Source organism: Dendrobates tinctorius, unplaced genomic scaffold, assembly GCF_039654945.1.
Source record: "Dendrobates tinctorius isolate UK_male_01 unplaced genomic scaffold, ASM3965494v1 ptg000008l, whole genome shotgun sequence".
In the NCBI taxonomy this organism is placed as follows: domain Eukaryota; kingdom Metazoa; phylum Chordata; class Amphibia; order Anura; family Dendrobatidae; genus Dendrobates; species Dendrobates tinctorius.
The window spans coordinates 37,672,383-38,825,815 of record NW_027361676.1 but is presented as its reverse complement, the minus strand read 5'-3'; the positions used below and the strand labels follow the sequence as shown (position 1 = coordinate 38,825,815).

The 1,153,433-nt window shown below is 43.1% G+C and overlaps 1 protein-coding gene across 2 annotated transcripts; it reads left to right on the top strand.

Moving 5' to 3' along the window:
* The first annotated feature begins 243,629 nt into the window (after window positions 1-243,629).
* SPOCK3 (SPARC (osteonectin), cwcv and kazal like domains proteoglycan 3) lies at window positions 243,630-828,095 on the top strand. 2 transcript variants are annotated; one of them, XM_073577087.1, is made up of 11 exons: window positions 243,630-243,762; window positions 243,845-244,021; window positions 514,275-514,320; window positions 629,078-629,192; window positions 715,413-715,539; window positions 739,067-739,181; window positions 810,272-810,391; window positions 816,949-817,170; window positions 820,609-820,671; window positions 821,289-821,426; window positions 824,811-828,095. In XM_073577087.1, exons 2-11 carry the CDS (start codon window positions 243,845-243,847, stop codon window positions 824,975-824,977), a joined length of 1,290 nt encoding a protein of 429 aa, XP_073433188.1. In that variant the 5' UTR covers window positions 243,630-243,762; the 3' UTR covers window positions 824,978-828,095. The 2 variants fall into 2 exon arrangements, with proteins under 2 accessions (XP_073433188.1, XP_073433180.1); XM_073577079.1 differs by having other exon boundaries at window positions 243,631-243,762; window positions 243,842-244,021.
* Window positions 828,096-1,153,433: the final 325,338 nt, after the last annotated feature.

Here is a 1,153,433-nt window from a genome sequence, read left to right as displayed (position 1 = left end):
TAAAGGGGCGCTCTTTCGCCCAGGGCACATGAAAACCTGGAGCCAGCCCTCCCCCCCCACAGTTTGTAGCCAAATAACCCCCATTTTTCAGTGCGTAACTTGTATTATGAAGTTAATTAAGGTTGACAAGCTTAAGAAAGAAGAATTGATGCTTTTGGCATTCAAATGGGCACTGTAGGTGTGTTTCCTGTCCTCCTCTCACTGCCGACTTTTATTCCCCATTGACTTACATTGGGTTTCGTGACGACCCCGACTTTTCCCTATAATCGGACGATCTTGCTCGACCCAACTTTTGGAAAAGTCGGGTTTCACGAAACGAAACGCGACCCTAAAAAACCAAAAGTCGCTCAACTCTACTCTGGAGCACTAGGGCAAACCTGCCAGTGCTGCAGGAGACAGAGAGTACAGCATAGTTTATTTTGTTATACCATACTTTACCGCACCTGGGAAAATAGATTACCTGAAAGGGGATAACCCTATTAATGTGTCAAAGAAGCAGGATCAGCTGAGGAGAGCTTACACTCAAGGAGGAATGCCCCTTCAAACTACCCAGCAATAAAAAAGGAGACTGGAAATTTGTGTGCCGCTCAATCAAGTACATGGGAATACCCTTTTAACACTTATTAAAGCAAGTTATTGACTTCTTAAGACCATGGATTGTTTTATTCTAAGACTGGTAGGCTATATTTATAGATAGATAAACAGCTGAATGTCTCATATGTCATTGCTATGAGATGAATGCATTTAATTGTATGTCTATCCTATTATTTTCATGTATAAAGATGGATGTATGTACATCACATCTATTCCTTAATAAACAAATGCAATTGCTGTGCTGAATATTAATATTTGTAATTGAAAGAACAAGTAAAATGCTATGAAAACATACAGAAGTTAAAAATGGTCCTTCAAATGACAATTCAGTACGCAATTTATACAATAAATAGATGTCTTATGAAAATATATTTAAAGTGATTGCTAGAAGCATAAAGGATATTGTAATGTATCAGTCTAAAGATATGATATTACAATTCAAATTGAATTGAAAGCTTGAATGCTGGTAGAAGTAGCAATTTTCTCATACATCACTTTACTTCTTATTGAGCAGAGATACATAATACACTAAGAAAAGACATGTTAATTTATAGCTGTGCTATGCTTTTATAAACTACAGGAAAGGGGAAAATCTATATGTACTGTATTAAACCAGCAAACATTTGAAAGCATATATTGTTGAAATGGTCACTGTCATTTCAACCAACTTTGCATAAATCAATTGTGCAGACAAATATAAGAAACTTTGCAATATACCATATCAGAGAAATAAGCTTCCTTTTCCACTTATAAGCCACTTTTTACCATTTTGCCTGCCTACTGCACTCATCATTCATTCTGAAAAGACAGCTTAAATCCTTCTTTGTCTAAGCAAAATGGACTGCTAACATGGTGAATTGTCGGTATACACAGCCTATTATTCTCTACTGAAAGGGTCAGGCTCAGATTGGCTCAGAGGGTAAGGCCGGGGTCACACTAGAGTGAAATACGGATGAGTGAGAAGCGTTAACACCACGCATTACACACGGACAAATGATTCTCTATGGGGCAGCTCCCATCAGCCATATATTTCTCATCCGTATTCTACGGTCCGTGCCAATCACAGCATGCTGCGATTGTCAGCGTACTACGCCCGTAGTCCGCCAATGCAAGTCTATGGGTGCGCAAAAAATACGCATTACACACGGACCACATGTGTGACTTGCGAGAAATACGCAGGTCTTTTGGCAGGTGACAGGAAATGGGCCAATCCATCATCAGAAAGCTTAAACATGCTAATTAGCTCAAAAAGCGCTCCAAGCACCCAGGAAGTACGCCTCCACGGAGTCCTGCAGCGTCATTGCACCATACTTCCTCAATGTAGAGATGCTGATTGTATTAGTGCAGGAGCGCCCGGAAATCTGGGACCAACGTGATGCCCATTATGCCAACCGGGCAAGAAAGGCGGCATCATGGAGGCACATATGTCGCCAGATGTTCCACAATTTTGGTGATCGGCCACGTGAGGAGCAGCAGCAAATGAGTAAGTACAACCCAAAAAGTGTTTAAAATTACCTCACATCAAAATTTAGAATCAGGGCCTCCCTCCCCTTCCTGTGCTTGGCCTTTTTGCCTCATGAGGCGTGTAGATTTTTATGTGATCCATTGTTTTACACTGACATAATTTGGCCCAGGCCACAAGCTCCTCATCCTCCAAGCCAACCAAGTTATTAAGTGTAGTTACTTGACCCCTGAACTATTGTGACCCTGTGTATCTGGCCTAGATGCCCCAATTATATATGCCACCCTGGGTAGAAAGCACACCCTAGAAGGCCACATGCCTAGGCTACTTGCAGCAAATTTTAGCAAGCAAATATGTGCAATTTAGAATGTTTCCTGTCACATTTCAGTGGAAGATGTGATGAGATGCTGGTGCAGCATCTGCGACCAATACAGGCGGGAACGTCAGCAGCGGGCCAGGAGTGGTGATGCGGGCGACACAAAGCAAAAATATATTTATTATGATCGCCTCTCCTTCCTCGCTCCAATTCTAGATCTGAGAATCCCCGTAAGTAGATACCTCACACCACATTACACAGATACTTTACAGGGACAAAACTAATGTTTAGAATTTTGGCTCTGTTCGATTTCATAACAGAACTCAGTCCAACCTTATGAAGAGAGAAACTGTCTCAGATACAGAGGCCATAATTGATCCTGTGGCTGGAGAAGAGGTGGCTGGCCCATCTTCTACCCCTCCAAGAAGTATGGGTGAAGATTCCACTCCAGAAAACCCAGTGCCTGCACCACAAACCCCACCACCAGGACTACATCCACAAGCAGGACCGTCTGCTGCAGCTCCATCCACCTTACAGGAGGAGCAGGGCAACATCAGCACCAACCCAACTGCCCAGATCCAGGGCTCCCCACAGCCTGCTGGACCATCCCAGTGAGGAAGAAGAAGGCGCCAGATCCCTGCCCAAGATACCCATACCAATGTTGACACAGGGGTACTGAACTATCTGGCTAGAGTCAATAATGATGATGGCAAGGAGGCGTACTGAAGCAGCCTGGCCCGTTATCTTTGGGCCTTTTCCCGTGAGGTGAGGCTACGTATTTGAGGATGTTTTCAGATCCTGCTTGATGCAAGCACACACCCCAATACCCCATATGAGTTATTTGAATATCAGGAGAGGTGGCAGCTTTCTCCATTGAATCTGATGCGCCTTAGACACCCCACACACATGCTTGCTCAAGCAGGCTCTGAGGATCCTCAAATACGTGGGCCTACACCTCACCCCCTTCCTCCCCCTAGCCAACCTTTCCCACAGCAGCCACATATGTCTGCCTCTAGCCAACCTCACCAATATGGCCACTTGTTGCCACCCAGTGTTGGAGGCTGGTCCCAACCTGTTTGGGGACGACATGGATATTTTGCTGGGTATGAGTCATGGGCCTACCAGCCCCAACAAGAGGCCCCTCTACAATTTCAGTCAGCCCAGTAACCACCACAATCCCAGGAGGCAGTACACTACCCACATCATGGGCAACAGTATGCCCCCACACAGGGCGATGGCCAAGTTGGCCAAAGTAGCCAGCAGCAAACACAGGCTGGTCTTCTGCCTTCTCCTCCCCCGACATACCAAAATTTGCAATGTAGCCATTTTGGTCTTGCATAATGGTTTTGTTGTATTTTTGTTTTTCTGAAAATGTTTTGTTTCTAAATTTTCACATCTGCAAATAGGCCACTTTGGGCCATTGCCACATTTATCATATGGCAATAATATGTTTTTCAAAACAAAAAAAAAAATAAGGCAAAAGTAAACATTTGTCTACTACATTTTACGTCTCTGTCTCAATTATAAAAGGTGTTAGCATACTAACATACGCTTACCAAGGCAATTTAACAGTCAGAGAATCATAAGGGGTTTAAATATATATATTTAGACAGATGTAAACAAAAAAATTATAACATAGACACAGCATGCTCTTTCCAAGAAGTTTCCCCCTCAGGTGACATAAAATAATTTGTGAAAATATCACGCACTTTGAGCCCAGAGAGCGGTCTACGTTGAGGATTGATAGGTGGTCTCGCAATACGCACACTGTCCGACCCACGCACAACACCAGCAGAGGAGAAACAATCATGTATCCTGGTGAAGTTATGAAGAACGACACATGCTTTGATAACTTCATTCACATTTTGTTCACTCAGCTGAATGGCAGACTGTAGGACCCGCCATTTGGCTCAAAGAATGCCAAAGGAACACTCCACCAGTCACCGAGCACGTGATAGGCGCAAGTTAAAAATTCTGTGCCGGTGGTCCAGGTTGCGCTGGGGATATGGCCTCATGACATTGCACGTTAACTGAAACGCCTCATCTGCCAAAAGGACATAAGGGACTGATTCTTGAGTGGAGCCTGGTAGCTGGCGTGGTGGGGGTAGATCCAACTGGTTGGTGCGTAGCCGCTGACCCATAATGGAAGTATTGAAGATTCGAGAGTCTCCCGTCCTTCCATAGGCCCCAAATGTCGACAATTATAAACTTGTTTTGAGGGTCGGCCAAAGCCAACAATACAACAGAAATGTATTGTTTATAAATGAAGAATTGGGAGCCAGAGTTATGCACCCGGATATGTTTGCCAGCAAGGGCCCCAATACAATTAGGAAACTGGCATTCCTCCTCAAAGTCCCTTGATATCATCAACCAGTCTTCCATCCTGGGCTCGGGCATGACGAGTTGATGGAGTCTTGACCATATTTGACTACATGTTGACCTGACCATGCCAGAAATGGTAGATCTTCCAATGAGAAACTCATGGTGGAGAGTGGCATAAGCCAGGCCAGTGGATAGGAAGCTGAAGAACAACAGAAATGGATCATTTTACAAGGGAAAAATGATAAGAATACCAGCTACATACATACCAAACTTTTTTTGTTTCATATCTACTAACACACATATATTTTCTAGCATAATGACTACGTGATATTCAGTACATATTACACATAACATTCTGGTATGTAAGTTTAAATATATGTGGAATAAGATGAGGGCAACAAAATTATTCTCTAAACCAAAACAAAACATACATTGGGCAACACATCATGAACATAGAGAATGTGGTTGTGTAGTACTTACCGTAATGTGAGGAGAAGTCGCTTCTCTGCAGATATAGCTTTGTGCATCCTTGTGTCCTGAAAGGTGATCCCAGGGTGCAGTGTCTCCAAGAGTAGATCAAATGTTGCAAGGCTCATGCGACAGTATTGGTAACATTTTTCCGGATGATCCCGCAGAGAAAAATAGAGGCGGTGAAAATGACCTCTTGTGAGACATTGCCTCAAAAGTGGATGGACCCACATGCATCTCCTCCTCCGTGGATCCACTATCACTGGGTATGGGTGACCAAAGCGGCGTGACAAAAGCCAGTTGAAGAGAACCTGCTCAGTTGTGTTGAAACTCAGACTGTCTGCCATGTTGCACATACAACACCAACACACCTAGTCAAGGCAAGGTCACAAATGGACAGAATTGAGGCAGCCACCTGTTCCAGAGCCAATAAATTGGGTGCAGGTTGATGATTTAAATAGTTAGCAGGCTTCAAAACCGTTAAATGTCCATTTTGCAAGCCTGAGAGAAAATCTCGGCATACGGATGGCATACGGATTACATATGGATGCTTACATGCGCAAAATACGCGACCACACCTTGATTACGGATGACATACGGAGCACTATTTAGGGGATATTTCTCCGTATTACGCATGTAAAATACGGACCGTATTTTGCATCGCTTAGTGTGACCCCGGCCTAACAGGTAAATCCCTTGATTGGCCCCTGTGCAGAACTGAGCCGCCAACCCTTTATATAAGCAGTGGTTGGCAAAATACACTTGATTTAATATATGGAGACTGATGTAGAAGGGTTAATATTAGTGATGAGCGAGCTAAAATGGTCGAGTACTCGTTACTCGAGTCAAGCAAATCATAATGCTCAGATGCTCGATCTGAGTAATGAGTATAATGGAAGTCAATGGGAAACTTAAGCATTTCTGGGCGTTTGATGGGGGTCTATAAATTGCTGGATCCCAGGTCAGTATTAAAACAATGTTGTCAGAGTATTACGCCACTTTTACGGACTGACATTAAAACATACAAAACCACACTTAAAATGGATTTGACAGCTAAGAAACATTTTTTCCAAGATAAAGACTTGTATATAATGCAAAATAAGAGGAAAACAATGCTCCTCCACACCTTGGGCTATGTTCACATGCAGTGTTTTTGCTACATTTTTGCTCGTTTGCATTGCTTTCAATCGTGAAAAAACAATCAACAGTACATTTAATTTTAGCATTGTAATACCTTATCTTTCCATAAGGTGTGTGAGACATGATCAGATACATTGAAAGTCACATATTTTTTTCAGGGCCATCACTATTTGTAGAGGGCTATGAGGGGGCCCTTTCTAGTGTTAGAGGGCCAGCAGGCATTTTGTGGACAGATGAGCCCAAGATATAGTTTTTTGTAAAGCACATCATTCTACTATTTACTGTAAATGGAATGGGGCCTACAAATAAAAGAACACAGTGGTTACAGTCAAATATGGTGAAGATTCAAAGATATTTTGGAGCTGTTTTACTGCCTCCGGCCCTTGGTGCCTTGACTGTGTGCAAGGAATCATGAAATGTGAAGATTCCCAAAGGATTTTGGATCACAATGTAGTGCCTGGGTCAGAAAGCTGGGTTTGCATCATAGTAGGTCATGGGTCTTCCAGCAGGACAATGACCCCAAACATACTTAAACTCTTAACTACCAGGGGTATTTTTGGCTTTGCATTTTCATTTTTTGCTCCCTTTCTTTCCAGAGCAATAACTTTTTTATTTTTTGGTCAAAACGGCTGAGAGGGCTTGCTTTTTGCGTTGTACGACATCATTGATTTTACCATGTCGTGTAATAGAAAACGGGAAAAAAATTCCAAGTGCGGTGAAATTGCAAAAAAAATACAATACCTCACCTTTTTTGTTTGGCTTTTTTGCTAGGTTCACTAAGTAATAAAACTGACTGCCATTATGATTCTCCAGGTAATTACGATATCATAGACACCAAACATGTCTAGGTTCTTTTTTATCTAAGTGGTGAAAAAAAATTCCAAAGCTTGTAAAAAAAAAAGTTGCCATTTTCCGAGACCTGTAACGTCTCCATTTTTCGGGATCTGGGGCTGGATGAGAGCTTATTTTTGCATGCCGAGCTGACGTTTTTATTTATACCATTTTGATACAGATATGTTCTTTTGATCGCCCGTTGTTGCATTTTATTGCAATGTTGCAGCGACCAAAAAAACATAATTCTGGTGTTTCGATTCTTTTTCTCACTACGCCGTTTACTAATTTAATGATTTCTTTTTTTTATTGATAGATCTGGCGATATTGAACGTTGTGATACCAAATATGTGTATATTTGTTTTTTTTAATGGTTTTATTTTGAATGGGGTGAAAGGGGGTGATTTGAATTTTTATTTTTTAAATATTTTTAAAAACTTTTTTTTTACTTTTTGCATGCTTCAATAGTCTCCATGGAAGACTAGAAATTGCACTTGTCCGATTGCCTCTGATACATAGAGCAGGGCTGCAGCTCACTTGTATGAGCACTGACCACCAGGCGGCGCTCATAGCGATCCAGCAATGACAACCACAGGAGTCTTCTACTGACCCTGGGTTGTCTTGCCAACCCGTCGGCGACATGTGGTCATGTAACACAGGCGCCGATGAGAGGAATAAAGGATGCGCTTCGTGCTCGTGCATGTTAAATGCCGCTGTCAGAGTTTGACAGCGGCATTTAACATGTTAACAGCCACGGGTGAATCGTGATGTCACCCACGTCCGTTCCGGGCAAATGTCAGCTGATTAGATCAGCTGTCATGCCCTGGAAAATGTGTGGGCTCATCGTCGGAGCCCACACCAAATGGGTGAGGCGTCCATTGATGGACTGAGTCCGTCATTGGATGTTAAGGGGTTACAGAAGCACCCAGAAATAGATGTAAACAAAGCACTGGAGAGTTCAGAAGTGGTAATTCCAACTCCAGTAAAGTCTCCCACCACTACCTTCTACATACAGATGCTTCAGAGAAAGGACACATTAAATCATTTAATTTGCCAGCTGTGATGAATTTCTGAGTATAGAGAACTGTAAAAACATGAATCGGTCAATGAGTGCATGGAAAAAACAGCAGCAAAGCTTACGCTATTTCTACTGCTACACCTCACCATTGATTATAGAATATAGAAGGGATTTGAATCGGCCTAGAATTTGAAATCCTGTATGCAGGGTGATAACTCCCTATGTGACGAACACCTGACAGCCCACAACAAGGCAAAGGATCATATACTAACAGAACCCTTCGGCTCTTTTGGTTTAAAACAAATTCCCTCAACTAGAAGGTAGATCCACAGAAAAGCATTTTTTCACAATACTAAGTAGTGGGTCTCCTACACTGCTAAAGCATATGCACTAAGAGCAAGGGATGTCAAAAATAAGAATTTGTATTCATTTACCTTCTGACTGAGCATGCCACCTGTTAGCTGCAGGCGTTTTTAATCAAACCAGGGCGATTTCCCCTTTTGTGATTCGTTTTTTGCTTCAATGTATATGAGTTGGTGACTCTAGGTTAAGCACCTGTTCACACTATGCTTATGCTTGGATGTGACGGTCAGTTTTTGAAATTTGCATTCAATTACCTTCTGACTGAGCACTCCATCTGTTAGCTGCAGGCGTTTTTAATCAAACCAGAGCCATTTTCCTTCCACAGAGATATAGACTTCAGTCCTAACAGAGGATTTTTCATAGGTTCCCATTCAGATGGAGACTACAGTCTTTGTGAGGATTGGCATAGAATAGGGACCTGGAAAACGAGAAATGCCTTAACGTGGCTTCCAGGTACAAATAACTTGGCCATTTTATGTGCTAAACTTTCTCAATTTTTCATGCTTCTAATGCAGTAATGAAATTCATTATTCATTTTTCATGTTTGCTTGGTTTGGTGCTACAGTGTGCTTCCTTTTTTGCTTGAATGTATAGGAGTTGGTGACTCTAGGTTAAGCACCTGTTCACACTATGCTTATGCTTGGATGTGACGGTCAGTTTTTGGAATTTGTAAAAATAAGAAGGAGGCACTCCAATGCCCCCTTGAAGAGATGTAGTGGAGGGCTCCAGAAAACATTTTTTCCCCATTATTAAGGAGTGGGTATTATAGACTGGTCATGCACTAAGTGCATGGGCTGAAAAACATTTACCCCTATTTATATTATATATTGTGTAAGGCTGGCTCACTTAGCTGCTCCTCAAGGCAGACACAGGCACATGTGGGGTTAAAGTCTCTGGGTGGATTATTGTATCATACACCCAAAATTGTAAAAGAAAAGACAGCCTTTCTGGCTCAAAAGGAAATAAAAATCAGCTTAACCAAAGATTCCTGTAAATGATGAACTGAGAGGGACTGCAAATGATGAATTGAGACTGGGGACCAGGGGACTGCAAATGATAAAATAAGGGTGGGGGATGGGGTACAGCAAGTGAATTGACAGTGGAGGGTGGAGAGAGCAAATGAAGAACAGAAGATGGGAGTTTGGAGAGCAAATGATGAATTGAAGGTAGAGGGTGGGAAGACCAAATGATGACTTGGGCAGCTGGGGTGAGAGCAAATAATGATGACATTTGAGGGTAGGGGAAGTAAATGATGATGTATTGACACTGGGGGATGAGGACAGTAAATGATGATGAATTTAGGATGGTTGACAACAAATGATGAATTAGGGGTGGGTGTTATGAATGGGTCACCGAGGAGAATGGCAGGAACAGGCTAAGCCACCAGAAAGCCAGAGAGGTTGGTAACTAAGCGGATTGCAGACCCCTGATCCTATCAACACAACTAGCAGTAGCCGTGGAGCATTCCTACGATGCCCTAGACGCTTCGTCACACAAGGAGAACTAACTAAGCCTAAAGACAGATAGGTGAAATGTAAACTGCCCTGGAGCAGATCCCCAAAGGAATAGACAGCCCCCAAACATATATTGTCAGTGAGACAAGATGAGACACAAACACAGGCAGAGAACAGACTGAGAAAACGGTGGGGCCCAAGCTGTCTAGACAGGACAGAAATGATAATGTCTGCAATCATGCACAAAACCCTAAAAAAGTCCAACACTTCTGACATACAAAAAACCTGAGGTCACACGACCTCACCCCCGCTAGATCAGCACTCTGGTATAAAATGAAAGCAAAGCAAAAAGATACTAACATAACAGGGGACTGAACAAGCTGTAACATATGAAGCAGGTCCCAGCGCTGCCCCCAGCAGGGAGAACGCTGAACCCTGGCAACAAAGCAGAAAGCAACAAAAAGACACAACCAGATTAGATGCAAAGGATTAGCAAAAGAATCACGTAGCTGAACCATGCAGATTAGGCAGGGGACAAAAGAACTCCAAATGCACAAGGAGGAAATCACCAGCAACCTCCAAGAGCATCCAGCTCAATTAAATGCTCCCTGACAGTAATCCCAGGTTCCCAATCATCATTGTCAGGTGGGAAACTTCCATCCACCTGGCCAGTTCCACTACTCTCAGTAACCACCAGAGGGAGCTTCGGCTCAGAACTCCGAGCAAGGGAATTCACAAAAGCTGGGGCAGCACATAATGATAAATTAAGGGTAGGGGAGAGTAAATGCGGTATTCAATGTGAGGGAGAGGAGTTGATAATGAATTGATGGTAGGGTGTTATGAATGAGTCACCGGAGGAGGAGAAAACAAAAATACAAGCTAAGTCCAGAAAACCGGAGAGGTTGGTAGCTATCGGATTGCAGACCCCTGATCCTATTCACCACAACTAACAGTAGCCGTGGGTGGTTCCTACGGTGCCCTAGACCCCTCGTCACAGCCGGAGAACTACATAAGCCTAAAGAAGGAAAGGGGAAATCTAAACTGCCCCAGAGCAGACCCCAAAGCAATAGACAGCCCCCAACATGTATTGTCGGTGAAAAACAGATGAAAACACAAACACAGACAGAAAGACAGGCTGAGCAAACGATGGGGCCCAACTAACTAGATAGGACAGGACAGAAAAGATGCTGGCTGCAATCTGCAAAAAATCCTACAAAAATGTCCCAACCGTCTGATAGGAAAAAAGGCCCTGAAGTTGCTAGACTTCAAAATCACTATATCAGCACTCAGGTATATTCTGAAAACAGAGCAAAGAGATCAACTGATCAGAGACAAAAATGGAATTCAGCCAGTCCCAACCAGGACTGGCTGAATACAAACACTAAGGAAACCAGACAAAATCTCATGGAATAATAGCAGGGCAAAACTTAGCTTTTAGTAGACAGGAACTAAAACTGGATGCCAGAGCTCAGAGCAGAAAGGATCACCAGCAAACCCTGCAGGGCGTCGGCTGCCCTATATCCACTCAGAAATTCCAGATGTCCAATCACACTCCGCCTGTTCAGATAACAGGTTCTTCCCATCCCAATCAATTTCACTACCTCTCTTCACCAGCAGAGGGAGTTCATCAGACATCAAAGGTGAAGGGGAAAATGAACTCACAACAGTAGGGGTGGGAAAGAGAGAAGTCATGACATAATCAATTGGGATGGATGGTTGTTTAATTATTATGAATTAAGGGAGTGGGAGATACATAGTGGTGGGGCATTGATGATATAGAAGTGTAACTGGTATTGAATTGGGGAAAGCATACAAGTGCTAATTAATTTATGTATTTGTTAGATGGGGAAAGTGGCTATGTATAGTTGGTTGGGACACAGTGTAGGCTTACAATTTATATTTGGAATGGTGGATTGCATAATAGCTAATTATATATTAACGATGGGTGCAGATTTGTATTCAGCTGTGTATTGTAGAAGAAAGGTGAAAAAAGTGGGGAATGTGCTCTGTAAGCAGTACTCTAGGTAATTATGTGTTATTTGTGTTATTTTATACAGAGATGAGACCTGAATGGAAGAAGTGATGGCGGTCTACACTGGATGAAAGAGAAAAGCAAAGCTGAAATACTTCATCCTGTGAGTCAGTGTGCTACCTGCATACTGACACTATATAGTGTATACCAGGTACAGAGCTCCTGTCTATAATGTCACTGGTTATCACTGTATTATCTGTAAACTAACACTATATGCAGAGCTCATGTGCATAATGCCACTGGTGATCACTGTATAACCTGTGCACTGACACTATATACAGAGCTCCTGTGAATAATATCACCAGTGATCCCTGTATTACCTGCAAACTGGCACTCTATGCAGAGCTACTGTGTAAAATGTCACTGGTGATCACTGTATTATCTGTACACTGACAGTATATACAGAGCTCCTGTGTATAATGGTACTTAGTATTGTGCTTTTTTATGAATGATCAGTATTGTAGTATATGGTCACTATGTGATGGTAATATGTGATCTGGTTACGGTGTGGTGGTATTTGCTCCTTGTATGTGGCATTATTCAGTTACTATGTGGTGGTAATGTTATCTGGTCGTGGTGTGGCAGTATTTGTTCCTTTTATGTGGCATTATTCAGTCAATATGTGGTGGTAATATGTGGTTTGGTCATGGTGTGGTGGTATTTGTTCCATATATGTGGTACTATTTGGTCACTTTGTGATGATAATATGTTGTCCGGTCATTTTGTGGTGGTATTTGTGCCTTGTCTGTGGTATTATTCAGTCACTATGTGGTGACAATAAATGGTATGTTCATGGTGTGATGGTATTTGTGTCTTGTATTTGGTTTTATTTGGTCACTATGTGTTGGTAATATATGGTCCCACCATGATGTGATGGTATTTGTCCCTTGTATATGGCATTAGTGTTCATTTTTAAAAAAATGCATGAGACTCATTCTCTTAAAGAAAATTAAATAAAAATATGCCTAAAAGATGTATTGGATATTTTAAGAAATTTTTAATAGGTTAGAGTAGAATAGGACCTGCCAAAAGAGTCTACATTGTGGTGGTGGCTTAAAAAAATCTTTTGGCCAAAACAAAATCTGATGGCTATGCATGTGAACTGGTGTTTGATGGGAACTGTTAATGTGTGATTTGGTGAGGACATGGTGCAGAAGTGGGCAATGGGACTGTGGAATTTTTGAGGGGTGGAGGCGGAGCTGGCTGAAGCCTTGATGGAGTCTCAAGAGGGCCTGAAAATTTTGTCAGTATGGTGCCCTGAAATTCCTGGTGGCAGCCCTGTATGCATGTATAATGTTGCTTACTTATTGTTACGCTCTCCAACTTTGAGTATTCTGTGTCTTACTGTGGTAAAGTACTTTTTGATTATATCTAATTTATTTAAGTAAAGTTATTTTTTACCAAATATGCTGATGCCATGCATTCATCCTTTATAGTTTTTTTTCGATTTTTTTTTGCTCTAATTGGCATACTTATATTGTGCCCCTGACGTTTTTATAAGTTTTTAATCAAAGTAATGGTAAAACTATATTGGCTATAGAACTAAAAATTACACCTCCATATTGCTACTTTAATTAGTAAAATAATCATGACAAGCTCCAAAATTGTTGTCTAATAAAAGAACACATTGAACTCAATGTACATTTAACTCCTTCACCACCTTGGGTTTTTCCTTTTTTTATTTTCCATTTTTTGCTCCTCTTCTTCCCAGAGCCATAACTTTTTTATTTTTTGCCAATATGGTCATATGAGGGCTTGATTTTTTGAAGGTTAAGCTGTACTTTTGAACGAGATGATTGGTTTTACAATTTACTGTACTAGAAAATGGGAAAAAAATTCAAAGTGCGGTGAAATTGCAAAAAAAAGTGCAATTCCACAATTGGTGTTGTTTTTTGTTTTGCTTTTTTACCATGTTCACTAAATGCTAAAACTGCCATTATGATTTTCCAAGTCATTACGAGTTCGCAGATACCAAACATGTTTAGGTTATTTTTTATTTAAGTGGTGAAAAAATCCAAAATTTGTTAAAACAAAAAATGACACCATTTCTCGAGAACCGTAGCATGTCCTTTTTTTGTGATCTGGGGTGAGTGCTTAGTATTTGTATACCGAGCTGAAGTTTTTGTCAATATGATTTTGGGGTATATACAATCTTTTGATTGCCTATTGCGCCAACCAAAAAAACATAATCCAGCATTTTTTATTTCTTTCTCATTACTCCTTTTACCAATCGGGTTCATTCTTTTTATATTTTGAGAGACTGAGCGTTTCTGAACACGGCGATACCAAATACCTTATTTTTCGCTTTATAAGACGCACCTGATTATAAGACGCACCCCCAAGTTTGGTGAAGAAAAAGAGAAAAAAATGATTTTTTTTATGTTAAATGGAGGTGTGTCTTATAATGCCAGTGTCCATCTTACAAATCATATATATGTCCCTCATCCTGATATCTATATAACCCCCATTCTGGCACATGGCCCCCTTGTGCTGCCACATAGCCCCCATCCTATCCTGGATATGGCCCCCCCGGTCACTATATGCCCCCCTGCTGGCACTCACATGGCCCCTCTCTCTCTATATGCCTCCCTGCTGGTACGCACATGGCCCCCCATCCCTATATTCCCCCTGCTGGCACACATTGTCCCCCCGTCCCTATGTTCCCTCCTGCTGGCATTCACACAGCCCCTGTCCCGTTGTTCCCCCCTGCTGTCACACATTGTCCCCCCGGTCCTACAATCCCGCATGCTGGCACACATTGTCCCCCTCCATATATTCCCCCCTGCTGGCACACATTGTCCCCCCTCCATATATCCCCCCCTGCTGGCACACATTGTTCCCCTTCCATATATTCCCCCCTGCTGGCACACAGGCCCCTTCCCAACCTATATTCCCCCCTGCTGGCACACATTGTCCCCCGGTCCTATAATCCCCCCTGCTGGCACACATTGTCGCCCCCTCCCATCCCTATATTCCCCCCTGCTGGCACACATTGTCCCCCCCATATATTCCCCCCTGCTGGCACACATTGCCCCCTCCCATCCCTATATTCCCTCCTGCTGGCACACATGGCCCCTCGTTCATATATTTCCCCCCTGCTGGCACTCATTGTCCCCATCCCTATATTTCCCCCTGCTGTCACACATGGCCCCTGTCCCTATATTTCCCCCCTGCTGGCAAGCACACGCTAAAATAATAAACAGTTAACTCACCTACTGATGATCGCTCCTGCTCCCAGCTCCCCCGTGGCTTACCTGTGTCTGTGCTGAGTCTGCTGTCATCCTCCTCCTGCAGGGCGCACGCAGCTGCTGCTCATTCAGGAAGCTCATTGTAGCTACAGGACCTTCCATGATGTGACCAATAGGAGCTGCTCAGCTGCGGTCATGTGACTCGCAGTGCACACTGGGAGTCATGTGACCGCAGGTCCTATGGTCACATCATGCAAAGTCCTGATGCGATGAGCTGCCTGAATGAGCTGCTGCTGCCACTCGCCCTGCAGGAGGAGGATGACAGCAGACTAGACACAGGAAAGCCATGGGGGAGCTTGGGGCAGGAGCGATCATCAGTAAGTGTCTATAGTGATGGGGCAGAGTGCAGACACATGTAAAATGCACCGCTCCCCTGTCTACCAAATCGGCGCTGTTTCAGCACCAAAGTGATGGACAGCGGGTGCAGTGAATATTACATGAGCCTAATGAGTGGGAGCACATGACCTCCCGCTGTCTCTGCAGCCCCCATCCAGCCCACCCCAGCCCCCTGACTCCACGCCAGAGCCGCCCACCCACTCTATAGCACAGCAGCACACAGATTCACTTTATAAGATGCACCCCCCACTTTCCCCCAAATTTGGGGGAACAAAAGTGCGTCTTATAAAGCGAAAAATACGGTATGTGTATTTATTTATTGTTTTATTTTGAATGGGGCAAATGGGTTTGTGACTTGAACTTTTATATTTTTTTAAATTTTGTAAATATTTTTTAAAAATATTTTGTTTTACATTTTTATTTGCATCAGTAGAAAATTTGAAGCTGCGATCTTCTGATCACTTGTGCTATACATAGCAGGACTTCAGCCTACTATGTGCATCAAAAAATCAATGGTGTAGTTCAAAAGTACAACTCGTCCTGCAAAAAACAATTCCTCACATGCCCGTATTGACAGAAAAATAGAAAAATTCTAGGACGAAGGAGAGCGAAAAAAAGCAAAAAACAGAAAATGGCTCAGGGTAAAGGGGTTAATCTATATATATATATATAAATGAGTGTGTATGTATGTGTGTATCAAGCCATGCCCACTCCACATAGCCCCGCTAACTTTGTGACATCACAATAAAGGGGCGGGGCTAAATGGTAGGGGCGGAGCTATAAGCTAACATTCTACTGTAACATCACAGTAAAGGGGCAGGATTAACCAGAAGGGATGGAGCCATGCAGTGGGTATGGCTATGCAGAATGAACGTGGCTATGCAGAGTGGGTGGGGCAAAATGGAGTGGGCATGGCTATGCGAAGTTGGCTGGGCAATGTGGAGTGGGTGGGGCTATGTGGAGTGGGCTTAGCTTGATCGGGAATGTCGGCACAGAACAATGGGATGGAGGATATGTATGATGGGTTTATGGGCACTGGACTATGGGATGGAGGATAATCATTATAATTTGCTATAACTAACCACAGTTAGTTACTATACCTGGGGAATGCTGGGCTATTCAGCTAGTATACCATGTACAGGGCCAGATGACATGCAGGTGTTATGATTAGGTCACCGAGGAGGATAGCCGGGGAATAAGCTAGGCAACCAGATAACCAGAAATGTTGGTAACTTAGCAGATTGCAGACCCCTAAAACTAACAACACAACTTGAATTAGCCGTGGGACGTACCTACGATGTCCTAGATGCCTCAACACAGCCAAAGAATTAACTAAGCCTAAAGCAAGAAAGGGGAAAACTAAACTGCCTCGGAATAGAACCTCAAAGGAATAGATAGCCCTCTAACATATATTGCCGGTGAGACAAGATGAGGCATAAACACAGGCAGAAAATAGAGTAAGCAAATGATGGGGACCAAAGTGTCTAGATAGAACAGGACAGGAAAGATACTGTCTGCAATCATGCAAAAAGCCCTAAGAAAAATCCAACATGTCTGATATACAAAAATACTGAGGTCACACGACCTCTCCCCCACTAGATCAGAATTCTGATGTGAACTGGAAACAAAACAAAAGATACTGATATAACAGGGGATTAGCAATACTAAACAGACTGACATAAGCTGTGGCATATTGAACGGGGTCCACCACCGGTCCCAGCAGGGAACAATGCTGAACCCACACAGCAAAGCAGAAAGCAGAGAAAGGCAAAAACTGGATCAAATGCAAAAAGATTCCAGCAAACAAATAACTTATCTGAACGATACAGGACCAAGCAGGGGGCAAGCAGACTTCAAAATGCACAGGAAGAAAACCAAATCACCAGCAACAACTGAGGGAGTCGGTTTCTAACCGTTAGTGCAGACACATGCACATTTGTGGCCTGCTGGAGGTCATTTTGCAGGGCTCTGGCAGTGCTCCTCCTGTTCTTCCTTGCACAAATCTGAGGTAGCGGTCCTGCTGCTGGGTTGTTGCCCTCCTACAGCCCCCTCTACATCTCCTGGTGTACTGGCTTGACTCTTGGTAACTTCTCCAGCCTCTGGACACTACGCTGACAGACACAGCAAACCTTGCCACAACTTGCATTGATGTGCCATCCTGGATGAGCTGCACTACCTGAGCCACTTGTGAGGGTTGTAGAGTTCGTCTCATGCTACCACAAGTGTGAAAGCATAACCAACATTCAAAAGTGACCAAACATCAGCTAGAAAGCATTGGTAATGAGATGTGGTCTGTGGTCCCCACCTGGAGAGCCACTCCTTTACTGATGGTGTCTTGATAATTGCCAATAATTTCCATCTGTTGTCTATTCCATTTGCACAGCAGGATGTGGAATTGAATGTCAATCAGTGTTTCTTCCTAAGAGGACAATTTGCTTTCACAGAAGTTTGATCTACTTGGAATTATATGCTGTTGTTTAAGTGTTCCCTTTATTTTTTTGAGCAGTGTATATACTGTAGAATCATAGAATCATAGAATCGTAGAGTTGGAAGGGACCTCCTGGGCCATCTGGTCCAACCCCCTGCTCAAAGCAGGATTCGCTAAATCATCCCAGTCAGATGTTTGTCCAGCCTCTGTTTGAAGACTTCCATTGAAGGAGAACTCACCACTTCTTGTGGCAGCCTGTTCCACTCATTGATCACTCTAACTGTCAAAAAGTTTTTTCTAATATCTAATCTGTGTCTCCTCCCATTCAGTTTCATCCCATTGCTTCAAGTCTTTCCTTGTGCAAATGAGAATAAAGTTGATCCTTCTACAATGTGACAGCCCTTTAGATATTTGTAGACAGCTATTAAGTCTCCTCTCAGTCTTCTCTTTTGCAAACTAAACATTCCCAAATCCTGCAACCTTTCCTCATAAGACAGGGTTTGCAGACCGGTCACCATTCTGGTCACTCTTTTCTGAACTTGCTCCAGTTTGTTGATGTCTTTTTTAAAATGTGGTGCCCAAAACTGGACACAATATTCCAGATGAGGTCTGACCAAAGAGGAGTAGAGGGAAATAATGACTTCACGTGATCTAGACTGTATGCTTCTGTTAATACATCCTAGAATTGCATTTGCCATTTTGCTGCTGCATCACACTGTTGACTCATATTCAGTCTGTGATCTATTAGTATACCCAAGTCCTTTTCACATGTGCTGTCACTTAGCCCTATTCCTCCCATTCTATATATGCTTTTTTCATTTTTATTGCCCAGATGTAGTACTTTGCATTTCTCCCTGATAAAAACCATTCTGTTAGTTGCTGCCCACTTCTCCAGTTTATTTAAATCTTTTTGAATCCTCTCTCTCTTCTCTAGTATTAGCTATCCCTCCAAGCTTTGTGTCATCAGCAAATTTAATCAGTTTACCCTCAATTCCTTCCTCTAAATCGTTGATAAAGATGTTGAACAATACAGGGCCCAGGACAGAGCCCTGTGGTACCCCACTTGAGACATTCTTCCAACTGGATGTGCAGCCATTTACGACCACTCTTTGGGTCCGATCACTAAGCCAGTTATAAATCCACCTAACAGTTGCCTTGTCCATTCCATACTTAGTCATTTTTTCAATAAGGATTGTATGAGAGACTTTGTCAAATGCTTTGCTGAAGTCAAGATATACTATATCTACAGCATTTCCTTGATCCACCCAATCAGTGATACCGTCATAGAAGGAAATTAAGTTAGTCTGACATGACTTATTAGTTACAAACCCATGCTGACTCTGTTTAATCACTTCATTCTTATCCAGCTATTGACATACATGTTGTTTAATACTTTGTTCAAAGATCTTTCCTGGTATAGAAGTCAGACTCACCGGCCTATAGTTGCCTGGGTCCACCTTCTTCCCCTTTTTGAAGATAGGAACAATATTTGCTCTTCTCCAGTCTTCTGGCACTTCTCCTGTTCTCCAAGAATTTTCAAAGATTATGGAGAGGGGTTCAAAAATTTCTTCTGCTATCTCCTTCAGTACTCTGGGGTGTAATTCATCTGGACCTGGAGACTTGAATTCATTTAGGTTAGCTAAGTGTTTCCTCACTATCTTTCTGTTTATAGATATCCTGGATTCTTCTATTCCCTTAATAGGACAGTGAATAACAGTTGATGTTACATTTCCTTTCTGAGAGAAAACAGATGCAAAATAGGAATTTAAAAGTTCAGCCTTCTCAACATCCTGTCTTACCATTTCATCATTTTCATCCTGTAAAAATCCTATAGCATCTTTGACTTTTCTTTTACTTTTGACATATCCCCAAAATCCTTTATTATTGCTTTTGACATCTCTTGCAAGCCTCAATTCATTTTCAGCTTTAGATAATCTGATTTGTGCCCTGCAGGTTCTGCAGACAGCATTATATTCTTCTTTAGATATGCCTCCCTCTTTCCATTTTATAAACATTTTTTTCTTCCTTTTTAGCATGTGCTTAAGTTCTGTGTTCATCCATCCTGGTTTCCTTAAATGCTTCCTATTCTTCCCTCTTTACGGAATTGTTAACAACTGTGCTTTGAGAATTTCATTTTTCAAGATTTCCAATCCTTCCTGGACATTTTTGTCTTTAAGGATATATATATATATATATATATATATATATGTATGTCATTAACATAAATATAGTTATATATATATATTTATTATATATCTTTATATCGCATAGAGATATAGATAGAAGATTAGCCGTTAATTCGTTTGTCAGATTCTGTTAAAACATTACTGAAGCCGACAGGAAAGGAGACATGGTTTACATACAGTAAACCATTGCAGAACAGTTAGATTTATATATGTCAGTGACTAATACTGTTAGTACTATATGTGTGTAAAATATTGGACCTGTATGTATTTAATAAAAGAATGTATTCCAGCTCTAAACCACAGAGGAGTGAATGAGAAGCTGCTGGCGCAGCCTCCCAGCCTCTCACATGGTGAACAGTGTGGGAAAGTGACAGTTTATTTTCCCACGCTGCCGAGTTCATTGCAGGTCAGGCTGGGAGGCTGCACAGTATCAGTGATGTAAGCGCAGCCTCCCAGCCTGACCTGTGGTAAACTCGGCAGCATGGGATGAACTGTCACTTTCCCACACTACAGGGTTCACTGCAGGAGAGGCAGGGAGGCTGCGCAGGCAGCTTCTCATTCTTTCCACAGTGGTTTACAGCCAGGCCGGTTGCATTAGCACCGATCCCGGTTGTAAATTATTTAACCCCTTGAGCTGGATTGCAGCGTGGGACTTGACAGTAAGGGCAGATAGGTATGGGATATTTTTGCTTTTTTAATTTTATTTTTTTTCAGGAGAACGATGTCTTCGATTGGATTGGGAGTTTAATAAAGATGGGAAACCAGTGTGTTTAATTATTTCATTAAAAGACTTTATTCTTAATGTCTCTGTGTGTTTTTTAACCCTTTCATACTATTGGATTAATAATGGATAGGTGTCTTATTTCTTATTAACACCTCTCCATTACTAACTGGGCTTAATGTCACTTTACAATAGCAAGGTGACATTAAACCCTTATTACCCCATATGCCACAACTACAGGGCAGTGGGATAAGAGAGACTAAGTGCCAGATGCTCCTTTTCTGGGGTGGCTGGGGGCAGATGTTTTCTAGCCAGCATGGCCCTATAACTGTGGTCCCTCTCTAGGCTATTAATATCTGCCCTCAGTCATTGGCTTTCCCTCTCTGGTGCAGAAAATTGCATGGGAGCCCATGCATTTTTTTCTGTGATTTAATAATTTAATTTAACACCTACAGCTACAAATTTTTACACACATACACTAATAACATTAGCAGTCAGGGACATATATAAATTGAAATGATATGCAATGGTTTACTGTATGTAAACCAGGTGTCATATCCTGTCGGCTTCTGTAATTATTTTACAATGGCCGACAGTTGAATTATTGGCTATTCTACTATCTATATTTCTATCAAATAAAAAGATATATATATATATATATATATAAATGTGTCACTGACATATATGTATATATATATATATATATATATACAGTTGTGGCCAAAAGTATTGACACCCCTGCAATTCTGTCAGATAATACTCAGTTTCTTCCTGAAAATGATTGCAAACACAAATTCTTTGTTATTATTAGCTTCATTTAATTTGTCTTAAATGAAAAAATACAAAAAGAATTGTCCTAAAGCCAAATTGGATATAATTCCACGCCAAACATAAAAAAGAGGGTGGACAAAAGTATTGGCACTGTTCGAAAAATCATGTGATGCTTCTCTAATTTGTGTAATTAACAGCACCTGTAACTTACCTGTGGCACCTAACAGGTGTTGGCAATAACTAAATCACACTTGTAGTCAGTTGACATGGATTAAAGTTGACTCAACCTCTGTCCCATGTCCTTGTGTGTACCACATTGAGCATGGAGAAAAGAAAGAAGACCAAAGAACTGTCTGAGGACTTGAGAAACCAAATTGTGAGGAAGCATGAGCAATCTCAAGGCTTCAAGTCCATCTCCAAAGACCTGAATGTTCCTGTGTCTACCGTGCGCAGTGTCATCAAGAAGTTTAAAGCCCATGGCACTGTGGCTAACCTCCCTAGATGTACGGATGTTGGATAAAGAACCTCGACTAACATCCAAACAAGTTCAAGCTGCCCTGCAGTCCGAGGGTACAACAGTGTCAACCCGTACTATCCGTCGGCGTCTGAATGAAAAGGGACTGTATGGTAGGAGACCCAGGAAGACCTCACTTCTTGCCCTGAGACATAAAAAAGCCAGGCTGGAGTTTTCCAAAACTTACCTGAAAAACCCTAAAACGTTTTGGAAGAATGTTCTCTGGTCAGATGAGACAAAAGTAGAGCTTTTTGGGCAAAGGCATCAACATAGAGTTTACAGGAGAAAAAAAGAGGCATTCAAAGAAAAGAACACAGTCCCTACAGTCAAACATGGCGGAGGTTCCCTGATGTTTTGGGGTTGCTTTGCTGCCTCTGGCACTGGACTGCTTGACCGTGTGCATGGCATTATGAAGTCTGAAGACTACCAACAAGTTTTGCAGCATAATGTAGGGCCCAGTGTGAGAAAGCTGAGTCTCCCTCAGAGGTCATGGGTCTTCCAGCAGGACAATGACCCAAAACACACTTCAAAAAGCACTAGAAAATGGTTGGAAAGAAACCACTGGAGACTTCTAAGGTGGCCAGCAATGAGTCCAGACCTGAATCCCATAGCACACCTGTGGAGAGATCTAAAAATGGCAGTTTGGAGAAGGCACACTTCAAATATCAGGGACCTGGAGCAGTTTGCCAAAGAAGAATGGTCTAAAATTCCAGCAGAGCATTGTAAGAAACTCATTGATGGTTACCGGAAGCGGTTGGTCGCAGTTATTTTGGCTAAAGGCTGTGCAACCAAGTATTAGGCTGAGGGTGCCAATACTTTTGTCTGGCCCATTTTTGGAGTTTTGTGTGAAATGATCAATATTTTGCTTTTTGCTTCATTCTCTTTTGTGTTTTTTAATTTAAGACAAATTAAATGAAGATAATAATACCAAAGAATTTATGTTTGCAATCATTTTCAGGAAGAAACTGAGTATTATCTGACAGAATTGCAGGGGTGTCAATACTGTTGGCCACAACTGTATATATATATACACACCTATTCTATATGTATACATGTATTCTATATTTTCTATTTTAACCTGTCAGTGAGATTTTACTGTGTAGCCTCATAGGAATTGCCGGCTTTTCAACGGATTTTTTATCGCACCCATTGACTTCTATTGCGGGATGCAATCCAAAGCGATCTGATTTGCGATTACACTCGCAGCATGCTGCGATTTTTTTCCAACCCGATCTTGATCTGATCCAAGCTGGAAAAAAAAACACAGATGAATACACCATCATAGATTAACATTGGTACGAATTCAATCCGATTTTTTATCGGTTTGAATTCTTCTGATTTCATCGCAAGTGAGCATGAGCCCTTATAGTAAACTCTTCTGTTTCATCTGAATTTTTAAAAAATTATACTGTGGATTTTTTTTGTTTAAACACTGTCTGCAGCATGAACAGGAAGTGCATGGAGTGAATCTGCCTTGTGATAGACGGTTCAGATTGTGCCTATTATTTGGTTTGGTGATTCCCTTATCTGTAGGTGCAATTTTAGAACCCAAGGTCAGTGCACATCGTTACACGAACATGGGGCGCATTGGTAATAGATCACCTATGATATTATCTTGCTGCAACATATTTCAGTGTTTCTGTACCTTGTGAACAGGAAGACTACAAGCAGGGTAAGGCCATATGGGTTCCATCTAGCGCTACATCAGCTCATCTGAAATTCATCCATCAGTTCTATTACCGATTCACCCTTTGGGCTTAGGCTTGCGGTTCAAATATCTATGTTTTAGCCCTCCATGATCTTTTTTTGGGGGATTTTCATTGCTTTTTACATGCAGTGGACCATTTGAGCTGCCTCTCCAAATCTAGCTTCATCTATTTAATGTTGCAGTTATTTACTGTGGTTTTGGCATTTATGGGTATTTATTCCTCAAGGAGCAGAACAAGTATAAAACCTATTTAGGTTTTACTTGGCATATTATTAGGGTATGTTTCCACATTTAGTATTTATTGCGGATTGGACGCTGCATACAGCCGCAGCGTCTAATCTGCAGTGGCCAGATGTTACAGCATAGTGGATGGGATTTTATGAAATCCAACATCCACTATGCGCTCAAAGACGCAGGTGGCAGACCTGCGTGTACGCACATGCGGCGCGTTTTTATAGACTGCAGCATGTCTATTTATCTTGCAGAGACACTCAGTCTCCGCAAGATAAATATCATAGTCTATGTATAGGATGCGGTGATTGGTCGCATAGCTTGGCCAAGACCAATACTCACTTTTATTTTGCATTGCAATCACAGCTATGCCTGTGACTGTAATGCACTTCTGCAGCCTCAATAATCTACTGTGCTCATCCTGGGGTACATATAGCGACCCTCGCAAATGACACCAGTCACTGCCTCACTACATATATATATATATATATACTGTATATATATATATATGTAAATTAACTTTTTTATGATATTCTAATTTTGTGAGAAGCACCTGTATACATAAAATCACTTTAGGGGGAAATGGAATACATTTGTTTTACATTTTGCAAATTTTTACTGATGAATAAGGCAAAAATGTTGGAAAAACATAAATCTGCGATATGAATATGGTCCTAGTATTCCATAAAGGTATGTAAGAAAAATTGACAGGAAAAAGAAATTCTGTGTATTATAGTTTAAAACAAACTGATAGTTAAGGAAATACAGAGCCACATGTACTTGAAGCAGAAAATTAGAAATTTGTAATTGGTGTGACATCACCTTAAATCACCTCATGTAAAATAATCAGAAATGATGCAGCAGGACTAATTGAAGCAATTCTAAGCTTACCCATAGACAAGAGAATTATAAAAGATGACATAGATCCTATCATGGATTGATTACTGAGTGATTTCCTACTGATTCCATTTTAATCTGAAGATGGTAAGAACAAATCTGATTAAGGGCTGGACAAAAGCAATTAGCATCACAGACTGCTAACAAAGATCATCTAATACAGTTCAGAGGCATCAACCCATACTTATTTAAAATATGTGAATTTACATAAAAGGAACCTTTCATATAAAAAAATACCATTAACCTGCATATATGGGGTTAATGTGCAGGACAATAGCGTTCTGAAGCTGCCTGTTGCCTGTAATGAGAGCTCTGCTGTCTGTAGGAAATTAACTTTATTCCTCCCGACAGCCTCATGCTTTCAGTTATAGGGATAATATTGAAGAAAGAAAAAGCACTCACCATTGCTTCTTAAAAAAGGTTAATGCCCTTTATTCCATGTGGTGGGACAATCCTTTAACATGCAGAGAGGATAAGGAGGACAACAGCCATTTTGAGCCTATCTCAGCGCTTCTGCGGGTCCATACAAAGCTGTTTGGTCTCTTTGTTTGGACCTGCAGAAGCGCTGGGGTAGGCACAAAACAGGTGTTGTCCTCCTTAACTTCCCCACTCCCCCTGCATGTTAAAGGAATGTCCCACCACATGGAATAAAGGACATTAACCTTTTTTAAGAAGCAATGGTGAGTGTTATTTCTTTTTTCAATATTGAACACACTTAGTCTTCAACACATTTTCGTTCACCACCTAGGTCATCATTATGTGGTATGCTTCATATGACTGTCCAAACCTTATACCCAACGCCCTCCTTTTTCCCCTTGCCGCAAAGAAAACTCATTCTCGATATTTAAATGCCAACTTTATTTGGGAGTAAATCATTATAAACCAAACTCCTCTTTTATAATTAACACCCAAACGTTGGAAGGGTAAGGTCGCAGCTCTCCATGTTAACCAGTTGTAAACTTGTGGGGATATGCCACCGGACTCCCGGCGCATGTTACCCATTCATCTTCTTCCGCCAACGCTGCGACTTTCAACTAACAGTTGTAACCATCACTTCTTTTCGCATCCAATGTAAATACAACCAAAAATTAGGGGGGGGAAGGGTGGGCAGCTTTCGCTTCTTCCACTACAAAGAGGCCAGGCACAGCCCCCACCCCGCAATTTATACCCCTGGAAGGGGAGGAACCACCACCGGAACCACGCTCTCCACCAATAGCAACCTGCACAAGGTAAACACCTCTTCCCTCTTAACCCTTTCCTTGCGCCCATCAATGGAAAAAAGGAGGAGGGGAAGCCAAGACTTAACCCTTTTGTGTTGGCCAGTCATGTTCCCCCAGCACATAATGCCGGGTTCCCTAAGACTGTCCAAACCTTATACCCAACGCCCTCCTTTTTCCCCTTGCCGCAAAGAAAACTCATTCTCGATATTTAATTGCCAACTTTATTTGGGAGTATATCATTGTAAAGCAAACTCCTCTTTTATAATTAACACCCAAACGTTAGAAGGGTAAGGTCGCAGCTCTCCATGTTAACCAGTTGTAAACTTGTGGGGATATGCCACCGGACTCCCGGCGCATGTTACCCATTCATCTTCTTCCGCCATGGAGTAGCGCCCCTTCAGGAAGCTATGACCCCCCACCCAAAGAAAATATTGCTTCTTCAATCCCTTCTTGTAAACCTGAAATGAACATGTCCAAACCCAAATCAGTTAAGTGCACACCATATGGTAGCAAAAACCTTGCATTGTTGCCCTCTAATTGCCTATGCCTTACAATAATGCCCCCTTTAAAGTGTATAAATCGAGAAATACGCTGATTCACTACCCTACGTGCTCTTTCTATCCCTGTCCCATCTCGCGCTCCCCGCCAAACCATTCTAGGAATGATCTCCGACCAAACTATTACCGAACGATAAAATAAAGCCGGGAACTTGTCCAAGTCAGCTCTCATTAATGTAAGAAGTTCGGTCAATTGAAGCGACCCCAAATCATTTCCCCACACATGTAATAATAGGATAACCAGAGGGGCAGCAATTCTGGCTATTTGTACCACCTCCAACAAAACTTGTGCCCACCTCAAACCCCTAATGCCCCTCCAATTCACCTCGAGATTGGAAAATCCCAAAGACCTCCCTCCAGGACGCAACTCAGCCCTCCTTTCTGCATACAAAAAGTACGAATGCCCTAATATCCAGATACTTGGTCTTGCTTGCCCTAAAAGAAAAACAACTGAAATAATTACAAGGTTATTATAAAATTAACAATTCAGGCTTAATATAGCGGAAAAAACAGTCAGAACGCCACCTGCCAATTTTCATAATCTCTTCTTCACTGAGGCCCGCACGGGCTGCTTCCATCGCCGCCCCGATTCTAAAAGAGTGAGAACCGAAATCACCCGGGGACAAACCCAAAAACGATATGATTTTACGCAGCATAGATGAAAACTGAAATTTGGTTAAAAAGCCACCATCCGCATGCGCAAAAAACAATTGACTGCCCGGTCTGATGACCCAGTACCTCAAAACCAAATCAACCGGACAAATTGGGCCCTGAATTGAAAACAAAGAAAACCATAAGCCCTTCCCCATGGTGTCGGTTTTTGACCTACGAATACGAATCCGTATGATCCCGTTACACCAAGACACATCATTACTATGTAAACCCCCCATTGTTCGTCCCGACGGCGCCACCAACTCACTGACTCGCAACGCCCCAAAAAATGCAATCCCACACGCTGCCGAAAAAAGAATGGACTCAAATACGGAATGACAAACTACACTGTGTTCCAAATTATTATGCAAATGATATTTTTCTAGGATTTTCCTAAATAGTCAGTACAAATGACAGTCAGTCTAATAAAAGTCATCACCCGTTAGAGTATACATCAAATTTTATTGAAGAAACCTCCCAATGATAACAGTATAATCTCCAAAATGAATAAAAACTCAAATTGCACTGTTCCAAATTATTAGGCACAGTAGAATTTCTAAACATTTGATCTGTTTTAAAGAACTGAAAATGTTCATTTGTGGAATTTGCAGCATTAGGAGGTCACATTCACTGAACAAAAAAGCTGTTTAACTCCAAAACATCCTAACAGGCCAAGTAACATGCTATCATAGGAACCCTTCTGTGACATCACCTTCACAATTCTTGCATCCATTGAACTTGGGAGTTTTTGGAGAGTTTCTGCTTGGATTTCTTTGCATGAAGTCGGAATAGCCTCCCAGAGTTGTTGTTTTGATGTGAACTGCCTCCCTCATAGATCTTTTGCTTGATGATACTCCAAAGGTTCTCTACAGGGTTGAGGTCAGGGGAAGATGGTGGCCACATCATGAGTTTATCTCCTTTTATGCCTATAGCAGCCAATGACTCAGAGGTATTCTTTGCAGCATGAGATGGTGCATTGTCATGCATGAAGAGGATTTTGCTCCTGAAGGCACATTTCTGCTTTTTATACCATGGAAGACAACTGTCAGTCAGAAACTCTATATACAGTACTTTGCAGAGGTCATTTTCACACCTTCAGGAACCTTAAAGGGCCCCATCAGCTGTTTCCCCATGATTCCGGCCCAAAACATGACTCCTCCTCCTCTTTGCTGAAGTCGCAGCCTTGTTGGGACATAGTGGCCTTCCACCAACCATTCATCTAGACCATCCAGGGTTGCTGGACACTCATCAGTAAAAAAGACTGTATGAAAAATAGTCTTCATGTATGTCTGGACCCACTGCTACAATTTCTGCTTGTGAACACTTTTTAGGGGTGGCCGAATAGTAGGTTTATGCACCACAGCAAGCCTTTGAAGGATCCTACACCATGAGGTTCGAGGGACTCCAGAGGCACCAGCAGCTTTAAATATCTGTTTGCTGGTTTGTAATGGCTTTTTAGCAGCTGCTCTCTTAATTCGATGAACTTGCCTGGCAGAAACCTTCCTCATTCTGCCTTTCTCCGCACAAACATGTCTGTGCTCAGAATCAACCACAAATCTCTTAACAGTACGATGGTCACGTTTAAATTTTTGGGAAATATCTAATGTTTTTATCTCTTGACCAAGGCATTGCACTATTTGATGCTTTTCAGCAGCAGAGAGGTCCTTTTTCTTTCCTAAATTCCATGAAACCTGTGCCCTGCTTAATAATGTGGAACATCATTCTTAAGTAGTATTCCTTTAATTGGGCTCACCTGGTAAACTAATTATCACAGGAATTTGAGATTGATTTCAGTGATCCAAAGAGCCCTGATACACAATACCATCTATGAGTTTATTTGAAAAACAAACAATTACATCTTTATGACACTTAAATCCAATTTGCATAATAATTTGGAACGCAGTGTACTTTAGTGTTTTCAATAATTCTAGCCAAAAGTGAAAACGAAATAGGCCGCCTCAACCTTTCTTGACTTCTTGTTTTGTCCCAGCCTTTCAAAACTTGCCGCAAAAAGAAAGATTTTGTGACATCCTCCCAATCCCTTAATTTAAAATGAAAAGCCACTCCCGATAACCTGTTTCTAGCTAGCGATGATGAAACACCCCTCTCATGCAAGCGTTGGACGTATAAAATAGTTGCATTCAGTCTTGACTGCCCTGAAATACCCACTGGTAAATCTCCCACACACTCCCACCATTCCTTCCACGCCTTACCATATGAGTTCCATGTCGATGGGGCTACTGACGCCCTGACTAACGGCATTAGGCTGTTTCCAGAATTTTCCAAATATGCTCCGGGCAACGCATTCCCTTCTGATCGGTATCTGGCGCCAACTCTCGAAACTTCTGAAAATTAAAACGCGACAGTGAATCAGCCAATTCATTTTCAATGCCCGGAATGTGCTTAGCTCGAAAACAAATGTTCCAACGCAGACATTCCAAAACCATGAAACGGACAAGTTTTATAACTTGAACGGAAGAAGAGGACAAGTGATTAACAACGTTAACCACGCTTTCATTATCCGACCAAAAACAGATGCAAGAATTTTGCAGCTTCTCTCCCCAAATACCCAGCACCACTACCAGTGGAAAAAATTCCAGCAGCGTCAAATTTTTTGTCCATTCATTCTTAACCCAAACGCTCGGCCATCTTTCCGCAAACCAATGATTTCGAAAAACCACTCCAAAACCCACTGACCCTGCTGCATCCGAAAACAGCGACAATTCCTGACATGACTTTTCTGTTCCTTGAAAGCAAGTGCGACCATTGTAATCGAGCAAAAATTTCCTCCATACCCTCAAATCTTCGAGCAAAGGTGAACCCAACCGCACCTTGTGGTGAGGCAACTTCAATCCCCTCGTGGCCAAAGACAAGCGCCGCGAAAAAATTCTACCCATGGGAATAATGCGACATGCAAAAGCAAATAAACCAAGAAGGGATTGCAATTGAACCAATGTTACCTTTTTTACTGATAAAAATCCATCTATTAAACCCAAAAGTTTTTCAATCTTTTCACGTGGCAAATGAAAAACCATCTCCACCGTGTCAATTTCAATACCTAAAAAGGAAAGACAGGTGACTGGACCTACTGTTTTCTCCTCATTCAAAGGAACCCCAAATTGACTCATGAGCACACAAAATTTTTTCAAAATTTCAGCGCAACTATCCGATACTGCTGTGCCTCCAAATAAGAAATCATCCAGATAGTGTGTTAACAATTGCGAACCGGCCTCTAGTCTTATGGCCCATTCCAAAAAACTGCTGAACAATTCAAAATACTTGCATGAAATAGAACAACCCATGGGAAGGCACGTGTCGTAATAGTATTTCCCATTTACACAGCATCCCAATAAATGATGACAATCTGGATGAACCGGCAAAAGGCGAAAAGCTGAAGAAATGTCAGACTTTGCCATCAAAGCCCCATGGCCTGCCTGCCGTACTAAGGCTACTGCTCGATCAAAAGAAGCATAAACCACAGATGACTCTTCAGCACTAATCCCATCATTCACTGATGAGCCCTTGGGGTGTGACAAATGATGAATGAGTCTGAATTCCCCAGGCTCCTTTTTGGGAACAATTCCCAATGGGGACACCCTAAGGTTATGAAAAGGGGGAACATCAAAAGACCCTTCCATGTGGCCCAGAGCCACCTCCTTTCTGATTTTACCCGACACAATTAAAGGAAATTCCCTTGCTGAGTTTAAATTTGAAGCAAACTTAAATGTATTGGAGAACTTGAAAGGAATGAAAAATCAATATCTAAAGCCTACTCTCAGCTGCGCTGCTGCCTTTTCATTGGGGTACTTGTTTAACCATGGTTCCATCTCGTTGATGTTCACCGGCGTCCTTGTTCTCGTGCTGTGCTGCTGTTCTACCACCCCCATCTTTTGTGTTGCTTCGCATACACTTTGTGGCTGCATGCGCGCCTCCACAATTTGAGCATTCATGTTTATTTTTGCACAATCCAAAGAACCTGCAATGTCCGTCATTAAAAAGCCAGCAGGTACCTGGCTTCCTCACTCCCGTAGGCCCCGAGCCTGCCTGTTGGCTGGGGGCCCCGTACTGAAAGGGGTGACTACTCTTTTGAGACATCATGAGCCTTAACCATGAATCTGCAGATTTTACTCCCCAACCCAACTGTGGGTTAATGGCTAGCCTTCGCCTGAAATCTTCATCGTACCTCCACCACGCTGACCCGCCATGTGTCTTGTTTGAGTTGTATATTGTGTCCAAATACAAAAACAATTCCGAACACCGCTCGGGGTGTTTCCTACCCATAACACAACCCAAAACAAAGAATGCTTGCAACCAATTATTAATAGTCTTCGCCACTCTTGGTCGACGTTCAAAGACTCTGTCATTTTGCCTACGCTCCCTATCCACAGTACTTTGATCCGTCGAGATGAGAGTCCAAATGTCCACGTATTCATTCGCCCAAATCTTTTCAATCGTCTCCTGCTCCAGATGCGAACCCAACGGTGAAACCCCACAATAAAAAGCATCCCTGTGAATATCAGATCTAATAACAGACTTTTTAGGGTTGGAACCCTTTAGCTGATCAATCAATTTTGGGTTCAACACCAATTTCTCACCTCCCAAAATTTTTCTCAAATTATCCATTGTAACCAATTTATCTCCTGCCCCACCCCAAGCATCCGAATAATTAAACTCACCACTTGCTGCCGAAACCGAGATTCCTGATGGAGCTTCCACCTCTCTCCTTCGCTCTCCCTGTTGCTCTCTTTGTCTGTCAGTTGAATGATGCGTTGAGGCTCGACTCCTACCTCTCGAACCAGATGAGGATGATGAATGATGCCTGGAAACCCTTGACCTCCGACTGTATCTGGACACAGATCTCCTTCTCCTATGATAACTATGCCTTCTGTCTGAATCCGTTGATGATGACGATTCCCTGCTGCCTCTCCTTCTCCTGACACCTCTGCGACTCGGAGAATCAGCAGAAACCCCCATGGAAGTTGTCATTGCAGGAGCTATGCCCCTTGACGAACTCGGCTGTGCTAAAGTCCATGCTCCCATATTGCTGAGCAACGCTGCATTTACTGTCATATCCACAGCGTTATCACCTGACTGAGCCAAATTCTTTATCGGAGACACCAATGCACCAGCTATCTGTGAGGTGATTCCAGAAGTTGCTGCCGCAGCTGGAGGTACTAATGCTGCAGGGAGTAAGAAGGCCTGAGCATCCCTAGTTAACGGGACCAAGTTTATCTGCCCGCTTAGCGGCATTTGCGTGGGACCAGGTTGTGACAACCCTGTATCCCCACTCATGTGAGGCATAGAAACCGGCTGTAAATTATTTTCTCCATCCTCCCTCCTAACATTACCACCTGCTGCTTGCCCTCTTTCCTGTTGCTGTATAACCCCCAACTGTTCTCCACCCCTTCCCCCATCTCTATCCCCTTCACTGGCTGGTGAGCTGGCACTCTGTGCTCCCCCCATGTTAATCCCTTTGCTTCCCTCCTCCTGTCTTTCTACACTGTCAGCTTCCAACAAGTCTCCTTCCCCTTGCTCTTTATTGACTGCTCCCTTCAGAGTCTCCTTGCTCCGTTTAAACTTTCTCTGCCCAGCCGTGCCACCTCTCTTTACTGCTTTTCTGCCCTTCCTAACACCAACACTGCTGGGGGGCGGGGCCACCAGCCGTCCCTTTTTTACCTCATGAATTTTTCAAATTTGTAAAATCTATTGTGCTTTGCTGCATCTCCTTTCTAGTGCATTAAAAGTGATCTTCAGTGCTGAAGTTATACAGTTCATTAATGTCTAATAAGAACTTGTTCAATGTTTTAGGGCTCTCTGTTCATATCCTTATTGCTGAGCTGTGAGCGCTGATGTACTCTTGCTATCCTAAAATTACTGCTTCTTTCCCTTCCTAGGCTTTTATACTAGCTACGATAGTCTCTACTGATTGGCTATGGTAATAGCTGAAAGACATTCATGCCTGCACAATCACACCTGAGGTCATAGCCGACCTTTCTATGGATAATGCAGTACTCTGAAATTTGCTAAGGAAGTAGTTAATTATTTATTCTACTCTTTTAGAGCACAATTAATTTCCACAACTTTATACAGATATCATCATCGCTGTCCCCATTGGGGCTCACAATCTAAATTCCCTATGAGTATGTCTTTGAAGCATGGGAAAGAAACCAATAAAGATATGGGAGAACATATAAAGTCCGTGAAGATATTTGTCTTGGATTTAAACCCAAGGCCTCAGTGCCACAAGGCTACACTGCTATCTGCACATGAATCAAATTAAAAATCGTTTTAATTTGTCAGGTCCTGTTTATTTTGCAAAATACAACTTAAATAATACATTTGATCTCTATTTTTCATATTGCTACGATTTATTGACATTTTTTTATTTGTTTTAAATGTCATTATTGTTAGGCTATGTGCTCACGTAGCGGTTTATTCCGGACACTAAAAACCGGACTCCTTCCCAGAAATCGTGCGCTTTTTTCCACGCAATTTCACTGCGATTTTACTGCGATTATGTTCGCGATTTTGCCGTGATTTTTGCGTGCGATATTCAAGCACTTTCCAAGCGATTTGAAGCATCGCTTGGAAAGTGATTGACAGGTTGGTCACACTCATCAAACATAGTGTTTGACAAGTGTGAGCAGCTTTTTACTATTGAAGCTGCCTATGCGGCCTCAATAGTAAAAGATATAATATTAAAAATGCTAAAAAAATAAAAAATCGGTGTATATTTACCTTCCGACGTCCCGCGCTGCATTCCCGGGGCCTCAGCGTTCCCAGTAATGCCTTGCGAGACCTGTGATGACGTTGGTCTCTCATTGCTATAGCGATCTCGCGAGACCGCTAGAGTCATGCGAGACTACGTCATCACAGGACCTTGCCGCAAGGCATTACTGGGAACGCTGAGGCCGGGAATGCAGCGCGGGACGTCGGAAGGTAAATATACACCGATTTTTTTTTTTTTTTTTTTACAGGGGTATGGTACCCAGGGCCTGGAGGAAAGTCTCCTCTCCTCCATACCGTGGGTACCAACCGCACATGAGACGCTTAACTTCGCGCATGGTGGGCATAGCCATATGCAGGAAGTAAGTGATTCTCATGCATTCCTTTGCGATTCCGCACAAAAGAATGAGCATGCTGCAATTTTTTCCGCGATGCGATTCCGCCGCGGAAAAAAGCGCAGCATTAGCACAGCATGTGCGGAATGCCATAGGAATGCATGGGGTGAGTTCTGTACACAATTTTTAAATGTTTTCACCGCGTTTTTGCGCCGAAAATCGCGGCAAAAACGCTTAAAAATCGCATCGTGGGCACACAGCCTTAAGAAAATTCTGCTTTCAGAAAACAAAATTAAGGTTTTTTTTAGATTTTTTTTACAAATTGCTAAGATCTTGTAATGTTCTCATTTTTGGGATTTAAAGAACTTTCAAATTTGTTTAATATTTCTCAGTAGAGTTGAGCGAAACGGGTCGAAAAAATTCAAAAGTCGCCGACTTTTGGCAAAGTCGGGTTTCATGAAACGAAACCCGACCCTAGGATGAGGTCGGCCACGAGGTCGGCGACTTACGCGCCAAAGTCGCGTTTCAAAAGTTTGTTTTGCGCTCTTTTTCAGCCAATCAGGATCCACGGACACTGTGGGCAACGTGATGACATAGGCACGGGTCACCACCATCTTTCAGAAGGGCATGCAAGTGATTGGCTTGCTTTGGTGGGCGTCACAGGGGGTATAAAAGGGCGTGCACGCCGACCGCCATCTTACTTCTGCCGATCTCAGTATAGGGAGAGGTTGCTGCTGATTCTGTAGGGAGAGCGTTAGGCAGGAAAGAAGACCAAAAAACTGCTTCTGCTGCTAGCGATTTGGCCTGCACAACACACCAGTCACTGTGTGTCCAGTGCAAGGGGAGGCTATATAGTGGTGTATCAGTGGTGTTGGTTGTTGGGCTGCCTTCTAAAGCTTCCTGACAGGCTGGCATTGCTGTTTACCCACTGCTCCGCAAACTGCTTTTTTAAAAGCAATCCAATCTCCCTTATCCTCTAGTCACTTTGGTCATAGCTGTGCCATCGAGCCTGTCACATAGCGCTCAGATATTCATTGGGCCTCAAACTGCTTTTTTAAAAGCAATCCCAATTTTTTTTTTTTGTCCTGCTGAGAAGAAAAAAAAACTGCTTCTGCTGCTGATAGCAATTTGGCCTGCACAACACACCAGTCACTGTGTGCAGTGCAAGGGGAGGCTATATAGTGGTGTATCAGTGGTGTTGGTTGTTGGGCTGCCTTTTAAGGCTTCCTGACAGGCTGGCATTGCTGTTTACCCACTGCTCCGCAAACTGCTTTTTTAAAAGCAATCCAATCTCCCTTATCCTCTAGTGACTTAGGTCCCAGCTGTGCCATCGAGCTTGTCACATAGCGCTCAGATATTCATTGGGCCTCACACAATCCAAAAGTGTCCAGTGTCCAAAAGTGTGTGCAGAGATTCAAACTCTCACTTATCCTCTAGTCAGTTAGGTCACAGCTGTGCCATCAAGCTTGTCACATAGCGCTCAGATATTCATTGGGCCTCACACAATCCAAAAGTGTCCAGTGTCCAAAAGTGTGTGCAGAGATTCAAAATCTCACTTATTCTCTAGTCACATAGGTCACAGCTGTGCCATTGAGTCTGTCACATAGCGCTCAGATATTCATTGGGCCTCACACAATCCAAAAGTGTCCAGTGTCCAAAAGTGTGTGCAGAGATTCAAAATCTCACTTATTCTCTAGTCACTTAGGTCACAGCTGTGCCATCGAGCTTGTCACATAGCGCTCAGATATTCATTGGGCCTCACACAATCCAAAAGTGTCCAGTGTCCAAAAGTGTGTGCAGAGATTCAAACTCTCACTATCCTCTAGTCACTTAGGTCACAGCTGTGCCATCGAGCTTGTCACATAGTGCTCAGATATTCATTGGGCCTCACACAATCCAAAAGTGTCCAGTGTCCAAAAGTGTGTGCAGAGATTCAAACTCTCACTTATCCTCTAGTCACTTAGGTCACAGCTGTGCCATCGAGCTTGTCACATAGCGCTCAGATATTCATTGGGCCTCACACAATCCAAAAGTGTCCAGTGTCCAAAAGTGTGTGCAGAGATTCAAACTCTCACTTATCCTCTAGTCACTTAGGTCACAGCTGTGCCATCGAGCTTGTCACATAGCGCTCAGATATTCATTGGGCCTCACACAATCCAAAAGTGTCCAGTGTCCAAAAGTGTGTGCAGAGATTCAAAATCTCACTTATTCTCTAGTCACTTAGGTCACAGCTGTGCCATCGAGCTTGTCACATAGCGCTCAGATATTCATTGGGCCTCACACAATCCAAAAGTGTCCAGTGTCCAAAAGTGTGCGTAGAGATTCAAACTCTCACTTATCCTGTAGTCACTTAGGTCACAGCTATGCCATCGAGCTTGTCACATAGTGCTCAGATATTCATTGGGCCTCACACAATCCAAAAGTGTCCAGTGTCCAAAAGTGTGTGCAGAGATTCAAACTCTCACTTATCCTCTAGTCACTTAGGTCACAGCTGTGCCATCGAGCTTGTCACATAGCGCTCAGATATTCATTGGGCCTCACACAATCCAAAAGTGTCCAGTGTCCAAAAGTGTGTGCAGAGATTCAAACTCTCACTTATCCTCTAGTCACTTAGGTCACAGCTGTGCCATCGAGCTTGTCACATAGCGCTCAGATATTCATTGGGCCTCACACAATCCAAAAGTGTCCAGTGTCCAAAAGTGTGTGCAGAGATTCAAAATCTCACTTATTCTCTAGTCACTTAGGTCACAGCTGTGCCATCGAGCCTGTCACATAGCGCTCAGATATCAGTGGGCCTCACACAATCCAAAAGTGTCCAGTGTCCAAAAGTGTGTGCAGAGATTCAAAATCTCACTTATTCTCTAGTCACTTAGGTCACAGCTGTGCCATCGAGCCTGTCACATAGCGCTCAGATATCAGTGGGCCTCACATAATCCAAAAGTGTCCAGTGTCAAAAAGTGTGTGCAGAAATTCAAAATCTCCCCTGTCCTATAGACACCTTGTTTTACATACTATATAGTTTGTTGGATTTTGTCTACATTTCTACCAAAAATGAGGAAGGCTGGTGGAAGAGGCCGTGGAATTGGGCGGGGGTTGGCAGCTGGTAATGATGGTGTTGGTGGTGGATCTGATGGTAGTGGCAAGAGCAAAATAGGACCGAATGCAGGAGGTGTTGAGCCTGCGTCATCGTCTGGCTACATAAGGCCTCGAACGCTTAGTTTTCTAGGAGTTGGCAAACCGCTTTTAAAGCCAGAGCATCAGGAAAAAGTTTTGTCTTACATTGCTGACTCAGCCTCCAGCTCTATCGCCTCCTCTTCTTCAGTTGTAAAAAGTAAAAGCACTGAGTCGTCATTGGAGGCTCATGTTCATGAACCACACCTTTCCTTGTGTCCTTCACCCCAACCAAGATTGAAGGATGACGCAGGCCATACTACTGATTACTCCATGGAGCTGTTTTCACATACCATGCCTGGATTATCAAGTCAAATGGTGAATTACCCAAGCCAAGATGAATCTGACATGGAGTGCACTGATGCACAGCCGCTGATGGATGATTCTGCTGGTACATTCACTCAGAGCACTACATTGTCCTCGCAGTGTACAGAGCCAGATTCTGACCCTGATGAGACTCAGGTGCCCCTTCCCGCACACTATACCACCATACACGGTGACACAGAGGAAGGTGCACATGACATAGAAGAGGAGGTGATGGATGACCCAGTTGTTGACCCAGATTGGCATCCATTGGGGGAAGAGGGTGCTGCTTCCAATAGCTCAGATGAGGAGCATCCACAGCAGACATCGACTTCGCAACAGCTGTTATCTGGCAGGCCCGGAGCACTCCAAAGACAGGTTCCAAACATCAAAAGAGTTGCTGGACAGCTTGTCCAGAGGGTCAAAAGATCACAGCGTGCTAGGCCGCAAAATGTCTGCCAAAGTAGGAAGAGTGCAGTGTGGCACTTTTTTGAACAAAATCCTCATGATCAGGCCAAGGTTATCTGTAAGAAGTGCGCAAAGACCTTTAGCCGAGGGAAAAATCTGAAAAATTTGAATACCAGTTGCATGCTTAGACATTTAACCAGCATGCACTTGCAAGCGTGGACACAACACCAAACCTCAAGTGCCACATGTGCAACTGATCACAACGAAGGTAGTCAGCAACGCTACATTGTTTCCCCCACTGTAAGCCCACCGGTTAGCACAGCAGCAAATGTTGAGGTGTCGTTGCAAGGCCACAGCAGTCAGGGAATCCCACTGTTATATTAACGAAAGACTGATTCTAGGCCATCAGAAAGAACACCAACTCCATCACCATCATCAACCCTCTCTCAGTCCGCCCTGTCCACCGCTACTTCCACCATATGCAGCTCTCAAGTCCAGCTCACCCTCCCAGACACTATGAGTAGGTCAAGAAAGTACTCAGTCTCTCATCCGCGTACACTGGGTTTGAACGCCCACATTGCCAAACTAATCTCGTTTGAGATGATGCCCTTTCGGTTGGTGGAAAGCACAGCTTTCCGTGAACTCATGGCCTATGCAGTACCACGCTATGACCTACCCAGTCGCCACTTCTTCTCTCGCAAAGCCATCCCAGCCCTCCACCATCATGTGAAAGACCGCATTGTCCATGCACTCAAGCAGTCAGTGAGCGGAAAGGTGCACCTCACAACTGATGCATGGTCCAGTCGGCATGGCCAGGGCCGTTACGTGTCCATCACTGCGCACTGGGTTAATGTGGTGGATGCAGGGTCCACAGGGGACAGCGGTGGTGGGACAGTGCTGCCTAGTCCATGGTATAGGAAACAGTTGGCTGTAGGCGTTCGACCCTCCTCCTCCTCCACCTCCTCCAGAAACGAAAGCTCGTCCACAGAGCGCAGTCGTACGAGCACTCCATCTGCAGCTGCCACTGTTGCACACGATGTGTCCCCCTATTGAGCAGCTAGTGGAAAGCGTCAGCAGGCTGTGTTGCAGATGATGTGTTTGGGCGACAGACACACCGCCGAGGTGCTGGCCGAGTACTTGAAGCGACAAACTGAGTCATGGCTGGGCAGTGTACATCTTGAGGCAGGCAAGGTAGTTAGTGATAACGGCCATAATTTTGTGGCAGCCATAGCCCTTTCAAAACTCAGCCACATACCTTGCTTGGCTCACACCTTGAACCTGGTGGTGCAGTGCTTCCTCAAAAATTATCCGGAGTTAACAGCCCTGCTCCAGAAGGTGCGAAGACTGTGCGCGCACATCCGCCGGTCGCCTGTACACTCCGTTCGTATGCAGAAGCTGCAGTGATTGCTCCACCTTCCCAACCACCGCCTCATTATTGACATTGCAACAAGGTGGAACTCCACCCTGCACATGGTGGAGCGGCTGTGCGAGCAGAGGCAGGCCATAATGCATTTGTGGGAGGATACACGGCCAGGCACTTTGAGAGCAGACATGGAGTTGACAGGTGTGCAGTGGTCGAAGCTGAAAGACCTTTGTAAAGTCCTTCAGTGTTTTGAGGAATGCACACGGCTGGTAAGCACAGACGACGCCATCCTAAGCATGAGCATCCCACTTATGCGTCTGCTCATGCAAACTTTGACGCACCGCACCTTAAGGAGCAGGCGTCTGCAGCCAATGTTGATGAGGAGGAAGAGGCGGAGGGAATCCTTGATGACATTCAGCCATTGTCTGCTCAGGGACCTCTCCTGGATGAGGTGGAGGAAGAAGAGGAGGAGGAGGAGGATGATGGGGATGATTACTTAGGGGAGGAGGATGCATCTCATGGGGCAAGTGAAAATGTTGGTGTGGCAAGGTCTGGTACAGGGTTTGTGCGTGACTGGAGGGATGTGGATTTGCCAGAAAGTGCTCCTCCACCCAGCACTCGCAGTGCATCATTGACACCGGGAACATTGGCCCACATGTCAGATTATGCCTTGCAGATCCTAAAAAGGGACCCCCGCATTGCCAAAATGATGAACGATGACGACTACTGGTTGGCCAGCATCCTGGATCCACGCTATAAAGGCAAATTACAAAACATCATGCCACAGGAGAATCTTGACCTAATATTGGCTAATAAACAAGCAACTCTGGTAAATCGGTTGCTTGAGGCATTCCCAGCACACAGCAGCGGTGATGGTTCTCACACGAGCCGTACGGGCCGGGGGCAGCTTGGCAGAGGTGTTCGTGGTGCACACAGCAGAAGTGGCGTTGGAGACAGGGGTTTCATGACAATGTTGTGGACTGATTTTTCAAATACCGCTCACACAACTGGTAATACTGCATCGATGGAAAGTGACAGGAGACAGCAGTTGTCAACTATGGTAACCAACTACTTTTCCTCCCATATCGATGTTCTCCCACACAGGTCATTCCCCTTTGACTATTGGGCCGCTAAACTGGACACCTGGCCTGAATTGGCCCAATATGCCTTACAGGAGCTCGCTTGCCCAGCTGCAAGTGTGCTATCGGAAAGAGTCTTCAGTGCAGCTGGATCAATCCTGACAGAAAAAAGGACCCGTCTGTCAACCCAAAATGTGGGTGATCTAACCTTCATTAAAATGAACCACGCATGGGTTTCCAAGGATTTTGTCCCACCTTCCCCTGATGACACATAGGGTGAGAGAAAAATAGCTTGCTTTGGTCCACCTCTTCCTGGTACTTCACCTATTTCGCCTTTTGCATCAGCTGAATGTCCAACATCAACATATGCCACTTTCTAAAACTCCCTAACTGTGCTGCCTCCCCCCCCATGGCCGGGGTCACCACCTACCGCACGACACCGTGCGAGTGCCGTTGCCCTGGACAGGTGGGTAGGCCGACTCTTGGGCGCGGGCACTGGCACAGGGTCCCTCATAGTGCAATCAAGTGTCTCTGACGGTGGTGGTGCACACCCGCCGTCAGACACACCGCTGTACTATGAGGGGCCCAGTGCCAGTACCGACGCCCACGAGTGGGCCCCCCTTGCTTGGGCAGGGCCCCAGCATTTGCAATCTTTACCTCTCCCTGCTCCTCCGCTGTGTAATCTGGGCCGTCAAATCCATACTGTGCCTGACACCGTCTGAGCCTGCCTCCTGAGACATACTGTATATTTTGAATGTGTACGCTATCCATACATGTTATCCAGGGATACGGTACCCTTTCTAACCTTTGTGCAATCACGTGCAATCCATACTGGGCCTAACACCGTCTGAGCCTGCCTCCTGAGACATATATTTTGAATGTGTACGCTATCCATACTTGTTATCCAGGGATACGGTACCCTTTCTAACCTTTGTGCAATCACGTGCGATCCATACTGGGCCTAACACCGTCTGAGCCTGCCTCCTGAGACATATATTTTGAATGTGTACGCTATCCATACATGTTATCCATGGATACGGTACCCTTTCTAACCTTTGTGCAATCACGTGCAATCCATACTGGGCCTAACACCGTCTGAGCCTGCCTCATGCTGTATAGACATATATTTTGAATGTGTACGCTATCCATACATGTTATCCAGGGATACGGTACCCTTTCTAACCTTTGTGCAATCACGTGCAATCCATACTGGGCCTAACACCGTCTGAGCCTGCCTCATGCTGTATAGACATATATTTTGAATGTGTACGCTATCCATACATGTTATCCGGGGATACGGTACCCTTTCTAACCTTTGTGCAATCACGTGCAATCCATACTGGGCCTAACACCGTCTGAGCCTGCCTCCTGAGACATATATTTTGAATGTGTACGCTATCCATACATGTTATCCAGGGATACGGTACCCTTTCTAACCTTTGTGCAATCACGTGCAATCCATACTGGGCCTAACACCGTCTGAGCCTGCCTCATGCTGTATAGACATATATTTTGAATGTGTACGCTATCCATACATGTTATCCGGGGATACGGTACCCTTTCTAACCTTTGTGCAATCACGTGCAATCCATACTGGGCCTAACACCATCTAAGCCTGCCTCCTGAGACATATATTTTGAATGTGTACGCTATCCATACATGTTATCCAGGGATACGGTACCCTTTCTAACCTTTGTGCAATCACGTGCAATCCATACTGGGCCTAACATCGTCTGAGCCTGCCTCATGCTGTATAGACATATATTTTGAATGTGTACGCTATCCATACATGTTATCTAGGGATACGGTACCCTTTCTAACCTTTGTGCAATCACGTGCAATCCATACTGGGCCTAACACCGTCTGAGCCTGCCTCATGCTGTATAGACATATATTTTGAATGTGTACGCTATCCATACATGTTATCTGGGGATACGGTACCCTTTCTAACCTTTGTGCAATCACGTGCAATCCATACTGGGCCTAACACCGTCTGAGCCTGCCTCATGCTGTATAGACATATATTTTGAATGTGTACGCTATCCATACATGTTATCCGGGGATACGGTACCCTTTCTAACCTTTGTGCAATCACGTGCAATCCATACTGGGCCTAACACCGTCTGAGCCTGCCTCCTGAGACATATATTTTGAATGTGTACGCTATCCATACATGTTATCTGGGGATACGGTACCCTTTCTCACCTTTGTGCAATCACGTGTAATCCATACTGGGCGTGAGAACGGCTGGCGAGCTGTTAAGCAAGCTACAGCACCTGTCCAGACAAGTACAGGGATTCCCTAGCGAGGAGACTTATTTGATTGTTTTCAATGTTGGGACAGCAATTTTTGGGGAGCACTATACTCTGGAGAATGATAGATGGGGCCCACCATACACTGGAACATTCCAAAGGTGGACATCAGACACTGGAGCAGCATTTACAGGGCCCATTATACACTAGAGCATTAGAAATGGGGCCCATTATGTTTGGAGCGTTATTTGGGCCCATAAGACAGTGGAGCTTCATCCATGGGGACCAACATATACTGTAGCATTATGTGGAGCTCATCATATACTGTTTCAAACATTATATGGGACCAATGATTCTGTATGGAGAAATAGATGGGCCTCGTCATGAGATGTAAAAAGTGAGGTATTTTTCATTGTACTATACCGCTATTTCTCTGCCGTATCGGAGCATGATGAGTTGTGGTATGTGTTAAAGGGGCGCTCTTTCGCCCAGGGCACATGAAAACCTGGAGCCAGCCCTCCCCCCCCACAGTTTGTAGCCAAATAACCCCCATTTTTCAGTGCGTAACTTGTATTATGAAGTTAATTAAGGTTGACAAGCTTAAGAAAGAAGAATTGATGCTTTTGGCATTCAAATGGGCACTGTAGGTGTGTTTCCTGTCCTCCTCTCACTGCCGACTTTTATTCCCCATTGACTTACATTGGGTTTCGTGTTTCGGGACGACCCCGACTTTTCCCTATAATCGGACGATCTTGCTCGACCCGACTTTTGGAAAAGTCGGGTTTCACGAAACGAAACGCGACCCTAAAAAACCAAAAGTCGCTCAACTCTACTCTGGAGCACTAGGGCAAACCTGCCAGTGCTGCAGGAGACAGAGAGTACAGCATAGTTTATTTTGTTATACCATACTTTTCTTCAAACATTTCATCAAGTCAATCGAATTGTAAAGGGTTTGTATTAACTTATAAAGTTTTGTTCTAAAGATATTGTGAAGCAGTGACCGGTGTCACAGGTAGGGGGTCACTGTTTGAGCTCCCCAGATGCGCAAGGAGGCGTCTTGAGGTCATGAGGGGGCATTGCAGTCACAGGTGTAGCTATGATTGTAATGGTAAAGCAGTGAACAATGTCACAGGTAGGGGTCACTATGTTCTCCCCAGGATGTGCATGGAGGCATATGAAGGCCATAGGAGTGCATGACTGTCACAGACGTAGCGGTGACTGCAATGCAGACTAGAAAGAATAAAAATAAATGTAGTCTTGGACGTGATAGTGTCCAAGGCAGATATAGGGAAAACCTGCTCTGGAATGTTGTGCTGTGAAACAGACTGCAGGATGGTAGTCGTGTAGTTCATTTCATTCCAGGCTTGGGTTTTCTATGTGGCTGAAGGCCACAGGTTTCTTTGTTAAAATCCCTGCAGGAAAGATTTTCGGCGTGTCAGGTGTAATGTCAGTGTGAGTCTGTTGTTGGGCGAGTGCAGAGTAGGAGGCCCTGCAGAGCGCTAGCTGTGAGTGAAGTGACACAGGCAAGCAGAGCCGAACAACCAAGGCACCAGAAAGGTCTGGCACTCACAGTGTACACAGCAGTTCAGATGCTCATGGCAACCAGTCAAAGGAGGACTGGTGTGTTTAGTGCCTGCAAACAGGAGGATATGGTTCCTGACCGCGATCCGGAGGATATCATGGACTGTGTTATGCTGTGAGACACAGTAGTGCAGTCGCCCATGGCAACTCGTCAAAGAGAAGGCCAGCATGTTTAGTGACTGTAATCTAAAGAATCGTGTGCTATGTGATGCTATGAGTAAGAGTCATTGACCCGGCGGTGCAGTCTCCCATGGTAACGGGTCAAAGGGAGGTCTAGCGTGTTTAGTGACTGTAATCTAAAGGATTCCGTGTAGTGTGTAGTGCTGTGAATGAACACTAATACTATGCACTATGAGATTATATCCACTTGTGTGTGAATTAGACATTTAATGCCGTGAAGTAACTCATTAAAGGAGTTTTGTGTTTGTACTTTGTTGGTCACTGCCTCATCACTGCGTAAGTGTGCTACCGCTGCACTACAATATATGTGTTAACTTTTTGATTGCTATGTGTCAAACTGCTGGAGCAACTACTACTAGCGATCAATAAGTTATCCCAAATCCTCTAATAGGTAAACACTTGTAAAAAAAACACCTTTGATTACATTTTAAAATATTCAATGTGAATAAATCTGGAAAAAAGTACTAGAAAAAATTACTTTGTGAATAGCTGAATGACTAAAATCAATGACATGTAATGCATGTAAACAAGATATGTCATATAACCTATTTTTCGGCAACCTGTTTTAAACATCTGAAAAAAGAAATCACAAACATCAAAACTGATAATTCTTAAATGTACTGACAAGCGTTTCATCTTTTTTAAAAAAACAAACAAAAAAAGGTATGAAAGTAATCCCTCTTAGTCACTTGTGATAACGAAGACCACTCTGTGTGGACCACTCAAACTAACAGTGTTGCTGTTGTAGGTGACATCTTCCTGCTGTTACTGAGATGAGTAATGTATCACTAATACATTTGCTGGAGGCAAAGAAAGAGGGTTGTGGCTTGGGCTGCTTGAAATTCTGGTGCCAGAGATGTTGGTGGTGCTTCTGCTGCTAATGGCTCCCACAGCCTTAGTATGATATATTTTTTTACACTACTCTTGTTCATTGTCATTGCCACTTATTCTTTTACCACACATGACCTTCAAATTTCAGAAAATTTAACTTGAGTTTGTTTTGAATCAAATAGTTTCAGTTCACAGGTCTATAAGAAATATTTTTTTGTAATCGTTGCGGGTGACTTTGCACTTTTCTGAATCATCTTTTTATCCTGATTTAAAAAATGTAGATAGTTTTCCTGTAGCACGTATAGTTTCCATGGAGCAGCATCATTATTAAAAGGTGTAGGAAATATACTGGCAACATTAAGAAAACAGTAATCTACAGATCAGAAAAAATGCTTCACCTTACAAAACAGTTTATTGAAGCAAAATAATTTCACTTGCAAAATAGAAACCAAAATAACAGCAGAAATTAAAACTGCTTGACATGAGACTGTTGTTGATACGATTTTTCAGGGTTGTCCCTATATGACATCCAACAGTAATCTGCCATCATTGAGTCATTCCAAAAACCCTTGTAGCGGTGTTCAATTATTTTGATGTCCTGGTGAAACCGCTTGCCTTGTTCATCACTTACATCCCCAAGATTTTGAGGGAAGAAATCTAAATGTGAATGCAAAAAGTTCAGCTTTTGTCTTGATTACCAAGTGGACACTTAAAATACATCTGGTACATCTTTTTAATATCATGAGCGATTGAACGTACTTGACCTTTAGGTGTAAAAGAATCACACATATTGCAGAATCTGTTCGGATGTTTGATACACTGTAGGGGCATTTTTCCCCTTTAAATCAGATCAAACAGTAGAGTAAGTTCAGTTCAATGGTGGTGACAAACTGAAAAAAAAAATGCGATGAGCCAGAGATGACAGAGGCAGCTTGTATTTAGAACTGATTTTATTGGAGGTAATCTGGTAGATAACTATATACAGTTGTGAGGTAAATGGCTCAGCCTATTCCTTACAGATGAACATTTGCAGACCGGCAGTTTCTCAGTGTGATATTGGCTGCTTTCAGGTTCTCTCTGTGGAGACCCTCACTCAGTTACACCTCAGTGGCTGAGCTGTTTTCTTCCCTCTGAGGCGACTTGCCCTCCCAGAAATGCAGTGAAAATCCTCTTCTATCTCCCTGTGGCAGGGCTCAGGTCCCTGTAGAGGCCTGTCTCCAGTATGAGTCTCACATACCAGTCCTTGCTGCCATCACCATCCTTTTCTGACTGACTCAAGTCTTATCGCCTCATAACAGTTAGCTCCTCCACATAACATGTGACTTTCCAAGAAGCAGTCATTGGTTGACTGCACTCTCAATGCTCTTTCCCATAAAACTCACTAAACCTTTACTCATGTTACCCCTGTAAGAAAATTCACAATTAAGTAAAACAAGCAAAGAAATGGGAATAACATAGGCAAAACCACATGCATTGAAAAAGCAGAAATAATATAACAACAAAAATAATTCTATCTCAGAAACTTTATCTGAAAGAGTAAAACTAAGTATATTTTTTGGAATCAGCACATCAAACTCCATAAAACAGACATATTACCTTTGCTGAAGATTTTTTTTGTGTTGACCAGTGTTATCTCTAATAGCTACTTATTTTGCTTCTGCAGTTTCCTTGAGGGTCAACTCATACTGCTATGGGTCCCATAAATTCGTAAATTCTAGCTAGAGAAATATTCAGAATTGAGAGTCCTCAGTGGTTGACACCTTTTAATGGCTAACTGAAAAGATGGTAACAAATTGCAAGCTTTTGAGACTACTCAGGTCTCTTCATCAGGTAAAGACTAATACAGCATCTAAAGAATCACATTTTTATGTACAAAACAGCACCGAAATAATGCAATAGATAAGACAAGTGACATGAAGCAGAATTGTCATTATAGGAGAGAGATAAACATAAATAATGGAACAGTTCATAGATAAGGAGTCCGGATGTTCTATTGTCCTCTGATTGGGGTCTGGTACTGTGTTGTGATGCCCCTAGAAGGTCTGAAGAACAAATTCCTTAATTGATGTAAAAAGACATAAATCCATGTGACACATTCATTCCTGCACTGGGTGCAGAACCTTGCCTTGCAATCAGAAAAAACGTAAAACTTGTCCTTTTATAATGACCATGGACAAGATAAAGATCCCCAACTCACATCAGGACTAAAAGATCCCAGGTACTTTCAGCTGCATCACATCTAACACTGTGTACTTAATTATTTGTACTAAATGTCAAACTGGGGGTCTGTATATAGGGGAGACAGGGCAAAAACTGAGAACAAGGATGAATTATCATCATCACACAACAAGAGAAAAAAGAATGGATCTACCTGTTGCAAAAACATTTTTTGTATCCCCGGTCATAGCATCATGGACATTAAATTACTTGTTTTAAAAGGTAACTTCAAATCTCAGAGAGACAGGAGGGTCTGGGAGAATAAATTTATGACAACCTTTGACACACTCAGTGCAGGAAAGAATGTGTTGCATGGATTTATGTCTTTTTACATCAATTAAGGAATTTGCTCTTCAGACCTTCTAGGGGCATCACAACACAGTAACAGACCCCAATCAGAGGACAATAAAACATCCAGACTCCTTGTCTATGAACTGTTCCAATATTTATGTTTATCCCTCTCAGGGTGTTCCCATTGAGATCTATTACATATATGCACAGCAGATGCAGGAGCAAAGATATGAGAATAACATATGCAAGATAAAACATAAGAAGGACAGAAAAGAGGGCTAGAATGTGGGACTTCAACTCAATTTCCATCCTGATTTACATTAACTTTATTTGAATGCAACAGAAAAAAGTAAGTCAAAACATTTGATAGGCATCACTCTCCTCACAAATATGAGAGACATCTTTGTGATACCATCTTTATATGGTGACATACATAGTTACATAGGTTGAAAAAAGACTCAGGTTCAAGTTCAACCTTTCTCTACCAATTCTAATTTTTTTGTCACTAAATTATCTATAACCCACAATGTTATGTGTATGGAGGAAATAATCCAGCCCATTTTTACAAGCTGTTATAGTGTCTGCCATTTCTACCTCTCGTGGTAGGGCATTCCACAGTCTGACTGCTCCAACTGTAAAGAACCCTTTCCTATTTAGCTGCCAGAATCGCCTTTCTTCCATCCGTAATGAGCTCCCACTGGTCATTAGTATGGTATTTGGAAGGAATAAGTCATGCACCAGTCATTTTTATTGGCCAAATACTGTATATATTTATACATGTAAATGAGATCCCCTCTGAGATGTCTGTTTTCTAAGCTAAACGAGCCCAACTTTTCCTACTTCTCCAAATACGAAAGGCCTTTCATCCCTTGTAATAATCTATTGAACTGACTTTAAACCCTTATCGACCAGGGGTATTTCAGTTTTTGAATTTCTGTTTTTTGCTCCCCTTCTATCCAGAGCCATAAGGGTTTAATTTTTCTGTCAATATGAGGACTTGTTTTTGGTGGGACAAGTTGTACTTTTGAACTTCACTATTGGTTTTAACATATCGTGTACTGGAAAATGGGAAAAAAAATTCCAAGTGTGTTGAAATTTCAAAAAAAGTGTAATTCCACTTTTTTTTTTTTGTTACCATGTTCACTAAATTCTAAAACTGACCTGTCATTATGATGCTCCAGGTCATTACAAGTTCGCAGACACCAAACATGTGTAGGTTCTTTTTTGTTTAAGTGGTGAAAACAAAAATTACAACATTTGTTTTAAAAAAAGGCGCCATTTTCCGAGACCTGTAGCGTCTCCATTTTTTTGTGATCTGGGGCTGGGTGAGAGCTTACTTTTTGAGGTCAAGCTTCATTTTATCAATACCATTTTGGTGTAGATATGATCTTTTGATCGCCCAATATTGCATTTTATTGCAATGTAGTAGTGACCAAAAAAACGTAATTCTGATGTTTTTAATTTTTTTCTTGTTATGTCATTTAGCGATCGAGTTAATTATTTTTTTACATTGATAGATCAGGTGATTCTGAAAGCGGTGATACCAAATATGTGTATATTTGATGTTTTTATTGTTTTATTTTGAATGGGGCAAAAGGGGGGTGATTTGAACTTTTATATATTTTTTTAATATTTTTAAAAACTTTTTTTTACTTTTTGCATGCTTCAATAGTCTAGAAGCTGCAGTGCTTTGATCGCCTCTGCTACACACAGGCGATGATCAGATTGCCTGTGTGTAGCAGAAATGCTTAAATGCTATGAGGGCTGACCACAGGGTGGCGCTCATAGCAATCTGGCAATGACAAACATAGAGGTCTCTGGTTGTTATGCCGACCCAACGGTAGCATGCGATCATGAGACGGGGTCATTGATGGGCGGGATTACCGATATACTTCTGATAAGCGAGATTGACAGCGGCATTTAACCAGTTAACAGTTGCAAGTGGATTGCGATTCCACCCACGGTTGTTGCGGGCACATGTCAGCTGTACAGATCAGCAGTCCTGTGCCTGGAAAGGTGCGGGCTCCGGCGCTGTGCTGGGGGAGTCTGACGTGGGTGTATTATTATGCCCAATGTCTGAAAGCAGTTAAATTTCCTTTTGAAATGTGAAACCCAAAACTGGATCCCATATCTAGATGTGGCCTTTTCAAGTTTTTTATAAAAGGTAACAATTTGATGGGATCAGAGGTTTCTAAATCTTTTTATACACCCTAAAATCTTGTTTGCTTTTGCAGCTGCTGCTTGACATTGAGTGCTGCTGCTCAACTTACTTGTAGCCAGAAGACCCAAGCCCTTCTCCTGTTCTGTAGTCCCGAGTATACTGTCATTTAATGTATATACAGCAATAGGATTACTGCATCCTAGGTACATTACGCTTCATATGACTACATTAAACATCATTGGCCAAGTGTTTGCCCATTTAGTCTTCTTATTCAGATCGTTTTGCAATATTGTAATTTCAAGGTCAGATTTTAGGATCCTACATAGTTTGGTGTCATCAGCAAAGACTGACATTTTACTCCCACTCTCATCCACAAGGTCATTATTAAAGAGACTAAAAATAATCGGCCCCAGCACAGATCCCTGCAGTTCCCACTGCTGACTATATCCCATTTAGAGAATGTACCATTTATGATAACTCTTTCTTTCCTGTCTTTTAGCCAGTTCCTTACCATCTGCATACAGTGCATCCTAGTCCGTTTTGGACATCAGTGTAAGGCTGTTATGTGGTACAGTATCAAATTACTTTTAACTTATTTTTGCAGGTCATCTCTTATAATGCCTCAAAAAATTTGCAGACTACAGATGTCAGATTTACCGGACGGTAGTTGCCTGTATCCACCTGCAAATTTTACAGCTATAGTAATACGGCAAAGTTTTTTCAATAGTAAAATATTATATGGCATTGTGCATAAAAGCAGACAGCTAGATTTGGTTGGATCTCAATAGCATCGCTATATTGATACTAAAGTGTAACAAGTCCATATGAGGTGGGCAAATTTTCCTGTGCTAGTGTTCCTGCAATTTTTTTCAGCAGACAAATAAATATAGTTATGTATAATAATATACAGTACCATTTAAACTGCACCAGTTTTGCATCAAAATATAAAAGCCAGCGTTGTTTTTTTTTTCAGAAATGGCATCACTCTATCACTCCAGCACAGTAACAAGTCCATGTGAGGTGGGCAAATTTGTGTGTTCTAGTATTCCTGTCAATTTTTTTCAGCAGAAAAATATTATATGCCATTTACAGTCATATGTTAAAGTTTGAGCACCCCTATTAATGTTAACCTTTTTTCTTTATAACAATTTTGTTTTTTGCAACAGCTATTTCAGTTTCATATATCTAATAACTGATGGACTCAGTTATATTTCTGGATTCAAATGAGGTTTATTGTACTAACAGAAAATGTGCAATCTGCATTTAAACAAAATTTGACCGGTGCAAAAGTATGAGCACCCTTATCATTTTCTTGATTTGAACACTGCTAACTACTTTTTACTGACTTCCTGAAGCACTAAATTGGTTTTGCAACCTCATTGAGCTTTGAACTTCATAGCCAGGTGTATCAAATCATGAGAAAAGGTATTTAAAGTGGCCACTTGCAAGTAGTTCTCCTATTTGATTCTCCTATGAAGAGTGGCATCATGGGCTCCTCAAAACAACTCTCAAATGATCTGAAAACAAAGATTATTCAACATAGCTTTTCAGGGGAAGGATACAAAAAGTTGTCTCAGAGATTTAACCTGTCAGTTTCCACTGTGAGGACCATAGTAAGGAAATGGAAGAACACAGGTACAGTTCTTGTTAAGCCCAGAAGTGGCAGGCCAAGAAAAATATCAGAAAGGCAGGGAAGAAGAATGGTGAGAACAGTCAAGGACAATCCACAGACCACCTCCAAAGACCTGCAGCATCATCTTGCTGCAGATGGTGTCACTGTGCATCGGTCAACAATACAGCGCACTTTGCACAAGGAGAAGCTGTATGGGAGAGTGATGCGAAAGAAGCCGTTTCTGCCAGCATGCCACAAACAGAGTCGCCTGAGGTATGCAAAAGCACATTTGGACAAGCCAGTTACATTTTGGAAGAAGGTCCTGTGGACTGATGAAACAAAGATTGAGTTGTTTGGTCATACAAAAAGGCGTTATGCATGGAGGCTAAAAAACACAGCATTCCAAGAAAAACACTTGCTACCCACAGTAAAATTTGGTGGAGGTTCCATCATGCTTTGGGGCTGTGTGGCCAATGCTGGCATCTGGAATCTTGTTAAAGTTGAGGGTCGCATGGATTCAACTCAGTATCAGCAGATTCTTGACAATAATGTGCAAGAATCAGTGACGAAGTTGAAGTTACGCAGGGGATGGATATTTCAGCAAGACAATGATCCCAAACACCGCTCCAAATCTACTCAGGCATTCATGCAGAGGAACAGTTACAATGTTCAGGAATGGCCATCCCAGTCCCCAGACCTGAATATCATTGAACATATGTGGGATGATTTGAAGCGGGCTGTCCATGCTCGGCGACCATCAAACTTAACTGAACTGGAATTGTTTTGTAAACAGGAATGGTCACAAATACCTTCATCCAGGATCCAGGAACTCATTAATAGCTACAGGAAGCGACTAGAGGCTGTTATTTTTGCAAAAGGATGATCTACGAAATATTAATGTCACTTTTATGTTGAGGTGCCCATACTTTTGCACCGGTCAAATTTTGTTTAAATGCAGATTGCACATTTTCTGTTAGTACAATAAACCTCATTTGAATCCAGAAATATAACTGAGTCCATCAGTTATTAGATATATGAAACTGAAATAGCTGTTGCAAAAACCAAAATTGTTATAAAGAAAAAAGGTTAACATTAATAGGGGTGCCCAAACTTTAACATATGACTGTATACTGCACCAGTTGTGCATCAAAATAAAAAAAGAGTTGCTATTTAGAAATGAAATTGCTAGATTGCTCTGGACCAGTAACAAGTCCAAGTGAGGTGTTTCAAATTTGTGTGTTCTAGTATTCCTGCCAATTTTTTTAAACAGACAAATATTATACGCCATATATACTGTGCCAGTTGTGCATCAACATAAAAAAGCCAGCGTTGGTTGGTTAGAAATAGCATCATTATATTGATACTGCAGTGTAACAAGTCCATGTGACGTGGGCAAATTTGCCTGTGCTAGTATTCCTGACAATTTTTTGCAGTAGACAAATATTATACACCATTTACACTGTGCCAGTTGTGCAATAAAATGAAAAGGCTAGATTTGGTTGGCTAGAAATATCATTGCTATTGATGTCTCATTTCATTTACAGTAAATAGTAGAATGATATGCTTTAACAAAAAACTCTGTCTTGGTCTCATCTGTTCACAAGACACCTGCTGGCTCTCTAAAAATAGTGGGGGCCTCCTGCTGGCCCTCTACAAATTGTGAGGGCTGGCTGCTGGCCCTCCAAGTTTCACACTTTACAGCATTACTACGTAAAAGAAAGTTTGCCCACCTCAGATGCATAAAGTATTTTGCAGTATCAATATACATCTGCTGACCCTCCAAAATGCTTAGTAAGGGGAGACTGCTGGCCTTCTAAAATTAGACTGGGGGCCGCCTGATGGCCTTCTGACAATAGTGAGGGCCACCTGCTGACCCTCTAACAATAGTGAGGACCAACTGCTGGCCCTCTAGCAATAGTAAGGGCCGCCTGACAGCCCTCTACAAATAGTGCTGACCACCTCATGGCCCTGAAAAAAAAATTGTGACTTTCAGAGTCCCTCCTTCATAAATTAAACAGGCTGTATCTGATCATGTCTCATACACCATATTGTGAAATAAGGTATTAAAATGATAACGACGGGACAGAACAGAACGACGGACAGGTGAGGGATATTGTTGTTTTTTTATTTTTGCTTTATTACAGGAGATGAGGGATTCAGTGGAATTAGGCGAGTACAACTGTGTTTGTTATTTTTAAATAAACTGTGTTGTGTTTTATTTCTAATAAAGAACATTATTCTGGTTGTGTCTTTATTTACAATACAACTATAGGATTAGTAATGGATAGGTGTATTAACCCCTTAGTGACAGAGACAATTTTTTAAAATCTGACCAGCGTCACTTTATGTAGTAATTACTGTGGAACGCTTCAACAAATACCAGTGATTTTGAGATTGTTTTTTCATGACACATTATACTTTATGATAATGGTAAATTTAGGTTGATATGTTTTGTGTTTATTTCTAAAAAATATCAGAAATTTGAGAAAAATTTTAAAAAATTAGCAATTTTCAAACTTTGAATGATTATCCCTTTAATCCAGATAGTCATACCACACAAAAACATTATTAAATAACATTTCGCACTTGTCTGCTTTACATCAGTACCATTTGTAAAATGTTCTTTTATTTTGTTAGCATTTTAGGAGGTTTAAAAGGAAATTTACAAAATTTATTTTTTAGGGACCTATCCATGTTTGAAGTGCCTTTGGGGTCATATATATTGGGAAACCCCAAAAGTTATATCATTTTAAAAACAGCACACCCTGACATATTGAAAACTGCAGTCAGGTAGTTTATTAACCCTTCAGGTGATTTTCAGGAATTAATGCAAAGAGACATGACAGAAATGAAAACGTATATTTTTACCACCTAAATGCCGCTAACTTCTGAACAGGTTACAACAGCCGTCAGACTCTTAGGCCACTATTTGGTTGTGAATTGCCATGGAAAACATCAGGACTACACAATCATGATCTGAGGGCACCAATTGGGATAAAGAGGAAGCCCCCCACACTCCGTTAACCATTTGTATGATGTAGTCACTATTGACAGCAGCATCCAAGGGGTTAAACAGATATGGACGTTGACAACACTGATCGTGGCTGATGAAGCATGTTGTCAGCTATTGTGTACAGCCAACAGCTTCTAGATTGTCAACTGTATGGGGAGGCCATTCTCTTATATCTCAGATCAGTTAAAAGATGTATTGGCAGTCATTAAGGGGTTAAAGACACCTCTCCATTAATGATCCATAGGGTTGATGTCACCAGAAAATACAAAGGTGACATTAACCCCACAAATACGAAAACCCACTTGCCACTGCAACAGGGCAAGTGGGAAGAGTCTGGAAATGTGCCAGAATTGGCGCATCTGATTGAGGTGCCTTTTCTGGGAAGCTGCAGGCTGCTATTTTTAGGCTGCGTGGGTCAATATCCATGGCCCCTTACCAGCCTGAGAATACCAGTCCCCAGCTGTCTGCTTTGGCAAGGCTGATTGTCAAAATGGGGGAACCCCATGCTTTTTTTCATTATTTTTTTAAATAACCCCTCTATTCTTGATAACCAGCCTTGCTAACACTGACAACTAGGGTTGCAGTCCTCAGCTGTGAGTTTTGCCTGGCTGGTTATAGAAAATACAGGGGAACCCATGCCATTTTTTTCCTTTTATTTATTTATTATAACTCCCATCTTATCATTTATTGATACTCTCTTCAGCCGCTCCTGCTGTCACTGTTATTATCGGCAGCAGATTTAGGCCGATTGGAGTAATGGTCCCAAAAGCCACCACCTGCTGTCATTGCTCTCACTTGAATACAACTTTCATCATTCTCCCCTGCTCATGCTGATCACTGGCAGAGCAGGGGAGATTGATGAGAGTTGTCTTCAGCACCAGGCATCAGGGAACAGGGCTTACCATACCTCTGCTTCCATGGAGCCCACCATGTGGTACTAATGCAACACACAGGTGGCACATGGTTGCCACATGTGTGGCACATGTATTACATACATGGACACTGACATATCCAGTATTGAGCTTAGGTTAGCGCGAGCGCCATGGGAAAATTTCTATCAGTGCTCGCACTGATGTAAGATAGGTGAAGTGAGTTCATTGACTGTGAACTCCCAGGACCTTTCTGATGGCATCAGGAGCTTGATAACTTTCTCATGCTCACAGTGACGTCAGACAGGTCCTGCGAATTCACCCCGAGGCACTAGGCAGAGGTAGCAGACGGTGCTCAGTGTCTCTGCTGGATGACAGGCTGTATGGTCACATCGTGAAACCATGCAGCCTGGCATCTAGATGTATCAGAGCTAGACCCATTGTGGAGCTGATGGATTATCATCTCAGCAGAAAGATGTGGAATATGGCTGTTTGTTATTTTAACAAACATTCCCGGAGACAATTGCGTCTGTAGAATGAGCAATACCATAAGTATGGTTTAATTAAGATTTATTAAAGGAGTCTGTGTCACTCTTTCAATTAAATGACTTTCTTTTTGGGTGTCTGTGTTTTTATATAATATGACTATGGGGTTAATAATGTGGGTGTCTTATTGACGCCTCTCTATTACTAACCTCTGGGCTTGAGGTCACCTGACAATACAAAGGTGACATCAACCCCCCCAACTATCACCTCACTTGCCACTGCTACAGGGCAAGTGGGAAAAGCAAGGCTAAGTGCCAGACTTGACACATCTTTTAGACCCGCACCTATTTACCTAGCCTTGGCTGGTTATTACTTATAGGTATGCTTTTATTTTTTGGGGTCCCCCATTTTAATAGCCAGTAAAGGCTAAGTATACAGCTGTGAGCTGATAATAATAGCCTGGGAAGCTCCATGTTTATTACCTCCCTTCCCAGGCTATAAATGTCTGCCCCAAGCCATCGGCTTACCTTCTTGCTGGTTAAGAAAATTACACGGGAGCCCACGCAATTTTTTTTTGAGAAAAATAAACTTTTAATAATTAAATACATGTACTGTAAGCTGCAAACACACTGCACTAATTGTATGTCACTGACATCTATATATCTTTCTATTCTATGTGTGTATACTGTATGTAATCCATCTATTCTAAGCTGTTGTCTCCTGCTGTAATTTTACAGTACATGGCTTCTGAATTGCTGGCTTTTCTTCTATCAATCTATGTAATGTATATACATATATAAAAGTGTGTATGTAATCTGTCTATTCTATTCTGTCGGCTTCTGCTGTGGTTTTACTGTACACAGCAGATGAATTGCCGACTTTTTATCTATCGCAGTGTGAGTTAGAAAGGCATGCAGTCATCTTCTCCATGCTGTTGCCATTTAGTTTTAGCACTTTCCCATCCGTTTCAGATTTTTTCTCAGGCCTCCAGACCTGTTTGTTGGGTCCAGCAGAAAAATATTCGGCTTTCCCATTGACTTGCATTTTATCCATTATTCGTTACAAATACGAATACAAGGATATTAGAAATTACTTGTGCCAATTTTCCAGAATCCGAATATTTCACTAGTCGCTCATCACTACTCCTTATGTGGTAGGAAGGAACTTCCTCCCTGCCCAATGGTCAGATCATGCAAAAGGAAATCAGAGCAAATTTTCAGCCATGATTTAGCAAATGATTGATCGTTTGTTTGTGGATTGAAAAATTGTGGGGTAAACCATCACTAATTAGAGGTGAGCGAATCATTTCGCAGGCCTCAGATTCATCAGCTAGGTCAGTAATCTGTAACCGCTGAACGGGAAGCCTGCAAATCTCCTTACCACCCAACATTCCAGGCTTTTCTTGTAATTATCCGGCCTGTTAATTAAAAAGCTGGGAATGCCAGGAAGTAAGGAGATTTGCAGGTTTGCTGTCCATGTGGTCACATATTACTGACCTGGCCAATTTTGCGGAGTCTTGCGAATCAATTTTCCCATCTATATTATTGATCTTAAAAAAATAATATAAGAATTCTATGATTCAGAAGTCGAATTGTAAAACTGCTTGAAATAATTGACATATCCTTCCCTGCCTTCAATATTGTAAATAATTTCACATTTTTCTATTATTCAATTAAAGTCTCAAAGGTAATAAAATCGAGTAGACTATGCCAGCGGAGTATCTATGAGGAAAACAAACTGCGCATTCTTAATTCATTATTTTACAAGATTCTATCATTTTGACTGTAGGGAACGTTGTAGCATATCCAAGAGACCCCATTAATAGAACACAAGTAGAGCTCATTTTCATTAAAAATCTGGCATCTGTGCTACTCTCTTCTGGGCATTGCCTCAGTACTACAAACAATCAAATGCAGGCACATTATACATCTGCCATTTTTATCATCTAAACTGCCTTGAGTAAGAACAATACATTTATTTTTTATAATGAATAGAAAGCATCTGAATGTCAACCAGTCAACACAAGATTATTTTTTGATTTGCTGGAGCTCAGTTGTGAGACATAACATTTTTAGCAGACACTACCGGTGAATTATTGAAGTTCTTGTCATTTAGAAAATGGATCACATCACTGGGGTAATTAGCACCCTGCCAGTAGTGCCTATCACAGTTAATGTGTCATGAGACAACACAGCGTTGAACTATTTTTCTCTGAGATTGCTGTCTTTGCTTACAGCCAATTTGGAATGTTTAAATTACACCCCAGTACCAAGAGACAGTAGTCAACAGGTAGAAGGGCAGAAATGCATATATTGAACCGTCTGAAAAAATATTTATACAAAAACTTTGGCTTTCAAATGGAAACCTGTCTGGTGGATCCTAAATTAAGGGTAATGTCCATCCTTTTAATTACAGCTGTTGTTTGAAAATGTTTTTTCCCGTAAGTTACACAAATAGATTGTATCTGAGATAAGTCAGCAGTAGCTGCGATGCTCTGTCTTCCCAGGATTATTAGCAATGAAATTGGAAAGAAAATGAAAACAATTGAATGTTTCATTTAACCATTTTTTTGCAAGATAATAGGATGACAAGCTGAGAAATGTGAGCTGTTTCTGCATCTCACAAGCAGACTCATTGGAATGGCGCCACTTATTGGGATCAAGAAGTACAGATATAGCTATTGATTTTCCGTTCAGGTCCAGGCAGTAGTCATTTTTCTTCATTCTTATCACATTTTAAATACTACTGTGACTGACCACTGCTGCTTGGACTTGTAGTTATCTAATAGCTCTGTTCGTCTAACATTCACTTTTTGATTTCACATAAAAAAAGATAATAAAAATTGATAGTAAAAATGGAATTCTTTACAATGATTCCTCTCCTTTATACTTCCAGCTTACTCATATATGCTTTATGCATTTCTAATTCAAAGAGAATCCAACATCACTACCTAATTCTCTAGAGCGAGGTGACTGTATATAGGATGTTATATGCAGCAGAGAAAATCAATACATATGTACAAAGTAAGGGGTGGACAAGATGTTGTAGCATATATGACGAATAGTAGAAATGGGACATTTTAAAATGTAATGATAAGACAAAAATTGGGAGTTGTAAATGCCTAGACAAGGTGGCTCCTGGAATATGTAACTTTCTCTATGGGACTAAATGTGACAATGAAAAGACCTTGAGCTGAGTTAACATGCACAAGATGTAAAGTAAAACTGCATTAAAAATACTTGTTTTTAAACTTGCCTGGTGCATACACAGAATATACTATTTGCACCAAAATTCATGTGAACATATTCTACATTATTAAGATTGATGCAAATGATGGGAAAATGTATGTACTGCATACATACCACTAATATTTGCAATTGTATGCCATACACCTACAATCTTCAAACATAGCCTTCCATTTAAGAAAAAATATTTACTTTAAAAAAATGAATCAAATAAATATGCAAGGTGCCTACAGTGAACCATGGTGGTGACATTGCCCTTATGTGGGGCTGCATGAGTGCTACTCGCCTCAGTGCCAACTTTCATTGATGGTATCATTCAGTCACAGATGTACTGCTATATATTTAAAGAGAAGATGTCTACAATACTCTGTGCCCTTAGTAGACGTGCACTTTTCAACATGACAATGATCCAAAACATAAATCTGTTGCATTTCAGAAGAACAGGGTGAAAATGATTCAGTGGCCAAATATTTATCCTGATCTCAGCCCAGCTGAAACACTTATGGGGAATTCTTAAGAGACAAGCTGAACATCACTCAATCCAGCTTCCAATTTCTAAAAGGGGTCATTCTTGAAGAATGGACAAAGATGTTGCAATATGTCACCAACTTGTTTATTTCATACCCAGTTGACTTGAAGCTGTCCTTACAAGTCATGGAGGTCATACAAAGTCAAAGAAGCAAAACGTGCATTGGAGCAGCAGGAACAGCATACAAACATCATCTACTCATGTAAGTGCCTTCTGATACTTTCTCTGCCTGATTTGCTGCACTACTGGGAACACTTTATCTCCTGTACTTGTTCTTGCACTATTGGCCCTTCCCTAATCAGGATTTATACACTATTTGTACATGATCACTGTGGCCACATGTGGTATGTTGTCCCTGCTTGGTTAGCAGGAACTTCCTTGCTATTTTTATAATGATTAGATAATAAACTTAAATGTTTTACTGGCAATTTATACTGTTGGTTATCTCTGGTGTTTAAAATACTAGAGGTTAAGTAGTTTTTAATGTGAGATGCATTCATTTTTTGATCAATTATTTAAAAATGTTGTACGAAACTGAAATATTGATTAAATGCAAGTAAATATATATATATATATATATATATATATATATACACACATATAGTTATATACTCCACAACAAATGCCAATTGAACACATTTTTACAGTAGCTTCTGATTGACTCTATGGACATATTTAGGTATTTAGCTTAGGTAGACACTACGTCTTTTCCAGGTGAACAAGCTAAGTTTTTCAAAAGTCAGATTCATTTTTTTTTGTAGTTTGCTGAGATTTTGATATCTTTTTCACATACGTATCTTTTAATGCTTTTCCAGGAAATGTCTTGTATTGTAACACATAGACAGTCTTCAGAGCCTTCAGGGTCTTCAGAGTGGAAAATGCCTAAAGAATGGTCAGTTCTCTTCTTTAAACCAACGACTTAGGAAAAATTAAGCTCAATAGACTTAACATATGAACAGCAAGTAATTTTTACAAAAAAAATCATATGTTCATTCTTTTTCTAGTGAGATTTTGGGAGGACCCACCTGAAAAAGAGGTAATTTGCACTTACCCTAAGACTCTGATTCATCAAATCAATTTTAACAGAATTCTGGAGTAAATTGTTTTGAAAAGTCACAACATTTTGGAGGAACTCATAGTTGCTCCAAAATTTAGCGACGCTTGACGTTTTCACTACATTTTTCCCAGCTTTGCCAGAATAGGCAAAATTGGGTCGAGCAGGGGCATGATTAAGGTTTGGTGGTCGGAGCCTAAGTTTATGCATCAAGATTTTTGCCCAGCACATACAACAATTGCATACATCAAATTTGTATCGGCATATATAGTTCAGAACTGGACTTATTTTTTTTATGCAACTTACAGCTGTCCCAGTTATTAAAAAATATGTAAATTTATAATGATGGCTTAAGGGTACTTAAAATATATCTTTGTTCTGGATCAAGCAACATTCTGCTATTTCTTGCCATTATAAAAGAAGTTCCATAAATAGAATATAATCATTCTGCAAATTACTATATTGGTGTTGTACTCACTGGGATAGCTCCAAAAATATTACATTACATAACTATCACATAAATAGTTTCCCTAAGGACAGATTTTCATGTACTTATTTTAAGTTACAGCAGCTTGGGGTAGATCTGAATATTTTTGGTTTAATGACAGGTAATTTAAACATTTGTTCTTTGCAAATTGCACATATTCAGCCCTTTTGTAAGTAGTTTACTGAAAAATACCTTAAACTGTTTTTTTAAATAAAATGTGTTAGCTAATGGCACTAAATTAATGAGCAGTTGGAAAAGAGGCAAGAGAGTCAGTTTAGTGGTAAACGGTGCCCATTCTCTTAGTTCATTCCCACGCATGGATGTGTCAGAGTGGCACTTAGAACAATCTTAGTAAAAAGGAAATCCATTGCGCAGCTAGGGAAATCGTAGATTGAAAACTTATATATTAATCATCCATCATAATTAAAAGTCCATCAAAATCTTAGACCACACGCAGAAAAATATTGGCAAAGCTATGTGTTTCACCACCATGGCAACAGAAAGGGCAAGGTCACTAATTTATGATGAAATTCCATATCACGTGTTCCTATGTTACAAACAAACTATATTGCACAAATATGCAGCTTAAAATCAGTGTAAAATAAAAAAAATATGAATATTATATTAATAACTATGAAAAAAACACTATTCTTAAAGTATACAGGTAAGATCATGTTTCAATTTGCTTCCTTGGGTAATTTTCTGACCTTTCATTTATACTTGCGTCAAAGGTTGTGTCCCTGCCTTTGATATGCCCTTGCACGCTGTGCCCACATCTTTCCCCACATATAATGACTGATTTAATCAGCCATCATGTGCCTTTAACAGCTGCAGGTAGAGCAGTACCTGTCATTAGGATCCTTCTGTGAACTCCGGCTCTTGTCCAGCATTAATAGGAGATTGTGATTTTAGCTATACATACAAATGTTTCAACACAGGTGCTTGGAAGATCACAGCTTCAAGTGTCCTATGGGGACTATTACATAAAATTGAAGCAAACAGTTTTTAAAAATATGAAAAAAGGAAAAAAACACAAATCAGCCCCCTTTTGCCCCATTAAAAATAAAATAACTTAAAAAATACACATAATTGGTATCGCTGAGTTTATAAAAGTCCAGTCTCTCAAAATATAAAATAAATTAATCCAATCAATAAACGGCATAACAATAAAAAAAAGAAAATTCCAGAATTAAATTTTTTCGCCTGCTGCAATAAAATGCAATAAAAAAAACTATTAAAACATTGTGTCTACCCCAAAATGGTGTCAATAAAAATGTCAGCTTAGGGTGCAAAAAATAAGCCCTCATCCAGCCCTAGATCTTGAAAAATGAAATCAATATGGGTCTTGAAAATGGTGACACAAGTGAAATGTATTTTTCTTACAAATTTTGGATTTTTTTCACCATTTAAATAAAAAGACAACTATACATGTTTGGCATCTGTGTACTCATAATGATCTGGAGAATCAAATTGCAAGGTCAGTTTTACCATTTAGTGAACATGTTAAATAAAAAACCCAAAAAACAATTGTAGAATTGAACTTTTATTGGAATTTCAATGCACTTAGAATTTGTTTTCCGCTTTACGGTGCATCAAATGCTAAAATGTATGATGATATTCAAAAGTACAACTCATCCTCCAAAAAATAAGCCCTCACATGGTTATGGCGACGGAGGAATAAAAATGTTTTAGCTCTTGGAATAAGGGGAGGAAAAAACGAAAGTGCATAACCGGAAAATCGCAAGGTCAAGAAGAGGTTCATGGTGTATAGACGTTCTCGATATTATTAAATCTCAAGGCAGACACATCTCTATTATGTGCCTGTATAAAATATCTGGAAATAGTTAACTGTGGTTAACATCCATCTGATTGAGGGCACAATTCTCTTAACTAGCTTTATCACATATTTAATCAGATGAGCAGTATGCAATCGCCAATATATGCGTGTAACACTTATAGCCAAACTTGCTCCAGCTAACCCTGCTTTTGGAGCTAAGTGGCACAGTGCTCACACCACGGTTGCCATAGGGCAACATACATGCATATGTACTACACCCTAGTGCTATTTATGTTCATTTCTTTGTAGTCAGTTTCCCCTATGTGCTATTCTGGAACCTCACAGAAAAAATGGAAAGTTTATGTTCTATATCCAGGCTACCAGCTGATGAAGAAAAGTCAAGTGCCAGATAATTTAAAATAACTTTTTTTTATTTTTCTACCCATGTAACCCACTTCTTCAGTCCCTCAGGAAACAAAAAAAATACCAACACACGAAAATAAATAAAAGGTTATTTCACATTATCTGGCATTTGACATTTCTTCATCAGCTGGCAGGGTGGAGTAAACCACAAACTTTCCATTTTTTTATGTTTTTTGGGTGACATTACCTGTGGATCTGCAGAAGCTACACTACCTGGGTTTTGTCAGCATATTTTTGTTAACATCTCTGATAATTATTACTGGATAAGACCGTATTTTTGCACTATCTTTTCTCCTCAGCTTTTTACATAATTCGGGAACTTCAATAATTAATTGTTCATCTGGAGCCTGGGGCGGGACCTCCTGCATTCAGTATTTATACCTCCTGCAGTCAGTTCCTTGTTGCCAGTAAAAGTAGCTACTCTGCTGGTTCATTACTAATGACAAAATCACTCAAGAGTCAAGAGGGTCCTTTGGATCCTTAAACCCAGGCATTTCAAAAAATTACCAGTGGAATTTCATGATCAGGCAATTGACCCTAAAGTTCTTGGCAAAAACCTTATCCCATTATCCCAGAACCTTTTCAGTGTACAAGTATTAAGGCCCCTTTACATTTAGCGATGCACCAGCGATCCCGACCACGATACGACCCGGTCAGGATCGCTGGTGCATCGCTAAATGGACGCTAGTGAGCTGCCAAACAGGCAGATCTCACTACCGATGCAGCGACGCAGCAGCGGTCGTTACTTACCTGTCAAATGCGGCGATGCTGACGTCCTCTGCCCGCGTCCACGCGTCGCTCATCGGCGCCAGTAGGAAGCCCAGCAGGAAGCAGCCGGCGAGAAATGGACCTGCACGATCTCGCGCGATCACCGATAACCAGCGGGGGAGCCGGTCGGAGGTAAGTATCACATGTAACGATATCGCTAGCAATATCGCTGCTGCGTCTCAAAATCGGTGACGCTTTAGCGATATTGCTAGCGATAACGCTATGTGTAAAGCCCCCTTTAGGCACCAGGATTCTCCCTCTGCACAGGATGGATCCCAAGCCTTATCTTCTCCTGCGGTCTCCTATTCAGTCTCCACCCCAGTAGATACTGCTCAGCATAGACATCAGGCTCAGTGTCTTGCTCAGAACTCGGGCTGTACACATTATACCACTGCCTCTCCAGGTCCAGCTATGGTAACTAACAGTAGACAGCAGTGAGCAGTCATTCCTGAGACTAAGTCCAGGATTTACTCTATTGATCATGCTCGCGAGGTGGCGACCTTTCATAGGTGGTCGGTCATCAGCTGTTCAGGTCCTGTGCCAGCTTTGGATTGGAGCAAGGTCCTGTCTGATTGGCACAGTCTATAAAAGGATCTTTGGTGTGCCCATTGGTGAGCTAAGATCATGTGTATTTGCTGTGTGTGTTGGTGGGTCAGTTACCACCCAGTATGCACATGTGCCACTAATAGCACTATGAGTGTGTTTTCTAGACAGGCAGTGTAGGGTGGGAACTCCTGCTTGAACTTAGCATCTGCATCGGGAATTATCAGGCTTGAGCTCAAAACCCACCGTGTGTCAGAGCAGGTTTGATCATGAGCGTAGTGGAGGGTGAGTTATAGGGACCACACTAGCATCATTTCCAGTATGCTCCTGTGATATCTAACAGGGCATAGCTTAGAGTGCTCTCAGTTTTTGTTTTGCTCTGTTCACACCAAGTGATGTTTATCTTGGTATGTTTAAGGTGCTTGCTCACAGCTACGCTCTGCCATTGTCCTCTAGCTGGGGTTTTTCCATCACCACACAGTGGACCCCGGATTGCAATCACACCTTCTCATAATTTACATTTGGTGCGATTCGCAAACCCTAACAACGAGATAGTGTCAGGACGTTCTCATAACACAAGAATCCAGGATTTTTTTTACCACATATTCTAGGTTGTCTTCAGTCCTGATAAGTGGGGCAAGATCTCTCACAGAGTGAACATGAGAAAAATATGCCTTAAGCAGGGATTTTATGAAAATGCATTACATACCTTAAATAAAGGAGAAAATTGTAAACGAAAGGCAACAGGGTTAATAACCACATTAATTTCATAAGGACCAATAAGCCTGGCTTAAAACTTAGGGTAGTGAACATTGATCTTTATATTTTTAGCAGACAATCACACCTTGCCCCAATAGAAACCAAGAAACAACTCTCACTGGCTGACCCTCTGTGGTTGCGGATACTGATTAACCCCAATCTACAAAGGTTCCTTAAATGGTGTTGGTATGGTCTGTATTTTAGATAAGGTCACAGAGTTAGTCTGGTCCTCTTGTCTGTGTTTCCACAGGCATCTATCTAGCTATATTGCTAAGGATAAAATTGCATCAAGAGAGTCATGTGCTGGAAACTAAACAAGGGAATCTTTGGTATGGTCCAATAGTCCCATATGGAACTGATGGCGAAGGGCCTGGTCATTTCATTTGTAGTCTGTAGACCAACTCAAGATCTGTACAGTACTTTTCTGTAGCACATCGCCCCTGGCACAGGGCAATCAACTTGCCTTCCATGAATGCTACCCAGTCATAATCACCATACAAAAGACTAAGAGCCCCAAAAAATGAGGAAACAGAGGAAAGTTTGTTCATGTGCCAATATTCAGTCTGTATTCATGTGCTAATAATGAATTGGAATTCTCTGAATTGTGCGTTCATGTGCTAATATTGAATTGGAATTTTCTGAATCCATAAGCCAATATTGAATTATAATTTTCTGCACTGAGTCACTCTATGTGACTGCAGACTTATGAATCTCCCCAGCGCATACACTGTGAGCTGCAGAGATTCACCAATTTCTGAGCCTGGACTAGCAGGTAAATATGCCTTATGCAATTCTAAAGTTGCCCTTTCCCCTCTATTTCTCTACTCTTGGGAAATGGAATTGAATATCACCCTATCCCCACAAGATAAAGTGAAGATTTGCGCCAACTCCCATGGCTTTTCAAGATGCATATTGTTGCAAGAGTCTGCGTACAAAATACTTTCCAGATGGTATTTCACGATGGAAAAACGCTTTCATCTGTGTTTGAGAGATTCTCCAATGTGCTGGTGATGTGGAAATTTGAGAGGCACGCTAACACATATCTTCTGGTCATGCCCAATTTTAAACCCTTTTTGGCAGAAAGTCAATAATATATTAAAGGGGATGGGTGCGGCAAAATCAGACTTGAACTCGCAGGAGGTTCTATTGTCACTCCCTACTGGAAATTATAAACCTAAAAAGCATGACCTGCTCCCACTACTACTGGGGACTGCAAAACACCTAGTTGCCTTAAAGTGGAAACAGAGCACCCCTCCGAGCTCGAGGGAATGGCTCGATAAAATTAAAGAAATCCATCGTCTGGAGGAATTATCTAGTTGGGAGACATATTCCCATGTCGACTTTCTAAAGATTTTGGCCCCCTGGGTTGAGTAGCGTGGATTGTTTTAGGTTTTTCTTGTCTGGTGCTTGTGTGAGGTTCGCGGCGGTCGAGCTCCCCTGGGGGTGGATCTCTCTTGTCCCTGTGGGGGGGATGTCTGCCATGTGATTTCTTATATAACAGTCTCTCTTCTAGGTAGATGAAAGTAGTTTTACTTATTTACCCATTTATTGACTCGTCATCGATTGTTTCATCTTAGTTTTATTGTGCATACCTGCCTTAATGTTTATTCTGGTTTTTCTTTTACACAAAACTGTATTCATACCAGTATACATGCAAATAATGATACACTCTGTTTTTGTGAACCACAAGTTTTCTTACATTATTCATATAAAATTTATAAATAAAGAATTTGAAAAAAATATGCCTTATGCAGACTCCTGGCCAGAGATTGTTTACCTATCTTTGTATTGGGCAAGGCCATGCTCCCGTCTAGTGATGTGGCCATCCCTTGGGCATGACCATCCAATTGGTGTATCCTCGCTCAATACAAATGTATGAAGCAAAGCTGCACGCACTAGGTGGGTTCTACCCGTGACTATACATAACACATATGTACCTGCTGGTTTCAGCTCAGAAGCCGGCGAATGCATGTGCTAGGAGAAAATCATAAGTCTGCAATCACACAGATTGACTGCAGACTTATCAGTTTAGATCAGACAATCCCTTTAATGATAAGCTGGAATTTTCCGCAGTGTGTTTCCATTTGCCAATATTGAATTAGAATTTTCTGCATTGTGTGTCCATGTGTAGATAAGAAACTGGTATTCTTGCAACTCACAAATGGTTAACAGACAATGTTGTTTTTAGCAGTGTGCCTTTCTTCTTATAAATGAAATACCCTATAAACTCGAGTAAAAGCCGACCCAAGCATAAGTCGAGGCACCTAATTTAATGGGTAAGCTTATTGACTCGAGTATAAGCCAGTATGCATTGTCCCCTCATCCCTGTCCTGGTATGCATGGTTACCCTGTCCCTTTTGGTATGCATTGCTCCCCTGTCCCTGTCCTTGTATGCATGGCTCCCCGGTTCCTGTCCTTGTATTCATGGCTCCCCATTGCTATCCTGGTATGCATGGCTTCCCCATCACTGTCCTGGTATACATGGCTCCCACGTTCCTGTCCTTGTATACATGGTTCCTTATCCCCTATCCTTGTATGTATGTTTCCTATTAAAAAAGCAAGCATGCTACTCACCTTCCTGCGCGCCCTTGATGCATCTTGTTCCGACGCCAGAAGCTCTTCCTGCTGAGTGACAATTGGCCCTGCTAATTAAGGTAATGAATATTCAGTCCATGCTTATGGGAGTGGAGAGGCGTGCATATTCATTACCTTAATGAGCGGAGGCACGTGATTGCTTGGCCAGAAATGCTGCTGGCACTGGAACCAACGAGGGCGTGCAGGAAGGTGAGTAGGATGTATTCTGGAAGCCGGCGGCTGTGGGTGTCACTGTGCGCACTGCCAGAGAAATGAATATTAATTTCTCTTTAGCAGCGGGCACAGTTACAGCCACAGCCACCGCCTCCTGCCTCCTGTGACCCGCTGCTTCACCGCTCCCCCTCCCCCGCTGGCTCTCTGGGATGATTGACTCGTGTATAAGCTAAGGGGGGGCATTTTCAGCACGGCTTATACGCAAGTATGTACAGTAGTATATGGTTTCAAACATATCCTGGCATGATTAAGAACTATATTGTTCGAAATGCGTAGGTTTCAATTTTTTGCAAGGTTTTAATACTAAAGGTTAAGACCATTCCAAATAGGGTCACCTTGACATGGTGGGATGGTTTTTATGCTTTTTTTATCAAAATTATGTTAACCCCTTTCTGACATCAGAAGTAATAACAAACCGATATTGGACACCCTCCCTTTGATGTGGGCTCCGGCGGTGAGCCATCCTTCCCAGAACAGCTGACATGTGCCGGGACAGCCGTGGGTATTAGCTCGCTAAATGCCCTTGTCAAACTATGACAACGGCATTTAACATGCGATTCCGGCAATCGCGCCAGAAATCCACCCATCAGTGACCCCGTCACGTGATAGTGGGTCACCGACGCATTGGCATGACAACCAGAGGTCTCCAGCAGACCTCTATGGTTGTCACTGCCAGATTGCTATGAGTGCAGCCCGGTAGTTGGCACTCATAGCAAGTCAGCATTTCTGTTACATACAGGGGATCTGATCATCACCTGTATGTAGCACAGCCCATCGGGTTAAGGCAGCTTCTAGTCTCCCATGGAGACTATTGAAGCTTGCCAAAAGTAAAAAAAAGTTTTTAAAAATATTAAAAAGTAAAAAAAATGAAAGCTCAAAAGGGGGGTCCATTCGCCACATTCAAAATAAAACAATAAAAAAACAAACATGCACATATTTGGTATTGCCGTGTTCAGAATTGCCCAATCTATCAATAAAAAAAGTATTAACCTGATTGCTAAACGACATAGCGAGAAAAAAGTCAAAACAGCACAATTATGTTTTTTTGTTGCCATGACATTGCATTAAAATGCAATAGCAAAAGATCGTATCTGCATCAAAATGGTACATTAGAAACATCGGCGCACAAAAAATAAGCCCTCAAACAAGCTGAGATCATGAAAGGTATCACAAAATGGCACATTTTTTTTTAACAAAGACTGGCATTTTTTTTCACCACATAGATAAAAAAGAACTTATGCATGTTTGGTTTCTATGAACTCATAATGACCTGAAGAATCTTAATGGTAGGTCAGCTTTAGCATTTAGTGAACATAGTAAAAAAGTAAAACAAAAAACAACTGTGGTATTGCACTTTTTTTGCAATTTCACTGTGTTTGGAATTTTTTTCTCGTTTTCCAGTACACTATATGTTAAAACAAATGGTGTCTTCAAAAGAACAACTCGTCCCACAAAAATCAAGCCATCACATGGACATATTGACCAAAAAATAAAAAAGTTATGGCTCTGGGAAAAAGGGGAGCAAAAGATAAAAATACCTCTGGGATTAAGGGTAAGCTAAGTAATGTGTGCTATTTTCATGCACTATTGATATTTATGTACTGCAGGGTATTTGCTTTTTTTGCTTTTATCTTAGATTTTATCTGTCTACTGGCCAATGTGAACATGCTCCTACACAGTGCATGCATACCAACTTATACTCCAGTTCATCTCTTTAGAATTTTATTTCAGGTTTTTGCACTTTGTGCAAATAAGGGCATGGCCTCCCTTTTTTTGAGCTGTACATTACATTTATATTGCTCCCCATGGCTGGGTGTATCCATTAGTCAGGGTCTTGGTCCTACACGACCTTTATTCACATTTATGCAATTTGACTATTAGTAAGGTTTTAATACAAGAGGTTAGGACAACCCTAAATAGGGTAACTTTGATGTGGTGGGATGGATTTTAAGAATTTTTTTAATCAAAATTATGTTAATTGTGTACCCTATGTTATTTTCATGCACTATTGCTATTTATTTACTGCAGGATATTTCCTTATTGTGTTTTTATGCTAACTTTTTTCTGCTTAGTAGCCAGTGTGATCCTGTGCCTACAAGTTGCATGCACACCAACTTATAATCCAGTTTATTGCTTTAGGTTTTTGTTTCAGATTTCAACTTTTGCTGAATATGTCATTATAGTCCATGATTTGTTTTTTTTCTACACTGCTCAAAAAATAAAGGGAACACTTAAACAACAGAATATAACTCCAAGTAAATCAAACTTCTGTGAAATCAAACTGTCCACTTAGCAAGCAACACTGATTGACAATCAATTTCACATGCTGTTGTGCAAAAGGAATAGACAACAGATGAAAATTATTGGCAATTATCAAGTCACGCTCAATAAAGGAGTGGTTCTGCAGGTGGGAACCACAGAACACATCTCAGTACCAATGCTTTCTGGCTGATGTTTTGGTCACATTTGAATGTTGGTTGTGCTTTCACACTCGTGGTAGAATGAGACGGACTCTACAACCCACACAAGTGGCTCAGGTAGTGCAGCCCATCCAGAATGGCACATCAATGCGAGCTGTGGCAAGAAGGTTTGCTGTGTCTGTCAGCGTAGTGTTCAGAGGCTGGAGGCGCTACCAGGAGACAGACCAGTATACCAGGAGACATGGAGCGGGCCGTAGGAGGACAACCACCCAGCAGTAGGACCGCTACCTCAGCCTTTGTGCAAGGAGGAACAGGAGGACCACTGCCAGAGCCCTTTAAAATGACCTCCAGCAGGCCACAAATGTACATGTGTCTACACAAACGGTTAGAAACTGACTCCATGAGGATGGTCTGAGTGCCCGACGTACACAGATGGGGGTTGTGCTCACAGCCCAACATCATGCGGCCCTCCAAAGAAATGCCACCCCATACCATTACTGACCCACTGCCAAACCGGTCATGCTGATGGATGTTGCAGGCAGTAGATCGCTCTACAAGGTGTCTCCAGACTCTTTCACATCTGTCACATGTGCTCAGTGTGAACCTGCTTTCATCTGTGAAAAGCACAGGGCAAATTTGCCAATCCTGGTGTTCGGGACAAACGGTAGATACCGTGTCCAGGAGGACCAGGCCCACGCTTTCTCCCCGATATTCATTAAGATAGAGCCTTATACATTTTGCCTTTGAGCATCTTACTAATACTGGCTGTTTGACACGGGACATTAATAAAGCGCCCTCCATTACTTCAAAAACTACATACAATAACTACCTCTAGCACGTAACTGATGAAGGTCTAATTGACTGAAACATTTGATTTGGTACTACAATAAATTATCTTCACAGCACTAAGTTGAGTGCCAAGTTTTCATTTGCTATATACATGGTTTGGGAACCTACCTCGGCACCCCTTCTGTTGTGCACACGGTGTTTTGTATTACAGTTCTGGAGTATAACACCACTGGAGGATAATAGGTTCCTGGCCACTTCACATTTGATTCTTCTCAAATCTTTAACAATTAATGTGCGTCGTTTTTTCTCAAAATGTTTTCTTGCGACCCTGTTGACTGTTTGCAACAAATCTTTTGATGGTTGTACGACATCACACCCCAATATCTCAGCAATATCAAGAGAACTCAATCCCACTGTTAGACTTTTAACAATTTTTGACTTTTCAGAGTCAGTAAAATATCTTTTTTGGCCCATTTTCCTTAGGAAAATAAGCTGTCTAATAATTCTGCACACCTTCATAAAGAGTGCTGTATCCTTAGGATGCACCCTCCCTCATTACACAAATACACATCACCTGATCTGCTTCATCAAATATGGATTCAAGTTTATACCGCTTGGAAGTTGGAAAATCTGCCTAAAAATGATATGATCAGAGTACTCACTTGGCTGATAACTGTGTATAAGCAAACACCATAACTGTCTTTCCATTTTTTCTATATTCCAAGTTTTGTTAACTTACTTTCAATTTATGTTCTGTTAATTATGCAAAAGCTATATATAGCAGAACTTGTTAAGTATTTTCAAACATGGCAGCATCATTGGTTACCTACTACCTCTGAGTGTCTATGGCTCCTGTGGGATCTACTGCACTTTTACATGATTCTATTCTAAATGTTTGTTTACTTAAAATATATATATATATATATATATTTTTATATATATATATACACACATATACATTAAGTTGTATTGCTACCATTATAAATACAACTTACTAACTATAGTTTTTATTTTCAATCTTTGGTCCCGAGTCCAAGCAGCTCTATATCTGACTATGGTCTTAAACAAAATAGTATTTTTTTAAATGAGGAATTAGTCAGCCACCTTCACACACAAAGAATAATGACATCCAGACACAGAAAGCTCTGTTCTGTGTTAATCACAAGCAGAAAGTGGAGCTGCCAATCTCAGGACTAGAGTTGAGCGACTTTTGGTTTTTTAGGGTCGCGTTTCGTTTCGTGAAACCCGACTTTTCCAAAAGTCGGGTCGAGCAAGATCGTCCGATTATAGGGAAAAGTCGGGGTCGTCCCGAAACACGAAACCCAATGTAAGTCAATGGGGAATAAAAGTCGGCAGTGAGAGGAGGACAGGAAACACACCTACAGTGCCCATTTGAATGCCAAAAGCATCAATTCTTCTTACTTAAGCTTGTCAACCTTAATTAACTTCATAATATAAGTTACGCACTGAAAAATGGGGGTTATTTGGCTAAAGTTGTGGGGGGGGAGGGCTGGCTGCAGGTTTTCATGTGCCCTGGGCGAAAGAGCGCCCCTTTAACACATACCACAACTCATCATGCTCCGATACGGCAGATAAATAGCGGTATAGTACAATGAAAAATACCTCACTTTTTACATCTCATGACGAGGCCCATCTATTTCTCCATACAGAATCATTGGTCCCATATAATGTTTGAAACAGTATATGATGAGCTCCACATAATGCTACAGTATATGTTGGTCCCCATGGATGAAGCTCCACTGTCTTATGGGCCCAAATAATGCTCCAAACATAATGGGCCCCATTTCTAATGCTCTAGTGTATAATGGGCCCTGTAAATGCTGCTCCAGTGTCTGATGTCCACCTTTGGAATGTTCCAGTGTATGGTGGGCCCCATCTATCATTCTCCAGAGTATAGTGCTCCCCAAAAATTGCTGTCCCAACATTGAAAACAATCAAATAAGTCTCCTCGCTAGGGAATCCCTGTACTTGTCTGGACAGGTGCTGTAGCTTGCTTAACAGCTCGCCAGCCGTTCTCACGCCCAGTATGGATTGCAAGTGATTGCACAAAGGTTAGAAAGGGTACCGTATCCCTGGATAACATGTATGGATAGTGTACACATTCAAAATATATGTCTCAGGAGGCAGGCTCAGACGGTGTCAGGCCCAGTATGGATTGCACGTGATTGCACAAAGATTAGAAAGGGTACCGTATCCCTGGATAACATGTATGGATAGCGTACACATTCAAAATATATGTCTCAGGAGGCAGGCTCAGACGGTGTCAGGCCCAGTATGGATTGCACGTGATTGCACAAAGGTTAGAAAGGGTACCGTATCCCCGGATAACATGTATGGAGAGCGTACACATTCAAAATATATGTCTCAGGAGGCAGGCTCAGACGGTGTTAGGCCCAGTATGGATTGCACGTGATTGCACAAAGGTTAGAAAGGGTACCGTATCCCCGGATAACATGTATGGATAGTGTACACATTCAAAATATATGTCTCAGGAGGCAGGCTCAGACGGTGTTAGGCCCAGTATGGATTGCACGTGATTGTACAAAGGTTAGAAAGGGTACCGTATCCCCGGATAACATGTATGGATAGCGTACACATTCAAAATATATGTCTCAGGAGGCAGGCTCAGACGGTGTTAGGCCCAGTATGGATTGCACGTGATTGCACAAAGGTTAGAAAGGGTACCGTATCCCTGGATAGCATGTATGGATAGCGTACACATTCAAAATATATGTCTCAGGAGGCAGGCTCAGACGGTGTTAGGCCCAGTATGGATTGCATGTGATTGCACAAAGGTTAGAAAGGGTACCGTATCCCCGGATAACATGTATGGATAGCGTACACATTCAAAATATATGTCTCAGGAGGCAGGCTCAGATGGTGTTAGGCCCAGTATGGATTGCACGTGATTGCACAAAGGTTAGAAAGGGTACCGTATCCCCGGATAACATGTATGGATAGCGTACACATTCAAAATATATGTCTCAGGAGGCAGGCTCAGACGGTGTTAGGCCCAGTATGGATTGCACGTGATTGCACAAAGGTTAGAAAGGGTACCATATCCCCGGATAACATGTATGGATAGCGTACACATTCAAAATATATGTCTCAGGAGGCAGGCTCAGACGGTGTTAGGCCCAGTATGGATTGCACGTGATTGCACAAAGGTTAGAAAGGGTACCGTATCCCCGGATAACATGTATGGATAGCGTACACATTCAAAATATATGTCTCAGGAGGCAGGCTCAGGCACAGTATGGATTTGACAGCCCAGATTACACAGCGGAGGAGCAGGGAGAGGTAAAGATTGCAAATGCTGGGGCCCTGCCCAAGCAAGGGGGGCCCACTCGTGGGCGTTGGTACTGGCACTGGGCCCCTCATAGTACAGCGGTGTGTCTGACGGCGGGTGTGCACCACCACCGTCAGAGACACTTGATTGCACTATGAGGGACCCTGTGCCAGTGCCCGCGCCCAAGAGTCGGCCTACCCACCTGTCCAGGGCAACGGCACTCGCACGGTGTCGTGCGCTAGGTGGTGACCCCGGCCATGGGGGGGAGGCAGCACAGTTAGGGAGTTTTAGAAAGTGGCATATGTTGATGTTGGACATTCAGCTGATGCAAAAGGCGAAATAGGTGAAGTACCAGGAAGAGGTGGACCAAAGCAAGCCATTTTTCTGTCACCCTATGTGTCATCAGGGGAAGGTGGGACAAAATCCTTGGAAACCCATGCGTGGTTCATTTTAATGAAGGTTAGATCATCCACATTTTGGGTTGACAGACGGGTCCTTTTTTCTGTCAGGATTGATCCAGCTGCACTGAAGACTCTTTCCGATAGCACACTTGCAGCTGGGCAAGCGAGCTCCTGTAAGGCATATTGGGCCAATTCAGGCCAGGTGTCCAGTTTAGCGGCCCAATAGTCAAAGGGGAATGACCTGTGTGGGAGAACATCGATATGGGAGGAAAAGTAGTTTGTAACCATAGTTGACAACTGCTGTCTCCTGTCACTTTCCGTCGATGCAGTATTACCAGTTGTGTGAGCGGTATTTGAAAAATCAGTCCACAACATTGTCATGAAACCCCTGTCTCCAACGCCACTTCTGCTGTGTGCACCACGAACACCTCTGCCAAGCTACCCCCGGCCCGTACGGCTCGTGTGAGAACCATCACCGCTGCTGTGTGCTGGGAATGCCTCAAGCAACCGATTTACCAGAGTTGCTTGTTTATTAGCCAATATTAGGTCAAGGTTCTCCTGTGGCATGATGTTTTGTAATTTGCCTTTATAGCGTGGATCCAGGATGCTGGCCAACCAGTAGTCGTCATCGTTCATCATTTTGGCAATGCGGGGGTCCCTTTTTAGGATCCGCAAGGCATAATCTGACATGTGGGCCAATGTTCCCGGTGTCAATGATGCACTGCGAGTGCTGGGTGGAGGAGCACTTTCTGGCAAATCCACATCCCTCCAGTCACGCACAAACCCTGTACCAGACCTTGCCACGCCAACATTTTCACTTGCCCCACGAGATGCATCCTCCTCCCCTAAGTAATCATCCCCATCATCCTCCTCCTCCTCCTCTTCTTCCTCCACCTCGTCCAGGAGAGGTCCCTGAGCAGACAATGGCTGAATGTCATCAAGGATTCCCTCCGCCTCTTCCTCCTCATCAACATTGGCTGCAGACGCCTGCTCCTTAAGGTGCGTCAAAGTTTGCATGAGCAGACGTATAAGTGGGATGCTCATGCTTAGGATGGCGTCGTCTGCGCTTACCAGCCGTGTGCATTCCTCAAAACACTGAAGGACTTTACAAAGGTCTTTCAGCTTCGACCACTGCACGCCTGTCAACTCCATGTCTGCTCTCAAAGTGCCTGGCCATGTATCCTCCCACAAATGCATTATGGCCTGCCTCTGCTCGCACAGCCGCTCCACCATGTGCAGGGTGGAGTTCCACCTTGTTGCAATGTCGATAATGAGGCGGTGGTTGGGAAGGTGGAGCAATCGCTGCAGCTTCTGCATACGAACGGAGTGTACAGGCGACCGGCGGATGTGCGCGCACAGTCTTCGCACCTTCTGGAGCAGGGCTGTCAACTCCGGATAATTTTTGAGGAAGCACTGCACCACCAGGTTCAAGGTGTGAGCCAAGCAAGGTATGTGGCTGAGTTTTGAAAGGGCTATGGCTGCCACAAAATTACGGCCGTTATCACTAACTACCTTGCCTGCCTCAAGATGTACACTGCCCAGCCATGACTCAGTTTGTCGCTTCAAGTACTCGGCCAGCACCTCGGCGGTGTGTCTGTCGCCCAAACACATCATCTGCAACACAGCCTGCTGACGCTTTCCACTAGCTGCTCGATAGGGGGACACATCGTGTGCAACAGTGGCAGCTGCAGATGGAGTGCTCGTACGACTGCGCTCTGTGGACGAGCTTCCGCTTCTGGAGGAGGAGGAGGAGGAGGAGGGTCGAACGCCTACAGCCAACTGTTTCCTATACCGTGGGCTAGGCAGCACTGTCCCACCACCGCTGTCCCCTGTGGACCCTGCATCCACCACATTAACCCAGTGCGCAGTGATGGACACGTATCGGCCCTGGCCATGCCGACTGGACCATGCATCAGTTGTGAGGTGCACCTTTCCGCTCACTGACTGCTTGAGTGCATGGACAATGCGGTCTTTCACATGATGGTGGAGGGCTGGGATGGCTTTGCGAGAGAAGAAGTGGCGACTGGGTAGGTCATAGCGTGGTACTGCATAGGCCATGAGTTCGCGGAAAGCTGTGCTTTCCACCAACCGAAAGGGCATCATCTCAAACGAGATTAGTTTGGCAATGTGGGCGTTCAAACCCAGTGTACGCGGATGAGAGACTGAGTACTTTCTTGACCTACTCATAGTGTCTGGGAGGGTGAGCTGGACTTCAGAGCTGCATATGGTGGAAGTAGCGGTGGACAGGGTGGACTGAGAGAGGGTTGATGATGGTGATGGAGTTGGTGTTCTTTCTGATGGCCTAGAATCAGTCTTTCGTTGATATAACAGTGGGATTCCCTGACTGCTGTGGCCTTGCAACGACACCTCAACATTTGCTGCTGTGCTAACCGGTGGGCTTACAGTGGGGGAAACAATGTAGCGTTGCTGACTACCTTCGTTGTGATCAGTTGCACATGTGGCACTTGAGGTTTGGTGTTGTGTCCACGCTTGCAAGTGCATGCTGGTTAAATGTCTAAGCATGCAACTGGTATTCAAATTTTTCAGATTTTTCCCTCGGCTAAAGGTCTTTGCGCACTTCTTACAGATAACCTTGGCCTGATCATGAGGATTTTGTTCAAAAAAGTGCCACACTGCACTCTTCCTACTTTGGCAGACATTTTGCGGCCTAGCACGCTGTGATCTTTTGACCCTCTGGACAAGCTGTCCAGCAACTCTTTTGATGTTTGGAACCTGTCTTTGGAGTGCTCCGGGCCTGCCAGATAACAGCTGTTGCGATGTCGATGTCTGCTGTGGATGCTCCTCATCTGAGCTATTGGAAGCAGCACCCTCTTCCCCCAATGGATGCCAATCTGGGTCAACAACTGGGTCATCCATCACCTCCTCTTCTATGTCATGTGTACCTTTCTCTGTGTCACCGTGTATGGTGGTATAGTGTGCGGGAAGGGGCACCTGAGTCTCATCAGGGTCAAAATCTGGCTCTGTACACTGCGAGGACAATGTAGTGCTCTGAGTGAATGTACCAGCAGAATCATCCATCAGCGGCTGTGCATCAGTGCACTCCATGTCAGATTCATCTTGGCCTGGGTAATTCACCATTTGACTTGATAATCCAGGCATGGTATGTGAAAACAGCTCCATGGAGTAATCAGTAGTATGGCCTGCGTCATCCTTCAATCTTGGTTGGGGTGGAGGACACAAGGAAAGGTGTGGTTCATGAACATGAGCCTCCAATGACGACTCAGTGCTTTTACTTTTTACAACTGAAGAAGAGGAGGCGATAGAGCTGGAGGCTGAGTCAGCAATGTAAGACAAAACTTTTTCCTGATGCTCTGCGTTTAAAAGCGGTTTGCCAACTCCTAGAAAACTAAGCGTTCGAGGCCTTATGTAGACAGACGATGACGCAGGGTCAGCACCTCCTGCATTCGGTCCTATTTTGCTCTTGCCACTACCATCAGATCCACCACCAACACCATCATTACCAGCTGCCAACCCCCGACCAATTCCACGGCCTCTTCCACCAGCCTTCCTCATTTTTGGTAGAAATGTAGACAAAATCCAACAAACTATATAGTAATGTAAAACAAGGTACAAGGTGTCTATAGGACAGGGGAGATTTAGAATTTCTGCACACACTTGTGGACAGTGGACACTTGTGGATTGTGTGAGGCCCACTGATATCTGAGCGCTATGTGACACGCTCGATGGCACAGCTGCCTGTGACCAAAGTGACGAGAGGATAATGGAGATTTTGAATCTCTGCGCACACTTTTGGACACTGGACACTTGTGGATTGTGTGAGGCCCACTGATATCTGAGCGCTATGTGACACGCTCGATGGCACAGCTGCCTGTGACCAAAGTGACGAGAGGATAATGGAGATTTTGAATCTCTGCGCACACTTTTGGACACTGGACACTTGTGGATTGTGTGAGGCCCACTGATAACTGAGCGCTATGTGACACGCTCGATGGCACAGCTGCCTGTGACCAAAGTGACGAGAGGATAATGGAGATTTTGAATCTCTGCGCACACTTTTGGACACTGGACACTTGTGGATTGTGTGAGGCCCACTGATATCTGAGCGCTATGTGACAGGCTCGATGGCACAGCTGCCTGTGACCAAAGTGACGAGAGGATAATGGAGATTTTGAATCTCTGCGCACACTTTTGGACACTGGACACTTGTGGATTGTGTGAGGCCCACTGATATCTGAGCGCTATGTGACACGCTCGATGGCACAGCTGTGACAAAAGTGACTAGAGGATAAGGGAGATTGGATTGCTTTTAAAAAAGCAGTTTGCGGAGCAGTGGGTAAACAGCAATGCCAGCGTGTCAGGAAGCCTTAAAAGGCAGCCCAACAACCAACACCACTGATACACCACTATATAGCCTCCCCTTGCACTGCACACACAGTGACTTGTGTGTTGTGCAGGCCAAATCGCTAGCAGCAGACGCAGTTTTTTTGTCTTCTTCCCTGCCTAACGCTCTCCCTACAGAATCAGCAGCAACCTCTCCCTATACTAAGATCGGCAGAAGTAAGATGGCGGTCGGCGTGCATGCCCTTTTATACCCCCTGTGACGCCCACCAAACCAAGCCAATCACTTGCATGCCCTTCTGAAAGATGGTGGTGACCCGTGCCTAGGTCATCACGTTGCCCACAGTGTCCGTGGATCCTGATTGGCTGAAAAAGAGCGCAAAACAAACTTTTGAAACGCGACTTTGGCGCGTAAGTCGCCGACCTCGTGCCGACCTCATCCTAGGGTCGGGTTTCGTTTCATGAAACCCAACTTTGCCAAAAGTCGGTGACTTTAGAATTTTTTCGACCCGTTTCGCTCAACTCTACTCAGGACCAGTTTTTGGGAAATTGACAGACATTTAAAAATAAAAAAAAGCCTATTTGAAAGCTTTGCGTGTGATTTAGAGCAGCAAATTAGCTGAAAATATTTTGACTGGATAACCCTTGAAAAAATTGCAATTAGGCAATTTTAGTTTCATAGTTATGTATATGCTGCATACTCTATATTGTAAATTGCATCAAAAATGTAAGTGCATAAATTGACTTTTACACCTACCTCTGCAGAAAAGTGCAGCAAATTTATTAAAGTTAATACATCAGCAGGCTTTTGCTATGTAATCTGTTACAAGCAGGAGATAGGGGCTGAAACACAGTTTTCAGTGATGTGTCACTTATTAGACTTTGTGCTGCTTGCTTATAGTTAAGGTATTACCAACAGGAGATTATCATTGCCCAGACTGTAGCTCACACCACTGCTAGACTAACCATACCCCCTCCTATAATAAACAGTTCACTGTTAATAGACAATGTACATAGAGAGCCTGGTGTGGGTTGCTTCATGCTACTTCTAAAAACTCTGATTGTGTCGCAAATGCTGCACCAGTAAACTAAGTGATACATTGCTGGAATCGGGGTCTCTTTTCCTACATTATGCTGTCCTCAGATGAGGTAGAAAAAACCTGCTGACAGATTCTCTTTAAACACAAGCAATTTTGCCATATCTTGTAGTCTATCTTACCTTATAATAAAAAGTAAACTTAGTAAAATTCACTTTGCTGACATTTCTTTTATGATATTATATAAGTTCTGTAGTTTGGTTTCATGTACTGTATATTATAACTATGTGATTTGTTTTAATGAACTATAAATGCAATTTTCCTGTTTAGAAAATGTGTATATTGCACAGACACCTGCCATAAAATGTCTAAATGTAATGCTGAGCTCCAGTGTTTTATATCATCACACATAGCACATAATCACAATAGTAAAAGCTGTTCAATTTTATGTAAATACTGTCACGTTTACAAGGGACTGACTTGTAATATGAAGTAAATCTGCTGCTTCTAAGCATTGTTTTAAATCTTTTTAAATGGATATACTGCAAATAGGGTTACAAAATGTTGTGGGAATCTTAATAAGAGAGCTGACAGGGACAGGATGAAAGAGAAGTAGTGTTTACTCGACCAGCCATGTTCTCTGTGTGATTAACTTGGAAATACATCAAAGCATGATTATGTTTTATAGCTCTTTTTGTGAGCAAAGCCAAAGGAACAAAGCATCATCTGCGCCAAACAAAGTATGTCAAACAGCAAAAGATTAATTAACTACACAAGTGTGAAAATCTGTCATAGATGTGCATAATGATCTAGGTGTGTAATATTAATGAAATGCAGGTCAGATGGAAAGATTTTGTATGTGTCACCAATAAATAACAATACTGCCTAGTAATAGCTATGTAAGAGATAATGTATGGTGTTCATATATATGTCTATGTGTGTATATACAGTATATATTTACCTTGTAATGTCTTCACATTCTGTTCTGTCCAAATGTGTCCGGATCCCAGAATTCCAAGTGTCGGAAGTTCACCAACCGCCATATTGGGACACCCAAGTGATGGGTGTTTCAATATGGAAACTACTGGTGGTACTAGCCTCTTGTATGGTACCACCAGCGGAACACTGTCGCACCACACACACACACTGTATATGCCGTACACACCACACACACACTGTATATGCCGTACACACCACACACACACACTCTGTATATGCCATACGCACCACACACACACACACACACACTGTATACACCATATGCAGCCTCTTGCACGGTACCACCAGCGGAACACCATCGCGAACATGCCGTCACCAGGATCAGCCAAATGATTCACTGACCGCAGCCATCTTTGTACAGGAGGAGTGTGAATTCCACACAGGCGCAGTGAATCATTTGGCTGATCCTGGGAGCAGATGCGTGACATATCTACAGGCAGAGGAAGCCGGTCACATTAAAGGGGTTTTCCCACAAATGAATGTTCGTTTTAAAAATTGTCTGTGTCTGACCATGTATGGAGCATACCACATCTCCTGGGCAGGGGAGGAAGCAAAAGAAAATACTGACATTACAGCAGGAGATCACAGAGGATTGATTTTATGAGGTAAAATATTTCACTGACTGTTTTTAAACAATATTTTACCTCACAAAATATATCCTCTGCGATCTCCTGCTGTAATGTCAGTATTGTCTTTTGTTTCCTCTCCTGCCCAGGAGCTGTAGTATGTTCTGTACACAGTCAGACACAGACAATTTTTAAAATGAACTTTCATTCATTTATATGAAAATTAGCGTAAGTATGAGCCCATTAGTGTAAGTATGAGCTCTAAGGGACCGCTATCACCCAGACTGCTCCGCATACGGGTACTACAGCAGTCGCCATACAGCTGCAGGGGACAAGTCCAGGGCCCAATAAAACAGATGCTAGATGCCTGCAATAGTGAATTCAGGCTGTAAGGGACCACTATTACCCAGACTGCTCTGCATACGGGTACTACAGCAGCCGCCATACTGCCTCAGGGGACAAGTCCAGGGCCCAGTAAAACAGATGCTAGACCCCTGCGATAGTGAATATGACTTAAGGAGCCACTTGTACCCACACCGCACTGCCTGCGGATACTGCAGCGGCCGCCATACAGTCACAAGTACCAAGAGTGAAGCCCGCCAACAAGTCTACATCTTTCCTGCCACACGGAAGCCCACCACGCATAGACTCATTTTTCTCCCAGTATATTTAGCAGGACGCAGCTGAGCTCAAAATGTCTCGACACAGCACATCCTCACTCAAAACGAGGTCATGAGCAAGTTCTGGCAGGTCATCAATAGCAGAGCTCACTGCTGTCGCTCGTGCCGAGGCCGAGGCAGCCAAAGCAAGATCCTCCTTCGCCGAATGAGAGATTCATCTACAGCGGAGACAAACAGAGCAAGAGTCAGAAGCCGCACATTTGCAGGCAGAGAAAGAAACACTTGTGGCAGACAAAGAGACAGCAGCTGCAATAGCTAAGGCTGAGTGTTTGGAAGCTATAAAGAATCCTGATTCTGAGAGACGCAGCAGCATTCCCGGACAAGATCTAGAGCAGCAAGATCCAGTGCAGTGCATCGCAGAGTACGTCCGTCAACATTCTGGAGTAGATAACAGCCCTGATGCATCATATCGATCAGCCTGTGCCGATTACCAGCGACCCAAACCCGAGCTTCACTACCATAGGCGAAGAGATGTCCAGCGCAGAGATGTTGACTGCAGCTACCATTCCACTGAGCAGGAGGTACTGCTCCCATCCCGCCTTAAAGAGCCACCTTCTTCACTGGGAAGGTACCGCACAGACTATCCGGAGTCAGAAGCGTCTTACAGGTATGGTGATACACCACACACTAGACATGACTATAACACACCGGCTCTTGCTGGCACTGACTGGGCCACCATGGACTTTGCAACGTTCTTTTCCCGCCGAGAACTGGTTGCAAAAGGACTTGTAAAGTTCACTGACAAACCCGAGAACTATCGATCATGGCGAGCCTCATTCCGGAAAGCCATTCATGGTCTGGACCTTTCTTGTAGTGAGGAGTTAATCTCCTTGTAAAGTGGCTCAGAAGTGAGTCAGTCGAGCATGCCAAAAGACTGAGAGACATTAATGTAAAGTATCCTCGCACATGTCTACGTAAAGTGTGGGAAAGACTTGATGAATGCTATGGGACAGTAGAAGTCATAGAGAATGCTTTATATAAAAGAATTGATGATTTTCCTAACATAGGTTATCTAAAGCTTAGAGATTTGAGTGATTTATTGAATGAGTTACAGGTTGCCCAGGAGGCAGGAGACTTGCCCGGATTGGCATTCTTAGACACCGCTAAGGGTGTCAATCCGATAGTACAGAAACTTCCTTACAACCTACAAGAAATTGGATTAAATGTGGTTCAGAGTATAAACAAAATCATAATGTATCATTCCCTCCTTTCACTGTATTTGTTGATTTTGTCACCAAACAATCTAGGTTCAGAAATTACCCTAGTTTTGACTTTACTCTGTCATATTCCACTGCCCCTTGTGTCAAACCCAGTAAGACACCTGTGGCAGTCCACAAAACTAACATTGTTTCCACAGGCCCTCCTCACAAGGTGAATAAACCCCTTCCAGACAAGAGCAAGCCTCAGGCTGTCAGTATACATTGTCCTCTACACAAGAAACCACATCCTCTACTAAAATGCAGAGCCTTCAGGGAGAAGTGTTTAGAGGACCGCAAAGGTTTCCTCAAGGAGAACAACATCTGCTTCAAATGTTGTGCCACAACCTCTCACTTTGCCAGGAACTGTGAAGCTAGCGTGAAATGTGCAGAATGCAGCAGCATGGATCACAATACAGCCATGCACCCTGGATCAACTCAACGAGTGTTGTCACAAGCAAAGGAGCACGATGAAAAGCAGAAAGACACCGAGGAAGACACCCCTGAGGTCAGAACTAAATGTATGGAAAGCTGTAAGGGACTCACAGGAGGAAGGTTCTGTTCAAAAATCTGCCTTGTCCGAGTCTATCCTGCAGGCCGCAAGGATAAAGCAATCGAGATATACGCAATTCTGGATGACCAAAGTAACAGATCTCTAGCCAGGTCCATCTTCTTTGACAACTTCAGCATTGTAGGCCCTGTGTAATGGTCAACGTGTGACTGGACACACCGGCCTCCAGCAGAGCAAATTTATATGACACATGCAACCCTGAATACACCGCCTCCAGTAGGGCGAATTTAAATAATAAAGGGAAACACCACGGAAACAATTACAATGGTGGGTCCTGCGATAGGGAACGGGGACGTGGAGACCTCCTGCACTCCCCTGAGTCAGTGTCTCTACACTCCTACCGATCCCTAGGCCGGTTCTGCACCGGGCGCCACTCAGGATACCTTTAAACCCTAGCTCTCCCTGCACCTACCCCTTTCTAGTGAAATGGCCGGTGCAGAGACTAATCCCACCACTGCACTGAAACACACAGAAAGGAAAGGCACAAACAGGGAAACACCATTTAGCTTTGCTCTGTTGCTCTTGCTTCCAGCAACAGAGTCCACCACCAGAATGCAGCTTTCCCCCTGAATAGCTGCCACCAAGCTCTGTCAGAGCTGCAAGGAAATCCCCTCTGACTCCTTCCACACCAGGACTCTGACTGTGCTGCAAGGAACTCTCTCCAGCTCCTTTCTCCACCAAGGATGGTTGGAAATGAACACTATCACCAACACCAGTGAGAGCACATAACACACCTTTATAGTTAAGCCAGAGGAATCACACCTGTTAGTGATTCCCGTGTAATAATGCTAATCACCACCGGGGCAAACTAGAACAAAAGACACCACTATGTAATATCCCTAATGACCACCGGGGGCAAAACCAAACTTAAGCACACAGCTTAAGGAAAAAAAAAGGTTACATGTGCTTTTAAGTGTCATCATCCAACCTGGATCATGACACCCTGGTTCTCCCTACACCCTGAGGACGTGTTCAGATACCGTTGAGACGGCGGGAAGAAGAGCAGCCAGATAAAGGTGGAATCCATAGCTGGCCAAACCTGCCTATCACTACCGACCATCCTGGAGTGCAACCAGATTCCTGACAACAGGTCAGAAATACCTTCACGGGAAGTGGCGACACATCACTCCCATCTATAGCGTATAGCCCACCTGATACCTGAGATGGATCCAGGAATCCCAATAGCTCAACTTCTGAGAAGAGATATATTACAAGTCCAAAAGGCTAGAGAATGTATAAAAGGCTCCAGGAATGCTACATACGGCAGAGGCACGACCTTTGATCGGTCATCATAGGAAATGAGCACACAAGCCGGACCTAGTCCACAGCATGCTTACCAATACTCTTGAAAATGGACGTTCATCTCTCTTCCAGCCATGTAAGAGTAGCTTCCTGGTAAAAGAGTTGCCACACAATGCTCCTCTACCTTGTCTGTTAGCTGACCCTTCCTGTGAAGACCACACATGTGACGGCGACCAATATCACATAGGGTGCACAGTTTTCCACAGAACAAGAGAAGACAACAAGGTAGCAATGTCCATAGAAGACAGACTGTTTTTGGATATCATGGATCGAGAGATGGTAAGAGATGAGTCAAAGAGTTGGATGGCCTCTCTACCATTTAAACCCCAGAGGCAATGCTTACCCAACAGAGAACCTGTCTACGGTTGATTTGTCTCCCTCAAATGCAAATTTCAGAAGGCACCTGAAGTTAGAGAGCACTTCTTTGCCTTCATGGAGAAAATACTTCAGAAGGGCCATGCAGAAATTGCACCTGTACTTCAAGATTCTGAGGAATGTTGGTACCTACCCATCTTTGGCGTGTATCATACTAAGAAACCTGGTCAGTGGTCAGATATGAGCAGTATTTGACTCAAGCGCCAGATATGAAGGTGTCTTGCTAAACGATGTCTTTTTGTCTTGCCCAGACCTCAATAACAGACTTCTAGGAGTACTTCTTCATTTCCACAAAGATGCAGTGGCATTCATGGCTGACATACAACAGATGTTTCATTGCTTTCTTGTCAAAAAAGAATATAGAAACTATTTGAGGATTTCTGGTACCGCGATAATGACCCCTGCAAATACATCGTGGAGTATCAGATGAAAGTACACATCTTCGGGAATGGCCCTTCCCCTGCTGTCACCATCTATAGTCTTAGACATTCAGCCAGAGAGGGCAAAGCAAAGAACTGATCGAATGTTAGATTGTTTGTGGAGAAGGATTTCTACGTGGACGACTGCTTGAAATCCACACCTACAGACGAATCAGCAGTCAGTCTCCTAAAGAGGACACAAGAAATGCTTGCTTTGTCCAATTTGAGGCTACACAAAATTGCTTCCAACAGCCAAAAAATGATGGCAGCTTTTGCCTCTCAAGATTACTCAACTGATCTAAAAGACTTGGATTTAGACACAGACTCCCTTCCAATGCAACGGAGCCTTGGTTTGCTCTGGGATTTGAAGAGAGATGCAGTTACCTTTCGGGTCAACAAAAAAGAAAAAAAATTCACACATAGAGGCGTCCTGTCTGTGATAAACAGTCTGTACAATCCTCTAGGATTTGTAACCCCTGTAACTATCCAAGGTAAAATGATGTTGAGAGACTTCACCCAAGAGATGTCTGAATGTGATGATCCGCTTCCCATGGAGAAGACAGATTTGTGGGTAAGATGGAAGAAATCTTTAGAAGCCTTGTCAGATCTTTACGTGGCACGACCATATGCTTCCGTGCCATAAACAGAAGTCAAGACGCAAAGGCTCTGTATCTACTGTGATGCCTCAACCAAAGCGATTGCAGCAGTAGCATATCTGAAAACTACTGACATCAAGGAACAATGCCATGTAAGGCTTGTTATGAGCCAGGCAAAACTAGCGCCAGTCCAGGAGCACACAATACTCAGTCTGGAACTCTGTGTGGCTGTGTTAGCAGTAGAGTTAACTGAACTTAACTTTACAGAAATTGACCTGGAAATCAAGGACGTTCAGTTCTACTCAGACAGCAAGGTAGTGCTTGGGTACATTTGCAACGAAACTCGACGCTTTTCTGTTTATGTCAGCAATCGGGTGCTAAGGATCAGGAGATCCACCTGCCCTAAACAGTGGTGCAATGTGTCCACACACCACAATGCTGAGGACCACGCAACTAGATCTGTTGAATATGGACACCTTAAGGACACCACCTGGTTTATGGGCCCTGCATTCTTATACCGTTCAATGCCTTACAGAGATGAATCAGACACTTTTGAACTGGTGGATCCAGATGCAGATGAAGAAATCCGCCATCAGGTATCCGCTCTAATTATGGTGACTTCCAAAAATCACCTCTAGTCCCACCATTTTAGCAGGTTTTCAACCTGGAACTTGCTTGTTCAGGTCATTGCTTGCTTGTTTAATTCATGTGGCTCAGTCTTACGAGTCAGCATCACCCATCAGTCAGAAGTCTTGTAAAGGTTGGCACCACTGCAAGCACACCTTTACCGCTCCAAACCTGGAAAATGAAGTGGCATTAGTTAATGCCAAGCGGGAAGTGTTCTGCCCTCTGAATAGGGAAAATGTGGTTGTATTATGTGCTGGGTTTAGTTATAGCACCATTTAGTGGTGGGTGAATTTATAGCTGTGTCTTTAATAGCATTTACAGTCTGTGTCTTTAACAGGAGCATTGCACTTGGGATTGAAGCAATGTATTGTGGGAATGAAGCAGTGTATTCTGGGATAAAGAAGATGCCATTTTATTCTTGTATTTCATAAGAAGAAGGGGGGGAAATCCAAAATACAACTATGGGTCAAAGAATTGTATTACTTCATTAAATGGTGAGGCAAGGTACAAAAATAACATGCTATAAAGCCATAAAAACATAAGCAGCCTATAGGAACACAGAGGCCTATGAGGTCACCACTGCACATAATTGTAGTACTAATTACTCAGCAGTAGTATGCGTTTACAATATACAGCCAGAAAAACCTAGTAACAAATAACACCTAGTACACTGCCCATAATGGGTAACCGGGCTGCAAGTCAGTGAATACAGGCAGAGATCAAAAGTACATATATACAACTGTGTGCACAATATATATCATTACCTGGACTCAGTGGCAGATGGTGAACGGAGGGTCCCTGGGTCCATGTAGCATATTACAATGGGTCAATTATTAGTCCCTGGGTGTACATGTGGGTGATATGTCATTGAATACTATACCCATAGAGTTCTATATACCTCTTCCACATGTCACATATACCAGGTTCCGCTACCCTTCCCATTTGTATTTCATAAGGACACACGTGTTTATCTGTCCTCCTGTTAACTCTCCTACTTGAGTTTGTTATCCGGGTAAAGCATATCTGGTAAGATTAATATCTTTCTTGCAATGCAGTTTTGTTTAGAGATGTTATTAACTGTTTGGCTGCCAGAGCTTAGCAGATGTTATTAAACACCTGTGTGTTTCTATGTAAAGTTCGCATCACACTGAATACTTTCTGTAATTGTGTTTGCTGTGTGATCATCTGCCCAATACTTACCCATGTCGTTTGTATTCTTTATAGTTTTACCGCATGTTCTATACTCTTCACCAATAAACAAGTTAGACTACAGAGAACAGTCTGCTTATTTTGGAAGATAGAAGGTGGTTTATGCTGTATGCTGGATTGCACATCGTGTCAATGTGTATGAAGGCAGAACACCATCCTTCCATGACCTTCAAATCTTGGTGGAATCATTCACCTTTCTCATCACTGATTGCACTAAGGGTCCTGTTTTCATAGAAATTATCAAAATGGATATGCAGAAAATGCACCTTGATGCTCATGTTGTAGTCAAATTCTGCTGTTCCACATGCACAGAAAACAAGGATACTTGATGTATCCATGTTGCTGACCAAGAAGTAGGCATAATATTTTAAGGTCAACACAGATGATCCAATTGTTTTTATGATATTGCAATAACTCAACAACTCTTTTTATGTCACCATATTCTTCACAAAGCAAAAAACCAACTAGGACGCACCAAATAAATTGCCATTGTGGAAGAGGACACATTTTAAGCTCCACTTTGGGCTATCAATGAAAAGTTACCCTTCCTTTGAGTTATAGATTAGAATTCACAATTCCTCAATTAAACCATGTATATTATGGCAAAACACAAAGCCACTGTCACTGCTAAAATACTGCAGAAATGTACTTTCTCTGGATCGAAAGTAGGATAACTTTGCTCCTTTTTCAAGCAATTTTTTCTCATGCAGAATTGATGTTTGGCGTTTCAAAGTCATTTTTGATCTCATGCCAAATCATTCAACTCATGTTGGTCAAATCCCCTATGAACTAAGAGATATTCAATTTCCAAATCTTCATCATTGCTGTCTCTTTGTACTTCAACATAATGCTGTTCTTGAAAAGAAGGTAGTTCAAGGAAAACTGGCACTGGAATTTCAGCTGAATGTATAGTGGATAATAGACTAGGATGCTCTATTTTATGTTAATTTATTTTATTATATCCTGAAGTATTCACTTTACACAAGTAACACTGAAGTGATTTCTTTGCTCTTGCTAGTGATGAGCGAATTTGATCGGGTCCCTGCTTATTCGACAAGCGATAGCGCTTACCGAATAAGCTGCAGTGCAATCCCGGTTACATGGAGCACGTCGGCTGATCAGCTGTTCAGCTCCACTGCTGCTTGTGTTGCGGCTGTGTCACAGTCACAGCACATGCATGGAGAGAATGTTTGTTGGACTCTCCATGCATGTGTTGTGACTGTCACACAGCCGGGACCCATGCAGCTGTGGAGCCAAACAGCTGATCAGCCGGTGCGCTCCATGAATCTGGAGCTCTTAGCAAGAGCCAAGAGATAATTTCAGTGTTAGTTGTGTAAAGTTACAATAAAATTCTAATTAAAAGTTTTTTGTAGCAAAAGTTACAATTTTAAAAAAATTAAAATGTAACCTTGCAAGATTGAAGGCTAGAATCTAGAGCTTGATATAATTTATGCTAAGTAGATATAATATTTACATATACATTTTAATATACAGTACCAGTCAAAAGTTTGGACACACCTGTTCATGCTTTGGGTTTTCTTGTTCTTATTAGAATAAGCGCATTGAGGATGTGCTTCTGCAAAATACACCTGATGGTCACAAGAACTTTCTGAAGGCTGGAAATTCCACAGCTGAACTGTTGACAGGTTATACCTGTTCACTGGAAGCCATTTGTGCCTATTGAAGCTGCTTGCTAGAATGCCAAGAGGGTGTAAACTTTTTATCTGAGAAAATGGGGGTACTTTGAGCAATCTATTGTCTAATACATATTAAGGTTTGTTTCATACATTTCTTTACTCCTCGTTTCCATATAACATTCAAATAACAAGGAAAACCATTCTATGAACAGGTATGTTCACCATTTTGACTAGTACTGTATTTGCATATATGATTAAATAATATAATATACAACTTGTATACACTATGTAAGCCATTATAAATGGCCTTGAAGACTGTACATCTAAAATAGAGAATTTATAACATGCCCCAATCTTAAGTACGAGTGTAATAGTTATTTGACATCTAACATGATGCCCATTCTCTGGAAATATAATTATTACATGTTTAAATAATTTCCTTAACAAATTGTTTTAACATCTGTTTTGAAATCATTGTTTTTCCTAGCAAGGTGGCAGATACTTTTCAATCAGCAGGAAATCCTAAGAGCTGAAAGCTTTGCATATAATTGTCAACCCTTGCTGTTCTCTCGCTTTGACTAAATGGTGTAATTTTTCTTTCCTTTTATTTTTCAGTTATGTTCTACTAAATTGTCTACAAAGAAAAAAAGGATCCCTCATGATTTACTCCATCAAGAAGAAGAAGAATTTTTACAAATTTAGATATTGTGTTGTCTGTTATCGCTGACAGATACAATTAAAACTGACATGCAATCATATTTTATTATGTCATCCCGATCCCACAAATAATACATAATTTCACATAGTTCAAATCTAAACAGATAAGTTATTCTAAGAGGAGAACATATTTATTAATTTACAATAAGTTTATTTTTTTCTAAAACAATATATGTAAACCCAGCAAAAAAAGAAAATAGTATTCATCAAATGTTTCCTAAATAACTTCTGGCTATTAGACTTTCTTATAAAATTTTAAAAACATGGGATTTTTTTTCCTCCTGGGTTCGATATTTCTTTTTAGTCTTAATATATCCTTAAAGATAACTTAAAAAATGGTTTTAATCGAAATGATATATGTTCATTAGCACATAAGTAATTCAATTACAGCACCGCACTAAATCAGGTGAAGATACTGTAGTGGGAGAAATAGTTGTAGGACTATATCAGCCTGGATGAATTTGTAAAAGTAATTTTAGAATTTGTGGTAGATTAGTGAACCCAAGAAAAAGTTATCATCTCCAAACTGAGATTAGTCCAGATTGCTCAGTGAAAATAGAATTTTGCACAATTTGCACTAACTGCAGAAACTCCACGGCCATACCTGATGACCCGTCTTCAATGACATAAAACTCCTTAATGACTAAATGACAAAAAGCTCCTAGACCCTGAAGAAAAATAACAGGTAGTATCAAAATCAAAATAGCTTAATTTATAACCTGAAATACTAAGAAGAAAATAAAGCGGTAGCACCAAAAATGTGAAAATATACATTTAACCCCTTCACTACCAAGGGTGGTTTGCACGTTAACTACCGGGCCAATTTTTACAATTCTGACCACTGTACCTTTATGAGGTCATAACTCTGGAACGCTTCTATGGATCCCGGTGATTCTGACATTGTTTTCTCGTGACATATTGTACTTCATGTTAGTGGTAAAATTGCATTCAAATAACTTGCGTTTATTTGTGAAAAAAACGGAAATTTGGCGAAAATTTTGAAAATTTCGCAATTTTCCAACTTTGAATTTTTATGCCCTTAAATCACAGCGATACGGCACACAAAAAACTTAATACATAACATTTCCCACATGTTTACTTTACATCAGCACAGTTTTGGAACCAAAATTTTTTTTTGTTAGGAAGTTATAAGGGTTAAAAATTGACCAGCGATTTCTCATTTTTGCAACACCATTTTATTTTTAGGGACCACTTCACATTTGAAGCCACTTTGAGGGGTCTATATGATAGAAAATACCCAAAAGTGACACCATTCTAAAAACTGCACCCCTTAAGGTGCTTAAAACCACATTCAAGAAGTTTATTAACCCTTTAGGTGCGTCACAGGAATTTTTTGAATATTAAAAAAAAAATGAACATTTAACTTTTTTTCACAAAAAAAATACTTCAGGTTCAATTTTCTTTATTTTACCAAGGGTAACAGGAGAAATTGGACTGCAAGACTTATTGTGCAATTTGTCCTGAGTACGCTGATACCTGATATGTGGGGGGGAACCACTGTTTCGGCGCATGGCAGAGCTCAGAATGGAAGGAGCGCCGTTTGACTTTTTCAATGCAAAATTGGCTGGAATTCAGATCGGACGCCATGTCACGTTTGGCGAGCCCCTGATGTACCTAAACAGTGGAAACCCCCCCAAGTGACCCCATTTTGGAAACTAGACCCCCCAAGGAACTTATCTAGATATGTGGTGAGAACTTTGAACCCACAAGGGCTTCACAGAAGTTTATAACGTACAGCGGTACAATTAAAAAATCATATTTTTTCCACAAAAATGATCTTTTCACCCCCAATTTTTATTTTTCCAAGGGTAACAGGACCCTAAAAGTTATTGTGCAATTTGTCCTGAGTACGCTGATACCCCATATGTGGGTGTAAATGACTATTTGGGCGCATAGCAGAGCTCGGAAGGGAAGCAGCGCCATTTGACGTTTTTGGCTAGAATTGAGATCGGACACCATGTCGCGATTGGAAAACCCCTGATGTACCAAAACAGTGGAAACCCCCCACAAATGACACCATTTTGGAATCTAGACCCCCCAAGGAACTTATCTAGATGTGTGGTGAGAACTTTGAACCCCCAAGGGCTTCACAGAAGTTTATAACGTACAGCAGTACAATTAAAAAATCATATTTTTTCCACAAAAATGATCTTTTCACCCTCAATTCTTATTTTTCCAAAAGTAACAGGACCCTAAAAGATATTGTGCAATTTATCCTGAGTACGCTGATACCCCACATGTGGGGGTAAACCACTATTTGGGCGTATGGCAGAGCTCGGAAGGGAAGCAGCGCCATTTGACGTTTTTGGCTGGAATTGAGATCGGACACCATGTCGCGTTAGGAAAGCCCCTGATGTACCAAAACAGTAGAAACCCCCCACAAATGACACCATTTTGGAAACTAGACCCCCCAAGGAACTTATCTAGATGTGTGGTGAGCACTTTGAACCCCCCAGTGCTTCACAGAAGTTTATAACGACCGGGCGTGAAAATAAAAAAATCGTATTTTTTCAACAAACATCATCTTTTAGTCCCCATTTTTTATTTTCCCAAGGGTAACAGGAGAAATTGGACCCCAAAAGTTGTTGTCCAATTTGTCCTGAGTACGCTGATACCTCATATGTGGGAGAAAACTACTGTATGGGCACACGTCGGGGCTCGGAAGGGAAGTAGTGACGTTTTGGAATGCAGACTTTGATGGAATGGTCTGCGGGTGTCATGTTGCGTTTGGAGAGCCCCTGATGTACCTAAACAGTGGAAACCCCCCACAAGTGACCCCATTTTGGAAACTAGACCCCCTAATGAACTTATCTAGATGTGTGGTGAGCACTTTGAACCCCCCAGTGCTTCACAGAAGTTTATAACGACCGGGCGTGAAAATAAAAATATCGTATTTTTTCAACAAACATCATCTTTTAGTCCCCATTTTTTTTATTTTCCCAAGGGTAACAGGAGAAATTGGACCCCAAAAGTTGTTGTCCAATTTGTCGTGAGTACGCTGATACCTCATATGTGGGAGAAAACTACTGTATGGGCACACGTCGGGGCTCGGAAGGGAAGTAGTGACGTTTTGGAATGCAGACTTTGATGGATTGGTATGCGGGTGTCATATGCGTTTGGAGAGCCCCTAATGTACCTAAACTATTGAAACTCCCCACAAGTGACCCCATTTTGGAAACTAGACCCCCCACCGAGCTTATCTAGATGTGTGGAGAGCACTTTGAACCCCCAAGTGCTTCACAGAAGTTTATAACGCCTGGGCGTGAAAATAAAAAAAACATTTTTTTCCGCAAAATTATATTTTTGCCCCCAATTTTTTATTTTCCTAAGGGTAACAGGAGAAATTGGACCCCAAAAGTTGTTTTGTAATTTGTCCTGAGTAGGCTGATACCCTACATGTGGGGGTAAAACACTGTTTGGGCACATGGCAGAGCTTGGAAGGGAAGGAGCACCATTTGACTTTTTCAACGCAGAATTGGCTGGAATTGAGATCAGACGCCATGTTGCCTTTGGAGAGCACCTGATGTGCCCAAACAGTGGAAACCCCCAATTATAACTCCAACCCGAACCTCAACACACCCCTAACCCTAATCTGAGCCCTAGCCCTAACCCTAGCCCTAACCCTAACCCTAACCCTAGCCCTAACCCTAACCCTAGCCCTAACCCTACCGGGAAAATGGAAATAAATACATTTTCTTTTAGTTTTATTATTTTTCCCTAACTAAGGGGGTGATAACGGGGGGTTTGATTTACGATTTATGGCGGTTTTTATGTTTGGCGGCTGTCGCACGCTAAAAGACGCTTTTTATTGTAAAAATAGTTTTTGCATCACCACATATTGTGAGCTATAATTTTTCCGTATTTTGACCCACCGAGTCATGTGAGGTCTTATTTTTTGCGGGACGAGTTGACGTTTTTATTGGTACCATTTTCGGGCACGTGACATTTTTTGATCGCTTTTTATTCCGATTTTTGGGACGCAGAATGAACAAAAACCAGCGTTTCATGAATTTCTTTTGGGGGGGTGCGTTTACACCGTTCCGCGTGCGGTAAAATTGATAAAGCGGTTTTATTCTTCGGGTCAGTACGGTTACAGCGATACCTCATTTAGGTCTTTTTTTATGTTTTGTCGGTTTTTTGCAATGAAAACTATTTTATATAAAAAATAATTATTTTTGTATCGCTTTATTCTGCGAGCTATAACTTTTTTATTTTTTTGCGGATGATGCTGTATGGTGGATCGTTTTTTGCGGGACAAGATGACGTTTTCAGCGGTACCATGCATATTTATATGCGTCTTTTTGATCGCGCGTTATTGCACTTTTTGTTCGGTGGTATGATAATAAATCATTATTTTTTGCTTCGTTTTTTATTTTTATTTTTTAAGGGGTTCGCTAAAGGGGTTAACTAATGGGACAGTTTTATAGGGCAGGTCATTACGGACGCGGCGATACCAAATATATGTACTTTTATTGTTTTAGTTTTTTTTTATTTTGAAAAAATGGATTTATTGGGGAATATTTTTTTTTTTTTACTGATTTATTTAGCGATTTTTTTTAATTATTTTTAACACTTTTTTTTTTTTTTTTTTTACTTTATTACCTTGTCCCAGGTGGGACATCACTGTCCTGTGACAGATCGCTGATCTGTCACATCACAGATCACTGTGACAGATCAGCGATCTGTCACAGGCACTGCTGCAGACTTCCTCATGCCTGCGCTTTGCAGGCAGTGAGGAAGTCAGCTCCCTGCAGGCCCCCGTCGCCATCTTGGATCCGGGGGCCTGTAGGGAAAGAGCCCCCCGCAGCAGCGCTGCACATTGCGCTGCCGTGGGGGGCTCAGGGAAGCACGGAGGGAGCCCCCTCCCTGCCGATGCTTCCCTTTAACCCCCGGTACACCGCGATCGCGTTTGATCGCGGTGTGCAAGGGGTTAACGTGTCGGGGGCGGTCCGTGACCGCCCCTGACACATTGTGCCGGGTGTCAGCTATGATAATTAGCTGACACTCGGCCGCGATCAGCGGCGCTCACCACGTGGGCGCCGCTGATCGCGATGACGTAATATTCCGTCCATGGTAATTAGGTCCATGGACACATGGACGGAATATTACGTCAATTGTAGGTAAGGGGTTAAAAATGCACAATAAAACAAGTAACCTTATTTAGCTAATTGGTGTAGAATTGCCACAGAAAATCAACATCAAAAACTTAGCAAATACTCATCATGGGAATGTAACCAAGCCTATATTCACACGTTATGTTTTTGCAGCATTTTGATAATGTAAATTTTCAGCTGTGTTTCACAGTACCAGCCAATAAGATTTTAGAAATTTCATGCACATACCTTGTTTTTTTTTCTGACTGTTTTGTCAAAGACCGTCATTCCCATCTGTCCTAAATAGAGAGATTTAGACACTTCACAATATTGAAATCAACATAATCTAATATGGCTAATTACCATAGAGATAAGACGTGAGATAAAACAAATATCTTTATTAAATAATAACATAAAAACATTTAAAAGGCAGGGCAACAGAGCCTCCAATAAAGAGGGGAGAAAGGCAGCAATTGATGGTATAATTCATATAGGCTACCTGATGAAAATGTAGGGTGGCTGAGTTGTTAATCACTGCACCCCTATTACACCATGAGTTGTGGAATCATTACAACGATGCCTTTAAATCATCGACTTCATACATTTTTTTAAAGTTAAAAACATAAAGGAAGAAACAAAAGAGCAACAGCAATAATGATGTAGTCATGTTACACCTGTTTTTTGAATATATTTAGTTGTCTAAAACTGTAATCATTATTCTCTAGGACATACATTAAGAAAATTTGTAATTCACTTCTAAGGATTTTATGAAATAGTTTAAAGAAGCTTGTCTCCTACATATGAATTGTTCGTGAAACATGCCATTTAGTCTGATGTGTACTGTGTTGTATTGGTATTACTGACAGTACAACAACAAACATTAATTAGAAATATTCTAAAATTAATATAAACTGCCTCAACAAGCACCATAAATAAATCATTAGTAAATCTAAGTGAATAGTCACAAATGGAGATCTTCGGGTCCGGCCAAACAGTTACAAAAATTTCAGGTTCGAATACGTGAACAGTACCCGGACCAGAAACCAAACCCGGACCCCATTCAGTTGAATGGGGGGCCCGAACATCCAGTGTTTGCGATGCTGTGATGCACAAACACCGCTACTGATCAGCAGTAAAATCATCACCGCTGGTCAGACAGCTGCGGTTCCCACTGCTCCCATCAAGCATAGCCTGGTGGAGCGAACAACAGTGGTAAATTACTTATTTATAGCGCAGGAGCCAGCTGGCTGGCTTCAAATCCCAACAAGGACATCTGCAAGGAGTGTGTATGTTCTCCCCATGTTAACGTGGGTTTCCTCCGGGTTTTCCAGTTTCCTCCCACACTTCAAAGATATACTGATAGGGAATCTAGATTGTGAGATCCCTTGGGGAAAGTGCCAATAATGTCTGTAATGCGCTGCAGAATAAGATAGCACTATATAAGCAAAAGTATAATAATAATTTAGGTGCCCTGATATCTTGCAGACAAAATGCTCACGTGTCTCCTTCAAAAAATGCTCACGTGTTTCCTTCAAATGACTTTTATTTCTTGGATAGATCTTGGGTTTTTAAAGCGGATTCTGCTCTGGGTACCCCACTGCTACTTACATTTCTATCTTTCATTTTTACTTATCTGCGAGCTTTCCTCTGACATATTCCAATGTAAGCTCATAATATGGGTGCTCATCTAGTGCAGTTACAAGTGTGTCATATTTTTCTGGTAGACCACTTAGCAGTAGTGTAGCAACATGGAAATCCTTTAGATCTTTCCCAATGGCATGTAGACGCTCCACAATTTCTAGAGCATTTCTTCTGTAATACTGTATATCTTGGCTTTTATTTAGCTTACACAAGAGTGCCCTGCAAAATAAACACAGAGGACAGTGGCACAAAAGACAACCTATGTAAAGAAATAGTTCTCCAATCAAAATTTATATAGAAAATAAATAATTTTATTGGAACACATAATTAAAAGATTAAACAATTTAGATGTAAGCACAAAGAACAGGAATGGAAAACAAGCCAACACTGAGCTGGTAAGTAAGTTATGTCCAAAGTTATATATAAACTACATCAACTTAGCAGAAATAGACTCTGAATTAGTATATAAAGACAGGTGTACTCAAATAAAGAGGAATAAAGTGCAAGGTGCAAATGACTAGATTTAAACAAGGAATTAATAAATAACCTGGAGACTACTTGGTTTTGTCTCTGTTAGCTCCTGTAGAGTATTATACAAAGGGTATAATGAGCTAGGTAAAAATATAATAATTCATAGGAGAGTCCAGAGGCAAATGAAGGTTTTTTGCACACCATAGCTCAAAGTAACAGCACATGCATTATATCACATAAAGGCATATATACTCGTAGATCCAGGTTAGAAGGTGTGGATAGTTAGCAGGGTCCAGACAGCTCCAGTGTACCCCTTGACGCATGTTTCGATAATCTCTTCTTCAGAAGGGGTGCAACCCCTGACCATCTAATAGATGCACCTTTTCTGGGTAGCTATGAAATGCTATTTTTAGGCTGGCGGGGCCAATATCCATGGCCCCTTACCAGCCTGAGAATTCCAGTCCCCAGCTGTCTGTTTTAGCTAAGTTTGTTGTCAAAAACGACAAAATGCCATTTCTTTAAATTATTTTTTGAAATAATTAAAAAAAACAGCATGTATTCTTGATAATCAGCCTTGCTAATGCTGACAGCTGAGGATTGCAGCCCCCAGCTGTGAGTTTTGCCTGGATGGTTATCAAAAATACAGGGAAACCCATGCGTTTTTTCTTTTCTTTTTAATTATTTATTTGCAGCGTAGGCGCTAGCTGATGAATACTCCCATCAGTCGCCACCTGCTCTCACTGTTATTAGCAGCAGGCATAGACTGATGGGAGCAGTAATCCCATCAGCCAACACCAGTGTCCGGAGGTAAACTTTATACCTCTGATCACAGCTGCAGGCTCATGCTGTCATTTGACAGTGTGGGAACTGCGGCTGTCTGACCGGCCACAAAGATTTGCCGATCAGAAGCAGTGTTTTCTGTGCTGTCTTGCACAGGAGAGAGCAAGGTCCGAACCAGAACAATAACACTGACTTCCTGGTGAAGTCCATGTTCGGTGTCCATGCCCGAACAGTAGATTCTGGTTCGCCCATCTCTAGTGATGCGAAGAAAGAAGATATTGCTTATAGACACTCTGGGATTCTGAATCAGAGAGGTGACTTCAAGGACAGAGAGCTAACTCTGAGTGTCATAGCAGGTGGTATTGAAAGCCACGGGACTTTATGAGTTTTCCCAGACCAAAGGTATAGATAGAGAAGATATAATGGAGGTATTAGCTGTGAAGGTTCAGGATTGGGAGTTATATCACTAACAGTGAGGAAAAGCAAAGAGAGAGCAAACCAGTGAGCGAAGGATAGTGGCCGGCTTGTTTTTTGTCTTAAAAGGTGAGATCTGTGTTGTAGGAGAAGGTCTGCAGATGAGGTCAGGTGGGAGGTTGGCAAAGGGAAGGAGAAATAAATATTTGATTGGTGTGTTTTGGAATTTGGGGATAGGGAATGACAGTATGGATTAGTGGAGAAAAAACTATAAGGGCCTATGTAAGCATGGTGAAAAGTAATTGTGAGAAAATTAAAAGACAGGTGCAGTTAGTTGGAGCTGTTACCTTCTGTTTACTTCTTGTACTTTTCTGATATATTTCTAATGTGTGCTTAAAAGCTGCATTTGAAGGAGCTGCATGCATAGACCAGCTCAGGACAGCTCTACACTGGCTGATATAATACCTCAAACTAATCTGATAATCTTACTAGGTTTAAAAATGTTTAATACATAAGAAAAAATGTCAGAATTCTAGTAATAATATCTTAGGGAAACCATTTAATTAATTTCAAAAAGCGAGGGAATCCAGCAATGAAAAAGTATAAAACTTCACATTTATTCAAGATATCTAAAACAGAAACTTCATCACAACTACAGACTGATCCACATACAGTAAGGACAACCAATCTACCTGTTTTGGCATATAGCCATAATCATAGCTAATTTTCTGAGCTTTAATTTACAAATACTCACATAACAACAGGTTCTTAAAAATATTACATATCAAACCAATAAACTCAAACTACCAGCATTTGAAGTCAGCATTTGGCATTCAAGATTACTTTTGGGAAGATGAACTGGGGATACCCTGCACAACGTCCATAGCTCCGTGAATGGGAAGTGTAAGTTAAATACAAAATTCTTTTGACTCCTTTTCCAAGGCTTGACCATGACAAAAGCTAAATTGCCCAATTAAAATGGAGCTGTAGGTTGTACAGTCTATCCTCTTGTTATGAAAAACTTCACAACATGGGAGTAATCTTTTAAAAAGGTTGCGCAAGGATACATTTAGTTCCCCTAAGCTTAAATTGGTTAAAAATTACAGAGTTGTTAACTTTTTGGTATGCCTTCTCACAGTGTGAAGACTTTTTTGCCTTTTTGATTGAAAAAAATTCGACTAAGTATTTTATGTTACTGCAGTGTGCCATTGCTTTATGTTTTTATTCCAGGTTATATTTATTACTCACCTTTCCGTGCTCCAGCTCTGGTCTTCGCCTCTACCTTTCTTGTCAGGTGCAGGGGTAGCTTCACAACTACTGTTGCACATGACTACTGCAGTTAACCTTTTGGCTCAGCAGTGATGCTGAGGTTTTCAGGACGAGCCACTAACTCCAGTGATTAACTACATAGTTATCATGTACAACTGTAGTCATAATGTCACTACTGTACTCTATCAACAAAGATCAGCACTGGAACAGATGAAGTTGGTAACAGCTACAGTTTTTTTTAACCATTTGGAGATTATTGGACAAAATATTTATACCTAAAAAATTTCTTTCAGTATCGCACCTTAGTAATTCCTTCTCTACCCTACAATGAAAGTATGCAACCTGCAAGCAAATGAAGCTAACCGCAGAGAGAATTTTTTTTTAAAGTTTTTAAATTTACAACATATACAAATGTATCATATGTTGACACTTAAAGGATTACATGTCCTAGTGCAGCCAACCTTAAATTGGCACTTTACAGAAGACGAGCCATTAAAAGTGTCAGTTTAACGTTTGCTGCGTTATCGCATTGTCAATCTGATGATTGCTACATGTGTATTAAATTATGGCTTTGGTATTTGCTATGCTAAGTGAAGGATTTTCCTTTGCTTTCCAATATGATGTGCCAAGATTTTTAAGTATAACTCATATTGAACAGACACACTAGAGGATATGGAGCAATAGAATAATGCACCATCCTTCAGTGTAAATAGTTGGCATATAATTGTTCAGTATCATTAATATATTAGCGTACCCACTCTATCTGTTACAGAAATCCACATGAGTCATGAAGTAAACATGTATCACTATCATCATACATATCCATTTAGCTGATAGTATTAATGAACTGTATGCATGTCCAGCCGCAGGTAAGCTTTTTGTTATCAAGGTCTACGCTACAATCAGAATACCTTGTAAATCTCAATACTCTATGTGACAAGTGTGTGGCAACAGTGCTGATGAGCTACATTTATTGGCACATGTCTTATTCTCAAAACTGTCTGGTCTAGATGTTGATTAATAATCACTTTTTTTTGTAGCTATGAAGTTAGGTTAAGCCTTGGCTGGGCCAAAAACATGTAGGTCAGAGTCATAGTGATTATGAAACTACTTTTTATGCTACTAAAAGTATTTTTAAAGCAATGACTTACGAAAAAAATATTTCCTATAGTTGAGGTGAGCATTAGATACACACATTTTTCTTTTTTTTGTGAATGACAAGCATTTCATATTTGTAGGATCTATTTTGCTCCCAGTTGCCAGCCATTAAGACCACTGCTCCCACCAATATGGCTGACATCCCTGACAAAGTCAGTGATCACCTGACTCTCATAGGCTACATAGGCCTCTCACAGGCTTCATAAGCCCTTGAGGTGCAAGATAAGCAAAGGATCACTGGGATGTCATACACATGGAACACACTTACAGGGCTGAGCTCTTGCGTAAGGGTAAAACAAATTTACATTATTGTTGGAGATTTGTGATTTAATATATGATCTGGCCAGTAGAGGGCAGGGGCACAAGACCTGAGTTAGATCACAAGGGTTTTGGCAGTTGATGAGCAGTTGGGCTGAGGTGACCGCTATGAGGCTATTTATATGTTCAGATGTAAGATGATACTTGTACTTCCTTAAACTGAAGTAAAAGGTTCCTTGCTGGGAGTCCAACATAATCAGAATCACCATCTTGAAGTTCCTAGGGAATTCTGAGCTCTCTAATGCACGTCCTCCCTAAAGGCCCTGTTACACATAACGATGTCCCAGTGATCCCACCAACGATCCAACATGATGGGATCGCTGGGACATCGTTAGGCTGATCGCTGGTGAGCTGTCACAAGACAGCCCCTCCAGCGATCTGGACCAGCGATGCTGGATGCTGGTTTCTAATGTAAACATCGGGTATCCAGGAGCCGCGGCTGCTGGATACCCGCTGTTTACCATGGAAACCGGCGTACACGCTTGTTTCCAAGGTAAACATCGGGTATCCAGAAGTCACGCGGCTCTTAGATACCCGATGTTTACCTTGGAAACCAGCGTGTACGCCGGTTTCCATGGTAAACAGCGGGTATCCAGGAGCCGCGGCTCCTGGATACCTGATGTTTACATTAGAAACCAGCATCAAGCATCGCTGGTCCAGATCGCTGTAGGGGCTGTCTTGTGACAGCTCACCAGCGATCAGCCTAACGATGTCCCAGCGATCCCATCATGTTGGATCGTTGGTGGGATCACTGGGACATCGTTATGTGTAACAGGGCCTTTAGGGAGGACGTGCATTAGAGAGCTCAGAATTCCCTAGGAACTTCAAGATGGTGATTCTGATTATGTTGGACTCCCAGCAAGGAACCTTTTACTTCAGTTTAAGGAAGTACCAGTATCATCTTACATCTGAACATATAAATAGCCTCATAGCTGTCTAGTTAGTTAGATAAAGAGGCATCTTCTGTAAAAAGACAATTCAATAACTGTTTCAAATAGGCGATTACTAAATGACAGGCACAATACTGTCGTTATACTTATTTATGAATAGAAAGGCTTAATAGCGTTGTATTTTGGTCACATATAACTATTTATTCTGTTTAAGTCTGTCTGCCTATACTCTTAGGGTCCCGTTTCACATAGTGACGCACCAGCGATCCCGACAATGATACGACCTGGTAGGGATCGCTGGTGCGTCACTACATGGTTGCTAGTAAGCTGCCAAGCAGGCAGATATCCTCAATGATGCATCAGCGATCCCAACAATGATATGACCTGGTAAGGATCGCTGGTGCGTTGTCAGACCGCAGCTATTCTGAACGATTCCAGCCTGAGTCCCAGAGTTCTGCGTTGCCAACGAGGTCGCTCGTCGGCGTCAAACACAGCGATGCATGGTGGCAAGCGGGACGCCGACAATGAAAAAATGGCCCAGGACATTCGAGCACGATCAGCGATATCCAGCTGGGGGCCGGTCACTGCTATGTGTCACATGTAGAGAGATCGCTGGCGAGATCGCTGTTGCATCACAAAATTGGTGACACATCAGCGATCTCGCTAGCGATCTCACTATGTGAGATGGGACCTTAAGTCAGTGTTATTGAGAAGAACTGCTGTCATTGTACTTGTTACTTACAGTGGGTACGGAAAGTATTCAGACCCCTTTACATTTTTCATTGTTTGTTTCATTGCAGTCATTTGGTAAATATCAATAGAGTTCATTTTTTTTCTCATAAATGTACACTCTGCACCCCACCTTCATTTAAAAAAAAAGAAATGTAGAAATTTTTGAAAATTTATTTAAAAAACGAAATATCAAATGGTCATAAGTATTCAGACCCTTTGCTCAGACACTCATATTTTAGTCACATTGTCATGGTTAGGACATGGTTAATGTCCTGTTCTCACAGGGCTAACTTTTGCCGGCCTCTCTTTGGATCTGGGAGGGGTATTTATACTCACTCCAAACTAGCATTCTCTGTCAGTTATACTGCTGTTCTGGTGTGTTTGACCCCTGGTGTGCGTGTACTCTGCGTTGTTTGTCTGCTTCCCGTGTATGACCCGGCTTGTTCCTTCACTCTGTACTCCGTCTCTCGTTTTGGTACCATTGTCTTTTCTGGTTCTGACCTCCTGGCTTGGCTATCGTTACTCCGCTACAGTTTACCCCTATTGTACCGTCTAATGCCTGTTCTGGTTTTCTGATCTATTGCTACGTTCTGACTATCAATTCTGTCTAATCCTTTGGTACTGTATTGCTATCTCATGCTTTGACCTCAGCTTGATCTGGTTTCTGTCTCTGTCTATGCCTCTTGGTAACATTGTCCTGTAGTTACCTTTCTAGGAGTTTCCCTGCAGCTCCTAGCTCTGTGGAGCTTAGGCCATGCCCCCAGCAGTCACGTGCTTCAGGTCCTGGAGCATGCATTGTCTCCACTACTGCCCGCCCGCAGGTACCTTTGTGCATAGTCTTTGTACTCAGGACACGCGCTCTGGCTCAGTGAGCAAGTGCAGTGCGGTGTTCCAGACATTATAACTGACCGTTTCAGTTTTTTTTCCTCTGAAGAGAAAAAAAAAAGTGTGTGTTATCCTCATGGATCCCATACAAGCCTTGGCTGATCAGGTCAAGCACCTGACCCAAATGTTCCATAAACTCAATGTGGAACAGCGCATGATGGCCCATACCCAGCAACAATTGGTGGTTACTGTGCAGGGGGCTGTCGATGCAGTGGCTTCTAGTTCTGGGGGTAGGGATGTGTCATTAGCGTCCCCCGAATCTCCGGTCAAATTGCCTGACCCTTTCTAAGGGGATAAAAAGGAGTTCAGGTCTTTCAGAGAAGGATGCAAGCATTTTTTTTTATCTAAGGCCCCGCTCCTCCGGGGATGAGTTCCAGAGGGTGGGGGTCATTATTTCCCTACTTCGGGGGGCTCCGCAAGCATGGGCTTTCTCTCTGTCTTCCTCTGCTCCTGAACGTATGTCAGTGAGCTTGTTCTTTGAGGCTCTGGGGCACATCTATGACGAGCCTGATAGAGTGCATCTGGCTGAGGATATGGTGATGAGTGTGACACAGGGGAGGCACTCTGCTGAATGGTTCTGCTCAGAGTTTAGACGTTGGACCGCCGAAGTATCCTGGAATGATGACGCCCTGAGGGGGTTGTTTCGCAGGGCCCTTTTTGACCGTCTGCAGGACGCTCTGGCATTACATCTGCCTCCTGATACCCTGGAGGACGCCATGATGCAGGCGGTCCGTATGGACCGGAGACTCCATACTAGAGGAATGATGCAACAAGAGTCTCCCTTGTACCCCCAAATTGTGTGACACTGCACCTGTATCTGAGCCCATGAAGGTTGGGTCAGTCTCGGTTAAGGAGAAAGAGAAAAGGCACCGTAGAGACAACCTACTATGCTTTTACTGTGGAGCCTCTGGACATTGGAAAATGAATTGCCCCTCCTGCCCTTCTTCAGAGAAACCATCAGAGAAACGACTGAGTCTGGGCAACAATCGAGGAGGTTATCCTGACTTCCAGGTACATTTTTTCTCACGTACAAAAATGGTGCTCCAGGTTGAATTGGAAATTGCTGGCGTTCCTGTTATGACCACCGCCTTTGTTGACTGTGGTTCCTCCATTAATCTGGTTGATGCCCAAGTTGTGACTCTTAATAAGATAGGGACAGTCAGGTTAAAAGACTCTGTTAAAATTGTGGCTGTGGATTCATCCCCTCTCACCCGGCATGGAATTTGTTTTATGTCTGAAGTTTTTTCTATGAAAGTGGGTTCCACTCATGTGGAAAATTTAAGTTGTTTCATTCTGAATAATCTGCCTGCAGGACTGGTATTGGGAATGCCCTGGTTGCAACGCCACAATCCTCTTATTGATTGGGTGAAGGAGGAGATCACCCGATGGGGATGTAATGATAATGGTCTGTGTTGTAACCCGGTTCCTTTTGTCAATCCGATAAAATCCGTATCTGTGTCAGCTGTCGGTCTGGAGGGTATTTCGGAGTACCTGAGAGACTTTAAAGATGTGTTTTCCGAAAGCGAGGCTGAGGCGCTCCCACCACATAGACCATATGATTGTGCTATCGATTTAGTACCTGGAGCCAAATTACCCAAGGTTTGTTTGTTTAATTTGTCCGGGCCTGAGCGCCAAGCTATGAAAGAGTACATTAAAGAAAGCCTTCGCAAGGGGCATATTCGGCCCTCGGTCTCACCCGTGGCACCGGGGTTTTTCTTTGCAAAAAAAAGATGGTGGGTTGCGACTGTGCCTCGACTTTCGAGAACTAAACAAAATTACTGTTAAGAACACGTACCCTCTCCCGTTGATTCCTGACCTATGCAATCAACTCACGGGGGGGCCAAATGGTTTTCTAAGCTCAATCTATGAGGGGCTTATAACCTTATAAGGATCCGGGAGGGGGACGAATGGAAAACAGCGTTCCTGACATCTGAGGGGCTGTTTAAAAACTTGGTTATGCCCTTTGGCCTCACTAACGCTAATGCGGTTTTTCAGAACTTTATTAATGTTGTTTTTTCTGACTTGATTGGACTTTACATCTTGATTTACTCTGAGGACAGTCAGTCACACTTGCATCATCTGTGTACGGTGCTTATGAGACTCCGGGAGAACCACTTGTATGCTAAGCTGGAGAAGTGCTCATTTTTTATGCAAGAACTGTCTTTTCTGGGTGTAATTGTATCCGGGGAGGGATTCCGCATGGATCCAGGGAAGGTTCAGGCCATTACAGATTGGGTGCAGCCTCATGACCTGAAGGGGTTGCAGTGATTTCTGGGCTTCGCTAATTATTATAGGAAGTTCATTAAAGGGTTCTCGCAGGTGGTAAAACCGTTGACGGACCTGACTCTTAAAGGGGCAGATGTAAAAAATTGGTCTGTGGCCGCAAAAAATTCCTTCCTGGCATTAAAGAAGTGTTTCACTACAGCCCCTGTGTTGATACAACCCAATTCGTCAAGACCTTTTATCGTCGAGGTCGACACTTCGGAGGTGGGGGCAGTATTGTAACAGGGCCCCTCTACCCTGACTAACCTCAAACCCTGTGCCTTTTTCTCTAAGAAGTTCTCTTCGGCCGAGAGAAACTATGATGTCGGTAACAGGGAATTGTTAGCAGTTAAATTGGCCTTCTAAGAATGGAGGCATTTTTTGGAGGGGGCCGCTCATCCCATTACGGTCATCACTGATCATAAAAACCTGGCCTATATTGAGTCTGCTAAGAGATTGACCCCCAGACAGGCTCGGTGGGCACTTTTTTTTACCGATTTCATTTTACCATCACGTTCTGACCAGGGTCTAAAAGTGTAAAGGCAGATGCCTTATCCTGAAGTTTTGATTCTGTGTCCCCTCCAGAACCTCCTTCTTCCATTCTTCAACCGGGAGTGGTTGTAGCCAAAATCTCCTCGGAGTTACAGAGAGAGATTCTGGAAGCACAAGCACCTAGGAATAAACCCCCAGGTAAATTGTTTGTACCCGAACAATTCCGTCCCACACTCCTTCAAGAATTTCATGACTCTGTGTTTAGTGCACACCCTGGTATTGCAGCTACCCGGGGAGCAGTAGCTAAGGGTTTTTGGTGGCCCTCTATGGGTACTGATATAAAAAGGTTTGTGAATACTTGTGGGGTGTGCGCGCGCTCTAAAAGCTCTCAGGTCCGGCCGGCCGGGAAATTGGTGCCTTTGCCAATTCCAGATAAACCATGGACACACTTGTCCATGGACTTTATCACTAACCTTCCACCTTCCAAGGGCAACTCAGTGGTATGGGTAGTGGCTGATAGATTTTCTAAGCAAGCCCACTTTGTGCCATTACCTGCATTACCATCCGCTGAATCCTTGGCCCGCTTGTTTATACAGCACATTGTTCGACTGCATGGAGTGCCTGTGAACGTGGTGTCGGACAGGGGTGTGCAATTTGTGGCCAGGTTTTGGAGAGCGTTTTGTATGAAGTTGGGGGTCACGTTGTCATTCTCCTCTGCCTATCGCCCGGAATCCAACGGACAAACGGAACGCACCAACCAGTCATTGGAGCAGATTCTGAGATGCCTGGGCTCCTCCAGACAGGAAGACTGGTGTGAGGTATTACCCATGGCAGAATTTGCATTCAACTGTCGGATTAATCAGTCTACCGGAAAGTCTCCCATTCTGGTCAATTATGGGTTTGTTCTGCAGTTTGGGGAATTTTCCCGTATGGATTCGGATTGCCCTGGTGCCTAGGGGATGGTGCAACAATTAAAAATCCTCTGGAAGGAGGTACAGGGGAACATCTCCAAAGCCCAGAAGAAGTTCAAACATTTTGCAGACAGGAGGAGGGGGGTGGTTCCTGCATTGACAGTGGGGGAAAATGTCTGGTTGTCCACCCGTAACATCAAACTTAAAATACCCTCTATGAAGTTGGGCCCCACATTTATTGGCCCATACAAGATTGTAGAGGTGATCAACCCAGTGGCATACAGATTACAGTTGCCCACCTCCTTCAAAATCTCTAAAGTCTTCCACAGGTCCCTATTAAAACCTGTGGAGACAGTTAGAGAAGATCCCTCATCTGTGGCTCCACCAGTGTTGGTAGATGGTCAACTGGAGTACGAGGTAGGGTGCATCGTTGATTTGCGGTGGGTGCACCGGAGACTTCAGTACCTTATCCATTGGAAGGGATATTCCGCTGAGGATCGGTCGTGGGTTCTAGCCAGTTCGGTGCTCGCAGATCAACTGGTGCGGGCTTTTCATGCCAGGTACCCTAAGAAACCTGGGGGTCTAGTGGCCCCCCATTAAGAGGGGGGTACTGTCATGGTTAGGACATGGTTAATGTCCTGTTCTCACAGGGCTAACTTTTGCCGGCCTCTCTTTGGATCTGGGAGGGGTATTTATACTCACTCCAAACTAGCATTCTCTGTCAGTTATACTGCTGTTCTGGTGTGTGTGACCCCTGGTGTGCGTGTACTCTGCGTTGTTTGTTTGCTTCTCGTGTATGACCCAGCTTGTTCCTTCACTCTGTACTCCGTCTCTCATTTTGGTACCATTGTCTTTTCTGGTTCTGACCTCCTGGCTTGGCTATCGTTACTCCGTTACAGTTTACCCCTATTGTACCGTCTAATGCCTGTTCTGGTTTTCTGATCTATTGCTACGTCCTGACTATCCATTCTGTCTAATCCTTTGGTACTGTATTGCTATCTCGTGCTTTGACTTCGGCTTGATCTGGTTTCTGTCTCTGTCTATGCCTCTTGGTAACATTGTCCTGTAGTTACCTTTCTAGGAGTTTCCCTGCAGCTCCTAGCTCTGTGGCGCTTAGGCCACGCCTCCAGCAGTCACGTGCTTCAGGTCCTGGAGCATGCATTGTCACCACTGCTGCCTGCTCCGCAGGTATCTTTGTGCACAGTCTTTGTACGCAGGACACGCACACTGGCTCAGTGAGCAAGTGCAGTGCGGTGTTCCTGACACACATGCTGTCCATTTCCTTGTGATCCTCCTTGAGATGATTTTTCTTCTTCATTGGAGTCCAGCTGTGTTTAATTAAACTGATAGGACTTGATTTGTAAAGGCACAGACCTGTCTATATAAGACCTCCCAGCTCACAGTGCATGTCAGACCAAATTAGAATCATGAGGTGAAAGGAACTGACCAAGGAGCTCAGAGACAGAATTGTGGCAAGGCACAGATCTGGCCAAGGGTACAAAAGAATTTCTGCAGTACTCAAGGTTCCTAAGAGAACAATGGCCTCCATAATCCTTAAATGAAAGAAATGTTGGACCACCAGAAGTCTTCCTAGACCTGGTCGTCCAGCCAAGCTGAGCAATAGTGGGAGTAGAGCCTTGGTGAGAGAGGTAAAGAAGAACCCCAAGATCACTGTGACTGAGCTTCAGTTCCACCAGTTGGGCGTTTATGGCAGAGTGGCCTGATGGAAGCCTTTCCTCAGTGGAAGACATGAAGGACTCCCAGACTATGAGAAATAAGATTTTTTGGTCTGATGAGATGAAGATAGAAATTTTTGGTGGTAATTCTAAGCAGTATATGTGGATAAAACCAGGCCCTGCTCATCATCTGCCCAATACAATCCCAACAGTGAAGCATGGTGGTGGCAGCATCATGCTATGGGGGTGTTTTTAAGCTGCAGGTACAGAATGACTGGTTGCAATTGAAGGAAACATGAATGCGGTCAAGTAAAGAGATATCCTGGATGAAAACCTCTTCCAGAGTGCTAAGGACCTCAGACTTGGCCGAAGGTTCACTTTCCAATATGACAATAGCCCTAAGCACACAGCTGAAATAACAAAGGAGTGGCTTCAGAACAACTCTGTGACCATTCTTGTCTGGCCCAGCCAAAGCCCTAAACTAAACCCAATTAAGCATCTCTGGACCTGAAAATGGCTGTCCACCAACGTTCACCATCCACCCTGACTGAACTGGAGAGGATCTGCAAGGAAGAATGGCAGAGGATCCCCAAATCCAGGTGTGAAAAACTTGTTGCATCATTCCCAAGAAGACTCATGGCTGTACTAACTCAAAATGGTGCTTCTACTTAATACTGAGCAAAGGGTACAAAAACTTATGACCATGTGACAATTAATGTTTTTCTTTTTTTAATAAATTTGCAAAAATAAAATTATATAAGATTAACTTGCTCTAAATGTACACAGGTTATATGCAAAACATAAAGCTATAACAAGTCCAATGACCAAATGAGAGGGCAGATTCTCGGGGAGAATTCTGTAACGCGTAGGATTTTCACCTGTTTCTGGCTCTCACAGCGCTCCTTAGCTCTTTTCTGCCTGTCACATGATATATCACGTGACTGTGACATCACGTAAGGTCCTGTAGCATTTTTGGACCTTGCAGGCTTGCCCCTTATGCGGCGCCTGTAAACTGTACAGGTTGGCGCTTTACATCTCCAGCTGCACGCTAGTCTCTGGCCGGGACAGCGGCGTGCAGGGAGATTATACCCTTTTGCATCAGAGCCAACCGTTATCTCAGAGCGATTGATTATCATTGGAAAGGACCTTTTCCTTTAATTCACTCCTGAAGATTCTCTTCTCCGGTATGATTCCTCTCTTGCCAACCAAGGTTTATTTGAGGTAATCCGCCCTCTCATTTGGTCATTGGACTTGTTATAGCTTTATGTTTTGCATATAACCTGTGTACATTTTAGCGCAAGTTAATCTTATATAATTTTATATGTTTTTGGACAAATTGAGTGTTTTTTTAGTCCTATTACTTGCTGCTGTGCACGCTAAGGTTTTGCGCTTAGCGCCGTTGGGTATTTTATATTTATAAATTTGCAAAAATGTCTACATTTATGCTTTTTCAGTCAATATGGGGTACAGAATGTACATTAATGAGAAAAAAAAGAACTTTTCTGAATTTACCAAAAGGCTGCAATGAAACAAAGAGTCAAAAAATTAAAGGGGTGTGAATACTTTCCATACCAACTGTCTAAATTGTTTATTTACCATCCTTTCCTTTGCTTTTTATAAACTGTTTAGTAAATACAGTATTTATATTATATTATCTAATCTTTGTGCGTGTCTGCTGATTGTTGCTATAGCCCTCGTTCTGTCACCGTTCCTTCTCCATGTTTCAATTGGAAGGCTCACCTAAAAGATTGAACATGAAACGGTAATCTGTATTCTAACACACTTTAAATTCCAGATACACTAAAATTTATGGAAGACACAGAAAACAAAGCATAGGTTTTGCAGAACTTGACACTATCAGTTTATTAGTACTTGGATAGTTGATCTGTTAGGTAGCAACCAATTTGGTGCTAACTTTTCTGTATGTAGAACCTAAGAAATCATCTTCTTTCACTCTTAACCCGTCAAAGAGGGTGAAGTCTTTCAAGACCACAGGAAATTCACCAGTTAGCAGCCAGATGCAACAGCAACTACAGGAATGACCTACATGTAACATAGAAATAAGCAAGGAAGAGTACTGAATAGTACAGTATGGCTTGAAGATAGACAGGAACAAATTCTAGAATCAACTACACCAAAACTAAAACTATGAAATTCAATGAAGGGGTCTCTATAAGTTTCCAAAGATGATTTAACATCTCTCACAGATTTTTCTGACCAATGATTTACTGTACTGATATTTTTGCAGTACACAGCTTAATTGATAAAGAGACAGGAAAGTAATGTCTCTCCTAATATCATCAACTTAACTTCAATGTTTAATAATCCATCCAAAACAATTGGCCTTACTACATCACATTTATTAGGTATTCCTTGGACCCTGAATGCCTAGATTAGATACTTTTCTGAGGACCTCCTGAGGTTGGGGCTAGTGATGAGCGAGTGTGCTCGCTACTCGAGTTTTCCGAGCATGCTCGGGTGTTCTCCGAGTATCTTGGGCGGGCTCATAGATTATGTTTGTGTCTCCGCAACTCCATGATTTGCGGCTGCTAGATAGCCGGAATACATGTGGGGATTCCCTAATCAACAGGCAAGCCCTGCACGTATTCAGGTTTTCTAATAGCCGCAAATAATGCAGCAGCAGAGACACAAACATAATCTATGAGCACGCCCAAGATACTTGGTGAACACCTGAGCATGCTCGGAAAACTCGAGCAACGAGCACACTCACTCATCACTAGTTGGGACCAGTTTTTGTCCTCCTTAAATTATCAATCGAATTCCCCTAATAACTTGTTGTTGCTAATGTATGTATAGAAAGAGAAAAAGATATGTAACATTTGGCTTAGATATCCCATTTCAAATTCAAATACATAATTTTAAGCAGGGTCAATTTATCAGTGGCCAGTTGTATACAATTGCAAGATAAAGTGAATTAATCCTTACATAATGAACAGTATAAATGTTTGTGTGTCATTATGTTAAGCCTGTTTAGATGGCCTGATAATTGGGGAAAAAGCAATCGCTATAGGCCCACCGAACATGCAGGCAAGCATCTGACGAATGAGGTTGGTGCTCATTCTCAATTATCAGCTTGTCCAATCAGTCCAGCAATTTAATGCTAAAGAATCATCATTATCAGCATACTGCCCTGTATAATTAGGTGATCCATTTAACAACAACTATGGGTACACAGTGTTGGATCCGATGGATTCCTGTGGATTGTTGCCACACTAGGGTGTGGCCCGTCTTAACTGTCTGTGGCCGAATTGGATCTGTGGCAGAGATTTTACGTGCAAGGAGAAAAGAATACACAAGACAAGACGAGGTGTATCATGTCAAAATGATTCTTCTCTATCTTTAATCCGAGATGTACAGTTTTTATAACAGAAATCGCACTGTCTCATTGTGTTACATCATGGGTGCATTTCCAAATTACTGTTTACCCCAAATAGCAAATTAGTATTGATCTCATGGGATCTCATATGTTCCCATATCGCTACATAATCATTATGTACATAATTATCGTCTTCTAGCCCGATCCACCCTAGTCCACCCAGTCTTGCATGAAGCCTAGGTGGGTTATACAATACAGAAACAATTCTCAGAAAATCAGAAGTATCTTAAAGCTATAAGACTCTAATATTTCAGCAAAGCATCCATATAGTGGTACAGTTTTTGATTCTTGTATATATTCATATGCCATATATTCTCCCCTTAACAACAGAATAGTTATCAGCCTGTCTACATGCTGATTGACTTGCAGTTCATTTGATGGCCATAATCGTGCAGTGTAAACAGACTTAAATGACAACTGTATTTTGTTAGTAATCTATATTAAAATGCAAGTCATCTCAAAGGGTTATCTTATGTATTTTTTTACATTTGTAACATTTGATGTTTACACTCACTGGCCACTTTATTAGGTACACCTGTCCAACTGTGTGTTAAGACTTAATTTCTAATCAGCCAATCACATGGCGGCAACTCAGTGCATTTAGGCATGTAGACATGGTCAAGACAATCTCCTGCAGTTCAAACCGAGCATCAGTATGGGGAAGAAAGGTGATTTGAGTGCCTTTGAACGTGGCATGATTGTTGGTGCCAGAAGGGCTGGTCTGAGTATTTCAGAAACTGCTGATCTACTGGGATTTTCACGCACAACCATCTCTAGGGTTTACAGAGAATGGTCCGAAAAAGAAAAAAAATCCAGTGAGCGGCAGTTCTGTGGCCGGAAATGCCTTGTTGATGCCAGAGGTCAGAGGAGAATGGGCAGACTGGTTCGAGCTGATAGAAAGGCAACAGTGACTCAAATTGCCACCCGTTACAACCAAGGTAGGCAGAAGAGCATCTCTGAACGCACAGTGCGTCGAACTTTGAGGCAGATGGGCTACAGCAGCAGAAGACCACACTGGGTACCACTCCTCTCAGCTAAGAACAGGAAACTGAGGCTACAATTTGCACAAGCTCATCGAAATTGGACAGTAGAAGATTGGAAAAACGTTGCCTGGTCTGATGAGTCTCGATTTCTGCTGCGACATTCGGATGGTAGGGTCAGAATTTGGCGTAAACAACATGAAAGCATGGATCCATCCTGTCTTGTATCAACGGTTCAGGCTGGTGGTGGTGGTGTCATGGTGTGGGGAATTTTTTCTTGGCACTCTTTGGGCCCCTTGGTACCAATTGAGCATCGTTGCAACGCCACAGCCTACCTGAGTATTGTTGCTGACCATGTCCATCCCTTTATGACCACAATGTACCCAACATCTGATGGCTACTTTCAGCAGGATAATGCGCCATGTCATAAAGCTCGAATCATCTCAGATTGGTTTCTTGAACATGACAATGAGTTCACTGTACTCAAATGGCCTCCTCAGTCACCAGATCTCAATCCAATAGAGCATCTTTGGGATGTGGTGGAACGGGAGATTCGCATCAGGGATGTGCAGCCGACAAATCTGCGCCAACTGTGTGATGCCATCATGTCAATATGGTCCAAAATCTCTGAGGAATGCTTCCAGCACCTTGTTGAATCTCTGCCACGAAGAATTGAGGCAGTTCTGAAGGCAAAAGGGGGTCCAACCCGTTACTAGCATGGTGTACCTAATAAAGTGGCCAGTGAGTGTACGTTCTAATACATTGCTCAAAAAATAAAGGGAACACTTAAACAACCGAATATAACTCCAAGTAAATCAAACTTCTGTGAAATCAAACTGTCCACTTAGGAAGCAACACTGATTGACAATCAATTTCACATAGTGTTGTGCAAATGGAATAGACAACAGATGGAAATTATTGGCAATTATCAAGACACCCTCAATAAAGGAGTGGCTCTGCAGGTGGGGACCACAGACCACATCTCAGTACCAATGTTTTCTAGCTGATATTTTGGTCACTTTTGAATGTTGGCTGTGCTTTCACACTCGTGGTAGCATGAGACGGACTCTACAATCCACACAAGTGGCTCAGGTAGTGCAGCTCATCCACGATGGCACACTAATGCGAGCTGTGGCAAGAAGGTTTGCTGTGTCTGTCAGCATAGTGTGCCCTGCAAAATGACCTCCAGCAGGCCAAAAATGTGCATGTGTCTGCACAAACGGTTAGAAACCGACTCCATGAGGATGATCTGCGGGCCCATTGTCCACAGATGGGGGTTGTGCTCACAGCCCAACACATCCAGGAGGCTTGGCATTTGCCACAGAACACCAGAATTGGCAAATTTGCCACTGTTGCCCTGTGCTCTTCACAGATGAAAGCAGGTTCACACTGAGCACATGTGACAGACGTGACAGAGTCTGGAGATGCCGTGAAGAGCGATCTGCTGCTTGCAACATCCTTCAGCATGACCGGTATGGCAGTGGGTCAGTAATGGTGTGGGGTGGCTTTTCTTTGGAGGGCCGTACAGCCATCCATGTGCTTGCCAGAGGTAGCCTGACTGCCTTTAGGTACCGAGATGAGATCCTCAGATCCCTTGTGAGACCATATGCTGGTGTGGTTGGCCCTGGGTTCCTCCTAATGCAGGACAATGCCAGACCTAATGTGGCTGGAGTGTGTCAGCAGTTCCTGCAAGATGAAGGCATTGAAGCTATGGACTGGCCCACTCATTCCCCAGACCTGAATCCGATTGAGCACATCTGGAACATCATGTCTCGCTCCATCCACCAACTTCACATTGCACCACAGACTGTCCAGGAGTTGGCAGATGCTTTAGTCCAAGTCTGGGAGGAGATCCCTCAGGAGACCATCTGCCGCCTCATCAGGAGCATGCCCAGGCGTTGTACAGTAGGGAGGTCATTCAGGCACATGGAGGCCACACACAATACTGAGCCTCATTTTGACTTGACATGTTTTAAGGACATTACATTCCACTTTAATTTTGTGTGTGACTCCAAATCCAGGCCTCCATTGGTTAATAAATTTGATTTCCATTGATGATTTTTGTATGATTTTGTTGTCAGCACATTCAACTTTGTACAGAACAAAGTATTCAATGAGAATATTTCATTCATTCATTCATTCATTCATTCATTCAGATCTAGGATGTGTTATTTGAGTGTTCCCTTTATTTTTTTGAGCAGTGTACATTAGTCTGGATGGAATTTAAAAACTCCATGTGATCAGGTCTTTAAAAAAAATCTAGATTGATGCAGATACTTTTATGACTAAAAATGACAAAAGTATTGTAGGAATGATACCTTTATTGGCTAACCAGAAAAATTATGTTTGCAACCTTTCTGAGCACAGAAGCTCCTTCTTCAGGCTGGATTACAAATGAGTTACTGAGACAAGATCACAACATTTAAGAGATAATAATAATAATAATCTTTATTTATATAGCGCCAACATATTCCGCAGCGCTTTACAGTTTGTTATTACAACATAACATTTGTGCATAGGATGGATGGGGTGATGCTTCCTAAAGATAAACCAAGGAAATCAAATTAAGGTCCAGATCACTAAGCTATTACCACCACCACCTCTACATTTGTTACTAAAGCCTTAATTTGATTTCCTTGGCTTATCTTTAGGAAGCATCACCCCATCCATCCTATGCACAAATGTCATGTTGTAATATCTCTTAAATGTTGTGCTCTTGTCTCAGTAACTCATTTGTAAACCTGCCTGAAGAAGGAACTTCTGTGCTCAGAAACTTGCAAATATAATTCTTCTGATTAGCCAGTAAAGGTATCACTGCTAGAAAACTTTAGTAATTTGTGGCCATAAAAGTATTTGCATCCATTTTTCGGGCTAACACAGTATTACAATACAATTTTAAATTGTACATTTTATATCAAGATTCTATGTTAAACATTTCTTTCAAGAATTTTTGGTGATTTTTTTTTATTTGCCATATCAGTATTGATATTTGAAAAACTCCTGAAACTATGCAATATTTACACTGGCCACTGAGGTCCATATGCCTGTTATGTAAAGATCACTCTTTAATTGTCATCATTGCCAGTGATATAAAGAGGTTGCCAGTTGAATAAAACCTTTATGTCATGTTGCATTGATGAAATATTGATTTTATAACTGATGTGCTTTTATTTTATTAATTTTTACAGCATCAGCAATCTAATTCTATTCATACATTTTATCTCTCCTAACAACTTTATTATTTGCTTCAAGGATTTGATTACCAATATCTCATGTAGTTTCAATCAGCTCAGCCCACGGCTCTGTCACTCATCACCTGCTTCAATCTGTAAAGTGATTATCCCTATTAGCAGAATAAAAACTCCCATCTTTAATCTGTAGATTCCACCTCACAACCTGCTGCCTTAATTCCACTCTTTCTGTCTTCATCTTCAACTCCTGTCTTCTGGAATTTTTCATTCTACATTTAAACAAAATATTACAAATCCCATATGTCAAAACCCTGCATAGATTCCTTGAAGGGGTTGTCTGAAACTAACATTGATTTTAATCCAAAATGTATATTTAATGTAATAATTAGTGATGAGCGAGTATACTCGCTGCTCAGGTTTTCCCGGAGCATGCTCAGGTGTCCTCCGAGTATTTTGGCGTGCTCGGAGATTTAGTTTTTGTCGATGCAGCTGCATGATTTGTGGCTGCTAGACAGCCTGAATACATGTGGGGATTGCCTGTTTGTTAGGGAATCATGCAAATCATGCATCTGCATCAACAAAAACTAAATCTCCGAGTACGCCAAAATACTTGGAGGACACCCAAGCATACCCGGGAAAACCCGAGCAACAAGTATACTCGCTCATCACTAGTAATAATCTAATCATTCTTCTAATAAACATTAACTAAAAAGAAAAGTCCCTACCTAACTGGTTGATATTTTTATTTTTTTACTGCCGGTATGATGACATTTTGTTTGAGAATTTCCAATGCATGTTGGGATACTGAAATAGGATGTCATCAGAGGCAGGTGCGGCGGTCACTGCCACAGCTGCTGTTCCCACCCTAAAAAAAGGTGTCACCAGTGCTATCCATTTCCTGGCTTTGCTTTGCTAGTCCCTGCTCTACTGAGCATGTCTCAGTTGTCAATTCTGAAGCATGCTCAGTATGAGCTCTCTGCACGATATTCCTTTTCAGTACACAGTGATAGTGCTCTCCTTTGCCAGCTCTAATGAGAAGCGACGAGAGGCAAGTGAGTGCACATCATAAAGGAGATAATATGGAGAGCAGAGCAGGGAAAAAAAGAGACCACATATGACCTCAAAACAGATGTCACAGAGACATCAGTGTCAGGGGCAGGGCTTGTCTTGCCTTTCCCTTCTCGCTGCATTCTGGGTGGGGGAATCAGCTGTTGCAGAGACCACATACTCTGCCCCCTGATGACGTCCCATTTGAGTATCCCAGCATGCACTGGGGATTTTCAAAGAAAACATAAAAAAATGGAGGCAAAGGAAAAAAATAAAGCCGATAGAGTAGAAAGGGAACAGTAAGGCCTTTTAATTAAGGTATATTAGAAAAGTGATTAGATTATTACAATAAATAGACAGACATTTAGGATTAAAATCAATGTTAGTTTCGGACTATTCCTTTAACTCTCTTAAACCACCAACCTTATTTTGCTTTTCGCTTAAAAGCTTCTATCTGACCAAGGAACACAAACATGGTACTGCCACAGTGTTATGACATTAATTTCCACATAAACAATTAAAATATAAATTAAATGCATTTTGGAAAAGCAACGCTAAATTCTTGTGTTTTCTTTTAATTAAACAACCTCTAGCATCAATAGTTCAGCTTAAAATACATTCGCCATAGCAGATAATTATTTTTTATAGCAACAGACTGCTATAAAATATTGTTTTATTGCAAAATCCTGCAGCCATGCAAAATAAAGTAGATATCAAGAGCTCAAACACAATTTTTCAAAAGTAGTACTTTATTCAATAATTTGTGCTCAATAATATATATTTAATTTATATATATTTTCTATTTGAGTGGTTAAAAAAATTAGAAATTTGTTAAAAACAAAAATGATGTTGCTTTTGTCTACATTTTCCGAGACCCGTAATGTTTTCAGTATTCTGAATGTGTGGCTGTGTGAAGGGTTTACTTTTTGGGCCCTGAGCTGATGTTTCTACTGATACTATTTTGGGATAGATATGATGTTTTGATTGCCTCTTATTGCACTTTATTGCAGTGTTGCTTCAGCCAAATAAACTTAATTCTGGTGTTTTTATTTTTTTGTTTATGCTATTTACCGATTGGATTAGTTTATTTTATATTTTGATTAGGTCAGACTTTTAGGAATGCAGCGATACCAAATATATGTATTTCTTTTTTTTTAATTGCTTTATTTTTCTAGGGGCAAAAGAGTGTGATTTGAACTTTTATATTTTTTCATTTTTCTCATATTTTTAAAAACTTTTTTTCAGTCTTTACTGTATTTGTTATACCGCTTAGTGGACTTGAACCTGCAATCATCTGATTGGTCTTACTTTGCATAACAGTGAAAATCACAGTGACCTGTGAACACCAGCTACAGAAGTAGCATAATGACGTCACAGTCATGCCGATGGGTGCATAGAATAGCGCCCCCTGCCATTGTTGTTTGAATGCCACTGTCAGAGATTGAAAGCAGTATTTGACAGGATAACAGCCGAGGCAGTTAACATATGACGTAACTGTTTATCATATATTGGGAAGAGGTTAATATTCTCATATTCATTCAAGTGGCTAAAGAACTAGACTATGTGTGCGTCAATAGGACTTGGCGGACCTTTAAGGTATATGACTCTCCTTCCCCTCCTGCATCGTCCTTTTAGCACTTGGGCACCTTTTATGCGGTATTGATTTTTACTAATTGTATGCACCTCTCCTTCCCCTCCTGCATTGTCCTTATAGCACATGTGAACTTTGTGTGCGTTATTGATTTTTTCTCAATGTTTTTCATTTTCCTGTTTTTTTCTGCACTTTGGCACCTTGTGTGCTGCTTTGTATATTATAGTGTGCCTCATCACTTTTTAACTTTATTTGCTCCTACCTGGGGTTGTTCCCCCACACCAATTTTGTGTGGTTATTTTTATATTTATGGTCGTTTGGTCATTGTTTCATTGGAATATATTATTTTCACTTTCATTTTTATTGGTTTTTCCAAATGTCACTGTACCCTTGGGATTTTTTCAAGATACTTGTGTGGACAATTTAAGAGGGTTTTTTATTGCTCTCAATATTTTAGCATCCAACTTTTATTACATTGGGTCTATATATACATCTATATCTTTTTATTTCTTTGCATATTCTGTCCTGGTACGTGCACATGTTTTTTATACAGTACTACTGTTTGCCACCATTATTAAATAAAGGTATTATATTTTTTAACTGAATATTGCTTGTCTGGGCTCTTCAGGGCTATCCATTGTTTTAGGTTTTTAAATGTGTTCCTCTTTTCTTGAGTGGCTTTCATTCTCTTTCCAGAGAACCAGGGCTATTCACTATATATATATATATATATATACACTCACTGGCCACTTTATTAGGTACACCTGTCCAACTGTGTGTTAAGACTTAATTTCTAATCAGCCAATCACATGGCGGCAACTCAGTGCATTTAGGCATGTAGACATGGTCAAGACAATCTCCTGCAGTTCAAACCGAGCATCAGTATGGGGAAGAAAGGTGATTTGAGTGCCTTTGAATGTGGCATGATTGTTGGTGCCAGAAGGGCTGGTCTGAGAATTTCAGAAACTGTTGATCTACTGGGATTTTCACGCACAGCCATCTCTAGGGTTTACAGAGAATGGTCCGAAAAAGAAAAAAAATCCAGTGAGCGGCAGTTCTGTGGCCGGAAATGCCATGTTGATGCCAGAGGACAGAGGAGAATGGGCAGACTGGTTCGAGCTGATAGAAAGGCAACAGTGACTCAAATTGCCACCCGTTACAACCAAGGTAGGCAGAAGAGCATCTCTGAACGCACAGTGCGTCGAACTTTGAGGCAGATGGGCTACAGCAGCAGAAGACCACACTGGGTACCACTCCTCTCAGCTAAGAACAGGAAACTGAGGCTACAATTTGCACAAGCTCATCGAAATTGGACAGTAGAAGATTGGAAAAACGTTGCCTGGTCTGATGAGTCTCGATTTCTGCTGCGACATTGGGATGGTAGGGTCAGAATTTGGCATAAACAACATGAAAGCATGGATCCATCCTGCCTTGTATCAACGGTTCAGGCTGGTGGTGGTGGTGTCATGGTGTGGGGAATTTTTTCTGGGCACTCTTTGGGCCCCTTGGTACCAATTGAGCATCGTTGCAACGCCACAGCCTACCTGAGTATTGTTGCTGACCATGTCCATCCCTTTATGACCACAATGTACCCAACATCTGATGGCTACTTTCAGCAGGATAATGCGCCATGTCATAAAGCTCGAATCATCTCAGATTGGTTTCTTGAACATGACAATGAGTTTACTGTACTCAAATGGCCTCCTCAGTCACCAGATCTCAATCCAATAGAGCATCTTTGGGATGTGGTGGAACGGGAGATTCGCATCAGGGATGTGCAGCCGACAAATCTGCGCCAACTGTGTGATGCCATCATGTCAATATGGTCCAAAATCTCTGAGGAATGCTTCCAGCACCTTGTTGAATCTCTGCCACGAAGAATTGAGGCAGTTCTGAAGGCAAAAGGGGGTCCAACCCCTTACTAGCATGGTGTACCTAATAAAGTGGCCAGTGAGTGTATATATATATATATATTATTTTTTCTTTTAAAAATTGATTTATTATACGTGTTTGGGACCTAAAGGTGTTTCTGTTTGTTGATCTACAAAAAACAAGCCCTCATATAACTATGTTAACAAAAAAATATTTATTATGGCTCCTGGAATGTGATTATGAAAACGAAAAATACTGTATCCTAAAGTCTTCAAGATATTATATATTCTGACAATATTGATGTGAAGGCAGAAAACATTTCCAACACAATGCTACCCCATAAGGACCTATACGTTCCTTATAGGAAACTGTCACAAAAATTCTCAGTGTAGCCCTTGGCAGCTTATTTTTGGTTTTATGTAGGAATCCTCTTCAGGTTGAGAATGAGAGAAATTATTCTCTATATTTTATAATTCAGTATACAATTGTTCCAGATACGGATGTTCTAATTATTCTGTTACTCATAGTAGCAGCGATTAACAGAGAAATAATAAATAAAAGAAGAAAGGTGATATTGAGAGGTTAATAGTTCAAAAGAAAATAGTATTACAGAAGAAACTGTGGTCAAACACGACAAGCAATGACCTGTCCGATATACATCTTGTTGAATTCGCAGTCACATCAGGCAGAGCAACCTTGAAAGAAAATAGGTAACATTTTATTTCAATAAATGCTAAAAAAATCCTCACTTCCACAATTCATGTATTTGTTCTCGTACCAAATTCGTCACAAGACAGATAATGCTTTAAGATAACAAAATGAGCCTTACCGATCTGTTGAAGGCCCTATAGCTCCATTGCCATCTCTCCACTGCTTCATGACCTTGAGTACATATATTTACATGGCTTGTGCACAATACTTGACCTCTGCAGCCAATCACTGGCTTTAAAGGAATGGTCGGAAACTAAAATTTATTTTAATCCTAAATTTTTATCTACTGTATCTTTCGGATTATAAGACACACTTTTGTCCCCCAAAATTGGGGGGGAAATGGGGGGTGTCTAATAATGCGAATATACCTTACCGGCCGCAGTGGAGCAGGGTCCTAGGGTCGCTGCTGGAGGATTCAAGAGTGGAGCATTGCTGCAGGCCACAGGCTGGGATGAGGGGGTGTTCGGATGTGCGATGCTGCGGGTGTTCAGTGGTGTGGGGCTCTGCTGACATTTTGTGAAAGTCCAGAGCCCCCGCACTTCTGTGGATATCTATGCAGTGGACTCCAGGAAAACGGCTGCTGGGGGCGGCGCATGGGCAGATGGAGATCTTAGCACCAAGATCTTGGGAGATGAGATCTCAGTGCCAAGATCTTGGGAGATGAGATCATAGCTCCAAGATTTCCACCTGAGCATGCGCCGCCCTGGCAGCCATTTTCCTGGAGTCCACCGCATAGTAAACCATGGAAGTGTGGGGGCTCCAGTCTTTCACAAAATGCCATTGGAGCCTCTGCAGCACCAAACACCCTCAGCGTCGCACATCCGAACACCCCTTTCTCCCAGTCTGGGGTCTGCAGCATCACCCCACTCCTGCCTCCACCAGCAGTGACTCTGGGACCCCGCTTCACCGCAGCCACCATCCCGGTAAGTAATAAGATGCATCAACTATAAGCACCACCATTTTATTAAAAAAAAGTATTTTTTCCTATTCTCCTCAAAATTTGGGGTGCATCTTATAATTCGGTGCGTCTTATAAACCGCAAAATATGCATATTTTTTTTTCTAATGTATTTTAATAAAAAAAATCTCTTTCCTTCCATCACTACTTCATCTAATGGCTTTATTTTTTTTCTACATTCTGTGTGTTGATGCTTCATTTGAGAAATCCAGTGCATGCTGGGATACTTAAATGACATTTTATCAGGGGGCAGAGGTTGAGGCAGTGGCAGTGACCTGAAATGAAGCATCACCAGTGATGTCCATTTCAGGAGCTAGGCTAGTCTCTGCTGTACTGAGCATTAGAATCTTATAACTGTACAGTATGTGCAGTGACAGTGCACGCTATCCTCGGCTCTGATCAGATGTGACGAGAGCACACTATCAGTGCAGATTGGAAGGATAGAATGAGTAAGTGGAGACCAGTGCTGCCCTGCAAGGGTTGTCACACAGGAAGTCCTAAAAAAAGAAAAAGCAGTTAGAGTAGTGAGGGAATAATAGGGACGTTTTGATTGCGGTATATTAGAAAAAAGATTAGATTATGATACTAAATAGAGATTTAGCATTAAAATAAATTTTAGTCTCGGACCATTCCTCCTAGAATAAAGCCAAGGCAAGCAGTAGTAGGCTATTGGTTTATTTAAAAAAAATTCATATTCTCTTTATTTGCTCTAATTGCTATTCATCTAAGACACGTGAGAGATATTTTGGTGGCAAGGGAGGTGGAAGATCTCTCATTGCTAAAAACTCTCCCTAGACACTTCAGGGTGCATCATGGCTCTGATCCAAGTGGCCTCAAAGTTAGGGGTATTGATAGGATTCATAGGGGCATAAGGGGCGGAAATACTAAACAGATCATAGCCCAAACAGAGACGAGGTGGATTGTGGAACTTGGCACCATGGCCCCCATGGGATTAAATGAAAGACTTAGCTTCGCTCTGTTTCTCAAAATCTCTGCCTATTTTTAACTTCTTTGTCATGTCTTGTTTTTAATTTCTTTTTTCTATTTTTTTCATATTTTAGTACATTTTGAAACCTGTTCTATCTGAATTATGGCTTCATGTGCCCTTCCAGGAATATTTGGAATTTATGGCAATACCCAATACTCAGATCTGCTCATGTCAAGGATCTGCTTCAAGCTTATAGAGTTTATCTGCATATTATTCTTATAACTTTCATTCTGGACCAACTACAATCCACGGTGGACATTTTTGTCATGTTATTACATTATTGGGCCCATGCCTTATGTTATCCCGGTTTGTGATATTTTGTGTAAAAAGGCAAAACAATGTGAATATTACTACAGATAATTCTCAATATTTTTAACTCAATGTAGAGATTTGAATACTGATAAATTTTAAATGATTCTAAACGATTATGTGAAAATAATGTTGAGACTCTCTTCTGTTATAAACATGTTTATATTGTTAGTATATGGGCTGTATGTATCTAAAAAAATTTTTTGCTTTGTAATCTAGGTCAATATTTCTACCATGTGGTTGTAATTGCTATTATTGTGTGGCATATTGTCATTTTTGTGGATTTTTGGCATTGTGGATATGTATACTGACAGTTGAATATGAGTACGCTTTAAAAATTGATCTCTGAATATTAATAATGCCATTAATCCATATATATGCAGCCCTTTTGAATTTTGTGAATTTTGTGAACATTTAATATTCTTTGCTGATGTCTTTGCGCTATCTATTTGTTTCCGTGTGTATACCAGGATTGTTATTACTAACGTTCTTTATAGAGCTATTTATCTGCCCCCTTATTTCACACTGCAGTGGTATTTCATAAGGTTTCCATAATATCGCGATTTGTAGGTGTGGATTCACTTGGTAAACCCTCCTCATTAGACTGGACTCTATTAATATGGCGATTGGGCTTCAGCAATATGGTGACGCGCACCACACCCGAACCTCCTGCTTCCTGCCGACGGCCTCTATCATTATCGGCGTGCGGACGTGACATCACGGGGGATTTCCTCCCCGCACGCTGAACTTGAGTGCTGAATGTGGCTGCACCTGAGGCTCGGGGGTGTTGGTATCGTACGCGATGGGGGATTGGTCCTTCTGCAGATCTTGATTGCCATAAAAACCAGATAGATTGCGAGCCATGGCACACACAGTTTCATTGATAAAGCTAAAACGCGAAACGCGCGTCGGAACCTCAGTGATTCGGTGGACAGGAGATATTATGGGTATGTGTTAATACGCCATTTTGATCATGGGCATTTGTCTTTTTATGGCACTTTTTGTATCTTAATGACCACTATGGACTTATATGGATACTTTTCAATGTGCTGGTGCATTTGCTAATATTGCACATTCCCACAACCTGTATTGATTCACTGAATCCTGTTTGTGTGTATTCTCACTCGGGTATTCCTTCCTCTCTATCATGTATGTTGTTAAATAATGATATGTATTTATATTAATTATATTTCAATAAAATGTATTACTTTTTTAAAACCTCTTTTTGTGAGTGGTGTGCTCAGGATACTCTGTATCCACCATTGGTAAATATAGTTATACACACCCCCATACTTTATGCATGCTGGGAATTCCTTTATGGAGATGGTTTCTTGATAATTGCAATAGTATGTTTTTGGACATTTTTGTAGTCATCAAAGACAATTTATGCTTTTCACACTTTAATTTTTTTCCTCCCTGTTATGTCCCATGAATGAGACATTTTACAGACTGTCCTGTGCATTTTACATGCTGTATTGCAGTCTCTCATATTGTTTACTGTTGCTATGTGTTCCTGTGTTTTGCATAGCTGAAATCCTCCCTCTCCATCAAGTTTGTCCCTCCTGTCTCCCTGTCTCCCTCTTCTGGGTGTGATGTCACTTCCTTCTTCTTCCTCCTGTGTCTCATTCTCCATCTTGGCTTCATTAGAAGCACATGTGTTTTCAGCCTGTCTGAAGAAAGTCTTTTTTACCTGCTGCTGTTTGTATGCATTCAACAATAATTCTTAAAGAAATCAAAGTCTCCTCTGGATTCTTCATAACATGTGTGCCGGCAGCTGACTTGAGCTATCTGTGACCGTCGCCAATTGTAAGTAAGGTGAAGAGATTCAGCATCTCACAGAGCCATATTTGCAGCCACGGGCCCCAGGGACAGAATAGTAAAAAAGACTTTCCAGATTCATCTGTAAAGCCTATAGCTTCTATAAAGCTACAGAACTTCCTGCAGAGCATCCGCTCTCAGCATATAAGAGACTATACAGCTCCCCTTCTCCCTGTGAATCAGAATGGCTGAAGGAATGACTACACGGTCTCTGCCAGACCCATTGTTAGAGGTAGAGTGTATAGAACTTGATCCACCATTTAGTGAGAAGGCTAGATGTCCCACAAAGCCAACATGGAAAATAAGGGAGAATCTAGAATCCAGTAAACATGATCTTCTCCGTGCTACAGCAGAGCTATGGCAAAAACTGCTGATTCACATAGACAGCCTGTCTTAGCCTGCTTCTCTCCAATGATCATCAGAGGGAACCCTTGCACAACTGTGTTCAGACTATCAATATTATGCAAAAATAGCAGACCAGTATATCTCAGTGTTAAAGAGACTTAATCCATTAGTTACCTGCAAAGAGCTACAAGCTTTCCAACAACTTAACTCTGAGAGAGAAAACATGGTGCGCAACATAAAAGCCAAGACAGAGGCAAGAATCACGCTAATAGCCGAGATGTCATCTTGTATTTCTGGCTCAGCCAGACAGTCAAAGACATCATCTAAGTCACGCTCCTCAATCTTCAACTCTCAGCGAACAGCTCATAAAAGCACGTGCAGAACCCGAGGCCATTAAAACAAAAGCTACCTTCGCTCAAAAGGAAACAGATGAAAATAGAGGCAGCCGAAGCAGTGCACAGAATAGAGGCCCTAGTGAAGGAACGTGAACACGCCATAGCAAGGTTAAAGGTCCTGGACCAAGCCATCAGTGGGAGCCAAAGAGACAGCATCAGTTTAAGTGATTTTGATACTGAAGACCCTCTTAAGCTTACTAAAGACTATGTACAAGGCCAATACAGCGCTGCTCCTGCAATCCTTCCTGACCACACAGATGCTCCCCTTAGACAACAGGACACAGAGTGTTTACCCGGATCCTGCACCCAAGGTCAGTACAATACGCTGCCAACCATGCATTCTGATCCTCCTCTGTGCACTGAAATGTACCGGAAACCTGCACCTCACCAAAGCTTATACACAGAAACATACGTGCAGGCCAATATGCAGGCAAGTCACCACACTCCGATCAGTCACACAATTACAGTCCCACGTGTGGCAGAAACTAAGCTCATTAAGCCAGTTAATGGACTGAATGCCTACTCTGCCCCATATGTACCTGCATTCCCAGGTCAAAGCACAGACTGTATGAACAATGCTACCCAGCCAGCATCGGTCCTTCCAAAATCGGAGAATGCTGATATGACTGGCCTTGCAAGGTACAAGATTCGGCGTGATCTAACTAAGACTGGTCTTACAAAGTTTGACGATAAACCTGAGAATTACAGGAGATGGAAGTGCACCTTTAAAACCACAATCAGTGACCTTGGCATCACCGCCGCTGAAGAGCTAGACCTCCTATTCAGGTGACTTTGGCTACAATCCACGGATCAGGTCAAGAGACTTAAATCCGTCCACATCAGTAATCCCATAGCGGGTCTCACTGCTGCATGGAAGAGGCTATGGCAGTCCTGAGGCCATAGAAAAGGCCCTGTTCAAGCGACTAGAGGATTTTCCAAAGGTATCTAATAAGGACATTGCAAGGTCCCAAGAGCTCAGCGACCTCCTGTTAGAGCTTCACCTGGCCAAAGCAGACCCGTGTATTAGGAATCAGATTTCTTCCTCTCCTATGATGAAATCTAGACCCTTACATTCTGCAGTCTCCTGCGCTTCATCTGCTGCAGAAGAGATTGCAGTGGAGAATGCCTTGCGGCAACTCTCTCCAGAGGCTAAGTCCTTTGTTCCCTCAACTGAGCATGCTCATGGGACGAACTCCCATTGGAGTTCGGGAGTCAGGTGCTCAGGTCCTGTGTCGAATCCTATTGGCTCGTCCTGGAGTCTTGGAGATTTCCAGAAGGTCCCGTTTGGTATAAAAAGCATGCGCTATTATTTTTCATACTTGCTGCTGTATGTATGGTGATGGATGCTTGGACTGGTGACTGACTTATTAAGAAAACCCTTCCCTCTGATAATACGATTTTGCGAGTGTTTGGGTTCAGCCAGTAGCAGTGCTAGCTCCAGCGCGCCTTAGCTCCATCTTGCTCAGCAGCTTAGCATCTGCATTGCACCAGCGTTATTGCAGCGCCTTGCCAGTGGCTCAGTTCTTGCCGCGCTGCAGTTGCAGCTTATCTCCGCGTCCGCAGTTGCGACATCACGCACCTCATTTTACGGTAGGTCTAGACGGAGTAGTCCTGCTGTCTAAGGCTACTCCTGTGACCCTTAATACCGTGTCTACGTCGCTGAAAGTCTGTGACCCTGAACAGACTCAGCGTTTAGTTTATGCTTTGTGAAGCAGCTCTGTGAGCATAACAGAGCTTGCTTCAGTGCACTGGGTGCAGTTTAAACCCTGTGCACATTACCTCCATAGTGCTCTGCCTCTTTTAGCAGCGGTTTTTCCATCCACCACACGGTGGACCCCGAGTGGCGAAGGCACTTTATTTATTTTTTATTTAGTGTCTTCTGCCACTCCTAACATAATACTAGCGCCAGGGTCTGGCTAGAGATGGCAGAACAGCAGCAACTTCTGCAGTGTGTACGTCAGCTCGAGACTCGCTTGGTTACCCTTGAGAGGTCCCTCACTGCTGTGCAAGCCACAGACACTGCTGTTCAGGCACTCACAGATGCGGTAGGACGTATGTCCATGTCTTCCCTTGCGCCAACAGCTACCCGCCTCCCGTTGCCCGATAAATTCTCTGGGGATGGCACCTCCTGCAGGGGTTTCATCAGCCAGTGCTCAATACATCTGGAGCTGCTGGCTGCACAATTCCCTACAGAGCGGGCTAAGGTGGCCTTTATTATCTCCCTACTGTCAGGCAAGGCCTTGGAATGGGCTACGCCTTTATGGGAACGTGGTGACCTCGAGATTCGGACCGCTGCCAACTTGCTAACAGCCATCAATCAAGTATTTCTCGGTCCTCGGGTCACGCATGATACGTCTCTGCAACTACTCGCCCTTACTCAGGGGTCACTCTCGGTTAGCCAGTATGCCGTCCGTTTTCGGACACTGGCGTCTGAGTTGGAATGGTCCGACAAAGCCTTCATCCCCGTTTTTTGGCGAGGTCTAGCAGAGCACGTGAAGGATGCTCTCTCCACTAGAGAGATCCCCTCCAGCTTGGAGGAGTTAATTTCCATCTCCTCACGTATCGACCTCCATTTTTTGGAGCGCGGTATGGAGCGGGCTCACTCCAAGAGAAGAGCTGTTTCGGCTCCTAAATTTTTTTAACCTCTTGAGCTGTCTGAGCCAGAGGTTCTACCCCCTCAGCCCATGGAGGTGTCTCGTACTAATCTTAATACAGACTCAGATCAGGAATCCATTTGCGGTTGTCACTATGTATGTGCGGTATCTCCGGAAGCCAGCTCCCCGCAATGGCCAGAGTCTGAACTGGTCACCGAGACCTTTGTCCCTCCTCATCTTAGGGCTCAGGTTCTCGCATGGGCGCATGCATCCAATACGCCTCACCATCGGGGCTACATGCAAATCTCGAAGCTTTTGGTCGGAGCATATTGGTGGCCCCATAGAGCTCGGGACATCAAAAAATTTATCCAGGCTTGCACCTCATGTGCTCAGGACAGCCTTCCTAGGCAGAGAGTGGTGACGGTCGCTGATTTGCAGCGGCGTTCTGTTACCTCGCCTGCTCCTGCCATCTCTCAGGTGTCTCTTCTGAAACCTGGTGACCTAGCTTCCACTGATGCCTTCCAGGTGTCCCGGTTTACTGTAACACCTACCAGGACACCAAGCTCGCCTTCGGTTGAGTTTGAGCCCTATGCCACCGTAGGGTCCAGCTTGTTGGTCTGGAAGGCCCAGGGAGGAGGGGGCCCTAGGAGGGGGGGTAATGTTAGGAATCAGATTTCTTCCTCTCCTATGATGAAATCTAGACCCTTACATTCTGCAGTCTCCTGCACTTCATCTGCTGCAGAGGAGATTGCAGAGGAGAGTGCCTTGCGGCAACTCTCTCCAGAGGCTAAGTCCTTTGTTCCCTCAACTGAGCATGCTCATGGGACAAACTCCCATTGGAGTTCGGGAGTCAGGTGCTCAAGGTCCTGTGTCGAATCCTATTGGCTCCTCCTGGAGTCTTGGAGATTTCCGGAAGGTCCCGTTTGGTATAAAAAGCGCGCATGACTACTCCTGTGACCCTTAATACTGTGTCCGCGTTGCTGAAAGTATGTGACCCTGAACAGACTCAGCGTTTAGTTTATGCTTTGTGAAGCAGCTCTGTGAGCATAACAGAGCTTGCTTCAGTGCACTGGGTGCAGTTTATACCCTGTGCACATTACCGCCATAGTGCTCTGCCTCTTTTAGCAGCGGTTTTTCCATCCACCGCACGGTGGACCCCGAGTGGCGAAGGCACTTTATTTATTTTTTATTTAGTGTCTTCCGCCACTCCTAACACCGTGCCTGTCTGGCCTCAGCTACCTGGACACTGCTCACAGGGTAAACCCAATAGTTTCCAAGCTGCCGTCCAATATCCAAAATAAGTGGGCCATGCTTGGATCAAAATACAAAAGGGAAAACCAAGTCTCCTTCCCTCCATTTTCCTACTTCTGCGAGTTCATAGAAAATATTGCAGCGTGTAAGACTGATCCAAGTTTTTCCTATGGAGAACACAGCGACCTTGCTTCATCTCCTAAACATGAGAATCCACGTCTTAACTACAGGAACTGCCGAGCTCCAATGTCCGTCAACAAGATGGATGTTCTTCCCACACCTACGGACAAGATAAGAGTAACAAAGGTGAGCAGATTGAGAATCCTAATCGTATGTGTCCCATTCACAAGAAACCTCATCCCTAAAAGAAATGCATCGACTTCAGAAAGAAGCCACTCCAGGAACGCAAAGAGCTTCTGAAGAACTTTGGGATATGATACAGGTGCTGTTCATTTCTTTTTCTTGCACCTGCGCTGTAATTTTTTTTCAGTGGTGCAGCAGGACCTGTGATGACGTCAGCACCATGTGACCAGTAGGGGCGGAGCTCACCAGAGCAGTGGGTACAAGCAGGACCTGTGATGACGTCCACACCATGTGATCAGTAGGGGCGGAGCTAAGCAGGGCAGTGGTGCAGCAGGCACCAGAAAAAGAAATGAACGCTGAGGAGGCGGCGCCAAATTCAAAAGCAGGACATGACTGACTTATGTGAGGCATCTCTGTCAGAGGGGGAAAGCCCTGCCCCCCTGACAAATATCAGGTATGTCTGACCAATTTTAAAAACGATTATTTTGGCAGTGGAACGGACGCTAAATAAAAGAGCCACCTTGACAGAATGCAGCATTAGTGCTGCACAAGGTGGCTCTTTTACTTAAAAACGCCTGCAGGGGGTGACAGGTTCCCTTTAAAGATAAAGAAGCTCATCGCAACGACTAGCCAATGGGTCTTATTACCAAGGTTACACCAAGCGATGACGGGAAGATCCGTAAGGTAGAAGTCAAGGTTACGAAAGGTGGTTCAACTCATATTTTCTTCCGTCCAGTCACTGAGCTTGTGCTATTTTTACCAAAGGAGGACATCACATGAAAGTCTTGTTTATGGACACAGCTCACGGCGGGGAGCCTACCGCCATATACTCCTCCAGCTGTGTTGGAACATTTTAGCATTTGAACTTTCTCCAGCGGATTATTGGGTTGGTGGAAGTATTTGCATGTTGTGTGTTGTGAGTTCATTTTCCCCTTCACCATTGAGGTCTGATGAACTCCCTCATCTGGTGAAGGAAGGTAGTGAGGCTGATTACAAAGCACCTGAGCAGAATGATGATGACTGGGTGACTGGAATTGCTGACTGGATATAAGGCAGCCGACGCCCTTCTGCCTTGCGGGTGATTACTCTGAGGGATTCTTGGAGACCAGTCTGATTCCTGCTCCTCAAAAGCTAAGTTTTCTGCTCTACTTTTTGCATTTGTGTTTTGGTTTTGTTTTGCCTTGTTTTTCTGGATTTCTGCCTTTCCCTGCTGGTTGAGCTGAATTCCTTTTGCTCTGTCTTCAGAAAATACCTGAGTACTGATATAGTCTTTTTGAAGAATTGAGAAAGACACATCACTGTGTCGATACGCGTGGGTTTGGGGGTCCCATGTAACCTACCCGGTAGCTTGTTCATCCTCAGAAACCAGGTGATATCATGCTAGAGAAAGGGACTTATTAATGTATGTTTATTTGTGTTGGCAACATGATAAGCATTCAATTTTCTGTCCATGGTATATGTAGAATTTCTATGTAACCATAGTAGTTATTGATAATATGGTATTTTTTGATTTAAGGTCATGATTGTCATAACAATTGATTTGATAGACCCTAGGTTATGGTAACTAGCAGATACCTTGCATTATACTGTGTGGTTGGTCTTGGGACCCATAGCATTTAACTATCAAAATGACCCATTGTCTTTGTTTTGTTATTAATGTCTGGTTGTTCAGACTTTTTAATTGTTTTTAACCACAAAGTGTCTGTTTGTTGTGTCCATTAATAAAATTGATACTTTTTTCATATCTATGTGGTGATCCCTATTTGTGTGCATATACTTTCTTCTTTTCATGTGTTCTCATGTCAATCCATTTATATGCACCAGGTGATCCCACCTAAATTGATATTGTGGTTGGTGCCCGTTTATTCTATATCTTGTCAGTCTTTTTGAAGCCTAGCGTCTTCAGGGCTTTTTTCCCTATCAGTCTGTTGGCTCTTGTTTATGAGAGGGTTTTGGCGGATTGCAGACATCAGCTTTTCTATTCTGTCCTATTTAGTTAGCTTGGGCCCCATCATTTGCTCAGCCTATCTTTCTATCTGTGTGAGTGTTTTTTCATCTTGCTTCACCGTCATTATATGTTGGGGGCTGCCTATTGCTTTGGGGTCTGCTCTGGGGCAGTTTAGATTTCCCTTTCTGTCTTTAGGCTATGTAGTTCTCCGGCTGTGATCGAGGGGTCTAGGGCACCGTAGGAACCCCCCACGGCTACTGCTAGTTGTTGTTGTTAGGTTCAGGGGTCTGCAATCCGATAGCTGCCAACTTCTCTGGTTTTCTGGACTTAGCTAGTATTTCTGTTTTTGCCTCCTATGGTGACTCATTCATAGCAGAATCACCCACCTTACCGCAGATCCTAGGGTACTCAATAGCAGGAGAGAATTGTAAAAAAAAAAAAAAAAGGGTGTATATTTTTTCCTCTATATCTCTGAGGCCGTAGGGGGAATTTTTTTTTCTCTCAATGGAGATAAAGCAATTGTCTGATCGTGTGGAGCAGCTTGCTGCGGAAGTGCGGGGAATTTCCGCCTACCTTGCTCATTCACGTGCTGCTGAACCAAAGATCTCTAATCCTGATGTGTTTTTTGGGGATTGGTCTAAATTTTTGAATTTCAAAAATAATTGTAAATTATTTTTGCTTTGATCCTAACTCATCAGGGAGCTCCGCACAGCAGGTTAAAATTGTCATCTCTTTGCTGCGTGGCGATCCCCAGGATTGGGCGTTTTCTTTGAAACCAGATGATCCTATTCTGACTAATGTGAACGCATTTTTTCAAGCCTTGGGGTTGTTGTATGACGAACCTAATGCTATTGATCAGGCTGAAAAGACCCTGTTGGCATTGAGCCAGGGTCGAGATTCTGCAGAAATGTACTGTCAAAAATTCCAAAAGTGGGCGGTCCTTACTACCTGGAATGATAATGCCTTGGCAGCTCTCTTTCGGAAGGGTTTGTCAGAAGCCGTAAAAGATACTATGGTGGGATTTCCTGTTCCCTCTGGTCTTGACGATTCTATGTCATTAGCCATTCAGGTTGATCGGCGTTTACGTGAACGCAGGACTGCATGAGAGGTGTTGCCACCTGTTGAACAAGTGTCTGAACCTATGCAATGTGAAAGAGTTTTGTCCAGGGAGCAATGTCAAAAGTTCAGAAGGCGTAATAAGCTGTGTTTTTTTTGTGGAGATGCCTCGCATATTTCTCTCTGTCCTAAACGAGAGAAACGTTTTGCACACACGTTTTCTGTGGGTGGTGTTCAACCTAAGTTTCTTCTGGCAATTACTCTGATCTGCTCCCTGTCCACATTTTCCGCCAAGGCTTTTGTGGATTCGGGAGCATCCCTGAACCTAATGGACTTGGATTTTGCTAAACGTTGTGGATTTCCGATGACACCTCTGCGGATGCCTACCCCTTTGAGGGGGATTGATGCTACTCCTTTGGTGAAAAATAAACCTCAGTTTTGGACCCAGGTGGTAATGCGAGTCGCCCCAGACCATCAAGAAAATTGCAGATTTTTGGTGTTGCATAATTTGCATGATACCATTTTTCTGGGGTTTCCCTGATTGCAAATTCATAATCCAGTTTTGGATTGGAAATCTGTGTCTGTGGTGAGTTGGGGTTGTCGGTGTGCCCTTAGTGAGGCTCCGGTTTTTTCCACTTCTCCTCAGTCGCATGATGTTCCTGACTATTTGGCGGACTTTTATGATGTATTTAGTGAGAATGAGTCAGCGTCCTGGCCTCCTCATAGGAGTTATGACTGTGCAATTGAACTGAGCCCAGGGTGTAAATTTCCCAAGGGTCGGCTCTTCAATTTATCTGTACCCGAGCACGAGGCTATGCGATCCTATATTAAGGAGGCGTTGGAGAAGGGTCATATTAGACCATCCTCTTCACCCTTAGGTGCCGGTTTTTTTTCGTGGCCAAAAAGGATGGTTCATTAAGGCCTTGTATTGATTATCGTGCCCTCAACAAAATTACTATTAAATATCAGTATCCATTACCCCTGATTTCGGATCGATTCTCCAGAGTTAAAGGTGCTTGCTGGTTTACCAAGCTTGACCTCAGGGGGGCGTATAATCTTATCCACATTAAGCATGGGGATGAATGGAAGACGGCGTTTAATACTCCGGAGGGACATTTTGAGTACCTGGTGATGCCTTTTGGGCTCACTAATGCCCCTTCTGTCTTCCAGTGCTTCATGAACGACATTTTCCGAGACTTTCTGGATACATTTTTGATTGTCTATCTGGATGATATTTTGATCTTCTCCAAGGATTGGGATTCTCATGTGGAACATGTTCGGACTGTGCTCCGGATCTTGAGGGAGAATTCCCTGTACGTCAAAGGATCGAAATGCCTTTTTGGGGTACAGAGGATTTCATTTTTGGGATTTATTTTGTCTCCGTCAACTATTGAAATGGACCCGGCCAAGGTACAGGCCATTTATGATTGGGTTCAGCCCACTTCTTTGAAGGCCCTCCAGAAGTTTTTGGGTTTTGCTAATTTTTATCGGAAATTTATAGCAAAATTTTCTAGTATTGTCAAGCCATTGACTGATCTGACTAAAAAGGATGCTGATGTGTTGAATTGGTCTCCGGAGGCTGTTTCTTCCTTTCAGGAGCTGAAGCGAAGATTCACTTCTGCCCCGGTTTTGCCGCAACCTGATGTCTCACTCCCGTTCCAGGTAGAGGTGGACACTTCTGAGATTGGTGCAGGAGCTGTTTTGTCCCAAAAGGATCCTGTAACATCTAAAATGAATCCCTGTGCTTTCTTTTCCCAAAAGTTCTCTCCATCTGAACGTAACTATGATGTGGGGAACCGGGAACTGTTAGCCATGAAATGGGCATTTGAGGAGTGGAGACATTGGTTGGAGGGAGCTAACCACCAAGTCGTGGTCCTCACTGACCACAAGAATTTGATTTACCTGGAGTCGGCCAAACGCTTGAACTCTAGACAGGCTAGGTGGGCCTTGTTTTTTACACGTTTTGATTTTGTGGTCTCTTTTCTTCCTGGCACTAAGAATGTCAAGGCAGACGCCCTCTCTAGGAGCTTCTTTGCTGATTCTCCTGTGGTGACCAAGCCTGCTACCATCTTAGGCGAAGGGGTAGTTCTTTCTGCCATCTCGCCCGATTTGAGACGTGCTCTGGAAGAGTTCCAGGAGGACAAACCTGAGCGTTGTCCCAGTGGAAAGTTGTATGTTCCTGACCAGTGGAAGAAGAGAGTGAAATCTGAAGTTCATTGCTCTGCATTGGCTGGCCATCCAGATATTTTTGGTACTAGAGATCTGGTGAGTCAGTCTTTTTGGTGGCCCGCCTTGTCTCGTGATGTCAGGAGTTTTGTGCAGTCCTGTGGGACTTGCTCCCGGTCTAAACCTTGTTCTCGCTCTAGTGGGTTGTTGATGCCTTTGCCGGTCCCCAGGAGGCCATGGACCCATATTTCAATGGATTTCATCTCTGATATGCCTGTCTCTCAGAGAATGACTGTTATTTGGGTGATTTGTGATAGGTTCTCTAAGATGGTTCATCTTGTACCACTCCCTAAGTTGCCATCTTCCTCTGAGTTGGTGCCCCTGTTTTTGCAACAGGTGGTTCACTTGCACGGGATTCCTGAGAACATTGTATCTGACAGAGGAGTTCAGTTTGTGTCTAGATTTTGGAGGACTTTCTGTTCCAAGCTGGGAATTCAGTTGTCCTTCTCCTCTGCTTTTCACCCTCAGACCAATGGGCAGATGGAGAGAACAAACCAGACGTTGGAGTCGTATTTGAGATGTTTTATTTCCGCTGATCAGGATGATTGGGTTTCATTTTTGTCCTTGGCCGAATTTGCTTTAAATAATAAAGCTAGTTCTGCCACTTTGATGTCACCTTTTTTTTGTAACTTTGGGTTTCATCCTCGATTTTCTTCAGGGCAGGTGGAGCCCTCTGCCTGCCCAGGTGTTGACACTGTGGTGGAGAGAATGCACCAGATCTTGGACCATGTGGTGGATAAGTTATCTCTCTCCCAGGAAAAGGCCCAGCGGTTTTCCAACCGACATAGGACCATTGGTCCCCAGTTTAAGGTGGGTGATATGGTTTGGTTATCATCAAAAAATATCACTATGAAGGTGGCTTCTCCTAAGTTTAAGCCTAGATTTATTGGACCTTACAAGATTTTGGAGATTATTAATCCGGTCTCTTTTCGTTTGGCTCTTCCTGTCACATTTAAAATTCATAATGTGTTTCATAAGTCCTTGTTGAAGAGGTTTGTTGAACCAGTTGTTCCTGGGGTAGCACCTCCGGACCCTGTATTAGTTGAAGGTAACATGGAATATGAGGTAGAGAAGATACTGGATTCCCGTCTGGCTAGAAGGAGACTCCAGTATTTGGTTAAGTGGAAGGGTTATGGTCAGGAGTAGTGTTGAGCATTCCGATACCGCAAGTATCGGGTATCGGCCGATATCAGCGGTATCGGAATTCCGATACTTAATTCCGATACTTTTTTCATATCGGATTCCGGGATCGGAATCGGAATAGGAAGTTCCCATCATGCTATGAGCCTGCTTGCTTTGATTAAGCCAATGGGAATCCTCCGAAGTGTGGGCACATCCTGTTAGGCATGTAGGCATGTTAACTATTGGCATGGCTGTGATTGGCTGCCGAAATGATGTCATGATGCACTATAAAAGCCACCGCAGCCGCCATTTCTGGTCACTCTGCTGTGAATTCAGTTAGGGACAGGCTGCTGTAGAAGACTGTGAGGGACAGTTAGAAATAGCGATTCTAAAAACAATATTGTGCTTTATCCAGGCTACATAAACCACCACTGTAGCTTGCTTTTCCCTAGCAGCGCTGTTTTCACAGCTGTCTGCAAGGGCTGTGTGAGTGCAGCTCACGCTGTGGAGTGGGTCCTGCAGCCACGTCAGGCTGTAGGCCACCCAGTGTGATCACTGCTGCCTCATACATCTTTTATTTTTTGAGCTGCATTTTTTAAATAATTTCAATCTAGTGTGCTTCCATCCGTATCCATATACGTTGGTTGCAAACACTAGTAGTAGACAGCGGAGCCTTTCTGCAGCCTTTCAGTGCTAGTGTCCACTTTGCTGCACTGTTCACGGCTGTCTGAGAGGTCTCTGACTGTGTGTGAGTGCAGCTCACGCTGAGTAGTGTGTCCTGCAGCTACGTCTGGCTGTAGGACGCTCAGCGTGCGTCACTGCCTCACACATATTTTTATTTGAGTGCAGCTCATTTTTTCTTCTATTAGTGTGCATCCATCCGTCTCCATCTACGGTGGTTGCAAACACTATATAGGAGTACACAGCGGAGCCTTTCTGCAGCCTGTCAGTGCCAGTGCCCACTTAGCTGCACTGTTGACGGCTGTCTGAGAGGTCTCTGACTGTGTGTGAGTGCAGCTCACGCTGAGTAGAGTGTCCTGCAGCTACGTCTGGTTGTAGGACGCTCAACGTGCGTCACTGCCTCACACATATTTGTCTCTGAGTGCAGCTCATTTTTTCTTCTCCTATTAGTGTGCATCCATCCGTATCCATCAACATTGGTTGGTTGCAAACACTATATAGGAGTAGATAGAGGAGCCTTTTTTTCTGGCTTGTGCCCTGCCGGCGCAGCCAGATTAGTATTACCCAATTTTTTTGGAGCCTCATCTTTTGCATTGTAGGTTACCTGCCTGCATTGTAATAGCTCCAAAAAGTTGGTGATACTATCAGTTTCAATTCTTTGTTCTCATACTTTGAGTTTGTTTCAAACAAAGAAACCACATAAAAAGTTCACCAAACACTACATTTTGAACTTGTGTAGGCCACATCAGCTCCTATTAAAGTCTAGTCCACACACACACACTTCATAAAATTAGTGTTTCTTGTACCTGTAACCAGCTGTTCAGGAATAAGCACACTAAGGCCCCCCTTTGTCCTTTTTTGCCTATCTTAAGCAGTCTTGCAAGATGAAGAAGGCAGGGAGTAAGGCGCGGGGGCGTGGGCGTGGGCGTGGAGTTTCAGCAGGGAGAGGACGTGGGGATTCTGCAGGGAGAGGACGTGGGGATTCTACAGGTAGAGGACGTGGGGATTCTGGGCCTGCTGCGGGCACCAGTGGATCAGCATCCCCCAGTTTTAGCAGGCAACAGTCCTTTATGCGCAGCTTTGTAGGACCTCAACGTACCCCACTGCTGCGGGAGGAACAAATTGAAGCCGTTGTCGGATGGATGGCAGCTAACGCATCGACTTCAATTACTTCCGCATCCTCTCAGGGTCAGAGCACCGAAGAGCAACCATCTGTCTCTTCACCACCTGCCAAAGTGCCCAGGCAGTCAGAGAGACATGGACAGGAGCCATCACAATCTCTACTTCTGTTCTCGGAATCTGTTGGCTTGGAAAGAGGGGGCCAGCCAAGCAGCATTCCTGAATGTGAAGAAGAGGGAGTATGCAGTGATGCGCAACTTCTTTGTCCCTCTGAATCTGAAGAGGCGAGTGGGCCAGTGCCTATGGTCAGCACACCTCAGTACGCATCAGATGATGACGAGACTCAGTTGCCACTTTCTGGTGCGTACGGTGCTGGCGAGACAACCCCGGAGAAGCAGCTGTTTGAAGAGGGGAGGGAAGATGATGAGGTCCTTGACCCATCATGGCGTGAGCAACAGGAAGGTGGTGGGAGCAGCTCGGAGGAAGAGATTCCCCTACCGGCCAAAACAGGAGGCAGAGGGAGGGGGAAGACTTGGTTGCCTGTACCCTCCACTTCGGCACCCGTTAGGAGCATTCCTCCTTCCAAAGGCAAACCGGGCGCTCACAAGAGTTGCAGTGCGTGGTCCTTTTTTGACACAGTTGCAGATGACATTTGCTTTGTCAAATGCAAGCTGTGTCATCAGAGAGTCAAAAGAGGGAGAAATGTCAGCAACCTCAATACCACAAATATGTGGAAACATGTGCGCACCAAGCACGAGTTGGAGTTGCATAGACACCCTCAAGACGTAGGCCAACGTACAGCACCACCTACCACCTCTTCAGTTCGTGTTGGGCCCTCTTCCTCCAGCTCACACACTGCTGGTTCGGCTTCCTCACAGGATCGCCAAGGAAGAACCTCTGCCACTGTTGTCCGGAGACCCTGTCAGATTCCACCCATAACAGCACGTTCCCATCCATCACAGCCATCGGTAGCACAGGCATGGGATAAAAGGCGCCCTTACTCGGCAAACCATCCCCGAGCACAGTCTCTGAATGCTGGCATTGCCAAACTTCTGGCAGTTGAAATGCTGTCATTCAGGCTGGTGGACACTGACACCTTCCGGGACTTAATGGCATTGGCAGTCCCCCAATACAACGTGCCCAGCCGCTTTTATTTCAGCAGGCGAGCCGTCCCTGCCCTGCAGAAACATGTTGAGGGCAAAATAAAACATGCGCTACTAAACGCCGTTAGTAGCAAGGTCCACCTGACCACCGATGCGTGGACCAGTAACCATGGACAGGGACGATACCTTTCCCTCACTGCCCACTGGGTCAATGTTGTGGAGCCGGGTACGGATCTGGAGAGTGGCGCTGTACGTGTTCTTCCAACGCCACGGATTGCAGGACTCCAGTCTGTACACATAGACTCCTCCTCCTACTCAAGTTCCTCAGAAACAGCAGAGCAGGAGCCTGTTACGACCGATATGAGCACAGCCGTGGCCAAACGTCAACAGGCTGTACTCAAATTAATTTCTTTGGGGAATCGAAGCCACACAGCGCAGGAGCTCTGGAATGCTATCAAGCTGGAGAGCGATGTGTGGTTTGGGCCAGCGAATCTCCAGCCGGGCTTGGTAGTGTGTGACAATGGCCGAAATCTGGTGGCAGCTCTTGGCCTAGGCAACCTCACACACATCCCATGTCTGGCACATGTTCTTAACTTGGTCGTGCAGAGCTTTCTGAGGGACTATCCGGATCTTGATGCACTGTTGCACAAGGTCCGCATAGAGTGCGCTCACTTGCGACGTTCCAGCACGGCAAGATCGCGCCTCGCTGCTCTGCAGCGACGATTTGGCCTTCCAGAACATCGCATCATATGTGACCTACCCACCCGGTGGAATTCAACGTTACATATGTTGGAGCGGTTGTGTGAGCAGCAGGCAGCAGTCATGGAGTACCAGCTGCATCAGGCGCAAACAAGTCGCACTGTGCGCCGTTCACACTTCAGCACCATTGAGTGGGCCTCTATGAAGGACATCTGCCTCGTTTTGCGTGCCTTCGATGAATCCACGCGGATGGCGAGTGCAGATGATGCACTAGTCAGCATGACTGTCCCCCTTATCTGCCTGCTTCAACAAACACTGCAAGCACTAAGGGATGAGGTTTCAGAAGAGGTGGAGGATGAGGAGTCCCAAATGCCATCTGCTTCTGGACAGTCTGCGCTACGTGTTTCCTCACAAAGGCCTAGGCAGGGGACACTTTGTGAGGAGGATGAGGAGGAGTCGATGGAGGAGGAAGACATCTCTCCAGAGGAGGGAGGTACACAAACCTCTACTCAGTATGTACAGCGAGGGTGGGGTGATGCAGAGCAGGTCGAGGTCACGCCTCAAACAGGGGACAGCGGTTCTTTGGCAGTTGGGAGTCTGCAGCACATGGTTGATTTCATGCTGCAGTGCCTGAGAAACGACCGCCGCATCGCCCACATTCTCGTCTCGGCTGATTATTGGGTGTACACCCTCCTAGATCCTCGCTACCGGGACAGCGTACAAAGGCTCATACCAACGTTGAACCGGGAGCGTAAAATGCGGGAGTACGAAGAGTCACTGGTGCAGTCCATAATGTTTTCCATTCCACCCGACAGCATTGTTGCAAGTGCTTTACAAAGCAGCTCTGTGCGTCGAGGCAGTGGAGGAAACTCTGCACAAAGAGGGAGCAGAGGCAGTGCCGCAGCACAAGGCAAGACCACTATGGCCCAAATGTGGCAAAGTTTTGTGTGTCCACCACAATTGTCTACACCATCAGCGACGCCTCGAGTCAGCAGGAGGCAACGCTTCCGTCAGATGGTGTCAGACTACATGTCTTGCCCTGTCGCTGTACTCCCAGATGGCTCTTCCCCCTTCAAGTTTTGGGTCTCTAAGCTGGATACATGGCCAGAGCTTAGCCAGTATGCATTGGAGGTGCTGGCTTGCCCTGCTGCCAGTGTATTATCGGAACGTGTCTTTAGTGCCGCAGGTGGTGTACTAACAGACCGTCGCACGCGACTATCTTCCGATAATGTTGACCGGCTGACTTTTCTGAAAATGAACAAGGCCTGGATCTCCAAAGACTTTGCCATTCCTCTTACAGACTAAATTAGTGGTTGGCAACTGTATCCAGGTCTGCTGGTGTGTTCATTTTTCTACCACCTGAACTATAATCCCTGTGCTTCAACACAGCCAGTTGTCGCTCAGATGTGTCGTCTGCACAGAGAAACACACTAGCTCCTGTGTTACTGGGGTTCAGTAATGCCAGCTGATCCCCTGCTGTGTGGACGGCAGAGTCACCAGCTCCATCAACATTCAAACCACTACTGATTTTTAACCGTGCCCAACTTAGGTCTCTGGCTCCACTGTCTCTACTATTTCCCCTGACCTCCAACCCCGCCATCTACATCTCTGAAGTGGCGTCAGCACAATCTACACTTGTTCCTGTGTTCCTGTGGCTCAGTCCCATCAGTTTATCCCCTGATGTGTGTCCGGCAAGGTCTCCTGCTCTGTCCACATTCCCATAACCAGTAGAGGGAATGAGGACAGAGCTGGCGAACTTGCCGGACAAACATCAGGGGATCAACTGATGGGACTGAGCACCAGTAACACAGGAACAAGTGTAGATTGTGCTGACGCCACTTCAGAGATGTAGCTGGCGGGGTTGGAGGCCAGGGTAAATAGTAGAGACAGTGGAGCCAGAGGCCTAAGTGGAGCATGGTTAGAATCAGTAGTAGTCCACAACCTCCATAAAAACCGCTGCCCATTGGCCTCTGCATGCGGCATGCGTAATCCTGGGCACCAACAGCGTCAGTTGGTGTTCAGAAGTGTCGTCTCCACAGAGCCAAACACATTCGTTCAAGTGTTAGTGGGGTTCAGCACTGCCAGCTGTTCCCCTGCTGTGGAGATGGCAAGTCTCCTGCTGCCTTCACCTGCCCAAATCCAGTAGGCCCCAGCCTGCTCCTCGCCTAATCCTGGGCTCCAACAGCGTCAGTTGGTGTTCAGAAGTGTCGTCTCCACAGAGCCAAACACATTCGTTCAAGTATTAGTGGGGTTCAGCACTGCCAGCTGTTCCCCTGCTGTGGAGATGGCAAGTCTCCTGCTGCATTCACCTGCCAAAATCCAGTAGGCCCCAGCCTGCTCCTCGCCTAATCCTGGGCTCCAACAGCGTCAGTTGGTGTTCAGAAGTGTCGTCTCCACAGAGCCAAACACATTCGTTCAAGTGTTAGTGGGGTTCAGCACTGCCAGCTGTTCCCCTGCTGTGGAGATGGCAAGTCTCCTGCTGCCTTCACCTGCCAAAATCCAGTAGGCCCCAGCCTGCTCCTCGCCTAATCCTGGGCTCCAACAGCGTCAGTTGGTGTTCAGAAGTGTCGTCTCCACAGAGCCAAACACGTTCGTTCAAGTGTTAGTGGGGTTCAGCACTGCCAGCTGTTCCCCTGCTGTGGAGATGGCAAGTCTCCTGCTGCATTCACCTGCCAAAATCCAGTAGGCCCCAGCCTGCTCCTCGCCTAATCCTGGGCTCCAACAGCGTCAGTTGGTGTTCAGAAGTGTCGTCTCCACAGAACCAAACACATTCGTTCAAGTGTTAGTGGGGTTCAGCACTGCCAGCTGTTCCCCTGCTGTGGAGATGGCAAGTCTCCTGCTGCCTTCACCTGCCAAAATCCAGTAGGCCCCAGCCTGCTCCTCGCCTAATCCTGGGCTCCAACAGCGTCAGTTGGTGTTCAGAAGTGTCGTCTCCACAGAACCAAACACATTCGTTCAAGTGTTAGTGGGGTTCAGCACTGCCAGCTGTTCCCCTGCTGTGGAGATGGCAAGTCTCCTGCTGCCTTCACCTGCCAAAATCCAGTAGGCCCCAGCCTGCTCCTCGCCTAATCCTGGGCTCCAACAGCGTCAGTTGGTGTTCAGAAGTGTCGTCTCCACAGAGCCAAACACATTCGTTCAAGTGTTAGTGGGGTTCAGCACTGCCAGCTGTTCCCCTGCTGTGGAGATGGCAAGTCTCCTGCTGCCTTCACCTGCCAAAATCCAGTAGGCCCCAGCCTGCTCCTCGCCTAATCCTGGGCTCCAACAGCGTCAGTTGGTGTTCAGAAGTGTCGTCTCCACAGAACCAAACACATTCGTTCAAGTGTTAGTGGGGTTCAGCACTGCCAGCTGTTCCCCTGCTGTGGAGATGGCAAGTCTCCTGCTGCCTTCACCTGCCAAAATCCAGTAGGCCCCAGCCTGCTCCTCGCCTAATCCTGGGCTCCAACAGCGTCAGTTGGTGTTCAGAAGTGTCGTCTCCACAGAACCAAACACATTCGTTCAAGTGTTAGTGGGGTTCAGCACTGCCAGCTGTTCCCCTGCTGTGGAGATGGCAAGTCTCCTGCTGCCTTCACCTGCCAAAATCCAGTAGGCCCCAGCCTGCTCCTCGCCTAATCCTGGGCTCCAACAGCGTCAGTTGGTGTTCAGAAGTGTCGTCTCCACAGAGCCAAACACATTCGTTCAAGTGTTAGTGGGGTTCAGCACTGCCAGCTGTTCCCCTGCTGTGGAGATGGCAAGTCTCCTGCTGCCTTCACCTGCCACAATCCAGTAGGCCCCAGCCTGCTCCTCGCCTAATCCTGGGCTCCAACAGCGTCAGTTGGTGTTCAGAAGTGTCGTCTCCACAGAGCCAAACACGTTCGTTCAAGTGTTAGTGGGGTTCAGCACTGCCAGCTGTTCCCCTGCTGTGGAGATGGCAAGTCTCCTGCTGCATTCACCTGCCAAAATCCAGTAGGCCCCAGCCTGCTCCTCGCCTAATCCTGGGCTCCAACAGCGTCAGTTGGTGTTCTGAAGTGTCGTCTCCACAGAACCAAACACATTCGTTCAAGTGTTAGTGGGGTTCAGCACTGCCAGCTGTTCCCCTGCTGTGGAGATGGCAAGTCTCCTGCTGCCTTCACCTGCCAAAATCCAGTAGGCCCCAGCCTGCTCCTCGCCTAATCCTGGGCTCCAACAGCGTCAGTTGGTGTTCAGAAGTGTCGTCTCCACAGAGCCAAACACATTCGTTCAAGTGTTAGTGGGGTTCAGCACTGCCAGCTGTTCCCCTGCTGTGGAGATGGCAGTCTCTCCTGCTGTCTCCGCATTACAAAGACAGTAGGCCTCTGCCTACACCCTCCTATTTCCTGGGCTTCAACACAGCCAGTTGTAGTTCGGAAGTGCCGTCCACACGGAAAGAGATACTTGCTCCCGTGTCTCAGTGGGGTTCAGTAACGTCAGCTGATCCCCTGCTGTGTGGATGGCAGTCTCTCCTGCTGTAAACTCATTCAAAATACAGTAGGCCTCTGCCTACACCCTCCTATTTCCTGGGCTTCAACACAGCCAGTTGTAGTTCGGAAGTGCCGTCCACACGGAAAGAGACACTTGCTCCCGTGTCTCAGTGGGGTTCAGTAACGTCAGCTGATCCCCTGCTGTGTGGATGGCAGTCTCTCCTGCTGTAAACTCATTCAAAATACAGTAGGCCTCTGCCTACACCCTCCTATTTCCTGGGCTTCAACACAGCCAGTTGTAGTTCGGAAGTGCCGTCCACACGGAAAGAGACACTTGCTCCCGTGTCTCAGTGGGGTTCAGTAACGTCAGCTGATCCCCTGCTGTGTGGATGGCAGTCTCTCCTGCTGTAAACTCATTCAAAATACAGTAGGCCTCTGCCTACACCCTCCTATTTCCTGGGCTTCAACACAGCCAGTTGTAGTTCGGAAGTGCCGTCCACACGGAAAGAGATACTTGCTCCCGTGTCTCAGTGGGGTTCAGTAACGTCAGCTGATCCCCTGCTGTGTGGATGGCAGTCTCTCCTGCTGTCACCTCATTCAAAATTCAGTAGGCCTCTGCCTACACCCTCCTATTTCCTGGGCTTCAACACAGCCAGTTGTAGTTCGGAAGTGCCGTCCACACGGAAAGAGATACTTGCTCCCGTGTCTCAGTGGGGTTCAGTAACGTCAGCTGATCCCCTGCTGTGTGGATGGCAGTCTCTCCTGCTGTCACCTCATTCAAAATTCAGTAGGCCTCTGCCTACACCCTCCTATTTCCTGGGCTTCAACACAGCCAGTTGTAGTTCGGAAGTGCCGTCCACACGGAAAGAGATACTTGCTCCCGTGTCTCAGTGGGGTTCAGTAACGTCAGCTGATCCCCTGCTGTGTGGATGGCAGTCTCTCCTGCTGTAAACTCATTCAAAATACAGTAGGCCTCTGCCTACACCCTCCTATTTCCTGGGCTTCAACACAGCCAGTTGTAGTTCGGAAGTGCCGTCCACACGGAAAGAGACACTTGCTCCCGTGTCTCAGTGGGGTTCAGTAACGTCAGCTGATCCCCTGCTGTGTGGATGGCAGTCTCTCCTGCTGTAAACTCATTCAAAATACAGTAGGCCTCTGCCTACACCCTCCTATTTCCTGGGCTTCAACACAGCCAGTTGTAGTTCGGAAGTGCCGTCCACACGGAAAGAGATACTTGCTCCCGTGTCTCAGTGGGGTTCAGTAACGTCAGCTGATCCCCTGCTGTGTGGATGGCAGTCTCTCCTGCTGTCACCTCATTCAAAATTCAGTAGGCCTCTGCCTACACCCTCCTATTTCCTGGGCTTCAACACAGCCAGTTGTAGTTCGGAAGTGCCGTCCACACGGAAAGAGATACTTGCTCCCGTGTCTCAGTGGGGTTCAGTAACGTCAGCTGATCCCCTGCTGTGTGGATGGCAGTCTCTCCTGCTGTAAACTCATTCAAAATACAGTAGGCCTCTGCCTACACCCTCCTATTTCCTGGGCTTCAACACAGCCAGTTGTAGTTCGGAAGTGCCGTCCACACGGAAAGAGACACTTGCTCCCGTGTCTCAGTGGGGTTCAGTAACGTCAGCTGATCCCCTGCTGTGTGGATGGCAGTCTCTCCTGCTGTAAACTCATTCAAAATACAGTAGGCCTCTGCCTACACCCTCCTATTTCCTGGGCTTCAACACAGCCAGTTGTAGTTCGGAAGTGCCGTCCACACGGAAAGAGATACTTGCTCCCGTGTCTCAGTGGGGTTCAGTAACGTCAGCTGATCCCCTGCTGTGTGGATGGCAGTCTCTCCTGCTGTCACCTCATTCAAAATTCAGTAGGCCTCTGCCTACACCCTCCTATTTCCTGGGCTTCAACACAGCCAGTTGTAGTTCGGAAGTGCCGTCCACACGGAAAGAGATACTTGCTCCCGTGTCTCAGTGGGGTTCAGTAACGTCAGCTGATCCCCTGCTGTGTGGATGGCAGTCTCTCCTGCTGTCACCTCATTCAAAATTCAGTAGGCCTCTGCCTACACCCTCCTATTTCCTGGGCTTCAACACAGCCAGTTGTAGTTCGGAAGTGCCGTCCACACGGAAAGAGACACTTGCTCCCGTGTCTCAGTGGGGTTCAGTAACGTCAGCTGATCCCCTGCTGTGTGGATGGCAGTCTCTCCTGCTGTAAACTCATTCAAAATACAGTAGGCCTCTGCCTACACCCTCCTATTTCCTGGGCTTCAACACAGCCAGTTGTAGTTCGGAAGTGCCGTCCACACGGAAAGAGACACTTGCTCCCGTGTCTCAGTGGGGTTCAGTAACGTCAGCTGATCCCCTGCTGTGTGGATGGCAGTCTCTCCTGCTGTAAACTCATTCAAAATACAGTAGGCCTCTGCCTACACCCTCCTATTTCCTGGGCTTCAACACAGCCAGTTGTAGTTCGGAAGTGCCGTCCACACGGAAAGAGATACTTGCTCCCGTGTCTCAGTGGGGTTCAGTAACGTCAGCTGATCCCCTGCTGTGTGGATGGCAGTCTCTCCTGCTGTCACCTCATTCAAAATTCAGTAGGCCTCTGCCTACACCCTCCTATTTCCTGGGCTTCAACACAGCCAGTTGTAGTTCGGAAGTGCCGTCCACACGGAAAGAGACACTTGCTCCCGTGTCTCAGTGGGGTTCAGTAACGTCAGCTGATCCCCTGCTGTGTGGATGGCAGTCTCTCCTGCTGTCACCTCATTCAAAATTCAGTAGGCCTCTGCCTACACCCTCCTATTTCCTGGGCTTCAACACAGCCAGTTGTAGTTCGGAAGTGCCGTCCACACGGAAAGAGATACTTGCTCCCGTGTCTCAGTGGGGTTCAGTAATGTCAGCTGATCCCCTGCTGTGTGGATGGCAAAGTCTCCTGCTGCCTACACAGTCGTACCACTACTGATTTTTAACCGTGCTCCAATTAGGCCTGTGGCTCCACTGTCTCTCGTATTTCCCCTGTCCTCCAACCCTGCCAGTTACAGCTCCGAAGTGGCGTCTGCACAATCCACACTTGTTCCTGTGTTACAGGTGTTCAGTCCGATCAGTTAATCCCCTGATGTGTGTCCGGCAATGTCGCCTGCTCTGTCCACATTCCCATTATCGGAATGTGGACAGAGCAGGCGACATTGCCGGACACACATCAGGGGATTAACTGACCGGACTGAACACCTGTAACACAGGAACAAGTGTGGATTGTGCAGACGCCACTTCGGAGCTGTAACTGGCGGGGTTGGAGGACAGGGGAAATACGAAAATCAGTGAATCCACAGGCCTAAGTGGAGCTTGGTTCAAATTAGTAGTCTACAACCGATCTTAAAATTTCTTCAATGCAGCCTAAGCCTGCTCCGTGCTTGTCCCTGGGCTTCAACACAGCCAGTTGTTGCTCGGAAGTGCCGTCTTCACAGAGTAAAACACTAGCTCCTGTGTTTGTGGGGTTCAGTAACGTCAGCTGTTCCCCTGCTGTTTTGATGGCAATCTGTCCTGCTGCCTCCCAATTGACAGCACATCAGGCCTCAGCCTGCTAAGTGCTTGTCCTGGGCTCCAACATCGCCAGTTGCTGCTCATAACTGACTTTGGCACGGGTACTCCCTCCTGCCCAGCTTGGTTCCAGCCCTGCCTGCTGTTTCCGGGAAGTGTCAATGTCAGTTTGCCACCCCAAGTTGCCATGTCGTGTTGCGGTTGGGTTAGCCGAGGCTAGGGTGCCAGCAGTTTAGGTGCTTCCTATGTGGACTGCGGGTTCTGGTAAGAAAGGTTTGTTCCATAGTGCCAGTAGGACAAGCACCCCCTGTAGGACTGTGTGATTCGGTAACTGCGGCCAGCTTGCGGCATGCCAACTTTGCTTTTCAGGGGTAACTTCTGATACCCCTCCGGGTTCCAGCACCGTCAGCTGGTTCTCATCAGAGCCTTTGGCCTAGGTGCCTCCATCTCGGTATCCGAGTTCCAGCAACGTCTGCTGGTCCTTGGTAGTGCTTTGTAGCACAGGTACCTCCTGCTTAGTAACCGGGTTCCAGCACCGTCAGCTGGTCCTCGGTTGTGCCATTGGCTCTTATTCCTTCTGCTGCCCCTCCGGGTGCCAGCACTGTCAGCTGGTCCTCGCTATTTCCATTTGCTCTTGCAGCTTATGCTACCCCTCCGGGTTCCAGCACCGTCAGCTGGTTCTCGTCAGAGCCTTTGGCCTAGGTGCCTCCATCTCGGTATCCGAGTTCCGGCAACGTCTGCTGGTCCTTGGTAGTGCTTTGTAGCACAGGTACCTCCTGCTTAGTAACCGGTTCCAGCACCGTCAGCTGGTCCTCGGTTGTGCCATTGGCTCTTATTCCTTCTGCTGCCCCTCCGGGTGCCAGCACTGTCAGCTGGTCCTCGCTATTTCCATTTGCTCTTGCAGCTTATGCTACCCCTCCGGGTTCCAGCACCGTCAGCTGGTTCTCGTCAGAGCGTTTGGCCTAGGTGCCTCCATCTCGGTATCCGAGTTCCGGCAACGTCTGCTGGTCCTTGGTAGTGCTTTGTAGCACAGGTACCTCCTGCTTAGTAACCGGGTTCCAGCACCGTCAGCTGGTCCTCGGTAGTGCCATTGGCTCTTGTTCCTTCTGCTGCCCCTCCGGGTGCCAGTACCGTCAGCTGGTTCAAGAGGACAAAGAACAGGAAGACAACCACCAAGATGCAGAACAACAAGAGAGAGAAGACAAAGAAGCATAAAAAAAACAAAGCAGAAGAACATTAAGCATAAGACTAATACTCTGAGCAAATGATATTATCTTATTTATAAGCAGAAGAAGACTAAGCAGTGTATGGGGGTGAGTCCGTTCCTCCTCGTGGTGCCCCTGGAAAAGGCCTGCTTCTGCAGGCCAAACTGAACGCGGACAAATCCTGTTGTAAATCTTTTGTGACAGGCAGAACGGAAGGTGTAAACTTCTAACTTTTCTAGATAACAACTACAGGAATGCCTGACACAAACAAGAATATGATGAAGAAGAATAGGAAGAAGATGAAGAAGCTGAATATGTAGAATAATAATTGTTGAATAAGAAGAATATGAAGAATGTAAGAAAAGGAAGAAGAAGAAGAAGAAGAAGAAGAAGAAGAAGAAGAAGAAGAAGAATGTAAAAAAAGGAAGTAGAAGAAGAAGAAGAAGAATGTAAAAAAAGGAATAAGAAGAAGAATGTAAAAAAAGGAAGTAGAAGAAGAAGAAGAAGAATGTAAAAAAAGGAAGTAGAAGAAGAAGAAGAAGAATGTAAAAAAAGGAAGTAGAAGAAGAAGACATACATGTCTGGCAAAATATAAATGAGGCTAACATAGTCAATATCTTTGTAACTCCTAACATCTTTAAAAAAAAAAGTTTAATTCCTGCTATTCCATTTGATTGGGCTAAACCTCTATGGCTTTAATGTCTCCTCCACCTCCCACAATACATTCTACATTATTCTTAGTTGTTTTTCTTCATGTAGAATTAACCTACAAGGAAAGAAAGGTTTTTTTTTAATTCCGATATTTTGGCCCCATTGACTTGCATTGGTTCCCGGTATCGGAATCGGCGATACCGATACTTTTTTTTAAGATCGGCCGATCCATTCCGATCCGATATTTTCAAGTATCGGCTGGTATCGCTCAACTCTAGTCAGGAGGATAATTCCTGGGTCTCTGCCTCTGATATTCATGCCAAAAGATTGGTGCGTGCCTTTCATCGGGCTCACCCTGTTCGCCCTGGTGGCGTGGATGAGGGTTCGGTGACCCCTCCTCAAGGGGGCGGCACTGTTGTGAGTTCATTTTCCCCTTCACCATTGAGGTCTGATGAACTCCCTCGTCTGGTGAAGGAAGGTAGTGAGGCTGATTACAAAGCACCTGAGCAGAATGATGATGACTGGGTGACTGGAATTGCTGACTGGATATAAGGCAGCCGATGCCCTTCTGCCTTGCGGGTGATTACTCTGAGGGATTCTTGGAGACCAGTCTGATTCCTGCTCCTCAAAAGCTAATTTTTCTGCTCTACTTTTTGCATTTGTGCTTTGGTTTTGTTTTGCCTTATTTTTCTGGATTTCTGCCTTTCCCTGCTGGGTGAGCTGAATTCCTTTTTGCTCTGTCTTCAGAAAATACCTGAGTACTGATATAGTCTTTTTGAAGCCTAGCATCTTCAGGGCTTTTTTCCCTATCAGTCTGTTGGCTCTTGTTTTTGAGAGGGTTTTGGCGGATTGCAGACATCAGCTTTTCTATTCTGTCCTATTTAGTTAGCTTGGGCCCCATCATTTGCTCAGCCTATCTTTCTATCTGTGTGAGTGTTTTTTCATCTTGCTTCACCATCATTATATGTTGGGGGCTGCCTATTGCTTTGGGGTCTGCTCTGGGGCAGTTTAGATTTCCCTTTCTGTCTTTAGGCTATGTAGTTCTCCGGCTGTGATCGAGGGGTCTAGGGCACCGTAGGAACCCCCCACGGCTACTGCTAATTGTTGTTGTTAGGTTCAGGGGTCTGCAATCCGATAGCTGCCAACTTCTCTGGTTTTCTGGACTTAGCTAGTATTTCTGTTTTTGCCTCCTACGGTGACTCATTCATAACAGTTGTGGCTTCCCCAATCTGAAGATGGGTTTACGTTTGGACTCGGTCTATTCCGCTTTTGAGAACTTCATGCCTCCAACTAAAGATTGGACCATGCCAGTTGGACTACAACTGTTGTTGTTATTTTCTTGCATGCTTGTTTCCCTTTTGTTTTTCAGGTCTACAGTGACATCTCCAGAGGACATCATAAAAATTATGAAATCTATAGATTTCAGACGGGGAGTATTATGTCCCATGAATGAGACATTTTACAGACTGTCCTGTGCATTTTACATGCTGCATTGCAGTCTCTCATATTGTTTACTGTTGCTATGTGTTCCTGTGTTTTGCATAGCTGAAATCCTCCCTCTCCATCAAGTTTGTCCCTCCTGTCTCCCTGCCTCCCTCTTCTGGGTGTGATGTCACTTCCTTCTTCTTCCCCCTATGTCTCATTCTCCATCTTGGCATCATTATGAGCACATGTGTTTTCACCCTGTCTATTATGATTGGGTCACCGAGGAATCATAGAATCATAGAATCATAGAATCGTAGAGTTGGAAGGGACCTCCTGGGCCATCTGGTCCAACCCCCTGAAGGAGGAGGAAAGCAAGACCAAGCTAAGCCACAGAAAACCAGAGAGGTTGGTAACTAAGCGGATTGTAGACCCCTGATCCTATCCACACAACTAGCAGTAGCCGTGGAGCGTACCTATGATGATCCTAGACGCCTCGACACAGCCAGAGAACTAAATAAGCCTAAAGAAAGAAAGGGGATATCTAAACTGCCCCAGAGCAGACCCCAAAAGAATAAATAGCCCCCAAACATATATTGTCGGTGAGACAAGATGAAAACACAAACACAGGTAGGAAAATAGACTGAGCAAACAATGGGGTCCACATTAACTAGACAGGGCAGGAACAGAAAGACTCTGTGTCTGCAATCACGCAAAAAACCCTGCAAAAAATGCCCAACACGTCTGATAGAAAAAACACTGATGTCACTAGACTTTGCCCACTATATCAGCACTCAGGTATAAGGGACAAAAACAAATTGGCACAAGCAGTAACATAAGGATGGAAATTCAGCACAGCCCCAGCCGGAGCTGGCAGACCACACAAAACTGAAATAGACAAAACCAGATCAAATGTGAACAATAGCAAAAGTACACTTAGCTGAGCATGCAGGGACTGAGCTGGAAACTAAGACCTCAGGAGGAGGGAAAAAATCACCAGCAGGGATAGAGGGAGTCGGCTGTCTTAAATCCAGTCAGAAACTCCAGATCTCCATTCATCGTCCTCATTATCAGGTGGCAGGCCTCTGTTAATTAGATCAGCTCCATTACCTCCAGTAACCACCAGAGGGAGCCTGGAAAGAGAACTTGCAACCCCTCTGTCAATACAACCAGCTCCACTACCTTCACAAATAACCAGAGGTAGGCCAGAAAGCGAATTCACAACACTGTCTGAAGAAAGTCTTTTTTACCTGCTGCTGTTTGTATGCATTCAACAAGAATTCTTAAATAAATCAAAGTCTCTTCTGGATTCTTCATAACATGTGTGCTGGCAGCTGAGTTGAGCTATCTGTGACCGTCGCCAATTGTAAGTAAGGTGAAGAGATTCAGCATCTCACAGAGCCATATTTGCAGCCACAGGCCCCTGGGACAGAATACTCCCCTTCTTCAAAGAGCCCAAACTTTTTTATTTTTCCATCAACATGTCCATATGATGGCTTGTTTCTGTCAGGACAAGTTGTAGTTTTGAGTGAAACAATTAATTTTAACATATAATGTGCCGAGAAACAGAACAAAAATTCAAAGTGGCGTGAAATGACTTGGCTTAATAGGAGCAGCAAAATTGCTGTGATGGGCAGCTTCAATAGGCCCTTGACTACTATATTAACTCATTCACATCCTGCAATTGCAGGTTTGAGCTACTTAAATGCCATAGATAGATAGTGGCATCTAAGTTGTTAGACAGCAGCAATTGGAGATATATCTGATTACTGCTGCCCTAGGCAGGTGTCAGCTATGACAGGCCCCTGAGCCTAATAATTGGCTGCAGTTGTCATAAGTTGTAGACAGTAGGTCACTGTTGAAGCCCTGCCAACAAAGATTGCTGGAAAACAGTGGAAAGGTGGTGGTCTTCAATAGGTGAGTAATGCTTACTTTGTTATTTTAAGGAGGACCCTACAAGAGTTTGTGGTCAACAAAATAATTATCATTTTGCATCATTGCTTTCTCACCAGCACTGAACAGATATTATTGCAGTTAATAAGTGTGACTCTAAGTAGGAAATGATGTGTAAAATCATGATAACCTCTGCGCATCTGCATAAATCATCCCAATTCTTGTACAATTGCAATGTCATTTACATAAACATTTAAAGTTAATTTTGTGAGCAATTAAATATCCATTTGTGCTTACTCTAAGAAGGTATGTCTAAATTTCTATGTTTTTCCCTAACCAGTGTATTACTATTTTTGTGACCCTAAAGCTTCTTACAGGTACTTCTAAAGGATTTATTACCTTTTTGTCTGGTAAAAGACAGCTCATATAATGTTTCAAATTTAACTACAATGGCTTGCAAAAGTATTCACCTGCTTGAAATTTTTCAGGTTTTGCTAACTCACAACCTGGAATTTCAGTGGTTTTTATTTTTGAGGGTTTGCATCAGTTTATGTAAAGAACATGCCTACAACTGTGAAGATTTGGTTTTCTTTTTATTGTGAAGCAAACAACAAATAACTGTAAACTTCCATGTGCAAAATTATTCACACTTTGTAGAGTCTCCTTTTGCAGCAATTACAGCTGCAAACTCCCTTTGGATAAGCCTCTATGAGCTTTCCACATCTTGCCTTTGGGATTTTTGCCTATTCCTGAAGGCAAAACTGCTCCAGCTACTTGAAGTTAAATGTTTTCCTCAGGTGAACAGTAACCTTCAAGTCTGACCACAGATTCTGTATTGGATTAAGATCCAGGCTTTGACTAGGCCACTTCAAACAATTTACACCATGTTTCACTGTGGGGATGGTGTTCTTTGGTGATGGCGCCAGACATAGTGTTTATCTTGGTGGCCAAAAATGCAATTTTGGTCTCATCTGACCACAGCACCTTACTCCATACATTTGGGGAGTCTCCCATATGTCTTTTGGCAAACTCAAAATGAGCCTTACAATTTTTGTGCACAAGTTAAGGCTTTTTTCTGCCCATTCTTCCATAAAGCCACCTCTATGGAGTGTGCGGCTAATTGTGGTCATATTGACAGAAACTCCAGTCTCTGCTTGGAATATCTGCAGCTCCTACAGGGTTACCTTTGGTCTCTGTGCTGCCCCTCTGATTAATGCCTCCCTTGCTAGACTGAGAGTTTTGGTGGGCGGCCCTCTCATCACAGGTTTGTGGTGGTACCATGTTCTTTCCATTTGATAATAATGGATTTGATGGTACTCAGGGGGATCATCAGAGATTGAGATTTTTTTTTATATTCCAACTGTGAGTTGTGCTTATCAAGAACTTTGTCCCTGACTTGCTTGGATATCTCCTTGGTCTTCATGGTCTTTGTTTGGTGGAGCCTCTTGCTTAATGGTGTTCCAGCCTCTTTGGCCTTTCAGAAAAGGTGTGTATATACTGACAGATCATTTGACACTAAGATTGCACACTGGTGGACTTAGCTTCACTAGGTGTTGGGAACGGCGGAACGCACTAAATAAAAATAATAATAAAGTGCGTTCGCCGCTCGGGGTCCACCGTGCAGTAGGTGTTAGAACCGCTGCTGAGTAATGGCAGACGAGCAATATGGTGATATAATGCGCACGGGTTCAACTTCACCCGAAGTGCGCAGAGCGGGCTCTGTTCACACACAGAGGTGCCGCAACAAAAACATACAAAAAGGCTGAGCCTGTTAGTCACAGGCCTCAGGTTAATGCACACACAGTATAAGGTCACAGGAGCAGGAGCTAAGACAGAGGGGCTGCGTCCGTCTAGGCCTACCGTGTGTGTGGCGTCGATTCTGCGAATGCTAAGAAGGGCTGCAACTGCAGCGCGGCGCAGGACACTGCCGCTGGACGACACAGCTACAAAACAGGCGCTATGTCGGACGCTAGCGCAGAGGTGCAATGTGTACAGTGGCCTAAGGCTTGCCATAGACTGGCGCAGACTACTGAACTATTTCCCTAACCACATGCGTAATATCAGATGGAAGGAGTTTCATAATAAGTCAGTCACCAGAATCATGCATACGTCACCATTCACACATAGCAGTATAGTCTATACGAGCGCATGGCAGAACGGCCATGCACTCTTTTTATATCAGCCGGGACCTTCCGGAAGCTTCCAGTACTCCGAGATGGACCAATGAGATCTGGAGCAGGACCTGAGCACATAACTCCCAATCTCCAATGGGAAACCGTCTCATGAGCATGCTCAGTAGGAGGACAGAGGGACTTAGCCCCTGGAGAGATTTGCTGCAAGGCAATCTCCTCTGAGGTAAAGAGCAAGAGACCGCAGAATGTAAGGGTCTAGATTCCTGCAGAGCAGACGCAGGAACCTGATTCCTAACATTACCCCCCCTTCTAGGGCCCCCTCCTCTCTGAGCCTTCCAATCCACCACCCTGTACCCATCAGAGGCATAGGCCTCAGACTCGTCCGAAGGCAAGTCTGATGTCCCGGTAGGTGACACGGAAAACCAAGACATGTGGAAGGTATCAGAAGCAGCAAGATCGCCAGGTTTAATAAGGGACATGTGGGAGACAACGGGAGCCGCAAAACCGCCCGGAGCATAAGTTGAAGTGGGACGCCGCGGTGTGTCGGCGAACGTCTCCACTCTCTGTTTAAGGAAGCTTACCCGAGCACACAAGGCGCATGCCTGAATATATTTCTTAATGTCCCGAGCCCTGTGCGGCCACCAATACGACCCTGCCAGGAGTTTTGTGGTCTGCATGCAGCCACAGTGACCACCCGCCCTGGACGCGTGTGCCCACGTGAGGGCCTTCGGCCAAAGGCGAGGGGGGACAAAGGTCTTGCCCGGCGGCACAAAGTTTGGCCATTGCAGGGCCCCGTTATCCTGGTGAACAGAGTGCTGACAGTGGCAGCCGCAAGTGGAACTTAGTGTTGGACGCGCCTCGAGACTGGCGCAAGACACCTCCATGGGCTCTGGGAGTTAACACTCTGGCTCGGGTGATTCCAGAGGTTCAAAGAGGTTGGGAGCCTTGGAATTACTGTATTCCCTTACCTGAATACATCATATCATTTTGCAGCAGTCCATGTTGGGTTTTTACAGTAACTCATTGAACTCATCTGACATCATCACTCTAGGTGTTTTAAGAACAGTTTTGTCAGAAGTCAGATACTTTGGTATTAAAGGGAACCTGTCACCTCATTTTTCACATATAAGCTGTGGCCACTGCCACTGGGGATTATCTACAGCATTCTTTAGTGCTGTAGATAAGCCTCTGATGTAACCTGAAAGATAAGAAAAACAAGGTAGATTATACTCACCCAGAGGAGGTCAGGTGCGGTCCGGGTCCGATGAGTGTCGCTGGTCCGGCGCCTCCCATCTTCATGTGATGACGTCCTCTTCCTTGCTTCTGTCGCGGCTCCAGTGCAGACGTAATTCTCTGCCCTGTTGATGGCAGAGCAAAGTACTGCATTGCGCAGTTGCCGGGAAAGGTTAGAGAGGTCCAGCGCCTGCGCACTGCAGTACTTTACTCTCCCCTCAACAGGGCAAATCAGTACGTCTGCACAGGAGATGTACATGAAGCAAGGAAGAGGACGTCATTGCATGAAGATGGGAGGCGCCGGGCCTGGACCTGTGACATCCATCGGACAGGACCGCCCCCCGGGTGAGTGTAATCTAACTTGTTTTTCTTATCCTCAGGGGAAGAGTCCTAAGGAGATCATTTGCATATTCCCAGTGCCTTCTGGGATAAGTAAAGAGTCTCCGCGAGCTCAACGATCACTGGATTTTGGCCGTTGCAGCTGAAAAGAGGAAATCGGTAAACCAGGGAAAGAGTACTGAGGGGATCATTTGCATATTCCCAGTGCCTTCTGGGATGAGTGAAGAGTCTCCGCGAGCTCAACGATCACTGGATTTTGGCTGTTGCAGCTGAAAAGAGGAAATCGGTAATCCGCGTGCCATTAGGCTCATTTTTCATCACATTGAAACCTCTTTGACAATATGGAAGAGGCCAGGAGCCATTTGGTGAGCTGCATTTCTTGCTACATGTTCACAGACTTACCAGTGGAAAAGCCAAACTTCACATGCCACAAATGCAAGCTTGTGTGTTGGAGGAAAAGTTGCAAAATCTCGAAGAGAGGTTAGCTACATTGAAGATCATTATGGAAGGTGAAGAGTTCTTAGACAGAGCAGAATTATCTCTTCATGTTACAGAAAGAGAAGAAATTTGTAGTGCACCTGAAGAAACAGAGGAATGGAAACATGTGACCCAGAGAAGCAAGAGGATCGGTAGGCAGTCAGCACCCATACTGCTAAGGACTAGGCTCTTATGCTGGAGAACAATGAAGAAATAAATCAGGATAAGACTCTGCCCACAAACAGCAACCTTGTATGCCTTCAGAATCCTCCTTGATGGAGAAAGAAAAATGTTGTGAAGAAGAAACGGAGAGTGGTGGTCATGGGGGAATCCCTGTTGAGAGGAACAGAGGTCGCTCTCTGCAGACCAGATATAACTTCAAGAGAAATGTGCTGTCTTCCAGGTGCAAAAATTATAGATGTGTCTGACAGGACATCAGGACTCTTCAGACCTACAGATGACTACCCATTGCTGCTAATGCATGTGGGGACAAATGACACAAGAAACAACCTGGAAACCATCTGCAGTGACATTGAAAACTTAGGTAAGAAAGTGAAAGAACTGGGAGCGCAGGTGGTCTTCTCTTCCATCCTCCCAGTTTATGGCCATGGAACAAGGAGGTGGAATAAGATTCTACAGGTGAACAACTGGCTACGTCGATGGAGCCGTCAGCAAGGTTTTGGATTTCTGAATCACGGAGTGAAATACCTATACGATGGACTACTTGCTAGAGATGGGGTGCACCTTACGAAGACTGGAAAACATGTATTTGGAAGTCGCCTTGCTACACTCATCAGGAGAGCTTTAAACTACAACAACATGGGAAGGGAAGCAAAAGGCCAGAAAACGCCATACACCTGACAAATGCTATTGAGAATTCTGCTATTAGAGATGGAAAGGAAGAACAAAGACAAAAGAATCTAAATAATAAAAATATTGGAGAAAGAGAAACCAATCACAAACTAAAATGTTTCTATACTAATGCACAAAGCATGGGCAACAAACAAGGAGAATTGGAACTACTAACGCAGGAAAAGAAATATGATGTCATTGGAATCACTGAATCACTGGTGAAGAAAGGTAGTGAGCCTGATTGTCAAACACCTGGGGCTGATGATGATGACTGGCTGAGTGGAGTTAGTGACTGGATATAAGGCTGCCGACGCCCTTCTGGCATGCGGGTGATTTCTCTGTGGACTTCTAGGAAACCAGTCTGATTCCTGCTCATCTAAAGCTAAGATTTCGGCTTTGCCTTTTTGCATTGTGTTTTGTTTTCCTTGCTTTTCTGGATTCTGCCATTCCCTGCTGGGGTGAGCTGAATCTCCTTTTGCCTGTTGCTCTGTCTTCAGAATATTCCTGAGTACTGACATAGCCTTTTTTGAAGCCTAGCGTCTTCAGGGCCTTTTTTACTGTCAGTTTGTTGGCTCTTATTTTCATAGGGTTTTTTCACGGATTGCAGACAGCAGCCTTCCTGTCCTTTCCTATCCAAGCTAGCTTGGGCCCCATCTTTGCTCAGTCTATCTTTCTGTCTGTGTTTTGTTCTTTCTTCTTGCTTCACCGTCATTATATGTGGGGGGCTGCCTTTTGCTTTGGGGTCTGCTCTGGGGCAGTTTAGATTTCCCTTTCTGTCTTTAGGCTATGTAGTCCTCCGGCTGTGATCGAGGGGCCTAGGGCATCGTAGGAGCCCCCCACGGCTACTGCTAGTTGTGTTGATAGGTTCAGGGGTCTGCAATCCGATAGCTGCCAACTTCTCTGGTTTTCTGGACTTAGCTAGCATTTCTATTTTTGCCTCCTACGGTGACTCAATCATAACAGTTTGGGTAACAATACAAGGACAGAACAATGGAAAGGACACCATTGTAGGCATTTACTACAGACCGCCTGTGCAAGCTGAAGATATGGATGAACTCTTTATGCATCAAATGGCCAAGTTCTCCAAAAAATATGACATAGTTGTCATGGGAGATTTCAACTATCCAGACATTTGTTGGGAATCTCTCTCAGGCTAAACTATCAGGTCAAGGAAACTCTTATCCTCTCTTGCTGACAACATTATCTTCCAAAAGGTAGGGGAGAAAACAAGGGGATCTGCTACCTTTGATCTAATCCTCATAAACAGGGATGAAATGGTTGAGGAGGTAAAAGTGGCTGGGACCCTAGGAGGTAGCGACCAAGCTATTTTAGAATTTTGTATAACTAGAGGAGGAAGACCTGTGAAGACTCAGACGTTAAGGTTAGATTTCAGAAAGGCAGATTTTAAGGGACTCAGAAAGAGAATTGGAGGGATACAATGGCTGGATATCTTTAAGGACAAAAATGTCCAGGAAGGATGGGAAATCTTGAAAAATGAAATTCTCAAAGCACAATTGTTAACAATTCCGAAAAGAGTGAAGAATGGGAAGCATTTAAAGAAACCAGGATGTATGAATGCAGAACTTAAGTACATGCTAAAAAGGAAGAAAGAAATGTTTATAAAATGGAAAGAGGGAGGCATATCTAAAGAAGAATATAATGCTGTCTGCAAAACCTGCAGGGCACAAATCAGATTACTAAAGCTGACAACGAATTGAGGCTTGCAAGAGACGTCAAAAGCAATAATAAAGGATTTTGGGGATATGTCAAAAGTAAAAGAAAAGTCAAAGATGCTATAGGATTTTTACAGGATGAAAATGATGAAATGGTAAGACAGGATGTTGAGTAGGCCGAACTTTTAAATTCCTATTTTGCATCTGTTTTCTCTCAGAAAGGAAATGTGACATCAACTGTTCTTCACTGTCCTATTAAGGGAATAGAAGAATCCAGGATATCTATAGACAGAAAGATAGTGAGGAAACACTTAGCTAACCTAAATGAATTCAAGTCTCCAGGTCCAGATGAATTACACCCCAGAGTACTGAAGGAGATAGCTGAAGAAATTTTTGAACCCCTCTCCATAATCTTTGAAAATTCTTGGAGAACAGGAGAAGTCCCAGAAGACTGGAGAAAAGCAAATGTTGTTCCAATCTTCAAAGAGGAAAAAGGTGGACCCAGACAACTATTGGCCGGTGAGTCTGACTTCTATACCAGGAAAAATCTTTGAACAAATTATTAAACAACATGTATGTAAGGACTGCCCCTTCCTACAGCTCCAGGGAACTGCTATGGGAGCTGCTTGCGTGCCCTCATACGCTAAACTTTTCCTGGGGCTGTGGGAGAGGGATACAGTCCTTGATACACCTGGTCATAACCATATTATCTCGTGGCTGCGTTATATCGACGATATTCTGTTCATCTGGCAGGGCTCCGCTTTGCAACTTGAGACATTTTTAGGCCACCTTAATAATAATTATTACAACATCAGATTGACTTGGAAATACAGTCAACAAACTATTGACTTCTTGGATCTTCTGATCTCCAGCGGCTCTGACGGTACACTCTGCACGGACATTTTCCGTAAAAGTACGGCTACCAATGCATTGCTGCATTATACATCTTCTCACCCTCCAAAATTAAAGAACTCCATACCAATTGGCCAATTTTTGAGGGCACGCCATATTTGTTCCGATGAGGCCACCTTTCGTCACTAAGCAGATGAATTGTCGCGGCGTTTCAAGGATAGGGGATATAACATCAGGGACATCCATAGAGGTTTTTCTCGAGCAGTGTATACTGACAGGGATACACTCCTGCATAAACCTCCCAAAAGAGCGAAAGATAATACTGATTATATGCCACGGTTCATTACCAAATTCAATTCAAATTGGAAGGATATCAATGATATCCTTTGAAGGCATTGGTCAATATTATTGATAGATAAAAAATTGTGACACCATCTGACTTCATATCCATCAATTACATGGCGTAAATCTCGTTCCTTGGGTGACATTCTCTGTCGTAGCCACTATATCCCACCTAAAAGGAATCCCTTTTCTACATCTAGCAAAGGCCCACCTTGGGGCTGTTTTTCATGTGGTCAATGTTCAGCCTGTCCAAATATACTGCAGACTAAGGAATTTTTTGATTCCTCAAAATCGAAAAAGTTTCATATTGTCCATCATATCACCTGCAATACGGAGGCGGTGGTATATTAAAAATACACAAAGAAAATGGGAGATGTTTATTAGCATCCTGAATAGGACCTGTGTACAATATATACCGTATGGGAATAAACATGCGAGAAATAGGAGGAAACCACTATGGCTAAATAGAGCTGTAAGGGGTGCAATAAGAGATAAAAATAAAGCATTTAGAGAATTAAAGCAAGTAGGTAGTGATGAGGCATTAACTAAATACGGAAGATTAAATAAATTCTGTAAAAAGCAAATTAAGACAGCAAAGATTGAGACAGAGAGACTCATTGCCAGAGAAAGTAAAAATAATCCCAAAATATTCATTAACTACATAAATAGTAAGAAACTAAAAAATGACAGTGTTGGTCCCCTTAAAAATAGTCTGGCTGAAATTGTGGATGAGGATGAGGAAAAAGCCAATATGCTAAATGACTTTTTTTCAACAGTATTTGCACAAGAAAATCCCATGACGGATAACATGATCAGGGATAAAAATTCTCCATTAAATGTCACCTGCTTAACCCAGCAGGAAGTACGGCGGCATCTAAAAATCACTAAAATTGACAAATCCCCGGGCCCGGATGGGATACACCCCTGAGTACTGCAGGAATTAAGCACAGTCATAGATAGACCATAATTTTTAATCTTTAAAGATTCCATAATAACAGGGTCTGTACCACAGGACTGGCGTATAGCAAATGTGGTGCCAATATTCAAAAAGGGGACAAAAACTGAACTCGGAAATTATAGGCCAGTAAGTTTAACCTCAACTGTGGGTAAAATCCTGGAGGGTTTTCTAAGAGATACTATACTGGAGTATCTGGAGAAGAATAACCTCTTGACCCAATATCAACATGGGTTTACAAGGGACTCTTCCTTTCAGACTAATCTGATAAGCTTTTATGAAGAGGTAAGATCTGGACTGGACCAAGGGAATGCAGTGGACGTGGTGTACATGGACTTTTCAAAAGCTTTTGATACTGTGCCACACGAAAGGTTGATACATAAAATGAGAACAATGGGGATAGGGGAAAATATGTGTAGGTGGGTTAAGAGCTGGCTCAGGGATAGGAAACAAAGGGTGGTTATTATTGGAGCACACTCGGACTGGGTCACGATTAGCAGTGGGGTACCACAGGGGTCAGTTTTGGGCATGCTTCTTTTTAACATATTTATTAATGACATTGTAGGGGGCATAGAGAGTAGAATTTCAATATTTGCAGATGACACTAAACTCTGCAGGGTAATCAATACAGAGGAGGACAATTTTATATTACAGGAGGATTTATGTAAACTAGAAGCTTGGGCTGATAAATGGCAAATGAGCTTTAATGGGGATAAATGTAAGGTCATGCACTTGGGTAGAATGAATAAGATGTATAATTATGTGCTTAATTGTAAAACACTGGGCAAAACTGTCACTGAAAAAGACCTGGGTGTATGCGTGGACGACAAACTCACATTTAGTGGCCAGTGTCAGGCAGCTGCTGCAAAGGCAAATAAAATAATGGGATGCATTAAAAGAGGCATAGATGCTCATGAGGAGAACATAATTTTACCTCTATATAAGTCACTAGTGCGACCACACTTAGAATACTGTGTACAGTTCTGGTCTCCAGTGTATAAGAAAGACATAGCTGAACTGGAACGGGTGCAGAGAAGAGCAACCAAGGTTTTTAAGGGAACTAGGGGGTCTGCAATACCAAGACAGGTTATTACACTTGGGGTTATTTAGTTTGGAGAATCGAAGACTTAGGGGTGATCTTATTACAATGTATAAATATATGCGGGGACAGTACAAAGACCTTTCTAATGATCTTTTTACTCTTAGACCTGTGACGGGACAAGGGGGCATCCTCTACGTCTGGAGGAAAGAAGGTTTAAGCATACTCACAGACGCGGATTCTTTACTGTAAGAGCAGTGAGACTATGGAACTCTCTGCCATATGATGTTGTAATGAGTGATTCCCTACTAAAATTTAATAAGGGACTGGATGCCTTTCTTGAAAAGTATAATATTACAGGGTATACACACTAGTTTCCTTAATATTGCGTTGACCCAGGGAGCTAGTCTGATTGCCGTATGTGGAGTCGGGAAGGAATTTTTTTCCCCAATGTGAAGCTTACTGTTTGCCACATGGATTTTTTTTGCCTTCCTCTGGATCAACATGTTAGGGCAGGTTAGGACAGGATATGGGTTGAACTAGATGGACTTAAAGTCTCCCTTGAACCTTAATAACTATGTTACTATGTATTATGCCAGCTGCCCCTGTGAGCTCATATATATAGGCATGACTACAAGATCCCTAAAAAAAACGTGTGCAGGAAAATATTAGGGATATTAAGAACGCGTCAGACTGGCTTGAACCTCATCTCCTTAAAACGATTCCAAAGCACTTTTTTGACAAGCACAAGTGTGATCCAAAGGGTTTTTTAGTTCAGGGTATAGATCACGTCTACATGGGAATTCGATGTGGCAATCTGAAACAGAGATTGTTACAAAAAGAAACCAGATGGATGACCGTCCTAAACACGCTTACCCCAAGAGGTCTCAATGAGGCCATCAGCTTCAAGCCTTTTCTTCAGAACTAATGTTCACAATTTTATGTTCACTTCACTCCTGTCTGGGTATATTTTTATCTTTACTCCAATATTTTAACCTCTTTTAACTTTCTCTTAATTAGTGCTCCTATGTCTTCTTTGCTGATCGGTAACCTGCCCCAGGATGGACTCATTGCTGCTACCAGTTGGAAGGACTCGTTGTTGCAGACATCTTTTCTTACTGAGAGTCCGTGATCTTTAACGGATATTGCCTATAATTAATTTTCTTTTGTTATTTTTTGTCTGATATATTATCTAATATGTTGGATTTATATAATCTTGTAACCCGAATGCTTTATATTATATTACATTATATTTGAAATTATGGCCATACTATATATCTAACAGTCTGTCTTTATATGTGTTCTCTCTTTCTGTAATAGACATTCATGCACATAGTTAGATACTAATAACTATGATTTTTTCATAGTTTTGCATATTTTGCATATTCATTTGTCATACATCTGACAGCGTTAGATTCGACTCCAATTAGCTAGCCTTTATTCTTATTTTGATTTGATTCCCCTATATTCCTTTAAAGATTCCCATCCCATTTACTTCCTTGGCACAGACGCACTCCACGCATGCGCTGTTACCTTGCCTTGGTGTCGGGATGACGCGCGCATTGCCTGGGCGATGCGTAGTGACAATCTCATAATCCTCCTGCTCATCGCTGCGGGCGCGCGCACTCCTCCCCTCCCACAGGCGGGCACAACATGCTGGACGCATGCTGATTTGCTAAGACAGTGGGGCTGTACTATAAAAAGCCCATGACGTTGATTATAGACTACGCCTCCTGATGAAACCACAAGGAAGTGGTGAAACGTGCGTCGAGGCTTAAGAGAGCTCCACCTGTCCCTTGCTCTGCGATCACACCGCACCATGTCAGAAGGTAATTTACTTCAGATATACTTATTGCCATTCTGTGGCTTTATATAGACTAGAATCTTGTCATCATACAGCTTAAATCAGATATGGCTAATTAATTAGACACGGACTTTCCTTCTTACTTGATTTCAACTCCTGCTAACATTATTAGTAGGTTACTAATGCGGTGTTGCCAGAGGGGACTCCTTCCTTTTCTTTCTGTCAGGCAAGTGTTATAGCTTACCAGTTAACATGCAAGTAGTAAGGACGACTGTGATATCTATTTTTACATCATATTTACTTCCATTACTTTAGTGATTACATTGCTGTGAATTTGATATATTTATCTTTATACCTGCCCTTTCTTTTCCTCTCCCCCCATTCCCTATCATTCAGTGTGTGTATACCCAAGGGATTTATTCTGTCACATTTTGCTACGATTAATAAATTTTTGCATGACTTTTTGAAATATTGTGAGCCTCTATTTTTCTCATTTAGGAATTCTGTTCTATATTACTCTATTTTGAGTATTGATTTATATATTAATGACAGGTAATAGTGCTATTATGCTCAGATATGACTCTCTAGACATTTTCCTGTTTCGTGGTTCCTTGTGTGTTGTTTGGTTTAACATGTATGTAAATACCTGGATAAGAATGAAGTGATTAAATAGAGTCAGCATGGGTTTGTAACTAATAAGTCATGTCAGACTAACTTAATTTCCTTCTATGACAGAATCACTGATTGGGTGGATCAGGGAAATGCTGTAGATATAGTATATCTTGACTTCAGCAAAGCATTTGACAAAGTATCTCACACAATCCTTATTGAAAAAATGACTAAGTATGAAGTGAACAACGCAACTATTAGGTGGATTCATAACTGACTTAGTGATCGGACCCAAAGAGTGGTTGTAAATGGCTGCACATCCAGTTGGAAGAAGGTCTCAAGTGGGGTACCACAGGGCTCAGTCCTGGGTCCTGTATTGTTCAATATCTTTATCAACGATTTAGATGAAGGAATTGAGGGTAAACTGATTAAATTTGCTGATGACACCAAGCTAGGAGGGATAGCTAATACTAGAGAAGAGAGAGAGAGGATTCAAAAAGATATAAATAAATTGGAGCAGTGGGCAGCAACTAACAGAATGGTTTTTAACAGGGAAAATGCAAAGTACTACATCTGGGCAATAAAAATAAAAAAAGCATATACAGAATGGGAGGAATAGGGCTAAGAAACAGCTCATGTGAAAAAGACTTGTGTATACTAATAGATCACAGACTGAATATGAGTCAACAGTGTGATGCAGCAGCAAAAAAGGCAAATGCAATTCTTGGATGTATTAACAGAAGCATACAGTCTAGATCACATGAAGTCATTATTGCCCTCTAATCCTCTTTGGTCAGACCTCATCTGGAATACTGTGTCCAGCTTTGGGCACCACATTTTAAAAAAGACATCAACAAACTGGAGCAAGTTCAGAAAAGAGCGACCAGAATGGTGACCGGTCTGCAAACCCTGTCTTATGAGGAAAGGTTGCAGGATTTGGGAATGTTTAGCTTGCAAAAGAGAAGACTGAGAGGAGACTTAATAACTGTCTACAAATATCTCAAGGGCTGTCACATTGTAGAAGGATCATCTTTATTCTCACTTGCACAAGGAAAGACTAAAAGCAATGGGATGAAACTGAATGGGAGGAGACACAGATTAGATATTAGAAAAAACTTTTTGACAGTTAGAGTGATCAATGAGTGGAACAGGCTGCCACGAGAGGTGGTGAGTTCTCCTTCAATAGAAGTCTTCAAACAGTGGCTGGACAGACATCTGTCTGGGATGACTTAGTGAATCCTGCTTTGAGCAGGGGGTTGGACTAGATGGCCCAGGAGGTCCCTTCCAATTCTACGATTCTATGATTCTATGATGTTTTAGGTTACAGCGGGGTCTTATCGACAGCATTACAGAATGCTGTAGATAAGCCCCTAATGGCGGTGGCCACAGCTTATATGTGAAAAATGAGGTGACAGGTTCCCTTTAAGTAATTCAGGTGAATCAAGTAAATCAAGTTTGTTAGTAGTTTGCTGCTACTTCACTTAGTACAGGTCCAACTATGTGTACACCATCTCTTCAGCTTCTCATGGCTTCCTTGACACAAACAGAGATATTTCCAAGCTCAGCCTATTTTACTTAGGTGTTTTACACACCAACCTCTTAGCAAGTTACCATCGACCATCGAAATTGAAAAACATTATAGCCCTTGGAAAATGGCAACACGAAAAATTAAAGATTTCTGATTTTTTTCTACACTTAAACAATAATAGTGAAAAAAAATGTAAGTTTAGTATCACCGTTATCATACTGACCTGCAGAGAATCAGATTTCCAGGAAATTTTTACCATATAATGAATGCTATAAATAAAAGTAATTAAAAAAAAAAATTGCAGAGTTGCCCTTTTTTTTTGCTATTTTACCGCATTTGGAATTTTTTTCCGGCTTTATCACAAGATATAAGTTGTCATTCAAAAGTACAACTCATTCTGCAAAAACAAGCCATCACATGGCAATAGCAACAGAAACATAAAAAAGTTGTTGCTTTTGGAAGAAAGGCACGATAAAATGAAAGCACAAAAATGGAAAATTGTTCTATCTGTAGGGAGTTAAACCAGCTTTCCCCTATAAAGCTAAAAAATATTTTTAACGAAAAACTCCATTAACTCACAGACAACATGTCTACTGCCGTTTTATTGTATCTTATCTCAAGTTACAATGGATATCCCCGCTGGTAGAATATTTCTTCATGTGGCCACTCATTTCTAAACAGTGAGTGGTGGTGAGAAAGCTCATATTCCCTATATATGTGAGGAGCAGGGCAGGGGATGACTTAAGGTACTGTCACACTTAGCGATGCACCAGCGATCCCGACCAGCGATATGACACGGTCAGGATCGCTGGTGCATCGCTAAGTGGTCGCTAGGGAGCTAGGGAGCTGCCACACAGGCAGATCTCACTAGCGACATCGCTGGGGATGGGGGTCGCTACTTACCTGTCACACCAGGCGATCCTGCGTCCTCCCGCGTCCACGTGTCGCTCGTCGTCACAGCAGGAAGCGCCGCAGGAAGCTGATGACGAGAAACAGTCCTGCCTGTTCTCGCGCCATCAGCGATAACCAGCGGGGGAGCGGGTTGTAGGTAAGTATCAGACACAGCGATATCGCTAGCAATATCGCTATAACGTCACAAGTTCTAGCGATATTGCTAGCGATATCTCTTAGTGTGTACTATATGGTTATTTTACTCACTAGGTGAAATTAATGGTAGTGTTCATTTATCCCAGTGTGAGATCTCTCATGATCACTAGGAACATGGAGAGGTCATGGTCATAAATTAAGATTCCTCTAACCACGTAAAACGATTTAGTGCACTGCTATTAGGACATTCCAAAGTTTGGTGGCTCCATTGTCTATCGATGACCATGTGGAAGCATGTACAGCTCTGCTCAAGTAAGTGATTCAACAGATGGTAGATCTAACAAGCCTTGATTATTTCTTCTTCAAATGAATTTGAGCTCGGTCCTAATTATTCCCATGTACAATGACCTTTGTCTTTTTAAACATGCAATAAAAATTACAAGAACGTTTTGCAAACTAGTTGATTGAATAGCAGCCATTAATGGTCCAGCTTTCTGCCTCAGTATCCATTCCTGCTGATAATCATGAGCTTGTGCTCGGAATCCCACTCTGCTGTATAGGCTTTTGTTTTTGCTCGGTATATACAGCACTAACAGTTTGAAAAAGCCTCAAAGTTATTTTAAAGCTATACATTATTGGCTAATAAACCAGTGATTTCATTACTGGCTTTCGGAATCCCTGATTACTTCTCTAGACTTCTGTAACAAGAAACCTAGTCTACTTGCCAAGGACATACGGTAATATTTGGTGGACAAAGTACTCCGATATATTCCATATATTGAAAGTAAAAGTATAGGTCTGCAGATGAATTCAGTAGCTGAAATAACAGTTGTGGCATTGAAAGCTTAATGATCAACACGATTTTATTGACAGAGTTAATTTTCCATCTTTATGATACGTGACATTGTGGCACCATTATGCTAGGGAACGGCATACTACACAATGCTATGCCTTCAGGCCTCAATTACTGTGCAGTGTAACCTCAACTGCCATTTTGTTATGGAGACATTCTGCAGAGTGAGTTGGAATGAGACAATTAAACCAAAGGAGAAAACTATAGATATTTTAGAATACAGACTCTGAAAACAATCCCACAGAAAAAAATTTTTTTGGGGGGGATGGAGAGAATTCGAAAATTAATTTTAGGCAATATAGACTTTAGCAGCCCCACTTAATATAGACAAAACAAAAGGACTCCTTAGGTTTTGGCAACTGTTTGGGATTCCGAAACGCTGCTCTACTGCTGTCGGCCAGTGAAACGGCCACAAGATTGTGCAAAAAAATTGCATGGCCTTTGGCCCACCATGTGGCGTTTTCCCCAAGAGGTCACAGAAAAACGTTATTTACATCATAGTGATGTGCAGTAGAGGTAGTAAAAGTTAGGTGTGTCATAGAAGACGACAAGCCAGGAAGCCAAGATGCGTTTTGTAAGAGTAAACATCCTATCGCTTGGCTTTTGGTTCTGTATAAGGCCTGGAAAAGAACCTGCTGCTGAGTAGGAAGAAAGGAATGAACTCCCAATATGCAGATATGGTCCTTTGAGACTGGCCGATCCAGGCTGTTAAGCTACCACTGATTGACTATATGGAAGCCAATTCTTGGTCATTCACTGGCCTTCTAGGCAGGCAGACATCATACATTATGTGAGCATGGAATGAAGGTTAATGGGTTCATATGATCGTTCTCTGTGCATTAAATATTGTGTCTTTTTACTGGCAGCCCATTAACTGTTTATATAAGACGATGGGATGATGAGCTGTCGATAACAATGATGTTTCAATAATCACACCTGAAAAATGAGCTGTCATCAGATAACTTCAGGCCAATTGTCAGCTCATCTAAAGGAGTTTGTCGTCCATACCTTGGGGTAGTTAGAATAAGACTACATTCCCACAGACATTTCTTTTTTTTTTTCCCATGTAAGATGGACCGTTTTTCGGTCATGTCATCCATTTTTTCTTTTTTTTCTTCTGATTTTTTATAATCCATATTTAAAAACTAAAGGAGGTAATTTGTGTGAACTTTTTTTTTCTATTTGAGCAGTTAAAAAATGGATGAAACACATGTGGAAAACTGAGCTAAAAAGTATGTTTTCTGCTTTTCACAGATGTCCCTAGACTTTAATGGTGGAGTCCAATCAGCCTAACAGATGAGAATAAAATGTGGATTGGACACATGAATCCATTTTTAAAACTGACTTGTGAATAGAATGATGAGTCTGTGTGTCATCTGTATAGTAAATGGACAGCACATGGACGTGAACAGCAAAAGTGTGAATGCAGGATAACTACGAGCCAGCTGAGATGACTATAGATACACAAAGCTATATATTGATTATAGGAGCTCACAGCTTATGATTTCATTTTGTTGTTTTACTGATTACATTTGTTTTTCTCCTTGATATTAAAAAAGATTGTTGAGGCAGTTTTAAAGGGAATCAGTCATTAAGTTTTTGCTACCTAATCTGTGAGCAGCATAATATAGAGATAGGAACCCTGTTTCCAGTGATGTGTCACTTACTGGGCTGCTTTGTGGAGACTCTATAAAATTACTGTTTTATCAGCAAGAGATTATCACTAGAGGACTAGTAAATGTGATGCCATGTAGTCCTTCATATTAATGAGCTCTGTATAAACCCACCTACACCACTGATTGGAAGCTTTCTGCCTATGCACAGTGTCGACAGAAAACTGCCAGTCAGTGGTGTGGGAGGGGTTATGCAAAGCTTGTCTTTCAGAGAACTAGCAGATCTGCAGAAGATAAAACAAAACTGCAGCAAGCAGCCCAATAAGTGACACATCACTGAAGTCAGGGTCTCTGTAGCTACATCATCCTGCTCTCAGATGGGGTAGCACAAACCAGGTGATAGTTTCCCTTTAAATGGAGAACCTTTGAGCTAGGGGGCACCTGGAATGCCTACCTGTCTAGTCCAGGAAGTGACTATTCTGAATTATTACGAAACAATCACTGACCTCAGGGAGACCAGTCAAAGAAGACACTGCAGCAGCCGGCAAAGGCACTCAAACACAATGAAATTCTAGGTGCATTGCTCCCTGGGAAATACAAATATGCAAATAAAGTCCGTGGAGCCTCATTTAAGAGTCTCAAACACGGGACTAGCCAGATCTTCCTCCAGGGAAGGACCCAGCCAATGAGTGGCTCCTTTCGGAAACCACCATTACCACCATATTAAGTGGCCCTTTAAGTCAATATCCAGCTCTTTACGAGTTTACAGGTATGACAAGGGATATACCAAGGCCAGGTATCCATCCACATACAGCTGTTTCGGGGTGTTGCCCCTCATCAGTGTGGAGTAGGATTCAGGCTAGGTGGGAGCAATGCCTAGTAGACCAACATCACAAAACAATCACTGACCTCAGAGAGACCAGTCAAAGAAAACACTGCAGCAGCCGGCAAAGGCGCTCAAACACAGTGAAATCCTTGGTGCATTGCTCCCTGGGGAAATACGAATATGCAAACAAAGTCCGTGGAGCCTCATTTAAGAGTCTCAAACATGGGACTAGCCAGATCTTCCTCCAGGGAAGGACCCAGCCAAGGAGTGGCTCCTTTCGAAATTATTGCAATATATATTTCATAGACTGGTTTCACAGGCCAGTGACATTCACAAATTGTGGATGTCAAATCCTTCTCCCTGGCCACAGACAACACTGAGAAGGAGACAGAAGATAAGAAGGAAAAGATCGGGAGAAAGAAAAGATGGAAGAAATGAGAAGAGAGAACCTGAGACAGGAAACATGATAGAGAGAGGCAAGAGACACAAGAGAAACAGGTGAGAAGGCTATATATAAGACACGCTGCAGTGGTGGGATTCAGGTGGCTCTCGGTTCATTGGAACCACTTGTTAAAATAGCAGGCAGTTATTTGAACCAGCAAAAAGTAATGCCCTGATCCAGCTCCCTAACCCACAATTTTCAACTGAATGTGCATCTGTGGATGCATATTCAGTTGAAATATATTGTGGTACAAAAAGCCACCATCTTCCTGCATGGCACTAGTTAACAGTCACCAGCCAATCCCAGCCCGGAAGCTGATGTCAGCACGGGGTCCTATTACTATGCAGGGTGGCACTATGTCACTTTTTTTTCTTCATCTGGAGTAGTGTAGATATTTGTGAAAAATTGGTGAATGTGCTCTGGAATCGGTGCTCTAGATAACTCTGTTACTTTTATTCAACTCCTTTCTGGAAGAATTATGGTAGTCTGTGCTGGATGAAGAAGAAAATCGAAGAAGGACTTCAATTAGATACATCACTGGTGAGTCAGTATGTTACCTCTCCACTATACACTATATAGTATATACAGAGCTCCTGTGTGTAATCTCACTGGTGATCCTTGTCTTACCTGTACACTGACACTATACAGAGTTCCTGTGTATAATGACAGTGGTGAATCAGTGTGTTACCTGTACATTGACACTATACACTGTATACTATGTGCAAAGCGCATGTGTATAATGATACTTATGGTAATATTAGGGTTGTGATTTTTATTAATCAATATTATAGTATTCGGTCAATATGTGTTGGTAATATGTGATTTGGTCATGGTGCAGTGGTATTTTTCTCTTGCATGTGGTATTATTCAGTCACGATATGGTAGTAATATGTGGTCTGTTCATGGTGTAGCAGTATTTCTCTCTTTTATGTGGTATTGTTCGATCACAATGTGGTGGTAATATGTGGTCTGGTCAAGATGTGACAGTATTTGTCCCTTGTATGTGGTATTGTTAGTCATTTTAAAAAATGTATGTGACACATTCCCTTAAAGAAAAATAAAAGAAAACCTATAAAGAGTATTGGATATTTTAATACATTTTTAATAGATTAAAATAGAGCAGGGCCCTGCCAAAAGACTATCTTGTTGTGGTGGGGGCTTAAAAAAGTTTTTGGTCAAAACAAAATCTGATGGCTATATACAGCTTTGGCAAAAATTAAGAGACCACTTTCAAATGTTCAGTTTGTCTGATTTTTCGCTTTATAGATATATTTTTGAGTAAAATGTAAATTGTTCTTTTAGTCTATAAACTTCTGACAACATGTCACCAAATTTCCAAGCAATACATTTTGTATTTTTTTCTGACAAAGAAAAATGGTCAAAATTTAAAAAAAACAACAGTGCTTTCAGACCTCAAATAATGCAAGGAAAATAAGTTAATAAACATTTAGAAACAACAATACTAATATTTTATCTCAGGAAGAGTTCTGAAATCAATATTTTGTGGAATAACTAGAGATGAGCGAGTAGTGAAATACTTGGACTTGCTGTACTCGTTATGAGTAGCTCCTAATACTCGGGTACTCGTAACGAGTCCACTGTAAGTCTACGGGAAATACGAGTAATGGGCAGAGAATGTGTGTGGGCGGAGACTATGTGTGCATGGAGAATGTGTGCAGGGGTCTGTGTTGCTGTGTGTGTGTGTGCGGGGCCTGTGCGGGCTGTGCTGGCTCTGTGTGGTGGCTGTGCGGGCATCATCCGATGGGACATACAGAACATACAAGACATACAGAAGAAAGACATACAGAACATACAACATACAACATACAGTACATACACATAACATACAACACATAACATAGAGTACGTACTCACCGCACACACCTAATTCCCCGAAGCCATTGATCACCTGTAAAAAAATTAAAATAATAAAGCAACCTATACTCACCTTTCCGCCGTAATCCCATTAATAACGGGAGTCCCACGTCGATCTTCCGTGGAGAGCAGCCACATCAGCTGATGCAACCGCTCTCCAGGGGCTCCAGCGATACAGTGATGCTGCGTGGCCAGCCAATCACAGTAATGCCACAACAAAGAAGGGGGCGGCTTTACTGTGATTGGCTAACATGCCGGCGGGAGATCAGAATATTACGAGGCAAGTAGTGAAATTTACTCGCTAGGATTCGAGTACCGTGAGTACCTCATTACTCACCGAGTACCGAATCCTAACGAGAATACTCACTCATCCCTAGTAATAACCATAACTTTTAAAAACAGCTTTCATGCGTCTTGGCATGCTTGCCACCAGTCTTTCACACTGCTTCTGAAGCAAAAATTTAAGCAGTTCTTCTTTGTTTGATGGCTTGTGAATATCCATCATTCTCTTGATTACATTCCAGAGGTTTTCAATGGGGTCCAGGTCTGGAGAATTGGTTGCCCATGACAGGGTTTTGATGTGGTGGTCTCTTAATTTTTGCCAGAGCTGTATGTGATATGAATTGATGGGAACAGTTAATGTGGTGCAGAATTGAAGCTTTTCCAATAGTGGGTGGTAGGACTGTGGAAGTTTCAGGGTGGAGGCAGAGCTGGGGTGGAGCATGGAAGGAGTTTCAGGGGTCCCAAAAATGTTTCCAGTATGGGGCCCTGAAATTCTTGATCAGGCACGTCAAATATCATGATTACGACTTTTTTTTCCTTTAATTTTATCTTGCACAAATTACCTTTAAATTATATAGGGAATTTATAGCAGATTGCGAGATGTTTCTGATGAAACAATCCCTTTATAGTTACACTGATCATTGATAAGAATTCTATTTAGTTATTAAAACTTACTGCACATATACAGGTGAAGTTTTATCACTAGCTAATGGTGTTTATTAATAATGATTTTATCTACTCAGTCAATTACTTCTATTGGTAATGTGCAACTAATTTACTGACAATATATTTTTCCTACTTGATGGGCTAAGACAGAGAAGTATTTGCTTTGAATTAGTGCTTGATAGGGATAGGTCTGCTATAAAACAAAATTATATTGTAGCAACAATTTGGCAGATTTACGAGCACAATACAGCAGTAAAAACTGTATTTTTAAAGTTTTGATTGGCTCTGTTGTGATGTGTGCTATGCCTTCCATCTATAGCAGAAGATGCAACATTTTGTAGGTATAAAGTTGCCAAGAGCGGCAGTCATGGCCGAGCTGTAGACAAATTATGCTCTGGCACTTTACAGGAAAACAGTATTCCAGTCCCTGTGTTCTGGCAGGTGTGGGGTGCATCACATTCACTTGTAGGCAGCAGGCCTCTGCTGTCTCCAGGCCTTTGTCCTCGGGAGCCACCGCACACAATTCAATGGACACAAAGTTGCAACAAGCAAGTGTTTACTGGTCAGTTCAAGTTCATCAGGGTGTAACAAGTGGGATAGCGCACATCACTTCATGTTTCTTACTTCCTTAGTACAACATATCTTCAGCTCTACCACTTGTTTGTCCTGGACTATCCATAAGCCCACTGACTCCATCAGCCTCAGAATGTCACGGGTGTGTCATAGGCTGCAGACAGTTGCACTGCATCTGTTTGCAGAATGTCTCTGCGTTTGGTTTTGCAGACTTCTTCTTAACCCTTCTGACTCTCTGACTCTCTGACCCAGTGCCAACCTTTCTCCGGCTCTAATTGACACACTTGGACCTGGGTGGTGTAATAGACTCCCAGCCTGCTACTGGATGTTGCCAGTGATATTTCCCCTGTTGAGATTTGGAGCTATAGCAGTCGGCTATCTTCCTCTTTGGTGTTGCTGGAGGACGTCTGTGTTACATGTCTGAATCTTCTCAAGAATCATAGAATCATAGAATCATATAATCGTAGAGTTGGAAGGGACCTCCTGGGCCATCTGGTCCAACCCCCTGCTCAAAGCAGGATTCGCTAAATCATCCCAGTCAGATGTCTGTCCAGCCTCTGTTTGAAGACTTCCATTGAAGGAGAACTCACCACTTCTCGTGGCAGCCTGTTCCACTCATTGATCACTCTAACTGTCAAAAAGTTTTTTCTAATATCTAATCTGTGTCTCCTCCCATTCAGTTTCATCCCATTGCTTCTAGTCTTTCCTTGTGCAAATGAGAATAAAGTTGATCCTTCTACAATGTGACAGCCCTTTAGATATTTGTAGACAGCTATTAAGTCTCCTCTCAGTCTTCTCTTTTGCAAACTAAACATTCCCAAATCCTGCAACCTTTCCTCATAAGACAGGGTTTGCAAACCGGTCACCATTCTGGTCGCTCTTTTCTGAACTTGCTCCAGTTTATTGATGTCTTTTTTAAAATGTGGTGCCCAAAACTGGACACAATATTCCAGATGAGGTCTGACCAAAGAGGAGTAGAGGGAAATAATGACTTCACGTGATCTAGACTGTATGCTTCTGTTAATACATCCTAGAATTGCATTTGCCTTTTTTGCTGCTGCATCACACTGTTGACTCATATTCAGTCTGTGATCTATTAGTATACCCAAGTCTTTTTCACATGTGCTGTCACTTAGCCCTATTCCTCCCATTCTATATCTGCTTTTTTCACTTTTATTGCCCAGATGTAGTACTTTGCATTTCTCCCTGTTAAAAACCATTCTGTTAGTTGCTGCCCACTTCTCCAGTTTATTTAAATCTTTTTGAATCCTCTCTTCTCTAGTATTAGCTATCCCTCCTAGCTTTGTGTCATCAGCAAATTTAATCAGTTTACCCTCAATTCCTTCATCTAAATCGTTGATAAAGATGTTGAACAATACAGGGCCCAGGACAGAGCCCTGTGGGACCCCACTTGAGACATTCTTCCAACTGGATGTGCAGCCATTTACGACCACTCTTTGGGTCCGATCACTAAGCCAGTTATGAATCCACCTAACAGTTGCCTTGTCCATTCCATACTTAGTCATTTTTTCAATAAGGATTGTATGAGAGACTTTGTCAAATGCTTTGCTGAAGTCAAGATATAATATATCTACAGCATTTCCTTGATCCACCCAATCAGTGATTCCGTCATAGAAGGAAATTAAGTTAGTCTGACATGACTTATTAGTTACAAACCCATGCTGACTCTGTTTAATCACTTCATTCTTATCCAGGTATTGACATACATGTTGTTTAATAATTTGTTCAAAGATCTTTCCTGGTATAGAAGTCAGACTCACCGGCCTATAGTTGCCTGGGTCCACCTTCTTCCCCTTTTTGAAGATAGGAACAACATTTGCTCTTCTACAGTCTTCTGGCACTTCTGTTCTCCAAGAATTTTCAAAGATTATGGAGAGGGGTTCAAAAATTTCTTCTGCTATCTCCTTCAGTACTCTGGGGTGTAATTCATTTGGACCTGGAGACTTGAATTCATTTAGGTTAGCTAAGTGTTTCCTCACTATCTTTCTGTTTATAGATATCCTGGATTCTTCTATTCCCTTAATAGGACAGTGAATAACAGTTGATGTTACATTTCCTTTCTGAGATAAAACAGTTGCAAAATAGGAATTTAAAAGTTCAGCCTTCTCAACATCCTGTCTTACCATTTCATCATTTTCATCCTGTAAAAATCTTATAGCATCTTTGACTTTTCTTTTACTTTTGACATATCCCCAAAATCCTTTAATATTGCTTTTGACATCTCTTGCAAGCCTCAATTCATTTTCACCTTTAGATAATCTGATTTGTGCCCTGCAGGTTCTGCAGACAGCATTATATTCTTCTTTAGATATGCCTCCCTCTTTCCATTTTATAAACATTTTTTTCTTCCTTTTTAGCATGTGCTTAAGTTCTGTGTTCATCCATCCTGGTTTCCTAAAATGCTTCCTATTCTTCCCTCTTTTCGGAATTGTTAACAACTGTGCTTTGAGAATTTCATTTTTCAAGATTTTTCAAGATTTCCCATAAGTGTTCCCTTTGTTTGTCTACCCCAGCTGTAGTGGGGATTGACTAGGGCTCATCCTATCCTTCCCTATGCAGGGCTTATCGCCAGGCTAAGGCAGAGATTAGGTTCCTGCTCGGCGATAGGTGCAGAATCTATATAGGGACGTTTAGGGCAGACAGGGTGATGTTAGATCTGCCTTGGAGTTTCCACTCCCCCCTTCCCTAGTGTTAGGTTCCCTTCCCCTTATCCCTTCATGTTACACTTAGTCTTTCCTACACTGTGCTTAACACAGGAATTTCCTGTCCTCTTTAGCAGTGCGCCCGGGATTGGCCAGCTGCCCTTCATGCGATTCTATTTTCACTGACCTCGAGATGTCAAAAGACCAGGCACTCTCTCTAGTACCTAGACCGAGCCAGGGTTGGACTGGGGTGTCTGGGGCCCACTAGGGGAATGGGCTCTAGGGGTCCATCCTACAGCTATATGCAAATATCCGTAAGTCATTATCCCCATTATAGTGGAGCATCGACTGTAAAATACAGATGGCTCCTGCTGATCGGCCGATCTTAAAAAAAAGTATCGGTATCGCCGATTCCGATACCGGAAGTCCCATTCAAGTCTATGGGACTTCCGGTATCGGAATAAGAAAAACCCTGTTTTTGCCTTGTACAGCCTCTCTGGGGTCTGTACGGGCCTTTCGGGGGGCTGTGCCGGCCTGCCAGGGGGTCTGTGCAGGCTCCGGTGGTCTGTGCCGGCCTGCCAGGGGGCTGTGCCGGCCTGCCGGTGGTCTGTGAAGGCTCCGGTGGGCTGTGCCGGCCTGCCGGGGGGCTGTGCCGGCCTGCCGGTGGTCTGTGCAGGCTCCGATGGGCTGTGCCGGCCTGCCGGGGGGCTGTGCCGGCCTGCCGGTGGTCTGTGCAGGCTTCGGGGGTCTGTGCAGGCATCGTCCGATGGGACTACAAGTCCCATCGGGCGATACCTGCTACCATGACAGTGATTGACACATTAGCCAATGATGGGACAGTAGTAGTCCCATCATCCGGCTAATGTGTTGAATGTAAAAAAAAAAAAAAAAAATTACATGCTACATACATGCTAAATACATACAACATACATACCACATATATGCTACATGCATGCTACATACATACAACATGCTACATACATACTACATATATACTACATGCATGCTACATGCTACATACATGCTACATATATACTACATGCAACATACATACTACATATATACTACATGCATGCAACATGCATACTACATATATACTACATGCAACATACATACTACATATATACTACATGCATGCAACATGCATACTACATATATACTACATGCAACATACATACTACATATATACTACATGCATGCAACATGCATACTACATATATACTACATGCTACATACATACTACATATATGCTACATACATACTACATATATACTACATGCATGCTACATACATACTGCATGCTACATACATACTACATGCTACATACATACTACATATATGCTACATACATACTACATATATACTACATGCATGCTACATACATACTGCATGCTACATACATACTACATGCTACATACATACCACATATATACTACATACATACTACATGCATGCTACATGCTACATACATACCACATACATAATACATACATACTACATATATGCTACATACATACTACATATATACTACATGCATGCTACATACATACTGCATGCTACATACATACTACATGCTACATACATACCACATATATACTACATACATACTACATGCATGCTACATGCTACATACATACCACATACATAATACATACATACTACATACATACTACATGCATGCTACATGCATGCTACATTCTACATACATAACACATATATACTACATGCATGCTACATACATACTACATGCTACATACATACCACATACATACTACATACATACTACATACATACTACATGCATGCTACATACATACTACATGCTACATACATACTACATATATACTACATGCATGCTACATACATACTACATGCTACATACATACTACATATATACTACATGCATGCTACATACATACTACATACATACTACATGCATGCTACATACATACTACATGCTACATACATACCACATACATACTACATATATACTACATGCATGCTACATACATACTGCATGCTACATGCATGCTACATACATACTACATGCTACATACATACCACATATATACTACATACATACTACATACAATACATTCATACAATACATACATAGACATACAGTACATATAACATAGAGTAACATACTTACCAATACTTGTCACATTGTTCCCCGAAGCCATTGTCTTTTACGGAATAAATATTAACATAACAAACCACAAAAATACTCACCCACGATCCGAAGCAGTCCACGAGTGTGTCCCACGACGATCTTGGGTAGAGAACTGCAGCATCAGCTGATGCTGCCGTTCTCTACGGGCTGCAGAAATCCAATGATGGAAGGTAGGTATCCTTCCGCACTGTATTCCTCCGCCACTTAAAAAAAAAAAAGTCCCTAGTCTCACTTTATGCCATTGCTGTGTGGGAAATTCCCACGCAGCAATGGCATAAAGTGAGACTAGGGACTTTTTTTTTTTAAGTGGCGGAGGAATACAGTGCGGAAGGATACCTACCTTCCGTCATTGGATTCCTGCAGCCCGTAGAGAACGGCAGCATCAGCTGATGCTGCAGTTCTCTACCCAAGATCGTCGTGGGACACACTCGTGGACTGCTTCGGATCGTGGGTGAGTATTTTTGTGGTTTGTTATGTTAATATTTATTCCGTAAAAGACAATGGCTTCGGGGAACAATGTGACAAGTATTGGTAAGTATGTTACTCTATGTTATATGTACTGTATGTCTATGTATGTATTGTATGAATGTATTGTATGTAGTATGTATGTAGTATATATGTGGTATGTATGTAGCATGTAGTATGTATGTAGTATGTATGTAGCATGCATGTAGCATGCAGTATGTATGTAGCATGCATGTAGTATATATGTAGTATGTATGTAGCATGTAGCATGTAGTATGTATGTAGTATGTATGTGGTATGTATGTAGCATGCATGTAGCATGTAGCATGTAGTATGTATGTAGTATGTATGTGGTATGTATGTAGCATGTAGTATGTATGTAGCATGCATGTAGTATGTATGTAGTATGTATGTAGTATATATGTAGTATGTATGTAGCATGTAGTATGTATGTAGCATGCATGTAGTATATATGTAGTATGTATGTAGCATGTAGTATGTATGTAGCATGCATGTAGTATGTATGTAGTATGTATGTAGTATATATGTAGTATGTATGTAGCATGTAGTATGTATGTAGCATGCATGTAGTATATATGTGTTATGTATGTAGCATGCATGTAGTATGTATGTAGTATGTATGTAGTATGTATGTAGCATGCATGTAGTATGTATGTAGTATGTATGTAGTATGTATGTAGCATGCATGTAGTATGTATGTAGTATATATGTAGTATATATGTGGTATGTATGTAGTATGTATGTAGTATGTATGTAGTATGTATGTAGCATGCATGTAGTATGTATGTAGTATATATGTGGTATGTATGTAGTATGTATGTAGTATGTATGTAGCATGCAGTATGTATGTAGCATGCATGTAGTATATATGTAGTATGTATGTAGCATGTAGTATGTATGTAGCATGCATGTAGTATGTATGTAGTATGTATGTAGTATTTTTTTTTTTTTTTTAACATTTAACACATTAGCCGGATGATGGGACTACTACTGTCCCATCATTGGCTAATGTGTCAATCACTGTCATGGTAGCAGGCATCGCCAGATGGGACTTATAGTCCCATCGGACGATGCTTGCACAGACCCCCGGACATCAGCACAGCCCCCCGGCAGGCCGGCACAGCCCCCCGGCAGGCCGGTACAGACCCCCACAGGGTGCACAGCCCCCCGGCAGGCCGGCACAGCCCCCCGGCAGGCCGGTACAGACCCCCACAGGGTGCACAGACCACCGGCAGGCCGGCACAGCCCCCCGGCAGGCCGGTACAGGCCCCCACAGGGTGCACAGACCACCGGCAGGCCGGCACAGCCCCCCGGAAGGCCGGTACAGACCCCGGGCAGTCCACACAGCCCCCCGGCAGGCCGGCAAAGACCCCCGGAAGGCCCGAAATGACGGCGCATCATGATGCGCACACACCGCGCATCATGATGACGTCATTTCGGCTGTCAATCAACTTTGAACTTCCGATTCCGATGCCGACTTCCGATATTGAAAAAATATCGGAAGTCGGTATCGGAATTCCGATACAGCAAGTATCGGCCGATACCTGATACTTGCGGTATCGGAATGCTCAACACTACTAACAACTCTGTTATTACCACCAGTGACATTATATACAAGAGCTCTATATATACTGTCAGTGTACAGGTAATACCTGGATCACTTGTGACATTATGCACAGGAGCACTGCATATAGTGTCGGTGTATGGGTAATACAGTGATTACCAGTGACTTATACACAGGAGTTTTGTATATAGTGTCCAAATAATACAGTGATCACCAGTGGCATTATATACAGAAGCGCTGTAAATAGTGTCAGTGTACAAGTAATACAGTGATCACCTGTGACCTTATACACAGGAGCTCAGTATATAGTGTATAGTGTACAAATAATACAGTGGTCACCAGTGTCATTATACACAGGAGCTCTGTATATAGTGTCTAGATAATACAGGGATCACCAGTAACATTATACACAGGAGCTCTGTATATAGTGTCAGTGTATGGGTAATACAGTGATCCCCAGTGACCTTATACACAGGAGCTCTGTATATAGTGTCCAGATAATACAGGGATCACCAGTGACATATTACTCAAGAGTAGAGTTGAGCGATACCAGCCGATACTTGAAAATATCGGATCGGAATGGATCGGCCGATCTTAAAAAAAAGTATCGGTATCGCCGATTCCGATACCGGGAACCAATGCAAATCAATGGGGCCAAAATATCGGAATTAAAAAAAACCCTTTCTTTCCTTGTAGGTTAATTCTACATGAAGAAAAACAACTAAGAATAATGTAGAATGTATTGTGGGAGGTGGAGGAGACATTAAAGCCATAGAGGTTTAGCCCAATCAAATGGAATAGCAGGAATTAAACTTTTTTTTTAAAGACGTTAGGAGTTACAAAGATATTGACTATGTTAGCCTCATTTATATTTTGCCAGACATGTATGTCTTCTTCTTCTTTCTTCTTTCTTCTTTCTTCTTCTTTCTTATTCTTCTTCCTTTTTTTACCTTCTTCTTCTTTTTCTTTTTCCTTTTTTTACATTCTTCTTCTTCTTCTTCCTTTTTTTACATTCTTCTACTTCCTTTTTTTACATTCTTCTTCTTATTCCTTTTTTTACATTCTTCTTCTTCTTCTTCCTTTTTTACATTCTTCTACTTCCTTTTTTTACATTCTTCTTCTTATTCCTTTTCTTACATTCTTCATATTCTTCTTATTCAACAATTATTATTCTACATATTCAACTTCTTCATCTTCTTCCTATTCTTCTTCATCATATTCTTGTTTGTGTCAGGCATTCCTGTAGTTGTTATCTAGAAAAGTTAGAAGTTTACACCTTCCGTTATGGGAATGTGGACAGAGCAGGCGACATTGCCGGACACACATCAGGGGATTAACTGACCGGACTGAACACCTGTAACACAGGAACAAGTGTGGATTGTGCAGACGCCACTTCGGAGCTGTAACTGGCGGGGTTAGAGGACAGGGGAAATGCGAATATCAGTGATACTCGTATTTCCCCTGTACTCCAACCCCGCCAGTTACAGCTCCGAAGTGGCGTCTGCACAATCCACACTTGTTCCTGTGTAACAGGTGTTCAGTCCGGTCAGTTAATCCCCTGATGTGTGTCCGGCAATGTCGCCTGCTCTGTCCACATTCCCATAACTAGTTATGGGAATGTGGACAGAGCAGGCGACATTGCCGGACACACATCAGGGGATTAACTGACCGGACTGAACACCTGTAACACAGGAACAAGTGTGGATTGTGCAGAAGCCACTTCGGAGCTGTAACTGGCAGGGTTGGAGGACAGGGGAAATACGAAAGACAGTGGGGCCACAGGCCTAATTGGAGCACGGTTAAAAATCAGTAGTGGTATGACTGTGTAGGCAGCAGGAGACTTTGCCATCCACACAGCAGGGGATCAGTTGACGTTACTGAACCCCACTGAGACACGGGAGCAAGTGTCTCTTTCCGTGTGGACGGCACTTCCGAGCTACAACTGGCTGTGTTGAAGCCCAGGAAATAGGAGGGTGTAGGCAGAGGCCTACTGTATTTGGAATGTGGAGACAGCAGGAGAGACTGCCATCCACACAGCAGGGGATCAGCTGACGTTACTGAACCCCACTGAGACACGGGAGCAAGTGTCTCTTTCCGTGTGGACGGCACTTCCGAGCTACAATTGGCTGTGTTGAAGCCCAGGAAATAGGAGGGTGTAGGCAGAGGCCTATGTATTTGGAATGTGGAGACAGCAGGAGAGACTGCCATCCACACAGCAGGGGATCAGCTGACGTTACTGAACCCCACTGAGACACGGGAGCAAGTGTCTCTTTCCGTGTGGACGGCACTTCCGAGCTACAACAGGCTGTGTTGAAGCCCAGGAAATAGGAGGGTGTAGGCAGAGGCCTACTGTATTTGGAATGTGGAGACAGCAGGAGAGACTGCCATCCACACAGCAGGGGATCAGCTGACGTTACTGAACCCCACTGAGACACGGGAGCAAGTGTCTCTTTCCGTGTGGACAGCACTTCCGAGCTACAACTGGCTGTGTTGAAGCCCAGGAAATAGGAGGGTGTAGGCAGAGGCCTACTGTATTTGGAATGTGGTGACAGCAGGAGAGACTGCCATCCACACAGCAGGGGATCAGCTGACGTTACTGAACCCCACTGAGACACGGGAGCAAGTGTCTCTTTCCGTGTGGACGGCACTTCCGAGCTACAACTGGCTGTGTTGAAGCCCAGGAAATAGGAGGGTGTAGGCAGAGACCTACTGTATTTGGAATGTGGAGACAGCAGGAGAGACTGCCATCCACACAGCAGGGGATCAGCTGACGTTACTGAACCCCACTGAGACACGGGAGCAAGTATCTCTTTCCGTGTGGACGGCACTTCCGAGCTACAACTGGCTGTGTTGAAGCCCAGGAAATAGGAGGGTGTAGGCAGAGGCCTACTGTATTTGGAATGTGGAGACAGCAGGAGAGACTGCCATCCACACAGCAGGGGATCAGCTGACGTTACTGAACCCCACTGAGACACGGGAGCAAGTGTCTCTTTCCGTGTGGACGGCACTTCCGAGCTACAACTGGCTGTGTTGAAGCCCAGGAAATAGGAGGGTGTAGGCAGAGGCCTACTGTATTTGGAATGTGGTGACAGCAGGAGAGACTGCCATCCACACAGCAGGGGATCAGCTGACGTTACTGAACCCCACTGAGACACGGGAGCAAGTGTCTCTTTCCGTGTGGACGGCACTTCCGAGCTACAACTGGCTGTGTTGAAGCCCAGGAAATAGGAGGGTGTAGGCAGAGACCTACTGTATTTGGAATGTGGAGACAGCAGGAGAGACTGCCATCCACACAGCAGGGAATCAGCTGACGTTACTGAACCCCACTGAGACACGGGAGCAAGTATCTCTTTCCGTGTGGACGGCACTTCCGAGCTACAACTGGCTGTGTTGAAGCCCAGGAAATAGGAGGGTGTAGGCAGAGGCCTACTGTATTTGGAATGTGGAGACAGCAGGAGAGACTGCCATCCACACAGCAGGGGATCAGCTGACGTTACTGAACCCCACTGAGACACGGGAGCAAGTGTCTCTTTCCGTGTGGACGGCACTTCCGAGCTACAACTGGCTGTGTTGAAGCCCAGGAAATAGGAGGGTGTAGGCAGAGGCCTACTGTATTTGGAATGTGGTGACAGCAGGAGAGACTGCCATCCACACAGCAGGGGATCAGCTGACGTTACTGAACCCCACTGAGACACGGGAGCAAGTGTCTCTTTCCGTGTGGACGGCACTTCCGAGCTACAACTGGCTGTGTTGAAGCCCAGGAAATAGGAGGGTGTAGGCAGAGACCTACTGTATTTGGAATGTGGAGACAGCAGGAGAGACTGCCATCCACACAGCAGGGGATCAGCTGACGTTACTGAACCCCACTGAGACACGGGAGCAAGTATCTCTTTCCGTGTGGACGGCACTTCCGAGCTACAACTGGCTGTGTTGAAGCCCAGGAAATAGGAGGGTGTAGGCAGAGGCCTACTGTATTTGGAATGTGGAGACAGCAGGAGAGACTGCCATCCACACAGCAGGGGATCAGCTGACGTTACTGAACCCCACTGAGACATGGGAGCAAGTGTCTCTTTCCGTGTGGACGGCACTTCCGAGCTACAACTGGCTGTGTTGAAGCCCAGGAAATAGGAGGGTGTAGGCAGAGGCCTACTGTATTTGGAATGTGGAGACAGCAGGAGAGACTGCCATCCACACAGCAGGGGATCAGCTGACGTTACTGAACCCCACTGAGACACGGGAGCAAGTGTCTCTTTCCGTGTGGATGGCACTTCTGAGCTACAACTGGCTGTGTTGAAGCCCAGGAAATAGGAGGGTGTAGGCAGAGGCCTACTGTATTTGGAATGTGGAGACAGCAGGAGAGACTGCCATCCACACAGCAGGGGATCAGCTGACGTTACTGAACCCCACTGAGACATGGGAGCAAGTATCTCTTTCCGTGTGGACGGCACTTCCGAGCTACAACTGGCTGTGTTGAAGCCCAGGAAATAGGAGGGTGTAGGCAGAGGCCTACTGTATTTGGAATGTGGAGACAGCAGGAGAGACTGCCATCCACACAGCAGGGGATCAGCTGACATTACTGAACCCCTCTGAGACAAGGGAGCAAGTATCTCTTTACGTGTGGACGGCACTTCCGAGCTACAACTGGCTGTGTTGAAGCCCAGGAAATAGGAGGGTGTAGGCAGAGGCCTACTGTATTTGGAATGTGGAGACAGCAGGAGAGACTGCCATCCACACAGCAGGGGATCAGCTGACGTTACTGAACCCCACTGAGACACGGGAGCAAGTGTCTCTTTCCGTGTGGACGGCACTTCCGAGCTACAACTGGCTGTGTTGAAGCCCAGGAAATAGGAGGGTGTAGGCAGAGGCCTACTGTATTTGGAATGTGGAGACAGCAGGAGATACTGCCATCCACACAGCAGGGGATCAGCTGACGTTACTGAACCCCACTGAGACACGGGAGCAAGTGTCTCTTTCCGTGTGGACGGCACTTCCGAGCTACAACTGGCTGTGTTGAAGCCCAGGAAATAGGAGGGTGTAGGCAGAGGCCTACTGTATTTGGAATGTGGAGACAGCAGGAGAGACTGCCATCCACACAGCAGGGGATCAGCTGACGTTACTGAACCCCACTGAGACACGGGAGCAAGTATCTCTTTCCGTGTGGACGGCACTTCCGAGCTACAACTGGCTGTGTTGAAGCCCAGGAAATAGGAGGGTGTAGGCAGAGGCCTACTGTATTTGGAATGTGGAGACAGCAGGAGAGACTGCCATCCACACAGCAGGGGATCAGCTGACGTTACTGAACCCCACTGAGACACGGGAGCAAGTATCTCTTTCCGTGTGGACGGCACTTCCGAGCTACAACTAGCTGTGTTGAAGCCCAGGAAATAGGAGGGTGTAGGCAGAGGCCTACTGTATTTGGAATGTGGTGACAGCAGGAGAGACTGCCATCCACACAGCAGGGGATCAGCTGACGTTACTGAATCCCACTGAGACACGGGAGCAAGTGTCTCTTTCCGTGTGGACGGCACTTCCGAGCTACAACTGGCTGTGTTGAAGCCCAGGAAATAGGAGGGTGTAGGCCAAGACCTACTGTATTTGGAATGTGGAGACAGCAGGAGAGACTGCCATCCAAACAGCAGGGGATCAGCTGACGTTACTGAACCCCACTGAGACACGGGAGCAAGTATCTCTTTCCGTGTGGACGGCACTTCCGAGCTACAACTGGCTGTGTTGAAGCCCAGGAAATAGGAGGGTGTAGGCAGAGGCCTACTGTATTTGGAATGTGGAGACAGCAGGAGAGACTGCCATCCACACAGCAGGGGATCAGCTGACGTTACTGAACCCCACTGAGACACGGGAGCAAGTATCTCTTTACGTGTGGACGGCACTTCCGAGCTACAACTGGCTGTGTTGAAGCCCAGGAAATAGGAGGGTGTAGGCAGAGGCCTACTGTATTTGGAATGTGGTGACAGCAGGAGAGACTGCCATCCACACAGCAGGGGATCAGCTGATGTTACTGAACCCCACTGAGACACGGGAGCATGTGTCTCTTTCTGTGTGGACGGCACTTCCGAGCTACAACTGGCTGTGTTGAAGCCCAGGAAATAGGAGGGTGTAGGCAGAGGCCTACTGTATTTGGAATGTGGAGACAGCAGGAGAGACTGCCATCCACACAGCAGGGGATCAGCTGACGTTACTGAACCCCACTGAGACACGGGAGCAAGTATCTCTTTCCGTGTGGACGGCACTTCCGAGCTACAACTGGCTGTGTTGAAGCCCAGGAAATAGGAGGGTGTAGGCAGAGGCTTACTGTATTTGGAATGTGGTGACAGCAGGAGAGACTGCCATCCACACAGCAGGGGATCAGCTGACGTTACTGAACCCCACTGAGACACGGGAGCAAGTGTCTCTTTCCGTGTGGACGGCACTTCCGAGCTACAACTGGCTGTGTTGAAGCCCAGGAAATAGGAGGGTGTAGGCAGAGGCCTACTGTATTTGGAATGTGGAGACAGCAGGAGAGACTGCCATCCACACAGCAGGGCATCAGCTGACGTTATTGAACCCCACCGAGACACGGGAGCAAGTATCTCTTTCCGTGTGGACGGCACTTCCGAGCTACAACTGGCTGTGTTGAAGCCCAGGAAATAGGAGGGTGTAGGCAGAGGCCTACTGTATTTGGAATGTGGAGACAGCAGGAGAGACTGCCATCCACACAGCAGGGGATCAGCTGACGTTACTGAACCCCACTGAGACACGGGAGCAAGTGTCTCTTTCCGTGTGGACGGCACTTCCGAGCTACAACTGGCTGTGTTGAAGCCCAGGAAATAGGAGGGTGTAGGCCGAGACCTACTGTATTTGGAATGTGGAGACAGCAGGAGAGACTGCCATCCAAACAGCAGGGGATCAGCTGACGTTACTGAACCCCACTGAGACACGGGAGCAAGTATCTCTTTCCGTGTGGACGGCACTTCCGAGCTACAACTGGCTGTGTTGAAGCCCAGGAAATAGGAGGGTGTAGGCAGAGGCCTACTGTATTTGGAATGTGGAGACAGCAGGAGAGACTGCCATCCACACAGCAGGGGATCAGCTGACGTTACTGAACCCCACTGAGACACGGGAGCAAGTATCTCTTTACGTGTGGACGGCACTTCCGAGCTACAACTGGCTGTGTTGAAGCCCAGGAAATAGGAGGGTGTAGGCAGAGGCCTACTGTATTTGGAATGTGGTGACAGCAGGAGAGACTGCCATCCACACAGCAGGGGATCAGCTGATGTTACTGAACCCCACTGAGACACGGGAGCATGTGTCTCTTTCTGTGTGGACGGCACTTCCGAGCTACAACTGGCTGTGTTGAAGCCCAGGAAATAGGAGGGTGTAGGCAGAGGCCTACTGTATTTGGAATGTGGAGACAGCAGGAGAGACTGCCATCCACACAGCAGGGGATCAGCTGACGTTACTGAACCCCACTGAGACACGGGAGCAAGTATCTCTTTCCGTGTGGACGGCACTTCCGAGCTACAACTGGCTGTGTTGAAGCCCAGGAAATAGGAGGGTGTAGGCAGAGGCTTACTGTATTTGGAATGTGGTGACAGCAGGAGAGACTGCCATCCACACAGCAGGGGATCAGCTGACGTTACTGAACCCCACTGAGACACGGGAGCAAGTGTCTCTTTCCGTGTGGACGGCACTTCCGAGCTACAACTGGCTGTGTTGAAGCCCAGGAAATAGGAGGGTGTAGGCAGAGGCCTACTGTATTTGGAATGTGGAGACAGCAGGAGAGACTGCCATCCACACAGCAGGGGATCAGCTGACGTTATTGAACCCCACTGAGACACGGGAGCAAGTATCTCTTTCCGTGTGGACGGCACTTCCGAGCTACAACTGGCTGTGTTGAAGCCCAGGAAATAGGAGGGTGTAGGCAGAGGCCTACTGTATTTGGAATGTGGAGACAGCAGGAGAGACTGCCATCCACACAGCAGGGGATCAGCTGACGTTACTGAACCCCACTGAGACACGGGAGCAAGTGTCTCTTTCCGTGTGGACGGCACTTCCGAGCTACAACTGGCTGTGTTGAAGCCCAGGAAATAGGAGGGTGTAGGCAGAGGCCTACTGTATTTGGAATGTGGTGACAGCAGGAGAGACTGCCATCCACACAGCAGGGGATCAGCTGACGTTACTGAACCCCACTGAGACATGGGAGCAAGTGTCTCTTTCCGTGTGGACGGCACTTCCGAGCTACAACTGGCTGTGTTGAAGCCCAGGAAATAGGAGGGTGTAGGCAGAGGCCTACTGTCTTTGGAATGCGGAGACAGCAGGAGAGACTGCCATCTCCACAGCAGGGGAACAGCTGGCAGTGCTGAACCCCACTAACACTCGAATGAATGTGTTTGGCTCTGTGGAGATGACACTTCTGAACACCAACTGACGCTGTTGGAGCCCAGGATCAGGCGTGGAGCAGGCTGGAGCCTACTGGATTTTGGCAGGTGTAGGCAGCAGGAGACTTGCCATCTCCACAGCAGGGGAACAGCTGGCAGTTCTGAACCCCACTAACACTCGAATTAATGTGTTTGGCTCTGTGGAGACGACACTTCTGAACACCAACTGACGCTGTTGGAGCCCAGGATTAGGCGAGGAGCAGGCTGGGGCCTGTTGCTTTTGGCAGGTGAAGGCAGCAGGAGACTTGCCATCTCCACAGCAGGGGAACAGCTGGCAGTGCTGAACCCCACTAACACTTGAACGAATGTGTTTGGCTCTGTGGAGACGACACTTCTGAACACCAACTGACGCTGTTGGAGCCCAGGATTAGGCGAGGAGCAGGCTGGGGCCTGTTGCTTTTGGCAGGTGAAGGCAGCAGGAGACTTGCCATCTCCACAGCAGGGGAACAGCTGGCAATGCTGATCCCCACTAACACTTGAACGAATGTGTTTGGCTCTGTGGAGATGACACTTCTGAACACCAACTGACGCTGTTGGAGCCCAGGATTAGGCGAGGAGCAGGCTGGGGCCTGTTGCTTTTGGCAGGTGAAGGCAGCAGGAGACTTGCCATCTCCACAGCAGGGGAACAGCTGGCAGTGCTGAACCCCACTAACACTTGAACGAATGTGTTTGGCTCTTTGGAGACGACACTTCTGAACACCAACTGACGCTGTTGGAGCCCAGGATTAGGCGAGGAGCAGGCTGGGGCCTGTTGCTTTTGGCAGGTGAAGGCAGCAGGAGACTTGCCATCTCCACAGCAGGGGAACAGCTGGCAGTGCTGAACCCCACTAACACTCGAACGAATGTGTTTGGCTCTGTGGAGACGACACTTCTGAACATCAACTCACGCTGTTGGAGCCCAGGATTAGGCGAGGAGCAGGCTGGGGCCTGTTGCTTTTGGCAGGTGAAGGCAGCAGGAGACTTGCCATCTCCACAGCAGGGCAACAGCTGGCAGTGCTGAACCCCACTAACACTCGAACGAATGTGTTTGGCTCTGTGGAGACGACACTTCTGAACACCAACTGACGCTGTTGGAGCCCAGGATTAGGCGTGGAGCAGGCTGGGGCCTACTGGATTTTGGCAGGTGAAGGCAGCAGGAGACTTGCCATCTCCACAGCAGGGGAACAGCTGGCAGTGCTGAACCCCACTAACACTTGAACGAATGTGTTTGGCTCTGTGGAGACGACACTTCTGAACACCAACTGACACTGTTGGAGCCCAGGATTACGCATGCCGCATGCAGAGGCCAATGGGCAGCGGTTTTTATGGAGGTTGTTGACTACTACTGATTCTAACCATGCTCCACTTAGGCCTCTGGTTCCACTGTCTCTACTATTTACCCTGGCCTCCAACCCCGCCAGCTACATCTCTGAAGTGGCGTCAGCACAATCTACACTTGTTCCTGTGTTACTGGTTCTCAGTCCTGTCAGTTGATCCCCTGATGTTTGTCCGGCAAGTTCGCCAGCTCTGTCCTCATTCCCACTATTGGTTATGGGAATGTGGACAGAGCAGGAGACCTTGCCAGACACACATCAGGGGATAAACTGATGGGACTGAGCCACAGGAACACAGGAACAAGTGTAGATTGTGCTGATGCCACTTCAGAGATGTAGATGGCGGGGTTGGAGGTCAGGGGAAATAGTAGAGACAGTGGAGCCAGAGACCTAAGTTGGGCACGGTTAAAAATCAGTAGTGGTTTGAATGTTGATGGAGCTGGTGACTTTGCCTTCCACACAGCAGGGGATCAGCTGGCGTTACTGAACCCCACTAACACAGGAGCTAGTGTGTTTCTCTGTGCAGACGACACATCTGAGCGACAACTGGCTGTGTTGAAGCACAGGGATTATAGTTCAGGTGGTAGAAAAATGAACACACCAGCAGACCTGGATACAGTTGCCAACCACTAATTTAGTGTGTAAGAGGAATGGCAAAGTCTTTGGAGATCCAGGCCTTGTTCATTTTCAGAAAAGTCAGCCGGTCAACATTATCGGAAGATAGTCGCGTGCGACGGTCTGTTAGTACACCACCTGCGGCACTAAAGTCACGTTCCGATAATACACTGGCAGCAGGGCAAGCCAGCACCTCCAATGCATACTGGCTAAGCTCTGGCCATGTATCCAGCTTAGAGACCCAAAACTTGAAGGGGGAAGAGCCATCTGGGAGTACAGTGACAGGGCAAGACATGTAGTCTGACACCATCTGACGGAAGCGTTGCCTCCTGCTGACTCGAGGCGTCGCTGATGGTGTAGACACACAAAACTTTGCCACATTTGGGCCATAGTGGTCTTGCCTTGTGCTGCGGCGCTGCCTCTGCTCCCTCTTTGTGCAGAGTTTCCTCCACTGCCTCGACGCACAGAGCTGCTTTGTAAAGCACTAGCAACAGTGCTGTCGGGTGGAATGGAAAACATTATGGACTGCACCAGTGACTCTTCGTACTCCCGCAGTTTACGCTCCCGGTTCAACGTTGGTATGAGCCTTTATACGCTGTCCCGGTAGCGAGGATCTAGGAGGGTGTACACCCAATAATCAGCCGAGACGAGAATGTGGGCAATGCGGCGGTCATTTCTCAGGCACTGCAGCATGAAATCAACCATGTGCTGCAGACTCCCAACTGCCAAAGACCCGCTGTCCCCTGTTTGAGGCGTGACCTCGGCCTGCTCTGCATCACCCCACCCTCGCTGTACATACTGAGTAGAGGTTTGTGTACCTCCCTCCTCTGGAGAGATGTCTTCCTCCTCCATCGACTCCTCCTCATCCTCCTCACAAAGTGTCCCCTGCCTAGGCCTTTGTGAGGAAACACGTAGCGCAGACTGTCCAGAAGCAGATGGCATTTGGGACTCCTCATCCTCCACCTCTTCCGAAACCTCATCCCTTAGTGCTTGCAGTGTTTGTTGAAGCAGGCAGATAAGGGGGACAGTCATGCTGACTAGTGCATCATCTGCACTCGCCATCCGTGTGGATTCATTGAAGGCACGCAAAACGAGGCAGATGTCCTTCATAGAGGCCCACTCAATGGTGCTGAAGTGTGAACGGCGCACAGTGCGACTTGTTTGCGCCTGATGCAGCTGGTACTCCATGACTGCTGCCTGCTGCTCACACAACCGCTCCAACATAAGTAACGTTGAATTCCACCGGGTGGGTAGGTCACATATGATGCGATGTTCCGGAAGGCCAAATCATCACTGCAGAGCAGCGAGGCGCGATCTTGCCGTGCTGGAACGCCGCAAGTGAGCGCACTCTATGCGGACCTTGTGCAACAGTGCATCAAGATCCGGATAGTCCCTCAGAAAGCTCTGCACGACCAAGTTAAGCACATGTGCCAGACATGGGATGTGTGTGAGGTTGCCTAGGCCAAGAGCTGCCACCAGATTTCGGCCATTGTCACACACTACCAAGCCCGGCTGGAGATTCGCTGGCCCAAACCATACATCGCTCTCCAGCTTGATAGCATTCCAGAGCTCCTGCGCTGTGTGGCTTCGATTCCCCAAAGAAATTAATTTGAGTACAGCCTGTTGACGTTTGGCCACGGCTGTGCTCATATCGGTCGTAACAGGCTCCTGCTCTGCTGTTTCTGAGGAACTTGAGTAGGAGGAGGAGTCTATGTGTACAGACTGGAGTCCTGCAATCCGTGGCGTTGGAAGAACACGTACAGCGCCACTCTCCAGATCTGTATCCGGCTCCACAACATTGACCCAGTGGGCAGTGAGGGAAAGGTATCGTCCCTGTCCATGGTTACTGGTCCACGCATCGGTGGTCAGGTGGACCTTGCTACTAACGGCGTTTAGTAGCGCATGTTTTATTTTGCCCTCAACATGTTTCTGCAGGGCAGGGACGGCTCGCCTGCTGAAATAAAAGCGGCTGGGCACGTTGTATTGGGGGACTGCCAATGCCATTAAGTCCCGGAAGGTGTCAGTGTCCACCAGCCTGAATGACAGCATTTCAACTGCCAGAAGTTTGGCAATGCCAGCATTCAGAGACTGTGCTCGGGGATGGTTTGCCGAGTAAGGGCGCCTTTTATCCCATGCCTGTGCTACCGATGGCTGTGATGGATGGGAACGTGCTGCTATGGGTGGAATCTGACAGGGTCTCCGGACAACAATGGCAGAGGTTCTTCCTTGGCGATCCTGTGAGGAAGCCGAACCAGCAGTGTGTGAGCTGGAGGAAGAGGCCCCAACACGAACTGAAGAGGTGGTAGGTGGTGCTCTACGTTGGCCTACGTCTTCAGGGTGTCTCTGCAACTCTAACTTGTGCTTGGTGCGCACATGTTTCCACATATTTGTGGTATTGAGGTTGCTGACATTTCTCCCTCTTTTGACTATCTGATGACACAGCTTGCATTTGACAAAGCAAATGTCATCTGCAACTGTGTCAAAAAAGGACCACGCACTGCAACTCTTGGGAGCGCCCGTTTTGCCTTTGGAATGAGGAATGCTCCTAACGGGTGCCGAAGTGGAGGGTACAGGCAACCAAGTCTTCCCCCTCCCTCTGCCTCCTGTTTTGGCCGGTAGGGGAATCTCTTCCTCCGAGCTGCTCCCACCACCTTCCTGTTCCTCACGCCATGATGGGTCAAGGACCTCATCATCTTCCCTCCCCTCTTCAAACAGCTGCTTCTCCGGGGTTGTCTCACCAGCACCGTACGCACCAGAAAGTGGCAACTGAGTCTCGTCATCTGATGCGTACTGAGGTGTGCTGACCATAGGCACTGGCCCACTTGCCTCTTCAGATTCAGAGGGACAAAGAAGTTGCGCATCACTGCATACTCCCTCTTCTTCACATTCAGGAATGCTGCTTGGCTGGCCCCCTCTTTCCAAGCCAACAGATTCCGATAACAGAAGTAGAGACTGTGATGGCTCCTGTCCATGTCTCTCTGACTGCCTGGGCACTTTGGCAGGTGGTGAAGAGACAGATGGTTGCTCTTCGGTGCTCTGGTCCTGAGAGGCTGTGGAAGTAATTGAAGTCGATGCGTTAGCGGCCATCCATCCGACAACGGCTTCAATTTGTTCCTCCCGCAGCAGTGGGGTACGTTGAGGTCCTACAAAGCTGCGCATAAAGGACTGTTGCCTGCTAAAACTGGGGGATGCTGATCCACTGGTGCCCGCAGCAGGCCCAGAATCCCCACGTCCTCTACCTGCAGAATCCCCACGTCCTCTCCCTGCAGAATCCCCACGTCCTCTCCCTGCTGAAACTCCACGCCCACGCCCACGCGCCTTACTCCCTGCCTTCTTCATCTTGCCAGACTGCTTAAGATAGGCAGAAAAGTACAAAGGGGGGCCTTAGTGTGCTTATTCCTGAACAGCTGGTTACAGGTACAAGAAACACTAATTTTATGAAGTGTGTGTGTGTGTGGACTACAATTTAATAGGAGCTGATGTGGCCTACACAAGTTCCAAATGTAGTGTTTGGTGAACTTTTTTTGTGGTTTCTTTGTTGGAAACAAACTCAAAGTATGTGAACAAAGAATTGAAACTGATAGTATCACCAACTTTTTGGAGCTATTACAATGCAGGCAGGTAACCTACAATGCAAAAGATGAGGCTCCAAAAAAATTGGGTAATACTAATCTGGCTGCGCCGGCAGGGCACAAGCCAGAAAAAAAGGCTCCTCTATCTACTCCTATATAGTGTTTGCAACCAACCAATGTTGATGGATACGGATGGATGCACACTAATAGGAGAAGAAAAAATGAGCTGCACTCAAAGACAAATATGTGTGAGGCAGTGACACTCTACTCTGCGTGAGCTGCACTCACACACAGTCAGAGACCTCTCAGACAGCCGTGAACAGTGCAGCTAAGTGGGCACAGGCACTGACAGGCTGCAGAAAGGCTCCGCTGTGTACTCCTATATAGTGTTTGCAACCACCGTAGATGGAGACGGATGGATGCACACTAATAGAAGAAAAAATGAGCTGCAATAAAAGAAAAATGTGTGAGGCAGTGACACGCTGAGCGTCCTACACCCAGACGTAGCTGCAGGACACACTACTCAGCGTGAGCTGCACTCACACACAGTCAGAGACCTCTCAGACAGCGGTGAACAGTGCAGCAAAGTGGACACTAGCACTGAAAGGCTGCAGAAAGGCTCCGCTGTCTACTACTAGTGTTTGCAACCAACGTATATGGATACGGATGGAAGCACACTAGATTGAAATTATGTAAAAAATGCAGCTCAAAAATTAAAAGATGTATGAGGCAGCAGTGATCACACTGGGTGGCCTACAGCCTGACGTGGCTGCAGGACCCACTCCACGGCGTGAGCTGCACTCACACAGCCCTTGCAGACAGCTGTGAACACTGCTGCTAGGGCAAAGAAGGCTACAGTGGTGGTTTATGTAGCCTGGGTAAAGCACTAGATGTTTGGTGGAATCGCTATTTCTAACTGTCCCTCACAGTCTTCTACAGCAGCCTGTCCCTAACTGAATTCACAGCAGAGTGAACCAGAAATGGCGGCTGCGGTGGCTTTTATAGTGCATCATGACATCATTTCGGCAGCCAATCACAGCCATGCCAATAGTTAACATGCCTACATGCCTAACAGGATGTGCCCACACTTCGGAGGATTCCCATTGGCTTAATCAAAGCAAGCAGGCTCACAGCATGATGGGAACTTCCGATTCCGATTCCGGAATCCGATATGACAAAAGTATCGGAAGTCAGTATCGGAATTCCGATACCGCTAATATCGGCCGATACCCGATACTTGCGGTATCGGAATGCTCAACACTACTCAAGAGCTTTGTATATAGTGTCAGTGTACAAGTAATACAGTGATCACCAGTGACCTTATATACAGTAGCTCTGTATATAGTGTCAGTGTATAGGTAATACAGTGACCACAAATGACATTATACACAGGAGCTACAGGAGCTCGGTATAAAGTGTCAGTGTACAGGTAATATAGTGGCCACCAGTGACATTATACACAGGAGCTCAGTATATAGTCTACAGGTAATACAGTGATCACCAGGGACATTATACACAGTACCTCTCTATATAGTGTATAGGTAATAAAGTGATCACCAGTGACATTATACACATGAGCTCTGTATATAGTGTCAGTGTACAGGTAATACAGTGATCACCAGTGACATTATACATTGGAGCTTTGTATATAGTGTTCAGGTGATACAGTGATCACCAGTGACATACTGTATATAGGAGCTCTGTATATAGTGTAAGTGTACAGGTAATACAGTGATCACTGGTGACATTATTCATAGGAGCTCTGTATATAGTGCCAGTGTAAAGGTAATCCAGTGATCACCAGTGACATTATACACAGGAACTCTGTGCACAGTCTATAGTGTATAGTGTGTGTGTACATGTAACCCACTGACTAACCGGTGACATCTCTAGTTGAAGTCCTTCTTCTTTGCTTTTCTTCTTCACCCAGCACAGACCGCCACCACTTCTTCCATCCAGAACTCATCTCTGCAAAAAATAGCACACAGTCATCAATAGCTGATCACTTCCAGAGCACTTCTGTTATGAATGGGTCACTGAGGAGGATAGCAGGACTAGGCTAAGCCACCAGAAAACCAGAGAGGTTGGTAGCTAAGTGGATTGCAGACCCCTGATCCTATCCACACAACTAGCAGTAGCTGTGGACTGTACCTATGATGCCCTAGATGCCTTGGCACAGCCGGAGAGCTAACTCAGCCCAAAGCAAGAAAGGTGAAATCTAAACTGCCCCGGAGAAGACACCAAAGGAATAGATAGCTCCCAAACATATATTGTTGGTGAGACAAGATGAAAACACAAACGCAGGCAGAAAAATAGACTGAGGAAATGATGGGGCCCAAACTGACTAGACAGGACAGGAAAGGAAAGACACTGTCTGCAATCATGCAAAAACCCTGAAAAATCCAACACGTCTGGTGCACAAAAAAACACTGAAGTCACATAACTTCGCCCCCACTATATCAGCACTCTAGTATATACTGAAAGCAAAGCAAAAAGAGGCCAATATAACAGGGGACAGAACAAACTGACACAAGCAGTAACATATGGGCGGTGATCCAGCACAGCTCCAGCAGGAGCAAGCTGACACGCACAAAGCAGAGATAGACAAAACCAAATCAAATGCAAAAAGATTAGCAAATGAACCACTTAGCTGAACCATGCAGGAACAGAGCAGGAGACATCAGACCTCAGAAGGCACAGGAAGAAAATCACCAGTAGGGATTGAAGGAAGTCAGCTGTCTTAAATACACCAATCAGAAACCCCAGATCTCCAATCGTCATCATCATTATCAGGTGGCAGGCCTCTGTCAATCTGACCAGCTCCACTACCTCCAGTAACCACCAGAGGGAGCCCAGAAAGGGAAATCGCTACACCTCTGTCAATCTGACCAGCTCCACTACCTTCAGTAACCACCAGAGGGAGCCCAGAAAGAGAATTCACAGCACACTTCCCCACTTTTTCCCTGACTTCTACACTACGTCAGATGAAGAAAAAAGAGATGTAGTGCCACCCTGCACAATAACTGGACCCTCCCCTTTTGTTCCCTCCATGGAAAACAGTTTCCTAAAAAAAAAATATATTACAGTAGTAATAATGTCTCTACATTAATTGAACCCTAAAGAAATTATGCTCCCCACTTGTCACCATGAACTAATATAGCATGTTCCTCATCCTGGCCCCCTTTATTTAATAATCTCACCCAGCCTGGCCCCCTTTATTTTAGAATATGCCTCAGCCTGACCCCCTATTCCCTTGTTCAGCCTGGCCACCAGATATCCGTCTTACCCCCCAACTATCCATACTGGCCCCAATATGTCCCTTGTTCTGCCCCCACATATCTCTCCTGGACCACATATATCCATCCTGGTCCATTGTCCTGGCCTCCCCCCATGAATCCATCCTGGCTCCCCCCATATATCCAGCCTGGTCTCACTTATATATGCATCCTGGCTCTCCCATATAGCCATCCTGGCCCACCATATATATGCATCATGTCACCCACATATGTAACCATCCTGGCTGCCCCATATATACAGTATATATGCATCCTGGCTCCCTCATATATATCCATCCTAGACCCCCATATATGCATCCTGGACCCCCCATATATATGCATACTGGACCACCATATATATGCATCCTGGTCCTTTGTCCTGCCCCCCCATATATCGATCCTGCCCCTGCATATATATGCATCTTGGGTCTACCATATATCCATCCTTGATCCCATCTATCTGCATCCTGGCTCCACCATATATATCCATCCTGGATCCCCCATATATATCCATTATTGTCCTGCCTCCCATATATCCTCCTGGCCCCCCATATATACTATCCATTCTGGCAGCCCATATATATGCATCCTGTTTTTTTGTCCTGTCCCCCCATAAATCCACCCTGGCCCAACATATATCGATAGTGGCCCCCCATATATATGCATCCTGGCTCTACCATATAGCCATCCTGGCTCCCCATATATATGCATACTGGCTCCCCCATATATCGATCCTGGCCCCCCATATAAATGCATCCTGGCTTTATCATATATTCATCCTGGTAACCTATATATCTGCATCCTGGCCCCCCATATATCTGCATCTTGGCCCCTCATATGTATCCATCCTGGTCCTTTGTTCTGCCCCCAATATATCCATCCTGCCACCCCCCATATATCCATCTTGCCTCCCCCTTATATACATCCTGGTCCTTTTTTCCTGCCCCCATATATCCATCCTCCTGCCCCCTAATATCCATCTTGGTCCATTTTTCCTGCCCCCATATATCCATCCTGGTCCTTTTTCCTGCCCCCCATATATCCATCTTGCTGCCCCCCCTTATGTCCATCCTGGTCCATTTTTCCTGCCCCCCATATATCCATCCTGCCACTCATCTTATATCCATCCTGGTCCTTTTTGCCTGCCCCCCATATATCCATCCTCCTGCCCCCCTTATATCCATCTTGGTCCCTTTTTCCGGCCCCTATATATCCATCCTGCTGCCCCCTTTATATCCATCCTGGTCATTTTTTCCTGCCCCCCATATATCCATCTTGCCGCCCCTTATGTCCATCCTGGTCCTTTTTTCCTGCCCCCCATATATACATCCTGCGACTCCTCTTATATCCATTCTGGTCCTTTTTGCCTGCCCCCCATATATCCATCCTCCCACCCCCCTTATATCCATCTTGGTCCCTTTTTCCTGCCCCCCATATATCCATCCTGCTTCCCCCTTATGTCCATCCTGGTCCTTTGTTCCTGCCCCCATATATCCATCCTGCCACCCCCCATATATCCATCCTGGCCCCTTATCCTGGCTTCATGGAGAGAGAGATGGAGAGTGAGAGAAGAAAAGATTCCTCTTACCTTCCAGTGCTCATAGCGCTGGGCGGCTTCCTCTTCCTCTGCAGGTCTGGTGCACCCACAGTAAAATGGCCGCCAACCTAGCAGAGGCCGGCTGTTGATGTGTGCCCATTGCATGCGGCCCATGACACTGATTTCATACTCCGGTGACGACGGGCGCACATTTGACAGATATGAAAGGGATGTGCAACGCCGCGATTCAGGTAATGAACGCTGCGTGCGCGCGCCCCTGCTTCTCTGTCTGCACTTTTAAAGGACCTTTGCCCCTAAAAACTGCAGACTTTTTTTCTTCTTTTTGTCCTTCTCTCCTTCTTCCTATTGCCAAGGGCCTACCAGGGATTTCCCCGATGTCAGGCCAGACCGACCCTGGAATGAGCCCTAGGCTCCGGACATGGCAGAAATATACACAAGGAATATCAGTACGGCCTCCCACTGTCTCGAATGATTGACACATGCTGGCTCTAGCAGCCCACTGTACCTGAACTTGATCTTGTCACGGTACTTTCCTAACACTAGTTCCCACCCACTGGGTTAGATCTATCCACTATTTCCTATCCTACAGACTAGACCCATTATCCTTATGTCCTATGCCATTACTAAGTCACTTAACTATATGAACAAAACTAAACTATCACAGGTCCTACACTATTCACATTATACATTAACACTTTACATTCCTATATGCTGCAAAGTACCCTTATACAATGTAAAAGACAAACATCACTGTTCACATTACATGTAAAGCTGCATGACACTGTACACATTGCACAATTGTTTTCTTCAGTGTGAGGAACGCAGCAAAGCAGTCCATTATTAACAATGCTATGCCTATCATCAGTTCTGAAGGAATTTGCAATGAAGACTCAATTGCACAAATAAACGTAGGAATATATCTATAGCAATCAATAATTTCTGCATTGTTCAGAATGAGTGCAGTGGGGCCGCAGATATGTCTTGTTTTATTTGCACAACATAATTCTTAATGTCCAAGAACAAACTTTTTCTCTGGGGGAGAATTTATTTAATCTCAAAAGTGATCAAAGTGTAATGAATGTTAATACTGCAATATGATAAGATTGAAAGTAAAGTATTCTCAAGATTTGATCCTTTACTAGGCTACAAGATTTAACAACAAAATACACATTTTTTTGGTTTATTAAAGGGTTGACTCATCAGTATTAGAAGTTCAGACTCAAGGATGGCTCAAGTCCACTAGAAAGGGAGCTGCTTTCATAAACCATCTCGCTGTTCTAGTCTAGAAAATGTAGTCCTGAGTAGAGAACACTTCTCCGTAATGTCCATAGGTCCTAATATTCCCTTTATGATATCCATGTATAACTCTTGCCCATATTTCTTAAAAGCACATATAACAAGGGGTTGTGTTCAACTACCTTAATTACTTCACCCCTGGGTGATTTGTCATTTCTTCATTTTCGTTTTTTCCTTCACTTCTTCCAAGAGCCAAGATGAAATGTTTTGATCTCTTGTTATCGCAGTTTATGGCAATGTTTCGGCGGTCAAAAAAAGTAATCCTGGAGTCTTGATTTCTTTTTACGTTACACCATTTATCAATCTGATTTTTTAATATTTATATGAGTATTTTTAACCCTTTCATGATGGCGCCAATTTCCATTTTTGTGTTTTCGTTTTTTCCTCCCTTTCATTCCAAAGCTTGTTTTTTTGCAGTACAAGTTGTACTTTTGAATGACAGCATTCATTTTACCACATAGTGTACTGGAAAATGGGGAAAAAAATCCAATTGTGGAGAAATTATGAAAAAAACGCAATTCTGACATAGTTTTTTAGTTGTTTTTATAGTGTACATTAGGGTGACCGCAAAAAATCGATGTCGGAATTTTTGTCCATCTGGACCCCACAAAACGATTCCCCTTTCCAGATATTGAGATAGCCAAAATTTGAACTCGATCAAATGACGTTAACCCGTGCCGCTCGTCGTTCAAAGTTTGAAAAAATCCAAATTGAGGTATTTTAAGATTTAGGTATTTTGCATAGTCTGTTAGACTATAAAGAATGTGACAACAACATTGCAGAAATAGCCCTGACCAAATTTTCGAACCATTTGTGGTATTTGAATGCAGAGTTGGTGGGATTATTGTTTTTTGATCCCACCATTACAGACAATGAAAAGTTGTTAATGGCTAATAAATTGCTCAGTAGCACAGATGAACCATCAGAGCACGCTAGGGTTGTAAAGCCAAAAGTTAGGAAAGAAAAATTAAAAGAGGTAGGAAGTAACCGACTTTAACGACCTTCTGACAAAAGATGAAGAACGAAAGCAATATGTCCTGCAAGTTGTAAGCAAATGCCGAGCATTATATTCTGACGTTTCAAAAACTACTTTAACAAAAGCTCTAGAATAGATTAGATAACTATGTAAAATTATCAACTCATGTAGGTTAGCGTGCTCTGATGGTTCATCTGTGCTACTGAGCAATTTATTAGCCATTAACAACTTTTCATTGTCTGTAATGGTGGGATCAAAAAACAATAATCCCACCAACTCTGCATTCAAATACCACAAATGGTTCGAAAATTTGGTCAGGGCTATTTCTGCATTGTTGTTGTCACATTCTTTATAGTCTAACAGACTATGCAAAATACCTAAATCTTAAAATACCTCAATTTGAATTTTTTCAAACTTTGAGTGACGAGCGGCACGGGTTAACGTCGTTTGATCGAGCTCAAATTTTGGCTATCTCAATATCTGGAAAGGGGAATCATTTTGTGGGGTCCAGACGGACAAGATTCCAACATTTTTCCCCCCCATATGAGATCCGGTCACCCTAGTGTACATGTTATAGTAAAAATAACATTATAATATGATTCTACTCATTAGTATGATTATTGTGATACCAAACAGTTCCATTTTTTTATTATTTTTTTATTATTTTAGTAGTGAAAAAAAACAAAAGTTTGCAAAAAAAAATATTTTAGAGTTGTGTCGCTACCTCTGGCTTCTTGGGGTTGTGACCCATAACGTCTTCATCTTTTTGGTAGATGGAGCTATTTTATGGCTTATTTTTTGTGGCGAGTCATGGTTTTTGTTACTACCTTTTTGGGATTTGTGGAATTACAGAGACCAAAACCACTTGGGAGTTCTTGAATTTTTTTTCATTTATAGTGTTTACCGATCGGGTTAATTATTATTATATTTTAATAGATTGGACTTTTCTGAGCATGGCAATACCGCATCTATAATTTTAAATTTTTGTTATTATCTTCATTTTTCATGGGTGAGTGATTTGAACTTTTATATACGGTGTATAGATTTTTCATATTTTTTTAAACTTTTTCTTTACTTTTCACTGTTCTTAATAGTCCTCATAAGACTATCATCTGATCGCTTGTGCTATATATTGTACTAATGCAGGCTAGCTGGAAAATCATCATGACAAGCATGGAGGTCTTCAGTAGACCCCGGCTGTCATGGCAACCCGTTGGTTGCTCCAACCGTGGCTGGTAAAGGCATATGGTGGTTGATTAAATCAGCCATCATCTGCCGGTGAAAGATGTGTCTCGGTGTGCAAGTTTTTATCAAAGTCAGCGACACAATATATGATGTAAATGTATGTCATACGTTGTGAAGGAGTTAATAGATGCCCAGAGTATCCCAACATTGTGATATTTGATTGCCCTATAATTATAGTGTTATCAGAATGTTCTTATTGAGAATTCCACCAGAATTCACTTAATAATAGTGCTATGATGGGGCTCTTTTGATACCATTAAAGTCTATTCACACATCATGGTCAGACAATGGTTTTTGACATGCATTTAATCTGTGGTGTAACTACAAAGTTATGGGCCCCCGTGCAAATTTTCAAATGGGTCCCCCATGCCAAAATACACGCATATCTCCTCTCCATGCATCTCGTACATGGGCGGCTCCGCTCACCTCGTACACACACATCTCCACTCCGCACACCTCGTACACACGTGGGTCCATACACCTTGTACAAGCACATCTCCACTCCGTACACCTTGTACACGCACATCTCCCCTCCGCACACCTTGTACACGCGCAGCTCCACTCCGTACACCTCGTACACGCACATCTCCGCTCCGTACACCTCGTACACAAGCGGCTCTGCTCCGTACACACACGGCTCCTCTCCGTCCACCTCACACACATGTGGCTCTGCTCATTACACTTCCTACACACACGGCTCCTGCCCATACACCAAGTACACACGCGGCTCCGCTTCGCACACCTTGCACACACGGCTGCACTCCATACACTTCGTACATACACGGCTCTGCTCCGTACACCTTGTACACACACCGCCCTGCTACATCTACCCTGTAAACCCCTCCTGACCCCACACATAAACTTACCCACATCCAGCACAGCAGAATCCTGCATACACTGAGGCCCCTGGTCATGTGACCCCTGACTCCTCTCATCCTGTGACCTCGCCAATGAGTGGCTGCAGCTCCCAGACCCAGAGGCTGCTACTCCCCTGACACACCCACTACACAGCTCACCTTCAATGTGCAAACTCGCGAGCGGGCCCCTAAGCACTCCGGACCCTGTGGCATCTGAGGGCCGGCGTGCCTTGGTGCTAAGGTGGTGTGACTGGTAGGCGGAGGTGTGCTGTACTCACAGAACTGGGGGGGTGACCCGCTTCTTGACGTCGACAGGCACGAGATGGAGACAGGAGATGTATTCAACAGGTTCTGATTTTATTGGCCGCCCTTACGATGACCAGAACAATGCATGACAGGTATTTCACACTGTTTTCTCTTGCAGACAGGCTCGAGTACCTTCGCTTGTAGACTCTCACTGTCGGAGTGTACTTTGTGGCTCTTCCACTGTGGCTGCCCTAGGCCAATCCACCACGGCATTTCAACTTACAAAGTCCACTAAATACCAGGTCCTCACAGGCCATCTCTGCCTGTGACAAATGTCCTTTTGGGTCACCCTCCATGACCGTTTCCACTGTCGAAAGTCTCTGAGAGGTCTCCTCTGTGTAACGGACCCTTCTTCCTAGTGGGCTCCCTGGCTGACTGAAGCTTCTAGAAACTCACCTCAGTATTTATCCAGTCAGTCCAGGTAGCCCCACCCTCTGTCACCTGACAGTCACTTTCGCCCAATCAGAGTCACCTTGACCTCTGGCAATTATGTAACCCTCATCTGATAGTTACATAACCATTGCCGTCTGTGCTCTCCAGTGACCTCTGATGGCGGACTGCCAAATGACACCTACTGTCAATCACTCTGTCTCCTATTACAGACAGAACTGCACCCAGCTCAATCTCCGCACATTCTCCCTTCCTTTGACCATTGTCATCCTCGACAATTACATCACGGGGATGAAAGTGGTGTCAATACCTGATATTGACATGGTCGTCACCTGAGTCACACATACCTTTGGTCACACAGACCTCCCTGCATCACACAGACCTCCCTGCGTCACACTGACTTCTAGTCAAACAGACCCTCGGTCACACAGACCCCCTGTGTCACACAAACTCTTGGTCACACAGACCTCCCTGCGTCACACAGTCCTTTGGTCACTCAGACCCCTGTGTCACACAATCTCTTGGTCACATGGACCTTCCTGCATTGGTACCCGGTCTTCTGTTGTCTCCTGGTCCCGTCGTCCTTTCAGTTTAGCAACATCAGGGTCAACCTATTCCACGTACCCGGGACCTGCTGAATACACATTTTTTCTTTAAATAAGTAACAGTAACATGTCAACACTTCCAAGGCACCACACAGTTCTCCACATTTGTTGCAAAATGTTTTTTTTTTTAACACACAAAAACATTAATTGAAGGAGAACAGGGGTGCTCCCCCTTCCTTTAAGTAAAACACTAAAACATTTTTCCTTTCAAGGCATCCCTGCTTCGCCAGAGGATATATTCTCATGGGGACGCGGATCAGTCCCCTACTAGTGCAACAGTGCACTGCAGTCCCGACAGTCCAAAACAGCTGTACTCTGGGCCACCTCCTGGCGGCCGATGTCTCACCAAAACAGAGGACTCCACAGCCATGGAGTCTTCTGGGATGCCAAGATTGCCTCTGGGTCCCGAGTGTTCCCGATGTTCGAGACCCAGGAGTCCATATACTATTACGGAGGCTCATACCCCTCAGGGTAAGCGGTGACGGCTACCACATAATAGCCGTGGGGGCAGTACTCTTTATAGTACGAGACCAGATCCCCCGGATGAGGGAGCTGGCCGTGCCTAATGGAGGCCACATTGACGCATACCTTGTAGCCGGTGTTGTCCCTTATGAATCCGTAGCCTCTGTTAGTGTCCATATCGACTACCCGCCCGTATGATCGGGGAGCGGATATGCCAGTCTCTCCTTTTTCGTGCAGGAGCTCCAGATCTCCTGCTCTCTGGCTTTCTTCTCCTCAATGACCTCCGCTATCCAGGCGGAGGGTCCGGTATAGACCGCAGAGTCCGGTGGGCGGATCGCGGTCAAGAGCGGGGGCGAGACAAAAGTGGCCGCAGGCTCTGATGTGATATAGGCCGCAGCCAGCTTTGTCAGCGACGTGGGCGCGGCCGCAGGGGAGGCCGCAGCTGGGACCAAGGCCTCCATGGGCTCCATCACAACAACCATGGGTGGAGCCACAGATGAAACAGCGGCCGCACTTTCTGGTAAGGGGGATACTGCAACTGATGATCTGGTTGTAGTAGGGGCCAGGAGCGTGGCTGATACAGCGGCCGTCAGCTTGGCAGGGGACACACCGTCATCTGGAACAGCCGGCATCACAGTGCAAGGCGTCGGGACCCCGCAGTCTGTCCGATGCTGGGAGCATAGAAATCAGGTTGGGCTGGAGTACTGCTGGCGGGACCGTGGGCACGCTCGCCTTCACAGCCGCCGCTGCTCCCTGCAGACTTTCCCATCGCTCCATTCTTAGCCATTGGTCTTCACCCCGCCGTCCGGCAGGGCCAGCCTCCAGGCTCGACAGCTCCGCAGGGAAGCTCCCTGGGCAGGTTTTCAAATCTTGGCACCACCGCCATTCCTGGCATCCGATGCCCCGACAGCCACAACGTCTCATGCCGCCCGAGGTCCGGTAGCTGAATGGCGCCAGACAGCCACAGCAGGTCTCTCCACCCAGGCCACTCCCGTTCTTTAGTGGTGCGGCGGTGGACCTCTCCACCCATTTTCCAGGGTCCAACATGAGGGTGCAGCTCTCTTCCAACAAACACCACTCCCTCCAGGGGCAGATGCAATAAAGCCCCAGGTCATCCAGAATAAACAACAGTGTCTGTACCTTTTGCTTTGGGCACCAAATTACCACAGTCATTCTTAGCAGCCAGCAATCCACATTCCAATCTTTTTCAAATTGTAATCCACAGGGAACAAAAGCAAAGCAATTCTTCACCCCAAACAGTTTGGGGCCTTTGCTCCTTGGTGGCAGGACTGCAGCTGAAGATGTTGTATTGGTGGCGATGGATCCTGCCGACTACGTCAAATGTAGGGGCGGGGGCGGGCTGAGGGCCAGCCTGCTGTGGTGCTTAGGTGATGTGACTGGTAGGTGGCGGAGGTGTGCTGTACTCACAGAACTGGGGGGTGACCCGCTTCTTGACGTCGACAGGTACAAGACGGAGACAGGAGATGTATTCAACAGGTTCTGATTTTATTGGCCGCCCTTACGACGACCAGCACAATGCATGACAGGTATTTAAAACTGTTTTCTCTTGCAGATAGGCCTGAGTACCTTTGCTTGTAGACTCTCACTGTCGGAGTGTACTTTGTGGCTCTTCCACCATGGCTGCCCTAGGCCAATCCACCACGGCGTTTCACCTTACAAAATCCACTTAATACCAGGTCCTCACAGGCCGTCTCTGCCTGTGACCGATGTCCTTTAGGGTCACCCCCCGTGACGATTTTCACCGTCGAAAGTCTCTGAGAGGTCTCCTCTGTGTAACAGACCCTTCTTCCTAGTGGGCTCCACTAGCTGACTGAAGCTTCTAGAAGCTCACCTCAGTATTTATCCAGTCAGTCCAGGTAGCCCCACCCTCTGTCACCTGACAGTCACTTTCGCCCAATCAGAGTCACCTTGACCTCTGGCAGTTATGTAACCCTCATCTGATAGTTACATAACCATTGCCATCTGTGCTCTCCAGTGACCTCTGATGGCGGACTGCCAAATAACACCTACTGTCAATCACTCTGTCTCCTATTACAGACAGAACCGCACCCAGCTCAACCTCCCCACAGATTGTTATGAGCAGCAACTGTAATCTGGTTACTGAGCATGATGACAGAATTTACCAATGAATTAAAAGTGAATGGTTGTTCCAATGTGACATTTTTATCATTAGAATATATTACATTTCTAATTATTACTTCTACTATTAAGAAGATCCTGTCATGTCTGCAAATGCTACAGATAAAGGCCTATCCCACATGTTCACAGCATTCCTTACTGGAAGCGTGCCTAAGGGGAGCAAGTTAACTTAATTCCTTGGGAAGCCGCCTTCAGTCAATGAGGCGTGCTCAGAGCTGCTACAGTCACCGCTCAGTACACAGTGAGTGGTGATTGTAAGTACCGCCTGTCATTGGCAGTAACAGCTCACTGGAGAGTGCATCAGTGCAGAGCCAGCTGTCAATCAATGTGCTGGGGCATCCTTATAACCGCAATGTTGCACACAAACCCAGGTTTATAGCATTTAGGCACATGACAAGTTCCCTATAATTTATGGAAAAAATTAAATGAAGATTATGCTAAAGAAGTAATAGAATTCGCGTGTTCCCTTTTGAAAACATTTCTATCTTTAGCTCTGTGATTTTTTTCCCAGACTGTATTGCTTTATGAGCACAAACATATAAAATACTAGAAAAAATATGTTTACAGTAAGTCTATAATCCAAAGTATGTGGGTACCATATTTCCTATCTATTTTGACTCCTCTTTCGCCGTTAGCCATACTTAAGATTTGACTTGTTTACACAATATAGTAAATACAGGAAATAAAGTAATGCACGAAGGCGTTTCATGTTTTACTTGTACTGATATCAGAAAAGTAACTGCATGTCTTATAGCTCCAGTTAATCATTCAATGTGAGCATTAAGAAAAGATCGTCTTCCAGCCTCTGGCAGAATTTGGATCTTACGGATGCCTTGCTCATGATACTTACCACTGTCCAGTGACCTGGAATTTCATCCAGGGGAAGACAATGAATTATACTGCAAACTGTAATGTCTTTTAAATCAAATATAGGATGCACAAACACTACAAATCTTACAGCAATGCAATGTATGTGGACAGCAGAGAAAAAAAAATAGAAATAGATAAGGCGATGGCCATAGAACAAAGTGAACAATTCTTAATAGTGTATTTGACGTTATTCGTTCTTTAAGAAATACTGTAAAGTGGTGCTTTTATGCTGATTGTGCTAAGCTCATTTTGTGTCTGCCTGGCACTTAAATTGGTTGCTTTATGGAGACAAATCCCTTTTAAAAAGAATTAGCCCAGTGATCAGCGGAACAAAACGAGTCTGGCTGTATAAAACTACCACGATGAGCTAAGTCTGCCCATACTTAGCATGTTCATATTACATGGTGGCCATATAATAAATTGATGGGCTGAGTCTGCTGCTGCAAGATATTTTATTTGCTAAGAGCTCTGGATCATAGACCAGCCTTAAAGGGGTAATTTGGCCAACATCTATTTCCGCATTCTTATATACCTTACATAGGGGTCCCTGGGTGTGTCTGTAAGGGACAGCCAGGGTGGTAGTCATGGCTGAGGACTTCTGCTCCATCACATCATGGCCTCCCCTCACATAAACATAGTGTCCATTAGTAAGTGTACCCGTGTCTCCAGGTGAAACTCCTTCAGAGTCTCCTCTCTGCTGCAGGGGACTCTCTCCAGACGATTTCACACAAACTGAGGCACAGTCTATTGCAACTTCTAAATGAATGACATTACTAGTTTCTTTACACAGCACATCCTTGTACTCCACAGCTTTTATCACAGGTTGCACAATACACATATCTTCATCTTTTCCTGCACTTCTCTCATGGCTACACAGCACGTACCCGGGTCGGACAATCCCAGACGGTCTCTCAGCATCCTCCCTGTTTACCTCTGCCACGGTTAGACATTCCTCTGTCTGTTTCTCCCCAGACATCAGATCATCTGTACCGGAAGTCAGTTGTCACATGGCGAGTGACCTGCCCTTCTGTACTGCCATAGTTTCTCCTGTAGCACTTCCTAAAGCCTCCAGTACATTACAGGGACCTACCATCTTTAACGGTAACGCAGCATCCTCTCTGCTTACAATCACTGCTGTTGGGGACTCCCTCTGCTGTTTTGCCCCCGATCTGAGGGCATCAGCCCATGCAATAAGTTGCCACATCATGGAGTCTCCTGCATCCCTGTACTCTCCTGGCCTTTCCTTCAGCTTCTGCACCACACTGCTGCAGCCCACAATAGCTCCATCTTGCTGCTTTCCTGGCCTGTGGCTATGGACGGCTGGGCTCTTCCTTAAACGTTGCATGACACGGCATTGCCCAGGGCTAGCCAGCCCACCTGAGCTAATGGACGCCCTGGCCCCAACTAACTCCTGTCAGAAAATTCTCTCTGTCTTAACCACCATGCCCCTCCTATGTTTAACTATCTACATGCTGGTTTCCTTATTCCTACTATACTCTGTTTATTGTGCCCCCATCTAGTGGACTGACAGAAACACTGCACTTTTCCTATATTACTACAGTATATACATTTCAGTAGCAGAAAAATACTTAACTTAAATATACAGTACTAGACAACAAGAATATACAATGTCAATATCAATATAAAACATCGGGATGAACCAAGAAAGAGGTTAAAGGCAGATATCACATTGCAACCTCTTACATGTGCATGTGCTTGCACTCCTTTCCTCTCACTCTCTCTCTTTCTCCTTCTCTCTAGACTAAATATAAAACCAGGAACTAAGACACTAGTGTTCATTACTCTTACCCAACCTGGGGCTAGACCCACAGTTAACCCTATCACCCCTAACAGGAAACTGCAACCTACAGTACATGAGGGTAAAAACACACACTGAAATACCATTCAGACATGATCTAAAAATGTTTTTTTTTTTCAGAGAGGTTGTTATGCCATCTTCTCCACCTTTACGCAGCTTTTAAAATGTACATATGCCTGAATAGGACATATGGAAAAATGTTTTTTCAATTGACAAACTCAGCCAAGACTCTACAGCATTGGGGGTTAATCGACCATCTGATATGTGTGGCTAGCTTCCCGATTCTACCCCAACAGATGATTTCAGATTAGAAAAGGATTGGGTAATTGGAACATCAACACCGGCTACTTTTGTTTTCATCGGAGATATGCAGCTGACAGGAGTTAGCTTTCTCCTTTCTCCCAGAATGTTGAGCAGGGCAAAGTGCATGGAGGAAACAGGAGACAGCATTTTTCCAAATATTAACCCAACACTTGTTTTATATATGTGACCAGCTTTAACCCCTTCATGACATGAGCCATGCATGTACTGCACATGTCGTGTCACCCCTTTGATGTGGGCTCCGGCGCTGAGCCCACATCTTTCCTAGCACATGTCAGCTGTTTTGAACAGCTGTCATGTGCCCAGAGCAGCCGCGGGTGGAATCGCTATCCACCCACGGCTATTAACCAGTTAAATGTCGCTGTCAAGCTCTGGCAGTGGTATTTAACGCATGCTTCCGGCAATGGTGTCAGAAATCCGCCCATTGGTGCCCCATCACGTAATCGCGGGTCACCGATGGGTTGACATGGCAGCCAAAGGTCTCCTGAAGACTTCTATGGTTGTGAATGCCGAATAGCTATGAGTGCCGCCCGGTGGTCGGGGCTCATAGAAAGTTAGCAATTCTGCTACATACATCCGATCTGATCATCGCCTGTATGTAGCAGAGCCCATCGGGTTATGGCAGCTTCTAGTCTCCCATGGAGGCTACTGAAGCATGCCAAAAGTAAAAAAAAATTTTTTTTTTAAATATTAATAAAATAAAAAAAATAAAAGTTCAAAGCACCCACCATTCACCCCTTTCAATATAAAACAATAAAAAATCAAATATACACATATTTGGTATCACTGCTTTCAGAATCGCCCAATCTATCAATATAAAAAAAATTAACCTAATTGCTAAACGGCGTAATGAGAAAAAAGTCAAAATGCCAGGATTAAGATTTTTTTGATTGCCCCAACATTGCATTAAAATGCAATAACGGGCGATCAAAAGATAGCATCTGCACCAAAATTGTATCACTAAAACGTCAGCTCGGCACGCAAAAAATAAGCCCACACCCAACCTGAGATCATGAAATATGGAGACGCTACAGGTCTGGGAAAATAGCGCAATTTTTTTTTTAACAAATTATGGATTTTTTCTTACCACTTAAATAAAAAAGAATCTAGACGTGTCTGGTGTCTATGAACTCGTAATGACCTGGAGAATCATAGTGGCAGGTCAGTTTTAGCTTTTGGTGAACATGGTAAAAGAAATCCCAAACAAAGTTGTGGAATTGCACTTTTTTTTGCAATTTCACCGCACTTGGAATTTTTTCCCATTTTTGAGTACACGATATGGTAAAACCAATGGTGTCGTTCAAAAGTACCACTCAACTTGCAAAAAACAAGCCCTCACATGGCCATATTGATTGAAAAATAGAAAAGTTATGGCTCTCTGGAGAAGGGAAGTGGAAAAAAAAACCACAAAACGAAAAAGGGCTTTGTCTCCAAGGGGTTAAGTCTTATATAACTATCGGTGGTGTGAATGATTCACTGTAGTGTGATAGTATAAGATTATTATTATTTATTATTATTATTTATTTATATAGCACCATTAATTCCATGGTGCTGTACATTAGACGGGGTTACATCAAAATAGAAATATCACTTACAGTAAACAAACTAACAATAACAAACTGGTACAGAGGGGAGTGCACCCTGCCCTTGCGGGCTTACATTCTACATGATTATGCAGAAGGAGACAGTAGGTCGGGGGTTGCAGTAACTCCTATGGTGTTGGGGTGGCCGTGTGGTCATTACAGGTTGTAAGCTTTTTTGAAGAGATGGGTTTTTAGGTTCCATTTTGAAGCTGGTGGATAACTAGACGTGTTGGGGCACAGAATTCCAGGCGATTGAGTGAGGAGCAAATAAACATGGAGGAGAGAACTAGGACTTAGGAGGATATTGAGAGATTAGTTCGGAAATATACGGAGAAAGGTTATGGATGGCTTTGAAGGTCAGTGTTAGTAGTTTAAACTGGATACACTGGAAATTGGGAGCCAGTGAAGGGATTTGCAAAGAGGTGAAACAAAAGTGTAGCGTTGAGAGAGATTAATTAGTCAGGCAGCAGATTTAAGGACGGGCTGGAGTTCAAGATTATTAGAAGGTAGGCCATAGAGGAGGATGTTGCAGTAATCGAGGCGGGAGATGATTAGGGCATGCACAAGCATTTTGGTAGAGTGAGGGTTGAGGAAAGGATGGATTTTGGAAATATTTTTGAGCTGGAAGCGACAGGAGGTGGCGAGTGCTTTGATGTGCGATTTTAACCCTCCGTCAGGAACAATATTCGCATTAACTCGTAATGGAACAATGTGCCTGTCAAGCGCAGGCTAGAAAAATGCCTAGAATATCTAATTTTCTCAATTTCAGTGATCTAAAAGTGATCAGAGACCTTCATAGGGATGTAATAAAAGAGACTACACATTATCAGGTGCAAAACAAACCCATTTACTCAACATAAAAGTAATAACTTTGATATACACAAATTTCAAAACTCCTGAGAAGTACACTTACATTTGTAAGAAAATCTGCCTTATTTATATGAAATATCCACAAACCTTTCTCTATCCATTCATAAAACAAGCTAAATAAACAATAGTAATGACTAAAAACATTACATACCAACCTTATAAAGTGTGATGTGTTCAGGACCAATGAGCCTGAGAAGCCAGCACAGCTATATCTTCCTTCCTGAAGCTCTGCAGACCAACTGTGGTATCAGGTTTCATACAGCAGCTAGAGCCAGGAGACTATCTAGAGGGAGGGGGTTTCCTGAAAATCTGGTGAAAAGGGAGAAATGAAAGTAGAAGAGCTGCGCCTGTCAGATCCATTGTTCCTGACGGAGGGTTAAGGACAAGTGTTATGAATGGGTCACCGAGGAGGAAAACTAAACAAGCTAAGTCACAGAAAACCAGAGAGGTTGATAACTATGCAGATTGCAAACCCCTGATCCTAACCACACAACTAGCAGCAGCCGTGGAATGTTCCTACGTTGAATCTAGATGCCTCGTCACAGCCGGAGGACTAAATAAGCCTAAAACAAGAAAAGGGGAAATCTAAACTGCCCCAGAGCAGACCCCAAAGGAATAGACAGCCCCCACACATGTATTGACGGTGAAACAAGATGAAAACACAAACACAGGCAGTAAAATAGGCTGAGCAAACGATGGGGCCCAAACTAACTAGAAAGGACCGGAAAGGAAAGGAAAGACACTCTGCAATTTGCCCAAAAAACCCTACAAAAATAATGTCCAACACTTCTGATAACAAAATTAACCCTGAAGTCACTAGACTTCTCCCACTATATCAGCACTCTGAAATATTCTGAGACAGAGCAAAAAAGAGGCAAATCTAATAAGCGACGAAAAGCAAATTGGCAAATACAGATAAATAAGAGTGGAAATTCAGCACAGCCCCGGTCGGGGCTGGCTGACCACACAAAAAACTGAATAGACCAACAAAATCAAGTGTGAACATTAGCAGAAACACGTAGCTTGAGATGACTGGAACAGAGCTGAAAACCAAGACCTGAAAAGCCAGAAGGAATCACCAGCACCATAATAGGGTGTCGGCTGTCTTAAATCCAGTCTGAGATTCCAGAGATCCAATTGTTATCCTCATCATCAGGTGGCAGATCTCTACTAATTAAATCAACCTCACTACCTCCTGTTACCACCAGAGGGAGCCCGGAAGGAGAACTCACAACTGGCAGACCAGAAAATGAGTTCACAATAGACAGGGCAGAGTCAAGGGTTACTCCGAAGCAGCGGAATACTGGGACAGGGGAAAGTGTGAAATCATTTACTGAGATAGATAAGGTAGGGAAGGTATGCTAGATGGAGGAAAGATAATTAGTTCAGATTTATCCACAATGAGTTTGAGGAAGCGAGAAGAGAAGGAGAATATGGCTGATAGACACTCTGGGATTCTGGAGAGCAGAGAGGTGACATCCGGGCCGGAGAGGCAGGGCCAGCCTTGGCAGCAGGCAGACCATGCAGCTGCCTAGGGCCCTCTCTCCCCCAGGGGCCCCCAGTAAGTGGCACATCACACAGCTGCTATGGGGCCCGTGAGGCAAGGGGGCCCACCTGCTGCCAGCGCCAACTCTCCCCGCTGCCGCATTGAACTATACCAGCGTCATAGATGCTGGTACAGTTCAAAGCAATGATAGAGGAGAGAGCATCAGCTGATGCTCCCTCTCCCATCATTCCCTGATCTGCCTCTGACACGGCGGGTGCACGATGACATCATCGCGTACTCACTGTGTGCCGGCAGTGCAGCCGCTGCAACAGGAGCCGGGAGCAGCGTGGGCACGAGGAGAGGTGAGGAGTGTATTTTTTTAATGTAACAGTGGGTACTTGACTATAGGGCCATTCTTGGGTGAGGGGGAGGGGGTTATTTGCTATGTGGTGCTGTGCTATATACCATGTGGTGCTGTGCTAACCAAAGAACACCTTGAAAAAAGTCAAGGATGCAAAATACATGAGGTGATATTAAAAGATAATATGCTGAATCAAGGGTTAAATGTTGTGAACTCATTTTCTGGTTTACCTCTGGCTTCTGGTGAGGGTGGTGGAGCTGGCTGTGTTGACAGAGTCGTGAGTTCTCCATCCGGGCTCCCTCTGGTGGTTACAACAGGTAATGAAGCTGATCTAAATGGCAGAGACCTGCCACCTGAGGAGGAGGACTGTGATTGGACAACAGGAGTCTCTGACCGGATTTAAGACAGCAGACTCCCTAATTTTGTGCTGGTGATTTTTTCCTGCCCTGAGGTTCTGGTTTCCAGTTCTGTTCCTGCCTTCTCAAGCTAAGTGTGCTCTGCTATTTTTTCACTTGAGATTTGGTCTGGTTTACTCAGTTTTTGTGGTCAGCCAGCCCCTGCTGGGGCTGTGCTGAATTTCCATTCTTATGTCTCTGTTTATGCCAGTTTGCTTTTTGTCCCTGATCAGATTGGTTTCTTTTTGCTCTGTCTTCAGAATATACCAGAGTGCTGATATAGGGATTTAAAGTCTAGCGACTTCAGGGTTTTTGTTATCAGAAAGTGTTGGACATTTTTTGGCAGGGTTTTGTGCGTGATTGCAGACAGCATCTTTCCTTTCCTGTCCTTTCTAGTTAGTGTGGGCCCCATCGTTTGCTCAGCCTATTTTTCTATCTGTGTTTGTGTTTTCATCTTGTCTCACCGACAATACATGTTTGGGGGCTGTCTTTTGCTTTGGGGACTGCTCTGGGGCAGTTTAGATTTCCCCTTTTCTTGCTTTAGGCTTATTTAGTTCTCCGGCTGTGTCGAGGCATCTAGGATCATCGTAGGTACGCTCCACGGCTACTGCTAGCTGTGTGGATAGGATTAGGGGTCTGCAATCTGCTTAGTTACCAACCTCTCTGGTTTTCTGGGGCTTAACTTGTTTTTGTTTTTCCTCCTCGGTGACTCATTCATAACAGTTAAATATCCCTAGGTCCATATCATACACACAAGTACTTTTTGATATTCCTTTATTGAGCCTCTAATTGCATCAAGGATTATCCTCTATATCTGCTTACACTATTGACTATCTTATGGTGTATGATATGGATCTTGGGATATTTAACCCTTGAGTCATATTACCTTATAATATAATCCTGATGTATTTCCATCCTTGATTTTTTCAAGATGTTCTTTGGTTTTCACATTTCTGGTCTAGAGGTCTCTTCCACTTGGCCATGTGGAATTTCTTTTTGGTTGTATGTGTGGTGCTGTGCTGTATACCATGGTGCTGTGCTATATACCATGGTGCTGTGCTATATACCATATGGGGCTGTGCTATATACCATGTAGTGCTGTGCTATATACCATGTGGTGCTGTGCTATATACCATGTGGGGCTGTGCTATATACCATGTGGTGTTGTGCTATATACCATGTGCTCTGCTATATACCATGTGGAGCTGTGCTATTTACTATGCGGCTGTGCTATATACTATGCGGCTGTATTATATACTATGTGGCTGTGTTATATACTACATGGCTGTGCTATATACTACGTGGCTGTGTTATATACTATGTGGCTGTGTTATATACCATGGGGGTACCTTAAACATTATATTCTATGGGGAGGCTGTGTTATATAATATGGGGGCTACATTATATTCTATGGGGAGGTGGGCTGTATTCTATTCTATTCAGGGCTACATTATATTCTATGGTGGGGCTGTATTATATTTATTATATTCTATGGGGGTATTGCATCATAATCTCTGAGGGGGCTACATTATTCTATATGAGGAGGCTACATTGTATTCTATGGGGGGCTGCATTATATTCTATGGGGGACTAGATTATATTGTATGGGGACTTCATTATACTTTATGAGGGGGCTACATTATGTTCTATTGGGGCTGCATTATACTATATGAGGAGGGCTACATTGTGTTCTATGGAGGGGCTGCATTATATTCTATGGGGCTGCATTATACTCTGTGAGGGGGCTGACATATATTCTATGGAGGGGCTGCATTATACTATAACAGGCGACGGAATTATATTCTATGGGGGATACATTATATTGTATGGCGGGGCTGCGTTATACTCTGGGGTGGATGCATTATTCTCTGTGGGGTGGCTGCATTATACTATATGTGGGCTGCATTATACTGTATTGAGGACTATGGGGAATATATTATTCTATACGAAGAACTATGGCATGCATTATACCATGGGAAGTGAATGGTACTACATGGATGATTGGCGGTGTATTATACTATATGGAGCACTATGAGGAGTGTATTATACTATATGGAGGAATGAGCAGTGTATTTTAATATATGGAGGACTATGAAGAGTGTATTATATTCTATGTAGGACTGAGTAGTGTATTATACTATATGGAGGACTGAGTGTATTTTAATATATGGAGGGCTATGAGGAGTGTATTATACTATATGGAGGACTATGAGGAGAGTATTATACTATATGGAGGACTATGGGGAATGTATTATACTATATGGAGGACTAAGGAGTGTATTATACTATATGGAGGACTATGGGGCACATTATATTATATGGAGAACTATAGGGAGTGTATTATACTATATGGAGGACTATGTGGCACATTATATTATATGCAGGACTATGGGGTGTAAACTGTAGATGGTCTGCTGATAACATGATACTGTATGGTGATCTGTTAGTGATCCATTAGTGATTGTTCTGTCCCCATCATTTCTCAGATGGTGGAAAGAGGCCGGGAAACAAGTGTTGAAAGATTTCAATATTGTCGATCACACTCATTTAGCGTCCTGAATTCAGAGCATGTAAATACAATTGAAATGCTTGTGTGTCATGTGCAATATGTTAGCATTTGGGGCTCCATTTTAAACTTTGCCTAGGGCCCCTCTTGGCATAAAACCGGCCCTGCAGAAAGGTAACATAGTAACATAGTTAGCAAGGCCAAAAAAAGATATTTGTCAATCCAGTTCAGCCTATATTCTGTCAGAATAACCCCCCAGATCTACGTCCTTCTAAAGAACCTAATAACTGTAAGATAGAATATTGTTACGCTCCATGAAAACATCCCAGCCTCTCTTGAACTCCTCGACTGAGTTCGCCATCACCACCTCCTTAGACAAGGATTTCCAGATACTCACTGCACTAACAGTAAAGAATCCTCTTCTATGTTGGTGGAAAAACCTTCTATCGTCCAAATGCAGAGAATGCGTATAAACAGATCCTTGGAGAGATATTTGCATTGTCCCCTTATATACTTATACTTATACATGATTATTAGATCGCCCCTCAGTTGTCTATTTTCTAGACTAAATAATCCTAATTTTGCTAATTTCTCTTGGTATTGTAGTTCCCCCATCCTCTATTAATTTTGTTGTCCTCCTTTGTACTTGCTCTAGTTCCATTACATCCTTCCTGAGCACTGGTGCCCAAAACTGTACACAGTACTCCATGTGCAGCCTAACCAGGGATTTGTACAGAGGCAGTATTATGCTCTCATCATGTATACCCAGACCTCTTTTAATGCACCCCATGATCCCGTTTGCCTTGGCAGCCACTGCCTGGCTCTGGCAGCTCCAGGTAAGTTTATCATTAACTAGGAACCCAAGTCCTTCTCCATGTCAGATTTATCCAGTGGTTTCCCATTCAGTGTGTAATGGTGATAATTAGAGTTGAGCGACTTTTGGTTTTTTAGGGTCGCGTTTCGTTTCGTGAAACCCGACTTTTCCAAAAGTTGGGTCGAGCAAGATCGTCCGATTATAGGGAAAAGTCGGGGTCGTCCCGAAACATGAAACCCAATGTAAGTCAATGGGGAATAAAAGTCGGTAGTGAGAGGAGGACAGGAAACACACCTACAGTGCCCATTTGAATGCCAAAAGCATCAATTCTTCTTACTTAAGCTTGTCAACCTTAATTAACTTCATAATACAAGTTACGCACTGAAAAATGGGGGTTATTTGGCTAAAGTTGTGGGGGGGGGAGGGCTGGCTGCAGGTTTTCATGTGCCCTGGGCGAAAGAGCGCCCCTTTAACACATACCACAACTCATCATGCTCCGATACGGCAGATAAATAGCGGTATAGTACAATGAAAAATACCTCACTTTTTACATCTCATGACGAGGCCCATCTATTTCTCCATACAGAATCATTGGTCCCATATAATGTTTGAAACAGTATATGATGAGCTCCACATAATGCTACAGTATATGTTGGTCCCCATGGATGAAGCTCCACTGTGTTATGGGCCCAAATAATGCTCCAAACATAATGGGCCCCATTTCTAATGCTCTAGTGTATAATGGGCCCTGTAAATGCTGCTCCAGTGTCTGATGTCCACCTTTGGAATGTTCCAGTGTATGGTGGGCCCCATCTATCATTCTCCAGAGTATAGTGCTCCCCAAAAATTGCTGTCCCAACATTGAAAACAATCAAATAAGTCTCCTCGCTAGGGAATCCCTGTACTTGTCTGGACAGGTGCTGTAGCTTGCTTAACAACTCGCCAGCCGTTCTCACGCCCAGTATGGATTGCACGTGATTGCACAAAGGTTAGAAAGGGTACCGTATCCCTGGATAACATGTATGGATAGCGTACACATTCAAAATATATGTCTCAGGAGGCAGGCGCAGACGGTGTCAGGCCCAGTATGGATTGCACGTGATTGCACAAAGGTTAGAAAGGGTACCGTATCCCTGGATAACATGTATGGATATCGTACACATTCAAAATATATGTCTCAGGAGGCAGGCTCAGACGGTGTCAGGCACAGTATGGATTGCACGTGATTGCACAAAGGTTAGAAAGGGTACCGTATCCCCGGATAACATGTATGGATAGCGTACACATTCAAAATATATGTCTCAGGAGGCAGGCTCAGACGGTGTTAGGCCCAGTATGGATTGCACGTGATTGCACAAAGGTTAGAAAGGGTACCGTATCCCCGGATAACATGTATGGATAGCGTACACATTCAAAATATATGTCTCAGGAGGCAGGCTCAGACGGTGTTAGGCCCAGTATGGATTGCACGTGATTGCACAAAGGTTAGAAAGGGTACCGTATCCCCGGATAACATGTATGGATAGCGTACACATTCAAAATATATGTCTCAGGAGGCAGGCTCAGACGGTGTTAGGCCCAGTATGGATTGCACGTGATTGCACAAAGGTTAGAAAGGGTACCGTATCCCTGGATAACATGTATGGATAGCGTACACATTCAAAATATATGTCTCAGGAGGCAGGCTCAGACGGTGTCAGGCACAGTATGGATTGCACGTGATTGCACAAAGGTTAGAAAGGGTACCGTATCCCCGGATAACATGTATGGATAGCGTACACATTCAAAATATATGTCTCAGGAGGCAGGCTCAGACGGTGTTAGGCCCAGTATGGATTGCACGTGATTGCACAAAGGTTAGAAAGGGTACCGTATCCCTGGATAAATGTATGGATAGCGTACACATTCAAAATATATGTCTCAGGAGGCAGGCTCAGACGGTGTCAGGCCCAGTATGGATTGCACGTGATTGCACAAAGGTTAGAAAGGGTACCGTATCCCCGGATAACATGTATGGATAGCGTACACATTCAAAATATATGTCTCAGGAGGCAGGCTCAGACGGTGTTAGGCCCAGTATGGATTGCACGTGATTGCACAAAGGTTAGAAAGGGTACCGTATCCCCGGATAACATGTATGGATAGCGTACACATTCAAAATATATGTCTCAGGAGGCAGGCTCAGACGGTGTTAGGCCCAGTATGGATTGCACGTGATTGCACAAAGGTTAGAAAGGGTACCGTATCCCCGGATAACATGTATGGATAGCGTACACATTCAAAATATATGTCTCAGGAGGCAGGCTCAGACGGTGTCAGGCACAGTATGGATTTGACGGCCCAGATTACACAGCGGAGGAGCAGGGAGAGGTAAAGATTGCAAATGCTGGGGCCCTGCCCAAGCAAGGGGGGCCCACTCGTGGGCGTCGGTACTGGCACTGGGCCCCTCATAGTACAGCGGTGTGTCTGACGGCGGGTGTGCACCACCGCCGTCAGAGACACTTGATTGCACTATGAGGGACCCTGTGCCAGTGCCCGCGCCCAAGAGTCGGCCTACCCACCTGTCCAGGGCAACGGCACTCGCACGGTGTCGTGCGGTAGGTGGTGACCCCGGCCATGGGGGGGGAGGCAGCACAGTTAGGGAGTTTTAGAAAGTGGCATATGTTGATGTTGGACATTCAGCTGATGCAAAAGGTGAAATAGGTGAAGTACCAGGAAGAGGTGGACCAAAGCAAGCCATTTTTCTGTCACCCTATGTGTCATCAGGGGAAGGTGGGACAAAATCCTTGGAAACCCATGCGTGGTTCATTTTAATGAAGGTTAGATCATCCACATTTTGGGTTGACAGACGGGTCCTTTTTTCTGTCAGGATTGATCCAGCTGCACTGAAGACTCTTTCCGATAGCACACTTGCAGCTGCGCAAGCGAGCTCCTGTAAGGCATATTGGGCCAATTCAGGCCAGGTGTCCAGTTTAGCGGCCCAATAGTCAAAGGGGAATGACCTGTGTAGGAGAACATCGATATGGGAGGAAAAGTAGTTTGTAACCATAGTTGACAACTGCTGTCTCCTGTCACTTTCCATCGATGCAGTATTACCAGTTGTGTGAGCGGTATTTGAAAAATCAGTCCACAACATTGTCATGAAACCCCTGTCTCCAACGCCACTTCTGCTGTGTGCACCACGAACACCTCTGCCAAGCTGCCCCCGGCCCGTACGGCTCGTGTGAGAACCATCACCGCTGCTGTGTGCTGGGAATGCCTCAAGCAACCGATTTACCAGAGTTGCTTGTTTATTAGCCAATATTAGGTCAAGGTTCTCCTGTGGCATGATGTTTTGTAATTTGCCTTTATAGCGTGGATCCAGGATGCTGGCCAACCAGTAGTCGTCATCGTTCATCATTTTGGCAATGCGGGGGTCCCTTTTTAGGATCCGCAAGGCATAATCTGACATGTGGGCCAATGTTCCCGGTGTCAATGATGCACTGCGAGTGCTGGGTGGAGGAGCACTTTCTGGCAAATCCACATCCCTCCAGTCACGCACAAACCCTGTACCAGACCTTGCCACGCCAACATTTTCACTTGCCCCACGAGATGCATCCTCCTCCCCTAAGTAATCATCCCCATCATCCTCCTCCTCCTCTTTTTCCTCCACCTCGTCCAGGAGAGGTCCCTGAGCAGACAATGGCTGAATGTCATCAAGGATTCCCTCCTCCTCTTCCTCCTCATCAACATTGGCTGCAGACGCCTGCTCCTTAAGGTGCGTCAAAGTTTGCATGAGCAGACGCATAAGTGGGATGCTCATGCTTAGGATGGCGTCGTCTGCGCTTACCAGCCGTGTGCATTCCTCAAAACACTGAAGGACTTTACAAAGGTCTTTCAGCTTCGACCACTGCACGCCTGTCAACTCCATGTCTGCTCTCAAAGTGCCTGGCCGTGTATCCTCCCACAAATGCATTATGGCCTGCCTCTGCTCGCACAGCCACTCCACCATGTGCAGGGTGGAGTTCCACCTTGTTGCAATGTCGATAATGAGGCGGAGGTTGGGAAGGTGGAGCAATCGCTGCAGCTTCTGCATACGAACAGAGTGTACAGGCGACCGGCGGATGTGCGCGCACAGTCTTCGCACCTTCTGGAGCAGGGCTGTTAACTCCGGATAATTTTTGAGGAAGCACTGCACCACCAGGTTCAAGGTGTGAGCCAAGCAAGGTATGTGGCTGAGTTTTGAAAGGGCTATGGCTGCCACAAAAGTACGGCCGTTATCACTAACTACCTTGCCTGCCTCAAGATGTACACTGCCCAGCCATGACTCAGTTTGTCGCTTCAAGTACTCGGCCAGCACCTCGGCGGTGTGTCTGTCGCCCAAACACATCATCTGCAACACAGCCTGCTGACGCTTTCCACTAGCTGCTCGATAGGGGGACACATCGTGTGCAACAGTGGCAGCTGCAGATGGAGTGCTCGTACAACTGCACTCTGTGGACGAGCTTTCGCTTCAGGAGGAGGAGGAGGAGGAGGGTCGAACGCCTACAGCCAACTGTTTCCTATACCGTGGGCTAGGCAGCACTGTCCCACCACCGCTGTCCCCTGTGGACCCTGCATCCACCACATTAACCCAGTGCGCAGTGATGGACACGTAACGGCCCTGGCCATGCCGACTGGATGTCATGTCGGACGCTGTTCACACCACAGCATCCGACAGGCAGAGGTAGTTCCACCTCCAGCCACTATAGCCTCAGTGGCGCCGGCCTGATCTTCAGGCTCTCGGGGGTTAATCCTGCTGGAGACCAGGTTGGATGGTTAGTCACGCCCACGGTCTTTAAATAGTCATGCTGGCCTATGGGCGTCGCCGATTATAGCTTGTGTTTCATACCAAGTGGTTCCGGTCTGGAGTGGAGGTGTTCAAGAGAGAGAGATTCATATCTGGTGTCGTATGATCCGTCGTTATCCTTTCTCCTTCCCATATTTGTGTTTAGTTGTGCCCTGTTCACATTACTGTTTATTCCTGTGTGTGTGCGGCGCAGTGCAGTTTAAGTTCTCCCTGTCTGTCATTATTTGTGTGGGAGCTTTGGTGGTGACTTCTCACTGGGTGGAGGGTGGAGGGTTAAGTGCAGGGCTGAGCAGGAGATAAGGAAAGGTCGGAGGCTCAGGCATTTGCACCTTCAGCAAAAACCCTGGGTTGAGGGTCAGACAGGGTTTCCCCTAGTAAAGGGACACCACAGGGGCCCCGGGTATTTCAGCCTTAGTTGAACTAAGCCCCCGTGACATTATAATCGGCCCACATTTTTTCAGGAGTCCATGGATCCATTAGATTCCATAACCCGCCAGTTGGCGGCGCTGTCCATACAGGTCTCCGAGTTGAATGGGGCAGTTCAGCAGCAGGGCCTGGTAGTAGCAAAGGTGCAAACGGCGTCTGCAGGTATCGGTGCAGAGCCGAAGTTTCCGCTGCCAGAACGATTTTCAGGCGATCGCAGCAAATTTGTCGTATTTCGGGAGGCCTGCAAATTATACTTCCGCATGCGGCCAATATCCTCAGGTAATGAGGCCCAGCGAGTAGGGCTGGTGTTGTCATTACTGAGTGGTGACCCCCAAGCATGGGCATTTTCCTTACCACCTGACTCTGCTACATTTCATTCGGTCGATAATGTTTTTTCTGCCCTCGGGCTCATTTACGATGACCCTGACCGACTGGCTCTAGCGGAATCTAAAATCCGCGCCCTCCGCCAGGGGGAGCGCTTGGCGGAAGACTATTGTTCGGAATTTCGCCGCTGGGCTGTAGACACACAGTGGAATGACCCAGCACTGCGGAGCCAGTTTATTCATGGGGTATCAGGGAGGGTGAAACAAGCCCTCCTGATGTATGAGACTCCGGCATCATTGGAGTCTGCCATGAGTTTGGTGATACGTATTGATCGCCGTTTTCGTCAGGGGGCACAGGAGACGCAACCTCTGGGGGAAAACAGAGGTGCAGGTGTGGTTGAAGTAGATGAGTCCCCTGAACCTATGCAGATTGCTGGCGTGGCACAGGTTCAGCCTCGCGCTCCGGGAGTCCGGAAGTCCGGAGCATGTTTCTACTGTGGTAAAGGAGGTCATTATGTTAATGTTTGCCCGGTACTACCTAAGAGGGTCACACCGGCGGAAAACTGTTAAGCTCAGAGGGTATGGAGGAGACCCAACTGAGCGTATGCATATCCTCCATGATGGTATCTCAATGTATGCTCCCTGCCAAGGTTATTGTCGCCGGCAGAGAGCTACCTATATCAGTGTTTGTGGATAGCGGTTCCGCCACCAATCTCATAGATGAGGAGTTTGCACACACCGCCGGGTTTAAGATTGAAAAACTTCCTCACCCCATACAGGTGGTGACCATTAATGCTGTTCCCCTCCCTCAAGGGGAGATTACTGAGTTTGTGGCAGAGGTGAAACTCCACATTGGGGTCCTACATTCTGAGTCGGTTACATGTAGGGTCCTCCGTAATCTCCCAGCTCAAATGGTCCTGGGTTTTCCATGGCTGTCCAGGCACAACCCGGTAATTGATTGGAAAACTCAGGACATAGTACAATGGAGTGGTTTCTGCCAAGACAATTGCTTGGCCACATGTGTGTCCGCCGTGACGCCCAGCCTGCCGGAGGCTTTGCAGGATTTCGCGGATGTTTTCTCTGAGAAGGGTTGCTCAGAACTGCCTCCACATAGAGCCTATGACTGTGCTATTAGGTTAAAACCCGGGGCCAAATTACCTAAGGCCAGGATGTTTAATATTTCTGGTCCTGAGAGACAAGCTCTGAAAGACTACATCGCGGAGAGTCTGAGCAAAGGTCACATCCGGCCTTCGTCCTCGCCTGTAGCCGCGGGGTTTTTCTTCATTAAGAAGAAAGATGGGGGGTTACGCCCGTGTCTGGATTTCCGAGAGTTAAACCAGATTACTATCCGTGATCCCTACCCAATGCCGTTGATCCCGGATTTGTTCAACCAGGTAGCGGGGGCAAAATGGTTTTCCAAGCTGGACCTCAGGGGGGCGTATAACCTCATAAGGGTCCGTCAGGGGGATGAGTGGAAGACGGCGTTTAACACTCCTGAGGGTCATTTTGAGAGTCTGGTTATGCCGTTTGGGTTGACCACCGCGCCTGCCGTTTTCCAACATTTTATTAATGATGTCTTTGCTCATGTCCTGGGGAGATTTGTGATTGTATACCTGGATGATATCCTCATTTATTCTAGCGATCGGGACACTCATTTGCAGCATGTTAGCCAGGTGTTACAGTTGCTCCGGGAGAACCAGCTCTATGCTAAGCTGGAAAAATGTTTATTTTTTGTCCAGGAGTTGCCCTTTTTGGGATATATTGTGTCCGCAGCTGGTTTTAAAATGGACACCGCTAAGGTGCAAGCGGTGTTGCAATGGGAGAGGCCGGAGAGTCTGAAAGCACTCCAGCGGTTCCTTGGGTTTGCGAATTATTATAGGAAATTTATAAAACACTTTTCGACTATTGCCAAACCGCTCACGGACATGACAAAAAAGGGTGCCGATCTGGCGAACTGGCCTGAGGTGGCTATACGTGCATTTGAGCGTCTGAAGAATAGTTTTGCTTCAGCCCCCATTCTGGTGCAACCAGACGTGTCTAAACCTTTTGTGGTAGAGGTTGATGCGTCGGAGGTGGGAGTGGGGGCAGTACTGTCTCAAGGCTCGTCCTTGAGCGAGATGCATCCATGCGCCTACTTCTCCAAGAAGTTGTCACCGGCCGAACGGAATTATGATATCGGCAACAGGGAGTTGTTGGCCATCAAACTGGCTTTTGAGGAATGGCGACACTTCTTGGAGGGGGCGGCTCACCAGGTCACAGTTATCACCGACCATAAGAATCTGCTCTACCTGGAGTCGGCCAAGCGTCTGTCTCCTAGGCAGGCTCGCTGGGCATTGTTTTTTACTCGTTTCAATTTTCTTGTGACGTACCGTCCCGGGGCTAAAAACACCAAGGCGGATGCTTTGTCTAGGTGTTTTCCGGGGGGAGAACCTCGGGAAGAGCCGGTACCCATCCTCCAGAAAGGGGTAGTGGTCTCGGCTCTCACGACTGAGGTAGAGGCGGAGATTGCCGAGGCCCAAGAGGAGGTACCACCAGGACTTCCCGCCAACAAATCATTTGTACCCCTGCATCTTCGGCCTAAGGTGTTGAAGGAACACCACGATTCGGTACTGGCTGGTCACCCAGGGGTGAAGGACACCTTAGAGCTGGTATCGCGTCGTTTCTGGTGGCCCAAAATCCGGCAGGACGTGGTCTCGTACGTGGCAGCTTGCATCACGTGCGCTAGGGCTAAGTCACCCCGAACCCATCCTGCTGGCACGCTACAGCCTCTGGGGGTACCCAATAGGCCATGGACAGAAATCTCCATGGATTTTATCACTGACTTGCCAGCCTCGGCAGGGAACACGGTCATCCTGGTGGTGGTTGACCGTTTTTCAAAGATGGCGCATTTTGTGGCGTTGTCCTCTTTGCCCAATGCTAAGACGTTGGCTCAGGTATTTGTGAAGGAGGTGGTCAGACTCCACGGACTACCGTCTGACATAGTATCTGATAGGGGTACGCAATTTGTGGCGAGGTTTTGGAAAGCTTTTTGCTCAAGGTTGGGGATCAAGTTGTCACATTCATCGGCGTTTCATCCACAGTCTAATGGACAAACTGAGCGCATGAACCAAAATCTAGAACAGTATTTACGATGCTTTGTGTCCGACAACCAGGAGGAGTGGTCTACTTTCCTTCCTCTGGCCGAATTCGCATTAAATAATCACCGCCAAGACTCATCAGGAGAGTCTCCATTCTTTTGTGTGTACGGTCAACATCCTCAGTTTTGTACCTTACGTCAGGGTGACTCCGGGGGTGTCCCGGAGGAGGATCAGCTAGGAGCCCAATTGTCATCAGTCTGGAGGCGGGTGAAACAGCGTTTGTTGAGCATGAGTGCCAGGTACAAACGGGTGGCTGACAGTAGACGCGTGCCAGGTCCGGACCTGTGTGTGGGTGAATGGGTGTTGTTAGCTACGAAGAACATAAAACTCAAAATCCCTTCTTTAAAACTGGGTCCAAGGTTTATTGGGCCTTTTAGGATTTCTGCCATCATTAACCCAGTAGCTTATCGGTTGGAACTTCCCGCGGTGTACAAGATACACAACGTGTTTCACAGGGCTTTATTGAAAAAGGTGGTAGGCTTGGTGGACACGACGCCGATGCCACCTCCAGTCATGGTGGATGGCGAGTTAGAGTTCGAGGTCGCCAAGGTAGTGGACTCTCGAGTAGTACGCCGTACTCTTCAGTATTTGGTGCACTGGCGGGGGTATGGTCCAGAGGAGAGGTCTTGGGTTCCAGCCTCAGACATACATGCGGATCGGCTGGTCAGTTCTTTTCACCGTCGTCATCCGGACAAGCCGGGTCCTATGAGTCTTGAGGGCCCTGGGGTCCCTCGTAGAAGACGGGGTACTGTCATGTCGGACGCTGTTCACACCACAGCATCCGGCAGGCAGAGGTAGTTCCACCTCCAGCCACTATAGCCTCAGTGGCGCCGGCCTGATCTTCAGGCTCTCGGGGGTTAATCCTGCTGGAGACCAGGTTGGATGGTTAGTCACGCCCACGGTCTTTAAATAGTCATGCTGGCCTATGGGCGTCGCCGATTATAGCTTGTGTTTCATACCAAGTGGTTCCGGTCTGGAGTGGAGGTGTTCAAGAGAGAGAGATTCATATCTGGTGTCGTATGATCCGTCGTTATCCTTTCTCCTTCCCATATTTGTGTTTAGTTGTGCCCTGTTCACATTACTGTTTATTCCTGTGTGTGTGCGGCGCAGTGCAGTTTAAGTTCTCCCTGTCTGTCATTATTTGTGTGGGAGCTTTGGTGGTGACTTCTCACTGGGTGGAGGGTGGAGGGTTAAGTGCAGGGCTGAGCAGGAGATAAGGAAAGGTCGGAGGCTCAGGCATTTGCACCTTCAGCAAAAACCCTGGGTTGAGGGTCAGACAGGGTTTCCCCTAGTAAAGGGACACCACAGGGGCCCCGGGTATTTCAGCCTTAGTTGAACTAAGCCCCCGTGACACTGGACCATGCATCAGTTGTGAGGTGCACCTTTCCGCTCACTGACTGCTTGAGTGCATGGACAATGCGGTCTTTCACATGATGGTGGAGGGCTGGGATGGCTTTGCGAGAGAAGAAGTGGCGACTGGGTAGGTCATAGCGTGGTACTGCATAGGCCATGAGTTCGCGGAAAGCTGTGCTTTCCACCAACCGAAAGGGCATCATCTCAAACGAGATTAGTTTGGCAATGTGGGCGTTCAAACCCAGTGTACGCGGATGAGAGACTGAGTACTTTCTTGACCTACTCATAGTGTCTGGGAGGGTGAGCTGGACTTGAGAGCTGCATATGGTGGAAGTAGCAGTGGACAGGGCGGACTGAGAGAGGGTTGATGATGGTGATGGAGTTGGTGTTCTTTCTGATGGCCTAGAATCAGTCTTTCGTTGATATAACAGTGGGATTCCCTGACTGCTGTGGTCTTGCAACGACACCTCAACATTTGCTGCTGTGCTAACCGGTGGGCTTACAGTGGGGGAAACAATGTAGCGTTGCTGACTACCTTCCTTGTGATCAGTTGCACATGTGGCACTTGAGGTTTGGTGTTGTGTCCACGCTTGCAAGTGCATGCTGGTTAAATGTCTAAGCATGCAACTGGTATTCAAATTTTTCAGATTTTTCCCTCGGCTAAAGGTCTTTGCGCACTTCTTACAGATAACCTTGGCCTGATCATGAGGATTTTGTTCAAAAAAGTGCCACACTGCACTCTTCCTACTTTGGCAGACATTTTGCGGCCTAGCACGCTGTGATCTTTTGACCCTCTGGACAAGCTGTCCAGCAACTCTTTTGATGTTTGGAACCTGTCTTTGGAGTGCTCCGGGCCTGCCAGATAACAGCTGTTGCGATGTCGATGTCTGCTGTGGATGCTCCTCATCTGAGCTATTGGAAGCAGCACCCTCTTCCCCCAATGGATGCCAATCTGGGTCAACAACTGGGTCATCCATCACCTCCTCTTCTATGTCATGTGCACCTTTCTCTGTGTCACCGTGTATGGTGGTATAGTGTGCGGGAAGGGGCACCTGAGTCTCATCAGGGTCAAAATCTGGCTCTGTACACTGCGAGGACAATGTAGTGCTCTGAGTGAATGTACCAGCAGAATCATCCATCAGCGGCTGTGCATCAGTGCACTCCATGTCAGATTCATCTTGGCCTGGGTAATTCACCATTTCACTTGATAATCCAGGCATGGTATGTGAAAACAGCTCCATGGAGTAATCAGTAGTATGGCCTGCGTCATCCTTCAATCTTGGTTGGGGTGAAGGACACAAGGAAAGGTGTGGTTCATGAACATGAGCCTCCAATGACGACTCAGTGCTTTTACTTTTTACAACTGAAGAAGAGGAGGCGATAGAGCTGGAGGCTGAGTCAGCAATGTAAGACAAAACTTTTTCCTGATGCTCTGCCTTTAAAAGCGGTTTGCCAACTCCTAGAACACTAAGCGTTCGAGGCCTTATGTAGCCAGACGATGACGCAGGGTCAGCACCTCCTGCATTCGGTCCTATTTTGCTCTTGCCACTACCATCAGATCCACCACCAACACCATCATTACCAGCTGCCAACCCCCGCCCAATTCCACGGCCTCTTCCACCAGCCTTCCTCATTTTTGGTAGAAATGTAGACAAAATCCAACAAACTATATAGTAATGTAAAACAAGGTACAAGGTGTCTATAGGACAGGGGAGATTTAGAATTTTTGCACACACTTGTGGACAGTGGACACTTTTGGATTGTGTGAGGCCCACTGATATCTGAGAGCTATGTGACAGGCTCGATGGCACAGCTGCCTGTGACCAAAGTGACAAGAGGATAATGGAGATTTTGAATCTCTGCGCACACTTTTGGACACTGGACACTTGTGGATTGTGTGAGGCCCACTGATATCTGAGCACTATGTGACACGCTCGATGGCACAGCTGCCTGTGACCAAAGTGACGAGAGGATAATGGAGATTTTGAATCTCTGCGCACACTTTTGGACACTGGACACTTGTGGATTGTGTGAGGCCCACTGATATCTGAGGGCTATGTGACAGGCTCGATGGCACAGCTGCCTGTGACAAAAGTGACGAGAGGATAATGGAGATTTTGAATCTCTGCGCACACTTTTGGACACTGGACACTTGTGGATTGTGTGAGGCCCACTGATATCTGAGTGCTATGTGACAGGCTCGATGGCACAGCTGTGACCAAAGTGACGAGAGGATAATGGAGATTTTGAATCTCTGCGCACACTTTTGGACACTGGACACTTGTGGATTGTGTGAGGCCCACTGATATCTGAGCGCTATGTGACACGCTCGATGGCACAGCTGCCTGTGACCAAAGTGACGAGAGGATAATGGAGATTTTGAATCTCTGCGCACACTTTTGGACACTGGACACTTGTGGATTGTGTGAGGCCCACTGATATCTGAGCGCTATGTGACAGGCTCGATGGCACAGCTGCCTGTGACCAAAGTGACGAGAGGATAATGGAGATTTTGAATCTCTGCGCACACTTTTGGACACTGGACACTTGTGGATTGTGTGAGGCCCACTGATATCTGAGCGCTATGTGACAGGCTCGATGGCACAGCTGCCTGTGACCAAAGTGACGAGAGGATAATGGAGATTTTGAATCTCTGCGCACACTTTTGGACACTGGACACTTGTGGATTGTGTGAGGCCCACTGATATCTGAGCGCTATGTGACAGGCTCGATGGCACAGCTGCCTGTGACCAAAGTGACGAGAGGATAATGGAGATTTTGAATCTCTGCGCACACTTTTGGACACTGGACACTTGTGGATTGTGTGAGGCCCACTGATATCTGAGTGCTATGTGACACGCTCGATGGCACAGCTGCCTGTGACCAAAGTGACAAGAGGATAATGGAGGTTTTGAATCTCTGCGCACACTTTTGGACACTGGACACTTGTGGATTGTGTGAGGCCCACTGATATCTGAGCGCTATGTGACAGGTTCGATGGCACAGCTGCCTGTGACAAAAGTGACGAGAGGATAATGGAGATTTTTAATCTCTGCGCACACTTTTGGACACTGGAAACTTGTGGATTGTGTGAGGCCCACTGATATCTGAGCGCTATGTGACAGGCTCGATGGCACAGCTGTGACCAAAGTGACGAGAGGATAATGGAGATTTTGAATCTCTGCGCACACTTTTGGACACTGGACACTTGTGGATTGTGTGAGGCCCACTGATATCTGAGCGCTATGTGACAGGCTCGATGGCACAGCTGTGACCAAAGTGACGAGAGGATAATGGAGATTTTGAATCTCTGCGCACACTTTTGGACACTGGACACTTGTGGATTGTGTGAGGCCCACTGATATCTGAGCGCTATGTGACACGCTCGATGGCACAGCTGCCTGTGACCAAAGTGACGAGAGGATAATGGAGATTTTGAATCTCTGCGCACACTTTTGGACACTGGACACTTGTGGATTGTGTGAGGCCCACTGATATCTGAGCGCTATGTGACAGGCTCGATGGCACAGCTGCCTGTGACCAAAGTGACGAGAGGATAATGGAGATTTTGAATCTCTGCGCACACTTTTGGACACTGGACACTTGTGGATTGTGTGAGGCCCACTGATATCTGAGCGCTATGTGACAGGCTCGATGGCACAGCTGCCTGTGACCAAAGTGACGAGAGGATAATGGAGATTTTGAATCTCTGCGCACACTTTTGGACACTGGACACTTGTGGATTGTGTGAGGCCCACTGATATCTGAGCGCTATGTGACAGGCTCGATGGCACAGCTGCCTGTGACCAAAGTGACGAGAGGATAATGGAGATTTTGAATCTCTGCGCACACTTTTGGACACTGGACACTTGTGGATTGTGTGAGGCCCACTGATATCTGAGCGCTATGTGACACGCTCGATGGCACAGCTGCCTGTGACCAAAGTGACAAAAGGATAATGGAGGTTTTGAATCTCTGCGCACACTTTTGGACACTGGACACTTGTGGATTGTGTGAGGCCCACTGATATCTGAGCGCTATGTGACAGGTTCGATGGCACAGCTGCCTGTGACAAAAGTGACGAGAGGATAATGGAGATTTTTAATCTCTGCGCACACTTTTGGACACTGGAAACTTGTGGATTGTGTGAGGCCCACTGATATCTGAGCGCTATGTGACAGGCTCGATGGCACAGCTGTGACCAAAGTGACGAGAGGATAATGGAGATTTTGAATCTCTGCGCACACTTTTGGACACTGGACACTTGTGGATTGTGTGAGGCCCACTGATATCTGAGCGCTATGTGACAGGCTCGATGGCACAGCTGTGACCAAAGTGACGAGAGGATAATGGAGATTTTGAATCTCTGCGCACACTTTTGGACACTGGACACTTGTGGATTGTGTGAGGCCCACTGATATCTGAGCGCTATGTGACACGCTCGATGGCACAGCTGCCTGTGACCAAAGTGACGAGAGGATAATGGAGATTTTGAATCTCTGCGCACACTTTTGGACACTGGACACTTGTGGATTGTGTGAGGCCCACTGATATCTGAGCGCTATGTGACAGGCTCGATGGCACAGCTGTGACAAAAGTGACTAGAGGATAAGGGAGATTGGATTGCTTTTAAAAAAGCAGTTTGCGGAGCAGTGGGTAAACAGCAATGCCAGCGTGTCAGGAAGCCTTAAAAGGCAGCCCAACAACCAACACCACTGATACACCACAATATAGCCTCCCCTTGCACTGCACACACAGTGACTTGTGTGTTGTGCAGGCCAAATCGCTAGCAGCAGAAGCAGTTTTTTTGTCTTCTTCCCTGCCTAACGCTCTCCCTACAGAATCAGCAGCAACCTCTCCCTATACTAAGATCGGCAGAAGTAAGATGGCAATCGGCGTGCACGCCCTTTTATACCCCCTGTGACGCCCACCAAAGCAAGCCAATCACTTGCATGCCCTTCTGAAAGATGGTGGTGACCCGTGCCTAGGTCATCACGTTGCCCACAGTGTCCGTGGATCCTGATTGGCTGAAAAAGAGCGCAAAACAAACTTTTGAAACGCGACTTTGGCGCGTAAGTCGCCGACCTCGTGGCCGACCTCTTCCTAGGGTCGGGTTTCGTTTCATGAAACCCGACTTTGCCAAAAGTCGGCGACTTTTGAATTTTTTCCACCCGTTTCGCTCAACTCTAGTGATAATGATTCTTTCTTCCCATGAATACAACCTTATATTTATCATTGTTAAACTGCATCTGCCACCTTTCGGCCCAAGTTTCCAACTTATCCAGATCCATCTGTAGCAGAATACTATCTTCTCTTGTATTGACTGCTTTATATAGTTTTGTATCATCTGCAAATATCGATATGTTACTGTGTAAACCTTCTATAAGATCGTTATTAAATATGTTCAAAAGAATAGGTCACAACACCAACCCCTGCAGTACCCCACTGGTCACAGCGACCCAGTTAGAGAATATACCATTTATAACCACCCTTTGCTTTCTATCACTAAGCCAGTTACTTACCCATTTACACACATTTTCCCCCAGGCCCAGCATTCTTATTTTGTGTACCAACCTCTTGTGTGGCATGGTATCAAACGCTTTGGAAAAATCAAGATATACCACTTCCAATGACTCACTTTGGTCCAGTCTATAGCTTACCTCTTCATAAAAACTGATTAGATTGGTTTGACAGGAGCGATTCCTCATAGACCCATGCTGATCCGGAGTTAAACCGTTATTCTCATTGAGATAATCCAGAATAACATCCCTCAGAAACCCTTCAAATATTTTACTAACAATAGAGGTTAGACTTACAGGCCTATAATTTCCAGGTTCACTTTTAGAGCCCTTTTTGAATATTGATACAGGAAAGATGTATATCTTTGTACCGTCTTAGCCAGTAGATAGAAAAATATTCAGAATTGAGAGTCCTCAGTGGTTGATACATTTTAATGGCTAACTGAAAAGATGGTAACACATTGCAAGATTTCGAGACTACTCAGGTCTCTTCATCATGCATTAACTAATACAACATCTGAAGAATCACATATATATGCACAGCACAGCACAGAACAAATGCAATAGATAAGACAAGTGACGTGAAGCAGAATTATCATTACGGGATAGGGAGAAACATAAATATTGGACTAGTTCATAGATAAGGAGTCTGGATGTTTTATTGTCCTCTGATTGGGGTCTCCTAATGTGTTGTGATGCCCCCACAAGGTCTTATGAGCAAATTCCTTAATTGATATAAAAAGACATAAATCCATGCAACGCATTCATTCCAGCACTGAGAGTGTCAAAAGTCGTCATAATTTTATACTCCCAGACCCTCCTGTCTCTCTGAGATGTAAAGTTACTTTTCAATACCAGGAATTTCATATCCATGTGTTGTTGTGATCAGGCATACAAAAATGTTTTGCCACAAGTAGATCCATTCTTTTTTCTCTTATTGTGTGACGATGAGCATTCATCCTTGTTCTAAGCTTTTGCCCTGTCTCCCCCACATACAGACCCCCAGTTGGACATTTAGTACAAATAATTAAGTACACCACATTAGATGCAATGCAGCTGAAAGTATCTGGGATCTTGTAGTCCTGATGTGAATTGGGGATCTTTATCATGTCCGTGGTCATTATAAATGGACAGGTTTTACATTTTTTCTGGTTGCAAGGAAAGGTTCCTGCAGCTGTTGGAGAGGACAGGGAGCTTCTGACAATGATGCTTCTTAGATTTGGGGGCTGCCTAAAGCACAGTAGTGGGGGGTCTGGAAAAATGGATAGTAATCGGGCATCTTTTTGTAGTAAAGGTTATAATTTTCGTGCAGCTCCGCTTTGCACTTCCAGATTTGGGTTGTAGGTGACTACTAGAGGCACTCGGTTATTTTCTTCTTTAGCTTTGTAATGTAGCAGGTGATTCCTTGACATTCTGGTGTCTCTTGTAATTTGGTTTTCAATTGTTCTTGGATGGTAGCCCTGATTCAAAAAGGTCTTTTTGAGGCGACCAAGGTGTTTGTCTCTATCCATGGGGTTGGAACATATACGATTGTATCTGATGGCTTGGCTATAGATAATAGAGTTCTTTATGTGTTTTGGATGGAAACTGTCCCTTTTAAGGTATGTTGGACGGTCAATTGGCTTCTGATACAGGGATGTCTCTATTTCATTGTTTTTTAGCTTAATGATGGTGTCCAAAAAGTTAATTTCAGTGCTGGAGTAGTTGAGTGTTAAGTTGATGGTGGGATGATGGTGGTTTAAGGGTATTCTTAAACCACTGGTGAAGGATACACCCAGCTACATTCAGGACACAACTGACCTTTTGAATGAACTAGCAGCAATAGGTCCTCTACCAGAAGGAACCATCCTGGCCATCATGGATGTGGAATCTTTGTACTCTAATATCCCACACCAAGATGGATTAAATGCCTGCAAATTCTTCATGGAAAACACAGGGACTGATGCTGATGCTGTGGTGAAACTTATAAAATTCATCCTCACTTACAATTACTTTGAATTTGACAAAAAGATCTATCTACAGGAGATTGGCACAGCTATGGGAAGTAAAATGGCTCCACAGTATGCAAATCTTTTCATGGCCAAGCTTGAAAGCGACATTTTGTCCTCATGCCCCATCATGCCCCTGGCCTACTACCGCTTCATTGAGGATATTTTAATAATCTGGACGGAGTCTGAGCAACAGCTAAAGACGTTCCACGAACAGTTTAATCAATTTCATCCCACCATCAACTTAACACTCAACTACTCCAGCACCGAAATTAACTTTTTGGACACAATCATTAAGCTAAAAAACAATGAAATAGAGACATCCCTGTATCAGAAGCCAATTGACCGTCCAACATACCTTAAATGGGACAGTTTCCATCCAAAACACATAAATAACTCTATTATCTATAGCCAAGCCATCAGATACAATCGTATATGTTCCAACCCCATGGATAGAGACAAACACCTTGGTCGCCTCAAAAAGACCTTTTTGAATTTAGGGCTACCATCCAAGAACAATTGAAAACCAAATTACAAGAGACACCAGAATGTCAAGGAATCACCTGCTACATTACAAAGCTAAAGAAGAAAATAACCGGGTGCCTCTAGTAGTCACCTACAACCCAAATCTGGAAGTGCTAAGAGGAGCTGCACAGAAATTATAACCTTTACTACAAAAAGATGCCCGATTACTATCCATTTTTCCAGACCCCCCACTACTGTGCTTTAGGCAGCCCCCAAATCTAAGAAGCATCATTGTCAGAAGCTCCCTGTCCTCTCCAACAGCTGCAGGAACCTTTCCTTGCAACCGGAAAAAATGTAAATCCTGTCCAATTATAACGACCACGGACACGATAAAGATCCCCAATTCACATCAGGACTACAAGATCCCAGATACTTTCAGCTGCATTACATCTAATGTGGTGTACTTAATTATTTGCACTAAAGGTCCAACTGGGGGTCTGTATGTGGGGGAGACAGGGCAAAAGCTTAGAACAAGGATGAATGCTCATCGTCACACAATAAGAGAAAAAAGAATGGATCTACTTGTGGCAAAACATTTTTGTATGCCTGATCACAACAACACCATGGATATGAAATTCCTGGTATTGAAAAGTAACTTTACATCTCAGAGAGACAGGAGGGTCTGGGAGTATAAAATTATGACGACCTTTGACAATCTCAGTGCTGGAATGAATGTGTTGCATGGATTTATGCCTTTTTATATCAATTAAGGAATTTGCTCCTAAGACCTTGTGGGGGCATAACAACACATTATGAGACCACAATCAGAGGACCAAAAAAAGATCCAGACTCCTTATCTATGAACTAGTCCAATATTTATGTTTCTCCCTATCCCATAATGATAATTCTGCTTCATGTCACTTGTCTTATCTATTGTATTTTTTCTGTGCTGTATTGTGCATATATATGTGATTCTTCAGATGTTGTATTAGTTAATGCCTGATGAAGAGACCTGAGTAGTCTGGAAAGCTTGCAATGTGTTACCATCTTTTCAGTTAGCCATTAAAAGGTGTCAACCACTGAGGAATCTCAATTCTGAATAATTTTCTTTTTGAATATTGATATCACATTTGTTATGTGCCAGTTCTGTGGAACAGACCCCGTCGCTATAGAGTCCCTAAATATAAGAAATAATGATTTGTCTATTACATTACTTAGTTCTCTTAGTACTCTTGGGTGTATGCCATCTGAACACGGAGATTTATCTATTTTAATCTTATTTAGCTGGTTTCGCACCTCTTCTTGGGTTATATTCGTGACCCTTAATATAGGGTTTTCATTGTCTCTCGGCATTTCACCTAGCATTTCATTTTCCACCATGAATACCGTGGAGAAGAAGTTGATTAATATATTAGCTTTTTCCTCGTCATTATATGCAAATTGCCGCTTCAGCGAGGAAGAGGACTTGAACTCTACAGCGCCACCTGTTGGTAGTAGCGATCCTACAAGTCACAATCAACCCTTTAACGAGTCTTGTAATACGACAGGATAAAAGCCAAATCAGAATCTCAATTAGCCGACACGGTGTTTCGGGCTATTGGCCCTCGTCAGTGCAAAGTATGAGAACTGATTTGGCTAGGTGAGAGGCTCTGGACTGAGGTCTAAGGGGTAAGGTTTCTCCTTGTGGAGAGTGACATATCAGCTCTGGCTTGTCAAGGTAAGGAGGCTTATTCGCCATGCAATGCTCCTCTGGGAAAATAATATGCAAATTGCCTCTTCAGCGAGGAGGAAGACTTGAACTCTATAGCGCCACCTGTTGGTAGTAGCGATCCTACAAGTCACAATCAACACTTGTAATGCCGCAGAATGTACCTGTATCGGCAGTAATGACTTCTGGTGAACAAACTAATCTTATGTAGAGAGAAAAAAAGCATTACAGAAAGGCTAGGTGCACATGATCGTTTTCTCTCTTTCTGAGAAAAATTAGGTGGAGAGGAACAAAAATAATGTTTCTACATTCTGTCAGTCTATAAAAATTGGACCTCACTTAGATGTCATCTGAGTGTGGTCTGATGTTTTCCATGGATGCACAGACTTGAATAATTGATTTTGATTCTGGATCAAAATCGGACATGGCTCTGATTTTTTCCTTGGACCATTGTGTCGGAGGGAAGAAATTGGACATAAGCACAGCCCCATAGAGTGTTATGAGCACAAGTGCTATTCTTCTAAACTACTAGTCCAATATAACTGTTTTGTGCATGAGCCCAAAGAGCCAGAGAATTCATGAGTCAGAGTTTGAGACAAATATGAAATAATGTATAACCGAAGAATAGAATATAAAGAGATACTGAGGTGAAGAAGAGGAGGGCAAAGTGAATGATGTAAGAAGAAAGAATACAGAGAAGGAGAAAGGTGTGAAGCAGAGCAAGAAGAAGGGCAGGACACCAGTGAAAGACTACAGAGATGTAGAAAGAAAGAAGACGGATGGAAATAAGAGAATGTGGAGAGCAGAAATGATAGAAAATCACAGGTAACATCACCTAGTAATAGACAAATGAGAGCAGATGAAGAGGAAGCCAGTGCAAAGACGGAGAATCAGTGCGGGCTTATGGGGAGAGGACAATAATGCAACACTAAACCAGCTATTAGAAATGTGGGAAGGGGCAGAACCCCAGACAGGACAGAGAGGTGAGAGCGCAAGCCACATCTGTTTTTGGAGACCTTTAATGACATATCACAGGCACACAAGCATCAGTCATTGCCGGCCACTTCGCATTCCTTGTCATGCACCAAGCTGTCCCAGCAGCATCATTGGGAAAGTTTCACCACCCCCTCCCCAAATTGCATGTGGCTGCTGCACCCCTGGCGCCAGCGCTTGGAGGCGAGGAGGGAGGAGGCACAGGAGGCAGGCACTCTGCCGGCGCACTCAGCACATTGCTCACACAGGCAGCACTCCTGGTACTTGGCAGCTGCATCTCTAGCGGCGGCAGCGAGGTGACTGTCATCCCGGCGGCGGGGAAGGTGAGAGGGATCCCGGCCGCGCTCTGATCATTCCCCTTTGTGTCTCCTCCAGCAGATGATGAGGATGATGAAGGCAGCCCTGCTCTGTGTGCTTGCAGCAGTGGGCTGCAGTGGGGCTCTGGCAGCAGCGACGGGCAGGTCAGAGAGAGGCAATTTTCTGGATGATAAACAATGGCTCACCACTATATCCCAGTATGACAAGGACGCCGGCCACTGGAACCGATTCCGGGATGTGAGTGCACCTTTATGCCTATTCATTGCACGATGCGGCGGGCAGTGGGCACGGTGGTAGGAGGTGGGCGCCTCACCATGACAAATGCCTAACTTTTGGGTTGCCCTCTGCAGTGCTGAGGCTCTGCCACTGCCTGATGAACCCTCCTCCTTCCATGATAAACTCCAATGCCAGCATCATCCTGGGTACATGCCAGAGGGTACAATGCATCTAATTCTGCCAGTGTATGCATCTGACGTCCAAACTTAGCTGCTTGGCCTGCTGGCCAGGATGATAGATGCCATAGCTCCTGGAGAGGTGCCTCTGACCCCCAGGCCTATACTTATGCCACATATGTGTTCAGATGAAATGCTAATTCTTGTAAGGAGATGTTCACACTAGGCTGTATGGAGCAGATGTAGAATGCAGCACATAGGTGTTAGCAGACAGTACTGATGTGCATGGAGCCTAAGGGCTGGGTACTCAATGCGACGGCCAAGGAGTCCGACTCGTGTGGTCCCTTCAGCCGTGTTTTACAGACCAAGCTACGCCACGGCGTATGTTTGCTGCAAGTTTCAGCAATAGTCGAAAAGAGGTGACAAAGGGCCAAAAATCCGTCCTTTTCATCAACTCTGCATTTTGTAAGCTCATTAGCGTCCTTGTAACGTTCCATGACAGCATCCTATCAGTTCTCCATTCCTTTTGATTTATGCACCGTTGGCTTTGTGAACTGATGACGGCAGATTTGGGATTATTAGTGATAACTTATTATTTTTCCCAAATTGAGCTTTTTTTTAATCAATATAAAGTTTTGGAAAACTCTGGAGGAAAGCATTACAACATAGGTGAATATTTATTATTATTACTTTTGGAATCAAAATATTTCCCCCCAAAAAAGTTTTCTATGATCTCAAAACAATGGATTTTGGGCTGACGGTTATATTTCCTTCTCCCCCCCTGAACATTTATCAGGCATGCTTCAGAGTTTTCCTCCGTCAGAATTCATTAATAATGCTATCGCAGCTTCTACATACAACTGTCGGCCTATAATTTCCCTGTGGGCAGTGTAAGGTCTTGTGAACAGTGGAAGAAATTTTCTATTTTGAACCATAGCAAAAATATCATTGCGTATATGACTTTCCCGACAAAAGTCTAATATCAGGTGTGTCTCTAGAACATGAACATTGTCTAACACCTAGAGTGAGATCTCCCAGGTTGTCACTTTAATTTCTGACGTGCCTATTCAAGCCGAACGCAGCAGAATCACTTTTGGATTGAAGCGCTCCATACGTTAAGCAGTCAAGGTAATGTACCCAGCTGCACGCTGGCAGTAAAGGATTGCAGGGCGCATGGTGAGTCACGGCTCATGTTGATGTAATGCATAGTTTTAGACTCATCATGATCAATGTTGATTGTGCCTTTGATTGACATTAAGCAAAAATGTTGAACAAATGGAATTTGTATTATAATTAAGCTTCTGAATTGCTTCTTCGTCCCTGGATATTTTACTAGAAAGCAAGTGTGGAGTCAATGTTGTGTGAATTCCAAAAAGTTCTAGCTTTTAATTCAGAAGAACGACATGTAAATAGGTTATGACAGCCTGGCAGTTATCCAGCTGATCCACGTACTGTTTGCTATTATGCAAGAAGTCTGGCAATGCAGCCGTATTTATGGCACTTATAAGACATTGTTTTTGGAGATTATATTTGCAGAGATGTAACTTTTGTAACTGAAACGTTTCCAGTAAGGTAACACTCTTCAAGAGATTGTCCAGGTATTGATGATCTCTCCTTAGGATATGTAATCAGTATCAGTGGGGGTTCACACCCAGCACCCCAACAGATCAGCTTCTTGCAGCTTTGGTCCAGGTATTTATGATCTCTCCTTAGGATATGTAATCAGTATCAGTGGGGGTTACACCCAGCACCCCAACAGATCAGCTTCTTGCAGCTTTGGTCCAGCTATTGATGATCTATCCTTAGGATATGTAATCAGTATCAGTGGGGGTTACACATCCAGCATCCCCAACTGATCACCTTATTGTAGCTTTGGTCCAGGTATTGATGATCTATCCTTAGGATATGTAATCAGTATCAGTGGGGGCTACACACCCAGCATCCCCAACAGATCAGCTTCTTGCAGCTTTTGTCCAGGTATTGATGATCTATCCTTAGGATATGTAATCAGTATCAGTGGGGGTTACACCCAGCACCCCAACAGATCAGCTTCTTGCAGCTTTGGTCCAGGTATTTATGATCTCTCCTTAGGATATGTAATCAGTATCAGTGGGGGTTACACATCCAGCATCCCCAACTGATCACCTTATTGTAGCTTTGGTCCAGGTATTGATGATCTATCCTTAGGATATGTAATCAGTATCAGTGGGGGCTACACACCCAGCATCCCCAACAGATCAGCTTCTTGCAGCTTTTGTCCAGGTATTGATGATCTATCCTTAGGATATGTAATCAGTATCAGTGGGGGTTACACCCAGCACCCCAACAGATCAGCTTCTTGCAGCTTTGGTCCAGGTATTTATGATCTCTCCTTAGGATATGTAATCAGTATCAGTGGGGGTTACACACCTAGCACCCCAACTGATCAGCTTCTTGCAGCTTTGGTCCAGGTATTTATGATCTCTCCTTAGGATATGTAATCAGTATCAGTGGGGGTTACACACCTAGCACCCCAACTGATCACCTTATTATAGCTTTGGTGGTAGCTGATAGCAAACAATGTACAAAACCAAAATAACACAGTACTCTGTATAGCGGTCCCTCCTGCATAGTGATTGTTAATCTCTCCAGTGTCTAATCTCTAGGGACAAAGTCACACATATCTAGTACAATTGCATTTCTACTCTATGGGACTTACAGAGCCAGCCACGCACAGTTACTTAAAATCTCAGACTTTCAATGAAGTAACACTATGTATGTGCAATTACCTCTCTGTTCAACCAGGGGACAGGGAACCTCGGTCTTGCAGTCCATGAGATCCTCAGTAGTAGGGGCCACGGGGATCAGGCACTCACCACCTATCCTGTAGTAATAAAGTTCTGATTTAGGGGAGACCCCTCTGCAATAAGCAAAGTAATAACTCCCTATTCTGCAAACAAAATGCAGTGTCACAACACATATGCTGAAAAAAACCTATATAATTTTACACATGCGGATGTTTAGACATTTTATTAGGCAGTACTAAGAGGTGCTCTCTTAGTCAGCGAACATATTCTTGTTATAGGATTTATTCCTCACTATTTCTTCTAGTTTATAAATATTCTTTGGTCATCATTTTGCCAAACCATGGTCAGGGTGAACGTTCTGCTTTGTAAACATCTATGATTTATAAGGCCACACGCACACGTTGAGTATTTGGTGAGTTTTTTACTTCTTTGTGTGTAGGCCAAAATGAGGAAAAAATACAGACGGTATGGGTAAAAAAATACTGAAGTGGTGACGTGTTTCTATTATACTTTTCATCTGATTGTTCCACACCTGACTTTGGCTTTCAAATACTGAGGTAAAATACTGACCAAATACTGAATGTGTGAACGTTGCCTTTGAGAGAAGATCATAAAGAGGAAAGTCCACACTAGCTTCTCCCACCCCATCAGGCCTCATTCACACCTCCATGTTTAAACACATACAGTAAGTGAAAAAATTGTACCATTGTCATCATTGGATCAGTGTGTCATCCGTGTGGTCCTTGTGTCCGTTTTTGCCATCAGTGTTGTTCATGGATTGATAAACCAATGAATAAATGATAAAGCTTCTCCTATACTTTGCAGTGTTAAATACAGACAGCACACAGATGACACCTATGTACGTGTCTTTCATAGACCCGTAGGCTTGTATGGGCACTTTTCATCCTCGATATCAGAAAAAAATTGACATAAGTTTTGCACGGACATGTGACTAGCCCCATAGATTATAATGGGTACTTGTATTCGTGAAAAAAATTGTCTGAATGAGGCATTAGCTAGACTAGTAGATCTCTCCTTAGGCCTGATTCAGACGTCCATGTTTCACACACATATCTATGTGTCATTTATCTGTCCCTGAAATTCACTGATGACACACTGATGGTGAAAACGGACACACGGAACGTACACCGATGACACACTGATCCAAAAAACTGCTGACATGGTACCATTTTTTCACATACGTGTTGTAACACAGACATGTGAATGGGTCATTATACATATAGACATAGGCTTCACTCAGTCCAGCTGAATGTGTGAGGGAAAAGACAGTAAGGATATGTTGTGATCTAAACTATGTTTTCTCTGAAACTTTGCTGTTCTGCATATGTGTGTGTGCACCGTGTACATGCAGAGCAGGCTGTCAATAAATGTGGAAGGGAGTGACTACAGCACGCTCACTGTGTAGTGACTATAACAGTTCCCTGCACGTCCCAATGACTAGCAGTAGCTGCAGGGAGAATATACTGTAACTATATTTTTTTCCTGTAGCTGCGATTCATGTAAGCCCACCAGCCATTATTTATAATGCTAATTACCTGCAGATTACCATTATATCTGCAGGTGAATAGAGTGCTTGGAGTTGACAGGTTCCCTTTAAGAGTTTGAGTTCTTGAGAAAAGTAAAATTTCTGATTAAATTAGTAATACTTTCTATTATGAAAAATTCAGAAACTAATAAAGGTAGATAAATGACTTACCTGGAGGTAACCGGACAGATGATACGTGCTGCTTGATCCACAGGCAGTATGCATTAGACTCTGACTGACAGGTCTCTCCTTTTAGGCACATGCAGGAAGAGACCTATCACTCCAGGGCAGCCTGAAGGGAGAAGCTGCCGGGTACCCACCTGTCTTTCATGCAGCTCATTCCTTGCAGCTGTAGCGCCGCAGTGTTTCAGAGTTAGGCCGGGGTCACACTAACCGACGCGAAATACGGTCCGTAGTTTACAGGCATAATATGGATGAATGACCCCTAAATAGTGCTCCGTATGTCATCCGTAAGCAAGGTGTGGTTGCGTATTTTGCGCATGTCAGCATCCGTATGGCGAGATTTTCTCGCCGCCTTGCAAAATGGACATATAACTGGGTTTCTAACAGAAACAAAATAATAGATATAGACACATAGAATGCATATATATATATATACTGTATATATATATATATATATATATATATATATATATATACACACACACACACACACACAAGTCATTGAGATAAACATATATATATTTAAATTTCACAGAGTTCTTCATAGCAGAATAGCCGCTAATTAAATTGCCGGCTTCTATCAAATCATTCCCCAACCCGACATGAAATGACACATGGTTTACATTCAGTAAAGCATTTCATTTCATGTTTTTTATATATGTCCTTGACTAATAATTAGATGAGGGATTGTGTGCAAAATTTGGAAGTTGTAGTTGTTATATTAAGGGGTTAATTCGTTTTTAAAAAATACGTGGGCTTCCCATTGCCCTGTAGCTGTGGCGAATGGGTTAATCTAACAAAGGGTTAATGTCACCTTACAATCGAATGGTGACATTAACCCTTTGTTAGATTAACCCACTCGCCACCAATATAGGGCAATGGGAAGCCCACGCATTTTTTAACAAAGAATTACCCCCTTAAAAGAACAACTACAACTCCCAAATTTTGCACACAATCCCTCATCTAATTATTAGTCAAGGACATATAAAAAAACATGAAATGAAATGCTTTACTGAATGTAAACCATGTGTCATTTCATGTCGGGTTGGGGAATGATTTGATAGAAGCCGGCAATTTCATTAGCGGCTATTCTGCTATGAAGAACTCTGTGAAATATAAATATATATATATATATGTTTGTCACAATGACATGTATGTGTATATATATATATATATATATATATATATATGTATTATATGTGTATATATCTATTCTTTCTTTCTTTATTAAACCTGTCAGCGTGAGTTTACTGTATAGCGCACTGAATTGCCGGCTTTTGTAAAAGTCACCGGGTGCGTATTTCTCGCAAGTCACATGTGTGGTCCATGTGTAATCCGTATTTTTTGCGTACCCATAGACTTGCATTGGCGCATTACGGGTGTAGTACGCTGACAATCGTAGCATGCTGCGATTGGCACAGACCGTAAAATACGCCCGAGAAATATACGGCTGTTGGGAGCAAACCCATAGAGAATAAATTGTTCGTGTGTAATGCATGCTTTTAACACCTCTCACTCGTCCGTATTCCTCGCCAGTGTGACCCCGGCCTAAAACAAATGTAGCTGAAATCAAGCAGCCTCAGTCTGATACATATGGCCCATCAATTGGGCAGCATGGTTCAGCTGGCAGGTTCCCTTTAAGTTTGTTACAAGTTGTGTTAAAGGAGTTGCTTTAGCTTCAAAAATTGATGGCCTCTACTCTCTGTAAACCATCAATATTAGATTACCAGGATTAGCAGTAAACAGCTGTTCGAATTGGCCATGACACTTGTGCACGTGTTGCGGTTTTGAGCCCTACTGATCTAATGTTAATGTCCTATGACAAGTATAATTCCTCTCATTTTAAAGTTTGCATAACCCCTATAAATATTTTTAACCTGGAAGCTCAAGCCAACATGACTCTATTAACAAGTCACTTTCTAATTTTCTAGGAATGCTCCACCATACCACATCTTAGCGTTGGTGCTTAAAACAACAGAGTGCTTGCACTTTCAGCACTTTATGTAGCCTGCTTGCACTTTCCACGGCTTCTTCTCTTCTCCGCCAATATCTATATTATTCACGATGCATCACAGCATACGCTTTCTCAGTGTTTGGTTCAGCCGCCTCTCCTGACATCAGTATGCTTGTATAGCATGCTAGAAACCTTTACACACTTCCATGCCTTAATGTCACAGTTAAAGAATATCAGATCATTGAACACAGGTTTTAGTCTCCTTGCCATCTCTGTTGTGCCATATTGTTTCACAATGCGGCCACAGCATATTGTTTCCCTCTAGTCTATCTGCTCCTTCTTGTAGGCAATAAATCTACTACAAGGGACAAGATGGTAGCCACACCACTTTTCATTAACAGAAATAAAAGTGTTACCTTTGCTTTGTGGTAGCAATCATTGATGTCTCTCCTGCAGGTAGGCTGGTCTTCCTCACCTCCGAAAAGCTACCCCAAAAGCTTTACCGGCTGGAGCTTGCAGCTTTGTTCCTTTGTATCCCTCTCTATAGCTCCGGTATAACTCAACATGTGTAGCAAATGCTACTCACCCCCACTGCTAGATTTAACTTGGATATTCTGCTAGGCTCCAATGCTTTCCGTCTGCCTGGGTTTCCAACTGCATGTGTTTGACCTGTTGAGAGGCAAGATTTTTTTCTAAATTCTGAACAGTCCAAGGAACCTGAATTCGTCTTCTAATGCATATATCATGGTGCACATGATACTAGCAACTTTTAAAAACCACAGCTCAGTGTTTGCTACTGGTAGTGGTTAGTAGGTCTGAAGGCGTTACTCCCAAGAAATGTGTCACTTATCCAGTGTTCCACCTAATTGTTGCATTATATTTTACGTATTTGTCACACTTCAATCACAGCACCACACATTACATGACAGTGAATGATATGACAGCCCCAATTCCTAAAATTTTGTGTAAGATGCAAAGAAAACAATATAGCCATTATTGGATAAATTGTTCACAGCAGAGCATAGAACACTTATCAGAAGTTAGACATTTTTCCATTTCATTCGAAAAATGTACTCGTTTAGAGATTGATGGCAGCAGCAGATCTCAAAAAGATGGGACCAGGTTAACCAAAGGCTGGTGCTACCAAAAAACAGACAGCGGGTCAATTTTCACCTAAAGAGTATGATAGAGAGGCAGTGTCTCTCAGGAGCAAAGATGGTCAGAGTTTCACCACTGTGTGAACAACATGCATGTAAAAATTGTATAGATCTTACAAATGTCCTCAATAGTAATGGCACCACCTCAAATCCAACTATGATGAACCATGTCCACCATTACTAGATAGCAGAAGAAGAGGTATAGGTAGATCAAGATAAAATTCAAATAACTTTTTATTTAAACAATCACAAGGAATGTACGCATTAATTGCGCCATGAGTACATCTCAAGGAACACCTGAGGATATAATTACTGGACCAGCATAAATGTATTATTTACAATGTATGATAATCTGTATATAATTAGGATACACAATGCTCTTCTTTACTTATCATATATCTCCGTACCATACATAAAATGAGCCTGTTGTGAAAATGCGTGAAAGATGTAAAATTAAACTCACTACAAATAAACGGTAGTCACACTAATACAAGGACTAATCCAGTACCTGCACAATGGCACTCAATGTGTCACCAGCAATAATAACATGCTCAGTGCAACATCTTAATTTACATGTGTTAAATAGCTGTGACGCAAAAGAGCACCAAGTGCCAACTACAAAAAGGTGAAAGAATCTACTTGCTGCAAATCAATTGCTAGCCACCTAAAGGTACTGTCACAGTTAGCGATGCACCAGCGATCCTGACCAGCGATATGACGCGGTCAGGATCACTGGTACATCGCTAAGTAGTCGCTAGTGAGCTGCCACACACAGGCAGATCTCACCAGCGACATAGCAGGGGTCGGGGGTCACTACTTACCTGTTAGACGAGGCGATCCTGACGTCCTCCCGTCCGCGTCCACGCGTCGCTCGTCGGCGCCACTGGAAGCCCAGCAGGAAGCGTCCAGGACGTTCTCGCACGATCACCAATAACCAGCGGGGAAGCGGTCAGAGGTAAGTATCAGACATAGCGATATCGCTAGCAATATCGCTATAACGTCACAAATACCAGTGCTAGCGATATCGCTTAGTGTGACAGGCCCTTAACTGTAAGAAAATATCCTTCACTTACATATGTGCTGTTCCTTGTATGAACTCCCACAGACACCACAACAGCGCCATTTCGCCGCTCAGGCTTCTTCAATCAGGGGCATGTGTATTGTGTGAAGAGTCTGGTTTTAAATACCATTCTGTGCAGCTGACCACAATGTCGGTGTCATGGGCTACCTACTGCGCATGTGTCAGTCTCCTGACTTCCTCTATGTAAGGTGACTTCCTGCTCAGCTATTTAACACAGGTAAATTAAGACGTTGCACTGAGCATGTTATTATTACAGGTGACTCATTGAGTGCCATTGTGCAGGTACTGGATTAGCCCCTGTATTAGTGTGAGTAGCGTGCACTGATCATGTAATTATCCTTATGTCAGTGGTTACATTGGGGACTTTGCCTTAAGCCCTTGAACACGAGATTCTGGAGTATGTGCGGCCAGTAATTATGTAGAAGGAGTCACGGTGTGCTCTGTCAGACATCATTTTCAGTCAAACCCACGTGTTTGATGCAAGCTCTAAAGGTATATGACGCGGTCAGGATCGCTGGTACATCGCTAAGTGGTCGCTAGTGAGCTGCCACACAGGCAGATCTCACCAGCGACATCGCAGGGTCGGGGGTCGCTACTTACGTGTCAGACGAGGCGATCCTGACGATCTCCCGCCTGCGTCCACGCGTCGCTCGTCTTCACAGCAGGAAGCCCAGCAGGAAGCTGACGACGAGAAACAGTCCATGACGTTCTCGCGCAATCAGCGATAACCAGCGGGGGGAGAGGTCAGAGGTAAGTATCAGACATAGCGATATCGCTAGCAATAACCAGTGACGTTATAGCGATATTGCTAGCGATATCGCTTAGTGTGACAGGCCCTTAAGACATGGTCAGTTGTGCCTTAGAGCCTTAATGAGATATCCCTGGAAGGAGCCACTGTAGTGAAGGTAAAAACATGGCCTAATACAATAACTACATTCCATTACTTACATGGATATCCATAAACCCCTAAACATTTTGGTAAATTCTCTGAAAACGCTTCTTTCCCCACGGTGTATGGCGTTAACACTAACTGCCACTCATCTTTATAAAATGCAGTTAATTCAAAATCCCTTTGTCCATGGTTTTGCATTCTCATCAAGCATAAGACATACCCAAAGAGATGTACTTTTCATTTGGGCATCATAAGAGGGGATCCATGTTTATGACCCTGTGAGCCAGAATGTATTACGTGAGCATGGCATTCAGAAGATAGAAAAAAAGAACAAAGCACATATCCAATTCAATTTCTTAGTATTATTTTAATATTCTAAATCTGTATTTTATTTTGACACAACTTGATGGGAGAACAAAAACACAAATATGAAACTGGCACTAATGTGTACGTGGCTCCTAAACCCAGAACCCTTAATAATGAGGCCTATTTAGCCATCCTTGATTGTGTATTGCTTTGAAAACAAAGCTGTGTTGAAGAAGACAAAGCCATTGCAGATATCTGCATAATGATTACCGCTCAGTTTTCACAGCTGAAACGGAAACATCAATGGCAACAGCTGGGCTATTCCCAAGGACAGTGAAATATTATAGGGCGATGCTGGAAAAACCAGGATAAATGTAGCTACCAAATCATTAGCCAGAATAGACCTATCATGTGTAGACCTACACTTATCTAATCTGATGTGGTAATCAGCTGTCAGTATTGTATATGCAGGCTCTAATGCCGGGTTGCAGATTTGAACATAAGATAACAAAAAGCTGAGTAAATCTAATAAGCTTAAAGGCAGTTTAATGCAAGATCACTGTAAAGGACATTAAAGCTTAATTATTCCAAACTTTTATAGCAGTAAAACTGTTTTGTGATAAAATACTGTAAAAGTCTTTCCCAGGAATATACCTATTTTTATATCAAACCCTGATCCTGCCATGCTTTTTCATTGTGGTTCTTATGGCTATACAGTAACATGGGCTCTCAGCCAATAGTGATATCAGTGCTTTACGTGATTATTTTACTTTTAGTGTAAATTCACGTTAATCAATAAGAACAATGTTTGTCATGACTGTAAAGAGGTTTTTCCGTTTCAGCTAAATTTCTACGCTTACTGCAGTTTTCTAAAAAAACAAACTGTCCTATACTCACCTTCCCCAGGTCCAATGGGTGCGGTTCTGGTGTTACCTTCACAGCACAGCAGCTAATCACTCTTGAGGGGTGTTCCCAATCCCATGTAGATGGAACACCCCATTCAGAGCTGCTGAGATCACTAACTGGCTGCTGTGCTGATGACGTAACATCAGGGTCTCAACCATTGACAGTCACCGAGAACAGTGGCAGAGAATTGCCTGGGGAAGGTTATTATAATGCAAATTTCTTTTTTTTACAGCAAACTGTGACCAGGAGAGAAATTTAATTGACAGGGAATGACCCCTTTAATTTATAATGCTATACATTGACCATATAATATATTACCTCCAATACAGTGCACAAATACCTCCAAATTAAACTCCCTTAAAGAGAATCTGTCATTTGACATAAATATGTAATTTTTAAGTTTTTGTAAATGTCACCGTTCTCCAGAAACAGGATTTTTAATTATTGTTCCTGCACCTCTCTGTTTCTGAGATATGACTCTGTCCTATTTGTGCCCTGCATGAAAATCTAGTAGAAGCATGATCCTCAAGAAGAATATAAAACATCACAAATCAATATTATGGTGTATTTTGAGATATATATGGATCAGTAGGAAAAATGTAGCCTTATATCATTACTTGAAGGCCGGGGTCACACTTGTGAGTGTGATGCGAGAAACTCGCGCATCAATACCCGGCAATGCTGCCGGCACTCAGACCGGAGTGTGCGGCTGTATCTACTTCTATGCAGCTGAACGCTCTGGTCCTGAGTGTTGGCGGCAGTGCCGGGTATTGATGCAAGAGACTCGCGCGAGTTTCTCGCATCACACTCGCAAGTGTGACCTCGACCTTAGAATAATGATATAAGGGTAAATTTTCCCTACTGATCCATATATATCTCAAAATATACCATAATATGGATTTGTGATGTTTTATATTCTTCTCGTTGACTCACAGTCTCTTCCACCATATTAGACAAAAAAGGCTACCCAAAATTGTAACACGGAGGACCGTGAGAGACAAAAACCTACATGAGAGAAAAGATCCTCCAATAGACTTTTTCATATAAAAGCATGAATTTTATTGAACTGTGTCATAAAAGTTTAGTTTAAAAGGGATGATAACACACAGAAAAACCACTGCAAACATTGTGCGGGACGATGAGTTTTTGCCCCATGTAAAGTATAAAACAATTAAACCAAAATTCCTGAAAATAATAAAAAAAGTTTTTGCAATAGATCAGATGGAATTAGTGTCATACAAATAAATGGTGGCTCAAAACAAATCCCAAAGGACAGACAAATGGGTTATATAACTGTACAGGTGTCATGATCCAGGTTGGATTATGACAGATAAATGCACTAGTAACCTTTTTTTTTTCTTCAAGCCTTTGGCTTTAATGTAGTTTTGCCCCCGGTGGCCATTAGGGTCATTGCACTGTGGTGATTTCAGTTCTAGTTTTGCCCCCAGTGGCCGGTAGGGTCATTGCACTCTGGTTTCTTTAGTGATTATCACTAACAGGTGTGATTGCTCTTGTTTAACTTTATAGGAGTGTCTAGTTCTCTCACTCACTGTTGATGATATTGCTCATTTCCAACCAAGTCTGGTGGAGGAAGGAACTACAGAGAGGAGTTCCTTGCAGCTCAGGCAGAGCTCTGGTGTAGTAGCTTCAGGTGGAAGCTGAATTCTGGTGGTGGACTCGGTTGCTGGGAGCAAGAGCAACAGAGCAAAGCTAAGTGGTGTTACCCTTGTTTTGTAACTTTCCTTTTGTGTGTTTCAGTGCAGTGGTGGGATTAGTTTCTGCACCGTCCATTTCACTAGAAAGGGCTAGGTGCAGGGCGAGCTATGGTTTTTAGGTTCCTGATCGGCACCCGGTGTGGAACCGGCCTAGGGATAATTAGGAGTGTAGAGACACTGACTCAGGGGAGTGCAGGAGGTCTCTACGTCCCCATTCCCTATTGCAGGGCCCTCCATTGTATCAGTTTCCCTGGTGTTTCCCTTTATTATTTAAATTCGCCCTGCTGGAGGCGGTGTATCCAGTTATACGTGTAATTCTGAAATTCGCCTGCAGGAGGCGGTGTATCCGGCTGCACGTTATATTATTTAAATTTGCCCTGCTGGAGGCGGTGTATCCAGGGTCACGTTTGCCATAGAAATTCGCCCTGCTGGAGTCGGTGTGTCCAGTCACACGTTGACCATCACAACAGGCTTTCAAAAAAATCTATCTTGAAATCACAGATTATTACTATGCAAATGTAAGAAAAAATGTGAGAAAAAGAAAGCCTGAAATAAATGTTAAACTAGATTTTTTTGCACACCATAGCCAACCCTAAAAATATTAGTAAGTAATCAAATAGTGTGAAGATAGATAATCAATAACACAGAATACATAGTTATGAGGAGGCTGAAGGATGCATATATTTACCCAAGGTCCAAAACCGCCACAACGTACCCTTTGACGCGCGTTTCGGTTTCTTTCTCACAATCCTCTCCTGGATGTCGGCAACAGCGCCGAGTGTTTGAAAAATTGGTTTTCTGTTTTCCTTTGGCTAGGAGTTGTTTCATTTCTGCACTGGACCATGTCTGTAGCATTTTGCTGGAATGGAAAAGTGTAGAGTGTAGAAAGTGACCAACGAAACAGTTGTGTATTCTATGGATGAACCTGCGCATATATATATAAGACAGCATGTTGGACACATTTACAAAACCACTGCCCTTGGAAAAAAAAACCTTGATTGGCAGGATAGGATGTGATGGGCCTCAGTTGTTTACCATGTATAATTTGTCATGACTAAATCAACATACATATATATAATCCATCTCTGAGAAATCATAGAAGTCCGATAACTGATCCTTGTCACTTTGCTCCTCATTTCTATCATGTATTAATAACTGGAGGTAAATAGCTTTGTTTAACAGAGTTTAATTAACAAGCAAATGACTGAGCAAACAAAGCACTGCTACCAAAAATATAAAACATGCAATAACATTGCTCAGTGGCGTACCGGCTTAAAGCTCCCATGGCAGCCATGTCGGTGCTTCTGTGAAACCCAACGCCAGGCTAAGCTTCATAGAATACTGTGATGTTACCTGTATACTCTAATACAGCTGTATTGCATTATATAGTACAAGTGATCAGGTGGTAAAAAAAAGGAAAAAAAAGTTTTAAAAAATGAAAAAAAAAATTAAAGATTGAAATCACACCTCCTTCCCCCATTAAAAATAGAATATTTTATATTGTTATATTGCGCTGTCCGTAAAAGTCCAGTATATCAAAATAGAAAGTTATATAAACTCATAAAGTAAACATTGTATGGCATAAAAAAATTGTAATGCAAGAATTGCTGTTTTTCGATCGCCACACCTCAAGTGCAATAAATAGCGATCAAGACATTATAAGACTTTCAGAATGTTATGAAGGAAAATGTCAGTTCATCATGCAAAACCACAAGCATCACACATCAATGGAAAAGAGTTACAGGTCTGAAAAAAATAACACAAATCAAATTGTTTTTAGAAAATCCCTAAGTTTCTTTTCACCACTAAATTAATAAAAACTATACAGGTTTGATATTGTCGTAATCAAATGACCTGAATTATCATGTTAGTTGAGTCATGTTGTCACTTTTAATGCAAAATGAATGCAATAAGAACAAAACGTAAAAAACAATGGCAGAATATTTTTTTGACATTCCTTCACCTTAAGGAATTTTTTTTCTAATATTACAGCACATTTCATTGAAAATTGAAGAGTGAAATTCAAAACAACTCATCCTGCAAAAAAAGCAAGCCCTCATATGATTAGAAAAATAAAAAGAAGGGGAAGAAAAAGCAAAAAAGCAAAAATTGTCCACAGCAGGAAGGGGTTAAACAGCTAACGGCAGTTGTATGTACAGGGTAGATGTCCTGATTATGTGACCATGTTGTGGCCTTATAAGGTGGTTCACAATTTGTATTGTATTAATAGTAATGTTGGCAGTGCGGCATTAAAAGCACTTTTCACAGATGTGATAATATTTATTTGCCTGTCACTGGGGATTATGTAAATGATGGTTAATGAGCATCTACATATTAACTTTTATCATACTTATCATGCATATCATTACGCTGTATACAAATGCACATTTATCTTCATTACATTGTCCAGATGGTGCACTCTCGGCTCCACTCTGGTGCCATAAGCAAGTCTAAATCTTACTATTTGCCAAATAATCTAACATCCTAGAATCAATTACTTTGCCAACACGGCACATTGATGCCCATACTAGAGTTGAGCGAAACGGGTCGGTCATTTTCAAAAGTCGCCGACTTTCGCTGAAGTCGGGTTTCATGAAACGAAACCCGACCATAGCATGAGGTCGGCCACGAGGTCGGCGACCAGAGCGCCAAAGTCGCGTTTCAAAAGATGCTTCCAGTGCCCTTTTTCAGCCAATGATGGAGGACGCACACTGTGGGCAACGCGATGACATAGGCAGTGGTCACCACCATCTCTGAGAAGGGCATGCAAGTGATTGGCTTGCTTTGTGTGGCGTCACAGGGGCTATAACAGGTCGCGCACGCCGACCGCCATCTTACTTCTGCTGATCTCAGAATAGGGAGAGCTGCTGCTGCTGCTGATTCTGTAGGGAGAGCATTAGGCAGAGAAGAAGATACAAAAAACTACTTCTGCTGCTAGCGATTTTGCCTGTACAACACACCAGTTAGTGTGCAGTGCAAGGGGAGGCTATATTTTGGTGCATCAGCTCTGTTGGTTATTAGGCTGCCTTATAAGACTCCCTGATAGCTGCAGTGCTGTTTTCACACTGCTGTGCAAACTGCTTTTTTAAAAGCAAAAATACTTTTCATCCTATTTTTTGCCCAGTTACCAAGCGTTCATTTTTCCACACCTTTGTGTGCAGCAGTCCTGCTTATTAGGCTGCCTGCTGCCATACTTGGGACTGAGAGCATCATTGTCACCTTGCTAAAATCTCTAGGGAGATTCAAATTCTCCCCAGTCCTATATACACATTTTATACACCATCCAATTTCAGCCTGTTATATTGAGGTGTAATCTACACTGGACCTGAGATAATAGTTCAGTGTCCTCAAGTCTGTAGGGAGATTCAAATTCTCCCCAGTCCTATATAGACATTTTATACACCATCCAATTTCAGCCTGTTATATTGAGGTGTAATCTACACTGGGCCTGAGATAATAGTTCAGTGTCCTCAAGTCTGTATAGGGAGATTCAAATTCTCCCCAGTCCTATATAGACATTTTATACACCATCCAATTTCAGCCTGTTATATTGAGGTGTAATCTACACTGGGCCTGAGATAATAGTTCAGTGTCCTAAAGTCTGTAGGGAGATTCAAATTCTCCCCAGTCCTATATAGACATTTTATACACCATCCAATTTCAGCCTGTTATATTGAGGTGTAATCTACACTGGGCCTGAGATAATAGTTAACCATAGGCTAACCATTTAGAACTCAACGTAAAGAAAACCAGGGAGCTGGTGTTGAGTTATGGAAGGTGCATGAAGGATTGCTTACCTATCACTATTGATGGTCAGGATGTGGAGATGGTGGAGAATTTCAAATATTTGGGGGTTCACCTGGACAGCAAGCTTGATTGGAGGTGCCATATGGAGAAGGTTTGCAAGAAAGGGATGAGTAGACTTTACTTCCTAAGGAAGTTAAGGTCGTTTAATGTGTGTAGCAAAATGCTTGAAATGTTCTACCAATCCATTGTGGCGAGTGCAATCTTTGATGCAATTATATGCTGGGGTAGTAGTGTGCGCACAGCTGACGCGAATAAGCTGAATAAACTTATCAAGAAGGCTAGTGCGGCGGTGGGTCTACAACTCAGGACTTTCGAGGAGGTATTAGAGGATAGAATTACTAAGAAATGCAAGGCTATAATGAGCAACAATACACACCCGCTCTATGAACTGTTTGCGAAGCAAAAGAGCACATTCAGCAAGCGTCTACTCCAACTAATGTGTAAAAAGGAAAGATATAGAAAATCGTTTGTTCCGACAGCTGTGGGGATGTTTAACAAATGTATAAGTGTAAAGCATCCCAAGACTAAATGAAGTTCAAAGTGTATGGGGGGGAATTGGTGAGTTACAAGTACCAGTCTATCCGCATCTGCTGTCCATATAGACTTATTTTGTAAAGTGTGTATTGTTCTTGTAATGTTCTTGATCTTTGTTCTGCTGCTGTAATACTGTAATTTCCTCCGGGATCAATAAAGTTTATCTAATCTAATCTAATCTAGTTCAGTGTCCTCAAGTCTGTAGGGAGATTCAAATTCTCCCCAGTCCTATATAGACATTTTTTACACGATCCAATTTCAGCCTGTTATATTGAGGTGTAATCTACACTGGGCCTGAGATAATAGTTCAGTGTCCTCAAGTCTGTAGGGAGATTCAAATTCTCCCCAGTCCTATATAGACATCTTTTACACCATCCAATTTCAGCCTGTTATATTGAGGTGTGATCTACACTGGGCCTGAAATATTAGTTCAGTGTCCTCAAGTCTGTAGGGAGATTCAAATTCTCCCCAATACTATATACACCTTGTACCTTGTTTTACAGTACCATATTGCTGGTGGTATTTTGGGTACATTTTCCCAAAAATGAGGAAGTGTGTTGGAAGAGGCCGTGGAAGTGGGCGAGGGTTGCCAGCTGGTAATGATGGTGTTGGTGGTGGTGGTGGATCTGCTGGTAGTGGCAAAAGCACAATAGCACCTAATGCAGGAGGTGTTGAGCCTGCGTCATCATCTGGCTCCACAAGGACTCGAAGGCTCCCTTTTCTGGGAGTAGGTAAACCGCTTTTAAAGCCGGAGCTTCAGGAACAAGTTTTGGCTTACATTGCTGACACAGCCTCCAGCTCTATCACCTCCTCTTCTGAACTTTCAAAAAATAAAAGCACTGAGTCGTCATTGGAGGCTCATGGTCAGGAACCACACCTTTCCTTGTGTCCTTCTCCCCTACCAAAAGTAAAGGATGCGGCAGGCCTCACTACAGATTACTCCATGGAGCTCTTTTCACATACCATGCCTGGGTTATCAAGTCAAATAGTGAATTACCCAGTCCAAGAAGAATCTGACATGAAGTGCACCGATGCACAGCCACTGCTAGATTTATCTGCTGGTACATTCACTCAGAGCACTACACTGTGCTCGCAGTGTACTGAGCCAGAATCTGACCCTGATGAAATTCAGGTGCCCCTTCCCGCATACTATACCACCTTACATGGTGACACAGAGGAAGGTGCACATATCATTGAAGAGGAGGTGATGGATGACCCAGTTGTTGACCCAGATTGGCATTCATTGGGGGAAGAGGGTGCCGCTGCCAATAGCTCAGAAGAGGAGGAGGAGCATCCGCAGCAGGCATCGACATCGCAACAGCTGTTATCTGACAGGCCCGGAGCAGTCCAAAAACGGGTTACAAAAACCAAGAGAGTTGCAGGACAGCTAGGCCAGATGGTCAAATTATCACAGCGTGCAAGGCCTCAAAATGTCTTCAATAGTAGGAAGAGTGCAGTGTGGCACTTTTTTGAACAAAATCCTAATGATCAGGCAAAGGTTATCTGTAAGAAGTGCGCAAAGACCTTTAGCCGAGGGAAAAATCTGAGAAATTTGAATACCAGTTGCATGCTTAGTCATTTAATCACCATGCACTTGCAAAGCATGGACGGACTACCAAACCTCACGTACCACATATGCAACTGCTCCCAATGAAGGTAGTCAGCAACGCTACATCATTTCCCCCACTGTAAGCCCACCGGTTAGCACACCACCAGCAGCAAATGTTGAGGTGTTGTTGCAAGGCCAAAGCAGTCAGGGTATCACAATGTTATTGCTACAAAAGACTGAATCTAGGCCATCAGAAAGAACACCAACTCCATCACCATCATCAACCCTCTCTCAGTCCACCATGTCCACTGCTAGTTCCACCATATGCAGCTCTCAAGTCCAGCTCACCCTACCAGAGACTATGAGTAGGACAAGAAAGTACTCATCCTCTCATCCGCGTACACTGGGTTTGAACGCCCACATTGCCAAACTAATCTCGTTAGAGATGATGCCCTACCGGTTGGTTGAAAGCGAAGCTTTCCACGAAATCATGGCCTACGCAGTACCATGCTATGACCTACCCAGTCGGCACTTCTTTTCTCGCAAAGCCATCCCAGCCCTCCACCTTCATGTGAAAGACTGTATTGTCCATGCACTCAAGCAATCAGTGAGTGGAAATGTGCACCTCACAACAGATGCATGGTCCAGTAGGCATGGCCAGGGCCGTTACGTGTCCATCATTGCGTACCGGGTTAATGTGGTGGATGCAGGGTCCACAGGGGACAGCGGCGGTGGGACAGTGCTGCCTAGCCCACGGTATAGGAAACAGTTGGCTGTAGGCGTTCGACCCTCCTCCTCCTCCAGAAGCGAAAGCTCGTCCACAGAGCGTAGTCACATGAGCACTCCATCTGCAGCTGCCAGTGTTGCACACGAGGTTCCCACTATCGAACAGCTAGTGGTAAGCATCAGCAGGCTGTGTTGAAGATGATGTGTTTGGGAGACAACAGACACACCGCGGAGGTACTGTGGCCGACTACTTGCAGCGACAAACTGAGTCATGGCTGGGCAGTCTACATCTTGAGGCAGGCAAGGTAGTTAGTGATAACGGCCGGAATTTTGTGGCAGCCATAGCCCTTTCAAAACTCCGACACATACCTTGCCTGGCTCACACCTTGAACCTGGTGGTGCAGTGCTTCCTCAATAATTATCCTGAGTTAACAAGCCTGCTCCAGAAGGTACGAAGACTGTGCTCGCACATCCGCCGGTCGCCAGTACATTCCAGTCGTATGCAGAAGCTGCAGCGATTGCTCCAACTTCCCAAGCAGCGCCTAATTATCGACATTGCAACAAGGTGGAACTCCACCCTGCACATGGTTGAGAGGCTGTGGGAACAGAGGCAGGTAGTAATGCATTTGTGGGAGGATACATGACCAGGCACTTTGAGGGCAGACATGGAGTTGTCGGGTGTGCAGTGGTCGAAGCTGAAAGACCTCTGTAAAGTCCTTCAGTGTTTTGAGCAATGCACACGACTGGTAAGCGCAGCATGAGCATCCCACTTATGCGTCTGCTCATGCAAACTTTGACGCACATTAAGGAGCAGGCATCTTCAGCCGAGGAGGATGAGGAAGAAAAGGAGGGAAGCCTTGATGACAGTCAGCCATTATCTGCTCCGGGACCTCTCCTGGATGAGGTGGAGGAAGAAGAGGAAGAGGAGGATGATGATGGGGATGATTATTTAGGGGAGGAGGATGCTTCTCATGGGGCAAGAGAAAATGTTGGCGTGGCAAGATCTGGTACAGGGTTTGTGCGTGACTGGAGGGATGTGGATTTGCCAGAAAGTGCTCCTCCACCCAGCGCTCGCAGTGCATCGTTGACACCTGGAACATTGTCCCACATGTCAGATTATGCTTGCAGATCCTAAAAAGGGACCCCCGCATGGCCAAAATGATGAACGATGACGACTACTGGTTTGCCAGCATCCTGGAACCACGCTATAAAGGCAAATTCCAAAACATCATGCCACAGGAGAACATTGACCTAATATTGGCTAACAAACAAGCAACTCTGGTAAACCGTTTGTTTGAGGCATTCCCAGCACACAGCAGCGGTGATGGTTCTTCAACGAGCCGTAGGGGGCAACATGGAAGAGGTGTTCGTGGTGCACACATCAGAAGTGGCGTTGGAGACAGGGGTTTCATGACCATGTTGTGGACTGATTTTTCAAGTCTCACTCACACGACTGGTAATACTGCATCGATTGAAAGTGACAGGAGACAACAGTTGTCAACTATGGTTACAAACTACTTCTCGCCCCATATCGATGTTCTGCCTCACAGGTCATTCCCCTTTGACTATTGGGCCTCTAAACTGGACGCCTGGCCTGAATTGGCACAATATGCCTTACAGGAGCTCGCTTGCCCAGCTGCAAGTGTGCTATCGGAAAGAGTCTTCAGTGCAGCTGGATCAATCCTGACAGAAAAAAGGACCCGTCTGTCAACCCAAAATGTTGATAATCTAACCTTCATTAAAATGAACCATGCATGGGTTTCAAAGGATTTTGTCCCACCTTCCCCTGATGACACATAGGTTGCCAGAAAAATGGCTCGCTTTTGTCCTCCTCTTCCTCGGACTTCTCCAATTCCTCCATTTGCAGCGGCTGAATGTCCAACATCAACATATGCCATTTTTTAAACCTCCCTAATTGGGCTGCCTCCCCCCCATGGCTGGGGTCACCACCTAGCGCATGCAACCGTGGGAGTGCCATTGCCCTGGACAGGTGGGTGGGCCAACTCTTGGGCGACGGCACTGGCACAGGGTCCCTCATAGTGCAATCAAGTGTCTCTGACGGTGGGGGTGCACACCCACCGTCAGACACACCGGCGTACTATGAGGGGCCCAGTGCCAGTACCGACGCCCACGAGTGGGCCCCCCTTGCTTGGGCAGGGCCCCAGCCTTTGCAATATTTACCTCTCCCTGCTCCTCCACTGTGTAGTCTGGGCTGTAAAATCCTTCCCTGGGACTGCCACTACAAATTTGGTGAACTGATAGATGATGGTTAAGACGTAGCTATGCCCTGTCCTGCTGGCCGGGCTCTAGCTTCAGATGATCAATGGCTTCCATTTCTTATGAACGTCGACTCACAATGAGATGCAGTGGTGGTTTATCATCAGCTTTCACAGTTTTCCTACTCACAGACGTGTGACATTCCTGCCCACATTTTTAAATGTGCCCTCTCATGCCAATCCAATAGAATCGCCTGCAGCCTGTGGCTTCTGTCTTTTGCACTCCAAAGTTACCTGACAGATCATGATAGGCAGTGAGGACCATGTCTACATCTCTCCCTGTGATCAAAATTTGATGGAGATGAGTAACGGTGATAGGATCAACGGTACTGTGATACAGCAACCCTTTCTTCACAAAGAACTGTTTTCGCTGTCTCCACACACAAAGTAATTGAGGGTCAGCATCGCCTCTGAGAATTCTCCCAGGAGTTTTTCCCCTGATTAGTAATTCCTAAATTTCTGCAATCACTCGACTTTAGATCTGTACTTTTATCCATCTCGTTTCCTCTTGCGGAGAGTCTTGACTGTCTTACTGAGACAGAAATATATATGAAGATTTAAAAATACCCCAACAGTGTATACTGGTGTACGCTTCAAAAACATTTCCTTTTTTCTACTTTTTAGATTGTTGTCTAATCCATACTGAGGCTGTGAGTGTCTTTGTCGGACTCTGGAAATAAACACTGAGATTTTAAATGTTTAAACTATGCTATATATACCTGTTATCCGGTGATACTGTACCCTTTCTCAACTTTCTGCAATCTTGTCGAATCCATACTGTGCCTGAGACCGTCTGAGTCTGCCTCCTGATTACAGATGAGTGGTGTTTGAGTGGAACTGTTGGCCAAGTTCAAATTCTAGCTGTTTTGGGCGGTGTTAGGTCCGTTCGTCGAGCTACAACACTTTGATTAAAATTCGGCTGTTCGAGTTAACGTTCGAGAACGTTTCGTTAAACAAAAGCGTATTTTTTTTTTCACATTAATAATGGTTTTCAATGATAATAGACAGTTTTAGGGCACAGTAGTGGTGTCCGGTAGCCAGCGGTGTAGTACACCTGTGAAGGAGCTACACCATGTGTGTTTCTAATAATTTTTTACCGCATATTGTCCTGAAAATCCTTTTGGGCCTAGTAACTGTTTCTGCTACTCAGCAGAGGAGCCCACCTGTGAACCGAGCTATGCTGCCTGTTTATGAAAGAACCAGTTTTTGACTGCATTTACACCACTTAAAACTTTGGGCCTAGTAACTGTATGCTACTCAGCAGAGTTGACCACCCGTGGACCAAGCTATGCCACCTGTTTATGTAAGAACTGTGTGCTACTCAGCAGAGGAGCCCAACTATTAAGCAAGCTGCAGCACCTGTGGTTTGGACACTTAATTTTTTCACATTCTTTCTAGAATGCCGTGTAGGCCTAATTCCGGAATTACGGTTGACCTGCACTTACTGGGAAATGCTTGTTCGCAGGGAAGAATTGTAATCCCAGATCCCCATCACTAACAGGGTTCAGCGTGTTATCCGCACCTGTAAGTGATACATGCTGGTCCTTTCATTGTAGCACGCGTGCAGCCCCGGACATGTAAGGGCATGACAGACCTGTTATTGGCCGATCTCACGTGCCAGAGCCTCGCGTGTCCCTCTAGTAAGCTGGATGCGGACCGCGGGGGCATGCCTGAGTCTCGTTCGTTAACGGAATTAAGCTTGCAATCTGTGCAGCTTTTTTGTGGATGGCATGGTTGAGGTTGCCCGTGTTGAGTCCAATTAAGCCGCAGGCTCCACTCCTGGTGGTGCCCTTCTGGACATTCCTTTAAGGTTCAGCTTTGCAACCATACTGCCCCTGGAAACCAAACACTTTTCCTGACAGTGACATTCTGGTCAAAGAGCGCGATGACATCACGTCTGTACGTCCTCTGCCTAAACAGTCCAAGTGCAGAGAGATGGAAGATGGGGATGACGAGGAGTCCAGAGTACAGGGATTCCCTAGCGAGGAGACTTATTTAATTGTTTTAAAGGTTGGGAGCAATTTTTGGGGAGCACGATACTTTGGAGAATGATATCTGGGGCCCACCATACACTGGAGCATTCCAAAGGTGGACATCAGTCACTGGAGCAGCATTTACAGGGCCCATTATACACTGGAGCATTAGAAATGGGGCCCATTATATATGGAGAAGGAGAAAACCAAGGTAGCAACAGAAGAAATGATCCCTAAAACTTCACTTTTAATCAATATTTAAAATCTGGACAATCCCAGTTCATAGGGACTAGGGTAATATTTAAACAGACACCAGACAAAGAGTAATAATAAATACTCCGGGCCACTAAACTCGCCCTAACAGGCCCTAGCAGTCCCTGCCTAACCGCGGAGGTTGGCACCCTAATTGTAGACGATAGTGGCGCCCCCGCTCAACGTCGGTGACCCTAATACACCCTAAGAGACCCTAGTCCATGGCGAGGATACACAGAAAAACACAAACACACAATAAACACCCGAAAAAAACCCTGGTGGAGAGACTGTATAACGTCTCTAAGATATTTGACTTATCTCGTACTAGAATCATGGGCATATAAACCCACCCTAAATAATATCTTGTAGTAAAAAATACTAGTATATAGCAGCTTTTGATGACTTATCTCATAATAAAAAAGGCTTATGCTGCAAAAAATGACAGACCAGATATAGCCCCCAAAAAAGAAAAATAAAAAAACATTTATACAGTAAAAAGTGCAGCCACAATAATGCACAATTCAAGCACTTCAGGTTAAATAACCACAAAAAATATCCACCAGCTGGAAATTAGTGGCATGAAAATAATATGCAAAACGCTTGTTAAGTCATGAATAGTGGACATAATAGTCCTACATGTAAACAATGACGGCAATAAAAAACACTCCCTGATTAACAGGTTGCCCTAATACAAAAACATTTTGCCATCCATCAAACAATAGGTCTGTCAGCGTTATGAGATTATTAATACTTATCAGCCATCAGAATATATGAGGCCCAGCCCGACGCGTTTCCCCCTCCTAAATACTGAGGGTTCATCAGGGGCAAAGAAGAAAAGGGGATTCCATCACCCCGGCCGAAAGATCAGTGCAATGTGCGGCGTCTTTTGTGGTTATTTAACCTGAAGTGCTTGAATTGTGCATTATTGTGGCTGCACTTTTTACTGTATAAACGTTTTTTTCTTTTTCTTTTTTGGGGGCTATATCTGGTCTGTCATTTTTTGCAGCATAAGCCTTTTTTATTACGAGATAAGTCATCAAAAGCTGCTATATACTAGTATTTTTTACTATGAGATATTATTCAGGGTGGGTTATATGCCCATGATTCTAGTACGAGATAAGTCAAATATCTTAGAGACGTTATACAGTCTCTCCACCAGGGGTTTTTTCGGGTGTTTATTGTGTGTTTGTGTTTTTCTGTGTATCCTCGCCGTGGACTAGGGTCTCTTAGGGTGTATTAGGGTCACCGACGTTGAGCGGGGGCGCCACTATCGTCTACAATTAGGGTGCCAACCTCTGCGGTTAGGCAGGGACTGCTAGGGCCTATTAGGGCGAGTTTAGTGGCCCGGAGTATTTATTATTATTCTTTGTCTGGTGTCTGTTTAAATATTACCCTAGTCCCTATGAACTGGGATTGTCCAGATTTTAAATATTGATTAAAAGTGAAGTTTTAGGGATCATTTCTTCTGTTGCTACCTTGGTTTTCTTTTTGTCTTTAATCCTAAAAATATTTTTTGGAGGTTTTTTTGCCCATTATATATGGAGCATTATTTGGGCCCATAAGACACTGGAGCTTCATCCATGGTGAACAACATATACTGTAGCATTATGTGGAGCTCATCATATACTGTATCGAACATTATATGGGACCAATGATTCTGTATGGAGAAATATATGGGCCTCATTACTCTGTATGGCGCACTATGCGGTGACCATAATACTGTATGGAGGAATATACTGTGTTTTGGAGCTATTGGAGAATTTAAAATGGATATCAGTAATGTGATGTAAGAATTGAAGTATTTTTCATTGTACTGTACCGCTATTTCTCTGCCGTATCAAAGGATCATGAATTGTGTCATGTGTTAAAGGAGCCCAGTGACACTCTTTGGCCCTGGGCCCACGAAAATCTGGAGCCAGCACTACCCCCCCACAACTTTAGCCAAATAACCCCCAGTTTTCAATGCCTAACTATTATTATAAAGTAAATTAAGGTTGACAAGCTTAAGGAATAAGAATTGATGTTTTTGGCATTAAAGTGGGCACTCTAGCTGTGTTTCCTGTCCTCCACTCACTGCCGACTTTTCTTCCCCATTGACTTACATTGGGTTACGTGTTTCCGTCGGCCTTCGACTTTTCACGATAATCGGCCGATTTCGTTCGACCCGACTTTTGCGAAAGTCGGGTTTCGTGAAACCCGACTCGACCCGAAAAAAGGCAAAGTTGCTCATCTCTAGCCCATACCCTTCTCATGGACACATTGAACTAGGCATATTGCTCACATACTGCAAACATATTTTTATCATGCTATCTTTGGTGGCTTCCACTAATCCAGACCTTTTTTTGCCATAAGTATGTTCCTACGAAAATGAACTTTATTCTCCCTGGCAGTGTTCCGGGTTCAGCTGCGGGGGCGGCATCAGTGTGGATTCAGTCACCCCTCTGAGCATACAATGTGGCGGCTGTGACTGCTTAGCCGGCACTGACTGACACTAGCTGTGCATCAGGGCCGTTAGTCAGTGCCAGGGCCACAGTTACAGCTGCCTCTCTGTATACTCAGAGCGGTGACTGAACCTGCACTGGTGCCGCCGTGACTGACGATTATTTTACATGACACTAGTATATAGACTTGAGTAATTCCTCCCGACCTCCCTACGTAAATGCATTTTTGGCATAGCTGAGAGGGTTTTCTGATTGGGAAGAAGGTAATTTGCTGTCAGGCACTACTGGAAGCCTACTGTATCTCTCTTAACAAGATGATCGGGCATGGTTACATCCAATAAAATGCTTAGATTCTTTGAGTTAGAGAGTGTAAACCTTCCATAGCGTATGAGATGGTGGGTTGGGCCTTCCAAAATTAGCAGGATTGGCTGACATTATTCTAATATATATGGCCACCTTTCAATGGGCATTGCGTTACCCATAGCAGATGCAATTCTGAAAAAGGTACAATTAGTTGAAGATGAACAAAACTGAATAAACACAACCGCATCCCATCATCCAAACTGGCATGAAAAACGCCAAATGTCTTTAATTTCCAGACATAATTGTTAAAGAGCTTGTTCATAAGCTACAAGTTTATTTTTGTGAAGAAGCACTTTCCTGTTTTCTGTACTGATCACATATTATCCAAAAATGTCTTCACCAACTCCAAACTTCAAAATTGAATTATGCATGAAACTTTCATTTGTGTTTCTATGTATACCAACATGATTCAACGGTATTTAAATAAAATAAAAAATCTTCTCTTCATATAGTAGAATATATTGGTAAAATAATATTATGCACGTACCAAATATTCCTAGAAAAGGGGCAGTATATAAGATAAATATATACATATATATCTGTGTAAGTATGTGGGGCATATGTAGCAAGGTATTTCAGTAGAGTCCAGTATAAAAGTGTAGCTAAAGACTACATAGTCAAAGATTAAAAAACTGCATCCTGCATGTAACACATGAACCATTCAAAAGCAAATCAATTTACTATGCTGCACACCATCAATAATCCAGATATATGTTATATTTGTGCTCTCAAAACTGCTGATGTAAACAATTAAAGTACATAATTCCTAGAAATATAGGAAAAGCACCAGTATATAAATAAAGCAGATCCAGGGTAACATCAAGAGTGTATATATGTATATACCATAGATCTATATTACATAACAGCAACAAAGGGCACAAACAAAAGTTCTTAGCAAGAATTAATGGTAAAGTCCATACACTTTCATACAGATTATATTAAACATAATGTACTTGGACCGGTAACCCTAATAAATAAAGCTAAACTTGAAGGAAATCTTATCCTATACAACAAGGACCTAATATTCGCCCCCAAAAATTCCTAAAAAAGGAGCAAAATATAAACCTTGCTCAGTGAACCACTCATGCACGCTGTCACTGGCTGAGATTAGATATTAAAAGTCTAGGTCGTTACCACAAATCTTACAAGAACAGGCTTGTTAAATGTAATTGAGAACAAAAATCAAAACTATATGGTCTGATATAAACTCTGTATCACTGGCGGGATTATATATCCCATTGTTAGCAGATGAAGATTAAATAATTGTATATAAATCATTGTATATATATTTCACATGTATATAGTGTCTATCTGCCACAATTAAGGTAATAAAAGATATGAGCGTAATATTAGCAGTATATGCTACTAATATGATAGCGATATGACTCTTATGACTAAATAACACAGCGGCAATAAGCATGGTGCCTTTGGTACAAATAGGAGTGCTGTGACGGTGAAATTTGTGATGGCACAGAAATTTTTGATACGTTCACTTTCATTTCATGTAAGGCTTGTTTCACACTTCAGTTTTTTCTGTCAGTTAAAATCTGCCAAAATAGCGGAAAACGGATCCGCGGGCGGACTGACAGAAACGGGGGTCAGCGGATCGGCGGATGTACGGATCCGCCGAAGGTAAAAATTTAAAGGAACCACGCCTGGGGAAAAGGAGAGAGAGAGAGAGAATTTTCTTCCAGCAGCCAGACAAGATTCAGGGTTAAAAGGGAAAATGCGGATCCGCAGGGCAAAAAAAGTTACAGGCTCCGTTCGATGATCTCAGTGGACGGCAAAAATTTGGCGGATCCACAAAAAAACGGATCCAACGGATGGCTATCCGTCAAGATCCGCCGGTAATGCAACTCAATGGGGAAAAAAACGGATCCGCCAAGCAAAATGGCGGATCCGTTTTTTTACAAAACGGCGGATTTTGACTGATGGTGACAAACGGAAGTGTGAAACAGGCCTTAGTTGTTAATCCACAGTGGACTTTGCGGGGGTTACATACATTTTTTTCATTTGTTTTGTTATGTTCACTTTTTCACTTCTGAGACCTTACAAGCTTCTCATTACCAACATTCCTAGTGGTACTATAGGTAGACTATAACTGATGGTTGTTATATTATTTTAGTGCATGGGTCGAAATCTGTTTCATAAAATTAATTTATTGCCATTTTGGACTATTGGTGTGTATTTTATATTCATCTTTAAGAAAGGGGTAAGCAGGATCAGATATCACAGATAAAATATAACTTTTAATATTCAAGATTAAAATATGGGTAGCCAATACCTCTCAATGACATATACAGACATTAAAGTGATAAAATGTACCGGTGCTCAATTGAAAAATGGTTGGATCTTACCATTAGAAGTTTTCGATCAGCAAAAGCATCATGTAGGAGGAAGAAAAGGGAAATGCTTAGTAAGCATTTGATCTATGTGTTGCACAGCACTCTGCCAGCGTTCTGCCACATAAAGGGACTGTGATATCATTACAGGACCCCCTAATTTTCCCTTTTGAAACTTATGGCTCCAGTGTCAGACTGAAGAACATTGGGCCCACCAGACGATATGATTCTGAGGGCCCACCTTTGTCCCCCCACTCAAGAGCCCCATAGCAGCTGCAAGATTTGCACTATGAACTCTCCTGAAGGAGAAGTTAGGGCCCACTGGAGGATTCTCCGGTTCTCTGGTGGGCCAATCCAACCCTGTATGGCTCCCATTTCCTAGGAGCCTTCACAGTCTATTCCCTTTATATACATTCATCTATCTCCCCTGAGGAGTCCCCTTATACAGGGTGATGAAACACAAAGGGAGGGTTTGCACAAGGACATTTTTAGGGGAATAGGTCACATTGGCCACTGTCCTGTCAGGACCGGAGATTTTGTATTGTCATGACTGGGTGTGTAGATTTACCGGTGTGACTTTATTTCACTTTTCTCCCTCCTTCATGATGTTTTTGCCAATCGAAATCCTCTAATGGCAAGATCCAACCATTTTTAATTGAGCATTGGTTCACTTTATCACTTTAATGTCTGTATATGTCATTGCGAGGTATTGGCTACCCATTTTTTAATCCTGGATATTAAAAGTTATACTTTATCTATGAGATCTGATCCTGTGGACCCTTAGACTGATTGGATTCTTGTACCTCTAGTGGGCTTTGCTCATCTAGTCTTTGAGAAAAGGAAAGGATTTCGGACAGCCTCCTGCCAAATATAACCTCTAAGCACACTTGTTGTTCTTGGACAATCTTATCACTTCCTAAATAAAAAACGTATTTCCACCACTCATAGGGTAACAGTGGCTGCATCTTATCCATAGCTTGAGACCACCTGATGGGACCATTAATCCACCACTGACATTATCAGTAACCACTAGCCACATAATATCTGTGGAATGGTAAGGAACAGCCGCACCTTGTTATCTAGCTGGAAACATTCCATTTATAAGGAAATTATATTTTTTATAAAATAGCAATAAGAAAGTGAGACAAGAATAGAATTATTTTTCATTCTCCGGGTTGTTTTGAACAGTAACTGTGTGGGAAGTCTGACAGGTAGTAATTAAAGACCATTGCTGCCTGGCGTTAGATTTGCTTCTCAATAATGTGACTGTTTAAAATGTTTCTTCTTTCTGTTTTATGATTAAACCATGTCCTGTTCTCCTGTATAACTTTGGAGAATGTTTTCGGATATAATGACTTGCCATTTTATTTCATTTGACTGCAGTGTAAAATTAAAACATTCTCCCTCTGACTGTCAAATCCTGTGTGAGAAGATTATCACTTCATATAGAGGGGATTTGACCTCTCTATCATTATCATAACTATGGTTCCTTTGTTGTGAGAAATGAATACACATTTTTTATGTGTTTTTTATGGAAATTTTCAGCTGCATTTTAGAGCACCAGCAAACTCTGAGATTTCAGAAATCTCATGCACACAGCTTGGTATTTTTGTCCTCAGTATTTTTTGCAATACCTTGATTTTTGGCAGAATGGAGCATGTTACTTCTTTCAGCATTTTCAGTGTTTTTCACTCATTGAAAGTAATAAGTGGTGAAAAAACACTGAAAAAACGCAGCTATCAGATTTTGTTGTGTTTTTTTGTGCCTAAACCTTATGAATAGAGATGATCGAATTTGATCAGGTCCCTGCTTATTCCTCAAACTATAGCGCTTACTGACTAGCTGCAGAGGGAACCCAGATGCCTGGAGCGCTCCCGATAAGGCTGTTTGGCGCCGCAGCTGCATGTGTCGCAGCTGTTTGACAGTCACAGCACATGTATGGAGAGCCCAACAAACAGTCTCTCCATGCAGGTGCTGTGACTGTCACACAGCCGCGACCACATGCAGCTGCGGTGCCGATCAGCTGATCAGCTGGCGCGATCCATGAAGCCAGGTTCCCTCTGCAGCTTATTCACTTGCTGAATAAGCAGGGACCCGATCAAATTCGCTCATCTCTACTTATGAAGTAGAATCAGATTTTTTTTGTCATTAAACTTTATCAGCATGCACAAGAGACAAATGTAGCATGACAAAAACACAGCAAAAAATAGAAGAAAATCCAAGCAAAACCTGCCATGTGTGAGCATAGCCTTAAAGTCATAGGAGGCACATACAAATTGAATTGATTATTAACTTTTAAGCCTCACTATATGGATTTGCAGTGGATATAAAAAGAATACACACCCATTTAAATGCAAATTATTTTTGTCATGTATAAAATTATACCAAGAGGAATAATTTCAGAACTTTTTCCAGCTTTAATGTCACCCACATTGAGAAACAAACTGAAATCATTTTGAGGTGGAAGACAAGAGTAACAAATTTGAAAGAATGTGGTTGTATAAGTGTCATCACCTTCTTAAAATTGGGGATGTGGTTGCATTCAGAATTAACCAGTCCCATTTTCTCATGTTAAACAATATTCAGCACATAGCTGCCATCATTTACAGTGATTCTGAGTAATTCCATACAAAAGTTTGCTGTTCAATTAGGATTTTCCTTACATTTTCTTAATTGCATTTTACAGCAAACACCATAGTCCGTAAAGTGCTTACAGCACAGCAAAAGGGATCTCATTGTTGAAAGTTATCAGTTAGAAGAAGGGTACAAAGACATTTCAAAAGCATTAAATGTACCATAAAACACTGTGAAGATGGTCATCAGGAAGTGGCTCAATTTGATACAACAGTGACATTAGTTAGAGCAGGACGTCCCTCAAAAATTGATGAAAAGACAAGTAGAAAATTGGATTGAGTAACAAAGAGGCATACAGAAACACTGAAGAATCTTCAGTCATTTCTTGTAAGTCCTTCTTGTGTATTCTTCATACAGTGAGTACGGAAAGTATTCAGTCCCCTTTAAATTTTTCACTTTCTATTTCATTACAGCCATTCGGTAAATTCAAAAAAGTTCATTTTTTTTTCTCATTAATGTACACTCTGCACCTCATCTTGGCAGGAAAAAAACAGAAAGGTAGAAATTTTTGCAAATTTATTAAAAACGAAAAACTTAAATATCACATGGTCATATGTGGGGTACCACAGGGCTCTGTCCTGGGCCCTGTATTGTTCAACATTTTTATCAATGATTTATATGAAGGAATTGAGGGTAAACTGATTAAGTTTGCTGATTACAGAAAGCTAGGAGGGATAGCTAATACTAGAGAAGTGAGAGAGAGGATTCAAGCAGATATAAATAAACTGGGGCAGTGGGCAACAACTAACAGAATGGTTTTCAACAGGGAAAAATGCAAAGTATTACATCTGGGCAATAAAAATGAAAAAAACATATACATAATGGGAGGAATGGGGCTAAGCAACAGCACATGTGAAAAAGAATTGGGTATACTAATAGATCACAGACTGAATATGAGTCAACAGTGTGATGCAGCAGCAAAAAAAGCAAATGTAATTCTGGAATGTATTAACAGAAGTATACAGTCTAGATCATGTGAAGTCATTACTGCCCTCTACTCCTCTCCGGTCAGACCTCATCTGGAATAATGTGTCCAGTTTTGGGCACCACATTTTAAAACAGACAGCAATAAACTGGAGCAAATTCAGAGAAGAGCGATCAGAATGGTGACCGGTCTGCAAACTGTGTCCAATGAAGAACGGTTACAGGATTTGGGAATGTTTAGCTTCCAAAAAAGAAGACTTAGGGGAGACTTAATAGCTGTCTACAAATATCTCAAGGGCTGTCACAGTGTAGAAGGATCATCTTTATTCTCATTTGCAAAAGGAAAGACTAGAAGCAATGGCATGAAACTGAATGGGAGGAGACACAGATGAGATATTAGAAAAAACTTTTTGATAGTTAGGGTGATCCATGAGTGGAACAGAGTGCCATGAGAGGTGGTGGGTAGAGTTGAGCGACTTTAGTCAGATCGGGTTTCATGAAACAAAATTCGTTTCAGATGAAACTGGTCCGACTAGGGCAAAAAAAGTCGGACTTTCGTCCGAAACCTGACCCCAATGCAAGTCAATGGGGAATAAAAGTCGGCATTGACTCAATGCTGACTTTTATTCCCCATTGACTTGCATTGGGGTCTGGTTTCAGATGAAACTCCGACTTTTTTTGCCCTGGTCGGACCAGTTTCATCTGAAACAAATTTTGTTTCATGGAACCTGATCCAACTAAAGTCGCTCAACTCTAGTGGTGAGTTCTCATTCCATGGAAGTCTTCAGAGGCTGGACAGACATCTGTCTGTGATGATTTAGTGAATCCTGCTTTGAGCAGGGGGTTGGACCAGATGACCCAGGAGGTCCCTTCGAACTCTACAATTCTATGATTCTAAGTATTCAGACCCTTTGCTCAGACACTCATATTTAAGTCATATGCTGTCCATTTTCTTGTGTTACTCCTTGAGATCTTTGAGATGGTTTTCTACTTCATTGGAGTCCAGCTGTGTTTATTTAAACTGATAGGACTTGATTTGTAACGGTACACACCTGTCTATATAAAACCTCACAGCTCACAGTGCATGTCAGACCAAATGAGAATCATGAGGTCAAAGGAACTGGCCAAGGAGCTCAGAGAGAGAACTGTGTCAAGGCTCACATCTGGTCAAGGTTACAAAAGAATTTATGCATTACTCAAGGTTCCTAAGAGCACAGTGGCCTCCATTATCCTTAAATGAAAGAGGTTTGGGACCACCAGAAGTCTTTCTAGACCTGGCCATCCAGCCAAACAGAGCAATCGTGTGAGAAGAGCCTTGGTGAGAGATGTAAAGAAGAATCCCAAAATCACTGTGGCTGAACTCCACAGATGCAGTAGGGAGATGGGAGAAAGTTCCACAAAGTCAAATATCACTACAGCCCTCCACCAGTCAGGCCTTTATGGCAGAGTGGCCTGACGGAAGCCTCTCCTCAGTGCCAGACATATGAAAGACCACATAGAGCTTGCTAAAAATGCATGAAGGCCTCCCAGACTATGAGAAATGAGATTCTCTGGTCTGATGATGTGAAGATAGAACTTTTTGGTGATAATCCTAAGCAGTATGTGTTGAAAAAATCAGGCACTGCTCATCACCTGTCCAATACAATCCCAACAGTGAAACATGGTGGGTGTTTTTCAACTGCAGGGACAGGACGACTGGTTGCAATTGAAGGAAACATGAATGTGGCCAAGTACAGAGATATCCTGGAGGAAAACCTCTTCCAGAGTGCTCTGGACCTCAGACTTGGAAAATGGTTCATGTTCCAATAAGACAATGACCCTAAGCACACAGCTAAAATAGCAAAGGAGTGACTTCAGAACAACTCTGTGACCATTCTTGACTGGCCCAGCCAGAGCCCTGACCTAAATTCAATTGAGCATCTCTGGAGAGACCTGAAAATGGCTGTCCACCAATGTTCACCATCCAACCTGACGGAACTCGATAGGATCTGCAAGGAAGAATGGCAGAGGATCCCCAAATCCAGGTGTGAAAAACTTGTTGCATCATTCCCAAGAAGACTCATGGCTGTACTAGCTCAAAAGGGTGCCTCTACTCAATACTGAGCAAAGGGTCTGAATACTTATGACCATGTGATATTTCAGTTTTTCTTTTTAATAAATTTGCAAAAATTTCTACATTTCTGTTTTTATTCATATTATTTATGTAGTACCACGTTTTAGGTTGCATTGGATTGGAATTTATTGCTCAGTTCCCTGTGCTTTAGAGGGTTGACTGCAGCAAGTACAGCACTGGGCCTTTTTAAGTCATAGTTATAGAAGTACTAGCATAAATAATATCCACCTATTTAGAGTGTCCCCTTTACGCAGTGCTGTATAGACACTTTTTGGCGGAAAACAGAACAAAACACCAAACAAGAAGAAAGCGCACTTTAGATCTCTTATCTGCAATGATCATTTAAAAGCAAAAAATATGCTATTAATCTGTAAATATGGGATTAGTTCAGGTTAATAGTGTTCTAAATCCATGTTGCAGTTACTTTGTAAGCAGGGCTTCCAGGAAGATATGAACTTTATGCCTACCGACAGCCTTGGGCTTTCCATCACAATACCACATTTCATCGCTCAATACCTGGAGAGCGGATGTTGTAACACACCCTGGCACTGATGTACAGCTGCCTCAGCAGGGCATCAGAGATGGCTGTCAGTTAGTGCCAGGGTGTGGTTACAGCTGCCACTTACTACTGACCGATGACTAAAAGCCGGAAGCTGCAGGACAAATAAAGTTCATATCCTCCTGGAGTACCAATGCGGAGGCCGCACAGTTTTAGAGCACTATTAACCTGCAGATTAACCCCATATCTGCAGGTTAACAGCTTTTTGAGACTTGACAGGATCTTTTTAAAGGTTGTATGATATTTAACATTAAAGAAGACCTGACACTAGGTCAAAAGTGGCCAGTTTTTTTCTCCAATTATTCCTGCTGCTCCCCTGAGTATTCCACTTTTTTTTTTGATCTTTAAAAATTCTGCTAGTGTGCCTAATATGCTAATTCTTATGCTCACAGGATTCTTTAATCTGCTCTATACCTTTTGGGCAAAGCTCCTTTGCTACAGAACAGAAAAATAAGCAAACTGAGTTCAGTAAATAGTCTAAAAAGTAGAATACTCAGAATGCTCAGGTAACAGATCCTCTTTAATGGAATATTTCTAGAACAGGTCATCAATGTACTATTAGTGAGTATCTGAGAGCCCCCAACTAAATAGAGGCAGTGATGCTTCTCTTTCTTAAAATTGATGAGGGTCCAAATGGTTGTACTCCCACTCTAATGCAGAGTGGGCTGACAGCGCCGGGGGCACGGTTACAGCTGCCGCACAGTATACACTGAGCGATGACTGAAGCCATGCCAGCCCACCCCTATGACTTCAATCACGAGCCTCCTAGGAGGAATAAAGTTAATTTCCTCCCGGCAGCTGGGCTCTCAGTGAGGCTGCCGCAGGATGTCAGAATGCTATTAGCCTGCAGAATAACCCCATATCTGCAGGTTTATAGCTTTTTTTTCCATGACAAGTTCCCTTTAAGGTCACCGATCACTATACAGTGAGAGTGCTGTCATTACCCCCCCTGCACTTTGATTGACATCCATCTCTGTTGTGTATGTAGGTGAAGCTGTCAGTCAAGGTTCAGAGGGCGTGAACCTTTCCACTAACTGGATAGTGAGCAGTTACTTTCATAGCCCCCTGCACGGGGGGAGCATTCAACTTAATTTTCTCCCTGTAGCTGCTCTTTCAATTACTCAGTCAAACATTATAAAAACTTTATTAACCTGCAGATTACCAATATGTCTGAATGTAAATAGAGTTTATATAGAGTCATTATAAACCTGTTTTTTATGTTAAATTAATTTTAATGGAAATAAAAAAATTGTATTTGTAATTTTTAAACTCTAGTGTGCACCAGGGCAGGATATGCTACACTTTGCATCCACTAATAAGGCAAAACTACCGGTGCTCAGCTGCGATACAGAGGCAACACTGGCTATTATTGTATTGCTGTATAGCCCTATTATTTATATGTCTGTGCAGCTGTAAGTGAAGCATCAGAGGAGTTGAGGGCTCATTGATGCTAGAGGTGGGCATTCCTATATTCACAAACAGCCAAGATCGCAACTAAAACTGACAACTTGAAAGATGCAAACACCAGGACAGAGCTGCAGTAGGCCAAATACTAATGTAAAAGCGATGCAGACAATTATGAATTAGCTGCAGGTTGATGGTCCACAGAGAAAACTAGCCCTAATGCCCCTGGTAGAAGGGAGTGCTGATCATGGATAGTAATGACAGCCTTATACATGGAAGAGGTAGAATTTATTGATCAGGCATAGTGCTTTATAGGAGCTCTGCCCTATCATTAACTGCTAACTATAACAAGACATATCAAGTTTGTACGAGCAATATGAATCCAAGGGTTAACGTTTCCCCTTACAGAGAGCAACATGTCAAACATGCCAAGATGAGGAGACTTTTAAGCCGCAATGGTCCTCTGGGAAATATGCAAATTGTCTCTTCAGAGAGGAAGAGGACTTGAACTCTAGTGCCACCTATGGGAAGTAGCAATCATAGAAGTCAATATCGACTCTCTAATGATCCTTGTCCCATGAGTTAGGATAAATGCCAAACCAGAATATAAATTTGCAGACACTGTGTTTCGGGGTACTGCCCCTCATCGACATTGACTTCTAGGATTGCTAGTTCCTATAGGTGGCACTAAAGTTCTAGTCCTCTTCCACTCTGAAAAGACAATTTGAATATTTCCCAGAGGAGCATTGTGGCTTAAAAATCTCCTCATCTTGGCATGCCTTGACATGTCACTCTCCGTAAGGAGAAACATTACCCCTTGGATCCCAGTCAGAACACCTCTCAACCAACCAAACAATATCTCACACTTTGCACTGATGAGGGGCCGGACCCTGACACACAGTGTCTGCATGTTGAGATTCTGGTTTGGCTTTTATCCTAAGACTTGACTTCTAGGATTGCTGCTTCCTATAAGTGGTACTAGAGTTCTCGTCCTCTTCCTCTATGAAGAGACAATTTGCATAACTGCAATATGTGAACACAAGAGCCTTGTTTAATTAGTTGTAATTGAAAAATCTTTATATTTTGAGAAAAATTGTGAGACAACCCCAATAATAATGATCAGTTTTTTTTCCAATTCATAGAAAAGCAAGGTCTTCTCCAGAGCTGGAGCTATTGATACTAAATGGCACTGTAGCGATGTTTGTTCCAAATTCTCGTGAAAATGTTTGAGGAGGAGAGATAAGATGCAGAATGAGTTTCTTTTGAAAATCTGAACTATGGATTGTTGCCAAGGATAATCCTTTGTATTTTAGATAATGTACTGACTTTCTGCAAAAAGTTAACAGATCCCGTTCAGATACTCCAGGATAGGAAAAAAATGGCATCACACCTTTGTGGCCATCACTAGGCAGGTGTAAAGATTTTTCTAGAAAAACATATAACAACTAAGTGTTTGGACAACCCCTTTAAGTTATTTTTGTATTGGGGAAATACGTCATGTTCTTGCCAATTTACTTGGATTTATTTGTACAATCATTGCCTCATTTAATCCCAAATTCATCCTCAGAACCAGTGTAAGGATGAAGGCTTCTGTCCCTTGGCATCTTCAGTAACTAAAATTAGAAGGAATCTCATTTGGGCCAGAAAGCCGTACCTAAGCAATTCTCAGTGCAATTCTGCATAATATTATTGAGAGTCTTAAAATAAACATTGTTAAGCATTCTAATAAAACATTTCCCACAATGGCGTTTGTTTCTCGCAGTTTTATGCTTTATGAGACCATTTATTTCATTTTGAAAGATCCTTTAATATTATGGAGCTATTTACTCTGAGCAGTAATCAGCACAGATGGCTACAGTCAATCCCAATAAGATTTAGAAGGTAAGACAAGATGAATGGTAGATTTCCATATGTGCTAAGTAACCTTTCTGCTAGTAAAACAAAGATTATTGCTCACAGAAAGAAGATCAAGGCGAGATGAAACGGCATTATCTTCTTTACAAAAAGATTATGAGGCCAATCTTTTGAGAAGTGTATTACAGTTCACTTTACTTTTCAGCACAATTAATATAGACGGTATCCTATTGTAGCATGCACTGGACTGTTTATAGATGCGCTTTAGTGCATTCGGCTCATCTACCATACTATATGTCACACTCAGTGTCAGGTGTGTGTTTGTGTATATGCACTATATATACTGCTCAAAAAAATAAAGGGAACACTTAAACAACAAAATGTAACTCCAAGTCAGTCACATTTCTGTGAAATTATCACTGATTGTGATTGACTTTCTCCTGCTGCTGTGTCACTGGAGTAAACAACAGGTAGAAATGATAGGAAGGTCACTAACATCAATGTGTCTGCTCAGTTAGAGTGCCTAGTGTTCCCTATTTTTTTGAGCAGTATATACTGTATATATATATATATATGTATATATATAGTATATATTTCTCTATTTTATATATTTTTTTTTATATATATGAATATATGGAATATATATATAGGAATATATGAATGCACCCCCTTTGAAAAGTAAGATTCTAATCAATGTACTAGCATGGATTGTTTGTAGATCTGCTTACATTTATGTGATTATTAAGTGTCAGATGTGTGTGTGCATATATATACACACTCTACCGTTCAAAAGTTTGGGGTCACCCAGACAATTTAGTGTTTTTCATGAAAACTCACACTTTTATTAATCAAATGAGTTGCCAAATGAATTTAAAATCTAGTCCAGACATTGACAAGGTTCGAAAAGAAGATTTTTATTTGAAATAATTATTTTCTGGAATAAACTTTGCTTTTGTCAAAGAATGTTCCCTTTGCAGCAGTTACAGCATTGCAGACTTTTGGCATTTTAGCAGTTAATTCGCTGAGGTAATCTGGAGAAATGTCACCCCATGCTTCCAGAAGCCTCTCAGACAAGTTGGTTTATCTTTATGGGCACTTTTTGTGTACCATACGGTCAAGCTGCTCTGACAACAGCTCAATGGGGTTGAGATCTGTGACTGCGCTGGCCACTCCATTACAGATAGAATACCAGCTGCCTGCTTCTTCCATAAATAGTTCTTGCATAATTTGGAGGTGTGCTTTGGGTCATTGTCCTGTTGTAGGATGCTCCAATCAAGCGCTGTCCACAGGGTATGGCATGGTGTTGAAAAATGAAGTGATAGCCTTCCTTATTTAAAATCCCTTTACCTTGTACAAATCTCCCACTTTACCAGCACCAAAGCAACTCTAGATCATCACATTAACTCCACCGTGCTTGGCAGATGGCATCAGGCACTCTTCCAGTATCTTTTCAGTTCTGCATGTCACAAATGTTCTTCTGTGTGATCCAAACACCTCAAACTTGGATTCGTCTGTCCATAACACTTTTTTCCAATCTTCCTCTGTCTGTGTTCTTTTGCCCATATTAATCTTTTCCTTTTATTAGTCAGTCTCAGATATGACTTTTTCTTTGCCACTCTGCCCTGAAGGCCAGCATCCCGGAGTCGCCTCTTCACTGCAGACGTTAACACTGGTGTTTTGAGTGTACTATTTAATGAAGCTGCCAGTTGAGGTCCTGTGAGATATTGATTTCTCAAACTACAGACTCTAATGTACTTGTCTTGTTGGTCAGTTGTGCAGCGGGGACTCCCACTTCTCTTTCTACTCTGGTTAGAGCCTGGTTGTGCTCTCCTCTGAAGGGAGTAGTACATACCATTGTAGGAAGTCTTCAGTTTCTTGGCAATTTCAGGCATGGAATAGCCTTCATTTCTAAGAACAAGAAGAGACTGTCGAGTTTCACATGAAAGTTCTTTTTTTCTGGCCATTTTGAGAGTTTAATGGAACCAACAAATGTAATGCTCCAGATTCTCAATTAGCTCAAAGGAAGGTCAGGTTTATAGCTTCTCTAATCAGCCAAACTGTTTTCAGCTGTGCTAACATATTTGCACAAAGGTTTTCAATGGTATTCTAACCATTCATTAGCCTTCTTCCACAGTTAGCAATCACAAAGTACCATAAGAACACTGGAGTGATTATTGTTGAAAATGGGCCTCTATATACCTATGAAGATATTGCATCACAAACCAGATGTTTGCAGCTAGAATAGTCATTGACCACATTAGCAATGTATAGAGTGTATTTCTGAATCATATAATGTTAGCTTCATTGGAAAAAACTGTGCTTTTCTTTCCAAAATAAGGACATTTCTAAGTGACCCTAAACTTTTGAATGGTAGTGTATATATACAGGGACGGTTTTAGACAAAATGGGGCCCTAGGCAAAAGTTTAAAATGGGGCCTCAAATGCTAACAAATTGCACCACTCCACAGAATCATTTCTCTTTTAGTTACATGCGCTGATTTCAGGCCACCTTACGGGTGTGATCAACAGTATTGAAGTCATTCGCCGTTTGTTTCCCAGCCTCTTTACACCGGCTGAAGAATAATGAAGGGGACAGAATAATCACTAGTAGATCAATCTGTCTATATACAGTATCATCTTAGCAGCATATCTGCAGTTTTCACCGGGAAGGTGCTGATAAGAACAATGCCATTTTAACCACCATGGATGAGGAATCTGTGTATTCTAACATACCACAAAAAGATTGACCAACCACCTGACAACTGTTTCTTGAGGCCAATGAATGAGATTCCTTCTGAGTCTGTATTAAAACTCACAAGATTTGTCCTTGCACTTAACTTTTTCTCTTTTGGCGAGCTGCTATAGCTACAAAGTATAGAGACTGCTATGGGCAGTAAAATGGAAACCCAGTCTGCCAGCCCTTAGTCTACTTCCATTATATCGATGACCTAAATGGAAACCCAGTTTGCCAAACCTTTGTCTACTTCCATTACATCAATGACTTCTTATAAATCTGGACTGAGTAGAAACTTATAAAATTCCATGAAAATTTTAATTCATTTAATCTCTCCATAAACTTGACATTGGCCCTCTCAAATGCAGAAATAAACATTCTGGATATCCCCAATAAAAATGTAAAATGGTTCAATCTAGACATTCTTGTATAGTACAACAATTGACTGGCCTTTATACCTCAGATTTGGACAGCTTCCATATCATAGAATCATAGAATCATAGAATCGTAGAGTTGGAAGGGACCTCCTGGGCCATCTGGTCCAACCACCTGCTCAAAGCAGGATTCGCTAAATCATCCCAGTCAGATGTCTGTCCAGCCTCTGTTTGAAGACTTCCATTGAAGGAGAACTCACCACTTCTCGTGGCAGCTTGTTCCACTCATTGATCACTCTAACTGTCAAAAAGTTTTTTCTAATATCTAATCTGTGTCTCCTCCCATTGAGTTTCATCCCATTGCTTCTAGTCTTTCCTTGTGCAAATGAGAATAAAGTTGATCCTTCTACAACGAGACAGCCCTTTAGATATTTGTAGACAGCTATTAAGTCTCCTCTCGGTCTTCTCTTTTGCAAACTAAACAATCCCAAATCCTGCAACCTTTCCTCATAAGACAGGGTATGCAGACCGGTCACCATTCTGGTTGCTTTTTTCTGAACTTGCTCCAGTTTGTTGATGTCTTTTTTAAAATGTGGTGCCCAAAACTGGACACAATAGTCCAGATGAGGTCTGACCAAAGAGGAGTAGAGGTAAATAATGACTTCACGTGATCTAGACTGTATGCTTCTGTTAATACATCCTAGAATTGCATTTGCCTTTTTTGCTGCTGCATCACACTGTTGACTCATATTCAGTCTGTGATCTATTAGTATACTCAAATCTTTTTCACATGTGCTGTTGCTTAGGCCTATTCCTCCCATTCTGTATATGCTTTTTTCATTTTTATTGCCCAGATGTAGTACTTTGCATTTTTCCCTGTTAAAAACCATTCTGTTAGTTGCTGCCCACTTCTCCAGTTTATTTATATATTTTTTAATCCTCTCTCTCTAGTATTAGCTATCCCTCCTAGCTTTGTGTCATCAGCAAATTTAATCAGTTTACCCTCAATTCCTTGATCTAAATCGTTGATAAAGATGTTGAACAATACAGGGCCCATGACAGAGCCCTGTGGTACCCCGCTTGAGACATTCTTCCAACTGGATGTGCAGCCATTTACGACCACTCTTTGGGTCCGTACTCTAAGCCAGTTATGAATCCACCTAACAGTTGCCTTGTCCATTCCATACTTAGTCATTTTTTCAATAAGGATTGTATGAGATACTTTGTCAAATGCTTTGCTGAAGTCAAGATATACTATATACAGCATTTCCTTGATCCACCCAATCAATGATTCTGTCATAGAAGGAAATTAAGTTAGTCTGACATGACTTATTAGTTACAAACCCATGCTGACTCTGTTTAATCACTTCATTCTTATCCAGGTGCTGACATACATGTTTAATAATTTGTTCAAAGATCTTTCCTGGTATAGAAGTCAGACTCACTGGCCTATAGTTGCCTGGGTCCACCTTCTTCCCCTTTTTGAAGATAGGAACAACATTTGCTCTTCTCCAATCTTCTGGGACTTCTCCTGTTCTCCAAGAATTTTCAAAGATTATGGAGAGGGGTTCAAAAATTTCTTCTGCTATCTAAATCCTATAGCATCTTTGACTTTTCTTTTACTTTTGACATATCCCCAAAATCCTTTATTATTGCTTTTGACATCTCTTGCAAGCCTCAATTCATTGTCAGCTTTAGATAATCTGATTTGTGCCCTGCAGGTTCTGCAGACAGCATTATATTCTTCTTTAGATATGCCTCCCTCTTTCCATTTTATAAACATTTTTTTCTTCCTTTTTAGCATGTGCTTAAGCTCTGTGTTCATCCATCCTGGCTTCCTTAAATGCTTCCTATTCTTCCCTCTTTTCGGAATTGTTAGCAATTGTGCTTTGAGAATTTCATTTTTCAAGATTTCCCATCCTTCCTGGACATTTTTGTCTTTAAGGATATCCAGCCATTGGATCCCTCCAATTCTCTTTCTGAATCCCTTAAAATCTGCCTTTCTGAAATCTAACCTTGACGTCTGAGTCTTCACAGGTCTTCCTCCTCTAGTTTTCCAAAATTCTTTGATAGTTATATCAAAAAGTCTGTTGCCTAAAGCCAAGCCCTTAGATATAATCATATCTGTTTCAGCCCAAAAGACAGAAATGAACATTTAACCCATGTTAAAAAGACATTTTTAAACTTAAGGATACCATCTCCATTGATGATCAGATCATTAGAGCCACAAGGATCCCTAGAAGTTAACTTCAATATGGAGAAAATTAATAAACTAATCATTAACCCTTGTGACCTATAGCCCAAATCTTGAAGTGCTGAGAAAAACTGCTAGAAAACTTCACCATATCCTTTATAAGGATGACCGATTTAAGATCACATTCAAAGACCTTCCCTTGCTGTTCTTCAGACAACCTCCAAATTTAAGAAATGTTGAGATTAATAGCTCAATGTCATCTATTACCCAAAAGGAACTTATCCTTGCAATGTGAAGAGTAGTGAAACCTGTACTTACATAAAGATCACAGACAAAATACTCATTCACATTTTCTTCTTTCAATGTGGTGTACCTAATTCTGTACACTATATGTCTTCCTGAGTATATCTATGTTAGAGAAACAGGGCAGAAGCTGAAAGCAAGGAGGAGGTCTCTTTGCCCCATAGTTACAGACCAAAAACATCTACCTGTGGCCAAACATTTCTGTGGTCCAGAATCTAAAAATTGTCATATTGAACGGCAACTTCAAATCACAAAAACGCCGAAGGATCTGGGAATATGAATTTATGACAGTGTTTAATACACTCCGAACAGGTCTAAATCTGTCACACGGATTCATGGCCTACTACAAAATCTGAAAAATCTGCTCCAGAGACAGTGAGAGCATCGTCAGATCTCTGATCTTACATGAGTTTTTGGACAATAAAAAGTTCACATCACTTATCTAAGCTAGTTTAGGATTTACTCTTCAAATTCAGTTTGTTTTTCAAATGTCCATGTGTTATACCATGTCTCTGCTCCTTTGTTTATAATATGTGCTTCTTCACAGAGCTGGTTTTAGAAAAATTGGGGCCCTGGACAAAAGTTTAAAATGGGGGCCCAAATGCAAACATTCCACATCACACAAACATTTTGGTTGTATTTGCAGGTGCAGAGTTCAGGCCATTAATCGAGCGTGATCGACAATAATGAAGTTGTTTGACGCTTGTTCTCGAGTTTCTTTACACCGATTGAGGAAGAATGATGAGGACAGATAGTCCTCGATACAGTATAATGCAGGTCCCATATAGTACATACAGTGTAATGCATTCCCTATGGTCCTTGATAGAGTATAATGCAGTCCCCCTCAGAGTGTACTGCAGCCCCCCTCGTAGAGTATACTGGAGCCCCACTGAGAGTATACTGCAGCCCCCTCAGAGTATATTGCAGCCACACACAGTATAATAATGTCCCTCCCCCACACACAGTATAATGCAGCCTCCACACAGAGTAATGATGCCCCTCACCACATAGTATAATGCAGCACCCACACACAGTATAATGTAGCCCCCCACTCACATTCACACATACACAGTATAATGCAGCCCCCCACTCACAGTATGGTGCAGTTGCCCCACAGTATAATGCATCCCCTCCCCACCCACACACAGTGTAATGCATCCCCACACAGAATAATGCAGCCTCTCTCCACAAACAGTACAGTGCAGCTCCCCCCACACACAGTATAGTGTAGCTCCCTTCCACACGTAGTATAGTGCAGCTCCCCCACACACAGTACAGTGCAGCTCCTCCATACACAGTATAGTTCAGCTCCCCCACACACAGTACAGTGCAGCTCCCTCCCACACACAGTATAGTACAGCTCCCCCTACACACAGTACAGTGCAGCTCCTCCAGCACACAATACAGTGCAGCCACACACACAGTGATGCATACACACACCCACATAATACTCATCCCTCCTCCTTGTTCCCCGCGCTGCTCCAGGCACTGCTCCAGTCTCATCAGCTCCACTGCTGGCACACGCTGAGTCACAAGCAGAAGGGGAGTGACGGGAGAGTTAGTGTCGTCTCACGCGCTCTCCTCCATCACTGCTTTCAACTGTATCAGCATCTATGATGCCGATAAGTTCAATAAGCGATAAGGGGCAGTGCCGGGCCCCACTTAGAGCCCCCTTAGGGGTCGCGTGGTTTGCCAATATTAGCGGCACACCAGTGGCTGGGGGCCCATGGAGGAGTGGGGCCCTAGACAGCTGCCTGGTCTGCCTGCCCCTAATGCTAGCCCTGCTTCTTCAGATACTCTGTTATTCTATGCCTGATAAAGAGGTCTAAGAAGTCGCCAACGCTTGCTTTGTAACATTAATTATTTTATTTTTTCAAGCCTTTAAAAGGTGACATAACTACAAGAATATTATTTTGTTCCTCCTACTGCATTTAATTTACTAAACACAAGGAAAACAGCAACATCCCTCTGCAGAGCTCTCCACTTTCTTTTGTTCCTTGCTCATTTCAGCCACTTAAGCCTGATAAAGGACCAAAAAGTTTATTGGAAAAGTACTTTTATTTGGACATTATTAAACTGAAGGGCAAGCATTTATGAATGGTACCAAAAACAAAACTGTGTATGTAAGATTAAGCACTAATTCTTTGTTAAGCTGGAAGATTATGTCCCTGTCTTGTGAGACTATCTAGTATCCTGCTGTCCTTAATATCAAAAGAAGAGCATTTATGTGTTATTCAGTCTTCAATCTTGAATTATATCCAGATCCTTCTACCAGTTTTGCCGCATATGTTGCACACAGATTATCCGTCCCCAGATGCATAACTTAACACAACCATTTTCAATGTAATGAACTAAGAGGATTTCCATACACTCAATGTAATTTTTTTCTCCAATGCCATTTAGTTGGAAAAATATATATGTGATGCACCAAATTCACTAAATAATTGCAATTTACAAATCCTTCTACCATAAATAAGTAATAAGATTGTGTAGGCTGGCCAATTTAGATGCTAAATTAGAGCACACCTAGAAGCTGAAAATATGTAGGTTACTTTCAAATATGTTGCAGAGAAGGAGGTGGGTTGAATTACTGTAGCACTTTACATCCCCTAAGAAAAGGATTTTTTTTTAACATCCCACCAAAAAAGCAAATATTAAGCTGTTTGTGTGCTCCTAAAGAAAATGCTAGATAACGAAGTCAAGACAACACTGAATAAAACAGGAAATGTATCATGTGTGGTACAGGTGTGACTACAGCAGTGTACTTTGCACTTGCTGACTGCTGCCATTAAATGATTGCCAGCCGTCTATGTTTAGACAGGCGACCATATTCCTTGGTGCATAGAAAGATCGTTAATACGATCTTGAAATGTACATGAAATATTGTTTACACAAATCACATTATTAGAGAATTTGTCATAATTCCTTAAAAAAACTACATTTAAGTGATAGAGATGAAAAGATATTTTGACATTTTAATTTGCTGACTTCCACAATTTTTACCCCAAAATTTGATTTGTGCAAATCTCAATAGTGAAAAACTTGCAGTTGTTCAGGAAATACACATGAGGAAGAAGAGAGAGAGGGTACCCTGCTGACCATAAAAGCTTACACTTTACAGGTGAGAAAGTGGACCCTGCTGATTATATTAGTTTACACGCTACATGAAAGAGAGTTTGAGAGGACACTGCTGACCATAAGAACTTAGACTCTACAGGAGAGAGAGAACCTTGCTGACCATAAAAGCTTACACTCTACAGCAGTGGTCCCCAACCTTTCTGACCTTGAGAGCCACATTCAGCTTAGAGAGAGGGTCGCGAGCCACATCCAGCTCCCACCCCCTTCAAAGTAGTGTCAACCAAATCCAACATTACAGGTATAATGATAACCCAAGCTTTTCCACAAAAATCACTCCAAAGCAGTACACTGAGATCCAGGGGTTCCCACAATACTCCCCTTTCAGTATTCTCCCATCAAGGACTCCCAACACACAGTCACATCCAGCTTTGAGCACCTCCTCTAACAGGTAGTACCATCCTACAGCGTACCATACCTAAAACATCTGTAAACCTCTAAGAAAAGTAAATGTGCATCCAGATCTGCTCTTCTGTGCAGAGCTGCTCACAAATTTCACCATTTTGAGATGTACTTTTCATACTTGTTTGCTAGACCTGGACCTAATGCACCAAGCTGGCAGACAGTCGCGAACCACAATTCATGGGACCGCGAGCCACATGTGGCTCCCGAGCTACTGAGAGAGAGAGAGAAAGGACCCTGCTGACCATATAAACTTAGACTGTACAGGAGAGAGACTTACCTAATGATTCTGGAAATGGAACACCACTCTGCCATGCAAACTGGGCTCTGCAGGGAAGCACTCATCTGTGATGACCCAGGTACTGACCACCACTATACAATGTATGATAATGCATAAGTCCTCTTAGCTTCAGATCACTTTGGGGAGGTCTGTGCGATAGCGCAAAATGATAATAGCCTGCTCTCTAATTAGTCAGCAGTGTGGAAAATGGTGCCTGGCAAGTTTTTTTCTTTTTTTATGCAAATCAAATGTTAGGAAATTTGCTGATTGATCCTTTTATATCTGGTAAGTGACTTTCAAATTCCTTCTTTTCCCCAGTTTGTTTTCCTTCCTTTAATTACTTTGATATCAGAATGTACTCTTTTGGCGTAATGATGCTTGCATTGAAGGGGTCAGCTCCTACATTTTCCTCTGAGTGTTCTGCTTATCAGAACAGTCTTCTGAAGAAGACTTGACAGGCTGTCACTGACCTCTATATAATATTGATTTATTTCTACAAGCACCCTGCCATCACCATGTTTCACAATAGGCATGGTGTTCTTGAGGTGATGAGCTGTGTTGGTTTTGCACCAAACATAGCATTTACCTTGGTGGTCAAAAACTTCAATTTTGGTCTCATCTGACCACAATATCTTGCTCCATACTTTTGAGTAGTGTCCAGCCTATCTTTTGACAAACTCAAAACTAGCCATACAATTTTTGAGTGTAAGAAAACTCTTTTTCTGCTCTCCATTCTTCCATAAAGGGCACCTCTATGGAGTGTACAGTTTATTGTGGTAATATGGACAGATACTACAGTCTCTGCTTGGGAAATCTGCAGCTCCTTCAGGGTTACCTTTGGTCTCTGTGCAGCCTCTCTGATTAATGCTCTTCTTGCCCAGGCGGCCCACTCTTGGAAGGATTGTTGTGGTATGATGTTCTTTTCAATTGATGATAATGGATTTAATGGTGCTTCAGGGGATCACCAGAGATTGGGATTTGTTTTATAACCCAACCATGACTTCTCAATAACTTTGTCCCTGACTTGTTTGGAGACCTTGGTCTTCATGCTGTTCTTTGGTTAAAGTTTATTTAATTTATTCAATTTACTCATTTATATAGCGCCATTAATTTCACAGCGCTCTAAGACATTATTGCCTCTTTTTTAATGGTATTGCAGCCTTTGTAGCCTTTCAGAAGTGGTGTGTATATACTGACGGACCGTGTAACACTTAGGTTGCACACAGGTGGACTTACTGTCACTAAGCGTGTGACTTATAAAGGTACCATATTTTTCAGGCTATAAGACGCACTGGACCATAAGATGCACCTAGATTTTAGAGGAGGGAAAAAAATTGAAGTAAAAAAGTGGTCACGACACTGTTATGGAGGAGGGGAGGAGATCTGTTGCTGACAGTGTTAAAGGGATAATGCCCCCAATTCTGTACTCCCCATCCTGTTATATATGTCTCCACCCAGGTATATATGGCCCCAATCCACGTATACATGGTCCCCATCCTGGTATCTTTGGCCACCATCCCCATCCTGGTATCCATGGCCTACATTCAAATATTGGTATCCATGGCCACCATCCCCATCCTGGTATACATGACCACATCACCATCCTGATATCCATGGCCACCATCCCCATCTTTGTATCCATGGCTAACATACTCACTCTGGTATACATGGTCCCCATCCCCATCCTGGTTACCATGGTGCCCATCATGGTGCACTCATGCAAAAAAAAAGATTTGACTCACCTTTCTTCCTTTCCCTCACAGCGCTGCATCCTGTGCTGATGCCAGTCCGAACATTCTGGCTCTTAGCCTCCATTTTTCCCTCTTGCCTTGGTGCGTTGGCAAGTGGGGTAATGGTTTTGAGGTTGATGTCAGCTGTTTTATGTCCACTGACCTCAAACCCAGGGATTAGTAATAGAGTGGTGGACTACTTGCTAGAGATGGGGTGCACCTTACGAAGACTGGAAAACATGTATTTGGAAGTCGCCTTGCTACACTTGTAAGGAGAGCTTTAAACTGGAACAACATGGGAAGGGAAGCAAAAGACCAGAAAAAGCCATACACCTGACAAATGCTACTGAGAACTCTGCTATTAGAAGTGGTAAGGAAGAACAAAGACAAAAGAATCTAATTAATACAAATATTGGAGAAAGAGAAACCAATCACAAACTAAAATGTTTCTATACTAATGCACAAAGCATGGGCAACAAACAAGGAGAATTAGAACTACTAACACAGGAAAAGAAATATGATGTCATTGGAATCACTGAAACTTGGTGGGACAATACACATGATTGGAATACAAGACTAGAAGGATACAACTTATTTGCAAGAAACAGACTTGATAAACGAGGAGGAGGTGTCGCATTGTATCTTAGAAACGCGTATATCTGCACAGAGATTGAAGCTTCAGAGACTGGGAGTTCTGTGGAAACTGGGTAAGAATACAAGGACAGAACAATGGAAAGGACACCATTGTAGGCATTTACTACAGGCTGCCTGTGCAAGCTGAAGATATGGATGAACTCTTTATGCATCAAATGGCCAAGTCCTCCAAAAAATATGACATAGTTGTCATGGGAGATTTCAACTATCCAGACATTTGTAGGGAATCTCAGGTAAAACTAACAGGTCAAGGAAATTATTATCCTCTCTTTCTGACAACTTTATCTTCCAAAAGGTAGGGGAGAAAACAAGGGGAACTGCTACCTTGGATCTAATCCTTATGAACAGGGAGGAAATGGTTGAGGAGTAGAGTTGAGCGATACCAGCCGATACTTGAAAATATCGGATCGGAATGGATCGGCCGATCTTTAAAAAAAGTATCGGTATCGCCGATTCCGATACCGGGAACCAATGCAAGTCAATGGGGCCAAAATATCGGAATTAAAAAAAACCCTTTCTTTCCTTGTAGGTTAATTCTACATGAAGAAAAACAACTAAGAATAATGTAGAATGTATTGTGGGAGGTGGAGGAGACATTAAAGCCATAGAGGTTTAGCCCAATCAAATGGAATAGCAGGAATTAAACTTTTTTTTTTAAAGATGTTAGGAGTTACAAAGATATTGACTATGTTAGCCTCATTTATATTTTGCCAGACATGTATGTCTTCTTCTTCTACTTCCTTTTTTTACATTCTTCTTCTTCTTCTTCTACTTCCTTTTTTTACATTCTTCTTCTTCTTCTTCTACTTCCTTTTTTTACATTCTTCTTCTTATTCCTTTTTTTACATTCTTCTTCTTCTTCTTCTACTTCCTTTTTTTACATTCTTCTTCTTCTTCTACTTCCTTTTTTTACATTCTTCTTCTTGTTCTTCTACTTCCTTTTTTTACATTCTTCTTCTTCTTCTTCTACTTCCTTTTTTTACATTCTTCTTCTTCTTCTTCTACTTCCTTTTTTTACATTCTTCTTCTTATTCCTTTTTTTACATTCTTCTTCTTCTTCTTCTACTTCCTTTTTTTACATTCTTCTTCTTCTTCTTCTTCTTCTTCTTCTTCCTTTTCTTACATTCTTCATATTCTTCTTATTCAACAATTATTATTCTACATATTCAGCTTCTTCATCTTCTTCCTATTCTTCTTCATCATATTCTTGTTTGTGTCAGGCATTCCTGTAGTTGTTATCTAGAAAAGTTAGAAGTTTACACCTTCCGTTCTGCCTGTCACAAAAGATTTACAACAGGATTTGTCCGCGTTCAGTTTGGCCTGCAGAAGCAGGCCTTTTCCAGGGGCACCACGAGGAGGAACGGACTCACCCCCATACACTGCTTAGTCTTCTTCTGCTTATAAATAAGATAATATCATTTGCTCAGAGTATTAGTCTTATGCTTAATGTTCTTCTGCTTTGTTTTTTTTATGCTTCTTTGTCTTCTCTCTCTTGTTGTTCTGCATCTTGGTGGTTGTCTTCCTGTTCTTTGTCCTCTTGAACCAGCTGACGGTACTGGCACCCGGAGGGGCAGCAGAAGGAACAAGAGCCAATGGCACTACCGAGGACCAGCTGACGGTGCTGGAACCCGGTTACTAAGCAGGAGGTACCTGTGCTACAAAGCACTACCAAGGACCAGCAGACGTTGCCGGAACTCGGATACCGAGATGGAGGCACCTAGGCCAAAGGCTCTGACGAGAACCAGCTGACGGTGCTGGAACCCGGAGGGGTAGCATAAGCTGCAAGAGCAAATGGAAATAGCGAGGACCAGCTGACAGTGCTGGCACCCGGAGGGGCAGCAGAAGGAATAAGAGCCAATGGCACAACCGAGGACCAGCTGACGGTGCTGGAACCCGGTTACTAAGCAGGAGGTACCTGTGCTACAAAGCACTACCAAGGACCAGCAGACGTTGCCGGAACTCGGATACCGAGATGGAGGCACCTAGGCCAAAGGCTCTGACGAGAACCAGCTGACGGTGCTGGAACCCGGAGGGGTAGCATAAGCTGCAAGAGCAAATGGAAATAGCGAGGACCAGCTGACAGTGCTGGCACCCGGAGGGGCAGCAGAAGGAATAAGAGCCAATGGCACAACCGAGGACCAGCTGACGGTGCTGGAACCCGGTTACTAAGCAGGAGGTACCTGTGCTACAAAGCACTACCAAGGACCAGCAGACGTTGCCGGAACTCGGATACCGAGATGGAGGCACCTAGGCCAAAGGCTCTGATGAGAACCAGCTGACGGTGCTGGAACCCGGAGGGGTATCAGAAGTTACCCCTGAAAAGCAAAGTTGGCATGCCGCAAGCTGGCCGCAGTTACCGAATCACACAGTCCTACAGGGGGTGCTTGTCCTACTGGCACTATGGAACAAACCTTTCTTACCAGAACCCGCAGTCCACATAGGAAGCACCTAAACTGCTGGCACCCTAGCCTCGGCTAACCCAACCGCAACACGACATGGCAACTTGGGGTGGCAAACTGACATTGACACTTCCCGGAAACAGCAGGCAGGGCTGGAACCAAGCTGGGCAGGAGGGAGTACCCGTGCCAAAGTCAGTTATGAGCAGCAACTGGCGATGTTGGAGCCCAGGACAAGCACTTAGCAGGCTGAGGCCTGATGTGCTGTCAATTGGGAGGCAGCAGGACAGATTGCCATCAAAACAGCAGGGGAACAGCTGACGTTACTGAACCCCACAAACACAGGAGCTAGTGTTTTACTCTGTGAAGACGGCACTTCCGAGCAACAACTGGCTGTGTTGAAGCCCAGGGACAAGCACGGAGCAGGCTTAGGCTGCATTGAAGAAATTTTAAGATCGGTTGTAGACTACTAATTTGAACCAAGCTCCACTTAGGCCTGTGGCTTCACTGATTTTCGTATTTCCCCTGTCCTCCAACCCCGCCAGTTACAGCTCCGAAGTGGCGTCTGCACAATCCACACTTGTTCCTGTGTTACAGGTGTTCAGTCCGGTCAGTTAATCCCCTGATGTGTGTCCGGCAATGTCGCCTGCTCTGTCCACATTCCGATAATGGGAATGTGGACAGAGCAGGCGACATTGCCGGACACACATCAGGGGATTAACTGACCGGACTGAACACCTGTAACACAGGAACAAGTGTGGATTGTGCAGACGCCACTTGGGAGCTGTAACTGGCGGGGTTGGAGGACAGGGGAAATACGAGAGACAGTGGAGCCACAGGCCTAATTGGAGCACGGTTAAAAATCAGTAGTGGTACGACTGTGTAGGCAGCAGGAGACTTTGCCATCCACACAGCAGGGGATCAGCTGACATTACTGAACCCCACTGAGACACGGGAGCAAGTGTCTCTTTCCGTGTGGACGGCACTTCCGAACTACAACTGGCTGTGTTGAAGCCCAGGAAATAGGAGGGTGTAGGCAGAGGCCTACTGTATTTTGAAAGAGGTGACAGCAGGAGAGACTGCCATCCACAAAGCAGGGGATCAGCTGACGTTACTGAACCCCACTGAGACACGGGAGCAAGTGTCTCTTTCCGTGTGGACGGCACTTCCGAACTACAACTGGCTGTGTTGAAGCCCAGGAAATAGGAGGGTGTAGGCAGAGGCCTACTGTATTTTGAATGAGGTGACAGCAGGAGAGACTGCCATCCACACAGCAGGGGATCAGCTGACGTTACTGAACCCCACTGAGACACGGGAGCAAGTATCTCTTTCCGTGTGGACGGCACTTCCGAACTACAACTGGCTGTGTTGAAGCCCAGGAAATAGGAGGGTGTAGGCAGAGGCCTACTGTATTTTGAATGAGGTGACAGCAGGAGAGACTGCCATCCACACAGCAGGGGATCAGCTGACGTTACTGAACCCCACTGAGACACGGGAGCAAGTATCTCTTTCCGTGTGGACGGCACTTCCGAACTACAACTGGCTGTGTTGAAGCCCAGGAAATAGGAGGGTGTAGGCAGAGGCCTACTGTATTTTGAATGAGGTGACAGCAGGAGAGACTGCCATCCACACAGCAGGGGATCAGCTGACGTTACTGAACCCCACTGAGACACGGGAGCAAGTATCTCTTTCCGTGTGGACGGCACTTCCGAACTACAACTGGCTGTGTTGAAGCCCAGGAAATAGGAGGGTATAGGCAGAGGCCTACTGTATTTTGAATGAGGTGACAGCAGGAGAGACTGCCATCCACACAGCAGGGGATCAGCTGACGTTACTGAACCCCACTGAGACACGGGAGCAAGTATCTCTTTCCGTGTGGACGGCACTTCCGAACTACAACTGGCTGTGTTGAAGCCCAGGAAATAGGAGGGTGTAGGCAGAGGCCTACTGAATTTTGAATGAGGTGACAGCAGGAGAGACTGCCATCCACACAGCAGGGGATCAGCTGACATTACTGAACCCCACTGAGACACGGGAGCAAGTATCTCTTTCCGTGTGGACGGCACTTCCGAACTACAACTGGCTGTGTTGAAGCCCAGGAAATAGGAGGGTGTAGGCAGAGGCCTACTGTATTTTGAATGAGTTTACAGCAGGAGAGACTGCCATCCACACAGCAGGGGATCAGCTGACGTTACTGAACCCCACTGAGACACGGGAGCAAGTGTCTCTTTCCGTGTGGACGGCACTTCCGAACTACAACTGGCTGTGTTGAAGCCCAGGAAATAGGAGGGTGTAGGCAGAGGCCTACTGTATTTTGAATGAGTTTACAGCAGGAGAGACTGCCATCCACACAGCAGGGGATCAGCTGACGTTACTGAACCCCACTGAGACACGGGAGCAAGTATCTCTTTCCGTGTGGACGGCACTTCCGAACTACAACTGGCTGTGTTGAAGCCCAGGAAATAGGAGGGTGTAGGCAGAGGCCTACTGTATTTTGAAAGAGGTGACAGCAGGAGAGACTGCCATCCACAAAGCAGGGGATCAGCTGACGTTACTGAACCCCACTGAGACACGGGAGCAAGTGTCTCTTTCCGTGTGGACGGCACTTCCGAACTACAACTGGCTGTGTTGAAGCCCAGGAAATAGGAGGGTGTAGGCAGAGGCCTACTGTATTTTGAATGAGGTGACAGCAGGAGAGACTGCCATCCACACAGCAGGGGATCAGCTGACGTTACTGAACCCCACTGAGACACGGGAGCAAGTATCTCTTTCCGTGTGGACGGCACTTCCGAACTACAACTGGCTGTGTTGAAGCCCAGGAAATAGGAGGGTGTAGGCAGAGGCCTACTGAATTTTGAATGAGGTGACAGCAGGAGAGACTGCCATCCACACAGCAGGGGATCAGCTGACATTACTGAACCCCACTGAGACACGGGAGCAAGTATCTCTTTCCGTGTGGACGGCACTTCCGAACTACAACTGGCTGTGTTGAAGCCCAGGAAATAGGAGGGTGTAGGCAGAGGCCTACTGTATTTTGAATGAGTTTACAGCAGGAGAGACTGCCATCCACACAGCAGGGGATCAGCTGACGTTACTGAACCCCACTGAGACACGGGAGCAAGTGTCTCTTTCCGTGTGGACGGCACTTCCGAACTACAACTGGCTGTGTTGAAGCCCAGGAAATAGGAGGGTGTAGGCAGAGGCCTACTGTATTTTGAATGAGTTTACAGCAGGAGAGACTGCCATCCACACAGCAGGGGATCAGCTGACGTTACTGAACCCCACTGAGACACGGGAGCAAGTATCTCTTTCCGTGTGGACGGCACTTCCGAACTACAACTGGCTGTGTTGAAGCCCAGGAAATAGGAGGGTGTAGGCAGAGGCCTACTGTATTTTGAATGAGGTGACAGCAGGAGAGACTGCCATCCACACAGCAGGGGATCAGCTGACGTTACTGAACCCCACTGAGACACGGGAGCAAGTATCTCTTTCCGTGTGGACGGCACTTCCGAACTACAACTGGCTGTGTTGAAGCCCAGGAAATAGGAGGGTGTAGGCAGAGGCCTACTGTATTTTGAATGAGGTGACAGCAGGAGAGACTGCCATCCACACAGCAGGGGATCAGCTGACGTTACTGAACCCCACTGAGACACGGGAGCAAGTATCTCTTTCCGTGTGGACGGCACTTCCGAACTACAACTGGCTGTGTTGAAGCCCAGGAAATAGGAGGGTGTAGGCAGAGGCCTACTGTATTTTGAATGAGGTGACAGCAGGAGAGACTGCCATCCACACAGCAGGGGATCAGCTGACGTTACTGAACCCCACTGAGACACGGGAGCAAGTATCTCTTTCCGTGTGGACGGCACTTCCGAACTACAACTGGCTGTGTTGAAGCCCAGGAAATAGGAGGGTGTAGGCAGAGGCCTACTGAATTTTGAATGAGGTGACAGCAGGAGAGACTGCCATCCACACAGCAGGGGATCAGCTGACATTACTGAACCCCACTGAGACACGGGAGCAAGTATCTCTTTCCGTGTGGACGGCACTTCCGAACTACAACTGGCTGTGTTGAAGCCCAGGAAATAGGAGGGTGTAGGCAGAGGCCTACTGTATTTTGAATGAGTTTACAGCAGGAGAGACTGCCATCCACACAGCAGGGGATCAGCTGACGTTACTGAACCCCACTGAGACACGGGAGCAAGTGTCTCTTTCCGTGTGGACGGCACTTCCGAACTACAACTGGCTGTGTTGAAGCCCAGGAAATAGGATGGTGTAGGCAGAGGCCTACTGTATTTTGAATGAGTTTACAGCAGGAGAGACTGCCATCCACACAGCAGGGGATCAGCTGACGTTACTGAACCCCACTGAGACACGGGAGCAAGTATCTCTTTCCGTGTGGACGGCACTTCCGAACTACAACTGGCTGTGTTGAAGCCCAGGAAATAGGAGGGTGTAGGCAGAGGCCTACTGTATTTTGAATGAGGTGACAGCAGGAGAGACTGCCATCCACACAGCAGGGGATCAGCTGACGTTACTGAACCCCACTGAGACACGGGAGCAAGTATCTCTTTCCGTGTGGACGGCACTTCCGAACTACAACTGGCTGTGTTGAAGCCCAGGAAATAGGAGGGTGTAGGCAGAGGCCTACTGTATTTTGAATGAGTTTACAGCAGGAGAGACTGCCATCCACACAGCAGGGGATCAGCTGACGTTACTGAACCCCACTGAGACACGGGAGCAAGTATCTCTTTCCGTGTGGACGGCACTTCCGAACTACAACTGGCTGTGTTGAAGCCCAGGAAATAGGAGGGTGTAGGCAGAGGCCTACTGTCTTTGTAATGCGGAGACAGCAGGAGAGACTGCCATCTCCACAGCAGGGGAACAGCTGGCAGTGCTGAACCCCACTAACACTTGAGCGAATGTGTTTGGCTCTGTGGAGACGACACTTCTGAACACCAACTGACGTTGTTGGAGCCCAGGATTAGGCGAGGAGCAGGCTGGGGCCTACTGGATTTTGGCAGGTGAATGCAGCAGGAGACTTGCCATCTCCACAGCAGGGGAACAGCTGACAGTGCTGAACCCCACTAACACTTGAACGAATGTGTTTGGCTCTGTGGAGACGACACTTCTGAACACCAACTGACGTTGTTGGAGCCCAGGATTAGGCAAGGAGCAGGCTGGGGCCTACTGGATTTTGGCAGGTGAATGCAGCAGGAGACTTGCCATCTCCACAGCAGGGGAACAGCTGGCAGTGCTGAACCCCACTAACACTTGAACGAATGTGTTTGGCTCTGTGGAGACGACACTTCTGAACACCAACTGACGTTGTTGGAGCCCAGGATTAGGCGAGGAGCAGGCTGGGGCCTACTGGATTTTGGCAGGTGAATGCAGCAGGAGACTTGCCATCTCCACAGCAGGGGAACAGCTGGCAGTGCTGAACCCCACTAACACTTGAACGAATGTGTTTGGCTCTGTGGAGACGACACTTCTGAACACCAACTGACGTTGTTGGAGCCCAGGATTAGGCGAGGAGCAGGCTGGGGCCTACTGGATTTTGGCAGGTGAATGCAGCAGGAGACTTGCCATCTCCACAGCAGGGGAACAGCTGGCAGTGCTGAACCCCACTAACACTTGAACGAATGTGTTTGGCTCTGTGGAGACGACACTTCTGAACACCAACTGACGTTGTTGGAGCTCAGGATTAGGCGAGGAGCAGGCTGGGGCCTACTGGATTTTGGCAGGTGAATGCAGCAGGAGACTTGCCATCTCCACAGCAGGGGAACAGCTGACAGTGCTGAACCCCACTAACACTTGAACGAATGTGTTTGGCTCTGTGGAGACGACACTTCTGAACACCAACTGACGTTGTTGGAGCCCAGGATTAGGCGAGGAGCAGGCTGGGGCCTACTGGATTTTGGCAGGTGAATGCAGCAGGAGACTTGCCATCTCCACAGCAGGGGAACAGCTGGCAGTGCTGAACCCCACTAACACTTGAACGAATGTGTTTGGCTCTGTGGAGACGACACTTCTGAACACCAACTGACGTTGTTGGAGCCCAGGATTAGGCGAGGAGCAGGCTGGGGCCTACTGGATTTTGGCAGGTGAATGCAGCAGGAGACTTGCCATCTCCACAGCAGGGGAACAGCTGGCAGTGCTGAACCCCACTAACACTTGAACGAATGTGTTTGGCTCTGTGGAGACGACACTTCTGAACACCAACTGACGTTGTTGGAGCCCAGGATTAGGCGAGGAGCAGGCTGGGGCCTACTGGATTTTGGCAGGTGAATGCAGCAGGAGACTTGCCATCTCCACAGCAGGGGAACAGCTGGCAGTGCTGAACCCCACTAACACTTGAACGAATGTGTTTGGCTCTGTGGAGACGACACTTCTGAACACCAACTGACGTTGTTGGAGCTCAGGATTAGGCGAGGAGCAGGCTGGGGCCTACTGGATTTTGGCAGGTGAATGCAGCAGGAGACTTGCCATCTCCACAGCAGGGGAACAGCTGACAGTGCTGAACCCCACTAACACTTGAACGAATGTGTTTGGCTCTGTGGAGACGACACTTCTGAACACCAACTGACGTTGTTGGAGCCCAGGATTAGGCGAGGAGCAGGCTGGGGCCTACTGGATTTTGGCAGGTGAATGCAGCAGGAGACTTGCCATCTCCACAGCAGGGGAACAGCTGGCAGTGCTGAACCCCACTAACACTTGAACGAATGTGTTTGGCTCTGTGGAGACGACACTTCTGAACACCAACTGACGTTGTTGGAGCCCAGGATTAGGCGAGGAGCAGGCTGGGGCCTACTGGATTTTGGCAGGTGAATGCAGCAGGAGACTTGCCATCTCCACAGCAGGGGAACAGCTGGCAGTGCTGAACCCCACTAACACTTGAACGAATGTGTTTGGCTCTGTGGAGACGACACTTCTGAACACCAACTGACGTTGTTGGAGCTCAGGATTAGGCGAGGAGCAGGCTGGGGCCTACTGGATTTTGGCAGGTGAATGCAGCAGGAGACTTGCCATCTCCACAGCAGGGGAACAGCTGACAGTGCTGAACCCCACTAACACTTGAACGAATGTGTTTGGCTCTGTGGAGACGACACTTCTGAACACCAACTGACGCTGTTGGAGCCCAGGATTACGCATGCCGCATGCAGAGGCCAATGGGCATCGGTTTTTATGGAGGTTGTGGACTACTACTGATTCTAACCATGCTCCACTTAGGCCTCTGGCTCCACTGTCTCTACTATTTACCCTGGCCTCCAACCCCGCCAGCTACATCTCTGAAGTGGCGTCAGCACAATCTACACTTGTTCCTGTGTTACTGGTGCTCAGTCCCATCAGTTGATCCCCTGATGTTTGTCCGGCAAGTTCGCCAGCTCTGTCCTCATTCCCACTACTGGTTATGGGAATGTGGACAGAGCAGGAGACCTTGCCGGACACACATCAGGGGATAAACTGATGGGACTGAGCCACAGGAACACAGGAACAAGTGTAGATTGTGCTGACGCCACTTCAGAGATGTAGATGGCGGGGTTGGAGGTCAGGGGAAATAGTAGAGACAGTGGAGCCAGAGACCTAAGTTGGGCACGGTTAAAAATCAGTAGTGGTTTGAATGTTGATGGAGCTGGTGACTCTGCCGTCCACACAGCAGGGGATCAGCTGGCATTACTGAACCCCAGTAACACAGGAGCTAGTGTGTTTCTCTGTGCAGACGACACATCTGAGCGACAACTGGCTGTGTTGAAGCACAGGGATTATAGTTCAGGTGGTAGAAAAATGAACACACCAGCAGACCTGGATACAGTTGCCAACCACTAATTTAGTCTGTAAGAGGAATGGCAAAGTCTTTGGAGATCCAGGCCTTGTTCATTTTCAGAAAAGTCAGCCGGTCAACATTATCGGAAGATAGTCGCGTGCGACGGTCTGTTAGTACACCACCTGCGGCACTAAAGACACGTTCCGATAATACACTGGCAGCAGGGCAAGCCAGCACCTCCAATGCATACTGGCTAAGCTCTGGCCATGTATCCAGCTTAGAGACCCAAAACTTGAAGGGGGAAGAGCCATCTGGGAGTACAGCGACAGGGCAAGACATGTAGTCTGACACCATCTGACGGAAGCGTTGCCTCCTGCTGACTCGAGGCGTCGCTGATGGTGTAGACAATTGTGGTGGACACACAAAACTTTGCCACATTTGGGCCATAGTGGTCTTGCCTTGTGCTGCGGCACTGCCTCTGCTCCCTCTTTGTGCAGAGTTTCCTCCACTGCCTCGACGCACAGAGCTGCTTTGTAAAGCACTAGCAACAATGCTGTCGGGTGGAATGGAAAACATTATGGACTGCACCAGTGACTCTTCGTACTCCTGCATTTTACGCTCCCGGTTCAACGTTGGTATGAGCCTTTGTACGCTGTCCCGGTAGCGAGGATCTAGGAGGGTGTACACCCAATAATCAGCCGAGACGAGAATGTGGGCGATGCGGCGGTCGTTTCTCAGGCACTGCAGCATGAAATCAACCATGTGCTGCAGACTCCCAACTGCCAAAGAACCGCTGTCCCCTGTTTGAGGCGTGACCTCGACCTGCTCTGCATCACCCCACCCTCGCTGTACATACTGAGTAGAGGTTTGTGTACCTCCCTCCTCTGGAGAGATGTCTTCCTCCTCCATCGACTCCTCCTCATCCTCCTCACAAAGTGTCCCCTGCCTAGGCCTTTGTGAGGAAACACGTAGCGCAGACTGTCCAGAAGCAGATGGCATTTGGGACTCCTCATCCTCCACCTCTTCTGAAACCTCATCCCTTAGTGCTTGCAGTGTTTGTTGAAGCAGGCAGATAAGGGGGACAGTCATGCTGACTAGTGCATCGTCTGCACTCGCCATCCGCGTGGATTCATCGAAGGCACGCAAAACGAGGCAGATGTCCTTCATAGAGGCCCACTCAATGGTGCTGAAGTGTGAACGGCGCACAGTGCGACTTGTTTGCGCCTGATGCAGCTGGTACTCCATGACTGCTGCCTGCTGCTCACACAACCGCTCCAACATATGTAACGTTGAATTCCACCGGGTGAGTAGGTCACATATGATGCGATGTTCCGGAAGGCCAAATCGTCGCTGCAGAGCAGCGAGGCGCGATCTTGCCGTGCTGGAACGTCGCAAGTGAGCGCACTCTATGCGGACCTTGTGCAACAGTGCATCAAGATCCGGATAGTCCCTCAGAAAGCTCTGCACGACCAAGTTAAGAACATGTGCCAGACATGGGATGTGTGTGAGGTTGCCTAGGCCAAGAGCTGCCACCAGATTTCGGCCATTGTCACACACTACCAAGCCCGGCTGGAGATTCGCTGGCCCAAACCACACATCGCTCTCCAGCTTGATAGCATTCCAGAGCTCCTGCGCTGTGTGGCTTCGATTCCCCAAAGAAATTAATTTGAGTACAGCCTGTTGACGTTTGGCCACGGCTGTGCTCATATCGGTCGTAACAGGCTCCTGCTCTGCTGTTTCTGAGGAACTTGAGTAGGAGGAGGAGTCTATGTGTACAGACTGGAGTCCTGCAATCCGTGGCGTTGGAAGAACACGTACAGCGCCACTCTCCAGATCCGTACCCGGCTCCACAACATTGACCCAGTGGGCAGTGAGGGAAAGGTATCGTCCCTGTCCATGGTTACTGGTCCACGCATCGGTGGTCAGGTGGACCTTGCTACTAACGGCGTTTAGTAGCGCATGTTTTATTTTGCCCTCAACATGTTTCTGCAGGGCAGGGACGGCTCGCCTGCTGAAATAAAAGCGGCTGGGCACGTTGTATTGGGGGACTGCCAATGCCATTAAGTCCCGGAAGGTGTCAGTGTCCACCAGCCTGAATGACAGCATTTCAACTGCCAGAAGTTTGGCAATGCCAGCATTCAGAGACTGTGCTCGGGGATGGTTTGCCGAGTAAGGGCGCCTTTTATCCCATGCCTGTGCTACCGATGGCTGTGATGGATGGGAACGTGCTGTTATGGGTGGAATCTGACAGGGTCTCCGGACAACAGTGGCAGAGGTTCTTCCTTGGCGATCCTGTGAGGAAGCCGAACCAGCAGTGTGTGAGCTGGAGGAAGAGGGCCCAACACGAACTGAAGAGGTGGTAGGTGGTGCTGTACGTTGGCCTACGTCTTCAGGGTGTCTCTGCAACTCCAACTCGTGCTTGGTGCGCACATGTTTCCACATATTTGTGGTATTGAGGTTGCTGACATTTCTCCCTCTTTTGACTCTCTGATGACACAGCTTGCATTTGACAAAGCAAATGTCATCTGCAACTGTGTCAAAAAAGGACCACGCACTGCAACTCTTGTGAGCGCCCGGTTTGCCTTTGGAAGGAGGAATGCTCCTAACGGGTGCCGAAGTGGAGGGTACAGGCAACCAAGTCTTCCCCCTCCCTCTGCCTCCTGTTTTGGCCGGTAGGGGAATCTCTTCCTCCGAGCTGCTCCCACCACCTTCCTGTTGCTCACGCCATGATGGGTCAAGGACCTCATCATCTTCCCTCCCCTCTTCAAACAGCTGCTTCTCCGGGGTTGTCTCGCCAGCACCGTACGCACCAGAAAGTGGCAACTGAGTCTCGTCATCATCTGATGCGTACTGAGGTGTGCTGACCATAGGCACTGGCCCACTCGCCTCTTCAGATTCAGAGGGACAAAGAAGTTGCGCATCACTGCATACTCCCTCTTCTTCACATTCAGGAATGCTGCTTGGCTGGCCCCCTCTTTCAAAGCCAACAGATTCCGAGAACAGAAGTAGAGACTGTGATGGCTCCTGTCCATGTCTCTCTGACTGCCTGGGCACTTTGGCAGGTGGTGAAGAGACAGATGGTTGCTCTTCGGTGCTCTGACCCTGAGAGGATGCGGAAGTAATTGAAGTCGATGCGTTAGCTGCCATCCATCCGACAACGGCTTCAATTTGTTCCTCCCGCAGCAGTGGGGTACGTTGAGGTCCTACAAAGCTGCGCATAAAGGACTGTTGCCTGCTAAAACTGGGGGATGCTGATCCACTGGTGCCCGCAGCAGGCCCAGAATCCCCACGTCCTCTACCTGTAGAATCCCCACGTCCTCTCCCTGCAGAATCCCCACGTCCTCTCCCTGCTGAAACTCCACGCCCACGCCCACGCCCCCGCGCCTTACTCCCTGCCTTCTTCATCTTGCAAGACTGCTTAAGATAGGCAAAAAAGGACAAAGGGGGGCCTTAGTGTGCTTATTCCTGAACAGCTGGTTACAGGTACAAGAAACACTAATTTTATTAAGTGTGTGTGTGTGGACTAGACTTTAATAGGAGCTGATGTGGCCTACACAAGTTCAAAATGTAGTGTTTGGTGAACTTTTTATGTGGTTTCTTTGTTTGAAACAAACTCAAAGTATGAGAACAAAGAATTGAAACTGATAGTATCACCAACTTTTTGGAGCTATTACAATGCAGGCAGGTAACCTACAATGCAAAAGATGAGGCTCCAAAAAAATTGGGTAATACTAATCTGGCTGCGCCGGCAGGGCACAAGCCAGAAAAAAAGGCTCCTCTATCTACTCCTATATAGTGTTTGCAACCAACCAATGTTGATGGATACGGATGGATGCACACTAATAGGAGAAGAAAAAATGAGCTGCACTCAGAGACAAATATGTGTGAGGCAGTGACGCACGTTGAGCGTCCTACAACCAGACGTAGCTGCAGGACACTCTACTCAGCGTGAGCTGCACTCACACACAGTCAGAGACCTCTCAGACAGCCGTCAACAGTGCAGCTAAGTGGGCACTGGCACTGACAGGCTGCAGAAAGGCTCCGCTGTGTACTCCTATATAGTGTTTGCAACCACCGTAGATGGAGACGGATGGATGCACACTAATAGAAGAAAAAATGAGCTGCACTCAAATAAAAATATGTGTGAGGCAGTGACACACGCTGAGCGTCCTACAGCCAGACGTAGCTGCAGGACACACTACTCAGCGTGAGCTGCACTCACACACAGTCAGAGACCTCTCAGACAGCCGTGAACAGTGCAGCAAAGTGGACACTAGCACTGAAAGGCTGCAGAAAGGCTCCGCTGTCTACTACTAGTGTTTGCAACCAACGTATATGGATACGGATGGAAGCACACTAGATTGAAATTATTTAAAAAATGCAGCTCAAAAAATAAAAGATGTATGAGGCAGCAGTGATCACACTGGGTGGCCTACAGCCTGACGTGGCTGCAGGACCCACTCCACAGCGTGAGCTGCACTCACACAGCCCTTGCAGACAGCTGTGAACACTGCTGCTAGGGCAAAGAAGGCTACAGTGGTGGTTTATGTAGCCTGGGTAAAGCACTAGATGTTTGGTGGAATCGCTATTTCTAACTGTCCCTCACAGTCTTCTACAGCAGCCTGTCCCTAACTGAATTCACAGCAGAGTGACCAGAAATGGCGGCTGCGGTGGCTTTTATAGTGCATCATGACATCATTTCGGCAGCCAATCACAGCCATGCCAATAGTTAACATGCCTACATGCCTAACAGGATGTGCCCACACTTCGGAGGATTCCCATTGGCTTAATCAAAGCAAGCAGGCTCATAGCATGATGGGAACTTCCTATTCCGATTCCGATCCCGGAATCCGATATGAAAAAAGTATCGGAATTAAGTATCGGAATTCCGATACCGCTAATATCGGCCGATACCCGATACTTGCGGTATCGGAATGCTCAACACTATTGAGGAGGTAAAAGTGGCTGGGACCCTAGGAGGTAGCGACCATGCTATTTTAGAATTTTGGATAACTAGAGGAGGAAGACATGTGAAGACTCAGACGTCAAGGTTAGATTTCAGAAAGGCAGATTTTAAGGGATTCAGAAAGAGAATTGGAGGGATCCAATGGCTGGATATCCTTAAAGACAAAAATGTCCAGGAAGGATAGGAAATCTTGAAAAATGAAATTCTCAAAGCACAATTGTTAACAATTCCGAAAAGAGGGAAGAATGGGAAGCATTTAAGGAAACCAGGATGGATTAACACAGAACTTAAGCACATGCTAAAAAGGAAGAAAAAAATGTTTATAAAATGGAAAGAGGGAGGCATATCTAAAGAAGAGTATAATGCTGTCAGCAGAACCTGCAGGGCACAAATCAGATTAGCTTAAGCTGACAATGAATTGAGGCTTGCAAGAGATGTCAAAAGCAATAATAAAGGATTTTGGGGATATGGCAAAAGTAAAAGAAAAGTCAAAGATGCTATAGGACTTTTTACAGGATGAAAATGATGAAATGGTAAGACAGGATGTTGAGAAGGCCGAACATTTAAATTCCTATTTTGCATCTGTTTTCTCTCAGAAAGGAAATGTAACATCAACTGTTCTTCACTGTCCTATTAAGGGAATAGAAGAATCCAGGATATCTATAAACAGAAAGATAGTGAGGAAACACCTGGCTAACCTAATTGAATTCAAGTCTCCAGGTCCAGATGAATTACACCCCAGAGTACTGAAGGAGATAGCAGAAGAAATTTTTGAACCCCTCTCCATAATCTTTGAAAATTCTTGGAGAACAGAAGTCCCAGAAGACTGGAGAAGAGCAAATGTTGTTCCTATCTTCAAAAAGGGGAAGAAGGTGGACCCAGGCAACTATAGGCCGGTGAGTCTGACTTCTATACCAGGAAAGATCATTGAACAAATTATTAAACACCATGTATGTCAGTACCTGGATAAGAATGAAGTGACTAAACAGAGTCAGCATGGGTTTGTAACTAATAAGTCATGTCAGACTAACTTAATTTCCTTCTATGACGGAATCACTGATTGGGTGGATCAAGGAAATGCTATAGATATAGTATATCTTGACTTCAGCAAAGCATTTGACAAAGTATCTCATACAATCCTTATTGAAGAAATGACTAAGTATGGAATGGACAAGGCTAGAGTTGAGCGACTTTTGGTTTTTAGGGTCGCGTTTCGTTTCGTGAAACCCGACTTTTCCAAAAGTCGGGTCGAGCAAGATCGTCCGATTATAGGGAAAAGTCGGGGTCGTCCCGAAACACGAAACCCAATGTAAGTCAATGGGGAATAAAAGTCGGCAGTGAGAGGAGGACAGGAAACACACCTACAGTGCCCATTTGAATGCCAAAAGCATCAATTCTTCTTTCTTAAGCTTGTCAACCTTAATTAACTTCATAATACAAGTTACGCACTGAAAAATGGGGGTTATTTGGCTACAAACTGTGGGGGGGGGAGGGCTGGCTCCAGGTTTTCATGTGCCCTGGGCGAAAGAGCGCCCCTTTAACACATACCACAACTCATCATGCTCCGATACGGCAGAGAAATAGCGGTATAGTACAATGAAAAATACCTCACTTTTTACATCTCATGACGAGGCCCATCTATTTCTCCATACAGAATCATTGGTCCCATATAATGTTTGAAACAGTATATGATGAGCTCCACATAATGCTACAGTATATGTTGGTCCCCATGGATGAAGCTCCACTGTCTTATGGGCCCAAATAATGCTCCAAACATAATGGGCCCCATTTCTAATGCTCTAGTGTATAATGGGCCCTGTAAATGCTGCTCCAGTGTCTGATGTCCACCTTTGGAATGTTCCAGTATATGGTGGGCCCCATCTATCATTCTCCAGAGTATAGTGCTCCCCAAAAATTGCTGTCCCAACATTGAAAACAATCAAATAAGTCTCCTCACTAGGGAATCCCTGTACTTGTCTGGACAGGTGCTGTAGCTTGCTTAACAGCTCGCCAGCCGTTCTCACGCCCAGTATGGATTACACGTGATTGCACAAAGGTGAGAAAGGGTACCGTATCCCCAGATAACATGTATGGATAGCGTACACATTCAAAATATATGTCTCAGGAAGCAGGCTCAGACGGTGTTAGGCCCAGTATGGATTGCACGTGATTGCACAAAGGTTAGAAAGGGTACCGTATCCCCGGATAACATGTATGGATAGCGTACACATTCAAAATATATGTCTATACAGCATGAGGCAGGCTCAGACGGTGTTAGGCCCAGTATGGATTGCACGTGATTGCACAAAGGTTAGAAAGGGTACCGTATCCCTGGATAACATGTATGGATAGCGTACACATTCAAAATATATGTCTCAGGAGGCAGGCTCAGACGGTGTTAGGCCCAGTATGGATTGCACGTGATTGCACAAAGGTTAGAAAGGGTACCGTATCCCTGGATAACATGTATGGATAGCGTACACATTCAAAATATATGTCTATACAGCATGAGGCAGGCTCAGACGGTGTTAGGCCCAGTATGGATTGCACGTGATTGCACAAAGGTTAGAAAGGGTACCGTATCCCTGGATAACATGTATGGATAGCGTACACATTCAAAATATATGTCTCAGGAGGCAGGCTCAGACGGTGTTAGGCCCAGTATGGATTGCACGTGATTGCACAAAGGTTAGAAAGGGTACCGTATCCCTGGATAACATGTATGGATAGCGTACACATTCAAAATATATGTCTCAGGAGGCAGGCTCAGACGGTGTTAGGCCCAGTATGGATTGCACGTGATTGCACAAAGGTTAGAAAGGGTACCGTATCCCTGGATAACATGTATGGATAGCGTACACATTCAAAATATATGTCTCAGGAGGCAGGCTCAGACGGTGTTAGGCCCAGTATGGATTGCACGTGATTGCACAAAGGTTAGAAAGGGTACCGTATCCCCAGATAACATGTATGGATAGCGTACACATTCAAAATATATGTCTCAGGAGGCAGGCTCAGACGGTGTTAGGCCCAGTATGGATTGCACGTGATTGCACAAAGGTTAGAAAGGGTACCGTATCCCCGGATAACATGTATGGATTGCGTACACATTCAAAATATATGTCTATACAGCATGAGGCAGGCTCAGACGGTGTTAGGCCCAGTATGGATTCCACGTGATTGCACAAAGGTTAGAAAGGGTACCGTATCCCTGGATAACATGTATGGATAGCGTACACATTCAAAATATATGTCTCAGGAGGCAGGTTCAGACGGTGTTAGGCCCAGTATGGATTGCACGTGATTGCACAAAGGTTAGAAAGGGTACCGTATCCCTGGATAACATGTATGGATAGCGTACACATTCAAAATATATGTCTCAGGAGGCAGGCTCAGACGGTGTTAGGCCCAGTATGGATTGCACGTGATTGCACAAAGGTTAGAAAGGGTACCGTATCCCTGGATAACATGTATGGATAGCGTACACATTCAAAATATATGTCTCAGGAGGCAGGCTCAGACGGTGTTAGGCCCAGTATGGATTGCACGTGATTGCACAAAGGTTAGAAAGGGTACCGTATCCCCGGATAACATGTATGGATAGCGTACACATTCAAAATATATGTCTATACAGCATGAAGCAGGCTCAGACGTTGTTAGGCCCAGTATGGATTGCACGTGATTGCACAAAGGTTAGAAAGGGTACCGTATCCCTGGGTAACATGTATGGATAGCGTACACATTCAAAATATATGTCTCAGGAGGCAGGCTCAGACGGTGTTAGGCCCAGTATGGATTGCACGTGATTGCACAAAGGTTAGAAAGGGTACCGTATCCCCGGATAACATGTATGGATAGCGTACACATTCAAAATATATGTCTATACAGCATGAGGCAGGCTCAGACGGTGTTAGGCCCAGTATGGATTGCACGTGATTGCACAAAGGTTAGAAAGGGTACCGTATCCCTGGATAACATGTATGGATAGCGTACACATTCAAAATATATGTCTATACAGCATGAGGCAGGCTCAGACGGTGTTAGGCCCAGTAAGGATTGCACGTGATTGCACAAAGGTTAGAAAGGGTACCGTATTCCCGGATAACATGTATGGATAGTGTACACATTCAAAATATATGTCTATACAGCATGAGGCAGGCTCAGACGGTGTTAGGCCCAGTATGGATTGCACGTGATTGCACAAAGGTTAGAAAGGGTACCGTATCCCTGGATAACATGTATGGATAGCGTACACATTCAAAATATGTGTCTATACAGCATGAGGCAGGCTCAGACGGTGTTAGGCCCAGTATGGATTGCACGTGATTGCACAAAGGTCGGAAAGGGTACCGTATCCCAGGATAACATGTATGGATAGTGTACACATTCAAAATATATGTCTATACAGCATGAGGCAGGCTCAGACGGTGTTAGGCCCAGTATGGATTGCACGTGATTGCACAAAAGTTAGAAAGGGTACCGTATCCCTGGATAACATGTATGGATAGCGTACACATTCAAAATATATGTCTATACAGCATGAGGCAGGCTCAGACGGTGTTAGGCCCAGTATGGATTGCACGTGATTGCACAAAGGTTAGAAAGGGTACCGTATCCCTGGATAACATGTATGGATAGCGTACACATTCAAAATATATGTCTATACAGCATGAGGCAGGCTCAGACGGTGTTAGGCCCAGTATGGATTGCACGTGATTGCACAAAGGTTAGAAAGGGTACCGTATCCCTGGATAACATGTATGGATAGCGTACACATTCAAAATATATGTCTCAGGAGGCAGGCTCAGACGGTGTTAGGCCCAGTATGGATTGCACGTGATTGCACAAAGGTTAGAAAGGGTACCGTATCCCCGGATAACATGTATGGATAGCGTACACATTCAAAATATATGTCTATACAGCATGAGGCAGGCTCAGACGGTGTTAGGCCCAGTATGGATTGCACGTGATTGCACAAAGGTTAGAAAGGGTACCGTATCCCTGGATAACATGTATGGATAGCGTACACATTCAAAATATATGTCTCAGGAGGCAGGCTCAGACGGTGTTAGGCCCAGTATGGATTGCACGTGATTGCACAAAGGTTAGAAAGGGTACCGTATCCCTGGATAACATGTATGGATAGCGTACACATTCAAAATATATGTCTCAGGAGGCAGGCTCAGACGGTGTCAGGCACAGTATGGATTTGACGGCCCAGATTACACAGCGGAGGAGCAGGGAGAGGTAAAGATTGCAAATGCTGGGGCCCTGCCCAAGCAAGGGGGGGCCCACTCGTGGGCGTCGGTACTGGCACTGGGCCCCTCATAGTACAGCGGTGTGTCTGACGGCGGGTGTGCACCACCACCGTCAGAGACACTTGATTGCACTATGAGGGACCCTGTGCCAGTGCCCGCGCCCAAGAGTCGGCATACCCACCTGTCCAGGGCAACGGCACTCGCACGGTGTCGTGCGGTAGGTGGTGACCCCGGCCATGGGGGGGAGGCAGCACAGTTAGGGAGTTTTAGAAAGTGGCATATGTTGATGTTGGACATTCAGCTGATGCAAAAGGCGAAATAGGTGAAGTACCAGGAAGAGGTGGACCAAAGCAAGCCATTTTTCTGTCACCCTATGTGTCATCAGGGGAAGATGGGACAAAATCCTTAGAAACCCATGCGTGGTTCATTTTAATGAAGGTTAGATCATCCACATTTTGGGTTGACAGACGGGTCCTTTTTTCTGTCAGGATTGATCCAGCTGCACTGAAGACTCTTTCCGATAGCACACTTGCAGCTGGGCAAGCGAGCTCCTGTAAGGCATATTGTGTCAATTCAGGCCAGGTGTCCAGTTTAGCAGCCCAATAGTCAAAGGGGAATGACCTGTGTGGGAGAACATCGATATGGGAGGAAAAGTAGTTTGTTACCATAGTTGACAACTGCTGTCTCCTGTCACTTTCCATCGATGCAGTATTACCAGTTGTGTGAGCGGTATTTGAAAAATCAGTCCACAACATTGTCATGAAACCCCTGTCTCCAACGCCACTTCTGCTTTGTGCACCACGAACACCTCTGCCAAGCTGCCCCCGGCCCGTACGGCTCGTGTGAGAACCATCACCGCTGCTGTGTGCTGGGAATGCCTCAAGCAACCGATTTACCAGAGTTGCTTGTTTATTAGCCAATATTAGGTCAAGGTTCTCCTGTGGCATGATGTTTTGTAATTTGCCTTTATAGCGTGGATCCAGGATGCTGGCCAACCAGTAGTCGTCATCGTTCATCATTTTGGCAATGCGGGGGTCCCTTTTTAGGATCCGCAAGTCATAATCTGACATGTGGGCCAATGTTCCCGGTGTCAATGATGCACTGCGAGTGCTGGTTGGAGGAGCACTTTCTGGCAAATCCACATCCCTCCAGTCACGCACAAACCCTGTACCAGACCTTGCCACGCCAACATTTTCACTTGCCCCACGAGATGCATCCTCCTCCCCTAAGTAATCATCCCCATCATCCTCCTCCTCCTCCTCTTCTTCCTCCACCTCGTCCAGGAGAGGTCCCTGAGCAGACAATGGCTGAATGTCATCAAGGATTCCCTCCTCTTCCTCCTCATCAACATTGGCTGCAGACGCCTGCTCCTTAAGGTGTGTCAAAGTTTGCATGAGCAGACGCATAAGTGGGATGCTCATGCTTAGGATGGCGTCGTCTGCGCTTACCAGCCGTGTGCATTCCTCAAAACACTGAAGGACTTTACAAAGGTCTTTCAGCTTCGACCACTGCACACCTGTCAACTCCATGTCTGCTCTCAAAGTGCCTGGCCGTGTATCCTCCCACAAATGCATTATGGCCTGCCTCTGCTCGCACAGCAGCTCCACCATGTGCAGGGTGGAGTTCCACCTTGTTGCAATGTCGATAATGAGGCGGTGGTTGGGAAGGTGGAGCAATCGCTGCAGCTTCTGCATACGAACGGAGTGTACAGGCGACCGGCGGATGTGCGCGCACAGTCTTCGCACCTTCTGGAGCAGGGCTGTTAACTCCGGATAATTTTTGAGGAAGCACTGCACCACCAGGTTCAAGGTGTGAGCCAAGCAAGGTATGTGGCTGAGTTTTGAAAGGGCTATGGCTGCCACAAAATTACGCCCGTTATCAGTAACTACCTTGCCTGCCTCAAGATGTACACTGCCCAGCCATGACTCAGTTTGTCGCTTCAAGTACTCGGCCAGCACCTCGGCGGTGTGTCTGTCGCCCAAACACATCATCTGCAACACAGCCTGCTGACGCTTTCCACTAGCTGCTCGATAGGGGGACACATCGTGTGCAACAGTGGCAGCTGCAGATGGAGTGCTCGTACGACTGCGCTCTGTGGACGAGCTTTCACTTCTGGAGGAAGTGGAGGAGGAGGAGGGTCGAACGCCTACAGCCAACTGTTTCCTATACCGTGGGCTAGGCAGCACTGTCCCACCACCGCTGTCCCCTGTGGACCCTGCATCCACCACATTAACCCAGTGCGCAGTGATGGACACGTAACGGCCCTGGCCATGCCGACTGGACCATGCATCAGTTGTGAGGTGCACCTTTCCACTCACTGACTGCTTGAGTGCATGGACAATGCGGTCTTTCACATGATGGTGGAGGGCTGGGATGGCTTTGCGAGAGAAGAAGTGGCGACTGGGTAGGTCATAGCGTGGTACTGCATAGGCCATGAGTTCGCGGAAAGCTGTGCTTTCCACCAACCGAAAGGGCATCATCTCAAACGAGATTAGTTTGGCAATGTGGGCGTTCAAACCCAGTGTACGCGGATGAGAGACTGAGTACTTTCTTGACCTACTCATAGTGTCTGGGAGGGTGAGCTGGACTTGAGAGCTGCATATGGTGGAAGTAGCGGTGGACAGGGCGGACTGAGAGAGGGTTGATGATGGTGATGGAGTTGGTGTTCTTTCTGATGGCCTAGAATCAGTCTTTTGTTGATATAACAGTGGGATTCCCTGACTGCTGTGGTCTTGCAACGACACCTCAACGTTTGCTGCTGTGCTAACCGGTGGGCTTACAGTGGGGGAAACAATGTAGCGTTGCTGACTACCTTCGTTGTGATCAGTTGCACATGTGGCACTTGAGGTTTGGTGTTGTGTCCACGCTTGCAAGTGCATGCTGGTTAAATGTCTAAGCATGCAACTGGTATTCAAATTTTTCAGATTTTTCCCTCGGCTAAAGGTCTTTGCGCACTTCTTACAGATAACCTTGGCCTGATCATGAGGATTTTGTTCAAAAAAGTGCCACACTGCACTCTTCCTACTTTGGCAGACATTTTGCGGCCTAGCACACTGTGATCTTTTGACCCTCTGGACATGCTGTCCAGCAACTCTTTTGATGTTTGGAACCTGTCTTTGGAGTGCTCCGGGCCTGCCAGATAACAGCTGTTGCGATGTCGATGTCTGCTGTGGATGCTCCTCATCTGAGCTATTGGAAGCAGCACCCTCTTCCCCCAATGGATGCCAATCTGGGTCAACAACTGGGTCATCCATCACCTCCTCTTCTATGTCATGTGCACCTTCCTCTGTGTCACCGTGTATGGTGGTATAGTGTGCGGGAAGGGGCACCTGAGTCTCATCAGGGTCAGAATCTGGCTCTGTACACTGCGAGGACAACGTAGTGCTCTGAGTGAATGTACCAGCAGAATCATCCATCAGCGGCTGTGCACATGTCAGATTCATCTTGGCCTGGGTAATTCACCATTTCACTTGATAATCCAGGCATGGTATGTGAAAACAGCTCCATGGAGTAATCAGTAGTATGGCCTGCGTCATCCTTCAATCTTGGTTGGGGTGAAGGACACAAGGAAAGGTGTGGTTCATGAACATGAGCCTCCAATGACGACTCAGTGCTTTTACTTTTTACAACTGAAGAAGAGGAGGCGATAGAGCTGGAGGCTGAGTAAGCAATGTAAGACAAAACTTTTTCCTGATGCTCTGGCTTTAAAAGCGGTTTGCCAACTCCTAGAAAACTAAGCGTTCGAGGCCTTATGTAGCCAGACGATGACGCAGGGTCAGCACCTCCTGCATTCGGTCCTATTTTGCTCTTGCCACTACCATCAGATCCATCACCAACACCATCATTACCAGCTGCCAACCCCCGCCCAATTCCACGGCCTCTTCCACCAGCCTTCCTCATTTTTGGTAGAAATGTAGACAAAATCCAACAAACTATATAGTAATGTAAAACAAGGTACAAGGTGTCTATAGGACAGGGGAGATTTTGAATTTCTGCACACACTTTTGGACACTGGACACTTTTGGATTGTGTGAGGCCCACTGATATCTGAGCGCTATGTGACAGGCTCGATGGCACTGCTGTGACAAAAGTGACTAGAGGATAAGGGAGATTTTGAATATCTGCACACACTTGTGGACAGTGGACACTTTTGGATTGTGTGAGGCCCACTGATATCTGAGCGCTATGTGACAGGCTCGATGGCACTGCTGTGACAAAAGTGACTAGAGGATAAGGGAGATTTTGAATATCTGCACACACTTTTGGACACTGGACACTTTTGGATTGTGTGAGGCCCACTGATATCTGAGGGCTATGTGACAGGCTCGATGGCACAGCTGTGACAAAAGTGACTAGAGGATAAGGGAGATTTTGAATATCTTCACACACTTTTGGACACTGGACACTTTTGGATTGTGTGAGGCCCACTGATATCTGAGCGCTATGTGACAGGCTCGATGGCACTGCTGTGACAAAAGTGACTAGAGGATAAGGGAGATTTTGAATTTCTGCACACACTTGTGGACAGTAGACACTTTTGGATTGTGTGAGGCCCACTGATATCTGAGCGCTATGTGACAGGCTCGATGGCACTGCTGTGACTAAAGTGACTAGAGGATAAGGGAGATTTTGAATATCTGCACACACTTTTGGACACTGGACACTTTTGGATTGTGTGAGGCCCACTGATATCTGAGCGCTATGTGACAGGCTCGATGGCACTGCTGTGACAAAAGTGACTAGAGGATAAGGGAGATTTTGAATATCTGCACACACTTTTGGACACTGGACACTTTTGGATTGTGTGAGGCCCACTGATATCTGAGCACTATGTGACAGGCTCGATGGCACTGCTGTGACAAAAGTGACTAGAGGATAAGGGAGATTTTGAATTTCTGCACACACTTGTGGACAGTGGACACTTGGATTGTGTGAGGCCCACTGATATCTGAGCGCTATGTGACAGGCTCGATGGCACAGCTGTGACAAAAGTGACTAGAGGATAAGGGAGATTTTGAATTTCTGCACACACTTGTGGACAGTGGACACTTTTGGATTGTGTGAGGCCCACTGATATCTGAGCGCTATGTGACAGGCTCGATGGCACTGCTGTGACAAAAGTGACTAGAGGATAAGGGAGATTTTGAATATCTGCACACACTTTTGGACACTGGACACTTTTGGATTGTGTGAGGCCCACTGATATCTGAGCGCTATGTGACAGGCTCGATGGCACTGCTGTGATAAAAGTGACTAGAGGATAAGGGAGATTTTGAATATCTGCACACACTTTTGGACACTGGACACTTTTGGATTGTGTGAGGCCCAATGAATATCTGAGCGCTATGTGACAGGCTCGATGGCACTGCTGTGACAAAAGTGACTAGAGGATAAGGGAGATTTTGAATATCTGCACACACTTTTGGACACTGGACACTTTTGGATTGTGTGAGGCCCACTGATATCTGAGCGCTATGTGACAGGCTCGATGGCACTGCTGTGACAAAAGTGACTAGAGGATAAGGGAGATTTTGAATTTCTGCACATACTTGTGGACAGTGGACACTTTTGGATTGTGTGAGGCCCACTGATATCTGAGCGCTATGTGACAGGCTCGATGGCACAGCTGTGACAAAAGTGACTAGAGGATAAGGGAGATTTTGAATTTCTGCACACACTTGTGGACAGTGGACACTTTTGGATTGTGTGAGGCCCACTGATATCTGAGCGCTATATGACAGGCTCGATGGCACTGCTGTGACAAAAGTGACTAGAGGATAAGGGAGATTTTGAATATCTGCACACACTTTTGGACACTGGACACTTTTGGATTGTGTGAGGCCCACTGATATCTGAGCGCTATGTGACAGGCTCGATGGCACTGCTGTGACAAAAGTGACTAGAGGATAAGAGAGATTTTGAATATCTGCACACACTTTTGGACACTGGACACTTTTGGATTGTGTGAGGCCCACTGATATCTGAGCGCTATGTGACAGGCTCGATGGCACTGCTGTGACAAAAGTGACTAGAGGATAAGGGAGATTTTGAATTTCTGCACACACTTGTGGACAGTGGACACTTTTGGATTGTGTGAGGCCCGCTGATATCTGAGCGCTATGTGACAGGCTTGATGGCACTGCTGTGACAAAAGTGACTAGAGGATAAGGGAGATTTTGAATATCTGCACACACTTTTGGACACTGGACACTTTTGGATTGTGTGAGGCCCACTGATATCTGAGCACTATGTGACAGGCTCGATGGCACTGCTGTGACAAAAGTGACTAGAGGATAAGGGAGATTTTGAATTTCTGCACACACTTGTGGACAGTGGACACTTTTGGATTGTGTGAGGCCCACTGATATCTGACCGCTATGTGACAGGCTTGATGGCACTGCTGTGACAAAAGTGACTAGAGGATAAGGGAGATTTTGAATATCTGCACACACTTTTGGACACTGGACACTTTTGGATTGTGTGAGGCCCACTGATATCTGAGCGCTATGTGACAGGCTCGATGGCACTGCTGTGACAAAAGTGACTAGAGGATAAGGGAGATTTTGAATATCTGCACACACTTTTGGACACTGGACACTTTTGGATTGTGTGAGGCCCAATGAATATCTGAGCGCTATGTGACAGGCTCGATGGCACAGCTGTGACAAAAGTGACTAGAGGATAAGGGAGATTGGATTGCTTTTAAAAAAGCAGTTTGCGGAGCAGTGGGTAAACAGCAATGCCAGCCTGTCAGGAAGCCTTAGAAGGCAGCCCAACAACCAACACCACTGATACACCACTATATAGCCTCCCCTTGCACTGCACACACAGTGACTGGTGTGTTGTGCAGGCCTAATCGCTAGCAGCAGAAGCAGTTTTTTTGTCTTCTTCCCTGCCTAACGCTCTCCCTACAGAATCAGCAGCAACCTCTCCCTATACTAAGATCGGCAGAAGTAAGATGGCAGTCGGCGTGCACGCCCTTTTATACCCCCTGTGACGCCCACCAAAGCAAGTCAATCACTTGCATGCCCTTCTGAAAGATGGTGGTGACCCGTGCCCATGTCATCACGTTGCCCACAGTGTCCGTGGATCCTGATTGGCTGAAAAAGAGCGCAAAACAAACTTTTGAAACGCGACTTTGGCGCGTAAGTCGCCGACCTTGTGGCCGACCTCATCCTAGGGTCGGGTTTCGTTTCATGAAACCCGACTTTGCCAAAAGTCAGCGACTTTTGAAATTTTTCGACCCGTTTCGCTCAACTCTAGACAAGGCAACTGTTAGGTGGATTCATGACTGGCTTAGTGATCGGACCCAAAGGGTGGTCGTAAATGGCTGCACATCCAGTTGGAAGAATGTCTCAAGCGAGGTACCACAGGGCTCTGTCCTGGGCCCTGTATTGTTCAACATCTTTATCAACGATTTAGATGAAGGAATTGAGGGTAAACTGATTAAATTTGCTGATGACACAAAGCTAGGAGGGCTGGCTAATACTAGAGAAGAGAGAGAGAGGATTCAAAAAGATATAAATAAACTGGAGCAGTGGGCAGCAACTAACAGAATGGTTTTTAACCGGGAAAAATGCAAAGTACTACATCTGGGCAATAGAAATGAAAAAAGCATATACAGAATGGGAGGAATAGGGCTAAGCAACAGCACATGTGAAAAAGACTTGGGTATACTAATAGATCACTGACTGAATATGAGTCATCAGTGTGATGCAGCAGCAAAAAAGGCAAATGCAATTCTAGGATGTATTAACAGAAGCATACATTCTAGATCACGTGAAGTCATTATTTCCCTCTACTCCTCTTTGGTCAGACCTCGTCTGGAATATTGTGTCCAGTTTTGGGCACCACACTTTAAAAAAGACATCAACAAACTGGAGCAAGTTCAGAAAAGAGCGACCAGAGTCTGCAAACCCTGTCTTATGAGGAAAGGTTGCAGGATTTGGTAATGTTTAGTTTGCAAAAGAGAAGACTGAGTGGAGACTTAATAGCTGTCTACAAATATCTAAAGGGCTGTCACATTGTAGAAGGATCATATTTATTCTCATTTGCACAAGGAAAGACTAAAAGCAATGCGATGAAACTGAATGGGAGGAGACACAGATTAGATATTAGAAAAAACTTTTTGACAGAGTGATCAATGAGTGGAACAGGCTGCCACGAGAAGTGGTGAGTTCTCCTTCAATGGAAGTCTTCAAACAGAGGCTGGACAGACATCTGACTGGGATGATTTAGCGAATCCTGCTTTGAGCAGGGGGTTGGACCAGATGGCCCAGGAGGTCCCTTCCAACTCTACGATTCTATGATTCTATGATCACACACCCCCATTACAAATCCCATTGTCAAAATTAATAAAGACACATAGAAAAGACCTTTAGTTGAAAAAAACCACTCACCGACCTTATTTTACCCATTGATTAACCTGAAAATAAAGATACAAAATGAAAGTAATCCTCACCTGTCCGCTGTTAATCCATAATGATGAGGTCCCAAGATGATCACCAACTCTTCTACATTTGGATGGTGTCCTGAGAGGAGATAGGAGTCATGTTACCGCTCAGCTGGCCAGCTGCTGGAACACAGTGAGTGCACCATGAGAACCGGCTGCAATGACAAGCGGTGACATAATTAAAGTTACCACCAGTCACAGGCAGCGGTTCTCATGATAACCTCTGTGTGAGCCGGCCAGTGAACTGCTTTAACCTTAAATATCAGCCAAAAGCTGTCTGTTTAGCCTTTTCTGGTTATTAAAAATAGGGGGGAACCAATGTCAAATTTTTTGGGGTCTCCCTTTTGTTAGAACCAAGATACATAGACAGCTGGGAGCTGTTATTAATAAGCTGCAATAATCCATGGATAGTGGCCCCTTCACAGAATAATAACTTTACCCCCCCATCTGTCTGCTTTCCTTCAGCTGGTAAAAAATAAGGGACATCCCACACATTTTTTAAATTATTTAATAGATTTTAAAAGGCTAAATATGAAAGAAAATAAAGGGTGCTAGTTTATTATATGGAGAGGGAGTGTGACATTAAATATCTACAGGACATCTATGTTATTCTATCTATCTATCTATCTATCTATATTTATAGATAAGATTGCTGTAATACTTAGAAAATTAGCTTTAAATGACATAGATATTGACAATATGTAAAAGCTAGTGTTAAAAATGCATTGCATATGCATGTCATACGGATCTTATACGGATTCTACGTGATAAATAACGCTTTGTGCTCACATGATACTTGCATGATACTCGTCCTACTTTTCAGGAGCAACATGGGAGTAATTTTATTTACACTGATTAGTGCAAGCCCTAAAGCCCCTGTTAGGGCCTGTGGAATGCACCAAATAATATGAAAGGAGATATGAGGTGCGTTCGCAGCCCGGGGTCCACGTGCAGAGATGGAACCTGCTGCTGAGTAATGGCAGAACTAGGTGGTGGGTAAACGCTTGCTCACATGTGAGTTAACTTCACCCAGTGTGAATAGAGGCGAACTCTGTTGCTCCACAGAGCTGTTGAAACAAACGACGGAGCCTGTTAAACTCACAGAGCTCAGCTGAGTGAGCGCTAATTAGGGGTCACAGAGCCCTGTCCTAGAGACACCTGACTAGAGCTCCTCTAGACCATTAGCGCTCGGTGCCGCAGCTGCGGTGCCAGCAAAAGGTAACAGTATATAAATCGCACCAAGTGCACACAGTACCGCTTCGGCAGATGCCACAGACCACCCAATGACGGGGAGGAAAGCGCTAGAGGTGCACACGGCGTCGCATGGCGGTCACAGCTACCTGGTGCGGTATGACAGTGCCCATAGCAGGGAGGCACAGTCGGATGCTAGTGTATGCAGAGTACTGGGAGCATGGTGGCGTGAGCATAGCCACCCAATCATGCTGACTCTCACTCTGAATCCCTAACCAACATGCATATCAAAGGGAGGGGAGTCTTAATGAGTCAGTCACCAGATACATGCATCCATCATCATACACACAAATGAGCATAATAGTCTATACTAGCGCATGTCCGAGTGGCCATGCGACTCTTTCATAGTGGCGTCCTTCCGGGACCTTCCCAGTGGTGGACCAATCTGAGCAGGAGCGGGACCTGCACATGTGACCTCTGACCTCCAATGAGAGGTCGTCCCACAGGCATGCTCAGTACTCAAATATAGGACTTGGTCCCAGAAGCGTCTACTTGCTGCTGACTCAGGCACGGAGTTATAGCAGAGCCAAAAGGAGCAAGCAGACGCCTAACATCAGCCTGGGCAAGAAGCCTGTAGCGATGACCCTGCTAAGCAGGAATCTCTGCAGCTGCAGAGGAATGGGAGAGAGCATGGCTCGAGATTCCCCCTGTGCAGTGGGGAAAACTTGACGCCTAACAGCCTCCTCACATAGCGAGATCGCTAGTGATATCGCTAAAGCGTCACTGATTTTGTGATGCAACCGCGATCTCGCTACATGTGACACATACCTGCGACCGGCCCCCCGCTGGATATCGCTGATCGCGCTTGAACGTCCTGGGCCATTTCTTCCTCGTTGATGTCCCGCTGGTGCCAAGTAGCGACGCATGGATGCAGGCGGAAGTCGTCATCATTGCTGCCATGTGACAGGTAAGAGTGACCGCCACTGGATCGCTTATCGCTGCTGCATCGCTGGTGAGATCTGCCTGTTTGGCAGCTCACTAGCGACCATTTAGCGATGCACCAGCAATCCTGACCAGGTCATATCATTTTCGGGATCGCTGGTGCATTGCTAAATGTAATGGGACCCTAAGGCTGGAGTCACACTAACATATGGCATCTGATGCAAGAGAATCGGATGCGATATGCTAATGATCCTCGACTCCTGCTCTGCTGTTAGTGAGAGCCGAGTGTCATGATACTGTGCTCCAATCCTCTTGCACAGAGAGGATCGGAGCACAGCTGTGGAGGAGGCAGAGAAAGTAATTTCTCCATCTCCTCCGTTGCCAGCATCGGCGTATATCGCACCTCACTCGTATGATATCTGAGTGCTGTGCGTTGTGTCACTCGCACCCATAGACTTTTATGGGGCGAGTGAGCTGAGACTCAGTCGAGTCTCAGTGCCAGTTGTAGCATGCTGTGATTTTTCTCGTATTCCAATTTGGCATGAGAAAATATTGAGCAACTGCATAGAGTATCACTGGGCCAAGTGCTAGGCAATGTTTTATTGCATAGCACTCGGCTGCATTGTACAGAAGTGTGACTCAGGCCTAAAACTGCAATTCAAAAGCTGTCCTTAGTGAGTGCATATCAGCGTTGTAGTTGAAATTCTTAGATTTTCCAAAAGACATTTCCTTCTCTAGCCTAATCTAATGTGCCATTCTTATTTCTGCTAATCTAATCCTTCTGAGACTGTTTAACTTTTCGTTCTACAGTAAATATATTTTATTTGAGCAGTGCTCATCACAGTAAAATGTGCTCTGTTGCATTCTTTCACCTTCCAGCAGGTTTCACCTGTATGAAATGAGAAAAAAATAGACTCGCTTTCATGAATATTGGCTTATTTTATGTCATATTTATATCTTATGCAGCATTATTTTTATTTAAATTTGTGACAGATGTATCTTATTGTATCATTTGTTGAATTTGTTGCATTTCTAATAGAGCCCAGCTCTTCTGCTTTAAATTTCTTTTTCTTGTTATTTGTAAAAATTTAATAAAAGGACAACTTCAAATAAATAAGTTTTTTTTGTTTATGTTGTGGCTTACATTTGATGTCAGCATGCTCATAGAATGTGGATGCTGTCTTGTGTCTGACCTTTTGAAAAGCACATTTTGTAAAAACAAAACTCAAATACATTTGCCCTCAGCAACCATCAAAAGTACTATAAGCACTGAATGGATGAACATGCACCTACTCATAAAAATGTGCCTTACAAAAATTCTTAAAGCAAAACTGTCAGTTGGTTTAGCCGCTATAAGATGTGGCCACTGGCTTTCAGGCTTATCTACAGCATTCAATAATGCTGTAGATAAGCCCCTGGTCTGACCTACAAGATAAGCAAATTAACTTTTATTATACTCACCTGGGGGGTGGTCTGGTGCGGTCGGATCTGATGGGTGTCGCAGGTCCGGTGCCTCCCATTTTCTTGTCATCGCCGCCCTCCTGCTTGCTTCATAGTCCCTGGCATTGCGTTCCTGCTCAGGCATACTGTACATATCTGCCCTGCTGAGGGCAGAGCAAAGTACTACAGTGCGCAGGCGCTGGGAAAGGTCAGAGAGGCCCAGCGCTTGTGCACAGCAGTACTTTGCTCTGCCTTTAACAGGGCAGAGAAGTATGTCTGTGTAGGAGCCTGATGCTGAGGAGCCATGAAGCAAGCAGGAGGGAGGCATCGCAAGAAGATGGGAGGTACCGGACCCAGACCTGCGACACCCATCGTATCGGACCGACCCGACCCCGAGTGAGTATAATAAAACTTATTTTTCTTATCTTTAACCTCTTTCTGACATATGATGTACTATCCCTTCCAGGTGACCCGGGCCCGTATGACCGTGGATGGGATAGTACGTCATCGCGATCAGCTGCGCTCACAAGGGGAGAGCAGCTGATCGCGGCCGGGTGTCAGCTGATTATCACAGCTGACACCTGGTACTATGTGCCAGGAGCGGTCACGCACCACTCCCAGCACATTATCCCCCAGCACACTGCGATCAAACTTGAGAAGCCGCCTGCACTGCCTGTCAGATCGCTGATCTGACACAGTGCTGTGAAAAGTGTCCGATCAGTGATCTGACACTATATAGTAATGTCCCTCTCTGGAACAATGTAATAAAGTTAAAAAAAATAATTTGTAAAAATAATATTGAAAAAATTCCTAAATAAATAAATAAAAAAATTCCCTAATAAATTCTATTTTTTGTAAATAAAAAAAAACAATAAAAGTACACATTTAGTATCGCCGTGTCTGTAATGACCCACCCAATAAAACTGTCTCACTAGTTAGCCCCTTTAGTGAACCCCTTCAAAAAAAGGCAAAAAACAATGCTTTATAATCATACCGCCGAACAAAAAGTGCAATAACACGCAATCAAAAAGACGGATATAAATAAGCATGGTACCACTGAAAACGTCATCTTGTATAAAGCGATGGAAAAATAATTATTTTTTACATAAAATTGTTTTTATTGTAAAAAAACGGCAAAACATAAAAAATATATAAATGAGGTACTGCTGTCATCGTACTGACCCAAAGAGTAAAACTGCTTTATCAATTTTACTAGACCTGGAATGGTGTAAACACCCCCCCAAAAGAAATTTATGAATTGCTGTTTTTTGTTCTTTCTGCGTCACAAAAATTGGAATAAAAGCAATCAAAAAATGTCATGTGCCAGAAAATGGTACCAAAAAAACGTCAACTTGTTCCGCAAAAAATAAGACCTCACATGACTCTGTGGGTTAGAATCTGGAAAAATTATAGCTCTCAAAATGTGGTGATGCAAAAACTATTTTTGCAATAAAAAGTGTCTTTTAGCGTGTGACCGCTGTCAAAAATAAAAACCCGCTATAAATAGTAAATCAAACCCCCCTTTATGACCCCCTTAGATAGGGAAAATAGTAAAGTTAAAAAAAAGTATTTATTTACATTTTCCCATTAGGGTTAGGGCTAGGGTTAGGGTTGGGATTAGGGTTAGGGGTGTGTTGGGGTTAGGGTTGTAGTTAAAAATGGGGGGTTTCCACTGTTCAGTCAAATCAGGGGCTCTCCAAATGTGACATGGTGTCTGATCTCAATTTCAGCCAATTCTGCTTTGAAAATGCTCCTTCCCTTCCTAGCTCTGTCATGCGCCCAAACAGTGGTTTACCCCCACACATGGGGTATCAGCGCACTCAGGGCAAATTGCGCAATAACATTTAGGGTTCTGTTTCCCTTGGGAAAATTAAATTTGGGGGTGAAAAGATCATTTTTGTGGAAAAAATATGATTATTTTTAATGTTATAGCTGAACGTTATAAACTTCTGTGAAGCCCTTGGGGGTTCTAAGTTCTCACCACACATCTAGATAAGTTCCTTGGGGGTCTAGTTTCCAAAATATGGTCACTTTTGGGGGGTTTCCACTGTTTAGGCACATCAGAAGCTCTCCAAAAGCGACATGGCGTCCAATCTCATTTCCAGCCAATTTTGGGTTGAAAAAGTCAAGCGGCACTCCTTCCCTTCCGCGCTGTACCATGCCCTGAAACAGTAGTTCCCCCCACATATCAGGTGTCAGCGTACTCAGGACAAATTGCACAATAACTTTTGCGGTCTAATTTCTCTTGTTACCCTTGGTAAAATAAAAAGAATGGACCAGAAGTAATTTTTTTGTGAAAAAAAGTTAAATGTTCATTTTTTTAAAACATTAAAAAAATTCCTGTGACGCACCTGAAGGGTTAATAAACTTCTTAAATGTGGTTTTGAGCACCTTGAGGGGTGCAGTTTTTAGAATGGTGTCACTTTTGGGTATTTTCTATCATATAGACACCTCAAAATGACTTCAAATGTGATGTGGTCCTTAAAAAAATAGTGTTGTAAAATTGAGAAATCGCTGGTCAACTTTTAACCCTTATAACTTCCTAAAAAAAAAAATTTGGGCTCCAAAATTGTGCTGATGTAAAGAAAACATGTGGGAAATATTACTTATTAAGTATTTTGCTTGCCATATCTCTGTGATTTAAGGGCATAAAAATTCAAAGTTGGAAAATTGCGAAATTTTCAAAATTTTCACCAAATTTCCGTTTTGCTTCACAAATAAACGCAAGTAATATCAATGAAATTTTACCACTAACATGAAGTACAGTATGTCACAAAAAACATTGTCAGAATCACAGGGATCCATGGAAGTGGTCCAGAGTTATTACCTTATAAAAGGACAGTGGTCAGAATTGTAAAAATTGGCCCGGTCATTAACGTGCAAACCACCCTTCGGGGTAAAGGGGTTAAAGCCCCCGTTACACACTGCGATATCGCTAGCAATATCGCTGTAAAGTCACCGAATTTGTGACGTTGCAGCGATATTGCTAGCGATATCGCTGCATGTGATGCTTACCTTCGACCGGCTCCCCCGCTGGTTATCGCTGATCGCGCGAGAAGCTCCTGGACCATTCCTCGTCGGCCACTTCCTGCTGGGCTTCCTGTGGCGCCGACGAGCGACGCTTGGACGCGGCGGGAGGACGCAGGATCGCCGCGTCTGACAGGTAAGTAGCGATCCCCGACCACCGCTGTTTCGCTGGTGAGCTCTGCCTGTGTGGCAGCTCACTAGCGACCACCTAGCAATGCACTAGCGATCCTGACCGCGTCATATCGCTAGTCAGGATCGCTGGTGCATCGCTAGGTGTAACGGTACCCTAAGGTCGGATCGGTGGCTTATCTAAAGCATTATAGAATGCTGTAGATAAGCCCTGAAAGGCAGTGGCCACAACTTATATCGGCCAAAACAGCTGACAGGTTCCCTTTAAACTAAAGGAAAGTACTTTATTTATATAAACCTGCAATAATAAAAACCATAACAGACAAAACTTGCACAAGACAACGAAGTGGATGAACCTAAAAATGCAGCATAGAGAGAGGTTGAACCTAAAAATATACAAACTCTCTGTACATGCTCTACAATCTAAAGTGGATATTCAACATGCATGTAAAAGACAGTAAGCAAGTTTTGCAAAATGGCTCAAACCAGCAAAACGTGTCATGATTATGCCACCATGCAATGATTGATCCCTACTGTTCTAATAGTCTCTACCTGATTAGGAAGTACTGTAAATCTCTCCTTTGCATGTCGTGTTCGGGTATTGCAGTCTGTTGAACACTTCAAGTTGTGCCCTGTGGAGCAAAATAAAAGTAACAAAAAATATAAAGATTAAAAAAAATACAAATTTTTATCACCACACCCTCCCTTTCTTACCCTTAAAATAAAGACATTAAAAGATACAAGATCTTACACAGGTCAGTCATTGAAAAATGAAAATACTATGTTTCCCAGAAAATGGTGACATCAATTTTTTTTGTTAAATTTCATTATTTTTAAACACTGCATTATTACCTAACATGAATATCGTAAAAACCAAAAAACAATGGCAGAATTGCTGTTATTTTCACCATTTCACTGCACTTGGATTTTTTTTCCAATTTTCCAGAACATTATGTAGTAAGATCAATGATGTCCTTCAATCATACAACTCATTCCTCAAAGAATAAGCTCTTATACGGTTATGTTACTTAAAAAATAAAAAAAAAGTCATAACTCTGGGAACTAGAGTGGTAAATCATAACGTGCAAAAAAATTGGCCATGAAGGATAAGTGGCTGATATACTGGGGAAAGATGGAGCTATTCAAGCATCTCTTTGCAGCCAACCTGATATTACACGATAGTCATTGATAGAGATTGGATCCTAAGTGGACGACTCCTGTCCATGGTCCAAAATGACGTAATACAGCTCTCTTTTGAAGCCAATACCTTCCAATTGCAATCACCATTAGAGGAACCTTTTTATATCATAGCTGGGTACGTTCACTAGGAGCAAATTTTTGGGCAGAAAATTCTGCAGTTGTTTCAAATAATTTAACAATGCTTTCTAAAAACCATAAATATGCTCCAATATAATTCCAATCAGATGCATGAAATGAATATTCAAAAATATGAATTTCTGTGACAAATCTGCTTCTGCTAAAGTTATAGCTTCCCATTCAATCGTGAAACATAAAATATGACACCCTTTAAAAGAGTCAAAAACAATTTTTTTTTCTATTTTTCTACATTATCTTAATTTTATACACAACACTAACGGAATGCATGGATTTTACTAGAGGAAGTGAGATAGTTATATACCAATGTATTATTTTTATATAACTGTATAAATAATAGACATTAGCAGGCACAAACCTTTTTATATGACTAGATTGCTTAATGTGATCTAAATTAATAAAGGAGTTTTATTTAATTTTTGACCATACTTTGCACCAGCTCGGTGGACTTGAGAAATTATTTCTTTACATGCTTTTGATGATCCAGAGCATAAATTGCTTTTTTTACCAATTTGCTGCTCCTCTTTGTACAGTCCAGTCAATGAACAACACTGTACGGCGAGACGAATGTTCCTCTGACATATCAACCTTCTCAGATGATTTTCCACCACACTGGTAGGGAAACATGATATGCTCAAAATGAAAAAATGAACTCCATTCTTGTTAACACCGTCTCTAATGTGCAGTTAAAAATGAATTAGTTTAAAATGTTTTTACGATGTTAGAAATTATTTCTAGTATTGATATGAGGGAGATTGTAAAGTTATTTGAGTATATTACTTGTTGACAACTTTTTTGTACATTCACCAATAATACTACTGGGTGTATACAAAACTAAATTAACTACATAAATTGACATAATTTACATAATACATTTTTTATTAAACACTCATTCTCTATTAATCTTTATGGATAGTGCGTGATGTTGACCTGTTTTAAAGTCTTTCTTAAAATAATCTTGGTTCAGATAATTCCATGAACTAAATTAGAATAAGGCTTATTCAGTTTCACAAAAGAATCAGAGTTTATTATTTTGGAATTGTTCTTGGTTTGAGCAGGGAAAAGTAAAATGTAACAAAAGATATGCGATTCAAGTGTTGGAAGAAATGCCTGAAGCGAAGCTTGTCATGTATAGTCATCCTACCTGATATCCTCTATTTTTCGTCCTGCTGAGACCAGTATCCTGGTCTTCTTGAATCCAAGATGGCCAATGCTATGGTGTGGTAGAGCAAAGTAGTAGGTCTAAACCATTCCTTCACTGTCTTTCCTGTGCTGTGGAGGCATGAGTCAGAGTTGCAAAACCTCTATATGCCAAAACAGCAGCCAAGTTGATGTAAGAGGACTGGAACACCAATAACAAGAGGGAGTGGGACAGAAACAGAGAGCCTAATGACAATTTATTTTCTCTATTGTAGCTTTTGAGTGTGCCTCCTCCCTGCAGCTACATGGAAGGCCTGCAAATCTTTTACCCTCTGGTATCCCTGGCACAGCTTTTGACTAGCCAGGGCTGATGCAACGTCATCTGTGCATGTGCCAGCCTTGACAAATGAGATGCCTCTCCGGGAATGGCAGAAGATAAGAGATTTGCTGGCCCCCCTCTAGCCACTAGGAGGCACTGACCTAGGTAAAGGGCATGTCACACTAAGAGATATCGCTAGCAATATCGCTATAACTAGTGACGTTATAGCGATATTGCTAGCGATATCTCTGTGTCTGATACTTACCAGCGACCAGCTCCCCCGCTGGTAATCGCTGATCGCGCGAGAACGTCCAGGACTGTTTCTCGTCGTCAGCTTCCTGCGGCGCTTCCTGCTGTGAGGACGAGCGACGCGTGGAGCCGGGCGGGAGGACGCAGGATCGCCTAGTGTGACACGTATGTAGCGACCCCCGTCCCCAGCGATATTGCTAGTGAGATCTGCCTATGTGGCAGCTCACTAGCGACCACTTAGCGATGTACCAGCGATCCTGACCGCGTCATATCGCTGGTCGGGATCGCTGGTACATCGCTAAGTGTGACAGTACCTTAACTGGACACGAGTCCCACAAATTGATCCACTCATCTCTACTTATATTACATCAAGATATAAAAACATGCATTTAATAGTCAAAATCCGGGTTACAGGAAATTCATCCAGCTTCTAGTTTTCTTAAAAGAGTTATCCATGTAACACAGAACTCGAGAAATTCAACAATTTTTTTTCAATTATATCTTATTGGCTTTTTTGGCTAATTGTTAACAGTTAATTTAATGTATATTTTTTAAAGAGTAGTAATGGCATATTTGACAAAGGATTATGCTAAGCAAAGAGCTCATGTATGACAGTAACCACACAGACTCTCTATTCCTCCATACTGGCTACAATAGAAGATGAAATAGCACAGATCTTTTACTGTGTGATGTGTATAGAATTTTGCAGAAAAAAGCCACATTATACCATTGTGTGAATAGGAAACAGAGATATACAGTAGAGTAGAAGCCTTACACACTTCAACAGCAGCATTATTATTAGCTTTGCATAATGTAGAATATGCATGAGGCACAAAGGTTTGAAATTATCAGGAAATAGAATGGCTGAATGGTCAATGGTTCTCTAGAGAATGGCACTGCACTTCCAGGCTTGAATAGCATAGGTGAAAGGAGCAGAATATGAAAAATAATAATAGTTTACATTTTTTTCTTTTGCTTTTACAGTTAGGAGAAAAAGTGAAGCAGACAGTAGTACATCTAGTATAAGCCCCCTCCCAATAATCACGGAACTGATTTTCTTAATAAAAATAGCTTTTTGGTTAAGGGTAACAGAGGGAGTGAGGACTAACAGACATATTCAGAGAAGCATTAAGAATGTAATGAAATTGTCTTTTCGCCGACATAAGACATATTTGTCATGACAGACTATTTGTACCTCAGAAAGGAAGCATGAAAGTTCACTGAACAATAGGAAACCACTTGACTGCTTTGGAATGTGCATTTAGATTTTTTAATAGTCTGGATATTTTGTAGAATTTCAATCTAAACAACTAAATGCATAAATGGAATTTCTGATAAATTAAAGCCTACTTAATGGAAAACATTAGCATCCTTTTATTTTACTGTTTCCTTTTTCATTCTAAGCAGAGAGAGGTGGTTTTAGGGTAGCCAGTGTTCAGCGGTTAACCAAGTGTACTTTTAAGGGTACCGTTACACCTAGCGATGCACCAGCGATCCTGACTAGCGATATGACGTGGTCAGGATCGCTGGTGCATCGCTAGGTGGTCGCTAGTGAGCTGCCACACAGGCAGAGCTCACCAGCGACATCGCTGGGGATGGGGATCGCTACTTACCTGTCAGACGCGGCGATCCTGCGTCCTCCCGCCCGACTCCACGCCTCGCTCGTTGGCGCCACAGGAAGCGCCGCAGGAAGTGACCGACGAGGAATGGTCCAGGAGCTTCTCGCACTATCAGCGATAACTAGCGGGGGAGCCGGTCGGAGGTAAGTATCACATGCAGCGATATCGCTAGCAATATCGCTGCAACGTCACAAAATCGGTGACTTTACAGCGATATTGCTGGCGATATCGCAGTGTGTAACGGGGGCTTTAGGCTTAAAGCGAACCTGTCAGCAGGATTTTGCTAAGTAAACCACAGACATTGTCAGATTGGCAGTGTTAAACTGATTACAATGATACCTGGGGGAAGAAATCCATCTTGTAGCTCTTGTGTAATCAGTGTTAGATGTTTTCAGTTAATATTATTCAGGACTGGACTGTAGGCAGATTCTCATCTTCTTACTCTAAGCCTGAGAAACAAAGTAAAGACCTGCCCATAGGTCTGCCCCAAAGCACAAATATGTTCCTCATCATAGAGACAGACAATGGCTCAGTGGTTAGCACTGAAGCCTTGCAGCACTGGGGTCCTAGGTTCCAATCCCACCAAGGACAACATCTGCAAGGAGTTTGTATGTTCTCTCCTGCTTGCGTGGGTTTCCTCAAGGTACTACAGTTTACTCCCACATTCCAAAGACATACTGATAGGGAATCTAGATTGCGAGCCCCAATGAAGACGGAGATGATAATGTATGTAAAGTGATGCGGAATATTATAGTGCTAATAAAAATAAAAAAAGACAGACTGTCCTTCGGGGTGGCTTGTGGGCAGATCTTTCATTGGTTTCTCTGGCTTAGAGCAGGAATATAAGACTCTGCCTACAGTTCTGCTTCGGTGCATGGATATATCTGTCAGCTTGTGCAAGGAAGTTAGCAAGCAGGAATTAGTCGAAAGAACATGCAAAGAGTTAGAAGGACAGAAAAACACCAGGTTAAACATCATAATCAGGGGCTATTTTGATATCTTTGCAATGAGCCCTATCACTAATGATTTACATTTCTGCATTCATTTTTCAAAAGCAGAATGCAAAATGAAAACTGTGCTGTGATTGGTTACAATGGATAAGAAAAACATTTTTTTCTTAGTTTTATAACTTTCCCTCTAGTTCTTAGAAATTTTTACAAATGATTGCGGTCCTAACTAAGAATGCATATTTTTTCGATGATCAATGAAGTATGTACTCGAATGAACACTATAATCGTAAGTAAAGACGCATAAAACTATAGAACGTAATCTGTAATGGCTTTTTAATTCTAAAGCAGGCCAAATACAAAATACCTTTAAATATTTAAAAATTTCAGCACAATGAATAAAGTACAATTGATTTTTTCCCATGTATGCCAGATGCTCACACCAACACACCAAGCTGATGTAGCTTGATATAAAAGAATAGAATATAAAATAAGTGTAATGAGCATAAATAGATGATACTGCAATTGCGAAAGGGGTTGCCTGGCTTTAGAAAACACGTTTTCATACATTGTTAGAAAATTGTGCGTTAGTAGAATGATCTTGAAATTTTGAGTTTTTATAGAGTGATCCTGTTGAGGATCCTCATCTCTTGGCAACAATGAAAAGCAGCAACTACATCCATTTACAGCATGTTACAAATCTGTCCAGCATTACAAAGGCAAGCCACTAGATTGAATGGACACTTGGTAATGCTTAAATTGCACTCAGGTGGTGCTGCAGGGAAGTAGAATACTTACTACCTGGTATGTCTGCTGATTACCGCTGTTTGGCTGATAATGTTGGATGCTTAGTAAATAACTTATTATTAAGGAATATTTTAGAAAGTATAGATTGTTAAGCCTGCAGTACATTTTGACCCCTCTTAGCTGAAATTCTGGATTTTCCTCTGGCTGTAAGATAAAATTCAATGATTTTACACTTGGTTTTGACTATACACATGTGGTCAAAATTGTTGGTACCCCTCGTTTAATGACAGAAAAACCCACAATGGTCACAGAAATAACTTGAACTTGACAGTAATAATAAATCAAAAATCTATGAAAATGAACAAATGAAAGTCAGACATTGCTTTTCAGCCATGCTTCCACAGAATTTTAAAAAATAAAGCTCATGAAATAGGACTGGACAGAAATGATGGTATCCTTAACTTCATATTTTTGTGCACAACCTTTTGACGCAATCACTGCAATCAAACGATTTCTGTAACTGTCATTGAGATTTCTGCACAGGTATTTTGGCCCACTCCTCAAGAGTAAACTGCTCCAGCTGTCTCGTGTTTGAAGGTTCTTTTCCAAACAGCTCTTTCCAAAGATGCTTAATAGGATTTTGGTCAGGGCTCATAGAAGGCCACTTCAGAACAGTCCAATGTTTTCCTCTTAACCATTCTTGATTGTTTTTAGATGTGTGTTATCCTGTTGCAAGACCCATGACCTGTGACTGAGACCAAGCTTTCTGACACCGGGCAGCACATTTCTCTCTAGAATGACTTGATAGTCTTGAGATTTCATTGTATCCTGCACAGATTCTAGACACCTTGTGCCAGATGCAGCAAAGCAGCCCCAGAGCATAATAGAGCCTCCTTCATGTTTCACAGTAGAGACAGTGTTCTTTTTTTGATATGCTTCATTTTTTTGTCTGTGAACATAGAGCTGGTGTGCCTTGCCAAAAAGTTCCATTTTTGTCTCATCTGTCCATAACACAGTCTCCCAGAGGCTTTGTGGCTTGTCAACATGTAGTTTGGCAAATTCCAGTCTGGCTTTTTTATGATTTTTTTCAACAATGGTGTCCTCCTTGATCGCCTCCCATGAAGTCTACTTTGGCTCATACAACATCGAATGGTGCGATCTGACACTGTTGTTCCTTGAGCTTGAAGTTCACCTTTAATCTGTTTAGAAATTTTTCTGGGCTCTTTTGTTACTATTCGTATTATCCGTCTGTTTGATTTTTCATTAATTTTCCTCCTGCGGCCACGTCCAGGGAGGTTGGCTACAGTCCCATGGAGCTTAAATTTCTGAATCATATGTGCAACTGTACTCATAGGAACATCAAGCTGCTTGGAGATGGTCTTACAACTTTTACATTTAACATGTTTGTCTATAATTTTCTTTCTAATCTCCTGAGACAAAGCTTTCCTTCACTTCCTCTGGTCCATGTTGATTGTGATACACACCATGCCACCAAACAGCACAGTGAGTATCTGTAGCCCTCTATACAGGCCCACTCACTGATTCCAAGATTGTAGACATCTGTGATGCTAATTAGTGGACACACTTTGCTTTAACATGTCCCTTTTGTCACATTATTTTCAGGGGTACCATCACTTCTGTCCAGGCCTATTTCATGAGTTTTATTTTTAAATTTTAAAAATTCTGTTGAAGCATGGTTGAAAAGCAATGTCTGACTTTCATTTTGTTCCTTTTCATAGACTTTTGATTTATTATTACTTCTGTCAGATTCAAGTTGTTTCTGTCACCATTGTGGGTTTTTCTGTCAATAAACGAGGGGTACCAACAATTGTGACCACGTGTGTAGGTGGCCCTAGAAAAACAACATTTTTTTCATTTTGGAGCATAGTTCAATTGGCTACCGAAAAAAAAACACAAACTATTTCTATAGTCAATGCTTCTTACTAGGAGACAGTCTTATGGGACAGCAGATCTTAGTCGTCCTTGTATTTTGCAATCCAAGTTCACAAAATCAAGCCCCTACTGTCTGATAAAAGTATATTATTACTATCCATGAACTACACTTAAAAGATTAATCTATTTGGGAACAGGATATTGTATTAGCTAGTTTACCAATATCATTTTATTTGGATGACAAATAGCAGAAATATTGGAGCTTCAGAGAAATATGCATTTTAATTAAAATTATGGTAAGCCAGTACTGGAAAATTTGATTTATGTCTATTCTTTATTAGTTAGCATAGAACCCAATTTGTTTTCCTGACTTCCACCAATTTTTTTTTTATACTCGCACAGTTCAATTACTTTTGAACACAGTACATAATTGTTTTAGTTTCAACCTTCGTCAGATTATTTGCCTGAACTAGTACATTGGTCCAGCTTGTGAAGCTAAAAATTATATCGGGAAGTCTACAACTGAATAAGATATTGCAGTTCACAGAACCCTGAGACTATCATACAGCAGGTGCATTTATACGGAGACGTGATTACACACAGGTGGATTATATTTATCATCATTAGTCATTTAGGACAACATTGGATCATTCAGAGATCGACAATGAACTTCTGGAGTGAGTTTGCTGCACTGAAAGTAAAGGGGCCAAATAATATTGCACACCCCACTTTTCAGTTTTTGAATTTCCACAAAAATTTAAAATAACCAATAAATTTTGTTCAACTTCACAATTGTGTCCCACCAAAAATTTACATTTGGTATCTTTATGTTTGAAGCATGATATGTGGGAAATGGTTGAAAACTTCCAGGGGGCCGAATACTTTTGCAAGGCACTGTATATCTATATATATACATACATATGTATATTATATATATATATACATATGTATATATATATATATACACATGTATATATTATATATATATATAAAAATCCACAAAAATGGAAGCGGCACACCATAATAGAGTCAATCCATGTGCAGTTTGATTGTCCATCTGGTGACGTTTTGCCAGATGAGCAATTAAACTGAACATGGATTGACTCTATTATGGTGTGCTGCTTCCATTTTTGTGGATTTATTTACTAGGACTGACACATTCCTGGGAAGCTTTTGCACCCTATTTATTCCTTTTGTGCTTCTTTTTCACTATATATATATATATAATATATATTTGACACCAGAAGTTTACATACACTACATCATGTTCCAAGTTATTATGCAAATTGGTTTTAAGTGTCATAGCGTTTTTTTTAATGAAGCCCATTGATGGTATTGTGTCTCAGGGTTCTTTGGATCACAGAAATCAATCTCAGATACCTGTGATAATTAGTTTGCCATGTGAGCCCAATAAAAGGAAAACTGGATGTTCCATACTATTGAGCAGGCCACTGTTTTCAAGTAGCATGGGAAAGAAAAAGGATCTCTCTGCTGCCAAAAAGCATCAAATAGTGCAATGCCTTGGTCAAGGGATGAAAACATTAAATATTTCCCGAAAACTAAAGCATCATCATCGTACTGTTAAGAGATTTGTGGCTGATTCTGAGCACAGACATGTTCGTGCAGATAAAGGCAGAATGAGGAAGGTTTCTGCCAGCCAAGTTCATCGCATTAAGAGAGCAGCTGCTAAAAAGCCATTACACACCAGCAAACAGATATTTGAAGCTGCTGGTGTCTCTGGAGTTCCTCGAACCTCAAGGTGTAGGATCCTTCAAAGGCTTGCTGTGGTGCATAAACCTACTATTTGGCCACCCCTAAACAGTGTTCACAAGCAGAAACTTTTGCAGTGGGCTCAGACATACATGAAGACTAATTATCAAACAGTCTTATTTACTGATGAGTGTCAAGCAACCCTGGATGGTCCAGATGGACGGAGTAGTGGATGGTTGGTGGATGGCCACCATGTCCCAACAAGGCTGCAATGTCAGCAAGGAGGTGGAGCAGTCATGTTTTGGGCCAGAATCATGGGGAAACAGCTGGTAGGGCCCTTTAACCCCTTCACCCCCAAGGGTGGTTTGCACGTTCATGACCGGGCCAATTTTTACAATTCTGACCACTGTACCTTTATGAGGTCATAACTCTGTAACGCTTCTATGGATCCCGGTGATTCTGACATTGTTTTCTCGTGACATATTGTACTTCATGTTAGTGGTAAAATTTCAATCAAATAACTTGCGTTTATTTGTGAAAAAAATGGAAATTTGGCAAAAATTTTGAAAATTTCGCAATTTTCCAACTTTGAATTTTTATGCCCTTAAATCACAGAGATACGGCACACAAAAAACTTGATAACTAACATTTCCCACATGTTTACTTTACATCAGCACAATTTTGGAACCAAAATTTTTTTTTGTTAGGAAGTTATAAGGGTTAAAAGTTGACCAGCGATTTCTCATTTTTACAACACCATTTTATTTTTAGGACCACATCACATTTGAAGCCACTTTGAGGGGTCTATATGATAGAAAATACCCAAAAGTGACACCATTCTAAAAACTGCACCCCTTAAGGTGCTTAAAACCACATTCAAGAAGTTTATTAACCCTTTAGGTGCGTCACAGGAATTTTTTTGAATATTTAAAAAAAAATGAACATCTAACTTTTTTTCACAAAAAAATACTTCAGGTTCAATTTTTTTTATTTTACCAAGGGTAACAGGAGAAATTGGACTGCAAAAGTTATTGTGCAATTTGTCCTGAGTACGCTGATACCTGATTTGTGGGGGGGAATGACTGTTTCGGCGCATGGCAGAGCTCAGAATGGAAGGAGCGCCGTTTGACTTTTTCAATGCAAAATTGGCTGGAATTCAGATCGGACGCCATGTCACGTTTGGAGAGTCCCTGATGTACCTAAACAGTGGAAACCCCTTACAAGTGACCCCATTTTGGAAACTAGACCCCCCCAAGGAACTTATCTAGATATGTGGTGAGAACTTTGAACCCACAAGGGCTTTACAGAAGTTTATAACGTACAGCGGTACAATTAAAAAATCATATTTTTTCCACAAAAATGATCTTTTCACCCCAATTTTTATTTTCCCAAGGGTAACAGGACCCTAAAAGTTATTGTGCAATTTGTCCTGAGTATGCTGATACCCCACATGTGGGGGTAAACCACTATTTGGGCGCATGGCAGAGCTCGGAAGGGAAGCAGCGCCATTTGACGTTTTGGGCTGGAATTGAGATCGGACACCATGTCGCGATTGGAAAACCCCTGATGTACCTAAACAGGGGAAACCCCCCCACAAATGACACCATTTTGTAAACTAGACCCCCCAAGGAACTTATCTAGATGTGTGGTGAGCACTTTGAACCCCCCAGTGCTTCACAGAAGTTTATAACGCCCGGGCGTGAAAATAAAAAATTCATATTTTTTCCACAAACATGATCTTTTAGTCACCATTTTTTTATTTTCCCAAGGGTAACAGGAGAAATTGGACCCCAAGAGTTGTTGTCCAATTTGTCCTGAGTATGCTGATTCCCCATATGTGGGAGAAAACTACTGTATGGGCACACGTCGGGGATCGGAAGGAAAGTAGTGACGTTTTGGAATGCAGACATTGATGGAATGGTCTGCGGGTGTCATGTTGCCTTTGGAGAGCCCCTAATGTGCCTAAACAGTGGAAACCCCCCACAAATGACCCCATTTTGAAAACTAGACCCCCTAAGGAACTTATCTAGATGTGAGGTGAGCACTTTGAACCCCCAAGGGCTTCACAGAGGTTTATAATGCCAGGGCATGAAAATAAAAAAATCGTATTTTTTCCACAAACATGATCAATTATTCCCCAATTTTTTTATTTTCCCAAGGGTAACAGGAGAAATTGAACCCCAAAAGTTGTTGTCCAATTTGTCCTGAGTAAGCTGACACCCCATATGTGGGAGAAAACTACTGTATGGACACACGTCAGGGCTCGGAAGGGAAGTAGTGACGTTTTGGAATGCAGACTTTGATGGAATGGTCTGCGGGTGTCATGTTGCCTTTGGAGAGCCCCTAATGTACCTAAACAGTGGAAACCCCCCACAATTGATCCCATTTTGAAAACTAGACCCCCTAAGGAACTTATCTAGATGTGAGGTGAGCACTTTGAACCCCCAAGGGCTTCACAGAAGTTTATAATGCCAGAGCATGAAAATAAAAAAATCGTATTTTTTCCACAAACATGATCAATTATTCCCCAATTTTTTTATTTTCCCAAGGGTAACAGGAGAAATTGAACCCCAAAAGTTGTTGTCCAATTTGTCCTGAGTAAGCTGACACCCCATATGTGGGAGAAAACTACTGTATGGACACACGTCAGGGCTCGGAAGGGAAGTAGTGACGTTTTGGAATGCAGACATTGATGGAATGGTCTGCGGGTGTCATGTTGCCTTTGGACAGCCCCTAATGTACCTAAACAGTGGAAACCCCCCACAAATGACCCCATTTTGAAAACTAGACCCCCTAAGGAACTTATCTAGATGTGAGGTGAGCACTTTGAACCCCCAAGGGCTTCACAGAAGTTTATAATGCAAGGGCATGAAAATAAAAAAATCGTATTTTTTCCACAAACATGATCAATTAGTCCCCAATTTTTTCATTTTCCCAAGGGTAACAGGAGAAATTGGACCGCAAAAGTTGTTGTCCAATTTGTCATGAGTATGCTGACACCCCATATGTGGGAGAAAACTACTGTATGGACACACGTCGGGGCTCGGAAGGGAAGCAGTGCCATTTTGGAATGCAGACTTTGATGGAATGGTCTGCGGGTGTCATGTGCGATTGGAGAGCCCCTGATGTACCTAAACTATTGAAACTCCCCACAAGTGACCCCATTTTGGACACTAGACCCCCCCACAGAACTTATCTAGATGTGTGGTGAGCACTTTGAACCCCCAAGTGCTTCACAGAAGTTTATAACGCTCGGACGTGAAAATAAAAAAATCATTTTTTTCCACAAAAATGATATTTTTGCCCCCAATTTTTTATTTTCTTAAGGGTAACAGGAGAAATTGGACCCCAAAAATTGTTTTGCAATTTGTCCTGAGTAGGCTGATACCCTACATGTGGGGGTAAAACACTGTTTGGGCGCATGGCAGAGCTTGGAAGGGAAGGAGCACCATATGACTTTTTCAACTCAGAATTGGCTGGAATTGAGATCAGACGCAATGTTGCATTTGGAGAGCCCCTGATGTGCCCAAACAGTGGAAACCCCCAATTCTAACTCCAACCCGAACCCCAACACACCCCTAACCCTAATCTCAGCCCTATCCCTAGCCCTAACCCAAGCCCTAATCCTAGCCCTAACCCTAACCCTAGCCCTAACCCTAGCCGTAACCATAACCCTAGCCCTAACCCTAGCCCTAACCCTAACCCTAATGGAAAAATGTAAATAAATACATTTTTTTAATTTTATTATTTTTCCCTAACTAAGGGGGTGATAACGGGGGGTTTGATTTACTATTTATGGCGGTTTTTATGTTTGGCGGCTGTCGCACGCTAAAAGACGCTTTTTATTGTAAAAATAGTTTTTGCATCACCACATATTGAGAGCTATAATTTTTCCGTATTTTGACCCACCGAGTCATGTGAGGTCTTATTTTTTGCGGGACGAGTTGACGTTTTTATTGGTACCATTTTCGGGCACGTGACATTTTTTGATCGCTTCTTATTCCGATTTTTGGGATGCAGAATGAACAAAAACCAGCGTTTCATGAATTTCTTTTGGGGGAGTGCGTTTACACCGTTCCGCGTGCGGTAAAATTGATAAAGCGGTTTTATTCTTTGGGTCAGTACGGTTACAGCGATACCTCATTTAGGTCGTTTTTTTATGTTTTGTCGGTTTTATGCAATGAAAACTATTTTATATAAAAAATAATTATTTTTGCATCGCTTTATTCTGCGAGCTATAACTTTTTTATTTTTTCGCTGATGATGCTGTGTGGTGGCTCGTTTTTTGCGGGACAAGATGACGTTTTCAGCGGTACCATGGATATTTATATGCGTCTTTTTGATCGCGCGTTATTACACTTTTTGTTTGGCGGTATGATAATAAATCATTATTTTTTGCTTCGTTTTTTATTTTTATTTTTTAAGGGGTTCGCTAAAGGGGTTAACTAATGGGACAGTTTTATAGGGCAGGTCATTACGGACGTGGCGATACCTAATATGTGTACTTTTATTGTTTTGGTTTTTTTTATTTTCAAAAAATGAATTTATTGTGGAATATTTTTTATTTTTTTTTACTAATTTATTTGGCGATTTTTTTAAAATTATTTGTACACTTTTTTTATTTTTTTTTACTTTATTACGTAGTCCCAGGTGGCACATCACTGTCCTGTGACAGATCGCTGATCTGTCACATCACAGATCACTGTGACAGATCAGCAATCTGTCACAGGCATTGAAGAAGACTTCCCCTTGCCTGTGCTTTGCAGGCACTGAGGAAGCCAGCTTCCTGCAGGCCCCCGAAGGCCCCCGTCACCATCTTGGATTCGGGGGCATGGAGGAAAGGAGTCCCCCACAGCAGCGCTGCACCTGCACATTGCGCTGCCGTGGGGGGCTCAGGGAAGCAAGGAGGGAGCCCCCTCCCTGCCGATGGTTCCCTTAAACTCCCGGTACACCGCGATCATGTTTGATCGCGGTGTGCAAGGGGTTAACGTGCCGGGGGCGGTCCGTGACCGCCCCTGACACATTGTGCCGGGTGTCAGCTGTGATAATCAGCTGACACCCGGCCGCGATCAGCGGCGCTCACCACGTGGGCGCCGCTGATCGCGGTAGACGTACTATCCCATCCATGGGCATAGGGGCCCGGGTCCCATGGACGGGATAGTACGTCGGATGTCAGGAAGGGGTTAAGGTTCCTGAAGGTGTGAAAATGACCTATGCAAAGTATATAGTTTCTGACTGACAACTTTCTTCCATGGTATAAAATGCAGAAACGTGCCTTCAGGAGCAAAATCATCTTCATGTATGACAATGCACCATCTCATGCTGCAAAGAATATCTCTGAGTCATTGGCTGCTATGGGCATAAAAGGAGATAAACTCATGGTGTGGCCACCATCTTCCCCTGACCTCAACCTTATAGAGAACATTTGGAGTATCATCAAGCAAAAAGATCTATGAGGGTGGGAGGCAGTTCACATCAAAACAGCAGCTTTTGGAGGCTATTCTGACTTCATGCAAAGAAATTCCAGCAGAAACTCTCCAAAAACTCACAAGTTCAATGGATGCAAGAATTGTGAAGGTGATATCAAAGAAGGGTTCCTATGTTAACATGTAACTTGGCCTGTTAGGATGTTTTGGAGTTAAATAGCTTTTTTGTTCAGTGAATGGGACCTCCTAATGCTGCAAATTCCACAAATGAAACACAACAAGAGAACACAAAATGACAAATTTGCAAAAATACTCTGCAGTAAAAAACATGATAGTAATCAGCAAGTGCTGTATAACAAATACAGGGTATTTAGTCGATACGTTTTTTGCAAAAAATGTATACCAAGCCGCTTCACCACGTCACGGTAACCCTTCATGAAGCAGTCCCTATCTAATGTATTTAAAGCCTGAACATGTGAACAGTGTCTAAATGAACAGGATACAGACAGGCGCCTCCTAGCATATGGGCTTGTGGTGTAAGACAGCTCATTTATGTGCATGTCACACAGGAGAGGGATGGGGTCTCCCAAACCATGCTGAGCAAGGAAAAAACGGATTAAAAACATATGTGACATGCACAAGTGTGAACAAGTCGGTCAGACAAAGCTCACACCACCCAATGGCTGAAACACAACAAGAGAACACAAAATGACAAATTTGCAAAAATACTCTGCAGTAAAAAGCATGACAGTAATCAGCAAGTGCTGTATAACAAATACAGGGTATTTAGTCGATACGTTTTTTGCAAAAAATGTATACCAAGCCGCTTCACCACATCACGGTAACCCTTCACGAAGCAGTCCCTATTTAAATTATTTAAAACCTGAACATGTGAACAGTGTCTAAATGAACAGGATACAGACAGGCGCCTCCTAGTATATGGGCTTGTGGTGTAAGACAGCTCATTTATGTGCATGTCACACAGGAGAGGGGTGGGGTCTCCCAAACCATGCTCAGCAAGGAAAAAATGGATTAAAAACATATGTGACATGCATAAGTGTGAACAAGTCAGTCAGACAATGCTCACACCACCCAATGGCTGAAACACAACAAGAGAACACAAAATGACAAATTTGCAAAAATACTGTGCAGTAAAAAACATGACAGTAATCAGCAAGTGCTGTATAACAAATACAGGGTATTTAGTCGATACGTTTTTTTGCAAAAAATGTATACCAAGCCGCTTCACCACTTCACGGTAACCCTTCACGAAGCAGTCCCTATCTAAAGTATTTAAAACCTGAACATGTGAACAGTGTCTAAATGAACAGGATACAGACAGGCGCCTCCTAGTATATGGGCTTGTGGTGTAAGACAGCTCATTTATGTGCATCTCACACAGGAGAGGGGTGGGGTCTCCCAAACCATGCTGAGCAAGGAAAAAACGGATTAAAAACATATGTGACATGCACAAGTGTGAACAAGTCGGTCAGACAAAGCTCACACCACCCAATGGCTGAAACACAAGAGAACACAAAATGACAAATTTTTAAATTCCACAAATGAGTATTTTCAGTTCTTTAAAACGTATCAAATGTGTTGAAATTCTGCTGTGCCTAATAATTTGGAACAGTGCATTTTGAGTTTTTATTCATTTTGGAGATTATACTGTTATCATTGGGAGGTTTCTTCAATAAAATTCGATGTATATTCTTACGGGTGATGACTTTTATTAGACTGATGGTCATTTGCATTGACCATTTAGGAACATCAGATAAAAATATAATTTGCATAATAATTTGGAACATGGTGTATATAAAAAGACACATATGCATATTTTTCTCAATATCTGACATGAAATCAGAATAAACCATTTCCGTTTTAGGTCAATTAGGATTGCCATAAATATTAATAATTGCCATATGCCAGAATAATGAGAGAGAGAATGTTTTAAGGCATTTTTATTACTTACTGCAAAGTCAAAAGTTTAAATACATTTCATTAGTTTTGAGTACTATTGCCCTTAAACTGAATGACTTGGGTCAAAGGTTTGGGATATACTTCCACAAGCTTCTCACAATAGTTGGTCATAATTTGGGCCCATTCCTCCTGACAAAACTGGTGTAACTGATCAAGGTTTGTAGGTCGCCTTGCGTGCAACTGTCTTTTCAGTTTTGCCCATAAATTTTCAATAGGATTGAGATCAGGGCTTTGTGATGTCCACTTCAAAACATTGACTTTGTTATCCCTAAGCCACTTTGTTACTATTTTGGCAGTATTGTCCATTTGAAAGCTTTAACTTCCTGGCTGATATCTTGAGATGTTGCTTCAGCATTGCCAGATATTTTTTTCTCATGATGCCATCTATTTTGTGAAGTGCATCTGTCCCTTCTGCAGTGAAACAACCCCACAACATGATGCTGCCACCCCTATATTTTACAGTTGGGATGATGTTCTTATGCTTCCAAGCTTCTCCTTTTTCATCCAAATGTAACGATTGTCATTATGCCCAAAAAGTTCAATTTTAGTTTCATCAGACCACAGGACATGTCTCCAGAAATTAAGAACTTTGTTCCTGTGTGCATTTGCAAACAGTAATCTAGCTTTTTTATGTTTATTTTGGAACAATGGCTTCTTTCTGGCAGAGCGGCCGTTCAGCCCATGGTGATACAGTATTCATTTCATTGTGGATATTGACACAATCTTTTCAGCTTCCGCCATTATCTTCACAAGTTCTTTTGCTTTTGTCCTTGGGTTGATATGCACATATTGGAACAAAGCACGTTCATCTCTGGAACACAGAACCCATCTGCTTCCTGAACTGTGTGATGGCTGGACATTCCCATCTTGTATGTACTTGCATATAATTGTTTTTACAGAAGAAAGAGGTATCTTCAGGTATCTTGAAATTGTACCCAAGGATGAGCCAGACTTGTGCAAGACCACAATTCTCTTCCTGATATCTTTGCTTTAGACTTTCCCATGATGCTACACAAAGAAGCAGTGTGTTTCAGGTTTGCATTAAAATACATTTCAGAAGCTTCCAAACACATGACATCATCATATGGGCTTTCCAGAATTGTTTAAAGGCATAGTAATATTAGTGTATGTAAACTTTTGACTTTGCAGCAAGTAATAAAAATGCCTGAAAACATTCTCTCTCTCTCTCTATTCTGGCAATTGGAAAATAATAATAATTATGGTATTCTAAATTGACCTAAAATGGGAAAGGTTTAGGCTATGTTCAGAGGTGGTGGTTTTTTCGTGTTTTCGCGGCGGTTTTAACCGTGCGATTTTGCCACAAAAAATAAGCATCCCATGCATTCCTATGGGATTCCGCAATGCTGTGCTAATGCTGTGGTTTTTACCATGGCGGAATCGCTTCGCGGTAAAAAACGCAGCATGCTCATTAAGTTAGCGGATTCGCAGCGATCCCGCACCCATAGGAATGCATTGTTCTGCTTACTTTCCGCATGTGGCTGTGCACACCATGCGAAAAGTAAGCAGAACATTTGCGGATGGTACCCACGGTCCAGAGGAGAGGAGACTGCCCTCCGGGCTTTGGGTACCATATCCCTGTAAAAATTAGAATTCAAAATAAAAAATATTGTTATTCTCACCTTCAGACGTCCCGCGCAGCCTTCCCGCCTTTCTCCACGCTCCCGGTCCCAGTAATCCTTTGCGAGCGATGATGTCCGTTCTCGCGGGATCGCGAAGTCTCGCGGTCATTCGCGTGACTTCATCGCTAGTTTTTCCACAGGAAAATCGCGGGAATTTAAAATGCGATTTTCCCGCGGAATGGAATTCAGAATTTTTGCGGTAATTTCCGCGAGAGTTCCGCTACGTGTGAACGTAGCCTTATTGTGATTTCATTTCAGCTATTGAGAAAAACATGCATATGTGTCTTTTTATATAGTGTATGTAAACTTCTGGGTTCAACTGTACTTGCACATACAGTGGGGAAAATAAACATTTGATACACTGCCGATTTTGCAAGTCTTCCCACCTACAAAGAATGGAGAATTTTGTAGTTTTTATCATAGCTACACTTCAAATGTGAGAGACAGAATCTAAAAAAACATCCAGAAAATCACATTTTATAATGTTTACATAACTAATTAGCATTTTTTGCATGAAATAAGTACTGTATTTTTTGTACCATAAGATGCACTCTTTTCACCAAAAGTTTTGTGGGAAAATGGGAATGTGTTTTATGGTCGGAATATACTTCCAAATCCTGTGGCGGCAGTCCCGATGCAGCCTCCCTTCCCAGGCTGGTGTGGCTGTGGTGCGGTGGTGGCGGCCCTCTGTGGTGCGGCACTGGTGTGGCGGCGGGGCTCTGTGATGCGTCGGGGGCTCCGCCGGCATTTTGTCAAAGCCCGGAGGCCCCTGCAGCTCCGCTACTGCGATGCGGTGGCTTCTGGAAAAATAGCCGCCGGGGGTGGTGCATGCTTAGATTCAGATCTCAAAGATTATTGTCCCAACCGTGAAGCATGGTGGGGGAAAAATCATACTTTGGAGTGCTTTTCTGTAAAGGGGATAGGATGACTGCACTGTATTGAAGGGAGAATGGATGAGATCATGTTGTATCTCAAGATTTTGGCTCACAACCTCCTTCCCTCAGTACGAGCATTGAAGATGGGCTGTGGTTGGGTCTTCCAGCATGACAATGACCCAAAACACACAGCCAGGGCAACTAAGGAGTGTCTCCGTAAAAACCATTTCAAGGTCCTGGAGTGGCCTAGCCAGTCTCCAGGCCTGAACCCAATAGAAAATTTTTAGAGGAAGCAGAAATTCAATTTTGCCGAACAACAGCCCCAAAATCTGAAAGATATGGAGAAGATCTGTATGGAGGAGTAGTGTTTGTAAGATAACAAGCAAGAACGCAAGATGCATTGACGGGATGCAGGCAGTGCAAGGGTTAACATGTTTATTACAGGGGAATACTCCATGCAGGGAGGTAAACAAACAGTCAGGAGATAAAGAGTTAGTCAGGGGAGACAAACGGTACATTAAAGGCAAAGGATATAACAACGGTTCAGATGGCAGCAGTTAGCATAGATGTAAGGCAGTCCTTAAACTGCTCCTACTGCGAGCTCAATTGTGCCACAACAGCTGGCGTGGTGTCCTCTCTAGTAGCGTCAGGTAGACGATAATACAACTTCTTCTGGTAACAGTAGTCGGTCTCTGGTACCTTCTACTACCCCTTGTCCATATACTGATGTGGCTATTAAAGGCACGGGCCTCAGACTCGTACGAGCCCAACGTGGCTCCTTAACTGTAGGTCACAAATGTCAGGACAATGATTCCATGTCCACATCAGGGTGCGAGTATCAGTCCTGTGTGGTTTCTCCTAGGCAGCACGTGTGTGGTACTCATGGTCAGGTCGTATAAGGCACCTAGAACTCTCTGGCTGTCACTGGACACACAGCACGTCCTGCTCTCCCTCATCCCCGCTGTTGGTGGCGAGCGACACTGGTCTGCCTGGAGCTGGTATTTCTGGCTGTAGCACCCCTCTGTTGCTCTGCTGCGACACCTGGCTTGACTCCGCTCTGGGTGCATGGCTCTGCATGGCTCTCACAGCTGGCACGGCTCTGCACCCCTGACAGGGCTCTCCCTGCTGACACAGCTCTGCTCTGCTGGCATGGTTCTGCTCTGCAGGTGACAGGGACTCCTTCTATATGGCCCGTCGCCACACCGGGACACTCAGATGGGGGAAGCAGAGCGCACTGCTCACTGCGCTGCGTGCTGCCCTCTTCACTGCTCTGCGCGGGTGCCATACTGACTCTTTTGGCCCTCTTTCTCCTTTTATCTGCCGGCTGCTGCGTGCCCTTTTCTGGCTCTCCCCACCCCCTCCTGTCAGCAGGAAACTGTCTCTCTCATGCTTCTCTCATGCAGCAGAAGGAGGTCTACCTCACTCAGGCTTCCCCCCAGGAACAGAGGATGCGCCGGTGAACTATGTCATCACGGAACACAGCAAAATACTTCCGGGACATAGTGCTTCCGGCACAAGCGCATTAATGCTTTTTGGATTTGCCCGCAGTTGGGCAAAGCATACTGCGCACGTGTGGGAGGCAATTTGAATATGCACGTACGGGACCTGTACGCGAACAATGCTATTCACAGAATGGAATGCGTAAAGCACGCCGAGGAGGGGTGGAGAGAGGGAAAAGAACCAACTCCCATCAGACCGGACCAAGGATATTTACATACAACGTTTGAGCAATATAAAAGGTTTTTATGGGGGATTCATGGGGAGTCAGGGGGTTGCACAAGTAGTTGGGGAATGTATAGCTCACACTCTGTTAGATGATATTTTTAGTTGCTAGCCCAAAAAACTGATGACAGGTTCCCTTTAATGATGGCCCCATAAGTTGTTCATATATAATGCTGCTGTTGCAATAAAAAAAATAACATATTGTCAGGTAGAGTTGAGCGAAACAGGTCGGCCAGATTCATAAGTCGCCGACTTATGGCAAATTTGGGTTTCGCCGACTGAAACCCGACCACAGCATGAAGTCGGCCATGCGGTCAGCAAAACAAGTGCCAAAGTCGGATTTGCCAGAATGCTTGCACGTGACTTTTTTCAGCCACTGAACAAGGACATACACTGTGGGCAACAAGATGATGTGCAGCGTCCGGGGAGAGGGAGAGATTTTGCGCACTTTAAAAAAGCGGTCTGGCATGTAGGTGTGTTTACTGTCCTCCACTCCCTGCCGACTTTGCTTCCCCATTGACTTGCATTGGGTTTCGTGTTTCAGTCAGACCTTCGACTTTTCCCGATAGTCGGTCGATTTCGTTGGACTCGACTTTTGAGAAAAAAAGGCAGAGTTGCTCATCTCTACTGTCAGGATGTCCTGAGCAGGTGGGGACCCTGGCACTTGCTATATTCACCTGTCCCCGTTTCACTGCCACCCACGCTGTGTCTTCCGTCTCTCTGCATTGACTGTTCAGGCATAGGGCGTGCACTAACCACATCATCGGGCTCTCTGACCTGAACATCACAGCCAGAGGACACAGAAGACAGCACAGAACAGCAATGGAATGGGGACAGGTGAATATAGCAAGTGCCAGGGGCCTGAGCCAGTGGTGACACTGGCACCTGGCCCCCCTAGCACGCGCCTGTGTCCCAGCCTGCTCAGGACACTGGCACTTGTCCCACTACCAATGCTGACCCTGTCAGCAGCCATCAGAACACAGAAAGAGACTGCAGGGGAGCACACAGAAGATCCAGAGATGCTGGGGACCTCCACTCTGCATCGATGAAGAAGTAAGTGGGAACCGTGACTTGTGTATAAGCCGAGGGGTCTTTTTCAGCCCAGAAATGGGGCTGAAAATCTCAGCTTATACACGAGTGTATACGGTATTTAAATTCTAATGAGTTAAATTTATCTTTCACCATTAGTGATGTTGGAGATAAAGTTCCATTTCTGGATATATTCATAACGGGTGACGGAGTCGCACACAAGATACATACTTCTGTGCATAGAAAAAGCAATTCAGGAAATTCCTTCTTTCTTCCTCGTCCCATCCCAAACACACAATTAAAGCCATTCCCTTTTGTGAATTCAGTAGGGTTAAACGTCATGTTCTGACCAAAATATTTTTCTACCAGAAAGCCAGATTGTCACTAAATGATTATGGGACAGAGGCTATATTCGTCATGATATTAAAGAGGCATTTAACAAAGTGTGCAGACAACCCAGATCTTTACCTTCCAACAAATCTTCCTCCTCTAATAATTTAGATCCTACAATAATGTTTTCTAGTCCACACAGACCTCAATTTCATTTGATTAAAAATTCAATATGGATATTCAAAAACATTTAACAATTCAAGACCATGTTGCACAAATAAATAGACCATAATGAAAATCTTAAGCGCAAAGGTAAAGTTTAGACTGCAAAATTCTAATTAACAAGAATTCAACCATAGGTAAGTTCAGTTATTCATTAAACGGGTATTCAGCAGTTGACTATAAAGGGGCATTAAAGAGAATCTGTCACCCATATTTAGTGATATCATGTAAAGATATCACCCATTTGTGCGTCCCATAAGGATTCTATTAGGGCTTTTGACTTCCCTGACCCTGCACCTTTGACCTTTGAGGCATAAATACCTTTTTTATCTTGTTGGGGATGTATGCAAATCGCCGCGGTCTGGTCCGATGGGCGTGGCTTAGTCGCCTTCTTCCCCCCCTCCTCAGCTTTCTGCACGTAATCTTCATCTGTCACTAGCACAGATAATGTTGGTTTCCGCGCTTGCGCATTGCAAAGGCCACCGGCACCTGCGCAGTATGCTTTGCCCAACTGAGGGCGAAGCATATAATCGCTACTGTGCATGCGCCGGTATTTTTCAGTGTGGTCTATGCCCCGGAATTGTGTCCTGCATGTGAAGACTTCGGGGCATAGAATGCACTGGAAAATACCGGACGCATGCGCAGTAGTGATTATATGCTTCGCCCACAGTTGGACAAAGCATACTGCGCAGGCGCCGGTGTCCTTTACAATGCGCAAGCGCGGAAACCAATGTTATCTGTGCTATTCACAGATGAAGATTACATGCAGAAAGCCGAGGAGGGGGAGAAAGAAGGCGACTAAGCCACGCCCATTGGACCAGACCGCGGCGATTTGCATTCATCCCCAACAAGATAATAAAGGTATTTATGCCTCAAAGGTGCAGGGTCGGGGGAGTCAAAAGCCCTAATAGAATCCTTATGGGACGTGCAATTGGTGATATCTTTACATGATATCACTAAATATGGGTGACAGATTCTCTTTAATGCCCCTTTATAATGCCCCTGAATACCCATTTAATGAATAACTGAACTTACCTATGGTTGAATTCTTGTTAATTAGAATTTTGTAGTCTAAACTTTACCTTTGCTCTTAAGAGCAATTGGGTGATATCTTTACATGACATCACTAAATATGGGTGACAGATTCCCTTTAAGAAAGAAAACCCCTTCCCAGTTAATATTGTCAGCAATGGCACCACATGGATGATCTAAGAAGGAAAATAATTTATTTACATAAGAAAGGTCAAGGCTAAAAGAAGATCAGAATACCGTTACTTAGTCAGAATACTGTATGTAAATTTATACAAAAATTTTAGCAAGCAAGTAATTTTTAGCATCCATCTCAGGGACATTCTGGCTGACCACAGAAATTAACACTTAAATAAGAGTTTTCTGATAAGAAAGGTTGAATAAGATCGACATGCAATTTCACTGCAGTTAGCTTAAGAAGCAGAAAGCCAAAGTTGAGCATCACTCTCCATTCAGCATCCAAGCTCTGAAAGTGGTCGTTCTTGAAGAATGGAAAAATATAGATGTTGCAGTATGTCACCTACTTATTCATTCCAAGCCTAAAAGATTTGGTTCTGTACTTAAACATCATGGAGGTCATGCAAAATACTAGATGTAGTACTTTTGATGGAGAATGTATTCATTTTTGGATCAACTAACTTGAGTAGAACTGAAGATTTTGTAGTGAAAGTTATATTATCAACCTTACTTTCATGTTATTGGTTAATAAAATGTTCTATGAAGTTCAGTCTAGTTAAAGTTTGGACATTTTTCTTGTGTTCAGTGAAATATTAGTTAAAATCTTACCTTTGAAAGGGGTGTACTCACGCCTATACGCATGTGGACATATATACGCAAATATTTAAATATACATATAAAGGTATATACATATATATAGAGAGAGAATATACAAATGTTTCTCACTAAATTAGAATATCATCAAAAAGTTAATTTATTTCAGTTCTTCAATACAAAAAGTGAAGCTCATATATTATATAGTCATTACAAAGGGAGTGATCGATTTAATTTGTTTATTTCTGTTAATGTTGATGATTATGGCTTACAGCCAATGAAAACCCAAAAGTCATTATCTCAGTAAATTAGAATACTTTGTAACACCAGATTGAAAAATGATTATTTTAAAATCTGAAATGTTGGCCTACTAAAATATATGTTCAACACCAAAGAAAAATGTTTATCTGAAATATATGTTCAGTAAATGTACTCAATACTTGGTCGGGGCTCCTTTTGCATTAATTACTGCATCAATGTGGTGTGCCATGGAGGCGATCAGCCTGTTGCACTGCTGAGGTGTTATGGAAGCCTAGGTTGCTTTGATAGCAGCGTTCTGCTCGTCTGCATTGTTGGGTCTGGTATCTTTCATCTTCCTCTTGACAATACGCCAGTTTCTCTATAGGGTTAAGGTCAGGTGAGTTTGCTGGCCAATCAAGCACAGTGATACTGTTATTTTTGAACCAGGTATTGGTACATTTAGCAGTGTGGACAGGTGCCAAGTCCTGGTGGAGAATTATTTTTCCATGTCCAAAAAGCTTGTCATCAGAGGAAAGCATGAAGTGCTCTAAAATTTCCTGGTAGACAGCTGCACTTACTTTGGTCTTGATGAAACACAGTGGACCTATACCAGCAGATGACATGGCTCCCCAAAACATCACTGATTGTGGAAACCACACTAGACCTCAAGCAGCTTGGATTGTGACCTCTCCACTCTTCCTCTAGACTCTCGGACCTTGATTTCCAAATGAAATTCAAAATTTACTTTCATCTGAAAACACCTTGGACCACTGAGCAACAGTCCAGTTCTTTCTCTCTTTGGCCCAGTAAGATGCTTCCAGCATTGTCTATTGGTCATCAGTGGGTTGACACAAGGAATGTGACACTTGTAGCCCATGTCCTGGATACGTCTGTGTGTGGTGGCTCTTGAAGCAGTGACTCCAGCAGCAGTCCACTCGTTGTGAATCTCCCCCAAGTTTTTAAGTTTTTGAATGGCCTTTTCTTAACAATCCTTTCAAGGCTGTGGTTATCCCAGTTGCTTGCGCACCTTTTTCTAACACACTCAACTTTTCATTAATATGCTTAGGAAGCCTTTGCAGGTGTTTTTGTTAATCATTCTAATTTACTGAGATAATGACTTTTGAGTTTTCATTAGCTGTAAGCCATATTCATCAACATTAACAGAAATAAACACTTGAAATAGATCACTGTTTGTAATAACTCTATATATATAAGTACGTATGCATTTATATTGTGTAATAATGTTTTACTTATTGTTTACATTTATTGGATTGCTTATCTTGTTCTTATCTTTATTAAATTATTTATTAAAGTTGATTTCCTCCTGGCAGCCATGGTCTAATTGAAGGTGGGACAGTTTCAGAACATTATTAACCTGTAGATTAATAGCGTTTTTTCACATGACAGGTTCCCTTTAACCCCTTAGTGACAGAGCCAAATTTTAAAAATATGACCAGTGTCACTTTATGTGGTAAAAACTGCGGAACGCTTCAACAAATTCCAGTGATTTTAAGATTTTTTTTCGTGACACATTATACTTATGATAATGGTAAATTTAGATTGATATGTTTTGTGCTTGTTTATAAAAAATATCAGAAATTTGACAAAAAGCATTTTTCAATCTTTGAATGATTATCCCTGTAATTCAGATAGTCATACCATAGCAAAACATTAATAAATAACATTTCCCTCATGTCTGCATTACATCAGCACAATTTTGTAAAATGTTTTTTTATTTTGATAGCATTTTAGGAGTTTTTAAAATATTGCAACAATTTTGATTTTTTTCATGGAAATTTATAAAATTATTTTTTAGGAACCTATCCAGGTTTGAAGTGACTTTAGGGGTCCTATATATTGGAAAACCCTCCCAAAATATACCATTTTAAAAACAACAACCCCTGACATACTGAAAACTGCATTCAGGTATTTTATTAACCCTTCAGGTGCTTTTCAGGAATTAATACAAAGTGGCATGATAGGAATAAAAAAGTGTATTTTTACCACCTAAATATCGGTAACTTCTGAACAGCCTGCTGTAGCCGGCAGACAAACGCTAAGGTTGCTATTTGGTTATGAATTGCAATGGCAAACATCAGGACCACACAATCATGATCTCAGAGTGCCGATGGGGATAAAGAGGAAGCACCCACACTCTTTTGACCAGTTATATGATATAGTTATTATTGACAGCAGCATCTAAGGGGCTAAACAAATATGGACGGTGCCAACACTGATCCCTGGTGATACAGCAAGTTGTCAGCTATAGTGTTACAGCCGACAGCTGCTGGATTGTTACTTGTATGGGGATGCTATTCTCTTATATCTCAGGTCAGTTAAAAGACGTATTGACGGTAATTAAGGGGTTAAGTCTTATTGAGGGTTTCTTGGCTTACCTTCTCTGCTGCTTTGAATATTTGGTACATAAGTCATTTTTTTAAGAATATAAATTGCCAGACTGTCTTCTGGCAAACATTAAGATATCAAGGAAATCTGGAAGATTTTAGCTCTGAAGCCTGCAGAATTGTGAATACATCTTACAGTATATTCTCTGGAGGACTTTTAAGTGAAACATTCTGGCTAGCACGATTTACCCTCTCAACAGCTCATGAAGAATAACTGTTTCTTCAACTTCAGGAGAGATTGAAAAGAATGTTCGACTTTACATCTTATAGCATATTGGGGTTGCGTTTGCATAATCTGGGATGAAAAGTAAAAACATTGGTAATTCATGGCCACATCTATGATTTTTGTAAGAATTAGCATCATTTTTGCTACTTGAATGTAAAATATTTATGCTCGTTAGTGAAGAGGTTGAAATGAAAAAAGCTAGAAAATTTGCTTTTCAAAATGGCAAGAAAAAGAAAATCTATCACATTCTGTATTGTTTGGATGACACAATATGTGCAGTCTTTTATTTGATTCTAGTTTTTACATTGAAGCACTTTAATTTGTGAGACACAAGGTCAAGGTTGGCGTATCACCAGCAATGTTATGCTCAAGGAGGTACCAAACAATAAATGTGCGAATAAAATAGTGTTTTGAAACATTGCATCAAACAAGCAAAGCACAAAAAAAGTAGAAAAGAGGAAAATAAATTTAGAGATAATATTATTAAGTGTCTAGAAAGGATTAAGAAACAATTTTAACTGCCAAATTCAAAGTAGCCTCATTAAGATAAGTCATTTCAAGAACATCTTGTTATGTAGTTTACACCCTTTAATGGTTTTGTCTTTGACTGAAAAAGTTATTGTCAAATCATTTGAATTTTAGGGGTAGCGATCTTTATTTTGACCCAAAGTGTTACTTGTCATTCAATATCTTGTTTATTAGTGGCAAAAGAGGTAGCATGGGTCAAGTTCCAGGATATTCGGTTTCTCTCTGCATTTTTTCAGATAATAATATTAGGGACATAAGTGAGTTAGCAAGTGTTCGTTCTAATATGAGGTGGATATTACATATAGTAGTAATGTTTATTAATTCATGGTGAAATTGTTTATGGAGGTTAAGGTAAGGGCAGAAAAAAGTTAATGATGAAAAGAATGCAGAGCAGAAAACGCTAAAAGGAAAAAGAAACTAGCAGAAGATTTACATGATTTTTAAAGTGATAGATAAACATGCTTTCTTCATAAAACATTACCTAAAGTGGCTATACATGTGTCTGATATGTCAGTTCTAGAGGTGAGCGGATCGATCCGCAGAGAATTGAGTTCAAGTAGATTTTGATGAAATTTGTGATTTCATATGAATTTGACCAATTTGAGATTCGATTTGTGGTTCGCAAATAAAAATCAAACTTGTCCAATATCATTCCCACACTGCTGAAGCATCAGAGACTGGACTAATGTTATTAAGCATTGCCTCATGGGCCTTGACTTAATGTCCTCCAACTATGACATCTAGTGGATTATCATATCGTGTATAGTGGTGGTCAGTACCTGAGATATCACAGATGAGAGATTACCAGCGGAACACAGTTTACCTTATATGGAAGAGTCGTATCCCATCTACTGTAGAGTGTAAGGGTCCTGTTTCACATAGTGAAGCACCAGCGATCACGACAACGATATGACCTGGTAAGGATCGCTGGTGCATCACTACATGGTCGCTAGTAAGCTGCCAAACAGGCAGATCTCTTCAACGATGCAGAAATCCAACAGCGATCCGTATAACAACCTTGGCAGTTGTTGGTACCTTGTCACACAGCAGCTTTTCTGACGACTGATGCTTGGGTCCATGAGTTCTGCATCGCCAACGAGGTTGCTCATCAGCGTTAAACACAGCGATGCGCGCTGGCAAGTGGGATGCCAACAATGAAAAAATGGCCCAGGACATTCGAGCATGATCAGCGATATCCAGTGGGGCAGCCAGTCGCCACTATGTGTCACATGTAGCGAGATCACTGTTGTGTCACAAAATCAGTGATGCTTCAGCGATCTCGCTAGCAATCTCGCTATGTGAGATGGAGCCTTAAGTTCTTATGTCAGCAAGGTCATCTCGCTTTCTCTCTGTCTACTATAGACTGTAAGCTCTTATGATCAGTAGTGTTCTCTCTCTTCTGTAGTGTATAAGCTCTTATTATGATCAGCAGGATCACCTCTCTCCTATAGCATATAAGATATTATGGTCAGCAGGGTTATTTCTCCCCATGGGTATTTTCTGAGCAATTACAACTTTTATAGTATTAACATTTGTGGGAATTTATTTGCCAGAAATTTAATTTTGGTGGAAAATTTGGCACAAATGGTAAATTTTAATTTCAAAAGATTCCCTCATCTCTAGTCAGCTTAGATTATTTTACTTATTTTAATTATTTTAATTATAAAGGGCTGAACTGCAAGACCATATGTAACTTAAGGGCCTGTCACACTAAGCGATATCGCTAGCAGTATCGCTATAACGTCACTAGTTTTGTGACGTAGCAGCGATATTGCTAGCGATATCGCTATGTGTGATACATACCTCCGACCGGCTCCCCTGCTGATTATCGCTGATCACGCAAGAACGTCCTGGATCATTTCTCGTCGGGCGCTTCCTGCTGGGCTTCCTGTGGCGCCGACGAGCGATACGTGGACGCGGACGGGAGGACGTCAGGATCGCCTCGTCTGACAGGTAAGTAATGACCCCCGACTGCTGCTATGTCGCTGGTGAGACCTGCCTGTGTGGCAGCTCACTAGCGACCACTTAGCGATGCACCAGCGATCCTGACTGCGTCATATCGCTGGTCGGGATTTCTGGTGCATCGCTAAGTGTGACAGTACCTTTACAGGGTTGATCTTATCATTAAAAGTTATCATCTATTCAAAGGATAAATGATAGATCAGTGAGATTCCCACCAACAGTCTAAAGAATATGGCCCCTAAAGTGCATGACACTGCTCCATACATTCTCTCTGATACTTCTGGAGATAGCCAAGATTAATTGAGTCCATTTATTCTGTATGGCAGACTCATAGATACGCAGTGGAATGGTGGCACACATCAATGAACATAGTTTAATTTCCACAGGGCATTTCAAAGCTCCATTCTTGGGATCTGTGGTAGACCCCACCAATCTCCAAGATATCACCTTTCTTTTTGATAAAAAAGAAAGTTAAAACAAAAAGGGTCCTGTACACCATTAGTATTAAATATCTAGAAGCACAAATACGTGGTGGCCAATGTACAAACATATACATCCACTGTATGTAATAACACTGTATTAACATTTTTATCATAAAAGAATTATGGGAAAAGAAATCTGTCTTGATTTTCTCATCTTATTCAGTCCTTCCAATAGAATAGATCATCTTATCCTTTAGTTAACCTTTAATACATACGACAAAGCAGTCACAATATTTTTTCTCCTTTATCTTTCATGAAATCACCTGATTCTCAGGGTGGTATTTCTTTGTAGGATCACATTCCAATATTTGCTGTTGAGTCTATTGATTATATGTTACGCCTCTCTGTAGGCATTTGTGTTTACTGATAGAAGGCCTTTTAAAATGTGCATGTCACTTTATCAGCAATTTTACCTATAACCCTTTATTGACAAGAAAAATGTGAATTGTCAATTATTGGGCATAATTGCCAGGAGTCAGACTCCCATAATGCAATATTGATTATCTATCCTAAGGATATAAGTTTTTATATAATTATTATATACCCAGAGATCCCTTTAACTTTTCAAAGTTGTCTGTTTTCATGTATTCTACATTTTTCATACGTTGGCATCATGAGCTGTCCTGCTTTACTCTGAGTCAGTCGTAACCAACAAATGAAGATGTTTTTGTTAGATGATATAAAATCTGAAAATGATAATGCATGAATGTTTTGCAGAACTGACAGCTGGCCTTTCTGTTGCTTAATTTAGATCTTTTTCAGCCAGGCAAGTTGCTCATTAGACCAAGGAACCTGCCAAAAGCACTGAGCCATGGTAAGGGAACAAAAGACATTGCAGTTCATTGTTTTGTGCTTGGCATGTGTCAGTAATTTTTTTTCTTTAATAAAAAGACTTCTTAGTTCTTAGTTTTTCTCAATTTTTTTTAGTTGTAGCATTTTGTTAAAATAAAGTATACAAATTCAATTCTCATCAGTGCTATAACATGTTACTCTTGGGCCCTAAAGAGAATCTTGAGAAAGGTCTCCACTAGAGATATTTGGACCTTTTAAAATTCGAATTCACCAGCTTTGCCACATTTTCCCTTGGGATTTGAGTTACAATTATTAAATTTGCACGGGTTCTTATACTGGACAGGAAGGAAGAGAAGGGGATTGACAAAGAGAGAAATATATTATTTTGTTTCAGTATGATCTGCCTACTCCATTAAATCTGGAGATGGAATCCAACTCTGTTGTAAATACTATGAGCCCTGTGCCTGACTGTATTCTGCTGGGAACTGCTGATCTACAATGATCCAGTAGTGAGCTGACCACCACTGTACAAGGTATGAAATTTGTAACCTGAGATGTGATATTATAGTTGCTAAACGTAAGCCCCCTCATTGTTGCTTCACTAGTGTGGGAAATGGTGCAGGGAATCTTATTGGTCAAAATTACTTGGGACCACGAATTTCAGGAAATAGGACTTGCTCTCGATCCTCCATGGATCCATCTGTTCATTTCTAGTCCCCACTTGACTATGACCACCATCAGCACTCTTTTTTTAATGGTGATTTTTATTTATTTTGTTCCTTTTTATTGGCTTTTGCATTCACTCATCCACTGATTTCCTATTTTTTGCAATACTAGACAGGTTTCTCACCTTTCCAGTAATTACTCCAGTAGGTGCGCCTTTTCTTTGAGCTTCATAGCACCTTGGCGACATTCACTGCACCTGTGCGGCACTGCATATATGGAGTAAATTCAGTAGCTCAGTTCTATCCATGCAGTGCTATTGGTCATAGGGTGCCAATGGTGTTATCATAGCATCTACAGTTGAGTGAGATTTATAAAATGTCCCTGTGCTGAGATACTTTTACAAGTTCCCCATGTAAAGTCCCTGTGTAAAGTCGTTGTCTGATCATGAGGGAACATGGTCTGATCACACCACAGCTCCTGGGCTGGGGAGGAAGCAAAAGAGAGTATACAGAAATTACAGCACCGGATCACAGCTTATTCTTTTTGTGAGGTAAAATATTTCCCTGCCTGTTTTAAGCAATGTTTACCTCAAAGTAAGAATCCTTTTTGATTGCATGCTGTCCTGTCTGTATACTCTTTTGCATCCTCCCCTGCCCAGAAGATATGGTATGATCAGACCATCTCCCTGTACGGTCAGACACAGCCTTCACACAGTACACAGGAAGAGAAGATTTATAAGATTATCTCAGCACAGGAACTTTTTTTTGTCACATTCAATTGTAGAACTTATTATTTTTCCACGATTTAGTGATTAAAATGAAGTTTATGTGTGGGAGGAACCCTTTAAAGAAACTAGTAAGAAATGTAAGCTTATTAATGAATACATAAATATATACAAGTTTAAATGATCCCCCTTTTTTTTTAATACAATAGTGAAAATAAATAAGTAATCTATTTGAATGTCGAGATAAATAATAATAAAAAATATATCAAAATGGCAGTTATTTGATCTCCCAAAAAATGGAAGAAAAAGATCAAAAAGTCTTATGGACACCAAAATGTTATAAATAAGAAGAGTTGTTCATCTAGCAAAATAACTATCATTACTTAACTTTACTGTAATAGAGCATCTATAGAAGTACATGGAGAGTATGCTGTACCTCTGTATGGCTGTAGTTTATATCAAGGCACATGACTGGTCTAATCAAATATATACTTACCTTGTAATGTCTTCACATCCTAATGTCTCCGGATCCCAGAATTCCAAGCGGCGGAAGTTCACCGACCGCCATAATGGGACACTCAAGTGATGGGTGTCTCAATAAGGAAACTGCTGGTGGTACCAGCCTCTTGCGCAGTACCACCAGCGGAACACCATCGCGCCACACACACTGTATACACAGTGCGCACCACACACACAAACACACACTGTATATGCCATATGCACCACACATACACACACTGTATATGCCTAATGCACCGCACACACACTCTGTATATGCAGTACGCACTACACACACACACACTGCATACACTGTACACAGTCTCTTTCGTGGTACCACCAGCGGAACACCTTTGCTAATACGCTGCTGCCGGGATCATGCAAACGATTCACTGACTGCCACCATCTTTGTACAGGAGGAGCACATGCACAGTTTCAATGTGACTGCTGTTCTTTGCAAAATTGCTATTTTCTTTTTAAATCAGTGGCACTAGGGCATATATGGGCTTCTATCTCTCTGGGCATCTATCTCTCTATTGTGCTATATATTTGTATATAAGCGTCGATCAGTCACTTAACTAATCATTTATATAGCTCCATACAGCCTCATACACAGCAGTCTGCAATGTCCTGTGATTTACTGCAGTTTTGATTGTAGTCAAGAGGAAAGTTTTTCAGCTGTTTGTTCTACAGTAGCTCCTCCATGAGACTGAACCAGACAACTAACATTTGCTTATTAAGTGCATCCTTGAGCCTTTGCTACACATAACTTTCTCACCAGGTGTCTTTCCTTGGTCCATTATTGGTAGGTGATAACCACTGCATTCTGTAAACAACACCTAAATTCCTCCCATTGTTTTGAGACTCTACCCTGAGTAAAGATTCCATCTTTAATGTTGTAATTGCTCCATCTATTCTTCAGAAACTGCAGTTTAAAAATATATATAGTATTTGTTAAAGGCTCAATGTTACCCAAAATGTGTCACATGTGTGATTCTCTCATTTAAATGAATCATTAATCTTTGAAGAGTCAGTGCCCAACATTATTCTTTCATACGGGGAGGGACACCATCCCAAGAAACATGCACTACAAGATCTCGAGTGTTGACTGGATTTTCTCTTTCTTTCAAGAGATTTTTTGTGGAATTCTGCACAAATCCACAAAAGAAAAAGCTATAGAGATGTTCTCCAAAAGCAATTCTTCTATGGAAGACCTGTACATTCAGCTACCAAAATAACATTTCTCTTTTTATTCAGTTGCATTTATATAGAATATGACTGAAAAACCTCTTCATGTCTATGTAAGACAAAGCAGAGATGTAATACAGCTAGGTGCATGAACTCTTATTCTATAGCACTGGGTCATGAGATAATGACATTCACAAAAAGGATCAATTTGTGAATATAGTAAATCAGAAAGTACTGTAAGTACTGACATAAAATTGAAGAAATCAACAAGAAGTGGTGACATACGATTGGAGAGATGTATTGTTCAAGTATAATGTGGCACAATGATAAATTACCCAAAATGTTATGAATATCAAACTATGCGAAAAAGTACACAACTAGTGACCTTGCATTTTCAATTTGTGGAGGTAAAAATTATTTATAGAGACTAGTGTAGTTGCAGAATGCTGAAACTGAATTGTGGCCGGAATTATCATATTTTTTGGACTATAAGACACACTTTTTTCCCAAAAAACGTTGGGGGAAAATGGGGGGGTGTCTTATAGTTGGAATATACTTACAAATACTGTGGCGGCAGCAGGAGTCGGGTGATTCTGCAGCGGTCCCTGTCCGATGCTGCCGGGCGATGATGACACTCCCTTCTCAGGCTGCTGCAACAGGTGCAGGTTCAGCGGTGGTGCGGGGGGAGCTCCAATGGCATTTTGTGAAAACCCTGAGGCCCTGCACATCCATTGCTGTGATGCGGTGGCCTCCAGGAAAATGGCCGCCGGGAGCGGAGCATGCTCAAATTGAGATCTCGGCAACAAGATCTTGGGCCAAGATATCGTTGCCGAGATCTCAATCTGAGCACGCGCTGCCCCCGGTGGCCATTTTCCTCGAGGCCACCGCATTGCAGCAATGCATATGCGGGGCCTCCAGGCTTTCACAAGATTCCGATGGAGCCCCCCCGCACCACAGAGCACCACCGCTGAACCAGTCACACCAGCCTGGGATGAGATTTCCCAGATGCCACCACATCACAGCAATGGATATGCAGGGCTTCCGAGCTTTCACAAAATGCCGGCGGTGCCCCAAGCACCACCGCCGAACCTGCGGCACCAGCCTGGGATGGGATTTCCAGGAGGCCACCGCACCTACCGTACCAGCCTGGGATGGGAGTCATATCGCCAAACCACTGAACACCCCCTGTGACACTGCACCACCAGCGCTGCTGATCCCCCTGGGTAAGCTGAATTCGGACTGTAAGATGGACCCCCATTTGTCACATTCATTTTTTTACCTATTTTCCTTCTGAAAATTTGGGGTGCATTTTATGGTCAGGGGCGTCTTATAGTCCGAAAAATACAGTAGTATACTTTTTTAGATCATTGGTTTAATATAAATCATAGAAGTAGTTTTTCAACTTTTTTTTGTCTAAAATGAAATTAAGGGAACCTGTCAGGTTGGATAATGCTCTTAACTTGTAGATATAGTGTTAAACTGGAGGTTAATAGTGTTATGAATGTGCCCGTCCGCAGTACTGAAAGAGCAGCACCTGGAAAACATAAGCTTTATTTCTCTTGGGAACCACCGGCTTTCAGTCATACATGTGTGGTGGAGCGGCTGCAGTTATCGCTCACAATATGGTGAGCGGCAGCTATAAGGATAGCTGGCTCTATTTCATCAGAAGAAAGATGGCCGTCAGTCAAAGTGCCAGGACGTGCTTACAGCTGCCACTCACACTGATGTGAACAGTGACTGTAATTGCTCCATACACGCCTATATTACTGAAAGCAGGTGGCTCGCTAGAGAAAAAGTTAATATTCTCCTAGGTGATGCACTTTCAGTAAATCTGGGCACCTTCATAACACTTAACCAGAGTACCCCTATGTCTACAGGTTAATAGCATTATTAGACATAACATACTCCCTTTAAGTAAATGCATGACAATTCTGCAACACCTGGTTTGGGAATTAGGAGTATGACCTGATTTCTCTGCCCATTTTTCTAATTAAAAGCTTTTAAAACCCCTTTCTCATCTATTACCAGTATATTGTAATTTATAATGGATTTTGGGTGCAGTAACAAATTTCACTTACTTTAAACGAATTTTTGTGCATATTCACACAAAACAGCAAGGTAATGTTTTGTGCACTTACCACAAAACCGAACCTTTCCGCTGTGCACAGAGCTGCTGTACAAAACCCTGACTGGTGGGTTGGCTTTTTTCATAGCGACTGGTTTTATTTTGTTTATGCAGCAACTTCATGAGTCACGTTGCATAAATTCAGAGTGTCTGGAGTTCCCCACAATTCAGGGCTGAGAGCGCCTTTAGAAGACACAAGAGTTTATTACTACCTTCCCTTAAGTGGGCAACAGTATCCAACAATTCTTTTTTCTGTGTCATCTTTAAGGGTATGTTTCCATGGTCAGGAATGAAAATCTGCACCAAATCTGTATCTGAGGTCACTGGCAGGTCACCTGCGTTTTTGATGCATTTTTTCCCGCATGTGTTTTTGATAGTTTTTTTCATTACATGAGTTTTTTTTGTCACTTGAAATAAAGCTAATTGAAAGTTGGCTTCTGGGAAGGAAAAAAGGTGATTTCCTGTTTGGGGTATGATCCCACGGTCAGTAAAACTGCGTTCTTCTGCATCGTCAAACCCGCAGCATCCAGCTGTTACAGCATAGTGGATTTCAAGAAATCCCATACCCACTATGTGATCAGAGATGCCTGCGGTTCACCACAGAGACATACATGCGCGTGTCTTTTCAGAACGCAGAATATCAATTTATGTAGTGGAGACGCTCAATCCGCTGCTTAAATTACCCATAGACTTTCATTAGATGCGGTAAAACCGCATTATCTTCCTAGTCACATGCATATTAAGTGCGGAACGCAGCGTATTGCGCATGTGTACTAATTGACATAACTTTAAATCTTGTGACACAGCGAGAAGTGCACAACACAGAAAGTGGCGGAAAGCACAGAAAGAGGTCCCTCCTTTTTAATAACTAATAATTTAAAAAACTGGAAATTTGGCAAAAATTTTGAAAATTTCACAATTTTCAAACTTAATTTTTGTACACTTAAATCAGAGAGTGGTGTCACACAAAATAGCTAATAAATCACATTTCCCACATGTCTACTTTACATCAGCACAACTTTGGAAACATTTTTTTTGTTAGGATGTCATAAGGGTTAAAAGTTGACCAGCGATTTCTCATTTTTCCAACAAAATTTACAAAACCATTTTTTGGTTTGGGCAGTCAATATAACAGAAAATACCACAAAGTGATACCATTCTAAAAGCTGCACCCCTCAAGGTACGCAAAACCACATTCAAGAAATTTATTAACCCTTCAGGTGCTTCACGAAAACTAAAGCAATGTGGAAGGAAAAGAAGAACATTTTACTTTTTTCACAAAAAATTTACATTGGAACCATTTTTTTTTATTTTCGGACAGGTATCAGGAGAAAATGCACCATACATTAAAATTTGTTGTACGATTTCTCCTGAGTACGCAAATAACCCATATGTGGGGGAAAAGCCACTGTTTGGGTGCATGGCAGGGCTCAGAAGGGAGCGAGCACCATTTGACTTTTCGAACGCAGAATTGTCTGGAATCAATAGTGGCGCCATGTCATGTTTGGAGACCCCCTGTACATAAACAGTGAAACTCCCTCAATTCTAACTCTAACCCTAACCCCAACACACCCTTAACCCTAATCCCAACCCTAACCATAACCCTAACCACAAACCTAACCCTAACCCTAATCCCAACCCTAATCGTAATCCCAACCATAACCACAACCCTAACCATAGCCCATCCCTAACTTAAGCCCAACCCTAACTTTAGCCTAACTCTAACTTTAGCCCAAACCTAACCCTAGCCCCAACCCCAACCCTAACTTTAGCTCCAACCCCAGGAGCAGAGACTCCAGAGAAATTCCTACTCTGGGGGGTGCTATACACTTATTCCTCAGCGCCATTAAAAAGTGACGCTGTGGTTTAAGTACCCTTAACTGCCACAGTTAAAAGGAATATCAGCAGTCGTTAAGGGGTTTTAAAGGGCTAAACTGTATCCACAAGTACTTTATTCTCCCAGTGTGTCTGGACATGCTGCAGTGGCACGTAACATTATCCTTGATGTTTCACAGTCTATAAACATAGTTCCTGCATAAGTTCTAATTTTATATATATTTTTTATCTATTTTGTGAATGGTGCATTTTATCAGTTATGTATATTTCATGTTTCTTTCATTATTGTTTCTGTGGATTTTGTATGGATAATTGTAATGTATATAAGAATCCTGGTTTTAATTCTTTTTTGCAATTGAAGTAGTAAAGAGGACTAGTAGCCGCACTCATCCTCTTGGTATATTTGAACATGACATAACATGGCGGCTTTTTTCAAGTACACACAGCATAACCATACAGTCTCACCAGGTTTTTGTCCTCATGAAGAAGTCCTGCGTGACCTCGAAATGCATTGACTTTTAAACCTGTTTAAATAAAAGCATTTTATTTCTCCGACAATTCGCCATCAGCAGTGCATGAGTGATACCTCTGTTTTCATTTTTACGAACAATTAAGTCAGAGATAGTATGTGCTCAAAAGTTGTGATTGAGCCATCAATAGTAGGAGACAACTATCATATGCAGACAGGATTCTATTGCATGTTCTGAGACTGGACATAGTGCAGGTCTCAGCACTTTAAAGCCTCCTTCACACATCTTGAGCAAGTGGGAAGAGCAAGGCTAAGTGCCAGATTTGGCTCATCTTATGGGTATGCCATTTCTGGGGTGGCTGAGGGCTGATGTTGGTAACCTGGTGGAGTGGCAATATCCTTGGACACTTCCCAAGCTATTAATATCAACCCACAGTTGTGAGTTTAGCCTTTGCTGGTTTGAATTTATAGTTCTCCCTACATCATTTTTTCTTGGGTCCCCTGCAAATTCACCAGGAAAGGCTAAGCAAACAGCTGTGAGCTGTTATTAATAACCTGGGAACCTTATGGGGTATTGTCCTTTATCATAGATTAATAACATCAGCCCCCCAGCCATGGGTTTTCCCTCTGCTAGTTATAAAAATTGCACGGGAGCCAGCTCAAGCAGAAAACAATGATGAGAGCTGCTTTCAGCAGCTAGCCAGTGCCTTGGAACAGCGCAAACTATACCGCTTTTTACCATGTGTCGGAACGTATCACACTGATGAGACACTGCAGTCATTCATATGTCATCAGTGTTCACATGTGCAACATGCATTTTGTCTGTGCAGCACAAAAAAAATGACAAGCCTGTGGGTTTTTCACACGGACACAGAGTCCGTGTAAAATACATGACATGTGCCCATCACCATTGAATACAATGGGTGTACGTGTATCTGTATTTGCATCACTTAAAAAATGGACTTCATATGGAGACAAAAAATGAACTTTTGAAGAAGGCCTAGTCCCTCAGGTTCCACTGTCAGTAGTGAAAGCAGCATATAAGAAACCTGACAAAAGAAGTTTGCTCCCTTTGTCAGACCATTGACACTCCTAGAGCATGATCACCGATGCCGGTAGTTGCTGTGGCTACAGGGAGACCTGACATAGATTTCCTTGTTTACCATATCCATCAACTAATCAGATCCTGCCTGTGGTGGGGCCCGATAGGCTAAAGGCCCCGTCACACTTAGCAATGCACCAGCGATCCCGACAACGATACGACCCGGTCAGGATCACTGGTGCATCACTAAGCGGTCGCTAGTGAGTTGCCAAACAGGCAGATCTCACTAGCGATGTAGCGGCGCAGCAGTGGTCGTTACCTGTCAGACGCGGCAATGAAGACGTTCTCCTGCCTGCGTCTACGCGTCACTCATCGGCGCCAGCAGGAAGCCCAGCAGGAAGCAGCCAACGAGAAACGTCCCAGGACGTTCTCGCGCGATAAGCGATAACCAGCGGGGGAGCCAGTCGGAGGTAAGTATCACACATAGCGATATCGCTAGCAATATCACTGCTGCGTCACAAAATTGGTGACGCTTTTGCGATATCGCTAGCGATATTGCTTAGTGTGACACGGCCTTAACTTTCAGTTAAAAACTGTGGATATAATGCACTGTACTACATTAGTGCTTCAGTGTATTATCAATGCAATCAAAAGATCGCAAGTGCAAATCCACTCGCAGGACCAGTAAGTACTATAAAAAATACAAATAAATATTTTTAAGTAGCTCTTTCAATATGGTGACCCATATTAAGATAGGTCATTAATACCAGATCAATGGGGTGCAATACGGGTCGCTGTTCCCTGTGCCAGCGGCGGCTGGATGTGCTCAGCTGCAGAGCAGAATTACACAGCTCCGTCAAATGCAGAGTGGCTGCAGCTGAGAAATGCTCATCCGTCACAAATTGATTCATATAATGTAAGGGGTGGGCGGTTTCGGGTATTGACCCTCTGAGGGTTACACTGGGATTATCTAACGAAGCATCATCAATAAGAAAGTAAGAGAAAAAAGCAGTTATATAGTGTACTTAGGAGAAGATGTGACATTTTTAATTCAAGCATATTAGACAAAAATTTGGATTACAGCATTAAATAGATAGGGATTTAGGATGAAAATTAATTTGGATTTTGGACCACCCCTTTAATGAGCGATCTTAAAGGGAATCTGTCACCTACCCTTTGGTGGGCGATGAAAACGAGGTCGGTCTGGTCCGATGGGCGGTGTTCCCGATGTGTGCCGCCTCCCCATCCTTGCCCACCGTCCACAGGTTAATGCTGAATTGGAGTAGGTGTACGCCATTTTTTGTGCGTGCGCTAAGCATTCATAGCTAGCGCACTCGCAGTATGCTTTGCCCAACTGTGGGCAAAGCCGAAAAGCCGGACTGCGCATGCGCCGGTTCACTAAGCCCCAGAACATAGCAAAATACTTCCGGGGCTTAGTTAACCGGCGCATGTGCAGTCCGGCTTTTCGGCTTTGCCCGCAGTTGGGCAAAGCATACTGCGCGTGCGCTAGCTATGAATGCTTAGCGCACGCGCAAAAAATGGCGTACACCTACTCCAATTCAAAAATAACCTGCGGACGGTGGGCAAGGATGGGGAGGCGGCACACATCGGGAACACCGCCCATCGGACCGTACCGACCTCGTTTTCATCGCCTGCCAAAGGGTAGGTGACAGATTCCCTTTAAGGATAGATCATTAATATAAAAGTCCCAGAAAACTCTTTAAGTAAGCAGCTTGGAAAGCTTTTTTTAATGTGTCAAACTAGTTCATCTTAAGTATATCTATTTATTAAGCTGATATTACAGTTATAATTATGTTTGTATTCACTGTTTCATATGTTAAAATATTAATGGTTGGAATAAATGAAGATATGTAGACCTTTCATTGCGAAACATCAAAAACCATGCCAGCAGTTCTTGAAATTACATTTCTGTTTAGAGGCATTTATCTAGAAAATCCATGTAATTGTTACATTTTTGTTCCTATTTTAAAAAAGTAAAGTCAAGAGCAACATTTTAGTGTCGAAATGACAATTTTTATTAATCCATCTTCACTGAATAGTTATTTTTGGTGCAACAGTGTCTAAAACTGCATTTAGGCAATTTTCAAGTACTTTGCAGGCAAAGTATTGGATGAATTGTTTTGTGTGTATGCTTTTATGGAATCTGTCAATTTTAGAAATTGATGGTCTTTAAAATTATGAAGGAAAGTTGAGAGGTTTGGGTGAAAAAGGAAAAAATATTAAAAAAAAATAAATGCTGAAGATTGCCTTATTGTTGTTCAGGAAAGGCAAAATTGTTGGCACTCATGATTAGGCCACTTCTGAAATGCACTCTGGTGAACACCGTCGATGTCTACCTAAATTAATCTGATTTTTTAAGGACATTCTTACATTTTACACTTTGCCCCTGGATAAAACTGTAAATATCTACAGTATATGGCGTACAAGGTGTGCAAACACAGCGAATGTGAGACTATGTCTCTGTCTGTGACCTGAATATATAAAAATAGGTGAGAGAAACTGACCAAAGTAGTCTACAAATCTCTATACCAAGTGAATGAATAATGTAGGTATCACTCTACAAAATTATACTCTGTAAAATAGGCAGTTATGTATTTGGTCATACTGGTCTTATTCACACTACAAATTATATTTAATTCTTAATTAGTAGGTATTTTGGTTTCAACAAATAAAGTTTGCTCTCTATTATCTACAGATGTGTCCTTCTCTAACTTGTCTTTATCCAGAGCATCTATGACCTGATGTCTTGTTGGATGCCAAATGTCGGACATCTGTTGGCTATCCATACAACATAGATTCACATGTTAAAAAATGGGTACATTTTTACTTATATGTTCGTTTATTGGATGCATCCAATAACTTCTATGTGCTTGTCATTATTGATATATAGTGATCTGTTATTGCTAAGCAAAATTTAAAGTAAAGAAACAGTAAGTCCACTTAACACTTCATAGGTTCCTCTTTAAAATAAGACATCTCACCAGAACAAAAGAAGTCAGTTTTTTCTCTCACTTTATTCCCGCTGCTCCACTGAGTATTCCATTTCTTGCTTTGTAGAAATATGAAATAACCATAGGGTTCCAGATATATGGAATATTTTATTTGGTTCTGATTTTAATGATCTTTTACCAAGAGGGCGATGCACACAGTGTTATAATACAGAACAGCGTAAAGATATGCTCCCAAACAATCCTGGGACCGCCGATCTTTTGGTACAGACCATAAAAATGATCATTTAATAAAAAGGTTCATAGGTCTAGAAATTAAATTTTCATGGGAGTAGCAGGCATAAAATAAGGCCCAAAATTTGCCTATTCTGACTTGGTCACAGCTCCTCTTTAAAGTAAATCTTCAATATAAGGCCAATCTACAAGAGCGCAACACAAGTGACCCACACCTGGAAACCCCAACCCATAATAGTACGAATCTGATCTGACAGCACTGCAGTTCCTTATGAGACTGCCATTCAGGGGCAAATGACCAGCAGCTATGCTAAGACCTGCAACCACAATACAGGCACAATAACATACCCACATTGGCCTATAACTTAGAGCAGGACCACACACTGCAATATAGAAGCAGACGGAGAAACTCATTTATCTGATAGCAAAAATGCTGCCATGCTAAGCGCCCTTAAAGGTAAACTGTCAGTATCATCAGTCCTCCTTAGTGTTCTTATGGGCATGCATGTCATAGAAAGTTTATTAAAATAATGCCTTGATATCTGTGATCCGATGTCTTATTCCAGAGAAATCTAACTTTTTCTTATATGTAAATGAACTGTTAAGATCTATGGACCGGACATAGATCTGCATGAGAATCTACCTGCAGAGCTTATTTTACATGGAAGGGGGAGTTATCAGTTTGTAATGAGTGATAATATACTCTCCTGATCTCACTGCAAAGCTGTGTGCGATTATATCTAACACATCTGCAGGTTCCGCTCAACTTTAGCTTCCTTCTCACAGGCAGACAGTGCTATAATACATCAGAGCTGTGAGAGCTGCAGCAAATATGTTATTTTATTCAGCTTCCTATGACCTACATGCCCATATAGAAGGCTTTGGGAGAGTTAATCCTACTGACAGATTTGCCTTAAACTTTGGTTTACAACCCGTCACAAAAGATGTATAACATCACAGAAAATGCCATATGTATAAGAAAAGGACAACAGTTTTCCATGTACTGTTTATATTATTACCTAAAACTTGCCAGAGGTGATGTTACAATAGCTTAGTTTTGGTTTTCTTTTCGCTTCAGGTAACCTTACTGACAACTAAGTAATCTTTACTGAAAACATTCAAACCCCAAGTCATCAAGATTGGTGAGTTTGACCCTAGTTTTGATGAGAGGGCAGGGTGAAATCAGACGCTCCTGATTCATAAAGACACACATTATTGTAATCAATCAGGAGCATCTGAGGCGTTACATGAACCTCTCTACACCTCACCACAAATCTTACTCCAGTCAGGAACTGGAAATTTCTGATGTCATGAATTAGATGAACTGTGGTGTCCAAACAATACCGCACCCCTGTCCCGGCTCAGCTTTGCCCATTTTGGCAGAACTGGGAAAAACTAGTTAAAAACAACATTTTTGCACAACTATTTTCAAGTTTGATCATGCCATGATTCTGGTGACATTGCTTTGATTAATCGGGGCCTTCGGGGTCAATATGCTGAAAAAAACGAATGGACTTCGCAGAATGCTAAGAATGATTTCAGTGTTATCTTCTATGACATCAGTGTTGGGGTGTTTTCAAGGAAAATATAGCGTAGTGTTCACACCTTAACCTCTACAGAAAACTGAAGGAGATTATTAGATGTGAATTGGATGAATCACAATTTGTTGGAATTTGTTACAAACCGCAATCATTATACAAGTCATGATTCCACTGAGAACAGAAACCATTGCAGATGTGTGAACCGAGTATTCCATTAACTATTTCCTGCAAATTATAAGTGAATTTTACAGCAAGTGTATATACTGCTGTAATATTTTTGTTGTTGTCTGGTATTAAGGTCTTTCTAACATGGCTTTGAACAGTTCAGCATGAACATCATCTACTGTACATGCCTTTCATACCTAGTTATAAATGATTTGCAGGTCATATTGATGAGAGCTGAAATCTATGGGTCATTAATTTTAATCCAGGTTGTATAACGGTTGTTTTTCTTTGCTCTAATTAGCAGGTTGTTTTATATTGGTGACCTATTTGTATTTATAAAGTGCAGTCATCCATTAGGAAAGATTGGTCTTTAGACATCCCAGTACATAATCTAATAATCATGAATTGATGTGACCTTTTCACTTTGCAATTGCACAGCTCAACTATGCACCCTTTTATCACAGACAAAATGTCAGTGCGCGGACTTTATGATCTTTGTCCCATTTGGGATCAATATGGATAAGAAGTTCTATATATTATTAATATTTTTCTGTTTTCTTGTCTTTAAAACATGCATTGATTTCTGATTTCCCGCAATACAAACTTATTAGATTAATCGTTATTTAAAGCTGTACTGTAAGATAATACAAATGCAGATGTTCCATATGTCTGTCTACAGGTTCAGTCAGTTATCATAGGGTCTATAGTTGTATTAGTGCTCAAAAATATTCTCAATGATGATCTGGACACTTTGTTGCTTATAACATAGAGCCGATTCATTGAGATTGGCGTCTGTTGTAATGATGGTCTCACTTGGTCACTCCTAATTCAATAGGCGGGTCATACCACTTAATGAATTTTGCGCATTTGTTAATTGGCATGCATCTTCCTGCCGTAAATGTACTCCATTCAGGGATTGGAGTACATTACTGGCAAAATTTACACTGCAAAAGAAACATCCCGCCCATGCTCCATCCATATGCATTGCTGGGCGGGACTGGCGTGGAAACACCAAATGTCTCAAAATTTTTTGTGCAACTTCCAGCTGTATAACATCCTCATGAATTTAACCCATTGCTTTTTGGCAGTATATAACAAACATATAAAACATTGTATGCCTCTATCTATTCGGAAGAACTTAGAGGAGTTCTGTTTTTTGCCATTCTCGGTTTAGAAATATAAATATCTTTTAAATATTGATACAGAAACTGTCATTTTGATATTTACTTCTTAAATCATTAGTACACGTGAAAATAAGAAACTTTGTAATATATCTTATCAGAGAGATATGCTTCTTCCTCTGCCAACATTGATCAGTCATTATCAAAATTCTCAATTCTGAAGTACAGGAAAGATATATATCTTTGTACCGTGTTAGCCAGTAGATAGGAAAATATTCAGAATTGAGAGTCCTCAGTGGTTGACACCTTTTAATGGCTAACTGAAAAGATGGTAACACATTGCAAGCTTTCCAGACTACTCAGGTCTCTTCATCAGGCATACAATAATACAAAATATTTCTGTGCCCTGTTGTGTAAAAATATGTGACTCTTCAGATTTTGTGTTATTTTATGCCTGATGAAGAGACATGAGTAGTCTCGAGAGCTTGCAATTTGTTACCATTTTTTCAGTTAGCCATTAACAGGTATCAACCACTGAAGACTCTCAAATTCAGTGAAGACAGATTTTTCCATTACTGAGATAAGAGTTGAGAGCTGCTACTGATAAGATGCTATGAAGGCGGGAGGAGGAGGGAGGAGCTCTGTCTCTGGCTCCTCCCTCCTCCCGCCTACATAGAATTGTATCCGTAGCAGCTGTCATCTCCTAACTCAGTAAGGGGAAAGTCTGTCCTCACTGAACACAGATGTTTCCTCAGAATTGGGAATTTTGATAATGACTGATCATTTCTGGCAGAGAAAGAAGCAGATTTTTCTGATAAGATATGTTACAAAGTTGCTTATTTTCACTTGTACAGTTGGTTTATGATATAAAAATTAAAACAATTACTCTCTAAGCAAGTTTTAAATGTTAATTTTAGGGCATAGTACCTTTATTCCTCTACATACAACACCAGTCTGTAAAAGAAATAATATACTTTCCACAATAATATACTTTTACGTCCACTTATAGGTGTCAGGACTCTAATGTCAGGATCCTGTCAGCGTTGGCAAACTGCAACGCTGAGCAGGGTGACTTACCCACACTATGGGAGAGCGTGGGGTCCAATAAAGTGGTAACAGTTCAAGCAGACAGGACCTGCGGCACTGAAAATAGTAAGGAGTCCCAAGACCTAGATCAAGTGACTGCAGGGGGCAGGGCTTAGCGTCCTACTGCTGCAGATGATATAATATACCTGCTGCAGGGAAACTGTAGAAGAAGAGAGGAAAACGCAGGTCAGACAAGCGAGGGTTCGTACACGGAGAGGTCTGTGCGGTACCAGAGGAACGAGCAAAGAATAGTCAAGTCACAGGCAGAAGGTCATACACAGAAAGGTAGCGCAGTACAAGAGGGACAGGCAGAACTCGTAACAGGAACAGAACCGGGTCAAAACCAAACAAGCACGCAAGATATCAGGCACAAGGCACACGTACGCACGAGGTCAACTAACTCAGCCGAAGGCAGGAGTATAACTGACACCGGACCTAGGTCAAGTGAGCATTAAATAGCCACCCTCTGCCAGAGAGAGGCAGAAACAGTTAACCCCTGTCTGACCAGGACGGGCCAAAGACAAAGCCTATCCTGGATCATGACAATAGGTCTTGGCTTCAGAATTGAGTGCAGGAGAAGGACAAATATTAGTGATTGGCAACAAAACTGTGCTTGCTCCTTCTATTCACGTACACTGTTCTAACAGATAAATTACAGGCATTAGTCCTGATGTCATAAAGTACTTGTCATAGTGGTCAGCTATTTTAAACTCATTTACCACTTTCTGTCCTTTCTTTAGATGTTACATGCAATTCGCTGCTTATTTTACATGTAATTAATTCTTTGTCCTGTTAAAGAATAGGTCACACTAATTACAATAATAATTATAATAGGAGCAATAATTATATTTTTATTTTCACTTGGAATTGAGTGACATTTTTCGTACATTTTGTACAGATGTACAAAACTAGTTACTGTGACTTTTTTTAGCTTTGTTCTGAAAAGAATTGAAAATCAAAGTAATTTAAACAAGACACTCAAAATTTGAAATATAATCTATTGGGCGATGCTCACACTGAGTTTTTTAGTAGTTTTTGGAGGGGAACCTCACCAAACTCTTCCTAAAGAAAACACTTCAAAAACTCTTGGAAAACTCTTTGAATTTATTCCTATGGGAAATCCACTTTGCTTCGCACATGAGTTTTTTTTTCAGCTTTTCTTTTCTTGAAGAGATTTTCAAAAATTCCTGGTGAAAAAAAAGTGCATCCTAAATAAAAACTGTACTTTGTTAAACTAAGCACTGTATAATCAAATGGTTGCAAACATTTTTTTTAGAAAAACTCTTACAAATCACTTCAAAGCAGGATCATTTCCTGAAGCAGTATCTGTCTCATGGTTTTTTATTCTTCAATAAACTCAGTTTAATCCACAGCATATTGTATTTCAAATCTGTGTTTTTTACATAAAAGGAGTGGAATAACTAAATCTCCTTTTTTGCATCACAAAAATGGATAAAAAAAATCTACACAATGGAAAAGGTTCACACTATAGCCATGAAAGACTGACGTTTTGGGAGTAACAAAAATGCTCTTAGTCATAGTCAACCTACGAGTAAGGGTTATTTTATTCCTTGGATGCGCTGCTCTTTTTCTCTCTCGTGAAGTGGATAGTCTGCGGAAGTGCTGGCACCCCTACACACTAAGCCAAGAAACACTATACTATAAGTTTTAGGGCTCCTTCAGTAGTCTGTTTTTCATATACAAGTTCTATCTATGGTTTCTGCAGATACTCATACTTATTATAGTCTATGGGGCCTGTTCAATTGTCAGTGCATTTTTGCTGACCAAATCTAGGAATCCATTAAAAATATCAGACAGCAATCTTATGCCATTTGTATACCCTTCATTTGCTGCTTAATTTGTATGTCAGTTTGATAGGAAATGCTTAAAGGGACTCATTCGTCCAAAAATGCATTTTCAATGGGTTATTCTGTGTTGCAGGCGACTTAGCGGCTCGCTACTCTAATACACCCGTAAGTGCAGCGAGTGGCATTAGAAGAAAGGAGATGGGAGGAGAATGTGCCCAGCCACTGTGTGCACACACCTACACACACGCCTGTAGCACACAGACAGTGCTCGTTCTGGGTACTATTGCTGTCAATCATAAGGGGAGTAAGAGCCCCAATATGTAAATGTGGATGCATATCAGGGCACCAAACTGTTGGCCATGCCAAGGATGCACCAAAGCCTCCTCATTTGCATATGAGAAGTAATTTGTACACTCACTGTACCAGTAATAGGAACAGTGCTAGTATGGTTATTATAGGAGTTAAGTTCCCTACAACACTGTATGTTCTCCCCATTTATGCGCAGCAAGTAATTTCATAAGCCATTAGATTTTAGTTGTTCTCTTTTCCTGTTCATGGATATAGAAACCTTTCCCTTTAATAGTTGTTCTGTTTAGAACCGCCCCTTCAGCTTTCCCAGGCTAGGTAAGTTGTAGCCATTTTCTCTCCGGATCTCTGAGTTATACACACGTGTCCTGCTGTCTGCAAATCACTGCTTCTGTCAAGAGGATTCCAGTGAGGGTTTAATACAGTTATGTATGTGCAGTGTATCTGTGTTAGCTACCATAATGCAGCCCCCGTGATCTGTGCAATGTATTTCCTGGTCGTTGTAATGCTTTTGCACTGCATGTAGTTAGATGCATTTCTGTTCAAGGTAGTGCAATGCTGCAGTCTAAGTTTACTTAGATATATGTGTTGTATTGTGCAACCTCTTAATACTCCTGAATCATTACCTTTACTGATGTAATAGCACCCTGTAGTACTGCTGTTATTGTTATCTGCCAGTACTGATATACTGTACTGTCTGTTTCTTTGTAGTTTTAACCCGATCTCATCCACTATTGTGTTCACCAATCTCATCCACTATATCATCCATTATCATCTACCATTGTTGTTCACATCAGCTCAATAAATATAGACTTAAGCACCCATACAGTCTTGTTTCTGGGAGTGGATGAAGGGTTTAGCTGCATGCTGGAATCAACACAGCGTCATACGTGGAAGAAGGCAGAACACTGTATAACTCATTCAAAGTGCAATTCGATGTTGACAAACTCCCTTTAAGAAAATGTCTTGTATACAAAAAAGAAAAATGTTGGAAATCTGGTGTTAGAAACTGACACACTGACCAGACACTGCTGAAAATCTGCTCTAAAACACTGATGAAAATCAGTCCATTATTTATGAGTGAACAGAAAGGCAAGTGAAGTGCATAAGGAAAGAGTCCTTATCCACTTACCTGGTACTGTAACTCACTGTAGATTTTAACTTTACAAATCTAGAAGTACATTTTTAACATTCTAGATTTTTGTGAACGTATGTAGATTTTAGCAATATATAGCCACTGTAAATTTGTTGCTGTATTCACAAAGTATTTACAATAGAGAAAAGAACCTTTATGTGCCTGAATGCTCAGCAAGGTAATGATATCATCGCTCAGAAGTATTTTTTCCTTTTCATTATCTTTTCAGCTTTGTATAACAGCTAAGTTTTGACATTGTTTGGGGTTGCTGTGAAAATTATTACATAAAATATACAATTCACATGATACCTTTCCTATCTCACAGACATTACCTCTTTTTAAAGCTGTCCTATGCCCCTTAAAAATGGTAAGGTAGTGTTATAATTGTTCATTATCTTCCTACACAACACAGATATGCCAGTGAGACGCTGTATGCTTCTCATTAGGCATTGCACAATCTGCTGCCCAGCATGAGAAGCAAAATCCGTCTAGAGACAGACAGTGGAACAGGGGAGTATTGTTGGGGAATGTGATTTGTGATGTTATTTACTTTGTGAGGGGTGGATTGCCATGCATTGAGAGTTCAGGACATCACACCAACAGGTGCTAAACACCAGGGGCATGATAATGTGACTGTTAAGGCCCCGTTACACATAACGATGTCCCAGCAATCCCACCAATGATCCGACATGGATGGGATCGCTGGGACATCGTTAGGCTGATCGCTTGTGAGCTGTCACATAGACAGCCCCTCCAGCGATCAGGACCAGCGAGCAGGCTGGTTTCTAATGTAAACATCGGGTATCCAGAAGCCGGGGCTCTTGGATACCCGCTGTTTACCTTGGAAACCAGCGTGTACTGTATGTCGGTTTCCAAGGTAAACAGCGGGTATCCAAGAGATTTAAATGAGGCCTAAGAGTAACCTTGAAGGAAAGGTCATTTGGCCCTCATTGTCATGACCACTTTAGAGTTGGTGCAGCAGGTACAGTAATCTTTATTTTTGTACAGCTCTCAACCATCTCAAATAAAATTCAGGTATACGTTTAGTTGTAGTCCTCTCTTTCAGACATGATTTTGTTTTCACACAACTTTTTATTTTATTTTAAAACTAAAGTAAATTGACAGAAGACTTTTGTTATGGATATTTCAGAAGTGGAAATAACTACATGGCATGTCGTGGGCCCACGCTTAGATTAAAATGCAATTTATTAAAAATATCATTATAAAAGTGCAACAGCACAACATGAAATGAATAGCTATTATATGAGATGTAGTTTTCTAATTATTGTCATAAGAGCTATGACTTGAAGGCAAGCCATAGCTGGCACAATACCCCCTGACACCACTTAAAGTAAAATCAAATATTAACAAACAACAAGCAAAGGCAATCCCGTGACATGAGCAAATTCTTTTACATACGGAGAAGGACAGTTGTTCTTGTCAGCATGTTAGACGGATTAAATGCCTCTTCAGTAGTCTTTCCTCATTTCTATTGAAAGATTTATTACCATATTTATTCACGGTACCTTTCTTCTGATTAGTCAATAAATATAGAAATGTTATAGTGTGCAATTTTCATGATGATTTCATTAAATTAAAGTTAATGTTAGACCTCCGATCTTTGTAAACAATGTTCCTTAGTGTTCTATTATCCCATATGGTGACATTTCCCAGTTTGAAAGACTTGTGATACATTTAAATGTATTTTCTGTGTATTAAAGAAGAAACGAAAAATGTATTGCCCAGATTAGGCTATGTTATAAAAAATGCTGCTACTTCTCAAAGTATCTTACAGCTGTTATTAGTTATATGAGAAAGTCATAGTTCACCTTATTATTTTAGACCCATGTTATTATCATTCTTTCCATTATATCATTTATGAGCCCCCGAGAGTTAAGTTTTAAAGGAAACACATTGACCTTAGCGACCTGAGCTTGTCAGGTTTTCAATGCCTCATTTTAAAAGACAGTAAATAACTGGTAAGAGAGCAACAAGCTGAAGCTTCCCTCTTTCAGTGGGTTTTTTCATCATTCTGCAGATTAATGTTCATTGAGAAATGGTATATCATTATGAATAGAGACTTTTCCTTTATGCATGGAGGCTCCAAGTATGAGCTCTTTTCATAAAGACACCATAAGTGGCCCTTTTTTTTCACTTAGACTGATATCTGGGGCTAGTAATCATTTTTACCAATGGGTTTTTGAAGGCTTCTCTTTCCCTGTTCATAGCTTGTTGAATAAAGAGAAAAATATTTAGAATTGAGAGTCCTCAGAGGTTGATACCTTTTAATGGTTAACCATTAATAATAATCTTTATTTTTATACAGCGCTAACATATTCCACAGCGCTTTACAGTTTGCACACTTTATCATCACTGTCCCCGATGGGGCTCACAATCTAAATTCCCTATCAGTATGTCTTTGGAATGTGGGAGGAAACCGGAGTACCAGGAGGAAACCCACGCAAACACGGGGAGAACATACAAACTCCTTGCAGATGTTGTCCTTGGTGGGATTTGAACCCAGGACTCCAGCTCTGCAAGGCTGCAGTGTTACCCACTGAGCCAACGTGCTGAGGTATCAATCACTGAGGACTCTCAATTCTAAATATTTTTCTATCTACTGGCTAACACGGTGCAAAGATATATATCTTCCTGTATGAATAATGAGATTAATGGGCAATCCCCAAGTTTCAAAGTTATGCCCTAACCATAGTGCATGATCATGGGCATGACTAACCAGTGCTTCATTCATTTAAGGCTTTTTGAAGCCCCAGTATTCAGGATTGCTGGGGATTCTAGCAGTTGGATCCCCAACAATCGGACATTTATTTCCAATCCCATTGAAGTGGGTCATCATGACCTTAAATGATCATGCACCAAACCACCTCAGGACTCATCAAAGCTGGAAGTCCCAAGCAACCATGAAGACACCCTGGATTTCAGCACTCATTGTGGTAGTATGAAAATGCGACAAGAACTGGAAAGGTAGTAGTGAGGGTCAAGGGAGGTGAGCAAAAAGGTGAATATTAGTATTTCTCATCTCCAGCATTTACCTGTAGATTAATACTATGTCTGCAGGTAAATACTTTTTATTTTAATAGCCACAAAGATCTTATCCTTGAGAGGTATCCAGTCTTGATGGATATAGAGTTAATCTGCAGGTTAATAGCGTTATGAAGTTGCCATGCTGCAGTACTGAAAATGCAGTATCCAGGAGAAAATTTACTTTATTTCTCCCAGGAGCTGTGTGCTTTCAGTCATGTAGGCATACCAAGAGCATTTACAGTCACTGTTTACACCACTCAGAGCTGTAAGCACGCCCCATCACTGACTGATAGCCATGTAATGCATCAATGTGGAAACACCCGTCAGAGCGTCTTACAGCCACCGCTTTCAGTACAACAACCAGACACCCCAAAATAATGCCACTAACCTGCAGATTAATCCTGTATCAGCCAGTTAATAGTGTTATTGAACCTGACAGGTTCCTTTTAAATCCACCATATCTTCTGAAGGGTACGTTTTTTTAGGATTGCTTCTCAAAGGTTCCTTCTGTATGGTTGATTCTGTAGGATTCATTATGGTAGGTAGATTATGAGATAAAAAGCTTTCAGCCAATGGCCAATGGAAAACAAAGACAGTAGTAGCTGATGATTTCTTATTAATTTTAAGTGGTAACATTATGGTGACCAGAGGACAAGGGGGAGGGGATAGTAGTGATCTACTGTATTCTTTCTCCTCCAATCAATAGTAATCAAGTTGTGGGTAGTGTTGAGCTTTCCGATACCGCAAGTATCGGGTATCGGCCGATATTTGCCGTATCGGAATTCCAATACCGAGTACCGATACTTTTTTCGTATCGGATACCGGAATCGGAAGTCCAAAATGCAATGAGCCACTTTTGTGGCTCTGATTGGCTGCCGAAATGACATCATCATGATGCGCTGTCTGTGCGCATCATGATGCGCCGTCAGTTCAGGCCTTCGGGGGGGCTGTGCCGACTGTCCGGGGGTCTGTGCCGGCCTGCCGGTGGTCTGTGCAGGCTCCGGCAGGCCTGCACAGCCCCCCGGCAGGCCGGCACAGACCCCCGGAGCCTGCACAGACCACCGGCAGGCCGACACAGCCCCCCGGCAGGCCGGCACAGACCCCCGGAGCCTGCACAGACCACCGGCAGGCCGGCACAGCCCCCCGGCAGGCCTGCACAGACCACCGGAGCCTGCACAGACCACCGGCAGGCCTGCACAGACCACCGGAGCCTGCACAGACCCCCCGGCAGGCCGGCACAGCCCCCCGAAAGGCCCGTACAGACCCCAGAGAGGCTGTACAAGGCAAAAATAGGGTTTTTCTTATTCCAATACCGGAAGTCCCATAGACTTGAATGGGACTTCCGGTATCGGAATCGGCGATACCCGATATTTTTTTTAGATCGGCCGATACCATCCGATACAATACTTTTAAGCATCGGACGGTATCACTCAACACTAGTTGTGGGCCATGGCACCGCGAACCTGGAAAACCCTAAGTAGTTGATCAACTTTATTTAAATAGGAAACTGTTGTTGGATCAAGTCAGGGAACTACTTGTTATGTTCAATTGCATAAGAACTGAGCTGCATTTCTTCAATAAACAGTAAAGCCCCTGTTACACACTGCGATATCACTAGCAATATCACTGTAAAGTCACCGATTTTGTGATGTTGCAGCGATATTGCTAGCGATATCGCTGCATGCGATACATACCTCCGACCGTCTCCCCCGCTGGTTATCGCTGATCGCGCGAGTAGCTCCTGGACCATTCCTCGTCGGCCACTTCCTGCTGGGCTTCCTGTGGCGCCGACGAGCGACGCGTGGAGCCGGGCGGGAGGACGCAGGATCGCCGCGTCTGACAGGTAAGTAGCGATCCCCGACCACCGCTATGTCGCTGGTGTGATCTGCCTGTGTGGCAGCTCACTAGCGACCACCTAGCAATGCACCAGCGATCCTGACTGCGTCATATCGCTAGTCGGGATCGCTGGTACATCGCTAGGTGTAACGGAACCCTAAAGATCAGCGGATCTTTTGAAATTCAGACTTACCAGCTTCATCAATGTTTCCTAAAAAGTTTAGTGCTTCAGGGACTAAATTCATGAAAATCTGAAGAGAGAGGACCCCACTGATCATAAGAGCTTACGCACTACAAAAGACAGAGACTTATCCAGCAAATCTGGGGATGAAAATAGATTCTGCTGTACAAACTGGCATCCACTGGGAACCACTGATCTGTGAATGCCCAGGTACTGACCAACGCTGTGCAAAGTATGGTAATCTGCTGGATGTCATAAATGCAGTGCATTACGTGGAAGCCTGCATTGCCTCACAAGAAGACATTAGCTCGCTCAGTGATGCTTCCGTAGTGTTGGAAACGGGGCTGGTCATTTCAAATTATATAAATTCGTACCAAATGCTCAAAGTTGCATGAAACCATGAATTTCAGAAAACTGTCAATCTGGCTTGACTTAACCCCTTGACAATCTATGACATACTGTATGTATGCTGGCTCCGATGCTGGGCCAGCAGGTTTTCTGGACAAGATAGCTGATTTTATCAGCTGATATATGTGTTTGGTTATATTGACCGAAAAATAAAAAAGTTATTGCTCTGGGAAAAAGGAGAGCAAAAAACGAAAACACAAAAATGGAAAACCCAAAGTCATGGAGGGATTAAACTTGCTTCTGCAAGGGATACATCCACTCATCTCTACTAAAGAATGTATTTCACTCTGTCCACTGTTTACATCCAGCTGCTGAGCTAATGACAGGTAATATTTGTGGGTATTACATCCAGCTGCTGAGCTAATGACAGGTAATATTTGTGGGTACAGAGTTTTGGTCCATCACTGATCAAAAATTTCAAGACCGATTCTAAGAATAGTTCATCATTATCGAAGGTGCTGATCGACCCCTTAAAAGATTTAAAATCTTTCAGGGTTTTTTAAGATGATTGATGAGATGTTTCCAATATACAACAAATAAGCATTTCTGCAAGTCATAAATGTATAAAATAGGATATAGTTTTATACCTCAGTTAATTACTATATTTCTATAAGTATCAGATCTCTGTTTATTCAGTGATTTGGGTGGGCCCTAGCGGTCTCTAGAATTTGCTTAATATAGACTGAATGACTTATATGCCTTTTATTGAACTGGTGAAGGAAGCTATCGTTTTGTTGTATTTGCTAATATTTTTCTTCTACATAACTTTGACATTTCTTACATAAGAAATCTTCCTTTTTCTTTTTAAAAAACCTTTGTATAATATTTTCCCCAAAAATTACCATTTAGCATCTAATAGTTTTATTATAGCATACCTCTAATAACCCATCTATTACTGATTACTTCTGTGATGTTAGAAACATATGACTCTAGTAAATTATCTAATTATCATGTTCCAGAATAGTAGGACAATTACATCAGAAAATGTGTCCAGAGAAACCGACCCATGATTATTAATGCAGTGAACCATTTTTCTATCAGTTTTGTTTTGCTTTTACAAGGGGACTGGCCAAGCAAATTCATCTAATTACATCAGCATTACTTGCCAAAACGGGGGGGGGGGGGGTGGCTTACATAACAGGCTAGACCTAAAGGCTTCCCTCCAGTCTAAACATTTATTGCAGATGGTGCTAATTACAGCAGCTTTGCAACAAAACAAGGGTGTCACATGGACACTTTTGAAACCTAAAGCTCCCGATATGTTTTAGGATTCTACTTTGGCATGCTATTTCTAAAATGCATATGTTCTGCTCAGTTTATTCTTTTTTTGCAGGATAAGAGGAATTTTAAAACTCATTTAACTACATACATAAAAATGGGATGTAAACTGTAAGATCTGCAAAAAACAGACATATAGTTCTTACCAGTTATAATTGTGTGAATGATAATAATTATGAAAAATTGAGCTAGGAAAATTAAAAAAAAGTTGTGTGAATCATTCTTCAAGAAAAGAACATGCACAGTTTGTTTTTGTATCTTTCCCAATGCAAGATTTTCTTACTCAGGTCTTGTTTAACCTTGATTAACCCCTTCACCCCAAGGGTGGTTTGCAAGTTCATGACCGGGCCAATTTTTACAATTCTGACCACTGTCCCTTTATGAGGTTATAACTCTGGAACGCTTCAACGGATCTAGGCGATTCTGAGATTGTTTTCTCGTGACATATTGTACTTCACTTTAGTGGTAAAAAATTTTTGCTATAACTTGCGTTTATTTATGAAAAAAACAGAAATATGGCAAAAATTTTGAAAATTTTGCAATTTTCAAACTTTGAATTTGTATGCCCTTAAAACAGAGAAATATGTGACACAAAATAGTTACTAAATAACATTTCCCACATGTCTACTTTACATCAGCACAATTTGGGAAACAACATTTTTTTTTGTTAGGAAGTTATAAGGGTTAAAATTTGACAAGCGATTTCTAATTTTTACAACAAAACTTACAAAACCATTTTTTTTAGGGACCACCTCACATTTGAAGTCACTTTGAGGGGTCTATATGGCAGAAAATACCCAAAAGTGACACCATTCTAAAAACTGCACCCCTGAAGCTACTCAAAACTACATTCAAGAAGATTATTAACCCTTCAGGTGCTTCACAGGAGCAGAAGCAACGTGGAAGGAAAAAATGAACATTTAACTTTTTAGTCACAAAAATAATATTTTAGCAACAATTTTTTTATTTTCCCAAGGGTAACAGGAGAATTTGGACCCCAAAAGTTGTTGTCAAATTTGTCCTGAGTACGCTGATACCCAATATATGGGGGGGAACCACTGTTTGGGCACAAGGCAGGGCTCAGAAGGGAAGGAGCCCCGTTTGACTTTTTCAACCTAAAATTGGCTGGAATTGAGATCGGACGCCATGTCGCGTTTGACGAGTGTCTGATGTGCCTAAACAGTGGAAACCCCCCACAAGTGACCCCATTTTGGAAACTAGACCCCGTAAGGAACTTATCTAGATGTGTGGTGACCACTTTGAACCCCCAAGGGCTTCACAGAAGTTTATAACACCCGGGCGTGAAAATAAAAAATCATATTTTTTCCACAAACATGATCATTTAGTCCCCAATATTTTGTTTTCCAAAGGGTAACAGGAGAAATTGGACCCAAAAGGTTGTTGTCAAATTTGTCCTGAGTACGCTGATACCCAATATGTGGGGGGGAACCACTCTTTAGGCACATGGCAGGGCTCAGAAGGGAAGGAGCCCCGTTTGACTTTTTCAACCTAAAATTGGCTGGAATTGAGATCGGACGCCATGTCACGTTTGATGAGTGTCTGATGTGCCTAAACAGTGGAAACCCCCCACAAGTGACCCCATTTTGGAAACTAGACCCCCTAAGGAACTTATCTAGATGTGTGGTGACCACTTTGAACCCCCAAGGGCTTCACAGAAGTTTATAACACCCGGGCGTGAAAATAAAAAATCATATTTTTTCCACAAACATGATCATTTAGTCCCCAATATTTTGTTTTCCCAAGGGTAACAGGAGAAATTGGACCCCAAAGGTTCTTGTCAAATTTGTCCTGAGTACGCTGATACCCAATATGTGGGGGGGAACCACTGTTTGGGCACATGGCAGGGCTCAGAAGGGAAGGAGCCCCGTTTGACTTTTTCAACCTAACATTGGCTGGAATTGAGATCGGACGCCATGTCGCGTTTGACGAGCGTCTGATGTGCCTAAACAGTGGAAACCCCCCACAAGTGACCCCATTTTGGAAACTAGACCCCCTAAGGAACTTATCTAGATGTGTGGTGACCACTTTGAACCCCCAAGGGCTTCACAGAAGTTTATAACACCCGGGCGTGAAAATAAAAAATCATATTTTTTCCACAAACATGATCATTTAGTCCCCAATATTTTGTTTTCCCAAGGGTAACAGGAGAAATTGGACCCCAAAGGTTGTTGTCAAATTTGTCCTGAGTACGCTGATACCCAATATGTGGGGGGGAACCACTGTTTAGGCACATGGCAGGGCTCAGAAGGGAAGGAGCCCCGTTTGACTTTTTCAACCTAAAATTGGCTGGAATTGAGATTGGACGCCATGTCACGTTTGACGAGCGTCTGATGTGCATAAACAGTGGAAACCCCCCACAAGTGACCCCATTTTGGAAACTAGACCCCCTAAGGAACTTATCTAGATGTGTGGTGACCACTTTGAACCCCCAAGGGCTTCACAGAAGTTTATAACACCCGGGCGTGAAAATAAAAAATCATATTTTTTCCACAAACATGATCATTTAGTCCCCAATATTTTGTTTTCCCAAGGGTAACAGGAGAAATTGGACCCCAAAGGTTCTTGTCAAATTTGTCCTGAGTACGCTGATACCCAATATGTGGGGGGAACCATTGTTTAGGCACATGGCAGGGCTCAGAAGGGAAGGAGCCCCGTTTGACTTTTTCAACCTAAAATTGGCTGGAATTGAGATCGGACGCCATGTCACGTTTGACGAGCGTCTGATGTGCCTAAACAGTGGAAACCCCCCACAAGTGACCCCATTTTGGAAACTAGACCCCCTAAGGAACTTATCTAGATGTGTGGTGAGCACTTTGAACCCCCAAGGGCTTCACAGAAGTTTATAACACCCGGGCGTGAAAATATAAAATCCTGTTTTGTTCCCACATAAATGATCATTTAGTCCCCAATTTTTAATTTTCCCAAGATTACCAGGAGAAATTGGACCCCAAAAGTTGTTGTCCAATTTGTCCTGAGTACCCTGATACCCCACATGTGGGAGAAAACTACTGTTTGGGCACACGTCATGGCTCGAAAGGGAAGTAATGACGTTTTGGAAAGCAGACTTTGATGGAATGGTCTGCGGGCGTCATGTTCCATTTGCAGAGCCCTTGATGTTCCTAAACAGTAGAAACCCCCAATAAGTGACCCCATTTTGGAAACTAGACCCCCTAAGGAACTTATCTAGATGTGTGGTGAGCACTTTGAACCCCCAAGTGTTTCACTAAAGATTATAATGCCCAGGCGTGAAAATATAAAATCCTGTTTTGTTCCCACATAAATGATCATTTAGTCCCCAATTTTTAATTTTCCCAAGAGTAACAGGAGAAATTGGACCCCAAAAGTTGTTGTTCAATTTGTCCTGAGTACCCTGATACCCCACATGTGGGAGAAAACTACTGTTTGGGCACACGTCAGGGCTCGAAAGGGAAGTAATGACGTTTTGGAAAGCAGACTTTGATGGAATGGTCTGCGGGCGTCATGTTCCATTTGCAGAGCCCTTGATGTTCCTAAACAGTAGAAACCCCCAATAAGTGACCTCATTTTGGAAACTAGACCCCCTAAGGAACTTATCTAGATGTGTGGTGAGCACTTTGAACCCCCAAGTGTTTCACTAAAGATTATAATGCCCAGGCGTGAAAATATAAAATCCTGTTTTGTTCCCACATAAATGATCATTTAGTCCCCAATTTTTAATTTTCCCAAGAGTAACAGGAGAAATTGGACCCCAAAAGTTGTTGTCCAATTTGTCCTGAGTACCCTGATACCCTACATGTGGGAGAAAACTACTGTTTGGGCACACGTCAGGGCTCGAAAGGGAAGTAATGACGTTTTGCAAAGCAGACTTTGATGGAATGGTCTGCGGGCGTCATGTTCCATTTGCAGAGCCCTTGATGTTCCTAAACAGTAGAAACCCCCCATAAGTGACCCCATTTTGGAAACTAGACCCCCTAAGGAACTTATCTAGATGTGTGGTGAGCACTTTGAACCCCCAAGTGTTTCACTAAAGATTATAATGCCCAGGCGTGAAAATATAAAATCCTGTTTTGTTCCCACATAAATGATCATTTAGTCCCCAATCTTTAATTTTCCCAAGAGTAACAGGAGAAATTGGACCCCAAAAGTCGTTGTCCAATTTGTCCTGGGTACTCTGGTACCCCACATGTGGGAAAAAACTGTTTAGGCACACGTTGGGGCTCGAAAGGGAAGTAGTGTTGTTTTGGAATGCAGACTTTGATGGTCTGCTGGCGTCATGTTCCATTTGCAGAGTCCCTGATGTGCCTAAACAGGAAAAAAACCCACATATGACATCATTTTGGATACTAGACCCCAATGAACAAATCTAGATGTGCCCCCAACTAATCTAATGTAAATTAGTAGTGCATGGAGGTGTGGTACAATTTGAAGCAATCTTCATGCACAGGCCAGGTTTTTCGGGGCAGGTGTCGCACTGGTAAGTGGTGTCCCTGCGTATTCCTTTTTTGTAACACACTCGACACCTTTTTTGCGGCTTACCTTTTCTTGGGGTTGGCGGGACCACCCCCGGAAAATGCTGACCTGGGACAATACGAGCACCTTCAGTTCCTGAAGTACTGGGGCCCGCTCCTTCCTGAGCGCCAAACATCATGGCCTTAACCACTACCTCCTGGAAATGAAGGTACGCCGTATCGCTGGGGCATGCACATTGTGACAGCAGGAATGCGTTGAGCATTGCCATTTGGACGATGTGCACGGCCAGCTTTTTGTACCACACCTTGGCCTTCCTCAATGCATTGTACGGTTGGAGGAGTTGATCGGAGAGATCAACTCCCCCCATTTTTTTGTTGTACCCCACTACACATGTCGGTTTGAGGACCTGTGTAGAGGTACCCCGTACAGTGCAGAGGGTACTGCCATCACCGTGTATGGTGGTCAAGAGATGGACATCTCTCTTGTCCTTGTACTTGACCACCAGCAGGTGGTTGCTACATTGGGCTCTGCTCTCACCTTTTCGGAGCATCTGCCCAAGTAGCGTCTTCGGGAGGCCTCTCTGATTTTTGCGGACAGTACCGCAGGCTGCGGTACGTCGCTCAGAGAGGGATTTGTAGAGTGGGATGCTGGTATAAAAGTTATCAGTGTAGAGGTGATAACCTTTATCCAGCAGTGGGTGCACCAAATCCCACACAATTTTCCCACTCACTCCCAGGAAAGGAGGACACTCAGGGGGTTCAATCCGGGTGTCCTTCCCTTCGTAAACTCTAAACTTGTGGGTGTACCCTGAGGTACTCTCACACAACTTATAGAGATTGATTCCGTACCTGGCCCTCTTACTGGGCAGGTATTGACGGAATCGCAGCCTTCCCTTGAAGTGAACCAAGGACTCATCCACGCAGATGTCCCTTTGGGGCACGTACACATCAGCAAACTTTTTGTTGAAGTGTTCGATGACCGGCCGAACTTTGAACAGACGGTCAAAGTTGGGGTCATCTTGTGCGGGACACGCTGCATCATCAGTATAATGCCGAAACTTGTGGATGGCCTCAAAACGCATCCGGGCCATGACCATTCGGAACACTGGAGTGTTGTATAAAATATCAACACTCCAATATTGCCGAATTTCCGGCTTCTTCAGTATCCCCATATGGAGGACCAGGCCCCAAAACTGCGTCATTTCAACTGCGTCTACAGGAGACCAGTTTGAAAATGTTGAACGCGGGTTTTGCTCCAAAAATTGACGAGAGTACAAATTAGTTTGCTCCACCATGAGGTTAACAAAATCCTCAGAGAAAAAGACTTTGAAAAAGTCAATTTCTGTGAGGCCGGTGGTGTCAAACTTGATTCCTGATTCTGCCACAAAATCAGGAATCAGTGGCTCGTAATTTTCGGGGGGGCGAGGTCCATACGGGGAGCACTGGGTCAGCTGCGGGCATGGTGGGCGCTGCCTCATCTTCTGTCCTGGAGCGTCTGCGTGGCGGTTCCGCAGGACCCAAGGAGGAAGATGAGGAGGGGGAAGAGGAAGAAGAAGAGGATGAAGAATCCGAAAAATAAAGAAAAGTCGGATCGTTATCCAAATCGCTATCAGTTTCGGAGGCAAGTAAAGCATATGCCTCCTCCACTGAATAGCGCTGTTGGGATGAATTTGATGACATTTTTGTGTAAATATGGTGCTTGGGTGTACACTTTATTTAAAACTGTATGTGTACGTGAGGGGGGGGAGTGATTGGTGTAAACTTTCTGTAAAGAAAAAGCTGTGGAAAAAAGTATAAAACAGCAGGCCCTAGCTGATAAGTGTCACTTATCAAAACTAGGCTGCTGGATGTGCGCACGGGGTGGCGCAAGGGGGGGTGGAAAAAAAAAAAAGGAAAATGGCAAACTCTGATAAGTGAACTGTGTCACTTATCCAAGTTTCGCAGCTGCGGGATGTGTGTACGGAGGGGCTAAGGAAAAAAAAGCGAGCTCAAGTGTTGATCGGTGAACTGCGTCACCAATCAATGCTCGGCGGCTGCGCACGGAGGTGGCGCAAAAGTGGGGTGGAGGGGGGTAAAAATAGGGGGAAGGGGGATGGGGGGATTGGGGTGGATGAAGAGAGATTGGGCAGGGATCAACAGTTAGGGTTGTAGTTAGGTGGCACAAAGGGGGGTAAAAAAATGAAAAGCGGCAGGCACAAGCTTGGATAAGTGACGTGTGTCACTTATCCAACTTTTGCGGCTGCGGGATGTGTGTAGGGAAGTGGCGCAAAGGGGGCTAAGGAAAAAAAAACGAGCTCAAGTGTTGATCGGTGAACTGCGTCACCAATCAACGCTCGGCAGCTGCTCACGGAGGTGGCGCAAAAGTGGGGTTTAACCTTGATTAACCCCTTCACCCCCAAGGGTGGTTTGCACGTTCATGACCGGGCCAATTTTTACAATTCTGACCACTGTCCCTTTATGAGGTTATAACTATGGAACGCTTCAACGGATCTAGGCGATTCTGAGATTGTTTTCTCGTGACATATTGTACTTCACTTTAGTGGTAAAAATTTTCGTTATAACTTGCGTTTATTTATGAAAAAAACAGAAATATGGCAAAAATTTTGAAAATTTTGCAATTTTCAAACTTTGAATTTGTATGCCCTTAAAACAGAGAAATATGTGACACAAAATAGTTACTAAATAACATTTCCCACATGTCTACTTTACATCAGCACAATTTGGGAAACAACATTTTTTTTTGTTAGGAAGTTATAAGGGTTAAAATTTGACAAGCGATTTCTAATTTTTACAACAAAACTTACAAAACCATTTTTTTTAGGGACCACCTCACATTTGAAGTCACTTTGAGGGGTCTATATGGCAGAAATTACCCAAAAGTGACACCATTCTAAAAACTGCACCCCTGAAGCTACTCAAAACTACATTCAAAAAGATTATTAACCCTTCAGGTGCTTCACAGGAGCAGAAGCAACGTGGAAGGAAAAAATGAACATTTAACTTTTTTAACAATTTTTTTATTTTCCCAAGGGTAACAGGAGAAAATGGACCCCAAAAGTTGTTGTCAAATTTGTCCTGAGTACGCTGATACCCAATATATGGGGGGGAACCACTGTTTGGGCACAAGGAAGGGCTCAGAAGGGAAGGAGCCCCGTTTGACTTTTTCAACCTAAAATTGGCTGTAATTGAGATCGGACGCCATGTCGCGTTTGACGAGTGTCTGATGTGCCTAAACAGTGGAAACCCCCCACAAGTGACCCCATTTTGGAAACTAGACCCCGTAAGGAACTTATCTAGATGTGTGGTGACCACTTTGAACCCCCAAGGGCTTCACAGAAGTTTATAATACCCGGGCGTGAAAATAAAAAATCATATTTTTTACACAAACATGATCATTTAGTCCCCAATATTTTGTTTTCCAAAGGGTAACAGGAGAAATTGGACCCCAAAGGTTGTTGTCAAATTTGTCCTGAGTACGCTGATACCCAATATGTGGGGGGGAACCACTGTTTAGGCACATGGCAGGGCTCAGAAGGTAAGGAGCCCCGTTTGACTTTTTCAACCTAAAATTGGCTGGAATTGAGATTGGACGCCATGTCACGTTTGATGAGCGTCTGATGTGCCTAAACAGTGGAAACCCCCCACAAGTGAACCCATTTTGGAAACTAGACCACCTAAGGAACTTATCTAGATGTGTGGTGACCACTTTGAACCCCCAAGGGCTTCACAGAAGTTTATAACACCCGGGCGTGAAAATAAAAAATCATATTTTTTCCACAAACATGATAATTTAGTCCCCAATATTTTGTTTTCCCAAGGGTAACAGGAGAAATTGGACCCCAAAGGTTCTTGTCAAATTTGTCCTGAGTACGCTGATACCCAATATGTGGGGGGGAACCACTGTTTGGGCACATGGCAGGGCTCAGAAGGGAAGGAGCCCCGTTTGACATTTTCAACCTAAAATTGGCTGGAATTGAGATCGGACGCCATGTCACGTTTGACGAGCGTCTGATGTGCCTAAACAGTGGAAACCCCCCACAAGTGACCCCATTTTGGAAACTAGACCCCCTAAGGAACTTATCTAGATGTGTGGTGACCACTTTGAACCCCCAAGGGCTTCACAGAAGTTTATAACACCCAGGCGTGAAAATAAAAAATCATATTTTTTCCACAAACATGATCATTTAGTCCCCAATATTTTGTTTTCCCAAGGGTAACAGGAAAAATTGGACTGCAAAGGTTGTTGTCAAATTTGTCCTGAGTACGCTGATACCCAATATGTGGGGGGGAACCACTGTTTAGGCACATGGCAGGGCTCAGAAGGGAAGGAGCCCCGTTTGACTTTTTCAACCTAAAATTGGCTGGAATTGAGATCGGACGCCATGTCACGTTTGACGAGCGTCTGATGTGCCTAAACAGTGGAAACCCCCCACAAGTGACCCCATTTTGGAAACTAGACCCCCTAAGGAACTTATCTAGATGTGTGGTGACCACTTTGAACCCCCAAGGGCTTAACAGAAGTTTATAACACCCGGGCGTGTAAATAAAAAATCATATTTTTTCCACAAACATGATAATTTAGTCCCCAATATTTTGTTTTCCCAAGGATAACAGGAGAAATTGGACCCCAAAGGTTGTTGTCAAATTTGTCCTGAGTACGCAGATACCCAATATGTGGGGGGGAATCACTGTTTAGGCACATGGCAGGGCTCAGAAGGGAAGAAGCCCCGTTTGACTTTTTCAACCTAAAATTGGCTGGAATTGAGATCGGACGCCATGTCACGTTTGACGAGCGTCTGATGTGCCTAAACAGTGGAAACCCCCCACAAGTGACCCCATTTTGGAAACTAGACCCCCTAAGGAACTTATCTAGATGTGTGGTGACCACTTTGAACCCCCAAGGGCTTAACAGAAGTTTATAACACCCGGGCGTGTAAATAAAAAATCATATTTTTTCCACAAACATGATCATTTAGTCCCCAATATTTTGTTTTCCCAAGGGTAACAGGAGAAATTGGACCCCAAAGGTTCTTGTCAAATTTGTCCTGAGTACGCTGATACCCAATATGTGGGGGGGAACCACTGTTTAGGCACATGGCAGGGCTCAGAAGGGAAGGAGCCCCGTTTGACTTTTTCAACCTAAAATTGGCTGGAATTGAGATTGGACGCCATGTCACGTTTGACGAGCGTCTGATGTGCCTAAACAGTGGAAACCCCCCACAAGTGACCCCATTTTGGAAACTAGACCCCCTAAGGAACTTATCTAGATGTGTGGTGACCACTTTGAACCCCCAAGGGCTTCACAGAAGTTTATAACACCCGGGCGTGAAAATAAAAAATCATATTTTTTCCACAAACATGATCATTTAGTCCCCAATATTTTGTTTTCCCAAGGGTAACAGGAGAAATTGGACCCCAAAGGTTGTTGTCAAATTTGTCCTGAGTACGCTGATACCCAATATGTGGGGGGGAACCACTCTTTAGGCACATGGCAGGGCTCAGAAGGGAAGGAGCCCCGTTTGACTTTTTCAACCTAAAATTGGCTGGAATTGAGATCGGACGCCATGTCACGTTTGACGAGCGTCTGATGTGCCTAAACAGTGGAAACCCCCCACAAGTGACCCCATTTTGGAAACTAGACCCCCTAAGGAACTTATCTAGATGTGTGGTGAGCACTTTGAACCCCCAAGGGCTTCACAGAAGTTTATAACACCCGGGCGTGAAAATATAAAATCCTGTTTTGTTCCCACATAAATGATCATTTAGTCCCCAATTTTTAATTTTCCCAAGAGTAACAGGAGAAATTGGACCCCAAAAGTTGTTGTTCAATTTGTCCTGAGTACCCTGATACCCCACATATGGGAGAAAACTACTGTTTGGGCACACGTCATGGCTCGAAAGGGAAGTAATGACGTTTTGGAAAGCAGACTTTGATGGAATGGTCTGCGGGCGTCATGTTCCATTTGCAGAGCCCTTGATGTTCCTAAACAGTAGAAACCCCCAATAAGTGACCCCATTTTGGAAACTAGACCCCCTAAGGAACTTATCTAGATGTGTGGTGAGCACTTTGAACCCCCAAGTGTTTCACTAAAGATTATAATGCCCAGGCGTGAAAATATAAAATCCTGTTTTGTTCCCACATAAATGATCATTTAGTCCCCAATTTTTAATTTTCCCAAGAGTAACAGGAGAAATTGGACCCCAAAAGATGTTGTTCAATTTGTCCTGAGTACCCTGATACCCCACATGTGGGAGAAAACTACTGTTTGGGCACACGTCAGGGCTCGAAAGGGAAGTAATGACGTTTTGGAAAGCAGACTTTGATGGAATGGTCTGCGGGCGTCATGTTCCATTTGCAGAGCCCTTGATGTTCCTAAACAGTAGAAACCCCCCATAAGTGACCCAATTTTGGAAACTAGACCCCCTAAGGAACTTATCTAGATGTGTGGTGAGCACTTTGAACCCCCAAGTGTTTCACTAAAGATTATAATGCCCAGGCGTGAAAATATAAAATCCTGTTTTGTTCCCACATAAATGATCATTTAGTCCCCAATCTTTAATTTTCCCAAGAGTAACAGGAGAAATTGGACCCGAAAAGTCGTTGTCCAATTTGTCCTGGGTACTCTGGTACCCCACATGTGGGAAAAAACTGTTTACGCACACGTTGGGGCTTGAAAGGGAAGTAGTGTTGTTTTGGAATGCAGACTTTGATGGTCTGCTGGCGTCATGTTCCATTTGCAGAGTCCCTGATGTGCCTAAACAGGTAAAAAACCCACATATGACATCATTTTGGATACTAGACCCCCAATGAACAAATCTAGATGTGCCCCCAACTAATCTAATGTAAATTAGTAGTGCATGGAGGTGTGGTACAATTTGAAGCAATCCTTCATGCACAGGCCAGGTTTTTCGGGGCAGGTGTCGCACTGGTAAGTGGTGTCCCTGCGTATTCCTTTTTTGTAACACACTCGACACCTTTTTTGCGGCTTACCTTTTCTTGGGGTTGGCGGGACCACCCACGGAAAATGCTGACCTGGGACAATACGAGCACCTTCAGTTCCTGAAGTACTGGGGCCAGCTCCTTCCTGAGCACCAAACATCATGGCCTTAACCACTACCTCCTGGAAATGAAGGTACGCCGTTTCGCTGGGGCATGCACATTGTGACCGCAGGAATGCGTTGAGCATTGCCATTTGGACGATGTGCACGGCCAGCTTTTTGTACCACACCTTGGCCTTCCTCAATGCATTGTATGGTTGGAGGAGTTGATCGGAGAGATCAACTCCCCCCATTTTTTTGTTATACCCCACTACACATGTCGGTTTGAGGACCTGTGTAGAGGTACCCCGTACAGTGCAGAGGGTACTGCCATCACCGTGTATGGTGGTCAAGAGATGGACATCTCTCTTGTCCTTGTACTTGACCACCAGCAGGTGGTCGCTACATTGGGCTCTGCTCTCACCTTTTCGGAGCATCTGCCCAAGTAGCGTCTTCGGGAGGCCTTTCTGATTTTTGCGGACAGTACCGCAGGCTGCGGTACGTCGCTCAGAGAGGGATTTGTAGAGTGGGATGCTGGTATAAAAGTTATCAGTGTAGAGGTGATAACCTTTATCCAGCAGTGGGTGCACCAAATCCCACACAATTTTCCCACTCACTCCCAGGAAAGGAGGACACTCAGGGGGTTCAATCCGGGTGTCCTTCCCTTCATAAACTCTAAACTTGTGGGTGTACCCTGAGGTACTCTCACACAACTTATAGAGTTTGATTCCGTACCTGGCCCTCTTACTGGGCAGGTATTGACGGAATCGCAGCCTTCCCTTGAAGTGAACCAAGGACTCATCCACGCAGATGTCCCTTTGGGGCACGTACACTTCAGCAAACTTTTTGTTGAAGTGTTCGATGACCGGCCGAACTTTGAACAGACGGTCAAATTTGGAGTCATCTTGTGCGGGACACGCTGCATTATCAGTATAATGCAGAAACTTGTGGATGGCCTCAAAACGCATCCGGGCCATGACCATTCGGAACACTGGAGTGTTGTATAAAATATCAACACTCCAATATTGCCGAATTTCCGGCTTCTTCAGTATCCCCATATGGAGGACCAGGCCCCAAAACTGCGTCATTTCAACTGCGTCTACAGGAGACCAGTTTGAAAATGTTGAACGCGGGTTTTGCTCCAAAAATTGACGAGCGTACAAATTAGTTTGCTCCACCATGAGGTTAACAAAATCCTCAGAGAAAAAGACTTTGAAAAAGTCAATTTCTGTGAGGCCGGTGGTGTCAAACTTGATTCCTGATTCTGCCACAAAATCAGGAATCAGTGGCTCGTAATTTTCGGGGGGCGAGGTCCATACGGGGAGCACTGGGTCAGCTGCGGGCATGGTGGGCGCTGCCTCATCTTCTGTCCTGGAGCGTCTGCGTGGCGGTTCCGCAGGACCCGAGGAGGAAGATGAGGAGGGGGAAGAGGAAGAAGAAGAGGATGAAGAATCCGAAAAATAAAGAAAAGTCGGATCGTCATCCAAATCGCTATCAGTTTCGGAGGCAAGTAAAGCATATGCCTCCTCCACTGAATAGCGCTGTTGGGATGAATTTGATGACATTTTTGTGTAAATATGGTGCTTGGGTGTACACTTTATTGAAAACTGTATGTGTACGTGAGGGGGGGGAGTGATTGGTGTAAACTTTCTGTAAAGAAAAAGCTGTGGAAAAAAGTATAAAACAGCAGGCCCTAGCTGATAAGTGTCACTTATCAAAACTAGGCTGCTGGATGTGCGCACGAGGTGGCGCAAGGGGGGGGTGGAAAAAAAAAAAAAGGAAAACGGCAAACTCTGATAAGTGAACTGTGTCACTTATCCAAGTTTCGCAGCTGCGGGATGTGTGTACGGAGGGGCTAAGGAAAAAAAGCGAGCTCAAGTGTTGATCGGTGAACTGCGTCACCAATCAACGCTCGGCGGCTGCGCACGGAGGTGGCGCAAAATTGGGGTGGAGGGGGGTAAAAATAGGGGGAAGGGGGATGGGGGGATTGGGGTGGATGAAGATAGATTGGGCAGGGATCAACAGTTAGGGTTGTAGTTAGGTGGCACAAAGGGGGTGAAAAAAATGAAAAACGGCAGGCACAAGCTTGGATAAGTGACGTGTGTCACTTATCCAACTTTTGCGGCTGCGGAATGTGTGAACAGAAGTGGCGCAAAGGGGGCTAAGGAAAAAAAAGCGAGCGCGAGTGTTGATCGTTGAACTGCGTCACCGATCAACGCTCGCCGGCTGCGCACGGAGGTGGCGCAAAAGTGGGGTGGAGGGGGGTAAAAGGGGGGTGAAGGGGGGTAAGAGGGGGGGTGGAGGGGGGATGGGGGATGAAGATAGATTGGGGGGGTGAAGATAGATTGGGCAGGGGATCAGGGATCAATTAACACTTACAATTGTAGTTTTCTTTCTTCTTCTTTCTTCTGCAGGGATTGTGATGCTACAAGCTGTGGCACCACAATACCCAGCACAGAAGCTCTTGCTGCGTCTGACCTCTCTGCAGGAATCCTCAGCTAGAGTGAGGACCCCTGCAGACAGATCAGACAGGTCAGAGGCAGGTCAGGGGGCAGGTCACAGAGCGGTCACATCGCTGCTGTGACCTGTCATTGGTGGGATCGAATGATTACATCGATCCCACCAATCCCTGATCTGCCTGGTGACCATGGCAACTGCCTAGAATCGGAGCTCACAGCTCCGATTACTAGGCAGGTCATGCCCAGGTCACCAGCAGGGCACAGAGCGGTCACATGGTGACCGCAGCTGTGCCCTGTGGTTGGCGCGATCGCCGATCTAATCGATCGCGCCAGCCAACTCCTGCAGGCCCTGCATCAGGCTCCAGCACGATCGGTGCTAATATAGCACCGATCCTGGCCGGTACTGGCAGGGCACAGCGGCGATATAGCGCCGCTGTGCACTGCGATTGGCGCGATCGATCAGATCGGCGATCGCGCCAATCCGGGTGCTTTTTGCCGGTGCCTGGCGTTGCCAGGCACCGGCTGTAGGATCGAGTACATCGGTACTCGATCCCCACCTAGGACATCATTGTTTCAGCCAAGCTGATTGGCTGAAACAATGAGAAACGCTGCGATTGGCTGTTCAGAATTGAACAGCCAATCACAGCGCTCTGGATGCCGGGGGGCGGGATCGCAGCCCGGGATGCCGACGCCATCTTTTCTAAGGTGAGATGGCGTCAGAATTTTAATGCGATTACCGCGACTTTAGTAGCGGTATCGCATTAAAGGGCCCGACGTACTATCCCGTCCCCGGTCATACGGGCCCGGGTACCGTGGACGGGATAGTACGTCGGATGGCAGGAAGGGGTTAAATATGTCTGCAATCTTTAATGGCCATATAGTGAAATGAAATGTATGTACAGTTCACTTCCGTTGATAGCTTTACCATTAGAGTTGAACAAATTTATATGGGTCCCTGCTTATTCGACAAGCTTTAGCACTTACCAAATAAGCTACAACGGGAACCTGGAGATATGGAGTGCTCCAGCTGATCAGCTGATTAACGCCACAGCTGTATGTGTCGCGGCTGTGTGACAGTCATGACAAATGCATGGAGAGCCTGTGTGTTGGGCTCTCCATGCATGTGGTGCGACTGTGACACAGCCGCAACACATGCAGCTGTGGCGCCGATCAGCTTATCAGCCATCATGCTCCATGTATCCAAGTTCCTGCTGTAGCTTATTCCGTAAGCACTATAGCTTGCTGAATAAGCAGGGACCCGAACACATTCACTCAACTCTATTTACCATCTGTCTCTGTATTTCAAAATACTCTCTTGAAAATGGCATTGAAACCGAAGTGATGAACAATGAACATCCCCTTCAGAAAATAGAAAAAGGACGTTAGTCTTTTGTCTATTAAATGGATTGTTTATAAATTATGCTATAGATTTCCTTGTGTTTCTAAAGTAATTTGTATTTTGATTTCCCAAAACCAGGTGTTAGAGTTGGCGGATTGCACTTTATTAGTTATTTTATTTCATGCAATCGCAACCCGGGGTCCACCGTGCAGAGATGTTAACCTGCTGTTAGCGAGCAATGGTGGAGCAGTACGGCAAGCAATCACACAGAACTAGAGTTGAGCGATACCGTCCGATACTTCAAAGTATCGTATCGGATGGTATCGGCCGATCTTTAAAAAAAGTATCGGTATCGCCGATTCCGATACCGGAAGTCCCATTCAAGTCTATGGGACTTCCGGTATCGGAATAAGAAAAACCCTTTCCTGCCCTTGTACAGCCTCTCTGGGGTCTGTACGGGCCTTTCGGGGGGCTGTGCCGGCCTGCCAGGGGGTCTGTGCAGGCTCCGGTGGTCTGTGCCGGCCTGCCGGTGGTCTGTGCAGGCTCCGGGGGGCTGTGCCGGCCTGCCAGGGGGCTGTGCCGGCCTGCCGGGGGGCTGTGCAGGCTCCGGGGGGCTGTGCCGGCCTGCCGGTGGTCTGTGCAGGCTCCGGGGGTCTGTGCAGGCATCGTCCGATGGGACTACAAGTCCCATCGGGCGATGCCTGCTACCATGACAGTGATTGACACATTAGCCAATGATGGGACAGTAGTAGTCCCATCATCCGGCTAATGTGTTAAATGTAAAAAAAAAAAAAAAAAAAAATTACATGCTACATACATACAACATGCATACTACATACATGCTACATTCATACTACATACTACATACATGCTACATTCATACTACATACATACTACATATATACTACATGCATGCTACATACATACTACATACATACTACATATATACTACATACATACTACATGCATGCTACATGCTACATACAGAACACATATATACTACATGCATGCTACATACATACTACATGCTACATACTACATACAGTGGGGCAAAAAAGTATTTAGTCAGTCAGCAATAGTGCATGTTCCAGCACTTAAAAAGATGAGAGGCGTCTGTAATTTATATCATAGGTAGACCTCAACTATGGGAGACAAACTGAGAAAAAAAAATCCAGAAAATCACATTGTCTGTTTTTTTTTCCTTTTATTTGCATATTATGGTGGAAAATAAGTATTTGGTCAGAAACAAGCAATCATGATTTCTGGCTCTCACAGACCTGTAACTTCTTCTTTAAGAGTCTCCTCTTTCCTCCACTCATTACCTGTAGTAATGGCACCTGTTTAAACTTGTTATCAGTATAAAAAGACACCTGTGCACACCCTCAAACAGTCTGACTCCAAACTCCACTATGGTGAAGACCAAAGAGCTGTCAAAGGACACCAGAAACAAAATTGTAGCCCTGCACCAGGCTGGGAAGACTGAATCTGCAATAGCCAACCAGCTTGGAGTGAAGAAATCAACTGTGGGAGCAATAATTAGAAAATGGAAGACATACAAGACCACTGATAATCTCCCTCGATCTGGTGCTCCACGCAAAATCCCACCCTGTGGGGTTAGAATGATCACAAGAACGGTGAGCAAAAATCCCAGGACCACGCGGGGGGACCTAGTGAATGAACTGCAGAGAGCTGGGACCAATGTAACAAGGCCTACCATAAGTAACACACTATGCCACCATGGACTCAGATCCTGCAGTGCCAGACGTGTCCCACTGCTTAAGCCTGTACATGTCTGGGCCCGTCTGAAGTTTGCTAGAGAGCATTTGGATGATCCAGAGGAGTTTTGGGAGAATGTCCTATGGTCTGATGAAACCAAACTGGAACTGTTTGGTAGAAACACAACTTGTCGTGTTTGGAGGAAAAAGAATACTGAGTTGCATCCATCAAACACCATACCTACTGTAAAGCATGGTGGTGAAAACATCATGCTTTGGGGCTGTTTCTCTGCAAAGGGGCCAGGACGACTGATCCGGGTACATGAAAGAATGAATGGGGCCATGTATCGTGAGATTTTGAGTGCAAACCTCCTTCCATCAGCAAGGGCATTGATGATGAAACGTGGCTGGGTCTTTCAACATGACAATGATCCAAAGCACACCGACAGGGCAACGAAGGAGTGGCTTCGTAAGAAGCATTTCAAGGTCCTGAAGTGGCCTAGCCAGTCTCCAGATCTCAACCCTATAGAAAACCTTTGGAGGGAGTTGAAAGTCCGTGTTGCCAAGCGAAAAGCCAAAAACATCACTGCTCTAGAGGAGATCTGCATGGAGGAATGGGCCAACATACCAACAACAGTGTGTGGCAACCTTGTGAAGACTTACAGAAAACGTTTGACCTCTGTCATTGCCAACAAAGGATATATCACAAAGTATTGAGATGAAATTTTGTTTCTGACCAAATACTTATTTTCCACCATAATATGCAAATAAAAGGAAAAAAAAACAGACAATGTGATTTTCTGGATTTTTTTTTCTCAGTTTGTCTCCCATAGTTGAGGTCTACCTATGATGTAAATTACAGACGCCTCTCATCTTTTTAAGTGGTGGAACTTGCACTATTGCTGACTGACTAAATACTTTTTTGCCCCACTGTATATACTACATGCATGCTACATACTACATGCTACATACATACTACATATATACTACATGCATGCTACATGCATGCTACATACATACTACATACATACTACATGCTACATACATACTACATGCATACTACATGCATGCTACATACATACTACATGCTACATACATACTATATATACTACATACATACTACATACATACTACATGCTACATACATACTACATATATACTACATGCTACATACATACTACATACATACTACATGCTACATACATACTACATGCTACATACATACTATATATACTACATACATACTACATACATACTACATGCTACATACATACTACATGCTACATACATACCATATACATACTACATGCATGCTACATACATACTACATGCTACATACATACTACATATATACTACATGCATGCTACATACATACTACATGCTACATACATACTACATATATACTACATGCATACAATACATTCATACAATACATACATAGACATACAGTACATATAACATAGAGTAACATACTTACCAATACTTGTCACATTGTTCCCCGAAGCCATTGTCTTTCCGGAATAAATATTAACATAACAAACCACAAAAATACTCACCCACGATCCGAAGCAGTCCACGAGTGTGTCCCACGACGATCTTGGGTAGAGAACTGCAGCATCAGATGATGCTGCCGTTCTCTACGGGCTGCAGGAATCCAATGACGGAAGGTAGGTATCCTTCCGCACTGTATTCCTCCGCCACTTAAAAAAAAAAAAAGTCCCTAGTCTCACTTTATGCCATTGCTGTGTGGGAATTTCCCACACAGCAATGGCATAAAGTGAGACTAGGGACTTTTTTTTTTTTTAAGTGGCGGAGGAATACAGTGCGGAAGGATACCTACCTTCCGTCATTGGATTCCTGCAGCCCGTAGAGAACGGCAGCATCATCTGATGCTGCAGTTCTCTACCCAAGATCGTCGTGGGACACACTCGTGGACTGCTTCGGATCGTGGGTGAGTATTTTTGTGGTTTGTTATGTTAATATTTATTCCGGAAAGACAATGGCTTCGGGGAACAATGTGACAAGTATTGGTAAGTATGTTACTCTATGTTATATGTACTGTATGTCTATGTATGTATTGTATGTATGTAGTATATATGTGGTATGTATGTAGTATGTATGTAGCATGCATGTAGTATATATGTAGTATGTATGTAGCATGCATGTAGTATATATGTAGTATGTATGTAGCATGCATGTAGTATATATGTAGTATGTATGTAGTATGTATGTGGTATGTATGTAGCATGTAGTATGTATGTAGCATGCATGTAGCATGCATGTAGCATGCATGTAGTATGTATGTAGTATGTATGTAGCATGTATGTAGTATGTATGTAGTATGTATGTAGCATGCATGTAGTATGTATGTAGCATGTAGTATATATGTAGTATGTATGTAGCATGTATGTAGTATGTATGTAGTATATATGTAGTATGTATGTAGCATGTAGTATGTATGTAGCATGCATGTAGTATGTATGTAGTATTATTTTTTTTTTTTTTTTTTTTTTTTAACATTTAACACATTAGCCGGATGATGGGACTACTACTGTCCCATCATTGGCTAATGTGTCAATCACTGTCATGGTAGCAGGCATCGCCCGATGGGACTTGTAGTCCCATCGGACGATGCTTGCACAGACCCCCGGACATCAGCACAGCCCCCCGGCAGGCCGGCACAGCCCCCCGGCAGGCCGGTACAGACCCCCACAGGGTGCACAGCCCCCCGGCAGGCCGGCACAGCCCCCCGGCAGGCCGGCAGAGACCCCGGGCAGTCCACACAGCCCCCCGGCAGGCCGGCACAGCCCCCCGGCAGGCCGGCAGAGACCCCCGGAAGGCCCGAAATGACGGCGCATCATGATGCGCACACACCGCGCATCATGATGACGTCAGGCCGTCAATCAACTGAACTTCCGATTCCGATGCCGAATTCCGATATTGAAAAAATATCGGAAGTCGGTATCGGAATTCCGATACAGCAAGTATCGGCCGATACCCGATACTTGCGGTATCGGAATGCTCAACACTACACAGAACACATGGGGTTAAATGTCACTCTGTGTGGACTGAGTTCAGATTACCCTACTCTGATACTTCGCAGAGGGGTGAGCACTAGCCGAGGAATACCAGCTCAGCTAACCACTGAGCGGCAACGAAATACAACTAATTCACCTCCACTGAGTAGTGCAAAAATTAGAGTACCAAGCTCAGCCAACCACCGAGTGCTACCAAAAGAGGTGTGTTCTATACCCAAAACAAAAACGTTAAATCACATGGGTTTGGCTGTGCCCCGTAACTGGCCCGTGCTAACAGCACACGTGGCCGAGACAGGCGCTAGGCAAAGCCAAGGAAAAACCTGCCTCTCTAAGGAAAGTTAGACGTTCACACATGGCAACAAAATGGCAGAGTCCCCCCACACACAACCACAAATGATCTTAGCACGCCAATGGGCACCCCAAAGACCCTTTAATAGACTGCGCTTAAGTCCAGGTGGACAGGACCTTGCTCGTGGCCCAATCTGGGACTACCACATCACCGGAGCAGCTGACGACCAACCACCAATGAGAGGTTGCCACCTCATGAGCATGCCCAGTAGGGTGATTCCCGGACTTAGCCTCAGGAACGTCTGTTCACCGCTGCCTATTGCTATTTACTATAGCTGTAGCTGGAGAGGCAGCAGTAACAAAGTGCATAGCACGAGTCTGAGCAGGATGCTGACAGTGATGTCTTTGCTGAGCATCACCCACTGCGGTCAAAGCTGAATGGGGAACCGCAGGAGGAGATAAGTCTTGGGACCTACCTTGTGCAGAGGGAGAATCCCAGTGCCTAACATTACCCCCAAGCGCCACTGGCAAGCCTCGCTATGCTCAAAAGCTGCAATAATCTGGGGGGCACGAATGTGCTCAACAGGCTCCCAGGTCCATGACCTTTCCAGTCGACCCAAAAAATGTTTTGTCATGCACCACCTTGGACCCGACAATTGCGTTCACCTCAAAATCGTCCGAAGACATACCCAAAGTCCCAACAGAAGACTCAGGAAACCGAGACATGTGAAAGGGTTTCAAGAGGGAGAAGTGAAAGGTGTCAGTAATACTTAGGTGCGGCGGAAGGCGCAGGTGATACACTACAGGATTTACCTGCTCAAGGACTTTAAAAGGACCTAAAGATTGAGGAGCAAATTTAGTGGACTCTACGTTCAGCTTGATATTATGAGCTGAGAGCCACACTAAATTGCCGGGTGCGAAGGCAGGAGTGGGGTGGTGATGCGCTTCAGTGGAGACCCTCATTCTCTCCTTAGAGGCCTTGATGGCATCCTGTGTGCAGTCCTAGATGTCACGAGCCTGCACAGCCCAGTCCACCACACTAGGGTCAGAAAGACAAAAAGGGTATGGGCACGGGAACACACAGATGCTGACCATAATTGAGGAAGAATGGTGTCTGCCCAGTAGAATCAGCGATGGTGTTATTAATGGCAAACTCTACCCATGGCAGTAAGAATGCCCAGTAATCATGTCCGGAAGAGACAAAGTGCCGAAGGTAAGTGACCAGAGTCTGGTTGGCCCTCTACACCAACCCGTTTGTCTCGGGATGATATGCCAAGGAGAGATTAAGCTCAATACTGAGCAGCCGACAGAACTCTCTCCCAAACTGAGACGTGAACTGGGGACCCCAGTCACTGATAATTTTATCAGGCATCCCATGAAGATGGAAGATGTGCTTCACAAAAATCACAGCCAAAGCCTGTGCCAATGGTATGTGCGAAGAGGGACCAAATGTACCATCTTAGAGAATTGGTCGATGACTACCCAAATGACAGTGATGTTATGGGACTTGGGTAAGCCCACAATGAAGTCCATCCCGACCATCTCCCAGGGCCCATCTGCCACCAGCAGGGGATGAAGAAAACCCATGGGTCTCAGCCAGGAAGGCTGATTCTTGGCACAAGAGACACATGCTGGGACGTAGTCCCTAACATCATGTGCCATCTGCAGCCACCAATTAGACCTCACCAGTAGCTCAGTCGTCCTCTTGGAACCGAAATGCCCACTCATCTTGGACGTTTGAGCCTAGGAGAGACTCTCCAAAGGGACATTTAGCCGTGGCTCATCCCCCTCCTCAGAAGAGACTACAGAACAGAAAAAGGTGCCAGCCCTTAAATTCTCCCCTAAGGGGAATTGTATGTTGAACTTAAATCAGGAGAAGAATAGAGACTACCTAGCCTGGCGAGAATTTAGCCATTGAGCCGTCTGCAAATAGAGCAGATTCTTAGGCTCTGTGAACACCTGAAAGGAATGCCGAGCGCCTTCCAGAAGGTATCTCCATTCGGAGAAAGCCAAAATCATGGCCAGTAACTCCCTATACACGAGTGAGAAAGACTTAGAGAAAAAGAAGCAGGGCCATTTCCGACCATGAGCATCCCTGTGATCCTATGCAGCTCCCGCACTGATGGAAGAGGCATCCTCTTCCAGAATGAAGGGCTTATCCACATCTGGCCAATGTAACATAGGAGCACTAGCGAAATGGGACTTTAAGGAGACAAAGGCCTCAGAAACCTCCTTAGACCATAACTTAGGGTTAGCTCCCTTCTTGGTGAAAGATACCAAGGGAGCAGCCAGGGTAGAGAAGTGGGGAATGAACTGGCAGTAGTAATTAATAAATACCATAAAGCGCTGCACCGCTTTGAGGTAAATGTGGCTCCTTCCAGTTCAACACCGATTCCACCTTGGCAGGATCCATAGCCAAAACCCTTGGCTGAGATGATATAGCCAAGGAATGGTAAGGACTCCTGCTCAAAGACACATTTCTCAAGTTTGGCATAGGGAGAGTTAGTGCGCAAGAGTTCAAAAACTCTGGCAACATCTCTACGATGAGCATTCAGATTGGGAGAGAAGATAAGAATGTCATCCAAGTAGATGACTACCGAAGTGGATAACATCTCCCGAAAGATGTCATTGACAAAATCCTGTAAGACGGCGGGGGCATTACAGAGACCAAATGGCATTACCAAGTATTCATAATGTCCATCCCGTGTGTTAAACAAGTCTTCCATTAGTCACCCACTTGAATGCGTATTAAATTATAGGCGCCACGCAAATCTAATTTAGTAAATATCCTAGCACCCCACAATCTATCAAACAACTCATAGATAAGCGGCAGAGGATATTTATTTTTAATGGTGATGGCATTCAGACCCCTATAATCTATGCAAGGAGAGAGTTTCCCGCTCTTCTTTTGGACGAAGAAGAACCCGGCTCCAGCAGGAGACACTGACTTCCTAATAAATCCCGTCGCCAGATTCTCCTTGAAATACTCTGACATCACTGCCATCTCCGGAAGGGACAAAGGGTAAACATGCCCATGAGGAGGCTCTGCCCTCCGGAATGAGGTCTATCAGGCAATAATAGGGACGATGGAGAGTCTCCGCTGCTTTCTTGGAGAACATGTCTGCATACTGCCAGTAGTGTTTGGGAAGTGAGGTTAGATCTGCAGACACCTCGGACGACCCAACCAGAATTTGGGCCTTTAGACATTGTCCCTCACATGACCTATTCCATCCCCATATACTCCCAGTAGCCCAATCAATATGGGGTGAATGGTGAAGCAAACAAGGCATACCCTCATTAATACCCTAGGGGATGACCAGCAAAGAGATTATCCTGGTGTTTTGGAGAAAACTCAAGCATAGGCAGAATCGTCTGATGGGTAATTTGATAGGGTAGCGCAGAACCATTAACCACTCGGATGGTGACGGCTTAGAGAGCATCACTAGGGGTATTGCGTGCCGTTGGGCGAAGGAGGAGAACATAAAGTTTTCCTCTACCTCTGAATCCACGCATGCCTCTGAAGGGAGTGAGGTTGATCCATAGGACAGTGTCACTTTAAACATGAATGTGGAGGACACGTCCGAATCTGGGATGCCCCCTCCAGCAACCACTAGAGACGCCTAGGACACCTGTTGGCAACTTGACCAGCCTGCCCACAGACAAGACCGGTTGGAGGATGACGTGCAGGACGGGATTTAGCCTCTGCCTGATGACCCACCAGAGGCTCCCCCCAAACATTAATCCAAGTCAGAGACCCCAAATAATTGGTAAAGTTGGATGCCAACTGAATCCTTTGCCTACACTGGGCTCGTCCCATCCTTCGTTCGGCATACCGAAGGTATGATACGAGTAGATATGGTTATTAAATCCTGCAGTGTAGTTGGAATCTCCCTGGTTGCCAGAGCATCCTTAACATAGTCTGCAAGGCCCCTCAAAAACACCGGGACCAAGACCTTATCTGGCCACTACAGCTCGGAGGCTAGCGTCCGAAATCGAATAGCAAACTGGCTGGTCAGAAAAGAACTCTGCGTCAGGGCCAGGAGTTGGAGCACGGCATCATGGGTGACCTGGGGTTCTAGAAAGACCTGTGTCAGGACACTCAAAAAGCGAGAAGCTCTGCGGACCACCAGGTCCTTACGTTCCCATAACGGCATAGCCTACTCCAACGCTCTGTCAAAAGGGACACCACAAATCCCACTTTGGCCTGTTCAGATGAGAAACATGAACTCAGTAGCTCCAGCTGGATCGAGCACTGGTTCGCGAATCCCCTGCAAACCTTGGTATCCCCACAAAACTTATTGGGGAGTGGGAAGTATGGGAAAAACAGAACAGGAGTTTTTATGTGGTATTATTTTGCAAACCTAGAGAATGTGGAGTTTTGCACACAGAACCTTTCTATTAGAACATGTGATAGAAGGTGATATCGTCTGGTCTCTATGGAACATAGGCATTGTAGTAATGCTCACAGGACCTTTGGCTTGTTCATGTGATTTACATTGCAGTTCTCATTGGTCAGCACTAAGTGTAAGGTTTGCACTATGCTAGTAATTTGCAGCTGTGATAAAGACCCATGTAGGGTCGAAACGCGTAGCTGTTGTTCTCAGTGCCTCATAGCACATCCATCCGCTCCTGAGGAGTAAGCCGTTGTACTATTTTAATTTTTCAATAAAGCAAGAAATTTTATCAGCTGGAATGCCCCTTATGTTTCTGTCACAGCAGAAACCCTAGTAGCAGCTTCACTGGCTGCCTGCGCCGCTACTGCAGATCAATCCACAGCTGAAGTTGCTCACTATAACACAGACAACCCGCTCTCCAGCTGCTGGATGCTCCGTGGAAGCTGCTGCTCGTCCACCATTGCTGGCCAGACCCTGGCACTAAGATACTGTAAGGGTTGCGGATCGCACTTTATTAGTTATTTTATTTAGTGCGATCGCAATCCAGGGTCCACCATGCAGAGATATTAACCTGCTGCTAGCGAGTAATGGCGGAGCACTGCGGTGAGCAATCACACAGAACACACAGAGTTAAATTTCACCCTGTGTGGACTGAGTGCAGATTACCCTACTCTCATAACTTCTCAGAGGGATGCGCACTGGCCAAGGAATACCAGCTCAGCTAACCACAGAGTGGCAGCAGAAATGCAGCTAACTAATTCAGCTCCACTGAGTGGCACAAAAATAAGAGTACCAAGCTCACCTAACCGCCGAGCGGTACCAAAAGAGGTGTGTGCTCTACCTAAAAGAAAATGGTTAAAGCACGTGGGTTTGGCTGTGCCCTATAACTGATCCGTGCTAACAGAGACAGGCGCTAGGCCAAGCCAAGAAAAAACCAGCCTCTCTAAGGAAAGCTAGACATTCACACACGCCGACAGAGTGGCAGAGTCTCCACCCACACACGACCGCAAATGATCTTAGTGTTCTGACAGGCACCCCAAAGACCCTTTTATAGACTGCGCTTAAGTCCAGGCGGACAGGACCTTGCTCGTGGACCAATCCGGGACTGCCACATCACCGGAGCAGCTGACGACCGACCAGCAATGAGAGGCTGCCACCTCACAAGCATGCCCAGTATGGTGATTCCCAGACTAAAGGCCCCTTTACATTTAGCGATGCACCAGCGATCCCGACCATGATACGACCCGGTCAGGATCGCTGGTGCTACGCTAAATGGTCGCTAGTGAGCTGCCAAACAGGCAGATCTCACTAGCGATGCAGCAGTGGTCGGCGGTCGTACTCACCTTTCAGACGCAACGATGATGTCTTCTTCCACCTGCGTCCATGGCTCGCTCGTCGGCGCCAGCAGGAAGCCGACGACGAGAAATGGACCAGGCCAATCTCGCGCGATCAGCGATAGCCAGCGGGGGAGCCAGTCGGAGGTAAGTATCACATGTAGCGATATCGCTAGCAATATCGCTGCTACGTCACAAAATCGGTGATGCTTTAGCGATATTGCTAGCGATATCGCTATGTGTAAAGCCCCCTTTAGCCTCAGGAACGTTTGTTCACCACTGCCTATTACTATTTACTATAGCTGCAGCTGGAGAGCCAGCAGTAACAAAGCACACAGCACAAGTCTGAGCAAGATGCTGAGCCCAACGTCTTTGCTGAGCAGCACCCACTGCAGTTGAAGCTGAATGGGGTACCACAGAGGGAGATAAGGCTTGGGATCTACCTTATGCAGAGGGAGAATCCTGGTGCCTAACACCAGGCCCAAATGGTTTCTGAAATATTGCATGTTTAGTTTAATTTATCAAGAACATTCTTATGGAGTTGAGGTTTTTTGATGTATCTACTGTATATTACCTTTTGTTTTATTTGTTATATTATTCTCAAATGTTTGTACAATCCAGATATTCAAAAAATGAAATACACTGACTATGTCATAAGAGCTTGGCACAACAAGAGGATTCATGCCATATTATGAAGTTTATGTTACTTCTCACTCTTAATTTACCAAAAGGACTGGATGTGGAAGGCTTTTGATGTATGTGTTTTTTTTGGAAGAAAGAGAAGTTACACTAGCTAATAGGCTGATGAAAGTTGCGCAATTACAATAACAAAATCACTAAAGTCTATGAAATAGTATCACAGATACCACTAATATGTGTAAAATACCATTTACAAGTAATACAATTATAAAAAAAACTAGTACTCATTTCTTATATCACTGCAGTAGCCTAGACTTTTTTTCATCTGGAGTCTCCAATTGTCTCCTACAGAATCACTGACATTACTCCGCCACAGCTAATTCTCTCCATCAGTCTACAACCTTACTGAAGTGACAGGCAGCTTAATATAGTTGGACGTCAGTGACGTGAAGACAGAATGGGAATTGAAGAAAATTCTAAATCTTGTAAGACAAAACACATTTAGTTTGCTGGGAGGAATTTTCTTTTAATTTTGAACATTTTCGATTTAAAGGGAACATGACTGCTGATACAGTTGTGGCCAAAAGTATTGACACCCCTGCAATTCTGTCAGATAATACTCAGTTTCTTCCTGAAAATGATTGCAAACACAAATTCTTTGTTATTATTGTCTTCATTTAATTTGTCTTAAATGAAAAACACAAAAAGAATTGTCCTAAAGTCAAATTGGATATAATTCCACACCAAACATAAAAAAGAGGGTGGACAAAAGTATTAGCACTGATCGAAAAATCATGTGATGCTTCTCTAATTTGTGTAATTAACAGCACCTGTAACTTACCTGTGGCACCTAACAGGTGTTGGCAATAACTAAATCACACTTGCAGCCAGTTGACATGGATTAAAGTTGACTCAACCTCTGTCCTGTGTCTTTGTGTGTACCACATTGAGCATGGAGAAAAGAAAGAAGACCAAAGAACTGTCTGAGGACTTGAGAAACCAAATTGTGAGGAAGCATGAGCAATCTCAAGGCTACAAGTCCATCTCCAAAGACCTGAATGTTCCTGTGTCTACCGTGCGCAGTGTCATCAAGAAGTTTAAAGCCCATGGCACTGTGGCTAACCTCCCTAGATGTGGACGGAAAAGAAAAATTGACAAGAGATTTCAACGCAAGATTGTGCGGATGTTGGATAAAGAACCTCGACTAACATCCAAACAAGTTCAAGCTGCCCTGCAGTCCGTGGGTACAACAGTGTCAACCCATACTATCCGTCGGCATCTGAATGAAAAGGGACTGTATGGTAGGAGACCCCGGAAGACCCACTTCTTACCCCGAGACATAAAAAAGCCAGGCTGGAGTTTGCCAAAACTTACCTGAAAAAGCCTAAAACGTTTTGGAAGAATGTTCTCTGGTCAGATGAGACAAAATTAGAGCTTTTTGGGCAAAGGCATCAACATAGAGTTTACAGGAGAAAAAAAGAGGCATTCAAAGAAAAAAACATGGTCCCTACAGTCAAACATGGCAGATGTTCCCTGATGTTTTGGGGTTGCTTTGCTGCCTCTGGCACTGGACTGCTTGACCGTGTGCATGGCATTATGAAGTCTGAAGACTACCAACAAATTTTGCAGCATTAATGTAGGGCCCAGTGTGAGAAAGCTGGGTCTCCCTCAGAGGTCATGGGTCTTCCAGCAGGACAATGACCCAAAACACACTTCAAAAAGCACTAGAAAATGGTTTGCGAGAAAGCACTGGAGACTTCTTAGGTGGTCAGCAATGAGTCCAGACCTGAATCAAATAGAACACCTGTGGAGAGATCTAAAAATGGCAGTTTGGAGAAGGCATCCTTCAAATATTAGGGTGTTATGATGAGTCACCGAAGAAGGAAAAAACAAAATACTAGCTAAGTCCAGAAAAAACAGAGAGGTTGGCAGCTATCGGATTGCAGACCCCTGAACCTATCCACAACAAATAGCAGTAGCCGTGGGGGGTTCCTACGGTGCCCTAGACCCCTCGATCACAGCCAGAGAACTACATAGCCTAAAGACAGAAAGGGGAAAAACTAAACTGCCCCAGAGCAGACCCCAAAGCAATAGGCAGCCCCCAACATATAATGACGGTGAAGCAAGATGAAAACTCTAACACAGATAGAAAGATAGGTTGAGCAAATGATGGGGCCCAAGCTAACTAAATAGGACAGGATAGGAAAGCCGCTGTCTGCCATCCGCAAAAACCCTATCCAAAATGTGCCAACCGACTGATAGGAAAAACAGGCCCTGAAGTCGCTAGGCTTCAAAAGACTATATCAGCACTCAGGTATATTCTGAAGGCAGAGCAAAAGATCAACAGATCAGAGACAAAAATGGAATTCAGCTCACCCCCGGCTGGGGATGGCAGAACTCCTAAAAAACAAGGCAAAACAAAAACAAAAGTGAAGTGTACAAAGCAGAGCAGAAAAAACGTAGCTTTGAGACGCAGGAATAATAATAATAATAATAAATTTTATTTTTATAGCGCCGACATATTCCGCAGCACTTTACATTTCAGAGGGGATTTGTACAGACAATAGACATTACAGCATAACAATAATCACATACAGTAGATTATAACAAATACCAAGAGGAGTGAGGGCCCTGCTCGCAAGCTTACAGTCTATGAGGAAAGAGGGAGACACGAAAGGTGGGTGGTAACAGTTGCTCTGATTGTATGGACCAGCCATAATGTTAAGTGTGTAACAGTACAGACACAGAGGGCTAATGGATGCATAAAGCATGTGGGAACATGATGCTGGGAACCTGGTTATGGTAAAACTTTTGGCTCTGCCACACAGGGATAGGTTAGGTTAATGTGTTGAGGCGATAGGCCAGTCTGAATAAATGCGTTTTCAGGACACGCTTAAAATTGTGGGGATTGGGGACTAATCGTATTGACCTGGGAAGTGCATTCCAAAGATTTGGCGCGGCACGTGTAAAGTCTTGGAGACGGGAGTGGGAGGTTCTGACTATTGAGGATACTAACCTCAGGTCATCAGCAGAACGGAGGGCGCGGGTAGGGTGGTATACTGAAACAAGGGAGGAGATGTAGGGTGGTGCTGAGCCATGGAGGGCTTTGTGGGTGAGGGTAATAAGTTTATACTGAATTCTGGAGTGGATGGGTAGCCAGTGTAATGACTGGCACAAGGTAGAGGCATCGGTGTAATGATTGGTGAGGAATATGATCCTGGCTGCAGCATTCAAGACAGATTGGAGAGGGGAGAGTTTGGTAAGAGGGAGACCGATTAGAAGAGAGTTACAATAGACGAGACGAGAATGAATAAGAGAAACAGTAAGAGTTTTTGCAGAGTCAAAAGTAAGAAAAGGTCGAATTCTAGAAATGTTTTTGAGGTGCAGATGACAAGAGCGAGCCAGTGATCGAATGTGGGGGGCAAAGGAAAGCTCGGAATCAAGTATGACTCCAAGACAGCGGGCATGTTGCTGGGGAGTAATAGTGGAACCACACACGGAAATGGCAATGTCGGGTGTAGGTACATTAGTAGCGGGAGGAAACACCAGGAGTTCAGTCTTTGACAGGTTCAGGAATCAGACTGGTCTCCAAGAATCCAGCAGGATCACCAGCAAGGCAGAAGGGCGTCGGCTGCTTTATATCCAGTCCTCAATTCCAGCCACCCAGTCATCATCTAGCTGCCCAGGTGTTTGGAAATCAGCCTCACTTCCTTCCTTCACCAGAGGAGGGAGTTCATCAGACCTCAACGGTGAAGGGAAAAATGAACTCACAACAGTACCTCCCCCTTGAGGAGGGGTCACCGAACCCTCATCCATGCCACCAGGGCGATCCGGGTGAGCCCGATGAAAGGCACGCACCAATCTTTCGGCATGAATATCAGAGGCAGAGACCCAGGAATTATCCTCCTTACCATAACCCTTCCACTTAACCAAATACTGGAGTCTCCGTCTAGCCAGACGGGAATCCAGTATCTACTCTACCTCATATTCCATGTTACCTTCAACCAATACTGGGTCAGGAGGTGCCACCACAGGAACTACTGGTTCAACAAACCTCTTCAACAAGGACTTATGAAACACATTATGAATTTTAAATGTGACAGGAAGAGCCAACCGAAGAGACCGGATTAATAATCTCCAAAATCTTGTAAGGTCCAATAAATCTAGGCTTAAACTTAGGAGAAGCCACCTTCATAGCGATATTTTTTGATGACAACCAAACCATATCACCCACCTTAAACTGGGGACCAACGGTCCTACGCCGGTTGGAAAACCGCTGGGCCTTTTCCTGGCAGAGAGACAACTTATCCACTACTTGGTCCCAGATCTGGTGCATTCTCTCCACCACAGTGTCAACACCTGGGCAGGCAGAAGGCTCCACCTGCCCTGAAGAAAATCGAGGGTGAAACCCAAAGTTACAAAAAAAAGGTGACATCAAAGTGGCAGAACTAGCTCTATTATTTGAAGCAAATTCTGCCAAGGGCAAAAATGAAACCCAATCATCCTGATCGGCAGAAATAAAACATCTCAAATACGACTCCAAAGTCTGGTTTGTTCTCTCCGTCTGCCCATTGGTCTGAGGGTGAAACGCAGAGGAGTGAAGGACAACTGAATTCCCAGCTTGGAACAGAAATTCCTCCAAAATCTAGACACAAACTGAACTCCTCTGACAGATGCAATGTTCTCAGGAATCCCATGCAAGCGAACCACCTGTTGCAAAAACAAGGGCACCAACTCAGAGGAATATGGCAACTTAGGGAGTGGTACAAGATGGACCATCTTAGAGAATCTATCACAAATCACCCAAATAACAGTCATTCTCTGAGAGACAGGCATATCAGAGATAAAATCCATTGAAATATGGGTCCATGGCCTCCTGGGCTGCACAAAATTCCAGACATCATGAGACAAGGCGGGCCACCAAAAAGACCGACTCACCAGATCTCTTGTACCAAAAATACCTGGATGACCAGCCAATGCAGAGCAATGAACTTCAGACATCACTCTCTTCCTCCAGTGGTCAGGAGCATACAACTTTCCACTGGGACAACGCTCAGGTTTGTCCTCCTGAAACTCTTCCAGAGCACGTCTCAAATCGGGCGAGATGGCAGAAAGAACTACCCTCTCGCCTAAGATGGTAGCAGGCTTAGTCACAACAGGAGAATCAGCAAGGAAACTCCTAGAGAGGGCGTCTGCCTTGACATTCTTAGTGCCCGGAAGAAAAGAGACCACAAAATCAAAACGTGTGAAAAACAAGGCCCACCTAGCCTGTCTAGGATTCAAGCGCTTGGCCGACTCCAGGTAAATCAAATTCTTGTGGTCAGTAAGGACCATGACTTGGTGTTTGGCTCCCTCCAACCAATGTCTCCACTCCTCAAATGCCCATTTCATGGCCAACAGTTCCCGATTCCCCACATCATAGTTACATTCGGATGGGGAGAACTTTCAGGAAAAGAAAGCAAAAGGATTCATTTTAGATGTCACAGGATCTTTTTGGGACAACACCACTCCTGCACCAATCTCAGAAGCGTCCACCTCCATCTGAAACGGGAGTGAGACATCAGGTTGCCGCAAAACCGGAATCTTCGCTTCAGCTCCTGAAAGGAAGAAACAGCCTCCGGAGACCAATTCAGCACATCAGCACCCTTCCTAATCAAATCAGTCAATGGCTTGGCAATACCAGAAAAATTAGCCATAAATTTCTGATAAAAATTAGCAAAACCCAAAAACTTCTGGAGGGCCTTCAAAGAGGTGGGCTGAACCCAATCATAAATGGCCTGTACCTTGGCCGGGTCCATTTCAATAGTTGACGGAGACAAAATAAATCCCAAAAATGAAATCCTCTGTACCCCAAAAAGGCATTTCGATCCCTTGACATACAGGGAATTCTCCCTCAAAATCCGGAACACAGTCCGAACATGTTCCACATGAGAGTCCCAATTCTTGGAGAAGATCAAAATATCATCCAGATAGATAATCAAAAATGTATCCACAAAGTCTCGGAATATGTCGTTCATGAAGCACTGGAAGACAGAAGGGGCACTAGTGAGCCCAAAATACATCATCAGGTATTCAAAATGTCCCTCCGGAGTATTAAACGCCATCTTCCATTCATCCCCATGCTTAATGCGAATAAGATTATACGCCCCCTGAGGTCAAGCTTGGTAAACCAGCAAGCACCTTTAACTCTGGAGAATAGATCAGAAATCAAGGGTAACGGATACTGATATTTAACAGTAATTTTGTTGAGGGCATGATAGTCAATACAAGGCCTTAATGAACCATCCTTTTTAGCCACAAAAAAAAAAACAGCACCTAAGGGTGAAGAGGATGGTCTAATATGACCCTTCTCCAACGACTCCTTAATATAGGATCGCATAGCCTCATGCTCGGGTACAGATAAATTGAAAAGCCGACCCTTGGGGAATTTACACCCCTGGTTCAGCTCAATTGCACAGTCATAACTCCTATGAGGAGGCAAAGACGCAGACTCATTCTCACTAAATACATCATAAGTCAGCCAAATAGTCAGGAACATCATGCGACTGGGGAGAGGTGGAGAAAACAGGAGCATCACCAAGGGCACACCGACAACCCCAACTCACCACAGACAAAGATTTCCAATCCAGAACTGGATTATGGATTTGCAACCAGGGAAACCCCAGAACAATGGTATCATGCAAATTATGCAACACCAAAAATCTGCAATTTTCTTGATGACCTGGGTCCAAAACTGAGGTTTATTCTTTGCCAAAGGAGTAGCATCAATACCCCTCAAAGGGATAGGCATCCGCAGAGGTGTCATAGGAAATCCACAACGTTTAGCAAAATCCAAGTCCATCAGGTTCAGAGCTGCTCCCGAATCCACAAAAGCCTTAGCAGAAAATGTGGACAGGGAGCAGATCAGAGTAATTGCCAGAAGAAACTTAGGTTGAACACCACCCACAGAAAACGTGTGTGCACAACGTTTCTCTCATTTAGGACAGACAGAAATAATATGCGAGGCATCTCCACAAAAAAAACACAGCTTATTACGCCGTCTGAACTCCTGATGTTGCACCCTAGACAAAACTCTATCACATTGCATAGGTTCAGACATTTGTTCAACAGGTGGCAAGATCTCTGGTGTAGTTTTGCGTTCACGTAAACGCCGATCCACCTGAATGGCTAATGACATAGAATCGTCAAGACAAGAGGGAACAGGAAATCCCACCATAGTATCTTTTACAGTTTCTGACAAACCCTTCCGAAAGAGGGCTGCCAAGGCACAATCATTCCAGGTAGTAAGGACCGCCCACTTTCGGAATTTTTGACAGTACAACTCTGCCGAATCCCGACCCTGGCTTAATGTCAACAGGGTCTTTTCAGCCTGATCAATAGCATTAGGTTCATCATACAACAACCCCAAGGCTTGAAAAAATGCATTCACATTATTCAGAATAGGATCATCAGGTTTCAAAGAAAACGCCAAGTCCTGGGGATCGCCGCGCAGCAAAGAGATGACAATTTTAACCTGCTGTGCGGAGTTCCCCGACGAGATAGGCTTCAAGGCAAAAAATAATTTACAATTATTCTTGAAATTCAAGAATTTAGACCGATCCCCAAAAAACACATCTGGAGTATGAATCTTTGGTTCAGCAGCATGTGAATGAGCAAGATAGGCGGAAATTCCCCGCACTTCAGCAGCGAGCTGCTCCACACGATCAGACAATTGCTTCATCTCCATTGAGAGAAAAATTCCCCCTACGGCCTCAGAGATATAGAGGAAAAAATATGCACAAAAAAAAAATTCTGACACACTTTTTTTTTTCTACAATTCTCTCCTGCTATTGAGTACCCTAGGATCTGCGGTATGGCTGGTGATTCTGTTATGATGAGTCACCGAAGAAGGAAAAAACAAAATACTAGCTAAGTCCAGAAAAAAGAGAGAGGTTGGCAGCTATCGGATTGCAGACCCCTGAACCTATCCACAACAACTAGCAGTAGCCGTGGGGGGTTCCTACGGTGCCCTAGACCCCTCGATCACAGCCGGAGAACTACATAGCCTAAAGACAGAAAGGGGAAAAACTAAACTGCCCCAGAGCAGACCCCAAAGCAATAGGCAGCCCCCAACATATAATGATGGTGAAGCAAGATGAAAACACTAACACAGATAGAAAGATAGGTTGAGCAAATGATGGGGCCCAAGCAAACTAAATAGGACAGGATAGGAAAGCCGCTGTCTGCCATCCGCAAAAACCCTATCCAAAATGTGCCAACCGACTGATAGGAAAAACAGGCCCTAAAGTCGCTAGGCTTCAAAAGACTATATCAGCACTCAGGTATATTCTGAAGTCAGAGCAAAAGATCAACAGATCAGAGACAAAAATGGAATTCAGCTCACCCCCGGCCGGGGATGGCAAAACTCCCAAAAAACAAGGCAAAACAAAAACAAAACTGAAGTGTACAAAGCAGAGCAGAAAAAACTTAGCTTTGAGACGCAGGAATCAGACTGGTCTCCAAGAATCCAGCAGGATCACCAGCAAGGCAGAAGGGCGTCGGCTGCCTTATATCCAGTCCTCAATTCCAGCCACCCAGTCATCATCTAGCTGCCCAGGTGTTTGGTAATCAGCCTCACTACCTTCCTTCACCAGAGGAGGGAGTTCATCAGACCTCAGCGGTAAAGGGAATAATGAACTCACAACATCAGGGACCTGGAGCAGTTTGCCAAAGAAGAATGGTCTAAAATTCCAGCAGAGCATTGTAAGAAACTCATTGATGGTTACCGGAAGCGGTTAGTCGCAGTTATTTTGGCTAAAGGTTGTGCAACCAAGTATTAGGCTGAGGGTGCCAATACTTTTGTCTGGCCCATTTTTGGAGTTTTGTGTGAAATGATCATTGTTTTGCTTTTTGCTTCATTCTCTTTTGTGTTTTTTCATTTAAGACAAATTAAATGAAGATAATAATACCAAAGAATTTGTGATTGCAATCATTTTCAGGAAGAATTGCAAGTATTAGAGTATTATCTGACAGAATTGCAGGGGTGTCAATACTTTTGGCCACAACTGTACATACTACATGATCCATGGGTAGCATGTATGATTTCAGCCATGTATATTTGGCTCTAAAATCCTGCTGTCCAGAGAAAGGCATACTTTAGAAGCTGACGGGACAGAGCACACGGGAGGCTATTTTGACAGATTGGGCAGATCCCCTTTGACTTATCCTCTCTCACTGGCAGTGACACACAGGTCTCTCCCTGTACACACACATAGTTAGAGACCTATCACTCAAGGGGGCTAGGCAGGGAGAAGCCACCAGTGACCCATCTGCCCTTCTAGTAAAGTTAAACATGCATGGCTGAAATCGTATAGCCATTGTCTGATACATGCTGCCTGTGCATCAGGCAGTATGTATCAGCTGTTATCTTCCCTTTAAAAAATTTGGAAGTTTCCCTTAAGGTACTGTCACACGTAGCGATGTACCAGCGATCCCGACCAGCGATATGACGCGGTCAGGATCGCTGGTACATCGCTTAGTGGTCGCTAGTGAGCTGCCACACAGGCAGATCTCACCAGCGACATAGCAGGGGTCGGGGGTCGCTACTTAACTGTCAGACGAGGCGATCCTGTCGTCCTCCCGCCCGCATCCACGCGTCGCTCGTCGTCACAGCAGGAAGCCCCAGCAGGAAGCTGACGACGAGAAACGGTCCAGGACGTTCTCGCGCGATCAGCGATAACCAGTGGAGGGAGCGGTAGGAGGTAAGTATCAGACATAGCGATATCGCTAGCAATATCGCTATAACGTCACAAAAACCAGTGACGTTATAGCGATATTGCTAGCGATATCGCTTAGTGTGACAGGCCCTTTATTCTTATGTATACATTGCTGCTCACCATTATTGGCACCCCTTCATTTTTTCATAGACTGTACAATATCTTCAGAGAAATGGAAATGAACCAAACTTATATCCTCTGGATTTTTCAATTAGTAGTCCAAAGCTATACAACAATAAAACATTGTTTTTCAACTTATGTTTTACAATTTCAAATAAACAGAATAATCATGTGCAGCAATAAAGGAACCCCTAATTAATACTTGATTGCACTTCCTTTAGCATTGAAAAAATGCTTCAAATGTTTCTGGTATTTTCTCATACTCTTCATTTGCAGTTTGTTCAATCTCTTGAATGTTTGAAGGGTTCTTTTTCCCAGTGGCAGATTTCAACTCACCCCAAAGATTTTGAATGGGATTGAGGTCAGGACTCATTACTGGCCATTTTTAAACAGTCCATTTTTTCTTTTTCAACCATTACTGTGTACTTTTGGATGTGTGCTTTGGGACATTGTCTTGCTGGAGGACTGGAAGAATTCTGCTCTCTCCTCTGTCTGAAATCTTCTGGGAAGCAACTGGTCTTAGCCAGTTTATGGCGAAATGATTTTCTTTTCACTTCCTGATTATGGCCTCAACAGTGCTCATTGAAACCTTCAGTAGTTTTGAAATTCTTCTGAAACTAATGCCATCAGTATGTTTTGCAACAATAAGGTTGAAAAGGTCTTCAGATAGCTCACAGGTTTTACCCCCAATCAGATGTTTTTTAAATGGCAGCTTGGTAATGAGGCAACTTTTTTATTAGCCATCAGTTGAACCAGCTGATGTTATTTTTCACTAAGTGGCCAAATTGCTTTCTAATTACTGATAGATTTCACCTGGTGTCCTGAGTTTCCATGGCTTTTTGCATCTATCTTTCTTCAAATATTCAATATTTTTTCTCTGTCATTTTGTCATTATTACACATAACTTAACTTATCTACATCTCTGGTTTGATTTATTTGCCTGTGTGGATTGGATAGGTTGTTACCGAAATCTGGTAAAAATGTCATGCCAATAGCATCATTAGAAATATATCTACAGGGTGGGCCATTTATATGGATACACCTAAATAAAATGGGAATGGTTGGTGATATCAACTTCCTGTTTGTGGCACATTAGTATATGGGAGAGGGAAAACTTTTCAAGATGAGTTGTGACCATGGCAACCATTTTGAAGTCAGCCATTTTGGATCCAACTTTATTTTTTCAGTCGGAAGAGGGTCATGTGATACATCAAACTTATTGAGAATTTCACAAGAAAAACAATTGTTTGCTTGGCTTTAGCATAACATTATTCTTTCATGAGTTATTTACAAATTTAAGACCACTTATAAAATGTGTTCAAAGTACTGCCCATTGTGTTGGATTATCAATGCAACCCTTTTCTCCCACTCTTGACACACTGATAGCAATACTGCAGAAGAAATTCTAGCACAGGCTTCCAGTATCCATTGTTTCAGATGCTGCACATCTTGTATCTTCACAGCATAGACAATTGACTTCAATTGACTCCAAAGATAAAAGTCTAAGGGGGTCATATCAGGAAACCTTGGTGGCCATTCAACTGGCCCACAATGACCAATTCACTTTCCAGGAAATTTCAAATAGGAATTTTTGGACCTGACACCCATAATTGATGGTATGGTGTGGTATATGGGGTACAAAGATAGTGGGGCCATTCTTCATCAATGGAAACCTCAATGCCACTGGACATCTGAAATGCCACTGGATATCTGAAATTGCTACATGATGATGTGTTGCCCTCTTTATGCACTGAAGATGGCACGTTCCCTGAGTTTTTCCAGAAAGATGGTGCACCACCACATTATGGGTGTCAGGTCCGAGCATACCTGCAAGGAATCTGACCCCCTTAGACTAGCATTTCTTCTGTGGTGTTGCTATCAGTGTATCAAGAGTGGGAAAAGAGGGTTGCATTGACAAACCAACACAATGGGCAGCACTTTGAACACATTTTATAAGTAGTCATTAACTTATAAATAACTCATGAAAGTATAAAGTTACGTTAAAACCAAGCACACCATTGTTTTTCTTGTGAAACTCTCAACACGTTTCATGTGTCACATGACCCTCTTCCCATTGAAAAAAGTAAAGTTGAATCCAAAATGGCCAACTTCAAAATGGCTGCCATGGTCACCACCCATCTTGAAAAGTTTCCCCCCTCCCATATACTAGTGTGCCACAAACAGGAAGTTGAAATCACCAACCATTCCCATTTTATTTGGGTGTATCCATATAAACGGTCCACCCTGTACTTACAAAATTGATGATGTGTTCAATACATATTTCATCCGCTGTATTACTAAAATAGAAAGCAAACTGTTACTTACAGTGAATATATCTTAAACTTATTTCACTAAGAAACAAATTATAATCAATACTGTTCTACAGTTGCCCCGTGTACACAAACCATTTTTTTCTTTTTCGCAGTAATTAGTTTTTATATTTAGAACTTAGTGCATTTCAGTTCAAAAGAATTATGAATTAAGAAATCATGAAGCTGTTAAATTAGCATGCTGCAGGCTGTTTATTCTGAGAATATTACATTAATCAACCCTCTTGTGCAGGATTTGTGAAACACAATGGAAGTAGCAGTTGAAGCAAAATGTCTTTGTTAGAAATAAAAGATAAAGGAACATTTGAAATCAAAACATACTGAAATCACGCACATTGTGCAGCACTGGCCATGGAAGTGGTTCTGCTTCGTAACTTCAATAATACAAAAAATTAAATAGAATTCAGTTCTCATTCCCAAAACATTTATTAGTGTGACTAAGCATTTTGAACCATGAGTTTCATACTTTCAGAAATCTATTTTTTCTCTCTATTTTACAAGCTTTTCGTACTAAGTGTAATTGTTAAAATTATTACGGTAAGTCATTCCTCTGGGTGAAGTCCACTTTTTCACAATTGTTTTCATGACACAGCAAAATTACTTTAACCCCTTAGCGACAGAGCCAGTTTGCAGCTTAATGACCAGGCCAATTTTTACAATTCTGACCACTGTCCCTTTATGAGGTTATAACTCTGGAACGCTTTAATGGATCCTGCTGATTCTGAGATTGTTTTTTCGTGACATATTGTACTTCATGTTAGTGGTAAAATTTATTCGATAAGTCTTGTGTTTATTTATGAAAAAAACAGAAATATGGCAAAAAATTTTAAAATTTTGCAATTTTAAAACTTTAAATTTTTATGCCCTTAAATCAGAGAGATGTGTCACATAAATTTCTTAATAAATAACATTTCCCACATGTCTACTTTACATCAGCACAATTTTGGATGCAAAATTTTTTTTTGTTAGGAAGTTATAAGGGTTAAAAGTTGACCAGCGATTTCTCATTTTTACAACAAAATTTACAAAGCCATTTTTTTTAGGGACCACATCATATTTAAAGTCATTTTGAGGGGTGTACATGACAGAAAATACCCAAAAGTGGCACCATTCTAAAAACTAGACCCCTCAAGGTGCTCAAAACCACATTCAAGAAGTTTATTAACCCTTTAAGTGCTTCACAGGAACGAAAGCAATGTGGATGGAAAAAATTAACATTTAACTTTTTTTGGAAAAAAATTACTTCAGAACCAATTTTTTTTATTTTCACAAGTGTTAAAAGAGAAAATCAACCACAAAATTTGTTGTACAATTTCTCCTGAATACGCCGATATCCCATATGTGGGGGTAAACCCCTTTTTCAGCACGCGGCAGAGCTCGCAAGGGATGGAGCACCGTTTGACTTTTTCAACGCAGAATTGGCTGGAATTAAGATCGGATGCCATGTTGCGTTCGGAGAGCCCTTAATGTGCCTAAACAGTGGAAAACTCCAACAAGTGACCCCATTTTGGAAACTAGACCCATTAAGGAACTTATCTAGATGTGTGGTGAGCACTTTGAACCTTCAAGTGCTTCACAGAAGTTTATAACGTAGAGCCGTGAAAATAAGAAATCCATTTTTTTTCCACAAAAATGATCTTTTCGCCCCCAAATTTTTATTTTTACAAGGGTAACAGGAGAAATCATACCCCCACAGTTATTATGCGAATTGTCCTGAGTACGCTGATACCCCATATGTGGGGAGGAACCACTGTTTGGGTGCATGGGAGAGCTTGGAAGGGAAGGAGTGCCATTTTGGAATGCAGACTTTGATGGAATGGTCTGCGGGCATCATGTTGCGTTTGCAGAGCCCCTGATGGGCCTAAACAGTGGAAACTCCCAACAAGTGACTCCATTTTGGAAACTAGACCCATGAAGGAACTTATCTAGATGTGTGGTGAGCACTTTGAACCTTCAAGTGCTTCACAGAAGTTTATAACGTAGAGCCGTGAAAATAAGAAATCCATTTTTTTTCCACAAAAATGATCTTTTCGCGCCCAAATTTTTATTTTTACAAGGGTAACAGGAGAAATCATACCCCCACAGTTACTATGCGATTTGTCCTGAGTACACTGATACCCCATATGTGGGGGGGAACCACTGTTTGGGCGCATGGGAGAGCTCGGAAGGGAAGGAGTGCCATTTTGGAATGCAGACTTTGATGGAATGGTCTGCGGGCATCATGTTGCGTTTGCAGAGCCCCTGATGGGCCTAAACAGTGGAAACCCCCCACAAGTGACCCCATTTTGGAAATTAGACCCCCTAAGGAACTTATCTAGATGTGTGGTGAGCACTTTGAACCCCCAAGCGCGTCACAGAAGTTTATAAACGCAGAGCCGTGAAAATAAAAAGTCTTTTTTATTTCCACAAGAGTGATTTTTTAGACCCCAATTTTTAGACCCCCAAAGTTGGTAAATAGTGGAAACCCCTCAATTCTTGCTCCAACCCTAACCCCAACACACCCCTAACCCTAATCCCAACCCTAACCCTAATCCTAGTTCGCCCTAACCCTAGCCCAACCCTAGCCCTAACCCTAGCCCAACCCTAACCCTTAACCCTAGCCCAACCCTAACCCTAGCCCAACCCTAACCCTTAACCCTAGCCCAACCCTAACCCTAACCCTAGCCTAGCCCTAACCCTAGCCTAACACTAGCCTAACCCTAACCCTAGCCTAACCCTAACCCTAGCCTAACCCTAACCCTAGCCTAACCCTAACCCTAGCCCTAGCCTAACCCTAACCCTAGCCTAACCCTAACCCTAGCCTAACCCTAACCCTAGCCTAACCCTAACCCTAGCCCTAGCCTAACCCTAACCCTAGCCTAACCCTAACCCTAGCCTAGCCCTAACCCTAGCCTAACACTAGCCTAACCCTAACCCTAGCCTAACCCTAACCCTAGCCTAACCGTAACCCTAACCCTAGCCTAACCCTAACCCTAGCCTAACCCTAGCCTAACCCTAACCCTAGCCTAACCCTAGCCTAACCCTAACCCTAGCCTAACCCTAACCCTAGCCTAACCCTAGCCTAACCCTAACCCTAGCCTAACCCTAACCCTAGCCTAACCCTAGCCTAACCCTAGCCTAACCCTAACCCTAGCCTAACCCTAACCCTAGCCTAACCCTAACCCTAGCCTAACCCTAACTCTAGCCTAACCCTAGCCTAACCCTAACCCTAGCCTAACCCTAACCCTAACCCTAGCCTAACCCTAACCCTAGCCTAACCCTAACCCTAACCCTAGCCTAACCCTAGCCTAACCCTAACCCTAGCCTAACCCTAACCCTAACCCTAGCCTAACCCTAACCCTTATGGAAAACTGAAAAAAAAAATATTTTTTTTATTTCATTGTGTGCGCCTATATAAGGGGGTGATAAACTGGGGGGTTATGTACTATTTTTATTATTGCGATTATGTGCGATCACATCAGAGGAAAGAGAAATTAAATGTAAAATCGCGGCTTTTTTTTTTTTTGCGGTCGCCGTTATAGGGTTAATAACGGCGATCGCAAAAGCGAGGGTCGGTAAAAACCAACCGATTCATGTTCTCTGGGGTCTCGGCTACCCCTGGCAGCTGAGACCCCGGAGAAAATCCGACACTGGGGGGCGCTATTCACTTAAATCACAGCGCCGTGAATTAACGGCGCTGTCGTTTAAGTACCCTTAATTACCGCCGTTAAAAGGCGTATCGGCGGTCGTTAAGGGGTTAATAGTGGTTGTCTGAATCTTGTTATTAACTTTGAATTTTTAATATCCCAACCAAAATATCTATACATTCTAGGTCTTGCTTATTATTTCTAATACTCCCCTCCAATATAACTTGGTTCTCACTTAAGTCAAAAATATATGGAGAAAGCTACTTTGTCCACCCTACCTTTAGGCCATTGGAAGACATCCTTTTTGATGGGATACAAAAAGTTGATATAACATACAGAACATTTTCAGTATATTGCTATAAATTTTATTCCAATGTTCCCCCCAAATAGAAATGAATTTACTATTATGGTGGAACAATCCCAAACGACTTCACTTCATTAACCCCTTAATGTCCAATGACGGACACAGTCCATCATTAGACATATCCCCTGCTTTGATGAGGGCTCTGGCGTTGAGCCCGCATCAAAGCCGGGACATGTCAGCTGTTATGAACAGCTGACATGTGCCCGCAATAGGCGCGAGCAGAATCGCCATCCTCCCATGCCTATTAACTAGTTAAATCCCGCTGTCAAAGCTGACAGCAGGCATTTAAATAGCATTTATGGCCGCCGGGCCGGAAATGACGTCATCGCCGACCCCCGTCACGTGATCGGGTGTCGGCGTCATGTTGCCTGGACAACCAGAGGTCTCTATGAGATCTCTATGGTTGTTCCAGGCATATGGCTTTCAGCGCCACCCGGTGGTCGGCGTTGAAAGCACAGCAGTAATTCTGCTACATATGGGTTATCTGCTCATCGACCATATGTAGCAGAGCCGATCGGGTTGCGCATGCTTCTAGCCTCCTATGGAGGCTATTGAAGCATGCAAAAAGTAAAAAAAAATGTTAAAAAATATTAAAAATTCAAAAAACCTAAGAGTTCAAATCACCCCCCCTTTCGCCCCAATCAAAATAAAACAGTAAAAAAAAAATCTCACATACATATATTAAGTATCGCCGTGTTCAGAATCGCCCGATCTATCAATAAAACAAAAGCATTAACCCGATCGCTAAATGGCGTAGCGAGAAAAAAATTCAAAATGCCAGAATTATGTTTTTTTGGTCGCCAAGACATTGCATTAAAATGCAATAACGGGCGATCAAAAGAACGTATCTGCACAAAAGTGGTATTAATAAAAACATCAGCCCGGCACAGAAAAAATAAGCCCTCACCCGACCCCAGATCATGTAAAATGGAGATGCTACGGGCCTTAGAAAATTGCGCATTTTTTTTTTTTAGCAAATTTTGGAATTTTTTTTCACCACTTAGACACCAAACATGTCATGTTTGGTGTCTATGAACTCGTAATGACCTGGAGAATCATAATGGCAGGTCAGATTTAGCATCTAGTGAACCTAACAAAAAAGCCAAGCATAAAACAAGTGTGGGATTGCACTTTTTGGCAATTTCACCGCACTTGGAATTTTTTTCCCGTTTTCAAGTACACGACATGCTAAAACCAATGGTGTCATTTAAAAGTACAACTCGTCCCGCAAAAAATAAGCCCTCAGATGGCCATATAGACGGAAAAATAAAAAAGTTATGGCTCTGGAAAGAAGGGGAGGGAAAAAGGCAAAACCAAAAATACCCCTGGTCGTTAAGGGGTTAAGGATTATCTTATGCTGCCAAGACATTACTCCTTTTGGCCACATATACCATATTTATTCCATATTACTCAAAGGGATGTTTTCCTGTGGGTTCTATTTCCGACATGCTTTCATCTTTAAAAGCATTGCTTTAAAATCTAGTATTAAATAATCCCTTTATTTCAATTCCATATACTCTCTGCAATTCTAGAAATGTTTTAAATGTCTTTGTTTAACTGTCTTTTGGTATGCAGACCTTTAATGCAGAATATACATAATAATTTGAAAAAACTATTTTTTTAAATAGTGGCCCTGATTCATCATTCATTATCATTTGCACCAGTTTTTTTTGTCTAGTTTTGTGCCTTTTTGTGTTTGCAACCTAGTCATTATTCTATTTGTGCTGCTTTTTAAGTCTATTTTATGTATGCGCAAGTTATTTTTTTGGTTCTGTGTATGGAGTTTAGAGTTTCCTGATTTTGTGGCCTAATTCATCAATTGCAACTTTTTAAAAAAATTTGGCGCAGCTCTTCTTCACTCCCCACTGATGTAGCTTTATGCACATGTTTTAAAAATTCATATGATTTGCCATTTTGATATATAAATATGTAAATTTTTTGTTTAAAAAGTCATAATATGAGTTATAGAAAAATGGCTTACTTTTGAAATTGTGCTAAGTTCATAAAGCATGTGCACCATTATAATGAATTTGATGTAATAAGCGTCAGGAAATATAACATTACAAAAATGGAAAGTGACTTAAAAAAATTTGCAAATGATGCGATAGCAGCCAGTATCTTTCCCGAAATCAAACTGAAAATTGAAAAGTTTAGCCACTGTGCACTTCTTTGATATTAATTTAATAAATGCACATATTTAATGTAAATATAAAAATTAACGAAATACACGTATTTGGTATCGCCATGTCTGGAACGACCTGATCTATAAATTTGTCCTACTAGTTAACCACTTCAGTGAGCACTGTTAAAAAGTGTCAAAAACAGTGCTTTTTCATCATGTTGCTGAACAAAAAGTAGGTTAAAACACCTTCAAAAAGTCAAATGTAAATTAAAATGGTATAGCTGATATTGCCATCTTGACCTGTAAAAAGTTGCTATACAGCTCCATCAGTAGAGAAATAAAACAGCTATAGGTCTTGGAATATAGCCATGCAAAAAAATCTTTAAAAAAATTTTTTTTACAATGTAAAAGCTGCAAAACATAAAAATAAGACATAAATCTGGTATCGATGTCATCGCACTGACCCACGGAATAAAAAAATCATCTTATCATACTGCACGAGAAACAGTATAAAAATTAAATTAAACAAGTTCTTGATCTGCTGTTGATTTATTCATTCTGACTCCCAAAGATCTCAGTAACACGTGGTTTACATCTATCCTGTGCACTACAATGAGTGCTTACACCGGAGTTTCTGTGTAAATTTCTGAAATGCATGATTGAGACGAAATCCCCAATGTACTGGTCACTACAACAGCAAATTTTTAATTTTTACAGGGCAACATCTATTGATGTTAATTTCTGGTAAACATCTATGGAGTCAAAATCGTCATTACTACCATAGATAAATTACCAGAGGAGTGTAATTTTCAAAATGGGGTCACTTTTGGGGTGATTCAGCTCTTCTGGCACTTCTGGCACTTAAGAGCTCGTTATATGGAGTCCACATAATGTACTCTAGGAAACATGTGCTCCAAGAGTCAAATAGTTCTTTCCTTCCAAGTTTTGCCGTGTATTACCAAGTTCAGCAGAAATTGTGTATGAAATTTTGGTGCCCTTTTTATTAATTTCCTTATGTGAAAATGTAAAATCTGGGGCTGAAACAAATGTGACATGGCACCCACAAACCATAACAGCAAAATCTGCACTATAATTTTGTGCACAACAAATTGTACCATTAGTTTTCTCCCATTTAGCCTAGGGAAAAGAAAAATTTGGGACTAAAGTAGCATTTTTTGTGGGAAAATGTCTTCATTTTATGTTCAAGGCTCAACGGTATAAAATTCTGTGTTCCAGTTCAAGGTGCTCACTAAACCTCTAGATAAATTCATTGAGGGGTGTAGTTTCCAAAATGGGGTCAATTTCTGGGGGTTTCCCCGGTTTAGACACACCGAGGGCTCTCCAAATGCAACATGGCACAGACCATTCCATCAAAGTCTGCTCTCAAAAACATTGATCCTTCTTTTCAGAGCTTGTCAGTGTGCCCAAACAGTAGTTTCCCACCACATATGGGGTATTGGCGTACACAGGAGAAATCGTACAACAAATTTTGGGGTCTATTTTTTCCTGTTACCTTTGTAAAAATGAAATATTTGGCCCAAAGTCACATTTTTGTGAGAAAAATTATTTTTTTACTTTCACAACTCAACATTATCAAATTCTGTTAAGCACCTGTGTGTTTAAATTGCTCACAGCTCTACATAAATTCCTTAAGATGTATAGTTGCCAAAATGTGTTACTTTTGGGGAGTTTTCATTGTTTAGGCAAATGCGACATGGCGTCCCCTGTTTCTTTCAGTCAATTTTGTGCATCAGAAGTCAATTGGCGCACCATTCCTTTCGAGCCTTGTGTGCCCTAACAGTAGTTTTCCACCAGATATGTTGTTTTGGCGAAATTGCACAACAAATTTTGGCATCCATTTCCTCCTGTTACCTTTCTGAAAATGAAACTTTGAGTCTAAAGCAACATTTTTCTTGGTAAATATATTTTCATTTTTTCCTTCCACATTGCTTTAGTTCCTGTGAAGCACCTGAACGGTTAATAAACTTCTTGAATTTGGTTTTGAGCACTTTGAGGGGTGCAGTTTTTGAAATATTGACACTTTGGGGCATTTTCTGTCACATATGCACAAAGTCACTTCAAAAGGGATATGTTCCGTAAAAAATGGTTTTATAAATTTTGGTGGAAAAATGAGAAATTGCTGAAAAACTTTTAACCCTTCTAACTTCCTAACAAACTAATATTATGTTTAAAAAATAATGCTGTTGTAAAGTACATGTGTCAAATGTTATTAACTATTGTGAGTAATACATCTTTCTGGTTTAAGGGCATAAAAATTAAAAGTATAAAAATTGCAAAATTTACAATATTTTCACTAAATTTCCAGTTTTTTCTACAAATAAACTAAAAAAATTGACCTAAATTTATCACTACTAGAGATGAGCAACTTTGCCTTTCTTAGGGTCTAGTCGGGTTTCATGAAACCCGACTTTCTCAAAAGTCGAGTCGAATGAAATCGGCGGACTATAGGGAAAAGTCGGGAAAAGTCGTGAAACACGAAACCCAATGCAGGTTAATGGGGAGAAAAGTCGGCAGTGAGTGGAGGACTGTAAACACACCTGGCATGAATTTTAACCCTAGAGGCGGCAAAATCTCTCTCCTCTCTCTCTCTTCTCTCTCTCCCTCTCTCTCCCACTTCCACTCCCACTCCAGCTATGCTCCGCTCCGCTTCTCATTGGCTGAAAAAAGTCACGTGCAAGCATTCGGCGAAACCTGACTTTGGCGCTTGGGTCGCCGACCGCATGGCAAACTTCACACTGTGGTCAGGTTTCGTTTCATGAAACCCGACTTTGGCGAAAGTCGGCGACTTTTGAATCTGACCGACCTGTTTCGCTCAACTCTAATCACTACCATAAATTACAGTTTGTCCCAAAAATCATTCTCAGAATCATGGGGATTTGTTGAAGCATTCCAGACTTATTGCTTCATTGACACTTGTCAGAATTGAAAAATTTTTCCTGGTCAAGAAGGTGAAAACAAGCTACAGGCGAAGAGGTTAAACAATTGACCACATTCACAATAAAAATGACAATTATCATTCAGTGAATTAATGGAGGTTAATAACCCAATCATACAAAAATGATTTATACCTCCATTATATACATTGCATCCATGTAATTTTCAGAAACAGGCAATAAATCATCGAGTAGAAATGCCACATCTAAATGTCAGCAATGAATACTACAAAGAGATTCAGTAAATTCAATGGTTTGGACTTGTGATGTAGTTGACAGATCAATCACGCATTATCTTCCTGTTTTGCGGAAGTGATTGCTTTTCCTTTATACTGAGCGCAGACATTTGAGAAAACATTAACAGTCTAAAAATCTGCATGGGAACAACTTAACAAGAAAATTATCCTGTTCAAATATTGCCAGAGGTTTTCTTCTACTAAATGCAAATTATTTTTTTTATTCAGTGCACACAATGGCTTTGAAATACAGAATTAATATAATTCAGGACTTTTATAGCACCGCTCATAAAAGCATAAATATGGAGATTTCAGCTCAGAACAAAAATGCAGATGTAGCTTGTGATCCTCTAGGAACATTTAGAATGTTATAAGCAGCGCAAAACATCTTTGTCACCCGGATTGGAAATATATTTTTAAAAGGAAACAAGTTAAAAACAATCACACTTTTATGTTTTATTTAGATGTGTGTTGTTTTTTATGACTTCTTTTTAAATGATGCTTTAATAAACATGAAACATTTCTTAAGATGTTGTATACTGATGTAATTAAACCAGAGGCAATTATGAGAAACACGTGTATAATTTTTTAAATAGTAGAACCCTTTAGTATTCTGAAAAGCAGCTTTGTTCATTATTGAGAAGAAATATAACAAAATGTATTGTTCCCAATAAAAGTAATATTTTACCAAAGTATTACAAAGACTTATTATATTCTGAGAATTCGAGCAGAACACTAGACCCTTTGTTTAAATGTTAAACCTGTGTAGAACTGTATAACAGAACCTGAAAAATCCACAGTAAGAAAATGGAATTCTAGCAATAGTTCTGTAGCATTTCATACAAAATACAGATGCTACACACAAAATTAGAATATCATAAAAAAATTAATTTATTTCAGGTCTTCAATACAAAAGTGAAACTCGTATATTATATTGTGCCATTACAGACAGAGTGATCTATTTCAAGTGTTTACTTCTGTTAATGTTGATGATTATGGCTTACAGCCAATGGAACCCAAAAGTCATTATCTCAGTAAATTAGAATAATTAACAAAAACACCTGCAAAGGCTGTTCACAGAGTTCTGTATCAAATCATATTAATGGAAAGTTGAGTGGAAGGAAAAAGTGTGGTAGAGAAAGGTGCACAAGCAACCAGGATAATCTCAGCCATAAAAGGATTGTTAAGAAAAGGCCATTCAAAAGTTTGGGGGTGATTCACAAGGTTTGTACTGCGGCTAGACTCATTCCTTCATTAACCACCACACACAGACATACACGGGACGTGGACTAAAAGTGTCACAATCCTTGTGTCAGGCCACTCATGAACAATAGACAACGCCAGAAGCGTTTTACCTGGGCCAAGGAGAAAAAAAACTGGACTGTTGCTCAGTGGTCCAAGGTGCTGTTTTCAGATGAAAATAAATTATGCATTTCATTTGGAAAATGTGCTGCTGATCCTGTGCGTTCATTTCTGCCTGTAGCCCTGTGCACACTGCAATCTGTCTGACTGATGAAGATCATTGTTGTAGGACCGAAATGTCTTCTTTATTTTTAGATTGCCTGAACACAATAAAACTATCTGCTTACAATATTTACCTGAGTGAGTTTTTTACAATATTTATATACTTGAACACAGTCTGATCATATCACAGCTCCTGGGCAGGGGAGGTAGCAAAAGAGTATACAAACACGACAGCATGGGGTTGCGGCTGATTCTTCTTTTGAGGAAAAATATTTCGCTGCCTGTTTTTAATCAATGTTATACTGTACCTCATAGAAAGAATCAGCTGTAATCTCATGTTGCAATATCTATATACTCTTTTACCTCCTCCCATGCCCAGGGGCTGTGGCATGATCAGACCATGTCCCTGTACAGTCAGACACAGCCATTACACAGTACACAGCAGGGGCACATTTATAAGATTATATCAGCACAGGAACATTTTTTTAACATATCCAATTGTAGAAATTACTATTCTTCAAAGATTAATCTGTTGATTCAAATTAAATTTGTTCTTGGGAAAATCTCTTCAAAGGAATTGACCACCACTAGCCAACAATTTATTAATCACTTCAGTGCCACAAATACAAATAACAATCTAGACTCACCTGCTGCAGCATTCATGCAATGTCAGTGCTGGTATGGTATTCTTGGAATGTCACATGACAATGTTGAGTCACATTATCTCTGGATCCAATCAGCCCTGCTGATTGGCTACAGCTAGAAATGAACAGCAGAGGATAAACTTTGAGTCGAATTTCCAGAAATTCACAGGTCTCACAAATTTTGAGCACTTTGCAATTTGTTTTGTGAGAATAATAAAAAAATGCCTTTGCTCCATTTCTCACGCTAAAGCATCAGGCCATTCTTTAATGACCTGTAGCCATGGCATCACATGGAGGATAGGCGAGAAGCAAAATTTTATGCTTGTACAGTATAAGGATATGAGGCAAAAACGCACTTCTCATTCCACCTAGGGATAAGAAAAGGCTGATTCTGCTTGAGATGTACTCCTGCAGGGCTGAAACATTCACAGTCCCAACTTTCCCAGTTCTCCTGGCTTCCACTTTCTCTGGTGTGCATCAAGTCACCATCAAGAGTCAATGATTTGCTGAAGATTGGCTGAAGTGATCACATTCTCAGTTGTCAGGAAGAGCTAAGATGCTGTTTTTCTGACCACAATGACCCCATTTCATTTTGTAAATAATATATGGTCAACTCCCTTAAAGAAAGTGCAATTTTGTATGAATGGGGTTTTATGAAAAAATATTGCGTATTAAAACTGATTGGCATCTATTAATGAACTGCCTTCTAGAATATCGGATAACCTCTGTGTAACATTATTTTTTTAAAGCAGCTACATGTTATTAATTTGTGCATCAAAAAGCCACCATTTTATAAGAAAAACTATGCTTAGATTCTGTCCTCAGCTAAAGTAATATAACTCAGAAATATGATGGTTCAAATACACAAGGTCAGGACGAATGGAAATATATCATAATGGTGTCACTAATTGTACGGCCCAGCTCAGTAACATGATTTTCCTAATGTTTTAGCTTTAGTTTTCTAGGTTTATATCCATTTATATTTCTTGCAAAACTTTGAATTTGTATTGTATACTTGAATTTAACCTCCAAAGGATGCAACCTAATTTGGCTGTTAATGATGTATCCATTTATTCTTGTGTTTTTCCTCCTCTGCCATTCAAAGGTCAACACTTTATTTCTCCATTAAATATTGCCATAGGATGACTTGTTTTTGAAGTGAAAGGTATTTTTTAAATGGCACTGTTTTATTAGGGGGCATTTTGGGTATGAAAAAAGGCACATTAACTCTTCCATTGTTTTTTCGGGGTGTTAGTTTTGTGGCATTGACATGGTATAAATTACATGATAACCTTAATATGAAGGCTGTTTTGATTACAAGGAATCCAAAGTTAAATATTTTTCTCCTTTTTCACAACATTTTTTTCCAATATGAACTTTTTTCTTACCATATTCTGAAAACAATAAAACAATACAGTTTTTCTTTTTCAATCAATAGATCTTTTTTACCCCAAAATAATGAGTTGATTTTTTTTGGTATTGTTTTGGGATACATAATGCTTTGGAGTACTTTTAGGACACAATTTTTTGTACATATGAATTTGTATTGTGTTTTTGGAAGGTAAAATTAAAAAACATACATGACAGTTAAGGATATCAAGGATATACAGCTCAAGATGAGTCAAAAAATCAAGGTTTTATTGAAGTATGTTAAAATAGTGATACCATCAGAAAAAATGCACCAATCAGCATGTAAATTCTATGTGTTTTCTGGTATGTATAGCACACTTAACCCCTTCACGATAATATAAGATGACGTCACTAATTCCACCCATCGGCATCCCTGTCATATGATTGCAGGGCACTGATGGCTTGGCATGATGACATGGGGTCTGCAGGAGACCCGTGGTTGGCATTGCTGCTCTGCTATGAGCGCCGCCCAGTGGTTGGCATTCATAGCAGATGTCTCCTAAGGAGACTATTTAAGCAAGCAAAAAGTTGAAAAAAGATTTTAAAAATATTAAAACATTTTTAAAAATATAAAAGCTCAAATTATCCCCTTTTGCCTCATTCAAAATAAAACAATCAAAAAGAATAAAAATACATATACAGCTCTGGCAAAAATTAAGAGACCACTGCAAAATTTTCAGTTTGTCTTTTTGTCTTTCTAGGTATATTTTGGAGTAAAATGTAAATTGCTCTTTTATTCTATAAACTACTGACAACATGTCTTTGAATTTTCAAGCGCTAAATTTTATATTTATTTTCAGAAAATGAAAAATGGTCAAAATAGCAAAAAAGTGCAGTGCTTGCAGACCTCAAATAATGCTAAGAAAACAAGTTCATAATCTTTTTGAAACAATAATGCTAATGTTTTAACTCAGGAAGAGTTCAGAAATCAATATTTTGTGGAATAACCATGATTTTTAATCACAGCTTTCATGCATCTTGGCATGCTTTCCACCAGTATTTCACACTGCTTTTGGGTGACCTTATGCCACTCCTGGTACAAAAATTTAAGCAGTTCTTCTTTGATGGCTTGTGACTATAAATATTCCTCTTGATTACATTCCAGAGGTTTTCAATGGGGTTCAGTTCTGGAGATTGGGCTGGCCATGACAAGGATTTGATGTGATGGTCCTTCATCCACACATTGATTGACCTAGCTGTGTGGCATGGTGCATTGTCCTGCTGGACAAAAACAGTCCTTAGAGTTGGGGAACATTGACTGAGCAGAAGGAATCAACTCTTTTTCCAGGTTAACCTTGTATGCGGGTTGATTCATACGACCTTCACAAAGATTAACCTGCCCAATTCCAGCCTTGCTGAAGCATCCCCAGATCATCACTGATCCTCCACCATATTTCACAGTGGGTGCAAGACACTGTGGCTTATATGCCCCTCCAGGTCTCCGTCTAACAATTAGACGACCAGGTGTTGGGTAAAGCTGAAAATTAGACTCATCAGAGAAGATTACCTTACTCCAGTCCTCTATGGTCCAATCCTTATGGTCTTTGGCAAACTTCTGCCTGGCTCTGTTTTGCTTCTCATTGATGAAAGGTTTTTTCTAGCTTTACATACCTTGAACCCTGCCTCTAGGAGCCTGTTATGTACTGTTGTTGCCATGCACTTTACCCCAGCTGCCATTTGCCATTCCTTTTGTAGGTCACTTGAAGTCATCCTGCAGTTGCTGAGTAAAATTTGAATAAGATGACGGTCATCCCGGTCAGTGGAGAGTCGTTTTCATCCTCTGTAGGTCTGTAGCTTTGTTGTCCCCAATTTCTGCTGCTTGACCTTGTTGTAATGGACTGCTGTCTTAGAAATTTTAAGAATGGAGACAACATGATGCTCACTGTATCCCTCTGCTAGTAAAGCCAGAATTGAGCCTTTATTTTCCTCACTCAAGACCTTTCAACTCCTTTGACATGGATAAAAGCTATTTTTTCATTCCTATTGCTTTATGGATATTACTAGCACTTGTTTTGCCACCCAGCTCGTCCTATTGCAAGAGGATTGTGGACACCACAGCAGGGTTTTCTATACTTTGCTTCGTTAAATAAGATTTGGTTCAGGTGATCACCTAATCAGAACACATTAAGTAGAATGAGGTGAACTCTGATTGGAATTCAACTGACACTAGAATGGAATTGCTGTCAGACATGTAGAGAAGTTGATTTTTACAAAACTGTGCAGTGGTCTCTTAATTTTTGCCAGAGCTGTATTTAGTGTTGCCATTTTCAGAAATGCCTGATCTATCAAAATATAAAAAGAATTACTCCAATCCGTAAACTGTCTAACAAGAAAAAAATCAAAAAGCCAGACTTATTTTTTTGGGTCGCAACAACATTGCAATAAAATGTAAAAGATCACAGCATTTAACCCCATCATGACCTTTGACGCCACGTAGGCGTCATGAAAAGTCGTGCCAGAACGACCCATGACGCCTATGTGGCGTCATGACTTTAAAGCCCCCCTGCGGGTCGGGTGACCTAGGTCACTGAAAGGTCACCCGACCCGCAGATACAGGGGGCTTTGTTCTTCGCCACAGGGGGCGTGGCTTCGCCCCCACGTGGCTACGATCGCTCTGATTGGCTGTTAAAAGTGAAACAGCCAATCAGAGCGATAGTAATATTTCATCAATGAAAAATGATGAAATATTACAATCCAGCCATGGCCGATGCTGCTGTAGCATCGGACATGGCTGGAGACACCGATTCCACCCCCCCACCGGCGATCGCCCCCCGCAACTGAATGACAGCGGCGATCTGCCGCCACTGTCATCATCTGCCCCCCTCCCATTCCCTCTGCTCCCCGCCAGAATCCGATAACCCCCTCACCCCCTCTCACCTCCCCCGGCACCTTCTAAGTCCCCCTGTCGCTCCCGGTGTCCGGCGGGTCCGGTTCATGGGCGCCGCCATCTTAGAAAATGGCGGGCGCATGCGCAGTGCGCCCGCCCGAATCTGCCGGCTGCAGATTCCATTCTTTCATTTTGATCACTCTCACAGTGATCAATATGAAAGAAGTAAATAAACCCCCCGATTATCACCCCCATAGGTAGGCACAACTAATAAAATAAAGAAAATATTTTTATTTTTCCATTAGGGTTAGGGTTAGGGTTGAAAAGAGGGTTAGGGTTGAAAAGAGGGTTAGGGTTAGGGTTGGAAAGAGGGTTAGGGTTGGAAAGAGGGTTAGGGTTGGAAAGAGGGTTAGGGTTGGAAAGAGGGTTAGGGTTAGGATTGGAAAGAGGGTTAGGGTTGGAAAGAGGTTTAGGGTTGGAAAGAGGGTTAGGGTTGGAATTAGGGTTTGGGTTGGAATTAGGGTTAGAATTAGGGTTAGGGTTGGAATTAGGGTTAGCGTTGGAATTAGGGTTAGGCTTGTCGTTAGGGATGTGTTAGGGTTAGGGCTGTGGTTAGGGGTGTGTTGGGGTTAGGGTTGGAGTTAGAATTGAGGGGTTTCCACTGTTTAGGCATATCAGGGGGTCGCCAAACGCGACATGGTGCAACCATTGATTCCAGCCAATTTTGCGTTCAAAAAGTCAAACGGTGCTCCCTCCCTTCCAAGCCCTGATGTGTGCCCAAAGAGTGGTTTACCCCAACATATGAGGTATCAGCGTACTCAGGAAAAATTGCACAACAACTTTTGGGGACTAATTTCTCGTGTTACCCTTGGGAAAATAAAAAATTGGGGGCTAAAAAATTATTTTTGTGGAAAAAAATGATTTTTTCATTTTCACGTCTCTGAATTATAAACTTCTGTGAAGCACTTGGGGGTTCAAAGTGCTCACAACACATCTTACATACGTTCCTTGGAAGGTCTAGTTTCCAAAATGGGGTCACTTGTGGGGGGTTTCCACTGTTTAGGCACATCAGGGGCTCTGCAAACGTAATGACGACAGTAGACTATTCCATCAAAGTCTGCATTTCAAAACGTCACTACTTCCATTCCGAGCCTTGACGTGTGCCCAAACAATGGTTCCCCCCACATATGGGGTTCCAGCGTACTCAGGAAAAACTGGAGAACAACTTTTGGGGTCCAATTTCTCCTGTTACCCTTGTGAAAATAAAAAATTGCGGGCTAAAAAATCATTTTTTGAGGAAAAAAAAGATTTTTTATTTTCACGGTTCTGCGTTATAAACTTCTGTGAAGCACTTGGGGGTTCAAGGTGCTCACCACACATCTAGATAAGTTCCTTGGGGGGTCTAGTTTCCAAAATGGGGTCACTTGTGGGGGGTTTCCACTGTTTAGGCACATCAGAGGCTCTGCAAACGTAACATGATGCCCGCAGACCATTCGATCAAGTCGGTATTTCAAAACGTCACTACTTCCCTTCCGAGCCCCGACTTGTGCCCAAACAATGGTCCCTCCCCACATATGGGGTATCAGCGTACTCAGGACAAACTGGACAAGAACTTTTGGGGTCCAATTTCTCCTGTTACCCTTGTGAAAAAAAAAATTGCGTGCTAAAATTCATTTTTTTTTAGGGAAAAAAATGATTTTTTATTTTCACGGCTCTGCATTATAAACTTCTGTGAAGCACTTTGGGGTTCAAGGTGCTCACCACACATCTAGATAAGTTCCTTGGGGGGTCTAGTTTCCAAAATGGGGTCACTTGTGGGGGGTTTCTACTGTTTAGGCACACAGGGGCTCAGCAAATGTAACATGACGCCCGCAGACCATTCCATCAAAGTCAGCATTTCAAAATGTCACTACTTCCCTGCTGAGTCCCAACGTGTGCCCAAACAGTGGTTCCCCCCCACATATGGGGTACCAGCGTACTCAGGACAAACTGGACAACAACTTTTGGGGTACAATTTATCTTAGTACCCTTGTGAAAATAAAAAATTGCCAACTAAAAAAAATTTTTTTAGGAAAAAAAAAGATTTTTTATTTTCACTGCTCTGCATTTTAAACTTCTGTGAATCACCTGGGGGTTCAAAGTGATCACTATGCATCTAGATAAGTTCCTTAGGGGGTCTAGTTTCCAAAATGGGGTCAATTGTGGGGGAGCTCCAAAGTTTAGGCACACAGGGGCTCTCCAAACACGACATGGTGTCCGCTAATGATTGGAGCTAATTTTCATTTCAAAAAGTCAAATGGCGCTCATTCCCTTCTGCGCCCTGCTGTGCACCCAAACAGTGCCCCCCCCACATATGGGGTACAAGCATACTCAGGACAATCTGGACAACAACTTTTTTGGTCCAATTTCTCCTGTTACCCTTGTGAAAATAAAAAATAGCGTGCTAAAAAATCATTTTTGAGGAAAAAAATGATTTTTTATTTTCACTGCTCTATGTTATAAACTTTTGTGAAGCACTTGGGGGTTCAAAGTGCTCACTACACATCTAGATAAGTTCCTTAAGGGGTCTAGTTTCCAAAATGGTGTCACTTGTGGGGGAGCTCCAATGTTTAGGCACACAGGGGCTCTCCAAATGCGACATTGTGTCCGATAACGATTGGAGCTAATTTTCCATTCAAAAAGTCAAATGGCGCTCCTTCCCTTCCGGGCCCTGCCGTGCACCCAAACAGTGGTTTATGACTACATATGAGGTATCGGTGTACTCAGGAGAAATTGCCCAACAAATTTTAGGATCCATTTTATCCTATTGCCCATGTGAAAATGAAAAAACTGAGGCTAAAAGATAATTTTTGTGAAAAAAAAGTACTTTTTTTTTTTACGGATCAATTTGAGAAGCACCTGGGGGTTCAAAGTGATCACTATGCATCTAGATAAGTTCCTTGGGGGGGTCTAGTTTCCAAAATGGGGTCACTTGTGGGGGAGCTCCAGTGTTTAGGCACACAGCGACTCTCCAAACGCGACATGGCAAGCGCTAAATATTCCAGCATATTTTCCATTCAAAAAGTCAAATGGCGCTCCTTCCCTTCTGAGCCCTGCCGTGCGCCCAAACAGTGGTTTATGACCACATATGAGGTATCGGTGTACTCAGGAGAAATTGCCCAAAAAATTTTATGATCCATTTTATCCTGTTGCCCATGTGAAAATGAAAAAATTGATGCTGAAAGAAAATTTTTGTTGGAAAAATTAAAATGTCCTTTTTTTCCTTCCATGTTGCTTTAGTTCCTGTGAAACACCTAAAGGGTTAATAATCTTCTTGAATGTAGTTTTGAGTAGCTTGAGGGGTGCAGTTTTTAGAATGGTGTCACTTTTGGGTATTTTCTGCCATATAGACCCCTCAAAGTGACTTCAAATGTGAGGTGGTCCCTAAAAAAAATGGTTTTGTGGTTTTGTAAATGTTGTTGTAAAAATGTGGTCAAATTTTAACCCTTATAACTTCCTAACAAAAAAAATTTTGCTTCCAAAATTGTGCTGATGTAAAATAGACATGTGGGAAATGTTATTTAGTAACTATTTTGTGTCACATAACTCTCTAGTTTAACAGAATAAAAATTCAAAATTTGAAAATTGCAAAATTTTCGCCAAATTTCTGATTTTTTCACAAATAAACGCAAAAATTATCGACCTAAATTTACCACTAACATGAAGCCCAATATGTCACGAAAAAACAATCTCAGAATCGCTAGGATCTGTTCCAGCGTTCCTGAGTTATTACCTCATAAAGGGACACTGGTCAGAATTGCAAAAAATGGCCAGGTCATTAAGGTCAAAATAGGCTGGGTCATGAAGGGGTTAAGGGTTAAGCAGCCAATATATGATTTATCACAATTGCTGTCCATTGAATTAAAGTGTCAGCTGCAAAATACACTTGGCACCTGCAAATGAAGACATGGGAACCGCTCCTTTGCCACCATATCATGTTGCAGATCAGAAAAAGTTTTAAATAGCAGAGCATCTAAGTCCTTTAAGTTCTTTTAACTTGTAATTAGAGTTGAGCAACTTTTGGTTTTTTAGGGTCGCGTTTCGTTTCGTGAAACCCGACTTTTCCAAAAGTCGGGTCGAGCAAGATCGCCCGATTATAGGGAAAAGTCGGGGTCGTCCCGAAACACGAAACCCAATGTAAGTCAATGGGGAATAAAAGTCGGCAATGAGAGGAGGACAGGAAACACACCTACAGTGCCCATTTGAATGCCAAAAGCATCAATTCTTCTTACTTAAGCTTGTCAACCTTAATTAACTTCATAATACAAGTTACGCACTGAAAAATGGGGGTTATTTGGCTAAAGTTGTGGGGGGGAGGGCTGGCTGCAGGTTTTCATGTGCCCTGGGTGAAAGAGCGCCCCTTTAACACATACCACAACTCATCATGCTCCGATACGGCAGAGAAATAGCGGTATAGTACAATGAAAAATACCTCACTTTTTACATCTCATGACGAGGCCCATCTATTTCTCCATACAGAATCATTGGTCCCATATAATGTTTGAAACAGTATATGATGAGCTCCACATAATGCTACAGTATATGTTGGTCCCCATGGATGAAGCTCCACTGTCTTATGGGCCCAAATAATGCTCCAAACATAATGGGCCCCATTTCTAATGCTCTAGTGTATAATGGGCCCTGTAAATGCTGCTCCAGTGTCTGATGTCCACCTTTGGAATGTTCCAGTGTATGGTGGGCCCCATCTATCATTCTCCAGAGTATAGTGCTCCCCAAAAATTGCTGTCCCAACATTGAAAACAATCAAATAAGTCTCCTCGCTAGGGAATCCCTGTACTAGTCTAGACTCCTCGTCGTCCCCATCTTCCATCTCACTGCACAGTATTTCAACTTTGCAAGTGCTGTGATCCTGGGCAAGCAGGGGGGCCCACTCGTTGGCGACGGCACTGGCACAGGGCCCCTGATAGTACGGTGGTGTGTCTGATGGCGGGTGGGCCGAACCTGCACTTTCATCTGCAGCTTCCTCTTTGTCACCGTGTAAGATGGAACTGTATATGGGAAGGGTAACCTGAGTTTCATCAGGGTCAGATTCAGGCCGGGTAGCGTGCGAGGGGAATGTAGTGGTCTGGGTCAATGTACCAGCAGATTCATTGAGCAGTGGCTGGGCATCAGTGCACTTGTGTCGCCCCCAGGAGTACGGTCGCCACAGTGGCATTACCTTCTTCCTAGGGAGTGTGATGTCATGCTTGGGAACAACGAAGGATCTCTCTAGCAGGTTAACTGATTGGGCGGCGTTATTCCCACGAGTCATGACCCTCCAAACAGCGTTCATGAAGGCAAAGTGTTTGTTTTACGTGGGCAGTATGGTTGCAAAGCTGAACCTTAAAGGAATGTCCAGAAGGGCACCACCAGGAGTGGAGCCTACGGTTAAATTCGACTCCACCTGGGAAACCTCAACCATGCCAGCTACAGAACAGATGCACACATTGCAAGCTTAATTCCGTTAATGAACGAGACTCCGTCATGCCCCGCAGTCCGAGTCCGGCTTACTAGAGGGACACGTGAGGCTCTGGCACATGAGATTGGCCAATAACTGGTGTGTCATGCCCTTACATGTCCGTGGCTGCATGTGCGCTACACTGAAAAGGCCAGCGTTTGTCGCTTACAGGTGCAGATAACCCGCTGAACAACGTTAGTGATGGGGATCACTGATTACAATTATTACCCACGAACAATGATTTCCCAGTAAGTGCAGGTCAACCGCAGTTCCGGAATTAGGCCTAACCGTCATTCCTGAAAAAATGAAAAGCTTACGTGTGCAAACCACAGGTGCTGTAGCTTGCTTAACAGCTCGCCAGCCGTTTTCACGCCCAGTATGGATTACACGTGATTGCACAAAAGTGAGAAAGGGTACCGTATCCCCGGATAACATGTATGGATAGCGTACACATTCAAAATATATGTCTCAGGAGGCAGGCTCAGACGGTGTTAGGCCCAGTATGGATTGCACGTGATTGCACAAAGGTTAGAAAGGGTACCGTATCCCTGGATAACATGTAAGGATAGCGTACACATTCAAAATATATGTCTATACATCAGGAGGCAGGCTCAGATGGTGTTAGGCCCTGTATGGATTGCACGTGATTGCACAAAGGTTAGAAAGGGTACCGTATCCCCGGATAACATGTATGGATAGTGTACACATTCAAAATGTATGTCTCAGGAGGCAGGCTCAGACGGTGTTAGGCCCAGTATGGATTGCACGTGATTGCACAAAGGTTAGAAAGGGTACCGTATCCCCAGATAACATGTATGGATAGCATACACATTCAAAATATATGTCTATACATCAGGAGGCAGGCTCAGATGGTGTTAGGCCCAGTATGGATTGCACGTGATTGCACAAAGGTTAGAAAGGGTACCGTTTCCCCGGATAACATGTATGGATAACGTACACATTCAAAATATATGTCTCAGGAGGCAGGCTCAGACGGTGTTAGGCCCAGTATGGATTGCACGTGATTGCACAAAGTTTAGAAAGGGTACCGTATCCCCGGATAACATGTATGGATAGCGTACACATTCAAAATATATGTCTCAGGAGGCAGGCTCAGACGGTGTTAGGCCCAGTATGGATTGCACGTGATTGCACAAAGGTTAGAAAGGGTACCGTATCCCCGGATAACATGTATGGATAGCATACACATTCAAAATATATGTCTCAGGAGGCAGGCTCAGACGGTGTTAGGCCCAGTATGGATTGCACGTGATTGCACAAAGGTTAGAAAGGGTACCGTATCCCCAGATAACATGTATGGATAGCGTACACATTCAAAATATATGTCTATACATCAGGAGGCAGGCTCAGACGGTGTTAGGCCCAGTATGGATTGCACGTGATTGCACAAAGGTTAGAAAGGGTACCGTTTCCCCGGATAACATGTATGGATAGTGTACACATTCAAAATATATGTCTCAGGAGGCAGGCTCAGACGGTGTTAGGCCCAGTATGGATTGCACGTGATTGCACAAAGGTTAGAAAGGGTACCGTATCCCCGGATAACATGTATGGATAGCGTACACATTCAAAATATATGTCTCAGGAGGCAGGCTCAGACGGTGTTAGGCCCAGTATGGATTGCACGTGATTGCACAAAGGTTAGAAAGGGTACCGTATCCCCGGATAACATGTATGGATAGCGTACACATTCAAAATATATGTCTCAGGAGGCAGGCTCAGACGGTGTTAGGCCCAGTATGGATTGCACGTGATTGCACAAAGGTTAGAAAGGGTACCGTATCCCCAGATAACATGTATGGATAGCGTACACATTCAAAATATATGTCTCAGGAGGCAGGCTCAGACGGTGTTAGGCCCAGTATGGATTGCACGTGATTGCACAAAGGTTAGAAAGGGTACCGTATCCCCAGATAACATGTATGGATAGCGTACACATTCAAAATATATGTCTCAGGAGGCAGGCTCAGACGGTGTTAGGCCCAGTATGGATTGCACGTGATTGCACAAAGGTTAGAAAGGGTACCGTATCCCCAGATAACATGTATGGATAGCGTACACATTCAAAATATATGTCTCAGGAGGCAGGCTCAGACGGTGTTAGGCCCAGTATGGATTGCACGTGATTGCACAAAGGTTAGAAAGGGTACCGTATCCCCAGATAACATGTATGGATAGCGTACACATTCAAAATATATGTCTCAGGAGGCAGGCTCAGACGGTGTTAGGCCCAGTATGGATTGCACGTGATTGCACAAAGGTTAGAAAGGGTACCATATCCCCAGATAACATGTATGGATAGCGTACACATTCAAAATATATGTCTATACATCAGGAGGCAGGCTCAGACGGTGTCAGGCACAGTATGGATTTGACATATAAGAAAAATCATATAAGAAAAAAATCCGGCACTCCCAAATGCAAAAAGAAGTCCCTTTTATTTTTCACAGCTTAATAATCCACATGATGTACATTCAATAACGTTTCGGTCTCTATAATGGACCTTCTTCAGACTGAAAGTGACACAATGAAAGAAAAAAGAAAACAAAAAATACATAAATAAAATAAATAAAACAAAGCTGGTTCTCAAAACGCCTATCAAAATACAAATACTATCAATGAAGACTAGATTTGCACAGGAAACCAGATTATATAAGAGTGAATCATATGCGCATCATATTTATCTAGTGGTCACAAAAATAAGAACACATAGTAATCATATACAAATTTCAGAGAGGTAAAGTATCCCATATGAGACAACACCAAAAAAATATCATACAGCATAATATAGAGAAATACAATTACAGATGGAACTCCCAATGCACGGGTTACTGAAGAGATCTTCCATGTAGCTATCAAATCGTCATTTAGCTAATATCATTAACGAAAGCAAGTGAAAAAATGCCCAAAAGACTGACATCAGAGATCTTAAAAAAAAAAAAAAAAGGGGAAAGGGATAAATAGCTAGTAGAGCAGAAATACTCAATGACCTAGTATATGTCTAACAACTTGAATAATATTATTAAGATTCAAAGTGACCCAATAAGTCACAATCATGTTGGTTAACCTAAATAGACTCCACTGCTTCCAAAAACAGAGGCTGAACAGTCCAACTGACATTCATAAACGCAGAAAAAGTGCAAAAAAAGTAATGCAATAGTGCTTACCATGTGGAGCTGTGAGGATCGTCATGTGCAGGAAAACATGCGCTGTCAGTTGTATGCTGCCATAAGAAAAAGTGTGCTAATGGCGGTTGTATGCCGCCGGGATATATACCCGATGGTATTTTTTTTTTTTTTTTTTTTTAAGATCTCTGATGTCAGTCTTTTGGGCATTTTTTCACTTGCTTTCGTTAATGATATTAGCTAAATGACGATTTGATAGCTACATGGAAGATCTCTTCAGTAACCCGTGCATTGGGAGTTCCATCTGTAATTGTATTTCTCTATATTATGCTGTATGATATTTTTTTGGTGTTGTCTCATATGGGATACTTTACCTCTCTGAAATTTGTATATGATTACTATGTGTTCTTATTTTTGTGACCACTAGATAAATATGATGCGCATATGATTCACTCTTATATAATCTGGTTTCCTGTGCAGATCTAGTCTTCATTGATAGTATTTGTATTTTGATAGGCGTTTTGAGAACCAGCTTTGTTTTATTTATTTTATTTATGTATTTTTTGTTTTCTTTTTTCTTTCATTGTGTCACTTTCAGTCTGAAGAAGGTCCATTATAGAGACCGAAACGTTATTGAATGTACATCATGTGGATTATTAAGCTGTGAAAAATAAAAGGGACTTCTTTTTGCATTTGGGAGTGCCGGATTTTTTTCTTATATGATTTATTGGGACTGGTATCCTGTTCTGAGCACCCCTTATCGAATTATCGGAGTGACGTGTCTTTTTGTTATACAGTATGGATTTGACGGCCCAGATTACACAGCGGAGGAGCAGGGAGAGGTAAAGATTGCAAATGCTGGGGCCCTGGCCAAGCAAGGGGGGCCCACTTGTGGGCGTCGGTACTGGCACTGGGCCCCTCATAGTACAGCGGTGTGTCTGACGGCGGATGTGCACCACCACCGTCAGAGACACTTGATTGCACTATGAGGGACCCTGTGCCAGAGCCCGCGCCCAAGAGTCGGCCTACCCACCTGTCCAGGGCAACGGCACTCGCACGGTGTCGTGCGCTAGGTGGTGACCCCGGCCATGAGGGGGGAGGCAGCACAGTTAGGGAGTTTTAGAAAGTGGCATATGTTGATGTTGGACATTCAGCTGATGCAAAAGGTGAAATAGGTGAAGTCCCAGAAAGAGGTGGACCAAAGCAAGCCATTTTTCTGTCACCCTATGTGTCATCAGGGGAAGGTGGGACAAAATCCTTGGAAACCCGTGCATGGTTCATTTTAATGAAGGTTAGATCATCCACATTTTGGGTTGACAGACGGGTCCTTTTTTCTGTCAGGATTGATCCAGCTGCACTGAAGACTCTTTCCGATAGCACACTTGCAGCTGGGCAAGCGAGCTCCTGTAAGGCATATTGGGCCAATTCAGGCCAGGTGTCCAGTTTAGCGGCCCAATAGTCAAAGGGGAATGACCTGTGTGGGAGAACATCGATATGGGAGGAAAAGTAGTTTGTAACCATAGTTGACAACTGCTGTCTCCTGTCACTTTCCATCGATGCAGTATTACCAGTTGTGTGAGCGGTATTTGAAAAATCAGTCCACAACATTGTCATGTAACCCCTGTCTCCAACGCCACTTCTGCTGTGTGCACCACGAACACCTCTGCCAAGCTGCCCCCGGCCCGTACGGCTCGTGTGAGAACCATCACCGCTGCTGCCTCAAGCAACCGATTTACCAGAGTTGCTTGTTTATTAGCCAATATTAGGTCAAGGTTCTCCTGTGGCATGATGTTTTGTAATTTGCCTTTATAGCGTGGATCCAGGATGCTGGCCAACCAGTAGTCGTCATCGTTCATCATTTTGGCAATGCGGGGGTCCCTTTTTAGGATCTGCAAGGCATAATCTGACATGTGGGCCAATGTTCCCGGTGTCAATGATGCACTGCGAGTGCTGGGTGGAGGAGCACTTTCTGGCAAATCCACATCCCTCCAGTCACGCACAAACCCTGTACCAGACTTTGCCACGCCAACATTTTCACTTGCCCCACGAGATGCATCCTCCTCCCCTAAGTAATCATCCCCATCATCATCATCCTCCTCCTCTTCTTCCTCCACCTCGTCCAGGAGAGGTCCCTGAGCAGACAATGGCTGAATGTCATCAAGGATTCCCTCCTCCTCTTCCTCTTCATCAACATTGGCTGCAGACGCCTGCTCCTTAAGGTGCGTCAAAGTTTGCATGAACAGACGCATAAGTGGGATGCTCATGCTTAGGATGGCGTCGTCTGTGCTTACCAGCCGTGTGCATTCCTCAAAACACTGAAGGACTTTACAGAGGTCTTTCAGCTTCGACCACTGCACACCTGTCAACTCCATGTCTGCTCTCAAAGTGCCTGGCCGTGTATCCTCCCACAAATGCATTATGGCCTGCCTCTGCTCGCACAGCCGCTCCACCATGTGCAGGGTGGAGTTCCACCTTGTTGCAATGTTGATAATGAGGCGGTGGTTGGGAAGGTGGAGCAATCGCTGCAGCTTCTGCATACGAACGGAGTGTACAGGCGACCGGCGGATGTGCGCGCACAGTCTTCGCACCTTCTGGAGCAGGGCTGTTAACTCCGGATAATTTTTGAGGAAGCACTGCACCACCAGGTTCAAGGTTTGAGCCAAGCAAGGAATGTGGCTGAGTTTTGAAAGGGCTATGGCTGCCACAAAATTACGGCCGTTATCACTAACTACCTTGCCTGCCTCAAGATGTACACTGCCCAGCCATGACTCAGTTTGTCGCTTCAAGTACTCGGCCAGCACCTCGGCGGTGTGTCTGTTGCCCAAACACATCATCTGCAACACAGCCTGCTGACGCTTTCCACTAGCTGCTCGATAGGGGGACACATCGTGTGCAACAGTGGCAGCTGCAGATGGAGTGCTCGTACGACTGCGCTCTGTGGACGAGCTTTCGCTTCTGGAGGAGGAGGAGGAGGAGGAGGAGGGTCGAACGCCTACAGCCAGCCAACTGTTTCCTATACCGTGGGCTAGGCAGCACTGTCCCACCACCGCTGTCCCCTGTGGACCCTGCATCCACCACATTAACCCAGTGCGCAGTGATGGACACGTAACGGCCCTGGCCATGCCGACTGGACCATGCATCAGTTGTGAGGTGCACCTTTCCGCTCACTGACTGCTTGAGTGCATGGACAATGCGGTCTTTCACATGATGGTGGAGGGCTGGGATGGCTTTGCAAGAGAAGAAGTGGCGACTGGGTAGGTCATAGCGTGGTACTGCATAGGCCATGAGTTCGCGGAAAGCTGTGCTTTCCACCAACCGAAAGGGCATCATCTCAAACGAGATTAGTTTGGCAATGTGGGCGTTCAAACCCAGTGTACGTGGATGAGAGACTGAGTACTTTCTTGACCTACTCATAGTGTCTGGGAGGGTGAGCTGGACTTGAGAGCTGCATATGGTGGAAGTAGCGGAGGACAGGGCGGACTGAGAGAGGGTTGATGATGGTGATGGAGTTGGTGTTCTTTCTGATGGCCTAGAATCAGTCTTTCGTTGATATAACAGTGGGATTCCCTGACTGCTGTGGCCTTGCAACGACACCTCAACATTTGCTGCTGTGCTAACCGGTGGGCTTACAGTGGGGGAAACAATGTAGCGTTGCTGACTACCTTCGTTGTGATCAGTTGCACATGTGGCACTTGAGGTTTGGTGTTGTGTCCACGCTTGCAAGTGCATGCTGGTTAAATGTCTAAGCATGCAACTGGTATTCAAATTTTTCAGATTTTTCCCTCGGCTAAAGGTCTTTGCGCACTTCTTACAGATAACCTTGGCCTGATCATGAGGATTTTGGTCAAAAAAGTGCCACACTGCACTCTTCCTACTTTGGCAGACATTTTGCGGCCTAGCACGCTGTGATCTTTTGACCCTCTGGACAAGCTGTCCAGCAACTCTTTTGATGTTTGGAACCTGTCTTTGGAGTGCTACGGGCCTGCCAGATAACAGCTGTTGCGATGTCGATGTCTGCTGTGGATGCTCCTCATCTGAGCTATTGGAAGCAGCACCCTCTTCCCCCAATGGATGCCAATCTGGGTCAACAACTGGGTCATCCATCACCTCCTCTTCTATGTCATGTGCACCTTCCTCTGTGTCACCGTGTATGGTGGTATAGTGTGCGGGAAGGGGCACCTGAGTCTCATCAGGGTCAGAATCTGGCTCTGTACACTGCGAGGACAATGTAGTGCTCTGAGTGAATGTACCAGCAGAATCATCCATCAGCGGCTGTGCATCAGTGCACTCCATGTCAGATTCATCTTGGCCTGGGTAATTCACCATTTCACTTGATAATCCAGGCATGGTATGTGAAAACAGCTCCATGGAGTAATCAGTAGTATGGCCTGCGTCATCCTTCAATCTTGGTTGATGTGAAGGACACAAGGAAAGGTGTGGTTCATGAACATGAGCCTCCAATGACGACTCAGTGCTTTTACTTTTTACAACTGAAGAAGAGGAGGCGATAGAGCTGGAGGCTGAGTCAGCAATGTAAGACAAAACTTTTTCCTGATGCTCTGGCTTTAAAAGCGGTTTGCCAACTCCTAGAAAACTAAGCGTTCGAGGCCTTATGTAGCCAGACGATGACGCAGGCTCAACACCTCCTGCATTCGGTCCTATTTTGCTCTTGCCACTACCATCAGATCCACCACCAACACCATCATTACCAGCTGCCAACCCCCGCCCAATTTCACGGCCTCTTTGACCAGCCTTCCTCATTTTTGGTAGAAATGTAGACAAAATCCAACAAACTATATAGTAATGTAAAACAAGGTACAAGGTGTCTATAGGACAGGGGAGATTTTGAATTTCTGCAGACACTTGTGGACTCTGGACACTTTTGGATTGTGTGAGGCCCACTGATATCTGAGCGCTATGTGACAGGCTCGATGGCACAGCTGTGACCAAAGTGACTAGAGGATAAGGGAGATTTTGAATCTCTGCACACACTTTTGGACACTGGACACTTTTGGATTGTGTGAGGCCCAATGAATATCTGAGCGCTATGTGACAGGCTCGATGGCACAGCTGTGACCAAAGTGACTAGAGGATAAGGGAGATTTTGAATCTCTGCACACACTTTTGGACACTGGACACTTTTGGATTGTGTGAGGCCCACTGATATCTGAGCGCTATGTGACAGGCTCGATGGCACAGCTGTGACCAAAGTGACTAGAGGATAAGGGAGATTTTGAATCTCTGCACACACTTTTGGACACTGGACACTTTTGGATTGTGTGAGGCCCACTGATATCTGAGCGCTATGTCACAGGCTCGATGGCACAGCTGTGACCAAAGTGACTAGAGGATAAGGGAGATTTTGAATCTCTGCACACACTTTTGGACACTGGACACTTTTGTATTGTGTGAGGCCCACTGATATCTGAGCGCTATGTCACAGGCTCGATGGCACAGCTGTGACCAAAGTGACTAGAGGATAAGGGAGATTTTGAATCTCTGCACACACTTTTGGACACTGGACACTTTTGGATTGTGTGAGGCCCAATGAATATCTGAGCGCTATGTGACAGGCTCGATGGCACAGCTGTGACCAAAGTGACTAAAGGATAAGGGAGATTTTGAATCTCTGCACACACTTTTGGACACTGGACACTTTTGGATTGTGTGAGGCCCAATGAATATCTGAGCGCTATGTGACAGGCTCGATGGCACAGCTGTGACCAAAGTGACTAGAGGATAAGGGAGATTTTGAATCTCTGCACACACTTTTGGACACTGGACACTTTTGGATTGTGTGAGGCCCAATGAATATCTGAGCGCTATGTCACAGGCTCGATGGCACAGCTGTGACCAAAGTGACTAGAGGATAAGGGAGATTTTGAATCTCTGCACACACTTTTTTACACTGGACACTTTTGGATTGTGTGAGGCCCAATGAATATCTGAGCGCTATGTGACAGGCTCGATGGCACAGCTATGACCAAAGTGACTAGAGGATAAGGGAGATTTTGAATCTCTGCACACACTTTTGGACACTGGACACTTTTGGATTGTGTGAGGCCCACTGATATCTGAGCGCTATGTGACAGGCTCGATGGCACAGCTGTGACCAAAGTGACTAGAGGATAAGGGAGATTTTGAATCTCTGCACACACTTTTGGACACTGGACACTTTTGGATTGTGTGAGGCCCACTGATATCTGAGCGCTATGTGACAGGCTCGATGGCACAGCTGTGACCAAAGTGACTAGAGGATAAGGGAGATTTTGAATCTCTGCACACACTTTTGGACACTGGACACTTTTGGATTGTGTGAGGCCCACTGATATCTGAGCGCTATGTCACAGGCTCGATGACACAGCTGTGACCAAAGTGACTAGAGGATAAGGGAGATTTTGAATCTCTGCACACACTTTTGGACACTGGACACTTTTGGATTGTGTGAGGCCCACTGATATCTGAGCGCTATGTGACAGGCTCGATGGCACAGCTGTGACCAAAGTGACTAGAGGATAAGGGAGATTTTGAATCTCTGCACACATTTTTGGACACTGGACACTTTTGGATTGTGTGAGGCCCACTGATATCTGAGCGCTATGTCACAGGCTCGATGACACAGCTGTGACCAAAGTGACTAGAGGATAAGGGAGATTTTGAATCTCTGCACACACTTTTGGACACTGGACACTTTTGGATTGTGTGAGGCCCACTGATATCTGAGCGCTGTGTCACAGGATCGATGGCACAGCTGTGACCAAAGTGACTAGAGGATAAGGGAGATTTTGAATCTCTGCACACACTTTTGGACACTGGACACTTTTGGATTGTGTGAGGCCCAATGATATCTGAGCGCTATGTCTCAGGCTCGATGGCACAGCTGTGACCAAAGTGACTAGAGGATAAGGGAGATTTTGAATCTCTGCACACACTTTTGGACACTGGACACTTTTGGATTGTGTGAGGCCCAATGAATATCTGAGCGCTATGTGACAGGCTCGATGGCACAGCTGTGACCAAAGTGACTAGAGGATAAGGGAGATTTTGAATCTCTGCACACACTTTTGGACACTGGACACTTTTGGATTGTGTGAGGCCCAATGAATATCTGAACGCTATGTGACAGGCTCGATGGCACAGCTGTGACCAAAGTGACTAGAGGATAAGGGAGATTTTGAATCTCTGCACACACTTTTGGACACTGGACACTTTTGGATTGTGTGAGGCCCAATGAATATCTGAGCGCTATGTGACAGGCTCGATGGCACAGCTGTGACCAAAGTGACTAGAGGATAAGGGAGATTTTGAATCTCTGCACACACTTTTGGATTGTGTGAGGCCCAATGAATATCTGAGCGCTATGTGACAGGCTCGATGGCACAGCTGTGATCAAAGTGACTAGAGGATAAGGGAGATTTTGAATCTCTGCACACACTTTTGGACACTGGACACTTTTGGATTGTGTGAGGCCCACTGATATCTGAGCGCTATGTGACAGGCTCGATGGCACAGCTGTGACCAAAGTGACTAGAGGATAAGGGAGATTTTGAATCTCTGCACACACTTTTGGACACTGGACACTTTTGGACTGTGTGAGGCCCAATGAATATCTGAGCGCTATGTGACAGGCTCGATGGCACAGCTGTGACCAAAGTGACTAGAGGATAAGGGAGATTTTGAATCTCTGCACACACTTTTGGACACTGGACACTTTTGGATTGTGTGAGGCACACTGATATCTGAGCGCTATGTGACAGGCTCGATGGCACAGCTGTGACCAAAGTGACTAGAGGATAAGGGAGATTTTGAATCTCTGCACACACTTTTGGACACTGGACACTTTAGGATTGTGTGAGGCCCACTGATATCTGAGCGCTATGTCACAGGCTCGATGGCACAGCTGTGACCAAAGTGACTAGAGGATAAGGGAGATTTTGAATCTCTGCACACACTTTTGGACACTGGACACTTTTGGATTGTGTGAGGCCCACTGATATCTGAGCGCTATGTGACAGGCTCGATGGCACAGCTGTGACCGAAGTGACTAGAGGATAAGGGAGATTTTGAATCTCTGCACACACTTTTGGACACTGGACACTTTCAGATTGTGTGAGGCCCAATGAATATCTGAGCGCTATGTGACAGGCTCGATGGCACAGCTGTGATCAAAGTGACTAGAGGATAAGGGAGATTTTGAATCTCTGCACACACTTTTGGACACTGGACACTTTTGGATTGTGTGAGGCCCAATGAATATCTGAGCGCTATGTGACAGGCTCGATGGCACAGCTGTGACCAAAGTGACTAGAGGATAAGGGAGATTTTGAATCTCTGCACACACTTTTGGACACTGGACACTTTTGGATTGTGTGAGGCCCAATGAATATCTGAGCGCTATGTGACAGGCTCGATGGCACAGCTGTGACCAAAGTGACTAGAGGATAAGGGAGATTTTGAATCTCTGCACACACTTTTGGATTGTGTGAGGCCCAATGAATATCTGATCGCTATGTGACAGGCTCAATGGCACAGCTGTGATCAAAGTGACTAGAGGATAAGGGAGATTTTGAATCTCTGCACACACTTTTGGACACTGGACACTTTTGGATTGTGTGAGGCCCACTGATATCTGAGCGCTATGTGACAGGCTCGATGGCACAGCTGTGACCAAAGTGACTAGAGGATAAGGGAGATTTTGAATCTCTGCTCACACTTTTGGACACTGGACACTTTTGGATTGTGTGAGGCCCAATGAATATCTGAGCGCTATGTGACAGGCTCGATGGCACAGCTGTGACCAAAGTGACTAGAGGATAAGGGAGATTTTGAATCTCTGCACACACTTTTGGACACTGGACACTTTTGGATTGTGTGAGGCCCACTGATATCTGAGCGCTATGTGACAGGCTCGATGGCACAGCTGTGACCAAAGTGACTAGAGGATAAGGGAGATTTTGAATCTCTGCACACACTTTTGGACACTGGACACTTTAAGATTGTGTGAGGCCCACTGATATCTGAGCGCTATGTCACAGGCTCGATGGCACAGCTGTGACCAAAGTGACTAGAGGATAAGGGAGATTTTGAATCTCTGCACACACTTTTGGACACTGGACACTTTTGGATTGTGTGAGGCCCACTGATATCTGAGCGCTATGTGACAGGCTCGATGGCACAGCTGTGACCGAAGTGACTAGAGGATAAGGGAGATTTTGAATCTCTGCACACACTTTTGGACACTGGACACTTTTGGATTGTGTGAGGCCCAATGAATATCTGAGCGCTATGTGACAGGCTCGATGGCACAGCTGTGACCAAAGTGACTAGAGGATAAGGGAGATTTTGAATCTCTGCACACACTTTTGGACACTGGACACTTTTGGATTGTGTGAGGCCCAATGAATATCTGAGCGCTATGTGACAGGCTCGATGGCACAGCTGTGACCAAAGTGACTAGAGGATAAGGGAGATTTTGAATCTCTGCACAAACTTTTGGACACTGGACACTTTTGGATTGTGTGAGGCCCACTGATATCTGAGCGCTATGTGACAGGCTCGATGGCACAGCTGTGACCAAAGTGACTAGAGGATAAGGGAGATTTTGAATCTCTGCACACACTTTTGGACACTGGACACTTTTGGATTGTGTGAGGCCCAATGAATATCTGAGCGCTATGTGACAGGCTCGATGGCACAGCTGTGACCAAAGTGACTAGAGGATAAGGGAGATTTTGAATCTCTGCACACACTTTTGGACACTGGACACTTTTGGATTGTGTGAGGCCCAATGAATATCTGAGCGCTATGTGACAGGCTCGATGGCACAGCTGTGACCAAAGTGACTAGAGGATAAGGGAGATTTTGAATCTCTGCACACACTTTTGGACACTGGACACTTTTGGATTGTGTGAGGCCCACTGATATCTGAGCGCTATGTCACAGGCTCGATGGCACAGCTGTGACAAAAGTGACTAGAGGATAAGGGAGATTGGATTGCTTTTAAAAAAGCAGTTTGCGGAGCAGTGGGTAAACAGCAATGCAGGAATGTCAGGAAGCTTTAGAAGGCAGCCCAACAACCAACACCACTGATACACCACTATATAGCCTCCCCTTGCACTGCACACACAGTGACTGGTGTGTTGTGCAGGCCAAATCGCTAGCAGCAGAAGCAGTTTTTTTGTCTTCTTCCCTGCCTAACGCTCTCCCTACAGAATCAGCAACCTCTCCCTATACTGAGATCGGCAGAAGTAAGATGGCGGTCGGCGTGCACGCCCTTTTATACCCCCTGTGACGCCCACCAAAGCAAGCCAATCACTTGCTTGCCCTTCTGAAAGATGGTGGTGACCCCTGCCTATGTCATCACGTTGCCCACAGTGTCCGTGGATCCTGATTGGCTGAAAAAGAGTGCAAAACAAACTTTTGAAACGCGACTTTGGCGCGTAAGTCGCCGACCTCGTGGCCGACCTCATCCTAGGGTCGGGTTTCGTTTCATGAAACTCGACTTTGCCAAAAGTCGGCGACTTTTGAAATTGTTCGACCCGTTTCGCTCAACTCTACTTGTAATACAATTTTAGTTTTAGGTAAACTAAAAGAAAAATTAAACAAGAGCATATAACTCGGCTGTGTGCTGCCCAATGATACTATGTGGCCATGCAGATCTGCATTTTTTTCATAGCAAATCATAGCATGCTGAGTGTATCTACACAAGTCGCATCTTCTACACCCATGCAAGTCTATTAGTGCATGAAAAACTTCGGACTGCACTGATATGCCATCCAAGTGCAATGCGATTTACGTGGACACAGACAATGGAGAAGATGGATAAATATAGTTCTCCATCTTCTCCACACCTGTGACACAATTCTCACATCCAAATCTGAGAATCAGATCACAGTAAACTGACACTTATCAAACTTGGATCAAAGCTTGAGCTGAGTGTCATTACCATAATTGATCCAATTTTCTCAGAGGAGAGAATCATTGCTTATGTGAGCGAGCCCTAAGGGGTAATATTTGTGTCAGAGCCATGTGCTTAGTGCCACAAAGACATTACTCTGCTGTAAGCACTCTGGGTGCTGATATATAATTTTTTACATATGACACTATATTACTAGGTACATTTTCCTTGAAAACCTTGGAGAGATAAACTTCTGAAGCCAGAATCAAATGGTGATTGCCACAAAAAATAATCATACTGTCATATGTAATCAGCGGTATGTGAAGGTAGGGTATGGCCCCAAACATTTCTTTATGGCTGTATGTAAATTGGAGCTTGTATGAAGCAGGAACACAACCTGTAGATGATGCATAAAAGATGTCAATTTTTTTTCATCTAGGTGGAAAAATGTCTGTCCTTTTAGTTGAACGTGTTTCCAGGGAAAAAGTTGTCAGTAAGGAAATAAAGAGATTAAAATGCAATCAGTGTTTGCTGAATTTTTTTTTTACTTTTTGTTTCAAACCGAGTATTAAGCACATATTTGTGGCATTTTTATGATCTATCATTCTCATATTGTACACAGACGTTTAGCTTTGCAAGTAGAATGCGTTTAAGTAAAATAGCTACATTATGCCATGCAGAAGATTAGAACATTTTGCACTAAACCAACTGTTTTGGTGGATTTTTGATTTTCCCAATGCTAAAAAGCTGTTTTAAACAAGCTTATGCAGATTTCTTTAACTTATTCTGTGACACAAATATCTTTGTGGTTGTTTTGAAGTATATAAAAGGAAGGCAGCAAACTTAAATCAAAGCTGTGTTTCTTTATTTTATCTGTCTTCTTTCATATCACCTTCCTTTTCATTGCTCCTACCACTGTATAATGTCGTGTGAAGGACATCCATTTATTAAAATATTCCTTAAAGTAGTAGGGATGCAGCTGTATTTGGTAGTTGCTTTGTTTTGTTTATGTGTTATTTTTTAGATATTTTTATTAAGCTGTAACATTTTAAAAAGTTTTAAATATTTAACGATTTAGTAAAAAAACATCAAAACTAAATCAGAATGTTCAAAAATTGGTGGATGACATTATTAGTGTTCATTTGAAATATTTACCAATTTTTTAAATAATTTTTTTAATTCTTTTTAGCATATACAGCAAATATTTACTGTTTTACTTTCTACTTTTAACCCAATTTCTTTAAAAATTGCAGCAATAACAGATTTAGAAATATTTTAATATAGTATATTACACCTAAAGTCAATGTGTCTACAGGAACCAGGGCCAATGGAGCTTTACAGATGCCATGGATTACTTTGCGACAAATTAGATATCTTACCCCTTCCTCCAACCCCATGCTATAAAATAGCACTCATCAGAGGCGCAGAAGGAAGGCAGAAATCATAAGCTAGCCATACACTAAAGATTTTATTCATTTTATCTATTATAGCTTTGGCTATGAATGTCGGGATGAACTAAAGAAGTCATTAGTTGATCTTTATCTTGGTTTGTGAAGAGCCCTGGACTTATAACTTGATCTATGTCTTGGACTTGCCAAAAAAGACTTTTAAAATATTTAAAACTGTTCAACTGCACCAGAAAGACTTCTATAGATATCAGCTTTTGATTGGCACGTATCACACACATTTTGTATAAAGGAATGGAAATAGCTAGAGATAAGTAAATTGAATTGTCCTTGACCTTTACAAAAATTCATATTTTTGAGATTACAGATTATTTGCAGTTTGCTCCTTGCAAATTCAGTAAGTTGTGGCTGCCATTTTGCTTAACCATAGGTCAGGGAAAAGGTTAAAAAAAAATTAATGCTCTCCTCAAATCTCTCCTGTCCCACTTCCAGTCATCGGAGCCACCTGTTCTCCTCTTTCTGCTGCACACATTCTCTTTATTCCAGTCCTGGACTAGGCCTCGGAGGTCACTGTGTTTTGCGCCATTGTGGCACATATCATAATATCACAATGTTATTACACACGATGCCCACAGTGTGATCCAAGTGAACAGTGAGGTGAGTATTAATTAGTATTATTTTGACATCGTATTATGCCTTAGGGTTTGGAGGCACGCAAGAGCATAATAAGAAACATTCAGTTTGCAGAGAAAACATTTTTGGAAAAAAAACGGTAATCTTATCCGCCAAAATAAACAAAAAAACACATAATTTTAAACTGAATTAAAGAAGTTGAATCTTGGCAGATCTGTTCATCTCTACAAATGACAATTGTCAGCAAATGCATACAAAGTGCTTTGGTTTGTGGAATCTTTATGGCATTTTTAGGTAAGAAAAAATGTTTCAGCTAGAAAGCTGTAATTTTTTATGCCATTTTTCATGCAGTTTAAAACATTAGAAAATAACATTGTGCTATGAAAGACATTAGGGAGATTTCCTTAACTTTGAAAACATTACATGATATGTAGAAATATTTATATATGATAAAAAATACATTCACCTACCTAACCCTACTATTTATTTCACATACAAAAGAATGAAAATTTTGGGCTAAAAATGCAATCGTATTGGCTTAGACAATTGCTCATGTTTTCCTTACCCTGTTTTTTCTTTTTTTTTTTTTTTTAAAAAAAAGCTTTTTCAATATGTGATTAGGACCAGTGTCTATTAACTGTTCTTACAAAACATATATGAACTTTGGGAACCACCAGAAAAAAATATTGCATTAATAACATTGTGCAACTACAGTTTTTTTTCACTATAGAATATATTCATGTATTAAACTTATTAGCATGCTTCTGCTATTTTGTAGTGGAATCTATTTTCTCAGTATGTTTGAATGCAGAAGATTATCTTCTTTCTACTTACGCATTGCTTCTCCTTGCCAATGTATCTATTGGCTTATCAAGTCAACAGCTGTGATCCGACAGAAGGATAAATGTGTGAGCGGTGACTCAATATCTGGCAATACAAAGAAAGTAAAAATGTAAATTATTTGCCTAATCTATAGAAATCCTACACACCTGACAGCTTGACTGTAAATATATTAAAAATCTTACTATTACACAAGTACCTCATGTATGTTATAGATTTACTTTTTTAATCTGGTATATATAAAGAAATCATTTTGTATACTGCACAGTTCAACAAATTGATTTGATGCAAATCACATGTGTATTCAATAGCATGAAAGTCACATGGGTTAAAAAAAGACCAATTATACATTTTTTGTCACTAAATTATCTATAACTCATAATGTTATGTGTACTGAGTAAATCATCCAGACTTTTTTTTAAAAAGCCACAGTAAATCTAAAATGTGTGGAATCTGAAATTCTCAAGAAAAGGTCTAATTTTTATTGCAGTCAAAAAAAGTGTACCAATATCTAACATTTCGGTCTAGATGACCTTCATCAGATAAACACTGCAACAACAAGACAAAACAAATATACAAAATTTAATTATTACACATAGCCTGACAAGCAATGCCTAAGACACATCGGTACTTCTTCTTGTGTAAAATTAGTTATATAAGGTGGTGAACTTTGATTTTTGTCTTGCTGACTGGTCCCTCGAACAGTCTGTTGATTGATGAGCATGGAAGAAAAGTGCCTGTTTAATCCCTTCACCACTGGGCGATTTTGCTTTTAGTTTTTTTCTCCTTTCTTCCCAGAGCCATAACTTTTTTATTTTTCTGTTAATATGGCCGTGTGAGAGCTTGGTTCTTGTGGGACGAGTTGTACTTTTGAGCGACAACATTGGTTTTACCGTATCGCGTACTGAAAAATGGGAAAAAAATTCAGGTGCAATTCCACAATTGTTTATTGGGTTTATTTAAAACGGACCTGCCATTATGATTCTCCAGGTCATTAGGAGTACACAGATAGGAAACATGTATAGGTTCTTTTTTATTTTAGTGGTTAAAAAAGTCACCATTTTCTGAGCTGCATAGCATGTCTATATTTCGTGATTTAGGGCTGGATGAGGGCTTATTTTTTGTGTGCTGAGCTAATGTTTTTATTGATACAATTTTGGGGTAGATACAGTGTTTTGATGGCCTGTTATTGCATTTTATTGCAATGTTGCGGCAGCCAAAAAAAGCATAATTCTAGAATTTCGATTTTTTTTCTATCGTTGCGCCATCTACCGATTGGATTAATTTACTTTATAATTTGTTAAATCAGACATTTCTGATTAAAAGAGGATTGATCTGTGATTTTTCTTTTTTAATATTATTAAAAACCTTTTTTTCTTTTCATTTGCTTCAATAGTACCCTTAGGAGAATTGAAGTTGTGATCGTCTGATCATCTGTGCTACAGATGGCAGGGCCTTAGGGCTAAATGTAGCAGTGTACTGCTCAGTGTAAGTGTAGGGCTAAGCAGGGCTGAGTGTAGCATATATCCTGATCTTCTTTGAACGCCGGCTCCGAGCCAGCGTTCATAGGAGGTTCACTCAGAGCCCCTGCTGTCACGTTAACCCAATGATGCCCTGCTATCACTTAACAGGGGCGCTAATGGGCATTTCTTGTGATATGCTTCATGATAACGTAGAATCATAGAATCATAGAATCGTAGAGTTGGAAGGGACCTCCTGGGCCATCTGGTCCAACCCCCTGCTCAAAGCAGGATTCGCTAAATCATCCCAGTCAGATGTCTGTCCAGCCTCTGTTTGAAGACTTTCATTGAAGGAGAACTCACCACTTCTCGTGGCAGCCTGTTCCACTCATTGATCACTCTAACTGTCAACAAGTTTTTTCTAATATCTAATCTGTGTCTCCTCCCATTCAGTTTCATCCCATTACTTCTAGTCTTTCCTTGTGCAAATGAGAATAAAGTTGATCCTTCTACAATGTGACAGCCCTTGAGATATTTGTAGACAGCTATTAAGTCTCCTCTCAGTCTTCTCTTTTGCAAACTAAACATTCCCAAATCCTGCAACCTTTCCTCATAAGACAGGGTTTGCAGACCGGTCACCATGAGTTATATGCCTCTGTCAGAGGTGGCAATTCCACCCGAGGCTTTGAGATGCACATGACAGCTGATCATATCAACTAGATTCTCTAAATAAGAGACATCTGGAAGCCGTCATCACCAACAAAGGATTTTGAGCAAAGTGTTAATACATTTCAATAAGCATGTTCAATACTTTTACCCTGTGTCATTTCTCATTATTGCACAAAACTTATTTATTGGATATCTGTGGTTTGACTTCTTGTCTGTGTGGTTTGGATAGGTTGTTACCTTACCGACATCTGGTGAGAATTTCATGTCAATAGTACCTTTAGAAATATACTGCTCAGAAAAATAAAGGGAACACTAAAACAACACAATGTAACTCCAAGTCAATCACACTTTATGAGATATTAATTTTAATTTACAATAATCATTTTTATGTTTTATTGCTCTCAATGCATTACATGTCTAATGAATAAAGATTTGCAACTGAAACTTGTCATTCAGTGATATCTAAGGCTAGTTTCACACTAGCATTTATTCCATGCAGCGCATGGCGCCGCTAAGCCCCGCCCCCTTCCGGCTCCCTGCCCGCCCCATCCGGTCATTGCCACCTACTATCGCACATGGACGCATGCGATCTGCGCACCCTATCTTTAGCATAGGGTACGCAGATCGTCGCTGGCTGTGCGCTAGTAGGATTTTAGCGTGCGCTGCGCACTTTTGAAGGTGCGCCGAGCGCGCCAAAATGCAACATGCTGCGATCGGCGCATACGGGCACACCTTCAAAAGTGCGCAGCACATGCTAAAATCCTACTAGCTCACGGCCAGTGCACGATCTGCGCACCCTATGCTAAAGATAGGGTGCGCAGATCGCATGCGTCCATGTGCGATAGTAGGCGGCGATGACCGGATGGGGCGGGCAGGGAGCCGGCAGGGGGCGGGGCTTAGCAGCACCGTGCGCTGCATGGAATGAATGCTAGTGTGAAACTAGCCTAAGATGTGTTCCTTTTATTTTTTTGTGCAGTATATATTTACTTAGAAAATTGGTGTCTTGTTCAATGCTTATTTCACCAGTTGTATTTATAACTGGAGATTAAATTAATAGGAAAAGGTAGAGTAATATTTAATGTATACAATTAGAATATTAATAAGGTTGTTTTCTGAAATATATTCAATTGAAGCATCTAGCAAAATTGAACATCCCAGCCTAGTGCTCACTTTAGCAAGCCGTATTGTCATTAGTTTACCACTAGAATGAAACATCAGGTTTATGTTAAAACAATAGCCTTGAAGTCAATAATCTAGCATTTAATACAAATGGCAATACAATGAGATTACTAAGGCTCGAAAGACATAGTTTACTCTTTTATGAGATATAGCAGCAATTTGTGGGTGGATTTGTGTTTTCTGTAAAGCATACAATACTTGCCAATCTAAATGAGTTATAAAATAAGAATGTAAGTATAAGCGCAGGTGCAGATGAGCGTATTTTCACTCCGAGTGCAATTTAATAAAATGTCAGATTGCACTCAGACCAATGCAAGTTTATGGATCTGTGCACATGTTTAATTACTGAAAAATATTGCTGAGTGCTCTCCTTTGAGCCGATATTTGGATCTCACTTGGCTATGCAAGTCAATGAGTGTGTGGAAAACATCAGACCACACTTGGCTGACACAATGGAGATGATGGAGAAATGTTGTCCTCCATCTTCTCATATTGGCCTCTGTTTCTTTCATCCAAGAGAATCAGAGTATATGTGTGAGTGTAATCAGAGTGTCATTTGTATAATCTACCTAAATCTGCACCTGCCTCAAATGTGCTGAATTAGGTTAGGTTCACATTTGCATTCAGGAGGGATGCGGATGGCTGCCTACTTCCTCCCTTCTTCCTTCCTGAAGCTCCACCTATGCTCGTCCTACTTCTGTATACGTCCTGCATTTCCCTGCGTACCTTTAACATTGGGTATGCAGGGACATGCATTATATGCGGATGCCTCTGCATGCAGCAATTTGATGTGTGCGGTGACCGCATGGAAATGCAAAATTTTAACTAAAAGATGGCGCTCTTTCATGAAATATCAAAAATTCACATAGTTCATCCATAGAGCAAGAAGAGGAAGATACTCACCAGTAGTTAAAATCCATTTTCTCTACTGAGAGCCTTCTGACCTGCAGAAGTATAAAACTACGTAAAACAAACTTGTCTGGCAATGCTTCCAGCATGTGCGTCCCCTGGCCTTTTTCATTTAATATTTATATTGAATAAAGAAGATGGAATTAAACGACTGATGAGTTTCTTCGACCTCTCACTTTACTGTATGGGAGAACTGTTTTTGACCTTAAGCATTTTGAAAGTAATAACTTTTAATACTTTCATCAAAGTAGCCATGGGCTACATATGAAGGTTGGAGATTTTTTGCGCAAAGAATAGGAATTGAATTTTTTAAGACATACGGATGTACAGTTATACAGTATAATAATAGGTACATACTATTGTTGGATCACTTTTTATTTCAGTTTTTGGACATCAGGCCCTGCTTTAAAAACTTTCAGCAAATATTTTTTCTCTATGACTTAATTATAGGGGCAAATCTTCAGTATGATTCAGTCAGATGTAGTCCAAAGAAAAAGGAGGGATGGAAGAGGCAGAGTTGCAGTTTCTCATATTTTTCCATCCTTTTTGTTACCATAAGCTACTGCTGTTTCTTTGTTGATTTCTTTTTATCTTACTAGCCACTAGTAATTCCACCCAGGTTTTAGTAATCATAACTTGAGATGAGCAGATTGATCCTCAGAGAATCGACACACACCTGGGGCCCTCGGTTCAAATCATATTAAGAACATCTTCAAGGAGTTTGCATGTTCTCCCCGTGTTTGTGTGGGTTTCTTCTCACACTTCAAAGATGTACTGATACAGAATTTAGAGTGTGAGCCTCATTAGGGACAGCGATGATAATGTATATAAAGTGCTGGAGAATTTGATGGTTCAAAAATAAGCAGTGCAAAATAATAAATAAGGCTAATTTCCTTAAATTCATGCTTACGTGCAGACTCAAATACTTTTCTTCATGTTGTCTGTGTTTTTTATAGCAGCAGCTATTAATCTTTTACATGACCATTTACCGTTTCCTATGTGACAGAATTGCAGTGTCTTGGTAATAATTAGATGCTTTATTCTGGCTCCATATGGAATCCTTTTTTTACGCACTCAGACTTCACTGGGTGAGTCTTATCCGATTGATGGAAGAAACCAGTGCAGGTGGCGATTTGTTTTCACATGCAGATTTGATCAGTGGAAAAAAATGTTCCTCTGCACTTTTCCATGGAATAACATTGGTCTGAGGGCTGGCTGTTTTTTTCATTAACACCACTCAGACTGGCAACAATTCTCTTTTGTTGTGTGGTGGCTTGCTCGGGGGTGCTGGCTGTATCCTATGCATTTTTATCATTTAAACATAAACCACTTAATCTTCTTTACTTATAGCATGATATAGGAATTCTTAAGTTGCAAATAGTATGAATTATTTCTGTAACTGAATTCTCTAATATATAATAAAACCTTTACTCACTTACATTAATCACAATACAAATTAAAGCAATTTACCAAAATAGGAGGCAATAACATATTATTATTATATTATGACATTAATATCTATTGGCAGGGACATCACCGATTCCAAAAAATAAATTTTCTTTGCAAGCTACTGCATTTTTGAGACTATAAGACGCACCCCAAATTTTGAAGAGGAAAATAGGAAAAAAAAGATTTTTTATTAAATATTGGTCCGTCTTATAGTCTGAATTTTTTTTGTGACATATTGTACCTCGTGTTAGTTTTAAAATTTCTTTGATATGACTAGCGTTTATTTCTGAGAAAAATGGAAATATGGCAAAAATTTTGAAAATTATCAGTTTTCAAACTCTCAATTTTTGTGCCCTTAAATCATTGAGTCATATCGCACAAAAGAGTTAATAAATAACATTTTCCACATGTCTACTTTACATTACCACAATTTTGGAGCACATAATTCTTTTTGTTAGGATGTTGTAAGGATTAAAAATTGACCAGCGATTTCTCATTTTTCCAACAAAATTTACAAAACCATTTTTTTAGGGACCACCTCACATTTGAAGTGAGTTTGGGGGGTCAATATGACAAAAAATACCCAAAAGTGACACCATTCTAAAAACTGCACCCCTCAAGGTGGGCAAAATCACATTCTAGAAGTTTATTAACCATTCAGGTGCTTCACGAGAAGTAAAGCAATGTGGAAGGAAAAAATTAACATTTTACTTTTTTCATAAAAAATTTAATTTGGAACTAAACTTTTTTTATTTTAACAAGGGTATCAGGAGAAAATGGACCACAAAATTTGTTGTGCAATTTCTCCTGAGTACGCTGATAGCATATATGTGGGGGAATGCCACTGTTTGTGTGCATGGCAGGGCTCAGAAGGGAGGGAGTACCGTTTGACTTTTTGAATGCAAAATTTGCTGGAATCAATGGCGGACACCTTGTCTAGTTTGGAGACCCCCAATGTACCTAAACAGTAGAAACCACTAATTCTAGCTCCAACCCTAACAGCCCTAACTCCAACCATAACCCTAACCACAACCTCAACATCACCCTAACCCCAACACCACAACCCTAACCCCAACACCACAACCCTAACCCCAACTCAACCCTAACCCCAACCCTAGCCCCAATTCTAACCCTAGCCCCAACCCTAACCCTACCCCAACCAGATTTCTTACCTGGGGGTGACGGCGGTAGAGCGAAGTTGCAGTAGGCCTGGTCCCTTCCTCAGGAAGCTTGTGGCGGCAATAGTGGGGAAATGCTGTGGATTCTGGGTGGGAGAATTTGGTGCCCCAGTGATGTGATGCTGCGGGCCTGGTGTTGGCGGTGAGGTAGAGCACAGTGCATTGCTTTCATGGTGGCCATTTTGCTAAATCTGTGCAAGCCGCACATTATGCGAAGACAGGAATCTTGGTCCTGCTGAGTTCTTAATCTGCGCATGCGCCACATCTGGCAGCCAGCTCCCTGAAGTAATGGCCATTGCACTGCTTTTGTCACCACTGACTTCCTGAGGAAGGGATCCTGCTACCTGTGATCCTGCTTCAACTCTGCCACAACCCCCCCGGAAAGCTACATTCGGACTATAAGACGTAGCTCCCATTTGCCCCTATATTTGGTCAAAAAAAGTGCATCTTACAGTTCAAAAAATACAGTGAATGCTTTATACAGAAGTAATGCTGAATGTATTGCAGTTACTATGTAGCTCTACGTATGAAGTGGCACTGTGCAAACGTAAAATCTTTGATATAAATAAAATATATTTTTTATTCATCCAAATAGTATCAAATTTATCTGAAATAAAGTCTAACAAGATAACAAGACACAACAGACGCCTTAAACTGAGTGTTTCTGTGTTGGCAAACCGACAAAGTAATTAGACTGCTAGTTGTGCTCCTGAAATAACTGTCCCACCTGTTTTTGGATAGTGGGGCATAGCAAAAATTTAGTTGTGCTCTATTTTTAGCTAATCTATATAACCTAAGGTTACAACAAATAGCACACAGTAAAATGACCTTTAAGCTCATGATAAATGTATTGTCACCTGGATGAGAAGACATAAACTCTATCTATGGATCACTATGGAGGAATATTTTCATTTGAAGAATAATCATTCGGAGTGACAGCGTAGCAAGAACAGCAGAAGCTCTAGGGAGTTAACATGTGACAGATCTGTGACTCAGAATGATGTATTTCTTTGCTGTCACAATGAGCCAACAGTGCCTCCATTGGATTTCTTGAAGGCAATACTAGAAATGTATTGATTATGACAGCAGGATGAAGTTATTGCTCACATTTCAGCAAATTTTATTTCTTTACTCTTGATATATTAAATCTAATTCCTTAGCTTTTTTATGATTTTCATCAAGCTGAATTTTTAGTAAGATCAATATAGACTACAGTATATAAAAGATATCACTGAACCTGATAAAAACAAAATGTTTTTAACTTTCAGGATTGACATAGAGGGAAAATTTGCAAAGCAATAAAAATAGAATGATGTAGACTGTTTTTATCATGTGAGCCTTTACTTTCCTCTTACAGTATTTTCATTTGGCTTGAATAATCCCTTTATTGCTGTATGATATTGGAATGTTATTTTCTTGCAAATTTATTTTAACATGGAAGATTGTTGTACTCTTTAATGTAGAAAACTATAGAGTCTGAGAGTATAGAAGATTTATGACCAAATTGATGCTAGGGGCACATAGTGGCAATGCCAACTCTTTATTTATTATGCTTTGCTCATGTAGCGCTATCATATTTCGCAGCACTTTACATTCATTATCATCAATGTCCCCGATGGGGCTCACACTCTAAATTCCAGAAACCGAAGTATGTGAAGGAAACCCACACAAAACGGGGACAACATACAAACTCCTTGCAGATGTCCTTGGTGGAATTTGAACTCAGGACTCCAGCGCTGCAATGCTATCCACTGAGCCACCGTGGTGCCCATGGCTAAAAGAGCAATAAAGCCTCTTTGAGACAGTCTTGCCGAAAATCACTGATAAGACATAATGTTACTAGCTTTCTAAATTGTAAATTGTGTTGACAGACTCAGCAATAAATCTCGATGTCTATTGCTCGGTGACATAAATATGAGTTCTTCCCAGCTTCTTCAGACTTTATAATAGAGAATTTTTCTAGTAATCTTCCAGCACGTATTTACCACGATTGCCTTCCTGGAAAGAAAGGGTCAATTCTATTCTGATCTTATCCCCTTTATACTGAATGGAGATTGTTGTGGTGGTGACCTGCACATGATTATAGATTTATAATAACTTGTTTATTAAAGAAAACAAAAAAAAACTTATTTTATTTGCAGCCATGGTGGTAATCTGTAAGGAAAAAAATATTTAAAACATGAACTAGTGTCTTTTGGAAGTGTGGCTGCAGGGAGAAAATGAAGTTATATTCTTCTTGTATTCACTAACTTCCAGTCATTGGGGCGTCATTGGTGCAATGAGCGGCCAGTGCTTACTTCTCAGTGAGCGTATTGTAATCACTATCCTTGCACCGTGTCTGACATCTTGCTCTGCACACAAACACTTGCCATTATGGTTGCAGGTAAACAACTTTTTTCTAACAAGTTCTTTTACAGAAACTATTCTCGAGTTATAAAAATTGGATGTAAATTTTAAAATTGTGGTAATACAAGCTGCACCCAAGAGCAAAATCTTTTGGCATGCAGACCTCTTTAGCCTATGGTAAACCTATTAGTGTTTTACACCTTTCAGAGTGGGAGATTTTCTATTTTTGAGCTTTTGTTTTTTTGTCACCATTTATACAATGTGTTGATTGCATTTTAGTTTTCTTTTTGTCGAGTTATGATAAAAACCCCCCACAATTTTGATGTTTCTATTTTTTTCTATTTTTTAATAAGGTTTAATATTCTCGGTTTCTGTTTCTGTTTCTTGATGGATCAGACTTTTACCGACACAGTGCTACCTTATGTGTCTGGGTTTTTTCATTTTTTTTTTACAAAGGGAAAAAGTGATTAGATTTGTTTGAGATGAGTGCTTCTCACAAAATCAGAAAAATACCTGTCAATGCCTGATATAAAGACCTGAGTAGTCTTGAAAGCTTGCAATTTGTTACCATCTTTTCAGTTAGCCATTAAAAGGTGTCAGCCACTGAGGACTCTCAATTCTGAATATTTTTCTATCTACTGGCTAACACGGTACAAAGATATACATCTTTCCTGTCTCACAAAATTAGAATGTCATCAAAAAGTTAATTTATTTCAGTTCTTCAATACAAAAAGTGAAACTCATATATTATATAGAGTCATTACAAACAGAGTGCTCTATTTCAAATGTGTATTTCACTGAATTAGAATACTTTATAACACCAGCTTTTGCATCAGCACAGTGTGGCTTCGAGGCGATCAGCTTGTGGCACTGCTGAGGTGTTATGGAAGCCCAGGTTGCTTTGATAGCAGCCTTCAGCTCTTCTGCATTGTTGGGTCTTGTGTCTCTCATCTTCCTCTTGACAATACTCCATAGATTCTGTATGAAGCTAAGTTCAGATAAGTTTGCTGGCAAATCAAGCACAATGATACTGTTGTTTTTAAACCAGCTATTGGTACTTTTGGCAGTGTGGACAGGTGCCAAGTCCTGCTGGAGAGTGAAATATCCATCTCCAAAAAGCTTGTCAGCACAGAGAAGCATGAACTGCTCCAAAATTTCCTAGTAGACGACTGCACTGACTTTGGTCATGATAAAACACAGTGGGCCTGCACCAACAGATGACATGGCTCCCCAAACCATCACTGATTGTGGAAACTTCACACTAGACCTCAAGCAACTTGGATTGTGTGCCTGACTATTCTTCATCCAGACTCTGGGACCTTGACTTCCAAATGAAATGCAAAATTTACTTTCATATGAAAACACTTTGGACCACTGAGCAACAGTTCTTGTTCTCCTTGGCCCAGGTAAAACGCTCCTGGTGTTGTCTATTAGTCATCAGTGGCTTGACACAAGGAATGCAACACTTGTAGCCCGTATCCTGGATATGTCTTTGTGTGGTGGCTCTTGAAGCAGTGACTCCAGCAGCAGTCCACTACTTGTGAATCTCCACCAACTTTTTGAATGGCCTTTTCTTAACAATCCTTTCAAGGCTGCAGTAATCCCAGATGCTTGTGCACCTTTTTCTACCACACTTTTTCCTTCCACTCAACTTTCCATTAATATGCCTGGATACAGCAGTTTGTGAACAGCCAGCCTTTTAGCAATGACATTTTATGGCTTACCCTCCTTGTGGATTGTCTAAATAACTGCCTTCTGGACATCTGTCAAGTCACCATTCTTTCCCATGATTTTGGCACCTAGTGAAATATCTCCCCTGACGAAGCCGTGCTAGACACTTCGATACATGTGGGGTCATCTCCCATGCTGGCGGTTCTTCCATCTCCACTGTATCCCTACTGATCTCCCATTGCTCTGCAGGTACTTGCCACTGACGAGTGGTACTTCCTTCCATATGCCTATGTAGGTATCCTTTCCTTATGTTTGAGCTCAGTGGCAAACTACTTTGCACACTGCACCCTATGGATCGGATTTCCCTCTCTGTGAACAGCATTCCTTTGTATATTCAGCCTTTATCCACTACTATATAGGTTGGATCTTTTTGGGTTTCACATTCAGATATATTATCTTCTCTCTCCTTGGGGATCCTCTGTTTTTTCTTTGGTATTACATTACCTACTGGTATGTGCATTATATATTGTGTGATATAATATTACCTTACTATCTTATGGTTGATATATCTATGCACTGTGTGGGATACCTAGGTCTGGGACCTCTTGTATGTTTATAGATGTTTTTGTTAATTTTTCTTGATTGTGGTCATGTATTCAATAAAATTGTCATTCTATTATTTGAAGAGTGCACAATTTACAGGTAGCTTTTTCTCTCCTCTTTTCTTTTTCTCTATTGGCATGCTACCTGACGTAGCACCTCTTATACTTGTATTTTGTGGTTCTTATTTTTGCCATTGTTGTGCACCCTTACTCACTATTTTTAGAGCCTACTGAAACAGACTAAGGGACCGTTTTAAATGCTTAGGAAGCCTTTGCAGGTGTTTTTGTTAAATATTCTAATTTACTGAGTTAATGACTTTTGGGTTTTCATTGGCCGTAAGCCATAATCATCAACATTAACAGAAATAAACACTTGAAATAGATCACTCTGTTTGTAATGAATATGAGTTTCACTTTTTGTGTGGAAGATTTGAAAGAACTGAAAGAAATTAACTTTTTGATGATATTCTAATTTTGTGAGAGGCACTTGTATTTAAATATTTTTACAATTTTTAAAAACATTGTATTTTCTTTTTACTTTGGTTTTTAGTTCCCATAAGGGACTTGAGTCTGTAGTCATTTAATCGCTTGTACAACAAAGTTGGTATGCTGTTTAAACTGTAAAGAAGACAAGAATGTAATGGTTTGGAAATGTCTTATGGCCGTATTTATTCACAACACATCATAGAACACATAAGAAGTTGAAATGTAAACATTTTTTCATTTCATTTGAAAAAAATAACTAATTTAGAAATTGATGGCAGCAAAAAATAACAAAAATATTGGGAAGTTGGGACCGGGTTAACAAAAGGCTAGAAAACTGTTACTATTGAAAAACAGCTGGAAGGTCAATTTCACATGATGTGGAGAGGCAGAGTCTCCAATCAGTGAACGACTTCAGCTAAAAATTGTGAAACAATTTCAGAAAAATAATCCTCAAGGTCAAATAGCAAAACTGATGCACTTGCAAGATGCAGCAGCCCCCCTTGATGAACGTAGATGCAACGCGGGTGCAAAATATTGAGGTAGCAACCACAAACCTGCCAATTCATGGATGTAGAAATGTTCAGAATTATTGATCATCAGGTCAGTCACTTTATAATTTTCTGGATCATTGCTGCATTCACTTTACTGTTACTGGTATTGAGGAATTCTTGTGCTAAAATGCATTTAGCTTATTTTTAGTCAGACGAGAATTGATTGAAAACTGGAAGTGTGAATTATCCCATAAAGATAATCTGATTATCTGGATGTTATACATGTGAAAAGAGACTGCTGTACTGAAACCTTAGCCATGTACAGAAGATGGAAATATTATTCATAGACTCCATTGAACTGTGCCCCAGGTTGCTAGTTTTTCATGTTAAAAACATCTGTCAGACTGGGAACTGATATTTTATTTATTAGTCATAACGGGAAGAAACATTTATATTGTTTATTACACGGTTTCTTCCTTCTGCTATGATATCTGTAACTCCTTCGTTGCAGCAAAGTCAGGCCACAGAATAACCTAGATAAGCTATGTTTCACTGGATTGTGGGATTTACAGAGCAAATTACTATAATCAGTCAGCCCTTTGTACGGCATTTCATTTAGTATTTTCTTTGAAAACCATGGTTTAATAGAAAACTCAAAGTCAAAAGGCATAATCCCCATTAAAGATTAGTAGCCTATGTTTGCTTTCAGCAGTGTAACCATAAGATTGTGTTCACACTGTGTCTCTCTATTGCATCCTGTATAACTTCTTGGCACATATGCCATATATATTCATAGGCTCTTTTACCACACGGTTGCCAAAAAAGTTTTTTGTGTTGATTCTTCAGGCTGAAATACTGTACATTTGCTTTTCTTTTTTTTAGCAGTATAAAAAAGCGTAAAGGTGCTAGGCAAATTACAGTGTAGTGGAATATGCTGGGAGCCTATGAGAAATAAATGCTAATCCAGTGGTATACATGAGAGCCTTCATTCAGGGGTGTGTGTACATTAGGAAATCCTTACAAAATATAAGACAACACTTCCATGTGTGAAAGCGCGACTTTTTTTCCCCTGCTTTTTTTCTGCAACTTTCTTTATGATTATTGTGTTTTTGCTGTTTTTACCCTTTTCTGAAATTTTTTTGGTGCAGATTTGATACAATAATTTTTAATACTTTTTTGTGAAGAAGCGCTGAGATTCTTTACTTAGGAGCACAACTGCACTTTTTGCATGCATTTTTAGGGAGGTTACTAGTAGAAGCGTATAGGGAAAAAATGCACACACAAGAAAGTGCACACTTTGCGCGAATGTTCATGCAATCGAATCCACTTCTCTTGAACTGCTAGACGCAGCATGTTTTCTTTGGAAGTAAAATGCAGTGCATGCTGCAGATTTGTACTCTGAGACATTTATGTATGATTTGTATACTATGTATAAATCCACCATTTTCACAAGCTATTTAATATTTCCAACTATAATTTTTGAAAGCTAAAGAAATCAACAGAATAAGGGGATATTAACAGTTGCTTTTTTGCAGCATTTTTGCTGCGTAACTTATGCAATGTATATGATTTGTAAAATATGCATTGTTTGGCATGACTTGCTTAGTCAATGAGATTTCTGAAGTCTCATAAACATTCAGCTTTTTTTCCACACAAATTTTGAGTCCTATTTCATTTTTGTCAAGAATCAACGTGTCAATTTTTTTAGCATTTTTGCAGAGGTTTTCATTCATTGAAATGAATAAAAATCTTAAAGGGCACCTGTCATGTGAAAAAATATGACTAACCTGCAGATACGGGGGTTAATCTGAAGGTTAATAGCATTCTGAACCTGCCCTACGCCTGCATTTAGAACTCCAGTGCTGGGAGGAAATGCACTTTATTCCTCCCGGTAGTGTTCGGATTTCAGTTATTGGCATTGGGGGTGGGCGATGGTGTGAGTTCAGTCACCGCTCTGTGCATGCGCCCCCAGCACTGACTGACAGTCGGCTCTAATGCTAAGCGAGCTGTCAGTCAGTCAGTGTGGAGGGCATGGTTACAGCTGCCACTTGTTATGCACAGATTGGTGACTGAACCTGTGCTGGTGCCGCCACCGTGACTGAAATCTGAACACTGGCAGATGGAATAAAGCTAATTTCTTCCTGGCAGCTGGGCTCTAAGTGCAGGCACCAAGCAGGTTCGGGGCACTATCAAACAGCAGATTAACCCCATATCTGCAGGCTAATAGTGTTTTGTCACGTGATAAGTTCCCTTTAAGTTAAAACACTGTGAAAATGTATTTAAAACACAACTAAAAACATAACAAGAATTGCAATGTGTGAGTTTACTTTAAATGTGTATTGATTACAATAATATATGCCAGATATTCAGCAATCTTAATAGATGCAGTAATCCAGGAAAAGACAAAGAGCTAATATTAGAAAATATTGAGCTGTGCTACATAGGCCGAATTTTTGAAAATCATCTGTTAATTTTCCAAAGCACAGTGAAAATGCTTCAAGGGTTATTCTACCAACAATTATAAAGAAACAAAGTAGTAAAAAGGAAGTAAATAGGAGAAGAGAGCTCCTAATAGAGGCAAAAATTCAAGCCTTATAAGTGCCTAAGTGTGTAGGGCAGTGCCTAGTGGAGAAACATTTTTCACACAATAAAGTCAACCTTGAGTACATGTATTTATTCATTTATTTACATTACTCACTTATATAGAGCCACTACTTGTACTGTGCTTTAAAGACATGTTCATCACTGCCCTCATTTGGCTCACAATCTAAATTCCCTCTCAGTATGTCTTTGGAGTGTGAAGAAACTAGAGAACCCAGAGGAAACCCACGCAAACACGGGGAGAACATACAAACTCCTTGCAGTTGCCGTGAATCCCATGACCCGAGCGCTTGCAGTCATCATTTTAATTTTTATCTCATAAATAGTACAAGTGAAAATAGTAAACTCTATAATATACTGTATCTTATCAAAGAGGAGGTGAGAGCTGCTACTTATAAGAGTCTATGTAGATAGGAGGTGGAGGATGAGGGAGGATCTCCTTCTCTAAATCCTTCCATCTACATAGAATCTTATCAGTAGCGACCATCTCCTATCTCAGTGATGGGAAAGTCTTCACTGGATACAGATTTTATCTCAGAATTGAGAATTTTGATAATGACTGATCAATTCTGGGAAAGAAAGAAGCAGATTTCTCTGATAAGATATATTACAAATGTGCTTATTTTCACATGTACTATTTATTTTCTGAAATAAAAATGAAAACAATGGGTACTCTTTAACCTTTACCACCCGAGATGTATCCATACTTACCTGTGACCTGGTACTTATTGACCTGGGACATATGGATACATCCTGGCAATTTTGCACAGCCTCTGTGAGAGTGCGATCACTGCGGTGTGTCAGCTGATTCTGACAGCTGACCCCCAGCATTCAGTGCCAGGAGTGCTCCTGCACTGCTCCCAGCACTTTAACCCCCTAAAAGAGGCTCTCCAAACATGACATAGCGTCCGCTAGACCCCTCAAAGTCACTTCAAATGTGACCTAAAAATGGTAAATTTTGTTGGAAAAATTTGAAATTTTTGGTCAACTTTCAACTCATAACTTCCTAACAAAAAAAATTATGTTTGTTTCAAAAATTGTGCTGATGTAAGGTAGACATGTGGGAAATGTTATGTTATGGTCTGATTATTCTGTATATTTTTTACTGTAATGAAAGGATAATTCCTTCTTACACTTGTCTTTAAATGGAGTACAGGGAATTAGAGAAAGAATTAAGTAATCTTTGTATTTATATTTACTAACACAACTTAATAAAGATCATAATTTCTAGACTTTAGTTTACTAATCATTAGAGATGAGCCAATTTGTTCGGATTTTGTCCCCTTAATCTGATTTTTAGCATATGCGAACCATATTCGAGCAATATTTGTGCCGAATGTATGTCTTATGATCGGTTCCAAACATATTCGGTAATTTCTACTCCCATTGACTCGAATGACGTTCGGCTGTGTTCAATGAATATTGCAAAAACAATATTCGATTCCGATCGTATTCGGAACCGAATCCGAACAAATTCGCTCATCTCTACTAATCATATCGCCTATGTATCTCATAAAAATATTCAGCTTTATTTTACATTTGTATCAATTCCTCAAAGTTATCAAGATTTCTGCTTGCAATTATTAACTTACACCTATTAGAATGGTTTCGATTCAAAGATTATAAAAAGAAATCTTGAACACGAGGAACTGATGCACAAAGTATTTTAAGAAAGCTGTAACTGTTTTTATGCGATGACATTAGTTTGCTTAAATTGCTTAAATCTAAACAAGTAAGATAAAAAAAAATCAGGTTCTGCCCCACCCCATCACCACCAGTGCTATTAGAGCATTGTTGGCACTGGATCTCCCTGTGCTCACATGATATTGGTATGCCACAAGAGCACTGAAGCCTTTAAATTATCTCTGATGGACTTACACTTCCCTTGACTTTCGAAACGCCAATGTTTGATGATTGGAATACAAGACTAGAAGGATACAACTTATTTGCAAGAAACAAACTTGATAAACGAAGAGGAGGTGTCGCATTGTATGTTAGAAACGCGTATATCTGCACAGAGATTGAAGGTACAGAGACTGGGAGTTCTGCGGAAACTGTTTGGGTAAGAATACAAGGACAGAACAATGGAAAGGACACCATTGTAGGCATTTACTACAGGCCGCCTGTGCAAGCTAAAGATATGGATGAACTCTTTATGCATCAAATGGCCAAGTTCTCCAAAAAATATGACATAGTTGTCATGGGAGATTTCAACTATCCAGGCATTTGTTGGGAATCTCTCTCAGGCAAAACTAACAGGTCAAGGAAATTCTTATCCTCTCTTGCTGACAACTTTATCTTCCAAAAGGTAGGGGAGAAAACAAGGGGAACTGCTACCTTGGATCTAATCCTTATAAACAGGGAGGAAATGGTTGAGGAGGTAAACGTGGCTGGGACCCTAGGAGGTAGCGACCATGCTATTTTAGAATTTTGGATAACTAGAGGAGGAAGACCTGTGAAGACTCAGATGTCAAGGTTAGATTTCAGAAAGGCAGATTTTAAGGGATTCAGAAAGAGAATTGGAGGGATCCAATGGCTGGATATCCTTAAAGACAAAAATGTCCAGGAAGGATGGGAAATCTTGAAAAATGAAATTCTCAAAGCACAATTGTTAACAATTCCGAAAAGAGGGAAGAATAGGAACCATTTAAGGAAACCAGGATGGATGAACACAGAACTTAATCACATGCTGAAAAGGAAGAAAAAAATGTTTATAAAATGGAAAGAGGGAGGCATATCTAAAGAAGAATATAATGCTGTCTGCAGAACCTGCAGGGCATAAATCAGATTAACTAAAGCTGACAATGAATTGAGGCTTGCAAGAGATGTCAAAAGCAATAATAAAGGATTTTGGGGATATGTCAAAAGTAAAAGAAAAGTCAAAGATGCTATAGGATTTTTACAGGATGAAAATGATGAAATGGTAAGACGGGATGTTGAGAAGGCCGAACTTTTAAATTCCTATTTTGCATCTGTTTTCTCTCAGAAAGGAAATGTAACATCAACTGTTCTTCACTGTCCTATTAAGGGAATAGAAGAATCCAGGATATCTATAAACAGAAAGATAGTGAGGAAACACTTAGCTAACCTAAATGAATTCAAGTCTCCAGATCCAGATGAATTACACCCCAGAGTACTGAAGAAGATAGCAGAAGAAATTTTTGAACCCCTTTCCATAATCTTTACAAATTCTTGGAGAACAGGAGAAGTCCCAGAAGACTGGAGAAGAGCAAATGTTGTTCCTATCTTCAAAAAGGGGAAGAAGGTGGACCCAGGCAACTATAGGCCGGTGAGTCTGACTTCTATACCAGGAAAGATCTTTGAGCAAATTATTAAGCAACATGTATGTCAGTACCTGGATAAGAATGAAGTGATTAAACAGAGTCAGCATGGGTTTGTAACTAATAAGTCATGTCAGACTAACTTAATTTCCTTCTATGACGGAATCACTGATTGGGTGGATCAAGGAAATGCTGTAGATATAGTATATCTTGACTTCAGCAAAGCATTTGACAAAGTATCTCATACAATCCTTATTGAAAAAATGACAAAGTATGGAATGGACAAGGCAACTGTTAGGTGGATTCATAACTGGCTTAGTGATCGGACCCAAAGAGTGGTCGTAAATGGCTGCACATCCAGTTGGAAGAATTTCTCAAGTGGGGTACCACAGGGCTCTGTCCTGGTCCCTGTATTGTTCAACATCTTTATCAACGATTTAGATGAAGGAATTGAGGGTAAACTGATTAAATTTGCTGATGACACAAAGCTAGGAGGGTTAGCTAATACTAGAGAAGAGAGATAGAGGATTCAAAAAGATATAAATAAACTGGAGAAGTGGGCAGCAACTGACAGAATGGTTTTTAACAGGGAAAAATGCAAAGTACTACATCTGGGCAATAAAAATGAAAAAAGCATATACAGAATGGGAGGAATAGGGCTAAGCAACAGCACATGTGAAAAAGACTTGGATATACTAATAGATCACAGACTGAATATGAGTCAACAGTGTGATGCAGCAGCAAAAAAAGCAAATGCAATTCTAGGATGTATTAACAGAAGCATACAGTCTAGATCACGTGAAGTCATTATTTCCCTCTACTCCTCTTTGGTCAGACCTCATCTGGAATATTGTGTCCAGTTTTGGGCACCACATTTTAAAAAAGACATCAACAAACTGGAGCAAGTTCAGAAAAGAGCGACCAGAATGGTGACCGGTCTGCAAACCCTGTCTTATGAGGAAAGGTTGCAGGATTTGGGAATGTTTAGTTTGCAAAAGAGAAGCCTGAGAGGAGACTTAATAGCTGTCTACAAATATGTAAAGGACTGTCACATTGTAGAAGGATCAACTTTATTCTCATTTGCACAAGGAAAGACTAGAAGCAATGGTATGAAACTAAATGGGAGGGGACACAGATTAGATATTAGAAAAAATTTTTTGACAGAGTGATCAATGAGTGGAACAAGCTGCCACGAGAAGTGGTGAGTTCTCCTTCAATGGAAGTCTTCAAACAGAGGCTGGACAGACATCTGACTGGGATGATTTAGCGAATCCTGCTTTGAGCAGGGGGTTGGACCAGATGGCCCAGGAGGTCCCTTCCAACTCTACGATTCTATGATTCTATGATTCTATGATGGAGGTATGAGCACTGCAGCCTATTAGCAGTCACGGATTGGCTGCTGCACTCACATGACATAAAAATGTCATACAAACACCAGGACACCTGGTACCACCTTCACTGAAACAGCTCTGGTGATGAAAGTGACTAATTGTTCTTTCTATTTGAATTGGACAAATACAGCATTTTAGAAGGGGTTTTACAATTAGTGGACAATGATATCAGTGAAATAGACTCTTCTTCTATAGAGCTGCAAGGAAAATATCGGCAGAATTTAAAAGGTGATTGTGCCAGCTGCTTTTATGTGTATGTGCTTCAGCTTATCTGCTTAGGTTGACATCTTTCTTGCCTGTAAATGTCTTTAGAGTAATGTTGCAAAAGGAAAAAATCTTTTCCTTAACCCCTGCAATTTGGGCCATAGATGTCATGTGACTTTAGGCCTCCCTTTTCTTCATGACTTAATAAGGCATATGGATGTTTTATAGACACATTTCCCATTCCCCCAAAACCAATCCATACCTACATTTTCCTTATAGATCCAAGCATCACCTTTCTGGAAAAGTAACCTATTTGATATTATGTGTTTGTGTATGTCATGGTTTACTGGTTATATTCGGTTTGGAGTGTTAAGGGTTAACCCAGATAGCCTCCTTTTGGCTTATTTGAGGCTTTTTATAGACTCATTGTGGGGCCATGCTTTGTCGGTTATACTTTTGCCCTTGACTGAGTGTGTCGACCACTGTGTGCCTGTGCCTTGTGCCTGTGTTATAGCTTGCTTGTATGGGTCTGACCCAGTTCTGTCCAGGTTGTGATTATTGCCTGCTGCTTCTGTTTATCTGCTTCCTCTGGTTCTCTGACTCTTGCTACGTTATTGACTATTCTTTGGCTTGATCCTTCTATACTACGTTCGCCTGATCAGTGTTTGACCTCGGCTTATCTTGGACTAACATATCTTTCTGGTGCCCTATAACTTCTGTGGTGTTTGGTAGTACCCCTTTTTCCCCCTCATTGTCCCTGGAGTCTCCACAGCGCACTCTGTCGGCTCCAAAAGCGGCACAGTAGGTCCTGCCTCCTTCCCTCTGACCCACGGTCACGTGCCGCAAGTCCTATCTGCTCACTCACTACCAAGCGCTTGGCTCCTGCTGCACCGCTATCACCTCGCCTGATCCTCAGACGCTGCTAACACTGGCCGTCCGAGGTTCCTGACTGCCTGTCTGGACTGCTGCAACCACCAGTGAGTGTCCACCAGGCGGGTTATTGTGAGAGTTTAACTATTGGATTAATTAGTGTTTTATTGCAATCATTTTTCACTAATTATTTAATTGAAATTCAGTAATAAAAAATGCATGAAGGAAACTTGACAGTGAATATGTGCTGGACATACTGCAGCATTTTAGAGAAAAACATACTTTATAAGGTGAACGGAGATCAAGCCACATGGGTGACTGTTGAAAAGACCAGTTCCCGGGGGCCTCTCCCCACTCCTTCTCCTTGAGTGACATGTCTGTGCTTGTATAGGGGGAGACATCTGTCAGTTATTAACAATGTGCAGGGGGAAGCTGCCATTGGCCTCCCTTTTCTAATAATCTAGCTTTTAAGGTAGGTTTTTCTCAAAATACATGGCTGAAAACACACCCATTGTCTGATGCATGATGTCCATGGTTCGGGCATCATGTATCCACACTCAGGTTCCCTTTAAAGACCATAATTATAAAGATCTGTGCTTTCTACTATGAAAGAAACAATGTGGAATAACCTCTACTGTGTCCTGTAATACTAAACTGAACTGTTCTGACAAGCATACATATGAATTTCTGCTTTCTTCTACAGTATCAATAAAATGATGTAGTACAAAATTATGTGTAGGATTGAAAGAATAAGCATATCTGGCATGTTGCTAGGGCACACCTGTGTTTGGTTATAATCATCAAAATACTACATGTGTTCAAGGATAATGAAATTTGATTTTGCTATTGCATCTGTACAGTTTCATTCTAGAAGATTTTTACTTATTTTATCCTGAATGTAATTGCTTTCATTTGTATAAATTACGAAACGATTTAGTAGAACTTTGTGTTCCCAATTTGTGCTGCCATAGTATTATAAATCAAACAAAAATTAATCATAATTTAGAGGAACAACATAAACTTTTTAATGAAATTATTGTGATCCATTTTATTCACTTTCCTTTTTTCACCTCTTCATTTTTTTACTGACCACAAATTGTACAGTACAATATTCAACTGTATTCTCTTTGGTGCCTCCAGGTAGAGCTATCTGGAGTAATTGCTTATAGTGTCATGTTGTCCGCTGGATCAATTCACACCTATTACTTGCAGTTTCTTGCATTTACCACTTTTGGTCGAAAAACCTGGAGAACCAATATTCTTCATGAATCCTGACCATTGTTACTTATCTCTTTATGTTGTGTACATTAAAATGGTGGATCAGCAGGTAAATGAGTGGGTAATGTATAGGGTTCATCTTTAAATACATGTTTGTAGCCCATTGAAGTTGGAAAAATGATTTCACTTCCATTTTTCGTATAATGGTGGCACAATGGCTTATCAAAGTTACCATCTCTTTGACAAGGCACAGAATGCATTATACTCTAGGTGGTGCTGTTAGGCATGGCATTTTCTGGTAACACATGATGTGAAAAGGACACTAGTATATTCCATGAAAAGAGGGAAATCCCAGCACTCACATGTGTTTATTTAATTTGCTTTATTCCACATCACAGCAAAACGTTTCAGCTCATCCAGAGCCTTTGTCAATTGATGTGGTTTGCTGTGATGTGGAAAAAAGCAAATTAATTCAACACATGTGAGTGCCGGGATTTCCTCTTTTCTTGGATGAATCATTCCTTCCATGTGCACCACGATAACGACTGGAGGGCCAACTATTCTTCATTATCACTAATATATTCCATAACTTAAGGTTTCATACACTTCAGTCAGGCCAATGTTGGCTTCCCAGAAGACATGTTGGTATTACTTTTACTCAATTTGTTACCACAACAGTTTTACTTACTTAGGAAGTTTCTGGTTCTAGTCTTAAGAGCCCTTCCTCACCCAAAGACCTTACCCACTTTCCACTTTCTGTGAGCCCACTACAAAACAGCACTACAGGTCACCTAAGAAGCTACAGTAGATAACCGAACTAGTGAAGCATATTGGTCATCTGACCCACTAAGTACCCATTATGGAGTAGCCTTCCAAGAACTGCTACTTCCACAGCCATAACCATGCAGACTTCCTTCCAGCCTGATGTCTTTCACAACCTCACAAACTTTTGGAGAAGTGATCCCATCTAGGACTGACAACATGCTCAGCCCATGATGCTTCAGTGACAGAGTTTCCTACGAGCACTTTCTAGTGTTAAAATGCCAGGGGGATGCATAAATCTCATAGGCTCATTTGAGAGAATCCTCACCAACTATCATAGCATACTGGAACCCTGATTCAATATATGTTTTGAAAGCCACAGTGTTGACAATTTGATTACTGTCATAAATTACGCAGTATCTAAATATATATCAACTAGATTAAGGCCCGATGCTATCGCATCGAGAGGATAGTGACACACCTCTTGCCATGTTAACCCTCAATACACACACACCTCCTCAACACACACTCCTCTCACCTTTCACCATCTCCACTCACATCCACTCACTCTTTCACTCCACATACGACCCTTTCTCTCACTCCATCTCTCATACTCACACTGTCATCGTCGCTGCTCCATGATCCCCGACATCTTCTTCCGCCGGCGCCATCCTGGATCCCGACGTTGTCCACGCCGGCGACATGTTCCTGCGGCCATGCCATCTTGAGTATTCTGAAATCCTGCGAGTGGACATTAGTGGAGATAGTGAAAGGTGAGAGGAGTGTGTGTTGAGGAGTGGTGTGTTGAGGGTTAACATGGCAAGAGGTGTGCTGTGATGTCACCGGTTACAACTGGACGGAAGTTGTTACAACCCGGAAGCTGCTTAGCGCATTTATTATAGTAGATTAAGGCCCGATGCTATCGCATCAGGAGGATAGTGACACACCTCTTGCCATGTGAACCCTCAACACACAGTCCTCCTCAACACACCACACCGCCTCAACACACACTCCTCTCACCTTTCACCATCTCCACTCACATCCACTCACTCTTTCACTCCACATACGTTCCTTTCCCTCACTCCGTTTCTCATACTCACACCGTCATCGTCGCTGCCCCGACATCTTCCTCCGCCGCCGCGATCCAGGATCCAGACGTTCTCCAGGCCGCCGAAATGTTCTTGCGGGACGCCATCTTGGAAGATGTCGGGGCAGCGACGATGACGGTGTGAGTATGAGAAACAGAGTGAGAGAAAGGAACGTATGTGGAGTGAAAGAGTGAGTGGACATGAGTGGAGGTGAAAGGTGAGAGGAGTGTGTGTTGAGGCGGTGTGGTGTGTTGAGGGTTAATGTGCGTGTGTGTGTGGTGACGTCACCGGTTGCAACTGGACGGAAGTTGTTACAACCGGAAGCTGGTTAGGGCATTTATTATTATAGATGTTTAGATGCTGTGTAATGTAGGACAGCAATCAAGTTGTCAACATTCAAATGCGTATAGTGATGCTTTTCTGCCATACATACCAGCAGAAGCCATCCAGCAACCACAAAAATGTTATATACCAAAAAATAGAAAAATTACCTAATAGTTGAATCACCTAGTTTGTCAGTATATTTTCCTTTTGTACCTTAAACACCATACACTGTATGTTCAGTGTTCATATGATGAACAAACCATGTAGTTGCAAAATAGCTATCTCAAGCTGAGGTCTCAGGCACAGAGAGATCAATGTATAGATTTATGGGCCCATACGGTACCTTCTTGAGCTTCCAGTTTGAAATAGAAATGCTCTCAGAACTGCATTCTGCGTCATGGAGGTATTCATCTCTAGAGACACTGCTTTTACAGGGGAAAATCATCTTGTGCTTATAAATGCATTAATAGGAGATCCTTGATTAGCCTCTGCACAGGTGAATGGGTTTTGCATTGCTATATATATAATGTCTATGGACAATAATTTTAGGTTAGGTTCCCACGATGAGTTTTTGGTGAGCTTTAGATGTTGTAGATTTTCGTTAAGCATTTCTGCACCTATTAAATAAATTAGTGCTTGTGCTTTTTTCATTGTATTTTTAGTTCATTTTTTCATGCACTTTTATCGCGTCTTTGATGCTGCATTTTTGGCTCCTGTCGATATGCCATGTTTTAAATAAAGCTGCTTTTTTATATATATTACGGTATTTGGCTTTGATAAAACTTCATGTGCAAATTACATGCACTTTAGGTGCATTTCTGCAGCAAAGCACAAAAAAGCATGTGCGTTTATTACCTGCGGATTTTCCTCTTCTAATGCAATTCTATGAGGCAAATCCACATATAAAGGTCAGTATACTCGTGAAGGGAATTTATATATTGCAGATTTGAAACATGCAACACAGGTCAGTTTATGCTCAGTAAAAAAAAATAACAGTGGGCAGGAGATTTCTATAAATCATATCCACTGAATGAATTAATCCAATGAATTAACACATGTAGAATTATATAATTAACAAAAAAGTGTGAAACAACTGAAAAGATGTCTTATATTCTAGGTTCTTCAAAGTAGCCACCTTTTGCTTTGATTACTGCTTTGCACACTCTTGGCATTCTCTTGATGAGCTTCAAGAGGTAATCACTGGAAATGGTCTTCCAACAGTCTTGAAGGAGTTGCCAGAGATGCTTTGCACTTGTTGGCCCTTTTCACTTCACTCTGCTGTCCAGCTCACCCCAAACCATCTCGATTGGGTTCAGGTCTGGTGACTGTGGAGGCCAGGTCATCTGGCGTAGCACCCCATCACTCTCCTTCTTGGTCAAATAGTCGTTACACAGCCTGAAGGTGTGTTTGAGGTCATTGTCCTGTTGAAAAATAAATGATGGTCCAACTAAACACAAACCGGATGGAATGCATGCCACTGCAAGATGCTGTGGTAGCCATGCTGGTTCAGTATGCCTTCAATTTTGAATAAATCCCCAACGGTGTCACCAGCAAAGTACCCCCACACCATCACACCTCCTCCTCCATGCTTCACGGTGGGAGCCAGGCATGTAGAGTCCATCCGTTCACCTTTTCTGCATCGCACAAAGACATGGTGGTTGGAACCAAAGATCTCAAATTTGGACTCATCAGACCAAAGCACGGATTTCCACTGGTCTAATGTCCATTCCTTCGATTCTTTAGCCCAAACAAGTCTCTTCTGCTTGTTGCCTGTCTTTAGCAGTGTTCCTAGCAGCTATTTTACCATGAAGGCCTGCTGCACAAAGTCTCCTAACAGTTGTTGTAGAGATGTGTCTGCTGCTAGAACTCTGTGTGGCATTGACCTGGTCTCTAATCTGAGCTGCTCTTAACCTGCAATTTCTGAGGCTGGTGACTCGGATGAACTTATCCTCCGCAGCAGAGGTGACTCTTGGTCTTCCTTTCCTGGGGCGGTCCTCATGTGAGCCAGTTTCTTTGTAGCGCTTGATGGTTTTTGCCAATGCACTTGGGGACACTTTCTTAAAGTAATGATGGCCACTTGATTTTCTTTACTCAGCTGCTTTTTTCTTGCCATAATACAAATTTTAACAGTCTATTCAGTAGGACTATCACCTGTGTATCCACCAGACTTCTGCACAACACAACTGATGGTCCCAACCTCATTTATAAGGCAAGAAATCCCACTTATTAAACCTGACAGGGCACACCTATGAAGTGAAAACCATTTCCGGTGACTACCTTTTGAAGCTCATCAAGAGAATGCCAAGAGTGTGCAAAGCAAAAATCAAAGCACAAGGTGGCTACTTTGAAGAACCTAGAATATAAGACATACAGTATTTTCAGTTGTTTCTCACTTTTTTGTTAATTATATAATTCCGCATGTGTTAATTCATAGTTTTGATGCCTTCAGAGTGAATCTACAATTTTCATAGTCATGAAAATAACGAAAATGCTTTGATTCAGAAGGTGTGTCCAAACTTTTGGTCTGTACTGTGTGTATATATATATATATATATATATATATATACACACACATACACACACACACTATGACTTATCTCGGCTAAGATAAAGCCTAGATCCTCAGGCTACATTCACACTATGGGCGTAGCCAGGATCAAACCTGGGGGGGGCAGAACCTTATACTGTTCCACAGAATTTCATACTGCACACCTCAGCTGCTGCAGAACCTCATACTTCACACCCCTACACTTGAAAATAAAGCCGGCACCTTAAGAAGATGTGGTGATGAATGCAGTCTATTTATTCCAACTATCAATTGATGTTGATGTGTTACTGAAGACTAGCAATGCCTGTCCTGGGCATCCTTTTGGGCAGCTATGAGGTGTACCTGACTGGTGCTAAAGAAAAATGGAGTGTTTGTCTGTGTGCTACCCGGCTTTCATTCTTTTTGGTACAGATAAGATATGGATAGACAGATATCGATAAATGGATAGATAGAGCAGATTTCTAATCTGCTTTTGCTATTGAAAACATTATCTATGAGCTCAAAAACCTTTCAGATGATGCGGTTTTTTAAAACGCTGATCTGCTTTTGCAGCTGAAAAACGTATCCTCAAAAAACGCAGGAAAAGCGCTGTGTGTGAATGTAGCCTTAGATCAGGAATAGAACAGTCATTTATAGGACATTTCATAACTTTCCCAAATTCCTATGAAAAAATATTCAGCACATTCTGCATTGAACTACTGTGCCCAATTTATTATATATTATAGGAGTCGGTGTTGGTCCATTTTATACCGACTCCAACTCCGACTCCGACTCCACCAAAATGAGCACCGACTCTGACTCCACGACTCCGACTCCACAGCCCTGGTGGCAACATCATACTGTGGGGATGTTTTTCAGCAGCAGGAAGAGGGAAAATAATCAAGAGGAAGATGAATGGTGCGAAAAACAGGTCTATTGAGCAAAACCTTTTTCAGTCTGTCAGTGATTTGAGATCGGGATGGAGATTCACCTTCCAACAAGATAATGACCCAAAGCACACTGCTAGAGCAATACTTGAGTGGTTTAAAGGGAAACATGTGAATGTTTTGGGATTGCTTAGTCAAAGCCCAATTGAAAATCTGTGGTCAGACTTGGAGATTGTTGTTCACCAGATAAAACCATCTAACTTGAAGTAGCTGGAGCAGTTTTGCCTTGAGGAATGGGCAAAAATCCCAGTGAAAGGAAGTGGAAAGCTCATAGAGACTTATCCAAAGCAACTTACAGCTGTAATTGCAGCAAGAGTAGGCTCTATAAAGTACTGACTTTAATGGGGTGAATAGTTATGCACACTAAAGTTTTCAGTTATTTGGTTCTATTTGTTTTTTGCTTCACAATAAAAAGAAAACCAAATGTTCACAGTTGTAGGCATGTTCTTTATATGAGCTGATGAAAACCTTCAAAAAAATTACAGGTTGTGAGATAGCAAAACACTAAAAAATGCCAAGTTGGTTGAATATTTTTGCAAGCCACTGTAGCCTAATGTAATTGACTTAGGTCAAATTCCACTTACAAGTGTTCTTTTTAGGGCTTGTTCACAAGAGTGTACAACACGGCCGAGTACACATAGCATTCTGCCCAGTGTTATTCTTTGGGGCATCTCACACCTGCGATTATTTTATCATGCTGCGATTGCATCCAATAATCGGATCGCACTCACCCATACAAGTCTATGGGTGCGTGTGAAACATCGGAGTGCTCTTGGGTGTCATCTGAGTACAGTACAATTACAGCAGATGTTGGCAATAGAGGAGATCGAGAAATTACTTTCTCTGTCTCCTCTCCACCTGTGCTGCGATTTTATCATGTGAGAAAATAGGAGCCAAGTGCACTGACACTTGACTCAAACTCTGACAGAGTTTGAGCCAAGTGTCAGTTACATAATCAGCCCCGTTTCTTTTGCACAGGACAACATACGCTCATGTGACTTCAACCTTATATATATGTGAACCTAGCATTTCTAACTTTTGAAAGATCACGCTGGGGTTTATATTTATTATTTCTTTCTTTTCATATCAATATTTCCATAAATTTATTATTACAGCAATTTTCACCTGATGAATTTTATTTAATTTTGTCTACTTTAATGAAGAACATGGCTGCCATCAATTGTAATACCTACTTGACAACTTTAGTAAGGAGTAGTGAGTATGGGTGATTGAATACCTTCGGGTAAAGGCTTTTCTGAATAGCTATAGCGCTTACTGAATTGCTGCATCGGGAAACCGGATACCTGGAGCGCTCCCGATAATCACCTGTTCTGCACCGCAGCTGCATGATTTGCGGCTATGTGACAGTCACAGCACATGTATAGAAAGCCTGTGTAACTAAAGGTTGCCATTTTACTGAATCTGCATCAAAGCAAAATACAAAAAAAATCTGCATTTTGGCAAATGTGCAGTTTTTTAAAAAATTCAAGTACAATTCAATTCCACTTGAAGTTATTTGCTCGTCTCTAATTGTAATACATGGTAACTATAACAAGGCTTTTAAAAGTGTTTCTTGTGCAGTGAATTGGTCAATTACAGGCAAAATGTTATTGCTCTATTATGATAACAGCTCCTTTATTAGCATGAGCAGTTTAATAATGGAGCAGGTCAATGGCAAGAAAACCAAATTTCCACTCTAGTCCCAGGGAGTCTATTAGCAGAATACAGACAGACCGGTATCTTTTGTACATCATTTACTTATTTTGAAAATTTGTCTTTTTCTGTCTTGCCTAGCTTCAGTTTTGTATTTTTTTCCAACCACAAATTACTGAATTTCAGGTTTACAGTGTATTTCAGGCTTCAAAAAAAATTTTGAATAAAAAAGTGCATTTGTTATGATAATAAAGGTCATTATTAATTAATGTTAAGAAACATCTCCTGTGATAGTGTAAACTGAGAACCCTTCATTTATATTGTAAGATATCTAGGTCATGACTAATTTTGCTTAGTCAGGAAGTTGAGAATTTATATAGGTAATGTAGTTTGTTGCTTTGCTTTTTTTCACTATTTCCAATTAAATATTCATGCAAATGTTCACAGCACTCTACATTTTTTTCTTAAGGGAATTAGAAGAGATTTAGGTTGCATCTGTTCTGAATTTTGACTACATTTGCTAACACATATTTGTAATTTAGTTTTTCTTTTATAAAGACAAAAATTGCTTTGGTTAGTGCTTTAAAGTAGACAATGCAGATAATATTCTCATATACAGTTCTTTCCGTTGAACAGATATTTGCTCATTTAATTTGTATCTTTTTATATAATATATTAAATATGTATATTCAAGTAATTTAAGTCTAGTGATTAGGGGTTTGTACCGGACAGTTCGTATCTGGCACTAAACGCCAAATACTGACCCACAGATAAGCAAACTGCTCCATGTGTGATTACAAAAAAAAATTAATTACTTACATCAAAAGTTAATCCAGCTGTAAAGGAACCCTTACTATACCCCAACAGTACTGTTTCGCCCATCAGGCTTCTTCAATTAGGGGTGGGGTGTTTGCTTATCTGTGGGTCACTTGGCTTTTAATGCATCCTAAATTTACTTGAATGGTTCTTACATCTATATTACTAAAACTCAACACTCTGGTATATGATAAATTTAGATCTTTGGTAAATTAGAGATATTTGGACTGCTTTTTTGAGTCACTTGATTGTAGGATTGTTGAGGGATAGACTTAAATTAATCGGGTTACCATCCATGAAAATTTTACTATGATAAAGCACTCTGTACTTTCTGTGAATTGATATTTATTAGGACCTGGATGTTTTGTCTATAAGTCTCTCTTCTTTGAAATATTAATCTTTAACCCCTTCCTGACATCCGACGTACTATCCCGTCCATGGGACCCGGGCCCCTATGCCCATGGACGGGATAGTACGTCTACCGCGATCAGCGGCGCCCACGTGGTGAGCGCCGCTAATCGCGGCCGGGTGTCAGCTGATTATCACAGCTGACACCCGGCACAATGTGTCAGGGGCGGTCACGGACCGCCCCCGACACGTTAACCCCTTGCACACCGCAATCAAACATGATCGCGGTGTACCAGGAGTTAGAGGGAAGCATCAGCAGGGAGGGGGCTCCCTTTGTGCTTCCCTGAGCCCCCCAGGGCCTGCAGGGGGCCTGCAGGAAGCTGGCTTCCTCAGTGCCTGCAAAGTGCAGGTATGAGGAAGCCTTCTGCACTGCCTGTGACAGATCGCTGATCTGTCACAGTGATCTGTGATGTGACAGATCAGCGATCTGTCACAGGACAGTGATGTCCCACCTGGGACTATTTCATAAACTTAAAAAAAAAATAAAAAAGTGTTAAAATAATTAAAAAAAAATCGCCAAATAAATTAGAAAAAAAAAAAAATATTCCCCCAAATAAATCCATTTTTGGAAATAAAAAAAAAAAAACAACAAAAGTACACATATTAGGTATCGCCGCGTCCGTAACGACCCGCCCTATAAAACTGTCCCATTACTAAACCCCTTTAGCGAACTCCTTAAAAAATAAAAATAAAAAACGAAGCAAAAAATAATGATTTATTATCATACCGCCAAACAAAAACTGTAATAACGCGTGATCAAAAAGACACATATAAATATCCATGGTACCGCTGAAAACGTCATCTTGTCCCGCAAAAAACAAGCCACCACACAGCATCATCAGCGAAAAAATCTAAAAGTTATAGCTCGCAGAATAAAGCGATGCAAAAATAATTATTTTTTATATAAAATAGTTTTCATTGCATAAAACCGACAAAACATAAAAAAAGACCTAAATGAGGTATTGCTGTAACCATACTGACCCAAAGAATAAAACTGCTTTATCAATTTTACCGCACGCGGAACGGTGTAAACGCACCCCCCAAAAGGAATTCATGAAACGCTGGTTTTTGTTCATTCTGCGTCCCAAAAATCAGAATAAAAAGCGATCAAAAAATGTCACGTGCCCGAAAATGGTACCAATAAAAATGTCAACTCGTCCTGCAAAAAATAAGACCTCACATGACTCGGTGGGTCAAAATACGGAAAAATTATAGCTCTCAATATGTGGTGATGCAAAAACTATTTTTACAATAAAAAGCGCCTTTTAGCGTGCGACAGCTGCCAAACATAAAAGCCGCCATAAATAGTAAATCAAACCCCCTGTTATCACCCCCTTAGTTAGGGAAAAATAATAAAATAAAAAAAAGTATGTATTTCCATTTTTCCATTAGGGTTAGGGTTAGGGCTAGGGTTAGGGCTAGGGCTAGGGTTAGGGTTAGGATAGGGTTAGGGCTAGGGCTAGGGTTAGGGCTGAGATTAGGGTTAGGGGTGTGTTGGGGTTCGGGTTGGAGTTAGAATTGGGGGTTTCCACTGTTTGGGCACATCAGGGGCTCTCGAAATGCAACATGGCATCTGATCTCAATTCCAGCCAATTCTGAGTTGAAAAAGTCAAATGGTGCTCCTTCCCTTCCAAGCTCTGCCATGCGCCCAGTGTTTTACCCCCACATGTAGGGTATCAGCCTACTCAGGACAAATTGCAAAAATATTTTTGGGGTCCAATTTCTCCTGTTACCCTTAGGAAAATAAAAAATTGGGGGCAAAAATATCATTTTTGTGGAAAAAAATGATTTTTTTATTTTCACATCCGAGCGTTATAAACTTCTGTGAAGCACTTGGGGGTTCAAAGTGCTCACCACACATCTAGATAAGTTCCGTGGGGGGGTCTAGTGTCCAAAATGGGGTCACTTGTGGGGAGTTTCAATAGTTTAGGTACATCAGGGGCTCTCCAAACGCACATGACACCCGCAGACCATTCCATCAAAGTCTGCATTCCAAAACATCAGTGCTTCCCTTCCGAGCCCCGACGTGTGTCCATACAGTAGTTTTCTCCCACATATGGGGTGTCAGCGTACTCATGACAAATTGGACAACAACTTTTAGGGTCCAATTTCTCCTGTTACCCTTGGGAAAATGAAAAAATTGGGGACTAATTGATCAAGTTTGTGGAAAAAATACGATTTTTTTATTTTCATGCCCGGGCATTATAAACTTCTGTGAAGCCCTTGGGGGTTCAAAGTGCTCACCACACATCTAGATAAGTTCCTTAGGGGGTCTCGTTTCCAAAATGGGGTCATTTGTGGGGGGTTTCCACTGTTTAGGTACATTAGGGGCTCTCCAAATGCAACATGACACCCGCAGAACATTCCCTCAAAGTCTGCATTCCAAAACGTCACTACTTCCCTTCCGAGCCCTGACGTGTGTCCATACAGTAGTTTTCTCCCACATATGGGGCGTCAGCGTACTCAGGACAAATTGGACAACAACTTTTGGGGTTCAATTTCTCCTGTTACCCTTGGGAAAATAAAAAAATTGGGGACTAATTGGTCATGTTTGTGGAAAAAATACGATTTTTTTATTTTCATGCCCGGGCATTATAAACTTCTGTGAAGCCCTTGGGGGTTCAAAGTGCTCACCACACATCTAGATAAGTTCCTTAGGGGGTCTCGTTTCCAAAATGGGGTCATTTGTGTGGGTTTCCACTTTTTAGGTACATTAGGGGCTCTCCAAAGGCAACATGACACCCGCAGACCATTCCATCAAAGTCTGCATTCCAAAACGTCACTACTTCCCTTCCAAGCCCCGATGTGTGCCCATACAGTAGTTTTCCCCCACATATGGGGTATCAGCATACTCAGGACAAATTGGACAACAACTTTTGGGGTCTAATTTCTCCTGGTACCCTTGGGAAAATAAAAAAATGGTGACTAAAAGATCATGTTTGTGGAAAAAATACGAATTTTTTATTTTCACGCCCGGGCGTTATAAACTTCTGTGAAGCACTGGGGGGTTCAAAGTGCTCACCACACATTTAGATAAGTTCCTTGGGGGGTCTAGTTTACAGAATGGCATCATTTGTGGGAGGTTTCCACTGTTTAGGTACATCAGGGGTTTTCCAATCGCGACATGGTGTCCGATCTCAATTCCAGCCAAAAACGTCAAATGGCGCTGCTTCCCTTCCGAGCTCTGCCATGCGCCCAAATAGTGGTTTACCCCCACATGTGGGGTATCAGCGTACTCAGGACAAATTGCACAATAACTTTTAGGGTCCTGTTACCCTTGGAAATATAAGAATTGAGGGTGAAAAGATCATTTTTGTGGAAAAAATATGATTTTTTAATTGTACGGCTTTATGTTATAAACTTCTGTGAAGCCCTTGGGGGTTCAAAGTTCTCACCACACATCTAGATAAGTTCCTTAGGGGGTCTAGTTTCCAAAATGGTGTCATTTGTGGGGGATTTCCACTGTTTTGGTACATCAGGGGTTTTCCAATCGCGACATGGTGTCCGATCTCAATTCCAGCCAAAAACGTCAAATGGCGCTACTTCCCTTCCGAGCTCTGCCATGCGCCAAAATAGTGGTTTACCCCCACATGTGGGGTATCAGCGTACTCAGGACAAATTGCACAATAACTTTTAAGGTCCTGTTACCCTTGGAAAAATAAGAATTGAGGGTGAAAAGATCATTTTTGCGGAAAAAATATGATTTTTTAATTGTACGGCTGTATGTTATAAACTTCTGTGAAGCCCTTGGGGGTTCAAAGTTCTCACCACACATCTAGATAAGTTCCTTAGGGGTCTAGTTTACAAAATGGTGTCATTTGTGGGGGGATTCCACTGTTTTGGTACATCAGGGGTTTTCCAATCGCGACATGATGTCCGATCTCAATTCCAGCCAAAAACGTCAAATGGCGCTTCTTCCCTTCCGAGCTCTGCCATGCGCCCAAATAGTGGTTTACCCCCACATGTGGGGTATCAGCGTACTCAGGACAAATTGCACAATAACTTTTAGGGTCCTGTTACCCTTGGGAAAATAAAAATTGGGGTGAAAAGATCATTTTTGTGGAAAAAATATGATTTTTTAATTGTACTCCTGTACGTTATAAACTTCTGTAAAGACCTTGTGGGTTCAAAGTTCTCACCACATATCTAGATAAGTTCCTTGGGGGGTCTAGTTTCGAAAATGGGGTCACTTGTAGGGGGTTTCCACTGTTTAGGTACATCAGGGACTCTCCAAACGTGACATGGCGTCCGATCTGAATTCCAGCCAATTTTGCATTGAAAAAGTCAAACGGCGCCCCTTCCATTCTGAGCTCTGCCATGCGCCAAAACGGTCGTTCCCCCCACATATCAGGTATCAACGTACTCAGGACAAATTGCACAATAACTTTTGCAGTCCAATTTCTCCTGTTACCCTTCGTGAAATAAAAAAAATTGAACCTGAATTATTTTTTTTGTGAAAAAAAGTTAGATGTTCATTTTTTTTAAATAGTCAAAAAAATTCCTGTGACGCACCTAAAGGGTTAATAAACTTCTTGAATGTGGTTTTGAGCACCTTAAGGGGTGCAGTTTTTAGAATGGTGTCACTTTTGGGTATTTTCTATCATATAGACCCCTCAAAGTGGCTTCAAATGTGATGTGGTCCTAAAAATAAAATGGTGTTGTAAAAATGAGAAATCGCTGGTCAACTTTTAACCCTTATAACTTTCTAACAAAAAAAAATTTAAAAAAAAGTAAAAAAAAGTAAACATGTGGGAAATGTTAGTTATCAAGTTTTTTGTGTGCCATATCTCTGTGATTTAAGGGCATAAAAATTCAAAGTTGGAAAATTGCGAAATTTTCAAAATTTTTGCCAAATTTCCATTTTTCTCACAAATAAACGCAAGTTATTTGAATGAAATTTTACCACTATCATGAAGTACAATATGTCACGAGAAAACAATGTCAGAATCACCGGGATCCATGGAAGCGTTCCAGAGTTATGACCTTATAACGGTACAGTGGTCAGAATTGTAAAAATTGGCCCGGTCATGAACGTGCAAACCACCCTTGGGGGTGAAGGGGCTAACATTGATTACATGCACTATGCACGTTTTGTAATTTGATCCAGATATTCTTAATTACAGTACAAGTTTTTCTTATTGTTTTTACCTCAGTTTTACAACTATTCCTAGTGTAGGGTTGGTGGGGGGGGCCGAGCTGGGGGGTGGTCCCTCTTCTTACCGCGCAGATATAAACAGAGACACGATGAGGCAGATTCTGGGTGCAACAGGTCCAAGTTTATTGTTCACCGTCCGACTGACGGCCCTCGCAGCACACCGCGATATCTCTCTCTCTCCCACAGCCCTCCGTGTCCAGGGCCGCTTCAACACCATACGTTACACTAGGGACGTATTTATACGTACCGTCCCTTCTCACACTGTGACAATCCTGACAGCTCAGTCACTGTGGCCGCCTTAGGCCCGTACACCATCAGCACTTTACTGGCCAGTTTCGTCGTTACACGTACGGTGTCCTTCACCCAGAGCCTCGTCCCTTCTGCGGTCCTTTCCTGTCAGGACCACCCCCCTGACGTTCTCTCTCCTCAGTCCCCCTGGTCTGGATTCACCTCACAGCGCACAGACCGTCGCAGTCCTCCTGTCACTGCGGCTCCCCCTGGGGACTCGAAGCTTCTGGAACCCTCCCTCAGTATTTATAACTCTCCCGGTTCCTTGAAACTGTCACTCTAACTGTCACTCCACCCCCCATGACCAACGGTTTCTAAAGCCCTAAGCTGATGTCACGTCCTTTGCTCACACTCCACCCTGCCATCTAATGGTCATCCCAAGGTACTGCACGTCACCTACACTTTCTTAGCTGTTTCCCACTATATTACTGACACCTACCTAAACTGTGCAAACCTATCTTTCTTCACTCTGACTAGTCCGTCCGTCCGTCAGGTCACCTTCCCTACACTCTCCCTTCCTTTGTCCATTGTCGTCCTCGACAATCGTCATCCCTGCCTTCGTCGTTCTGAATCTACACCTACATTCTGTTGTCGGACCAGCTGTTGAGCCAAACCCACTATCTGCGGGGGCCGAACCATACTGGGAGCACTATGCTCTGAGCAGCCTACTGCTACTCACCAGCGCGCACGCCACATGACAACATCTTTCAAACTGGGCAAGGTACACCCGTATTCTCTCTACGGCGTGTATCTTTCCCCTACTCTCCCCTTCTGTTACCTTTCACTATTCGGTACGCCATGATCGAGGTCTCTTACCCTCCAGATCATTACCAGCGCCCGCCTTCCTCCTTCAGGGGTGTCCGTGGTGTTGGGGACCTGACCTAGGACGGCTGTCTTTCTCACGTCTTCCAACTCATTTTCCCTTCTTTCAATTACATGTCATGGTCGGCGTCCCGGTCTCCCAGACCTCCTCAACTCTTAGATCCCTACCGGATCTCACACTTTCCTTTGGTCCCGCAGACCTTCCCTTACCCGGACCTGTTGCATTTTTTACTTGTGCATATTGTACACCAAAACAACTTTACAATATCACAAGTACCCATTTTTATAATTTTTTTTTTTTCATTTTCTCTTGCTTTTAAAACCAAAATATAACATAACATTGCATGTCTCCTTTCCTCCTCCCTTCCTTGGACATGGACACTCCCTCTCTTCTAAGTATCCCCGCTCTGTCAGTCTAAAAAGTAACCACAAACTATCCTGTAAGAGGAACATAGAAAAACAGACATAAAAATCACAGATAAACATTTCTTTTTTTTAAAAGCTGACCGCGAACTGTCCTTTTGACCTGCACAACGGTGCAACGAACTCCTGACAGTTCAATCCTCCTTTCGGTGGTCAGTAGTATGGGACCCCACAACCGTGGAGCTCCCAGGATGCAAGAAGTGTCCCTTTCTGCAAGATAGTATAAACGAGCCGTCTCGGGGGTCGTGCAGCCGCCATGCCAGCCTCTCCCCTCTCATCGAGCAGGTTCCAGACTTCCTGCCCCCTGGCCCTCTTCTTCTCTATAACTCCTGCGACCCAAACAGAGGGTCCGGCATGAGCCTTGGAGTCCGGTGGGCGGGACTTAACCAAGGAAGGACGTGGATCAGAGGCGGCCGATGATTTTTGCGGCTCAACAGCCGCTGGGGTCAGGTGGCAAATGGGGACAACCGGGTCCTTGGAGGCTGGAATCACAGGGCCCACTAAGTCGGCCGCAGTCGACTCCAGCAGCGGCATAACCACGGCCTCAGGACAGGCCGCATCCACTACTTCCAATGGAGCCGGAGTAACGGCCGGTTCCAACGACGCAGCTGCTATCAGCAGGGGGAACGCAGCAGCGTCTTCTTTGGATGACTTCCGCACTGGTGGCTCCAGGCGGGGTACCTCAGGGACTTGACCAGGGGCCTCGCACAACTCTGCATACACCACTGGGCCCGATGTACCCAGGCCTTCCGGTGCGCAGGGGGCAGCGTGCTGCGGCGGAATGATGAGGGCCGCTGGCGGAGGCACTGGTGGTGCCGGGGGTACTCTCACCTTCCCCGGCGCTGCGGCCTCCATCACATCAATACGCGGCTTCACCCACAGCCTCCGTCCCTCGCTCCACTGTCCCGCGGGTCTTTCCCCCAAACTTGGGGGCTCCGCTGAGAAGTCCTCTGCTGGTATTGGTGGCGGCCGTTCTCGCTGACTCCGCTCAGGCTCCGCTCCCCAGCTCAGCATCCCGCTGCTCTCCCGCGGCTCTGAGGGCGACTTCTGGCACAGCTCCATCCCCTGCCGCCACTGCCACTCTAGGTGGCCGATGCCCCGACACCTGCAGAGTCTCATACCGTCCGTTGGGCAGCACTCGAATGGCATCAGACAGCCGCAGCCAAGTTTTTCTTCTGTGCCACTCCCTCTGTGAGGTGCGGTGTCGGCAGGCCTCTCCACCCTCCTCACAGGGTCCAATATATGGAAGCGTCGATCTCCAGGCACATACTGCTTCCTTTTGGGGTACGTTGGAGGGGGTCCCAGTCCATTCAACATGACTGCAAACACCCGGACCTCTCCTCTGCGCTGAAGCAACACCGCCATACTGCACAGTACCTGGTACTGCCCCGGATCCTCTGCTGGCCACACAGATCCGCCACAGCGCTTCCCATTTGTATTCCACAGGTAGGTCATTTGTAATCCACAGGTAATTGTAATCCAAACAGAGTAGTCCAAGTCCTTTTCCAGTCTTTGAGGCAGGCCTGCCACAGAAGATGGGGTATTAGCGGCGGCGATCCTGCCGACTACGCCAAATGTAGGGTTGGTGGGGGGGGGCGAGCTGGGGGGTGGTCCCTCTTCTTACCGCGCAGATATAAACAGAGACACGATGAGGCAGATTCTGGGTGCAACAGGTCCAAGTTTATTGTTCACCGTCCGACTGACGGCCCTCGCAGCACACCGCGATATCTCTCTCTCTCCCACAGCCCTCCGTGTCCAGGGCCGCTTCAACACCGTACGTTACACTAGGGACGTATTTATACGTACCGTCCCTTCTCACACTGTGACAATCCTGACAGTTCAGTCACTGTGGCCGCCTTAGGCCCGTACACCATCAGCACTTTACTGGCCAGTTTCGTCGTTACACGTACGGTGTCCTTCACCCAGAGCCTCGTCCCTTCTGCGGTCCTTTCCTGTCAGGACCACCCCCCTGACGTTCTCTCTCCTCAGTCCCCCTGGTCTGGATTCACCTCACAGCGCACAGACCGTCGCAGTCCTCCTGTCACTGCGGCTCCCCCTGGGGACTCGAAGCTTCTGGAACCCTCCCTCAGTATTTATAACTCTCCCGGTTCCTTGAAACTGTCACTCTAACTGTCACTCCGCCCCCCATGACCAACGGTTTCTAAAGCCCTAAGCTGATGTCACGTCCTTTGCTCACACTCCACCCTGCCATCTAATGGTCATCCCAAGGTACTGCACGTCACCTACACTTTCCTAGCTGTTTCCCACTATATTACTGACACCTACCTAAACTGTGCAAACCTATCTTTCTTCACTCTGACTAGTCCGTCCGTCCGTCAGGTCACCTTCCCTACACTAGCATTCCATCATTGTGCCCCTTGCAATTTTTTAGTGAAATATCGTTGCTTAAATTTTAATCAAATGTTTTAATATTTAATTGTAAATAAAATATTTACATTTTAATGCTTTCTGTTTATGCCTTTTTATCCCTTCTATAAGGTTAATTGTTGGGATTTATGGTTTATTAATTATATAGGAGGTTACAGTGCATTGATTAGGATTTTGGAGTTATAACTGCAAAATGTATTGCGAGGTCCCCTTCTCTTTCAGTGTGTATGATACAGACCCCTTGGGTAATTTTTTGAAACCTTTGTACATTGTGCAATGGTCAAATTTCTACTCTCAATTTCTATATATTCTATTATTATATTTTGTTATTGCGTTCCCCTTCCCACGGTCTCTTTCAGCATGTGTCTGGTAGCCTCTTGTGTTTTATGGTTCTGCAATTGGACATTGTTTAACATCAATGCATTAATATGCTCTACACACTTCTTCAAGTTTCAGCCTTACACATAATAATAATATGAGTAATGAAACATGCTCTATACATATGCTGCTAGTTCAAAAATCTTACCCACACATCCCTTTGTAAAGGGAAATTTGCCATAATACCTCTTTTAGTATATTCCATATACTGCTGACATACGCAGCATTCCAGTAGGTGTGCGGAATGCCTGGGTACAAAATTTGTGCCTGATGGTGAAGCCACTGGCCCTTCCCCTGTGTTACATCCCAATCTGCTGTCCATGAATTAGGCGCTGATGCCTCTTGCACATAACCTGCAGTTGCACATAGACTAAAACATTCAGCAATCACGTCCACTTTTTAGTCCCACTAAGTGTTTAGTTTTCCCTTGTAAGCATATATGTCTCTTCTCAAATTGTTACTTAGGTATGCCATACTTATTCATTAGCACTTTATATTGTCCATTGCTGGACAAAGACCATCCCTAGCTTTTCCAGGCTCCTAAATCAGATATGTGTCTCTATATTAAACTGTCGCTTCCCTTAAATTTTCTAAATTTTGGTAAAAACATGGTGGTGGGGTATTGGCCAGTTGCAGTACATTTTAAGAAGGTCTAAGAGACTGGATTAATACGCTCCACAGACTTATTCAGGCTGCAGCCTTACATATATTGGAACATGGTCATTGTCACGCTACGGCCTTTATCTGAGCTCTGTAGCACTGCCTGTCACCTGAGTAAAGGCCCAGTTACATCGAGTGATGCACCAGCAATCCCAACCACGATATGACCCGGTCAGGATCGCTGGTGCATCGCTAAATGGTCACTAGTGAGCTGCCAAACAGGCAGATCTCAGCAGCGACACAGCAACACAGCAGCGGTCGTTACTTACCTGTCAGACACGGCGATGATGACGTCCTCTGCCCGCGTCTACGCGTCGCTCGTCGGCGCCAGCAGGAAGCCGACAACGAGAAATGGACCAGACCAATCTCGCGTGATCACCGATAACCAGCAGGGGAGCTGGTCGGAGGTGTGTCACATGTAGCGATATCACTAGCAAAATCGCTGCTGTGTCACAAAATCGGTGACGCTTTAGCGAAATTGCTAGCGATATCTCTATGGGTAACAGGCCCTTAATACACTCCACAGATCTCGTCACTCTCTAGGACATATCCTGTAATTACTTTGTTGTTGATCAAAACCATGCAAAGGATACATTCTGTCTGGTTGGGTAATTTTCAGAAGTGCATAGCCCTGTGCAGATTGGTCAACGGCACTCCTGTCTCTTTCCCTTGAGGAGGCTGCTTCAAATTAAGCGAGACTTGTACATATTCCTGACATAGGTTGCAGGCCTGACAGACTGACCACAATACAGATGCTCGCTTTCATTCACTGTATTCTGAATTTAATTCTAATGCTTTTGGTGTCTGGTAAATTCCAATTTACTGATATTGATCATACAGCTCCCCCATCTCCTGTATTATATTCACCTTACAGTGGCTTCACCAGCTATGACAATAGCTCCATTGGGATCCGGTGGCCAAAATAAACTGTGGAACTCACAAAACTCATGTTTGATGGCACCTGCTGGCCCTCTGGAAATGTGAAGCGAGGGCCGCATAATGACATGGCAGTGGACGTGGTGATGGTAGCGGGCGAAGCCTAAAATTCAAATGTGCATGTTTTAGCTGGCATTATAAATTGCTGTGGAGTATATATTCCACTATCTAGTTAACAATTTTGAATGAGGGAGAGACCTTCCAAATGTAGGAGAGAGAGCCCTCCCAAATGTAAATGGAAAACTAAAGCCAAAACGCAATGTGTGAACATTTGCTAAAGGGGAGGTATAATTTTTTTTTCATTATATACAAGCAATTATGAAGTAAAAAATGTTTCTTAGCATTTTTCCATTTAAAAAAAAAAAATTAGGTTTGATTTGGTAGGTCTTCTTATAAATCCATGAAACAGGCGCAATAGTCTGGCAACATTATTCCCACATAATATACGTGAGACATGCAGGCATCTTCTCCATACTGTTCCCATTTAGTTTTAGCACTTTCCCATCCATTTCAGCTTTTTGCTCAGGTCCCCAGACCTGTTTCTTGGGTCCAGCAGAAATATAATCGGCTTTCTCATTGACTCGCATTGTATTCGTTATTCGGTACGAATACCCGAATTTTACAAGTTATTCGTGCCGATTTTCCTAAATCCAAATATTTCACTATTCGATCATCACTAATCCTTATGCTTGGGGTTGGTTTCATCAGTTAGCTCAACAAGTAAATTCTTACCCATATACTGCTGCAAAGGAAAAATGTAATACCGCATGACAACCTTTCTTGTAAAAGCTATCATGCTGTACTATCCTTCCCTTGCTTCAGCAGCCTTTGGGGAAATGATTAGCCAGCTGAATTTTCCTTTTAAAAAAATCATCTTTTTGCTGGGGGTCTGAGAAACTGTCAGTAAACTGTCTAAAAGTATAATGACACATCTATAAAGCACTGCTCTGAAAAGTTACTGGTATTTTACTATAATAATATTAATTAGTACTTACTTTACCTTTTGTGCCTCCCCTATTTCCTCATAGTTGTAGGCTTCGGAGCAGGGCCCTCTCCTCTTGGTATCTGTTGAATTATGTGTTATTCTGTAATGTCTTAATTTGTTTGTATCTGTCCCTGCTGCAGAATATGTTATCACTATAGGAATAAAAATGTCATCTTAAATAGGAAGTAAATCTTTTTAACAAATGAAGTGCCACATTCCAAATTGCTGATCAAGGGAGTTATTCTCCAGGCACCCTGTGACTCCAATCAGTTGATTGCATATGCTTATGTTTATGCTTATTTTTTCACAAACCTCTGCACGGGAGGCTTAATAATATGCGGTTTTGCCCAGAAAGTCACCTGACTCGGTTGTGTGTTCTGTTCTGTGTATATGCTTTGAGAGCTAAAGTGTCACTTTACCAATATTTTTTAATATTTTGAGTTGCAGGTAATAGGGTTCCTTCATTGCATGATCTTTTAGTTTACATTGAAGTGTGAATGTGAACATTTTGATTTGTCAGACTTGCTTAAATTTGACTGAGAAATTCATTTCATGATGGATTTATTCAACACAAATGGAATTGCTGGTAAAAGCTACAGTTGTGCTCAAAAGTTTACATACCCCAGCAAAATGTTTGAAAGAAACACCATTCCTACTGTAAAGCACAAAGGTGGATCACTGATGTTTTGGGGATGTGTGAGCAAAAAAAGGACAGGGAACTTGATAAAAGTTGAAGTAAAGATCAAAGTTGAAGGAAAGATGAATGCAGCACATTATCAGCAAATACTTGAGGCAAAATTGCAATCATCAGCCCGGAAGCTGTGCATGGAATGTACTTGGACTTTTCAACATGACAACGATCCAAAACACAAGGCCAAGTCGGCCTGTCATTGGCTGCAGTAGAACAAAGTGAACGTTCTGGAGTGGCCATCTCAGTCTCCTTACCTCAATGTCATTGAGCCACTCTGGGGAGATATGAAGCGTGAAGTTCATGCTAGACAGCCCAGGAATTTACAGAAAATGGAGGCTTTTTGCCAAGAAAAGTCGCCAGCTTTACCATCCGAGAAAATAAAGAACCTCATCCACAACTACCACAAAAGACTTCAAGCTGTCATTGATGTTAGCGGGGGCAATACACGGTATTAAGAAATAGGGTATGTAAACTTTTGATCAGGGTCATTTGGATGTTTTGGGTTGTCATTATGATTTAAAAAGGGAAAACACAGTAGTTTGACAATAAATGGCTTCACCCAACCACTATTGGAGAAAAAGTTTTGGTGTTATCATTCATATTCTCTGAATAAAAGCCAAGAAAGCAAAAATTCTGCCGAGGTATGTAAACATTTAAGCACAACTGTATCACACACAGAGGTCTTCAGAACCCAAAAAATAAAGTCATGGGATAAAAAATATACCCGCATCGCCCATGTCTTGATACAGTAGTGCCCCACTAGCTCCTCCACTGGCTCCCTCCCTCTGGATTTCTGTTCTGTCTTCAGCCTTCTTGCAGGCTAGTCAGTACTAAAAAGCCAAAGCGACCCAGCAAAGGACTGTGCTGGGAGCTTTGGTAGTAGGACAAGTGAGGGGCAAGGTGAGTATATTTTTTTTAGCCCCCTTCCAGCTCTGAAATCAATCAAACACATTTTTTGTGACATTCAAAACAAACTTGAATCAATACACCCAACTATAATCTATTCTATTATTTCTAAACACTGTTTTTCTGTGATCACTTTGTATCTCCGTTCATACTGCATCCTCACACACAAATGATATACCATTTTAAAGGTAAACTTGCCCCTTCAGCAAGAAAATAGCCAAGCAAACCACACATCCATGATTTGATCACAAAAAGCTGTTTAAACATTAATTTTCATAAACCTGCAGTAAGGAAAAATGACCTGCAGGTGGCACCACAGTACCCCAAAGCACACTACCACAAAGCTGCTTACAGACATCACAAATCCAAACATTTGCCTTGGGGGCTTTCCAGCTTGTGGAACTGCTTGCCCTGCCTATTTTAGCCAAATTGCAGGATTGCACACTTCACTACCGGCGAGGCACATATGCAAACACATTTGTAAACATGCACTGCCTATTGAATTGCACACTTACTCCGTTCATACTCCACCCACACAAACAAATGATACACCATATAAAAGGTCAAATTACCTGCAGATGGCAGCACACTACCCCAAAGCATGCTACCACAAAGCTGCTTACAGACATCACAAACAAATCCAAACATTTGCCTTGGGGTCTTTCCAGCTTGCTCCAGTGCTTGCCCAGTCTATTTCTGGCACATTGGAGGATTGCACACTTCACTGCAGGTGAGTCACATATGCAAACACATTTGTATACATGCACTGCTTTTTCGGTGATTACTTCACCCCACACACACAAATGGTACACCATTTCAAAGGTAAACTTGCTCCCTTCAGCAAGAAAAGAGCCAAACACACCACACATTCACAGTTTTATCACTAAATACAGTTTAAACATTAATTTTAATAAACCTACAGAAAGACACAATGACCTGCAGGTGGCACCTCAACCAGAAGACATTTTTTGGCCTCTACTTATCAAACCAATTTATTGTATTGCCAAGCTACATATTTAAATACTTGTCTGTGTTCATCATCTCATGAAATACATTTACATTTGACCAGCATGCTTTTTCTGTGCCCCCGACGAGCAATGTGCGGATATTTTGCACGGGCCAAGCTAGTGATATATATTTACAAAAGCCATATTTGCAATTTTTGTTTTGCCGGGTGCACAGCAACTTGTAGGAGTCTTAATAGCTAGAAACATTGAAAGTACAGCATCACCAATGGCAATATAGAAATGATTTTTCGGTTTTCTTTTGTGCAATGTGGTAATGTAATAAGGCAACATGTTCATTTGCATTCCAAAAGGCAATATGTTTTGAACAAAATCTTATTTTTCAAACAGTGTGTGAGCAGAAAGTTTTTCTTTCAATACTTCCTCATCTGGAATCAAGCGGCCTGCAAATTGGAGTACCAAAGTGAAATTGCATGGGAGAAGAAGGAACATACACAACTAAAATATTTTTTTAAAAATATGTAAACATGTAAAAATATAAAGAGGCTGGAATGGAGCAACAGAGGCTAAAATGGAGGTCTGTTCTCTATAGTGCTGAGTACTGCTTTTTTTGGAAGCAATGATAGCTAGAGATTCATCTCAATACAACACTAGGCCTTCAACAAGGGAACATATCAGTCATCTTCCTCTTATTCTGGTGTTGCTTATATGTATGGTAGCCAAACTCCTCATTCCAGGTACACTAGAAGGTTGGCATTGATTTGTCGTTTGCTCAGCTCGGCATTGATTTGCTAGTGGAACTGTTAGTGGAGGCATATGTCCACATTGTCCTAGGAGCTCTTTTTCAGCACATTAGGCTGCATGCTGCTTGTGCAACTGTGATCATCCTGCATAGCCCAAAGGTTCTACCATTGCCTGCAGCATCTCCAGACCTGTCTCCCACCAAGCATATCTTTGATGTCATTGGCTGGCAACTTCAAAGAGAGCTGCTAACGTCAGATCTTGATGATATCAACACTTTATCAAGGTGTGCAAATTATTAGACAGCTTGTTTTTCTCATGCAAAATAGCCCCTAAAAGAGATTTAACTGACTCTGAAATGTCATCAAATTGTTAAAAGTTTTGCTCAAGTTTTTCGGCACTCTTCAACTTTATAAGATATTTGGGCATGATCGATTACAGAACCATAAAAGTTTTGTTGCAAATACTCAATAGGAACACAAAAAATGTGTTGAGAAAAAAAAGACGCTCCTTAACTGCCAAAGATTTGAGAAGAATCAAATCTGAATCGGCCAGGATCACATTAAACTCCAATGCTTACATATTTCAGAACTACAACCTGCATTTAGTGCCCAGAAGTACAAATTATTCAGTGCTCAGAGACATGGCCAAGGTTAGGATGGCGGAAACCTGACCACCCCTGAACACATCACTGAAGTGGAAATGTCAAGACTGAGCCAATACATATCTGAAGACAGATTTTTAAAAGTTTTATGGAGTGAAAAAGACTTTTGTCAGACCAGATGGATGGGTCTATGGCTGGACAAGTAAGGACACAGACCTAAACTTTGACTCAGATGCCAGTAAGAGGAAGGTGGAGTACTGCTATTGGCTGGTATTAATAAACATGAGCTAATTGGCTCTTTTCAGGTTGAAGAGGGAAGAGGGACTGATCTTCTTCATCCTGGTAGATGGTAGCAGGATTCTATCAAGAATGTGTCTGTACATTTGCCCATTCATCCTTCCTTCAGCCACATTAAGTTTGCCAGTGCCAAATGCTGAAAATGCAGTAAACCATGATGTTTCCACCTCTAATCTTCACTGTTTGTGTGGTGTTTTAGGGGTAATCTGACCATACTATATTCTCCCACTATTTCACAGGCTTGTATAACTGTTGTTGAGCAAACTTTAAACATGCTTGAACATGCTTTTTGTTCAACAACGGAGTCATGTGTGTTGGGCATACATACAGGTCATGGAGGTTGATTGCATTAATTATAGTATTCTTTGAAACAATTGTTCATGCTGATTCCAGGCCTTTGTCTAGCTCTATACAGGTGGCTCTTGGACAATTATTCTGATCATTATTTTCACTACACTGTAATCTTATGGGGATCATCTGGTCATGGCCAGTTTATGGTCAGTTTATGGTGAAATGATATTCTTACCACTTCCAGATTATGAATATACCAAAATTAGTCCATAAATAATTATATAATCTGGCACTTCTCAGGAAATTTAAGCACACGACTTTCGTACTTATATATAAAATTAGCCGAAAAAAATGAAGAGATCCAAAAACAATAAAAAAATCATATTTTATTGATAAACATTAAAAAGTTTAAAAATAAAAAATAATGCCCAGTAGGAGACCCTCAACCGCCTAACAATAACCAAAGTCACATAAAGTTACCATAAAAACTAAATCCTAAAGTGAAATACTGGAATATAAGCCATTTGTGCAAAGTATGCAATATTTCAAAGTGCAAATAACATACAAAAAATGCCAAAAAATTCAGTGAGAAGTATATAAAAATTATAATCACAGCGGTAAAATGACAAAAAATGTCTAAGTACATGTGGCAATCAAGAGCCTAAACTACACTGAAAGATGGCTACAGATGAAATAAAATAATAGCAATCAAATGGTAACTGTACCTGAACCATATAAATATAAGTGACCAAGGATGGCGCGGCCTCCTCCACCCCAACGCGCTTTTCGCAGCTAGCTTCTTCCGGTTTATCAATAAAATATGATTTTTTATTGTTTTTTGTACCTCTTCATTTTTTTCAGCTAATTTTATATATAAGTCCGAAAGTTGTGTGTTTACACTTCCAGATTATGACTAGAGATGAGCGAATTTGTTCAGAAATGATCGCTGAATCTGAATTTGACTTATTCCTGCCGTATTGGTACCCTATTTGTGCCGAATTTATGTTTGAAGATCAGGTCCAAACATATTCAGTCATTCTACTCCCATTGACTCCAATGACGTCCGGCTGTGTTCAGTGAATATTGCAAATTCAATATTTGCTGCCGATTGTAATCTGAACCGAATTTTCAAAAAGTCGCTCAACTCTAATTATAACCCCAATAGTACTCACTGGAACCTTCAATAGTTTAGGAATTCTTCTGTAACCAAGGTCATCAGTATGTTTTGCAACAGTAAGGCTGCAAAGGTCTTGTGCATCATGAGATGTTTTTTTTGTGACCGATTGGTAATGAGACACCTTTTTATAGGCTATCAGTTGAGCCAGTTGATATTATTTTTCACTAAGTGGCAGATTTACTTTATACTGCAACTACTGATATATTTCTGTTGGTATCATGACTTTCCATGGCTTTTTGCACCTCTCTTTCTTCATGTGTTCAATACTTTTTCAATTTGTCATTTCTCATTATTGCGCATAACTTAATTTATGAGCATCTATGGTTTGATTTCTATGCCTGTGTGGATTGGATGGGTTGTTACTGACATCTGGTGAGAATTGCACCCTTAGGAATATATTTAATTAGAAAATTGGTTATGTGTTCAATACTTTTTGGACAATTTTTTTGGACCAAAAAGGCGCTAGATGGGCTATTAAACTGCACGTGAATTATTCTATTATGGTGTGCTGCTTCCTTTTTTGTGGATATATTTACTTTATTTACTAGGTTTGGTACATACCTTGGCAGACTTTGCACCCTATATTTGTTTCTTGTGCTGCTTTTCACTTTTTTCATATATATATATATATATATATATATATATATATATATATATATATATTGGTCAAAAAAATAAAGGGAACACTATAACATAGGATCTTATGTTATATTGTTCCCTTTATTTTTTTGGGCAGTATATATATATTTATATATATACATACGTACAGGAGTTTATCGCAAAATTAGAATATTATCTTCAAAAAGTTTAAAAAGTTTATTTATTTCAGTTCTTCAATACAAATGAAACTCGTATATTATATAGAGTCATTACAAACAGTGATCTAATTCAAGTGTTTATTTCTGTTACTGTTGATGATTATGGCTTACAGCCAATGAAAACCTAAAAATAGTTATCTCAGTAAATTTGAAAAATTAACAAAAAACAACTGAAATGGCTTCCTAAGCATTTAAAAAGGTCCCTTAGTCTGTTTCACTAGCCTCCATAATCATGGGGAAGACTGCTGACTTGACATTTGTCTAGAAAGCAGTCATTGACACACTCTACAAGGAGGGTAAGCCACAAAAGGGTATTGCTAAAGAAGCTGGCTGTTCACAGAGCTTCTCTATGCAATACACCCTAGTTAAATAAAAAATGACATTTATCACATTTTTTTGTTTTTAAGTTATAGTTATGTTTTTTAGGCTTGTATAATTGAAAGAGAAAAAAGCAAAGCGTATTAACCAGGTTCCTAAAATTAACACATTATATGATTTGTCATATTAATGTTTAAAAGATTGAGTAATGAGAATGGGCAGTTAAGTGGAGTTTATACAAAAGGCAGGCACTTGAGGATATGCTTTGTTCTAACATGTCTTTGTGCGACTGAAGCAATCATTTCTATACTCTGCGGGTGTGAGAGCAACTATGGCTAGAATCATTAAATTGGCACCAGTGAAATTACATACCTTGCTCGTCTAATCACAGCCTCCTGCAGCTTGAGGGCTATATTGTTGAATGTTTTCTTGTACTATTCAATTGTTGGAAATTCTTCTCTATGAAGCAAGGCATAATCAATGATATCTTATTTAAGTGTGTTATTATGTGTTATTTTCTTTTCATCACCAGCCTATCAAAATGCAGATTGAAACAGTTTGAAATTCTATGTGACTAATAACCTATTAACCAAACCAAGAAAAAAAACTCTAAAGGGCATTGACAATGCATTATTCTCACTGTTATTTACTTTCTTATTTATTTCACTTGCTGGCCCATTTAGGAAGTGGAGGTTTGTATAAATTTGCTTTGTTTTTACCTTCTCAACCTGTTGCATGCTGTTATCTACTTTGTGTTACAGATATTTTTTTCTTAATTACATCTTTAATAAAGATTGTGTTGTCTTGTCCTCTAGGATGATTACTTCCGTACTTGGAGTCCTAGCAGACCGTTTGATCAAGGTAAGTTATACTATGTATAAACTGGGTTGTCTCCTGCAAGGTAAAGCACGATAATTTTATGATTTAGAAAGAATGGTTGTTTTAACACCCGTATACATATTCCATCATATTTAGTTGGACCAGCTGATATCAATCATTTGTCATCTCTCAGCTGACAGATGATGTAATAGGAGAGAATCCAAGCACCCAATCCTTCTTTGATAGACGCCCTCCCATCAAAGTTTTGATCCTCTTAATATATTGCAGTCATCATACTATATATATAAAAATGTGTTCTCAATTGCTCATTTTGTCTTTCTTCCCAGCTAATTCTTCTCTTTTCTCTGCTGTACATAGGAACATGAAGTTTTTTTTTCCTGCAGAAATCATCCCCCGCTTCACCTCCTGTCCCAGTTGCTCCTCCTCCCCTTGCCAGGGATTTTTGCAGTGACTTATGAGTCATACAGGAAAAATTGACCTCTTGTTTCTACATAGAGCTTAGGATTCAGCTAGTCAGTATGTAATCATGTGATGTCCTAGACCTAATGGGGAGCAGAAGAATTAGCTGGGTAGAAAAGCAAAATCATAGTGGTCCATTTTTTGTCAAAGCATCCAGGGGCTTATTGATGATCCCCTTTGTCAGGCTGTGAAACCCAGTCTGTGTCTGTGCTTCATTGGAAAATATTATTTTGTCTAAATACTGCAGTTAACCTGTTTTGCAGTATATGGAACAAGTGATGAAATGATCATAGTTTCATATAAAGGCTAAAAAATAAAAGTTATTTAAAATATGAAAAAATATATAAAAATTCAAATCAACCACCTACACCCCAATAAGAAAAAGGAAATAGCAAATACACCTAATCAGTACATCCATAGAAGTTAGTTGTATAAAATTATAAGAATAATTATCCCAAACAATAAACACCGTAATAATAAGAAAAATAAAAATTTCAGAATTGGGGGGATGAGTGCGGTCGCTTCCTAAAAATTGGAATAAAAAGCAATCAAAATGTTGTAACTGCCCAAAAATGGAATTAATTAAAAAAATTGCCGGAAAATAAGCTCTCATTTAATGAAAAAATAAAAAAAGGTACTGGTCTCAGAAAATTACATCAAAAATCAATTTATTTTTTCAAATTCTGAACTTTTATTAATCATTTAAAAAATATGTATATTTATATATTCACATGCTTGGTATCACAGTATTCTTATTGACTTGTTGTCTGTTGATTTTTACTACACATGAATAGCGCAAAAGCAATGTCTAAAAAACAATAACTAAATTGTGAGGATTTTCCACCATTTCACCGCACTTTAAAGAGAACCTGTCAGCAGGATTTTGCAAAGTAAAATACATACACAGCCATATTGGCACTGGGATGCTGAATAAATTGATACCTGCGATGAAGAAATCCGTTTGGTGGCTTATGTGTAATCTTTGTGTGAAGTTTTCATTTAATAATATCTTCGTTCATTGGGGTGGGCCTGCGGGCAGATCTTTTCTTAATGCTCTGGTCCCTTGTTCATCTTCCTATATAAATGACAGGTCACTGATCCGTCAGTGATCTGCCTCGCATGTTCAATATCACGTCAGCACATTAATTGCTGTGGTCTTAAAAAAACTTGTCTCCAACAAAGTGGCACATGCACAGTCACATCTGAATTTATACCCTCATTCTTAATCTGTGCATGCGCCACCTAATGCCTTCACCAGCAAGGTGATTTGAGCAGTGCTCTGGTCCTCTGTGCTGAAGAGAAGACATATCACCGCTGCTCAAAACATCTTCGTAGCAAAGGCATTGGGCTGAGCATGCACAGATTAAGAACAAAGGAGGATAACTTGAAGATGTGATTGTGCATGCGCCACTGGAGCTATTTTGTTGGAAACAGTGGGTTTTTTAGCGACCACAGCAATTATTGTGCTACTGCGATATTTAAAGTACGAGGCAGGTCACTGATGGATAACTGACCTGTCTTTCAAACTGGAAGATGAATAAGGGACCAAAGCACAAAGAATAGACCCAGCCCACAGGCCCGCACTGATGCACAGAGATATCATTAAATGAAAACATCACACAAAGATTTCACATAAATCACTAAGTGGAATTCTTCTCTGCAGGTATCATTTTTAGCAGTATCCTAATGCCAATACGCCAATGCGTATTTTTCACTTTGCAAAATCCTACCGGCAGGTTCTCTTTAAATTCTTTTTTCTGTTTCCCAGTATATTGTATGGGAAAATGATTGATGTTCGATAAAACTACATGTTTCAGAGAAAACATAAAGTCACCACAGATCAAACCACACTCTCCATGGCTGCTCCCCTTGAATTGCAGGTTTCTTCCTGCATACATGTATAGGTGAGTAGGCAGATAGAAGACACTGAAGACCCACCTATCTGACTCCCTGGCCGATTTTAAAGTATGCTTTCTCTGAAACACCTTAGCACTTCAGAGTAAAACAGACAGTACCTCTCTGAAATCAGACATCCATGGTCTTATACACGCTGTGCATGTATCAGGTGGAAAATTCCATTTAAATCACACTTACATTTGTGGATACTTTTGACACATGAATCTTTGATATGTTTAATTTCTCCAGTGTGTAGTACCTTCGGAGATTAAAGAGAAAGTTGTTGTCTAGTACTACAAATACTTGCTTCCATAAAAAAAGGCTTTTTGACTAATTGTAAGTCCTTAAAGGGCCTTTTTCACATAGCGAGATCGCTAAAGCGTCACCGATCTTGTGACGCAACAGAGATATCGCTAGCGATCTTGCTTTGTGTGACACGTACCTGCAACCACCCCCCCCCCCGCTGCATATCGCTGATTGCGCTCGAATGTCCTAGGCCATTTTTTCCTCATTGGCGTCCCACTGGCGCCAACTAGCGACGCAAGGACGCAGGTGGAAGTCGTCATCGTAGCTGCGGTGTGACAGGTAAGAGCGACCGCCGACGGAACGCTTATCGCTGCTGCGTCGCTGGTGAGATCTACCTGTTTGGCAGCTCACTAGCGGCCATTTAGGGATGCACCAGTGATCCTGACCAGGTCATATCGCTGTCGGGATCGCTGGTGCATCGCTAAATGTAACGTGACCCTTACTCTGCCGCAATTGCAATAACATTATTTGTTATTCTGTACTTTGTTGACCTACTTGTGTGCGTTATTTGCTTAAAAGGTTATTCTAAGATGGTATAGGATAAGTTCCTAAGTGAACAGTTCTTTTAGGGCAGCAATGCTTCTGATAGGCCGTAGAGCTCTAAGGCATTTATGGCTTAGAGTAATATATAGCTGTGTCATTAACTTTTTAAATACCTATTGATTTATTTCATTTGATTATAATTTGGATTTTATGGTGTACTAAATAAAAGTAAAATTTTAGCTTGTTTTGTTTGTTTATGAGCTTAGAATAAGCTTTAATAGACTTAGCACCCTTACATAACAAATCCATTTTCTGTACATATTGCTGTGTTAGTGTTTTTGTACAGAAGGAACATTTCCTAAAAACATGCTATATAGCCTAATGTATGGGTATTCAAAAGTAATGAACATTTCATAATGCTTGTATGCATTTCAATGTGTTTTAAAGCAATCTGTCACTCTGGAGCACAAGATGAAGAAATAAATATAAAAAGACTATTATTAAGAAAAAACACCTTTTGTTTTTTGTAGGAAAACACATTCTTTGTTGTAATTAATGGCCAACCACTCTGTTGTTTAGCTGCTATGTTCAAATGATAAACTCCGCTAGATTTAAACTTTTTCCCAAAGCATCACAAACAAGATTCTGCTGCCCAAATAGTGTTATTTAGTTTAAAAAAAGGTCATAAACAGATCATTGCGAAATAAAAAAAGACTTAATGTGGGTTAGAATGATGAGGGTAATAACATTAATTTCATATATCATATTATAGATGAGGATTTTTTTTTAAGAAATAGAGGACTAATATTCTCGAAGATATTTGTCATGGTGAAAAAGATAGAAAAAACGGCTGGGATCCCTGAAGCAAGAAACATCTGAGTCATTGCAAGACTTTGCTGTTCTATCTCTCTTCAGAAGCAGGCATGAAGGATTCATCAGGCTTCCAGGCAGCAAAACAGAGTATGATCCTAAACTTCACATATATTGGAAGCTTTGATGATTGCTGAAATATGTCTGTAAGAAATCACCAGAAAAATTCAAAGTGGAATTAAACGTGATGCATGATAAGTTTAGGTGAGCACGCAGATCATTTACATTTCTTGGTGACTGATATTAAAAGAAGCAGTTTAAAGGAGAGTACGTCTTTGTACTTGTCTAATTTAAACCATAGGAGATATAATGATATAAAATATTTTAAGTATGCTGTCTCAAGTTTTTGACAATCTATTGGAACCAAAGCTTTAAACTTAAATCTAGTGGAGCAGTCTAACATGGAGGGTAAAGGACTCGAGCTAACAAACCATTTTCAGTGGAACTGGGTGACCATCTAATGTATAATGTGATGTCCCAACCTTCCTCCAATGCTGTTTTCAGTAAGAAAATAAGGATTAGACATGTTGGATTTCAGCATGCCTCATCCTTTATACTAACGAGAGGTTAGCAGTTATGAGAAGTGTCTGGCAATGGCTTACCCCCTTCTTCCACATGAGAATACAAGTAGGAGATCAGAAGGAATAATGGTTGTCTGGATGACTATTCTATAGACATAATTGATCTGCGACTTATAACTAAGGCATTTATTGAAAATGCAAGTTACTATATTTTGTGAACACCGTACAGTGTTCAAAAGCAATCAATGAAATCACTTAAAAGGGATAAAAAAGAAGAGTAAAGAGAACTTCACATAAAAGCAAGTCTGGATATATAATCAGTATTCTAAATAAGCCATTATATATTTTATGCTAACTATGGAGTGGAACCATACATCTTTAAATAATGTGAACAAATGTAGTCCTGCAAATTACTGATCTTAGTTCTTGAAGCCATAGGGAATTTGCTTGATTAAATTGATCTTTACCAATTCTGTTGACCCTTCTTGATTGCAGATCTTAGCAATATACAATATATGAAAAAAGACTAGCCAGGTCTTTGTATGCCACTTATGATTCTATCTTATGTAAGTTCAACCTTGATCTGTAATTTTTATTAACATTCTCTGTGCCTCATAAATACAGTATGATACATAGTGTACATAATACATATGATTGATTTCAAAGAGCAAGATACTACTAACATCAAAAATAGGGAAGTGCAAAAAAATCATAAAACATAAGAGCAACAGAAAGAAAAACAGGAGTTTGTAACAAAAAAATAAAGGGATTTTTTCCTTTCAGAAAATCTTAACCCCCCCCAGCTGCAATTTGTTATAAAAACTGAACCTTACTCACCGTTACTGGGTCCAGCGTGGAATCTATGGAGCTTCCCCCAATGCCCCCATATTATGCTATTTGGATCATGTTGATAGTGTGGCCAGTCATTGAGATTAGTTGCTCTTAGGGGTTTTCTCTACATGGGAAGAGCCGATGAGCTCACTGATTGGCTACTGATATAGCCAATGGCAGACACTGGGAGATTAGCCCTGGATGATAATTCAAGATTATATTTTTAATGACAAATTGTAGCCTGTGACAAAGATTTTCTAAAATGGAACAAGCATTTTTAGACCAGGATACAAAATTAGGATCAAGAACAGGATTTGGAATACCAGCATAGAGTCCAGAAAGAAGTGATGATTCAATATCTCTGGTGTTCTTGGCCTGTTTGTTTTTTTTTCTTTTTTTTTGTTGCAATCAACATTGTTTTTATTCATTGGGTATGTCTGGTTTAGCATCTCAGAACTATTCTAATAATAAGATAAGAGCTACAATTTCAGACACATACTGTGGACAAAAATTGTCCTTTTTCTTTTATTTGGATATGTTAAAATTCTGTTTTAAAAAGTTTGAGGTGCATCATTTTTGTGCAAGCTAATAGTATAATCTAATCCTTTTATAGTAAGAAATAAGAAATTCAGTAATATGTAAGATATCAATGAATTTCTTTAAGCAAAGTTTTAGTTCATTTACATGAATCTTTATTCTTTTATGAAAACATACAAAAACCTTCTCTCTTCCAATGACCTTTTTAGAAAGATAACATCTTCCATTTCCCTTTGTGGATTAATAACGGTATTAAAATGTCCACTATGTGCTACTTTCTTATATTATGATTGCAGTGGCTGGCACATGTATTGTAATCCTTGAATATTTAATAAGAGAAAAGGATGTCATGGTGCTCTTTTGTAAAGTTTAAAGGGGTTATCCAGGACTATATAATTTTTTACTGTGGGCCTAAGAACTAATAGGCAGATAGTTGGTAACTACCTGCTAGTTCTGCCCATTGCAGATTTCTGCTGCCCCAGAGTGATCAATGACCGCTCCTTCCAGCGATTCTGCAGCTTCCATTAATGTCACTTCAACAGACCAGTGGTTTCTCTTCTACTCTGCTGTGTTGATGGGATGTGACTGCCGGTGTCATGCTGACTGTCAGCCGGCTACAGGGAGCCAACTGTCAATCAGTATGACATCCGCAGTCACTCCCCATCGAGAGAACAGACCAGCAGAGGATAAGCTGCTCTGTTAAAGTGTAGCAGCTGAATCACTAGCAGGAGTGCCCAATTACCGCTCTGATTCGGCGCCGGATAGAATTGGCTGGTAGTTGCTAATTAGTCAGCAGCTAGTTTTTTGGCTCATAGTGAAAAAATTAGTGTAGTCCCAGATAACCCCTTTTACACTCATCTTTTTATTTCTTCTGTTCAATTTTTAGGCAATTGTATCACTGTTGAAGACATGTAATAAAAGAAGACATGTTGAAATCTGTCAGTAAGTGCTAGGCACTGTTATTCCTATGGTAGCTGAATAGCTTTTACACTGTAAGTCTGGCAGAAAATGAAAAAATAAAAAGCATGATAGGAAAATAGAAATCCATTGCTGTCCATTTCAATTTAACTCAAATTTCTGACTCACAGCGAAAAAGAAGAGAACAAATTATTTATTAAATTTCTTTATTCTCCAAGTGTTATTCATGCAGGCATAACAGGAGCATACATTATTCTGATTTGTACACTGATATACTGTTAGGTGTCGGATTTCTGTCGCTGCACAGTGAGAATCCCGAGCCTTACTTCCAGCGGTCTCCCATTCCTCTCCTGCCGCAGAGAAGGTTGCTCAGCAAACTCGTTGGTCCAGGTGCTCTGCCCAGACCAGCTCTATGGGTTTGCTTGTTGCTGCCACCTCTGGCGCAGCTATGACAATACATGCTGCTCAGCAGCGAGATTCTCCAGGGACTAAGTCCCCATGTCGGGCCACTGAGCATGCCCGTGGAGTGATCTCCCATTGGAGATCAAAGGTCACATGCTCAGGTCCTGCTCCTGTTCGGATTGGCCCATCCGAGAAGTCAGGAAGGTCCCGGACGCTCGCGGCTATAAAAGGTTTGCATGGCCGCTCGGCCATGCACTAGGATAAGACTGTATTTACAGACTATGTGGAGTGAGTGATGTATGCACGCATGAATGTCTATGGTGAATGACTCATTAAGAAACCCCTACCCTTGGTACGCATGTGTTGTGCAGCCTAGCCTGCTAGCGCCCAGGCTTAGGTGTAGGTAGGACAGAGGTTGAGTCAGGCATCAGTCCTCACCAGGGACTCGGCACGCCTCAGTGCACGTGCTCCATAGCCAGCATCTATAGCGGTGTTTGCGGCAGCGACGTCGCGCATTCAGTGGGCCTAGAAGGACTCTAACCCCGTGTCCTTGGGGTAGAGTTCTGTGGCCATACACTGTGCGCTCTTTTGGCCAGGCTCTGTGAGCTTAACAGGCTCCGGCATCTACGTTGAGCGGTTGTGCAGCTCTATGCATTAACAGAGTTCGCCCCTGTTCACATTGGGTGACGTAACCCACATGTGACTGGTTTCACACCACTTAATTCTTCTTTTACTTAGCAGCAGTGTACCACCTCTGCACGGTGGACCCCGGGCTGCGAACGCACCTACTATTTGTCATGATCCAGTGTTGGATCTGGCGGTATTAAATTGACAAAGTGAATTTTTTTTACTTTGTCAGGTTCAGGTTGTCTTGACTGTCCCTGGTGGTGGTGAGTGGTATCGCACCTTAGCTTTAGTTTTAGGTTAATGTGCACGTTAATTTCATGACAGGTGTTAGGCTCTATAAAGGACAGCCAGGGGTTTTCAATCACTGTTGGTGTTAGTTGTTCATTTGCAACCAACCTTGGTGGTGGAAAGAGCTGAAGAGAGTGCTCAGCTTAATCTGAATCCTGGTGTGGAAGGAGTCACAGAAGGGAGTTCTTGGCAGCTATTCAGGAGGAAGGCTGCAGTCAGTCGCTGGACTCTGTGCTGGAGCTTTAGCACAGAGAGAGCTAAGTTTTCTTTTTCCCCTGTTTGTGACTTTCCTTATGTGTGTTCTTGTGGCCCACCACTGTAATTGTTCCCTGTGTTTACCCTTATTATTTAAATTCGCCAGCTGGAGGCGGGGTATCCAGTTTTACGTGTATTTCTTAAATTCGCCAGCTGGAGGCGGTATATCCGGCTGCACGTCCCATTATTGTTTAAATTCGCCCTGCTGGAGGCGCTGTATCCAGGATCACGTGTGTCATAAATTCGCCCTGCTGGAGGCGCTTTGTCCAGTCACACGTGATCATTACATTAACACCAACCTTAAAAAATTTTTTCTGCCTGAGCCATGGACCTAATGCAAACCTTTACCCAGATACTGCAGACCTTTACTGAAGAGATTAGGGGGCTGCGCGGTGAGATGGTGCAGCAACTGCAGCTATTGGTGGGCTTTGGAGGTTTGATTCAGGCACAGGCTCAGCCAGAACCCAAGATATCTCTCCCGGACCGGTTTTCTGGAGGGAGAGATCAATTCTTGGTATTTCAGCAAGCCTGTAAATTATATTTCAGGCTGCGCCCTCGTTCTTCAGGGAGCGAAGAGCAATGGGTAGGAATCATTATGTCCCTTCTGAAGGGGGATCCCCAATCCTGGGCCTTCTCCCTGCCGGACGATTCACCATCTTTAGAGTCCGTGGACGAGTTTTTTGCGGCGTTGGCGCTTGTGTATGGAGATCCTGATGGTATCTCTCTGGCGGAATCCCGACTCCGTAGGTGTAAACAGGGAGCCCGGATTGCTGAAGAGTACTGCTCGGAGTTTAGGAGATGGGCTACTAACACACAGTGGAATGACCCTGCGCTTAGGAGTCAATTTGCGCAGGGTTTGTCTCCAAAGTTGCAGGACACTCTGGTGCAGTACGCCGCCCCCTGGTCTCTGGAGGCCGCCATGTCCCTTGCCATCTGGGTGGATAGACGCCTTAGGGAAAGACAGACACAAAATGTGCCCCCGGTAGTCCTCTCCAGAGGGGAGGACCCCCCAGTACGGTTGGTGGAACCCAGGCAGCCCGGTGTTGTTGGTACAAATAGGGGGTTGCCTGGGGTTCGCCGTGTTGGGGGGTATGCTTTTCTTGTGGGAAGCCGGGCCATTTCATGGGAGCCTGCCAAGTCTCCGGACGAACCTATGCAAGTAGGAGGTGTTGGGTTGTGTTCAGGCCTGCCTACGGTGCAGGGTGTGGTGTCGGCATGTCATTACTGTGGGCAGACGGGTCATTTCATTAAGGCGTGCCCATTATGTGCCAAAATATCTGTGTCATATCAGAAGCCGCATACCCCTGGTCGTTTGGAGGGAGGCGACCAGGGAGTGTACATTTCCTCCATTTTGCCCTCCCAAGGTATTATGTCAGCAGAAGTGTTGGCTGGCGGGTTACCGGAGGTGGTACCGGTGCTTGTGGACAGCGGAGCAGGAGTCAGTCTGGTCGATGCTCGCTTTGTCCAGACTCATGGCCTGAAGTGTAGGACGCTTGCCCAACCTATAAGCGTCCAGGCCATTAACTCTGTTCCACTTAGCCAGGGGAGCCTTACCCAAGTCGTAGAAAACATCCATCTGCGTATAGGACGTCATGAGGAGTCCTTGTCATGCTACGTCTTGGAGGGAATGTCAGTACCTATCGTTTTAGGCTTCCCTTGGCTGAAAAAACACAACCCGGGGATAGATTGGCGAGCTAGGGAAGTAGTCAGCTGGGGGCAGTCGTGTGAGGGCTGCTGTCTAGGGACTACCCTCTCTGCCGTCTCTCTTCAGGGGACCCCTTCCTCTCCAGTGAGAGCAGCGATTGTGCGGCAGGAGAGTAGGGGAAAGTTTCAGCCCTCGCCGCTAGCTAACCCTGTGAGGTGTAGACCTCGTGGTGAAAAGGGTTGGAGGGTGGGGTACCCTATGGAAGGGCGGGGGTGTGAGTGGTGACACAGGGGGACGCCTCTGTGGTCGGGTCCAGTATGAGTTCACCTAATTTATGACTACCGAATGTGTGCAATAAACGTTCAGGTCCGGACCTGTGTGTGAACGAGCGTGTATGTGTGCCACCAAAAAACATCCTGTGGAAGTGTGTTGTGGAGCCTGATCAGCTCATAACAAACAAACATACACTTACATATACTCGTTCCCCAGGTCGGCGCTGTGGAGATGGGTGGTTCCTCCAAAATAATAAAAGTAAACTTTATTGCCTATACCAGCTGTGTATTTGTCATATACCTGAAGTGTCAGGTAATGGTGGGGTGAACTCAGAATCTGGCCGTCCCCGCTGTAGGTGTTTCCCTAATTAGGGGTGGTCTTGAGGGTCCAGAGGCCCCTCATTAAGGAGGGGGTACTGTCATGATCCAGTGTTGGATCTGGAGGTATTAAATTGACAAAGTGAATTTTTTTTACTTTGTCAGGTTCAGGGTGTCTTGACTGTCCCCGGTGGTGGTGAGTGGTATCGCACCTTAGCTTTAGTTTTAGGTTAATGTGCACATTAATTTCATGACAGGTGTTAGGCTCTATAAAGGACAGCCAGGGGTTTTCAATCACTGTTGGTGTTAGTTGTTCATTTGCAACCAACCTTGGTGGTGGAAGGAGCTGAAGAGAGTGCTCAGCTCAATCTGAGTCCTGGTGTGGAAGGAGTCACAGAAGGGAGTTCTTGGCAGCTATTCAGGAGGAAGGCTGCAGTCGGTCGCTGGACTCTGTGCTGGAGCTTTAGCACAGAGAGAGCTAAGTTTTCTTTTTCCCCTGTTTGTGACTTTCCTTATGTGTGTTCTAGTGCAGTGGTGGGATTAGTCTCCGCACCGACCTATTCCCTAGTTAGGGTTTAGGTTTAGGGCTTGCTAGGGTATTAAGGCACGCGTGCGGCGACAGGCGAGGAGCCTGTATAGGGAATGTGAGGAGTGCAGGGACACTGGCTCAGGGGAGCTTAGGAGGTCTCCACGTCCCCCATTCCCTATCGCAGGGCCCACCACTGTAATTGTTCCCTGTGTTTACCCTTATTATTTAAATTCGCCAGCTGGAGGCGGGGTATCCAGTTTTACGTGTATTTCTTAAATTCGCCAGCTGGAGGCGGTATATCCGGCTGCACGTCCCATTATTGTTTAAATTCGCCCTGCTGGAGGCGCTGTATCCAGGATCACGTGTGTCATAAATTCGCCCTGCTGGAGGCGCTTTGTCCAGTCACACGTGATCATTACATTAACACCAACCTTAAAAAAATTTTTCTGCCTGAGCCATGGACCTAATGCAAACCTTTACCCAGGTACTGCAGACCTTTACTGAAGAGATTAGGGGGCTGCGCAGTGAGATGGTGCAGCAACTGCAGCTATTGGTGGGCTTTGGAGGTTTGATTCAGGCACAGGCTCAGCCAGAACCCAAGATATCTCTCCCGGACCGGTTTTCTGGAGGGAGAGATCAATTCTTGGTATTTCAGCAAGCCTGTAAATTATATTTCAGGCTGCGCCCTCGTTCTTCAGGGAGCGAAGAGCAACGGGTAGGAATCATTATGTCCCTTCTGAAGGGGGATCCCCAATCCTGGGCCTTCTCCCTGCCGGACGATTCACCATCTTTAGAGTCCGTGGACGAGTTTTTTGCGGCGTTGGCGCTTGTGTATGGAGATCCTGATGGTATCTCTCTGGCGGAATCCCGACTCCGTAGGTGTAAACAGGGAGCCCGGATTGCTGAAGAGTACTGCTCGGAGTTTAGGAGATGGGCTACTAACACACAGTGGAATGACCCTGCGCTTAGGAGTCAATTTGCGCAGGGTTTGTCTCCAAAGTTGCAGGACACTCTGGTGCAGTACGCCGCCCCCAGGTCTCTGGAGGCCGCCATGTCCCTTGCCATCCGGGTGGATAGACGCCTTAGGGAAAGACAGACACAAAATGTGCCCCCGGTAGTCCTCTCCAGAGGGGAGGACCCCCCAGTACGGTTGGTGGAACCCAGGCAGCCCGGTGTTGTTGGTACAAATAGGGGGTTGCCTGGGGTTCGCCGTGTTGGGGGGTATGCTTTTCTTGTGGGAAGCCGGGCCATTTCATGGGAGCCTGCCAAGTCTCCGGTCGAACCTATGCAAGTAGGAGGTGTTGGGTTGTGTTCAGGCCTGCCTACGGTGCAGGGTGTGGTGTCGGCATGTCATTACTGTGGGCAGACGGGTCATTTCATTAAGGCGTGCCCATTACGTGCCAAAATATCTGTGTCATATCAGAAGCCGCATACCCCTGGTCGTTTGGAGGGAGGCGACCAGGGAGTGTACATTTCCTCCATTTTGCCCTCCCAAGGTATTATGTCAGCAGAAGTGTTGGCTGGCGGGTTACCGGAGGTGGTACCAGTGCTTGTGGACAGCGGAGCAGGAGTCAGTCTGGTCGATGCTCGCTTTGTCCAGACTCATGGCCTGAAGTGTAGGACGCTTGCCCAACCTATAAGCGTCCAGGCCATTAACTCTGTTCCACTTAGCCAGGGGAGCCTTACCCAAGTCGTAGAAAACATCCATCTGCGTATAGGACGTCATGAGGAGTCCTTGTCATGCTACGTCTTGGAGGGAATGTCAGTACCTATCGTTTTAGGCTTCCCTTGGCTGAAAAAACACAACCCGGGGATAGATTGGCGAGCTAGGGAAGTAGTCAGCTGGGGGCAGTCGTGTGAGGGCTGCTGTCTAGGGACTACCCTCTCTGCCGTCTCTCTTCAGGGGACCCCTTCCTCTCCAGTGAGAGCAGCGATTGTGTGGCAGGAGAGTAGGGGAAAGTTTCAGCCCTCGCCGCTAGCTAACCCTGTGAGGTGTAGACCTCGTGGTGAAAAGGGTTGGAGGGTGGGGTACCCTATGGAAGGGCGGGGGTGTGAGTGGTGACACAGGGGGACGCCTCTGTGGTCGGGTCCAGTATGAGTTCACCTAATTTATGACTACCGAATGTGTGCAATAAACGTTCAGGTCCGGACCTGTGTGTGAACGAGCGTGTATGTGTGCCACCAAAAAACATCCTGTGGAAGTGTGTTGTGGAGCCTGATCAGCTCATAACAAACAAACATACACTTACATATACTCGTTCCCCAGGTCGGCGCTGTGGAGATGGGTGGTTCCTCCAAAATAATAAAAGTAAACTTTATTGCCTATACCAGCTGTGTATTTGTCATATACCTGAAGTGTCAGGTAATGGTGGGGTGAACTCAGGATCTGGCCGTCCCCGCTGTAGGTGTTTCCCTAATTAGGGGTGGTCTTGAGGGTCCAGACGCCCCTCATTAAGGAGGGGGTACTGTCATGATCCAGTGTTGGATCTGGAGGTATTAAATTGACAAAGTGAATTTTTTTTACTTTGTCAGGTTCAGGGTGTCTTGACTGTCCCCGGTGGTGGTGAGTGGTATCGCACCTTAGCTTTAGTTTTAGGTTAATGTGCACGTTAATTTCATGACAGGTGTTAGGCTCTATAAAGGACAGCCAGGGGTTTTCAATCACTGTTGGTGTTAGTTGTTCATTTGCAACCAACCTTGGTGGTGGAAGGAGCTGAAGAGAGTGCTCAGCTCAATCTGAGTCCTGGTGTGGAAGGAGTCACAGAAGGGAGTTCTTGGCAGCTATTCAGGAGGAAGGCTGCAGTCGGTCGCTGGACTCTGTGCTGGAGCTTTAGCACAGAGAGAGCTAAGTTTTCTTTTTCCCCTGTTTGTGACTTTCCTTATGTGTGTTCTAGTGCAGTGGTGGGATTAGTCTCCGCACCGACCTATTCCCTAGTTAGGGTTTAGGTTTAGGGCTTGCTAGGGTATTAAGGCACGCATGCGGCGACAGGCGAGGAGCCTGTATAGGGAATGTGAGGAGTGCAGGGACACTGGCTCAGGGGAGCTTAGGAGGTCTCCACGTCCCCCATTCCCTATCGCAGGGCCCACCACTGTAATTGTTCCCTGTGTTTACCCTTATTTAAATTCGCCAGCTGGAGGCGGGGTATCCAGTTTTACGTGTAGTTCTTAAATTCGCCAGCTGGAGGCGGTATATCCGGCTGCACGTCCCATTATTGTTTAAATTCGCCCTGCTGGAGGCGCTGTATCCAGGATCACGTGTGTCATAAATTCGCCCTGCTGGAGGCGCTGTGTCCAGTCACACGTGATCATTACACTATTATTTTATAATTTGGTGCGTTCCGCCAGCCCTAACATATACAAATATAAGTTTATTTGTTAAATCGAGTAAATACTCACAAAGGAAGACTGGCAATATATACAGTATATAATGTTATGGCTGGGCACAAAAAGCATAGCGTGGAGCAGTTTTTCAAAGAGGCATCACTTGCAACAATACATTTATTACCTACAATTTACTCATTGAGGATATACAATGAGAGTTATGAAGTGGTTGCCATATTACCATATTTTTTGGATGATAAGACACCCCGGACCATAAAAATCATCTAGGTTTTATAGGAGGAAAATAGGAAAGAATAATTTCAATTTAAAAAATTGGTCAAGAGGGTAATGTCCCCCAATTCTGTGCCAATATCATCTATCCTGGTCCCCTTCCTGGTATATATGTAATCCATCCTGGTATATATTTAGCCCATCCAGGTGTATATCTCCTCCATCCATGTATATATGTACCTCTTCCTAGTATTTACATTCTGGACCCATCCTTTAATATATCTCCCCCATCCTGGTATTTATGTCCTCCATCCTGGGCCCCTTCCCATTATATCAGTTTCCCATCATGATATATATATATCCCCCACCATGGGCCCATCCTGTTATGCTGCACATATAAAAAATAAACAATTCTACTCACTTTGTCTCCGCTCCCCAGGCATTAAACATCCTCTTCTGATGCTGGTAACTGACTGTAAGTCAAGGACAGCGCATGACGTCACTGTCACAGGCACACCAAAGGCAAGATCAGAGTCGCCGGCGGGGGAGGGGGAGTGGCAAAGCAGCAGGTCACATTAGGCAGGAGTCATCGTCTGCTGCTGTAACTGTGCCCAATGCTAAAGAAAAATGAACATTCATTTTTCTTATAGTGTGCACAGTGATACCCGCAGCTGTCAGCTTCCAGAAGACATCCTACTCACCTTCCTGCACGCACTCACTGCATCACATTGGTTCCGGTGCCAGCAGCATTTTCGACTGAGCGATCACATAGCCCTGCTCATTTAGGTAATAAATATGCACACCTCTCGACTCCTATATGCGTGGAGTGAATATTCATCACCTTAATGAGTGGGGCCACATGATTGCTCGGCAGGAAGAGCTGCTGGTGCCGGAACGAGATGCATCGAGGGCATGCAGGAAGGTGAGTAGGATGTTTGTTTTTTTTATAGGAAACATGCATACAAGGCTAGGGGATAAGGAGCTATGCATACAAGGACAGCGATGGAGAAGCCATGCATACAAGGACAGGGATCATGGAGCCACGCATACATGGATATGGAATAAGGAGCCATGCACACAAGGACAGGGATGGGGGAGCCATGCATACCAGGACAGGGATGGGGACATGCATACCAGGACAGGGATGAGGGGAGCCATGTATGCAAGGACAGGGATGGGGGAGCCATACATACACGGACAGGGATGGGGAGCCATGCATACCAGGACAGGGATGAAGGGACAATGTATTCCTGGCTTATACTCGAGTCAATAACCTTACCCAGTTTTTCATGGCAAAATTAGGTGCCTTGGCTTATACTCGGGTCAGCTTATACTCGAGTATATACAGTAATTCCATTTCTGATTACAAAAATGAAATTAAGCCCACATTTAATGTATCTGCAATGGCATATAAGGATGGCAAAACTGAGGCGTTACACATGCTCGGGGTTGACTATATAAAGAGAACTCACACCCTAACAAAGAAATTCGGAGAATTCCAAACCATGAAAGAGCAAGAACACAGACTGACCACTTAAGACGATATTGCATTCTTTGTGATGTCACACTCTGAGACTCTCCATTACTGCGATGTCTGACAGCCATTCTACCAGCCAGAGTGCAGCTATTTCAGAAGCATGATCATCCTCAAGAACTCCAAGGGATTTTATTCATTTTTGTGCCACCAATATTAGATCCACATTGCCTAAGTTAATGACCACCCTGGAGTCCCAGATTGTCCATTTACCTAGGCAAGAAGAGTTTGCTGCTTGCAGGCTCTATGCTTTTGAGCCATTCTGGAGCTGGCTGGTTTGCTAAATCAAAGTCAGAGATCCTGCATTTCTCTCAGCAAGATATACTCCTGGAACTTTTCCAGAAACATCTGCCTCTGATGTTGGAAGAGACATCATGGCCAATATTTCTACGCAAAACAGGCTCTGTACAGCCAGAGATGCTAGTGTAGTTGGGACCTTTGTGGAAACCCAGTGAGGCAGAATAGGTGTATGTGTTGTCCAGCAGCTCAGCAGGAGTAATCAGCTCCTTTTTGAAGCCCATTAAGGCAGCAACAAATCCTATTTAAATTCCCAGTTTACTTCTCGGAGTTGCCATTTATTAGTTTGTGCTGAGCCTGGCCTTTAATCCTGCATTATCCAGTTACCTTAACCAGCTTGTTTTATAGCCGTTGCTAACATGGACTGATTTAACCCTCCATTGCCTTACTATTATATCTCTCCTCTCCTGGTTCTGACCTCAACTATCTGTTGACTTTGTCTTGGACTCCTGGCTTTGTTGCATATCTGCCTTTTTTTCACCTGACTAGTCAATCCTCTTCTGCCAGCTTGCTCCAGCAGCTAGCAGCTAGTATATGAATACAACCCAATGGACCTTGATATAAGTCCAGATCCCATGTAAGTTAGAAGATGAAACCCTAGGATCCGCTCGCACCTATCAAGCAAAGCGTCTTGCACAAAATCCATCAATCGAAGTCCTCTTAAGAGCTGCCAAGTTTCTATAAGCAGCTCACCTTTACACTCCCATGTTGAGATGCAAGCATGCTAGTTAGCAGCATGGGACAGTGCTCAGTTCAGGCCAGCAGTGTGACCATGGTTTAGTCTTCAGGAACCAAAAAGTCATAATCAAATTGCACATATTTTACTGAAAAATTTGATTTTTGGCTAAATAATTCTTTGCAAATTGAATATCCCTTATTATGCACTGGGTCTGGAAATGCAACCCGAAGTTCGAGCCTATTATGAAGATACTTTGGTAATTATCAGCGGGAATTAAAGGCAGCGAGAAAATTATGGGGGAGAGCGAGCACTGGAGGTGGCCAGAGAGGTGAGCAGAGAATGCAGATTTTTGTAAAATTCAAGTCTAATTAGTTCCACTTCAAAAATTAATTCAACTCTAATAATAATAATAATAATAATAATAATAATAATAATAAATTAAACAGATTATACAAACCAGACTGTAAATTTAGCTGCGTCCGAGTAAGTGTATAAATATATTATCTTTATTCAACACATTTCTACACCAAACTATCTTCTCAACATCTTTTCCATCATTTATGTATTGCATGCTCACTAAGCATCTCTTTCACCCCGAGCCGTCTTTCTAATTAAACATTTAATTGTAATTATCCTGTGCATTCTGCTTGTTAAGTTCAACAGGCAACCTTCACATAGTTATTTTCTCTCTTCATTCACAATATTATTTTTAAAGTGGTATTCCCATCTCAGATATCTATAGCACATAAATTTGCCATTAATGTTTGATAGATGTAGGTTCCACTAATGAAATCCGCATCTATATCAAGAATAACGTTCCCTGGGTTGTCTCATATTGTTACCACCTCTCAACATATTAAATTACTAAAAAAGCAAAAAATGTGTTTCTGTAACAAAACCATATACAGTAGCATATAAAAGTTTGAGCACCCCTGGTCAAAATTACTGTTATTTTGAACAGATAAGCAAGTTGCTAAAGGGCTAAAGTTAAAGATGACACTAAGCCTCATCATGGGGCTGACAAATCTTAGGGTGAAACACGCTTAATTTAAAACAACAGAATGGGTCCTCTCTATTTTTTGCTAACCAGCACATGTAAAGTTAACAGCTGTGGGCTACGGCCCCCAGCTGTCATCTATATATTGGCTTGTTATCAAAAATTGAGGGGTCCCATGCTGTTTTTTAAAATTATTTAAATACAGTAAAAAAAACTGCTTGGCATCCCCCCATTTTTGAAAACCATCCAAGCAAAAGCAGACAGCTGGGGGCTGGTATTCTCAGACTGGGAGGAGGCCATGTACAGTATATTGGCCCTCTCCAGCCTAAAAACAGCAGCCCACAGCCACCCCAGCAAAAGCGCATCTATTAGATGCATCATTTCTGGCACTTTGTCTGGCTCTTCCCACTTGCCCTGGTGCAGTGGCAAGTGGGGAACTATTTGTGGGGTTGATTGATGTCAGCTTTGTAATGTCAGCTGACATCAAGCCCCGGGGTTAGTAATGGAGAAGCGTCAGTAAGATGTCCCTGCTTCTAACCCCGTAGTGAAAATTAAATAAAGACACAGAAAAAATTCCATTAATTGAAATAAACAGAAAAAAAATTTTGTTTGAAATAAACTTTCCCCACCCTATTTTACTCAGTTAGTAATGTAAAATTAAAAATAATAAAACACCATATTCCTCACCTGTACAATGACAATCCATTTGTCCCACAAAGAGGTCAGCTCTGCTTCATCTGAATTGCATGGCTGAGCAGCGGCATGATGCGGTCGCTCAGCCGTGAATCCAGGTGATACTTAGCTGTGCACACCTTCAGTGACCTGCGGTGACGTCATTGAACTTACCTACGGTCACAGGCAGCGGTTCTCAGGCTCTGCTCAGTGTACTAGTTAGCAAAATAGTGGGGACCGCACATAATTTTTTTTTTACACAGTGTGACATGGCCAATCACAGCCATGCCAGTACTTGACATGGCTGTGATTGAGCCGTAAATTTCCATAGCGGCAAAGCTTGTTGATTGGCTGTAACACAACACTTCCTGTGTCCGTGGTCGCAAATGGACACTTGGTGTTCAGTACAGACCCTGAACTTTACCGTTCGGGTTCACCCATCCCTATCTGTGAGTCCTTTATCTGGCTTAATGATCTGCACCTAATGGCTCTCTGTTTTCCCCTGCCGTCTCTCACTTTTAGAGAGAGGTGGCACTATTTACTTAATCCTAAGCACTGTATGCTGAAAAATACAGACTGATACTTATTCATCATGCAATACCATCAGGAAAGCATCTTTTTGGCTCCAAATTAATTCAGCAGCATGACAGATTACTGATCTCAACATTATCAGATATGTCTGGGATTACATGAAGAGGCAGGATTGGCACAAGCCTATATCCATAGAAGATCTGTAGTCAGATCTCCAAGATGTTTGGAAAAACCTCCCTCCTAAAATTCATTAAAAACTATGCGCAAGTACCTGGAAAAAATTGATGCTTTGAATGCAAACGGAGGTCTCACCAAATATTGGTTTGATTTAGACTAGAGATGAGTGACTTTGCCTTTTTTAGGGTCGAGTCGGGTTTCAACGAAATCGACCGACTATAGCAAAAAGTCGGAGACCGACTGAAACACAAAACCCAATGCAAGTCAATGGGGAAGCAAAGTCGGCAGGGAGTGAAGGACAGTAAACACACCTACAGTGCCCATTTCAATGCCAAAAACATCAATTCTTATTACTGAAGCTTGTCAACTTTAATTTACTTCATAAAAATAGTTACGCATTGAAAACTGGGGGTTATTTGGCTAAAGTTGTGGGGGGGTAGGGCTGGCTCCAGGTTTTCGTATGCCCTGGGCCAAAGAGTGTCAGTTCGCCCCTTTAACACATACCACAACTCATGATGCTCCGATGCGGCACAGAAATATAGTTATAGTACAATGACAAATACTTCACTGCTTACATGACATGACTAGTGTTGAGCATTCCGATACTGCAAGTATCGGGTATCGGCCGATACTTGCTGTATCGGAATTCCGATACCGACTTCCGATATTTTTTCAATGTCGGCATCGGAATCGGAAGTTCATAGTTGATTGACAGCCTGACGTCATCATGATGCGCGGTGTGTGCGCATCATGATGCGCCGTCATTTCGGGCCTTCCGGGGGTCTCTGCCGGCCTGCCGGGGGGCTGTGCCGGCCTGCCGGGGGGCTGTGCCGGCCTGCCGGTGGTCTGTGCACCCTGTGGGGGTCTGTGCCGGCCTGCCGGGGGGCTGTGCCGGCCTGCCAGGGGGCTGTGCTGATGTCCGGGGGTCTGTGCAAGCATCGTCCGATGGGACTACAAGTCCCATCTGGCGATGCCTGCTACCATGACAGTGATTGACACATTAGCCAATGATGGGACAGTAGTAGTCCCATCATCCGGCTAATGTGTTAAATGTTACAAAAAAAAAAATAAAAAAAAAATACTACATACATACTACATACATACTACATGCATGCTACATACATACTACATGCTACATACATACTACATACATACTACATACATACCACATACATACCACATATATACCACATACATACTACATACATACTACATACATACTACATACATACTACATACATAACACATATATACTACATACATACTACATGCTACATACATACTACATACATACTACATACATAACATATATACTACATACATACTACATGCTACATACATACTACATACATACTACATACATACTACATGCTACATACATACTACATATATACTACATGCATGCTACATACATACTACATGCTACATATATACTACATATATACTACATACATACTACATACATACTACATGCATGCTACATACATACTACATGCTACATACATACTACATATATACTACATGCATGCTACATACATACTACATGCTACATACATACTACATATATACTACATACATACTACATACATGCTACATACATGCTACATACATACTGCATGCTACATACATACTACATACATACTACATACATACTACATACATACTACATGCATGCTACATACATACCACATACATACTACATACATACTACATACATACTACATGCATGCTACATACATACTACATATATACTACATGCATGCTACATGCATGCTACATACATACTACATACATACTACATACATACTACATACATACTACATGCTACATACATACTACATATATACTACATGCATGCTACATACATACTACATGCTACATACATACCACATACATACTACATACATACTACATATATACTACATGCATGCTACATACATACTACATACATACTACATACATACTACATACATACTACATGCTACATACATACTACATATATACTACATGCATGCTACATACATACTGCATGCTACATGCATGCTACATACATACTACATACATACTACATGCTACATACATACCACATATATACTACATACATGCTACATACAATACATTCATACAATACATACATAGACATACAGTACATATAACATAGAGTAACATACTTACCAATACTTGTCACATTGTTCCCCGAAGCCATTGTCTTTTACGGAATAAATATTAACATAACAAACCACAAAAATACTCACCCACGATCCGAAGCAGTCCACGAGTGTGTCCCACGACGATCTTGGGTAGAGAACTGCAGCATCAGCTGTTGCTGCCGTTCTCTACGGGCTGCAGGAATCCAATGACGGAAGGTAGGTATCCTTCCGCACTGTATTACTCCGCCACTTTAAAAAAAAAAAGTCCCTAGTCTCACTTTATGCCATTGCTGCGTGGGAATTTCCCACACAGCAATGGCATAAAGTGAGACTAGGGACTATTTTTTTTTAAGTGGCGGAGGAATACAGTGCGGAAGGATACCTACCTTCCGTCATTGGATTCCTGCAGCCCGTAGAGAACGGCAGCATCATCTGATGCTGCAGTTCTCTACCCAAGATCGTCGTGGGACACACTCGTGGACTGCTTCGGATCGTGGGTGAGTATTTTTGTGGTTTGTTATGTTAATATTTATTCCGTAAAAGACAATGGCTTCGGGGAACAATGTGACAAGTATTGGTAAGTATGTTACTCTAAGTTATATGTACTGTATGTCTATGTATGTATTGTATGAATGTATTGTATGTAGTATGTATGTAGTATATATGTGGTATGTATGTAGCATGTAGTATGTATGTAGTATGTATGTAGCATGCATGTAGCATGCAGTATGTATGTAGCCTGCATGTAGTATATATGTAGTATGTATGTAGCATGTAGTATGTATGTAGTATATATGTGGTATGTATGTAGCATGTAGTATGTATGTAGCATGCATGTAGTATGTATGTAGCATGCATGTAGTATATATGTAGTATGTATGTAGCATGTAGTATGTATGTAGTATGTATGTAGTATGTATGTGGTATGTATGTAGCATGTAGCATGCATGTAGTATATATGTAGTATATATGTGGTATGTATGTAGCATGTAGTATGTATGTAGCATGCAGTATGTATGTAGCATGCATGTAGTATATATGTAGTATGTATGTAGCATATATGTAGTATGTATGTAGTATGTATGTAGCATGCATGTAGTATATATGTAGTATGTATGTAGCATATATGTAGTATGTATGTAGTATGTATGTAGCATGCAGTATGTATGTAGCATGCATGTAGTATATATGTAGTATGTATGTAGCATATATGTAGTATGTATGTAGCATATAGTATATATGTTGTATGCATGTTGCATGCATGTAGTATATATGTAGTATGTATGTTGCATGTAGTATATATGTAGTATGTATGTAGCATGTAGTATGTATGTAGTATGTATGTGGTATGTATGTAGCATGTAGCATGCATGTAGTATGTATGTAGTATATATGTGGTATGTATGTAGCATGTAGTATGTATGTAGCATGTAGTATGTATGTAGCATGCATGTAGTATATATGTAGTATGTATGTAGCATATATGTAGTATGTATGTAGCATGTAGTATATATGTAGTATGCATGTTGCATGCATGTAGTATATATGTAGTATGTATGTAGTATATATGTATGTTGCATGTAGTATATATGTAGTATGAATGTAGCATGTAGTATGAATGTAGCATGTATGTAGTATGCATGTTGTATGTATGTAGCATGTAATTTTTTTTTTTTTTTTTACATTCAACACATTAGCCGGATGATGGGACTACTACTGTCCCATCATTGGCTAATGTGTCAATCACTGTCAAGGTAGCAGGCATCGCCCGATGGGACTTGTAGTCCCATCGGACGATGCCTGCACAGACCCCCGAAGCCTGCACAGCCCCCCGGCAGGCCGGCACAGACCACCGGAGCCTGCACAGCCCCCCGGCAGGCTGGCACAGCCCCCCGGCAGGCCGGCACAGCCCCCCGGCAGGCTGGCACAGCCCACCGGAGCCTGCACAGCCCCCCGGTAGGCCGGCACAGCCCCCCGGCAGGCCGGCACAGCCCACCGGAGCCTGCACAGACCCCCTGGCAGGCCGGCACAGCCCCCCGAAAGGCCCGTACAGACCTCAGAGAGGCTGTACAAGGGAAAAACAGGATTTCCCACACAGCAATGGCATAAAGTGAGATTAGGGACTTTTTTTTTTTTAAGTGGCGGAGGAATACAGTGCGGAAGGATACCTACCTTCCGTCATTGGATTCCTGCAGCCCGTAGAGAACGGCAGCAACAGCTGATGCTGCAGTTCTCGACCCAAGATCGTCGTGGGACACACTCGTGGACTGCTTCGGATCGTGGGTGAGTATTTTTGTGGTTTGTTATGTTAATATTTATTCCGTAAAAGACAATGGCTTTGGGGAACAATGTGACAAGTATTGGTAAGTATGTTACTCTAAGTTATATGTACTGTATGTCTATGTATGTATTGTATGAATGTATTGTATGTAGTATGTATGTAGTATATATGTGGTATGTATGTAGCATGTAGTATGTATGTAGTATGTATGTAGCATGCATGTAGCATGCAGTATGTATGTAGCATGCATGTAGTATATATGTAGTATGTATGTAGCATGTAGTATGTATGTAGTATATATGTGGTATGTATGTAGCATGTAGTATGTATGTAGCATGCATGTAGTATGTATGTAGCATGCATGTAGTATATATGTAGTATGTATGTAGCATGTAGTATGTATGTAGTATGTATGTAGTATGTATGTGGTATGTATGTAGCATGTAGCATGCATGTAGTATGTATGTAGTATATATGTGGTATGTATGTAGCATGTAGTATGTATGTAGCATGCAGTATGTATGTAGCATGCATGTAGTATATATGTAGTATGTATGTAGCATATATGTAGTATGTATGTAGTATGTATGTAGCATGCATGTAGTATATATGTAGTATGTATGTAGCATATATGTAGTATGTATGTAGTATGTATGTAGCATGCAGTATGTATGTAGCATGCATGTAGTATATATGTAGTATGTATGTAGCATATATGTAGTATGTATGTAGCATATAGTATATATGTAGTATGCATGTTGCATGCATGTAGTATATATGTAGTATGTATGTTGCATGTAGTATATATGTAGTATGTATGTAGCATGTAGTATGTATGTAGTATGTATGTGGTATGTATGTAGCATGTAGCATGCATGTAGTATGTATGTAGTATATATGTGGTATGTATGTAGCATGCAGTATGTATGTAGCATGTAGTATGTATGTAGCATGCATGTAGTATATATGTAGTATGTATGTAGCATATATGTAGTATGTATGTAGCATGTAGTATATATGTAGTATGCATGTTGCATGCATGTAGTATATATGTAGTATGTATGTAGTATGTATGTATGTTGCATGTAGTATATATGTAGTATGTATGTTGCATGTAGTATATATGTAGTATGAATGTAGCATGTAGTATGAATGTAGCATGTATGTAGTATGCATGTTGTATGTATGTAGCATGTAATTTTTTTTTTTTTTTTTTTACATTCAACACATTAGCCGGATGATGGGACTACTACTGTCCCATCATTGGCTAATGTGTCAATCACTGTCAAGGTAGCAGGCATCGCCCGATGGGACTTGTAGTCCCATCGGACGATGCCTGCACAGACCCCCGAAGCCTGCACAGCCCCCCGGCAGGCCGGCACAGACCACCGGAGCCTGCACAGCCCCCCGGCAGGCCGGCACAGCCCCCCGGCAGGCTGGCACAGCCCACCGGAGCCTGCACAGCCCCCCCGGCAGGCCGGCACAGCCCCCCGGCAGGCCGGCACAGCCCACCGGAGCCTGCACAGACCCCCTGGCAGGCCGGCACAGCCCCCCGAAAGGCCCGTACAGACCCCAGAGAGGCTGTACAAGGGAAAAACAGGATTTTTCTTATTCCGATACCGGAAGTCCCATAGACTTGAATGGGACTTCCGGTATCGGAATCGGCGATACCGATACTTTTTTTTAAGATCGGCCGATCCATTCCGATCCGATACTTTGAAGTATCGGACGGTATCGCTCAACTCTAGACATGACTGATCTATTTTAAATTGTACAATAGCTCAAAAACAGGACAGTATATTTACTCCATACAGTGTTATGGCCACCACATTGTGTGCCATACAGAATAATGAGCCCAATATATTTCTCCATACAGAATAATTGGTTACATATAATGTTCCATACAGAATATGATGAGCTCCACATAATGTTACAGTATATGATGGTCCCTATGGATGATGCTCCAGTGTGTTATGGGCCCAAATAATGCTCCATATATCTAATGGGCCCCATTTCTAATGCTCCACTGTATAATGTGCCCCATAGATTCTGCTCCAGTGTCTGATCTGCCCCATTTACAATGCTCCAGTATATGATGGGCCTCATGGATGATGCTCCAGTGTATGATGGGCCCAAATAATGCTCCATATATAATGGGCCCCATTTCTAATGCTCCAGTGTAAAATGTGCCCCATAGATGCTGCTCCAGTGTCTGATCTGCCCAAATGACACCACAGTGCAATAATCCTAATGGCCACCGGGGCAAAAACCAAACTTAAGCACAACTTAAGAAAGAAAAAGGTTACCTGTGCTTTTTATCAGTCCTGATCCAGCATGGATCATGACAGTACCCTCCCCTTAATGAGGGGCCTCTGGACCCTCAAGACCGCTCCTCATCAGGGAACCACCTACAGCGGGGACGCCCAGACCTATCTGCACGTCAGGTTGATGACAAACGAGCCCGCTGGTATTGGCAACGTATGTGCTAGAGGCACCACACATCTCCGAAGTGCTGACCTGGGGAATGAGTTGTGTATGTTTGGTATGAGCTGGTGACACTCCCCAACACACTTCCACTGGATGTTTTTTGGTGGCCACCCATACACGCTCGTTCACACACAGGTCCGGACCTGAACGTTTATTGCCACTCATTCGTTTGTCACCATTTGGTGAACTCTTTCTGGGATTGACAACAGAGGCATCCCCCTGTGTCACCACACTCACACCCCCGCACTTCACCAAGGGGTACACCACCCTCCAACCCCTTCCACCACGAGGTCTGCGCCTCCCAAGGTTGGCCAATGGCGAGGGTTGAGACTTGCCCCTACTCTACTGCAGCACATCTGCTGTTCTCACTGGAGAGGAAGGGGTCCATTGAAGAGAGACGGCAGAGACAGTAGTTCCTAGGCAGCAGCCCTCACACAAGTGCCCCCAGCTGACCACTTCCCTCGCCCGCCAATCTATTACCGAGTTGTGTCTTTTCATCCAAGGGAGGCCTAAAACGATAGGTACTGGCATTCCCTCCAAGACGTAGCATGACAAGGAATCCTCATGATGTCCTATACGCAGAAGGATATTCTCAGAGTCAGCATGGGTTTGTAACTAATAAGTCATGTCAGACTAACTTAATTTCCTTCTATGACGGTATCACTGATTGGGTGGATCAAGGAAATGCTGTAGATATAGTATATCTTGACTTCAGCAAAGCATTTGACAAAGTCTCTCATACAATCCTTATTGAAAAAATGACTAAGTATGGAATGGACAAGGCAACTGTTAGGTGGATTCATAACTGGCTTAGTGATCGGACCCAAAGAGTGGTCGTAAATGGCTGCACATCCAGTTGGAAGAATGTCTCAAGTGGGGTACCACAGGGCTCTGTCCTGGGCCCTGTATTGTTCAACATCTTTATCAACGATTTAGATGAAGGAATTGAGGGTAAACTGATTAAATTTGCTGATGACACAAAGCTAGGAGGGATAGCTAATACTAGAGAAGAGAGAGAGAGGATTCAAAAAGATTTAAATAAACTGGAGAAGTGGGCAGCAACTAACAGAATGGTTTTTAACAGGGAGAAATGCAAAGTACTACATCTGGGCAATAAAAATGAAAAAAGCATATATAGAATGGGAGGAATAGGGCTAAGTGACAGCACATGTGAAATAGACTTGGGTATACTAATAGATCACAGACTGAATATGAGTCAACAGTGTGATGCAGCAGCAAAAAAGGCAAATGCCATTCTAGGATGTATTAACAGAAGCATACAGTCTAGATCACGTGAAGTCATTATTTCCCTCTACTCCTCTTTGGTCAGACCTCATCTGGAATATTGTGTCCAGTTTTGGGCACCACATTTTAAAAAAGACATCAACAAACTGGAGCAAGTTCAGAAAAGAGCGACCAGAATGGTGACCGGTCTGCAAACCCTGTCTTATGAGGAAAGGTTGCAGGATTTGGGAATGTTTAGTTTGCAAAAGAGAAGACTGAGAGGAGACTTACTAGCTGTCTACAAATATCTAAAGGGCTGTCACATTGTAGAAGGATCAACTTTATTCTCATTTGCACAAGGAAAGACTAGAAGCAATGGGATGAAACTGAATGGGAGGAGACACAGATTAGATATTAGAAAAAACTTTTTGACAGTTAGAGTGATCAATGAGTGGAACAGGCTGCCACGAGAAGTGGTGAGTTCTCCTTCAATGGAAGTCTTCAAACAGAGGCTGGACAGACATCTGACTGGGATGATTTAGCAAATCCTGCTTTGAGCAGGGGGTTGGACCAGATGGCCCAGGAGGTCCCTTCCAACTCTACGATTCTATGATTCTACCACTTGGGTCAAGCTCCCCTGGCTCAGTGGAACAGAGTTTATGGCCTGGATGCTAATAGGTTGGGCTAGCATCCTACACCTCAGACTATGAGTCTGGACAAAGCGAGCATCCACCAGACTGACTCCTGCACCGCTGTTCGCAAGCACCGGTATCACCTCCGGTACCCCGCCAGCCAAGACCACTGCTGACATGGTACCTTGGGAAGGCAAAATGGAGGAAATGTATACTCCCTGGTCGTATCCCTCTAAGCAACCAGGGGAATGTGGCTTCTCAGATAGCACAGATAATTTGGCATGCAATGGGCAAGCCTTCAGGACATGACCAGTCTGCCCACAGTACAAACATGCCGACACCACTCCCCGAACCGTAGGCAGCTCCGCACACAAACTAGCTCCTCCTACTTGCATATGTTCATCTGGAGACTTTGCATGAACTGGGCAAGCTCTCATAAAATGGCCAGGCTTCCCACAGGAAAAGCATACCCCCCACCACGACGAGCCGCAGACACCCCCTTTTTTGTATCAACAACACCGGGCTCTCTGGGTTCCCCCGTCCGCACAGGTGGGTCCTCCTCCCTAGCGAGGATATCAGGGGGCACTTTTTGTATATGTCTTTCCCTAAGGCGTCTATCCACCCGGATGGCAAGGGACATGGCGGCCTCCAGTGACCTGGGGGCGGAGTACTGCACCAGAGTATCCTGCAACTTTGGAGACAAACGCTGCACATATTGACTCCTAAGTGCAGGGTCATTCCACTGAGTGTTAGTGGCCCATCTCCTAAACTCTGAGCAGCATTCCTCAGCAACCCGGGCTCCCTGTTTACACCTACGGATTCAGGATTCCGCCAGGGTGAAGCCACATCAGGATCCCATACACAAGCGCCAAAGCCGCAAAAAACTCGTTCCTGGACACCAATGATGGAGAATCATCCGGTAGGGAGAAGGCCCAGGATTGGGGATCCCCTTTAAGAAGGGACATAATGTTTCCCACCCGTTGCTCTTCACTCCCTGATGAATGAGGGCGTAGCCTGAAATACAATTTACAGGCTTGTTGAAACACCAAGAATTGATCTCTCCCTCCAGAAAATCTGTCAGGGAGGGATATCTTGGGTTCTGGCTGAGCCTGTTCCTGAACAAAGCCCCCAGAGCCCACCAACAGCCGCAGCTGCCGCACCAACCCTCCGCGCAGCCCCCTTATCTCATTAGTAAGGATCTGCAGCATTTGGGCAAAGGGCTGAACTGGTCCATGGCTCAGCAGGGAAAAAAAAGTTATTGGTTGGTGATAATGTCACGTGGACCCATCCTGTGTGACGTGACCCGCAGGCCGGTAACTAAATCAACAAGACGTGAGGAAAGAGGAAACAGTTACAATGGTGGGTGCTGCGATAGAGAAAGGGGACGTGGAGACCTGCACTCTCCTGAGTCAGTGTCCCTAACGCTCCTAACGTTCCCTATGCCGGTTCCACACCGGGCGCTGATCAGGAACCTGTCGCCCTAACACACCCTACACCTATCCCTTCTAGGGAGCTGGGTAGTGCAGGCACTGGCCCCACCGCTGTACTAATACACAGTAAGGAAAAACACAAACAGGGAAACACCACTTAGCTTTACTCTGTTGCATTTGCTCCTGGCAACAGAGTCCACCACCAGAATGCAGCTCTCCTCCTGAATCGCTGCCACCAAGCTCTATGAGAGCTACAAGGAAATCCCCTATGACTCCTTCCACACCAGGGCTAAGACAGTGCTGCAAGGAACGTTCTCCAGCTCCTTCCTCCACCAAGGATGGTTGAAATGAACACTATCACCAACACTGATTGCAACACCTGTGACTCTTTTATAGCAGAGCCAGAGCCATCACACTTGCATTATAATCATGTGCACTTAACTAAAGAAACAAGCGTGCAATGACGCTCACCACCACCAGGGGCCTACTTAGAACAAACTACACCACAGTGCAATAATCCTAATGGCCACCGGGGGGCAAAAACCAAACTTAAGCACAGCTTAAGATGAAAAAAAGGTTACCTGTGCTTTTTATCAGTCCTGATCCAGCATGGATCATGACATCCGGGTCAAGAACTGGATCATCCATCACCTCCTCTTCAAAGTCATCTGCATCTTCCTCTTTACCTTCCTCTGTGTCACCGTGTAAGGTGGTATAGTATGCGGGAAGGGGCACCTGAGTTTCATCAGGGTCAGATTCTGGCTCAGTAGACTGCGAGGGAAATGTAGTGCTGTTGGTGAATGTACCAGCAGAATCATCTAGCAGTGGCTGTGCATCAGTGCACTACATGTCAGATTCATCTTGGACTGGGGAATTCAGGATTTGACTGAATAACTCAGGCATGGTATGTGAAAAGAGCTCCATAGAGTAATCTGAAGTGTGGGCTGCCGCATCCTTAACTTTTGGTGAGGATGAAGGACACAAGGAAAGGTGTTTTTCCTGACCAGAACCCTGCACTGACGACTCCGTGCTTGCAGGTTTCGAACGTTCAGAAGTGGAGGCAATAGAGCTGGTGGCTGTTTCGGCAATGTACGCCAAAACCTGTTCCTGATGCTCCGGCTTTAAAAGCGGTTTTCCTAGTCCAAGAAAAGGGAACCTTACAGACCTTCTTGGGCCAGACGATGATGCAGGCTCAACACCTCCTGCCTTAGCTGCTATTGCGCTTTTGCCAGAACCAGCCGATGCACCACCACCATCAGTACCAGCTGCGCCCCTCTGCCCACGTCCGCGGCCTCTTCCACCATACTTCCTCATGTTTGGGAAAATGTACCAAAAATACCAGCAGAGAGATCAGCGAGATGGTACTGTATGAGGAGCATCCAGCTGTGTAAGGTGTATTAAAAAATTAAATCTACGTATATATTTTGTAAGTCACAGACGCTCTCACAGTATGTATTTGACCGTAATCCAACAAGCAGATATGCAGAACTGTATCAGAAGTGTACAGGTGTATTAGTTTTTTGTGTAACTAATAATACAGTCATGGCCAAAAGTATTGACACCCCTGCAATTCTGTCAGATAATATTCAGTTTCTTCCTGAAAATGATTGCAAACACAAATTCTTTGGTATTATTATCTTCATTTAATTTGTCTTAAATGAAAAAACACAAAAGAGAATGAAGCAAAAAGCAAAACATTGATCATTTCACACAAAACTCCAAAAATGGGCCAGACAAAAGTATTGGCACCCTCAGCCTAATACTTGGTTGCACAACCTTTAGCCAAAATAACTGCGACCAACTGCTTCCGGTAACCATCAATGAGTTTCTTACAATGCTCTGCTGGAATTTTAGACCATTCTTCTTTGGCAAACTACTCCAGGTCCCTGATATTTGAAGGGTGCCTTCTCCAAACTGCCATTTTTAGATCTCTCCACAGGTGTTCTATGGGATTCAGGTCTGGACTCATTGCTGGCCACCTTAGAAGTCTCCAGTGCTTTCTCTCAAACCATTTTCTAGTGCTTTTTGAAGTGTGTTTTGGGTTATTGTCCTGCTGGAAGACCCATGACCTCTGAGGTAGACCTAGCTTTCTCACACTGGGCCCTAAATTATGCTGCAAAATTTGTTGGTAGTCTTCTGACTTCATAATGCCATGCACACGGTCAAGCAGTCCAGTGCCAGAGGCAGCAAAGCAACCCCAAAACATCAGGGAGCCTCCGCCATGTTTGACTGTAGGGACCGTGTACTTTTCTTTGAATGCCTCTTTTTTCTCCTGTAAACTCTATGTTGATGCTTTTGCCCTAAAAGCTCTACTTTTGTCTCATCTGACCAGAGAACATTCTTCCAAAATGTTTTAGGCTTTTTCAGGTAAGTTTTGGCAAACTCCAGCCTGGCTTTTTTATGTCTCGGGGTAAGAAGTGGAGTCTTCCTGGGTCTCCTACCATACAGTCCCTTTTCATTCAGATGCTGATGGATAGTACGGGTTGACACCGTTGTACCCTCGGACTGCAGGGCAGCTTGAACTTGTTTGGATGTTAGTCGAGGATCTTTATCCAACATCCGCACAATCTTGCATTGAAATCTCTTGTCCATTTTTCTTTTCCGTCCACATCTAGAGAGGTTAGCCACAGTGCCATGGGCTTTAAACTTCTTGATGACACTGCGCACGGTAGACACAGGAACATTCAGGTCTTTGGAGATGGACTTGTAGCCTTGATATTGCTCATGCTTCCTCACAATTTGGTTTCTCAAGTCCTCTGACAGTTCTTTGGTCTTCTTTCTTTTCTCCATGCTCAATGTGGTACACACAAGGACACAGGACAGAGGTTGAGTCAACTTTAATCCATGTCAACTGGCTGCAAGTGTGATTTAGTTATTGCCAACACCTGTTAGGTGCCACAGGTAAGTTATAGGTGCTGTTAGTTACACAAATTAGAGAAGCATCACATGATTTTTCGAACAGTGCCAATACTTTTGTCCACCCTCTTTGTTATGTTTGGTGTGGAATTATATCCAATTTGGCTTTAGGACAATTCTTTTTGTGTTTTTTCATTTAAGACAAATTAAATGAAGATAATAATACCAAAGAATTTGTGTTTGCAATCATTTTCAGGAAGAAGCTGAGTATTATCTGACAGAATTGCAGGGGTGTCAATACTTTTGGCCATGACTGTATCTGTATATGTATTTACGGAGTGTCACGCACACACGCTGACTCTGTATAGATGTGACTGTAATGCGAACGACTGATATACAATACTGTTTGAGAATCGGACAGCTCTATACGGTGTCTGTATGGAAAATTGTCAATCTCCATCTATTTTTATACGGACTGACACACGCTGTCTCTGTCTAGTTTTGACCGTAATCAAACAGCAGATATACGAAACTGTTTGAAAAGCGGACAGCTCTCTGAGGTGTAGCTCTGGAAAAATGGAAAATCTCCTCAGCTTGTTTTTCCAGAGTCACACACAGATAGCTTCTATTTGTCCGTGATACAAGGCAGTGCACAGTAGTGTATGAGGAGCGTACACCACTATACGGTGTCTGTATGGAAAATTGTCAATCTCTGTCTATTTGTATACGGACTGACACACACTGTCTCTGTCTAGTTTTGACCGTGATCAAACAGCAGATATACGAAACTGTTTGAAAAGCGGACAGCTCTCCAAGGTGTAGGTCTGGAAAAATGGAAAATCTCTTTGGCTTGTTTTTCCAGAGTCACACACAGATAGCTTCTATTTGTCCGTGATACAAGGCGGTACACGGTAGTGTGTGAGGAGCATACACCGCTATATGTTGTATGTATGGAAAATTGTCAGTCTCAGTCTATTTGTATACGGACTGACACACGCTGTCTGTCTAGTTTTGACCATCATCAAACAGCAGATACACAAAACTGTTTGAAAAGCGGACAGCTCTCTAAGGTGTAGGTCTAGAAAAATAGAAAATCTCCTCAGATTGTTTTTCCAGAGTCACACCCAGATAGCTTCTATTTTTCCGTGATACAAGGCGGTACACGGTAGTGTGTGAGGAGCGTGCACCGCTATGCGGTGCCTGCATGGAAAATTGTCAATCTCCATCTATTTGTATACGGACTGACACACGCTGTCTCTGTCTAGGTTTGACCTTAATCAAACAGCAGATATATGAAACTGTTTGAAAAGCGGACAGCTCTATAAGGTGTAGGTCTGGAAAAATGGAAAATCTCCTCGGCTTGTTTTTCCAGAGTCACACCCAGATAGCTTCAATTTGTCCGTGATACCAGCCGGTACACGGTAGTGTGTGAGGAGCGTACACCGCTATACGGTGTGTGAAAAAATGAATGCTCGTTAACTCACCAGAACAAAATAATAAAAGTTGGAGTGCTTTGAAAAGGCCGTTTGAACAGCAGCATGCACACAGCAATGCAGCTAGCAGGTAGCCTTAAAAGGCAGCCTAATCACCACCAGCGCTGCTGCACACAACAAATATCCTCCCCTTTCAATGAACACTAACTGTACAGTGAAAAGCGCTATCAGCAGAAGCAAATTTTTTTTTCTTCTTCCCTGCCTAACACTCTCCCTATTCAGAATCAGCAGCACCTCTCCCTATTCTAAGATAGGCAGAAGTAAGATGGCGGTCGGCGGTCACGGCCTTTTATAACCACTGTGACGCCACACAAAGCCAGCCAATCATTTAATTGCCCTTCTCTAAGATGGTGGTGGCCGCTGCCCATGTCATCGCGTTGCCCACAGTGTGCATCCTCCATCATTGGCTGAGAAAAGGTGCTGGAAGCATTATTTGAAACGCGACTTTGGCGCTCGGCTCGCGACCTCATGGCCGAGCTCACGCTATGTTCGGGTTTCGATCGGCGAAACCCGACTTTAGCGAAAGTCAGCGATTTTTTAATTAGACTGACCCATTTCTCTCAACTCTAGTTTTGACTTTTCTTTTGTTTGCTTACTATATTTTGTTAATTGATAAAGTCAGATATCTATTAGAGATGAGTGGATTGATCCACAGAGGATCGAGCTCAAGTCAAATTTACTTAAATTCACTGTTTCACGTAAATTCGAACACATTGATATTTGAGTTGCAGTTCGTAAAAAAAAAACTTGCCTGGCACCATTTCTCAAAGTGCTGAAGCATTAGAGAGTAGGCCAATGTCACGTTGCACTGCCACTCAGGCCTCATTGTAATGCCCTGCAGCTGTAACATTTTATGGATGATCATACTTTGTAGGGAAGGGGTCAGTACCTGGACCATCACAGTTCAGCAGTTCCCAGTGGGGCAGTTTGAACGGCAGAGTAGTTTTCCATCTTCAGAGTCACTGGGTAAGTCCTCATCTGTAGTTTTTAAGCTCTTATGGTTAGTGAGATCCTCTCTCTACTATAAAAGTTAAGCTCTTGTGGTCAGCAGATTTCTCTCTTTTTCCTATAAAGTGTAAGCATGGTCATCAGCATCCTCTCTCTTTCTCTCTCCTGTAGAATGTACGCTGTTATGATCAGTGGATTCCACTCTCTCTCTGCTGTTGTGTAAAATCTTATTGTCAGTGGTGTTTTCCCTCTCTCTCACTTCTCTCCAAGTGTGGTTTTCATAGTTGCCTAGCAACTACAAGCTTTCCAATAGAGATTTGCACAAATGTGTTCACTGCAAATCAAATTTCATTGGAGAATTTGGTGAAGATGGCGCATTCAAATTTCAAAAGATTATCCATTATTCATACTTATATTTCTAAAAGGATTATTATTTAGCAGCATTTTTTCACACCTTTCTAAAACTTTTGCATGGTACTGTATGTAATATCTTTATTCTATTTTATCTAAGCTTAATGTTTTATGTTTTAGATATAATTATTTTAAGTATACATTGTTTTAAAATAAAAAAGTTTTATATTTAAAGCACTGATGGTGCTTAGATTTATAGTCAGGCTAACATCTACAGTATCTAATTTTACAACATTCTTAGAATGATACTTGCACTTGACCTTTGAGAAATGCCACTTGGCACATTTTTGAATGCCATACAGTATATCACAAAAGTGAGTACACTGCTCACATTTTTGTAAATATTTTATTGTCTTTTGATGGGACAACACTGAAGATATGACAAATTGATGCAATGTAAAGTAGTCAGTGTACAGCTTGTAGCTTGTATAATAGTGTAAATTTGGTGTGCCCTTTAAATAACTCAAATCACAGCCATTAATGTCAAAAGCGTTGGCAAAGAAAGTGATTTCATTCCTAAGTTAAAATAGCCAAATTGTTCCCAAAGTGTCAGTATTTTGGGCGGCCACCATTATTTTCAGGTACTGGCTTTACTTTCTTGGGCATGGAGATCACTAGAGCTTCCCAAGTCATTAGAATCCTCTTCGGTTCCTCCATAATGACATCACAGAGCTGGTGAATGTTAGAGATTTTCCGTTTCAGAATGCCCCACAGATACTCAGTAGGGATAAGATCTGGAGACATACTTGGCCAGCACCTTACCCTTAGTTTCTTTAATAAGGTAGTGGTTACCCTGGGACTGTGTTTGGGGTCGTTATAATTTTTAAATGCTGCCCTGTGATCCAGTTTTAGAAGGAAAGGATCCTGCTCTGAATCAGTATGTCACAGTACATGTTGGCATTCATGGTTACCTCAATAAATTGTAGCTCCTCACAGCCGGAAGCACTCATGCAGCCCCAAGACTTGTCACTCCCACCACCATGCTTGACTGTGGGCACGACACACTTGTCTTTTCAATCCTCACCCGGTTGTTGCCACACACGCTTGACAGCATCTGAACCAATTAAGTTTATTTTGGTGTCATTACACCACAGGACATGGTTCCAGTTATCCATGTCTTCAGTCTGCTTGTTTTCAGCAAATTGTTAATGGGCTTTCTTGTGCATCCTCTTTAGAAGAGGCATCCTTCTGGAACAAAGTCATGCAGCCAAATTTGATGCAGTGTGCGGCATATGGTCTGAGCACTGACATGCTGATCCCACACAACTTTAACCTCTGCAGAAATGCAGGCAGCACTCATATGTCTATTTTGAAAAGGCGACCTCTGGATATGATGCAGAGCACATACACTCAACCTCTTTGTTCAACCATGGCGAGGCTAGTTCTGAATGGAACCTGTCTTGCTGAACCACTGTATGGTCTTGGCCACCATGCTGCAGCTCAGTTTCAAGGTGTTGGCAATCTTCTTATATTGAATGTAGGTACTGTGTTCTTTTCTTTGTAAGCCTCATTCCATTTTTGGTAAACAGTAGAATGATGTGCTTTACCAGAAAGCTCTGTCTTGGTCTCATTTGTCCACAAGACGCTTTCCCAGAAGGATTCTGGCTTTCTCAAGTATATTTAACAAACTGCCATCCATATTTTATGTTTCTCTGTGTTAACATTTCATTCAAATCTCGATGGATAGTTTGCGCTTGCACTGATGCACCCAGAACATGCAGGACAGTTTGAATTTCTTTGAAACTTGATTGGGGCTGCTTATCAACTACACGGACTAGCCTGTGTTGCAACCTATCATCAATTTTTCTCTGCCGTCCATGTTCAGGAAGATTAAGTAAAGTGCCATGGGTTGTAAACTTTTGATTATTTTGCACACTGTGGACAAAGGAACATGAAGATCTCTGGAGATGGACTTGTAACCTTGAGATTGTTGATATTTTTTAACTATTTTGATACCCAAGTCCCCAGGCAGTTCTCTTCTCTTTCTGTTCTCCATGCTTAGTGTGACACACACAGACACACAATTCAAAGATTGAATGAACTTCTCCCCTTTTTTTATCTGGTTTCATATATGATTTTCATATTACCCATATCTGCCACAAGTGAGTTTGAACAAGTATAATATGCGTTAAACAAACTTGTTAGGCGTTGGGATTCTCACACTGCGTGGGATAGATCCCAAGCATCATCTGGTACTGTGGTCTATCATTCAGGTCTGGCCGCTGCGGTTGCTGCTCAGCACAGACATTGGTCCCAGCGTCTTGCTCAGGCTTGTGGTATACATTTGGTAACTGCTGGCTCTCCAGCCAAGTCTATCTTAACCAGTGTTATACAGGTGCAGCCTTGTGCTCTGGAGTCTAAGTCCAGAGATTACCTAACTAAGCATGTCCATGATGTGGAATTGTCTTATTGGTGGTCAGATGTTAGCTGCTCTGGTGATGTGGCAGCTCCGGATTGACCCGCGGGTGATGCCTTGACTGACTGGGCATGGGGTAGAGCTTAGTGTAAAAAAGGCTCTCAGTGGAACACATGGGCACGTTAGTTTCCTTTATGTTTGGTGTGTGTGGGTGAATGCTCTACTACTTTGTCTGCACGGTTGCGTGTGTCCTTTTATGCTCAGTGAGTGTACACTTTGGCAGGCAGGTTGCACACTTATGCGGCTTCATACCCATGACTCAGCGCCTGAGTCTTAGTCTGCTACATGCTTAAGGTACCAGTCAGGCATACGTTCAGTAGTATCAGGACTGGGGTAACTTGCCACTTGGCTTAGCATCTGTTTAGTTTGTGTGTGCAGTTAGCACAGTTCAGTTACAGAGCAAGCTCAACCCATATGCTATACTCTATGAGGGCAACAGCGTATTGTACCTTGCATCATAAGAGTTCTTTTTTTGGCTCAGCATCTGCTTCATTCATGTGTGCAGTTTTACATCATAACACACTGCGGGGCGGGATCTGGTACCTGCGAAACACGCAGGCGCGATAGCCTGATGTCAGTTCCCAGGCAGCGCGCACTGCGCATGCCTGAGAACTGTTGCCGGCGGTGATGGGCATGATTGATGGCGGGGAGGCGGCTGCTACAGGGGAACGCACCATACCTATGGGACGTATTACAGGTACGGGGACATATTTATAAAAGTCAATATTTCTGTGTTCCCGGGGATCAGAAACAGGAGAACCGCCTGAACAGAGTGCAGCCTTAGTGCTGCTGATGGTGGCTCTTTTACTTAAAAACGCCCTGGGGGTGACAGGTTCCCTTTAAAAGCAATTTTTACATTTTCAAAAATGTTTCAAAAATCCTATTTTTTACTGGTCATTTAATGTCTTAAGCACCTTTGTGGGACCGATATATTAGGAAACCTCAAAAACAACAATTTAACAAAAATTCACCCCTTATGCCTGTGTGATATATGTGATGTGTTAACTTTATTCTTTAGGCTAGTACAATCAACCAAATTGATATAGTTTTATTTTTGTTTTACTATGTTTGCACGTTAAAAATACTTTGTAAAATAAATAATGTTTTTGACTTGCCATATTTTGGGAGACAAAACTTTTTATTTTTCTGTCGATGTAGGTATATCTTTTTTGCATTTTGACTTTTGTATGATGTTAACTAAATTGCATGTTCATTTTATGGTTTGGATAATTATGGACATGGTAATATCAAACATGTATAGTTTATAGAGATGAGGGCATCTTTTGAAATTTTAATTCACCAACTTCACCAAATTTTCTCTAAAAATGTTATTTGTGGCAATAAATTTTCATGAATCTCAATGAAGGAAATAATTACTCAAAAATACACATGTGGGAGGAACAGAGAGAGAAACCATCTGACCATAAAAGCTTAGATAATACAGAAGAAAGAGGACCCCTTTGCTCATAAGAAAAGACTACAGAAAAGACAGGTGAGAGAGGATCCTGCTGATCATAAGAGCTTACACAATACAGAAGCGAGGACTCGTCTGATCATGAGAACATACACTCTGTGAGAAACAAAGAAATAGGACCTTGCTGATTATAAGAGCTTACACAATGACTCTCAAGATGGAAAATGACTGCTGTTAAAACTGTATTCCACTGGGAGCCGCTAATCTATGATGACCCAGCCATTGACCACTACTGTACTGCTCTAGATGGCATAAGTGCTGGTCATTATAGGGAAGCCCGCACGACCATGCAATAACACATTAGTGGTCTCTTTCATGCTTCAATAGTGTTGGAAATAGTGCGAGAATCAAATTGAATGTCAAAGTGTTAAAAATTTGCATAAAACTGTGAATTTTAGGAAATTCAACTCAAACTCACTCTTCTATGGATCAATCTCATCTCTGATAGTTCATTTTTTACTTTTCTATTTTTTCAGAATAAAATCATTTTTATAAATTGTCACCATATTCTAAGAGCAATAACTTTTTTTTTAGTTTTTTGGTGATGGGTTGCTTTTCGTGGGAGAAACTAAATTTTAATTGGCGTAACTGTTGCGCTCATAACTTTCAGATTGCTTTTCATTCATTTTTTCAGACAAATTGATAAACAAAATAACATTTCTGGCTTTTGTTAGATTAAATTCACTGGGACAAATAACTGACATTGGTTTAAGACTTCAGGTTGTTACAGCAGCTTAAATTATGTGTCATCTTTTACCATTAGTACAGGATTTAAAATAAAGCCTATTTACACTTTTGACACGTTTTTTCTTTATTTTTTTTTTACTTTTTTCTCATGTCATTAAAACTAATTTTACTTAGCTGCAGGAAATGATGGTATATCATCTTTTCCCTGTCCTTATAGTCTATCAGTTCCCCTGCAATCACACTTTACGCCATCATTCTACCTGAAGCCAGGGGGAGATTGTACTGCAGATATCTCAGTCTCGATCACCATACAGCAGCAACCCAGAGATCGTCAGCATCAAAAAGAGACCAGCATTGCTGCTGAAGTCAAGACCTAGTCTGAGATATCACAGGTTAAAGTGAGAACTGGAAGAGAAAGCTGCAAACAACTGCAATTCTCACTTTAACCTTTTGATATGTCCTGCTGATTCTTGGCTACACAGGTGATGCCCTGCTTCAAGATGAGACCGAGATGACTGATATGCTGTGATTCATTTTGTGTCAAAGGTGACCATCGTCCAGTATTTGTTAGGCAGTCTGAGCTCATACAACTTGAAACATACAGTAAATGGGAGTATGTTGTCAAATATAATTAGATCTTGCAAAGGAACAGCATGTACAGGAGAAGTGCCAGAAGACTGGAGAAGAGCAAATGTTGTTCCTATCTTCAAAAAGGGGAAGACGGTGGACCCAGGCAACTATAGGCCGGTGAGTCTGACTTCTATACCAGGAAAGATCTTTGAACAAATTATTAAACAACATGTATGTCAATACCTGGATAAGAATGAAGTGATTAAACAGAGTCAGCATGGGTTTGTAACTAATAAGTCATGTCAAACTAATTTAATTTCCTTCTATGACGGTATTACTGATTGGGTGGATCAAGGAAATGCTGTAGATATAGTATATCTTGACTTCAGCAAAGCATTTGACAAAGTCTCTCATACAATCCTTATTGAAAAAATGACTAAGTATGGAATGGACAAGGCAACTGTTAGGTGGATTCATAACTGGCTTAGTGATCGGACCCAAAGAGTGGTCGTAAATGGCTGCACATCCAGTTGGAAGAATGTCTCAAGTGGGGTACCACAGGGCTCTGTCCTGGGCCATGTATTGTTCAACATCTTTATCAACGATTTAGATGAAGGAATTGAGGGTAAACTGATTAAATTTGCTGATGACACAAAGCTAGGAGGGATAGCTAATACTAGAGAAGAGAGAGAGAGGATTCAAAAAGATTTAAATAAACTGGAGAAGTGGGCAGCAACTAACAGAATGGTTTTTAACAGGGAGAAATGCAAAGTACTACATCTGGGCAATAAAAATGAAAAAAGCATATATAGAATGGGAGGAATAGGGCTAAGTGACAGCACATGTGAAAAAGACTTGGGTATGCTAATAGATCACAGACTGAATATGAGTCAACAGTGTGATGCAGCAGCAAAAAAGGCAAATGCAATTCTAGGATGTATTAACAGAAGCATACAGTCTAGATCACATGAAGTCATTATTTCCCTCTACTCCTCTTTGGTCAGACCTCATCTGGAATATTGTGTCCAATTTTGGGCACCACATTTTAAAAAAGACATCAACAAACTGGAGCAAGTTCAGAAAAGAGCGACCAGAATGGTGACCGGTCTGCAAACCCTGTCTTATGAGGAAAGGTTGCAGGATTTGGGAATGTTTAGTTTGCAAAAGAGAAGACTGAGAGGAGACTTAATAGCTGTCTACAAATATCTAAAGGGCTGTCACATTGTAGAAGGATCAACTTTATTCTCATTTGCACAAGGAAAGACTAGAAGCAATGGGATGAAGCTGAATGGGAGGAGACAGATTAGATATTAGAAAAAACTTTTTGACAGTTAGAGTGATCAATGAGTGGAACAGGCTGCCACGAGAAGTGGTGAGTTCTCCTTCAATGGAAGTCTTCAAACAGAGGCTGGACAGACATCTAACTGGGATGATTTAGCGAATCCTGCTTTGAGCAGGGGGTTGGACCAGATGGCCCAGGAGGTCCCTTCCAACTCTACGATTCTATGATTCTATGATTCTAATACCAAATCAAATGACTCATTTTCTGGTAGTACAGTAGATTTGTCATTATGGAGAACATAAAAATTTGTCTTTTCTTACCTTTCTTTTTGGCTCCAAGTATCTCAAGATGGCTGGCTTTGAGCATTAACAAACGACACCTCTTATTTGGTGTTCATATTTTGAGCAGCATAGATTTATTCCTTGAGAGTAATTCTCTTCTGATTGAGTATCTGTTGACCATTTCATTTTATTATTTTAGGTGAACTTTAGTATGTATTTTAGTTTGTGTGGCTAATACATTTTTGTAAGTCAACTTTTTCTCTAGTGTCAAAAGGAAAGTCATTATTGTTATATTATTTCCAACAGCTATGAATAAATATTGTGTAAATTTAACATTAATATTGTGTAAATCGAAATTCATCAACTTATGTGATCCAAATTTCAGTGTGCCCTGTTGCCGACTCAGATCATTAATAAGTAGATTGTAACAGAATGTTCTATAAGTGTGCATTGTCAGAATTGCCAGCATGTAGAGATCAGCGCCGCCCCCACAAGACATCGGGTATTCCTCTTGCAATGTACACTGACAGTGCACTCTGTTGCAGGCTCCTTACTACTGATTTGTGCCAGCTACAGAGAGCATTGTCAGTGGGCACAGTGCCAGAGAAGGGACTAGCTCAGCCACTGAAATGACCCCTCTGCCTCCTGATTATGCTTCGTTTAAGTATCTCAGCATGCACTGGGAAGTCTTGAATGAAGAGTCATCACAAAGGAAGTTGTAAATAAGAAAACAAAGCAAATAAAATTAAAAGTGAAACCAGGTATGAGGAGCTAGTTATAAAAGTTGATATTTCAGCATTACTAGGGGTCAGAAAAAGAAGAGCCACCTTCGCAGAATGCAGCCTTAGTGCTGCTGAAGGTGGCTCTTTAACTGAAAAACGCCCTGGGGGTGACAGGTTCCCTTTAAAATTTGACAGACATCATAATAAATTTCACCATCTTTAGATGGCCATTTCCAGGTATTTTTATTCTTGCCATAGAGTTCCATGGTTTTCAATTTCATCTCATTGCGTGCAACCTCAGTAACCACTCCATGATACTTTCTGCCATCATACATTACTTCAACCCAGTCATCAACTTTGTATTCAATATCAGGGTACTTGCAGTTATTAGCATTGTAATAGACCATGTTTTTTGATCCTCCCCTGAAAAAGGGTTCTAGGGACATTTGGGAATTTTTTGATTAGCCAGGAAGTTAAATGAGCAGTGAGCACAAATTTACATCCTTTTTGAAGTTCTTCATTAGCTGTGTCTGAATTCATTGGACTGGACCACATATGTAGGCCTAAATTAAAACTTAGTCTACATTATAGAAAAATATTCAGAATTGAGAGTCCTCAGTGGTTGATACCTTTTAATGGCTAACTGATAAGATGGTAACACATTGCAAGCTTTCGAGACTACTGAGGTCTCTTCATCAAGCATTGACTAACACAACATCTGAAGAATCACATATTTATGCACAACATAGGACAGAAAAAATGCAATAGATAAGACAAGTAATGTGAAGCAAAACTATCATTATGGGGGAGTGATATACAGTTATATACATAAATGTTGGACCAGTTCATGGATAAGTAGTGAAAGTTTTATTGCCCTCTGATTGGGATCTGGTTCTGTGTTGTGATGCCCCCACGAGGTCTTAGGAGCAAATTCCTTAATTGATGTAAAAGGACATAAATCGATGCAACACATTCATTCCTGCATTGAGAGTGTCAAAGGTCGTCATGAGTTTGTACTCACAGACTCTCACTCTTGTCTCTCTGAGATGTGAAGTTACCTTTCACTACCAGTAAGTTCATGTTCATGGTGCTGTGATCAGGCATACAAATATATATTTTTCTATCTACTGGCTTACATTGTACAAAGATATACATCTTTCCTGTAGTCTACATTATGTAATTGATCAACGGTCATATTTCGTAATCAAAATTTCCTCTGCAAAAATGTTGACAACTGAAGTATGAATATTGATTGATTACATTTGTATACTAAATTTTAGTCTACATATGTAGTTCACACCAATAAATTTACATGCAGCCTATGTTTTGTCTAAATAAAGTCAGTTTGCCTTCTCAAATATGAACACTGACAAAGTTGAACACATTCTTTGTTTTGTAACGTAAGTAACTATATTGTGTTGTAACGTAAGTTACCTACATTTCTTGTAATAAAAACTGTTCTATTTAACGTGCGAGGTTAAAATAAGTTTGTTAAAGTTGCTTGGACTATGGTGTTTAATACAATAAAAATAGTGCTTCTCCCCTGTTTACCAGAACAGAAAATTTGGCAGTCTCATGATATGGACAATTGCCTTTCCTTTTGTTGTAACATAAGTTACCAAGCAATAACACTGTATTTTGTATTTAATTTGTATTGTTGAAAAATCAAACTGTGTTGAAATCTATTGAGAATAGTGTAATGTACAATATACATTCACTCATTTTTGTGCCTGCCTTCAAAGAACAGTCTGTAGCCATTATTAACTCAGTTTTTGGCTTGTGAATGTAACGTAAGTTACAATGGAATCGCCCTATGTATATATATATATATATATATACAAACGCACATACACACACACACATGAACTATCAATTGGTTTCAGAGAAACAAATAAAGCTGTAAAACTGTCCCAGCCAATCACCTGACCTGGATCCAATAAAAAATTTATGGAAGGAACTAAAGCACAAAGTTCATAGAAGGAGCCCACAGATTTGAAGAGTGTTTGTGTGGAAGAATGGACCAAAATCACATTTGAGCAGTGCATGTGACTAGTTTCTCCATACAGGAGACGTTTTGAAGCTGTCATCACCAATACAGGCTTAACTAAATTTCAGTAAGCGTGTTCAATACTTTTTCCCTGTGTCATTTCTCTTTATTACACATAACTTACATTAAAGACAGCTATTGTTTGATTTCTTTGCCTGTGTGGATTGGATAGGTTGTTACTGACAACTGGTGAGAAATTCATGTCAATAGCACCTTTAGAAATATATTTACTTGAAAATATATAGGTAGATAGATATTAAAATAATACTTTTCAGCAAGAAACGCACATGTATAATCCTTAACATGGACACATAATTACATTATTTAATTACAGGGAGATAAACATAATTATGATTCATGTTTTCTTGATGTTACAGCATATTTATTTTTAATCACTTAATTGTAATTTATTGATGTAAATCTTGCTGTTTTCAATCATGTGAAAAATAATTTGTGTTGTTAAAGCTGCGTAAACATTCATTAACACCTTCGCTCTCTAGGATGTCCTGTGGAGGGTGCAGGTTGTATGGAACTAAGTAATTAAGTGCCCACCAAAGCAGGCAGGCATTGAATGCATTACGTAACTGACACCTGCCTCCAAAAGCATCAATCAGAACTAGCCCCAATCACTGTTATTTAACCTCTGTCAAACTCTTACAGCAAATTTTAAGTGGCTCAGTCTGTGTTGGGCATCCGTTCTGATAACCATCATTGCCCTCCCTCAGCATCAATGAAGAGGGTTTCATAGGAGGTCATTATGTGTACCATGTACTATAATACTAAAGTGTACAGTATAGGCTATCAGACAATAGCAGGTTCAAGTTCACTTGGGGTGGGAGACTCAAAATTAAAGAGAAAAGTATCTTTGTTCCAAGAACCATAATTCTTTTATCCTTCCATTGACATAGCCGTGCTTTGCAAAAGTAGTAGTACATTTGAATGTCAACTTTACGTATGAGCAGACCCATGGAAGTTTGGGTTTGTTGGATTCAACCGAACTTTAGTCCAAAGCTTGGTTCTGGTTTCATAACTGTTCCCAAATTTTAACCAGAACCCTAACTCTATAAAAGTCAATGGGGACCTAAACTTTAGTGTTGTAAAATGTTCGTAGTAGGGCCCATGAGGCTTCCAAATATCTCTCTAATCTCCTGGAACTGCGAACACTAAAACAGACTTCCAGGAAAAGTCTGTGTTCGAAGTTCAGCATCGGACCCTAATTGTCCGGTACAACCTTGAACTTTAAAGTTTGAGTTCTCTCATCTCTACTCACCATCCTTTTCATCATGTGATGTAGTAGAAATTGAAAAAAAATTCTAAATGTGGCAAAATAGAGAATAAAACGTATTACCACAAATGTTTTGGGTTTTTTATTTACAGGGTCCTTTATACTGTCAAATTGACATAGCAATATGATTTTCCAGGACATAACAATTAGTCTGTGTTCACATGTTGCGTTTTTTTTGTGTTTTTGTGGCATTTTTTAACATGCGATTTTGCCACAAAAATGCAAAAAAACAGCATTCCATGCAATCCTATGGGATTCCACAATACTGTGCTAATGCTGCAGATCTTCCCGTGTCGGAATCGCATCGTGGAAAAATACGCAGCATGCTCATTAATTTTGTGGAATCGCGGTGATTCCGCCCACATAGGAGTGCATTGTTCTGCTTACTTTCCACATGTGGCTGTGCCCACCATGCGAAAAGTAAGTAGAACATTTGTGGATGGTACCCAGGGGGTGGAGGAGAGGAGACTCTCCTCCAGGCTGTGGGTACCACACCCCTGTAAAAAATAGAAGTAAAATAAAAGATCGGGTTATATTCACCTTCCGGTGTCCCGCGCAGCCTTACTGATGCTCCCGCCAATTCCCGTTCCCAGTAATGCCTCGTGGCAAGGACCTGTGATGATGTAGCGGTCTCACGAGACCGCTACAGTATCGCGAGACCGCTGTGCCATCAAAGGTCTCGCAAAGCATTACTGGGAACGGGAGCATCGCGATGATCGGGAACGCTGCGTGGGACGTCGGAAGGTGAGAAAAACACGATTTTTTAATTTTTTTATTATTTTTAACATTAGATCTTTTTACTACTGATGCTGCATAGGCAGTTGGTCACACTAGTCAAACACTGTGTTCGACGAGTGTGGCCAACCTGTCAATCAGTTCTCCAAGTGATGCTACAGATCGCATGGAGAACGCTAGCATTCTGCAAGCTAATTACGCTTGCAAATCGCTAGCTTTTCCATGGTAAAATCGTGGGAATTTAAAATGCGATTTTCCCGCGTTACCTTTGGGGACATGAATGTGCAATTTTCCAATAATTCATCCTATATCCAGCAATTCTGATCTATTACTGTATATAGCAAAAATAACGTATATAACGGTATGCCATAAATGCCAGCTAGGCTGGCTTTCATAGTAATGCCATTATTGCAGGTAAGGGAGTCTTCAGCTGTCTTGGCAACTCGGCGCATCGTGGGGGCGCTAAAGGACTGTTAGAACAGTACGACCAGGCTGTTTACCAGGCTAACAACTGTGGTCGGAGCGCCGCTTCACACATGTATGTTTAAGGCAGATAATGCCTGAGTAACACAGCCATCATGTGGTGGCAAAGATGTCGGCGCAACCTCTGAGCCCTCACCAAAGTCACAGAGCTGACATATGACTTAACTATTTACATTATATGTCAGTATGGGGTTAAAGTTTCTTAAATTATTAAAAAAGCTTAAAAAAGTAATGTTTGAATTACCCACTTTTCCCAATTTAAAATAAAATAAAAAAGCATAATTACAATAGCCGCATCAGTTAAAGTTCTATCAAAATCTAAAACTATATAATCCAAAAGGAAAGCACCATGGCACTCTTGAGTAAGACTCTGTGCCGAAACAAGTAGGATCGCCTATGCTACATGCAGCTAACTAATGTTAGTTCTGGCCATCTGCATACTTGAATTTTTAAAGTGTGTTCAATAAAAAAAATTTTGAAATTTTAAAATAAAATAAATTTGCTTTTTCCAGCCCTGGATCCACCATTTTTTATTCCACATTCCTGCCTGGGTAGTTCCGTGCGCTGGGTGTGGACCCATAGATTTTCCTCAGAACAAGGCAAGTAATGAGCAAAGCTGGATGAAGTTGCATGTAGCATTTCCTTACATCTCTCAGGTATAAGGTAATCCCAACTAAGCTACGCTGGGTTACAGTCCAATACTGTACAAGCAGCCAGGAGACCATCTCTACACTGAGGGGACAACTCCAGGGTCTGCAGCATAGCTGGTTTCCCTACTGAGGATTGCACAGAAGAGAGTTTCACAAGGATTAACCACACTGTGGTGACCATGCCTACCATCTGGTTTTCCAGCAGACTGCTGTGAAATAAACAAGTTGCCATAGACGATCCTCTGAATGGGTGGGCTGGAATTTTTCTCTTCTCTTTTGCTATAAAAAAAAATTAAACTTTGGCATTGCTGGTTATTGATCATCGTACTATATAAATGCAATACAAAGTGATCAAAATTTCAAATGTTTACCCAAATAGAACAAATAAAAATTTCAGTTCGCTACACTAAAAACAAGCTCCCATAAACCTTTATCTATGAAAATTAAAGTGATTCGGAATTTTGTAAGCCACTAGAATAAGAATAAAAAAATAAAAACATAAAAACAAGTATGTTTTGTTATGTCTTAATTATATTGATACAAGTATTCATGTTGTCGGGTCATTTTTACCTCACAAAGAACGATGTGAAAATGAAACCCAAAAAACAATGGCACAATTGTGTTTTATCCAACATTTAATTTCTCTTAGAATTTATTTCCTTTTTTGCAGTACATTACATAGTAAAATGTAAAATGAATGGTGTCATTAAAGACTCCAACTCATCCCACAAAAAATATGTCGATGGAAAAATAAAAAAGTTATGGCTCTTGGAATGAGATGAGAAAAAAAAGCATAAAACGAAAGCTGGCTGCGTCATTAAGGAGTTAATTATATGAGGAGTAATACCCTGTGACATACTAAGGTTTGACCACTTACAAGACCTATGGTAAAAACCTAATCTCTATAGCTTTATATTTCAGATTTCCTTTGTATTTAGTTGACATATTTTGTCTACAGTGTAAAAAACGAGAAATGTAAAGACTTTTGAGCTAATTTATGGTTTAATGTATAGAGTTTCAGGCAACTTTAAATTCTGCATATTGAGGTTTCAATTGAGGTTTTGGGTCTGGTGAGGACCCTAACTAACAATAATTGTGATTCAAGTTACAGATATATCATGTGCCAAATAAATGTTGATTTTGTGATCAAATCGCTAGGCATCATGGCTAGTTAACTACTCTTTAACTTTTTATTGTTCCCACTAATCTACATGATGCTGACAGTCTCAGGATCAAAATCTTTTATAATTGAATATAAAATGTGAATTCCAATAAGTGCCATATATTTTGAAGCTTTTTGAAGTTTACTATTTTTTGGATCAGTTTCTGAATTGTGAGTTTACCCCAGCCCTTCCTATTCTCACTGGGTTCCATCATTCTCGTAACAGTTTGCAAATACAAGAGGTCATAAGCAGATATTAGACATGTTACAAATTATCGTGAAATCTGCAGCACAATCTTCTAAGAATAAAAACGTTATGTATATAAATCAATATTTTTTTCTATTTGCTTGAGTCGATTAAGCTGGCAGCTGGATTTTATTTATGTCTGTAAAAAGTTTTAAAATAAAAATGCTCACCTTGATCTTCACCTGTATTGGTGCTGCAGATCTCCAGCTGACCTCTGCTGACTTTCCTCTCGGGCTCTTGTCTTCTCTTCCTTCTTCACTCTAAGGCACATAAGGTGGTGACTAATATAATGGCTAAGGTGATCTCATGGGGGTGCATGAGGTGTAGAAAATACTGGAGAAACCAAAGAGTGAAGCAGATTGGAAGTCAAAGGGAATATTGGAGATGGAGGAAGGAAGCAAGTCAGTGGAAGACCGGGTGGTGAGGTGAGGCATCAGGATAGGTGAGGGGCGATATGAGTGTAATATTTTTTAACCTTTCCATTTAATATGCTCTGGGATCAAGAGAGGCTTCAGAGTATAATAGACAGTTTTTACCAGCAATTTAATTCTATGCAATTTGAGTAAATCTGAAGAATTTTATTTTATCATGTTTGAACACCTCTAGTTGCGTATATGACTAACTGCTAGAGTTAGCCCCACGTGAAGCATAACTAACAATTACAGCATGCATTTGTGCTAACTATCTACATGAATATCTTCATCAACTCTACATGAAAAAGTATCCCTGATAGAATTACACGTTAAATGCTTTAAAGTGGAGAACGGTAGATTGAGTACTAGCGTGGGATTTTAGAAATGATATGAATAATATGGCCAAAAGGTCTTGTTGAAGGTGGCAGAGAAAAAGAGAAAATGTAAGTATTAATTTGTAGGATGAGAGCTAGATTTCAGAAAAGCCTTCCACTTGAGATGTCAGCTATTAATATAAGATGATAATGCAGAGACCCTTGAGAGGTGTAAGGTCATCCTGAATACAGAAGGTCAAAAATTAAATGACATCTGAGATTATAAGTCATGGCATGCAATATGGACAAAAAAGTTCTTATTTAGAATTCAGTCTTAAACTGTTAGGAGTCAGGTTTCTGCGGTCGCTATGCAGGAATTCAGACCCTCATATTCTGCAGTCTCCTGATTCACTGCAGAAGAGATTGCAGAGGAGATTGCCTTGCAGCAAATCTCTCCTGAGGCTAAGTCCTTCCATCCAGCTTCTGAGCATGCTCATGAGACGATCTCCCATTGGAGATCGGGAGTCATGTGCTCAGGTCCCGCTCCAGATCTCATTGGTCCATCTCAGAGATCTGGAAGCTTGCGGAAGGTCCCGGCTGCTATAAAAGGCGTGCATGGCTGTTCCGCCATGCTCTAGTATAGATCATACTTGCTGCTGTGTGAATGACGATGAATGCATGATTCTGGTGAATGACTCATTTGAAACCCCTACCCTTTGATATTACGCTTGTGTGAGGGATTGAGTTCAGTACCAGCACCAGCACCAACGCCAGCGTGCCTCTGCTTCATAGTCCACAGCTGCTAGCGTCCGACATTGCACTTGCTCTTAGCATTGTCATACAGCGGCAGTGTCCTACGCTGCGCTGCAGTAGCAGCCCACTTAAGCGTTCGTGGCTGCGATGCTACACACATGGTAGGTCTAGAAGGACTTAGTACCACCATCTTTGGCTATTCCTGTGACCTTATACCGTGTGTGTAACTATTCTGAGCAATGTGACTTTAACAGGCTCAGCCCTATTGTATTTGTTTATGTTCATAGGCATCTCTGTGATTTAACAGAGATTGCTTTGTGCACTTGGGTGACGGTTAACCCTGTGCACAATACTGCCATATTGCTCTGCCACCATCTATCAGCGGTTATACCACCTTCTGCACGGTGGACTCCGAGCGGCGAATGCACTTTATTTATATTTTTATTTAGTGCGTTCCACCGTTCCTAACATTATACTAGCGCCAGGGTCTGGCCACTGATGGCAGAACAGCAGCAACTCTTGCAGTGCATTCGGCAGCTTGAGGGCCAGTTGGCCACTCTTGAGAGGGCTCTCTCAGCTGCGCAATCCACCGAAGCTGCTTTGCAAGCAATCACTGACGCGGTTACGTGTATGTCCACGTCCTCCCACGCGCCGAGAGTTACCCTCCTCCCGTTGCCCTATAAATTTTCTGGCGATGGCGCCTCCTGTAGAGGTTTCATCAGCCAGTGCTCTATCCAGCTGGAGCTACTGGCTGCGCGATTCCCTATGGAGCGGGCCAAGGTGGGGTTTATTGTCTCCCTTCTGTCGGGCAAGGCGTTGGAGTGGGCTACGCCACTATGGGAGCGTGGTGACCCAGAGGTTTGGACTGCTGCTCAGTTTTTAACAGCCATTAAGCAGGTCTTCCTCGGTCCACGGGTAATGCACGACACCCCTCTTCAGCTTTTGGCTTTGACCCAGGGATCCCTCTTGGTTAGTCAGTATGCCGTTTGTTTACGGACACTGGCTTCCGAGCTGGAGTGGTCTGACAAAGCCCTTATCCCTGTGTTTTGGAGAGGTTTGTTGGAGCACGTCAAAGATGCTCTCTCTACCAGAGAGGTACCCGCCACTTTGGAGGAGCTGATTGCCATTTCCACCCTCATTGACCTCCATTTTTCGGAGCGCGGTATGGAGCGTGCTCAATCCAAGCGGAAGGTTACCTCAGCTCCCAAGTTTTTTGAGCCTCTGGAACCACCCGAGCCAGAGATTCCACCCCCGAGCCCATGGAGGTGTCGCGCGCTATTCTCGAGGCGCGTCCGGCACAATACTCCATTTGAGGTTACCGTTGTCAACATGCTGTTGCTTCAGACAACAGCGCCCCACAATGGCCAAACTCTGTGCCGCCGGGTAAGACCTTTGTCCCTCATCACCTTCGGCTGAGGGTTCTCACGTGGTCACACGCTTCCAGGAGGGGTGGTCACTGCGGCTATATGCAGACCACAAAACTCCTGGCTAGGTCTTATTGGTGGCCGCACAGGGCTCGGGATGTAAAAAAATACATTCGGGCCTGTGCCATTTGTTCACGGGATAGCCTCTCCAAACGGAAAGTGGCGACGCCCGCCGACATACGGCGGTGTCCCACTTTAACCTCCACTCCCGTTGTCCCCCATGTGTCCCTTCTCAAACCTGGCGATCTTGCCATCCCTGATGCCTTCCGTGTGTCTCGGGTTTCCTTGTCACCTACCCGGACATCAGACTTGCCTTCGGACGAGTCTGAGGCCTACGCCACTAATAGGCACAAGTTGGCGGGTCGGAAGTCTCACGGAGGGGGTGCCCTAGGAGGTGGGGTAATGTTAGGAGTCAGGTTTCTGCGGTCGCTATGCAGGAATCCAGACCCTCACATTCTGCAGTCTCCTGCTCTTTATCCACTGCAGAAGAGATTGCAGAGGAGATTGCCTTGCTGCAAATCTCTCCTGAGGCTAAGTCCTTCCATCCACCTTCTGAGCATGCTCATGAGATGATCTCCCATTGGAGATCAGGAGTCATATGCTCAGGTCCCGCTCCAGATCTCATTGGTCCATCTCGGAGATCTGGAGGCTGGCGGAAGGTCCCGGCTGCTATAAAAGGCGTGCATGGCTGTTCCGCCATGCGCAAGTATAGATCATACTTGCGGCTGTGTGAATGACGATGAATGCATGATTCTGGTGAATGACTCATTTGAAACCCCTACCTTTTGATATTACGCTTGTGTGAGGGATTGAGTCCAGTACCAGCACCAGCGCGCAACTGCTTCATAGTCCACAGCTGCTAGCGTCCGACATTGCACTTGCGCTTAGCATTGTCGTACAGTGGCAGTGTCCTACGCCGCGCTGCAGTAGCAGCCCACTTAAGCATTCGCAGCTGCGACGCTACACACACGGTAGGTCTAGAAGGACTTAGTACCGCCATCTTTGGCTATTCCTGTGACCTTATACCATGTGTGTAACTATTCTGAGCACTGTGACTTTAACAGGCTCAGCCCTATTGTATTTGTTTATGTTCATAGGCATCTCTGTGATTTAACAGAGATTGCTCTGTGCACTTGGGTGACGGTTAACCCTGTGCATAATACCGACATATTGCTCTACCACCATCTAGCAGCGGTTATACCACCTACTGCACGGTGGACCTCGAGCGGCGAGCGCACTTTATTTATATTTTTATCTAGTGCGTTCCGCCGTTCCTAAAATAAATGGTGATGTTTACAGGATATTCTCTTTTCAGATCACTGATTCTTCCAATGCATGATGAGAAAAGCGTTCAAAGATACAGGCTTATTTTATTCTAATTGTAAAGTCAATCCTCATTGCTAACTACGAGGTCAGAAGTGAAATAAGAATCACAAGAGTTGCGTAACAGAAAGCAATTATCATTTTTGTAATTGGAGGCTGCCCAGGTATAAATGTATGCTGACAGGAATTTGAATCAGTCTAGTTAGAGAGAGTTGAGAAAAATATAGAGCCTTAAAGAGCAATCATCATTTTAATTTTTATTTCATAAATCAAAAGTACACTTGAAGATAAGAAACTTTGCAATCTATCTTTTCAGAGAAATTTGCTTCTTTCTCCTCCAGGACTGATCATTCAGTCTCAAAATTCTAAATTCACCAGTAAAATATGTCTTTAGTTAATACAGACTTTCCTATTAATGAGATTTGAGTTGACGGTTCATACTTATAAAGTTCTATGGATAATAGTGTTGAGCATTCCGATACCGCAAGTATCGGGTATCGGCCGATACTTGCTGTATCGGAATTCCGATACCGACATCCGATATTTTTTCAATATCGGGCATCGGAATCGGAAGTTCAAAGTTGATTGACAGCCGAAATGACGTCATCATGATGCACGGTGTGTACGCATCATGATGCGCCGTCATTTCGGGCCTTCCGGGGGTCTCTGCCGGCCTGCCGGGGGGCTGTGCCGGCCTGCCGGGGGGCTGTGTGGACTGCCCGGGGTCTGTACCGGCCTTCCGGGGGGCTGTGCCGGCCTGCCGGTGGTCTGTGCACCCTGTGGGGTGTCTGTACCGGCCTGCCGGGGGGCTGTGCCGGCCTGCCGGTGGTTTGTGCAGGCTCCGGGGGGCTGTGCAGGCTCCGGGGGGCTGTGCAGGCATGCTGTGTGCATGTAGTATGTATGTAGCATGCATGTAGTATGTATGTAGTATGTATGTAGCATGTAGTATGTATGTAGCATGCATGTAGTATGTATGTAGTATGTATGTAGCATGTAGTATGTATGTAGCATGCATGTAGTATATATGTAGTATGTATGTAGCATGTAGTATGTATGTAGCATGCATGTAGTATATATGTAGTATGTATGTAGAATATATGTAGCATGTAGTATGTATGTAGCATGCATGTAGTATATATGTAGTATGTATGTAGCATGTAGTATGTATGTAGCATGCATGTAGTATATATGTAGTATGTATGTAGCATGTAGTATGTATGTAGCATGCATGTAGTATATATGTAGTATGTATGTAGTATATATGTAGCATGTAGTATGTATGTAGCATGCATGTAGTATATATGTAGTATGTATGTAGCATGTAGTATGTATGTAGCATGCATGTAGTATATATGTAGTATGTATGTAGTATATATGTAGCATGTAGTATGTATGTAGCATGCATGTAGTATGTATGTAGTATGTATGTAGCATGTAGCATGCATGTAGTATGTATGTAGCATGCATGTAGTATGTATGTAGTATGTATGTAGTATGTATGTAGCATGCATGTAGTATATATGTAGTATGTATGTAGTATGTATGTAGCATGTAGTATGTATGTAGCATGCATGTAGTATGTATGTAGTATATATGTAGCATGTAGCATGCATGTAGTATATATGTAGTATATATGTAGTATTTATGTAGTATGTATGTAGCATGTAGTATGTATGTAGCATGCATGTAGTATGTATGTATGTAGTATTTTTTTTTTTTTTTACATTTAACACATTAGCTGGATGATGGGACTACTACTGTCCCATCATTGGCTAATGTGTCAATCACTGTTATGGTAGCAGGCATCGCCCGATGGGACTTGTAGTCCCATCGGACGATGCCTGCACAGCCCCCCGGAGCCTGCACAGCCCCCCGGCAGGCCGGCACAGACCACCGGAGCCTGCACAGACCACCGGCAGGCCGGTACAGACCCCCACAGGGTGCACAGACCACCGGCAGGCCTGCACAGCCCCCCGGCAGGCCGGTACAGACCCCGGGCAGTCCGCACAGCCCCCCGGCAGACCGGCAGAGACCCCTGGAAGGCCTGTACAGAGCCCCAAGAGGCTGTACAAGGGCAGGAAAGGGTTTTTCCAATTCCGATACCGGAAGTCTCATAGACTTGAATGGGACTTCCGGTATCGGCATCGGCGATACCGATACTTTTTTTAAAGATCGGCTGATCCATTCCGATCCGATATTTTGAAGTATCAGACGGTAACTCTAATGGATAAATGTAACTATTGTTTCAGGAGAACTTAAATCAAAATGTCTCTGTCTGCTCCTTCCTGTATGGAATTTTAAAAGCACCAACTGCCATCTCCTATCTCTGTAATGTGAAAATCTGTCTTCACTCTGTGATGTCATGGGTGACTGGATACTCCGCCTCCAGCAGGGCGAATTTCTATGACACCCGTGACCCTGGATACACCGCCTCCAGCAGGGTGAATTTAAACAATGAAACATGCAGCCGGATACACCGCCTCCAGCAGGTGAATTTCAATAGTTACACGTGTATCTGGATACACCGCCTCCAGCAGGGCGAATTTACAGAGATAAGGGAAACACCAGGGAAACCGATACAATGGAGGGCCCTGCAATAGGGAACGGGGACGTGGAGATCTTCTGCACTCCCCTGAGTCAGTGTCTCTACACTCCTGATGGTCCCTAGGCAGGTTCCGCACCTGGCGATGAGCATGATACCTAAAAACCCTAGCTCGCCCTGCACCTATCCCTTTCTAATGAATTGGACAGTGCAGAAACTAATCCCACCACTGTGTAATGACCCTAAAGGCCACCAAGGGCAACACTAACTTTAAGCAAACAGCTTAAAGGAAAAAAAAGGTTACATGTGCTTTTATCTGTCACAATCCAGCATGGATCGTGACAGTACCCACCCTCAATGAGGGGCCTCTGGACCCTCAAGACCACTCCTCATCAAGGAACCACCTACAGAGGGGATGCCCAGATCCAGAGTTCACCCCGGCCACTACCTGAACTTCAGGTTCATGACAAACGAGCACCGCTGGTATTGGCAATGTATGTTCTGGAGGCACCACACTTCTCCAAAGCACAGACCTGGGGAACGGGTTGTGTATGTGCATGTTTGGGGGTAAATCGAGCTGGCAAGACTCCGCAACACACTTCCACTAGATTTTATTTGGTGGCCACCCATACATGCTCATTCACACACAGGTCCGGACCTGAACGTTTATTGCCACACATTAGTTTGTCACAATACGGTGAACTCTTACTGGAACTGACAACAGAGGCATCCCCCTGTGTCACCACACTCACACCCCCGCAATTCACCAAGGGGCTCACCACCCTCCAACCCCTTCCACCACAAGGTCTGCGCCTCCCAGGGTTGGCTAATGGCGAAGGTTGAGACTTGCCCCTACTCCCCTGCAGCACCTCTGCTGCTCCCACAGGAGAGGAAGGGGCCAGTTGCAGAGAGATGGCAGAGACAGTAGCCCCTAGGCAGCAGTCCTCACACGACGGCCCCCAGCTGACTACTTCCCTAGCCTGCCAATCTATTACCGGGTTGTGTTTTTTCAGCCAAGGGAGGCCTAAAACGATAGACACCGGCATTCCCTCCAAGACATAGCATGCCAAGGACTCCTCATGATGTCCTATCCGCAGATGGATATTCTCTACGACTTGAGTCAAGCTCCCCTGGCTCTGTGGAACAGAGTTAATGGCCTGGACGCTTATAGGTTGGGCTAGCATCCTACACCTCAGGCCATGAGTCTGGACAAAATGAGCATCCACGATACTGACTCCTGCTCCGCTGTCCACAAGCACCGGTATCACCTCCGGTACCCCGCCAGCCAACACCTCCGCTGACATAGTACCTTGGGAGGGCAAAATGGAGGAAATATACACTCCCTGGTCGCCTCCCTCCAAGCGACCAGGGAAATGCGGCTTCTGAGATGGCATAGATAATTTGGCGTGCGTAGGGGAAGCTTTAAGGACATGACCAGTCTACCCGCAGTAGAAACATGCCGACACCACTCCCTGAACCGTAGGCAGCCCTGTACACAAACTAGCTCCTCCTACTTGCATGGGTTTGTCGGGAGACTTGGCACGCACTGGGCAGGCTCCCATGAAATGGCCCGGCTTCCCACAGGAAAAGCATACCCCCCACCACAGCGAGCCGCAGACAACCTCTTTTTTGTACCAACAACACCGGGCTGCCTGGGTTCCTCCATCCGCACTTGTGGGTCCTCCCCCAAGCAAGGACAACAGGGGGCACATTTTGTGTATGTCTCTCCCTAAGGCGTCTATCCACCCGGATGGCAAGGGACATGGCGGCCTCCAGCAACCTGGGGGTGGCGTACTGCACCAGAGTATCCTGCAACTTTGGAGACAGACCCTGCACAAATTGACTCCCAAGTGCAGGGTCATTCCACTGAGTGTCAGTGGCCCACCTCCTAAACTCTGAGCAGTACTCCTCAGGAACCCAGGCTCCCTGTTTACACCAGCGGAGTCGGGATTCCGCCAGGATCCCCATACACTAGCGCCAAAGCCGCAAAAAACTCATCCACGGACTCTAATGATCGTCCGGCAGGGAGAAGGCCCAGGACTGGGGATCCCCCTTAATAAGGGACATAATGATTCCCACCCGTTGCTCTTCACTCCCTGATGAACGAGGGCGCAGCCTGAAGTATAATTTACAGGCTTGCTGTAAACCAAGAATTGATCTCTCCTTCAAGAAAACCTGTCATGGAGGGATGTCTTGGGTTCTGGCTGAGCCTGTTTCTGAACCAAGCCCCCAAAGCCCACCAACAGCTGCAGTTGCTGCACCAACTCACCATGCAGTCCCCTAATCTCATCAGTAAAGATCTGCAGCATTTGGGCAAAGGTCTGCATTGGGTCCATGACTCAGCAGAAAAAATGTAGGGTTGGTGATAATGTGATGTCACGGGTGACTGGATACTCCGCCTCCAGCAGGACGAATTTCTATGACACCCGTGACCCTGGATACACCACCTCCAGCAGGGCGAATTTAAACAATGAAACGTGCAGCCGGATACACCGCCTCCAGCAGGCGAATTTCAATAGTTACACGTGTATCTGGATACACCGCCTCCAGCAGGGCGAATTTACAGAGATAAGGGAAACACCAGGGAAACCAATACAATGGAGGGACCTGCAATAGGGAACGGGGACATGGAGACCTCCTGCACTCCCCTTATTCAGTGTCTCTACAGTCCTGACGGTCCCTAGGCAGGTTCTGCACCTGGCGACGAGCAGGATACCTAAAAACCCTAGCTCGCCCTGCACCTATCCCTTTCTAATGAATTGGACAGTGCAGAAACTAATCCCACCACTGTGTAATGACCCTAATAGCCACCGGGGGCAAAACTAACTTTAAGCAAACAGCTTAAAGGAAAAAAAGGTTACATGTGCTTTTATCTGTCACAATCCAGCATGGATCGTGACACACTGAATGCAGACTTTATAGATTTTACTCCTGAATTGAGCGTGAAAGATAAATCCATAAGAAGAAATAAGCAAATTTATCTGATTGATTCATGAAATAAAATGTAAAATGATGGTTACGCGTTAATATTTTTAGATGTACATTGTGTAGCAATGCCAGGTAGGCTAGGGTTAAATCATGGCTCTGCAGGTTTTGACACACTGAATGCAGACTTTATAGATTTTACTCCTGAATTGAGAGTGAAAGATAAATCCATGAGAAGAAATAAGCAAATTTATCTGATTGATTCATGAAATAAAATGTAAAATGATGGTTACGCTTTAATATTTTTAAATGTACATTGTGTAGCAATGCCAGGTAGTCTAGGGTTAAATCATGGCTCTGCAGGTTTTGATTAGCGCACCTGGCTGGCTCCGCTTATAAACAGACTAGGTTTTCATTTGAGACAGCTCAAGGAAGATGAGCAGAATGGATGTGTCTTGAAGCTGAAAAGAGAGACAAACCAAAATTCCTCTCTGAAAAGAGTCTGTATGCAGAGAACTGCAATAGCTATTTTGTTGATCAAGCTAGGGAAATCACAGCCGTATATGAGCAGCCAGGGTCTTATTTGTGTGGCTAGCATGTGGAGAAGGCTAAGGATTTATGTTTGTGAGTTTGTTTTGATGCTGTGCAACCTGTGGAAAGCAATAAAAACTGCATGAGTTTGGGCCAAAACTGCATTGCCTGTGTGAATGCCACATAAGGTCCAAAGCCCAACACTTACCATAGAGAGTAAAATCCTACAATAGTAAGTGTGAGTTTGAAATCCCCAGCTGTCAGAAGAACAGTTTTTGGGAACTGGGACCCCACAGCTTTGTATTCAGTTTAGTGGTTATCCATGAGTACAGCAGATCATCTCCCTTTCATGGTGTACAGATCTGTGATGATCAGGTGCTATACAATGTGTATCTCTATGACACTAAGTAATATCTGATATGTGAATGTCCTGAGGGTTGGACCCATTAATCTGATATTGACGACATATCCTGATAATAGGCCATCAGTATTTAAGTCCTCGCAACCCCTTTATTAATAATTATTATTGTATGAGCCCAATTGCAAACATAGTATAGCATGCTACTTCTAAATTTGTTAATCAATGCAAGCAGTCACTGATGCAAAGTCAGCACTCCATGTCCAGATCACCACACCATCCCCACCCCCCAATAAACTAACTACTAAGCTAACATTATGACGGGACAATTTTTTATTTCTACGAGTTTTGTTTTTTCTTGCTTGACTTCCAACAGTCATAACTATTTTTTTAACATCTAAAGACTATTCAACAGTATGTACATGATCAATTAAATTTATATTCTGAATTCACAATGAAAAATTCATGAAAGACATAAGAACATGAACAAGTGATGCATAAAAACATTCCCTTTGTGCCTGTGGTTAGCCTGAAGTCAAGTCACTCAATAATGATTAAAATTAAATAATTAAAGTTTATGTGTATGCATATTATTATTATTATTATTAGAGCAGTGTATAATAATTAAAAAAGTACATAAGAGAAATAATAGGTCTAATAAAAATATTAGAATGAATGTGCCACAATATAAAATGTGAGAATAAATAAACATTCAGACTATATATGGGACAAAGTGGGACAATGCTAATATACTAATACTATATATATATATATATATATGTATGTATGTTTACTGTATATATATATATATACATACATATATATTATTTTTTCACACTTCTCCTTTTGCACAATCTGTGCATATTTTGCTACATTAGTTATTATTTTCACAAGATAAAATGTTGAAGTTATTTATTATTATCACACTTTGTCACCTACTAAGTCCTAATATTTATTTTGTTTCACGTTTTACATTTTAGCGCATTCATATTTTTTTTGCAGTGTGCCCGCTACTAAAGGGAATGCAGGAAGAGCAGTGAATATTAATTCTCTTTAATAGCTGGCACCTGTTAGCCTCAGCCACCATGGAAGTGGAGAGCAGTGAATATTCATTCCCTCTAGTAGCAGGTACATGTGATCGCCCAGTAACTGGAAGCTAGCGGCTGCGGTTACTGTGCCCACTATTAAAGTAATTAAAGTAATGCCGGGGTCAGACTTGCTAGTACAATGTGAGAAACTCGCGTGAGTCTCTCACATCAATACCCGGCACTGCCGCGGCACTCAGGACCGGAATGTGCCACCGGGTACCGATGCGACAGATTCGTGTGAGTTTCTCGCATTGCACTCGCAAGTCTGACCCCAGTCCAAAGTGAATATTCATTGCTCTCCACTCCTATAGTCCCAGGCATGGGGAGCAGTGAGTATTCCAGCAGTTGTCCTCGGCTTGTAAGCATTACTGTGAGGGAGCATAGGGAAGGTAAGTAGAATGGTTTACACTTTTTTAAAATGTTTTTCTTATGGTGGCCATGCATACCAGGATGGAGAGGGAGGCCATGCATACCAGGATGTGGAGGGGGCCATGCATGCCTGGATAGGGATGATGGGGCCATGCATACCAGCATAAGGATGAGGGGTAGATGCATACCAAGATAAGGATGAGTGGGCCATGCATACCAGGAAAGGGATGAGGGGGCCATGCATGCCAGGATAGGGATGTGGGGGCCATGCATACAAGGATAGGGATAAGGGTGCCATGTATACCAGGGTGGGGATGAAGGGACAGTATATACCAGGATGGGGATGGAGGCTATGCATAACAGGATGGTGATGAGGGGGTCATATCAGGATAGGGATGAGGGGGCTGCCTATACCTGGATTGGGTGTATATATACTGTATACCAGGATGGTGGATATTAGTGCAGAATTTACCACATTTTTTACTTCAGTTTTTTTGCTATTTTCTGCCTCTAAAACCTAAGTGCATAGGATACGGTTAGGGTACCACAAGGCTCTGACCTGGCCCTAGTGTTGTTCAACATTTTTATATTGACAACAAAACTGAAGGTAAACTAATCAAATTTGTAGATGATGCAAAGCTAGGAGGGAGAGCTAACACTAGAGAAGACAGAGAAAGGATTCAGAAGGATCTAGATATGCTTGAACAATGTGGTAAATTCTGTACTACTATCGACAATCCTGATATATGTATCCCCAATTCAGGTATAGATAGCATCCTCATCACCATAGTGGTATGAATGGTCCCCTTATCCCTATCCTGGTATGACCATGCACCGGTGCACTATGTCCCAGAACACAGCAAAATACTTCTGGGCATGCGCAGTAATGATTTTCGGCTTTGCCCGCAGTTGGGCAAAGCATACTGTGCGTGCGTGAGGCAAGATTGCTTTGGAGAACAACTCTAATTCCGGAAAAGATCGTGGATGGGGGCCATGGATGGGGTGGAGAAAAAAAGAAGAAACACCACCCATCGGACTGGGCACAGGGCATTTACATAGCCCACCAACTTCCGGTGACAGATTCCCTTTAACGTCAGGTCATTAGCAGAATGGAGGGCATAGGTAGGGTGGTAGGCTAAGACAAGGGAGGAGATGTAGGGTGGTGCTGAGCCATGGAGAGCTTTGTGGGTGAGGGTAATAAGTTTTGTACTGGATTCTGGAGTGGATGGGTAACTAGTGTATTGACTGGCACAAGGTAGAGGCATTGGTATAATGATTGGTGAGGAATATTATCCTGGCTGCAGCATTCAAGACAGATTGGAGAGGGGAGATTTTGGTAAGAGGGAGGTTGATTAGTAGAGAGTTACAATAGTCCAGACGAGAATGAATAAGAGAAACAGTAAGAGTTTTTGCAGAGTCAAAAGTAAGAAAAGGTGCAGATATCAAGAGCGAGCCAGTGATTGGATGTGGGGGATGAATGAAAGCTCGGAATCAAGTATGACCCCAAGACAGGGGGCGTGTTGCTGGGGAGTAATGGTGGAACCACACACAGAGATGGCAATGTCGGGCAAAGGTAGGTTAGTAGAAGAAAGAAACATGAGTTCAGTTTTTGACAGGTTCAGTTTCAGATAGAGAGAGGACATGATGTTAGAGACAGTGGCAAGACAATAACTGGTGTTTTCTAAAAAGGCAGGCATGATATCGGGAGAAGTGTATAATTGGGTGTCATCAGCATAGAGATGGTACTGGAAACCAAATCTACTGATTGTTTGTCCAATAGGGGCAGTATGCAAAGAGAAGAGGTGGGGGCCTAGGACTGATCCTTGAGGAACCCCAACAGTAAGGGGAACATGATTGGAGGAGGAACCAGCAAAAGATACAGTGAAGGAACAGTCAGAGAGCTAGGAAGAGAACCAGGAGAGAACAGTGTCCTTGAGGCCGAAGGAGCGAAGCATAGTGAGGAGGAGCTGATGATCCACAGTGTCAAATGCTGCGGAGAGATCCAAGAGAATTAGCATGGAGTAGTGACCATTAGATTTAGCAGTTAGTAGAACAATAATGACTTTAATGAGGGCACTTTCAGTAACGTGTAAAGAGCAGAAAACAGAAGAGGATCGAGAAGTTATTTGAGAGATAGTGGATAAGACAGGTGTGGACCAGGCAATCCAGGAGTTTAGAGATGAAGGTAAGATTAGAGATAGGTCTATAGTTAGTGGCAGTTTTGGTCAAGGGATTTTTTTAAAGTAATGGCTGTATGATGGCATGCTTAAATGAGGAAGGAAAGATACCGGAAGAGAGTGAGGTTGAATATTTTTGTTAGGTGAGAGGTGACAGCAGGGGAAAGGGACTGGAGGAGATGTGACGGAATGGGGTCCCTGGTGCAAGTCGCAGAGCGAGAAAATGCAAGGAGCTTGATTACTTCTTCTGTGTCTGGTTCAAAATCAGAGAGTGAGCTAGATGCAGTGGGGGAGGGAAGACTGTTATGAATGGGTCACTGAGGAGAATAGCAGGCCCAGGCTAAGCCACAGAAAAACAGAGAGGTTGGTAACCAAGCGGATGCAGACCCCTGATCCCATCCACACAACCAGCAGTAGCCGTGGAGCGCACCCACGATGATCCTAGATGCCTCGGCACAGCCGGAGAGCTAACTAAGCCCAAAGCAAGAAAGGGGAAATCCAAACTGCCCCGTAGCAGACCTCAAAGGAATAGATAACCCCCGAACATATATTGTCGGTGAGACAAGACGAAAACACAAACACAGGCAAAAAAATAGACTGAGCAAACGATGGGGCCCACACTGACTAGACAGGACAGGAAAGGAAAGACAATGTCTGCAATCACACATAAAACCCTGCAAAAATTCCAACACGTCTGATGCACAAAAACCCTGAAGTCGCACGACTTCGCCCCCCTCAGTATCAGCATTCTGGTATATTCTGGAAGCAAAGCAAAAAGAGACCAATATAAAAGGGGACAAAACAAACTGGCACATGTAGTAACATATGGGTGGTAATTCAGCACAGCCCCAGCCGGAGTTAGCTGACCTGCACAAAGCAGAGATAAATAAAACCAGATCAAATGCAAACAGAATAGCAAATGAACCACTTAGCTGAATATGCAGGGAAAGAGCAGGAGACATCAGACCACAGAAAGAAAATCACCAGCAGGGATAGAGGGAGTCAGCTGTCTTAAATCCCAATCAGAAACCGCAGATCTCCAATCGTCTTCCTCATTATCAGGAGGCAAGCCTCTGTCAATCAGATCAGCTCCACTACCTCCAGTAACCACAAGAGGGAGCCCAGAAAGAGAACTCTCAATCTGACCAGCTCCACTATCTTCAGTAATCACCAGAGAGAAGCCAGAGAGAGAATTCACAACAGAAAACTGTGCATGGTATGAGGGGATTGGGAGATAATTTCCTGTCAGATATGGACAATTTTTTCTTTGAAATAATTGGCCAGACCAATATAAAAAATTAACGTTATTATGCAGACAATATTTATAGACTATGTGGCACTAGACACTTTATTTGGATTCATATAAAATGATGATCTGGTGATTGTGTGGTGGCATTCTGACAATGTATTGTAGCACTAGCACTTTAATTTAATTTAGTTGACAATTTTGTAGCTGCTATACACTATTAACTTATTCAGACACTGTAGCACTTTGCATTAGTGTATTAATTACTGTTTTATCGAGTGTCTGTGTTAACACTTTGTTACATTTTTTTTCTGGATTAGCCCATATAAGAACTTTTTCTAAAGTAGTATATTGTGTAGCCTTGGTATATACCTATATAGAGTTGGAATCAAATGTGATCTGTTTGGCTAGAAGCATCATTATAATTGGATTTCTTTTCACATCAAAAAACATTTTGTGTAAAAAATAATAAAATATGTATCTTTAAACTGTAACATTCTTGTATCTGTCCATTCCAGTGGGTAGCCTTGTTTGCATCTTGCATTGAATTGGTTTTCATTAATGTACTAATAATTACCACCACACATAATAATAATAATAATAAAGTATGTTTATCTTTTTCAGTAGCCTAAGATCTAATTCACCTGAAGCAGGAGATTCAAATTCATTTAAATTAGATCACTGTTCCCTCACCATCTCTCCATTTATTGATAGTGTGAATTCTTTTATTCTTTCGATAGCACAGTGAAGATCAGTTGATGTTATTCTTGCTGCTCTCTCGAGTATTTCATTTTTTTAAAATTGCTCCTGAAAAGTGCACCTTAACCTCTCTATGGCCTTGTACATATCCATACTTCCAGATTGCTAGGTACTTGCCGAACTTGGATGTATGGATTCATCATGGCGACATTTCAGGCACAGGAGCTGTACGAGCGCGAACCTGCTGGGTGTCTCTTTATTCTGACAGCTGACACCCAACACTCAGTGCCTTGAGCGGTGCCCCTACTGCTCACGGCACTTTAACCCCTTAAATGCTGCAATTGATCGCAGCATTTAAAAGGCAGGCGGAGAGAGGATGCCCCCTCTGCCCTCCTATCGGTGCCCCCGCAACGTCATCGTGTAGGCTCAATTTTTGCCTTGGTGACAAGATGTCATCATGATGACATCTGGGTCACCAGGCACTAACAAAATAGTTACATTATGGTCAGTGCATGATCTAACTAACTTGTGTATGCAGGGCTGAACTGCATTGCTCCTGCATTGCAATGCTTTTTAACAGCGATCAGACAGCAAGAAGTGAAAGTCCAATAGTGGGATTAAGTAATAAAATAGAAATTGTAAAAATAATAAAATATAAATGACAGAGGTACAAGTTTGGTATCGTCTTGTTCAGAAACGACCAGACCTATAAAACTGTCCAACTAGTTAACACTTTGATTGAACACCATAAAAAACAAGAGGCAAAACATGATGCTTTATTATTATATGGCTGAACTTTTTAAAAGCTGGTATAAAATGTGCTTAAAATAAATGAATGCAAATAAGTGTAATTAAAAATGGTGTAGCTGAAAACATCATCTTGTCCCGCCAAAAACAAGCCCCCAAACAGCGCCATCATCTAAAGAGTAAAAAAAAGTTACAGGTCTCAGAATAAAGCAATGCAAAAGTAATTATTTTTTCTACCAAACAGATTTTATTGTATAAAAGCACCAAATCATAAAGAAAGATATACAGTATATGTATATGTGGTATCGTACTGACCCAAAGAATAAAGCCGACTTATCAATTTTACCACATGTGGAACGGCATTAAAAAAAAAACTTCCTGATTTGCTGGCTTTTGATCATTTTGCCTCCCAAAAATCAGAATAGAAAGCGATCAAAAAATGTCACGTGCCCAAGAAGGGCACCAATAAAAACGTCAACTCATCCCGCAAAAAACAAGCCCTCACATGACTCTGTCGTCAGAAATATGGAAAGACTATAGCTCACACCAACCTAAAGAATAAAGGCGTCTAATCACTTAGACCAAATGAGGAATGGCATAAAAAATAAATCAAATTCTTCACCTGCTGTTGATTTTTTCATTCTGCCTCCCAAAGATTGCAGTAAGGCTCATCTCAAATTTATCCTGCACGCTGCGCTGACCACTTACTGTACATCGGCATTTCCGTGTAAATCTCTGAAATATGATGGAACCCCCAGTGGAAGATACCCTATAATGAGGCAGATGAAAGTACTGTGGATGCCGTCTGGCTGCCTATGATCTGGCGGTGTCTGGTTTTTTAGGAGTGCGTAAAAGCACAGTCTGCCACAGTTTTGTGCACTTCTGATGCGCTGGTATCTAGGGTAAATAGCAGGTATCCAAGAGCTTTGCGGCTCTTAGTTACCCGATGATTACATTGGAAACCAGCGTGCATGCTCGTATCTAGGGTAAACAGCGGGTATCCAAGAGCCGTGCGGCTCTTAGGTACCCACTGTTTACATTGGAAACCACCTTGCTCGCTGGTCCTGATCTCTGGAGGGGCTGTCTATGTGACAGCTCAGCAGCGATCAGCCTAACGATGTCCCAGTGATCCCATCCATGTCGGATCGTTGGTGGGATCGCTGAGACATCGTTATGTGTAATAGGGCCTTAGTTCTGCTGCCTCATAATGAATGGATCCCTCAGGGGCTTCATCTGAATTGCGTCACTCAGAAATTTAGATGGAAATCCCAAAGTAAGTGTTCAGTGTAGAGCACAGGATAAATGTGATCCCAAATGTTATGTAAAATGTTCCCAACAAAGCTTCAAATCAATCCACAAAAAAAGCAAGTCCCCACTCATGTCTGTAATCAATTATTGAAAATATAAGGGGCTTCCACATTACTGGTAGAGCAAAGGCACTGGAAAAGTAAATTACCTCCTCGCCCAACAAAAGAAATTCAGCAAATTCTGCGCTTCCAAATCCAAATACCTTCTCCCTTATGAACCACAATTAGCATCCACATGTTTGGCATTTCTGTAGTGATGAGAGACTGCCTAATTTACCGATGTGTCTCCAGAAGCATGAGCTGATGAGCTGGGCACTACAGCGCACTGGGCACTACAACATGCAGAGCAGTTTGCAATTTTTACTTAGCAACATCCACTGCTTCTTGTTTCTGTAAAACACCCATTTCAGTCAAAATCATAACTGCATCTGTAGATAAATTGCCAAAGGGGTATAATTTCCAAAATGGGGTCACTTGAGGGGGAATCTGCTTTCTAGCACTTAGCAGCTCTGTGTATGGAGTCCTCAGACTCTTCTAGGGAAATGTGCACCTCAAGAGGCAAATAGGCACCTCATGAGTCTCGCCAGCCACATATGGAGTATGTCTACATTAAGCAGAAAATGTGGGACACATTTTGCTGCCATTTTTGCCTATTTCCTCCTGTTTATATGTAAAATCTGGAGCTAACACTAAATTTTAGTGGCAAAAATGTCACTATTTTTTCTTCACTGCCCAATGGTATAAAATTCTGTGACACCCCTATGATGTCAATATGATTACTGCAACCCTAAATGAATTCATTGAGAAGTGTAGTTTACAAAATGGGATCACTTATGGGGCGTTCTGCTATTCTAACACCTCAGGGGCTCTGACAATGTGACATGGCACCCTCAAACTAGTTTAGTAACATCTGAACTGCAATATAGCACTTGTTCCCTTCTGACCTTTGCACTATACCTCAAAAGTGGTTTTCAAGGGACAAGGAGAAGGATCATATTCCTGGATAATGGGCATTTTACCAGCATGGGGTCCAGGACAATGGACATATACCAGGATAAGGAGCATATTACCATGATAGGGCCCAGTGTATGGGACATATACAAGGATGATATATATATATATCAGGATGGGGCACAGGATAAAGGACATATACCAGGATAAGGGACATATTACCAGGATGGGACCCAGGATAAAGCTCATATTACCAGGATGGGAGATATACACTCACTGGCCACTTTATTAGGTACACCATGCTAGTAAGGGGTTGGACCCCCTTTTGCCTTCAGAACTGCCTCAATTCTTCGTGGCAGAGATTCAACAAGGTGCTGGAAGCATTCCTCAGAGATTTTGGACCATATTGACATGATGGCATCACACAGTTGGCGCAGATTTGTCGGCTGCACATCCCTGATGCGAATCTCCCGTTCCACCACATCCCAAAGATGCTCTATTGGATTGAGATCTGGTGACTGAGGAGGCCATTTGAGTACAGTAAACTCATTGTCATGTTCAAGAAACCAATCTGAGATGATTCGAGCTTTATGACATGGCGCATTATCCTGCTGAAAGTAGCCATCAGATGTTGGGTACATTGTGGTCATAAAGGGATGGACATGGTCAGCAACAATACTCAGGTAGGCTGTGGCGTTGCAACGATGCTCAATTGGTACCAAGGGGCCCAAAGAGTGCCCAGAAAAAATTCCCCACACCATGACACCACCACCACCAGCCTGAACCGTTGATACAAGGCAGGATGGATCCATGCTTTCATGTTGTTTACGCCAAATTCTGACCCTACCATCCGAATGTCGCAGCAGAAATCGAGACTCATCAGACCAGGCAACGTTTTTCCAATCTTCTACTGTCCAATTTCGATGAGCTTGTGCAAATTGTAGCCTCAGTTTCCTGTTCTTAGCTGAGAGGAGTGGTACCCAGTGTGGTCTTCTGCTGCTGTAGCCCATCTGCCTCAAAGTTCGACGCACTGTGCGTTCAGAGATGCTCTTCTGCCTACCTTGGTTGTAACGGGTGGCAATTTGAGTCACTGTTGCCTTTCTATCAGCTCGAACCAGTCTGCCCATTCTCCTCTGACCTCTGGCATCAACATGGCATTTCCGGCCACAGAACTGCCGCTCACTGGATTTTTTTTCTTTTTCGGACCATTCTCTGTAAACCCTAGAGATGGTTGTGCGTGAAAATCCCAGTAGATCAGCAGTTTCTGAAATTCTCAGACCAGCCCTTCTGGCACCAACAATCATGCCACGTTCAAAGGCACTCAAATCACCTTTCTTCCCCATACTGATGCTCGGTTTGAACTGCAGGAGATTGTCTTGACCATGTCTACATGCCTAAATGCACTGAGTTGCCGCCATGTGATTGGCTGATTAGAAATTAAGTCTTAACACACAGTTGGACAGGTGTACCTAATAAAGTGGCCAGTGAGTGTATATATATATATATATATATATATAGATCAGTACGAGGCCCAGGATAAGGGACATATGTCAGGATAAGGGACATATTACCAAGATGGGGCCAAGGGTAAGGGACATATAGCAGGATAAGAGACATATTACCCAGGATAAGGGGCATACTTACCAGAATGGGGGATATATGCCTGGATGGGGCCCAGGATAAGGGGCCTATTTACCAGAATGGGATATATATATCAGGATGTAGCTCAGGATAAGTGACATATAACCAGGATAAGGGATATATATATATATTTATATATATATCAGGATCAGGTTGGGACCCAGGCAGAATAAGGGACATATGTACTAGGATGAGGAATATATATACCAGGATGGGGGATACCAGTCCAAATCTTGCACCCCATCAGACTCTAGTTAAGCCACTGCAGACATCATTTTTTCACATACGAATGATATCCAGTGAGGATAGCACTTGTACCTAAGACTGTCTTTGGGGCGGGCTGTTCATGTTTCAGATTTTTTTCCTGAGTGGTCCATGCAAAATTGCAGAGACATGTCTTATATTGATCCAAGTGTCACATCAAAATTGGCAATGCAAGTCTATGGGCCAAGGCCACATTCACACGTTCAGTATTTGGTCAGTATTTTACATCAGTATTTATAAGCCAAAACCAGGAGGGGGTGATAAATACAGAAGTTGTGACGTGTTTCTATTATACTTTTTCGTCTGAATGTTCCACTCTTGACTTTGGCTTACAAATACTGAGGTAAAAAACTGACCAAGTACTGAACGTGTGACCGTGGCTTAAGATTTTTGGTATGGAATGAAAAAAATTCAGAACCCAGAACTTAAACTTAAGGCTTTCCAACAATCAAGGACATGTGAGAGGAAGAGTTGCAGCTAAAGGATACTTTGGTAGGTAGGCAAGTGTATTTTCAGAGGTGAAGGAGTGGCAGAAAAAGAAAGAAATATCTAGTGGAGAAGCAGAAATGGGAAAAAACAGTATAACTTGCTCAAATAGTTTATTACATTTTCTACAGCCATCTGAACCCTCGCCCTCACCCATTCCCCATCTTTAATTGCCTGCAGCATTATTACTGAAGTGAAAATATGACTGTCAAGAATTACAAAGGCTGAACATAAAAAACCTCGCGCCCACAATAGTGCGAATTTATTACTGAAAGATATTAGATAGTAAATAGTACTTTTAGAAAACTTCACTCTAAGATGAGGTATACAATTACAGTATGTTGCAAATTGATGTCAATTGAAATAATTGCTAGCATGGCACATCATGGCCCTGTGTGAATCAAAATGGCATGTGAGAACATTGCAGTGAAATCTTTTTAGCAAATTGTTTTAAATGGAGTCTTTAACTGATTGCCAAATTCCCTAGTACTGGTCTTACAATTACGCTATAAAACCTTTGGAAACATGTCAAGATTTTATAGAATAATTTCTGTAAATGAACATAATAATTTAAGACATGCTGCATAACAGACGGCCGTCTCTATATCATTTTTACTTTTTTTGTTATAGTATATTATGTGCGCTCTGCAATTATGTCACATGTATATTAAAATAAATTTTTCCAATTATTCCACTGAACTGAAAGGCAAACTGCTATTGTCCCGTGTACTAAATGAAAAATTTCTTTCTTAATGTGTAATATTTTTTTCTTACTAAATAGAAAAAAATAATTATATGTCCTACTTTAACTCAGCATATCATAAGTGAAATAAGTAATGAGAATTTTGTGATTGGAAGAGATACTTTCTTTTAACCACTTCCTTTCCAGACAATTTTTGTTTTCACAATTCTGCTCTTCCTCCCTTAATTGCAACAAGCATAACATTTTTTAATTTTCTTGCCTATATAGCAAAATGAGGACTATTTTTGGTGTGAAATGTGGGTTTTAATGCATTTTCAATTTCTATACAAAATACTGGAAAATGGTGAAAAGAAATTGAAATACGGTGAAATTCCTCCCCCCAAAAAATTGCCCCATTGCTTTTTACGTTTTGTTTTTACAGTGTTCACTTTGCTGTATAAATTACGCGTCAACATGATTTTACATGTAAATACAATTATAGAGATATAAAAAATGTACTGTCTTTTTTTTACTTTGGCGTCATTGAGACATCAGGTTTTTTTTACACAAGGCTGAGTCAGACGGCCGTACAACTCATGCGAGAATCGCATCGCACTGCACTGACTGTCCCTGCACCTCTCCGAGAAATACGGCCATCTGTCTCTGCCATTATAAGAAGAACAGACTGTTTCAATCAATGATTTTCATCAGTTTCATCTTTTTTTGTTTTGCTGTTGAAAAATAAAATTCTCTACCTTCTATCTTTCAATTAACCCCCTCTTGACCCTGCCTATTTTTAACCTCAATGACCAGGCCATTTTTTTCAATTCTGACCAGTGTCCCTTTATGAGGTAATAACTCAGGAACGCTTCAACAGATCCTAGCGATTCTGAGATTGTTTTTTCGCGACATATTGAGCTTCATGTTAGTGGTAAATTTAGGTAGATAATTTTTGCATTTATTTGTTAAAAAAATGGAAATTTGGTGAAAATTTTGAAAATTTCGCAATTTTCAAATTTTGAATTTTTATTTTGTTAAACCAGAAAATTATGTGACACAAAACAAAATTTACAAAACCATTTTTTTAGGGACCACCTCATATTTGAAGTCACTTTAAGGGGTCTATATGGCAGAAAATACCCAAAAGTGACACCACTCTAAAAACTGCACCCCTCAAGCTGCTCAAAACTGCATTCAAGAAGATTATTAACCCTTCAGGTGCCTCACAGGAACTAAAGCAACAAGGAATGAAAAAAATGGACATTTTAATTTTTCCAACAAAAATTTTATTTTAGCATCAATGTTTTCATTTTCACATTGGCAACAGGATACATTGGATCCTAAAATTTGTTGGGCAATTTCTCCTGAGTACACTGATAGCTCATATGTGGTCATAAACCACTGCATATGGCAGGGCTCAGAAGGGAAGGAGTGCCATTTGACTTTTTGAATGGAAAATATGCTGGAATATTTAGCGGTTGCCATGTCAGGTTTGGAGAGCCCCTGTGTGCCTAAACATTAGAGCTCCCCCACAAGTGACCCCATTTTGGAAACTATACCCCCCAAGGAACTTATCTAGATGCATAGTGAGCACTTTAAACCCCCAGGTGCTTCACAAAGTGATCCGTACAAAAAAAGTCCTTTTTTTCACAAAAACTTTCTTTTTGTCTCAGTTTTTTCATTTTCACATGGGCAGGCAACAGGATAAAATAGATCCTAAAATTTGTTGGGCAATTTCTCCTGAGTACACCGATACCTCATATGTGGTCATAAACCACTGTTTGGGCACACGGCAGGGCCTGGAAGGGAAGGTGCGCCATTTGACTTTTTGAATGGAATATTAGCTCCAATTGTTAGCAGACACCATGTCATGTTTGGACAGCCCCTGTGTGCCTAAACAGTGAAAAAAACCCACAAGTGACACCATTTTGGAAACTTTGAACCCCCAAGTGCTTCACAGAAGTTTATAACGCAGAGCCGTGAAAATAAAAATCATTTTTTTTCCACAAAAATAATATTTTAGCCCCCAATTTTTTATTTACCCAAGGGTAACAGGAGAATTTAGACCCCCAGGGTTGTTGTGGAATTTCTCCTGAGTACTCTGATACCTCATATGTTGGGGTAAACCACTGTTTGGGCACACGTCGGGGCTCGAAAGGGAGGGAGCACCGTTTGAATTTTTGAACGCAAATTTGGCTGGAATCAATGGTGGCGCCATGTCGCATTTGGAGACCCCCTGATGTGCCTAAACAGTGGAAACCCTTCAATTCTAACTCCACCCCTAACCACAACCCTAACCGCAACACATCCCTAACCCTAATCACAAGCCTAACCCTAATCCCAACCCTAACCCCAACACACCCCTAACCCTAATCTTAACCCTAATTCCAACCCTAACCCTAATTCTAACCCTAACTTTAACCCTAACCCTAATTCTAATCCTAACCCTAATTCTAACCCTAACCCTAGAAAAATAAAACTAAATAAAATTTTATTTATTTTATTATTTGTCCCAACCTATGGGGGTGATAAGGGGGGTGATTTACTATTTTTTTATTTGATCACTGTGATAGGATTTATCACAGTAATCAAAATGAATGAATGGAATCTGCCCTTTGGCAGATTCGACGGGCGCACTGCGCATGCGCCCGCCATTTTGGAAGATGGCAGTGCCCATGATCCAGGACGGCGGGACACAGGGAGTGACAGCAGGACTCGGAGGGTACCAGGGGAGGGGGGTGATCGGAAGGCAGGGGGAGCAGAGAGAAGGGGAGGGTGTCAGTTGATGATGGCGGCTGCAGATAGCTGCCGTCATTCGGTGGCGGGGTCAATCGCCCCCGTCAGTCGGTGAGGGGGTTGGATCAGTGTCTCCAGCCATGCGAGTCTCTCGCAAGTAAGTATGAGCCCTAAGACTTACATTTGATCTGTAAAATCCACAGCAAAAACACACATGCATTTTTAGTTTGTTTCCACTGTAGAATTGCATAAAAATCGCAAATAATCTGTTCCTAACTGTAGCAATAACGTTTTATCCAATAGCACTCAGAACAATGTTTTTCAATGGGGCAGTGCTGATGCCCAATTTTTTTCACTGACAGAATCTGTAAATGAAAATATCACAGCATTTTGCAACTTGCCTTGAAAATCAGATGAGTGTCATGCAGGTGTCATGCGAGTACAATGCATTTTTCTCTCCTAGCATCTGTATGACTATGTGTATGCAATCAATATGCAATGTGTTTTTAACATCATCTTTTACAGTCTGGAATTCTCCATGTAATTTAAATCTAGTTTTCAAACTAGTAAAGAGTACAGGATAAATGTGAATTGATCCAAAATGTTCTGTACCCCAAAATGCTACCAATAGCATAAAACTTAACCCCTTAATGACCACCAATATGTCTTTTAACTGACCTGAGATGTTAGAGAAGAGCATTACCATGGAGGTGACATTCCACCAGTTGTCGGCTGTGCACTATAGCTGACAACTTGCTGTATCACCAATTATCAGTGTTGACACCATTCATATTTGTTTAACTCCTTACATCCTGCTGTCAATAGTGACTACATCATCTTTATCCTCATCGGCACCCTGAGATCTTGATTGTGTGGTCCTGATATTTGCCATGGAAATTCACAGTAACCTGTTCAGAAGTTCCCAACATTTCGGTGTTAAAAATACATTTTTTTCATTCCTGTCATGTCACTCTGCATTAATTCCTGACACCTGAATGGTTATTAAACTACTTGACAGCAGTTTTCAATATGTCAATGGGTGCTGTTTTTAAAATGGCATCACTTTTTGGGGGGTTTCCAGTATATATATGACCCCCAAAGTCACTTCAAACATGTATACAGTAGGTCCCTAAAAAATAATTTTGCAAATTTCCTTGGGAAAAGGATAAATTGCCGCTACATTTTAAAAGCTAAAATGTTAACAAAATAAAATAACCTTTTACAAATGGTGCCAATTTAAAGCAGACATGAGAGAAATGTTATTTATTAATGTTTTGCTATGAGATGACTATCTGGGTTAAAGGTATAATCATTCAAAGTTAGAAAATTGCTATTTTTTAAATTTTTGTAAAATTTCTGATATTTTTTATACATAAACACAAAATATATTGATTTAACTTTACCATTATCATAAAGAATAATGTGTCACGAAAAAACAGTCTCCAAATCAATGAGATATGTTGAAAAGTTTCAGAATTATTACCACGTAAAGTGACACTGGTCAAATTTCAAATATTTGGCCCCGTCATCCACACAAAAACAAGTCCCCACTCAGGTCCATCATATGTCAATGAAAATATAGGGGCTTCCACATTACTGGTAGGGTAGTACAAAGACTCTGGAAAAGCACCATGGCTTCAACTCCACCCTCCCTCTCAAAAAAAGTGCTCATAAATCCATGTGCCCCTTCACTTCTGAGCCATAAAGTATGCCTAAACCATATTTAGCATCCACATTTTTGGCATTCCTGTAGCGATGAGAGCTTACTTAATTTACAGGACATATGTCTCCAGAAGCACAAGCTGGGCACAATGAATGGGTACTAAAATGTACTGGTCACTGCGATGTATGGGCACTATAGTGTATGGGTACTACAATGGCAGATTTGCAATTTTCACACAGAAACAATCACTGCTGCTTGTTTGTGGAAAACACCCATGAAGTAAAAATTGTCACTACACATGTAGATAAATTACCAAAGTTTCTAAAATGGGGTTACATGAGTGGGGATTTTTCTCTTGTGACACTTAGGGGCTCTGTATATGGAGTCCGCAAACTATTGTACAAAAATATATTCTGCAAGAGGCAAATAGCGCTCCTTCCCTACCAAGTCTCGCCATGTGGCCAAGCAATCCTGTACTTCCATATATGGGCTCGTGCTGCGCTCAGCAGAAGTTGTGTGACAAATTGTGGTGCCATTTTTACTCATTTTCCCCTGTGCATATGTGAAATTTGGGACTAAAACTAAATTTTTGTGGTAAAAATTTAATTTTTATTGGTAAAGAATTCTGTGACACACCTGTGGTCTCAATAAGATTACTGCATCTCTAGATGAATTCACTGAGGAATGTAGTTTGGAAAAAAAATAAGATTGTTTGTGGTGGGTTCTACTGTTCTGGCACTTCATGGGCTCTGTCATCTGGCTCAGCTCCTCTTGCGTGACACTGGCAGTTTATAAAGCATTTTCATTTTAAATTAGCTACTCAGCAACATACATGTTTAACATGTTCAATCACAAACAAAATGGCAATTTAATGAATTGTAAGTGACAGCACAATGTATATGTACTGTATTACATTTTGGGTAGAAATTTTATATATATTTTATGAATTCATTTTTTTCAAACTTTGTAACAGTGACAATTCTTATCAAGCCCAGTGATGATTATGCTCATACAATATGTTCAGAGAGATTCCCTTTTGTTTAGAGGTCATTATAATAAGAATAGTTGTTTATCTTGTTTAACAATTTGAGGATGGTTTTCGACTTATTTTTTTTTACTAATTCTCAACAGTTTATCAAAAAATCATGAACCAAATATTTATTACTGATTATAAAACTATTATAAATCATTAAAAGTTAGAGTCATATATGTCTACACAATTCTAATATAAAAGGACTAGCTGCACTCACTGTGAACTGTATAATTAGGATAATTACAGTCAAAGTAATCGGCGCACATTTCCGTAAGTTAAAAAAATTGCATTTTTTTACAGACAGGAGATAAAAGATGCCTTATTTTACTGCCTGTCCAAGAATTTTTGCAGTTGTCAACTGTGAATTAGAGACCATTATGTATACTGTGTTTCATAAAATTATTAAAAGAATAATTTTCACACTCGTGTTTTTCTTACAGCTAATCTTGTTATTATGATAGAGTAATAATAATCTTTATATAGCACTAACATATTCCGCAGCGCTATACAGTTTGCACACATTATCATCACTGTCCCCTATGGGGCTCACAATCTAAATTCCCTATCAGTAATTCTTTGGAATGTGGGAGGAAAGCAGAGTACCTGGAGGAAACCCACGCTAACACTAGGAGAACATACAAACTCCAGGACTCCAGCGTTGCAAGGCTGCAGTGCAATCCACTGAGCCACCGTGCTACCCCATCATACTTATGTTAACTATCATATTGGGACTAGAAAAATCCACTTGAAATACCAATTGGCATGCATAGCGGATATCTCTTTCTTATTATCCCTAAGAATTCCTAGAAAGCTATTTAGCATAAAATTAATTATTTACATGTGCAGAACATGTTTGAAGTGGATGCTTAAAAATGATCGTGTGTGAACTGAATGTCTCCAGAGTCTTAAAAATTCAGACTAATTCTAACAAGTAGCACAAATGAAATCATGTTGCTGTAGCAGAGACTATTGCTTCATTACATTTTTCATTTTTTTTAAGAGCTGTAGTTTTTCAAATGTTTGACATGAAAGAGCAAAATATTCATAATTATATAGACATATTAATCCCTTCACACCTTAGGTTTTCCCTTTTTTGAGTTTTTGTGTTTTACTCCCTTTCTTCTCAGAGCCATAACTTTTTATTTTTCCATCAACATGACCATGTGATGGCTTGTTTTTTGTAGGACGAATTGTACTTTTGAAAGACACCATTTGTTTTGCCATATCATGTACTGCAAAATTGGGAAAAAAAATCAAACTGCAGTGAAAATGCAAAAAAGTACAATTCCACAATGGTTTTTTGTTTTGCTATTTTATCATGTTCACTGAATGCTAAAACTGACCTGCCATTATGATTCAGGTCATTACAAGTTCATAGACACCAAGCATTTATAGGTTCTTTTTTATTTAAATAATTAAAAATAATCCAAAGTTTCTAAAAAAAAATGCCATTTTGCGAGACTTGAAGCATCACCCTTTTTTTTTTTCTTTTTATTTAAGCGGTGAAAAAAATACAAAGTTTGTTTAAAAAATGGCTGCATTTCCAAGACCTGTATCGTTTTCACTTTTCGGGATTTGAGGCTGGATAAGGGCTTATTTTTTGTGTGCCGAGCTGACCTTTTTATCTATACCATTTTGGGGTAATATGATGCTTTAATCGCCCATTATTGCTTTTTATTGCAATGTTGCAGCTATCAAAAAAACTTAATTCTGGCATTTTTATTTTTTTCTCTTTATGCCATTTACTAATCGGATAAATTATTTTCATATTTTGATAGATCGAGCACATCTGAATGCAGTGATACCAAATATGTGTATTTTTGATTTTTTATATTTTTTATTTTGAATGGGGCAAAAGGGGGTGAATTGGACTTTTATATTTTGAAAAATGTATATTTTTAAAATATTTTTTTTTCTTGTTTCAATAGTCTACTTAGAAGACTTGAAGCTGCAAACTTCTGATTAATTGTGCAACACATAGCAGGGCTTCAGTCCTGCTGGGTGTAACAGAAATGATCATCTGCTAGGAACATTGGTGTTGGAATATGTTTGGTGCAACAATTCCATTCCTGTCTATGAGTGTTTATTTGATAGATTTGTATGCTATTCATAAAGTTAGAACAAAAAAAAAACCCAGAGGCTCACACAGGGAGAGCATGTGACTGTCTTTCCTGGTTTTCCAGTGTCTGTGTATGAGAGAAGCAGCCTGCTGCAGATGTGCACAGACAGAGACACACAAATAATTTATTCCTGATCTATTAAGCTTATCATATATTGTTCCTCTTTGTTCCTGAATAAAAAAGCTCTGTTATCACACGCTTGGAGAGTATCCTAAATAATCCACTGCCAACAGTTGGCCAAGGGCGATGCTCATAGCAGATCTGTAATGACAAGCACGAGGGTCTCCTGCAGACCCCTAGTTATTATATCAAGCCATCATGCCCTGCAATCATGTGACAGTAGCGGCGGTGGGCCTGGTTTGTGATGTGCTTCTGGTTTCACTCATGTTAAATGCTGCTGTACAAGATGTACAGTGGCATTTAATATGTCAACAGTCATTGATGGTCCACAAGTGGCTGTTAGGGGCACATTAGAGCTGATCAGATCAGTTGTCATGTGCCTGAAAAAATGTAGGCTCAGCTCTGGAGCCCGTATCAAAAGAGGGAGGGAAAAAGGGATTAACTGAACATTGCAAATTTACTATGTTGAGGTAATAACTATACAAATCTGTCGATATGTGAAAGACAGTATGCCCAATATATATAAACAATACAAAAAAACTATGATGGGCTGTTCATCTTATGTACATTTTTTCAGTGCATGGCTATAAGTTGAAAAGATCTGTATGTGGCATATGTATATTGTATCACAGTGTCCTCTGTTACAGCTATGGGGCGCTGTGTATGCACTTCAGGATGTGCTTGGAGGCATAATTATGATGGTGAATTAGGGGCTGGCATTATTGTAAATGGCCTGTATGTGTCGCAGAGGTTCTCTGCGTTGTAAGCCCAAAATGATATGGTTATGCTGGGACTTATAGTTCCACAAGTGTTTGTGTATTACTTATAGGGGGGGCTTATAGGGTTAGTCAGAGAGCTAGGTGGGAATTGACTAACCACACATGCACCGCACATCCATGGGGGTGGTTACAACCACATAATGTGACTGAGGTCTGGTCACATGGGCAGAGTGTAAGGACCTGAATTGTTCAGAGTGCTAGGTCCTGGAAGGTCTGTTGGAAGGTCCCAGGTGGGGATGAACTTCCTGAAGAGCAGACAGTGAGACCTTGGACCTGGTGGCCTGGGTGTTGGACGAACATCCTTAATAGCACCCAGACAGGCCACGTGTGTGCAGAGCCTGGGACGGCTATACACTGAGAAAGATGCCGTTCTGTTGAGAACCTTGGACTGACGATGAGTCAGCCTGTGGAGCAGGAGCTCCTGGGAGGTAACCCCGGGTATGGGAAAAGAACTATGTGCAGTGAAAAAGATCAGTTACTGAACTGTGTGGTCACCTGGTGATTGGAGAGAGACAGACATGACTAGTGAATGCTTTGTAAAGCCATAAGTGATGAAATAATGGACTATGTGTAAGCTGGTGATGTGCAACCTGGCTTACGGTACGGTTTATGATGTTTAAATAAACCATATGGACTGTTTTGTGTGAAAAACCATGCCTGACTACGTTAATCTGCTGCCAAGCGAGTGTTCCCCAACACACAGTAAGTGCTATCTTACAATACTTGTAAAATTTAGAAAATGTTTTGTTTTCTAATTTAGTTTTATAAAACATTTCCTTTTACAAATGTCTGTAATAGTATTTTTATACTCTGAAATGCGCACATATTGAGATTTTTAAAATTTTGTTCAGATATGTTCAGTTAAATAAACACTATTATGAGAAAATAAGAAAATTGCTCATAAAAAAAATGTTTTTTTTCTATGCGTATAAAAAAACTTGAAAAGCATTTTTTCTCTGCTCACAAACACACTATATTGATAAACGGCACAAAAAGAACAATGCAAAGACAACATGAAGCAGAGCAATATAATGTGACTAAATTCTAAAATCTGAAAAAAACAATTCCACATACTATTAAAATAGTTGTAATGAGCATGAACAATTTTGCAGTGATATGCCATTATCTGAAAGTCCTTTCCAGTGAAAGGGCTAAGGCATGGCAAAGAGTCATCAGCTGAGGACTTTCAGATGGAATTATAAAAGCATCATAAACTGCCACTGGTTCTCTCATCTTTGCAATACTAGGGAAATCCTGAAAAGATGATGTATTGCGCTTTTCTCCATTTTTGGCTAAAGTACATTTTTGCATTATGGGTTTATTAATTATTTTAGACAATATGAGTTCTGTAGCACGATGTATAGCAGACTACAAAATTGAGAAAGCAGCAAGTTTGTAAATTTTATCTTTCACACAGTCGTCTAAGCTGATTACTACATCAAAATTTTCAACTAGTCCTTATTTAATTTGGATTATGGTAATTTTGTTATCATATTGTCCCGCAGAATAAAGTTAACATTTCATTTTATCACACATTTCACCATAAAAGCAAATCCCAAAAGGTTAATATGACAGTTTTGAAATTGTTGCTTTTTTTCAATTATTCCTTTCAATTTTTTTCATTTATACAGTTAGGTCCATATATATTTGGACAGAGACAAAAACAGGGTGGCACATGTTAAGGAGCTGAAACTCCTAAACCCTTCATCCAATTTTAATGTGGATACCCTCAAATGAAAGCTGAAAGTCTGAACTTCAACTGCATCTTAATTGTTTTGTTTAAAATTCATTGTGGTAATGTCTAGAACCAAAATTAGAAAAATGTTGTCTATGTCCAAATATATATGGACCTAACTGTAAGTACTGTATTTTTCAAACTATAAGAAACACCTTTTGATTAGTACAGAGCAGGAGAGGAAGCTTCTGGTAACTGTACAAAGGCTTTTATGTCCTGAGCAGCTGGAGGACCTTCTTACCAATTAACTCATGGACCTTTTAGGTCATGTGATCAATCACATGATGTGCAAGGAACTTCAAATGTGGTAATATAATGTATGTATGTATATAATTGAGCGTGCTTATATAGCAGAGCTATGTGTATGTATGTTAGGCGCCAGGATTCTCCCTTTGCGCAGGATGGATCGCAAGCCTTATCTTTTCCTGCGGTCTCGCATTCAGTCTCGACCGCAGCAGATGCAGCTCAGCAAATATTTTGGTCTTTTGCTCAGACTCGGGCTGTACACATTGTTACTGCTGCCTCTCCAGGTTCAGCTATGGTAACTAACAATAGACAGTAGTGAGCAGTCATTCCTGAGACTAAGCCCAGGATTCACTCTGCTGAGCATGTTCATGAGGTGGCAACCTCTCATTGGTGGTCAGTCTTCAGCTGCTCAGGTCCTGTGCCAGCTCTGGATTGGCCTGCGAGCAAGGTCCTGTCTGGTTGGCACAGTCTATAAAAGGATCTTTGACACGCCCGTCAGTGCACTAAGATCATGCGTATTTGCTGTGTGTGTGTTGGTGGGTCATTTACCACCCTGTATGCACGTGTGCCAATAATAGCCTTACGAGAGTGTTTCTAGACAGGCAGTGTAGGGTGGGAACTCTCACATGAGCTTAGCATCTGCATCGGATGTCCTCAGAAGCAGGCTCAAAAGCCACCGTGTGTCAGAGCAGGTTCAATCACCAGCATAGTAGGGGGTGAGTTATAGGGACCCCACTAGCGTCTATTCCACTATGCTCCTGTGATGTCTAACAGGGCATAGCTTATTGTGCTCTCAGTTTTTGTACTGCTCTGTGGAGTAACAGAGTCAGGCGCCTTGCACTCTGTTCAAACTGAGTGACATCTCACTCGGTGTGTTTATGGTGCTTACTCGCGGCTATGCTCCATCATTGTTCTCTAGCTGTGGTTTTTCCATCACCGCACGGTGTACCTCGGGTTGCGATCGCACCTTCTGTTAATTTACATTTGTGATCTGCAAACCATAACAATGTAAATGTGCATATATAACAGAGCTACATATATGTAAAAAGTAAAGTGAATCATTAGCAGAGCTGTGTATGTAAATGTGCATATGTAGCAGAGTTGTGTGAATGTAAATGTGCATATGTTGCAAAGCTTTATGTAAAAGTGCATATTTAGAAGAGTTATGAGAGTATATAGCAGAGCTGACTGTGCATACTGTCCATGGAGCAGTGTTGTGTGTATATATCTGCACTGCAGAGTGTACATTAATAAATGTGTTATTAATAAAACATTTTGAAGAAAAAACTAACAATATTTTTACTTCCCTATTCTACACTAGTGCATAAAAATTTGTGATTATGACCCCCCCACTTCACACAACAGGGGATGTTTTGTTTAGTAAGGAAAAATGATTATTTATTGAAAAAAATGAAATTTTTCAAGCTTAAAAGGAATCTGTCAGTATTATCAACTCTCCTAAGCCATGTATGTGGGCATGCAGGTCATAGGAAGCAGAATATAATGATACCTTCATAACTGTGATCTGATGTCTTATTCCAAAGAACCCATTTATCTGATATGTAAAGGCGCTAGACACTGATATTCATGAGAATCTGCCTCCAGAGTTTATTTGAAATAAAATGGGGAATTACCAGTGTGAAACATGTACTGGACGCCCTCTGCTCTCCTGATCTCACTGCAGAGCTGTGTATGATTACAACTGACACATCTGCAGGTTCCTCTCAGTGCTCCAGCTTCTGTCACAGGCAAACAGGGTTGTAAGACAGCAGAGTTGTGAGACCTGCAGTAAATGTGCTTGTAATGAGACAAAGTTCAGTTCTACTGTTCTGTGTTAGTTACATGTCTCACACTAATAATGCCCACTTTGCTTTAAAATAAAATTCTCATGCAGGTCAGTGTCTACGGCCCATAGCTTGGAACAGCTCATTTACATATAAAAAATATGGGTTACTGTGCAATAAGACATCAGATTGCAGATATCGGGTTCAACCCTCCTTGACCTGCATGTCCATATAGACAGCTTAGTTGATCCTAATGACAGTGTTAAAATTTAGCTGTGCATAAAGTTGAAAAATAGTAGGATATTTGAAATGTGATTTGTATATGATGAGTAAAGAAATACAGTCCATTGTACAGTGAACAAACATCTCAATGATGTTAAGATGCCAGTAAGGATTTTTTTTAACCGTGATAAACTCTCTTTGATTACACAATGATTGGCAAATGTCTGTTTTTTTATAAATCTTTCACAATTGCCCTTTCATCAGTGCCTGACCTTGTGGTTTTACTGTTGCAATTATGGCAAAGCAATTTTCTTGATTCTCACATAATATTTTTAAACCTGGAGACATCAGGTCTGGATTTTAATGGATTCTGCTAAGCTTTGACATGTATATATTTTATCATTGCAAAGATCACCTGTCTTTAGAAGAGTTTTAGCATCAGCCAAAACACTCACTGATACATTTACTATACAGAAAAAAGTTTATACCATATTTTTATTTTAATAAATATCTCATGGATGAGTATTATGTCTTAACTTATGTTTTTTTGGTTCTAGGATTTATTTGATGTATTTAGTGGGAGACAAACCATAAATTATAATTTAAATCTGTAATATTACTGCCACTAGGCTTAATTTGCAATATAAGTATAATAAATATTATGACATTAAGATGGTAATAATAATATTAACTACTACAGTTGTGGCCAAAAATATTGACACCCCTGCAATTCTGTCAGATAATACTCAGTTTCTTCCTGAAAATGATTGCAAACACAAATTCTTTGGTATTATTATCTTCATTTAATTTGTCTTAAATGAAAAAACAAAAAAGAGAATGAAGCAAAAAGCAAAACATTGATCATTTCACACAAAACTCCAAAAATGGGCCAGACAAAAGTATTGGCACCCTCAGCCTAATACTTGGTTGCACAACCTTTAGCAAAAATAACTGCGACCAACCGCTTCCGGTAACCATCAATGAGTTTCTTATAATGCTCTGCTGGAATTTTAGACCATTCTTCTTTGGCAAACTGCTCCAGGTCCCTGATATTTGAAGGGTGCCTTCTCCAAACTGCCATTTTTAGATCTCTCCATAGGTGTTCTATGGGATTCAGGTCTGGACTCATTGCTGGCCACCTTAGAAGTCTCCAGTGCTTTCTCTCAAACCATTTTCTAGTGCTTTTTGAAGTGTGTTTTGGGTCATTGTCCTGCTGGAAGACCCATGACCTCTGAGGGAGACCCAGCTTTCTCACACTAGGCCCTACATTATGCTGCAAAATTTGTTGGTAGTCTTCAGACTTCATAATGCCATGCACACGGTCAAGCAGTCCAGTGCCAGAGGCTGCAAAGCAACCCCAAAACATCAGGGAACCTCCGCCATGTTTGACTGTAGGGACCGTGTTCTTTGAATGCCTCTTTCTCCTGTAAACTCTATGTTGATGCCTTTGCCCAAAAAGCTCTACTTTTGTCTCATCTGACCAGAGAACATTCTTCCAAAACGTTTTAGGCTTTTTCAGGTAAGTTTTGGCAAACTCCAGCCTGGCTTTTTTATGTCTCGGGGTAAGAAGTGGGGTCTTCCTGGGTCTCCTACCATACAGTCCCTTTTCATTCAGACGCCGACGGATAGTACGGGTTGACACTGTTGTACCCTCGGACTGCAGGGCAGCTTGAACTTGTTTGCATGTTAGTCGAGGTTCTTTATCCAACATCCGCACAATCTTGCGTTGAAATCTCTTGTCAATTTTTCTTTTCCGTCCACATTTAGGGAGGTTAGCCACAGTGCCATGGGCTTTAAACTTCTTGATGACACTGCGCACGGTAGACACAGGAACATTCAGGTCTTTGGAGATGCACTTGTAGCCTTGAGAATGCTCATGCTTCCTCACAATTTGGTTTCTCAAGTCCTCAGACAGTTCTTTGGTCTTCTTTATTTTCTCCATGCTCAATGTGGTACACACAAGGACACAAGACAGAGGTTGAGTCAACTTTAATCCATTTCAACTGCCTGAAAGTGTGATTTAGTTATTGCCAACACCTGTTAGGTGCCACAGGTAAGTTAGAGGTGCTGTTAATTACACAAATTAGAGAAGCATCACATGATTTTTTGAACAGTGCCAATACTTTTGTCCACCCTCTTTTTATGTTTGGTGTGGAATTATATCCAATTTGGCTTTAGGACAATTCTTTTTGTGATTTTTTATTTAAGACAAATTAAATGAAGATAATAATACCAAAGAATTTGTGTTTGCAATCATTTTCAGGAAGAAACTGAGTATTATCTGACAGAATTGCAGGGGTGTCAATACTTTTGGCCACAACTGTATAGTACCAATATATCCCACAGTTTTTTCCAATTCAGTGGGTATATGTTCAAAATTTAAATCGTGTACTTTAGTTACCAATTCTATAAGAGCACTGCTAAAAAGGCATTTACAAGCTAAGGGACTTGGAATGATGCAAAAGTACCTGTGCATGGTGGCGATGCAGTCCATGTTGACACGTATGCCACAGTGGTTATCTGGTTAGATGTGTTTATATGATCATTTCTGTGCTGCATTGCTCTAAGCTGCATTGCGGTGTGGCCCTCAGCAGGTATTCTATATTGGTGCGCACTTTGCGACTAACATATACTTCAAGACATTTATTTCCATCTGTCAGTGTCGTATCCAGTGACACTGATAACCTACTTTTGGCAGCTTGGTCGATACTGGCACGCATGCCGCAACAGGGATATAGATTTGGTATTAAACATCAAATTTGCCTGTTCACTATCAAATTAAATGTCTATATATGTACTTGCAGGTAATTTTATTATTATTTGCATCTGAATACTGCTTGATTTGACTTTCTATATACAGCTGTTATGTGTGAATATTTGACACACTCCCCTGAAGAAGTTACAAGTTGCTGGCGTAACACATGGGGTCTGTAGCTTCTTCCTCCACTCTACCTATATACAGGGTAATATAGTCCCACATCTTATTTTAATCTGATATTTTTATTTTTATTTGACAGTAATCTACAGTTATGTGAAAAAAAGTGCTTGCCCCCTTCCCGATTCCCTATTTTGTTGCATGTTTGTCAGACTTAAATGTTTCAGATCACCAAAAAAATTTAAATATTAGACAAAGATTACACAAGTAAACAAAAAATGCAGTTTCTAAATGAAGTCCTTTATTATTAAGGGGAAAAAAATCCAAATCTACAGGGCCCTGGGTGAAAAAGTGATTACCCCCTACTTAAAACATAAATTAACTGTGGTTTATCACATCTTTGGGAAGCTGAGATCAAATTAACTAGGCACACCAAAGTCTGATTACTGCCACGCCTGTTCTCAATCAAGAAATCACTTAAATAGGGCCTGCCTCATAAAGTAAAGTAGACCAAAAGACCATCAAAAGCTAGACATCATGCAGTGATCCCAAATAAATGCTTGAACAATTGAAAAACAAACTAATTGAGATCTATCAGTCTGGAAAAGGTTATAAAACCATTTCTAAAGCTTTGGGACTCCAGCAAACTACAGTGAGAGCCATTATCCACAAATGGCAAAAACATGGAACCTATATTACCCTAAGAGTGCAGTGATGAGTCATCCAAGAGGTCACAAAAGACCCCTCAATAACATCCAAGGAACTGCAGGCATCACTTGCCTCAGTTAAGGCCAGTTTTCATGACTCCACCATGAGAAAGAGATTGGACAAAATGGCCCACATGACAGAATTCCAACATGAAAATTACTGCTGAGCAATAAGAATATAAAGGCTCATCTCAGTTTTGCTAGAAAACATCATGATGTTCCCCAAGACTTTTGGACTGACGAGACAAGCGTTGAACTTTTTGAAGGTGTATGTCACTTTGCATTTGGCATAGAAGTAGCACAGCATTTTCAGAGAAGGAACCTCATATTAACAGTATGGTGGTAGTGTGATGGTACAGGGCTGTTTTGCTGCTTCAGGACCTGAAAGACTTGATGTGGTAAATGTAAACATGAATTCTGCTGGTTACTAAAAAATTCTTAAGGAGAATGTCCTGCCATCTGTCCCTGAAGGGCACATGGGTTATGCAGAAGGACAATGATCCAAAACTTACCAGCAAGTTCACCTCTGAATGGCTTTTGAAAAACATAATTCAGACATTAGAGTGGCCTAGTCAAAGTCCTGACCTTAATCCGATTGAGATGCTGTGGCATGACGTTAACCCCTTCCCGACCTGTGACGCCATGTAGGTGTCATGAAATCTGTGCCAATCTGACCTGTGACGCCTATGTGGCATCATGACGAGATTGTGTTCCTGCAGAGCAATTGTAGTACAACAATTTTGGGGGTCTAATTTCTACTGGAAGCAGGAATAGTAGATTTAAAGGGATTGTCTGAACACACAATCTCAATTTTTTTAAGATAATCTGTGCTGTATTGTAATATACAACACCCCTGTAAATTTTGAGATTTGTTTCTGCCTTTAGTTACTCCTGAATTTCACTTCATTCCCTGTACCCACTATGTTTACCTGCGGCTCTACCATATATGACAACTTCCTATGCTGTATTATCTTTTCTGTCAGCCAAAGCTGGCACCGCCCAACCTCAGTGTCCAGCCCCACCCTCTGCATGCTCATTGGCTGTCAGTAATCTTCCCAAGCACTGACCTCTGTCATCACTCCAATGTTAGATATAACAGAGCAGTGTCCTCATCTGTATAAAGCGGCGCAATCACTGCAGTCCACACAACATCCACAGTGGTGCATGTCTTCACATCACCCCATGTGACGTGATGTGTGTGTGCAAAAGTGTGCGTGTATATCTAAATATATATACCACATATATATACACCTCGGCTGCTGCAGAATCTCAGTCAATAGTGATGATTGCACTGATGGATGAATGTGTGTGTGGATGGATGTGTGTGTGGATGGATGTGTGTGTATAGATGGAGGAAGGGATGGAAGTACACAGCACATTATACTCTTATGTAAAAGTCTTTTCCTTCCTGATTTGCCCAATCAGCTGAATCATTCCCCTGCTGCCTGGCACTGTGTGCTGCATGGGGAGGCAGGAGCATGAGGTTGGAGGAGGGTCTGGCAGAGACCAAGGGTGGTGTCTGTTGTGACGTCACCAAGTAGTCTCTGTAAGAAAGGAAAACTGTAGTTGAGGAGTGAGAAGCTCCTCCAGAATCAGGAGAGAGGCGATCACATGACTAGGTGTGCATCTAGGACACCATGCAGAATGCTGACAGGGATTATATAACGTACTGTCAGCAGTCTGCATCCCAGATACACACACACAAATTATACAGAAAGCCCGGACAACCCACTTAATGGATTTTACATGTCAAATGGGAGGTTGGGCAGCTATGCAAAGCATATAGCATAATACTCCTTTGAGTGTATATTGCATTGAGTTTGTTCCTTTTATTTTATCCAAAATTAGGAAATGGATTAAATAAGAGAGTAAAAATAAAAAAACTTTCAATATGTCTATATAAACGTTTTTACTATTTTTACTATTTTTTTTAAACCTCAGTTCATTAAAGGTAAATCTTATTGTTCACTGATTAACAGCATAAAAGTAACAAATACTCACATAATACAGTAGCTGCCCCCATCGTGATGTTACTGCCCTCCCGATGCGATAGCATTGGGCCTATTTCTAGTCTAATAATAATCACGATATCCAATAATATTCAGGGTATCTAATAATATTATTTGATCCATTAGGGATATGATATATAGGGGATACCATTAGTAGTGAGATTATGTTTCTGTTTCCTTTTTATTTTGTAGCTTCTCGCTTGCATCAAACTTGCATTGTAGAAATATTAGGACCCCTAGCCTTCTACTTTGTTTTCCTCCCCACCTTTACTTACAACTTCCAGCAATCTTTTGAGGGGTTTCCCATCCTTTTTTGGAGACCTTTTTGCCTTGTCTTTTAAAATTGTTTTTATATTTTGTTTAAATTAATAAAAATACATTGTTTTACTCTAATTTTGTTTGGATTTGCTTCTTATCCGCTGGGGTGACCCCCTACCTGACCGAGTTGACTTAATATTAATTTATATGGAAATAGTTTTGATAAACGAGCAATTACACAGTTTTGTTAACAGCAACAATGCATTTTTTAAACTTTTTCCTTCCCCCATTGTTTAATGAAATGTAGTAAGAACTTGTTTTATTTTCCTATCTTCATCTGATGTGCAAGGAACACTAATTTTACCTCTTGATACTTGAAATATCAAATAATGTTCTACTTGTGCTAAAAATATACACATTTTTCAAGGACCTTTACCCAACTTATAAAGTGTTGCACTGTAAATCTTATTTTGACCCTTTTGTATAACCCTGAAATGCTGTTCCTTGATTTTTCCTGGCCATCCCATATGAATAATATTCAAAAGATAAAAAGATAGAAAGATATGATGTATCAGTATGATTTCACCTTTAATCTAAGACAATAATATCCTTTTAAAGTAATACTCTATTCAACTGCGGTAACTTGAGGGGTCATATCTTCTTTTATGCATGACAAAGTCAAGTGAATGTGTAATTACATTTTGAAAGATAATAACCTTTTTCTTCGAATTCTACAAAATTAAAAGATTAATATTTAATGGAAATCTTATTTATATGAAAAGGTATTTCACGTGGATATGTTATATTGCAGAAATGTTATGAAGAATTCTTGTTTTTCTTTTACAAAATGAAATGTTTAAGCAACAGATTTTACATTAAAAAATGATTGCAATAGTGATGCTTCATTTAGGTAAAATTATTCCACTAGTTAGGAAAAATGTATTGAAATATGACTAGTGCCAGATTACTTTTTTCCTTTTTCTAATAAAACATTTATAAATTACTCTTTTTTTAAAAAAAAAGTGGTTTTTATTTTTCATGTTTTATTTGTTTTAGATTCTATATCATGTCTATTGAAATAAAGATAGTATATTCCTGTTAACTAGACATTGATTAGGCGCTAATCAAATATATGTACAATTTTTGGAAATTTCCTGAACCTTGAGAATTCAAAAAATTTACTATTTGATTTGCAAACATAGCCAAAGTAGGCCCAAATTATCTCAAGTTTAGCTGGTTGGGCTTCCTCATAATGCCTTTCATCTATCACATCATAGTAAACCATAGCCAGTCAGGAAGGACTACTGTAGACTACTGTAGACTACTGTAAAAGCAAATTCAAGTAATGCAGCAGCTTGTTTGGGATTAAACTGAATAGTGAGATAAGGTCAAAGCTCACTGCTTAGTAACTGAGACACTTAGGGTACCATTACATTAAGCCAGGGTTCCCCAACTCCAGTCCTCAAGGCCCACCAACAGATCATGTTTTCAGGATTTCCTTAGTACTGCTCAGATAATAATTGCATCACCTGTGCAATACAAAGGAAATCCTGAAAACATGATCTGTTGGTGGGCCTTGAGGACTGGAGTTGGGGAACCCTGCACTAAGCAACGCACCAGCGATCCCGACAATGATACGACCTGGTAAGGATCGCTGGTACGTCACTAAATGGCCGCTAGTAAGCTGTCAAACAAACAGATCTACTCAACGACACAGCAACAATCCGGCGATCCATATAATGACCTTGGAGGTCATTGATACCTTGTCACACAGAAGCTATTCTGATGACTCCTGCCTGCGTCCCTGAGTTCTGTGTCGCCAACGAGGTCGCTCGTCGGTGTCAAACACAGCGATGCATGCTGGCCAGCGGGACACCAGCAATCAAATAATGGCCCAGGACATTCAAGCACGATCAGCGATATCCAGCAGGGGCCGGTCGCCACTATGTGTCACACGTAGCGAGATTGCTAGCGAGGTCGCTGTTGTGTCACAAAATCTGTGACATTTTAGCGATCTCGCTAACGATCTCGCTATGTGAGACGGTTCCTTTAGGGATCTACAAAACATTAAGTAAACATTACAGAGAGTGTGTGACAACAAAACAGTGAAGAACAGTTGCCATACACCGTAACTGTATGATAAGGATGATGGCTCAGTGCTTAGGCTGGTTTCACATTTGCGTTTTTTAGCGCTGGAAAAAAACGCTAACCTGCGCATGCGTTTTTTCCCCTATATTTAACATGGGTGCGCATACCTGCGCGCTTGTAAGCGCATGTATGCGATTTTCATGCGCTGCGTTTTTTTGGGGTGTGCGATTGGATTTTCCAGACGCATCATGTTGCATTTTTTGGCCCTGCAAAAAAGCGCATGCGCACATATGCGCACGTTTTGCGCTAAAAATGGCCATTATAGCCTATGGATGCGCATATGTGCGCACTGGCATGCTCATGTAAGCGTTTTTTTGCATATGCGTTTTTTTTTTAACCATGGAATTTAGGGGTTTGGGTTAGAGTTAGGGTTAGTTAAGGGGGTTTAGGGTTAGGGTTAGGGTCAGGGTCAGGGTTAGGGTTGGGTTTTGGGTCAGGGTTAGGGTTAAGTATGGTTTGGTTAAGGGTTAGGGTCAGGGTTAGGGTCAGGATTAGGGTTAAGTATGGTTTTGTTAAGGGTTAGGGTCAGGGTTAGGGTTAGGGTTAGGGTTAGGGTCAGGGTTAGGGTTAGGGTTAGGGTCAGGGTTAGGGTTAGGGTCAGGGTTAGGGTTAAGTATGGTTTTGTTAAGGGTTAGGGTCAGGGTTAGGGTCAGGATTAGGGTTAAGTATGGTTTTGTTAAGGGTTAGGGTCAGGGTTAGGGTTAGGGTTAGGGTTAGGGTCAGGGTTAGGGTTAGGGTTAGGGTCAGGGTTAGGGTTAGGGTCAGGGTTAGGGTTAAGTATGGTTTTGTTAAGGGTTAGGGTCAGGGTTAGGGTCAGGATTAGGGTTAAGTATGGTTTTGTTAAGGGTTAGGGTCAGGGTTAGGGTTAGGGTTAGGGTTAGGGTTAGGGTCAGGGTTAGGGTTAGGGTCAGGGTTAGGGTTAAGTATGGTTTTGTTAAGGATTAGGGTCAGGGTTAGGGTCAGGATTAGGGTTAAGTATGGTTTTGTTAAGGGTTAGGGTCAGGGTTAGGGTTAGGGTTAGGGTCAGGATTAGGGTTAGGGTTAGGGTTAGGGTTAGGGTCAGGGTTAGGGTTAGGGTTAGGGTCAGGGTTAGGGTTAGGGTTAGGGTTAGTTAGGGTTTAGGGTTTGGGTTAGGGTTAAGTATGATTTGGTTAAGGGTTAGGGTCAGGGTTAGGGTTAGGGTTAGGGTCAGGGTTAGGGTTAGGGTTAGGGTCAGGGTTAGGGTTAGTAAAGTCATGGTTTGGGTAGTGTGAGGGGCCACCTAAAAATGTTGGAAAAAAATGCAAACGCGGTAAAAACGCGCTAAAAACGCATACAAACGCATAAAAACGCTGCGTTTTTTTCATGCATGCTCATAAAAATGCTTGAAAAAAACGCAGCAGTTGTATGCTTATGTATGCGTTTTTTCAATGCGTTTTTTTGCGGGAAAAACGCGCTGCAAAAAAAAGCAAGTGTGAAACTAGCCTTAGCACTGCATTCTTGCAGCGCTAGTGTCCTGTGTTCAAATCCCACCAAGGACAACATCTGCAAGGCATGTGTATATTCTCCCTGTATTTGCGTTGGTTTCCTTCAGGTACTCTGGTTTCCTCCCACACTCCAAAAACATACTGATAAGGAATATAGATTGTGAGCCCCAATGGGGACAGTGCTGATAATGTCTGTAAAGTGCTGTGGATTATGATAGCGCTATATAATCAAAGCATAATAATAATAATAATACATTTAACCATAACGATAAATATTGATGTCACTTTGATATCACTAAGGAGCTGTTTGTGTTAAAAAGCTTAAAATAAATTGATTTAGCCATAGGAAGCTTCAGAGTGTTATGTACATCTTTACAGAACAGTAAGTAAACATTACAGATAGTGTGTGACTTGTAATTTGCAGCAAATTAGTTGGCCGCAAATCAAATATACAGTATTGTAATAATTCATTAAAGTTGGTGGATTTGATTTTCAAAGAATTCATTCATCTCTACATTTGAATTTGTTTTGAATGGAAAAAAAATCAAAATTGCCTAAAAGTTCTTACTTTTATGCAAATTTAAACTTCACCTCTTCATAGTTTTGTTCATGTGAAAGTTTTACACAAAATTAATTATCCGTACATTTGAAAACTTTTTTTCTTTTTAATCATTGGAAAATTGATTTGAAAACATAACAAGCACTATCCCAATTCTAAGAAAAAAATTGTTGACAAGTCAGGCATTCGAAAACCTTTCTGGCTAAGATGTACTGTACATCTGATATTATTAAGAATGGAAAATTTATTTTTAAATTAAGTCATTATTTTTCCAGTACTTTATTATTTTCGATTCAGACTGTCAGGACTATAGCTAACTAAACTGTAAATGGTTTCCATTTTGTCATCTTCTTGCTGCAGTTACTTAACCTTTTTCTGCCAGCTGACGGGATAGTACGTAAGATGGCAGTATCCCCTGCATTGAGGTGGCCTCCGGTGGTGAGTCTACCTCAAAGCCGCAACATGTCAGCTGTTTTCAACAGCTGACTTGTGCCCGCAATAGGCGCGAGCGGAATCGCGATCCGCCTGCACCTATTAACTAGTTAAATGCCACTGTCAAACACTGACAGCAGCATTTAAATGGCACTTCCGGATGCCGGTCTAGAAATACGCGCATTGCTGACCCCCGTCACGTGATCGGGGATCAACGATGCATTGCAATCACAACCAGAGGTCTCCTCGAGGCCTCTATGGTTGAAGATGATGGATTGCTATGAGTGCCACCCTGTGGTCAGCGCTCATAGCAAGCCTGTAATTCAGCTACATAGAGGTTATCTGTGCATAGCGATGATCACCTCTATGTAGCAGAGCCTATCAAGTAGTGGATGCTTCTAGACTCCCATGGAGGCTATTGAAGCATGGAAAAAGTAAAAAAAGTGCTTAAAAATATAAAAAAATAATAAAAAGTTCAAATCACCCTCCTTTCGCCCCAATCAAAATAAAACAATAAAAAAAACCAAATCTACACATATTTTGTATCGCCGGGGTCAGAATCGCCCGATCTATCAATAAAAAAGGATTAACCGATCGCTAAATGGCGTAGCGAGAAAAAAAATCTAAATTCCAGAATTACATTTTTTTGTCACTGAGACATTGCATTAAAATGCAATAACGGGCTATCAAAAAAACGTATCTACACAAAAGTGGTATCAATAAAAATGTCAGCTATGAGCACAAAAAATAAGCCCTCACTCCACCCGAGATCATGAAAAATGGAGACGCTACAGGTCTCGGAAATGGCACAATTTTTTTTTAGCAAACTTTGGAATTTTTTTTTCACCACTTAGATAAAAAAGAACCTAGACATGCTTGGTGTCTATGAACTCGTAATGACCTGGAGAATCATACTGGCAGGTCAGTTTTAGCATTTAGTGAACCAAGCAAAAAAGCCAAACAAAAAACAAGTGTGGGATTGCACATTTTTTGTAATTTCACCACACTTGGAATTTTTTTCCCGTTTTCTGTTACACGACATGGTAAAACCAATGGTATCGTTGAAAAGTACTAACTTTGTAAATAGTTAAATAGTCAGTATGGTTAAAAAAGACCAATGTCCATAATTTTCAGGGCTTGAAAAAGACAAAGGGAAGGGACACATACACAACCACAATGCATTACTCAGTCTGCTCCAAAAGAGCTAATCTTTGGCTCCTGATTAGAGTTGAGCGAAACGGGTCGAAAAATTTCAAAAGTCGCCGACTTTTGGCAAAGTCGGGTTTCATGAAACAAAACCCGACCCTAGGATGAGGTCGGCCACGAGGTCGGCGACTTACGCGCCAAAGTCGCGTTTCAAAAGTTTGTTTTGCGCTCTTTTTCAGCCAATCAGGATCCACGGACATTGTGGGCAACGTGATGACATAGGCAGGGGTCACCACCATCTTTCAGAAGGGCATGCAAGTGATTGGCTTGCTTTGGTGGGCGTCACAGGGGTTATAAAAGGGCGTGCACGCCAACCGCCATCTTACTTCTGCCGATCTTAGCATAGGGAGAGGTTGCTGCTGCTGATTCTGTAGGGAGAGCGTTAGGCAGGGAAGAAGAAAAAAAAACTGCTTCTGCTGCTAGCGATTTTGCCTGTACAACACACCAGTCACTGTGTGTGCAGTGCAAGGGGAGGCTATATTGTGGTGGATCAGCGGTGTTGGTTGTTAGGCTGCCTTCTAAGGCTTCCTGACAGCTGCATTGCTCTTTACCCACTGCTCTGCAAACTGCTTTTTTAAAAGCAATCCCAATTTTTTTTTTTGTCCTGCTGAAATACTGAGCGTGCATTTTTTCACACCATACAGCGGTGTATGCTCCTCACACAGTACCGTGTAACGGCTGTTATCACAGCCACAGTGAAGCTATCTGTGTGTCACTCTGTGAGAATAAGTCGAGGACATGTTCCGTTCTTACAGACCTGCACCTACTAGTTTTGTCTAGCTTTCAAACAGTTAAATATATTTGCTGTTTGATCACATTCAAAACTATAGAGAGACAGCGTGTGTCAGTCTGTATACTTAAAAAACACAGAGCTTGACAATTTTACGTACACCGGACAGCCGTGTACGTGCACGCTCCTCTCAGTACCGTGTAACGGCTGTTATCAGGGCCACAGTGAAGCTATCTGTGTGTCACTCTGTGAGAATAAGTCGAGGACATGTTCCGTTCTTACAGACCTGCACCTACTAGTTTTGTCTAGCTTTCAAACAGTTAAATATATTTGCTGTTTGATCACATTCAAAACTATAGAGAGACAGCGTGTGTCAGTCCGTATACTTAAAAAACACGGAGCTTGACAATTTTACGTATCTGTGTGTCACTGTGGAAGGATAAGTGGAGGACTTGTTCCGTTCTTACAGACCTACACTCTAGGGAGATTCCTATTCTGCCCAATTCTACATACACCTTGTAGTTTGTGATACACTAGCCAATTTCTGCCTGTGACATAGCACTCTGATATTCAGAGGGCCTCACACAACCAAAAGTGTCCAGTGTCCACTAGTGTGTGCAGAAATTCAAAATCTCTGTGATCCTGTAGTCACTTTTTTCACACCTGTGCCATAGCGCTCTGATATTCAGTGGGCCTCACACAATCCAAAAGTGTCCAGTGTCCACTAGTGTGTGCAGAAATTCAAAATCTCCCTTATCCTGTAGTCACTTTTTTCACACCTGTGCCATCGAGCCTGTGACATAGCGCTCTGATATTCAGTGGGCCTCACACAATCCAAAAGTGTCCAGTGTCCACTAGTGTGTGCAGAAATTCAAAATCTCCCTTATCCTGTAGTCACTTTTTTCACACCTGTGCCATCGAGCCTGTGACATAGCGCTCTGATATTCAGTGGGCCTCACACAATCCAAAAGTGTCCAGTGTCCACTAGTGTGTGCAGAAATTCAAAATCTCCCTTATCCTGTAGTCACTTTTTTCACACCTGTGCCATCGAGCCTGTGACATAGCGCTGTGATATTCAGTGGGCCTCACACAATCCATAAGTGTCCAGTGTCCACAAGTGTGTGCAGAAATTCAAAATCTCCCCTGTCCTATAGACACCTTGTACCTTGTTTTACATTACTATATAGTTTGTTGGATTTTGTCTACATTTCTACAAAAAATGAGGCAGGCTGGTGGAAGAGGCCGTGGAATTGGGCGGGGGTTGGCAGCTGGTAATGATGGTGTTGGTGGTGGATCTGATGGTAGTGGCAAGAGCAAAATAGGACCGAATGCAGGAGGTGTTGAGCCTGCGTCATCGTCTGGCTCTATAAGGCTTCGAAGGCTTAGTTTTCTAGGAGTTGGCAAACCGCTTTTAAAGCCAGAGCATCAGGAAAAAGTTTTGTCTTACATTGCTGACTCAGCCTCCAGCTCTATCGCCTCCTCTTCTTCAGTTGTAAAAAGTAAAAGCACTGAGTCGTCATTGGAGGCTCATGTTCATGAACCACACCTTTCCTTGTGTCCTTCACCCCAACCAAGATTGAAGGATGACGCAGGCCATACTACTGACTACTCCATGGAGCTGTTTTCACATACCATGCCTGGATTATCAAGTGAAATGGTGAATTACCCAGGCCAAGATGAATCTGACATGGAGTGCACTGATGCACAGCCGCTGATAGATGATTCTGCTGGTACATTCACTCAGAGCACTACATTGTCCTCGCAGTGTACAGAGCCAGATTCTGATCCTGATGATACTCAGGTGCCCCTTCCCGCACACTATACCACCATACACGGTGACACAGAGGAAGGTGCACATGACATTGAAGAGGAGGTGATGGATGACCCAGTTGTTGACCCAGATTGGCATCCATTGGGGGAAGAGGGTGCTGCTTCCAATAGCTCAGATGAGGAGCATCCACAGCAGACATCGACATCGCAACAGCTGTTATCTGGCAGGCCCGGAGCACTCCAAAGACAGGTTCCAAAAATCAAAAGAGTTGCTGGACAGCTTGTCCAGAGGGTCAAAAGATCACAGCGTGCTAGGCCGCAAAATGTCTGCCAAAGTAGGAAGAGTGCAGTGTGGCACTTTTTTGAACAAAATCTTTATGATCAGGCCAAGGTTATCTGTAAGAAGTGCGCAAAGACCTTTAGCTGAGGGAAAAATCTGAAAAATTTGAATACCAGTTGCATGCTTAGACATTTAACCACCATGCACTTGCAAGCGTGGACACAACACCAAACCTCAAGTGCCACATGTGCAACTGATCACAAAGAAGGTAGTCAGCAACGCTACATTGTTTCCCCCACTGTAAGCCCACTGGTTAGCACAGCAGCAAATATTGAGGTGTCGTTGCAAGGCCACAGCAGTCAGGGAATCCCACTGTTATATCAACGAAATACTGAATCTAGGCCATCAGAAAGAACACCAACTCCATCACCATCATCAACCCTCTCTCAGTCCACCCTGTCCACCGCTACTTCCACCATATGCAGCTCTCAAGTCCAGCTCACCCTCCCAGACACTATGAGTAGGTCAAGAAAGTACTCAGTCTCTCATCCGCGTACACTGGGTTTGAACGCCCACATTGCCAAACTAATCTCGTTTGAGATGATGCCCTTTCGGTTGGTGGAAAGCGCAGCTTTCCGCGAACTCATGGCCTATGCAGTATCACGCTATGACCTACCCAGTCGCCACTTCTTCTCTCGCAAAGCCAACCCAGCCCTCCACCATCAGGTAAAAGACCGCTTTGTCCATGCACTCAAGCAGTCAGTGAGTGGAAAGGTGCACCTCACAACTGATGCATGGTCCAGTCGGCATGGCCAGGGCCGTTACGTGTCCATCACTGCGCACTGGGTTAATGTGGTGGATGCAGGGTCCACAGGGGACAGCGGTGGTGGGACAGTGCTGCCTAGCCCACGGTATAGGAAACAGTTGGCTGTAGGCGTTCGACCCTCCTCCTCCTCCTCCTCCTCCAGAAGCGAAAGCTCGTCCACAGAGCGCAGTCGTACGAGCACTCCATCTGCAGCTGCCACTGTTGCACACAAGGTGTCCCCCTATCGAGCAGCTAGTGGAAAGCGTCAGCAGGCTGTGTTGCAGATGATGTGTTTGGGCGACAGACACACCGCCGAGGTGCTGGCCGAGTACTTGAAGCGACAAACTGAGTCATGGCTGGGCAGTGTACATCTTGAGGCAGGCAAGGTAGTTAGTGATAACGGCCGTAATTTTGTGGCAGCCATAGCCCTTTCAAAACTCAGCCACATACCTTGCTTGGCTCACACCTTGAACCTGGTGGTGCAGTGCTTCCTCAAAAATTATCCGGAGTTAACAGCCCTGCTCCAGAAGGTGCGAAGACTGTGCGCGCACATCCGCCGGTCGCCTGTACACTCCGTTCGTATGCAGAAGCTGCAGCGATTGCTCCACCTTCCCAACCACCGCCTCATTATTGACATTGCAACAAGGTGGAACTCCACCCTGCACATGGTGGAGCGGCTGTGCGAGCAGAGGCAGGCCATAATGCATTTGTGGGAGGATACACGGCCAGGCACTTTGAGAGCAGACATGGAGTTGACAGGTGTGCAGTGGTCGAAGCTGAAAGACCTCTGTAAAGTCCTTCAGTGTTTTGAGGAATGCAAACGGCTGGTAAGCGCAGACGACGCCATCCTAAGCATGAGCATCCCACTTATGCGTCTGCTCATGCAAACTTTGATGCACCTTAAGGAGCAGGCGTCTGCAGCCAATGTTGATGAGGAGGAAGAGGAGGAGGGAATCCTTGATGACATTCAGCCATTGTCTGCTCAGGGACCTCTCCTGGACGAGGTGGAGGAAGAAGAGGAGGAGGAAGATGATGATGGGGATGATTACTTAGGGGAGGAGGATGCATCTCGTGGGGCAAGTGAAAATGTTGGCGTGGCAAGGTCTGGTACAGGGTTTGTGCGTGACTGGAGGGATGTGGATTTGCCAGAAAGTGCTCCTCCAACCAGCACTCGCAGTGCATCATTGACACCGGGAACATTGGCCCACATGTCAGATTATGCCTTGCAGATCCTAAAAAGGGACCCCCGCATTGCCAAAATGATGAATGATGATGACTACTGGTTGGCCAGCATCCTGGATCCACGCTATAAAGGCAAATTACAAAACATCATGCCACAGGAGAACCTTGACCTAATATTGGCTAATAAACAAGCAACTCTGGTAAATCGGTTGCTTGAGGCATTCCCAGCACACAGCAGCGGTGATGGTTCTCACACGAGCCGTACGGGCCGGGGGCAGCTTGGCAGAGGTGTTCATGGTGCACACAGCAGAAGTGGCGTTGGAGACAGGGGTTTCATGACAATGTTGTGGACTGATTTTTCAAGTACCGCTCACACAACTGGTAATACTGCATCGATGGAAAGTGACAGGAGACAGCAGTTGTCAGCTATGGTTACAAACTACTTTTCCTCCCATATCGATGTTCTCCCACACAGGTCATTCCCCTTTGACTATTGGGCAGCTAAACTGGACACCTGGCCTGAATTGGCACAATATGCCTTACAGGAGCTCGCTTGCCCAGCTGCAAGTGTGCTATCGGAAAGAGTCTTCAGTGCAGCTGGATCAATCCTGACAGAAAAAAGGACCCGTCTGTCAACCCAAAATGTGGATGATCTAACCTTCATTAAAATGAACCATGCATGGGTTTCCAAGGATTTTGTCCCACCTTCCCCTGATGGCACATAGGGTGACAGAAAAATGGCTTGCTTTGGTCCACCTCTTCCTGGGACTTGACCTATTTCGCCTTTTGCATCAGCTGAATGTCCAACATCAACATATGCCACTTTCTAAAACTCCCTAACTGTGCTGCCTCCCCCCCATGGCCGGGGTCACCACGTAGCGCACGACACCGTGCGAGTGCCGTTGCCCTGGACAGGTGGGTAGGCCGACTCTTGGGCACGGGCACTGGCACAGGGTCCCTCATAGTGCAATCAAGTGTCTCTGACGGTAGTGGTGCACACCCGCCATCAGACACACCGCCGTACTATGAGGGGCCCAGTGCCAGTACCGACGCCCACGAGTGGGCCCCCCTTGCTTGGGCAGGGCCCCAGCATTTGCAATCTTTACCTCTCCCTGCTCCTCCGCTGTGTAGTCTGGGCCGTCAAATCCATACTGTGCCTGACACCGTCTGAGCCTGCCTCCTGATGTATAGACATATATTTTGAATGTGTACGCTATCCATACATGTTATCCGGGGATACGGTACCCTTTCTCACCTTTGTGCAATCACGTGCAATCCATACTGGGCCAAACACCATCTGAGCCTGCCTCAATGATGTATAGACATATATTTTGAATGTGTACGCTATCCATACATGTTACCCGGGGATACGGTACCCTTTCTCACCTTTGTGCAATCACGTGCAAGCCATACTGGGCCTAACACCGTCTGAGCCTGCCTCCTGATGTATAGACATATATTTTGAATGTGTACGCTATCCATACATGTTATCCGGGGATACGGTACCCTTTCTCACCTTTGTGCAATCACGTGCAAGCCATACTGGGCCTAACACCGTCTGAGCCTGCCTCCTGATGTATAGACATATATTTTGAATGTGTACGCTATCCATACATGTTATCCGGGGATACGGTACCCTTTCTCACCTTTGTGCAATCACGTGCAAGCCATACTGGGCCTAACACCGTCTGAGCCTGCCTCCTGATGTATAGACATATATTTTGAATGTGTACGCTATCCATACATGTTATCCGGGGATACGGTACCCTTTCTCACCTTTGTGCAATCACGTGCAAGCCATACTGGGCCTAACACCGTCTGAGCCTGCCTCCTGATGTATAGACATATATTTTGAATGTGTACGCTATCCATACATGTTATCCGGGGATACGGTACCCTTTCTCACCTTTGTGCAATCACGTGCAAGCCATACTGGGCCTAACACCGACTGAGCCTGCCTCCTGATGTATTGACATATATTTTGAATGTGTACGCTATCCATACATGTTATCCGGGGATACGGTACCCTTTCTCACCTTTGTGCAATCACGTGTAATCCATACTGGGCGTGAGAACGGCTGGCGAGCTGTTAAGCAAGCTACAGCACCTGTGGTTTGCACACGTAAGTTTTTCATTTTTTCAGGAATGACGGTTAGGCCTAATTCCGGAACTGCGGTTGACCTGCACTTACTGGGAAATCATCGTTCGCGGGTAATAATTGTAATCAGTGATCCCCATCACTAACGTTGTTCAGCGGGTTATCTGCACCTGTAAGCGACAAACGCTGGCCTTTTCAGTGTAGCGCACATGCAGCCATGGACATGTAAGGGCATGACACACCAGTTATTGGCCAATCTCATGTGCCAGAGCCTCACGTGTCCCTCTAGTAAGCCGGACTCGGACCGCGGGGCATGACGGAGTCTCGTTCGTTAACGGAATTAAGCTTGCAATGTGTGCATATTTTCTGTAGCTGGCATGGTTGAGGTTTCCCAGGTGGAGTCGAATTTAACCATAGGCTCCACTCCTGGTGGTGCCCTTCTGGACATTCCTTTAAGGTTCAGCTTTGCAACCATACTGCCCACGTAAAACAAACACTTTGCCTTCATGAACGCTGTTTGGAGGGTCATGACTCCTGGGAATAACGCCGCCCAATCAGTTAACCTGCTAGAGAGATCCTTCGTTGCTCCCAAGCATGACATCACACTCCCTAGGAGGAAAGTAATGCCACTGTGGCGACCGTACTCCTGGGGGCGACACAAGTGCACTGATGCCCAGCCACTGCTCGATGAATCTGCTGGTACATTGACCCAGACCACTACATTCCCCTCGCACGCTACACGGCCTGAATCTGACCCTGATGAAACTCAGGTTACCCTTCCCATATACAGTTCCATCGTACACGGTGACAAAGAGGAAGCTGAAGATGAAAGTGCAGGTTCGGCCCACCCGCCATCAGACACACCACCGTACTATCAGGGGCCCTGTGCCAGTGCCGTCGCCAACGAGTGGGCCCCCCCTGCTTGCTCAGGATCACAGCACTTGCAAGGTTGAAATACTGTGCAGTGAGATGGAAGATGGGGACGACGATGAGTCCAGACTAGTACAGGGATTCCCTAGCGAGGAGACTTATTTGATTGTTTTCAATGTTGGGACAGCAATTTTTGGGGAGCACTATACTCTGGAGAATGATAGATGGGGCCCACCATACACTGGAACATTCCAAAGGTGGACATCAGACACTGGAGCAGCATTTACAGGGCCAATTATACACTAGAGCATTAGAAATGGGGCCCATTATGTTTGGAGCATTATTTGGGCCCATAAGACAGTGGAGCTTCATCCATGGGGACTAACATATACTGTAGCATTATGTGTAGCTCATCATATACTGTTTCAAACATTATATGGGACCAATGATTCTGTATGGAGAAATAGATGGGCCTCGTCATGAGATGTAAAAAGTGAAGTATTTTTCATTGTACTATACCGCTATTTCTCTGCCGTATCGGAGCATGATGAGTTGTGGTATGTGTTAAAGGGGCGCTCTTTCGCCCAGGGCACATGAAAACCCGGAGCCAGCCCTACCCCCCCACAACTTTAGCCAAATAACCCCCATTTTTCAGTGCGTAACTTGTATTTTTGAAGTTAATTAAGGTTGACAACCTTAAGTAAGAAGAATTGATGCTTTTGGCATTCAAATGGGCACTGTAGGTGTGTTTCCTGTCCTCCTCTCACTGCCGACTTTTATTACTCATTGACTTACATTGGGTTTCGTGTTTCGGGACGACCCCGACTTTTCCCTATAATCGGCCGATCTTACTCGACCCGACTTTTGGAAAAGTCGGGTTTCACGAAACGAAACTCGACCCTGAAAAACCAAAAGTCGCTCAACTCTACTCCTGATACCTCCTGTCTATCTAATTGACCAAACATTCAGAAAAGAACTTTACATGTTAACATAAGCATTTATATTATTTTCTTCTAAATAATGCATTCACGCTTTTTTTGCAAACTATGAATGGTCCCTCTTGTGTCCAGCTTTGGAGGTTGAATATTTCACCGATTAATAGCTTTCATGGTAAATAAGACCTGTCTCCTCTAGAGATTAAACCTTTCTCCAGGCTGAGAAAGTGCCCCTTGACCATAATTTTTATGGGAGTTGGAAGTTTCGCCCCCAGCAGTTCCCCCCAGCATTTCGCCCCCAGCAGTTCGCCCCCAGCAGTTCGCCCCCAGTTACACTTCGCCCCCGAACATTTCACCCCCAGCATTTCGCCCCCAGGTTGTTTCGCCCCCGCACATTTCGCCCCCGCGCATTTCGCCCCCAGCAGTTCGCCCCCGCACATTTCGCCCCCGCACATTTCGCCCCCAGCAGTTCGCCCCGGATGTTTCGCCCCCGGATGTTTCGCCCCCGGATGTTTCGCCCCCGGATGTTTCGCCCCCAGCAGTTCGCCCACGGATGTTTCGCCCCCAGCAGTTCGCCCCCGGATGTTTCGCCCCCAGCAGTTCGCCCCTGGATGTTTCGCCCCCAGCAGTTCGCCCCCGGATGTTTCGCCCCCAGCAGTTTGCCCCCAGCAGTTCGCCCCCGGATGTTTCGCCCCCAGCAGTTCGCCCCCGCATGTTTCGCCCTCAGCAGTTCGCCCCCGGATGTTTCGCCCCCAGCAGTTCGCCCACAGCAGTTCGCCCCCAGCAGGTCACCCCCGGATGTTTCGCCCCCGGATGTTTCGCCCCCAGCAGTTCACCCTCGGATATTTCGCTCCCAACAGTTCGCCCCCGGATGTTTCACCCCCAGCAGTTTGCCCCCGGATGTTTCGCCCCCAGCAGTTCGCCCCCGCATGTTTCGCCCCCAGAAGTTCGCCCCCAGCAGTTCGCCCCCAGATGTTTCGCCCCCGGATGTCTTGCCCTCAGCAGTTCGCCCCCAGCAGTTCGTCCCCGGATGTTTAGCCCCCAGCAGTTCGCCCCCGCATGTTTTGCCCCCAGAAGTTCGCCCCCAGCACTTCGCCCCCAGATGTTTCACCCCCGGATGTTTCGCCCCCAGCAGTTCACCCCCAGCAGTTCGCCCCCGGATGTTTTTCTCCCCCAGCAGTTCGCCCCCGGATGTTTCGCCCCCGGATGTTTTGCCCCCAGCAGTTCGCCCCCAGCAGTTCGTCCCCGGATGTTTCGCCCCAGCAGTTCGCCCCCGGATGTTTCGCCCCTGGATGTTTCGCCCCCAGCAGTTCACCACCGGATGTTCACCCCCGGATGTTTCGCCCCCAGCAGTTCGCCCCCGGATTTTTCGCCCCCAGCAGTTCGCCCCCGGATGTTTCACCCCCGGATGTTTCGCCCCCTGTCAGTTCGCCCCCAGCAGTTCATCCCTGGATGTTTTGCCTCTAGCAATTTGCTCCTGGATCTTTCGCATCCGGGAAAAACCTGCCTGAACTGAACATTGGCAGGTTTGCTTATCACTAATAATACACCATATGAGTCTAAGATATACAATTCTGATCAAATTAGTTTTTTTTATTCTCAAACTTTGTTTTCTAGATGAGTAATTTTACAAACAGACAGGAAAATAGTAGGATTTCATTGGTTACTAAGGAGGTAGTGCCCCCTTGGGAGCAGAACGGATCCTGGCTCCCTATGATACATTCAGGGCTGCTTGTTCACAGCCCTCTGCAAAGCTCCCCTTCACCCTCCGCTCATGTGCTCTGTCCAGGACAAGAGGAGGGCTCCCCCCTGCCTGTGTAAAGCCGTTACAGGACGGAACACATAGGGGGGCTTTGCAGAGGGCTGTAAACCTGCAGCCCTTTATACATCATAGGGAATATATTGTTAGCTGCATGCTCCTGTGCAGCCACGCCCTCTAGAATCCATCCACAAGTACTGCTACTAAGGAGAAACAACCTCCTTAGCAACCACTGAAATCCTGCAGCACATGGAGCTTTAACTTGGATGAGACTTTTCACACAGAAGTGAAGCTGCTGGAAGGTCTCCTTTGGAAATGAATATCATGGGCACAGGTACTATAACATAACATGTTTTTTGCAGAGTTATGCTTTAACTGTATATATCAAAACTGTTTTAACAAGAAACATAAAAAGGTATAGAGGGGAAGGATTAGAGAAAATGAGAAAATACAAATTGCAGGTTATAATGCTTGAATTATTTTACAGCTAAAAACACTGCTCTCAAAACATACAATATGTGACCATGAACTAAAAATCAAAGCTGTAGGCAATGCCTCTCAGATAATCCATCAAGCTTCTATTATCGAAATCTTGCACGATACGTTTAACCCTTGCTGAAATTGCAGCATACTTTTTGTTTCTTGCAGCGATGGGATTTCCTGCTATTATCTGAATAATTTCAAAACTATGGAGCTCTTGCTGATGTTTCAGACAGTTAATGAACCGGTATATATTTTCGAAAAGAGTACCACATGTTTCTCGAAAGCTACGGTGCCATCCTTCGACATCATTATTTGTTCGCTGTTGATCATTCAATGTTCGTTCATACACATTCCAGAATTGAACTGGAAACAAAGGTGCTTGACGTCCTCTGCAATTCATTCGACCGATATAGCTGTCTTCAAAATAGTTGGCAATAGGTATTGCTTCTTGTGGAAAGTCAGGATCTTCCACCAATTCTTCAAATGATTGCACAACATTCTGTGGTGGTAGAAAGGCCAGGGCAGGTATCATGCATATCCAACGGGCAAATTCATGGTCACCTTGGTATTGCATCTTGAGTCCTTCATTTTGAACTTTACGCCAAACCGACTGCGCCAAACCGACTGTGATAGGTGGAAAAAGCAACCAGTCTTCACAAGGTTGGGGAATTCACTTTCAAATGCCTGTATTGCAGCTAGTTCAAAATCCAACATCAGGTTGTCTGGCTGCAGTCCAGGCTGCAAGTTCTTCAGCTCTTGCAGCAACCTCTGGTATGTAGAACGGCTCTTGTCTGTCAGCAAGGTGTACACTACAGGAACAACAAGGCCGCTGTGGACTACATGGATTGTGTAAAGTTGCTTAAACAAGGCTGGTGTAGTGAAAAACATGCCATCAGCAAACCACTCTTTACTTTGTGCCAGTAGATGGAGATTGTCTCTTGTTCCAAATATCAACATACAGCTGTGTCCATTTCCTAATTTAAAATGAAAGTATTAGTAGAGGAAATAGAAAAAGTGTAACAAGCAGCAGACAGAGTTTTGGGATAAATTCACAAAAAAAATATCCTAATCAGAAGACTCTGTTCATATCTCACATTAAATACTCACATTTTGCTCCAGATTTTCTGATTTCATAATAAAAAAACTGAAGCAAAATCTAGTGTGAAGGGGCCAACCAAAAGTTTTTTACAACATATATTGTCCCAGTGGAAAATTATATATTTTTGTTTAAAATTAAAATTACTTCCAAACTTGAAATAGGTCACATTTTTAGGGTACCTTTAGACCCTTCAACTAGACGGCCGTTCAGCACGGCCGATCGCCACTATGCTGAACGGGCCGTCTAGTTGACAGCCGCATCCAGACGCGGCGTGCGGCTGGACGTCTGAATGAACGACTGGGCGGTCCGCCCGCCTGAATGGGGCATTCCATTCAGGCGGATGGGCACGCTAGCCGTTGGGTGGGCAGCGCGGACGTTCGTGACGTCCGCGCTGCCTATGCTGTCTCATTGAGAGGATTGTGCAGGACGCAAAAAACGCCAGTAAAATCACCAGTGTGCTTTTGGCCTAAGGCATAACTGAATGGTCCATTAGGCTGGGGTCATATGCAGCATTAATGTGTAAATCCCATCCACATGCTGATGAAAAAATTTTGTTTACAAAAAAAAACATGCAGTGCAGCATGTCAATGTATGCTGCCATTATACAAACAAAATTCCAGCCATGCAGACAAGGGGCTGAAATCCTGCACTAAAACCTGCACCTAAATCCATAGAGTTAAGTGAAGATTTTGATACAGAATTAGGGTACCACAATAGTGGCCACAATTGCAGGCACAAATAGATTCCTGTGGGATCTCCAATTGCTACCGCAATTACAGCCGCTGCGGAGATGCCGCTCCACAATCCCCTTCCGTCAGTGGGCACGAGGCCTCAGGCTTTATCCAGACAAGCTGGATTTACAGGCGTATTCCGTGCTGTGTTTCCTGCCTGAAACCCGCCCTTTCATGTCTATGGTGCGGGTTACGGGCGGATTCCGGCCAGGGCCGGAAAACGCCCCACCGGAAAATAGCTTCAAAGCTATTTTCCGGCGGATCCCGGAAGGAATGGGAATGGGCAAGAGCGAAACCTCCCGAAAAATGCCTGCAAACCACGCCAAATACGCTCGGTTTAGGCCATAGCAGGGCATGGCCAAGCCCATAGCAGAGCTTGGCCACGTCCCCTATTTGCAGAAGCGTTTTGCCAAAGCGCTTGCAAAGTGCTTAAAAAGTGCTTGGAAGCAGCAGGCAAAACGCATCTGCAAATCATGGCGTATCTCACCTGAGCTCTGGAGTTCAGCCCGACCTGTCCACGGATCTGCAGGACTGAACTACGAGAGCCGAGGAATCAGCCGGCGATGGCAGTTCAGTCCGTGCATGCCGCAGACAGGCGAGGCTGAACTCCGGGGCAGCATCCAGGACAGGTATGGCCAGTACAATGCTGCATATTTGGAATTAGTGTTGGCCGGTCCGATCACTGAAGATCGTAATTTATTACGATTTTCAGGCTGATCGTTATTTTAAATTACGATCCGATTTGTAGCCAGATCATGATGATGATCTGAATTAGAAATCGGAATCCTCCGTAATCTGAAAACACTGTCCGGGCATACACTCCCGAACAGTGTGCGCATATATATATATATATATATATATACACACACACACACACTATACAGGTGTACAGCGTGTGTGCATATTTAGCTTTAGTAAATGGCTCCAGGCTGCGCTGTTAAAAAATAAACAAACCCAGTTACTCACCTCTTTCTCCAGTGTCCAGTACTGGCTCCGGCTCCTAGCCCAGCAGTGCAGGGAATCCCGAAATCCAGGCGGCGCATCGCCACCTCTGTGCCTGCCGTACTATAACTACAGTGGAGAGTGATCCCAGGACCGCTCACTAGACGGTCCTGGGAAAGCACCACATCACGTCACAGAACAGCCCGGCACATGTGCAGAGGTGGTGATGCACAACCCAGAATGCATAGCATTGGGATTTCGGAATTCCCTGCACCACCAGAGACAGCGCTGGACACTGGAGAGAGAGTTGAATAACTGGGTTTGTTTATTTTTTAACAGCGCAGCTTGGGGCCATTATATATATGCAAGAAAGCTGGAAGAAGAGTGGCTCAACTGAGATTGTTGCTGAGGACTCAGTGTGCTGCTAGAGCAGGGGTTGGCTTCCGCCCGTACTTAACATGCATCCATGAAGAAAGACCTCCGCGCTCCTGAAGTCCTATACAAATCCTTTATTGCATTTCAAAGTTCCAAAAGTGCCAGACCACCATCACCCACCCACATATATGCATATATACACACACACACACTGTTCGGGCGTACAGTGTGCATATATATATATATATATCTACATCTAGCTCTGGAGATTGGATCTGAATTAATTCCAATCTTTCGGTATGATCAGCCCGATCTGATCCTATCTTTCCAGTGATCGGCCAACACTAGTTGGAATCAGTAGGCCTCACTACATTATATTACCCTCAAAGTTTCCCTTGAAGGCAAAAATCACATAGTATTTTATATCAGCACCTTATAGTGTAGCATTTTTCACATTTGTGCAAAATAAACTTTGCAATAATTATGCATAATGGAATTGTTTTAATACAATGTTAAATGGTTAAGTAGCTTACCAGAGTCATGCAGAAGGAACTGCTGCTGGACACCATCAATACTGATCTCCTGGAACTCGAGGGGGATAACAAGTTGATCAAGGGTTTGAGGTAACCTTGGGATATTGCCAAGTTGCCTTGCTAATCGTATTGTCCTCTTCAGTGATGCTTTCCTTGGGAGAAGTGCTGCAACATTAGAATGGGCTCCTGAAACGACGTCTGTGAGAATCTGTTGTGGTGTCTCCTGTGTTGTCCTTGCCCTGGTCACAGCCTCATTAACAAGTCGGATTGCTTCAGGTCTTGCAGCTTGTGCTGCGTGATTGTGAAGATTGACTACTTTCACAACTTCGCCAGATTCTTCATTGGTCCAAACACGTCCCTTGCAAGTCGACCGTTTTTCACATACCCAGATGGAATGGACATCATCAGCGGTTTGTTTGGAAAATAAGTAAATGTGATTCTCATGGACCAACTTCCTCCTTCCACGTTTGGACAGAACTGAATTCATAGTTGTAGAAAGTGAATTGCTGTGGAAGCTGACTGATTTTTTGTGGCAGTACACTTCTCTCTTTGTGGAGATTTCAGACACTGCTATATTCTGATATACAGATGGAATAAAAGCTAGTCTAATGTAACTTGCAGGACATGTGACCATGCTACTTGTTACATCTGCAACAAAACTTGCAACAAAGCAGTTCAGTGCTTGGTCAGGTAAAAGTTCAAAATTGTTTAGATTTTAGGCCTCTTGCACACTGTAATTTTAGAGTGGTTTCACACTTGTGTTTGTGGCCGCCAGAGGTCGATCCGCTCTGGATCTGACATCCAGCTGACCCCAGGGCAATGCTGGCTGAATGCTGGCATTCCGCTTGCATTGCCCATAGAAGTGAACGGCTGGGTTCCGCGATCTGCAGACGCCCGTTCGCTTTCATAATGCCGCATTCCGCTATCAGTGTCAGAACAAAAAGAAGAGCATTTTCTTCTTTTCGTTCCGCTGCAGGTTAGCGGAATGCGGCATTACAGAAGCGAACGGGCGGCCTGTAGTGCATGTGTAGCGGAAGTTTGAAAGCACCCTTATGCTGCCACTGTTTTAGAACTCCAAAGCACGTGCTTTACTGGCATTTTTCAGAGCGCTTTTGTGAGCGCTCTCGGTAATGACCCATAAGATACAGGCTATTGATGAACGCTAAGTGCTCAAAAATAGCTCCTGTAATAAAATAAAAAGAGCTGGCCGAAACAACACCTCGCTTTTCTAGCCATTGACTTATCTACTATATAATTGTCTAAGGGTCACTTTCGTCTTTCTGTCTGTAACGTTTTATTCGTATATTCATTGGTCGCGGCGTCTGTCTGTCATGTAAATCCAAGTCGCTGATTGGTCGTGGCAAAACGCCCACGACCAATCAGCGACGGTCACAGTCTGCCATAAAAATGGCCGCTGCTTCACTGCCCTGTACTCACCGCTGACCGCTCACACAGGGTTAATGCCAGCGTTAACGGATCGCGGTGTACCGCACTCCGTTAACGCTGCTATTAACCCTGTGTGACCAACTTTTCGCTATTGATGGTGCCTATGCAGCATCAATAGTGAAAAGATGTAATGTTAAAAATAATAATGATAAAAAAAAAAGTTATTCTCACCCCCTCCAACGTCGTGCTGTCCTCCGCGCCTCTCTCCAATGCACACCGTCCAGGACCTGCGATGATGTCACGGTCATGTGACCGCGACATCATCGCAGGTCCTACGCTCAGACCGGAAGCCACCGCCAGCACTGCAGAGAGGCGCGAGGACTTCAGGGCCCGTGGCTGAGGTGAGTATATCTTTATTATTTTTTTTTTAAACACGAATATAGTGCCCACATTCCTAGACTACGTGGACAGTGCAATATACTACGTGACCAGTGCAATATACTACGTTGGCTGGCCAATATACTATGTGCGCTGTGTAATTTACTATGTGCGCTGTGCAATTTACTATGTGGACTGTGCAATTTACTACGTGCGCTGTCCAAAATACTACGTCGGCTGTCCTATATACTATGTGGCCTGTACAATGTACTACGTGGACTGTCCAATATACTACATAACCTGTGCAACATACCACGTGGCTGTGCCTTCTAGAATACCCGATACATTAGAATCGGGCCACCATGTAGTATATTCAAAATTGGCAATCTTCTTAGCGATTTTCCAGTGCTTAGCACTTGGGAGAGTGGCTACTGTGAAAGCGGTCTTAGGGCTAAAACACAAGGCCAAAATTCCCTGCCTAATTTGGGGCCGAAACATCTGGGGGCAAAAAGCAGGGGGCGAAACATCCGGGGCGAACTGCTGTGGGCGAACTGCTGGGGACAAAACATCCGGGGGCGAACTGCTGGGGGCAAAACATCTGGGGGCAAACTGCTGGGGATGAAACATCCGGGGGCGAACTGCTGGGGGCGAAACATCCGGGGGCGAACTGCTGGGGGCGAAACATCCGGGGGTGAAACATCCGGGGCGAACTGCTGGGGGTGAAACATCCGGGGGCGAACTGCTGGGGGCGAACTGCTGGGGGCGAAACATCCGGGGGCGAACTGCTGGGGGCGAAATATCCGGGGGCGAACTGCTGGGGGCGAAACATCCGGGGGCGAACTGCTGGGGGCGAAACATCCGGGGGCGAACTGCTGGGGGCGAAACATCCGGGGGCGAAACATCCGGGGGCGAACTGCTGGGGGCGAAACATCCGGGGGCGAAACATCCGGGGACGAAACATCCGGGGGTGAACTGCTGGGGGCGAAACATCCGGGGGCGAACTGCTGGGGGCGAAACATCCGGGGGCGAAACATCCGGGGACGAAACATCCGGGGGCAAACTGCTGGGGGCGAAACATCCGGGGGCGAACTGCTGGGGGCGAAACATCCGGGGGCGAACTGCTGGGGGCGAAACATCCGAGGGCGAACTGCTGGGGGTGAAACATCCGGGGGCGAAACATCCGGGGACGAAACATCCGGGGGCGAACTGCTGGGGGCGAAACATCCGGGGGCGAACTGCTGGGGGCGAAACATCCGGGGGCGAAACATCCGGGGACGAAACATCCGGGGGCGAACTGCTGGGGGCGAAACATCCGGGGGCGAACTGCTGGGGGCGAAACATCCGGGGGCGAACTGCTGGGGGCGAAACATCCAAGGGCGAACTGCTGGGGGTGAAACATCCGGGGGCGAAACATCCGGGGGCGAAACATCCGGGGGCGAACTGCTGGGGGCGAAACATCCGGTGGCGAACTGCTGGGGGCGAAACATCCGGGGGCGAACTGCTGGGGGCGAAACATCCGGGGGCGAAACATCCGGGGGCGAACTGCTGGGGGCGAAATGTGCGGGAGCGAAATGTGCGGGGGCGAAACAACCTGGGGGTGAAATGCTGGGGGCGAAATATTCGGGGGCGAAGTGTACCTGGGGGCGAACTGCTGGGGGCGAACTGCTGGGGGCGAAATGCTGGGGGCGAACTGCTGGGGGCGAAACTTCCTAAAACCGAAGTATTTATAACAGGCAATGTAAAAAGCTAATGAAATCTGTAATATAAAGGCCATTTTACACTTGCAAATGATTGCAATGTTTTCCTAGAGCTGCTAGTGATTGATTTTGATCGATTGTGTGGTTGCTAGGTAACAATGGTCCTCCTGACTGATAGAAAACTATTTTCTGGCAGAAGTGAATCTTGTTATGATAGAAATGTCCATGAGATCCTTAGAAATAATCATTCAAACAAATTTTCATCTGAGGTTTATAAACTTGTTTCATGTAAAGACCACTGACCATGGAGAGAACGTTGATAGTCTGGCTGGCTACATCAGGAAAGTTTTCTGATGGGTAAATAACTTGGTCAGCTAATGTGTGGCAGCTGAAATGAACATTAACATTTTCTATTTTACATTTAATAAATAAATATCTATTTAGAAAATTCCTATAAAGTTTGTTATTTTTAAAGTAACAAAGATTCATAACTTATTGATCCTGTTTTTTGCAATCAGTGAAAATACTGCTAGTATGATTAGTAAGACATTAAACTGTAGTTTGGCAAAAAAAAGTCACAGCTCATTATTTAAGCCATAAATCCCAACTGAATATTTTTAATGCATATGAACCAAAAACAGACTCACTGCAAGGATAGTCTTTAAATATGCAGGTCAACTTTTTGTTTATCAATGACTCACTTCACTTTGAGCTTTGATTTTCATTCTTGCAAATATACATGGCCAACGTTTGAAAATGAATGGTTATTTTATAAAATCAATACTTTTTATGTGCTCCATGTACTTGGATTTTTAATAGTTTGCTTGTTTCTTTACAGCTCTTGATCCAGCAAAAGACCCTTGTTTGAAAATGAAATGTAACCGTCATAAAGTTTGCATAGCCCAGGATCAGGAGACTGCAGTGTGTGTCAGTCAGAGAAGACTTACACATAGGTATGTGATCTCTCTAATTCTAATTTGTGTGAGTAAATATTGCACAAAATAATATTAATTAAGCAATCAAAATGGGTATAACTTAGGGTACCGTTACACATAGCGATGCACCAGCGATCCCGACAACGATATGGATCACTGGTGCAGCGTTAAGTGGTCGCTAGTGAGCTGCCAAACAGGCAGATCTCACCAGCGACATCGCTGGGGTCGGGGGTCGCTACTTACCTGTCAGACGCGGCGATCCTGACGTCCTTCCGCCTGCGTCCATGCGTCGCTCGTCGTCACAGCAGGAAGCTGACGACGAGAAATGATCCAGGACCTTCTCGCGTGACTAGTGATAACCAGCGGGGGAGCCAGTCGGAGGTAAGTATCACATGTAGCGATATCGCTAGCAATATCGCTGCTACGTCACAAAATCGGTGACTTTACAGCGATATTGCTAGCGTTATCGCTATGTGTAATGGGGGCTTTAGACTTAAAGCTATTTGTAAATGCTGACACACGTGATCCTTTGATCCACTCAGTCAGGTTAATGATCAGTGATCTGACACCGAAGATATTGTGCAAGGGTCTGATAAACATGTTAAGTCTGAATTTCATTGGTAGGCAAAAGAAAAAGATAATTCAATGCTAATTTGATTACAGAGCGCATTCCAGAATTTGGAAATGAAGTACCTACTTCAGGAGGAAACAATATTTTTTTATAATACCTTATGGAAGAATCATGTGTTTTGTAAATTACTTACAAAAGGTTTGCTAAGAAAGCAATTTGGATGGGGGAATGAAGTAAAACTGTTTGCTAAATCTATTAACCACCACCCGGATTACAGTTTTCCCTTCAGAGGCAGATCAGTAATAAAGTCCATAGAGAGGTAGGTCTGGGGACTTTTAGGAACTGAACAAGATTAAACAAAATTTGATTGGGAATATTATCCAGAGCTAATCCAGTGAGATCTAGAAAACTGAGGACACAACTGTACACTCAGCTAAAATGAGAACCTGTTTAAAGCTTTCAGTCTAAGGCCGAGGTCACACTGTGTTTTCGCAGTGTGTTAGATGGACTGCGTTCCCGTCCATGGAAAGCTCAAAATGATATAGGTCTAGGAATAAGGCGACACAAGCAAAATATTTTATTTTTTTGCAAATTTTCATTTTTTTTCCATTTCAATAAAAAGAATACTAGTTTTGTATCTCAGTAATTGATATGAGTAATAATACTGCCAGGTTATTTTTACAACACACTGAAAGCTATAAAAATAAAACCCAAAAAAACAACTGAAGCTTTTTTTTGCAATTTCATTGAACTTGGATTTTTTTTTCCAACAATTTGCATCCTTCTTTTTATCTGCTAAGCATATTCGTGGGAAGAAAATAGAGGGCATTATCAATTATTTGACACAACACTTAGCTCATTCACAAAAGTGTATTTACTCTGACAGCAACACCATCAGTTTACGTCAGGGTTTTGCTCAAAATGGTCTTTCTGATCATAACTGACTAATAATTTGAAACCATTTTTTTAATTTTGAAAAATATGTCAGTTCCCTCCGTTACTAAATAAGTTGTTGGTTACCATTCAGGGAGATGAGGTGACTTTGACATCACTAAGCCTGTGCTTGCATTAAAGATTTGGAAAGAGGTTGGTTTCAGTCCTAGGAAGACTTAGGCTATATGCCCACAATAAGTGTTTTGTGAGTTTTTCACACTTCAACAAAAACTGTGTCTTAAGGCCCTTTTACATTTAGCGATGCACCAGTGATCCTGACCATGACATGACGCAGTCAGGATCGCTGGTGCATCGCTAAATGATCACTAGTGAGCTGCCACACAGGCAGATCTCACAGCGATGCAGCAGCGATACAGCAGACGATACTTACCTTTCAGATGCGGCGATCCTGACGTCCTCCTGCCCGCCTCCACACGTCGCTCGTTGGCGCCACAGGAAGCCCAGCAGGAAGCACCCGACGAGAAATGAAGCCGGCCGATCTCGCGTGATCAGCGACAGACAGCGGGGGAGCCGGTCGGAGGTAAGTATCACACATAGCGATATCGCTAGCAATATCGCTATAACGTCACAAAATCGGTGATGTTATAGCTATATTGCTAGCGATATCGCTATGTGTAAAACCCCCTTTACAGTTCCAACACGGTAGATGGGATTTATAGAAATCTCATTTCCACTGTTCTTTTTTAACTCAGAGTTTAAACTGACCTGCTGTGCATTTTTAAAATCCACAACATGTCAATTTCTTTTGTAGGTATGCCAAGTTTTATGTTCAGATATTTCCCAAATACAGCTGTGTGAAAAATAGTTTGCCCCTTCCTGATTTCCGAGTCTTTTCCATGTTTGCCACACTTAAATGTTTCAGATCACCGAACAAATTTAAATATTAGACAAAATAACACAAATAAACTCAAAATGCAGTTTTTAAATAAAGGTCTTTAGTATTAATTGAAAAAGAAATCCAAGCACACAGGGCCCTGTGTTAAAACGTGATTGTCCCCTAAGCTTAATGACTGGTTGGGTCACCCTTAGCAGCAACAACTGCAATTAGACGTTTGCGATAACTGGCAACGAGTCTTTTACAACACTCTGGAGGAATTTTGCCCCATTGATCTTTGCAGAATTGTTGTAATTCAGCCACATTGAAGGGTTTCTGAGCATGAACTGCCTTTTTAAGGTCATGCCAAAGCATGCAAATCTTGTTAACATCAGGACTTTGACTAGGCAATTCCAAAGTCTTAATTTTGATTTTCTTTAGCCATTCAGAGGTGTGTTGTGAGTTCATTTTCTGGTCTACCAGTTATGAGTTCTCCTTCCAGGCTCCCTCTGGTGGTAACAGGAGGTAGTGAGGCTGGTTTAATCAGTAGAGATCTGCCACCTGATAATGAGGATGACGATTGGATCTCAGGAATTTCAAACTGGATTTAAGTCAGCCGACACCCTATTCTGGTGCTGGTGATTCCTTCTGGCTTTTCAGCTCTTGGTGTTCAGCTCTGTTCCATTCATTTCAAGCTAAGTTTTTCTGCTAATGTTCACACTTGATTTTATTGGTCTATTCAGTTTTTTGTGTGGTCAGCCAGCCCCGGCTGGGGCTGTGCTGAATTTCCACTCTTATTTATCTGTATTTGCCAATTTGCTTTTTGTCCCCTATTAGATTGGCCTCTTTTTGCTCTGTCTCAGAATATTTCAGAGTGCTGATATAGTGGGAGAAGTCTAGTGACTTCAGGGTTAACGTTGTTATCAGAAGTGTTGGACATTATTTAGTAGGGTTTTTGGCAGATTGCAGACAGTGTCTTTCCTTTCCTGTCCTTTCTAGTTAGTTTGGGCCGCATCATTTGCTCAGCCTATTTTCCTGCCTGTGTTTGTGTTTTCATCTTGTTTCACCGTCAATACATGTGTGGGGGCTGTCTTTCCTTTGGGGTCTGCTCTGGGGCAGTTAGTCTTCCCCTTTCTTGCTTTAGGCTTACTTAGTCCTCCGGCGGTGACGAGGCGTCTAGGATCATCGTAGGAACGCTCCACGGCTGCTGCTAGTTGTGTGGTTAGGATCAGGGATCTGCAATCTGCATAGTTACCAACCTCTCTGGTTTTTCTGGGACTTAGCTTGTTTTGTATTTTCCTCCTCGGTGACCCATTCATAACAGAGGTGGACCTGCTGTTGTGTTTTGGATCATTTTCCTGCTGCATAACCCAAGTGCCCTTTATTATGAGATCATGAACAGATGGTTGGAAATTTCCTGCAATTTGGTTGGCAGCAGAATTCATGGTGCCATGTACCACAGGCAGTCTTCAGGGGCCTGAAGCAGCAAAACAGCCCCAGACTATCACACTACCATCACCATAATTTACTGTTGGCATGATGTTCCTTTTCTAAAAAGCTGTGTTACTTCCATGCCAGATGTAATGGGACATAGGAACATATACCTTCCAAAAAGTTCAACTTTTGTCTCATCAGTGCACAGAGCATTCTCCTAAAAGTCTAAGGAATCATCAAAATGTTTTCTGGCAAAACTGAGACGAGAATTTATGTTCTTATTGCTCTACAGTTATTTTCTTCTTGAAACTCTGCCATGCAGGCCATTTTTGACCAGTCTCTCTGGAGCACCAAAACATTAAAAATGGTTTTATAACCTTTTCCAGACTGATAGATCTCAAATACTCTGTTTCTCAATTTTTCCAGAATTTCATTGGATTGCAGCATGATGTCTCAATTTTTGAGTATCTTTTAGTCTACAGTACTTCACTTTGTCATGCAGGTCCTATTTAAGTGATATCTTGATTGAGAGCAGGTGCAGTAGTAATTAGGCCTTGGTGTAGCTAGGTAATTTGAATTCCTCTTTTCAAAGATGTGATAAACCACAATTAATTTATGTTTTAAGGGGGTGCAATCACTCTTTCTCACAGGGCCCTGTAAGTTTGAATTTCTTTTTCACTTAATCCTTCATTTAAAAACTGCATTTTGTGTTAATTTGTGTTATCTTTGTCTAATGTTTAAATTTGTTTGGTGATCTGAAACATTTATATTTTTTGGATTAAAATACGCACCCCAAATTTTGTCTAGAAAAATAGGAATAAAACTTTTTTTTTATAAAATGGTGGTGCTTCTTATAATGCATGCATCTTATTGCTTACCGGGGTTGATAGCTGTGGTAAAGCGGGGTCCCAGAGTTGCTGCTGGATTAGGCAAGAGTGGAGCATTGCTGCAGGCTGGGATGAGGTTGTGTTCTGATGTGCGGCTGCTGTGTGTGGGGCTACCACTGCGCTGTCTCCAGTGCTGCTGTGGCACTGTGTCCAGTGCTCTCACTGCCCCATGTCTGGTGCTGCCACTGCCCTATGTGTGTGATTTCAGCACTGAGATCTCATCTCCCAAGATCTTGGTGCCGAGATCTCCATATGTGCATTGCCACCCCCCGGTCATTTTCTCGGAGTCCACCACACAGGAGGAAACTATGGATCAACTCTGGCCTTTCACGAAATGTCAGCAGAACCCTCTGCTGCACCGCCGGACACAGGGCAGGTGCAGCACTGGACACAGGGCAGCGGCAGCATCGGACACAGGGCAGTGGCAGCATCGGACACCCACAGTGGCTTGCCAATAAGGTATAGACGCATTATAAGACACATCCCCATTTTCCCCCAAATCTTGGGGAGAAAAAAGTGCTTCTTATAATCCTAAAAATACGGTAAGTGTCACAAACATGCAAAAGAACAGGAAATCAGGAAGGGCCAAACACTTTTTCACAAAAATGTAATTGCATTACATACTGAAAATCTGTGAGTAAAAAATGCACACGTGTTATACCGCTTGACAAACTGTGTAATCTGCACATGACTGTGTTAATAAAGTTTTGTCATAGCTAAATACCAAGAAGTATCAAAAGCAAAGCAGCTTTATTTAAAACATGACATACCAACAAAACCCCAAAACACAGCTTGAAAAACAAGATAACCACACATTAAAAAAGCAATAAAAAATAGAAGTAACCTAATTTACATAATAGGTCCAGAAATTCTGCAGAAAATATGAAACATCAAATGGTCACCAAATACTCATCTTGGGAACATTGTTTAGAGTTTTATACACATACTTTCTGTGCAATTCAAATACTTATTCACTGCAAATCAATTTTCTTGTAAATATTCACTGAACCCACCGAACTCAAGTTTCAAAACAATTGATCATCTATCTTATTTACACATACTTTCAGAAGACCAGATAATCTGTTTAATTTAGTGTTTGTGAGGTGATGCTTCAATTCTTGCAAAATAAGGAAGTTGACTTTTACAGGAGGATCTATGGTAACCTTCCCTTAACATGTATGGAGTTTTTTTTTTTCGCGCAGCATTGATTTTAGATGAGAATATTTCTTCATATAGAGCACTTGATAGGGCCTATACTACATCACACATAAACTGCTCATTGCAATATGAGGGTATTTTACCGCCTTTGTGTGCATGCTTCTTGCCTAATCATCTACCATGTGCATAAGTCTTGTTGGTATGTTAGATTTCTTTGTGATGCAAAATTAAAGAAAGTTTCTTCCTGGATTTGACATCTAATTGTTTGGATGAAGCAAAAACTGCATCAAAATGCAAACTGTGGTGGTACTAAAGCAAGCTATAAAAAATTCTGCAAACTATACACTATATACTGTACAAGGTCAACTAGATAAAGCAGTGAGTAAAAGAATTTTAATTGTGAAATGTTAGCTATATGTGGATAGAAAATTATGATCTTCCATTGAATGAAAGAATTTTAAATATATGTGCTATTACTATGCATTAAGGAGACACATGTTTGACCTGTGGAACATTTACAAGTTGCTCCTAGGAGCCTTGTTGATTGGATCACTGGGGTCCCGATGGTCTAACAGTCAGCAATCAATTAAACCCTATTATATGAAAAGAGTGTAATTTTTTTTCTTGGAAAACCCGTTCAATCAAAAGTTACATAGGTTGAAAAAAGACCCAGGTTCATCAAGTTCAACCTTCCTTCACCAATTGTTCATTTTGTCACTAAATTAACTATAACCCGAAATGTTATGTGTGTTGAGGAAATCAGCCCTATTTTAAAAGCTGTTATAGTGTCTGCCATTACTTCCTCTTGTGGACGGGCATTCCACATTCTGACTGCCCTAACTGTAAAGAACCCTTTCCTTTTTAGTTGTTGGAATTGCCTTTCTTCCGCCCGTAATGAGTGCCCAATGGTCCTTGGAAGGAATGTCATTTGCCAGTCCTTTGTAGTGACCACACATACAGTATATTTTTACATATAAATGAGATCCTCTCTGAGGCTTCTCCTCATGTGAGTTGCCTTCCTCCCCTTGTAATAATCTAGTTGCCTGCCTTTGAACTGACTGTAATTTCTGAATGTCCTTTTCACATGTGAAACTCCCACTCCTGATGTGGCCTCACAAGCGATTTATAAATGGGTAACAATACGACGAGATTGAAGGATTTTATATCTCTTTTTATACACCCTAAAGCCTTGTTTGCTTTTGTGGCTGCTGCTTGACATTGAGTACTGCTGCTCAGCTTACTTGTAAAAATAATACCCTTGAGTATACTCCCATTTAATGAATATGCAGCAATATGATTACTCCATCCCAGGTGCATTACTCTACATTTATCTACATTAAACTTCATTTTCCAAGTATTTGCCCAGTCAGACATCTTATACAGATCGTTTTGCAAAATTGTAATATCAAGGTCAGATTTTAATATACTACACTACTACACACTTTAGTGTACCAGCAAAGACTGATACTTTACTCTCAATCCCATCCAAAAGGTCATTAATAAAGAGGTTAAAAAGAATCGGTCCTAGCACAGATCCCCACGTGTTGTGAACTCTCTTAATCCGACTTTTGAGGCAAGGCTCCCTCTGGTGGATACTGCTGGTAGTGGAGCTGGTCAACATAATGTTAACCCAACAGCTGCAGAAGATAACTGGAGGAGTGGGGTAGTAACTGGGACTACATAAACGAGCAGACTTCTCTCAGTGGCTGCCGGTGATACTCCTTTCTTTGCTTATTGAGGATTTCTGTCTCCTGCCTGATCCTGCATTTTTCAGCTAAGTGTCATTTGCTAAACCCTTTGCATCTGATTTTGCCTTGCTGTCAGGGGTCAGCTTGCTCCCCCAGGAGCTGCTGGCTCCTGCCCTGTATTTTTGTATCTTGTGTTTGTTTGCTCAGTCCCCTGCTGTATTAGCCTGTTGCTAGCCGCCAGTTCACACCTGAGTGCTGATATATTGGGTGCGAGGTTTGTGCAAACCACAGTATTTTTGTACATCAGTCGTGTTGGAATTGTTAGGGTTTTTGCGTGATTGCAGACAGTGCCTTTTCTGTCCTGTCCTATCTAGTCAGTGTGGGCCGCATCATTTGCTTAGTCTATTTTCTGTCTGTGTTTGTGCTTCATCTTGTCTCACCGACAATATATGTTTGGGGGCTGTCTATTCCTTTGGGTATCTGCTCCGGGGCAGTTTGGATTTCACCTTTCTGTCTTTAGACTTTGTTAGTCGTCCAGCTGTGACGAAGCATCAAGGGCAATGTAGGACCGCTCCACGGCTACTGCTAGTTGTGTTGTTAAGATCAGGGGTCTGCAATCCACTGAGCGACCAACCTCTCTGGTGTTCTGGTGGCATAGCCCATTGCGCTCTCCTCCTTGGTGACCCATTCATAACACCCACAGTCCCCACTGCTGACTTTATCCCATTTAGAGAATGTACCATTTATGATGACCCTTTCTTTCCTGTCATTTAGCCAATTCCTTACCCATCTGCATATAGTTTCCCCCAGTCCTTGCTTCTGTAGCTTCAGTATAAGGCTGTTATGTGGAACAGTATCAAATGCCTTGCAAAGTCCAGATAAATCACATCAGCTGCATTACCAACATCCAGATTTGCACATCCCTTCCTGATGTGGAAAATAAAAATATTTCCTATGTTGGGGCCCTATTCAAAGACTAGGAGTTGAGCCTTCACAACACCTGGAAAATACTGGCTGTGCTTCAAAGCCAGCATCTACCTTTAACAGCAAAGACCAGAGCTTGTGCCTATTGCTTCTAAATTCTAAAACTATTTAAATTCTCCTGTCAATCAATTGGATTTTACAGAACATTTTTGAACCACATGCTTCATTTTTATAATTTGAGGCAAATGACATCTAGGAAAACCACAAAAGAAAAAAAATGAAAAACTATGCCTACACTATGCATCAGCACTATGATTAATGGAAATATGAACTCTACTAGAGCTGTGAACATTACAAACGCAAGCTTTTTTTGATCAAAGAGTGAAAAAATCATCCAACCAAATCAAGGTGTACCTAAATATGGATGGACCCTATCATTTATGTACTACCTCTCACTGTGCCTAACCAGGCTTTATCAGAATGAGAAGTGAAAGAAATCAAGTTGTACCTCGCAATGAGTTAGATAAGGTTGCTGAGCCTTGGAGCAGGTCATACCTCCCAGTGTATAATATAAAATAAATTATATATATGGCCAAAATTATTGGTGCCCCTCTTTTAATGATAGAAAAACCCACAATGGTCACAGAAATAACTTGAATATGATAAAAGTAATAATAACTGAAAAGTATACTGTATGAAAATGAACAAATGAAAGTCAGACATTGCTTTTCAACCATGCTTCCACAGAATTTAAAAAAAAAATAAAACTCATGAAATAGGCCTGGACAGAAGTGATGGTACCCCTGAAAATAATGTGACAAAAGGGACATGTTAAATCAAGGTGTGTCCACTAATTAACATCACAGGTGTCTACAATCTTGAAATCATTGAGTGGGCCCGAATAGAGGGGTTACAGATACTCACTGTGCTGTTTGGTGATATGGTGTGTATCACACTCAACATGGACCAGAGGAAGTGAAGGAAAGAGTTGTATCAGGAAATTAGAAAGAAAATTATAGACAAATATGTTAAAGATAAAAGTTATAAGACCATCTCCAAGCAGCTTGATGTTCCTGTGTGTAAAGTTTCACATATTATTCAGAAACTTATGCTCCACGAAACTGTAGCCAACCTCCATGCACGTGGCCTCAGGAGAGAAATTGATGACATATCAAAGAGACGGATAATACGAATGGTAAAAAAGAGTCCAGAAAACTTCTAAACAGATTAAAAGTTAACTTCAAGCTCAAGGAACATCAGTTTTAGATTGCACCATCCGTCGTTGTATGAGACAAAGTGTACTTCATGGGAGATGACCAAGGAGGACACAATTGTTGAAAAAAAAATCATAAAAAAGCCAGACTGTAATTTGCCAAACTACTTGTTGACAAGCCACAAAGCTTCTGGGAGAATGTTCTATGGGCAGATGAGACAAAAATGGAACTTTGTGGCACATCAGTTCTATGTTCACTAGGGTGACCGCAAAAAATCGATGTCGGAATTTTGTCCGTCTGGACCCCACAAAACGATTCCCCTTTCCAGATATTGAGATAGCCAAAATTTGAGCTCGATCAAACGACGTTAACCCGTGCCGCTCGTCGCTCAAAGTTTGAAAAAATCCAAATTGAGGTATTTTAAGATTTAGGTATTTTGCATAGTCTGTTAGACTATAAAGAATGTGACAACAACATTGCAGAAATAGCCCTGACCAAATTTTCGAACCATTTGTGGTATTTGAATGCAGAGTTGGTGGGATTATCGTTTTTTGATCCCACCATTACAGCAAATGAAAAGTTGTTAATGGCTAATAAATTGCTCAGTAGCACAGATGAACCATCAGAGCACGCTAAGGTTGTAAATCCAAAAGTTAGGAAAGAAAAATTAAAAGAGGTAGGAAGTAACTGACTTTAACGACCTTCTGACAAAAGATGAAGAACAAAAGCAATATGTCCTGCAAGTTGTAAGCAAATGCCGAGCATTATATTCTGACGTTTCAAAAACTACTTTAACAAAAGCTCTAGAATAGATTAGATAACTATGTAAAATTATCAACTCATGTAGGTTAGCGTGCTCTGATGGTTCATCTGTGCTACTGAGCAATTTATTAGCCATTAACAACTTTTCATTGTCTGTAATGGTGGGATCAAAAAACGATAATCCCACCAACTCTGCATTCAAATACCACAAATGGTTCGAAAATTTGGTTAGGGCTATTTCTGCAACGTTGTTGTCACATTCTTTATAGTCTAACAGACTATGCAAAATACCTAAATCTTAAAATACCTCAATTTGGATTTTTTCAAACTTTGAGCGACGAGCGGCATGGGTTAACGTCGTTTGATCGAGCTCAAATTTTGGCTCTCTCAATATCTGGAAAGGGGAATCATTTTGTGGGGTCCAGACGAACAAGATTCTGACATTTTTTCCCCCCCATATGAGATCCGGTCACCCTAATGTTCACAGACGTAAAAATGAAGCATATCATGAAAAGAACACTGTCCCTTCTGTGAAACATGGAGGAGGCTCTGTCATGTTCTGAGGCTGCTTTGACCCAAAACACACAGCTAAAAATACCAAAGAATGACTAAGAGGAAAACACTGGACTATTCTGAAGTGGCCTCCTTTGAGCCCTGACCTAAATCCTATTGAGCATCATTGGAAAGAGCTGAAACATGCCATCTAGTAAAGGCAACCTTCAAACACGAGACAACTGGAGCAGTTTGCGCTTAAGGAGTGGGCCAAAATACCTGTTGAGAGGTGCAGAAGTCTCATTGACAGTTACAGGAATAGTTTGATTGCAGTGATTGCCTCAAAAGGTTTCTGTCAAGGCCTATTTCATGATTTTTTTTTTATATAGAAATTCTGTGGAAGCATGGTTGAAAAGCAATGTCTTACTTTTATTTGTTCATTTTCATAGATTTTTGATTTACATGGTGGGCCATTTATATGGATACACCTGGGTGGGCCATTTATAAAGTTGGAATCCAAAATTGCCAACTTCAAAATGCCCGTCATGGTCACCACCCATCTTGAAAAGTTTTCCCCTTCCAATATACTACTGTGCCACAAACAGGAAGTTGATGTCACCAACCATTCCCATTTAAGTTAGGTTTATCCATATAACTGGCCACCCAGGTGTATCCATATAAATGGCCCACCCTGTATCATTACTTTTGTCAGATTTAAGTTATTTCTGTCACCATTGAGGGTTTTTATGTCATTAAACGAGGGGTACCTACAATATTGACCACGTGTATATATAATATATCTAATATATAAAGCTCAAAGTGTGTGTATGTGTGTATGTATGTGTGTGTGTGTGTATGTGTGTGTGTATGTCCGGGATAGGCATCCGCACCGTCGCAGCTACAGCCACAAATTTTGGCACAGTCACACGTCTGAACCCCTAGAGCGTCCTAAGCTATGTTGTGAGGCGAAATTTTAACCCCGCGCGTTCCAATTCACCAAACAATTTTGCCCCTATCTACATACTGGGGGAAAAGTGTGTGCGTGTCAAGCCCCGCCCCTCATTGTGATGTCATAATGCCCCTGTTTGCATACTGGGGAAGCAGTGTGTGCGTATCAAGCCCCGCCCCTCATTATGATGTCACAACGGTTGCCATGGCGACGCTGATGTCATCATAGGTCGCAAGCCCTTCCGCCACTCATTATGATGTCATATTGGTTGACTATGGGATGGAGGATGTGTGATGGGTATATGGGCACTGGACTGTGGGATGGAGGAAATGTATGACGAGTATATGGGCACGGGCCTATGGGATGGTGGATATGTATGACGGGTATATGTGCACGGACTATGGGATGGAGGATGTGTGATGGGTATATGGGCACTGGACTATGGGATGGAGGATATGTATGACGGGTATATGGGCACGGGACTATGGGATGAAGAATATGTATGACGGGTATATGGACACGGGACTATGGGATGGAGGATGTGTGATGGATATATGGGCACTGGACTATGGGATGGAGGATATGTATGATGGGTATATGGGCACGGGACTATGGGATGGAGTATGTGTGATGGGTATATGGGCACTGGACTATGGGATGGAGGATATGTATATGGGCACGGGACTATGGGATGGAGGATGTGTGATGGGTATATGGGCACGGGAGTGTGGGATGAAGGATGTGTTATGGGTATATGGGCACTCGACTATGGGATGGTGAATATGTATGATGGGTATATGGGCAAGGGACTATGGGATGGAGAATATGTATGATGGGTATATGGGCATGGGACTATGGGATGAAGAATATGTATGATGGGTATATGGGCATGGGACTATGGGATGGAGGATATGTATGATGGGTATATGGGCATGGGACTATGGGATGGAGGATAATTATAATTTGTTGTAGCTAACCACAGTTAGTTACTATGCCCGGGCAGCGCCGGGCTCTTCAGTGGCATCGAAGTGGTGATCCAAAAATTATTATTTTAGAAGTGGAAAGAGGTTTGTTAAAGCAAAAAGCTATAGCTTTTTAGCAATTCTTTTAAAAATAATCCCTATATTTAGATCAGCAACAAGTTAATTGCATGGAAAGTGAAGAATATAAATGGCTTATTTAAAGGTATTGCAAAAATTATTCATTTTGTACAAGCAATAGCAGGTTTATTCACCATGAACATAGTAGGGTTCAAAACTGCAGTATAGTAAAACTAAAGAACACTTAAGACAAGCAAGAGCTATGTATGGCCACCTATTGGCAGTGGTGGTGGATGTGTCAGAGGCAACAACCACATAGTATAGAATAGTAGGGGCAGGCAAAGAGATGTCTAGCAGGGATCATACCACTGAATGCCCGAGCTCTCTCCCCATGGGTGGGTCACTACTCAGACGACACAGGGTGAGAGTAAAAGTGTGGCTTCCTCGCCAAATAGGCGAAATTTGCGTCGGGGCCAGTTTCCTACTCCACACTGATGAGGGGCAATACCCCGAAACAGCTGTCTGTGGATGGATACCATGTTTTGGCATAGATGGTTTCCTTCATTGGAGACTGCCCTTCCCGTGATTGTTCCCTCCCGGGGAAAGACCTGGCTAGTATATATATATTAGCTGAAGAGCCCGGCGTTGCCCGGGCATAGTAACCAACTGTGGTTAGTTATAACAAATTATAATGATTATATTGCACATAAAACCACTTCACATCATATATTCAACACGACTGATTTGCAACACAAATTAACTAAACGATTACCCAAGTATTCTCTCCTGTGTGATACTTTCTGCTGAGCTGTGTATCTAATCCTATCGTGTGTTACTGACTGCTCAGCCGTGTATCTAATCCTCTCCTGTGTGATACTGACTGCTCAGCCGTGTATCTAATCCTCTCCTGTGTGATACTGACTGCGGATCCGTGTATCTAATCCTATCCTGTGTGATCCTGACTGCTGATCCGTGTACCTAATCCTATCATGTGTAATACTGACTTCTGAGCCGTGTACCTAATCCTATCCTGTGTGATACTGACTGCTGAGCCGTGTACCTAATCCTCTCCTGTGTGATATTGACTGCTGAGCTGTGTATCTAATCCTCTCCTGTGTGATACTGACTGCGGATCCGTGTATCTAATCCAATCCTGTGTGATACTGACTGCTGAGCCGTGTATCTAAAGGTACTGTCACACTTAGCGATGCACCAGCAATCCCGACCAGCAATATGACGCTGTCAGGATCGCTGGTGCATCGCTAAGTGGTCGCTAGTGAGCTGCCACACAGGCAGATCTCACCAGCGACATCGCTGGGGACGGGGGTCGCTACTTACCTGTCACACTAGGCGATCCTGCGTCCTCCCGCCCGGCTCCACACTCGTCGCTCGTCTCTCCACAGGAAGCGCCGCAGGAAGCTGACGACGAGAAATGGTCCAGGACGTTCTCGTGCGATCAGCGATAACCAGCGGGGGAGCCGGTCGTAGGTAAGTATCACACACAGCGATATCGCTAGCAATATCGCTGTAACGTCACAAGTTATAGTGATATTGCTAGAGATATCGCTTAGTGTGACAGGCCCTTAATCCTATTCTGTGTGATACTTCCTGCTGAGCCGTGTATCTAGTATTCGATAACACCATAGAAATGATAAGAATAATAGGCCTCAGTTACCACAACTGTCTACAAAGAAAACTGTTGCTGATAGCAACCAATCACAGCTCATTTTTCATCTTTTAAACAGCTCAGGGACAGCGTGGCGAGTTTTGAGTGGTGACTTTTGTGTTTCGACTTTTATGTGGCGAGGTTGGTATATGTGTGGTGAAATGTGTGCTGAGGGTAGTATATGTGTTGAAGCACGTGGTAGTGTGTGGCGCATTTTGTGTGTCTGTACGGTATATACTCTTTGGCGCCATCGCTCTCATTCTTTATGTCCCCCTTGTTCACATCTGGCAGCTGTCAATTTGCCTCCAACACTTTTCCCTTCACTTTTTCCCCATTATGTAGATAGGGGCAAAATTGTTTTGTTGAATTGGAACACGCGGGGTTAAAATTTTGCCTCACAGCATAGCCTATGACGTTCTCGGGGTCTAGACGTGTGACTTTGCAAAATTTTGTGGCTGTAGCTACAATAGTGCAGATGCCAATACATGCACTTTTTCCCCATTATGTAGATGGGGCAAAATTGTTTGGTGAATTGGAACGCGCAGGGTTTAAATTTTGCCTCACAACATAGCCTATGATGCCCTCGGGGTCCAGACGTGTGACTGTGCCAAATTTTGTGGCTGTAGCTGCGACGGTGCGGATGCCAATCCCAGACATACACACACACGGTGTGTGGTTAGGACGGCACGATGGCTCAGTGGTTAGCGCTGCAGCCTTGCAGCGCTGTGGTCCTGCGTTCAAATCCCACCAATGACAACATCTGCAAGGAGTTTGTATGTTCTCCCCGTGTTTGCGTGGGTTTCCTCCGGGTACTACGGTTTCCTTCCACATTCTAACGACATACTGATAGGGAATTTAGATTGTGAGCCCCATCGGGGACAGTGATGATAATGTGTGCAAACTGTAAAGCGCTGTGGAATATGTTAGCGCTATATAAAAAAAATAATAAATAATACATACACACCCACCCACATTGAGCTTTATATATTAGATATATAAATATATATACTGCTCAAAAATATAAAGGGAACACTTAAACAACAAAATGTAACTCCAAGTCAGTCATGCTTCTGTAAAATCAACACTGATTGTGATTCAATTTCTCCTGCTGCTATGCCAATGGAATAAACAGGTAGAAATGATAGGAAGGTCACTAACATCCATGTGTCCGCTCAGTAAGAGTGTCTAGTGTTCTCTTTATTTTTTGAGCAATGTATATATACAGCCCCACACACCTTTTATAATAAATTAATGTGTGGATGGACAAATAAGCCTCAGTATGTGGCCAATATACAGAAATATACAGTTACGCTCAAAAGTTTACATAGAATTGTTGCTTTCTTGGCCTTTTTTCAGAGAATATGAATGATAACACCAAAACTTTTTCTCCACTCATAATTAGTGGTTTGTAGAGTTGAGCGAAACAATCGGTCAGATTAAAAATCGCCGACTTTCGCCAAAGTTGGGTTTCGCCGATCGAAACCCGACCCTAGCGTCAGGTCGGCCATGAGGTCGCCGATCAGTGCGCCAAAGTCGCGTTTCAATTGATGCTTTCAGCGCCTTTTCTCACACAATGATGGAGGACGCACACTGTGGGCAACGCGATGACATGCGCAGCGGCCAGCACCATCTTAGAGAAGGGCATTGAAGTGATTGGCTGGCTTTGTGTGGTGTCACAGTGGGTATAAAAGGCTGTGAACGCCAACCGCCATCTTACTTCTGCCAATCTTACAATAGGGAGAGGTGCTGCTGCTGATTCCAAACAGGGAGAGCGTAAGGCAGGGAAGAAGAAAAAAAAACTGCTTCTGCTGATAGCGCTTTTCACTGTACAGTTAGTGTGCAGTGAAAGGGGCGAATTTTTGTTGTGTGCAGCAGCGCTGGTGGTGATTAGGCTGCCTTTTAAGGCTACCTGCTAGCTGCATTGCTGTGTGCACACTGCTGTTCAAACTGCTTTTTTCAAAGCACTCCAAATTTTATTATTTTGTCCTGGTGAGTTACTGAGCGTTCATTTTTTCACACACCATCTAGCGGTGTACGCTCCTCACACACTACCGTGTACTGGCTGGTATTACGGACAAATAGAAGCTATCTGGGTGTGACTCTGGAAGAAAAAGCTGAGGAGTTTGTCCGTTTTTCCAGACCTACACCTTAGAGTTGTGTCTGTTTTTCAAACAGTTTTGTATATCTGCTGTTTGATTACAGTCAAAACTAGACAGAGACAGCGTGTGTCAGTCCGTATACAAATACACTGAACTTGACAATTTTCCATACAGACACTATCCAGCGGTGTACGCTCCTCACAGACTACCGTGTACCGGCTGGTATCACGGACAAATAGAAGCTATCTGGGTGTGACTCTGGAAGAAAAAGCTGAGGAGTTTGTCTGTTTTTCCAGACCTACACCTTAGAGTTGTGTCCGTTTTTCAAACTGTTTCGTATATCTGCTGTTTGATTACAGTCAAAACTAGACAGAGACAGCGTGTCAGTCCGTATACAAATACACGGAGCTTGACAATTTTCCATACAGACACCATCCAGCGGTGTACTCTCCTCACACACTACCATGTACCGGCTGGTATCATGGACAAATAGAAGCTATCTAGGTGTGACTATTGAAGAAAAAGCCGAGGAGTTTGTCCGTTTTTCCAGACCTACACCTTAGAGTCGTGTCCGTTTTTCAAACAGTTTCGTATATCTGCTGTTTGATTACGGTCAAAACTAGACAGAGACAGCGTGTGTCTGTCCGTATACAAATACACGGAGCTTGACAATTTTACATACACACCGTACAGCGGTGTACGCTCCTCACACACTACCATGTACTGCCTTCTAGCATGGACAAATAGAAGCTACCTGTGTGTGACTCTGGAAAAAAAAAAAGAGGAGTTTTTCCAGACCTACACCTTAGAGTCGTGTCCGTTTTTCAAACAGTTTTGTATATCTGTTGTTTGATTATGGTCAAAACTAGACAGAGACAGTGTGCGTCAGTCTGTATACAAATACACGGAGCTTGACAATTTTCCTTGCAAACATCGTATAGAGCTGTCCGATTCTCCAACATTATTGTATATCTGCCGTTCGCATTACAGTCACTTTTATACCTAGTCAGCGTGTGTGTGACACTCCGTAAATGCATATACGGAGATTGTTAGTTGCACAAAAATCGTATACAGCTGTGCACTTCTGATACAGTTCCGTATGTCTGCTTGTTGGATTATGGTCCAATACATACTGTGAGAGCATCTGTGACTAACATAATATATACGTTGATTTAATTTGTTTAATACACCTTACACAGCTGGACGCTCCTCATACAGTACCATCTCTCTGCTGGTATTTTTAGTACATTTTCCCAAACATGTGGAAGTATGGTGGAAGAGTCCGCGGATGTGGGCAGGGGGGCGCAGCTGGTACTGATGGTGGTGGTGCATCGGCTGGTTCTGGCAAAAACACAATAGCAGCTAAGGCAGGAGGTGTTGAGCCTGCGTCATCCTCTGGACCAAGAAGGCCTGTAAGGTTGCCTTTTCTTGGAGTAGGAAAACTGCTTTTAAAGCCGAAGCATCAGGAACAGGTTTTGGCGTACATTGCCGAAACAGCCTCCAGCTCTTTTGCCTCCTCTTCTGATCGGTCGAATCCTGCAATCATGGAGTCGTCAGTGCAGGGTTCTGGTCATAGAAAACCCCTTTCCTTGTGTCCTTCACCTCCACCAAAAGTTAAGGATGCGGCAGCCCACACTTCAGATTACTCTATGGAGCTGTTTTCACATACCATGCCTGGGTTATCCAGTCAAATCCTGAATTCCCCAGTCCAAGATAAATCTTACATGGAGTGCACTGATGCACAGCCACTGCTAGATGATTCTGCTGGTACATTGACCCACAGCACTACATTGCCCTCGCAGTCTATTGAGCCAGAATCTGACCCTGATGAAACCCAGGTGCCCCTTCCCGCATACTCTACCACCTTACACGGTGGCACAGAGGAAGATAAAGAGGAAGGTGCAGATGACTTTGAAGAGGAGGTGATGGATGACCCAGTTCTGGACCCGGATTGGCATCCATTGTGGGAGGAGGGTGGCGCTGGCAATAGTTCAAATAAGGAGAAGGATCCGCAGCAGGCATTGACATCGCAGCAGCAGTTATCTAGCAGGCCCATAGCTGTCCTAAAACATGGAACAAAAACTAAAAAAGTTGCAGGACAGCTTGACCAGATGGTCAACTTAGCACAGCGTGCAAGGCCAGAAAATGTTCACCATAGTAGGAAGAGTGCAGTGTGGCACTTCTTTGTCCAAAATCCTACTGATGAGGCAAAGATTACCTGTAAGAAGTGTGGAAGGACCTTTAGCCAAGGTAAACAACTCAGAAATTTGAATACCAGTTGCATACTTAGACATTTAATCAACATGCACTTGCAAGCGTGGACAGACTACAAAACCTCAGGTAGCACATGTGCACCTGCTACGACTGAAGGTAGGCAACAATGCTCCATCGCTACCCCCACTGTAAGACCACCGCCACCATTAAGCACACCACCAGCACTAAATGTGGACGTGTCGTCGCAAGGCAAAAGCACTCAGGGAATCACAATGGTTTTGCAACACAACACTGAACCTAGCCCATCACCACCAATACCATCACCAACCCCCTCTCACTCCATCCGATCCCCCGCTACTTCCCCCATATGCAGCTCTCCAGTCTAGCTCACCCTACCTGACACTCTGAGTAGGACAAGAAAGTACTCATCCTCTCATCCGCGTACACTGTGCTTGAACGCCTACATTGCCAAACTAATCTCATTAGAGATGATGCCCTACCGTTTGGTTGAAAGCGAAGCTTTCCATGACCTCATGGCCTATGCTGTCCCACGCTATGACCTACCCAGTTGGCACTTCTTTTCTCGAAAAGCCATCCCTGCCCTACACCGGCATGTGAAAGACCGCTTTGTCCATGCACTAAAGCAGTCAGTGAGTGGAAAGGTGCACCTCACATTGGAAGCATGGACCAGTAGGCATGGCCAGGGTCATTACGTGTTCATCACTGTGCACTGGGATAATGTGGTGGATGCAGGCTCCACTTGGGACAGCGGTGGTGGAACAGTGCTGCCTAGCCCACGGTATAGGAAACAGTTGGCTGTAGGCTTTCGCTCCTCCTCTTCTATCAGTGAAAGCTCATCCACAGAGCGCAGTCGCAAGAGCACTACATCCGCAGCTGGCAGTGTTGCACACGAGGTGTCCCACTATCAAACAGCTAGTGGTAAACGTCAGCAGGCTGTGTTAAAGATGATGTCTTTGGGCGACAACAGACACACCGCGGAGGTACTGGCCGAATACTTGCAGCGACAAACAGAGTCATGGCTGGGCAGTCTACATCTTGAGGCAGGCAAGGTAGTCAGTGATAACGGCCGTAATTTTGTGGCAGCTAGAGTTGAGCGAAACGGGTCGAAAAATTTCAAAAGTCGCCGACTTTTGGCAAAGTCGGGTTTCATGAAACGAAACCCGACCCTAGGATGAGGTCAGCCACGAGGTCGGCGACTTACGCGCCAAAGTCGCGTTTCAAAAGTTTGTTTTGCGCTCTTTTTCAGCCAATCAGGATCCACGGACACTGTGGGCAACTTGATGACATATAGGCAGGGGTCACCACCATCTTTCAGAAGGGCATGCAAGTGATTGACTTGCTTTGGTGGGCGTCACAGGGGTTATAAAAGGGCGTGCACGCCGACCGCCATCTTACTTCTGCCGATCTTAGCATAGGGAGAGGTTGCTGCTGCTGATTCTGTAGGGAGAGCGTTAGGCAGGGAAGAAGAAAAAAAAACTGCTTCTGCTGCTAGCGATTTTGCCTGTACAACACACCAGTCACTGTGTGTGCAGTGCAAGGGGAGGCTATATTGTGGTGGATCAGCGGTGTTGGTTGTTAGGCTGCCTTCTAAGGCTTCCTGACAGCTGCATTGCTCTTTACCCACTGCTCTGCAAACTGCTTTTTTAAAAGCAATCCCAATTTTTTTTTTTGTCCTGCTGAGGTACTGAGCGTGCATTTTTTCACACCATACAGCGGTGTATGCTCCTCAAACAGTACCGTGTAACGGCTGTTATCACAGCCACAGTGAAGCTATCTGTGTGTCACTCTGTGAGAATAAGTCGAGGACATGTTCCGTTCTTACAGACCTGCACCTACTAGTTTTGTCTAGCTTTCAAACAGTTAAATATATTTGCTGTTTGATCACATTCAAAACTATAGAGAGACAGCGTGTGTCAGTCCGTATACTTAAAAAACACGGAGCTTGACAATTTTACGTACACCGGACAGCCGTGTACGTGCACGCTCCTCTCAGTACCGTGTAACGGCTGTTATCACGGCCACAGTGAAGCTATCTGTGTGTCACTCTGTGAGAATAAGTCGAGGACATGTTCCGTTCTTACAGACCTGCACCTACTAGTTTTGTCTAGCTTTCAAACAGTTAAATATATTTGCTGTTTGATCACATTCAAAACTATAGAGAGACAGCGTGTGTCAGTCCGTATACTTAAAAAACACGGAGCTTGACAATTTTACGTACACCGGACAGCCGTGTACGTGCACGCTCCTCTCAGTACCGTGTAACGGCTGTTATCACGGCCACAGTGAAGCTATCTGTGTGTCACTCTGTGAGAATAAGTCGAGGACATGTTCCGTTCTTACAGACCTGCACCTACTAGTTTTGTCTAGCTTTCAAACAGTTAAATATATTTGCTGTTTGATCACATTCAAAACTATAGAGAGACAGCGTGTGTCAGTCCGTATACTTAAAAAACACGGAGCTTGACAATTTTACGTACACCGGACAGCCGTGTACGTGCACGCTCCTCTCAGTACCGGGGAACGGCTGTTATCACGGCCACAGTGAAGCTATCTGTATGTCACTGTGGAACGATAAGTGGAGGACTTGTTCCGTTCTTACAGACTTACACTGTAGGGAGATTCCTATTCTGCCCAATTCTACATACACCTTGTAGTTTGTGATACACTAGCCAATTTCTGCCTGTGACATAGCGCTCTGATATTCAGTGGGCCTCACACAATCCAAAAGTGTCCAGTGTCCACTAGTGTGTGCAGAAATTCAAAATCTCCCTTATCCTGTAGTCACTTTTTTCACACCTGTGCCATCGAGCCTGTGACATAGCGCTGTGATATTCAGTGGGCCTCACACAATCCATAAGTGTCCAGTGTCCACAAGTGTGTGCAGAAATTCAAAATCTCTGTGATCCTGTAGTCACTTTTTTCACACCTGTGCCATCGAGCCTGTGACATAGCGCTCTAATATTCAGTGGGCCTCACACAATCCAAAAGTGTCCAGTGTCCACTAGTGTGTGCAGAAATTCAAAATCTCCCTTATCCTGTAGTCACTTTTTTCACACCTGTGCCATCGAGCCTGTGACATAGCGCTCTGATATTCAGTGGGCCTCACACAATCCATAAGTGTCCAGTGTCCACAAGTGTGTGCAGAAATTCAAAATCTCTGTGATCCTGTAGTCACTTTTTTCACACCTGTGCCATCGAGCCTGTGACATAGCGCTCTGATATTCAGTGGGCCTCACACAATCCAAAAGTGTCCAGTGTCCACTAGTGTGTGCAGAAATTCAAAATCCCCCTTAACCTGTAGTCACTTTTTTCACACCTGTGCCATCGAGCCTGTGACATAGCGCTCTGATATTCAGTGGGCCTCACACAATCCAAAAGTGTCCAGTGTCCACTAGTGTGTGCAGAAATTCAAAATCTCTGTGATCCTGTAGTCACTTTTTTCACACCTGTGCCATCGAGCCTGTGACATAGCGCTCTGATATTCAGTGGGCCTCACACAATCCATAAGTGTCCAGTGTCCACAAGTGTGTGCAGAAATTCAAAATCTCTGTGATCCTGTAGTCACTTTTTTCACACCTGTGCCATCGAGCCTGTGACATAGCGCTCTGATATTCAGTGGGCCTCACACAATCCAAAAGTGTCCAGTGTCCACTAGTGTGTGCAGAAATTCAAAATCCCCCTTATCCTGTAGTCACTTTTTTCACACCTGTGCCATCGAGCCTGTGACATAGCGCTCTGATATTCAGTGGGCCTCACACAATCCAAAAGTGTCCAGTGTCCACTAGTGTGTGCAGAAATTCAAAATCTCTGTGATCCTGTAGTCACTTTTTTCACACCTGTGCCATCGAGCCTGTGACATAGCGCTCTGATATTCAGTGGGCCTCACACAATCCATAAGTGTCCAGTGTCCACAAGTGTGTGCAGAAATTCAAAATCTCCCCTGTCCTATAGACACCTTGTACCTTGTTTTACATTACTATATAGTTTGTTGGATTTTGTCTACATTTCTACAAAAAATGAGGAAGGCTGGTGGAAGAGGCCGTGGAATTGGGCGGGGGTTGGCAGCTGGTAATGATGGTGTTGGTGGTGGATCTGATGGTAGTGGCAAGAGCAAAATAGGACCGAATGCAGGAGGTGTTGAGCCTGCGTCATCATCTGGCTCCATAAGGCTTCGAAGGCTTAGTTTTCTGGGAGTTGGCAAACTGCTTTTAAAGCCAGAGCATCAGGAAAAAGTTTTGTCTTACATTGCTGACTCCAGCCCTATCGCCTCCTCTTCTGAAGTTGTAAAAAGTAAAAGCACTGAGTCGTCATTGGAGGCTCATGTTCATGAACCACACCTTTCCTTGTGTCCTTCACCCCAACCAAGATTGAAGGATGACGCAGGCCATACTACTGATTACTCCATGGAGCTGTTTTCACATACCATGCCTGGATTATCAAGTGAAATGGTGAATTACCCAGGCCAAGATGAATCTGACATGGAGTGCACCGATGCACAGCCGCTGATAGATGATTCTGCTGGTACATTCACTAAGAGCACTACATTGTCCTCGCAGTGTACAGAGCCAGATTCTGACCCTGATGAGACTCAGGTGCCCCTTCCCGCACACTATACCACCATACACGGTGACACAGAGGAAGGTGCACATGACATTGAAGAGGAGGTGATGGATGACCCAGTTGTTGACCCAGATTGGCATCCATTGGGGGAAGAGGGTGCTGCTTCCAATAGCTCAGATGAGGAGCATCCACAGCAGACATCGACATTGCAACAGCTGTTAACTGGCAGGCCCGGAGCACTCCAAAGACAGGTTCCAAAAATCAAAAGAGTTGCTGGACAGCAGAGGGTCAAAAGATCACAGCGTGCTAGGCCGCAAAATGTCTGCCAAAGTAGGAAGAGTGCAGTGTGGCACTTTTTTGAACAAAATCCTCATGATCAGGCCAAGGTTATCTGTAAGAAGTGCGCAAAGACCTTTAGCCGAGGGAAAAATCTGAAAAATTTGAATACCAGTTGCATGCTTAGACATTTAACCACCATGCACTTGCAAGCATGGACACAACACCAAACCTCAAGTGCCACATGTGCAACTGATCACAAAGAAGGTAGTCAGCAACGCTACATTGTTTCCCCCACTGTAAGCCCACCAGTTAGCACAGCAGCAAATGTTGAGGTGTCGTTGCAAGGCCACAGCAGTCAGGGAATCCCACTGTTATATCAACGAAATACTGAATCTAGGCCATCAGATAGAACACCAACTCCATCACCATCATCAACCCTCTCTCAGTCCGCCCTGTCCACCGCTACTTTCACCATATGCAGCTCTCAAGTCCAGCTCACCCTCCCAGACACTATGAGTAGGTCAAGAAAGTACTCAGTCTCTCATCCGCGTACACTGGGTTTGAACGCCCACATTGCCAAACTAATCTCGTTTGAGATGATGCCCTATCGGTTGGTGGAAAGCGCAGCTTTCCGCGAACTCATGGCCTATGCAGTACCACGCTATGACCTACCCAGTCGCCACTTCTTCTCTCGCAAAGCCATCCCAGCCCTCCACCATCATGTAAAAGACCGCATTGTCCATGCACTCAAGCAGTCAGTGAGTGGAAAGGTGCACCTCACAACTGATGCATGGTCCAGTCGGCATGGCCAGGGCCGTTACGTGTCCATCACTGCGCACTGGGTTAATGTGGTAGATGCAGGGTCCACAGGGGACAGCGGTGGTGGGACAGTGCTGCCTAGCCCACGGTATAGGAAACAGTTGGCTGTAGGCGTTCGACCCTCCTCCTCCTCCAGAAGCGAAAGCTCGTCCACAGAGCGCAGTCGTACGAGCACTCCATCTGCAGCTGCCACTGTTGCACACGTGGTGTCCCCCTATCGAGCAGCTAGTGGAAAGCGTCAGCAGGCTGTGTTGCAGATGATGTGTTTGGGCGACAGACACACCACCGAGGTGCTGGCCGAGTACTTGAAGCGACAAACTGAGTCATGGCTGGGCAGTGTACATCTTGAGGCAGGCAAGGTAGTTAGTGATAACGGCCGTAATTTTGTGGCAGCCATAGCCCTTTCAAAACTCAGCCACATACCTTGCTTGGCTCACACCTTGAACCTGGTGGTGCAGTGCTTCCTCAAAAATTATCCTGGAGTTAACAGCCCTGCTCCAGAAGGTGCGAAGACTGTGCGCGCACATCCGCCGGTCGCCTGTACACTCCATTCGTATGCAGAAGCTGCAGCGATTGCTCCACCTTCCCAACCACCGCCTCATTATCGACATTGCAACAAGGTGGAATTCCACCCTGCACATGGTGGAGCGGCTGTGCGAGCAGAGGCAGGCCATAATGCATTTGTGGGAGGATACACGGCCAGGCACTTTGAGAGCAGACATGGAGTTGACAGGTGTGCAGTGGTCGAAGCTGAAAGACCTCTGTAAAGTCCTTCAGTGTTTTGAGGAATGCACACGGCTGGTAAGCGCAGACGACGCCATCCTAAGTATGAGCATCTCACTTATGCGTCTGCTCATGCAAACTTTGACGCACCTTAAGGAGCCGGCGTCTGCAGCCAATGTTGATGAGGAGGAAGAGGAGGAGGGAATCCTTGATGACATTCAGCCATTGTCTGCTCAGGGACCTCTCCTGGACGAAGTGGAGGAAGAAGAGGAGGAGGAGGATGATGATGGGGATGATTACTTAGGGGAGGAGGATGCATCTCGTGGGGCAAGTGAAAATGTTGGCGTGGCAAGGTCTGGTACAGGGTTTGTGCGTGACTGGAGGGATGTGGATTTGCCAGAAAGTGCTCCTCCAACCAGCACTCGCAGTGCATCATTGACACCGGGAACATTGGCCCACATGTCAGATTATGCCTTGCAGATCCTAAAAAGGGACCCCCGCATTGCCAAAATGATGAACGATGACGACTACTGGTTGGCCAGCATCCTGGATTCACGCTATAAAGGCAAATTACAAAACATCATGCCACAGGAGAACCTTGACCTAATATTGGCTAATAAACAAGCAACTCTGGTAAATCGGTTGCTTGAGGCATTCCCAGCACACAGCAGCGGTGATAGTTCTCACACGAGCTGTACGGGCCGGGAGCAGCTTGGCAGAGGTGTTCATGGTGCACACAGCAGAAGTGGCGTTGGAGACAGGGGTTTCATGACAATGTTGTGGACTGATTTTTCAAATACCGCTCACACAACTGGTAATACTGCATCGATGGAAAGTGACAGGAGACAGCAGTTGTCAACTATGGTTACAAACTACTTTTCCTCCCATATCGATGTTCTCCCACACAGGTCATTCCCCTTTGACTATTGGGCCGCTAAACTGGACACCTGGCCTGAATTGGCACAATATGCCTTACAGGAGCTCGCTTGCCCAGCTGCAAGTGTGCTATCGGAAAGAGTCTTCAGTGCAGCTGGATCAATCCTGACAGAAAAAAGGACCCGTTTGTCAACCCAAAATGTGGGTGAGCTAACCTTCATTAAAATGAACCATGCATGGGTTTCCAAGGATTTTGTCCCACCTTCCCCTGATGACACATAGAGTGACAGAAAAATGGCTTGCTTTGGTCCACCTCTTCCTGGGACTTGACCTATTTCGCCTTTTGCATCAGCTGAATGTCCAACATCAACATATGCCACTTTCTAAAACTCCCTAACTGTGCTGCCTCCCCCCCATGGCCGGGGTCACCACCTAGCACACGACACCATGCGAGTGCCGTTGCCCTGGACCGGTGGGTAGGCCGACTCTTGGGCGCGGGCACTGGCACAGGGTCCCTCATAGTGCAATCAAGTGTCTCTGACGGTGGTGGTGCACACCCGCCGTCAGACACACCGCCGTACTATAAGGGGCCCAGTGCCAGTACCGATGCCCACAAGTGGGCCCCCCTTGCTTGGGCAGGGCCCCAGCATTTGCAATCTTTACCTCTCCCTGCTCCTCCGCTGTGTAGTCTGGGCCGTCAAATCCATACTGTGCCTGACACCGTCTGAGCCTGCCTCCTGATGTATAGACATATATTTTGAATGTGTACGCTATCCATACATGTTATCCGGGGATACGGTACCCTTTCTCACCTTTGTGCAATCACTTGCAATCCATACTGGGCCTAACACCGTCTGAGCCTGCCTCCTGATGTATAGACATATATTTTGAATGTGTACTCTATCCATACATGTTATCCGGGGATACGGTACCCTTTCTCACCTTTGTGCAATCACGTGCAAGCCATACTTGGCCTAACACCGTCTGAGCCTGCCTCCTGATGTATAGACATATATTTTGAATGTGTACGCTATCCATACATGTTATCCGGGGATACGGTACCCTTTCTCACCTTTGTGCAATCACGTGCAAGCCATACTGGGCCTAACACCGTCTGAGCCTGCCTCCTGATGTATAGACATATATTTTGAATGTGTACGCTATCCATACATGTTATCCGGGGATACGGTACCCTTTCTCACCTTTGTGCAATCACGTGCAAGCCATACTGGGCCTAACACCGTCTGAGCCTGCCTCCTGATGTATAGACATATATTTTGAATGTGTACGCTATCCATACATGTTATCCGGGGATACGGTACCCTTTCTCACCTTTGTGCAATCACGTGCAATCCATACTGGGCCTAACACCGTCTGAGCCTGCCTCCTGATGTATAGACATATATTTTGAATGTGTACGCTATCCATACATGTTATCCGGGGATACGGTACCCTTTCTCACCTTTGTGCAATCACGTGCAATCCATACTGGGCCTAACACCGTCTGAGCCTGCCTCCTGATGTATAGACATATATTTTGAATGTGTACGCTATCCATACATGTTATCCGGGGATACGGTACCCTTTCTCACCTTTGTGCAATCACGTGCAAGCCATACTGGGCCTAACACCGTCTGAGCCTGCCTCCTGATGTATAGACATATATTTTGAATGTGTACGCTATCCATACATGTTATCCGGGGATACGGTACCCTTTCTCACCTTTGTGCAATCACGTGCAAGCCATACTGGGCCTAACACCGTCTGAGCCTGCCTCCTGATGTATAGACATATATTTTGAATGTGTACGCTATCCATACATGTTATCCGGGGATACGGTACCCTTTCTCACCTTTGTGCAATCACGTGCAAGCCATACTGGGCCTAACACCATCTGAGCCTGCCTCCTGATGTATAGACATATATTTTGAATGTGTACGCTATCCATACATGTTATCCGGGGATATGGTACCCTTTCTCACCTTTGTGCAATCATGTATAATCGATTCTGGGCGTGAGAACGGCTGGCGAGCTGTTAAGCAAGCTACAGCACCTGTGGTTTGCACACGTAAGTTTTTCATTTTTTCAGGAATGACGGTTAGGCCTAATTCCGGAACTGCGGTTGACCTGCACTTACTGGGAAATCATCGTTCGCGGGTAATAATTGTAATCAGTGATCCCCATCACTAACGTTGTTCAGCGGGTTATCTGCACCTGTAAGCGACAAACGCTGGCCTTTTCAGTGTAGCGCACATGCAGCCACGGACATGTAAGGGCATGACACACCAGTTATTGGCCAATCTCATGTGCCAGAGCCTCACGTGTCCCTCTAGTAAGCCGGACTCGGACCGCGGGGCATGACGGAGTCTCGTTCGTTAACGGAATTAAGCTTGCAATGTGTGCATCTCTTCTGTAGCTGGCATGGTTGAGGTTTCCCAGGTGGAGTCAAATTTAACCGTAGGCTCCACTCCTGGTGGTGCCCTTCTGGACATTCCTTTAAGGTTCAGCTTTGCAACCATACTGCCCACGTAAAACAAACACTTTGCCTTCATGAACGCTGTTTGGAGGGTCATGACTCGTGGGAATAACGCCGCCCAATCAGTTAACCTGCTAGAGAGATCCTTCGTAGACTGCTTTTAAAGCCGGAGTATCAGGAACTGTTTGTGGCTTACATTGCTGAAACAGCCTCCAGCTCTATCGCCTCCTCTTCTGAAGTTGTAAAAAATGCAAGCACTGAGTCATAACTGCAGGCTTCTGGTCAGGAGCAACCCCTTTCCTTGTGTCCTTCACCCACACCAAAAGTGAAGGATGTGGAAGCACACACCTCAGATTACTCCATGGAGCTCTTTTCACATACCATGCCTGGGTTAATTACAGTAAAAATAGGGCCCATCATGTACTGGAGCAATGTAAATGGGGCAGATAAGACACTGGAGCAGCATCTAAGGGGCACATTATACATTTGAGCATTACAAAGGGGGCCCATTATATATGGAGCATTATTGGAGCCCATCATACACTGGAGCATCATCCATGCGGCCCATCATGTACTGGAGCAATGTAAATGGGGTAGATCAGACACTGGAGCAGCATCTAAGAGGCCCATTATACACTGGAGCATTACAAATGGGGCCCATTATATATGGAGCATTATTAGGGCCCATGATACACTGGAGCATCATCCATGAGGCCCATCATGTCCGGGAGCATTGTAAATGGGGCAGATCAGACACTGGAGCAGCATCTAAGGGGCCCATTATACACTGGAGCATTACAAATGTGGCCCATTATATATGGAGCATTATTGGAGCCCATCATACACTGGAGCATCATCCATGAATCAATGAGGCCCATCATGTACTGGAGCAATGTAAATGGGGCAGATCAGACACATGAGCAGCATCTAAGGGGCACATTATACACTGGAGCATTACAAATGGGGCCCATAATATATGGAGCATTATGTGGAGCTCATCAGATACTGTATGGAACATTATATGTGACTAATTATTTGGTATGGAGAAATATATGGGGCTCATTATTCTGTATGGCGCACAATGTAGTGGCCATAGCACTGTATGGAGTAATATACTGTCCTGTTTTTGAGCTATTGTACAATTTAAAATAGATCAGTCATATCATGCAAGCAGTGAAGTATGTGTCATTGTACTATACCTATATTTCTGTGGCGTATCGGAGCATCATGAGTTGTGGTATGTGTTAAAGGGGCACACTGACACTCTTTGGCCCAGGGCACACGAAAACCTGGAGCCAGCCCAACGCCCCCACAACTTTAGCCAAATAACGTCCAGTTTTCAATGCGTAACTATAATTAGGAAGTAAATTAAGGTTGATAAGCTTCAGTTATAAGGACTGATGTTTTTGCCATTGAAATGGGCACTGTAGGTGTGCTTACTGTCTTCCACTCCCTGCCGACTTTGCTTCCCCTTTGACTTGCATTGGGTTTCGTGTTTCAGTCGGCCTTCGACTTTTTCCTATAGTCGGCCGATTTTGTTCGACCCGACTTTTGCGAAAGTCAGGTTTCATGAAACCCGACTCGACCCAAAAAAAGGCTAAGTCGCTCATCTCTAGTGGTTGGGTGAAGCCTTTTATTGTCAAACTACTTTGTTTTCTCTTTTTAACTCATGACGACAACCCAAAACATCTACATGACCCTGATCAAAAGTACATATAACCCATTTCTTAATACCGTGTATTGCCGCCTCTAACATCAATGACAGCTCGAAGCCTTTTGTGGTAGTTGTGGATGAGGTTCTTTATTTTCTCAGATGGTAAATCAGCCCACTCTTCTTAGCAAAAAGCCTCCAGTTCCTGTAAATTCCTGGGCTGTCTAGCATGAACTGCGCACTTGAGATCTCCCCAGAGTGGCTCAATTATATTTTGATCTGGAGACTGAGATGGCCACTCCAGAACCTTAACTTTGTTGTGCTGTAGCCAATAACAGGTCGACTTGGCCTTGTGTTTTGGATTGTTGTCATGTTGAAACGTCCAAGTACGTCCCATGCTCAGCTTGAAAAAGTCTCCAGTATTTGCTGATAACATGCTGCATTCATCTTTCCTTCAACTTTGACCAAGTTTCCTGTGCCTTTTTAGCTGACACATCTCCAAAACATCAGCGATACACCTCCATGCTTTACAGTGACAATGGTATTCCTTTCATCATAGGCCTTGTTGACCTCTCTCCAAAAGTAACATTTATGGTTGTTGCCAAAACGTAAAATTTTGGTCTCATCACTCCAAAGTTCCTTGTTCCAGAAGTTTTGAGGCTTGTCTCTGTACTGTTTTGCATATTATAGGCAAGATACTTTGTGGCACTTGAAACAGCCTCACTGCTCGTTTTCAGCTGATGTTATTTGTTGGTTTTTCTTTGTATCCCAAGCAGTTTTCCTGGCAGTTGTGGACGAAAGTTTTGTTGGTCTACCTGACCGTGGTTTTGTTTTTACGGAGCCCCTGATTTTCCATTTGCTAATCACAGTTTGAACGCTGCTGACTGGCATTATCAATTCCTTGGATATCTTTTTGTATCTCGTTCCTGTTTTATACAGTTCAACTAACTTTTCCCATAGATCTGTTGACAATTCTTTTGCTTTCCTCATGACTCACAATCTAGAAACATTAGTGGCTGGATGAAAGATGCAAGAGACTGTCTGGATCCCAGAAACTCACTCAGCTTTTATGCACACACACTGATTACAAGCAAACAGGTCACAGGTGAGGATGTTACCTTTAGTAGCCATTCAAACCAATTTGTATCAACTTCTGTGCATGTTAGCAGACCAAAATCACCAGGGTATGTAAACTTTTGATCAAGGTCATTTGGGTGTTTTGGGTTGTCATTATGATTTAAAAAGAGAAAACACAGTAGTTTGACAATAAATGGCTTCACCCAACCAATAACCATGAGTGGAGAAAAGTTTTGGTGTTATCATTTACCGCATTTTTTGGACTATAAGACGCACCAGACCATAAGACACACCCCAATTTTCAGTAGGAAAATAGGGAAAAAAATAATGTGTCAAATGGGGGTCCATCTTACAGTCCGAATTCAGCTTACCTGGGAAGGGATCCGGCACAGGTGGAGAAGTAGTCACAGGGGTCATTCAGTGGTCCAGGCTCGTGTGGTGGTGGCTCTGTGCTGGGGCAGGTTGGTTGTGCTGGGGCAGCTGCGCTGGGGTAGGGGCAGCTGTGCTGGGGCTGGGGCAGCTGTGCTGAGGCAGGGGCAGCTGTGCTGGGGCAGCTGTGCTGAGGCAGGGGCAGCTGTGCTGGTGCAGGGGCAGCTGTGCTGGGGCAGGGGCAGCAGTGCTGGGGCAGGGGCAGCAGTGCTGGGGCTGGGGCAGCTGTGCTGAGGCAGGGGCAGCTGTGCTGGGGCAGGGGCAGCTGTGCTGAGGCAGGGGCAGCTGTGCTGGGGCAGGGGCAGCTGTGCTGGGCCAGCTGTGCTGAGGCAGGGGCAGCAGTGCAGGGGCAGCAGTGCTGGGGCTGGGGCAGCTGTGCTGAGGCAGGGACAGGGGCAGCTGTGCTGGGGCAGGGGCAGCAGTGCTGGGGCTGGGGCAGCTGTGCTGAGGCAGGGGCAGCTGTGCTGGGGCAGGTGGGCTCTGCGGTGGTGGCAGCGGGTGGCGCTCTGCGGTGCGGTGGTGGCAGCGGGCTGTGCTCCGGTGCAGGGGTGGTGGCTCCGCCGGCATTTCTTCGCAGCCCGGAGGCCCCCGCACTTCCCTTGCTGGCTGCCGCCATGTTGCGGTGGCCTCCGGGAGCATGGACGCCGGAGAGATGGCCGCCAGTCCGGGGACGGCGCATGTGCGGGATTAGATCTCGTCCCGAGATCTCGGGGGACGAGATTCAAATCTCGGCAATGAGATCTCGTCCCCCGAGATCTCGGGACGAGATCTGAAGCTGTGCATGCGCCGTCCCCGGACCGGCGTCCATATTCCCGGCGTCCATGCTCCCGGAAGCCACCGCAACATGGCGGCGGCCAGCAAGGGAATTTTGGGGGAAAAAAGTGCGTCTTATGGTCGGAAAAATATGGTATATTCTCTGAAAAAAGGCCATGAAAGCAAAAATTCTGCTGGGGTATGAAAACTTTTTAGCACAACTGTACTTACAAAGAAAAACAAAAGGGATTTAAAAAAAATAATATTGGGACATAAGTCTTTAAAAGTAAGCAACAATTATCTAATCTCTGTGCCTCTCTTCACAAAGCATTTTTTAAGGTGGTATTTAACCCTTAATGGGTTGGCTAAAGCCTTTATGAATCTTAAACCTCTTTGCTGGGGAGGATGCAGAACTAAAGGAGACTTGATACATATTTTTTGGTTTTGTTTTAAAATCCAGATTTTTTGGGGAGTTACATTTCCACTTTAATAAAATAAAGTTACTGGTAGCAACATGAGCAAGCATATCAACTCAGAATATAGATTTATCCTAATACACATTTTCTCAGAGGCTAAAATCGCCATAGCTTTAAACTGGAAAAGAGCTACTATTCCTACCCTTCAAGATGTAATAGAGAAAATGTCATTACATAATTCTTACGAACATAGGTTAGCAATAGAGTTGAGCGATACCGTCCGATAAGTATCGTATCGGATGGTATCGGCCGATCTTTAAAAAAAGTATCGGTATCGCCGATTCCGATACCGGAAGTCCCATTCAAGTCTATGGGACTTCCGGTATCGGAATAAGAAAAACCCTTTCCTGCCCTTGTACAGCCTCTCTGGGGTCTGTACGGGCCTTTCGGGGGGCTGTGCCGGCCTGCCAGGGGGTCTGTGCAGGCTCCGGTGGTCTGTGCCGGCCTGCCGGTGGTCTGTGCAGGCTCCGGGGGGCTGTGCCGGCCTGCCGGGGGGCTGTGCCGGCCTGCCGGGGGGCTGTGCCGGCCTGCCGGGGGGCTGTGCAGGCTCCGGGGGGCTGTGCCGGCCTGCCGGGGGACTGTGCCGGCCTGCCGGTGGTCTGTGCAGGCTCCGGGGGTCTGTGCAGGCATCGTCCGATGGGACTACAAGTCCCATCGGGCGATGCCTGCTACCATGACAGTGATTGACACATTAGCCAATGATGGGACAGTAGTAGTCCCATCATCCGGCTAATGTGTTAAATGTAAAAAAAAAAAAAAAAATTACATGCTACATACATACAACATGCATACTACATACATGCTACATTCATACTACATACTACATACATCCTACATTCATACTACATAAATACTACATGCAACATACATACTACATATATACTACATGCATGCTACATACATACTGCATGCTACATACATACCACATATATACTACATATATACTACATGCATGCTACATGCATGCTACATGCTACATACATAACACATATATACTACATGCATGCTACATACATACTACATGCTACATACTACATATATACTACATGCATGCTACATACTACATGCTACATACATACTACATATATACTACATGCATGCTACATACATACTGCATGCTACATGCATGCTACATACATACTACATACATACTACATGCTACATACATACTACATATATACTACATACATACTACATACATACTACATGCATGCTACAAAAAAAAAGTCCCTAGTCTCACTTTATGCTATTGCTGTGTGGGAAATTCCCACGCAGCAATGGCATAAAGTGAGACTAGGGACTTTTTTTTTTTTAAGTGGCGGAGGAATACAGTGCGGAAGGATACCTACCTTCCGTCATTGGATTCCTGCAGCCCGTAGAGAACGGCAGCATCATCTGATGCTGCAGTTCTCTACCCAAGATCGTCGTGGGACACACTCGTGGACTGCTTCGGATCGTGGGTGAGTATTTTTGTGGTTTGTTATGTTAATATTTATCCCGGAAAAGACAATGGCTTCGGGGAACAATGTGACAAGTATTGGTAAGTATGTTACTCTATGTTATATGTACTGTATGTCTATGTATGTATTGTATGAATGTATTGTATGTATGTAGTATATATGTGGTATGTATGTAGCATGTAGTATGTATGTAGTATGTATGTAGCATGCATGTAGCATGTAGTATGTATGTAGCATGCATGTAGTATATATGTAGTATGTATGTAGCATGCATGTAGTATATATGTAGCATGTATGTAGTATGTATGTGGTATGTATGTAGCATGTAGTATGTATGTAGCATGCATGTAGTATATATGTAGTATGTATGTAGCATGTAGTATGTATGTAGTATGTATGTAGTATATATGTGGTATGTATGTAGCATGTAGTATGTATGTAGCATGCATGTAGTATATATGTAGTATGTATGTATGTAGTATGTATGTAGTATGTATGTGGTATGTATGTAGCATGTAGTATGTATGTAGCATGCATGTAGTATATATGTAGTATGTATGTAGCATGTAGTATGTATGTAGTATGTATGTAGTATGTATGTGGTATGTATGTAGCATGTAGTATGTATGTAGCATGCATGTAGTATATATGTAGTATGTATGTATGTAGTATGTATGTAGTATGTATGTGGTATGTATGTAGCATGTAGTATGTATGTAGCATGCATGTAGTATATATGTAGTATGTATGTAGCATGTAGTATGTATGTAGTATGTATGTAGTATGTATGTGGTATGTATGTAGCATGTAGTATGTATGTAGCATGCATGTAGTATATATGTAGTATGTAGTATGTATGTAGTATGTATGTGGTATGTATGTAGCATGTAGTATGTATGTAGCATGCATGTAGTATGTATGTAGCATGCATGTAGTATGTATGTAGTATGTATGTAGTATGTATGTAGCATGCAGTATGTATGTAGCATGTATGTAGTATGTATGTAGTATATATGTAGTATGTATGTAGCATGTAGTATGTATGTAGCATGCATGTAGTATATATGTAGTATGTATGTAGCATGCATGTAGTATGTATGTAGTATGTATGTAGTATGTATGTAGTATGTATGTAGCATGCAGTATGTATGTAGCATGTATGTAGTATGTATGTAGCATGTAGCATGCATGTAGCATGTAGTATGTATGTAGCATGTAGTATGTATGTAGCATGCATGTAGTATGTATGTAGTATTTTTTTTTTTTTTTTTTTTTTTAACATTTAACACATTAGCCGGATGATGGGACTACTACTGTCCCATCATTGGCTAATGTGTCAATCACTGTCATGGTAGCAGGCATCGCCCGATGGGACTTGTAGTCCCATCGGACGATGCTTGCACAGACCCCCGGACATCAGCACAGCCCCCCGGCAGGCCGGCACAGCCCCCCGGCAGGCCGGTACAGACCCCCACAGGGTGCACAGACCACCGGCAGGCCGGCACAGCCCCCCGGCAGGCCGGTACAGACCCCGGGCAGTCCACACAGCCCCCCGGCAGGCCGGCACAGCCCCCCGGCAGGCCGGCACAGCCCCCCGGCAGGCCGGCAGAGACCCCCGGAAGGCCCGAAATGACGGCGCATCATGATGCGCACACACCGCGCATCATGATGACGTCAGGCCGTCAATCAACTGAACTTCCGATTCCGATGCCGAATTCCGATATTGAAAAAATATCGGAAGTCGGTATCGGAATTCCGATACAGCAAGTATCGGCCGATACCCGATACTTGCGGTATCGGAATGCTCAACACTAGTTAGCAATTGTTAATAACACTTGGGAAAAATCCTTAAATGGAAACCATGGCTTACCTTCTTGGAAAAATTATCGGGCTAAAGACCTGTTAGTCTTGCTTCTTTCTGTGTTCTGTAATTTTCAGAGTGCCGATGTTGCTGTAAGTTATTCCATAACAACTGTATCTCCCTTTTTTCACATTGTATTTACCTTTTTCCTTTGTCCTTCCTTTTCTCCCTTCCCCTCTCCTTTTTTTATTTTCCCTCCCCACTGTCCTTTAGGGTATCAAGATCTGTATATTAATACTAATCTCTGAATTACCTTAATGTCTCCATCTTGTAAATAGTTAAAAAATTTCAATTAAAATTTAAGCAAATAAAAGTAAGCAGCAACTGGCATATATTAATCCCTCAGCACGTGATTACTAACTCAGTATTTTTAAGTATAATTAGAAAAGAGATTTGTTTTGTATTAATGATTTGTCCAGGCAGATCTTCCAATCACGTAGCATCCATTAGATTAGATGTTGAATTTCAACTTTACTCTTGGTCTTTGTTTTCACCGCATTAGGTCTTCTTCTCCAAATAACTTCTCACTAAATCAGAGTAGCCAAAATATACTGTACTGCAAAACCAATAGTGATTTTTTAAACTAAACAGCAGTGATATCCAATTTAAGAAAATTAAAAACATAAAATATACCTTTAAGACTGGTTTCACATTAGTGTTTTTTAGCGCAGCGCATCGTGCGCGTCCATGCGCATGTGCAATGCGCCCCTATGTTTAACATGGCAGGCACATGGTCTAGCGTTGGCATGCGTTCATACTCGTTTTCGTGCGCATGCATTTTTTTGTAGTGTGTGCCTAAGCGCGCCGGACGCAACCTGTTGCATTTTGTGTCCATCCAACCTGTGTAAAAGCAACGCATGCGCATGCTTGCGCACAGAATGCGACAAAATAACACATTACACTCTATGGGAATGCAGGCCTGTGCATGGACATGCGCAGGCCTGCGTTTTAAAATCGCATGCGTTTTAGGAGTAAACATGGCTAGAAACTGGTTAAAACGCATGCGCCTAAAAAAGCAAACGCATCCAAAATGCATGATGCGTTTTTTGCATGTGTTTCTATTGCGCACGAAGCACAACGCTAAAAAAACGCTAATGTGAAGGTAGCCTAAGAAACATACTGAAAAATGTAATTAATAACATGACAAAAAATGTATCTTCTGTAGTTAATGGTAGGTTAAGCAAGATGGCTGCTCTCCTATATATTGAAAGGATATGTGGCACTCTTATAGGGTGCTCAAATAGGGTTCCACCCCATAAAGAGATAGAGAAGAATTTGGCACTCCAATGTTCAATGTTGAAATTATATATTTATTGCACATGGAAAACACAGGAGAATCCACTAAGCAGTGGTCTTCTCAGAGCAGATGGTGGATCAAATGTGAATAATAATTCCTGTGAGGCAGTGAAGCCTTTAGTGAAGATGACAGACCGCGCTGCAGAGAAAAGCACAGAGAAAAGCTTGTGGTAGGTGCCTCACAACAATTATTATTCACATTTGATCCACCATCTGTTCTGAGGAAGGTCATTGTTTAGGCCAAAACGTCAACTTTAACTGTTTAGTGGATCCTCTTGTGTTTTCCGTGTGCAATAAATATATAATTTCAGCATTGAACATTTGAAATGTCAAATTTTTCTTTCTCTGCTCTCATATTTATGCACAGATTTTATTTTTAAGTCTCCAATATGGAGATAAAAGCAGAGTAGAAGCGGTATGCTTCACTGTCCTGATTTAAATAGTAAAATTATTCAGTGGAAACATTCATGTTTTATATTAAAGAGAACCAGTTATCAGCTTTTTTCACCCCAAATTAATGCCATCAATGTGAAGACACTGTAATGGTAATTAAATCAATACCTTTACTTTAGAAATCTTGGTTAATGTTTTACAGAAATTTAATTATTATGTAAATGAGCTGCAAATGGAGAGGGTGGACATTGTACTTATAGCTCTGCTGCCTCTCTTCCCTGTTCCCCATCCGTTGCCTGTCTCCTGCCAGTGATTGGCATCTTAGACATGTTTCAGTGATCTGCCTCTTCTGCCTGAGATCTAGCACAAATGCCGTCATTCCCTTGGGCAGTACATGTGAAATAAGGTCCTGTTGAAGAAAACTGTCAGTGCCTGGTGCAATCTGCAAAGTTTACAAGGAGTAAGGATTCTGGATGTTCCATGGAGCCTGTTTGCCCTTGTCCAAGATGGAGTCTGATACTTCGCCCTATCCTGGAACTTCCTGTCTGTCCTGCTATTTAAGTCCAGGTCAGGAAATCCTCCTTGCCTGAGTATTTTGTTGCTGTCTGCCTCTGGAGTCTCTGCTGCTGCTCGTTTCTCAGTGCTCTGCCTCTCCACTACCAGTTGTCTTCAGTGCTCTGAGTTGCTTCCAGATCCTGTTGGGATTACCTACTGTCCTACTTCTAAGACTGTGTCTTTGCGGGCTGCTGTGCGGGACTTGAGCAGGACTTTTCAGCCCAAAATGGTACTCTTATGGATCTTCTCCTTGTTATGCTCCACCCCTGTTTTTCTGGGCTTCCATGAAAGGTGTCATCTCCTCTGTCTGCATAGTTCTGGACTTCCACGCTTAAAGTTCTGGTCGCACCCTTGCCTCTAATTACTGTTGAACTTCCATGTATAAGTGTCTTCGCATTATTGTTTCTTATTATTGCTGGACTTCCACATATAAGTGCTGTTCACACTATTGCTTGAGTTCCACATATCAGTGCAGTTCACAATCTTGCTTTATATTACTGCTGGACTTGTTTGTCCTGTGCATTTCGCCGTATTTGCAGGAAAGCCTATGTTAGTTTTTGTTGTATTCCTTACCTTGTTAAAATACAGTTTATTTGTTTCAACTTTGGACTCAGATCCATTTATCCCATGCTATCAGATTCCATCGTACCTACATAATTGTTACACTATGATGAATTATACAGTAATGAGCAGCAAAAGTGAAGAAGAATGTCAGCATTGGTTAATGGGAGAGGTAGGTCACTGAAAGAAGAGTGACCTGTCAACCACTGACAGGAGACAGGTGGCGGGCAGAGAATAAGTAATAGAGGCAGCAGATCTGTGTATAAAGTGTCCACCCACTGTACTTGAGGCTCATTTGCATAATAACTTAGCTATACATTTCTCTAAAATGTAAACCTGGATTTTTAGCATGAATGTATGGATGTAATCTGCATTACAGTGCATTTCCATATATGGAATTATTTTGTGTAAAAAACCTTTCACATTCTGTTCAATTTAAGTATAGTATATCGTCCCAAAAAATTCTGAAAGTCACACTGCTATGTGTAAGAGCATTAATTTAGTCTAACATTTAATAAGGTAGAATTTGCAATAGGAAACAACAGTCACAATAAATAATTTATATTACCCCCAGCCTGTCCCACATTATAATAGTGTTCTAGATTTTTTTCATGCAGCCTCTTGCCTTTCAAAAGAGAAGAGTACCTCTCCTGTCTTCCATTTCTATGTAAGTATTATTGTCTGCAGGAAGTAGCTTTAGTAACTACAACACATGTTGCATTTGACATACCATATAATTCTCCATTATACTATAGTTATATTATTTATAATCAAATAATTGTGAGCAGGATGCTGTAGAGCTTTGCATGCAAATCTGAGTTTGAAGCCCAGTCAGTACTGTACTTGTACTGAAATTCAACCCCAGCATTTGAACACACATATTCCCACTTTCTGTGCAGTGACTGTGAAATACTGTATGTAGATGCACTACTCATACCATTGTGCAACTCACTGTTATGCTAAATAAACAAAATTCAGGTTACCTATACCAATATTACCAATTATATCACTAACAAAGGACCAATAATACCACAATGTCATTACCACATATTTGCACCACATAGGGACCAAATAATACACTATACTGATTTGCAAAAACTTATGTTCCAAGACTAATATCGTCATGAATACTGCAAGCGACAAATACTCCAATCACAAATCCACATATGACCAGCATATTACAGTAGTAATAATATTACCATACAAAAAACACTGAACAATATTAACAATATTACCAACATCCACTAACCATTGTCATAGGCACCAGTTCTACATCAGTGATTTGTAGACCATATAAGTATATGTATTATCTTGCACAGATAAGTCCACTGTTTCACAGGTGTTGTTCTCTCTGATCATACATGTTCTATTTCTTTTCTATTTAGCCAAGACAATCATGATGACATTTTGCATCCATAAGCTGTTGCTGCAGAACATAACAGCTGATATATATGGCAATTTCTTTTTTAACACTCTTCCCACTATTCTCCTCTTCTACCCAAACTTTAAAGAGTTGCTCTAATCCATAATTCCTAAAACAGTAATAAAACACCTCTGTTACTCCATAAATCCATTGTGTAACTCACTGTTCCTCCATATACAATGGGGAAAATAAGCATTTTGCATGTTTTCCCACCTAAAAATAATGAAGAGCTCTATAATTTTTATCATACCTGTATTTCAGCTGTGAGAGACAGAATCTTAAATAAAAATCCAGAAAATCACATTGTATGATTTTAGATAATTTGCTTTTTATTGCATGAAATGAATATTTGATACAGTAGAAAACAAAAGTTAATGTTGGGTATTGAAATTTTTGTTTGCAATTACAGAGGTTAGACGTTTCCTTAAGATCTTAACCAAGTTTGCACACGCTGCAGCAGGGATTTTGGCCAACTCGTCTATACAGATCATCTCCAGATCTTTCAGGTTTTGGGGCTGTTGCTGGGCAGCATTGAGTTTCAGCTCTCTCCAAAGATTTTCTATTGGATTCAGGTCTGGAGACTGGTTAGGCCACTCCCGGACCTTGGAATGCTTCTTACAGAGCCACTTCTTAGTTGCCCTGGCTGTGTGTTTCGGGTCATTGTCATGCTGAAAGACCCAGCCATGACTCATCTTCAATGCTCTTACTGAGGGAAGGAGGTTGTTGGCCAAAATCTTGTGACACATGACCCCATCTATCCTTCCTTCAATATGCTGCAGTCGCTCTGTCCCCTTGGCAGAAAAGCAACCCCGAAGTATGATGTTTCCCCCACCATGCTTCATGGTTGGGAGGATGTTCTTAGGGTTGTACTCATATTTCGTTTTCCTCCAAACATAGCTAGAGGTGTTGATATCAAAAAGTTCTATTCTATTCATCTGACCACATGATCTTCTCCCATGCCTCCTCTGGATCATTCAGATGGTCATTGGTGAACATAAAAAGGGCCCGGGCATGTGCTGGCATAATTAGGGAGATGTTGCGTGCCCTGCAGGATGTTAATCCATGATGGCGTAGTGTATTACTCTTAGTAATGTTTGAGACTGTGGTCCCAGCTCTCCTCAGGTCATTGACCAGGTCCTCCTGTGTAGTTCTGGACTGAATACTGACCTTTCTCACAATCATCCTTACACTAAGAGGCAAAATCTAGCATGAAACCCCAGGCCGAGGAAGATTAAAATGCAATTTAATTATTTAAAAATCATAAAATGTGATTTTTAGTTTCTGTCTCTCACAGTTAAAGTGTACCTACAATAAAAATTACAGAGTAGTGATGAGCAAACCCATAGATGTTTGGGTCTGGAGGTTTTGGATGAACGTCTAAAAAAAAGTTCAGTTTGGGTACCAGAACAGCACTGGAACCGGTACCTGGGCCCCATTCAGATGAATGGGTGCTCTTAACAACCATTGTTTGCCACACTGCATGACAGTGCGGCAAACAAGGGCTATGATTGGTGGTAAGTAGAGTTGAGCAAAACGGGACGGTCAAATTCATAAGTTACCGACTCTTGCTAAAGTCGGGTTTCATGAAACAAAACCCGACCATAGCGTGAGGTCGGCCATGAGGTCGGCGACCAGAGCGCCAAAGTCGCGTTTCAAATGATGCTTCCAATGCCCTTTTTCAGCCAATGATGGTGTATGCACACTGTGGGCAACGCGATGACATGGGCAGCGGTCACCACGATCTTTGAGAAGGGCATGCAAGTGATTGGCTTGCTTTATGTGGCATCACAGGGGCTATAAAAGGGCGTTCACGCCGACCGCCATCTTACTTCTGCCGATCTTAGCATAGGGAGAGGTTGCTGCTGCTGATCCTGAATAAGGGAGAGCGTTAGGCAGGGAAGAAGAACAAAAAAACTGCTTCTGCTGGTAGCGATTTTCACTGTACAACACAACAGTTTGTGTGCAGTGACAGGGGAGGCTATATTTTTTGTGCATCAGCTCTGTTGGTTATTAGGCTCCCTGATAGCTGCAATGCTGTTTGCACACTGCTGTGCAAACTGCTTTTGTGAAAGCAAAAATACTTTTCTTCCTCTTTTCTTCACAGTTACCAAGCATTCATTTTTCCACACTTTTGTGTGCAGCAGTCCTGCTTATTAGGCTGCCTGCTGCCATACTTGGACTGAGAGCATCATTGTCAGCCTCCTAAAATCTCTAGGGAGATTCAAATTCTCCCCAATACTATACATTATACACCTTGTACTTTGTCATACACCAGCCATTTCAGCCTGTTAAATTGAGGTGTAATCTATAGTGGGCCTGAGATAATAGTTCAGACTCCTAAAATCTCTAGGGAGATTCAAATTCTCCCCAATACTATATACACCTTGTACTTTGTCATACACCAGCCAATTTCTTCCTGTTAAATTGAGGTTTAATCTATAGTGGGCCTGAGATAATAGTTCAGCCTCCTAAAATCTCTAGGGAGATTCAAATTCTCCCCAATACTATAAACACCTTGTACTTTGTCATACACCACCCAATTTCAGCCTGTTAAATTGAGGTGTAATCTATAGTGGGCCTGAGATAATAGTTCAGCCTCCTAAAATCTCTAGTGAGATTCAAATTCTCCCCAATACTATATACACCTTGTACTTTGTCATAAACCAGCCAATTTCGGCCTGTTAAATTGAGGTGTAATCTATAGTGGGCCTGAGATAATTGTTCAGCCTCCTAAAATCTCTAGGGAGATTCAAATTCTCCCCAATACTATATACACCTTGTACCTTGTTTTACAGCACCATATAGCTGGTGGTATTTTGGGTACATTTTCCCAAAAATGAGGAATTATGGTGGAAGAGGCTGTGAACGTGGGCGGGGGGTTGGCAGCTGGTACTGATGGTGGTGGTGCATCTGCTGGTAGTGGCAAAAGCACAATAGTACCTAAGGCAGGAGGTGATGAGTCTGTGTCATCGTCTGGCTCCACAAGGCCTCGAAGGCTCCCTTTTCTGGGAGTAGGTAAACCGCTTTTAAAGCCGGAGCTTCAGGAACAAGTTTTGGCTTACATTGCTGACACAGCCTCCAGCTCTATCGCCTCCTCTTCTGAAGTTTCAAAAAATAAAAGCACTGAGTCATCAGTGGAGGCTCCTGGTCAGGAACAACACCTTTCCTTGTGTCCTTCACCCCTACCAAAAGTGAAGGATGCGGCAGGCCACAATTCACATTAGTCCATGTAGCTCTTTCTCACATACCATGCCTGGGTTATCAAGTCAAATTGTGAATTCCCCAGTCCAAGATGAATCTGACATTGAGTGTGGGTCGCCAGCCAGGGCAGTGGGGTTAATTGGTACCGGGCCGGTGTCTCAGAGGGATGTGTCACGGTGGTGGTGACCCGGTCCGTGGCCCTGGGCATCCATGCAAAGGGGTGAATAACGTTTATAGGTGAATGATACGTGACGCCACCTGTGGTTTCTGATCAGATTGATCAGCGCTGCAGTGTCGCTTCTCTGGGACAGATGTTGTGGTGCAGCTAAGATGTAGAAGCCCTGCACCGGTAGGGCCGTAGTCGCAGGGCAGATGAAAGAGTTGGTAGATGGTGTGCAGTGCAGGATGTAGTAGAGACGTGCACCAGGCACAGGAGAAAGATGACAGACTCAGTCGTGCAGCTCCTTTACTTGTACTTGGTAAGTGCCGTCCAGGACCCAGAGTACAGATGGAGAAGGAGTTGGTCAGCCTGGAAGCAAATTAGGAATTCTCTCTCTGCAGATAGGTAGTGTGGCCTCCGTTCTAGCGCTTATCTGAGGTACTCGCAGTACTGAGTTCACTGAAGTTCCCCCTGTTGACTGTCTTTTGGAACTTTCTCATATGGCAGGCAGCCATAGTCTTTTCCTTCTAGCTCACACACGTCGCTGCTGGGGCCTCCGAGCCTTAGTTGGGAACAGAGCATTTACAGCTGCTACTTCCTCCAGTTTCTGCTGCAGGACCGTCAGTGTCCCTACAAACTCGGAGACTGGAATCCGGACCATGCGCTCCAGCTAGGAGTGAGCCTTAACTCTGCTCATCCTCCAGCTCCCCTTCTCACGTCCACACACTTCCCCTTCCCTTCACAGACTGCCCTAACTTCCCTCCTCCCGACCACAGAGAGCAGCTCCTCAGCAGTCAGGTTCAGAGCCCTCCCTGCTGGCCTGGAGTGGGAACTGTGTTGTGTGTTGGTTTAACTGCTAGAAAGATGCTTCGTTGCTCCCAAGTATGACATCACGCTCCCTAGGATGAAGGTAATGCCACTGTGGCGACTGTACTCCTGGGGGCGCCACAAGTGCACTGATGCCCAGCCACTGCTAGATGATTCTGCTGGTACATTGACCCAGACCACTACATTCCCCTCACACTCTACACAGCCAGAATCTGACCCTGATGAAACTCAGTTTCCCCTTCCACCATACTATACCTCCTTACATGGTGACAAAGAGGAAGGTGCAGATGAAAGTGCAGGTTCCTTGAGCAGGTGGGGGGGCATACTCATGGGCGACGGCACTGGCACAGGGCCCCTCATAGTATGCAAAAGTGTCTCTGCCGGCCCACCCGCCATCAGACACACCGCCGTACTATGAGGGGCCCTGTGCCAGGGCCATCACCAGCGAGTGGGCCCCCCCCTGCTTGCTCAGGATCACAGCACTTGCAAAGTTGAAATACTTACCACTCCCTGCTCCACCGCCATGATGTCTTCTGCATTTCCTGACAGTGACATTCTGGTCAGAGAGCGCGATGACATCACGTCTGTACACCCTCTGCCTAAACAGTCCAAGTGCAGAGAGATGGAATATGGGGACGATGAGGAGTCCAGAGTACAGGTATTCCCTAGCGAGGAGACTTATTTAATTGTTTTAAAGGTTGGGAGCAATTTTTGGGGAGCACTATACTCTGGAGAATGATATATGGGGCCCACCATACACTGGAGCATTCCAAAGGTGGACATCAGACACTGGAGCAGCATTTACAGGGCCCATTATATACTCGAGCATTAGAAATGGGACCCATTATATGTGGAGCATTATTTGGGCCCATAAGACAGTGAAGCTTCATCCATGAGGACCAACATATTCTGTAGCGTTATGTGGAGCTCATCATATACTGTATCGAACATTATATGAGACCAATGATTCTGTATGGAGAAATATATAGACCTCATTACTCTGTATGGCGCACTATGCGATGGCCATAATACTGTATGGAGTAATATACTGTCCATTTTTTGAGCTATTGGAGAATTTAAAATGGATATCAGTCATGTGATGTAAGAAGTAAAGTATTTTTCATTGTACTATACCGCTATTTCTCTGCCGTATCAGAGGATCATGAATTGTGGCATGTGTTAAAGGAGCCCAGTGACACTCTTTGGCCCTGAGCCCATGAAAATCTGGAGCCAGCCCTACCCCCCCACAACTTTAGCCAAATATCCCCCAGTTTTCAATGCCTAACTATTATTATAAAGTAAATTAAGGTTGACAAGCTTAAGTAGTAAGAATTGATGTTTTTGGCATTAAAATGGGCACTGTAGGTGTGTTTCCGGTAATCCACTTACTGCCGACTTTTCTTCCCCATTGACTTGCATTGGGTTTCATGTTTCAGTTGGGCTTCGACTTTTCACGATTATCGGCAGATTGCGTTCGACCCGACTTTTGCGAAAAAAGGCAAAGTCGCTCATCTCTAGTGGTAAGATCATTATCGCTGCTCAGAGAGCTGCAGATCCCATGCTGTCAGATGACAGTGTGAATCAGCAGCTGTGACCGGCAGTAAAAAGGTTGCCATCAGTCACAATGATGAGAGAGTAATGACACAGACTTCTTTATTTGAAATAAAAACGCACAGTTATACTCACCTTTATGCCTAATCCACCAATGCCCATTTCACCTGTAAAACATGAAAAATAATAAACAACGATATTCCTCACCTGTCAGACATGAAGATAATCCATACTGTTCCACGACGATCTGGATGATTTGGAGAGCAGTCTCATCAGTGACTGCTTTCTCTGCCATCCAGCTCACATTGAGACAGGTACGTAATCTTTCCTGAAGTGTCTAGTGCTGAGCTGCTATGAGAAAGTTTACCAAAGTTCATAGCTGATGAACCCTGGTGAACTCACTTAGGCACCCCTCGCTGCATGAGAAAGTTCTGGCTCCTTCCCAGAATATTAACATCAGCCCTCAGCTGTCGGCTTTCCATCTGCTGCTTATGAAAATTACAGGGGACCCAATGCCATTTGTTTCATTTATTTTTTAATAAGTATAGTAAAATGCACATCCAAGGTAACCTTAGTTCACAGCCTCCAGGTGTTCCAGTAACCTTATAATGTCCTTCAAAGTTTCCCATGAGGTTTCCAGGCCTCACAGCTGCTGGAACACCTGGTGGCTGTTAACTCTGGTAACCTGAGTTTCCTGTTTTCAAACCACCAGGTCTCTCGATAGCTCCAGTGCTGGACAGTTGAATGCCGAGTGCTGGACTCGCGGGCATTCATCAGTCCAGTTCTAGCACTTGCAAAGCAAGAGAAACAGTTGCTATGATGTGACCTGTTCTTATTCCTTACATATTACTTACATATAGCGCATAGAGTGAGCCGGCTAGTCTGAAGATCGGTGACATCACTGAGAAGATCAGAATGTTGCAAGATACTAGAGAAGGTGGCGGAAGGTGAGGATATTATTACACTGACACTACATGCACATATTCACATATTTAGTAAAAAAAAACTTAATTAAAGTGCCTCTTTAACAAGTAAATAAGATATTACTGAAAACAAAAATAGTAATTGTGATAACTGTAGTTAACTAACAATTTAACAGTTAACTAGAAATTTTTGCAAACTTATTAAAAAAGAAAAACTGAAACATCACATGGTCATATTCAGACCCTTTTCTCAGTACAGAGTAGAAACACCCTTTTGAGCTACTGCAGCCTCTGCCATTCTTCCTTGCAAATCCTCTCCAGTTCCATCAGGTTGGATGGTGAACGTTGGTTGACAATCATTTTCAGGTCTCTCCAGAGATGCTTAATTGGGTTTAGGTCAGGGTTCTGGCTGTGCTAGTCAAGAATGGTCACAGAGTTGTTCTGAAGCCACTCCTTTGTTATTTTAGCTGTGTGCTTAGGGTCATTGTTTTGTTGGAAGGTGAACCTTCGGCCAAGTCTGATGTCCAGAGCACTCTGGAAGAGTTTTCATTCAGGATATCTCTGTATTTGGCTGCATTCATGTTTCCTTAAATTGCAACCAGTCATCCTGTCCCTGCAGCTGAAAAACACCCACATAGCATGCTGCTGCCACTACTATGTTTCACTGTTGGGATTGTATTGGGCAGTTGATGAGCAGTGCCTGGTTTTCTTCACACATACCTGTCATGATCCCAGTGCAGGTTTTTGAGCTGCACACCGGGGGTTAATGTCTGGAGCTCTGTGCAGGTTTTGACCTGCACACTTGGGGTTAATGATTGTGGCCTCTTTCTGGTTCTGGGAGAGCTTCATAAACCCCTGGGTAGCTTCAATCCCTGCCAGTTATACTTTTGCCTTTGGCCGAGTGTACTGACCCCCGTGTGCCTGTTTGTTGCTATAGCTTGTTTATATGGTTCTGACCCGATTCTGTTTCCCGTTGTGAGTTTGCCTGTTGATTTTGTACTGCGTTATTATCTGTGTATGACTCATTGCCTGTGACTTGACTACTCTCTGCTCGCCCCTCTTGTACCTTGCAACTATCTGTGTATGACTCATTGCCTATGACCTGACTACTCTCTGCTCGCCCCTCTGGTACCTTGCAGCTATATCTGTGTGTGACTCATTGGCTACGTCCTGACTATTCTCACTGTCTATGCCCCTTGGTAACTTTGTCTCGCAGTTACTCTGCTAGGAATTGTCTTGCAGCTCCTAGCTCTGTGGAGTTTAGGCCACGCCTCTAGCAGTCACGTGCTTCAGGTCCTGCGGGTGTGAAGTACACATCTACTTGGTTGCTGCCCGCTCCACAGGTAGCTTTGAGCACTGTTCGCTTTACTCAGGACACGCGCACTGGCTCAGTGAGCAAGTTCAGTGCTGTGTCTCTGACATTATAACTGGCCTACAATTTTTTTTTTATTTTTTTTTTCCTCTCCTCACTTCTGCAGCATGGACCCAATATGTGCTTTATCTGAGCAGGTGAAATGCTTGACTCAGGCACTGCAGAAGCTTAGTTTGGAACACCAAGCTCTGGCCCAGTCCCAACGGCGGGTTGAGGACTGAGTTCAGGGGGTACTTTCCGCAGGCTTCCAGCAGGTGGGGAATAGAGATGTCATTTTAGTCCCACCTGAATCCCCGGTTAAATTGCCAGATATATTTTCTGATAACAAGGATGATTTCAGGGCATTTAAGGAGGGCTGTAAGCTTTTTTTTTCTTTGAGACCCCGCTCCTCTGGGGATGAGAAACAGAGGGTGGGGGTGGTGATGTCCCTGCTTAGGGGGTCCCCACAAGCCTGGGCATTCTCACTTTCCTCTTCTGCCCCTGAGAGAATGTCTGTGGATGCATTTTTTGAAGCCTTAGGGCTTATTTATGATGAGACTGATAGAGTGCGGTTGGCTGAGGACAAAGTAATGAGTGTCTGTCAGGGGGAGCACTCGGCCGAATGGTTCTGTACTGAATTCAGATGTTGGGCAGCGGAGATTTCCTGGAGTGATGCCGCCATTCGGGGGCTGTTCCACAGAGGCCTGAGTGAACGTCTGAAGGATGATTTGGCACTCCATCCTCCGCCTGACTCCCTGGAGGATGCCATGGTCCAAGCGGTTCGCATGGATCGCAGGCTGCGGGCTAGAGGCATTATGCAATGGGAATCGCCCTTATTCTTCAGTGGAGATGAGACCCAGACTCTTCCTATGGCTATGGAGGTGAGCGCTGTCACCTGTGAGGGAAAGGAAAGAAGACGCCGCCGGGAAAAGCAGTTGTGCTTCTATTTTGGGAAATCTGGACATTGGAAGAAGGACTGCCCCTCCTGTCCGTCATCCTCCAAGATGGCGGGAAACGACTAGGTCTGGGTAGTAATCGAGGAGGCTACCCAGACCTTCAGGTACAATTTTCCTCATGTGCAAAGATGGTGCTGCAGGTGGAACTGGAACTTGGTTATGGTCCTGTTCAGACTACTGCTTTTATTGACTGCGGTTCGGCTGTGAACCTGATTGATACCAAGGTTATGACTCTTAATAAGATAGGGACAGTCAGGCTTCATGATCCTGTTAAACTTGTGGCAATTGACTCATCTCCTCTTACCCAAGATGGTATCTGTTGCAGGTCTGAATTTTTTTCTCTAAAAGTAGGTTCCACTCATGTGGAGAAACTACGTTGTCTGGTGCTAGATAACTTGCCTGCAGGACTGGTACTGGGGATGCCCAAATTGTTCAATTTGTCTGGGCCTGAGCGCCAAGCCATGAAGGAGTACATAGCTGAGAGTCTTCGCAAAGGGCATATCAGGCCTTCTGTGTCACCTGTGGCAGCAGGGTTCTTCTTTGTGAAGAAAAAAGATGGTGGTTTGCGGCCGTGCCTCGACTTTCGGGAACTGAACAAGATAACGGTTAGGAACTCTTACCCGCTTCCCCTCATCCCAGACTTATGTAATCAGTTAGCTGGGGCCCAATGGTTCTCCAAGTTAGATCTGCGGGGGGCCTACAATCTGATAAGGGTTCGGGAAGGGGACGAGTGGAAAACGGCATTCCTCACATCAGAAGGACTCTTTGAGAACCTGGTAATGCCATTTGGGTTAACTAATGCACCCGCTATTTTCCAAAATTTCATCAATGTTGTGTTTTCTGATCTGATAGGCCGTTTTGTTATTATTTATTTGGATGATATTTTGGTGTATTCCCCGGACAGTCAATCTCACTTGCAACATCTAAAGACAGTTCTCCAGAGACTCAGGGAGAACCAATTGTTCGCCAAATTGGAAAAATGTTCGTTTTTTGTACAGGAGCTGTCTTTTTTGGGGTTGATTGTGTCCTGTGAGGGGTTTCGTATGGATCCTAAGAAGGTGCTGGCGATCGCTGACTGGGTTCAGCCTCGAGATCTCAAGGGGCTCCAGCGCTTCTTAGGATTTGCGAACTATTACCGGAGATTCATTAAAGGTTTCTCACAAGTGGTGAAACCACTCACGGATCTTACCCAGAAGGGAGCTGATGTAAAAAATTGGTCTGTACTCACTAAGGAATCCTTCTCAGCAATTAAGAAATGTTTTATGTCTGCCCCGGTGTTGGTGCAACCTGACCCGTCCAAACCATTCATTGTGGAGGTGGATGCTTCTGAAGTGGGGGTGGGGGCTGTGCTGTCCCAGGGTCCGGCCACCCTTACCAATCTCAAACCCTGTGCCTTCTTCTCCAAGAAGTTCTCTTCAGCTGAGAAAAACTATGATGTAGGCAATAGAGAACTTCTTGCGGTCAAGCTGGCGTTTGAGGAATGGAGGCACTTTTTGGAAGGGGCGGCTCACCCTATCACGGTTGTCACGGATCACAAAAATTTGGCATACCTTGAATCTGCTAAGAGGCTTACTCCTAGACAGGCCCGTTGGTCACTTTTTTTTCACGATTTCAGTTCTCAATTACTTTTCGACTGGGGTCCAAAAATGTTAAAGCGGATGCCCTGTCCAGAAGTTTTGATCCAGTGTCTCCCCCTGAGCCGCCGTCCTCCATTCTTCCCCCAGGGGTGGTAGTGGCGGGGGTCTCAACTGAGTTGGAACAAGAAATCCTAAGGGCTCAAGCCCTAGCTCCGGCAACCAGGCCAAGCGATAAACTGTTTGTTCCAGATTCATTGCGGCCTAGACTTCTGCAGGAGTTTCATGATTCTAGGTTGAGTGCTCATCCAGGTATCATGGCCACTAGAGAGGCAGTAGCCAGGGGTTTTTGGTGGCCTTCATTAAGGTCCGATGTCAAGGAATTTGTTTCTGCTTGTGACATATGTGCCCGTCCCAAAAGCTTGCATAACCGACCGGCTGGGGAACTCATACCTTTACCGGTTCCTGATAGGCCATGGACTCATCTTTCCATGGATTTTATTACCGGCCTTCCACCTTCCAGGGGCAATACCATGATCTGGGTGGTGGTGGATAGGTTTTCTAAACAGGCCCATTTCATTCCCTTGGCAGCATTACCTTCAGCAGAAACGTTGTCAAGATTGTTTGTGCAGCATGTGGTCCGATTGCATGGGGTACCCCTGAATGTTGTGTCTGACAGAGGTGTGCAGTTTGTGGCCAAATTTTGGAGGGCGTTCTGTATGAAATTGGGCATCTCACTCTCCTTCTCGTCGGCATATCACCCGGAGAGTAATGGTCAGACAGAACGCACCAATCAATCCCTGGAACAAATTCTCAGGTGTCTGACCTCCACCAGACAGGAGGATTGGTGTGATGCGTTACCGTTGGCTGAATTCGCTTTTAACAACCGGGTGAGTCAGTCCACCAACATGTCCCCATTCCTGATTAACTATGGCTTTAATCCGCATTTTGGGGAGTTTTCTCGGGTGGATTCCGGTTGTCCAGGAGCAGAGGAGTCCGTTCAACGGTTAAAAAACCTCTGGGCTGAAGTCCGGCGTAATGTCTCTCGAGCCCAGGGGAGATACAAATATTTTGCGGACAAAAAGAGAGCCTCGGGAGACATGTTTCAGGTGGGAGAGAAGGTTTGGCTCTCCACGCGTAACATCAACTTAAAGGTACCATCAGTTAAGTTGGGACCAAAGTTCATTGGTCCGTACGAGATTATGGAGATAGTCAACCCTGTGGCATATAGGTTGCGTCTCCCCACCTCCTTAAAAATATCTAATGTGTTCCATAAGTCTCTGTTGAAACCAGCAGGATCTGTCAAAGAGAACTCTGAGACTGTTGTTCCTCCAGTGCTGGTGGAGGGTCAATTGGAGTATGAGGTCGGACATATTGTGGACTCTCGGCGGGTGCGCAGCGCTTTGCAGTACCTGGTCCACTGGAAGGGATATGGACCAGAAGAGCGCTCATGGGTCCCTGCTCGCTCGGTACATGCAGATCGCCAGGTTCAGGCATTCCATGCCAAGTACCCGGGGAAGCCTGGGGGTCCAGAGGCCCCCCGTTGAGAGGGGGGTACTGTCATGATCCCAGTGCAGGTTTTTGAGCTGCACACCGGGGGTTAATGTCTGGAGCTCTGTGCAGGTTTTGACCTGCACACTTGGGGTTAATGATTGTGGCCTCTTTCTGTTTGTGGGAGAGCTTCATAAACCCCTGGGTAGCTTCAATCCCTGCCAGTTATACTTTTGCCTTTGGCCGAGTGTACTGACCCCCGTGTGCCTGTTTGTTGCTATAGCTTGTTTATATGGTTCTGACCCGATTCTGTTTCCCGTTGTGAGTTTGCCTGTTGATTTTGTACTGCGTTATTATCTGTGTATGACTCATTGCCTGTGACTTGACTACTCTCTGCTCGCCCCTCTTGTACCTTGCAACTATCTGTGTATGACTTATTACCTGTGACCTGACTACTCTCTGCTTGCCCCTCTGGTACCTTGCAGCTATCTCTGTGTGTGACTCATTGGCTACATCCTGACTATTCTCACTGTCTATGCCCCTTGGTAACTTTGTCTCGCAGTTACTCTGCTAGGAATTGTCTTGCAGCTCCTAGCTCTGTGGAGTTTAGGCCACGCCTCTAGCAGTCACGTGCTTCAGGTCCTGCGGGTGTGAAGTACACATCTACTTGGTTGCTGCCCGCTCCACAGGTAGCTTTGAGCACTGTTCGCTTTACTCAGGACACGCGCACTGGCTCAGTGAGCAAGTTCAGTGCGGTGTCTTTGACATACCACTTAGAATTATCACCAAAAAGTTATGTCTTCCTCTCATCAGACCAGATAATCTTATTTCTCATAGTCTGGGAGTCCTTCATGTGTTTTTTAGCAAACTATGCAGGCTTTCATATGTCTTACACTGAGAACAGACTTCCTTCAGGCCACTCTGCCATAAAGGCCCAACTGATGGAGGGCTGCAGTGATAGTTGACTTTTTGGAACTTTCTCCCATCTCCCTACTGCATCTCTGGAGCTCAGCCACAGTGATATTGGGGTTCTTCTTTACCTCTCGCAACGAGGCTTTTCTCCCACGATTACTCATTTTGGCTGGACGGCCAGGTCTTGGAAGACTTCAGGTAGTCCAAAACATCTTCCATTTAAGGATTTTGGAGGCCACTGTGCTCTTAGGAACATTGAATACTGCAGAAATTATTTTGTAACCTTGGCCAGATCTGTACCTTGCCACAATTCTGTTTCTGAGCTCCTTGACCAATTACTTTGACCTCATGATTCTCATTTGGTCTGACTTGCACTGTGAGTTGTGAGGTTTTATATAGACAGGTGTGTGCCTTTACAATTCTAGTCCTGTCAGTTTAATTAAGCACAGCTGGACTCCAATGAAGGAGTATAACCAACTCAAGGAGGATCACAAGGAAATGGACAGTATGTGACTTAAATATGAGTGTCTGAGCACAGGGTCTGAATGTGACGGGGTATGCAGCAGAGCAGGAAGAGACACCAGGCTGATAAACAATCCAACAAGATTTATTTTAACAGGGAACTGGGGCAACACAAATAAAGGTAATTCTGCAGGGTCCGTAATGAGTCCACAATGAATCCACAATGAGTTCACACAAAGAGAGCAGATCCAGGGGCGCCACCCAGTAATCCGACGCCAGGGAAATATAGAAATAGTCCTTGGATGGGTTCAATGAATCCAGCAGATGAGTGACACAAAGTCCTATGTGGCAGCTCTAACAATATGCTCGGTCACCGGGATCTCACCTCAGCATAAGATTTCAGCCTTTCGCAAGTCACCACACAACTACAGTCTTTAGATTCAGTCCTCAAATCCAACAGGGTGGTGAGACATCACAATTCTATGTGGCAAATGATCTCCAATCTTCATTCATGACACAGGATCTGGCTGCAGCTGCAGATCCTTGGCCTTCAAAGCACACAGCATCAATTAACTGAACATGTGGCTTATTTTCCTACCACTCTTAGTATCTCTGCCCAACAAGGGGACTGATCCCAACACCCACCCCCTAAAACATAGCTCCAAGGATTAAGAATGTTCCAGAAACCCTGTCTGCAGTCTCTCAACAGGTTTGTGTATTGGATATGCCCCCTGCAGAGTGGAACAAAGACAAGTATGCCCCCACCAGATACAGGACAAAGAATGCTAATGTAAGCTTGATTAAAGTATGGTTCATGTGTCTAGGATGGTGGTGACATTCTGTTACACTGAACACTTATGACGATGGGATATTTTCTTTTTTAATAAATTAGCAAAAAATTTTACAATTCTGTTTTTTTCAGTCAAGATGGGGTGCAGAGTGTACATTAATGAAAAAAATGAACTTTCTTGAATTTACCAAATGGCTGCAATGAAACAAAGAGTGAAAAATGTAAATGGGTCTGAATACTTTCTGTACCCACTGTACTATCTATGTTACATAGCCAGCATTGTTCTTAGCAACTGCAGCTGGGCTCCGGCTGCTGCTGTTAATCATTTAGATGCTGCTGACAATCACTGGCAGTGGCATGTTAATAGAGGGATTGGTGGTGTCTCAGGTTGAGCTCTATAGGAGACTAAGATGTTTTTGAACTCTGTTAAAACAAAATTCAAAAACAATGACAAATATAGATGACATACAGTTGAAACTAGAAACTTGCATACACTATATAAAAAGACACATATGCATGTTTGTCTCAATATCTGACATGAAATCAGAATAAACCTATCCAGTTTTAGGTCAAATAGTACTACCATAATTATTAATGTTTGCCAAATGCCAGAATAATGAGAGCGAGAGAATGTTTTAAGGCATTTTTATTACTTACTGCAAAGTCAAAAGTTTGCATACACTAAGATTACTATGCCTTAAAACAATTCTGGACTGCCTATATGATGATGTTGTAGGGTCAAGCTGGACTGGGGTGGTCCCTCTGTGTACCGCGCAGTGATGTACAGACACAAGATGGAGGCAAGTTTCGGGTGCAACAGGTCCAAGTTTATTCTCTCGCCGTCCACCTGACGGCCTCACAGCACACCACAATCCTCTTCAAGGCTCTCCGGTTACAGAATACATCAACATGCCATAATTTTTGCCACCTGAGATGTATATTTACACACCGTCCCTTTACACTTAGTGACGCTCTGGCTGCTCCGTCACCGTGGCTGCCTTAGGCCTGTACACCAATGGTAATTGTACTGATCAAATGTCGTTCCTTATACAGTATCCTCCACCCGGAGCCTCGTCTATACTGCGGTACTTCGTGTCAGGACCACCCCCCTTGACTTCCTTTCTCCTCAGTCCCCTAGTAGGTTTTTCTCACAGTGCACCAACTGTCACAGTCTTCTTGTCACTTGAGCTCCCCCTGGGGACTGGAATCTTCTGAAACCCTCCTGTCAAATTTATAGCTTTCCCGGTTCCCTGTAACTCCGCCCCCATGACCAACGGTTTCTTAGCCCTAAGCTGATTTCAAGTCCTATGCTCACACTCATCCCTGCCCTCTAATGTCAATTCCAGGTACTGCACGTCACCTACACTTTCCTAGCTGTTTTCCCTTCTGTCATAACTGACATCCTGCCTGACAAGTGCAAACCCCTTTGAAACCTGACCAGTCAGTCCGTCCATCAGGTCACCTTCCCTACACTCCCCCTTTATCTATTGTCGTCCCCGACAATCATCTTCCCCTACCAGATCATTGCCAGTGCCTGCCTTTCTCTTTCTGGGGTGTCCGTGGTGTCGGGGACCTGACCTGGGACTACTGTCTGCTTCACATCTTCCATCTCTTTGTCTTTCTCTTGGTTACCAGTCATGGTCGGCGCCTCGGTCTCCCAGACCCTCTCAACTCATAGACCCCTTCGGTATCGTGTTTCCTTCGGTCACACCGACCTTCTCTTACCCGGACCTGTTGCATTTTCTTGTCCATATTATACACCTAAGCAACTTTATAACAACACAAGTTCCCATTTGTATATATATTTTTCTATTGCTGTAAAACCATTACACACCAAAACACAATAAAGCATGACAGATTTTTTTTTCTTCTCCCCCTTCCTTTAACATGGACACTTCCTCCCTCATTACATCCCCGCTTTGCCAAGCTTAATACAAACAAAAACTTCAACTTTTACATTAAACTTTTTTTCATTAACTTGGACGCAAACTGTCCTTGTAATCTGCACAACGGTGCAACGAAGTCTCGAAAGTTCAAGCCACTTCCTAGTGGCTGGCAGCAAGGGGCCCCACAGCCGTGGAGCTCCCAGGATGTAGGGATTGTCCTATGAGTCTTTGCTACGGGGGCTCGCGGTCCTCTGGTTCAGCGAGCATGGCTACCGCATAATAGCCGCGGGGGCAGTACTCCTTATAGTAGGACACCAAGTCCCCCTCGTGTAGAGCCCGGCCATGACGAATAGAGGCCACATTGATATAAACTTTCTGGCCGGAAGCCAGATCACGTATGAAGCCATATCCCTTGGGTATATTCGTGTACACGAGCCGTCCCAAAGATCGTGTAGCCGCCAAACCAGCCTCTCCCTTCGCGTGGAGCTGGTTCCACACTTCCTGCTCCCTGGCCTTCTTCTTTATAACTTCTGTGACCCAAACAGAGGGTCCGGTGTAAGCCCTGGAGTCTGGTGGGCAGGACTTAGCCGAGGGTGATGGCGGGGCAGAGGCGGCCGATGATGTCAGCGGCCCAGCAGCCGCTGGGGCCGGGTGGCAGGCAGGGACAGCCGTATTTCCCGAAGATTGGGATGCAGGGCCTGACACATAGGCCGCAGCCGGCTCCAACACCGGCAAAGCTGCGGCCACGGGGTAGGCCGCACCCGAAGTTCCAGACGGAGCCGGTGTAGCTGCCGATTTCAGGAATGAGGTCGATAGTGGCAGGGGAAATGCAACAACACCTTCTGCAGCCAGGATCCACACCGGCGACACCGGGCGTGGTGCCACCGGGCATGATGGATCAGGTCCGGGAACGGAGGCCCTGCTCAGCTCAGCATAAACAGTAAGGGCCTCCATGGCCAAACTTTCAGAAAGACAAGGGGCCGCATGCTGCGGCTGAGTGGTGGGGGCTTCTTGCGGAGCCGCTGGCAGAGCCGGGGGAACTCTCACCTTCCCCGGCGTCGCGGCATCCGTCACATCTTCCCGCGGCTCCTCCCGCAGTCTCTGTTCTTCACCCCGCCATCCGGCGGGGCTGGCCTCCAGGCTCAGGCTCCGCAGGGAGACTCTCTGATGGTATCTTTGGCGGCCGCTCCTGCAGGGTCCAAAATGGCTCCGCTCCTCCACCCGAGATCCGACTGTCTGCCAAATAATTCTGGCGAAGCTTGACCTCCCGACGCCATCACCACTCCAGGCGCCCGATGCCTCAGCAACCGCAGCGTCGCATCCCGTCTGGTGGGCAGCAATTCCAGGTACTGCACATCACCTACACTTTCCTAGATGTTTTCCCTTCTATCATAACTGACATCCTGCCTGACAAGTGCAAACCCCTTTGAAACCTGACCAGTCAGTCCGTCCGTCAGGTCAACTTCCCTACAATCTCATGCATTTGGAAGCTTCTGTTTTTTTGTCAACAGCTGAGTTAATTAGAGACATACCTGTGGATGTATATTAGTGCACACCTAAAACACACTGCTTCTTTGTGTAGCATCATGGGGAAAGTCTCAAGAAATCAGTCAAGATATCAGGAAGAGTATTGTAGACTTGCACAAGTCTGGCGCATCCTTGGGTACAATATCAAGATACCAGAAGGTGCCTTGTTCATTTTTGCAAACAATTATACACAAGTACATACATGATGGGAATGTCCAGCCATCATACCACTCAGGAAGGAGACGGGTTCTGTGTCCCAGAGATGAATATGTTTAGTCCGACATGTGCATATCAACCCAAGGACAAAAACAAAAGACCTTTTAAAGATGATGGCGGAAGTTGGTAAGATTGTGTCAATATCCACAGTGAAACAAGTACTGTATGAATATCAACATGGGCAGAAAGACCACTCTGCCAGGAAGAAGCCATTACTTCAAAAGAAATATAGAAAAGCCAGATTAATGTTTGCAAATGCACACAGGAACAAAGACCTTACTTTTTGGAGCTGTCCTGTTGTCTTGAAATTTTTGAGCATAATGACCATCTTTACGTTTGGATGAAAAAGGGAGAAGCTTTGAAGCCTAAGAACACCATCCCAACTGTGAAACACAGGGGTGGTGTCGCGTCCATCTGCGGGTCTGGGCTGCAGACAGACAGCGCCCCGAGTAGCACCGACACCCTTAACCCCTATACAGGGATCTGGATTTACTGCAGAGCCCAGGAAGCGCTGTCTGAACAGGAGCACAGTGCCAGAGCAGAACGGTCGCAATAGAACAGCAGGAAGGGAGCCAAAAATGGAGTCGGAAACCAGGCGAGCAGTGGAGGTACAGAAACGGCAGGCAGAGGCAGAGTCGAGAGTCCAGGCAGAGGTCAAAAACCGGGAGAGTAGCGGAGGTACAAAATTGTCAGGCAGTAGAGGGGGTCAGGAATCCAGGCCAAGGTTAGCGTCAGTAATCAGGAGAAATGCAAGGTACAAAAACGGCAGGCAACAGAGTAGTCAGAAGTTCAGGCTGAGGTCGGAGTTAACGATAGGCAATCACAAGTAACACGTAGGGGAACCAAGAATATATCCGGCGGCTTGCAAGCCCAGTCCCAAGGTATTTGAGGGATCAGGTTGTCCCTCACAGGCTCCCGGGCTGGTGATGTCATCAGGACCGCCCCCAGGACCAGACCTGATGATGATGTACCAGCCCCTTCATGACTGACAGAGGAGCGGAGTCTGCATCCAGTAGACGCCTGCGCAGAAGCCCTTTCATTGTTGCCGCCCTCACTCGGGCGCGAGCCACGGCGCCTCCTAGTGGCGGAACAGCAGGCCCCGAGATCGACGACAACATGTCAGTCCGGTGTCTCCTGGTGGCCGAGGCCTGGACAGCAGGCCCCGAGCCCGAGGGCGGCGTGACAGTCCGTCGCCTCCTAGTGGCTGAGGGCGGAACAGCGGGCCCCGAGTCTGACGGCAACGTGACAGTACCCCCCTCTCCAGGAGGGGCCTCCGGACCCTCAAAACCCGGTTTGTCAGGGTGAAGGAGATGAAATCTCCTAATTAATGCCTTGGCATGGATGTTCCTTGCGGGGACCCAGGACCTCTCCTCCGGGCCGTAGCCCTTCCAGTGTATAAGATACTGTATGGAGTCTCTCACAAGGCGGGAGTCAAGGATACCCTGGACTTCATACTCCAAGGACCCTCCGACCGAAACAGGAGGAGGAGGGGACTGGACAGGGTGAATTGGGGAGCGATACAGTTTGAGGAGAGACTTGTGGAACACGTTAGGTAATTTAAATGACTGCGGAAGTTTCAAACGGAAGGCTACCGGGTTAACCACTTCTATAATTTCATATGGGCCGATAAATCTGGGACCCAGTTTGGCAGACGGTACTTTCAGTTTGATGTTTTTAGTCGAAAGCCAAACCTTGTCCCCAACCCCCAAGTGTGGCCCCTTGGACCGTCGTTTGTTTGCAGCTGAAGCCTGTCTAACTTGAGCCCCTTTCAAATTCGTATTTACTTCAGACCATATTGTTTTCAAGCGATGTATGTTTTTCTCTACCCCAGGGAGCTCCGACATCCTAGCCAAGAACGACCCAAAGCGCGGATGCAATCCAAGGTTACAAAAAAAAGGGGTAGTTTTAATGGAGTCCTGGTAGCGATTATTTAAGGCAAACTCAGCCAATGGCAGATGTTCTACCCAATCGGACTGGTGTCCTGACACGTAACAACGGAGGTATTGCTCCAGAGCTTGATTAGCACGTTCGGTTTGCCCATTGGTTTCGGGGTGGTAGGCCGAGGAGAAGGATAACTCAACACCGATGCGTTTACAGAACGCCCTCCAGAATTTTGAGACGAACTGGGTACCTCTGTCGGACACAATATTTGACGGAACACCATGAAGACGTACAATGTGCACAAGGAACAATTTGCTCAAGGTTTCGGAGTTAGGTAAGCCAGACAGGGGAATAAAATGGCACTGTTTGCTGAACCTGTCTACCACCACCCAGATACATGTTTTCCCATCTGAGGTCGGCAGGTCTGTGATGAAGTCCATGGAGATGTGGGTCCATGGACTCTCAGGGGTGGGCAAGGACTGAAGCCAGCCAGCAGGGCAATTATGGGTGGATTTGGCGCGGGCACAGACTTCACATACTGAAACATAGTTCTTACAGTCCTTGACCACCGTCGGCCACCAAAAGTTCCTAGTTACCAACCTGGTGGTATTATTGAGCCCAGGATGACCTGCCAGAACAGAGTCATGTGACTCTTTAAGAACTTGAAGGCGAAAGGAATTCGGAACAAACAATTTTTGGGGGGGTGTAGTGTCAGGAGCTCGTTCCAGAGACCTACGGATCTCCTCCAGAAGGTCCAAGGAAACTGCCGACACGATGATCCCATTGGCTAATATCGGAATGGGTTGACAGTCTTCGGCTTGTGTGGGGCAAAAACTGCGAGAGAGGGCATCGGCCCTCACATTTTTCATGCCAGGGCGAAAGGTGATTAAAAAATCGAACCTTGAAAAAAACAAGGCCCACCTGGCCTGCCTGGAATTCAGTCTTTTAGCTGACTCCAGGTAGGTCAGGTTTTTGTGGTCTGTAATGACAGTGACCTTGTGTTTGGCGCCTTCGAGAAAGTGACGCCATTCCTCGAAGGCCCATTTGATTGCTAGTAATTCCCGATTCCCAATATCATAGTTCTTCTCTGTGGCAGAGAACTTTCGGGAAAAAAAAGCACATGGGCGCAGCTGAGTGAGGGCTGCAGTGCCTTGCGATAGCACTGCTCCCACTCCGACTTCGGAGGCATCCACCTCCACAATAAATGGGCGGTCTAAGTCAGGTTGTACTAAAACCGGGTTGGCCACAAAGCATTCTTTTAACGTAGAAAATGCTTGAATGGCCTCGGGATTCCAGTTGGCCACGTCCGCCCCTTCCGGGTTAGATCCGTGAGTGGCTTGGCAATCTCAGAAAAACTCCTGATAAACTTACGGTAGTAATTGGCAAATCCCAAAAATCGCTGCAGTGCTTTCAGCGATTTGGGTTGCACCCACACCTTAATAGGTTGGATCTTGGCAGGATCCATGCGGAACCCCCTGCCTGAGACCATGTACCCCAACAATTGTACCTCCTCAGCGAAAAAGACACATTTCTACAACTTAGCAAACAAGGAGTTCTCCCGCAGTCTCTGCAGTACTGAACGGACGTGTTGAGCATGTGTCACAGGGTCAGTGGAGTAAATCAAAATGTCATCCAAGTACACAACGACATACACACCACAGATGTCCCTGAAAATATCGTTAACAAAGTGCTGAAACACTGCAGGAGCATTGCTGAGTCCGAAAGGCATTACTAGGTACTCAAATTGACCAAGAGGTGTATTAAACGCTGTCTTCCACTCATCGCCGTCTCTTATGCGGATTAGATTGTATGCCCCCCGGAGGTCAAGTTTAGTAAACCAACGGGCTCCAATTAGCTGATTAAAAAGATCAGGGATGAGTGGAAGCGGGTACTGGTTCTTTATAGTGATTGCGTTTAATTCTCGGTAGTCAATGCAGGGTCTGAGACCACCATCTTTCTTCTCTACAAAGAAGAACCCAGCTCCAACTGGTGAAATAGATGGTCTAATGAACCCCTTTCTTAAGCTATCCGCTATGTACTCATTCATGGCCTGACGCTCTGGACCAGAGAGATTAAATATTCTCCCTTTTGGAAGACGGGCATCTGGAATTAGGTTTATAGGACAATCATACTCTCTGTGGGGCGGTAGTTTCTCAGACTCTATAACGGAAAAGACATCTCCATAATCCCTGAGAGCAAACGGTATGAAGGGGTGTTTTTTTAGCTTGGTTTGATTTACTGCTACAGACATGCAATTATCCTGGCATTGCGAACTCCAGCGGACCACATCACCCAGGTGCCAGTCAATGACAGGGTTATGTTGACATAGCCACGGCATTCCCAAAATGACTGCAGAAGATAGATTGTCCAACACAAAAAAGGAAATAAGCTCAGTATGTAGTGCTCCTACTGACATAGTTATCTTAGCAGTAACAAATTTAACCCCCTCCTGAATAATGGATGTGCCATTAATAGCCGTGGTTTTAATTGGAATATTAAGTTTCAGTAGTGGGACACCAAGTTTTTTAGCAGCAAAAGAGTCCATAAAATTCCCTTCAGACCCGCTATCGACATAGGCTTTTAAACACAGAGAATCCTGACCAAAATACAATGAAATAGGTAGTAAAACTTTGGCCGCATCTGCTGGCAATACCTGAGCCTCTGCGCAACCATAGCCAGAGCTGCTCAGAGGCTGATGTTCCCGGGGTACGGATCTCTGACGTTCAGCTTTGTCCCTGGAGTCTCCTAACTGCAGCATGCTCGAGCAGGAAGGTGAGACTGATCCTCCAGGCTGTATACTGAGGCTTAGTAACAGGTGTTTTAGTCCAACAATCAGCTCAGGCAAGAGAGGAAAGGAAAAAAAAATTCAGAGAAACTGTCTTTGTATAGGTGTGATATATATATACACACAAGAAACAGTTTTATTTGGGCCAGATATAATGTCGCATCCGTCTGCTGGTCTGGGCTAGACAGCGCCCCGAGTAGCACCGACACCCTTAACCCCTATACAGGGATCTGGATTTACTGCAGAGCCCAGGAAGCGCTGTCTGAACAGGAGCAGAGTGCCAGAGCAGAACGGTCGCAATAGAACAGCAGGAAGGGAGCCAAAAATGGAGTCGGAAACCAGGCGAGCAGTGGAGGTACAGAAACGGCAGGCAGAGGCAGAGTCGAGAGTCCAGGCAGAGGTCAAAAACCGGGAGAGTAGCGGAGGTACAAAATTGTCAGGCAGTAGAGGGGGTCAGGAATCCAGGCCAAGGTCAGCAATCAGGAGAAATGCAAGGTACAAAAACGGCAGGCAACAGAGTAGTCAGAAGTTCAGGCTGAGGTCGGAGTTAACGATAGGCAATCACAAGTAACACGTAGGGGAACCAAGAATATATCCGGCGGCTTGCAAGCCCAGTCCCAAGGTATTTGAGGGATCAGGTCGTCCCTCACAGGCTCCCGGGCTGGTGATGTCATCAGGACCGCCCCCAGGACCAGAACTGATGATGATGTACCAGCCCCTTCATGACTGACAGAGGAGCGGAGTCTGCGTCCAGTAGACGCCTGCGCAGAAGCCCTTTCATTGTTGCTGCCCTCACTCGGGCGCGAGCCACGGCGCCTCCTAGTGGTTGAGGGCGGAACAGCAGGCCCCGAGATCGACGACGACATGTCAGTCCGGCATCTCCTGGTGGCCGAGGCCTGGACAGCAGGCCTCGAGCCCGAGGGCGGCGTGACAGTCCGTCGCCTCCTAGTGGCTGAGGGCGGAACAGCGGGCCCCGAGTCTGACGGCGACGTGACAGGTGGCAGCATCATGTTGTGGGATTGTTTTGCTGCAGGAGGGATTGGTGCACTTCATAAAATAGATGATATCATGAGAAAAGAAGATTATGTGGCAATACTAAAGCAACATCTCAAGACATCAATCAGGAAGTTAAAGCTTGGGAGGAAATGGATCTTCCAAATGGACAGTGACCCAAAGCATACTGCCAGAATGGTAGCAAAGTGTCTTAAGGATAACAAAGTCAATGTTTTGGAGTGGCCATCACAAAGGCCTGATTTCCATCCTATTGAAAATTTATGGGCAAAGCTGCAAAGGCAGGTGTGAGCAATGCGACCTAAACCCTGAATCAGTGACACCAGTTTTGACAGGAAAAATGGGTCCAAATTCTGGCCAACTATTGTGAGAAGCTTGTGGAAGGATATCCCAACTGTTTGACCCAAGTTGGTCAGTTTAAATGCAATCATACCAAATACTAATGCAATGTATGTAAACTTTTGACTTTTTCAGTAGGTAATAAAAATTCCTTAAAACATTCTCTCTTTTTCATTATTTTGGCATTTGGCAAATAATAATTATGGTAATCTTAATTGACATAAAACGGGAAAGGTTTATTCTGATTTCAAGTCAGTTATTCAGAAAAACATGCATATGTGTCTTTTTATATAGTGTATGTAAACTTCTGGTTTCAACTGTAATTCAAAATGACAACTCGTCCCACAATGAAAAGACCTCATACTTCTATGTCAAAGAAAAAATAAAAAAGTTGTGGCTTTTGGAAGAAGACAAGGAAAAGACAAGAGTGCAAAAATGAAAAATTCCCTGGTCATGAAAGTGTTAAATTTCATTATATTTAATTAAGGTTTACATTCAATTAGACAAAAACATGGTACAATTTTCTGAAAGAAAGTAAAGTAAATGTATGTATTAGTATCTGGTATACAATGTATATGCAAGGAACCAACTGGAATTTTCATTTCACATAAAATGCCCTGCTCAGAGCAGTGATTGAATTTGAATTGAATGGTTTCAGCAACCTAATTTTCAATGGATTTTAAAAGATTTATCTTATTTAAATACAAGATGTGCTGCATGTATAAAGCAATGTGATATGCGATAAACATACACTCCAAATAAAATATGTAAACCTTTATTGATATGCATTAAAATACCCCATATAAAACATGAATAATTCAGTATATATGAGTATAAATGAACAACCCTATTAGGAAATATCCCAGTAAAGTGCATAATGTAGCTACAGGGAAAAAAAAAAGTTCCAAACACAGTTTAATTTAGAATGTTAATGGAACCACCATATAAAATAAATATAATGTAAGACAATCTAAATATATATCTATGTAAACGGTATCCAAATAATATATGTCCCTATTAAGATCCTATTAAAGATCTTTTCCATGCATGACCATGGAGGTTGGCATCCTGAGAACGATGTTGAACCCCCTCCATCCACTCACCGGTGGCTATCTCGAAAGATTTTCCCTATAAACAACCCTTACCAAACAATAAATTATAAATAGATATACATAAATGTCATATTCCAAGCTATAGTATTGTATTCACTTAGCTTTAATTCCTGCTGCTGTGCACAAGGCCCATGTATTGATGTATGGGGCCAATCATGGCCCGGACATGTTTCAGCCTTCTATGATTGTGAGGGCTCCATAGGGTACAGCAATGAAGTGCTGGCATAATCGCCTATCATATTGGCCTAAACACAATGTGAAAAACATAAACGCTGTACTCTAAAGATAGCCTTAAGCTGCATGGATTTTACAGGAGCAAATTTAATTTTTTGGCAATGATTATATCTGTCAATCGCTGACTAGAAATTTCCCACAATTTGCAAGGTAAATTTATAATAGTTTTATTTTAGAAAAACATTTTATAGGGCTATGTTTTTTTCTCAGTTTCATATTTTTTTTTGCTGAAACTGTCCTTTTTCTCTTGTTTTTAACCACACTCAACATTTCAGCCTCTCATACATACCATAGCCTTTCCTGTTATGTGCACTAGGCAAATAGCATTGAGAACACTACGACCCATGGGGGTCCAAATTGTAATATTTGTTGGCCGCAATTACAAGTAGAGAACTAAGTGAATCAGTTATTTATTTGTGCCTCATTGTTGAGTCACCAAATAGTTGAGTAAAGTCTAATCCACTATATAATTATACAAAACATGAACTTTTAAAAAATTCTCTAAAATAATTACTATGATTATGCAAAGCAATCATATTTATGATATAATTCCATAAATAGGTACTAAAAACAGAAACCTGACCTAAGTGTGAGCCTTGGTTCATTAGTAAAAGAAACATCTGCAAATACAATTCTCAATGCTGTTATTTGGAAGTGGCCCAAAATACTTTCCTTTACTATAATGTACAGTTATATGGTTTGGTTATAAATAAAGTGAAATAATGTGAGTCTATAGAAATTTTTTACAACAGGAAGCCAAAATTTTCTGGCATAAATTGTGGTAATTCATTTATCAAATAACATGTCCTGTGAAAAAATTTAAACTATTTCCAGAGTTTCATTTTTTCTTTAGACTACATAATATTAGCTTATATATTTAACCTACACTTTTTTCCTCTTCATGTGCTTTCCATCTTGTTATAGCTGGTTTTCACTGCCCTCCCTCAGACTCTAGATACTTTTAATAATTTAGATAATGTTTAAATGCAAAAAGCATACGGGTGCCAAATTCGCCCTTATGGCAAATTTGTCGAATTTGTATATTGCGTAGTGAAAAAAACTATTCATCTTTTCTACGTTCAGGAAATAGATTCAATGATGATAGTTTTACGTTAAAATGATCCTTACATAGTGTCTGTACCTGCTTTTGTACAATAAACAGAAGCAACAAAAAAAGCTCATCTTTGTTATATATGTTAGTCTACGATTTATAGATTAACCTCAGTTTTCCGGACCCCAGTTTGACAGCCTTGTGTATGCCTATAATGCTGTTGAGTTCAGGTCAGGAGACTAGTTTGGGTATAAATATGTTAAGATGGTCTGATAGTCACATTGCAAAAACTGTATTATTGGATCTCGGCAAGTGGGAAATCCACAATTAGGGCATGCTTATTCATTCATACTTATTCATTCCTATATTAAAGTCCAGTTGCTGGTGTTAACACAATTTTGCATAATCCAGTAATTATCTAAGTCATAGCCCCAATTGCAATTCAATGGGACAAAGCTAGCATACTCTATCTCATCGATTTATTTTTTTCATTTCACTGATTTTTAGTTCCCAAGGCTCTTTTAATAGAGTGCACCGGCTTTTGTAAATAATTAAAAGGCACTTTCCCATTTTATACACAGGCGAAACCTTATCTTAACACTTACTCCTATTTGTAGGTTGTCACCAAAATGTGCAGTTGTGCAGTTATTCCAATCTGTATCTTCAATATCTGTTGGTCAATTGACAGCTATCACATTCAGTTCTCTGCTCCTGTGCTTTAATAAGCAGAAGAGCGGCTTATTTCCTATCAGAACAAAGGATGTAATGAATTTTGAAATTTAACTTGCCCAATTTGTCATTTCCCCAATGTAATATTTCATAGACAGTCAGTGCACCTGCACACACATAAGAAACTCATAATCCATTTGGCTAAAATATGCATATTTTTCTATTATCGCACTGCCTCATAAACGTAGGACACTTAAGATAAGATGAAGTGTTCTCAATAGCATCTTGTGCAGAGAACAAGTGTTTTCAGAGATAAGGAACAATCATCTCTAGTTGTTTATTGCCTTTCTGACTTGTTATCGCTCCCTTCCTGACCTGTTATACTTCATTCAGTCGTGCCGGTCCATCAATGCACCACTAACTAGCGCTGATTAACTATACACAAGCCGTTCAGTACAGCAATACTATCGTTCTCGCCACTTGCAGTATCATGTTATCATCAGCATATCCCCCGTTTATGCAGGGCAATGTGCTGCTGATATCAGTGTTTATTTGCCGTCATAAGTGGTCCGATCACTTGCTAGTTCCAAGTGATCACCGGCATGTTTACAGTGATGGATAATTGAGAATTAACATTCTTATGAACAGTCATTTAACGATTAGCTACTGGTGGAAATATAATATTCTATAGGCTATTCAGGCCAGCAATATGAATGCAAAATGGACCAACAGAATAAAGCAGGATAATACTGACAAGTGCATACACCCCTGATCAATCTCCACCCCTTTCAAGTACTAATTGTAATGAGTCATTGCATAATGCTTAGATAATAACATCTTAATGCAAGAATGTTCTTGAAATTTCCCTGAAGGTGCTAGAAAAATGATAACCACACTGTTTTCTATCGTATGATCACACGTGCTGGGAATTCGAATCGTTGATACTAATGAGCATCAGCCAATTTAATGAGGTACCTTTGTTGTAAAAAAAAGAACATAAGTCCATCATATGAGAATTGCACAATTTCTTGACATATGGTAATTAATTAGGGTTGATTGTTAATAGAAAATATGTTTTATAGCAATATAATTTACAAAGTATAATCAGTAATTCACGGTATAATCTGAAGGGATTTCTTCAATTACTTCTTTTGTTTCGCAGCATATACTTTAGATTTGATAAATGTCTAAATATGTGTTTTGTACATGTTTCTGCTATCACAAAAACTTTAATGCTAATTCTGCTATGATAAATGTTAGAACCTTTATTATAAATCTCATATTAGACATTCACAAGTAAAGTTTCAGTCAACTTATTTTATAGCCCAAGGCCAGCAAATATAGAAAAAATAAAGTACACACATCAGGGAAATTCCTTCATTAATAGGAAAAAATGTAATTGGGGCAGCACTACAAGGTGTTCAAATAGGAAAAGTGTTGTATCTGAATTAATTTGATTTTTGTGCATGTGTATATATATGTATATATATATATATATATATATATCAACACTAGATGTCAACACTAGACAAGAGTGGAGAGACCGATAATTCAAGCTGCTTGAGGTCTAGTGTGAAGTTTCCCCAATCAGTGATGGTTTGAGGAGCCATGTCATCTGCTGGTGTAGGTCCACTGTGTTTTATCAAGACCAAAGTCAGCGCAGCCGTCTACCAGGAAATTTTGGAGCACTTCATGCTTCCCTCTGCCGACAAGCTTTTTGGAGATGGAAATTTCATTCTCCAGCAGGACTTGGCACCTGTTCACATTGCCAAAAGTACCAATATCTCATTTAGAAACATTAGTATCACTGTGCTCGATTGGTCAACAAACTCACCTTACCTTAACCCTATAGAGAATCTATGGAGTATTGTCAAGAGGAAGATGAGAGACACCAGACCCAACAATGCAAACAAGCTGAAGGCTGCTATCAAAGCAACCTGGGCTTCCATAACACCTCAGCAGTGCCACAGGCTGATCGCCTCCATGCCACGCTGCATTGCCATTATTGCCATGCAGTAATTGATGCAAAAGGAGCCCCAAGCAAGTATGGAGTGCATTTACTGAACATACATTTCAGTAGGCCAACATTTTGGATTTTAAAATCATTTTTTCAAGCTGGTGTTATAAAGTATTCTAATTTACTGAGACAATGACTTTTGGGTTTTCATTGGCTGTAAACCATAAACATCAACATTAACAGAAATAAACACTTGAAATAGATTACTCTGTTTGTAATGACTCTATATAATAGATGAGTTTCACTTTGGTATTGAAGAACCGAAATAAATTAACTTTTTGATGATATTCTAAATTTTTGATATGCACCTTGTGATTAATCGTACAGGGGAAGGAGGTGTCGTATTTGCTCACCTCCGGAGAGGGAAGAAAAGGACCCAGCAGGGATCGGCTCTCTGGCACCACCACTTGTCCCAGGTCAGTCAGGGAACTGCACCGAGGGCAAATAGTCACTGGAAAGGCTTCCTTTATAAGTACGAGTTATTGAGCCGGTCCGAGTGAGGGGCGCAATACATCACCAGTCAAGACTGGGTATATATATTTAAACCTCCCAGCCTTCACTGTCAGGGCTCCTCACTAACAGATTACCATATGCTGCCACCAGTTCTTCCTTTGCAATAAGCCCCTTCCATCAGCAGTCTTACATCAGGTCTGAAACCAACCTGGGTAGCGTATAATAACCAATGGAGCATGCGGACATGGGGATTTGTGTATTGAGATAAAAGAGCAGCCCAAGATTAATTTTATATTTAATCGCTGAAGGCGCACTAGAAATATAGGGGCATATATTTACAGAATAATGTACAGGTATACAGTCAAGAGTGTAGTACAAGGATAGGGTAAAGATAGGTTGCAATTACCAAGTTATGTAGCATGTAACCATAGGGAGGTGCTGATGGCTCACAGGTCCAAATCTTAGTTATGTGGCTCCCTTGGCCACATCAGGTAACGGACCTCCTGCCAGTAGAGGAACTCAGCTCAAAATGAGGAGCTGCCTCTTATCTCCTAGGCTGCTCCCTCCCACACTTTGTACACACCACTGGTCTTGTGCAGCCTCTCTCCTCCCATCTCTGAGAGTATGATATTCTGTCTAGAACCGTGGAGGCTCATAACTTTCTGCCCAAAGCTCTGAATTGAACAACAGCGGGGCCACTGAATTCTGCTGGATTTTATCTGCGCAGAAAGACCAAGTATGCCTACCGTATGTAATCCCTGATAGCTACGCTTCATAACTCCATAATGCAGAGAGCTACAGGTGGCTGCCAGGCATGAGCATGTGGGGGAAAGAATCCCAGTTCCGAGAATGTGCTTGGCTAGACTCAGAGATATTGAATTCTGTTATCATAGGTCATTTTCCAGATTCAATACCTCAGAGCCTTGCTGTGACCTGTGGTTCTTGAATTAGACAAGGGAATCCATTTAGGCTGTGCCTGCAGGAGAGTTCACACCTCTGTGCTAATTGCTAGTCACCTAGCTTCAAAAGGCTTGTTCCTGGAGATTAATTAAAGGAAAACAATGATCCTGTGGAATACCAAGGGTGGGGGCATATTTCAGAAGTGGAGTGAGATGTCCTGCACCTATAATCCAAAATGGAATCTCCCTTGTCCCTCACACACCTGTGTGTGTGTATATATACAGTGGGGAAAAAAAGTATTTAGTCAGTCAGCAATAGTGCAAGTTCCACCACTTAAAAAAGATGAGAGGCGTCTGTAATTTACATCATAGGTAGACCTCAACTATGGGAGACAAACTGAGAAAAAAAAATCCAGAAAATCACATTGTCTGTTTTTTTTTCATTTTATTTGCATATTATGGTGGAAAATAAGTATTTGGTCAGAAACAAGCAATCAAGATTTCTGGCTCTCACAGACCTGTAACTTCTTCTTTAAGAGTCTCCTCTTTCCTCCACTCATTACCTGTAGTAATGGCACCTGTTTAAACTTGTTATCAGTATAAAAAGACACCTGTGCACACCCTCAAACAGTCTGACTCCAAACTCCACTATGGTGAAGACCAAAGAGCTGTCAAAGGACACCAGAAACAAAATTGTAGCCCTGCACCTGGCTGGGAAGACTGAATCTGCAATAGCCAACCAGCTTGGAGTGAAGAAATCAACTGTGGGAGCAATAATTAGAAAATGGAAGACATACAAGACCACTGATAATCTCCCTCGATCTGGTGCTCCACGCAAAATCCCACCCCGTGGGGTCAGAATGATCACAAGAACGGTGAGCAAAAATCCCAGAACCACGTGGGGGGGGACCTAGTGAATGAACTGCAGAGAGCTGGGACCAATGTAACAAGGCCTACCATAAGTAACACACTACGCCACCATGGACTCAGATCCTGCAGTGCCAGACGTGTCCCACTGCTTAAGCCTGTACATGTCCGGGCCCGTCTGAAGTTTGCTAGAGAGCATTTGGATGATCCAGAGGAGTTTTGGGAGAATGTCCTATGGTCTGATGAAACCAAACTGGAACTGTTTGGTAGAAACACAACTTGTCGTGTTTGGAGGAAAAAGAATACTGAGTTGCATCCATCAAACACCATACCTACTGTAAAGCATGGTGGTGGAAACATCATGCTTTGGGGCTGTTTCTCTGCAAAGGGGCCAGGACGACTGATCCGGGTACAAGAAAGAATGAATGGGGCCATGTATCGTGAGATTTTGAGTGCAAACCTCCTTCCATCAGCAAGGGCATTGAAGATGAAACATGGCTGGGTCTTTCAACATGACAATGATCCAAAGCACACCGCCAGGGCAACAAAGGAGTGGCTTCGTAAGAAGCATTTCAAGGTCCTGGAGTGGCCTAGCCAGTCTCCAGATCTCAACCCTATAGAAAACCTTTGGAGGGAGTTGAAAGTCCGTGTTGCCAAGCGAAAAGCCAAAAACATCACTGCTCTAGAGGAGATCTGCATGGAGGAATGGGCCACCATACCAACAACAGTGTGTGGCAACCTTGTAAAGACTTACAGAAAACGTTTGACCTCTGTCATTGCCAACAAAGGATATATCACAAAGTATTGAGATGAAATTTTGTTTCTGACCAAATACTTATTTTCCACCATAATATGCAAATAAAATGAAAAAAAAACAGACAATGTGATTTTCTGGATTTTTTTTTCTCAGTTTGTCTCCCATAGTTGAGGTGTACCTTTGATGTAAATTACAGACGCCTCTCATCTTTTTAAGTGGTGGAACTTGCACTATTGCTGACTGACTAAATACTTTTTTTCCCCACTGTATATATATATATATACATATAAATGCATCCTGAATTTAGCTATTCACCCCATGTTATGTGGACCATTTTCTCCAATAAAATAGTAGTATTTATACACTTATGCACTTCCTCTATTGTAGGTGGGGTGTTGGACATCTAATATTTAGCAGTGGACTTTCTTGTGTGGTAAAGAGTGTTTTCTATGGCCAGTTGTAATGGATGGGAAGATCAAATATCTCTCACACATTCTAGAACACAGAATTTGTTGTTCAAATGCAGGAATATTGTATACCTCTCTAACCAGCCTACTCACAATGTCCCATAGTTCTCCAAGTCTGCGACATGTCCATAACTTATGGACTAAATTTACCCCTTTTTTCTGCTACTTGGACAATGATCGTCCAATCTGAGATTCATTTAAGGATAATTTGGGAATCCTATATGCTCTATGGATAAGATATAATTGGGATCGTCTATGCGCCACATTAATAAACACAGGAGATTCCAAAATAACTTCCTATTCTTCCAGGGAAATATGCCCTATATCCCTTTTCCATCTAGATCTGATCAGAAAACACAGGATCACCTAGGCTGCCACGAGAAGTGGTGAGTTCTCCTTCAATCGAAGTCTTCAAATGGACGCTGGACAGACATCTGTCTTGGATGATTTACTGAATCCTGCTTTGAGCAGGGGGTTGGACCAGATGACCCAGGATGTCCCTTCCAACTCTAACATTCTACGATTCTAAAATTCTAAAATATTAGATGGCAATGATTTGTACATGTTTATTACCTTTGTGTGTATTGGAACAGCACAAAAAAACAAACAGAAAAAAGGCAAATTAGTCATAATTTCACACAAAACCTGAAAAATGGTCTGGACAAAATTGTTGGCAAAATAGCAAAGCCACTAAAGAATACTCAAGGTCTCCAAAAATTCATTTTTAAGCAACAGACAAAAAAGCAGCAATACTTACCTGCACAGATCTTGAAACAAATGCACTACAGGGTGCAGCCAGCCCATAAAGCAAGATGTCAGCAACACAGGTGCAAAATACTAGATAAGCAGCCACTCTCTACCTACCCATTCCTGGAGGGGGTGACTGCCCAGTATACAATTGCACAATAAAAGCCCGCATAGGGCGTTGTTCACACAAAGGTACCGCACAGTGTCTGATTCACAGCCTATTAGTCATGCCCCTACTTTTCGATTAGGTGGGCTGGCTAGCACACTCTCAGTGCATAGCTATGGGAACACCACTCATGAGAGACCAGACATGTCTGGGCTTGGCTGCACCCTTAAAAATATAATGCAAAAAATACAAAATTAGTGAGGTATTAGTTGATATTTTGGCCAAAATATGTGAGCCCGTAACTTTTGCTAAAGGTCCTCACGCTTATGGGTCCCTACACTAAATTAAATAGCAAAGCCACTAAAGAAGACTCAAGGTCTCCAAAAATTCATTTTTAAACAGCAGACAAAAAGGCAGCAACACTTACCTGCCCGGCATCTCTCTTCCTGTCTTCTTCCTGTGCAGTTACATAGTACAACTCATTAAAGTAATGGGTGAAGAGCATGTTCATTACTTTAATGAGCAGTACCATGTGACCATACTGGAAGAAGATAGGAAGAGAGATGCTGAATGCTGGGACTGAGATGTAGCAGAGCCTGATATGCAGACTCCAGGAGGGTGAGTAGCACTGGGGGAGGGAGAGCCATGCTATATTCACCTGTCCGCATTTCACCGCTGTGCTCAGTCTCCTGGGTCCTCTGGCTGTGACGTTCAGGACAGAGGGCGTGATGACGTGGTTAGTGCACGCCCTCTGCCTGAACAGTCACTGCAGAGAGCCAGTGACGCTGAGGAGCAGCGTTCAGTGATGAGAGGTAAGTATGTCTTTTTTTAAATTGCAGCAGCATTATATGGGGCGTATTTTAATATGGAGCATCTTATGGGGCCAACATTAACCTTAATGCAGCATTATACAGTATGTGGCATATTTTAATATGGAGCATCTTATGGGGCCACCATTTTACTTTTATTAGCATCTATTTTTATTTTTTACATTTACCAGTAGCTGCTGCATTTCCCACTCTCGGCTTTTACTCGAATCAATAAGTTTTCCCAGTTTTTTGTGGCAAAATTAGGGGGCCTCGGCTTATACTCTGGTTGGCTTACACTCGAGTATATACGGTAATTAAATCTTCACTGGCAGTGTAAGAGGGTAGGTGTCATTACCACAAATTTCAATGTTTTAGGGTAGAATAGGTAGGTAATAAGTCTGTTGCTTTCTCTTTGCAGTGATTGCCTCTCTTCTTATTATAGCTGATAATTATTAATTAGATTCTCTACGGTATTTAGGATCATTATCCATTTGTGGCAGCCATCTTCGTTTTAATTTCAGTTTTTTTGTAGATGTGTTATGTTTACATCAAGAATTTATTGAAGTTTTATTGAATCCATTCTTCCTTCTAACCATGAAAGGTTCCCTGTGCCATTGGCTGCAACACAACCCCAAAGCATGATTAATCCAACCCCATGCTTAATAGTTGGCGAGATGTTCTTTTCCTGAAAATCTGTGCCCTTTTTTTCCACACATACCTTTGATCATTGTGGCCAAAGAGTTCTTTTTTAACCTCATCGGTCCACAGGAAAATGTATTTGGCTTGCTTAGATGTTCTTTTGCATACTTCTGATGCTGAATTTTATGGTGAGGATGCAGGAGAGGTTTTCTTATTATGACATTTCCATGAAGGCCAAATTTGTGCAGGTGTCTCTGAATAGTAGAATAACGTACTACAGCTCCAGAGTCTGCCAAATCTTTCTGAAGGTCTTTTGCAGTCAAACAGGGGTTCTGTTGTAAATGGTGTTGTAAAAATGAGAAATTGCTGTTCAACCTTTAACCCTTATAGCTTCCTAACAAAAAAAATTGTTTCCAAAATTGTGCTGATGTAAAGTAGACATGTGGGAAATGTTACTTATTAAGAATTTTGTGTTTTTGTGTGACATATCTGTGATTTAAAGGCATGACAATTCAAAGTTGGAAAATTGTGAAATGTTTAAAATCTTCACCGACTTTCCATTTTTTTCACAAATAAATGCAAGCCATGTCAAAGAAATTTTACCTCTATCATGAAGTGCGATATGTCACAAGAAAACATTCTCAGAATCACCGGGATCCATAGAAGCGTTATTACCTCATAAAGGGACAGTGATCAGAATTGTAAAAATTGGCCCAGTCATTAACATGCAAAGCACCCTCGGGGGTAAAGGGGTTTATTATACAGTCATTCTAAAATTAATTTTCAAAACTAAGTGCACAAGTCTAATAAGGCATTAGAGGTCAATTTAAAGAAAACAAAAGTTACACTACTAATAATTAATGTGCAAGAAAAAAAACAACAAATTTCATGTCACATTAAAATGATAAACTTTTTTTAAATGACAATATAAACCACAACACACAACACAGAAAAATAACAACAGGTAGGTGAAATTGAGACACAAATAATATATTTTGACTTCTATGCACGAAAGTGGCGGGGAACTTCACGTGCTTCCTTTCCCTTGGACACTGCTCAGACAATCACGTGTGGCACCCTGACATTTTATTAATGTTAATCTACTGTGCAGTTTACCAATGTTAGATTGTTTTGTGTGTACTGTAATGTAATTGTATTTGTCCAGTATTGTGAGTAGGCTTAGGGATAGATTAGAAAATAGTATAGGACCATAGGGATTAGAATAAAGGGGGCACATTAGAGATGGAGCATAGGATAGATGTAAGAGTAGTAAGGTATAGGCAGCATAGGGGTTAAATAGAGTGGAGGAGTTAGAGCAGAGCTGCACACAGCAGGGATATACAAAAGGGACTTCCTGTTTAGAATCAGACACTGGGGCAGCCTGCCCAAGGGCAGGGTGCATGCAGTTCAGGAGACAGTTACAGGCTGTGGAGATAAAGCTGCGAACGGCAGTAAGGGACCCCAGGCTGGAGAATAGTGCAGTCGGGCAACAACTCAACAGGATCATCCCAAGGAAGGACAAGGGGCTGACAGGGAGCTGGTGATGCTGAAGGTACAGATGGGACATGAACTGTCCAGAGGGACTGCCCAGATGGCAGTGGAAAGGATAGTGCAGAGAGAATAGAGTCTGCCCGTAAAGCAGGGGAAGTACAGGAAAACGTTGCCCTGTGTGAACTGTGCTGCTGATGTGATGAATGTCTTACTGTTTAGTAAAGTTCAACTGTTGGAAAAGAACTGTGACTCTGTGATGCTTCATGAGACTAGAATTCCGGCAGACACAGTGAGTACTAATCTCTCCATGTGCAAGGTGCCGGGGTGCTCACTGACTGTTGTCTAATGGACTCGCCCGCGACTACCACCCTGTACCACCTTGTTACATCTACAAACAGAATTGGACATCTATGAATCTACAAATAGTATCCCAAGAGAAATATCAAGATCATCAAAATACCATTGCCTATGAAAAATATATACACAGAAAAAGTATATGGAGTAAGTTAAGGCATGTAAAGAGTTACACCCATCGCAAAAACACCAAACGGATTTTTCTGGGAGTTAATGATCATTAGTAATAAAATTTGTATAATTTGTTATGTTATAATGTGACATGAATTGTGTATGGGACACCTTTTTTATTGGTACATATTCACTCTTCCTGTGCATAAAGGACACTTAGGCTACTTTCACACATCAGGTTTTCGGCATCAGGCGCGATCCGGCGTCGTGCCGGAACGCCGGATCCGGCAAATGTTTTGTAAAACCGGATGTGACGGATCCGGTTTTCTGCCAGATCCGTCTTTTTCTTGACAGACAAAACCGGATCCGTCTCATCCGGTTCATCCGTTTTTCTATCCGTTTTTCGACGGATTACGCCGGATCCGGTTTTTAAAATTGACCCTTGTGGCTACTGAGCATGCTCAGACCAAAAAAACCGGATCCGGCCAACGGATCCGGCTTTCGCCGGATCCGGCGCATTGCGGCGCTCATAGGCTTCCATTGTGTGAAAAAGCCGGATGCGCCGGATCCGGCGTGTCCGGCTTTTTCGCCGGAGACAAAAAACGTTACAGTAGACGTTTTTTCCAGACGCCGGATCCGGACACATTGCCGGATCCGGCGAAAACCGAATGAAACGCATGGCCATCCGGCGCGATCCGGCGCAAATGCAAGTCAATGGGGGGGAAACCGGATCCGGCATTGCATTTCGCCGGATCCGGTTTCTGTCAAAAGCGCCGGATCGCGCCTGAAGGCGAAAACCTGATGTGTGAAAGAGGCCTTACAGTAACTGCTGACTGTTGGCAACTTTTTTTGGGGTTGTTGCAATGTTATAATCAATCGATAGAAATAAAATGGCATGTGACAATGAGCTTTGGTGCTCTAAAAAGTGAGACATATCCATTACTTAAATAAATATATTGCACAATTATTAGTCAAAATTCATATAACATAAAACACTGCAGACAAGGTCAACGTGTTTAAATGTGACTTAAAATCTCTAGCGTTATTTGTAATTATAGCTTATTATAAACTGTCAGTGTCATTTTGGAGGAAAAGAAACTATAGAGGCATTTGCTAATTTATCTTCACAGTGTGAAGAAAAATATCCTTCCATAAATGACAATTTAATCAATGTTGTGGATCAAGCAATTTAATAAATGCACATGAGTTTGCTTGCTAGAAGCTATGTTTCCATAACAGATAAAACACCTGAGTTCATTAATGAAAATATTTATCATAAATGATGAAAATTAAATCCTAGGTTGCTCAAAAACACATCTGCTATATGAACATAAATCAACCATATGTAAATATTTAGAACTTATAGGGAGATATGTATAACAAGTATAGAGGTATAGCTTTTCTATTCACAGTACCTTCTATATCGTCAAGTATATATTACAGATGTTTGAACTTTTCATACAAACCTGGGAGAGGCTAATCCTATTGCCACCTGGTATGTATTGTACCGTCATGTTCTTGTTCATGTTCAGCCTGTACAGAACATTAGGTTTAGCTTTTTTAAGAATATTTTTAGTCTGACATTGCTGTCAGCCATCATCCATTAATGGTTATGGGTCCCTAATTGATCCATCTTGATACAATAGTCCAAATTTTGCAATTTATTTGTGCCTATTTTTTTGGCACATTTTGTTCCAAATGTCTAATCTGCTTTGAGACACATTTATTAACTGTTTGCTTTAGAATGTAGAACACCAAGCATGTCATTTTGTGAACCTGGAGTGGAAAGTGGTTGTGTATTGCTGCTTGAAAAGAACTAATACATATTTGTGAATGCTTTTATTTAAAAAAAATTTACATTTTTTGCCAAATAAATTTGCTAAATCATAACTTGAAATGCATGCTCTTAAAACAATATACAGTACATGTCCAAATTTTAATCATTAAAGAAATCAACACATTAACAAAAGCTTATGGATCATGACAGGTGAGGAGAGACATGGCTACTTAAAAATGCCTTTCATCTTAGTGGCAAGACTCATCAGGGAAAATATAATGTGTCATTAAGGAGGAGTGGGAGGGGGCATACTAGGTGTAATATCTATTGGATTCACAAACATCCAACTTGCACAGTGCCACAAGCCTGAGTAAGGGTCCCGTTACATTTAGCGATGCACCAGCGATCCTGACAGCGATATGACCTGGTCAGGATCGCTGGTGCATCGCTAAATGGTCGCTAGTGAGCTGCCAAACAGGCAGATCTCACCAGAGATGTAGCAGCGGTCGGCGGTCGTTACCTGTCATATGCGGCGATGAAGACCTCCTCCTGCCCGCATCCACGCACCGCTCGTCGGCGCCAGCAGGAAGCCAGTTTTTCTGGTGACACGTGTCGGGCTCACTTCTGCCCTTGCTTTTTTCCACTGCGCTCCACTTCTACCATCATGCCCTTGGGCTTACTTCAGGCACTTTAACCAGCCAATCTTCAATATACAGGCCGTATATTATCGCATCTCACTTGAAAGGGATAGAGGTGCTTTAGACTGCTAAATGGTAATTTGAGGTCCTGGACGTGGCCCCTCTCTTTGATCCATGAATCATAATGTATTTTGATTCAGCGTGAATGCTAGGATTTTTCTGCTATTTAAGCTCATTTTCTGGGCTCAGTATTCAAGGTCCCTTTTAGTGGACAATATAAAGGGAGTTTTTCTGGACTATAACATATGTGCAATTTCCAAGGAGGGTTCCAATACCAACATTAATGCGTGCATTGTATACTTAGTAATTCATTAAATTGGATTTTTTCACTCTGTGTCTGTGACTTGTTTAAAGTTTGAAATTTTCAGCCTTGTATACTGCATGTTCAACATTTATTATCTACTCACAGTGTCCCTCTGATTTGGAGCGAGCATTTATTGTGGAGCAGCAAGGGCTTGACCTTATTATGGGTCCAGTTTCTATTATTGCTTGTTTGCAATTTTAGATATTTTTAAAGTGTTTTTGGCAGTGTTGTGAAATTTTGTCGTATAATAAAGTTATATATTTTTTATGATATTATTGGGTGATCCCTTGTTTGTGCACGCTCTTTTCTCTATGGTGTTCAGTTGGCTGTTTAGCATGCATCAGGTGATCCCTAACAGTGGTGCCCTCCTACATCATTACATTTACACCTCACCACACATAATACTCACCACTCTTAAAAGCCACAAGTGACAGTGATAATGAACTTATTCTTACGTATGCCTAGACTTCTCTATGAACCTTTAAGAATATCAGAATTTTTGTACATTAGTCTCATAATTAAAGAGAACCTCACATCTAATTTATGTTGACCAAACAGAAGGCAGCAAGAATCATATTTTAATTGCATTATTGCAGAGATTTTTTTGTTTCTCTTAAGTGACATATATAAGACGATATATAGATACAAAACATTTGAGATGAGACCAGTCCGGCTCTACATCTTGCCGACTGTTTCCAGTGCTGCAAGATGTGGTTGACAATTAAATCACCTGCATTGGTGCTGGTTAAAGCTGGTGTGGTGTGGGCAGAGCTGAACTAGTCTTGACTCTGACTATCGTTCCTGGTCAGATCATTAAAGTATATTTTGTCAGAAATGCAGAAGGGTTTCACAGAAATATATACAGTACATTGCTGTAATCATGCAGCCAGGCTGAAATTCATGCTGCCAGTACTTTTGGCAGCACGAATCAACAGGCTCCATGTAAGGTATTCCCTTTACATTTTTTGCTTTGCAAATATTTTTTCAATTTCTATTATTTATAAACACAATTGACAATACAGTTAAGTCATCATTCATTACTACATCACTGCCAAAATATCTCTAGAGATCCATTTCTTGAAACATTAAACATCAGTTTCTAATTTTGTTTCATGTAATTTGAATTAGTCATTCAACATGTTTGATGACTCAATTTCTGGTTTCCAGTGGCTTTTGTTTTACTTGCATTTAAGTATACCAGTAAGGGAAACAGAATAAGAGTACATAAAATTTACATAGTATGCCACAAATATCACAAAGGATTAAAAATTGCCAGGACATATAATAATAGCTCAAAAACTAAAGGAAGGAAGAGTAACCAACAAAAATCAATCGTATTTAATTTAAATGCATGATAATAGCTTCTAAGATATCATCTAAAAAATGCAGTTCAAAAGGACACAAAAGTAAAATAAAGAGTAAATTGTTACCTGGCTGGATATCCAGGTAATCACCATCCATGGGCAGCATTTATCAGACACTGGCAACATAATTCCAGCCATATAAAGTGTGTTTAACTCTGAAACTCTGCAGTGTTTCAGAGTAAGAGATAGCTTAACAGCTACTTCTTCTGAAATCAGTTCCCATTATAGGCTGCCTGTCAATCAAACATGAACAATTTAGATAATGCACTGTACAATATAAGTTGTACACAATGTGACCCAAGGATCACATGTTATTGTTCCTTTGTGTGACAAATGAATTTGGAAAAAATAAATAAAATAAGTCTTAAATGTTAAAAATCAAAACCCAATTTAGGAATGCAATCAGTTAATTTTTTGAATAAAATAACAAGCACCCTAAAAAGGACACATGTGTAATCACCACATCCATAACAACCCAGACTGTTTAAAACAGTTTCATTATTTTTCTTGGATGGTGAACACTAGAGATGAACAAATTTGTTTGGAATACATTTGACAATTTCAAATTCGGAACAAACATTGCACATTCGGATTCATATTTGGATTTCCAAGCTTTTTCCCTAAACATTGGTAAAAGACTACCACATCTGTGTGTCATCAGTACTGACACCTGGAAAGTAGCTGTACTGTTCATGCTGTTCCCCGACACCGGGTGCTGAAGTGAACACAGCTCACATCACTGCCCCTGCTCATGCTGCGATCAGCGCTAGCAGGGTATAATGTTGAAAGTTGTATTCAACTGTTAACAGTGAGAGCAGGCCGCTGATGAGTATTTACAGCTGCCACCTGTGCTATAAATAAATACATTTTTAAAAAAATGATGTGGGGTTCCCCTGTGTTTTTGATATCCAGCCAGGCAAAACTGACAGCTGTGGGCTGCAAGGCTGGTTATCAAGAATAGAGGGGTTACGCCATTTTTTTAAAATTATTTAAATAAATCATTTAAGAAAAGTGTGGGGTCCTCCTATTTTTGACAATCAGCCAAGCTAAAGCAGACAGCTGGGGTCTGATATTCTCAGGCTGTTATGTGGCCATGGATATTGCCCCCAACCTAAAAATATCAGCCTGCAGCCACCTCAGAAAAGCTGAATTTAATAGGAGTTCAGCGTGAGACACTGAGCACAACTAGCACACGCTGCTCAGTGTCTCTGTATGGCAGGCTGTATAGTATCATCATGCAACAATGCAGCCTGGCATTGAATTGTGGCAGATCTAGACCCATAGCAGGACAAATGGATTATTGACATCTCGGTGGACAGGTAAGGGATATTGTTGTTTATTATTTTAATTTTGTTACAGGTGACCATGGCTTCTGTGGACTTGACAATGACATAACTATGGTTTAATTTAGAGTCATTATAGGAGTCTGTGTCATTCTTTCAATTAAATGACTATTCTGGTGGTGTGCTTTTTTATTCAACATGACTATGGGGTTAATAATGGGGGGCATCTTATAGATATCTCTTCATTACTAACGGGGAGCATGGTAGCTCAGTGGATAGCCTTGCAGCGCTGGGTCCTGGGTTCGAATCACACCAAGGACAACATTTGCAAGGAGTTTTTATGCTCTCCTCATTTTTGTGAGGGTTTCCTCCCACATTCCAAAGACATACTGATAGGGAAGATAGATTGCGAGCCCCACCGGGGACAGTGATGATAATGTGTGCAAACTGCAAAATTGTTAGCGCTATATAAAATTAAAGATTATATTATACTAACCTCTGGTCTTGATGTCACCTGACAATACAAAGTAACAAACAATTGCTGTCCAACCTAGACAGCATAGGGTAATACTAACATACATACACATTGCCAAAGGCAAATAATCTCTAACTGAGGACTCTAAAATATAACTTTTATTGGTGCTATTAAAGGAAATAATTGTTAAAACTTGCACTATCCAGTATCTATCATTTGGACATAAGCATACTCATTTACAGACTGACATCTTTTTAGGTTGCTCACAGTCCTAATCCTATTTTATGACAGTATTCAGGGATATGTAGTGAGGCACGGCCACTACCTATATCCCCTCAAAATCCCACTACACAATCACTGGATAGTGCTAATTAAAATTTGCTCCTAAGCCTCCCCAACATATTTCACCAGCTAGACTGGCGTCATCAGGTGGTTGAGGCTACAAAATTTCAAATTGTAGCCTCAACCCCCTGATGATGCCAATCTAATTTGTAATGTATATCTGGCAATAAAAATGTGAAGTCAACCAGCCAACTATCACACCACTTGCCAATGCACCAGGGCAAGTGGGAAAATCGGCTGAGAGCTGATGTTTTTAGTTTGGGAGGGGGCCAATATCCATAGCCCCTTCCTAGGCTATTAATATCAGCCCACAGCTGTCTGCCAAGCCTTTGCTGGTTATTAAATAGAGGGGGACCCTATGTCATTTTTTGGGGATCTAAGAAAGGCTAAGTATACAGCTGTGAGCTTATATTAATAGCCTGAGAAACTTTATGAATATTGTCTCTTTCCCAGAATATTAGCATCAGCCCTCAGCCATCAGTTTTCACTCTGCTAATTATGAAATTTATGGTTGACCCCCACTCTGTTTTTTTCAATCATTTTTTTAATTGTCAACAAGAACAGTAAGGTCACCTGAATTCATAGCAGCTGTTTCTCTTGCTTTGCACTTGTCAGTGTCAAACTGATGAAAGGACGCAAGTTCGGCACTCTGGCATTCAACAGTCCAGCACTGGAGCTACCAAGAGACCCAGTGACTTGAACTCGGGTAACTTTTCAGGTTACTAGAGTTCACAGCCCTTAGGTCTCCCTGCAGCTGCCAGGCCTGTAAACCTCATATGAAACATTGAAGCACATTTTAAGGTTAATGTTTTATGGTTAAATTTCCAGCTGCTGGAATACCTGAAGGCTGTGAACTAAAGTTACTGTATTTTATGGTACTTGTTAATAAAAGAAAAAAAGAGTGGGTCCCCTGTAATCTTTATAAACAGCTGAGGGAAAGGCGACCATTGAGGGCTGATGTTAATATCCTTGGAAAGAGACAATTTTCATAAAGGTTTCCAGGCTATTATTATTATCTCACAGCTATATGCTTAGCCTTTCCTGCTATTAAAATGGGGAACCCTCAAAAATGACGTGCGGTTCCTTTGTATTTTTGATAACCAGCCAAGCAAAACTGACAGCTGTGGGCTGCCACCCACAGCTGTCAGGTTCAGCAAGGCTGATAATCAATAATAGAGGGGTTACAACCCCATATTTTTTTAATTAGTTAAATAAATCATTTAAAAAAGTGTGGGGTCACCCCTATTTTTGCCAACCAGCCAAGTTAAAGTAGGCCATGGATATCACCCTCTAAGGCTAAGAATAGCCCACAACCGCCACAAAAAGGGCGTGTATGCATCCATCTAGGCTGAGAACCACTGAGGAATGAGCTGTAGCGTCAGTGACTAGCCATGACGCAATCGGGTTTATCACCGGTCACTGGGGCTGTGTTCCCAGCCAAGCCCCTAAACTGCGGTAACCTCAGCACCATGAGAAAAAGTAAGTGAGTTCACTGCAGTTCAAACTCAGTGACTTCACCACAGTGAACTCACTAATCTTGAACTGCGGTGAACTCACTGACTTTCTCACAGTTCTGAGGTCACCGTAGTTCAGGTTCCCTGCTGGGAACGCAGCCTCAGTGACCTGCGGTAACCTCGATGATGTCACCGCTGTTCACTGATGCTATGTTCGCAGCAGCTAATTCCTCAGTGGTTCTCAGCCTGGACAGTAGCATCTTGGCACCGTCCAAGTCGAAAACTGTTTATCCCCAGAAATGGATTGTGGCATGGGAGAAAACAACGGAGAGATTGTTTTTTATTTTTATTACGGGAGATGAGAGCTTCAATGGATTTGGTGTTAGGTGAGTATAACTGTGTTTGTTATTTTTAAATAAAAAGGAAAAGTGTATTTTGTGTTTATTTCAAATAAAGGACTTTATGGCTGTGTGCTTATTTACAAAATAACTATAGGATTAGTAATGGATAGGTGTCTTATAGTCGAATCTGGGCTTAATGTCAATGGACAATACAAAGGTGACATCAACTCACAAATTTGAACCACAGTTGCCACCACCACAGGGCAAGTGGGAAGAGTCAGGCATAATAGATGCACCATTTTTGGGCTTCTGCGGACTGCTATTTGCAGGCTGAAAGGCCAGTATCCATGGCCCCTTATCAACCTGAAAATACCAACCCCCAGCTGTCAGCTTTAGCATGGCTGGTTGTTAAAGATGGGGTGGACCCCCCTTTCTTTAATTTATTTAAATAATTTAAAAAATAGTGTGGGACCCCTGTATTCTTGTTATCCAGCCTTGCTAATGCTGGCATCTAATGGTTGCAGCCCATGGCAATTTTTTGTTAATAATTTATTTATAGCGCAGTTGATAAGTCAATTGATGCCACTGTTCCTAGTGTCTTTCCCTAATGTCAGCTGTTTTGGCAGCTTTTGGCCCCACCCTGAAGGTGTTGTCTATTCATTTATTTTTGCCTCCCATTGAATTGAATGGTGTTCGGCGAACATCTGTAAAGGTTCAATCATCTCTAGGAACATCCAAAAAAAGTTGAGAAACAATTCTAAAATTGCTTTTTGAGAATTGCTTTTTTTGTTAATCCCACTTTTCAAAAAAATAAAAAGTAGTCAGAACATTGCAAGCACATCAGAGGGATGCTAGTAAAAGTTACAACAAACTACATAAAAAATGACTCCTAATACAGTCAAATAGAACTGCAAACTAAAGGTAACATTTTAATTTGAAAATGTTAATAAAAGTGAGCAAAAGATTAATAACATGCTTGTTTATATTTAGTTTATTAATGAAGACTATTTTATTACAGCATGAAAGAAGCTGGATTAAGCTATAAGTACTGGAGAGGTGTTCCTCTTCCTTCCAGTTGCAAACAATGTCCAGCAGCTTATACAAATCCTGTATGTGGGTCTGATGGCCATTCATATTTATCTAAGGTAGGATATCAGTTATACTATGTTTTTATTCTTTACACTATTTTGGAATACTTTCTGTTTTCAATCCTAGTTTATATGTGTTACCTTCTGTACTTAGTGTTGATATAAATGCTAAAAGTTATACTGCCTCATTATATAAGAAGTCATTGCTAGAAGAACGTAAATAATTAAGGATTTGTTTGATGATTATAACATGCTATTAAGGGTTTACTGTAATAATCAACTTGTTAGGTTCCAAATCTCTAAAGGAGCTGTCCGGTCTCAAAAGGAAAGTCTGCAGTCATGCAATGTTACTGTAATTAGCTAAACGACTTGCACACTACTGCAAAGAAAGCTGTCACCATTTCCATTTTATATAGGTGTATCCATATAAATGGCCCACCCAAAAAAGTTTGCCTCATCACTGAACATCATGTTCTGTGTAAAGTGAGGGTCCTGTTCCAATTTTTGTTTTGCCCATTCTGCAAATTCAGCTCGCCGAATTAGATACACCTAAATAAGCTGGGAATGGTGACAGTTTTCTTGCATACGGTGTCTTGCATTGAAATCTGCTGCAATGGCAAAGGTACGGCATTCACCAGACATCAGCAAAATTTCTATCCACTCACGTGTTAACTTCTGCGACATGTCAATGGCTGTAAACAAAGAAAAACTTGTAAATAACTAATGAAAGAATAAAGTTACACTAAAACCAAGCACACCATTGTTATTCTTGTGAAATTCTCAATAAGTTTGGTGTGTCACATGACCCTCTTCCCATTGGAAAAAATAAAGTTGGATCCAAAATGACCACCATGGTCACCACCCATCTTGAAATGTTTTCCCCCTCCCATATACTAATGTGCCACAAACAGGGTGTTGATATCACCAACCATTCCCATTTTATTTAGGTGTATCCATATACATGGCCCACCCTGTATATATATATATATATATATATATATATGTATATATTATTACATATAAATAAAAGATATACATAAACGATTCACAGTATTTGATTATATCCAACAATATGGAAAAACCTGCGTTATAGATAAGTCTTCAATAGACACTTGAAAGAATCTCCGCAAAGGTATTAATTGACCATGCTGTAAAATATATATTATTCAAATCAGTGGTCTGTCACCCAATATAATGTAGATATAGAATGTTAATAGTCATAGATTAGATCTACACCAACATGTAGCAAAGGTATTAGTTGACCATACTGTAACATATATATGGATATTCATATCAGTGGTCTGTCACCTGAAAACTGTAGATAAAGAATGTTGATAGTCATAGATCAAATCAACAGAATATGGGAATATAACCCATTTAAAACATATAGGAATGATCAGCTGTGAACAAACAATAATACCTGGTGATGATATGATGGCGTTCCAGTATAGTGCGGAACACACCCCGACGCGTGTTTTGGATCTGCGTCCTTTGTCAGAGGGGTGATGCACTTCTGAACCGTAGGGGTGTATATAGTATGGATGTAACCTGTGCATTGGGATCGAGGGTGGGTTATATTCCCCATATTCTGTTGATTTGATCTATGTCAAAATTCTTTATATACATTTATTGAGTGACAGAACACTGATATGAATATCCAAATATATTTTACAGTATGGTCAACTAATACCTTTGCTATATGTTGCTGTTGATCTAATCTATGACTATTAACATTCTATATCTACATTATATTGGGTGACAGACATCAATAATTTGAATAATATATATTTTACAGCATGATCAATTAATACCTTTACTGAGATTCTTTGCTGAGATTCTATTGAAGACTTATCTTTAACACAGTTTTATCATATTGTTGATATAATCATATACTGTGAATGGTTTATGTATATCTTTTATTTATCTATAATATATATATATATATATATATATATATATACAGTTCTTTATTTATCAAATATTTTTTAATTCACCATATGTGCGCTATATATCTACAGGCATATTTTTATTACGGTACTTTATGATTATTTTTGGCGGTCCTTGTTTTTATCTTTAATATTTCGTATATGGTGCTATTTTATTGATTTTTTTATATTTACCTGTTTTAGTGCAGACACTCTTGCACATTTTACCCTTTTCGCCATTCACTTTAATAAAGGCATTTTTAATATCAATTTTTCCATCTTTTTTTGTCCCTTTTATTATTGCGATATTTATATTTCCATGTTAGGTGGTCTTCTCTTCCAATTTAGTTTACGTAGTATTTTGTGTTTCACTATTTTGGCACAAAATATTTTTTTTTTATTATTTTGATGAGTTGTGGTGTGTGAGGGTGATTTGCCATATTTTGAGAACGATAACTTTATTTTACTTTTTCATAGAGTTATATGTAGGCTTTTTTGTGGCATAAGTTGTATTTTTTACTGGTGATTTTATTTGATCTTTTCATCACCTTTAATTTTAGGTTTTTGTGAAGTGTTAATGCTTTTTGTATTTTTGCTTTATGTGTTCACTGTGCTGGATAAATAGTGGTATAGTTTTATAGTATGGGTCGATATGATTGCAATGTTAACCAAGTTATATAATTTTTTCAATTTTTGCTACTTTTGCTCATGAAAATCACTTTAACAAAAATATATTTTTTGCATGATGTTTTGAGAGCCATAACTTTTTCATTTTTTTACAGTGCTATATGAGGGTTTGATTTTACACTAGCAAGCTTTTGCATTTATTGAAACTATATTTCGATGTGTACAACTTTTTGGGGATTTTTTGTGAGGCAAAATGAACAAAAACAGCACTTCTGGCACAGTTTTTGTGACATTTAACGTGAAATAAATAATGATATTGTATTAGAATACGCTTCATTATGGACATGGCAATAGCAAATATGTGAAGTTTTTTAGGTAGATTATTTTTTCCAGATTAAATAACTTTTTCTTGGAAAATCGGATTTTATATAGGGTATTTTTACTTTTTTTTCTAAATGTTCAAAAGCATGTATTTTACCATATGTATTAGTCCACCCAAGTGGGCTAGAATGTGCATTCCTATGATTGTGTAGTTTATGCACTTCTCTATTGTGCAGAATATAACACTATCCTTGCAGAGCATGACTGACAGGTAGCCTAATAGACCCTGCCTCTGGCAGATTCTTATTATCTGTTGAGTATGGTAGACCCAAAAGCCTCTGAATGCCATTAGCAGTCCATCAGCATCTTGCAGTCACGCTGTTACACTCGTGCCCTGACTGGTTGGTGTGAGCTTGGGGGGTGTGGCCCCACTGTGCCACAAACCAGACTACCCTGGAAGGGGTGTCACTAAGCAGCTACCTTGGTGTTCACTGGAGCCTCTGATGGGTAGGTCAGACTTGTGCAGCTGGTAGCTCCCACGTACCTCTCCAGGGTGATGTCTGGTTGTGGCTGCTGATCCCACTGAGGGACAGAACGCTAGAACAGGAGCAGCAAGAGGCTCGACTGGCTGGCGGGCATGGCTGAGACATGGGCAGATGAGCATGGCTGAGACATGGGCAGGTGGGCACAGCTGAGACACTGGCAGGCGGGCACAGCTGAGATACTGGCAAGTGGGCATGGCTGAGACACTGGCAGGTGGACATGGCAGAGACACTGGCAGTTGGGCATGGCAGAGACAGAAGGGGCAGGGCCTGGTTCGGGAAGGACAGGAACACAGACGGTTATGGGTGGTATATGGGAAAAGGTAGGACCTGTTAAGACAGGAGGAGCAGGGACTGATTCAGGAAAGACAGGAACATAGACAGGTATGAGTAGAGTGTGGGAACAGGTAGGGACCTGTTCAGACTGAAGTAGCTGGAAGGACAAAGATCCGCAGGGCGTAGAACGAGAGCAGTGCAGAACCGCAAGATTGTGGAGCAGAAAGCAGAACAGAGTCGCTGGTTGCAGTGCAGCGAGCTGAACCACAAGGAGCAGAGCAAGGCAGAACCACAAGAAGAGGAGCAAGGCAGAACCGCAGACATGCGGCGCAAGGCAGAAGCTTACAAGGAGCGGAGCGAGGCAGAACCGCAAGGAGCAGAACAAGGCAGAAGCGCAAGGAGTGGAGCAAGGCAGAACCACAAGGAGCGGAGCAAGGCCACAGAGTGGTTGCAGAGCGGGACCACAGAGTGAATGCAGAACAGAAGGAAACACTCAGCGGGATAGGGAAGGCTACAGACAGGGATACAAACAAACACAGGTACAGGCTAGTTCAGACTGGGTCAGGAATGGGATAAGTTACAGGAATAGGACACAGTACAGACAAGGACAGACACGGGAACAAATATTGGACAAGGACACAGGCCTGAGTAAGCAGCCCTCAGGGAGGCGGAAACATAAGACACAAAGTGCACTGTAACAGATCTGAGTATGCAGCCCCAGAGAAGGTGGAAACAGTACACACAAAGCACAGTACAGGTCTGAGTATGCAGCCCCCAGAAAAGGCAGAAAACAGGACAGGACCTGGCAACTCAGCAGCAAGTCACTGAGAAAAATCATTGCTCAGGCAGCCTCCAATGGGTGGAGCTTCCTTAAGTACCAGAGGCCTCTTGGCATTGGGCTCAGGACACCCTAGGAAGGTGCAGACTGACTCAGTAACAACCAGGGACTGCCGGCGCTGGCCCCTATGCACTCAGCTAGGCAGTATGCAGAGAGCAGGCAGGAGACAAGAGGCACATAGCATGGAGCTGGCAGAAGACAGAACTCACAGCATGGCCCGGAGTAGTGAGTAAGTTGGTGTGTAAGGCAGGTGGGGGATGGGAGGCCATGCAGTGATGCCAGCAGAGTTGTTACACATGCTATGTATTTATCCACAGGCTGACAGAGAGAACACTCTCCCTGTGTGAAACCCCATATGTTGCTGTTACTACTGACTGCGGCATAGTAAGGATTAAACTTAAGCTTCTACAGCTGATCACATTGAAACAGATATGCACATTGATACATATGTATTATCAAAACATACATATTCATCACAGAGCACAAAATAATGTGGCCTTAATTTACCCTATCCTGGATCTCATCATACCTAACGGACCGAACATTCACTGTCTCCCTCTCACACACCACCTCCTCACCTCGCCCCCTGTCTGTCGGTGTTCCCCAAGGCTCTGTCCTAGGACCCCTACTATTCTCCATCTATACCTTCGGCTTGGGACAGCTCATAGAATCCCACGGTTTGCAGTATCACCTCTACACCGATGACACGCAGATCTACCTATCTGGACCCGACCTCGCCTCCTTACTGACTGAAATCCCACAATGTCTGTCTGCTATCTCAGCCTTCTTCTCTGCTCGCCTTTTCAAACTGAACATGGACAAAACAGAATTTATCATCTTCCCCATCTCACTTCACCCCTCCACCAGACCTATCCATCAATGTCAACGGCTGCTCTCTTTCCCCAGTCCCGCACGCTCGGTGCCTTGGGGTGATCCTCGACTCTGCGCTCTTTTTCAAACCACATATCCAAGCCCTCGCCTCCTCCTGCCGCCTCAAACTCAAAAATATTTCCCGAATCTGCTCATTCCTCAACCACGAAACGACAAAAACACTAGTGCACGCTCTTATCTCCCGCCTCGACTACTGCAACCTCCTACTCTCTGGCCCGACTAATCCACCTGTCTCCCCGCTACTCCCCAGCCTCCCCCCTATGCCAGGCCCTTCACTGGCTTCCTATCGCCCAGAGGATCCAATCAAAACCCTAACCATGACATGCAAAGCCATCCACAACCTGTCTCCTCCATACATCTGTGACATGGTCTCTAGGTACCTACCCGCACGCAACCTTCAATCATCTCAAGATCTCCTTCTCTACTCCCCCCTTATTTCCTCTTCCCACAACTGCATACAAGACTTCTCCCGTGCTTCCCCCATACTCTGGAACTCCCTGCCACAACACATCAGACTCTCACCATCAATGGAAACCTTCAAGAAGAACCTGAAGACCCACCTGTTCCGACAAGCCTACAGCCTGCAATGATCCTCGGTCTACTGAACCACCGCACAACCTGCTCTACCCCCTCCTACTGTATCCTCACCCATCCCTGTAGACTGTGAGCCTCGCGGGCAGGGTCGCGTCTCCTTATGTACTTGTGCGTCCCTTGTCTTACACTTATTTATTATTCTTATATATTACACTTGTCTATAATTCCCCTTTTGACATGTAAAGCGCCATGGAATAAATGGCGCTATATAAATGCATAATAATAATAACATACAGTTAGGTCCAGAAGTATTTGGACAGTGACACAAGTTTTGGCATTTTAGCTGTTCACCAAAACATATTAGAGATACAGATATATAGTCAGTGTGGTCTTAAAGTGCAGACTCTCAGCTTTAGTTTGAGGGTATTCAAATCTAATTGGAATAAGGATTTAGGAATAACAGCTCTTTAATATGTATCTGCCTCTTTTTAAAGAGACCAAAAGTAATTGGACAATCACTGGATCTCAGCCCCATCGAGCAGCATTTCACATGCTTAAATCAAAACTTAAGGCAGAAAGTCCAACAAATAAGGAACAGCTGAAGACAGCTGCAGTAAAAGGCTGCAAAGGAGGAAGCACAGTGTTTGGTGACGTCCATGGTTTATAGACTTCAGGGAGTCATTGCTTGAAAAACATTCTCTACAAAGTATTAAAAATGAACATTTTATTTATGGTAACATAAATTTGTTCAGTTACTTTTGAACCCCTGAAATGAGGAGGCTTTGTAGAAGATTGGTAGCAATTCCTAAATGTTTCACAGAAGATTTTTGTTCAACCCCTTTAATTAAACCTAAAAGTCTACACTTCATTTGCGTATCATCAATTTGTAAATCAAAAATAATGGTATGCAGAGCCCAAATTACGATGATTCGGTCACTGTCCAAATATTTATGGACCTAACTGTACATCATACATTATAAAGAGGTTAAATCAAGGGTAGCCTACATGAAAAAATCATTTTATGAGCTAAAGAATCTCATTAGTTATAATAATAATAATAAATTTTATTTTTATAGCGCCGACATATTCCGCAGCACTTTACATTTCAGAGGGGATTTGTACAGACAATAGACATTACAGCATAACAATAATCACATACAGTAGATTATAACAAATACCAAGAGGAAAGAGGGCCCTGCTCGCAAGCTTACAGTCTATGAAGAAAGAGGTAGACACGAAAGGTGGGTGGTAACAATTGCCCTGATTGTATGGACCAGCCATAATGTTAAGTGTGCAACAGTACAGACACAGAGGGCTAATGGAAGCATAAAGCATGTGGGAACATGATGCGGGAAATCTGGTTATGGTAAAACTTTTGGCTGTGCCACACAGGGATAGATTAGGTTAATGTGTTGAGGCGATAGGCCAGTCTGAATAAATGCGTTTTCAGGGCACGCTTAAATTTTTGGGGATTGGGGACTAATCGTATTGACCTGGGAAGTACATTCCAAAGAATTGGCGCGGCGCGTGTAAAGTCTTGGAGACAGGAGTGGGAGGTTCTGACTATTGAGGATGCTAACCTCAGGTCATCAGCAGAACGGAGGGCGCGGGTAGGGTGGTATACTGAAACAAGGGAGGAGATGTAGGGTGGTGCTGAGCCATGGAGGGCTTTGTGGGTGAGGGTAATAAGTTTATACTGAATTCTGGAGTGGATGGGTAGCCAGTGTAATGACTGGCACAAGGTAGAGGCATCGGTGTAACGATTGGTGAGGAATATTATCCTGGCTGCAGCATTCAAGACAGATTGGAGAGGGGAGAGTTTGGTAAGAGGGAAACCGATTAGAAGAGAGTTACAATAGTCCAGACGAGAATGAATAAGAGAAACAGTAAGAGTTTTTGCAGAGTCAAAAGTAAGAAAAGGTTGAATTCTAGAAATGTTTTTGAGGTGCAGATGACAAGAGCGAGCCACTGATCGAATGTGGGGGGCAAAGGAAAGCTCGGAATCAAGTATGACCCCAAGATAGCGGGCCTGTTGCTGGGGAGTAATAGTGGAACCACACACAGAAATGGCAATGTCGGGTATAGGTACATTAGTAGAGGGAGGAAACACCAGGAGTTCAGTCTTTGACAGGCTCAGTTTCAGATATAGTGAGGACATGATGTTAGACACAGCGTTTAGACAATCGCCGGTGTTTTCTAGAAAGGCTGGCGTGATGTCAGGAGAAGAAGCGTATAATTGGGTGTCATCAGCATAGAGATGGTACTGGAAACCAAATCTACTGATTGTTTGACCAATAGGGGCAGTGTACAAGGAGAAGAGGAGGGGGCCTAGAACTGATCCTTGGGGGACCCCAACAGTAAGGGGAAGGTGAGAGGAGGAGGAACCGGCAAAAGATACAGTAAAGGAGCGGTCGGAGAGATAGGAGGAGAACCAGGAGAGAACAGTGTCCTTGAGGCCAATGGAACGGAGCACAGTGAGGAGGAGCTGATGATCCACAGTGTCGAATGCTGCAGAGAGATCCAAGAGAATTAGCATGGAGTAATGACCATTTGATTTAGCTGTTAGCAGATCATTAGAGACTTTGGTGAGGGCAGTTTCAGTGGAGTGTAAAGAGCGGAAACCGGATTGGAGAGGGTCGAGAACAGCGTTTTCTGAGAGATAGCGGATAAGACGGGAGTGGACCAGACGTTCCAGGAGTTTAGAGATGAAGGGAAGATTAGAGACAGGTCTATAGTTAGCGGCACAGTTTTGATCGAGGGATGGTTTTTTAAGTAGTGGATGTATGATGGCATGCTTAAATGAGGAGGGAAAAATACCAGAAGAGAGAGAGAGAGGTTAAATATTTTAGTTAGGTGAGGGGTGACAGCAGGGGACAGGGACTGGAGGAGATGTGACGGAAATGGGTCACTGGTGCAAGTAGTTGGGCGAGAAGATGCAAGGAGCCTGCTTACTTCTTCTTCTGTGACTGGTTCAAAATCAGAGAGTGAGCTAGATGCAGTGGGGGAGGGAGGACAGTGCATGGTATGAGGTGATTGGGAGATAATTTCCTGTCGAATCTGGTCAATTTTTTCTTTGAAGTAATTGGCCAGATCGTCAGCTCGGAGCTCTGTGGTTGGGGCCTGTACTCTTGGATTGAGTAGAGAATGAAAAGTGTCAAAGAGACGTTTTGGGTTATTGGACAGTGAGGTGATGAGGGTGTTGAAATAGATTTGTTTTGAGAGGTGAAGGGCAGTGTTGTATGTTCTAAGCATAAACTTATAATGGATGAAATCTTCGCGTAGATTGGATTTTCTCCACAGTCGTTCGGCGCACCTGGAGCACCGCTGCAGGAAACGTGTTTGCACCGTGTGCCAGGGCTGTCGCCGTCTGCGTCGTGGTGTTCTATTTATAGGGGGTGCAAATTCAGGGCACTTTGAAGTGTTTCATTGTAATGCTTCAATGCAGAATCAGGACATGAGAGGGAGGAGATAGGGGCCAATGAAGACTGCAAGTTCTGCATAAGTTTCTGGGTGTTAATGGCCTGTATGTTTCTATAAGTCTGGACAGTGGGGGTGACCTGAGCGGCCTGGCAGTTCTTGATAGAGAATGAAAGAAGATTGTGGTCAGAGAGCGGGAGAGGGGAGTTTGCAAAATCATCCACTGCACAAAGCCGAGAAAAGACCAAGTCAAGGGAGTTTCCGTCTTCATGCGTTGGAGAATTAGTAAGCTGCGAAAGGCCAAATGAGGAGGTTAGAGATAAAAGGTGAGTAGCAGATGGGGAGAGGGGAGGAGCAATGGGGATGTTGAAATCTCCCATGATGAGTGTAGGGATGTCACAGGAGAGAAAATGTGGAAGCCAAGTGGCAAAATGATCCAGGAACTGATGGGAGGGGCCGGGAGGACGATACACCACCGCCACTCGCATGGAGAAGGGGGTGTAGAGTCTGATGGCATGGACCTCAAAAGAAGGGAAGACTAGTGAGGGTACTTGAGGGATAACCTGAAAGGTACATTTTGGTGATAGGAGCAGACCAACGCCTCCACCTGCTCTACTGTCTGATCTTGGGGTATGAGAGAAGTGTAGCCCCCCGTATGAAAGAGCAGCAGCAGCGGTAGTGTCTGACTGCTGGATCCAGGTTTCAGTAAGAGCCAGGAGGTTAAGAGAATTAGAAAGGAAAAAGTCATGGATGAAGGAGAGTTTGTTACACACTGAGCGCGAATTCCAAAGTGCACAATTAAGAGAGACAGATGGCATGCAGGGAATATTAATAAGATTAGAGGGGTTTCTAAGTGTAGCAGACGGGGGGTTTGACTTTCTAATACATGGGCGACCAGGGTTGGGAGCAATGTCTCCTGCGACTAGGATAGGAGAAGGAGGATAGAAAGAGTGAGCAGATGGTTAAGTGATTTGTGAGAGCGTCTCTGATGTTGAATGGTTGGACTGACTGGATCTGTGCAATTTAACAATGTGAAAAGAGCGTGAGTGCTATACATAGGAGAGGAAAGGAGCGAGGAGCCAATATGGATGGAGTGTAGATAGTTCATGCCAGGGCAGTGGATGTGTGTGAATGCAGAGGCCAGGATAAAAATTACACAAATGCATATGGTATATATTTGTTGTACTCCTAATGTACAGGGTTAGTTGGGTTATGCTACTATTCAAGTGAATTTGGGAACACGCAGAGACAGTTGTTTTGAACTTCTTTGATTTTAGACCTCTGTACTATTCCTGCACCATGATCATTTTTAAAATGAAAAGTCCTGGACCTTATTTATACCTATAACTTTTAGCTCCATTATATAAGGCCATTTTTACCTGATAGTATTTTGGTCAGTATTATGCATTAGTATCTGTAAGGCAAATTTTAAAATTGGGTCCAAAACACATCTTTATATATATTTTCATGTTTCTCACTTTATTTAACTTACCAAATACTGATACAAAATACTGAACAAAATACTTCAGCAGTGACCAAAACAGATAGCACATTGTTACATAATGGTTAATATTTAATGAAAATGCTATTTTCGTAAAGTCTATAGCACCCTGCTGGTGCTCTCCAGTAATGGAGGAGAGTTAGTGCATTTTACTTTATAAATGTATAACACGATTTACAGTTACCAATTTGATTGATGGCATCATGAAATATGTGCATAAATGCTGTTTTTGGAAAATTATTTATTAAGAAAGCAACACCCACAAGCACACTTTTGTGAAGATGAATGCTTCCAGAAGAAGCTGATGGTCACAACACCCAGCAATTAATCACAGTTATTGGTAATAACAGACAAGCTCTGTTTACCAGGTTGAAATACTGAGGTTGTGTAGAACAAGTGCAGCATGTAGACGGGCTTCCTGCCATGCCGGTTGTCCACCTTTCTGAATAGGAGAACTGTTTTATGCAGAGCTTTCACAGTAAAGCCAGTTGTAGCCACATGGCATGATGGAAATATGTTAAGCCATATACTTGGCCCAATGCTAAGCCTTAGGTAATTAAATGTATTTTATATCATGTTTGGCAGCTGACAAGCCATGAATACTGAATTGATACAGATTTAAAAAAAATTGTTCCTAGGGCCAAAATAAGCCAAGAACCCTATATGTTAGCTAAGAGCCACACCACAGTGACTAGTCTCTTATGGACTAATCCACCCACACCATTTCCCCTATGAACATTTGCATAACTAATTCACTTGTGTGTTAAGTCTGTCATAGATGGGTTTAGTGGGAATATTCAGCCCTTTCCTCCCATGTTTTGAGAAAAAAAGATCCAGTATGTCCAGTATTTTATTTTCATTAGATGTCACTTATCTTGAAGTCATCGGTCTGAATTAGCAGTTGTTGTGGAACACACAGATGACATTGCTGCCACAAAGTGTTCTGGTTGGAACAATGAAGGCTACAGTGTCTGGACTGCCATTGGTGGTATAGTAGAACACAATGAATCCAAAGCCTCAGCAAGGGGATACTAATGAAGCATGGTTGAGATAATGGCACAGTAGATTAGTAAGTGTGACTCAGTACAGTATGTCTGAGTCTTATGCAGAACTTACCAGTGGTATAGCAGAGTTCAGCGGTGCAGCAGATTTGTGTTTTACTTGAGTAAGCACAAGGTGTATAGTTGTGCTGATGTTTTATAACAGCCCAGTGAAGAAGAGCTGGGTGTATCAGGAGATGCTATGCAGCAAGGTTCTGCTATTTAGCAGAGTTGAATAGCAGATAGCAATAGCAATGATGGAGCAGAGTTGGGTATAACAGGAGACTCAATGTAGAAATGTTCAACTGAATAGCAGAGTTGAGTGATGTACCAATGCCTACTGATATAGGAGAGCTGGGTATGTCAGATAACTCAGAACAGACCAGTGGTAACAGTCCATAGTTGTAGCAAGTATGCTACTACCTACTTGCCGCCCGAGCTAACATAGACCTGACAGAGATATGAGAGCGTGATCTCAGAGCTGCACACTCCCCCAGAAGAAGCAAAGAGAAATGCGCTTTGGGGTGAAGGGACACAATGCCTGACATTCTCTATGCCCGTGTGACTACTGCAACATTAGGCAATATTAACTAATCTGTATTCTGGATATATTTTGGGCATGATGATGGTAAATGATCTTAAGTTGTAACAAGTGTCTTTAACCCCTTTCTGACATCAGGTGTACATTTACGCTGATGTCGGACTCCCTACCTTTGATGTGGGTTCCGGCGTTGAGCCCACATCTTTCCCGGCACATGTCAGCTGTTTTGAACAGCTGACAAGGGCCCGGAACAGCCGCGGGTGAAATCATTTTCCACCCTCGGCTATTAACCCATTAAATACAGCTGTCAAATGCTGACAGCGGCATTTAACATGCGCTTCCAGCAATCGCACCAGAAATCTCCCCACCGGTGACCTCCATCACGTGATCGTTTGTTGCCAGTTGGTTGGTAGCCCAGTGGTCAGCACTCATAGCAAGTGAGTAATTCTACTATATATAGGAAATGTGATCATTGCCTGTATGCAGCAGAGCCGATCAGGCTATGGCAGCTTCTAGTCTCCCATGGAGACTATTGAAGCATGCCAAAAGTCAAAAAAAAGTTTTAAAAACATAAAAAAATTATAAAAGTTCAAATCAGCCCCCAGGTGTGCAGGTGTCAGGGCTCTTTGACCTTTTCCGGCACCTGCGCACTGCAGCACTTTGCTCTGCTCTCTGCAGGGCAGAGAAGTATGCCTGCACAGGAGCGCGATGCCGGGGAGCCTGTGTGAATAATGCAGGGTCGTGTCTTCCACAAGAAGCAAGCAGGAGGGCGGCAATCATAAGAAGATGGGAGGCACCTGACCAAGACCAGTGAAGCCCATTGGACTGGACCACCTCAGGGGTGAGTATAATAAAACTTATTTTTCAGTTCTTCCAGGTCGGGTTGGAGGCTTATATACAGCATTATAGAATGCTATGTATGAGGCCTGAAAGGTGATGGCCGTATCTTATATCGGCCAAAACTGCTGGCAGGTTCCCTTTACAGAAATGTTAACTGACCTGTAAAATGGAATTATAAGCAAATGGAAAGACACTAACCTTAGAGACGAGAAAATTAATTCACGTTGTATTAAATCATCACATTTTTTTTTAAATAATTCTTCTGACTATGTTTTTTTTTGCAATTTCTTCTTTGCCAATTCAGCAATATGGCGGCCAGCCAATTCACTTCACTGCAAATTGAATTTCCCTCTAAAATCGGCTCAATTTGGTGAATTCGATTTTTGGCAGATTTGATCACTGAAAGAATTCTCAAATGTAGAGCCAGAGAAGATATAAGACAAATAGAAAAAAAAAGTTATTTAAAGATGTACTGGAATCAGTTGTAATATAAAAATAAAGTAACAACCAACAAGTAAATCATATTTTACTATGGAAAGAACTTCTTGTTACTATAGTAATCAATTAGAAACAAAACAATAAGGAATTCAAAAGCATGAATATAAAAAGGAGAATGCTGTGCCCAACTGCTCATTACTACGTACAAACATCACTATGCATAGTATATATGTATATAACTGCTGAGCTTTGCAGTATACGTTATATAATGTACCAGATTTATTGCAGAAAAAATGTTCACAGTTCAGCTATTTTAAAATGAAGAACAAAACAAATTTCCTAAACTGTTTTGGAAGCAAACCTCTTGTATTTGTATGTGCAGTAGAATGTGAACACATTGACGGCTGAGAGATGGGCATTCCATATGGCTGTTTGTGATACGCTGCGATCCTACAGCTGTGCCGTTATTCTTATTTAGAAAACATTCAGTGCTTTTATTTATAACAGTTGCCTAAAAGAAAGTTTTCTTCTCACTTCTCACGCAAGAAAGAAAGCAGAGCTGAGTTTTCGGAAGGCTCGATTTTAGCAACAATTTGAAAGGCTGCAACAAACAGATGGCATTGAAAGAATATTGACGTTGCCTTGTAACTGTGACTCTTGCGTTTAGATGTTTTCTTGGACTATAAAGCGCCATCTGTGGATATATGTTTGCACATTATTGTGAAACATATAATAAATGAAATATGCTGTATGATTTCAGTTTCTGGATAAATTATTCTTGGTGTATTAGATTTTGTAAGTGTACAGGATTTTTTACACAATGTCAAAAGCCATAAAGAATATGGACTGTTTTCAATAATTGAATAATTCTTCATTTGAAATGGAAATGTCGCTCGGCAATAGTAAAATGCAGATTTAAAACTTCCAATTCCAAAGGGAGCAATGTAGAGAAGTGGGAATCAATATGGGAATATTATATTTCCTTGAAAGCTGATGGGGACGTGTCAGTATTTAAGGAATATTTTGATCCCCGAGGTTTTGTCATCTCTCCAGAATGGAAATACAATAACAAATCATTAATCCATCATATCATTTCACCAATTTATCAACCTTTTTTTCCAACTACGTCATAAATGATGTTTCTCTGCTTCCATCACTCCGGCCTTTTATCTATTGCGATACATACATTGTTTATAAATTGTCCTTCCAGATTTCGGTTGCTCTAGCAATGGTAATGCTGTTGCTGTGGCAACTTTAGTAAAAAAAAATATAAGGAGATGCTAACATTTTTAATGATTTATTTACTATTGCACATAGCAAAGAATGTTTTTCTCTGTCCCCAGAGCTAAGAAGGCTTAAGGGATTTTGAGTATTAAATACTCCTTGTATTCCTTGTACAGTGTTGTGTTGTACCTAATGAAGTGAAGAATTGTTTTTGCAAACAGAGGAACACTTTCTTCCCTGTCGTCACTGCATTTGTCTTTTTCTCTCCCTTTCTTACGTGTCTGCTCTGTCACCGATATATAGTGTACCTTGCTCCCCCATGTTGACCGCCACATTGAAAGTCAAGGTAGCACGCACCAGCTCAGCTGCCTGCAAGCTTCACTTACCTCCTAGCAAAAGTGGCTCCATAGGTGGCTGGGCAGGTGAGAAAGAGGTCAGGAGACAATTGGTTGTCAGTTAGTTTGACTCAAGTATACATTCTCAATGTATACCAGTATAGAGTATGTATAGGTATATATGTTTATACCAGTTGGCAGACATAAAGTCCATGCTTCATCATCTCTTTTTTGTTTAGTGTTAATAGTGCCCGTTTCTTAGTGCCAAACTAATCAAAATGGCACATGCAATTCATGAACTTGGGGCAAAGTAAAAAAAATAGACTTTCCTGTCTTAAGATAGTTTTCCGTGACAAAAAATATATCAAAGGGCCAGCTTATTAAAAAATGCACAAAGGGGGGACTGAAGTTGGCTCAAATTTTGTGACTTTTTAAAGATTCACAATTCATAAATTAGACTAAGACATCTGGGATTGCCAACAAATCGTACAACAAATAAAACAGGCAAGCAGGTATAAAATAGACTTTAAAAATGCAAATAGAATAATAAATTGGGTGCAAAGAAAAAAAAGATGCAAACACACAATACAAGAAGCAGGTGGAAAGTCAATGATGAATCGGAGGTGGGCAAAGTTTCACCTCAGTGAACCCTGCTTAATGTGAAAAGTGGATTTATGTCAGGAGCCAGAATTCTCCCGCTGCACAGGATGGATCTCAAATCTTGTCTGGTGCTGTGGTCTCCCATTCAGGCTCAGCCACCAAGATGACTGCTCAGCACAGACTTCGGACCCAGCACCTTGCCAAGACTCTTGCTGCATGTGTAGTTACTTCTGGCTCTCCAGCTAAGCCTATGGTGATTACTAGTTTACAGGTGCAACTCTGAGCTCTGGAGCCTATATTCATATTTCACCCTACTGAGCATGTCCATGATATGGCACATTCCCATTGGTGCTCAGATGACAAAGTCTCTGGTGATGTGGCAGCTTCAGATTGGTCCACAGGCAAGGTCCTGTCTGTCTGGACTTGAGAAAGGTGTAAAAAGCTCTCAATAGTTCTCGCCTGTGCACTAGTATCATGTGTGTTTGGTCTGTTGGTGGCTACTATACCATCCTGTGTGCACATGTGCCGCTAATAGCCCTGTGAGTGTTTGTCTAGATAGTGTAGGGTGGGAACTCCTGCTTGAACTTAGCATCTGCACTGGGTGTCCTCAGGCGCGTGTGCAGAAAGCACAACCGTGTGTCAGAGCAGGCTCAACCACCAGTTTAGTCTTCCCTGGGGGGGTTAAGTTATAGGGACCCCAATTAATAATTTATTTTCTATATGCCTGTGAAGTCTAACAGGGTATAGTCCTTTGTGCATTGCTTCATAGTACTGCTCTGTGGTGTAACAGAGCTTGGTACTTTGTGCTCTGTGCACACTGAGTGACATTTAACTCAGTGTGCTTAAAGTGTTTTCTCACAGCCTGGCTCCGCCATTGTGCTAGCTGCAGTTTTTCCATCACCGCACGGTGGACCCCTGGTTGCGAATGCACCTTATTACTAATTTCTATTTGGTGCATTCCACCAAACCTAACAGTATACTAGCACCAGGGTCTGGCTAGCAATGGCGGATGATCAGCTTCTTCAACGGTACATCCAGCAGCTTGAGAGCAGGTTGACCACTCTTGAGCAGGCGTCTACAGCTGTGGATCTTGCCGCATTGGTAGCTCAAGCAGCTGCCGAAGCCGCTACTAAGGTTACTGCTGCGGTTCCTGTTTCCTCTGTGCCACGTTTTCCCTGCCCAAATAATTTTCTGGGGACAGCAAGGCTTGTAGAGGGTTTGTGAATCAGTGCTCAATCCACCTGGAGTTGCTGGCTTCACGATTTCCAACAGAGCTTACCAAGGTGGGATTTATTATTTCCCTTTTGTCAGGCAGGGCGTTGGAGTGAGCTATGCCATTATGGGAATGAGATTCTCACCTGATCCTTAGCACCTCTCATTTTCTGGGTGCCCTGAAAGAGGTTTTTTGGGGACCACTAGTAACTCATGATACCGCACTCCAACTCCTGGCTTTAGCTCAGGGTTCGTCCTTGGTTAGCCAGTTTGCTATTCAGTTTCGTACCCTGGCTACGAAGTTGGAATGGCCTGATAAGATCCTAATACCGATATTCTGGAGGGGATTAGCAGATCATGTCAGGGATGCTTTGGCCACTAGGGAGATTCCAACTTTTGGAGGAAATAATATCAGTGGCCACCCGCATCGATCTGCGGCATGTTGAGCATGGTTTGGAGCGTGCCCATACTAAACCCTGGGTTTCACCAATTCTATTGTCCTCCAACTCAGGTTGACGGCCCTGTAGAGCCCATGGATGACTCTTGAGCAGAGTCAATCTCCTGCTCTGTATGTCCGCAGCTGACTTGTTTTGCCTGCGGGTAAGTTGGTCACTTTGACAATAAATATACCAAGCGTCAGAAAGAATCACAGCCTCAAGTGGCCTTTGGGAGAGGTTCACTAGTTCCTGTTGAGGTGTCTACCAAGTTGGCTTTTGGGGTTTCTCTGACGTTTGGTTCGGCTACTCTTACAGCGCATACTTGCGTGGACTCCTGGGCTGAGGGCACTTTCATGTCCACTACCTTCACCCAATAGCACGCTATCCCATTAATTGTACTACCTAAGATGATGTCTTTTCAGGTAGCTAACAGGTCCATTTTGCCAACCCCAATTTTCCATCGGACTGTACTTAGTATTTTCTATACGCCTGTGCAGTCTAACAGGGTATAGTCCTTTGTGCGTTGCTTCATAGTACTACTCTGTGGTGTAACAGAGCTTGGTACTTTGCGCGCTGTGCCCACTGAGTGACATTTGAGTTTGCTTTAAGTGTTTTCTCGCTCCCTTGCTCCGCCATTGTGCTAGCTGCGGTTTTCCATCACCGCATGATGGACCCCGGGTTGCGAACTCACCTTATTATTATTTCTTATTTGGTGCATTCCATCAATCCTAACATGACTTGACTCTAGATTTGCAATTTGAACTTTGAGTAATAAGCTCTAAAATAATGGTGGTTTTGGGCACAGAATCTGTAATCCACCATTCAACCTACTTCTAGTGATTAACTGGGACAAGTGTATAACAATCCTTCTGGTTTACAAGTGTTGAAATTAAATTTCTTTTAAAACTAAAGTTTTATCTCACCTTTCTGAATTGAGTAGAAGTTTAGCAGACACCTCTTTTTTCTTTTTGTGTGACTACAGTATTTCTTTAATGGTTTGCATTGGAACAAATTCTTTGTGGCTCTTTCACAGTTTTATCACTATAGCAGGATCCCTCTTCTTGTCCCCTGCTCTAATTACTGCCAAAGTAAAGCCCCCTTTACATTTAGCGATGCACCAGTGATCCCGACCACGATGCGACCCGGTCAGGATCGCTGGTGCATCGCTAAATGGTCGCTAGTGAGCTGCCAAACAGGCAGATCTCACAACGATGCAGCGACGCAGCAGCGGTCGTTACTTACCTTTCAGACGCGGCGATGATGACGTCCTCCCACCCACATCCATGCATCGCTCGTCGGCGCCAGCAGGAAGCGGCCGACTAAAAATGGATATGGACGATCTCGCGCGATCAGCGATAGACAGTGGGGAAGCCGGTTGGAGGTAAGTATCACACATAGCGATATCACTAGCAATATCGCTGCTGCGTCACAAAATCAGTGACGCTTTAGCGATATTGCTAGCGATATCGCTATGTGTAAAACCCCCTTAACTCTGCAGTTATTTATTTATTATTTATTATACAGTACATTGCTCACATAGCAACATCATTTTCCATGTTACTTTACAGACATTGTCATCACCATCCCCATTGGGAGTCACAATCTAAATTTCCTTTCAGTATATATTTGGAGTGTGAAACCCACCCAAACACAAGGAGAACATAAACTCCTTACACATGTTATCACTGGTGGGATTTGAACACAGGACCCCACAGTTGCAAAGCAACAGTGCTTATCACTAGCAGAATATTGGTGACTTTTATGTACTGGGTATTCCCACACTGTAGTTTTATATGGTCAGCCACTTTGCGGCAGATTAGCTGTGGTTCCTATGTAAGATGCTCAAAGTGGTAGTTATGGGCAAGGAGCTGTTTTTCTCCCACAATCTGGCACTCCACAAATAAGCAGTGTCCCAATTCCCATGTGCTGTGAGTGCAATGCAGTTCACTAACGTTTTGGCCACAGACCTGCTCTGTCTCCAGGATCCCAGATCCAGAAACACATTCCCGCATCTAGGAGAACATTCAATATTGGACAACCAGTTCATTTTAACAAATTCATCTTTACTGAACAGTTCAAGTGCAGCCATCTTTAACACTCAATATTGTGCACAGCACCCTCTGTCACTTGCTTCCTCTACACAGAATATTTCACTCCTGTTCTCACATTCAGCATAGATAACCCCTACGCTTGATCCACCTGTCAGCCCTGGGTTTTCCAATCAGTATGCAAGAGAATTTACAACATTTCCCTCACACGGTTCCACACCCATCCTACACTGTACTGAAGGGATGTCAGTGCTCTACATAGCCCCCAACTTGAACTTTAGGCTCTAGACACTGCAGGACTGTTCATAGGGAGTTTTGTGTGACCTCATACCAACAGAACATCATTGTCCACGCTGTGCTTCATCCCGCTGTACCTTGAACTAGCTCTAGCAACTGTCACCAACAAACTCTCCTCACTCACTGACTAAACCAGGAAGCCATTGCTTTTTACTGGCCCTAACTAGAGATAAGTGAATTTGTTCGGATTCGGTTTCCAATACGATCCGAATCGAATATTGTTTTTGCAATATTCGTCAAACACAGCCGAACGTCATTAAGACAATGGAAGTAGAAATTACCAAATATGTTCGGAACCGATCATAAGACATAAATTCGGCACGAATATTGTTCGAATATGGCTCGAATATGTCAAAATCAGATTCGGGGACAAAATCCGAACAAATTCACGCATCTCTAGCCCTAGCTTCTCCCACTTTTTGGATGGACCAATCACCAACTGTTTCTTTCTCTGTCGGCCCCAATAGTCGGTTGCTGGGCAAACTTCACCTTTCACCTATTTAACTTCAGTCACTACCTTCTAACAGTATGCACTGAACTTCTTATGTCTAATGTGCCCCAAACTAAATCTTCCTCTTTTCTAATTTAATCCCTAGGTTCTATGCTATGATTTATATACTGTAAACTTACCCTAGACATTCCCTATACACTACACATGAATCACATATATTAATCACAATAATAATACACTCGTACAATAGTGTCTATAAAACGTTATGCAGATTCATATATTAATACAGTCACAAAAATACAATAAAACCATAAACATAGCACAAACACTGTTGAGAGAGGGAGAGGCATATGACAGCTCCTTTCACACACTTACACCTAGATGCTTCCACTTTTAAATAATATCAAAAATGCCATTCAATTTATACATTTTCTAAAATGACTTGTTACAACTGTGACAGTGGGCTCAAATTTACTGAGATCTTTAGAACAAGCCATTATTTCACAAATGTTTGTAGAGTCAGACTGAATGGCTATGAGCTTTATTTTATATACTAGTGGCAATGGGAAAGAACAATAAATCTGAAATTACTGATTAAGAGATTTGTTTAAAATCTTTTGCCCATTTAGTATAACATATAGTCAATAGAGCTTATAACATCACTATAATAATGTGAAATTTCAAGTATGTAAGTTATACTTTACCAAGACATTCTTTGGCAAAAAATTTGGTATCTCCTGATCTAACCTTTGAGGATATATTATTTTCATAGTGTATTTTAAATACGTCATACTATTTTTGTAATAGTTTAATAATATGTTTAGAAGACACCAAAGAATATGTGAAATGCAAAACTCAAAATATTTTGTCCTTTCTGGGTTATTTTATTTTATATGTTAAAAGACATCAGAATTTCTGCAATTATAAAAATTGAACTTGATTAATAATCAGAAATGCAATCAGTGAATGTCAGCATTCAAGCCCTGTAATGTGAAGATTTGTATTCTGATACAAGCACGTGGTGAATAAGCTTATTAAGTATGATGTCTTACTTCAACATAAATGAGCCCATTATAAATGTAACCTTTGCTATTTCTAATCAAAATCACTAAGACAAGAGGGCACATCGACAGTAGTATAACGAAGAAAGTGATTAATGTTAAGGAAAAAATGAAACAAACATGAAATTATGAATGTATAAAATCAAGAACATCTAAAAGTAAAAGTGTCAGTCAACATAGTATCAAATGCTATAGAAAACAGATTTTTTTAGTGTAGGTTATTCATAGTAAACAAAGTAATATTTAAAAAAGTTTTAGCAGACATTACTAAGGAATTTTTTTTATGGAATAGATAGATATATAGATATATAAGAATAAAAAATGAGAAGCAGTACTCCAAGGTTTAGCAAAAAGTAAAGGTGGACTTTATTACGCCCACATGGCGTGACAACGTTTCGGCTTCCAAAAGTCTTTCTCAAGCAGAGAAAGGCTTTTGGGAGCTGAACCGTCACCACATCATATGGGCCTACTAAAGTCCACCTTTACATTTTGCTAAACCTTGGAGTGCTGCTTCCCTTTTTTTATTCTTATATATTTGGCAAGTATATGTATTAGTTGCCAGGAGGCCTGTGCACCCACCTGATTAAATGTGCTGTTCAAATTTTTTTCCAACTATATAGGTAGATAGATATGAAAAAATATAGGTTTAGGATATAGAATACTGGCTAAGATTTCTCTGAATATAGTGTACAAAATCCAAAAAAGGGACAACAATCTAGTTCAGACTTTAATTTTTTTTTTATCCTATAAAAGACTAAGAGACAAAAAGTCCAAAATAGTATAAATAACAATTTTTTGTTATTAGTACAAAAGGTAAAAACAACAAATATCTGGCATGAACAATATGAATGAAAAAGGACAGGTAAAAGTGATGGAACACAGAAAATTGTAACTTCTCAAAATAGTAGCAGGTATGGGAACCGAGACAAGTAGATGCCAAAATCAGGAGACAGCCCCCCCGAGGAAGACCACACGAAACGCGCATAGGGGCTGCTGGTTTCCTACACCTTCTCTTACAGGGCATAATGGGTGAGATAAGGTTTAACTATGTATGCCTTATTATTTGCTTACAATTATGCCATAGAGGATTTTGGTATATTGTAATTCAATTGTGATATTGTATTTTTCTATCATGATTGCTATTCACATGACATTGATGAGCTTTTATTGTAGACATATGGTGTCTCCTTATATGATACTTTAGGATCTATGTACCTTTAAGATCCTGCTTGTAGCTATTTAAATTTGCACTTGGCACTTTCTGGGAAGCACCTTTATGCTGTGTCCTCATTTTGGCATCTACTTGTCTCATTTCCCATACCTGCTACTATTTTGAGAGGTTGCAATTTTCCGACATTGTGTGACATCGCTTTGTAATAATAAAAATGTTTTGTTATTTATACTACTTTGGACTTTTTTGTGTCTTAGTCTCTTATAGGATACAGATTACAGGAAGAGTGTCCATTAAATATGTTTTCCATGGTTATTTACTGACATATAGTTCTGAGATATTTTTATCACTATATTATGTTTTTCTTTTGGACGATATTGATAGTATTTAATTTTTTCTTGTATGTAACACTTTAGCCCAGGATACATTGGCCTTTTCAAGCCTGGACCCATTTATTATGGGCTTGATCATCACATTCATGGTTTAACAAAAGTCTTTTTTTTCTTTGCTTGAAAAAGGACCAAAGTATACTGGGATGAAATTTTGTACTTATGGGTGAATAAAAGCTTTCAATTAAACTGTACAGACTTGCTGCCTATTTCTTGGATTTTGAGGATAGATAAAGGAGATTGCATCATTGTTAAACTTGCAAGCTTTCCATATTTAATCACAACAAAATTTTAGAAAAAAGGACTTACCTATGCTAGGTATTAGACAGCTACTTGTTCTCTTTTTGTGCAGGTTGGCTAAAAAGCATAATTTGATTACATTCTTTTTTCTCGTATATTTTCAAATTTGTGTTACACTCATAGTATCAGCCAAGATAAGTACTTTGTATTGTGGCATGACTTCCTATTAGAGAAAAAATGAAGCAGCCTGTATATACTATTATCTATGTACCTACAAAGTGGTATATGTAAAAATGAGAGTATTCCTTCCAGTTTGGCACAAGAAGACATGTTTTACAGATCTGTATTATCGACAGTAACAGTTTCTGTGTTTTTCTGTGTATTCCAGTGTAAATTAGAATATCAAGCTTGCATCTTGGGCAAACAAATAAGCGCTAAATGTGATGGGTATTGTCCTTGTTCTTCAAGCAAATCGAAATCTGTAAAAAAGAATAGTAAAAGAGGTAAGAATTCTAAACCATTTGAAAAGAGGATTGTGATTGCAATATGTAAAAATGACAGGGAGATTATGTATATTCATACCAGCTATGTTACTTTATACACTAGTTAGCTATAAGATTAAAACCACTGGCATGTGAAGTGAACATTGATTACTTTGTTACAATGGCAACTGTCAAGAGGTGAACAGTCAGTTCTTGAAGTTGCTGTGTTAGAGGAGAAAAAAATGGCAATTGCAAGTATCTGAGAGACTTCGACTATGGCAGTCCGATGGGGCCATGGGTGCATAAGGCTTTTTAAAAAACATGGTGCATTAAAATTAGTCTGTGTAGTCAAAACAGCTACTGTCATACTAATTGCTGGAAAAGTTAATGCTAAAATAGAATGGTGTCAGAACACTCAATGCACCACAGCTTGCTGTGTACAAGGCTACATAGCTGAAGACTGACAAGAGTATCCATATTGACCACTGTCCGCCACCAAAAGTGCTTTCAATGGGCATATGAGCAACAGAGTTGTGGAGCATTGTAAGAATGTAGCCTGGTCTGATAAATTACATTTTACAATATGTGTATAGTCAGTATTTGGATCACTACAGTAATAATACACATTGGTGAAGGTTGTGCAATGCTCTGTGTAGTGTTCTCTTAGAAAACTTGGGGTCTATCTATCTATAATATGGATGTTACCTTGACACATGCTCTATCACAGCAATGTGCAACTTCACAGCAATGTTATTACCCAATCTAAGTGACCTCTTTGGGCTTTGAACCCCACCACATTGAAAACATTTTTAGAAAAGATTTAAGTATATGAAAAAAGTTCAAGGTGTTTATTTGAACTTCAAATTTAGCAGATCTCAACCAAATTGAGCATTTAAAAGCTGACTGATATACTGAAGTTAAGAGGCTATGGATATTGGCCCCTAGTGTAAAAATAGCAGATTGCAGCTGTCCTAGAAAAGGCGCATCTATTAGATGTGCTAATTCTGGCACTTTGCCTTGCTCTTCCCATTTACCCAGTGGTGGTGGAAAGTGGGGTTCATATTTGTGGGGTTGATATTTGTTTTGTTTGGTGACATCAAGCCTAAGCTTAGTAATGGAGATGCATCTTTAAGATGTCTATCCATTACTAATCCTATAGTTATATTGTAAATAAACTCATAGCCAGAATAAAATCCTTTAATTGAAAGAATGACATATACTCCTTTAATGAATCTAAATTAAACCATACTCACTCAGAAATAAGAATACAGAAAATAAATGGGAAATGTTTAAGAACATCCTTTATAGGCACGTAAGCGGTTTATACCTTGTGGGAATAAAAGGACAAGAAATAGGAAAACCTAATGTGGCTAAACAAAGAAGTAAGAGGGGCAATTAACAGCAAAAAGAAAGCATTTAAACTACTAAAGCAGAATGGCACCGTTGAAGCTCTAAAAAACTATAAGGAGAAAAATTCATTATCTAAAAAAATAATTAAAGCTGCCAAAAAGGAAACAGAGAAGCACATTGCTAAGGTGAGTAAAACTAATCCCAAGCTGTTCTTCAACTATATCAATAGTAAAAGAATCAAAAGTGAAAGTGTAGGCCCATTAAAAAATTGTGAGGAAAGTATGGTTGTAGATGATGAGGAAAAAGCTAATATTTTAAACACCTTCTTCTCCACGGTATTCATGGTGGAAAATGAAATGCTAGGTGAAATGCTGAGAGACAAAGAAAACCCTGTATTAAGGGTCACCAATCTAACCCAAGAAGAGGTGCAAAACCAGCTAAATAAGATTAAAATAGATACATTTCTGGGTCCGGATGGCATACACCCACGAGTACTAAGAGAACTAAGTAATGTAATAGACAAACCATTATTTCTTATATTTAGAGACTCTATAGCGATGGGGTCTGTTCCACAGGACTGGCGCATAGCAAATGTGGTATCAATATTCAAAAAGGGCTCTAAAAGTGAACCTGGAAATTATAGGCCAGTAAGTCTAACCTCTATTGTTGGTAAAATATTTGAAGGGTTTCTGAGGGGTGTTATTCTGGATTATCTCAATGAGAATAACTGTTTAATGCCATATCAGCATGGGTTTATGAGGAATCGCTCCTGTCAAACCAATCTAATCAGTTTTTATGAAGAGGTAAGCTATAGACTGGACCAAGGTGAGTCATTGGATGTGGTAGATCTTGATTTTTCCAAAGCATTTGATACCGTGCGACACAAGAGGTTGGTACACAAAATGAGAATGCTGGGTCTGGGGGAAAAGTGTGTAAATGGGTAAGTAACTGGCTTACTGATAGAAAGCAGAGGGTGGTTATAAATGGTATATTCTCTAACTGGGTCGCTGTGACCAGTGGGGTACCGCAGGGGTCGGTATTGGGACCTATTCTCTTCAACATATTTATTAACGATCTGGTAGAAGGTTTGCACGGTAAAATATCGATATTTGCAGATGATACAAAACTATGTAAAGCAGTCAATTCAAGAGAAGATAGTATTCTCCTACAGATGGATCTGGATAAGTTGGGATCTTGTGCCGAAAGGTGGCATATGCAGTTTAGTAATGATAAATGTAAGGTTATACACATGGGAAGAAGGAATCAATATCACCATTACACACTGAACGGTAAACCACTGGGTAAACATGGAGAAAGACTTGGGGATCCTAGTTAATGATAAACTTACCTGGAGCAGCCAGTGCCAGGCAGCGGCTGCCAAGGCAAACAGGATCATGGGGTGCATTAAAAGAGGTCTGGATACACATGATGAGAGCATTATACTGCCTCTGTACAAATCTCTGGTTAGACCGCACATGGAGTACTGTGTACAGTTTTGGGCACCGGTGCTCAGGAAGGATATAATGGAACTAGAGCGGGTACAAAGGAGGGTAACAAATTAATAAAGGGGATGGGGGAACAACAATACCCAGAGATATTAGCAAAATTACGATTATTTAGTCTAGAAAAAAGACAGCCGAGGGGTGATCTATTAACCATGTATAAGTATATAAAGGGACAATACAAATATCTCTCCAAGGATCTGTTTATACCAAGGAAGGTGACGGTCACAAGGGGGCATTCTCTGCATCTGGAGGAGAAAAGGTTTTTCCACTAACATAGAAGAGGATTCTTTACTATTAGGGCAGTGAGAATCTGGAATTCCCTGCCTGAGGAGGTGGTGATGGCGAACTCAGTTGAAGGGTTCAAGAGAAGCCAGGATGTCTTCCTGGAGCGTAACAATATTGTATCTTACAGTTATTATTAGGTTCTTTAGAAGGACGTAGAGCTGGGGATTTATTCTGACAGAATTTTATAGGCTGAACTGGATGGATTAATGTCTTTTTTCGGCCTTACTAACTATGTTACTATGTTACTATGTTACATATATCATCCATTCCACTGAAGCCATGGTCTCCTGTAATAAAACAAAAATAAAAAAACAACTATATCCCTCACCTGTCCGTCATTCTGTTCTACACCGTAATCCATGTTTGGGATTAAAAAGTTTTCAGGCTATATGGTATCAAGATGTGACCATCCAGGCTGAGAACCACTGAGGAATGAGCTGCTGCTGTAAGCACAGCATCAGTGACTTGTGGTGATGTCATCAAGGTTTCTGTCAGTCACTGAGTATGCATCCCCTATAGGGCCCCAGAACTGCAGGGACCTCAATGAGATCACTCACACAATAAGAAAAAGTCTCACAGTGCAGCGCTAATCTCACCTAGGTAACCGCAGTTCTGGTGCATGGCTGGGAACTCTGCCTGGGAACTCTGTGGGCTGCTATTTTTAGGATGAGGGGGCAATAACTATGGCCTCTTGCAAGCCAGAGAATACCAGCCCCCAGCTGTCTGCTTTACCTTGGCTTGTTGTCAAAAATGAAGGGGACCCCACACCTTTTTTTAAATTATTTATTTAAATAATTAAAAAATATGGCATGGGGACCACCCTGTTCTTGATACCCTGCCTTGCTGAAACTGATAGCTGAGGTTGCAGCCCACAGCTGTCAATTTTACCTGGCTGGTTATCAAAAATACAGGGGAACCTCACATCATTCTTTTGGGGGTTCCTCCATTTTAATAACCAGGAAAGGCTAAGTATACAGCTGTGAGCAGATATTAATAGCCTGGTAACCTTTATGAATATTGATGGTTGGGCGTTGATGTTAATATTCTGCAAAAGAGATATTTTTTACATTTTTTATGTAAATATATTTAAAAAATATGGTGTGGGCACTGGGATCCCTCTATTCTGGATAATCAACCTTGCTGAACCTAGTAGCTCAGGGTTGCAGCCCACAGCTGTCAGTTTTGCCTGTCAAGCTATAAAAAAAATACAGATTTACAAGCTTTCCTTGAGGCTTTTATTATTTATTTAGAGCTCAAGTAGTGGCTGATGAATATATTAACAATTGAATACAACTCTCTACATTGTTCCCTGCTAGCGCATATCGCAGCGAAAGCAGGGGACAGTAATGTGAGTTGTCTTCACTTGAGCACCCAGCATCGGGGAACAGAGGGAACAGTACTGCTGATTCCCAGGCGCCTGTATGTGTCACACTGATGGTACATGGATGCATCCATGTGTCATCTGTGTGCACATGTGCGGGGCATTTTGTGGTCCATTCTGCTACCTGAAACACTGACATCTGAAAGAGCCCTTAGTGAACTCGGTTATTTACCGAACTTTGGATGAATTTTGCTGATATTTAAGAAAAAACCTCTGGAATCCGAATGCGAATCAGGATGTGTAATGTTGATGCTGAATTTGAGATTGGGGAACGTTTTACGAACAAGATCGCTCATCTCTGGTGCGTAGTGAGGTGAGAAGTATATATGTATTTTTTAACCTCTTGATGGCCCTCTACAGTTAAAAAAGAGGGTGGCCGCAGAATACAAATTGTAAGCGAATTATAAAAAATATGTATTTTAGAGATTTTTTTGTAATATTCAAGTAGAATCCAATTCCATTTGAATATGTTCTCTCTTCTCTACACCCAACCATATCTTCTAAGCTACAGTTGTATAAAACATAAAGTGTACATGCTCCATAGAATGCACTGTTGTCAGCTTTTACAGTTATACTATGTGGAGCAGTCACCATTTTTGTGTAATATATCAAGTGGGACATCAAAATGGTACTTCACTGTGAAGGCAAACAAAAATTTACCCAATCTTTTTGCACATTGTAAGAATGGGGTGGTGAGGTGATGTCAGATACAGGGAGAAAATTCTGTCTCTATTTACAGTAGTTGTTATTCAGATTACTTTCCTACCTTGCACTGTTTTAAGATTTTCTTACTTTAATAGTCAACACAGTGGAAAATATGGAAATTTTATATTTAGTTTAGTATTTTTTAATCTATACAATTTGCATTCTCTGCAGCACCACTGGTGGACTTAATAAGTTCATATTCTAAAAGGGTTTCAGCTATTTTAGCAGAATAAAGGGACCTATACAATAATAGGATTTTATTTTTATGGCTGATTGCTGCACATTTCTTCCTGCTACTTTATGCCTTTGCTGGTTTAAGAGAGTAGAGATATTTTAGTTTTGCTGGAAATATCTAAAAACATTTTATACTTATAACCACCAGGACCTTTTTGTTGGTAAAATAATGAATTAAATATGCAGTTTATTCTTAAAGGGGTTGTCCACTACTGGACCGCTCATTTTGAATGCCCCAAATTCAAAGTATTACATTAAAAAAGCAAATTTACCTATCAGATTGTTTCTGGTCCTACATTCTTAGCTAAGAAAGTATGCTTTATTTTAATTTAGACTATTAATTTGAAAGAAGCTAAAAAATCCCACCAAGATATATGGGTATTTAACTCAAATTATATGCAGACACAACATGTGGTTAAAAAACAACCAAAAGAGCATAAACCCTTAAAATTATTTTTATTACATCCAGTAATTGCTTAAAATATATAAAAAAGTGATACTGCTGGACAATTACATAATAAAACAGGGTCGCACATACATATCCAATAAAATATCTTAGTGCATAGCAACTGCCCACTCCTATCCTAATAACTAAGGCAATAAACCATCAACTTGTTCAGCATAATATCTGATAAAAAATAACAATATTGAAATAAAGGACAGAAGATCATGCAAACAACACTTACATAGAGTATGTAGGAAGTAGTGTCCCCGTCGCCCCAATGCACGTTTCGTGTTATTACTTCATTGTGTTAATTTACGCTGCACATTGGGCATATTTAAACGGGATTGTCCAATATAAAAAATAATGGACTTTATCAAATTTAATGTAGAGTATATTTTTGTAAAATGATTGGTCCAAACATAAAAACAAACTAATTTTGATGAGTGATAGATACAGGTCTTATTCCACCTCTACATATCTACTTTATTTTAAAACTTCTTGAATATTCTTGCCTTATTTTTTTATTTTTACTGCAGCTGTCTCTTTTGAAGATCCTTTAGAATATCAAAAAGAATTTTATAAAATCTACATGTCATGTTTAAATAACATGGCCAAAAAAGTTTTCTGCAATTCACAAAATGTCTTTTTAATAGTTATGCTATATGGATGTTTTATACCGTTACTCCAGAGTACAAAATTCATAGCATAAAATCAGTCATTTATTGTGATCTTATAATGACCAACATATGAATAAAAGCATTGCAACTTTCAGACTGTTTTTACAGCAAAAACATATCTTTAAATGAAGATACATGCAAGTTGTTAACTGTATAGACAAATCGGAAGTACACCTTAGTTTGTGTGTAGATAGTGGAGATGCACTGCCAATATCTGTAATAAATATGAATATGGGTGCTAAATAATATTATTAGACAAAAAGGAGATAGACGATACATATAACATTATGCAGACCTATGGTATTGTCTTTCTTTTTGTCTAGTACACCTTAGTTCAGACTGAACCCAAAGAACCTTATTACTGTGTGCTGTCCGATTTTCATGTTTGTCTGATAAAAGAAAGCTTGGGAAAATATCTCGTACACAAAAAAAGATTGATGAAAATCTGATCAAAAACACCAGCTAAAATCAATCCATTTTTTTTACCATGAGAGAAATTCATGACATCGCCATGATCTTTTACCATTAACATACTGAGTTACAGCTTAAAAATTGCAGAGGAATAGTTAACTTTGTTGTTACTGCACCAATTTTTGGGCAGGTGACTGAAACAGGATGAGCAGTGAAAAAGTGTCGCAGTAGCTGTTCAATGACATGCGGGCAAAATGGCTCCCAAAAACCACATAGTCTACATACTCAAAAAAGTTCATAGGCAAGGCATATGAAATGTAATGAAAACACTGTAACAGGTGCATTATTGCATGCCCATTCCTTATCCATGATGTCTACATGAAAGGCTGTTTGTATCTACAGCTGATTAAGCTTACTCCACGAATTTGCTTTGGATTGTCTCAAAGGACTTACTGATGATACCAGCTCTGAAGGCTCTTCTATGCAACTTTGTAGTCATGAAAGTATCCATGAAGTATTTGTTGGAAGGCTTACTACAAATAAATAATAATAGCATTGAAAACTTATCGAACTTGTGTATTTTTTATTATACTTGCCTATGCTGATTTTTGCCTATGTGACTGAAAAAGGATGTCATCTGAGGCGAATCTAATAAAGTCCTTTTCCAATAAGCTGACTTTTACAGTCAATCACAAGCCTCTATAGGCAGGTGATCAAAAGAGCAAAACATCATTGCTTCCATTCTGAGTAGAGTGCAGTGCTTAAGCATTTTGTATAAATTCTTTAATTATTTTGTAAATACTAACAAATTCATGATTTTTGGCTTAATACATTTTACAACATTTACTAATATCGCATAATAATTGTTCAGTGCAAACTTAGTCCAGGCAGTCTGTGGATAGACCAAATGTATCACAGTGACTTACATTGTGTCCTAGATTTAGTACATTTTGCAAGATGTTAGACATCTTTTATTAGAAATGAGTGGATCAATCTACAAAGAATTGACACTTTGCATCACCTGAATGAAGGTCCAAGTGCTTTCAAACCCTCTGAGATTCAGCTCACAATGATCACCAAATGAAAAATTATATCCAACGCTATTTCACACATTACTGAAGACTCAGTGAGCAAGCTAAGGACATCAGGTGTGGCTGTGCAGCCTTCCCCATAATGCCTAGCTGGTAGCGCATCCCGTGATTTAGCCCAGTCAATTTGGAGGGAATTCTCAGGCAGTATAAAAGCTAAAGTCCAGCAAAGCAGTGCCATTTTAGACGTTTCTAGCATAGGGATAGGACATCACAGCACACAGCTCATTCCAAATAGGGAAACAGAAAGCCCTTATCTGATTTTTGTCTGCCAAATCAGTACTTACAGAAGGAAAAATAAGTATTTAAAACAGTGCCGATTTTGTAAATTATCCCACCTACAAAAAATGGAGAGGCCTGTAATTTTTGGCATAGATACACTTCAACTGTGAGAGAAAGAATCTAAAAATAATAAGCAGAAAATAACATTCTATGATTTTTACATAATTTTAATTTTATTGCGTGAAATATGTATTTGATGCAATAGAAAAACAGGACTTTATATTTGGTTCAGAAAACTTTCTTTTCAATTGCAGATGTCAGACATTTCCTGTAGCTCTTGATCAAGTTTGCACACACTGCAGCAGGGATTGTGTTCCACTCCTCCATGCAGATCTTCTCCAGATCTTTCAAGTTTCGGGTTTGTCACTGGGTAACATTGAGTTTCAGCTCCCTATAAAGATTTTCCATTGGGCACAGGTTTGGAGACTGGGTAGGCCACTCCAGGACATTGAAATGCTTCTTACAGAGCCATTCCTTAGTTGTAATGACTGTGTATTTCTGGTCACTATCAAGCTCAAAGACCCAGTCACGACCCATCTTCACTGTTCTTACAGAGGCAAGGAGGTTGTTGGCCAAAATCTTGCTATACATGACCCCATCCATCCTCACTTCAATACAGTGCAGTTGTCATGTCCCCTTTGGTGAAAAACATCCCCAAAGTATAATTTTTCCCCCACCATGCTTCACTATTTGGTTGGTGTTCTTGGGGATGTATTCATCTTTCTTCTTCCAAACACGGCACGTGGAGTTGATACCAAAAGTTTTTTTTTTGTTCTCTCGTGCCTCCTCTGGATCATCCAGATGGTTAGTGAAAAACTTGGAATGGACCTGGACTTGTGCTGGAGTGAGCAGCGGGACTCTGCGTGCCTTGCAGGATTTTAATCCATGACAGCGTAGTGTGTTGCTAACTGTAATGTTTGAGACTGTGGTCCCAGCTCTCTCACGTCATTCACTAGGTCCTCCCATCTAGTTTCTGGCTGATTCCTGACCTTTTTCAGAATCATCCTTAACCCACAAGATGATATCTTCCATGGAGCCCCAGACCAAGGAAGATTGAGAGTCATCTTGTGTTTCTTCCATTTTCTATCAATTGTGCCAACAGTTGTTACCTTCTTATCAAGCGACTTGTCTGTTGTACTGTAGCTCATCCCAGCCATGGTGGAGAGGTAGTAGTGTGATTGACTGAGTGTGTGGACAGGTGTTTTTAATACAGCTAATGAGTTCAAATAGGTGCAGTTAATACAGGTAATGAGGGCAGAGTAGGAGGGCTTCTTAAAGAAAAACTAAAATGTCTATGAGAGCTAGAATTCTTGCTGGTTGGTGGGTGATCAAATACTTATTTCATGCAATAAAATGCAATTTAATTATTTTAAAATTAAACAATATGATTTTCTGTTTTTTATTTCTAGATTCTGTCTCTAACAGGTGAAGTTTACCTAGATAAAAATTACAGACCTCTCTATTCTTTGTAGGTGGGAAAATTTGCCAAAATTGGCAGTGTATAAAATACTTATTTTGCCCACTGTAAGTTGAAAATTGGACTGCTAGTCTCAGTTTTAATACTTCACATGAGGGCAGTATTAAAACTCTCAGTGCTAATTTTGCAAAGCCAAGATCCCGAAACCAAGGCAAGCCATATTTTTTTAAGCTGAAACAAAAATCTCCATATTTGAGAAATGTAAACATAACTGTCTACCTCATAAATTGTGTGTATTGTAAAAATTATTATTTTTTCCTCACTTCTTTGTTGTAGTAGTCCAATATTAGATGCGTACACATCACTGAAATGTCATGGTTAGTTATCACTGGTTATAATCTGTTTTCTCTAGCCAGATAGGTTGAGGTCACTTGGACATTACTAAAGGTACTGTCACACTTAGCGATGCACCAGCGATCCCGACCAGCGATATGACGCGGTCAGGATCGCTGGTGCATCGCTAAGTGGTCGCTAGTGAGCTGCCACACAGGCAGATCTCACCAGCGACATAGCACGGGTCGGGAGTCGCTACTTACCTGTCAGACGAGGCGATCCTGACGTCCTCCCGCCCGCATCCACGCGACGCTCGTCGGCGCCACAGGAAGCGCCGCAGGAAGCGCCCGACGAGAAATGGTCCAGGAGCTTCTCGCGCGATCAGCGATAACCAGCGGGGGGAGCCGGTCGGAGGTAAGTATCACACATAGCGATATCGCTAGCAGTATCTCTGCTACGTCACAAAACCAGTGACGTTATAGCGATAATGCTAGCGATATCGCTTAGTGTGACAGGCCCTTTACTTGGAACTATTTTTTTACACCAAAATAAGTGCGCGGCAATATCAGTCTAAAAAACTTTACACCAGAATGCTGGCTCAAAGTATAGCAGAAAGCAGGATCAATAATTTTAACAAATTTGGTCCCTTGTTATTTATGTTAGTACAAATGTTTGCCCAACTTAAAAAAAATGCATGTATTTCTCTCTGGTGAATGCAATAAGAAATTATGTCCTTGAATAAATAATGTGTTTTCATTGTGTAAAATAAGAAGTGCACTTGGAAAAATGTCCTTCATATCTACAATATATCTGCAAGTATTCGACCTTGATCTACAACATGAACGGATTCAACAAAGCAGATTAATATATTTGAAAATCACTACTTTTAAACTGAAGATTGGAAACCAGCACCATATGTTTACATATTCTCTAACTTCACATTAAAAAAATGAAAATGTTCTTTGTGCATTTGGCATTCAGTGCAGAACAGGAAGTGTACAAATCTCTGTTGCTAAGGTAGTCAGTTTTCAAAGACAGTTGGGAGAGTTCAACTTTATTCTGTTTATTTTCAGACCTTTCTCTATCTTTTTGACCCCTGTTATCTCTGTACTGTACTGATTTGTCTTTTTAATAATCATTTTATACAGAACCCAGCTGAACAGGCAAGGGTAGTATTTTAAATAGGGTTTCACTAAGAAATATTAAAATTGTAAATAACGTCACCTCAATATAAAAAGCGAGTGTCCTACATCATTGAATCAGAGCCTGTTAATTAAAAGTGATAATTGACAAGTGATAGTAATTTTAGTCGCTAATCAGGTTGGGAAAAAGTATAGCTAACACATTTTCCATATTTTATTCATGTATATTTATCATCAGACTCACCTGAACATTAGGCTGGTTTTTTTTTTAAACATTTTGTTGATTATATATTTTACAATAATATAATTTGTTCTGTGTTTTAGTTTTATTAAATGGTGACATTGAAAAGGATTAAGGGTATTTGATTAGTAAATTTGGATCATAAATTGAACTATAGAATTCAGTGTCAGGCAGCTGCTTCCAAGGCAAATACCATTATGTTCTCTAGCAAAAAAAGGCATAAAATAGATAAAAAATTACATTTTATTGAAACAGTTTTAAAAAAGATATATAATAAAAACACTATCAATGCAAAGGAAACTTTAACAAAAGGAGTTCATATGTCAAGATATAATAGAAGCCCGTTAATTGGTTTTCAAGATAGAACCAGGTCATGTACATATAATTGTATTAACACTTTTCATTCTTTGGTATTTTCATTCACTGGAATGCTGCATCAATAATCATAGAATCTTAGAAAATAAGTATAGGTAATCATAGAAAATGATAATTAGGCTTTAGCAATTAATATTAGCACTGACACTTTATTATTGCTTCTATGTGGGTATATATTACTCTAAGTAGTCTACTTTCTTGATATATCAGTTTACAATGGTGGGGATAATAAGCAATGCATCATTCTATAAAAATAGCACTTGCACTTTATTATATGTACATGACCTAGTTCTACTTTAAATACTATTTTCTGGCGTTTATGATATCCTGACATGTGAACCCCTTTTGTTGAGGCTTCCCTTTATATTGATAGTATTTTATTATATATCTTTTTTAAACTGTTTGAATAAAACTTCATTTATCTACTTTTACATATATCTCTTCATATAACAAACAGCACCTTCTTAGGTTGTGTTATGATGTGTTTAGTTAAGTTTTATGCACTTACAATTATTAAGGACTAATAGATAATATTATCAAGGTATTGCAGTATATAGTAAAAATCATGCCTTCTTATGGAGCCCAGCCTGTAGTTCAACTTCACAGGATTGATTGTATTGTTTCATGGGGATTTTACAATTTTGGGGGTGATTTTCTTAAAATACTTCAGCCAGATGTTTCTTTAAAGATGTTTTCCAGTACTGATATGTATAGTTTATTTTAGGATAGACTATCAGTATCTGATCTGATAGAAGGGGTTGTAACAGTTGGTAGTTAAACTTATTAGCTGTAATCAGCTCCTACAGAAGTAGGATGTACACAATGTACTGTTCAAGCAGATAAATGGCACAACCAGAAAATCTGAGTTAGCTTGAGAAGGATGCTACTTCCTTTGAAGCTAACCTCTGAACTCCAGTAGACCAAGAGTAGACAGATTTAAGGTGCTGCACGCCTAAACGGCCCTCAGAGAGGCTTCAAATAGGATTTATTGTCAATATTTCATATCCATTGGTTACACTGTTTTAAGTACAGTATTATATTTCTGTTTTGTGTGAATACTCTTCATCAGACATATAGGCTATGTTCAATGCATGTAGGTCAAAGGCTTCCAAGATACAAGGTGAGATTCCCACAAACAGATAACAAGGATACAGCGATATCAAGGCCTGCAGTGTGACCTGTATGCATTGAACATATGAGTATATACTCTGGATGAAAATTTTTCACACTAAACTTACCACGGTGCAACCAATGGATATGAAATACTGACAATAAGTTCTATATGAAGCATCTCCAAGTGCCTTTAGGTGTGCCGTTCCTTCAATCTGTCTTCTATTGGTACACAATGTAGTAATCTCAAATATCACTGCTCCATACTTACAGTATGTATTGGCCATTTTAAGTTCTGCAACTTAGCTGCTATTGAATGTAAAGGTGAGTTGAACTGCAGTACAGAACAACCACTAGGAAGTGAAAGGCACTATGCTGTTGAAAACGGTGATGGAACAGGGAGCCAGCTGCCCCCTCTTGCATCAATGATCCATTATGCACGTGATGCATAGCATGCATAATGACGTCCATGAATTGCGTTAGCTGTGCCTCGGTACACAGGGCAGATCAGAGCAGCTGGTGAACGGGGGCTAAGATGAGTAACTTTATTTTTTTTATTTGACAGAACATGGTGTAGCTGTAATACTGTACTATATGGGAACTATGTGGGGACATCATACTGTGCCCTACAACATTTGTTAGAGAACAGCATACTGCTACACAATGGTCCTGTGTGTGGACATCATGCTGAGCACTAAGGTGCCTGTGCGAGGACATAATACTGTGACCTAAATTGGCTGTTTGGAGACATAATACTGTGCTAGGGTTTCTGTGTGGGGACATAATACTGTTCTAGAGGTTTGTGGGAAGACATACGATAAATGTTGGCTGTGTGGAAACATAACATTGCATAGGAAAACTGTATTGAGACATAATACTGCACAAGTGTGCTGTGTTTGTACATATTACTGTTCTAGGGGTTATGTGGGGACATAATACTGTGCAGAAGGACTGTGTGGGGACATGATAATGAATGTTGGGGTATAATACTGTGCTGGGGGCTATGTTGAGACATCATACTGTGCTCTAAGTAGCTTGTGTGGGGACATCATACTGTGCCCTGCTGGGTCTGTGTGGGGACATCATACTGTGCCCTAAGGGGCCTGTATAGGTATATCATACTGTGCACTAAGGGGCCTGTATAGGGATACTGTGCATTAAGGTGTGCGTGGACATAATACTGAGCAGGGAGCTGTGTGGGGACATAATACTTTACAGAGGGCCTGTATGAGGACATCATTTTGCACAACAGACTGTGTGAAGACATCATTCTGTACAGGAGACTGTGTGAGAACATCATACTGTGCAGGGTGTTTGTGTGGGGTCATTTTATAGACCATGTGGGCTGTTTTGGGACATGAAACTGTGTTTGAGAGCTTTATTGAGACATCATACTGCAGGGGGACTTTGTAGGCACCTCATATAGTGTGGGGACCTCTGAAGGGACATTGTCAAGGGATTTGTGGGGACATCATACTGTGTAGGGGGCTTTGCGAGGACATCATACTATGTGAGGGGACATTTTACTGTTTAAGGGAGTTTGGAGATGTCATACTGTGTGAGGACATTATACTGTGTGGGGTGTTTTGTGGAAACATCATACTGTTTGAGGGTCTCTGTGCAGACATCATACTGTGTGAGGGGTTCATTTTGGGTTTGGGTACCAGAACAGTACCCGAACCCGGACCCCATTCACTTGAATGAGGGACCTGAACATCCAGTGTTTGCCATGCTGTTATGTGTATGACAGCACAACAATCACCGCTTCTGATCAGCTGTGAAATCATTACCGCTGGTCAGAGAGCTGCAGTTTCCACACTGTCAAAAGACAGAGTCAGCCCGCAGCTGTGATCAGAGGTATAAAGGTTACCTCTGGTCACTGGTGCCAGCTGATGGGACTACCGCTGATGGGATTGTTCATGGGAGTATTCATCAGCTGGCTCCTGCACTGTAAATAAATAATTAAACAAAAACGGTGTGGGTTCCCCAGTATTTTTGATAACCAGCCAGGCAAACCCTCAGCTGTCAGCTTTAGCAAGGCTGGTTATCAAAAATAGAGGGGTCCTCATGGACACACATGACAGCATGACAAACACCCAGTGTACGAGCAGCCAAAACTGAACAGTAACATGCATTTCCTGGTGAAGGCCGTGTTCTGTATCCCTGCCTGAACAGTAGGTGTTCGGTACGGACGCCAAACTTTAATGTGAGTCACATTCTCTCACATGGCCCTTTTGGGAAACTAAATTGCCCAGCCCTGCCTACATGTGTATGTAATTTAGCATATGTGAGTTAATATACTTACCGATCGCTATCTTCGCCCAGTTTTCAGTGCCACTACAGTCCTCAACTCACTTACGTGAAGGCAATTCTGACTCACTGGTCACGTAAATGAGAAGAGAATCAGAGTGGTGCTGGAAATCGGCTCATACACATGCACATTAACCCCTTCCTGACATGAGACGTACTATCCCGTCCACGGTACCCGGGCCCGTATGACCGGGGACGGGATAGTACGTCTACCGCGATCAGCGGCGCCCACGTGGTGAGCGCCGCTGATCGCGGCCGGGTGTCAGCTGATTATCACAGCTGACACCCGGCACAATGTGTCAGGGGCGGTCACGGACCGCCCCCGACACGTTAACCCCTTGCACACCGCGATCAAACATGATCGCGGTGTACCGGGGGTTAAAGGGAAGCATCGGCAGGGAGGGGGCTCCCTCCGTGCTTCCCTGAGCCCCCCACGGCAGCGCAATGTGCAGCGCTGCTGCGGGGGGCTCCTTTCCTCCAGGCCCCCGAATCCAAGATGGCGACGGGGGCCTTCGGGGGCCTGGGGAAGCTGGCTTCCTCAGTGCCTGCAAAGCGCAGGCATGAGGAAGCCTTGTGCACTGCCTGTGACAGATTGCTGATCTGTCACAGTGATCTGTGATGTGACAGATCAGCGATCTGTCACAGGACAGTGATGTCCCACCTGGGACTATGTAATAAAGTAAAAAAAAAATTAAAAAAAAGTGTAAAAATAAATTAAAAAAAATCGCCAAATAAATTAGTAAAAAAAAAAAAAAATATTCCCCAATAAATTCATTTTTTGAAAATAATAAAAAAAAAACAATAAAAGTACACATATTAGGTATCGCCACGTCCGTAACGACCTGCCCTATAAAACTGTCCCAATAGTTAACCCCTTTAGCGAACCCCTTAAAAAACAAAAATAAAAAACGAAGCAAAAAATAATGATTTATTATCATACCGCCAAACAAAAAGTGCAATAACGCGCGATCAAAAAGACGCATATAAATATCCATGGTACCGCTGAAAACGTCATCTTGTCCCGCAAAAAACAAGCCGCCATACAGCATCATCAGTGAAAAAATAAAAAAGTTATAACTCGCAGAATAAAGCGATGCAAAAATTATTTTTTATATAAAATAGTTTTCATTGCATAAAACCGACAAAAACATAAAAAAACGACCTAAATGAGGTATCGCTGTAACCGTACTGACCCGAAGAATAAAACCGCTTTATCAATTTTACCGCACGCGGAACGGTGTAAACGCACCCCCCCCAAAAGAAATTCATGAAACGCTGGTTTTTGTTCATTCTGCGTCACAAAAATCGGAATAAAAAGCGATCAAAAAATTTCACGTGCCCGAAAATGGTACCAATAAAAACGTCAACTCGTCCCGCAAAAAATAAGACCTCACATGACTCAGTGGGTCAAAATACGGAAAAATTATAGCTCTCAATATGTGGTGATGCAAAAACTATTTTTACAATAAAAAGCGTCTTTTAGCGTGCGACAGCCGCCAAACATAAAAACCGCCATAAATAGTAAATCAAACCCCCCGTTATCACCCCCTTAGTTAGGGAAAAATAATAAAATAAAAAAAATGTATTTATTTCCATTTTTCCATTAGGGTTAGGGCTAGGGTTAGGGCTAGGGGTGTGTTGGGGTAGGGTTAGGGTAGGGTTAGGGTTAGGGCTAGGGCTAGGGTTAGGGCTAGGGTTAGGGCTAGGGTTAGGGCTAGGGCTAGGGTTAGGGCTAGGGTTAGGGGCGTGTTGGGGTTCGGGTTGGAGTTAGAATTGGGGGTTTCCACTGTTTGGGCATATCAGGGGCTCTCCAAATGCAACATGGCGTCTGATCTCAATTCCAGCCAATTCTGAGTTGAAAAAGTCAAATGGTGCTCCTTCCCTTCCAAGCTCTGCTATGCGCCCAAACAGTGTTTTACCCCCACATGTAGGGTATCAGCCTACTCAGGACAAATTGCAAAACAATTTTTGGGGTCCAATTTCTCCTGTTACCCTTAGGAAAATAAAAAATTGGGGGCAAAAATATCATTTTTGTGGAAAAAAATGATTTTTTTATTTTCACGTCCGAGCGTTATAAACTTCTGTGAAGCACTTGGGGGTTCAAAGTGCTCACCACACATCTAGAAAAGTTCCGTGGGGGGTCTAGTGTCCAAAATGGGGTCACTTGTGGGGAGTTTCAATAGTTTAGGTACATCAGGGGCTCTCCAAACGCACATGACACCCGCAGACCATTCCATCAAAGTCTGCATTCCAAAACGTCACTGCTTCCCTTCCGAGCCCCGACGTGTGTCCATACAGTAGTTTTCTCCCACATATGGGGTATCAGCATACTCAGGACAAATTGGACAACAACTTTTGGGGTCCAATTTCTCCTGGTACCCTTGGGAAAATAAAAAAATGGTGACTAAAAGATCATGTTTGTGGAAAAAATACGAATTTTTTATTTTCACGCCCGGGCGTTGTAAACTTCTGTGAAGCACTGGGGGGGTCAAAGTGCTCACCACACATCTAGATAAGTTCCTTGGGGGGTCTAGTTTACAAAATGGTGTCATTTGTGGGGGGTTTCCACTGTTTAGGTACATTAGGGGCTCTCCAAAGGCAACATGACACCCGCAGACCATTCCATCAAAGTCTGCATTCCAAAACGTCACTACTTCCCTTCCGAGCCCCGACGTGTGCCCATACAGTAGTTTTCTCCCACATATGGGGTATTGATACTCAGGACAAATTGGACAACAACTTTTGGGGTCCAATTTCTCCTGGTACCCTTGGGAAAATAAAAAAATGGTGACTAAAAGATCATGTTTGTGGAAAAAATACGAATTTTTTATTTTCACGCCCGGGCGTTGTAAACTTCTGTGAAGCACTGGGGGGGTCAAAGTGCTCACCACACATCTAGATAAGTTCCTTGGGGGGTCTAGTTTACAAAATGGTGTCATTTGTGGGGGGTTTCCACTGTTTAGGTACATTAGGGGCTCTCCAAAGGCAACATGACACCCGCAGACCATTCCATCAAAGTCTGCATTCCAAAACGTCACTACTTCCCTTCCGAGCCCCGACGTGTGCCCATACAGTAGTTTTCTCCCACATATGGGGTATCAGCATACTCAGGACAAATTGGACAACAACTTTTGGGGTCCAATTTCTCCTGGTACCCTTGGGAAAATAAAAAAATGGTGACTAAAAGATCATGTTTGTGGAAAAAATACGAATTTTTTATTTTCACGCCCGGGCGTTGTAAACTTCTGTGAAGCACTGGGGGGGTCAAAATGCTCACCACACATCTAGATAAGTTCCTTAGGGGGTCTAGTTTCCAAAATGGTGTCATTTGTGGGGGGTTTCCACTGTTTTGGTACATCAGGGGTTTTCCAAACGCGACATGGTGTCCGATCTCAATTCCAGCCAAAAACGTCAAGTGGCGCTGCTTCCCTTCCGAGCTCTGCCATGCGCCCAAATAGTGGTTTACCCCCACATGTGGGGTATCAGCGTACTCAGGACAAATTGCACAATAACTTTTAGGGTCCTGTTACCCTTGGGAAAATAAGAATTGAGGGTGAAAAGATCATTTTTGTGGAAAAAAATATGATTTTTTAATTGTATGGCTTTATGTTATAAACTTCTGTGAAGCCCATGGGGGTTCAAAGTTCTCACCACACATCTAGATAAGTTCCTTAGGGGGTCTATTTTCCAAAATGGTGTCATTTGTGGGGGGTTTCCACTGTTTTGGTACATCAGGGGTTTTCCAAACGCGACATGGTGTCCAATCTCAATTCCAGCCAAAAAGTCAAATGGCGCTGCTTCCCTTCCGAGCTCTGCCATGCGCCCAAATAGTGGTTTACCCCCACATGTGGGGTATCAGCGTACTCAGGACAAATTGCACAATAACTTTTAGGGTCCTGTTACCCTTGGGAAAATAAAAATTGGGGTGAAAAGATCATTTTTGTGGAAAAAATATGATTTTTTAATTGTACCGCTGTACGTTATAAACTTCTGTAAAGCCCTTGTGGGTTCAAAGTTCTCACCACATATCTAGATAAGTTCCTTGGGGGGTCTAGTTTCCAAAATGGGGTCACTTGTAGGGGGTTTCCACTGTTTAGGTACATCAGGGACTCTCCAAACGTGACATGGCGTCCAATCTGAATTCCAGCCAATTTTGCATTGAAAAAGTCAAACTGCGCTCCTTCCATTCTGAGCTCTGCCATGCGCCGAAACAGTCGTTCCCCCCCACATATCAGGTATCTGCGTACTCAGGACAAATTGCACAATAACTTTTGCAGTTCAATTTCTCCTGTTACCCTTGGTAAAATAAAAAAAATTGAACCTGAAGTATTTTTTTATGAAAAAAAGTTAGATGTTCATTTTTTTTTAAATATTCAAAAAATTTCATGTGACGCACCTAAAGGGTTAATAAACTTCTTGAATGTGGTTTTGAGCACCTTAAGGGGTGCAGTTTTTAGAATGGTGTCACTTTTGGGTATTTTCTATCATATAGACCCCTCAAAGTGGCTTCAAATGTGATGTGGTCCTAAAAATAAAATGGTGTTGTAAAAATGAGAAATCGCTGGTCAACTTTTAACCCTTATAACTTCCTAACAAAAAAAATTTTAGTTCCAAAATTGTGCTGATGTAAAGTAATCATGTGGGAAATGTTAGTTATCAAGTTTTTTGTGTGCCGTATCTCTGTGATTTAAGGGCATAAAAATTAAAAGTTGGAAAATTGCGAAATTTTCAAAATTTTCGCCAAATTTCCGTTTTTCTCACAAATAAACGCAAGTTATTTGAATGAAATTTTACCACTAACATGAAGTACAATATGTCACGAGAAAACAATGTCAGAATCACCGGGATCTATGGAAGCGTTCGAGAGTTATGACCTCATAAAGGTACAGTGGTCAGAATTGTAAAAATTGGCCCGGTCATGAACGTGCAAACCACCCTTGGGGGTGAAGGGGTTAAGACAGGTGGAGGTGTTTTTTGACGTATATGAAAAAATCACTGATGGTAAAAATTGACACACTGATCATAAACACTCATGAAAGTTGGCCAGTTTTCTTCATGTATAAAAGAAAACTAGACATCTGGATGAGGTCTAAAGCAAAATTTGTAACCACTTTGTAGTGCACACAATGCATAAGGATTTTGGTTGCTTTTCTTTAGGGCACAATCTGGCGGCTGTAAAACACGGACGTCAGTCTCATCGCAAGGCTTGGACTGGACACCATGTCTCCTGACTCTAGCGTGACAGCATGTATTTTTATGCAGCTTTCACTTTTGGGTCAGTAGAGCCACCGTCCAGTCTGAGCCTTGAGTTGCGATAGTCATCCGTGTTATATGGCCATCTAACTTCGCCCTTAGAATAACCATTGCTTTTTTCAGTAAATACCACGCTATGTCATTTTAGCTATTTCTACTTGGCAGGATAGTAGTAATATGTTTTTCCCTAAACCCAACAGATGGTAAAAGGAGGAACAGGTCATGAATATCACTGAATCTTCTTGATGCTTTGGACTAATTTGTGAGTTTGACCAAACTACACCATAAACATTAAACACCAAAAATAAAAACATTGTTGTAGACATTATGCCTGTTGCTGTTGCATTCTGCTCTCAGAAAATGCAACTTAAAGTGGCCAACAGTTTCACTTTAAAATATATTCAATGTAATATGCAGCAGAATTTATAACAACCACAAGACCATTTTGGAATTGAAAATAATATTTAGATATCTTATTGAGTAATTATAGATATCTGCTTCCCATTTTAAACGGCTGTGCTCAGTGATGAGGAAATTTAAAATATTACAATGAGTGGCTGAGATCATACATCGACATTTGTGTAAAAGGTAAACATATTTATTCTTCTTGAAAATTGAAAGTGTAATTAGTGAAATAAAATAATTTATTTTTAGAGTTGAACTAGTTGTCAGGAAAAGCTGTTAAAACTCTATCACTTCAAATAGAGATTGCTGAGGAAATGAACTTCTAATCTTTAATTATAATTTCCATTTTCTTGTTCTTTATTCTGTACCAAAATTCACACACTTCGCTGTTATTATATTGCCATCATGATTAGACTTGAGTAGCCACAAGTGTTTTACAGAATAATAAAAGATTATTTTTACATTTTTGAAATCCTAATATTCACTTGATAATTTATATATAAATTATGGGCAACCTTTTTCAAATGTTAAATTTATATGTATCCAGGCTCTCAAAAATTGGGGACCCTTCTCCATATCATCTAATTTTAGTATAAATTGAATCAGCCTATTTGCAAGTATTTCAGCTGTGCTGCTATTTATTGCTACCCTATTTTTAAAGGGAACCTGTCAGCAGGATTGTGCACAGTAATCTACACACAATGTCAGGTCGGCGCCGTTATACTGATTAAAATGATACCTTGGTTGATGAAATCCGTCTTGTGGTTTTTCTTTAATCTTTATTTTCAGTTTGTAGTTAGGGCAGAGTCAGACGGCCGTATAACCTGTGCGAGACTTGCATTGCACTGAATGGACTGGCCTGGCACCTCTCCTTACATGAGCAAGACAGTGTGATGGATTACTATGAGCTGTCAAGCTCAGGTCAGGAAAGCTGACATCCAGTACATGTTTTATGATGCGATTGTCGCATGAGAAATACGGCAGTCTGTCTCTGCCCTTAATGAGATTCTCGTGCCCTATGGCGGGGTTGAGGTATGTGGTGCTCTGATTAGATATTCATAATGCAGACTGCTGACAGGTCACTGATCCCTCACTGACCTGCCCCCTAGTTTGTATAATAAATATCTGTATATACTTAAAAAAAAGGCTTCTTCAGGCAGGCGCCAGCCGTGGCACCTGCTCTGCAGCAAAATCACATGTTTTGTGTGCCAATAATACATTTTTTTCAGGTTATTCATCATTTTAATCAGTATAACGGCACCGACCTGACACTGCATGTAGGTTACTGTGCACTATCCTGCTTACAGGTTCCCTTTAAAAGTTTGCATTAAAGATGCAGTCCCATCTTGTTCAAACTTTCTCCTATTCCATACACAGAATAGATAATGTAGAGATGTAGAGAAATTTTTGACATGACATAGAGACAGTTTTGTTGCAGTCTCTTCAAAATGTAATGGACATGAAGAGGATGGGAGTCATTTCAGATCTCTGGAGAAGATTGGGGTATTACTCAGATATACTAAGAAGTACTGGTACATGACATTGTGAAACCTTTTTATTAGCAAAGTGCTGGAACACTTGCAAAACATAAAAAGCATGAAGAGATATTCATGATGACCATCACGAATATTGAGCAGGCTAGTTGGAGGAAATGGAAGCAGAGCAGTTTCAGAGTAGTTTGTTCAGGCATAGCCATGAGACAATCAGAGACCAGCAGCTGGGGGCACATGACTGGGGGTGCACTGCAGTAACATCATGTGCTCCTGTCACTTGCATGCTCAAGTCAGCTGCCGGCTTCAGAAGAGGACGCCACACAGCAAGGGAGTGGAGGTTAGGCCAGTGTAATTGTTTATTTTTTTCTGTGTATTAACCCCTTTACTCCCAAGGGTGGTTTGCATGTTTATTCCCGGGCCAATTTTTACAATTCTGACCACTATCCCTTTATGAGGTAATAACTCTGGAATGCTTCCATGGATCCTGGTGATTCTGACAATGTTTTCTCGTGACATATTGTACTTCATGTTAGTGGTAAAACTTCATTCATATAACTTGCGTTTATTTGTGAAAAAAAATGGAAATTTGGCAAAAATTTAGAAATTTAGAAATTTCACAATATTCCAACTTTGAATTTTTTTGCTCCTAAATCACAGAGATATGGCACTCAAAAAACTTAATAAATTACATTTCCCACATGTTTACTTTACATCAGCACAATTTGGGAACCAAAATTTTTTTTTGTTGCGAAGTTATAAGGGTTAAAAGTTGACCAGCGATTTCTCATTTTTACAACACCATTTTATTTATTTTTACGGACCACATCACATTTGAAGTCCCTTTGAGGGGTCTATATGATAGAAAATACCCAAAAGTGACACCATTCTAAAAACTGCGCCCCTCAAGGTGCTCAAAACCACATTCAAGAAGCTTATTAACCCTTCAGATGCTTCACAGGAATTTTTTGAATGTTTAAAAAAAATGAACATTCAACTTTTTTTCACAAAAAAAATTACTTCAGGTTCATTTATTTTACCAAGGGTATCAGGAGAAATTGGACTGGAAAAGTTATTGTGCAATTTGTCTTGAGTACGCCAATACCTGATATGTGGGGGGAACCACTGTTTGGGCGCATGGCAGAGCTCGGAAGGGAAGGAGCGCCGTTTGACTTTTTCACTGCAAAATTGGCTGGAATTCAGATTGGATGCCATGCCACGTTTGGAGATCCCCTGATGTGCCTAAACAGAAGAAACCCCAAACAAGTGACCCCATTTTGGAAACTAAACCCCCCAAAGATCTAGATATGTGGTGAGCCCTTTGAACCCCCAAGGGCTTCACAAAAGTTTATAACGCACAGCCGTACAATTAAAAGAATCATATTTTTTCCACAAAAATGATCTTTTCACCCCCAATTTTTATTTTCCCAAGAGTAACAGGACCCCAAAAGTTATTGTGCAATTTGTCCTGAGTACTGTGATACCCCATATGTGGGGGTAAACCACTATTTGGGCACATGGCAGAGCTCAGAAGGGAAGCAGCGCCATTTAACTTTTTTGGGTGGAATTGAGATCGGACGCCATGTCGCGTTTGGAAAGCCCCTGATGTGCCAAAACAGTGGAAACCCCCAATTCTAACTCCAGCCATAACCCTAGCCCTAACCCTAGCTCTGACCCTAGCCCTAACCCTGACCCTAGCCCTAATGGGAAAATGGAAATAAATAGATTTTTTTTATTTTATTATTTTTCCCTAACTAAGGGGGTGATAAAGGGGGGTTTGATTTACTATATATGGTGGGTTTTTATTTTTGGCAGCTGTCATACGCTAAAAGACGTTTTTTATTGTAAAAATAGTTTATGCATCACCACGTTTTGAGAGCTATAATTTTTCCATATTTTGACCCACCGAGTCATGTAAGGTCTTAGTTTTTGCGGGATGAGTTGACGTTTTTATTGGTACCATTTTCGGGCACGTGACTTTTTTGATCGCTTTTTATTCCAATTTTTGGGACACAGAATGAAAAAAACCAGTGTTTCATGAATTTCTTTTGGGGGGTGCATTTACACCGTTCCACGTGCGGTAAAATTGATAAAGCGGTTTTATTCTTCGGGTCAGTATGGTTACAGTGATACCTCATTTATGTCATTTTTTTATGTTTTGGCGGTTTTATGCAATGAAAACAATTTTATATAAAAAATAATTATTTTTGCATCGCTTTATTCTGCGAGCTATAACTTTTTTATTTTTTTGCTGATGATCCTGTGTGGTGGCTCGTTTTTTGCGGGACAAGATGACGTTTTCAGCGGTACCATGGATATTTATATGCGTCTTTTTGATTGCGCGTTATTGCACTCGGCGGTATGATAATAAATCATTATTTTTTGCTTCGTTTTTTATTTTTATTTTTTTAAGAGGTTCACTAAAGGGGTTAACTAATGGGGCAGTTTTATAGGGTGGGTCATTACGGACGTGGTGATACCAAATATGTGTACTTTTATTGTTTTTTTGTTTTTTATTTTCAAAAAATGAATTTATTAGGGAATATTTTTTTTTATTTTAATTTATTTAGCGATTTTTAAAAATTTTTTACACTTTTTCTTTTTTTTACTTTATTATAATGTCCCATGGGGGACATCACTGTCCTGTGACAGATCGCTGACCTGTCACATCACAGATCGCTGTGACAGATCAGCGATCTGTCACAGGCACTGCTGCAGGCTTCCTCATGCCTGCGCTCTGCAGGCAGTGCGGAAGCCAGCTCCCTGCAGGCCCCCGAAGGTCCCCATCGCCATATTGGATCTGGGGACCTGCAGAGAAGGTGACCCCCGCAGCGGCGCTGCACATCGCGCTGCTGTGGGGGTCACAGGGAAGCACGGAGGGAGCCCCCTCCCTGCCGATGCTTCCTTTAACCTCTGGTACACCGCGATCATGTTTGAGTGCAGTGTGCCAGGGGTTAACATGTCGGGGCAGTCCGTGACTGCCCCTGACACATTGTGCTAGGTGTCAGCTGTGATAATCAGCTGACACCCTGCCGCGATTAGCTGCGCTCCCCCGTGAGCGCAGCTGATCGCATTAGACGTACTCTTCCGTCCTTGGGACTTAGGTCCCAGGTCACATGGATGGAATAGTACGTCTAATGTAGGGAAGGGGTTAAAGAACAGCACCAGAATGAAGGACATATACCAGGATGGGGACCATATATACCAGGATAGGGGATATATACCAGGATGGGGAGCATATATACCAGTATCATATATACCAGCATGAGCACAGGATGGGGAACATACTGTATATACCAGGAAGGGGGATATATATACAGTGGCATGTAAAAGATTGGGCACTCCTTGTCAAAATTACTGTTAATGTGAACAGTTAAGCAAGTTGAAGATGAAATGATCTCTAAAAGGGCTAAAGATGACACATTTACTTTGTATTTTAGGCAAAAAATATACATTGTCATTTTTTAGATTTTAAAAATTATAAAAAGAAAATTGAGCTTATGCTAAGGTTTGTGCACCCTTGGAGGTTTGTGTGCTCAAATACTTTGACCAAGGTTTCAGACCTTAATTGGCCTGTTAGGGTACCGTTACACCTAGCGATGCACCAGCGATCCCGACCAGCGATATGACGCGGTCAGGATCGCTGGTGCATCGCTAGGTGGTCGCTAGTGAGCTGCCACACAGGCAGATCTCACCAGCGACATCGCTGGGGTCGGGGGTCGCTACTTACCTGTCAGACGCGGCGATCCTGCGTCCTCCCGCCCGGCTCCACGCGTCGCTCGTCGGCACCACAGGAAGCGCAGCAGGAAGTGGCCGACGAGGAATGGTCCAGGAGCTTCTCGCGCGATCAGCGATAACCAGCGGGGGAGCCGGTTGGAGGTAAGTATCACATGCAGCGATATCGCTAGCAATATCGCTGCAACATCACAAAATCGGTGACTTTACAGCGATATTGCTAGCGATATCGCAGTGTGTAACGGGGGCTTTAGGGTTATGATTTGTTCACTATCATCTTTAGGAAAGTCCAGGTGATGCAAATTTCCCAGCTTTATAAACACTTAGCAAAAAAACAGCAGCCATGGATTCTTCTAAGAAGTTGCCTAGCACTCTGAAAATAAAAATGGTGGTGAGTCACAAAGCATGAGAACGCAATAAGAATATAGTAAAATGTTTTCAAGTTTCCCTTTCCTCAATTTGAAATGTAATTAAGAAATGGCAGTTAACAGGAACAGTGGAGGTCATAGGATTGCTAGAAAAGCAAATCATAACCTCCACTTGACTTCAAAAGACCTTCACAAAGATTTAGCAGATTCTGAAGTAGTGGTACATTGTTCTACTATTCAGAGACACCTGAACAAATATGGCTTTCATGGAAGAGTCATCAGAAGAAAGCCTCTCCTGCGTCTTCACCATAAAATTCAGTATCAGAAATATGCAAGTGATCATCTAAACAAGCCTGATGCATTTTGGACACAAGTTCTATGGACCAATGATGTTGAATAGATCTCTGCCCACAATGATCAAAGGTATGTGTGGAGAAAAAAAGGCTCGTAATTTCAGGGAAAGAACATCTTGCCAACCATTAAGCATGGGGGTGGATCAATCATACTTTGGGGTTGTGTTTCAGATATTGGCACGGGAAACATTTCATGGGTAGAGTGAAGAATGGATTCAATGAAATTTCAACAAACTCTTGATGAAAACATTAAACCATCTGTAAAACACTGAAGTTGAAAAAGAGGATGGATTCTACAAATAGATAATGATACTAAACACATGTCAAAATCCACAATAGACTACCTCAAAAGATGCAAGATGAAGGTTTTGCAATCTCCTGTTCTAAATATCATTGTGAATCTGTGGCTAGACTTCTAAATAGCAGTGCCTGTAAGACGACCCAGGAATCTCACAGAACTGGAACAATTTTCCAAGAAGAATGGATGAAAATCTTTCAAACAATGATTGAAAGATTTAGAAGGTTGCAGAAAGCATTTACAAGTTGTGATACTTTCAAAAGCGGGTTCTGCTAGGTACTAATCATGCAGGGTGTCCAAGCTTTGGCATCAGCCCATTTTCCTTTTTTTAATTTTTAAAATGTAGAAAATGACTATTTTTTGTCTAAAATATGAGCTAAATGTGTTATCCTCTACTTGCTTAACTGTTCACAATAACACTAATTGTGACCAGGAATGTGTAAACTTTCACATTCCGCTTTACCAGGATGAGGCCCAGGATAAGGGACATATAATATATACCAGGATGAGAAACATATAAACCAGGATGGACCCTGAATGGTGAACATATACACGAGGATGGGGAACATGCAGTGGCATATAAAAGTTTGGGCACCCCTGGTCAAATTTACTGTTATTGTGAACAGTTAAGCAAATTGAAGATTAAATAATCTCTAAAAGGCCTAAAGTTAAAGATGACACAGTCCCTTTGTATTTTAGGGAAAAAAATATATATAGATATATTTTTTCATCTTTTCCATTTTAAATTTCCATTTTCAGAGTGCTAGGCAACCGCTTAGATTAACCAATGTCTGCTGTTTTTTGGCACAAGATTAGAGGAGGCTGGGTTTTTATAACGCAGGGAAATTTGCATCACCTGGCCTTTCCTAATGATGATAGTGGACAAACCATAACCCTAACAGGCTAAATAAGGTCTGAAGCATTGGTCAAAGTTATCTGAGCACACAAATCTCCAAGGGTGCCCAACTTTTTGCATAGACCAATTTTCCTTTTGGTATCTTTTAAAATGTAAAACATTATATATATATTGTTTTGCCTAAAATACAAAGGAAATGTGTCATCTTGCTTAACTGTTCACAATAACAGAACTTTTGATGAGTGGTGCTCAAACTTTTGCATGACAATGTATACTAAGATGTGAAACATATATACCAGGGTGGGGAACATATGTACCAGGATGGAGAACATATATACTTGGGTGGGCCCAGGATGGGGGATATATACCAGGAAGGAGTCCAATATGGGGGGCATTACTACATGCTAGAGTTGGAAGGGACCTCCAGGGTCATCGTTTCTAACCCCCTGCTCAAAGCATGATTCACTAAACCATCTCAGACAGATGTCTTTCTATCCTCTGTTTGAAGACTTCCATTAAAAGAGAACTGACCACCTCATATTGGGGGAGGACGGAGCAACTAATAGTTTGCTACAAGGGTTCATACATCTGACCAATGTCGTGGCTGCTTTTTTTTCTGACCAAGCGTCAGGTATGCCAGATCACCAGTGAGTCCGGATTATGAGGTTTTTTGCCCTTCTGATGACAAGCGCTTGGAGACAAGAGACTCAACACACAAGCCATGGTCAAATCACTTTATCTGATGTAATGAACTACAAGGCAATCTTTTATACCATTTACAACAATATGAAATTCTATGGAGCTCATGTGGCTCCCACCATCACCTTCAAGGTCATACCATGTTTACAATGTACCCAGAACAGACTTTTGAGAACATATATGAATATATGATATGAAGCATTTTCTCCTTGAAGAGGAGACAGGCAAAACTGCACCATCATAAGAATGAATGAAAGGCAAAAGGCAAATGGAGAATTAAAGGCATTTAAAGGGATATAAAAGCAAACCATTAACTCTTCTATATCACCAACATGTGGTGTCGAGTTCTAATCTGAAGAGTCACCTTCCTAATCCAGAATTGGGCCACCAAGATTTATGGAGCCATTCATAGTGATTAGTTTTACAGGTATCATCAAAGAAATAATAGTAACTTTCAGCCTTCTGGCTAGGAAAAGGTCAATAAAGCTCTCTGGAGCTCTGGAATCAATTAAGGATTGTCCCATAAGCTCTTAGGAATTAAAGATAATGGACACAGGCAAAGCAAGCTTGTCTTTCTCACCTAGAGTCTGAAATTTATCTTATTGGCCTTGAGTTCAAGATATTCCAGGTGAGAATCATTTTCACTGCAATAGAGACATAATCCCTCAGTAAGATGACAGGATCTTTTGTGAGACAACAATTTCTTCCAGGCAATTTGCATGGGTTCCTGTAGGGCCTCACTAGGAGGAGATTTTGAAGAAAGAAATGAGAATCTTGAGCTTTTTCTCTTGACTTTTCTTTGAAAAGGTAGTAAACAAAAAAGAGACTGAAAATACATTGGTGCACAGTTGTCTGCACATAGTAGCAAAGTTGCTAGTTTATTGTTCTGCCTAGCTCTTGATGATTGAAGATAGTTACACTGTTATGATGAAACACAGAGGGCTATATTTGAAGGTACTTATTTAGATTTATTATGGTTAGTTTAGTGTTTCTTCTATCATTGTTTAGCTCTCTTGTCAGTCTGCTCTCATTTTTTGCTGTCTAGTTATAGTGTTGATCAGTCTCCATAGCTGCTACTAATAGCTACTTATCTTGTTCAAACTAAAGGCGCCTTTACATGTAGCGATGCACCAGTGATCCGGCCAACGATCTGACGCGGTCAGGATTGCTGGTGCATCGCTAAATGATCGCTAGTGAGCTGTCACACAGGCAGATCTCACAGTGATGCAGCAGCGACACAGCGCACGATACTCACCTTTCACACACAGCGATCCTGACGTCCTCCCGCCCGCCTCCACGCATCGCTCGTCGGCACCAGCAGGAAGCCCAGCAGGAAGTGGACGACGAGAAATGGAGCCGGACATTCTCGTGCGAAATGGAGCCGGTCGAAGGTAAGTATCACACAGCGATATCGCTAGCAATATCGCTATAACGTCACAAAATCGGTGACGTTATAGCGATATCGCTAGTGATATCGCTATGTGTAAAACCCCCTTTAGAGAGTAAGAAACAGCATTTATGTATATTCACAGGTATTAGTGGGAGATATATCCACACTAACTAGCATAGTACTGTTCCAATTTGTTTTAATTTAATAAACTTTACTTTGGTCATGTATTATCATTCTGGGTTGCTTTTAGATTATTAACCCCTTAACAACTGCCGATACATCTTTTAACGGCGGTTGTTAAGGGTACTTAAACCACAGCGCTGTTAATTAATGGCACTGTGGAAAAAGTGTATAGCGCCTCCCAGAGTCAGATTTTCTCCGGGGTCTTGACTGCCGGGTGTAGCCGAGACCCCAGAGAACATGATTCAGGTCAGTTTTTACCGACACTGCTTTTGTGATCACCATTATTAACCATATAACGGCGACCGCAAAAAAAGACAAGATTTTCCTTTCACTTTCTCTCTCCTTTGATGTGATTGCACATCGGGGAGAGAGAAATAGGGTCCCCGATTCCACCCCGGTACCTCCCGGTGGTCCTCCTGGTCCTTGGGCTCTCCTGCCTTCTCCAGTGGGCGCTGCCATCATGGTCCGGAAAGAAAATGGTGGGCGCATGCGCAGTGCGCCCGCCGAATCTGGCGGCCATCAGATTCCATTCATTCATTGTACTTTTTGATCACTGTGATAAACCCTATCAGTGATAAAAATAAAAAAAATAGTAAATAACCCCCCTTTATCACCCCATTACTTAGGGAAATATAATGAAATAAAGAAAATATATTTAGGGATAGGGTTAGGGTTAGAATTAGGGTTAGGGTTGGAATTAGGGATAGGGTTAGAAGTAGGGTTAGGGTTAGAGTTAGAGTTAGAATTAAGGTAAGGGTTGGAATTAGGGTTAGGATTAAGGCTAAGTTTGGGATTAGGGTTAGGATTAGGGTTAGGGATTAGGATTAGGGTTGGGATTAGGGTTAGGGTTTGGGTGTGTTGGGCTTAGGGCTGGAGCTAGAAGTGAGGGGTTTCCACCATGTAGGCACATCAGGGGGTCTCCAAACATGACATGGCGCCTCCATTGATGCCATTGATTGCATTCCAAAAGTCAAACAGTGGTTTACCCCCACATATGGGGCATCATCGTACTCAGGACAAATTGCACATCAACTTTGGGGGTCTAATTTCTCCTGCTACCCTTGGGAAAATAAAAAAAAGTGGCTAAAAAAATCACTTGTGGAAAAAAAGATTTTTTATTTTCACAGCTCTCCGTTATAAACTTTTGTGAAGCACTTGGGGGTTCAAAGTGCTCACCGCACAACTAGATAAGCTCCTTGGGGATCTAGTTTCCAAAATGAGTCACTTGTGGGGGGTTTCTACTGTTTAGGCACATAAGGGGCTCTGCAAATGCAACATGGCGCCCGTAGAACATTCCATCAAAGTCTGCATTTCAAAATGGCGCTCCTTCCCTTCCGAGCTCTCCCATGTGCCCAAACAGTGGTTAACCCCACATATGGGGTGTCAGCATACTCAGGACAAATTGCACAACTTTTGTGGTCCAATTTCTCCTGTTACCCTTGGAAAAATAAAAAAGACGGGGCTAAAAAATCATTTTTGAGGAAAAATGTTTTTTTATTTTCATAACTCTGTATTTATAAACTTCTGTGAAGCACTTGGGGGTTCAAAGTGCTCACCACACATCTAGATCATCTCCTTGGCGGGTCTAGTTTCCAAAATGGGTTAACTTGTGGGGGATTCTACTGTTTAGGCACATCAGGGGCTCTGCAAATGCAACATGACACCCGCAGACCATTCAATCAAAGTCTGCATTCCAAAACGTCACTACTCTTCCAAGTCCAATCTCAATTCCAGCCAATTCAGCATTGAAAAAAGTCAAACGGTGCTCCTTCCCTTCTGAGCTCTGCCGTGCACCCAAACAGTGGTTTACCCCCACATATGGGGTATGGGCGTATAAGGGCAAATTGCACAACAATTGAGGGGGTCTAATTTCTCCTGTTACCCTTGTAAAAATAAAAATTTGAGGTGCGAAAAGATCATTTTTGTGGAAAAAATGATTTTTTATTTTCATGGCTCAACGTTATAAACTTCTGTGAAGCACTTGTAGGTTCAACGTGCTCACCACACATCTAGATAAGTTCATTAAGTGGTCTAGTTTCCAAAATCACTTGTTGGGGGTTTCCACTGTTTAGGCACATCAGGGGCTCTCCAAATGCAACATGGCGTCCGATCTCAATTCCAGCCAATTCTGCGTTGAAAAAGTCAAATGGCGCTCCTTCCCTTGCGAGCTCTGATGGGCGCCCAAAAAGTGGTTTACCCCAAAATATTGGGTATCGGCATATTCAGGAGAAATTGCACAGCAAATTTTGTGGTTCATTTTCTCTTTTAACATTTGTGAAAATAAAAAAAATTGGTTCTCAATAAATTTTTTGCAAAAAAAGTTAAATGGTAATTTTTTCCTTCCACATTGCTTCAGTTCCTGTGAAGCACGTAAAGGGTTAATAAACTTCTTGAATCTGGTTTTGAGCACCTTGAGGGGTCCAGTTTTTAGAATGGTGTCACTATTGGGTATTTTCTGTCATGTACACTCCTCAAAATGACTTTAAATATGATGTGGTCCCTAAAAAAATGGTTTTGTAAATTTTGTTGTAAAAATGAAAAACCGCTGGTCAACTTTTAACCCCTATAACTTCCTAACAAACAAAAATTTGTTTCCAAAATTATGCTGATGTAAAGTAGACATGTGGGAAATGTTATTTATTAAGAAATTTGTGTGACATATCTCTCTGATTTAAGGGCATAAAAATTTAAAGTTTGAAAATTGCAAAATTTTTAAAATTTTTGCCATATTTCCATTTTCTTCATAAATAAACACAAGTCATATAGAAGAAATTTTACCACTAGCATGAAGTAAAATATGTCACAAAAAAACAAACTCAGAATCAGCGGGATCCGTTAAAGCGTTCCAGAGTTATAACCTCATAAAGTGACAGTGGTCAGAATTGTAAAAATTGGCCTGGTCATTAAGCTGTAAAATGGCTCTGTCACTAAGGGGTTAATAAAAGTTATCTTTTATTTACTTTAGAGACTCCCATTTAATATTCAGTGTATAACCACTTTAATCTAACTGCTAGTCAATACCAAAATAATTTAAAGAAGAATAATAAGGACTATTATAATTTGAAGAAGACTAGTAAGTGTTCTTACAGTATTATAGTTAGTTTAGTGTTTTCTTCTCTCTTTGTTTAGCTCACCTCTAAGAGTCTTTCCTCTCTATCAATCTCATTGGCTGCTACTACTAGTTAGCTTGTTAGTATGTTATGTATTATGTATTATTTACTTTTGAGACACTTAATTAATATACAGTGAATCCCTATTTACCAGAGAGTAGATTAGAAACCTGCTAGGAGAGGGCTTTTATCCAAGGCCAAGTCTGAAGCAGGATACAAAACTTGATAGCATCCAACAGTCACTCATCTGAGCCAGAGTTTAGAATCAGCGGAAGAATGGACACAACCTGACTCATCAAAACTTTGTAGGAAAGGTGACCTGACGGATGGACGGACGTGTCAGAATAGAGAAAGATAGGTTTGCATAGTTTAGATAGGTGACAGTTACTACAATGGGGAAACAGCTAGGAAAGTGTAGTGGACGTGCAGTACCTCGGGTTGACCATTAGATGGCAGGGAGGAGTGTGAGCAAAGGACTTGACATCAGCTCAGGGCTTGAGAAACTGTTGGTCATGGGGGCGGAGTTACAGTGACAGGGGTTTCGGGAATGCTATAAATACTGTGGGAGGGTTCCAGAAAGTTCCAGTCCCCAGGGGGAGCTCCAGTGACAGGAGGACTACGACAGTCTGTGCGCTGTGAGGAGAATCCAAACCAGGTGGACTGAGGAGAGAGAACATCAGGGGGGTGGTCCTGACAGGAATACCACAACAGAGACGAGTAAAAGAGAGTAGGCATGCCGTGTTAAGGACGACGTTTGACCAGTGAAAGGACTGTCGGTGATTAGGCCTATGGCAGCCACAGTGCCGGAAGCTGTCAGTGCGTCAGCAAGGAAAAAGGGACAGGACGTATATATACGTCCCAGGCGAAAAACACGGTGTGTGAAGCGGCCCTGGACATGGAGGGCCATGAGTGAGGTACTGTGTTGTAATGTGAGGGCTGTCAGTCGGACGGTGAGAGCACGATTAAACTTGGACCTGTTGTACCCGAAAATGGCCTCTATTTGTCTCTGTTCATCTCTGCGTGGCATGATGAGGGACCACCCCCCCAGCTCGGCCACCGACCCTACAACTTTACAAAGAGTAATCTGGTTGAAAGGTAGAAAAAGCATCATGATGTGATCATAATAGTGCGGCTCAAGTAAAGGCATCTCCAGACAACAAAGATAAAATAAATGCCACTTTTATCCAGTCAGAAAAAAGTTTTTGAGGATTAAGTTCAAAGTGTATTTGTTGTTCACAAAGTCCCGACAAGCTTTAGGGTCACCATCAAAATGGGCAGGAGATGTCAAGATGATCACCAAGAAGAATGTCCCAGATGTGTGAGTTGAAGTGGCAGGGTTTGAACAGTAATAAAATTTATTAATTAATATAATTTACACATATGTAATAATCATTCTTTATGTTTATACGTATATTTTTTTCACACAGTTATTTGCATTTTTCATATACAGCAATTATGTTTTTATTCACTCACATATATTTTATCCTACATATACATTTATTTTTAATTCACAATATACATTTTTGAAAAAACAAATTGTCGCCCTGTTTTTTGATGATGGTAACTGCATTGTTGGTATAAAGCTGATTGAGCGCCAAATTTAATACTTGATTTCTTCGTCTTTAATTGAGCCTCTACTGGCCTAATTTGTGGCGTGGGCGGCTGATGAGTGGATCAGACTCCTGTTTGTACTTTTTGAAGCAAGTTCATTTCCACACAAAATAAGTATTTATTTTTTTTAATATAAAAAATTATTTCTTCCTTTTCCTCTTTGAACGAACCTATAAAAATATAAAAGATTGTATGATTATATTAAATACTATTAATCTTGTTTGTTCCTATAGATGATCCGCATATGTCATGTGCTGTACCATATGTCTATCTTATGAACGTTGACACTGTTAGACATGTGACTTTTTTCTGGCGCCTTTTTGAATGTGCAACTTATTTAAACAGTATGTACGATATTGAAAGTTTAAGCATTCCTGAAGAAGTCCCAGTGACTTTGAAACACGTTGAGAGAATAAATCATCATCTTTTTTTTTTAGATGTCCCGACTTTCATCTTTACAGCAGTGAGGATATTAACCACTTAATTTCCAGATTGCTTTCCCTAGGGTTTGAAGAGTGACAGATATAACAGGAGGAGTTTGAGGCAAAGCTTTCATACAACATCAAGTCATGCACAGCCTGGATGACCTCCTGTTGGAAGACAATTCCAATTAGGTCCTCTGTATCCTGTACATTGGTGTTAATGCCACTTCATCTCTAGAATCCATGGCTTGTGAATGCTATTATGGGCTTTCGTGGATTTTCTAAGCAGTAGTTCTTCTTGAGTAACACAAACTGGAGAAGATCAGAGCAGGTCATAATAGATGACACCTGGATCTGTGAGGACAACAAGATATACAGTAAAGAGCAAATGCGTGGAGCAGATAGCAGGAATTAAATAGAGCCAGGTGTGTAGATTCATATGGAAACGATAACTGTATAGAAAATTGGTATCCTTCAGCAGAGATGATTTTATTTGATCAATAGTCAATTGTTTCCTGTCATCAAGGGTATCGGTTATTGTAAAAGTCACCACTCCGTACACAGTGAGCTCATAGTTAATGTCATAGTCTGTAATGATCAGTGAGTGGCTGCAGGGAGAACATTTTTCTACCTATAGCCACACTTCCAAAAATAGCTAACCATGTTTCACCCCTTCATGACCATGGGATTTTCCATTTTTGCGTTTTAGTTTTTTGCTCCTCTTCCTTCCAGAACCATAACTTTTTTTATTTTTCATCAATATGAGTGAGCACTTGTTTTTTGTGGGACGAGTTTGAACAACACCATTGATATTACCATATAGTGTACTGTAAAACGGGAAAAATTCCAAGTGTGGTGAAATTGCAAAAAAATGTGAAGTCCAACCCACAATTATATTTTTTTCTTACCATGTTCACTAAATGCTAAAACTAACATACTATTATGATTCTCCGTGTCTTTAAGAGTTTTCAGATACCAGAAATATATAGGATCTTTTTTATTTTTTTATTTAAGTGGTGAAAAAAAAATCCATTTGTAAAAAAAAAAAGGCATCATTTTCCGAGACCCATAGCATCTCCATTTTTCGGGATCTGGGACTCTGTGAGGCATTATTTTTTATCAGCGAGCTAATGATTTTATTGATAGCATTTTGGGGTAGATACGATGTTTTGATAGCCTGTTATTGCAGTATATTACAATGTTGCGGGGACCAAAAAATGTAATTCCACTTGTGGCTGATCAAATCTGCTGTCATGTGCCTGAAAAGAAGCGAGTCAGCTCCAGAGCCTGCATCAAGTGCCGGGACACGACCCACTGTATGAAGTAAATACGTCAGGTCGTGAAGTGGTTAAAACATTATCTATAGATTATACTTTATCATACGGATTTTTTGTGGGCATAAAAAATCTTTGAACACTTAACACAGCTTGAAATTCTCACCAGATGTGATTATCAGTTCGTCCAATCCACACAGGCAAAGAAATCAATCCATAGATGCCCCTAAATTAAATTATGTGTAATAATGAGAAATGACACAAGGAATGACATTCGGGCATGTCAAATCACTTCCTGAGCCCCACTGCTTTCTTCTTCTTGACTGGCTACGCAGCCGGTGAGATGTTAGTCAAACATAATATATTGTCAATGGGTGGAAAATAAAGCCATGGAACCAAAGCCTTGGAAAGTGCTTTGGTACGCTCATTTGCATAAGGAATAAAACATTGTTTTTTTTCAATGAATGCGCTGTCAGATTTTATTTTAACTGAGAATAATAAGTAAGAAAATAAAGTTTTCATTAGCTGTCGAAAAGTAGAAATAAAAATAGACATTAAATGTCCTTTGTTGGATTTTCATTATATTAATTTTAAACAATGGAAAAAGCACAATCAAGAGATGATCAATTTGTCATTTTCTTCTTGTAGGCACAAGCTACAGACAGATTACTTTCAGACATTTCCTGAAGAATTGCTGATGTCATCCTGACACAGCAATCAGTCTCTGTTTCGCAAATCTATCAAGCAGTATAGAATGGCGATGCCGTTATTGGACTTAATACATTTATTGTTGAAGCACTGGCACGTAGCAAAAAAAAGAAACTCACGGCTGATAGAATATGACAGATCTTTTGAGCAGAAAGCAATCGAGCTGATAATCAACACATCCAGTTACTTCAAATAATGCCCATGCTTTGTGATTAACAAGCACATTTATGGCTCGATAGAGTGTTCTGCGACATTTTAGATTGTACAGCTTTTTTCTTTCAATTTTGACCATTTCCAGGTCGATTCTCAGAAAGAAAAGAAAAAAGTAATTTCTTTTCAGAAAAACTTTTCATTAGAACTGTAAGATTTACTATTGTAAAGTAAATAATGGTTTTCATTGTCAATTTTTGTAGAGTTCAGTTTTTAAGATTTTACTTGTACCAGCTTACCTTTATTCAGTATTGTTAAAGTAAGTAACACTGTGTCAATGGATTTACCCCCTTAACCCCTGATGTATTTTTGTTTTTCCATTTTTATTTTTCACTCCCCCTCTTCCCAGAGCCATAACTTTTTTATTTTTCCATCAATATGACCATGTGAGGGCTTGTTTTTTGTGGGACAAGTTGTACTTTTGAAGAAGAAGAAGAAAAGCACTACTATAAGTATGCACACTACACCAGTTATATAGAAAATAAGTGAATAACAGCTTTATTGGCACACAATAACAGCAAGAGCATGATAAAACATAATTAAAACTGAGGATGAACCCTAAACCGGGTACCTGCCAAAGCACAGACAAAATAAAACACATATGATACATATAACATATGGAAGATCATATAGGTATATAATATCTGAAAAAGAGATTCAGCTCATGACATCTATAATATAGAGAGCCACCGAAAATGTACAAGTATGCGGCTTCCAATAAAAAATATATTGAGCAGAAAAATATTATGAGGACACAACTGAAGGGCTTCAATACCTTCAAAAATATGACATAATTATAATAGTAATGTATTGGGACTAAAAGGACTGACATCTCAATGACAAATGTATAAAGATCAGTCCTAGCCCAAAACAGATGGGCAGAGTGAAAACAGCCCCACTCTTCCGGGCTCCCTTCCTGGGTCCTGCCCGTTTCATCTCTCAGCACGGATTATTCTATTGTGGTAATCTTTCTTTTGCTGCTACCATGCTTGCACACTTGATGCTGTTTCTTGCGGGGCTGTTTTCACTCTGCCCATCTGTCTGGGCTAGGACTAATCTTTATACATTTGACATTGGGCTTTGTCAGTCCTTTTAACTTGCTGTTATTGTGTGCCAAAAAAACTGTTATTCACTTATTTTCTATATAACTGGTGTAGTGTGCATACTACTTACAGTAGTGCTTTTCTTCTTCATTATTGTGTCCCACACTACCAGTTTTGCACCTCCCTTCATTTGTTAGGGTATGTAGTGCGCCCTAATCTCTATATATTGAAGTTGTACTTTTGAGTGGCATCATTGGTTTTACCGTGTCGTGTATTAGAAAACGGGAAAAAAATTCCAAGTGCGGTGAAATTGCAAAAAAGTGCAATCCCACTCTCGGTTTTTGTTTTTACTGGGTTCACTAAATGCTAAAACTGACCTGCCATTATGATTTTCCAGGTCATTATGATTTCATAGACACCAAACATGTTTGGGTTCTTTTTTATCTATGTGGTGAAAAAAATTCCAAACTTTGTTAAAACCAAAAAAATGCGCCATTTTCCAATACCCGTAGCGTCTCCATTTTTTGGGATCTCGGGTTGGGTGAGGGCTAATTTTTTGTGTGTTGAGCTCACGGTTTTAATGATACCATTTTGGTGCACATGGGATTTTTTGATCACCCGTTATTGCATTTCAATGCACTGTCGCAGCGACCAAAACAATGTAATTCTGGCATTTTTACTTTTTTTCCCTTTTTTATTGATAGATCGGGCAATTCTGAATGCAGCAATACCAAATATGTGTATGTTTGATTTTTTTAATTGTTTTATTTTGAATAGGGCGAAAGGGGGCTGATTTGAACTTTTATATTTTTTATTTTTTTTTATATTTTTAATAACTTTTTTTTACTTTTGGTATGCTTCATTAGTCTCCAAGGGTTACTAGAAGCTACCATAGCTTGATCGGCTCTGCTACATACAGGCGATGATCACATCGCCTATATGTAGCTAAATTACTCATTTGCTATGAGCGCTGATCACTGGGCAGTGCTCACAGCAAGCCGGCCGTGACAACCATAAAGGTCTCCAAGAGACCTCCGCCAACACACTGGTGACCTGCGATCACGTGGCACAGGTTAATTGCCACTGTCAGAGTTTGACAGCGTATTTAACGAGTTAATAGCCGCAGGTGGATCGTGATTCCACCCACGGATGTTCCGGGTACTTGTCAGCTGTTCAAAACAGCTAACGTCTCCGGAAAGATGTGGACTCCAGCGGTGAGGGAGTCCGACACCAGCGTAAATGTACGTCCGATGTCGGAAAGGGGTTAAGCAGAATAATCAAAAGCAAAAATATATTGAAAAAGTTACAGTTATTCCTGAGTTGCAATTATTCCTGTAAAATCGTGTTTAGATGAAATATTCTTTTGCACATCTGAAAATAAAAGGGTAAAGATTAGAGTTGAGCGATACCAGCCGATACTTGAAAATATCGGATCGGAATGGATCGGCCGATCTTAAAAAAAAGTATCGGTATCGCCGATTCCGATACCGGGAACCAATGCAAGTCAATGGGGCCAAAATATCGGAATTAAAAAAAACCCTTTCTTTCCTTGTAGGTTAATTCTACATGAAGAAAAACAACTAAGAATAATGTAGAATGTATTGTGGGAGGTGGAGGAGACATTAAAGCCATAGAGGTTTAGCCCAATCAAATGGAATAGCAGGAATTAAACTTTTTTTTTAAAGATGTTAGGAGTTACAAAGATATTGACTATGTTAGCCTCATTTATATTTTGCCAGACATGTATGTCTTCTTCTTCTTTCTTCTTCTTTCTTATTCTTCTTCCTTTTTTTACCTTCTTCTTCTTCTTCTTATTCCTTTTTTTACATTTTTCTTCTTCTTCTTCCTTTTTTTACATTCTTCTACTTCCTTTTTTTACATTCTTCTTCTTCTTCCTTTTTTTACATTCTTCTTCTTATTCCTTTTTTTACATTCTTCTTCTTCTTCCTTTTTTAAATTCTTCTACTTCCTTTTTTTACATTCTTCTTCTTCTTCTTCTTCCTTTTCTTACATTCTTCATATTCTTCTTATTCAACAATTATTATTCTACATATTCAGCTTCTTCATCTTCTTCCTATTCTTCTTCATCATATTCTTGTTTGTGTCAGGCATTCCTGTAGTTGTTATCTAGAAAAGTTAGAAGTTTACACCTTCCGTTCTGCCTGTCACAAAAGATTTACAACAGGATTTGTCCGCGTTCAGTTTGGCCTGCAGCAGCAGGCCTTTTCCAGGGGCACCACTAGGAGGAACGGACTCACCCCCATACACTGCTTAGTCTTCTTCTGCTTATAAATAAGATAATATCATTTGCTCAGAGTATTAGTCTTATGCTTAATGTTCTTCTGCTTTGTTTTTTTTATGCTTCTTTGTCTTCTCTCTCTTGTTGTTCTGCATCTTGGTGGTTGTCTTCCTGTTCTTTGTCCTCTTGAACCAGCTGACGGTACTGGCACCCGGAGGGGCAGCAGAAGGAACAAGAGCCAATGGCACTACCGAGGACCAGCTGATGGTGCTGGAACCCGGTTACTAAGCAGGAGGTACCTGTGCTACAAAGCACTACCAAGGACCAGCAGACGTTGCCGGAACTCGGATACCGAGATGGAGGCACCTAGGCCAAAGGCTCTGACGAGAACCAGCTGACGGTGCTGGAACCCGGAGGGGTAGCATAAGCTGCAAGAGCAAATGGAAATAGCGAGGACCAGCTGACAGTGCTGGCACCCGGAGGGGCAGCAGAAGGAATAAGAGCCAATGGCACAACCGAGGACCAGCTGACGGTGCTGGAACCCGGTTACTAAGCAGGAGGTACCTGTGCTACAAAGCACTACCAAGGACCAGCAGACGTTGCCGGAACTCGGATACCGAGATGGAGGCACCTAGGCCAAAGGCTCTGACGAGAACCAGCTGACGGTGCTGGAACCCGGAGGGGTAGCATAAGCTGCAAGAGCAAATGGAAATAGCGAGGACCAGCTGACAGTGCTGGCACCCGGAGGGGCAGCAGAAGGAATAAGAGCCAATGGCACAACCGAGGACCAGCTGACGGTGCTGGAACCCGGTTACTAAGCAGGAGGTACCTGTGCTACAAAGCACTACCAAGGACCAGCAGACGTTGCCGGAACTCGGATACCAAGATGGAGGCACCTAGGCCAAAGGCTCTGACGAGAACCAGCTGACGGTGCTGGAACCCGGAGGGGTATCAGAAGTTACCCCTGAAAAGCAAAGTTGGCATGCCGCAAGCTGGCCGCAGTTACCGAATCACACAGTCCTACAGGGGGTGCTTGTCCTACTGGCACTATGGAACAAGCCTTTCTTACCAGAACCCGCAGTCCACATAGGAAGCACCTAAACTGCTGGCACCCTAGCCTCAGCTAACCCAACCGCAACATGACATGGCAACTTGGGGTGGCAAACTGACATTGACACTTCCCGGAAACAGCAGGCAGGGCTGGAACCAAGCTGGGCAGGAGGGAGTACCCGTGCCAAAGTCAGTTATGAGCAGCAACTGGCGATGTTGGAGCCCAGGACAAGCACTTAGCAGGCTGAGGCCTGATGTGCTGTCAATTGGGAGGCAGCAGGACAGATTGCCATCAAAACAGCAGGGGAACAGCTGACGTTACTGAACCCCACAAACACAGGAGCTAGTGTTTTACTCTGTGAAGACGGCACTTCCGAGCAACAACTGGCTGTGTTGAAGCCCAGGGACAAGCACGGAGCAGGCTGAGGCTGCATTGAAGAAATTTTAAGATCGGTTGTAGACTACTAATTTGAACCAAGCTCCACTTAGGCCTGTGGCTTCACTGATTTTCGTATTTCCCCTGTCCTCCAACCCCGCCAGTTACAGCTCCGAAGTGGCGTCTGCACAATCCACACTTGTTCCTGTGTTACAGGTGTTCAGTCCGGTCAGTTAATCCCCTGATGTGTGTCCGGCAATGTCGCCTGCTCTGTCCACATTCCCATAATGGGAATGTGGACAGAGCAGGCGACATTGCCGGACACACATCAGGGGATTAACTGACCGGACTGAACACCTGTAACACAGGAACAAGTGTGGATTGTGCAGACGCCACTTCGGAGCTGTAACTGGCAGGGTTGGAGGACAGGGGAAATACGAGAGACAGTGGAGCCACAGGCCTAATTGGAGCACGGTTAAAAATCAGTAGTGGTACGACTGTGTAGGCAGCAGGAGACTTTGCCATCCACACAGCAGGGGATCAGCTGACATTACTGAACCCCACTGAGACACGGGAGCAAGTATCTCTTTCCGTGTGGACGGCACTTCCGAACTACAACTGGCTGTGTTGAAGCCCAGGAAATAGGAGGGTGTAGGCAGAGGCCTACTGTATTTTGAATGAGGTGACAGCAGGAGAGACTGCCATCCACACAGCAGGGGATCAGCTGACATTACTGAACCCCACTGAGACACGGGAGCAAGTATCTCTTTCCGTGTGGACGGCACTTCCGAACTACAACTGGCTGTGTTGAAGCCCAGGAAATAGGAGGGTGTAGGCAGAGGCCTACTGTATTTCGAATGAGGTTACAGCAGGAGAGACTGCTATCCACACAGCAGGGGATCAGCTGACGTTACTGAACCCCACTGAGACACGGGAGCAAGTATCTCTTTCCGTGTGGACGGCACTTCCGAACTACAACTGGCTGTGTTGAAGCCCAGGAAATAGGAGGGTGTAGGCAGAGGCCTACTGTATTTTGAATGAGGTGACAGCAGGAGAGACTGCCATCCACACAGCAGGGGATCAGCTGACATTACTGAACCCCACTGAGACACGGGAGCAAGTATCTCTTTCCGTGTGGACGGCACTTCCGAACTACAACTGGCTGTGTTGAAGCCCAGGAAATAGGAGGGTGTAGGCAGAGGCCTACTGTATTTTGAATGAGGTGACAGCAGGAGAGACTGCCATCCACACAGCAGGGGATCAGCTGACATTACTGAACCCCACTGAGACACGGGAGCAAGTATCTCTTTCCGTGTGGACGGCACTTCCGAACTACAACTGGCTGTGTTGAAGCCCAGGAAATAGGAGGGTGTAGGCAGAGGCCTACTGTATTTTGAATGAGGTGACAGCAGGAGAGACTGCCATCCACACAGCAGGCGATCAGCTGACGTTACTGAACCCCACTGAGACACGGGAGCAAGTATCTCTTTCCGTGTGGACGGCACTTCCGAACTACAACTGGCTGTGTTGAAGCCCAGGAAATAGGACGGTGTAGGCAGAGGCCTACTGTATTTTGAATGAGGTGACAGCAGGAGAGACTGCCATCCACACAGCAGGGGATCAGCTGACATTACTGAACCCCACTGAGACACGGGAGCAAGTATCTCTTTCCGTGTGGACGGCACTTCCGAACTACAACTGGCTGTGTTGAAGCCCAGGAAATAGGAGGGTGTAGGCAGAGGCCTACTGTATTTTGAATGAGGTGACAGCAGGAGAGACTGCCATCCACACAGCAGGGGATCAGCTGACGTTACTGAACCCCACTGAGACACGGGAGCAAGTATCTCTTTCCGTGTGGACGGCACTTCCGAACTACAACTGGCTGTGTTGAAGCCCAGGAAATAGGACGGTGTAGGCAGAGGCCTACTGTATTTTGAATGAGGTGACAGCAGGAGAGACTGCCATCCACACAGCAGGGGATCAGCTGACATTACTGAACCCCACTGAGACACGGGAGCAAGTATCTCTTTCCGTGTGGACGGCACTTCCGAACTACAACTGGCTGTGTTGAAGCCCAGGAAATAGGAGGGTGTAGGCAGAGGCCTACTGTATTTTGAATGAGTTTACAGCAGGAGAGACTGCCATCCACACAGCAGGGGATCAGCTGACGTTACTGAACCCCACTGAGACACGTGAGCAAGTATCTCTTTCCGTGTGGACGGCACTTCCGAACTACAACTGGCTGTGTTGAAGCCCAGGAAATAGGAGGGTGTAGGCAGAGGCCTACTGTATTTTGAATGAGTTTACAGCAGGAGAGACTGCCAGCCACACAGCAGGGGATCAGCTGACGTTACTGAACCCCACTGAGACACGGGAGCAAGTATCTCTTTCCGTGTGGACGGCACTTCCGAACTACAACTGGCTGTGTTGAAGCCCAGGAAATAGGAGGGTGTAGGCAGAGGCCTACTGTATTTTGAATGAGTTTACAGCAGGAGAGACTGCCATCCACACAGCAGGGGATCAGCTGACGTTACTGAACCCCACTGAGACACGGGAGCAAGTATCTCTTTCCGTGTGGACGGCACTTCCGAACTACAACTGGCTGTGTTGAAGCCCAGGAAATAGGAGGGTGTAGGCAGAGGCCTACTGTATTTTGAATGAGTTTACAGCAGGAGAGACTGCCATCCACACAGCAGGGGATCAGCTGACGTTACTGAACCCCACTGAGACACGGGAGCAAGTATCTCTTTCCGTGTGGACGGCACTTCCGAACTACAACTGGCTGTGTTGAAGCCCAGGAAATAGGAGGGTGTAGGCAGAGGCCTACTGTATTTTGAATGAGTTTACAGCAGGAGAGACTGCCATCCACACAGCAGGGGATCAGCTGACGTTACTGAACCCCACTGAGACACGGGAGCAAGTATCTCTTTCCGTGTGGACGGCACTTCCGAACTACAACTGGCTGTGTTGAAGCCCAGGAAATAGGAGGGTGTAGGCAGAGGCCTACTGTATTTTGAATGAGTTTACAGCAGGAGAGACTGCCATCCACACAGCAGGGGATCAGCTGACGTTACTGAACCCCACTGAGACACGGGAGCAAGTATCTCTTTCCGTGTGGACGGCACTTCCGAACTACAACTGGCTGTGTTGAAGCCCAGGAAATAGGAGGGTGTAGGCAGAGGCCTACTGTATTTTGAATGAGGTGACAGCAGGAGAGACTGCCATCCACACAGCAGGGGATCAGCTGACGTTACTGAACCCCACTGAGACACGGGAGCAAGTATCTCTTTCCGTGTGGACGGCACTTCCGAACTACAACTGGCTGTGTTGAAGCCCAGGAAATAGGAGGGTATAGGCAGAGCCCTACTGTATTTTGAATGAGGTGACAGCAGAAGAGACTGCCATCCACACAGCAGGGGATCAGCTGACATTACTGAACCCCACTGAGACACGGGAGCAAGTATCTCTTTCCGTGTGGACGGCACTTCCGAACGACAACTGGCTGTGTTGAAGCCCAGGAAATAGGAGGGTGTAGGCAGAGGCCTACTGTCTTTGTAATGCGGAGACAGCAGGAGAGACTGCCATCTCCACAGCAGGGGATCAGCTGGCAATGATGAACCCCACTAACACTTGAACGAATGTGTTTGGCTCTGTGGAGACGACACTTCTGAACACCAACTGACGCTGTTGGAGCCCAGGATTAGGCGAGGAGCAGGCTGGGGCCTACTGGATTTTGGCAGGTGAAGGCAGCAGGAGACTTGCCATCTCCACAGCAGGGGAACAGCTGGCAGTGCTGAACCCCACTAACACTCTAACGAATGTGTTTGGCTCTGTGGAGACGACACTTCTGAACACCAACTGACGCTGTTGGAGCCCAGGATTAGGCGAGGAGCAGGCTGTGGCCTACTGGATTTTGGCAGGTGAAGGCAGCAGGAGACTTGCCATCTCCACAGCAGGGGAACAGCTGGCAGTGCTGAACCCCACTAACACTCGAACGAATGTGTTTGGCTCTGTGGAGACGACACTTCTGAACACCAACTGACGCTGTTGGAGCCCAGGATTAGGCGAGGAGCAGGCTGGGGCCTACTGGATTTTGGCAGGTGAAGGCAGCAGGAGACTTGCCATCTCCACAGCAGGGGAACAGCTGGCAGTGCTGAACCCCACTAACACTCTAACGAAGGTGTTTGGCTCTGTGGAGACGACACTTCCGAACACCAACTGACGCTGTTGGAGCCCAGGATTAGGCGAGGAGCAGGCTGGGGCCTACTGGATTTTGGCAGGTGAAGGCAGCAGGAGACTTGCCATCTCCACAGCAGGGGAACAGCTGGCAGTGCTGAACCCCACTAACACTCTAACGAATGTGTTTGGCTCTGTGGAGACGACACTTCTGAACACCAACTGACGCTGTTGGAGCCCAGGATTAGGCGAGGAGCAGGCTGTGGCCTACTGGATTTTGGCAGGTGAAGGCAGCAGGAGACTTGCCATCTCCACAGCAGGGGAACAGCTGGCAGTGCTGAACCCCACTAACACTCGAACGAATGTGTTTGGCTCTGTGGAGATGACACTTCTGAACACCAACTGACGCTGTTGGAGCCCAGGATTACGCATGCCGCATGCAGAGGCCAATGGGCAGCGGTTTTTATGGAGGTTGTGGACTACTACTGATTCTAACCATGCTCCACTTAGGCCTCTGGCTCCACTGTCTCTACTATTTACCCTGGCCTCCAACCCCGCCAGCTACATCTCTGAAGTGGCGTCAGCACAATCTACACTTGTTCCTGTGTTACTGGTGCTCAGTCCCGTCAGTTGATCCCCTGATGTTTGTCCGGCAAGTTCGCCAGCTCTGTCCTCATTCCCACTACTGGTTATGGGAATGTGGACAGAGCAGGAGACCTTGCCGGACACACATCAGGGGATAAACTGATGGGACTGAGCCACAGGAACACAGGAACAAGTGTAGATTGTGCTGACGCCACTTCAGAGATGTAGATGGCGGGGTTGGAGGTCAGGGGAAATAGTAGAGACAGTGGAGCCAGAGACCTAAGTTGGGCACGGTTAAAAATCAGTAGTGGTTTGAATGTTGATGGAGCTGGTGACTTTGCCGTCCACACAGCAGGGGATCAGCTGGCATTACTGAACCCCACTAACACAGGAGCTAGTGTGTTTCTCTGTGCAGACGACACATCTGAGCGACAACTGGCTGTGTTGAAGCAAAGGGATTATAGTTCAGGTGGTAGAAAAATGAACACACCAGCAGACCTGGATACAGTTGCCAACCACTAATTTAGTCTGTAAGAGGAATGGCAAAGTCTTTGGAGATCCAGGCCTTGTTCATTTTCAGAAAAGTCAGCCGGTCAACATTATCGGAAGATAGTCGCGTGCGACGGTCTGTTAGTACACCACCTGCGGCACTAAAGACACGTTCCGATAATACACTGGCAGCAGGGCAAGCCAGCACCTCCAATGCATACTGGCTAAGCTCTGACCATGTATCCAGCTTAGAGACCCAAAACTTGAAGGGGGAAGAGCCATCTGGGAGTACAGCGACAGGGCAAGACATGTAGTCTGACACCATCTGACGGAAGCGTTGCCTCCTGCTGACTCGAGGCGTCGCTGATGGTGTAGACAATTGTGGTGGACACACAAAACTTTGCCACATTTGGGCCATAGTGGTCTTGCCTTGTGCTGCGGCGCTGCCTCTGCTCCCTCTTTGTGCAGAGTTTCCTCCACTGCCTCGACGCACAGAGCTGCTTTGTAAAGCACTAGCAACAATGCTGTCGGGTGGAATGGAAAACATTATGGACTGCACCAGTGACTCTTCGTACTCCCGCATTTTACGCTCCCGGTTCAACGTTGGTATGAGCCTTTGTACGCTGTCCCGGTAGCGAGGATCTAGGAGGGTGTACACCCAATAATCAGCCGAGACGAGAATGTGGGCGATGCGGCGGTCGTTTCTCAGGCACTGCAGCATGAAATCAACCATGTGCTGCAGACTCCCAACTGCCAAAGAACCGCTGTCCCCTGTTTGAGGCGTGACCTCGGCCTGCTCTGCATCACCCCACCCTCGCTGTACATACTGAGTAGAGGTTTGTGTACCTCCCTCCTCTGGAGAGATGTCTTCCTCCTCCATCGACTCCTCCTCATCCTCCTCACAAAGTGTCCCCTGCCTAGGCCTTTGTGAGGAAACACGTAGCGCAGACTGTCCAGAAGCAGATGGCATTTGGGACTCCTCATCCTCCACCTCTTCTGAAACCTCATCCCTTAGTGCTTGCAGTGTTTGTTGAAGCAGGCAGATAAGGGGGACAGTCATGCTGACTAGTGCATCATCTGCACTCGCCATCCACGTGGATTCATCGAAGGCACGCAAAACGAGGCAGATGTCCTTCATAGAGGCCCACTCAATGGTGCTGAAGTGTGAACGGCGCACAGTGCGACTTGTTTGCGCCTGATGCAGCTGGTACTCCATGACTGCTGCCTGCTGCTCACACAACCGCTCCAACATATGTAACGTTGAATTCCACCGGGTGGGTAGGTCACATATGATGCGATGTTCCGGAAGGCCAAATCGTCGCTGCAGAGCAGCGAGGCGCGATCTTGCCGTGCTGGAACGTTGCAAGTGAGCGCACTCTATGCGGACCTTGTGCAACAGTGCAGCAAGATCCGGATAGTCCCTCAGAAAGCTCTGCACGACCAAGTTAAGAACATGTGCCAGACATGGGATGTGTGTGAGGTTGCCTAGGCCAAGAGCTGCCACCAGATTTCGGCCATTGTCACACACTACCAAGCCCGGCTGGAGATTCGCTGGCCCAAACCACACATCGCTCTCCAGCTTGATAGCATTCCAGAGCTCCTGCGCTGTGTGGCTTCGATTCCCCAAAGAAATTAATTTGAGTACAGCCTGTTGATGTTTGGCCACGGCTGTGCTCATATCGGTCGTAACAGGCTCCTGCTCTGCTGTTTCTGAGGAACTTGAGTAGGAGGAGGAGTCTATGTGTACAGACTGGAGTCCTGCAATCCGTGGCGTTGGAAGAACACGTACAGCGCCACTCTCCAGATCTGTACCCGGCTCCACAACATTGACCCAATGGGCAGTGAGGGAAAGGTATCGTCCCTGTCCATGGTTACTGGTCCACGCATCGGTGGTCAGGTGGACCTTGCTACTAACGGCGTTTAGTAGCGCATGTTTTATTTTGCCCTCAACATGTTTCTGCAGGGCAGGGACGGCTCGCCTGCTGAAATAAAAGCGGCTGGGCACGTTGTATTGGGGGACTGCCAATGCCATTAAGTCCCGGAAGGTGTCAGTGTCCACCAGCCTGAATGACAGCATTTCAACTGCCAGAAGTTTGGCAATGCCAGCATTCAGAGACTGTGCTCGGGGATGGTTTGCCGAGTAAGGGCGCCTTTTATCCCATGCCTGTGCTACCGATGGCTGCGATGGATGGGAACGTGCTGCTATGGGTGTAATCTGACAGGGTCTCCGGACAACAGTGGCAGAGGTTCTTCCTTGGCGATCCTGTGAGGAAGCCGAACCAGCAGTGTGTGAGCTGGAGGAAGAGGGCCCAACACGAACTGAAGAGGTGGTAGGTGGTGCTGTACGTTGGCCTACGTCTTCAGGGTGTCTCTGCAACTCCAACTCGTGCTTGGTGCGCACATGTTTCCACATATTTGTGGTATTGAGGTTGCTGACATTTCTCCCTCTTTTGACTCTCTGATGACACAGCTTGCATTTGACAAAGCAAATGTCATCTGCAACTGTGTCAAAAAAGGACCACGCACTGCAACTCTTGTGAGCGCCCGGTTTGCCTTTGGAAGGAGGAATGCTCCTAACAGGTGCCGAAGTGGAGGGTACAGGCAACCAAGTCTTCCCCCTCCCTCTGCCTCCTGTTTTGGCCGGTAGGGGAATCTCTTCCTCCGAGCTGCTCCCACCACCTTCCTGTTGCTCACGCCATGATGGGTCAAGGACCTCATCATCTTCCCTCCCCTCTTCAAACAGCTGCTTCTCCGGGGTTGTCTCGCCAGCACCGTACGCACCAGAAAGTGGCAACTGAGTCTCGTCATCATCTGATGCGTACTGAGGTGTGCTGACCATAGGCACTGGCCCACTCGCCTCTTCAGATTCAGAGGGACAAAGAAGTTGCGCATCACTGCATACTCCCTCTTCTTCACATTCAGGAATGCTGCTTGGCTGGCCCCCTCTTTCCAAGCCAACAGATTCCGAGAACAGAAGTAGAGACTGTGATGGCTCCTGTCCATGTCTCTCTGACTGCCTGGGCACTTTGGCAGGTGGTGAAGAGACAGATGGTTGCTCTTAGGTGCTCTGACCCTGAGAGGATGCGGAAGTAATTGAAGTCGATGCGTTAGCTGCCATCCATCCGACAACGGCTTCAATTTGTTCCTCCCGCAGCAGTGGGGTACGTTGAGGTCCTACAAAGCTGCGCATAAAGGACTGTTGCCTGCTAAAACTGGGGGATGCTGATCCACTGGTGCCCGCAGCAGGCCCAGAATCCCCACGTCCTCTACCTGTAGAATCCCCACGTCCTCTCCCTGCAGAATCCCCACGTCCTCTCCCTGCTGAAACTCCACGCCCACGCGCCTTACTCCCTGCCTTCTTCATCTTGCAAGACTGCTTAAGATAGGCAAAAAAGTACAAAGGGGGGCCTTAGTGTGCTTATTCCTGAACAGCTGGTTACAGGTACAAGAAACACTAATTTTATGAAGTGTGTGTGTGTGTGTGGACTAGACTTTAATAGGAGCTGATGTGGCCTACACAAGTTCAAAATGTAGTGTTTGGTGAACTTTTTTTGTGGTTTCTTTGTTGGAAACAAACTCAAAGTATGTGAACAAAGAATTGAAACTGATAGTATCACCAACTTTTTGGAGCTATTACAATGCAGGCAGGTAACCTACAATGCAAAAGATGAGGCTCCAAAAAAATTGGGTAATACTAATCTGGCTGCGCCGGCAGGGCACAAGCCAGAAAAAAAGGCTCCTCTATCTACTCCTATATAGTGTTTGCAACCAACCAATGTTGATGGATACGGATGGATGCACACTAATAGGAGAAGAAAAAATGAGCTGCACTCAAAGACAAATATGTGTGAGGCAGTGACGCACGTTGAGCGTCCTACAACCAGACGTAGCTGCAGGACACTCTACTCAGCGTGAGCTGCACTCACACACAGTCAGAGGCCTCTCAGACAGCCGTCAACAGTGCAGCTAAGTGGGCACTGGCACTGACAGGCTGCAGAAAGGCTCCGCTGTGTACTCCTTTATAGTGTTTGCAACCACCGTAGATGGAGACGGATGGATGCACACTAATAGAAGAAAAAATGAGCTGCACTCAAATAAAAATATGTGTGAGGCACTGACGCACGCTGAGCGTCCTACAGCCAGACGTAGCTGCAGGACACACTACTCAGCGTGAGCTGCACTCACACACAGTCAGAGACCTCTCAGACAGCCGTGAAAAGTGCAGCAAAGTGGACACTAGCACTGAAAGGCTGCAGAAAGGCTCCGCTGTCTACTACTAGTGTTTGCAACCAACGTATATGGATACGGATGGAAGCACACTAGATTGAAATTATGTAAAAAATGCAGCTCAAAAAATAAAAGATGTATGAGGCAGCAGTGATCACACTGGGTGGCCTACAGCCTGACGTGGCTGCAGGACCCACTCCACAGCGTGAGCAGCACTCACACAGCCCTTGCAGACAGCTGTGAACACTGCTGCTAGGGCAAAGAAGGCTACAGTGGTGGTTTATGTAGCCTGGGTAAAGCACTAGATGTTTGGTGGAATTGCTATTTCTAACTGTCCCTCACAGTCTTCTACAGCAGCCTGTCCCTAACTGAATTCACAGCAGAGTGACCAGAAATGGCGGCTGCGATGGCTTTTATAGTGCATCATGACATCATTTCGGCAGCCAATCACAGCCATGCCAATAGTTAACATGCCTACATGCCTAACAGGATGTGCCCACACTTCGGAGGATTCCCATTGGCTTAATCAAAGCAAGCAGGCTCATAGCATGATGGGAACTTCCTATTCCGATTCCGATTCCGGAATCCGATATGACAAAAGTATCGGAACTAAGTATCGGAATTCCGATACCGCTAATATCGGCCGATACCCGATACTTGCGGTATCGGAATGCTCAACACTAGTAAAGATTATCAACCAATTAGAGTGCTGTATCTTTAAAAATCAGTATTAAACCTTCTTACAAGCACCTCATGGATAAAAACTGAGTGCTGACGTTCTTCTGTGTAAATGATTATGTCTTTGTCTGCCTAAGAAAATGACTCTAGCACATGTGGGTTTGTGGTCATAGGATAGGTCCAGACTACCTGGCCAAATTAGCCTTTTATTTTAATCATGTAAAGCTTAATAAATGAGACTGTGGTCCATACTGTTATCCCACACCACTGCAGTTCTTCTGTAATACGGTTTGTTCTGCAATTATCATGGATTGGGAATTACAGTTGCATGGAACAGTCTCTTGTGTAAGATACTGATACTACCGACCACTTTCAGAGAACATTCTTTTCTCAGATATAGTTCTAAACTAAAGAGATTTTCACTCTCCTTATTGCATGTCATAGAAGACTTGATACACCTCCAAATCTCCTTTTTATCACTCCTTCTCTTGCTTCTCTTTCTACTTTCCTTTGCTATTTCATGTCTCTTCTTACGCTTTCATATTTTTTGCATTTTGCTTTTATTTAGATTTTTGAATGTGTTGATATTCACATGTTTTGTTCATCACGTTTTGTTCACATTATTTAAGCAATGTTCACACTGCTTTGTATAACAGTTCCCAATATACTGAGCAAGCTAGGTGTGTCTACACAGCTTCATTAGCATTATGGAGGCCAGGAGAGTATATTTTGTTCATCATTTGGCCTGTGTATGTTAGTATGCTGCAAAAAAGTTTATTCATAGTAAATCACACAATTGTATGCCATGGTATCCAGTAAAAAATATTACATGGTTTAAGCCTTTCTTATTGGGACTTTTACACTGAAGCACTTCACCTTTTAGACCCTGCATATTTCAGGGCCTTACAGGACACCATAGTGTCTGGCCCATTATTTGGTCTCAGGTTGCCACCTGCATCTCAAAATCATGGGTATGCCAATAAGCTAAAATAGGGAGGCTCCCCCCTAAAATAATAATTTAAATACCACTGTCACTATTGACTGCAATCTAAAGGTTTAAACAACTGCAATCAGTTCTAATACCAATCACGAATATTGAGAGCAGGGTGTCATCTAATAACTTTGCTGGTTCTGCACTTTAGCTGGTGTCATCATTGTACTGTACATGTAAGGGTGGTTTCACATTAGCGTTTCAGGGCGCAGCGACGGCCTGCACACGGCCGCCACTAAGCCCCGCCCCCTGTCATGCCTCCTCCGGTAGCTCCGCCTATGGGCGCATGACGCTGCATGTGTCCTGCGTCCCCTATCTTTATCACTGGGGATGCAGGCCATGTGCAGTATGCATTTGGCGGCGCGAATGCGTCCTTTTGATGGTGCGCCGACCAGCGCCAAACGCAACCTGTTGCAATTTGGTTGCGCTCGGCGCACCATCAAAAGGACGCATGCGCCCTGAAACACTAATGTGAAACCACCATAAGACGATTTGTGGGAATCACCTCCCTCTGCGCCACACATGCATGACAGATGTAGGGAAGAAGTTTAAAAAAATTAAGTTTCCCCATATTTATCTGTAACCAGCGTTCCCGTTGTGCAAGAAAGAGATGTATCCACTCTGAGATACTGTGCTGTGATATGATGTCATTAAGGGGCATAGGTGCCTCCTTCAACCTACTTTCTGCTGTTTTCAGGATGTCTCAAGAGCTCTGGTGCCCAGTGGGCTGCAGAATACAGCCTCAAGGGCCACATGTGGCATTCGGGCCATGTGTTTGAGAACCCTGGTCTATACAGTGGTTGAAATCATGACTAGAGTTGAGCGATACCGTCCGATACTTCAAAGTATCGGATCGGAATGGATCGGCCGATCTTTAAAAAAAGTATCGGTATCGCCGATTCCGATACCGGAAGTCCCATTCAAGTCTATGGGACTTCCGGTATCGGAATAAGAAAAATCCTGTTTTTCCCTTGTACAGCCTCTCTGGGGTCTGTACGGGCCTTTCGGGGGGCTGTGCCGGCCTGCCAGGGGGTCTGTGCAGGCTCCGGTGGTCTGTGCCGGCCTGCCGGGGGGGGGCTGTGCCGGCCTGCCAGGGGGGCTGTGCAGGCTCCGGTGGGCTGTGCCGGCCTGCCGGGGGGCTGTGCCGGCCTGCCGGGGGGCTGTGCAGGCTCCGGGGGGCTGTGCCGGCCTGCCGGGGGGCTGTGCAGGCTTCGGGGGTCTGTGCAGGCATCGTCCGATGGGACTACAAGTCCCATCGGGCGATGCCTGCTACCATGACAGTGATTGACACATTAGCCAATGATGGGACAGTAGTAGTCCCATCATCCGGCTAATGTGTTGAATGTAAAAAAAAAAAAAAAAAAAATTACATGCTACATACATACAACATGCATACTACATACATGCTACATTCATACTACATACTACATACATGCTACATTCATACTACATATATACTACATGCAACATACATACTACATACATACTACATGCAACATACATACTACATATATACTACATGCATGCAACATGCATACTACATATATACTACATGCTACATACATACTACATATATGCTACATACATACTACATATATACTACATGCATGCTACATACATACTACATATATGCTACATACATACTACATGCTACATACATACTACATATATACTACATGCATGCTACATACATACTACATGCTACATACATACTACATATATACTACATACATACCACATACATACTACATACATACTACATACATACTACATGCTACATACATACTACATATATACTACATGCATGCTACATACATACTACATGCTACATACATACTACATATATACTACATACATACTACATACATACTACATGCATGCTACATACATACTACATGCTACATACATACTACATATATACTACATGCATGCTACATACATACTACATGCTACATACATACTACATATAACCTACATGCATGCTACATACATACTACATGCTACATACATACTACATATATACTACATACATACTACATACATACTACATGCATGCTACATGCATGCTACATGCTACATACATACTACATATATACTACATGCATGCTACATACATACTACATGCTACATACATACTACATGCTACATACATACTATTATTATTATTATTATTTATTGTTATAGCGCCATTGTGAGGGGGGTATACATAAAAACAAGTACAATAATCTTAAACAATACAAGTCATACCTGGTACAGGAGGAGAGAGGACCCTGCCCGCGAGGGCTCACAATCTTCAAGGGATGGGTGATAATACAGTAGGCGAGGGTAGAGCTGGTCGTGCAGCGGTTTGGTCGATCGGTGGTTACTGCAGGTTATAGGCTCGGGGGACCAAGAGCACCCCGTGTTGTACCTGAGCCGGAAACTTTTGCCGAGGGAAGTGGCATACTCGACCATCGAGAAGGAGTGTCTGGCCATGGTGTGGGCACTGCAGCGTTTGCAGCCCTACCTGTATGGGTGCGCCTTCACGGTGGTAACCGACCACAACCCTCTGAGCTGGTTGCACACAGTGTCCGGAACCAATGGAAGGTTGCTCCGCTGGAGCCTTGCCCTTCAACAGTACGACTTCACTGTAAAACACAGGAAGGGCAGCGAAAACGGCAATGCCAATGGGTTGTCCCGCCGGGGCGAACCCGCTGAGGTGCGCATGGCCGATTACCGAGAGGTAATGCCTCCTTAGCGCCCTCTTAAGGGGGGAGGTGTGATGTACAATGTCTGTGAGGTATGGGGTTTTGTCTACAAAATATGATGTTTTCTGTTGTAACTTTCCAGAAAAATCCAGCCCTCTATGCCAATGCAGGCTGTCAGCTCATGCAGCACCTTCCCCCCTCCTCTTTTCGCCCATGGCTCACTCACACACTGACCAGTGCCCCCCTGCCTGGGCTAGCTCTGAAACCTTAAACCAACTTCCTCTCGAAGAGCAGGGGGAAGGGATCCCTTTGTTCGGAAAAACACAGGCTGTATGCCGGTATATGGGAAACATAAAAGTCATATTACGAAAACCATACCCAGTAGAGATATGAAAATCATATTTTTGTAACCTGAGCGGTCCCAGCTTCGATACCGTGTCTCTTTCGAAGTTCCACCCTGCCCAGAACATGAGATATGATTTGCGCCCAAATGGACGGTCATATCGCATAGATGTTTGATGTTTTCTTGATGGGCTCATTACGCTGGGAAACATGATACCACTGATGAGTCCATACCAGCTTCTCCCATAAAGTTATAGCTAATCTAAGTTTTGTAGCCAAAACATAACTTGGATAAGAGAGGTGGGATCAACCCAGAATGCACCTCTCCGTGATGTCACATAGGAAAGTCTATAAGGCATTTCCTGGGCAAACCAGCTCAGAACAGCTGCAGAGTCCGTGCTGACAAGAACTCCAGATGAATGGAGACGTGTGGCTCCTCCCCCCTTAAAGCCGCATGGTCTGCCTAAGGAACAATATGGAACTGTGAGTGTAATCTCTTTGTTTTCTCCACTTTTATTTTATACCTGTACTGTACATATTTTATGTCTCAATTTTATAGCAACTTTTATCTGTAATCACTGTCCTCTTTCGGAAAATAAATGAAATTATTTAGATCTGTCTCCATGCTCTAAGAATCGAACTATACGCCTTTGATAGATAATCGCTACTAATTCAAGGGGTTTGCCACGGACCCTCTTAATTTAACACTGTGAATTAAGTAACCGTGACTGGTGGCAGCGCGTTGTGTATGGCTATTACGGCTGGCTGGCAGTCTAGAAGGGTCTTATATTGCTGAGTAAGGGGCTTCAGCCACAGCATTGATAATTCCCTTACTGCAGAAGCCTAATTGCCGGTTCACAACAGGCAGCCCGTCCGGCGACTAATTATCCTAGGTGCAGTTCCCTGACTGACCTGAGGGTAAGGGGGGCGCCGGAGGGCTACGAGTTCCAAAGTGGAACTGAGAAAGTGGGATATACATAAATCCCCACAGTACTTGGAAGATTGATAGCAGTGGTGGGGCATCCAAATTAAACTCCCCCTGCGGCAAATTGTAGAGCGAGATTAGCTTGCTGGATATTTTTGTCACATGGTGCCAGTGGTGGGATAACTAAGATAAGCCCCACTGCGCCTGTGATAGCCGTGTGCCGGCATTGTGTCACGTCCCTCCGTCCGCTGATACACCGGTGTCAGTGGTGGGATCGTGACATAGTGGTGACACAGGGTCCGCTGTCCATCGCGTTTTGGTGGCAGCGGGACCCCCGTTAGTCGTCGCCCGTAAGTGGACGAACGGCCGTGGGCTGTTCGTCACATATTGGTATGTGACATACTACTACATACTACATGCTACATATATACTACATGCATGCTACATACATACTGCATGCTACATGCATGCTACATACATACTACATACATACTACATGCTACATACATACCACATATATACTACATACATGCTACATACAATACATTCATACAATACATACATAGACATACAGTACATATAACATAGAGTAACATACTTACCAATACTTGTCACATTGTTCCCCGAAGCCATTGTCTTTTACGGAATAAATATTAACATAACAAACCACAAAAATGCTCACCCACGATCCGAAGCAGTCCACGAGTGTGTCCCATGACGATCTTGGGTAGAGAACCCATTCCCACGCAGCAATGGCATAAAGTGAGACTAGGGACTTTTTTTTTTAAGTGGCGGAGGAATACAGTGCGGAAGGATACCTACCTTCCGTCATTGGATTCCTGCAGCCCGTAGAGAACGGCAGCAACAGCTGATGCTGCAGTTCTCTACCCAAGATCGTCGTGGGACACACTCGTGGACTGCTTCGGATCGTGGGTGAGTATTTTTGTGGTTTGTTATGTTAATATTTATTCCGTAAAAGACAATGGCTTCGGGGAACAATGTGACAAGTATTGGTAAGTATGTTACTCTATGTTATATGTACTGTATGTCTATGTATGTATTGTATGAATGTATTGTATGTAGTATGTATGTAGTATATATGTGGTATGTATGTAGCATGTAGTATGTATGTAGTATGTATGTAGCATGCATGTAGCATGCAGTATGTATGTAGCATGCATGTAGTATATATGTAGTATGTATGTAGCATGTAGTATGTATGTAGCATGTATGTAGCATGCATGTAGTATATATGTAGTATGTATGTAGCATGTAGTATGTATGTAGCATGCATGTAGTATGTATGTAGTATGTATGTAGTATATATGTAGTATGTATGTAGCATGTAGTATGTATGTAGCATGCATGTAGTATATATGTAGTATGTATGTAGCATGTAGTATGTATGTAGCATGCATGTAGTATGTATGTAGTATGTATGTAGTATATATGTAGTATGTATGTAGCATGTAGTATGTATGTAGCATGCATGTAGTATGTATGTAGTATGTATGTAGCATGTAGTATGTATGTAGCATGCATGTAGTATGTATGTAGTATGTATGTAGTATATATGTAGTATGTATGTAGCATGTAGTATGTATGTAGCATGCATGTAGTATATATGTAGTATGTATGTAGCATGTAGTATGTATGTAGCATGCATGTAGTATGTATGTAGTATGTATGTAGTATATATGTAGTATGTATGTAGCATGTAGTATGTATGTAGCATGCATGTAGTATGTATGTAGTATGTATGTAGCATGTATGTAGCATGCATGTAGTATATATGTAGTATGTATGTAGTATGTATGTAGTATGTATGTAGTATATATGTGTTATGTATGTAGTATGTATGTAGTATATATGTGGTATGTATGTAGTATGTATGTAGTATGTATGTAGCATGTAGTATGTATGTAGCATGCATGTAGTATGTATGTAGTATTTTTTTTTTTTTTTTAACATTTAACACATTAGCCGGATGATGGGACTACTACTGTCCCATCATTGGCTAATGTGTCAATCACTGTCATGGTAGCAGGCATCGCCAGATGGGACTTGTAGTCCCATCGGACGATGCTTGCACAGACCCCCGGACATCAGCACAGCCCCCTGGCAGGCCGGCACAGCCCCCCCGGCAGGCCGGTACAGACCCCCACAGGGTGCACAGACCACCGGCAGGCCGGCACAGCCCCCCGGCAGGCCGGTACAGACCCCCACAGGGTGCACAGACCACCGGCAGGCCGGCACAGCCCCCCCGGCAGGCCGGTACAGACCCCGGGCAGTCCACGCTGCCCCCTGGCAGGCCGGCACAGCCCCCCGGCAGGCCGGCAGAGACCCCCGGAAGGCCCAAAATGACGGCGCATCATGATGCGCACACACCGCGCATCATGATGACGTCAGGCTGTCAATCTACTTTGAACTCCCGATTCCGATACCGACTTCCGATATTGAAAAAATATCGGAAGTCGGTATCGGAATTCCGATACAGCAAGTATCGGCCGATACCCGATACTTGCGGTATCGGAATGCTCAACACTAATCATGACTTATAAATGGGTATTTTGAATTGTATTGGATTCTATTTCTAATGCCGGGGTCACATTATCCTATAGCATTCCAATGTGAGAGCATCGTATGCGATATGCTAATGACACTTTACTCAAGTTCTGCTGCGAGCTCGAGCCAAGTGTCAGTGCTCTGTGCTCCGAATTCCTTTCACATGCGAGAATCAGATCATAGGTGAGGAGAATAAGGAGAGATTAATCTCTATCTTCTCCATTGTCACTCATCGTAAATCGTACTGCACTTGGATCACATCCAAGTGCAGTCCAATGTTTCGCATGAACCCATTGACTTGAATGTGTGCCTGCCATGTGAGATACACTGCTGATCACTGCATGGTTTGCCTAATTGAATAACATTGGTCAGAGAGCATTGCGATTTTTTCTTGCATTGCACTCTTCCATATTATAAGCCAGTAGTAGCAAACCCTAGTACATGACTGACTGAGACATCTAAAACTATTGTTTTTTTGTTTTATGACATAACATGAAAGTAGTAATTGTTGTTATTCCTCCTAAGGAGGTGTTAACATTTGACTTAAAAAGAAAATTCTGGAGATGAGATGCTAAAAAGCTTGTAAAGAAAGAAAATCCTACAGATGAGAAACTACCGTATGAGAATCTTTCTAATTTGTAAGACAATAAGAAATTTATGAGTATAAAGGAGAATTGGTGAAGGAATATATAAATATTTCATGTAGATGCATAACATTCTCTATTGTAAACCTTGGAAAACACTGCTTTTTTGTAACGTAATAAAGCAAAATTGAAATGCTTATTTGGGTAGAAATGGTAAGGTCTTGTCTTTATTTTATTCTTCTGTGCATGGAAGTATTTCAAATTATTTATTATATTTATTACTAGCTGAAGAGGCCAGCGTTGCCTGGGCATAGTAACCAACTGTGGTTAGTTATAACAAATTATAATGATTATACTGCACATAATAACTGTGCATCTAATCCTATCCTGTGTGCTACTGACTGCTGAGCCGTGTATCTAATCCTATTCTGTGTGATACTGTCTTCTAAGCCATGTATCTAATACAATTCTGTGTGATACTGTGTGCTGAACTGCGTATCTAATCCTATCCTGTGTGATACTGACTGCTGAGCCATGTGTCTAATCCTCTCCTGTGTGATACTGACTGCTGAGCTGTGTATCTAATCCTATCCTGTGTGATACTGTCTGCTGAGCTGTGTATCTAATCCTATCCTGTGTGATACTGACTGCTGAGCCGTGTATCTAATCCTCTCCTGTGTCATACTGACTGCTGAGCCATGTATCTAATCCTATCCTGTGTGATACTGACTGCTGAGCCGTGTATCTAATCCTATCCTGTGTGATACTGGGCTCCCCTTGCAGTCTGTGTCAGAGGGTGGTCTGTGTTGGCACGGTAATAAATTGTGTTATTTCCAGCTTTACAGAAGGACGATAACACCATAGAAATGATAAGAATAATAGGCCTCAGTTACCACAACTGTCTACAAAGAAAACTGTTGCTGATAGCAACCAATCACAGCTCATTTTTCATCTTTTAAACAGCTCTGGGACAGCGTGGCGAGTTTTGAGTGGTGACTTTTGTGTTTCGACTTTTAAGTGGCGAGGTTGAGGTATGTGTGGTGAAATGTGTGCTGAGGGTGGTATATGAGTTGAAGCACGTGGTAGTGTGTGGCGCATTTTGTGTGTGTGTTCATATCCCCGTGTGTGGTGAGTATCCCATGTCAGGGCCCCACCTTAGCAACTGTACGGTATATACTCTTTGGCGCTATCACTCTCACTCTTTAAGTCCCCCTTGTTCACATCTGGCAGCTGTCAATTTGCCTCCAACACTTTTCCTTTCACTTTTTCCCCATTATGTTGATAGGAGCAAAATTGTTTGGTGAATTGGAACACGCGGGGATTAAAATTTCACCTCACATCATAGCCTATGACGCTCTCGGGGTCCAGACGTGTGACTGTGTAAAATTTTGTGGCTGTAGCTATGACGGTGCAGATGCCAATACATACACTTTTCCCCCATTATGTAGATAGGGGCAAAATTGTTTGGTGAATTGGAATGTGCGGGGTTAAAATTTTGTCTCACAACATAGCCAATGACACTCTTGGGGTCCAGACGTGTGACTGTGCAAAATTTTGTGGCTGTAGCTATGACAGTGCAGATGCCAATACATACACTTTTTCCCCATTATGTAGATAGGGGCAAAATTGTTTGGTGAATTGGAATGCACAGGGTTAAAATTTTGCCTCACAACATAGCCTATGACTCTCTCGGGGTCCAGACGTGTGACTGTGCCAAATTTTGTGGCTGTAGCTGCGACGGTGCGGATGCCAATCCCGGACATACATACATACACACACACACACACACACATTGAGCTTTATATATTAGATTGCAACATTCATAAATTAGAGTAGCATTCTGTTATTTTTTTACTCCAATAAAATTCTCTACATTAGTAAATGTTAGTACAACTATTAGCGTTTGTCTTTTCTTTGTGAAAATTCACAGAATATTTCTCATAAATTAGGTAATGTGACATAGTGACGCCCTGAGAAGCCCAAAGCTTTGTGCTCTTTTGTGGGGGCATGTGTTCTGCTACCAGAACTTCCTGTGTGATGAAATTGCATGGAGTGTACCACACACTTTCTGCACTGGGAGTTAAGCAAATATCACAGTTGATAATGAAGATTATGTCACACAGCCATAATGAAGGAGAACACATTTCAGCCTCCCTGATTCTATACTGATAATCAATTTGATCATTTATTAGAGTATAGAGAAAATGATGATAACGCTGTTTCAATAGTAGGCAGAGGTAACACTGGCACTAGCTGTCCATGTGATGTTACATTGATGCATCAGGAATTTATAGCAGAGAAGGGAAGATAAAGAATCTAAATGAAATCTAAATTTTAAGATGGAATTTTAAGAAAATAGGGCTTTAAAGTGCATTGCAGTACGTACACTGTATATAAAAGAAGTGTAGAATGTAATAGGCAATTAGATAAAGGGTGAAGTAAAGAACAAAAAAGTGTTATTATAAAATATTTGTCTAAATGTAAACATTATAATTCTGGTGTCAAAAAAGGAAAAAGATATAAAGATATCAAATTGGTACTATTAACTCTGTGTAGAATTATTAGGTTAGTATTTTGACCATATATTTTTATTCATATTTTCCAACTCCAAGCTGCATAACCTTGAATGCTTATTAGATGAATCACATCAGGTGATGTGTATTTGTGTAATGCGGATTAAGTATATTAACACCATTCAACAAGGTGTTCAGAATAACTAGCTTATTTTACTTAGACAAAATCGTCCAAAAATGAGATTTATCTGACTCCGAAAAGTAAAGAATTGTTACAAGTCTTAAAGAGGGATGCAGCACTTTTGAAGTTACTGAGTTATTGCGATGTGACCACAAACATGTTGAGACAAAAAGATTCCCATTAACTGCCAAAGATTTGAGAAGACTCAAATGTGAAGGGATCAGGAACACATTATCCTCCATGGTTGTCATATTCCAGAACTGCAACCTCCCTGGAGTGCCCAGAAGTAAATGGTTTTCAGTGCTCAGAGACATGGCCGAGGTAAGGAAGGGTTAAACTCAACCACCACTGATCAAGACACATAAGTTGAAAGGTCAAGACTGGGCCAAAGAAATAGATGACAGATAGAAAACAGATTTTTCAAAGGTTTTATGGACTGATGAGATGATATGTTAACTTGACGGACCAGATGGATGAGCCTGTCGTTGGATCAGTAACGGGCACAGATCTCCACTTTGACAAACTCCAGCAAGGTGGAGTTGGGGTACTGTTACAAGCTAGTGTTATTAAAGATGAGCTAGCTGGAGCTTTTTGGTTTGGAGATGGACTGTAAATCAGGCTCCCAAACAGACATTTTCATCAAGTACTGGTACAGGAAAAAGTCTGCATCTTTCAAGAAAACCATGATTTTTATGCAGAACAATGCTCCATTGCTTGCATCAAAATACTCCACTGCTTGGCTAATCAGAAAAGGTCTTAAAGATGAAAGAATAATTACATGGACCACTCCCTCACCTGACCTAAACCCTGTTGAGAACTTACAGTGAAGGAAAACAGTACACCTTTCTTAACAGTGTCTGGGAGGCTGTGGTTGGTGGTGTCCAAAAAGTTGGTCATCAACAGTTTAAAAAACTGGCAGACTGCATGGATGGAAGGCTTATGACTGTTATTGAAAAAGAGAGTGGCTATATTGGTCACTGATATTTTTTGAAATGTGAGAAATGTATTTTTGTACATTTTGAGTTGTTAAGTTTGTTAAGTTTGTTGGTCGCCGAGCATGGACAGCCCGCTTCAAATCATCCCACAGATGTTCAATGATATTCAGGTCTGGGGACTGGGATGGCCATTCCAGAACATTGTAATTTTTCCTCTGCATGAAGGCCTGAGTAGATTTGGAGCAGTGTTTTGGATCATTGTCCTGCTGAAATATCCATCCCCTGCGTAACTTCAACTTCGTCACTGATTCTTGCACATTATTGTCAAGAATCTGCTGATACTGAGTTGAATCCATGCGACCCTCAACTTTAACAAGATTCCCATTTCCGGCATTGACCACACAGCCCCAAAGCATGATGGAACCTCCACCAAATTTTACTGTGGGTAGCAAGTGTTTTTCTTGGATTGCTGTGCTTTTTAGCCTCCATGCATAACGCCTTTTTGTATGACCAAACAACTCAATCTTTGTTTCATCAGTCCACAGGACCTTCTTCCAAAATGTAACTGGCTTGTCCAAATGTGCTTTTGCATACCTCAGGCGACTCTGTTTGTGGCGTGCAGAAACGGCTTCTTTCGCATCACTCTCCCATACAGCTTCTCCTTGTGCAAAGTGCGCTGTATTGTTGACCGATGCACAGTGACACCATCTGCAGCAAGATGATGCTGCAGGTCTTTGGAGGTGGTCTGTGGATTGTCCTTGACTGTTCTCACCATTCTTCCTATCTGCCTTTCTGATATTTTTCTTGGCCTGCCACTTCTGGGCTTAACAAGAACTGTACCTGTGTTCTTCCATTTCCTTACTATGTTCCTCACAGTGGAAACTGACAGGTTAAATCTCTGAGACAACTTTTTGTATCCTTCCCCTGAAAAGCTATGTTGAATAATCTTTGTTTTCAGATCATTTGAGAGTTGTTTTGAGGAGCCCATGATGCCACTCTTCATAGGAGAATCAAATAGGAGAACTTGCAAGTGGCCACCTTAAATACCTTTTCTCATGATTTGATACACCTGGCTATGAACTTCAAAGCTCAATGAGGTTACAAAACCAATTTAGTGCTTCAGGAAGTCAGTAAAAAGTAGGTAGGAGTGTTCAAATCAAGAAAATGATAAGGGTGCCCATACTTTTGCATCGGTCAAATTTTGTTTAAATGCAGATTGCACATTTTCTGTTAGTACAATAAACCTCATTTGAATCCAGAAATATAACTGAGTCCATCAGTTATTAGATATATGAAGCTGAAATAGCTGTTGCAAAAACCAAAATTGTTATAAAGAAAAAAGGTTAACATTAATAGGGGTGCCCAAACTTTAACATATGACTGTATGTATATAACTACATTAATATGCTTTAGTGACTGACTTTTGTCATAATCAGTCTATGTGTCATTGTTTTATGAAATAATGACCTATGTTGTGCATGTTCACCACATATTGGGTGCTGATGTGTGTAGCAGGCTCAGTACACAGTCAACATCCAGCCTAACAGCAACGCCCATAGCTAGCTAGAATAGCTGCTGTTAACCACTTAAATGCTGCTGTCAATCTCTAACAGCTGCATTTAAGCTGCTTAATCCTACTATTGTGCTGTTTTAATTATGGAGTGTCATTTGGTTGGCTTGGCAGTTTGGATAAGCAATGTCTACTGCTACAGTACTTATGGGAAGTCTATCTATAGGGCTGAGTAAGCATTGAAATGATTGCAGGTTCAAATCCACTGAAAATTAAAGTAAGAATTGAATCCCCTTTCTTCTAATCTTTTTTTGCTTTAATAATTTCTATGTGCTATTTCTCCAGGCTAAAAATCCTGATCTATCAGGAAAAGAAAACAATTTGTTCAATTCAGTAAATGCCATAAAGCAGTAAAATGAAACATCAGAATTGTAGAGCTTTTGAGACTCTGTGCCACTTCCGAAAATGTCTTCATACTCCAAAAGCATACCAATAAAAATGTCAGCTCACCGCAAGAAAAAAAATCATCCTCCTGTATCTCCTTCAACAGAAAAATTAAAATGTTACAGTGAACAGCGTCAAAACCAATTTTTTTCTTACAAATTTCTGATTTTTTTTCATAACTCAAATAACAATAAAAATCCTTTATAAAAATTTGATATTACCATAATTACATTGATGAAGTGAATCATTTTTCCAGGGTATTTTTACTGAAAAATCAATGCCATAAAAGTAAAACCCAAAAACCAATGGCAGAATAATGACTTTTTAGTGTCTTTCAAAACTATTACTGAAAAGATTACTGAAAAGGGAAGGGAATGAACAAGCAAAAATTTAATATCGCTAAGGAATTACTAGATAATTTACTATAAGCAAATGTAAAACTATGAAAGGAAACCTGTCATGTCGGATAACGTTATTAACCTGCAGATACAGGGTTAATCTGAAGGTCAAAAGCTTCAGGAAGTTCTCCCTCCTGGAACTGTCAGTCATACAGCCATACACTTTGACTGACAGGCAGATCAGAAGTTCATAAGTTCACAGTCAGCTGTCAGTCAGAGTGCCAGACCAATGCTTACTCTCACTAGTGTGAGCGGTGGCTGTAGCCGTGCTGACGTGCCTATATGAAGGGAAGTTGATGATTCCCGGGATGAATAAAGTTTACTTTCAGTATGGCATTTAGGCACTTTCCTAATGCTATCTGACATGACAGGTTCCCTTTAACAGTTAAAAAAATTACTACTATATTAGAATATTTTCTGAAAGACATACAAGTTTTATAAGCAGCTAAGAGTGGTTAGTAAGTAGAAAAGGCATTATAATGATACTTATCTAAATGTCTTTACCCAGCACTACACTTCATTTGTCATACTTTCTTAACTGTGCTGCATAAATGAGACTTGATAAATATTGCGATTAGGTTCTTGAAAAGTTAAATCTTTTTTCAGTTTTAAGCTAGGCATAATAAATATTTTATAGCAGCAAAGAAGTTTTTTTTTAAGTTGACTTGTTTTAGAATGAATTTGACAGACCTTGTGCTATAATTCATTTTATTTGTTCTCTATATCACAAAATTGTGGGTAAGAATTTGACAGCATGTCAAGCAAAGTTGAATAACAGAATTCGTGTGCACCATCTAGAAAGAGAAAACATTTTTTTTAAGTCGGATGAACAAGTGGGAGCCCGAGGGGTGAAGTGCTCTTGTTTTTGCAATACACATAAAAAAATGGAGCAGATTCTCTGAAACAGCAAATACCATATTGTTTTCTTACAGTAGGCATTTGTATTTCTTAAGATCTTCAAAAAGCATGTTCAATATCTCTAGAAAATTATTGTCATTGTGTAGTTTCCTCTGTAATCCTTACAGTAAAGGTCTATGAAGTAATGTAAAAAAATCTTTTAAAAAATCCCTGTTGTAGTTTGTATTAAAAGGTAGTAGAAAATAACCTCTAATTTTTCTTAAAGATTGTGTTCATTTGTTCACAAGTCAGTTCACATTGGAAAATCCCATGTTAGATTGCACTCAGAAGGCAGTATAAATCTGACCGAGATCACAACGCAGTGTACAGACTAGCCGGTAGCTCTCCCGACCCAAGCGTGACAGCTGTCAAACTTCGGTAGGTGAAGATGGCTTTAAGGTGCAATGATACACTGCGCTGCTGTAGGTATAATTCAAGGAACTTTATTGGTGCCTACGCGTTTCCTGAGCTGTCCCAGCTCACTTCATCAGGGCAAGATACAAGCATGCAATGCAGGAGTTTATATACAATCCAAAGTGGAAAAAAAAAGGGGGCAGGACAAATAGCTGCCACATCAGCAAGGCAATGGTATAAAGCACATTAAAATAATTGTATTTTAATAGGATATATTAAAACCGCATATAATAAGAATACATACTCAAGAACAATAAAAAACAAAATATATATATTTCTTTTGAAATAGACACGGGGGGATCACGGGGTCCAATAAAAAAGTAGTTAAAACCATCCTCAAGGAGTCTAGAACACAGTTCCAAAGTTGAGAGTGTATGGTGTTTTAATCCACATGACCATGGTGACTAGTGAAGAATGGGGTATGATTTTTCGGATCAATGTTAAGATCAATCTATTCTCTTCCAGAATAAAGAGTAAATCCAAAGAGGTGTACCCTGAATAACGGATTAAAAAAAATGATTAAGGGCACTTATATAAAAAAAAATACCGATTGTAAAAAAGAAAAATTTTTTTTAAATAAAGTGCAGTAGTGTTTTAATATTAAATATATTAAATCATAAAAACATGGTAACAATGTAAAAAAGGGGGGTTCTAGTATTATAAAGAGACACAAGATGGCGCTAAGACGAGCTTCAAGGAAGTGTCAGAAGCTTGAAGAGAGTACTACAGTTAAAAGAGAGAGCTTTCTGTGTGAAACCAATGTGTGGAGTGGAAGGATAAAACAAGATGGTCAGGCTAAACATTCCCAATGGAGGGTTCAGTATGCATGGGAGGCAGGGACAAAAATCTCCAAAAAACAAAATGGACTTTTAATAAAAAACATCAGAAACAATATTTAGTCCAAAGGGTTCCAGAGATTTCGGTAGGGAAAGCCGCCAAGCCGGCCAGTCCAAGCATTGTGTTCCCATCTCTGTCCATTTTATATGGCTCTCTGACTGCGTCCTTAGGAAGATGTCTTAATAGTAACAGATTACAAAGTGTACACATATGAAGCCTCTCCAAGAGCTGTTTTCAATGGAGAAACCTGGCAGGAAGTGTTTAGCCAATTTACATTTTTGTATTTTCATTTTTTCGTATCCTCTTAAAAAAGCCATAATTATTTGTGCTTTGACATAGATGTATGAAGGCTTGTTTTTTTGGGGTGGGTTGTATTTTTATATATGTATATATGCTTCACTTCAATAGGTAGAGTAACGGAAATGGCAAAATAAAATTTAGGTGCAGTTAAATAGTGAAAAAATGCCTAATTCTGCCACTGTTTTTTGAATTTTATTTTTACAGCATTATGTGTGTCTTAAAAGTAATCAGTACACATGATTTTCCAGTTCAGTATTATTTTGTAGATACCAAACATATAATATCTTTAATATTTTATTGGCTTGAAAAAATTTGGATTTTGTAACCAAAAAAATAATTCTGTCACCATTTTCCAAGACCTGTAAATTTTTATATTACCATCAATAAGGCTGTCTGGGTGGCTTGTTTTTTTAACACTTGTTAAAGTGTTTTTATTTTGATAATTTTGGTGTACATGCTATTTTTTGAATGCTTCTTATGGCATTTTAACCAATAAACCACATTTCTAGTCTTTTAATTTGTTTCTTCTTAAAAGTGCTTATTGATTGGCTTAATTAATTTTAGATTTTAATTGATTGGTCTGTTCTGGACACAGTGATAAAAAATCAAATTTTTATATATTATTTTTATATTTATAATTATTTTTCACTATTTACTTTTATTTAGTGCCTTAGGGGCTATGAATATGCAGTCATTTGATCGCTTGTACTATATACAGCAATAACTTAGTATCACATGACATACACAGGGTCCTTCAAACAGCCCCACGCTGTCATACCAACCTGCTCCCCATAATTACGTCACGTTAAGGGTGAAGATGGGCATATTACAGTGCATAAATAATGCTATGGCCTCACTAACATGAGCATATACATCAGACTAGTGTTATTTGATATTTTTTCGAATAGCACTCAGACCAATATTATTATAAGGGGCAGTGTTGATCAGCCCTTTTTTTCTCATGTGGATTCAGCATTAAGAAAATTAGATTGCATTCAAGTCTGTGGGTGCGAAGGAAGCATCGGAGTCGAATAACATACAAGTGCATTCTGATTTCCGTGGACTCACAGAATGGAGAGGATGGAGTAATTTTGTTCTTGATCTTCTCACCTGTGCTACTATTCTCTCATCTGAGAGAATCGGATCACACTAAGCTGACACTCTGATCAAACTCGGATCATAGTTTGACCAGATTGTTATTAACATAATCAGTTAGATTCTCTCGCATGAAAGAATCTACGGATTTGTGTGACCGCAGTCTTTTAGAGATTAATGGTGGCATTTAATAGAATAACAGCAGTGGCACACCAATTTCAGCTCTTAGGGTTCGCTCACACTGGTGAGTAGCATCCGATGATTCTCTTATGTGAGAGAATTCAATGCTAAATGCATAAAACTCTCGGCTCAAACTCTGATGTGAGCATGAGCCGAGTCACATTTTACTGTGCTCCAATTCTCTCGCATGAGAGAATCGCAGCACAGGTGTGGAGAAGACATAAAAAACAAGCCCTTACAGAGCTATGTGGACTGAAAAATAAAAAAGTTACGGCTATTGGAAAGTGCAAAAGCGAAAAATCACAAATTATGTGTGCCAGAACCTGTCTTTTGAGAGAGTGAGAGGAACTATTCTGTCAGACACACCTTATCAAGTTTTAATGACACAGATTGTCATCATAGTCCTGTAATTTTAGTATGTTGTAAGGTTCAAGTAGATTTATATTTGACACTAATTTTAAAATTCATTTTATATTTTTTGTTACCTCGTATGTTACATCACATAGATGTATCAAGGTGAAACATCCATAACCTGCTCCACTATGCTAATATCATAGGATGTGTACTGCTGCCACTCATTGACTTTGTTAAAGTGTCCAAATATTGCTTATGAAAATTCAGTGCACCAAACCTTGAAAATGCATTTAAAGAATATTAGATTTGTAATCCTGTCAGCAGAGCAAATACATAAGACAACATGAGTACATAGAAATGTAGTCATTGCTGATGTGGAAATGTGATCTGTGTGTCACCTAAAATTAAACTTCAATGTTTTCTTGTGTTGTTATTTTCAGTGTGCACTGATCAAGAGTTCCGAGAAATTGCTAATCGACTAAGAGACTGGTTTAAGGCACTTCATGAAAGTGGATTCCAGAAAAAGAAAACCAAATCTACTTCTAGACCAGAAAGAAGCAGTAAGAAATAATTTTTATTCTGTTATGAATACCACAAGATCAATCATTTGCAATTCAAATTCACTGGGTTTGATTAATTTTTCTCAAAAAATTAATTTGCAGTAAATAAAATAATCTTAACGTACAGTACAGCTTAGCCTTAAATTGCCTAGAAAAGATGTGTAATATACTGAGGTTTCCTGGGACTGTATTCAACCTTTTTAGAGATCTTTAGCACAAAGACAGCCATAGAAAAGTCAAAGTGACCTGGCTATATAAATTAATGGTAACTTCGGGTAACCAACAATTAATGGTCCAAAAATTGACCCTTTGTGGGGGGCAGATGATTGTGTTGCAGGTTTATACACATAATTAGTGCAGAGTGAAGAATACATGGCTTTTTCACAAAGGGAGGTGCAAAAATGTGCCCTGTTGGGGGAGTATCAAGAGGTTTGTCCTTTGCTAAATGAGGAAATAATAGCTTTTTCACAGGCTGTCCAAAAATTATCTCAACAGACAGCAGTAAGTTAGCTGCTTATATAGAGAAGTAGCTATGGTAAGTTCTTAACAAGAACAAAAATTGCCTCTATTTTGCAATCCACAAGAGGTTTGCCATTTGCAAAATGAGTAAATAAAATCATTCTTTAGTCATGCAAAAATTATCCATTTATTTAGGTGCTTCCTAAATAAATGGATAATTTTTGCATGAAGCAATGGCTTCTCATCTAGGAGTAAAAAAAAATGACAGTTTGATAGTTGAAAAATGACAAAACTATTACAATAGTTTTTTGTTAAGCCATTTAGAAATAATCCCTTAATTTAGGTTGCAGGAAGAGGTAATTTGTTTTTAAAGGCAAGAAGCAGTAATTTGTCACCAAGCCATGAAAAAATAACCCCATTTTGGGAGCAGATTTGTTTTTGTGTATCCTAAAGAGGGAACACTTCCCAGCAGTACTACACTATAGCTACTCAACACAATGGATAAGCACATATGATGTGTGTGTGGGGGTATCTAGCAGCTTTGGAAGCAGAGGTGGCATTTATAGTATCGACTATGCAAGATGGAGAGGGATCAGATGCTCACCTGGGTGTTGGCTATCAGCACTCCTTGCATCAGAACTGTGTATAAGACAGCAGACAGTCATGTAGGCAGATGCTCCAGCCAATCTAATCATTGGCATAAGCTGAAGGTGAATGAAAGTCGGCACTATCCATGCATTATTCATCTTGACAAATGTCATGTTTTGCATTATTGTAGAGAACAACCTGGTCTGCTTGGGCAAGATAATGCCACTGGGTGTGCTGATTACACACTCTGGCAGTACTGGAAGCAGCTGCACATGACAGTATGTCAATAGCAAACTGACCCAGTACTTGCCACAGATACAATCTGATGATCTAAAAGTTCATTGACTTGGGGCTCAGTGAGAAAAGTCATAGTCCAAGTATGACTGAACCTGACTGTTCAGAAGGACACTGCTTATGCTGGTAGTAAGACAATTTTGTCTCCCTTTTGGAAGCTGAAAAAACTCACCCATTTTGCTTTTATAGCCAGTGACTAAAAACATGGCTATACAATAATCCTCACTTTGCTGGATTATCAAATGCCTGTCATTTCACAATCATTTTAGCATACATCTTTCCATGCTCACCAGCAGGACAGAGGACCTCCTTGTTTCACTTTCCACTCTCATTATTTTCATTTTCTCTCAGTCAGCCTATGTACAGTCATGGCTGAAAGTGTTGGTACCCTTGAAATTGTTCCAGAAAGTGAAGTATTTTTCCCAGAAAATTATTGTAATTACACGTTTTGTTATACACATGTTTATTTCCTTTGTGTGTATTGGAAAAACACAAAACAACTGAGGGAAAAATGGCAATTTGGAGATAATTTCACACAAAACCCCAAAAATAGGCCGGACAAAATTGCTTGTGCACTCAACTTAATATGTGGTTGCACATCCTTTGGAATAAATAACTGCAATTGCCTTCTATAACCATCAACCAGCTTATTACACCTCTCAACTGGAATTTTGGACCACTCTTCTTCTGTATACTGTTCCAGATCTTTCATATTTGAAGGTTGATTTCTCCCAACAGCTATTTTAAAATCTCACCATAGGTGTTCAATGGGATTTAGATCCGGACCCATTTCTGGCCACTTCAAAACTCTCCAGTGCTTTGCTTCCAACCATTTCTGGGTGCTTCTTGAAGTATGTTTGGGTCATTTTCCTGATGAAAAGCCCAGCACAAAAATTCAGCTTTCTGTCACTGGGCACTACATTGCTACCCAAAATTCTTGGTAATCCTCAGATTTCATGATCCTTTGCACACAGTCAAGGCAACCAGTGCCTGAGGCAGCAAAAGAGCCCTAAAATATCTTTGAACCTCCACCATATTTGACTGTAGTTATTTTGTTCTTTTCTTTGTAGGCCTTATTCCTTTTTCGGTAAACAGTAGAATAATGTGCTTTAATAGCTCTATCTTGGGCTCATCTGTCTACAAGATGCTTTCCCAGAAGGATTTTGGATTTCTCATGTACATTTTGGCAAGGTGCAGGCTAGCTTTTCTATGTCTCTGTGTCAGTGGTGGGATCCTCCTGGGTCTCCTCCCATAGCGTTTCATTTCTTTCAAAGTAGGAGGATAGTTTGCTCTGACACTGATGCACCCTGTAGGATAGCTTGAATACTTGAATGTCATTGGAACTTGATTGGGGCTGCTTTTCTTCCATTTGGACTATCAAGGATTGCAACCTTTCTTCAAGTTTTCTCTGATGGTCATGTCCAGGGAGATTAGCTACAGAGTCATGGGTTAAAAACTTCTTGATTATGTTGCACACCGTGGACAAAGGAACATCAAGACTCTGAAAATGGACTTGCAACCTTGATATTGTTCAACAATTTTGGTTCTCAATTCCTGAGACAGTTCTCTTCTCATCTTTCTGTTCTCCATGCTTAGTGTGACACATACAGACACATATTGCAAAGATTTATTCAACTTCTCCCCTTTTTATCTGGTTTCAGGTGAGATTTTCATGTTCACTACACCTGTTGCTTGCCACAGGTGAGTTTGAACGAGCATCATATGCTTGAAACAAAGTTGTTTACCCACAATTTTGGAAAGGTGCTAACAATTTTGTCCAACCCATATTTGGGGCTTTGTGTGAAATTATGTTCAATTTGACTTATTTCTCTGTTTTTTTGTGTTGTCCCAATACACACAAAGGAAATAAAGTATGCATAATTGAAAAAAATTCTGGTAGAAATACTTCATTTTTTGGAACAATTTCAAGGATGCCAACACTTTCGGCCATCACTGTATATGTGTTTATCCCTGAATAAGAGCAGTTTGCACATTCTGCCATTTATTTACTGTATTTATTTTTGTTAAAAAAAAGTTGCCCTTTATTTTTTCACAAAGATGTAGGAAATAAGAAAATTTCAAATTTAGAGAAAACATTAGACATTTTATAATATTTTTTTCACATTTTAGGTCATTGATCACCCATTATTCAATATATAGCACACTGTGGGTGTTGCTTTTATGTGTTTTACAATACTTTTTTCTGTAAAAAATAAAAATGGTTAAAAAATTGAACGTGTGTAAAAATAAGCCACAGAAATACGTCGTAATTTCAGCATTTTTTCTACAAGGCACAATAAAACACTTGTATAGATGAATAAATAAAATAAAGCCCAGCTCACCATTTAAGATATCTTTGAAATCGGAGCACGGAACCGCCATGTCTTGGCGTATAAAGTTTCAAATGAGAAGATGATCCAGCTCCATGATGAAGTGAAAAATCAATTCTTTATTCACTCAAAAGATTTGCAAAAATAGACGATAAAATTATCAGCATAGATAGCACCAGGTATTGTGTTATCAACGCGTTTCAGGTGTCACAGCACCCTTAGTCATGACTTCAAAAAATCTGTTTGTAAAAAAGTCCAAGGCCTTATTCAGATGTCCATTTAAAAGTTTAGCGTCACTTATAAATTTCCTTATTTTTGAAAGAAAAGCACAGTTTTTTCCAATAAGGCTAACATTAAATGATTCAGAAATATACTCCTACATTGTTAATGAGGCCCATTTCCAACAACCATCACTCCAGTGTTCTTATGGTACTTTGTGTTTGCTAACTGTGTAAGAGGGCTAATGGATGGGTAGAATAACCTTGAAAACCCTTGTGCCAGTATGTTAGCACAGCTGAAACCAGTTTGGCTGATTAGAGAAGCTATAAACCTGACCTTCCTTTGAGCTAGTTGAGAATCTGGAGCATTACACTTGCTGGTTCCATTAAACTCTCAAAATGGCCAGAAAAAAAGAACTTTCATGTGAAACTCGACAGTCTATTCTTGTTCTTAGAAATGAAGGCTATTCCATGCGAGAAATTGCCAAGAAACTGAAGATTTCCTACAACGGTGTGTACTACTCCCTTCAGTAGAGAGCTCAAACAGGCTCAAACCAGAGTAGAAAGAGAAGTGGAAGGGCCCCTCTGCACAACTAAGCAACAAGACAAGTACAATAGAGTATGTAGTTTGAGAAATTGACTCCTCACAGGTCCTCAACTTTCAACTTCATTAAATAGTACATGCAAAACGCCAGTGTCAATGTCTACAGTGAAGAGGCGACTCCGGGATGCTGGCCTTCAGGGCAGAGTGGCAAAGAAAAAGCCATATCTGAGACTGGCTTATAAAAGGAAAAGATTAGTATTTGCAAAAGAACACAGACATTGGACAGAGGAATATTGGAAAAAGTGTTATGGACAGACGAATCCAAGTTTGAAGTGTTTGGATAACACAGAAGAACATTTGTGAGATGCAGAACAGAAAAGATGCTGGAAGAGTGCCTAACGCCATCTGTCAAGCATTGTGGAGGTAATGTGATGGTCTGGGGTTGCTTTGGTGCTGGTAAAGTGGGAGATTTGTACAAGGTAAAAGGAATTTTGAATAAGGATGCCTCACTCCATTTTGCAATTCCATGCCATACCCTGAGGACAGTGCTTTATTGGAGCCAATTTCATCCTATAACAGGACAATGACCCAAAGCACACCTCCAAATTATGCAAGAACTATTTAGGGAAGAAGCGGGCAGCTGGTATTCTATCTGCAATGGAGTGGCCAGCGCAGTCATCAGATCTCAACCCCATTGAGCTGTTGTGGGAGCAGCTTGACCGTATGGTACGCAAAAAGTGCCCCTCAAGCCAAACCAACGTGTGGGAGGGGCTTCTGAAAGCATGGGGTGAAATTTTTCCAATTAACTGCTAGAATGCCAAAGATCTGCAATGCTGTAATTGCTGCAAAGGGAGCATTCTTTGACGAAAGCAAAGTTTGAAGGAGAAAATTATTATTTCAAATAAAAATCTTTTTTTCTAACCTTGTCAATGTCTGGACTAGATTTTAAATTCATTTGGTAACTTATTTGATTAATAAAAGTATGAGTTTTCATCGAAAACACAAAATTGTCTGGGTGACCCCAAACTTTTGAATGGTAGTGTATGTGTTCTGTCCATGTTTTTCACAGATAGAGCACATACCTTAATTTATGGGATTGCTTACACGTCCTTATTTTTTTATTGCAGACCGAGGGTCCTCAAATTAAAAATAGTGATATGTCCATCTTCATCCCAGTTTTGGATTAAAGTCATTTATGCAAATCTTTGTGTCCATGAAAACCTGCTTTGTCATTGACTGCTAGAAGAAGTTTAAGAAACCTCCATTGTTTTTTTTGCATACGATAAAATTGATAAATAAAAATGATGGCATTTTGAAATCACATAGGCCTATGCTGTCTCCGCCCCCGAGCACCAGATGGGATATATTACCCTGGATGAAGGAAAGAAAGATTTACTACAAGACCAATATTTCTAATGATACCTGTGGCTTACCGGGTTAAGTGGCGACTGTGTGCTCCATCACAACTCTTAACAGTATTGATGTCTTGAGAACACCAATTCTGTTAACTACATAGCAGACAAGGCAGTCCATGATCAGTCTGGCCCTGCTCAATAGTGTGACAGAGTGGACTCCCCACATCCCAACGTGTATTTCACCACTGGAATCTTCCATGTATGAGAGAAACAGACTTGAGAATTAGGCTTAAAGGTATAACACAAAGCAGCTCTTTATGTCACTAAATAAAAAATGTTTTTATTTGTCGTGTAGACCAAAAAAGGTAGGGCTATTAAACCACGATGTGTGCAAAATCACTTAAAGCTGTGTCATTTGAGATTAAAACCGTTTAATTGCTGGGGTTTTAATACCAAAATGTTTAATCCTTTAAGGACGTTAAACAGATGTCTGCAGTACAAGGCGCATCGGCTCCATAACCAGAATGCTTTAAAACACAGTTTATATTTTATATAATTTTATTACTGCACCTCACAGAAATAACATTTATATTAAGTTTACATGCTTTAATTTCTGTACTAAAATGAATATAAAAGATATACAGTAATTCTGCATGGCACATTTGGCACATAAATATGGTAATGTGTGTGGTTACGTTTTATTACTTTTGAGAAAATGATGTTACTGACCCATTGAGCACTAAATAACTTTTGTTTATCTGCCTCCTAGGGTTTGATACTAGCATTCTGCCAATTTGCCGGGATTCTCTTGGGTGGATGTTTAATAGACTCGATCGGAATTATGACCTGCTGCTGGATCAGTCTGAGCTCGGAAGCATTTATATTGACAAGAATGAGCAGTGTACAAAGGCTTTCTTCAATACATGTGACACATACAAGGACAGTTTAATATCAAACAATGAGTGGTGCTACTGCTTCCAGCGACAGCAAGGTAAGCACAAAGATATTTGTAGACATGGGGAGTGTTTTTCAAAAGTTCAATGTAGTATTGCATTGAGAAAAATACTGAGATTAACACATTGTATCGCAGATCATTATAAATAACAAATTTTAAAAATTCTTGAAAATCTTCTTAGAGTGATTTTAATGTACAAACATCAAATATATGGTTTAAATGGTTTAATATAATTAAATAATATACCATATTTTTCGGTGTATAAGACGACCTTTTAACCCCTGAAAATCTTCTTAAAATTCGGGGGTCGTCTTATACGCCGGGTGTTTTCTTATATGCCGAGTGCAGACCAATCTGCATATGGTGGGGGAGTGGTCACGATGACAAAGGGAGGGGGCGTCTCATAGGGAAGGTGTAAGTGAAGGTATCATCTCCCTTATACATCATTGGTGGCAGTGGTGCTATCTGCGGGTCTCTGTGCTGGGGGGCGGTGGCTCCTTCAGCAGTGTGGCGGCTCTGTGCTGGGGGTTGTCGGCGGCTCCTCTTTGTGCAGCGTGGGGGCTCTGTGCTGGGGGCCCCTGCAGCGGCTCTTTGTCCAGCGTCGGGGCTCCGCTGACATTTCCCCAAAGCCCGGAGGCCCAGGCAGCTCCATTGCTGCGATGCGGTGGCCTCCGGGAAACGGGCCGCTGGAGCCCATGCATGCTCAGTCAGATTCAGAGAGTGACCATCACACATCACACTGGTAACCATTAAATATCACACTGGTAATACTGGTAAATATTACATATAACACTTGTAACATTGGTAACCATTACACATAACACTGGTAACACTGGTAACCATTACATATCACACTGGTAATGCCCCTTTTAATTATAGTAATTTTTGGAGGCAGATTCTCATGCAGATCAGTGTTCGGCCCATAGCCTGGAACAGCTCATTTACATATATAAAAAAAGATTTCTCCATAATAAGACATCAGATCACATAAATCAAGGTACCATTTTACTGAGCTTCCTATGACCTGCTTGCCCATGTAAATATCAAAAGACTGACTGTCACTTCCAAACAGAAATCAGGCATGAACAGGTGCTTTCTAAGAGTAGCCATTTTCATATACAATTAAAAAAATAAAGCAGCAGTCTGTAGCGCTATAGCATGCAAACATGAAATATGAAAATTGAATTGCATTACTGCACCAGAAAATCTGAAAAATTGAGACTACTTAGCGCAGAAATTGGCCAATTCATGTGTACCTGGAAGCCACGATAAAGCGACTCTCTGCATGCTATAGTGCTACAGAGTGCTACTTTTTTGTTTAGCTGCATGCCCATATAGACGGCCATTGCATTTAGCACTATGTGGAAGGACAGACACAATGGCTGGGGATTTTAGACACTACTATGTAGGGATATCTAAATTGTACCTTCCAAGTGTCCTATTTTTTTGAGAGACAGTCCCAATGTTTTATTCAAGTTTCTCATTGTACCTTAAATGTCCCTCCTTATCACATTGAAAATAGATTTGCATTAAAGTGATTGACTACTTTGGAAGCATCTGGAAGATCACCTACCTGTTTGCAACCTGGCAATCACCAATTCTCATTTTCCTGGTGCTGCTGTCCCCTTTATCTGTGGGGCATCGAGCCCAGCATTACACAGTGGAGATATCTGAAACTTTAAATGTAGTCGGGCAGTCACTGAATGAAGTTCATTGTAGCTGTAACTGTATCAGGGCATTGGGTTTGTATTGGAGCCTTAAAGCACATAATGATATGGGGACATCATAGATAGCACTTTTGGAAGCACTGTGATTGCAAATGTAATAATACAATGTAATACACATCCCACCTGCTGTACAGTCAGGTTTTAATCAAGTTGATTTACAGTAACTGACATTATGGTTCCACTTCCTGCTTTGTTGGGAGGTTACACAGCAGCTGTGGTTGGCATTACAAAAACTATTCTTAAAATAGGTTATTTATTCATCTGGTATATTTTATTATAATCCAAAATGAAAATGATAACAATGATGCCCCATTTATCAATACTGCCTAACGTTTAGACAGAGAACTTATGCTCTAAATTTATCAATGTGGTTTATGCTGTTTGATAAATTTGGCGCCTCTGTAGACTGGTCTACGTTTACACCACATATCAGTTGACTAAGTTTGTGCCAGAAATTTGCAACCAAATATTAATACATTTTTTGTTACATGATGTCACATTTAGACCATGTCCCCGTTCAACTAAACATGCTTTTCTTCAGCAAGGCCAGACATCTTCGTCAGATAAGATGCAGAGATTGTCTGAAACATCTAATATATGTGGTGCAACTGATGAACATTTTTTTCAGTGCAAATTGTGTTAGGCTTGAGGCATATTTAGCTTAAAAAATCCCCCCCACTGAGCTGAAACACTTAAAGCACCACTCCAGTGTATTTTTTCATTGCAACACTGGAGTGCTGGAGTGGTGCTACTAATCTAAGTTTTTTGCCTACAGTCTCATACTTATCAGTCGCCGTCTTCACCTTTTATCTGTGTCACTCATATCAGTCTCCAGCAGGTTGTGACCTGCCGGATCACGCCAGTGTTTTCTGAAGAGATCCAAAAGTCACAACTCAATCAAAGTCTATGAGAACCAGAACGAAGGTCTCATAGACTTACATTGAGAGCTTGTGACTGTTACAATCTCTGACTTCCAGTCAGTCAGAAGTTGTGATCACAAGATGGCCCTGCAGGACCGGAGTTGTAGCTGGAAAAGCTGAAGATGGTGACTGGTAAGTATAATACTAGGGTCAGAGAACTTAGATTGGTATCACCACTCCATCACGGAAATAAAAGAAAACTCTGGAGTGGTGCTTTAAAAATAAGTATTACCATGTAGAGTGTGGCACTCAGTGTACCGTGAAAGAAGACTTGGGCTTTTTTACAAACATTTGGGCTTCTTGTATGGAATGTTCACATGAACGTATAAGAAATGAGTCAGAGTTTAATCCAGAAAATTCAAACAATTTTTTTTCTCACTTGTAATCCATGTGCAGTCCAGTATGCAATCCTTTTTAATATAGAAGCAGCTATTAATCTTTTACAAGATCATTTGCGGTTTCCCGTGTTACAGAATTGCAATTATCCATAATTACTGGACTTTATAATGTAGCTCTATTAGGGCATATACATTTTTTGGCATTCATAGACTTGAATGACTGGGTCTCATTTGATTTACGGAAGAAACAGGTGGATGCTGAGATTTTTTTTTACACACAGATTGAAGTCAGTGAAAAAATCTTTCATCTGAGCTGCCCCATTAAATAACATTGGTCCGAGAGCTATCTGTTTTATTTTCACAGATACAGTATGTCACTCTGGCTGACAATACTTTTGTGTAAACATGTTATTAGAATGAGAGATATGAATCACAAAAGCCTGGTGTAATGTAATATATGCATATTCATAAATACTTGATTATTCACAGATCCCCCATGTCAGACTGAATTTAACAACATTCAGAAGCAGCAAGGATTAAAAAAGCTTCTTGGTGAGTTACTTTTTAGTTGGCTAATGTTATTTTTGTTATTATTTTTTATATTTAAAAATTAATTATTCTTTTGTGTTACTTATTTCCTTTTATTTTTTGGGGTGGGATTTATACATTTTGACACTTTGTGAGAGGAAACTCATGCAAACACATAGAGAACACACAATCTGGTTGCACATGTTGTCCTTGGTGGAATTTGAACCTAGGACCCCATCGCTGCAGAGCAACAATGTTAATCACTGAGCCACCATGCTAGGTTACTCTCGTCAATGCAGTTTACTTCACGAACTTATCAGCACTTTTGTCCGTATGGATGCTAGTGGAAGTAACTTGATCAGTCTAAGTGTTCTCCAATAGTAAAACACCTCACATGGGAAATCCGCTTTTCTAATGGAAGCGGCAGGAGCAAAGGTCTGGTCATGCTCCTTCACCAGCAGTCATTTTATGTACAGAAGGGTTGGTCGATTTGTGAGGAAAGTGGCACTAAAAAGAAAAAGTGGCCAACCCCTTCAAAGATTTGATAGTTATGTCCTTCTATAAAGTCTACTTTTTTGTCATGTGAAACATGGTGTAGTGATGATTATTATCACAATAACTATTATTTTTATTTCTAAAAGGTTACTATATACCAGCCTGTGATGAAGATGGTTACTACAAATCAGCTCAATGTCATGGAAGCGTTGGTCAGTGTTGGTGTGTTGATAGATATGGAAATGAAGTTACCGGATCCAGGAAAGCAGGATCCGCAGAGTGTGGTATTTTCTTTTAATATCTATATTCTAAGCAAAACTTTATTTAACCCCTTAGTGACGGAGCCAATTTTTTAAATTCTGACCAATGTCACTTTATGTGGTGATAACTCTAGAACGATTCAACATATCCCATTGATTTATGATAATGGTAACTTTAGGTTGATATGTTTTGTGTTTATTTATAAAAAAATATCAGAAATTTGCCAAAAATGTAAAAAAAAATTGCAATTTTCAAACTTTGAATGATTATTCCTTTCATCCAGATAGTCATATCACCCAAAAACATTAATAAATAACATTTCCCACATGTCTGCCTTACATCAGCACCATTTTTAAAATGTTAATTCATTTTGTTAGCTTTTTAGGAGGTTTAAAAATGTAGCAGCAATTTTTCATTTTTTCAAGGAAATGTACAAAATGTATTATTTTGAGGGACCTATCCAGGTTTGAAGTGCCTTTAGGGGTGCTATATATTGGAAAACTCCAAACGTAATATTATTCTAAAAACAAGACCCCCTGACATATTGAAAACTGCTGTCAGATAATTTATTAACCTTTCAGGTGATTTTCAGGAATTAATGCAAAGTGGTATAGCAGGAATGAAAAAGTGTTTGTCGCTAACTTCTGAACTGACCGCTATAGCCGGCAGACCCTACAGGGGGCTTTACACATAGCGAGATAGCTAGCGATCTCGCTAAAGCATCACTGATTTTGTGACACAGCAGCGATATTGCTAGCGATATTGCTACATGTGATACTTACCTCCGACCGACTCCCCCCGCTGGTTATCGGTGATCGCACGAGATCGGCCTGGTCAATTTCTCATCATCGGCTTCCTGCTGGCGCCAACGAGCGAGCCATGGACACAGGCGGAAGACAGACACCCTGGCCGCATCTGAAAGGTAAGTGCAACCGCCGACCGCTGCTGCATCGCTTATGAGATCTGCCTGTTTGGCAGCTCACTAGCGACCATTTAGCGATGCACCAGCGATCCTGACCGGGTCATATTGTGGTCGGGATCGCTGGTGCATCACTAAATGTAAAGGGGCCTTAAGGCCACTATTTGGCCATAAACTGCTATGGCAAACATCAGGACCACACAGTCATGATCTCAGTGTCTCAATTAGATTAAAGCGGAAGCTCGCACAATCTATTTACCATTTATTTGATGTAGTCACTTTTGACAGGAGCAACTAAGGTTGTTAAACAGATATGGACGGTGTCAACTCTGATCATTTGTGATACAGCAAGTTGTCAGCTATAGTGTACAGCCGACAGCTGCTGGATTGTCACCTGTATGGGGATGCTATTCTCTTATATCTCAGGTCAGTAAAAAGTTGTATTGGCCGTCATTAAGGGGTTAAAGATAACATATTGTTTGTATAGTTTTAGACAATTACAGAACTCCATTGATCTATGGATCTTCTGGCATTTAAATAAACCCTCCTCCCATCAAAGTTTTTATCCTTCTAATAAATCCTCATATCATATTATAAAGCACTGTGTACTTACAATTGCTCATTTTGCCTATCTAGCCAGCTAATTCTTCACTTTTCAATTAGATCTATGACATACTTTGATTAAAAACTGACTGACGCTTTTTAAGCTCTACGTAATAACAGGAGATCAGTTTCCTCTGCACAAGTCATGAATCACTGCAAAGGTCTATGGCAGGGAGGAGGAGCGCAGTTGGGTCAAAAGATGAAGAGGGGATGTGAAATCAGGGAAAAGACACTTCCTGTTTCTACATACAGCAGCAAAAAAAGAGAAGAGAAGAATTAGCTGGGTGGAAAGGCAAAATGAGCAATTGTACACAGGACTATATAATATGCTGATTGCAATATATTAAGCAGATCAAAACTTTGATGGAAGTGCTTCTACTATGGACCTTGATCATGTATGGTGCCAACTTTTGACCCTATAAAAAATAGTAGACTTTTTTTTTGAATGGCATATAATACAGGTAATACAGTATCATACATCAACTAATGAAGTGTCATGATCCAGTGTTGGATCTGGCGGTATTAAATGCATTAAGTGAACTTTTTTCCTTTGGTTCCAAAGTGTGTCGTGATTGCCCCCGGTGGCCATTAGAATTATCACGTGGTGTCGTTCATTCTAAGTTGCCCGGTGGTGGGGAATGGTATCGCACCTTAGGTTTAGGTTAATGTTCACTTAATTATGGATCAGGTGTGACACCCTATAAAGGTGTGCTCAGGGTGTTCAATCACTGCCTGTGATATTGTGAGATTGCTTTCACTTTGAGATGGAGAGCCTGGAGGGAGGATGGAGCTGGTGAGGAGTCCTGCGCAGCTTAGCCAGGGGGGACGTGTTGCAGCTATGGTGTCTGGACGAAGGGCTCGCATGGCGTGGTGGGGTCACAGTGATGGAGTCAGCGGGAAGTGTCTGCATGGTCTGGTGGAGTGGCTACTATGGAGAGTGGCACTCACCATGTGGGACTTGGCCGCTGAGCTGGACTCAAGCATGCTTGACTTCGTGGCAGAAGCTGAACACTTCCTTGGGACTCTGGTACTAAGCAGCTGCAACTGGTGTTGGATTCTGCTCCAAGGTTGCACTAAGGTGAAGGATCCTGTTATGGTGATGGATCCGGGTGGAGGAGAAGATGCACTCAGGTGGAGGGCTCTGTTGCTAGGAGCGCACGCAACAGAGCAAAGCTAAGTGGTGTTTCCCCTGTGTTGTCTCTTTCCTCATGTGTGTTATTAGTGCAGTGGTGGGATTAGTCTCCGCACCGACCCATTCCCTAGTGAGGGTTTAGGGTCAGGGTGAGCAAGGGCGTTAAGGTACGCATGCGGTGACAGGTGCGGAGCCTGTTTAGGGAATGTAAGGAGTGCAGGGACACTGGCTCAGGGGAGCTTAGGAGGTCTCCATGTCCCCATTCCCTATCGCAGGGCCCACCATTGTTAAAGTTACCCAGGTTCCCCCTTATTATTTAAATGCACCTTACTGGAGGCGGTGTTTCCAGATATATGTATGCATGGCGTGTAATACCTAAATTCGCCAGGTGGAGGCGGCGTATCCACCTGCACGTTCTATTATTTAAATTCGCCCCACTGGAGGCGGTGTATCCAGGGTCACGTGTGTTATGGGTTCGCCTTGCGGTAACACCTGCGCCCAGACACACAGTGATCATGACATGAAGCTATAGGAAGAGTATGCAACTATACAAGCTCTTTACATACAACTCGGTTATGTGTGAAAGCCCATTGAGACTGAAAAGAAGTTGATTATCTACTTAATGTCAAAAGGTCCTGAGATTTTTTCAAGGGTTTATTTTAGATATCATAAGCTAGATATGTAAAGTATATATATGTTTCTTGCCGATAATACACAATATTAAACATTCATTTGTAATGTATTTAATGCCAGGTGCTGATTCAGAAACATCAGGAGATTTTGGAAGTGGGGACTTTCATGACTGGTCAGATGACGAGGATGACGAAGAAATGATGAATGATGAAGATGAAATTGATGACGACGATGAGGATGAAGGGGGAGATGATGAGGATGAAGAAGATGAGGATGGATATATTTGACACAACATAAAACAAAATTCATTATATTTTTCATGTCTACAAGAAAAGACATCACTTAGGAAAAACCTTTTGCTCATGCCACCGCCAAGATAAAAGGATTTGAAAATTAAAAACAGAAATAAACAGCAGACAACGTGTATATTTTGTATGATCATACCAAGTAAGGCTGGAGTCATAGACTCTTGTTTCATTTATGTGCGTTTGAGCTTTTTGTATGCATTTAACAAGAAGACAACACATTGGAGGAATAACCTGAAGATAGACAACTGATACCCACACAATTTAGAAAAAGGTAGATTAAGAACAAAGGTCACTGGTCATGACTTGGACGTATATGGGTCTTCTATATGGAAATTAAGATATACCAGCTAAAAGTAAGCACTAGGAATAGGAGTAAACCTGTCAATCAAAAATGTCAGCATATTTGTTTACAGCTTTCCCCAGATGATGCAGAAGTCCAGAAATGTGTTAGTTTATCAGCTTCTAGAGTTGTTATTATTTTATCTTTTCTTCTTTTATGTTAGAATCATAATATGAATTTTGTTAGTCGTTCAGCATGATAACACATATGCTACACTGTAGGTAATGCATAATCTAACGGTGTTAACCGAGCCACATAATCAGCATTGCTCTGCCTGGATGCAACGTATGACGGACTATGATTTGTGATGGTTGGGATTAGAACACAAAGGTTTATTATTCAAATGTAAATAATAAAATATATTCAACCTGTCTTCTGCCATAATAATGACTTCATATGTATTTTTTCTACTGTGGTTAAAAAATACATATATGAATTGATATAAAATCTTTTTGTACAAACCAAATGTTAGAAATATAAGTTAATCTACTGCATATATTCTTGAAGTACAGTACGTTCTCTTTCAACATTAAAGATTGCACAAAAATTAAAATAAGCAGTTTGTTTTTGAAGTTAGGTCAGGCTGCAGCAATCTGTGGCTTTGATTTTCTTCAAAACATACAAATTCTAGTAAACCCTTTAGTATAATGCCCACTGGTAACCCTACAACTGACTTTGTTAAAGCAGCTAACTATGTACTCACCATTATAGTGTATTTTTTTACAATCACAGGATGCAAGTGGGAGCAATATATATATATATATATATATATAATGTGAGTATGTGTGTATATATATATATATATATACGGTATATATATATATATATATATATATAAACACAGTTGCTAAAGGCGGTTGAGAGGATCTGTATACAATGCTCAGGAACAGTGTGCCTTGCAACTCATTCCAAAAATATTATAAAATGTATATTTTTCAGGAGGCACATTCACATTCAAAAGGTTTATGATTAGGGATATAGGTTGCTTGATACTGTGATAAATACTGTAATAAATACTGAGTAATTATCTTCAGTAAATTCATCACTTCTTCCAAATGTACTGCTTGATTTTCTGTACATCCTACAAAATTTACGGCGGCAAATTTTATTTCTTGATACTGATGTTATTTTAAATTAAACATGCAAATGTATTTGTGATTAGGATTGCCAAAAATCTACTCCAATAAAACATTTTCTTTATATCTTTATTCTTAAACAAGTATGAATGGCTGTTAAGCCTCATGCACGCAGTGAAGGAACATTCACACTGCAATTTAATTGTGAATGCTCATTTCACTTTTATCTTAACATGTACACAGGCTGATGACCACCCAATGAATGAGCAAAACGCTCTTTCGTCGGATGAAATGATCTTTTGTGCAGCACAATAAATTAATCGCTTTTGATGGTGCATTGTCCTGTGTAAACAGGGCTTTCACTGCCGAGAACCATGGCAGCCTGTGTGCACCGATACATTTAGTGCGATCGGTGTCAGTCCATGTAAAGGACCTTTAGACCATGCATAATGAGTCAGTGTTGCAGCACATGATACTACAGCTTCATACTTTTCATATTATATTTTAATGTTTCCATAATATATCAGTAAATGGAACATGACAGATTCGTTTTTTTACGTTTTGTTAGGAGTCTATATAAGAAATGAAATGTGATATATTGAGCGCCCCACTGTTGGGAGGAAAGTAATTTTATTCTCCCAGGATGTGTACGGCTTCCAGTCATAGGGGTGGCATATTTTCAGTCACCACTCCTGTATAGTGAGTGGTTTCTGTAAGCGCACCCTGGCACTGACTGACAGCCAGCTCAGCATTAGGGCCGGCTATCACTCAGTGCCGAGGTGTGTTTACATCTGCTGCTCTCTATACACAGAGTAGTGAATGAAACCACGCTAGTGCCACCCCTATGACTGGAAGTCGAATGTTGCCAAGGGAAAGTGGCAGAGTTAATTTTCTCCCATCAGCGGGGTGCTCATTAAAGGCACCGTACAGTGTCAGAGTTCTACAAACCTGCAGATTAACTCCATATCTGCAGGTTAATATCATTATTTTAAATGAGAGATTCCCTTAATGTTTTGTACAATCCTCTTTTGGCCTTGTGCATGAGGCTTAAAACTTAAGTTTGTTGGTCAAATCTGGTCAAAGAGGCAAAGAGTGAAACTGTACTTGATATATTTAGATTTCCATTTTTCTTTTTCCCTTTTTCCCATTATTCACTGATAAAGCATTATGTGGGGTGCCTCGCACAATGAATATACAGAGAATGTTATTAGGCATGAGCTAAACAAACACTTTACCTATTAGCATAGAGCTGCTGAGAAGCAGATTTGTGCCCTTTTTATTGTTCTGTAGCCTCCATGTAAACTGGAAAATGCTTATGATTACTGTGTATGTTTGCATTTAATCCTTATTAGTATAACGCTTTCTTAATCACTATATTTATGTTGGCATGTTGTTTCATTGTGAAGAACTTTAATAAAACTCCACTACCTTCTTGTATACAGTAATATATCCAAAATAACATGGGAGCAACACAGCATTTCAGCACAGTTGGGCTGTTACTTTCCAAGTCGATACCCTGGAAATGTTTATCTTAATTTTTGCATTCTTGCAACAAAGAGTTAGTTTGAATTGAAAAGTATTCTTGACTGAATTTAATGTTTATCTTATGTATAATTGAGAAAATAAATTTTCTTTTATACAGTTTATGTATAGTTTGCAAAATAAAGACTCTTGTAACCAACTAAGGTTGTTTTCTCTACATTTTAATATATGTAGAATTCACGATGTTGGTCTAAATGTACACACGTGGTCAAAATTGTTGGTACCCTTCGTTTAATGACAGAAAAACCCACAATGGTCACAGAAATAACTTGAATCTGACAAAAGTAATAATAAATCAAGAATCTATGAAAATGAACAAATGACCGTCAGACATTGCTTTTCAACCATGCTTCCACAGCATTAAAAAAAAATAAAACTCTTGAAATAGGCCTGGACAGATGTGATGGTACCCTTAACTTAATATTTTATTACACAAACTTTTGAGGTAATCACTGCAATCAAACGATTCCTGTAACTGTCAATGAGACTTCTGCACCTCTCGACAGGTATTTTGGCCCACTCCTCAAGAGCAAACTTTTCCAGTTGTCTCATGTTTGAAGGTTGCCTTTTCCAGATGGCATGTTTCAGCTCTTTCCAAAGATGATCAATTGGATTTAGGTCAGTGCTCATAGAAGGCCACTTCAGAATAGTCCAGTGTTTTCCTCTTAGCCATTCTAGGGTGTTTTTAGCTGTGTGTTTTGGGTCATTATCCTGTTGCAAGACCCATTACCTGCGACTGAGAATAAGCTTTCTGACACTGGGCAGCACATTTCTCTCTTGAATTCCTTGATACTCTTGAGATTTCATTGTATCCTGCACAGATTCTACACACCCTGTACATAATAGAGCCTCCTCCATGTTCGCAGTAGGGACAGTGTTCTTTTCTTGATATACTTGATTTTTACATCCGTGAACATAGAGCTGATGTGCCTTGTCAAAAAGTTCCATTTTATTCTCTTCTTTCCTTAGGACATTCTCCCAGAAGCTTTGTGGCTTGTCAATATATAGCTTGGCAAACTCCAGTCTGGCTTTTTTATGATTTTTTTTCAACAATGGTGTCCTGCTTGGTCGTCTCCCATGAAGTCCTCTTTGGCTCAGACAACGATGGATGGTGCAATCTGACACTGATGTTCCTTGAGCTTGAAGTTCACCTTTAATCTATTTAGAAATTTTTCTGGGCTCTTTTGTTACCATTCGTATTATCCGTCTCTTTGATTTGTGATCAATTTTCCTCCTGCAGCCACATCCAGTGAGGTTGGCTACAGTCTCATGGAGCTTAAATTTCTGAATAATATATGCAGCTGTAGGCACAGGAGCATCAAACTGCTTGGAGATGGTCTTATGACTTTTACCTTTAACAGGTTTGTCTATAATTTTCTTTCTTATCTCCTGAGACAACTCTTTCCTTCGCTTCCTCTGGTCCATGTTGAGAGTGATACAGGCACCAAACAGCACAATGAGTAGCTGTAGCCCTCTATACAGGCCCACTCACTGATTCCAAGATTGTAGAAACCTGTGATGCTAATTAGTGAACATACTTTGATTTAACATGTCCCGTTTGTCAATTATTTTCAGGGGTACCATCATTTTTGTCCAGGCCTATTTCATGAGTTTTATTTTTAAACAAATTCTGTGGAAGCATGTTTGAAAAGCAATGTCTGACTTTCATTTGTTCTTTTTCATAGGTTTTTGATTTATTATTACTTTTGTTAGATTCAAGTTATTTCTGTCACGATTGTGAGTTTTTCTGTCATTAAATGAGGGGTACCAACAATTTTGACCACGTGTGTATTCTCCAGTTATGATAAAGTCAAATCAATAAGGATTGATTTTTTTCCTACTATGGCATTTTTCTTTCATTTATTCAGACGTCCTTTTATGTCACATACATATAAAGAGTAGAATATACATAACAGTGAAAAAAAATCATAATTCAACTTTGGAAATAAAGATTTCATACATAAAAATAGCTACAGACAAAGAAATAAAATCTAAAAATTGAAGTTCAAATAATTGTTAAAAAAAGAGAAAGGAACCGAGCGATGACCTTATGAGTGTGCATCAGGCATAGTCAAACTGGGTACATCAGCTACACTAAATTAAAAGAACTCCATAAAAGACCAGGAACTCATAGCTTGAGATACAGTAGGTACGGAAAGCATTCAGACCCCTTTACATTTTTCACTCTTTGTTTCATTGCAGCCATTTGGTAAATTCAAAAAAGTTCATTTTTTTCTCATTAATGTACTTTGCGCCCCATCTTGATTGAAAAAAACCAGAACTGTTGAAATTTTTGCAACCCCTTTAACTAATTGCGCTATGATACTAATATTAAAAGGAACCTGTGAGCCGGATTGTGCACAGTACCCTACGCACAGTGTCAGTTCGACACCATTATATTGATTAAAATGATACCTTGGTTGATGAAATCCATCTTATGGTTGTTCTTTAAAGTGCACCTGTTTTGGCTGCTATAAGATACGATCACTGCCTTTTAGGGCTTATCTACATCATTCTATAAAGCTGTAGATAAGCCACCGATCCAACCTGCAAGATAAGAAAAATAAGTTTTATTATACCCACCCTTTGCAGTCTGGGCCGATGGGTGTCGCAGGTCCGGGTCTGGTTTTCTTATCTTTCAGGTCGGACCGGGGGCTTATCTACAACATTATAGATAAGGCCCTGAAAAGAGGTGCCCGCATCTTATAGCAGCCAAACCTGGTGACAGGTTCCCTTTAATCTTTGTTTTCAATTTGTAGCTAATGATATGCTTGAGCTCCAGGGCGAGCTTAAAGGGGGGGTCTACATGTGATGCTCTGATTAGGTATTCATAATGCAGCCTGCTGACATGTCATTGATCCCTCACTGACCTGCCCCTAGTTTGCATATTGAATATCTACATGTTTTAAAAAAACCTGGAGAAGAAAAAAAAGTCCTCCAAGATGGCACTGCCCACACCTGCACAGTAGCAGCTTTCAGCTATCTCCAAGCTGCTACTGCGCAGGTGCAGGAGGCGCCATCTCGGAGGAGGAATTTTTTCTCCAGCAAGATGGCGCCGCCGGCGCATGCATAGTAGCAGCTATCGGATCACAGTTAGACACTGATAGCAGCTACTGCACAGCGGGTGCCATTTTTAATTTTTTTTCCCTAGCTGAATAACATGAATAGAATGTATTATTGGCACATAAATCATGCGATTATGCTGCAGAGCAGGTGCCACGGCTGGCACCTGCCTGCAGAAGGATTAAAAAAAAAAAAAAAGTACAGATATTCATTATGCAAACTAGGCGGCAGGTCAGTGAGGGATCTGTCAGCAGTCTGCATTATGAATATCTAGTCAGAGAACCACATGAAGACCCCACAGGCCGCCCTGAAAATAAAGATTAAAGAACAACCTTAAGACAGATTTCATCAAGCAAGATATTATTTTAATCAGTATAACGGCAGTGACCTGACACTGTGTGTAGGTTACTATTCACAATCCTGTTTAAGTTGGTATTTTTTGAGCAATTAATAGTTTAGCCTGCATGTATGGCACCACTTCTGACTTTACAGTATTCTGTACAGTACCTTTTTTTCATACTCCTTAGTATTGACATAAAGTTTAGTCATCAGCTTCTCTTGTTCCAGTTTCTATTATGAGGAAACAATGCAAATTTGATGATTAAATGGGTGTGTAGGAATTAAGTAATAGAATAAGACACAAAGAAGAAACTTTCCATTGCAACATCGAAACTGGACAACTGAGATAAAAAGTTTTAAGGACTGATGAAGTAGAAAAAAATCAGTAGGTAAACTGCTAAAGTAAAACTACCTGAGGCACAACTGCTACCATCATTCAGGTTTGATGTACATTCAGAAAAATTGTGGGAGTGTAAAACAAAATTCTGAAGTTTTTAAAAAAATTTTAAAATTTAAATCCATGGTGTATTACCCTCAGCAATAATATTGTAAAGCGAGAAAAGTACGCCAAACACTGTGGTGAACATAATGTAATAATCAAGCAAAGAGTCTACTGGTTTCAGAACAATAGACTGTTTATTTCAGAGCCAAAGTAACATAAATGAGGAAGGAATATACAAAAAATGTATATTTTTTTGTAAGCTAAATTATCTGTTAATTATATTTGTCTGCATTTCTCTATGATGCTGAAAATGTAATGCTGTAAACTGAAAGGAGTTATCCCATTTTGGACTTGCATATCATATCCATAGGCTAACTGTTCCATCTCTGGGGCGTTTATCTTTCTCTACAAAGGGGGCCAGATTGTGCACTGTACAGAATGAAGAGGTGGCAATGCATATGGGCCTGACCTTATTCATTGGTACTGTAGTTTGAAAAATGTAATGGTAAATTCACTCAGCAATTTAAAATTTCATACAAATTTAAGATGGTTGTCTACTAATTAGACAGCCCTTTCTTAAATCAAACAGTACCCATATAAAGTAAACATATCATGTACTCACCTTCATGCACAGGCACCATTTTAGTGGTTTTGGTCCTGTGTCTGTGGATGTTAAGTCCGTGAGTGCTGCAGCCAATCAGCTCTTCATAAGCTGCAATCCTCACACTTCCCTTGATTGAAATAGTTTTGGATGAGGAAAGTGTGAGGGCTACAGTCCATTAGTAGCCAATGATAAGCTGCAGTTCTCATGTCATGTAGCAATGTCACTCAAGCCCCTGCAGACACAGCACCAATATTGCTGGAATGGCACTGGTCCAGGAGGTAAAGATATGCTGCTTTTAATTTACATGGGGTATGGTTTCTTTTAAGAAGGGGTTGACCACGTTATGGGCAACCACTTCAACATATTGTCATCTTTTCAATGACAGCAGTGTACTATGGCACCCCATTCTGGAGATGCATAGGAAATCAATTTGACCTTCATGCCATATCTAAATGATATGCAATAAAGATGGGCATAACATTTTTATCCCTTTCTGTCATCTACCTTGCACATACGGAACAGGTGTATGAAGTGGACTCACACACTAAGCATACTTCATACCTGGCATATAATAGGTGTGTGTTATGAATGGGTAGCCGAGGAGGAAATAAAAAACAACAAAGCTAAGTCTCAGAAAACCAAAGAGGTTGGTAACTATGCAGACTGCAGACCCCTGATCCTAACACGCAACTAGCAGCAGTCGTGGAGCGTTCCTACGGTGGTCCTAGATGCCTCATCACAACCGGAGAGCTAAATAAGCCTAAAGCAGGAAAAGAGGAAAACTAACTGCCCCAGAGCAGACCCAAAAGGAGAGACAGCCCCCCACATGTATTGACGGTGAAAAAAGATGAAAACACAAACAAAGGCAGGAAAATAGGCTGAGCAAACGATGGGGCCTAACTAACTAGAAAGGACAGGAAAGGAAAGACACTGTCTGCAGTCTGCCAAAAAACCCTACAAAATGTCCAACACAACTGATAGCAAAATTAACCCTGAAGTCACTAGACTTCTCCCACTATATCAGCACTCTGAAATATTCTGAGACAGAGCAAAAAGAGGCCAATCTAATAAGGGCCAAAAAAAAGGCAATTTTGCAAATAAGAGTGGTAATTCAGCACAGCCCAGCCGGGCTGGCTGACCACACAAAAAACTGAAAAGACCAACAAGAGCAAGTGTGAACATTAGCAAAAAACAAACTTATCTGAGAAGACTGGAACAGAGCTGAGTCCTAGACCTGAGAAGCAGACTGAATCACCAGCAACAGGATAGGGCGTCAGCTGTCTGATATCCAGTCTGATACTCCAGAGATCCAATCACTATCTTCCTCACCAGGTGGCAGATCACTACCACTCAAACCAACCTCACCACCTCCCGTCACCACCAGAGGGAGAACGGAAGGGGAACTCTCAACTGGTGGAGCAGAAAATAAGCTCATAACAGGTGTGTGTCACAGCCAGAACCTGCCTACAACAGCCGTGAGTGAAGCCGAGATCCACAAGTGACTTTTTTACTATTAAATGCAGCCATCAGTGTACCACAATCTATGTGACCAGCAGTTTTCCTGTGACATGATTGTGGGGTACTGATGGGTTGCTATAGCAGCTTGGGGTCTGTTGAAGACTTAGAAGGAAAAGTCAGCTCATTGTAATAGTTTTTTTCTTTCCGGAGCTCAGAGCAGTGTCACTGCCTGGAACTGAAACAACCATAGTACTTTCGGAAAGGATTATGGATAAAGTATGGACAATGATTTTGATGTAAATATGTTTTTATAACTTTATGGAGAAGGATCCTGTCTATTGAAGACAACTGTTAGGTGGATTCATAACTGGCTTAGTGATCGGACCCAAAAATGGTCATAAATGGCTGCACATCCAGTTGGAAGAATGTCTCAAGTGGGGTACCACAGGGTTTTGTCCTGGGCCCTGTATTGTCCAACATCTTTATCAATGATTTAGATGAAGGAATTGAGGGTAAACAGATTAAATTTGCTGATGACACAAAGCAAGGAGGGATAGCTAATACTAGAGAAGAGAGAGAAGATTCAAAAAGATATAAATAAACTGGAGCAGTGGGCAGCATGTTATGATTGAGTCACCGTAGGAGGCAGACACAAAAATAGAAGCTACGTCCAGAAAACCAGAGAAGTTGGCAACTATCAGATTGCAGACCCCTGAACCTATCAACACAACTAGCAGTAGCCGTGGGGGGTTCCTACGAAGCCCTAGACCCCTCGATCACAGCCGGAGAGCTAAATAGCCTAAAGACAGAAAAGGAAATCTAAGAAGAGGGAGTTCCTCGGGCCTCAGTAGTGAAGGGGAAAATGAACTCACAACAGTACCTCCCCCTTGAGGAGGGGTCACCGAACCCTCAACCACGCCACCAGGGCGATCAGGGTGAGCCCGATGAAAGGCATGCACCAATCTTTTGGCTTGAATATCAGAGGCAGAGACCCAGGAATTATCCTCCTGACCATAAACCTTCCACTTAACCAAATACTGGAGTCTCCGTCTAGCCAGACGGGAATCCAGTACTTTCTCTACCTCATATTCCATGTTACCTTCAACCAATACAGGGTCTGGAGGTGCCACCCCCGGAACAACAGGTTCAACAAACCTCTTCAACAAACATTTATGGAACACATTATGGATTTTAAATGTGACAGGAAGAGCCAAACGAAAAGAGACCGGATTAATAATCTCCAAAATCTTGTAAGGTCCAATAAATCTAGGCTTAAACTTAGGAGAAGCCACCTTCATAGCAATATTTTTTGATGATAACCACACCATATCACCAACCTTAAACTGGGGACCAATGGTCCTATGTCGGTTGGAAAACCGCTGGGCCTTTTCCTGGGGGAGAGATAACTTATCCACCACTTGGTCCCAGATCTGGTGCATTCTCTCCACCACAGTGTCAACACCTGGGCAGGCAGAGGGCTCCACCTGCCCTGAAGAAAATCGAGGATGAAACCCAAAGTTACAAAAAAAAGGTGACATCAAAGTGGCAGAACTAGCTCTATTATTTAAAGCAAATTCGGCCAAGGGCAAAAATGAAACCCAATCATCCTGATCAGCAGAAATAAAACATCTCAAATATGACTCCAAGGTCTGGTTTGTTCTCTCTGTTTGCCCATTGGTCTGAGGGTGAAAAGCAGAGGAGAAGGACAACTGAATTCCCAGCTTGGAACAGAAAGTTCTCCAAAATCTAGACACAAACTGGACTCCTCTGTCAGATACAATGTTCTCAGGAATCCCGTGCAAGCGAACCACCTGTTGTAAAAACAGGGGCACCAACTCAGAGGAAGATGGCAATTTAGGGAGTGGTACAAGATGAACCATCTTAGAGAACCTATCACAAATCACCCAAATAACAGTCATCCTTTGAGAGACAGGCATATCAGAGATGAAATCCATTGAAATATGGGTCCATGGCCTCTTGGGGACGGGCAAAGGCATCAACAACCCACTAGAGCGAGAACACGATTTAGACCGGGAGCACGTCCCACAGGACTGCACAAAATTCCTGACATCACGAGACAAGGAGGGCCACCAAAAAGACCGACTCATCAGATCTCTAGTACCAAAAATACCTGGATGACCAGCCAAAGCAGAGCAATGAACTTCAGACATCACTCTCTTCTTCCACTGGTCAGGAACATACAACTTTCCACTGGGACAACGCTCAGGTTTGTCCTCCTGGAACTCTTCCAGAGCACGTCTCAAATCGGGCGAGATGGCAGAAAGAACTACCCCTTCGCCTAAGATGGTAGCAGGCTTGGTCACCACAGGAGAATCAGCAAAGAAGCTCCTAGAGAGGGCGTCTGCCTTGACATTCTTAGTTCCAGGAAGAAAAGAAACCACAAAATCAAAACGTGTAAAAAAACAAGGCCCACCTAGCCTGTCTAGGGTTCAAGCGCTTAGCCGACTCTAGGTAAATCAAATTCTTGTGGTCAGTGAGGACCACGACTTGATGCTTAGCTCCCTCCAACCAATGTCTCCAGTCCTCAAATGCCCATTTCATGGCCAACAGTTCCCGATTCCCCACATCATAGTTACGTTCAGATGGAGAGAACTTTCGGGAAAAGAAAGCACAGGGATTCATTTTAGATGTTACAGGATCCTTGTGGGACAAAACAGCTCCTGCACCAATCTCAGAAGCATCCACCTCTACCTGGAACGGAAGTGAGACATCAGGTTGCCGCAAAACCGGGGCGGAGGTGAATCTTCGCGTCAGCTCCTGAAAGGAAGAAACAGCCTCCGGAGACCAATTTAACACATCAGCACCCTTCTTACTCAAATCAGTCAATGGCTTGGCAATACTAGAAAATTTTGCTATAAATTTCCGATAAAAATTAGCAAAACCCAAAAACTTCTGGAGGGCCTTCAAAGAAGTGGGCTGAACCCAATCGTAAATGGCCTGTACCTTGGCCGGGTCCATTTCAATAGTTGACGGGGACAAAATAAATCTCAAAAAAGAAATCCTCCAAAAAGGCATTTAGATCCTTTGACATACAGGGAATTCTCCCTCAAGATCCGGAACACAGTCCGAATATGTTCCACATGAGAATCCCAATCCTTGGAGACGATCAAAATAACATCCAGATAGATAATCAAAAATGTATCGACAAAATCTCGGAAAATATCGTTCATGAAGCACTGGAAGACAGAAGGGGCATTAGTGAGCCCAAAAGGCATCACCAGGTACTCAAAATGTCCCTCCGGAGTATTAAACGCCGTCTTCCATTCATCCCCATGCTTAATGCGAATAAGATTATATGCCCCCCTGAGGTCAAGCTTGGTAAACCAGCAAGCACCTTTAACTCTGGAGAATAGATCAGAAATCAGGGGTAACGGATACTGATATTTAGCAGTAATTTTGTTGAGGGCACGATAATCAATACAAGGTCTTAATGATCCATCCTTTTTGGCTACAAAAAAAAACCCGGCACCTAAGGGTGACGAGGATGGTCTAATATGACCCTTCTCCAATGCCTCCTTAATATAGGATCGCATAGCCTTGTGCTCGGGTACAGATAAATTGAAGAGCCGACCCTTGGGAAATTTGCACCCCGGGCTCAGTTCAATTGCACAATCATAACTCCTATGAGGAGGCAGAGACGCAGACTCATTCTCACTAAATACATCATAAAAGTCCGCCAAATAATCAGGAACATCATGCGACTGAGGAGAGGTGGAAAACACCGGAGCCTCACTAAAGGCACACCGACAACCCCAACTCACCACACACAGATTTCCAATCCAAAACTGGATTATGAATTAGTAACCAGGGAAACCCCAGAACAATAGTATCATGCAGATTATGCAACACCAAAAATCTGCAATTTTCTTGATGGTCTGGGGCGACCCGCATTACCACCTGGGTCCAAAACTGAAGTTTATTTTTAGCCAAAGGAGTAGCATCAATCCCCCTCAAAGGGATAGGCGTCTGCAGAGGTGTCATCGGAAATCCACAACGTTTAGCAAAATCCAAGTCCATTAGGTTTAGGGCTGCTCCCGAATCCACAAAAGCCTTGGCGGAAAATGTGGACAGGGAGCAGATCAGAGTAATAGCCAGAAGAAACTTAGGTTGAACACCACCAACAGAAAACGTGTGTGCAAAGCGTTTCTCTCGTTTAGGACAGACAGAAATAATATGCGAGGCATCTCCACAGAAAAAACACAACTTATTACGCCTTCTGAACTCCTGACGCTGCTCTCTGGAAAAAACTCTATCACATTGCATATGTTCAGACATTTGTTCAACAGGTGGCAACACCTCTCGTGCAGCTTTGCGTTCGCGCAAACGCCGATCAACCTGAATGGCTAATGACATAGAATCGTCAAGACCAGAGGGAACAGGAAATCCCACCATAGTATCTTTTACGGCTTCTGACAACCCCTTCCGAAAGAGAGCAGCCAAGGCATTATCATTCCAGGTAGTAAGTACTGCCCACTTTCGGGATTTTTGACAGTACAATTCTGCAGAATCTCGACCCTGGTTCAATGCCAGCAGGGTCTTTTCAGCCTGATCAATGGCATTAGGTTCGTCATACAACAACCCCAAGGCCTGAAAAAATGCTTTCACATTAGTCAGAATAGGATCATCTGGTTTCAAAGAAAACGCCCAATCCTGGGGATCGCCACGCAGCAAAGAGATGACAATTTTAATCTGCTGCGCGGAGCTCCCTGACAAGTTTGGCTTCAAGGCAAAAAATAATTTACAATTATTTTTGAAATTCAAAAATTTAGACCTATCCCCAAAAAATACATCAGGTGTAGGAATCTTTGGTTCAGCAGCATGTGAATGAGCAAGGTAGGCGGAAATTCCCCGCACTTCCACAGCGAGCTGCTCCACACGATCAGACAATTGCTTTATCTCCATTGAGAGAAAAAAAAATTCCCCCTATGGCCTCAGAGATATAGAGGAAAAAAATATATACTTTTCTTTTTTTTTTTTTTAATATTCTTTCCTGCTATGAGTACCCTAGGATCTGCGGTATGGCGGGTGATTCTGTTATGATTGAGTCACCGTAGGAGGCAAACACAAAAATAGAAGCTACGCCCAGAAAACCAGAGAAGTTGGCAACTATCAGATTGCAGACCCCTGAACCTATCAACACAACTAGCAGTAGCCGTGGGGGGTTCCTACGAAGCCCTAGACCCCTCGATCACAGCCGGAGAGCTAAATAGCCTAAAGACAGAAAAGGAAATCTAACTGCCCCAGAGCAGACCCCAAAGTAAAAGGCAGCCCCCAACATATAATGACGGTGAAGCAAGATGAAAAAACACTCACACAGATAGAAAGATAGGCTGAGCAAACGATGGGGCCCAAGCTAACTAAACAGAACAGGAAAGGAAGGTTGCTGTCTGCAATCTGCCAAAACCCTATCAAAGACATAAGCCAACAAGCTGATATGGAAAAAGACCCTGAAGCAGCTAGGCTTCAAAAGCTAAATCAGCACTCAGGTATTTTCAGAAGACAGAGCTAAAGGAATTCAGCTCACCCCAGCAGGGAATGGCAGAAATCCAGAAAAACAAAGCAAAACAAAGTCAAAGCACAAATGCAAAAAGCCGAGCAGAAAACTTAGCTTTAGAAGAGCAGGAATTCAGACTCGTCTCCAAGGATCCCACAGAGAAATCACCTGCAGGGCAGAAGGGCGTCGGCAGCCTTATATCCAGTCAGTAACTCCACTCAGCCAGTCATCATCATCAGGCTCAGGTGTTTGATAATCAGGCTCACTACCTTTCTTTACCAGAAGAGGGAGTTCCTCGGGCCCCAGTAGTGAAGGGAAAAATAAACTCACAACAGCAGCAACTGACAGAATGGTTTTTAACAAGGAAAAATGTAAAGTACTACATCTGGGCAATAAAAATGAAAAAAGTTTATACAGAATGGGAGAAATAGGGCTATGCAACAGCACATGTTATTAAGACTTGGGTGTACTAATAGATCATAAACTGAACATGAGTCAACAGTGTGATGCAACAGAAAAAAGGCAAATGCAATTCTGGGATGTATTAACAGAAGCATACAGTCTAGATCACGTGAAGTCATTATTGCCCTCTACTCCTCTTTTGTCAGACCTCATCTGGAATACTGTGTCCAGTTTTGGGCACCATATTTTAAAAAAGACATGAGCAAACTGGAGTAAGTTCAGAGAAGAGCGACCAGAATGGTGACCGGTGTTCAAGCCATGTCCTATGAGGAATGGTTACAGGATTTGGGGAATGTTTAGCTTGCAAAAAGGAAGACTGAGGGAAGACTTAATAGCTGTCTACAAATATCTCAAGGGCTGTCACATTGTAGAAGGATCATATTTATTCTAATTTGCACAAGGAAAGTGTAATTCAACTGTGGAGCAGTTGCGTGCAGCCACCACCAAGGGGCGCTGTTACAGGAAAAAGGGTAGCACTTACTGTGTAGCACCTCGGTGCAGAAGTGCAGGCCACCACCAGGAGAGGGCAGAGTAGTCAGACAGGCCGGAGTCAGCAACAAACAGAAAAACAAAGTACCAAAGGTCACAGCAATGCACGAGGTCAGGGACGAGCCAAACGGGAGCGCGGTATCCAAAAATGTGAGGTGGAAAGAGGAGCTGAGGTACAAGCGAGTGGGTCAAGCCAGTAGGAGAAATGTAGTACCAGAGACAGAAACCGGAGACGGAGTTCAGAGTTCAAGCCTAGTCATATACTGTAGAGAAATTACCAAACATACACAAAGTCAGGGATAGGGAACGAGTCAGACACACATGGGAAGTCAGAGGCAGAATGATCACTAGGGTATAGGGATCAGCTGCTCAAGCCAAGGACCAGAACTATCACTGACAAAGGCTACCAAAAACAGTACCAATAAATAGCCACCCAAGAACCAAAGAGAGGCAGGAAAAGTTAACCCCTCCATGACCTGGCCGGGGAGAGAAAAGCAAGAAGCAAACTCAGACCTGGATCATGACAGAAAGACTAGAAGCGATGGAAATAAACTGAATGGGAGGCGACACAGAATAGATATTAGAAAAAACTTTTTGATAGAGTGATCAATGAGTGGAACAAGCTGCCACGAGAGGTGGTGAGTTCTCCTTCCATGGAAGTCTTCAAACAGAGGCTGGACAGACATCTGTCTGGGATGATTTAGTGAAACCTGCTTTGAGCAGAGGGTTGGACCATATGACCCAGTAGGTCCTTCCAACTCTACCATTCTATGATTCTATGAAGACTCCCATGCCATTAACACCCAGCCTGTGGCAGGGCTTCAAACGAGAGAGTGATTTTTCCTATATACAACAATCCCGACTTAACCAAACTTTAAAATTTATTAACCCGTTTAGTAAATTATGTAAAAAAAAAAATCAAAATTCCACAATTGTATGTACTTGGTAGCTGCAACACTGCAAAAATATGCAGTAAAAAGCAATCGGAATATAAAAAAACATTAAAAACATAAATTTACCTCTCAAATAAATAAGCCCTCACACAGCTCCATCAGTCGAAAAATGAAAATGTTACAAGTTTCAAAAAATGGTGACAAAATCCAGATTTTTTTTTTCTTTACACATTTCCATTTTTTTTTACTACTAAAGTAATTTAAAAAATTGAAAAGTTTGGTATCCCTGCCATTATACTGACCTGGAGAATGATAATGCCAAATCACTTTTACTACACAATGTATGCCGTAGAAACAATTCCAAAAAATGAATGTCAAAATTGTAGTTGTTTTCAAATTTCACTGCACTTGGAATTTTGTTCCCGTTTTTCAGTACACAATGTGGTAAAATAAATGGTGTCATTCAAAATAAGTCATCCTGCAGCAAAATAAACCCTTACAGTATACCGTATTTTCCGCTTTGTAAGACGCACTTTTTTTCCCCAAAAATTGAGGGGAAAAAGGGGGTGTGTCTTACAAAGAGGATATACCTTTGCGCTGCCGCTGAGGGTACTTGCCGCGGCACTCTGTGCCTTGATGCTGCCGCTGCGCTGTCTGCCGGTTCTTACCGCCACCGCCGTGCTCCTGTCCCCCCGTAGTTTCTTCCGCCGCCGCAGCACTCTGTCCCGTTCAGCGTGGGGGGTCTCTGCCGCTCCATGCCTGCTTTCCTGTGTCTTTCTTCCTGGAGACTTGCCGCCACGCATGCGCAGATGGACATCTCAGCACTGAAATCTCGGGAGATGAGATTTCAGCGCTGAAATCTCATCTCCCGAGATTTCAGTGCCGAGATGTCCATCTGCGCATGCGCGGTGGCCATTTTCCAGGAAGAAAGACACAGGAAAGCAGGCATGGAGCGGCAGAGACCCCCCACGCTGAACAGGACAGAGCATGGCGATGGCGGCAAACACCGGGGGACAGGATCGCGGCGGTGGCGGTAAGAACTGTGGGACAGAGCGCAGCGGTGGCGGTAAGAACCGGGGGAGAGCGCGGCAGTGGCGGTAGGAACCAGGGGACAGAACATGGCAGTGGTGGCAAGCACTAGGGGACAGAGTGCGGCGGTGGTGGCAAGCAGGCACCGGGGGACAGAGAATGGCGGTGGTGGCAAGCATCAGGGGACAGAGGGCGGCGGCAGTATCAGACACCGGCAGCGGCACGCTGCACATCAAAACACCCCCTCATCCCAGCAGCAATGTTCCACTCTGGCCTCCTCTATCACCACCCCTGGTAAGCAATAAGACGCATGGATTATAGGATGCACCACCATTTTATTAAAAAAAAGGTTTTTTCCTATTTTTCTCCTCAAAATTTGGGGTGCGTCTTATAATCCGGAGCATCTTATAAAGCGAAAAATACGGTATGTCTGTGGATGGAAAAAAAAAGTTATGGCTCATAGAAGATGAATAGAAAAGAATGAAAACTCAAACATGGAAATTGGCCATGTCGGGAAAGGATATACATTATATTACATAATGCATATTCTAGCATTTGCCAATTATCTCTTTTATTAGTGTTCCAAGTGTCTATGTAATGCTCTGTTCTTAAAGCAGGGGATTGCTGGGGGTTCTAGAAAATGTACCTACTCTAATTAGCTGATCATAGTGGCAGTGGCCTTTAGAGAGGCAGTTGGAATTTCTGATGGCAACACTTTAGGGAGGTAGGTGTAATGGCTGGTGCTTCATCAGCTAAAGTTGGTGAGACATTATGAAAATAGATTTAAGAAATCACATTTGTTTAATTGTTCATATTTTACCAAAACATGACACTCAAAATCTGAATATTACATTTAAAAAAATTCTAGATTATTTAATGACTGGTTTACATTTACAAAAACACATATGGCTCAGAAATTACATTTGTACAAAAAATGAAAATTATGAGGTTATAAAAAATGACCTTTAAATCAATTCTGTCTAGTGCTATAGCAACAATTGTTAATATTCTATTTTAGAGATTTTGACTCTATTTGGATTGCATTCATCTTTCCAATTCTGCTTAAGATAGAGGATTCTTCAGAAAGAAATTGCTAGACTCCTGCAGATTTCATGACAGCAGTTGAACTTCTCATTCATCACGGAGCCCAGGTAACATGTGCAACCCATCTGCTCCAGGGTCACTCTCTCTACATTCAGACTTGATGGTATGTGATTTTGCCCTTGGAGAAATGTAATGACCTTTTCCTCAAAATAGACTTTTTTGCCATTGTGTTTTCTTAAGTAAAATTGAAAAATACCATCTGAGAGCTATATTTTATCTTACAATACATGTCATATTTTCTAATCCGTTCTAGCGTGTCCTTACAACACTTATTAAAGCAACTTCAATCTGGTATGATATTTTAGAATCCCTATCACAAAGTATAAAGTATTAGTGTAAATGTATTTATATATAAAGTATATTTCTAAATAAATCATTCGTTGTCACTTCTAATCATTAAATATAGTTTATGAAATGTGTTAACAGGTACCAGATTTAATTTTGCTTTAGTACTTTACAATATTAGCCATACATGACTAATGTGCATTTAACTACAAATTACTAAATATTTAAAGGTTTACTTTTGCATTTCAGGATAGACCTACATTAACATAAATGCATTTATGAAAACCTCAAAATATTGACTTATTTTGTACATTTTGGTCATAATTTTTAATTAGTATTTGTAAGACAAACCAGAAGTTGGTAAAAAAAATATGATATTCATTTTTATGTGTGTAATTCAAATTTTACATTTACATATCAGTCTATTTAAAAGTTTTTTAAGTGAAACATGTTTTTTTTGGCAACATAAAAATTGCATATTAATCATTAAATACAATTTATCTCTAATGAAATTGGAAAATACAGTTAACTAAATTGTACAAAATATTTTACCTGAATGACAAAAATAAAATATTTGGAAACATTTAATATTTGGGCAGATAAAAATTATTTGTAGTTAGAGAACATGTAAGTCCACCTTGGTCAATATTTTGCATTAGTATTCACATAAGCCATAATTAGGAGTTGGTTCAAAACAATGAGGAGGCATAAATATTTTCAATATACCATAAGACCTACCAGACTATAAGACACCCCCCAAATTTTAGGGTGGAACATAGGAAAAAGATTTTTTTTAATAATATGTTGGTGCATCCTATAGTCCAATTTTTCTGTAGTTTTCTGGGGGTTGCCAATGTGGTGGACGGGGTCCCAGAAGGCCAGGTCGCTGCTGCAGGAATCTAGCGGTGGCATAAACGGGGCGATGCTGCGGGCCCCAGGGCTGGGAAGAGGGGTTGTTTGGTGGTGCAAGGTTGTCGTGAGCCCCAACCTTTAAGAAAATGTCCACTTCCTATTGTTTTTAGTGCGATGGAGTTCGGGTAAATGGCTGCCAGAGATCTCGGCTTCCCACTCCTGCTGCCATTGCCAGCTTCCTGAAGCAGTGAACCAGTTTCTTGGGATACCGCTCCACCGCAGCCACCACCCTCGATAAGCTACATTCGGATTATAAGATGCTACTACATTTTCGCCCAAAATTTATGGGAAAAAAGTGCATCTTATAATCCAAAAAATACGGTACATCTATGTGTAGCTATTTTCAGATTACACATACTTTATTCAAAATACAGCCTAAACGTATACATAGGAAAATCTCTATTGCCAAGTCCGTATTTACAGTTGATATTTGCCCTGACACTTAGATTTAATATTGAAGTTTCATTTAATGTGACCATATGTAAGTGCAATGTCTTTGAACTTCTAATAGATTTACAATAAAAATATATCTTTTTGGAAATTTTTTTATCAATTTTCATAACACAAGAGATAGAATCAATTTATACAGACATGAATCAACTTCAAATTATATTTCCTGAAATGCATATGTCGCCACTGATTCAAACAGTTTGCAATTAGTTTTTTTGCAGATTGTCCCAAAATATAAAAAATAGCCAGTGCCTCTGCTGAGGAGTCACAGGGGGGACTAATGCAAATGTAGACAGAAATCCGACTTCAGAGCAATTGACCTCACTGACTAGCCAATGCCAGACATCCTAGAGCAGCAATGTCGAGTTGCTGGTCGTCCTGGGAAAGAAGAATACAACGTGGATTGTTATTTTTTTAACAAACTGCAGCCAGGACAGACCATTATCTGAAATGGAATTACTCCTTTATAGGTTACACTTGTGCCCTAAATGTATGTTAAGCAAAAAAAAGCGCTAGCAATACAAGGGGTTCAATGACGGAAAAGGCTACCTATACTATGGAAAAAAATGTGGGGGCCACCAGCAGCAGCACCACCACTGATACTTTGGGAAGCAATCATCCTGTCTGGATATCCAGAACTGACATCAAGCCAATGTCTGGACCCTGAGAAACCCACACTGCTGCAGGGGCTTACCGGGGTCCTAGGGAGAGGAGCACGTCTCAGAGGCTGTGTACTAACCGGACCTGAAGCACCTGACTGCTGGGGGCATGGCCTAAGCTCCAGAAAGCAAGGAGCAGAAGGAGAACTCCTAGAAGGGTGATTACAGGACAAGGTTACCAAGGGGCATAGACAGAGATGTAAACCAGATCAGGCCGGCGTCAAAGCACGAGATAGTATGACAGTACCAAAGGATTAGACAGAATGGATAGTCAGGACTTAGCAAGAGATCAGTAAACCAGAATGGGCAATAGATGGTGCATAAACAGCAGGCAAGCGCACAACAGGGACAGACGGGGTCAGAAGCCAAGATATGAAACACAGAAGCATGCACACTGCACAATGCACAAACGCACAGAGGTCACTTAAACTAAGCCAAGGGCAAAAGTATAGCTGACAGAAAACCCTGGTAAAGAGTGAGTTTAAATACCCCTCCCAGATCCAGAAAGAGGCCACATGCACTTAACCCTGTGAGTGCAGGGCAAGAACCCTGTCCAAACCATGACACATCCCAGCACTAGTGGTATGAAAAGCAGGTCACAATTGGTCTACTTTGGCTCTGGCAAATTTATCGGTAGAGATAAAGTGGAGAATGTAATGGAATATATGTCACAACACTAATTTCATTCACAGCACGATGATGTAGTCCCTTACAGTGACATCAGTTGGTGTCAGAGTTCAGCTCAGCCCACCTCCTCCACCATTATAAGACTTAATGTTATACGGAGCCAATAAAATCTGTTTCCGTTCTGCATCCTAAGGAAGATGCTACACCAACTTCTTAAAGTTGATTTATTGGAAAACATGAACAGCCTTCCTACTTGGAGGACATGAGGTCAAAGGAGGTGGAGGATCCAATGCTAACATTAAGGTCTACTGGGAATCGCCAATGGTTGAAAAGATCCAGACACACGAATAGGAGAAGTTTTAGAATGCACACAGACACTGCAGGTGGCTACATACTCCCAGACATGCTGATGCACACTGATGGCGTTGTGCAGTGCACACCTGATTTGATCTTTGCAGGGATGGCCCACTTAGAAAAGTAGCAGTGGATGTGAACAACATACTGTGGGACAGCCACCACCATCAGTTTTTTAAAACTGTCACACTCCACCAGCCGGAATGACAGCATTTCAAAGGCCAGTAATTTGGAAATTCTGTCATTCTACACCATGAGTCATGAGGGGCTAGGGTAGTATTTAATCTGCCTCTTTCAAGGATTTAAGGGATAGAAAGCAGAATACTGTAATGAGACATGGATATGCTCAGTGATACTGGTGGTAGCGATGGTGTCACATCCACTCTTTACAGGGTAGCCTGTTGATCATGAGTGGTAGGAAGATGCCGAGACCGCATCAGAGCAAGGAGCAGGAGGAGGCTCATATCTGTCATGCTTTTTAAGGTGTGTATTCCTCTTTGCCTCGTACTTAGAATTCAGATGCCTCATCATACAGTTGGTGCTCAGGTTCAGAACATTTATGCTTCACTTAAGGCTCTGATGGCACAGACTGCAATCCACCATTCACTTATGGGCAGCACATTCCATGAGGAAATGCCACACCAGGGATCTCTTTTGAGCTGTCTTTGGTGTGCTTGTTTCAGTGGCACGGTGAGCAGTAGCAGCTGACATACTGGCTAGGAGCCGCCAGCTGTATCTTTGCACCCTGCTCCCTCTTTTGGTGTGCTGCTAGGGCAGCGTGACAACCTCCTCTTCCTCTGAACTGTGCATGTCAGTAGGATAGCCTCTGCTCCATGTGGGGTCTAGGACCTCTTTATCCACCGCATCATCTTCCACCAACTCCTCAACCCTGCCCCCCATGACCATGTTCTCACCCTACATCCATGTATCTTTCAAATAACATCTCTCAAAGTATGCTTTCAATGTACACAACTTTCCCTGGCATCTGAATGTGTTTGTGAAGTACATACAATCTCTCTGGTGTGCTTTCAATGTACACAACTTTCCTTAGCATCTGACTGTCTGTGTGAAGTACATACAATCTCTCTCTGGTATGCTTTTCTTACCTATCATTTCTTTTGCAATGATCTGTTTCATCCCTCTTGATTTGGTATTCTAGCATGAGTGGGCACTCCAACCCCTCCCTCTGTTTTATGACCTTTGTCTAACTTTCTGCATCTGGTCTGACCATTCCCACTCACCTCTCCACTCACACATGATTGACATTAGCTAAAGCTATATACAGACCTATACATCTGTTCCAGACGTCAGTCTGATCCATACATCTTTCAAATAACATCTTTCAAAGTGCATCTTTTTAAGTACAATATTTTGAATTAGGCTCAAATTGTACTATAATTGACTGTAAGGTAATGGAATAGAAAACCACTACACTGTTTCTGTTTCTTTTCACTTTCACCCCCATACTACTTTATTTCTTACAATCTCCTATAAGCCCTCCAATAGTAAGGAACTTATTATATCTCCCTCCATCCTCCCCAGCCATCTCACCTCCTCACAACTGTTTCTCCACATACAATCCCCCTCTGACTCAGCCTCTCCAGCTGCACTTTCTTACAGCGGATTCCATCTCTCACACCCCTCATCTCAGCAACAAACTTGGTGGAGGAGTTGGCTTGCTCCTGTCCAATATCTGCTACTTTACCCCAATTCCACTGCCACCCCCCGCTACTATTCCCTCGTTTGAGGTGCACTCCATCTGCATCGACTCCCCCTCCAACGTCCAGCTTGCTGTCATCTACCGCCCCCCAGAAGTAGCCATCTCCATGTTCCTGGACCACTTCACCACCTGGCTACTTCATTTCCTTTCTGCTGACATCCCCACTATCATCATGGGTGACTTCAACATCCCCATTGACACTTCCATCTCAGCTGCCTCTAAACTTTTATCACTGACTGCCTCCTTTGGCCTCACTCAATGGTCCTCCGTGACCACTCACAAAGATGGCCACACACTGGACCTTATCTTCACCCGTCTCTGTTCCCTTACTAATCTCACTATGTCACCCCACCCCCTGTCTGACCACAACCTACTAACATTATCTTCCCTCTTCTCTCCTAGTGTGCAACCCTCACAACCCTTGTTGGACTACCCCTGGACAAGGAAGGGGGTGGGGGAAGAACGGCAGCTGGACAGGTCAGTTCCGGTATAGACATGGTGAAAAGGCTGCATTTCAGAGAGAAGGATCCATTTTTATCCTCTGAATGCTAGAGTTGTGGAATCTCGTCTCCCTGGACATTTTATCCTGATACTGGACTGCATTCTTATTCTGGACTATCTTATCCTTTGTGTGGTGGACTGAATATGGACCTTTTCGTATTTTTGCCAGAATAAAGGTCTTGGAATTGTTCACTCTTCGCTTGCTCTGTGTGATACCAGAGAAGGACCCCGTGACAAACCTGAAGACCCATCTCTGTTATGATGAGTCACCGAAGGAGGAAAAAACAAAATACCAGCTAAGTCCAGAAAAACCAGAGGTTGGCAGCTATCGGATTGCAGACCCCTGAACCTATCCACAACAACTAGCAGTAGCCGTTGGGGGTTCCTACGGTGCCCTAGACCCCTCGATCACAGCCGGAGAGCTACATAGCCTAAAGACAGAAAGGGGAAAAACTAAACTGCCCCAGAGCAGACCCCAAAGCAATAGGCAGCCCCCAACATATAATGACGGTGAATCAAGATGAAAACACTAACACAGATAGAAAGATAGGTTGAGCAAATGATGGGGCCCAAGCTAACTACATAGGACAGGATAGGAAAGCTGCTGTCTGCCATCCGCAAAAACCCTATCAAAATGAGCCAACCGACTGATAGGAAAAACAGGCCCTGAAGTCGCTAGGCTTCAAAAGACTATATCAGCACTCAGGTATATTCTGAAGACAGAGCAAAAGATCAACAGATCAGAGACAAAAATGGAATTCAGCTCACCCCCGGCCGGGGATGGCAGAACTCCCAAAAAACAAGGCAAAACAAAAACAAAACTGAAGAGTACAAAGCAAAGCAGAAAAACTTAGCTTTGAGACGCAGGAATCAGACTGGTCTGCAAGAATCCAGCAGGAAAATCACCAGCTAGGAAGAAGGGCATCGGCAGCCTTATATCCAGTCCTCAATTCCAGCCACCCAGTTATCATCTAGCTGCCCAGATGTTTGGTAATCAGTCTCACTACCTTCCTTCACCAGAGGAGGGAGTTCATCAGACTTCAATGATGAAGGGAAAAATGAACTCACAACAGTACCTCCCCCTTGAGGAGGGGTCACCGAACCCTCATCCATGCTACCAGGGCGATCCGGGTGAGCCCGATGAAAGGCACGCACCAATCTTTCGGCATGAATATCAGAGGCAGAGACCCAGGAATTATCCTCCTGACCATAACCCTTCCACTTAACCAAATACTGGAGTCTCCGTCTAGCCAGACGGGAATCCAGTGTTCTTCTCTACCTCATATTCCATGTTACCTTCAACCAATATAGGGTCAGGAGGTGCCACCACAGGAACTACTGGTTCAACAAACCCCTTCAACAAGGACTTATGAAACACATTATGAATTTTAAATGTGACAGGAAAAGCCAACCGAAAAGAGACCGGATTAATAATCTCCAAAATCTTGTAAGGTCCAATAAATCTAGGCTTAAACTTAGGAGAAGCCACCTTCATAGCGATATTTTTTGATGACAACCAAACCATATCACCCACCTTAAACTGGGGACCAACGGTCCTACGCCGGTTGGAAAACCACTGGGCCTTTTCCTGGGAGAGACAACTTATCCACTACTTGGTCCCAGATCTGGTGCATTCTCTCCACCACAGTGTCAACACCTGGGCAGGCAGAAGGCTCCACCTGCCCTGAAGAAAATCGAGGGTGAAAACCAAAGTTACAAAAAAAAGGTGACATCAAAGTGGCAGAACTAGCTCTATTATTTAAAGCAAATTCGGCCAAGGGCAAAAATGAAACCCAATCATCCTGATCGGCAGAAATAAAACATCTCAAATATGACTCCAAAATCTGGTTTGTTCTCTCTGTCTGCCCATTGGTCTGAGGGTGAAACACAGAGGAGAAGGACAACTGAATTCCCAGCTTGGAACAGAAAGTCCTCCAAAATCTAGACACAAACTGAACTCCTCTGTCAGATACAATGGTCTCAGGAATCCCGTGCAAGCGAACCACCTGTTGTAAAAACAAGGGCACCAACTCAGAGGAAGATGGCAACTTAGGGAGTGGTACAAGATGGACCATCTTAGAGAATCTATCACAAATCACCCAAATAACAGTCATTCTCAGAGACAGGCATATCAGAGATAAAATCCATTGAAATATGGGTCCATGGCCTCCTGGGCACCGGCAAAGGCATCAACAAGCCACTAGAGCGAGAACAAGGTTTAGACCGGGAGCAAGTCCCACAGGACTGCACAAAATTCCTGACATCACGAGACAAGGCGGGCCACCAAAAAGACCGACACACCAGATCTCTAGTACCAAAAATACCTGGATGACCAGCCAATGCAGAGCAATGAACTTCAGACATCACTCTCTTCCTCCACTGGTCAGGAACATACAACTTTCCACTGGGACAACGTTCAGGTTTGTCCTCCTGAAACTCTTCCAGAGCACGTCTCAAATCGGGCGAGATGGCAGAAAGAACTACCCCCTCACCTAAGATGGTAGCAGGCTTAGTCACAACAGGAGAATCAGCAAGGAAACTCCTAGAGAGGGCGTCTGCCTTGACATTCTTAGTGCCCGGAAGAAAAGAGACCACAAAATCAAAACGTGTGAAAAACAAGGCCCACCTAGCCTGTCTAGGATTCAAGCCCTTGGTCGACTCCAGGTAAATCAAATTCTTGTGGTCAGTAAGGACCACGACTTGGTGTTTGGCTCCCTCCAACCAATGTCTCCACTCCTCAAATGCCCATTTCGTGGCCAACAGTTCCCGATTCCCCACATCATAGTTACGTTCGGATGGGGAGAACTTTCGGGAAAAGAAAGCACAAGGATTCATTTTAGATGTCACAGGATCTTTTTGGGACAACACCACTCCTGCACCAATCTCAGAAGCGTCCATCTCCACCTGAAACGGGAGTGAGACATCAGGTTGCCGCAAAACCAGAGCAGAAGTGAATCTTCGCTTCAGCTCCTGAAAGGAAGAAACAGCCTCCGGAGACCAATTCAGCACATCAGCACCCTTCCTAGTCAAGTCCGTCAATGGCTTAACAATACCAGAAAAATTAGCTATAAATTTCCGATAAAAATTAGCAAAACCCAAAAACTTCTGGAGGGCCTTCAAAGAAGTGGGCTGAACCCAATCATAAATGGCCTGTACCTTGGCCGGGTCCATTTCAATAGTTGACGGAGACCAAATAAATCCCAAAAATGAAACCCTCTGTACCCCAAAAAGGCATTTCGATCCCTTGACATACAGGGAATTCTCCCTCAAAATCCGGAACACAGTCTGAACATGTTCCACATGAGAGTCCCAATTCTTGGAGAAGATCAAAATATCATCCAGATAGATAATCAAAAATTTATCCACAAAGTCTCGGAATATATCGTTCATGAAGCACTGAAAGACAGAAGGGGCATTAGTGAGCCCAAAAGGCATCACCAGGTACTCTAATTGTCCCTCCGGAGTATTAAACGCCGTCTTCCATTCATCCCCATGCTTAATGCGAATAAGATTATACGCTCCCCTGAGGTCAAGCTTGGTAAACCAGCAAGCACCTTTAACTCTGGAGAATAGATCAGCAATCAGGGGTAACGGATACTGATATTTAACAGTAATTTTGTTGAGGGCACGATAGTCAATACAAGGCCTTAATGAACCATCCTTTTTAGCCACGAAAAAAAACCCCCAGCACCTAAGGGTGAAGAGGATGGTCTAATATGACCCTTCTCCAATGCCTCCTTAATATAGGATCGCATAGCCTAGTGCTCGGGTACAGATAAATTGAAAAGCCGACCCTTGGGGAATTTACACCCCGGGTTCAGCTCAATTGAACAGTCATAACTCCTATGAGGAGGCAAAGACGCAGACTCATTCTCACTAAATACATCATAAAAGTCAGCCAAATAGTCAGGAACATCATGTGACTGGGGAGAGGTGGAGAAAACAGGAGCATCACTAAGGGCACACCGACAACCCCAACTCACCACAGACAAGGATTTCCAATCCAGAACTGGATTATGGATTTGCAACCAGGGAAACCCCAGAACAATGGTATCATGCAAATTATGCAACACCAAAAATCTGCAATTTTCTTGATGGTCTGGGGCGACCCGCATTACCACCTGGGTCCAAAACTGAGGTTTATTCTTCGCCAAAGGAGTAGCATCAATACCCCTCAGTAATTGCCAGAAGAAACTTAGGTTGAACACCACCCACAGAAAAGTGTGTACACAATGTTTCTCTCGTTTAGGGCAGACAGAAATAATATGCGAGGCATCTCCACAAAAAAACACAGCTTATTATGCCTTCTGAACTCCTGACGTTGCACCCTAGACAAAACTCTGTCACATTGCATAGGTTCAGACATTTGTTCAACAGGTGGCAACATCTCTCGTGTAGTTTTGCGTTCACGTAAACGCCGATCCACCTGAATGGCTAATGACTAGAGTTGAGCGACTTTTGGTTTTTTAGGGTCGCGTTTCGTTTCGTGAAACCCGACTTTTCCAAAAGTCGGGTCGAGCAAGATCGTCCGATTATAGGGAAAAGTCGGGGTCGTCCCGAAACACGAAACCCAATGTAAGTCGGCAGTGAGAGGAGGACAGGAAACACACCTACAGTGCCCATTTGAATGCCAAAAGCATCAATTCTTCTTACTTAAGCTTGTCAACCTTAATTAACTTCATAATACAAGTTACGCACTGAAAAATGGGGGTTATTTGGCTGAAGTTGTGGGGGGGTAGGGCTGGCTCCAGGTTTTCATGTGCCCTGGGCGAAAGAGCGCCCCTTTAACACATACCACAACTCATCATGCTCCGATACGGCAGAGAAATAGCGGTATAGTACAATGAAAAATACTTCACTTTTTACATCTCATGACGAGGCCCATCTATTTCTCCATACAGAATCATTGGTCCCATATAATGTTTGAAACAGTATATGATGAGCTCCACATAATGCTACAGTATATGTTGGTCCCCATGGATGAAGCTCCACTGTCTTATGGGCCCAAATAATGCTCCAAACATAATGGGCCCCATTTCTAATGCTCTAGTGTATAATGGGCCCTGTAAATGCTGCTCCAGTGTCTGATGTCCACCTTTGGAATGTTCCAGTGTATGGTGGGCACCATCTATCATTCTCCAGAGTATAGTGCTCCCCAAAAATTGCTGTCCCAACATTGAAAACAATCAAATAAGTCTCCTCGCTAGGGAATCCCAGTACTTGTCTGGACTCCTCGTCGTCCCCATCTTCCATCTCACTGCACAGTATTTCAACTTTGCAAGTGCTGTGATCCTGAGCAAGCAGGGGGGGGCCCACTCGTTGGCGACGGCACTGGCACAGGGCCCCTGATAGTACGGTGGTGTGTCTGATGGCGGGTGGGCCGAACCTGCACTTTCATCTGCAGCTTCCTCTTTGTCACCGTGTAAGATGGAACTGTATATGGGAAGGGTAACCTGAGTTTCATCAGGGTCAGATTCAGGCCATGTAGCGTGCGAGGGGAATGTAGTGGTCTGGGTCAATGTACCAGCAGATTCATCGAGCAGTGGCTGGGCATCAGTGCACTTGTGTCGCCCCCAGGAGTACGGTCACCACAGTGGCATTACCTTCTTCCTAGGGAGTGTGATGTCATGCTTGGGAGCAACGAACGATCTCTCTAGCAGGTTAACTGATTGGGCGGCGTTATTCCCACGAGTCATGACCCTCCAAACAGCGTTCATGAAGGCAAAGTGTTTGTTTTACGTGGGCAGTATGGTTGCAAAGCTGAACCTTAAAGGAATGTCCAGAAGGGCACCACCAGGAGTGGAGCCTACGGTTAAATTCGACTCCACCTGGGAAACCTCAACCATGCCAGCTACAGAACAGATGCACACATTGCAAGCTTAATTCCGTTAACGAACGAGACACCGTCATGCCCCGCGGTCCGAGTCCGGCTTACTAGAGGGACACGTGAGGCTCTGGCACATGAGATTGGCCAATAACTGGTGTGTCATGCCATTACATGTCCGTGGCTGCATGTGCGCTACACTGAAAAGGCCAGCGTTTGTCGCTTACAGGTGCAGATAACCCGCTGAACAACGTTAGTGATGGGGATCACTGATGACAATTATTACCCGCGAACAATGATTTCCCAGTAAGTGCAGGTCAACCGCAGTTCCGGAATTAGGCCTAACCGTCATTCCTGAAAAAATGAAAAACTTATGTGTGCAAACCACAGGTGCTGTAGCTTGCTTAACAGCTCGCCAGCCGTTCTCACTCCCAGTATGGATTGCACGTGATTGCACAAAGGTTAGAAAGGGTACCGTATCCCTGGATAACATGTATGGATAGCGTACACATTCAAAATATATGTCTATACATCAGGAGGCAGGCTCAGACGGTGTTAGGCCCAGTATGTCATGTCGGACGCTGTTCACACCACAGCATCCGGCAGGCAGAGGTAGTTCCACCTCCAGCCACTATAGCCTCAGTGGCGCCGGCCTGATCTTCAGGCTCTCGGGGGTTAATCCTGCTGGAGACCAGGTTGGATGGTTAGTCACGCCCACGGTCTTTAAATAGTCATGCTGGCCTATGGGCGTCGCCGATTATAGCTTGTGTTTCATACCAAGTGGTTCCGGTCTGGAGTGGAGGTGTTCAAGAGAGAGAGATTCATATCTGGTGTCGTATGATCCGTCGTTATCCTTTCTCCTTCCCATATTTGTGTTTAGTTGTGCCCTGTTCACATTACTGTTTATTCCTGTGTGTGTGCGGCGCAGTGCAGTTTAAGTTCTCCCTGTCTGTCATTATTTGTGTGGGAGCTTTGGTGGTGACTTCTCACTGGGTGGAGGGTGGAGGGTTAAGTGCAGGGCTGAGCAGGAGATAAGGAAAGGTCGGAGGCTCAGGCATTTGCACCTTCAGCAAAAACCCTGGGTTGAGGGTCAGACAGGGTTTCCCCTAGTAAAGGGACACCACAGGGGCCCCGGGTATTTCAGCCTTAGTTGAACTAAGCCCCCGTGACATTATAATCGGCCCACATTTTTTCAGGAGTCCATGGATCCATTAGATTCCATAACCCGCCAGTTGGCGGCGCTGTCCATACAGGTCTCCGAGTTGAATGGGGCAGTTCAGCAGCAGGGCCTGGTAGTAGCAAAGGTGCAAACGGCATCTGCAGGTATCGGTGCAGAGCCGAAGTTTCCGCTGCCAGAACGATTTTCAGGCGATCGCAGCAAATTTGTCGTATTTCGGGAGGCCTGCAAATTATACTTCCGCATGCGGCCAATATCCTCAGGTAATGAGGCCCAGCGAGTAGGGCTGGTGTTGTCATTACTGAGTGGTGACCCCCAAGCATGGGCATTTTCCTTACCACCTGACTCTGCTACATTTCATTCGGTCGATAATGTTTTTTCTGCCCTCGGGCTCATTTACGATGACCCTGACCGACTGGCTCTAGCGGAATCTAAAATCCGCGCCCTCCGCCAGGGGGAGCGCTTGGCAGAAGACTATTGTTCGGAATTTCGCCGCTGGGCTGTAGACACACAGTGGAATGACCCAGCACTGCGGAGCCAGTTTATTCATGGGGTATCAGGGAGGGTGAAACAAGCCCTCCTGATGTATGAGACTCCGGCATCATTGGAGTCTGCCATGAGTTTGGTGATACGTATTGATCGCCGTTTTCGTCAGGGGGCACAGGAGACGCTACCTCTGGGGGAAAACAGAGGTGCAGGTGTGGTTGAAGTAGATGAGTCCCCTGAACCTGTGCAGATTGCTGGCGTGGCACAGGTTCAGCCTCGCGCTCCGGGAGTCCGGAAGTCCGGAGCATGTTTCTACTGTGGTAAAGGAGGTCATTATGTTAACGTTTGCCCGGTACTACCTAAGAGGGTCACACCGGCGAAAAACTGTTAAGCTCAGAGGGTATGGAGGAGACCCAACTGAGCGTATGCATATCCTCCATGATGGTATCTCAATGTATGCTCCCTGCCAAGGTTATTGTCGCCGGCAGAGAGCTACCTATATCAGTGTTTGTGGATAGCGGTTCCGCCACCAATCTCATAGATGAGGAGTTTGCACACACCGCCGGGTTTAAGATTGAAAAACTTCCTCACCCCATACAGGTGGTGACCATTAATGCTGTTCCCCTCCCTCAAGGGGAGATTACTGAGTTTGTGGCAGAGGTGAAACTCCACATTGGGGTCCTACATTCTGAGTCGGTTACATGTAGGGTCCTCCGTAATCTCCCAGCTCAAATGGTCCTGGGTTTTCCATGGCTGTCCAGGCACAACCCGGTAATTGATTGGAAAACTCAGGACATAGTACAATGGAGTGGTTTCTGCCAAGACAATTGCTTGGCCACATGTGTGTCCGCCGTGACGCCCAGCCTGCCGGAGGCTTTGCAGGATTTCGCGGATGTTTTCTCTGAGAAGGGTTGCTAAGAACTGCCTCCACATAGAGCCTATGACTGTGCTATTAGGTTAAAACCCGGGGCCAAATTACCTAAGGCCAGGATGTTTAATATTTCTGGTCCTGAGAGACAAGCTCTGAAAGACTACATCGCGGAGAGTCTGAGCAAAGGTCACATCCGGCCTTCGTCCTCGCCTGTAGCCGCGGGGTTTTTCTTCATTAAGAAGAAAGATGGGGGGTTACGCCCGTGTCTGGATTTCCGAGAGTTAAACCAGATTACTATCCGTGATCCCTACCCAATGCCGTTGATCCCGGATTTGTTCAACCAGGTAGCGGGGGCAAAATGGTTTTCCAAGCTGGACCTCAGGGGGGCGTATAACCTCATAAGGGTCCGTCAGGGGGATGAGTGGAAGACGGCGTTTAACACTCCTGAGGGTCATTTTGAGAGTCTGGTTATGCCGTTTGGGTTGACCACCGCGCCTGCCGTTTTCCAACATTTTATTAATGATGTCTTTGCTCATGTCCTGGGGAGATTTGTGATTGTATACCTGGATGATATCCTCATTTATTCTAGCGATCGGGACACTCATTTGCAGCATGTTAGGCAGGTGTTACAGTTGCTCCGGGAGAACCAGCTCTATGCTAAGCTGGAAAAATGTTTATTTTTTGTCCAGGAGTTGCCCTTTTTGGGATATATTGTGTCCGCAGCTGGTTTTAAAATGGACACCGCTAAGGTGCAAGCGGTGTTGCAATGGGAGAGGCCGGAGAGTCTGAAAGCACTCCAGCGGTTCCTTGGGTTTGCGAATTATTATAGGAAATTTATAAAACACTTTTCGACTGTCGCCAAACCGCTCACGGACATGACAAAAAAGGGTGCCGATCTGGCGAACTGGCCTGAGGTGGCTATACGTGCATTTGAGCGTCTGAAGAATAGTTTTGCTTCAGCCCCCATTCTGGTGCAACCAGACGTGTCTAAACCTTTTGTGGTAGAGGTTGATGCGTCGGAGGTGGGAGTGGGGGCAGTACTGTCTCAAGGCTCGTCCTTGAGCGAGATGCATCCATGCGCCTACTTCTCCAAGAAGTTGTCGCCAGCCGAACGGAATTATGATATCGGCAACAGGGAGTTGTTGGCCATCAAACTGGCTTTTGAGGAATGGCGACACTTCTTGGAGGGGGCGGCTCACCAGGTCACAGTTATCACCGACCATAAGAATCTGCTCTACCTGGAGTCGGCCAAGCGTCTGTCTCCTAGGCAGGCTCGCTGGGCATTGTTTTTTTACTCGTTTCAATTTTCTTGTGACGTACCGTCCCGGGGCTAAAAACACCAAGGCGGATGCTTTGTCTAGGTGTTTTCCGGGGGGAGAACCTCGGGAAGAGCCGGTACCCATCCTCCAGAAAGGGGTAGTGGTCTCGGCTCTCACGACTGAGGTAGAGGCGGAGATTGCCGAGGCCCAAGAGGAGGTGCCACCAGGACTTCCCGCCAACAAATCATTTGTACCCCTGCATCTTCGGCCTAAGGTGTTGAAGGAACACCACGATTCGGTACTGGCTGGTCACCCAGGGGTGAAGGGCACCTTAGAGCTGGTATCGCGTCGTTTCTGGTGGCCCAAAATCCGGCAGGACGTGGTCTCGTACGTGGCAGCTTGCATCACGTGCGCTAGGGCTAAGTCACCCCGAACCCGTCCTGCTGGCACGCTACAGCCTCTGGGGGTACCCAATAGGCCATGGACAGAAATCTCCATGGATTTTATCACTGACTTGCCAGCCTCGGCAGGGAACACGGTCATCCTGGTGGTGGTTGACCGTTTTTCAAAGATGGCGCATTTTGTGGCGTTGTCCTCTTTGCCCAATGCTAAGATGTTGGCTCAGGTATTTGTGAAGGAGGTGGTCAGACTCCACGGAGTACCGTCTGACATAGTATCTGATAGGGGTACGCAATTTGTGGCGAGGTTTTGGAAAGCTTTTTGCTCAAGGTTGGGGATCAAGTTGTCACATTCATCGGCGTTTCATCCACAGTCTAATGGACAAACTGAGCGCATGAACCAAAATCTAGAACAGTATTTACGATGCTTTGTGTCCGACAACCAGGAGGAGTGGTCTACTTTCCTTCCTCTGGCCGAATTCGCATTAAATAATCACCGCCAAGAGTCATCAGGAGAGTCTCCATTCTTTTGTGTGTACGGTCAACATCCTCAGTTTTGTACCTTACGTCAGGGTGACTCCGGGGGTGTCCCGGAGGAGGATCAGCTAGGAGCCCAATTGTCATCAGTCTGGAGGCGGGTGAAACAGCGTTTGTTGAGCATGAGTGCCAGGTACAAACGGGTGGCTGACAGTAGACGCGTGCCAGGTCCGGACCTGTGTGTGGGTGAATGGGTGTGGTTAGCTACGAAGAACATAAAACTCAAAATCCCTTCTTTAAAACTGGGTCCAAGGTTTATTGGGCCTTTTAGGATTTCTGCCATCATTAACCCAGTAGCTTATCGGTTGGAACTTCCCGCGGTGTACAAGATACACAACGTGTTTCACAGGGCTTTATTGAAAAAGGTGGTAGGCTTGGTGGACACGACGCCGATGCCACCTCCAGTCATGGTGGATGGCGAGTTAGAGTTCGAGGTCGCCAAGGTAGTGGACTCTCGAGTAGTACGCCGTACTCTTCAGTATTTGGTGCACTGGCGGGGGTATGGTCCAGAGGAGAGGTCTTGGGTTCCAGCCTCAGACATACATGCGGATCGGCTGGTCAGTTCTTTTCACCGTCGTCATCCGGACAAGCCGGGTCCTATGAGTCTTGAGGGCCCTGGGGTCCCTCGTAGAAGACGGGGTACTGTCATGTCGGACGCTGTTCACACCACAGCATCCGGCAGGCAGAGGTAGTTCCACCTCCAGCCACTATAGCCTCAGTGGCGCCGGCCTGATCTTCAGGCTCTCGGGGGTTAATCCTGCTGGAGACCAGGTTGGATGGTTAGTCACGCCCACGGTCTTTAAATAGTCATGCTGGCCTATGGGCGTCGCCGATTATAGCTTGTGTTTCATACCAAGTGGTTCCGGTCTGGAGTGGAGGTGTTCAAGAGAGAGAGATTCATATCTGGTGTCGTATGATCCGTCGTTATCCTTTCTCCTTCCCATATTTGTGTTTAGTTGTGCCCTGTTCACATTACTGTTTATTCCTGTGTGTGTGCGGCGCAGTGCAGTTTAAGTTCTCCCTGTCTGTCATTATTTGTGTGGGAGCTTTGGTGGTGACTTCTCACTGGGTGGAGGGTGGAGGGTTAAGTGCAGGGCTGAGCAGGAGATAAGGAAAGGTCGGAGGCTCAGGCATTTGCACCTTCAGCAAAAACCCTGGGTTGAGGGTCAGACAGGGTTTCCCCTAGTAAAGGGACACCACAGGGGCCCCGGGTATTTCAGCCTTAGTTGAACTAAGCCCCCGTGACAATTGCACGTGATTGCACAAAGGTTAGAAAGGGTACCGTATCCCCGGATAACATGTATGGATAGCGTACACATTCAAAATATATGTCTGTACATCAGGAGGCAGGCTGAGACAGTGTTAGGCCCAGTATGGATTGCACGTGATTGCACAAAGGTTAGAAAGGGTACCGTATCCCCGGATAACATGTATGAATAGCGTACACATTCAAAATATATGTCTGTACATCAGGAGGCAGGCTCAGACGGTGTTAGGCCCAGTATGGATTGCACGTGATTGCACAAAGGTTAGAAAGGGTACCGTATCCCCGGATAACATGTATGAATAGCGTACACATTCAAAATATATGTCTGTACATCAGGAGGCAGGCTCAGACGGTGTTAGGCCCAGTATGGATTGCACGTGATTGCACAAAGGTTAGAAAGGGTACCGTATCCCCGGATAACATGTATGAATAGCGTACACATTCAAAATATATGTCTGTACATCAGGAGGCAGGCTCAGACGGTGTTAGGCCCAGTATGGATTGCACGTGATTGCACAAAGGTTAGAAAGGGTACCGTATCCCCGGATAACATGTATGAATAGCGTACACATTCAAAATATATGTCTGTACATCAGGAGGCAGGCTCAGACGGTGTTAGGCCCAGTATGGATTGCACGTGATTGCACAAAGGTTAGAAAGGGTACCGTATCCCCGGATAACATGTATGAATAGCGTACACATTCAAAATATATGTCTGTACATCAGGAGGCAGTCTCAGACGGTGTTAGGCCCAGTATGGATTGCACGTGATTGCACAAAGGTTAGAAAGGGTACCGTATCCCCGGATAACATGTATGAATAGCGTACACATTCAAAATATATGTCTGTACATCAGGAGGCAGGCTCAGACGGTGTCAGGCACAGTATGGATTTGACGGCCCAGATTACACAGCGGAGGAGCAGGGAGAGGTAAAGATTGCAAATGCTGGGGCCCTGCCCAAGCAAGGGGGGCCCACTCGTGGGCGTCGGTACTGGCACTGGGCCCCTCATAGTACGGCAGTGTGTCTGACGGCGGGTGTGCACCACCACCGTCAGAGACACTTGATTGCACTATGAGGGACCCTGTGCCAGTGCCCGTGCCCAAGAGTCGGCCTACCCACCTGTCCAGGGCAACGGCACTCGCACGGTGTCATGCGCTAGGTGGTGACCCCGGCCATGGGGGGGAGGCAGCACAGTTAGGGAGTTTTTTTAAAGTGGCATATGTTGATGTTGGACATTCAGCTGATGCAAAAGGCGAAATAGGTGAAGTACCAGGAAGACCAAAGCAAGCCATTTTTCTGTCACCCTATGTGTCATCAGGGGAAGGTGGGACAAAATCCTTGGAAACCCATGCATGGTTCATTTTAATGAAGGTTAGATCATCCACATTTTGGGTTGACAGACGGGTCCTTTTTTCTGTCAGGATTGATCCAGCTGCACTGAAGACTCTTTCCGATAGCTCACTTGCAGCTGGGCAAGCGAGCTCCTGTAAGGCATATTGGGCCAATTCAGGCCAGGTGTCCATTTTAGCGTCCCAATAGTCATAGGGGAATGACCTGTGTGGGAGAACATCGATATGGGAGGAAAAGTAGTTTGTAACCATAGTTGACAACTGCTGTCTCCTGTCACTTTCCATCGATGCTGTATTACCAGTTGTGTGAGCGGTATTTGAAAAATCAGTCCACAACATTGTCATGAAACCCCTGTCTCCAACGCCACTTCTGCTGTGTGCACCACGAACACCTCTGCCAAGCTGCCCCCGGCCCGTACGGCTCGTGTGAGAACCATCACCGCTGCTGTTTGCTGGGAATGCCTCAAGCAACCGATTTACCAGAGTTGCTTGTTTATTAGCCAATATTAGGTCAAGGTTCTCCTGTGGCATGATGTTTTGTAATTTGCGTTTATAGCGTGGATCCAGGATGCTGGCCAACCATTAGTCGTCATCGTTCATCATTTTGGCAATGCGTGGGTCCCTTTTTAGGATCTGCAAGGCATAATCTGACATGTGGGCCAATGTTCCCGGTGTCAATGATGCACTGCGAGTGCTGGTTGGAGGAGCACTTTCTGGCAAATCCACATCCCTCCAGTCACGCACAAACCCTGTACCAGACCTTGCCACGCCAACATTTTCACTTGCCCCACGAGATGCATCCTCCTCCCCTAAGTAATCATCCCCATCATCCTCCTCCTCCTCCTCTTCTTCCTCCACCTCGTCCAGGAGAGGTCCCTGAGCAGACAGTGGCTGAATGTCATCAAGGATTCCCTCCTCCTCTTCCTCCTCATCAACATTGGCTGCAGACGCCTGCTACTTAAGGTGCGTCAAAGTTTGCATGAGCAGACGCATAAGTGGGATGCTCATGCTTAGGATGGCGTCGTCTGCGCTTACCAGCCGTGTGCATTCCTCAAAACACTGAAGGACTTTACAGAGGTCTTTCAGCTTCGACCACTACACACCTGTCAACTCCATGTCTGCTCTCAAAGTGCCTGTCCGTGTATCCTCCCTCAAATGCATTATGGCCTGCCTTTGCTCGCACAGCCGCTCCACCATGTGCAGGGTGGAGTTCCACCTTGTTGCAATGTCGATAATGAGGCGGTGGTTGGGAAGGTGGAGCAATCGCTGCAGCTTCTGCATACGAATGGAGTGTACAGGCGACCGGCGGATGTGCGCGCACAGTCTTCGCACCTTCTGGAGCAGGGCTGTTAACGCCGGATAATTTTTGAGGAAGCACTGCACCACCAGGTTCAAGCTGTGAGCCAAGCAAGGTATGTGGCTGAGTTTTGAAAGGGCTATGGCTGCCACAAAATTACGGCCGTTATCACTAACTACCTTGCCTGCCTCAAGATGTACACTGCCCAGCCATGACTCAGTTTGTCGCTTCAAGTACTCGGCCAGCACCTCGGCGGTGTGTCTGTTGCCCAAACACATCATCTGCAACACAGCCTGCTGACGCTTTCCACTAGCTGCTCGATAGGGGGACACATCGTGTGCAACAGTGGCAGCTGCAGATGGAGTGCTCGTACGACTGTGCTCTGTGGACGAGCTTTCGCTTCTGGAGGAGGAGGAGGAGGAGGGTCGAACGCCTACAGCCAACTGTTTCCTATACCATGGGCTAGGCAGCACTGTCCCACCACCGCTGTCCCCTGTGGACCCTGCATCCACCACATTAACCCAGTGCGCAGTGATGGACACGTAACGGCCCTGGCCATGCCGACTGGACCATGCATCAGTTGTGAGGTGCACCTTTCCGCTCACTGACTGCTTGAGTGCATGGACAATGCGGTCTTTCACATGATGGTGGAGGGCTGGGATGGCTTTGCGAGAGAAGAAGTGGCGACTGGGTAGGTCATAGCGTGGTACTGCATAGGCCATGAGTTCGCGGAAAGCTGTGCTTTCCACCAACCGAAAGGGCATCATCTCAAACGAGATTAGTTTGGCAATGTGGGCGTTCAAACCCAGTGTACGCGGATGAGAGACTGAGTACTTTCTTGACCTACTCATAGTGTCTGGGAGGGTGAGCTGGACTTGAGAGCTGCATATGGTGGAAGTAGCGGTGGACAGGGCGGACTGAGAGAGGGTTGATGATGGTGATGGAGTTGGTGTTCTTTCTGATGGCCTAGAATCAGTCTTTCGTTGATATAACAGTGGGATTCCCTGACTGCTGTGGCCTTGCATCGACACCTCAACATTTGCTGCTGTGCTAACCGGTGGGCTTACAGTGGGGAAAACAATGTAGCATTGCTGACTACCTTCGCTGTGATCAGTTGCACATGTGGCACTTGAGGTTTGGTGTTGTGTCCACGCTTGCAAGTGCATGCTGCTTAAATGTCTAAGCATGCAACTGGTATTCAAATTTTTCAGATTTTTCCCTCGGCTAAAGGTCTTTGCGCACTTCTTACAGATAACCTTGGCCTGATCATGAGGATTTTGTTCAAAAAAGTGCCACACTGCACTCTTCCTACTTTGGCAGACATTTTGCGGCCTAGCACGCTGTGATCTTTTGACCCTCTGGACAAGCTGTCCAGCAACTCTTTTGATGTTTGGAACCTGTCTTTGGAGTGCTCCGGGCCTGCCAGATAACAGCTGTTGCGATGTCGATGTCTGCTGTGGATGCTCCTCATCTGAGCTATTGGAAGCTGCACCCTCTTCCCCCAATGGATGCCAATCTGGGTCAACAACTGGGTCATCCATCACCTCCTCTTCTATGTCATGTGCACCTTCCTCTGTGTCACCGTGTATGGTGGTATAGTGTGCGGGAAGGGGCACCTGAGTCTCATCAGGGTCAGAATCTGGCTCTGTACACTGCGAGGACAATGTAGTGCTCTGAGTGAATGTACCAGCAGAATCATCCATCAGCGGCTGTGCATCAGTGCACTCCATGTCAGATTCATCTTGGCCTGGGTAATTCCCCATTTGACTTGATAATCCAGGCATGGTATGTGAAAACAGCTCCATGGAGTAATCAGTAGTATGGCCTGCGTCATCCTTCAATCTTGGTTGGGGTGAAGGACACAAGGAAAGGTGTGGTTCATGAACATGAGCCTCCAATGACGACTCAGTGCTTTTACTTTTTACAACTGAAGAAGAGGAGGCGATAGAGCTGAAGGCTGAGTCAGCAATGTAAGACAAAACTTTTTCCTGATGCTCTGGCTTTAAAAGCGGTTTGCCAACTCCTAGAAAACTAAGCGTTTGAGGCCTTATGTAGCCAGACGATGATGCAGGCTCAACACCTCCTGCATTTGGTCCTATTTTGCTCTTGCCACTACCATCAGATCCACCACCAACACCATCATTACCAGCTGCCAACCCCCGCCCAATTCCACGGCCTCTTCCACCAGCCTTCCTCATTTTTGGTAGAAATGTAGACAAAATCCAACAAACTATATAGTAATGTAAAACAAGGTACAAGGTGTCTATAGGACAGGGGAGATTTTGAATTTCTGCAGACACTTGTGGACACTGGACACTTTTGGATTGTGTGAGGCCCACTGATATCTGAGCGCTATGTCACAGGCTCGATGGCACAGCTGTGACAAAAGTGACGAGAGGATAAGGGAGATTTTAAATTTCTGCAGACACTTGTGGACACTGGACACTTTTGGATTGTGTGAGGGCCACTGATATCTGAGCGCTATGTGACAGGCTCGATGGCACAGCTGTGACCAAAGTGACTAGAGGATAAAGGAGATTTTGAATTTCTGCACACACTTGTGGACACTGGACACTTTTGGATTGTGTGAGGCCCACTGATATCTGAGCGCTATGTCACAGGCTCGATGGCACAGCTGTGACAAAAGCGACGAGAGGATAAGGGAGATTTTGAATTTCTGCAGACACTTGTGGACACTGGACACTTTTGGATTGTGTGAAGCCCAATGAATATCTGAGCGCTATGTGACAGGCTCAATGGCACAGCTGTGACCAAAGTGACTAGAGGATAAAGGAGATTTTGAATTTCTGCACACACTTGTGGACACTGGACACTTTTGGATTGTGTGAAGCCCAATGAATATCTGAGCGCTATGTGACAGGCTCAATGGCACAGATGTGACCAAAGTGACTAGAGGATAAAGGAGATTTTGAATTTCTGCACACACTTGTGGACACTGGACACTTTTGGATTGTGTGAGGCCCAATGAATATCTGAGCGCTATGTGACAGGCTCGATGGCACAGCTGTGACCAAAGTGACTAGAGGATAAAGGAGATTTTGAATTTCTGCACACACTTGTGGACACTGGACACTTTTGGATTGTGTGAGGCCCAATGAATATCTGAGCGCTATGTCACAGGCTCGATGGCACAGCTGTGACAAAAGTGACGAGAGGATAAGGGAGATTTTGAATTTCTACACACACTTGTGGACACTGGACACTTTTGGATTGTGTGAGGCCCAATGAATATCTGAGCGCTATGTGACAGGCTCGATGGCACAGCTGTGACCAAAGTGACTAGAGGATAAAGGAGATTTTGAATTTCTGCACACACTTGTGGACACTGGACACTTTTGGATTGTGTGAGGCCCAATGAATATCTGAGCGCTATGTCACAGGCTCGATGGCACAGCTGTGACAAAAGTGACGAGAGGATAAGGGAGATTTTGAATTTCTGCAGACACTTGTGGACACTGGACACTTTTGGATTGTGTGAGGGCCACTGATATCTGAGCGCTATGTCATAGGCTCGATGACACAGCTGTGACAAAAGTGACGAGAGGATAAGGGAGATTTTGAATTTCTGCAGACACTTGTGGACACTGGACACTTTTGGATTGTGTGAGGCCCACTGATATCTGAGCGCTATGTCACAGGCTCGATGGCACAGCTGTGACAAAAGTGACTATAGGATAAGGGAGATTGGATTGCTTTTAAAAAAGCAGTTTGTGGAGCAGTGGGTAAACAGCAATGCCAGCCTGTCAGGAAGCCTTAAAAGGCAGCCCAACAACCAACACCACTGATACACCACAATATAGCCTCCCCTTGCACTGCACACACAGTGACTGGTGTGTTGTGCAGGCCAAATCGCTAGCAGCAGAAGCAGTTTTTTTTTCTTCTCAGCAGGACAAAAAAAAAAAAATTGGGATTGCTTTTAAAAAAGCAGTTTGCGGAGCAGTGGGTAAACAGCAATGCAGGAATGTCAGGAAGCCTTAGAAGGCAGCCCAACAACCAACACCACTGATACACCACTATATAGCCTCCCCTTGCACTGCACACACAGTGACTGGTGTGTTGTGCAGGTCAAATCGCTAGCAGCAGAAGCAGTTTTTTTTTCTTCTCAGCAGGACAAAAAAAAAAAATTGGGATTGCTTTTAAAAAAGCAGTTTGCGGAGCAGTGGGTAAACAGCAATGCAGGAATGTCAGGAAGCCTTAGAAGGCAGCCCAACAACCAACACCACTGATACACCACTATATAGCCTCCCCTTGCACTGCACACACAGTGACTGGTGTGTTGTGCAGGCCAAATTGCTAGCAGCAGAAGCAGTTTTTTTTTCTTCTCAGCAGGACAAAAAAAAAAATTGGGATTGCTTTTAAAAAAGCAGTTTGCGGAGCAGTGGGTAAACAGCAATGCAGGAATGTCAGGAAGCCTTAGAAGGCAGCCCAACAACCAACACCACTGATACACCACTATATAGCCTCCCCTTGCACTGCACACACAGTGACTGTTGTGTTGTGCAGGCCAAATCGCTAGCAGCAGAAGCAGTTTTTTTGTCTTCTTCCCTGCCTAACGCTCTCCCTACAGAATCAGCAGCAACCTCTCCCTATACTGAGATCGGCAGAAGTAAGATGGCAGTCGGCGTGCACGCCCTTTTATACCCCCTGTGGCGCCCACCAAAGCAAGCCAATCACTTGCATGCCCTTCTGAAAGATGGTGGTGACCCCTGCCTATGTCATCACGTTGCCCACAGTGTCCGTGGATCCTGATTGGCTGAAAAAGAGCGCAAAACAAACTTTTGAAACGCGACTTTGGCGCGTAAGTCGCCAACCTCGTGGCCGACCTCATCCTAGGGTCGGGTTTCGTTTCATGAAACCCGACTTTGCCAAAAGTCGGCGACTTTTGAAATTTTTCGACCCGTTTCGCTCAACTCTACTAATGACATAGAATCGTCAAGACCAGAGGGAACATGAAATCCCACCATAGTATCTTTTACAGTTTCTGACAAACCCTTCCGAAAGAGGGCTGCCAAGGCACCATCATTCCAGGTAGTAAGGACCGCCCACTTTCGGAATTTTTGACAGTACAACTCTGCTGAATCCCGACCCTGGCTTAATGCCAACAGGGTCTTTTCAGCCTGATCAATAGCATTAAGTTCATCATACAACAACCCCAAGGCTTGAAAAAATGCGTTCTGTTATGATGAGTCACCGAAGGAGGAAAAATCAAAATACCAGCTAAGTCCAGAAAAACCAGAGAGGTTGGCAGTTATCAGATTGCAGACCCCTAAACCTAACCACAACAACTAGCAGTAGCCGTGGGGGGTTCCTACGGTGCCCTAGACCCCTCGATCACAGCCGGAGAGCTACATAGCCTAAAGACATAAAGGGGAAAAACTAAACTGCCCCAGAGCAGACCCCAAAGCAATAGGCAGCCCCCAACATATAATGACGGTGAATCAAGATGAAAACACTAACACAGATAGAAAGATAGGTTGAGCAAATGATGGGGCCCAAGCTAACTACATAGGACAGGATAGGAAAGCTGCTGTCTGCCATCCGCAAAAACCCTATCAAAATGAGCCAACCGACTGATAGGAAAAACAGGCCCTGAAGTCGCTAGGCTTCAAAAGACTATATCAGCACTCAGGTATATTCTGAAGACAGAGCAAAAGATCAACAGATCAGAGACAAAAATGGAATTCAGCTCACCCCCGGCCGGGGATGGCAGAACTCCCAAAAAACAAGGCAAAACAAAAACAAAACTGAAGAGTACAAAGCAGAGCAGAAAAACTTAGCTTTGAGACGCAGGAATCAGACTGGTCTCCAAGAATCCAGCAGGAAAATCACCAGCCAGGAAGAAGGGCGTCGGCAGCCTTATATCCAGTCCTCAATTCCAGCCACCCAGTTATCATCTAGCTGCCCAGGTGTTTGGTAATCAGTCTCACTACCTTCCTTCACCAGAGGAGGGAGTTCATCAGACTTCAATGATGAAGGGAAAAATGAACTCACAACACATCTCTTCCAGAAAACCTTCAACCTGCAGTGATCCTCAGTCTACTGAACCGCTGCACGACCAGCTCTACCCTCTCCTAGTATATCCTCACCCATCCCTTGTAGACTGTGAGCCCTCGCAGGCAGGGTCCTCTCTCCTTTTGTACTTACGTGTGCCTTGTATTGCTCTTGTTTATTCCATCAGAGGTGGAAACGTTAAACAGAAAGTCTTGCAGAAAGAGGCATGATGGATTGTTACATTGGCTACTGTAGCCCCCAAAGGGGTAAATGAGGCTGTAAGTTTCAAGTCATTTCTATAAGTCAAATATTATCTTTCGCGGTTATTTTAATTTGGTGAGCCAAGGATTTTATTTATAGTGTTGTTCAATATCTCATGGTTTTTTATTTACAGTTTACAGATTTTGCCTTCTGATACTCTATATCTTGTGGCTGAGTGAAGTATGAGAAGACCATCATATCCAACTCTTTGATTCTTAAAACTACATGGACTGCTATGGAGACAAGATTCATCTGATCTCTGGAACAACTTGTCTTCAATTCTGTTAATCATCTATTATATATGTATATTTTTGTTTTTGATTAGAATTTTATTTACTTGATGTTTCTTATCATGCTATGTTCCATCTTAGCCTTAGAGATAAGACTCAGTGTATCTTTTCACATCTGGCGGGATTATAGGCTTGTTTCTGTTCTTAATATGCCCAATACCATATGGACACTATTTCTTTAAATTTTGCCTCCCTGGGTCTGATTTGGCTGGAATGGCTATGGGGATGGGGGACTGGCCACTCCGCTTCCCCAACCTGACTTCATGCATAAAAGATATCCCTAAGAGATTCAATCTATAGCTGTTACTCTATAGATTCTGACTGCATGCATCTTATATGGTAGTATGCATAGCCAGATGTTTACACCTATGTTATCTATACTTACGATATATCTCTCTGCTACTTATTGTGCCTTGTGCATGCGCTGCCCTACCCATGTGGTGTCACGAGCTAGGTTTGTTGCCATGGCGATGTGGGCGATGACGTTTTGCCCCCATTGTGTGCAGTGCTCCCCATCCCGCTCTGTCACAGGGGCAAGTCAACATGCTATGAGTATGCTGATTGGCAGAACCATTACACCCCTCATTATATAGTTCCACCAGTTTTACTCTGAACGACGCTTCCTAATGAAGCCATAGACGTAAAATGCATGTAGAGACTCTCTTTTCTCATCCTACCACGCACCAGACTTTAACAACATGTCCTAAGGTATTGAACTTATATAATGTATAATGCTATTTATGCATTCCTGTCTGCCTCTCTGCATATCTGATGGTAGTTTGATTATTAGAACCGTGGTACAGATTTATCAATTCAGTACTCTGTTGCCATACCATTCATTCTTGCTATTGAATGTTTTGTTGACACCCTCTAATGTGAGCTGACAGGCTTTTTTCACCAGACATCTGTGCAATATTTTTCATTCATTTATGACATCTCATGGGTCTATGATATCTTTATAATTTATATCATACTGGTCTGAAATCTTTTCTATACTTTATGTTTATCATTGACCTCTAGTTGCAATTGATGTAATCCGTTGTTTGTGGACCAAACTACCTGGGCATATAGTGTAGGGAGTGATATGAGTTTCTATAAGGTTTTCTTGTTTTTCCACTCTTTATTCCTGATTATTTAATTCTCATACCCATTATCCTAGATCAAAAAAAGGCAATAATCACTTCAATAGACATATCTCAACAAAAATCGTCATAGGAGGTACCATGAAGACTCAAGAAGTGAAGACAAAAATAAATGTAAAAATACAATTTTTATTCGTTATCAATTAAAATTATCATAATTATATTAAAAAAACAGGACTAATTGGTCTCCAACATGGGGGATTAGGATAACCAGCAAGAAAACAATATTGCGTCTTCATAAAGTGCAAACTACATAGGATAATCGAAAATCTGACTTGGTTCAAAATGATGTACCTCCAGAGATCAAATAAATCCCTCCAAAGAAAAGGAGTATATTGAGGCCTATATTCCAATAGCAGTTGCAAAAAGATGCTAAACTTTCCAAAAAAGCGCTATAAGCGCTATAAGCACTAAGGAGAAAGTTGCCTATTCAGTATGAAAAGGATAGATGGCCAAGGAGAGGAATTGCACCTCAGAAAAATATATCCAAAAAAAAAAAAACCCAGGGCACAGCAAGGAACATATCAAGAATAATAAAGTGCAAAGCAATTTTAGGGTTATGATTTTACCTGTAGCTGGCCGCTGGAAAAAATGAGCTTCTCCCCCACCGCCGCCCGACAGCGCTGTTTCGCATAAGTTGCTTCTTCCAGGGGCATTCTGTCTGTAGATAGACCAAATTTTTGTGGTCGGTGAACACCTGGAAAGGGTGGCGAGCCCCCTCCAGGAGGTGTCTCCACTCTGAGAAGGCCAGCTTCATTGCTAGCAACTACCTGTCCCCGATGGAATAATTCCTCTCCGCTGGTGTAAAGGTCTTAGAGAAGAAGAAGCATGGGTGCTTCCGACCTTGCGAGTCCTTCAGGAACAGGACCGCTCCACCTCCAGAATGAAGGGCTTATCTATATCGGGGCGATGTAGAATGGGAGCGCTAGCGAAGTGGGATTTAATAGCGGTGAAGGCCTTCTTGGTGAGGGCTACCAAGGGCGCTACCAAAGTTGAGAAATGGGGGATGAATTGGTGATAGTAATTTATTAACCTCATAAAGCGCTGCATCGCTCCGATATCGTTCCGATATCAGGGGTAGAGGATACTTGTTCTTAACGGTTATGGCATTAAGACCCCTGTAATCGATGCACGGACGTAATTTTCCGTTCTTCTTTTGGACAAAGAAGATTCCCGCTCCCGCCAGAGACACCGATTTCCTAATGAATCCTCTTGCCAGATTCTCCCTGATATACTGAGACATGGCCTCTGTCTCTGGGAGCGATAGGGGGTAGACTCGACCCTGAGGAAGCTCAGCACCGGGCAAGAGGTCAATAGGACAGACGTAAGGGCGGTGCAGCGGAAGGGTCTTCGTGCCTTCTTGGAGAAAACGTCTGCATACTGCTGATATGGCTTGGGAAGTGAGGAGAGATCTGCGAGAACCTCAGCGATAGCGACCTGTACGCAGTCCCTAAGACACCTACCCTCGCAGGACTTGCTCCAACCGAGGATTTTTCCCGAGGACCACTCTATGTGAGGAGAGTGAGCTCGTACCCAAGGAACCCCAAGAGCACCTGGTCGATACCTTCGGGCATGACCAGAAGAGACAGCATGATGGGAAGGAGACAGTGAAAGTCTCAGTAGAGCCATCTGGTGGGTGATTTGGGATGGGAGTGTCGCACCATTCACCACTCTGATAGTGACGGGTTGAGGTAGCAGGACCAAGGGGATCGCATGTTGTTGGGTGAAGGCAGATGACATGAAATTGCTCTCCACCCTTTAAACAGGATCTTGGAGGAGAAAGTCGCTGTGTCTAGTAGGCCCCCTCCAATAACCACTAGACAAGAGCGTTTCCCGGCCGCTGTGGGTGCTGGTTAGCAAGGTGCCCAGTCTGCCGACAACGGAAACAGACTGAAGGTACCCGCGCGGACCGGACCCTGGACCCCGTGCGGGACACCTCCATGGCCTCTGGAGGCTCAGGCAGCTGACCGGAAGGTTCCAGTGGTCTGGCAAAATTTGGAGCCAATCTATATTGTTGGCGGGACTTGGAGTGCTCCAGCCCTCGCTCAGTTAAACGGATATTAATCCGGGTGGAGACCGTAATGAGCTCCTCCAAAGTGGTGAGCACCTCCCTGGTGGCCAGGGCATCTTTAACATGATCAGCCAGGCCTCTCCAGAATATAGGTATGAGAACCTTATCTGGCCACTCAAGCTCTGAGGCCAGAGTTCTGAAGAGGATGGCATACAGACTGACCAGAGACGAACCCTGGGTTAGGGCCAGCAGCTGAAGTGTCGTGCGTGAACGGAGGCCCCAGGAACACCTCTTTCAGAGTGACCAGAAAATGGGCAGTGCTCTGTACCAGGGGATGCCCACGCTCCCACAGCGGGGTGGCATACTCCAAGGCTCTGCCCGACAGAAGGGAGATGATAAATCCCACCTTGGCCCGCTCAGAGGGAAATCATGTGGCCAGCAACTCCAGGTGAATGGAACACTGACTCACGAAACCCCTGCATGAAGCACTATCACCCGAGAACTTCCCGGGCTGCAGGAGGCGGTACAAGGTCGGGGCAGGGCTGGCCGTGGAGACACGGGCGACAGCCTCTGTAGCTGCTTGAACAGCGACCGAGGTAACATCCGCAGCTGAGGTGGAACGCTCTAGCGCTGCCAACCTACCCTCCAGCTGCTGGATGTATCTATGCAGTCGTTGTTCGTCCGCCATTATTAGCCAGACCCTGGCGCTAGGATAATGTTAGGGCTGGCGGAGCGCACCAAATTATAAAATAGTACTAGGTGCGTTCGCAGCCCTGGGTCCACCGTGCAGAGGTGGTACACTGCTGCTAGATAATGGCGGAAGAAAACAGTCACATGTGGGTTACGTCACCCAATGTGAACAAGAGCGAACTCTGTTAATTCACAGAGCCGCACGACTGCTGAACGTAGATGCCGGAGCCTGTTTAGCTCACAGAGCCTGGCCAAAAGAGCGCACAGTGTACGGCCACAGAACTCTACCCCAAGGACACGGGGTTAGAGTCCCTCTAGGCCCGCTGAGCGCGCGGCATCGCAGCCACCAACGCCACTTTAGATGCTGGCTAAGGAGTGTGGAGCACGTGCACTGAGGCATGCCGAGTCACTGGTGAGGACTAATGCCTGACTCCAACTCTGACCTACCTACGCCTAAGCCTGGGCGCTAGCAGGCTAGGCTGCACAACACATGCGTACCAAGGGTAGGGGTTTCTTAATGAGCCATTCACCAGAGACATACATACGTGCATACATAACCCACTCCTCAAAGTCTGAAAATACAGTCTGATCCTAGCGTGTGGCCGAGAGGCCATGCGAGCCTTTTATAGCCGAGAGCGTCCGGGACCTTACTGGCTTCTCAGATGGGCCAACCAAAAACACGAGCAGGACCTGAACACGTGACCTTCGATCTCCAATGGGAGATCACTCCTCGGGCATGCTCAGTGGCCCGACATGGGGACTTAGTCCCTGGAGAATCTTGCTGCTGAGCAGCATGTATTGCCATAGCTGTGCTAGAGGTGGCAGCAGCAAGCAAACCCACAGAGCTGGTCTGGGCAGAGCGCCGGGACCGACGAGTTTGCTGAGCAACCTCCTCTGCGGCTGGAGAGAAATGGGAGACCGCCAGAAGCAAGGGTCAGGTCTCCCGCTGTGCAGCGTCAGGAACCTGACGCCTAACACAGAGTATAACTATTTTTAGGTCCACAAATCGTGCAGGCACAGTGGCATAGTGTAATTAGGTTTTAGGCCCAGAACTTGTACAGACAAAACAGAGTATAATTATTTTTTTGGCACACTACTCATACAGACAGGGCTGCAAAGTACACATAGGCTTTTTTGTACAATACTTCCACAGGGGGTGCAGAGTACACACAGAGGCTTAAAAGTACATTTTTTTAGGCAAGGCCACAACTTTTACAGACATAGTAGTAGAGTAAAATTATATATTAGTCCCACAAATGACACAGATGATGCGGCAGAGTAGAATTAATTTTTAGGCAAACTTTTCTCAAACAGACGGCTGCAGAGTAAAATTATTTTTAGGCCCCGCCACAACTTGTACATACCAGATACTGTCTCTCAGTTCAGCTGCATCCTGGCCCTACACTAATCAGAGCAGAATGGCAGTGGTACCTGTGAGCTAGCATTTATATCATGTGGTGTGCTGGCCAATCACAGCCATGTCAAGTCCATGTTCAGCGTTAGGTAACAAATACTAGGTGTCCGGTACAAACCCTGAACTTTACAATTCGGGTTCGCTCATCTCTGCTTCTGAGATTTCCACTGTGTCTGAAAAGTAGCTCACAATTACATGTAGGGTATTGGTGCACTGAGAAGAAATTGCACAATAAACTGTGAGGTTAATTTTTTCCTATTAGCCCTTAAAAAAATATAATAAAAAAATTTTGGTTAAAACATTTTAGTGGTAAAAATGTACTTATTCTTTCTTTGCCACCCAATTGTGTACAATCCTGTGAGGCACCTATGGTGTCAACACGCTCACTGCACCCCTTGATAAATTTATTGAGGGGTGTAGTTTGTAAAATGGTGTCACTTATGGGTGGTTTCTGCTGTTCTGGTACCTCAGGGGCTCTGCCAATGTGACATGACATCATAAAACCATTCCAGAAAATCTGAACTCCAATAAGGCACTTCTTCACTTCTGAGCTTTGCACTGTGCCTCAAAAGCAGCCTAAGGGTTTTGGTTTACCCAGGAGTAATTGCATAATAAATTGTACCTTTCATTTTCTCCTATTATCCTTTTTGATAATTATAAACTTGGGCCAAAACAACATTTTAGTGGAAAAAAATGGTAATTTTCCACTTAAAGAGTTATAGTTTCCAAAATGGGGTCACTTGTAGAGGTTTCTGCTGTTTTGGCATGTCAGTGGCTCGACAAATGTGATATGACTATCTTTTCCAATCAAAATTAAGCTTCAGAATTCAGTTTACGCTCCTTCCCTTCTGAGCGCTGTCATGCACAGTTTTTCACATATATGGGGTATCGGTGTATTCAGCAGAAATTGCACAAAAATTTTTATGGTCCATTGTCCTATTTCTCTTGTAAAGAGGGCAAAACCAACATTTTTGCAGAAAAATATTTTTTCATTTTCACGGCTCAACATTATAACATTTTGTAAAACACTTGTGGGTTCAAGGTGCTCACCAAGCCTTTTGATAAGTGTATAAGTGTAGTTTCCAAAATGCGGTCATTTGTAGGAGATTGTTTAGTTACATCAGGGGCTCTGCAAATGCGACATGACATTCGCTATCAATTCCAGACAAGTTCGTGCTCCATAAGGCAAACGGTGCTCCCTCCCTTCTGAGCACTGCCCTGCGCTCAAACAGTAGTTTTCCCACCACATATGGGGTGTCAGCATATGCAGGAGAAATTGAACAATAATGTGTACAGTCCATTTTCTTTTGTTACCCATTCATCTCCTGTGATTAAACCATTTGAAGCATGCATCTTACTCCCATGTTTGTAAACCGCCATCAAGTTGGTTGATCATTAACAAGTAGAGATGAGTGACTTTACCTTTTTAGGGTCGAGTCGGGTTTCATGAAACCCGACTTTCTCAAAAGTCGAGTTGAACGAAATTGTCCGACTATAGGGAAAAGTCGGGGCCCAACTGAAACACGAAACCCAATGCAAGTCAATGGGGAAGCAAAGTCAGCAGGGAGTGGAGGACAATAAATACACCTACAGTGCCCATTTCAATGCCAACAACATCAATTCTTATTACTTAAGCTTGTCAACCTTAATTTACTTTATAATAATAGTTACGCATTGAAAACTGGGGGTTATTTGGCTAAAGTTGTGGGGTTTTTGTGTGCCCCAGGCCAAAGAGTGAATGACGGTCAGAAGAGCGCAGGAATAAGACGAGGACAATAAGTTCAAAGTTTACCACAACGCGTTTCAACGGTAACCCGTCTTCATCAGGCATGGAGACGGGTTACCGTTGAAACGCGTTGTGGTAATTTTTGAACTTATTGTCCTGGTCTTATTCCTGTGCTCCTCTGACCGTCATTCACTTTCGGTTCACAATCATCCTCTTTGAAGGCATACGGCTGGAGCTGCGGTGGACCTGCACTTTAAATCACCTTCCTGGCCACATCTACAGCGCTCCTGCTCGACCGCTATTCTTTATCAATCACCGGGCCAAAGAGTGTCAGTGTGCCCCTTTAACACATACCACAATTCGTGATGCTCTGATACGGCACAGAAATATAGGTACAGTACAATGAAAAATACTTCACTTCTTACATGGCATGACTGATATGTATTTTAAAATAAATTCTACAATAGCTGAAAAAACGGATAGTATATTACTCCATACATTATTATGGCCACCACATGGTGCGCCATATAGAATAATGAGCCCCATATATTTCTCCATACAGAATAATTGGTCCCATATAATGTTCCATACAGTATATGATGAGCCTCACATAATGCTATAGTATATGATGGTCTCCATGGATGATGCTCCAGTATGTTATGGGCCCAAATAATGCTCCATATATAATGGGCCCCATTTCTAATGCTCCAGTGTATAATGGGCCCCATAGATGCTGCTCCAGTGTCTGATGTCCCCCATTTAGAAAGCTCCAGTATATGATGGGCCTCATGGATGATGCTCCAGTGTATGATGGGCCCAAATAATGCTCCATATATAATGGGCCCCATTTCTAATGCTCCAGTGTATAATGGGCCCCATAGATGCTGCTCCAGTGTCTGATGTCCCCCATTTGGAATGCTCCAGTATATGATAGGCCTCATGGATGATTCTCCAGTGTATGATGGGCCCAAATAATTCTCCATATATAATGAGTCCCATTTAGAATGTTCCAGTATATGATGGGCCCCATGAATGATGCTCCATTGTGTTATGGGCCCAAATAATGCTCCATATATAATGGGCCCCATTTCTAATGCTCCAGTGTATAATGGGCCCCATAGATGCTGCTCCAGTGTCTGATCTGCCCCATTTAGAATGCTCCAGTATATGATGGGCCCCATGGATGATGCTCCAGTGTCTTTTGGGCCCAAATAATGCTTCATATATAATGAGTCCCATTTCTAATTCTCCAGTGTATAATGGGCCCCATAGATGCTGCTCCAGTGTCAGATCTGCCCCATTTGGAATGATCCAGTATAAGATGGGCCTCATGGATGATGCTCCAGTGTATGCTGGGCGCAAATAATGCTTCATATATAATGAGCCCCATTTCTAATGCTCCAGTGTATAATGGGCCCCGTAAATGCTGCTCCAGTGTCTAATGTCTCCCATTTGGAATGCTCCAGTATATGATGGGCCTCATCAGGGTCAGATTCTGGCTCTGTAGAGTGCGAGGGGAATGTAGTGCTGTGGGTGAATGTACCAGCAGAATCATCTAGCAGTGGCTGTGCATCAGTGCACTCCATGTCAGATTCATGTTGGACTGGGGAATTCAGGATTTGACTTGATAACCCAGGCATGGTATGTGAAAAGAGCTTCATGGAGTAATCTGAAGTGTGGGGTTCCGCATCCTTCACTTTTGGTGGGGGTGAAGGACACAAGGAAAGGGGTTGCTCCTGACCAGAAGCCTGCACTGATGACTCAGTGCTTGCATTTTTTGAAACTTCAGAAGAGTAGGCAATGTAAGGCAAAACCAGTTCCTGATGCTCCGGCTTTAAAAGCAGTTTACCTACTCCCAGAAAAGGGAGCTTTACAGGCCTTCCGAAGCCAGACCATGACGCAGGCTCAACAACTCCTGCCTTAGCTGCTATTGTGCTTTTGGAACTACCAGCAGATGCACCACCACCACCATCAGTACCAGCTGGCCCCCCCACGCTCTCATCCGTGGCCTCTTCCACCATACTTACTAATTTTTGTGAAAATGTACCCACAATACCAGCAGATATATGGTACTATATCAGAAGCATTCAGCTCTATACAGTCTAGGGATAATTGTAAATCTCTGTATATATTTCATGGGTCATACACAGACGCTCACAGGCTCAGTATGGATTACACAATATAAAAAGTTGAAAAAGGGTACAGTATCACCTGGTACAAGGTATATATAGTATAGTTTAAACATTCTGAATCTCCGTATATATTTCGGGAGGCAGACACAAACGCTCTCAGGCCCAGTATGGATTAGACAAGAATATAAAAAGCAGTAAATGGGTAATGTATCACAAGCGTACAGCTGTATACAGTGTGGGTGTAATCTTAAATCTCCAACTATATTTCCAGAGTAACAGACAGACATCCACAGGCTCATTATGGATTACACCAGAATCAAAATAGCAAAAAAGGTACTGTATCAGAAGCATAGAGCTGTATATAATGTTGGGCAAATGTGAAATCTCTGTATATATTTCCGGAGTCACCCTCAGACGCTCACTCTGTCTGGATTTGACCATAATACAAAATGTTGAAAAAAAGGCACTGGATAACAAGATAGCAAGTATATATATTATAGGGTACAATTTAAATCTCCCTATAGATATTCCCGTAGTCACCCTCAGACGCTCACTCAGTATGGATTTGACTGTAATACTAAATGTTGAACAAAGGTACTGTATAACAAGATAGAATCTGTATATAGTGTAGGGTAAAATTTTTATCTCTGTATATATATAGAAGGAGGAAATCACACACGCTCACTCATTATGGATTATACCATAATAAAAAATTTAGAGAAAAGGTACTGTATCAGCATATACCTGGTGTATGCAGTCTAGGGGTAATTGTAAATTTCCATCTATATTTCCTGAGTCAGACACAGACACTCACAGACCCAGTATGGATTACACCAGAATATAAAAAGTAGAAAAAGGGAAATGTATTTGAAGCGTACACCAGTATACATTGTTGGGGTACTTTTAAATCTTTGTATATATTTCAGTCTCAGTAAGCCAGTCCAGACTCTCCGCTACTGGAAACTAGATGGATACAAGTCGAGTGTTTGCAGAAATTTGGGAATTACTGATCACGGGAAAACCTCCCAGTAGATTTCGCAGAGGCGATGCTGACCCTTAATTACTTTGTCTGTGGAGGCAGCGAAAACAGTTATTTATGAAGAAAGGATTACTGTATCGCAGTAGCATGGATCCCATCACCATTACTCATCTCCATCAAATTGTGATCACAGGGAGAGATGTAGACATGGTCCTCACTGCCTATCATGATGTGTCTGGTCACTTAGGAGTGCAAAAGACAGAAGCCACAGGCCGTAGGCGATTCTATTGGATTGGCATGAGAGGAGACATTGAAAAATGGTGGCAGGAATGTCATATGTCTGTGACTGGGAAAACTGTGAAAGCTGATCATAAAGCACCACTGCATCCGATTGTGAGTTGACGTCCATTACAAATGGTAGCCATTGATCATCTGAAGGTAGAGGCCAGCAGGACAGGCTATAGCTACATCTTAACCATCATCGATCAGTTCACCAAATCTGTGAACGATTTAACTGTCAAGACTACACAGCGATGGAGCAGGGAGAGGTAAGTATTGCAACTTTCAAGTGCTGTGGCCATGAGCAAGCAGGGGGGCCCACTCATGGGCGACGGTACTGGCACAGGGCCCCTCATGGTACGCCGGTGTGTCTGACGGCGAGTGGGCCCCCTCACCATCAGAGACACTGTATTGTACTATGAGGGGCCCTGTGCCAGTGCCGTAAGCCAAGAGTGGGCCCACTCACCTGTTCTGAGCAACAGCACTTGCCCGGGTGCGCCAGGAGGTGACCCCAGCCCTTGGGGGGGCAGCCAAGTTAGGGAGGTTTAAAAAATGGTATATTTGATGTGTAGGCTGTACATTCAGTAGCTGCAAATGAAGGAATTTGACAAGTCCGGGGAAGAGGAGGACAAAAGCGAGCCAAATTTCTGGCAGCCTATTTGTCATCAGGGGAAGGTGGGACAAAATCCTTTGAAACCCATGCATGGTTCATTTTAATGAAGGTTAGATCATCAACATTTTGGGTTGACAGACTGGTCCTTTTTTCTGTCAGGATTGATCCAGCAGCACTGAAGACTCTTTCAGATAGCACACTAGCAGCAGGGCAAGCGAGCTCCTGTAAGGCATATTGTGCCAATTCAGGCCAGGTGTCCAGTTTACAGGCCCAATATTCAAAGGGGAATGACCTGTGAGGGAGAACATCGATATGGGATGAGAAGCAGTTTGTAACCATAGTTGACAACTGCTGTCTCCTGTCACTTGCAATCGATGCAGTATTACCAGTCGTGTGAGCGGTACTTGAGAAATCAGTCCACAACATTGTCATGAAACCCCTGTCTCCAACGCCACTTCAGCTGTGTGCACCACGAACATCTCTTCCATTTTGCCCACTTCGGCTCGTGGGAGAACCAGCACCACTGCTATGTGCTGGGAATGCCTCAAACAAACGGTTCACCAGAGTTGCTTGTTTGTTAGCCAATATTATCTGTAGGTTCTACTGTGGCATGATGTTGTGTAATTTGCCTTTATAGCATGGATCGAGGATGCTGGCCAACCAGCAGTCGTCATCCTTCATCATTTTGGCAATGCGGGGGTCCCTTTTTAGGATCCGTAAGGCATAATCACACATGTGGGCCAATGTTCCAGGTATCAATGATGCACTGGCAGTGGTGGGTGGAGGAGCACTTTCTGGCAAATCCACATCCCTCCTGTCATGCACAAACCCTGTACCTGACCTTGCCATGCCAAGATTTTCTCTTGCTCCCAGAGAAGCATCCGCCTCCCCAAAATAATCATCCCCCTCATCGCCCTCCTCCTCTTCCTCTTCTTCCTCCAGGGATAAAAATTCTCCATTAAATGTCACCTGCTTAACCCAGCAGGAAGTACGGCAGCATCTAAAAATCACTAAAATTGACACATCCCCGGGCCCAGATGGGATACACCCCCGAGTACTGCAGGAATTAAGCACAGTCAAAGATAGACCATTATTTTTAATCTTTAAAGATTCCATAATAACAGGGTCTGTAACACAGGACTGGTGTATAGCATATGTGGTGCCAATATTCAAAAAGGGAACAAAAACTGAACTTGGAAATTATAGGCCAGTAATATATTTCCTGAGTCAGACACAGACACTCACAGACCCAGTATGGATTACATCAGAATATAAAAAGTAGAAAAAGGGAAATGTATTTGAAGCGTACACCAGTATACATTGTTGGGGTACTTTTAAATCTTTGTATATATTTCAGTCTCAGTAAGCCAGTCCAGACTCTCCGCTACTGGAAACTAGATGGATACAAGTCGAGTGTTTGCAGAAATTTGGGAATTACTGATCACGGGAAAACCTCCCGGTAGATTTCGCAGAGGCGATGCTGACCCTTAATTACTTTTTCTGTGGAGGCAGCGAAAACAGTTATTTATGAAGAAAGGATTACTGTATCGCAGTAGCATGGATCCCATCACCATTACTCATCTCCATCAAATTGTGATCACAGGGAGAGATGTAGACATGGTCCTCACTGCCTATCATGATGTGTCTGGTCACTTAGGAGTGCAAAAGACAGAAGCCACAGGCCATAGGCGATTCTATTGGATTGGCATGAGAGGAGACATTGAAAAATGGTGGCAGGAATGTCATATGTCTGTGACTGGGAAAACCTTGAAAGCTGATCATAAAGCACCACTGCATCCGATTGTGAGTTGACGTCCATTACAAATGGTAGCCATTGATCATCTGAAGGTAGAGGCCAGCAGGACAGGCTATAGCTACATCTTAACCATCATCGATCAGTTCACCAAATCTGTGAACGATTTAACTGTCAAGACTACACAGCGATGGAGCAGGGAGAGGTAAGTATTGCAACTTTCAAGTGCTGTGGCCATGAGCAAGCAGGGGGGCCCACTCATGGGCGACGGTACTGGCACAGGGCCCCTCATGGTACGCCGGTGTGTCTGACGGCGAGTGGGCCCCCTCACCATCAGAGACACTGTATTGTACTATGAGGGGCCCTGTGCCAGTGCCGTAAGCCAAGAGTGGGCCCACTCACCTGTTCTGAGCAACAGCACTTGCCGGGTGCGCCAGGAGGTGACCCCAGCCCTTGGGGGGGCAGCCAAGTTACGGAGGTTTAAAAAATGGTATATTTGATGTGTAGGCTGTACATTCAGTAGCTGCAAATGGAGGAATTTGACAAGTCCGGGGAAGAGGAGGACAAAAGCGAGCCAAATTTCTGGCAGCCTATTTGTCATCAGGGGAAGGTGGGACAAAATCCTTTGAAACCCATGCATGGTTCATTTTAATGAAGGTTAGATCATCAACATTTTGGGTTGACAGACTGGTCCTTTTTTCTGTCAGGATTGATCCAGCAGCACTGAAGACTCTTTCAGATAGCACACTAGCAGCAGGGCAAGCGAGCTCCTGTAAGGCATATTGTGCCAATTCAGGCCAGGTGTCCAGTTTACAGGCCCAATATTCAAAGGGGAATGACCTGTGAGGGAGAACATCGATATGGGATGAGAAGCAGTTTGTAACCATAGTTGACAACTGCTGTCTCCTGTCACTTGCAATCGATGCAGTATTACCAGTCGTGTGAGCGGTACTTGAGAAATCAGTCCACAACATTGTCATGAAACCCCTGTCTCCAACGCCACTTCAGCTGTGTGCACCACGAACATCTCTTCCATTTTGCCCACTTCGGCTCGTGGGAGAACCAGCACCACTGCTATGTGCTGGGAATGCCTCAAACAAACGGTTCACCAGAGTTGCTTGTTTGTTAGCCAATATTATCTGTAGGTTCTCCTGTGGCATGATGTTGTGTAATTTGCCTTTATAGCGTGGATCGAGGATGCTGGCCAACCAGCAGTCGTCATCCTTCATCATTTTGGCAATGCGGGGGTCCCTTTTTAGGATCCGTAAGGCATAATCACACATGTGGGCCAATGTTCCAGGTATCAATGATGCACTGGCAGTGGTGGGTGGAGGAGCACTTTCTGGCAAATCCACATCCCTCCTGTCACGCACAAACCCTGTACCTGACCTTGCCATGCCAAGATTTTCTCTTGCTCCCAGAGAAGCATCCGCCTCCCCAAAATAATCATCCCCCTCATCGCCCTCCTCCTCTTCCTCTTCTTCCTCCAGGGATAAAAATTCTCCATTAAATGTCACCTGCTTAACCCAGCAGGAAGTACGGCAGCATCTAAAAATCACTAAAATTGACACATCCCCGGGCCCGGATGGGATACACCCCCGAGTACTGCAGGAATTAAGCACAGTCAAAGATAGACCATTATTTTTAATCTTTAAAGATTCCATAATAACAGGGTCTGTAACACAGGACTGGTGTATAGCATATGTGGTGCCAATATTCAAAAAGGGAACAAAAACTGAACTTGGAAATTATAGGCCAGTAAGTTTAACCTCAACTGTGGGTAAAATCCTGGAGGGTTTTCTAAGAGATACTATACTGGAGTATCTGGAGAAGGATAACCTCATGACCCAATATCAACACGGGTTTACAAGGGACCGCTCCTGTCAGACTAATCTGATAAGCTTTTATGAAGAGGTAATTTCAGGACTGGACCAAGGGAATGCAGTGGACGTTGTTATGAATGAGTCACCAGGGAGGAAAAAACAAAAAGCAAGCTAAGCCCAGAAAACCGGAGAGGTTGGTAACTAGCGGATTGCAGACCCCTGATCCTATCCACAACAACTAGCAGTAGCCGTGGAGCATGCCTACGGTGGTCCGAGACGCCTCGTCACGGCCGGAGAACTAAATACAGTCATGGCCAAAAGTATTGACACCCCTGCAATTCTGTCAGATAATATTCAGTTTCTTCCTGAAAATGATTGCAAACACAAATTCTTTGGTATTATTATCTTCAATTAATTTGTCTTAAATGAAAAAACACAAAAGAGAATGAAGCAAAAAGCAAAACATTGATCATTTCACACAAAACTCCAAAAATGGGCCGGACAAAAGTATTGGCACCCTCAGCCTAATACTTGGTTGCACAACCTTTAGCCAAAATAACTGCGACCAACAGCTTCCGGTAACCATCAATGAGTTTCTTACAATGCTCTGCTGGAATTTTAGACCATTCTTCTTTAGCAAACTACTCCAGGTCCCTGATATTTGAAGGGTGCCTTCTCCAAACTGCCATTTTTAGATCTCTCCACAGGTGTTCTATGGGATTCAGGTCTAGACTCATTGCTGGCCACCTTAGAAGTCTCCAGTGCTTTCTCTCAAACCATTTTCTAGTGCTTTTTGAAGTGTGTTTTGGGTTATTGTCCTGCTGGAAGACCCATGACCTCTGAGGTAGACCCAGCTTTCTCACACTGGGCCCTAAATTATGCTGCAAAATTTGTTGGTAGTCTTCTGACTTCATTATGCCACGCACAAGGTCAAGCAGTCCAGTGCCAGAGGCAGCAAAGCAACCCCAAAACGTCAGGGAACCTCCGCCATGTTTGACTGTAGGGACCGTGTACTTTTCTTTGAATGCCTCTTTTTTCTCCTGTAAACTCTATGTTGATGCTTTTGCCCTAAAAGCTCTACTTTTGTCTCATCTGACCAAAGAACATTGTTCCAAAATGTTTTAGGCTTTTCAGGTAAGTTTTGGCAAACTCCAGCCTGGATCGGAGTAAGAAGTGGAGTCTTCCTGGGTCTCCTACCATACAATCCCTTTTCATTCAGATGCCGACGGATAGTACGGGTTGACACCATTGTACTCTCGGACTGCAGGGCAGCTTGAACTTGTTTGGATGTTAGTGGAGGTTCTTTATCCAACATCCGCACAATCTTGCGTTGAAATCTCTTGTCAATTTTTCTTTTCCGTCCACATCTAGGGAGGTTAGCCACAGTGCCTTGGGCTTTAAACTTCTTGATGACACTGCGCACGGTAGACACAGGAACATTCAGGTCTTTGGAGATGGACTTGTAGCCTTGAGATTGCTCATGCTTCCTCACAATTTGGTTTCTCAAGTCCTCAGACAGTTCTTTGGTCTTCTTTCTTTTCTCCATGCTCAATGTGGTACGCACAAGGACACAGGACAGAGGTTGAGTCAACTTTAATCCATGTCAACTGGCTGCAAGTGTGATTTAGTTATTGCCAACACCTGTTAGGTGCCACAGGTAAGTTATAGGTGCTGTTAATTACACAAATTAGAGAAGCATCACATGATTTTTCGAACAGTGCTAATACTTTTGTCCACCCTCTTTGTTATGTTTGGTGTGGAATTATATCCAATTTGGCTTTAGGACAATTCTTTTTGTGTTTTTTCATTTAAGACAAATTAAATGAAGATAATAATACCAAAGAATTTGTGTTTGCAATCATTTTCAGGAAGAAACTGAGTATTATCTGACAGAATTGCAGGGGTGTCAATACATTTGGCCATGACTGTAAGCCTAAAGAAAGAAAGGGAAAATCTAAACTGCCCCAGAGCAGAGCCCAAAGCAATAGACAGCCCCCAACATGTATTGTCGGTGAAACAAGATGAAAACACAGACACAGGTAGAAAGATAGGCTGAGCAAACGATGGGGCCCTCACTAACTAGAAAGGACAGGAAAGAAAAGCTGCTGTCTGCAATCACGCAAAAAACCCTGCCAAAAAGAATGTCCAACACGTCTGATAGAAAAAGGCCCTGAAGTCGCTAGACTTCAAATCACTATATCAGCACTCAGGTATATTCTGAAGACAGAGCAAAAGAGATCAACTGATCAGAGACAAAAATGGGGATTCAGCCCAGTCCCAGCCAGGGCTGGCTGAACACAAAAACTAAGTAAACCAGACAAAAACTCATATGAACAATAGCAGAGAAAACTTAGCTTTAGGAAGGCAGGAACCAAACTGGAAACCAGGAGCCACAGTCAGGAAAAATCACCAGCAAGAAACTAGGGAGTCGGCTGCCTTAAATCCAATCAGAAACTCCTGATGTCCAATCGCAGTCCTCTTCCTCAGGTGGCCGGTCTCTGCCATTTAGATCAGCTTCATTACCTCCCTTCACCAACAGAGGGAGTCCAGATAGAGAACTCACTACTCCTCTGTCAGCACAGCCAGCTCCATAACCCTCACCAGAAGCCAGAGGCAAACCCGAAAATGAGCTCACAGCAGGACGTGGTGTACATGGACTTTTCAAAAGCTTTTGATACGGTGCCACGCAAAAGGTTGATACATAAAATGATAACAATGGGGATAGTGGAAAATATGTGTAAGTGGGCTAAGAGCTGGCTCTGTTATGATTGAGTCACCGTAGGAGGCAAAAACAGAAATGCTAGCTAAGTCCAGAAAACCAGAGAGGTTGGCAGCTATCGGATTGCAGACCCCTGATCCTATCACAACAACTAACAGTAGCCGTGGGGGGTTCCTACAATGCCCTAGACCCCTCGATCACAGCCAGAGAATTAAATAGGCCTAAAGAAAGAAAGGGGAAATCTAAACTGCCCCAGAGCAGACCCCAAAGCAATAGGCAGCCCCCAACATATAATGACGGTGAAGCAAGATGAAAACACTAACACAGACAGAAAGATAGACTGAGCAAAGACGGGGCCCAAACTACCTAGATAGGAAAGGACAGGAAGGCTGCTGTCTGCAATCCATGAAAAACCCTATGAAAATAAGAGCCAACAGACTGACAGTGAAAAAGGCCCTGAAGACGCTAGGCTTCAAAAAAGCTATGTCAGTACTCAGGAATATTCTGAAGACAGAGCAACCGGAAAAAGGAGATTCAGCTCATCCCAGCAGGGAATGGCAGAATCCAGAAAAGCAAGGAAAACAAAAACAAAACATAAATGCAAACAGGCAAAGCAGAAAACTTAGCTTTAGGGAAGCAGGAATCAGACTGGTGTCCTAGAAGTCCACAGAGAAATCACCCGCAGGGCAGAAGGGCGTCGGCAGCCTTATATCCAGTCAGTGACTCCACTCAGCCAGTCATCCTCATTAGGTTCAGGTGCCTGATAATCAGGCTCATTACCTTCCTTTACCAGAATAGGGAGTTCACCAGACCTCAGTGACGAAGGGGAAAATGAACTCACAACATGGCTCAGGGATAGGAAACAAAGTGTGGTTATTAATGGAGCACACTCTGGCTGGGTCATGGTTAGCAGTGGGGTGCCACAGTGGTGAGTTTTTGGCCTGCTTCTTTTTAACATATTTATTAATGACCTTGTAGGGGGCATAGAGAGTAGAATTTCAATATTTGCAGATGACACTAAACTCTGCAGGGTAATCAATACAGAGGAGGACAATTTTATATTACAGGAGGATTTATGTAAACTAGAAGCTTGGGCTGATAAATGGCAAATGAGCTTTAATGGGGATAAATGTAAGGTCATGCACTTGGGTAGAATGAACAAGATGTATCATTATGTGCTTAATTGTAAAACACTGGGCAAAACTGTCACTGAAAAAGACCTGGGTGTATGGGTGGACGGCAAACTCACATTTAGAGGCCAGTGTCAGGCAGCTGCTGCAAAGGCAAATAAAATAATGGGATGAATTAAAAGAGGCATAGATGCTCATGAGGAGAAAATTTTTTTACCTCTATATAAGTCACTAGTGCGACCACGCTTAGAATACTGTGTACAGTTCTGGTCTCCGGTGTATAAGAAAGACAAAGCTGAACTGGAGCGGGTGCAGAGAAGAGCGACCAAGGTTATTAGGGAACTAGGGGGTCTGCAATACCAAGACAGGTTATTACACTTGGGGTTACTGTATTTAGTTTGGAAAATCGAAGTCTTAGAGGTCATCTTATTACAATGTATAAATATATGCGGGGACAATACAGAGACCTTTCTAATGATCTTTTTACTATTAGACCTGTGACGGGACAAGGGGGCATCCTCTATGTCTGGAGGAAAGAAGGTTTAAGCATACTCACAGATGCAGATTCTTTACTGTTAGGCTACTTTCACACTTGCGTTTTTTGCTGCACGTTTTTTGCGCACATAAACGCATAAAAAGTATCATGCATTTGTGTGCGTTTTTTTGCGGGTTTTGGTGCGTTATTTAAAAAAATCATGCTTTTTTGCGCATACGTGCGCATTACAATGCGCACGTATGCGCACCCATAGACTATAATGGGTGTTTTGCTGTAAAAAAAAGCGCATTGCGTGCGCATGCATTTTTGGGGGGCAAGTCGGACGCACAAAAAATGCAACAGGATGCATTTTGTGTGCCCGAGCGCACACTACAAAAAAACGCATGAGCATACAAACGCGTACAAACGCATGTGTATGCGCACCTATGCGCACCCATGTTAAAGTATAGGGAAAAAACGCATGCGTTTTTTGCGCTAAAAAGCAGCGCAAAAAAAACACAAGTGTGAAACCAGCCTAAGAGCAGTGAGACTATGGCACTCTCTGCCATATGATGTTGTAATGAGTGATTCCCTAATAAAATTTAAGAAGGGACTGGATGCCTTTCTTGAAAAGTATAATATTACAGGGTATATACACTAGTTTCCTTAACCCCTTCACCCCCAAGGGTGGTTTGCACGTTCATGACCGGGCCAATTTTTACAATTCTGACCACTGTACCTTTATGAGGTCATAACTCTGGAACTCTTCCATGGATCCCGGTGATTCTGACATTGTTTTCTCATGACATATTGTACTTCATGTTAGTGGTAAAATTTCATTCAAATAACTTGCGTTTATTTGTGAGAAAAATGGAAATTTGGCAAAAATTTTGAAAATTTCGCAATTTTCCAACTTTGAATTTTTATGCCCTTAAATCACAGAGATATGGCACACAAAAAACTTGATAACTAACATTTCCCACATGTTTACTTTACATCAGCACAATTTTGGAACCAAAATTTTTTTTTGTTAGGAAGTTATAAGGGTTAAAAGTTGACCAGTGATTTCTCATTTTTACAACACCATTTTATTTTTACGGACCACATCACATTTGAAGCCACTTTGAGGGGTCTATATGATAGAAAATACCCAAAAGTGACACCATTCTAAAAACTGCACCCCTTAAGGTGCTCAAAACCACATTCAAGAAGTTTATTAACCCTTTAGGTGCGTCACAGGAATTTTTTTGAATATTTAAAAAAAAATGAACATCAAACTTTCTTTCACAAAAAAAGTACTTCAGGTTCAATTTTTTTTATTTTACCAAGGGTAACAGGAGAAATTGGACTGCAAAAGTTATTGTGCAATTTGTCCTGAGTACGCTGATACCTGATATATGGGGGGAACGACTGTTTCGGCGCATGGCAGAGCTCAGAATGGAAGGAGCGCCGTTTGACTTTTTCAATGCAATAATTGTCTGGAATTCAGATCGGACGCCATGTCACGTTTGGAGAGTCCCTGATGTACCTAAATAGTGGAAACCCCCTACAAGTGACCCCATTTTGGAAACTAGACCCCCAAGGAACTTATCTAGATATGTGGTGAGAACTTTGAACCCACAAGGGCTTTACAGAAGTTTATAACGTACAGCAGTACAATTAAAAAATCATATTTTTTCCACAAAAATTATCTTTTCACCCCAATTTTTATTTTCCCAAGGGTAACAGGACCCTAAAAGTTATTGTGCAATTTGTCCTGAGTATGCTGATACCCCACATGTGGGGGTAAACCACTATTTGGGCGCATGGCAGAGCTCGGAAGGGAAGCAGCGCCATTTGACGTTTTTGGCTGGAATTGAGATCGGACATCATGTCGCGATTGGAAAACCCCTGATGTACCAAAACAGTGGAAACCCCCCACAAATGACACCCTTTTGGAAACTAGACCCCCTAAGGAACTTATCTAGATGTGTGGTGGAACATAAAGACGTACAATTAAAAAATCATATTTTTTCCACAAAAATGATCTTTTCACCCTCAATTCTTATTTTTCCAAGGGTAACAGGACCCTAAAAGTTATTGTGCAATTTGTCCTGAGTACGCTGATACCCCACATGTGGGGTAAACCACTATTTGGGCGCATGGCAGAGCTCGGAAGGGAAGCAGCGCCATTTGACGTTTTTGGCTGGAATTGAGATCGGACACCATGTCGCGATTGGAAAACCCCTGATGTACCTAAACAGTGGAAACCCCCCACAAATGACACCATTTTGTCAACTAGACCCCCCAAGGAACTTATCTAGATGTGTGGTGAAAACTTTGAACCCCCCAGAAGTTTATAACGCCCGGGCGTGAAAATAAAAAATTCGTATTTTTTCCACAAACATGATCTTTTAGTCACCATTTCTTTATTTTCCCAAGGGTACCAGGAGAAATTGGACCCCAAAAGTTGTTGTCCAATTTGTCCTGAGTATGCTGATACCCTATATGTGGGAGAAAACTACTGTATGGACACACGTCGGGGCTTGGAAGGGAAGTAGTGACGTTTTGGAATGCAGACTTTGATGGAATGGTCTGCGGGTGTCATGTTGCCTTTGGAGAGCCCCTAATGTACCTAAACAGTGGAAACCCCCCACAAATGACCCCATTTTGAAAACTAGACCCCCTAAGGAACTTATCTAGATGTGAGGTGAGCACTTTGAACCCCCAAGGGCTTCACAGAAGTTTATAATGCCCGGGCATCAAAATAAAAAAAATCGTATTTTTTCCACAAACATGATCAATTAGTCCCCAATTTTTTTATTTTCCCAAGGGTAACAGGAGAAATTGAACCCCAAAAGTTGTTGTCCAATTTGTCCTGAGTACGCTGACGCCCCATATGTGGGAGAAAACTACTGTATGGACACACGTCGGGGCTCGGAAGGGAAGTAGTGATGTTTTGGAATGCAGACTTTGAGGGAATGTTCTGCGGGTGTCATGTTGCATTTGCAGAGCCCCTAATGTACCTAAACAGTGGAAACCCCCCACAAATGACCCCATTTTGAAAACGAGACCCCCTAAGGAACTTATCTAGATGTGTGGTGAGCACTTTGAACCCCCAAGGGCTTCACAGAAGTTTATAATGCCCGGGCATGAAAATAAAAAAATCGTATTTTTTCCACAAACATGATCAATTAGTCCCCAATTTTTTCATTTTCCCAAGGGTAACAGGAGAAATTGGATCCCAAAAGTTGTTGTCCAATTTGTCATGAGTACGCTGACACCCCATATGTGGGAGAAAACTACTGTATGGACACACGTCAGGGCTCGGAAGGGAAGTAGTGACGTTTTGGAATGCAGACTTTGATGGAATGGTCTGCGGGTGTCATGTGCATTTGGAGAGCCCCTGATGTACCTAAACTATTGAAACTCCCCACAAGTGACCCCATTTTGGACACTAGACCCTCCACGGAACTTATCTAGATGTGTGGTGAGCACTTTGAACCCCCAAGTGCTTCACAGAATTTTATAACGCTCGGACGTGAAAATAAAAAAATCATTTTTTTCCACAAAAATGATATTTTTGCCCCCAATTTTTTATTTTCCTAAGGGTAACAGGAGAAATTGGACCCCAAAAATTGTTTTGCAATTTGTCCTGAGTAGGCTGATACCCTACATGTGGGGGTAAAACACTGTTTGGACGCATGTCAGAGCTTGGAAGGGAAGGAGCACCATTTGACTTTTTCAACTCAGAATTGGCTGGAATTGAAATCAGATGCCATGTTGCATTTGGAGAGCCCCTGATGTGCCCAAACAGTGGAAACCCCCAATTCTAACTCCAACCCGAACCCCAACACACCCATAACCCTAATCTCAGCCCTAACCCTAGCCCTAACCCTAGCCCTAACCCTAGCCCTAACCCTAGCCCTAGCCCTAACCCTAACCCTACCCTAACCCTAATGGAAAAATGGAAATAAATACATTTTTTTTATTTTATTATTTTTCCCTAACTAAGGGGGTGATAACAGGGGGTTTGATTTACTATTTATGGCGTTTTTTATGTTTGGCGGCTGTCACACGCTAAAAGACGCTTTTTATTGTAAAAATAGTTTTTGCATCACCACATATTGAGAGCTATAATTTTTCCGTATTTTGATCCACCGAGTCATGTGAGGTCTTATTTTTTGCGGGACAAGTTGACGTTATTATTGGTACCATTTTCGGGCATGTGACATTTTTTGATCGCTTTTTATTCCAATTTTTGGTACGCAGAATGAACAAAAACCAGTGTTTCATGAATTTCTTTTGGGGGGGTGCGTTTACACCGTTCCGCGTGCGGTAAAATTGATAAAGCGGTTTTATTCTTTGGGTCAGTACGGTTACAGCGATACCTCATTTAAGTCGTTTTTTTATGTTTTGTCGGTTTTATGCAATGAAAACTATTTTATATAAAAAATAATTATTTTTGCATCGCTTTATTCTGCGGCGATACCTAATATGTGTACTTTTATTGTTTTTGTTTTTTTTTTTCAAAAAATGGATTTATTTGGGGGAATTTTTTTTTTTTTTTTTTGTAATTTATTTGGCGATTTTCTTAAATTATTTTAACACTTTATTTTTATTATTTTTTTACGTTATTAAATAGTCCCAGGTGGGACATCACTGTTCTGTGACAGATCGCTGATCTGTCACATCACAGATCACTGTGACAGATCAGCAATCTGTCACAGGCAGTGCACAAGGCTTCCTCATGCCTGCGCTTTGCAGGCACTGAGGAAGCCAGCTTCCTGCAGGCCCCCGAAGGCCCCCGTCACCATCTTGGATGCACATTGCGCTGCCGTGGGGGGCTCAGGGAAGCACGGAGGGAGCCCCCTCCCTGCCGATGCTTCCCTTTAAACCCCGGTACACCGCGATCATGTTTGATCGCAGTGTGCAAGGGGTTAACGTGTCGGGGGTGGTCCGTGACCGCCCCTGACACATTGTGCCGGGTGTCAGCTGTGATAATCAGCTGACACCCGGCCGCGATCAGCGGCGCTCACCACGTGGGCGCCGCTGATCGCGGTAGACGTACTATCCCGTCCATGGGCATAGGGGCCCGGGTCCCATGGACAGGATAGTACGTCGGATGTCAGGAAGGGGTTAATATTGCGTTGATCCAGGGAGCTAGTCTGATTGCCATATGTGGAGTCGGGAAGGAATTTTTTTCCCCAATGTGAAGCTTACAGTTTGCCACATGGGATTTTTTTGCCTTCCTCTGGATCAACATGTTAGGGCAAATTAGGATAGGATATGGGTTGATAGATGGACTTAAAATCTTCCTTCAACCTTAATAACTATGTTACTATGTTACTATGTTACCTCATCCAGGACAGTTCGCTGCCCAGACAATGGCTGACTGTCATCAAGGCTTCCCTCCTCCTCCTCCGCTGCAGACGCCTGATCCTTAATGTGCGTCAAACTTTGCATGAGCAGACGCATAAGTGGGATGCTCATGCTTATGATGGCGCCGTCAGCGCTTACAAGCCGTGTGCATTCCTCATAACACTGAAGGACTTTACAGAGAACTTTCAGCTTTGACCACTGCACACCCGACAACTCCATGTCTGCCCTCAAACTGCCTGCCCGTGTATCCTCCCACAAATGCATTACAGCCTGCCTCTGTTCGCACAGCCTCTCAACCATGTGCAGGATGGATTTCCACCTTGTTGCAACGTCTATGATTAGGCGGTGCTTGTGGAGGTGGAGCAATCGCTGCAGCTTCTGCATATGACTGGAGTGTACGGGCGAGTGACAGATGTGCGAGCACAGTCTTTGCACTTTTCGGAGCAGAGCTGTTAACTTCGGATAATTATTTAGGAAGCACTGTACCACCAGGTTCAAAGTGTGAGCCAGGCAAGGTATGTGTGTGAGTTTTGCAAGGGCTATGGCTGCCACAAAATTCCGGCCATTATCACTGACTACCTTGCCTGCTTCAAGATGTAGACTGCCCAGCCATGACTCAGTTTGTCACTTGTCACTGCAAGTAGTTGGCCAGTACCTCCGTGGTGTGTCTGTTGTCGCCCAAAGACATCATCTTTAAAACAGCCTGCTGCCGCTTACCACTAGCTGTTCGATAGTGGGACACCTCATGTGCAACACTGGCAGCTGCAGATGGAGTGCTCGTGTGATTGCGCTCTGTGGACAAGCTTTCACTTCTGGAGGAGGAGGAGGGTCGAACGCCTACAGCCAACTGTTTCCTATACCGTGGGCTAGGCAGCACTGTTCCACCGCCGCTGTCCCCTGTGGACCCTGCATCCACCACATTAACCCAGTGTGCAGTGATGGACACGTAACGCCCTGGTCATGCCTACTGGACCATGCATCTGTTGTGAGGTGCACCGTTCCACTCACTGCTTGAGTGCATGGACAATGCGGTCTTTCACATGCAGGTGGAGGGCAGGGATGGCTTTTCGAGAAAAGAAGTGCCAACTAGGTAGGTCATAGCGTGGGACAGCGTAGGCCATGAGCTCTCAGAAAGCTTTGCTTTCAACCAAACGGAAGGGCATCATCTCTAATGAGATCAGTTTGGCAATGTAGGTGTCCAAAGCCAGTGTATGCAGATGAGAGGATGAGTACTTTCTTGTCCTACTCAGAGTGTCTGCTAGAGTGAGCTGGACTTGAGAGCTGCATATGGGGGAACTAGCGGTGTACCGGATGGACTGAGAGGGGGTTGGTGATGGTGTTGGTGGTGATGGCCTAGATTCAGTGTTTCGTTGCAAAACCATTGTGATTCCCTGACTGCTTTGGCCTTGCGACGACACCTCAACATTTATTGCTGGTGGTGTGCTTACCAGTAGCGGTGGTCTTACAGTGGGGGAAGCGATGGAGTGTTGCTGGCTACCTTCATGTGGTACCTGAGGTTTTGTAGTCCATCCACGCTTGCAAGTGCATGGTGGTTAAATGTCTAAGCATGCAACTTGTATTCAAATTTCTGAGATTTTTCCCTCGGCTAAAGGTCCTTCCGCACTTCTTACAGATAACCTTTGCCTCATCAGTAGGATTTTGGACAAAGAAGTGCCACACTGCACTCTTCCTACTATGGTATAAATTTTCAGGGCTTGCACGCTGTGCTAATTTGACCATCTGGCCAAGCTGTCCTGAACCTCTTTTGGTTTTTGTTCCATGTTTTTTGACAGCTACGGGACTGCCAGATAACCGAAGCTACGATGTCGATGCCTGCTGCGGATCCTTCTACTCATCTGAGCTATTGACAGCGCCACCCTCTTCCTCAATGGATGCCAATCCGGGTCAACAACTGGGTCATCCATCACCTCCTCTTCAATTTCATCTGCATCTTCCTCTGTGTCACCGTGTAAGGTGGTATAGTATGCGGGAAGGGGCACCTGAGTTTCATCAGGTCAGATTCTGGCTCAGTAGACTGCGAGGGCAATGTAGTGCTGTGGGTCAATGTACCAGCAGAATCATCTAGCAGTGGCTGTGCATCAGTGCACTCCATGTCAGATTCATCTTGGACTGGGAAATTCAGGATTTGACTGTATAACCCAGGCATGGTATGTGAAAAGAGCTCCATGGAGTAATCTGAAGTGCGGGCTTACGCATCCTTCACTTTTGGTGGGAGTGAAGGACACAAGGAAAGGTGTTTTTCCTGACCAGAACCCTGCACTGATGACTCAGTGCTTGCAGGTTTTGAAAGTTCAGAAGAGGAGGCAATAGAGCTGGTGGCTGTTTCAGCAATGTAAGCCAAAACCTGTTCCAGGCTCAACACCTCCTGCCTTTGCTGCTATTGTGCTTTTGGCATAACCAGCAGATGCACCACCACCACCATCAGTACCAGCTGTCCCCCCACCCACGTTTGCAGCCTCTTCCACCATTCTTCCTCATGTTTGTGAAAATGTAACAAAAATACCAGCAGATATACATTACTGTATGAGGAGCGTACAGCTGTATAAGGTGTAGGTAAAAATTTAAATCTCCGTATATATTTCCTTAGTCACTGACGCTCTCCCAGTATGTATTTGACCATGATCCAACCAGCAGATATACAGTACTGTATCAGAAGCGGACAGCTCTATACGGTGTATGTATGGAAAAATGAAAATCTCCGTCTATTTTTTACGGAGTCACACACAGATAGCATGTATTTGTCCGTGATACCAGCCGGTACACGGTAGTGTGTGAGGAGCGTTCGGCTGTGTATGTGTGGAAATTTTTAAATCTCCATCTATTTTTTTACGGAGTCACACACACACACACACTGTCTCTGTATAGATTTGACCATCTTCAAACAGCAGATATATGATACTGTTTGACAGTTAAATCTCCGTCTATTTTTTTACGGAGTCAACAGCAGATATACGATACTGTTAGAGAAGCAGACAGCTCTATACGGTGTATGGAAAAAAGGAAATGTCCATCTATGTATTTACGCACTCACACACACACTGTCTCTGTATAGATTGGACCTAATCCAAACAGCAGATATACGATACTGATTGAGAAGTGGACAGCTGTATATGGTGTATGTATGGAAAATTTTAAATCTCCATCTATTTTTTTATGGAGTCACACACAGATAGCATGTATTTGTCTGTGATACCAGCCGGTACACGGTAGTGTGTGAGGAGTGTACAGCTCTATATGGTGTATGTATGGAAACTTGAAAAAGAACATATTGTTCGATACGCATTGCTGTGTCTTTCTGCTATGATGGGGCATGTCCGTTTATCCTTGTTCTTATGCCTTGAATAAATTTTTGTATATTTGGAAGCTGGAAACTTTTTCATTATTGATTTACTCCGTTGTGGCTTCACGAAATATCCGAGCTTCTATGCACCACTACTAGCTAAGAAAGCAGGTGAGCTGGTTACCTTTATTTTTTGTGCAACTCTATACGGTGTATGTAAGGAAAATTTTAAATCTCAACTTATTTTTTTACGGAGTCAACAGCAGATATACAATACTGTGACAAGCGGACAGCTCTATATGGCGCATGTATGAAAAATTTTAAATCTCCATCTATTTTTTTACAGAGTCACACACACTGTCTCTGTATAGATTTGACCGTAATCAAACAGCAGATATACGATACTGTTTGACAAGCGGACAGCTCTATACAGTGTGTGGAAAAATTGAAATGTCCGTATATGTTGTGGTACAGTAAAGAGTGTTTTACTGGATAGGAGATATGTTTCTCCCAGCAGATTAATGTTTGTCCGGGTTTTTCCCTAGAGACAGGACCTGCGATGATGTCAGGGTCACGTGATCAGCCCATGTGATGTCTATCTCACTGCTGGGAGGGGTTGGTCCCTATGTAATGGAGGTTGGTAATTGCCACAGTGTGAGTGAGTTTCTGAAAGCTACAGGAACTTGGCTGCACTCAGCCTGAACCTTGGATACAGGATCCCCATGCTGCAGGACTATAGCAGCAAGACACGGAAGAACTCCGGGAATGGCACCTGGCGAATGCCGCGGGACCTGGCAGCCGCTTAGTTAAGCCCGTCCTGTGCAAGGGGTGAGTCTGGGACCAGTGGTTCTCCAAGCTGGAGTATGTGTATGGTTTTTTCCTTATGTTCTGTTAACCTACTGAATACTAAGTGAAATAAACCACTGAAACTGGACTTTATGCCTGTGTGTTGCCTCGTTACTGCCGCCCTGCCATTACCTACCAGAGCGAATCCCTACAATTGGTGGACTGAATGTGGGCAGAAGCAGTGAGGCCAGGCTGTTTTTTTTTTATTTTTTGATTTGTACCCCAGCCTATGTCCTGGGTGAAATGAGTGGCAGACACCCAGGCAGGGAGCTTTCCAGAAATGGAGGCCACGGTAAAAACGCTCATAGAGGCCATGCGACAGCAGTAGCAGGCTATGCAGCAGCAGGCTACACAGCAGCAGGCTATGCAGCAGCACAGGAGGCCATGCGGCAGCAGCAACAGGAGGCCATGCGACAGCAGGCTATGCAGCAGCAGCAGGAAACCAATCAGCTGTTGATACAGCATATCACGACATCGCAGACAAAAGGAGCTGACTGGGGAATCCATGAGGTCCGGAAAGCGGTTCGTATAGCGATTCCCAAGATGGAGAAATCGGACGATGTGGAGGCTTACCCGGAGATGTTCGAAGGAGTCGCAGAGAGAGAAGCTACCCCGGGACCATTGGGTGGATGTCCTCGCTCTGTTTCTGACCCCAGGACCTTTGAAGGCGTATCAGGACCTACCCACAGAGCAAAGGGCACACTACATGGTCGTTAAAGGTGAGATACTGGCACGTCTTGGGGTAAATGTGTTAGTGCAGACCCAGCAGGTACACCAGTGTGAGTTTACCCCCTCCAAGCCGGCCTGGTCCCAGTATTACGACCTGTTGCACCTGTTACAAAAGTGGTTGCAGCCTGAGGTGTTGTCCCCCACAGCCATGCTGGACCGCATAGTGACTGATAGATTTTGGAGGGCTTTTCCCCATTCCCTCCAGACATGGGTCGGACAGGTATCCCCTACTAATGCCATGAAGATGATAGACCTCATAGAAAGGTATGGGGCTACCAAAGAGCTACAGGGAGGGACCCCCCGAAAGGTACCAGGAAGGTTCCCTAAGTCCCTACCCCTGGTTCGGCGAGCGGAGCCCAGGAAGGCCACTCAGGACTTATCTGGGGAAGTAAGGAGCCCCATAATCTGCTGCCAGTGCCAGGAACCAGGCCATAGGAGAGCTGACTGCCCCCACCTGACTGACCCATGGACACAAATTTTGGGTACCGCCAGTCCCACTATGCCGAACCAATGTGTGCGATGGGTACCCCAAAAGGTCCCAATATGGAACATTTATGTCGGGTTGAGGTGGAGGGAAACCCAGCTGTGGCCCTATTGGACTCAGGGAGTCTTGTAACCCTGGTACGAGCCAGCTGGGTACACACCAGCGAGTATACGGGTCGGAAAATTGGGGTGTTGTATATACATGGAGACATAAAAGACTATCCCACCGCACTAGTGGTAATCAGCACGCCAGCGGGGAGGCGGTGCCATAAGGTGGGGGTTGTGACTAATTTACATTATGAAGTGATAATTGAAAGAGACTTTCCGTTGTTTTCTGTGGTGTGGCTGTCTGTTGTCCCACCCACTGAGCAACTGCCGGCACTAGAGGCAACCAGGTTACATTCTCCAGAAGTGGGGCATGAACCTGGTGGCCCGGAGGAAGAAGTGCTGGCTGTAGGAATAACCTTCCCTTCGGTGGAGGAGGAGGAGAATTCTCCCAGGGAAGTATTGGCTGGAGAGGTGGAAGACTTGCCGCCGGGACCTGAGTTGTCAGACTTGAATGTATCAGGTGAAAATTTTGGTACAGCGCAACTCCGAGACCTTACTTTAGCCCGGGCCAGAGAAAATGTACTGTTTGTCAATGGGGAACCCCAACAACCTGGGGCAGATACGGTGTTGCCATGCTTTGAGCTGAACCAGGATTTGTTGTACCGCGTGGAGAAAATACGGGGGGAAATGGTAGAACAATTACTGGTACCTCAGACGTATCGGAGGCTGGTAATGGATTTAGTGCATGCGCATGTACTCGGGGGGCATTTGGGCCAAAAGAAAACCCTTGACCGAATTCTGCAGCGATTTTACTGGCCAGGGGTCCATGAAGAAGTTAAACGGTACTGTAGCTCCTGTCCAGTATGCCAAGTAACCAGTCCCCTGCCTCACTTTCAGAGCCCATTGGTGCCTTTGCCAATTATAGAGGTGCCCATCGAGAGAGTGGCCATGGACCTGATGGGGCCTCTCAATAAGTCGGCAAGGGGACACCAACACATTCTTGTAGTTCTAGATTATGCTACCCGATATCCTGAGGCCATTCCCCTGCGCCACACATCAGCTAAGCTTATAGCAAAGGAACTCATGGTTATGTTTACACGGGTGGGAATTCCGCAAGAGATTTTAACAGACCAGGGAACCCCCTTTATGTCAAAAATTATGAAGAGACTTTGCCGGTTGCTAAATGTTAAACAGTTGCGCACATCGGTCTATCATCCCCAAACAGATGGTCTGGTAGAAAGGTTCAATAAGACGCTGAAGAGCATGTTAAAAAAGGCAGTTTCCAAAGATGGGAAGGACTGGGATCTCTTATTGCCATATTTGTTGTTTGCAGTACAGGAGGTGCCTCAGGCATCTACGGGGTTCTCGCCCTTTGAACTATTGTACAGTAGACATCCACAGGGCTTACTCGATATAGCCAAAGAGGCCTGGGAGAACCAACCTACCCCCCACAAAAGTGTGATAGAACATGTTGCAAAAATGCAAGAGAGGATGGAGACAGTCCTACCCTTGGTCTGGGAACATATAGAGGCAGCACAACGGTCACAGAGTTGGTTCTATAACCGGGAGGCTCGGGTAAGAACCTTTAGCCCTGGGGATCGGGTGTTGGTGCTTGTGCCTACCGTAGATAGCAAATTTCTCGCAAGGTGGCAGGGACCCTACAAGATCATGGAGAAGGTGGGGCCAGTAGACTACAAGGTACACCAGCCAGGACGGAGAAAGCCAGAACAGGTTTACCATATTAATTTGCTTAAACCCTGGAAAGATAGAGAGCATCTTGGTGGGGATAGTCCGCTGGCAGCGTTTCAGATGGAAAATGCTCCGTTACCTCGGGACGAGGCAGGAGAAGCCCAACCCGCGGTCAAAATTGCAGATACTTTGTCTCCTAGACAGGTTCAGGAGGTCCGGGAGTTCATTAGCCAAAATGCAGATGTTTTTTCGGAGCTCCCTGGACGCACCTCCCTAATACAACATGACATTGTCACAGAGCCACAGGCCAAGATCCGACAAGCCATCTCGGAAGAGGTAAAAGCTATGCTACAGTTAGGGGTCATAAAAGAGTCTCAAAGTGAGTGGGCCAGCCCAATAGTCCTAATACCCAAGCCTGATGGATCTCTAAGATTCTGTAATGATTTTAGAAAACTCAATGACATTTCAAAATTTGATGCCTACCTCATGCCCCGGGTTGACGAGTTGATAGAGCGCTTTGGGCAAGCACGGTATTTTACAACTCTGGACCTCACAAAAGGTTATTGGCAGGTACCCCTAACAGAGGCGGCGAAGGAAAAAATGGCTTTTGTAACACCTGAGCGGCTCTTCCAGTATAAGGTGTTACCCTTTGGCTTGCATGGCGCACCAGCAACATTCCAGCGGTTAATGGATATTGTGCTCCGTCCCCATCACCGCTATGCCTCAGCCTATGTAGATGATATCATTGTGTACAGCACCGACTGGGAAAGCCACTTAGCAAAAGTACAGGCAGTGATAGACTCTCTGCCACAAGCAGGGCTAACTGCCAACCCAAAGAAGTGTTCCATAGGGTTGGAAGAAGCTCGGTACTTGGGTTATGTCTCTCCCAAGTAAACAAAGTAGAGGCAATCCAGAACTGGCCCCGTCCCCTGACAACAAAACAGCTAAAAGTCTTTTTAGGTTTGGTGGGATATTATAGGCGGTTCATTCCCAACTTTGCAACCCTGTCCGTGCCTTTAACAGATTGCTTAAAAGGGAAAAAATCTGTAATGGTCGACTGGAATGATCAGTTAGAAGAGGCCTTCACAAAGTTAAAATGGGCACTGTGTGGTACACCAGTCCTCATCACTCCAAATTTCAAAAAAGAGTTTGTTGTGCAGACTGATGCCTCTGAGATAGGGCTCGGTGCCGTGCTGTCTCAGAAAGTTAACGGGGAAGAGCATCCCGTTAGTTTCCTAAGCCGGAAGCTTACCCCAGCTGAAGCCCGATACAGTATTGTGGAGAGAGAGTGCCTGGCCATCAAGTGGGCACTGGAGTCATTGTGCTACTATTTGCTGGGGAGAACATTTCGGTTGGTGACAGATCATTCCCCTCTTACGTGGATGAGTCAAGCTAAGGAGAGGAATGCCCGAGTCACCAGGTGGTTCCTGTCCCTGCAAAATTTTAAGTTTTCAGTGGAACATCACACAGGCAGACTACAGGGGAATGCAGATGCCCTGTCCAGAGTTCACAGTATGTCATGTGTCCACCCCCTTACGGTTGAACATAGGGGGAGGTATGTGGTACAGTAAAGGCTGTTTTACTGGATGGGAGATATGTTTCTCCTAGCAGATTAATGTTTGTCCGGGTTTTTCCCTTAAGACAGGACCTGCGATGATGTCACGGTCATGTGATCAGCCCATGTGATCTCTATCTCACTGGTGGGAGGGGTTGGGCTCTATGTAATGGAGGTTGGTAATTGCCACAGTGTGAGTGTGTTTCTGGAAGCTACAGGAACTTGGCTGCACTCAGCCTGAAACGTGTATACAGGATCCCCATGCTGCAGGACTCTAGCAGCAAGACTCAGAAGAACCCCGGGAATGGCACCTGGCAGATGCCGCAGGACCTGGCAGCCGCTTAGTTAAGCCCGTCCTGTGCAAGGGGTGAGTCTGGGACCAGTGGTTCTCCAAGCTGGAGTATGTGTATGGTTTTTTCCTTATGTTCTGTTAACCTGCTGATTACTAAGTGAAATAAACCACTGAAACTGGACTTTATGCCTGTGTGTTGCCTCGTTACTGCCACCCTGCCATTACCTACCAGAGCGAATCCCTACAATGTATTTACGGAGTCTCTCACACACGCTGTCTCTGTATAGATTTGACCGCAATACAAACAGCAGATATACAATACTGTTTGAGAAGCGGACAGCTCTATACAGTGTATGTATGGAAAATTTTAAATCTCGGTCTATTTTTTTATGGAGTTACACACAGATAGCATGTATAAGTCCGTGATACCAGCCGGTACACGGTAGTGTGTGAGGAGCATACACCTCTATATGGTGTGTGAAAAAATGAATGCTCTGTAACTGTGCAGAAAATCAGAATAAAAGTTTTTTTGCTTTTAAAAAAGCAGTGTGCACACAGCAATGTAGCTATCAGGTAGCCTTATAAGGCAGCCTAATAACCACCAGCACTGCTGCACACACAAAAATCCTCCCCTGTCAATGCACACTAACTGTGCAGTTGAAATCTCTATCAGAAGAAGCACAGTTTTTTTTTATTTGCTGCCTAACATTCTCCCTATTGAGAATCAGCAGCAGCAACCTCTCCTTATGCTAAGATCGGCAGAAGTAAAATGGAGGTCGGCGGTCAGGGCTTTTATAGCCACTGTGACGCCACACAAAGCAAGCCAATCACATGAACGCCCTTCTCTAAGATGGTGGTGGCCGCTACCGATGTCATCGCATTGCCCACAGTGTGCGTCCTTGATGACTGGCTGAGAAAAGGCGCTGGAAGCATTATGGGAAACGCGACTTTGGCACGCGAGTCAGTGACCTCATGGCCAACCTCACGCTATGGTCGGGTTTCGATCAGCGAAACCCGACTTTAACGAAAGTCGGCGACTTATCAATTTGACCAACCCATTTCGCTCAACTCAATTAACAAGTAAAATTAGACTTAGATATAAGAACAAGCTTTTCTATATATTTAGACAGAGCGAAGGGGAAGGTGCTAGGAGGCATTTGTGCTGAATTATCTACGTATAATAAGATAAAAACAGCATTCATACATGCATCTTTGAGCAGGAGCTATATAGAGAAACTTACCAGCATAAGATCATACAGGCCAAATGAATGTAGAAACAGCGCAGGAAAGAGCTTGCCTTTCACTACCATTACTATGTTGATGACACTCAGTTATACACTTAATCTCCTGCCATCACCCCTGCATTACTACGAAATACCAGTGATTGTCTTTCCTCTGTCTCTAACATTATGTCCTTCCTCTATCTAAAACTGAATTTGTCAAAAAACTAAACTCTTTGTGTTTCCCCTCTCTAGTAAAATACCTATACCCAATATAGTAATTTCCTTGTGTGGTTTTACAATTACTCGCCAGCAACATGCCCAATTTCTAGGTGTTATATTTGATTCAGATCTATTGTTCACCCCCTATATCTTATCACTCGCTCACTCATGTCACCTACACCTGAAAACTTCTCTAGAATTCAACCTTTTCTTACCTTTGACTCTGCAAACACTCTTACTGATGCTCATATTCTTTCTCATCTGGACTATTGCAAATCTCTACTAATCGATCTCACTCTTACATTACTCTCCCCTTTTCAATTCATCCTTAATGCAGGAGCCATTTTCATAGTCCTTTTCAAATGCTACACTGATGCCTCTAACCTGTGCCAGTCATTATACTGGTTGCCCATCTGCTACTGGGTCCAATATAAATTTATCACTCTCACCTACAAAGCACTACATGGTTCAGTAACAACCTACACCTCCTCCCTCATCTCTATCACCTACCCTACCCATTCCACTAATGACCTAAGGTGAACATTATCAATTCACTGAGCCTCCCATTCCCATCTTTAAGACTTTATATGTGCTGCACCAATTCTCTGGAATGCACTACCTAGGACAATTTGATTAATTCCCAATACCAATAGTTTTAAGCGTTGCGAAAAAATAGATTTCTTTTAGACTGTCCTATCACCTTCCTTACATAGCTATTCCTGTTCTGCCCTTACAAAATTTTCTTCCAAATCAGGACCCTTGTAGCATCTGTTTACACACCCTCCATGCACTTAATAGCACTTTGAATCTGTACTATACAGATAATGGCTGGTGACAGGTTTATGCATTGTTATATGATTACCCTATTTACTATACTGTATATTAATGGCTGGAACACACAATACAAGCACTTTTTACCATATACCTTTCGTGTCCCCCCTATTTCCTAATAGATTGTAAGCTTGCGAGCAGGGTCCTCACTCCTCCTGTAACTGTTGAATTATGTGCTACTTTGTAATGTCTATTGCCTATACAAGGTTCTGAAATCTAAAGCCCCCGTCACACATAGTGATCTCGCTAGCGAGATCGCTGCTGAGTCACAAATTTTGTGATGCAACAGCGATCTCACCAGCGAGATCGCTGTGTGTGACACTGACCAGCGACCGGCCCCCCTGCCGGTTATCGCTGATAGTCCTGGAATGGCCAGCACATTTTTTTGATCGCTGGTGTGACAGGCGGGAGACCAGTGATCAGCGATCAGCACGCTGGTAACTAAGGTAAACGTCGGGTTTCTAAGCGTGGGCAGCTTAGGTCATATCGTTGTCGGGATCGCTGGTGCGTCGTTACGTGTGACGGGGCCCTAAAGTGCTGCAGAATAAGTTTAAACAAATAAAAATGTTAATTGTTATCACCTGGATTAATTGAGCTAAGTCACATATCTTCATATGTCATATTTATTTATACATATTAGCATCCAATTAACTCTTATTGAAGCTGTCAGTAAATTGTATTGTGCTTTTCAGCAAAATTATATTGTGGACTCCAAATCCAAAATTATGCAACAAATATAGAATGAAGCAGGGTTACAAAATCTGTCTAAAGTTTAGACGGCATAAACATAGAATAGGCAATATTAAAATGTCCCTAATTTATCACAGTGGCTCATGCAAGATTACAATTTGGAGAATTTGTAGACGCTTTTGTCGAACTTTACGCTACTTTTTAGTTGGTTTAATTTATGCCACTGTTTTGGTCACTTATTGAGTGCTGAAATAGCACAGAAAGAGGATTTAAAAATCCTCCAATAATAGAAAAAAAGAAAAAGAGCAAAAAGGTTTACCCATCCAGGCCTCCAGACAAATGCACTATCAGGATGCAGTGGACCCATATAATTAAGATGGCAACACAGGTGCAAGAATACCGATGAAACAACCGCTCACAGCCTACCAATACATGGAGGAGGCGGTTGCCTGGTATATTAATGCACAATAAAAAACTTGTATGCGGCTCTGTTCACACTATGGCCCGTAACTATGGCCCGTAACCTGCGATATTTCAGTGTTAGGATTTAATGTTAGGTATCCGTAAACGTGGAGATCTTTGGCGCAGGTTATGGGCTCACATATTTTGGCCAAAATATCAGCTAATACTCCACATTTTTTAATGTGTTTTTTGCACTTTTTATTCAGGGTGCAGTTGGGCCCATTTGGTCTTGTAAACTGCGGTGTCTGTTCACATGGCATGCATTTTAATAGCGCTGGGCAGCCCGCCTGAGCTAATAGAAGGGTGTCACTACTAGGCTGGCCTGGATGCTGTGCATGGCCATAGTGTGAACAGCGCCGCATACAAGTTTTTTATTCTGCATTAATATACCAGGCAACCGCCCCCTCCATGTATTGGTAGGCTGTGAGCGGTTGTTTCATCGGTATTCTTGCACCTGTGTTGCCATCTTAATTATATGGGTCCACTGCATCCTGCATTTGTCTGGAGGCCTGGACGGGTAAACCTTTTTGCTCTTTTGCTGTTTTCACTTATTGAGTGAGAAGCAAAAAATGCAAATACCAATAATCATAATAATAGTAATAATAATAGCAATAATAATAATTAAAATAGATATATTAACGGCTGAGGAGCAAAAATAGGGCAAAATACAGTCTTATACAATAGTAATTACTGAAAATGGTATCAATATGCGCTGACCTGATCCCAGGTTGTATGGCTGCTGCAGATCAATGGGTAATTTCACCAGAGAAATATATAACAAATGGAAAGTTTGTGCCTGTACCCACGCTGCTGGGTGATGAAGAAACATCAAATCCCGGAGATAATGTAAAAAAAAGATTTTTTTTATTTTCCTACTCATTTCAATGTGTATCTTACTTCTTATTCAACAAACAAAAAACATATGTATTTTGTTTCCTCAAGAAGAATCATAGAATCGTAGAGTTGGAAGGGACCTCCTGGGCCATCTGGTCCAACCCCCCTGCTCAAAGCAGGATTCGCTAAATCATCCCAGTCAGATGTCTGTCCAGCCTCTGGTTGAAGACTTCCATTGAAGGAGAACTCACCACTTCTCGTGGCAGCCTGTTCCACTCATTGATAACTCTAACTGTCAAAAAGTTTTTTCTAATATCTAATCTGTGTCTCCTCCCATTCAGTTTCATCCCATTGCTTCTAGTCTTTCCTTGTGCAAATGAGAATAAAGTTGATCCTTCTACAATGTGACAGCCCTTTAGATATTTGTAGACAGCTATTAAGTCTTCTCTCAGTCTTCGCTTTTGCAAACTAAACAATCCCAAATCCTGCAACCTTTCCTCATAAGACAGGGTTTGCAGACCGGTCACCATTCTGGTTGCTCTTTTCTGAACTTGCTCCAGTTTGTTGATGTCTTTTTTAAAATGTGGTGCCCAAAACTGGACACAATATTCCAGATGAGGTCTGACCAAAGAGGAGTAGAGGGAAATAATGACTTCACGTGATCTAGACTGTATGCTTCTGTTAATACATCCTAGAATTGCATTTGCCTTTTTTGCTGCTGCATCACACTGTTGACTCATATTCAGTCTGTGATCTATTAGTATACCCAAATCTTTTTGACATGTGCTGTTGCTTAGGCCTATTCCTCCCATTCTGTATAAGCTTTTTTCATTTTTATTGCCCAGATGTAGTACTTTGCATTTTTCCCTGTTAAAAACCATTCTGTTAGTTGCTGCCCACTTCTCCAGTTTATTTATATCTTTTTGAATCCTCTCTCTCTTCTCTAGTATTAGCAATCCCTCCTAGCTTTGTGTCATCAGCAAATTTAATCAGTTTACCCTCAATTCCTTCATCTAAATCATTGATAAAGATGTTGAACAATACAGGGCCCAGGGCAGAGCCCTGTGGTACCCCACTTGAGACATTCTTCCAACTGGATGTGCAGCCACCATTTCCGACCACTCTTTGGGTCCGATCACTAAGCCAGTTATGAATTCACCTAACAGTTGCCTTGTCCATTACATACTTAGTCATTTTTTCAATAAGGATTGCATGAGATACTTTGTCAAATGCTTTGCTGAAGTCAAGATATACTATATCTACAGCATTTCCTTGATCCACCCAATCAGTGATTCCATCATAGAAGGAAATTAAGTTAGTCTGACATGACTTATTAGTTACAAACCCATGCTGACTCTGTTTAATCACATCATTCTTATCCAGGTACTGACATACATGTTGTTTAATAATTTGTTCAAAGATCTTTCCTGGTATAGAAGTCAGACTCACCGGCCTATAGTTGCCTGGGTCCACCTTCTTCCCCTTTTTGAAGATAGGAACAACATTTGCTCTTCTCCAGTCTTCTGGGACTTCTGTTCTCCATGAATTTTCAAAGATTATGGAGAGGGGTTCAAAAATTTCTTCTGCTATCTCCTTCAGTACGTACTCTGGGGTGTAATTTATCTGGACCTGGAGACTTGATTCATTTAGGTTAGCTAAGTGTTTCCTCACTATCTTTCTGTTTATAGATATCCTGGATTCTTCTATTCCCTTAATAGGACAGTGAAGAACAGTTGATGTTACATTTCCTTTCTGAGAGAAAACAGATACAAAATAGGAATTTAAAAGTTCGGCCTTCTCATCATCCTGTCTTACCATTTCATCATTTTCATCCTGTAAAAATCCTATAGCATCTTTGACTTTCTTTTACTTTTGACATATCCCCAAAATCCTTTATTATTGCTTTTGACATCTCTTGCAAGCCTCAATTCATTGTCAGCTTTAGATAATCTGATTTGTGCCCTGCAGGTTCTGCAGACAGCATTATATTCTTCTTTAGATATGCCTCCCTCTTTCCATTTTATAAACATTTTTTTCTTCCTTTTTAGCATGTGCTTAAGTTCTGTGTTCATCCATCCTGGCATCCTTAAATGCTTCCTATTCTTCCCTATTTTCGGAATTGTTAACAATTGTGCTTTGAGAATTTCATTTTTCAAGATTTCCCATCCTTCCTGGACATTTTTGTCTTTAAGGATATCCAGCCATTGGATCCCTCCAATTCTCTTTCTGAATCCCTTAAAATCTGCCTTTCTGAAATCTAACCTTGACGTCTGAGTCTTCACAGGTCTTCCTCCTCTAGTTATCCAAAATTCTAAAATAGCATGGTCGCTACCTCCTAGGGTCCCAGCCACTTTTACTTCCTCAACCATTTCCTCCTTGTTTATAAGGATTAGATCCAAGGTAGCAGTTCCCCTTGTTTTCTCCCCTACCTTTTGGAAGATAAAGTTGTCAGCAAGAGAGGATAAGAATTTCCTTGACCTGTTAGTTTTGCCTGAGAGAGATTCCCAACTAATGTCTGGATAGTTGAAATCTCCCTTGACAACTATGTCATATTTTTTGGAGAACTTGGCCATTTGATGCATAAAGAGTTCATCCATATCTTCAGTTTGCACAGGCGGCCTGTAGTAAATGCCTACAATGGTGTCCTTTCCATTGTTCTGTCCTTGTATTCTTACCCAACAGTTTCCACAGAACTCCCAGTCTCTGAAGCTTCAATCTCTGTGCAGATATACGCGTTTCTAACATACAATGCGACACTTCCTCCTCGTTTATCAAGTCTGTTTCTTGCAAATAAGTTGTATCCTTCTAGTCTTGTATTCCAATCATGTGTATCGTCCCACCAAGTTTCAGTGATTCCAATGACATCATATTTCTTTTCCTGTGTTAGTAGTTCCAATTCTCCTTGTTTGTTGCCCATGCTTTGTGCATTAGTATAGAAACATTTTAGTTTGTGATTGGTTTCTCTTTCTCCAATATTTTTATTAATTAGATTCTTTTGTCTTTGTTCTTCCTTTCCACTTCTAATAGCAGAGTTCTCAATAGCATTTGTCAGGTGTATGGCTTTTTCTGGTCTTTTGCTTTCCTTCCCATGTTGTTCTAGTTTAAAGCTCTCCTTACAAGTGTAGCAAGGCGACTTCCAAATACATGTTTTCCAGTCTCCATAAGGTGCACCCCATCTCTAGCAAATAGTCCATCGTAAAGGTAATTCACTCCGTGATCCATAAATCCAAATCGTTGCTGACGGCACCATCAACGTAGCCAGTTGTTCACCTGTAGAATCTTATTCCACCTCCTTGTTCCATGGCCATCCACTGGGAGGATGGAAGAGAAGACCACCTGCGCTCACAGTTCTTTCACTTTCTTGCCTAAGTCTTCAAACTCTCTGCAGATGGTTTCCAGGTCGTTTCTTGCGGTGTCATTTGTCCCCACATGTAGTAGCAGGAATGGGTAGTCATCTGTAGGTCTGAAGAGTCCTGATATCCTGTCAGACACATCTTCAATTTTTGCACCTGGAAGACAGCACATTTCTCTTGAAGTTATATCCGGTCTGCAGATAGCAGCCTCTGTTCCTCTCAACAGGGAATCCGCCATGACCACCACTCTCCGTTTCTTCTTCACAACATTTTTCTTTCTCCATCCAGGAGGACTCTGAGGGCGTACAAGGTTGCTGTTTGTGGGCAAAATCTTATCCTGATGTATTTCTTCATCGTTTTCCTGCGTGAGTGCCTGGTACTGGTTCCTGAGAAGTATGGGTGCTGACTGCCTCCTGATCCTCCTGCTTCTCTGGGTCACATGTCTCCATTCCTCTGTTTCTTCAGGTGCACTTCGAATTTCTTCTCTTTCTGTAACATGAAGAGATAATTCTGCTCTGTCTAAGAACTCTTCACCTTCCTTAATGATCTTCAACGTAGCTAACCTCTCTTCGAGATTTTGCAACTTCTCCTCCAACAGGGACACAAGCTTGCATTTGTGGCATGTGAAGTTTGGCTTTTCCACTGGTAAGTCTGTGAACATGTAGCAAGAAATGCAGCTCACCAAATGGCTCCTGGCCTCTTCCATATTGAGATTTCTTAAAAACGATGAAAGATGAGCCAAAATTCGGCGCGCGGTTTCCCGATTTCCTCTTTTCAGCTGCAACGGCCAAAACCCAGTGATCGCTGAGCTCGCAGAGACTCTTCACTTATCCCAGAAGGCACTGGGAATATGCAAATGATCTCCTCAAGGCTTTTCCCCTGGTTTTCCGATTTCCTCTTTTCAGCTGCAACGGCCAAAACCCAGTGATCATTGAGCTCGCGGAGACTCATCACTTATCCCAAAAGGCACTGGGAATATGCAAATGATCTCCTCAAGGCTCTTCCCCTGGTTTTTGGGCTACACATCGAAACATGTAGAAAAAAACAAACAAACAAAAAAACTTTTTTACATTATCTCCGGCATTTGATTTATCTTCATCACCTGGTAGGGTGGGTACAGACCGCAAACTTTCCATTTGTCACAAAAATAGATATATAACCTAAGCCTGTCATCATGTGGTCAGATTTCCATTTTCATATTTGTTATTCTACTGCTCATTCTGTATAACTGAATTTTTTACGGACCTTTGGGAATAATTTTTAACTGAATGTGATGGAGTGCATTGGATCTAAAAGCTGTACAGTTTATTGTGTGACATAATTACAGGTATTTTTGCTGGTTTTAAATTTGTTCTACTTTGTTTTATTATCACGTTCATCACTTATTTTATTAAAATAACTCTCCGAAAGGATAATGTTAAATGTTAACTTTTTGTGATTTCGAACTTTTGTTCTAATACTCTTCCTATCTCTAGTGCTTTTCTGCAATCCATATTAATGAATAAATGATCACACATATGCCACAATTATCTGATTTTGTCTATCCCCACATCAATTCATGACATTTTCTTGGAGAGAGAAATGAGTACAATATTTTATTCTGTTTTCAGGCAATGAATTTATCTAGGATACTTATGTTCCAACAGTTTTATTTATAAATTAGATTATTTGTACTAATAAAAAATACCTGATAAGATACTTTTCTATGGAACCATTCTATTTGCAATAAATTTAGCACCAACTTTATCAAGAGGTTCAATGCTATTGACATTTTTTTTCCAGATGCTTCCTCCCAAAGTTAACTGATCACAAGGTCTCCTGTAGCTGGGATTCCATGGGATTATCTGTAATCTGTAGGGAAGCCCAGCAGCCAATGCTTAATTCCTCAGCAATGGTACCACACAGAAAATTAAGTACATATGCATATGAATTGTCTTTTTACCACACTTACAGAATATGTCCCACAGATTCAAAGTAGCGTGAGAGCACTTTAAATTAAGTGATTTCAGCAGGCTGAGTTTTAAATTATTCATTGAAATTACCTGTGTTTGTGGCATAAATCCAGTGGGTGGCCCTATTGGGTGAATAACAGTTATCTCTGCATGCAGTTATACAGGAAAGACTATCAATCACTCAATAGGACCAACCACTGAACTTACATAGATACAAACACCAGTGATTTCAACAAATCATATGCAAGGCTTACTGAAAATTTTCCCCAAAAAATGTATATTAATGTGATCAGCTCCTCCTACGATAGAACATCTTGCCTGCAGATCAGATACCATTTTCAATATAACCTTTTAAGTGTCCAACAATTTAAGTAAGGAATCATCATCACCATATTGCAACAAAAAGTCTTTCCTAATATTTATGTTTTCATAGGCTGATAAATGTTTATGGATGTGTATTTTAAAGGAGCCACGCCAACATTTTATCTCTCCTAACTTACTGTTACGGATGTGTCGGAGGCTGCAAACCGTTGCACTGCAAGTCTTTGCAGAAGGTCTCGGTTGCTTGCTTTGCATACTAGTGGCCACCTCCCCCAATGCTAATGACCACACCTGGACCTGGGTGTCTATAACTCCCTACTTCCTGTTGGGAAGTGTGGGTGTTATTTCCTATATGCACTTCCCTGTTGAAGCTTGGAGCTGTAGCAGTCTGCTAGCGTCTTCTTGGAGTTTGAAGGGCGTTGGCATTTCTCTCTGAGTCTACTCAAGCTAAGTGTCCCCCTTACTGTCTTTAGTGTTAGTGTTTAGTGTTAGTGGGATTGACTAGCATTTATCCTGTCCTTCCAGAGGCAGGGCTTATCGCCAGGGTCACACAGGGACTAGGTATCCTGCTTGGCAATAGGTGTAGAACCTATATAGGCATGGTAGGACAGAGAGGGTGATGTTAGATCAGTCTAGGGGTCTCCACTTCCCTAGTGTTTGGTTCCCCTTCCCTTATCCCTTTGAGTTGCACTTAGTCTGTCCTACACTGTGCGTGACACTTACCCATATATGTGAATGATCAGCTTCATGACCTTTCAACAGGGAGAGTGTAGTAAACTGCTGCTAAACATTTCTGGTGAAAACTTTTCTCCAGTTAAAACAAAAGGATTGACATTAAAATTCAATATTCCTGATCATTCTCTTCGCTAAAATTATCTGTTGTAAATGAGGCTGGGACTGTCATACACATTGAATAGCCAACTTTTTCATAAATGCCTTTAACCCCATCACCCCCAAGCCTTTTTCCACTTTCATGACCAAGTCAAATTTTACAATTCTGACCAGTCTCAATTTATGTGGTAAAAACTCTGGAATGCTTCAGTAGATCTCACTGATTCTGAGAAAGATTTTGCGACATATTGAACTTCATGATAGTGGTACAACTGTTTTTTGGATTTTTTTATCATTTTCACCAAATGCTAAAACTGGACCTGCAATTATGGTTCTCCAGATCATTATGAGTTCATAGATACCAAACATGTATAGGTTATTTTTTATATAAGTGATGACAAAAAATCCAAAGTTTGTTAAAAAAAAATCATGTCATTTTCTATGACCCATAGCGTCTCCATTTTTCATAATCTGCGGCTGGGTGAGGGATTATATTTTGCATGCCGAGCTAACATTTTTAGTGATATCATTTTGGTGTGGATACATTCGTTTTAACACCTGTTATTGTATTTTAATGCGTTATTGCGGCGATCAAAAAAACTAAATTATGGCACTTTTTTCCACTACGCCATTGACTAATCTGATTAATTGTTTTATATCTTGATAGATCAGGAGATTCTGAAAGAAGCGATACCAAATATGTGTATTTTTTAATTATTTAAATGGGGCGATTAAGGGGTGATTTGAACTTTCTTTTTTTTCTTTTTTTATATTTTTAAAAACTTTTTTATTTTTCACTTGCTTCAATAGTATCCATGGGAGACTAGAAGCTGTGATAATCTGATCACCTCTGCTACACAAAGGTGACGATCAGATCTCCTGTGTGTGGCAGAAATGCTCACTTGCTATGAGCGACGACCACTGGGCAGCGCTCATAGCAATCTGGCAATGACAACCACAGGGGTCTGCTGCAGACCCTGTGTTGTCATGCCAATCCACTAAGTATTTTTGGAGGGACAGCAAATGGCTATGCTTTGCATAGCAGTATATTGCAGCTGCAATATATTTTATCGATCTGAGGTGGGCAAATTTTCTTTTTCATATTAATGCTGTACAGTTTGAAACTTGGAGGGCCAGTAGGTGGCCATAACAATTTATAGAGGGCCATCAGGTGGCCCCCACTATTTTTACAGGGCCAGCAAGCATCTTGTGAACAGATGAGACCAATATAGAGTTTTTTGATAAAGAACATCATTCTACTGTTTATTGTAAATGGAATAAGGCCTACAAATAAAAAAACAGCAGTTTCAGCCAAATATGGCAGAGGTATAAAGAGATTTTGGCATTGTTTTGCTTTCTCTGGCCCTAGGTGCCTTGACTATGTGCAAGGCATCATGAAATGTGAAGATCCCCAAAGGAATTTAGGTTGGAATGTAGTGCCCGGGGTTAGAAAGCTGGGTTTACATTCTAGGTCATGGGTCTTTCAGCAGGACAATGACCACAAACATATTTCAAGAGGCACCCAGAAATAGATGAAAACAAAGCACTGGAAAGTGGTAATTCCAGCTCCAGTAGCATAAAGTCTTCCACCACTACCTCTTACATATAGATGTTACAGAGAAACTGTGAATGGACACATTAAATCAGTTAATTTTGAATGTGTTGATGAATTTCTGAGTACAGATCACCAAAAGAAAACAATCAGTCAATGAGTACATGGAAAAAAAACATCAGCAAGGCTTATAATTTATAAGGCAATAATCCCTGACTAGATGCCTGGGATACGCTATACCTACTTCAACACTTCACCGTAGATGAATTGCAGATAAGAGAGATATTATTGTAGAATATAGAAGGGATTTTAACTGGCACTGAAAAGATTTTTTCTTGTATGTGGCACAAGAATCTCTGGAGGAACGCAAGCACCACTGCCAGCTTTGATGAATTTCTGAGTGCAGATCACTGTAGAAAACATGAATCTGTCAAAGAGTGCATGGAAAAAGCAGCAGCAAGAATTATAATTTATAAAGCAATAAAAACTGACTAGATGGCTGTAATTTGCTATCCCTACTGCCATACCTCACAGTAGAAGTGCAGATAAGAACGGTATTATTATAATTATAAATATAATTTATTCAATTAGCTTTGAAAAAAGCAAGTAGTTTAATGTAGCAGCATCAAGGACTGTTATCTACTGAGCTGGATATGGAGGAGATCAGGATCTTCTTTACTTACTGTACTAAGTCTCCTGTATGCAGTGTGAGAACTCCCTATGTGAAGACCACCTGACAGACCACAACAAGGCACTGGATCATATATTACTAATAGAACCCCCCACCTGCTGCTTTGGTTTCAAAAATTTGTTCCCTCAACTAGAAGGTAGAGCCTCAGAAGAGCATTTTTTCTCATTACTAAGGAGTGGGTCTCCCACACTGGTAAAGAATATGCACTAAGGGACAGGGATGCCAAAAATTAGAAGGAGGCACTTCAATAGTCTTTGAAGAGATGAAGTGGAGGGCCTCAGAAAACATTTTTTATCTCATTATTAAGGAATGAGTATCCTAGACTTGTAATGCAAACGCACTAAGTGCATTGGCTGAACAGCATTTAACCCCTGAGGGGTATGCAAATATATCAAAGACTGTTTGAGCTAGGCCACTAAAAATTGCTAATGCAGGTATCATAAACATACTTAAAATATGTGTAGCTAGGATAGAATGATATGCTGATATTGTGGAGGAGGAGAACGTCACGAAAAAATGAAATCCTGAAGCGTATACCCATGTTTGGGTGAGAAGATGTGCATGGAAATACACCAGAAGAAAAAAATAACACTGGATTTGAGTTTATGTTCCACTGCTGTCATTCGGTGGTGTAGAGAAGTCTGGCACAATCCAGCCCTTTTTCATTTTGATAAGAGTCAATTGACATGCGCATATTGGTTATAATACCCCAGGCGCCACTAATAACCCGCTCTGAGAAAATGCTAGTGGCAGGGCAGGTCAGGACCTCCAAGGCATAGAGAGACAGTTGATGCTAAGTGTCTAGCTTGGATACATAATGGCTGTAAGCTTCAGAGCTGCCACAAGGTTATGGCCATTGTCTCACATGACCATCCCTAGTTGTAGGTTCAAGAGCAAGAGCCACAGATCAGTCTGGCCTATTAGACCTTTCAACAACTCCGAGGTGGTGTGCAATTTGTCACCTAAACAGATTACCTTCAACAAAGCTTGGTTGAGGCAGTGCTGCAGTGCTTCCAGGTTGCAACTGATGTTGACATTTCAGAGAAGGTTGATTAGGAGTAGGTGTAGGAACTGCTGTAGAAGGTGAGGCAACCCTGACTGAACTAGGGCCCACAATTCTTGGTGTTGGTAGCACGTATTCTGTCCTTGTGTTCGAATGGGTCCCGGCTTCCACAATGTTTAACCAGTGTGTAATCAGGGAAATGAAGCATCCCTAGCCATAAGCACTTGTCTAGGTAGCTGTAGTTAAGTGGACCCTCCCAGTAACAGCGTTGATCAGGGCATGGCTAATGTAATGGGACACGTATTTGCGCAAGGTGGGGACAGCACGCTGGGACAAATAGTGTCAGCTGGAGACTGTGTACCGAGAGGCGGTCACCGTCATGAGGTTGTGGGAAGCTTCTGTCTCCACAAACCTAAACGGCAATACTTCCAGGGCAAGCAGTCTTTAAATATGGCTATTTAGTATTGTGACCTGTGAGTGTGTGGCTGCGCATTTAAGCTTGTGTTCCAAGGACATGGGTAGAGATAACTGAATGCTGGTAGATGGTGGTTGTAAATGTGCAGGTGCAGGGTGGGAGGCATCTTTGCCTACATCATGGAAAGAGGATTGGATTGCACATAGATCAGGGGAAGAGGCAGTGGTGTCACCCGCAAACACTGCTTCTGGACCTTGGTGTTCGACCCAAGAAGTTAAGTACTATGTTTGTATGTGCCTGAGCATGCTGGTGGTGGTCAGGCTGGTAGTTGTGCTGTCCCTTCTGATGCTGGCATGGCAGCTGTTGCAAATGGCTTTTTTGGCGTTAACTGGACTGTCTTTAAAAACGCTCTTGAGTCAGAAACATCTAACTCTTGGCTTGACAATGTCACTTGTGTTGGTGCTCTGGGGATCAGTTGCCTGCCTTCTGACTCTGGCCAACCCACTGCTTGTTGTGGTGCTGCAGATTTCTCCCCTGTGCACTGTGGTTGGGTCAGTGTCTTTATTGTTCACCACCTCGTCTTCCACTTCTGCACTCTGGTCCTCCTTCTGTCTTGCTGATGTAACAACACCACTTGAAGTAATTGCATTTTCCCACCATCACCTTTCTTGGTAGCATGGCTGCTTAAAAATTTGGGCATAACTATTTGCAATCTTCTTATGTTCCACTTGAAACAGGCAGGATGAGAGGCCAGAACCTATAAATGGAAATGTGAACAGGTATTTGGAGTATCCAAGTGTGGGATCACATGTTTTCGGGAAATCAGCATGGTGGGAGAAAGAAGGTTCAGAGTGAGAATTATGTCATTCAGAATCACGGCTACTGAGACTGACCCGTGTGGAAAACAGGGTGGTGCTGGCAAAGTGACTGGAAGTATTTTCTGCTACCCATCCAACAACTTTTTCACAGTGGTCTAGCTTCAAAAGTGGTGTTATGCGCCCCCTAAAAAGTGGGACAGGAATCTTGATAGATATGTGTGTGTTTGTTGTTCTCCCGTGGCAGGCACAGTTTCAACTTGCCCACGGCTTAGGCCTTTGCCCTCGGCTTAGGCCTTTGCCCTCAGCATCAGCATCACGTCCTTTATCCAGCCCCTTACCATGCTCCTTGATGATTTTTAATTACTTATGATATATCCCTGTTGGGAAAATGTTGTAGTATTACTATAGTGGGAAAACTTGCCTACCTCAGATGGACTTCTTAAGCTGCAGTATCAATATGGCGATGCTATTTCTAACCAAACAAGTTTTTGTTGTTTTTTTCTGAAGCACAACTGGAACACAGTAAATGCCATATAAAATTTCAATGCTGAAAAAAAATTGCAGTATTACTATTGCAGGAAAACTTGCACACCCCAGATGGACTGGTTACACTGCAGGAGCAATATAGCAATGCTATTTAGATCCAACCACGTCTGGCTGTATGCCTTTGATGCACAACTGCCCCATTAGAAATGATATATGATATTTCTCTGCTCAGAAGAATTTGCAGGGTTAAGAACAGAAAGAATATTATTAGACCTGAGAAGGGGTTTTGGTATAAGTTGCAGGCTGTAGCATAAAGGGTGCAATTCACACTATCCTGGCCTCCACTATTACGTCAGCACAATTTCTACCTAAGTGCTGCTAACAGCAGTAGTAATATTGAGTATAATTAGCCCTAAAAAGGGCTGCTGTTATACTTGAAAGAAATATAATTGTGGTTAAATCCCTGCCTAATACACAGCTACAATGCTGTCCCTCTTTCACCAGCACATTTTCCTCCTCTGCCTGTTTCCGGGGTACAGTGTGACGAGCATAACGTCATGTGTTTTATATAGACCTGATGATGCTTTGTGGCCTGCCAATCACAGTAATGCCACAATCAAAATGGCTATGGCATTATAGCGAATGGCAGGCAATCCCCGCCTGTTTATTGGCTGTCTAAAAAGTGCCAAACATGTGAGGCAGGGACTCAAGCTCCCACTCAAGCATTGAAAAATTTCTTGCTGAGTAACGAACATCTCGAGCACACTGATGCTCGAGTGAGTAACAAGTCATGACAAGCACGCTCGCTCATCATTAAGTGTAATATATAATAAATGAAAACCAGTATAGAATATATGTAAAGCATTTCAGTTGACATTTATTTTAATGATTTCCTAGGCCTCATCTATACATGTGTACAGGACCAGCAGCAATGGTTCTGATTTATAATAGAATGTTTCCCAGTCACGATGACATGATGAAATGCAATCTCTCATCACAATACCAATATAGTTTTGTTTTATCTCAACTCCTATTTGATGTTGATTATTTGTTCTTGGCATCATCACTCACCAGGAGGAACAGTGTAAGTGAGGACCTATCACTTGTGTTTTTTTATTTATCTAAACTTAGAAACTACTCCAAATTCTGCTTTTCTACTGATTCTAGAATAGTTCTTTTTCTGACCCTCCTCTTTCCAAAGTTATGCCCCCTTATAATAATTATGCAAATCAGGGGTAGACACTGACAGCTTGGGGCCCCTGTGCAAGAAATATGTCTGGGCCCCCTTCCTTTTACGGCGAAAAAAACAATATATATATATATATATATATATATATATATGTATATATATATATATATATATATATATACTGCTCAAAAAAATAAAGAGAATGAAACAGGCTGTTTGTGTTCTCTTTATTTCTTTGAGCAGTACGTGTAATATATATATATATACACTCACTGGCCACTTTATTAGGTACACCTGTCCAACTGTGTGTTAAGACTTAATTTCTAATCAGCCAATCACATGGCGGCAACTCAGTGCATTTAGGCATGTAGACATGGTCAAGACAATCTCCTGCAGTTCAAACCGAGCATCAGTATGGGGAAGAAAGGTGATTTGAGTGCCTTTGAACATGGCATGATTGTTGGTGCCAGAAGGGCTGGTCTGAGTATTTCAGAAACTGCTGATCTACTGGGATTTTCACGCACAACCATCTCTAGGGTTTACAGAGAATGGTCCGAAAAAGAAAAAAAATCCAGTGAGCGGCAGTTCTGTGGCCGGAAATGCCTTGTTGATGCCAGAGGTCAGAGGAGAATGGGCAGACTGGTTCGAGCTGATAGAAAGGCAACAGTGACTCAAATTGCCACCCGTTACAACCAAGGTAGGCACAAGAGCATCTCTGAACGCACAGTGCGTCGAACTTTGAGGCAGATGGGCTACAGCAGCAGAAGACCACACTGGGTACCACTCCTCTCAGCTAAGAACAGGAAACTGAGGCTACAATTTGCACAAGCTCATCGAAATTGGCCAGTAGAAGATTGGAAAAACGTTGCCTGGTCTGATGAGTCTCGATTTCTGCTGCAACATTCGGATGGTAGGGTCAGAATTTGGCGTAAACAACATGAAAGCATGGATCCATCCTGCCTTGTATCAACGGTTCAGGCTGGTGGTGGTGGTGTCATGGTGTGGGGAATTTTTTCTTGGCACTCTTTGGGCCCCTTGGTACCAATTGAGCATCGTTGCAACGCCACAGCCTACCTGAGTATTGTTGCTGACCATGTCCATCCCTTTATGACCACAATGTACCCAACATCTGATGGCTACTTTCAGCAGGATAATGCGCCATGTCATAAAGCTCGAATCATCTCAGATTGGTTTCTTGAACATGACAATGAGTTCACTGTACTCAAATGGCCTCCTCAGTCACCAGATCTCAATCCAATAGAGCATCTTTGGGATGTGGTGGAACGGGAGATTCGCATCAGGGATGTGCAGCCGACAAATCTGCGCCAACTGTGTGATGCCATCATGTCAATATGGTCCAAAATCTCTGAGGAATGCTTCCAGCACCTTGTTGAAACTCTGCCACGAAGAATTGAGGCAGTTCTGAAGGCAAAAGGTGGTCCAACCCGTTACTAGCATGGTGTACCTAATAAAGTGGCCAGTGAGTGTATATCCATACACATGCGTGTATATATATTACATAGTCTCCTTTATTATGTATATTGCCGTCCCTTATTATACAGTGCCCTCTCTTGCAATATACAGTACCGTCCCTTACATATTGGATTATATAGAGCCCTGTTTTTTATTACATACCGTCCTGTCTTGTTAGATGTATAATTCAATGATGGCTGATGGAGCATGGGAAAGCTTCCTTTCTAGTGAAGGAACTGATGGACTGGTCGTCTGGTCACCGGCTCCTCCATCAGTCGTTATTTTATATCTAAAAAGAGAGGGGACTATGTAATAAAAGAGGGGGCTGTGAAAAACAAAATTAACAAGAATACACTATGTTAGAGACAGCACTGTACATAACAGCAGAGGAAGCTATATAATAAGGGATGGCACCATATAAAACTAAAGAGGATGATACGTAATAAGGGACGGTGTTATATATAATAAAAGAGCGCACTATGTAACTAAGGATGGTGTTATACAGAATTAGTGAGTACACTATATACTAAGGGACTGTGTTAGACATAATAAGCAATAATAATGTCTTCCTCCACCTCCCCCTGCCTCTAAGTCCATTATAGGTCCCCCTTCCTCCCATCACAATCCTCCACACCCATCATTGTCCTCCTTCCCCCGCATTCCATTATTGTCCTCTCCCCACCTCATCATTGCTCATTCCACCACCTCCTTCATTTCATCCTCCCCACCACCCCATTATTTCCCTTTCCACAACCGCCATCATTGTCCTTTCCACCACCACCATCATTGCTTTCTCCCCTACCACACCATCATTGCCCTCTCCATCACTCCCATCATTGCCCTTTCCACCACCACATCACTGCCCTCTCCTCCACCACCTCCATCATTGCCTTCTTCCCAACCAGTCCCATCATTGTCTTTTCCACTACCACCATCATTGCCTTCTCCCCAACCATCCCCATTATTGCCCATTCCACCACCTTCATCATTTCCTCCTCCCCACCACCCCCATTATTTCCCTTTCCACCACCACCATCATTGTTCGTTCCACCACCACCATCATTGCATTCTCACCCACAACCCCATCATTGTCCTTTCCACCACCACTATCATTGCATTCTCCCCATCATCCCCATCATTGTTCTTTCCATCACCTCAATCATTGCTTTTTCTGCCACCACCCCATCATTGCCCTTTCCATCACCTCTATTATTGCTTTCTCCCTTACCATTCCATCATTGCCCTCTCCATCACTCCCATCATTTCCCTTTCCACCACCTCCATCATTTCCTCCTCCCCCACTATCCCCATCATTGCCCTTTCCACCACCACCATCCTTGCCCATTCCACCACCTCCAACATTAACTCTCCCTTCACCCCCATTATTGCCCTTTCCACCACCTCCATCATTGCCTTCTCCCCCACCACCATCATTGCCCATTCCACCAATTCCATCATTTCCTCCTCCCAATCCAAACTTCAAGGATCCCCAGATTTTCCGAGTCCCTAACACTAAATCTGAACAGCTAACATTAGAAAAATGTTTGGATTGATGTTTGTTTTTTGTTGATGTTTGGATTGCGAGTTTATCTGTCTTGGCCAAAATAGTAACTAATACCCCATATATTTTTATCTTTTTGCACTTTTTATCATTTTTGCAGGATGCAGCTAGGCCTCTTTATGTTGGCTTGTTTTTTTCTGTGTGATGCATGTATATAGTGCAGAACAGCCCACCTGCTTATACTATGGGTGTGATCAATAGACAGTTCAGACACTTTGCACCACACTGTGTGACTGATGTCCTATGCAAGCCTTATCTGTGTGCATGTTTCCCACTAGGCAGCCAGCCCCTTTTTGTTGGATTACTGGCTGTCTTCATCAGTGGGTTGCACCTGTGCTGCCCCAGCCTTTATCAATGGAGGCCTACTGTATCCTGCTAGTGCATCAGTCAGGGTTTGGTGAGTCTACCTTCTCCCCATTACCCCCATCATTGCCCTCTCCTCCACCTACACACACAGCACCATTCACTTCTCTGCACATTTCCCTACAGTGCTACGCATGCACACACACAGAGACACACCACCTTTCATCTCTACACACACACAACTCACATACATGCAACAAAACACACACAGCACCTCTCAACTCTCCGCATGCTCTCTCGCAGCTGAAGCATCACTGTCCTGGCAGCTTCCTCTCTCTGGCACAGCCGCGCTGAATGATGACGCCATCCAGCCAAGCTGTGTCAGAGACAGGAAGCGTGGGCATGAAGCAGGAAAGATCCCTGCAACTCCACTGCCATTTTCTCTTGTAGGCAGCGGAGCTGCAGGGATTACTCCCTGCCCGTGGCACATGAGGTCAAGCTGGCCAGGGACCCCCAGAGCCTTGGGGCTGGATAAACAGGCCATATTGCCCTCAGTATTAGCCACCCTGCAGGGGCCTCCCTCCACCTTTGGGCCCCTATGCAGCCGCACAGGCGGCACATGCGGAATGTCCACCCATGATGCAAATGTTCCCTTAAACCAGTTAAGTATAAATCACAAAAGTTCTTTCACAGAAAAAAAGCAAACACTCACAGAAATATTCTGTGGTATACAGTGGGTGCAGAAAGTATTCAGACCCCTTTAAATTTTTCACTTTTTGATTCATTGCAGCCATTTGGTAAATTCAAAAAAGTTATTTTTTTGTCATTAATGTACACTCTGCACACCATCTTGACTGAAAAAAACAGAAATGTAGAATTTTTTGCAAATTTATTAAAAAAGAAAAACTGAAATATCACATGGTCATAAGTACTCAAACCCTTTGCTTAGACACTCATATTCAAGTCACATTGTTACAGGCTGGCAGAACGCACCACATAATATAATGAAAGTAGGTGCGTTCGCAGCCCAGGGTCCACCGTGCAGAGGTGGTAAACTGCTGCTTAGTAATGGCGGATGTATATAGCGGTATACAAAGGTCATATGCGGGTTAACGTCACCCGGTGTGAACAGGAGCAGTCTCTGTTACGTCACAGAGCCGCAGTACCATGAAACTTAAATGATGGAGTCTGTTAGCACTCACAGAGCTCAACAAGGGGGTGCTCAGAATGTGGACAAGGAACTCTGCCCCAAGGACACGGGATCAGAGTCCCTCTAGACCTACTGAGCATGTGGCGTCGCACCTGTGGACACCACTATAGACACTGACCTAGGAGAAGTGTCGAGCACATGCACCGTGACGTGTAGAGCCAGCGGTGGACACTGATTCTAGTCTCTGACAGCCACTACCTACACCTAGACCTGGCCGCTTGATAGGCTAGGCTGTACAACACATGCGTACCAAGGGCAGGGGTTTCTAACGAGTCATTCACCAGAGACATTCATACATGCATACAACACTCACTCCACGTGGTCTAATCTTTGTCTATACTACCGCATGGTAGCAGCGTCCTTCCAGGACCTTCCTGATGGTCCAATCCGAGCTGGAGAAGGACCTGAGCATGTGACCTCCGATCTCCAATGAGAGATCGTACCACGGGCATGCTCAGTGAACCGAAAAGAGGACTTAGTCTCTGGAGTAGCTCGCTGCTGACCAGCCTGCGTTGCTATAGCTGGACCAGAAGTGGTAGCAGCAACTAAAATTGCAGAGCTGGTCTGAGCAGAGCGCCTGGATCGACGAGTCTGCTGAGCAGCCTCCTGTACGGGCAGAGAGGAATGGGAGACTGCTGAATGCAAGGCTCGGGATTCCAGCTGTGCAGCAACCAGAACCCGACACCTAACATTGCCCCCTCTGTTATGAATGAGTCAAAAACAGGAATACAAGCTAAGTCCAGAAAACTAGAGAAGTTGGCAACTATCAGATTGCAGGCCTCTGAACCTATCAACACAACTAGCAGCAGCCGTGGGGGGTTCCTACGATGCCCTAGACCCCTCGATCACAGCCGGAGAATTAAATAGGCCTAAAGAAAGAAAGGGGAAATCTAAACTGCCCCAGAGCAGACCCCAAAGCAATAGGCAGCCCCCAACATATAATGACGGTGAAGCAAGATGAAAACACTAACACAGACAGAAAGATAGACTGAGCAAAGACGGGGCCCAAAACTACCTAGATAGGAAAGGACAGGAAGGCTGCTGTCTGCAATCTGCCAAAACCCTATCAAAGACATAAGCCAACAAGCTGATATGAAAAAGGCCCTGAAGCAGCTAGGCTTCAAAAACTAAATCAGCACTCAGGTATTTTCAGAAGACAGAGCTAAAGGAATTCAGCACACCCCAGCAGGGAATGGCAGAAATCCAGAAAAACAAAGCAAAACAAAGTCAAAGCACCAATGCCAAAGGCCGAGCAGCAAACTTAGCTTTAGAGGAGCAGGAATTCAGACTGGTCTCCAAGGATCCCACAGAGAAATCACCCACAGAGCAGAAGGGCGTCGGCAGCCTTATATCCAGTCAGTAACTCCACTCAGCTAGTCATCATCATCAGCCTCAGGTGTTTGATAATCAGGCTCACTACCTTTCTTTACCAGAAGAGGGAGTTCCTCGGGCCTCAGTAATGAAGGGGAAAATGAACTCACAACACCCCTCCTTTCTGAGCCTCCCTATGCTCAAATGCCGCAATAAGTAGTGGAGCGTGGATGTTCTCCACTGGCTCCCAGGTCTGAGCCTCTGGACCATGACCCTTCCAATCCACCAAATAAAACTTTTTTCCCCGCATCACCTTGCATCCCACGATGGCATTGACCTCAAACTCGTCCGAAGACTGGTCTGATTTCCCGGCAGATGACTCAGAGAACCGGGACATGTGAACAGGCTTAAGGAGGGACACGTGGAACGTGTCAGAGATAGCCAAGTGTGGTGGAAGGGCCAGACGGTAGACCACGGGGTTGATCTGCTCAAGGACATTGAAGGGGCCAATGTAGCATGGTGCGAACTTAGTGGACTCAACCCGCAGCCTGATATTTCGGGCGGAGGGCCACACTAAGTCGCCACTGGCAAAAGTCAGAGCAGGGTGCTGGTGTGCAACAGCGGAGGTCCTCATTCTCTCCTTGGAGGCCCGGATAGCATCCTGAGTGCGATCCCATATGTCACGTGCCTCCACTGCTCAGTCTGCCACCCTAGAGTCGGTGGATGACATGGGCATGGGCACAGGGACACACGGATGCTGGCCGTAATTTAGGAGGAATGGGGTCTGCCGGTGGAGTCGGCCACAGCGTTGTTCAAAGCAAACTCCATCCATGGCAGCAAGGAAGCCCAGTCATCCTGCCTGGCCGAGAAAAAATGTCATAGATATGTGACCAGGGTCTGGTTGGCTCTCTCTACCAACCCGTACGTCTCGGGATGATAGGCCGAGGAGAGATTTAGCTCAATGCTGAGCAGGGAACAGAGCTCTCTCCAGAACCGAGAAACAAACTGAGGAACCCTGTCACTGACAATCTTATCTGGCATGCCGTGCAGATGTAAAACGTGCTTAATAAACAACGCTGCCAGTCCCCGTGCAGAAGGTAGCCGAGAGAGTGGTACCAGATGCTCCATCTTGGAGAAATGGTCGGTGACAACCCAAATGACGGTGCTGCCACTGGACTTGGGCAGTCCCACCACAAAGTCCATACCGACCATCTCCCAGGGCCTGTCCGCTACCGGCAGGGGGTAGAGTAGCCCAGCGGGCCGCTGCCGAGAGGACCGATTCTGGGCACAAGAGACGCACGCCTGAATATAGTCAGTGACATCAGAGGTCCATTTGGTCCCAAAATGTCCACCCACCCTGGTCGAGTGAGCCCAAGAGAAGGCCTCCGGTCGCAGATAGGCAGGGACAAATGTCTTGCCCGGAGGTACAGACTCAAGGGTGACCGGAGCCACGGTCCTCAGGCTCTCAGATGGGATTATCAACCGAGGCTCCTCCTCCGATGACACCACAGAGTGGGAGAAAGCATCAGCCCAGATGTTCTTCTCCCCGGAGAGAAAATGCAGGGTGAAGTGGAATAGGGAGAAGAACAAGGATCATCTGGTCTGGCGAGAATTCAGCCGCTGGGCTGTTTGTAAATAAACTAAGTTCTTGTGGTCGGTGAACACCTGGAAAGGGTGGCGAGACCCCTCCAGTAGGTGTCTCCACTCTGAAAAGACCAACTCCATTGCTAGCCACTCCCTATCCCCGATGGAATAATTCCTCTCCGCTGGTGTGAAGGTCTTGGAGAAGAAGAAGCATGGGTGCTTCCGACCTTGCAAGTCCATCTGGAACAGGATCATTCCAGCTCCGACGGAAGAGGCATCCACCTCCAGAATGAAGGGTTTATCAACATCGAGGCGATGTAGAATGGGAGCATTAGCGAAATGGGATTTAATAGAGGAGAAGGCCTTGGAGAGAGGTTCCGACCACAACTTGGGGTTTGCACCCTTCTTGGTGAGAGCTACCAAGGGAGCTACCAAAGTCGAGAAGTGGGGGATGAATTGGCGATTGTAATTTATGAACCCGATAAAGCACTGCACCGCTATGAGAGAATGGGGTTCCTGCCAGTCCATCACCGTCTGTAGCTTGGCAGGATCCATGGCCAAATCCTGGGCGGAGATGATATAGCCCAGGGAAGGCAAGGACTCCTGCTCAAACACACATTTCTCCAACTTGGCATAGAGGGAGTTTGCCCGCAGGAGGTCAAAAATTTTGCAAACATCGCTCAGGTGGGAGTCAATATCTGGAGAGTAGATAAGGATATCATCCAGATAGACTACTACCGAGGTGGTAAGCATATACCAGAAGATATCGTTCACAAAGTCTTGGAAGATGGCCAGGGCATTACAGAGCCCGAAGGGTATCAACAGGTATTCATAGTGCCCATCCCTGGTGTTAAATACCATCTTTTATTCATCTCCATCATGGATGCGAATCAGGTTGTAAGCCCCCCGCAGATCAAGTTTGGTAAACACTCTCGCTCCCCGTAGCCTATCAAACAGCTCCGATATCAGGGGCAGAGGATACTTATTCTTAATGGTGATGGCGTTAAGACCCCTGTAATCGATGCAAGGTTGTAGTTCCCCACTCTTCTTCTGGATGAAGAGGAATCCCGCCCCCGCTGGTGACACTGACTTCCTAATGAATCCTCTTGCCAGATTCTCCCTGATGTATTGAGACATGGCCTCTGTCTGTGGGAGAGATAGGAGATAGACTCAACCCCGGGGAGGCTCAGCACCAGGCAAGAGGTCAATAGGACAGTCATAGGGGTGATGCGGTGGAAGGGTCTCCGCCGCCTTTTTGGAGAACACATCCGCATACTGTCGATAGTGTTTGGGAAGCGAGGAAAGATCTGTGGGGACCTCAGTGGGGGCAACCTGGATGCACTCCCACAGAAATCTACCCTCACATGACTTACTCCAACCAAGAATTCTCCCTGAGGACCACTCTATATGGGGAGAGTGATACCGCAACCAGGGGACCCCCTAGAAGGACTTGGTCCATATCCTCGGGCATGACAAGGAGGGATATCATCTCCTGATGAGATAATGACACCGAGAGTAACAGTGGAGCAGTTTGGTGGGTAATCTTTGAGGGCAGAGTCTCACCGTTCACTACTCTGACGGTGACTGGCTTGGACATCATAACCAGTGGTATCGCGTGCCATTGAGCGAAGGCAGATGACATAAAATTGCCCTATGCTCGAGAATTCACGCAAACCTCCACCGCCAGAGTGGAAGAACCAAACCCAAGTGTCCCCTTAAAGGACAGCTTGGAGGAAAACGCCACAGATTCTAGTGAGCCGCCTCATACGGCCACTAGGTGCGAGCATCTTCCCTGCCACTGGGCACCGGTTGGCAAAGTGACTGGACTGCCGGCAACCTTGACAGATCACAGGGACTTGAGCGGGCTGGGGCCTGGAACCCTAACGGGAAGCTCCCTGACGCTTGGATGCCCGATCGGGAGATTCCAGAGGTTTAGCAAAGCTGGGTGCCAACCTAAACCTCTGCCTCCACTGGGACCGCTCCAACCTTCGCTCGGCAAAGTGAAGGTCTATATGGGTGGAGACGGTGATAAGCTCCTCTAGTGTAGCAGGAATCTCCCTGGTGGCCAGAGCATCCTTCACATGGCCAGCCACTCTAACTCCGAGGCCAGCGTACGGAACTGGATGGCAAAGCGGCTGACCATGGACGAGCCCTGTGACAATGCCAGCAGCCGGAGCGCAGTGTCATGGGTGACTCGCGGTCCCAGGAAGACCTGCTTCAGAGTGTCCAAAAACCATGAGGCACTCTGCATCACATGATCACCATGCTCCCACAGCAGTGTGGCTCACTCCAAAGCCCTGCCCGACAAAAGGGAAATAATAAATCCCACTTTAGCCCGCTCGGAGGGGAATCGTGCTGCCAGCAGCTCCAGCTGTATAGAGCACTGGCTCTCGAAACCCCTACAAGAAGCACTATCGCCCGAGAACTTCTCGGGAGGCGGGACAAAGTCGGGGCAGGGATGGCAGTGGTCACACGGGAGACAGCCTCTGTGGCTGCCTGAACAGCAACCACAGTAACATCCGCAGCTGAGGCTGAACGCTCGAGAGCCGCCAACCTGCCCTGCAGCTGCCGGATGTACTGCAGCAGTCGCTGTTCGTCCGCCATTACTAGCCAGACCCTGGTGCTAGCATAAAGTTACGGGCTGGTGGAATGCACCAAATAATATAATGATAGCAGGTGCGTTCGCAGCCCGGGGTCCACCGTGCAGAGGTGGTAAACTGCTGCTTAGTAATGGCGAATGTATATAGCAGTATACAAAGGTCATACTCGGGTTAACGTCACCCGGTGTGAACAGGAGCGGTCTCTGTTACATCACAGAGCCGCCGTACTGCAAAACTTAAATGCAGGAGTCTGTTAGCACTCACAGAGCTCGGCAAGGGGGTGCTCAGAATGTGGTCACGGAACTCTGCCCCAAGGACACGGGGTCATAGTCCCTCTAGACATTCTGAGCAACTGTGGACACCACTATAGACACTGACCTTGGAGAAGTGTGGAGCACGTGCACCGTGGCGTGTAGAGCCAGCGGTGGACACTGATACTAGTCTCTGACTCAGCCTCTAGCTTGACAGGCTAGGCTGCACAACACATGTGTACCAAGTGTAGGGGTTTCCAATGAGTCATTCACCAGAGACATTCATACATGCATACAACACTAACTCTACATAGTCTAATCATTGTCTATACTAGCGCATGGCCGTGCGGCCATGCAACTCTTTTATAGCAGCGTCCTTCCGGGACCTTCCTGACCTTCCTGATGGTCCAATCTGAGCTGGAGAAGGACCTGAGCATGTGACCTCCAATCTCCAATGAGAGATCATCCCACGGGCATGCTCAGTGGACAAAAGGAGGACTTAGTCCCTGGAGGAGCTCGCTGCTGACCAGCCTGCATTGCTATAGCTGGACCAGAGGTGGCAGTAGCAACTAAACCTACAGAGCTGGTCTGAGCAGAGCACCTGGATCGATGAGTCTGCTGAGCAGCCTCCTGTGCGGCCGGAGAAGAATGGGAGACTAACGAATGCAAGGCTCGGGATTCCTGCGTGCAGCAACCGGAACCCAACGCCTAACACACATGCTGTGCATTTCTTTGTGATTCTCCTTAAGATGGTTCTACTCCTTCATTGGAGTCCAGCTGTGTTTAATTAAACTGATAGGACTTGATTTGTAAAGTTACACATCTATCTATATAAGACCTCACAGCTCACAGTGCATTTCAGACCAAATAAGAATCATGATGGCCAAGGAGCTCAGAGACAGAATTGTAGCAAGGCACAGATCTGGCCAAGATTATAAAAGAAATTCTGCAGTACTAAAGGTTCCTAAGAGCACAGTGGCCTCCATAATCCTTAAATGGAAAAGGTTTGGGACCACCAGAAGTCTTCCTCGATCTTGCTGTCCAGCCAAACTGAGCAATCATGGGAGAAGAGCCTTGGTGAGAGAGGTAAAGAAGAACCCCAAGATCACTGTGACTGAGCTCCACAGATGCAATAGGTCAACTATCACTGCAGCCCTCTACCAGTCAGGCCTTTATGGCAGTGCCAGACATATGAAAGCCTGCATAGAGTTTGCTAAAAAAACACATGAAGGACTACAAGACTATGAGAAATAAGATTCTCTGGTCTGATGAGACAATACAATCCCAAAAGTAAAACATGGTGGTGGCAGCATCATGCTATGGGGGTGATTTTGAGCTGCAGGTTCAGGACGACTGTTTGCAAATGAAGGAAGCAAATGCAGCCAAGTACATCCAATGCATCCAGGATATCATCAGCAGCAAAACCACCATCTAACCTACTGTTGGTATGTTTAAAAATGTCTTCTGGGACACTTTGGACAAATGGCTGTATTACTGAGTCTACCATCAAACCAACATAATGCTGACGTCTTGGAGTGCACCGGGAATGAAGACACGAGGGGTCAGGCTTACCATATACTGTATTATGCCACCCCAAACCATATTCCTGAGAGTAGGGAGTAGGACAGTGAAATGTTCCCTCATAAAGTCTTATCATGGCATTACTACATGGTTTCCAGACCAATCTCCTGAAGAGATGAGAGAATTGATTCACAAAAGATTGAGTTTGTGTTGAATTGAAATTTGTAATTCCACAGGAATTCAAAAATTTTGAGTTTAGATTTGCGATTTGCAAAAAAAATTTGCCCTACACCAATGAAGAATCAGAGTGGGCTAAAGTCATTCTGCATGGTTCTACAAGCTTCCCCACAATGACATCTCATGAATTATTTTACCTTGTACAGTGGTGGTCAGTACCTGGGCCATCACAGATCAGCAGTTCACAGGATCACTGGGTAAGTTTCTTTCTCTTCTGTTGAGTGTATGCTCTGTTGGTCAGTGAGGTCTTTTCTCTCTCTCATATAGAGTGCAAGCTCTTATGAGCAGGGTCCCTTTTCTCTTTCTCCCCCATGTGTATTTTCTGATCAACTACAAGCTTTCCAGTATTGAGATTCATACAAATTTATTTGCTGCAAATCAAATTTTTGAGAAAAATTTGGAGAAGTTGATGAATTCGAATTTCAATCGATACGTTCATCTCTAATTTCCAGCTATCATTGTTTCCAAGACAAAAGTGAGACTTATTGGGTAAAAGGAAAGAGTTCCATTCCCACCTCCTCTTTTTGTTATTATGGTTCATCATTAAACTTCCAACCACTGGAAAATGCAATGTTGCACAGTACTGACATTTAAGCAAGCAAGACCTTTCAGTTCAAGGATTCTGTCTTTTTCAGTTAGTGATAAATGGTGATAATGGCACATTAATGTACAGAATGCATCGCACTATCATCCTAAGAGACTTGACCAGATTTTTGAGAGCTAAAAAAATTGCCTTCAATCTTGGTTTAATATCTATCCAACATGCCACAGATTAGTGATAGTTGCTTGAAAATTTCATCATTTGCAGATCTTAGCGACAGCTGCTATTTTCTCAATTTGCATTACTTGACTTGTCCTTCTTGGTGCTACAGTTTAAATGCTGAGGCGCCTATCATGAAGTTTGCTGCTTATATCTGAGAATAGAAACTTAAAACCTATCCAAGTTAAACCTGTCAACTTGATGGCTGCCGCGCTACGATAATAGCTCAGCGTACCTCTCCACTGTGTTTCATTTGCTTAGCACAACCATTTTCCTTCATTTTCAGTGAGAGATGTTCTATGCACAATCATGTTCCATTGTTATAAGGCTGACCATGCACAAGCTTTTTAATGCTCAGTGGCATTGTTATTGTTCAATTTGATTTTATTTGTGGATGAAAATTGCAATAAATTCTGGCTGCGCCACCACATCTTTCTAGGCAGCCAAATCACTTTGTGTTAAACAATGTATTAGAGGCTTTTAGCAGTCACCTTCTATCCACATTTCTCATCACACTTAATAAAAATACTCTTGATTTTTAGAACATCATTTAGAAATTGAGTTTTTCTCTTCCTCAATATCAACATATGCAGAATGACTCTACCAAGCTTCGAAAAGTCACTTTTAAATAGAGCTGGCAAATATTTCTGTATATAATTTAACATGAAATAAGAAGCAGAGCTGTTCTCTGTAGAGAAATCCTACATAATGGCAACTTTTATCAGAAGACAAAAGTTCACAGAGAACAAAAAAAATTATTTAAAAAAGTGTTCTGTCACTTAACACTTTTTTTTTCATAATTTTTCTATTTACCCTTTTCGAGATAAGCAACACAACACACAAATGTTAATTGCAGGTTATTCTAGGTGTTTTTTATGCTCTTTAATGTTATCTTACTGGCAATGTTGTTGACATGACCTTCTCTGCTTTTAACATAAGTTAAATTTGATTTGATTTTCTCTAAATGCCACATTTGAAAATTGGCTTAATATATCTTAAACTGCCATGACTGAAAATTGCTTGATTCAGTTCCAAATTAAAGTGCTAAAAATTGAAGCTCTGGTAATTTTCAATTGCTCTATCCTGAACACAGCAATTAAAAATAATTGCAATGTTTCTAATGTTTTTCAAACTGCCTGAGCCTGAAAATGAAAAGGTTTTGGCCTGCTGAAATAGAAAAGCCTTCCAATTATTATAGTGGGTCTAATTTATATAAATGCTCTAATCTAGAGCAGATCAGGTTTCTGATGCTTGCGGAACGTAGAAATGCGAGTTTACTGGAATGCAACAATAGCAAAAAGAAATACATTGGACTTATTCAAACTATTCTAGAACAATCAAAGAAATTATTTTTTACAAGGTTTAAAATTTGAGAAGTAACTGCTAAATATAATAAAGCCGAGAAAAAAAATTGTTGAAATATGGGGATTGCAACACTTTAAATATCTTGATGTTACAAACATGTTTCTTGCCAAGAAGCAAACTGTTAGTTTTTAACATAGCAAAGCATTTGATACAAACAAAATAGTTCCTTAAGTCTCGTTTACTAATTTGTACTATCTTTATTAGCTCCTAGTATTCCCAGACCAGTTGTTCAACATAAACAGATGAATAGTTAATCTAATAAAATATTATATTTTGCATACTGGACACATTTTGGGACTTAATGGTCAGACACTTTTTTATAGTTTTCCACAAATGGTGGTTAAACGGCTTAGGGCACAGTGAACAGCACAGCGGACTACACTGTTGCCATAAGGTCTCATTCACATATCATTTTTTTGCACACGAATGTTATCTGGATAACGCTCATGACTAAAATAGAGAATGGGGCCATTCACATGTCCATGATTGTTCGCAGGCTGAAGGGTCCACGCAAAATCTTGGAAACATGTCCAATTATAATCCAAGTGTTGGATCAAAATTAGCAATGCAAATCTATGGGTCCAAGAAAAAAATTGCACAATACTAGGATGCCCTCCTGATAGGAGAAGGTAGAAACAATTTATACTTTTAACATATGACAAAAACTGATGAAAATCTGATGAAACTCTGAAAATGAAAGATGAAACTCAGTCTGTTTTTCTCGTACATGAAAAAAAACTCAACTGTGAATGAACCCAAACCCACTAGTCACAGAAAATGTATTCATTTTTAATGGAGTTACGGAATCAGAGTACCTCAGCCACGCTCAGCTGTTTCCATCTGCTAACCGCATGGTGAGTTAGGAGATCTTTATTATCCAAGAGTTTTTTTAGGGTGCGTTTTTCATCTGCGCTGATATTAAATGGATGAGGATTTTTCTGGACCTTATCTTTAAGTAGATGGAACTCTTCTTCAAATCTCTCTTGGAATTCATCTAGAATTGGTGGATGAAACTGAATAGGATTAAAAAAGTGGTATAATGGAGGACCCTGCTCTGTCCACTTTTATGAGAGCACTGGTGTAGTGCATAATCCCACTTCGTCCACTTGTATGGGAGCAGTTGTTTAATGTATAAATCCTCTCTATTCACTTCTATGAGAGCAGTGGTGTAATGTGTGACCCCCACTCCATCTACTTCTATGGGAGCAGTGCTGTAATGTGTGATCCCACTCTGTCCACTTCTATGCGAGCAGTGGTGTAATGTGTGACCCCGCTCCGTCCACTTCATTACTATGGGAGTAGACAGAGAGGGGTCACATGTTACACTACTGCTCCAATAAAAGTGGACAGAGTGAAGTCACACATTACACCACTGCTCCCATAGAAGTGGAAGGGGTGGGGTCACACATTACTCCACTACTCCCATAGAAGTGGACAGAGCAGGGATACAAATTGCACCACTGCTCCCATAAAAGTGGATGGAGCGGTAATGTAATGTTTGATCCTTCTCTGTCTACTTGTATGGGGGGAGTAGTGTAATGTGTGACCCCGCTCTGTCCACTTCTATGGGAGCAGTGGTGTAATGTGATAGGCATTAGGCATTCAGTACTCATCTCTGGGGCCTATCATGCATGATGGGCACTATATATGGTCTGTTATAAAAATATAAGGCTCATGCAGAGACTTACAATGATATAGCAGAGATGAGTCAGTGATCAGAGCAGAGGCATGGTTACTCTGCTATTCTCTGAATACAGCACCCTGTATGCAGCTCCAAGTGAGTAACACCCCCATCCTTTACCACACAGACCCCCATAACGCATGGTGGCTGTCATCATCCCCTTCCCTATGCAGCCCCAAAGCATGCAGCCTCATGCAAGTAATATTAATTCCTTTCCTTTGAAAGCCCCCCAATAATTAGCCCCATACAAGTATCAGCAGCCCCTTCTCTGTGCAAGCCTCCACACACTCTTCCACCATGTTGTTGTAATGCTGGCTCCTGCTAATATGAACTTTATAAGATGGTGCCAGATGTTATGGTGTGCTCATAAAGTTTTGCCACATTTCTGCCATGCTAACCATGCATTCCAAGGTGCTGGTCGTGCGCTCACTGCATTGGCTACTTCCTCCTCCATCTCCGCCTTTTTTTTTCTACTGAACCCAGCTGTTAGCTGGGAAAGCCATCAGTAAATTTCTCGACCAGTGTGTGCTTATATTCAAGTTTCCGTTTCAGTGACGGAAGTAATGATGGTATGTTGTCCTTGTAGCGAGGATCTAGCAGGGTGGCCACCCAGTAATCTGTCCTGGTAACAATACGGGCAACTCGACGGTAATTATGCAGGCACAGCAGCATGTATTGGCCCAGAGGCAATGGCAAGCTGTCCTCAGTGGCAGGTGTACCATCTGGGTACTCGGTTGTTCCTCCGCATCTTCCCAAACTGCTCCTCCTGCTCCTCTTCCTCCTGTGCCACTACTCCATCCATAATTGTTTATTCCAGCAGGCATGGTAATGGTTGTGATGGTGTCATGGCCAAATTGGTGGAGTATTCAAAGCAGTGTAACATGGCACCCACGTCCCGCATGGAGGCCCACTCATCGGTGGCGAAGTGGTGTTGTTTTGCAGGGTAACTCACCCGTGCATGCTGCAGCAGAAACTCCACTATCGCCTGCTGCTCCTTGCATAGTCTCTCCAGCATATGCAATGTAGAGTTCCACTTTGTTGGTTTGTCGCATATCAGCAGGTGAGCGGGAAGACAGAAATGTTGCTGCAGCACAGACAGGCTAGCAGCAGCAGGGTGAGAATAGCAAAAGCGTGCACACACTGCCTGCAATTTCAGCAACATCTCCAACATATGTGGGTAGTTATCAGGAAGCTCTGCACCACCAAGTTTAGCACATGCGCCAGGCAATGGATGTACGTCAAACCCTGCTAGGTCCAGAGCTGCTATGAGATTTTGCTCGTTGTCACACACAATCAGGCCAGGCTTGAGGTTCACTGATACTGATCACTCATATGTCTATTTCATCCGCATCCACAGCTTCTGCTCTGTGTGGGATTTGTCCCCCAAACACAGGAGTTTAACAACAGCCTGCTTTCTTTTCCTACTGGCTGTGCAAAAGTTGAGGTACAGGTCTTATTGTAATCAGATGAGGAGGGGATTGAGGAAGTGGAATAGGAGGAGGTGGAAACATGCTTACATAAAAATCCAGTAATCCTTAGTGGTGGCAGGACATGGAGTAGAACGCCTTACAGCTCCGCTACTTTTCCTCAGTGGGCAGTTAGGAAGATATAACGTACCTGGCCGTGCTTACTGGTCCACGTATTAATGGTTATTTGGACATTGTCACTGATAGCATTGCACCGTGCACAACTTATTTTGTCCGCAACATGTGTGTGCAAGTCAGGGAAAATTAGCTGCAGCTGGGAAGAACATACAGCAGCATATTCAACCCCATCATTTTTTTTAAACTATCTGTCTCCACCAGACAAAATGGCAGCATTTCTAAGGCCATGAATTTGGAAGTGCTGTAATTCAGGGCCATGTCACATGGGCGGCTATTGGGGTGCGACGCCCACTAGGGTCGTGGGGTATACGGTCCTGGCCGGTCAGTTCTTCAGGAAATGTCACGACAGTGGTGACCCGATCTGTGGCCTTGGCCACAAAATTGAAATAAAGATGATTTTGGGGAATAAAGATGGGAAAGTTTATAGTGGATTTAACTTGATGCCACCCGTGGTATTCGACAATAAGAAGATGGCCAACGGGTCAGTGGTCCAGTCAACTCTCGGGTAGTTTAGGGTACACTTTTCTAGAACCCCTTTTATGTTCCTACTTCAGCCTCCAGTTTTCTAGCTGAGTCTTGCACTATCTCATACCCCCTGTTAAACACAGCACATCCGCGGGCTGGAACAGAGCAAAACGTTGCATATAACTTCTAGAAAAATAAATATAACTTTAATATAATTATCAACTATCTAGAAATATGAAAAATAGCTTTACCATAAAAAAACTGTCTAAAATATGCAATATAACTTTACTATAAATAAAACTTTTCTTATCAAGTTCAACAGGTTTCAGTAAGATCCCGAACCGGGGTGTTCTTCTCCATTTACTAAGTGCAATATGGGGGAACCCTTCTCAATCCCCCAATGTAGGTCCAGGGCGTGGCTACAGGGCATAACCCATTAATTCGTTGGACCACTCTTTGGCCACGCCAGATAGGTTTTTTACTGTGGTCTGCTGTAACATATAGCATGTCTCACTCACACTCTCAAATGGTTGCTGTAAAACCAATAAGGAGCACATTAAGTGCTAACTATTTACTATAAAAGTTCTGGCCATTCACTGTCCATGACCACACAGTCTCTGAATTAACTAGACTTAACCTTTAACAAAACCTAACCAGGTTTACTTCACTATTTACAGTTAAGTTCTGTCACCTTTTACCTCTTCCTCCAGGGCAGGTCCTCAGGCCTGCAACCTAATGGCAGGGGAAGTTTTGGTTCTTGTGCCACTCCAGGCAACACAATTGAATCATGTCCTACCAACAGGGTCTGGGTAGGGTGTGCACATTTTTCACTTAGCTGGAGGTGCAGGGACTGGTGCAGCAACTGATGTTGAGGCTTCTGGTTGTCTTTCTGGACTGGCAGCCACATGCTGGGGTGCCATGCATTCCCACGGGCATTTTTTTACATGGAGTGCTTACCACCCTCTTTCACCCATATGCCGGGTGTAGGTGACTTGGTCTCCCGACTAATGGTCATGGTCAGGGTGTCCTTCCCGAAGGTTTTCCTCAACATCCCACAGGGTGACAAAAAATTTTCAGACCATACTGAGCCCCTTAATGAACCCCCAGCCTTTTTTTTTTTAGCTTGAAGACCACTATAGTGCCCTGCCTCAGCGGACCCCGGTCAGCGTATCTAGCTTTGCTGGCTTGGGCCTTGGCCTACCTGTTCTGGTTCTCCATAGCTCTATGCTGGGCTTCGCACTCTTCTTCCTCCTGCTAAAACATGAGCGCCTGTTGTTGGCGATATTCTTCTCAGCTAATGGTCTACACACGGCCCCCTCTGTTTGAGTCTCCCCAGGGAAACTGATTAAATCAGTTCCTGTGTGTTCCCAGTGGAACGCCACCCATCCTCCGTGCTCCTCCTGGGGCATACGGTTAGGTTGCAGCAGCACCGCCAGTCGGTCCCCAACATCTGATGTCTGGTCTCAGGCCAGATTTCCACATGTCTGGCCGGATCTGAGAGCTGACGGGGTTTCAGTGGGCCTACCAGGGTCTCCTCGGTCACTGGGGCAGGGTTTGTCACAGTACCTGTGTCTGATGCTTCTCTGGTGCCAGCCTCCTCCTCCGCTTGGGTCGGAGACTCTGGTCATGAGGCCACCCACTGCTCACACACTTTCTCTCACAAGGCCTCCTTCCACACCGACTCTGCGGTGATCTGTGACTGCAGGAGCTGGCGGCTCAGCTCCTCCACCTCTGTTCCAAGAAACTCCGGGTCTATGGTAGGCAGCTAGTCTTGATTTCCATCCTGCTGGCTAGGGAGGGTCCACCACTTTCACCCCATGCTCAGGGTAACCCCTGCTTGCCATCTTGCTTGCCGGGTTCTCTGCCGCGCCCATGAGCTGTTACCACTTTCTCTTTCATGGGCGGTTCCTTCTTCTTCTTTTCCCACCATCCCAAGCCAGGAAGCAGATCCCCCTGGCTGACAGCCATGTCCTGATCGCATAGAAACAATTACAGTAGGCGGGAATGATTTTCACGCCTTTCAGTAACCCAGCCCATGATGGGAAACTTTCTCTTAGGTATTGTCTCTGGGCGCATGAGACTTGATAAAATGGATCGGTAGATTCTGCTCGTGATGCCAAGTTGTGGAGCCCGCTAGGGCCGTGGGGTACTCGGTCAGGGCCGGTAAGTTATTCAGGGGATGTCACAGCAGCGGTGATCCAGTCCGTGGCCCTGGGCGCACAATGGAAATATAGATGATTTTGGAGAATAAAGATGGAAAAGTTTATAATGGATTTAACGTGATGCCACCTGTGGTAATCGGCAATAAGAAGATGGCCAATGCTGCGATTCAGATCTACTGGGGCGGTTGGTGATGCAGCAAAGATGATACTGCTCTCCATGGGTAGAGCTAGGCCCCAGGGCAGATATAAGATAGTAGATGATGGCAATGATTGTAGTGCAGGGCAGATGACGCAGTAAATAAATCTGAGGACACAGCGGGGTGCAGTTTTCACACTTTTACTCGTGGTCTTTCAAATTACAATCCCCAGCCAGGGTGCTGTGTCCTCTGGATCAGTGGTCCAGCCAACTCTCGAGTAGTTTAGGGTACACTTTTCCAGAACCCCCTTCTATGTTCCATCCCTGGTTGTCTCCCTGCGCTGGCTCTTGCCTCTCCTGCCCTGTGCCTCACACACAGTGTCCCAAGCCAGCAACCTCAGATCCTGTCAGGCGACGTCCTCTTAGTCCCTTTGATCCTATGTGGCTGTCTTTTCAGCAAATGTGTGTGGATTTGGCTGTCGCACATACAGATACTTCAGCCTTCGGTTTGCTAGCTGAGTCTTGCAGTATCTCCACTAGTCTGGGGCCGGTCCCCCATTGCGGCCTGGTCCCTCCACCGGGCTACGGTCGGAGTGGATTCGGGCTCCACGTGTGGATTCCTCACTTCCTGTGCCCCTAGGACCCCTTCTTCAATCCACTTTTCTCTCCAGTCTGGTGACAAGCTCCTCACTCTTTCCAGCCCCATCCACAACTCACTTCTCCTCCTGACTCCGTCTGACTCCTCCTACAACTGTTACGCCTGTTACCATAACAACTCTCCACTCCCAACTGTCAGCTTTCTCTCCAGCTGTCCTATCCTTATCTATTTCCTCCACCCACACCCTCTACTTCGTTCCTCCCTGGCCTAAAGAGGTCTAGTGTTGGGTGCTAGTGTGTATGGGTCCTGGGTAGTGCCCCCTCCTTACTCAAGAATGGGGTACCACACCTTTGGCTGAGGTGCAGTACCTCTCTGGCGACTGGACCCTCAGGGGCGCCATAGGGGCATCTCCTATTTCTCTTGAGGGTTTTGGGGGATGGAAAGCTGGTCACTTCCATTGGATGGTGTGGAGATGCCTGGTGACAGTGGTGGTGATGCTGTCACTTTCCCTCATTGTGTGGAGGAAGGTGACCCTGTTGATCATGAGCAGGAGGAAGAAGAGGAAGCAGGGTGAACTACAAACATGAGGTGTGTACTCCACTGCACCTCATGTTTGTAGTTCATTTGTGTCATCATGCAGGTGGTTTTCAGGTTCAGAAGATTTATACTTCCCTTCAGGCTCTGACGACAGAGCATGCAAACCACCCGTTGCTTGTTGTCAGTACATTCCTTGAAAAAATGCCTTGCTAGGGAGCTCTTTTGCTGGCTTTGGTATGCTGATTACAGCAGTGTAGTGGGCAGTTGAAGTCAACAAACTGGCTAAGGATCTTTATTGTAGCCTGGTACATTGCTTCCTTTTTGCTGTGCTGCTAGTTCCAGTTTTTTTCTTGGTACACTGTTTATCAATCTGATTAATTCATTTTATATTTTATGTTTTATTTTCAATGGAGCAAAAATGGGGCAATTTGAATAGGTGGTGGAGCTGCATGTGTCTTGACCTCCTTAATATGGGTAAGCACTATTGCACTGGGTGATGGGGACCATCTTTAGGATGCGCACTTTTTTTGATGCACACAAATTACTGAGTCCCAATTATTAACCCATATCTACCTGAACACTTAACACTTTTTATAGTATTTTTTGTGTCAGGACATTGGCAGTTTATATTACCTGATCCTTTTTGTACATGATGTATTATGTTAATGTTATTTTGTATTTACTATGTTGTCAATAAATTTGTATATTTTATAGTGATGTTGGACGAATATTCCTTTTTTCTTTTTGTGTTGTAAACTGAGAAAAATGGTGCCAGCATACCAAGATGTCCACTTTTTATGTGGCCAGAGACATGTGACTTCAGCAACCAATCACAGAAGACCTTGTTTAATGACGTTGCGGATGGTTTCTGCATCCTGATTGGTTGCCGGAATCAACACACACAAAGTTAAGTGAAAAAAAGACAACTTGCGCCGTTCCTGTAATCTTTTCAGATGCTTCTTTAACCCCTCCACACCACCTCTGCTCATCAAACACTTCCCCCCGTCCCTCCCACTCTTCATACAGCACCACTATCCTAGCCAAAGTAATACAAAAGCACTAGTGGAAGCGCAATGAGTTACTGAACTGTGACCAACTTTTACCGACTTTGAGTAAAAATGCTTGTGAAAGCAAACACGAATTCGAATTTGCTGCATTCATGATGAATTTGAGATTGATAAACGTTTTCTGAACATGTTCGCTCTTCTCTAATTCTAAACACATGTCAAAATCCACAACAGACTACTTCAAAAGGCGTGAGCTGAATGTTTTATAATGGCTCTCATAATCCTCTTAGCTGAACATCATTGGAAATTTGTCGCTAGACCTCAAAAGAGCAGTGCATGCAAGAGGAATCTCACAGAAGTGGAAGAATGCTCCAAGGAAGAATGGAGGAAAATCCCTCTAGACTCTTGGCTGACTATAAAACGTGTTTACAAGCTGTGACACTTGCAAAAGAGGGTGCTACTGGTACTAACTATTCAGGGTGTCCAAACTTTTGCATGGGTCCATTTTACTTTTTGTAATTTTTAAAATGTAAAACAGGAAAATATTTTTAATTGTTTTGTCTAAAATATAAAGGAAATGTATAATCATCAATGCTAGGCCTTTTACAGATCATTTTATCTTCAACTTGTTTAATTGTTCACAATAACAGTAATTTTGACCAGGTGTTCTGTCTCTGACATAATTCATGATCTTTGACTGTCTATTTTGATAATATATATACAGTGATTTGCTGAGAATATCTATAATGCTCAGTTTTCCATAGATTTTAATGTTCATTGTTTTTGGCTCCATCTAGTGGCCATAGTAATAACTGCAGTGTTATTTTATTTTAGTTTCATTTTGCTTTCCCTCCAATTCACAATGTATTCTGGGTAAGTTTGCAAGGGATTATGGTCTAGTCCAGCTCCATTTTTCTCTCCAGTCCTCCATTTTCAATCAAGCCTGCTTCATCGGAACATCTCATTTCTCTACACCTCTTGTGTCAGTATCTCTGGTATGTAACATGCTCCCTGTATATATTCTCTATTTCATATTAGCCAGCTTAGCTAGCTCCCTTGGTCAGTTAGTAGTGCAGATATGTATGTTATGTATACATGTATTCCTATGAACCCAGTACTGATATGAACCCAGTACTGATTGTATTCATATGTTTCTGTTTGTAGTTTCACCACATTAATATACCCTAAGTTCAATAAAGCACAGATTCAACTACAGTCTCCCTTATTGGACCCCATTATAGTAGTTTAGCTGCTTGCTAAGCTACATGAATCCTGGTTCATTTAGTGAGGACATGACAGTGAAACAGCAGCTCTCTAGCTAGTGGGAATACAGAGAGAAGAGTCTTCCATCTTGCAGGACCACAGTGAACAGCGGCCATCCAGCTAGTGAGAACTTAGAGATAGAAGAGTCTTCCATCCTGCAGAGGCCAGCTACACAGCGCTATCCAGCTAGTGCAATTCAGGGAAAAGACAGCCCTTCTTCCAGCTTGCAGGAACTAGTAAACAGCAGAAATCCATCTAGTGAGATTCAAGCCACCGGCTACACAGAGACTAACACAGCTACAGCAATCTCTGCACAGCCAAGCATCCCTCCAAGACACCATGTCCCACAAATCACACAGGACAAAATCTGCTACATCCGTCTCCTCAAAGACTATCCATCAGCAGCAAGGTCGCCATTGCCTGCGCAAATGCTGAAGCTGCCAAAATGCGAGCAAGCTTTGTTGCAGAAGAGATGGAACTTAAATTAGTGAAAGCACGCCTAGATGACCGAGAGAAGGTCACGCATAGAGAAAGATGACCAAGAGAGAAGGATGCAGTTAGAGAAGGCACGTGTAGATGCCGCCTTAGAGAGCCTGAGAGTAAAAAGAGAGGCTGCTGCAGCACTAGCCGTGGCAGAAGCACTAGAAGCCGCGCACAACCCTGTACTGCCTAGCTGTAGCAGTGCATCAAGTCTGAAGGTGCCACAGCAAGATTCACCACAATGCACATCTCAGTATGTAAATGAACTTCCTGATCCAAACTATAACCAAGATCACGACACATCCAGTGAAACGAGTGAGAGTGATCATGAGGCTCAGCTCCAGGAAAACGTGGAGCAAAACAACTCTGCTAATGACTTTCTTGCCTCTCGCCAGGTAACCAACGTGAATCACCTTGCTGACACACCGCATGTCAGACCAAAGCAATATGACACCTGCTGGCGCCACCCTGAGGATACTAACAGGTATGAACGCACCTCACATCACTATCAGGGTGACCCATCACCAGTATATTTGCTAAGATCTCCACACAACGTGATCTGGTTGCCAAGGGACTCGTGAAATTCACTGACCACGCTGAAGGTTACAGATCTTGGAAAGCTTCCTTCCAAAATGTCACTAGAGACTTGGGGCTACAACACAGTGAAGACATAGACCTCTTCGTCAAATACCTAGGAGAAGAGTCAGTCAAACACGCAGTAAGGATCAGAGACATTAACATAAACCACTCTCAAATCAGCCTCAAAGCGATCTGGAAGAGGTTGGAAGAGTTTAACGGCTCAGCAGAGGTCATAGAGAGAGCCTTTTTCAAAAGAATTGATGACTTTCCTAAAATATCTAACAAAGGTCTCCCAAAACGTAGAGAGCTAGGTGACCTGCTACAGGAGGTCCTAGTTGCCAAATGTGAAGGTGACCTACTCGCATATCTTGACACAGCCAAAGGTGTTAACCTTATAGTCCAAAAGTTGCCCTACAATCTACAGAAGAGGTGGCTCACACGGGGTTCCACGTACAAATACAAACACAGTGTTTTATTCCCTCCCTTCTTCTTTTTTGTAGACTTTATACACGAACAAGCGACAATCAGAAATTATCCCAGCGTTGACTTTGCAATGTCATATGCCACACCATCACCAGCTACAAACCCACGCAGAACATCTGTGGCAGTGCACAAGACTTATGTTTCTTCTCCAAGTTCCAATTACAGGTCTTCTGGCCGCTCTCAATCAGAGACAAAGGTGCAGGACCCTGTCAAGCAGAGCCCACTTCATCAGAAGCCTCATCCTCTCCTGAAATGCAGAGCCTTCAGAGGAAAATCTATGCCGGATCGCAGAAGCTTCCTGAAAGAGAACGGTATCTGCTACAAGTGCTGCTCATCCACCACTCATCTCGCCAAGTATTGTAAGGTCAGTGTAAAATGCACAGAATGTGGCACCACAGATCATAACACTGCCCGACACCCTGGCCCAGCTCCACGGAGTGCACAAAACACGCCAGCTGACAGTGAGCATGGTGGGGAGGAAAAGAGCACTGATGCAGTTATGCTAGAGATCACTTCACAATGTACTAAAGTCTGTAAAAGGGACAATAGACAGTAGGTCTAGTTCTAAAATATGCCTCGTCAGAGTGTACCCAAAGGGTCATAGAGGCAAAGCTGTGAGACTGTATTCTATCTTGGATGATCAAAGTAATCGATCCCTGGCTAGATCAACATTCTTTGACCTATTCAACATCAAAGGAACAAGCACTCCTTACTCATTAAAGACATGTGCAGGTACTGTGACAACAGCAGGTAGGAAAGCTACTGACTACCAAATTGAGTCCTTAGACGAACAATTCTGCCTGCCACTACCTACAATCATCGAGTGTAATCAGATCCCAGACAACAGGTCTGAAATCCCTACACCAGATGTGGCAATCCATAATGCTCACTTAAAATGCATAGCACACCTTATACTGGAACTCGACCCTCAGGCACAGATAATACTGCTGTTGGGAAGAGATATCCTACAGGTTCATAAAGTGAGAAGTCATATCAATAGACTCCACAATGCTCCCTATGCCCAAAAGCTAGACCTAGGATGGGTCATAATAGGAAATGTATGCTTGGGACATCTGCACGCCCCATCTGAGAAGTATGCTAACAAATACATCGAAGAAAGGACACCCATCTCTGTTTCAACCTTGCAACAATGAGTTCCATGTCAAGGAACTACTACACAGCATCCAATTACCCAATCATTTAATAGACTTTACTCATGACAGCAGTATGGTGTCAGGAAGCTATGAGAATCAGTTGGGGTGCACAGTCTTCCAGAGAACTAAGCAAGACAACCAAGTGGCAATGTCAGTAGAAGGCAAGTTGTTCTTAGAGGTAATGGACAAGGGACTCGTAAAAGATGAGACCAACAGCTGGGGCGCACCTCTTCCCTTCAGAACCCACAGACCACGTCTACCAAACAACAGAAGCCATGCATTAAAATGTTTCTCCTATCTTAAACATAATCTGCAGAAAGAAACCAGAGATGAAAGATCACTTCTTCTCCTTCATGTCAAAGATATTTGAGAACTGCCATGCGGAACTAGCTCCCACTCTCAAAGACTCTGAAGAATGCTTGTTCCTACCCATGTTTGGAGTATACCACCCTAAGAAACCGGGCCAGATTAGAGTGGTGATTGACTCCAGTGCTAAGTTTGATGATGTCTCCCTGAAGACTTGTGTAACGGTCTCAGAGACCTGGACCTGGGGTCAGACCCTACACCAATGCAGCGCAGCCTCGGGCTTCTCTGGAATCTACAGTGAGACACCTTTACCTTTCTGGTCAGCCAGGAAGAAAGCCTTTCACATGCAGAGGTCTCCTGTCTACCATCAACAGCCTGTATGATCCGTTGGGTTTTGCAGCTCCTGTTACTATACAAGGCAAAGCCATACTAAGAGACTTAACTAAGGAAACTTCTGACTGGGATGCACCTCTGCCACCTGATAAGAGAATCCAGTGGGAAGTTTGGAAGAACTCTTTAGCAGCCCTCTCCAACCTGAATGTGCTAAGACCAAACACCCCTGTGCCGTCTACAGAAATACAAAGCCAAAGACTGTATGTATTTGCAGATGCTTCTGTCAAAGCAATTGCTGCTGTTGCCTACCTCAAAACTGTGGACTCCAAATGTCAGAGCCACATTAGATTCGTTATGGGGAAGGCCAAACTTGCTCCACAACCAGAGCACACTATATCAAGGTTAGAACTTTGTGCTGCAGTCCTAGCCATCGAGTTAGCAGAGTTCTTTGCATCTGAGATGGATGTCGACCTGACACAAGCCAAGTTCTACTCAGACAGCAAAGTAGTCCTGGGATACATCCACAATGAAACCAGGCGATTCTACGTTTATGTCAACAACAGAGTGCTACGAGTTATCAGTTCATCCAAAACAGTGGCATTACATTTCCAAAGACCAAAACCCTGCAGATCATGCAACTACGCTGTGTTCCAAATTATTATGCAAATGATATTTTTTTCTGATTTTCCTAAATAGTCGGTACAAAAGGCAGTCAGTCTAATAAAAGTCATCACCGGTTAGAGTATACATCAAATTTTATTGAAGAAACCTCCCAATAATAACAGTATAATCTCCAAAATGAATAAAAGCTCAAATTGCACTGTTTCAAATTATTAGGCACTGTAGAATTTCTAAACATTTGATATGTTTTAAAGAACTGAAAATGCTCATTTGTGGAATTTGCAGCATTAGGAGGTCACATTCACTGAACAAAAAGGATATTTTGGAGTTAAATAGCTTAACAAGCCAAGTTACATGTTAACATAGGAACCCTTCTTTGATATCACCTTCACAATTCTTGCATCCATTGAAATTGTGAGTTTTTGGAGAGTTTCTGCTTATATTTCTTTGCATGAAGTCAGAATAGCCACCCAGAGCTGCTGTTTGGATGTGAACTGCCTCCCACCCTCATAGATCTTTTGCTTGCTGATACTCCAAAGGTTCTCTATAGGGTTGAGGTCAGGGAAAGATGGTGGCCACACCATGAGTTTATCTCCTTTTATGCCTATAGCAGTCAATGACTCAGAGGTATTCTTTGCAGCATGAGATGGTGCATTGTCATGCATGAAAATGATTTTGCTCCTGAAGGCACGTTTCTGCTTTTTATACCATGGAAGACAGCTGTCAGTCCGAAACTCTATATACTTTGCAGAGGTCATTTTCACACCTTCAGGAACCTTAAAGAGCCCTACCAGCTGTTTCCCCATGATTCCGGCCCAAAACATGACTCCTCCACCTCCTTGCTGACGTCGCAGCCTTGTTGGGACATAGTGGCCATCCACCAACCATCCACTACTCCATCCATCTGGATCATCCAGGGTTGCTCGACACTCATCAGTAAACAAGACTGTCTGAAAATTAGTCTTCATGTATGTCTGGGCCCACTGCAACCATTTCTGCTTGTGAACACTGTTTAGGGGTGGCCGAATAGTAAATTTATGCACCACAGCAAGCCTTTGAAGGATCCTATACCTTGAGGTTCGAGGGACTCCAGAGGCACCAGCAGCTTTAAATATCTGTTTGCTGGTTTGTAATGGTTTTTTAGCAGCCACTCTCTTAATCCAATGAACTTGCCTGGCAGAAACCTTCCTCATTCTGCCTTTATCAGCACAAACATGTCTGTGCTCAGAATCAACCACAAATCTCTTAACAGTACAATGATCACGTTTAATTTTTTGGGAAATATCTAATGTTTTCATGTCTTGACCAAGGCATTGCACTATTTGATGCTTTTCAGCAGCAGAGAGATCCTTTTTATTTCCTAAATTCCTTGAAACCTGTGCCCTGCTTAATAATGTGGAACATCATTCTTAAGTAGTTTTCTTTTAATTGAGCTCACCTAGTAAACTAATTATCACAGGCATTTGAGATTGATTTCAGTGATCCAAAGAGCCCTGATACACAATACCATCTATGAGTTTATTTGAAAAACAAAAAATAACATCTTTATGACACTTAAATCCAATTTGCATAATAATTTGGAACACAGTGTAGAGCAGGTGACGCAAATCGACTAAGGAGCACAACATGGCTCTCAGGATCAAAACTATTGTGCACTTAGGAACTTGTCCAGACACCTTTGAACTTGTGGCGGTGTTTTTTTATATATTTATGCACTTATTTTTCATTTTTTTGACACATTATGCCCCTTGTAAGGTTATAGCAGACTTCTGTGACTTCTATTAAAATATTGAATTATTTGTATTTTCACCTTGCTTTCCTTGTAATTGGGACTGGTATATTAACTCCAGTTACAAGGGAAATGCAGCCCGGATTGGCACTTTATCTACACGATCCTATGTAGCTGGTCTCCTATGCCGGGATATTTCAGAATCTCACTGCAGAGCAGGAGCCAGACTGTGCCGATATTTAAGTGGTCATATAAAAATGTATCTCAATATAGAATCTTTCTGCCATTAAAAGGTGACTTGCCTTATATTTACAAGTTCCTACTTATTTAATAAAATATTTTTTTGCTTGTGGGCTATTTATATTGTTAGACACATTAAAAAAGCAGAAAGTATAACAGGAATTTATACAAATTTATGTTCAGATTATTTAAGGCTGTTGATAGCTGTTTATTTTTGTATGTTGGGTTAAGTTTCAACTTGAGAAATAAAATAAAAAATAAAAAACTATTTTTGAGCACATTTTATTCTAAACAGTCTTTGAAGTCATACAATACATTAGAAAATAATAAAGTAGATTGAAATTTTACCTCACACTATTAACTTTGGAATTCTAACCTTCACTAGAGAATTGTTAGAATATAAAAGTCAATGCCTTATATATTTATTTTAATAAAATGCCAAAGTTCAATAAAGAAGTAAAACTTAGATTTTATGTGAAGTGTGGCCTTTGTGGGTGAGGAGCGCAGCAGATGGCAGCCTGTACATTATGTGTATAAAACAGCAGGCAGCTGTACAATGGTTTTGTATTCTTTCATTGTGGTAAAATATGTTTGCCGAGCACTAGTTTTATTTTAGCAATAAAATGTTTATTTTATTAATGGAAATTTTTGGAGGGAGATTAAAATACAAAATAAATATAGCTACTGTCATAGTGCAGTGCAAAACGCATTTCACAAAGGAGAATTGAGGTTTCCTGCACTCGGGGTAGAATTTCAATTTGTGCCCCCCTCCTATACACAGTTTAAGAGGTTTGATTAGGCAGCATGTGACCATTCATATGAGATTAAAATACTTAGGGTGGAGTCACACTAAACGTATAAAAAAATCCGTCTGATTCTCACTGACAAGTGTCACACGTGGGTAATGCAAGTGTCATGCAAGTACAATCCGATATTAACATGAGCTTTTACATAGAGAAATTCTCTAAGTCATTTACACATCGTTTTCAAAGAAAATATTCTTCAAAACACACACATAGATAGATAGATATTGAAAAAAAGGGGAAACAGCATAGTACATAGCTTCGGGTGCCCGGCCCGTGGCAGAAAGTCCAGTTTTCAGCCACAATATCCAATATTCATTCCAAATAAAGGCAGCACTCCATAGTAACTCTTTTCAAGTGGTAGTGAGTTTTATTCAACCCACATATCAAGGCAACGTTTCGGCTCAACTGAGCCTTTCTCAAGCAGTGGGTGTTACAAAAAAACCGATATAAATGTGGTATCGCTGTAATCATACTGACCCGAAGAATAAAGCTGCCATACTAATTTTACCACATGCGGAATGGAGGGGGGAAAAAAAAAAGCATTCCTAAATTGCTGGTTTTTGTTCATTCAAAAAATGAACAGAAAAATCAGAATAGAAAGTGATCAAAAAACGTTATGTGCCCGAAAATGGTACCAATAAATATGTCAGCTCTTCCCACAAAAATCAAGCCCGCACAAGACTCTGTCGGCCAAAATATGGAAAAATTATAGCTCATTGAAGATCATTTTTGTGGAAAAAATATGATTTTTTAATTTTACGGCTCTACGTTATAACCTTCTGTGTAGCCCTTGGGGGTTCAAAGTGCTCAACACACATTTAGATAAGTTCCTTGGGGGGTCTAGTTTCCAAAAAGGGGTCACTTATGGGGGTTTCCACTGTTTAGGTACATCAGGGGCTCTCCAAACGCGACATGGCATCCGCTCTCGATTCCAGCCAATTTGACATTCAAAATCTCAAATGATGCTCCTTCCCTTCTGAGCACTGCCATGCGCCTAAAGAGTGGTCTTCCTCCACACATGGGGTATCGGTGTACTCAGGAGAAATTGCACAACAAATATTGTGGTTCATTTTCTCCTGATACCCTTGACAAAATAAAAAAAATTGTGTCCAAATAAAAATTTTTGGGAAAAAAAGTTAAATGTTCATTTTTTCCTTCCACATTGCTTCAATTCCTAAACGGTTAATAAACTTCTTGAATGTGGTTTTGAACACCTTGAGGGGTGCAGTTTTTAGAATGGTGTCACTTTTGGGTATTTTCTGTTATATTGACCCCCCAAACTCACTTCTAATGTGAGGTGATCCCTAAAAAATGGTTTTGTAAATTTTGTTGGAAAAATGAGAAATCACTGGTCAACTTCGAACCCTTATAACTTCCTAAGAAAAAAAAATTTTGGTTCCAAATTTGTGCTGATGTAAAGTAAACATGTGGGAAATGTTATTTATTAACTATTTTTTGTGACATATCTCTCTGATTTAAGGGCATAAAAATTAAAAGTTTGAAAATTGCAAAATTTTAACATTTTTTGCCATATTTCCATTTTTTTTTATAAATAAATGCAAGTCATATCGAAGAATAATAAGTCAGGAAAAAAAAATTCTCAGAATCAGCAGGATATGTTGAAGCGTTCCAGAGTTATAACCACATAAATTGACAGTGGTCCGATTTCAAAATTAAGGCCTGGTCTTTAACCTACAAAATGGCTTGGTTGTTAAGGGATTAAAAAAAGTAACTTTGTCAGACTGATGTTGGCTCCACCAACCCACATTCAGTGGAAAAAGGGCAGAAAAAAAATGACACAGCACTGCTGAGACATACTTTTCTCAAATAAAAACAACTTTTCAACTTCACAATTGTGGTGCATGGCCCTTCATAGATACCCCCTTTCACTTTCTATTGAACCTGCAGTCAGTATTGAAGTAGATAAGCATTTCTACATCTTGGCTTGAGCAAAAATTGGGGGTATGTTAGTCAGATCCTCAGTGATAAAACTTCTGACACCTCTATGACTTGTCAAATATTTTATGAATGTGCAGTTACTCTTTTTGCTCTCTCTAAATGCATTTCAAATACTTTAATTAATCTATCATACTTTAATTAATAAACATTTGTCAGAATTTTCACTACTGAGCAATCAAGTCATTTTAGCTACTCAAAAGTATCAAATTCAAGGACATTTGGTATCAGTTGTTTTTATGTTTGCACTTGTCAAACTATTAACATGCCAGAGCACCAAATATCATTGTTATAACATTTCTTTTTTCCGACTAATTATGCCCTCTCATATTGACTGTTATCGAATTTCCAATGGCCTAAAACATACATATAGTGACATCTCTCAGGTTTATGACTTGTTGAGGAATTGCTCTGAACAATGACCAAGACACGAAGGCTATCTACTTACCCCAAATGCAGCACTTGGAAAACAACAAAAGTGAATACGACGTAATAAACTGAACCACTTTGCTGAATTTCACACATTAATTATCAGTAGTGCTGGGCATAAAAACAAACAGATGCTTCATTTAGTTGGTTTTGTAATTAACCTGTAGGCAATAATTTCCGAAGGGCTGTAACATCTACTTCACTTGCGCTCCACAGAGGTGGGTGAGGTCATTGTAAGATTTTAATAGTCAATAAAAGCGGATTACACAGCAGTGTATCTTCTAACTCCACAAATACTTCTCCAGGGCATTAGAACAGCAGGGTGTAATGAAAAGAATTTGTCATGCTTTCCTTTTCCCTTCTATATTAAAGCATGTAGGTCACCATTAAGACTTTCTTTGGAAAACCTTTTAAATTAATTGACAAAGATTAGAGTTTGAGTATTTTACTTCTGTAAATCAGCATCCATGTCTTGTTATATTGCCACAACTAAGATTTTTTACGCCATAAGTGATTGATCCACTTAGTTTATATGATTTCATATAATTAGTCACTTTGAAAATAAGTGATTAATGCAAATAATTGTCCATTATTATTAATTATAACAAAGGTAAGTGATTAAAACAAATTGGTATGTTTTAAAGCAAATCTGTCAGCAGATTTCACAATACAAACCACATACATTATTAAATTGATGTCATACCTGATGATGCAAGTGCTTACTATGAAAATCAACATCAGAATGGATGCATAATATTTTTTGAAAGCTGTACCTCTTGCTACTAAAATGAGTATAGCTGGTGTAGCACTGTAACTGGACTCATAAAAATCCCATATTAATATCAGGATAATGGGCGGCACGGTGGCTCAGTGGTTAGCACTGAAGCCTTGCAGCACTGGGGTCCTGGGTTCAAATCCCACCAAGGACAACATCTGCAAGGAGTTTGCATGTTCTCCCTGTGACCGACTAACTGAAAAAACCCTATTAAAATATAACTTTTATTAAGTACAAAAATAACAATATAAAATTGCACAGATGTCCCCTATTACAAAGCCTAGTAACTAGTAATTAATTAGCATATTTCCCAGAGGAGCATTGCGGCTTTAATTCTCCTCACCTCGACATGCTTAGCATGTCATTCTCCGCAAAGAGAAATGATACTTCTTGGATATCGGTCAGACGCCTCTCTCACAGCCAAACCAGATCTCCCACTTTGCACTGATGAGGGGCAGTACCCCGAAACACAGTGTCTGCAAATGGAGACTCTGGCTTGGCTTTTATCCTAAGTCATGTAACTAGGCTCGTTAAACGGTCAACATTGACTTTTAGGATTGCTACATTCAATAGGTGGCACTAGAGTTCAAGTCCTCTTCCTCTCTGAAGACACAATTTGCATAATTAGCATATTTCCCAGAGGAGCATTGCGGCTTAAGTCTCCTCACCTTGACATGCTTAGCATGTCATTCTCCGCAAGGAGAAATTATACTTCTTGGATATCGGTCAGATGCCTCTCTCACAGCCAAACCAGATCTCCCACTTTGCACTGATGAGGAGCAGTACTCCGAAACACAGTGTCTGCAAATGGAGACTCTGGCTTGGCTTTTATCCTAAGTCATTTTTTCAATATCGGATATCGGAATCGGAAGTTCCCATAATGCAATGAGCCACTGATATGGCTCTGATTGGCTGCCGAAATGACACCATCATGATGCGCGGTCTGCCCGGGGGTCTGTACCGGCCTGCCCGGGGGTCTGTACCGGCCTGCCCGGGGGGTCTGTGCCGACTGCCCGGTGGTCTGTGCCGACTGTCCGGGGGTCTGTGCGGACTGCCAGGGGTCTGTGCCGGCCTGCCGGTGGTCTGTGCCGACTGTCCGGGGGTCTGTGCAGGCTGCGGGGGTCTGTGCAGACATCGTCCAATGGGACTACAAGTCCCATCGGGCGATGCCTGCTACCATGACGGTGATTGACACGTTAGCCAATGATGGGACAGTAGTAGTCCCATCATCTGGCTAATGTGTTGAATGTAAAGAAAAGAAAAAATACATACTACATACATGCTACATACATACTACATACATGCTACATACAAGCAACATACATACTACATACATGCTACATACATACTACATATATACTACATGCATGCAACATGCATACTACATATATACTACATGCATGCAACATACATACATACTACATCTATACCACATGCAACATGCATACTACATATATACTACATGCATGCAACATACATACATGCTACATATATACCACATGCATGCAACATGCACACTACATATATACCACATATATACTACATATATACCACATGCATGCAACATGCATACTACATATATACCACATGCATACTACATGCATACTACATATATACCACATATATACTGCATGCATGCAACATACATACATACTACATCTATACCACATGCAACATGCATACTACATATATACTACATGCATGCAACATACATACATGCTACATATATACCACATGCATGCAACATGCACACTACATATATACCACATATATACTACATACATACTACATATATACCACATGCATGCAACATGCACACTACATATATACCACATATATACTACATGCATACTACATATATACTGCATGCATGCAACATACATATATACTACATATATACCACATGCAACATGCATACTACATATATACCACATGCATGCAACATGCACACTACATATATACCACATATATACTACATGCATGCAACATACATACTACATACAGTTGTGGCCAAAAGTATTGACACCCCTGCAATTCTGTCAGATAATTCTCAGTTTCTTCCTGAAAATGATTGCAAACACAAATTCTTTGGTATTATTATCTTCATTTAATTTGTCTTAAATGAAAAAACACAAAAAGAATTGTCCTAAAGCCAAATTGGATATAATTCCACACCAAACATAAAAAAGAGGGTGGACAAAAGTATTGGCACTGTTCGAAAAATCATGTGATGCTTCTCTAATTTGTGTAATTAACAGCACCTGTAACTTACCTGTGGCACCTAACAGGTGTTGGCAATAACTAAATCACACTTGCAGCCAGTTGACATGGATTAAAGTTGACTCAACCTCTGTCCTGTGTCCTTGTGTGTACCACATTGAGCATGGAGAAAAGAAAGAAGACCAAAGAACTGTCTGAGGACTTGAGAAACCAAATTGTGAGGAAGCATGAGCAATCTCAAGGCTACAAGTCCATCTCCAAAGACCTGAATGTTCCTGTGTCTACCGTGCGTAGTGTCATCGAGAAGTTTAAAGCCCATGGCACTGTGGGTAATCTCCATAGATATGGACGGAAAAGAAAAATTGACAAGAGATTTCAATGCAAGATTGTGCGGATGTTGGATAAAGAACCTCGACTAACATCCAAACAAGTTCAAGCTGCCCTGCAGTCCGAGGGTACAACAGTGTCAACCCGTACTATCCGTCGGCGTCTGAATGAAAATGGACTGTATGGTAGGAGACCCAGGAAGACCTCACTTCTTACCCCGAGACATAAAAAAGCCAGGCTGGAGTTTGCCAAAACTTACCTGAAAAAGCCTAAAACATTTTGGAAGAATGTTCTCTGGTCAGATGAGACAAAAGTAGAGCTTTTTGGGCAAAGGCATCAACATTGAGTTTACGGGAAAAAAAAGAGGCATTCAAAGAAAAGAACACGGTCCCTACAGTCAAACATGGCGGAGGTTCCCTGATGCTTTGGGGTTGCTTTGCTGCCTTTGGCACTGGACTGCTTGACCGTGTGCATGGCATAATGAAGTCAGAAGGCTACCAACAAATTTTGCAGCATAATGTAGGGCCCAGTGTGAGAAAGCTGGGTCTCCCTCAGAGGTCATTGGTCTTCCAGCAGGGCAATGACCCAAAACACACTTCAAAAAGCACTAGAAAATGGTTTGAGAGAAAGCACTGGAAACTTCTAAGGTGGCCAGCAATGAGTCCAGACCTGAATCCCATAAAACACCTGTGGAGAGAGCTAAAAATGGCAGTTTGGAGAAGGCACCCTTCAAATATCAGGGACCTGGAACAGTTTGCCAAAGAAGAATGGTCTAAAATTCCAGCAGAGCATTGTAAGAAACTCATTGATGGTTACCGGAAGTGGTTGGTCGCAGTTACTTTGGCTAAAGGTTGTGCAACCAAGTATTAGGATGAGGGTGCCAATACTTTTGTCTGGCCCATTTTTGGAGTTTTGTGTGAAATGATCAATGTTTTGCTTTTTGCTTCATTCTCTTTTGTGTTGTTTCATTTAAGACAAATTAAATGAAGATAATAATACCAAAGAATTTGTGTTTGCAATCATTTTCAGGAAGAAACTGAGCATTATCTGACAGAATTGCAGGGGTGTCAATACTTTTGGCCACAACTGTATATACCACATATATACTACATACATACTACATATACACCACATATATACTACATACATACTACATATATACCACATGCATGCAACATGCATACTACATATATAACACATGCATACTACATGCATACGACATATATACCACATATATACTACATGCATGCAACATACATATATAGAACATACTGTATATACTACATGCAACATGTAAACTACATATGTACTATATGCATGCAACATACATACATACTACATATATACCACATGCATACTACATATATGCCACATACAGTATATACTACATGCATGCAACATACATATATACTACATATATACTACATGCAACATGCATACTACATATATACTGCATGCATGCAACATACATACTACATATATACCACATATATACTACATACATACTGCATATATACCACATATATACCACATGCATGCAACATGCATACTATATATACCACATATATACTACATGCATACTACATATATACCACATATATACTACATGAATGCAACATACACACGTCATATAAATTACATGCATTCAACATGCATACTACATATATACCATATATACTACATGCATGCAATATAAATATATACTACATGCAACATGCATACTACATATATACTACGTGCATGTGACATGCATACTACATATATACCACATGCATACTACATATATACCACATATATACTACATGCATACTACATATATACCACATGCATGCAACATACATATATACAACATATATACTACATGAATGCAACATACATATATACTACATATATACTACATGCAACATACATACTACATATATACTACATGCATGCAACATACATACATACTACATATATACCACATATATACTACATACATACTACATATATACCACATTCATGCAACATGCATACTACATATTTACCACATATATACTACATGCATACTACATATATACCACATATATACTACGTGCATGCAACATACATACAACATATATATTTCATGCATGCAACATGCATACTACATATATACTACATGCATGCAACATACATATATACAACATATATACTACATGCAACATGCATACATACTACATATATACCACATATATACTACATACATACTACATATATACCACATATATACTACATACATTCTACATATATACCACATGCATACAACATGCATACTACATATATACCACATATATACTACATGCATACTACATATATACCACATATATACTACGTGCATGCAACATACATACAACATATATATTTCATGCATGCAACATGCATACTACATATATACTACATGCATGCAACATACATATATACTACATGCAACATGCATACATACTACATATATACCACATATATACTTCATACATACTACATATATACCACATATATACTACATACATTCTACATATATACCACATGCATACAACATGCATACTACATATATACCACATATATACTACATGCATACTACATATATACCACATATATACTACATGCATGCAACATACATACAACATATATATTACATACATGCATACTACATATATACTACATGCATGCAACATACATACATACTACATATATACTACATGCACACTACATATATACCACATATATACTACATGCATGCAACATACATACATACTACATATATACCACATATATACTACATACATACTACATATATACCACATATATACTACATACATTCTACATATATACCGCATGCATACAACATGCATACTACATATATACCACATATATAATACATGCATACTACATATATACTACATGCATGCAACATACATACAACATATATATTACATGCATGCAACATGCATACTACATATATACCACATGCATGCAACATGCATACTACATATATACCACATATATACCACATGCATGCAACATACATATATACTACATATATACTACATGCAAAAGGCATACTACATATATACTACATGCATGCAACATATTTACTACATATAAACCACATGCATGCAACATGCATACCACATATATACTACATGCATGCAACATACATATATACTACATGCAACATGCATACTACATATATGCTACATGCATGCAACATACATACATACTACATATATACCACATATATACTACATATATACCACATATATACTACATACATTCTACATATATACCACATGCATACAACATGCATACTACATATATACCACATATATAATACATGCATACTACATATATACTACATGCATGCAACATACATATATACTACATATATACTACATGCATGCAACATACATACTACATATATACCACATGCATGCAACATGCATACTATATATTACTACATGCATGCAACATACATATATACTACATATATACTACATGCAAAATGCATACTACATATATACTACATGCATGCAACATACATACATGCTGCATATATACCACATGCATACTACATATATACCACATATATACTACATGCATACTACATATATACCACATGCATGCAACATACATATATGCAACATATATACTACATACATATATACTACATATACACTACATGCAACATACATACTACATATATACTACATGCATGCAACATACATATATACAACATATATACCACATGCATGCAACATGCATACTACATATATACTACATGCATGCAATATACGTATATACTACATGCAACATACATACTACATGCATGCAACATACATACATGCTACATATCGACCACATATATACTACATGCATACTACATATATACCACATGCATGCAACATACATATATACAGCATATGTGCTACATGCATGCAACATGCATGCTACATATATACCACATATATACTACATGCATGCAACATACATATATACTACATATATACTACATGCAACATACATTCTACATATATACTACATATATACTACATGCATGTAACATGCATACTACATATATACTACATGCATGCAACATACATACTACATATATACCACATATATACTACATGCATACTACATATATACCACATGCATGCAACATACATATATACTACATGCATGCAACATACATATACTACATATATACTACATGCAACCTACATACATACTACATATATACCACATGCATGCAACATGCATGCTACATATATACTACATATATACTACATGCATGCAACATACATACATACTACATATATACCACATGCATGCAACATGCATACTACATACACTCACTGGCCACTTTATTAGGTACACCTGTCCAACTGTGTGTTAAGACTTAATTTCTAATCAGCCAATCACATGGCGGCAACTCAGTGCATTTAGGCATGTAGACATGGTCAAGACAATCTCCTGCAGTTCAAACGAACATCAGTATGGGGAAGAAAGGTGATTTGAGTGCCTTTGAACGTGGCATGATTGTTGGTGCCAGAAGGGCTGGTCTGAGAATTTCAGAAACTGCTGATCTACTGGGATTTTCACGCACAACCATCTCTAGGGTTTACAGAGAATGGTCCGAAAAAGAAAAAAAATCCAGTGAGCGGCAGTTCTGTGGCCGGAAATGCCATGTTGATGCCAGAGGTCAGAGGAGAATGGGCAGACTGGTTCGAGCTGATAGAAAGGCAACAGTGACTCAAATTGCCACCCGTTACAACCAAGGTAGGCAGAAGAGCATCTCTGAATGCACAGTGCGTCGAACTTTGAGGCAGATGGGCTACAGCAGCAGAAGACCACACTGGGTACCACTCCTCTCAGCTAAGAACAGGAAACTGAGGCTACAATTTGCACAAGCTCATCGAAATTGGACAGTAGAAGATTGGAAAAACGTTGCCTGGTCTGATGAGTCTCGATTTCTGCTGCGACATTCGGATGGTAGGGTCAGAATTTGGCGTAAACAACATGAAAGCATGGATCCATCCTGCCTTGTATCAACGGTTCAGGCTGGTGGTGGTGGTGTCATGGTGTGGGGAATTTTTTCTGGGCACTCTTTGGGCCCCTTGGTACCAATTGAGCATCGTTGCAACGCCACAGCCTACCTGAGTATTGTTGCTGACCATGTCCATCCCTTTATGACCACAATGTACCCAACATCTGATGGCTACTTTCAGCAGGATAATGCGCCATGTCATAAAGCTCGAATCATCTCAGATTGGTTTCTTGAACATGACAATGAGTTTACTGTACTCAAATGGCCTCCTCAGTCACCAGATCTCAATCCAATAGAGCATCTTTGGGATGTGGTGGAACGGGAGATTCGCATCAGGGATGTGCAGCCGACAAATCTGCGCCAACTGTGTGATGCCATCATGTCAATATGGTCCAAAATCTCTGAGGAATGCTTCCAGCACCTTGTTGAATCTCTGCCATGAAGAATTGAGGCAGTTCTGAAGGCAAAAGGGGGTCCAACCCCTTACTAGCATGGTGTACCTAATAAAGTGGCCAGTGAGTGTATATGCTACATATATACTACATGCATGCAACATACATATATACTACATACAATACATTCATACAATACATACATATAGACATACAGTACATATAAGATAGAGTACATACTCACCATCACTTGTCACTTTGTTCCCCGAAGCCATTGTCATCTGTGGAATAAATATTAAAATAGCAAACTACCAATATACTTACCCCTGATCCGCAGAAGTCCACGAGTGTCCCATGACGATCTTGCGTGGAGAACAGCAGCATCAGCTGATGCTACCGTTCTCTACGGGCTCCTGGAATCCAATGATGGGAGGTAGGTATCCTTCCGCACTGTATTCCAAAGCCACTGTAAAAAAAAGTCCCTAGTCTCACTTTATGGCAAAAGCTGCATGCGAAATTTCTCACACAGCAATGCCATAAAGTGAGACTAGGGACTTTTTTTACAGTGGCGGTGGCATAGTATATATGTATGTTGCACGCATGTAGTATATATGTGGTATATATGTAGTATGCATGTTGCATGCATGTGGTATATATGTTGTATGTATGTTGCATGCATGTAGTATATATGTAGTATGTATGTAGCATGTATGTAGTATGTATGTTGCATGTATGTAGCATGTATGTAGCATGTTGTATGTATGTAGTATGTATGCGTTTTTTTACATTCAACACATTAGCTGGATGATGGGACTACTACTGTCCCATCATTGGCTAATGTGTCAATCACCATCATGGTAGCAGGCATCGCCCGATGGGACTTGTTGTCCCATCGGACGATGCCTGCCCAGACCCCCGGACAGTCGGTACAGACCACCGGCAGGCCGGCACAGCCCCCCCAGCAGGCCGGTACAGACCCCTGGGCAGTCGGCACAGACCCCCGGGCAGTCGGCACAGACCCCCGGCAGGCCGACACAGACCCCCAGAAGGTCCGTACACACCCCCGAGAGGCTTTACAAGGACAGAAAAGGGTTTTTCTTATTCCGATACCGGAAGTCCCATAGACTTGAATGGGACTTTCGGTATCGGATGGTATCGCTCAACACTAGTGGAGTCTAATCCAATTGATGAGGCTGATTGATGTTCTCCCTGTGTTTGCGTGGGTTTCCTCTAACATTCCAAAGACATACTGTTTGCATAGGTTTCCTCTCACATTCCAAAGACATACTGATAAGGAATTTAGATTGTGAGCCCCTTTGGGGACAGTGCCAATAATGTCTGTAAAGTGCTGTGGAATTAATGGTGCTATATAAATGAGTAAAATAAATAAAAAATAATAAATAAATTATAAAGTTGTTCTGAAATAGATTTTCATAGTAAGTATACCGGCCTAAACAGGTCTAAGGGATCTATTTAATAATGCAATTGTTTTATTGTGAACTTTGATTACAGATTCTCTTTAAGTTGCAATTGATGTAAACATTTCTCAGAAAAGCATATGCATTAGTAAGATTAGAGCTTTTGCCTATTTAAAGTCATGAAAAGCCACAAAAACACACTAAAAACATATAATGCGTTATTAGATTTTATAAAAACATTCATATTAAAAGAATTTCAAAGTAAAGGATACCAATGGGGAGATTATTTTCACTTTGAACCTCATTTTTATTTATATATGTTTATGTAATTCAATAAAGTTTTATATTTTTAGTATATTTGTGTGGCTTTCTTGACTCTCTCTCTTTATCTTTATATGGTTTATATTACTCTGGAATATTTTCCACTTTTAAATACATTGTTATTATTTTTATTTGGAGGAGTTATTTTTTGTCTCCTAGTTCGAAAGGCTCAATCTAAAGTCAAATTCGCACGTCCTGATATTTCCGGTTCTGGAAATAAATGGTACCGGAGATAACAGTGTCCGTGTGTGTAATACTTGCGGCACACGTGTGGCAACCATGTGCTGCCCGTGTGCCGCATCGGCACCACATAGATGGGCACCAGGGAAGAACCTCAACAGTAAGCACTGCTCACTGGAGCTGGGTGCTGAAGATGGCTCTTATCATTCTCCCCTGCTCTGCCAGCGATCAGCACCAGCAGGGGAGAATGGTGAGAGTTATATTCAAGTGAGAACAATGATAGCAGATGGCAACTGATGGGGCTTTTATTCCCCTCTGCCTACTCCTGCTGTCGCTAATAACAGTAACAACAGGAGCAGCTGATGAGAGTATTCATCAGCTGGTTCCTGCCCTGTAAATAAATGAAAAACCAGTCGTGGATTCCCCTCTATTTTCTATAACCAGCCAGGCAAAACTCACAACTAGAGGCTGCAACCCTCAGCTGTCAGCTTCAGTAAGGCTGGGTATCAAGAATAGAGGAGACCCCATACTGTTTTTTTAAGTATTTAAATAAATACTTTAAAAAAATGGAGTGTGGTCCCCCAATTTTGACAACCAGCCTTGTTAAAGCTGACAGTTGGGGGTTGGTATTCTCAGGCTGGTAAGGTGCCAGTGATCTATTAGATGTGCCAACTGCGGTGCTTTGCTCATCTCTTTGCCCTGTAACGGTGGCAAGTGGGGTTCATATTTGTGGGATTGATGTCACCTTTGCATTGTCAGATGACATCAAGCCCACAGATTACTAATGGAGAGTCATCTATAAGACACCTATCCATTACTATTCCTGCTGTTACTGGTTAAACACACAGCCATAATAAAATATTTTATTAGAAATAAAAAGTCTCATCATTTTTCCCTGATCGCTAGTAGAGCAGGGGAGATTGATGAGAGTCGTCTTCAGCACCCAGCGCTGGGAAACAGCGTTTACTGTCAATGGAAAAATGTAACTATTCTATGTGTTTAGTGGCGTTTAACTAATATGACAACCAATGTCCACATGCACCATAATAACATATGTACATCAAAGGAAGGGGGTTAAATGATCAGATCCCACCCTAAGAGCCAGAATGGAGCTCTGCTATGTAAGAACAATTCCCATTCCTGGCCTAGGGACGGCTGCAATGCAATGACACACAGAACTTCCCTCAATAATGTCTACTCTCATTTAGCTGAATAATTATTGTGAGATCAGCTGATTATCGGGCCATTTTTATTTATAAAAAAGTTGTCTTGCTTTGATAATTCCTACACTCACTTCTACCACCCTGCCACGATCCTCTACACTTCTTCGCAACCATGATAACCTCATACCCATTCATCCAGCCCCCACTCCCTCAACCCCCTTACCTGGAGCCCTATGGAACGCACGCTCTGTCTGCAACAAGCTATCATTTATCCATGACCTCTTTATCACCAACAAACTCTCCTTCCTCGCCATCACTGAAACCTGGCTCACTCCCTCTGACACAGCCTCTCCAGCTGCGCTTTCCTATGGCGGATTCCATCTCTCTCACACCCCTCGCCCCAGCAACAAACGTGGTGGAGGAGTTGGCTTGCTCCTGTCTGATACCTGCTCCTTTACCCCAATTCCTTTGCCACCCTCCGCTACTCTTCCCTTATTCGAGGTGCACTCCGTCCGCATCTATTCCCCCTCCAACCTCCAACTGGCTGTCATCTACCGCCCCCCAGAACTAGCCTTTTCCACCTTTCTCAACCACTTCACCACCTGGCTACTCCATTTCCTTTCTGCTGACCTCCCCACCATCATCATGGGCGACATCAACATCCCCATTGACACTTCCACCCTGGCTGCCTCTAAACTTCTATCACTCACGGCTTCCCTCGGCCTCACTCAATGGTCCTCTGCGGCCACTCACAAAGATGGTCACATGCTGGATCTTATCTTCACCTGACTCTGTTCCCTCACTAATCTCAATAACTCACCCCTCCCCCTGTCTGACCACAACCTACTGACATTCTCCTCCCTCTCCTACCACGCAACCCCTGCTCCATAAACTCGCTCACCCTCGCAGGAATCTCAAACACCTCAATTTACAATCACTCTCTGAATCCCTCCTTCTCCCTCTTACAGACATAGCTTCCCTTCAGGACACAGATGCTGCTGCCACCTTTTATAACACCACAATAACAGCAACGCTTGATTCGGCTGCCCCCCTCACGCAGAGCAAAACTCGAACAATCAACAGGCAGCCCTGGCTCACCAGCCTGACCAAAGAACTGAGACGGGTTTCCAGGGCCGCTAAGCAGAGATGGAAGAGAACCCATTCTACTGAGCACTTCAACGCATACAAGCAGTCCCTTGCCAGCTTTAAGTCCACGCTCTCTGACGCAAAAAAAACTTACTTTGCATCCCTCATATCCTCCCTGTCTCACAAACCTAAACAGCTCTTCAACACTTTCAATTCTCTACTCCGTCCCACAGCACCTCCTCCCCCTCCTCTCATTTCTGCAGAAGACTTTACCTCCTTCTTTAAGCAGAAGATCGACACGATTAGACAAAACTTTGGCCCGCAGCCCTCAATGCCCCTCTTAGCCGCTCAGCCCTGTTTTGCAAAAGCCAGCTTCTCCACCATGACAGAAAATCAGCTCTCCACACTTCTGTCAAGATCACACCTCACCACTTGTGCCCTCGACCCACTCCCGTCTCACCTCATCCCTAACTTGGCCACAGTCCTCATCCCATCTCTAACACACCATTTCAACCTTTCACTTACAAATGGTGTCTTTCCCTCATCCTTCAAACATGCCTCAATCACACCCATCCTCAAAAAGCAATATCTCTTCTCACTTACGCCTCAAAACTACTGGAACAGCATGTATATCTTGAAGTGTCCTCCCACCTCTCCTCCTGTTCCCTCTTTGACCAGTTGCAATCTGCCTTCCGACCGCATCACTCAACCGAAACTGCCCTAACTAAAGTCACAAACGACTTACTAACTGCCAAGAGCAAGCGACACTACTCTGTCCTCCTTCTCCTGGAGCTGTCCTCTGCCTTCGACACCGTAGACCATTCCCTCCTGCTACAGACTCTCTCATCTCTTGGCATCACAGACCTGGCCCTATCCTGGATCTCATCATACTTAACAGACCAAACATTTAGTGTCTCCCTCTCACACACCACCTCCTCACCTCGCCCCCTGTTTGTCGGTGTTCCCCAAGGCTCTGTCCTAGGACCCCTACTATTCTCCATCTATACCTTCGGCTTGGGACAGCTCATTGTTATGAATGAGTCACCGTAGGAGGCAAAAACAGAAATACTAGCTAAGTCCAGAAAACCAGAGAAGTTGGCAGCTATCGGATTGCAGACCCCTGAACCTATCAACAACAACTAGCAGTAGCCGTGGGGGGTTCCTACGGTGCCCCAGACCCCTCGATCACAGCCGGAGAACTAAATAGCCTAAAGACAGAAAGGGAAATCTAAACTGCCCCAGAGCAGACCCCAAAGCAATAGGCAGCCCCCAACATATAATGACGGTGAAGCAAGATGAAAAAACACTCACAGAGATAGAAAGATAGCCTGAGCAAATGATGGGGCCCAAGCTAACTAAATAGGAAAGGATAGAAAAGCTGCTGTCTGCAATCTGCCAAAACCCTATCAAAACAGGAGCCAACAGACTGATAGGGGAAAAAGCCCTGAAGACGCTAGGCTTCAAAAAGACTATATCAGTACTCAGGTAATTTCTGAAGACAGAGCAAAAAGGAATTCAGCTCACCCCAGCAGGGAATGGCAGAAATCCAGAAAAACAAGGCAAAACAAAACAAAACACAAATGCAAAAAGCAGAGCAGAAAGCTTAGCTTTTGAGGAGCAGGAATCAGACTGGTCTCCTAGAATCCCTCTGAGAAATCACCAGCAAGGCAGAAGGGCGTCGGCTGCCTTATATCCAGTCAGCAATTCCAGTCACCCAGTCATCATCATCCTGCTCAGGTGCTTGGTAATCAGCCTCACTACCTTCCTTCACCAGAAGAGGGCGTTCATCAGACCTCAATGGTGAAGGGGAAAATGAACTCACAACAGCTCATAGAATCTTACGGTTTGCAATATCATCTCTATGCCAATGACACGCAGATCTACCTATCTGGACCCGACCTCGCCTCCTCACTGACTGAAATCCCACAATGTCTGTCTGCGATCTCAGCCTTCTTCTCTGCTCGCTTTCTCAAACTGAACATGGACAAAACAGAATTCATCGTCTTTCCCCCATCTCACTCTACCTCTCCACCAGACCTATCCATCAATGTCAATGGCTGCTCTCTTTCCCCAGTCCCGTACACTCGGTGCCTTGGGGTGATCCTCAACTCTGCGCTCTCTTTCAAACCACATATCCAAGCCCTCGCCTCCTCCTGCCGCCTCAAACTCAAAAATATTTCCTAGATCCGCTCATTCCTCAACCATGAAACCACAAAAACAGTAGTGCATGCTCTTATCATCTCCCGCCTCGACTACTGCAACCTCCTACTCTCTGGCCTCCCCTCTAGCACTCTGGCTCCGCTCCAGTCCATCCTACACTCTGCTGCCCGACTAATCCACCTGTCTCCCCGCTGTTCCTCAGCCTCCCCCCTATGCCAGGCCCTTCACTGGCTTCCTATCGCCCAGAGGCTCCAATTCAAAACCCTAACCATGACATACAAAGCCATCTACAACCTGTCTCCTCCATACATCTGTGACATGGTCTCTAGATACCTACCCGCACGCAACCTTCGATCATCTCAAGATCTCCTTCTCTACTCCCCCCTTATCTCTTCTTCCCACAACCGCATACAAGACTTCTCCCGTGCTTCCCCCATACTCTGGAACTCCCTGCCGCAACACATCAGACTCTCACCATCAACGGAAACCTTCAAGAAGAACCTCAAGACCCACCTGTTCCGACAAGCCTACAGCCTGCAATGATCCTCGGTCTACTGAACCACAGAATGACCTGCTCTACCCTCTCCTACTGTATCCTCACCCATCCCTGTAGACTGTGAGCCCTCACGGGCAGGGTCCCCTCTCCTTATGTACTTGTGTGTCCCTTGTCTTACACATGTTTACTATACTTGTCTATATTTCCCCTTTTCACATGTAAAGCGCCATGGAATAAATGGCACTATATAAATGCATAATAATAATAATAATAATTCCTTGGTTTGACAATGCTGATGCTTTCAGGTTAAATTAGCAAAGTATATTCAAAGAAATACTCCATTAGCTATTTATTCCAATACGATATTATACAATCTGCGGAGGAATTATTTAGTCACCCCATGAAAGAACAGTGACCAAATTGTACACTTCTAAATGCACATATTTGCCAATTTTCATAATTTCCCAGGACTCCTGTGGTAAAAGATTGGCCGCAGGCATTCCCAGGAGGTGTAGAGGCTTCTGAGATGGGCTTCTAGAGCAGCAAAAGGTTCCCAAGAGGGGCAGGGTGGGTTATTAGACATAAATATCACAGAAATGTTGGTAACTATGACTGAATACAAGATGAAATATATCTGCTTGACTTTATCAGACTGTTGTGCTTACTTTGAAAATAAATGTCAGAATGGCTGTTGACAATCGCTTCATCCAGCGATTTGCAGCAACATTCAAATGCCCAGCCAAAACATAAACCAAATAGACTCATGAGGACCTAGGCAACATATGAAATTGAGTAGTGAAATTTTGTAAAGTATGATTTTTTATATTTACAGTTTTCTGCGTGTATTTGTGAAAAAAAGTGAAGTCACTACATTAACCACTTCACACCAAAGGTTCTTTTCACTTTCCTGACTTCCTGACCAGGCAAATTTTTTTTAAATTCTTATTAGAGTCAATTTATGAGGTAATATCTCTGGAATGCTTCAATTGTGAGATTATTTCCTCATGACATATAGTACTTCATGATAGTGGTAAAATTTGTTCAATTTTTTTTGCGTTTATTTGTGAGAATAATGGAAATGTAGCAAGCAGTTTGAAAATGTTGCAGTTTTTAAACTTTTCATTTTTATACCCTTAAACCAAAGAGTTATGTCACAAAAAATAGTTAGTAAATAACATTTCCCGCATGTACACTTAACTTAATGGAAAGTTGAGTGGAAGCAACAAGCAACCGGGATAACCGTAGCCTTGAAAAGATTGTTAAGAAAAAGCCATTCAAAAATTTGGGGGAGATTCACAAGGACTGGACTGCTACTGGAGTCATTGCTTCAAGAGCCACCACTTCATCAGGAACTTGCTTCCAAAACACGCGACGGGGTGCATGGGATCAGGATTAGGAAGCTCTTAAAGGTATATGCCCATTTTTTCTTTTTCTAGCACTTTTTGCACTTTGCACTTTTAGGATGTTGTCTTAGTGCAACTACAATCACTATGACACTGGTGCACCTTAATCTTTGCTTCTAGATGGTGATTATTCTTATCAACTATTTTATGTACTGTATATAAAAAAAATTATTTTTTCACCTTGTTGAATCATGGACAAGTACTGTTTTTGATCATTTGCTTTCACCGGCTCCTTTTGTGTCTTTACTAAATATTTTTTTTGTATTGAATACATTTTTATGTATATTTTTAACGTATTTTTTCATAAATTCACCTAATTGATTTATTATTTATTATCTTTAATCATGCCAGTGACTCCTTATATCTGCCATTATTAATACATTAACCATGCAAGTAATTTCTGATAACTAAGTATCTTGATACACGCATGTTTTCATTGTATATTTTGTACTACTTTTTTGACATGGTCTAATTAAAAGTTATAATTTTTTATATAATTCCTGTCTGGGTATTTCCTGGTTTTCCATGCTTTGGTTTTATTTCCTTCTTGAGTGGTTTCCACTTTTTCTAGCAGAGGACCGCGGTTGTCTTGTAGTGATTTTATATATTTTTGCATGCTTAGCGCTTTATACTGTATGTATAAGCATAGAACGGTCTGGTGTTACTGTTGTGTTTACCAGTGTGCTGTAGAGTATATCAGTACTCCATATTTGATGAAGCTCTGGTTTTCTGACTATGTTTATATACAGCACAATGCTCCAAAATGCCATAATTTTTGCTGCATTTACAGGGGTCCATTTGGCGTATGATGAAGTGGGATTTTTTGTGAAAAATTGATGGGTATACAAATTTGTCTGGACTACTGAAAGATTTAATATTTCCTTGCTGAAAAAGAATTTGAAAAAGTCAATTTCAGTGAGGCCTGTAACGTCAATTTGGATTTTGGAGCTGTCGACGAAATCCAGAATAAAAAGCTGATAATTTTCACTGGGATGGAGTCCATATAGGATTGATTACTGAAGGGTTTGCCTTGATCCTAAAGGCCCCATCACACTAAGTGAGATCGCTAGCGATATCGCTTAAGCGTCACCGATTTTGTGACGCAGTAGCGATATTGCAAGCGATATCGCTATATGTGACATTTACCTCTGACCGGCTCCCCGCTGTCTATCGCTGATCGCGCGAGAACGTCCTGGGCCGTTTCTCCTCGGTGGCTTCCTGCTGGTGCTGCCGAGCGACGCATGGATGCGGCAGGAGGACATCTTTATCGCCGCGTCTGACGGGTAAGTAATGACCGCCGACCGCTGCTACGTCGCTGGTGAGATCTGCCTGTTTGGCAGCTCACTAGCGACCATTTAGCGATGCACCAACGATCCTGACCAGGTCGTATCGTGGTCGGGATCACTGGTGCATCGCTAAATGTGATGGGACCCTTAGGCGCCTTGATGGGAGTCCCTCCTTACTAGATGAGAGGGAGGAGAAGGAGGAAAAGAAATAGAGGAATGTGGGATCTTCCTCAGTTCTTGATTCAGAGTCGGAGGCAAGGAAAGCATATGCCTCCTCTGGTGAATAGCGTCTTCTTGACGAATGGGTCATTTTTATTTTATTCTTCAAAACACCAGGGATGTGTGTATAAGTAGTGCTTTTACACATGTATTGTGTGGGGTACTATTTATTATAAAAAGAAGAGAGATAAAAAAGTAGAGAAAAAAGTAAAAAGAGACATTTTAGAAGAAACAAATAAGAAAAAACTGAAAATAAAAATCAGCAGATGTAAAAATAAAAGTTTATGTAAAAAAAATTACAGTGCCATTTACTACGCTAATGCCCTATCTATAAATTTACTTGGTGCTAACTATTTTTTTTCTTCAAAAGTAAAAAGGAAATCACTAACACTGTGATGTACGTTCCCCTAATGCACTAACTAAAAATTTAGTTGGCGCTAGCTATTTTTTTTTGCAGATGAAAATTGGACGTTGCTAACACTGCGACATATGCTCCCCTAATGCACTAGCTAAAAATTTACTTGGCGCTAACTATTATTTTTTTGCAAAAGAAAAACAGACGCCACTAACGCTGCGACGTACGCTCCCCTAATGCACTAGCTAAAAATTTACTCGGCGCTAAATATTCTTTTTCTGGGAAAAGAATAATTGACCTCTTTAACACTGTGACATACGATCCCCTAATACACTTGCTAAGAGATTACCCGACGCTAAAAATTCTTTTTTTTGCAAAAGAAAAATGCCACCTCCCTACCTATAGCTACGCTGTACTATTATTTTTGTTTTCTAAAAGAAAATGGGATGTCACTAACACTGCAACGTTTGCTACTTTATTACATTGCCTCCCTAACTATAAAGCTCCTTTGTACTAGCTATTTTTTTCTAAAAGAAATTCAGTCGTCACTACTTCTAAATTCTTATGAAAAATTAAATGTTTCATTATACCACTTCAAACAGGTTACATTTGTCAACAGATTATTTTCATTGCTTTCAACACCATTTGGCCTGGGGTTCACCCATATGTCTTTATCAAAAGGATACATAAAAGAATATATACTGTGGGGGGAATAAGTATTTGATCCCTTGCTGATTTTGTAAATTTGCCCACTGACAAAGACATGAACAATCTCTAATTTTAAGGGTAGGTTAATTTTAACATTGAGAGATAGAAAATCAAAAATAAAATCAAGAAAATCACATTGTATAAGTTATATAAATTTATTTACATTTTGCAGTGAGAAATAAGTATTTGATCCCCCTACCAACCATTAAGAGTTCTGGTTCCAACAGACCTGTTAGACGCTCCTAATCAACTCATTACCAGAATTAAAGACAGCTGTCTTACATAGTCACCTTTATAAAAGACTCCTGTCCACAGGCTCAATTATTCAGTCAGACTCTAACCTCTACAACATGGGCAAGGCCAAAGAGCTTTAGGCTGGTTTTACACTTGCAGTGATTTTGCTGGCCGTTTTTGCAGCCACAAAAATTAGTAGGAGGGCTGTGCTCCATATGGCTGTGAGGGCCGTATTTGCGGCCGTGAAAAAATATCGAGCTTGCTTGATATTTGTCATGGCTTACAGACACAGCTGCGATGCATTTCAATGGTACTGCAAAAACAATGTTAGCTTGTTTTTGCGGTACACCGTATTTGCGGACCGCCATTTTTTCCCTTCGCTGTCCAATTTTTGCTAGAATGGAAGCCTATGGGTGACGAATCCTTCACTATCCGACAAAGGACGGAATCCGGCGATGGATTCATTTTTTTTAAACTGTGCATGCGCCGACACTGTGTGCCTGTATGGTGCGTGCAGGCTATGTGGGTGTGGCATGTCTGTGTAGGGGTCTGTGCGGGGCTGTGCAGGAGTATGTAGGTCTGTGCGGGGCTGTACTGAGGTCTGTGTGGGGGTATGCGGGGCTTTGCTGGGGTAGGCGGGGGTCTGTGTGGGGGTATGCAGGGCTGTGCGGGAGTATGCGGGGCTGTGTGGGGGTTTGGGCAGGGTATGCGGGTCTGTGCTGGGCTGTGCGGAGGTCTGTGTGGGGGTATGCGAGGCTGTGCAGGTGTCTGTGTGGGGGTATGCGGGTCTGTGAGGGGGTCTGAGCGGGGCTGTATGGGGGCCTGCGTGTATGTGTAGGCAGGCATTGTGACACTGACAGTGATGGACACAGTAGCTAATGATGGGACAGTCGTAGTCCCATCACACGGCTAATATGTTGAATGTAAAAAAAACATGCACACATATATAGTTCATACTCATCATATTCTGCTATGGTCACCTGAAAAAAAATTAAAATAATAAACAAACACTTTACTCCCTGTGTCCCACGTAATCCAATTAATACGATTGTTCCACGACGATCTCCCGTGGAGAGCTCTCACATCAACTTATGCGACCGCTCTCCAGGGGCTTCGGTGATACAATGACGGAGATGAAAGTTAGCCGGGGACAGCTGGATGTGCTTAGCAGAGTTGAAGACACTTTCTGAGAGAATGCTGGCTGCCAGACATGACAAAACCTCCGAGGCTTTACAGGCAAGCTCAGACCAATCTTCCATTTTTGAAAACCAAAATGCAAAAGGGTCAAAATTCTCCCTGATGGCATTGATATTGAGCTTAAGATACTCCTGTACCATCCTCTCCAGTCGTTCACAACATGTCAGACTTGTATTCTGTTCTGCTGGTGCACAGACTGGTCTAAAAAATATGTGAAACAGTTCATAGAAATTGCTTATGCTACTTACACTGCTGCTGCAGCTAATGTTTTTGCATTGAAGACTTGACGTTCCTGTAGTTGGAAGTTTTTAATTGCAATACACACTGTCTGCCTCACTGCTGTATTGGAGAAAACCACTCTTAAGATTGTATGCAAGTGTGTTTTGATAATCCAGCATGAACATGTCCCTTTCCAGAAGTGAAAGCATCTGGCAACATTTTTTTTTGTACTCTGGATATAATAGAGTGGCAACCCAGTAGTCAGCACTATTTCTATTCCTAACAATACTGGCATCATGTTGCAGATAATGCAGTAAGAATGCACTCATGTGTCGAGTGCTTCCATCTGGTCCAAGTCCATGGTGTGTTGGTGGTGGGGTAACACTCAAGCTTGCTTCCTCCATCCCCTTCAGCCAACCATGGAAAACAGAGAGGGCAACATTATCCTCTTCATCTCAGCGCCCATCACCTCTTACTCTTCATCCTCCTCCATTTGTTCCTTGGCTCCATCACTTTCAGTAACAATTTGTCTGAGCCCCCTTGATTGCTGTAATCTACCCTCCCATGGCACCCGCCTGTGTGGGAAGTCAGCAACTTAGAGATATTATCTGATCCTACTGTGCTTTCACTTCTTCCTCTGGGACCTCCACTTCCTCCCATAGACTATTCAAAGTGTGCTCCAGCATGTAGATGACCGACTGGAATAGTGATGCTCATGATGGCATCATCAGAGCTAATCATCTTATTAGCCATTTCATTCTTTTACGTGACCACAACTGCGGGACTGAGGGCTGGCTGCTTTGCTGAGATAGGGTGGAAAAGGGGAAACTGCTGGACTGTGAGTGAGGTGCAAGCAAAGATGTTATGCTGCATTAAGAACGATGTGGTGTGCTCGGTGAAACAAAAACAGTAGACATGTCCATTTCCATAACAGCTGACGGGCCCTCACTCACCCTGACTGTAGTGGGTAAACCAATGGAGGTTCAATGGCCAGAGACCCATGTGAAAATACTTGCAACAGTGATTAAGGAGGATGAAGAAGCAGCAGATGTGGCTAATGGAACAGGTGATGGTTGGTGAGGGCCGCTACTTCACATGTTGATCGCGCATGTGCCTATTCATTCATGTAGTTGTCAAATTATTGCAATTTTTGCCTCTACTGAGTTGTTTTTTTGCAAAGTTGGGAGATAACATGAGTTGGGTCCTCCTTTGGGGTCTCAAGAAGAGCCTAGGCTAGGCAATCCTTGTTGCCTCTGCAAACTGTAAACCCATGAACACTGCTGGCCACAGCCAGAGTTGTGGCTGAGGATACAGTTCTTGTCATGGTTTCATCACTCCATGTCTGTGCAGCAAGCCAAAACAAAATCTCCCCATCTTCTTCCTCATTCACCTCCACAGCTGAGCTAATCATCTGCATGCCTCTGATTTCACATCAAGTGGGATCTACAACATAATCATCATCCTCTGTTTGTGTATTTATTTATTTACTCACTTATATAGCGCCATTAATTCGACAGCACTTTGCACGGCACTGTCCCCGATGGGGCTCACAATCTAAATTCCCTATCAGTATGTCTTTGGAATGTGGGAGGAAACTGGAGTACCCAGGGGAAACCCAAGCAAACATGGGGAGAACATATAAATGCCTTGCAGATGTTGTCCTTGGTGGGATTTGAACCCAGGACCCTAGCGCTGCAAGGCTGCAGTGCTACCACTGAGCAACAGTGCTGCCCCTCTCCCACTCCTCACCTGACTCACCCTTCTGTGGTTCCACACAGTCAGTTGGGAGGTTGGATAGTTGTAACGTGGGGACAAACAAGGGTAACTGGGGTGCCACCACTTTGGATTGTACTGTGTCTGATATTAAGGTGGAAGAAGAGGAGGAGAGGCCACTTGATGCAGTGCTGCTAAAGAAAGGGAGTTGAGCAGCCCATCCAGTAACAGTTGTTTTCAGTTTTCTTTGCATGGGACGAGACAGTGTTTTTTTTCAGTAAAGCTTTCAGTAATATTACCACCTAACCTACATGTTGAACACCAAGCCTATTCCCCCTTCAAAATACAACCTCACTTTTTCCCACTCATGTTGGATGTACCCTTCCCCTCTTTTAAAAAGCTGTTTCACAACCCTAGGCCGAGACCTGTCAGTCACCTGTCACTAAATTATCAATGAGTATTTATTTGCTGAGATAGTGCATGTGGACCAAACTATTAACAGAAAGGATTCATGTTCAGTAATGAGGTCTTCTACCTGCACCAGAGTATGAATTATAAAAATTTAGATTAAGAAATGTGAACCCCTGCCTGCACCACAATATTAGCACAAATGATTTTGATTAGGAAATGCAACCTCCTTCCTGCACCACAATATTAGCCCAAATGATTTATATTAGGAAATTTGGCCTCCTGCCTGCACCACAATATTAGCACTAACTATTGAGATTTTCAAATTTAGCTTCCTGCCTGCACCACAGTATTAGCACAAACAATGAAGATTAATAAATATGGCATCCTGTATGTACTACAATATTGGCAAAAACAATTTAGATTAGGAAATGTAGTCTCCTGATTGCACCACAATATTATCACAGAGCATTAATATTAGGAAATATAGCCTCCTGCCTGCACGACAGTATTAGCCCAAACGAGCTAGATTAGGAAATGTGGCCTCCTGCCTGCCCCACAATATTAGCACAAATGATTTATATTAGGAAATGTGGCCTCCTGTCTACACCACAGTATTAGCATACATTATTTAGATCAGAAAATGTGGTCTGGTGCCTGCACCACAGTATTAGCACAAATGATTTTGATTAGGAAATGTCGCCACCTGCCTGCTCCCCAACATTATCACAAACAAGTTAGATTAGGAAATATGACCTCCTGCCCGCACCACACTATTAGCCCAAATGAATTAGATGATAGAAGTTCAATTTCACAGGATCTTATCTAGCTGAAGTAGCTGACCATAAACCGCCTATCTGACAATTTACACCCTCTCTGCTCTGTTACTCTGACAAAATGGTCGCACCAAAACAACATTGAGCACCAACAGAAGAAAATAGAGTATACGTGCCATTAAAATGCCTTTTATTAAAGAAAATAAATTAAAACTCAATTTTAATTTAAATATTCTCAAAGGCTTCAATGTCATTTATAATGAAAGGGAGAACTCCTGAGGAAGTGATACTACAAAACGTGCGGCGGGAGTATCTACATTACAACTGAGTCACCAATGTGTTAACTGTGCTTTTTCCTGACACTTCTCATGCACGCCTTAGAGCAGCACCTTACTTGTTATGCACTTTAACTGTTAGTAGCATGGTTCCACTGTGCATTTATCTGGTACATTATAACCTCTTTTGGTAACATCATGTGTACATTTTGTAGTTCTCCATTTCATTATAATTGGCATTGCAGCCTTAGAGAATATTTAAATGAAAATTGTGTTTTAATTTATGCTATTTAATAAAAGGTTTTTAATGGCACATATACTCTATTTTTTCTGTTGGTGCTCAATGTGATATTTTAAGCTGTGCACGATTGTTTATATTTAGGTGGGTTTTTTGTTATTCACCAAAACAACATGCCTTTTTACGTGGAAAGGGACATGTAACTTTTCAGCAAATGGCAGAAGCCCTTGTGTCTGGACATTGTGGATGGTTTCTGCGCCCTGATTGGCTTACAGAATCTCCACACATTAAGTTAATAAAAAAATAAATAATCTGCTGCTCCTTTGACTTCTTTCCACTCTCTTCCCTCATAAAACACATACCCCCACTCATCATATAGCACCACTATCCTAGTCAAAGTCCTAACAAAAGCATTAGTGGAAATGTGATCATTTTCCAAACTGTGCCTGCATTTTGCCGACTTTGAGGGAAAATGCTTGGGAATTCGAATCAGCTACGTTCGTGCTGAATTTAAGATTAGCGAACATTTCCTGAACAAGTTTGCTCAGAGTCATCTCTAAAGCCCCCATTACACACTGTGATATCGCTAGCAATATCGCTGTAAAGTCACTGATTTTGTGACGTTGCAGCGATATTGCTAGCGATATCGCTGCATGTGATACTTACCTCCGACCGGCTTCCCCGCTGGTTGTCGCTGATCGCGCGAGAAGCTCCTGGATCATTCCTCGTCGGTCACTTCCTGCTGCGCTTCCTGCTGTGACGATGAGCGACGCGTGGAGCCGGGCAGGAGGACGCAGGATCGCCGCGTCTGACAGGTAAGTAGCGATCCCCGACCCCAGCAATGTCGCTAGTGAGATCTGCCTGTGTGGCAGCTCACTAGCGACCACCTAGCGATGCACCAGCGATCCTGACCGCATCATATCGCTGGTCGGGATCGCTGGTGAGTCGCTAGGTGTAACGGTACCCTAATTGTGACACCGCTTTGATTGGCTCGTCAGAATCAATCAGCCAGTCACAGTGATCGCCAACGTGGGGTGGTGATACAGCACCCCTGGGCGACGTGCAGGGATTGTCTGCTGTCAGAGACAGCAGACATTTTAACTCGATCACTGTGCGATTCAGCACAATGACCATAAATAGCGGCGCCGTATACAGTACATACAAAACAAGAGAAAAGTACTGCTTATTATTCTTATTTCCACAGGTTTTCTCACTTCTCTACTACTTTATGGACTCATATATCACATGAGATTATTTTCTTTCTGGGATTAGTGTTGTTATGCCAAGGGATGCCTCCAATGGGATCCATACACAAACTTTCCCCACTAAGGAATTAGAGACTTCCGGATCGGCTCTTCCTGAAGGACAATTTTGTTCTTATTGTTTTTGTGTCTCTTTTGTTTTTGGTTTTAAATAGGTATATAGTTTGAGGTTTTTGGACAACTAAGTTCTACGAAGGTAGGTGCACTCTGGCTTCTGTATTTCCCCTACCCCACTTCATACGAACCCAGCCATTCTTGTAACATGAAAATAAAATTCGTATCTGTTACAGAACCACTCAGCACCCAGAATATGTTGTGCAGTTATATGTATATATAATAGGTTCCATGTGAGATGCATGTCCCTAATGTATCAGCAGTGTCCGCCCTCCCCCCACCTTTGTAATTCCCACAGTAAACATCCGCAGGCTCCGGCCACCTGCTGCTTTTGTAATGCATGTCTGGCCTGACGCTTGTCTATTGGCCGGCCCTCTGTATCTGTGTGATATATTCTGTGTCCTGTGAGTAAAATGTTGTCAGACTGGAAATACATGGAGAAGCAGTGATCTATTATATGCGCCCATGCACTCAGAGGAATTCCAGCCAGCATCCTTCATTCAGACTCCAGCCAATGCAGAGCGGACCTCCGAAAACACGGGGTGGTACTGAAAGAGGTACCCCAGCTTGGAAGACTCCGTTACAGTATCATACAATGTCAGGGGGCTAAATAGCCCTTGGAAGAGATTTTCCATTGTTAGGGAGATTAACGGGATGCATCCTGAGGTTGTATGCCTTCAAGAAACCAAGTTCAAAAAAGACAACCACCCTTCTATAAATCTCAAAAATTTCCCATTTGTATTTGAATCTTGCGGCCTATGAAAGATAGCTGGGGTTTTAACCCTGATTAGTAACTCAATTTCCTTTGAATTGCTTTCTGAAGAAAAAGGATATTATGATATTCTCCTGTGCAAATTGAACGGCCAAACCTTCACAATAGTTAATACTTATGTTCCCACCATCAGACAAATTAGCTTCCTGAATAAGCTAATGAAAAAATTGGACACCTTACGATCAGGAACCCTACTTTTGTTAGGGGACTTTAATATGGTGCCAGAAGGTGTACTAGACTCCACCTCTCCCAGCAGACAAAAAATGCAATCCTTGAACAATTGGATTTATAATCACGAGATATTCGATTCATTCCGCTGTTTGAACACCACATCTAGAGAATTTACTCATTTTTCTGATGGCCATCAGTCGGCATCTAGAATAGATCTGATACTCACAGATGTCTTCTCCTTGCCAAGGTTCTCCTCCAGCTCCATACTTAATAAATCTATTTCAGATCATTCCCCAGTAACTGCAGAACTGATAATAGGGTCCCCAATTCATTCCCAATTCATGTGGAAATTCAACTCCTCTCTGCTTCATAACCCCACCATCAAATCTGAAATCAGCTCAGCCTTACAAAATTATTTTAGTGAAAACGAATCAAACCTCCTCAATCCGTTTACCTATTGGAATGCTCACAAGGCAGTGTTGAGGGGAGTCTTGATTCAAATTTCCTCCAGACAAAAAAAAATTAATAGGGATAAAATCCTTTCCCTACAACAGTCTATTAAATCTAAAGAACAGGAACTATGTCGATGCTCTGTTTCCTCTAACCAACAAGCTGTATTATCAGAACTTACTGATCTCAGGTTGCAGTTAAGGAAAATCATATTCAATTTTTACGACTCAGCTATTAGATTAGCAAAATGCAAACATTACTTATCTATAAATCGCCCTTCAAAATACATGTCAAACAGAATTAAGAATATATGGAAATGGAATAGAATTGACAGTATAACTTCCTCTAATCGTACATCCCTGGTCCACCCTAAAGATATTGTAGGAGGTTTTGCCGATTATTACACAAATCTGTACAATATCAACCAAGACAACCACAATATGCAGCCATCTACCTCAGAAATTGGATCATTTCTTTCCAGCATGAACCTTCCAAAGCTTAACCCTGAAGACTTATAATTTTTGTCTTCTCCCTTCAATGAACAAGAAGTCCTAGATACCATAAACAAACTTAAAACATTCAAATCACCCGGCCCAGATGGGTTTAGTAATGATTATTTCAAGTCTTTTAGTAATATATTAACCCCCCACCTTGTCAAAGTATTTAACTCAGCTTTCCAAACAGGTCAATTTCCTAAAGAGATGCTGGAAGTGACAATTATCGTAATCCCAAAACCAAATTCTGACAATAGCCAAATTTTTAGTTATAGACCTATATCCCTCATCAATACAGACGTAAAAATTTATGCAAAGATCCTGGCCAATAGACTAAGGGTACCGTTATACCTAGCGATGCACCAGCGATCCCGACCAGCGATATGACGCGGTCAGGATCGCTGGTGCATCGCTAGGTGGTCGCTTGTGAGCTGCCACACAGGCAGATCTCACCAGCGACATTGCTGGGGACGGGGGTCGCTACTTACCTGTCAGACGCGGCGATCCTGCGTCCTCCCGCCCGGCTCCATGCATCGCTCGTCGGCGCCACAGGAAGAGCCACAGGAAGTGGCCGACGAGAAATGATCCAGGAGCTTCTCGCGCGATCAGCGATAACCAGCGGGGGAGCCGGTCGGAGGTAAGTATCACATGCAGCGATATCGCTAGCAATATTGCTGCAACGTCACAAAATCGGTGACTTTACAGCGATATTGCTAGCGATATCGCAGTATGTAACGGGGGCTTAAATCAATTCCTCCCGAGTTTAATTTCAAATAATCAGATAGGCTTCATCAAAGGGAGACAATCCATAGATGGTAGGAGAAGACTCATTAACATAAATAAGCTTATTTCCTCAAACAAACTCAGGGCCATTGTTATCTTTCTTGATGCTGAGAAAGCGTTCGACCGCCTTAACTGGTCATATCTCGAAGCAACTCTCAAAAAATTTGGAATGGCTTCTCAGATCACGAGAGGTATTATGGCTTTCTACTCCGGCCCTGGTGCGAGGGTTTATTCCAACAATCATCTTTCCTCTACGTTTAATATAGCTAATAGGACCAGACAGGGTTGCCCATTGTCACCATTGATTTTTGCATTAGCTATTGAACCTCTGGCCCAACTAATCAGGAACAGCACAAGGATCTCATGAATCAAAACTTTGCACAGAGATTTTAAAATAGCGTTGTATGCAGATGATATTATTCTTATCCTCACAGATCCAAGCAACTCTATCTCTGCCTTACAAACCTTAATCCAGACTTTTGCTAAAATCTCTTATTTTAAAATAAATGACTCAAAATCCAAAATACTTGGCTTTAACCTAGGATCAGACCAAGAGGAAATTGAGGGTCTCTCACCTTGGGGGTGGGCCACTGATGGGCTGACATATCTAGGCCTAAAATTCGTCAAAAACGTAAACTCTCTAATAAAAATAAACTTAGAGCTGCTTACTAAAAAAGCTTTTTAATGAATTCCGTACATCTAGAGATGATGGGCTTTCTTGGTGGGGAAGAATCATGATGGTCAAGTCGTATATTTTCCCAAAAATCCTATACCTACTTCGCTCACTGCCTTTAAAAACACCCACTTCCTCTCTCAAAAACCTTCAAGCCTCATTAAACTCATATATAGGGAATAACAAAAGACCAAGAATAGCAAAAAATATTCTATACAACCATAAATCTTATGGTGGAGCTGGTTCCCCAAATATTACGGCCTATTACATTGCAAATTTAGTCAAACAAAGCTCATACTGGTGGCCTCATGATACGACACCAGCTTGGCATGAACTAGAACTGTTCTTTAATAATTATAAACCTCTTCACCTACTAATTCTGAACCAACTCCTTCAGAAAAAATTAATTACAAATTCTCATCTGATTTTTCAAGCTATTTCTGAAGCTTGGAAAAAATTTTCTGCTCCAAAAAGAGGCTCTAACAAAGAAGTCACAATAAAAAATCTGGCTCTATCAGTTATCTTTCAAGCGTCTAATCAGACCATTGACCCCATTTGGTCTGAACTTGGACTTAAAAAAATTAAAGATTTATACGATGGCGTTACTTGTACACCTTACAATAAACTCAAGGAAAGATTTCAATCTACTACCCCTGCTTTCTTACAATATGGTATCCTCAAAGACATAATCCATGAGTTCCTTACTATCTACCCGAGAATCTCTGAACCAGTAGTTAACCTTATTTGTGATATAGATCATAATATTTTTTTGGAGTTTTGAATACACGTACAAATGGTGTAACAATGGCTTTGAAGCGGTAAAGACTCAAAATATTGTCAAATGGGAAACTAAATTGCACACGACAATTGACCCTTCTGACCTTGAACAGGCATGCTCCCTCTTGTATGCCTCTTCCATTTCCTTATCACTACAAGAGACCCACTTCAAGCTTTTAACGAGATGGTATTATACCCCCGTTAGACTTCATAGAATCAACCCTGACAATTCTCCGCTCTGTTGGAGGGGTTGTGGAAGGCCAGGAAATATCTTGCATATATTTTGGCAATGTCCCAAAATTGTTCCCTTTTGGAGAAAGATTTCTAACCTTATCGATTTTATCCTATGAACACGACTTATTTTGTCTCCTCGTCTGGCCCTTCTTTCTCTGGACACAGAAAAAATTGATACTTCTAACAGGCTATTGATTATGCACATTTTACTAGTCTCCAGACATAGTATTGCCTTTCTTTGGAAAAACCCAAACCCCCCACAAATTAATGAAATTATAGACAAACTTAGCCTTCATCATTCTTTTGAATTGAAATTTGCGAATGTGCATGATCAATTTGCTAAATATTCAAGGAAATGGTCTAGATGGCTGGAGTTGTTCTCTTAAGTCTATACCCAGAGTGCACCTGCCTAAGGCCCCTTGTGTTTGGGTCTTTGGAACATATATTGATATATTATATGCTTAAATACCTACCATTGTAATAATTCACTGCATAATATGCTTCTGTATTAACTTGTTTCATTTTATGTCTTCTTTATATTTGGACTTTATTGTCCTTCCTTTTTCCTTCTTTCCCTTTACATTTTTCCCTCCCCCCCTTTTTTTCCCCATCTTTCCTCCCCCATACTGCCCATTTATTGAAACTCAAATAAAACATTTGGAAAACAAAACAAGAGAAAAGGCCATGCAATAAATTAGGATCACCACACAGGATACCAATAAGTACAAAAAGTATATAAATTTTATCTGTCAACAAATCCAGTAGTGAACACACATTTAAAAACATTTAAAAACCCAACTAAGGGTAAGACATGAATGCACCAGCAAATGAAAAAATAGCATGTTCAATATTTAATAGTATAACACCAGACCGCTGATAATTGATATTACACAAAGAGGGATATCACAAAAGCATGCTGCCCGCATAATACCATCAGTGGGCGATTGTAGAAAAAATAACCCGTAATTAGCAGAGATATATGCACAAAGATAAGGCCTAGTAAAACAACATGTTTGGTGCACATTAAGCCCAAAGTGCAAAGTTATGCATAATAAAGGAACAATAATCCTGAATGAAATCTCAGCAAGCTAAATTCATCACCCTACAACAGTCAAGACAGAAAAACAGGTCAGTCGTCCCGTCATCTAAATAGCGGCAGTGCGGTCAAAGTGGTATTGAGAGTCCATGGAGGAGACCCACGTGTTCCGACACTCATGGTGTGTTTTTCAAGGTGAGCACCGTGAGTGTCGGAATGCGTGGGTCTCCTCCATGGACTCTCAATACCACTTTGACCGCACTGCCGCTATTTAGATGACGGGACGACTGACCTGTTTTTCTGTCTTGACCGTTGTAGGGTGATATATCTAGCTTGCTGAGACTCCATTCAGGATTATTGTTCCTTTATTATGCATCATTTTGCACTCTGGGCTTAATGTGCACCACACATGTTCTTTTACTAGGCTTTATCTTTGTGCCTATATCTCTGCTAATTAGGGGTTATTTTTTCTACAATCGCTCACTGATGGTATGATGGTATTATGCTGGCAGCATGCTTTTGTGATATCCCTCTTTGTGTAATATCAATTATCAGCGGTCTGGTGTTATACTATTAAATATTGAACATGCTATTTTGTCATTTGCTGGAGCATTCATGTCTTACCCTTAGTTGGGTTTTTAAAATGTTTTTAAATGTGTGTTCACTACTGGATTTGCTGACAAATAAAATTTATATACTTTTTGTACTTATTGGTATCCTGTGTGGTGATCCTAATTTATTGCATGGCCTTTTCTCTTGTTTTGGATTTCTTCATATATCATGCATTTGAGTGATCCCCCAGTGATTATACATTTTATCTAATATTGATGAGATGGTGCCCACTTGATTTTCTCCTATGTATACAGTACATACTGCACTATGCGGGAACACAGTTCCGCAGTGCATGTCATGAAGGGGTTAAGCACAAGAGCGTACGCTTAGCAAAGAAACTGAGGATATATTTGTCATCTATTTTTCATCAGCAGGAGTCTCACTGTCATAGGGCTCAATATTCCTAGAATAATAGGGTCAAACTAATTTTCCATTAATGCTGTTGCCACTTGAGATTACTTTTTTGTTTCAGCTGTACTTGCTTCCACAGTACGTTCTGGGATGTGAGTACCCCTTTAAGAATGAAATTAGTTAGATCACAGAATGTTAAACTGTACATTATATTCATTTTTTTCATATTTCAACAGAATATTTAGTGTTCCTGTCAAAATGTTCGTCCTGGGGTTTGAGCAACAGATGGAGAAAAGTCATAGGGGCTTAATTTAAAACATGGTTTAGAGTGTTCAAAACTACACTAGAAGGCGACAGCTATAAATTACATGGCTGCTTTAGGCTAAAGCTCATCTGCTATTAAATAAGTCACACAATAAAACTTTCATATATTGCTATAGATGTGTTGATTTTACTTAAAATTGAGTGTTCATAATATATAACTGCATTTTAAGATGCATTCGTGTAGTCATAAAATCTTTACAGACAGTACTTTTCATAAAAACATCTACAAGTACATCTGAAATCATTATAAGTGCAAGAACAATTACTAATGTCATGCTGTGATAATGCATAAAGAGCAAAATGTTTAAAATTTGAACTATTTCAACTATTTAAAATTCTTAAAATTATTTAAAAACTCCTGTTTGTACATAAAAGAAATAAATTATAATCAGCCAAAGGAGGTTGAGGAAATAAATTTTGTAGTCAGATCTAGGAAAACAGGTATTGCACATTTGTTACTCCATGTTTGCAGTATATTGGCAATGTTTGTGGAGTTCGTAATATGTAAATTATGAATCAAAGGAATCTTTGAATCAGTGGCGTAACTAAAGTCCAATGGGCTCCAGTGCAAAATTTGGACCTGGACCCCCTCTGTTGGTGGGTCAGATGTATGGGCCCTTGTAGTGTTCTAAATCCTATGAAGATATACATGTTCAAACCTTGCCTTTTATTATGTAGTAATATCATCCATCTTGTACTAATATCCCCAAACCTGGTATACATGTCCTCCTTCCTGTGCCCCTTCCTAGTATATATGTCCCTCATCTTGGTACATATATGTCCCATATCCTGGGCCCCTTCCTGAAATATGTCACCCATTCTGGTATATATGTCCTCCGTCCTGATTTATACAGTTGTGTGAAAAAGTGTTTACCCCCTTCCTGATTTCCTATTCTTTTGCATACTTTTCACACTTAAATGTTTGAGGTGACCAGCAAATTTAAATATTAGGCAAATAAAAAGATATTACAAGCAAACACAAAATGCAGCTTTTGAATGAAGGTCTTTATTATTAAAGGAAAAATAAAACCAAACCTACAGGGCCCAGCGTGAAAATGTGTTTTCCCCCACATAAATTAACTGCGGTTTATCACATCTTTGGGAAGCCAAGTTTAAATTTCCCAGCCACATGCAGACATGATTTCTGCCACATCTGTTCTCAAGCAAGAAATCACTTAAATAGGAACTGCCTGACAAGGTGAAGAAGACCAAAAGTTCCTCAAAAGCTAGACATCATGTCGCTATCCAAGGAAATTCTGGAACAAATGAGAAACAAAGGAATTGAAATCTATCAGTCTGGATGAGGTTATAAAGCCATTTCTCAAGCTTCCGGACCCCAGCGAACCACAGTAAGAGCCATTATCCACAAATGGCGACCACATGGAACAGTGGTGAACCTTCCTTTGGCTGGCTGACCAAAATTACCCAAAGAGCACAGCGATCACTCCAAGAGCTCACAAAAGTCTCCACAACAACATCCAAAGAACGCAGGGCTCCCTTGCTTAAGCTAAGATCAGTATTAATGACGCCACCAGAAGAAAGAGACTGGGCAAAATTGGCCTGCATGTCAGAGTTCCAAAACAAAAACCATAAACGTAAAGGCTCATCTCAGTTTTGCCAGAAAATATTTTAATGATCCCCAAGATTTTTGAGAGATTACTTTGTGGACTGACAAGACAAAAGTTGAACTTTTTCGATGGTGAATGTTCTAGGACTGTTTTGCTGCTTCAGGACCTGGAAGACTTGCTGTGGTAAATGAAACCATGAATTCTGCTGTCTACCAAAAAACTCTTAAGGAGAAAGTCTGGCCTTGAGTTATGCAGCAGGAAAATGATCCAAAACACACAAGCAAATCCACCTCTGAATGTCTTAATAAAAATTTAGGAGTGGCCTAATCAAAAGTCCTGACCTTAATCTGATTGAGGTGTTGTGGTATGACCTTAAAAAGACGGTTCATGCTTGGAAACTCTCCAATGTGGCTGAATTACAATAATTCTGCAAATGTGAGTGGGCCGAAATTCCTCCAGAACATTGTAAAAGACTCATTGCCAGTTATCGCAAATGCTAGATTGCAGTTGCTACTGCTAAGGGTGGCCCGACCAGTTATTAGGTTTAGGGGCAATCATTTTTTCACAAAAGGCCCTGTATATTTTTACACCTTACTAATAAAGTCCTCTATTTAAAAACTGCATTTTGTGTATATTTGTGTTATCTTTATCTAATATTTAAATTTGTTTGGTGATCTGAAACATTTACGTGTGACAACCATGCAAAAGAATAAGAAATCAGGAAGGGGGCAAACAGTTTTTCACACAACTGTATGTTCTCAATCCTGATATATGTCCCTCTCTTGGTATATACAGTCATGGTCAAAAGTGATGAAACCCGTGAAATTGTTCCAGAAACTTAAGTATTTCTCCCAGAAAGTTATTGTAATTGCACATGTTTTTTATACATGTTTATTTAATTTGTGTGTATTGGAGCAACACAATAAAACAGAGAAAAAAAGACAAACTGGACGTAAATTCACAAATACCCAAAAATTGGCAGGACAAAATTTTTTGGCACCTTTACTAAATTGTGGTTAAACAACTTTGTTTCAAGCATATAATGCTGGTTAAAACTCATCTGTGGTAAGTAACAGATGTCGGCAATATGAAAATCACATGTGAAACCAGATGAAAAGAGAAGTTGGTGACTCAATCTTTAAATTGTGTATCTGTGTATGCTACACTAAGAATGGAGAATAGAAAGAGAATAACTGTCTGAGGACTTGAGAACCAAAATTGTTGAAATGTATCCTCAATCTAAAGGTTACGAGTCCATATCCAGAGATCTTAATGTTCCTTTGTCAATGGTGCGCAGCATAACCAAGAAGTTTACAACCCATGGCACTGTAGCTAATTTTCCTGGACATGGAGAGCAGAGAAAAACTGATTGAATGGTTGCAACGCAGTATAGTCCAGATGGTGGATAACCAGCCCAAATAAAGTTCCAAATAAATTCAAGCTGTCCTACAGGTTCAAGGTGCATGAGTGTCAGCGCGAACTATCTGTCGACATTTGAAGGAAATGAAACGCTATGGCAGTAGACCCAGGAGGACCCCAATGGTGACACAGAAACATAAAAAACCTAGACTTCAGTTTGCAAAACTTTATGGGAGTAGGCCAAAATCCTTCTGTGAAAGTGTATTGTGGACAGATGAGACCAAGATAGAGCCTTTTTATAAATCACATCATTCTATTGTTTACTGAAAACGGAATGAGGCATGCAAAGAAAAGAACACAGTACTTACAGTCAAATATGGTAGATGTTCAAAGATGTTTTCACATAGTTTAGCTGCCTTTAGCACTGCCTGCCTTGACTGTGTGTAAGGCATTATGAAATCTGAACATTACCAAATGATTTTGGGTTGTAATGTAGTGCCCAGTGTCAGAAAACAGAGTTTGGATCTAAATCATATTGAACATCAGTGGAGAGATCTCAAGATTGCTTTTTGGAGAAGGCACCCTTCAAATATGAAAGACCTGGGGCATTTTGCAAAGGAACAGTGGTCCAAAATTCTAGTTGAGAGGTGTGAGAAGCTTGTTAATGGTTATAGGTAGCGAATAATTGCAGTGATTTATTCCAAAGGATGTGCAACTAAATATTAATTTGTGGGTGCTGACAATTTTGTTCTGCCTATATTTGGGGTTTTGTGTGAAATTATGTCCAATTTGGCTTTTTCCCTCTCTTTTTTTGTGTTGTTCCCATACACAAAAAGGAAATGAACATGTACATAACAAAACGTGTTTAATTGCAATAATTTTCTGGGAGAAATACTTAATTTTTCTGGAACAATTTCAAGGGTGCCAACATCTTTGGCCATGACTGTATGTCCACTATGCTGGGATGCTCCTGTTATATATATCCCCCATCCTGGTATATATGATGCTCATTCTTGGCCCTTTACTGCTATATAAGTCCCCCATCCTTGACCACTTCCTGGTATATATGTCCCCAATCCTGGACACCTTCCTGTTATTCATGTCCTCTATTCTGGTATATATGTCCCCCATCCTGGTATATATGACCGCATCCTGGTATATATGATCCCCGTCCTGGGATATATCTCTGTCATCATAGTATATATGTCCCCTTTTTTTAATATTTATGTCTTCCTTCTTGGTATATAGGTCCCCCAACCTGGTATATATGTCCAACATCCTAGGCCTCTTTCTAGCATATTTGTTCCTGCGTAAAAAAAATCTCTTCACCTTCCTCGATGTGCGGTGTCCTCTTTATCATCCTCTTCTGGACCAATGCGGGAGAGGGGCCTGTCGATGCCGGCACCTACTTCAGCTAGATGTACATATTTTCGGCTGAAGTTTATTACAGGACTCTGGCTCCCTGCCCGCTGCAATATACGCTGCCGGCAAAACAGAGGCTGGCAGCTGACAACGGTGTGCCTGCTATGGAGATGCATGACATCACTGCCATGAGACGGCAAAACCTGGCATGCCGAAGTCAACTGCCAGCATCTGACTAGCTCCTCTTCAAGCTCCCTAACAGGAAAACAATAAAATTCCAAACTAATTATAATCCTACAGTAACTGAAAAAATGTAGACTTTAAACAACCATATATCTAACATATCTAACCATATATCTAACATCTGTAACTTTCCAGTCATTTTAATTCTAAAATATTAAGAAACATTAGGCAGCTGCAATAGATTCAAGCAAACATTTAGTAATGATAATTTGTTTCAGTTGTTTTGTCCTCCTAAATAATTTACATGTGACAAAAAGTTGTAATGCTTGCTTCATAAATAGAAAAGAGTTGATTCTGCAGATAGCCATTAGTTATCTATGGCTAAAGTCACATCTAAATATTATGCAGAACTTTGTAAATAAATGTTAAAAAAAATAATACATAAAAACCTTAATCCATAACAAAATGACACAGAATACAGTCATTTCTATTGGAAAATATTTTTACAACTTCAACTTCAGTCCTCAACATTGAAATTGCAGCACCAAGAAGGAAACATCATGAAATGATAGGATCAATAGATATTTTAAAGGGATATTCCCAGATTTTTTCACAAAGCAGAGTAAATGCAGACTTACTGTTAATATACAGACTAAGGCTGGTTTCACATTTGCGTTTTTTAGCGCTGGAAAAAAACGCATACCTGCGCATGCGTTTTTTCCCCTATATTTAACATGGGTGCGCATACCTGCGCGCTGGTAAGCGCATGTATGCGATTTTCATGCGCTGCGTTTTTTTGGGGTGTGTGTTGGTATTTTCCAGACGCAGCATGTTGCATTTTTTGGCCCTGCAAAAAAGCGCATGCGCACATATGCGCATGTTTTGCGCTAAAAATGGCCATTATAGCCTATGGATGCGCATATGTGCGCACTGGCATGCTCATGTATGCGTTTTTTTGCATATGCATTTTTTTTTTTTAACCATGGAATTTAGGGGTTTGGGTTAGAGTTAGGGTTAGTTAAGGGGGTTTAGGGTTAGGGTTAGGGTCAGGGTCAGGGTTAGGGTTGGGGTTTGGGTCAGGGTTAGGGTTAAGTATGGTTTGGTTAAGGGTTAGGGTCAGGGTTAGGGTCAGGATTAGGGTTAAGTATGGTTTTGTTAAGGGTTAGGGTCAGGGTTAGGGTTAGGGTTAGGGTTAGGGTCAGGGTTAGGGTTAGGGTTGGGGTCAGGGTTAGGGTTAGGGTCAGGGTTAGGGTTAAGTATGGTTTTGTTAAGGGTTAGGGTCAGGGTTAGGGTCAGGATTAGGGTTAAGTATGGTTTTGTTAAGGGTTAGGGTCAGGGTTAGGGTTAGGGTTAGGGTTAGGGTCAGGGTTAGGGTTAGGGTTGGGGTCAGGGTTAGGGTTAGGGTCAGGGTTAGGGTTAAGTATGGTTTTGTTAAGGGTTAGGGTCAGGGTTAGGGTCAGGATTAGGGTTAAGTATGGTTTTGTTAAGGGTTAGGGTCAGGGTTAGGGTTAGGGTTAGGGTTAGGGTCAGGGTTAGGGTTAGGGTTAGGGTCAGGGTTAGGGTTAGGGTCAGGGTTAGGGTTAGGGTTAAGTATGGTTTTGTTAAGGATTAGGGTCAGGGTTAGGGTCAGGATTAGGGTTAAGTATGGTTTTGTTAAGGGTTAGGGTCAGGGTTAGGGTTAGGGTTAGGGTCAGGGTTAGGGTTAGGGTTAGGGTTAGTTAGGGTTTAGGGTTTGGGTTAGGGTTAAGTATGATTTTGTTAAGGGTTAGGGTCAGGGTTAGGGTTAGGGTTAGGGTCAGGGTTAGGGTTAGGGTTAGGGACAGGGTTAGGGTTAGTAAAGTCATGGTTTGGGTAGTGTGAGGGGCCACCTAAAAATGTTGGAAAAAAACGCAAACGCGGTAAAAACGCACTAAAAACGCATACAAACGCATAAAAACGCTGCGTTTTTTTCATGCATGCTCATAAAAATGCTTGAAAAAAACGCAGCAGTTGTATGCTTATGTATGCGTTTTTTCAATGCGTTTTTTTGCGGGAAAAACACGCTGCAAAAAAAAGCAAGTGTGAAACTAGCCTAAGCACAACATAAAGTTTCTTTCTTGTACCTTTGTGTCTTTTTTCATCTCTATCTGCTCCTCGTTACATCCAACTTCACATAACTGTATAGGCGGGACTATTCATTAAGACAAGCGTGCCACTTAATGAATTACATAATGTAGTCAGAAAGGAAGGAGTATTATTGGCAAAAATACAAATAAATATTGGTAATTAAAAGACATAATAACACACATAATGTCTTGTACATGAAAAAAGATGAAAGAACCATTTCCCAAGTGATAGGTAATCAATAAAAAGCTATAATGCAAGTGCACAAATATACATAATTCATTATGGCAAACATTGCATTGTTACCCATAGTGGACAAAATGATGGTCACAATGCATACATAGGTGACTTTGACTTACAAACAGAGAATAGATAGGCACTGATAAGTGCATACACATAAAATTGGACATATACTTCCATAAAGTCTGAGGACGCTTAGATGCTCTTCTCCCCTCATGGCAGGTGTGGCCCGGGACATACTAGTACATCCAATTGCGAGAACACCTTCCTAATGGGAGATAAAATGATGTCCTATATGAAGGATGGGTTAAAACTGTGGGCAAAAGCTCTTACAGGACCATTTTCATATTTTCAAATCACAAACATCCCAATATGAAAAAATGACTTTTCTTACATTCGCAATGTTTTATTTTTCGTGCTCAGAATATTGAAAAAGAGAATGCTTGGAAGCTTAAAGAGAAAATGATTGTAGAATTGCTCGTAGCAAGGAATTCCAGAAAAGTGGAGCGGCACAGGAAAATATGTTTAGGTGAAAGTGTGAGAAGGTCAAAATAGTGAATGAATGAGAATATCTGAAAGGAACTGAAGTTGCGTCAACTTATATCCGAAGATTAGTGAATAAGTGTAATATTTGTGATTTTGAATTGTATCTCAAGAATTCCTTAGCACATTGTTTTTTTGGGTTTTTTTGCAGTTTGCAAGGAAAATCCTCATGTATTTCATGTATGGAAAAAAATGCATTAATTTCTGTCTTTGAAGAAGCAAGAAAAAAATAACAGAACAGACAATGCTGAATGACTATACTGAGACATAGCTATAGCATAAAAGAAATAAAAACACTCATCAAGTAATATATTGGAAATACATTTATAATTTGAAAACATACTTTTTGATTATTATTCTTTTCTTCCCACCCTTTTTATTCCAAAATTCACAAAGCTAAATGCATAAATTATGTATCTACTGTAAAACTAAAGTAGAAGATTGCAGCAATTTTAAAATTAATATTATTGCTTTCAGTAAAATTACTTTTTTAGAAGGTCAGCATAATTTTTTTTTAGAAAAGTCCTCCGTTGATTGCATTTTTTTCAATAATGACCAACTAATTATTATGCTTACTAATTAAGTGTCAAAATATAATATTTTTTTTCTTATCACTCAAAATCAAAAAATAAATCATTGTCCATTATGTGCTAATGCCAACAACACAGAAAACTAAATTACTTGGCAACAAGGTTTAAAATACTGTGACACAAAGTACTGAAAGAAGCCGAAAAAGTTTGAAATTGTTTTTATTCATTTTAGACATGATGCATGGAAGCATAGATCCAAATGACCCTTACATCTAAAGGAAAAACACCCTCAAGTATGACAAACGGTTTGTATCCTCGAAAGTATAATCAATCACACATATCAAGTAACAATAGCCAGTTAGAGGCTGCACCTGCTATCATTCAGACACTTTTATTAAAACAATCAAGCAATTAACATGGAGATGAAACGGCGCTTACTTTCCTGCCAGAAAAAGTCGATTTTCAGCAGGGATATGTCCACTGATGAGTGAAATGAATGGAACACATTTCACTAGTTCCATGCAGAGAGCAAACAGGTGTTCACTAATTTAGCCTGTCTTTGCTATGATGTACAGCTCTGCGGAATCAGTATGATGCATTGTTTTAGAAACTTTCTGATGGAATATAAAGGAAGCACATTTCTGGGCCCACTTACGATGGTTCAGGGGTGAACATACCATTGATGCAACATGTAGGAGACCAAAAGTTTAGAGGACCCACTTCCACCTGCAAGTTAGTGCATTAAGATGATCTATTGAACTGCAAAGGGCTCATATATTCTTGCACAGGGGCCCTCTCCTGTCGATATGTGATAATGCACCAGTTGACCCTTTTTCTGTCTATTATTATCTGGGTCACAACTGAGGAAGATTTAATTGTCTTCTTGTGGTGCTAGTTACTTCTCTCGGACAGACCGTGAGGCAGAAGAGTCAGACATTCTGGGGTCAATACAAAGAAAGTACGCAGATAGCCAAGGGAAAAGATGAAGGAGTAAGTCAGGTCACAGTCTAGGGTCAATAACAAGAGAGACTGGATCAAAAGCCAAAGGACAAGACAAAGGGATAGTCAGAACACGGTACGAAGGAACAGGCAGCAGACGATCAGAACTCAGACTAACAGAAACAGGCTAACACTCACTAAGACGCACATGCTACGCTTGGCAGGGATCAGGGGCAAACAGCTCAGTTAAGTAACTGGGCAATCACCAGAACACTGAACACCTGGAGAAAGTCCTGCACCTCCAAGTCACAAGTTGGACAGCTGAGCTGTCAATCAAAGCACAGACTGCCCAGCAAGCACATCACAGGATTGGAAATCCAAGCTGTCATTCGACATACAGACAACCCAGCAAGATAGTTTCCATAGAACAGCATAGCAATTACTCACCGAGCAGAGGAATTATGACACTTCCCCTAATTTTAATATTACCTTTGTATATGTATCAAAAATAGAATATCTACTTAGTTGGAAAATGCCTTTGTGACTTTTGTGTGAAGAACACTCCAAAGAAGATCCACACCAAGCTAAGCAAAGGTAAAGAATGATAATGAAGTTTATTTAATGACTGCATGAACATTCTTGATATTGCCCTTTTAGCTGTGTTATATAAAGTGTGCCGCTAATCTAACAGTCAGAGCAGCGCTCACTTATTTACACGTAAGTGCGCTACTGTCACATAAGTTAACTTTCTTTTTATTTTGAACAGCTGTTATCATGTTGTTTCATTATCCACAACAAAACTAAATAAAAACTATACACAAAAGTCAACTGATAAGGATAAAGATCACACCTAAGAATATCTCTCATACAGGACCATAAAGCAAAAATATATCAGAAAAAAACAAAAAGGAAGCTTTACACAGGGCTATATCACAGTAAACAGCATAATCTTTATTGAAAAGACAATAAAACAAATAAAGACAAGGGGTAGATACCACAAGGTACAGGAAACAAAATGTGAGAATACCCAGGTTATTGACCTCAAGACAAATGTGCAAAATGTCAGCAAGAAATAGTTTTATATTATTATGCACATACAGAATTCGGCACTGAATATAATAATGATGGTTACATTCATAGTGATTCTTTTGTTAGATGCAACTAGGGGCACAAAATTAACAAAGTAATTAAGTAATTAGTGGTAAGAGCATAAATTGCTAAAGTCACTGTAAAATAATAATATATAGAAAAATGTGCTCCCAGTTGCATAGAGCAACAATATATAAGGTCACAGAGTAACACTTTCACCACTTAAATATACATATACATAAAGAGGTATAGTTACCTAGAGGATATACCCGGGGAACCCACCATACCTGATGCGCACTGACCACCCCTGGATGAAGCATTTCATAGTGAAACGCGCTTCGAAGTTTTTCGAAGAAGTTTTTCACTTCTATGAATTATTGGATTCATATTTATATTTGTAATTATTCACTGCTCAAAAAAGGGAACACTTAAACAACAGAATATAACTCCAAGTATATCAAACTTCTGTGAAATCAAACTGTCCACTAAGGAAGCAACACTGATTGAAAATCAATTTCACATGCTGTTGTGCAAATGGAGTAGACAACAGATGGAAATTATTGGCAATTATCAAGACACCCTCAATAGTAAAGGAGTGGTTTTGCAGGTGGGGACCACAGACCACATCTCAGTACCAATGCTTTCTGGCTGATGTTTTGGTCACTTTTGAATGTTGGTTGTGCTTTCACACTCGTGGTAGCATGAGACAGGCTCTACAACTCACACAAGTGGTTCAGGTAGTGCAGCTCATCCAGGATGGCACATCAATGCAAGCTGTGGCAAGAAGGTTTGCTGTGTTTGTCAGCGTAGTGTCCAGAAGCTGGAGGTGCTACCCGGAGACAGTCCAGTACACCAGGAGATGTGGAAGGGGCCGTTGGAGGGCAACAACCCAGCTGCAGGACCACTACATCAGCCTTTGTGCAAGGAGGAACAGGAGGAGCACTGCCAGAGCCCTGCAAAATGGCTTCCAGCAGGTCACAAATGTGCATGTGTCTGCACAAATGGTTAGAAACCGACTCCATGAGGATGGTCTGAGTGCCCGAAGACCACAGATGGGGGTTGTGCTCACAGCCCAACACCATGCAGGATGCTTGGCATTTGCCACAGAACACCAAGATTGGCAAATTCGCCGCTGGTGCCCTGTGCTCTTCACAGATGAAAGCAGGTTCACACTGAGCACATGTGACAGGTGTGACAGAGTCTGGAGACACCGTGGAGAGCAATCTCCTGCCTGCAACATTCTTCAGCATGACCGGTTTGATACTGGGTCAGTAATGGTGTGGTGTGGCATTTCTTTGAAGGGCCGCTCAGCCCTTCATGTTGGTGGATGCTTTAGTCCTGGTCTGGGAGGAGATCCCTCATGACAATATCCGCCGACTCATCAGGAGCATGCCCAGGTGTCGTAGGGAGGTCAAACAGGCACGTGGAGGCCACACACACTACTGAACATCATTTCCTTGTCTGCTCAGGTCACCCCCACTGTCCATATTTATAGAAACATACAGGCCATTAACACCCAGAAACTTAAGAAGAACTTCCAGTCTTCATTGGCCCCTATCTCCTCCCTCTCATGTCCTGATTCTGCATTGAAGCATTACAATGAAACACTTCAAAGTGCCCTGGATGAATTTGCTCCTCCTATACATAGAACACCACAACACAGACGGCGACAACCCTGGCACACCCTCCAAACACGTTTCCTGCAGCAGTGCTCCAGGTGCGCCGAACGTCTGTGGAGAAAATCCAACCTACCCGAAGATTTCATCCATTATAAGTTTATGCTTCGAACATACAACACTGCCCTTCACCTCTCAAAACAAACCTATTTCAACACCCTCATCACTTCACTGTCCAATAACCCCAATCCTCTCTTTGACACTTTTCATTCTCTACTCAACCCAAGAGTACAGGCCCCAACCACGGAGCTTCGAGCTGACGAACTGGCCAATTACTTCAAAGAAAAAATTGACCAGATCCGACAGGAAATTATCTCCCAATCACCTCATACCATGTACTGTCCTCCCTCCCCCACTGCATCTAGCTCACTCTCTGATTTTGAACCAGTCACAGAAGAAGAAGTAAGCAGGCCCATTTCCGTCACATCTACTCCTGCCCCTTTCCCCTGCTATCACCCCTCACCTAACAAAAATATTTAACCTCTCTCTCTCTTCTGGTACCTTTCTCTCCACATTTAAGCATGCCGTCATACATCCACTACTTAAAAAACCATCCCTCGACCAAAACTGTGCCGCTAACTATAGACCTGTCTCTAATCTTCCCTTCATCTCTAAACTCCTGGAACGCCTGGTCTACTCCCGTCTTATCCGCTATCTCTTTGATAACTCTCTTCTCGACCCTCTCCAATCCGGTTTCCGCTCTTTACACTCTACTGAAATTGCCCTCACTAAAGTCTCTAATGATCTACTAACAGCTAAATCAAATGGTCATTACTCCATGCTAATTCTCTTGGATCTCTCTGCAGCATTCGACACTGTGGATCATCAGCTCCTCCTCACTATGCTCCATTCCATTGGCCTCAAGGACACCGTTCTCTCCTGGTTCTCCTCCTATCTTTCTGACCGCTCCTTTACTGTATCTTTTGCTGGCTCCTCCTCCTCTCATCTTCCCCTTACTGTTGGGGTTAGCATCCTCAATAATCAGAACCTCCTACTCCCGTCTTCAAGACTATACACGTACTGCGCCAATTCTTTGGAATGCACTTCCCAGGTCAATACGATTAGTCCCCAATCCCCACAACTTTAAGTGTGCCCTGAAAATGCATTTTTTCAGACTGGCCTACCGCCTCAACACATTAACCTAATCTATCCCTATGTGGCACAGCCAAAAGTTTTTACCATAACCAGGTTCCCGCATTATGTTCCCACATGCTTTATGCATCCATCAGCCCTCTGCATCTGTACTGTTACACACTTAACATTATTGCTAGTCCATACAATCAGGGCAACTGTTACCACCCACCTTTCGTGTCTCCCCTTTTTTCCTCATAGATTGTAAGCTTGTGAGCAGGGCCCTCATTCCTCTTGGTATCTGTTATGATCTATGTGATTATTGTTATGCTGTAATGTCTATTGTCTGTACAAGTCCCCTCTGAAATGTAAAGTGCTGCGGAATATGTTGGCGCTATAGAAATAAAATTTATTATTATTATTATTATTATTATTGAGGCATTTCCACTGGAGTTGGATCAGCCTGTAATTTGATTTTCCACTTTGATTTAGAGTATCCTTCCAAATCCAGACATCCATGGGATATTAATTTTGATTTACATTGATCATTTTTATGTTTTCTTGTTCTCAACGCATGCCACTATGTAATGAATAAAGATCTGCAGCTGTGATATTTCATTCAGTAATATCTACGATGTGGTATCTTAGTGTTCCCTTTATTTTTTTGAGCAGTGTATATTCTGTTATTCACTTTTGATTAATTTGGGATTTTTTACCTGGAATATATAACATCATGAATTGAATCATTATTTACCTCATCTGTTCAGCCACTTATACATATTCATGTATCAATTATTATAATGTTTTATTTATTTTACTTACAAATAATATTCTATCCATGCACAGACTCTTGTTTTTAATATCTTTTACTACTACTTGCCACTTATATAAATAAAAGTATGTTTATTGCTATTTTAGTCCAACATTTTCTTTGGTCCTCTGTCTATGGGATATTTTCTTCTTGATTCCTAATTGAGTGGTTTTTCACTTCCTCTATCCAGCACACCTGGTAATTAATAGATATATTTTCTACCTATATATTATTCTTCTCTGGAACTACTGATTTTTATGCGATTTTCAGGTGTGTTGTATTTATTTATCTAACATCTAAGGAAGATTGCATTTGTATAAGGGATGGGGGAAACATTCCCTGTCACATACCACAGTGTATCAATGCTTTACTATTGCCAATCCCAAGCCTTCAAATATGTCTTACTTGATATTGCAGCGGACTGAATAGCAAATGGATTATTCTATCCTTATGCAAGCAAGGTGAGTTCAGTCATATAGATATTTCAGGAAGAAATAAATCAGCATAATCATTTCTTAAATAAATGCATTTTCCACATTATTGGTTGATGATTGCCTATTGCAGTTTGGCACATAACAGCACATTTACAGTGGCCAATTGTGGCCATTAAACGTCCGACAACCAGTCACACACAAAATAATCAGCGGTTCTTTAACCCCTTTCTGTGATCGGACGTAATACTCTGTCCCTGTGACCTGGGGCTATTTGACCAGGGATGGAATATTACATCATCGCGATCGCCCACGCACTCGGGGGGTGCACGGGCGATTGCAATCGGGTGCCAGCTGAGTCTGATAGCTGACACCTGGCACTAGGCGCCAGGAGCGGTCACAGACCGCTCCCGGCTCTTTAATCTCTAAAATTCTGCAATCGAACTGTCATGATCCCAGTGCAGGTTTTTGAGCTGCACACCGGGGGTTAATGTCTGGAGCTCTGTGCAGGTTTTGACCTGCACACTTGGGGTTAATGATTGTGGCCTCTTTCTGGTTCTGGGAGAGCTTCTTAAACCCCTGGGAAGCTTCAATCCCTGCCAGGTATACTTTCACCTTTGGCCTAGTGTGCTGACCCCCGTGTGCCTGTTTGTTGCTATAGCTTGTTTATATGGTTCTGACCCGGCTCTGTTTCCCGTTGTGAGTTTGCCTGTTGATTGTTTACTGCGTTATTATCTGTGTATGACTCATTGCCTGTGATCTGACTACTCTCTGCTCGCCCCTTTGGTACCTTGCAGCTATCTCTGTGTATGACTCATTGGCTACGTCCTGCCTATTCTCCCTGTCTATGCCCCTTGGTAACTTTGTCTCGCAGTTACTCTGCTAGGAATTCTCTTGCAGCTCCTATCTCTGTGGAGTTTAGGCCACGCCTCTAGCAGTCACGTGCTTCAGGTCCTGCGGCTCTGAAGTACGCATCTACTCGGTTGCTGCCGCTCCACAGGTATCTTTGAGCACTGTTTCGCTTTACTCAGGACACGCGCACTGGCTCAGTGAGCAAGTTCAGTGCGGTGTTCTTGACATTATAACTGGCCAACAATTTTTTTTTCTCTCCTCACTTCTGCAGCATGGACCCAATGTGTGCTTTACCTGAGCAGGTGAAATGCTTGACTCAGTCACTGCAGAAGCTTAGTTTGGAACACCAAGCTCTGGCCCAGTCCCAACGGCGGGTGGAGGACTCAGTTCAGGAGGTACTTTCCACAGGCTTCCAGCAGGTGGGGAACAGAGATGTCATTTTAGTCCCATCTGAATCCCCGGTTAAATTGCCAGATATATTTTCTGGTAGCAAGGATGATTTCAGGGCATTTAAGGAGGGCTGTAAGCTTTTTTTTTCTATGAGACCCCGCTCCTCTGGGGATGAGAAACAGAGGGTGGGAGTGGTGATGTCCCTGCTTAGGGGGTCCCCACAAGCCTGGGCATTCTCTCTTTCCTCTTCTGCCCCTGAGAGAATGTCTGTGGATGCGTTTTTTAAAGCCTTAGGGCTTATTTATGATGAGCCTGATAGAGTGCGGTTGGCTGAGGACAAAGTGATGAGTGTCTGTCAGGGGGAGCACTCAGCTGAATGGTTCTGCACTGAATTCAGACGTTGGGCAGCGGAGATTTCCTGGAGTGATGCCGCCCTTCGGGGGCTGTTCCACAGAGGCCTGTGTGAACGTCTGAAGGATGCTTTGGCACTTCATCCTCTGCCTGACTCCCTGGAGGATGCCATGGTCCAAGCGGTTCGCATGGATCGCAGGCTGCGGGCTAGAGCCATTATGCAACGAGAAACGCCCTTATTCTTCAGTGGAGATGAGACCCGGACTCTAACTATGGCTATGGAGTTGAGCGCTGTCACCTGTGAGGGAAAGGAAAGAAGATGCCGCCGTGAAAAGCAGTTGTGCTTCTATTGTGGGAAATCTGGACATTGGAAGAAGGACTGACCCTCCTGTCCATCATCCTCCAAGATGGCGGGAAACGACTAGGTCTGGGTAGTAGTCGAGGAGGCTACCCAGACCTTCAGGTACAATTTTCCTCATGTGCAAAAATGGTGCTGCAGGTGGAACTGGAACTTGGTTATGGTCCTGTTCAGACTACTGCTTTTATTGACTGCGGTTCTGCTGTGAACCTGATTGATACCAAGGTTATGACTCTTAGTAAGATAGGGACAGTCAGGCTTCACGATCCTGTTAAACTTGTGGCAATTTACTCATCTCCTCTTACCCAAGATGGTATCTGTTGCAGGTCTGAACTTCTTTCCCTAAAAGTGGGTTCCACTCATGTAGAGAAACTAAGTTGTCTGGTGCTAGATAACTTGCCTGCAGGACTGGTACTAGGGATGCCTTGGCTTCAACGCCATAATCCTACCATTGATTGGGTTACAGGGGAAATCACTCAATGGGGATGCAATAATAAATGTGGTAACCTGGGACATCTTGTTAACGCTGTTAAATCTGTGTCTGTGTCGTCTGTCGATCTGGAAGGTATTCCTGAGTACCTGAAGGATTTCGAAGACGTTTTTTCCGAAAGTGAGGCTGAGGCGCTGCCACCACATAGACCCTATGATTGTGCCATTGATTTAGTACACGGAGCCAAGTTACCTAAGGCTCTATTGTTCAATTTGTCTGGGCCTGAGCGCCAAGCCATGAAGGAGTACATAGCTGAGAGCCTCCGCAAAGGGCATATCAGGCCTTCTGTGTCACCTGTAGCAGCAGGGTTCTTCTTTGTGAAGAAAAAAGATGGTGGTTTGCGGCCGTGCCTCGACTTTCGGGAACTGAACAAGATAACGGTTAGGAACTCTTACCCGCTTCCCCTCATCCCAGACTTATGTAACCAGTTAGCTGGGGCCCAATGGTTCTCCAAGTTAGATCTGTGGGGGGCCTACAATCTGATAAGGGTTTGGGAAGGGGACGAGTGGAAAACGGCATTCCTCACATCAGAAGGACTCTTTGAGAACCTGGTAATGCCATTTGGATTAACTAATGCACCCGCTATTTTCCAAAATTTCATCAATGTTGTGTTTTCTGATCTGATAGGCCATTTTGTTATTATTTATTTGGATGATATTTTGGTGTATTCCCCGGACAGTCAATCTCACTTGCAACATCTAAAGACAGTTCTCCAGAGACTGAGGGAGAACCAATTGTTCGCTAAATTGGAAAAATGTTCGTTTTTTGTACAGGAGCTGTCTTTTTTGGGGTTGATTGTGTCCTGTGAGGGGTTTCATATGGATCCTAAGAAGGTGCTGGTGATCGTTGACTGGGTTCAGCCTCGAGATCTCAAGGGGCTCCAGCGCTTCTTAGGATTTGCGAACTATTCTATTACCGGAGATTCATTAAAGGTTTCTCACAAGTGGTTAAACCACTCACGGATCTTACCCAGAAGGAAGCTGATGTAAAAAATTGGTCTGTACTCGCTAAGGAATCCTTCTCAGCGATTAAGAAATGTTTCATGTCTGCCCCGGTGTTGGTACAACCTGACCCGTCCAAACCATTCATTGTGGAGGTGGATGCTTCTGAAGTGGGGGTGGGGGCTGTGCTGTCCCAGGGTCCGGCCACCCTTACCAATCTCAAACCCTGTGCCTTCTTCTCCAAGAAGTTCTCTTCAGCTGAGAAAAACTATGATGTAGGCAATAGAGAACTTCTTGCGGTCAAGCTGGCGTTTGAGGAATGGAGGCACTTTTTGGAAGGGGCGGCTCACCCTATCACGGTTGTCACAGATCACAAAAATTTGGCATACCTTGAATCTGGTAAGAGACTTACTCCTAGACAGGCCCGTTCATCACTTTTTTTTTCACGATTTCAGTTCTCAATTACGTTTCGACCGGGGTCCAAAAATGTCAAAGCGGATGCCCTGTCCAGAAGTTTTGATCCAGTGTCTCCCCATGAGCCGCCGTCCTCCATTCTTCCCCCAGGGGTGGTAGTGGCGGGGGTCTCAACTGAGTTGGAACAAGAAATCCTAAGGGCTCAGGCCCTAGCTCCGGCAACCAGGCCAGGCAATAAACAGTTTGTTCCAGATTCATTGCGGCCTAGATTTCTGCAGGAGTTTCATGATTCAAGGCCGAGTGCTCATCCAGGTGTCACGGCCACTACAGAGGCAGTAGCCAGGGGTTTTTGGTGGCCTTCATTAAGGTCCGATGTCAAGGAATTTGTTTCTGCTTGTGGCATGTGTGCCCATTCCAAAAGCTCGCATAACCGACCGGCTGGGGAACTCATACCTTTACCGGTTCCTGATAGGCCATGGACTCATCTTTCCATGGATTTTATTACCGGCCTTCCACCTTCCAGGGGCAATACCGTGATCTGGGTGGTGGTGGATAGGTTTTCTAAACATGCCCATTTCATTCCCTTGGCAGCATTACCTTCAGCACAAACATTGTCAAGGTTGTTTGTGCAGCATGTGGTCTGATTGCATGGGGTACCCCTGAATGTTGTGTCTGACAGAGGTGTGCTTTTTGTGGCCAAATTTTGTTGGGCGTTCTGTATGAAATTGGGCATCTCACTCTCCTTCTCGTCGGCATATCACCCGGAGAGCAATGGTCAGACAGAACGCACCAATCAATCCCTGGAACAAATTCTCAGGCGTCTGACTTCCGCCAGACAGGAGGATTGGTGTGATGCATTACCGTTGGCTGAATTCGCTTTTAACAACCGGGTGAGTCAGTCCACCAACATGTCCCCATTCCTGATTAACTATGGCTTTAATCCGCATTTTGGGGAGTTTTCTCGGGTGTATTCCGGTTGTCCAGGAGCAGAGGGGTCCGTTCAATGGTTAAAAAACCTCTGGGCTGAAATCCGGCATAATATCTCTTGGGCCCAGGGGAGATACAAATATTTTGCGGACAAAAAGAGAGCCTCGGGAGACATGTTTCAGGTGGGAGAGAAGGTTTGGCTCTCCACACGTAACATCAACTTAAAGGTACCATCAGTTAAGTTGGGACCAAAGTTCATTGGTCCGTACGAGATTATGGAGATAGTCAACCCTGTGGCATATAGGTTGTGTCTCCCCGCCTCCTTAAAAATATCTAATGTGTTCCATAAGTCTCTGTTGAAACCCGCAGGATCTGTCAAAGAGAACTGTGAGACTGTGGTTCCTCCAGTGCTGGTGGAGGGTCAATTGGAGTATGAGGTCGGACATATTGTGGAATCTCGGTGGGTGCACCGCTCTTTGCAGTACCTGGTCCACTGGAAGGGATATGGACCAGAAGAGCGCTCATGGGTCCCTGCTTGCTCGGTACATGCAGATTGCCTGGTTCGGGCTTTCCATGCCAAGTACCCTGGGAAGCCTGGGGGTCCAGAGGCCCCCCGTTGAGAGGGGGGTACTGTCATGATCCCAGTGCAGGTTTTTGAGCTGCACACCGGGGGTTAATGTCTGGAGCTCTGTGCAGGTTTTGACCTGCACACTTGGGGTTAATGATAGTGGCCTCTTTCTGGTTCTGGGAGAGCTTCTTAGACCCCTGGGAAGCTTCAATCCCTGCCAGTTATACTTTTGACTTTGGCCTAGTGTGCTGACCCCCGTGTGCCTGTTTGCTGCTATAGCTTGTTTATATAGTTCTGACCCGGCTCTGTTTCCCGTTGTGAGTATGCCTGTTGATTTTGTACTGCGTTATTATCTGTGTATGACTCATTGCCTGTGGCCTGACTACTCTCTGCTCGCCCCTTTGGTACCTTGCAGCTATCTCTGTGTATGACTCATTGGCTACGTCCTGACTATTCTCCCTGTCTGTGCCCCTTGGTAACTTTGTCTCGCAGTTACTCTGCTAGGAATTCTCTTGCAGCTCCTATCTCTGTGGAGTTTAGGCCACGCCTCTAGCAGTCACGTGCTTCAGGTCCTGCGGCTCTGAAGTACGCATCTACTCGGTTGCTGCCGCTCCACAGGTATCTTTAAGCACTGTTTCGCTTTACTCAGGACACGCGCACTGGCTCAGTGAGCAAGTTCAGTGCGGTGTTCTTGACACGAACGCAGCGTGATGCGGGGTCCCGATCATTGCCATGGTGACCTGATGTCATCATGATGACATCTGGGTCACCAGAGCTAGCAAACTTGCTGATCATGCACAGTGCATGATCAGCAAGTGTCTGTCAGTGCAGAGATGATAGCTTCTATGGCATGGCGATGGTGTTTCATCGCCATGCCATAGAAGCGATCACCCAGCAAATAATGATTGTCCCATAGTGGGGCAAAAGTTTGGAAAAAGTAAAAAGATTTTAAATAATTGTAAAAATATTTTTTTAAAAATTCAAAAATAGTAATAAAAAAATATATATTTTATCTCTAAATAAATATTTTAATGAAAAAAATCAAAACAATAAAAGTACACTTATTTGGTATCTCTGTGTCCGCAATGACCCGACATATAAAACTGTCCCACTAGTTAACCCCTTTAGTGATTACCATAAAAAAATAAAGAAAATGCAAAAAACAATGCTTTATCATCATACCGCTGAACAAAAAGTGGAATAACATGCGATCAAAAAGATGAATATAAACATGGTACCGCTGAAAACGAGCCACCATATAGCTCCATCAGTGGAAAAATAAAAAAGTTAAACCACTAAGAATAAAGTGATGAAAAAATAATTATTTTTTCTATAAAATAGTTTTTATTGTATAAAAGCGCCAAAACATAAAAAAATAACTGAAGTATCGCTGTAATCGTACTGACCTGAAGGATAAAACTGCCTTATCAATTTTATCCAACACGAAACAGCATAAACCACCCCCCAAATAAAATAAATAAATTCATGAATTGCTGGTTTTTGTTCATTCTGCCTCCCAAAAATCAGAATAGAAAGTGATCAAAAAATGTAATGTTCCTGAAAATGGTACCAATAAAAACGTCAACTCGTCCCACAAAAAACAAGACCCCCACATGACTCTGTCATCTGAAATATGGAAAAATTATAGTTCTCAAAATGTGGTGATGCAAAAACTATTTTTTGCAATAAAAAGCATCTTTTAGTGTGTGACAGCAGCCAAACTTGAAAATAATAATAATCTTTATTTATATAGCGCCAACATATTCGGCAGTGCTTTACAGTTTAACAGTTTTAAAATACAAGTCATAAGTAACAACGTTAACAATACAATAATTAAAGCAAAATTAGACAATCCTGCTCGTGAGAGCTTACAATCTACCATGAGGTGGGGGAGATACAAAGTACAGATGTGTATTTACAATTATGTATTTACAATGATTGTCCAGCCATCTTGAGGGAGTGGGGGATAGAAGGGGATAGTGAATGGGCTACACCTGCACCCTTCCACATAAAATGACTTTGCTTAGTGAATGTGATAGGCTGCTCTGAACAAATGTGTTTTGAAGGAGCACCTAAAACTAGCAAATTGTGGATAGTCCTAATATCTTGGGGTAGAGCATTCCAGAGGATTGGTGCAGTGCGGGAGAAGTCTTTGAGTCAGGAGTGGGAAGTACAAATTAGTGCAGAGGCTAGTGGAAAGTTGTTTGCAAAGCGCAGCGGTCGGCTAGGCCGATAGATATAAATGAGGGAGGGAGGAGATGTAGGGGGTCCCGCACTGTGGAGAGATTTGTGGGCGAGAACAAGTACTTTGAATTGGATCCTATAATGAATGGGCAGCCAATGTAATGATTGGCAAAGAGTGGATGCGTCCGAGTATTGATTAGCCAGATGGATGACTCTGGCTGCTGCATTAAGTATGGACTGGAGAGGGGAAGTCAAGAAAAAGGGAGACCAATTAATAGAGCATTGCAGTAGTCCAGGCGGGAGTGGATCAAGGCGACAGTAAGGGTTTTTGTTGTTTCCATGGTGAGAAAAGGACGGATTCTAGAGATGTTCTTTAGGTGTAAGCGGCAAGAGCGGGTAAGAGATTGTATGTGGGATGTGAAGGAGAGATTGATGTCAAACATAATACCCAGACAGCATGCCTGCTGCCAGTGTGTTTTTATGGTGACACCCACGGAGAAGGAAATGTCAGGTTTAGGGAGGTTAGTAGACGGTGGGAGCAGAAGAAGCTCAGTCTTGGAGAGGTTGAGTTTCAGAAAGAGGGCGGACATGATGTTGGAGACGGACAGACAGTCAGTGTCATTCTGTATTACAGCGGGAGTAAGGGCAAAAACCCACTATAAGGCCTCTTTCACACATCCTGATATTTCAGGTACTGGAGATGTCAGTGTCTGTGCATGTAATACTTGCGGCACACGAGTGGCTTGCGTGTGTCACCCATGAGCCGCATCAATAACACACAGATGGATGACAGGGAAGAAGCGTTACAGTAAGCACTGTTCCCCAGCGCCGGGTGCTGAAAACAGCTCTCGTCATTCTCCCCTGCTCTGCCGGCGATCAGAGTAAGTAGGGGAGAATGATGAGAGTTACATTTAAGTGATAAAAGAGACAGCAGGCGGCGGCTGATAGGACTATTACTCCCCTACTGCTGCTAATAAGAGTGACAGCAGGAGCAGCCGACTGCGCTATAAAATATGAAAAATTGCTGTGGGTTCCCCTGTATTTTCTATAACCAGCCATGCAAAACTCATAGATGGGGGCTGCAACCCTCAGCTGTCAGCAAGGTTGGTTATCAAGAACACAGGGGTCCCCACACTGTTTTTTTTAACTATTTAAATAAATAATTTTTAAAAAATGACATGGGTTCCCCCCCATTTTTGACAACCAGCCTTGCTAAAGCAGACAGCTCAGGACTGGTATTCTCAGACTGATAAGGAGCCATGGATATTGACCCTCAAGCCTAAAAATAGCAGCCGGCAGCTGCACAGAAAAGGCACATCTATTAGATGCACCAATTCTGGAGCTTTGTCCAGCTCTTCCTAGTTGACCTGTAGCAGTGGCAAGTGGGGTTCATATTTGTGGGGTTGATGTCACCTTTGTACTCTCAGGTGACATCAAGCCCATGTCTTACTACTGGAGAAGGGTCTATAAGACACCTATCCATTACTAATCCTATATTTACATGGTAAATAAAGAAACAGCCAGAATAAGGTATAAGCCGACCCCCTAATTTTGCCACAAAAACTGGGAAAACTTATTGACTCGTGTATAAGCCGAGGGTGGAATCCATAGACTATGCCCCCATATGCTGCTCCATAGACTATGCCCCCATATGCTGCTCCATAGTTTATGCCCCCATATGCTGCTCCATAGAATATGCCCCCATATGCTGCTCCATAGATTATGCCCCCATATGCTGCTCCATATAATATGCCCCCTTATGCTGCCCCATAGAATATGCCCCCATATGCTGCCCCATAGAATATGCCCCCATATGCTCCTCCATAGAATATGCCCCCATATGCTGCTCCATAGAATATGCCCCCATATGCTGCTCCATAGATTATGCCCCCATATGCTGCTCCATAGAATATGCCCCCTTATGCTGCCCCATAGAATATGCCCCCATATGCTGCCCCATAGAATATGCCCCCATATGCTCCTCCATAGAATATGCCCCCATATGCTGCTCCATAGAATATGCCCCCATATGCTGCTCCATAGAATATGCCCCCATATGCTGCTCCATAGAATATGCCCCCAAATGCTGCTCCATAGATTAAGCCCCCATATGCTGCTCCATAGAATATGCCCCATATGCTGCTCCATAGATTATGCCCCCATATGCCACTCCACAGATTATGCCCCCATATGCTGCTCTATAGATTATGCCCCCATATGCTGCTCCATAGATTATGCCCCCATATGCTTCTCCATAGTTTATGCCCCCATATGCAGCTCCATAGATTATGCCCCTATATGCCTCTCCATAGTTTATTCCCCCATATGCTGCCCCATAGACTATGCCCCCATATGCAGCTCCATAGATTATGCCCCCATATGCTTCTCCATAGTTTATGCCCCACATATTCTGCCCCATAGACTATGCCCCCATATGCTGCTCCATAAATTATGCCCCCAGATGCTTCTCCATAGAATATGCCCTCATATGCTGCTCCATAGATTATGCCCCCATATGCTTCTCCATAGTTTATGCCCCATATGCAGCTCCATAAATTATGCCCCCATATGCTTCTCCATAGTTTATGCCCCCCATATGCTGCTCCATAGACTATGCCCCCATATGCTGCTCCATAGAATATGCCCCCATATGCTGCAAAAAAAACCGCCATACTCACCTCTCCTGGGTCCATTGCCGCTGTCTGCCGCTTCGTGTGTCAGTGACTGTTCAGCCAGCAGAAGGGCAGCGCGCACTAGCCACGTCACTGTTCCCCCTGATGCCTAAACGTCACTGACACAGGATTCAGCAGAGACAGCGGTGAGCAGCGATGGACTGGGGGACTGGTGAATATCGCTATACTCACCCATCCTGCCGTGGTCTCTGCAGCCTCGCTTCTCCACTGTCTCCCTGTCTTCAGCGGTCACGTGGTACCGCTCATTACACTCATGAATATGCGCATATTCATGAGTGGTAATGAGTGGTACCATGTGACCGCTGAAGACAGGAAGGGAGAGACAGTGGAGAAGCGAGGCTGCAGGGACCGCGGCAGGACAGGTAAGTATGATCTCTGACACCCCCGCTCCCCCTCCCCCGCCAACCCCCAGGTATATGACCCGTGTATAAGCCGAGAGGGGGACTTTCAGCCCAAAAAAATGGGCTGAAAATCTCGGCTTATACACGAGTATATATGGTATATATATAATAAATGTCTAATATATTTCATAGGCACATCTTCTTCACCACAATACTTTACACTACCTGTGTTGCCCATAGCATCCAATCACTAAGCATCTTTCATTTCACCAGAGCTGTTTAAAAGATGAAAGCTGAGCTGTGCTATGAGCAACAGTTTTCCTTGTAGACAGTTGTGGTAACTGAGGCCTATTATTCTTATAATTTCTATGTTGTTATCGTCCTTCTGTAAAGCTTGAAATAACACAATTTAATATTGTGATGACACAGACCACCCTCTGACACAGACTTCAGGGGGAGCCCAGAATCAGAAACTTCTCACATTAACTTTAAAATTTGAATACAGATTAAAAAAGAAACACAAGATGGATTTTGCCCACCCAGGTATCACTTTATTTGGTGTAACACCGCCAACCTGACAATGCCTGGTTTCCTTTAAACTTATTTATACAGCTACAACTAATGCCACTCTAAATTAGTCCTACTTTACAATTTCTAACTAAATGGTATTACACTCAGGAGGTAGAGCCGCTCCACTGTCTACAGATGGGAGGGAACTTGGAGATGACAAACAGGTAAATATTATATACAGGGGAGATGACATACAGGTATATACTATACACAGGGGAGATGACATACAGGTATATACTATATACAGGAGGAGATGACATACAGGTATATACTGTATACAGGAGAGATGACATACAGGTATATACTATATACAGGAGAAGATGACATACAAGTATTTACTATATACAGGAGATGACATACAAGTATATACTATATACAGGGGAGATGACATACAGGTGTATACTATATATAGGAGGATATGACACACAGGTTTATACTATATACAGAAGGCGACGACACACAGGTATACACTATATACAGGAGGAGATGACATACAGTGACAATTTATGTGCAATATAATCATTATAATTTGTTTTAACTAACCACAGTTAGTTACTATGCCCAGGCAATGCCGGGCTCTTCAGCTAGTTAGAAATTAAACAAAACAATGTTGTACTTTTTTATTTAAAAATAAGAAACACAGTTACACTCACCTAATGCCTCACTCCACCGAAGCCCTCGTTCTCCTGTAATAAAGCTAAAATTTAAAAAAACAGCAAAAATCTTGCATGTTTTTAGGTGACCAAATACTAATTTTCTGCCATAATTTGCGAAATAAATCTTGCCAAATCAGACAATGTGATTTTCTGGATTTAGTTTCTCATTTTGATTCTCATAGTTGTGGTCTACCTATGATGTCAATTACAGGCCTCTTTCATCTTTTTAAGTGGGAGAACTTGCACAATTGGTGGCTGACTAAATACTTTTTTCCCCACTGTATTAACTCATAAAGGGACAGTTGGCAAAATTGTAAAAATTGACCCGGTCATTAACGTATAACCACCCTTGGGGATAAAGGGGTTAATGGTAAGTTTTGATAAACCAGCCGCACTGCCTTGTGCATAGAAGGCTTGTTAAGATGATCATTACGCACATAGAATATCATTGTTCTCGACAGCACGCCTCGTTTACACAAGACGATGTGCTGTCAAGAATGACGATTTTCAAGCATGCTTAAAACTACTTCACATAAACAAGCTTTTTACTCATTTATTGGCTGATAGCCAACCTGTTTAGACAGACTGATAATTGGGAAATTAGAGCTAGTGCCAAGTATTGATTACCATTGATTGCATGTTTGCAATTAAGAGCCTGTGTCAAAGTACCTTAAGTTCCTATATGCTAAACCTATACTTAAACTGTATTTATTTTTTTAACTTAGGTGCCCATGTTCTAATGGAATGGAATCTCCATGGCTAAGTTGTAGCCACAGTACTCTTATTCATTCTACAGTACCCCTTTGATTATCTGTTTACATCAGCTAATGTATATGGGAAGCTGGGGCTAGCACTGTAATTTGTCCAATTCACTAATTTATGTAAATAATAGATTGTTAATGATCATATATTGATACACAGAGAAACACAGTACAACAAACAGGAAAAAATTATTTGATAGTTTGTACTTTGATTACCTTTGGTAATCAATACTTGGCACTAGCTCTTTTCCATCACTGTATATCAGAGCTTACCATATTTTTTGGACTATAAGATGCACCAGACCATAAGGCGCACTCCAAATTTTCAGAGGGAAAATAGGGGGAATAAATATGTCAAATGGGGGTCCGTCTTACAGTCCAAGATCAGCTTACCTGGGGGGATTGGCACAGGTTGAGGAGTGGTCACAGAGGAGCATGGTCACAGGGGTTGTTTGGAAGTCCAGACTGGTGTGAGAGTATCAAGTATATCGTGGCACAGCTGTGTCGGTGCACAAAATAGGTTCCCACACCAGAGCAATATTAAATAAAATTTTGGCACTCAACTTTTGAAATAAGTGAAGAATTTTATTTGCAGTCACAGGTAGGTAGGTAAACGTTTCGGTCAGGGCAACTGACCTTCATCAGTACGCTGCAGAAATCGAAATATCATATAACAAATAGTCAATATACAGTACTACAAACAATACTAATGCAGATACATCAAGAGAAGCTCTCAAATTGAAAAATCAAAAGGTGCACAAGTGATGTGAATGGAGAAAAAAAGGGAAAATAAATGAAAGGGAGAAAAACGTACCTGTCATGATCCAGGACGGAATTTCGCTTTGACCCGTCCTGGTTAGACTATGGGTTAATTGTGCTGCCTCTCTCTGGCAGCAGGAGGCTATTTAGTGCTCACTGGACCTGGGTCCGGTGTCAGTTATACTCCTGCCCTCGGCTGAGTTAAGTGACCTCTTGTATACGTGTGCATTGTGCCTGATATCTTGCTTGCTTGTTCGGTTGTGATCTGGTTCTGTCCCTGTTACGAGTTCTGCCTGACCCTCTTGTACTGCGCTACCTCTCGTGAATGACTCTCTGCTTGTGACCCGACTCCTCTCTGCTCGTCCCCTTGGTACCACGTCGCCCTCTTGTGTATGACCTTTGGCTCTGTCTGACTACCCGTCTGTTTGTCGCTCCTGTGCCTCGTTTGCCCGTACTGCTGTGGCCTCTGTTTTGCCTGACTCTGAGTTGTTGTATGGTGTCCTGTCCTATCTGAATACAGGACGCTAAGCCCCGCCCCCTTGCAGTCACATGACCATAGGTCCCGTGCAGACTATTCAGTTTCAGTGTCCGCAGGTCCTATGCATCTTTACTTTCCAGCACTGACTGGACCCTGACACTATTAGCCTGAAGCACGCCTGGTCACCTCTGCTGCCCTGCTCCACAGGTAACTCTTAGCACTGCTTCTGTACTCAGGACACATGCACTGGCTCTATGAGCAAGTGCAGTGCGGTGTCTCTGACAGTACCAGACTGCTCCATATGTATACACCTATGAGAGCGTGATAAAGGACGCTTATCTATGAATTCTATTGGTAGTGGTAATATCCACTATGTACCTAGAGTGCGATTACCTACATAGAAAATATATTGCAGGGTATCACTTTAGAAATGAGAGGACAATATGAGGTCCTGCTGGGGTCCAATACCCTCGCTATATGGATTAATTCTAAAGAGTAAAGAGAAAAAGGTTGTATTAAAAATAAAAATGAAACTAAAAAAAAAAAATTAAGCCGACTCTACAGTATGTGTTGCTGCTTAATATCATGAGGCATTCTGTATGAGATATTCTGTATGTTGTGACCAAAACACTCGGGTCTGCTGTAAACCAGCAGGACCTCATATTGTCCTCTCATTTCTAAAGTGATACCCTGCAATATATTTTCAGTTTGTCTGATTTTCCTCTTTATATGTATATATTTGAATAAAATGTAAATTGCTCTTTTATTCTATGAACTACTGACAACATGTCTTCGAATTTCCAGGCATTAAATTTTGTATTTATTTTCAGAAAATGAGAAATGGTAAAAATAACTAAAAAATGCAGTGCCTGCAGACCTCAAATAAAGAAAACAATTTCATAATAATTTAGAAACAACAATACTAATGTTTTAACTCAGGAAGAGTTCATAAATCAATATTTTGTGGAATAACCATGATTTTTAGTCACAGCTTCCATGCGTCTTGGCATGCTTTCTACTAGTCTTTCACACTGCTTTTGGGTGACCTTATGTCACTCCTGGCACAAAAAATTAAGCAGTTCTTCTTTGTTTGATGGCTTGTGACTATCCATCTTCCTCTTGATTACATTCCAGAGCTTTTCAATGGGGTTCAGATCTGGAGATTGGACTGGCCATGACAGGGATTTCATGTGGTGGTCCTTCTTCCACACACTGATTGACCTAGTTGTGTGGCATGGCGCATTGTCCTGATGGAAAAAACAGTCCTGAGAGTTGGGGAACATTGCCTGAGGAGAAGGAATCAACTGTTTTTTAAAGTATAACATTGTATGTGGCTTGATTCATACTTCCATCGCAAAGATTAACCTGCCTAATTCCAGCTTTGCTGAAGCATCACCGATCCTCCACCAAATTTCACAGTTGGTGCAAGACTCTTGCCTTGTATGCCTCTCCCAGTCTCTGTCTAACTATTAGACAACTTTACCTTACTCCTCTATGGTCAAATCCTTATGGTCTTTGGCAAACTTCAGCCTGGCTCTCCTTTGCTTCTCATTGATGAAAGGCTTTTTTCTAGCTTTGCATGACTTCAGCACTGCCTCTAGGAGCCTGTTAGGAACTGTTCTTGCCATGCACTTCACCCCAGCTGCAATTTGCCATTCCTTTTGTAGGTCACTTGATGTCATCCTGCGGTTGCTGAGTGACATTTGAATAAAATAACGGTCATCCAGGTCAGTGGAAATTCGTTTTCGACCTCTGCTGGTCTGTAGCTTTGTTGTCCCCAGTGTCTGTTGCTTGACCTTGTTGTAATGGACTGCCACCATAGAAATTTTAAGGATGGAAGCCACATGGCGCTCACTGTATCCCTCTGCTATTAAAGCCAGAATTGAGCCTTTCTTCTCCTCACTCAAGGCTTTTCTTTTCAACTCCTTTCGAATGGTTAAAAGTTATTTCATTCCTATTACTTTTGGGATATTACTAGAACTTTTTTTGCCATCCAGCTTGTCCTATTGCAAGACAATTGTGAACATCACAGCAGGGTTTTTTTTACACTTTCCTTCATTAAATAAGATTTGGTTCAGGTGATCACCTAATCAGAAGCACTTTAAGTAGAGTGATGTGTACTCTGGTTGGAATTCAACTGGCACTGGAACTAAATGGCTGTCAGACATGTAGAGAAGCTTATTTTTATAAAACTGTGCAGCGGTTTCTTAATTTCTGCCAGAGCTGTATATTCTGACTATAAGATGCACCCCCATTTTCCCCAAAATTTTTGGGGAAAAAGTGCGTTTTATAGTCCGAAAAAAACGGTAAATGCCCAGAACCTGATGTCCTTTATGCACTCTCTTAAGGTGCCTCTGGGTAAGACATTCTGTTCACTGCTGCTGCTCTCTTGATGATATCTCCCATGCTAACTTGAGTTGAGCCTTGAATTCTTAAAGATCCCACAAGTCCACCAATGTATTTGCTTCCCAACTAATGACAATTCATATCCTTCATAAAATGACAATAAAAGCACCTGAGATACAACATCCATAGGACATCACTTGCTGTTCTGAACTTTTTGCACTTGAGAAAGCTTGTCTTTTGACCACATCTGCCTGTCTGTTATCCACCTTGTCTATTATTGTGCCACAACTCTACCAGCCCTGTCCTGGCCTTTCTTTCATTGTGAACATACTCCAACAGAGTGAATATTTCTCCTTATGAACACTACTTTTGCCAGGTAGTTTGGTACAGCATCCTGGTGTCATCAGCTTTCAGTAAGGCGGCCGGACAATATTGGAACACTATTAACCTATACCTATAATGCTAGTTGATAGAATTTGGGGGCATGACAGGTTGCCTTTAGTGAATGTTGAGCATCTTATTCCAGTACTATCTTCAAAATGCCAGTCTTTGTTAATAATTACTCAGGGGTTTAATTGACACTTTTTTAACTTTATTTCATCATTTTTGTACCACAAGGAAACACATATAATTATATTGCATTGAAAACATTTGCATATTTGGAAAATCAGAATGGGTTAAGAAATTAATTCACACAGAATTTAGATGAAAAGTATAAAACACATAGTGTTAACGCTTTCTTTTTTGGCTTCTAAGAAATGCCTTGAATTTAATGTTTTTGCTCTTGCATTTATTATTTAGAAATATTTTACATGCTTTTTTTATTATGGAAACTGCATGAAAAAAGTGCCTCAACTAGAGTATGCTGCCTGTTGTGATAAATGCCTGTCACCTAAAATATATTCAAGAAGAAAAGAAAATACCACAAAAAAATCAATATATTACATTTACTATGTGCTTGGTATGTGCAAACCCCACTCCCTGCAAGTTAAAGATTTAGTTTTGAAGGTAAACCCATATTTTATGTCACTGTCACTCACACAACAGAACTGCAGCCTGTATTCTACTATTCTACATTCCTTTCTCTCAGTACTGCTTTGAAAAATAGACCGATTTTGTCCTTCATAATCCAGGCCAATTTCAAGAAGTGCATTAACACATAGAAAATAGTGTTTCAAGTAGCGTTATTGTCAAACTAATTTAAATTAAAATAATAATTGATAATTTATTAACAAAATGCTGTAAAACATAACTGATAAAGGGAATTTATATTACAGAATGCCTAAATCTGTAAGATCGTAAATCTGCCAAGAACTTATTGCTTTTAATATTAAAATGTGATTAGTTGTCTATTATTCATGGTAAAGCAAAGTAAATTGTAAACTTCAATTTGCAAACAAACATTAGAGCAATTCTTTCTCCCATTATAATTCCTGAGCTTTAAATAAATCCTTTTTATTACTTTTTTAATGTGCATCAGCTTTATGTAATTGAAATGCCTCTCTTCCTGCTTTAATTGTATATCATCAGAAATTTGTCAATGCCCAAATTCACATTTCAAATCATATTACCCTATTGACTTTCAGAGGTTTTGTAAATAATGTAGCATTACCCATTTAAGCCCCAACTTATGGTCATTTTTATATGCTTCTCAGAGTAGATCACAATGATTTGCAGAACTCTGCTCCAGTGGCCCAGTCCAGAGCCCTAAGAACCTCCTCCTACCTGCCCATATCTCCAACACCTCTTCTGTTTAGTAGACCCGGGCTTGACATCATATGATTGCAGCACTATGTAAGAGTGATATTGTACCAGGCCTATTAATCAGAATAGGCACCAAGAATATCAGCAGGTAGGATGAGATTCTGAGAGCTGTGGTCTGTCAGGCACAGTCTATCGGTGTGGCTCCTAGACAAGGGTCCTGCTAATCTTTTTGTTCAACTCCAGTTCTTCCATATATACAGACTCAAAAGGCTTCCTACAAACATTATTGAAAATCAAAGTATTAGTTTACATACCTGGATGCAGTCAATAGCTGACTAAAGTCTGGTACCCATAGATATTCCAAATACTGATTTCCTCCCTTTTAATTCAGTTTTGCTGTTTCAAACTAAATCTGATCAGAATGTATAGACTCCTTCAGTTTAGAATACACCCTAAATCTTATGTTCAGTAACATCAACATTACACATAATACATAGTAACATAGTAACATAGTTATTAAGGTTGAAGGGAGACTTTAAGTCCATCTAGTTCAACCCATATCGTATCCTAACTTGCCCTAACATCCAGAGGAAGGCAAAAAAAACCCATGCGGCAACAGTAAGCTTCACATTGGGGAAAAAAATTCCTTCCCGACTCCACATACGGCAATCAGACTAGCTCCCTGGATCAACGCAATATTAAGGAAACATGTGTATATACCCTGTAATATTATACTTTCCAAGAAAGGCATCCAGTCCCTTCTTAAATTTTAGTAGGGAATCACTCATTACAACATCATATGGCAGAGAGTCTCACTGCTCTTACAGTAAAGAATCCGCGTCTGTGAGTATGCTTAAACCTTCTTTCCTCCAGACGTAGAGTATGCCCCCTTGTCCCCGTCACAGGTCTAAGAGTAAAAAGATCATTAGATAGGTCTTGGTATTGTCCCCGCATATATTTATACATTGTAATAAGATCACCCCGAAGCCTTCGATTCTCCAAACTAAATAACCCCAAGTGTAATAACCTGTCTTGGTATTGCAGACCCCCTAGTTCCCTAATAACCTTGGTCGCTCTTCTCTGCACCCGCTCCAGTTCAGTCTTTCTTATACACCGGAGACCAGAACTGTACACAGTATTCTAAGTGTGGTCGCACTAGTGACTTATATAGAGGTAAAATTATGTTCTCCTCATGAGCATCTATGCCTCTTTTAATGCATCCCATTATTTTATTTGCCTTTGCAGCAGCTGCCTGACACTGGCCGCTAAATGTGAGTTTGTCATCCACCCATACACCCAGGTCTTTTTCAGTGACTGTTTTGCCCAGTGTTTTACAATTAAGCACATAATTATACATTTTGTTCGTTGTACCCAAGTGCATGACCTTACATTTATCCCCATTAAAGCTCATTTGCCATTTATCAGCCCAAGCTTCTAGATTACATAAATCCTCCTGTAAGATAAAATTGTCCTCCTCTGTATTGATTACCCTGCAGAGTTTAGTGTCATCTGCAAATATTGAAATTCTACTCTCTATGCCCCCTACAAGGTCATTAATAAATATGTTAAAAAGAAGCGGGCCCAAAACTGACCCCTGTGGTACCCCACTGCTAACTGTGACCCAGTCCGAGTGTGCTCCATTAATAACCACCCTTTGTTTCCTATCCCTGAGCCAGCTCTTAACCCACCTACACATATTTTCCCCTATCCCCATTGTTCTCATTTTATGTATCAACCTTTTGTGTGGCACCGTATCAAAAGCTTTTGAAAAGTCCATGTACACCACGTCCACTGCATTCCCTTGGTCCAGTCCGGAACTTACCTCTTCATAAAAGCTTATCAGATTAGTCTGACAGCAACGGTCCCTTGTAAACCCATGTTGATATTGTCATAAGGTTATTCTTCTCCAGATACTCCAGTATAGTATCTCTTAGAAAACCCTCCAGGATTTTACCCACAGTTGAGGTTAAACTTACTGGCCTATAATTTCCAAGTTCAGTTTTTGTCCCCTTTTTGAATATTGGCACCACATTTGCTATACGCCAGTCCTGTGGTACAGACCCTGTTATTATGGAATCTTTAAAGATTAAAAATAATGGTCTATCTATGACTGTGCTTAATTCCTGCAGTACTCGGGGGTGTATCCCATCCGGGCCCGGGGATTTGTCAATTTTAGTGATTTTTAGACGCCGCCATACTTCCTGCTGGGTTAAGCAGGTGACATTTAACGGAGAATTTTTATCCCTGATCACGTTATCCGTCATGGGATTTTCTTGTGTAAATACTGTTGAAAAAAAGTCATTTAGCATATTGGCTTTTTCCTCATCCTCATCCACCATTTCACCCAGACTATTTTTAAGGGGACCAACACTATCATTTTTTAGCTTCTTACTATTTATGTAGTTAAAGAATATTTTGGGATTATTTTTACTTTCTCTGGCAATGAGTCTCTCTGTCTCAATCTTTGCTGTCTTGATTTGCTTTTTACAGAATTTATTTAATCTTCTGTATTTAGTTAATGCCTCATCACTACCTACTTGCTTTAATTCTCTAAATGCTTTATTTTTATCTCTTATTGCACCCCTTACAGCTCTATTTAGCCATAGTGGTTTCCTCCTATTTCTAGCATGTTTATTCCCATATGGTATATATTGTGCACAGGTCCTATTCAGGATGCTAATAAACGTCTCCCATTTTCTTTGTGTATTTTTATGTCTCAGGATATCGTCCCAGTTAATTGCACCAAGATCATCTCTCATCCATTGGAAATTTGCCTTCCTGAAGTTTAGTGTCCTTGTAACCCCTCTACTACACATCTTATTAAAGGATACATGAAAACTTATTAATTTGTGATCACTATTACCCAAGTGACCCCCAACCCTTACATTTGATATGCGGTCTGGCCTGTTGGTTAATATTAGGTCTAGCAGTGCCCCCCCTCTTGTTGGGTCCTGAACCAGATGTGAAAGGTAATTGTCTCTCATAGTAGTCAAAAACCTATTACCTTTGCTGGAACTGCAGGTTTCGGTTCCCCAATGTATTTCAGAGTAGTTGAAGTCCCCCATAATAATGACTTCTCCTTGAGTCGCAGCTTCATCTATTTGCTTTATGAGGATATTCTCTGTAGCTTCCATTATTTTTGGAGATTTATAACAAACCCCTATCAGTAATTTATTATTTTTCCCCCCTCCCCTTGTCTCTACCCACAGGGACTCTACATTTTCATTAGATTCATATATATTATCACGAAGGATGGGTTTTAAGGATGATTTTACATATAAACACACACCTCCCCCTCGCTTATTTGTTCGGTCATTTCTGAACAGACTATAGCCCTGTAAATTAACCGCCCAGTCGTGGCTCTCGTCCAGCCATGTCTCAGATATCCCCACCATGTCATAATTATGCTCCAACAACATTAACTCCAATTCCTCCATTTTGTTGGTGAGGCTTCTGGCATTAGTATACATGCAATTTATGTATCTCTCTGTACCTCTATTCTTTCTCAAATTATTAACTGTTCTAACCCCACCCCCATGCCACCCCCACCCCCAATGTCATTATTTGTGCCCAGGTATCTATCTGCACTGTCTTCCCCTCCTATAAAAGGAATACCCTCCCCCCATCCCTAGTTTAAACACTCCTCCAACCTTCTAGCCATTTTCTCCCCCAGCACAGCTGCACCCTCCCCATTGAGGTGCAGCCCGTCCCTAGCATAGAACCTGTAGACAACTGAGAAGTCGGCCCAGTTCTGCAGAAACCCAAACCCATCCTTCCTACACCAATTCCTGAGCCACTTATTAACCTCCCTAATCTCCCGCTGCCTCTCTGGTGTGGCACGTGGTACAGGAAGTATTTCCGAAAATACCACCTTGCTTTAAGCTTACAGCCTAATTCCCTGAAATCATCTTTAAGGACCTTCCACCTACCTCTAACTTTGTCATTTGTGCCAATGTGCACCATGACAGCTGGATCCTCACCAGCCCCTCCCAGTAATCTGTCAACCCGATCAGCGATGTGTCGGACTCGAACGCCAGGTAGGCAGCACACCGTTCGACGATCCCTGTCTTTGTGACAGATTGCCCTATCTGTTCCCCTAATAATTGAGTCTCCCACTACCAGAACCTGTCTGGCCTGCCCTGCTCTCCTATTTCCCCCCTTACTGTAGCAGACACTCCTCCGGCTTTCAGAGGACATGCCTTGCTGCAGCAGTGCTACTCCTGCACTAACACTCCCCTCATCTGCCAACTTAGCAAACTTATTGGGGTGTGCCAGATCAGGACTAGCCTCCCTGGTGCTCTTCCCTCTACCCCGCCTTCTAACTGTCACCCAGCTAGTTGCTTCATTGTCCTGCAGCTCCAACCTAGCATCCCCCCCTCATCTATCCCATTGAGCGTCTGCTCAGTGAGCAGAAGACTCCTTTCCATATTGTCTATGGATCTCAGTGTTACCAGCTGCACATTTATATCCAGTATCTGGGCTTCCAAATGCACAGCGTGCTCACATCTTGCACAGCAGTATGCACCCTCGACCGGCTGCTCAAGGATTTCATACATGCGGCAAGACGTGCACTACATGGCATTGGCAATAGTGGAGCACATCCTAATGGGGATTGCACCAGACAATAAGATAAGCAAAAATAAATTAAAAAAAAAAGTGTTAATATAATATAACAGCAATTCAGTAAGACCTCCCTTGGAAACTCCCTGAATCCAAAGTCACTGAATCTCAAGTCACACACTTACCACAGTTCGCACTTACGCTCAGGTCACACTCAGCTCGTTCACACTCGCTCAGGCAGAAGATTTAAAAGAGGTTTTTTTTTTTTCCCCCTTTTACCAGCACACCACCTTGCTGCTCAATGCACTTCCAATAGTAGAAATTATGGTACAGGGATCTCATAGTAGAATCAGACAGGTATTTTTAGATGTTTTTGTTAAAAATGTTATTTATCTTATATAGATGAGCAGATTGATCCATGGAGGGTGAAGTTTGAATCAAACTTCCTGAAATTCAAGGTTTCATACAAATGTGAACACTTTGAGATTTAATTACCTGACACCATTTCCCACCATATGGAGGTGCGGGTCAGGCTTTTTCTATGCAGTTTGCCATTGGAGGATTGGAGGTTGTGATTGCCTCCTTTCTGACTCTTTACTCCACACATCAGCCCAAGGGTGTTTTTAATCAGCTCTGGTTCCTACAGCCCATTTAAATGTGTAGGTTTGTAACCCAGGAGAGGCATGCTTGCCCTTTCACACTGTAGGCTTAAAACCCAAGAGAGGCATATTTTTAGGATGGACCCATCAGAGAAGTGTCACCTTGTCACGGTTTATGGGCTCACATGAATTGGCCAATTTATGCACTAAGAACCTTTATTTCTGTATTTTTTTTTTATTATTTTTGAGTTTTTTGAGTACAGTTTTTTCTCAGCAATTTTGATAGATCTTGTTTGCATATGTATTGGTCTCTACAGAATGATGCTGCATCTCTTTTTTGCAAGTAAAGCAGTCATTGCAGTGGGCACCTGTTCACACTATATGGAGGTGCTGGTCAGGCTTTTTTCTATGCGATGATATGAAGCTGTCTGCAGACCTAACGCACATTAAAAAAAATATAATTTTCTCTGTTGCTGAATGTAATACAGCCCACCGTAGCACACTTTGTCATTTTGTGGTGGTGATATGAAGCTGTCTGCAGACCTAGTGCACCTTAAAAAACAAAATTATAATTTTTTCTGCTGCAATATGGGATAAAGCCCACCGTATCCCACATTGTAATTTTGTGGCGGTGACATGAAGATTTCTGCAGACCACGGTCATTAAAAAAAATATAATTTTTTCTGTTGCAAAACATGATACAGCCAGCCCGCCATATCCGACTTTGTAATTTTTTGGTGGTGATATGAAGCTGTCTGCAGACCTAACGCACATTAAAATATTTACTTTTTTCTGTTGATAAACGTGATACAGCCCACTATATCCAACCTTTTCATTTAGTGGCATTGAAATTGTTCTGTGTGCAGAGCTGTTGCACATAAAAATTACTTTATTCTATTTTTTTTACAAATGTGATACAGCAGCGGAAATCTGAGTTTGAAATTGTTTTGAGACTATCTTCTAGATTATGTGTATGTTTGGCATCCAGTTTCTCATGGGCATCTTTTATAACTAGCTTGAGACGCGCATCTGTTACACTCATCATCTGACAAGAATCAAACACTCTCTGGTTATTGGTGTTGGGTAAATGAGTAATCGCTGTAGGCTGGATGCTGGATCTCGTAGCTGCCCTGTTAGGCTAGTTTCACACTAGAGTTTTGGAGCGCAGCGACGGCCTGCGCACGGCCGCCGCTAAGCCCCGCCCCCTGCCGCGCCCCCGCCGGTAGCTCCGCCCACCGGCGCATGACGCTGCATGCGCCCTGCGTCCCCTATCTTTATCACAGGGGGCGCAGGCCGTGCGCAGTATGCGTTTGGCGGCGCATGCGCCTTTTTGACGGTGCGCCGACGCAACCAAAATGCAGCAGGTTGCGTTTGGCGCAGGTCGGCGCACTGTCAAAAGGACGCATGCGCTGCCAAATGCATACTGCGCACGGCCTGCGCCCCCTGTGATAAAGATAGGGGACACAGGGCGCATGCAGCGTCATGCGCCGGTGGGCGGAGCTACCGGCGGGGCGCGGCAGGGGCGGGGCTTAGCGGCGGCCATGCGCAGGCCGTCGCTGCGCTCCAAAACACTAGTGTGAAACTAGCCTTATTGATCCTGTTGTACAATCTTATCCCCACTGTCGTCATGGCCCTTTCCTGATCAGTTCATGTAACAAGTCGTCAATATTTCTCCAGCAAACATGTACCTTACCAGCAGCAACTGTAGGACAGAGGTCATTCCAATGCCATGGTCAATTTTCTAGATTATACAGTCCTTGTCCACACTAAAAAAAATTTTTAATGTTACTGATGTGATACAGAAAGGGAGATGTGAGTTTGAAATTGTTTTAAGCCTATCTTCTAGATTACACAGGTCTGCAAAAAAAATTTTTCAAGAGCTGGTTTGATTATTCCACGTAATCTTTATGTTTTTGAGTGCGCTGAATCCGAAAATGACCTCCGTTTTGTCATAGGACATCACGTTTTCTGACAATTTAAGTAACTATGTTAAATATGACAATACCTCAAAATAAATGAAAATAGACTCATAAAATTAATTTTTTATTACAAATGTTTCATGAAAATCATTTTTTTAACTGTAATGAGCTCACTAACACACACTAAAATCGATTCTTCTTCCCTGTGAGGTTTCTCTTGGTACATTTACGCTTGTGAGTAGCATCTGAAATGTCTCTGAAGCGTCCAACAGTAGTCTGTCATCATTGTAATGCTCCATCTTCCCTGGTATCTTCTTTCCATCTCTTTAATGTCCTGGTGGAATCGTTCACCTTGCTCTTCACTCACAGCTCCCAAATTTTCAGGAAAGTTGTCAAGGTGGGAAAGGAGGAAATGCACTTTCAAACTCATCAGGCAACCTAAAGCTTGAAATGCTTTCAGCATTCGTCCGACGAATTTTTTGTAGTCAGGGTCTTTGTTATTGCCTAAAAATTTCTCTACGACCTCTTTAAATGCAATCCACCCTTCTTTTTGAGGATGCGTCATAGTATTGATAAACTCTTGATCAGCTATAAGCCTTCTAATGTCTGGTCCGACGAACACACCTTCCTTCAATTTTGCCTCCGAGAGACCTGGAAACTTGGTGACCAAGTATTTGAAGCATTCTCCATCTTTTGGAAGTGATTTTACGAATTGCTTCATCAATCCCAATTTGATGTGGAGAGGTGGTAGAAGAACTTTATGGGGAGGAACCAAAGTTTCCTGGAAGACATTTTTTTCACCAACTGTGAGCACCCTCGGCTGCCAATTCTTCTTGGTCCAGTGATTTTGTCGATCTCGACTGTCCCATAGACACAGAAAACAAGGGTATTTGGTATACCCAGCTTGCTGCCCGAGCAGCATGCACAAGACTTTCAAATTCCCGCACACTTGCCAACCGTGGTCTTCATATTTAAGTTTACGAAGAACCAATTCCAAGTTCTCATAGGCTTCCTTGAGGTGTACGGAATGACCTACAGGGATGGAAGCATAAAAACCACACTTGTGGAGTAAAACTGCTTTGAGACTCCTTTTTGAAGAATCTATAAAAAGATGCCATTGCGCTGAATCATATTGGATTTTGAATTGACCCATCAAACCTTCGACATCGATGCAATAAACCAACTTATCTTCCTGGGCAAAGTAAGGAACGAACTCATCTTCACGATGTCTGAACCATGAAAAAGACTCTCCTGGCGACAATAAATTCTTGCTTTTGAGCCTTGACACAGGTAACTCAGTGGCATCTTTGGGAAGATTCAAGTCTCTTACCAAATCATTCATCTCCTCCTGTGAAAACAATTTTGGTCTTGTATCATCTTCAAAGTCAGAACTTGATTCATCATCTGGTTCAGGTATGACTCCACCTTCATCGGAGCTAGTTATCTCTTCCAAGGTAGCAGGGGCCTTGGGTACTGGTATATCTGTGCCATGGGGGATGGGACAAATTGAATATTGGGGTATGAAATGGAATGCTTCCATTTTGAATTATACCCTTTCACATCGCATGAACAAAAGTAACAATCGTCACTATGGTTCTTTTGCTCTCACCATACCATAGGAATCCCATAACGGAAAGCTTTTTTCTTACCCTTGAACCAATTTCGGAGGTCCTCAACACACCGTTTGCACACTTTATGAGGCACCCAAGCTTTATCTTGATCTCCAAGCTTTAACTGAAATATGCAAAGTATACTTTTTTCACAAAGTCTGTAATACTCAGCTGTTGCTTCAACACTGTATATTGACCACAAATGTAACAAACTGTCAGGTGAATTAATACACTTCCGCTGAGCCATAATGCTAATTTTGGGAAACATGGTTGAATATGACGAGCTAACACGAACTGAGATTAAAAAAGTGTGAACAGGCGAGAACCAAGATAAAACAATTAAAACAAGCCCGGACATGTCAGAGCCCGCTCGTTCAGCTTGCAACATGTTGATGCTGGTTTCATTAGCTCACTCTGCAAGTTATTTTCTTTGAAAGTTATATTTTTTTGGCATTGTATATCTTCAATGCATTGATGTTAATTAATTAATAGTAATTTTGACTTTCAAAACCCTAAGATTAAAAAAAGCAAAAATTGAGAAAAATTTACTAAATTTGAAGAGAATTTTGCATTTTTGTGGCAAATCCTGACATCCAGGATTTTTTTCAATATTTTTTTCGTTTTCAGCACACCAAAATACATGGAAATTAGATGAAAATAATCAAACAGCTTTTTAGTCGCAGACCTGTGTTATGTGCATCCTTGGCATCCAATTTCTCACAGGCATCGTTTAAACCTAGCTTGAGACACACATCTGTTACACCTATCTTTTGAAGAACATCAAATGCTTTCTGGTAATTGGTGTTGGGTAAACGAGTAATCGTTGTAGGCTGGATCCTGGATCTCATACCTCCCATAGCCGGTCCTGTTGTATCATCCCATTCCCGCCGTCATCATGGCGATTTTCCTGATCAGTTCATGTAACGACACGTCGGCCATATTTCTCTGAAAAATCTGCACCTTATCAGCAGAAACTGTAGGAAAGAGGTTGTTCCAGTGACAAGGACAATCTTCTAGATTATACAGGCCTCATCCACACTAAAAATATTTTTTTTTGTGTTACTAATGTGATACAGAAGGGGAGGTCTCAGTTTGAAATTGTATTGAGCATCTACTCTATGTTATACTGGCCTCATCGACAGGCCCAAAGCAATTCTTCTGTTACTAACATCATACAGCAGGGGACATCTCACGTTGAAATTTTTTGGAGCAGATTTTCTTTGTCATAGAGGCCTCATCCACAATGAAATGATTCTTTCTTTCTTAACGTGGTTCATCACACCATATTTCACCTTCTAATTTTGGGCCACTGAAATTCAGCTGTGTGCAGAAGGTTGTGCAGAGTAAAAAATCTAATTTTTAGTTGCTAATAGTGTGCTCCTATCACACTATCTGAGCAACATGACTGGCAAAATGCAAGGTTGTGGTGAAAGGGGGATTAAGCTTGGTGTTTGAGGTGTATATAGGGTAGGTGTTAATGTTTCTGAAAGCACTAGTGAACCAGCAACATGATGTCCTATCCAAAGACAACTGACAACTTTTGCTAATGGATGTTGTAGTTGTTAGTGTGCAGTATTGTTCTCGCATAATTGCATACTCTGATATCTTTAGTGGGGCTTATATGCCTGCTGTTTCTGCTGCTGCTGAAGATGTTAACACTAATTTGTGGAAATCTGAACACTCCTGGTTGGGTGTCCATCTGCTGTGTTGGGTGTAGTGGAAGACCTGTCAGTCCCTATTAGACTATCTCTACTGTGGTGAAATTGATGTCACTTTATTGTTGTGTGCAAATAAATATTTGCAAATGTGTAGATTCCGCATTGGGTCTCCTTCATGTGTGTTGCCTGTAGCAGTAGGTCTCTGATACCAACAGTCCTCCACTGTCTTTGAGTCAACTACCTGTTGTAAGAAGGCAAATGGCCATATAATCAATGGAAGGTATGTGTTGCAGAGATGGCTGTTCCCTGCGATGCAACCCGGAGTATTTTGATTTAGTGCACATGAGAACTAAGATGTCATTTAGTGCACATGTTTCTGGGTTGCGGGTAGCTATGAGAGATGGGTGGGTCTGGCTACCCATATACCTTACATGTGGGTGTGGTTACAGCTTATGTAATGGAGGCTGTTGCTTTGCACATGGTCTGTGACTGGAGGTGTGGACACCTCCATTGTCTGTGTGCAGAGAGGGAGAATTCTTCCTGTGTAAGTGGCTCCAGACCGAGCCTCAGTCTGAGGGAGCAGAATCCTGCCAGGACCTGTGTAAGGACTGGGTCATGTGATCTGTCCATGTGAGTTAGCAGTGGCTGTTGTCCTGGGAGAGCAGGAACTTTCACATAGCTCTCGGAGGAGCTAGAAAACTGTGCTATGGACACTGATGCTGTGTTTTGCCTGCTTTAAAGGCTGTTTTCCCTTTTGTTGGTGCTAGTGAGTTTTATGAAGCAAATAAACCCACATGGACTTTTAAAGGAAAGTGCCTTCTATCTTCCTCATATTGCACCTGAGTGAGTACAATCCCTACACCATGTTACTATCCTTACATTTTTCTGACAATAGTTATATACGAAACTGGTATGTGTGCCACCTGAGTGTGGCTGACCATCACTTACAACTTTTTGTTTGTTTTATCACTTATGTAGCACCAATAATTCAACATTCGCTTTACAAACATTTACAGTCATTATTGGCACTGTCACCATTGGGACTCGCAATCTAAATTTACTAACTGTATGTCTTTGTAGCATGGGTAGAAAAATAATTACTGGGAGTAAACCCTCGCAAACATGGGTAGAGCAAACAAACTCTTTGCAGATGCTATCCTTTGTGGGGTTGGAACACAGGACTACAGTGCTGCAAGGCTGTTAATGTTTTTGCATTGACAACTGAACATTTCTCTGGTTGGAAGGCAATCACGGCAATGCAAACTGTGTGCCTCACTGCTGTCTTGCGGAAAACCACTGTCAAGATTGTTTTCCAGCATGTTTTGATACTGCAGCATGGGCGCGTCCCTTTCCAAGGGGAAGCAACTAGCAAAATTTACTTTTGTATTGTGGATAGAACACACTGGCAACCCAGTAGTCAACACTATTTGGAATCATAGCTATGTGGGTAACAATTATGTTGTAGATAGTGCTGCTCATGGGTTGGTCTCTTTCATGAGGTCAAACTCCACAGTGTGTTTGTGGCGGGATAACACTCAAGCTTTCTTCCCCCATCCCCTCCTTACAACCATGGAAAATATAGAGGGAATCATTATTGTCCTAATTGGGAGACCCCACCCCGCTCTTGTGTGACATGCACATAAATGAGCTGCCATAAACCACAAGCCCATATACTAGGAGGCACCTGTCTGTATCCTGTTCATTTAGACACTGTTCACAGGTTCAGGCTTTAAATACATTAGATAGGGACTGCTCCATGAAGGGTTACCGTGACGTGGTGGAGCAGCTTGGCATATATTTTTTGCAAAAAACGTATCGAGTAAATACCCTGTATTTGTTATCCAGCACTTGCTGATTACTGCCATATTTTTTACTGCAGAGTATTTTTGCAAATTTGTCATTTAGTGTTTTCTGGTATTTCAGCCATTGGGTGGCGTGAGCACTGTCTGACCGACTTGTTCACATTTTGTGCATGTCACATATGTTTTTAATCCGTTTTTTCCTTGCTCAGCATGGTTTGGGAGACCCCACCCCTCTCTTGTGTGACATGCACATAAATCAGCTGCCATAAACCACAAGCCCATACACTAGGAGGCGCCTGTCTGTATCCTGTTCATTTAGACACTGTTCACAGGTTCTGGTTTTAAATACATTAGATAGAGACTGCTCCGTGAAGGGTTACCGTGACATGGTGGAGCAGCTTGGCATATATTTTTTGCAAAAAACGTATCAACTAAATACCCTGTATATGATATCCAGCACTTGCTGATTACTGCCATATTTTTTACTGCAGAGTATTTTTGCAAATTTGTCATTTTGTGTTTTCTTGTATTTCAGCCATTGGGTGGCGTGAGCACTGTTTGACCGACTTGTTCACATTTTGTGCATGTCACATATGTTTTTAATCCATTTTTTCCTTGCTCAGCATGGTTTGGGAGACCCCACCCCTCTCTTTTGTGACATGCACATAAATCAGCTGCCATAAACCACAAGCCCATACACTAGGAGGCGCCTGTCTGTATCCTGTTCATTTAGACACTGTTCACAGGTTCAGGTTTTAAATACATTAGATAGAGACTGCTCCGTGAAGGGTTACCGTGACATAGTGGAGCAGCTTGGCATATATTTTTTGCAAAAAACGTATCAACTAAATACCCTGTATATGATATCCAGCATTTGCTGATTACTGCCATATTTTTTACTGCAGAGTATTTTTGCAAATTTGTCATTTTGTGTTTTCTTGTTGTATTTCAGCCATTGGGTGGCGTGAGCACTGTCTGACCGATTTGTTCACATTTTGTGCATGTCACATATGTTTTTAATCTGTTTTTTCCTTGCTCAGCATGGTTTGGGAGACCCCACCCCTCTCTTGTGTGACATGCACATAAATGAGCCACCATAAACCACAAGCCCATACACTAGGAGGCGCCTGTCTGTATCCTGTTCATTTAGACACTGTTCACAGGTTCAGGTTTTAAATACATTAGATAGGGGCTGCTCCGTGACGTGGTGGAGCAGCTTGGCATATATTTTTTGCAAAAAATGTATCGAGTAAATACCCTGTATTTGTTATCCTGCACTTGCTGATTACTGCCATATTTTTTACTGCAGAGTATTTTTGCAAATTTGTCATTTTGTGTTTTCTTGTTGTATTTCAGCCATTGGGTGGCGTAAGCACTGTCTGACCGACTTGTTCATATTTTGGGCATGTCACATATGTTTTTAAAAAAATATCTCCTTAAACAATTATAAGAATAAATAATGGATACATGAGTCCAAAATACTGTGCTATTTCATAATAAACAGAGTAATCACTTGTTCATATAGAGTATAATACAGTAAAGTGCAATAGTGCATAAATGATTCATAATAAGTAACATGTAAAGCTGATTTGAGAGATCACTCACTCAGTAAAAAAGATATAAGACCATTTCTGATGGTAAGAAGCATCTAAAAGGGCATTCCTACTTTACTACTGTGCATGTCAGTATTACTTTGAGGGGGAAGATTGCTTTGTCTCCCAGGCACATGTGCACTAAGACTATTTTTTCTCACCCACCATCTTGCAGCAGGGAAAACATGTCCTATTCCAAACTGCAGTGAGCTCATGTCTATAAGACTAAAGCATCATGTTTTTTTTCTAACATACAAAGGAAATGTGTCATCTTTAACTTTAGGCCTTTTGGAGATCATATTAACTTCAACTTTCTTAAATGTTCACAATAACAGTGGTTTTGACCAGGGGTGCCCAAACTTTTACATGCCATTGTAGATATATACACTAGCGTTCAAAAGTTTAGGGTCACTTAGAAATTTCCTTATTTTTGAAAGAAAAGTACAGTTTTTTCCAATGAAGCTAACCTTAAGTGATTCAGAAATACACCCTATACATTGTTAATGTGGTAAATGACTATTCTAGCTGCAGACGTCTGGTTTGTAATGCAATATCTTCATAGGTGTAGAGGCCCATTTCCAACAACCATCACTCCAGTGTTCTTATGGTACTTTGTGTTTGCTAACTGTGTAAAAAGGGTATTGGATGGTTAGAATACCCTTGAAAACCCTTGTGCAAGTATGTTAGCACAGCTGAAAACAGTTTGGCTGATTACAGAAGCTATAAACCAGACCTTCCTTTGAGCTAGTTGAGAATCTGGAGCATTACGTTTGTTGGTTCCATTAAACTCTCAAAATGGCCAGAAAAAAAGAACTTTCATGTGAAACTCGACAGTCTATTCTTGTTCTTAGAAATGTAGGCTATTACATGCGAGAAACTGCCAAGAAACTGAAGATTTCCTACAACAGTGTGTACTACACCATTCAGAGGAGAGCACAAACAGGCTCTAACCAGAGTAGAAAGAGAAGTGGGAGGCCCCGCTGCACAACTGAAAAACAAGACAAGTACATTAGAGTCTGTAATTTGAGAAATCAACGCCTCACAGGTCCTTCATTAAATTGTACACGCAAAACGCCAGTGTCAACATCTACAGTGAAGAGGCGACTACGGGATGCTGGCCTTCAGGGCAGAGTGACAAAGAAAAAGCCATGTCTTAGACTGGCTAATAAAAGGAAGAGATTAATATGGGCAAAAGAACACAGACATTGGACAGTGGAAGATTGGTAAAAAGTGTTATGGACAGATGAATCCAAGTTTGAGATGTTTGGATCACACAGAAGAACATTTTTGAGGCGTAGAACAACTGAAAAGATGCTGGAAGAGTGCCTGACGCCATCTGTCAAGCATGGAGGAGGTAATGTGATGGTCTGGGGTTGCTTTGGTGCTGGTAAAGTGGGAGATTTGTACAACGTAAAAGGGATTTTGAATAAGGAAGGCTATCAATCCATTTTGCAATGCCATGCCATACTCTGTGGACAGCGCTTGATTGGAGCCAGTTTCATCCTACAACAGGACAATGACCCAAAGCACACCTCCAAATTATGCAAGAACTATTTAGGGAAGGAGCAGGTAGCTGGTATTCTATCTGTAATGGAGTGACCCCAAACTTTTGAACGGTAGTGTATATACTGTTTGTAGTTGCTTGTCAGTATCTGCATTTATCTTTCAGTATTACGCTGCTGCATTTTTGTATGTACTGTACATAGATATTTGAACAACTCGAAGAAAGGCATAGCTTGGGTAAACTTTAACAGCATCTCTAGTGTAGGAAAACTTTTTCCTCCCTTCAGGTTTCATAACTGTAGCACAGAATCTGTTAGTAATCAATATAGAATAGATTTCTATGTGTGGGTAATGACATCAGTTTACCTTCTCTTTTTTCCTAAAAATGCGATGTTCTATATAAAATAGCCAGCAGTTCATCAATTGGTTGCCTTAGTTTTAGTCATTTTCACATGAATTTCAGAATTTTTTTTATCCAACAAATAGCAGTAAAAAGCTTTTCAGTTCAGAAAGACTTTTCTTTTACACTGTAGCTGCAAGTAAGTGCTGGCATTGAAGATAGACAGAAAATAATCTGCTCTTCCATAGCTCACTAAATGAATTTTAAAGATTTTGGAGAGATTCCAGAACTCCCCGGTGACACAGTATGGAGATGCATGTTAGACTTTATACTTTCATTGAGCAACAAAAAAAAGAGACAGTTTTGGAATTCTATCAAGAGCAACTAAGTGCCTGGAGTGGATTTTCATTTTACAACATGTCACTAGGCAAGATAATGCACAAATAGTGCTTTTCGCAATGATATTTTCTTTCTTGCTTGAATGGCCAAGATAGGAATTCATAGCATATTGTTGTCAGAAAACTAATCTCTATAACTTTGTTTTTCTGAAACTAATTTATTGTTAAAGTTCAGCCAAGTGAAACAAAATGTAGACATGGCATATTATATCATTTAAAATATACAGTATCTATCTTCATTGCATCATGGTGCTGCCTCATAAATTAATGTTTGTTTTTTATTACAGCATTACTAAAAGAGTCAGAATAAATACTAGTTTTATCTAACTAAAGATACGTTAAAAAGAACCTGTCACCAGTTCGGAAGTCGCAAGTTTTGGTCTTCTTTTATTCCTGCTTCTCCCCTGACTATTCCATTTTTTTTTTGCTTTTTTTCATTTTTTTTTTAAACTGCCACACAGTTCCAAAGATATGAGCCTTTTACTAAGTTTTTTTTCATGCAGATTGTATGCGTTTTTGTAACCTAAATAAAGATATGTCATTTAACATAAAAAAGTGATGTCATTTCTTGTCCAACCTCCTCTTTTACATTTGTCCAACCCATACTCCATAACACACACAGATAGACAGATAGATATGGGATAGATAGATAGATAGATAGATAGATAGATAGATAGATCTATCCATAGATCTATCCCATATCTATCTATCTATAGATCTATCTACTTATTTATCTATCTATTATCTATCTATCATCTATCTATCCCATATCTATCTATTCCATGTCTATCTATCGATAGAAATATCTATAGATAGATAGAAATGGGATAAAAAGACATGGAATAGATAGCTAGTGTAGGGATTTTATTCGCTCAGGTGCAATGGGAGTCAATCAGGAGGCAGGTTCCTTTTTAAGTTCATGGGGTTAATTGCATCACAAACCCACAAAACAAAAAAGAACAAAAGAAATAGCCTTTAGCTCAGGCAAAACACAGAACAAATGTCCAGTCCTTTAGGCTCAGTCCTGGAGCCAGAACACACACAGGAGACTTTCCCTCCCCACATACAGCCCCGTGTTTCAGGAGTAGTCTACCTTATAAAGTTCTAGCCACACCCACGAACCCAGCAGCTGACTAGTCACGTGATTGTGACCTCACCACAGGTCCTTGCAATACATTAGAAATATAGTGATATTAGTTAGGACTTTTGTGTACTACAGAAACACTCTGGGCTTACATTACAGAGACAAGCCATCTCTGAGACACATACCTCTCATCAACTATACAACCCTTAGTCATACCACATACCTCCCCCTCTGCCTAAAGCCGTGGGGCTTGGAACTTTCACCTACTAGACAAGGGATTCTTGAGAGGGCATTGGCATTACCATGTAGCTTCCCGGCCCTATGTTCTACATGGAAGCTGAAGTCTTGTAGGGCTAACAACCAGCGGGTGACCCTAGCATTCTTGCCCTTTGTTTCCCTCAGCCATCTGAGTGGGGCATGGTCGGATATTAACCTAAACTTCCATCCCACCAGGTAGTACAGTAAGGTATGCACTGCCCATTTTATGGCCAAACACTCCTTCTCTACAACTGAGTAATTTCATTCACAAGAAGACAACTTCCTACTTAGGTAGAGAACAGGATGCTCCTCCCCATGTATCTCCAGGGAAAGGACTACTCCTACCCCGACATCTGAGGCATCTGTCTGAAGGATAAACTCTCGTTTAAAGTCAGGAGCCACCAGAACAGGTTGCATACATAGAGCCCCTTTCATTTCTTGGAAGGCTGGCTCTGCCTCTTCAGACCATCTGACCACTACTGATTTTGTCCCCTTTAGAAGATCAGTTAGAGGAGCAGCCATCATGGCGAAGTTTGGGATGAACCTTCTGTAATATCCCAAGATCCCCAGGAAGGATTTAACTTGCTTTTTGGATAGAGGTCTCGGCCATGTTTGAATTGCCTCCACTTTATTGATTTGGGGGTTTGATCTCGCCACGCCCCACTACATATCCCAGGTACTTGGCTTCTTCTTTACCCAAGGCACACTTCAATGATGATTCTGTGGGGCGTGACTTTGGCTTCCCAGGTTTCTTTGGCTATATCTAGGAGACCTCACGGAGGTCGGCCATACAGCAGCTCGAAGGGCGACAGCCCCGTGGAGGCCTGGGGAACTTCACGGATAGAAAACAGTAGATACGGTAAGAGACAATCCCAATCTCTACCATCTTTCTGTATGGCTTTTCTTAGCATGCTCTTCAGTGTCTTGTTAAATCTTTCAACAAGGCCATCTGTCTGCGGATGATACACTGGAGTCCTCAGCTGGGAGATTTGCAGAACCTTGCACAACTCCCTCTTCACCTTGCTCATAAAAGGTGTCCCCTGGTCGGTCAGGATCTCCTTCTCCAAATCCGTCCGGGAAAACACATGGACCAGCTCGCTGGTTATATTCTTCGCGGAGGAAGAGTATAACCCACGAAGAGTATAACCTGTGGTGACAATTCTCTCAAATGGCACCTCAATAATGGGCAATAGCACAATGGGACTCCGGAAATGAGAGGTGGGGGCAGTTAACTGTCATGTAGGGCAGGACCAGCAATAGTTTACTATTTCCCGGTGACACACAGGGGAATAGAACCTCTGCACAACCCGCTCCTGTGTTTTTCCACCCCCAGGTGTCCCCCCAAGATGTGTGAATGGGCCATGTCCAACACTTTCCGTCTTTAGGGGCCTGGTACTATTAACTGCTCTACCAACTCCACCCTTATTTTCGTGACCCGGTATAACAACTCCCCACTCATCATAAAATAGGGAAACCTTGTGTCCACTCCCGGCTCTTGTGCAACCCCATTAATGATGGTGACATTGTTGAAGGCTTCCTTCAGCGTTGGGTCCCTATGTTGGGCAGTCCCAAAATTCTCACCGGCCACCCCTAGCTCCGGAATGTCAGATGCAGGGGACCCTTCCTCCTCATCCCCCACAAGGACACATAAAGGAAACTCATCTGCCTCTGGTGGTGGCAATACTTTATTAGGGTTCATTGGTTCCCTGCTCTTGCTAGCAATCTCAGAGCAGAACCTTTACCCCACAGATCCCAAAACAGACAGAAATCCCGGCCTATAATTATAGGATGCAACAAGTCCTGAACGATGCCAACTTCATGGGACTCGGTGCCATGCGCCATTTTAATGTTCACCCTGGCCATAGGGTAGTCCTTTGCATCACCATGAATGCACCGAATGCCGACCTTTTTACCCGGGAGAAGGATGAGTGGAAAAGTGGCCCTTACAAGGGTCACCAAGCTCCCGGAGTCCAGAAGCGCCATTACTGCTCCACCGTTCACCTTCACGGGACACGCTTGAGGCCCCCTGTTAAGTGGAGAGTTCACACTGCAGGCTGGGTATGCATAGTACGAACTACGGCGTCCCATGATGCAGTCCATCTGCTCGGTGGTCAGGGGACAACGGGCAGCTATATGTCCTGGCCCATGGCATCTCTAACAAATAATATCACCCGTTGGGACCTTGGGCACCACCTCGCCCGCCTCTTTTGACCTTGGACACCCCACTCTTTTTGGGACTCCACCCCCTGTTGGGACCCCCAATACAGAATGGACTGCTTCCCCAAGGAGCCTTCCATCCCCTGGTATCTCTCGACCAGCCCGACCAGTTCATCAGCCTTCTGGCGATCACCCTGGGCAACCCAAGTCTGTAGGGGATTCGGCAGGGAATGCACAAACCGATCCATCACCACTCGCTCTACCATCTGCGCAGGCATAGAAGACTCTGGCTGCAGCCATTTCTGGACCAGGTGCAACAGGTCGAACATTTGGGAGCGAGGCGGTTTGTCCCGGTGATAGGCCCAGCGATGAACTCGCTGTGCCCTGATAGTCATTGTCACCCCCAAACGTGTGAAAATCTCCACTTTTAGTTTGGGATACTCCTTGGCGTCTTGTAAAGTTAAGTCATATTATGCATTCTGGGGCTCCCCCATCAGGTATGAGGCCAGTACCTCTGCCCACTGCTCTGGATGAAGTTTTTCCCTCTCAGCCACCCTCTCAAATACTGTCAGGAAGGCCTCAACATCATCCTCAGGGGTCATTTTCTGTAATGCGTGTCTTACCGCCTTCCTGACGTGGGTGTCATCAGCTAGACCTGGGGTTGGGGCGCTCTACCTGCCCTGGATGGCGGTTGCCAGAAGCTGCATCTGCTGCCGTTGCTCCTGCTGCCTCTGCTGGCTCTGCTGTAACAACAGTCTGTTGGTCTCCTGTTGCTGTGACTGTGACTGGACCAGGTGTTTCAGCAGGTCCTCCATTATTCCAGGTAATGCTTGCTGCCTTGCTGCAAACTTGACCCAGGACATGCAGCAAGTGTCTCAAGTCTCTGCTGGGAATGCTGCCCGCACATCTAGCACCAATTGTAGGGATTTTACTCGCTCAGGTGCAATGGGAGTCAATCAGGAGTCAGGTTCCTTTTAAAGTTCATGGGCTTTATTGCATAAAAAACCCACAAAACAAAAGAGAACAAAAGAAATAGCCTTTAGCTCAGGCAAAACACAGAACAAATGTACAGTCCTTTAGGCTCAGTCCTGGAGCCAGAACACACACGGGAGGCTTCCCCTCCCCACATACAGCCCCATGTTTCAGGAGTAGTCTACCGTATAAAGTTCTAGCCACACCCACGAACCCAGCAGCTGACTAGTCACATGATTGTGACCTCACCACAGGTCCTTGCAATACCTTAGAAATATAGTGATATTAGTTAGGACTTATGTGTACTACAGAAACACTCTGGGCTTACATTACAGAGACAAACCATCTCTGAGACATACCTCCCATCAACTATACAACCCTTAGCCATGTCACAATAGATATATATATATGTATCCATAGATAGAAAAAATCTGCATTAAGCCGGGTTCACACTTGCGAGAAACTCACACAAGTCTCGCACCTCAATACCCAGCACTGCCGAGTCACGAACCGGAGCGTTCAGCTGCATAGAAATACATTCAGCTGCACACTCCGGTCCCAAGTGCCAGTGGCAGTGCCGGGTATTGAGGTGTGAGACTCGTGCGAGTTTCTTGCAATGTGTGACCCCGGCCTTAAATGCAATATCTGTTTAATTAAAAAAATGGAAAAAAAATTGCGTGGGCTCCCATGCAATTTTCACATCCAGAGAGGGAAAGCGAGTGAATGGGGGTCGATGGTTATAGCTTGGAAGGGGGTAATACCCATGGCCCCTTCCCAGGCTATGAATATCAGCCCGCAGCTGTCTGCATAGCCTTTACTGGCTATTAAAATAGGGGACCCCCCAAAAAAATGACGTGGGGTCCCCCTATAATTAATAGCCAGAAAGGCTATGCAGACAGGTGTGGGCTGATATTCATAGCCTAGGAAGGAGCCATGGATATTGCCCCCTATGGCTACAAACACCAGCCTGCAGCCGTCCCAGAAATGGCTCATCTCTAAGATGTTCCAATTCTGTCACTTAGCCCCTCTCTTCCCACTGATGTGTAGTGGTGGCATATGGGGTAATAAGGGGTTAATGTCACCTTTGCATTGTAAGGTGACATTAAACCCGGTTAATAATGGAGAGGCGTCAATAAGACACATATCCATTATTAATCTTATAGTATGAAAGGATTAAAAAAACACACACATAAGAATAAAGTATTTTTATGAAATAAAACACTACACAGTTTTCATATTTTTATTGCACGCCTAATCCATGCAAAGCCCTCCTTTTCCTGTAATAAAAAGTAAAATAATAAACCAATCTAATTAATAACCAGTGTCGCACGATGATTTCCCCTATAGAACAGTGACATCAGGTCATGTTACTGCTCTATAGGTCCTACCAGTGATGCACTGACAGGAGATAAACTCCTGCAGTGCATCACTGAGGTTACCTGAGTTCATTCTCTCACTTTTCAGCAATGCTGCATGGGAATTTTCTCACACAGCACTGCCGGTGAGAGTATGAACTTAAGTGACCTCCCTCTCCTGAAGGCGGAGGGATACACCGCAGAGGATTACCTGTTATGAATGGGTCACCGAGGAGAAAAAAACAAAACAAGCTAAGTCACAGAAAGCCAGAGAGGTTGGTAACTATGCAGATTGCAGATCCCTAATCCTAACCACACAACTAGCAGCAGCCGTGGAGCATACCTACGATGTTACTAGACGCTTCGTCACAGCCAGAGAGCTACATAAATGCTGAAGAAAAAACAAAAAAACTGAACTGGAGTAGACTTGAATGACATGCATGATGTAAAAGCATGTTCACACTGGCCATAAGAGCAAGCAAAACCAAAGGAAAAACAATATATGTATATACCCTAATGAAAATCAATAAGTAAAAAAGCAAGTGCATTAAATAACATAGGGTACTTGGTAAACACTATTTTGATCAAAAAAGTATAAAGCTGTCCCACCACGGCAAGGTGTACCCATTTGAGACAGTAACTACACTAACGGTTAAAACCTACCTAGTGTGAATAGTGGCAGAGTCTCTGGGTCCCAAACGGACACCCAGCTTCAGACGGACTCTGAAGGCGGAGGGATACACCGCAGAGGATTACCTGTTATGAATGGGTCACCGAGGAGAAAAAAACAAAACAAGCTAAGTCACAGAAAACCAGAGAGGTTGGTAACTATGCAGATTGCAGATCCCTAATCCTAACCACACAACTAGCAGCAGCCGTGGAGCATACCTACGATGTTACTAGACGCTTCGTCACAGCCAGAGAGCTACACAAGCCTGAAGCAAGAAAAGGGGAAAACTAACTGCCCCAGAGCAGACCCCAAAGGAAAGACAGCCCCCACACATGTATTGATGGTGAAACAAGATGAAAGCACAAACACAAGCAGGAAAATAGGCTGAGCAAACAATGGGGCCCAAACTAACTAGAAAGGATAGGAAAGACACTGTCTGCAATCTGCAAAAAAACCCTACAAAAATAATGTCCAACACTTCTGGTGGCAAAATTAACCCTGAACTCACTAGACGTCTCACACTATATCAGCACTCTGAAATATTCTGAGACAGAGCAAAAAGAGGCCAATCTAATAAGGGACAAAAAGCAAATTGGCAAATACAAGTAAATAAGAGTGGAAATTCAGCACAGCCCCAGCCGAGGCTGGCTGACCACACAAAAAACTGAATAGACCAACAAAATCAAGTGTGAACATTAGCAGAAAAACTTAGCTTTAGATGACTGGGACAGAGCTGAAATCCAAGACCTGACAAGCCAGAAGGAATCACCAGCACCAGAATAGGGAGTCGGCTGTCTTAAATCCAGTCTGAGATTCCTGAGGTCCAATCGTCATACTCATTATCAGGTGGCAGATCTCTACTGATTAAATCAGCCTCACTACCTCCTGTTACCACCAGAGGGAGCCTGGCAGGAGAACTCACAACTGGTGGACCAGAAAATGAACTCACAACAGTACCCCCTTGAGGAGGGGTCACCAAACCCTCATCCACGCCACCAGGCCGATCAGGATGGGCCCGGTGAAAAGCACGAACCAATCTATTGGCATGAATATCAGAGGCAGAGACCCAAGAATTATCCTCCTGGCCATAACCCTTCCATTTGACCAAATACTGGAGTCTCTGTCTAACCAAACGATAATCCAATATTTTCTCTACCTCATATTCCACATTGCCTTCAACCAACACAGGGTCAGGAGGTGCTGCCATAGGCACCACTGGCTCAACAAACCTCTCCAACAGAGATTTGTGAAATACGTTTTGGATCTTGAACGTAACTGGAAGAGCCAATCGAAAAGAAACAGGATTAAGAATCTCCAAAATCTTATACGGTCCAATAAATCTTGCCTTAAATTTTGGAGATGCAACCTTCATAGGAATATTCTTAGATGACAACCAAACCATATCACCCACTTTAAACCGGGGACCAATGGTCCTATGCCGGTTGGAAAATCGCTGGGCGTTTTCCTGAGAGAGTGACAACTTATCCACCAGTTGGTCCCATATCTAATGCATTCTCTCAACCACAGTGTCCACACCTGGGCAGGACGAAGATTCCACTTGCCCTGAAGAGAATCGAGGATGAAACCCAAAATTACAGAAAAAGGGTGACATCAAAGTGGCAGATCTAGCTCTATTGTTCAGTGCGAATTCGGCCAAGGGCAAAAATGAGACCCAATCATCCTGATCAGCATATATAAAACATCTCAAATAAGACTCCAAGGTTTGGTTTGTTCTCTCAGTCTGTCCATTGGTCTGGGGATGAAACGCGGAGGAGAAGGATAACTGAATTCCCAGATTGGAACAAAAGGCTTCCCAGAATCTGGAAACAAACTGGACTCCTCTGTTGGACACAATGTTCTCAGGAATCCCATGTAACCGAACCACCTGTTGTAAAAACAAGGGCTCCAACTCTGCGGAAGATGGTAACTTTGGGAGTGGTACAAGATGGAACATCTTCGAAAATATATAACAAATCACCCAGATAACAATCATCCTCTGAGAGACAGGAAGATCAGAAATAAAATCCATTGAGATATGGGTCCATGGCCTCTTGGGCACCAGCAGGGGCATCAGCAACCCACTAGAACGAGAACAGGGTTTAGACCGAGAACAAGTCCCACAGGACTGTAGAAAATTCCTGACGTCACGAGATAAGGCAGGCCACCAAAAAGACCGACTCACCAAATCTCTGGTACCAAAAATACCTGGATGACCAGCCAATGCGGAGCAATGAATTTCAGACATCACTCTCTTTCTCCTCTGGTCAGGAACATACAATTTTCCCATAGGGCAACGCTCAGGTTTATCCTCCTGAAATTCCTCCAGGGCGCGTCTCAAATCGGGCGAAATGGCAGAAAGAACTACCCCCTCACCTAGGATGGTAGTAGGCTCGGTCACAATAAGGGAATCAGCAAAGAAACTCCTAGAAAGGGCGTCTGCCTTAACATTCTTAGTGCCCGGATGAAAAGAGACCACAAAATTAAAATACGTGAAAAACAAGGCCCATCTAGCCTGTCTAGGATTCAAACATTTGGCCGACTCCAGATAAATCAAATTCTTGTGATCGGTGAGGACCACAACTTGATGTCTAGCTCCCTCCAACCAGTGTCTCCACTCCTCAAATGCCCATTTCATGGCCAACAATTCCCGATTCCCCACATCAGTTGCGTTCAGATGGGGAGAACTTTTGAGAAAAGAGGGCACAGGGATTCATCTTAGAAGTTACAGGGTCTTTTTGGGACAAAACAGCTCCTGCACCAATCTCAGAAGCATCTACCTCTACCTGAAATGGAAGTGAGACATCAGGTTGCCGTAAAACTGGAGCTGAAGTAAATCTCTGCTTAAGCTCCTGAAATGCTGAGACAGCCTCAGGAGACAAATTCAGCACATCAGTGCCCTTCTTGGTCAGATCAGTCAGTGGTTTGACAATACCAGAAAAATTACCTATAAATTTACGGTAGAAATTAGCAAAACCCAAAAACTTCTGGAGGGCCTTCAAAGAAGTAGGCTGAACCCAACCATAAATGGCCTGTACCTTGGCCGGTTCCATTTCAATAGTTGATGGAGACAAGTTAAATCCCAAAAATGAAATCCTCTATACACCAAAAAGGCATTTCGATCCCTTAACAAACAGGGAATTCTCCCTATAAATCGGGAACACAGTCCGGACGTGTTCCACATGAGAATCCCAATCACTAGAAAAGATCAAAATATCATCCAGATAGATGATCAAAAACTTATCCACAAAGTCACAGAAACTATCATTCATAAAGGACTGGAAGACAGAAGGGGCATTAGTGAGCCCAAAAGGCATCACCAGGTACTCAAAATGTCCCTCCGGAGTATTAAACGCCATCTTCCATTCATCCCCGTGCTTGATGCGAATAAGATTATATGCCCCCCTGAGGTCAAGTTTAGTAAACCAGCAGGCACTCTTAACTCTGGAGAATAAATCTGACATCAGAGGTAATGGGTACTGATATTTAACCGTCATCTTGTTAAGGGAACGATAATTAATACACAGTCTTAATGAACCATCTTTCTTGGCCACAAAAAAAACCCAGCACCTAAAGGTGATGAGGATTATCTAATATGACCCTTCTCCAACAACTCCTTAATATAGGATCGCATAGCAACATGGTCGGGTACTGATAAGTTGAAAAGCCAACCCTTGGGAAATTTACAACCAGGCATCAACTCAATTGCACAGTCATAACTCCTATGAGGAGGCAAAGATGCAGACTTGCTCTCACTAAATACATCAGAAAAATCGGCTAGATAATCAGGAATATCATGAGACTGAGGAGAGGTGGAGAAAACAGGAGCATCCCTAAGAACACACTGACAACCCCAACACACCACAGACCCAGATTTCCAATCCAAAACTGGATTATGAGTTTGCAACCAAGGAAAACCCAGAACAATGGTATCATGCAAATTATGCAGCACCAAAAATTTGCAATTTTCTTGGTGGTCTGGGGCAACTTGCATTGTCACCTGGGTCCAAAACTGAGGTTTATTCTCTGCCAAAGGAGTATCATCAATACCCCTCAAAGGAATAGGTGTCCGCAGAGGCGTCATGGAAAACCACAACGTTTAGCAAAGTGCAAATCCATCAGATTCAACGCTGCTCCTGAATCCACGAAAGCCTTCGTGGAAAACGTGGATAAGGAGCAGATCAATGTAATTTCCAAAAGAAACTTAGGTTGTACACTGCCCACAGCAAATGTGTGTGCAAAACGTTTCTCTCATTTAGGGCAGACAGAAATAGTATGAGAGACGACTCCACAGAAAAAACACAGCTTATTACGCCTTCTAAACTCCTGACGTTGTGCCCCAGACAAAACCCCATCACATTGCATAGGTTCAGACGTTTGTTCAAAAGGTGGCAGCGCCTCCCGTGTAGTTTTACGTTCACGTAAACGCCGATCAACTTGAATTGCTAATGACATAGAATCATCCAGACCAGAGGGAACAGGAGATCCCACCATAATATCTTTTACGGTCTCTGATAAACCCTTCCGAAAGAGAGCTGCCAATGCACTATCATTCCATGTAGTAAGGACCGCCCACTTTCGGAATTTTTGACAGTATAACTCTGCAGACTCCTGACCCTGATTTAATGCCAACCCCAAGGCTTGAAAAAATGCATCCACATTAGTCAGAATAGGATTTTCAGGTGTCAGAGAAAAAGCCCAATCCTGGGAATCGCTGCGCAGCAAGGAGATGACAATTTTAACCTGCTACACAGAGCTCCCTGATGAGTTAGGTTTCAAGGCAAGAAATAATTTACAATTATTCTTAAAATTCAGAAATTTAGACCGATCCCCAGAAAACACATCAGGAGTAGGGATCTTAGGTTCAGCAGCATGTGACTGAATGAGGTAGGTGGAAATTCCCTGTACTTCAGCAGCAAGTTGCTCCACACGATCAGACAATTGCTTAATATCCATTAGGAAAAAAAAATCCTCCTACGGCCCCAGAGAAAAAGAGGAAAAAATATAAAAAAAAATTTCTGACACTTTTTTTTTTTAACAACTTTTTCCTGCTTTTGAGTACCCTAGAATCTGCGGTATGGCTGGTGATTCTGTTATGAATGGGTCACCGAGGAGAAAAAAACAAAACAAGCTAAGTCACAGAAAACCAGAGAGGTTGGTAACTATGCAGATTGCAGATCTCTGATCCTAACCACACAACTAGCAGCAGCTGTGGAGCGTACCTACGATGATCCTAGACGCTTCGTCACAGCCGGAGAGCTACATAAGCCTGAAGCAAGAAAAGGGGAAAACTAACTGCCCCAGAGCAGACCCCAAAGGAAAGACAGCCCCCACACATGTTTTGACAGTGAAACAAGATGAAAGCACAAACACAGGCAGGAAAATAGGCTGAGCAAACGATGGGGCCCAAACTAACTAGAAAGCTAGAAAGGATAGGAAAGGAAAGACACTGTCTGCAATCTGCAAAAAAAACCCTACAAAAATAATATCCAACACTTCTGATAGCAAAATTAACCCTGAACTCACTAGACTTCTCCCACTATATCAGCACTCTTAAATATTCTGAGACAGCGTGAGACAGAGCAAAAAGAGGCCAATCTAATAAGGGACAAAAAGCAAATTGGCAAATACAGGTAAATAAGAGTGGAAATTCAGCACAGCCCCAGCCGGGGCTGGCTGACCACACAAAAACTGAATAGACCAGCAAAATCAAGTGTGAGCATTAGCAGAAAAACTTAGCTTTAGATGACTGGAACAGAGCTGAAAACAAAGACCTGACAAGCCAGAAGGAATTACCAGCACCAGAATAGGGAGTCGGCTGTCTTAAATTCAGTCTGAGATTCCTGAGGTCCAATCGTCATCCTCATTATCAGGTGGCAGATCTCTACTGATTAAATCAGCCTCACTACCTCCTGTTACCACCAGAGGGAGCCTGGCAGGAGAACTCACAACTGGTGGACCAGAAAATGAACTCACAACAATTACCCCTGCTGTCAGTTCATCGTGGAGGCTGTGTAGCGCACTGATATCACCCGTTGTCACTGTTCTACACCGGAGATCATCATGGGACACTCATTAATAATTGGACTATGACAGAAAGGTAATGTATAGGTTGTTTTTTCTTTTAGTTTTATTAAAGGAGATGAGGGCATCGGGGACTAGGTGATTGGTAAGTATGTACTCTATGTTATGTGTTGTATATTATGTGTATGTACTGTATGTTATATGTTGTATGTTCTGTATGTTTTTTTTTAGTACTGAACACAGATATTGTCTGATGGGACTATTGTCCCATCATCAGCAATGCTCTCATTGTCAGCATTCATTGCCGGATGGGAGCAGTAGTACCATCAGACAATGTATGCCTACACAGACCTGCACACAGCACACACACAGGGACACACGCACACATACAGACTCACACATATACACACAGGCCCGCACATACACAGCCCCGCAGACCCCCGCACACACAGACACGCACACAGTCACCACCCACACTCCATCCACACACTTCCCTCCACCCGATCTGCAGTGTTTCATCTACAGCAAAACTGCAGATCTTTTTTACATCTGTGGTTTTGCTGTGGATTTGCCTGACTCAATAGAAGTCAATGGGTGCAGAAACGTTGCAGTTCTGCAAAAAGAATTGACATGCTGAGGAAAATAAGGCTATGTGCACACGCTGCGGATTCACCTGCGGGTTTTTCTGCGCGGAACCGCAGGTAAAGTGACCTGCGGTTTTCCTGCGGTTTTCCCCTGCGGTTTCACACCTCTACTATGTTAAAGGTGTGAAACCGCAGTGGAATCCGCAGAAACAATTGACATGCTGCGGTTTATAAACCGCAGCAAAACCGCGCGGAAAAAAACGCAGCGTGAGCACAGCGGTTTTTAAAACCCATAGGGTAACATGGTACTGTACCATGTCTGTGGAACTACTGCAGTTCCGCAGGGCCATAACCGCTGCGGAACCGCAGCAGAATCCGCAGCGTGTGCACATAGCCTAAAACATTGCGAATCCACACTTTTTTTTCCACAGCATGTGCACAGCAAATTTTCCATAGGTTAACGTTGTTTTGATACACACTTGTGGATTTATTGCAGATCTGCAGCAGCAAATCCGCTGCAGATCCACAATAAATCTGCAACGTGTGCACACAGCCTAATACATATATACAGGGGTCCAAGAAATGGGTTAGCTCACTTTCGCTTCCAAAGCAGGAGGACTTGTGCAATACAATGAATACCCATGTATAATACATGAAAGTATAGTGTATACATAAATGTAGTATACGAGTGTGTATTACATATGGGTATATTCTACCTGTGTGTATTATACTGTACCTCTGTGTTTTACACCTATATATATATATACAGACTCAGTGGCATAGGATACTACTGTAAGTAACTTTTATGAGTATTTGTGACGTTAAAATCTCTAGTCTGGTAAGGTAAATTTTGCTTAAAGGGGTTCACTAGTCAGAATATATTGATGATCTATCCATAGGATAGGATAAGATAAGTCATCCATATCAGATCCGTGTGGATCAAGCACAAATCAGCTGTGGCAAGCTCCAGTAGAAATTTGAGAATAGGAGCTGTTCTACAGTATTCAGCAGACCCTTCACAATATATGATGTATATTTATGTCATATGTTGTGTCCCTGACTTTGATGCAGGCTGATTTAATCAGTCATCATGTGCCTTTAACTGCCACAGGTGGAGCAGTGCTCCGCCTGCAGCTGTCAACCAGTTAATTATCACTGTCAATCACCGACGGCGGAATTTAAGAAGTGCCACTGGGAAACGCATCATTCATCCCGCTCATCAGCACCCCTGTCATGTGACTGCGGGGTGCTGTTGGGTTGTCGTGACAGCTGGGGGTCTGCTGATGATGCAGTGCCTGTCATTGCGATCCTTAAGTGAACGCCTGTGAACGCCGTTCTGGTTTCAATTCTTCTTATGAATCTATTAAATAAGGTAAAAAAAAAAAAATTTCCGGAAAAAAAATGCAAACGTTCAAATCACCTCCTTTTTGCGCCATTGAGAATAAAGCAATTGACAAAAAAATAAAAATACACATATATGGTAACACTGCTTTTAGAAATGTCCGCTCTATCAAAATATATAGCAAATTAACCAGATCAGTGAACAACATAACAAAAAAAATAGAAATGGCAGAATTAAGTTTTTTTTGTCATCACAAAACTGCAATAAAATGCAATAAGAGACATGTAAAGTTTATATGAGGTTACCACCCAATAGACTGGGATAAACAAAAGCATGCAATATGGTAAGGGATCACCATTACAGAAGAATATATGTTATTGACATAAATACAGTGAATAAATTAAGTATTTAATACACTGCCGATTTTGCAAGTTTTCCCATCTACAAAGAATGGAGAGGTCTGTAATTTCTATCATAGGTACACTTCAATAGTGAGAGACAGAATCTTTAAAAAAATCCAGAAAATCGCTTTGTATAATTTTTACATAAATAATTAACATTTTATTGCATGAAATAAGTATTTGATACAATAGAAAAACAGAACTTAGTATTTGGTTCAGAAACCTTTGTTTACAATTACAGACGTCAGATGTTTCCTGTAGTTCTTAACCAAGGTTGCACACACTGCAGCAGGTATTTGCCCATTCCTCCATGCAGTTCTTCTCCAGATCTTTCAGGTTTTCGGGATGTCACTGGGCAACATTTAGCTTCATCTCAATCCAAAAATGTTCTATTGGGTTCAAGTCTGGAGACTGGCTAGGCCACTCCATGACCTTGAAATACTTCTTACAGAGCCACTTCTTAGTTGTCCTGACTGTGTGTTTTACGAGTCATTGTCATACTGGAAGACCCTGTCACGACACATCTTAAATGCTCTTACTGAGGGAATGAGGTTTTTGGCCAAAATCTCACAATCCCCCTCCATCCTCCCTTCAGTACAGTGCACTCATACTGTCCCCTTTGCAGAAAAGCTCCTCCAAAGTATAATGTTTCCCACACATTGCTTCACAGTTGGAGTGGTGTCCTTGTGTTATACTCCTTCTTCTTATTCATCCAAATATAGTGATCAGAGTTGATACCAAAAAGTTTTATTTGGTCTCATCTGACCACATGACTTTCTCCTATGCCTCCTATGGATTATCCAGATGGTCATTGGTGAACTTCAAATGGGCCTGGACATGTTCTGGCATGATCAGGGGGACCTTGTGAGCCTTGTAGGATTTTAATACATGATGGCGTAGAGTATAAGGGTAATATTTGAGACTCTGGTGCCAGATCTCTTCAGTTCATTGACCATGTCCGTCCATGTAGTTCTGGGCTAATTCCTTATCTTTCTCAGAATAATTCTTACCCCAAGAGGCGAGATCTTGAATGGAGCCCCAGACCAAGGAAGATTGACAGTCATCTTGTGTTTCTTCCATTTTCAAATTTCTAATTGTGCCATCAATTGTTGCCTTCTCAACAAGCTGCGTGCCTATTGTCTGTAGCTCACCCCAGCCTTGTGTAAGTCTACAATTTTGTCCTTGGTTTCCTTAAACAGGTCTTTGGTTTTGGCCATGATGGAGAGGCTGGAGTGTGATTGATTGAGTTTGTGGACTGGTGTCTTTTTATACAGATAACAAGTTCAAACACATGCAGTTAATGCAGGTAATGAGTGCAAAGCAGGATGGCTTCTTAAAGAAAAACTAGCAGGTCTGTAAAAGCCAGAATTTTTGCTGTTTGACAAGTGATGAAATACTTATTTCATGCAATAAAATGCAATTTAATTATTTAAAAATCATACAATAACATTTTTTGTTTTCATTTTTAGGTTGGTGGGAAAACTTGCAAAATTGGCAGTGTATCAAATACTTATTTTCCCTTCTGTAAATTACACAATAGGGACAATACATAAGCAATTTTAAAAATAATTAAAAAGGCCAAAGGCCCCAAAATAGAAACAAGGTGAACGTCTATTATAAAGCTAACACTTGTCCTCATTAGCCATAAAATAACACACAAGGTATCTGTGGGTCAAAGTAAAGGAGTACAGAAGTCACAACAAGAGCAATACCCAGAATAAACATAGTTGCTTAGTATAAATACTAAAAGTCTAAATAAGCAGACTATGCCAGACATAATACACAATAAAAGATATATAAATACTGTATATTATAGGCAGCTACAGGTATGCCTAAGAACAAAGAAAGAATGAGACTTTGAAGACCCAGCTGTGTAGAACCTGTTGTAGAGCCTAGGAGTAAAGATCAAGACCCAAATTTGGAACATGGAAAAAGGCAGAAGATAAATAAAGACCTAAGACATCACATGCATCACCACACCATATTGTGGCTTCCTCAGGGGTATCGGTAAGTGTGCATGCCACAAGGTTTCTTATTTGTATGTGCAAAAATGAGTTGAATTATGACCACATGAATAAATAACGATAAATACCGGGAAGAAGCATGGTGAGGGCCGTAGAAGACAGGTCAGCATCTGGAATTAACAAATGCGCATGTGCGAGAAACACAAAGATCTACGCAGTAGAAAGAGGAGCATAGTATTTCAATGCGCATACGCCGTTTCGGAAGTACAGTGAATATGGAGCGCCCGGGCGTGCAGCACGCGCACAGGGCCGTGGGGTACTCGGTACCGGGCCCATCGACTTCAATGGGGGATGGTGTCACGGCGGCGGTGACCCAGTCTTTGGCCCTGGGGCGCCCATTAAATAATAAAATAGGGGGGAAAAGGGGGGAAAGTTTTTTGTGATGTTGCTAGATGTGGTAAAAATGAGGATGAAGTTTATTGATGATTAAATACATGACGCCACCTGTGGTATTCTGGTCAGAGATGACCTGAGACTGCTGATGTGTCGCAGCTGAGGTGAAAATAGCTCTCCACAGGTAGAGCAATAGTCCCAGGGCAAAGATGTTTGATTAATAGTTAAGATGGCTGTGAACGTTGGGGTGCAGAGAAATGAGAGAAGGACACAGAGAGGTGCAGTTTCTTTACCTTTTACTGGCAATTGGTTGCAATCCGGAGTACCACATACAGGTGATGGCTTGAGCCCGGCTCGCCTGGAGGCATTCAGGGAATCCACCTTGCCAGATGGGGGGTTCAGGACCTTCCTTCTGCGCTTTTTGTGTGGGTCTCTGCTGTTTGTAGCTAAGCTGAGACCCTCAATTGCATGATGATTTCACTAACCTGTATGGCTGTCAGCATTAGCCTATTCCACGGGTACCGTTCTTTTCACCGTCAGCCCCGGGCTCCTTATCTGCTGCCGTGCCCTCAGGTATGCAATGTCGCACAGGAATTTACAATCCCCTGTACTTTCAGATTCGGCGATCAGGACATACAGCTCCTGACCACCAAGGACTCTGATGTCCCTTTTCTCTCTATTAGCGCTTCCCTCTGGGGTCTGCTATATGCAGTTTTTTTTGCTTCCCCAGAGCCTCTCTGTCTCTGCTCATGTCCTTTCCCTCTTCCCAGATCAGTTCCCTGTCTTGAACTGACTGGATCTTCCAGAAAAATCTTTTTACCTCACGTTTAACTTTCTTGTCATTTTCTCACAGCTGCTCTCATTTCCATGACAACTCCTTCAGCTGACTTCTAGATGACTCACCAACCCCCTCTCCTGACCAGAATTTATAAGGCATCTCCCTTTTCTGACCTGCAGCAGGAATTGTGATTTAATCTATGTTACCTGGCATGGGGGTCCCCTTCTGCCTCCAAGCATGACTTTACCTCTTAGAGGGAGGCAATGTCACTGTGACAACCGGACTCTGGGGTGTCACAAATATATTAAATGACAAGTGCTCCCGATGGAGATAGGATGTACAATACCCAGATACAAACGCAGCTCCTGCAGAGCAGTGTATCTACAGGCCATGTCGGGTAGGGGTTAAAGGTGTTAAAGGTGTTTCTCTTAAATCACCACAGCATTTTAAAACATGCATGACTGTAAAAACTAGGATACGCCTCTGATTCATCAGCTGTTAGGTTCCCAGAGGTTATCGCTAAAGCAAAGGGATGGATACTAAATCAATGTCATATTTATCCAAGCTTTTATGTCAGAATTCTGGGGTGAAAAGCTTTGAAAAGTAACATATTTTTGGCACAGCTCAAGGCTTTGCCTAAATTTTGCAACTTTTGGTGTTTTTCCCAGCTCTGATACAGTGGCCAGAGCTAGGGAAGGCGTGGGGGCATGGTGACCACTACTTGTCACATTCATGATGAGCAGTAGTTTTTGCTATGCCACAAATCTTACTCCAGCGGTTTGGAGTAGGATTTATGGTGAGGTGCACACTGAAGTATTTGCCACTCGTCCAATGCTCTTGAGTCATGAAGAGATGTATGCTTCTTTATAAATCAGGAGCATCTGAATCCAGCACATCTCCTAATCAAGATCAACATGTCAAACGCTGATATTAATGAGTCGAGTCCATAGAGTGTCAGTTACTGATTTATAGGGGAGAATTAGAGAATAGAATGCTAGGTAAATATTGCTGAATAAGCAAACTATCTTAAGGCAAAATGTGAAAACAAATCAAAATTGTATTTTTTTTTACATTTTAGAACCTTTTACTGCACACATTTCCTACCTAGAAAATTGGACTTTCTGCTCCAATTTGAATTTTAGTCTTATGTGTTCAAGTGTCTACATATTCCACATTTATACCTCAGACCTTATTGCATATAGGTATTTTTCCAGCTTTTACTTGCTATTCCATACATTAATGGTAAACCTGTTGTTGCACATCTACAAATGTTATAAAATCGCTAAACACCTTAGATATGCCTTGTGATTTTTAATTATGTTGATTGATCTCTTTATAAGATTATATGTTTTGAAGGTGTGACCTCTAGAACTTTATAAACATATTACCACCACTCATTAATCATTCCGGTGAAATAATCAATTTGATCTTTGTCAAACGGTGTAAATATTTTAATGGATATATAGTAATTGACTTGGACATTAATGATTACTTTGTGACTCACTCACGCCAGCTCCTAGATAAACATCACTTCTATAAGCCTTTAATTTCATTTTCCTAGCAATTAAGACTCTTAGTGTAATTAGCAAACAAAATAAAGTCTACAAAATGGTTACATACATCAAATTGACCTTGAATCTATTAAATGAGTCCCATTCCTACATTATACTGTTATGTAGGAGCACGAAAATCTTATTCTAAAAAGTTTAGACTGAAGGTTATTCATCAACGTTTAGCTTGCAAAATAGACGGTTAAAAGCAGACTTAATAGCTGCTTATAAATATCAGAAGGGATTTCACAGTGCAGAGGGATCATCTTTATTCTCATTTGCACATAGCAATTGAATGAAACTGAAAGGGAGAAGATACAGATTAGATATAAGAAAAAACTTTTTGACAGTGAGGGTGAACAATGAGTGGAACAGGCTGCCATGAGAGGTGGTGAGTTCTCCTTCAATGGAAGTCTTCAAACAGAGGCTGGACAGACATCTGTCTGGGATGGTTTTGTGAGTCCTGCTTTGAGCAGGGGGTTGGAAAGAATGACGCAGGAGGTCCCTTCCAACTCTAACATTGTATAATTCTATTTTGGCATAAGTAGCAATTTCAAATGTTGTAGACTAAAAATGGTTGTCTAGTCAGTTTATTTTATAACTTTCAAAATCCTAGCTCATAGACAAACATGGCATTGTTTCTGGAAAAAAAGAGCCTAAAACCTATAATGATAGGCAAACATTAGATCGAAGTAGATCGATACTGCAAGTGATCAACTGCTACATAATTATTGCATTGCCACATCCATAGACATGTTACTGTATAATTGAAGTTAGAGTTGTTGTAAATGGCAATAAATGACACGAGAAGAAGGATCAAAGATCTTTCTGGGATTGTCCTGCAAAAGTTCTTTCACGGAAAGCATTTATTTGTGGACTCATGAGTAGTTTCTATTGGACATGAAATATTAAACATGGCCAACGTCTTTTCAAAACATTCTATCATTCATTGCTAGATTTTAAACAAGGAATGGTCATTTTAGATAAAATGATTCATTTTCATTAGCTCTAGATAATTATAATAATTTAATAGAAGGAACAATTGAAGGAATATTTGCTATGGGCAAACACAACATAAAAGGGTCAGGTAAAATTTGGTATACAGTTGTGGCCAAAAGTATTGACAGCCCTGCAATTCTGTCAGATAATACTCAGTTTCTTCCTGAAAATGATTGCAAACACAAATTCTTTGGTATTATTATCTTCATTTAATTTGTCTAAAATGAAAAAAACACAAAAGAGAATGAAGCAAAAAGTAAAACATTGATCATTTCACACAAAACTCCAAAAGTGGGCCAGACAAAAGTATTGGCACCCTCAGCCTAATACTTGGTTGCACAACCTTTAGCAAAAATAACTGCGACCAACCGCTTCCGGTAACCATCAATGAGTTTCTTACAATGCTCTGCTGGAATTTTAGACCATTCTTCTTTGGCAAACTGCTCCAGGTCCCTGATATTTTAAGGGTGCCTTCTCCAAACTGCCATTTTTAGATCTCTCCACAGGTGTTCTATGGGATTCAGGTCTGGACTCATTGCTGGCCACCTTAGAAGTCTCCAGTGCTTTCTCTCAAACCATTTTCTAGTGCTTTTTGAAGTGTGTTTTGGGTCATTGTCCTGCTGGAAGACCCATGACCTCTGAGGGAGACCCAGCTTTCTCAAACTGGGCCCTACATTATGCTGCAAAATTTGTTGGTAGTCTTCTGACTTCATAATGCCATGCACACGGTCAAGCAGTCCAGTGCCAGAGGCAGCAAAGCAACCCCAAAACATCAGGGAACCTCCGCTATGTTTGACTGTAGGGACCATGTTCATTTCTTTGAATGCCTCTTTTTTTCTCCTGTAAACTCTATGTTGATGCCTTTGCCCAAAAAGCTCTACTTTTGTCTCATCTGACCAAACAACATTCTTCCAAAATGTTTTAGGCTTTTTCAAGTAAGTTTTGGCAAACTCCAGCCTGGCTTTTTTATGTCTCGGGGTAAGAAGTGGGGTCTTCCTGGGTCTCCTACCTTACAGTCCCTTTTCATTCAGATGCCGACGGATAGTACGGGTTGACACTGTTGTACCCTCGGACTGCAGGGCAGCTTGAACTTGTTTGGATGTTAGTCGAGGTTCTTTATCCAACATCCGCACAATCTTGCGTTGAAATCTCTTGTCAATTTTTCTTTTCCGTCCACATCTAGGGAGGTTAGCCACAGTGCCATGGGCTTTAAACTTCTTGATGACACTGCGCACGGTAGACACAGGAACATTCAGGTCTTTGGAGATGGACTTGTAGCCTTGAGATTGCTCATGCTTCCTCACAATTTGGTTTCTCAAGTCCTCAGACAGTTCTTTGGTCTTCTTTCTTTTCTCCATGCTTAATGTGGTAAACACAAGGACACAGGACAGAGGATGAGTCAACTTTAATCCATGTCAACTGGCTGCAAGTGTGATTTAGTTATTGCCAACACCTGTTAGGTGCCACAGGTAAGTTACAGGTGCTGTTAATTACACAAATTAGAGAAGCATCACATGATTTTTCAAACAGTGCCAATACTTTTGTCCACCCTCTTTTTTATGTTTGGTGTGGAATTATATCCAATTTGGCTTTAGGACAATTCTTTTTGTGTTTTTTCATTTAAGACAAATTAAATGAAGATAATAATACCAAAGAATTTGTGTTTGCAATCATTTTCAGGAAGAAACTGAGTAATATCTGACAGAATGGCAGGGGTGTCAATACTTTTGGCCACAACTGTATGGTATCACACAACAAATGTAAAGATGGTCAGGCTAGGATAGAGTCCGGTAATAGAGGTCATTCAGAACCAGTTATGCTGTACTAAGACTTGTAACAGCAGTCAGTTGATGGAGGATGGAGCACAGCGGAGAATCTGAAACAGTAATTGCTTAGGAAAGCTTAATCACAGCAATGCAACAGCGGCAGCAAAATCAAATTATGCTTCAAACAAAAAACCCAGAGCAAAGATTCTTTAAATACGTCACCCCGTTCTTTTTTTCTTCATATCACAGTTGTGCAAAATTTCTTTAAAGTTACAATATTCATACAAGCCACAAAAAGCTTAGTGATTGCAATAGACACTAGGGGTATTTTTTTGCTTGACCATTGCCAGTCACTCCTGATGATGCAGAAGTCTTGCACTTTCTGAAACAAAAATGAAACTGTGCTAGAAAAAAAATCTGTTCAGTGACGATGTCTGTGAAGTGGAATTAATAGTGTTATGTGAGTAAAATAAATAAAAACATTCATACAGGTCAATGTTTATTTTAGTGGCAAGATCCTTAGAATTTGGCTCAGCCAAATCATTCCTAAAAGTCCGTAACAACTTATCCCTTCTATCACAATTTTTAGTCCACTGAATACCAGGACCACATCAAGGATTGTAGCCAATCTTTTTCTACCAACTGTTTACCAGTTCCGTTAAGGCCACAAACCCACACCTCTGTAAGGCTGGGTTCACATTACTTTAAGCAGCCCGTTCAACGCATAGCGTTGACAGGCTGTGTTAACGGTATAGCATAAGGCGATCGCGTTATGCTATACCAGCTAGCTCAGATGAATCATCTGTGCTAGCACAGATGATTCATCAGCGCTAGCAGTGACGGGGTCTCAGACGCTGCAGCCCGTGTCCGAGGCTTCGTCAGTGGATGATGGCACATCGCGAACGTGGGCCGCTTTACGGCATGCGTCGCGATGCGCCCGACAATGGGGCTGAATGGCAGCATTAACGGACTGTGTTACACTACGTTATACCGCGGTGTAACGCAGTCCATCTAATGGACTGTCTAACATAATGTGAACCCAGCCTAACAGATCCAGATGCAGTGTCTCTCACTGTGAAATCTAACCCACTTCGTCGCCTCCAGATTCTCCTTCAGCGCGAATAGATTTCCTAGAACCTAGTCTGATGTCTGACACCATGTTCAATTCACTACTAGAGTTGAGCGAAACGGGTCGGTCAATTTCAAAAGTCGCCGACTTTCGCAAAAGTCGGGTTTCATGAAACAAAACCCGACCATAGCGTGAGGTCGGCCACGAGGTCGGCGACCATGGTGCCAAAGTCGCGTTTGAAATGATGCTTCAGCGCCCTTTTTCAGCCAATGATAGAGGACACACACTGTGGGCAACGCGATGACATAGGCAGCGGTCACCACCATCTTTGAGAAGGGCATGCAAGTGATCGGCTTGCTTTGTGTGGCGTGACAGGGGCTATAAAAGGGAGTGCACGCCTTCCGCCATCTTACTTCTGCTGATCTCAGAATAGGGAGAGCGACTGCTGCTGATTCTGTAGGGAGAGCGTTAGGCAGGGAAGAAGATACATAAAACTGCTTCTGCTGCTAGCGATTTTGCCTGTACAACACACCAGTTAGTGTGCAGTGCAAGGGGAGGCTATATTTTGGTGCATCAGCTCTGTTGGTTATTAGGCTGCCTTATAAGGCTCCCTGATAGCTGCATTGCTGTTTTCACACTGCTGTGCAAACTGCTTTTTTAAAAGCAAAAATACTTTTCATCCTCTTTTTTGCCCAGTTACCAAGCGTTCATTTTTCCACAATTTTCTGTGCAGCAGTCCTGCTTATTAGGCTGCCTGCTGCCATACTTGGGACTGAGAGCATCATTGTCAGCTTGCTAAATTCTCTAGGGACATTCAAATTCTCCTCAGTCCTATATAGACATTTTATACACCATCCAATTTTAGCCTGTTATATTGAGGTGTAATCTACACTGGGCCTGAGATAATAGTTCAGTGTCCTCAAGTCTGTAGGGAGATTCAAATTCTCTCCAGTCCTATATAGACATTTTTTACACCAAGTTCAGCCTGTTATATTGAGGTGTAATCTACACTGGGCCTGAGATAATAGTTCGGTGTGCTCAAGTCTGTAGGGAGATTCAAATTCTCCCCAGTCCTATATAGACATTTTATACACCATCCAATTTCAGCCTGTTATATTGAGGTTTAATCTACACTGGGCCTGAGATAATAGTTCGGTGTCCTCAAGTCTGTAGGGAGATTCAAATTCTCCCCAGTCCTATATAGACATTTTATACACCATCCAATTTCAGCCTGTTATATTGAGGTGTAATCTACACTGGGCCTGAGATAATAGTTCAGTGTCCTCAAGTCTGTAGGGAGATTCAAATTCTACCCAATACTATATACACCGTGTACCTTGTTTTACAGTACCATATTGCTGGTGGTATTTTGGGAACATTTTCCCAAAAATGAGGAAGTGTGTTGGAAGAGGCCGTGGAAGTGGGTGGTGGTTGCCAGCTGGTAATGATGGTGTTGTTGGTGGTGGATCTGCTGGTAGTGGCAAAAGCACAATAGCACCTAATGCAGGAGGTGTTGAGCCTGCGTCATCGTCTGGCTCCACAAGGCCTCGAAGGCTCCCATTTCTGGGAGTAGGTAAACCACATTTAAAGCTCGAGCTTCAGGAACAAGTTTTGGCTTACATTGCTGACACAGGCTCCAGCTCTATCACCTCCTCTTCTGAACTTTCAAAAAATAAAAGCACTGAGTCGTCATTGGAGGCTCATGGTCAGGAACCACACCTTTCCTTGTGTCCTTCACCCCTACCAAAAGTAAAGGATGCGGCAGGTCACACTACAGATTACTCCACGGAGCTCTTTTCACATACCATGCCTGGGTTATCAAGTCAAATCGTGAATTACCCAGTCCAAGAAGAATCTGACATGGAGTGCACTGATGCACAGTCACTGCTAGATTTATCTGCTGGTACATTCACTCAGAGCACTACATTGTCCTCGCAGTGTACTGAGCCAGAATCTGACCCTGATGAAACTCAGGTGCCCCTTCCCGCATACTATACCACCGTACATGGTGACACAGAGGAAGGTGCACATGACATTTATGGGGAGGTGATGGATGACCCAGTTGTTGACCCAGATTGGCATCCATTGGGGGAAGAGGGTGCCACTGCCAATAGCTCAGAAGAGGAGGAGGAGCATCTGCAGCAGGCATCGACATCGCAAGAGCTGTTATCTGGCAGGCCCGGAGCAGTCCAAAAATGGGTTACAAAAACCAAAAGAGTTGCAGGACAGCTAGGCCAGACAGTCAAATTAGCACAGAGTGCAAGGCCTGAAAATGTCTTCCATAGTAGGAAGAGTGCAGTGTGGCACTTTTTTGAACAAAATCCTAATGATCAGGCAAAGGTTATCTGTAAGAAGTGCGCAAAGACCTTTAGCCGAGGGAAAAATCTGAGAAATTTGAATACCAGTTGCATGCTTAGACATTTAACCACCATGCACTTGCAAGTGTGGACGGACTACCAAGCCTCACGTACCACATGTGCAACTGCTCCCCCACTTTAAGCCCACCGGTTAGCACACCACCAACAGCAAATGTTGAGGTGTCGTCGCAAGGCCAAAGCAGTCAGGGAATCATCCTCTCATCCGCGTACACTGGGTTTGAACGCCCACATTGCCAAACTAATCTCATTAGAGATGATGCCCTACCGGTTGTTTGAAAGCGAAGCTTTCCGCGAACTCATGGCCTACGCAGTACCACTCTATGACCTACCAAAGTCGGCATTTCTTTTCTCGCAAAGACATCCCAGCCCTCCACCTTCATGTGAAAGACCGCATTGTCCATGCACTCAAGCAATCAGTGAGTGGAAAGGTGCACCTCACAACAGATGCATGGTCCAGTAGGCATGGCCAGGGCCGTTATGTGTCCATCACTGCGCACTGGGTTAATGTGGTGGATGCAGGGTCCACAGGGGGCAGCGGTGGTGGGACAGTGCTGCCTAGCCCATGGTATAGGAAACAGTTCGGTGTAGGCATTCTACCCTCCTCCTCCTCCTCCTCCAAAAGCAAAAGCTCGTCCACAGAGCGCAGTCGCACGAGCACTCCATCCGCAGCTGCCAGTGCTGCACACTCGGTGTCCCACTATCGAACAGCTAGTGGTAAGCGTCAGCAGGCTGTGTTGAAGATGATGTGTTTGGGCGACAGACACACCGCGGAGGTACTGGCCGACTACTTGCAGCGACAAACTGAGTCATGGCTGGGCAGTCTACATTTTGAGGCAGGCAAGGTAGTTAGTGATAACGGCCGGAATTTTGTGGCAGCAATAGCCCTTTCAAAACTCTGACACATACCTTGCCTGGCTCACACCTTGAACCTGGTGGTGCAGTGCTTCCTCAATAATTATCCGGAGTTAACAGGCCTGCTCCAGAAGGTCCGAAGACTGTGCTCGCACATCTGCCGGTCGCCCGTGCACTCCAGTCGTATGCAGAAGCTGCAGCAATTGCTCCAACTTCCCAAGCACCGCCTAATTTTTGACGTTGCAACAAGGTGGAACTCCACCCTGCACATGGTTGAGAGTCTGTGCAGAGGCAGGCTGTAATGCATTTTTGGGAGGATACATGGCCAGGCACTTTGAGGGCAGACATGGAGTTGTTGGGTGTGCAGTGGTCGAAGCTGAAAGACCTCTGTAAAGTCCTTCAGTGTTTTGAGGAATGCACACGACTGGTAAGCGCAGACAACGCCATCATAAGCATGAGCATCCCACTTATGCGTCTGCTCATGCAAACTTTGACGCACATTAAGGAGCAGGTGTCTGCAGCCGAGGAGGATGAGGAAGAGGAGGAGGGAATCTTTGATGACAGTCAGCCATTGTCTGCTCTGGGACCTCTCCTGGACGAGGTGAAGGAAGAAGAGGAAGAGGAGGAGGAGGATGATGATGGGTATGATTATTTAGGAGAGGAGGATGCTTCTCGTGGGGCAAGAGAAAATGCTGGCGTGGCAAGATCTGGTACTGGGTTTGTGCGTGACTGGAGGGATGTGGATTTGCCAGAAAGTGCCCCTCCACCCAGCACTCGCAGTGCATCATTGACACCTGGAACATTGGCCCACATGTCAGATTATGCCTTGCAGATCCTAAAAAGGGACCCCCGCATTGCCAAAATTATGAACGATGATGACTACAGGTTGTCCAGCATCCTGGATCCACGCTATAAAGGCAAATTCCAAAACATCATGCCACAGGAGAATCTTGACCTAATATTGGCTAACAAACAAGCAACTCTGGTAAACCGGTTGGTTGAGGCATTCCCAGCAGACAGCAGCGGTGATGGTTCTCAAACGAGCCGTAGGGGGCAACATGGAAGAGGTGTTCGTGGTGCACACATCAGAAGTGGCGTTGGAGACATTGGTTTCATGACCATGTTGTGGACTGATTTTTCCAGTCCCGCTCAAACGACTGGTAATACTGCATCGATTGAAAGTGACAGGAGACAGCAGTTGTCAACTATGGTTACAAACTACTTCTCGTCCCATATCGATGTTCTCCCTCACAGGTCATTCCCCTTTGACTATTGGGCCTCTAAACTGGATGCCTGGCCTGAATTGGCACAATATGCCTTACAGGAGTTCGCTTGCCCTGCTGCTAGTGTGCTATCGGAAAGAGTCTTCAGTGCTGCTGGCTCAATCCTTACAGAAAAAAGGACCCGTCTGTTGACCCAAAATGTTGATGATCTAACCTTCATTAAAATGAACTATGCATGGGTTTCAAAGGATTTTGTCCCACCTTCCCCTGATGACACATAGGTTGCCAGAAAAATGGATCGCTTTTGTCCTCCTCTTCCTCGGACTTCTCCAATTCCTCCATTTGCAGCTGCTGAATGTCCAACATCAACATATGCCTTTTTTTAAACCTCCCTAACTGGGCTGCCTCCCCCCCCCATGGCTGGGGTCTCCACCTAGTGCACGCAACCGTGCGAGTGTCATTGCCCTGGACAGGTGGGTGGGCCGACTCTTGGGCGCCGCCACTGGCACAGGGTCCCTCATAGAGCAATCAAGTGTCTCTGATGGTGGGGGTGCACACCCGCCGTCACACACATTGGCGTACTATGAAGGGCCCAGTGCCAGTACCGACGCCCACGAGTGGGCCCCCCTTGCTTGGGCAGGGCCCCAGCATTTGCAATATTTACTCTCTCCCTGCTCCTCCGCTGTGTAGTCTGGGCTGTCAAATCCTTCCCTGGGACTGCCACTACAAATTTGGTGAACTGATAGATGATGGCTAAGACGTAGCTATGCCCTATCCTGCTGGCCGGGCTCTAGCTTCAGATGATCAATGGCTTCCATTTCTTATGGACGTCAACTCACAATGAGATGCAGTGGTGGTTTATCATCAGCTTTCACAGTTTTCCTACTCACAGATGTGTGACATTGCTTCCCACATTTTTAAATGTGCCCTCTCATGCCAATTCAATAGAATCGCCTACAGCCTGTGGCTTCTGTCTTTTGCACTCCAAAGTTACCTGACAGATCATGATAGGCAGTGAGGACCATGTCTACATCTCTCCCTGTGATCAAAATTTGATGGAGATGAGTAACGGTGATGGGATCAACGGTACTGCGATACAGCAACCCTTTCTTCACAAAGAACTGTTTTCGCTGTCTCCACACACAAAGTAATTGAGGGTCAGCATCGCCTCTGAGAATTCTCCCAGGAGTTTTTCCTGTGATTAGTAATTCCTAAGTTTCTGCAATCACTCGACTTTATGTCTGTACTTTTATCCATCTCGTTTCCTCTTGCGGAGAGTCTGGACTGTCTTACTGAGACAGAAATATATATGAAGATTTAAAAATACCCCAACAGTGTATACTTGTGTACGCTTCAAAAACATTTCCTTTTTTCTACTTTTTAGATTGTTGTCTAATCTATACTGAGGCTGTGAGTGTCTTTGTTGGACTCCGTAAATAAACTCGGAGATTTTAAATGTTTAAACTATGCTATATATACCTGTTATCCGGTGATACTGTACCCTTTCTCAACTTTCTGCCATCTTGTCGAATCCATACTGTGCCTGAGACCGTCTGAGTCTGCCTCCTGATTACAGATGAGTGGTGTTTGAGTGGAACTGTTGGCCAAGTTCAAATTCTAGCTGTTTTGGGCGGTGTTAGATCCGTTCGTCGAACTACAACTCTTTGATTAAAATTCGGCTGTTCGAGTTTCCGTTTGAGAATGTTTCGTTAAACAAAAGTGTATCTTTTTTTTCACATTAATAATGGTTTTCAATGATAATAGACAGTTTTAGGGCATAGTAGCGGTGTCTGGTAGCCAGCGGTGTAGTACACCTGTGAAGGAGCTACACCGTGTGTGTATCTAATAATTTTTTACCGCATATTGTCCTGAAAATCCTTTTGGGCCTAGTAACTGTGTCTGCTACTCAGAAGAGGAGCCCACCCGTGAACCGAGCTATGCCGCCTGTTTATGAAAGAACCAGTTTTTGACTGCATTTACACCACTTAATACTTTGGGCCTAGTAACTGTGTATGCTACTCAGCAGAGGAGCCCACCTGTGAACCGAGCTATGCCACCTGTTTATGAAAGAACCAGTTTTTGACTGCATTTACACCACTTAATTTTTTGGGCCTAGTAACTGTGTATGCTACTCAGCAGAGTTGGCCACCCGTGAACCAAGCTATGCCGCCTGTTTATGTAAGGACTGTGTGCTACTCAGCAGAGGAGCCCAGCTGTTATGCAAGCTACAGCACCTGTGGTTTGGACACTTAATTTTTTCACATTCTTTCTGGAATGCCGTTTAGGCCTAATTCCGGAATTACGGTTGACCTGCACTTACTGGGAAATGCTTGTTCACGGGGAAGAATTGTAATCCCAGATCCCCATCACTAACGGGGATCAGAATGTTATCCGCACCTGTAAGCGATACACACTGGTCCTTTCAGTGTAGCACGCGTGCAGCCCCGGACATGTAAGGGCATGACAGACCTGTTATTGGCCGAACCTCGCGTGCGAGAGCCTTGCGTGTCCCTCTAGTAAGCTGGACGCGGACCGTGGGGGGCATGCCTGAGTCTCGTTCGTTAACGGAATTAAGCTTGCAATCTGTGCAGCTTTTTTGTGGATGGCATGGTTGAGGTTGCCCGTCTTGAGTCCAATTAAGCCACAGGCTCCACTCCTGGTGGTGCCCTTCTGGACATTCCTTTAAGGTTCAGTTTTGCAACCATACTGCCCCCAGAAACCAAACACTATTCCTGACAGTGACATTCTGGTCAAAGAGCGCGACGACATCACGTCTGTACGCCCTCTACCTAAACAGTCCAAGTGCAGAGAGAGGGAAGATGGGGACGACGAGGAGTCCAGAGTACAGGGATTCCCTAGCGAGGAGACTCATTTAATTGTTTTAAAGGTTGGGAGCAATTTTTGGGGAGCACGATACTCTGGAGAATGATATCTGGGGCCCACCATACACTGGAGCATTCCAAAGGTGGATGTCAGTCACTGGAGAAGCATTTACAGGGCCCATTATACACTGGAGCATTAGAAATGTGGTCCATTATATATGGAGCATTATTTGGGCCCATAAGACACTAGAGTTTCATCCATGGTGAACAACATATACTGTAACATTATGTGGAGCTCATCATATACTGTATCGAACATTATATGGGACCAATGATTCTGTATGGAGAAATATATGGGTCTCATTACTCTGTATGGCACACTATGCGGTGGCCATAATACTATATGGAGGAATATACTGTCTGCTTTTGGAGCTATTGGAGAATTTAAAATGGATAGCAGTCATGTGATGTAAGAATTGAAGTATTTTTCATTGTACTGTACCGCTATTTCTCTGCCGTATCAAAGGATCATGAATTGTGTCATGTGTTAAAGGAGCCCAGTGACACTCTTTGGCCCTGGGCCCACGAAAATCTGGAGCCAGCACTACCCCCCCACAACATTAGCCAAATAACCCCCAGTTTTCAATGCCTACCTATTATTATAAAGTAAACTAAGGTTGACAAGCTTAAGGAATAAGAATCGATGTTTTTGGCATTAAAATGGGCACTCTAGGTGTGTTTCCTGTCCTCCACTCACTGCCGACTTTTCTTCCCCATTGACTTACATTGGGTTTCATGTTTCAGTTGGATTTTGACTTTTCACAATAATGGGCTGATTTCGTTCGACCCGACTTTTGCGAAAGTCGGGTTTCGTGAAACCCGACTCGACCCGAAAAAAGGCAAAGTCGCTCATCTCTATTCACTACCCTTCAATGGAATTTCTAGTGAAAAAGGAAAGTGTTCATAGGATAATACTATTTGGAATCAGCAGGGTCTTGAACCCTTTAATAATGACCGCAGGTTTTTTGTTGTGCGGACAACAAAACACCTACAGAAAGCAACAATTTGTTCAGATGCAGCTGCCGATCCTGCTGGGGTATAGGATACACCATGCATTTGCCTCTAGTACAGAAGACTTTCTGTGGATATAGATATTACTCTGATTGCGCTCCTGGTGTTGAAAGATCCAAAGGAATAGAGCAATGATGGTGAACATTTACTTGTGATTAATAAAACTGTAATTTTGCCGGACTGACCCCATATTAATGAAAAATACATTATATCATATGATGTATTATTGTTAAGAAAAGTTTCAGACCGACCATACAGTACACCACCTCAATATATGCATGCTATATACCTTGTATTTACAAAACAATAGCAATAGATCAATAAAACAGTCCTTTAAAAAAAAAACATTTCCAATGAAACATGCAGTCCTTTTATCCTAAGGGGATGTCCTGTCCTCACTAAATGAACGAGACTCATATAGCTTAGTAAGCAGCTAAATCGCTATACCAGGGTCCAATAGGGGAGACTGTAGTTGAATCTGTGGTTTACTGAACGTAGGTATATAGATGTGGTAAAACTACAACAGAAACAGATACATAGGATCAGTACTGGGTTCATGGAAATATACAATATACACAGCATACAATCTGGACTACTAGCTGAGCGGGGGGAGTAACTAAGCTAGCTAATATAAGACAGAAATCATATACAGAGAGGGTGATTACATACCGCCGATGGTGACACAAGGGGAGTAAAGCGATGAGGTGCTTCCAATATGCAGACTTGAAAGAAATGGCCGACTGAAGAGAGAAAGGGGGCTGGGATAGACCATGATACCTTGCAAAGTTACCCAGATTATATTAGGAATTGGAGGGAAATAATACAGGAAATACAATGCATAATATCATGCAGTTATAACTTTTGGCCACTAGATGGAGCTGGAAGCAATAAACATTAAAACGTGTGGTAAACTGAGCATTATACTGAATTTATTTTATGGAAGTGAACAGTTAAGAGTCATTGATTGTGTCAGAGACTGAACACTCCCCATCTGGCATTGAACAGATGCCACCATTCTTATCCTCCAAAGATAACAACAAGACCAGCTCAGTCACTGGTCTGAAGAATGTCTTAGGTCCACCTCCTTTGGCCATCCTGAGTTCAACTTTGCGAAAACTACCATCTTTACTCGGAAGTGTAGCAGTCACTAGTCCAAAAGGCCACTGGTTCCGATGGGTTTGGCAGTCTTTAACAAGGATGAGGTCACCAATCCGAAGATTAGGCCTGGTAGATTGCCACTTCATCTGTGGCTGCAGGGTAGACAAATATTGTTTGCACCACCTGTTACAGAATGTATTGGCAAGACTTTGTACCTGCCTCCATTGTAGAGATCCTTAGCGTCAAATCCTCCTGGGGGGGCACTGGATAGTCCTGTTTCCTGGGTTAGAAGAGTAGCTGGAGTCTTTGTATGAAGTGTAGACATCTGAGGATGGATTTCAGCACCTGAGTCCTCTCTCACAAGGTGACAAAGGTGTCTGGTCAACGTTCCTCAGTGTACAATAGTTTTGGTCCTGAGAGCCATGTTGTGCACTCTAGTCGACTTGCGTCAACTGCTCTAGTTGCATGATCTGCGGGGTTTTGGGGTTGTAATGCCACTGTTTTGTATGAACTGATCTCCTAATTCGTAGCACTCTGTTGTTAACATAAACGTAGAATCGCCTGGTTTCATTGTGGATGTATCCCAGGACAACTTTGCTGTCTGAGTAGAACTTGGCTTGTGTCAGGTCGATATCCATCTCGGATGTGATGAACTCTGCTAACTCGACGGCTAAGACTGCAGCACAAAGTTCTAACCTTGGTATGGTGTGCTCTGGTTGTGGAGCAAGTCTGGCTTTCCCCATGACAAATCCAATGTGGCTCTGACATTTGGAGTCCACAGTTTTGAGATAGGCAACAGCAGCAATTGCATTGACAGAAGCATCTGCAAATACATACAGTCTTTGGCTCTGTATCTCTGTAGATGGTACAGGGGTGTATGGCCTTGACACATTCAGGTTGGAGAGAGCTGCTAAAGAGTTCTTCCATACTTCCCACTGGATTCTCTTGTCAGGTGGCAGAGGTGCATCCCAGTTAGAAGTCTCCTTGGTTAGGTCTCTTAATATGGCTTTGCCTTGTATAGTAACAGGAGCTGCAAAACCTAAGGGATCGTACAGGCTGTAGATGGTAGACAGGACACCTCTGCGTGTGAAAGGCTTTTCTTCCTGGCTGACCTGAAAGGTAAAAGTGTCTGACTGTAGATTTTAGAGAAGCCCGAGGCTGCGTTGCATTGGTGTGGGGTCAGACCAAGTCTTGTGAAGGGAATGCTTTCATGAGTTCTTGGCTGTTTGAGGCTATTTTGTGAAGCCTGAGGTTAGAGCAAGCAAGTATCTCTTGGGCTCTCTTGAGAAGACTGATGGCAGTCTCATTTGAAGGCATGGCTTTCAGACAGTCATCAACATAAAAGTCTTTTTCTATAAATTGTCTGACATCTGACCCGTATTCTGTTTCTCTTTCTTGAGCTGACCTTTTGAGTCCATAGATGGCGACTGCAGTAGAAGGGCTATTGCCGAAGATGTGCACTCTCTTGCGGTACTCTGTGACTTCTTTAGTAGGATCATTGTCTCTGTACCAGAAGAATCTTAGGAAGTTCCTGTCTCTCTCTCTCACAAGGAAACAATGGAACATTTGCTGGATGTCAGCCATGAAGGCAATGGAATCCTTACGGAAGCGCATAAGTACTCCCAGCAGTTTGTTATTGAGATCTGGTCCTGTCAGTAGAACATCATTCAGGGAAACATCATCAAACTTAGCACTGGAGTCAAACACCACTCTATTCTGGCCCGGTTTCTTAGGGTGGTATAATCCAAACGTGGGTAGGAACCAGCATTCTTCAGAGTCTTTGAGAGTGGGAGCTAGTTTTGCATGGCAGTTCTCAAATATCTTTGATATGAAGGAGAAGAAGTGATCTCTCATCTCTGGCTTCTTTTGCAGATTATGTTTGAGAGAGGAGAATCGTTTGAATGCATGATCTCTGTTGTTTGGTAGACATGGTCTGTGGGTTCTGAAGGGAAGAGGTGCGACCCAGCTGTTGGTCTCATCTTTTACGAGCCCTTTGTCCATTACCTCTAAGAACAGCTTATCCTCTACCGACATTGCTACCTGGTTGTCTTGCTTAGTTCTCTGAAAGACTGTGCACCCCAGCTGATCCTCGTAGCTTCCTGACACCATACTGCTGTCATGAGTAAAGTCTATTAAGTGATTGGATAGTTGGATGCTGTGTGGTAGTTCCTTGACATGGAACTCGTTGCAAGGTTGAAACAAAGATGGGTGTCCTTTCTCCAGTGTATTTGTTAGCATGCTTGTCACAGAAGATGGGGCGTGCATGTGTCCCAAGCATACATTTCCTATTATGACCCATCCTAGGTCTAGCTTTTGGGCATAGGGAGCATTGTTGAGTCCATTGATATGACTTCTCACTTTAGGAACCTGCAGGATATCTCTTCCCAACAGCAGTATTATCTGTGCCTGAGGGTCGAGTTCCGGTATAAGGTGTGCTATGCATTTTAAGTGAGCATGATGGATTGCCACATCTGGTGTAGGGATTTCAGATCTATTGTCTGGGATCTGGTTACACTCGATGATTGCAAGTAGTGACAGGCAGAATTTGTCTGTCTAAGGACTCAATTTGGTAGTCAGTGGCTTTCCTGCCCGCTGTTGTCACAGAACCTGCACATGTCTTTAATGATTAAGGAGTGCTTGGTCCTTTAATGTTGAACAGGTCAAAGAATGTTGATCTAGCCAGAGATCGATTACTTTGATCATCTAAGATAGCATACTGTCTCACAGCTTTGTCTCTATGGCCCTTTGGGTACACTCTGACGAGGCATATTTTTGAACAACACCTACTGTCTATTGTCCCTTTACAGACTTCAGCACATTGTGAAGTGATCTCTGGCGTAGCTGCATCAGTGCTATTTTCCTCCCGGCCATTCTCACTGTCAGCTGGCGTGTTTTGTGCACTCCATGGAGCTGGGCCAGGGTGTAGGGCGGTGTTATGATCTGTGGCACCACATTCTGTTCTTTTTACACTGACCTTATAATACTTGGCGAGATGAGTGGTGGATGAGCAGCACTTGTAGCAGATACTGTTCTCTTTCAGGAAGCTTCTGCGATCCGGCATAGATTTTCCTCTGAAGGCTCTGCATTTCAGGAGAGGATGAGGCTTCCGATGAAGCGGGCACTGCTTGTCAGGTTCTTGTACCTTTGTCTCTGAGAGCAGCCAGCAGATCTGCAATTGGAACTTGGAGAATAAACATTAGTCTTGTGCACTGCCACAGATGTTCTGCGTGGGTTTGCAGCTGGTGGTGGTGCGGCATATGACATTGCAAAGTCAAAGCTGGGATCATTTCTGATTGCCGCTTGTTCATGTATAAAGTCTACAAAAACAGAGAAGGGAGGGAATGAAATACTGTGTTTGTATTTGTACGTGGAGCCACGTGTGTGCCACCTCTCATGTAGATTGTAGGGCAACTTTTGGACTATAGGGTTAACACCTTTGGCTGTGTCGAGTTATGCAAGTCCTCATAGGTCACCTTCACATTTGGCAACTAGGACCTCTTGTACCAGGTAACCTAGCTCTCTAAGTTTGGGAAGACCTTTGTTAGATATTTTAGGAAAGTCATCGATTCTTTTGAACAAGGCTCTCTCTATTACCTCTGCAGAGCCGTAACACTCATCTAGCCTCTTCCAGATCTCTTTAAGGCCTATTTGAGGTGGTTTATATTAATGTCTCTGATCCTTACTGCGTGTTTGACTGACTCTTCTCCCAGGTATTTGACTAAGAGGGCTATCTCTTCCTTGCTTTTTAGCCCCAAGTCTCTAGTAACCTTTTGGAAGGAAGCTTTCCAAGCTCTGTAACCTTCAGCATGGTCAGTGAATTTCATGAGTCCCTTGGCAACTAGATCATGTTGTGTGAAGATCCTAGAAAGTTCTGATGTGAACTGGTTGTCAGTAGAGTATACTGGTGATGGGTCACCATGATAGTGATGTGAGGTGTGTTCATACCTGTTAGTATCCTCAGGGTGGTGCCAGCCGGTGTCACATTGCTTTGGTCTGACGTGCAGTGTGTCAAAAGGTGATTCACTTTGGTTACCTGGTGAGGGGCAAGGAAGACAGGAGAGTTGCTTTGCTTCACGTTTTCCTGGAACTGAGCCTCAGGATGACTCTCACTCGTTTCACTGGATGTGTCGTGATCTTGGTTATAGTTTGGATCAGGAAGTTCATTAACATATTGAAATCTGCGTTGTGGTGAATCTTGCAGCGGCAACTTCAGACTTGACATACTGCTGCGACTATGCAGCTCAGGGTTATGTGCAGCTTCCAGTGCTTCTGCCTCTGCCAGTGCTGCAGTCGCTTCCTTTTTTTCAGCTAGGCTCTCTAAGGCAGCATCAACTCGTGCCTTCTCTAACTGTACCTTTCTCTCTTGATCAGAGCTCTCATTATCTATGCATGCTTTCTCTAATTTAAGTTGCATCTCTTCTTCAGCATAGCGTGCTCGCATTTTGGCGGCTTCCGCATTTGCACGGGCAATGGCGACCGCGCTGCTGATAGATACAATCTTTGAGGAGACGGATGTAGCAGATTTTGTCCTGTGTGATTTATGGGACATGGTGTCTTAGAGGGATGCTTGGCTGTGCAGAGATTGCTGTAGCTGTGTTAGCCTCTGTGTAGCCGGTGACTTGAATCTCACTAGATGGATTTCTGCAGCATCACTAGTTTCTGCAAGTTGGATGAAGGGTGTCTTTTCCCTGAATTGCACTAGCTAGATAGCACTGTGTAACTGGCCTCTGCAGGATGGAAGGCTGTTCTCTCTGTATTCCCACTAGCTGGAGAGCCGGTGTTTTACTGTCCTGTCCTCACTAAATGAACAGGATTCATATAGCTTAACAAGCAGCTAAATCACTATACCGGGGTCCAATAAGGGAGACTGTAGTTGAAACTGTGGTTTATTGAACGTAGGTATATAGATGTGGTAAAACTACAACAGAAACACATACATAGGATCAGTTCTGGGTTCATGGAAATATACAATATACACAGCATACAATCTGGACTACTAGCTGAGCAGGGGGAGTAACTAAGCTAGTTAATATAAGACAGAAATCATATACAGAGAGGGTGATTACATACCGCTGATGCTGACACAAGGGGAGTAAAGCGATGTGGTGCTTTCAATATGCAGACTTGAAAGAAATTGCCGACTGAAGAAAGGGGGCTGGGATAGACCATGATACCTTGCAAAGTTACCCAGAACACATTAGGAATTGGAGGGAAATAATACAGGAAATGCAATGCATAATATCATGCAGTTATAACTTTTGGCCACTAGATGGAGCTGGAAACAATAAACATTAAAACGTGTGGTAAACTGAGCATTATACTGAATTTATGTTATGGAAATGAACAGTTAAGAGTCATCGATTGTGTCAGAGACAGAACAGGGGAAGTACAATGTTTAGCCTAGTTCCAAGTGTTTAAGTAAGTAATCTGTACTTTATATGTAAGGTTTATGTAACGTCTAGTCTGTGGCTTCCCACAGAGGTTTATATTGAGAACATGCCACAATACAAAGTATTTGTGGAGAGAACTGCTTATAAAGAACATTGGGGTCTCAAAAGTGAGTTTAACCTAAGCAGCATGCATTGAGATTTTAGGTTTCAACTAGGGATGAGTGAGTATTGTAGTATTCAGACTCACTGTACTCGTTATGAGTACCTCCTAATACTTGGGTACTCATAATGAGTACCGAGTCCAATGTAAAACTATGGGAAATGCGATTGATGGGCGGGGACTTTCATGGACTGGGCGGGGACTGTGCGAAGACTGTGCCAGGCTATGCGGGACTGTGCTGGCCTGTGCGGGGACTGTGCCAGACTATGCGGGACTGTGCTGGCCTGTGCGGGGACTGAGCCAGGCTATGAGGGACTGTGCAGGCCTGTGCGGGGACTGTGCCAGGCTGTGCGGGACTGTGCTGGCCTGTGCAAAGACTGTGCAATGCTGTGCAGGACTGTGCAGGGCTTTGCAGGTACTGTGCGGGACTGTGCTGGGCTGTGTGGGATTGTAGTGGGCCATGCTGGGCTGTGCAGGGACTGTGTCGTGCTGTGCGGGACTGTGCAGGGCTGTGCGGGGACTGTGCAGGACTATGCTGGGCTGTGTGGGACTGTGGTGGGCTGTGCTGGGCTGTGCAGGGACTATGCGGGGACTGTGCCGTGCTGTGCGGGACGGTGCAGGGCTGTGCGGGGACTGTGCGGGCTGTTGCGAATATTGCGAGGCGAGTAGTGAAATACTCCCGAGGATTCGAGTACCGCATTACTCGCCGAGTACCGAATCCTCACGAGTATGCTCGCTCATCCCTAGTTTCAACCAGTTCTCCAGAAAACATGCTGGATGGTAGTAGGCTTTCTATTAAATTGACCCTAGTATAACGACTTGTGGATGTATTCATGTTCCCCTTAGTGTTTTTCAACATTTGAAGCTTCAACATCTGTAATTAAAATGGATTTCTGTAGGTTTTTTACCTTTTGAATTACAAAACCTTCCTCGATTTTAAAGGGAAAACAATAAGTAAGAAAAAAAAACTATTAACCTTTTTAAGCAATTACAGATGCAAGTCTGGTAGGTATCTGCGTATTAGTATAGCATATCTAGAATGACACTTTTGCAGATTTTTCCAACTCTTTCATGGTACAGTAGATGGGTTTCATTGATGTACAGTATTTTTAAAGTCATGCCACAGATTAACAGTTGGATTGAGGTTAATTAACCACTCAAGTGTACCTTTAAGAGGGTTCTTAGGGTCATTGTCCTGCTTAAAGGTAACTGTTATGATGAGTCACCGAAGGAGGAAAAAACAAAATACCAGCTAAGTCCAGAAAAACCAGAGAGGTTGGCAGCTATCGGATTGCAGACCCCTGAACCTATCCACAACAACTAGCAGTAGCCGTGGGGGGTTCCTACGGTGCCCTAAACCCCTTGATCACAGCCGGAGAGCTATATAGCCTAAAGACAGAAAGGGGGAAAAACTAAACTGCCCCAGAGCAGACCCCAAAGCAATAGGCAGCCCCCAACATATAATGACGGTGAAGTAAGATGAAAACACTAACACAGCAAATGATGGGGCCCAAGCTAACTACATAGGACAGGATAGGAAAGCTGCTGTCTGCCATCCGCAAAACCCTATCAAAATGAGCCAACCGACTGATAGGAAAAACAGGCCCTGAAGTCGCTAGGCTTCAAAAGACTATATCAGCACTCAGGTATATTCTGAAGACAGAGCAAAAGATCAACAGATCAGAGACAAAAATGGAATTCAGCTCACCCCCGGCCGGGGATGGCAGAACTCCCAAAAAACAAGGCAAAACAAAAACAAAACTGAAGAGTACAAAGCAGAGCAGAAAAACTTAGCTTTGAGATGCAGGAATCAGACTGGTCTCCAAGAATCCAGCAGGAAAATCACCAGCCAGGAAGAAGGGCATCGGCAGCCTTATATCCAGTCCTCAATTCCAGCCACCCAGTTATCATCTAGCTGCCCAGGTGTTTGGTAATCAGTCTCACTACCTTCCTTCACCAGAGGAGGGAGTTCATCAGACCTCAATGGTGAAGGGAAAAATGAACTCTCAACAGTACCTCCCCCTTGAGGAGGGGTCACCGAACCCTCATCCATGCCACCAGGACGATCCGGGTGAGCCCGATAAAAGGCACGCACCAATCTTTCGGCATGAATATCAGAGGCAGAGACCCAGGAATTATCCTCCTGACCATAACCCTTCCACTTAACCAAATACTGGAGTCTCCGTCTAGCCAGACGGGAATCCAGTATCTTCTCTACCTCATATTCCATATTACCTTCAACCAATATAGGGTCAGGAGGTGCCACCACAGGAACTACTGGTTCAACAAACCTCTTCAACAAGGACTTATGAAACACATTATGAATTTTAAATGTGACAGGAAGAGCCAACCGAACAGAGACCGGATTAATAATCTCCAAAATCTTGTAAGGTCCAATAAATCTAGGCTTAAACTTAGGAGAAGCCACCTTCATAGCGATATTTTTTGATGACAACCAAACCATATCACCCACCTTAAACTGGGGACCAACGGTCCTACGCCGGTTGGAAAACCGCTGGGCCTTTTCCTGGGAGAGAGACAACTTATCCACTACTTCGTCCCAGATCTGGTGCATTCTCTCCACCACAGTGTCAACACCTGGGCAGGCAGAAGGCTCCACCTTCCCTGAAGAAAATCGAGGGTGAAAACCAAAGTTGCAAAAAAAAAGGTGACATCAAAGTGGCAGAACTAGCTCTATTATTTAAAGCAAATTCGGCCAAGGGCAAAAATGAAACCCAATCATCCTGATCGGCAGAAATAAAACATCTCAAATACGACTCCAAAGTCTGGTTTGTTCTCTCCGTCTGCCCATTGGTCTGAGGGTGAAACGCAGAGGAGAAGGACAACTGAATTCCCAGCTTGGAACAGAAAGTCCTCCAAAATCTAGACACAAACTGAACTCCTCTGTCAGATACAATGTTCTCAGGAATCCCGTGCAAGCAAACCACCTGTTGCAAAAACAAGGGCACCAACTAAGAGGAAGATGGCAACTTAGGGAGTGGTACAAGATGGACCATCTTAGAGAATCTATCACAAATCACCCAAATAACAGTCATTCTCTGAGAGACAGGCATATCAGAGATAAAATCCATTGAAATATGGGTCCATGGCCTCCTGGGCACTGGCAAAGGCATCAACAAGCCACTAGAGCGAGAACAAGGTTTAGACCGGGAGCAAGTCCCACAGGACTGCACAAAATTCCTGACATCACGAGACAAGGCGGGCCACCAAAAAGACCGACTCACCAGATCTCTAGTACCAAAAATACCTGGATGACCAGCCAATGCAGAGCAATGAACTTCAGACATCACTCTCGTCCTCCACTGGTCAGGAACATACAACTTTCCACTGGGACAACGCTCAGGTTTGTCCTCCTGAAACTCTTCCAGAGCACGTCTCAAATCGGGCGAGATGGCAGAAAGAACTACCCCCTCGCCTAAGATGGTAGCAGGCTTAGTCACAACAGGAGAATCAGCAAGGAAACTCCTAGAGAGGGCGTCTGCCTTGACATTCTTAGTGCCCGGAAGAAAAGAGACCACAAAATCAAAACGTGTGAAAAACAAGGCCCACCTAGCCTGTCTAGGATTCAAGCACTTGGCCGACTCCAGGTAAATCAAATTCTTGTGGTCAGTAAGGACCACGACTTGGTGTTTGGCTCCCTCCAACCAATGTCTCCACTCCTCAAATGCCCATTTCATGGCCAACAGTTCCCAATTCCCCACATCATAGTTACGTTCGGATGGGGAGAACTTTCGGGAAAAGAAAGCACAAGGATTCATTTTAGATGTCACAGGATCTTTTTGGGACAACACCGCTCCTGCACCAATCTCAGAAGCATCCACCTCCACCTGAAACGGGAGTGAGACATCAGGTTGCCGCAAAGCCGGAGCAGAAGTGAATCTTCGCTTCAGCTCCTGAAAGGAAGAAACAGCCTCCGGAGACCAATTCAACACATCAGCACCCTTCCTAGTCAAATCCGTCAATGGCTTGGCAATACCAGAAAAATTAGCTATAAATTTCTGATAAAAAATAGCAAAACCCAAAAACTTCTGAAGGGCCTTCAAAGAAGTGGGCTGAACCCAATCATAAATGGCCTGTATCTTGGCCGGGTCCATTTCAATAGTTGACGGAGACAAAATAAATCCCAAAAATGAAACCCTCTGTACCCCAAAAAGGCATTTCAATCCTTTGACATACAGGCAATTCTCCCTCAAAATCCGGATCACAGTCCGAACATGTTCCACATGAGAGTCCCAATTCTTGGAGAAGATCAAAATATCATCCAGATAGATAATCAAAAATGTATCCACAAAGTCTCGGAATATATCATTCATGAAGCACTGGAAGACAGAAGGGGCATTAGTGAGCCCAAAAGGCATCACCAGGTACTCAAAATGTCCCTCCGGAGTATTAAACGCCGTCTTCCATTCATCCCCATGCTTAATGCGAATAAGATTATACGTCCCCTCTGAGGTCAAGCTTGGTAAACCAGCAAGCACTTTTAACTCTGGAGAATAGATCAGAAATCATGGGTAACGGATACTGATATTTAACAGTAATTTTGTTGAGGGCATGATAGTCAATACAAGGCCTTAATGAACCATCCTTTTTAGCCACGAAAAAAAACCAGCACCTAAGGGTGAAGAGGATGGTCTAATATGGCCCTTCTCCAATGCCTCCTTAATATAGTATCGCATAGCCTCGTGCTCGGGTACAGATAAATTGAAAAGCCGACCCTTGGGGAATTTACACCCCGGGTTCAGCTCAATTGCACAGTCATAACTCCTATGAGGAGGTAAAGATGCAGACTCATTCTCACTAAACACATCATAAAAGTCAGCCAAATAGTCAGGAACATCATGCGACTGGGGAGAGGTGGAGAAAACAGGAGCATCACTAAGGGCACACCAACAACCCCAACTCACCACAGACAAAGATTTCCAATCCAGAACTGGATTATGGATTTGCAACCAGGGAAACCCCAGAACAATGGTATCATGCAAATTATGCACCACCAAAAATCTGCAATTTTCTTGATGGTCTGGGGCGACCCGCATTACCACCTGGGTCCAAAACTGAGGTTTATTCTTCGCCAAAGGAGTAGCATCAATACCCCTCAAAGGGATAGGCGTCCGCAGAGGTGTCATAGGAAATCCACAACGTTTAGCAAAATCCAAGTCGATCAGGTTCAGAGCTGCTCCTGAATCCACAAAAGCCTTGGCGGAAAATGTGGACAGGGAGCAGATCAGAGTAATTGCCAGAAGAAACTTAGGTTGAACACCACCCACAGAAAACGTGTGTGTACAACGTTTCTCTCGTTTAGGGCAGACAGAAATAATATGCGAGGCATCTCCACAAAAAAAACACAACTTATTACGCCTTTTGAACTCCTGACGTTGCACCCTAGACAAAACTCTATCACATTGCATAGGTTCAGACATTTGTTCAACAGGTGGCAACATCTCTCGTGTAGTTTTGCGTTCACGTAAACGCCGATCCACCTGAATGGCTAATGACATAGAATCGTCAAGTCCAGAGGGAACAGGAAATCCCACCATAGTATCTTTTACAGTTTCTGACAAACCCTTCCGAAAGAGGGCTGCCAAGGCACCATCATTCCAGGTAGTAAGGACCGCCCACTTTCGGAATTTTTGACAGTACAACTCTGCCGAATCCCGACCCTGGCTTAATGCCAACAGGGTCTTTTCAGCCTGATCAATAGCATTAGGTTCATCATACAACAACCCCAAGGCTTGAAAAAATGCGTTCACATTATTCAGAATAGGATCATCAGGTTTCAAAGAAAACGCCCAATCCTGGGGATCGCCGCGCAGCAAAGAGATGAGAATTTTAACCTGCTGCGTGGAGTTCCCCGACGAGTTAGGCTTCAAGGCAAGAAATAATTTACAATTATTCTTGAAATTCAAGAATTTAGACCGATCCCCAAAAAACACATCAGGAGTAGGAATCTTTGGTTCAGCAGCATGTGAATGAGCAAGATAGGTGGAAATTCCTCGCACTTCAGCAGCGAGCTGCTCCACACGATCAGACAATTGCTTCATCTCCATTGAGAGAAAAATTCCTCCTACGGCCTCAGAGATATAGAGGAAAAAATATGCACACAAAAAAAAAAATTCTGACACTTTTTTTTGTCCTTTTTTTTTTTTTTTTTTTTTACAATTCTCTCCTGCTATTGAGTACCCTAGGATCTGCGGTATGGCTGGTGATTCTGTTATGATGAGGCACCGAAGTAGGAAAAAACAAAATACCAGCTAAGTCCAGAAAAACCAGAGAGGTTGGCAGCTATCGGATTGCAGACCACTGAACCTATCCACAACAACTAGCAGTAGCCGTGGGGGGTTCCTACGGTGCCCTAGACCCCTCGATCACAGTCGGAGAGCTACATAGCCTAAAGACAGAAAGGGGGAAAAACTAAACTGCCCCAGAGCAGACCCCAAAGCAATAGGCAGCTCCCAACATATAATGACAGTGAAGTAAGATGAAAACACTAACACAGATAGAAAGATAGGTTGAGCAAATGATGGGGCCCAAGCCAACTACATAGGACAGGATAGGAAAGCTGCTGTCTGCCATCCGCAAAACCCTATCAAAATGAGCCAACCGACTGATAGGAAAAACAGGCCCTGAAGTCGCTAGGCTTCAAAAGACTATATCAGCACTCAGGTATATTCTGAAGACAGAGCAAAAGATCAACAGATCAGAGACAAAAATGGAATTCAGCTCACCCCCGGCCGGGGATGGCAGAACTCCCAAAAAACAAGGCAAAACAAAAACAAAACTGAAGAGTACAAAGCAGAGCAGAAAAGCTTAGCTTTGAGATGCAGGAATCAGACTGGTCTCCAAGAATCCAGCAGGAAAATCACCAGCTAGGAAGAAGGGCGTCGGCAGCCTTATATCCAGTCCTCAATTCCAGCCACGCAGTTATCATCTAGCTGCCAAGGTGTTTGGTAATCAGTCTCACTACCTTCCTTCACCAGAGGAGGGAGTTCATCAGACCTCAATGGTGAAGGGAAAAATGAACTCACAACAGGTAACCTCTGCCCCAGCCTAAAATCCATAGCAGGATAAGTCAAGTTTTCCTCAATGCTGACCTTGTATTTCTTGCCATTCATCTTTCTATAAAATCCTGACCAATTTTCCTGTCATGCTAATGAAAGACACCCCTCAACACAATTCTGCCACCACAATGCCACCTTATATGTCATTGAGGTGATGGGAAGTGCTTGATTTGTGCTCCACAGACTGTAGCATTACTCGTAAAATTCAATTTTAGTTTCATCTGGCCTAGGAACTTTCTTCTATGTGTTTGAGAAGTCTGTCACATCCTATTTTTTTAACTTATTTATATATATATATATATATATATATATATAGTGAGGTGCCAAGGGGAGAGGTACTAGAAAACAGGTATATTTCTTCCCGTTTCATTTCATATGTCTCCCTGTACTGATGATGAAGCCAGTTTATTTCACTGTAATCCAGTCCTGGTTTCCTTAGTGATCAGCATGGAAAGGACTGGTAGTTCCCCCTCCACTTATTCAATCCAGGTTTTGGTTTCCTGACTGGTCCAGCTGATATAATCAGGAGGAGCTGGGATCTCTCAGTCTCTCTGTCTGCTGAGCTGGGAGCTGACACAGTAAGATTACATGGACTTGTTTGCTGTTATATAGGTTTATTTTGTAGTTAGCCTGCTATTGTTAGTTAGTGGCCAGACGGCCTTAGATGTTTTATTTCATGTTTGGCATGTGTAACATTGAATAACAAGTGTGCACAATAAATATGCCGTGTCCATATTCATGTGGAATTTGCTAGTCTGCTGAAGTGACTTCATAGCCACACGCTTGTGCCAAAGCAAAGATCCCAGCTGAGCTATCTATTCCCCACAAATGGTGTTTCGAATGCGGGCACTTGTGGCTGCTGGATTGTGACTGCAGAGAAAACGCTGTGTATGTCCTGGCTGAAAGCTTCTGCGCTTTTGAAGAGCCAAGAGTCCAGTAATATGGAGGAACAAGTGAAGCAGTTATTGCAAGCAAATGTGCAACAACAGCAGACTAATACTTGCTTCCAGAAGGCTCTGGAGCAGCAACACCAGATGCAGCAAGAGCAGTTGGAGGCAATAAAACAGGCCTTGGTTCGGCAACCCCGAGATGAGGGAGACCGTGCACAAAGCGATGCTAGTGCGCAGAAAGCCGTACAGAAGACTTTGCTTAAAATGACCGCAGACGATGATGTGGAAGCATACCTCACCGTGTTCGAACGTATTGCAGAACGTGAGCACTTACCGCTGGACAGATGGGCTGAGGTAGTTGCTCCATTTCTGAGCGGAGACCCACAAAAGGCCTATTACGATCTGAGTGGAGCGGATACTATGGACTATATCAAACTCAAAGGTGAAATCCTGGCAAGGCTGGGAGTAAACACGTATGTACGCGCACAGAGGGTGCATTTATGGAATTTTGTGGAGCATCAGCCAGCCCGCTGACAAATGCATGATCTCATCCATCTAGTAAAAAAATGGCTGCAACCAGAGGCTTTGACGTCCGCACAGATGGTGGAGTGTGTTGTTCTAGACAAGTACCTGCGGTTCTTACCCGCTAAGATCCAGAGGTGGGTTGGACAGGGTGAACCAACTACCGCTGACCAGTTGGTGAATATGGTCGAACGCTACAATGCTTCTGAAAGCCTACTCCAAGGGACGTTAGCACCCCACTGGCTTCCCAAGAAATCGCTGGAGAGTCCTGCGAAACCTACTTCATCTTCAAAAGAAGAGAACATCATAATGATGGGTAGCAGACCGACAAAGGACTATGGAGGTGGTACGGGCTCACATCAAGCCAGCAGACCTCGTCTGGGATCTCCATCGAGGAGACAAGGGCCTATACAATGTTGGCGATGTCGCGGGCTTGGCCATGTAGCAGCTAACTGCCCAATGACTACAGTGCCAATGGACTGTAACGCTATGAGGCGTCTTTCGTTATATGTGCAGTCAGTCTGTGTGGCGGAGACCCTCACGGGAAATGAACAACACGTGTGCCACGTCGAGGTTGACGGTTATAGTGTGAATGCCGTCTTGGATTCCAGCAGTCAAGTAACTTTGGTACATGCCAGTTTGGTGGACTCTAGCGCCCTAACGAACTTAACCGTGGGCATTAGTTGCATCCATGGGGATACTAAGAACTACCCCACTGCCTGGGTTACTCTTGCCTCGCCAGTAGGGGCCAAAAGACATCAGGCGGCAGTCATAAAGTCTATGGGACACAGTGTAATCCTGGGGAGAGACTTTCCCTTATTTTGGGACTTGTGGAACTTCAAAAGTGGCATGAACCCTCTAGTTGAAGACGGTACTCTGGAGCTAGCCTCTGAACCATTGCAGCAAGACGACGGCGAACCCATCTCAGAGGAAGTACTAGAATCTGTGGACTCTCCTCTGGCTGTGTATGCAGGCGAGGCAGACCAGCTAGAGGATGTTTTAGAAATGCCTGATCTTGAGGTGGCCCGTGGTAAGTTCGGGACCGCTCAGCACCAGGATCCTACTCTAGCAAGGGCGTGGGAAAACATAAAGGTCTCCGAGGGAAGACCATTGTACCCAGGGGCTCAAAACGAGTTCCCACACGTGGCGGTGCAGCAGGATATGTTGTATCACATAGACAAGGTGCGAGGGGTGGTGGTAGAACAACTAGTGGTACCTAAGTCCTTTCACCAGGTAGTTTTGGAGTTGGCTCATAAACATCCCTTGGGAGGACACTTGTCAGTAGAAAAGACAAAACACCGTATTCTGCAACGTTTCTTTTGGCCGGGTCTAGTGGGAGACGTGACCCAGTACTGTCGGTCATGTCCTACGTGTCAATTGACCGCACCTATGTCACATTTTAGAAGCCCCTTAGTGCCCTTACCAATAATAGAGGTGCCCTTCGAGAGGATAGCAATGGATATAGTCGGTCCATTAGATTAATCTGCCAGGGGTCATCAGTACATTTTGGTAGTATTGGATTACGCCACGCGTTATCCCGAAGCAGTGCCCTTGTGGAATGCCAATGCGAAATCAATTTCAAAGGAGCTGGTTAATATGTTTTCCCGCACCGGCATTCCGAAAGAGATACTTACGGATCAAGGGACCCCCTTTATGTCTCGTATACTTAAGGATTTATGTAAACTACTAAAAATCTCCCATTTGCGTACCTCAGTATATCACCCTCAGACTGACGGTTTGGTGGAGCGCTTTAACAAAACCTTAAAGGGAATGTTGAAAAGGGTGGTGGATAAGGACGGGAGAGATTGGGATGCCCTACTACCATACCTCCTGTTCGCTATACGTGAGTTACCCCAATCCTCCACAGGCTTTTCACCTTTTGAGTTGGTTTATGGGCGGTGTCCTAGAGGCCTGTTAGATATTGCCAAGGAGACTTGGGAACAAGATGCCACTCCTTATCGCAGTGTAATTGAACACATAACACTTATGCAGGACCGAATTGCAGCAGTTATGCCAATAGTTAAAGAGTGTTTAGAGCGTGCACAACATGCCCAAAGCACGGTATACAACCGAGCGGCAAAAACACGAGTCTTTCAACCCAGAGACAGGGTGTTGGTATTGGTGCCTACCGTAGAGAATAAATTTCTTGCGAAATGGCAGGGACCATACGAAGTGCTGGAACGAATAGGTGAAGTAAATTATAAGATACACCAACCAGACAAGAGAAAGCCTGAACAAATATACCACATAAACTTGCTTAAGGCCTGGCGGGACAAGGAGAGTCTGGTGGCAGGAGCTGCCCTTGAGGATGGGCCTCGAGGGGCACCATCTTCTAAGGTAAAGGACACCCAGGTAGCTCTGCCAGAAATGGGTATTGCAGACACGCTATCCGAAAGCCAAAAACAAGAGACCAGGGAGTTCATACAGAGGAACGCAGATATTTTCTCGGAACTTCCTGGCCAGACTCACCTAATTAAACATGACATTGTTACTGATCCACAGGCACGGGTACGGCTAAAACCATATCGAATTCCGGAGGCTCGGAGACAAGCCATTTCCCAGGAAGTGAAGAAGATGTTAGAGCTCGGGGTCATTGAGGAGTCCCGGAGTGATTGGGCTAGCCCTATCGTACTGGTGCCCAAACCCGATGGGACTATCCGATTTTGTAACGATTTTCGGAAAGTAAATGAAGTATCGAAATTCGATGCCTACCCGATGCCAAGAGTCGATGAACTGATAGAGAGACTGGGTTCAGCCAGGTACATATCCACTATTGACTTAACAAAAGGTTATTGGCAGATTCCCCTCACGGAATCAGCCAAAGAGAAAACTGCCTTTGTTACGCCCCAGGGATTATTCCAGTACCGAGATATGCCATTTGGGTTGCATGGTGCCGCAGCCACCTTCCAATGTCTAATGGATATTGTCCTAAAACCCCATGGCCGGTATGCATCCGTGTACTTGGACGACATAATTATCTTTAGCGATGACTGGGACACGCATTTGTCAAAAGTACAAGCCGTCTTAGACTCCCTAAAAACAGCTGGGTTGACTGCCAATCCCAAGAAATGTACGTTGGGATTGGAAGAGGCTCGCTATCTGGGATATAGCATAGGGAGAGGCGTCGTGAAGCCTCAAGCCAATAAAGTGGACGCTATTCAAAATTGGCCACGACCGGTAACCAAAAAACAGGTTGTAGCTTTTTTAGGGATCGTTGGTTATTATAGGCGGTTCATCAAACATTTTGCGACCATCGCAGCTCACAGATCTTACTAAGGGGTCGAAATCTGTCACAATAAAGTGGAACAGAGAAGCAGAGGAGGCCTTTCAGCGATTGAAAATAGTCCTCTGTGACCAACCAGTGTTGGTTGCACCAGACTTTAAACGGGAGTTTATTGTCCAAACGGACGCCTCTGGGGTGGGCCTCGGCGCGGTTTTGTCTCAAGAAGTAAATGGCGAGGAACACCCAGTGGCCTATCTAAGCAGAAAGCTTACGAGAGCAGAAAAGAACTACAGTGTAGTTGAGCAGGAAGCCCTGGCTGTGAAATGGGCCCTGTGCACCTTGCGCTATTATTTACTAGGTCGCCAGTTTAGACTAGTGACGGACCATTCGCCCCTAACGTGGATGTCCCAGGCAAAAGAAGGCAATGCGCGGGTGACACGCTGGTTCTTAGCATTACAAGGGTTTAAATTTTCACAGCGCACAGAAATGCAGATGCGTTGTCTAGAACGCACTGCTTGGTGACTCGTCATGTCCGACCCCACGGGCTTGAACAGAGGAGGGGGGGTGTGAGGTGCCAAGGGGAGAGGTACTAGAAAACAGGTATATTTCTTCCCGTTTCATTTCATATGTCTCCCTGTACTGATGATGAAGCCAGTTTATTTCACTGTAATCCAGTCCTGGTTTCCTTAGTGATCAGCATGGAAAGGACTGGTAGTTCCCCCTCCACTTATTCAATCCAGGTTTTGGTTTCCTGACTGGTCCAGCTGATATAATCAGGAGGAGCTGGGATCTCTCAGTCTCTCTGCTGAGCTGGGAGCTGACACAGTAAGATTACATGGACTTGATTGCTGTTATATAGGTTTATTTTGTAGTTAGCCTGCTATTGTTAGTTAGTGGCCAGACGGCCTTAGATGTTTTATTTCATGTGTGGGAATGTGTAACATTGAATAACAAGTGTGCACAATAAATATGCCGTGTCCATATTCATGTGGAATTTGCTAGTCTGCTGAAGTGACTTCATAGCCACACGCTTGTGCCAAAGCAAAGATCCCAGCTGAGCTATCTATTCCCCACAATATACATATTATATATATTTCTTTAACCAATAACCTTCTTCTGGCTACTCTTCCATAAAGCCCCAGTGTTATTGTTGGTGTCTTTGTTGAATCTGTGACTAATACCGTTCTTGCCTTGTCCGTGAATTTTTGTGGGCAGAATTCTTTTGTCAGGTTTGTGAATGTGCCATACTTTCCATTTTATTTTCTTGGATTTACTAATGCTAACTGTATTGTTCAAAATCTGGGATCTGCTTTAATGCAATTCATGGTGTCTCCTTCTATACTACTTTTTCTCTGACCTGTTGGAGGAGCTTGATGGTCTTCCTGTTTCTTGGTGCCAACTCATGAACCTTACAGCACATCTGCAATTTCACGATCTTTTGGGTTTTTTTAAATTTATCATGTTCACTCTACAGCAAGGGTTACAAACTCAACAGAGTAAATGGACAGCACATAGAAAAAAGTTAAATAAGAAGGGCCGCATTCTTTGCGGAAGAAGATTATATTTTCAATGATACCATTGTTTTTCTATATGACTCTTTGTTCATAATCTTTTTTGGCGTGTTTTTTATTCTTTTTAATTATGTTTAACATATGGGTTAGGGTACAGGTCTTGTCTTTTACTTCAACTTTTACGTAAAACATAATTTTTAGTGGACAAATATTATTCCATCATTTTTTTTTTTTTTTTTTTTAAGTTTTCCTTTTTTTTACCCCCAAATCGGACCCATACAGTAATGTCGTTTTGCATTTAGCCCCATATAGTAATTCTGGCCCCCATTCTGTAATGATGTTCCCAATACTGTAATAGTGTCCCCAATTCTGTAATAATGTCCCCAGTACAGTAATAATGTCCCCTGTCCTGTAATAATGTCCCTCACTCTCAAATAATGTCCCTCACACTGTAATAAAGTTTGTCACCCTGTAACAATGTCCCCTGTCCTGTAATAATGTCCCTCATCCTGTAATAGTGTCCCCTGTCCTGGAATAATGTCCTCAATCCTGTAATAATGTCCCCTTATCATTTGAATTTGGCTTGGAGGAGGTCAGTGTGAAAGTCCCAATGAGTTTCAGACATGTGTGCACTAGAAATTACGTAACCAAATAGACCAGGCCTACCTGACTTCAACTGACTGTATGGTTCTATGTTAAGTGTGCTGGCTTACAGCCTGAGAGTTTTGGGTTCAAGTTCCAGTAGCAGTGTTTTTTTTTTGTTTTTTATTAGTATTATCCTTTCAAACTATAATTACTAGATGTCAGAGTTAACCATCAGTCAGAAATAAACTCAGATGAGTACTTTGGATACCAGCTCCCAGCGTGAGCACACAGGTATCCAAGGTACACAGCGGGTAAATAAGCTACGCGCGCTTAGTTACCCGATATTTACCTTGGATACCAGCTCCCAGCGTCTGCTTACGGCGCTGGGAGCTCGCTGATCGTTGGTCTCCCGCTGCCACACGCAGCGATGCACGCTGGCCAGAGGGAGACCAATGAGGACACTCCTGCACAATCAGCGATACCCAGCGGGGGGGCCAGTCGCTGATGCATGTCACACACAGCAATGTCGCTGGCGAGTTCGCTGTTGCGTCACAAAATCAGTGATCTCGCTAGCGATATCGCTGTGTGTGAGGGGGCCTTTCGATGTCAGAGTCAGAAGTCCGATGTCAGAGTCATATATCAGAGTCATATGTCATATATCAAAATCAGATATCAAAGTCAGTTCTCAGACATGGTATCTAGCTTCAAACTGAAATTATTCTGATGCTTGACTGTGATATCTGATCATGTCCTAAAATAGACAGTGTAAAGCTGCCATGTGTCACTGACTTCCATTGCTTTGCAGACAACCAATAGTTCACAAAATAATGCTCCTGTTTTACCAGTGTACAGGATAAACAAAAAAGTTCAGAAATATATCTGCTCACACAGGAATATAGGAAATATTGAGGAAAAAAAGTGGATTTTCACGCAGCTGATGAAATGATACACAGACCTGTAATAAATTTCAGTTTTATTACCAAATACAGTTCTGTGTATCCTGGACATCATTTCACCAGCAGAGCAGAAAATACACATTTTTTTCCACAATATTTTCTATCTGGTCTGGTGACCTGTGGATCTCCAGCAGCTGAGCTTATATGCCTTGGAAACAATTGTGTAATCTTAACGGCATCAGGTTGGCATAACCTTTATTAAAAGTTAACTGCATTTTGGATAAACCCCTATAGCATTCTATTTGCTCGCTAGCTGCAGTATTTTGAAACAGGAATATGAAAAGAAAACAGTAGCAACCAAAAGTTTTGCATTTTTTTTAAAAAGTGTGATTACTTCTGTCTGGTTGTTGTGATGTATTTTCCTGGTGATTTTAGTAAACCGGAAGCAAATGCTTGTCAGCTATAAAGATAAAAATTGTGTTTGACATTTACTGGGACAAATGTTTTGCATATTTTGTCGCGTGTAGCTGAATTTTCAGGCAGTCATAATTTTTTTTTGTTTGTGTCTTTTTAGATTAAAACATGGCAAAGACAAAACCAAATTTATCACCAGATATCAGGAAGCATCGTGTTATGAGCTTGAAGTCAGGCAAAAGCCAAAAAGAGGTAGCTATGGAATTCAACTGTAGAGATGGGCGGACACCTGGATGTTCGGGTCAAGCGGGTTCGGCTGAACAGTTACAAAAAGTTCAGGTTTGAATACCAGAACAGTACCCAGACCCCATTCAATTGAATGGGGGGCCCGAACATCCAGTGTTTGCCATGCTGTCAATGTGCATGACAGTACGGCAAACATTACAGGCCTCTCTCATCTTTTTAAGTAGGAGATCTTGCAGAATTCATGGCTGACTAAATATTTTTTTCCCATGTATTAAATGCATCAGTTCTGGTGCTTTTCCTGGCTCTTCCTACTTGCCCTGTAGTGGTGGCAAGTGGAGTTCATATTTGTGGGGTTGGTGTCACCTTTGTGTTGTCAGGTAACATCAAGCCCACAGATTAGTAATGGAGAGGCATCTATAAGACACCTATCCATTACTAATCCTACAATTGTATGGTAAATAAAGACACCGCAAGAATAAAGTATTTTATTTGAATTAAAACAAAACACACTTTTACTTTTTTATTTAAAAATAACAAACACAACTGTACTCACCTAACGCCTGCCTATTCCACCGAAGGCCTCGTTCTTCTGTAATAAAGCTAAAATAAGAAAAACAATATACCATACCTGTCTATCATTCTGTCCTACGCTGTAATCAATGGTCTCGGGGATAATCAGCAAGAGATCAAATAATTATTTCCTTCGCTGTTTATATTTTGTCAGAAGAATATTTAGAATTGAGAGTCCTCAGTGGTTGATACCTTTTAATGTTGACAACCTTTAATGTAACAAATTGCAAGCTTTCAAGACTACGCAGGTGACCATCTTTCCAGTTAGCCATTAAAAGGTATCAACCACTGAGGACTCTCAATTCTGAATATTTTTCTATCTACTGGCTAACACGGTACAAAGATATGTATCTTTCCTATATTTTGTCACTGATTTATTTACCACACATATATTTATACATGCTAATACACACATGGGGTTCTATCGGAGTATAAAAAACACTAAGATTGCCAAGAGTTAATAAATAATTCAAAAGTACCTTTATTAGAAAATTGAATTGTCTAAAACAGATCTTGTTTTCAACGATCGTTTCGCACTTACATTGCGCTTCAACAGGTTGAAACGCAATGTAAGCGCGAAACGATCGTCGTCTGTACTTGCTCCATGGTTTTATCTGCCTGCTGTTGGTAACTTGATGCCACAATAAAGGATTATTTTGCATGGGACAGAATGTGCCTATCCACTTTCTTCTCTATGGATAACAATATGAGATAAATCAGTCCGTCAATTACTGAGCTAAATTCCCTCATTATCCATGGATGAATGCCATCTGGGCTGGGGGATTTGTCAATATTTCATTTGCTCAGATGCAGGCATACTTCTTGTGTTAAACTGGAAATATCAGGTGGTGAACTTTGATTTTTGCTTTACTGAATGATCTCTGGAACAATCAGTTCATTGGTGAACAGGGATGAAAAGCGCCTGTTTAATATCTCAGCTTTCTCTTTGTTCTCTATAATTATCTTATTATCATCTTTTACCATCTGTTTTTTTCTTTTCAGCATTGATGTATTTATAATGTGTTTATAATACATATAAATGAGATCTCCTCTAAGACGTCTTTTTACACTAAACTGCTAAACAAGCCCAAGTTTTCCAACCTGTCATCATAGGAAAGGTCTTCTATCCCTTACTAGTAAACTGTGACCATGTGAAGTGATCTAAAATACATCAGGAAAATTGTCAAAAGTTGGCGTCTAGCTTTGTATCATGTGTATAGTACGTGAAAACATCCAAAGGGTGCTCTAAGTAGTAAAGATGCTTGTCATGAAGGGTTTTAATAATTGTGAGACTGCAGTAGTCAATAGAGTGGCATTTCATGTTAAACTTGAGGAAACCAATTTTTATATTCGTTGCTTTGAGTTACATCATTACATTGGTTGATAAAACAACTAGGTCCATCAAGTTCAATCTTTTCAAACCAATTATATATTCTCTGTCACTACAGTATCTAAAACCCTTAATGCCATGTTTGCTGAGGAAATCATCCATCCCTTAATTAAGAGCTGTTCTAGTGTCTACCATTACTACCTCTTGTGGTAGGACATTCCACAGTCTGACTGCTCTAATTGTAAAGAACCCTTTCCTATTTAGCTGCCAGAATTGCCTTTCTTTCACCTGTAATGAGTGCCTTCTGGTCCTTTGTATAGTCTTTGAAAGGAATAAATCAATTGCCAGTCCTTTGTATTGACCACACTTGTACTTATGCATATCTTATCATAGGAAAGGTCATCCATCCCTTGTAGTAATCTACTTGTCTGCTTTTGAAGTTATATTAATTCTTTATGATAAGTTTACTGCAAACAGCAGAAATTTGTAATTTTTGATAATAAACCAAATTTGCAGCTCATATTGAATCATTTTTATTGCAACGGTACTAATTTAATCACTTATCTTCCACACAGTTCCACCACCCCACTATATAGGTGATACAGGAATCATAGCATAAATTCCTATTCCTGGTAGAATAACTGGGAAACCAAAGATTAAATTCATTTTCCATAATATTAGAATTAGCTCCAAACTGTGTAGTGGGTGTCAAAGTTTCCTGTGCTCTTTGATGCTCTCGCATCAACCTGACCAGTTTGTCCTTGACTGATAGCTGTAGTGGTTTTCTGGATAGAGCTTAGTCCAGTCCAATTAAAGTCCAACTAGCTACTTGGCAGTAGAGATGAGCTGCAAATCCACTATGAGTCAATAAACTTCCTGAAACTCTCCTGTCCCGTCAAATTCAAATAATTTGCAATTTGATTAAAGATGATCACAAAGAAATATTTTGGGTGAATTCCATCCAAACCTTTATTGTTCAGGATAGTACAGATTTGCCATTTTTGTAAGACTCCTGGTCTATAGAAGAAATGCCTCATCTTGTTCAAGGGGCATAATTTCAACTGTGCATGAGTATTACATGTCAGTGTCTGTGTTTGAGCTGCCAACTTTCCATATATTCATCCTGAGTTTAGAGCAGGCCATGTTACTTCTTTACATACGTAAATATATTTCCATTATTTCCAATTTGCTGAATTCCTCCATGAGTAATACTTGTCATATATTATATCTTTTATCAAATGAATTTTCTATACTGAACCATTGAACTAGGCCTTACTTTACTTCACTTCACATTATAAACCATAGTTACTTATGTGGTTTGTCACTGGGTTACAATGACAAAAACAGTAGCGATCAAGGTGTTTGCAGTCATATTACCTATAAACAGGAATCCATTGGCATTATCACATGCAAGACAAGTTTCCTTTTGAGGAAAAGTTAATGCTTTCAGAGGTGCCAGTATAAGATTATACAGTAGACTGTAATATTATCTAAGCTAATAATAGCCAGCGGGAAGACATTTAGTCATCAGTCTCAGGAATATAATTTGAAACCTGGAAGACTTGTTTAAGCCTAGACACTAACTGCTCTAGAAGCTGCCAGCCAAATATCTTATTATTATTATTTACGAAAAATAAGATTTCAAAAAAGTTTTACAAGAAAAGAAAGAAAAATATTAAAGATTATTATTTTTTTCTCCTTCCTCTCTGCCCTTTGCTATATCAGTATTAACTAGTGGAAGGGTTCATTCTTAAAAATGACTACAATAATGATCAAGGCAAAATGTTAGGAAAACTGTTTAGCTTCAAAAACATCACAACATCACATTAACAAAACATCATGTGGTTTGAGGTACTATGCATGATCAAACCAGTGAATAGTCACTTTGTCAGCAATTTGAAGAATTTTCAGTCATGGGGACATACAGTATCTGTCCGCTCTGTGCCAGTCATTGCACTGGCTGCCTATACATTATAGCATCCAATTTACACTGCTTGTTCTCACACACAACGCTCTACATAGTGCCGCACACCCTACATCTCCTCCCTCATTTCTGTTATTCGGCTTACCTGCTCATTACGCTCCTCAATTGACTTTCAACTAGCATCCGCACTAATCCATACCTCCCACTCCAAGATCCAAGACTTCTACCGAGTTGCACCAAACCTCTGTAATGCTCTACCCCAAGAAATTTGGACTAACCACAACTTACACAGTTTTAGGCGCTCCCTAAAAACACATCTGTTTAGGGCGGCCTATCAACTTCCCTATTCGAAGTCCTTTTATATATAGTCCATTCACTATCTCTCTGAAGATATTTCTCCATCAAACTCCATTGCACCCAAAAGCACTACAAATATTGGCTACTTACCAGCTCATGCAGCCTTTATCTTTATCTCACCTCCCCTCATTGTAGATTGTAAGCTCTTACTGAAAGGGTCGTAATTATCTTTGCTTTAATAATTGCATTTTCTTTAACTTTGTTACTCATGACTGTTGTATATGAACTGTTGAATTGTTACCCACTGCAGAATATGTTGGTACTATATAAATAAAGATTATTATTATATTTTAGGTATATAAGACAACGCAAGATATTACTTCTCCTCGCAAACAGATCCATGATAGAAAATTGTGAGACCAAGTAAAACAAGTTTTCAATAGTTTTGTGATTTGGCTATGATTAAGATTGCTCAAAATAGGTAGGCCAAGTGTCTAATTTTGGAACTCCTTATTTTAAGAGCATATCAGTAAAAACTATGTTTTATATATTGTACATATGTACAGTATATAAAAATAACACTTTCTGAGGAGCTGAATATCCTCTTCAGCAATTATTATTATTCACCTGGGAGCAGGCCAAGGCTTCCACAATGCACCAAACTGTTATGAATGAGTCACCGTAGGAGGCAAAAACAGAAATACTAGCTAAGTCCAAAAAACCAGAGAAGTTGGCAGCTATCGGATTACAGACCCCTGAACCTATCAACAACAACTAGCAGTAGCTGTGGGGGGTTCCTACGGTGCCCTAGACCCCTCAATCACAGCCGGAGAACTACATAGCCTAAAGACAGAAAGGGAAATCTAAACTGCCCCAGAGCAGACCCCAAAGCAATAGGCAGCCCCCAACATATATTGACGGTGAAGCAAGATGAAAAAACACTCACACAGATAGAAAGATAGGCTGGACAAACGATGGGGCCAAAGCTAACTACAAAGGACAGGATAGAAAAGCTGCTGTCTGTAATCCGCCAAAACCCTATCAAAAGAGCCAACAGCTGATAGGGAAAAATGGCCTGAAGACGCTAGGCTTCAAAAAGACTATATCAGTACTCAGGTATTTTCTGAAGACAGAGCAAAAAGGAATTCAGCACACCCCAGCAGAGAATGGCAGAAATCCAGAAAAAACAAGGAAAAACAAAACCAAAACACAAATGCAAAAAACAGAGCAGAGAACTTAGCTTTTGAGGAGCAGGAATCAGACTGGTTTCCTAGAATCCCTCAGAGAGATCACCAGCAAGGCAGAAGGGCGTCGGCTGCCTTATATCCAGTTAGAAATTCCCGTCACCCAGTCATCATCATCCAGCTCAGGTGCTTGGTGATCAGCCTCACTACCTTCCTTCACCAGAAGAGGAAGTTCATCAGACCTCAATGGTGAAGGGGAAAATGAACTCACAACAGTACCTCCCCCTTGAGGAGGGGTCACCGAACCCTCATCCACGCCACCAGGGCGATCAGGGTGAGCCCGATGAAAGGCACACACCAATCTTTTGGCATGAATATCAGAGGCAGAGACCCAGAAATTATCCTCCTGACCATAACCCTTCCACTTAACCAAATACTGGAGTCTCCGTCTAGCCAGACGGGAATCCAGTATCTTCTCTACCTCATATTCCATGTTACCTTCAACCAGTACAGGGTCCGGAGGTGCCAACCCAGGAACTACTGGTTCAACAAACCTCTTCAACGAGGACTTATGAAACACATTATGGATTTTAAAAGTGACAGGAAGAGCCAAACGAAAAGAGACCGGATTAATAATCTCCAAAATCTTGTAAGGTCCAATAAATCTAGGCTTAAACTTAGCGATATTTTTTGATGATAACCAAACCATATCACCAACCTTAAACTGGGGACCAATGGTCCTATGTCGGTTGGAAAACCGCTGGGCCTTTTCCTGGGAGAGAGATAACTTATTCACCACTTGGTCCCAGATCTGGTGCATTCTCTCCACCACAGTGTCAACAACTGGGCAGGCAGAGGGCTCCACCTGCCCTGAAGAAAATCGAGGATGAAACCCAAAGTTACAAAAAAAAGGTAACATCAAAGTGGCAGAACTAGCTCTATTATTTAAGGCAAATTCGGCCAAGGGCAAAAATGAAACTCAATCATCCTGATCAGCGGAAATAAAACATCTCAAATACGACTCCAAGGTCTGGTTTGTTCTCTCCGTCTGCCCATTGGTCTGAGGGTGAAAAGCAGAGGAGAAGGACAACTGAATTCCCAGCTTGGAACAGAAAGTCCTCCAAAATCTAGACACAAACTGAACTCCTCTGTCAGATACAATGTTCTCAGGAATCCCGTGCAAGCGAACCACCTGTTGCAAAAACAGGGGCACCAACTCAGAGGAAGATGGCAGCTCAGGGAGTGGTACAAGATGAACCATCTTAGAGAACCTATCACAAATCACCCAAATAACAGTCATTCTCTGAGAGACAGGCATATCAGAGATGAAATCCATTGAAATATGGGTCCATGGCCTCCTGGGGACTAGCAAAGGCATCAACTACCCACTAGAGCGAGAACAAGGTTTAGACCGGGAGCAAGTCCCACAGGACTGCACAAAATTCCTGACATCACGAGACAAGGCGGGCCACCAAAAAGACCGACTCACCAGATCTCTAATACCAAAAATACCTGGATGACCAGCCAATGCAGAGCAATGAACTTCAGACATCACTCTCTTCTTCCACTGGTCAGGAACATACAACTTTCCACTGGGACAACGCTCAGGTTTGTCCTCCTGGAACTCTTCCAGAGCACGTCTCAAATTCGGCGAGATGGCAGAAAGAACTACCCCTTCGCCTAAGATGGTAGCAGGCTTGGTCACCACAGGAGAATCAGCAAAGAAGCTCCTAGAGAGAGCGTCAGCATTGACATTCTTAGTGCCAGGAAGAAAAGAGACCACAAAATCAAAACGTGTAAAAAACAAAGCCCACCTAGCCTGTCTAGGGTTCAAGCGTTTTGCCGACTCCAGGTAAATTAAATTCTTGTGGTCAGTGAGGACCACGACTTGATGTTTAGCTCCCTCCAACCAATGTCTCCACTCCTCAAATGCCCATTTCATGGCTAACAGTTCCCAATTCCCCACATCATAGTTACGTTCATATGGAGAGAACTTTCGGGAAAAGAAAGCACAGGGATTCATTTTAGATGTTACAGGATCCTTTTGGGACAAAACAGCTCCTTCACCAATCTCAGAAGCGTCCACCTCTACCTGGAACGGGAGTGAGACATCAGATTGCCGCAAAACCGGGGCAGAAGTGAATCTTCGCTTCAGCTCCTGAAAGGAAGAAACAGCCTCCGGAGACCAATTCAACACATCAGCACCCTTCTTAGTCAGATCAGTCAATGGCTTGGCAATACTAGAAAATTTTGCTATAAATTTCCGATAAAAATTAGCAAAACCCAAAACTTCTGGAGGGCCTTCAATGAAGTGGGCTGAACCCAATCATAAATGGCCTGTACCTTGGCCGGGTCCATTTCAATAGTTGACGGAGACAAAATAAATCCCAAAAATGAAATCCTCTGTACTGCAAAAAGGCATTTCGATCCTTTGACATACAGGGAATTCTCCCTCAAGATCCGGAACACAGTCCGAACATGTTCCACATGAGAATCCCAATCCTTGGAGAAGATCAAAATATCATCCAGATAGATAATCAAAAATTTATCCACAAAGTCTCGGAAAATGTCGTTCATGAAGCACTGGAAGACAGAAGGGGCATTAGTGAGCCCAAAAGGCATTACCAGGTACTCAAAATGTCCCTCCGGAGTATTAAACGCTGTCTTCCATTCATCCCCATGCTTAATGCGGATAAGATTATACGCCCCCCTGAGGTCAAGCTTGGTAAACCAGCAAGCACCTTTAACTCTGGAGAATAGATCCGAAATCAGGGGTAACGGATACTGATATTTAATAGTAATTTTGTTGAGGGCACGATAATCAATACAAGGCCTTAATGAACCATCCTTTTTGGCCACGAAAAAAAAAACAGAACCTAAGGGTGAAGAGGATGGTCTAATATGACCCTTCTCTAACGCCTCCTTAATATAGGATCGCATAGCCTCGTGCTGGGGTACAGATAAATTGAAGAGCCGACCCTTGGGAAATTTACACCCAGGGCTCAGTTCAATTGCACAGTCATAACTCCTATGAGGAGGTAAAGACGCAGACTCATTCTCACTAAATACATCATAAAAGTCCGCCAAATAGTCAGGAACATCATGCGACTGAGGAGAGGTGGAAAAAACCGGAGCCTCACTAAGGGCACACCGACAACCCCAACTCACCACAGACACAGATTTCCAATCCAAAACTGAATTATGAATTTGCAACCAGGGAAACCCCAGAACAATGGTATCATGCAAATTATGCACCACCAAAAATCTGCAATTTTCTTGATGGTCTGGGGCGACCCGCATTACCACCTGGGTCCAAAACTGAGGTTTATTTTTCGCCAAAGGAGTAGCATCAATCCCCCTCAAAGTGATAGGCGTCCGCAGAGGTGTCATCGGAAATCCACAACGTTTAGCAAAATCTAAGTCTATTAGGTTCAGGGCTGCTCCCGAATCCACAAAAGCCTTGGCGGAAAATGTGGACAGGGAGCAGTTCAGAGTAATTGCCAGAAGAAACTTAGGTTGAACACCACCCACAGAAAACGTGTGTGCAAAACGTTTCTCTCGTTTAGGACAGACAGAAATAATATGCGAGGCATCTCCACAAAAAAAACACAGCTTATTACGCCTTCTGAACTCCTGACGTTGCTCCCTGGACAAAACTCTATCACATTGCATAGGTTCAGACACTTGTTCAACAGGTGGCAACACCTCTCGTGCAGTCATGCGTTCACGTAAACGCCGATCAACCTGAATGGCTAATGACATAGAATCGTCAAGACCAGAGGGAACAGGAAATCCCACCATAGTATCTTTTACGGCTTCTGACAAACCCTTCCGAAAGAGAGCTGCCAAGGCATTATCATTCCAGGTAGTGAGGACCGCCCACTTTTGGAATTTTTGACAGTACAATTCTGCAGAATCTCGACCCTGGGTCAATGCCAACAGGGTCTTTTCAGCCTGATCAATAGGATTAGGTTCGTCATACAACAACCCCAAGGCTTGAAAAAATGCGTTCACATTAGTCAGTATAGGATCATCTGGTTTCAAAGAAAACGCCCAATCCTGGGGATCGCCACACAGCAAAGAGATGACAATTTTAACCTGCTGCGCGGAGCTCCCTGACGAGTTAGGCTTCAAGGCAAAAAATAATTTACAATTATTTTTGAAATTCAAAAATTTAGACTGATCCCCAAAAAACACATCAGGAGTAGGGATCTTTGGTTCAGCAGCATGTGAATGAGCAAGGTAGGCGGAAATTCCCCGCACTTCCGCATCGAGCTGCTCCACACGATCAGACAATTGCTTTATCTCCATTGAGAGAAAAAAAATTCCCCCTACGGCCTCAGAGATGTAGAGGAAAAAATATACACACTTTTTTTTTTTTTTTTTTTTTTTTTTTACACAATTCTTTCCTGCTATTGAGTACCCTAGGATCTGCGGTAGGGCTGGTGATTCTGTTATGAATGAGTCACCGTAGGAGGCAAAAACAGAAATACTAGCTAAGTCCAAAAAACCAGAGAAGTTGGCAGCTATCGGATTACAGACCCCTGAACCTATCAACAACAACTAGCAGTAGCCGTGGGGGGTTCCTACGGTGCCCTAGACCCCTCGATCACAGCCGGAGAACTACATAGCCTAAAGACAGAAAGGGAAATCTAAACTGCCCCAGAGCAGACCCCAAAGCAATAGGCAGCCCCCAACATATATTGACGGTGAAGCAAGATGAAAAAACACTCACACAGATAGAAAGATAGGCTGAACAAACGATGGGGCCAAAGCTAACTACAAAGGACAGGATAGAAAAGCTGCTGTCTGTAATCCGCCAAAACCCTATCAAAAGAGCCAACAGCTGATAGGGAAAAAAGGCCTGAAGACGCTAGGCTTCAAAAAGACTATATCAGTACTCAGGTATTTTCTGAAGACAGAGCAAAAAGGAATTCAGCACACCCCAGCAGAGAATGGCAGAAATCCAGAAAAAACAAGGAAAAACAAAACCAAAACACAAATGCAAAAAACAGAGCAGAGAACTTAGCTTTTGAGGAGCAGGAATCAGACTGGTTTCCTAGAATCCCTCAGAGAGATCACCAGCAAGGCAGAAGGGCGTCGGCTGCCTTATATCCAGTCAGAAATTCCCGTCACCCAGTCATCATCATCCAGCTCAGGTGCTTGGTGATCAGCCTCACTACCTTCCTTCACCAGAAGAGGAAGTTCATCAGACCTCAATGGTGAAGGGGAAAATGAACTCACAACAGTACCTCCCCCTTGAGGAGGGGTCACCGAACCCTCATCCACGCCACCAGGGCGATCAGGGTGAGCCCGATGAAAGGCACACACCAATCTTTTGGCATGAATATCAGAGGCAGAGACCCAGAAATTATCCTCCTGACCATAACCCTTACACTTAACAAAATACTGGAGTCTCCGTCTAGCCAGATGGGAATCCAGTATCTTCTCTACCTCATATTCCATGTTACCTTCAACCAGTACAGGGTCCGGAGGTGCCAACCCAGGAACTACTGGTTCAACAAACCTCTTCAACAAGGACTTATGAAACACATTATGGATTTTAAAAGTGACAGGAAGAGCCAAACGAAAAGAGACCGGATTAATAATCTCCAAAATCTTGTAAGGTCCAATAAATCTAGGCTTAAACTTAGCAATATTTTTTGATGATAATCAAACCATATCACCAACCTTAAACTGGGGACCAATGGTCCTATGTCGGTTGGAAAACCGCTGGGCCTTTTCCTGGGAGAGAGATAACTTATCCACCACTTGGTCCCAGATCTGGTGCATTCTCTCCACCACAGTCTCAATACCTGGGCAGGCAGAGGGCTCCACCTGCCCTGAAGAAAATCGAGGATGAAACCCAAAGTTACAAAAAAAAGGTAACATCAAAGTGGCAGAACTAGCTCTATTATTTAAGGCAAATTCGGCCAAGGGCAAAAATGAAATCCAATCATCCTGATCAGCGGAAATAAAACATCTCAAATACGACTCCAAGGTCTGGTTTGTTCTCTCCGTCTGCCCATTGGTCTGAGGGTGAAAAGCAGAGGAGAAGGACAACTGAATTCCCAGCTTGGAACAGAAAGTCCTCCAAAATCTAGACACAAACTGAACTCCTCTGTCAGATACAATGTTCTCAGGAATCCCATGCAAGCGAACCACCTGTTGCAAAAACAGGGGCACCAACTCAGAGGAAGATGGCAGCTCAGGGAGTGGTACAAGATGAACCATCTTAGAGAACCTATCACAAATCACCCAAATAACAGTCATTCTCTGAGAGACAGGCATATCAGAGATGAAATCCATTGAAATATGGGTCCATGGCCTCCTGGGGACTAGCAAAGGCATCAACTACCCACTAGAGCGAGAACAAGGTTTAGACCGGGAGCAAGTCCCACAGGACTGCACAAAATTCCTGACATCACGAGACAAGGCGGGCCACCAAAAAGACCGACTCACCAGATCTCTAGTATCAAAAATACCTGGATGACCAGCCAATGCAGAGCAATGAACTTCAGACATCACTCTCTTCTTCCACTGGTCAGGAACATACAACTTTCCACTTGGACAACGCTCAGGTTTGTCCTCCTGGAACTCTTCCAGAGCACGTCTCAAATCGGGCGAGATGGCAGAAAGAACTACCCCTTCGCCTAAGATGGTAGCAGGCTTGGTCACCACAGGAGAATCAGCAAAGAAGCTCCTAGAGAGAGCGTCAGCCTTGACATTCTTAGTGCCAGGAAGAAAAGAGACCACAAAATCAAAACGTGTAAAAAACAAAGCCCACCTAGCCTGTCTAGGGTTCAAGCGTTTTGCCGACTCCAGGTAAATTAAATTCTTGTGGTCAGTGAGGACCACGACTTGATGTTTAGCTCCCTCCAACCAATGTCTCCACTCCTCAAATGCCCATTTCATGGCTAACAGTTCCCGATTCCCCACATCATAGTTACGTTCATATGGAGAGAACTTTCGGGAAAAGAAAGCACAGGGATTCATTTTAGATGTTACAGGATCCTTTTGGGACAAAACAGCTCCTGCACCAATCTCAGAAGCGTCCACCTCTACCTGGAACGGGAGTGAGACATCAGATTGCCGCAAAACCGGGGCAGAAGTGAATCTTCGCTTCAGCTCCTGAAAGGAAGAAACAGCCTCCGGAGACCAATTCAACACATCAGCACCCTTCTTAGTCAGATCAGTCAATGGCTTGGCAATACTAGAAAATTTTGCTATAAATTTCCGATAAAAATTAGCAAAACCCAAAACTTCTGGAGGGCCTTCAAAGAAGTGGGCTGAACCCAATCATAAATGGCCTGTACCTTGGCCGGGTCCATTTCAATAGTTGACGGAGACAAAATAAATCCCAAAAATGAAATCCTCTGTACTGCAAAAAGGCATTTCGATCCTTTGACATACAGGGAATTCTCCCTCAAGATCCGGAACACAGTCCGAACATGTTCCACATGAGAATCCCAATCCTTGGAGAAGATCAAAATATCATCCAGATAGATAATCAAAAATTTATCCACAAAGTCTCGGAAAATGTCGTTCATGAAGCACTGGAAGACAGAAGGGGCATTAGTGAGCCCAAAAGGCATCACCAGGTACTCAAAATGTCCCTCCGGAGTATTAAACGCTGTCTTCCATTCATCCCCATGCTTAATGCGGATAAGATTATACGCCCCCCTGAGGTCAAGCTTGGTAAACCAGCAAGCACCTTTAACTCTGGAGAATAGATCCGAAATCAGGGGTAACGGATACTGATATTTAATAGTAATTTTGTTGAGGGCACGATAATCAATACAAGGCCTTAATGAACCATCCTTTTTGGCCACGAAAAAAAAAACAGAACCTAAGGGTGAAGAGGATGGTCTAATATGACCCTTCTCTTACGCCTCCTTAATATAGGATCGCATAGCCTCGTGCTGGGGTACAGATAAATTGAAGAGCCGACCCTTGGGAAATTTACACCCAGGGCTCAGTTCAATTGCACAGTCATAACTCCTATGAGGAGGCAAAGACGCAGACTCATTCTCACTAAATACATCATAAAAGTCCGCCAAATAGTCAGGAACATCATGCGACTGAGGAGAGGTGGAAAAAACCGGAGCCTCACTAAGGGCACACCGACAACCCCAACTCACCACAGACACAGATTTCCAATCCAAAACTGGATTATGAATTTGCAACCAGGGAAACCCCAGAACAATGGTATCATGCAAATTATGCACCACCAAAAATCTGCAATTTTCTTGATGGTCTGGGGCGACCCGCATTACCACCTGGGTCCAAAACTGAGGTTTATTTTTCGCCAAAGGAGTAGCATCAATCCCCCTCAAAGTGATAGGCGTCCGCAGAGGTGTCATCGGAAATCCACAACGTTTAGCAAAATCTAAGTCCATTAGGTTCAGGGCTGCTCCCGAATCCACAAAAGCCTTGGCGGAAAATGTGGACAGGGAGCAGATCAGAGTAATTGCCAGAAGAAACTTAGGTTGAACACCACCCACAGAAAACGTGTGTGCAAAACGTTTCTCTCGTTTAGGACAGACAGAAATAATATGCGAGGCATCTCCACAAAAAAAACACAGCTTATTACGCCTTCTGAACTCCTGACGTTGCTCCCTGGACAAAACTCTATCACATTGCATAGGTTCAGACACTTGTTCAACAGGTGGCAACACCTCTCGTGCAGTCATGCGTTCACGTAAACGCCGATCAACCTGAATGGCTAATGACATAGAATCGTCAAGACCAGAGGGAACAGGAAATCCCACCATAGTATCTTTTACGGCTTCTGACAAACCCTTCCGAAAGAGAGCTGCCAAGGCATTATCATTCCAGGTAGTAAGGACCGCCCACTTTCGGAATTTTTGACAGTACAATTCTGCAGAATCTCGACCCTGGGTCAATGCCAACAGGGTCTTTTCAGCCTGATCAATAGGATTAGGTTCGTCATACAACAACCCCAAGGCTTGAAAAAATGCGTTCACATTAGTCAGAATAGGATCATCTGGTTTCAAAGAAAACGCCCAATCCTGGGGATCGCCACGCAGCAAAGAGATGACAATTTTAACCTGCTGCGCGGAGCTCCCTGACGAGTTAGGCTTCAAGGCAAAAAATAATTTACAATTATTTTTGAAATTCAAAAATTTAGACTGATCCCCAAAAAACACATCAGGAGTAGGGATCTTTGGTTCAGCAGCATGTGAATGAGCAAGGTAGGCGGAAATTCCCCGCACTTCCACAGCGAGCTGCTCCACACGATCAGACAATTGCTTTATCTCCATTGAGAGAAAAAAAAATTCCCCCTACGGCCTCAAAGATGTAGAGGAAATAATATACACCCTTTTTTTTTTTTTTTTTTTTTACACAATTCTTTCCTGCTATTGAGTACCCTAGGATCTGCGGTAGGGCTGGTGATTCTGTTATGAATGAGTCACCGTAGGAGGCAAAAACAGAAATACTAGCTAAGTCCAAAAAACCAGAGAAGTTGGCAGCTATCGGATTACAGACCCCTGAACCTATCAACAACAACTAGCAGTAGCCGTGGGGGGTTCCTACGGTGCCCTAGACCCCTCAATCACAGCCGGAGAACTACATAGCCTAAAGACAGAAAGGGAAATCTAAACTGCCCCAGAGCAGACCCCAAAGCAATAGGCAGCCCCCAACATATATTGACGGTGAAGCAAGATGAAAAAACACTCACACAGATAGAAAGATAGGCTGAACAAACGATGGGGCCCAAGCTAACTACAAAGGACAGGATAGAAAAGCTGCTGTCTGTAATCCGCCAAAACCCTATCAAAAGAGCCAACAGCTGATAGGGAAAAAAGGCCTGAAGACGCTAGGCTTCAAAAAGACTATATCAGTACTCAGGTATTTTCTGAAGACAGAGCAAAAAGGAATTCAGCACACCCCAGCAGAGAATGGCAGAAATCCAGAAAAAACAAGGAAAAACAAAACCAAAACACAAATGCAAAAGACAGAGCAGAGAACTTAGCTTTTGAGGAGCAGGAATCAGACTGGTCTCCTAGAATCCCTCAGAGAGATCACCAGCAAGGCAGAAGGGCGTCAGCTGCCTTATATCCAGTCAGAAATTCCCGTCACCCAGTCATCATCATCCAGCTCAGGTGCTTGGTGATCAGCCTCACTACCTTCCTTCACCAGAAGAGGGAGTTCATCAGACCTCAATGGTGAAGGGGAAAATGAACTCACAACACCAAACCTATTGTGGACTCCACACTTGGATCTGGTGATCTGATGAGAATACCTTCTTTTATTTTTATCCATAGATCTTAAAATAGACAGAGACAGAGCAGGAATCAGACCTGACTGTTTCACACCTGTGTGTGGAAAGCCAAAAAGGCAAGATGCACAGCCCAAAAGGGGAGAGGCCCCCTTCAATCAATTGTACGAATTACAAGAAACTAAAGCAAAACCAAAGGCATTAGCCATCATACCTGTTAGTATAAGTGCAATATGTAGGTGCACAGTCACACTATGGCCATTAACAAACAAAACCTAAAATAAAAATTATAAGCAAATACCCTGCAATAAGTAAAAATAGTAATGAATAAATAGTATTAGTACATGTAAATAACATAGACCTGTAGAAGCGCAATTGCGCGAAACGGCCGTTGTCCTCACACTCCACATTCCGTTGTCCTGCTGAAGATGCTTTAAAGTTCCCAACAAACGTTGGATTTTAGACCGGTGAGTGCCACCCTTCTTCCTTTTTCCATGAGCATAAAGTACTTAGTTGACACTATTTTGATCTAAAGCCATCCTACCGCGAAAAGGTGTACCCAATTAGGATAGTCCCTCATGCTAGTATCTCACCTAACTATCTGCCAGCAGGCCTCAAAGCAGAGGTAGACAGATGAGATTCTATATAGACAGAAGAGAGAAGGAAAGGGCTTTGCCTCTAGTTCCTCCCTCGGTCTTCTACTTCCTCGACCTCTTCATAGAAACTCATTAGTAGCCAATAAATGCAAATTTTACCTGAAAATTGAGAATTTTCAAAATAAAAGATCAGTCCAGGAGGATAAAGAAGAAATAATTTATGATCATATATATTACAAAGTTGCTTATTTTCAAGTGTAGTGTTGTTTTATGACGCAAAACGCAATGGTTGCAATGAAAAGATAACCCAATGAATCCATTTTTTTCTAAATTCTTGGAGACTAAAGTAATAATTAATAATTTGATTCCAAAGTGTTAACCAGTGTATTATATGGATTAATAAGGGCAAACTTGCAATCTTTTTGTTATCATGTCTCAAATTAAATGAGTGGTTTCAAATCAAAGGTATTGAGGAGTTTCACTTGCCTGAAGTCAAGGTACCGTACACTACGCGACGCATCAGCAATCCCCACAACAATACGACCTGGTAAGGATTGCTGGTACGTTGCTAAATTGTCGTTAGTAAGCTGTCCAACAGGCAGATCTCTTCAGCGATGCAGCAACGACCCGGCGATCCGTAGAATGACCTCGGCGGGCTTTGGGACCTTGTCCCACAGCAGCTATTCTGACGACTCCCATCTGCGTCCCTGAGAACTGAGTCGCCAACGAGGTCGCTCGTCGGCGGCAAACACAAAAATGCATGCTGGCCAGCGGGACACCAACGATCAAAAAATGGTCCAGGACATTTGAGCACAATCAGCGAGATCCCAGAGAGGGGCCCGGTCGCCGCTATGTGACACATATAGCGAGATCGCTAGCGTCACAAAATCTGTGACGTTTCAGCGATCTCGCTAACGATCTCGCTATGTGAGACGGGGCCTTTAGTGACATGTTGACACAGCTGTGGTTATCACAGAGTCCGAAAGAGGGTCTCTCAGCTCATTTTACTTATACAATAGCAAATTAGGAGAGTACAATACAGTGTAATATGATGTGGTTCAATCACTCAACAATGCTCAAATCCAATCACAAAATACAAAAACAAGACTAAGATAATGCAAGCTTGCACTATGTCAGTATTGACAGAGAAAACGGCATCAAACTCATTAAGAGGTGCATGCCACTTAGTGAATCTTATGCCTCAACTAAGTGTCATGCACCACCATGTGCTGAGCCAGATATGTTACTCCAGTCAAGGAACGGAGTAGTATTTCTGGCATAGAAATGCACATAGCTTCAATAAATCAGGCAGGGCACATAGCCACGTCTACGCAGCTTCTCCCCAGCTCTGCCCCTTTTGCATGTGCAAACTTAAAGTGGCATCAACAAGCTAAAAGTCACAAAAAAATTGTATTTGTGCTGTAAAATCTTTGATAAATTGTCTCTGTCGGGCATACAATGGAAACTCTGATTGGCTGCCATGCTGTCAACGTGTAGTTAGCACCGCAGGCATTATTGGAAACTTCAGCGCTGAATCCTGGGCAGTGAGTAAAGAGCAATTTTTTGTTTTATAACAAACTGCAACTGGGTAGGAAGATTTTCTTGGATGGGATAACTCCTTTAATGTCCAACATCCAAAATATGCTTGTGACAGTTTATCAGGGGCCCTGGTTCATCAGGTATAAGATTAAACATTTTTATCTGGATATATTGAGACTCATGTAAAATGCCTTCGAGTGCTTAGTTTTACAATTCCTCTACATCTGCTAGCACTGTGTCTACAAGGCTCCAGACTTCATACATTAATAATGTATAGCTGAACATACTGAACTCTCATATAAGCCGATATCGCAATGACTTTCTGAAGACATTTCTTAGCATATAGCTATATCGAGGAAGGGAAACCATTCTTTGATACAAATTTGAAACACCTTGTAGCTTGTTATTCATCATCCCAGTAGTTTTTCTCCATTTATAATTAAAATTCCATAACAGAACAACTTCGCAGTGAGGTTATTCAGAGTAGTTTACAAGAAATTGTAAGAACAAAGAAATTATTATAATATTACTCATCTTTTATGCATGTATTTTAACTCTTTTGAGGGTTGTTGAGTGTAGAGGATATTGCTGAGTACCAATATTTAGTCATTCTAATGCATTAGAGCAGTGATGTGCAAATGGCTTGTCTATGAGTGACCAATATCCAACCTTTTGTGATAAAAAAAAAAGTTCAGTATGCCAGTCATAAAGGGAAAAATGAGAAAGACTAAATATTGTTTTTCTGATTTCGGGTATGTTCACACATTTTCTAATTCAAACTTCTACAAATAAACTTACATTATAGAAGCTCTCCTCCTCCCATCAAAGTTTTTACCCTCTAAAGGCCCCGTCACACACAGCGAGATCGCTGATTTTGTGATGCCACAGCGATCTCGCCAGCGAGATCGCTGTGTGTGACGGGGATCAGCGACTGGCCCCCCCTGCCGGCTATCGCTGGTCTCCTGCGGGCCAGCACGCATCGCTGCGTGTGGCAGTGAGAGACCAGCGATCAGCGACGCTGGATGCTGGTTTCTGATGTAAACATTGGGTATCCAGGAGCCGCGGCTCCTGGATACCTGATGCTTACATTGGAAACCAGCGTCCAGCATCACTGGTCCTGATCGCTGGAGGGGCTGTCTTGTGACAGCTCACCAGGGATCAGCCTAACGATGTCCCAGCGATCCCATCATGCTTTTCTACACAGCTAATTCTTGTCTTTTTTTTCTCTCTATGTAAAAACAGGAAGCCTCTTGTCACTGCATTTATCTTCAACTCCAGTTGCTCAATCCTCCCCCATGCCAGGGACTCTCAAGTGATGACTCATGCATGAAAAAGAGACTTGTTGCTACATAGAACTTAAGGCCCTGTCTCACATATCGAGATTGCTAGAGAGATCACTGATGCATCACCAATTTTGTGATGCAAAGGCGATCTTGCCAGCGATCTCGCTACATGTGACACATAGCGACGACCAGACCCCCTGTTGGACATCGCTGCTTGCGCTCAAATGTCCTGGGCCATTTTTTCATCATCGGCATCCCGCTGGCCAGCATGTGTAGGTAACAGCAGGTTCGCAGCATGCAGTGATGAGACGCAAGACTGGTTGAACTTTGAAAAGCAAACTTTTATAATTTGAAGCCGCTAGGGCTATACTAAGCGACCAAAAAGGGGTAACAACAGTTGTCCTCGCAGGGACTCAGTACAACCAAACACTATTTGAAAAGACCACGACTAACCCGGCCGAGGCCGGTTACTATGGGGCCACGGTATGGCCGTCTACAGGTCCTTATACTCTATAATGTCACTTATCCGTCCTCACGTCCCTCGGCGTCTCTGTTGGAGCTGCGTTGTGGATGAAGCTGCTTTGATGTCTTTGATGAGGCTGCTGTGGCGTCTTTGATGGGGCTGCCTTGGCGTCACAGCCGCTGGGCCCAGCTGCTGAAGATTTGGAGTAGTCTTCGGGCGTTCCAGCGCCCAGGAGGAGTTGGGGCACAACAGGCCCTGATGGAGTCCTGAGATGAAGTAACCCCCTGTTGTAACAGCGGGGTTGCGCTTGTTAGCGAGTTCAATGGGACTCCTGTCCGCAAGCAGGGTTGTGTCGCAGTGCTCAAGAGTGGCGGTTTACTGGTCACGCGCACAGCCTGAGGCTGTGTGCAGAGTGTCTTTGACGAGGAACAGTCCCCAACTGCCGACTGCAGCGGGGTGAAGGTGGCTGTGAGCAGTGATAGACAGGCCGCAACAATGGGCTGAAGTGAAACCGCAGCGTCCGTGGGTAGCAGCAGGCAGGCCGCAACCATGGCTGAAGGGGGATGGCAGCAGCCGGGAGAGGGAGTGGACAGGTCATGGAGGGCTTGAGCTCAGCGGTAATGGCCGAGGATGACTGGGGCAGATCGTAACCCGGGATTGGGGTGAAGAGGCAGTCCCCTGTCGGTAAGCTCGGTGCCTCTTTCCTGAGGGCCACTGCGTACCTACCCTCTGCTGCTGATCTCTTCTCTCAACTGTCACTGTCCTTCCCGTTCTCTCACTCCCCCTCCATCTCCTGCTCCGTGTCTGACGTATCACCAACTGACTCCTCTGCGCGCTCCCTGTCCCTTTTATACTCGCCCCTCCCCTTACTGTCCTGTCACTCTCACCAGTCCACTCTCCTCCTCTGTTCCCCGGGTACTGTTTCCTTAGGAACTCAGATGGCGGTCCCCTTGGTTCCGGCCCGGACACTCTGTGGGGGTCCTCCTCCCTACACATGCATCGCTGTGTTTGACGCCAACGAGCGACCTCGCTGGTGACGCAGAACTCAGGGACGCAGGCTGGAATCGTTCAGAATAGCTGCTGTGTGACAGCGCACCAGTGATCCTTACCAGATCGTATCATTGTCAGGATCGCTGGTGCGTCGTTGAAGAGATCTGCCTGTTTGGCAGCTTACTAGCGACCATGTAGCGACGCACCAGCGATCCTTACCAGGTTGTATTGTTGTTGGGAATGCTGATGCATCGCTATGTGAAATGGGACCCTTAGAAGGACAAAGACAACTTATATGACAATCACACATGGTGCAGGTACTCACAGTGGAATTCCTAGAACATTTTATGTAGTAAAACCATATGTACGTATGTAAAGGACTAAAAATGACCTATCATCATACTACATTACAAGAACAGAGGAGATCATTGGTCAAGATTTAATATCAATATAAACTTTATTACCGCAGTATAAAAATAACAGGTGAGGGGGAAACAAAGTATACCACCATAGTCACATAATGTGCTGTAAGTAATAAAGATGCATGGCAGTGGGTTATCCATACATAATACCATCCTGTGTACAGTGTATTATTGTAATTAATATATTACATCCAATCAAAAATACGGACACAGGGCAAATCACTAAAATTAAATCACTGCCCCAAGATAGCTATGGACCTCATTAGGCATACAGGTGCACAAGTATCAACATATAGCAACTTAATAGTGATGTTTATGAAGGAGGTTTTTTACCTAACAGAGGAGCAGTACACCACCCAGAGAAATGAGCATCCACCCTGACTCGCATTTCGATCCTGCCTTCGTCAGGGGGACCGAAACATGGATATCCCACTGCCATGTACCCGGGGTGATGCACTTTTATTCCTCACAGCATATTATGTGACTATGGTGGTATACTTTGTTTCCCCCTCGCCTGTTCTTTCTATACTTTGATAATAAAGTTAATACTAATATTAAATCTTGACCAATGATCATCATTTTTTCTCCTCTGTTCTTAGAACTTAGGAGTCAGAAAGTCAGTTTTTAATCATGTGATGTCATAAACTTTTTGTAAAAAAGAAGAAATAACTGGGTAGAAAGGCAAAATGAGCAATTGTAAGTACACAGTGCTATATAATATGATAACTGCAATATATTAAGAAGATGAAAAATGTTTATGAAACTGTCCTTATTTTCATGCCCTGCAACTTGCTATCAACTCTCTTCAGAAAGATGTTAATTTTCATCAGCATTTAGCTACCACTATAGGTGCTGGAATTTAGTTTACTTTTCAGAAAGCATTGTTCCTGAACTTGCCCCCAAATTGAAAACTGAAAGATCATAACTGTCTTGTCACTGTATCCAGCTTGACAAACAGGAGACTGGATGCAGAAAGGCAAAGAGTTAGCCCCCATTTCCTATCATTAATCTCAGTTTCTCTGCTGCTAGAGGTTGATAAAGCGACAGTGAACATTTAGGGCTCATACACATTTTATACTGCTCATATGGAGACTCACAATTTACAAAGTAAGGTTCTTCTATATAGCAGGCTGCCACGAAAGGTGGTGAGTTCTACTTCAATGGAAGTCTTCAAACAGAGGCTGGACAGACATCTGTCTGGGATGATTTAGTGAAAGCTGCATTGAGCAGGGGGTTGGACATGATGACCCTTGAGGTGCCTTCCAACTCTAACATTCTATGATTCTATAACAGGATTAGTGGGGAGCCCACTTTGACCTGTATACTGTGTGATGTTATACAATGTATACATTTGCCATTTGTACTATAACCAAGAAGTATCATTTCTCCTTGCGGAGAATGACTTGCTAAGCATGTCGAGATGAGGCCGCTTAAAGCCGCAATGCTCCTCTGGGAAATATGCTAATTATGTAAATTGTCTCTTCAGAGAGGAAGAGGACTAGAACGCTAGTAACACCTATTGGAAGAAGCAATCCTAAAAGTCAATGTCGACCCTTTAACGAGCCTTGTTACATGACTTAGGATAAAAGCCAAGCCAGAATCTCAATTTGCAGACACGATGTTTCGAGGTACTGCCCCTCGTCAGTGCAATTTGCATAATTAGCATATTTCCCAGAGGAGCATTGCGGCTTTAAGTCTCCTCATCTCGACATGCTTAGCATGTCATTCTCCGCTAGGAGAAATGATACTTCTTGGATATCGGTCAGACGCCTCCCTCACAGCCAAACCAGATCTCACACTTTGCACTGACGAGGGGCAGTACACAGTGTCTGCAAATTGAGATTCTGGATTAGCTTTTATCCTAAGTCATGTAACAAGGCTCGTTAAAGGGTTGACATTGACTTTTAGGATTGCTACTTCCAATAGGTGGCACTAGAGTTCTAGTCCTCTTCCTCTCTGAAGAGACAATTTGCATGATTACCATTTGTACTATAAATTTGCTGATTTTATTGGCCAATATACTTTGCCTTTAAAGGTTTTCTGATGTGAGATTTTTAACAACTTGCAAAATATGCCATAAATGGCTGATTACAGAGGTGACATCTGCTCTTTCAGTTCACATGTATAAAAGTTTAGCATGTTTGTATTTCTGTGACATGTATGTGACCATTTCTGCATTCCTTCTCTGACCTCACCAGGAACCATGATGGTTAATGGATCCCTGTTTTAAAGGTAGATGTTGGTCACGATATATCTCTTGGACCTATCAGACATTTATGGTGTACAGTTACTGAGAAAAATAAACCAAATAATCCACATCAAAAAGTATCTTTCCCCAAAAGTCCTTCTAGTTCAATAACAAATTTAGGATATAGTATCCCAGTTACTATAAACAATCTATTTAATTGCTTAAATTCAACAAAACAAATCGTTTAAGGATCAGTGCTCCATTTTCAAAGCATAATGGTGAGTTTATGTCTGATTCATGTATGGTAATCTTTTGGAACGCAGAAATGTGAAATATAATTTAAAATTCTTTATTACAAAGCATGTTGCAAATTATTCTTTTGTGTCACAATATAGCCAAACTGTACTACCCAGTGACTCACGTAATTGTCATTGGGACACAATGAAAAAATTAATCATACGTAAATGTGCTCCTTTCAGATAACTAGCACAATTGACAGCAGAAAATGAAACTGATATCTGCAAAAAACACATTTCATTATTAATCTTTTCACACATTGAAATATTACTTAAATATTAAAATTTAATCCATTAGGAAAAGTTTTGTACTGCAAGTAGTCATATGTTGTGAAGGATTGTTCATTTCATCGAGATAACAAAGTAAACCATAACTGAAGTATTTTCGAATAAATCTAAGTTCTCAGGAGATGTTATTGTTTATGAGAGAAATGCATTAAATAAAAATAAATCGAGATGCATAATGAAATGCACTGGCACAAGTAACCAAAATTATGAAGCTGATGTACAAAGACATTAGATCAACAGACTTTAGGGAAATTCATGACAAGCTATTTCCCTTCATATGAATAAGCCTAAGTGATAGGCTCATTTCTAAAGGCCTCATGTGCAGATTATAGAATATATTTACCACTAGTGGAAATGAAAGTGGAAACTACATCCAGCTACTTCCAGATCCTTCATTTTAGACCTTCTTCATACATCCATGTAAAATCACCTATGTCAAAAAACAGTAATGGTGCCATCAGTGTTTTCCACCAGTGAATGGTCCGTGTGTCTGTTTTTGTCATTAATGTGTCATCCGTGTTTTTCCACTATGGATAAAGAAAGAAATGGGGATAATAAATGGGCACCTCAAAGCAAAGTTACTTGAATAGTGTATAGAGTAAATATTAGTGATGAGCGAGTATACTTGTTGCTAGGGTTTTCCCGAGCATGCTCCGGTGTCCTCCGAGTATTTTGGCGTGCTCGGAGATTTAGTTTGTGTCGATGCAGCTGCATGATTTGTGGCTGCTGGACAGACTGAATACATGTGAGGAATGTCTGTTTGTTAGGGAATCCCCACATGTATTCAGGCTGTCTATTAGCCGTAAATCATGCAGATACTTCAACAAAAACTAAATCTCCGAGCATGCCAAAAATACTCGGAGATCACCCAAGCGTTCTCGGGAAAACTCGAGCAATGAGTATACTCGCTCATCACACTAGTAAATATTATTTCAGAATATGATTCTGTAGTATTTGGACACAAAATGGTTCACAATTAGTGAAGGTCGAAAAAGAAGGTACTGCAGAAAGCATCATCATTAGAGATGAGTGACTTTGCCTTTTTTCGGGTCGAGTCGGGTTTCGTGAAACCCGACTTTTGCAAAAGTCGGGTCGAACGAAATCGGCCGATTATCGTGAAAAGTCGAAGGCCGACTGAAACACGAAACCCAATGCAAGTCAATGGGGAAGCAAAGTCAGCAGGGAGTGGAGGACAGGAAACACACCTACAGTGCCCTTTTGAATGCCAAAAACATCAATTCTGATTACTGAAGCTTTTCAACCTTAATTTACTTCATAATACTAGTTACGCACTGAAAAATGGGGGTTATTTGACTAAATTTGTGAGGGGGTAGGGCTGGCTCCAGGTTTTCATGTGCCCTGGGCCAAAGAGCGCCCCTTTAACACATACCACAACTCATGATGCTCCGATACCGTAGAGAAATAGCGGCATAGTACAATGAAAAATACTTCACTTTTTACATCTCATGACTGATATCCATTTTTAATAGCTCCAAAAACGCACAGTATATTACTCGATACAGTATTATGGCCACCGCATAGTGCGCTATACAGAGTAATGAGGCCCATATATTTCTACATACAGAATCATTGGTCCCATATAATGTTTGAAACAGTATATGATGAGCTCCACATAATGCTACAGTATATGTTGGTCCCCATGGATGAAGCTCCACTGTTTTATGGGCCCAAATAATGCTCCATACATAATGGGCCCCATTTCTAAAGCTCTAGTGTATAATGTGCCCTGTAAATGCTGCTCCAGTATCTTATGTCCACCTTTGGAATGCTCCAGTGTATGGTGGGCCCCATATATCATTCTCCAGACTATAGTGCTCCCCAAAAATTGCTGTCCCAACATTGAAAACAATTAAATAAGTCTCCTCGCTATGGAATCCCTGTACTAGTCTGGACTCCTCATCGTCCCCATCGTCCATCTCACTGCGCTTGGCTGTTTAGGCAGAGGGCATACAGACGTGATGTCATTGCGCTCCCTGATCACACTATCACTATCAGGAAACACAGAAGACGTCATGGCAGTGGAGCAGGGAGAGGTAAGTATTTCAACTTTGCAAGTGCTATGATCCTGAGCAAGCAGGGGGGCCCACTTGTTGGCGACGGCAGTGGCACAGGGCCCCTCTAATAGTACGGCGGTGTGTGGCGGTGTGTCTGATGGCGGGTGGGGGTGGGTGGGGGTGGGTGGGGGTGGGTGGGCCCTCCCACCAGCAGAGACACTTTTGCATACTATGAGGGGCCCTGTGCCAGTGCTGTCGCCCATGAGTATGCCCCCCCACCAGCTCAAAGAACCTGCACTTTCATCTGCACCTTCCTCTTTGTCACCGTGTAAGGTGGTATAGTATGCGGGAAGGGGAACCTGAGTTTCCTCTGGGTCAGATTCTGGCTGTGTAGAGTGTGAGGGGAATGTAGTGGTCTGGGTCAATGTACCAGCAGAAAGATCTAGCAGTGGCTGGGCATCAGTGCACTTGTGTCGCCCCCAGGAGTACGGTCGCCACAGTGGCATTACCTTCCTCCTAGGGAGTGTGATGTCATGCTTGGGAGCAACGAAGTATCTCTCTAGCAGTTAAACCAACACACAACACATTTCCCACTCCACGCCGGCAGGGAGACCTCTGAACATGATTGCTGAGGAGCTGCTCTCTGTGGTCGTGAGGAGGTAAGTTAGGCCATTCTGTGCAGGGAAGGGGAAGTGTGTGGCCATAACAAGGGGAGCTGGAGGATGAGCAGAGTTAAGGCTCACTCCTAGCTGGAGCGCATAGTCCGGATTCCGGTCTCCGAGTTTGTAGGGACACTGACGTTTCTGCAGCAGAATCCGGAGGAAGTAGCAGCTGTAAATGCTCTGTACCCAACTGAGGCTCGGAGGCCCCAGCATTGATGTGTGTGAGCCAGAAGGAAAAGGCTATGGCTGCCAACCATACGAGAAAGTTCCAAAAGAGAGTCAACAGGGGGAACTTCATTGAACTCAGCACTGCGAGTACCTCAGATAAGCGCTAGAGCGGAGGCAACACTACCTATCTGCAGAGAGAGAAATCCAAGTTGGCTTCCAGGCTGACCTACTCCTTCTCCATCTGTACTCTGGGTCCTGGACAGCACCTACCAAGTACAGGTAAAGGAACTGCACGACTGTGTCTGTCATCTTTCTCCTGCGCCTGGCGCACGGCTCAGCTACATCCTGCACTGCACACCATCTCCCAACTCTTTCATCTGCCCTGCGACTACGGCCCTATCTGTGCAGGTCTTCTACATCTTAGCTGCACCACAACATATGTCCCACAGAAGCGACACTGCAGCGCTGGTCAATCTAATCAGAAACCAGAGGTGGCATCACGTATCATTCACCTATAAACGTAATTCACCCCTTTGCATGAACGCCCAGGGCCACGGAACGGGTCACCACCACCGTGACACATCCCTGTGAGACACCGGCCCGGTACCGATTATCTCCACTGCCCTGGCTGGCCACCCACACTCCATGTCAGATTCAATTTGGACTGGGGGATTCACAATTTGACTTGATAACCCAGGCATGGTATGATAGAAAGAGCTACATGGACTAATGTGAAGTGTTGCCTGCTACCTCATTCAGTTTGGGTGGGGGTGCAGGACACAAGGAAAGGGGTTCTTCCTGACCATTAGCCAGCACTTGACCACTCAGTGCTTGCATTTTTTGAAACTTCAGAAGAGGCGGGCATATTTGATGCAGTCTGTTTCGGCAATGTAAGCCAAAACCAGTTCCTCATGCTCCGCCTTTAAAAGCGGTTAACCTACTCCCAGAAGAGGTATCATTCCAGGCGTTCCGGAGCCAGACCATGATGTAGGCTCAACACCTCCTGCCTTAGCTGCTATTGCGCTTTTACCACTACCAGCAGATGCACCACCACCATCATCACCAGCTGGCCCCCCCACGCCCACGTCTGTGGCCTCTTTCACCAAACTTCAAAATTTTGCACAAAATAGACACAAAATAACATCAGATATATGGCACTGTATCAGAAATGTACAGCTCTATTCAGTCAAAGGATAATTGTCAATCTCCATATATATTCCATCAGTCACACAGAGATGCTCACAGGCTCAGTATGGATTAGACAAGAATATAAAAAGTAGACAAAGTGTACAGTATCATCAGATAGCAGGTATATATAGCATAATTTAAACATTAACAATGTACGTCTATATATCAGGAGTAGTGTTGAGCCACCACGCTAGTGTTTTAGTTCGTCACACAGGAGGCAAGTTCGTCGAATGTTCGTCGAACCCCATTGAAAACAATGCCAGGCAAACACAAACACATACAAACACATAGAAAACAATTACAAAACACCTTAAAAGGTGTCCCAAAGCAGAGAAAATTGCTCAGAAGACAAAAATTACATTTGGAAAAGAGCAACTACATTTAGAAAAGAGGTGGAGGAGTAAAAGGAGTTGGTGGAGGAGACACAGATATAGGCTTGTCATTCCCTTTTGAAGTCAAGAAAGGCTGGAATAAAAATGTAATATACCAACCAAAAAAAAAAATTCTGAATTCGAACACAATCATTTACCGTCGGACTTCCCACCAATAAATTATGCCAACTGGCGATCGGGCGGCGTTATTCCCACGAACCTCCAAACAGCGTCCATGAAGGAAAAGTGTTTGCTTTCTGGGGGCAGTATGATTGCAAAGCTGAACCTTAAAGGAATGTCCAAAAGGGCACCACCAGGAGTGGAGCCTGCGGCTTATTTGGACTCCACCCGGGAAACCACAACCATGCCACCTCAAGAAAAGATGCACATATTGAAAGCTTTGTCGATTGTGTGTGTGGTGTGGTATGTCCGTTTGTAGTTGTGCTAGCAATTTGTCAGCTTTATTCCGTTAACGAACGAGACTCCGGCATGCCCCCGCGGTACGCGTCAAGCTTACTAGAGGGATGCGCGAGGCTCTGGCACTAACATGGTCTACCATGGCGTTACATGTCCGGGGCTGCATACGGGCTACACTGAAAGGACCAGCTTTTGTCGCTTACAGGTGCAGATAACCAGCAGAACACCGTTAGTGATGGGGATCTGGGATTCCAATTATTCCCCGCGAGCGATGATTTCCCAGTAAGTGCAGGTCAACCGCAATTCCTGAATTAGGCCTAGCCGGCATTCCTGAAAAAATGTAAAAAATTACGTGTCCAAACCACAGTTGCTGTAGCTTGCTTAACAGCTCGGTAGCCGTTCTCAGGCCCAGTATGGATTCGACAAGATTCTAGAAAGTTGATAAAGGGTACAGTTTCACCGGGTAACACGTATATATGCAGCATAGTTTACACATTAAAAACCTATGTCTATATATCAGGAGGCAGGCTCAGACGGTCTCAGGCCCAGTATGGATTAGATGCGATTGGACAAAGGTGAGAAAGGGTACCGCATCACTGGATAACAGGTATGTATAGCATAGTTTACACATTAAAAACGTAGGTCTATATAACAGGAGGCAGGCTCAGATGGTCTCAGGCCCAGTATGGATTAGACGTGATTGGACAAAGGTGAGAAATGTCACTGTATCACAGGATAACAGGTATGTATAGCATAGTTTACACATTAAAAACGTAGGTCTATATAACAGGAGGCTGGCTCAGACGGTCTCAGGCCCAGTATGGATTAGACGTGATTGAACAAAGATGAGAAAGGGTACCGTATAACAGGATAACAGGTATGTATAGCATAGTTTACACATTAAAAATGTAGGTCTATATATCAGGAGGCAGGCTCAGACGGTCTCAGGCCCAGTATGGATTAGACATGATTGGACAAAGGTGAGAAAGGGTAACGTATCACCGGATTACAGGTGTGTATAGCATAGTTTACACATTAAAAACCTATGTCTATAGATCAGGAGGCAGGCTCAGACGGTCTCAGGCCCAGTATGGATTTGACCAGCTTGTACAAAGTTGAGAAAGGGTACATTATCACTGGATAGCAGGTATATAAAGCATAGTTTAAACATTTAAAATCTCCATATTCTCAGTATGGATTAGACAACAATCTAAAAAGTAGAAAAAAGGAAATGTATTTGAAGCGTACACCAGTATACACTTTTGGTGGTATTTTTAAATCTTCATATATATTTCTGTCTCAGTAAGACAGTCCAGACTCTCCGCAATAGGAAATGAGATGCATACAATTACTGACATAAATTCTAGGGATTGCAGAAATCTAGGAATTCCTATTCATGGGATAAACTTCTGTCACAATTCTAAGAGGCGATGCTGACCCTCAATTAATTAGTGTGTGGAGACAGCGAAAACCTTTCTTTGTGATGAAAGTGTTGCTGTATCGCAGTACCGTTGATCCCATCGCCATTACTCATATCCATATAATTTTGATCACAGAGAGAGATGTAAACATGGTGCTCACTGCCTATCATGCTCTGTCACATAACTTTGGAGTGCAAAAGACAGAAGCCACAGGCCGTAGGCGATTCATTTGGATTGGCAAGAGAGGGCACATTTAAAAATGTGCTCTGGAATGTCACACGTCTGTGGGTAGGAAAACTGTGAAAGCTGATGAGAAACCACCACTTCATCTCATTGTGAGTCGACGTCCATAAGAAATGGAAGCCATTGATCATCTGAAGCTAGATCCCGGCCAGCGGGACAGGGCATAGCTACATCTTAACTATCATCTTCTATCAGTTCACCAAATTTGTAGTGGCAGTTCCAGTGAAGGATTTGACAGCCCAGACTACACAGCGGAGGAGCAGGGAGAGGTAAACATTGCAAATGCTGGGGCCCTGCCCAAGCAAGGGGGGCCCACTCATGGGCGTCGGTACTGGCACTGGGCCCCTCATAGTACGGCGGTGTGCCTGATGGTGGGTGTGCATCCCCACCGTCAGAGACACTTGATTGCACTATGAGGGGCCCTGTGCCAGTGCCCGCGCCCAAGAGTTGGCCCACCCATCTGTCCAGGGTAACAGCACTCGCACGGTTGTGTGCGCAAGGTGGTGACCCCGGCCATGGGGGGAGGAGGCAGCCCAGTTAGGGAGGTTTACAAAATGGCATATGTTGATGTGGGACATTCACCTGCTGCTAAAGGCGAAATTGGTCAAGTCCCAGGAAGAGGCGGACCAAAGAATCCTTGGAAACCCATGCATGGTTCATTTTAATGAAGGTTAGATCATCCACATTTTGGGTCAACAGACGGGTACTTTTTTCTGTCAGGATTGATCCAGCAGCACTGAAGACTCTTTCCGATAGCACACTTGCAGCTGGGCAAGCGAGCTCCTGTAAGGCATATTGTGCCAATTCAGGCCAGGTGTCCAGTTTAGCTGCCCAATAGTCAAATGGGAATGACCTGTGAGGGAGAACATCGATATGGGAGGAAAAGTAGTTTGTAACCATAGTTGACAATTGCTGTCTCCTGTCACTTTCAATTGATGCAGTATTACCAGTCGTGTGAGCGGGACTTGAAAAATCAGTCCACAACATGGTCATGAAACCCCTGTCTCCAATGCCACTTCTGATGTGTGCACCACCAACACCTTTTCCAAGTTGCCCCCGGCCCCTACGGCTCGTGTGACAACCATCACCGCTGCTGTGTGCTGGGAATGCCTCAACCAACCGGTTTACCAGAGTTGCTTGTTTGTTAGCCAATATTAGGTCAGGGTTCTCCTGTGGCATGATGTTTTGGAATTTGCCTTCATAGCGTGGATCCAGGATGCTGGCCAACCAGTAGTCATCATCGTTCATCATTTTGGCAATGCGGGGGTCCTTTTTAGGATCTGCAAGGCATAATCTGACATGTGGGCCAATGTTCCCGGTGTCAACGATGCACTGTGAGTGCTGGGTGGAGGAGCACTTTCAGGCAAATCCACATCCCTCCAGTCACACACAAACCCTGTACCAGACCTTGCCACGCCAACATTTTCTCTTGCCCCACGAGAAGCATCCTCCTCCCCTAAATAATCATCCCCGTCATCATCCTCCTCCTCCTCTTCTTCCTCCACCTCGTCCACGACAGTTCCCTGAACAGAAAATGGCTGACTGTCATCAAGGCTTCCCTCCTCCTCTTCCTCATCATCCTCAGCTGCAGATGCCTGCTCCTTGATGTGCGTCAAAGTTTGCATGAGCAGACGCATAAGTGGGATGCTCATGCTTATGATGGCGTTGTCTGCGCTTACCAGCCGTGTGCATTCCTCAAAACATTGAAGGACTTTACAGAGGTCTTTCAGCTTCGACCACTGAACACTTGTCAACTCCATGTCTGCCCTCAAAGTGCCTGCCCGTGTATCCTCCCACAAATGCATTATGGCCTGCCTCTGTTCGCACAGCCGCTCAACCATGTGCAGGGTGGAGTTCCACTTTGTTGCAACGTCGATAATTAGGCGGTGGTTGGGAAGGTGGAGCAATCGCTGCAGCTTCTGCATAACACTGGAGTGTACCGGCGACCGGCAGATGTGCGAGCACAGTCTTCGAACCTTATGGAGCAGGACTGTTAACTCTCGATAATTAGTGAGGAAGCAGTGCACCACCAGGTTCAAGGTGTGAGCCAAGCAAGGTATGTGTCTCAGTTTTGAAAGGGCTATGGCTGCCACAAAATTCCGGCAATTATCACTAACTACCTTGCCTGCCTCAAGATGTAGACTGCCCAGCCATGACTCAGTTTGTCGCTGAAAGTAGTCGGCCAGTACCTCCGCCGTGTGTCTGTCGCCCAAACACATCATCTGCAACACAGCCTGCTGACGCTTTCCAGTAGCTGATTGATAGTGGGACACATCGTGTGCACCACTGTCAGCTGCGGATGCAGTGCTCGTGCAACTGCGCTCTGTGGACGAGCTTTTGCTTCTGGAGGAGGAGGCGGGTCGAACGCCTACAGCCAACTGTTTCCTATACCATGGGCTAGGCAGCACTGTGCCATCACACCTGTCCCCTGTGGACCCTGCATCCACCACATTAACCCAGTGCGCAGTGATGGACACGTAACGGCCCTGGCCATGCCTACTGGACCATGCATCTGTTGTGAGGTGCACCTTTCCACTCACTGATTGCTTGAGTGCATGGACAATGCAGTCTTTCACATGAAGGTGGAGGGCTGGGATGGCTTTGCGAGAAAAGAAGTGGCGACTGGGTAGGTCATAGCATGGTACTGCGTAGGCCATGAGTTCGTGGAAAGCTGCGCTTTCAACCAACCGATAGGGCATCATCTCAAACGAGATTAGTTTGGCAATGTGAGCGTTCAAACCCAGTGTACGCGGATGAGAGGATGAGTACTTTCTTGTCCTACTCATAGTCTCTGGTAGGGTGAGCTGGACTTGAGAGCTGCATATGGTGGAACTAGCGGTGGACATGGAGGACTGAGAGAGGGTTGATGATGGTGATGGAGTTGGTGTTCTTTCTGATGGCCTAGATTCAGTCTTTCGTTGCAATAACAGTGTGATTCCCACTGATTTTCCCTTGCGACGACAACTCAACATTTGCTGCTGGTGGTGTGCTAACCGGTGGACTTACAGTGGGGGAAACAATGTAGCGTTGTTGACTACCTTCTTTGGGAGCAGTAGCACATGTGGTACGTGAGTTTTGGTAGTCCGTCCACGCTTGCAAGTGCATGGTGGTTAAATGTCTTAGCATGCAACTGGTATTCAAATTTCTCAGATTTTTCCCTCGGCTAAAGGTCTTTGCGCACTTCTTACAGATAACCTTTGCCTGATCATTAGGATTTTGTTCAAAAAAAGTGCCACACTGCACTCTTCCTACTATGGAAGACATTTTGAGGCCTTGCACGCTGTGCTATTTTGACCATCTGGCCAAGCTGTCCTGCAACTCTTTTGGTTTTTGTAACCCATTTTTGGACTGCTCCAGGCCTGCCAGATAGCAGCTGTTGCGATGTCGATGCCCGCTGCAGATGCTCCTCCTTCTCTTCTGAGCTATTGGCAGCGGCACCCTCTACCCCCCAATGGATGCCAATTTGGGTCAACAACTGGGTCATCCATCACCTCCTCTTCAATGTTATGTGCACCTTCCTCTGTGTCACCATGTATGGTGGCATAGTATGCGGGAAGGGGCATCTGAGTTTCATCTTGGTCAGATTCTGGCTCAGTACACTGCGAGGACAATGTAGTGCTCTGAGTGAATGTACCAGCAGAATCATCTATCAGTGGCTGTGCATCAGTACACTCCATGTCAGATTCATCTTTGCCTGACTAAATCACGATTTGACTTGATAACCCAGGCATGGTATGTGAAAACAGCTCCATGGAGTAATCTGTAGTGTGGCCTGCCGCATCCTTCAATTTTGGTTGGGGTGAAGGACACAAGGAAAGGTGTGGTTCATGAACATGAGCCTCCAATGATGACTCAGTGCTTTTATTTTTTAAAACTTCAGAAGAGGAGGCGATAGAGCTGGAGGCTGAGTCAGCAATGTAAGCCAAAACTTGTTCTTGAAGCTCCGACTTTAAAAGCGGTTTACCTACTCCCAGAAAAGGGAGCCTTCAAGGCCTTGTGGAGCCAGATGATGATGCAGGCTCAACACCTAATGCATTAGGTGCTATTTTGCTTTTGCCACTACCAGCAGATCCACCACCAACACCATCATTACCAGCTGCCAACCCCCACCCACTTCCATGGACTTTTCCACCACACTTCCTCATTTTTGGGGAAAATGTACCCATAAAACCACCAACTATATGGTACTGTAAACCAAGGTACAAGGTGTATATAGTAGTGGGGAGAATTGGAATCTCTGTAGACTTCAGGACACAGTTGGATTCTGTCAGGCCCTGTTTATTTTACACCGCAATGTGACAGGCAGATTCTGGATGGTGTTATAAAGGTGGATAGAGGACTGTGGAGAATTGGAATCTCTGTAGACTTCAGGACACAGTTGGATTCTGTCAGGCCCTGTTTATTTTACACCGCAATGTGACAGGCAGATTCTGGATGTTGTAAGAAAGGTGGATAGAGGACTGTGGAGAATTGGAATCTCTCTACACTTCAGGACACAGTTGGATTCTGTCATTCCCTGTGTCTATAACACCGCAATGTGACCGGCAGAAATTGCCTAGTGTATGACAAACTACAAGGTGTATATAGAATTGGGCAGAATTGGAATCTCCCTAGAATGTAGGTCTGTAAGAACGGAGAAACTCCTCGGCTTTTCCTTACAGAGTCACACACTTAGATAGTTTCAATTTGGCCGTGATAGCAGCCATTACACGGTACTGAGAGAGGAGCATGCACGTACACCGCTGTAACGGTGTATGTAAAATTGTCAAGCTCCATGTTTTTGTATATGGACTGACACACGCTGTCTTTCTCTAGTTTTGAATGCAATCAAACAGCAAATATACTAAACTGTTTGAAAAACGGACAAAACTATAAGGTGTAGGTCTGTAGGAACGGACAAACTCCTTGACTTTTCCTTACAGAGTCACACTCGTAGATAGCTTTAATTTGGCCGTGATAACAGCTGTTACTCGGTACTGTGTGAGGAGCGTACACCGCTGTACGGTGTGTGAAAAAATGAATGCTCACTACCGCACCAGGACAAAACAATACAATTTGGATTGCTTTTAAAAAAGCAGTTTGAACACCAGTGTGCACACAGCAATGCAGCTAGCCTTAAAAGGCAGGCTAATCACCACCAGCGATGCTGCACAAAAGCAAAAATCTTCACCTTTCACTGCACAGTAACTACAGTGAAAAGCGCTAGCAGCAGAAGCAGTTTATTTTTCTTTTTGCCTCCCTAACGCTCTCCCTACAGAATCAGCAGCTGCAGCAGCTCTCCCTATTCTGAGATCAGCATGAGTAACATGGCGGTCGGCATCCCCGCCCTTTTATACCCCCTGTGACGCCACACAAAGCAAGCCAATCACTTGCATGACCATCTCCAAGATGGTGGTGACCGCTGCTTATGTCATCACGTTGCCCACAGTGTCCGTTCTTCCTGATTGGCTGAAAAAGGGCGCTAAAGCATCTTTTGAAACGTGACTTTGGCGCTAAAGTCACCGACCTCGTGGCCGACCTCACGCTAAGGTCTGGTTTCGTTTCATGAAACCCGACTTTGGCGAAAGTCGGCGACTTTTGAATTTTTTCGACCCGTTTTGCTCAACTCTAATCATCATATATGACCCTGTATTATTTAGGAAGAAGGGTTTAGTCCTCTGGCCTATAGTGAAATATAGTGTCAGACTTGGGAGCCAAGGACCCCCCAGTAACCAACTCCAGGGCCCTACTTCTCAGCTACATGCAACTGTGACATTATCCTCAGTCACAAATTGAAACAATGAGCTGGGTAGATTGTTATATGAATAAGATGCTGCCTTCGTCTGTACATAGTGATTCAAGTATACAGTGTATCACAAAACTGAGTACACCCTTCACAGTTTTGTAAATATTTTATTATATCTTTTCATTGGACAACACTGAAGATATGACACTTTGATACAATGTAAAGTAGTCAGTGTACAGATTGTTTAACAGTGTAAATTTAGTATGCCCTCTAAATAACTCAATACACTGCTATTGATGTCTAAACTGCTGGCAACAAAAGTGAGTATACCCCTAAGTGAAATTGCCAAATTGTGCCAAAGTGTCAATATCTTAGGCGGGCATCAATATTTTAAAGAATGCTCTTGGGCATGAAGTAAATGAGAACTTCACAGGTTGCCACTGGAATCCTCTTCCTCTCCTCCATGACGACATCACGGAGCTGGTAAATGTTAGAGACTTTTCGCTCCTTCACCATCCATTTAAGGATGCCACACAGATGCTCAATAGGGTTTAGGTCTGGAGTCATGCTTGGCCAGTTCAGCACTTTTACCCTGAGTTTCTTTAGCAAGGTAGGGGTAGCCTTGGTGGTGTGTTTGAGGTCGTTATCATGTTGGCATACTGTCCTGCGGACCAGTTTCCGAACGGAGGGGATCATGCTCTGCTTCAATATGTCACAGTACATGTTGGCATCCAGGCTTCCCTCAATGAACTGTAGCTCCCCACAGCTGGCATGACTCGTGCAATCCCATACCATGAAACTGCCATCACAATGCTTGACTGTCGGCAACACACACTTGTCTTTATGCTCCTCACCAGTTTGCTGCCACGAACCCTTTACACCATCAGAAGCAAATTAGTTTATCTAGGTCTCTTCTGACCACAGGAAATGGTTCCCGTAATCCATTTTCTTAGTCTGCCTGTCTTCAGCAAACTATTTATGCACTTTCTTGTGCATTAATTTTAGATATGGCTTAATTCTGGGATAATAGCCATGCAAACCAATTTGACACAGTGTGTGGAGTATGGTCTGAGCACTGAAAGGCTACTACCCACCCCTTTAACCTCTACAGCAATGCTGGCAGCACTCAAATGTCTATTATGAATAGACAACCTCTGGATATGACGCTTAACACATGCACACAACTTCTTTGGTTGACCATGGTGAGGCCTGTTCTGAGTGGAACCTGTCATGTTAAACCGCTCTATGGTCTTGGCCACAGTGCTACAGCTCATTATCAGCGTGTTGGAAACCTTCTTACACATAGGCCATCATTATGTAGAGTAACAATTCTTTTTTCAGATCCTGAGAGAGTGTGAGAACGATAACACCAAATTAACACACCTGCTGCTCTTCGTTCACACCTGAGAACTTGTTACACTAATGTGTTACATGACACAGAGAGGGAAAATGGCTAACTGAGCACAATTTGGCCATTTACAGTTAGGAGCATACTCAGTTTCTTGCCAGCGGTTTAGACATTAATGGCTGTGTGTTGAAATATTTAGAGAGCACTCCAAATTTACAGCTATACAAACTGTAAACTGACCATATTACCATGTATCAAAGTGTCATATTCAGTGCTGTCTAATGACAAGATATAATAGATTATTAACAAAAATTGTGTGGGGTGTACTCACTTTTGTGATATACTGTATAGTGCTAAGTATTGCACATATAAGTGGATGGAGGCCCTCTCTAGCTTAGGGGCCAACCAGAGAATTCTACTGCTCTCCTGTGGGCCAGTCCAACCTGGGTGACATAAGATATCCCAGCAATACTTAGCTAATACGCAGTGGGCAGCAGACACTATACAGTAAACTGTACATGGGAGTATGTCAGCCAAGGTTAATCGGATTTATTAGCATTATAAAAGTTATATATCCAGAACCTTCCTCTAACAGCAGCATTTGAAGCTACTTCCAATAAAATCTGATTAACCACTTTAAATTTTAGTGGTTTAATCCATGAAGTGGATTGCGTTGCAAGATGCTATAGGGTCACAATGACAACCAGTGTCTTCCTGTAACTGCTAACTTTGTATTTCTATGAAGCTTAGGCTAGGTTCACATTGCGTTAATGCAGTCCATTCAACGCATAGCATTGACAAACTGCATTAACGCTCCTGTCATATTGTGATCGCGCTAGCACAGCTTCCCTATCTCTGCTAGCGGTGACGGACCCCCAAACGCTGCAGACCGCGTCCGAGGGTCCATCACAGAATGACCGCACATCGCAAACACATGCCGATTATAGCATGCGCTGGAGATGCGCTCGTCTATTGCAGTCTATGGGTGCGTTAATGTATCTGTTACATAGTGTTAATGCTGCTATGTAACAGATGCATTAAACGCTGCCCATAAACGCAATGTGAACCTAGCCTTAGTCAGAAGGTGGACTTCAAAGGAGATCAGTAAACTGACAATATATGGAATGCGGAGATACTGCAGAATACTGTCCAAATGATTCTAGGTTCAAGTCCCCTTGTAGGACTAAGAAAATAATTTCAAAAACTATTTAAAATATATTTTACAAAAATCCTAAACATTTTAACTTAAGTGTTTTCCCATTCCAAGAAAAAAAAAGACAAAAATATTACCATTTCAGAATCCAGAGTCTGGGAAAAATGAAAATATTGAAATATAACATTTTATAACTTATGCTTTAAACAACATATGGGACAGAAAAGGCTAGAAATGCCATTTTTCGATCAACTTCCCAAAAGTGTAATAAAAAGCAATTAAAGAGTTATATGTACCCAAAATGGTCCCAATAAAAATAAATTGAGAGCTAATCCGTGCCACAAAGATTCACTCTTCAGGAAACATTGTACTTAGAAGTATTACATGAAGTCTGAATGCAGCTGAATATGATCCATAATATGAGTGTATGTGGTCTGGAGTTAATTTGTTAATGATAATTCTAAACATTCTTACAAGTTGGTTGCTTGGAATACAGCTCAGATTTGATCTTAACATTTTTTTTTAAGAAAAATTACATTTTTAAGATATAGGAATCCCATGAAATTTTAGATTAGCTAAAACTGGAAGATAAAGTAACATTCAGGTCATTGATTTGACTCGTCATCACCTTTGGATTTTTGCAGTAAAATAATTGTTACATTCAAAGCACCAAAGCTGAACTTTCAGTATGGAAAGGTATACAATTTAATAGTTGCTGCACAAATGCTGAGAAATGATTCTTATTTCTTGTAATATATTTGTCTGTGATTCTCTAAGTTGTTTGATATGGTCCTGACATTTAGCTGAGCTCCAATGCAAAAAAAAATGGAACTGGTTACTCCACCAAATGGCAGATTTTTACTACTTATAATTTTCTATGATCCTAGATAACAAGTAAAAAGCAGCAAGAAAAAAACTTTTAAAAATTCTGGTAGCAAGCATCTAAATAGTGGATTGGTTGTTGTAAATGCACTCAATTTTTTAATTGGCCCGACTTTTGTATAATGTAAAATTTGACTTTCTTTACTTTATGAAATCTCCTGGCAAACATTAAAGTAATTGTAGGAGTGTTATCACAAAATCTTTTTTACACAGTTACTAGATATTTTTATTCCGTAATGCAGCTGTAATCATATTCTCATTCTTATGAGCCACAATTACAAAGAACGGGCCTTCCGTTTCAGTGAAATGGAAATTTTCTTCCTTGTAGTGATTTAAAGTACTTGCAGTGAAATCTGGTAATGTATGCAAATGAAACATTTATGTATTTCATGTGATCTAGAATTTTTCTTTATGCACCTCTTTCCTACTATGAAGCAAACGATGCATACATTACCCTGAAAGATATAAATTGCTGTAAGTATTTTCTGCATTCTATGAGTAAGAGGACAGAAGACAGAAAATATTACAATTAGGAAGATAATAATGAATAAATAATAATAAGTATATCATTGAGTGCGAGAATGATATCTAATATATAAAGCTCAAGTGTGTATGTGTGTATGTATGCGTGTATGTGTGTGTGTGTGTGTGTGTGTGTGTATGTCCAGGATAGGCATCCGCACCGTCACAGTTACAGCCAGAAAATTTGGCACAGTTGCACGTCTGGACCCCGAGAGCGTCCTAAGCTATGTTGTGAGGCGAAATTTTAACCCCGCGCATTCCAATTCACCAAACAATTTTGCCCCTGTCTACATACTGGGGAAAAAGTGTGTGCACGTCAAGCGCCGCCCCTCATTATGATGTCATAATGCCCCTATCTACATAATGGGGAAAAAGTGTGTGTGTATCAAGCCCCGCCCCACATTATGATGTCATAATGGTTTTCCATGGTGACGCTGATGTCGTCATAGGTTGCAAGCCCCGCTGCTCATTATGATGTCATAATGGTTGACTATGGGACGGAAGATGTGTGATGGGTATATGGGCACTGGACTATGGGATGGAGGATATGTATGATGGGTATATGGGCACGGGACTATGGGATGGAGGATGTGTGATGGGTATATGGGCACTCTACTATGGGATGGAGGATGTGTGATGGGTATATGGGCACAGGACTATGGGATGGAGGATATGTATGATGGGTATATATGGGCACGGGACTATGGGATGGAGGATATGTATGACAGGTATATGGGCACGGGACTATGGGATGGCAGATAAGCATGATGGGTATCTATGGGCACGGGACTATGGGATGGAGGATGTGTATGATGGGTATATGGGCACGGGACTAAAGGATGGAGGATATGTATGATGGGTATATGGGCACTGGACAATGGGATGGAGGATATGTATGATGGGTATATGGGCACGGGACTATGGGATGGAGGATGTGTGATGGGTATATAGGCACTGGACTATGGGATGGAGGATATGTATGATGGGTATATGGGCACGGGACTATGGGATGGAGGATGTATGATGGGTATATGGGCACTGGACTATGGGATGGAGGATATGTATGATGGGTATATGGGCACGGGACTATGGCATGGAGGATATGTATTATGGGTATATGGGCATGGGACTATGAGATGAAGGATGTGTGATGGGTATATGGGCACTCGACTATGGGATGGCGATTATGTATGATGGGTATATGGGCACAGGACTATGGGATGGAGGATATGTATGATGGGTATATGGTCATGGGAATATGAGATAAAGGATGTGCGATGGGTATATGGGCACTCGACTATGGGATGGCGAATATGTATGATGGGTATATGGGCATGGGACTATGGGATGGAGGATGTGTGATGGGTATGTGGGCACGGGCCTATGGGATGGAGGATGTGTGATGGGTATATGGGCACTGGACTATAGGATGGAGGATGTGTGATGGGTATATGGGCACTCGACTATGGGATGGAGGATATGTATGATGGGTATATGGGCATGGGACTATGGGATGGAGGATGTGTGATGGGTATGTGGGCACGGGCCTATGGGATGGAGGATGTGTGATGGGTATATGGGCACGGGACTATGGGATGGAGGATGTGTGATGGGTATATGGGCACTGGACTATGGGATGGAGGATATGTATGATGGGTATATGGGCACGGGACTATGGGATGGAGGATATGTATGATGGGTATATGGGCATGGGACTATGAGATGAAGGATGTGTGATGTGTATATGGGCACTCGACTATGGGATGGCGAATATGTATGATGGGTATATGGGCACAGGACTATGGGATGGAGGATATGTATGATGGGTATATGGGCATGGGAATATGAGATGAAGGATGTGTGATGGGTATATGGGCACTCGACTATGGGATGGCGAATATGTATGATGGGTATATGGGCATGGGACTATGGGATGGAGGATGTGTGATGGGTATGTGGGCACGGGCCTATGGGATGGAGGATGTGTGATGGGTATATGGGCACTGGACTATAGGATGGAGGATGTGTGATGGGTATATGGGCACTCGACTATGGGATGGAGGATATGTATGATGGGTATATGGGCACGGGCCTATGGGATGGTGGATATGTATGATGAGTATATGGGCATGGGACTATGGGATGGAGGATAATTATAATTTGTTGTAACTAACCACAGTTAGTTACTATGCCCGGGCAGAGCCAGGCTCTTCAGCTAGTATATATATATATATATATGTATATCTATATATATATATATATACAGTATACATATATATATATATATATATATAATATATAGATATAGATATATATATACTGTATATAGAGAGAGAGAGATACTGTATATGTAGCTCTGGCACAAATTAATAGACCACTGCAAAATTTTCAGTTTGTATGATTTTTCTCTTTATAGGTATATTTTTGAGTAAAATATAAATTGCTCTTTAACCCCTTTACTCACAAGGGTGGTTTGCATGTTAATGCCCTGGCCAATTTTTACAATTCTGACCACTGTCCCTTTATGAGGTAATAACTTTGGAACGCTTCCATGGATATCGGTGATTCTGACAGTTTTCTCGAGACATATTGTACTTCACGTTGGTGTTAAAATTTAATTCATACATCTTGCATTTATTTGTGAAAAAAATGGAAATTTGGCAAAAATTTTAAAAATGTTGCAATTTTCCAAATTTGAATTTTTATGCTCTTAAATCACAGAAATATGGCATGCAAAAAACTTAATAAGTAACATTTCCCTCATGTTTACTTTACATCAGCACAATTTGGGAACCAAAATTTTTTTGTTAGGAAGTTATAAGGGTTAAAAGTTGATCAGCGATTTCTCATTTTTACAACACCATTTTATTTTTAGGGACCACATCACATTTGAAGTCACTTTGAGGAGTCTATATGATAGGAAATACCCAAAAGTGACAACATTCTAAAAACTGCACCCCTCAAGGTGCTCAAAACCAGATTCAAGAAGTTTATTAACCCTTCAGGTGCTTCACAGGAATTTTTTTAATGTTTAAAAAAAATGAACATTTAACTTTTTTCACAAAAAAAATTACTTCAGGTTCAATTTTTATATTTTACCATGGGTAACAGGAGAAATTGGACTGGAAAAGTTATTGTGCAATTTGTACTGAGTACGCCGATACCTGATATGTGGGGGGAACCACTGTTTGGGAACATGGCAGAGCTCGGAAGGGACTTTTTCACTGCAAAATTGGCTGGAATTCAGATCGGATGCCATGTCAAGTTTGGAGAGCTCCTGATGTGCCTAAATAGTGGAAACCCCCACAAGTGACCCCATTTTGGAAACTAGACCCCCAGGGAACTTATCTAGATATGTGGTGAGCACTTAGAACCCCCAAGGGCTTCACAGAAGTTTATAACGTACAGTCGTACAATTAAAAAATCATATTTTTTCCACAAAAATTATCTTTTCACCCCCAATTGTTATTTTCCCAAGAGTAACAGGACCCCAAGAGTTATTGTGCAACTTGTCCTGAGTACGCTGATACCCAATATGTGGGGGAAAACCACTATTTGGGTGCATGGCAGAGCTCGGAAGGAAAGCAGCGTCATTTGACTTTTTTGGCTGGAATTGAGATCGGACGCCATGTCGCGTTTGGAAAGCCCCTATGTGCCAAAACATTGGAAACCCCTCAATTCTAACTCCAACCCTAACACACCCCTAACCCTAACCGTAGCCCTAATGGGAAAATGGAAATAAATACATTTTTTTTATTTTATTATTTTTACCTAACTAAGGGGGTGATAAAGGCGGGTTTGATTTACTATTTATGGCAGGTTTTTATGTTTGGCAGCTGTCACACGCTAAAAGATGCTTTTTATTGTAAAAATAGCTATAATTTTTCCATATTTTGACCCACCGAGTCATGTGAGGTCTTATTTTTTGCGGGACAAGTTGACGTTTTTATTGGTACTATTTTCAGGCATGTGACATTTTTTGATCGCTTTTTATTCCGATTTTTGGGACGCAGAATGAACAAAAACCAGCGTTTCATGAATTTCTTTTGGGGGGTGCGTTTACACCGTTCCGCGTGCAGTAAAATTGATAAAGCGGTTTTATTCTTCGGGTCAGTACAGTTACAGCGATACCTCATATATGTCATTTTTTATGTTTTGGTGCTTTTATGCAATGGAAACAATTTTATATAAAAAATAATTATTTTTGCATCGCTTTATTCTGCGAGCTATAACTTTTTTATTTTTTTGCTGATGATGCTGTATGGTGGTTCGTTTTTTGAGGAACAAGATGATGTTTTCAGCGGTATCATGATTATTTATATCTGTCTTTTTGATCGCGCGTTATTGCACTTTTTGTTCGGCGGTAAGATGAAAAAGCATTATTTTTTGCTTCGTTTTTTATTTTTATTTTTTAAGGGGTTCAATAAAGGGACAGTGGGACAGTTTTATAGGGCAGGTCGTTACGGACACGGTGATACCAAATATGTGTACTTTTATTGTTTTTTTTTTATTTTCAAAAAATGAATTTATTAGGGAATTTTTTTTTTATTTATTTAGCGATTTTTTTACAAATTATTTTTACACTTTTTTTTAACTTTATTACATTGTACCGGGGAGACATCACTGTCATGTGACAGCGATCTGTTACAGGCAGTGCTGGAGGCTTCCACATGCCGGCACTTTGCAGGCATGAGGAAGCCGCCTCCCTGCAGGCCCCCGAAGGTCCCCGCCGCCATATTGGATCCGGGGACCTGCAGGGAAGGAGGCCCCTGCAGCAGCGCTGCACGCCGCGCTGCTGCAGGGGTCTCAGGGAAGCATGGAGGGAGCCCCCTCCCTGCACGCTTCTCTCCTATTCCCCCGGTACACTGCAATCATGTTTGATCGAAGTGTGCCTGGGTTTAATGTGTCAGGGGCGGTCCGCGACCGCCCCTGACACATAGTGCAGGATGTCAGCTGTGATGATCAGCTGACACCCGGCCGCAATCAGCTGCACTCCCCCCGTGAGCACAGCTGATTGCTCTAGACGTACTATTCCGTCCTTGGGACTTAGATCCCAGGTCACATGGACAGAATAGTACGTCTAATGTAGGAAAGGGGTTAATTCTATAAACTACTGACAAAATGTCTTTAAATTTCAAAGCACTAAATTTTGTATTTATTTTCAGAATATGAGAAATGGTCAAAAGAACTAAAGAATGCAGTGCTTGCAGAGCTCAAATAAAGCTCAGAAAGCAAGTTCATGATCATTTAGAAACAACAATACTAATGTTTTATCTCAGGAAGAGTTCCGAAATCAATATTTTGTGGAATAACCATGATTTTTGATCACAGCTTTCATGCGTCTTGGCAGGCTTTCCACCAGTCTTTCACACTGCTTCTGGATGACCTTATGCCACTCCTGGTACAAAAATGTAAGCAGTTCTTCTTTGTTGTTTGATGGCTTATTACTATCCATCTTCCTCTTGATTACATTTCAGAGGTTTTCAATGGGGTTCAGGTCTGGAGATTGGGCTGGCCATGACAGGGATTTGATGTGATGGTCCTTCATCCACACATCGAATGACCTAGCTGTGTGGCATGGTGCATTGTCCTGCTGGAAAAACCAGTCCTCAGAGTTGGGGAACATTGCCTGAGCAGAAGAAATCAACTGCTTTTCCAGGATAACCTTGTATACGGCTTGATTCATATGTCCTTCGCAAAGATTAACCTGCCCAATTCCAGCCTTGCTGAAGCATCCCCAGATCATCACCAATCCTCCACCAACATATCACAGTGGGTGCAAGACACTGTGGCTTGTACGCTTCTCCAGGTCTCCATCTAACCATTAGATGACCAGGTGTTGCGCAAAGCTGAAAATTAGACTCATCAGAGAAGATTCTATCAGTCCTCTATGGTCCAATCCTTATGGTCTTTGGCAAACTTCAGCCTGGCTCTCCTTTGCTTCTCATTGATGAAAGGCTTTTTTCTACCTTTACATGACTTGAGCTCTGCCTCTAGGAGTCTGTTACGAACTGTTCTTGCCATGCACTTCACCCAAGCTGCCATTTGCCATTCCTTTTGTAGGTCACTTGATGTCATCCTGTGATTGCTGAGTGACATTCGAATAAGATGACGGTCATCCCGGTCAGTGGAGAGTGGTTTTCGCCCTCTGTCGGTCTGTAGCTGCGTTGTCCCCAGTGTCTGCTGCTTGACCTTGTTGTAATGGACTGCCATCTTAGAAATTTTAAGGATGGAGGCAACATAATGCTCACTGTATCCCTCTGCTAGTAAGCCAGAATTGAGCCCTTCTTTTCCTCACCCCCATACCTTCCTTTTCAACTCCTTTGGCATGGTTAAAAGTTATTTTTTCATTCCTATTACTTTTCGGATATTACTAGCACTTGTTTTGCCATGCAGCTTATCCTATTGCAAGAGGATTGTGAACACCACAGCAGGGTCTTTTATACTTTCCTGTGTTAAATAAGATTTGGTTCAGGTGATCACCTAATTAGATGCACATTAAGTAGAATGAAGTGTAATCTGGTTGGAATTCAACTGACACTGGAAAGGAATGTAGAAAATCTGATTTTTATAAAACTGTGCAGTGGTCTCTTAATTTTTGCAGGGCGGTATATTTTTTTGTTAAATCAGTTCTCCTAGTTTAAAATAGCAGCCGTCACAGAGTTAAAGCTCCAACCCAACCTAGGCACGAATTAGGATAGGTTGTGTGAAAAAACACTTCTCGAGGCTAATATCTAATATCTCTGAGAGATTTTAGAGCAAGTTTCTGTTAGGATTACTAGCAAGAAAAAAAATATGGTTTTTAAAACTTAACTTTTACTTGTTAAGTCTTTGAAAAGGTAGTCAATGACCCCTTTTAAAATGTGAATAGTCAACCATCACACAAATTGCACCTACAAAGAAATATAAATTCAAAATCAACTCTCTTTTTTAGAAATGAACAGTTAATGTTTTAGCATCATAGAGCACTATACATGCATTTAGAACCTTTTCACATTAAATTGTTATGCGACAATATTGAAGCTCAAAGCCCCATCATGGGCAATTCAAAAGAGTCAATTTTATATACTGTTCACATATATTTCACAAAAATGTCAAAGGTTATGGAGAATAGAAAAAGGATCAATCTGACCAATTTTCTTCTGAGTTTCTCCTTTAACCATTTAATCTTGGCATCTGGGTTCCAGCATAAATTCCCTGTCAGTCCCTTTTTTGTATTGACCCTGGTATGCCAGAGCTCTCGCCCTTACAAGGACAGTCCACAGCTAACCCTTTTACTAGCCAGCCCTGGACTGACCCTATGTGCCTCCCGACACGTTTCTTCATCATAATGATTCATCAGAGGATTTGGCACAATTAGTCATTAATGAAAAGAAATGGCAGCATGTCCCTCCGCCGGGACAACAATGAGGCAATCACGTCCATACTGAACACCTTCCCTCCTATATATAGTCAAATGAGAAAAGAGTTCAAAGAACCTTAATTAATTCCTCAGCTGCTTCAGATCCCAGATGCAGCTTGTAAAACTGAGCTATATGCAAGAAAAATCGTACCCCAATAATAACTCTCACCTGTTGAAATTCTCTTAACCCCACACCGCCATCATTACCCACATGTGGTTTCCCCTGTAGCATCCCAGCATTCATTTCCAATTAGCTGGAATGCAGAGGAGGCTTGCCGATATCATTTCTGATATATGGAACGCATGTCTCCACACAGCTTCCATCCATTGGAACGCAAGGGAAGTATAAAGACATAATTTCTGGAATGTGGAAAGCATGTCTCCACATGCTACTTCCAGACTAGAGAACATGCATTCCATCAATGACAGAGTGACTTCATCTTCCGGTTTTTAGGGGTTATACACTTGTGTTCCAATTACATAATTTCCCAAATATGGAATGCAGATGATAAACATTTATGTCATGGTTATGACTCTGATCTTCACGTCAACATAAAAATAAAATATATATACCGTCAATAAAAATGTTTGACCCTTATTATACTAGGCAATTTAATACTTTTACCAGCGCTATTTAATTAATGTGTGAGAGTTATATCCTGGTTTAATTTTCAAGGAAAGGGGAAATATTCTTTTCTCTTTAATTAATTTTTCAAATTGGTGATAGTAATATTTAGCAGAATTCTTTAGAAGAGAGCACATAATTGTTTTATATAAAACAGCCAAACGTTAATTGTTCATTTGAACCATTTGGGGCGACTGTATTTAAACAAAAAATCCTTATTGCCTCCTTTTGCAAGATAAAACAGTCCCAGTCTCCCCCTCTCCAGGGTTTCCCTACTTTTTCAATACCCGTAAATTTCATGTTTTATACTGTTTTATCTCCCACACAGTTTTTTAAAATATTTATGTAAATAATTTAAAAAAACAGCTTTGGGACCCCTCTATTCTTGATAGCCAACCTTGCAGCCCCCAGCTGTGATTTTTACCTGGCTGGTTATAGAAAAAACAGGGGAACCCACAACATTTTTTTCATTTATTTATTTATAGCACAGGCGGCCACCTGCTTTCTCTTTTATCACTTAAATATATCTCTCATCATTCTCCCCTGCTCGCGCCGATCACCGGCAGAGCAGGGGAGAATGATAAGAGCCAAGTTCAGCAACCGGTGCCGGGGAACAGCTCTTACTGTAACGCTTATTTCCTGGCGCCCGTCCATGTGGTACTGATGTGTCACACACATGCCACACATGTGCCGCAAGTATTACTGACACTGACATATTTGGTACTGGAAATGTCAGGACGTGTGAAAGATGCCTTATGTTTGGCTGTTGTCACACACTAAAAAATGCTTTTTATTGCAAAAAAATAGTTTTTGTGTCACCACATTTTGAGAGCTATAATTTTTCCATATTTTGGCCCACAGAGTCATGTGAGGTCTTGTTTTATGCAGGACGAGTTGACGTTTTTATTGGTACCATTTTTGGGCACATGAAAGTTTTGATCGCTTTCCATTCCAATTTCTGGGAGGCAGAATGAACAAAAACCAGCAATTCATGAATTTATTTTTTGGGGGGGATTTATACTGTTCCGTGTGTGGTAAAATTGATAAAGCAGTTTTATTCTTCAGGTCAGTATGATTACAGCAATACCTCATTTACATCTTTTTTATGTTTTGGAGCTTTTATATAATAAAACCTATTTTATAGAAACAATAATTATTTTTGCATCACTTTATTCTGACAGGTATAACGTTTTAATTTTTCTGCTGATGGAGCTGAATGGTGGCTTGTTTTTTGCAGGACAAGATGACGTTTTCAGCGGTACCATGTTCATTTATATCGTATATTTGATTGTGTGTTATTCCACTTTTTGTTCGTTGCCATGATGACAAATCATTGTTTTTTGCCTTGTTTTTTTTAATGGTGTTCACTAAAGGGGTTATCTAGTGGGACATTTTTATAGGTTGGGTCTGTGTAGCTCATCCAGCAGCGTTCCTCAAAGGTATATACCCTCTATTCCTCCCTCCTTTCCCCTTCTTTCACCCCCTTGTTTTTGGATTTAGCACTCTTGCACTTTATATTATCATATTGGTTTTTATCCCATTGTTGGCGGTTTAATTGCATCACCACATGGTTCTATGCACAGACACTTGTTTGAGCCTAGATCGGCTCCATATATTCTATGTTACTCTTCTAAGGAGCAAATGTATAGAGGGATAAATTATAGTTTTTTATTAGTGAGGAACGCTGTGTTTTATTAACCTATACAGGCGTATATATAATCTAAAAATTCTTCTGAGCACACATCGTTTTTTTATATGTATTTGTATTACTATTACTTAATAAAGGTATTTTAATCTTATATATGTTTTATGACTTTTTTATTATTTATATATATACATATATGTTATTTAATTTTTATATTTTTGACCAAATTCGGGTCTTTCTTCTGATTCGGTTTATAGGTTGGGTCGTTGCAGACACGGCAATACCAAATATGTGTACTTTTATTGTTTAGATTTTTTTAGTTAAAATATTTATTTAGTGATCGAATATATATTGATTTTTGTATTATTATTTTTGTTGTTTTTTTTCAAATATTTTTACAATTATTTTAAATTTTTTTTTTTACTTTTTTCTAACTTTTTACTTTGTCCCACTATGGGAAAATCATTTTTTACAGGCTGATTGCTTCTATAGCATGAATATGAAGCAGCATGTCAAGTGTAAAATACAGTCTGTATAGAGTCTTGTGCTTGAATGCGAGGAAACACAGAAGACACAGGCTTGTTTAACCCCTTCGCACCCGAGCCTGTTTTTACCTTCGTGACCGGGCCAATTTTTTCAATTCTGACCAGTGTCACTTTATGAGGTCATAACTCTAGAACGCTTCAACGGATCCTGCTGATTCTGACATTGTTTTCTCGTGATATATTGTACTTCATGACAGTGGTAAAATTTCTTTGCTATGACTTGCGTTTATTTGTTAAAAATATGCAAATTTGGTGAAAATTTTGAAAATTTTGCAATTTTCAAATTTTTAATTTTTATGCCCTTAGATCAGAGAGTTATATCGCACAAAATAGTTAATACATAATATTTCCCACATGTCTACTTTACATCTGCACAATTTTGGAATCAAAATTTTTTTTTGTTAGGAAGTTATAAGAGTTAAAAGTTGACCAGCGATTTCTCATTTTTACAACAAAATTTGCAAAACCATTTTTTTTAGGGACCACCTCACACTTGAAGTGAGTTTGGGGGTCAATATGACAGAAAATACCCAAAAGTGACACCATTCTAAAAACTGCACCCCTCAAGGTACTCAAAACCACATTCAAGAAGTTTATTAACCCTTCAGGTGCTTCACAGGAATGAATGGAATGTGGAGGGAAAAATAAACATTTCCTTTTCTTTCACAAAAATTTTCCTTTAGACTTTTTTTTCTTTACTTTCGCAAGGGTAACAGAAGAAAATGGTCTATACATTTTGCTTTTCAATTTCTCCTGAGCATGCCGATACCCCATATGTGAGAGAATAATACTGTTTGGGCGCACAGCAGAGATTAAAAGGGAAGGAGCACCACTTGACTTTTGGAAGGCAAAATTGGCTGGAATCGATAGCAGACACCATGTTGCATTTGGAGAGCCCCTGACATGCCTAAACAGTGGAAACCCCCAATAAGTGACCCCATTTTGGAAACTAGACCCCTTAGGGAACTTATCTAGATGTGTATTGAGCACCTTGAACCCACAGGTGCTTCACAGAAGTTTATAACATAGAGCCGTGGAAATAAAAAAAGCAACATTTTTCACAAATAAATTGTTTTAGCTTCATATTTTGCATTTTCATAAGGGTAACAGGAGAAATTGCTCCATACAATTTGTTGAGTAATTTCTCCTGAGCATGCCGATACCCCATATGTGGGAGAATAATACTGTTTGGGCGCATGGCAGGGCTTGAAAGGGAAGGAGCACCACTTGACTTTTGGAATGCAAAATTACCTGGAATCGATAGCGGACACCATGTTGCGTTTGGAGAGCCCCTGACATGCCTAAATAGTGAAAACCCCCAACAAGTGACCCCATTTTGGAAACTAGACCCCTTAGGGAACTTATCTAGATGTGTATTGAGCACCTTGAACCCACAGGTGCTTCACAGAAGTTTATAACATAGAGCCATGGAAATAAAAAAAAGCAACATTTTTCACAAATAAATTGTTTTAGCTTCATATTTTGCATTTTCATAAGGGTAACAGGAGAAATTGCTCCATACAATTTGTTTAGCAATTTCTCCTGAGCACGCCGATACCCTATATGTGGGAGAATAATACTGTTTGGGCGCATGGCAGGGCTTGAAAGGGAAGGAGCACCACTTGACTTTTGGAATGCAAAATTACCTGGAATTGATAGCGGACACCATGTTGCGTTTGGAGAGCCCCTGACATGCCTAAATAGTGGAAACCCCCAACAAGTGACCCCATTTTGGAAACTAGACCCCTTAGGGAACTTATCTAGATGTGTATTGAGCACCTTGAACCCACAGGTGCTTCACAGAAGTTTAAAACATAGAGCCGTGGAAATAAAAAAAAGCAACATTTTTCACATATAAATTGTTTTAGCTTCATATTTTGCATTTTTATAAGGGTAACAGGAGAAATTGCTCCATACAATTTGTTGAGCAATTTCTCCTGAGCATGCCGATACCCCATATGTGGGAGAATACTACTGTTTGGGCGCATGGCAGAGCTTGGAAGGGGAGGAGTGCCATATTGGAGAGCAGATTTTGCTGGAATTGTTTGTGGGTGACCTGTCACATTGTCAGAGCCCTTGACGTGCCTAAACAGTGGAAACCCCCAATAAGTGACCCCATTTTGGAAACTAGACCCCTTAGGGAACTTATCTTGATGTGTATTGAGCACCTTGAACCCACAGGTGCTTCACAGAAGTTTATAACATAGAGCCGTGGAAATAAAAAAAAAGCAACATTTTTCACAAATAAATTGTTTTAGCTTCATATTTTGCATTTTCATAAGGGTAACATGAGAAATTGCTCCATACAATTTGTTGAGCAATTTCTCCTGAGCATGCCGATACCCCATATGTGGGAGAATACTACTGTTTGGGCGCACGGCAGAGCTTGGAAGGGGAGGAGTGCCATATTGGAGAGCAGATTTTGCTGGAATTGTTTGTGGGTGACCTGTCACATTGTCAGAGCCCTTGACGTGCCTAAACAGTGGAAAACCCCAATAAGTGACCCCATTTTGGAACCTAGACCCCCCATGGAACTTATCTAGATGCGTAGTGGGCACTTTGAACGCCCAAGTGCTACACAGAAGTTAATAACGAAGAGCCGTGAAAATAAAAAAAATCATATTTTTTCCACAAAAAATTACCTTTTCGCCCTCAATTTTTTTTCCAAAGGGTAACCAGAGAAATTAGACCCCAACAGTTGTTGTGCAATTTGTCATGAGTATGATGACACCCCATATGTGGGGATAAACCACTGTTTGGGCGCATGTCAGAGCTTGGAAGGGAAGGAGCGCCATATTGGAGTTCAGATTTTGCTGGAATGTTTTGAGGATGTCATGTCACATTGTCAGAGCCCCTGAGGTGCCAGAACAGCATAAGCCCCCAAAAGTGACTGCATTGAATGTCAAAAAAGTTTAAAAATGTGGTTCTGTATGGAAGATTTTAAAGCAGTCATGGAGGCATAAGGCTGGCAATGATGGGCATTGTGGGCAATAATAGCGGGTATCATGCCTCATTCCTCTCTTGGAACATACACGACATCTTCTCTGGGGGTTCTTTCTTGTTTCAGTTGCTGGAATGAGTGCAATAAAATGTCGCTCAGTGAGTCTTCTAACATCTTCAGATTCTAAAGGATTGGCGGGGACAAAATTTTCAAAAACAAGATGTTCAATGACCTTTTCCTGATAATCAAGGAAAGTATCTGTATTTCCGGCTTTTCTGTACAACACAAAGGAATTATATGTGGCCACCTGAAACAAATAAATGACTAACTTCTTATACCAGGTATATGATTTTCTTGATACCTGGTATGGCTGTAGAACCTGATCTGCAAGGTCCACACCCCCCATATATTTGTTGTAGTCAATGACAGACACAGGTTTTGGAGTAGTGGATCCCTAATGGTCTGCAATGGCCTTTGTGGCATCTGTGTGGATCGAGCTCAGGATAAAAATATCTTTTTTATCCTTATACTTAAGGGCAAGCAGCTCTCCATTGCGTAAAGCCCCTGACTGCCCCTTTCGGAACTTTTCGTTGACCAACGATTGTGGAAACCCCTGACGGTTTTTGCGAATGGTCCCACAAGCCCCTATGTTATGGGCAACCAGACTTTTAAATAGGGGTATGCTGGTGTAGTAGTTGTCAACATACAGATTATAGCCTTTTTGTAAAAATGGAGTTATCAGCTCCCAAACAATTTTTCCAGATGTCCCCAGATAAGTAGGGCATCCTGGTGGGTTTAGTTGGCTATCTTTCCCCTCATAAATGCGAAAAGCAGCTGTGTATCCGGTTGAACTCTCGCACATTTTATAGAGCTTTATTCCGAACCTTGCTCTCTTAGAAGGAATAAATTGCTTGAGGTGCAGTCTTCCTTTGAATTTTACAAGGGACTCATCAATGGAAATGTTTTCTGTTGGGGTGTAGAGCCTCAAGAACTTTTCTGTTAAGTCTTTGATGATGGGTCTGATTTTGAATAGTCTGTCATGTTCTGAGGCATCTCTGGGCAGGGATTGACTATTGTCGTTAAAATGCCAAAACCTCATGAGCATTTCATAACGGGTCCTAGGAAGAACTGCAGAAAACATAGGGGTGGCTTGAACAGGGCGGTTGGACCAATAGGACCGAATGCTCATTTTTTTTACAAGCCCCATAGCGAATGTAAGTCCTAAAAATTTTTTCGTTTCTAAGACATTAGTTGGTGTCCATAAATTTGACCTAGCATAATAGGATCGTGGATTCTGGCTGATGAATTGGGACGCATATAAATTTGTTTGTAGGACAATATGCTCTAGCAAGCTATCTGTCATAAACAAATTAAAAAAATTAATTGGTCCAAAATTTTCCACCTCCACATTTATACCAGGAATGGCATTAAAATTAGGGATGAATGGAGTAGCCGAATCCGAAGCCTCCCATCTGGGAAATGCTACATCAAGAGGCAAAGCCCCTTGGACACTGACGTGCGCCAATTCACGAGCACTAGGGACAGCGCTAGTACTGGGCATTGTTCCCTGAGTTGGAGACGTTTCTCCAGAAGCGCTATTTGTCCTTCTTGTTGTACTGGTCCTTGTGTGTGAAGATGGACCAGAATCACTGCTCATTTCTGAGCTATCACTGTTGCTGCTACTAAAGCCCTCGAAATCCACATCGCCATCTGACACTGCGCTTTCTTCACTGTCAGAACATAACAGTGCATAAGCTTCCTCTGTACTATAATACGGACGGGCCATTTTATTAGTTTTTATTTTTTTTCCAGAAACAGAAAACTCTGAGGTGACGTGACTGACTGATGTGACGTGACTGACTGACGTGACGTGATTGACGTGACGTGACTGACGTGACTGACTGACGTGACTGACGTGACGTGACTGACGTGACGTGACTGACTGACGTGTCGTGACTGACATGACGTGACTGACTGACGTGACGTGACTGAAGTGTCGTGACTGAAGTGTCGTGACTGACGTGTCGTGACTGACGTGTCGTGACTGACGTGTCGTGACTGACGTGACGTGACTGACGTGACGTGACGTGACTGACGTGACTAACGTGACGTGACGTGACTGACGTGACGTGACTGACAGACGTGACTGACTGACGTGACGTGACTGACTGACGTGACGTGACTGACGTGTCGTGACTGACGTGACGTGACTGACGTCACGTGACTGACTGACGTCACGTGACTGACTGACGTAACCCTAACTTTAACCTAACAGTAACCCTAACTGTTACTAGCCCTAACCTGCCTTATCTGGGTTTTTTATTGTTTTTTTCACTTTATAGCACAATTGCTGCCTGGGACAGCTGTTGCCAGCAGCACTTGTAACGCTGTTTCTCCTCAAATCTCTCACTGACAGGAGCTCTGAGGAGAAACAGCATTTTTATAAGGCAGATCGCTGGGAAAGTTTGTTGCTACAACAAACTTTTCCCAGCGAGCTCTCTCATTGGCTGCTGTGATCTGACGTCATCAGGACCTGAACCAATCAGGTCTCGATGAGGTCAGGGGTCCCAGCATGCATTGTGCGCTGGGATCCCTGCATTATAAGGTACGTGGGGGTCCCGGGGGGCACAAAACCGCCGACAGTAGATAAACGTCGGCGCTGCACAAAGCCCAGCAAGCGCCAACGTTTATCTACTGTGGGCGGTCGGGAAGAGGTTAAGTAGTTCTTGTATTACTTCATACAAGTAAGGGTTAACACACTTGCAGGTACAGGGCAGCAGACAAGACAGGCAGGAATAAACCTGAAGTCCAGCAGTCACAGAAGTAAGTACAATGCTCTCTCTCTTACTTCCCTTGCAAATGCTGATGGTAAGCTGGGGGATTCCAGAGTCCACATGTGTCCAAGGATCCAAAGTCCCTTGGACACTGTAGAAGGTGGTTGAATAGTATGTCCAAGACTTCCAATAACAGGTCACAGGTAAACTACAGACTTGATTCTGAAGCACTGATTGAACAGCTGATGCTGCTAAAAAGGGCAATTGGCAGAGAACAGGGCGGAAACATAGAAACTGAAAACTCCATACTGGTTAAAAGCAAGGTAGATGCAGCATGACAGAAAGCAAAACTAGGTTCAATTAAAAAAATAACAGCAGAAATGGCAGTCTAAAAACCTTACATGCTATAAAAACTTAAAAAATCATTTTTTTTCTTTTGTATTTTTGCATTCTGTGCAAGCTGGGGTGTGGCCTCCCTCTCCTGAGCTGGAAATTGTATATAAGGCTTCCCCAATCAATCAATCAATCAAATTTATTATCGCCAAGTACATATTACATATATACAAGGAATTCTTTGTGGCAAAGAGGCAACATAATATATAACAACAGATACAACAAGTAACATCTAACAAGACAGATACAGTATATAGTCTACACATGACGATTTAATTGTTGAACAGAGAGTGGATAGAAGCTGTTCATATGGCGGTTGGTACTGCATTTGGGGACTCTGAAGCGACGTCCTGAAGGGAGTAGTTGGAATGAGGAGTGTCCCGGGTGAGAGGGATCGGATGAAATTTTCAATGCGTGGGATCGAATACTCTTATCATAAAGATCCTGGATTTTAGGCAGGGGGGAGCCTATAATTCTCTCTGCTGTTCTGAAAGTCCTTTGTAAGCGGAGTTTGTCATGCGCAGTGGCTCCCCCATACCAGACTATCAGAGAGGAACAAATCACAGATCTGATGACAGCATTAAAGAATAAGATCAGCAGATTCTTAGACAAACCATCTTTTCAGCTGACGCAGGAAGAACATCCTCTGTTGTGCTTTTCTTATAACAGCATCCACGTTTTTCCCCCATTTAAGATCATGAGAGATGATAACACCAAGGAATTTGGTCTCTATGACCCTAAGAACCACTTCGTCATGGATGTAGATTGGAAGTATCTCATGTTGATCTTTCCTAAGATGTTGATCTACTGTTTGGGACCCAGTCCTTTTGTCTGCCCTTGTTCACACATTGAGGTCAACTTTGACACAAGGCAAGGTTTTTAATATTGGACAGTGTAGGACTATCCCAAACAGAGTTACCGTGTCATGGTGGGATGGCTTTCATGCTACTTTTGATCAAAAACAGTATTACTAAAAACTCCGTATTATTTAGATGCACTTTTGCTTTTACTTATTTAGTTACAGCAGGGTTTTTGCTCATTTTGTCTTTTGCAGGTTTTATGTTTTATGGCCAATGTCAACATGCATTTATATGCTGTATGTGTATCAACTCAAACCAAGCTCAATTTTTGTGTTTTTTCTTTGTATTTTTGCATTCTGTGCAAGCTGGGGTGTGGCCTCCCTCTCTTGAGCTGGAAATTGTATATAAGGCTTCCCCAGACTGGTGTCTACTGTTTGGGACCCAGTCCTTTTGTCTGCCCTTGTTCACATATTGAGGTTAGCTTTGACTCAAGGCAAGGTTTTTAATATTAGACAGTGTAGGACTATCCCAAACAGAGTTACCGTGTCATGGTGGGATGGCTTTCATGCTACTTTTGATCAAAAACAGTATTACTAAAAACTCTGTATTACTTAGATGCACTTTTGCTTTTACTTATTTAGTTTCAGCAGGGTTTTTGCTCATTTTGTCTTTTGCAGGTTTTATGCTATAGAAACTGTCAGCTCTGTCCCGACAGGGAGACTTGCTGATCATGCACTGCGCATGATGACCTGGATGTTGTCATGATGACTTTGGGTCACCATGGCAACAATAGGGACCCCGCAGGGTCTCCGATACAAAGGCAGAGGGGCTGTCATCCCTCTGCCAGCTTCCAGAATAATGCAATCGTGTTTGATCGCAGCATTTTGGGGGTTAAAGTTCCAGGAGCGGTCTGTGACCACTCCTGGCAACTAGTGCAGGGTGTCAGCTGTCAGAATCAGCTGGCACCCGGCGGTGATTGCCCACGCACCCCCCGTGTTTGCGGCCGATCACGATGCCGTAATATTCCGCCCCTTGTCAAATAGGCCCAGGGCACATGGACGGGATATTATGTCCAATGTCAGAAAGGGGTTAATAATAGTTATGCATTGAAAATTAGGGCTATTTGGCGGGAGTTGTGAAATGTGTGTGCGTATTACTTTTATGGTAAGTAAATGTATTTTTTGCACATGATTATGTGTACTGTCTTTTATTACATCCCTATGAATGTCACAGATCACTTTAAGAGCACGGAAATTTAAAAAATTATATATTATAGGCATTTTTTTAGCCTGTGCCTGACTTGTGCATTGTACCTAAACTCGTTAGTGAAGGCATTGTTCCTGACAGAGGGTTAATAGACATTGTTAAAAGAGTTCTAACTAAAAAAAAAACACACAAAACCGAGATATAGACACTACCATAACAATAATAAAGTGCTCATGGTGCCAGTGCTAATATTGAAAAGTTATGATCTCACCAAATTCAATTGTAGTAGTTCCAGAAAGGTCGTCAACACGGGGACTAGAGTTAGAAGATAGGAAAATGATAGTGTTCCCTGTAACCCTGTCCTGCCCTTACAAAGGCAGTGCCTATATTTATATATACACACAAACTTCACAAAAGATACCGAGCCCTCATTAGGGGAGTGTACTTATAAACGGAGGGATTCCGAGAAGTCTAAAGAGTCTACGGAGTATTCAGAAAAAAATAAGTTAAAAGAGTAACACCTCTGAGAACACAATGCAGAGTGCTGGACCATCAAATAGTGGGATAAGAGGTAGGCATGCACCTGGGGTTATATATAGTTCTCTTCTGTTTGAACCCTGGGACACTGCCATTGTAAGGGCAGAAGTCATACAGGGCATGACAGAGTAGCTTGGAACACTATAATTTTTCTGTCTCCTAACTACTGTCTCCATGCCGAGGACCTATATATTTGTATTATATTTGAAGAGTATTATTTGACTATCCTGGCTTGATGTTGATATTGCTAGCTATCTCCTGTGAGGAGCAGCAATATGAACTAACATACTGTAACTGATTTGGTCACTCACCAGTGAGAAATTGTGAAAATTTCAAATCTGTTCAGTTTACTACTATAGACTTCATTGTAAGTTGCATGCAAATGTGCCTTGCATGCATAGGGTCTGCAGAAACAAGTGCTTCTCAATAAATTAGAATATCATCAAAAAGTTAATTTATTTAAATTCTTCAATACAAAAAGTGAAACTCATATAGTCATTACAAAAAGAATGATCTATTTAAAGTGTTCATTTCTGTTAATGTTGATGATTATGGCTTATAGCCAATGAAAACCCAAAAGTTATTATCTTAGTAAATTATAGTACTTTATAACACCAGCTTGAAAAATGATTTTACAATCCAAAATGTTGGCCTACCGAAATGTAGGCTCCTTTTGCATCAATTACTGCATCAATGTGGCGTGGCATGGAGGTGATCAGCCTGTGGCGCTGCTGAGGTGTTATGGAAGCCAAGATTGCTTTGATAGCAGCCTTTAGCTCATCTTCATTGTTGGGTCTGGTGTCTCTCATCTTCCTCTTGTCAATACCCCATAGAGAATTTATGGGGTTAAGGCCAGGCGAGTTTGCTGGCCAATCAAGCACAGTGATACTGTTGTTTTTAAACCAGGTATTGGTACTTTTGGCAGTTTGGGCAGGTGCCAAGTCCTGCTGGAGAATGAAATTTCCATCTCCAAAATGCTTGTTGGCAGAGGGAGGCGTGAAGTGCTCTAAAATTTCCTGGTAGATGGCTGCGGTGACTTTGGTGTTGATAAAACACAGCAGATTTACATCAGTAGATGACATAGCTTCCCAAACCATTATGGATTGTGGAAACTTCACACTAGACCTCAAGCAGTTTGGATTGTGTGCTTCTCCATTCTTCCTCCAAACTCTGGGACTTTGATTTCCAAATGAAATGCAAAATTTACTTTCATCTGAAAACAACACCTTGGACCACTGAGCAACAATCCAGTTCTTTTCCTCCTTGGCCCAGGTAAGACTCTTCTGGTGTTGTCTATTGGTCATGAGTGACTTGACACAAGGAATGTGACACTTGTGGCTCTTGAAGCTATGACTTCAGCAGCAGTCCACTCCTTGTGAGTCTCACCCAAATTTTTGAATGGCACTTTCTTAACAATCCTTTCAAGGCTGCGGTTATCCCGGTTGCTTGTGCACCTTTTTCTACCACACTTTTTCCTTCCACTCAACTTTCCATTAATTTGCTTGGATACAGCACTCTGTGAACAGCCAGCTTCTTTAGCAATGACCTTTTGTGGCTTACCCTCCTTGTGGAGTGTGTCAGTGACTGCCTTATGGACATCTGTCAGGTCAACATTCTTCCCCATGATTGTGGAGCGTACTGAAACATACTAAGGGACTTTTAAAATGCTTAGGAACTCTTTGCAGGTGTTTTTGTTAATTATTCTAATTTATTGATATAATGACTTTTGGGATTTCAATGGCTGTAAGCCATAATCATCATTAACAGAAATAAACACTTGAAATAGATCACTCTGTATGTAATGACTCTATATGATATATGTGTTTCACTTTTTGTATTGAAGAACTGAAATAAATTAACTATTTCATAATATTCTAATTTATTGAGAAGCACCTGTAGCTCTATTCATTTTGATTGGATTTTTCTTTTGTGTCATTGGCGTCATAAGAAAAGCCTCAAGTCTTCAGGCCAAGATTGGCACATTTAAGAAAGTTTAGCCTTGGAATCCCTGGTTACTTTGTGAAATTCATACTGACTGCTAGCTTCAAAATTGTATCCAAGCATAATCTACCAATGCTTGACCATCAGACTTTTACTTTGCATGCAGTCCCGCTATTTTGCTTAGTGTGATAATGGCATGCATTCTGTATTGACCACATTGCATGATTTCCTTCTATTTCCTATTACATTTTACAAACATTTAAGCGTTGCATTTTCTAACTTGCTTTCAAAAAGCTCTCCACAGTAGTGAACTTGAATAGCAAATCTACACGTTTCGGCAGGTAGACTTATGTCATGGTATGCTACTCAAATTCATTACTGTATAGAACTTTTGATATATTACTAATAAAGGCCAAGTTTTAAGCAGGTTTGGGATCTATTTTACATGCTGGACCATCATCTCTGCTGTCAACCTATTGGCGTTTGTCTGGCCTATCAATGAAAGTATTAAGAATTAATGTAGCCTTCATGTCCTAAGTGGTGAGCTGACCCACCCTTTAAAAAAAAGGTAATTCCCAAAAATCTCCTTGCCAAAGAGATTTCATCGCCTACACTGCACGGGTATGGAACTGTGGGTTTTTGGGTTCATCTTTGCTTCTCTTAGTGTTCCTTTCTAATTTGAGTTCTGTATATGGCAAATTATCCACAAACTCTACAAGGTTGAGTGTACTTAATGGTAATTTCTAGAGTTGAGCGAAACGGGTCGGTCAAATTAAAAAAACGCCGACTTTAGCTAAAGTCGGGTTTCGCCAATCGAAACCCGACCATAGCGTGAGGTCGGCTATGAGGTCGCCGATCAGAGCACCAAAGCTGCATTTCGAATAATGCTTCCAGCGCCTTTTCTCAGCCAATGTTGTAGGACGCACACTGTGGGCAATGCGATGACATGGGCAGCGGCCACCACCATCTTAGAGAAGGGCATTGAAGTGATTGGCTGGCTTTGTGTGGCATCACAGTGGGTATAAAAGGTTGTGACTGCCGACCGCCATCTTACTTCTGCCAATCTTAGAATAGGGAGAGGTGCTGCTGCTGATTCTGAACAGAGAGAGCGTTAGGCAGGGAAGAAGAAAAAAAAACTGCTTCTGCTGATAGCGCTTTTCACTATACAGTTAGTGTGCAGTGAAAGGGGAGGATTTTTGTTGTGTGCAGCAGCGCTGGTGGTGATTAGGCTGCCTTTTAAGGCTACCTGCTAGCTGCATTGCTGTGTGCACACTGCTGTTCAAACTGCTTTTTTCAAAGCACTTCAACTTTTATTATTTTGTCCTGGTGAGTTACTGAGCGTTCATTTTTTCACACACCGTATAGCGGTGTACGCTCCTCACACACTACCGTGTACCGGCTGGTATCACAGACAAATAGAAGCTATCTTGGTGTGACTCTGGAAGAACAAGCAGAGGAGTTTTTCCATTTTTCCAGACCTACACCTTAGAGAGCTGTCCGTTTTTCAGTTTCGTATATCTGCTGTTTGAGCACGGTCAAAACTAGACAGAGACAGCGTGTGTCAGTCCCTATAAAAATAGATGGAGATTGATAATTTGCCATACAGACACCATATAGCGGTGTACGCTCCTCACACACTACTGTGTACCGCCTTGCATCACGGACAAATAGAAGCTATCTGTGTGTGACTCTGGAAAAAAAGCCGAGGAGTTTTTCCATTTTTCCAGAACTACACCTTAGAGTGCTGTCCGCTTTTCAAACAGTTTCATATATCTGCTGTTTGAATATGGTCAAAACTAGTCAGAGACAGCGCGTTTCAGTCCCTATACAAATAGACGGAGATTGACAATTTTCCATACCCACACCGTATAGAGCTGTCCGATTCTCAAACAGTATTGTATATCTGCAGTTCGCATTACAGTCACATCTATACAGAGTCAGCGTGTGTGTGTGATACTCCGTAAATACATATATGGAGATTGGTAGTTTCACAAAAAACGTATACAGCTGTACACTTCTGATACAGTTCCGTATATCTGCTTGTTGGATTACGGTCCAATACAAACTGTGAGAGCGTCTGTGACTAACAAAATATATACGTAGATTTAAAGTTAAGTTAAAAAGTTAAGGATGCGGCAGCCCACACTTCAGATTACTCTATGGAACTCTTTTCACATACCATACCTGGGTTATCCAGTCAAATCCAGAATTCCCCAGTCCAAGATGAATCTGACATGGAGTGCACTGATGCACAGCCCCTGTTAGATGATTCTGCTGGTACATCGACCCAGAGCACTACATTGCCCTCGCAGCCTATTGAGCCAGAATCTGACCCTGATGAAACTCAGGTGCCCATTCCCGCATACTATACCACCTTACACGGTGACACAGAGGAAGGTAAAGAGGAAGGTGCAGATGACTTTGAAGAGGAGGTGATGAATGACCCAGTTCTTGACCCGGATTGGCATCCAATGGGGGAGGAGGGTGGCACTGTCAATAGTTCAGATAAGGAGAAGGATCCGCAGCAGGCATTGACATCACAGCCGCGGTTATCTGCCAGGCCCATAGCTGTCCAAAAATGTGGAACAAAAGCTAAAAGAGTTGCAGGACAGCTTGGCCAGACGGTCAACTTAGCACAGTGTGCAAGGCCAGAAAATGTACACCATAGTAGGAAGAGTGCAATGTGGCACTTCTTTGTCCAAAATCCTACTGATGAGGCAAAGGTTACCTGTAAGAAGTGCAGAAGGACCTTTAGCCGAGGTAAACAACTCAGAAATTTGAATACCAGTTGCATGCTTAGACATTTAATCAACATGCACTTGCAAGCGTGGAACCTGCTACGACTGTAGGTAGCCAGCAACGCTCCATCACTTCCCCCACTGTAAGACCACCACCACCATTAAGCACACCACCAGCACTAAATTTGGAGGTGTCGTCGCAAGGCCAAAGCACTCAGGGATTCACAATGGTTTTGCAACAGAACACTGAATCCAGGCCATCACCATCAATACCATCATCAACCCTCTCTCACTCCGTCCGGTCCACTGCTACTTCCCCCATATGCAGCTCTCCAGTTCAGCTCACCCTACCAGACACTCAGAGTAGGACAAGAAAGTACTCATGGTCTTATCTGTGTACACTTTGTTTGAATGCCTACACTGCCAAACTAATCTCATTAGAGATGATGCCCTACCGTTTGGTTGAAAGCAAAGCTTTCCACGACCTCATGGTCTACGCTGTCCCATGCTATGACCTACCCAGTCGGCACTTCTTTTCTTGAAAAGCCATCCCTGACCTCCACCTGCATGTGAAAGACCGCATTGTCCATGCACTAAAACAGTCAGTGAGTGGAAAGGTGCACCTCACAACAGATGCATGGACCAGTAGGCATGGCCAGGGCTGTTACGTGTCCATCACTGTGCACTGGGTTAATGTGGTGGATGCAGGCTCCACTGGGGACAGTGGTGGTGGAACAGTGCTGCCTAGCCCACGGTATAGAAAACAGTTGGCTGTAGGCTTTCGATCCTCCTCCTCCTCCTCCTCTATCAGTGAAAGCTTGTCCACAGATCACAGTCACACGAGCACTCCATCCGCAGCTGGCAGTGTTGCACATGAGGTGTCCCACTATCGAACAGCTAGTGGTAAGCATCAGCAGGCTGTGTTAAAGATGATGTCTTTGGGCGACAACAGATACACCGCGGAGGTACTGGCCGACTACTTACAGCAACAAACTGAGTCATGGCTGGGCAGTCTACATCTTGAGGCAGGCAAAGTAGTCAGTGATAATGGCCATAATTTTGTGGCAGCCATAAACTCACACACATACCTTGCCTGGCTCACACTTTGAACCTGGTGGTGCAGTGCTTCCTTAATAATTATCCGGAGTTAACATCCCTGCTCCACTTGTATGCAGAAGCTGCAGCGATTGCTCCACCTCCCCAAGCACCGCCTAATCATAGATGTTGCAACAAGGTGGAACTCCACCCTGCACATGGTTGAGAGGCTGTGCGAACAGAGGCAGGCTGTAATGCATTTTTGGGAGGATACATGGGCAGGCAGTTTGAGGGAAGACATGGAATTGTCGGGTGTGCAGTGGTCAAAGCTGAAAGACCTCTGTAATGTCCTTCAGTGTTTTGAGTAATGCACACAGCTGTTAAGCGCAGACGACGCAATCATAAGCATGAGCATCTCACTTATGCATCTGCTCATGCAAAGTTTGACGCACATTAAGGATCAGGCGTCTGCAGCAGAGGAGGAGGAGGAGGGAAGCCTTGATGACAGTTAGCCATTGTCTGGTCAGGGAACTGTCCTGAACGAGGTGGAGGAAGAAGAGGTAGAGGAGGAGGATGAGGGGAATGATTATTTTGGGCAGGAGGATGCTTCTCAGGGGGCAAGAGAAAATGTTGGCGTTCCAAGGTCAGGTACAGTGTTTGTGCGTGACTGTAGGGATGTGGATTTGCCAGAAAGTGCTCCTCCACCCACCACTGACAGTGCATCATTGACACCTGGAACATTGGCCCACATGTGCGATTATGCCTTGCGGATCCTAAAAAGGGACCCCCGCATTGCCAAAATGATGAGGGATGATGACTACTGGCTGGCCAGCATCGTCGATCCACGCTACAAAGGCAAATTACACAACATCATGCCACAGGAGAACCTAGAGATAATATTGGCTAACAAGCAACTCTGGTAAACCGTTTGTTTGAGGCTTTCCCAGCACACAGCAGCAGTGCTGGTTCTCTCACGAGCCATTGTGGGCACAATGGAAGAGGTGTTCATGGTGCACACAGCCGTTAAATTCTGGTGTAGTACATAGTGAGCCTGTGAGTGTCTGTGTCTGACTCCGGAAGTATAGACGGAAATTTACAATTACCCCTAGACTGGATACACCTGGTATGTGCTGATACAGTACCTTTGTTGAAAATTTTGTATTACGGTATGATCCATAGTGAGTGAGTGTGTGTGGTTTACGCCTTCTATATATACGGTGAATCGGAGATACCAATTTTTACCCTATACTCGATACAGCTTGTATCTTGCTATACAGTACCTTTGTTCGATATTTAGTATTACAGTCAAATCCATACTGAGTAAGCGTCTGAGACTGACTACGAGACTATGTATATGGAGATTTCAATTGTACCCTATAATATGTATACTTGGTATCTTGTTATCCAGTACCTTTTTTACAACATTTTTTATTATGGTCAAACCCAGACTGAGTGAGCGTCTGAGGGTGACTCCGGAAATATATACCGAGATTTCAAATTTGGCCAACACTGTATACAGCTGTATGCTTGTGTTACATTACCCATTTACAGCTTTTCATATTCTTGTGTAATCCATACTGGGCCTGAGAGCGTTTGTGTCTGCCTCCTGAAATGTATACGGAGATTCAGAATATTTACACTATACTATATATACCTTGTATCTGGTGATACTGTACCCTTTTTCACCTTTTTATTTTATTGGGTAATCCATACTGAGCCTGTGAGCGTCTGTGTATGACTCATGAAATATATACGGAGATTTACTATAATCCCTAGACTGTGTAGAGCTGTACGCTTCTGATACAGTACCAAATATCTGCTGGTATTTTGGGTCAATTATCTAAAACATGAGGAAGTATGGTGGAAGAGGATGCAGATGTGGGCATGGGGGGCCACCTGGAACTGATGGTGGTGGTGGTGCATCTGCCGGTAGTGCCAAAAACACAATAGCAGCTAAGGCAGGAGGTGTTGAGCCTGTGTCATGGTGTAGCTCTGGAAGGCCTGGAAGGCTCCGTTTTCTGGGAGTAGGTAGACTGCTTTTAAAGCTGGAGCATCGGGAACTGTTTTTGGCTTACATTGCTGAAACAGCCTCTGGTCTGGAGCAACCACTTTCCTTGTGTCCTTCACCCACACCAAAAGAGAAGGATGCAGCAGCACACACTTCAGATTACTCCATGGAGCTCTTTTCACATACCATGCCTGGGTTAATTAAAAATGGGGCCCATCATATACTGGAGCATTCAAAATGGGGGACATCTGACACTGGAGCATCATCCATGAGGCCCATCATATACTGGAGCATTCCAAATGAGGCAGATCAGACACTGGATCAGCATCTATGGGGCAC

Coding starts and splice junctions, on each gene's coding strand:
- SPOCK3 (XM_073577087.1), top strand. CDS start 243,845: ATGATGAGGATGATGAAGGCAGCCCTGCTCTGTGTGCTTGCAGCAGTG. Junction 817,171..820,608: donor CTGCTTCCAGCGACAGCAAG/GTAAGCACAAAG, acceptor GATTATTCACAG/ATCCCCCATGTCAGACTGAA. Junction 821,427..824,810: donor AGCAGGATCCGCAGAGTGTG/GTATTTTCTTTT, acceptor ATTTAATGCCAG/GTGCTGATTCAGAAACATCA.